Raw genomic sequence first — 1153433 nt, 5'->3', positions numbered from 1 at the left:
TTTATTCTTAAGCAAGTAGTTATGGAATTTGTGACCCAATGTCTTTTAGAATACCAAGGCTCCCTGAGTTGTGCTTTAAGTCAGGAAGACCCGAGTTCAGATGACACCTTGGACACTTACTAGCTGTGTTGCCGCCTTGGCTCATCACTCAACATCAATTTGCTGCAAATGAGTGCCAGAGCTGGACTCGAAGCCAAATATTCTGACTCTCCTATTTTCAGTCCACTGCCGTATGCGGTCTCTAAACTATTCTCTGTAGCACACTGTACCAATGAAAATCATCTGCAACAATCCCGTTGCAGGTCAGTATAGACGCACCCTGTGATAGAAAGCGCAGAGATGCAGCTTCAGTTGGGTCGCCAAGGTGAGTAGTAAAGATCGTGAGCTCACTGAGAATCGGGACTGCCTTTTGTGTCTTTTGTATCCTTGTTCTGTTGTGTTGTTCGTCCTTCGTTTTATCCCTAGTGCTCAGCAGGGAGCGTGCCCGTAGTAGGTGCTTAATAAATGATTCTTGACTCACTAGACGCTCCAGGACCTCCTTTTTCTCCACTCAGATGCATTTACTCAAATGGATTTTGATCTTATTTTTGGGGACTTCCTTTCAGAAATGCAGATCACATCCAACCCATGCATGCCTGCCCATCCAGGGTGCTAAATTGCAGGTAGGACAGAGAATTTGTCCTTTGTCCCCCACCCAATCCAAAAAGAGCCCCAGTTGCCATCTCCTTCGCTTCTCTAGGTCTGCAATTATCCCTGTGGCTGTTTGAAAAGGCGGGCGGCCCTGCGTCTCATCAGCATGCGTATGAACGCATCAGAGTCCCTGAGAAGAGCTAACAAAGGCAGCCGTGCTCGGCCTGGGATTGCGCTCCTTCTGTTTATCTGGGCACCTAGGGGCACTCTGCTGGTTACATAAGCCGGCCTCCCGTGATCGCAGAGTGGAAGAAGCTTGAAGCTTCTTGGGGCAGTTCTGACATGGCCGGGCCCCGAGGACGGACCCGAGCTGAGGCAGCCTAGAGTGCAGGGGCTGCCAGGTGAAACGGCCCCGTGGCTCGGGCACCCTCGCCCCCGTGCTGCGCGCCCCAGCAGGGCGGCTGCTTGCGCTCCGCCCTGCCGGGGTGGGGAGAGGGGAGAACACACGGCCTCATTGAAAATTCTCCCAAACTTCGCCGGGGATTGGGCACTTTTACATAGAGCTTGTTTGAAGATTAAAAAGCCAAACCAGAAGGGAAAGGGGGGGGGTTTGTTTTTTTTCACTCGGCCAAACACCCGCGCTCCCCAGCCGGTGCTCCATCTTAGACGTGAACCAGAAGGTTTTTAATAGGAGTTGGCTCCTCAATACCCATGGGGCTTGTCTCGGGTGCACGCACATTTGACCTTTGCCTGCTAGGCTTGGAGGAAGGGGTGAGGTGCAGGAGTGGGCAGCAGCTTTTCTGGAGGCAAGGGTCCCCCTCTGCTATTCTGGCACTGAAAAGTATTAGAGGGAGGTGCCATGTGCCCGCCCTCCCAGCCCAGCTTACTTGCCTTGCCTGGAAGTAAGGCAGAGAAAACAGACATGGCAATATGAATTTTTCATTTCTATGGCGTGTCTTCCGGAATGAGTATTCATTTGAGCCTCCCCCAACCTCCCCCCAAACTAACTGCTCAGTCAGGTCAACCAGAAGAATTAATGGCCTACTATGTGCCAAGCAGTGGGCTAAGCGCTGGGAATACAAAGAAAGGCAAAAGAACTCTCCTAGGAGCTCACGGTTTAATGGGAGAGACAGAACAAGCAAGCAGTTCTGCACACTAGCTACATACAGGAGAAATTGCTCCTTTATCGCCATCCCACTGCCCGGCCCATTTATTTGGCCGCAAGTAAGATAGACGCTTGCAAAGAACTTAGAACTCAGAAGAGACCTTGCTTGGAATTCTGGTTCAGACTATAATCTTGGGCCAATTTCTTCTGCTGTAAAACTGGGGTAATATAGGTGTACCACCTTTTTCACTGCAGAGCTGTTGTAAAGAAATCACTTTATTCAGCCTAGTTGTCAAGCCCCTACATAGTGCCAGGCCAAGGAGAGCCTGACATAGTGAACAGGGAGCCTGTCTGGATGTCAGGATGACTTAGTTTCAAGCCCCACCTCTGACACATGTGTGACTCTAGGCAAGTTGAAGTGTCTTCTAGCAGAGAAGTTGCTATTAGCATTGATAGAGGGAGTTTCCTTGCTGGGGAGTTCCCTACACTGATAAAATGTTCTCTGCCCTCGAGGAACTGGAGGGGCAGGGGAGGTGGGATTATTTTGTATACAGTTAAGTAGATACAAGTAATTTTAGAAGGGAATCGTTACCACTTGGAGGATCATCTAGGATTTGGCATCCAAAGGGACTGCTGTGGCCATCCACAGGGCTCCTAGGATAATAGGCATTCCCGAGAATCAGCTTATCAGAGGCAGGGCATGTAAAGAGGAAGGGGTAAGGGGCAGTAAGCTAGTTTGATTGGATGGAGGAATACCAAAGATGGGTAATATAAAATAAGCCTAGAAAACTGGCTAGAACCAGACTGTGAAAGGCTTTAAATGCTGAACTGAAAAGCTGATCTTTTGTTCTGGAAGCAATAGGGAGCTACAGAAGCCTTTGGAGCAAAAATGTGACAGGTCAGACCTGTGCTTTTGGAGGATTCCTTTTGCAGCCATATGGAGGATGGACTGGAGAAGGGTGGGACCGGAGGCAAAGAGACCAATTAGGAGGCTATTGAAGGAATCCAAATAAGTGGAGATGAGTGCCTACATTTGGCAGCTAGCCATGTAAAAGTAGAGAGGGGGAGGACAGGAGAATCGAGGAGACTTGGCCATTGACTGATGCTGGGGATCAAGTTTCTCAACTTGAAGCAATATAGAAATGCGTGTCCTTATTTATTGGACTCTTAGCCTAGGCTGCCTTGTATGTGCTTTTTACCATTGTAAATGGTCTTTCCCATTAGATCATAAGCCCTCCAAAGTCAGGGATTGTCCTGTCCATCTTTGTATCCCCACTCCCAGCCCAATGCTTGCACATTATGGGGTCTTAAAATTTTCTTTTGTTCAATTACAGTTACATTTTAATCAAGCTCTACATGGTGTGTTGCTACATCTCTGCTTTAATTTATTATCAGTGCCCTTTGAGTGTGGCACCCAGAACTGAATATAATACTCCAGATGGAGTCTGACTAGGGCAGAGTTCAGTAGAACTCTCACCTCCTTGGATTCCTGGAGGCTCTGTCCTCTTTTAAAAAATTATTTTCCCATAGTTACATGTAAAGAAAATTTTTAACATTCTTTTTTAAAAAAAATTTTGAGTTCCAAATTTTCTCCCTTCCCTCCCTTACCTCTCCCTTCCCTGGGACAGGTTACTATAGGTTATACATGTTCAATCATTGCACATTATGCTAAATGGGCCCTTTGTGATTAGACTATCTGGTTAAGCAATCCCATTCCATTCTGTCTGCTCCAATGGGTTGCCCCCTCTCCTGTTCCTGTTCTACAACTTATTTTCGATCACTCCCTGTCTGCTGGCCCATTCCCTGCTGCCTACAAACATGCCCATGTCACCTCCATCCTGAAAAAATCCTCACTTGATCCTTCCGTACCCACTATTGTCCTGTGTCTTTTCTGTACTTTGTGGCTAAATTGGAAAAGGCCATTTATAGCAGGTGCCTCCACTTTTTCTCCTTTCTCTTTCTTCTTAACCCCTTACAATCCAGCTTCCACCCTTGTCATTCCACCCAAACTTCTCTCTCCAAAATTACTAATGATCTCTTAGTTGCCAAATCTAATGGCCTTTTCTCAATCCTCATCTTCCTCTTCCTCTCTGCAGCCTTTAACACTGGTGATCACTCTCTCCACCTTGATATTTTCTTCTCTCTAGGTTTCTGGGACACCACTCTCCTGATTCTCCACCTACCTCTCTGACTGCTCCTTCTCAGTCTCCTTTGATCAATCCTCATCCAGACCATGCCCTGTAACTGTAAGTATCCTACAAGGTCTTGGGCCTTCTCTTCTTCTCCCTCTGTACTTCCCTTGAAGATCTCATCAGCTCCCCTTGGATTTAACTACCAACTCTATGCTGATGATTCTCAAATCTACCCAGCCTGCCCCAGCCTCTCTTCTGAACTCCAGTCTAATCTCCAATTGCCTTTCAGATATCTCCAACTGGATCTCCAATAGATATCTTAAATTCAATATGTCCAAAAGGGAACACATTATCTTTTCCCCTAAATCTTCCCCTGCTCCCATACTCCCTAATACTGTAGAGGCTATTACCATCCTCCCAGTCCCTCATCTTCTCAGACATCCTTAATTCCTCACTAACTCTTACCTCCTATATCTAATCTGTTGCCAAGATTGGTAGATTTTACCTTTGCAACATCATTCAGATACACTCCCTTCTCTCCTCTGATGCTGCTGCCCACTCTGGTGAAAGCCCTCATCACCTCATGTCTGGACTACTGCAATAGCCTATTGGCAATTCTGCCAGCTTCAAGTCTTTCCCACTCTAATCTGTCCTCCAGTCACCAAAGTGATTTTCCTAAAGGCAGGTCTCACCATGTCACCCCCATCCCCCATTCAACAACCTCCAGTGACTTCTATTGCCTCCAGAATCAAATATGGAATGCTCCATTTAACATCCAAACCCCTTTATAACTTAGTCCCCTCCTACCTTTCCAGTCTTTTTATACCTTATCCTCTGTCATGTACCTTCCATTCAGTGATACTGAGGGTTGTTCCACACGCAAGACACTCATCCCTTGGCTCCTGCATCTTCTGTGGCTGTCCCCTGTGCCTGGAATACCCTCTCTCCTCATCTACTGGCTTCTCCAGCTTCCTTTAAGTCCTAGTTAAAATCCCATCTTCTGTAAGAAGCCTTTCCCAATCCCTCTTAATCATAGACTTTCTCCTCAATTAGTTCCTATTTATCCTGTATATAGCATTTTTGTACGTAATGTTTTCTTGTCTCCTTCATTAAATTGTGAACTCCTTGAGGGCAGGGATTGTCTTTTGCTTCTTTTTGTATCCCCAGTGTTTTGCTCAGTGCCTGGCACATAGAAGGAGCTTAATAAATGTTTATTGATTGATTGATTTATAGCAGGCTGATACATAGATGCATAGACACACAGGTATATACACCCAGGATTATAGCTAAACCCCAAAGTCTGGCTCATGTCTGCATCATGTCTGGGAGGAACAATTGGCAAATGCATCACTTGTGTTTGTTTACACTTATATTTGGAACTGTGTGAAAATATTTGATGAGCTAGGCTTCCTGGTATGAAATGCATGACTTGTGTTATGCAAACAACTTTCATTTCCTAAGGATCTGTAATCAAGGCACAGACTCTTAATTAGGCAGGCAAATAATCAGCTCTGGAGATAAAAGTGTAAATAAACATATAACTCATGTTTGCTAATGGTATTTCTCTGCTATAGATGCTTCTCCACATTCCAATTTTTATGGCCAAAGTTGAAACTAGGCATAACAAAAACATTTGACTTTCTCCTGACTTTAACTGGCACGGGTGGTTATGGGCCAAAGCACTCTAGGACAAGGATTTGTCTCTTAACAGAACAAACAAGTCAGTATTGGGAGCAAACATGAAGTAGGTTTGGGGAGACAGAAGAGATCTCTCTGATACATAGAGCAAGCTGCTGAGGATTTAGGGGATGGGCAAGAAGCCCTGCCATAAGCCCAGCCGTGTTCTAACCCTCAGCCTTTTGGGCCCTCCGTTTAACAAATTGAGATACTGACTTCCTAAATGCATATTGGAAATTAGCCAGCAGACGCAGATGATATTGAGATTAACTGACTAATTTTGACATTAGCCATGGTTTGGTGTTTAGTTATTATTTAAAAAGAGGTAATTAGGACAGCCAACTTCTATATAAATTACATCGTTTCTCTGTGCATATTTGATATTATCAGCAGTAATGAGGTGAGTATCCCTGCTGCAAAAATGTCAGGGCATTAACCGTACTTACTGCAGAGTAGAAAGCTCAGAGAAGCCTCTTATATAAGAGAAAGGCATTTTGTAAGAATCCATACCGAGAACAAGAAAACTATTGCTCAGTCCAGCTAACCCGGGCTCAGGTTTCAGACTTCAGGACATGGAAATGGTGACCTATTGAAGAAGGTGAAGATGCCCGAAGTCTATTTTTCAATTAAGAAGTAAATAAATAAATATAGGACTATCACTGACTTGATTCCCTCTTCCGGTTTTAGAAGTCACTTGGAGTGACTGTTTTGTACCTCAGTGGAAAAAAGCTCAAGCATTCTCTCAGGACAATTGTACATCATTACTATCCTCCTACCTATGAACGGCAGAGCTTCTTTCAAGTAGTTCTTCATTCTGGGAGACTAGACAGAAATGAAAATGACTTTGAGCACTTCAAAATATTTGTGATCTGTTCAAGTTCTGATGTTAAACCGCTCGTACTCTGTTGAGTTGTAATACATGTTGACCACTTGAATAGGACTTAGATATGGCATTCAAGGCCCTCTACAATGTAGCCTATAATGTAGCGATCTACATTTCCATCCCCATCTTCCAATCCTCCTGTGTGCATGGATCATCCACTACAAACCAAACAACTATACGTGATGTTTCCAGAATGTTCTGTGCACATTCCCACCTCCAAACCTTTGCTTAAGCTCTTTTCTCAACCTGACATGCTTGACTCCCCTTTCTTTAGCTCTAACTTAAACAGATCTATCAAAGCTCACCTCATCTTCTAGTTTTCTGAAACCTAACTAAGCCGCTGGAGCTTATGATGAACCCTCCCTACTCTGAACTATTTTTCGTTTCATCAGATACTGCTGTTTATTGTTACTCCACTCTTTTGTTTATTCAGGTCTTATTTCCCCAAATAGAATGTAAATTTCTTGAAGGTGGGGACTGTATCTCATACTTCATGTCCCCTAAAACCTCTGTGACAGTGACTAATACAAATCAGAACGTTAGGTCTTTTGACCAATCAGCAAAGAGTAGATGCAATAAGAAATGCAAAAGAAGATAAATGTCCAAAGAACAAAGTTACAGTGAAGTTTTAGTTAAAACCATTTTAGAGTTGTTTTCAGAAGCTAGCTAAATCATCAGACCAATCTCTCCTAATGTATAAGTTCAACCATATCACTTCTCTGCATAAAATATTCAGTGGCTCCCTGTTCACTAGGGTAAAATACAGATTCCTCCCTGACATTTAGATACCTGAACAATCTGGCACAAACCTACTTCTCCAACCTTATTTCATATGTTAGGGTAAGTAGAGTTGACGAGTCAATCCATTAAATCTCCTTATCTCACCTAAAGTAAGTGATCAGGCCCTACTAGTCCCTCACCTTTCTCAGATGAGAAACCATATCGATTGAATCAATCAGATCAGAGGTGTGAACAAGGTCTGAACATCTCTTTTCAGAATCAATTAATCAAATACTTTAGACTAAATATAAAAAGTCCTTGAAAGCTTTCCTGAACTGGAGTGAGGTTGACAAGAACTCTGTTCCAAGTGTCTGAGGGACTTGGTCATGTCCTGGGGTCTTATATAAAACCAAAAACTAGTTGCCAATATGCCAAGCACCTGAGAAGAAATTGCTTGGGGGAGAGGTGGAGTGGGGTGATGATGAGAGATTTTTCACTTCCACCCCACCTCACCCCTTGGCTCGAGGGGTAATCTTGAAAGCTTTGAAGACTATGTAGAATGTAAACATTTCTAAGAGCATCCAAAATAATGAAGTAACAATTTATAAAGTCACAATTTCTGTAGTACTTGGTGACAGTTTTTGTATCAGGAGCTAAGAACAGATTGGACATGAGGAGGAAAGACAGATTCAAGGCTTCACAAAGAGCCCAACAAAAAAAAAAAAAACTAGACAGTAGGACATTCCCAAGGGTAACCCCACAAAGGGGAGAAAAAGGCTTCGAGCAACTAGGAGTTATCAGTTATCCCTTTGCCATATGTATTCTTTAAAGTTTGAGCCCTCTTTGCCCTGGACTCTGTATATACTTGTGAGAGAGTGTGTCACAGATTTTGGAGGGAGGTGGGGGGTGCAGGAACACCAATTGTTCTTACTGTACCTACCACTTTAGTAAATACCTTTTGCTAAAAGTAAATTAATTCTAGATGACCAATTGATATCAACTGATAATTACAGGGGAAACATATTGATGAGGGCTCCTGAGCTATATGATACTGGGAACCATCCTCCAGCACCTCAGAGTTACTCCTAGACCCTGATGTACTAGCTAAATTCTAGAGACATAATCTGACAGAGCAAAAACACACATCTACATCTTGGTCCAAATATGAGAAATTATCAGAACAGTACTTTACACCAGTGTCTTTTTATTTTTTCTTTTTGTTAGTCTTTTATTTCTTTTTTTAAATTGTTAATTTATTTTTAGTTTTCAACATTCACTTCCATAAGATTTTGAGTTCTAAATTTTCTAATTTTCTCCCCCTTCCTCCTCCCCAAGATGGCATGAAATCTGATATAGGCTCCACATATACAGTCATGTTAAACATATTTTCACATTAGTTATGTTGTAAAGAAGAATTCAAATCATTGGGAGGAACCACAAGAACAAAGAAACAAAATGAGAGAGAGAGAAAGAGAGAGAGAGAGCGCAAATAGTGTTCTTCGGTCTGCATTCAGACTCCATAGTTCTTTTTCTGGATGTGGGTAGCATTTTCCATCATGAGTCTTTTGGAGTTGTCTTAGGTCCTTGCATTGCTGAGAATAACGAAGTCTATCAAAGTTAGTCATTGCACAATGTTGCTTTTACAATGTTCTCCTGCTTCTACCCACTTTACTCAGCATCAGTTCATGTAAATCTTTCCAGGTTTTTCTGAAGTCCTCTTGCTTATCATTTCTTGTAGCACAATAGTATTTCATTACATTCATAAACCACGACTTGTTCAACCATTCCCCAATTGATGGGCATCCCCTCAATTTCCAATTCTACCAGTGTCTCTTTGATCTCACTCTATAAAGTAAATTAATCGGTCCCACATACCTGAAACTTACTCCCTTTTCATCTCTATCTGTTTAATGCCTCTGTTCCTTGGAGGCCCAACTCATGCACCATCTTCTCTGTGAAGATTTCCCTGATCCTCCCACCTAAAAGTCAGTCGAGTAGATTCAACAAAGATTTGATGAATTCCTACTACTCACAAGGCACTGTCATAGGTATATAAAGTCAGAATGGAAAACAATCTCTGCTTTCAAAGAGTTTTTATTCTGGAGGCATCTCTAGTAGACATCTAAATGGAAAAAACAAATATTATTTCAGGAAGGAGTGAGAACTGACGACTAGGAGAAAAAGGAAAAGTTTTCCACTGGAGGTGGCACCTGACTTGAACCTTGGAGTAAGCTAAGGTTTTGATGAACAGGAAGGAGGGCAGTTCAGAGGTACAGGACAGCTTGTATAAAGCACAGGGCTGGGGAATTGAATACTGATTTCGGAAGCTAGAAAGGAGGCTATTTAATCTGGATGATAGAGTACATGAAGGGAGTAATGTGAAATATCTGGAAAATAAACTGGAGTCAAATTGTAAAGGGCTTTAAATACCAAAACATGGAGTCTGCATTTTTCACTGGGTCAATAGGGACTCAGAGAAGATTACTGAGCAGGGGAATTACATATACTTCAGGAATCTTGTTTTGGCAGCTGTGTGGTACATGCATTGAAGAAGAGAGAGACTGGAAGCAGAAAGTTTAGGAGACTATAGCAATATTCCAAGCAAGAAGTGTTTTGGCCTGAACCAGGGTGATGGCTATGTGAATGGAAAGAGACAACTGTTGTGGAGGCAGAAATGACAAGTGATTGACTATAGGAAGTAAGGAGGGAGAGGGAAAAGCTAAAGATTATGCTAAGGATGTGAACTTGCTAATTGGAAGTGTGATGATGCCCTTCAATACAAAGAGGAAAATTTGTCAAGTTTTTTGGTTTGTTTTGTTTCATTCGAAGGAGGGATGGGTAGCAACATGAGTTCTGTTTTAGACATGTTGAGTTTGAGATGAATACAGGATATTGGCTGGAAAAGTGTAGCAGGTAGTTGGTGCTGTAAGTCTGGAGCTCCAGAGAGAGATCAGGGTTGGATCTATAGGTTTGTGAGCATAGAGATGGATGAAGGGAGCTGGTGAGATCACTGAGAGAGAAGCTGCAAAGAGAAAATAGAAGAACAAACCAATGAATGAAATCTTTATTAACTGATTGCAATGCGAAGCCTTGTGCCCAAGGCAATGTCATTGGGGATCACCTACAGCAGAGGAATAGGACATATGTATTGACCCAATCTCACTTTCTTCTAGAAAAAAGGTAATAATAGGACCAATACTTTCTCTCTTTCTTCTTTCGTCCAGGTCTCTCCTTTATCTGATACATTCTACTTTGTTTCATACTTAATTTTAGACAGGACACATACCTCTCCCTTCTCCCATTAATATGTAAACTCCTTGAAGACCATATTGTTTTTCATCATTTTATCTTTGGTGCCTGGAAAAATGCCTTGCATTTAATAGGTGTGAAATAAATATTTCTGTAATCAGATTGAATCACAGCATCAGCTCAGCTACTGTTTCTAAAGGCACATTATCTTGAACTTTAGGGATACCAGTACATACAGAAGGACTCTACCAATTATGGGCATGTCTGTGTTAGATGTAACATAGACATTCTAATAATACTCTTCTATAGCCATCATTCCCAGCCTTAAGTATGAGGACCCATTCTAATGTCAGAATATTCTTTGAGCCCTTGGGTGATAGTAGTTGTCCTATTAATGTGTTGATTAAGAAAATACAGACTAATGAAAAGTAACTGTGAGCTCAGTAGTCCATTGGAATGAATGTGTAATTTATTAATCATAGCATTTGAAAAAGTAATATATGTATAATTATCATAGTATATATTATTATATATGATATATTACATGCAATATGTATTATTTTAAGATATATTGTTTATCCAGTCTCTAGTAGGCATGTTTGCTTTTTAATTAATTCATATATGGATTTGGCAACCTCCTGAAATAACTCTACAGCCCTGGAGAGGGAGGGAGGGTGGTTTCTGTGGCTACCATATTGGGAACCTTTGTCCTAGTGTGACTATTTCATCAGTCAGTTAATTAACATTTATTAAGTGCCTACTACGTGCTAGGCACCATGGTAACCACTGGACATAAACAGATAAAAGACAATCACAGTCTAATGGTGAGAATGAACATGCACACAATTATGTGACTCAGTGGATAGAATATTGGCCTAGAGTCAAGAAGATCTGAGTTCAAATCCGGCCTCAGATACTTACTAACTGTGTGACCCTGGGCAAGTCGTTTAACTCTGTTTGCCTCAGTTCCTCTTCTGCAATAGGAGCTGGAGAAGGAAGTGACAAACCACTCCAGTATCTTTGCCAAGAAAACCCCAAGTGGGGTCATGAAGAGTCAGACATGAATAAAGAAAAACTGATATAAAAACAAGATATATTCAGAATAAATTGGAAATAATTAACAGGAAAAACCGGAATTAAGGAGGATGAGGGAAGGCTTCCCATAAGTAAGTTAAAATGGCCTCAAGCATCTTTTAGGACAGAACCAAAGGGTGGGTGAAAGGCTCTCTAGCCCAGTCCAATGTTCGGATCCTTGAATTTAAGAGTTGGACAGATGCAGGTTGAGTGTGCTAGGAAAGTCCAGTGCTATCAGCCTTATGTCCAGCCCTAGCTATAACTAATCTGATGATTGATCTAAAGTTAAGGTTGATCAGGTAGCATGATCTACTTTGTATCTCCTGTATTCCCAACAGCCTGCTGAGCAGATCCAGCGCATAAATTAGTGTCTGTTTGAGAAATGAATGGCCTCTGTGTCTGTGCTGATGGTCTAGAGCTGAAGTGGCCCATAGACTTCATAAACATTGTCTTTTATCATTCTCTAGTGGGCAGAATGTCATTTGGACACATCACCCTTAAGGGAAATGCAGGGAGCCTGGGTACTGCTGACCACGAGATCTCATTGAATGGAGTCTAACCATAACACAGGTAACAATTCCTGGACTGCTGAGAAATAACTGAAATTTTTTTAAGGAAACTTTGTTAAGTTCCCAAGTTTATGCGACAGAAAAAAAGGCAACATGACCAATGCCTGGTTTATCTAGCAATTAGTACCTTGGGCATGTGGCTATTGCCTGAACATTGAGCCTCATCTTACTATCTGAAAAGCCCCAGGCAAGTCTTCTGCCTGACTCAGTTTCCTCATCTATAAAATGGAGATGATAGTGCCTACCTCACAGGTAGGATCAAATGAAATGATATTTAGAAAATGCTTGGCACAGTGCCTGGCACATAGTAGGCACTTAATAAATGCTTTTTCCTTTCCTCCTTTCACCAACTGTTATATCTACCACCCAGCACCAAAGCATGCCTTGGGGGTACCCACCAAACTCCCCATTCCGTTCTCTGGTTCTCAGAGCAGCTGGCTCCCATCTATACCCTTAGCTCTGCCCCTTTATGACTGCTGTGATTCTCATGTTTGTCTAGGGAATGAATTCTTAATCTGGGATCCATCAGTTCCCAATTATGGTGTACAAAGATAGATTTCAGGGATTGCATGAATTTTTTCTCATATTTTGATAACTATATTTCAATATAATTGTTTTCTTTTGTAATCCTATGTGTTTTAAAAACATTATTCTGAGGAGGGATCCACAGGCTTTAACAGACTTCCAAAAGGGCCCGTGACGCAGTAAAGTTTAAGAACTGCTGGACTAGGTGGTGAATCTGTATCATCCAATCAAATCTCATCCTACTTACAACAATTCCTCCCCTTCCTCCCGTCCCAGTTGCCTTTCATTCAAGGTTACTTACAAGAAATACCAACTCAAACTCTGATAAAGTAGTGTCAGTAAGTCAAAGCTGGTTGATATCAGTATACCTAGAATGGACCTTTTGAGATTCTAACCAATCTTGTACCCCAAGAGTAGGGAGGACAAGAACCCTGGTAATTCAGACTCTGTCACTCTCTATTGGGGATGTCACTTGCACAGGGCCATCAACTCACAAAACTTCTCACAGTGGGTCAGCTTCCTGGGACACTTGCAGGATCTCAGAATTCCTTCTGGTCTATCCCCAAAGTGGGCTGGGCTGTGTAGGTAGTCTTGAGCCCAAGGGACACTGCCCAATCTCCAGCTTTCTTTCCTGACTGGCTGGTAGTGGTATACATTTAATTGAATCTCTGTTCCTTTCGATATTAGTCAAGTCTGAGGGGGTTTCCCTCATCCTGAGAAATAGGATATTGAAGTCTGGCCAAGGCGTCTGCAGAGAAGAAAGGTACATGTTGCTGTTTAGGAGTGACTTGAATAAGTGACAGCTTCTCTTGACTATAAAACGGGGGAGCTGGAACTGATCTCTCAATTTATCATCCTATGAACCTCTATTATCTCATGGCCCTGATACAGAGTAGGAATTGCATGTGTGACATGACCAGTGCTGGGACCTGTTGCCCTTCCTAGTACCAAGCTAGAGTTTGGGTTCTGTAGAACCTGGAACTTCTTTTTGGTTGTTATCAAGGTGTTACAATGGTGTTGTTATTTCCAGTTTTACGCTGAGAACAATCAGGAACAGATTAGCTTCAATAAATGCATTAGTTTGATGCTTCTCTGCTCCCTTTCACAAACTTTTCTGGTAGCATGGCAGCCTAGTGCTATCAATCAATCAACATTTAATATGCACCTACTATGTACCAGGCAGGCAGCTAGGCAGTACAGTGGATAGAGTGCTGGTCCTGAGAGTTCAAATATGGCCTTGGACACTTACTATCTGTGGTGACCCTGGACCAGGCACTTAACCCTGTTTACCCCAGTTCCTCTTCTGAAAAGTGAGCTGGATAAGGAAATGGCAAACCACCCCAGTATCATTGCCAAGAGAATCCCAAATGGAGTCACAAAGAGTTGGACGTGACTGAAACAACTGAATGACGTGTGTCAGGCACTGTGCCAAGCACTGAGGATACAAAGAAAGGTATAAGATAGTCCCTGTCCTCAAGGAGCTTGCAGTCTAATGGATGAGACAACTTGTGAACAGATAAGCTGTATACAGGATAAACAGGAAGTAATCGACAGGGAAGATGCTAGAGCTGAGAGGGATTGGCCGAGGCTTCCTGTAGAAGTTGTAGTTGGTTCACTGGGTTTGGAATCCTGAGACCTGAGTTTGGATCCTGGCTCTGATCCTTATAGCCTGTGTGACATTAAGCACGTCACTTTTATGGGCTTTAATCCTCTCCCCTGTAAAATGAGGAGCTGGACTATGTCATCTGGAAGGTCTCTTCCAGCTCTAAATCCTGACTGCATAGGACGCCCCGGCTCCTTCCTTCCTCTCCCTTCCCATATTTGTTGAGATTTTCTTTTACAGGGGGAGAAAAACCATGTTGCCCAAACTGTGAAGGAACTCTATCTGGCTCTGATGTGTGGTCTGCAAAAAATGGCTGAGCCCTGGGCTGATTAACCTGCCCATGCTGCACTAACGGCTTCCCGAATGCTTTAACCTCACATGATTGAACAGGGCTTCCCTCAGATGACTGGACAAATGAGGAGAGACAATCAGCTGAGTTCATAAAAGTGAAATATCTTCTCCTGCTCCCCCACTGTTCAGGGTTGTTGGTGAATCTGCATGGCGGGGGTGAGGAATGAGTGGGAGCAGAGGATAAATTGGTACTGCGATGATTGTATTTGGAGAGGAAGAAGCAGGATCCAGGATGTAGAAGGGACTTTAGTACTTCAGGTGGTCTGTCGTGTCACTAATGTGGGTGTTCCCTTCAGTCGTTCAGATTGCAACCTATTCATGCCCTCATAACCTTCTTATCTAGTGTGATTCTTGGCTGGGACTTACGTAAAATCTCCACAGAGAATTGACCCAAAGGGCTGGAGGCCTTCCTCTGATGCTTTTAATATTTCATGGGTACCAGTGCAGCCTTGGGGCCATCTATCCATTATCTCTCATTCTTGTTTCATAACCTGCCCATCTCCTTTTTCCTGGTATATGTCCCACCCACAATTCAGCACTGCTGTGTCCTTGGGTACTGGACAGCTACAGGGCATGGAGAGGAAGTTTAAGGAGGCAGCTTCATCTCCTTCCTTCCTCAGAAAGGGTAGACCATGAGTCTTTCTTAAATGTTTGCTTTATTTTTCAGTTAGCCTGCTTTATTATTTTATTTCTAACTGGCCAACCCTGGTCCTTGGACTAAACAAAAAGCAATAAATCTTAGTCAAGACATCTCGGTGTCGGTATAGGGTGGAAAAAGTAACGCTGACGCTGATTCCTTAAAAAAACTCATTTCTTGTAATGTGAGCCCTGCTGAGGATGGGCATGTCAACTTACGAGACTTTTTACTCGGCCGTATTGATTGTGTTCTACACCGATGCGGCCCGTAATGCTGGCTAATGTTATTGACGAGCCATCAGTCTTGAGAGAAGTGTGGGGCTTGCAGCTCTTTCTGAACCACAAAACCCTATCCATGGACAATGATGGAGAGAAGGAGGAAGATGCAAGCCAAGCACTCAGGCTGGCTTCATACAGGCTGTGATACATTAATGAAAGACAGACACTCTGTGGGGAGAGACAGATGTGGCTCTCCAGAAGCCATTTATTTATAAAATAATTATGAATGCACAGTTGAATCATGGATTTTCATTATTGTGTGTGCCTGACACTCTTTCTTGGTTCATATTTTGTTGGAAATGAAGTGCTGTTGGTTACAAAAGGCGGGGGAAGGATAGGGGGAGGCAGGGAGTGGAAGCAATCCAAGAAGACCTGAGCTAGTTCCTCTTTCTCCCTCACCCAATCCATTCCAGTGGGCTGCCCCTCCTACTGGAGTCTGTAACAAGGATGAGTAGGGAAGAGTCGCTCAAAACTGTATCCAGTATTGTCCAGAGAAATATGGGTCAGTCAAAGCTCAAAGGGCCAGTACCATTAGTAGGGACCCTGGGTTCCTGTTCAAATACAAGCATTCTTGGGCTCCATAGTACTTGACAGGAGTCCATACCTAGAGTCCATGAACTTATATTTTTAAAAATATAGATTTTTTTGGTAATTGCATTTCAATATGATAGGTTTAATTTTTAGTCCTCTGTATTTCATCTTATGCATTTCAAAATGTTCCAAGAAAGGATTCATAGGCTTCACCAGACTATCAAAGAATACTATGACACAAAGAAATGCTAAGAACCCCTGAATGGGTTTCAGAGTTAAGAGACCAGTGTTTGAAGGTTGGCTCTGACTCTTAGTAGCTGTGTGACCAGGTATAACTTGCTCCTCTTCTCTGAGTTCCATCTCCTCCATTGGCAAAATGAGAGAATAATATTTGTATTACTTAGCTAACTGTGTTGTTCCGAGAAAATGCTTTGTAAAGCTTAAATTGTCATGGCATACTGCGTTGTTGTAATTAATAACAGTAATCATTATTAATAATGATATTAATTATGTTTAATGTCCGCTTAGGAGTGCCAGGGAAGCTTGGCCCTGATGATCAGTATGTGCCAGTGTCTAAATGGAGCTTTTGACAGAAAAATTTAAAAGAATAAGAAACTATACTTCCAGTCTCCTGGAAAAAGTGGGATTAGTCATTTTGAACAGATCATTTCGTCTTTAAAGTGAGGTTGACAAACGATCAGCAGGATCTCCTTGTTCTGTGTAGTTTCCAAATATTCGAAGTGGGGAGGGGGTGGGGAAAGGACCATGAAGCTTTTGCTGCAGCATATCATCATATCCCATGCCACGTGTTTCTACAGTAATGGATTCAATACAAATTCTGTTACATTTGTAGTGAGAAATAGGAATTAAGGGCTTGGAAATAAAGTCTTCACTCCCTTCTGCTGGTATTAGGGACTGAGTGTAAAGCAATTGGATCAGATCATATGAAATCTTGACCAGGGAACTTTCAGGGAAGTAGAATGCAAATGTAATCTGTCAGGAGAGCACCGCCAGCTTGTTCCTGGAGAAACAAAACATTCTCGGTTGAGACTGGTCTTTTTTACCCTGTTCAAGGGCTTTAAAAAAAGTATATGTCATCACCTAAAGTCCTAGCTACTACATTCCTGAGTCTCAATAGAAGTAGCACTGGTGACTAAGTCTCTGGATTGCTTGTCCATATTTTCATCTTCCTCTCGTTGTTACAGGCAAAAGATGATCAGACAGACAAACTGACAGAAAGAGGCAGAGGGAGGTTGACAGAGAGACAGAGAGAGAAGGAAAGAAAGAGAAAGGAAGGGAAGGGAAGGGAAGAGACAGAAGAAAGTAAGGAAGGGAGAGAGAAGAAAGATGAGAAGGAAGAGATGAAGGAAGAAGGGAAGATGGAAGAAAAGAATGAAGAGAATGGAAGAGAAGGAGAGAGAACAGAAGGGGGAAGAGAGTGAGAGAGAAAGAGGGATGAAAAAAGCAGAGAAAGAAAAAAGAGGTAGGGAGGGAGAAGGAAGCAAGAAAGGAAGAGGGAAGGAAAAGAGAAGGAAGGAATGTGGAAGGAAGTGATCAAAGAAGCCAACAGAGAAAGGGAGAAAAGGCCTTTTTGCCTGTGGGCTGGGTGTGGCTGTAGGTTTGACTACTAAAAAGAACTGGAAATGTGTTTTAAAACAATTTTTAAAAATATTTTTATTCTGAACTTAATAAATACCAAGTAAAATGGATGTATATATATGGGTACGTAGATATGAGAAAAGAACATATACATATATACATACACATGCACACACACATACGAGAACAGAAATAGGGAAGGGGAGGGAATAAGCATACATCTAAGTTCAATGGGTACCTGTTTGTCTGTACTTCTTTCTAGCTTTCCTTCTATTCTCTTCTCGATATTAAAAAAAAAAACTTCAGTGATGCCCTTTCCTTTCCTGGGTTTATTTATTTAGATTGGGAAATGTATTAAGAGACCATGATTACCTCACTGTCAGAGCCATAGCCTTGCTGCACAGCAAAATACCACTCTGTTGTGTCCTCGCTGATCCTGGGTTCAGCATCCCTTCACCATGGCACCTTTTGTGGAAGGACTTTCTACCCCAAACTAAGGCCCTTTTTGTACTTTTTGTGTATGTAATCTATCTGGTCTATGTCCCATGCCTTTTTAGCCTGAGTTGCCTCTAGGAAAACTAAATGCCTCTAGAAGAGAGCTAGAAATGAATTGAATTTAGATATTCCTCAGGTCTAATCCCTGGGTTGGAGGTAAACAGGAACCACAAAGAGTGTTAATTATTGAGAGACTTCAAAGCTTGAACTTGGGTCATGTGAATCTAGCGCTTTGATACTGGACCATTGGTTACACTTGCATTAATACGTCACTTCACAAAATATCTAACTTATAACAATCTTGTGAAGTAGGTCATTAGAATATGAGCCTCTTGATGGCAAAGACTGTCATTTTGGTCTTTCTATCCCCAAAACTTAGCACAGTGGTAACACACAGGAAGCACCTGATTGATCGATTGGATATCTTCAATTTATATCTTAGGAAAATGACATTCAACAGAAGAAGTAAAATGACTGCTCCAAGGTTGAACATGTAGGACCTGTTCTCATCCACACAAGGCTTTTCATGGAGAGAAAATGAGTTATGTTGAGTTGACATAAGTGACCATACTAGAATGTTTCATATACAACTGGATGGATTTATAGGGTGAGGGAGTGAAGAATCCAGGATAAGCCTGGGATTATGAACTTGTTTCACTGAAAGAATGATGGCATCTTTGACGGAAAGGGGGAAGTTTGGAAGATGTTTAGTGAGAAAGTTAATAAGTTTAGTTTAGAAATGTTAAATTTAAGAGGTTCCAATTTGAAATATACAATAGGTAATTAGTGATTTGAGACTACAACTCTGGTGAGAAATGAACCAGACATATAGACCCGGGAGACATCAGCATCAATGTTAAAACTCATGGAGCCTGATGGAGTTACCAAGAGAAAGAAAGAGAGTACAGAGGGAAGAAGACCCAGAAGAAAACCTTGGGGAGCACCCATAGTTGGGAGCTTGATGTGAATAATGAGCCCACAAAGGAGACTGAAGGAGCAGTCCCACAAGTAGCAAAGGGAACCAGGAGAGAGTCATCTCATAGAAGCCCAGAGAGGAGAGAGACACTCGGACAGAGGGGATGGTGGTTTCCTTGCTTAGAGTCATATGACTTTGAGCAAATTACTTCAAGCCCCTGAGCTTCGGTTTCCTTCTCTATCAAAATAAGGAAGCTGGACTCTAAGTTCCCTCCTAGCTTTGGCATCCAGCTGACCTGTGATTCTGTGGAGTTGTCAGAGAAGGCATCCTCAGCATCAAATATCTGGAATGATGGTGCCCACCGTTGATATAGCGTGTTAAGGTTTGCAAAGCACTCCACATGTATTATTTCATCAGGTTCTCATAACAGCTCTGTAAGGTGGATAGTACAGGTGTTATTATCCCAATTTTACAGATGAGACAACTGAACCTCAGAGATCTGAAGTGATTTTTCCAGGGTCTCACACCTGTATCTGTAAAATGGGGATGATGATAACACCTACCTTCCAGGGTTATTGTGAGGCTCAAATAAGAGTTTCCTTTCTTCCTTCCCTCTCTCTTTCTTTCCTTACATATTTCCTCCCTCTCTCTTTCTCTTCCTCCCTCCTTTCCTTCCTTCCTCTGGAAGTATGAAAGAGAATAATGTGCAATAAGGCTGGAAAGGTAGTTTTGACCAAGTAGGAGCTTTTAAAATGCTAGTGGATTTGATATTTAGCCCTAAAGATAATAGAGTGCTATTGGAGGTTTTTGAGAAGGGGAATAACATGGCCAGATCTAGACTTTAGGAAAGTCACTCTGGCAACTGTGTGAAAGATGAATGGGCATGGATAGACATTTGAGGCAAGGAGATTAACTAGAAGGCTGTTGGAATAGTTTAGGAGAGAGGTGATAAGCTTTTATTTGTAGAATGAACTCATGTATAGAATCACAGGATGTTAGAATCATATGGGATGCTAGATCTATTCCATCTATTCTGATTGCCTCATTTTTAAGAAGAGGAAAATAAGGTCTAGAAAGATAAAGTGGTTACCTTAGTGCCGTACAGCCAAGCAGTAGCAGAACTGAGGCTAGAACCAAGACATACCAAGCCCAGATCCATTGCTCTCTCTACTGTACCAAATCCATGCTAAGGCAGGATTCACCCCAAGAAGCCAAGAATCACTGACTTTGGAATGTGTTCTGTAGCTACATTTGAACATTGGGTGTGTCTGATGTTCTGGGAATTTGCACTGTTCCAAATGAAATAATGAAACCACACACTGTGAAGGACTGCTGCAGGGGGATTTGGAAAACAATTGAGCTTCCCTATCCTGCCCCTAGATCAACTCTTCCCTGCTGCCCACTGCTTAAAGGATGGACAACACCTCACTTCAACTCACATAGCTCTCTTTCTGTCTCCCTCTGTGTCTCTCCTCTGTCTCAGTCTCTTTCCTCTCTGTCTCTCTGTCTCCCCTCTCCTCTGTCTCTGTCTCTCTATGTCTCTCTCTTTCTCTGTGTCTCTCTCTTTCTCTCTCTCTCTCTCCTCCCTGTCTGTCTCTCTGTCTCTGTCTCCCCTCTCCTCTGTCTCTGTCTCCCCCCAGCCCCAACAGCACTGGGGATGGAGTAAGAAAAGCTAGTAATAATGTTAAGAGTGTCCTGAAAATAGGTGAAAATATCAACAAGTCCTTGAAAATTAGTGGCTATTGGAGAGTTATATATGTATGCAACTGCCACACTTCCTGGTATTTGCCATGGGCCAAAGAGGCACACACAAATTATTTAATTGTGTATCTTGAATGTAAAACAGGTTCTACAGCAGGGGATCTAAACCCAGTGTTTATTAACTTCTTTTAAAAACATATTTTGGTAATTGTATGTAGCAAGGGAGAGGTGATATAGCACAGGGATATCATTGTAGACTTTAAGAGAGATGGAAGAGATGTCTGTACCCTCTTCTCATTCCCCCTCCCCACCTCCTTCTGGTGGGAGGTTGGGGCCAGAAACTTGGCCAATCTGCTCTCCTCAAAGAGCAGGGGTACTGGCCTAGAATTATATTAATCTGTTCCCTTAGATGTGATTAGTCTAGGGAAGGAAGTTTTCAAGTTCAAGCTAGACTTCTGATTCCTATTCATTAATTGGGGGAAAGGAGGACCCCATGCTTTAAATCGGAGGCTTAACTTCCTTCCCACCAAATACCAATTCCACCATGAATACACATAAGAAGGAGGAAAGAAGCCCATTTATCCAAGTCAATAGTAAGACAGAAATCAGAGGAAGTATACATAATAGAATATATACCAGAAAAGGCAGAGTGAAGGAGCAGTCCCATTGGGAGTGAAGTCATGTAGTTCAACCAAGAAAGAGAAAGTCCTAGATCACACCCAGGCAGAAGTTCCCTAAAATCTCTAGGACAATTGTGAAGAACCTGCCATTTGAAGGGCTGCATTTGAGGACCTAGAAGGCCACATGTGGCCTCAAGTGACCTAGAAGGCCACATGTGGCCTCAAGCCTGCTCTAGTGAAACAAGATAGGGATAGAGAAATGATAGACAGCTAACTCTTCTTCTGTCAGATTCTTTCCAGAATCTTTTCCTTCAACAATCTGAAGGGAGGTTGACATCTTCCATCTTCTCTCTTGAAGCTGGAAACCAGAAGCACCCAAAGCAGCTGAAAATCCCAAAGAAAGCCAGAGAGCCTAACACTCTCCTTCCTCTTGCTCTTGCCGTCTCTGCCTCTCCCCTCATTTTCAGGGCCCTGATCTCTACCATTAAGGAGAGAGTCCTATACCAAGGGGCTTTGGGACTTGGGTTACATTTATTTCAACATAACTGGTTTCTTTTGTAATCCTATGTATTTTATTTTATAGATTTAAGAACATAATTCTGGGAAAGAGTCCATTGATGTCACCAGGATTCCAAAACAGCTCTAAAGGGAGAGTGTGGGCTAATGGGCTAATTAAAAAAAGACACTTGGAAATCCAGTACTTTTTCATTTTCTGTTTTAAATTCTCTTTTTAGAAGAGGGTGGTAGATAGAGCATTGATTGGAGTTGAGTGCCTAAGATCAAGTCATTTCACCTCATATCTCAGTTATTACAACTGTTAAATGGAGGTCATACTCATCCTACATATCTCCTGGGACTGTGAGGATCAAATGAGATGATGTCTCATAAGTGCTTTGTAAGCCTTAAAGTACTATTTTTATTTGTTTGAACCAATGATTTCAATAGTGTCAGGAACTTCCAGAATGGAAACTTCTTCTACCAATGCTTATATATACTAGCCTGTATAGTCTTAAAGAGCTTCCTGGAACACTCAGAATTTAATTGACATGTCTGGTCCCACAGGTGGTGTATGTTGGGGGTAGAACTTGAACCCAGGGCTTCTTGACCCCAAGGCTACCTCTGTCCCCAACTTCTTAAAGAGGCCCATTCACTGAATGGACATTACCTCACTCACAGTGAGCACCTGAAAAGACCTTAGCCTGGAAGGGCCAGGGTCTTGCAATGCATCCTGGGTCATCTCCAGTCATCCTGGTGAATATCAGGCCACTGGACCCAGATGACTCTGGAGGAGAAACAGGCTGGTGACCTTGCACAGCCCTCCCTCACTCAAATCAAAGTCAACTGCAAGTCATGTCACCATTTCCCTGATGTTATGGTTTCCTTCAAGAACAAAGGGCAAACACAACAACAATTTCTGTCCCCGCTACTCACTCCATGCTGACTCTCACAAGATTGTCAGCTCGATGATTACTTGAGCATTTCTAATGGACACAGTGATATTAGCCCAGAGCAAAAAGGAATAGCATTCTTTTGTGGAGAGGGGCTTTTTTCTTTTTTCTTTTTTTTTTTTGGAGGGCAGGGCAATTGAGGTTAAGTGACTTGCCCAAGGTCACACAGCTAATAAGTGTATCAAGTGTCTGAGGCCAAATTTGAACTCAGGTCCTCCAGACTCCAGGACCGGTACTCTACTCACTGCACCACCTAGCTGCCTCGGGGCTTTTTAAAGAGTCAAAATGTGATCTAAGGAAAAGGTTGAACCCGACCTGTGATAGCAATCATTCCTACTCCTGTGGATGTTTATTCTGCCATAGAGGGACATTATTTTCTTTTGTAGTGCGTTTGGGTTTTCTTCTTGCTTGTTTCTTAGTTTTGGTTCATTTGATGAGGATCTGTGGTTTTATCTGGCTCCCAGAGGGGATACTCTCTCTATTGATGCAGATGGGTTGCTCTACTGTAACTTGTACTCCTAGAGAGTTACCCGGACATTGAGAGGTTAAATGCCTTGCCCATAGTCACACAGCCAGTATGGGCCAGAGGTGAGACTTGAACCCAGGTCTACCTAACTCCAGGGCCACCTTCTCTCCACTACCCCTGCTCAACATGGAGAGCTGTAATGATGTAGAATAATAGCCAAAAGCATAGGTTCAGGGCTTCCTGCCTTAGGCTCCTTCATAACATCAGGCAAACCTTGAGGAGACTTAGGATTGGCATTGATTTCAGCCCACAAGGGCCTCTGTGCCTCCCTATCTTGTTCTGTTTCTAGCCTAGTCACAGCAAGCAGGGGAGCAGAGGAATCTTCTGTAGCATCGCTGGGTACAGGCCTTCTTCAGCTCGCCTGTTTTCCTTCCGGGATCCGAAGAGGGAAGTCAAAGACTTCAGCAGACTGAGCTGCCAGGATGAAAAATTCTCTTTGTACCGCAGTGTTACCAGGTTTGGTTGCCAGAGCTGGAGTTTTCAGCGGGTGAAAACCGACTATGCTCCAGGGCACTCCCTTTAAAAACTAAATCAACATTATTTTAATTTGTGTTCCCTGCTTCCTCATTCACAATGGATGAGAAGGCACAGGGCTGTGAGAAGGCGCATATTTCTCTTACAAGTTAACTTAACATGCAATATGCAAGGGATTACTCTAGACTCACTCAATACAACAGCCCAGAGCTTTATAGAATTCTATTGATCTTAGCTAAAGCTGTTTAATTTTTTTTTGCTTTAATTTTCTTCCCTTATTTGCTCATTAAGTTGAGGTGGGAAGGGAGGGAGGTGGAGACTGTTGATATACTCTCCACCTTGGATTCGAGGGGTCAGGGAACAAGAGGTAATGGTGATACATGGAATTAAGGGACCTGAGTTCAGATTCTCAGCTGCTAGGCACTAGTTACATGACCTTGGCAAACCAATCCACTGCTTTGGGCCTCTGTATCCTTAGCTGGACCTCATTAAATTCACCTTCTTGTTGATCATATTGGCAGTGAGTTTGTGAAGTGGCTAGATTGATGCACCTGGAGTTAGTAAGACTTGAGTTTTGATCAGACACTTATTTTCTTCGTGACCTTGGGCAAGTCACCTAACCTCAGTCTGCCTCAGTTTCCACAACTACATCAAAAAAGGAATATTAATAATTCCTACCTGCCAGGGTTGTGGTGAAGATTAAATGAAATAATGTTTGTAAAGCTCTCTGCAAACGTAAAATCACTATATAAATGCCCGCTATCATTATCACAAATAGTATTTTACTGTTTACATAGTTTATGAGGCTTGGGCTGGATAGTTATCAGAAAGAAGACAAAGGATTGTGGGTGTTGATTCAAGCAAGCAGGGAAGATGAGGATAATTTTGTAGTGACGTACAAAGAGCTGCTAAATGTCCATTTCTGTTAGTACCTAATCCCTAATCATATACAAATTGCAAGTTGGCCTTTGACCTAGAAAAAGGAGATAGTGAAAAGGCCAAAGGACAAATTCCTGTTGTTCAGGCGCTTAGGGACAAAAAAAAAATGTTCTTTGAAGGAATGAAATTTTAAGTTTTAAGGAAGAAACAAAGAAGAAAAGGGATGAAAAGCAAAGGAGAATGTTCTATGTTAAGAAGTTGGCAGAGGGAAGAATGTGATGGAAGAGAATAATGACTGAACATTCAAAGATCCTACATTTAATAGGCATTGTGTAGGAGGAGCTGGCCTTGGTCTGGAAAAGGAATCTTCATGTTCCAAGTGTAACCCAGTCTCACCAGTGGAGCATTTGCATAAGACTCTCTCCTTATTGTTAGAGAGAAGGGTGGATTCTGTTCTGTGCTTACAGGAGGGGAAAACACATCTGCAAAGCTTTGGAGAGAAGTGACATTCTTCTTCCTTCCCACTTTAGGAGAAGACACACTTGGTTCCAGACTCTTTTCAAGTAGAGAAAGAGAAAAAAAAAAGATTCTGGAAACCAAACACATGTTGATGAGTTTGGGTTTCCCCTGCAAGTCCACCAAATCACAAAGGCTTTGCTCTCTTTCCCTGAAGTTGGTCCTGAGGAGAGTCTGGAGCCACATGTGTTTTCTCTCAAAGTGAGAATGGAAGACAGATTCACAGGAGCCAACAAGTGTAAGCACATCCAGTAATATTCAGAAGAAGAAGAAGAGACAAATAGTGGTGAATGGTGACTCCGTGTGGAGGGGAACCCAGGCAGTAATTTATTACCCTGACATAAACAGCAGAGAAGCTGGTTGTTTTTTGGGGGAATGTACCAGGGATGGGTTGGAGAGCTTCCCAAGGATTGTCAAACCTGATGATCTCTGCCTACTCATAAACAACAAAATCAAAAGGAACCTAGCAAGCGTTGCTAAGAATTATAAGATCCTGGGGATGAGGTGGGGTGGTAGGGAACAACACCAAACCCATAAAGCACTGGGGGTAGGAATATTTTCTTCACTATTGCAAATGGAAGGAAAATAGGGTATTCTGAAGAGAAAGGCAGTTTTGGGAAATGAACAGGGAAGGCTAAGAAGATGGATTCTGAGAACAAAATTTAAATTTCTGGATATAGAAAGGATGAAATCTTGACTGAGGGTGGAGTGTATGTAAAAAGGACCAGTTTAAAAAAAGGCCATATTTTGCTTATAGTTTTTAGAATCTAATTGGGGCTAAAGAGGGCTTTCAATTGAAATAAGAGGTAAAGAAAGAAAACTACCCAAATACATCTGATGATCCTCATACTTAACAAAGTATAACCTAGGAAGGGGAATGATAGAGAAGAGGAAAAAGAACTCAGCATTCAAGGAGAAAGTTCCTAAGTGCCTATGTACAAATGCACAAAGTATAGGTAACCAGAGCGAACTAGAGCTCCTCATGAAAGGAGCTCAATTCTACCTCATGGGCACCACTAAAATATGGCAGAACAGTATTCAGTAATGTTGTTGTTGAATCGCTTCGGTTGTGTCCAACTCCCATCTGGGGTTTTCTTGGCAAAGATACTGGAGTGGTTTGCCATTTCCTTCTCTAGGCTCATTTTACAGATGAGGAAACTGAGGCAAACAGGGTTAAGTGACTTGCCCAGGATCACACAGCTAGTAAGCATCTGAGGTCAAATTTGAACTCAGATCTTCTTGATTCTAAGCGTGGTGCTCTATCTGCTGATCCACCTAACTGCCCAATATTCAATAATAATAACAACTAACAATTATACAGTGTTTTAAGGTTTGTGAGGAACTTTCCTCACAGTAACAGTATGCATCTGGTTGGGTGAATAATATTCCCATTTTACAGATGAGAAAGCTAAGGCTTGGGGAGGTTAAGTAACTTACCATGGTCACATAGCCAGGAAGTGTCCAAGGTGACATTTGAACTGAGGTTTCCTGACTCCAAGGCCATGTTCTTTCTGCATTACTTCACTCCTGGATAGATCTCATCCTCTGCCTTCACTCCTATTAACGAGTTGCTGAACCAGGCTAGAGGGAATCATTCATTCTCCTCATTCTTCACTCCCCCGACCCTGACCATGAACAATTAGTTATTAAGTCCTGCTGATTTCACCCTGGCTACATTTCTCTTATTTGCTGCCTTCTCTCCTCTGACACCACCACTGCACTGGCAGGTCCCCGTCGTCACCTCTCCTGTACTATTGCAATAGCTTTCCGGTTGATCTACCTGCTTCTAGTCTCTCCCCACTCTATTCAGTTGTCAAATTGATCTTCCTAAAATGCAAGCCTGACCATGTCACCCTTCCCCAACCTTTGCCATTCAATAAACTTTAATAGCTACTTATTACCACCAGGATTGAATCTAAAATCCTCTGTTTGGCATTCAAAGCCCTTCATTATCTGACCCTCTCCTACCTTTTTGTCTTTTTACATCTTATACCCCAAAATGTACCCTATGATCCAGTGACACTGACCTTGCTACTCTTCACTCAAGACATTTCATCTTATATATTATATATAACTATAATTATATATATCTTATATATTCACTCCATGTATTTTCACTGGCTGATCCCCATGTCTGGCATTCTCTCTCTCCCCCACTCTTCTTCGCTTCTTCAAATCTCAGCGAGAATGCCACCTTCTGCAAGGAACTTTTCCCATTCTTCTCTTAGAAATTTATCCTGCATATTTCTTGTTTGTACAGAGTTGTTTGCATGTTGTCGTCCTCTATTAGATTTTTAACTTAAAGGCACGGTTGGTTTTGCCTTTCTCTGTATCCCTAGTGCTTACTGTAAGGCTTGGCACATGGTAAATGCTTAATAAATACATGTTGATTTGATTTGTTGACCTTATTAAATAAGCAAAAGTTCTGTGTGTATGGATTCACTTTGTATATTAAGATTGCTGTCTCAGGGAGTGAGCAGGGGAGGGAGGGATAGAATTTGGAACTCAAATCTCTTAAAAATGTTAAAAATTGTTTTAACATGCAATTGGGGAAAAATAATATACATATATATAATATTTAATTTATTTATTTTCAGTTTTTAACATTCACTTCCATAAGTTTTTTAATTTTCTCTCCCTCCCTCTCCACTTCCTCCCCAAGATGGCATGCAATCCAATATGGGCTCTACACATACATTCCTATTAAACACATTTTCACATTAGTCATGTTGCATAGGAGAACTGTAATGAACAGGAGAAGCCATGAGAAAGAAAACAAAACAAAACAAAAGAGAAAAGAGTCTTCTTCATTTTGCATTCCGACTTCATAGCTCTTTCTCTGGATATGGATGGCATTTTCCATCATGAGTCCTTTGGAAAAGTTTTAGGTCCTTGCATTGCTGAGAAGGGCTAAGTCTATCAAAATCAGTCCTTGAACAATGTGGCTGTTACTGTGAACAGTGTTCTCCTGGTTCTGCTCACTCCACTCAGCGTCAGTTCATACATGTCTTTCCAGGTTTTCCCGGAGTCTGCTTGCTCATCAATACACACACACACACACACACACACACACACACACACACACACAGAGTGAGAGAGAGAGAGAGAGAGAGAGAGAGAGAGAGAGAGAGATCTAGGTAGATAGAGCACTAGCTATGGAGTCAGGAGGACCTAAATTCAATTTGGCCTTGGACACTTACTACCTGTCTGACTCTGGGCAAGACATTTAACCCCGATTGCTTCCAAAAAAAGAAAAAAGAAAATATACTCACGCAAGGAGATTCAGGAATTATGAAGAAAAAGGGTAGAAAGCATTTGAGTTAGGATTAAAAATGGAAGAAACAAAGGCAAAGAAGCTATAATGTTGTGGGGAGGGCATCAGTATTCTACAGACCACTTGGATGGAAGGAAAAATTGGATGAGGAGTTTGGGAAGCATTACCAACCTATCATGAAATGAAATTTCAACTCAATTCAATAAACGTTTATCAAGTACCTCTTGTGTTTAAAGTAGTGAGCTAAGCATAAAAAGATATTATAGTGATGGAGTATTTCAACCATTGAGAAATCCTCTGTAACTCTTTCTTTGCCAAAGTAGAGCAGTTGAAAAATGAAGGATTTAGAGATAGTATCACTAGGCAAAAAGTGTAGGAAATGGGGGAGGGTAGGGAGGTGCTATTAGCATGGATCTAACTCTGACAAACAAGAAGAGCTAGTTGCTAAAGTATAAATGACAGAAATTTTGGGGGCAGGTGTATTAGGAGGGCAGAGTTTATAATCTCAAAGAGGATCATAAACATGTCTGAAAGGTTCGGAACCGCCGGATATAAGAAACTCTCAAAGTAGAAGGCAGAAGAATCAAAACATATATTTAGGCTCCACAGTAACCAACCCATGAACCAGCAACCCCATTTTGATATATTGATCAAAAGCTTCCAGGCCCAATAAGTACGCCTTGAAAGAGTAACCAGGAGGCTACAGAGAAGCATGATTGCATAAAGCAGGAATAAAATGGATCCTCCCATCCTGGGATATTCATCTCTTCCTCTGAAATTGTTCTGCTTCTAAATAGAGATCTTATACCTAGCGATCCCATCCTCGTCGCCAAATGTATTAGGAGGGCAGAGTTTATAATCTCAAAGAGGATCATAAACATGTCTGAAAGGTTCGGAACCGCCGGATATAAGAAACTCTCAAAGTAGAAGGCAGAAGAATCAAAACATATATTTAGGCTCCACAGTAACCAACCCATGAACCAGCAACCCCATTTTGATATATTGATCAAAAGCTTCCAGGCCCAATAAGTACGCCTTGAAAGAGTAACCAGGAGGCTACAGAGAAGCATGATTGCATAAAGCAAAATCATGCTTCCCCCTCTATGGTAAAAAGATTACCCACTGGCCTGAAGTCTTTGTTCAGCTTCCTCCCGTAGGTCAGCTCTGCTACTGGCAGCTCCTGCTTCAGCTGTGGCTGTGGCTGTAGCAGCCTCTGGCTCCAATGGGAGCTGCTTTTAACCATCCAGCTTCTGCGGGGGTGTAAGGTACGCCGGGGAAAGCACAGGTTCTTTCAATCTGCTTAAGCAAGGTGAAGGGGTTGACTGGGAAAGCACAGGTTCTTTCCATCAGCTTAAGCAAGGGAAGCAAGGTGAAGGGGCCGACAAGCTCACTCCAGTCCAACATACAAACAGCATTCAGTTCAGGGGAAAAAGCCAAACTAGTCAAGGGCACCTGTTGACTAAGTGCTAAGGAGCCCATTTTTGGTTGCCAATACAGCAGGTGACCATTCCACCCCCAAATTTGTGATCAAAGAGAGGAAATCCAGGAGCAGTTTGATTTTCATCCTAGATTTAGGAAGTACAGAGTTTCAAAGGGTTCAGAGAAAGGATAAGTATGATGTGATGGCATAATATTTTGAAGGGGAAGTAGACCCAAGAGAAATGGGGAGCTCTCAAGGATGAAATCCTGAAGATTCATGTAGAAATGATTCAAATGAGAAAGAACAAAGGGAGTGACCTGATGAGACCCATCTTCATTAGAACACTGACCAACTCAGATTTAGAAAAGATGAATGCAAAGACAAGAAGCTGCGAATGTATACAGAAGAGTAGCATGGACCAGCAAAAATTATTTCAGGAACACTAAAGTTCAGATGTGCCAAGATTGGCCTTGAACGATAAAGACAGCAAAAAGAAGTGACCGTTGTTGTTTTAAAGTTAAATTGGAGGCAAAAGAAGGATCAAAGATGGAATAGAATAACTTTGGGAAGTTGATGGTGGAATGATAATAATTGAATTTCTCAACTCTCATTTTGCTTGCATTTCCAATTAGAATGATCTCTGGACTGGGAAGACTGAAACAAAAATGATTAGCAGGTAGCTGAAACCCAAGGTAAGTGAGAAGACAGACAACAGCTAGCTACACTCAGTGAGATCTAGTAAGTAGGTTTAGATGTATACCAAAGTATACCGAGTAGTTTTAGGCAGTATACTGAAAGACTGGGTAGATGTGATGGCAAAGCCAATGATGGTGTCCTTCAGGAGAAAGTCTTGGCAAGTGGAAGAGGTGATGCAGGAGTGGGTAAGGCCAAGTGGCTCAATTTTCCAGAACCAATAATAGTGTCCTTCAGGAGAAGGTCTTGGAAGAGATGATGCAGCAAGTGGAGAAGGCCAAGTGGTCCAATTTTCCAAAAAAGGAGAAAGTACAACAAATTCTAGAGCAGAGGTGTCAAAAACATGGCCTGTGGGCCACATGGGACCCACAACAGTCTTAAGCATGATGTTAACCAGATTAAAATGTAATTTGAAAATATCTAACAAAATAAAGAAAAATATAAAACAAAGATAATATTACATTTTAAAACTAAGTCAACATGTGCCCCACAGGGATCCTTGTGTATGTTTTAGATGGCTCCTATTTCTGTTTAAGTTTGACACCACTGATCTAAGGCAGTGTTTTGCCTTTTCTATCTTGTAAAATCCTAGAACATATTATCAAAGGAATGAATTAAGAACATTTAGGGAAGCAGTGATCACTAAAGCCCGGCATGGCTTCATCCAGAACAGGATATTCCAGGCAAATTTCATTTTCTTCTTTCACAGAATGACTAGATTTGTAGATAAAGGGAACACTGTAGGGTGTATACACTGTAGAGTATATTTAGATCTCAATAAAGAATATATTCAAATCTTTGTTGTTATCCCTATGGACAAGATGGAGAGATACAGGTGAGATGAGAGTAGAGTTTCAGTAGATTCAAAAGTGAGTGAACGACCAGATCCAGAAAGTAATCACTTATGGGTTAATATCAATTTGCAGTGTGGGCTCTATTGTTCTGAAAGTCTGTCTTTGGCCCACTGATGTTCAACATTTTTACCCATGATGAAAGAAGAGCTGGCATGCTTCTCAAAACTGCAGATGACACAAAGCTGGGTGAGACAGTTAATCCTTACATGACAGAATCAGGATCAATTAATCAATCAATCAATACTTATAAAGTGCCTGCTACATGCTAGGGACCGTGCCTAGCACTGGATCAAAAAAGATCTAGATATGGCAGAATGAGAGGTTAAGTAAAGTAAGATAAAATATACTAAGAATAAATGCAAAGCTCTGCACAGGTCCAAAAAGTCAATTTAATAAGTATAGGATCGGGGAAATGTGGCTAGATAGAAATTCCTATAAAAATAACTGTTTTTGAAAGTGGATTTAAAATTTAATGTGAGTAAAAAAAGATGTGGCATAGAAAGAAGCTAATGCTGTCTTAGACTTCATGAAAAAAGTGTAGTGTCCAAAATGACAGAGTTCATAGTTCTTCTTTGCTTGGCCTTGGCTAGATAGCATCTAGAGTTCTGAATTCTGGTCAAATCACTCCTGGGATATTGTGTTCAATATAGGGCACTGAATTTTAGGAAAGAGCAGCTGGGTAGAGCAGTGGATAGAGTGCTGGATCTAGAGTCAGGAAGACCTGAGTTCAAATCTGGCTTCAGCTACTTACTGTCTGGGTGACCCTGGGCAAGTCACTTAACCCTGTTTGGCTCAGTGTCATCATCTGTGAAATGAGCTGGAGAAGGAAATGGCAAGCCACTCCAGTATCTTTGCCAAGAAAACCCCAAATGGGATCATGAAGAGTCAGACACAATTGAAAAACAACTCAACAACCATTTTAGGAAAGATATATACGAGTCGAAGCGTATCCAGAAGAGAGAGACCAAGAGGATGAGAGAACTAGAGAACATGACATTTGAATACTGGTGAGAAAAAATGGTGATATTTAGATTGGCAAAGGGAAGAACTAGAACAAATGTGATGAATACCTTGAAGTATGTGAAGGTCTGTCACGGGGAAGGAAGATTAGATTTTTTTCTGCTTGACTTCAAATGAAAAAAATTAGCAAAAAATTAATTCAAATGATTTGAACTCAGTGGAAAGGATAACTTTGGATTACAGTTATTCCATAGCACAGTGGTTCCCATTTAGTGGTTGATGATGATCCAAGGGGTTGATGCTAAAAATTCTTCAATGGTGCCTTAAGCAATAAACAATTGTTCAATTAAGTTACAAATATGTTTTTCCTCCATGACAACAAGTAGCATGTGTTTGAAGCATTATTAGGTTTATTTCTGCAGCTATTGGAAATCATCATGATCATGTACACAATTTTTGTACTTGTGCATTAATTATATCAAACTCTTACTGTTTCTGACTGAGTGGAATGTGTGTAGTTTCTCATCAAATTGTTTCCAAACCACCATAGAGGTTTTAAAATTCAAGTGAAAACTAATACCCAGCATTCATGTACCTGATTCCCAATGATGTACATACTCTCATTTGTGTTCTGTACACTACACCAGAGTAGCTCCTCTGTTTACCTCTGTTACCTCTGTAATTTTATCTCATCACATATGTAATCATGTGATCAAGAAGTTATAAATGTTTGCATTCTTGCAGCGCAAATATCATGCTGTTTGAAAACCATTATGGGGCACGCATATTATAAACCATCTAGAAACCATCATGAACCATCACATGTTTTGTAGAAACAAACCTTATACTGCCTCTTAATGCATCATTATGGCTGTTTTCTGATTTAAACTTATCCTCTGCTTATGTTTCTATTCTTTCATCTGGCAGATTTTAAAATGTAGCAGTTGGCGACACTGGTCTGTCATTCAGCATTTTTATGAGAGTGTAACTGCTATGCCAATAGTAGAAGATAAGAAAGTCATACCTGAAGAGATTCTTTCCTTACAAAGGTTAGTTTATATATAAACATTGTCAAAAAAATGAAGTAATTTATACAATTGAATTTTAAGCACATTTATCATTTAATAGTAATACTTTTCTTTAGCAAGCAAAAGAGTAAAGATTTATGATGTAGTAACTAGCTACATTAATCAATTGGTTAGGTGGCTAATAATAATAATAATCATAAGGTCTATCTTTCAACTAGAGAGCTTTAAAAAGTCTCCTGTTTTCTTTTAAAAAAATAGATTTACTCAGTTCCACAAATTTTTGAGTTCCAAATTTTTCTTCCCCCACCAAGGTGTCATGGAACCCGATGTATGTTCTACATATACCTTCACATTAAACAATTTACACAATAGTCAAGTTGTAAAGATGAATTATGACCAATGGAATGAATCATGAGAAAGAAGAAACAAAACCGAACAAGAAGAGAAAAAAGAAGAGAGAGAGCAAATAGTTTGCCTCAATCTGCATTCAGATTCCATAGTTCTTTCTCTGCATGTATATAGTTCTTTCCATCATGAGTCCTTTGGAGCTGTCTTTGAACCTTGTATTGCTGAGGAGAGCCAAGTCTATCAAAGTTAGTCATCACAGCAGCAATATGTCTGTGGTTGTGTACAATGTTCTCCTGGTTCTGCTCCCCTCACTCAGCATCATATCGTGTAGGTCTTTCCAGGTTATTATGAAGTCCGTATGTTCCCCATTTCTTATAGCACAATAGTATTCCATTACATTCTATACCACAACTTGTTTAGCCATCCCCCAATTGATGGGCATCCCCTTGATTTCCAATTCTTTGCTACCACAAAAGAGCTGCTATAAATATTTTTGTACATATGGGTCCCTTTCCCACTTGTGTGATTTCTTTGGGCTACAGCCCTAGAAGTAAAGTCTCCTATTTTCTACGAATATTTGTGTGAGCAAACATTTTCACTTTATTCTTGTTATAATCAAAATACAGAAATAAATATAATGCAAAACCAGATTTCACAACTTTTCTGGTGTTGAGCCAAATATTGTGAATGTTGTTCAAATAAAAAAAGCCCAATATCAAAATCATATGTGATTGAATATTATGTTATTTTAAACATCTTCAAAGTTGTAACTTATTTCATTAAAATATTATTAATATTCAACAAAATTTATAAAATAAAAACATATTATGAAGTCTTGTAGATAACAGTAAGCATGTGAGGTCTTCCTGGATTTACTTATTTTATTTCATATAGAATATCCTACATAAAATACTTATAATTATTTTATAATTAGAGTTTTATGATTGTATATTTAGAATTTTCATAATTATAGGTAGAATACAAGTAGGTCTAATGAATAAATAATGAATCTACCTAAGTAGTCGCATTTTTTGAATCCATACTTCATTTTTCCATTGAGATGTAACCAGTGACCACATTTTACATAATTATAACTTTGAATACTGTGAATTCAAATACATCTGACCACTTCAAGGGATTAGTGTGATTATTTGCACTAATTGGAACCTAGCTGCAAATGTGCATTTTATAATTATATATTGTAAATTTTAATTTGGAGATTTTTTTAAAAGCTAAAGTTATCATTGTGGTTATTGTACTATATAATACATAATAAAACTAAAAGAATATTATGAGTACTATGTTAAATTACCTTAGGGATTCACATCACATTTGAAAAATTGTTGTTGATAGGGATTAGTAGAAAAAAATGGGGAACCACCACCATAATAACCTGGTGCCTCAGAATGAGACCTAACTGGAGGTCTTTGAGTAGAGGCTGGACAACCTCTGGGGATATTTTAGAGGAGATTCTTATTTAGGGATGGGTTAGACCAGATGGCCTCTGAAGTCCCTTCCAACTCTCAGATGCTATAAATTCTTAGTCCAGTTGTCCTGGAATACAGAATATATTAAAGAGACAAAAGTTGAACCAGGTGCATTGTTGGGAATTGAATCTCTATTCAAGAGCACGCACTATATACAGAGCTACTGACCTCTAGATGTTTTTGGTTGTGCTATTTTTGCTCTTAAATTGTTGGGATTGTACAGTCCAATGGTAAGAGCATTGGGTTGGTGAGTTGAGGGCAACTGTGTTGCCAACATACACTGACACACTAACCATGTGACCTCCAAACAGTCACTTCACTTCTACCTTTTGGCTTTGTAGGGTATTGGACAGAGAAGAAAATGGGGTAACTTACAAAAACACTTAAGAAATTTCAAAGTTCTCTACCGATATTAGTACAAAATTCTGTGTCATCTCTGAGCACTTCATTTACACCATTTCAAAGTGCGTTTACAGGATTTTGCAGGTCAGGTTCTTATCAAATGTCTCTCCATGTTCCAAATTTCTTCAAGGTGAACAAGATGAAAATCTGCTCTCCCATTCCCCATTTGTAATGGAAAGTTAAAAGATGTGGTTCTTAGTTGGGGAAAGAATTTCAGTTTACTACCAAAAAGACTAGGATTATAAACTACATAACTGAGAAAATGGAGACTTAGAACAATGAAATAAGTTACTTCTAGGTATACAGCTATTTGAATGGAACAGAATAGACCATGGGTGTGCTGGAGCAGCTTGAACCAGCTGACATGAGCTGAATGTTAAAATTCCAGTTCCAGCACTTATGTCTTGGAAATTCACTAATGCTACATACAAATCAGGGTTTGATTTATTGTTTGATTGATTATCTAGGTTTAAGAAAGTGGTAGAGAAAGTGTTAATAATACAAGTTAAACTTAAAAGTATGACCTGGGTATTTTTTCCCCAAAGAGCTGGTTGTTAAACATTTGTCAGTATACTCTGACTATGTTACAAGTCTTCTGAGTCCGAGTCAAGTGCACATTTCATTATATCACACTGTTTAAGTCTCAAAAATTGGCTCAGATTATGGGCTCAATAAATATTTTTGACTGCTAAAAGCTGATAAAGAATATTTAAACTGATTTCAGTATCAAAGCCAGCTCTGTGACTTTGGGCAAATCACTTGACCTTCTCTGAATTATGGTTTCTTCCTTTTATAAAATGGTGGATAACAGAAGTGACTTATCCAGGGTCACACAGCAAGTAAATATTAGCCAGTCAGTCGATAAGCAATTATTAGGCTCCTACTATATACCAGGAATTGTGCTGACTGCTAGGTTTACAAAGAAAGCAAAAGATAGTCCCTGCCCTCAAGGAAATCACAATCTAATGGGGAAGACAGCATGCAAATACATGTGTCCAATCTATATGCAGGATAAATAAGAAATAATAACTGAGGCATTAGAATTAAGAGGTGTTCAGGAAGGCTTTCTGTAGAAGGTGGAACTTTAACTGGTACTTGAAGTGAGCTAGTAAGGCAAAAAATGAGCTAGTAAGGTAAGGGGGACAGTCAGAAAAAATGCCTAGAACTTCAGGATGGAGTGTCTTATTCAGGGAACATCAAGGAGGCCAATGTCACTGGATCGAAGTGGAGGGGTGTAAGATATAGGAAGACTGGAAAGATAGGAAGGACCTTGTTATAAAGAGCTTTCACCACCCAACAGAGCACTTTGTGTTTGATCTTGGAGGCAATAGGGAGCCACCAGAATTAGTTGAGTTAAGGGAGGGTGATGTAGTCAGTCCTTCGCTTTAAGAAAATCACGTGGGCAGCTAAATAGAGAATAAGCTGGAGCATGGGAAAGACTTGTGGCAGACAGACTCCCCAGTAAGTCAGGACCTGCACCATGGTGGTGGCTGTAGCAGAGGAGATGACAGAGTGATGTATCTGAGAGACATTTCAAAGGTGAAATTGACAGGCCTTAGCAATGAGGGGTGAGAGACGGTGAGGAGTTTAGGGTAACACCTAGCTTGTGAACATGGACAGCTGGGGGGATGACATTGACTTCGACACCATCCTTAGCAGTAATAGGGAAGTTTGGAAAGGGGAAGGATTTGTGCGGAAAGAGAATGAGTTCAGTTTTGGAAAGGTTGAGTTTAAGTTGTTTGCTGGACTCTCAGTTCGAGATGTCTAGCAGGCAGCTGGAGGGGATTTGAGCACAAATCTTCCTAACTCCAGATCCGGCACTCTAACCAATATACCACATAATATTACTTCTACTATGTGCCTTGGAGCAGCTAGGGGGATCAATAGATACAACAACCAGCCTAGAATCAGGAAGATGAGTTCAAATCTGGCCTCAGACACTTCCTAGCTGCGTGACTCTAGGCAAGTCACTTAACCCTGTTTGCTTCAGTTTCTTCATCTGTAAAATGAACTAGAGAAGGAAATGGCAAACCAGTCCAGTATCTTTGCCAAGAAAACCCCGAATGAGGTCATAAAGAGTCAGGCATGACTGAAGTAACTGAACAACAGAACAACAACAACCATGTGCCTTATAGAATTGTAATGGGGAGAGTGCTTTATAAGCCTTAGAGATTACTTAGTGGTTTCACGGCTCTTGAATTCACTTATAATGCCTAGAAATGATGAATAGCCTTTTATATTTACCTGTGTTTGGTGGTATCTTTTCCCTATACTAGACCACAAGTTCCATGAGAGGAAGGTCAATATCTTTTCCCATCTTTATATCTTCCCTAGTGCCTAGCACAGTGCTCTGCAATAAATGTCGAAATGAAATTGAAATCATAGGTATTAGGTCCAAGAATTAGTTCTTAAGCTTGGACTTGTTTAGCCTTCAATTATTCCTAGACTCACCACTCATATAATGTATGAACCAGCCCCTTAAATGAAATTTGCCCCCTCCCTGGAATGGGTATAAGCTATTCCCCAGGGAAGCACTTTGCTAACCAGCTCATTCATGTTTGCAAACCACTCTGGGAAGCTGTAGGGAAAGCTTCTGCAGGAAGGTAAAAGCGTCATTATCAACACATTATTGTGGCAACATATGTCTTTGGGAAAAACATTTTCCTTACGTGATATGAAAAGACATGAGTACTCAGTGATGAGCTGACAGTGGAAGAATCATCTCCTCACTATGGAAACCTAGGCTTATTTAACCCATTAATGAAGCCCTGGAAGCTTGCTGTTGGGCTCAGCCAAAGCAGAGAAAGAAAGCTCTGAATCCCAGAACCCCAAGTTGGAAAGGACCTCGGTGGTCAGCTCACCTGTGTCATCTCAGAACAAGACTCCTTTCTTAAAGGTGCCAAGTGGTCATCCAGCTTCTGACTGAATACCTCCAACCTCGCAAGGCAGCTCAGGCCACATTCGGGGAGTCCTGTTAGGAAGTTTTTCTTTACATAAAGCTTAGCTAAGCCTGCCTTCCTGAAAACATCCAACTATTTTTCCTATTTCAGATCTGGGGGCCAAGTAGAATCAGTTTATTCCTTTTTTGCTGTGAGAGCCCTTCAAATACCAGATGAATTGTTACCCATGTACACTCACTTAACTTGTACTTCTTTTTAAATGATAATAATTTCCCTCTGCCCTTTCTGCTTTTGGTCTCTTCCCCTACTTTTTTTTTCTGTCTCTGAAATACTCTTCTAAAACATTGGGTGTTAGTTAAAACATTGAGAGTCTCCCATTCTGTTTGCAACTGATTTAAATTCATTTCAGAAGTGTGAATTGTTGTAAAAAGCTATATTTTTGGCTAAGCAGTTTAATTATGATTCACAGACTTTCTTGAAGTGTTTATCTCTCTCTGTAAACTTTTCAGCCTAGTGCTTCTCAAATGTCCACTTCTTGCCTTCAAAAACCATAATGAGTTTTGTTGTGTTGATCATTTTATAGCTTGTGGCCTATATATCTTAATTTTGTGAAATTTGTATCCAACTGTTCCAATAATCACTTGTCCTACTTAAATAATCCATTTCTATCCTGATTATTATGTCTGGTTAATAATTTCTATATTCTGGCAGATTAAAGTATTTTCCTTCTTACCATTGTAATGTTAGAGCTTTACTATAATGTGTTTGGGTATAGTAAGTCTTGAGTTCTTCCTCATTGTGACCCTGTAGATTTTTTCTATATATACTTTGATGATTAATTTTTCTAATTCTGGAAATTCTTGGACAATTTCTTTGAATCGTCTACATTTTGTGTGTGTATGAGTGTGAATCATTGGACCTGTGATTTCTGTGTTAGGAATTCCTGGAGAATAAACTTCCTCTACTAATGAAGATCTATATTTTCTCTACAACTTGTTTCCTGTGATGTTTCTTAGTTTCCCTGGCTTCCTTCAAGACTCAACTCAAATCCCACCTTCTGCTGGAGAACTTTCCCGGTCCCCACAAGCTCATCTTCATAAGTTCAAATCCAACCTGACACACTAGCTGTGTGACCCTCAGCATGTCACTTAATCCTGTTTCCCTCAGTTCCTCCTCTATAAAATATGAGCTGGAGAAGGAAATGGCAAACCATTCCAGTATCTTTGCCAAGAAAACGCCCCAAAAGGGGGTCATGAAGAGTTGGACATAGGTTATAGTTTTTTTTAAAAAAGTGTCTTTCGTTCTAAGATTACCCTCCATCTATTCCGTATATATTTCATATATATTAGTTACTAACATGTAGTTGCCCCCATTAGAATGTGAGGGTCTTGAAAGTATCTCCAACGCTATGTACAGTTCCTCACATGTAGTAAAAAATAAATTCTTATTGACTGACAAACTGATAATTTGTTGGAATATAATATTCAGATTCTTTTCATGTTCTAAATTTTCTGGAATGACAGTAATCTTAAAATGTGTAATTTTGCTCTATTTTTTAGGTTTGGCCCTTGAATCTTCAGGGCTTCTAATTGCCTGAAAAGTTTTGTGATTTCTAAAGCCTGTGTTTCCAATCATTCTATGATGTGGACTATTCTGTTTTCCACAATAACTGTCTATTGTTGGTGCAATCTATCTCACATTCTTGGTCCTTTTCTTCCTTCTTAGCTTGAGTTTCTCCCTTGCTTTTTAATTTTTTTAAAGCTAGTATTTTATTTGGTCTACTTTGAAATACAACTGAGTAATTATTTGCAGAAGAAATCACAAGAAAGCCTATATATGATTTCCCTCCAGAAATTCTGGGATCATAGAATGTTAAAGCTACAAAAAATATTAGTGACCACTCAACTCAGCCCCATCATTTCACAAAGGAGAGACCTATGGCCACACTAAATTAAGAATTTATGAAGCACGTATTGCATTTAACACTCTGCTTGGAATAGAAAGAAGGAAATGGTCCCTGTCCTTAAGGAGCTTACCAGCTACTGGAGAGTATGTAATAGATCCCTTTCATCTCCTCATTTATTATTTCTGTTGTTTTTTCAGTTGTTTTTCAGTCACGTTCAATTCTTCAGGACCCCATTTGTGGTTTTCTTGGCAAAGGTCCTGGAGTGGTTTGCCATTTCCTTCTCCAGATTATTTCAACGATAAGGAAATTGAGGCAAAGAGGGTTAAGTGACTTGCCCAGGGTCACCCACCTAGTAAGTGTCAGAGGCCAGATTTGAACTCAGGACAATCAGTCTTCCTGACTCCAGGCCCGGCACTCTATGTACTGTGCCACCTAGCTGCCCTTTTATGACATCATTTATCCACAAAGGAAAGATCCAGACAGATCTCCTCTAGGGAAATTTTAGAGGGTATAGAACATTTCTGCTGGGGACCTCAGAAATGTTAGGTGATTTATCCAAAGTCATATTGCCAATAAATGATACATCCTGAACCAGGACTCTGGTCTCCTTTCTCTCAGTCCGGTACTCTGCCTAGGTCATTCTGTAGAGACTTCAGTTGCTTTTTGGATGACCCCCTGCATTTCTTGCCAGAGACTCTAATAGCAAGTATGAGTGGATGTGAGATGGTGAATTTGGGAGACTTTTTCCTGCCCTGGGTTATCTAGTGGCTATTGAATTAAGTGGTTTTCCCATAACCATTTATTCCTTAGGACTTCTAGGGACTGTAATGTGTGCACTTGCATACAAAAGAAACCCACTTTGCAAAGGTTTTGTATTGATATACAATATCTAAGCAGATACAAGTCAATCTTAAGAAATTATCCATTGTAACAGTTTCTAAGTGAAGTCTTACTCTGAGGAACAGAATGAGTGCTGTCATCTCTCTCTGTGATACCTCTGGGCATAGCTGCTGTGCTCCCAGCCCAGGGCACACTTGGAGATCGTAGGTGATAACGGAGGGTACAATTAGAAGAGACATTAGAATCTGTCTAGTTCATCCCCTTCATTTTACACAGGAGGAAACTGAAATCCAAAAGGACTGTGACTTCTCCACTTTCATAGGAGTAATTAGCAGAGCCTGGTCTTCTGGTCATGTGTCATAATGGATAGACCACTAGGCAGGAGATGTTGGACAGGGGAAAGTTCTATACAACCACGTATAAACATCTCTTCAAGAAGCCAAAGGAACTGGTAATTTTTTTTGAATCAACCAATAAATATTTATTAAACACCTACTATGTGTGAGGCACTTTAGATAATTTTTAGTGCATTAAATGGAAAAAGTTTTTGGATAAATAAATTAAATGCAACTATGATAAGAAGGGAAACTGTGATTGGGAGAATTTTTTGTTACATATTTCTGATGTGTCTAATATCCAAGACATATGTGGAAATAACAGGAGTATATAAGCCATTCCTCAATGGATTCGTGACCAAAGGGTATGAATAAATTGCTCTTAAAATAATTGTAAGCTATTAACAAACACGTGAAAGATTGTTCCAAATAATTTATAATGTAAGAAATGGAAATCAAAACAACTCTTCCAATTTGTTGGATATGAAGTGACTTCTCCAAGATTATAATTGATCAATCAATCAATAAACAAGCATTTAAAAATGGAAACAATATTGGAGGGGTTATGAAAAGACTGACAATATGGTAAAGTTAAGAGTTCGTGAATTCACAAAAGCAATTTGGAATAATGGTTAAAATATATATCCATGAAAAAAATGACTAAAATATCCATGCACCTTGACCAGAGATGTCACTACTAGAAGTATTAGATACCACAACGAAATGAAAGACAGAATGGTCCCCCCATATGTCCAAATATTCATAGAAGCTCCCCATGTGATAGCAAAAGAACCAGAAATGAAGGTGCCCATCTAGACTGAACAAATTCTGGCACAAATGTGCAATGGAATTTTATTGGACTTCTCGAGAAGACTTACATGAACTGCTGAAGAGTGAAGTGAGCAAAACCAGGAAAGCAATATAAAAAAATTACTGTAACAATCTATATGGAAAGAAAATAATACTGAAACTAAATGGTGGATAATTAAAATGACCAATCTTGGCCCTGGAGAAGAGTTGAGAAAATAGGTCTTCTTAACTTCAGTGAAGAGGTAGAGTTCTATGAGTGTAGAATATTCTAGATACTGGCAGAGGCCAATGTGTGCATTGATTTTGCTAAACTGCTTTTTTTTTTTGGTCCTCCTTTTAAAAATACTTGTGACAAAGAATGACTGGCAGGGCTTCAAGCATAGACCCAGCAATGGATTGTGTTTCTGCTGTCAGAGAACTAAGCTAAGTGCGGAGAGGCTTATAACCAGAAGGTTGGCCACTAGGTAATGGGTAATTACCTAGTAATATTTTGAAGCGCACAAATATTATCTCATTTTATCCTCACAACATCCCTGGGAGATAAGGGCTATTATTATCCCCATTTTACAGATGAGGAAACTGAGGCAGACAGAGATGAAATGACTTTCTCAACTAGTGTCTGAGGCCAGATTGGCAGGCAGGTCTTGATTCCAGGAATAGCATTGGATCCACCATATCAAGTAGCAGCAATATTTATATAACTCTTGAAAGCTTGTAAAATGCTTTCCAAAACATTATCCCATTTAAGCCTCATGGCAAACCCATTGAGGAAAGAGACTATAGGTATTATTAACCACATTTTACAGAGAGAGAAACTGAGGTTCAGACAGGACAAGCAGCCCTCCAGGGTCATACTACCAGTAAATGATGGAGGTAGAATTCAAACCTGTGTTTAGCTGACTCTGAGTCCTACCTACTGCACTACATTGCCTCTCACATAACGTTGCCTCCTTGACAAAAATAACAGATCTTTCAAAGTACCGGAATAGGATACACAGTATATATTTTGCTTTAAAGGGTTTGCATCATAAAAAGAAGTTAGCAAACTAGAAATTGTTTATGTGAAAAGAGCTTTGGGGGAACCATAAACTTTGCTTTCTCAAAAAAAAAATTTCCACTTTTTTTCTTTTTTGGTTAATAGTATGTTTTTCCAATTACATGTAAAGATAGTCTTAAACATTCATTTTTTATAAAATTTTGAGTTTCAAATTTTTTCTCCCTCCCTCCCTTGCATCCCTCTCTTCCCAAGACAGAAAGTAATCTAATATAGGTCATACATGTGCAATCGTGTAAACATATTTCCACATTAGTCATGTTGTAAAAAAAGAACAAAAGGAAAAACCACAAAAAAACCAACAAAAAAAGTGAAAATAGTAAGCTTCAATCTGCATTCAGACTCCATAATTCTTTCCCTGGAAGCAGATTGCATTTTCCATCATGAGTCTTTTGGAATTGTCTTGAATCACTGTATTGCTGAGAAGAGCAAAGTCAATCATAGCTGATCATTGAACGATGTTGTTACTGTATACAATGTTGTCCTGGTTCTGCTTACCCTACCCACCCCCCCACCTCCCAGCACCAGTCTACTTAAGTCCTTCCAGGTTTTTCTGAACTTGGCTCATCATTTCTTATAGCACAATAGTATTCCACTACATTAACATACAACAACCCACTCAACCATTGCCCAATTGATGGGCATTCTGTCAATCTCCAAACCCCTTGCCACCACAAAAAGAACTGCTATAAGTATTTTTGTACAGCTAGGTCCATTTCCCTTTTGTATAATCTCTTTGGGATACAAACCTAATAGTGGTATTACTGGGTCAAAGGGTAGATACAGTTTGATTGATCTTTGTGCATAGTTCTAAATTGCTCTCCAGAATGGTTGAATCAGTTCACAACTCCACCAACAATGTGTTAGTGTCCCAATTTTCCCACGTATCCAACATTTATCATTTTCATTTTCTGTCATATTAGCCAATCTGATTGGTGTGAGGTGATACCTCAGAGTCATTTTTATTTGCATTTCTCTGATCAATAGTGATCTTAGAGCATTTTTTTTCATTATGACTATAGATAGCTTTACTCTCTTCATCTGAAAACTGCTTGTTCATATCCCTTGACCATTTATCAGTTGAGGAGTGACTTATTTTCTTATAAATTTGAATGAGGCCTTTATCAGAAACATTTGCTGTAAAAATTGTTTCCCATCTTTCTGCTTTCCTCCTAATCTTAGGTGCATTGGTTTTGTTTGTGCAAAGACTTTTTAATTTAATGTAATCACAATTATCCATTTTGCATTTTATAATGTTCTGTATCTCTTGTTTGGTCATAAATTTTTCTCTTCTTCATAGATCTGACAGGTTAACTATTCCTTGCTCTTTCAATCTGTTTATGGTATCATCCTTTATGTCTAAATCATGTACCCAGTTTGACCTTATCTTGGTATACAGTGTGAGATGTTGGTCTATGCCTGGTTTCTGCCATACTATTTTCCAGCTTTCCCAGCAATTTTTGTCAAATAGTGAGTTCTTATCCCAGAAGTTGGAGTCTTTGGGTTTACCAAACAATAGATTACTATAATTATTTACTACTGTGTCATTTGTACCTAATCTATTCCACTGAACCACCACTCTATTTCTTAGCCAGTATCAAATAGTTTTGATAATTGGTGCTTTATAATATGGTTTTATTTCTGGTACAGCCAGGCCTCTTTCCTTTGCATTTTAAAAATCAGTTCCCTAGATATTCTTGACCTTTCGTTCATCCAGATGAATTTTGTTATTATTTTTTCTAGCTCTATAAAATAATTTTTTGGTAGTTTGATTGGTATGGTACTGAATAAGTAAACTAATTTAGATAGAACTGTGATTTTTTATTATATTAGCTCTGCTTACCCATTAGCAATTGATATTTTTCCAGTTGTTTAGATCTGACTTTATTCGTGTAAAAAGTGTTTTATAGTTGTGTTCATGTAGTTCCTGGGTTTCTCTTGGCAAGTAGACTTGCAATTGTTTTATATTGCCTACAGTTATTTCAAATGGAATTTCTCTATCTCTTTTTGCTTAGCTTTGTTGTTAATATATAGAAATGCTGATGATTTATGTAGGTTTATTTTATATTGTGCAACTTTGTTAACATTGTTAATTATTTCAAGCAGTTTTTAGTAGATTCCCTAGGGTTCTCTAACTAAACTATTGTGTCATCTGCAAAGAGTGATAGTTTTGTTTCCTCATTGTCTAGTCTAACGCCTTCAATTTCTTTTTCTTTTATTATTGCTAAAGCTAACATTCCGAGTACAATAATGAATAATAGTGGTGATAATGAGCATCTTTGCTTCATCCCTGATCTTCTTGGGAAGGCTTCTAGCTTATCTCCATCACAGATAATGCTTGCGGATGATTTTAGGTAGGTACTACTTATTATTTTTAGGAAAGCTCCATTCATTCCTATGCTGTCTAGTGTTTTTTAATAGGAATGGGTGCTCTATTTTGCCAAAAGCTTTTGAGATAATCTATTGAGATAATCAGATGATATGGTCAATTATGCTAACAGTTTTCCTAATATTGAACCAACCCTCCATTCCTGGTATAAATCTCATCTGGTCATAATCTATTATCCCAGTGATAAATTGCTATAAAGTCTTTGCTAATATTTTATTTAGAAATTTTGCATCAATATTCATGAGGGAAATTGGGCTATAATTTTCTTTCTCTATTTTGGCTCTTCCTGGTTTAAGTATTAGCACTATATTTATGTCGTAAAAAGAATTTGGTAGAACTCCTTCTTCCCCTATTTTTCCAAATAATCTGTATAGTATTGGAATTAATTGTTCTTTAAATGTTTGGTATAATTCACTAGTAAGTCTATCTGGCCCTAGAGATTTTTTTCTTAGGAAGTTCATTGATGGCTTATTCAATTTCTTTTTCTAAAATGGGACTATTTGAGTGTTTTAGTTCCTCTTCTGTTAATCTGGGCAATTTATATTTTTGTAAATATCCATCCATTTAACTTAGAGTGTCAGATTTATTGGCATACAGTTGGGCAAGATAACTCCTAATTATTGCTTTAATTTCCTCTTCACTGGTGGTGAATTCACCCCCTTTCATTTTTGATACTAGTAACTTAGTTTTCCTCTTTTTTAAAAAATCAAATTAATCAAAGGTTTATCTATGTTATTGTTTTTTTTCATAAAATCAGCTCTTATTTTTATTTATTAGTTCTTCTTACTTTCTTACATTTTTTTACTTTCTTACTTTCAATTTTATTAATCTCTCTTTGATTTTCAGAATTTCTAATTTGGTGTTTAATTGGGGATTTTTAATTTGTTGTTTTTCTCTTTTTAGTTGCATGCCCAGTTCATTGATCTACTCTTTCTTTATTTTATTCATGTAAGCATTTAGAGGTGTAGAATTTCCCCTTGGTACAGCTTTGGCTATATCCCATAAATATTGGTATGTTGTCTCATTATTATCATTTTCTTTGATGAAATTATTGGTTGTTTCTATGATTTGTTGTTTGAACCACTTGTTCTTTAGGATTAGATTACTTAGTTTCCAATTAATTTTAAATTTATCTTTCCATGGCCCTTTATTGCATGTAATTTTTACTCCATTATGATCTGAAAAGGATACATTTAATATTTCTGCCTTTTTACATTTGATTGTGAGGTTTTTATGCTCTATTTTTGCATACACGCCATGTACCACTGAGAAAAAAGTATACTCTTTTGTTTTTTCCAGAGGTCTATCACATCTAACTTGTCTGAAGTTCTATTCACCTCCTTAAACTTCTTTCTTGTTTATTTTGTGGTTAGAATTATCTAGTTCTGAGAGGAGGAGGTTGAGGTCCCTTACTAGTATAGCTTTGCCATCAATTTCTTCTTGTAACTTAGTTAACTTCTCCTCTAAGAATTTGAATGTTATACCATTTGCTGCATACACGCTTAGTATTGATGTTACTTCACATGTGGTGCCTTTCAGCAAGATGTAGCTTCCTTCCTTGTCTCTTTTTATTAGGTCTATTTTTGCTTTTGCTTTCTCTGAGTCAGGATTGCTACTGTTCCTTTTTTTTTTTTTACTTCAGTTGAAGCATAATATATTCTGCTCCAGCCTTTTACCTCTACTCTGTGTATGTCTCTGTGCTTCAGATGTGTTTCTTGTAAACAATATATTATAGGATTCTGGTTTTTAATCCACTTTATATTTGCTTTTGTTTTGTGGGAGAGTTCATTCTATTCACATTCACAGTTATGATTATCCTCCATCCTATTTTTCCCTTTGTTTATACTTTTCTCTCTCCTTTCACCCTGCCCCTCCTCACCAATGTTTTGCATTTGACCATTGCCTCCCTGAATCTGCCCTCCTGTAGCCAGAATGGCCTTTGTTTTCTTTGAATGACTCAGTTTACCTCATTGAGCTTCCCTGGACGCTGGGGCTTGCTCTTCCGGGGCAGGACCAGAACTTCCTGTGTGATGAGTCATGGGGCTGGCTGAGGGGAGGTGTTAGCTCCAGAACCTGGTCTACCCTAGGGGGAGGAGCCAACTCAGGAACCAATCGGCCCTGGTCATTTGGGCGGAGCTTGATGATGTCAAAAACCCTATAAGAGGGGAGAGGACAGCTTGAAGATTCTTCTTTTCCTTTTCCGGTTGGAGCCAGCGACAGTTACATCGTCAGTTACAGCGACCGTTACATCGTCAGTTACAGTTGCAGCTTCAGTTACAGACACAGACACAGCTGAGGCAGGAGCTGCCAGTAGCAGAGCTGACCTACGGGAGGAAGCTGAACAAAGACTTCAGGCCAGTGGGTAATCTTATTACCATCAAGGGGGAAACATGATTTTGCTTTACGCAATCATGTTTCTCTGTAGCCTCCTGGTTACTCTTTCAAGGCGTACTTATTGGGCCTGGAAGATTTTGATCAACATATCAAAATGGGGCTTTTGGTTCATGGGTTGGTTACTGTGGAGCCTAAATAAATGTTTTGATTCTTCTGCCTTCTACTTTGAGAGTTTCTTATATCCGGCGGTTCCGAACCTTTCAGACATGTTTATGATCCTCTTTGAGATTATAAACTCTGCCCTCCTGATACATTTGGCGTCACGAACAGGATCGCTAGGTATAAGATCTCTATTTAGAAGCAGAACAATTTCAGAGGAAGAGATGAATATCCCAGGATGGGAGGATCCATTTTATTCCTCCCTAGCAAAAGAATTGGCTAAAAAAGCTGGACCCTGTGAAAACTGGGAACCAAGGCTACGGAGAGGAGATCCTAGGGATTTGGAAAAGTGTTTACGAGAAGTTGGGATTCAGTCAGGGGCATCACTATCTAGGCAAAGCTGGATAGTGTTATCAGCCTACCGGCTAGTATACGAAAGATTGAGATTAAGTGAAAGACATGGGGGCACTCCTACCCCACAGGAAGAAGAGGAATCTCAGATAGCAGGAGACCAAACTGACTCAAATGAGAACTTTTCTATTAATGTGGCTAAGAGCAACAGGAGACCAAAAAAGCCCAGAGTGCATTTCAACCCAGCCCAGAAAGAGCCTGACTGCCTGCTTCGTCCTAGCCATGGTGGCAGAGGAAGTGAGTGGGGAGAGAATGAGACAATGTTAGGGGCTGAGGCACAAAACACTACTGGGGTTCAGGATGTGCCTCACACAGAGAATAGGAGATGGTTAAATGATCAGACAAGGGCTCGACCCATACAAAGGAGGAAGACAGAAACCCGAGGTGAAGATTCAGTTACAAGGGAAATTCAGGAAGATTTCTCACCGCAAGAGGTCACAGATATTTTGAGTAGATTCAGCCAAAGAATAGGAGAACCATTGATATCTTGGATGGTAAGACTCAGTGATCAAGGGGCCGGTGGAATATCAGTAGATGGGACAGACTGCATGAGATTCATAGGTATCAGCCATGATCCTCTAGTTCAACAAGCTTTTAGGGAACATCATCAGCAAGGAGATGGTGATAGCGGGACTACTCTGTTGGCATTAGCCGCTGTGGGATGCAATAAGAGATATGCTACTGATTCTATGTGGCCCACTGAGCACAGACCCTGGTATTCACTTAGAGATTGTATCATGAGACTAAAGGAGGAGGTAATGAAGACTGCCATTATGACAGGAACTGCAGACAAATATTACAATGATTCAATGGAACTGCCTCATAGGAATTTAATAATTAGGACAGCTCCCCCTGCTTATAAACAACTAATTTTGAATTTATTACTTGGAGAAGTAGGGAGCCGTCTTACAACAGTGATAAATAAGATTTTACAGTTATATGACTTAGGTGACTGGGGAAGGGATAGATCTCCTCAAGAGAGAAGGGTGAATAACCAGCAAACTTGGCGCCAAAGGAGAGTAACAAGGAAAGAAATGTTTACTACTTTATTGAGAGCAGGGGTAGGTTTTGAAATAATAGATGGAATTCCAACCAATGAATTATATAGAATGTACAGAGATAAAGGCCTTGATAACAGGAGAGATAGGGAAATCAGAACTGCTCCTGCAAATGCTACAGATGTTGAACCTTCATACCCAAGTGAATCACATGAAAGGGAATACTAGGGAACAGGCCAGGCCCCAGCCCAAATTAAGGAAATACACAGGCTGGATTGTAGACCTCACATTAACTTGACCATATATTGGAAAAATGGGTCAAGTACGGTAACTGAGGCATTAATAGATACTGGGGCCGAGGCCACCCTTATTTATGGAAATCCAGACAAGTTCAGCCATGGAACTCCTATTACCATCACAGGACTAGGAGGGACTGAAATATCAGCCAGGCAAGTTAAATTAATGATGAAAATTGGACAGTTGCCCAAGAAAGAATATAGTGTGGTTATTGTGCCTATTCCTGAATACATCATTGGAATAGACATTTTGAAGGGTATGACCTTAAATTTACCTGAAGGGAAATACCAATTTGCTGTGAGGAAAATAGGCATTAATGCAGTCTTAGTGGGGAAAATCAAGATGGATCCAATCACTTTGCCCGAACCTTCTGAAGTAATTACTTTGAGGCAATATCGTGTGCCAGGTGGGCAAGATGAAATTGCCAACACTATAAGAGAATGTGTTGAGGCAGGAGTGTTAGTCCCTACAACTACTCAATGGAACAACCCTGTCTGGCCAGTCCGAAAGTCAGATGGAACATGGAGGATGACAGTAGATTATAGACAGCTGAACAAAGTGACTCCTCCCTTGTATGCTGCTGTCCCAGACACGGTTACTTTAATAGAGAGAATACAAAAACATGAAGGGACTTGGTATGCAGTTATTGATTTGGCCAATGCCTTCTTTACGATCCCAATAGACCCCAAGCAATGGAATCAGTTTGCTTTTACTTGGCAAGGCCGACAGTATACATTTACACGCCTGCCGCAAGGATATATTCATAGCCCAACTATTTGCCACAGGATTGTAGCTGAACATTTGGATGAATTAAAGTTACCTGGTGTACAGCTTACACATTACATAGATGACATCATGATACAGGGAAAGAATATAAAGGAGGTGGAGGAGAGTTTAGCATTATTAATTGACCATATGAAAAGCAAAGGATGGGAAATCAACCCCGCAAAGGTTCAAGGGCCAGCTCAAACTGTAAAATTCTTGGGGATACAGTGGAATAGAGGACTGCGAGAAATTCTCCCACAAGCTCGACAAAAAATCCAGGATTTTCCCACCCCTACCAATAAGAAAGAGGCCCAAAAGTTCATAGGGCTGTTTGGTTATTGGAGACACCACATCCCACATTTGGGACAGATTTTAAAACCCTTGTATAAAGTCACCAGAAAGAAATATGAATTTGACTGGGGACTTGAACAAAGTAGAGCTTTTGAGGAAGCAAAGGCTGCTATTCAATTAGCTCTAGACTTATGGCCTATGCAAAATGGGCCAGTGGAGTTACAAGTGACTGTACAAGATGACTATGCAAATTGGAGTCTGTGGCAAAAACAACAAAGCCGAAGTGTACCTTTAGGCTTTTGGTCAAGGAAACTGCCCTCATCTGGAGTGCAATATACACCTTTTGAGAAGCAGCTGTTAGCTGCATATTGGGCTTTAGTAGAAACTGAGCAACTAACTCTGGGTCATGAAGTGGTATTAAGGCCTGGAATTCCAATTATGACTTGGGTAATGAGTACCCCAGCTTCTCACAGAATTGGACATGCACAAGAGGCAAGCATAATCAAATGGAAGTGGTATATTCAGAATAGGTCCAGAGCAGGCAAAAATGGAGTTTCTGCTCTACATGAATCTGTGGCGAACATTGATACTGAGAGCAATGAAAAGCCCCTTGAATCTAAGCAACAGATGGTACCATCCTTAGTGAAATGGAATAATGGATATGACGGACTAAATGAAGAACAGAAGAAACATGCTTGGTTTACTGATGGGACAGCAAAATATTTAGGACAGGAGAGACATTGGAAAGCAGTAGCCTATAACCCCTGTACAAGGAGAACTCTGGAAAGTTCTGGGATAGGTGGAAGTAGCCAATATGCTGAACTGATGGCAGTGCATCAGGCCATCAGAGCAGAGAAAGGAGGACAGTGTCATATATTTACTGACTCGTGGGCGGTAGCTAATGGATTAGCTACGTGGATGCCTATATGGAGGAATCAGAATTGGGAGATTCATGGCAAACAAGTTTGGGGTAAAGAGTTATGGGAAAATATATGGGACATGTCTTTGGTTACAGATCTGTCAGTTTTTCATGTTGATGCTCATGCAACCCTGACCACACCAGAACGTGAGTACAATGCACATGCGGATCGACTAGCAAAGATTGCTACTGAATGTATTGTCCCTACTCCGACTCCAACTGATGACCCAGCCTTAGCAAGATGGGTCCACCAGACTGCTGGCCATTTAGGGGTCCAGGCCACCCATCGATGGGCACAGGATCGAGGTATCAGTATTTCTCATGCGTTGTTAAAACAAATAACAGAGGAGTGTTGTATATGCCAATTAGAAAAAGAACGAACTCTTCCTAGGATAGTTACTGGAGAAATAGCAAGGGGAAAAGTTCCAGCCCAAATTTGGCAGATAGATTATATTGGCCCACTACCCCAGGATAAAGGATGTAAATATGTATGTACGTGTGTTGACACCTATTCAGGTGTACTAGTGGCTTGTCCTTATAAAGACGCAACTCAGAAAAACACCTGTAAAACTCTAGATATTGTAAGTTTAAGGGTCTTGCTCCATTGATAGAATAAAGTCAGGAGCTAAGGTATGGGTAAAACGGAAGCCAGATGATATTCCAAAGGCTGCAGAAGTTATAGCCCATGGGAAGGACAACACTGTAACAGTTGTCTATTCAGGGGAAAATAATTACCAAATCGTACCCCTGAACCATATATTTTACCGTGAATAGGTTATAATAATAGATTCACAGACTATTCTTTTTGTCCTTTGTTTTGGCTAACCTTGTTGCTAGTTTTGTTTCCTTCAGGCTTAAGCACCCTGCACTTTCCGGTGACTGCCTAAGCATGTAGCATTCTTGGAATTCCTGCCAGCTTGTTAAAGAAATGACCTCTGGAATGGGACTTTTTGGGGGCAGGGCCATCTCTACATCCAATTTCAGCATGAAGAAGCTATGGAAAATGAGACCTTCACCCCTCACCCCAAGATTTTGAGCCCCAATCGTTCAAGGGGGGTGGAAATGATGATAGTGTTCTGTTTACTTATTTTGTGTTATCCTTGCTGTGTTGTTTTATTGTTATGATATTATTGACCCTATGTAATGGATACAAGGATTTAGGGGTGGACATTTGAATTATTAATAATTATTTTGGGGATGATTGATTGAAGAGATTATTTTGCTGGGATCTAGGGGTGGATCGCATTTGAATCGTTAACCAATGTTTGGGAATGTCACTGAATGATATGTTTTGCTTTATAATGAATGATATGTTTTAGTTTCCTTTGTAATTGGATCACAATGTATGTTCTAGGATACATGGCTGATTAGATTATGTATCCTATAACAAGGGGTGGAGTGTAGCCAGAATGGCCTTTGTTTTCTTTGAATGACTCAGTTTACCTCATTGAGCTTCCCTGGACGCTGGGGCTTGCTCTTCCGGGGCAGGACCAGAACTTCCTGTGTGATGAGTCATGGGGCTGGCTGAGGGGAGGTGTTAGCTCCAGAACCTGGTCTACCCTAGGGGGAGGAGCCAACTCAGGAACCAATCGGCCCTGGTCATTTGGGCGGAGCTTGATGATGTCAAAAACCCTATAAGAGGGGAGAGGACAGCTTGAAGATTCTTCTTTTCCTTTTCCGGTTGGAGCCAGCGACAGTTACATCGTCAGTTACAGCGACCGTTACATCGTCAGTTACAGTTGCAGCTTCAGTTACAGACACAGACACAGCTGAGGCAGGAGCTGCCAGTAGCAGAGCTGACCTACGGGAGGAAGCTGAACAAAGACTTCAGGCCAGTGGGTAATCTTATTACCATCAAGGGGGAAACATGATTTTGCTTTACGCAATCATGTTTCTCTGTAGCCTCCTGGTTACTCTTTCAAGGCGTACTTATTGGGCCTGGAAGATTTTGATCAACATATCAAAATGGGGCTTTTGGTTCATGGGTTGGTTACTGTGGAGCCTAAATAAATGTTTTGATTCTTCTGCCTTCTACTTTGAGAGTTTCTTATATCCGGCGGTTCCGAACCTTTCAGACATGTTTATGATCCTCTTTGAGATTATAAACTCTGCCCTCCTGATACACCTCCCTTCTGTCACCCCCCCCTTTTTTTTCCCTTCCCACTTCTTTATAGGGTAACATAGATTTCTCTATCCAATTGAATGTGTATGTTCCCTCTTTGAGCCAAATCTGATCACAGCCAGGTTCAAACAATGTTCACCCCCTCCCTTCTTTCTACTATAATAGGTCTTGCCTATTCATGTGATATAATTTACCCCATTCTGCCTTCTCCTTGTTCCTCTTCTCCCCGTGCAATCCTTTTTTTCATCTCTTAATTAATTTTTTTTAATCATCACATCAAAGTCAATTTATACCCACATCCTCTAAGTATATTTCTTTGAATTCCCTTAATAGAGATACAGCTCTTAAGACTTACAAGTATCATCTTCCCATGTAGGGATGTAAACAGTTTAACCTTATTGAATACTATGGGTGTTTTTCTTTCCTGTTTACCTTTTTATGCCTCTCTTGAGTCTTATATTTGAAGATCAAATTTTCTGTTTAGCTCTGGTTTTTTCATCAGGAAAGTTTGAAAGTCCCCTATTTCATTGAATATCCATCTTTCCCCGTGAAAGATTATGCTCAATTTTGCTGGATAGTTGATCCTTGATTGTGATCCAAGCTCTTTTGCCTTCCAAAATGTCATAGTCCAAGCACTCGGATTCTTTAATATAGAAGCTGCTAAATCCTGTGTAATCCTGACTGTGGCTCCTTGATATTTGAATTGTTTCTTTCTGGCTGCTTGAAATATTTTCTCCTTGATCTGATAATTCTGGAATTTGACTACAGTGTTCCTTGGAGTTTTCACTTTGGGATCTCTTTCAGGAGATGACTGGTGGATTCTTTCAATGACTATTTTACCCTCTGGTTCTAAGATAACAGGGTAGTTTTCCTTGATGATTTCTTGAAAGATGCTGTCCAAGCTCTTTTTTGATCATGGCTTTCAGGTAGTCCAATAATTCTAAAATTATCTCTCTTGGATCTATTTTCCAGGTCAGTTGTTTTTCCAATGAGGTATTTTTCATTTTCTTCTTTTTCATTCTTTTGATTTTGTTTGACTGATTCTTGATGTCTCCTAGAGTTATTAGCTTCCACTTGCCCTATTCTAATTTTTAAAGAATTATTTTCTTCAGTTAGGTTTTGGCACCAGTAATTTTAAAAAGGTACTGAGCCAAGTATAAAAAGGAAGATTTGGAAAATAGTGCCTGGCTTCTTCTTTAGTCTTCTTCATCTCCCACTTTTGGGGAAGGGTTGTGAGACTCAGGTCAATGATGCCCTATAGAGCAGAGTTTTCAAACCTGGGGTCCATAAACTGGCTTTTTGTTTTTAAAATATTTTGATAATTACATTTCAGTGTAATTGGGTTTCTTTGCATTTTATTTTATGCATTAAAAAAAAAGCTATTCTGGAAAGGGGTCCATAGCCCTCACCAGGCTGCCATGGGGCCCATGACCCCCCAGAAAGGTTTAAAAAAGTCTAACATAGAGGAAAATCTGTCCTACCTCACACTTGTCTGTGTGAAAAGGGCAGAGATGTGAACTAAATGACTACACCTAAAAATCCCTATGAGGAGAAAATCCTAGAAACAATGGCTACCAGGATGAGACCTCAGTCCTGGAAGCAATCTAGCAATCTGCCTGTGAAGTCTGTGCTGCCTTAGGAGAGGCCTGAAGAGGTGCTCTAAGCAAAAGCCTGTGTCACACCAGCAAGATTAACCCTGACCCACTGGAAAGTTTTGTCATGAGTGAAAAAGCCCAGAGTGAGTGCCTGGCCATCTGCCACTGGGACTAGCTGTGAAGAGAACTGAACTTCTGAGGTTTCCTGTGCATGGGAAGATGGGGATAGGGTTGGGGGAACAAAGAAGGCACATTTTGCTATCTGGTTTGAAGAAAATTGTGAGGGTTAAGAGTGTCTGTGTTTGCTCATGATGCATTGATACATTTGATTTATTAATTTATAAAGTTCCGTAAATGAATTACTGAAGCACGTAGCCAATGATATAGCTAAGGGTAAGAGTTGTCCTAGCAGGATGGGGACTAGAACTGTAAGATTTGATTGAGTTATCTACACAAACCAACCCTAAATCATCTGAGTATAATATCTCTCACAAAGAGATGGAACAAAGAGAAGAGAAAGGCAACCACCTCTCTGACAGGCAGTCAGAGTAAGCTTGGTAGTTACCCTAGAGCCTCTTTTGGCTTGGTATAAAACCCATGGAGTGTGGGAATGAATGTCTGAGTTTTGGGTCACAATTGCCTTTTAGTTGCCACAGTTGTAAAGGGTAGGATGTTAAAATTATCCAGATATGTTTTAGGGACAAACTTATCAAAGAGGGGTGAGGAGAGAGGTGAAATATAGGGTGTTTGGATTAGATCATTTCTAAAGTAGCTTCCAATTCTGTGAGCCAAGCTGAGCTTAACCTAGCATGCTAGAGCGGAGAGTTCCATGGTGTTGGATTGAGAAGACACAGGTTTGAGTCTTGTGTGGCCTTGGCCAAGTTATTTGACTTTTCAGATGAACCTTACTTTTCTCATGTGTAAAAAGAACATCAAACCCCCTGCCCTCACTTAACTATCACAAAGCTTAAATGAGACAATATATAGGAAAGTGATTTGTGAACCATAAAACCACTATACAAATGTGAGGTATTGTTTTTATTATTATTATTTTCTACCGGAACTCAGTTACTCTCTCTGGGATTTCTCTGTTGTCAGATTCTATTGCTTTGGGTCCTTAGCTTCACACCCTCAGTACAAAATGTGTTGATTATGTTTCTAACTTTTCTGTCAGATGTTTGGGGTCCTAGTGTAAACCTTGGACTATAAATATATTTTCTTCTTGGGAGGCACTCCAGAATTGAGTACAATTTCACCTGCTAAAATTCTGTTCAGTTTTCCAGCACATCCCAAGGCTTGACACATCAGTAATTGCTAAGAGATTAGTGGTTAAAAACAAATCACAGGCATTTGGCCTGGGGCAGGTAAAATTCCAACAATCATGACAATAAAAGAGTGATTATCTGCAGCAGTGATCTGGGGCAGTGGCCTTAAAGGAGAAGACTTGATGAATTCCGTTTATTTTTCACTGTTGGGAGAGGAGGTTTTAGAGCCGGAAGAGCAGGGCCAGATGCAGCCTCGGATAATGGGAGATTCCAAATCAGCCACTGATTTCTCAATTCTCAGGCCCCAGGGAGGACTCCTCTGGGGGATTGCTGGCTGCTCTATTCAATCATTTTTGACAGGAGCCTTTGATTCTTTTCCCCAAGTATTTTCCAATTCTTGGAGACGGGTGCACATCTGCAGAGGCTCCCTTTTTCTGAAGTTGTGCCAAGGACAAGGTGAGTGACTTGGACTTCTAAAATCTGCAGTGCACTATGCGCTCCTTCGTCCAAATTCATATTTTCGGTTGAAACGATAACTATAAATATTTAACATCCTAAAAGCTGTGGCTTCTCAACCCTCTCTTCTGATGGGAGACAAAGTTGAATGCATTAATTTAAAACCCACTTTCATTTCAGGCTGATCGATAGTATTTGCTAAGATAGGAAACCGGAGGCCATGTTTTCGGAGAAGAGGGAGAAGAGGAAGATGAAGCTGGGTTTTAAGGCAGGATTCTAAAAGTGAGAATTTAAGGTTGTGTGTGATTCATTTCAACATTTATTAAGCGCTTAATATATGCAAAGCATCTTATCAGGCACTGGGGATACAAAGTTGAAAAGCAATGTATTTTCCCCCTTCAAGGAACTTACAATCTAGTGGAAAATGGAGCGGGGTTGGGGGGGGGTGGCTAAGAAGGGAATAAAGTATGTACAGAAAGAAATAATATACAAAGTAATGTATGGAAAAGGCAAAAGAGAGATCCAGTTAAATTGCTATAAAAAATTTGAGTGCAGGAAGATTACTTGCAGAATAAGGGAGGACCTGATCTAGGGCATGGGAGATGGGAAGAAAATTTAAAGGCTTCGAGGAAGAAGAGGTTCTTCAGATTGGCCTTGAAGAAAGGGAAGGATTTCATCTGTGGAGCTAGCTGAGAATCAAGATGGTATTATGGCATAGGGTGGGGCAGGTAATGAGCATGGAGGCAAGGGGTGTAGGACTGTATCCTGGAGCAGTTGCTCTCTCTTCTAAATCCTGGCAATAGGTGTTTGTGTTCTGTAGCAAAAGAAGAAACACATTTTATGTTGGGAAATGAAATATCCTATTCTTAGGTGATTTCTTCCAAAGGGAAAAAAAGCACAGGATTCCTAGAAAATGAAAAGTTTATGCATGAGGGAGAAAACAAAAAGAAGAGAAATCCAAATGCCCAATGCTTCAGAAAGTAGACAACATAGATCAATCAACCAATCAGTAAGCATTGATTAAATACCTACTATGTGCAAAGCAGTGGAGACACAAAGACAAAATGCTCTCAGCGTGCTTACATTCTAGTGGGGCAGGCAACATGTACATACATGAATGTGTGTATACGTATGTGTGTATATATTGTGTGTATACACACATATGCATACGTGTGTATATTGTATATAATACACACACATATAATATGTATACACACACTCACACAGTTTGTTGTTGTTGGTGTTTAGTCATGTCTAACTCTTCATGGTCCCATTTGGGATTTTCTCAGAAAAGATATGGAATGGTTTGCCATTTCCTTCTCCAGTTCATTTTACAGATGAGGAAACTGAGGTAAACAGAATTAAGTGACTTGCCCAACATCACAAAGTTAGTAAGTGTTTGAGGCCAGATTTGAACTCAGGTCTTCCTGACTCCAGGCATGTAAGTAAATATGATTATATAAGTATGTATGTATATATATGCTGATATACACACATATATGTAAAAGGTCCATCCCAGAGCCCTCAAATCCAATAAATGTAGCTGACAAGAGGGTCTATGCCCAGAAATCTTTACCAGCACACCAACGAAAGGTATAAAATAGTTATGAATTGAATGAAAGCAGATGAGACCGAATGGGAAATGTTATGTCATTATTGGGATTTCAATACAACCAAATGCAGCCTTTCCAATAGCAGTCCAGTCGATGGGAAAGCAGCCAAACTCCTGAGAGAGAAACACTTGGAGGAGGCATGCAAAGTCTCTGTTACCTTCCCTCTTCCTCTCATTGACCAGAAGATGACCATATAAACTTCCAAATGACTGAAGATGTAGACTTTCCATCCAGCAGTGTCTGTGGAACAACCGTGGCTGATGGCAGCACGGGGAGCCAAGGACAATGTTGTTGTTCATCCTTCATTTTTCAAGAGGACCAGTGACATCACAGTGTGATGGATGATGTCTTGCTTGTGCGATTGGATCTATGTGAGGCAGAGTTGAGCAAAGTCCTCACCCTCATTCTCTCTTCCAGAGTCATCCAAGTCCAGTGACAAGACAGAAGTCAAGATGACTGGTGATGTCCCAGCATACAGCGGATGACCTTGGTGTTTTTGATGTCTGACCAACCTATAAGCACTCAACACCTGATTTAGCCTCCTTCATGTCTGTTGGAAGAAATTGTTCTCATCTGCCCATTGGACCTGGGGAAGTCTTCACATGTCTGAGGCAGACATCCCCCTAACTCACCAACAGGTTTGAGGCCTGTCAGTTACCTTCAATGTGGTTTAGCCCATCTGCCAAGATAGTTTTACCAGGATCTGACTGCTGCCCATGCTTGGAGCTACAGGAGAGAGTTGGGGGACAGGCGGACACCAAAGGTGGATGAGCAGCCTTGAAAAGGGCTCAGCAAGCCCCTACACCAGAGGTGCTAGTTCTCCCTGTGCACAAACTAGACACCCCAAGGAAAGGAAGCTTCAGAAGCACCAACCCTCGGAGCCTTGTAGAGAGCCACACACTTAAAGGGGAACTTCATGAAGACTCCCCAAGGGGAAAATAGGATGTATAAGAAACCAGGAACTACGAAGTATCTTTTTAATATATAATAATTCTACTTCATAAGAGCTTTGCATATGCAAAAAGAGAGTATGTCCCAGGCTATTGAGAATAAAGTTTTTATGTCAATTGTTCTTTGTGATACCATCTGAAACAACAATGTTGCTAGCAGCTGCTGTGGGGGGCGTAAGACCAACAAGACCAGCACACAGGTAGGCTGCCAGCACAGGTTCTTTGATCTGCTTTTCTAAGGAAAGCAACTTTAAGGGGTTAACAATCTCACTTGAATCAAACATACATATATCATTCACTTAGTTCAGGGGGAAAAGCCAGCACCCTGAACTTAAGAGCAAATACAAACAGAAATTACAAACAGAGACAATATAAACAGAGCAAACACACACAGTTATCAACAGACAGGCCTCTAGCTGTCTGACTGAAGAATTACATAGTTACCAGAGAGAGCAGCACCAACATCTGTGTTTTCAAAGTCGGGGGACTCCAGCAGCTACCCAGAGTCTTGTCTGGTCAAATCACATGACACTCTTCCAGTGAGTGAGAGCTCCAAACAAAATGCTAATCTCTTTAGGTCAAAGGACATCACAATCATGCGACTCAAACCTATGTGAACTAGGCTTTCTTGTTTCTTAAGCAGGTCAGACTCTTGATTCAATCAAAGAAACATGGGCCAGACTCATCAAAGGCACTTGATTACCTCAGTGCTCCAAAAGAGAAAACAGTAAAAAAAAAAAGTCCCACCCTAATTACCATTACACCATCTCAGACTTAATCAATAGGGTGGGGGAGGAAGGGGAGGACATTGAAGGAGGGCTCATAAACAACAGTACTAAAAACTGCCTCTAACCCCTCAGGCTTATCCCTAGAACCCTGAAGCAAAAAGTAGTAAAACATTCATTACTAGTTTTGGGAGGGAAGGTAGATCTAGAGTTGGAAGGAATTTCAGGGACCATTTTATCCAGTCCCTTCATTTTACAAATGAAGAACCTGAGTCCAAGAGAGGTTAAATATTTGTTCAAGTAATATGGCTAATAATGGAAAGAGGCAAGATTTGAACCCACATCTTGCGACTACATTGTCAATAATCACTGTGCCACAATGTTGCTTACATTTAAATTCACTAAAAAAAAAAAATTCCTTTTTTGATCCTAGCTCTGACTTGATCCTAGCTCTGTGACCCTGGAGAAGTCATTTTACTTTTGAATCTCATTTACTTCATCTGCAAAATAGAGGCAGAAATAGTTGTATCATCTACTTCACAGAACTATTGTTAGGAAAATAAATGTGAAATTGAAGCTATTCAAAGGAAAATTCTTTGGGCTTTCTCTCTGATTAATGAGGCAAAACTTAGGAATAAAAGAACTAAAAGGAGTTTATCAAAAAAACAACAACATGTCAAAGTAGCAACACATTGTTGGGCTAATCGTTAGAGGTCAGCAAGGGACTCAAGATGGAGCCAACTTTTATTGATAACTTTCATAATGAGGTAAAGATAATTTGGATGGGTCCATGTTAGCAAAAGGTCACTGAGTCTCAGCTCCTCCCAAATTGCCAGTACGTGTTGGTTAACAGGCAATTACTATTACCTGGATAGCAGGCAATGCAAAAGCTGTAGACTAAGTGCGCTTCCCCCAACACGGCCTTCCCCAGCAATGATTGGCCAGCAAGCCTGGGAGTGGTGGGGTCACTGAGTCAGAATAACTTTCAATAAAGCATTACAGAAATGTGAGAGGTTCTTATTGTTATTCTAATGGCAAGCGATCCCTTTGAATGGAGGACAGGCTGGATGGTATTTGGAAAAAAATATACATATTGCATTTTCAATGCTACTCTTCCCTTTGAAGCAAAACTTCACTTTTTTAATGCCAATATTTTATGCCCTTTGGCTTTGAATCTTGGAGCACCACAATCTGGTGATTATTGACCAGGCTGTCAAGGGATCTCTCTATACTGGTATTTAAGAGAAAACAGATTTATGTCATCCCAGGACTCTAGAGAATGAGAGCCTCAGTCAAAGGGTACTTCCTTTATCTGTGGCCAGCAAATTCCCACCTCCTGCTCCTCCCCCAAACTTGTGATTCCGTGTTACTGTCTAGGTTGACCAAATTCTCTTTCCTTGGCTGCTCCTCGCCCCAATTCCACCCCCACCCTCCTCATCCCTACACCTCCTGAATGCCTTCTCCGCCTCCATTGTTGACTTTGCTTCGGACACTTTTTTCTCACATTCTTTCTGTCTATTTGTACTCAAGGAATACTGACTGTATATTCCTCCCTACTCTCTCTGGCATTAATATTCTCTCATTTGACCCTCAACATAAGTCTGTGCGGTAGTTGCTATCATTATCCCCATTTTATAGACAGAAAACCAAAGCTCACTGAGGTTAAAGCAACTTCCCTAATGGTCACAAAGCTGTTAAGAATCTGAGGTCTGATTCAAACTCAGGTCTCCCTCTATGCTGTGACTTAATGATTCCACCTTCCCTTGCCCTTCTGATGCATCTGCTGTAGTCTCACTTTCCTCCTTGTAACAACTTGGTCCTATAGTTAGCTAATTCAGCAATCCACCATCCCCTCCCTTTGAGTCACTTTCCCTCTTGTTCTGTCACTGCTCCTGCCTCACAGGTCCTCCCCCTACTCCCTGCTATCTGCCTTTTCTTCTCTTTACATGCCTTGGCACACTAACAGAATAAGTCAAGTCATCCTGCCAAATGGTTCCACCCCAAGCTTACATTGCCTAATCTCACTCCACCCCTCACTGCTGCACAGCAATTCTTTTTATTCCAATCTGATTGACAAATTCTATCTCTGACACTTCTTAGCCACATGACTATGGGAAAGTCCCCTCAAGTTAACCTGAGTCTTAGTTGCCTCATCTATGAGATGAGGGGCTTGAAATGGGTGGTCTTTGAGGTCCCTTCCGGCTCCTGATCTAGGATCCCATGATTCCCCACAGCACTTTACAACAGCTGCTGCAGATCTTCTCATCTTTCCTCAAGCCTCCAACACCACCCTGGCCCCTCCCTCTCAGCAGATGCCCTCACCTCATACACTGCTAAGAAAATCAATGCCATCTGTCTAGAGTTCCCTCCTCTTTCCTATTCCATACCTTAAACCCCTCTGAATAATCCTTCATTCTCCTTCCTTTGCTCCAGTTGCTGATGGAATAGGGGGAGGGAGGAGGATAGTCTTTACCTTTGTTCTTTATTTTGTTCCTTCCCAGCTAGAGAGAATTATGATGCAGGGGAAAGAATAGTGGATTTGGAAGAGTCAGAATACCTAGGTTTGAAATTGACTTGCGCTATTTTCTCTATTATTCGTCTCATAGGCAAATCACTTCATTGTTCTTAGTTTTAGTTTCCTCATTTATGAAATAAGGGGGTTGGACTAGATTATTTCCAAGGTCCCTTCTCATAAAAAATGCCTGGTCCTCCAGGAGCATGACCTTTAAATAATCTGCCCTCAGTCTCATCTTCAATCTCTCCTGGTCTACCAGTTGACTACAAATACACTCAGATTTCTCTCATCCTAAAATAAATAAATAAAAACTAAAAAACAGAAAGGTCACTTGATCCTGCCAATCTCTCAAGGTATCATCCTATATTTCATCTCTTTCACAGCCAAACTCCTAGAGTAAGTTGTTCATTTATACTTATCCCTTCCATTTGCCCCAAATCTATCTCTTCTCCAATTCATCTTCCACTAAGCTTCCAAAATGATCTTTTTGAAGCATAAATCTGGTCATGTCTCTACCCTGCTCAAAAGCTTCCAGTGGCTCCCTATTACTACTAGAATAAAATACGAACATAACATGGCTCCTGCCTACTTTCCAGATTTTCCATCATTCTCCTTTAAGTACAATGTGGTTCAACCAAACTTAACTACTTGCGGTTTCCTATATTTGGCTTTTTATCTCTTGCCTCTATATAAAGGACTTTGCAAAATCTATAAGTACACAAGTCATTCCTCTGTCTTTTCATAGGTTGTTTCCCTCTGTTCAGAATTTCCTCTTGCCTTCTTTCTACCATATAGGATCACTGGCTCCCTTTAAGCCTCAGTTCAGGTGATATTCAAATTTCTTGATCTTCCTAGTTAGTGCTCACCCCCTTCTCCAAACAAATAATGTATTTATTTATCTGTTTAAATATTGTATCCCCTACTTATGTACCTGTCACCACTTTCAAAAGCTTACAGACAGTCAATGTGGATGAAAACTAAATTGAACTTCGTTTAAATAAAGTTATAAAATGTCAAAAAAAAAATATTGTATCCCCAAGCAAAAATATTGAATTCAGTAAGCATGTATGAAGTGTTTATTATATGCAAAGACCTGTGCCCTGTGTTGAGGATAAAAAGATAAGGTGAAATAGTTTTGGTTTTGTCTCTGTATCTCCAAGGCCTAGGACATTGCCTTGCACATAGAAGATGCTTACTAAATGTTCACTGAATTGAATTGTTGAATCATAGGATAAAAATTGTGGGCTACGCAAAAGACAATGAAGACACAAGTGGCAGATTTATGCAGCACTTGGTAGCCCCCATTATTCATAGACACTCAGAAAGCCACCTCATATTTTAGGTACCATGTGGATAAGAATCCTCTTTAAAACATGGCTTATGAGCCCCCATTGGTATGTTTACTTTTACTAGTCAGCCAAAGGGCACACTTAGTTCAAAGAAAAAGCATTTAGTGAAGTAATATAGTAATAAAAATATCAACAGAATATTTGCCCTATAAACTTTGAGCTTATTTTCCCACAAATGCATACATCCTCAGTGGGAATAGTAAACATACATAAAAGTCACATTTATGGCATGCACACATGGGGACTGTATGTTGCCAGGGCAACTATGTGGTGGGATGCACATTTAAACACAGGTATGTATGTGGAAATGCAACTCCTCAAGCCTCCAATAGTTGCAGAACTGCCATTGTTTCCTGGTAATGTAGTCATTGTTCTTAGTTAAGTCCCGTCTTCATCAGGCAACACTCTATACTTAAGCCAATCTTCAACTATCCAGCTGTCTTTAGGATTATTTAATATCCTTTCCATCCCCCATTAGGGGATGTTATAGTTAGGAAGCCTCTATCCCCCTGGGGAGGGTTATCAAACAATCAGTAAACATTTTTTAAACACCTACTAAGTGCCACACACTGTGCTAAGTTCTAGGTTATAACATTGTTAGCTGACTATTTCAGTTTCTCACTGGACCTCAATTATAATCTTCAGCTGATTTGCTCTCTTCAGTGCCACCTTCTACTCTGTCTGCTGTGTACTAGGGGATGCTGTAGTTAATAAATCTCTCCCCTGCAGCTAAGGGTTATAACTCTCTTATAATCTCACTCAGGCAATGGCTATAAAACTCTTTCATCCAGCTCTTTTAATCAATGAATATGAAGCCCTTCCTCTCATCCAAGCTACTCTCAGAAGCTAGCTAAAATCAATCCATCAATTAACAAGCATTTACTAAGTACCTACTATGCGCCATGCATTTTGCACTCCCCACTATTGTCTCTACTGACTCCGTAAGTTCAACTTTTACTTAACTCATGGTCAAAAAACCATTTCAGTTCTGTTTTTATTATGCCCCCACCCTAACAAATGTCAATTTTCAAATGGAAAAAATATTGAATGAAACTTTGGTGAAGACACTGTTTTTGGCCTTCCTCTTTTATTTTCCTCTGGTCCATACACAGTATGAAGGCTGGGCTGATGGGAAAATTCTAAAAAGCCTGGTCTACTTCCCCAGAGCAACAAATCACAACCCAGTATCTCCCTCGTACTGCTATGTGTAAATTTGCTGCAGCATGTTATTTTTATTTTTGTACTACTGTCTCTGGGCTACCCTCCCAGACTGGCACTCTGATTTAAAATTTGTGCAGGCAAGTGATTACTCACAGTTCCTAGGGGGTAGCCATGTGGGGTTTCACTTCTAACATGAAAGCTCATAGGCTTCATCAGTGTAGTTCCCATTAAGAATCTTCCAATAGACATATTACCTCTTAGCAAAGGCATTTACTAAGAGGACATAGTGAAAACATTCCTTCCATCAATTTGGAGTATACTTTCCCATAAATATGCGCAACCTCTGTAGGAAGACTAGGTTCAAATGTAGAGTACAGTGGTAGTCACTCATACATGTAGGAAATATAACTAGCCTATGCAACTCAAAATTACTGGGTCTTGGTGTCATTTCTGCCTTTGTAGAATCGTCATATTGTCTGGGTTGGTTGCTCAGCTGTGTTCCCAGGGTCTGCTCCTCTATACAGCCAGCTCTCTTCTCTGCTGACAGGGGTCCCATTCCTCAAAGCTGCTTCCTCCCTAGAGTGACTGACTCTCTGTAATTGTGCCTGTCTGGAATATGAACCTCTTTTTCTTCAAGTGTATGTGATATCTCCTGTTAGTCACAGTCACTCAGCTCCTCTTCAAGGCTATATGATGTAAGCCTTATAGAAATTTCCTCTCCCATCCCTTGTGAAGGAACTTTGTCTTTATTGCCTAGTGATTTAAAGCCCTGTTTGTTCAATGAAGTTGGTCCCTTTAATTCTATCAGAGGAAAGGTGTTTCTCCACACATTATAAAGAGATCAAGGCATAGACATATCTTCACAGTTAGTTTAATACCTCATTAACACCTGTGATTACTGTTAACTAAATCCAGTGTCTGCATCCATTGGGTTGGGGGTGGGTGGGATGGAAGTCACATCCTGCCTTAATGTCCTTTGTTTTTTACACTTTGGTTATTCCCTGAGGGGTTAGTCCAACTCCCACCCACACCTGGAATAGAAAAGTCTCTTTGTAACAAAGAAAAGGCATTCTTATATTAACAAAGGGGGTTGAGTACAAGACTGCAGTAATCATGTCAGACAGAAGAAAGTACATGAAATTTCAACCTTCAAGTAAGCTCCTTGAAGACTGGGGCGAATTTGGTTTTGTCTTCTGACCTCACCAGCATCTAAGACAGTTTAAAGTACTGTTTGGGTGTCATATTGACAGAGTCTAACTTTCATAAAACTCAGTAATAATTTAAAAGGCTAACGAAAGTCAAAAAAGAAAAAAAAATTGTGGCCAAGACTTCCCAATCTTACCTCCATGGTGAGTTTTTGAAAGCGTTACTTTGGCTACTGAAGAACTCGACAAAAAGGTTTGTATCTAGTGGAGAATATTTATGAACACCATATATCATTTAGCTTTTTCCTGATGGAAAACAGTTGATTAATGAAATGCTCTAATTACCAAAGATCCTCATAGGAAACCAACCTTGGATTTGTTTTGAGAAAAAAAAACTGACTCAGATAATATAGCAATAAAAATTCACCAATGTACATACATGGTTATTAGATTCATTCATTTATTCACTTATTCATTAAACAAGTACTTTTGAGCATCTCCTGTGCATGTAGCAAGTTCTGTGCTAGGTACTACAAGAGATAAGAAAGATGGATAAGACCCATGCATGACTAAAATGATAAGAATTTTTAAAAGGCAAGCCAAATTATATATCCAAATGAATATTTTCTTTTAAAACGGTCATCTTGGGAAGATTGACACTTTTCAATCTTGCTTCCATCTCCCCTAATATTCTTGAAATTACCTTCAGAGACTATTTACAAGATACACAAAATGACTTCATTTATTTATAATCAAGCTTCTTTTTTTGACAGAAGGGGCATCATCCACAAAATGATAAGTTTCTTAGCGGTAGAGACTTCGTTCTTTTTAATTTTGCTTAATAAAACATGGTTTAAATTGAATTGAATTCAGTTCAACAAAGAGCAGCATTGTGTTAGCCTTTCTAAGCCTCAGCTTCCTAACATGGAAAATGATGAGGTTGAATTAAATGGTCTTAAGGTTCTTTCCAACGCTAGGTTTTGTGATTTTGTGATTCCATGAACCTTGGTCCAAATCCCAGCTCTGCTATGTCCTACCTTTATGACCATGGATCACACTTATCCTTTCTAGGCCTCAGTTTCCACACTGATAAAAAGAGGAATTATATTAAATGGCCTTTGAGGTCCTTTTCAGCTCTATAGCAATGTTTAAGTTCATCCTACGTGCAAGGCACTAAGCTAGGTGCTGGGAAAATAAACTCAAAAATGAAACATTCCTGACTTCAAGGAACTTTTTTTTTCCCGGTTGAGTTTGAATTCAAGTATATATCTTAAGGATGCATTTTACTCACCAAACTTGACTGACTCCTGACTTCTCCCCCCAAATCAAATCTATCCTCCAAGGACATTTGCCATTTATTTGTTGCCAAAATCTATTTCTTCTAGTCACCATCTGTGTGATCTTGGGCCATTGTCCCTGGGTCTCAGATTCCTCATTGATAAAATGAGGGAGTTGGATTCAATGACCCCAAAGGTTGCTTCCAGTTGTAGATCCATGATCTTAGTATCTCTAAAGCCCCCATTAGCTCATTATGATCCTGTGAGCTCCTGATCCCATGTTCCCTAGTCTCCAGGAAATCATAGCTTGGTTGTATTCTTTTATGCTGTACATGCGAGTCAATTGCTTTTCTCTAGATAATTGAGTGACTATTGATTTTTATTTTATAGGTGTAATAGCACTCTCCCAAGTTCAGAAGACTCTAACTGCTGATATTCTGCGATATTCAGCTTCTAAAACCTTTAGCAATGTAGCATTAACTGACTATACAGCAAGTTCTCCACTTCTACCCCTTTCAAGGAAGAGATACTATAAGCATCTCAGAGCTAATTCTACTGGTGGAGAAGAGGCTGGCTCAGGAGGAAGAAAGATTGAGATATTGTATAGATTTTCATCCCTCTGCCAATGACAACCAATTCTCTAAAGTTTTCTATCACCGTGGTGTAAAGAGGGCAGAAGTACCTGATTTGTTCAAGTCAATTCATACAACATACATTTATTAATCACCTACTATATGAAAAATATTTACAATTTCCCGGAAAAAATGAGACCAACTCTCTTTCAGGTGTCCACAGAGTCCTTGTTCTGAAGGAGGTGAATACGATGTTCTAATCCTATCTTGCGCTTCTAGCTCTACGGGATGACGACATTGCATTTTCTTTTGCTCCAGTTGCCTGGTTTATTCTAATTGCATTCTAGTTTTAAAATCATTAATTTCTGCCTTCATCTTCTTAATGCTGGTTTTCTAAGAAGGTTTATTGAGTCATAAATTCATAGATGGTTAAGGCTTGAAAGGGCATTAGAGATTATCTAATCTGATTTCTTCATTTGACAGATGAAGAAACCAAGGTCCTGAAGGTCACCTTGCCTAAGGTACACCCCCTTAATGACAGAAAAGTCCTTAATTTTCCCAGGGACTAAACAGTATGCATCCCAATAGCACATATACACTTTATTTGTACAGCATTGATAAACTATATATGCATATCTTTTAATTCAAAAAGGCCTTTGTTATAAGTTCTAAACAATTTTCTACAGATATGATCACATAAATAGTCCTTCAGCTTATGATAGCAACCGTAGAGTATAATGGAAAGAACCCTAGATTTGGAGTAAAAGGACCTGAGCTTGGATTCCAACCTTGTTATTTCATAGATATGTGACCATTTACAAGTCACTTCCTCAACTGGGATCTCACTTTCCTTCTCTGTGTGTAGCCCTTGGAGCATCTCCCCACCTCACAGGATGGGTCTTCCAGAGACTACTTCAGTTTTGGGAGACTCTGTGTGTCTGAATTCATTAAAAAACATAGTTCAGGAGCACCCCCTGCCTACCCACCTATGCATGCCACTGATGTATTTACCAAAGGAAATAGTCATCTAGACTAATTAATTAGTCCAATTCATCAACCAGAGGGCATAATTAGGTCAAAGCAAACACATTTAATGAAATGGCATGTTAAGAAAAGTAGAAATAAAGTATTTCTCCATAAACCTGAGAGGCATTCTTTAGGCAATACATATGGCCAGACTACTTATATAGAGGGACAACTTACACCTCTGAGGCTGCAGGGCCACCAATGTCTTCTAGTAATATAATCCTATCACTTCTTTTGGGCCTTTTTCCCGCTGGTCTAAACTGGATACTACTCTGATTGACATGTAGTCTTTGACAGGAATATTGCCAGGAGTGACCCCATTAGACAGGTGGCTGCAGAGCTTCTATCTGCTCCCAGCTTTTTGCTTCAGCTGAATTCCTTATATATAATGCTCTTTTTTCCTTGCAAGAAGAGTGGGCTCTGCCATGTTCTTTTATCTTTTTTTTCTTTTTTTCTTTTTCTTTTTTAGTTTACAACACTTGGTTCTACATAATTTTGAGCTCCAGATTTTCTTCCCTCCCTCCCCCCAAATCCCTCCCCAAGATGGCATGGAATCCGATATCTTCTACGTCTAACTTTGCATTGAGCTTACTTACATGCTAGTCAAGTTGTAAAGAAGAATTGTGGCCAATGGAATGAATCATGAGAAAGAAGAAACAGAACCAGAAAAAACCCGCAAAAACAAAAACAAAAGAGAGGGAAAAAAAAGGCAAGCATAAAGTGTGCCTCAATCTGCATTCAGACTCCATAGTTCTTTCTCTGGATGTAGATAGCATTCTCCTTCGTGAGTCCTTTGGAGTTCTCTTTGCACCTTGTATTGCTGAGAAGAGTAAAGTCTATCAGGGTTAGTCCTCACAGAATTAATATATCTGTGGTTGTGTATAATGTTTTCCTGGTTCTGCTCCACTCACTCAGCATTATGTTGTGTAGGTTTTTCCAGGTTGTTAAGAAGTCCGTATCATTCCCATTTCTTATAGCACAATAGTATTCCATTACCTTCATATACCACAACTTGTTCAGCCATTCCCCAATTGATGGGCATCCCCTTGATTTCCAATTCTTAGCTACTAGAAAAAGAGTCACTATAAATATTTTTTGTACATATGGGTCCTTTTCCATGCTCTTTTATCTTAAAACTTTTAAAAAATAGTTCTTTTAGAAAAGCAACCACCCTTGCCTCAGCTACAGGAGCAGCAAGAATTCTCTCTAAGGGAAATACAAAACATTCTTTATGATTTTTTCCCTTTAATTAGTGGCCATTTATTCCTTTCCAGAATCTTGGCTAGAAGGCTTTTCTACTTGGTACAGAATATTCTGTGACCCGGCAGGTACTTCCTGTTAGGACCAAGACCATAGCCTTTGAAATGAATACGAATACCCTCAGACTTATTTTTTTCTTTGGCCTGAACTTCCTGGTCACTGGTCTTACTTCTCTATGGATATTTATTCTTACTCTAGTTTATGGTGATAATTACATATAACTCAAGATTTTAATCTTTGGTGGCTGCACTATACCTAGCTGTTATCCTTTGCCAAGGGTCTTGAGGTCCAAGGGTCTCCCAGTTCCTGAACTCAGAATTCCTTCTGTTTTCCCATGTATGTGAGTGGAGGTGGGGGCAGGGCGCGGTGCATTGGAATGGAATGGAGACACTGGGACAAAGCTAAGCCCGGGTATCCTGATGGTTGTTTTTCTTAGCCACATTCCTGGCTTTTCGTGTTTAGATATAACCATCCAAAACTAGAAGGAGCTTCCAGATCTCCTGGCCTTTCAAAAGGAAGGATTTGGACTGGAAGAAGATGAGTTTCCTTCTAGCTCTGAATCCAAGTTTCTGGGGCATCTCCAGTATCTCAAGCAGTCTCTCTATGTGAGGGTAGGACAGTCAGAAGCATCTAGCTGCACTCCAGACCAAAATCATCAAGGTGTGGCAAGAAAAAGAACAGGATTTGGAGTGAGAGGTCTGAGTGAAGAATTTGACTCTTCCACTCTCGAGGACACACTCACACACACACACACACACACACACACTCCCTTACATTTCCTGAATTATGATAAACTGACTAATAATAAGTATGCTGTTGTTCAGTTGTCTTGGTCCGTATCTGACACTTCATTACCCCATTTAGGCTTTTCTTAGCAAAGATACTGGAGTGGTTTGCCATTTCCTTCTCCAGCTCATTTTACAGATGAGAAAGCTGAGGCAAACAGGTTAAGTGACTTGCCCAGGGCCACACAGCTAGTAAGCATCTGAAGGCAGATTTGAACTTAGGTCTCCCTGACTCCAGGCCTGGATCTCTATCTACTGCGCCACCTATGTGCTTTTATCAATAATAAAAAAAAGAAAAGAAAAAAAATCTACTTTCCCAAACAGCTTAAGAGATTTAAGCAAAACAAAAGAAAACCGACATGCATCCTTATGGAACAGGTTAAGTCGTTGGATTTGTTGTGGAACCAAAAATTGCTTAATTCTCTCAGGAACAAATCTCAGCCAAAAAAATCTTGCAGGTAGAAAATCCTAAAGTGTAGAAGTCTAGTCCCTTCTACCATACTCCCTTCCCCCAAACCTTTTTTAGTGGAAGAAAAGGAATGAATTCCTTTCAGGCGGGCCAAGAATGTAAAGTGAAGCTGTCTTCCATTGCTTTGTGAGATTCTCCCCACAAATGTCCCACCCTTCATGTAATCAAGCATTTTTATGGGCATCAAAGATGGAGGTGACCCTGAGATCTCAGAGACAGCACCATTAAGGCACCAGCTCCGGCCAGTCCCATCCATGTTGGAGAGGATTCAGACGCAGGCCCAGCTGCAGACTATGTGTCTGTCAACTGCTAATGGGCCTAGCTAAGGTTCAGGGAAGTCCATTCCCCAGATGGCTGGCCATCAGTGTTTCCAGTCACAAAAATTCAGGGAAAATGGCTCAAATATGCCTAGTTCTTGAAGTACTTTATTATACACACACACACACACACACACCGCAGGCATATATATATATATGTATATATATATATGTATATATGAATATGTATGTGTATATGTATATATAATTTGATTTGAGGCTTACAGCATCCATGAGACAGGTGCTATTATTATCCACATTTTGCAGTTGAGGAAACTGAGGCTGAGAGAGGTTAATTAATTTGGTTGGCTGGATAGCTAGTTAGTGACTGAGCCAGGATTCAAACTCAAGTCTGACTCAGTGTTCAGCATTCGACTGACTGCAACACTGTCTTGCTAAGGGTGGGAGGCTGGTAGTGTGAACTGGAGAGAGTCTATACTGACAAAGAACTGAAGAAAGCTGTTCCATGGTTCCTATGTGGGAGTGCCCGGAGGGCATCCTTAGGGGACTCAGTGCTGTCTTTGATCTTCCGGGTTTGCCTTATGCTTCTAAGACAGCAAAATGTCACCCTCATGATGATCCTCTAAAAACACCTGTTCTGATTTTCCGTCATTCCCACTTCCTAAAATATCAACTACTTCTCAATTTCTCCTTACCTTTCTACCTCTTTTTTCCCTCTAACACACAGATTAATTAAATATCATCCTTTCCGCCCATCCATTCCTGGGCTGCCATATATGTTCCACTGTTCCCTTTAAACTGTTAGGAATGAGGAACAGCTCTTTTGGCCCAGGAAGGGAGGCGAGTGGAGAGCACCTAATGCCTTCATAATAGATAGCATTTCTAGAAAACTTTAAGGTTTGCAAAGAGCTTTTTATGTTTTATCTCAGTTGATCCTTCCAACAACTCTGGGAGGGAGGGGCTATTATTCCCATCCCCCTCCATTTGACAGATGGAGAAACTGAGACTTACAGAGGTTAAGTGGTTTGCCCAGGGTCATAAAGCTTCTAAGTATCTGAAGCAGAAATATAGAATAAATCTCCAAGGGATCTGGAGTAGAATGAAAGAGATCTAAGGGTTATAATGGACATTCATCAATTCTTCAACTCTTTATAAAGCCAGGAGAAGAAAAGTAAAGAAAACCCCTCCTGTGAGCTTCTGAAAAAAAAGAAAAAGAAAAGGAAGGAAGGAGGAAAAGAAATAAAGAGGAAAGAAGAATAAAGAGGGAAAGGGGAAAAATCTAAATAAAAGCAAGGTCTTTGAAATACTTCAAAGAACCATTTCTCCTATTCAGAAGTCAGGAGCACATCTGGCTGGCAGTGAAAATAGAAGTGGTGTCATCTGGGCAGAAACATTTTCTTCAAATATGTCCTTTAAGGAAGGTTAAAAAATGAGAGAGCCAGAGAGAAAGAAAGAAAGCAGGACGAGAAGATAAGTTAAAGGGGAAAAGGGGGGAAGAAAGGAAGAAAAAACCTTCAATCTTGTAATGTTTTAGGAGGGCTTATTAGAGGGAGAATTAAGTGTCATACAGGGCTCTGCTTGAGTATTGATGTCTTTTATTCAAAGAGCCATCACCCTGTAAACTCACTTTAACAACTCCCTTCAGATGAAATATAAAAATTAAAGACATTTACAACACAGCTTAGTAGCAGATGTAGCCTTATTGTAGGGGTTTAGATCAAATAATGATGCAAACCCCGACAGGATAACAGGTCTTATGAAAAAACCTTAACAACAACGAAAAGAAAAAAAAAACATCTTGGAAAACTTACAAAACATGTTTCCCATTCTCTCCCACCTTCCCACGAGCCCCTCCTCCTTTCCCCCTCCCCTTACTCCTCCTGGGGTCTGCAAATCTCCCTTTGCATCATCATTCAGGTCTGGATTCTGGCTAATCACCCTGTGAATCGTTGCTGGGGTGGGGGTGGGGGTGGTAGTGGGAAATCCAGCTTGGTTTCTGTTTATCATCTTTACCAGTCATCTTCCTCCATTACCCAGAGAGAGCCACCTCCAGGCCTGGGAGTTTTTGAACAAATCGAAGGTAGTGGCTATAACAGTATAATCCTAATTTACATTGTATGGTGCTTTAAGGAATCTAGAGCTTTTCCTGATTGTCATGGTTGTTAGTATTCTCTCACTTGGAATAATTTTATATTATTTCATATATACTTTTGATTTCCTTAAGTGCGTTTAGGTTGTAGAGTGTAAGCTCCTTGCAGACAAGGACTGCAAAGACTTTTGGTTTACTTATTCTGAGGCACCGCGGTCTCAGTCATAATGGTCATAATGACCCACCCCTGTAGTTATTAGGATCCTTCCCAGTCACCTTAAGGTTGCCTAATTCCTTTGTAAGAACTGGAACCCAGCTTCCTTTTCTTCTCCCCTTTATTGCTCTCCCTGCTTCAGCTAACAGCACCTGCTGTATCTGGAAACCACCCCTGCCTCAGTGGGGCTGACTCCACATCAGGCCCCAGTGGTGACTGACTCCCTGACTGAGGATGGGCCATTATTGAAACAAAGCAATGCTTTTATACTTTCCTGGTTGATTGACTATCCCTGCTCTCCACAGCAGACTTTTCAAACCTTTGCATCCATCTTCAAATGTCTGATGGCTTTCTCTCATCCCATTCTTTCAAACTGCTATGTTTTAGCCCCTTTTTAAATTCCTTGTTCAGTTTCAGGATGGCCCTGGAACCACTCTCCACTCTATTAAGACTCACCTCAGTTCCCAGTGTTTGTTCTTCTGTCCAAGCCCTTCCTGATCATGAGACTATGCTGAATAAACCTGTTTGTCTCACCTGCAACCAGCCTCGGTGATCTTTGCAGCACTGGTCCCAGAATATCCTCCCTGGAGCATCTTTTCAGCCCTCCTCAAACCTCTCGTGAAGCCCTTGCCCCTTCCCCATTCTCCCAGCTGAGAACCTGGCCTCATATTTGACAGAAAAAATGGGGCCATTTGCTGTGAACTCCCTCTTCTCTCCCTTCCTCATCGCCTGTCACTCAGATGCCTTCTGCCACTCTGGCATCCTTTACCCCTGCCTCACATGATGAAGTGGCCTTACTCCTTACCAAGGCCAACTCCTCTATCTGTTCAAGTGATCCCGTTCCTTCCATTCCCTCAGATTGCCCCCTCTATCATCCCCCCTCTTTCACTTATTTTCAATCTCTCCCTGTCTTACTAGCTCCTTCCCTACTGCCTACACACATGCTCAAGTCTCTCCTATCCTGAAAAAAAAAACCCTCACTTGATCCTTCCATCCCTCTGATAACTATTGTCCTATATCTCTTCTGCCCTATTTGGCTAAACTCTGCAAAAAGGCATTCTCCCATAGGTGCCTACACTTTCTCTCTTATTCTCTTAACCCCTTACAGTCTGGCTTCCAACCTCATCATTCCACTGAAATTGCTCTTTCCAGAGTTACTAATGGTCTCTCAGTTGCCAAATTCAATGGCCTTTTCTTGATCCTTATTCTCCCCCATCTTCCTGCAGCCTTTGACACAGGCGATTACTCTCTCCTCCTTGATTCTCTCTTGTCTCTCGGTTCTCAGGGCATCACTTTCCTCCCCTGGTTCTCCTCCCACCTGTCTGGCTGCTCCTTTTCTGTCTCCTTTGCTGGATCTTCTTCCAGATCAAGCCCTCTAACCATAGATGTCCCTCAGAGCTCTGCCCTGGGCTTTCTTCTCTTGTCCCTTAATACTACTTCACTTGGTGATCTCATCAACCCCCCTGGATTTAATTGCCATCTCTATGTCGATGATTCTCAAATCTACCTTTCCAGACTTCCAACCACACATCTCCAAGTGCCTTTTAGACATCTTGAATTGGATGTCCAGCAGGCATCTTAAACTCAATATATCCAAAACGGAATTCATCTTTCCCCTAAACTCTCCCCACCCCCACCCCCACTTCCTACCTTTCCTATTACTGCAGAGGGCAACACCATCCTCCCAGTCTCTCAGGCTTGAAACCTTGGAATCATCCTGAATTCCTCACTGTCTCTAATCCCTCCTCCCCCACCACATATCCAATCTGTTGCTGAGGTCTACTGATTTCACCTCTGCAATATGTCTCAAATACACCCCCTTTTCTCTTCTGACCTGACCACCATTCTAGTGCAGGCCTTCATCACCTCACACCTGGATTATTGCAATAGTTACTTGTGCATGCCACAAGTCTCTCCCCACTCCAATCCAGCCTCCATGCAGCCACTAAAGTGATTTGATTTGGTCTGATCATGTCACCCTTACTCAATAGATTCTAATGACTCCCTATAACCTCCAGGAGCAAATAGAAAATACTCTGTTTGTCATCCAAAACTCTTCATGACCTAGCCCCTCCTGCCTTTCCAGTCTTCTTGAAACTTACTCCCTGATCCAGTGACACTGGCCTTGTGGCTGGTCTGCGAATAAGACGTTCCATCTTTCAGTTCCATTCTGAGTGTCCCCCATGTCTGGAATGCTTTCTCTTCTGCTCTGACTAGTGACCTCCCTAGCTTTCTTTAAGACTCAGCTAAAATCTCTCCTTCTACACCACCCCTTCCTCCCCACCCCCTCCTAATTCTAGTGCTTTCTATGCTTTTAATTAGTTCCTATTAATCCTGTATATAGCTTGCTTTGTACATATTTGTTTTCATGGTGTCTCCTCCATTATATTATGAGCTGCTTGAGGCCAGAGACTATCTTTGGCCTCTTTTGGTATCTCCAGTGCTTTGCACTGTGCCTGGCACAATTAGTGCTTAATAAATGTTAATTGATTGTTCCAATAGGAGAGATTGCCTGTTTCTCTAGTCACTGCCCATACTGGGCTTGTCCTGAACTTCAAGACTCCCATTACTCTTCCTCATTGACCTCATGAGCAGAACCAGTAAGGGCAGAATACCTAAAAAAAACTGCATCCCTAGCACTTACCAGTGCCTTGTATATACTCGGTGCTTAATTAATGTGGAATTTAAAGGAAGTACTTCGAGTACTAATTTTGTAGTTGAGGAAACAGAGGTACAAGAAGTGAGGTAACTATCCCGAGGCTGCATTTTCCCCCCACCACACCATGCTATTTCTCAAATCCGTCTCCTCAATTCTTCCTCTGGACCTTCTCATTTTCCTGCCAAAGTAGCTTGATATGACTGACCAGATTCAACCATATACTATTCCAAGCCTTGAATAGTAAATATTGTTGAAACAGTCAGAAACAAAACTCCTTGCACACAGATACTGAAGGATTAGTGGTTCCTTTTTGATTCTAGCTCTTTGCATAATTTTGCATGCAGCTAATTACACTATCATTTCCCACATCTCTCTTTCCTTTCCATAAGAATAGCACGAGACGCCTCATCAATTGTATAAACTGAGCATGTGGGAGACGTGTCCCACCGATAGTTCATGTGAAAAGAATGTAGGGGTGCTAAAAGCTAACTTTCTTAGGTGTCATTAATAGAAATAAAATGTTCAGAATGAGGGAGGTGAGAGTCCCACTGTCTGTACTCATAGAGTTAGATTTACAAGAGACTGCTGAGGTCCTAATCCAACCCCTTCACTTTACTTATAGATGAGGACACTGAGCCCCAGAGGTTAGGTGACTTTCCCAAGGTCACACAGGTAAGGTATAATAGGCAGATACTCTGATTCCAAATCGAGCGCTACCCTGGCTTGGTCATACCAAATCTAGAGTTTTGCCTTTAGATCCGAGCACTATATTTTTGGAAGAGTATTAACAAATTGGAGCGCAGCCATAGGAGCATCTGTTGAAGGCTATGCTTAGTCAGGAGGAGAGAAGACTGTGTGTGTTGTGTGTGTTTATGTATGTGTGTGTGAACAAATATTAGCTATTTGAAGAGCTTTCATGTGAAAGATGGATTCCTCTTATTCTGCTTGGCCACAGAGGGAAGAACTATGATCAATGGATGGAGGACCTGGATTCAAATCCTGACTTTGTCAGTTAGTATCTATGAGACCATGGGCCCGTCACTTAATCCCTTTGATTCTCAGTTTCCTGAACTGTAAAATGAGAGGGTTAGACTAAATGACCTCAGTCTCCTTCTAGCTCCAAATCTGTGTAGCAAGTGGCAGAGAGGCTCATTTGTATTCAATTAATATTTAATTTAATTAGCACTATCCCAAAGTGGAAGAGGTTGCCTCAAGAGGTAATGGCTTTCCCCTTTATGAGAGATGTAGAAGCAGCGTCTGAATAGCCACTTGATAGGGATGTTGGACAAAGGATTTTTGGTCAGGTCTAGGTTGGATTGTCTCACCTCTGAAATTCCTTCCATCTCTGAAATTCTGATAAGATCAGTGGAAATTCATCCGTGCATCCATTCATTCTGTTATCCTAGCCTGGTAGTCATAGAGTTACTAATTAATTTAAGCTATTTCCTCCTACAAACCTCGAGGCCTGGTCACTAGCTCATGTTTCCAGGAGCAGCAGAGAGCTTTAAAATGAGGGTCTAGGTGAGCAAAGCTTTCCCCGATCTGGCGCTACCTTCTTTCAAGCCGTATTGTATATGACTCTTACCTGTATACTCTAGTGAAATGGTACTCTCTGCCCCGCCCCGACCCAACATGCCCTTTTCTCCTTGCAATGGTATGCCCTGTGTCTTCTTTCTACACCTGTTGGATTCCTTCCCAATATTTCAAGCATGACTCAACTGTCACCTGATTCAGGAAGCCCTCCATGATCCCCCTTAAATCTCCCAAAGCACATAGTATCATACTTCTCTAATGCATTTATGTATTGTTACACACTATAGTCCCCTATGTGTGTCTCACTCCTGTTAGATTGTAAACTCCTTGAGGGCAGGGACCATCTTTTGCCTCTTTTTGTATCTCCAGTGCTTAGCACAGAGCCTGGTACTTAGTAACCACTTAATGGAGGGTTCTTAATTGATGGATTGTAAGCTTCAGGCTGACAGGGCCCATAACTTATTTAAACTTTGCACATTCCCCTGCCCCCAGTAGAATGCTGACTACGTGGCAAGTGCTTAATAAGTATTTGTTGAATTGGAGTGAATTGCATCGGGCACCAAGTTGTTTTCTGGTTTATTTAAACTCCTGTTTTTTTCATCTGCTTGGGCTTGGTATATGATTCCTTGTACCCTATAGTTAGGGGGTACTGGTGCCTCCTTCTCATTGGGTAGCTAGTCCTCTGAAGGAGAGGTATTGATGAGGGCCTGAGAAATGATAAGGATAAACCATACAGAGGACAGCAATAGCCCTTTATGGATAGATAGATGAGTCTTACTCCTGGCTTCATTTGTAGGATTTAGAGCTGGATGGACTTTATAGAAAATGTATTCTGACCACCTCACTTTATAGAAAGGGAAAATGACTTGCTCCAGGTTACACAGATGAGAAGCGATGTTACTTAGTGGATAGAGCACTGGACTGGGAGTCAGAAAAACAGACTTCGAACCCTGCTATTGATACCTACAAGTCATGAGACTCTTAGAGAGTCACTTATACTCATTTTCCTCATCTGTAAAATGGGCATGGTAACACCTCTAGTGGCTACCTCACATGGGCCTTGTGAGGACCAAATGAAATAACAAATGTAAAGTGCTTTGCAAATGTTAAAGACCTTTGGCAATGTTAGTGTGGTAGGAAGGAGAAAGAGCAGAACACAGGCCTGAGGAGACTCCAGTTCAGGTTCTTCCCCCGACATACGCTGGCTGTGTACTCGAGGCAATTCTCTGAGATTAAATTGCAGAGAAGGTGCCAACCTACCCTGATAGAGAATTTCTTCACCTGGGAGTTCCTTATATAAATAAAATCACAGGCCCAGTCCCTGTCCCTATCCTAAACAGGCATGGCTGTATGTAGGAATGTTTTCTACATACAGTCCTTCAAATCCTTGAAGACGTCCCTCACATTGCCCCCTAAATCTCTTTCAGGTGAAACACCTCTAATTTCTGTAACAGAGCTTCACATGATGGGGTTCCCATTTGTTAATGTCTTCCCAAGTCTCAATCCCTAGAACTGAACAGAACTCTCCAGATGTTGTCTATTCAGTGGAGAGGACAATTGGACTATTACCTCCCTCATTCTGGGGACACGTACACACACACACACACACACACATCTGCACACTTCCCTCCCATCCCTGCACACATTCTCCCTAACCTAAATGACACTCACTCAAGAAGATCACATCTGTAAATTCTGGTCAATTTAACCAAGAAGAAAATGGAGTTCACCTCTGCTGGTGCAAGGTATAATCTGGGAAGAATATGTCTGTTTATGTAGAGAATCAAAGAAGATAATAGTTCCAGCCTATGTCACAGGCGGAGACTAATCTTCGATTAAATAATGATATTCAGATGACATTTCTTGGCAACTGGTAGACCAGCTGGAAAAATAAATCAGAATTTCCACAGAGAATAGACTCTTTTGCCATCCAAAGCTGGCCCAGTGCAAACAACAAAGGTTATATATACATATTAATAGAGCATCACATGGCTCAGCTTTGCAAAGGGCCTCCCATTTTTGCACACACAAAAACTGTATACACACACACACACACACACACACACACACCTGTTTGAAGAACCAAGCGAATGTCTATTTGTGTCTATGTATGCCTCCCACCCATATTAGGGCTGGCAAGCACCTTAGAGATCATGTAGTCCAATCTCCTCCATACAATTCAGTTCAATTCAGTAACCATTCAATAACGAAGTACTTTCTGATACAAAACACTTTTCTAGAAGCTAAGGGTGATATGAAGTTTAGGCAGAATCCCTGCCTTCATTGAGTTCACGGTTTAGCAGAAGGCACAAAAACAGACAATTATATGCATTATTTCTAGATAAGTGCATTAGAGAAATACAAAACCAAGTGATACATGAGATGCAAGGAAGAAGGTGGCAATTGCCAGGAGGGAGTCAGGGAAGACTTTGTGGAGGAAGTGACATTTAAGTGGTGCTTTAAATGACGGGTGGAAGTTTAACAGGGATAGAAGGGGAGGAAGAACATCCCAGATATAAGGATTACCTGGAGCAAAGGCATATAATATAGCAAGAGACTGTAGAGTGCACTTAAAAGACAGAGAATAACCCAGTTTATCTGGGACATAGAATTTATGGAGAGAAATGATATGAGAGGAGTCTGGAAGGGTCAGATGATTCCATGTTGTGGAGTGTGGACTCTGAGTGCCAGACAAAGGAGTTAGAATTTTACTTGGTAGGCTATAGTGGGCACAACCATGAGAAAAGTCCCAAGGTCTTATAAGGTTAATGAGGAATAGGATTTCCCTACCCATCAGTAGACCTCATGTGGAGCCCATTAAGGGAAGCTTGCTTGCTTGTAGGAAGGCTTACACACCTTTTGTTAATTTCTAATTAGGCACTGAGCCTATTAGCTGAAAAAAAATATATTCTAAGAGGTGAACTTTTGCTTTGGGGGCTTGCTTATGAGGAAGATGTTGTGATTCTCTGGTCTCCTGTTTAAAGCTCCCCATCTCCTCAGAGATAAAGGCTCTCTCAATTCAGTGGCAGAATGTAAAGCTTTGATTCAAGCAGTAGAGCCCTATCTATTGGTCTTTATTTCTCTTCTCTGTATTTCCTGTGTTTGTATTTTATATGATTAAAAAAAAAAGATTGTTGACCCCTGAAAGAGCTCTTTTTCCTTAGTAAAGCAGATAAAAGAACCTGCACTAGCAGCCATCCTAGGTATGCCAGTGTGGTTGCCATTACAGGACTTAATTTCCCTGAAAGTATTTTTCAGTAGGAGAGATTCCTTGGACTACATTTCCCACAAGACTGTATATCTGACTACAGAATCAGGAAAAAGTTCAGTGCTTCAGGAACCACTGGGGCAAACCAAGACAGAGAGGAAAGCTGTCCACTGGAATTGGAGCAAGATACCCAGAAGAAGAGCTCCTTGGAACAATCCTGCCAAAACATCCCTGGACTCTGAAATCCCAACGGGATCCAAGCATCCCGCAGCCAAAGCTAGATAGTTCACAAATCTCTAGCATGCCTTAAGCATTCTGCAATTCTCCCGCTTGTCCCAAGAGGGTCCCACAGAACTTCATGAAGTGAACAGACCTGAATCCAATGCTCTTACCATGGGGTTCATGAATTCTGAAGTGACTCTCTCCCTCCCTTATTGTGCTAGGGAGATTAATAGAGATTTGAGGAGAGATTAAATTATAATGCCCCTAGAGCCTGTGAAGGGGTCACATACATTTATTTATAAGGGGCAGAGAATGATTTTGCTACTTTGTTTTCTTTTATTGTTTACATTGTTTCTATCCTAGCTACATGTTTGCCATTGGACTGGTGAAGCTAGCATGTTCTGGTAATAGACAATGCTGTATTTCTTTTTGCATCCCTCCCAACCTACTTAATTTGTTTATTTAATATTTTTAGTTTTCAGTATTGATTTTCACAAGAGTTTGAATTACAAATTTTCTCCCCATTTCTACCCTCCCCCCTACTCCAGGATGGCATATACTCTGATTGCCCTGTTCCCCAGTCATCCCTCCCTTCAGTCACCCCACTGCCCCCCATACCCTATTCCTTTACTTTCTTGTAGGGCAAGATAGATTTCTATGCCCCATTACCTGTATATCTTATTTCCTAGCTGCATGCAAAAACTTTTTTTTAACATCTGATTTTTAAAACTTTGAGTTCCAAATTCTCTCCCCTCTTCCCTCCCCACCCACCCTCCCTAAGAAGGCAAGCAATTCAACATAGGCCATGTGCGTATCATTATGTAAAAGCCTTCCATGATACTCATGTTGTGAAAGACTAACTATATTTTGCTCCTTGCTATCCTATCCTCCTTTATTCAGTTTTCTTCCTTGACCTTGTCCCTTTTCGAAAGTGTTTGCTTTTGATTACCTCTCCCTTTCTGCCCTCCCTTCTATTGTCCCCCATTTTTATCTCCTTCCTCTTCTTTCCTGTGGGGTTAGATGCCCAATTGAGTGTGTATGTTATTCCCTCCTCAGGTCAAATCTGATAAGAGGAAGATTCACTCATTCCCCCTCACCTGCCCCCTCTTCCCTTCCTACAGAACTGCTTTTCTCTTGCCACTTTTATGTGAGATAATTTACCCCATTCTATCTCTCCCTTTCTCCTTCTCTCAATATATTCCTCTCTCATCCCTTAATTTTATTTTTTTAGTTGTTATCCCTTCATATTTAACTCACCCTGTGCCCTCTGTCTATATATACATATGTATATTCCCTTCAGCTACCCTAATACTGAGGTCTCACGAATTTACGCATCATCTTTCCATGTAGGAATGTAAACAAAACAGTTCAACTTCAGTAAGTCCCTTATGATTTCTTTTTCTTGTTTACCTTTTCATGTTTCTCTTGATTCTTGTGTTTGAAAGTCAAATTTTCTATTCAGCTCTCGTCTTTTCACTGAGAAAGCTTAAAAGTCCTCTATTTTATTGAAAATCCATATTTTGTCTTGGAGCATGATACTCAGTTTTGCTGGGTAGGTGATTCTAAGTTTTAATCCTAGCTCCATTGACCTCCAGAATATCATATTCCAAGCCCTTTGATCCCTTAATGTAGATGCTGCTAGATCTTGTGTTATCCTGATTGTATTTCCACAATACTCAAATTGTTTCTTTCTGGCTGCTTGCAGTATTTTCTCCTTGATCTGGGAGCTCTGGAATTTGGTGACAATATTCCTAGGAGTTTTCTTTTTGGGATCTTTTTCAGGAGGTGATCAGTGGTTTCTTTCAATTTCTATTTTACCCTCTGGCTCTAGAATATCAGGGCAGTTCTCCTTGATAATTTCTTGAAAGATGTTATCTAGGCTCTTTTTTTGATCATGGCTTTCAGGTAGTCCAATAATTTTTAAATTATCTCTCCTGGATCTATTTCCCAGGTCAGTGGTCTTTCCAATGAGATAGTTCACATTGTCTTCCATTTTTTCATTCCTTTGGTTCTGTTTTATAATATCTTGATTTCTCATAAAGTCACTAGCTTCCACTTGCTCCAGTCTAATTTTTAAGGTAGTATTTTCTTCAGTGGTCTTTTGGACCTCCTTTTCCATTTGGCTAATTCTGGCTTTCAAGGCCTTCTTCTCCTCATTGGCTTTTTGGAGCTCTTTTGCCATTTGAGTTAGTCTATTTTTTAAGGTGTTATTTTCTTCAGTATTTTTTTGGGTCTCCTTTAGCAAGTCATTGACTTGTTTTTCATGGTTTTCTTGCATCACTCTCATTTCTCTTCCCAATTTTTCCTCTGCTTCTCTTACTTGCTTTTCCAAATCTTTTTTGAGCTCTTCCATGGCCTGAGACCAGTTCATGTTTTTCTTGGAGGCTTTTGATGTAGGCTCTTTGACTTTGTTGACTTCTTCTGGCTGTGTGTTTTGGTATTCTTTGTCAGCAAAGAAAGATTCCAAAGTCTGAGTCTGAATCTGAGAGTGTTTTTGCTGCCTGGCCATGTTCCCAGCCAACTTACTTGACCCTTGAGTTTTTCTTCGTGGTATGACTGCTTGTAGAGTAGAGAGTACTTTGTCCCAAGCTTGAGGGACTGTGCTGTTGTTTTCAGAGCTATTTCTACACAGCCAGCTCTGCCACACCAGCACTCCTCCTCCCCCAAGAACCTCCAACCTGGGCCTTGACTCAGAACTAAGCAGGCTCTGCACTCCTGCTCTGATCCACCACTTAATTTCTCCCACCAGGTGGGCCTGGGGCAGGAAGCAACTGCACCTGTAGTTCTGTAGCTGCACCTCCTCCACTGCCCACAGGGTGGTGGCTAAACTGTGAACTCCTTTCACTCTGTCCCCCCACAGTTTTTCCCACTAACCTTCTCTGCTGTCTTTGGTGTTTGTGGGTTGAGAAGTCTGGTAACTGTCACAGCTCACTGATTCAGGGTGCTAGGGCCTGTTCTGCCTGGCTCCCAGTCTGGTTGGTCCGGGTGCAGCCCACGCTGGGCTCTGCACCACTTCACTCCCAGCTCCCTGTGCGATAGATTGTACCCAGCGACTATCCTGGCTGTCCTGGGCTGAAGCCCTGCTTCCCTCTGCTATTTCATGGGTTCTGCAGTTCTAGAATTTGTTCAGAGCCATTTTTATAGGTATTTGGAGGGTCCTGGGGGACAGACCTAGGCAAGTCTCTGCTTTCCAACCACCATGTTGGCTCCACCCCCCTCGACAATGTTGTATTGATAGAGCCTGGCTCATATAACTGATTAAGCAAAACGTCTACACTGATCCTAGGAAAGTTAGCAGAGTTTTCAGGGACCCTGTTCTTAAAGGCTACAGGACAATGCTATAGATTTGGGGGCAGAGAAATAGCATGATCAGCTCTATGTACAAGAAAAGATTAGTCAGAAATTGGTACAGAGAAAACTGGGGGGAAAAAAGAGAATTCAAGTCACTTGCTCAAGGTCACATAGTTAGCCAGTGGGAAAGGTGGGATTAGGATCTCCAGTCCCAGCTCAGGGCTCTTTCCATGGGCCATGTTGTCCCTTCTACTTCCACCTTGTTTGAGGCTGAGTTTGAGTGGATGCCACGTGATTATGTTGTTGTACATAGACAGGTGACTGTGGCTAGTATGCCTGGACAGTCCTCCTTGCCCAATAAGGTCCAAATTTGGCTGGAGAGACTCTGAGATGCTTTGTCTCATGGAGGCTGAAGAGGCACAGCCTTAGAAAAGATTTGCCTTTTGTGAGCATTCCCTCAAGCCCAAGCCTGCATGCAGTTCAAAGTCCTTGACAGCCCTCCTTGGTTTTCCTCTTAGCCTGCTGCACCATAGGCAGCAGAGAAGTGAAAATAAGCTAGCTGTGTGACCTTAGGCAAATTGTTTCCCTCCTCTGGGCCTCAGTTTCTGCATCTGTAAAACGATAGTGTTGGATCAAATCACCCTCAAGGTCCTTTCAAACTCAAACATTGTGTGATTCTCAGTTTTTATTCTCTTCTTAAAATTCTGCAACTCATACCAACCTAAAAAAAAATCCACTGGAGATTTGGAAAATACTGAAACCTTAATCCAGGGCTGTGTTTCTGTTCTTTTCTTTCTCCTTATTTTATTTTTTGGACAAATGTTGTTTCTAGTGGAGAAGCCAGTCCTCCCTTCCGGTGTCAAGAAGCCCAGCTATCGCCTGGGGCCCTGGACAAAATCCACACAATTGTCCTTACTGTGTGCCCTTCTTAACAACAGCTGTGCTTTCTCTAGGGAACAGGGCGGAGTTTGTGGTTGAAGAAATAGTGGTGTTTAGCTAATGATAGAGCCTTTGGCCTCTCTGGGCTAGGAGGAGAGAGTGTGTATCATGCTCTGAATGCTTTCCAGACCTTTTAACACGAAAGGCCTCCTGGAGGTCTGGAAGGTGGAAGGCCCAGCATGAAATAGAGACAATTCTAATCCTCATGCTTTGCGCTAGTAGAATCATTTTCTTCTAGTCAAAGATTTTTTTTCCTCACAAGAAGTCCTAAATGGCTTCCAGGGTGTCCTACAGCCAAAAAGGGCCCACTTAATCAAGCTTCCTCTTTTTCTGGCCCTGCTCCATGCCTAGAGTCATAGGTTCTGAGAAATCACTATGCAATTGAAAAAGATGATCAGATCTCCACCTACTATGGGCAGATAGGGCCAAACATGGTGGTGATTAGGGGTAATTAATAACTTCCATTATTTGTGCAGGGTATCCCTCCAAATTTTCAATTCAATTCAGCAGCCCAGCAAACCTTTTCTAAATACTTAATCTCCACCTTTTTTCTTAGAGGATGGTCCCAGGTAGCATCTTCTCCATGAAGCCTCCCTATCTACCTTCCCTCCTTCCTTGCTGCCTACAAATATACCCATGTCTTCTCCATCCTAAGAAAAAAATCCCTTAATTGATCTGATCATCCCCATTTATGGTCACCAGATGTCTCTTCTTGGTCCCCAGCTAAATCCCTTGAGAAAGCCATCTACCCTAGGTATTTCTACTTCCTCCCCTCTCATATCTAAACTTTTTGCAATCTGGCTTCCAATCTCATCATTCAACTGAATCTGCCCTTTCCAAAATCACCATTTGCAAAATCTAGTGACCATATCTCAATCTTGATCTTTTTTGACCTCTTGGAAGCCTTTACATTTTTGATCACTATCTCTGCCTGGATATTCTCTCCTTCCTGGATTTTCATGGTGCTCTTATTTTCTGTTCTCTCCCTAAGTGATTACCTGCCTTTTTAGTCTCTTTTTGCTGATTCTTTGTTTAAATCTTGTCCATGGGTGCTCTACTAAGGCTCTCTCTTGGACTCTCTCCTCTTCTCCTTCTATATTATCTCACTTGGTGATCTCATCAATAGTTCATTGATCATTTCTATGCAGGTGATTCAGATCATATATATTCAGCTCTAGTCTCTCTCCTGAGCAACAGTCCTGTATCATCAACTGCCTTCTGGATATCTTGAACTGGATGGGCCTCAGCCATCTCAAAATCATCATATGCAAGATAGAACTCATCCTTCCCCTTCCCCTACCAACTCTCTCCTCTTCTTAATCTTCCTATTACTGTGGAGGGTACTGTTATATTTGCTTGTAACCTCAGTGTCATCTTTAACTTCTCGCTTATCCTGTACATCTAATCTGTTGTCAAGTCTTGTTGTTACCTTCACAAAGTTTTTCATACACATCCCCTTCTCTTCATTCACATAAATATCTCCTTAGTATAGGCTCCCATCACTTCTTGCCTAGGTTATTGCAATATCCTTCCCTTTGGTTCCCACCCCACCCCACCCCCAGGGAGAAGGGAGAGGCCCACCTAAAGTGAAGTCATGGACAATTGTAGCAAACAGAGTAGAGACCAGGAAGTAGGCAAATGAGGAGGAGTGGTACCATTTTGGGATCCAGCTGGATCTCCAGGTGCCTAATGTGGCCATGGATATCCCCTCTGTTTCCCTGAACGCCTGAATTTGAAGCTTCCCTGCCCACAGTGGAGATGACTGCCTTCCCTGGGCTAAATTTGCAGACCAGAAGAGGTGCCCACACTGTTTTATTAATTTCTAATCTATACTACCCTGGGCAAGTGACTTCAGCTCTCTCAGCATCAGTTTCCTCATCTGTAAAACAGAGCTATCAGGGGCAGCTAGATGGTGCAGTGAATAGAGCACTGGCCCTGGAGTCAGGAGGATCTGAGTTCAAATCTGGCATCAGACACTTGACATACTTACTAGCTGTGTGACCTTGGACAAATCACTTAACCCCAATTGCCCTGCCTTCCCCCCTCCAAAAAAAGGAGAAAATAGAGATGATCATAGCACTTATCTAAAATGTTTTTCAAAGTTTAAAGAGCTATATAGACATTAGCTATTATTATGGGTAATCAAGTTATATTATACCTCAGTAAACGAGCTCAGTGGGAAGGCAGCAGGGTTGGGAGGAGGGATATGGGATTTCTAAGAGAGATGTGGGATTTCTAAGAGGGCAGGAACATTACGAACAAAGAATTGGACTGGGTAAATAAATCCACATTAGTCCTTTAGACTGGGCATGGGAATCTAGACCACCACCTGTGAGGAATGGAGTCAAAGAGGGGAAAACTGGCAGCTTTTGTTGAGACCTGAGGTCTATGGCTGATACCTCAGAATGTCCTCTGCTGTTGAGTGGTACATATAATAACTGCAGTGAAAGCTGGCTTGACAGCACACAGTCTGATCCTTTCTGCCAAATGGCCAATAACAATCTTTCTTCCACCTCACGTTCCTAAATAAGCATCAGAGGATCTTAGAGATCATTGAAACCTTGAGAGATCAACAAGTTGATCCCTCTTCTACCTGACCTATAAACCAATACAGAATTATAGGCAGTGTACACCATTAGACCTGTGATTTTATTAGTGTAGGTATTTCTGCCAATGCTGCAGACCCCAACCCATCCAAGACTGTCTATTGTCTACCCCGTGTAACTCCTGTCCATGTCTTCCCGTAAATAAGGCAAATTCGATACAGGGGAATCCATGCAACACTCTAGGGGTTCTTACTAGGTTCTCTTGATATATGGATACCAATGGAGCCATGTGGGCAGTTTATTCCTTGCTCTCACCCTGTCATTGGCCCATCTTTCTTTCTGGTCATACTTTTTCCTGGTGAGGTCCTTTTATACCCTTCTTTCTTTGTAATTCCTCATTTGTAATACGCTGTAGCCTACCACACACCTTTCTATTACCCTCTGGGTGAGTCTCAGTCAATTCATTGAAGATTGTAGCTTTATTAAAACATATACACCTAGATGCAATATACCTGGGACTTAAGTCAGGCTTCTTACTGTTTGACAGTTCTTACCAAGTCTAATAGGAAAGTCTTTCTGTTTCAATGTCTAACTTAAAACCTCTATGCTACTGTTTAAGGCAATTTCATCTCTTCCTGGCTAGACTGGAGGCGAACACTGCCTGATTTCACCATGCCTTACATAATAACCATTCTTAAGTGTATAGACTTCTTTTGGTACATTGTGGCAAATTGGAGGGGATAAAAGTACTTCTCCAAAGCACTCTGGGTTTTAATCAATTTGTATGTGCCACACAAAGTTATTTTAATTAGAATATTCCTGGAGAAGGACGCACTTATGTAGGTTAATTAATGCTGAGTGAATGGTGCTGTCTAGACAGATGTTGTTTGTCCTTCCTTCTCGAGGAGGACCATGACATCTAGAAGGTGATGTCATGACTTGCAAGTCAATTGGATTTAAGTGAGGCAGAGCTGTACAAAGCCACCAGCCTCACTCTCTCCTCCTGAGCCAGGACAACCGGAGATGGCCTCAGATGCAGTAGGAGACCTTGGCCTTTTTAAGCTAAGGTCTTTCTCAGGTCTCAGCTTGACTGAAGCAATGCCCACTCAGTGATTAAGTCTAGGTAAGAAATGAGCCAAAGATTGGCCTCTTTTACTGAGTCAAAAAACAAAAAATGAAAACAAAATCAATCTGGGGGGGGGGGGTGGGAAAGACCTTCAGGGTTTCTGGCCAAAACAGTGAGCCATCAGAGCCAAAACAGTGAGCAAGTGAGACTTGGGCTGGGACCTATCGTTGGCCAATCAATGAGAGCCTGAGTGATTCAGGTTTAAGGAATGGTACTTAGAAAAGGAATCTAGCGTGTAAACAACTTATGAGGTTTCAGTGATTAAAATCTATATTCTTTTGGGCAGAACACCCACGGGTAAGGGTATGATTCCCTATGTGGACAGAGGGAGAGGAGGGAGGGAAGGAGGAGAGAAGGAAGAAAGGAAAGAGGGAGCTGCATTGCCTAACTGGAACTGGTCCCCAGTGGGGCAGCTACTACTACTCACAGATTGTTGTTTGTCCTTCCTCCTCAAAGAGGACCATGACATCAGAAAGGTGATGTCTTGATTTACAATGAATTGGATTTAAGCGAGGGAGGGCTATGCAAAGTCACCAGCTTCACTCCTCCCATGTCCTGAGAAACCAACCGTGATCTGCTAGGACCAGGAAGAGCATAAGAGTTTTCCAGCCTGATGTAAATCTTATAACTTATATTTCAGGAAGTACAGTAAAATGGGTAGAACATGAGACAAGAATCAGCAAAATCTGGATTTTAATCTTCCTTGTGATACAAATCGGCTGTACAATGATGGGAAAGCTGTCAACTTTCTATAACTCAGTTTCCTCATCTATAAAATGGATTTAATAATCCTGGTGGTACCTACTTTCCAGGGCCAAAATAAAGTCTTTTGCTTCTCTTAAAGTGTTATATAAATGCCAACTAATATTATTATTGCCTATGGCCTCACAACTAGTGGAAGGCAGTTAGAGTATGATGGTAAAAATTTGGCTTTGGAGTCAGCGGCCCTGGATTAAAACCTTGGCACTCCTATGTATTTACCTGTGTGACTTCATGAAATTCAATTAGACTAAGGATTTAGCCCTTAGATGAAGAACTACTTGTCGCTGCAATTCTTCCCAGTTCTAATCCCTATAATTAGTGTCAGTCTTGGGATTTGAACCTAAATCCCTCCTGACTCCAACTTTCATCCTTTCTACTACTACACCAAGCTGCCTTTCAAAGTCTGGCCTTAGTTTCAAGGTCATCTTGTCCCTGGGACACCAGTACTGCTTTTGTGACCATGAATGCTGCTTTAGCTTCTCCTACCAAGTCGTCTTGCCCTCATCTCTTTCTTCACCCTGACTCTTGAAAACTTGCCAGCCTGTGACTCATTGCCTCTCTCTAGACCTCCTTGCTCCTTAGGTCTAGTCTAGCCCTTCAAATTGTTCCTAAACCTTTTTCTTAACTTTTGCCTTGTTTCTCCAGATTCCGGCCCTAAAATCCTCTGCATTCAACTACCACTACCTATGGACTCTAGAGCAGAGGTCTTAACCTCTAACCTTTAGGTAGATTTCATGGGGTCTGTGAATTTGGAACTTTTAATATTTGGATGACTAGATGAGTCAAACAACAGAATTACTTTCCTTTCCCATCCCATGTCGCACATTTTAAATTTAAAGACGTTATTCTGAGAAGGGGTCTACAGGTCTCACCAGACTGCCAAAGAATACCTTGACCCCCCAAAATGGTCTGATTTAGAGCCACATTAAGAAAGATAAGCTCCTTTTAAATGGGATTAATAACACCTGTTCTACTGGCCTTCCAGGGATGCTGAGGTCAAATGGGGTAATCTACCTAAAATATTCTTTGAACCATAAAGTACTTTATAAAAATGATTGTGATTCTAAGACTGTTGAGGGAGAGATGAAACAGGCTGAATAAACAAGAGGAATGGGCCCATGGTATAGTGGATAGAGTGTTGGACTCGTGGTTAAGAAGCCCTGGAATGTTTTGCCTAATTGCACATGCATAACCTATATCTGATTGTTTGCCATCTCAGGAAGGGGGAGGGGAAGGAGAGACGGATGGAATTTGAAGCTCAAAAGTTTAAATAAGAATGTTAAAAAAAGAGAAAGGACAGAAGGAAGGAAGAAAGAATGAAGGGAGGAAAGAAGGAAAGAAAGGAAGAAAGAAGCCCTGGGTTTGAATCCTGTCTTGGACACTTAACTAGCTGTATGACCCTTAGCAACTCACTAAATTTCTCTGGGCCTCAGATTCCCCATCTGTAAAATTGGGGGGGGGGTGGCCCAGATGAGCTGTAAGATCCCTCCACCTCTATGGGATGCCATCTTTGCTGAGTCACATTATTGCAAGTGGGTGCCAGGTAATGTAAATGAACAAGAGCATTTATCAGCAACCCAGGCTGGCAATGTGCATAAGCAGAATAGGCAATGACCATGTTTTGTAGGTCAAGAGATTTACAAAATCTCCACTGGTCTTGGAAACTTCACTATAAATAAAGCATCCTTTTGTGCAATAGATCCTCCTCTTTAGGCAATTTCTTTCCTAAAGCAAACACTGCCAGGGAAGTCGAGGCTCTTACCCCTTAGGGTGTGTTTCTGGGAACAATGTTCTCTGTGGCAGCAGGAGATCTAAGGCAGTTGGTGTGTCTCGGGGTCTGGGGCAGCAACTAGGAAAGACCAGAAATGAGAAGAAGAGGTGCCATACTAAGCATTCTGGGGGATAAAAAATGAATCAAAGCTGTAGAGCTCAGACTCGGAGGACTTCCCATTGAGGCTAACAGCCCAGCGTGGAGGAGAGAGAGAGCTGGAGTTGGCATCAGGGAAATCAGAGAATAAACTTCACCTCAGACATTGACTGCTGGCATGACCCAGAGCTATCTTTAACCTCCTGAGTTTCGGTTTCCTCAGCATCTCCCCCACCCACTCTGCTCCTGTCTCAGAGGATGAGGCAGTCCTTCACCATGCCAAAGCCAAATCCTCTGCTTGTGCTTCTGACATCATCCCTTCCCATCTCCTCCAGGAGCGTCATCCTTCCAGAGTCCCCTCTCCCTTCCTGATTTTCACTATCTTCTCAATCATTGATTCCTGCCTCCTGCAAACAGACCAAGATTCCCCTCAACTGTAAAAACCAAACCATACCAAACAAACAAACAAAAACTTACCTTTATCTTCCTATCCTCTTAAGCTATCAATCTATTTCTCCCTATCTTCTAGAAAAAAGCTATCTTCCTTGTTCTCCTCCCTCACTCCCTGTTCATGTCCCCTTGCCTCAGTTTCCTTATCAGTACAATGGGCATGGTACCATTCCATTGCTTAACACGCTGGGCTGCTGTAAGGGAAATGCTTTATGATAACAACAGTAGTAACATCTGGCATTTAAATAACACTTTGAGGTTTGTAATGCAGGGTATCCCTGGTGTTCCAGGCTGTAAGACATAGAGTGTCTTAGTACTGTTTTAGGCTATTAAAGCTTAAAACAGCCCTAAGACTTTTGGGACACTGTGGATTATCTTAGTGAAAGAAGGTGTAAAGGAGGTGTTATATTTTCCCCATTTTACAGGTGAAAAGACTGAGTCTGAGAGAGCTTAAGGGACTTGCCTAGGATCATAAAACTTGTAAGTATGTGAAGCAAGATTTGAACCCAAGCCTTCCTGGCTCCAAGTCCCGTGCACCTCTGAACATTATAAATGTTAAGACATTATAGCAATGTGCATTGCTAATATTATAAAGCAAGGTGTAAGGAAATTCACAGTCACAAGATCATAGATTTAGAGCTGGAAGAGACTTTAGGAGCTTTTTTCTTCTTCATTTTATAGATAAAGATGCTGCAACCTGGGTAGTGGCCCAAGTGTCACATGGGTAATATCAGTTGATATAGAAACCTCAACTAAAGTCCTCCTCTGATGCCTTATTGTGGTGTGGATGTGACTCAGGGCTCTCTAGGGCTGTATCAGCAGGAAATCAGCTGATCTTGCCAGTCTGGAAAGATGCCAAGTCTGTGAATCTGTTTTCTGAGGACCAGTCTAGCCACATGGCTCATCACCAGAAGACTGGCCACCAATCAATTGATTTTAGGGTAGAATACATAAAGGCTTGGGAGTGGTGGTGGTGGTGGGTAACTACTCCACTTGCCCATGTCTAAGCCTTCTGTGACTTACTAAATAAGTCTTCAGGGTTGCCTGAGAGATGTGGTAGTTCAATGACTCACCCAGGGTCACACAGAAGGTAAGTGACAAAGCAGAATTTGAATCCATTTCTTGCTGGCTCGAAGTCCAGCATCTAGCATCCTATCACTCTCTTCTTCCTCTACTAACTCACTTTCTTTCCCTCTAGTTGTCCACATAGTAAATTATGACTGCTGTTCAGTCATTTTTTTCAGTTATATCTGACTCTTTGTGATCCTAATTTGGGGTTTTCTTGGCAATGATGCTGGAGTGGTTTGTCATTTCCTTCTCCAGCCCATTTTATAGATGAGAAACTGAGGCAAACAAGGTTAAGTGACTTGCCCAGGGTCATGTAGCCAAGTAAGTGTCTGAGGCCAGATTTGAACTTGAGAAGATGAGTCTTCCTGACTCTAGGCCTGGAACTCCATCCACTGCACCATGTAGCTACCCTGAATTTGACCATCTTCTCCTAAGTTTTGGAAGGGATCAGAGGTTAGAGGTAGGAGGGTATCAACAGTGAGGAAACCATGGGGACCTTGGACTATCTACCATTGTATAGAACAGACAGATTCAAGAAGATGTGCTGCCCAAAGGAGCCAATTAAGTGGGAGTGGGAAAAATATGGAAGGATTTACTGGAAACAGAGATTCTTGAACCAGGGGTAGAAGGAATGGATGGCCTCCAAGGCCAAGCAGGGAAGAATGGATTTGACATGATAAAGATTCACTGTGGGTTCCTGAGAAGTGTTTGAGGAAGATGATTCTAGCAGCTGTGTGTGGGATGAACTAGAGGAGAAAGGGGTTGGCACCCTTTCCTTTGGAAATTAGGCCTGGCCCACAAGTATCATAACATGTGTCTTTTATTTATGACTGCTAAATGGGGCGGGTGTGCTTTTGGTGCTCATGCCCTGGCCAGAGATGAGTGTGGATGGGTTTTTCCCTCCCACAATCCATGTCCCTTCTTTCCTCCCTTCATTGAAGAGCTAGGAGAACCCCACCTTTTTCCCCCACCCCCACCCCACCCACCACTTGTTATATACACATTTCTGTCACTTACTTTATGTAGCCTGCATCATTGTCATGTGTACAATATGTAAAGGGAGAGATTGGAATTAGGGTCTGGGTCTGTGGCAGGGAACTCCCAGGTGTGGAAACTGCTTCTACCTTGTTTTATTATTATCCCCATTTTGCAGACGAGGCAACAGAGTCTGAGGGGTCTAGTGACTTTCCTAGGGTCTCACAGCTAGTAAGTGTCTGAGGCAGGATTCAAACTCAAGTCTTCCTGACTCGAAGTCCAGAACTTTATCAGCTAGGTGGCAAAATAGATAAAGGGCCAGGCCCGAAGTCAGGAAGATTCCTCTTCCTGAGTTCAAATCCAGCCTCAGATACTTACTAGCTATGTGACCCTGGGCAAGTCACTTCACCTTGTTTGCCTCAGTTTCTTCATCTGTAAAATGAGCTGGAGAAGCAAATAGCAAACCACTCCAGTGTTTTTGCCAAGAAAGCCCCAAATGGGGTCATGAAGAGTCAGGCACGACTGGAAAAAACTGAACAATAAAAGCTGTCTTCTCAAACTGCTTTTCATCTCCATATATAATCTAGTCAGTTAATGACCATTTATTAAGGGCCTTCTACGTGCCAAGCACTATGCTAAGTTCTGGGTATACAAAGAAAGATAAATAAAAGCCTCTGTTTTAAAGGAACTCATTTCTACTGGAGGAGACAATGACAATGCGCAAACAACTATGTACAAATAATACAGATAAAGAGGATGAGTTAGAGGTAACAGAAGGAAGGTGCTAGAATTAGGCAGGACTGGGAAAAGACTTGTATCTCATAGAAGACGAAAAGCCAGGGAAGCCAGTGGGCAGACATGGTGGGGGAGAGAATTCCTGGTGTGGAGGACAGCCAGTGAAAATGCCCAGAGTCTGAGGTGAGTGTTTTATTCAGGAACAGCAAAGACGCCAGTGTTGATGGATCATCCAGTCCGTGGTGGTGGTGGTGGGTGGGTAGGTATAGGGTATAAGGGGAGGGGCAGGTCATGAAGAGCTTTGAACGCTAACACGGAAACGACTCCAATCTGACTTTCAAAAAATTGCTCTTTTAAATTCTGCTCTTTAGCAATGAGAATATGCATGGATTTTAAGCTAGAAGGGACTTGACTGACCATACAATCCCAAATTCCCCGCCCCCCCCCAATGTTAATGGAATACGAAGATCTTCCCCATCCATTCATAGGCCTATGACCACATGTGTTCAATCGTAGCTGTGATACATCCTGAGTCGCATACGGTCCATTGGGGGAGGAACTTGCTTAAAGAGGAAGCTTGCTTGTAGGAAGGTTTTCACACCTTTTGGTACTAAACTAATTAGGCACTGAGTCTGGAGGGTTGTGATGCCTTCTGGCTCTGAGAAATATATATATTTTCTGAGGTGAGATTTTGCTTTGGGGGTTTGCTTATGAGAAGGACCTTTGATTCCCTGGATGGGACTCTGAGTAGCTGTTTGTTCAGAGCCCACCCTTCCTCCCCAAAATGTATCTGTGCTCTCCCATCTGGTGGTGTAAGTAGGTGGTTGTATTACCTTGTTCAGACAGCTGGAGCCTTGCCTGTTGGTCTTTGCACTAATTTCTCTGCTTGTATTTTCTCTGTTTATATTTTCTCCATGTTCAGGGTGCTGACCTTTCCTCTGAACTAGTGAATGTAATTAAAGTAAGATTGTAGACCCCTTTAAAGATTGTCTTTTCTTTAAAAGCAGATCAAAGAACCTGAGCTAGCAGGCCATCCTGGGTGTGCCAGGGTGCTTGCTGTTACATCCCCTTTTATAGATAATGAACTAAAGATGAGAAATGACTTGTCCAAGGTCACAAAAGTATAGTAAGTAGCAGAACAAGGAAGCAGGGCCACTAATCAATCAGTCACCAAGCATTTATTAAGCACCTACTATATGCCAGGTACTGGGGGATACAAAACATGCAACAACAATTCCTACTCTCAAGGATCTTCCATTTTACGGGAGGATGGTGTAAATGGCTGCATATAGAACGGTTTAAGAAGGGGAGGTACTGGCAGAGGGAGGAGAGTAGGAAAGCCCTGCTACAGAAGGTGCCGAGTCTCAGAGGAAGCCAGGGATTCTAAGAAGCAGAGGGGAGGAGCGAGGGCATTCCAGGCATGCAGAACAGCCAGTGAGAACAGCCAGTAAGCACAGAGGGAGGCCCCGTGTCCTCTGACTCCAAACCTCGCTCTCTGCTCACTCAACCCCATGACTGACTTAGTAGAAAGCATTGCTGGCCTCTTCATCCATCGGACCTCTTCAGTGAAGGACACACAGGGACCGCGGCTTTGGTAGTGGTGCTAATACATGAGGCAAAGACCATTGGCAGGAAGTGGTTACTTCAGGCCTCGAAGGAGACTAGGCAGCTAGGTGGTGCAGCGGATAGAAGTCTGGACCTGGAGTTAGGCAGACCTGGGTTCAAATCTTACCCTAAATACTAGCTTTGTGATCCTGGGCAAGCCATTTAACCACTCAGCCTCAGTTTCCTCACCTGTTAAATGGGGGTAATAATAGTACCTACTTCATGGAGTTGTTGTGAGGATGAAACAAGTAGTATTTATAAAGTACTATATAAGTGCTAGCTATTATTATTAATTATTTATCATCCTTACATCTAAAGGGGGGCAGCTAGGTGCACAGTGGATAGAGTGCTAGGCCCGGAGTCAGGAAGACTCATCTTCCTGAGTTTAAATCTGGCTTCAGACACTTCCTGGCTGTGTGACCCTGGGCAAGTCACTTAACCCTATTTGCCTCAGTTTCCTTATCTGTAAAATGAACTGGAGAAAGAAATGGCAAAACATTCCAGTATTTTTGCCAAGAAAACCCCAAATGGGGTCATTAAGAGTCAGACACAGCTGAACAGCACAATTATTATCATTTAGCATTCAAACCTTTAGATGTTATTCAGGAGGACCAGCCATTCTCATTCTCAGCTGACAGTTCAGTTTTTAGATAAGTAGCTCTAGACAGGTCTGGCGTCTGGTGAGTGGTTTCTGGCCCAGTGTTATGTATGCCCCCTGGATATAATACTAAGGAGAGAATTAAGGCTCTTCTCAGAAAGGTAAGTACCACAAAAGAAACTCCAAGGGGTGTGGCAATTAGAAGAACAGGAGGGTTCCAAAACACTCCACTGGACCCAAAGGGGCGCCCGTGGGTGCTCTTGCTCCTGTATCCCTTCTCCCCCCACCAGGGAGCTAGCTCTTTAATTCCTAGAAGTGACACAGCTCCCTGGGGCAAAGGAAGGGCTCCTATGGACTTCAAAACCTGGTCTAGCTCAAAATCCTATGAAACTCATGGGAAGGAGGGCTAGGAGCAAGCTGAAAAGATGGGCCCAATACAAAGATGAATGGAAGAAGAAGGCCAAGACAGGCAGGGCTGGCAGATCATAGGCCATCACTCTCTTCCCCCATTTTACAAATGAGGAGACTGAGACCCCAAGAGGTAAAATGACTTTCTCTAGATGGTAGAGGCAGGAAGTGGATGATCCAGGACTGGAACACAGGTTTTTAAAGTCTAAATCCCCTGTTTATTTCAGGGGAGAAGACAGGCAGCGTCTAAACTTGTGCATGATACAGAGTGGTGGTAGGCACTGCACTGTGGTGGTCTAGAAGCTGTGTCCCTTTAAGAATGAGCCAGTTGGGGAGTGTTGAGTGACTCATCCCTCCACCCCCAAACTGGGCCTCACTGGGAAAAGGGGAAAACCTCCAGACAAGAGGCCAACAGGGTGGCCAGGGAGGCAGCTGGAGGCCTGGTCTGTAGGAGATCCTACAGGGGATTTTTCCAAAGAGAATCCTGGAACTAGACTTGCCCGGAAAAATGGAGGGGGTGTGAGAAAGGAACAGAAAGCTTGAAGAGCTGAGGGACTGAGGGAGCATCAGTCAGCCTTGTCCCCATTCCTTGCCAGTGGGTGAAGCCTGGGAGCCTAGAATCATGGAGCTGGAAAAGCTCCTCCCACCTTCATATAACCGAAAGAGATAGGGTCTGGAGAAGGGGAATCACTAAGACTAAAGTCACACAGATAAAGAGTGGCAGAGCTGGGCCTGTCAGCACCATCTGGGCCCTAGAAGATGCCCTGCCAGAAGGGCATGTGGAGATATCTGGGCTTAGTGGGAAAAGTCTTGGTTCTGGAGTCAGAGGGTTCTGTTAACCTACTATTAAAACGTGAGCTCCTTGAGGGCAGGCCCTGTCTTTTTCTTTGTATCCCCAGCATGTACGGGGTGTTCCGGGAGGACTTGCATCTCTGGTGTGAGGGCTGCTCATTCACCTCTGGTGTCCGCCTGTGGCTCCAAGAAGCTGTAGCATGAGCAGCAGCCACACCTCAGTAAAACTGTCTCAACAGACAGGCTAAACCAGGTTGAGGGTAACCAACTGGCCTCAAACCCGTTAGTGAATTAGGGGGACGTCTACCCTGAGCATGTGAAGACTTGAGCAGATGACAACAATTTGTTCCAACTCCACAGAGGTGGAAGCAGGTGCCACAGAGTGCTTAGAGCCTGGCCTGCCATCGAAGATGCCAAGGTCATCCATTGCATCCCAGGCCATTAGCAGTCATCTGGACTTTTGCACTACAGTGACTCTGGAAGAGAGAGTGAGGCCGACCACTTTGTACAGCTCTGCCTCACTTAAGTCCAATTCACCAGCAAGTCAAGGTGTCACTCATCACATCATGATGTCATTGGGCCTTTTGGACAAACAGCAACATCCCCAGCACTTAAGCATAGTGCCTGGCACATAGTAGGTGCTGAATAAATGCATATTGACTGACTTACTACCTCGGTGACCTTGGGCACAAGTCATTATCTGGCTTTCAGTTGCCCTTATCCTGTCAATGAGGGGGGCAGGACTGAATGTACTCTAAGGTCCCTTCCAATATTAAATCCTAAAATCTGTGAAGATTGTCGTGGGACTCATGGACTTTTCCTAGAATCCATATATGATTCGTAACTTTGACACCAAGGTCCTTCATCCCAAATGTCACCTACAAACATCACACCCTCCTTGCCCCAAGACAGAAAGCTGGGTCCTGGCAGAGCAAGCCTCCTCTGAGGCCTAAAGACACATGCCAAGAATTCTCACTTTCAGTCTGGGAAAAGTGTGAGTAGCAGAGGGAGCAGGACAGGTCCAAGACTGAGGGTTCAGAAGTGAACTAAAGGTGTAGGTTCTCCAAGGCATGGGAGATAGCAGTGCTGTTTCTGCCAGGAAAGTGCCTCAGAGACCAGACTTCCAAGACTTTGGGTTAGCATCAGTTATCATTTAACGTCATTCATAATTTTTCACCTACCACACAGCTGGCATGCAGGTGATGTTGTGAAAAGGGCATCAGACTAGTAGTCTGACAACATGGGTGCCCAAAACCCAGCTTCCTCATTCCATCAGCCAAGTAATCTTGATCAAATCCTTTGCTTTCTCTTGGCCTTGGTTTCTCCGTATGTAAAATGAGAGGATCAGACTATATGAGTTCTAGGGTCCTTTCTAGTTCTAGATCAGAGGTTCTTGAACTGGGGTCTATGGATAGATGCCAAAGGGCCCATGAACAAGGGAGAAATATACATCTTTATTTTCACTAATGTCCCAATGAAACTTAGCTTTTCTTTCCAATTATGAATGTGAATAACAAATTTTCTGAGAAGGACAGGTCCAGATTGCCAAAGGGATCCATGACACAAGAAAGGTTAAAAGCTAGATTCTGATTGTATCAATATACAGTCTCTAGACCTTTGTCTTCCTATCAATTGTCAATAACCATTTGTTGATTGATTGACTGACTATCCTCCAGTCAGGGTTTGTTTTCCAGGGGAAGAAGTTCCATGGAAACCTTTCTGGATCCTATATGCTTATTTCCCTTCCTGTCCCAATCAAACTCAACACAAGTTATATTGAGTCAAGTCTTCTCTCTCCCACCGGTTCATTCTCTCTGGCTACTATTTTATTTGCCTTTCTGTCCTCTCCAGATTTGGCTTTCCTTGGGTAGTCCCATGATTCTTCATCTTGTATTCCCTCCTACTTTAATCCATGCAGAAATCTTTTGGTCTGGCTGTAATGTCCTCAAGTACTACCACACAAGAGAGATAATAGGTATTTGTTTCTTTTCAGGAATGGAAGAGTTTCCAAGCAGGTTTCCCACCCTTGCTTTAGAGGATGAGGGTGGAGAGAAAAGGAAAAAACCCTCTGACTCTGCCTTGAAAGCTCATTTTCTCAAATGGACTATTTAATTTTTCCTATTTGATTCCAATTCCCCAAGATTTGTTACAATGCTCTGTGTGAAAGGGATGGAAAAAAAGGGTGAGAGAGAAAAAGAAAGGGAGAGAAGAAACAAAAAGGAGAAAGGGGGACATAGGGGGGAAGGAATGGGGAGAGGTGGGGGAGAGAGAGAGAGAGAGAGGAAATGTCATGTCCCTATCTCCTAAGGGAAAATCTTTTGTCCTCAGTTCCCAACTCTCTGAGTCAGGAAGGTCACCGGGGTACATCTGTCTGCCTCTCTGAACCACAAGGGATAAGCAAACAGCTGCAGATAAAGGTTCAGGATGAGTTGTATCCTGTTTGCTATAGAGGCTGTACCAGGTGAACTCCCTTCCCTCCACCACTTAATCCTCCACCCCCATCCTCTAGGGTGTCTCCTAGAGTGGAGAGTATTTTCCAGGTCTGCACAATTAACCTATTCATGCTACTCCAGAGACATTGCTTAGGGCACAGGATGAGTTTGGTCTAGCAAGAGGCCCATGCCAAAGTGCCTTGGGTACAAGGGAACAGCTGGGGAGTCCTGTACAATAACTCCTAGCTATAGCAATGCTTTCAGGTTTAACAGCATGACACATTTATTTCCTTCCTCCCTAATGCTTGGGAAAACCATGGTTCCTCTTGTTGCTTTGGGCCAAGGGAGGCTTGGCTGTGGCAACCAACAGTGGCACCTTGGTGGGAAACAGATGTACTGGGGCAAAGTGATTAGAAGCAAGGCATTGTGAAAACCTCCACTGTGAACTTCTCAAGGAGTATTGTTTGGTGGAACTGTAACTAGGGCAGAACAACCAGACCTTTGTCTCAGGGCACTGGAATTAAGAGAGTATTTATAATTTCTTTAGGGCAGTTTAGGTGGTAGAGTAAGGCGGGATCTGAAGTCAGGAAGACCTGAATTCATATACAGCCTCAGACACACAGCTGTGTGACCTGGGCAAGTCACTTCACTCTGCCTCAGTTTCCTCATCTGTAAAATGAGCTAGAGAAGGAAATGGGAAACTACTTCCATATCTTTGTCAAGAAAACCCCAGATGGGGTTGTGAAGTGTCAAACATGACTGAAAAATGACTGAATAACTGTAATTTCTTCCTTCTTTCCTTCCTTCCTTCCTTCCCTCCCTCCATCCCCTCCTCTTTCCTTCTTTCTTTTTCTTTCTTCTTTCTTTCTTTCTTTCTTTTCTTTCTTTCTTTCTTTCTTTCTTTCTTTCTTTCCTCTTCTTTCTTTTTTCTTTCTTTCTTTTCTTCTTTCTTCTTTCTTTCCTTCTTTCTTTCCTTCTTCTTCTTTCTTCTTCTTCTTCTCTCTTTCTTTCTTTCTTCTCTCTTTTCTTTCTCTTTCTTCTTTTCCTTTCTTTTCTTTCTTTCTTCTTTTCTTTCTTTCCTTCCGTTCCTTTTTCTTTTCCTTTTCCTTTCTTCTTTCCTGTTCTTCCTTTTTTCTTTCTTTCTTTCTCCTGATTCCCTTCCTGCCTTCCTTCCTTCCCTGTCCTAGTATCTTAGCAGGAGGTTGGACTTTGCAACTATTTCCTTTTCAGGGTTTGACACCTATTTTAAAACATCTGTTGCCTGCATGGTTGAGGGTATACCCTTAAAATGAGCACAAACTGCTAAGTGACTCACATCTTCCCAAAGACTCTAGACACTGGAATAGATGCATGGTGACCTCTGTGTGCATATGCATATAAATGCACACATATATGAGCACCCATGCTTATGTGCCTGTGGGCTCCTATGTCAAGATAGGGATGAAATGGAGTGAGGGGGGAAGGCTGCCAGCAGAGTAAAGTTTTCCACCTGCAAAATGAGTGCAGGTGGGTTTCTGGAGCCCAAGCTGGATGTGGTGGAGGCTCACACCTGCACAGGGAGCCCCCACATCACCTGCTGTGGCTTTCGACAGCCATCGCTGATTATTTGTGGGCGGGCGCCTGTGATATTGGCCCCAGCTTGGCTGTTTCCATAACCAACCAGGCCCACATGTGCAATTGAGCCAGCGGCTGGGGCTCTTTGAGGCTCCCTCACGGGCACAGCTGCTGGAGGAGCTCGGGAGGAGGAGGAACAAGGCAGAAGGAAGCTGGACTTGGTAGGGGAACCCACTGACATTGTCTTAGATGCCTCTTGGAAAATGAGACAGAGCTGATGGATGGGAAGGGCATAGCGGAGGGGGAAATTGATGCTTAGGGAGCCTAAGAGACCTGCCAGGGACCAGGGACACAAGTAGCCACACTGGGATTTAAAGCCAGTCCTCAGGTTCCACTTCCAGTGTCCTTTCCATCATAGTAGGCGATTAGATCATAGGATCATAGGTACCTGAGGCAACACCACCTCCACCTCCCCTTACTTTACAGATGAGGGAACTAATGCCCAGAACAGTTAAGTGACTTTCCCAGAGTCATACAGCTAGTCTCTGACTGAAGCAGAATTTGAATCCAGGTCCTAATCCTAATTCCAGATCTGGCAACCTGTCCATTATGTCATTATGTCTCTCCTATTTACTGGTCTTTCCTGTTTAGCAGCTAAATCATTAGACAGCTATTTCATTAGACAAGTCCTCAATAAAGTCAATAATAGGGGTGCCTGAGGTATAGGATCAGGATACCCAAAGTATTTTCCTATAGTAGTATGCAAACTTACCTGTGGCAAAAGGGATCTTCACAGTCCCTTAGTCTTAGCTGACGCGCTAAGTACTAACAACAGTGCTACTTGCTGCTACTGTGGGTGTGTAGAGGCAATAACACCAGCACACAGGAGGGCTACAAGCCCATATTCTTTGATCTGATTTTCTAAGGAAAGCAACTTAAGGGTTAACAATCTCACTTTATTAAAACATAAATATATCATTCACTTAGTTCAGGGTGAAAAGCCAGCACCCTGAACTTCAGAGAGAATACAAATAGAAATTACAGAATAGAAAGCAGAAATTATATAAACAAAGCAAATTAGCACAAATTAACAGACAGGCTTCTAGCTGTCTGTCCAAGACATTACATACATACTTACCAGAGAGAGAAGCACCAACATCTGGGTTTTTCAAAGCCAGGGGTCTGCAATGGCTACCCAGAGTCTCATCTGGTCAAATCACAGGACACCCTTCCAGTGAGTGAGCCCCAAAATAAAATGCTAACCTCTGAGTATATATACACACGCTTCTTCAGGGTCAGAGGGTGTCACAACCATGTGACTCAAACCCATGTGACCTAGGTCTTCCTGTGACTTAAGCAGGTCATCAAAGACTCTGGATTCAATCAAAGATTGAGTCTTGATTGAAACAAAGGCAAGACTCAAAGGCACTTGATTGCCTTAGCGCTGAGAAGCACTCCAAAACAAAAGACAACAAAAGTACCACTTTACTTGCCATTACAGTTAGATAAGACAAGGATTTAAGCATTCTGAATTTTAACCTTGGGCAGCTAGGTGGCACAGTGGATTCAGCACTGGGTCTAGAATCAGGAAGACCTGAGTTCAAATCCAGCTTCAGACACTCACTAGCTGTGTGATCCTCGACAAGTCACTTAACCCTGTTTTCCTCAGCTTCCACATCTGTAAAATGGCAAACCATTCCAGTATCTTAAGAAAACCCCAAAATGGGGTCTCAAAGGGTCAGACATGATTGAAATGACTGAATAACAACAAAAAACAAAATCAGCCTTAGTACCCAGATTCTTCCTGGAGCTAGGGACAACCCAGGCCATTGCCAACACCAGGCTTGATATCACAGGCCTCTTTGATCCTTTTCTTTCCTGGTCGATGTGTAGAAAAGACAAATTCTTTCTTTCAGATGAGAAAAAGTAGGACTTTCCCCAAAAGCTTGAGTTTGGCTTCCGTTTTCCTAGTAAAGACACAGAAACAGAAATGAATTTTTAGCTCCCATTTCATCCCTTCTAGAAATCTCTGTGATATTGCCTTTGGAATGCTTGTCTTTACCCCGCCCCATTTCTCTATATCTAGATCAAAGCAGATGGTCAGGGCTGGTCCCCTCTTTTGTGCTGAGTTTCATTTCTTTGCTGATTTTCCTAGGCTACTTCTCAGGCCTGGCCTGAATCCAAGGAGATGTGTGATCAACCAGTGAGAGGGTAGGAAGACAAGCAGCATCTCATCCTCATCCTAGGGCTTATATCCAACACAACTACATCTACCCTTGTCTTCCAGCACTCTACTTCCTCCTTTGTTTGTCTGAGTTCCCAAACTCTGTCCTTCTGAGCCTGGCGTAGGTCTATCAAGGGAGTTAAGACTGAAACCAAGTGTAACTCATCACAATGGCCCAGGTGCTGTTACAAGAATCTGTCTTCTCTCCAGACCCCCCCCTTCTCAGCTCCTCCCCTCTCCCTCTCCCTCTTTCCTAGCTCTTAGCCTACGGGGCAGTGCCTTCTGAGTAAGAACTGACATCCGCCAGGCTGGGGGCAGGAGTGAGTCACACAGGGCAAAGCAAGCAAGGGAATGGTTCCTCAATCATGTCCCCGATTTCCAGTTAGGCTGCATAAGATACTGTAGGGAATTTTGCCTTGATTGAGCTGAGTGATTCCTCACTTCCAGCGGGAGAGCTTTTTCACATTGTGTATTGTCTGGTATATTCTAATTTGTATACCTTTCCTGAATTCTGTCATTAAAAGACTGGCAAATGAACAGTAACTTGAGATCCATTTAACCTTGCTGGCCACATTCTCAATTTTTTACACATCACCTCTGTACAAGGTCCTCTTGCCCTTAGGTAGAATGGTCTCTCCCTAAGGACGATCAGAGTGACTGTCCTGGGGATTCCACGGTGACCATCCTTTCCTGGATCCTCCTTGATTTTCTAAAGTTAGAAAAGAAGACACTCACTTTTTTACAATCAACTCAGCACTTCTGGCACTAGTACAGTTAGCTTGTATGGCCCTCAGAGACACAATTAAAACAGAGGCTGGGTCTGTTACTCTGGTGATTACCCAATAGAGGTATTCTTCTATCAAGAAATCCATTGTGCATGCACATGTGTGTGCACCCACACCCACACCCACACCCCCCACACTACCCACACACACCCACACACCCACACACACAGACCCCTTTTTCCTGCTCATTACATAAAGTACTTAGCAAATACTCATAGGTTAAATGAAAGTTGGTTATGACTATTAGCCTTACATCCTGTTGGTCTAAAGATCAGGAATAGCCAGTATGATTTTCTGATTTTTAACAGAACCAAAGCTGGCATTAGGATCTCTTCAGAGTAGAGTTTTCTCGTGCCTGAGGCTTTTCAAAGAAAGAATTGAGCTTCTTGGATTCTGTTGTAAATGATTTTAATTGATTTAACAAGCATCTATGAAATACCAGGTTTATTGTGGAGGCAACCCTTGTTCATTTGTGGGTTAAACTAGATGGCCTTTGATTTCTTTTCGGCTCAGAATCTGCCATTTAATCCAATTCCAATTAAATTTGACAAGCATTATTATTCACTTACTGCATATCAGACTGCTGTATTTTCTATTGGGGGAAAGACAAGGTTTAGACAAGACATGGTCCCTAATCTCTCTGAGCTTTCAGCCTGCTAAAGAGATACAATACAAATGTAGATAACTCTAATCTATTACATGATAAGGATGCTAATTTTTTCTTTTTTTCTTTTATTTTTTTAGTGTTTTTTACTTTTAGTATTTAGTATTTAGTATTTTACTTTTCCCCCAGTTACATGTCAACAAAATTTTAGCATTCATTTTTACAAGATTTTGAGTTCCAAATTTTTCTCCCTCCCTCCCGTCCCTTCCCCTCTTCTGAAAATGGTAGGCAGTTTGATATAGTTTATACATGTGCTATCACATAAAAAATATTTCCATATTAGTCACAGTTGTGAAAGAAGCAACAGATAGAAAACACATGAAAGAATAAGTAAGTGAAAAAAAATGTGTTTTGATCAGTATTCAGAGTCCATTGGTTCTTTACATAAAAAATATGTTAGAGAAATATGGAACAAAATGCTATGTGAGATACAAAGTGGGTAAAAAGTCTTTAGCAAATGGGGTATAGGGAAGGTTTCATGGTGGAGTAGGCCCTCAGTTTGAGTTGGATCTTGTGGTATGAGTAGGATTCACCATGCGAAGGGTTGGGGAAAGGAAAGAGAGCATTTCAGGCATAGAGAACAGCAAGAACAAAGATACAGAGGTAAAAAAAAATCCATATATATTCAGAGGGCAAAGAACAATCCAGCTGGGTTACAAAATAGAGCATGTGTCCGGTAATCTCAGGAGATAAGTCAGGAAGTGTAGGTCAGTGCCAGGTTGTGAATGGCCATTAATACAGTTTGAACTTTACCCAGGAGGCGATAGGGAGTCATTGAAGATTTTGAGCAGAGGAATGACATGACCAGGATGTAAGAAAAAACTATTTTGGCAGCGAAAGGAAGGAGAGATGGAGAGAGGGACAGAGTAGAGTCTGTACTGTGATGGGAACAATGGGAATAGAGAGAAGGGGGGTAGTGGAAAGATGTGTAGAATAGAATCTAAAAGACTTAGTAAGGGCTTGGATATGACTGAGGGAGGGAAAAGGAAGTGTGAAGGTATAGCCCAGGCTTCAAGACATATTTCAAGGCTCATGTCCTCGGGTGGACCTCCCATAAGTTTCTGTTTCGAAGTTTTCTAGTTCTTATTGCATTCATTGAACAGAGAAGACAGACATAGCCTGAGTTCAGTATATCATTGTACCTTTCCTGACTCATGTCTATCAGCTCTGCAATTCTCCAGGGACCCTTTGAGGACAGCCCCCAAAGAAGCGCCTTTCTGCCAGCACTAGAAGCAAGTACGGGAGGCGAGGCAGGGACCGCGACGTGTGCTTTTGAAAGAGCACTGGGCTTGGAGTCAGGTGAGCAGGATGCAACTTCCAGTTACTTAATTTCTCTATTTCCCATAGAGGAGGGTTTTGGACCAGCTGATCATTGAGGTTTCTGCTAGCTAAGCAGGGGTAATAGACAGGGTGCTGGCTATTGGAGACAGAAAGAGTTCAAGACCTGAGTTCGGATTCTGCCTATGACATTTGCTAGCCGCGTGATCCTGGGTAAGTCATTTAATTTCTCTCAGCCTCAGTTTCCTCATCTGTAATACGGGGATAATAATATTTACATCACAAAATTGTTGGATAGGGGACCAAGTGTGTGATTTCATTGGTATAGGGAGCTCCCAGATGATGAAGCTCCCTCTGCACGTACAGGTTGGCACCTTCTATAAGGTACTTATAGTCTTAAACAGTGGCCTAGAACACCAAGAGGTTCCATGACTTGCTAAGGACACAGAGTCAATATGTTTTAGAGGCATGACTCGAACCCAGATCTTCTTCTTTCTGTGTCTAGATTTCTACTCACTCTATCAGGTGGTGTCAATAGCTCTGGGCTCTTGTGAGGATCAGATGAGATAATGTATATAAAATGTTTTGCACTGTATTTTGTTATTGTTTAGTTGTTTTAGCCATGTCGGACTCTTTAGGTCCCATTTGGGTTTTTTTTTTTTGGACAAAGATACTGGAGTGGTTTAGCCATTTCCTTCTCCAGCTCATTTTACAGATGTGGAAACTGAGGCAAACAGGGTTAAGTGACCTGCCCAGGGTCACACATCTAGGAAGTATCTGAGGCCTGATCTGAACTCAGGAAGATGAGTCTTCCTGATTCCAGGCCCAGCACTCTATCTACTGTACCAACTAGCTGCCCTTTGGCACTATATAGATGTTAGCTATTATTATGACTTGGGTTCCAATATTATATGATTTAAAGAAAACATGGAGGAAGCCAAGGCAGATTTTACTAGGCAAATTGAATTTCTGCATTCCTAAATGATTTTCAAAGGTTGCCCACAACAATGAACCAATTCTTTGTCTAAGACCAATTCCACTATAGTGGGAGGAACACTGGATTTAGAGGTGCTATAAATCTCTAGTGGACAAGTCACTCAACCTCTGGACTTCAGTTTCCCTATATATAAAGTGAGGGGATCTAATTAGATGATCTTGAAAATCCCTTCCAGTTCAAAATCCTTTGATCCTATTACCTCTGGCTGCCCCCATGGAAATCATGTGTACTAAGGGCTGGGAACCACAGTGGACCTCAGTTCCAGGACAGCGTGGGGCTAAGTTAGTGCATATTAAGCAGCCAAAGGAATAGGTTTTTCGGGCCAGGGTCAAGCTTATGCATAGACTGATTAGAGACCTGCCTATCTGATGATATGAAAGGTATCTGTATTTAAATATTTGTCATACCAACTTCCGTAGTACCAGAAATTCCACTATTAGAAACTCATTCCTTTGGATTGAAACATTGCATGTTCAGGAATATCCTTTTAAAATATAAATACCTCCAAAAGACTAAACACTTGAAGCTCTTATTAGTTAGCAACATCTAATGAGATTGTTTACAACAGGTAAATAGATGCAAGGTCCAGAGGGAAAGGGACATAGGAGGGGCGTTTTAACATAAGGGCAGGAAAGAGAGAAGAGGTAGGGAAAAATCCAACTTAGAGCACATTGTCAGAAAATCATAGAAGTAAGTACTAGTTGCAAATGAGCTTAAAGACTGTTCCAACTGTCATATTTTGAAGGTGAAGAAAATGGAGTCCACAGAATTATAAAGACTTTTCAAAGGTTAGAGGGCTGAAATTGAAATTAGGACCAGATCCTTGAATAGGCCAGGCTACATACATGGTGCAATGCAACGGAGTCCATGGGTAACCAGAGGCCAGTGTGAGAGTGTTAGCTACTTTGGAGGGAGTTTGCTCAAATGGGATAGTGGAGATGAGGGAGGGGAAATCATAGCATTTAGAGATGGAAGAGACGTTAGAAAGGCATCTAGTCCAGCTCCTGTAAGGTGAGGAAGCAGAATTCTAGAGGAGACAGGTAACTGACCCAGTACCTCAGTGTCAGAGTTGGGACATGAATCGAACAGCGTTCTCATCTCCATAATATGTTGTTTCCCTGTGGGGACGGAGAATTTTATTTCCCTTTCTAGGCACAAGGAAAGAATCAAGGAATTGGGGTGGAGAGACCACATCATCCTGGGAAAAGAGAGAGGCTTCAGTTTCTATGAGTTTGCTTTGATCAACGCAAGGTCATGCTCCTCTCAGGCAGATTCTTTTATCCTGACCCTTTAAATTTTTTGCTTTGGTCTTTTTTTCTTTTTGTGAGCCAATAGGGGTTAAGTGACTTGCCCAGGGTCATATAGCTAGTAAGTTTCATGTGTCTGAGGCTGGATTTGAACTCAGGTCTTCCCGCTTGCAAGGCCAGTGCTATATCCACCATGCTGCCCCTTAAATTTCTTTAAAAAAAATCTTTCTTTAAAAAAAAATCACCATCTTCTTGTTTACATTGCCTTCATTTCCAAGATATCCGTCATGTCCCCTACCCAGGGAGTCATACCTTGTCCAAGAATAAAAAAAAAAGAAAAGCAGGTCCACAAAACTAACCAACACATCAGGGTTTTCAGACATCTTATGCAGCATTCCATTCTCCTAGTCCCCCCCTTCCCATCCCTCACCCCCACCTCCACCCACCCCCCATCCCAGCAGAGGAGGGAAGAAGAGGCATTCTCTCATTTTTAATTCTGCTCCAAGCTTATGCATTATAATTACATAGCTTTCCTCTTCATTTTTGTGGTGGAGAGGGAAAGTTCTTCCTGTTTACCTTGTTATTGTGTATATTGTCCTTGTGGTTCTGCTCATTTCATTCCTCATCAGTTTATATACATTTTCCCATGCTTCTCTGAATTCTGAATTCCTGGCTTATTTAGTTGTAAGGTGTCCAAGCGTGTTGACTACCTGCCTCTGCTTCCTAACCTCAGAAGTTTTGGTCTGAGACTTCCCTTCTATGTTGGTCCTTCACCATTCACCTTTTCTTACGGTGAAATAATTTTTCCTCAGTCAGCACCATACTGGCCCTTTGCAAATGCTTCTGGTCAGAGTGAGGTCTTCGGCAGTTTTCCAGGCTGAAGGAAGGACTGAAGGAAGTCAGCGTTATGGTCATTGAAGAGCATGAATGAGAACTGGCCACATTTCATGTCCCAGCACTCCCAGCATAACACTGATAGTGTGTGGTGGGAGGGTGAGGGATGGTAGGGTTAAGGGAGGGAAGAGTATCAAGCCTCTAAAAAAGGATGGGAAGATAAGGTCAAAATTGGAAAAAAAAAAAAGGATTGAGTCTCCAATGATGAAGAAGGCTGTTGTCCTTCTGGCACAGAGACAATGGCTTAAATATGCAAGATGAGGACACATTTTTGGACATGGCAAACATGGGAATTTATTTTGCTTGACTATGTATATTTGATAGGAAGTATTTTGTTTTTCCTTTTATTTTTTAAAAATTCAGTTAGAGGGAAGTAGATGGAAGAAAAAAATGCTTGATTATTGAAAAAAATTAATTACAAATTAAAAATAGGGGCTATAAGACCTTTTTCCTAAGGGTAAGCCTTCTAGAAGAAAGTGAAAAATTCAGTCAATCATCTGAATGCTTGATGTTGGGCCCACATGGAACAGTGAAAAGATTGTTGGACTTGAAATCAGAGTCCTGACCCTTAAAAAAAGTCGTTGTACTATTCTGAACCTTGGTTTCCTGGTTTCCAGCATGGAGATGATATGCTTGCACTGCCAAACTCACAGGATTCTTTGCGGGGAGACTTTTATAAATGTGTGTGTGTGTGTATGTGTGTGACCTCAGGCAACTCATTCAACCTCTCTAAGATTCAGTTTCCTCCTTGGTAAAATGAGGAGGTTGAATTAGATCAGTGGTGTTAAACTCAAATAGAAATAGATCCTTATGGGCACATTGACTTAGAAAACCACACATTAACATTACCTATGTTGTATTGTATTTTTTATATATTTTGTTAAACTTTCCCATTTGCGTTTTAATCTGGTTCCTAGGCACTTGTGAGGTTGAGACCCTTGTACCTGGTGACCTTCAAAGTCCTATCCAGCTCTAAAGCTCTCATTCTGTGATGAATTTCAAGGGCCATATTAATGTGAGTGTGAAGGCTAGCATGTTGTACTTGAATTCAAATCCTATTTTCTAGTAGGATACTAGTGAGTATCTGACATATATTTACTATCTGTGTCCCCTTGGACAAGTCACAGCCTTTCTGTGCCTCAGTTTCATCATCTGTAACATGAAGGAGTTAGACTTTCAGGGGTGAGCTGGATCCAGCTTGAGTTGGCCAAAAATAATTCAATTTTCTACTGGAGCATTTATACCTTGGAAATAAGGCAAACTCTATGAGTCAGGGCTTGATTCATTGTTTTGTTTTGTCTAGACTTAAGAAAGTGATAGAGGAAATATTAATAATGTAGATTAAGCTTAAAAGACCGTTGCAGAAATCTGATTGTTAAACAGTTACAAGAAAACCCATGGACTTAATGAGATCTGTATCTGTCATATTATGGTACTATGTTTATATCTTAGAATTTCTGGAATTAGATGTTTTCCTGCCTGTTAAGTTGGGGTCTGCCTAAACATCAGTGCTCAATACCAGCAACACATGGATATTTGGACACTAATGGCTATTGGTGTAGTTTAAGGGGCTCCTCTGAAAGTAGTTTCTAAACATTTACTCTAAGAATTAATTGGTGTCCAAATATCCATGTGTTACTCGCATTGAGCATTGCTCAATTCCCCAAATCCCCAAAGGGAATTCAGAAAGTTACCATAGCGATTATCTCCAACTAACCTATTTTAATTGGAAAAACACCTTGTTAAGTGAATTAGTTACTGTAATGGGGCAGTTAGGTGATCTAATATACACCTTGAGTGATTAGCAAAATGTGTTTTTTTATTTTTCTTTTAAAATGCATTTTATTGAAATCTGTTGTTTTTTCATCTTGATCATTTCTAGAAAAGAAAACAAAAATGCCCCTCTCCCCCATATATATTGACCCTTTCATTTGTAATAAAGAAAAGTAATTAAACAAAATACCCAATATTCCAGTGGGGTTTAATATTCTAATATTCTGTTAGAATTTGGTTGTAATGTATTAGTGATATTGTTATGAAATAATGTTATTTTTTTGGCATTTATGAAGCACTTTATAAGTATCTAATTTTATCCTCCCAATAATCCTGGGAGGTAGTGCTAATATTATCCCCATTTTACTTTTTTTTTGAATTCAATACTTTATTATTTAATATTTTTTAGTTTTTAGCATTGATTTCCACAAGATTTTGAGTTACAAATTTTCTCCCCATTTCTACCCTCCCACCACTCCAAGATAGCATATAGTCTGATTGCCCCGTTACCCAGTCAGTCCTCCCTTCTGTCACCCCGCTTCCCCTCCCCCTATCCCTTTTCCCCTTACTTTCTTGTAGGACAAGATAGATTTCTATGCCCCATTGCCTGTATATCTTATTTCCCAGTTGCATGCAAAACAACCTTTTTTTGAGGATCTGCTTTTAAAACTTTGAGTTCCAAATTCTCTCCCCTCTTCCCTCCCCGCCCCACCCTCCCTAAGAAGGCAAGCAATTCAACATAGGCCACACATGTATCATTATACAAAATACTCCCATAAATAGTCATGTGGTGAAAGACTAACTATATTTCCCTCCATTCTATCCTGTCTGCCTTTATTCAGTTTTCTTCCTTGACCCTGTCCCTTTTCAAAAGTGTTTGCTTTTGATTACTTCTTCCCTCTATCTACCCTCCCTTCTATCGTCCTCCCTTTTTTATCCCCTTCCCCCTACTTTCATGTGGGGTAATATATCCAATTGAGTGTGTATGTTATTCTCTCCTCAAGTCAAATCTGATGAGAACAAGATTCACTCATTCTCCCTCACCTGGCCCCTCTTCCCTTCCAATGAACTGCTTTTTCTTGCCACTTTTATGTGAGATAATTTACCCCATTCTATCTCTCCTTTTCTCCCTCTCTCAATATATTCCTCTCTCATCACTTAATCTGATTTTATTTTTTTAGATATCATCCCTTCATATTCAACTCACCCTGTGTCCTTTGTCTGTCTATATATATTTATACACACACACACACACACACACACATACACACACACACACACACACCATATATATATATATATATATATATATATATATATATATATATGTATGTATGTGTATGTATATGTATATTCCCTTCAACTACCCTATTACTGAGAAAGGTCTCATGTATTACACACATCATCTTTCCATGTAGGAATGTAAGCAAAACAATTCCACTTTAGTAAGTCCCTTATGATTTCTCTTTCTTGTTTACCTTTTCATGTTTCTCTTGATTCTTGTGTTTGAAAGTCAAATTTTCTATTCAGCTCTGGTCTTTTCACTGAGAAAGCTTGAAAGTCCTCTATTTTATTGAAATCCATATTTTGCCTTGGAGCATGACACTCAGTTTTGCTGGGTAGGTGATTCTTGGTTTTAATACTAGCTCCATTGACCTCTGGAATATCATATTCCAATCCCTTTGATCTCTGCTAGATTTTGTGTTATCTTGATTGTGTTTTCACAATACTCAAACTGTTTCTTTCTGGTTGCTTGCAGTATTTTCAAATTGACTTGGAAATTCTGGAATTTGGTGACAATGTTGCTAGGAGTTTTCTTTTTGGATCTTTTTCAAGAGGTGATCAGTGGATTCTTTCAATTTCTATTTTGCCCTCTGGCTCTAGAATATCAGGGCAGTTCTCCTTGATAATTTCTTGAAAGATGATGTCTAGGCTCTTTTTTTGCTCATGGCTTTCAAGTAGTCCAATAATTTTTAAATTATCTCTCCTGGATCTATTTTCCAGGTCAGTGGTTTTTCCAATGAGATATTTCACATTGTCTTCAATTTTTTCGTTCCTTTGGTTCTGTTTTATAATATCTTGATTTCTCATAAAGGCACTAGCTTCCACTTGCTCCAATCTAATTTTTAAGGTAATATTTTCTTTTGGACCTCCTTTTCCATTTTTCTAATTCTGCCTTTCAAGGCATTCTTCTCCACATTGGCTTTTTGGAGCTCTTTTGCCATTTGAATTAGTCTATTTTTAAGGTGTTATTTTCTTCAGTATTTTTTGGGGGTCTCCTTTAGCAAGTCATTGACTTGTTTTTCATGATTTTCTTGCATCACTTTCATTTCTCTTCCCAATTTTTCCTCTATTTCTCTTACTTGCTTCTCCAAATCCTTTTTGGGCTCTTCCATGTCCTGAGACCTGTTCATATTTTTCTTGGAGGCTTTTGTTGCAGGCTCTTTGACTTTGTTGACTTCTTCTGACTATATGTTTTGATCTTCTTTGTCACCAAAAAAAGATTCCAACTCTGAGTCTGAATCTGAGTCCGTTTTTGCTGCCTGTTCATGTTCCTAGCCAACCTCTTGACCCTTGAGTTTTTCTTTGGGGTATGACTGCTTGTAGAGTAGTGAGTACTTTGTCCCAAACTTGAGGGGCTGTGCTGTTGTTTTCAGAACTACTTCCATACAGCAAGCTCTGCCACACCAGCACTCCTCCTCCCCCAAGAACTACCAACCCGTACTGCGATCCAGATCCAAGCAGGCTCTGTACTCCTGCTCTGATCCACTGCTTAATTCCTCCCACCAGGTGGGCCTGGGGCTGAAAGCAACTGTAGCTGGAGCTGTGGAAGTAGCCCCAGAGCTGCATCACTTCTGTGCCCCTGGGGCTGGGGTCAACTGCACACTCCTTTCACTCTGATCCAGCAATTTTTCCCACTAACCTTTTCTGTTGTCTTTGGCGTTTGTGGGTTGAGAAGTCTGGTAACTGCCACAGCTCAATGATTCAGGGTGCTACAGCCTGTTCCACCCAGCTCCCGGTCTGGTTGGTCCTAGCATGGCCCATGCTGGGCCGTGCTCCACTCCGCTCCCAGTGCCATGCGATAGACCCTTCCCAACAATCATCCAGGCTTTCCTAGGCTGGAGCCCTGCTTCCCTCTGCTATTTTGTGGGGTCTGCAGCTCTAGAATTTGTTCATAGCCATATTTTACAGGTGTTTGGAGGGACCTGGGGGACAGCTTAAGCAAGTTTTTCAGCTGCCATCTTGGCTCCGCCCCCTGAAATAATGTTATTTGAGATGATATTATATAATACATACCTTTCTAGGTTCTGAGCCTCTAACGATCAGTGTCCCCAGGCTAGGTGAGGACAGAACCTCGGCTGAGCTATGTGGAAGGCCACACATTCCCTTGGAGTACCCTAAGGAACAAAGTGGATGTCCATAGATTGAAGAATAGATGAAACAATGGTGGTATGTAAATGTAAATGGAATATTATTGTGCAGTAAAAGAGTGATAGATATGAGGAATTCAGAGAAAAGTGAAAAGATTTATTGAACTGATAGAGGATGAAATAAAGAGAACTAAAAGAAAATTATATACACTGACATTTTGTATATAAATGAAACAGCATAAATATATGAATGAAAATAACATCTTTATTTGTTATTATAAAAATAGCAATGTAAATGAAAATCTTATTTAAGGGAAGGTAAACTTCCCCTGTTAAGAGTAATTGGAATACCAATGAGTGTTTTAGATGGAAAATAATGAAACAAACTTCTTCTCATGGTAGAGAAATGGAGTACCACTAGGAAGTACATACTACTAGGAAAGGAAATGGTATATATTTTCAGTTGGATTGGATTGTAAGGGCAGCTAGGTGGCTCAGTGGATAGAATGCCGATTTTGAAGTCAGGAAGACCCAAGGACCTCAGACACTTACTGGCTGTGTGACCCTGGGCAAGTCACTTAACCCTGTCTGCCTCAGTGTCCTCATTTGTAAAATGATCTGGAGAAGAAAAAGACAAACCATTCCAGTATTTCTGCCAAGCAAATCCCAAATGGGGTCACAAAGAGTAGGACATGACCAATCAAATGAACAACAACATTTGTATTATAAAGTGAAACTTGTTTCATTTTGCCACAAGGAGGGCTTCAATCAGGAAGGAGGAAGACTGAAGTAATTGATGTAAAAACAAAATACATCAGTAATAATATTTACATTTTTAAGAAAATAAGATGTCATTTAAAGAATATAATAAGTGGTTACTTTGTTTCATCACTGCACTAGGCACTCTCTGTGAGTATAAGTATATAAACATATAAACACATACATGTATACATGTACATGGCACATTCCATGTCTTCAAGTTTATGGTCTAGCTCAGGTGTTCTTAATCTGGGGTCCATGTGCTTGTTTGTTCTTAATATTTTGATAAATGCATTTCAGTATAATCATTTTCCCTTGTAATACTCCACATTGTATTTTATGCATTTGAAATATTATTCTGAGAAGAGGCTCATTGATTTCACCATATTCTCGAAGGGGACCATGACAAAAAAAGGTTGGTCTTGCTGGAGAGACAAAACTCATACACGTTGGAGGGTGGATGGGTGATGTCTCCCTTGGTGGGCTAGAATTCACACACTGGTACTTTAAGGTTTCTAAATTTTATTGGTGTGGGTCTTCCCTCCATGATACATCCTCTTTTATACCTTATTATATGTTCTCTGTGGGTTTCTGTGGCTGAAAAATTCATGATCCTTTAAGGGACCTCTCTGAACACAGAGACACTGGTTTGTAGATGATTGCTAAATAGTTTATTTACTGAATATGCTCAAAGCCTTCCCAGCTCAGTAGGACCTTCTAAAGCATGTATCCCCTTCCATTGCCTTCGAAAAGGCAAGGTCACCTCTGTGCTGCAATGAAGCATTAACAGAGAGAGAATGACCAGTGAGATACTGAAGGGCCCAGGCAGAGGTGGGGAGGTCTGGAGTCAGAGGTCACAGCCACAATGGCTGTTACCCAAAGAAATCCTGACTTTTATTTTTTCTTCTGCTACACCCCTTTGTTTCCCTCAGGCGTGTTTCTGTGTGCCAGGAATCTTTCTACCTGGAAGTGACTATTTGGCTGTGGTCAGAGACATGCTGGGCAGCAAGAAAAAAGCCGATATATCCACTATTGGAGAAACATGTATTATTATTAAAACTCATACATCACATGCTGAAGCAAATGCCTTGCATGGGGGAATTGGAATCCTTCACCGTGAGCTCGATCCATCACCTTCTAAATCAGGACCATCGCCTAGTGAATCAAATGCATCACCTTTGAATTAGATAGGCTCCCGGCTGAATTAGATGCATCACCTATTGAATCAAGCACATCAGCTATTGAATCCGAAACTGCACGTCACCTAGTAAATCATCTAAATATTACCCACATTACAAGTTCGGAATGGCTGCATCACCAATAAGTTTAACAGACGACATGTTAAAGCCCCTACAACATTTAAACAATTACCTGCAGAAATGAACTCAATCCATCTATCACCAGTCCTGAAAGATCAACTTTTAGAACCAGTGCGATTGCCTCACAGATACAGGAGCTTTCCATTTTTCTCTGTCCCTGACCACCTTTCCTCCACCTCAGCGTTATTTTTCCTACAAACAGACACTAAGATTAGGCTGTGGCAGAGGGGAGAGGCCTAATCTCTCTTGCTCCGTCTGCTCTAGAGGCTAGAGGGCAGGACAATGTGCGTCCCTGATTAGGAAAAATCCCCAGATAGTTGGGGGTGAGGGGAGAGGTAGTAGGGGAGTTGACAGTATCTGGTACAGATGAGTCAGGGTCCAAGTTGGGAGGAGTAGAGGGGAGAGCGGGTGGGTTAGCAGGGTATCTGCAGAATACTGAGAAGAATGGGAGAACCAGTTATGACCCAGAGAATTTGAGCCAAGGGGGATCAGGAAACTAAAATGCAAAGACTATCCGGGATTTAAGGAGAAGAGAAAGCCAAAACGAAGGGGTGCCAAGAGGTGACACTTTGTCTGAGTCAGCTTCATTTCTCCAAGCTTTGTTCCTGTCATGGTGGTGGTCATGATGCACCATCACTGTAGCTTCTGCCTTAGCCACCCCCACCCCAGTTATTGATGTAGATCCCAGCTTTGACCTTCTGGTATGGTGCTATGAGTAATAGGCTTCCTGCCCTGCGTTTTCTCTGTTGGATCATCACCTACTAGGCCTCTTATGGTGCATGCATCCTGATCTTCATTCGTGAGCAAGCTTTAAAGTAAGTGAACCATTTTATATGAATGAAGAAGCCCAAGGTTGTCAACATTTTAAAAGGGCGGGGAGGAAGTACCAATTCACAAACCCCATCTACAACTCATTTGTCCTCTGAAAGGCTGGGCATCCAGCATCTGCACCAGGAAGAAGGACACCCAACAGGTTCACAAGTTTTTGCAAGATGGATACTGTGAGAGCTGGTCAAATTTGATACAGTCAAGATTTTCAAAAGAAATTGCCCTTGGATCAATTTCCAAAAGGATAGTCAAGACAAAACCAGCTTTATGTAGGATTGGAGGGGCCAGCATGTTCATTCGAAGAAAGGTACAAAAATGACAAAGCGGCTAATGGAAAGAAAGAAGCACTTTGTGAAATGGAACCAAAATTACTCTTGACACATTGGAATTAAGGCCCTTCAGGTTAAAACATAATAAAAACCATAATAAAATACCATAATAAAAATGGTATTTGCAAACATACTACAACGGCTGACTAGCATAGATTAGGTTAGTAGAAAGATGGTCCCTTTAACAGTGACCTGGAAAAGCTATCAATTCAACACAAATGACAACATATATGTGCACCACATGTATGTATGCATGTATATATACATACGTGTGTATGTATATGTGTGTGTGTGCGTGTGTGTGTGTGTATCCCACGGTGATGGGATTCAAAGATGAAAAGCTTGTCCTTGGGAAGCTTATAATCTAGCAGCAGAAGGGCAAGTAACAAATAGAATACAAAGGGGAACGAGATAAGTGCATACAAAAAGTTCAGACAAAACATGATGGTAAATTTAAATTTAATTCCTTCTTTGGTAAGTGTTGGCCAAACTGGATTCAGTCAAAATTTTTGAAAGAAAGGACTCCTGAATCAATATTATTCAGACACTCGGGACTACATTAGAGTTACTTTAAGATTGGAGTGGCCAGCATATCTGTTCAAATAAGTGGGGGGATTACAAAGAAACTAATGAGAAGAAACAATGTTCATGGAGAAAAAGAATCAACATATAGAAGGGAAGAAATCACTTTCACCTGGCCATCAGGATGGATCAGAGAAGGTTTCATGGAGGAAGTGATATCCTATCTGGGTCTTGAAAAAAAGAAAAAGACTTCAATAGATGCAAAATTGTGGGAAGGGAGACTGTTGCAGGCATGTCGTTATCAAGAAGAAAAAGCTGGTTTCTGAGATGGAAACGTTAGGATGAAGTAATTATGTCCTCTTAGAATTTTTGATAGAGGAAAGCTGGATATAGCAGAGATATTCATACTAGATTTAGGAAGAATGGATTTCAGGGTTCAGATAATAGATAGGTCAGATCCTATGATTCAAAATTCTATAGGGGAAGTTATCCCAGGACAAATGAGATATTCTCAAAAATTAAATGCTGAAGACATGAAATAAACCATTCCAATTAGGAAGAAAAGGGGCAATTGTCTGAAGAGATAGGTATGGATATACAGGGAACTCACTAATTTAGATTTTCCAAAAAGAAATGCACAGAAAATAGGATGCAAAAGCATCATATGCTTCTATAAAATAATAGTGTCAGGATGCTAAAACTCTGAATGAACAGAGGCTGGCAAACAATTAAGGATAATCGGAAGGTGGTTTTTAAAAATCAATATTGGAAAAAAGAGGAAGGGCAAATAATGGATAGTTCTATTGCTCAGGGTGGATCAGATGATGAAAATTTATAACAGAGAGGACAGCTTTCCTCCTCTTTCTCTTCCTCTTCTTCTTCCTCCTTTTCTTCTTCCTCCTCCTCTTCCTCTTTCTCCTCTTTCGCCCCTCTCTCTCTCTGTCTCTCTCTCTGTCTCTCTCTCGCTCTCTCTCTCCCTCTCTCTCTTTCTCTATCCCTTCCCTACTTTTCAAGGAGAATAATATTGGCACTGAGGACAAAACAAAAATGGCTAACAGTGAGTTAATAGCCAAGATAAGTAAAGTGATAATGAGAGCACCTACCTTCCTTTGATGGGCCAAAGTCCCCTAGCCAGTGTACCAAAAGAACTGGCAGACATGATTTCTGAACCATGGGCAGAAATAGGATTGCAGAAATCCTGCAGCATTGGAGACCCTTTGTTAGAGATAGAGACCAGGATGAGAACAAGGTGGTCCGGTGTGGCTGGAATGACGCTGAACCACCTTCCATTTTTTTGTTTTCACCTTACTGTCTCCTATGTCTATTCATCAGACAATGGGGAGTAGAATGAATATACTTTTCACCACAAGGATGCACATACTCATGCTATTAGCACCCCAGTGTAGCCCACTGGGATAGATGTAGACAGTGAAGTTACCATCATATTTTTCTTTAGCCTCCTGCTACAATATATTTTTTCTTTTTTCTTCTTTTCAAGGTGAGGAAATCAGGGTTAAGTGACTTGCCCAGGGTCACAAACTAGTAAGTGCCCCTACTTCAATTTCAAGACATCTCTGTAACTTGTCATTTTCCCCTGCAGTATTTTACCTGGATGAGTGGTGAATTAGACAAAAACTGGTCTTCTTCAGATACGCCTCCTTTATCCCTTAGTATTTTCTGCTTTTCCCTTCTTACAATCTATTCCTTTCTCTAACTTCAGTCAGAGAAGAAAATATAAACTCATTCATATTCAGGTATTAACCACCTATTATTTGCATTACATTTTAAGAGGGGATATTTAGAGAGGGCTTTTAACACATACTACTTGGTGCCACCACCCTACTTATTCTTATTCATATCACTATTAATAACTAATTTATATAACACAAAGGTTTACAAAGTGCTTTCCTCATAGGAACCTGATGAAGGCTATAGTACAAGCATTATTAATAGCTCCACTTTACAGATAAGGAAACTGAGACACAGAGAGGTTGTCCCTTTTCTATGGTCAGATCCAACAAGTAATGGTCATAGGTAAGATTATTTAACATTATAGTTGTCTGTGCACAGGGATTGTCTTCCTTCAAGACTGCAAATTCCATGATCAATCAGTCTTCAAATAATTATTAAGCACTTATATTCCAGGTGCAGGGACTGTGTCTTTTCTAAACTTTGTATCTCCCCCAGTGCCTAGCAGGATGCTTTACCCTGACTAAATATTTACTAAATTGTTGGGTGGAACTCAATTGAATTAAACGAAGAAACATTTCAAATAGGGACATTTCAGTAGTAGAAAGAGCATTGTAGACAGGGACAAATGTAGTGGAAAGAGCATTGATTTGGAGTCAGAAGATTTGGGTTCAAATCCTAGCTCTGACACTCACTGTGTGACCTTTGGCAAATCACTTTTCCTGTCTGAGTCTGTTCTCTCATCTGTAAAATTCAATTAGTGGACTAGCTGATCCCCGAGGTCCTTTTCTAGCTCTAAGATCCTATGATCCTCTGAGATGATTTGAGGGTAGGAGGGACAGGCCATGTCAAGATGGCCCCCAAGGGTTCTTATTAAACTTGACCGGCAGTGTTTGCCCCCCAGCTCCCCATCAGCCTTAGAAGCCAGGATGCTCTCACTGCCCTCTCCCTGGGGTGAGCTTTACCTGAGTGGGAATTCTAAAACCTTAGCCCCGCCACAGCCTGCAAAGGGTTGACAGCAGGGACCGCTCTCTCATCCCTGCTGTCAACCCTTTCCAGGATCTAACATAGGAGAGGCCATCGGAGCATCTTGTCTCTGTTGGGATCCCCTCTCTTTGCCTGGGGCGCCAAATAAACGCCTTTGGATGCTGGAGGTAAAATAAAATAAAAGGCAAAAGTGAATCAACCCCGACAAGCCTGTAGTTTTGCTGTCCAAGCCGGTCCCATGGTGATTGTGAGAAAGCGCTGGAAACAAGACATCCGAGTTTTAAAAGCCCGGTAGCCTGTGAGAGGCAGCCCCGTCAGTACACGCTGTACTATTTAACCTTTGAAATATTCCGGCGCTCGGCAGGCCATTGCCCCTTCTCCCCCAGGTTGCAGGAGCCCTGAGCAGGAGCCCGGGCCCGGTCAGCCGGGCAGCCCAATTACAGCTGGTGCAGCAGGGGGCCGCTGCCTTGCACCAGTGGGCCGAGCTGCGGAAGGGAGAGGCTCGTTTGCGCGACAAAGGTTACGGGGAGAGAGCGAGGAGCGAGCGCAGCACGGGGCGAGGCAAGCAAGAGAAACAGAGTTGCAGCAAGGCTCCCGCCTTGCTTGGTCTCGCCTCGGGTCCTGCCACCCCTGCTGGGGCTTTGGCCGCTCTCTGCCAAGCCTGCTGTGTTTCTCTGAGTGCCCTCACTGTGTTGACATGCTAGGTGTCTGTAAACAGAGGCGGTCAGACAGCTTGGGAGTGTGCAGGCGTCGGGCATTCACTCGCATTTCAGTACTGAGAGATAGCCTGAGCCTAGAAGTGATAAAACTAGCTGCTGCCTCAGTGTCTACGACACTCGACCCTTCGAGCTTTCTGCAAGAGGGATGGTGAGTGCAGCGTTTCTTTGTGAAGCTTATTGTACCCCACGTCTGTGCATTTATTCGTAGATATCCTAAGAATCTAGATTTTCGAGCTAGGGGAGTCTTTAGGGATCATCCCTTTCAATCCTCCTTCAAGGGGAATACGGCGATGACTATGGGATCACTGGTATAAGTCTTTTCACCCAGTTCAATCTTTGTGGATGAAAGAGCAGAATTAAGGCAGAGAAGGAGGGCTGGATGCGGAGTCAGAGGACCAATGTTCCAGTTTCAGACGATATCTGAGATCAGAGAACCTAGGTTTGAATCTGGGTGCTGCCACTTAGCTATGTTGACCTTGGGTAAGTGCTTTCTTCACTCTGAGCCTCAGTTTCATCTATATGCAAAAGACTGGCAAAAAATTATTTTAACACACTTTTCTCCATCAGGAAGCATGGCACCATCACACTTGGTCCTTAATATCACACCCTTGAAAATATTTATAGAGATGGTAAAAAAATCGAAGATGGGAAGTGCAGTTGGGTTGGATTGTTGAAGGACCAATGTAGAAGGTATATGAAGAGTGGGAAGATATCAAAAGTGTGGAAAAATCTAAGACCATATTAATGCCAGAAAGGGGGGACCAAGAGAGTTATTGATAATTATTGCTGTATATGCCTGGTTTTCCATCCATATAGAATCCTTAGCAGTTATCTATATATGAGTTGAGGGCATGTGCAATGAGGGTATTAGCAGGGAACCATTGAAATTTCACAAGCAATATTTAACAATGGACTACGTTTTTATTATTTCAAAATCAACCGAAAGATGCAGTATTGGATCTTAATTTTGTTTATTATTTGCTAGTGACCAAAAAGCATTTGCTTTGGAAGAATAAACTCTGTTTACTAGTGTCTTTTGCAATGAGGTGTCTCCTATACATACATCAAATTCATTCAAGATTCCTTGGAAAATACAACAGAAACAATCCTGTAAATGGCCCTCTGATGATAGATACCAGGGATATGTATACTTGGCAAAGGAGTTTGCCACTCTGATAGAAGCAATCCAATACAGCGTCCAGATTGAAGAGGAATTCTTTGTAGATGATGAAGGCCATCAGCTTCTTCTATTTGCGGGCGATATAATGGTTGTATCAATCCCTGGAACACCACAGAACGTCCTGGAAGAGATCTATAATCACTCAAAGGAATTTGGCCTTTCCATACACGCAGGGATGACCAAGTGGATGAAGTGTTCATTCATTTCTCAGATTTCAACCTGTATTTGAATGGGCACTCTTTAGAGCTTGTTAATCAGTATGTATCTCTAGGATAGATCATACAGTAGAACAGGAAGAGAGAGGGCTGGGTGGCTTTTAGGAAATCACAAAGCATCTTTATAGATGTCAAACTTCACATGAAACCAAGGACCTATCCTTTCAATACTAACATCCTACTGATACTTTCACATGGCAGCAAGACAGAATACAATTATTTCTGAATAACTAAAAATGGGTATCACACAAAGGGTAATGGAGAGAGACATATTGTAAGTCTGAGCAGACTGAAAGATATAATCAACAAGGAAATCTGAAAAACGGGAGTAAAATATGGCATCATGGAATTATGTGATAAGAGAAGATGGGTTGGCCATGTAGCAAGAGTGGGAGATAAACTATACTATCTACTAGAGAAAGGTGATAGATTTAGGATATGAAACGAGACATCTGCATTTTTGCTTTTGGCAGCATTTGTTTTCCTAGGCTACGTATGTTTATTACAAGACATCTCTTTTTTTCTATTTTTTTCTCCAATGGAGTGGAGGGTGGGAAGGGCAGCTAGGTGGACTGGACTCAGGAAGTTGTTCAGTGATTTCAGTTTTGTGACTCTGGGTTTTTCTTGGCAAAGATACTGGAGTGTTTTGCCATTTTCTTCTCTTGCTCATTTTACAGATGAAAAAATGGAGGCAAAGAGGGTTAAGTGACTTGCCCAGGGTCACCCAGTTAGTAAGTGTCTGAGGACAGATTTGAACTCTGGAAGATGAGTCTTCTAGACTACAGGCTTCTAGACTCCAGGTCTCTAGGCGCTGTATCACCTGATTGCCCAGACTCAGGAAGACCTCAGTTCAAACGTTGTATGCACTTTCAGATGAGATAACTGTGTTATTGGTTTCACTTACCCGTTTTACTTTATTACAAGAGAACTCTAAGAAAATGAGAGTAATCTGTAAACGTATATAATGTAAAAACCAGACACGTCAACAAAACTGAAAGTGACCAAACAAGTTTTTAAAAAAATTGGTGGATGACAGATATTAGACAGCTTTCATGTTTCACTGGTATTCTTTCGATGGTAGGAGAAATTGAGGAAGGCCTCCAGAACACTGGGTGGACACCCTGTAGCCAACTTTTGGGAGGACTTGGGCAAGAGTCATACAAGATAGACAAGTATGGATAGGTTGTCCTCTGTATGGATCTCAGAAATCAGTAAGATCACAGATTCATTGTGTACATGCAGTGCACTGTGCTAACAAACATACAGAAAAGACCCATTTGCCTGTCCTCAGGGGCTTACTAGAAATTCAACCAGAAATATAGGCTTGAAAAAGATGGGCTGGTTGGTTATGTCATTGAGCCTGGAATGGAGAGCCTGTATGCCACACTAGTTCCTAAGATAGGTAAAAAGAACATGAAGGAAGTCCTCAAGCATACTGAGTAAATCCTTTGTGAAGGATCAGTGGAGGAACACGGACAAGAATTATCTAGGATCAGTGCTCCTTTGAAGTAGTGACAGTAACAAAGCATTTTGCAGACATTATATAATTTGATCTTCACCACAACCCTATGTGACAGGTAGTGCAGAAGTATAGATATTTTTTGGATAGACATTTTTAGAGATCATAGCGAGGCTCATAAAGGTCAAGTGATTTGTTCAAGGTCACAAGGTTAGAAAGTGGCAAAGCTAAGGGGGAAGAGGAGAGATCAATTCCATGTCAATCAATTAATCAAGTAATCAACAAACATTTATTAATCATCTGCTCTATGCTAGACAATGCATAGAGTGCCAGGACTGGAGTCAGGGAGACCTGACTTCAAATTTGGTCTCAGACATTTACTAGCTGTGTGACCCTGGGCAAGTCACTTAACCCTGTTTGCCTCAGTTTCTTCATCTGTAAAATGAGTTGGAAAAGGAAATGGCAAATCACTCTGGTATCTTTATCAAGAAAACCCTAAATGGGGTCATGAAGAGTCAGACACAACTGAAACTATAGCACAACTATGCCAGGCACTATGGAGACAGAGATAAAATAGTCCTTACCCTCAGGGAGCTTACCTTCTATTCAGCAAAACAACAGGTATATGTATAAGCATGTACAAAATAAATGCATTTTTGAGGGGGTGTGGGAGACAAGTATTTTTTTGGAGGGGGAAGGAAAATCAGGAAAATTTTCATGTAATTAGTGCTTATAAAATAGAGAGATTTTTAGGGCTGTAAGCTGTCTCAGATATCATCTAGTGCCAAGGTGGGTACCTGTGGCCTCGGGGCCACATGTGGTCCTCTAGGTCCTCAAGTGTGGCCCTATTGGATTCAGTCAAATGGCCACACTTGAGGACCTAGAGGGCCACATGTGGTCTCAAGGCCGCAAATTCCCCACCCCTGATTCCAGCTCAATCTTCTCCTGTTATTAGTAAAAAAAATAGAGGCCTGGAAAAGTTAAGTCTGATTACACATTTCTCCCTCTCCTGTCCTCCATGCACCAGCCAAACTGGCCTATTTTTCTATTACTCATTCATGACTTTCTATCTCCCACCATGGCACAGGTAATCCCCTATGGCTGGAATGCTCATTGTAACTTCTGGCTCAGTTGGAGTGTAGCCTTTTTTTTCAGTTAATTTAATTTTTTTTCAAAGTACATAAATCTGTATTCCTCCTCTCTCCCCTCCCCCTTCCCCACACATTGAGAAAGAAAGAAAGCTAAATCATTGTAACAAATATGTGTAGTCAAGCAAAGCAAATTCCTGAATTGGTCATGTCCAAAAATATGTCGCCATCCATACCCTGAGTCCATACCTCTCTGTTAGGAAGTGGGCAAGCTTGCTTCCTCACCAGCCCTCTGGAATGATAGTTGGTCAATGTACTGATCAGAATTCTTAAGTCCTTCAAAGATGCTTGTCTTTACAATGTTGTTTATTGTATACTGTAACTTGTTCTCGATGTATACCTTGTGTTCCTTTCATTCAGATCATCAGTTCACATAAATCTTTCCCAGATTTCTCAGAAACTCTATCTTTCATAATTTCTTACAAAACAATTGCATTCCATTATGTTCATACACAGTAATTTGTTTAGGCACTCTCCAGTTGATAGGCACTCCTTTTTCAGTTCTTTCTCACTATGAAAAAGCTACTATTACTATTTTGTATATATAAGACCTTTTCCTTTCTTTGTTCTCTTTAGGGTTTAGGCCTAGAAGTGCCATCATTGGGTCAAAGGGTAACCAGCCTCCTTTAAAAAAAAAACAAACCTTTCCTGATGCTCCCAGTTGTTAGGGTATTCCTCCCCCACACCACCCCCCCTCTCCGGTCCATCACTATGTGTTTATTTTGTATACATCTTATATCACTTATCTGTGAACAACTTACGTCCTTACTCCCTCAGTAGAATGTAAGTTACCTGAAGGTCAGGGACTGTCTCAGTTTTATATTTGTATCCCCAATGCCTGACACAGTATGTGGCCCCCAGAAAGTACTTATTAAATGCTGTAATTTTATTAATTGATTGGTTAAGTGACTTGCTCAAGGCTGTAGGACCATAGATTTAGAGCTAGAAGGGAACTTGGAGGTCATCTAGTCAATTAACCCTTTCATTTTACAACTGAGGAAAATGGTATCCAGAGAAATGAGGGGCCATACGGGGAGCAAGCAGCAAAACTAAGCATCAAACCCAGGTCCCAGGACTTCAAATCCATTGGTTTTTCCACTGCTGCTTCTTCTATGTCCCATTGCCTGAATGTGGTAACAGATGTGCCCCAGGGTACCCCTTGGCTTTGAAATGCCTTTCATTCCACTTCCAGAGTGAGGCAGGTGGGGATTCTAGAGACAAGGGTGAATGGACAGGGAGTGAGGCTCATCGGGCCACACACTTTCTTCATCCCCCGTAGTATAGTATATTAACAATCTCCCTTCTCTCTCGGAAGTTGCTTCTTGCAGTCCCAGAAGGGTCCTATGAAGTGATTAGGTCCCTTGGGTCTCTTCAAGTGAACTGTGCCTAATGAAACTTGGCCACTGGATCCAGAAAGCAGCAGCACCAAGGAAGAGAAGGTACTGTTTTACTTAGATCTTTTTTGGCCCCTAATCAGCCTCTTTAGGTAAGGGGTTAAAAGTTTCTTTAAAAGCCCTACAGAGCCCTGGAAATCAGCTAAATGGCCTTTCGTGCGGCTCCTAATATCCTGTGTGTTCCACCTGTCTTTCCAATGAGACATAAACCTGTGGTTTTTATGGAAGGCGGCATGGGCCAGTGGGCTAAGGACAGGCCGGGGAGTCAGGAATGCTGAGTTCTGGTCTCTACTTGCCCACTTGACTTGAGATGTGACCTTGGGCAAGTTGCTTAACCTGTGTATACCTTGGTTTTCTTGGCTAAAAAATGGGAGTCGTGATACCACCCTGCCTCACAGGGGGGTTGTGAGGATGAACTTAATTGATGGCTAGAAAGCACTTTGAAAGCGTCAAGTGCCAGTAAACTGCTAAATAATTACAAGGGGCCTCTGAGCGCTGGCAGCCGAGAGCTCAGGGCACTTTTCTCAAGTATAGGGGCGCCCGGGTGCTCCCTGCTGTCGAATGTCTAACTCAGCTAAACACAGACCACTCACCTCTGTTTTTCTCCACTATCAAGGTCATTTTCCGTAGCCTACTCACTCTTTAAGGCCTGGCTGGAGTCTCCGTAGCTGGCATCCATTGTTCCCTTCCCTGAAATCCCTTTTCAGATTTACCGTCTTAGCTGAATAATTAGCAACAATTAAGGAATGAGACGTCTTATTCTTTCGTTGCTTAGCCCATATAATTTTAGTCTATTATTATTTGAGGGAGGGAGTGGGAAAGGGAGTCTGGGTCTGGTGGGGGGGAGAGATTCCCTCCACCAGTGAAGAGCAGCATTTGGTCAATAATTGTGATTTGATTCTAACTAAAAATATTTTTGGGCGGGAGGGGGACTGACACCAGTTAACATTTATATAGCATGTGAGAGATTACAATGTGCTTTACAAATATTATTTCATTGATCTTTATAACAATCCTGGGAGATGGGCAGTATTATTATCCCCGTTTTACAGATGAGGAAACTGAGGCAGATGGCAGTTAAGTGGCTTGCCCAGGGTCACACAGCTAGGAAGAATCTGAGGCCAGATTTGAATTCCAGGTCCAGCATGCTATCAGTTGGACCACCTAGCTGCCCAGTATTTAGGATTTGTATAGTACTTGAAGGTTTACAAAGTGCTTTATATAAGCTATCTCATTTGATCATCACAAAACCCCTGTGAGGTAGGCGCAGAAAGCGAGGCTCAGAGAGTGACTCACCCAGGGTCATACAAGCTAGTGAGTGTCCGAAGCAGGATTTGCATTCAAGTCTTCCTGACTCCATTTCCAGCACTCTGTGCCCTGTGCCGCCTAGAAGTTAAATGATTTTCCAGTGGTCATACAGGTCACATGTGTCAGAGGCTGGACTTCAACCTGGGTCTTCCTGACACCAAAGGCAGCCCTGTATCCTCTTTGCTCTGCTGCCTGTTTAGCACCTTAGTATACCAATGCTTTGTTGGGTAGCAGCTGTGACCTAGTAGGAGTGATGGCTTGGAGTCAGAAGACCTGAGTTCTAATAATGACTGACACTTAGCACAGCAAGCATTTATTTTTTTGTGTCAGGCAGGGTGAGAGGTGCTAGAAATGTACTACTTGTGTGACTTTGGTCAAGTCACTTACATTTAACATGTACTCATTTCAGAGATAAGAAAACAAGAAGGATCTAATAAATACTGATCGGCTGATAGATCTATTTTGAGTTCAGCCAACATCATCAGGGGCCCCCATCTTTCCAGTCTGATTTCATATTACTTCTTATGCTCCAGGCCAAACTGTCCAGCTTACCGTTACCAATTTTTCTCCAGCCTCCATTCCTTTGCCCAGGTAGTCCCTGTACCTGGAATGCCCTTCCTCTTTCCTTCCGTCTCTTGGAATCCCTATCTCCCTTCCAGGCTCAGCTTAGGTGCCTCTTCCTACAAGGGGCAATTATTTACAACTTTAAGGTTTACAAAATAATTTTCTTCTTTAAAACCTATTAAGTCGTTAGGGCAAAGAAAATTACCCCGATTTTACTGATAAAACACATGAGGGTCAAAGAGATCTGGAGGCTTGAACCATAGTCCCAAAGCCAATGAATGACGGAACCAATTGGAACCCGGATCTTCTGATTCGATTAGGATAGGCTGTCTGCTACATCATGCAGCCTTCTCCCCTCCTTTCCCCGCCTCGTCTGTGTGGTTCCCCAGAAGTGGCTGAGCCTTGAGCAACGAAATGATTTGTACTTGTTGCATTTGTTGGGGGAGGAGAAAAGTGCTTTGGGATCCCTGAGGACAAAAGACTCTGGCTTATTTCTCCTGGTGAGAATTGAGTCTGTGGGGTGCATTAACAGAGAAACCTTGAGACAAGGCTTCCTCCAACTCTCCCCCTGGCATCCCCCCAAGTGTAACCCTTGCGTCTCGTTTTCCTGGAATGTACAACATTGCTGAACCCCCACAGCAGCTACCGCCGATGTGCTGACGGTTAATGAGAAGACACGAATGACACCCCGCCCCCCCAAACCTCCCCCCAATCCCCGCCCAGGCCGTCCCATCCCGGCACTGGGAGCCTGGAGATGAGAGAGCCGACCATTTACTTTAATGCGCAGTGAGGGCTCTGGTGGCGGGGCCGGGCTGAGAACGGTGCAGCATGTGGTTTGGCTGCTGTTGGCTCCCAGCCTTAACCCACCACACCGCTGCACACAGTGGAAAATAACAGATTGTTTTGTTTGTGCTTCTCCTCCAACCTGGAAACCCACTCATAGAGGATAGCAGCTGAGAATAACTCTGTCTTCTGCCCACCTCTGGCCAAGTTCAGCCCTCTTGGAATTCTCCCTCCTCCCCACCTAGTGCTTGCCAAGGCTTTGCCTGCCAGTGGCTGGGGGGATGTGAGTGTGCGTGTGTGTGCGCGCGTGTGTGCGTGTGTGCGTGTGTGTGTGTGTGTGTGTGTGTGTGTGTGTTGGAAGGAAGGGTTGCTAGGAATGGAAGGGACCTAAGAAATCATTTCATCCAACCTCCTCCATTATACAGATGCAGGTGCTCATTAAATCGCTAAGGACAGTGACTTGTAATTGGTCACACAGGAAGTATTTAACACAATGAGGATGTGAATCGTGTAATCCAGTGGAAAGAGGACCTGGATTCCAATTTTGCTCATTTTCCCCAGTGTGTCTTTGGGCAAGTCTCTTCCTGGCTGCAAAATGAGATCATGGTATAGCAGAAAGCCTATTGGACTTGGAGTCTGGAGATACCTTGGATCAAATCCAACCTGACCCATCCTAGCAATAAAAGCCTGGGCCAGAGTCCTAACTTTTCTGAGCCTCGGCCTTTTAATCTGTAAAATGGGATAATGCCTCTGGTTCCCTCCCTCCTGGGATTGTTATGTGAATCGTAGGAGATCATGCATGTAAGAGCCCTTTGCATACCTTAAAATGCTATATGTGTATATGTATGTATAGGTGTATGTGTGTGCATGTACATGTATACCTGTCTATAAATGAATCGCCATCGTCATCTTCTTCATCATTCTCCATTTTTTTCGAGCTCTACATTGTATGAATGATGGCTCCAAATTCAGGGCTCTTTCCCCCTAAACCAGATTGAGGAAGATAAAAAGATTTCTACAAATATCCTTACCCACCTTGCTGCATCAGCCACCCCTTCATCTCCCCTAAGGAAAGTCATTGCTGCCTTTTCGGCCCGCATTTCCTGGCCGCCCTCTCCCCCAGAGCTCCCAGGAGAAAGGATGTAGGAATCGAAACCCCTTGAAATCCTGCCTTCCCTGACTGTTTCCAAGTAAATGGGAGCAGCCATCACTTCCTATTAGTACAACTTGGCCTTTGGAGCAGTGACGTGAGACAATGGGCAGCTCTGTGGATCACTTAGAGTCATAAAAAGCGCTCTTGTGGGTAACCCTGTGCATCAGGAAGGGCTCAGGGGACCTGCAGGAGATAAGCAGGAGGGAGGGAAGCTGGAACAAAGACAATGGTTTGAAATCTTTGAGTAAATGCCAGCTGCTATGGGGCTGTTCGCTGAGCCTCCTACACTCCCCTCCTCCCCCTGTCCCCCATCTTGGCCTTGCCCTGCCCATCTGGAGGGTCTGGCAACGTGGATCCCTCCCTTGGTGAGTTCCAGACTCAAATAAAGGTGTGACAACGGACACCAATGACTTGGTTATGTGGGGGATGGGGTGATACTATGCAGAAACAAGAACCAGGTGCAGAAGTATCTAGACTCAGCCCCAGGGAAATGAGTCGGGGTGGGGATGGGGATGAGGAGGGAATGCCAGGGTCCTCCCCAAAAGGATTGCCTCATGTACAGAAATATCCAGGCTCATTCTGATTGGACCCAAGTTTGGTCCAGTGTCATTGGGTGGGGTGAGGGGTTCCCAGGAGAACAAGTGGATTCCTGCGTGAGTTTTTCAGAATTGTCTGGAGGTGGGAAATGGTTAAAAAATGAAAAAGTAAAGGATTTTCCATCGTCAGACTTCATACTTTTACCTTGCCTATCCCCCATGCCTGGCTTCCTTCAATTCTCAGACAAAATCCCACCTTTTACAAGAAGCATTTTCTGCCCCCACCCCAACCCCCAACGCTAGTGCCTTCCCTTTGGGTTTATCTCCAATTTACCTTGCATTTATCTTGTTTGTACATAATTGTTTGCATGTTTCCTCCCCCATTAGAATGTGAGCTTTTTGAAGACAGAGACAATTTTTGCCTTTGTATCCTGAGTACTTGGCACAGAAGGCAATTAATAAATGCATCTTGATTTGACTTGACTCTGCCTGCCTAACAAAAGTGATCATATTAGAGAGATTTTGTTCTGGAGTCAGATCTGAGTTCTAGTCCCTGCTTCTGACACTTGCTGTCTGGGTAATCATGGGCAAGGTACTTAAAAAAAAAAAAACCTCTCCCTGCCTCAGTGTATTCACCTACAAAATGGGAACATTGATACTTATATTACCCACTTTACAAGGTCTTTGTAAGAAATATACTTTGTAAGCTAGAATTCAAATTTTAATTCAAAAACATATTAAGATTCTACTAGATACAAGCCACTAAATGATCTCTGAAGTGCTACTACATATATTATGATTTTATGATCTTATAATCTAATCATTATTTCTTGACCTCTTTGCCTTGTATCCTGTCTCCTTTCCGCCAACCCCTCCCTACCCCTAAATAAATATCCTAGAATTGAAAGTGAGGCAGAATTTCCTGTGGGTCCTGAAGTGTCTCTGCCTCCCCTGCAGGTTGCTTGCTGTAATAAGGCAGGCTGAGGTTTTGTTGCCTTTAAAAAAATACAATAAAGTAAACCCCAATGTGTAGCTAGCTGCGATCTTGCTATAAAAGCAAGCACATGAGAAAATGGATCAGTCCCCTCACAGGGTCTATGTAAAACCTTTGTCATAAATGTTTCACCAGTTAGCAAGGAGGTGTGCTCCCTTCAGCAGAAATGGGGCCGGCACAGATGAGCCGACCAAGCAAAGAGGCAGTCTATTCCCGGCTGTCTCTGCCTCTGTCCTTCCCCAGAATGACCCTTCACTTCTTCTTTTTTTTGGTATAAGTTCCTGCTTAAAGAAAACAAATGGAGAAAGAAAAACCAGGACTGGGTTTAGGTCAGGCTGGTAGATTAAAAAAAATCCAGAAGATGTCCATAGGTACATCCTAGAGAGAAAACCTAAAATAAAAGATTAAGCCTTTTAAAAAAATTGCATGATATTATGAAAGGAAAAAAGAGCCTCAGGAAACTCCTCTTTTATTCAGATTTTCATTTTCTATGAAACATTCCCAGAAAATGGGAAGGATCTTATTAAAAAGCAATTCAGAAATATTCCCTATGAACCTTTTGCTGATTTTAGTGTTTCATCTATTCGTCATGAATGGATGAAACATTTATTTTACTCTATTTACTTAATCAATCAATCAATATTTATTAAGAACCTATTATATGTCAAGTACTGTTCTAGGTGCTTCTTTCATTCATGTATTCAGTAAACATTTATTAAGCATCTACTGTATGTAGAGCCTTGTGCTGGGAAATTAGATAATTTAGCTAATAATACAAGGTTCTTGCCCTCCTGGAGCTTATAGTCTAGGAGAGGAATGATATAAACCCAGTTAACAATACCATAGAACACAGAATGAAAAATGCATTAGAAATCTATAAACAAAGTGCTGTGTGAGGTCTGAGAAGGGAAATCATATTTTAAATTCTGAGAGTATTTCTCTGGGGCACTCTGGATCAAAATGGTTAAGTAGCCAAAATTTGCTTTTGTTGTCCTTGGCTCCCCTTTCTATGCCCTTCCCCCAATCCCTTTACCTTCCACATCAGTTTCTCAAAGACTCCTTCAACCTAGCAGTCACCTTAGAGATCATTTAGACCAGGTGCGCTTAGTCATTTTTTGTCGTGGACCCCTTTGGCAATCTGGTGACACCTACATATCCTTTCTCAAAATAATGTAAAAATTATTAAATGCATAGAATAAAATAAACAGGATTACAAAGAAAACCAGTTCTATTGAAATATAGTTACTTAGGTGAGAAAAAAGTTCACACATTCCCTGGGTTAATAATCCTTGGTTTAGTCAATGCCCCACATTTGCCAGTAAGGAGACACAGGCTTAGAGAGAAGAACTGGCTTGCATAAGATAAAGCAGTGACTTAATGACCAAGCCAAGAGCAGAAGACAGGAATTTAGTCTCATGCTTCTTCCATGGAACCTTGATGTTCTCAGGTTTCTTTCTCCTCCTCCCAATCTTTCCAAGCTGCTTCTTCGGAAATCGCCTAAAATCCTTTCACCCTAAGGTGCAAATGCCTAAAAGACTTGACGGATGTCTCCTCCTAGGATATTTATATTCTGAATGTACAATCTAAGCAGTTGTCTGCTCTCCTGAGTTATAAGGACTGCCCTCTATTCCAGCATATAAACTCTCTTGGCCGAATTAATTCTTCTTCATCTTGGTATCACTACCATAAGACAGCATGGGGTCCTGAAAAGAATTTTTGACTCAAGACATGGGTTCAAATCCAGAAAACTGGCTCCATAACTTGCTAGACATGTGCCTCTCATTTTACATCTGAACTTGGGCTATCTCATTTGTTAAATGGGGTAACACTTTCACTATCTCTTCTTCCTGGATTGTTGTGGCAATAGTTTTGAAGACCTTAGAGCTTGAGAAAGCTTAAGTGATTATTTGGAAAGACAGTATGGCTCCGTGGAAGGAATGCTGGATTTGGAGTCACAGGACCTGAATTTGAATTTCGGCTCTGCTGCTTACCGGTAACTTGTTCTTAACCTCTCTGGCCCTCTGTTTCCTCATCTGTAAAATGTACAGGTTGGACTGGGTGACCTCTGAGGTTCCTTCTAGCTTGAAGACCTATGATCTTGTCATTTATTTACTTAACTGTGTTCTCATTTCCATAAATGAAATAAGGTTGGTTCTGCCCCCTCCCAAAAGGAAGAGCACACTACAACTGGTACATGGCTTACAATGGTAGATAATGAGCTTTGCATTTTGAGAGATTGCTGGGGAGAAGCTAATGTCTGGTGGTAATAGGAGGAGATACTTCATTTGATGCATCGGGGAGGCTGCTTTTGATAGGAAGGAAAAAGTGAATGTGAAATGCCCAAGATGGTGGCAGGCAGAAGATAAACCTGTTCTTTCTTCTCACAAGTGAATATTAGGGTAGTGAAGTCAGAACTATTAGCTCCACAAAAATGCTTGTGGAAGAATCACAGGAACATAGATTTAGAGCTAGAAGGGTCCTTAGAGGCCATCTACTTCAACCCTCCCATTTTGCTGATGGGGAACTGAGGCCCAGAGAGGTCAAGTTACTTGCCCAAGGTCACACAGCCATTGTGTGTCAGAGGCAGGACGAGAATCCCAGTCTTCCTGCCGTGGTTGAGGTACCGTAGCCACTGGGCTTTAGAAACTATGCCAGTAGAGTACAAACTTGGCAATTCAATTCGACCACCATTTATTAAGTGCCTGCTATAGGCCAGGATCTGTGTTTAGCACTGAGGATACAAAAACAAACATGAAACAGTCTCTGTCCTCAAGGAACTTCCATTCTATTGGTGGAAATGATACATACACAAAGAAGTCAATACAAAATACAAATGTGCAAAACAAATTCTAAGTATTATGAAGGTCCTACTAAGCTAGAAAAGCTTTAAATATAGGTCCCATAACAGATTGTGGGTCTCTCATCTGAAGATTGACCTAGTTAAGTTCAGAGAGAGTCAGAATCAGACATCCATCCCCAGGTTGGCCAAAGTGTGTTGACTTTCTCAGGGACTGGCAGCTCTAGAAGACCTATAAGGTGGCAGAGGGGATACCCCTGCGTGCGGTAAAAGGAATGCCCCAACAATGAGGTCAGCTGTCTTACTGAAGTAAGAGCTGAATTAAAGAATTCATGAACTATGTTATGGAATCTTACAGAATGCCAGGCTTTTGGTGGGGACCATAATGGCCAGCCTGCCCAAACCATATGGGAAAGGAATCTCCTCTGTCACATCCTATCTGACAAGTAGTTATTCCATCTCGACTTGAAATTTTCTGTGAAGGAGACACACATCCCAATTCTGGATACTCTGATTGTTAGAAACATTTTCCTGACATCCAGCCTAGATTTGCCACTTTGCATCTTTCACCCATTGCTCTTAATTCTTCTTTCAGTGGGTAAACAGAACGATCGTCCAAACCCTTTTCTACCCGACAATCCTTCAACTACTTGAAGGCAGTTAACATGATGCTTCTAAGTCTTCTCCTTACCAGGCTAAGCATCCTTAGTTCCTTGTGGTGATGATGGTGATGATGATAATGACAGTAACTAGCATTTGTGTGGTACTTTAAGGTGTATAAAACAATTTACAAATATCTTCTCATTTTGTCCTCACAATAACCTTATGAAATGGATGCTGTTGTTATGCTTGCTTTATAGAAGACAGATGCAGGCACAGACAGGGTAAGCTACTTCCCCAGGGTCACACAGCTAATGAAGTGTCTGAGGCTGGAATTGAACACAAGATCTTACAGACACAAGCCCTCTATGCACTTGTACCACCTAGTTGCCTGTATGATCTTTCTATGACAGGAACTCAAGGCTCCTTACCATCTTGGTTGCCGTCCTCTGGATACTCACCAGGTTATCAACATCTGTCTTAAATTGTGGCACCCAGAACCGAGCACAAGACTCTATGTGGGGATGGGCCAGGGCAGAATACAGAGGGACTCTGAGTTTCTTGTTCCTGGAAGCCACATCCATCTCTCTTAATGTAGCCCAAATCTGCATTCATTTTTTGGCTACCACATCAGATTATGAACACATGCAGAATTTATAATCCATTAAAAGTCCCAGTTATTTCTTCAGACAAACTTCTGTCTAATCATATACGACCTCCCCCCATGTTGTGAACTGATTTTTTTTTAACCCAGATGTAAGACTTTCCATTTGTCCCTGTTTAATTTCATCCAATTAGATTTCACGATGCTCCAGCCTTTTAAGGATCTTTTTGGATCCTGACTCTATCATTCAGGGGCTAGCTGCCTTTCCCAGCTTTGTATCATCTTCAGATCTGACGAGCATGCCATCTATGCTTTTCTTCAAGTTATTGTAGAAGTGTTAAAACAACACAAACCTTAGCACAATTCTCTGGGGCTCTACCCTGGAGACCTCATGCCATCCCGAACCATTAAAGACTGGTCTTTTGAAATCACCATTCGAATAATTCCGAGTACACTCATTTATGTTATGGCATGGGCCACCTCTCCTCATGCAGTCCGTGAGAGTACTATGACATACTTTATCAAATGAATTGGGGAAATCTTGGTAAATGATTGTCTACACTATTCGTGATCCTACCAGTTTAGTAACCCTGTCAAATAGGAAATAAACACAGGCTGGTATGAGTTGTTTTCGAGGAAGCCATGCTGGTTCTTCAAGGTTTTCACTAATAATCTCTTTAATGATTTGTTCTAGAATTCCTGTAAGAATTCAAGTCAAAGGGGCAGCTTGGTGGTGCACTGAGTAGAGCACTGGCCCTGGAGTCAGGAAGATCTGAGTTCAAATCCGGCCTCAGACACTTGACACACTTACTAGCTGTGTGACCTTGGGCAAATCACTTAACCCCAACTGCCCTGCCTTCCCCCCTCCAAAAAAAAAAACTGAAGACAAGACATTCAAGAGATCATTCTCTTCCCTTTTATAAAACATCAAGACAATATTTGCCCTTCTCTAGTTCTGGGTGATACCTTTGGCAAACACCACGGCTCTCAGGACTTAAGCAAATAGTTTATTTGGGGGAGGCACCTTGAGGCAGCAAGATGGCACAGTGGATGGTATTTTGGACCTGGAGTCAGGAAGATCTGAGTTCAAATCTGGCCTTAGGCATTTTTCTACCTGTGTGACCTTAGGCAAGTCACTTAGCCTCCAATTTCCTCAGTTTCTTCATCTACATAATGAGGATAAGAACGGCACCTACCTTATAGGATTATGGTGAGGATCAAATAAGGTAATATTTATAAAGTACCATGCAAGTTATCATTATTATTGGATCCATCTAGGGTAGCTAAGTGACCTCTTGCTATCTTCTTACTTCTCTTGAATATCATTAGCCATTTTTGTTCTGTCATTTTTAGTACAAGATTGGTCTTTTTGCCAGAATATGCAGAAACGAATATCAGACCCAGGAGCAGAACTCATCTTTCCTACGAGCAAAGCTGGATGAGGGTGGAGAGGCAGTGTGGCATTGTGAGAAGACCTACTGGGGTGGGAGTCAGAAGACCTGAGTCTGGTGGTGGTTCGGTGGATAGCGGTGCTGGGCTTGGACTCAACAGGGTCTGAGTTCAGATCTCCTTTCAGACACTTAACTAGCTTTGTGACCCTGGACAAGTCACTTATTTTCTTTCAGCTTCAATTTCCTGATCTACAATAATAGCACCTACCTCCTAGGGTTGTTGTGAGGTTAAGATGAGACAATATTTTTAAGAACTTTGCCAACTTTAAAGTACTATATTAGTGCTAGCTATTGTTTTATTATTACCATTACTAAAACACATTGCAAAGGTACTATAAATCTGCTCCGCCTCCTCCTCCTCCTCCTCCCCTTCCTCCTCTTCCTCCTTCTTCTTCTTCTGATGCTGCTGCTTCTTCTTCTTCTCCTTCTTCTCCTCCTTCTTCTTCTTCTCCTTCTCCTTCTTCTTCTTCTTCTTCTTCTTCTTCTTCTTCTTCTTCTTCTTCTTCTTCTTCTTCTTCTTCTTCTTCTTCTTCTCCTTCTTCTTCTTCTTCTACTTCTTCTCATTCTTCTTCTTCTTCTTCTTCTTCTTCTTCTTCTTCTTCTTCTTCTCCTTCTTCTTCTTCTTCTACTTCTTCTCATTCTTCTTCTTCTTCTTCTTCTTCTTCTTCTTCTTCTTCTTCTTCTTCTCCTTCTTCTTCTTCTTCTACTTCTTCTCATTCTTCTTCTTCTTCTTCTTCTTCTTCTTCTTCTTCTTCTTCTTCTTCTTCAGCAGCTAGGTGGCACAGTAGATAGAATGCTGGGTCTGGAGTCAGGGAGTCCTGAGTTCCAATCCTATCTTAGATACTTACTAGCTGTGTAACCCTGGGCAAGTCACTTCACCCTATTTGCCTCAGTTTCTGGAAAATGAGCTGGAGAAGGAAGTGGCAAACCACTGAAGTATCCTTGCCAAGAAAACCCCAAATGTGGTCACAAATAGTCAGATGTGACTGAAACAACTGAACAACAGCAAAGGGTTAGTATTAGTATTATTATTATACTGGTTCTGTCACTTTCTTGAGCCTCAGTTTCCTCATTCCCACTCTCTACATCACTGGGCAGTTGTGAGCAAAGTTCCATAATAACCATAATAACCAGGAGCTACTATATTTGCTACTATATCTACTGATATGCAGAACTGAACATGAGTGTGGTTAATTCTGAATCTTCCTTCATCTACAACCATAGGGTATTAGCTTCCTCTTTCCTTCAGTTTACCCCCAAACAGCCATGGATTTTCAAGAGTTTGCTATTCACTTGGAAAGACCCTTTACAGAGCTTTCCCCCAAATGCCATGTTGCAGAAGTCAGGGAGCAGGAAGCCATCTAAGAGACCATCTGGTTGAATTCCTCCATTTTGTCAATGAGGACTCTGAAGTCCCAACAGGGAAAGTATCTTCCCCAAGGTCAGAGGTGGTCAGTGACAGAGCCTAGATTTGAACCTTGGAACTCTGACTCTGATCCCGAAGTCTTCACACTGCACTGAACTACTAAACTAAGCTAAGGGCTGCTCCCATCTGGCTGCAAGCTGACCTTCACTTGCATGCAGATTCTGCCTTTCTAACAATGCCTCCTAAAATCCTTTTGTATTTACTTTTCTGTGGACATGTTTCCTCCCAGTAGCATGTGAATTCCTTGAGGTTAGAGACTGTTTTCTTTTTGTCTTTGTACACCTCTTGCTCAGAATACAAAGCCTGGTATGTAGTAGGTATTTAATAAATGCTTGTTGGATTGAATCGATACCAGGAAGTATACTCCCTTGAAAGGATCTCTGTTCCAAACCCTATTCAGGTTTTTCTTTCTTGCCACTCTCCCTCAATTTTTAAGGAAGAGTTTACTTGCGAGTCATTCTTTCTGAGCTTCAATTTCTTCATCTTTAAAATGCGAATAATCTTTGCACTCTTGTTTTTCAGTTGTTAAAATTGTATCTGACTCTTCATAACCCTGTGGACCATACTGTCCATCGGGTTTTCTTGGCAAATCTTACTGGAGGGGTTTGTCATTTCCTTTACCAGTGGATTAGAGCAAACAGAGGTTAAGTGGCATGTCCTGAGTCACTCAGCTGGTAAGCATCTGAGGCCAGATTTGAACTCAGGTTTTCCTGACTCCAAGCCTATCTACTGAGCCACCTCGCTGCCCCCAATCTTTGAACTACCCACTTTAAAGGGTTGTTGTAAGGAAAGTAACTGTGAAAACCTTGAATCATAATAGAAATGGGGGCTAGTACAGTTTCCCTATCTTTCAGTGTATATTCTGTGCCCTGCCTGTATCCTGTGTGGAGACAGTACACAGAACCCTGCTTCTGGAGTTGAAGGATGTGAGTTTAAATCTAGGTTCAGACTCTCATCACCTGTGTGATCATAGGGAAGTCACGTCACATCTCTGAGCGTCAAGTTTCTGCGAGATGAAGGGGTGGGACTAGATCACATCTAAGGTCTCTTAACTCTCTAAAACTGATATCTTACGATTCTCTCCTCCCACGATTGACCATGTTACTCAGTACACAGATCCTAGCCCACAACATTATTTGAAGGCTGAAGCCAACTGGAAGGTTGTCGACATTGATACAGAGGCAACACCTGAATTAATTCAGTTGCTTGGCAATTGCGGCCTTTAATAATAAAAGAAAAACAAAAAACCCAAAAGGGGCTTCTACGTGACCTGCCCTCCCACTGAAATTTTTTGTAAATTCTCTTTCCTATGAATTGTGATGGTGACCACATCGATGTCAGGGTCTTGTTCTCATGCGATCCTGCTTCTCCTGCCCTTGTGAGCTGGCTCAGAACATTATGTAGTACCCAGGGGAATAGACTCTGAGAGGGGGGGGAAGGAGGTTGGGGGTTTCTTCCTCAGTTCTGCTAGGATCTGCAGGCTGAGTTTTGAGTGAATGAGTTTGAGAATCAATCCCAGGCCCTGATCAAAGGGGCCATACCCAGGGAAAGAAACCCCTTGCCTTGGGGAGGCAGATGTGGAAGGATGGAGAGCAAAGTGTGGGGATGGGAGGCAAGAGGGGAGCGGGGAAGGGGGGAGACCAGGCAAAGGCAAGATAATGGAATCAATCGAGCTACTGAAACCTTGTCATCTTCCTACCAGGGAAAGCCTTTGAATAAGCTAAATCCTTAATCAGTGTAGCCTAAGACTCCAATGGCTACGTGGAGAAGTGTTAGTCCGGATAAATCCTCGCAGGTTTCAAAGATTTGAAGAGGCCTTGGCACTTCTTTGTGAATTGTCTGCCCTTTGTCCCTCCCTCTATGATGTCATTATTGAAGTTCCACACTCACTATGCATGGTGTAAGTTGACATTGACAGTTTCAGCGCTCACACGCCGACTCCAGAGGATTATTAGCTTTGAAGTTATTTGGCCTTGAGCGGCGAATGCTTTTTTTTGAGCTCACACTGGCTTATAATATCTGAGAAGGCTTGCTCTGCTATAGCCCCAGCTTGAATTATGATAGGGGGCTGCTTTCCAACTTGGAACTGATACTGCTAGCAGGATCAGAATAGGGAATATTATCCCGTTTCTGATGGTCCAGAGAGTTAGTGTTCTCCAATCCTCCTGAGGACTTTGCATGGAGTTTCCATTTTAACATCAGAGTTAAAGCGACTGCCTGGGCCTGCCTTCCCTTCTAATCACAACTCGAGCCTCGCAGTTGGACCAAGGAGAGGACTGTATGAACACATGCTCCTCTGGTCTATAATCTGTTTGTTATTAGGCTGTTGGAAAGTCCCCGAGTGGGGCTGGAAGCTTATGTCAGAAGAGTATATTTCAAGTGTTTGGTGATTTTTTTTTAATTGGAAGGGGGAAGAAAAGGCCCTCTGTGATAATTTGCCTGTTTTGGATTTGTGTTTCTAAGGGGACTAATTAGCAGGGTGAAGTATGCAATCAGGTCAGGAATGGACTGCCCTGGATGAGGGCAAGAAAAATGCCCCGAGGACTTTCTGACCAACTTTTACTTTCCCCAGGGGATTTGAGGAAATGTCTCTCAAAGCTTTGCTAAGGAGAATTGGGGAAGCCCAGAATGCCTCATCAAACTGGATCTAAGAGGGTGTTTTTTATTTCCCCCATCAAAAAGAGGTCTTGGCATGAGGCTGTACCCCCTCACCTTTATCCTCCCCCGCTCCCCGCCCCATCAATCCTTATAAACTAGCTACACTTATTCAAAATATGAACTTGGGAAATGGGTAACATCGAGTCCAGTTTCACCTGGGACCATCAACTGGATTAAATTGTGGGCCTAGTGGGAAATTCTGGCAAGCTCTGTATCTTAGCCAAAAAAAAATCAAGTTGTTGGTTTAGGAAGAAGAAAAGTTTTCCTGGGATTATCACTTATTTATCTGTATGTTCTTATTTATCTGTCCTGTTATCACTTATTTATCTGTCTGGGTGAAGGTCAATCTTCCCAAATACTATTCATGTCTATAATTCATGGGATGCATCCCTCTTGATCAACTGATTTTCTGAAAGTGCAAGCCTTGTAGCTTAAAGAAAACTATATTATACACCTTCATATTACAGATGGAGAAGGCTGATTATCTGGCTAGAATAAACTCAGAGGCACTGCTGAACATCAAAGGCAAAAGGTACTCCCTGTCTCTGGGAGTAAATACGCCCAGGGGAAGAGGCTAACAGGGGTGGTAACACAATGTTTCTGAGACCAGGAGTGTATGTATGGGGGATGGCTTGGGAGAGGGACAGGGCACAGAGTTGTGGATAAATTAAGTCACCTGAACACGAAAATATATCTGGGACAAATCCTTTGCCCTCCCCCAACCTATTTATCTTTCAGGTTGTAAATCCTTTCATTTTGTCGCTCTGATATTCAGAAGATTAAATAGGATAGCAAGGATTTCGCCTTTCTTACAAATGATAAAAAAATCCCTGTAATAATTTGCATAAAATAGCAGCTCTGACATAGAAAACGTACATTAAAAAATGTGCATTCAGATTTCATGGCTAATGTCTTTGAACTGGCCAATGTCCATCACCAATTAGTCAATTTGTGGATTGTGCCTATATTGACATTGCTGTTCTCTACCTCTAATGGTTTATTTATGCAATAAATGGCTGCTGGCCTCATCAGGTTTTACCTAGCCTAGCAAAGTGATGAATCGAGCTTGTATTTGTCTTTCGGTCCCAAGGTAAACTGTCCTATTGTTGATTTTATGTGTGTATGTGCATGTTGGAATATCTTGTAGGAAATTCAATGTTGTTTTATTTCTCTACAAAAGGGAACCTACATACAAATTTATGCATGTAACCTGTGTCAGATGGATCCCAGGTACTGACGCAGTGGACCTGGGTAAGTCTTTGTGGAATGAGAAGTCTCTGAAGAATTCACTGGCTTACTCCCTTACCCCCTTAGTTAAGCTCAGAAAGACATCACAGGAAGGTTCAACATCGGGTGATAGCTACAGAAGTTCATGAACAAAGGCATAAAAGGAGTTGAGTCTTCATTGGTGGAAGGAATGCCCACACCAATGAAGCAGAGAATCTTTGAAAGATAAGAGGAGTTGATCAAGGGAGCCCTTGATCAATTTGATGAGTTTCCCATTCAACATAATGAAATTAAAGGGAAGAAACTTTAGTTTGGAGGCATCTAAAGGGTCTTCCCATTAAAATATTTATGTAAACTGGTCCCTTGGTAAGAGGACAAAGTGAACTCCTTTGATGGGGTCCAGTGAATGGGGCTACTGCCATGATAATTGGCAACTGAGATTCAGTGGGAGAGACTCTTAGTGGGAAAGTTATTCCTATCTTGTGGACTATCAAAGTGAGTGGGTCAATTGGGGAAAACTTATATATATATATATATATATATATATATACATACATGTGTATATATATATATATATGTATGTATGTATGTATAATCATGAGTGGGGCATCCTTTTCCCTCCCTCCCACTGACTTCTAGACCATAGAGTAGCAGCAGAGAAGACCTACATTTGGGGGTGGTGATGGACCTAAGGGATTTCTCTCTAGCTTTCTGGGATGATGACTTGAAGAAGCACATGGCAGTGATGGCAGTGGGGAATATGCTGAGGCTCACAAAAGTCTTAGAAGAGAGTTCAATGACATTGTTCCTGGACCATAACCTCCTAGGTATGTGTGGTGATGGAGGAGTGGTGCTATGGGCAGATTTTGAGTCCTCCAAGCCATATGATCCCAGAATGTAGCCTCCTAAGGCAGATGAGGTAAATTTCTTGGGCAACGTTAGCTTTGGGAAGTTGTTTGATGGGTAATTCAAAGTTCCACAGTTCTTGAGTTTTACAGCTCAGGCAAAGGCCTCCTAGAGGGAGATTTCCTTAAATAATGAGCTTCTTGGTTAAAGAAAAGGATTGCCCACAGAATATCATTCCAGCTGAAGGACCAAAGAAGAGGCAAAAGTTATTTGGATCTTATCTTTGCTACTACTGACAAATTATTTGGACTATAAGACCAATGGAAGGGAGAATATTTGTCTGGCAGCCCTCCAAAGTGTGTTTACTTTCTGGGGGTGTCTAATGGACTACTTGAAGGCTTTATGTAGCTGTCCCATGAGTCAGTCAATAAACAATCCATCAATAAACATTTATCAAGCACCTACTATGTGTCAAAAGGCAAAAGATAGTCCCAGCCCTTAAGGGGCCTATAATCTATTGGGGAAGACAACACAGAGAGAAGCAGAGAGGGAGAGGGAGTATTCTGTTGGGGACATGATAGAGTCCATAGAAGTGAAGGCAGATGGGAGATGATGAGATGGCTCTCCTGGTTACTCTCCTGAAATGGAGGATTTGGGAGGAGCTCTCCAATGTCTACCCTCTACCATCCCTAATCAGATAGAGAGAGGCCCTGGGAGTAGGGAGATGCTGACGGAGAGGCAAAAGTTTCAAGGTTGATGTGATCTTGTACGGTGAAAAGGATCTGGAGTCCAGGATGAAGTCCAGAGAAGTGCAGTGGAGAGGGAAATGATATTTTAGGTTTCTGTGGGTCCTTTGTATAATATATTTTCTGTGAGTATGAAATAAATGTCCTCTCATGCCTGATACCTATGTGGTACATTGAGTGCCCATGTAGGAATTAGGGATCACATTTGGGAAACCCTAGATACCAGCTATATACCCTTAGTATTTTAGATTTTTTTGGAGGGGGAAAGAATAGCACCTGAAGGCAGGTGTATAAAGATGTACTGAACCTCTTGAGGTCAGGCCCTCAGAATTGGACCAGGGCCATAGGATCATAGATAATTGCTAGCATGAAGTCTAACCCCCTCATTTTATACATGGGAAAGCCAAGGCCCAGAGATACCGGTGACTTGCCCAAGGTCACAGAGATAGCTAATGTGAGAGATGGGTTTTGGACCCAAATCCCCTGATTCCAAATCCAATGTTTTCCCTTTTTACCACACATGGCATATTGGCATGAGCCCAGAAACCTGAGCTTAGCCCTGGCCCATGAGCTGCAGAATATTAAAAAATGTTGGCTAGTTATCAATGCCCAATCTGAACTAAAATGAGGGAACTCATCCCTCTTAATTAAACTGGGCTGATCATGAAAGATACTAGATCAAAGATGTACTCACACCTATTCCCATCTAATTCCCTGTCTAATACTCTGCTATTAAATGTAAGCTAGAGCAGGGGTCTTCAATGTAAATTGAGTGCTTATAGCATTCATTTACTAGCATTACTATTACAAGATTTAGAGCAAAGGGCGCTGGATTGGAAACCGGAGGCCCTGCATTTAGATCCTAGCTTCTTTATTTACCACCTATGTGACCCTAGGCAAATTGCTTTCTGTCTCAGAGCCTCGGCCTCCTCATGTATAAAATGAGGGGGTTGGGTTAGAAAGGTCCCTTTTAAATATAAATCTTAAGATCCTAAATCTTTGTTTTTCTTTAAAAAAAACCCCAACAAAAGACAACAAAACCATGGATCCGATAGCATATTCTTCTGAACAGATCTCAGCTAAGATCTCACCTTCCCCGCCTTTCATCACTTCCAGTTTTCCTGTATGTATATCTTGCTTGTATGTTATTGACTCTGTCATTGGACTGTGAGCTCTCTGAAGGCAGGACCTGTCTGACCTTTCTTTGAATCCCTGGTGCTTAGCGTAGAACCTGGCATGTAGCTGTTCAGTCGTCTGACTCTTTACGACCCCTTATAGGGTTTTCTGAGCAAAGATACTGGAGAGGTTTGCCGTTTCCTTCTCCTGTGGATTAAGGCAAGCAGAGGTCAAGTGATTTGCCCAGGGTCATTCAGTTAGTGAGGCTGGATTTGAACTCAGGTCTTTCTTACTCCAGGCCCAGTGCTCTGTCTGTTGTATCACCTAGCTGGCACAGATTAGGCACTTAATAAATACTTGCTGCCTACCAGGGTATATATAAATATATATGATAGGGCCTGTGGGGGAATGTGAGCTACCTGGGTTAGTCCACAAACCTGGGGTTTGAAATCCCTGAACTTCTGATGCAGCTCTTTCTTTTCTGAAGATTAGGCCAAGTTTCTTTGTGGGCCTAGCTGTCCCCTCGTCACAGCTGGGATTTTAACCTATGTCCTCCGCCTACCTCTGTCTTATTCAGTGATGGAAAGAGCTACCAAGCTTTGAGTAAAGAGGCCCGAATAAGAATTCTGTTTCTGATACTTAATAGCCGTGTGACCATGGACGAGTTCATCCACTTTCCCAAGCCTCGTTTTCCTGGGATACTGTGAGGGCTTCAGCAGCCAGCCACTTGGCTCGCCACTGGGATGGCTCAAATCCCTAGTCACCCCCACCAAAATAAGACCTGAAGTAATGGTTCTGAAGGCCCTTTTTCGTGCTGGTTGGGAAGTTTAAAACAGAGTAGGCACATACCAACTAGCCAACATTTTCCTAGGTGTTCCGTCTCTAGCATGAACCAGGAGCCATCCTCAGATGGTCACCTGCATGCCAGGTCTAGGCTCCTTGCTCTATCCCGGCAAGGCTGGCTTTGGCTTAAGCCAGGTAAGACCGGTTTGGGGCATTCCCTTCCACCAGACTCCCTGAGGACCTGACCTATTTCCATCCTCCCTGACTGCCCCCTCTGATTGTATTTCCCTCCAATGATGCTGACTTGCTTTACTTTTCTCTCTGCTAACTCCTGTCTTGTACCGTGTTCTGTCTAATGGTGGTCTTCCCTTCTGCTATTGTACCTTAGAATCCTGAACCTCACTCTACATTAAAGCAGTGGTACTTTTTGCTTAATTCCCAGGGCTATTTGTTTTTTCGTTTGTTTGTTTTGGAGGGGGGAAGGCAGGGCAATTGGGGTTAAGTGACTTGCCCAAGGTTACGATAGTAAGTGTGTCAAGTGTCTGAGGCCAAATTTCAACTAAGGTCCTCCTGACCCCAGGGCTGGTGCTCTACTCACTGCACCACCTAGGTGCCCCTCACAGGGCTATTTGTGAGGATCAAACGAGACAATGTAAATAAAGTGTTTTGCCAATCTTAAATCTATAAAAATGTCTTTTTTCCCCACCTTCTCCTGCCTCTTTTGTCTCTTCTCTCTTGCTCCTCAGCTTCATCAGAAATCCGCACCCTAGAATGCATGGGTTCATAACCTTTTGGCAGACCTCTTCAGAACCGGGCCCGTTCTTGACCAGGGTTAGCTTTCATCGCTTTTCTCTTTTATAAAGTGGGCCTACAATCACCGGGCCATACATAAGCAGAAGGGAAAGGTGAGGGGAATGAAGGGGAGCTTAAGCTTGTGGCTTTGTAGTCTGGGTTCCTCATTTATCTACTCCCACACTTGTACTTGACAATTTTCTGTCCCTCTACATAATGCTGACCTTCACTATAATGTAAAGTCACGTACGGCATATTTGGAGTGAAAAAGAGACTGTTCTCAGTTGCTTTGATTGTGATTCAATGGATATAAAAAAGTCCAGGCCCCCTCAGCAGGGGACTTTGGAGGCTTCCAATCACTCTTTTCTTTTTCTGGATGGTAGGCCAAGCTTTTTGGACCCCTTAGCTGCCTATGGGACACTCTCAGACACAGCTCACTTTGACACAAAGAAAGATTATACTCACACATCAAACAGGATGGTAGGAGCAGTGGGGAACAGAAATCCAGGCCTTAGCTTGTTGGGAAACACAGTGAAACCCTTTTAGGAATTTCTCACTTATGTAATTTTCCTGTATGATGCATTTACATGCCTAATTTTCCACTTCCTAAATATTTTCCCTGTAGTAGCTGGCACCTTGGGAAAAAAAAATTAGAGAGGTTTTTATTGGAGAGCCAGTGTGGTGTAGTAAGAGCATTGAACAGGTCAGGAAAGGTCTGAGTTTGAATTCTGCCCCTTCTTTTTTTTAATTTATTCTTTATTTTTAGTTTACAATATTCAGTTCCACAAGTTTTTGGATTCCAAAGTTTCTCTCTCTCCCCCTCCTCCCTCCCCCCTTATCCCCCAAGATGGCATGTAATCCAATGTAGGTTCTACATATACCTTCACATTGAACTTATTTACATAATAGTCCAGTTGTAAAGAAGAATTATAACCAATGGAGTGAATCATGAGAAAGAAGAAATGAAACCAAGAAAGAAGGAAAAAAAAAAGAAAGCAAATAGTTTGCCTCAATCTGATAGTTTGCCTCAATCTGGCCCCTTCTTCTTACCAGCTCTCTGGTCATGGACAAATCACTTAATTTCTTTGAGACTCAGTTTCCTGATCTGTAAGTTGGAGATGATAACTGTAACATGTATCTCACAGGCTTATCATGATAGTCAAGCAATAAAATATGCACAAAGCTCTTTGGAAACCAATCGTAAGGTGAGATACATCCATATGTGTATGTATGGAAATAAGCATTTTTCCTACCAATAAACAACATTAGTCCATTTAATATATAACTAATGAGTATTAAACGGGAATGGCTGGCAAAGGGAGTAAAGAGAGACACAATTCTCGTGAACAGAAGGGAGGAAGATGCTTTGGGAAGGCTGTTCTGTGTGGTGGATGTGACAATGTTAACTTTGTCCGCATCAGAAAAAAGCAATTCCTGGTTCTGCTTTGAATTTTATCTCCTCTGGAACGGCAGTGACCCCAATGAGGGATGGACTCAGTGTGGTTGGCAGTTTTCATTGAAAGGAGTACATTTTCATCATGCCTGTCAAAGCATGTCAGTGTTCCCGGATGAAATGTGGTATAATGCTACTAATGCAATTAGAGAGTGCCTTCTTTTTCCAGTGAAGTGCATTTACAAATGTCAGCATGGCTTGTGGTCATGAGAGCTGGGAAGAGCTTTTGTTATGGAACCTGAAACCGGGACTGATTACATGTTTTGCAACAAAACCCCTGAAGTTCACATGAACTTTTCAACTGGTGAGTTTGGCAAGGGCTCTCGAGGTCTCCCGACTGGCTTGGGGTTTGAGCTCAGTGGAGGCCGTGCTAAATGGAGTTGCTAGTGTAGTGGGTGCCACTCCCCCAAACCAAAATGAGTGGCTTTCAAGAAGTTCATTCATCCCCATCCATTACTTGGGTGTTATAGGAGTCAACTTTCCATCCCCAACAGCTTTGCAAATATAGTGCTTTCTATGGGGTGGCAAGCATTAAGTACACAGCATCTGCTCTCTATGTAATTAAGAAACCAACTAGCCCTTGGTTGTTAGCTCCTTATGTTGACTTATTCATCTCCCAGCAAAAGAAAAACAAACCAAACAAAAACAAACAAACAAAAACAGCCCCAACTTGGTCTTAAGTCTATTAATATTTAATACTTTTCTTGTTGCAATGAGACAGGCTATGGAAAGCCTGGTTGGAACCTGTCTTGGAAAAAAAAGGACACAGGGTCTTCCTGTGACTCATAGGTCAGGTGCACTCAAGGGTGGGTCATCAGGAAAACTGTCTAAAGTTATATGAGAGGGCTGCTGATGTACTTCAACAGATGCATTTTCCACTATAGGATTTCCCATCATAGATGAAATTACCTGTACTGGAAGAAGGAGGAGAAGGAAGGGAGAGAGACAGGGACAGAGACAGAGAAAGAGAAAGATAGAGAGAGAAAGAGAAACAGAGAGAGACGCAGTTATGGAAATAGAGAGGCACACACGTATGTACACCGGGAGAGATTGAGAATGTAGAACTGGGATATCTTGTTCAATATTTACCGAGAGTCCATAGGACATGAGACATGTGCAGGTAAATGGGATGTAGCAGAAGAAAAACTAAACTTGGGAGTTTTGGGACCTGGGTTTGAATCCTGGGAAAAATCACTTAACCCCTCTGGCCCTCAGTATCCTCATCTGTAAAAAGAGACGTTTGGACTCACTCACCCCTAAGGTTCTTTCCAGCTCCAGATCTATGATCTGATTATCTTTTTAAAGTTCCGTACCAAACGTGCATAAAAAGGCATGGTCTTTGCCCTAGACGAGCTCTGATTCTAGGAAACAGGACAGATGGCAGGCAAATGGAGGGGGCTGTGTTTGGTGCTCTAGGTAGGGCAGTCTGGTAGAGGGAAAAAATATAGGCATGGCACAAGTGGGATTACGAGGCAGCAGTTTTAGGAAGAGAAGTGACAGTCAAAGCAATGAGAGTCAAAGAAGGTGATTGGCGCATTTGCTTTGGGGACTAATTAAAGTGGATAAGAAAGTAGCTAGTAGTAGGAAAAGCTGATGTGGGGGAGGGGAAATAGCAGTGGATTTGGAATCGGAGGACATGGGTTAAAATCCCGATCCTGCTACTCCCTGTGTGACTTTGGGCCTACCATTGACCTTTGCTGGGCACAGGCTTATCTTTTGTAAAATGAGAGGGAAAGATTAGGTCCCTAATTTTTTCTCCCTAAAATACATGACTCTATCAAAACTTTTTAAACCTCAAGGCTTTCCTACCATGGGTAGGAATAGTAGATCATGCAACTATTGCTATTTTCATTTTACGGAGGGGGGAAACTGAGTCTCAGAGAGGTGAAATAACTTGCTTGAGATCACACAGCTGGTAAGCATCAGAACTGGGATTCAAATCCGGGTCTCCCTATTCCAGCTCTAAAACTCCTTCCACTATGCTATGTGACAGGTTTTCAACAGGGTCTGGAGTGATTTGTGTACTGCTGTGTTTATGGCTGCATATGTGTGTGAAGGGAGGAGTTGTGCATAACTGATAGTCAATAAACATGTATAAAGCACCTACTATGTGCCAGGGACTAGGCTGAGTGCTGGGGATACAAGTACACAAATGAAAGGGAGATCCTGCTCTTATGAAGTTTACAATCTAATAGGGGAAGGCTGCACAAAAGCAGTGTGTGAGGCGGAGTGGTACAAGGCAAGGCGGTGGGGTGGGGGCATGGAGGAATGATGGAGAAGCCAAAGACATCCAAAGTGAGTGCAGCAGGGGGGGAAATGAGGAGATGTCTGAGGAGATGTCAGTCCAGTTCCCTCTCCCTAAGTGAAGGGGCATAGGGTACTAAGGAGTTGTGAGTGCCGGAGCTTATTGAATCTTGCAAGATGGTGAAATTTCCCAATGATGAGTTTACTGGGGGCATGGCTGGGAAGTCAAAGAGATCCAAAATGAACTGTAGCCATGCGGGAAATGAAATGTCAGAGGTGGTGCTTGAACTTCTTGGGTGAAAGAGCTTCTTGTGTGGTGACAGACACTCTTCAGGAGAGAAACATGGGAAGACTTTGGAAACAGTAGACATGTAGGGCCCAGATACCTCCTAAGATTTTATCCTGCTTCCATCTAAATAACCCATTCACTCTTGTGTATTTTTCTGGTATAATCTATAAAACTCCTGCAACTTTATTTGTTGGTTAATTGGATAAATGGATTTACTTGCTATTTGTGATGGTATTTTATATATATTTGGCAAGAAGGGGTCAACCTGGCCGGTGTAAGATTGAGGCTACCCTCTCTCTTACAAATAACTGGAGAAGGAGCTTTATTTTTGAAGCCCAAAATCATACCCTTAGACCATAAATATTTGAAAGGGAAGATGGAAATAATCATAGTCCATTACCCTTCTTGGAGATAGGTGAGGGAAAGAACAAATACCCAGATATAGCTCTTCTGCTCCTGGCGAGGCAGAAATCACAACCTCCTGTGGAGGGTGCTCAGCCATATACTGGAGGTATCTATCCATACCTCCCCACCATGACCTCTATCCACCTGTACATACGTATCTTACATGAACGCACATTTCTCACACTATATGGCATATTCAGTAAACAATTAAGAAACAGCTAATCTTAATATGTAAAGTTGTAAAGGGAAATTAGCCTGCTTCTCATTCCTGAGTTTCCATTTTGCTTTTATCCTTTATTTCAGATGTGTGTGTATGTGTATGTATGTGTGTGTGTGTGTGTGTGTGTGTGTGTGCATGCGCTAACAGGTCCCAAGGTATGCAAGTAGCATCCAGCAGAATTTCCTGGATGGAATGACCAACGAGGCTCTCTCCCTGACATCACTGCTCGTGAGGGAGTCAATTATCCCTGCTCTCTGTCATGTAGTAGCTAAAATTCCATCTAGCTGAATGGTCTGTGGAAGCGGAGGCTTTTTATACTTAGCTGGTTTCCGGTGACAGTCCCTGAAGCTTTAGCAGAGTGATTTAAGTGGGTGCCAAAAGTACTGTGTGATTATCCCTCCAACAACTGAGAGTGCTAAAAGAAAATAGCTTTGCAGGAGAATCGGATAAACACAGAACTGAAAGGGACCCATCTGCTATATTCCTCTGCTTTGGGGAAGGTGTTCCCTAAACCATATGGACAGTAGGCCACCTAAGTCAAGACTCAAAGACTGCCAGAAAACCCAATCCTGAAATGTCCTGCCGTAATAATAATAGTGTGGAACAGTGAATGCTATACTTAAAGGCAGGAGAACTGGGTTCAAACCCTAGTGGTAACAATTGTTATCTGTGTGACCATGAGCACGTCATTTCACTATTTAGAGTCATAGTTTTACCATCTGTAAAATGGAGATAGTAACACTTGGACTTCCTAATGGAAGGCTTGTGAAAAAAAATTGTGTGGAAAAATTTAACGTGCCATAGAAATGTGAGTTAATTGTTAAATATATGCTTGGCTAATCGAGAGAGAGATGTAGAGGTGTACCTTGCTTTGAGAGATCCCTCATAGAATTTTAAAGCTGGAAGGGTGGCTAGCTTATCTAGCTCTATGAGGAAACTGAGGTTCAGAGTGGGCCCTAATTCACACACCTAGTTAGCAGCACAGCTAGAACTAGAATTCGGGAACCAGTCAATTAGTCAACAAGCATTTATTAAGCACTTATTATATGCCAGCCACTGTGCTAAATGCTAAGGATATAAAGACAAAAAAAAAAGACAGTACCTGCCTTCAAGGAGTTTCCATTCTACAATGTTTGACAACATACACAATTCAGACAAATCAATTCAGATCCACTTTCACCACAGCTGAAGCAATAGGAAACGTCTCACCAGCCTCCCTCCTCAGTCTTCTAGCACTGTTTGATAGGAGTATATGGGATATTATCTTGGGTGCTTTTGATGAGAAAACAATGAAGAAGTGGGACTGATCAGCATATCTCTTTTTTCTTTGTCATCATGGTTTTCAAAGAGACTCTTGTTGGGCTCTGGTAGGCAAAGTCAGGGCTTTCCTCAGGATCATCCCAGATTTTGGAAAATTGGAGGTTTTATTTATACTCACCGGCCAATTATTAGAAATACTGAAGATCAAAATAAAGAAGAAGTGCATGAGGCCAGACATATACACACACATACACAAAAGCAAAAGCAAAGTAATTTTTTTGTGGCATGGTAGGGATGGGGAGAAGACACTGGTGGGTGAGGGAAACATGTAGGAGGTGACATTAGAGCTGCTCCTTGAAGGAAAATAGGGATCTAAGAAACACAGATGAGGAGGGAATACATGCCAAGCATGGATCACTGCCAATGCAATGGCATGGAGGTGAGAGATGGAATGTTCAGTGTGAAGAACTGTAAGAATGCCAGTAGTGTGTAATAAGGCTAAAAAGGTACAACAAAACCAGGTTGTAAAGGGGCTTTAAATGCCAAACAATGGCATTTAGATTTGATCCTAGAGGCAATAAAGAGCCACTATAGTTGACCAAGAAGAGGAAATGGCTCGGGAAGATCCTTGGATTTGAAATCAGAAAAAATCTAAAGTACCATAAATCTGTTCGAATCTGTGTGCAGATACTACCTATTTGACTTCTGGTAAGCCATCTAATTGCTATGACCCTCAATTTCTTCTTCTTTAAGAGAGTGGAGTTGGACTAAGTCAGAGGTAGGGGGAACCTGTGGCCTTGATGCCACATGTGGCACTCTAGATCCTTGTGTGGCCCTTTGACTGAATCCAAACGTCACTCAACAAATGCCTTAATAAAAGGATTTGTTCTGTAAAACTTGGGCTCAGTCAAAAGGCTGCGCTCAAGGACCTAGAAGGCCACATGTGGCCTTGAGGCAGCAGGTTCTCCACCCCTGGAATAGGTGATCTCTTAATCCTATGATTTTGGATTCTAGTTGTCTTCTATTACATCAATTTAATATGTCAACATTGAGGTAAATTGAAGCAGGGAGATGTGGCATTCATTTCACAAAAAAATTACGTGCAGTAGGCTTCAATTAAATAGCAAATTCCTTTAAAATATTTAAAACATAATTAGATTTGCATGCACATCTATGCTATAAACTGAGGCCCACCAGGATACTGGACTGTGCTACGCCCATGTTTTTGTGATTCCAACAATCAGACTTCATTCTCCTTTGGGAAAGCACCTGACAATGGAGAAAAGTTTCTTGCAATCATGGAATTAGGGAAGGCAGAAGATGTTGCTTTAACAAAGCACATTAGATAATTTTCCTCCATGAAACCCTGAAGACTTGAGTCTGAGTGAGGAAAGAGATTGAGTTTGGAAAGGAGGTGCTTGAAAACCAAACATGGAGAGTGCATGGAATGATAAGGATGCAAAGATTAGGCTCCTAAGAAGAGTGCCTCATGGGTCTTTTTTGGAGAGGCCATGGAATTCAGAGTTGGAAGGGAAGATAATTTTAAAGGTCATCTAAAGAGGATGAGTGTTGACCTAGAAATTTGGAAGACCTGAGTTCAAATCCTTCCTTGAACTCTTACTAGCCATGTGACTCTGGGCAAGTCACTTAATCTATAAAAATTTTTTTTTGCTCAAATTCAGAATGATATTTCAATGACTCTATGTTATTTCATATGTATTTAGGAATGGTTGAGGTCTGCCTTAGTTTCTTCCTCTGTAAAATGGGGATAATAATAGCATTTAATTCCTGGGCTTGCTGTGGGAATCAATAATCTATATCAAGTGCTTTGCAAACGTTAAATAAAGTGCTGTTATTAAATAGTCAAAACCACTTCATTTTGCAGATGAGCGAACTGAGGCTAAGAGGGATAAAAGGGATTTTCCTTGTTAAGTAACCCACAGAACTAGCCGCTGAACCCAGTTAGTCTGACTCCAAGTGGACTCCTCTTATATTTCCATTAAGATTAAGGACAGCTCTAAGTTAACCTGTGCTGTGACCTTTGTGTATGCTATCTGATCTTCAGACAGTGGTAACAGCCCATCATGTGCTAGGGCCTGACCCGCTTGCGCCAGGAACGGGAGGCTGAAAGACACCATAACTCTTCCACTATCAGCCTTTGCATTGCAGTGTGGGAGTGTTACTTGGGTGTCTGCTTAATGTAACTTGAGTGTATACCTGCCACCACCCCCTCCTTCACCCTGCCTCTTGATCCCCTCAGAGGTATCTAATCCCTGCCTGGTTTACCCAGGCAGGCTCTTTGCTTGCAGAGTTATAAAAGACTATATCTCTCAGGGAGCCCCAGTCTTTGGCTTGATTAAAATTAGACTGTTTTGAAACTTCCATAATGAAACCCTAAACCAGGCAAAGACCTGGAACTTGGACCAGGCCTTCTTGAGAGGTTGGCCAAGGTTCATGAACCCTAGGCTGGATTTTGAGTGAGTCCTGCCTGGCTGGGTTTCCATGAAACCTGGGCAGTGTTTCAGCAGACTCTGGCCTGGGCTGTGTGTGAACAGGGGCTGATTGATTGGGTTGAGGTGGAAAACAGGCAAAGCTCAGTGACTTCAGGTGGGTTTCACTTGGGGCTTCTGGCAGAGAGGATTATGGGATCCTAACTCTTCCTGTGGAGAGGAAAGCCGAAACAATCAGGAGATTTAGCTCTTGTGTTCCCCCAAATCTAAGATGCTGAAAGTTCTAGGTAGGGACAGCACAGAGCTTCCTGCTAAGTAATACTAGTGACTCAGAATTTGTAAGGCAGTCTAAGAAATTAGAGGGATTAAGGTTGTTCCATTTGACCCCAGAGGGCAGAACCCGAAGCAATGGATAGTTATTGCAAAGAAGCTTTGTGTCAGGGAAAACAAAATAAAACAAAAAACAGAAACAAAATTTCCTAATAATTAGAGCTGTTTGAAAATAGGATGTGTTGCATGGAGAGGTGGAAGGTTCCCCCTTCCTTAGAGGCCATCAAGTGGAGGCAAGAAGAACAATTTTTGAGTGTTTTGCCCTGGGGATTCCTTTACAAATGTGGAAAGGTTGGACTCAATGATCCAACTCTAAAATTCTGCAATTCTGGTTTGTAAAACACTGACATTATGTGAGCCAAGTGAGATAGTTAGATTTACAAAGTACTTTATAGTTGGCCAATTAGTCATTTCAGTCATGTCTGATTCTTCATGACCCTATTTGGGGTTTTCTTGGCAAGGGTACTGGAGTGGTTTGCCATTTTCTTCTCCAGCTCATTTTACAGATGAGGAAACTGAGGCAAACAGGTTTAAATAACTTGCTCAGGGTCATGAAGCTAGTAAGTGTCTGAGACTGGATTTGAATTCAGGAAGATGAGTCTTCCTGACTCCAGGCCCTATCCACTGTGCCACCTAGCTACACATGGCAAGCCCAAGAAGATCTAATGGAACCCAAGCTGGCTTCTCTCTGCTTTGCCATTAGCTGCTCCCTTATATCATGGGCTGGAGCTTCCAAAAACATTCTGCAGAGATACCCTTCCTCTTAGAGCAGCAACCTATCATGGTGGGTCTAAAGTTCCAGAGTCAGAAGACCTGAATATGAACCCCAGTTCTGCCTTGATTGAGTGGCTTGGGAAAGTCATTACTTCTCTGGTCTCAGTTTCTTTGTCTACGAAATGGGAATCATGATAGTTTCACAACCTGCTTCACAGAGTTGTTGAAAAAGTGTTTTGGGGTACTTTACAAAAGTAGGCTATTGTCATTCCTTTCAAAAATTAAAGAAAAATTGTTAAATAAGAAAGGAAGATTGGGATAATGGAAAGATCTCTGGCCTCAGAGTCAGGATGAAATGGATTCAAGTTTTGTCTCTGACAAGCACTGGCTGTGTGACCCTGGACAAATCACTTAAATTCTCAGTGCTTCAAACAATTCAATGAGACAAGAAATTGCAAAGCAGGGGCCAATCTTCCCAAGTAGGAGTTCTCTATATCAATGAAATCACAGGTTTCACAATTATGTCGAGAGACAACTATGGTAGAGTGGATAATATGCTAGACATGGAATCAGAAAGACCTGAGTTTGAATTTCGCCTCTGACAATTAGCTGGGTGACCTTGGGCTTTACATATTATGTTACATACCTCATGACAAATTAGAATAGGGTCCCCATAATGCTGTTCATGGTATTTATGCTTTGGGACCATTTTGTTAGGCCAGTTGACTTATAATGAGAGACAGTATTGAAAAACCTGCTGAATTGGCAGCTAGAAGACCCGGGTTAGAATCCTGAATCTTCTGCTTTGTGGCTGTCTGGCTTTGCACAAGCCTCTTGACCTCAACTCAAAAATAAAGGAATTTGACTCTCTAAGGATCTCACTTCATTCACCTGCGATTCCTTACCAAGCCCTTTAGGTCTTTCAGTAATTAAACTTCCTTGGATTGGACCCAAGATGAAACCACCTCATACTGAGTTCCAGGTTTTTGGAATTTTTTTAGGAATTGAGTTATATCAAAGTTCTAATATACTACTATTATCATAGGAGCTAAAGGATCCAGGGCCCAAGCTGCAACACTTAGCCTTGGGTTCACATACAGTCTGGTTATGTGGTGTCATTGTGAAGTGGCCAGCTCTAGAGATCTGCCCCATCATTCATGGAGTCAAGATCCCGTCTACTCCTAGGAAAAACTATAGATACAATCTCATGGCCCCTCAATTGGATCAAGATGGGAACATCTTTGAGTGATCTTCCTTCCTGATCTTTAATGTACAAAATGATCTAATAAATTCTGGATCTTTATTCTTCTAATACAAACCAAAGTATGTAGTATATTTAGCAACTTCCTCTGAATTTCCCCCAGAATATTTGTTTGTTTCTTGTTGTTTAATTGTTTCAATCATGTCAGACTCTTTGTGACCCCATTTGGGACTTTCTTGGTAAAGATGGCGGAGTGGTTTGCTATTTCCTTCTCTAGTTCATTTTACAGATGAAGAAACTGAGGCAAACAGGGTTAAATGACTTACCCAGGGTCATATAGGTAGTAAGGGTTTTCTTGGTAAAGATACTGGCATGGTTTGCTATTTCCTTCTCTAGTTCACTTTACAGATGAGGAAACTGAGGCAAACAGGGTTAAATGACTTACCCAGGGTAATCAAGGTAGTAAGCACTCTATCTACTGTACCACCTACTACTATGAGGCAGGTAGTATGAGTATTAATATTCCCATTTTATATATGAAGGAACTGAGGCTTAGAGAAACTCAGCTGACAAATCCATGGTCATATAGATTTAAAATACCAGGCCTGGGATTCACACTCTGGTCTTTAGACTTTAAAGTCCAGTTTTGTTACATCATACTACATCTCCTCCCTGAGTTTCTTACCTCTGACACATACTGGCTGTGTGACCCTGGATTGGTAATTTAATCTCTCAGTCCTCTGGGCAACTCTTTAATACTTTAAGTTGAAGAGAAGGTGCTCACCTGCATCGGTAGAAGGAATTCTCTCTCCTTAAAGTCCTCTATGAAATCACAGGCCCAGTCATGTCTATCCGTATCTGTAAAACGTTTTAAGATGGGTGAGAGGTTCAGGGTAATACTCCAGAAAACTGTAAGGATGCGGATTCCAGCAGCATTAGAAGATGGAATGGTGTATAGCGGCTAGAAGAAGGTGGGCCCTGGGATAAGAAAGATCTGAACCCAAGCCCTGACTCTGACACATATGAGCTATGGGACTATGTGAAAGTCATTGGTGTCCCGGGCAACTCTTAGTCACTGATGGAGGGTCTTTCCACACCTGGAGTTCTGGCACTCCAGTAAAAGTCACTGGTCCATAAACAAAACAAAAATAGGAAAGAAGAGAATTGGGACTTCATAGCTTGGGAGAAGACACTATTAAGGGAGAAAGTTCATAATTATTAAACATTATTAAAGAGCACAGCACTTAGCACATAAGTATTTAATAAATGTTTATTAAATTGAATTATTAAATTGCACAGAAGATGCTTAGGGCATAGGATGGGGGAAGAAAGGAAACAAGAAACTACAACAAGAGGAATTTAGATGAGGAAAATATTTTGATAGCGAGATGTGTTAAACACTGGAATAGTCTATAGAATTCTCCTTTAGTTTTTAAATTAGATGAATAATCATTCTTTCCCTGCCAGCATGTTGTAGATCAATCAATTAATCAAAAGCATCTATTAAATGCCTACTGTGTACTAGGCCCTGGAGATACCAGTACAAAGAATGAAAAAAAGGACCTTCCATTCCAAGTGGGAAGACCTGCAAGCATACACCAAAATGAACGTAGCCTAAAAAAAGTTAGAAAATACAAAGTAGGTAAATATAAGCTAGCTTGATAGGGAAGATATTAGCAGATTGAGGGGAGCTTTGTACAGAAGATGGTGCTTGATCTGCATCTAAATGGAAGAGAGGGACTCAATGAGGTGGAGGTAAGGAAGGAGTGCATGAGGGCTGGCCAGTGCCTAGGACTGGAGATGGGGTTTCATGTGAAGAAGGCCACTTAGGCTGAATTGCCAAGGATGGGAGGAGAGATTAATGTCCCATGAAGCTGGAAAGAGTTAGGGGGGTCAGATTGTGTAGAGTTTTAACCAGTTTGTATTTTATTTAGAAGGTAATAGGAAACTACTGTAACTGGTTAAGTAAAGAAACCATATAAATTGGTGTTTAAGGAAAGTTACTTAGGAAAGAAGGCCTGGGAGTCTAATGACCTGGGTTCTAGTTCCAGCTTTGCCAAATTAAGCTATGTGGCCTTGGACCAGTCCGTTTCCTTTTCTGGCCTGTTTCCTGGTCTATAAAACAGGGCAACTAAATTGGCTGGTCTCAAAGGCCCTTCTCAGTGCTGACATGGGAGAAATGAGCAGACCGTCATTTTGAAGGCAGAGTAATAAACTCTACGGCCTCTTGGTCTTGTCTGGTCCTCCAATATTCCAAGCTACCCCTCATGTCTCACATTCCATCTCTAGTATTTGTGCCTTTATATATATATTCCATCCTTTGAATGGAATACTTTCACTCCACTCCTCCCACTATTGGAATTCCTAGCCTTGACACATGATGCTATGAGGTGGCATGGCAGATAGACTGTGGTACTTGGCATTGAGGAGACCTTATTTCCGATTCTGCTTCAGATACACTGGGTATATAACCTCAGGCAAGTCGTTGTGCCTCAGTTTCCTTGTCTGTAAAATGGGGGTGATAATAGTGCTTACCTCATAGAGTTGTTACAAGGATCAAATGAGTTGTGTATATTATATATACATACACACACATATATGAAATCACATTGTAAACCTTAAAGCCTATATAAATGCTATGCTAGCTATTACTGGCTATGTGACTCTGGGCAAGTCACTGCCTCAATGCCCTTAACAAATTATTATAAAGATAAAATTATTATAAAGATTATTATAAGATATTTATTATTTTTATATTAATTATTATGAAGATAAAATTATAAATTATTACAAATATTATAAGTTGCCAAGAGGGTGCGTTAGTCAAAGATGTTCCCCACCAGGACCTCCCTATCCTCATTAAATTACATGTCCAGTTGAAAATAAATTATAAATACTTATACGTTTCCTCCAATAGAAAGCCACTTAGGGGAAAGATTGTTTTTGTCTTTTTGTCTTTATATCCTCAGCGCCTGGCATTTAATGCTTGTTAATTGATTAATACCCTGAAAAAACTATGCCCAGAGTCAGCCTGGTATATTACAGAAGACAGGAGATCTAGATGCTAACATTGCCCCCCCCCCCATATCAATTTGTTTTGTAAGCTTGTGCTAGGGACTCCATCCTCCTGAGCTCCAATTTCCTGATTTGTAAACTAAGAGTAAATGATTCTTAAGGTTCTTTCCCAGTTGGAAATACTCTGAAAGTTCCACAGTCTCTCCCTGACGTTTCCAATTATCCTTGGCATTTTGAAGGTTGCTCCTCCCTCCATGTGGTGACCACCTTGCTGGCACATCTTCTAAAATCTCAGATTAGGCTTTGAAGATGAAGAGGCCTCATTGACTGGCCAGTCTAAAACCTGTCATGCCAAGGTTTCCAAATGACTCTAGACACTTTTTTGGATATGAAATGACTTCATCCTACCCAATAATTTCCTTTGCCTGCCCACTTTGAGGAGAGAGAGGTGGGGCAGCAGGAGCTGAGGCGGAGACTCAAGATCAGTTTAGGGGTATATTGTAAAGCAGAGAAGTTTAAGGCGCTGCCCTCCCCCATCTGTCTGGGTGTGAACCACATTAGCAAGCCTCGGTCATTGCAAATGTGATATTTTTATCTGAAATATTTACAGGTGGAAAGGATTAAAGGGAGTGATGTACTATTGAAGGTTAATGCCATCTTTTAATATAGAAAAACTACTCTCTCCTTAAGATATATACTTGTGGGATAATGTTGAGATATGTATGTGTGTGCTCAAAATGTCAGGCAGAGTTTCATTAATTTCAGTCTCCCCCTAGAACACTACTTTATGATTCTGAGGCTGCGTGCGGAGCGCTGACACAGGCAGGACCCAAAGCATCCGGCCCTTGGGGGTAAATTTATAGTGTGGGGTGTGAAGAATCCATCATGTAATTTGGCCCATGCCCCTAGCTCCTTCATCAGCCATAAGAGATGCGAGACAAATGTTGCCCATCTAGCTGTGGGTGCTTTTCTTGAATCTGGCTGTGGTCTTTCTTTGCATAGCTATGGATTCTAATGCAACATCTGTACATGCGTGTGCTAAACAATGCAATAAACAAAGTGGCTTAAGAAAGAAGTGCATAAAAACAGAACCCTGAGGAATATTTCCCTCTCCAGACGTCTTTTCAGCTATTTTGTACTCTGTCAATTCACATGGCTCCTTAAGAGATTTGATAAGAGAGTTTTTAATGCAAGTGAAGGGCTTAGCGGAGGTATGTAAGACATGACCACATGTGTTTGGGTCTAGTCCATAGCCCTCTGACACACAGCTAGCCCCTAGATCATCCCAATAATTCCATCACTGACATTTAGCTTCCTTCAAGGGCCAACTTATATACTATCTCCTTTAGGGAGACTTTCCTGAACCCCTTAGTTTTAGTATGTCCCCCCCCTCCTCAAATGATCATATATACGCTTATCAATTTATTTGTTGTATCCCAAAGTAGGGTGGAAACTCTGTGAGAGTTGGGTGTACTTTTATTTCTGTCTTTGTATTTCCACAAGAGGTATGTGACATAACAGAGGTTTCCCTGTTTTCCTCAGGGCCTCAGCTAAAATCCCACCTTCTGCAAGAAGCCTTTTCCAGTACCCCTTAATTCTCGGCCTTTTCTCTGAAAGTATCTCCAATTTCTCCTCTATGTATCTTCTTAGTGTATAATTATCTTCACATAGTCTCCCAAGTTAGAATGTAAGCTGCTTGAGGGCAGAGACTGTTTTTGTCTTTGTACCCTCAGCACTCAGCACGGTGCCTTGAAGAATGCTTGTTGACTTGACTTGAGTTGGATGGAGATCTGGGTGTGAGTCCCTCCCCTGACACAAAATGTGTGACTCTAAGCAAGTCAGTTAACTTCTCAGTTTAAGCATCATGACATTCATGACATTAATAATAAACAAAACCAAAACTGGCTCCATCTATCAATAAGCTCTGACCTTTGTGCCAACTGTGGCTGTTTCTAGACTAATTGGGGAAATAGTTACCTGGGATATAGCAGAATGTAAATGCCAGGAGGGTAGGAGTTGCTTCATTTTTAACTTTCATCTCTAGTATTGAATGTAGCGACTCACATACAGTAGGTGCCTAATAAGTGCTTGTTGAATCTAGTCAACCTTCCCTCTTCAGTCTCCAAGTCTTTGGACGTGGAATGTACTGCTTCTTCACCTCTGTTTTCCTGGCTTAGAATCTCTAGGCTTACGTTAAAGCTCAGCTCAGACATAACCACCCACATGAGCCCTTTACTTATCACCCCAGTTGTGTGTGGCCTCTCCCACCCTGAAGTTACTTTCTACATGTGCATATATTCTGTATTTTCTTAGCTGTAAATATGCTTGCCCCTTAGTACAGGGGCTCTTTTGATTGTGTCTTTTTCTCTACATTGCCTCGCATAGTACCTGATGTATAGCAGTGTTTAACAAATGTTTGCTGATGGATAGGCTAGAAGAGTGTCCTACCACGTTAGGGCACCCATACCCACTGTTCTGTTTACATACACCCATGGGTGATCAGGTGAAAATATAGGCAGTAAACCCACTTAGAACCAGTCTCTCAAACGTCCAGGTACTGGTTACAAATATTAGAGAAGTTTTGGAGTGGTTGTGGTGAGGGAGTGAGGGAAGTATATATTAGTGACTTCTGGAGTTAGGACGATGTCCCTTTAGCTATCATTCAGATGGCCACTGTGGTTGGCATGACAGAGAGAAAGAGATAGATTGACCGAGTTCGTTGCCCGAGAAGAAAAAAGGACCGAGGGCAAATTTCTACATGATGCCTGGAAAAGCTAGCCTGGGACCTGGGATTACATATTTCTCACCATAAAGCAAACAACACAACAGGCAGAGCACTGTAGGGAAAATGACATCACTGCAGATTTTTAGGGCTAATCATTTAACTGGATTAGCCCCAAAGTGCTGTGTCTAAAATCAGCATCCCTGCTTCTTTATGTACTCCAGATGAAACACATTAGCAGAAATATGGCAAGGGACACTCACAACGCACTGTTCTACACTCTCAGCATTTTTTGCAAATCTGCAATTAGTCTAAAGGGCCTGGGTAAATTAGGCCTCTTGATAAATGAAGCACCTAGACAGGTCTCAGATTTATTGGATCTCGCTGTCCTGCTGTCCAGAGCCTGTGTCTGCTACATTGTGGAGCTAGGATGGTACAGTGGGAAAGACAATGAAGCCAATAGACCCTGAATTGCTCCCAAAAAACACTCGAAGAAACCCTGCTTGAGGCTGCCGGCTGATTGGCCTTAAAAGTTTCTGCCAGGAATATGGTAGGTAAACTAGATAGTATTTGCCAGGAAATTAGTGGGGAAATGAAAGGAGTTCATCCTATACTCTATGTGAGGAAGTGACTAGAGTGGGGTGTGCGTGTGTGTGCATGTGTGTGTGTATGTGTGTGTGCGTGTGTGTGTGTGCATGCATGTGTGTGTGTGTGTGTGTGTGTGACTGTCTTCTGCACTGTAGCCTTCAAGAAGGGGACAGAGGCATGTGAATTTACATAAATCCCCTTCCCAGTTCCTTAGTGATTTTCAGCATCAGTCTTTATACTGCTGGCCTTTTAGAATTTGTTTTCAGTGTGGCTAGGTCTTAACCTATTACCTACCACAACAAATTTTCCCATACAATTGATAGAATTAGGGGCAAACAGATCCACTACCTAACAATATGAAATGTCCATCCCCAAAAAAGCATCTTCAGAAGGGAGCAAGGGCAGATGGACAGATGATGGGCAAGACCAAATACCTAATAAACAGGTGACTGACAGGGGGAAGTTGCTAGGATGTGGGATGGGGAAAGGAGTGCTAGGAAAGCTGGCATATATGTCCAGTGCAAAGTCTCATTCTGAATCATGGGCTGTGGTGGTTCCCAGTCATAACAGAGTGACACCTGCTAGTTGCTGCTGCTGCTGCTGAAATAAGCTGAACAAGCCAGTCAGGATTTTCCAGCAGATGTTCAAATGTTTCCGGAGATTGTACTCTCTTTCTCTCTTTTGCTTAAAATTTTTTTTTAAAAAATCTTTTTTTTTTATCAAGCCTGACAGTCACCGTTTTAGGGTACCACGGCTGTCTTTAACTTCTCTGGGAAATCCTAGTAGCAAAGTGCCTGATCACTCATTCCTTGGAAGTGACAGGGACCAAGTCATCCAAGCTAATGTGGGGCCCAGAGGAGCCCAGAGATCAAAAATATCCAAATGAATTCAGTCCCAAAGGCCCAGCCTGGAACTGACTGGCTGATGTTCTTCTCCCCCTCTGACATGATTCAGTGTCTCTGGGCTCCCAGATCAGTTTGGTGATTCTCCCGTAAACCTACATTGATTTTCCTGTAGATTACATTACCTCCAATCACAAAAGAAATTGTACTTCTCTCCTGAAGTGTCAGTACAAAATGGATAGCAAACATTTTCCTGGGGGCAGCTCAGCTCTCCTGTCAAAGGCCCTATAGACTAGAGAGCCTCCCACCAACTGGGCTCCCTCCTCTCACACCTCCCTAAAAGCTATCCTGAGGGGGTAGAGAAGGTGGGAAAAGTTTCCAGGCTTTATTGGGGATCAAATCCAACCCTTGGCAGGCACAGGATGGCCAATTATACCACAGTTTGATCCTTCCACTTCTCGAGGCCTTCTAAATTATGGAATTAAGATGGTTTAGTGGAAAAAAGGGCTGGTGACACTCAAAGTGTTAAGAATTTAGAACATGTCTTCTCATATATTAAAAAAAGGCCCTTTGAATATCATCAAAGAGATTGAGGAATTTTTATTCCTTTTTAAAGCTGGTTTAAGAACTGATTGGATTCTTTAGAATGGTCTCTAACAGTTTCGTGTGTGTGTGTGTGCGCGCGCGCACGCACATGTACATGTTGGGTGAAAGGTAGGTGCTTTGTGGATCTGTCTCTAACTGGTTCATAAAGCTTGCTTTTCTAAGCACCAGGGTACACCTTCCAAAACTCTTTCATGCAGGGAAAACTCCAAAATGGCTAGCCTGGCACTGAATACTGGCATTGCATGCAGGCAGGTCTCTGTGGATGGAAAGATGCAGGGGAGTCAGCACTTTGGAAACTACTCACTTATAGCAAAAGTAAAGCCTAAATCCCCAGTGTCAGTCTTCCAGGAGACTGGCAGGCCCTAAGGCAATCAGCCCTGGGGAAACAAGATGGGGAGAGGGAGAGGGAGAAATTGAGTTAGGGGTAAAGAGCAGACAGCTTCTGGAAAAAAGAGAAGGACCATTCCCCCAAGCCCTGACATGGGCCTGACAGCAACACCCTCCCTGTGAGGGTGATTCTTCTGGGCATCTGTGTGAGGAAATGCAGAGGTCACGTGGAAGATTGCTTAATAAAGTCATATCCCACCTTGACAAGGCCAGGTCAGAGGAGTTGACTGTGTCTTCACTCTCTTGGGGATGGCAAATTGGGGGCTGGTATCAACCTCTTGTCTCATGTCCTTTGACTTGAAAGATACAGAAAAAGGCTATTTAGAGCTGGGGTGGTAATGCATGGCTGGGAAGGCATTTGTCTGTGAAATTAAGTGTGTGGGGATGAGTGGTTTGGGTGACCAGGTCTCATGGGTATGCGTCTTTTTTTCCAGGTGAGAGGATAGGAGAAGTATCCTAGTTCTCTATAGGAGTAAATGGTAAGTAGCAGCCTTAGACCAGGGACAACTTAAGCACTTGGAAACTAAAGTATATTAAATATTAGGGGGCAAATTCTGTTAGCCATATCCCTTGGGTAAAACGTTATCACAAGTTAGACAAACCATTTCAGACATAACTGGAGGTTTCTGTCTTCCAGCAAAAATCCAAAGCCTCATCGTTTACAGATATCGAAATTTACTGTTGCCTTTGTTAGGAGAACAGATCCTTTTCTCATAAATAACAAAAATGAGACAACACAACAAATGGCTGAAATTCCCTTTCCAGTCTGATCCATCAGACAGAAAGCAGTGCCAAAAGTTCTCTCCCTAAACAGAAGTGTGATCCCCGGGGACATCCCAGCACAAATGGACCAGAAACCCTTATGGTGAGAGGTAGAATGATTGAAGCCTTTCTACCAACATTAAAAAGAAGGATCGTTCAAGGCCTGAGACAGCACAAGCCGTGGTAGTACTGCCACGGGACCCCCCCAATTCACTGTCTCTGAGGCATTCTATAATGTCTAGAGGACCTAGGCCCAGATAAGAGGCCTGTCTTTTTTTCCAGTGCTGAAGGGATCTGAGGGGTAAAAGGAATGGTGAAGAAATCCCACATTTAAAGTCTGTGCTAAGGGAATAGCTGGTAGAGTGGTTGACTTGAGGGCAGACAGCCTGGATTAGAGTGAAGGCAAATACCGATCTATGACTTTGTCAGGCTGGGGAATTCCTGGTGTTCGAACTTCCTCCAGCAAAAAAGATCATAATCTGCCTATGACTTAGTAGCCAGGCTCTGGGGAGCAGCTTCTATCAGGTAGGTGACTTGCTCAAGGTCACTCAACTACCAAATGGTAGGAGGTAGAGTTTGACTCCAGTCATCCTGATGCCAAACTTAGTACTCTACTGTTGCCTTTGACTCCAGTCATCCTGATGCCAAACTTAGTACTCTACTGTTGCCTTTTACTATCTATAGTATGTTTCGTTAGGCCTCCTATTTCTCTTTTCTGATCCTCAGTTTCCTCGTCCATAAAATGCACATCAAAATTCTTGTCTTTTCTCTATCAACAGATATAGATGCTTATTTATATAAGCATCTTACATGCTTTTATAGCCTATACAAGCTTATCCTGTGTTCCATTTGCATTCTGTTAAGCAGTAAACTGATCATTAGGGAACTTGCTGAAAGTGCTTATGGTATAACCACTCCCAGGGGCACCTGCATTTTAATGGGAGACTCTTAAAAGATGATGATTATTCATCATAATGCACATTTTCACAACAACCCTGTGAGGAGGGTGGTATAGTATTGTCCCCATTTTGTGGACGAAGAAACTGAGACAGGGCGGTCAAGCAGCTTGCCCATGGCCCCAAGACCCATAGGAATGGAGTTGCTTTTGTAGAGTAGCAGGTGGTGGGGCTGATGTGTTTGGACAGGTGGGGCTTTTCTGGGCACCCTCCTACAGATGGCTGCCTATTTCCGCTGTGCATAATAAGGCATGCTCCACCCGCAAAGGATCAACAGTCTTGGGAGCTCTGGGTCCTTCTATGCAATATATGGCCCTAATTCATGCAGGCTGGACAGTCTTCTCGAAGTTCTTAAAACTTTTCAATAGTAATCCTATGTCTCTACTACTTTCAAGGTTCTTATAATCCTTTATGATTTTTGAGAGCCACAATGAATCCTAATGAGACAGAAGGACTCCTGTTTATTAGACTAGGGAATGGTGAGGGGGGAGGAGGGAAGGACATTTAAAAATTTATGGTGAAGACTCTGTAACAGTTTTATAAATACTATTTGGTGTATGTAGGTGTCAGTGCTTCATTTTAGGGTCGATGTTGGCCTTCAAACTACTGTGTACCTTAGAAGCTAAGGATGTAATGTCAGGTCTTTTACTTTTTTATGTTTTTGTCAATATTGCTTGTTTTTGCATCATCTGTGTTTCCCAATATATCCCTCTTCCCCCTCCTCCCAGGGGGCCTTTCCTTAAAACACAAAAGAAAAAAGAAAAAAAGCCAGTTCAGCAAAATTAATCAACACATCAAATCCTACACTGTGGCGTTTCCTGGCCATAGTTCTTGCTTTTGCAAAGAAGAAAGGTAGATACCTTCTCATATATTTTCTTTGGGGCCAAACTTGGTCATCATAATTTCACATCATTCAGATTCAGTTGTATTGTTGATATAAGTTTTTCATTTACCTTGTTGTAGTCATTGTGGATACTGCTTTCCTGGTTCAATTGACTTCACTTTGCATCAGTTCATATAAGTCTTCTCATGCTTTTCTGTAGTCATAATATTCATAATTTCTTATGGCACAGCACTATTCTATTACATTCTTATATTAAAATTTGTTTAGCCATTGCCCAGTTGATGAACACCTATTTTGTTTCTAGTTCTCTATTTACTACAAAAAGTTCAAGTCTTAAAAAAAGATTTATTGATGCCTTTTTTAAAAAAATCAATTATTTCCAGAGGTATCTCCTTCTACCTGCCTCCGCCTCCCCCAAACATACAATGAACACTCCTTATAACAAAAATAAACATTTAAGCAAAGATTTCTAGTAAAGTGACCACTTCTGACAATCTATACAACATTCTATTCTAAGAGTCCCTTTCTTCTCTGCCAAGAAAAAAGAAGGCATGCTTCATTATTTGTTCTCCACGACAATGGTTATTTTTTCACTTGGTCAGGGTCCAGCTTATTTATATATTGTTATAGCTATGTACATTCTCCTTTTGGTTCTACTTAATTCATTCTTCATTGGCAAAAGTGATCTTCCCATCTTTCTCCGAATTCCTTGTGCCTTAATTATACAGTAATATTTCTGGATATTCATGTATGCCACAGATTTTTTCACTCATTCCCCAGTTGATGGGTACCCACTTTGCCTCCAGTTTTCTATTCCAGTTTTGCTTCTAGTAAAAGCAGTACTGGTAGCTAATCCAATCTAATCCAATAAATATTTACTTAATACTTCTGATAGGCCAGGCACTCTGCTAAATTCTGGGAATACTATGAATAAAAAGAAAAGACAGTTCCTGACCTCAATAAGCTTATAATTTTAAGGACTGTTACAAATGGTTTGGAATATATACCTTTGCCTTTAACTTTTTTGGACTTTATGCCCAGTAGTAGAATTGCTGTGTCCCAGGGAACATAGCTATGTGATTATTTTTTCTGGCGTGGTTTCAAATTAATGTCCAGAATGGTTGGACCAATTCATAGCTCTATCAATAGAGTATTAGTGCTCCTACAAGGCCTTTTCTAAGGAGGGAAGGAAACTAGCATTTATTAAGCACCTACTATGTGCCAGGTGCTTACCAAATATTATCTCATTCGATCCGTAAAACAACCTTTCGAGGTAGGTGCTGTTATTATCCTCACTTTACAGTTGAGAAAACTGAGGCAGACAGGGGTGAAGTGACTTGCCCAGGGTCACGCAATCAGAGGGCAGATTTGAATTCAAGTCTTTCCGATGTCATCCAGGCCCAGTATTCTATACACTACACCACCTTGCTCCCTGTAAAAGAGTAGGGCAGACTATAGTAGGGTGCAGCAGAGTAGAATCTCAGAGGAGAGCTAGTCAAATCTCCCTACTCCATACAGACATTTCTAGAGCACCCCTAGGGGGTGGACATCCACGTTCTGCCTTAACGTGCCAGGGAGAGGAATATACAACGTCATGAGATGCCCCAGGCCTTTTTTTTTTATAGCCCCAATTTTTGGAAATTTCTTACTTATGTTGTACTAAAATCTTTCTGAGTGGTGCAGTGGATGGAGCTCCGGGCCTGAAGTCAGGAAGCCTCATCTTTCTGAGTTCAAATCTGGTCTCAGATACTTGCTAGCTGTGTGACCCTGGGAAAGTCACTTAACGCTATCTGCCTCAGTATCCTCATCTGTAAAATGAGCTGGAGAAGGAAATGGCAAACCATTCTAGTGCCCTTGCCAAGAAAACCACGAAGAGTTTGACACTTCTGACAAACATCTGAACAACAACAAAATCTTCCTCCCTGTAACTTCTATACGTTAGTCTAAAACTATCTATAGTAGGTATCTCTCCCTCTTTCACATCGTAGCCCTTGAAGACAGTGATCACAAAATGCCTTAGTCTCTTCTTCACCCGGCTAAACACCCTCAGGTCCTTCAGCTGTTGACATGATGTCGAGTTCCTCACTTTCCTGCTCCTCCACCTACAGTTTGTCCATTTTCTTCCGAAGGAGTGATGCTCAGAACTGAATATAACAACCAGTTGTAATGTGACCAATACAAAGCACACATCACACCAGTTATTCATACTGCAAATAAAACCTTTCTCTCCCACCAAAACCTTTTTCTGACATAAGTTGCTGTCACACTTTTTCCATCCAGGACTTGCCCAGTTGATTTTTTTTTAAACTTAAGCAAAGGACTGTACATTTATTCCTATTCAATTTCATCTTGTTAGATTTGCCTCATGGTTTCAGCTGTCAAGAACTTAGTGCTTAGTGATTCTGTCATTCTTCGTATCCGTTATCCCTCTCCGATTTATGTCATCTGAAAGTTGGATGAGCAGGGCCATCTATGACTTCATCCCAGTCGCTGATATAAATGTTGATGAGGGCAATGACACCAGACACTTTTCTCCAGGTTGAAACCAATCCTTCGATCAAGGTTCTTTGGTTAAGGCGGCACAAATCATAAGAAAGGGAGTTATAGATTTAGTGTTAGAAGGGACCCTAGAAATCTAATTCGATGTTTTCATTTTACAGGTCAGGAAACCGGTCCCAAGGATAGAACCAAGGCAAATGGAGACCTGATGCCAGGAAAAATTACCTTACAATTAGAGCTTTCCAAAATTGGAATGGGCCACTCATTAAAATGTAAACTCTTTGAAGGCAGAGATTGTTTTTGTTCTTTGTTTCCTCAAGTGTCTGACTCATCATTAGAACTTAAATGTTGTTGACTGATGATTGCCTTGGAAGGTGATGGGTCCTCACTGGAGGACTTTGAGCGGACACTGGCTGAGGACTTGTCAAGGATATTACAGAGCATTCCTTGGTCAGGTAGGGGTCGGACTGAGATGACTTCTGGAGTTTCTTTCAATTCTAATAAACTGAGGTTTAGAGAAGATAAATGATTTACTCAATATCCTCTTCTTCTGAATCTATTACCTTGTCCATGTTCAGTCTTGCCTGTTTCACCATCTTGCCTATAAAGATAACAGACTTTGGTAAATAAAGGAAATGTAGATGCTATGTTGCCCTACACACACACACACACACACACACACACACACACACACTCCTCTTCAATAATCTCTTCTCTAGTTTTGCTGGGGATTGACATCAGGTTCCCAGATCTGTAATTTCTGGAATCCATCTTTCTTTCATTTTCTGTATGTAATTGTATTTCAGGACATAACAGAATTTTAGAGCTGGAGGGGTCCTTAGACATCATCTCGTTAACGCCTTCTTGGGACAGATAATGTCTACAGGCCTCAGTTTCTCGAAGTGATTTCCCCAAAGTCGCACAGCTATCTAAACCAAGAATAGAATCTAGCTCACCTAAGTCCCACCGTCCAGTGATATTTTTACTGTACCTTAGTGCCTTTCTACCACACATATTCGGAGGAAGGGAATAAACATTGATTTAGTACCTGCTATGTAACAGGCACTGTGCTACGTGCTTTTTTTTTAAAAAAAAAACAAAAATACTCTCATTTGACCCAAACGACAAGGTAAGTACTCTTATTCCCATTTTTAGGTTAAGAAAACTGAGGCAAGTAGAGGTTAAGTGACTTACCCAGGGTCACACAGCTCGTAAGTGCCTGAGGCTGGATTTGAACTCAGATCTTTCTGACTCCAGGCTCAGAGCTCTATATACTAAACCGTGAGGGAAAGAAATAAGCATTGAGTGCCTACTATATGCCATGCACTGTGCTAAGCACTTTACAAATATTATCTCATATCATTAGCTGAAATGTTATATATTATAGTTGCCTAGTAAGCATGAAAGTCTAAAACTACTTTTGAGAAACGATTTCCTGCAGCCACTCTTTGTTTGTAATGCTACCAATATAACAACCACCACCACCACAAGCACTTATGTAGCGTTTAAGGTTTGAAAAGTGCTTGACAGACATGGTGAATTGATCCTTACAGCCTGGGGAGGTAGGTGCTTTTGTCATCTCCATTCAATCAGATGAGGAAATTGGCACTTGGAGGTTAAGTTACTTGCTTAGTGACTTGTTCAGGGTCACACAGACAGTAAGTATTTGAGGCAGGACTTGAACTCAGGTCTTTCCTGAGCACCCTATCCACTGCATGACATAGCTGCCTATAAATAGATTTTTTTGTATAAATTAGGAAAACAGATTGTTACTTAGAGAATTTTTATTTCTTTAGGAGCCTGCCTACTTTAAAAAGGATAGTATAACAGAATGAATACAAGATTTTGAAGTCAAAGGACCAGGTTCAAATTCAGCTCTTTCCCTTCAGGCTTTGGGCTGGCACATAACCTCTTTAACCTTGTTTCTTCATCTATAAAATGAGAAGGGCAGGGCAGATAATCTGTGAAGTTTCTTCCAGATAGCAGTGCCCTGGTAAATGTTTAACAATGAATTCTCTAAAATTCACAACATACTTTTAAATTTCATCTGCACTGTTGACATTCTCTCCATCATTTCCTTAAGTCTAGACAATCAACGGAACCCTGATTTGAGGTGTTTTCTAGTTCCCAAGGTGTAAATACTCACAAAATTTAACAATGGGTTCTCTGGAATCAGTACAGGGACAGCTACGTGAGGCAGTGGAGTCAGGAAGACTCATCTTCCTAATTTCAAATCTGGCCTCAGACACTTATACCCTGGGGTAGTCATTTAGCCCTGTTTGCCTCAGTTTCCTCATCTGCACAATGAGCCGGAGAAGGAAATTACAAACCACTTCGGTATCTTTGCCAAGAAAACCCCAAAGAGAATCATGGAGAGTTGGAAATGGTGGAACAACAACATGGCAGGATGTAGCACACCCCTGCGTCCAGCTCTAGAGCTATGATCTTATGCTTTTCAGAACTGGGGGAATATATAGAGCTTATAACCTAATTCTCTTTTGAATCATTAGTGGGCAATTCAAAATCACCTAACTTTGTCCCATTTTATAAATGGGATAATATTATAATAATGATGAGTTGCACAGAATGGGCAAGTGCGGATTCTTGTGATCTGCACTGTCGGAGGGTCTAGGTACTCTCAGCTACGAGATCTGGGTCAATGGGTCATGAACTTGAGATTTATTTTTGGCTTTCCTACTGACCCACTGAGCACTCCAACTCAGTTTCTCCTTTGGCACATTTAGGGATGATAGATAGTAAATGCCAGTCCACTCCAGGTAGATACTGAGCAGTTTGATATGTGGTAAAGAGGAAGGCTTTGAATGCCTTTGAAAAAGAGTTTTCTCTCTGTTTGCCTGTGTGGCTTCCTCTACTCAACAGCCTTGAACTTATTATTAGGGTCTGCTTTTATGGTGAAACTTGACCAGAGTCAGGACTAAAGAGGATTATCACCTGACTTCAGCATACTTCATTAATGAGTGGCAGTTTCACAGAAAGGAGAATATGGATAAGAATCGATTGGCAGGTCTTTGGTGATGGGTTAACCCAAAAAAAGTATGCTTTAAATGTGCTTCAGCCCACTTTTTTTTTTTTGCTAGGATGGGAGGGACATCTCCCTCTAGACACCCCCAACCCCTCTGGTCTTGTGATCACCCCAATCCCCTCCTCATTATTATCCTATCCACTCCCAGTCTTGCCCAGCTGGGGCACCTTAGCTCTACTCTCTCCTCGTGTTCCAACACTGGCAAAGATTTTATATCTCCCTAACAATATACTGCCCATTTAAAGTACCGTAAAACATGACTGAATAGGGAATAGTGGAGGCTGGTTAGCCTGCTTTAAAATTCTTTAATTTGCTGTACCACAATAACTTGGCCTTTAATAAAAGCAATCTCTAGTCTTAATAGCCACACAATAAAGTGTTATTTATACGAGTCAGTGTGCAGGTCTGTTACCTTCCAGGTGTGCCCCAGATCTTGACTGCGTCAAGTGATCTACAGGGATGGAGCTGTCTGATGGAGCCCAAACAAGGCTTATAAACAAGGCCTGTTTTGCAGAGTCACCCTGACCAGGGCGCAAGCCTGCTCTCGGCCCTTTGGCGTAGCCTAGCGCTTGCAATGGGCTGATTTATTTCAGTATTACGTTTAATTGTTTCCTTCTTGTTGAAGCCTTAACATGCGATGCTTGTAAATATGACCTGAATCCTCCATATGGCACCCTGGTTTTCCATTTTCAAATGTAATTGCCCTAGAATAACGGCTGTGGTATAACTCAATTCGAGTTCTGCTGCTGGGGACTTTATTACATAATGCTTTCTAATTGACCCTCATAGTTTAATAAGACAGAACATTTCACCAGAACATTGACAAAAGTTATTAATTTTCACTTCAGCAGAGACCAGTGTCCCAATTAAATCCCATGATAATGCCTGCCTGACTGACTGACCTCATTACAGCTAATGCTTATTAGTCCTGCAGAGAGGATAGCATCACACACAGCTAAAATGCCTAAATGTGCACATACAACTATTCAATGTGATTATAATTTACATACATGACTAATTTTACTCCCCTAATCCTTGTCTGGTGCAATGAATGTGGTAAACTCCTGTCACATGGAGAGATCAGCCATTGAGGGTGTTAAAGGTGTCATAAAAATGCCCAAAGAGTGTACTACGCTACACCCAGTTAAATTATATCTGCCTTTCTAGGAATCCGCGACAAGTGTGTGGGCGTCCTTAAATTGCTAGGTCTGTTTGTGCAGGTTTCTTCTTTATTCAGAAATGAGTTGTAATCTCTCTCTCTCTCCTTTTTTTAATGAGTGACAAGCCTGAGACTATTGTCGGGCTGGCATGGTTCAGGCACCCAGCTGTGTATTCACCTTTTCTTCCCCAGGCTGAGCTATATTTTCACATTTGCTTTGTATTTTTAGTTTTTCATGGACGGTAGGTGGGAGTCTTTATGACCATCCCATCTGCCTCCTTTAATTGTCCCTCCCAATGAAAACATTTCAGCCCCAGCCCTGGTATCAGCAATGACAGTAACCACCTGCTTAAGCTGTCCCTTGCCATGGTACAGCTCTCTAAAAGGTCAGACCAAACAAGTGCGTTTGCCAATACTTCTCACTGAAGACATGGGGGCAGAGGTGGGGAGAGTACAAGAAGAAACAGGTTTTATAGTATTCTGAGTCTCAGACTTCTTATCTCCTGTCTTGTAGTCTCCAAAATGATCTTAATGGTCTCTAATCCTATTTTAGTAATCTCTCATTCAGGCTCAAAGTTCAAGATTAAATCTGAGGAGCAATGACTAGCCTTGGCAATCCCCTCCCTCCACCCCCCTCCCCATAACCCCATCTGCTATTTGACCTAATAGCTTAGCAGTGGGAATCAAACCAGCTCAGACTCAATGGGTGTAACAAGTCTTGTGTATATTGGCACGGGAAAATAGGCCCCAGGAAGATGAGTAGATACATGGACATCTTTCCATACTCTATTAAAGTTCAATTAATCAGACCCTATTCCCTGGAATTTAAGGGAGCACTAGGCTAATTAGAAGGAAGCAACAAATTATAATATAATATACAAAAACTTTGTCTTTCTCCTCTCTATAAAACCTTAATGAAAATGGTCTATGCACACATGGAGGCTCTCCTTGATGAAATCATGAGAAAGGAACAAGCACCTTTTGCATATGATTTTACATATCTTCATAGTTACACAAATGACAGAGAAGTATGGTGAACATTTGATCACGTTCTGCCTATTTACTGATATAAAAAATGGAAACAATTGAACAAGATGCAGACTGAAAGGCTTTTCCTCAAGCAAGGTGATTCCTACATGTACATTAAAATTGCATAAGACATCTAACAGATATGACTAATAAGATAATGCTGATGTTCAGCATCAAGTGAGGCATATACTTACATAATGTATTTATTACTTTTATGGAAGATGTCCCAAACAGAGTTGAAACAGAAGAATTTTTTATTAAAGGATTCTCTAAATTCTTGCATTTACACATGATATGTACTAATTACACTGAGCACTAGGACACTGTAAAGTTTCCTCTGAAATTTAAAGCAATGCAGAAGAGATGGCATAGCCATCCTCACTAATAAAACAAAGTAGATTTTAAAAAAAATGTTTACTGCCCAGACTAAGATATGGATCTGGGTGAGCGGTCCCCTGAATCTGTTCATCCATCCTTCTATCCATCCACCTATCTATCTGTCCATCTATTCCTCTATCTGTATAGTCATCTGTGATTGTCTATCTACTTGCTTGTTTGTCTGTCTGCCTGTCTGCCTACCTGATTTCTTGTCAGTCAGTCTGTCTGTCATCTATCTGAGGCCTACTGATGATTGGCAATGACCCTAGAATTGAGTAGTAGAAAGAGCTTCAGCTGAATTGTATTTGGGAATTAATATAGTCCTTTCAATGATTCCAAGCTGCTGTTTGCTGCCTCAAAAGTCCACCTCTTTAATACACATATTTTCCCAGTGATGCCATTTGGTTGAGAAACATGGACCATAATGAATTCAAAGGAATAAGTTACAAGTAATGGAAAGACCTGTTATATGGAGGCTGCAGCATGTTGTTAATGAAGATTTATTTATGTGTGAGAAATGCCATGGAAAACTTGATGAAGGATGATATGATCAGAAAAGGAAGTGGGTCAGTTATCTAGAACAAATGAAAGATAGCAGATGGTTAGGCAAAGTATTACTATTATTATTGTGGATAGCTAGCATTGACGGTTCTTACAAGCACTCTCCAATCATACCTACCTCCCGGGATTGTTGTGAGGACAAAATGTGACAACATTTGTAAACAACAACCCCACCCGCAGCCAAATTGGAGATGAGCAGAGGTTAAGTGCCTTGCCCAGGATCACACAGCTAGTGAGTGTCTGAGGCTGGATTTGAACTTAGTTCTTCCTAGACCCACTAGGTCCAATACTCATTGAAAAAATAAGAGGCAGCACAGCAATAAGAAACAGGATTGGTCCTGAAGTCAGAGAACTGGAGCTCAGATCTCATCTCTGACGCCTCTTCTCTGTGTGACCTCAGGGAAATGACTTAATTTCCCCAGACTTCAGCTTTCTCATCTGTAAAAGGAGCCCTCAGAGGTCCCTTCCAGCTCTAGATCTATGAGTCAAAGAATTCATTAGATCGTAAACTCCTTGAGGGCAGGGACTGTCTTTGTTTTTATCTGTACTTTGTATCCCCAGGGCTTAGCACAGTGCCTGGCATATAGTAGTCACTTAAAAAATGTTTTTGGACCATCGACTATCCTATGTGGATAAGAGTTGTGTAGATGAGTGTACAAGGGTTGTTGTCTAGTCTTGTGGAGGAAGGTCATGGAGCCACCGCAGAATGCTGCTATCAGAGATTTAGAGAGGAAGAAATCCTCTAAGGGACCTTTGCTCAGTGGAGATTCAGATCAATCTCCGGTACCATTTGTATTTGCAATCCTCGATAATTGTGGCTAATGATTGATTATTCAAATCTATAATCACCAAAGAAAGAGTCAATTACAGTCAATATAATGTATTTAAATTACAGAATAAAAATGAACTAATTCATCTGAGGAAGATTTTTGACAATACAGATTCAAGTTTAAAAAGAAATCCTGCTTAGCCCTCTGTTAAACACATTAAATTAACCAGATCAACCCACTGGGTGAACATTGTGTTTGACTGCAGTTTTGTAGTGTCCTGCCTAATCCCCAAAGTAGCCTCCATGGATAAGAGGCTCCTCTTTCCCACAGGTTATATAGCATTTACAGAAAGGACATATGGCCCCAAGTCCTTGTCTTCTTTTGACTTTTGACCTTTCCCCTGTCTTGCCAACCAAGCTGATAAGAAGTAGGAGCCAGATGAACACTGGGCAGCTTGGGGATGGGACTGAATCTGTCAGGTCAAGAGTTATTTCCTCTCTGATCCATTCCTTTTCCCCTGATTCCTATGGGATTCCTTAACATACATAAGATTACTCTTCCTCACCCACTTCATAAGCTAGAAGGGTGACTGATACAGTGGGTAAAAGGCCTCGACTTCAGGCCATAGATGATTGAAGAAACTGAGGATGTTTATAGCCTGGAGATGAACCTACTTAGAGGCTCAATCACAAATGTAAAGGATTATCATATACAAAAGAGATTAGATTTGTTCTTCTTACTTCTGGAGGGAAAAGCTGGGCACAATAGCTCTCTATTGAAGAAAGGCAGAAACAGACTTAATGTGAAGAAAACTTTCTTAACAAACAATTGATGCTACCCAAAGCGGGATGGGCTGCCTTGAGAGGGCATGGTTCATACCTTGATAGAAATCTTCAAGCACAGGTTACATGGTGACTTGTCAGGTATGCTGTAGAAAGGATTTTTGTTCGGGTCTGGGTCATGCTAGCTCAATTCCAACTCTGAGATTCTATAATTCTAGGAAATAGTTACACGTAAGCCCTCTGACTAAATTTACCATGAGTCAGAAATGAGCCTTTGGATGCCCACTGAAATACTTTGTCCTTCATAATAATAGCCTTGAAAGCATCCTCACATACGTGTTATCTTAGTTGGTTTTCACAAGTCATGTGAGAGAGATAGGGTAAAAGGCAGCAGGACAGAGTGCTGGTATTCAGACAGACTTGGGTTCAAATCCTGCCTGAGCTGCTGGCTAACTCTGTGACCCTAGCAAGTGACTTAACCTCTCATCCTCAAGTTCCTCGTCTGAAAAAAATGGGGATAAGAATAGTACCTGCTTCACAGCGTTGTTGTGAAAGTCAAGTAAGACGGTAAATGTAAAGACTTTAAAGCCCTCTAAAAACGTGTGCTATAATTATTATTACTTAGGATACACTCAAGCTCTGACCATTACTAGTTGTTTCACCTTAGGCAAATCACTGCCCTGAGCCTCAGTTTCCTCATCTGTAAAATGGATTTAATGATCTCTCCATTATCTACTTTATAGCATTGTTGTAAGGAAAGTCTTTTGTAAATTTTAAAGTGCTGAAAAGTTCCAATGGTTATTATCATAGTCGTTTTATTTATGAGGAATACTGAGTCTCAGAAAGGTCAAGAAGCTAGCTCCAGGTCACACACTTGTGAAGCAGGAGAACCAGGACTGAAACCAAGATGGTAGGTGTGCTCTTGAGCAAGCATATATTTTATGTCTTTACAGTGGTTTATTTCTAACAACAAGCTAATGCCTATCCACAACCAATGATTTAGTAAATTATAATTTTATACTCATCATTTATTTTAGAGAAGATACTTTAGGGAAGATTCTGTCCTCCTAGATAGGCAACTGTCCCCATAGCTAATTATTGAGTTATTCTAAACACTATTTTCATGTGCTAAGATCCCCTAACGAGTAAATGAAGAAACCATTAAATTAAGTGACAACACAAGAACGATATAGTAATTTGCTGATCACTGATGGATGTCAGCCATGGCATTTCATTAAAGCAGCCCCGCTCCCCAGCTGCAGCCCATAGGAGGGTTTGGTTGGATTAACTGGTGTGCCAATACTAGCTCTTAAAGAAGGGCTCCCCGGAAACTGGCCCATCTCACGGTCGATGCTGATCTGGTGGCGGTAGGAGACAGACATAGAAGACGGAGATCAGGTGGGACTCCCCAAGCAGTTTTAACCAAATGTTTTGACCTTATCCACAAGCAGAATCGCTAACAAGTAGCAAAAGCAGCTTGGTTTCAATTTCAGCTTGTTTCCATTAGTCTTCTTACAAAGTACCATTCTAGATGCTGGAGATACAAAGGCAAAAGTTAAATGGCCCCTGCCCTCAAGGAGTTTATATTCTAATAGAGTTATATAGCATGTATTCAGATGAGCAAAAATAGAAATGTAATTATATTAAATTACGTTAAATATTATACCATTGATATCAACACTAAATTATATTAATTCAAATTTATATTAATTTATATAATATAATATAAATTTAAATTTATATTAACTAAAGTTATTTCAAGAAGGAAAGAATACTAACTGGGCTAAGGATTAGAAGACTTGGGTTGATGTTTCAGCTCTACCACTTCACCTTGTGACCTTGGTCAAGTCATTCAACTTCCTTTGTGTTTCAGTTTCTTCATTTGTAGAATGGAGACAATAAAAGTATTTGTGCTACCTTATTCATGTGGCTCTTGTGAGGAAATCACTGCAGAAAAGTGAGTTATTGTCAGAATAATAAGCCATTTATGAACTAACATCGACCTCCAGTGAATTATGGGAGCATTTGTTGTCTGGATCATCAGTAGTCCCTTAGTTACTTCTTTGTAGTTTCAGCTAGAGAGGCAGCATAGAACAGTGGATGGATGCAAGTGCTGACCTTTGAGACAGGAAGGTTCAAGTCCTGTCTCTGACATTAACTAGTTGTGTGGCCACAGGCTAGTCACTTAGCCTTTGCTCTCCGGGTACCTCTTATCTTCTAAATTATAGACTCCATTGTGCTTTGCCTTAGGTGGAGACAGGGAGAATTCCTGCACAGAAGAAACATAGGTTCTTGATGGATATTGGTGCTTTGCTAGCTGGGGTCCAGAGTTGAATGAGTGAAGAGCAAGTTGGATTGCAGTACTTTCAATGGCACTAGTCTGTTCTCTGTCACAAAGACCCATCTTTTCAACACCGATTTTCTCCCAGCAATGCCATATGGCTGTGAATTATAGACTACTGCAATTGCTAAAGAGTCAACATTAGAAATGACCTCAGGGAGAGATGCATGGAGACTATGAAGAACCTGTAACATATTACCTAAATGACTTATATTTTTGCATCTGGTGGTTGATAGCTCTTGATCATTTGTGCCAATTCCCTACCTTGGATATCACTCTTTTTATCAGTGATATTTGGTGTAGTTTTCTTCTAGGTTCTTATTCTAGATGCATTGGTTTTGTTCATGGCACAATGTTCTAAATCACTAATAATATGAGAGTCAAATTAAAACAACTCTGAAGTTTCATCTCACAACCAGAAAACTAAAAACGTTGACCAAAAATGAAAACAGTTGATGTTGGAGGGGCTATGGGAAGACTAACACACTGTCAGTAGAATTATGAATTGGATTAACTACTCTGAAAAGCAGTTTTAAATTATTCAAGAAAAGTCACTAAACTGCATGTATCTTTTGACCCAGCAGTCCCACTAATGGGCATATACTATATTATGTTACAAATATTCATAGTAGCATATTTTTTTGTGGTGGCCAAGAACTGAGAACAAAAGAGGTGCCATTTAATTGGGAAATGTCTAAATGACCCATGACATATGGATATAGTGAAATATTATTGTGTAATAAGAAATGACAAGAGAGGAAGTGTGGCATAGTGAATGGAGGGCTAGCCTTGGAGTCCAGAACACCTTGACTCAAGTTTACACACTGGCTATGTGACCAAGAGCAAGTCACTTAACTTCTCAATGTCCTGGCACCTCTCTAAGACTATAAGATTCAGAGAGAGCATTGGACTGCATTAATTGTCACAAGGAACTCTACACTGATGAAATCATAGATCTCTACCCTCCCCATCAATTCTCCTCCTGCCCCAAAAAATAGCAAACAGAATAATGGGAAGATTTGTATGAACTGATGCAGAATAAAATAAGTACAATCAAGAAAGATAATCAATTACCTAGCACAAAGCACAGTGTAAGATACTTGGGATGGATTAATGATTTCACTGATGTGGGTACTCCTTCCTATTATAAAAATTTCAATTCATCCCCACTTTCTCTTTGTGTACAATTCTTTTTTGTGGGTTTTTTGATCCTTTATAAAGAATTAATATGTTCTTTGCATGAGACACTCCGTATCCTGACTCTGCGCATTTTCATTGACTGAACCCCATGCCAAGAAACTCTCTCCCTTCCCTTCTCTACCTCCAGACTTCCTTCCAGTCTCAGCTAAATCTCATCTTCTGCAAGAAGCCTTTCCAGGGCCTCCTTATCTTGGTGCCTTTCCTCTGAGATGACCTCCAGTTGATCCTGTATCTATATTGTTTGTAGGTATTTGCATGTTGTCTCTCCCATTAGACCATGAGCTCGTTGGGACCTTTTTTTTTGCCTTTCTTTGTATACTCAGTCCTTAATAGGTGCTTAATAAAAGCTTGTTTGCTTGATTTGATTGGTCTCTAGTTTGAAAATTAGCATTTCTTTCCCTTATGAATATGGGTAACAAATATTCAAATGAATATTTGAGAAAGGATCCATAGACTTCATTAGGCTGCTGAAGGGACCCATGCCACAAAATGGTTAAGAAATACTGACCTAGAAGGAAATAGAGGGCCACTAAGGAATTTTGAATAAAGGAGTTCCATGGTCTGGTCTATGTTTTAGCATTAGCAATATGGCAGCATCATGGAAGATGTATCGGAGAGAGGAGAGCTTGGCAGCAGGGGAACCAATTAGGAGGTTGACAGGGCCTGAACAATTAATAAAAATAATAACTAATGCATATAAAGTGCTAAAGCACTTTGATGTTTGCCAAACATTTCACATATCTTAACTCATTTGAACCTCACAGCAACCGTGAGAGGTAAGTGCCGTCATGATCTTCATTTTACAAATAAGGAAACCAAGGTCCAGATATATGAAATCACCTGCTTAGGGCCACATAGCTATCAAATGTCTGAGGCAGGATTCAAACTCAGCTCTTCCTGACTCTGGGTCCAGCCTTCTATCTACTTTACCATCTATCTGCTTCTACTAGGGGAGAGCCTATGTAAGTGGAGAGAGGAAGACAGAAAGAAGAGGTATTTTAGAGACTGTCAGTAAGTCAACCAGCAATCACTAAGAACCTATGTTGCAAGCTCTGATCTAATATCTGGATATAATTGAAGAAAACTTGGCAACTCATTTTATATAGAGGGTGAGGGAGGGTGAAGGGTCAAGAGTGACTCCAAAGTTATAAACCTGGGTGACTGGAATAGAAATAGGTGCCTTCAATAGAAATAGGGAAGTACATGCAAGTAAATGAATCTAGAAACCAGCTGGTATTGTGACAATTGCTAGCTGAGCTCACTGAAATGCCAACATAATAGGATGGGGTAGGAGAGAGGGTAAGGTTTGGTATCATACTATGTAGCCCCAGAGCCCTCTCTTAAAGTACCCCCCTTTGTAGCTAATCCCAGGTTCTCAGTTCCATCCTTTATTTAAATTCATAGCTCATAAACTCCAATTGATGCTTCTTTTACTAAGCCAAGCTACATGATTACAAATCCAAAGCAAAGACATTTAGTGAAACAGAATGATGGGTAATAACATGGAATTAAAATCAAGTATTAAATTCTCCAGACACCCATTCCCAAATGGCTGCCATCCATCCCTTCACATGTTTCTCCTAAGGAACACTAATTCTACTCCTGACTAATTTTCTTGGCCTCCCTAATACAGTGGGAGGTAGGGCATATCGGATATTCACATCAGGTCCTAAAGAAGCTTGTTGCCCTCTGCTAGTGGGTGCTGTCAGTGGCAGAAAACAGGGCCTGGCTCTAGGCAGCCTCAGAGGCCTCTTCACAGCTACAAGTGGTGGCTGTTCTCCTAGGTCTCTTTGCAGGCTTGCTTTCCACCTTTTGATGCATAGTGTCTGGCTCTATCTCTGTCTTACAGTTGCCTTTACTCCTGTCTCTGGGTATATGCATCTCTCTCATCTGGATCTCTGCTGCTCCCACAAGAGCTACACCTCACCTCAACCCCAGTGCTTCAGAAAATTTCTGTCCTGGAGAGTCAGTCAGAGGTGTCAAGCACGGGGCCACCCCAAGCTGCTGGCAAAACTTGGAGTGCAGCCTGAAAAAGATTAAATGTAATTGGGAAATGTTTAACCAAATAAAATACAGTACAACACAGATAATACTATTTTGTGGTTTTCTAAGTCAGGCAAGGATCATTTCTATTTAAGTTTGTTACCACTGCTGGGAACACTCATCACCTAACACCTACGGGATATTTCCAGCTTGTGGAATATTCATACAGCTTTCTAGGGGATATAGTTCAGAGCTTCTTTCCTGGTTGGCCAGGTTCTCTACATTTATTTGTGGAAATGCCATATTCCCCCTCTGCCCCCTTCCTCGAGAAGTGTATCTTCTTTTTCATCTTTTCACCATGTATACTCCACAAAGATATGTGGATCGCTTCGTGTCACTGATGTGGGACTCTGTGATATAAATCTCAATCCACTCCCACTTTCTCCTTGTGTACAATTCTTTTCTGTACCTTTTTTAAATGAGTTCTCTACAAAGGATTAATATACTCAAAGTCTTTCTCTTGTGCTTTTTCCACTGCATTGATACCAGTGAAGAGCCCAGGCCCTCCATCCATCTGTTATGCCTTGGTCTCATTACATGACTGGCCCACCAACTATTCTGGTCATATCTGTCCTCAGTGGCACCTTTTATGTCACTTTTTGTCTACAAGCATTTGTTGGGAAGATGCTTTAATAGATGTTTGTTGAGTTGAAATGTGGTCCAACCGAGCTCAGTGTGCACTCCCTTCAGAACAGAGGAGAAACGAGAGCTTAATGTATTTCCAGTAGCAGCCACTTGCAAAACCTTGTGTTTATAAGAACAGAAAACAAAAAAGCAAACCTCCCAAAGCTATGTAATTCTATTGATGCCACCCCCTGTCCCAGGCCTGCTGTGCTGTGGGTTAGGAACATGACTGTGTGGTTGGAATGTTGGCAGAAGGGGAGTGTAGATTTGCTAGCAGGCATTGGGACTGAGTGAAATCAGCCGGGTTGTCTACAAAAGGTAGAAGGCCTCTTTCTAAGCAAAACCGTGCTGTTGGACTCAACTGTCTGAGGAGGCTAAACAGAGCTGCTGTGGGTCTGGAGACAATTTTTTAGTGATGGACAAGGCAGGGTTGGAGGAGGCCCTTGACAGGCTAACGGAAGTATCTACTATTCCCCATCACACAGAACAGGGGGGAAAAGAGCAAGATTCAGCCAAAATAAACAGATGGTAGGGTGGAGGGGTTGGGGTTGGGTTGGGGGGGGGCGGGAAGGGAAGGAAAGCAGTCACACAGGTAGCCTGGGGCCTAGGGCAGCACAACAAAGAGCATTAGGAGGAATCAAGACTGAGCAAAGGATCCAAGAACCCTGGGAAACAGCCTGTGTACTTCCAGGGGGGACAGGGCTAGCATCAGCACTGTCACTGAGCCAAAAGGTAGAAAGCATTTTGTCAGGATGGGACCCTGCAAGAGAGCAAGCCCGGGGACCAGTAAGGTCTCAGGAAAAAAAGCAACTTGGGAGAGAAGGGAGGCGCTGGCAATGTTAACACAAAACTATAAACCCATGTGTCTGGGGATAGTAAACAGCAGTTGGGAGAGCCATTTCCATTTCTGAAACCGGAAGTATAGTTGGTTGTTGGATATGAGCATGACAGACTGGCTAAACACAGCTCTGGAAGGGTACAAGCAAAGGCTGTTTTAAAAAGACATGTCTTGATCATCCTGTCTTATATTCCTGGCCATCTCTTCTTATCTGCACCTTCCAAATTCTGTTAAAGAAACTTCGGTGGCTCCCTATCACCTCTAGGATTAAAAAACAAAAAACAAACTCTCCCGTTCAGCTTTTAAAGTCCTTCCCGTCTGACTCCAGCCTACCTTTTCAAACTTAGCTCCCATCACTTCTCAGCATGCACCCTACAGCTCAGGAAAACTAGCCTGTTTCCTATTCCCCTAACTCAATTTTCATTTTTCCACTTTGTCTCTTTGTACAGGCTGTCCTCTGTTGTCGGAATGCCTTCCTCCCTCGTCTAAACCTTTTAGAATCTGGTGCTTCCTTCAAGGCTTATTTTGAGTGCTATCTCCTACTTGAAATCTCCCTTGATCTCCCTAGTTGTCAGTATTTCCTCCTCTCAGATTATCCTGTATTCACTGATCTGTTGCCTATTATATTCTTTAGTAGAATATAGTCTCCTTGAGATCAGGGACGATTTTGCTTTTGTTTCTATATGCCCAGCGCCTAGCAAGTACCTTAGACATAGTTGATGTTTACTAAATGTTTGTTGAATAAATTAATGCATTATTGGGGAAAGCAGACACCTTAAACGGCACATTTCGAATACTTAGCTTATTATCTTTCTTCTGAAATATTTCCTTTCTTTTGGCTTCACAATTTCTGTCCATGGTGCCATCATCCACCTAGTTTCTCAAAACTTTGGTGTTTCCTTTGTCTCTTTCTTCTCCCTCTTTTCTCATATCTAATGTCAGCTGGCACATATGGTTGACACTCTCTCTAGCATCTATCCCTCCCTCTGTGTTCCTACATCCCTTACCCCATGAACAGGCTTTTGTACCTGCCTGGACTACTAGAGCAGCCTACTGACAATTCTTCCTGCCTCTCTCCAATGTATCCTTTTCAATTATTTTTTTCAATTATTTCCTTTTTTTGTCCCTCCCACCATTCCCCACTCACTGGGGAAAGAAAAAGTCAAAAAGAGAGGAAAGAAGGAAGGAAGAGAGGAAAGAAAGGAGGAGAGGAAAAAAGAATGAAAGAAAGTAGGGAAAGAGGGGAGGGAAGGAAGGAAGAAAAGAAGGAAGAAAGGCAGGAGGTGGGGAAATATAGAATTCCTATATCACATAAGGACATCCAAGGAAAACAATTTCTGCATTGGTCCTGTCCAAAAGTGCATTTCTTACCCCGCATATTAGTTCAGCATTTCTCTGTCGTGAAGTGGGGAGTCTTCTTTATCAGTCCTCAGGAATCATGGTTAATCACTTAGTTGATAAGAGTTCCCAAGACTTTGAGAAATGTCTTTATAATTTTTTTTCATGGTTTTGATTTATTTCAGGACTTGACATAAACAATAAAACTAGCTCCATCTTGAAGTCATTGCTAATCTCAGTGATCAGCCAGTCGATGTGTTACTACCTTAACATGCTTTTAATAAAGAATTCTCTTTGTCCTGAGGTTTCCCCCTTTCCTTTGTTGTTGTTATTGTTTGTCCTTCGTTCTCAAAGAAGACCAACAATATCAGGAGAGTGATGCCTTGACTTGCAAGTGAATTGGATTTAAGTGACTCACAGCTGTGCAAAGTCATCAGCCCCGCTCTCTCCTCTGGAGTCATCAGAATCCAGTGGCAAGTTAAGATGACTGGTGATGGCCCACATTTACATTTAATAATGAGCTCCAGTCATTGCTATTCGAACTATCATTGGACTATCACCAAAACATCTTCTTCATTCAGTAGCAGACGCCTTTCTTTGGGTCCTCCATTTGGCACTCTTCCAGAAAAAACTACAAAGGTCCATGGTTCTGCTCTGATGGACTGATGGAGAATACAAAACCACAAAGCTTCTCTTCCGTGATTAACCTGCCACAAGTTTCATGGGGGGAGTGGGAATTTAAAAACTCTGATCACTCCTATAAAATGACTTGTCACTCCTATGACCTCCCAGAGCTTTCATCCCTTATGGCACTAAGCACATGTTACCTTGGGTTAGAGTATTGCTGTCCATACCTTATCTTTGTAACCCAGCTTTTCTAGTGTGTGTGACATGGAAGCCCATCAACGTCTTCATAATTCAATGTTATTGTATAAATTGTTCTGGAAACTATACTTTGCTCTCCAATCCAATCATCCTTCATCCCACAGCCAGGCTAATCTTTCTCATGTATTGGGTTGATTCCTTGTGTATATAGACCTGGCCATGTCCTCTGCTCAGAACTCTTTGGTGGCTACCTATCTACCTTTGTGTAAGCTTACATTCCTTATCCCGGATTTCAAGGTTGACCACAATCTAGTACCGTCACCACTGCATCTCCTGCTCCTTGCTCCCCATGTCATAGAATCACAGAGTCACAGAATTTCAAAGGTAGGAAAGACTTCTGTGGTCATCTAATCTAACCTATCCCTAAAAAATACACATGGCAACATAATTGACAAATGATCATCTGGCCTCTGCTTGAAGTGAGACCTTATGATCTCCTGAGTGGTCCACTGCTCATTTGACTTCTGCATAGCTTCACTTATTGTTAAGCTTTCTCTGATATCAGGCCTAAATTAGAGATAACTAGGTAGTACAAAGGATAGAGTACTGAATTTGATGGAAGAAAGACTTGAATTCAAATACTGATTCATGGGCAAGGGACAACCTCTGTCAGCCTCAGTTTCCTCATTTATAAAATAAGAATAATAATAGAACCTACCTCCTAGGCTTGTTATTAGGAACAAATGAGATAACATATATTAAGTTCCTTGAAAACTTAAAGTGCTAATTAAATGTTAGCTATTGAATTTGTTTTGTTGGACTATGCATATTTGTGACAATTTGTTTTACTTTTTATTTAGTGAGGGAGAAAAAGGTGAGAGGGAGAAAAGCTAATTGGCTGATAATTGGCAAAATAAAATAAAATTTAAAAATGTTAGCTATCACTATTATTATTTGTCTCTTCTCAACCTCTACCCTTTACTCCTAATTTTGTACTCTAGGACTAGACAAAGCAAGTCCAATCCTACTTCCAAATGACAGCCTTTAAAGACTGGAAGATGGCTTTTATGCATTTCCTGAGTCATCTCTTCTCCTGGCTAAATATCCCCATTTCCTTCAAGTGATCCCTCTAAGGCATTAATGTAAGGCCCTTCACCATTCTGGCTGTTTTCCTCTGCATGTTCTCCAGTTTGTCAATGTCCTCCTTAAACCGTGGCGTCCAAAACTGAACACAGCACTCCAGGTGTGATCTGACCAGGGCAGAGTCCAATGGGACAGTCAATTCCTTAATCCTAAAAGTTATGCCTTTCAATGGAGTCCAAGACTGCATTAATTTCTTTGGCTGTCATTTCACACTGTTGACTCATGTTGAGCTGGTAGTCCACTGAAGTCCCCAGATATTTTTCAGACAAACCATATGTCTATCCCATCCTGTACTAGTGAAGCTGATTTTTTTTTGAACCCAATTCTAAACCTGATTTATATTTATCCCTATTAAATTGTCTTATTAGATTCAGACCATGCTTAGGCCTGTCAAGATTGTTTGGATTCTGATTCCATCATCCACTGTGTTAGCTATTCCTTCACAATTTGTGTCAATTGCAAATTCAATATGGATGTCATTTATGGCATTATCTAAGTCATTGATAAAAATGTTAATAGCACAGTACCCACTATATATCTCTAAGACTCTCCACTGGGAGCCTCCTTCCAAGTTGAAATTGAAAGACTTTGAATACGCACCTTCAACTAGGTCCAAATCCATTTAAATGTACTACTGGACCATATTTATTTGTCACAAGAGTGGCATGAGATATTCTATCAAACGCTATCATAGTGATTAGAGGCAATCATTGCTAGGACTCATAGGGGCTGAGGATCCCTACCCTTTCCTTGCTCTGTAACTAGGGGTATGTTGGAGCCAGCTCTAACCAACTTAAAACTGTTAAAATTTCATCGTGAGCATTTGTACCTCAGATTCTATCATCTGCTGTATTAGTTTATCCTTCATGTTCAGAAATTGGAAATCACTTCAAATCAGGGCTTGATTTATTGTCTTGTTAATTATCTCTAGACTTAAGAAATTATTAAGAAATGTAGCTTAAACTTAAAAAATATGTGCATACATTTCCTCCTCCCCATCCCCCCCCACCTCAGCAAGCTTGGTTGTTAAACATTTACCAGTACATCCCTGATTGTAACCTAGCTTGGTGGTTCATTGCTCCTCCTTAGAGGATGGGTCTCCACTCATGTTCAACGGTTCATCACCATCACCCCAGCTATTCCAAGGACAATTCAGGAAAATAAAAAGAGGCAGTCAAGGAACAAATAGGAAATGGGTGCAGGACTACTTGAAGAAACCTGTGATAACCAAAAGAGAACTATAGAGTGTATCACAAAATGATCAGAACAGAATTCAGTAGCTCAATTGTTACTACTAGCACAGTCAACCGGGAAATAAAATTGTTTTTGCAATTTTACTAAATGGTCATTTTACATTTTACCTGTACTGAACAAAGTCCCATCAAACTCCCCAACTTTGATTTTTTTTTCTAGTAGTCTCTTTCTTTCTAATGATAACTCTTTCCTTGATGACATTCCCCACTCTTGGTGCTACCTTGGCACTAGGGAGGAAGAAGATGCCAGTTGCTACTATTGTAATCTCGCCTCATTTTTAGGTATTCACAAGGTTGATGCTAGAGGAAGGACACACACAAGAGAAGAGAAGGCATGAGGGACTGGGTTTGAATCCAGCTTCTTCTCTACCTGTTCCAGGAACTATGTTCCCTCTCTCTGCTCCTTGAAATCACATCTAATGCCTAGAGAGAGAGTCAGCTAGAATCCACTTCTTTTAAAATATCCAATGGGTGCTTAGCTCTTCTGGCTCATAAGCCAGAGGACTCTCAGGTGATGAATCATACAAGGCCAGAAACAAGTAGGAAGAAAATATCTGTGTGTACTATAAAGGATAAAGGAGTCAGCAGTGGACTTCATAAGCAGAAGCAATTCCAGCCTCCTCCACTCTCCATCTCTAGTTTCCACGTGTTCACTAAAATGGTCTCTGAAAATGCTCAAAAAGTGGGAAGAAAGGGCATTTGCTGCAAAATACTTTGATAAAAGTTAAGTAAATGATATCTACACCATCCCCTCACTTATTAGTTTAGCAACCTTGTCAAAAAATAAAATAAGGTTAGTTTGTCATGACTGTTTATGATAAACCCATATTGGTTTGTTGTGATCACTGCTTTTTTCTAAATGGTTATGAACCATCTCTTTAATAACACATTATATACATATATATTTAACTAGCAATTGATTCCACCCTTTTCTCCTTTTTGAAAATTAGGACATTTGTTTTTCTCCACGATGCTGAGCTTTCTCCCTGATTCTCCATAGTCTTTTTAATATCTCTGGCAATGGCTTCACAATTACATTTGCCCATTTTTTTTTCAGTAGCAGGATGTAGTTCACTTGGGTCAGGTGATTTGAATTCATCAAAGGGATCTAGGTGCCCTCTCACTGTCCTCCCCCCATTTTTTTTAATCTCCGGGATCTCCTCCCTACTAGCCACTTTTGTTCATTCTTTGTAGTCCAAAGATCATTTGTTTTTGCCTGAGAAAAAGAAACAGAAGAATTTAGCAGTTTTGTCTTCTCTCTTGTTAGTATTACACCATCAGCCCTGAGCAGTGGGGGTCTTCTCCTTTTAGCATCCACATAAGTTCCCTTCAGACAGCTCCCATTTTTCTTCCTTTTTGTTTCCTGGCCTTTTGGTTAAGATGAAGTACATACTCATAGTATCTTGTACATACGTGTCTCGTGCTCTCTCACCTCCATGTTTCTGGGGGTTTTTGTTCACATTCTTCCCTCTGGTAGGAATGGTTATCCTTCACCCTCTGACTGTTGTATTGCTACCAGGCTCAGATCAAACATGTCTCCTGCTTGAAAACTTTGCTGATCTCCATTGTAAGTAATAATTTTCAGTCCTCATACAGTATTTTTCTCCATGTAGAGCTTCACAGGACTCAAATGCTATGGCTCCTTTTTGGACAGCAGGAGGAGCATCCAGATTCATGATTTCATTAGGGTGGGGAACTCCCTTGTGTGGAAACTCTCTTCACTGATGCAGATCAGCAACTTAGAAATCAACAGATAACAAGCATTTATTAAGTGCTTACTATGAGCCTGGAACTTTGATAGGAGATGGGAATACAAATGCAAGAATGAACAAGCTCTACCAACAAGAAACTTACATTCTAATGGGGAAGAAAACAATGACATTTTTACCTATATGTATAAAAATATAAAGAAAATAAATACAAATGAATACAAAATAGTTAAATATAAGGTAGTTTGAGAAGGAGGGCATTGGAGCAGGAAGCGCTTCAAGTAGAAAGTGGAACCTGAGCTGCATCTCAAAGAAAGCGAAGGATTCTATGAGGAGGTGAGGAGTGAGCAAATTCTAGGCCTGGAGGGACAGCCAGGATAAAGACATGAAGAAGAGAGATGGAGAGTCTTGTGTGGGGACAGAGAGAAGACTCGTTTACAAGGTGTGGAAAGGTGAATAATGAATAATGGAATTGGAAAGAAATGTTGGGGCTGAAAGCTAAACAGAGGAGGTGGTATTTGATTCTAGAGGAACAGAAAGCCAGTACAGTTTATTGAATAGTAGAGTGAAATGGTAATATCTGGAAAAATACATTGGCAGCAATATGGAGGATGGGCCAAAGTGAGGAGAAACTTGAGGCAGTAAAATCAACCAGGATGCCGTTGCAATAAATTAGGCAAGAGAATTAAGGTGATAGTCATTTGAGTTGAGATGGTGGGATGGATTCCAGAGAGGTAGTAGATGGAGAAATGGCAAGATTTGGTACTTAACTGCATATGTGGGGAGAGGGACTTAGAGTCATAGGAGGAAAAAAAATATTTTTTTAAGTCTTAATACCTCAGTCACTAAGTGGTTTAGTGAATTGCCCATGGTTAGCGTGAGCCAGTGGCAGAACTCAGTCTAGGGCTTCCCGACTCCAAGTCTGGCCCTCAATCCCCTATGCTCTGCTAATAATGTAAACTCCTCAGGGGTGAGATTGATTTCATTTTTTTGTCTTTGCATCCCTAATACCTAGTACAATGCCTGGCATATCATAGGAACCTGGGTATGTTCTGTATGCCCACTGTGGACTATAAGCTCCATAAAGGTGAAGATCTTCTCACATAAACTCCGTACCTACCCTGGCCCTAAACATACAATGGTTAATCAATGTTTGGTGAATTAGAACCAGTAAATCAGAGACTATGCAAAGGAGTGAAGCAAAGCTGGACAGTTCCCACCAAGCCAAATCAGTGGAACCGGAGGACTGGAAGGAGCACCCCAGGGTGAAGACAGAAAGTATGTGGAGATAAGTTAATAAAAGCTGTCTGGGGAAAATGCCTGCTACCCAGCAACAAATACCAGGAGAGCAGAAAATAGGCCAAAGAACAAACTCTGAAAGGGGTGGGGGTGGTGGGGAGGAAGGAAGGTTAGGGGAAAGTAATCAAAGCAAGAAAGTATAAGAAAAAAAATCAAATACAGACCCAGCTAGCGAAATTAGAGCACAAAGTTAAGAAACTGCAAAAACACGATAAGGGAAGCAAAAGGTGAAGAATGAAAAGAAGATTGCAAGAGAGGTTAAGATAAATAATAAGGCTTTTTTCCAGTACATGAGGAACAAGAGGTCAGTGCGGGAGCTGATAGGCCCTCTACGTGCTGGCAGGGGTAATTTATTGACAGGAGATTCAGACATCACTAAAAAATATTAAAAGCTTTTTTTGTTGGGTGTTCTCTCTCACTCTCTCTCTCTCTCTCTCTCTCTCTCTCTCTCACTCTTTTGCTTCTCTGTTCACAAAGGAGGACGGGGACAGATGCTACAGTAGACATATATTTCCCAGGGGTAGAAAAAAGACACATTGAAAGAAATTGGGATCGTGTCGGAAGAGGTGATCAAAGAATTAGAATGTTCGGCAATTGCCTAAAGTCTCCAGCCAGGTCAGAGCTTTCTGGCATATTGGGCCAGGGGTGAAAGTGATTGGGGGCTGGGAAAAGGGAGGAATCCAGATGTGGGTGGGAGGGAAAGGTCCGAAGAGAGCAGCTTCACTCTAATCATAGAAATGGGATGACCTGGTTCAAAAGTGAGGTATGACTCTATATCCTGAATCTATTTGTAAATAGTGTGGTTAGCGGATATAGTGCTAGATTTGGGAATCAGAAAAACCGAGGTTCAAATCTTGCCTCTGATATTTGCTAGTCATGTAACTGTGGGAAAACCACTAAGCACTCTGGGTCCCAGTTCCCTTATCTATAAATGAGGATCATCCCTCGCTGCCTGGAGCCTTCTCACTGGAACATCCCTCTGTCCAGTTTGGCTCATCTCCCACTTGTGAGTTCCTCCTGAGGCCTCTATTTTGTGGAAGGATTCAAGCCAGTCAACCTTCATTCCCCTCCTGGCTCTTCTCCTGACTTTCCAGACTTAAAAACTATGGGTCCAGCCAGATGTTCTCATCTTTCTCCCTCTCTCCACCTTTTCAGCTTCCTTGTTTCCTATCATCACAGATCATAGATTTAGAGTTCAGAGCCACAGATTGCCCAAGAGCACACAGGCACTGGATTTGAACCCATGAACTCAGTCAAATCCAGTGCTCTTTCCATTCAACAACCATGCCTCCTCATAACCTTGTAGTGTTATTGGGAAGGTCAAATGGGATCATTTGAACTCAGGTCTTGCTGACTCCAAAGCTAGCTTTCTGTTGACTACATTAGCCAGCTTGTGATATGCCTTGCATACTTAATTAATAAATGCCTGTTGATTGAGTCATAACTAGGACAGGGCAATTGGAGTTTTGGCTCAGGGTGCGAATTTTAGAGGGTGCTTTAGGCAGTTTGGCAAATGAAATGATAGGTAAGGCCAATTTTACCTCAGCTTCCTCTAAGGTCTCTATCCAAGCCATTATAGTTCTAATATGGGTTTTACTGTCCTAGGTCCAAAGTTTCTTTGCTAATTGAATTGAATTCCAATGTGATGTAAGAGAAAGAGCATCATGTTGAGTTAGCCAACCTGGGCTATACTCCTGATTCTGTCACTAATTTTAATAACAATAGTTAGCATTTATGTGGCATTAACTATGTGTCAGGTACTGTGTTAAGGGTTTTACAAATATCACAATGACCCTAGGAGTTAGGTGCTATTATTATGCTTATTTTATCGATGAGGAGACGGAGACAAACAGGAGTTAAGTGATTTACCCGGGGTCACACAGCTAGCAAATGTGGATTTGAATTTAGGTCTTCTGATTCCAGACCCAGCACTTTACACACTGTGCTGCCTAGCTGCCTCTGACTTTATCTGCGTGACATGGTCACGCTCTTTGGGACTCTATTTCCTCTCCTGTAAAATATCACATTAGGTCCCTTTCAGCTTTAACATTCTATCAATTCACCCAGAGTCAGGCAGAAGAATCTATTTATCCCCATTTTACCAAAGAAGAAACGGACCCAGAGAAATTAAGTGTCTTCGCAAAATTCACACAACTAGCAAGTGGCAAAAGTAGGATTTGAATCCAGATCTCAACTTGAAATCGAATGTACTTTCCATTTTGGTAGGTTGTTTTATTAATCTCAGGAGTCCAAATGCAGAGAAAAGTCAAATGCTTCCTCTCAAAACACGTAACACACACGGAGCCAAGTGAAAGGATCGTATTATCTTTGCAGAAAATTAAGGCTGAGACAACAATAATTACCAAGGAAATGTTCCCTTTAAACTGACTAGAATCTGTCAAACATGTGAAGCATTACACTTATAGAAAGAGCAAGTGTTTGTCATCTTAAACTGTCAATTCTTGGTGTCTTCCCTTCAAAAAGGGAATAATGATGCCTGTCTTCTCTATTTAAGCTTGGTTCCAAATCAGAGTGATTTGATTAAATTCAACAAATATGTATCGCAGGCCTACTATGCACAAAGGTTCAGTGATTGGTGAGGGGACAGTTTACAAAGTTTAAAAAAAAATATGTCTTTGCCCTCCAGGTGCTTACGTTCTCCTGGGTGGTAGGATTTCTACTGATATCTATAGCTCTCAAAATGTAATGAGGGATTGTTTTGTGGGAATGTGAAGGCGAGATTGGGGAACTTCCATACAGCAAGCCCAGCAGATTTCTAAGGCACCAGTCCAATAAATAAGAGACTGATTATAGTTTCTCCTTATCCCTATAGGGAAAAGCATAACAAGAGAAGGTAAAGCATCTCAAGATTTACAGTTACGAGACCTTAAAGATAGAATTTACCTTCTCCCTTCTCCTGTCATTTGGCAGAGGAAGAAACTGAGGCCCGGAGAAGGAAGTAAGTGACTTGCCCAAGGTCATACATGTCATAACTAGCAGAACTGGGCTTCACATTCCACTGGACAAATTCCCAGTTACCTTCTGAGGGAGTCATCCTTCCACTTTGGACATTTTTATAGGCCACCATCAATCACCACGGTAGGAAATGCACAAAGGCCATAATTAAAAGTTTGTCCTGCTATACATACCAAGGCAGAGAGATTAGAGTTACTGAGGAAATTAACATAAATATTCCTTTTTTTTCCATGACCTTTCTCCTTGGAGTCAGACCTCATCCTGGTTACCAAATGTCCTTGGGCAAAACTACATCATTAGAATATACTACCCTGTATTTTGGGGAGTGGGGGAAGGAAAAAGGAAAGGGAGAGGGGGAGAAGGGTCACCTGGAATGCAAAGACAGACATATTGCCCCAGCTTGCCTTGTAGTGCCTGGGGACTCACCATTGGCGTGACCACGGTAAATGGGAGAAGGGTTTAAGAATGAAGCCTGCTTAAGGCCTTAGCTGCTCAGAACACTACCCCACAACCTGCTGGGCTGAACTCTTCTGTATACCAGAACTCTGTTCATTTTCCAAACCAGGCGAAATGACTTTGTCCATGGAGGTACCTCTCCTGATTTCTGGCTCCTTCAGATCCTTGTTCTCCTAGGAATGCATCCCCCCCACCCTCAGGTCCTATTAGCCTCCTCCTCCCTCTCCACTGTCCCACTGCAGAAGGATCCCAAAGTGCTCTTATTCTAAGGACCTGCCTGTTAGGATATCGGTGGTGGAGAACCCTCTGGAAAGCAGTCCCCCAGTGGCAGGCAAGGCTTCTGGACCGTGGGGCTCCAACCCATCTGTTTGTTGGGCCTCTGGCCTGAATGGCAGCCAGGAAAATTGGAGATAATAATACAGTGCCACCTGAAAAGCCCCTGATTAGTTAGTAGTCCAAATGAAAATGAGCCATAGGCTTGTTATTCCTATAATAAAATAAATGATCAGCTTGCAGAAACAAGGCCATCCTTAATAAAATCAGAGGTGTCCCTGATTCATTCCCAGTGTGCTCACACACAGAGAGAACCTGGCTCTCAGAGAGTAACAGCCTGCAAATAAAATGTTTTACATATGATAATAAGTAAGACTCACACATACAGAAAATTAGGACAATATTTTGTAGTTTGTTTTGCGTGTGTGTGTGTGTGTGTGTGTGTGTGTGTGTGTGGATGTGGATGTATGCTTCCATTTTCCCACTCAAAAATTTCCACGGAATTGAACACAGGGAATAATTTGGGCTTTTTGTTTTGTTTTGTTTTTGTTTTTGTTTTCAGAATATGGACTGGAACAGAACTAGTGTTCATTTTTTATGGAGAGATTATATTTTTAATGGACTTACTATGGCTTTTATTTCAGCATAAGGTGAACAGTCAAAAATATGATGATTTAAGGTTTCCAAGCGAGTGGGGTTATAGCAGCAGACCCTTAAATTTGCCAGAATGCCCTAGGCTCTGCTCCTGAATAACTAATGTCTCCCTCACCGGTGCAGAAGGCCTTTTGACTCCAATGGAAGTTATGCATGGATAAGGAGAGTGTTAGGAATGCAGGATTAGGCCCTGTAATTGAGGCTGTCATTAGCTGGAGATGCAGACAGGGTTGTAAGCCCTTCCAAGTTTTGCATTTATTATAGAATGAAGACGGGGTTCCTTTTGGTGAAGAGATGGCAGAGGGGATTTCTACGATGCCATCCCCTCTTCACAAAGGCTCCCTAACATCCATTGTGCTCTCCTTGGTAGCTCCCAGAAATGTTCTCTTCCCAGGAAGTATTCACTTGGACCATAGACTTTTTAAAAAATCTTGGGTTTCCTCTACCTTTTGAGCAAGGCCAGCTGGAACCTTCCTGGCATTATTTCCATTCAGCCCTCTATCCATAGACAGCAAGGATGGCAAAGTGACACAGACCTTTAGATAACAAACTATTTGTCAAGTTTTCTAACCCAGGTACAGCCAAATTACATAAATCCATAAGATCATATGGGGTCTAGAGCTGGAAAAGGTCATGTCCTCCCTTCATTCCATCCTCTGGTCAGCTGCCAAAGTGATTTTCTAAAGGCCAGGGTCTGACCATGTCACACTCTACACACACACACACACACACACACACACACACACACCCTTAATGAACTGCAGTGGCTCCCTATTATCTCTAAGACCAAATGTAAACCCTGTGTGGTATTTAAAAATCTTTACAATCTGGCCTCTTACCTTTCCAGATTTCTTAAACAATAATACCCCCCCACATATATACACATACATATATATGCATATATATGTATATTTGTATGTATGTATACACACACATATCCTACAGTCTAGACATACTGGCCTACTTGGTGCTCCCCACACATATACAGAGTCTGTCACCGGTACTTACTCATAAAATTATCAGTTTGGTCCCTTTTTTCTGCCTTGCCCCAAACAAAACAACCCCCATGCCCCTGCCTAGCCCACTCCCCAAACACAAAGACACACTCTGTTTTCTAGGATTTGCATTGCTTCAGTGCCCATGCTTGGAATGGTGTCTCTCTCCACCTCCTGCTTAGAATCTCTGACCACTTTTTCCAGGAGGCTTTTCCTGGTCTCCCAAGCTGCTAGTGCCTTCCTCTCTAAGTTCACCTTTGATGAGCTCTGGATGTATGTAAAAGTTATTTACTTCATTAGAATATAAGTTCTTTGAAGATAGGGCTGTTTTGACCTTTTCTTTATATTTACAGCACTCAGTACCGTGCCTAACACATCCTAAGCACAGATATGTGTTACCTCATGTAGAGTATCTGTAGGTCCACATGGGTTGTCTAAATAGGGCTTGAGCAGCCTTCACTAAGGGTGAGGGAGACTGATTCTTGCTTGGAGGGAAGCAGAAGAAAGGGCTGCCAAGCTAGCTGTACTGCTCTCTTCAACAATGAGGGTATTGGGACTAGAATCAAATTTATCTGCCCCACTAAAAAGATTTCTCCCAGGAGAATGATGGTTTTAACACTCAAGCCACTTTTTTGGTCATCTTGTAAAGGGGAAGGGGTACCCCAAACTTATACCTCTAGGCTTGATCCCTTCCTATCAGAGGCTAGTTATATGAAAGACTATCACAAATCAAGTGAATAGCAAATGGACCCATTTCTTCAAACAGATAGCAATAAAAAATCAGAGAGCTTATAGAGATTAGGATAAACCAGACAACAGACAGAGTGAATACCACAGTGAGGGAAGAGAGAGAGAGAGAGAGAGAGAGAGAGAGAGAGAGAGAGAGAGAGAGAGATATCTGGATCTCACCAAGGGGAAGTTCCCAAAGTCTCTATGGAGATAAGCTAGAAATCAGGGACATGTTGGGGAGCTGGATTTCCCCTCCATATCTGCCTTCCACAGCATGTTTTCTCTCTAAACTGATCTCTCTCTGGAACCGCATGTATTGTTTCTTGAAGCATGAAGGAAAAAGAAAGTCTCTCCTCTCTTAAGCTCCTACACCAACTCTATCCCTCCTGTAAGCAAACATCATTGAGTCAACATGCTTTCCACCAATGAGGAGAGTCTTAGGCAAATGTTTCAAGTTTGAGACCTAGGTCACATAAGAACATAATAAATGTTGATTGATTAATGGAGGGATTGATCACCTAGTCTCTCATACTTAATAGATGAGGAAGCTCAGGGTAGAGAGCAGTCAGGATTTGAACTCAGGTTGTCTGTCTCCAAATCCACCATACCACCATCACCATGATAGTTCATAAATGGAATGGGGCTGAAATTTACTTTGTTCTCCTTCCTCCCGTTGTACCCTAACTGTAGGCATTTCCCAATGTTCTATTTGTTCTTCTCTCATAATTTCTTGCTTGGGGAGCTTTTTCTTTACCAATTTATTCTCTTTTTCCTATATGTGGATGACTCCCAAACCTATAACTGACCTCTATCCTAGATTTCATCCTATATAACCAATAAATATACCCACTTGGATACCCCACCAGTATCACACTCAATTTATCTAAAACTGAACTCATCACCTTCTCTCTCAAACTATCTCCATGATCTAACTTACTCATTTTTCTTGGGAGAAATCAGCATTTTCCCAATCGCATAGGCTTGAAATGCCCAAGTCCCAGTTGAGTTGAGTCAAATCAACGAGCATTTATTAAACACCTAATATGTGTCAGGTGGGGGCAGCTGGGTGGCACAGAGAAGAGAGCACTAGGCTTGGAATCAGGAAGACTTTATGAGTTCAAATCTGGCCTCAGATACTTCCTAGCTTTGTAACCCTGGGCAAGTCACTTAACCCTGTTTGCCTCAGTTCCTCATCTGTAAAATGAGGTGGAGAAGGCTTAGGCCTCATAAAACAATACTAGAATTTAAGAGTCAGAAGGGACCAGAGTTGGGCTGTCTAGCCAAGACTGAAAAAGAATCCTTACTCTCACCTCTTGCATAGACTGTTAAAGTAGCCTATGTACTGATATCCCCGGGGATCAGCTGCTCTCTACTCCAATCCTTGCTATACACCACTGCTGTCTTCCAAAAACACAGCTCTAGGGGCAGCTAGGCCGTGTAGTGAATAGAGCACCAACCCTGGAGTCAAGAGGACCTCAGTCCAAATCTGGCCTCAGACACTTGACAGTAGCTGTGTGACTTTGGGCAAATCACTCAACCCCAATTGCCTTGCCTTCCTCCCTCCAAAAACAAACGAAACAAACAAACAAAAAAAAACCCCACCAATCACTTGTCTCTTTAAAAAATTTTTAGGGCTTTTTGTCAGCTGAATTAAGTCCACATTCCTACAGATCTACACATTCAATGCCTTCCATGATCTAGTCTCACAACCTCCCTGATAATATGCATTAATTGCCAAACAGGAAGACACTGTGACACAGTGGCCAGATCATTAGATTTGAAGTCAGCTTCTAATTACTATCTACATAACCCTGTGTGGTCACTTAACCCGATTGGTTAACTTGAGGTCTCTTTATCTGTAACATAATAATGAAAATTCAGATTTAAAGTCACAAAGTGCCTTACAAACACTATTTCACTTGATCCATACTGAAACACTATGCTATTATCATCACCATCTTACAGACTGGGAAACTGAGCCTCAAGGAGGTTGTCATTTGCCCAGAGTCACTAATAAAATGTAGATGTCCCTGATTCCAAACCTAAGCCTTCTGCCTAATAATTCAGGTCTTTTACTCATGCAATTTGCCTTTTTTTCTCAATGTATTTGAATGAATAAATTAGGTTTGTATTTTTTTTTTGGCAAGGCCGAAAAAGAGACGAAACTGATAAGCTTTGAGAAAATCCCAGCTTCAGACTCTGTTTCTATTGTCTGAGGACTGAGACTAACGAAATTTGGAGAGGTTCATCACCCAGTTGGTTACAGGATGATGAATTGTTTTGGCCACAGCAACTCAGGAGGCCCATCAACTAAATTGTTAGAGGAGTTGAGATTTCTATCAGTGGCTGGAGTACCCACACTGATGAAATCATAGATCCTTGAAGTTTAGAAATAGGACACTATTCTCTGTGTAAGAGCAAAGACCACTTCATAGCAAGGAATATTAGAGAGTCTGGATGGATAGGAGGGTGAAGTAATGGTTCACAAAGAAAAAGCTGGCATTTCATTACAATTTCCATATTCTGCATCTCTCTCTTTGCCTTTCCCTGTTCTCAAGGCTGTGATATTACTAGAGCCATCCTATTTCCCCATGGTATTGGTTTGGCTGCATTATATTCCAATATATGCCTGATCTGAATTCTTCCTCTGGCTGGACTTCCATGTAAGGATGTGTTAATGATGTGACTAGGACATGATGTGGTCTCAAGAGGCTTTGACTGAGACTAATCTGGCTAGCTGAAGTAGCTCCAGCACATGGCAATCCACAATCATAATGATAATAATAACGATGACCCAATGTTAACTGGGTCAGAGCCCAGGGGACCAGAACTGTTCTCTAAAGTACTTGAATGCTTTATGCCTTGGTTCTTTCATATTAGAATTAACTGGGTTGGAAGCTGCTTAGAGGTATGAACCAAGAAAAGAAAGGAAAAAAGCATTTCTAAAGTACCCACCATGTGCCAGGCAGCATGCTAAGCATTCTACAAGTATTGTCTCATTTAATCCTCAAAATAACCCTGAGAAGTAGGTCTGATTGTCACTCACATTTTACATTACAGGAAACTGAGGCAGACCAAGATTAAGTGTCTTGCCCAGGGTCACAGAGTTAATGAGTTTGAGGGTGAGTTATGAATTCAGGTCTTCTTGACTCTAGGTCCAATGCTCTATGCACTGGGCCACCTAGCTAACTTTCAAAGGAACAGTACAATGGAAAGAAAAGTGTACTATAGGATTGGATAGTCAAAGTTCTCTATTAAGTCACTCTTTGGTATTGGTCAAGTCACTTAACCCCTCTGAGGCTCCATTTACTCATCTATAAAATGAAAAGCGTCAATGTGGTTCAAAAACACATATTAAACGCGGCCCTGTACAGAGTACTGTGCTAGGTGTTAGAGGTGATATAAAACATAGATACAGCGCAGTCTCTGACCTCATCGAGTTTAAAGTATGATAGGGATGTGAGGACCATTCAGTCAGATTAGACAATCTGTATGGTGCTTGCTAGCTCTAATGATTTATGAATATCTATATGCCTTATAGTTCTTTTTCATCTTGTAGTGCTGAGGACTTAGGAGTATTTACATAATGTAATGAGCAATAACTGCACCTGGGGCAAAAGGCACAAAACATGCTCTTGAGTCAAATAAAAAACAAACAAATTCAGCTGAGTGGGAGAGGGGGTAAAGGATGACTTTGGGATGTTACGCCATGGAAAGGAAACAGAAGCTCTCAGGTACCCCCACACCCAAACTGGAGAGATCACTACCAGGAGAAGGAATGACAGGCTGGGGCCAGAGAGAGAAGACTCATCTAGGGTGTGGTCAGTTAGTTAAGGAAACATGCTATCTGGCAGATTACCTCTTAAACTAATTATTCTTGCTAATTAGGAGCTAAGTTCAAGTTGTTTCTATGCTGCTGAAGGACTGCAACAGCTGTCATCACCCTCTAACTTTTGGCTCTCCAAGGCAAAGCCCCTAGTTGGCCAACCCTAGTTATAGTTCCAGGTTCTTAATGAATATTTGTGGAATGAATGATCAGATTCCCATCAGCTGGTCAAAGAAGTGACACTATATGTCAATGAAGCCACGAAGGAAAATCACTTTCTTGCCCAGTCCAAAAATAAGCTAATGAGTAAACCATTGTGTTAACTTAGGGGACAATTATGGTAACACTTTACAGAAATGCAAATTTCATTATTTTTAGGATGAGCTAATTATCAACAGAGAAGTGATTTGGATTCTCATCTGACTTGTGCTTTGGTTCTCTAGCTATAGGACAGTATACCTTCCCTCTATCTGCCTTCATCTCTGAGTCAGCTCACTAGGAGAGAACATTACTCCTCAGTTAATGGCTTCACACAATGGTATCATTTGGTCTTTTCCAAAAACTGCAGGCAAGGAAGAATGTTATGGGGGTGGGTTGGAAGCTACAGGGGAATATAAGAAAATATAAGCACAGAAGGCAACCAGGATGACAGTTGGAGGCCCTGCTGTAAAGTAAAGAAATATGGTTCCTAGTAGCCGTACCATTATCAGTGAAAGGCAATGCAAGGGTGTATTCCTTGGGTGGAAGGGAAAAGTTTAGGAAGTGACCTCACTGTAGTATTGCACATAGAATGTAGATCTGAATGTAGGGAATATATGATGACAAGGCTATTTGGGGGAAAGCCAGAGAAAAGAATTAATGGACAAATACACAGCCTAGGAAACTTCCACACCCAATATCATTGGAGCCAGACCTGGAAAAACTAACTGGCATTCAGTAAGATTCCCAAGCCCTTATCCATAAATTTGACTGGTTCTGAAGCCCTTTAGGAGAATCAAAAACTGACTTCCATTATGACTTTCATTGTGAATCCCAAACAATGGGTCTGGGTTCTGCTCAGCCTGGAAGTCTATAAGCAAATCAGTAATCTCTGGTAACTATCCAAGAACCTCAGTGAACATTACATATGCTATCTCATTAACTTCTTTGACATCTCTGGACATCGCTGAATTACAGAATCCTAGACTTTCAGAGTTGGAAGGGAACTGAGTTGGGCTGGCTATCCCAACCTGAAAAATAATCCTCATTCTAACATAGCTGATAACTGGTCAACCAGTTTCTGCTCTGAGATCTCCAATGAAAGGGAATACAATACTTCTCAAGGCAGCCCCCATCCCACTTTTATCCAGTTCTCATTGTAAGGAAGGTTTTCCTGATATCAATTCTAAATTTGCCCCTTAGAAACTTCCACATTGCTGCTGTTTCTGCCGTCTGGGGCACACAGAACAAATTTAACCCCTTGTTTGATGGAACATACCTTCAAATACCTGAGGACAATTATCATATCCCCCTTGAATCTTCTCTTTTCCAGTATAAATGTGCCCAGTACCCTTACCCCTATTTTATGGATACAGGAATTGAGGAACCAAAAAAATGTAAAGATTTCCTTAGGGTAAGGAGAATTAACATGTCTCAGAACTAAGAAATCACATCCAATGTCCTTGGCTTTCATTTCCCTGTTCTGGCAATGAGGCTATACACTCCTTTCTTCTTCTCATGGGAACAATGACTGAGGAATTTATGCTACAGAATTTTACTCTACAAATTGGAATGGAAAAAAAAATCATGATTTACTGGACCCAAGTGAAAGGTTCAGTTCAAGGCATCCTAGATGTGACAATTTCATTGAAGATCCTTTAATGGTCTGAGATGGGGCAATGCACAAGCAGCTTAATCATTTTTACTAAAATAATCACTTGTTTGGGATCTCCAAAATCAGCTCAATCAGTGGTTAGTCTGGTTCTTCTGCTTGTTTGTCTTATTTGACTTCTCTTTAATATGTGCATTGGATTTACTAGTCAATTCATTCAAAACAGCTGCATAGTTCAGTGTACAGATTTAGCCTCCAAACTAGCTGTAGTAGAGGATAATCTACTAGTATCCCTTCCATGTAGGTTGGGCTAGTTGGTAAAAGGCATTGGAATTTGTCCTTGAATCTTGCCTCACTGAATAGTCTTCTCAAATATCTTTCCCTTGCCATGACCTTTTGTTAACTGCTAAATGTTCTAAAGAACGCCTAGGCAACACAGTGGATAGAGTTCTGGGCCTGGAATCAGGAAGATTACTATTCCTGAGGTCAAATCTGGCCTCAGACACTTACTACCTGTGTGACCCTGGGCAAGTCACTTACACAGTTTCCTCAAGAAAATACCAAAATTGTTGTCACAAAGAATGAGACACAACCGAAACAAATGAACAACAATAACATGTTCTACGAGTATCATTTCAATCTAATCTAAAGCCTAAACCTACACAATATCACTTGGGCTTTTAATTTGGAATATTCTAGAGATTCCCATAAAGGGCTATGGGGGATTAGGTGCCAAACTGTGCCACCATAATGTTGTAGACCATCAGCGTCCAACTCAAATAGGAACAGGGATCGCTAAACTATACATAAGGATCCCTTCAGGCCTCATACTGTCTTTAAAAACCACATATTAACATTCTTTCTGCTCCATTGTATTTTTATTTCTTTTGTTAAATATTTCCCAAGTACATTTTAATCTGATTTGGGCAGCACTAGGGAGTGTTGTAGGCTACAATGAATGTTTGACACCTCTATTGTAGACTCTACAAGCTGGAAGAGACTCAGAGATCATTGGAGAAGTTTAAGTGATTTGGTTAAGGTCAAATAGGTGATTATGATGTCTGGACTAAAACTCAGGACTCATCTTTCAGGCCAGAGTTCTTTCTATCTCATACCACTGATGTGCCCCTAATTAAACCCTTGATGGAAATGAAATTAATGGGAAAAATAGTGTAGGTCGAGGGAAAGTGACAAATGAAGTTGAAAATTTTTTTCTAGTTTTGAGATTTTTATTAGGCAAAGCAGGAAAATTGACTTGGTTTATGTTGAACTGACAAGCAGTTGTAGCTTTTATTAGATTTGTTAGTCCTTTGTCCAACTCTCACTCTTGCTGGAAATTTGGATTCCAGGAGTAAGACTATCTCTCCCCTTAAAGTTCTAGGAGTACCTTTGATGGGTGGGGTGTCTCAAACTAATGCTATCGGCTCAAGTCCCCATGTGTTCTCCATCACGTCAGTCATTAGTAATCAGTGCCTTTGTTTCATATAACCAATTGCCTTCAATTAGCTGTTATAAAGGGATATTTACTGAGGAGCTATAGCAAAAAGACAACTACTAATATTTTCCCCTAACATATGGGAACATACTCTCCCTTATATTACCTCAGTGGTTGTCTGGATCTGTGGGGAGAGAGGGATCAAATTAAAGCATTTGCTACAAAGCACAATTTCACTTCTGAATGCATGACTCCTAGAGAGAGTTTATCCCTCGCTCATAGGATAGGCATCCTACCTTTGAGATCCTTATCATTCCTTGGGTCTTAATGGACCAGACTCAGCTAATAATAATAGCTAGGACTTATACATTGCTTTAAGGCTCAGATAACACTTTACATATATTATCTCATTTAATCCTCACATCAGGGCTGAGAGGTAAGCACTAGCATAATTCCCATTTTGTATATGAAGAAATTGAGACAGAAAGGTTAGATGACATGGCCAAGGTCATAAGCTAGCATGAGTCTGAAGAAGAATGTTGACTTAGGTCTTCCAGTCTCCAAGTCCTACATGCAATCCACCTAGCTGCCCCACAAACTCTATCTAGTTCATGAACCCCTGGAAGCTCTCTTGACTTTTCAAAGCTCATAAAGTCTAGTCTAGTCTTTTCTATTTCCAGTACTCTTCCAGAAGGAAAGAATAGACCTAACAGGGATAGAAGCAAGAACAAGGCCATATGCTGGTGCTGGTGGTCTCTCAGCAACAGCAGGGCCTAGTACTCTGAGGTTCCATGAGGGCTACAGATGAGAGGCTCATAGGCTCCTCCCTTTGCCCTAGCCCTACAGCACTTTCTCCTCCTCCGTGGATGTTAGAGGTGAAAAAAGCCCTGTTGCCCCCAGAGTCTCTTGTACATACTATCAATTTCAGCTCAGTAGCCAATCAAAAGTCTGTCATTAGGCAGGGAAGCCAGTGAACTAAGCAGGCAATTAATTAGCTTAGCAATCAAGTGATACAGAGCTATGAACTTTTTCTCAATGTTTATTGGATAGATTAAAATCAAAATCAAATCATATATTTATTGTTTATTATGTGCAGGGCATCAGGTAGGCTTTCAGAATGATAAGACTCAACTGCCCTGGCTCAAAAAGATGCCAACCTTGGTTCCCCTATTATTAGGACAACCGTGGAAAGAAAGGGGATTTTAATTATGAAAGTCAGTAACGACAAAGCTGGATGGATATACTATTGCTAATGGCAGAGGGGAATGGGTGAATTTTTGAGGTTCTTTGGGAGAAAAAAAAAGGACCTAGATACAAGAATTGAAATTGGCAGCAAAAAAAGTTGAATGATTCAGAGTTTGGAGGGAAGATAGAGTTATCACAGGAGAAACAGGAAGAAGAAAAGGCAGAAAAGGCTTGAGGCAAAGACAATAAAAGCCTGCTTTAGTTTGACATGATGGCAACTCACCTTAAAAGAGAAAGGAGGCACCCAAAAAGATGTGGTAGTGGGGGTGGAGGAGACGGTTGCTCAGGGTTTTTTTTAAGTCCTTCTTTGTAGGAGCAGAGGAGGTCATCTCAGAGGGAAGTGCAGAGGGAAAAGGGAAGGAAGCTCTGAGAACAGATGAAAGATCATTGGAGAGGTAAGAAGAAAGCCAGAGGTACTACAAAGCCCCAGGGAAGAAAGTGTGGTGAGAGAGGAAGAGAAGGAGGGGGAAGGCAGTTTCATCACAGTGCCTAAGGCAGCAGTTAAATAAAGGATACTGGCTGGAGCAGTGGAAAGGTGAGGGTTGAAACATTTCAGTGACAGCTATTTGGGCGCCTTGGGACAAAGGCAGACTGTGGAAAGCTGAGGCCACAAAGGGAAGAGGGCAGGAAGAGAAATCGTGAAGTCAGAGAGACTGAGGGTAAATTCTTTAGGGGGAAGGGGCACATAGATGGAAGAAGCTGGCTGTAACTCAACAATAAAAGACGGGAAAGAAAAATTAAGCATAGGAAGGACGGGGATAAATTTCCCAAAGGAAGTATGTAAAACTCTCCCTAACCTCCGAAAACTGTTGTTCACATCATTTGCAAAATATGCCTGAATCCACTGTGATGCAAAGAGGTTCGGCAAATTAAATTCAGCTTTATTAGTGACTGACTATGAAGCAGTTTGACTCTGTTATTAAAGTAGTAGAAAAATTATTCAGATGAATAGTAATGGTGGAGGTAGTAATAGTTGTTCATCCTTCCTTTCAAAAAGGACCAATGACTTCACTTGTGAATGAACTGGATTTAAGTGAGGCAGAGCTTCACCAAGTCATTAGCCTCACTCTCCCTTACAGAGTTATCGAAGTCCATTGGCAAGACAAAAGTCAGGATGACTGGCCATGGCTCAGGATGCAGTGGATGACCTTGGCATCTTGGATGTCTAACCAAGCCCTGATTGCTCTCCAGCACCTGCTTCTACTCCCCACATGGCCCGTTGGAACAAAGTGTTTTCATTCGCCTGTTCTGCCTAGGGGAGTCTTCACATGCTTGGAGTAAACACCCCTCTAATTTACCAGGGGGTTTGAGGTCTTTCCATTACCCTCAACCTTGTTTAGACTGTCTGCCAATTTTGTTTACCTTGAGGTGTGGCTGCCGTGCACATGCTACAGCTTCTTGGAGTTGCAGGTGAGACTTGGGTGGCAGGTGGACACCAAAGGTGAAAAGCAGCCTGGAAAAAAAGGGCTCAGCAACCCTCATGCCAGAGGGACTAGTCTTCCCTCAATACCCACATACTGTAGTAGTGGTAGTGGCAGCAAGTTGTCTGTGGTTGTCTGTATCTGTGATTTCATCTAGGTGGAGGATCTCCTACTGTGGAAACTCCCTTTACTGATGCAAATTAGCAACTTATCTGCAACTTGAAATTTTTACCCATTGCCTAGAGCACTGAGGTTAAATGCCTTGCTCATGGTGACATAGTTACCATGTGTAAAGAGGAATATTAAAGAATCCAGGTCTTCCTGACTTCAAGGCATGCCCCTCTCCTCCTCCTCCATCACCATCACCATCATCATCACCATCATCATCATCATCATCATCATCATCATCATCATCATCATCATCATCTTCAGCAGCAGTTCATAGGCAGTAAAAGGGGCCCCAAAACATAGCTAGTCCATTTTCCTCACTTTACAGATAAGGAAACTGAGGAGAAATTAATTGACTTGCTTAGAGTCACACAGGTAGAATGGGTCCAATTCTTCTGACTTTTTACACAGTCCTTTTTCTTTTTTAAAAATCAAAGTTTTGGGGCAACTAGGTGGCTCAGTGAGTAGAGCACCAGCCCTGGAGTCAGGAGGATCTGAGTTCAAATCTGGCCTCAGACACTTGACACACTTACTAGCTGTGTGACCTTGGGCAAGTCACTTAACCCTGATTGCCCTGCCTTCCCCCCTCAAAAAAAAACTTAAAAAAAGAAATGCTTGTAAAAAAAATTAAATTTTGGGAGCAGCTAGGTGGTACAGTGAGTAGAGCCCCTGCCCTGGAGTCAGGAGGACCTGAGTTCAAATTCTGCCTCAGACACTTGACACACTAGCTGTGTGACCTTGGGCAAGTCACTTAACCCCAATTGCCCTGCCTTCCCCCTTCCAAAAAACAAAATAAAATTTTTTTTTCGATGAACAAAAATCTTTTTTTCTCCCTTCCACCTTCCATCTCTGTTCTTTCTACAGTACCATGAAGATGTTAGTCATTGTCACCATCGTATTCCTCATCTTCCTCCTTATCATTTTATTACTAATGATAGTTGATGATGAAACACCAGATCATCCATGCCACAATTTAGTTTGAGGTTTGTTTTTGTTTTTGTTTTTTGGCAGGGGAAGAGCCAGGGGAGAGTAGTATGCAACTATGGTTATTCTTCTGTGAAAGCACTGGTCATAAGAAATGACATTGTAGAAGGAGCAACATCTCAGTGTAGTTAAGGGAGATGCCCTCCCCCCTCTCCCCCAACACTGGGAGGGAACAGTAACAGGACCTACAGAAAATAGGCTTTTGGAAACTAGATCAGTTCACAAATCTAGAGTGAAAAAATAGAAACACACTGAGAAATTCAGTACTTCAAAATTCAAACTTAGATGGAAGATATGTTACATACCAATTCTACTCTCAGTAAGCCAATTTATTCATTCCCTCAATCCATTCATTCATTCGTTCACTTAGTCATTTTTTCAACTATGGCTAGTCCCAGATGACAAAAAGAAAAAAATGGAAAATAATACCTGTTTTCATTTCTACTTGGGGGGAGGGCCGGAGAAGAAGAGGCAGAAGGCTTGGGGATACACAGTATGTACGCAGATACATAGTTAACTTGTTATCTGATAGTATATGATACAGTTTGTAAGTCTAATTATAAGGAGACTGTGCCATAAGGGTTATTTTTTTTTCTTTCTGAGCAGGTTCGTGATGGTCTATTTATTAATTATTACATTATGCACATGGCTAGAGATACAAAATTGGGATGGGGCAAGGCACATCCTCAGTTTTAATTACATGAAGTTTAGCTTACAAATGTGAAGAAAGTCAGTTTCATACCTGCTTTGCGTACAGCATGCTGTGACTGTGAATGCCACTTTTCTAAAAGCCCTTTAGGTAAATATTTGAAATATTCTAAAACTGACATTCTGAATAATATTCTGATACTGCTTCAATAACATTTTATAAAATACTAGGAAACATAGAATTAAGTAAATTTGAACTTTCCCTTTTCCAAGGGAGCTAAAGGCCATACTATTTGCATATTATAATATGGGGATCACTTTAGCTCTCCTCTCTTGTCTTCAAAAGAAACACTACAAAACAGGACAACACAAAGCACGTGATTTTGACCTTTGACCTGTCCTCTGTGTTAGTCAGAGATCAAAGTTTCCTCCTTTCAAAGCAGTTTACATACAGCCTGATCAACATAACCCTCGATTTTCAGGAATGCCTTTGGAAGTGCAATTAGAAGGCTTAAAAGCCAGAAACACAGGATCTACCCTATTTACACATTTAAAGTAAAGGTCATTCTCAGTTGCTGGGCTTCCCAGATTTCTCTCCCTGAAATCCCTTAAGATATGTAATACCAACATAAAGGGAATCACAAATCCAGTTTTCAGAAAATGGCATTAAATATAGATTTAAACTTTGACCTTTAGTCCCAAGCGAGAGGACAAAAAATTCTCTTTACAGTGAAGGGCATGTAGCTACTAAGCTTCAGTGAGTAGAAGAAAACTTGACTGGTAGTCTCTAGGATTAAGAAACACCAATCGATTTACCTCCAATGCAGGTGTGCTGTAAATCCACTGGGTATGGATGTAGTATGTGATTGGACCAAACTCATCTATATTCTAGATTTTGTAGGAGCTTCTGGGAGATGGGGGTCTTCTTGGCTTGGGGAATTGACGTTTCCACTGCAATAGTTGAAATGCATGAGAAGTAAGCTGGAATAGGATATGGAACACACGTGGTCTCCCACAACACATTAGGGTCATGAGCTATGGCAAGTTATCCACTGGCATTGTAGAGATGAATCGGTCAAACAGGGAAATCACAGACATACAGAGCATTCATATTTTTAAATTCTATATTATCCTCATTGCTGCTGATAATGCCAGCCAGGATTCCAGACTTATGCTCTGCTCTGCTCCCCAGCAAATCGCTCCAGTTTTGCTTCCCATCAGCAGCGTGGTACAGGGCTTAGAGGCCAGCTTTGGACTCAGGAAGACCTTGGTTCCAGTCTGGACTCTGACACATACTAGCTGAGAGACCACAGTCAAATTGCTTAACCTTTCAATGCTCTGGATGACTCTAAATCTCTACATTATAGGGGAGCTGTTGTTCCACATCAGTAGATAGAAGGAGGGTATTTCCGTACAGGGTGTTCCCCCATACCAATGAAATCACCTTTCTCCCTCCCCCCAAATAATGATATTCAACAAATATAGATTGGAGGGGAAGGCGAAGAGTGATAGGATGGCAATTAATTGTAACACTAACTTTTCAAATCATTCCTTGGTAGGCACATATTTTTCTTCTGCATAAAGCCAACCCTAATTTGGATACAACTATGACAAAACATGTAGTCCTTTAATGATGAATATTCTGCTATTTTCTCCAGGGTACAAGGGATTCTTACTTTCCCAGCTGCTAGGAGCTTTGAAACATATGACTTCTTTCTGGAAGCCTGTAGGTTCCTATCCGGAATGTTTTTCAAACTACCATCTGCACTGCTAAGTGACGACGTTGTCCAAGTTGTCATTACACCCTTAAAAAGCTAGCATTGTGATTCTGCCATTGCACAGAATTAAAGATTGGAAGGTACTTTGACCATGGGCAAATCACTTAAAATCTCAGGGCCCCGGACTGATTTCATCAGTGTAAGGAACTCCCATTATGGAAACTTATTCCACTGATGCACCTCAGTAACCTGTCTGTAATTTATAGTCCTAGAGATTGTCTGGAGCAATTTAAGTAACATGCGCTTGGTCAAGTACCTAGCATACCTTAGAGGTAGGACCTGAAGCCAGGTCTTCCTGACTCCAAGGCTAATTCTGTATTTCCTATGCCCAGATGCCTCTTGCAGCTGGAATATTTGTGCCCAAATTTGATGCATAAATTGGCCGTCTTTTCATGTTCCTGGGAGCAACTTTGCCATTCTCAGATGGACAAACCTTCTTCTGGGATTCTAGCAGTTGGCTTCCTAATCCCACCAAATGGGGCAGGAGAATGACAATCGGGAGGAATGATAGGCAAATGCAGCTCGTGGTTCTTTGGAGAATTGCCAACTAGCCACACAGATGGAAAATCTAGTCCTGCAATGGCGGTTGACCATGGACCTGTTGAGGGAGACAACTGGTACAATTTCCATCTCCTGAAACATTTAAAATGTGCCTGATCAAAGCAGGAGAAAATTAACTACAGTAGAGGAAGCTGGCAAGGGGACAGAGAAAATGACCTAATTTGCCTTTCCCATTACTTGTTTGAGCTGCTCTGGGAATTCCTCTGTGTGAAATTCCAATGCAAGCCCTTGCCCAATGGGATTTCCAGAGCTGCAGTGAATGAAAATCAGGCCCTATAACTTTAGAAAGCTCTACTCCTCTTCCTTTAGTTTCTAAGAAGGCACTAAATTCTTCTTTGAAGCACCATAGGCCCCATTCTTATCTGTGTAACTACAGAACAATTCTCCCTTAAGATTAGGTAGATGTGAGTTTGGCGATCAGCACTAGTGTTTTGCAGTGAGTTCATTACTTATTGAAACAAAAATTGACACAAATATGTGTTTGCCTTCCTTAAATATACTGTTTTAAAAAACCATCACTTAGTTGCTTTACCAGTTTCTGGATTCAATTAATTTTTAACATTGAAGTAAAGTTCTTTTTTTTTCTTTCAAGCCAGACATTTATTTTTAACAAGGGATGAAATCATCTGAGAACAAAACGGGACATCTGTTACTTTATATCTGTTTATTTTAAGTACTTAAATCTGAGTTTGATTTCACACAGTTTTGACATTGCTGCTTCATTAATAATCCTTACGTAATTGCGAACTCAAAATGAGCTCTGTGATTGCATCGTTCATTTCTCATTAGTAAAGATTCCAACAAAAACCTCAGAGTCATCCTGGGAGGGTGGAGGGTTCCATGTTTAAAGAGGACACGGATGCAAGTCTCTGCAGGCAGCCTTGAGGATCCTACTCCAAATTACAAAGGAATATAAGCACAGACAGTTTTAGTTTTTAATTTGTACCCCCATTGTCTAACAAGGTGTTTTGCACATATAAGCATTAGATAAATGTTTGTTGAATTGAATGATAACTCTTCTTTTTAGGGCACAGTTACCATAGGTGAAAGAACATAGGATTTACATCTTCTAATGGCCTTAGAAATCATTTGGTTTAGTCCTTTTTCACTTCACAGATCAGAAAAATGAGATGTATAGAAGTGAAATATCTTAAGGTCACACAGGACCAGAGCCGTAACTATGGTGAGGGGACTGGGATTTTTTCCCCAGGGAGATGTAAGGTAAAGGGTGCCTCCAGCAGGCATAAACAATTGAAGTCAGCATCTAGCTAGGAAGGTTACTTAGTTAAAACAGGAAGCCACTAGATGGCATTTCTTTGTCCCAGCCCTGACCCATCATCCTCTGTACCCCAGGTCAGTCGTTCCTGATCTTCTCCCTCCCCTGACATCAGCCTCCTCAGCAGCAGCTTCATGGTGTCACATCCATAGGACTGGTTTCTTGGGATCTCTGTCTGCCCCCTACAAAGGCTTAGTTCGTTCCCAAGATATGAGGTTTTTCCTTGAAGCCTCTCCACCCCTTCCTCACCCCCACCCCAACCTCCACCTGCTTACCCTAGGCACCAGAATTGCTAATTGTCGCTCTATACAAGTCATTCTGGTAGAAAGAGGGAATTCAAACCGTCTTCTGGCCTCTGGGCTGTTCTTTGTGCTCTGCCATTATTAGGAAGAAGTGTTTATTCCTTTATTCAGTATGGCATCATTCCATTATATAGTCAATTGTAAAGACAGTCTACAGCTAGCATCTAACCAAATAAAATTATAAGCTTTCATATATATGCCCTGCTCCACAGCCACCTTTTTCTCAGATGTCTTGCTGCCTGGACCAGAGAATCTGCCCTGATATTCAACTCTGAATGTCCCACTGTCCTGATTGGTGAGTGACTCATGTCACCCACTTTATCTGGGCTGACTAGCCTACTGCCCAGCCATCTTCCTGACAGCTGCCCAGTCACCTGGACTAGAGATCATGCCGGGTCAGACTGACGCTCTCTGCTCTTGAACCCTTTTCAGCTTTGTGTAAGTGGGACGTGGGAAGGAAGTCAATTACAACTCTCAAATTCTATGATAACACTTGCCCTAAGGTCCCCCACTATTCTGATTAATGAGTGCTTTACGAGGACCACCAACTCTTGGCTAGCTTCAGCCATGTTTTACCTTAATTCCTAGCCATTTTCTCACCTGCCATCTTGCCTAAGCATGCATATTATTTGTTGTGCCCTCTTTTCCCCCTGTGATCTCACCATTCAGGGCACTCTTTCCAGTAATGCAAAAGGTAACCCATCTGTTCCTTCCCACCTTGTTCAACTCCAACCATAGCTTTATGTAAATTTGTCACAAGAGAGTTATCCCAGTATGCTGGGGGCCCTCTTCAAATTCTCTTGGAAAGGATACCAATGGAACATATAGGCTAGCCTATGGTTATGTCTTGCTCACTCTTCCCATATGGCCTGACCCTCTTGGTTAATCACACATTTCCTTGATGACATCTTTTACACCACTTCTCCATGTTTTAACTCTATTAATTCATTCAAAACATTTGGAACATTATTATTATTAATAATAATAACACCTACAACAAAGCAGCACCTACTGGCTTGAATTGTACATACAAAGCTCACTATCTTTCATTAACTAACATATGACAAATCCCCGTACTATAAATACAGAACTCAAAATATCCTTGAGAATTATAATAAATAAATTGTCCGGGAATTGGACTATTATCACACATGAAGTCATTGCCCACTATCATACCTACGTAACATCAATCCATACAAATTCAAGGACAACATTTTTAATAGTTATTGCCATCCTCAAGCCGTGTAATCTCCAAGCCACCTTGAATGGAAAACTTTCAAAAATGGAAAAACCAGAAACCTATGTGAGAAAAGGATGATGTGCATCTCATCTCATCCTATCTTCTAGTGAATTTGTCCCAAATGCTTTCAGTGAGCCACTAAAAGATGAGCTTACCTTCTGATTATTTTATTAAGTTAGAGAAAAGCAGTATTTTAATTTCCCTGTGCAACAGTGCACAGAACACTAAATATAAAAGAATAGTAGTAGGCTAGTGACTCGTGCCAGGACCATCTCTCTCTGAACCCTGATTGAAACAGATGAGAAGAATAGTGCTAATAGTAATAACCGTAGCCTGCATTCACAGAGGTATAAGCTTCCTGGGGTCAAGGAATACATTCTTTTTTTTTATTGGTCTGTGTATCCCAAGAGCCTAGCACAGGGCTTTGTGCATATTATGCATTTAATAAACATTTGTTTAATTGAATCGAATCATGACTTAAGGTCTACAAAGCTCTTTCCTTACAACAATCTTGTAAGTAGTGAAAGTAGGATTATCCTCAGTTTTACAAAGAGAAGTTAGGCTCAGAGAGGGTGGGGCAACTTGCTTGCCCAAGGGCAACCAAGTGAGTAAAGAGCAGAGCCTGTACTCAACCCCATCTTCAATGTTCTTGAGAGTGTAATAAGGGGGAGGGGGGGTTGGCCCATGCAAAGACCCCATCACCATGCTTGGCTGGTGAGATCTCTTTTGATGGAGAGGTTCCTTCCAAGAGAATTGTAAGGGAAACTGTAAGAGAAATGTCTCAGAGAAACAGTGAAGTATAGGGGACGTTCGATACCTGATTCTGGTTGGCTGATCATATGTTTGGGGTGGGGGCGGCGCGGTAGAGACACCTTTTGAGATTGGCTGTCTAGCCAAATCTGTCAGTATCTCCAAAAAGTCCTGAGTCAGTTTCTGCTGTTTCTGATTCATTGGCTTCTGCCGGAACTTAGTGACTCTCTCACAGTGTTAAGTGGGAGACCAAGGGCTATTACATCATAACAGCGCTCCAATATATCATGGTGATCATGATAATAACTCCCATTTATGTGGCACTTTGAAACTTACAAAACATTTTCTTCACAATAACCCCATAAGGAAGGTAACACAACTATTACCATCCCCAGTTTTGTAGATGAGGGAACAGAAGCTAGAGAAAGAGGCAGATTCACAGAACTACTGTGGTGGAGCTTGCAACAGAACCCAGGTATTCAGCCTCTAAAAAAGTAACCACGGTAGACAAATCACCATGTTAAGTGCTGGGGGCACTGTCTACTTTAGGGTTCTCTGCCTCTCCTGCTCTGGCAAATGCCCAGAAACAGAGCACAGAAGCAGCAGTTCAGGTGAGCACAAGATGCCACTGCATTTTCTTCGATCGTATTAAGCCAATCCTTGGTGTCATTTTGCAGGCAAGAGTTTCCATAAAAGTTTGTTCGTGTTTTATCTTCATGAAGACTCTAGGATCTCATCTTGAGAGCTTAGAGCCTTTGTAACAGGGCCTTTTTTATTCCTAGCATCAAAAATGTGAATGCATGTGGCGTGTGGCTATGGTTTTGTTCTTTGTATGTTTAGAGGAGAGAAGAGGGAGAGAGGGGAAGAGAAAGGGTAAGAGGGAAGGGGAGAGGGAAAGAGAGAGGTGGAGATAGAGAGGACAGGAGGGAGAGAAAGGGAAGAGGGAAAGAAGGGAGGAGGGGAAGGAAGAAGGGAAATGAAAAGAGGAGAAGGGAAGGGAAAAGCAAAAGGAAGAAGAAGAGAGAGAAGACAGGGGAAGGTGATAGGGAAGAGGAAGAAGAGAGCAGGGTAAAGGGAGAGAGGGAAGGAGTGAACAAAGGAAAGAGGGAAGGAGAAAGAAAAAGTCAAGAAAGTAAGGGGATAGGGAAGGGGAAGCGAAGGGGGAGAATGGAGGAGGGATGAAAGTAGAGAGCATATAATGTTTGTTCTTTGTCACATGGTCCTGAACAGCACGCACACATTCCACATCTGAATCTATCATTTGTATAACACCTAAGACCTTATTGGCAGATTATTGAGTTTAGCCTTCCCATGTACACAGAGGTGAATGCTAGACACACAAGCCCAGATGCACAGTGATGCCTCTTTAGGCATTAGTGAGGACAGTCTTAGAACCAGTGCCCCTCCTGATTAAAGCCAACATTTTTCGTTCTGTAGACCAAGATTAGAACAGTTTATGGTGCTGTGGAAAGAACTCAGAGTTTGGAGTCAGAGACCCTGGGTTCAAATCTTGCCTTGGCCATGGGCAAGTTGCTTAACTTCCCTGAATCCCTTTCTTCATTTGAGTGGCCAAGGGCAAACCTGAGCATATGGAAATGAGCAGTCCAGCTCATTATGTGATTCTCTTAGTCATTTTTCTCAGCTCAATGCTTTTTATGCTTCCTTTTCCCCTTCCTTCTTTCCTCTTTCTCTTCTTTCCCTTCCCCTCTCTCCCTCTTCTCTTCTAAGAATGAAATCGCAGCCACACCTCTCATACATTCACACTAATGCCAACAGTATAATGCCTTGTGTCCCACACCACAGTGCCCAAAGTGCCAAGATTTGGGTTGTTGCTTATGATTTTCTGTGATTGTATCACTTTCTATGTGGCATGTGGGGAGGTAAACAAAAACTGTCAAGCTTCAGGCTTTGAAGTTCCATAATACTGCGGTATATGCTTTGAATTCAATGAACTTCTATGAACATTTATGGAATGCCTATTGTTTGCAGAACATGGAGCTTCTTAGGCAGAAACAAAGTTTGGACAAAATACCATCTTTGGCTTAACGGACAAGACTGTCTATTAGGATATTAACAGGTAACAAATCATTATAATATAGAATAATACATAATGTGTAATCAGTGCATTAGTGAGATACATAAAAAATTCTATGTGACCCGAGCAGATGAATTGATGATTGGGTCATTCAGGAAAAGCCCTCCCAGGCCATAACTCCTTTCTGTGGCCATCACTCTGGTATATGTGTTTGTCTCTTCCTTTAGAACATGGCTGCTTCTTGGGGGAATTGACTGCCTCACTTCTGAATTTGTGTTACCAGTGCCTAGAATATAGAAAGAGTTAATAAGTATTTTCATTCATTCACGAAGAAAATAACATTTGAGACGGGCATTAAAGAATGATTTCAACAGGTAGAAGTGGGAGCACTCAGGGTCTAGATAATGGTGTGAGCAGAGGGATAGATGCTGGAGAGCTCAGGAAATATTCAGGGAATGGGGGAGAATAGTCCGATTTGGTTAGAACACAAAGTGTGTGATAGGGATCAATAGTAGACAAATCAGGAAAAGAAGGGAGGCAATAGGTTGTAGACACAGACAGAAAAGCTGGTTTTATTTAGTAAAATAATAGGGAGCTATCAAAGCTTTTTGAGTAGAGGAGGGTCATGCTTGCATCACTGAATAAGGAAAATGAGTCTGGCAGCAACCGAAGAATAGATTGTAGAGGGGAAAGAGTGGTGGCAGGTTTGTCGTAATGGTCCAGGCGGGTGGTCTGAGGGCCTGAATTAAGTAAATTGGCTGCTAGGTGGTGCAATAGACAGAGTGCCAGTCCTAGATTCAGAAAAACCTGAGTTCAAATGTGGCATCAGACACTTACTTGCTGTGTGACCCTGGACAAGTCATCTAATCTTGTTTGCCTCAGTTTCCTCATGTGCAAAATGAGCTGGAGAAGGAAATGGCCAACAGTTCCAGTATCTTTGCCAAGAAAACACCAAACAGGGTCACAGAGAGTGGGGCACAACCGAAATGAGTGAATAAGAACAATTAGCATCTGGCTATAGTCTACTATCTCCATCATTATGGGCTTTATAACCTATCCTTGCATTAGTCCTGGTGCATATCAAATAAAGGGAGAGATCAAAGGTAATTTATGGGATCATCAGAGTTAGACTTGGAAGGAACCATGGAGATCATGGAGTTCAATCCCTTTATTCTCTAGAGAAGGAAACTGAGCATGTGAAAGGCAAGTAACTTAGCAAATGTCAAACAGGTATCTGGGATGCACATTCAGGGCTTCTGACTCCAAATCCTGTGCCTATCCAGAATCATTGGGAAGGAGGCTTAAATGAAGTACAGGAGATGCATGCACATGAGGAGTGGGAATCACATCCCAAATCAGTACCAATATTGGACGTCTTTTGCTTAATCTCTGCCTTACTTAGAATTGAATCTGGGTGGGGCCAATGAAGAGAACATGCTACCAGTGTTTCTACAAAATCCAGTGGCAAAGAGCCAAGAGAAGAGAAGAGGGGTGGTCAGTTGTGCGAGCATCCTAGGAAACTATAGCTGGAGGATTTGTCAACTCAGTATGTCCCAGGTCTCAGAAGGAATAACTTCCTCCTGGAAAGTCTAAAGTTTTCAGTTCCCTTCCTATTCATACTAATAATGGGCATAGTTGCAGAAGAAGTGTGGGAGAAATGATGTTAAGAACGTGATTCCTGAGATGGATCTCCAGAAAAAAAACATGGGCCAGTCACACACACACACACAGACACACAGACACACACACACACACACACACACAGAGACAGACAGACAGACAGACAGAAAGACAGAGACAGACAGACAGACAGAGAGACAGAGAGAGAGAGGCAGAGAGACAGAGAGAGAGAGAGAGAGAGAGAGAGAGAGAGAGAGATATTGAGAACCAGTAGACAGCTTGTGTACTCCACTGGTATCCACATGATGTCAAGAAATCTAGAGAAAGGTCCCCAGTAGAGAATGAACGCCCAAGGGTCATTCTGGATGGGCAAATGGCGATGGATTGCAATCTATGCCACCGGAGGGAGTTCTAACATCTACTGTAAGAGATCACAGATGCATTAAATTATCAAAATTTTAAGATACTGTACTTCAGCGGGGTATTTCTTTCCGGTCTGAGAAGTGTTGAGTTTTTACTGTTATGATCCTAAGTGCAACACCAGGAAACGTCTTGCATCACACTGAGTCACACTCATCAGAACACAAAACCAAGCAGATGTGGAGCATTCCCTAAAGGACTTCTCGCCTCCTCCACAAACCCCAAATCCCTTACTCCAAAACAAACAAACAAACAAACAACAGAGTGAATTGAATGCTATCCCAAACCAACGAGCCAGGGCAAATATTCCAAGTGCTGCATAGACCACAGGTTTCAAATGGAGGCATCTGGCGCTGGACACATCTGCAGAAGGGCTGGGCAACCCCAGTGCTAGCCAAACCAAGGTGCCCCAAGGTTAAATCCACAACACATTCCATTCTGGCTTTGAGGCCGAGGGAGGCCAGGTGGGGCTGTCCAAAATAGAGCGATAATCAGGAGAAAGAGGGAGTCTTAAATTGAGGATGGAGAGCAATTTACTCAGGCTAATGGAAACCCATGCAATATTAAATGAAATTGTACTACACCTTCTTCATAAGGGGGCACTGGGGAGCCAACTCCTTACATACCGCCAAGCCTGTTCCTGGGGTTGAGCAGGGAGGAGTGTGCAATTGGGGAATCAGCCAGGCACCAACCATTATGGTTAATGGGAGCCCTGCTCTTAATCCCCTTGTGCCCCAATCATATTTACCTGAGCCCATAGAGGAGCAAGGCAAATTCAGGTATAATTTCCAGGGAGCCTGGAGTCAGGGGAGTCTCTGCTTTATTCCAATTAAATGAAGCCATATCGGGTCGAAGGTAATTCATAGTATTCCCCATTACAGGGAGTTCTGTGTTTAAGCACCTCAATGGACTTTCTTTTAATGAAGAACTAAACTGCATGGTGGGTAGGAGTGAAAGAGGGATTGCTCTGACTCACAACATCAAATCTCTCCCAATGGAAGGCAGAAAACCAGCAAGCAAAGTTTCCCCGCTGTGTGAATCATCCGTCTCACTAAGGCCCTCACCCTGGGCCCCTGGACAGATCTGGGGTCATGTCGCTTCCGCTTTCTTTTAGTAATGAGAAAACTTGGCCAGGTTGGGGAGGTGGGGAGAGAGAGAATTGAAATGAACAGAAACTGACCAGAGTTCACCTGAATCTTTGGAGATTTTCTTCCTCTCTCCCCACCCCTCCACCCTCACTCTTATGTCTTCAGAGGCAGCCAAAACCAAATGATTTGTTACTTCACAGCTGTAGAGAAGAAAGAAAAAGTCTTTTAAAACTTTGCCAGCATAAAGCAAATATAGAAGTGATGTCTATAAACAAAGAAGAGAGGACCTAGGTCCACTCAACAGCCTTTAAACTTCTAGAAAAAAATGATAGGACCCCAGACTTAGGGAAAAGACTTGGAGGAAATTTCTACGTTGGCCACCCTCCTCTTACAGGTGAAGATGATACTGGAAAAACTGATGGTCCAAGATCCCACAGCTTGTAGCCACTATCTACTAGGTAGTGTAGTGGACGGAGTATTGGACCTGGACTCAGGAAGACCTGGGTTCAAATCCTTTATTAAGTCCCTAACTGTGTGACCCTGGGCAAATCCCGTAAACTTTTCGGTTTAATTATCTGTAAAATGGGGGTGATAATAATAGAGCATATCTTTTACTGTTGTCATCAGGATCAAATGAGAATACTTGTAAAGTGCTTTGCAAACCTTATATAAGTTAAGTGGCAGAGGTGAGATGTAAGCATAGGTTCTTTATAATTCAAATCTGATGGTTGGTTGGTTGTTGTCCTTTGTTCTTGAAGAGGACCAAAATGACATCACTATATTGGAGTCAAGGTACGTTGTGTCTGACTGTGGCTGATTGGACCGATATGAGCTCGGAAGGTTCTACCATAGGACAGGCACAGATAGTCCACATGAATATTTGGAGTGGGGAGGTCTCTAAATTTGTGCATCTCATGTTTCTTTTGCTGCTGTAGTCCTACTTCCCTCATAGAGCCCAGTGCCTTCTTTGATGTGGGCATGCCAAGCTGGGAGGTCCTCTGCCAGTGTCTCCCATGTACAAATCTGATACACTTTCCGTGATTGCCTGGATGATACATTCATCTTAAAAATGAGTTGAGTGACTTGGCCAAAGTTTCCCAGGAAGCAAATAGAGCAAGAATTGAAATAAGATTTCCTGGTTCCAGATTGAGTAATTTCTCAATCAATAAATAAAAATGACAACTCGAGTGTCTAAAGCATTTACATGTTCCCAGAGGGGCTTTGCTCACAACCATCCTCTGAGATAGCTATGGCAAAAATTCTTCTCCCCATATTTACAGATGAGGAAACTGAAACTTGCAGAGATAAAGTGACTTTTGTCCAGGATCACATGGCTAGAACTAGAATAGGACCCCCTCCCATTCCAGATCTAGGGCTCCTTCTGCTTTACCAACACAGCCTGGTAATGCCTTGTGCTAAGCACCATGGATTTTAAAAAGGAAGGGAGGGCAAATGTTTGTAAAGATCACATCAAATCCTTCACTCAAAAGTTACAACTTTAAAATAAATAAACAAAAACAAAAGGTTATAGAACTATAGTGATAGCCCAGCATATGGTTTTAAAAATGTCTTCTTAGGGGCTACAAGTTTCCTGAGTTTGCCAACATCTGTGCCTGCCCCACCCTCATCTTTCAATGCTGTGTCCACACCCTCCTAATCATACTTTTTTTTTCCTTGTTACTACATATGGCTTAGTTGAGAGAAGATACATTCATTCATCCAATGAACAGTTAGGTGCCTCTCTCTGTAAAGCACCACCACCACCAGGTATGCAATGATAAATGAAGTGCAGCTCTTGCCCTCAAGGAGCTTATTATCTAATACTCAAATAGATCTAAAATTTCATCAATTTGGGATTTCTTTCAACAATGCAGATCAAAATCCATCCATGCCTGCTCATCCTGTGGGACTCTTGTCTATGTCTCTTATAAGTGAGAGCCCAAAGGGTCTACCCCAGATGCTCGAGGTGTTTCTTATTTTCTACCATTAGGGCACCCTGGCTATCCACTTATTATAGCTAGTTCTTACCACATGACCAGCTCACCTTTTTGCCATGTGATCATCCCATCTTCTCTTCCTGTCATATGATTCTTTGAAGATATCTCTTACTTTTATTTTTTCAAAAGCTCCCTATTGGTTGTTTGTTGTAAACTGCTCACAACCACCATAAACCTTCTATTTCCCTCTGGGTGATACTAATTCCTAATTCTTCAGAGACAGATTGCATACCATGTCTCATTGCCATAGTGACACATATAGAATGTTAGTATTAAAAAGTTAAGTCTCTGCTTTCATGAGAAGAGGGAAAAGGTCTGCAAAAGACCTAAGTAATTCCCTCAAGAATTAACCCTGTGATTATAAATATCAGGTGAGGCATACAACAGGGCAACAGCATACAACATGTGCTTGTGAAAGATATTTGTGACCATGATGATTGGACAAGTTTCAGAGTGCCAGCCAAAGAGGGATTGCTCATGGATTATGAGGTCCTCTGGATGCTCCTATTTGTGGATGATATCATGGTGATTTTATTAAACACCAGAATATTTCATAGCCTCTTAGAAAAGATCTATAATTACTCAAAAGAATCTTACCTGTTCATCCACACTAGAAAGACCAAGTGGATGAAGAATGTTTATTGCTCAGACTTCAACATGCATATATTTGTGTTTTAAGTGCAAGGTGTCAGCAAACTATCATGATATTAATATGAGCAAAATATGCAGAAGTGAGAAGGGGATATGCTGTAGTGGATAGAAAATTGAACTTGTTTTTTAGGAGAATGGGGATTCGCATCAGACTTCCGGCATTTATTAACTGTATAAACACAGCCAAGGGTGAGTCACTTAATCTGTATGGATCTATTGAAGAATTATCTACCTAATTATAGACTAGTTGCCAGGGTAATGAAACAATTATCCTGTTAAGAAATAGAGGTTCAATGGACTAGTTAGTACCAAATATAATATTTACAAATTGGAAAACATAATCTATCCTCCAGAGTTCAAATCCAATGCCTCATCATGATGTGGAGTTGACATTGAGTTCCAAAGGCTCATACCAGCAGAGAACGGTTGGAAAGGCTTTGACTATGGTTTGAGAAACATACTATGTCTGCTTTCTGAGGACCAGCCCCACTGAGTAGAGAAGAGACTATCATGAGGTCACTTGCTGATGAATTGTTTGGCCATAGTACCTCATGGGACAAAACGGCTCTTAGTCCTGATGGTGTAAGAGGGACAAAAAAAGAGAGGGAGATAATGATCACACTGCTTTTAGAGCTTCTGTAAACATTTACTTAGCTGTGGGTCCTCTAAATGTGAGGTCCTTGTTCAATGATGGATGGATGTGGTACTGGGGAAATTTAATTATATCGATCTTAATAGTCTCCCTATAACCAGTAGAAAGAAGAAATTTGCAGGTAAAGGGCAGGATGTGCCTCACAGGTTCTCCATAAGGGAAAAAATGAAGGAGTTGGCTGAGTTGATTCTACCAGGCATCCAAAGACAAAAAACATATAATTTATTAAGCATTTGCAAAAAATAAAAATCTACCATTAAAACAACAGTATTTTATGTACCAACAGCTGTTGCTAAGGATTAGGAAAAGAGAAGTTCTGCAAATGACTCAGTAAGACTCTCCGAATTAAATCAGCATAAAATATTGGTTACTCAGTGACTTCAATGAAAAAGTGGGAATAGGTAAGGATGTTGAGAAAATATGAATCAGGAATAAGGAATGAGGGAGGTCAAAGACATGCAAACTATATGAAAGCGTCACACACAAAAAGGGTAAAAACATTTCATACACCATAACAATTTTCCGTACATTATAAATGCTTTCTTTGAGAAAAGAATTAGAAGACTGGACATGACAAGCACAAAATAACATTACAAAAGATGAAATTGATTATATTTAATAGACAGGAAATTACTCATTATGGCTGTGGGAATTGTTCTTGCCTCAGCTCCTTATGTATAGTTAGACCATTGACTTGTTAGTACGAATATCAAAGTTAGGACAAAACTAAAAGAAAGGATAAAATTGTGGAAAAAATTTATGGCAAAAAAATAGAAAACAGTTGCAAGGAAGTACATAGGCACCAACTATAATAATTTCATACAGAAGTTTGATTAATATAAATTAATCACTATAACAAGGACAAAGCTTCTTTATGAAGGAGAAAATAAGAGCTCAAAAAGCACCTTCATCAGGGGATACTTGACTTTATTGTCAATCAAAAGAGGGACAGAGAGGGGGAGGGAAGTAGGGAGGGAGGGAGAGAGAGAGACAGAGACAGAGACAGAGAGAGAGAGAGAGAGAAACTAAGGGCAACACTGGATAGAATATTAATTCATTTATACAGTCTTAAGCAAAAAGATGCTTAAAAATTTATGAGTAATTAACACTTCATAAATCAGCAAGAAGTATGAAGGTTTAATCATTTTTAAAGCTTTGCAAGAGGTCCAAGGCATTTAAAGATGAATATAAAAGGAGTACAACAAATAGAAGAAAAATGGAAAAGATCTGCAATAGTTCTTGCAGCAAACTCTTTTGACCATCAAGGATGGTGGTAGTACCATGCTTGAACTCTAACACCAGTCTTAGACATGCTTATAGTGGAGGTAGAAATGCTACTAAAGGGAAGACAATAAAAGCATTTGAATTAGGTCAAGTGTATGTGTAGGAGATTCATGATGGAGGTGACATAATTGTAAGGGCACTGAGGGATTTATTTACAAGGTACTGTAAGGAGAAGACCATGCAAAAGGCATGGATAACGTCTCAGACCTTAAAAGCAAAAAAGTGACCAAGAGGATGTTGACAACTGCTACCTTATTTGACTATTTTCTCATACATACTAAATTTTGATTAGAGTAATCTCCATACACATTGAAGAAATTAATATTAGTAGGGAATACACAGTCCTTCACAAGTGATATCGCACAATAGACTACAACTTTATCATCACATAATTGACTAAAAATGTAGAGAATTTAAGATCCCACTGTGCTTGTTTGTTGACTTAAAAAAAAGCTTTTGATTTGACAGAATAAAATGCCACCTTCAAAACTCTCTTCTAGCATTTCTCCTATGCATTAATCAAAATAATTCAAGGTTCTTCTAAAGATAAACAACAGAGATAATTTTGTTCAAGGACCATTAATGCCAGGTGAGGTATAAAATTGGGAGAATGATGCCTGAGGTAGGGGATGGAGATTGATACCATTAGGGGGATTCTATACAGAGTTCAAGTTGAGGAGAGATTTCCTTTGGGCAGGGAGGTCCTCCCAATTCTCGTTTGTGGATGACACTGTACTGTTTACACTGAACTCCAGAACCTCATAGAGACTCCTGGATGAGATACATGACCATTCATCAGACTTTGACCTAACCATTCACATAGGAAAAAACAGGTAGACCATCCAGGTTATGACTGATGTCCTTCAAGACAGCTCAGATCCTATCCTCTACAAGTAGTCTGAGATTACTTCCCATTTCTTCCATGTTTCTGACATGGGCATAGTTATTTAAATATTGTCTTCCTATAAGTGAACTCTATGAAAGCAAAAAAAGCTTTTTTACTGTCCTTTAGATTCCCAGCACTTAGCACAGTGCCTGGCATACGTATAGTAAGCACTTAATAAATGCTGACAGACTGGAGAGAATATATACATTGATGAAATCACAGATTCAGATAAGTATTTGAGCTAAGACAAAAAAGAATGGAAAAGCTCCTGCCCCCAAAGACCTTATATTCAACTGGGAGGGGAGCAACATGTCTATGGATACGTAAATGAAAACAAGTATACAAAGAAGAGCATTAAGCGCAGATCATCGGCAAGAATTATATTTTAAAGCAAATTTTGATTAGATATCCCAGAAAATGCCAACAATGGCCTTTCTTGGGTGAATTGTGGGGCTTTGTAGCAATATTTCCTAATGATTGTGATCACTGCCTGTGTGACAGTGTGTGCTGTGTCATTGAGGATGCTATGGAGTGGGGCAGCCCCCAAGAAAATATTGGAGGTCAAGTGAAAAATCTTAGAATTTTCCTAAGCCAGGGGAGATTGATCTAATATACACCAACGCTGGGTCCTCAGGTATAAGTAGCAAGAGAAATAAGGAGTTCTTCTTCCTGAGAGAGCAGACCAAAATGAGAAATAATGGCATGAAATTAGGGTAGATGAGGCTTTAAGGGAAGGAAAAACTTCCCTTCAATGAGATCTTTTAGGTAATGAAGTGGTCTCCAAGGGCACTTGAGGAAGCTCCACACAAGATGAAACACTAAAATATATGCACCTCTTCTCATCATATTAGTGGTGTGTGTACTCATCTCAATCCCTCCAGCTTTTCTCTTTTCCTCCCATTTAAACTTTTCTCCCCAAGACTCCTCCATATTCTGTCCATCTCTCCTTATTTGGGTGATGAATGAGGGAGAGAGACATTCCTTATAAAGTTTTAGAAGATCATAGGATCATAGATTTGGAAGTGGAAAGGTCCTTAAACACCATCTAGTCCAACATCCCCCCACCCCATTTCACAGATGAGCAACTGAGTGTCTGAGAAGTTAAGTGACTTGACCGTAGTCATGCAGCTAGTGAAAGAAATAGGATTTCAATCCCAATATTTTTTTTAATTAAGATTTTTTTATTCTTAGTTTACAACACTCAATTCCGCATGATTTTGAGTTCCAGATTTTCTTCCCCCCCACCCCACCCCACCCAAGACAGCATGGAATCTGATATATCTTCTACTCATAACTTCGCATTAAACTTCTTTACGATCCCAGTATTGTTGAATCCAGGACCAACATGCTATCATTATGCTGTGATGCCTCTCGAAGGTTGCTACACGAAGCATCTATGTGCTATAGTGTGATACAGTGGAAAGACGATGTGCGATCCGTAGATAAGTAGATCTGAATGGAAGGTCTGCCCCTGCGACTTTCTAGCTATATGATTGTAAGTTGTTTTTTCTCTCTGAGTCTCAATTTCCCCATCCGAAAAATGGGAACGATGATACACTAGTGGTAGGAAGTTGATCAGAAACTTCTGATCAAATGATTTTTCCTTTACCCAGTCAATAAAAATGATCAAAGATAAGAGGCAAGTAAAGAAGACAAAGAGCTGGTGAGGTCTAAGGGTTTAAACATCATCACTCCTTTATGAGGTATGCATAAGTTCCCATCCCAATCAGAATGGATGGAATTGGAGGGAAGCAAAAGATTGGCCATTCCCATGGTGAAGCTTTAAAAAGAGAGAGACAATCTCTAAATAGTCAGTTGAGAGCTGAGGCAAAAAACAACTCTGAGGAATGCGACCTCTGGCAGGTGAGAAGAGATCTAGCCCTGACACTCTGTCTCTGTCTCTGTCTCTCTTTCTCTCTCTCTGTCTCTCTCTCTCTCTGTGTTCCTCTCTGTCTCTGTTTCTCTGTCTCTCTGTGCCTCTGCGTCTGTCTGTCTGTCTTTGACTCTGTCTTTGTCTCTCTCTGTCTCTGTCTCTCTCTCCCTCCCTCCCTCCCTCTCCTCTCTCTCTCTCCTGACTATTGGGAATTGGACTACAGAGAGGGACAAGGGGGTCGAGCTGAGTGAATTGCCCAGGAGAGATTCTGTGCCCTCTGGGACCGCATGAAGACACTGAGGAAAGGGACAAGACATTTGAGTTCTATAGTGCTGGAGATGTAAGTTGCCTGGGCCGTGTGTGTCGCCTAAATGTGTGTCTGTCTAATAGTGTACTCTGTCTGTGTGCCTGCTCTTCATACCGGTGCTGTGGGTAGTTGTGGGGGACTGCCTCTCAGGTTAATAGAGTGAATGATGGCACAGTGGAAGAGTGAGTAGATGGAGTGAGGAACATTTGAGTTCAAATCCAGCCTCCGACACTTCCTAGCTATGTGAATCTGGATAAGTCATGTAAGCTCTGTCTACCTCAGCTTCCTTACCTGTAAAATGAAGATAATAAAAACACCTACCTCACAAGGTTGTGAGGGTCAAACAATATAATATTTGTAAAGCACTTCACTGCCTGGCAATAGTAAATGCTATGGAAATGTTAGCTATTGTTATTATTATACTATGCCATCTCAGTACTTTAACCTAATTGTGCCACTGGCTGTCCATTAAAGGGGCTTTTCAGCTATAGTTTTAGAAATGATCATCCTAGTGAAGTCACCCTGTGGGGGATCCAATCTGTAAGTGGAAGTTCGGGGGCTCCTCAGAGGGGACACCACACTTATAATTCCTATCTCAGAAGTGTTCTGAGGAAAGTGCTTTGTAAACCTTAAGGCACCATAAATATGGGTGCTGTTCTGGTACCTGCCATACTAGCCACTTAAGTCTTTCTCACACAAATTTCCTCTTCAACAAAATGAGGATAACAATTACCACGCTCTTTTACCAGATTGTCACAACTAAACGTAAATAGTCAGATGGAAGCTTCTTGAAGGCAGGGATTTTTTTTTCCTCTTTTTTTTGTTCTTTTTAAGCCCAGTACCTGACATTGTGCTTCACATCTGAGGAAGTGCTTAAAATGTTTGTTGCATTAAACAATGCGTGTGAAGGTGCTTTAAAAAACTTTATGGTGTTCTAAAAGTGGAAGGTATATCATGATGATGAGGAGGAGGAGGAGGAAGTTGGTGAGGAGGGAGATGAGGATGATACTGAGGAGGAGGAAGATGAAAATAAGAATGGTAGGAGGAGAAGGAGGAAGAGGAAGAGGAGGAGGATGATGATCAGGACAAGGAGGATAGCGATGAAGAGGGCAAAGAGGATGAGTATGTGAAGGAAGAGGAGGAGGAGAATGAAGAGGAAGATGACAACGAGGAGGAGGATGGCAATAATAACGATGCCTTAAGATGTAAGCCTCCAGAAAACAGGACGATAGTGTATGCGCACACCACGTGCCTAGCACATTATGAATGTTTTAAAACAAAATGAGGGGAAAAAGCCTTCTTTCTAAGTTCTCTCTCTCTCTCGCTCTCTCTCTCACTCTGTCTCTGTCTCTGTCTCTCTGTCTCTCTCTCTGTCTCTGTCTCTCTCTGTCTCTGTCTCTGTCTCTCTCTCTCTCATCACTCTGTCTCTGTGTCTGTCTGTCTTTCTATCTCTGTCTCTGTCTCTGCCTCTGTCTGTCTCTGTCTCTCTGTCTCTCTCTGTCTCTGTCTCTGTCTCTCTGTCTCTCTGTCTCTCTCTCTCTCCCTCTCTCTCTCAGCCCCTCCTTGCTATGAGGTTCACTACAGGGCCTCAGAAGTCCGGCACTCTCTTCCGGGTCAATTGTTGCTTTTTCATTCGCTATGCTCTGGAGCTTCCTCATGTCAGAACAATGCTGGCATGCATCGGAATGCAGCGCATATTCCAGGCCCTGGGGAAGATCCATATACCATATGAAATATGAAAGCAACAGCGAGCCCACTGGAGGCCCACAGACTTGTCGACTCCCCATGATGAATTTAGTGGGATATCAGTAAAGGTGGCTATTAGGGGGACTATGAGTGGTCGGGGAATGAAAGCAGGAGCACATCTCCTCACATTCTAAAAGGGTTAGTTTGGGAGGCTGCTAGTTTTTATTTATTCTCCCGGCCACTCCACAACAACCTCTACTGATGGAAGCTTCCCCTTAAGATTGTCACATGTAGATGATTACAATGATGCTTATCATAATGAATGAACGAATAAAAAGGAATTTATTAATCACTTAATAAATGCAAGACAATGTGGTAAGCACTGGGAATACAAACAGAGAAGCAAAAGAATCCTTCCCCACAAGGAGCTCATATTCTGATTGGGAAAGACAATATGCATTAGAAAGTTTCAGCAGCAAGTCAAAAGGAAGGGGTTAATAATAACCGATATTTATATAGTGCTTTAAAGTTCACGAGGTGCTTCGCATAAATTATCCCACTGGGGCCTCAGAACAACTCTGTGAAGTGGGTATTGGTTGCCCCATTTTAGAGGTGAGGACATAGACTGAGAGGGCCTGTGGTTACATAGCTGGTGTCAAAGGGAGATTTTGAACCCAGGTCTTCTAGACACCAAATTCAGTATACCATCCACTACTACATCATGCTCCCTTTTGCTTCTTCTGTTATTTACATCATCACAGATAAATCCCCCGTAGCAAGGGCTAGAGCCATGGTTACTAGGTTTCTGAGTTTAAAGTCTATGAAACCACATATGCATAATAGTAGCAAAGAATTTTCTCCAAAGTCATCGTCGTCATCATCATCATCATCGATAACATTTGTATAGTGCCTACTATGTACCAGTCACTGTGCTAAGGCTTTTCAAATATCTCATTTGATCTTTAAAACATCCTTGGGATGTAGGTGCTAGTATTATTCTCATTTTCTAGACAAGGAAACTGAGGCAAGCAGAGGTTAAAGTGACTTGTCTGAGATTATACAGCTAGCATTATAGGCTGGATTTAACTCAGTCCTTCCTGACTCCAGAAAATGTGTGTATTCGTTGAAGTCTAACGCTCAACTGATATCAAATTAATGAAAGGTGGAAAACCCAGTTTATTTTGGTTTCATCTGGACAAGGTCAGAAGTTCTGGGTCAGGCTAGAATTAGTAGAAGTATAGACACATGACCGTTGCTGTCAAAAAATAAAAAAAAACATATCAAAATTATCACTTGTCCCAAGTAGTTCATACATCCGTGGATGTTCACTGATGGAGGGAGTTGCTACATAGGTGAAATTACAGGTCAAAACAAAAAGAAATATAATCTTGTTTTCCAGCCGCACTGGAATACTGCATAATACTCTTTTAATTGTTGGAGATAATTATGACTCAATTCTTTGTGCTTGCATCAAGGCAGGAGAATTCTGGGGACAAGAGACACTCTTCCTTCTTTGAGAAATTCATGCATTGCTCCAGATTCTTTTTGGGAACAACTCCAGGAAGGAGAAAGAAATGTAAGGGGACAATGGCTTCTCAAAATGTCCTTGATGTCCAGTTTGCCTCTCTGCAGATTTTGGGAAATATCCCCTTGGATGAGATCAAAGCCTCTCTCTTGGTTAAGCAATATCTCAGCTTACTCTTACATGAAGAACTCATTTACTCTCATGTATTTTCTGGTATACTCTAATCTAAGGAAATTTTGGTTTTTGTTTTCTATCTCTTTGGATAAATGGGTTTATTCACTATTCACTATTTGTGATGATCTTTTGTGTAACTAGTACTTGTATTACTCTCCCCATTAAGAGATAATGACCAGGAAGTAAATTTTAACTTAAAAAATTGTTCCCCTACACTAGCAATATTTATGGGAGTACATAGACATAATAGTATGAGATTTCCCTCTCTCAGAATAAAATGGAGTGGTCAGCCTCATTTCTCTTCTCTTGCTCACCTCAAGGCAGGAATCACACCATCCCTTGGACAGAGGTGGACAAGATTCCAGAGATCTTTATCTATGTCTTTCCTCAAGCTTCTTGCTTATTAGACATCCCATGTGGAATATACATTTTACCCAAAAACCCCTACCCAAAATTCACTTCATCAACCACAGAGCCTATGTAATAGAATTTAATCGACAAGACTGGTAATGGGAGATATGGATTTGAAGACGGGGTTATAGGACCAAAGTCTGGACAAGAAGTTGCTGATTATCTAGTTCAAACTCCCTATTCTACAGATGAATAAACTGAGGCTCTGAGAGGTCATACAAATTGTTTAATGTCACATAGGAAGTAAGTAACTGAGCTGGGATTGGAATCCAAGCCCTTTGAAGCTAAATTCAAGTGTTCTTTCCTTTGATCAGAGAATATGTGTGCGCCTTATGTATGTATATGATAAATATATTTCCTCCTTATCCCAGGTGCTTCTGAAAAGTAATTAACAGCTGAGTAGAAGCTGCACTGTTCTTATCTAAGGAAGCCTTCTGCAGCCGGGATAACCAGGGCACACTCTAAAGGTTGCAGAGTTATCATGAAGACCCCCAAGCAAAGGCCAAGTGTGCATGTGATGAAAACAGTTCATACTCTCTCTGCATGCCAGATGAAGACGAACAGTTTTTGAAGAGTTTCCCTTTAAATATCAAAGCCACATCTATTTGGAATGTGAAAGAGACATCACGCATTGACTGTACCCTGCCACATAGGAGGACTCACAGCCAATGTAATTTAATTTGGTCACTAGCTAATAACATTGTGAAGAAGCCAGCTGCTCAGTGGACTAAAAGGCTTCTGTATTCCCCCTTTGGTTCTTAAGGAAGACACAAAGGGAGGTAGCAAACATTTGTCTTGAGAAGTTAGGTTTTAGCTTATGTCTTTTTGTCACATTTACTTTTCAGGGCTGTTGATTTCCACCCTCTGGTGGATCTGTGAGCTCATCAATGTGGGTCTTCCATCTACAGAACACAACTCACCCACGACTTCTCATCCCAGATGACTCTTGTCCTTGTCTTTCCATCTTTTCTCCGTAGGCAGTTGCCCCATCTTCTAGATCTCTTGACATTGTGTGGATATTGATGGAGAACACGAGTGAAGTCATTGCCCAAGGTCACACAGCTTGGTCATAGGTAGTAGAGCCAGGATCCAAACCCAGGGCTTTTGACTCCACATTTAGTACGCTTGCTACTGCACTGCACTGTCTTCCCTGTAAAAACAGAGCAAGAGAATCATACCTTTCTGCGGCACCAACGTAAAATTTGCTCATTCTGGATTAATAATAATAATGATAATAACTGGCATTTATATAGTGCTAACTGTATAGGGGCAGCTAGGTGTCACAGTCCCTTAGCCCTGTCTGTCTCAGTTACCTGATATGTAAAATGAGCTGGAGAAGGGAATGATGAACCACTCCAGCATCTTTACCAAGAAAACCCCAAATGGGGTCACAAAGAGTCAGACACGACTGAAACAACTGAATGACAACTACATGCCAGGCACTGTGCTAAACGCTTTGTCACAGACCTAGGAAGTAGGTGCTGTTATTATTTCCATTTACAGTTGTGAAAAGTGAGGCAAACAGAAATTAAGAGGCTGTATTTCAACTCAGGTCTATCCTGACTCCAGGCCCAGTGCTCTATCTACTCTTTCTTTTTTTAAAAATTTGTTTATTTAATTTATTTAATATTTTTAGTTTTCAGCACTGATTTTCACAAGAGTTTGAATTACAAATTTTCTCCCCATTTCTACCCTCCCCCCCACTCCAAGGTGGCATATATTCTGGTTGCCCTGTTCCCCAGTCAGCCCTCCCTTCTGTCACCCCACTCCCCCCATCCCCTTTTCCCTTACTTTCTTGTAGGGCAAGTTAAATTTTACGCCCCATTGCCTGTATATCTTATTTCCTAGTTGCATGCAAAAACTTTTTTTTGAACATCTGTTTTTAAAACTTTGAGTCCCACATCTCTCCTTCTTCCCACCCCACCCACCCTCCCTAAGAAGGCAAGCAATTCAACATAGGCTACATGCGTATCATTATGTAAAACCCTTCCACAATACTCATATTGTGAAAGACTAACTATATTTTGCTCCTTCCTATCCTATCCCCCTTTATTCAATTTTCTCCCTTGACTCTGTCCCTCTTTGAAAGTGTTTGCTTTTGATTACCTCCTCCCCTTATCTGCCCCTCCTTTTATTGTCCCCCCTTTTTAATCTCCTCCCTCCTTCTTTTCTGTGGGGTAAGATACCCAGTTGAGTGTGTATGTTATTCCCTCCTCAGGTCAAATCTGATGAGAGCAAGATTCACTCATTCCCCCTCACCTGCCCCCTCTTCCCTTCCTACAGAACTGCTTTTTCTTGCCATATATGCGATATAGTTTACCACATTCTATCTCTCCCTTTCTCTCTCTCTCAATATATTCCTCTCTCATCCCTTAATTTGATTCCATTTTTCCAGATATCATCCCTTTATATTCAACTCACCCTGTGCCCTCTGTCTCTCTCTCTCTATATGTATATATTTTCTCTTCACTAATACTGAGGTCTTGTGAATTATACACATCATCTTTCCATGTAGGAATGTAAACAAAACAGTTCAACTTTAGTAAGTCCCTTATGATTTCTCTTTCTTGTTTACCTTTTCATGCTTCTCTTGATTCTTGTGTTTGAACGTCAAATTTTCTATTCAGCTCTGGTCTTTTCACTGAGAAAACTTGAAAGTCCTCTATTTTATTGAAAATCCACATTTTGCCTTGGAGCATGATACTCAGTTTTGCTGGGTAGGTGATTCTTGGTTTTAATACTAGCTCCATTGACCTCCAGAATATCATATTCCAAGCCCTTTGATCCCTTAATGTAGAAGCTGCTAGGTCTTGTGTTATCCTGATTGTGTTTCCACAATACTCAAATTGTTTCTTTCTGGCTGCTTGCAGCATTTTCTCCTTGATCTGGGAGCTCTGGAATTTGGTGACAATATTCCTAGGAGTTTTCTTTTTGGGATGTTTTTCAGCAGGCAATCGGTGGATTCTTTCAATTTCTATTTTACCCTCCAGCTCTAGAATATCAGGGAAGTTCTCCTTGATAATTTCTTGAGAGATGTTATCTAGGCTCTTTTTTTGATCATGGCTTTTAGGTAGTCCAAAAATTTTTAAATTATCTCTCCTGGATCTATTTTCCAGGTCAGCGGTTTTCCCAAAGAGATAATTCACATTGTCTTCCACTTTCCTTTAGCAAGTCATTGACTTGTTTTTCATGGTTTTCTCGCATCACTCTCATTTCTCTTCCCAATTTTTCCTCTACTTCCCTAACTTGCTTTTCTAAATCCTTTTTGTGCTCTTCCATGGCCTGAGACCAGTTCATGTTTTTCTTGGAGGGTTTTGTTGTAGGCTCTTTGACTTTGTTGACTTCTTCTGGCTGTGTGTTTTGGTGTTCTTTGTCACCAAAGAAAGATTCCCAAGTCTGAGTCTGAATTTGAGTCCATTTTCGCTGCCTGGCCATGTTCCCAGCCAACTACTTGACCCTTGAGTTTTTTGTCGGGGTATGACTACTTTTAGAGTAGAGAGTACTTTGTCCCAAGCTTGAGGGGCTGTGCCATTGTTTTCAGAGCTATTTCTACACAGCCAGCTCTGCCACACCAGTGCTACTCCTCCACCAAGAACCACCAACCTGGACTAGACTCAGATCTAAGCTGGCTCTACACTCCTGCTCTGATCTGCCACTTAATTCCTCCCACCAGGTGGGCCTGGGGCCAGAAGCAACTGCAGCTGTAGCTCTGTAAGCAGCCTCAGAGCTGCATCACCTCCACTGGCCCCTGGGTGGTGGCCTAACCGCAAACTCCTTTTACTCTGTCCCAGCAGGTTTTCCCACTAACCTTCTCTGTTATCTTAGGTGTTTGTGGGTTGAGAAGTTTGGTAACTGCCACAGCTCACTGATTCAGGGCACTAGGGCCTGTTCTGCCCGCCTCCTGGTCTGGTTGGTGCGGGGGCAGCTCATGCTGCGCTCTCCTCTGCTCCTCTCCCAGATCCGTGTGATAGGCCTTACCCTGTGACCAGCCAGGCTGTCCTGGGCTGAAGCCCTGCTTCCCTCTGCTATTTATTGGGTTGTGCAGTTCTAGAATTTGTTCAGAGCCATTTTTATAGGTGTTTGGAGGGACCTGGGGCGGGGAGCTCATACAAGTCCCTGCTTTCTAGCCACCATGTTGGCTCCACCCCTCCTATCCACTCTTTCTATCCACTGCCTTCTGTCTACTCTTTGAACTCTCTCTTATATATACTTGGTATGGATGGGCTTTCTGCTGCAGAATTTTGTAGAAACAGAAAGACTTCAGCCTTGTCCATCCCTCAATCTCAGGACATAACCGCTTTTGAGACGTCCATGATAGATACAACTTTGTATTATTCATGAAAGTCTGTGGACATAGATTTCTCAAACTGTCTTGGTCACCAGTGCCAGTGTTTAACAACAACTGCTGAAATACAATTCATGCGGTATGCAATCTGTATCTTTCCTAGTGCAAATTATATGAGTTGGTATTGTACGGTTTGGGGATAAAAGCACGCGCAGTGACTGGATCTCCATACTATCTCTACCTCCTGTTATGGTCTAAGAGTCATTTCTATTCTTCAAAGGTCACAGAAATTCACGTTTTCATGTAGCTTGGAAAATGCACTTATGGCCTTGGGGAAACCCAAGGATATAACAGCAGAGTTCCTGGCTATCCTATTTTTAAAAAGTGACAGTGATTCTGGCTACACGTGCTAATTTGCATAGTGTTCACATAAGGATTTACATATGAAGGTCAATATTCCATGTCATATATATAAAATAAATTCAAGGAAAATGGTTAGCCTCCTATAATTATCTCACTCTCACGCTTTCGATCCCTCACTTCTTTTCAGCTGCTGATCCAAAAAGAAAGGCATTTCAAACAAGAAAAACCTGGGCAGAGCTTAAGAAGGGCACTCATTTAGGGGTGATTGCTATAAAATGCTTGTAGGAATGAGGCAGGTAGCTCCAGGAGGGAAAGAATCATAGATCAGAGACCCAGAAGGGACCTCAAGAGACCAGTTGTTCTATTGGCTTGCCTCCTGTCAACACCATAATACAACTATTCACAGAGATTGGCACTAGTTCATATGGATCTGTAACTAGGGTGAAGCAATAGGAGCTTTGTCCTAGGGGCCATAATTTATAGGGCACTGGAAGAGGTTATACTCCTTCAGCAGGTTAAAATAACTGAGTTTAACACCTACTTAACAGAAATAATTAGTTAAAACAGGAAACTACTAGATAGAAAGATAGCCTTTCTCCTTGCAAACTCCAGCTCCTTCACTTATGCCCTTGATACCACCCTCTCCTATCTCCTTTGGGAAGGCACCATTATTCTTCTGTTTGGCAGCCTTGGTGGTAACCTTGACTCTTCACTGTCCCGCACTTCTGCAGCCAACATGTTGCTCACTCTTGCCTACTTTGCCTTCAAAATAAATTCCACTCCCATTCCCTTATCTCTCCTCGCCTGGATTATTACATTGGGCTCCTAACTGAATTTCCTGAGCCCAGACTCTTCCCCCTCTCTAATCCATTCACTATACAGTTGCCAAATTGATTTTTCTATAGTATAGGCCTGTCTATACCACTTCCCTGCTCCAAAAAGCTTCAGTGTCTCTTTCTTACTTCTCAGATAAAATATAAACATCCCTGTTTGATTTTAAACGCCTTCTCAATCTGGCTCTTGTCTACTTCTCCAGGCTTATTATTGCTCGTTACTCTTCCTCATGTATTTTATGTTCCAGCCAAATGGACCTACTTCCTCTTCCCTGTACATGGTATTAGTTCTTTAATCTGTGCGCCTCGCCTATGCTAAGAATGCACTTCTTCCTCACGTCCACCTCATAAAACCCCCTCTCTTCCTTCAAAACTCATTTCTAGTGCCACCTCCCTTGTGAAGATTGCCTTGATCCCTGAAGAAATTCCTCTGGGGCTTATTTTCTTCTAACACTCAGTTTTTACTTAGAATGGCAGCTTCTTGAGGACAAGGACTGTTTTGCTTCGGTCTTTATATTCCTAAGGCCTGATGTAGTGCCTGGAATATAGAGAACACAATAAATATTTATTAAAATGTATATGGAAAATACCCTGAAACTGAGTGCTATGCAATTAAAATGACTAAGCTTGGCTCCAAAAAAGTGACGAAAGAATTTACCTCCCTTCCTTCCTTGCAGAGCAATATGGGTACCCTACATCGCATAGTCTGCCAGTCTCAGTTGGTAGGTTAGTTTTGCTGAATTGCTTTTTTTCTTTCCTTTTTCTTCTGAGTTACAAATGACAGAGGGAGGAAAACATTTAGAAAATGTAGGTGATGTGAAAATAAAAGATATCAAAGAATTTTTTCCCCAAAAGTTTGTGGAATTAATAAATGATGTGATAGGAATGAGGGTGCCCCAAACAATTGGCAAATTAATCTGCTGGAACCACCTACCTCCACTTGGAGCAAATCTTAGCTCTTCTGATCAACCAATTCAAAACCAACTAGAATATCTGGTAATGGGATTCTTAAAACATCTTTCTCTGTTAACTATTTGTGTGGTCACTGTGGTGGAGCATAGCACTTTATTAAGGGACAGTTGTCACTCACTAATAAAATAGATTGCTAAACTTTGTGGGGCAGATGTTCCTATCAACTTAGAGAATAGCTGGCCCAAGAGAGACCCGCAGAAACAAAGATGTTCCGAAGCCCTGTTACTTCTTGTTGAGGCCCCGCCCTGAATCTGAATGTGGCCTCTGGAGAGCCATTGCTGTCCAGGGAGTGTAGCTTGTTCTTTTGTGGGAAGGGATGCTTCTGGGTTACTGCCACTGACTCGCCTCATTCTTCTCCTGCAGGTGCTGGAAAGGAGACCCAGTGACCACTGATTCCCCCAAATAGAGATGGATGGAAAAAATTTGAGTTGTGTGCGTGCAAGTGTGCACATTTGTGTATGTGTGGTCCTAGAAGCAGGGAGCAGGCAGGGAGCAGGCTGAAAAATAAAGTAATTTGGAATAACACATTTTTTCCCCACTGAGAAATAGAGTTACCATCCCTGGAATTCTTACCCAGGCTAAAAAACAAAACAAGAGCCCCACCTCTTTGGGGACCAAACAAAGAAAATATTCAAATGGACATTTTCATGGTGGGTGAGTAGGGAGAGGGAATCTAATTCTCTGTGCTTGGGGAATGGGAATAACAAAGCCTGGAAGAAATGTATCTCTATGGACATGCAGCTGCAAAGGGTATTGGCAGCCACCCTCACGGGTGGGTTTGCTGACCTGGTCAAACACCACCCACAGAATTATGGAATCACTGAATCTCATGGTTAGAAGAGCCTGTGGTGATTGTCTACTCTAGCTCAATTCAGACCTGAACAAGAATCATCCCAGCAACATCCTGGACAAGTAAGTGGTCTGTTGGCTTTCATATGAAGTCCTTCAATAAAGAGTAAGAATATCCTTCTTCCCAAAGCAGCCACCTTTGGGCATCTCTTAAGGGCAAAGTCAGCCCAAGTCAGCCCAAGTCACCCTAAGCCTTACTCTCAGGAATTTCTACCTGTTGCTTCAATTCCTGCCTTTATGGGTTAAAAAAGGAATGATTATTATTTATATTTATTTATGTATAATATAATATAACATATTATATATAATTATAACATAATAATTATATATAATATAATTATAACATAATATATTTGTAACATATTTATATTATTATTATTATACTAATCTCTCCTCCATTCAATTGTTCTTCAAATATTTGAAGATGGATATCACCTCCAAGGATTCCCCCACCTACCTTAAGCCTTTTAAGAAAATTTTAAATTCTATATTAAATTAACAATATAGCAATTAATAAAAATTTTAATCCTATGTTCAAATAACAACAATTAATAATTTCTCTCCCATCTTTCCCTGCCCATCAAAAAAAAACAGAAAAAAACCTCTTGTTAGAAATATGTATAATTTTTCCGGTTACAATCTAGCCTTTCCTAAATGTGGTACCTAGAATTGAAGACAATATCGCAGATGCAGTCTGATTGCAACAAGGACATAACCTCCTTTGTTCTAGACTAGTAATTTTATCAGTGCTAAACACTGTGGCTTTACTGTGGCACAGAGGTGACCCTGGGTTCATTAAAAAAAATATGGTTGATACATTTTGTTTTTTATACCAGTCATTTCCTAGTCTGCTCTATAATCACCACTTCTTTGAACCCTACCTCGTAACAAAGAGAAAGAGTTAAACAAGCAAATATGTCTGCCAGTTTATACAGAATTCTATATTCATGGTCCCCCTACCCATCTACTGATTAGGAGGGAAGAGTGCTTTATCATCTGCTCTGCAGGATGAAGATTTGACCTGAGGTCTTAAAGACTATGCCAACAGAGGAAAGAAGGAAGGAAGGAAGGAAGGAAGGAAGGAAGGAAGGAAGGAAGGAAGGAAGGAAGGACGGGAGGGAGGTGAAAGGAGGGAAGGGAGGGAGGGAGGAAGGAAGGAGAGAAGAAAGGAAGGAAGGAAGGAAGGAAGGAAGGAAAGAAGGTAGAGAAATAAGGAAATGAGAGAGGGAGACAAGGAAGGAAGGGAGGGAGGGAGAAAAAGAAGAAAGGAAGGAAAGAAGGTAGAGAAATAAGGAAATGAGAGAGGGAGACAAGGAAGGAAGGGAGGGAGGGAGAAAAAGAAGAAAGGAAGGGAAGGAGAGGAGGGGAGGAAAGGAGGGATAGAAGGAAGGAAGGAAGGGAAGGAAGGAAGGAGGGAAAAGGGAAGGAAGGATTTATTAAGCACTTATTGTGTCTTGTGCTAAGTGCTTTGCAAATATTATCTCATTTAATCTTCACAACAACCCTGGGAGATAGGTGCTATTATTATCCCCATTTTAAAGCTGAGGAAATTGAGATAGACAGAAATTAAGTGACTTGCCCATGTAGCTAGTAAATATCTGAGGTAGGATTTGAACTCTAGGCAGTGCCCTATCCATTTAATCACTTGGCTTCTAATAGTTCTCTGTCGGGTCTTACTGTGCAGGATGGGTTACACTACAGGTGTGGTTTGACCTGGGCAGGATACAGTAGGCCTATCACCTTCCCAGACCTAGACATTATGTCTCTCTTAATGTAGCTCATGAAACCAGTGAAAAACTGTGTCTGTGATCCAAGAATCAGGCTAGCTAACTAAAAAGAGGATCATAACCGGCAAATTAACCACTAGGAGACAAATTCTTCTTCGGTTATGGAAAGATCACGTTAGTTTTTTTGGCTGCCATATCATACTGTTGACTCACATTGAGTTCCAGTCCACCAAAACCTCTACATCTTTTCTTATAAGTTTATGTCAAACCACATCTCCCCCGTCCTGTACTTGTACAGTTAATTTTTTTGAACCCAAGTGTATGACCCAAAGTAAGGCTTTCCAAGAGCGTGGCCACCAGTAGTCTGTATTCCTGAGCTGCAGAAAGGCAGAATAGCCAGATGCTCCCTTGGAATGAATTGACATCATGATGTTAGCTATTCCTTTTTTGTTGTTGTTAAACTTCAAGAAAACGAGGGATCAACCCTTGCTCCCCAAGACGACAAAACACCCAACCCTAAAGCGTCTCTTCAAATCGGAATTCCTTCTGGAAATCAGTACATGAACTCTTTCAGGGAGTGCACTGTTTAACTTGGCTCGCTTCAGTGTTGCCGTGAATAATATGTTGAATTCACTTTCAAGCTGCACAAATGCATAGTCCAAGATTACTGCCTACATAAGCTTTTCTGATCTGAGTTGATACAGCTGCTTTGCCCCCATCAAATGACTGCTTTGCCTGCTTGGGCTTCAGTGGACCTCGTAAAACTTCTGTGGGCAGTAGAACCAGGTCAAGCTGCATGGGCCAGGCAGGGATGCCCAAGCTATCCCATTAGAGAACTCCACTGAAATAAATAGTGTGTTGGCATGAGCCGGGAGCAGTATTTTCCTTCTGAGGCATCGGCCCTCTGCAGTGGAAAGGTAACCAGCATTGTTGGAATTTGGGGCAGCTAGGTGGTACAGTAGATAGAGCACCGGGCATAGAATCTGGAAGTCTGGATTCAAATTCAGCCTCAGACACTTACTAGCTGTGTGATCCTGGGCAAGACGCTTAACCCTGTTTGCCTCAGTTTCCTCATTTGTAAAATGAGCTGGAGAAGGAAATGGCAAACCACTCCAGTATCTTTGCCAGGGAAACCTTTAATGTTGTCACAAAGAATGGGACATAACTGAAAAATGACTAGACGACAACGTTGTTGGGATTTCCTCTTTAAGAAAACTCCAAAAATAAACATTGGAATTAAAGAATAACCTAACCAGGGAACAATTTTTTTGATTTGTCACAGTCTCCCCTTAAAGAAAAAGTTCCCCTAGTTCACTTGAAATTGAATTCAATTTACAAGAATTTGATTTGGATGTCTTTTATTTTCTTGAACTCTCCTATGCCATAAGGCAAGGTATGTTGGTGTTCTTTGTCTACTATGTCACTGAATGATTTTCATAAGCAAGTACAATTATGTTAATTGGCTTAATTTTATTACCAGCATGACCTTTGTGACAGGACAGGCTGATAAACAAATTGTGTGATCTGACAAATATCGAATACTTATTTTCAAGGCTTCTATGTCAATTGTGAGTGAGTAGGGGCTCAGTTGGCAAATATCTCCTGGTTTACAGAGGAGCCCACCCTCCTATCTTGGCTTAACTGTCTGGGTCTAATAACACCTCCCCCACAAGTCTACTGGGAAACCAGAGCATTTCCAAAGTGAAAGATGATGAAGATGTTCTAGAAGGGAAGTGATTATGATTATAAATTATAAATGATAATTACAATTAATCATATCAGACCCTCACAGCCTCCCGACATCATAACCTAATTCTGGGAGATTTATCTTTTTCATGCTCATTTGAGCTGAGAAAGGAGTCTTACCTTCACAGAATCTTAGACTCAAAGAATCACCAAATTTCAGAGTTAGAAGGGACGTCAGAGGCTATTTAGTCCAACCCATACTGATAAAGGATGCCACTAATTACATTTGTTGTTTTTGTTGTTCAGTTGTTTCAGTCAAGTCCGACTCTCCAATGACACCATTTGGGGTTTTCTTGCCCAAGATAGTGGAGTGGTTTGCCATTTCCTTCTCCAGTTCATTTTACAGATGAGGAAACTGAGGCAAAAAGGGTTAAGTGATTTGTCCAGGGTCACATAGCTTAGTGTCTGAAGTCACATTTGAACTCAGGTCCTCCTGACTCCAGGGCTGGTGCTTTATTCATTGTGCCACCTAGCTGCTGTATTTATAGCATACATGCCAAATAATTATCCAGCCTTTGTATGAAGACCTCCAATAAGGAGGAACCCAATACCTCCAAAGGCAATCTAATTTACTAATAACAAAGCTATTCCAAATCTCTAATCTCTAGAAAGTTGTTCTTTGCCTCAAGCCAAAATTTAAATGTTATTTCCACCCATTGCTCCTAGTTAATAATAACTATCACTTACGTAATGCTTTATAGCTTGCAAAACGTTTTATATATTTTACCTCATTTGATTCTCAAGTCAACCCTGTGAGATAAAGTGTTAACTATTAGACTCATTTTACAGATGGAGAAACTGAGGCTCAGAAGCATTATGTGACTTGTTTCCCTCCCACAAAGGTACAGGCAATGTGCAATATAGATATCAGGTATGAGAAAGCCTTCATTTCACACACACAAAAAAACTGCTTAAGATGCAAATTCTCAAAGACATATGAACAATATGTACAGCAAACACAAAACGCTCAATTCACTGTTTTCATTATACAGTTGTCCCTTCCCCATCTTGACTTTCGCATAGCGGTTTTGAAATATCGCAGGTCTGCATAAGAAATTGAATGGGAATTTTTTGAGAGTTTTACAGAAGCCACAGACAATACGCCAAAGCCAGCAGACAACACGGAATTTTAAAACTCGGAAATGCATAAAAAATATGCATAGTATTGGATAATATCCACATACGTTATCTTTTAATACCATAATAATTCAGACTTCTCCGGTAGGTAGGGAGGGCCAAAAAGTTTTATGGGGATCTTCTAGATCCCTGGGCCACCGAACCCCTAACCTTTCCCCCACCTAGCAATGTGGAAGGGATAACTGTATTCCCTCCTAGAAGGTAAAGGTGACTTTGTGGGACTGCTAACCAGATATTTGGAATTCATCTTGAATTTGCACTAAGTAATTGGCCAAAATTATCCCAGAGAGTTGACAAGGTCCAGACGTCCTGCCCATCCAGGAAGTGGCTTTCCGTAGTCCTCCAAGATCGGGGTGATCCTGGCAGTTTGCCTCTTCTTCTGGAAATTTTCTTCTTCTGGGCAACTGTCATTCAATTTGGAGACTCAGGAACTCGCAACCCACGGAGTGATGCTAGGTTGGCAATGTCTCCTTCTAAGCATCACTAGTTGTTGACCTGTATTCATAAAAGGAAACAGAAAAGTTGGAGTCATCTGGGGTCTCAAATTTCAGTGAGTGCTTGTCTCCTATACTGCCATGTGCTATGGCTACAAGCTGCCCCCTGGCTCCGTGCCCCACTCCCCAAACACTCCCCAGATTGAACTCCAAGGTATACAAAACCCTGAAAAAAAGTGCCCAGGCTGAAGGGTAGATTCTCATTCTCATAGACTACAAAGAGGGGAATGACAAGTGCGTCTCCTCCTTCCCCGGACGTTTGAAGAGTCTGCTCTGTCTTCTTAGTGTCACCTCCTCCTTCCCAGCAAGGCGCCAGGATACATGACCAGTTCTAGGGCTGGTGTCCCTTTCTGACGATCCCAACAAGTTGATTGAGGTACTTATTAAATCGAGCAGTGGCTCTTTCAATCGCCCCTGCTCCATCTCCTGTGCCTTGGTAAATAAACATCTTTTCCACTGTGTCCTATTATATACATTGTCTCCATCTCTTTACTGTACGTTTTGTCCTTCTCTTTCCCATGTGATCTTAAAATATCCATTTCAGTTTTCTTTTAGGATTTTTTTTTCTTTCTGAAGTAGTTTCTCAAGCCTGCCTTTCTTTTCTTTCTCCACCTATGAATGTCCCATTTTTCCTTTTGGTATTTGTGCTGATATCCTAAAGATATAAAAAGAACAAGGAAAGGAAAGGTTTCCAGTGAGTTGGGTAGATCGTCTCTGGGGAGTTTATGGTAAAACATCAGTGAGAGTTGCACAGGATAAGAAAGTATCTGGATGCTGTGATCTGAATCACAAGATTTAAAGCTCTAAGGGACCTTGGAGAACTTCAAGTGATGCAGGAGTATGCTGGTATAAATGTTTAACAACCAGCTATCAAAAAATGTACTCATGATGCACTTTTCAGTTTTATCTTCATTATTAACATTTCCCCCTTCACTTTCTTAATTCTAGGCAATCAACAAAACTATAAAAATCAAGCCCTGATTTGTAGCCTCTGTGGATTTCTGAGGTGTAACTCCTTGCACTGGAAATTTAACCATTGACTCTCCAGAATCAGTACAACTGGATCCAGTATACTTCTGAATTTAGTCCAACCTCTCATTTTTTAGATAAGGAAACTGAGATCTAGAGATGGAAAATGACTTGTTCAGGGTCACAAGATAAGAAGGAAAATCAGCATGAGGCAGTGAGGAAAAAAACTGGAGTTAGAGAACCTGGGTTTGAATTCTAGCTCTTAGTTGTGTGACTTTGGGCAAATTGTTTTCTCATGAATTAAATTTTTTAAAAAACATTTTTAATGCAACTTTCATTAATCAAATTTTAAATTAAATTAAAAGTAAAAAAGGAAAGTAAAATAAAGTTAAGGGGTTGAACCCAATCAGGGAGTCTTAACCAGGAGTCTCTGCCTTTGTTTTTTTTCTTAATATATTTTGATAACTGTATTTCAATATAATTGGCTTCTTTTTTGTTCCTTTGTGTTTTATTTTATAAATTTAAAAACATCATTCTGAGGAGTCCATGGGCTTCAATAGAGTGCCAAAGGAATCTGTAATACAAAAAGGACTAAGAACCCTTGGATTAAATGATCTCTAAGGTCCCTTCACAGTCAAAATCTGATCTCCAAGAAGAAGTGGGATTTGAACCCAGGTCTTCTCACTCTGAATGTAGTACTCCGAATTTAGTGGGATTTGAAACCAGGTCTTCTGACTCTGAATCTGCTACACCAGGCTGCATCAGGTGAGGTTGAGGATATCCCTATGAGGATGATACCAAATATTCTAAGGCCCTGTGAATGCCCTTTGTTTGACTTTATTGCTTGCTCTTTTATTCATTATTTGAGCTTCTCTGTTTTTGTCCCAGTTATCTTCTTGACCTACTCTTATATGATTTTGTAATTACTTTTAGGCTTCCCACTTTTCCATCGGATTATTTATTTATTTTGGATCCCACCAGGCTTTTCATCTTTCCAGCTCTGCATTTCTGTGGCACAGATGCAGAGAAGGGAAAATGGTCTCTCTCCCTCCCACTCTGTGCCTGGCAGCTCTTAGCCGTACCTAGCCAGGTGACCCGGTATCCAACGAGAAAGGGGAAAAAAATACTGTGAATGTAAGAAGGAGAAAGAACGAAAAGCAAGTGCCTCCCATTTGCCCAGGGTGGTTTCACAGAATACTCGCCTCATGGTGATTTAGCTAAAAACTATCTGACCTGAGTCAGTTTATAAAACTATTTGAGCCTTTCCCCACCCCCCTCCCCTTTTCAGAAATAAATCCTCAAGTCCTCAATTGGAGCTACTCGAGAGACAAGGGAGATTTTTTAAAATCCATATGAAGTTTTCGGTCAGGAATTTTTTCAAACACTGGAATAAATTTTTAATTTGGACTTTGATATCCAGACAGGCCCAGCTCAGGCCCTCTTGGGTCTCCTTCCTGAGGACTGGACTTCAAACAGACACTACTCGTTGCCATAGCCGAAGCAGCAAAGCAGCAGCAGCCGCACACAGCCCACAAAGGTACTGCCATTACCAGTCTTGGCCGCTTCTGCCCATGCTGTCGGCTCAGGCTAAGCTCCTGCTCCCTACAGTGCACGGGAGATCAGCAACCTCCTTCTATCCCATGGAATTGGAGGGAAGCTTCTCAAAGGGGGAATGAATGAAAATGTAGTATATCAAGACAGGGAAGGCTGGTACAGTTGTGTTTCCATCTGGGACCCCTTTTTGGAACATTCTCAATAACACTGGATTAGCACCTTGAAGGGAGTAAAGCAAATATAGGCCATTCCACTTGGATTTATTATTCGCTTCTTTCTCATTCTTTCAGTTTCTGACTTTGTCTTTTGGAGTGTGGGTTGTGTGGGAAATGGATGTGTTTCTTACAGATGTGACCCCAGAGAACCCTTGGTTTAACTTTAGTTTAACTTCTTGAAAATTGACTGACAAAATAGTAAGCAAGCAAATGAAAAAAAAAGAGCTTGATTTTCTGTGACAAGCACAATATAAACCCCATTTCCTCTGGAGACAAGGACGGGGGAACTACAGGTGACTGATACCTCCCACACAGAGTCCTGTGAAAAGTGACCGCCCTGGGGCTATTTCCTAGTCTTACCACGCCAGTGGTGTAAATGACAGGAGTTAAGGGAAGGCAGAGAAATCAAATTTAAGTGACTCCCAGGTTCACTAGTGTGCAGGTGTGTCTTATAGTGCATCAATTATTCCATTCCAATTTTATTGGGGTTCCCAGAATGAATCATTTCCATTTCCACAACTGGAAGCAATGACAAGGACATCAAGTGGAAACTTGGGGAGACAAGCTCTTGGTTAGATAGCTTTTCCAACAGTTCTCCAGGGAGCCCACAAGGATAAATGTTTACTGATCTTCCCAGGGGCAGGGCATGCTAACCTCTGTTTTCCTGAGCTCCTGGGAAGCAGAAGAAGTTAGATGGAGAGAAGAGTCAAAATCTCTGTTCCGGATTCGGTCTTTCCCTGCCCCAGCTCTGCCTCTCCTGGCCTGAATATCAGAAGTTCATCCAGCCCTACCCATTCAAGACCTGCCTCTACAACATCTCCCCATACTGGATATCCCTCCCTAGCTTAAAGGCCTCTACTGAAGGGAAACCTACTATTCTCTGAAGCAGCACGGTCTTTTTGCCAAGATGGCCAGCATGACATAAGTATTTCCATAATATTAGTTAGGGTCATTCAGGCCCATAAGGAACCACTAAATTCTGATAATTCAACTTAACCTTTGTTTTCATTTCAGTATCCCTTACCCTATTCCAGGCCCTTGTAACCTCATCCTTGGATAACTGGCCTTCTAGACAGTTTCCTGGCTCTAGTTTTTCCGTGTTCCAGTCAATTCTTCATAAAGCTGCCAAAATAATCACTCTCAAATATTGTTAATATCTTGTCATTTTCCAAGCAAGAACATATAGCTTCTTTTCTAAGAGAACAAATCAAAACTCAACCTAACCTTCCCTACCTGCCTCTCATTTATGGTTTCTCGACAGTCTTTCCAGCTTTGACAGTGCCTGGCTCATTTTTGCATCATGCCTCAGTTGTCTTCACCTAGAATGTTCTCCCAACTCTTCCATGATGTCTTGTGTCTCCTTTTTCCTTCAGATCCAGCTCAAGACTCCTTCCAACAAGCCATGACCCAGCCTAATTACTCCTTGACCCTTGACCCTTAACCCAGTACTCACCTCTGCTATTTATATAGCAATAAACCATCATACATACTTGACTTTGTAATTATTCTTTAGTTTTATAATGTACATTTTATTTCTCCACTAAGCAGGTAAGGGTCCTGAAGGCAAGCACCATATTTTCTAATTTTTGCATAACCCTTTCCTAGCACTTAAGGTAGTGCTGTGATTATGAACTTACGGCCATCACTGAATAAATGCTTATTGAACAAATAAGATATTTGCCTAGTGAGCTCCTGCTGGGATGGGAATCTTGCTGAAACTCTATATTTTGTGGTATCTGGTGGTTTCTTGAGAAAAGTGTTGAAGTCCTGACCTATTTCAGAAACTCAAACAACTTTGGAGTTGGAAGGAACCTCAGAGATCATCCAAGCCAAATTCCTCACTTTACACATGAGAAAACAATCCCAGAAAGATCGAGTGAATTGTCCAACATTCCCTGACAAGCCAGAATTAGAACTCAGATCTTCTGATCATCGGTTTAGATTTCTTTCCAATATATTATGTTGCTTCCTGGGTCCTTTCTGTGTATGGAGTCCTCCTTTGATAACTCTGTGGTCTGGAGTTTGCTTTGGGTTTTTGAAGCTAGTGCCAGGGGAGTACAAGTTCTGGACAGCCCCACCAAGCTGAAAAGACTTTAGGAACAAACCTGGTAGTGGGTTGGCTTTCAAAGATCAGTATTGCTAAGAGCAAGCCTCACCCAGTGTAGGCTACCAAGTTATGATTTAGAAGAAAACATAGCAACACATTAAACTGTCTACTTAAGAGTAGAGGGTTTTGAAGGGGCACCAGTGGAGAAAGCACCCATGAAGGGAAATTATAGATCTTTGAAGTATGAACCTTAGTCATCAGAGCTGTCCTGTGAAAGAGCCCTGGATTGGTAAGTGAAGGATTTGTGTTCAAATTCTAACTGTCATTTATTCCCTGTGTGATCTGGGGCAAATCATTTCTCCTTTCTGGTTCTTCAGTTGTAAAATAAGCCAATGGGGAAGAATAGAAAAAAGGGCAAGATAAAGGTGTCCATAGGTAGACTAAAGGAATAAAGACCGGCTGGATCGGTGAGTTTGACTGTAGACACGGAGGCAGCAGATTATTGCTAAGGTACCCCCAGCTCAAAATTTCATGATTCTATGAACTCTACCAAAATGAACAAAAAAAACCTCCCTACTTCTTGGGAGTTTACAAATGAATTCAAAATCAAAACAGATGTAACCAAACATAAAGGCTGACATTCTACCAAATAAAATGGACAAAAAAAGGGAGAATTTCTCATTCAATTGTCTACAGTACCTTCTGTAAAAGTAGTCGGTAGGAGAATGAGCTTATAGTATAATAACCACCCACATTTCAAGGTTTACAAAGTGCTTTCCTTACAACAACCCTGTGAGACATTTAGTACAAATTCAGTACAAATCCCTATTTTACAAGTGAGGAAACTAAAGCTCTCAGAGTTTTATGACTTGCCTGCAGTAACGCAGCAAGTAAATGCCTGCCGTGGGCTTTGTACTCAGATCTCTCCCCTCCAGCCTCGGTGCTCCATCCATTGTACCGTACTGCATGAATGTGGACCGGTAGAGTTGTCATTTATATATTCTACTGGAAGGTGGGAAGTGGGGAATCGACACTCTATTGTTTTGTTCAAATTACTCCAAAGCTTCCTTGCTTCACTCTGATTTAGTTTGCTCATCTGTAAAATGGGAAAGGTACATACTGCCTATCTCGCAAGATTCCTTAAAACAAAAACAGCCACAACTTTATTGATATCTTCTGGTTTTTATACCAATCATTTCCCAGTACAGCTCTTCCCCCCAACACACATACACATTGAGTCTGACATTTCATCCTTGGTTTTTGAAGGCATGTGTCAGTAGAGCACAAACACAAAGACTTTTGCCAAATTGGCGTTGGTGGCTTCTGCTACATCAGGGGCAGAAAAATCTACCAGTTGCTCCGTGGCCATTGCTGGTTCTTCACCTCCAGTTTCTTGACACCATAGAGGAAAATGTTCTGAGAAAGCTACTTTATTGGCAGGTATCAAGAACTTTAAAAAAATTGTATGGATCTTTTTTTCCAGAGGCAGCAAGATGGCTCTCTGGACAGAGTGCTGGGTCTGCAGTCAGGAATACTTGAGTTCAAATCCAGCCTCAGACACTTACTCGCCATTCAATGCTGGGGAAGTCACAACATATCTTTCTTCTTTGGCTTCCTTTTCTGTAAATGGATTAATAATAGCACTTACCTCTCTAAACTTATGATAAGGATAAAACAGGATAATATTTATAAAATGTTTTTTAAACCTTAAAGCATTGTACAAATATTAACTATTATTATTTTTTATCCCCCACATTTCCTTGAGTATCTCTCTTTCATCCCAGAGAGCCATCTTTATAACAAAGAAGAAAAACACAAGATAAAAATATTCAGTAAAATTGATCAACGTATAAAAATGTCTGCCATTACATGTGATGTTCCATGCCCATTGTCCCTCACGCCTCCAAAGAAGCAAGGAAAAGTGCTAGCTCATATCTCTTCTTCCGGATGAAATTTCATCATTACAATTTTAAAGCATGAAATCTTTTATTGTTTTGTTATTGTTCTTTCCATTTAAATTATTGTAGTCATGGAATGGGGGTGGCTACATGGGTGGGGGAATGGAGAGAGATCTTTGCTCCTCAGTCATAAGCCAGATTTGGACAAGTGGTCATGGAAATGATGTAGTAGAAAGAGCACTAGATTTGGAACAAGAAGGCACGTGGAACCTTGGACCAATCATTTCCCCCCTCTGAAGTGCCCATCTGTAGAACAAGGAGAGTTTCCCCTATGATGTCCCCATATGTAGAATGAGGAGGGTTGAACTAGGAGGTGATTTCTAAAGCTACTTTCAGTTCTAAATCATACTTTCCTGTGAATGGGAGAGGAGCAAAGACACTTCTCCTCTTGTAAGAGAACATTATTGGTGCTTTTGGACACCCTCACATGGACACCAAAGGGAGAGTTTACCTTATAGGGGTGCTTCGGAATGGTTGAGGACAAGATAAAAGCAGATACTAGCAGAGGGAGGGAGAGCCAATGGGGAAAAAAAGAGAAAACAGGACAAGATGAAGGTGTCTATAGATGAAATAAAGGAATAAAGACTGGTTAGATCAGTGGGTTTGACTTTAGACATGGAGACAGCAGCCTGTTTGCCTCCTGACAGAGTTGTTAGTGTGGTCCATGGCCCCTGGCAGTGGCTTTGTGGAGAAGGAGTCTTTGGACTTGGGCCTGAAGTATTGATTACATTCATAGTGGGTGACAAAAGGAGATGGTTATTTATCTTATGTTAATGATCTCAATAAGACTCCAAACTCTATGGACGCTGTCCTACTGCCACGCTGCTGGCCCTTCTCCAGCTACAAGAGGATTCACCCCATTTAGTGAGATTCATTTATTTTTTAAACTGGGATGTTTATTTTCTCTCCTTTGAATGTTATGATTTTTTTTTCCAGTTTCACGAGGAGGATACATAATGTACAAGAATATCTACAATCTACTATTTTGTCAGCTGCTCACGTTGATTAAAACTTCAATAAAGATCCTGTGATAAAACAGAGACATGTTCAAAGGATATTATTATATTTTTAAAAGGCTGAGCTATGCAGAAAAGATGCAGATTATGAGTTTGCTACCTTGATTCCCTCCCCCTTTTTTCACCCTTTCAAGGTTACAAAGGGAGTGGATTAAGAGGGGAAAAAGCATGTCTCATGGTACCTGTGGGATAAGTGAGATAGTTTGTTATTTAATCAAAACCTAGATAATAAGCGAGGTCAGTTTTAATGATACCCAGCCTGTCTATCAAACATGTGTGTTATGTCTGTGACCCAAAACTACCTCCCTGTTAGGTGTGACTGACAGCCTATTTCTCCAGGAGGCCCTGACCTGGTGCAGGGGAAGGAGAAAGCAGGCCGCAGACAGGGGTGAGAAGGGAGAGATATGGGGTGGGTGTCTGCCTGGTAGCTGGTCTTACTTGGACCAAGGCTATCACTTCTACCAGGATCCTGTGTGACTTGGCCACAAGGTCTGCCAAACTCATGGATGACCCATGAGTTGAGGGTAAGTGGGAAAGGAAGGCATCAGAGCCTACCTGCTAGCTCTCTTCATACCAGCTAATCCATCCCAGGCATGCAGTAAACACTCTTCCACTTTTTATTGTGAAAGGGGCCAGGAAATGGCCTTGAGTGAAAATCAGGCTGCCCAAAGTCGCTGACTTTATGCAAAGCAGGCAAGTGCAGTCAAAACACTTACAGCAATCAATTGGAGTTGTTGGGTAAAGTTTTTTCCATGTCCCATAAATTATTGAACAGTTAATTTCGTCTTTGTGCCTGCAAGACATTCCAGCTTTAGGATGACAGCTTTATCCATTAAAGCGAGCGTGGTGACAGCCGTATAGTGAGTGCTGAGCCCTGCCGGGAGAAGAACACCATCCTCAGCTGCATTACCACTGAGAAATACTGGGACACAACAACATCTTAATCAATATGCGAGAGTCAATTACCGGGGAAGCTCAAGCTTAAGCAGGATCTGATTATTAGGTTCATGAGCAGTCTACCAAATGGGCTTAATCGATAAGAAGCTGAATTTCACGTAGCATATTCATAATGCTCCCTCTCCCAAATCTCCCTCCTTCGCTTCCCCCCCAACCACTCTCTTTGAGTCCCCCCTTTAACCACAATCTGCTGCTCTTGCCCCACCCCCCATCTCCTGTTTTACATATGTTTCTCTCATTCATCCCCTTGATGGATGTAGAGAATGGAAAGTAGATCTCTGGGAATTCTAGAAGCCCATGGAAATGAAAAGCCAAGTTCTGTCCTTAGATGAATCAACTCCACTCTTCCTGATGTGATGCTTGAAGTCAAGAATAGTCCCATAGGCACTACCAGGGCACAATTAAGCGGGTGCCAGGAAGGGGACCCTCCTGGGAAGAACAACCTGAAATATACTGCCCCTTCTACCCCCATCCAGTCATCATCACCATCATTAATTTTTTTTTTATTCTACTATAGGGAGTATGGTGATTTTGGTTGCTGATGGAAAGTTGGGCAAAGGTCAACAGACCACCTGACTCCTTTCAGTCTTACTCCAAAGTTGATTTTCACAGTGACCAGGGGCATTATGGGGTTTTTGAAAGGAATTCCTTCACCTCAACTCTAGTTTTGCTAAGTGAAGTCTCTTGGATCATTTGAAGGGGATCCAGGCTGGTGACCCTGGGATAAGATAGGAGATAAAAAGGAATTTCAGATCAAAACTCAGATAAGAGTGTAGACTAAGAGAGACTCTAGAGACAGCCAGAACTTAAAAGAGAGACTTAAAATGGCTAAAAAGCTAAGAAGCCAGCAGACCTCTCTCCATATTGGGAAATAGCTGCATTGTGGGCAAAGACCTGTAGATGGCAAGAGAAAGTAGCAACTCAGTGAAGAAACCACATCTCAATGGACAACTTAAGAGTCCGGCAGCAGCTCAGCAGAGATGCCCAGAAGAAAGCAACAGAGGATGACTCAGTGGATTAGTCCAGCCAAGAGTAACATTGTTGACATCACCAACTGTATCGTACTATTAGAGATTTGAATTGCTTCAGCCATGCTCACCGCCATATTTCCTATATGTATGCCCCTTTATGTATGTTTCCTAACCACATGTACATACCCGTGTGCTTTCCTTTCCACCACTGGTAGGTGGTGTGGTAACCAGTACAAGTATAACCCTGTGAGTATGGAGGAATATTTCCTGTTACTTATTTTATTATGTTGCTTGGTTAAATGTCTTTGCTTTGGACCCAATGTGGGTTCTAGTTGGTTTAATAAAAAACACATACATATCAGCAGGGACTCACATATGAATGCCATGTTGTGGAAGTAACCCTGAGTTCTAAAAGGCAGTACCAGTGGAGTGCAAATTCAGGCATGCCCTACCAAATTTAAGAAGCTATTAATACAGACTCAGGGATGGAATATGTGTTTGCCGAGAGAGACCATATATAGGTCCATCATCAGATGGCTAGCCAGTAGGTAACACATTTTTTTTTTTCTGGCCATGGCAGCTCAAGAAGACTGCCTAATCTGTGTCAATAGATAATCCCACACCAACAAAATTATGAATCCCCAAAGTTGTTATGCTGTTGTGGCCTTTCTTTTTGTCAGGATTTGCGATCCCAGAAGCTACCTGAGCCCTGAGACTGCCAAAGAGCTTGGGCAGTCAGGGAGCAGGAATCAAATCCCAGTACAATGAATGTGCTAGACCTCCATTACGCTGTCCAAGGCAAAGATGGGTGTGAGGTGGGTAAGTGTTTCCCTATGGTCCTAGAGAACTCTGCCTTGGTGAGGCCACATCCTGAGGATTATGCCCATTGTCACATTTTAGAGAAGACATAGACAAACCAGGGTATGTCCAAAGAGGGAAAACCAAAATAGCAAGAGGGTTGGAAATTACTAAACAAAGTCTAATTGGAGAAGATGGGGATGTGTAGCTGGGACACAAGAAGACTAAAGAAGCACCACGAACTGTTTTCAAGTATTTGAAGAGGCATCGTGGAAGAGGGATTACACCTGATCGATTTGGCCTCAGAAGTCAGAATTAGGAAAAATGGGTGGAAGTTTCAGACGTGGATGTAAGCTCTAGGGAAGGTGAAAAAAGTTCCTGACAACTAGAACTATCCATAGCTTCATAGAGAAAGAGACAGAAAGAATATTAGGGGTCATCTTGTCTAAGCCTCTCACTTTAAGGAAAATGAAGCTTAAAAAGGTTGAACTACTTTCTCAGAGTCATACAGGTAGAATCAGGGATGTGCAGACTCACAAGAGCTGGTTGTTAAATTTTCAGAGTAAGTATTTCTACCTTGGAAATCACTGTATGCTACAGATTAGGGCATGATTTATCATTTTGTTGATTTCTAGACTTTAAACAATGATGGAGAAAAATGTTAATAATTCAGATTAAACTTTAAAGTATGTCTTGTGAACACAGGTTTTTCCCCCTGGAGAGCCAGTTAAACATTTCGCAAGTACAGTACTTAATACAACATATCAAACAGGTGTTCATCCAATTTTTTTCTGGAAGGGACTCCATGAAGTAGAACCCATAACCTTCCAAAGCAGCCTGATTCACTTCTGAAGAATGCTGTATCCAGGTCTTGTGAATCTAGATTCAGGAATCTACTGCATCTTGGGCTGCCTCAGGGAGGTAATGAGTTCCCCATGCCTGGAACACAGACAAGATGACCACTCATAGGAAATATTGCAGAAAGGGTGGAATTCTTTCTCAGGCAGGAGCTGAACTAAATGGCCTCTAACGTTCCTTTCAGTTCCTAGATTTCCTGACTGCTACCTGGGCAGAGCTTATGGCTCCATGGGTGCCTACCATAAAGAGTTCTTATGGATGAATAGGTTACAAATGATTCTTTTTACATGAAAGAAGCACGATCTGAGGAGAAGACCAAATGAAAGCCAGAGAACGTCGGATTTTAGACTTTTGCTTCATTTATATTTTGTGGGAGGGAAGCCATGTCTTGATAGATAGCTCTCTATCCAATGGAAAGAATGCTTTTGCTTGCCCTCACCACATCTCAGCTGCCTTTCTATTTGTTCATTTGTTGGAAGGATAGTCAAATGTTTAACCCAAAGTGCTGCAGTGGAACGTTGTGGAGTAGTATGGTGGCCTTGGAATCAGGGTGGAGCTGGAATCTAATCCTGCTTCTAGGACTCACTAGCCATGTGACCCTGGGCAAGTCACAATTCCTCTGAATCTCAGTTTCTTCATCTATAAAATGACAATTATAATTTTTTTAAAAAAAGATTGTTGCAAGGATCAAAATGAGCTAATGGACGTAAAGCATTTTGGAAACCTTAATGTGGGAAGGAGAAGGAAGGGGAATAAGCATTTATATAGCACAAACTCTATGCCAGGCACTTATAACCCTGCAATGTAAAATGTAAAATGTCCCCATTTTACAGATGAGGAATCTGAGGCAAGCAGAAGTTGCGTGACTTGCCCAAGGTCATACAGCTACCAAGTAGATGAGGCTGGATTTGAATTCAGGTCTTCCTGACTCCAGGTCTGACACTTTATTTACTGTGCCTCCCAGCTGCTAAATATGCTATATGAATGTAAAGTAATACTATTATGATAACCAAACCACCTGGACACAGTGCTTCTAATCTATCCTTTGGCCCTCAAACTGCCGCCACCACCAACCCCTCCCCCCAAAACTCTCATAGCGTATTCATTATCCACCTGGAACTTAAAGGACCCAATAGACCATGATCTATATTAGGCAGCTGAAAAGAATTTGAAGCAAAATGGATGCCTATTGATTGAGGATTGGCTGAACAAATTGTGGTATATTAATGCAATGACATATATTTGCTCTGTAAGATATAGTGAATTAAATAATTAAGAGAAATACACAAATACTTTATGAACTGATGCAGAATGAAGGAAGCAAAACCAGGAAAACAGTAAACATAAGGACTGCACTATGACTACAAAGACTATAATGCTGTAGTCACCAAAAATGACAAGAAAACAAAGCCAGGTGCCGTATGATGACACTAGTGACTCTTAGCTGCAGAGAAGAGATGAGGAAATATATTTCCTTTCATTCGAGAGGTGGGAGAGGAGGAAGAACAATGGGCATAGAATATTGCATGTACTACCAGGCATGGGTGCTGTGTGGTTTAACTGTTGATTTGCTTGGTCGCTTCTGTTTCAAAGGAAGTGTCTCAGGCAGCGGAGAGGGTTCAGAGGTCACGGGAGTACATCTAGAAATGACTGTGATTGTAAAACCCAAAGACATTGATAAAATATTAAGAATATGGGATGTCCCCAAAGTCTTAGTGCAGTTTTAAGCTTTAATAGCTTAAAAGTATATTTAAACACATACAGATGCTTTAGCTGAAAAGCATTAATGTCTACAAAAAAAAAACCCAATGCAGAAAACAAACAAAAAACGATATCCCTACAACTCATCAGACAACTATCAGGTTATGCAATATATGTGGTTGCATCTGCAAAGAGAGAGGCCTATACTGATATCATAGGAAAGGAAATAGGATAAAGCAGGGATTTGGCAGGCGCATGAAGTGAGCAATGAAAAGTCCACAGTCCAATATAGAAATACCAAAGAAATTCAGTCACTTTGATTCAATTAATCCGAACCGTGGGAGATATAAAAGACCTTTTTTAGCCGTAGACCCTGTCCTTGAGAAGCTTATAATCTCATAGGAGACAGAAAACATATGCACATAAAAACACACTAGGGAAAAAATGAGGAGGAAGGCTGTGAGGCACAGGCAGCAAGCATTAAAGGAATTCAAAGAATGAAGGATCAGGGTGGGCTGGAGATGCCTCCATTGAAGCAAAGGGGCCTGAGTTGGGTTTTAAAGCATTGGTTGAGATTTGCTGGATGGTGAGATAGAAGACACAGAGATTTTCCAGGAGGGAGGATTTAGGTGGAAGAGTTGGTAGCAACTTAATGTGACCTTGATTGTTGTTTAGTCATTTTTCAGTCCTGTTGGACTCTTTGTGACTCCGTTTGGGGTTTTGCTGGCAGAGATACTGGGGTGGTTTGCCATTTCCTTCTCCAGCTCATTTGACAGATGAGGAAACTGAGGCAAACAGGGTTAAGGGACTCACCCTTGTACAGTTACTAAGTACCCGAAGCCAGATTTGAACCCTCACTCTAAGTCTGTCACTCTCTCCACTGCACCACCTAGCTACCCCATAGGGGCTACATAAAGCTCTGCATTTGGAGTCAGGAAGACCCGAGTTCAAATCCTGCCTCATGCACTTATGATCCTGGCCAAGTCACTTAACCATTGTCTGCTTCGGTGCCCTTGTTTATAAAATGTGGATAATAATAGCGCCCACCTCCCAGAGTTCTTGTGAGGAACAAATGAGATAACATAGGTAAAGCAAAGTAAACCTTAAAACACTATATGAATACTATTATTATTATAATCAGTGGTAGTAATAAGGAGGGGGAAGTAACTGGGATTTTGTCAAACCTTGTCAATACATCAATGGCCAAGGGAAAAACTAGCCCATTTCTTATATCCACATGTGTTTCAGAGACCAAAATACTTCACTCCTGTTGGGGAACTAGGGGTCAGAATGTGCTTTGAGTACTCAAGGGAGAGGCAGGGGTAGGGGCCACATGTGGTGCTCTAGGTCCTCAAGTTTGGCCCTTTGACGGAATCCAAACTTCAGAAGTTCACAAGCTGCACTTGAGGACCTAGAGCACCACACGTGGGCTTGAGGCCACAAGTTCCCCACCCCTGGAGTAAGAGAGGTAAGGAGAAAGACTCCAAAGATACCCTGAAGGGAAATGGACCAAGATTGAAGACTATTTGTAAATGGAGAGAAAGAATAGGAGAAGAACAGAAAACACTGAGTGAAGGGGGATATGCATGAAAACCGAAATGGGATCTAGAATTATATCCACTTGCTCACTAGGCAGAGAAACCTGAAAATTAAATGCCAAATGGAGTCGCTGGCAGAAAAATATTGGTGACTATTGCACTCTCCAGCCCTTCCAGGTGATAGTAATCCATCCACTAAGCACAAAGGAAATTTAAGGGGATCACGGGATGGTTGTTAATGAGCTACAACTCCCTCTCGTTCAGTGTATCCAGAGGGCTGCGTATTGACTTCTTTGTTACACATATGGCCTGACGTAATTAAGCAGCATTGGGGAAACAGGGTTTCCCGGGCACCAAAAGAGCATCCCCAGTAACTTTTCAAAACCTACCATACTGGTCTGTCAGCTGCCATCCTAGGATTTTTCAGGCTTCATTTTTATCAGGGTGGGGAGGGAACATGTGAGAAAAAATTGGCTTTCTAAAGGGATCTTGAAAGAATGACATATTTGTCTGTTAAGTATAAATATGAACAGCCATGGAGATCTGGTGCGATGGTGCTAGGTTTAAACTCCAACGACATTCATCTCTTGCCAGGAAACACTAGATTTAGTACCTGAGGGATTGGAGTCTCAAATACCTTATGCTTTTTTTTTTAATACACTGCCAAGAATTTAAATTGGTAAAAGCTGGGGACTGACAAAAACTTGATCCCCAAGAGCTTTTCTGGCACTGGTTTATCAGGGAATATGGTGCCATTATTTTTATTATAATTATTTTTTTTGGTGGGGGGGAGGATAGGGTGGGGAGAGCTCATTTATAACTCAATGACTTCTATTCCCAGATGCATTTTTTTTAGCTTAAATAAACAGAGGGTTTGGTTTTTTTGGTGGCTTTCAAAGCTGCCATTCATTTAATGTGTAGTCTGTTTGGCGGTGGTTGGTGGGGGGGGGGGGGGTGGTTTACTATAAGCATTCTGTACAAGCTCAGATGGATTAGGCATCAGCATCCAGAGAAAAGCCGATATTCAGATGCATTTTCCCAATTCTTGATCGGTCTTCTATACACACCCAAGCCACTTGCGACACCTGACCAAACACCCCTGTTCTGGGCCAGCATCTGAACTACCCCCCCCCCCAACTATGGACAAGGCATAAATACACCTGGGGGGAAGGAAAAAGATGGATCACCAACAGTTTTGAAGGGAGCGTGTTGGGTGGACAGCCCACAACTCCCTTCAAAACATCAGTGGTGGGGCGAGGGGTGGAGAGGGGAGAGAGAGAATATTATGGAACAGTACTGTGGATTTCTTTCCAAGGTTAGACTTTTGACATAGACATTCTAGCTGGAAAAACAACCACGACCACCGAGACACATAAAACAAGAAGATACTATTTACAGTACAACAGCTTTACAGTCCCTCATTGCTCCCAGCAGCCATATTCCCAACTCCCTTTAGGCCTTCTTCTGATTCTACCCACAAGCAATTTCCAGGGTCAGCTCACAGCTCCCTTGTCTGGAGAAGAAGCAGTGACTGCTCCTCCCCTCACAGATACGGCCTGTCCTGTTCTGCTGGAAATGATTTGAATTTTATTATACAATTAGATCCGGTCTCTTAGGTGCAGTAGTCCTTCTCATACTTAGAAGAATAGATTAGCCATTAGGTCTTTGTATATTTTTCCCAGTAATTGACACCACATCCCATTTTCATCACCAAAGGGAGAAAGAAATGTGGAGAACAGTCAGGATTTAGGGGCTTAGAGGCAGGGGAATAGGGTGGGGCACTACGCAGGAACCCCCATGTCCAGTCCACAACCCAATGACTTTGTTCAGACTCTACCATTTCCAACAAGCTAGGTAATCTAACACTTAACCTCTCTGGGTCTCTGTTACCTTATGGGTAAAATGAGAGGGTGGATTTGATAGTAGTAGTAGTAGTAGCAATAATTAATACTTTAAGGTTTGCAAAGGATTTTTACCTACCTGATTCTCACTGTGCTAGAAACCCTTGAGTCTCACTTGACCAAGATCAACCTAAGGATTACATCTCCTCAACAGCCAGAAGAGGACCTGTTTGCTTCTTAAAGTGTACGTGAATGCTACCGGATTGGCAGTTTGCAGGAATGAAGTAGGAATCCAAATCAACATTTTTTTTTAGATGCTCACTTTTCGGTGACCTGAAAACATTCTACCCATTCTCAGTTTGGCATTTTAGACCCTCCGCAATTTTACAACAACTTGCCTTTCTGGCTTTATTTCAGACTACTCTCCTTCACACACACACACACACACACTCTAAGTCGAGCTAAACTAAATTATTAGCTCTTCTCCAATCTCGTAGTATGGTAGAAAGAGTCATGACCTGGAGTCAGAGGGTCTGGGTTTGAAATGTTACCTCTGACTCACTGTATGACCAGAAGAGAGTGACTTGGCTGCTTTGTACCTCAGTTTCCACATTTGAAAAATGAACCTCATTGAAGAGAAGGACTTTTCTTGTTTTCCTCTTCCCTGGTCTCCAGCCCAGTGCCTCAAATATAGTAGGTGCTAAAGAAATGTTAATGGAATTCTTTCTCTTCTCTTTTCCTTTTTTCACTTGGCAGCTTAAGGAGGAATAGTGGACGGGTATTTAAGATAATTTTAATTTAAGGAAATGATGGCATTCTAGTTTTCCTAGGTAGGAAAAAAAATCGACAAACTGGTTCAAGATAAGCCCAACATGCTATTCTTGCCCAGTTCTTCTCTCTCCCTTCCTTCCTCCCTCCCTCCAACTCTCCATACTTCAAACACTCAATGTTAGTCCTTTAGTTCCAGGGGAGAAAAAGAAAAAGAAAACTATAATGAGCTGAAACTCATGCTGGAGGCTCGAAACAGGCAAAATGTAATTACCCAACTTGGAATTCGGCTCCCTTGCTCTTATTAGAGGCAGGATATGCCTTGACCATATTTGGGACAGACCTCCATTCCACATCTCTGCCAAAAGCAGACACCTCAGGCCAGAAAGGTTGCATCCACACAAGCAAAATAAAACAGATGTTTTCAGATGTTTTGTCAAACATTTGTTTCCTTTGGTCATGTCCAAACAGCTCAGGCAGAGATTCCAATCGCAAGCGTTGGTTTCACCAGCAGACATTCCGATTGCTCTGTTCTTACAAACACACATCTGTTAGCTATAGGCTCCTACCAACTGCAACAACCTTTGGGCCAAAGCTCTTGTTGGTCTTCGGATCCTTCAAGCCAATTAGTAGAGGCAGCATAATATAGCAAAAGGAACGCTGATTTTGGAGTCTAGGGTCCTGGAGACAGATCCCGGTCCTATTACTACTTACCTGTGTGAACTTAGACAAGAGCCCTGACCTCTCTGGGTCTCAGCTTCCTTACCTGTAAAACAAGGATTCTGTATTAAATGGCCTCTAAGGTCCCTCCCAGCTCTAAATTCTATGAACCTATGGCATAAATGCTTATAGATACCTCCTTGAGGTGGAGAAGGATGTGGGACAGAAACAAAGATGGCAGCAGTGAGGATACAAATTAAAAACAAAAATTTTAATGGCCGTACTTTAATCAGATTTATTCCAAGTAACTCTTCTGAGTGACTCCAGAAAGAAAAGTTGAAATACCCCAGAGACAAACAGATTTGTGTAACTATTCATCATAGAAACACTGGGTTTTCTGTAGGTATCTTCTGCCAATATTGGACCAAGTGTTGGACTTAGAATCAGGAAGAGCTGGGTTTGAATCTTACTCTAGGCACTTACTGGCTCTGTTACTCTGAGTAAATCACTTAGCCACTCCAGACCTGTTTCCTTATCTGTATAAAAGGGGGGTGAATTTGATAGTAATAATTAATAATAGTAGCTAACATTTATATAGCCCTTTAATATTTGCAAAGTACTTTACATACATTTATCTCATCTGACCCTCCCAGTAACTCTATGAGGTAGGTGCTATCATTATCCACATTTTGCTGACAAGGAAACTTAAACTGGAAGAATCCCTTAACAGTGACTTGCCCAAGGTCTCATAGCTAAGTGTCTAAAGCAGGATATGAATCCTTTCCAGCTCTAAATCCATCATCCTATAAGCTCAAATTTTCAGAATAATATCGTAACAGGATTTGGCACCTAGAACTTGTTTCACCTAAGATGGTTTTTGTTTTCTTTTATTTGTTTTTTTCTTTGAAAATGGCAAAATTTTCCAGTTTTGCTTTTTAACCATTGGGGCTGCTGGGCGAAACTTGGGATGCTGTAGTCCTGGCTACGACTAGTGATGAGCTGTGAACATGGATGTTTTGCCCAGCTTGGCTCTACCTGAAGCCGATTCTTTCAAATAAAACGGGGGCCTTTCTCCTATCACCAACCCCTGTGCCAGGTGCCCAAGGAAACTCCCCCTTTCTGCCACTCACCACTTTTTTTTTTCCAAACAAGGTATACAAAATGAAACTGTTATTTTAACCTTTCATTCTGGCTCTGGAAACATGCAGATTTAATTTTTATTCCATTTCCCAACATATGTACACTCCTTCATTATTTTTTAAAATTTCTCTCACTGCCCCCAACAGCGTTGATAGCTGACGGCCAGGTCCAGCAGAGTGTTTCCCCAAACAGTAAGAAGCAAACACCTGAGGCCAGCACTGAGGAGGAAGTCCCTCTTGCTTCCTCATCTCTCCCCTGTTGCCAGAAGAAACCCAGCTGGGTCCCTCAAAGGACACAGGCCCCTAATTTAACTTTAATAGTGCAGGATTTTAAAAAAAATCTTTTTTTTACTGCTTTTGGCTGGGGAAGTTTTGAGAAAGGTTAAAATATGTGAAAAATACACACTCAAAATCTGTTTAGAAAATAATTCCAATGTAAGTGCTTTGCACTATCAGCTCCTGGCCTCATTTCCAGGAAGGCAACTATAGCAACCACACAATTTAGCTTCATTTTGGGGGGGGTTTCCATTTCCTTCCTATGGGATTTTTTTATTAGTTTTTTTTAACTGTTTTTCTTTCCCTCTGCTGGTTTACTGCCTTGTATCTATCTACCCCCAAGGAGTTTAAAAGCCTCAAGTAAGTATTATTAGATTTTTTTAGTGTATTTTCTGATTTTTTTTTTGCCAGTGAGAGAGCATATGTGTGTCAGAATCTGTGTGTTTGTATGTCAGTGTGTGGGATGGAGGGTTGTGTATCAATAGATGACACTTAGAAAGTCTTAGGATGCTGCTTGGTCTCCCACAGGTTCAAATGACTAAAAACAATGGTTTGTTTTCCCATAGTCATTCAACTGAATTAGACAAATGTTTATTAAGAGCCTACTGCTTGCAGAGTACTATATGGCTGGCCCTGGAAGAGATGCAAAGTTTAGATAGCACATTGTCTCTCCCACGGTAGGCTTCAAAACAGATATTTGCTAAAGGAATCAATGAATGAACCAATGTCCTTATCAAAGGGATTCCTAGCCCAGGATCCATGCACCATCCTGTCCCCTGCCTCCCAATAGATTTCAGTAGATCCATGAGCTTGGATGGGGAAAAAGAAATCATCTTTATTTTTATTACCCTCTCACTGAAATTTAGCATTTCCTTCAAATGTATTCAAAGCTATTATTCCGGAGAGGGGTCTATAGATTTCACTAGACTGCCAAAGGGGTCCCCAACACAAAAAAAGGTTAAGAAATCCTGTCCTAGAGCATCACTTGAGGCACAAAATGTATAGATTTCTTTAGAATAAAGAGCAAAAAGTAACCATGGACCTCGGAATGTAAGATAAACCTGAAGAGGTGAGGCCTTATAGTCAAAAGTTTGGTACGGTGGAGCTGGAATCAGACAAGACAGATTTCAAAGGATCACTGCCTTTCAGAGTTGAAAGAGATCTCTGAGTCCATCCAGTTCGGCTTGTACCTGACCAAGAAGCCCCTGACAGCATTCCCAAAAAAATGGCCATTAACTTCTGCTTGAAATTTTCTAGTAAGAGGGGAATTTGTATCATTACCTAACCCCTTCCCCTTCCCCTCATCCCCGGCAGCTCATTCCACTTAGTCATTTGGGTAAACGGGCAGAGTTCTCCAGGCCTCACTTTTTCTGTTTGTAAAATGGGCGTGTTGGTCTCAGTCTCTGAAATGGACTCAAAGGCTTGTTAAAAATGATTTGGACTGCCTCGAACTGTGTGCACTACAAATACTCGAAAAAGTCTGCCTGTGTTTTTGAGAAGGAAATTTGGATTTTGAATAAATGTATGCCTCCTTGGAAGAAAGGGCCTCCGGGGCAGAATTATGCACATTAACCCCTTACAACTGCGATACCATGGGTTGTCCTTACTAAAAAGTCATGAGCTCTGACAGGCTTGCTAAGAACTCTGAGTGCCTTGGATGGAAGCAAGGCCAGCCCAATATGAGCTGCTATGATTTTATGGCAAATGTTTACCTGGGAGGGACTCTTTTTCTCTGTGCTATTTCAGATGGCTTCTCTGAGGAGCAAAGCATTATCATTATATATTATGTGGCTTTGGCAATGGTGGCTTTAGTAATTAGACATATCTCATAATTAGGGAGCCACTTTATTTTTATAATAACTGTGGATCCCTTGGGCTGCTGGGGCCTCTGCACCACCTGATAATGAGAGCCGAGTATCCTGACTGCTTTGTCCCTATAATCATTTCTAATTTTTCTTTCTTCTTTTCTGAGGGATGGGGAAGGAGAAAATAGAACCATGAACCCAGTCCTCCCAAGCTATGGATTAAAACAGGGACTGCAGAGCAGGATCTCTCCCTGTGACTATTCTGGTACGTTTACCAGACCGGAAATTTCAGAAGGCCTGTGAGGCAACACCTTTCCCGCAAACACGGGGGACTATGGACCAGAGAGATCACCTATTGTATCTGTGTGGTCAGTGTTGATTCAAAGGAGTACTGCTCCATTGGGGCAGATGCCTGATATTTAGAAGCTCCTTTCCCACCCCCCACCCAACTCCAGCCCATCCCTCCCCATTGGTACATAAAAAGTAAATCATAGTGTGGTAAGACATCAGCTCCTCCTCGAGTTTATTCTGCAAAAGCCTCACCCCTCTCTCTGTCTCTCTCTCTCTGTCTCTCTCTCTTCTCTCTCACTCACTCACTCACTCTCTCTCTCTCTCTCTCTCTCTCTCTTCTCTCTCTGTCTCTTCTCTCTCTGTTTCTCCTCTCTCTCTCTCTCTCTCTCTCTCTCTCTCTCTCTCTCTTCTCTCTGTCTCTCTCTGTCTCTCCCCCCCTCCCCCGCTCCCTCCATCCCCATTAATTCCACAAAAGGGGATAACAAGCAGCAGGGAAGAGTTTTCCAAAAGTTGCTTTCCTGCCTGTTATAAGGCACCAACATTAAGTCTAGGATTTGCTCGAGGTTCACAAGATCATAGATTTAGAGCTAGAAGGTTCCTCTCGTGGGCATCTGGTCCAACCCCACCCCTCTCATTTTATAGATGGGGAAACTGAGATACAAAGAAAAGTGAAACAAGCAACTTGCCCAACGGGGAGTGAGCTGCAGGGCTGAACCGAGGTCTTTGGAAAGAGGATTCAATCCTCTTTCCACTGCCGTGTGAACTGCAAAGGGTTTGTAAAGAAGCCAGCTCTTTTGGGTTAATGCTGGAATTTACTTTCAAGTAAAAAAAAAGTGTTATCTACACCCCTCACCCCACCCCTATATTTTATTCTCCTTGGAGCCCAGTACAGCTGTCACCAGGATAAGGGAGCCTTTGGAAATGACTGTGTGAAGGGATCTGTTGTTTGAGTGAGATGATGACTGTAACACTCCCCCCAACCCCATCATTTTATTAAGAACTCCAGGATGGCTCCAAATAAGAGTCAGGAAGCAAAACTACCCTTGGAATGCAGAAGACTCACAAAAATGGGGGGTGGGGTGGGGAGAGGTGATTGCAATAAAAATAAAATGGTTTAAAAGACAAGCCTTCATGTTGCCTGGACTTTTGCTTTCACTGAAGAAGACACAGATTATGTTTCGAACTGAATGTCCAAACAATGCTGAATTATTGGGGAAACACACAATCACCTCGTCCTCTGACCATGAACGGCCATATACTCTTTTGTATGTGTGTGTGTGTGTGTGTGTGTGTGTGTGTACTAGGCAATTAAAAAAGTAAGAACTAAGACCCAACAAATCAATGTCTACAGATTTATAATGTTTCTTTCCAGATATTTATTTATTTTCTCTTTAGCCACGAAAGAAGCAGCAGCAAACTTGCAAGGAGCAGTTGTTGCCAGAGGGTGAATCATAGCTATATTGATTTGATTATGTAAAAGCTCAGAGGAACCTAAAGCCAGATACAGAAATATCTCATAGCCCCGAACCCTATGGGACACACACTAGTAAAAAAGCAATCTTTATATTGTTCCTGATAAAAGCATCATTAGTTTCCTCATAGTGAAACCATTTCTCTGCTGATACAGTATGTGCTTTTCTTTTTCTCTAGAATCCACTCAGACATAATTAACACTCAGTTACTAGACTTTGGCTTCCCTAGAGTGAGCTGCTCTGGTGGGGGTTTTTTGGGAGGTGGGGGCAGTGTTGGAATGGGAGGTAGAAAGAAGAGAAAGATTGACTAAGAGAAAAACTGGTGGAGAGGGGGACAACAAGAAAGGGACTGAAAGGGGAGGAAGAAGAATGGAGAAAAGAGAAAGGAGAGAGAATCTAGGAGAGGGAAAAGAAGAGAGTGCCGCTGAATCAATCAAACATTTGCCTTATAGGGGATCAAGCTGTACAGTAACCATGTTGTTTGATATGAGTCAGATTCAGAGCGGTGGCACCCTCTTCTGGGCCCTCTGTTCATTCAGACTTCAGTTTCCTGAGTAAGCCATAAGCCAAACAATCCCTGACTCTTACTCACTGTCCTCTCTCTCTCTCTCTCTCTCTCTCTGTCTCTTTCTCTCTCTCTCTGTCTCTTTCTCTCTCTCTCTCTCTTCCTCTCTCTTCTCCTTTCTTGCTTCTCCAGGAAAACCAATCCAGCCAGCCAGGGCTTCACAACAAAGTCACAGAAAGGACACCCCTGTAGACACACAGGTGCCTACAGTCAGGCCTGCTCATGGCTTGTCATAAACAACAGTCGTGTACTGTTTCCTTTTTCGTTTCTGCTCACAGGCGGCCCTCTTGAAAAACCCTCGTCTAAACAGTTGTGTGTTTCCAAGGGCAAAGTATGCCTGTGTTTGCTTCTTCCAAACGTAAGGGGCCTTGGAACTGGAAAACTGGACAGCCTTCTCTGAGTGTCATTTCCCAGCCAAGCAATGAATTCTTGGGTAACCTGAAATCTCCATAGACAAATGCACTGGCCTCCCCTAGTGCCACAGATCTGGGGTGGGGTCTTTCAGTGCACACAAGAGAGGGGAAAGAATCTATTTCATCTGAGGATGGTGCTGCAATAGAATTATGGAGTTAAAATCACAGGTCCTGGGTTCCATGCCTGGCTCTGCCATTAACTACCTGTGTGACCTTGGGCAAGGTATTTAATTTTATTTTAGCCTCAGTTTTTTCATTTGTAAAATGAGGGAGAGTGATGGATTTTGGTTCCAAGTTTATCCAGTGATTTCAGAAAAATAAATGGGAAAAATTCTGCGTGTCTATAACCCCCTTATCTTATTTTGATCCATAAAGTCCCTTCCCTTCCCTTCCCTTCCCTTCCCTTCCCTTCCCTTCCCTTCCCTTCCCTTCCCTTCCCTTCCCTTCCCTTCCCTTCCCATGCTACAATGCCATGAATTCAACTATTTCAATAAAGATGATTCTCGGATCTATACACCCAGCCTTATTCTTTCTCCTGGATTCCAGTGACCAGTGATTAACCACTTTGCTTGATATCTATACCCAGATGTTCCACTGACATCTCAAACACAACCTAGCCAAAAATCATAATTAATCATCTTTCCCCCTAAACTCTTTCCTCCTCCAAATGTCCCTATTTGTACAAAGGACATTGTCATCCTCCTGGTCATATAGTTCATGACCTTAGAGTCCTCCTTGACTCTTCCCTCTCTCTTGCCCTTCTCTCCCACATCCAATAGTTGCCAAGTCTTTTCTGATCTAGCCCCACTCAAATCCTTCCTCTTCTTTATCTTTATACAGTGACCATTCCTGTAGAGATCCACATCACCTCTCCCAGGGACCATTGTAACTGTCTCCTCTTTGGTCTCCCTACTTCCATTCTCTTTTCTAAATAATCCATCCCTCACATAGCTGCCTAAATTATCATCCTAAGGCAAAGGACCACGTTATTCCACTGCTTTAGTGTCTATCCATTCCCTAAGATAAAACACAACTGCCTCAGACAAGAATTTAAGACCTTTTAATGCTCCCTTTCCATTCTCTTTCATCATTCTACATTTTAGTCAATCTGGACTACTAGCTATTATCTGAACCTGACATTCCATCTACTTCCTCTGTCCCTTAGCACAAGCCATCTCCTGTACTTTACATTAGTGTGAGAATAAGTTTGTTGCCTTGATATAACTGACTCCTTTGTTTTTCTGTACGAGGCCACCATTTCGTGGCAAAGTATTTTGATGTTTGTTTTTCATAACTTGTTTTTCAGTGTTAAATAAGCATATGTATGATAGAAGTCAATAAACAACTTGTGTTTGTTCATAAGTGACTGATAAACTTATAGGACCCCAGGACAGAACAGATCACCAATGGGAAATTTTGCTAAACAACCTCATCGTTAGTTTGTCATCAAGCACTAATCAAATGAATTGGTAAACAAACTAGGTCACTGGTATCTGATCAGAAGCTGGATTAACCAGCTAAAACTGTAAGAAACCCAGTGGAGGCTCTGGTCTTCGGCCCATTCCTGGGTTATGACTAGGATTGACTTATGCCCTCATCTAAGACATGAACAATGGCATTATGCATCAAGGCCGGTACTGACTGATTTGATGAAGATCCAACTTGCCAGGCAACCATCTTGGAGGGATTCACATGGCCTTCAGCTAGGCAGAGAAGGAACCTTGTTGTTGTGTACTTGGGAAGTCCTTGGAAATCTGGTTGATGGTTTGCTGCCAGTGAAATTGGTGTTTATATCGTCTAGTAAATAAATATAAGCTCAAGTTTGCATGTGCTTGATTAATAAAGCTTGATTGTATGCATTAAGAAGTGTAAGTCTAGTTGCTATTATCTGTCACACTAATTAGCAAACATAAAAGTAATGCAGTGATACCTGTGCACCCTGAATTACAGGTATTTGCCTCTTCTGCATCCGTGCTTCCTTGATATTCTTATCTTCCTTCAAGGGTCTACCGTAAGTGACACACGCTCTGCAAAGTCTTTTGTGATCCATCCTCCCCTTCCCCTAGTTGTTAATGTTCTCTCCCCCTTCAAATTATTTTATATTTACTGAGGATTATGGACTTACAACTAGCCATCTAGACCAAGCTTCGCATTTTATAGATGAGCGCACTGAGTTCTGTAGTGGCCAAGTGACTTATCCAAAGTCATAGTGATGATTAGTGGCAAAGCTAGGAATCTAACCTAGGTCCTTTAACTGCAAATCTATCGTTCTCTCCACTATTATCATATCATGTCTTTTGTCTTTTGCCTTGTATCCACATGGCCTAGCAGAAAGCCTTGCTCATTAGTACTGTGTCTAATAAATACTCGTGTTAGGCAAAAGGTCCCTTCTGGCTCTCAAAGCGTGTGATTCTATCATTCCCCCTCTTGCTTTCCATTCCACCTTCATTTTCTTTTTTGAGAAGCAACAGCAAAGAAATCAGAGTTTACAGACAGAGAGGATAGGAAAGGGCGATACGATGTAATGCAATATTAGTGAAATACATAGAAGCAGACGAGAATAATCTCTTGAACATCAGTAGGTTCAGTTTTATTACTCAGAGTCTTCACAGGGAGATAGTTATTGTTCCTAGACAAGATGGACTAGGAAGGAAACTCAGGCTTATCTAAATAACAAGACCCATTGCTCGAGATGAAAACAGGCTTGTGCCTGCACACGCATGCACATATGAACACACATAGACATCCATCAATTGCCTAGCTATACATAATATGTACATATACATAAACACACGTGTGCGTTCAATTGTTTTTCAGTCCCGTCCAAGTCTTTGTGACTCCCATTTGGGGTTTTCTCGGTAGTGATACTGAAGTGGTTTGCCATTTCCTTCCCTAGCTCATTTTACAAATGAGGAAATTGAGGGAAGTAGTTAAATGACTTGCACAGTGTCCCACAGCCAGTAAGTGTCTGAGGCCATATTTGAACTCAGGAAGATAAGTCTTCCTGACTCTAGGCGCAGAACTCTATCCACTGTACCACCTAGCTGGCCCACATATACATGTATACATACATACATACATACATGTGAGTATATATATATATATATATATATATATATATATATACATATGGAGAGAGAGAGAGAGAGAGAGAGAGTGAGACAGACAGACAGACAGACAGACAAAGAGACAAAAGAGGTAAGATTGTGTTTGTGTGTATTTTCATATACTGTACACCAGAATAGACGCATAAGACATAATCACATATGTATAATTCCCTAGGTACATGGTCATTTTAACCAGTAAATTAGGAAGCCTGCGCAATTTTGCAAACAGCACAGTGAGAAACTGGAAACCATGACATTTGAGAATGAGCTAAAGGGATTAGGTCCATTTAGGTTGGAGAAGAGATGACATGACAGGTATGATCACTTTCAGTATTTCAAGGGCTGTCCTGGAGAAGGGAAATAAAATTTGGACTACGTGGCCCTAGAGGGGTGAGCTGAGAGCAATGGGAGAGAGGTGAGGAAAGGCCCATTTCGGCCTGCGTGTCAAGAAGAGGTTCCTGTCAATTAGCTCTATCCCAAAGTGGAAGAGGCTGCCTTGAGGGGCAGCGGGCTCCCCCTCACCGGTGGTCTTCAAGCAGAGCTGGATGGCCACTTGTCAGGAACATTATAGAGGGGACTGTTGTTCAGGTGCGGGTTGTCTCCATTGGCCTTTGAGGTCTCTTGCAGCTCTGAGATGCTGTGATTCTGTGATTCCTCCTGTGTGGCCTTCATCATTAACCACTGAGTATCATTCCAGGGGTTGCATCCCTGCCAGCAAAGGCACTCACTATCTGTGTGTTGGCTAACTCAGCCTAGTTGGCAGGTTTATAAAAATCAGACCTGCTGAGAAACCCCAAAGTCAGACAGCCCCAGAGTTAAGAAGTCAGTCAATATAAATAATGCAGATATTCCAGGCACTGTGGTGATATTTTCATCACCTGCATACATAAGTGACCCAGGCAACTATTTCACTTTCTCTTACCCTCCTTGTGTAGGAAGAGGGGACACTTCTAGGCAGAGGGACATCATCTGCAGGCCTGTTTAAGTCCAGATATCCTAACTCTGTCTGGCCCTGTCAATTCTCAATTCTATGTCATACTGTGGATCAGGGACAGTGTGAATAATTTTAAAACACAGAGACAGCAGTGGCCTAATAGAGGAAGCATTGGTTTGGGAGGACGCATGGCCCAGCAAAAAGAGCCCTGGTCCTAGAATCACAGGATGTGGGTTCAGATCTGCCTCTGATTGCTTACCACCTTTGAGATCCTGGGCAAGCAACTCCATGTAACTCTAAGTAACTCCATGACCTGTTCTCTCATCTGCAAAATAAGGGGCCTCTGACCTATGATCCTTGCTAGCTATGTGAACCTGAATAAGATACTTCCCCATTTTGAGCCTGCTCAGTTTTCTCACTGTAAAATGGGCATGATAGTAGATATACTCACTACTTACATCACAGGGCTGCTGTGAGGAATGATGATAGCTCCACTTTCTATGTGAAACCTTTCTTCATCCTCCCAGCTGCTACTACCCTTCCCTCCCTTTGTATCTATTGTACATCCAGTTACATATGTGTATGTTGTTTCCCTGATAAAATGTAGGTTCTTTAAGGGTGAGAAACCATTTAACTTGTCTCTGGCACATAGCTGAGGCCTAGTAAATTCTTGCCAAATTGACTGATTGATTCATTCATTCATAGTATAATTAAAATTCTATGTGTTTGAGCTGTTGATGTAGATAAGCCTCATATCTCATTTTAATTATATTTCAATCCTTTTTCTCTCCTTTCTTTTCTTTCCTCCCTCCTTTCTCTCATTCCTTCCTTCTTTCCTTCCCTTTTAAATCATAGTAGTTAAAACATAGCTAAACAGACCAATCTGAACCTTCTTTTTAGCTGTACCCTTCTTCTGGGGGAGGGGTGCTAATAAAGAATGAAATGGCCAGAAGGTGGATTTCATATTGAATAATGAGTCCTGAGTAAATGAGAAATAGATGTGCTTAAAACTCTTGACCTCCTTAGTATGAGAGTACCATTCAACTCTGGGTGCTTCTGTTTCAGCTAGAGACATGAGAAACCTAGGTAGTAGCTTTCCCAGAGGGCAAAGGGGACCTGAGCTTTTCCTGTGCTACTACCCTAAGTCCACCTCCTAGTGACATTATACAGAATGCACCCAATCCATGGAAGCTCTAACCCTGGAAATCCCATGCTTAGAGGAAATGTCATGTGAGGCACTGTACAGTGGCTACACATAACGGGGAATGTCCTTGACTTGCTGGGTGAAGGATTTCTGCCCCTGCTTTCATCTCATAGCCCTAAGCAGCAGGAAAAGAAGCCCTTCTTGAAAACAAAGTATGCATTTTATAATTATCAGGAACCTGAACAAACAGAAAGCTGAAATACCAAGAATGGGGTATACCTTCCCACTGTTTTATTAGGGAGAAATAAATGATAAATATAACCTCAAGGATATATTACAAAAGACATCTTGCTGGGTATTCCCCTGAACCAAATGGATTCACTTAAAATTCAACGTTTATTAAGAACCTGCTAGGTGCCATTAATTGTGCAAAGTGCTGGTTCCTTCCTTCTTGGATTTTCCAAGATGGTAGCTCCATGCACAAATGGTCAGAATACAAGTTAGAGCAACATGGCCATCTGGAAAGGTCACTAGATTTCGAGTAAGAAGATATAGCCGAGAGGTCAAAGAGAATGAAGACTGATAAAAGGCTGTTGAATTTAGAAGGATATCATCAATAGCCTTCAAGAGAGCAGTTTCCATGGGAATAGAAAATAGATTGTGAGGAGTTAAGAAGGAATGAACTGAGGATGAGAGAGTAGAGGATTCAGAAACAGACTACTCTTTCTTCTATAGTTTTTTTTTAACTACACCTATATGGTATTATATAATGAAAAAAATTACTCATATAACCCACTTTTCAGGCCACATATTATATTGAGAATTTGGTTTTTTAAACTGATTTTTGAATGAATGAATGAGGTTTGGGTCATATTTCAATGTATCTATTAGCTTCTTTTAGGACTCCAAATACATAAGGTTACCTGAGGAATTATTCCCGTCTTCGTAAGTGGAATAAACTCCAAGCTCTGACCTAACGTGAACAAGAAAGTGATGTGTTGCATTGGAAAGAATACTGACATTAGATCCACAAAGGCTTAGGTTCAAACACTAGCTCTGCTACTAACCAGCTGTGTGACCTTCAAGCAAGGCAGCACACATCCTCGAACACTAATTTCCTCATCTGTAAAAAGACAGAGGGAAGGGATGGCATAGAACTAAATGAACTCTAAGTTCTTTTGGCATGCCAATATTTTGTGAATCTATGAGTTGAAATACTTCCTTTATCTTTGTGGTGACTAGGCACAAGGCTCTAGGTAACATGGAAATTAGATAAAGACTTTCTTTCACCAAAAAGCTTTCCCTTGTGTCTTCCTCTTACCGCTGTAGAGTTTTAATGTCCTGGATCCACATCTATTTCCAACGTCCCCATCTCTCATCATAGAACCTCTGGAATCTCTTTTCAATACTTGCAGCTCCTAGGTCTGTGGGTTATTGGACAGCTCAGTGCATTCATCTTCCAGTATCATTTCTCATGGGCACAGCAGTGTCCTTAATGAGCTAAGTAAGATATCAGCTAAGGTGTTCCACAATTCTTTCTAGAAAAATTTTCTTTTTTTGCAGAATTTTTAGATTTATTTTACTTTTTTAAAAATCTTTCAAGTTGCATTAGGGAAACAAACCTTTGTGATGACACACAGTGTCACATTTGTGGCTGCCTCCTCCAATACCTCCCCCACCCATGCACACACAGACACTTCTGTTGTGTTTGGCAAGAGAAGGGCCGCTAACTCTTCTTTTGTTCACCATGACCTTTCCTGCTCCTTATGGGTGTACTTCCAGGATGTTGCAGTGTATTGATGGGGACAACACATCTCTGAAAGACTGAGGGACCACAAGACTAGAATGGGCAGAAAATATAATCTTACCCTTCACCTCAAAGGGGAACTGCAGGACAATAAAAAGTCAATGAGAAGGGAAGGGAAACAAAACTGAAAAGGGTACAAGTGTTATGCTTGCAACATTGTCTCATGGTAAAAAGTGTGTGTCATAAACAGAAAGTTTTTAGAGGGCTGGACATAAGGTGAGCTGTATGCTACCTCTTGCCCTTCTTTGAAAAAAAAAATCTTAGTCTTGGAGTAAGGTGTACTCTTCACTTTCCAGGCACAGCTCTATCTTATTCTGTTCTCTTTTATTTTTCATAATACTGTTCCTCTTTCCTTCCTTCCTTCCTTCCTTCCTTTTCTTCCTTTCCTTCTTTCCTTCCTCTCCTTCCTTTCCTTCCTTCCTTCTTTCCTTTTTTCTCTCTCTCTTTCTTTTTCCTACTGCTCTTCTACCTTATTTGGGAACTTTTGTGAGCTTATGGCCCATGGCAAGCCTTGGAACCCTTAGCGCTCCTTAGCTAAAATCTAAATAGTCTGTCATAATTCCATTTTCATCTGTACATAAGTGTGAATAAATAAAATTCTAGGATTTTTTTACAAGAATAAAATTTTCCAAGTAAAGAAATTATCTTGATAAGCTGGCAAATTTGGTTTTCAGCTAATATTCCCCAAAGTTGCTAATGTACATTTTAGATTCATGAATTTGATAAATATATGACAGGTTTTTTTAGGAGAGAAGTATATGTATTTATATATGTACGTATGTAAGTGTATGACTTACTTGGTAAAAGCTTCTAAAACACAATGTTACCAGTGTCTCAGGTCCAATATTTTAGGAGACTAGATGTGTAAAATTGGGGATGTAGTATAGTTAATGGGTCTGGTGGACACTGAGGAGAATTGGAAGAGGGTAAGTAATACAACAGATATTTAATCGAAAGGAAAGACTATGTAATTGTCACTCTGTTTCATCTGGGGTGGGGACAGGGGGAACCTACAGATGTTTCACCTAAAGAACAAAAGATTTAGAGGATATATGATAGCTGTTTTCAAATAATAATAATTTATGACCTTAATGCTAGTGCCTTCTTTTTAAGATTAATCCAGTCTATCCTGTATATATCTTGTTTGTACGTATTGTTTGCGTGCTGTTGCCCCTATTAGACTGGGAGGTCCTTGAGAATCGGCACTATTTTTTTTCCTTTCTTTGAATCCCTAGCACTTAGCACAGTGCCTGGCACAAAGTAGGCACTCAGTGCTTGTTGTCTTGACTTAGCTAGCATTTATATAGTACAATATGGTTTTCTAAGTGCTTTACATGTTTTATCCTATTTGATCCTCCCAATAACCCCATGAGGTAGATGGTATCATCATCCCTGTTTTACAACTAAGGAAACTAAGGCCCAGGACCACATAGCTACTGTCTGAGGCAAGATTCAGGCCTTCTTGACTCCAAGTCTGGCAGTTTGTCCACTGTGCAATCTAGCTTCCTTGAGTATATGAAGTATACTTGACTCTACACAGCAGAAAAGGAAATGAAATTAAGGTGGTGGCTTTCCCCTCATTGGCAACTATTTTGAATCAAAGACTGGCTGATCACTTTTCAGGTATGTTTTGGGGGGTGCAGGGAGGAGGTTGTAATTCAGTTTTGGCCTAGACAGCTGATGAAGCCAACTCTGAGATTCTGTGAAGTGCAAGGTCAGATTACAACAGGGGTTTGGTAAGTGGCCTGCCAGGAGTACCCAAAGAGGAAAAGACAAAGAGGCTTTTGGGTCCACAGAAATATGGATTAAAAGAGCTGGAGATCCACAAATGTCCTGAGGGATGACTTTAGCAGAGATTCTTATTAGGAGGCAGCCAATGATATACGAGAGGGGCGTAGCCTAAATCGAGGTCCAAGAAAGATGTGGAACAATAACTGACATTTATAGATTAAAATCAGCAACATGCTTTAGTCACTTGATCTCATTTGAGCCTCCCTATAGCCTTGTGAGAGTTGCATACAGAGGGTATTATCATTTCCCTATGACACACCATGCTGCCTGTCGATAGCAAAGAATTAAAAAGGAGAAATTGCTGAGCTCATTAGGTTTAGGCCTTATGTTTCACACATTTTCTTATCCAAGTTGCGGCCCTTTTGAACTGGCTGTTCTGATGATAATCACTCCTCTCTATCTCACTTGAGATTGTGGATAGAAGGGACCTCGCCAGCCAGCAAGTCCAGAGCTATCAAACTCTCAGCTGGCAAAACTGCTTCTGGAACCAGATTAAAGTATAATTGAGAGATGTTTAATAAAACAAATAAAAATAGAATAAAAAACAGATAATTTTAATTTGTGGTTTTCTAAAGTCAATATGGCACCGGTAGGGATCTGTTTCTATTTGAAATTGACAACCCCGATCTAATCCAATGCCTTCATTTTGTAGATGAGGAAACCGAGGATGCTAAGTGACTAGACCAAGGTCCTCTGACACCCAACTCATGGTCTTGCTGCTGTACTGCATTGCCTTCTTACTTAATGAGTCACTACTACTATTGTAGGCACTAAGGGTCAATTCTAAAATTTCAGGCACCCCTAAAACATGCCATTCATGAGAGTAGTTGGTTCTGGTTGACCCCAGGGGACACATGAGGAAGACAGGAAACAAGTAATACCAAATATGATCGGTTGCTTGGAGCATTTTAGAAATAATCAATAAACATTTATTAACACCTACTATGTACTAGGCACTGTACCAAGCCCTGGAGATACAAAGAAAGGCATAAAATAGTCTCCACCCTCTGGGAACTCACAATTTAATGGACAAGTCAACATGCAAATAACTATGTACAAACAAGCTACATACAAGATGAACAGAAATAATCAACAGAGGGAAGGCACTAGAATTAAGGATTAGGAAAGGCTTCCTGTAGAAGGTGGGATCTTAGTTAGAACTTGAAGGAAGCCAGGTAATCCAGGAGGTGGAGATAAGAAGGGATAGTATTTCATGCATAGAGGGACAACCAGTGAAAATGCCTCAGGTCTAGAGACAGAATATCTTGTTTGAGGAGCATCATGGTGGCCGGGGTCAGTAAATAGTATGTAGGGAAGGGGAGTGTAAACTGTAATACAGCTGGAAAGGTCAGTGGATGGTGCAGGCAGCGAAAGGTCATGAAGGGCTTCGAATGCCAAACAGTGGAGACATGCCCAACTGTTTTTAGGAAGTGTTCTACCTGGAGTCAGGAGGCTGGATCAAATACTATTTAAAGGTCTCTTCCAGTGCTATGATTTCATCCCATCATCTTCTCACCACTCCTACCCCACCCCCCTTCCCCTCCAATGTTGTTGCTTTATCAGATGAGACTCGGAAATATTGAAGTGTGGTTTGAATGTCAAAGGAGCCAGGAAGTTGAGGGAGCCCGTTAAAACTCTTTTCTTAACTCACTGCTTCTTTCCAGGAAACATAGTACTTATGATATATAGATAAATAGCTATAGAGCCATTTAGATAATTTCACTTATCCTTCCCCACTTGTCAAAGCATTTAGCTACTAGGGTGATGAGTCCTATTTAAATGAACAGATACCTTCCTTAGCCATAAACACAAGCTACTCACTGGGCTCTTGTTTGAAGGATTAGGTTACATACAATCCAGAGCCCGCCATGTCAACTCTGTGTTTCCCCTTCTACATCTAAAAACTCAATGGACCAAATTTTCTGAAACAGACACCGGCCATGTAAGGCACAAATCAGTCCCTTCATGTGCCTGCTAGTGTTTAGTGTAAAATGGTCTCAATACCAGGATGTGTTTAACATAGCTTTTTCCATTTGGGGCTTTTAAAGCAACCTAAGATTAAATCCCAGACTTCTAGGACAATTTTTACAAAGAAGACACTGCCCCAGAGACCAGGCAACTGGGGAAAATGTCTCATTTATTCATTTGCTCAACAAATATTTTGAATAGAGAGTTTTATTTAAGCGCATTCAGAGGATAAGAAGTAGCAGAGTGTGTAGGAGATAAGACATCTGCACAAATATGATGTAATAGAATAGTACAATGACAAAGGTTCAAAGCTGTGTAAGGTTGGTATAGTGCAAAGAGCACCAGACCTTCCATCAGAAGATCCGGGTTGGAAGCCTGTCTTTGCCACTTCCTTGCTGTTATCATAGGGGAGTCAGTTTACTACTCTGGGCCGCTTTCTAGGTAGGTGATGAGGTTGGGCGTTGTGGTTCCCTGTAACCCTAATGTCCGGTGATTCTGGAGTGACAGCTTTTCTCTGTGAATCTTCCACCATGAGATGGGGCTGTGGCTCTTGGTCATGGTGATCTTCTTCCTGGTAAAATGAAATCATAGTAAGGAGCTTTGGGTCCAGGAGAAAGAGAAGAACAATGATTCCTCCTCACGTCGTTGCTTGTATTTACTCTGTGCATCCTACAGCCAAGAGACCCGAAGGACTTGAACTGCAACAGTTTAGCAATAATCCACTTTAATCTCTTGACTTTTGAATAAACTGACCTTGGCCTGGGTTATAATCCCTCTTCACTTCTACCTCTTAGAAGCCCCAGCTTCCTTGAAGACTTCCCTTCAAGGGCCTACCCCTTACATGCAGGAAGCCTCTCCTGAGGCAGCTAGGCTAGAGTACAGGACTTAGAGCAGAATCAGAAAAAGCTCAGTTCAAATCTTGCCTAGACACTGGTTTGTTTGTTTTGTTTTTTTTTTAAAGGCAATGAGTCTCTTTTATTTTTCCCCTCAGTTACATTTCAAGAAAATTTTTAGTATTGATTTTTACAAGATTTTTGAGTTCCAAATTTTTTTCCCTCTCTCTCTCTCCTCACCTCTTCTGAAAATGGTAGGCAGTTTGATATAGTTTATATATGTGTTATCATGTAAAAATATTTCCATATTAGTCATGGTTGTGAAAGAAGAAACAAATCAAAAGAAAAAAAACCATGAGAAAGAATAAAGTGAAAAAATATGCTTCAATTTGAATTCAGAGTCCATCAGTTCTTTATCTGGATATGGATAACATTTCCCTTCATGAGTCCTTTGGACTCATCTTAGATCATTGTGTTGCTGAGAAGAGCTGAGTCATTCATAGTTGATCATCACACAGTGTTGCTGATTCTGCGTACAATGTTTTCCTGGTTCTTTTCATTTCACTTTGCATCAGTTCATACAAGTCTTTCCAGGTTTTTTCTGAAATCTGCCTGTTCCTCATTTTTTATCGCACAATAGTATTCAGGCACTAGTTTTTGAGACCTTGAGCAAATCACTTAATCTTTCTGATTCCTCCTCTGTAAAATAGCAACATAATAGCAACTGTCATATGTGATTGTTGCAAGGATCAAGTGAGAAAGCATATACATATAGATGCATCCATAGGATATATAGGTTTCCATACATATATATGTGTGTGTATGTGTCTGTGTACATACATATGTGTGTATATATGTATGTATATATAGCAGTGTATGAACACATCTATATCTGTATGTGTGCCTATGTAAGTGTATGCATGCATATATGTGTGTATACATATACATATACACATATGCATATATGTGCATATATGTGTGTGTGTGTGTATGCATGGTTGTTGTTCAGTTGTTTCAATCATCTCTGACTCCTTATGACCTGATTTTGGAGTTTTCTTGGCAAAGATACTGGAGTGGTTTACCATTTTCTTCTCATTTTAACGACAAGGAAACAGGCAAATAGAGTTAAGTGACTTTCCTAAGGTCACACAGCTAGTAAGTATCTGAGGCCATATTTGAACTCAGGTCTTCCTGACTCCAAGGCTGGTGCTCTATCCACTGTAATATATATCTCTATCTATCTATCTATATGTAACTATCTATATGTGTGTGTGTATACATACATATATCCTTAATGTCCAATGTCCTAGGACTAGCCTAGCTAAGTTCAGTAAAGCTCACCACCAGGATATATACATATACACCCATGTCACACGTATGTACACATGTATGTATATACACAGAGAGGAGGAGGGGTGCTATTGTTATTATCATCTCCGTGGTTTCTGGAACTTTCTCCCTCCTCAAACTCTCTTGAGTTTAATCATTTGAGAGCAAGGACTGTCTTTCTTTTCTATTTGTATTCCCAGCTCTTGGCATGGTACTTAGTGAGGACTTAACGCTTCATTCGTACACTTGTTATAACAGATATATGGGACTGTTAGAATTGTATTGTGCATATTCTGTTTCTCTAAAATATGAATTCATATCAGTTTCCATTTGCACACCAAGCACTAACATGATCCCTTATCCATCTGAGGCACTTAATAAATGTTCCTTGAACTGAAGCAAATGAGACTTGGCTTTGGCAGTGAAAGGCACTGGTCAGGAAACCAAGAAATGGTTATTTATCCAAATTTACTCCACTATAGTCCGACCGATGATTAAAACCAAACCTCATTGTTTCTTTACTCTAGTCCTTCAAACTCCAGCAATTTTGTAGGCATGGGAACTTGATCTACCAATACAGATCACAATGTTTCTCTGAGGTAGTAAACCACCTTCGAGAGTTGCCTTGGCCAAAAAATCAAATCCTCTTGTAGCCTTCCTGAACTGAACTAGGCTAGTCCTGGTGCATTGGACAATTAGGACTTGTGCATTGACATGCTAAATAGCAAATATAGCTAAGGCCCAATTAGTGAGAACGGTGGCCTTATTTGAATTCATACTCCAAATTCCATTGGACTAGGACCAATGACTATACTTTAGATAATTATAACTTCAAAGAGTGCAAGTTCAAATAAATGTGACCCCTTCAGGGGATTATGACTCAGTTGTATAGGTGCCATACTGCCCTAGGGGGACCAATCTTCAGCCCTAGGGGACCATTAGTAGCCTTTCATTGTTAAACCTTATTCAGAGTTCAAATCCCAACACATTGCATTACTTACTCAATCAAAAACATCATCATTACCACCTATTTATTAGATTATCTATTAGATATCTGTGTGTTTCTGCTAGGGTTTTTTTGACAAAGGGGAGAACCAGACTCTAGTTCTATGATTCAAAAATGGTTCATTTATTGGAGTCCTGATGAGAATATCCTGGATATTGAACAAGCCTTGTTGTGTACTGAAAACACGAAGTTGAATTATTACCTCCTCTGTCAGGGGTTTTTAACCTGGGGTCTGTTAACTTGTTTGTTTTTGTTGTTGTTTTCAGATAATTTGATAACCGTATTACAACATAACTAGTTTCCTTTGTAATCCGGTATATTTTATTTTATGTATTTACCAACAATAGTCTAAGAAGGGTGTTACCATAGGTGTCACCAGACTGCCAAGTGGTCCACAAAGCACATAAACAAAAGCTAAAGAACCTTTGTCCTAAGTGGCTATCAGTTGGGAAAGAGCTGAAGAAATTATAGTAGAAGAAAGTAATGAAATACTGTCGTGCTAGACACTACTGGGTTAGAAATAACTAAAATGGAGGTTTCAGAGAAATCTGTGAAGAGGTATAAACTAATAGAGAGTGGAGCGAACAATTTATATTAAATTGTAATTATTGTATATTATATAATTGTGTATACAATTTTATAAATTGTATATTAAATTGTATTAAATTTAGATTAAAAAGAAGAGCACTATAAAAATGAACAGCACTATAAAAATGAACAATATTGAAAGACATAAGGACTCTGGTGCTCAATGACCAACCATGATTCCAAATGACGAACAATAAAGCATGCTACTTATCTTCTCACTGCAAGGTGATGGACTCAATGTGCAGAATGATTATATGGCCTCTGAGTTTCCTTCTAGCTCTAGATATATAATGCTATGACCTCCTAATCTACTAAGAAGTTGTCTTTCCCTCTGACTGCCCAGCAATCTGTCTTTCCATCCATTGAAAAAGGGATTAGAACAGATTATTATGGAATCACAGAATTTCAGAGCTGAAAAGCACATCAGCAGCTGTCTAGTCTAACCTATACTCACAAAGAATGCCCTCCTCTCGTATAGACAACAAGTAGCCATCTAGCCTCTATTTGGAGACTTCCAAGAAAGAGAACCCCATTAGTTCTTGAGGAAGCTTATTCCACTTTTGGACAGCTCTAATAGGAGGATTTTCCTAATGTTGTCTCAATTTTCCTATTTGCATTTCTCCCCATTGCTTCTTGTTCTGCCTTCTAGATTCAAAGAGAACAAGCTTAATCCCTCTTTCACACCACAATCCTTCAGATACTTGAGAGTATTGATCGTGAAGTCCCTGAGTCTTTTCTTCAGGTTAAATATTTCCTGGTTTTTTGGCTGATTCTCTAATGACATGAACTGAAGGTCTTCTATTATCTTGATTCTCCTCCACTGGATTCTTTCAAATCTATCAATGTCCTTCTTAAACTGTGGTATAACCCAGTATTCTAGTTGTATTCTCACCAGGGCAGAGTAGACAGGGACGGTCATTTCTTTTTTCCTGGAAGCTATGTCTCTGTTCATGGAGCCCAAGATCAAATTAGTATTTTGGCCACAAGATCATACTTTTCTGACTCATATTGAGCTTGTAGTCCACTAAGACCCCCCCAGATTTTTTTCAGACAGATTCTTATTCTAAATATGCCTTTTTCATCTTGTACTTGCGATGTTTGATTTTTTTTAATGCAAATGTAAGGCTTTGCATTAAATTCCTATTAAATTTCACTTTATTGCATTCAGTTTGCATTTATTGCTCAGTGTAGTCCATCAACATCTTTTTGGACCCTCTAATGTGTCATCTGCAAATTTAATGAGAATGCCAAACTAAATCATTAGTAAAAATGCTAAACGGCACAAGGTCAAGGTCATAAAGTCTCACAAGAGCCACATGATCAGCTTTTCCCCAATCAGAGGGGAGCAGTTTTCCATTTATCCTTAAAGAAGCATGCATTCCTCCTTCCAAAAGAGATCTCTAGTACTATCTGATGACTTCAGTATTGGTTGAAATTCTCAATTCTCTTAGCTTGCTACCTTCTAGAGAAAGAAGGAACCAACTAATCAATCCAACACCTTCATTTTACAAATAAGGAAACTGAGATACACAGAGACAAGATCACTTGCCCAAGTTAACACAAATAATAAGCCTGGATTTGAACCCAGTTCTTCAGATTCCAAATGCAATACCCTTTCCATTATCCTATTTTTGTCCCTAGGCAGCTAGGTGACACAGTGCAGACCCAGAGTCAGGAAGACCTGAGTTCAAATCCAGCCTCAGACATGTACAAGCTGTGTGACCCCAGAGAAGTCACTTTAACCTCTGTCTGCCTCAGTTTGGGAGATAATAGAAACAGTATTTATCTCACAGGGTTGTTGTGAGGATCAAATGAGATATTTGCTTATTTTTATTTCTATTTATTATACTATTTATTATATATAATTTGTATATTATATATAATTATATATTTATTAGCACAGTGTCTGGCACATAGTAGGTGCTTAATAAATGCTTGTTTCTTTCCTTCTTTCCCTAGCTCATCTCAAATGGCCTCCAATGCAGACTACTTTAGTATTAGTGTTCCTCGGAGCCAGTTTCCAAAAGTGCTTACATCCCTGCCATGACAAGACTTTTAAGACAACATTTAAGCAGACTGCAACGAAGTCCTAAAACAGAGCCTTAAAGTGTTCCCTTCACACATGTTCACACAATTCAGTTTTAAGTGGTATCTGTCTTCTCTAGGGTTTCAAGGTTTTCAACCCTGATGACAAGGAACTTACGCCTTCAGCATAAACATCAGGAGTGACCTCAAAGGAGATAAAATGAAATGGCTGTAGAGAGATCCCTTAGAGCTATCATCAAATATTTGGCTTATGCTGCATATATACATTTTTAAAGCTCTTTTAAAAAAAAGTATTCTTCGCATTCACCAATTTTCAGTCCACCGGCTCAGACTTTTTAAGAATTAATAAACCTTTACAAATTTGCTCTTGTCAACCTCTTTAATAGACCTGTCCTGCTGCTCTCCTGTCCCCACCCCCTCAAAAATAAAACAAACCCAAACCATAAATCAGGATCACTGAAATGAAATCCAGTTTCACATCACAGAGCAACGGTTTTATGAGTGAAACGTGTGCTTGCTAATTTCAAGAACAAATTATTTTGCTTTATTTAATGCTATTCAATTTACACACTTTTAGCTACAGGAAATTAAAAAAAAACCCACCACCCAAAGACTAATTTGAACATGTTGTGTTTGGGAGTTTTTCTCTCCCTTTCCTTAGCATCTCATGGCATGAAAGTGACAACACACCAGGAAATCCCTCTTTACTCTCTTTCCTTTGGGTAAACACAGAAAATCAGTCACATTGTGAAGTTATTTCACTTAGAGTATCAATGATCTTTAATAGAGTTGCCTTATTAGCAGAATAACATTTCTGCCTGACAAGCCTGGAGTCAATATTTAACAGATTTAGGTCATATTTAGCAACAGGATTTTGGAAGAACCTGGCAAAATTAAGCTGTGGATGTGAACTAATAGGGGAGATTCAAAGATTACCAAATGAGCATTTTCATAAATATGCATTGCTCATAAATATTTGAAGCCAAGAATGAAATGAGCTCCAATATCCTTTGACCATTGTCTAATTAATATGCTTTAGACAGGACAATCCCAGATAAATATTGGATCTTTCTTAAACCATTCTGTTTAAACCAAAACACACAACTAAGTGGTCTATTCCTAGGAAATCCTAAGAAAGAAATAAGGCCAGAAAGCTCTTGTCTAGATCCAGGTTTGAAGATCAGAACCCCAAACCTTTCTTTGAATGGAGATTGTACTGAAATGCTCACATGTATGGCCTGATACCTGTGAAAAATAACCCTTTGATGGGAAATGCAATTCTTGTGAGAAGGAGACTGAAAATATTTCTGATCACATTCTGTCTGACAGGGCAAAGAGAGTGGAATGAGAGCCAGGCCTGTTAGACCTCGGTGTAATGCCATTTGAGTAGCATTGACTATATGCCCTGTTGAGGAGAGAGTGCCAGCAGTGCCTTGTCCATAGTGGGAACGGAATAAATATCTGTTGAACTGAATAGGAACGGACATCAACGAGGCCTGGTTAAGATATCTCAAAAACTCAGGATCAGTATTCATGATTGCTCGCCATCGGATAAAATTTAGGATAGCTATGTTAGGAGGAATAACAGAAGCAAGTGAATTGGGCATATTTAATATTTCAGAAGGAAGGAAAATAAGAAGAATAATATTGATCCATTTTGACACTAGCAACAACATCTTGAATATCTACTATGTTTCAAATAAGACATGGTCCCTTTCTTAATGGAGCTTACAAGGTGAAAGGAATGAGACACAAACAGAAAACTAGGAGTCACAATAATGCATATCAAGTTCAGCAAAAGGGCACAAAACAAAATCTTATGCAAGGTGTGAAGGCAAGCTCATTTTTAACCATGGAGAGCAGAGGAAGCCTCTTGGAGAAGGTGACATTTGAGTGTGGATTTAAAAAGTGAGTAGAAATAAATAGGTTAGGCAGGGGAGATAATATATTTTAACATGAACAAAGGTACTGAGGGGGATAGTGTAGGCTGTAGGAGCGTAGAGAACAATGAAGGAGTCAATAGGAGATACAGCTGGAAAAGTAGGGTGATACCAGAACTGTGGAGGGATTTGAATGTCACACAGAAGATTTTGGGTCTTTTTTTGATAAGTGATAGTTTTTTTTTTGATCAGACAACTTATATGATCATATCTATGTACAGAAATTCTGATGGTGATATAAAGGATGATTTGAAGAAAGGAGAGAGCGGAGGCCGTTAGGAGATTGTTGTAATAGTGTGGGTGGGGTATGATGAGGACCTGCCCTAGCATGATAACATGGTACTAGGTTCAAAAGATGCCTCAAGATGGTATGTAGTTAAATATCGCTCTGAACAATGAGACTGTGTTGAACAAATCACAATATTGCACAAATTCTACTCTAAGACAGGTTTATTTTCTAGAGATGTTACCTGAGTGGCAATCTCATAAATCTCCATCTCCAATGTTTTCCATAAATCTGAGAGATGGGTTTGGAAACAAGCCTGCCATGTTATATTTCATAGATGGTTCATACAATGTCACTTCTTCTGATGGTGCAGAATTTCAATAAAAGATCAAGAAAAGTTGAAGAAGAGATTCTGGGGGTGTTCAACAGCCAGAATAGTCTAGGTCAGAGGTGTCAAACATACGACGTAGGCCGCATGCAACTAGCAACATTCCTGAGAGTGGCCAGAACCAGATTAAAATATAATTGGCAAATAGCTAGTAAAAGAAATAAACTATGAAAGAGCATAGATAATGTTAGGATGTAGTTTTCTAAATCAATAAACCACCACAGAAATCCTTATATGTGGTTTCATTGCTACCTTTTGTATTTGTGTTTGACACTACTACTTTTAGTTAGGGGTTCTTAACTTTTTTTTCTGTCATGAACCCCTTTGGCAGTCTGGTGAAGCCTATGTGTCCCTCAGAATCATTTAAAAATATACAAATACATAGAATTACAAAGGAAAGTGATTAAATTGGAATAGTTATTAAAATATTTTAAATGAGTTCATGAACCCCAGGTTAAGAATCCCTGGGAGTCTAGGGCCATCTCTCCACCTCTAACCCCATAACACCAGGTTCATCTTGGATTTGCAAGTGGTTGGTGCTTCTAATTCATCTGATGGGCTTTCTAATGCAATCCATGAAGCAGTCTCCTTTTGACTCCTCCTCCACTCTCCTCTTCCTGGTTATCCACTCTCTGGGTGAAAGATATTCTTGTTTCCTAACTGAAGGTAACTAATGGAAATCCAAAAGATCCCCAAGATCTGATCAATGTTTTACCCAGTTATACCTGAAGCTTCCTTTTGATGTGATCTATCTTCTGATCTCTTCATAGTTCATGGTAAACTTGATGGAGTTCAAGTCGTATGAGCCACAATAAGGCATAAAAGGGAGGCAAGATTTGCAAGGAAAGTCCAGAAGTGAAAGGACCTGAAGACTAAGTTTACTTTACTAAAATCTGTGCTTCTACGTGATTTTTTAATTCTCTCTTTCTCCTGTTTCTTTTTGCTATACTTCCTCTGTTTTTGTCTCTTTTCCCTTTCTTCTTCTCCTCCTTCTCCTCCTTTTTCTTCTTCTTCCTCCTCCTCCTCCTCCTCTTCCCTTTCCCTTTCTCTTTCACTGTCTCCATCTCCCTGTCTCTTCCTGTTTCTGGGTGTGTGTCTCTCCTTCTCCTCCCAAAATAATGAGCCCCAGAAGTAGATTAGAAAGGTCCCTGAGTTATCATGTTGGTCCAAACAGGTTGTAATTTTTCTTCTAAAATATAACTAATACAAAATCTTAGTGTAATCTCAGAAAGAGATTGGTGAGGGAGATTATAAAAAAAAAACAGAGATGATAAAATAAAATAACAAAACATTTAAATGTGAAAGGAAAGAAATATAAAAAATAAAGTTTCAAAGTGAGTATTTTAACACTAATTTTGCATTATTATTTTCAGTCTAGACAGTGCATGCCTTTCAAAGTGATTGCACTTTAGGGGTACAACCTATCTTTGGGGCTGCAGACCAGTACGGTACATTCCTATTCTGTGGATAAAATAGTGGAAGTTGGGCTCTCAGACAGCTGATCTGGTACTTCTCACCCACACAACACCACATGACATTAAATTAAAATTGGATAATTCTATATATGGTATATGTGCATGCTGTATTCCAGCCTGAAGAACCCAATTTCCCAGCCACCTCTTGGTGCTTAGTCACTCTGTTCCCTTAGGAGTATATCTTTTGACTGGCCATTATGTCCCAGGCTACTTCCCCACAGGAAATTAACCAGAAGCAACATTAAATTGTTGAAAGATACCAAGGAATGCATGGAAGGATGTCAAGTCCTTTCAGAACAAACTATCTTAACATTTACCAGTGTCAGCTCTTCAGAAGGAAATTATCAGGAACATTTCTGCACAGTGCGCAAAAAAGGAACCAAACCACGCATGCAAAAGTCTCTCCCTTTACGTTTCCTCTTAGTTCGGTCCCAGCCAAGCATCCTTCAAGACTGGTTCTTTAGAACTCCTCTGGGCATTGCCTCCCTCACCAGGATGATGATGGGTGACTGATGTTTGTGTAATGCTTTGAGATTTGCAAAATGCTTCCCATGTATTATTTCATTCAAGTCTCAGAACAACTCTGTGAGGCAGGCACTATAGCTTTTATGTCCCCCTCCCCCATTTTATAGGTGAAGAAACTGGTGCTAAGGAGATTGCCAATGGTTACCCAGCCAGTAAGAATCAGAGGCAGGATTTCAACCCAGGTCATCCTGACTTTAAGCCTAGCACTTGATCCGTTACTCCATGCCAAAATGTCGTAATGATTTAGTTTTCTGGATGAGATTTGGCTGCTGAGGAACTAGATTTAGATTCACTAGCCTATAGGACAAAGGTTCCCCTCCCAGCTCTAAACTTTACTAGCTATGTGACCATGGGACACCTCCCTGAACCTTCTCTGCCCTGAGTCTCAGTTTCTTTATCTGTAAAATAGAGATTTGTTGCAATAATTACCTCACAAGGTTTTGTGTGCAATAATCTATTTTATTATATTACGTTGTAGAAAGGCTTTGTTCCATAAATTAAAAATGAATGAAAAAATTAAAGACTGCTATAGAAATGTAATTGACATGATTATTCCTACATATAGGGCGTTAGACAAGACTGTTCCCCTTTTGTAATATTGCTGGTCTATTTATCACAGGTTGGTGTGAAGTACAACAAATGAACATCTGCCCCCTGAATAAAAGAAAAGGCTGTTCTACAGTATGTTGCAATAAGTATTATTGTTGTTAATAATATATTAAATGGATGCACAAGGGCCTGTGTATAAAAACAATCATAAAGCCCCCAAACCAAATGAAAATTAACTTTGAACCTTTGTACTCTCCCGTACATCACATTCATACAACCAATTAAAAAGGCATGTCATCTTGTTTGGAAAATATCTATTGATTTCCTAGTTCATCAGATCAGGTTGAAGTGTCTTTCAATGCCTCCTATGACATCATCAATATTTTTCTATTTAGAATAATGACTTATTTTATATGCCAACAGCTATAAAAAGAACCCACCTACATATATTTCTACCGACACACGCTTAAGAGCCGTCTATGTCACCCTTTTAGCATATGATATTGGTAATCCAACACAGAAGAAATGTTTTGGTCTTGTCATGAGACTCATTTATACACCACAGTAAATTTGTTTCATTTACAAACCAACTACTAAATCATATTTTCTCTATTAGAAGCTGATACTCTCTGCTGCATTTGATGGCCAAATTACATTCATTTTTCTTTTACAGTATGGAACCCACATTTTAGAAACAACCTACCCAGTCTCCCATTCCTTTCCTTCATAGTCTTTTTTGTACTTCTTTGCCTATGGCACTCTCCTCCAGGTCTCTATCTTGGAAATAGCCGCCAGTTAGTACATGTAGACCCCGGTTGGTGCTGAACATGGATGTCAGAGGATGGAGTTCAAATCTCAGCTCTGGACTACTACCCGTGTGACCTTGGGATAGTCACGTAAGTTCTTTGGGATTCAATTTTGTTGCCTGGAAGAGGAAGGTGTTGACTAGGTGATCTCTAAGGTCCTTTCCATCACTACATCTATAATTCTATGACTCTCACATCAAGTACCCAACTGGTATTAAAACATTGAGAGAAACTGAGAGAATTTGGTTTTCCCCACTATGGGATTCATGTCACTGCAACCTAAGAAAGTAGAAAGAGACTCTTGGATTGGTTTTCTCTAACAGACATTTTTTTCCCTTTGAGTCAAAAATGTATATACTTAGCTATAGAGCCATCCCCATGTAAAATTGGGCAACCTTGTCTTCATTTCCCTTCACATCCTTTGGGCATCCTAAGATGGTTCACCAATGATGATACCTCTTCAAGGCCTGCCTGTCCAACAGGCCCATCATACTCTGGACTCTTCCATGTCCTCCAACACCAACCCAAATTGGCTAGTTCTATGTCTCATTCTGTTGAATTCTAGACCTCAGGGTGTATTCCAAAGAGCTTGAAGATACCTTTGGGATCACCTAGTCCAGCATTGGCATTTTGCAGATGGAGAAATTGAGGCCTAGGGAGTTAAGTGATTTGCCCAGGGTCACACAAGTAGAAAACAGAAGTCTTTGGATTTCAAATCCTGTACTCAAGCTAATTCTTCTGAAAGGGACGATACTTTAATCCTAAAGCTGGGGTTCTTAACCTTGGGCAGTCTGGCAAAGCCTATGGACCCAGAGTAAGGAAGACCTAAGTTCAAATCCAGCCTCAGACACGTACCTGCTGCATGATCCTCAGCAAGACATTTGAACTCTGCCGCAGTTTCCACATCTGTAAAATGAGGATAATATCAGCACCTACCTCCCAGAGTTGTAGTAAGGATAAAACCAGATAGTAGTTATAAGGTGCTTTGCAAACCTTAAAGTGCTACAAATGCTAGCTGTTGCAATCAAATCCATAAAATAAAATGCATAAGATTATAAAAGGAAACCAATTACATTGAAATAGAGTTATCAAAAAGAATTTTTTTTAAGGTCATAGACAGTATGTTAAGAACCCTTGCCCTCAAGACTAACTCTGTATTAGTAATGTATTGGGATGTGCACTTTCTCTGAAATAGGAGTTTGCATCTTGACTCTGCTACTTAAATCTGTTTGACCTTGGGCCAATCACTTAACTTGTCTGAGCCTCAGGGTAGTGGCTTGGCTGAGAACAGGGGTTCTCAGCCTTTCTCTTGTGTGTCATAGACTCCTTTGGCAGTCTGGTAAAGGCTGTGGACTCCTTATAAAAATAGTATCTTAATAATTAACAGAAATGTGACATTTCAGTTAGAGCTCAGTGAAAATAATGATGTAATTTTTCCCATCCAAATTCACAGACCCACCTGAAAACTGTCCTCAGACTTCATGGAGGGGAAAAGGGGTTCATGGATCCCAGCTTAAGAACTTTTGGATTAGGTGGTCTTCAAGGTCCCATGCAGCTCAATATGCCAAGAAGGGAGATATAGACATTGCTAGACACAAGCATGGGGAGGATAGCTGGATGGAGGATAGCCTTCAAATCCCCACAGGAGGAAGCTACTCACCCACCTACAGGTAGGGCCAACCAACCTTCACTAAAGTAAATTCTGACTCTTAAGGGCAGCTATGTGATAGAGTGGATAGAGCACCAGGTCTGGAGTCAAGAAGACGAATTTTTGTGAATTCAAAGCTGGCCTCAGACACTTACTAGCTGTGTGAACCTGGGCAAGTCACTTAACCTTGTTTGCCTCGGTTTCCACATCTATAAAATGAGCTGGAGAAGGAAATGGCAAACCACTCCAGTATCTTTGCCAAGAAAACTCCAAACGGGGTCATGAAGAGTTAGTCACAACTGAAATGACTGAATTACATTTACTCTTAAAACTCTAACTGTGGTTATAATCTGAGCACCAGTGCTAGTTTGAAGAATGGAACAAACTATTAACATGCCCTAGAAATATAGTAGATGAGTTATTAATCATAGCTCCCCAAGGGATTAACTGGAATCTGGCACTGAGTGGGATCTCCTCCAGGAGCTGGCAATTAAGTAGGTTTGATGACAGACGTGATGCACTTTTCCAGAGATTCCCTCTTCCTTTTGCCAGTTTCTCCACCCATTTTTTCTTCCTCGCTCCAAAATTCAGTAGAGCCACCTATTTCATACTTCCCCCTATAAAACAAGCCCAGGCTGGCTGTTTTCTTTTTTGTTAATGAAGGTGGGCAAATGAACCTGAGGTCCTGAGACTTAAGGGAAAAGGATCATTGGTTGAACTTTCTTTCTCCTATCAGGCCTGTTCCTTCACCGTTACTGCTGACCCAAATTAGGGGAGCTTCAAGTTCATAAACACCATCCATGACATCACTTGAATGGCCCATAAAAGTCACTTGTAGCTGAACTAATAGGAGAAAAAGACACAGACCTCAGCTCCCTCCAGCCCATGCCAAGGAAGCATAAGGCCTACGCAAAGACAAATTCCACCTCCGTAACATGTCTGGCCTTTGCACTCTCCTTTTCATTCCCCGTGCTACCACCCTAGGATAAGCCTTCATTGCCACCCACCAGGATTATTGTGATACATCACACACTGCCAAAATAATTCTTCTTCCTAATGGGTCTTGTTATATCTTCTCTTGTAATATCCTTCTGTGCCCAAAAATCTCTGGTGGCTCCTTGTCTACCAAGTCAATATCAGGCTCCTCTGCCAGGATATTCATGCCTTTCACAACCTGGAATCATCCTACCTAGGGGTGTGCTGGCAAATATTTAACAATCAGCTTCTCAAGGAGAAAAAAATTTTAAGTTTAACACACATTATTAACATTTTCTTCAGTCTATATAAGCAACAAAACAATAAATCAAGCCCTGATTTTTAGTGATCGCTGATTTCTGAAATGCAAATACACTGAAATTTTGACAATCTGCTTCACCCCTGGATAGGTCTGGTTCCAGCATACCCCTGACTACCATTCCAGGGTTCCACAAACTCTACAATCCACTCCAGTCAAATAGGACTTCTCTTTGTTCCTTGAGCATCCACTGCATTCTACTGTCCTATTTAAAATGCCACCGTCCTCCTTTTGGAGAGGGAAATGGCAAACCACTCCAGTATCTCTGCTAAGAAAGTGCCACATGGCATCATGAAGAGTCAGACACAACTGAAAGACAGAACAACAACAATCCCTACTTTTAGGCTGACAAATTGCTAGCTGTCTTTTAAAGCCGATTTCAGCGGTTATCTCTTCCACCAAATTTTCCCTCATATTTCCTGTCAATAACACCTTTTAATCTCAAATTTCAAACTCTACTTTGTACTCCATCTACAAACTTAGCATATGCACTTATTTCGTGCTGTTCTGACCACATTGCCTTCCCACCCCTATTCAATAAACACCAGTGGCTCCCTATTACCTCCAAGATCAAACACAAAAATCCACTGGTTCCTAAAGCCCTTCGCAATCTTGGCCCCTTCCTTCCTTTCTGGTCTTCTTACAGTCTAGTCCCCCTCCATGGATTCTACAATCCAGTGACATGGGCATGCTTATTCTTCCTTACACATAATCTCCTGGTTGTGTCTTTTCATTGTCTGTCTCCTTGCCTGGAATGCTCTTCCTCCTCACCTCTGCTTCCTGATTTCTATGAATTCCTTTAAAACTCAGCTCAAATCCCACCTTCTTCAAGAGAAATTCCCAGTCCTCCCTCTACCAGAACCTCTCCTTTGAGGTTCTCTCTACCTATTCATTTACACTGTATATATCTCGAATGTTGATAGCTATTCACACATTGTCTCCAATAGAACATGTGTTTTTTAAGGTCAAGGAAGGTGTTTTTGGCTTTATTTTACAGTAAGTCTCTGGCACTTAGTAAGCAAGAAATGCTTGTTGACTAGCTGACTGACTATGAAAAGCATTTTCTATGTTAAGTACTAAGGATAAAAATCGAAAAGTCAGATATCCCCTGCTCTCAGGGAGCTCATATTCTAGTGGAGGAGAAAACACACAGGAAAGGTTTCAGCTGCAGGTCATGGCCAAAAGGTACCGTGGCAAAGCAGATGGCAATGCCTCTTTAATGTTATTTTCACTGACAAAATCATATCAGTTTCTAATGCTGAGCCATTTGACAGTGCCAGGGACTTTGGTGGGGAGAACTTTCCTTTTGGGGCCTTAAATAGCTGCAGCTGTAGCACCTGCAGATGCAGTTGTCAGGCCACATCTGCATGGGGGTTGTTTCTGTGGATGATGTGTGTGAGGGCTTGACTGGAAGCAGAATGGATAGACTGTGAGTGCAGGGTGGTAGGTAACCACTTGTGGGTTTCTTGGGGATCCAGTTGTGAAGAGTTTAAAATGTCAAACAGAGGAGTTTATATTTGATCACAGAGGTAACAGGAAGCCACTGGGGTTTATTGAATAGGGGAGTTTTGTAGTCAGTAGGGAAGAAACCAGTAGATAAGCAGAGATTGAAGATTAGAGAGGTCCAGGTCCAGTAGGTTGCTTATAGATTCCAAGGTGTAGTGTGGAAAGAGACTCAATAACAAACAGCCATGATGTTACCTAAGTTTGGTGAGTTAATTAGTGATGGGACAACGAGTAAGTAAAGGGATGAAGAGCATTTTTAACTGTAATAATTAAATAATATCACTCATCTAACTTTTCCTCTTTTCTTGTATTTCCCTGTGGCTATTAAGCTAATCCAGGTTTATGTATAATAATGGGAAAATTCAGCCTAAATCCGATGCATTTGCTAAATGCCTACTACATGCAAGGTACTGTGCCAAATGTTAGGGGATTAAAGAATAAATAAACTAGTCCCTGTCTTCAAGGAGCTTATATTCTACTGAAAAAGTACAGGATCACAGAGCTGGAAAGGAATACAGGTGCTGTGTTATATAATCTTGACCTGAGCAGGCTGATACTCTACCCTCATACCCTTAAAAGGGTCAATCAGCCTTTGCTTGAAAACATCCAGTGAGAAGGAGCCCACTACCACCAGAGGCTGTGCATTACACTTTTGGTCAGTCTAATTGTTGGAAAGTATATCCTTCCTTGGAGCCAAACTCTGTCTATGACATGTCCCATACACCATCACACCTCATGTCTCCTAAAGCAAAGTCTCATCTTTCTTCTACACAAGAGCCTTTCAAATATATATATAAAGATGCCTATCATGTTCTCCTTAAATCTTTTCTTTCAGTTTGTTAGTCCCTTCAACTTTACTGTGTATGGCATGGGCTCCACTTCCAGTTCCTGCATCATCCTGGTTGCTCATCTCCAGGTGCCCTCTTTCTTCCCTCCAAGGAAGACACTCTCCAGCTTCCCAAAACATGGAACTCAAAGCTAAACACACATCCTTCAGGGATGTTCAGACCAGGGTAGAGGGTAGTATAATTGTTGCCTCCCTTCTGGATACTATACCTCCAGTAAAATATATGCTCCTTAAGGGCAGGAACTGGTTTCCTGTCTGCCTTTGTATCCCCAATACCTGGCATAATACCTGACATGGAGTTAATGAAGATTAATGTGATTTAATTCATTTAATTACCATGTCACATTGACTCCCATGAAGCTCGAAGATCTTTTAAAAAAGATCTGGGGAAATCATGGATAAATGAATTCCATAGATAACACCCCCTACACCAAATTCACTTTCAACCTCTTTCCCACATGAAACGTCGGGTTTGTTGCTGCTATTGAGTCATTTCAGTTGTGTCTGACTTCTCGTGACTCCATTTGGGGTTTTCCAGGCAAAGAAACTAGAGTAGTTTGCCATTTCCTTCTCCAATCCATTTTACAGATGAGGAACCGAGTCAAAAGTAGTAAACATGGGATGACCAGTTGTACCTCTTTTCTCTTAAAAGCACAATCTTTTGCTGGTAAAAATTTCTGTTAAAGAACAACATTTTTTAAAAGTGTCTAGCTATTAAGAGAAGGTCTTCAAAAGCAATAGAAAAAGCAGGATAATTTAACCCTGGATGATGGAAAGTTGTCTCTGGCAGCATCCTATCTTCCTCATGATGACAATCATAGAGCAAAATGTTTTGGTCAATGTATAGATATCTTTTTCCTTTACTAGGCTCCATATATAGTAATATTTCTCCTTTGGTTCATTACCTCTTCAAAGCTCCTTTACATCTGTCTACATTAGCCTTTGTTATCCATTTATTGGCTCCACCATTGATCCAAACAATTCAGATTCTGGTAAACTTGTTTCTCATCATTTGATGTGAACATGTTCTAGTCACATGGAAATCTTAAAAATAAGAAAAGTTTCCCCAAATCTCCCCATTCCCCAGAATGACCCCACTCACAATCTCTTTCCCTTTGATTCAGAAAAAGTGTATTGTTTCTTATGCTTTCCTAACCTGAAAATAACTATGCTGACTTAGCATAAGCTTCCCATAAAACTTGCCCTTCTGGGATCAGCCTCCAAACTTGGAAGGTTTCAGCCCCAAAGGAGAATTTATCAGAAAGTTATGAGTGACTGAAATAGGAGGGGTGGGAGTTTGTTGGGAGCAGGGTACAATCTAGGTTGTTTTACAGCCCTTGTGATCACATTCCTGTCCATGAATGCTCAACTATTCCCCCAAGTACCACCCTTCCCCATGACCCTTGGCAAAAAGCATCAGTGCCGTGTACACCCGTTGAAAATGAAAATTAGAAGCATTACAAACAAAGCTACTTCCCATGGTAAAAAGAGTCTCTTGGATCAAGTTTTCTCTCTAAGGTCACTGAAAATGACAACTCATTTCTTCTCCACTAGCCAATTTCTGTCCTCAGTTGTACACATGTGGATCCCATTGAAGTCAGGGAGGTCCCCCAAACCCCTGGGTCCCTCCTTGGTGGCATGTTATTCAGACTGAACATTAAAGAGCTACCTGCAGGAAAGTTGGAGCCTCTGCCTGTAATGGATCCATTTGCTAATTCCCATGTCACAGTTCAAAGACAGTCAGCCTGGTTTTGCTGGGTGGGAAACCTCTCTGTTCTGTGCTTGGGAGTCAAAGTAATCATGTAGGGAAAGAAAGAGAATCCTGGCCTAGGGATTTAGTAATGAACACAGACAAATGCTGCTAGAAAAAAATTCTGCAATTGCAGAATCGTGTCATCTGTAGTTTATTAGAGCCTTGGTGATGGGGAATCAGAAAACATGAATTCAGGTCTACCCCAGCTATCTTCTGACCTTTCACCCTGCCTGATGCTGTGCTCCCCAAGCTACAGACTGTGACCTGGGGATTTAACCCTCTCATGTCTGAACATAACCTTCTCACATATGGAATTCCCATACTGGGCTCCTTGCTGTCCTGGCTGGTAAGTGTATTGCATACCTACTGTACGCAGCTGGCCTCAGTCAAGCTTCATATTCCACCCTGACCATCTTCTTTCCAGCCTCTTTGCCACAGAGAGAACACATAGCCTGCCCCCTTCCTTCCCCTTTCCAGCTTTGGAAATGTAATCAAATCAATCCTACCAGGGCTACTGGATAAGATCGTGTCAAACAACCCCCACCCCAATATGGATCTAATCACCACCCCCATGACTTCCCAAACCAAACATCCCTTCCTGGCCCCAACTTCCCTCTATGCATCTTGTCTCCCCTTATCAGAATGTAAACTCCTCCTGGGAAGGGCCTCTTTCACCTTTGTACTTCTCTCCCCATGCTTAGCATGTGCTTGGTACACAGTTTACACTTAATGAATGCTTTATCATCCATCCATCCATTCCTTCATTCCAGTCCTGACTGTGTGACCTTAGGCTAGTCACCTAGTCTTATAGCCTTTGTTTAAATGTAAAATGAAGGGATACATCTAAATGACCTCTGAGATTTCTCTCAATTTTAATTCAGTTCAACCATCAGAAAGCATTTATTAAGAACCTATTATGTTGGATATCATATTGCTTGCTTTCTTAATGGGTGAGGGAGGGACTAGAGGGAAGGAGAGAATTTAGAATTCAAAAAAAGAATGTTAAAAAATAATTTAAAAAAAGACAAGCTAGGTTTGATTGGACTAGATGACTCCAGGTTAGATTCTGGGCCAATCAACTGCGGGGTGGACACCTTACACACAATACCCATTTGTTTGTTTGTTTTATTTTCAATTCAGGGAACAAAACTAGCATTGCCATAACACAGTATAATAAAAAAGATGATTGCCCACGAAACTACAAATCTACCATGTACAACTTGTATTCCCTCCATATATACAACAAAATAATCATGTAAATTTCTTTTTTTCCTTTTTTGTCTTGCCCCTCCCCACCCTAGAGATGGCTACCATTAGACACAAATATATGTGTGTGTATGTATACACACACACACACACACGTATAAAATTATTCTATACATCTTTTTATTAGTTCTTTCTCTCGATGCAGAGACCACCTCTCTTCATATGTCCTTTATTCTTAATTTGTATATTTATAATAGTCAAAATGATTTAGTCACTCAAAATTATCCTTAAAACAATGCTGCTATTGCTGTATACAGTGTTCTCTTGGTTCTGCTCACTTTGGTCTTCATCATTTCATGAAAATCTTCCCCTGCCTTCCTAAGATCAATGAGCTCTTCATTCCTTATAGCACACTACTATTCCATCACAACCATATTCAGCCATTTCCCAATTGATGAGGATCCCTGTAATCTCCAGTTCTTTGCCACCACAGAGAGAGCTGCTATAAACATCTCATTCACATTCAAACTTATAATTTGTGAATTTCCCATCTTATTTTTATTAACTATTTTCTTTCTCAGTATCTCTTTTTATCCTGTCCCTGTTATCTCATCTCCTCCCCCCATCCACTCTCCCCTTCACTCACCCCTCAAAAAACACACATTTAATAAATGTTGAACGAGTGAATGAAAAAAATGATGTTTTGATTAAAAAAAACCCATCATGTGCTAAGCACCATAACAGGCACATAAGAAAATAATCTGTCTCCACAGTCCTTGCATTCTACTGGGCAGAAAAAAAATGTATACAAAATAATTAGGAGGAAGTAGGAACAAACGTGGGGACTAGAAAAGACTTAATGTAGATGGCTTCACTTGAGCTAGGTCTGGAAGGAAGGTTGGTATTCTAAAAGATGGAAGGAACTTAGAGAAGGAGTCTGGTTAGGGGGTTAGTCAGGGCAAAAGGATGGAGGCAAGAGGTGGAATGCAGTGGATGGGGAAACAGCAGCTAAGTCATTTTGTCTGGGATAGAGAGAAAATGAGGCAGAGCAATGTTCTTAAAGTCTGGTGCCCAAAGACATATATCTCTTGGGATACCTCAGAGTGCCTATACCTATGTCCCCTCCCCCTCCCCTGTTTTCCTCCTTTCCCCAAGTCCAGGTCTTGGTTCAGTGGTGCTGACAAATTCCACAAATGCCTCGTGCCATAGCGGAATTTTTGGACTCAGCCTCATGTCTCCCAAGGTGACAACTGGCTTTACTAGCAGCCTAGTCCATAGACTAGGGGCTGTACAAAATATGGCCCATGGGCCGCATGCAGCCTGCAGTGAGATTTTGTGCAGCCTGACTGTGGGTTTTAATTTTCACAAGTGAAAAAAATAAAATAATAATTTGCATGGAATGCGTATTAGATTTTTTAATTCCATCACTAACAAATAATCTTGTTGATGTTAATTTTCTTTGGTGTTTTTAAGCAGTATTACAGATGGAACATATTGCATGGAATTTTCAATCGATCTATGGGATGCATTCTGTCTGTACGATGCAGACTAGTCAATATGCACCTACCTTTATACTGTTGTGTTGTCGTTGTGTTGCTTTGTGTTTGCTTCTGTGCTTCGCGCCTTCGCCTGTCGTATTGATGAGGCGCGTTTCCCCACTTTCCATTAGTGTACTGAATTTTTTATTCTGGGTGTGGCCTTCGAATAATTATTTTATTTTAATGCGGCCCTAAGATAAGTTAAGGTTGGACAGCCCTGCCATAGACTATCAGAGATAGAAGAGCTCCATCTCCTCATTTTATAAGTGAGGAAGCTGTGGCCCAGAGATGTGAAGTAATTTGTCAAAGGTCGCACACCTAAAAGTGGCAGAATGGGGGTTTGAACCCAAATCCTCTGACTCCCAGCACTGCATGTGTTGTTCCTTCTTTACCATAAGATATGCTGGGGGCAGAGCATAGCAAACACTCTAGCATAAATCCACGTCTCTAGTGCCTGAGATGGTTGCCAGTCAGTGTCTGGCTCAATTTGGTGATTTGTTTTCTTTTCCTTTTCCAGTGTGGTCAGGGGGAAGTAGCAAGAGGGGACTTAGAAATGAAATGGAAAGAAAAGGAAAAAAGGGAAGGGAAGAGAAAAGAAGGGGATCATCAAAGCATCTTTTAAAAAATACAAGGAAGGTAAGAGAAGGAACGCCAGAAAGAAGCACAGACATGCAAGATAGCTATGAAAACAATAAGCTGAACTTAATATAGCTATATGAATAAATATATATGAATAAATTAATAAGGCTATATGAACTTAATATAGATACACAAAAAGAAAAATGAACTATGCATAATGGAAAGCTGCAGTTTCATGTACAATCCTTTTTTTCTATTTTACTATGAATATGGAAATGCCCATTTTTGTCTGGTGTTTAAGTTCTAGATAAAAAATGAAAATAGAAAAAAATACCCAAAGTGTCTGTTCCATTATTTCTTGCTCCATTTGCTTTCTCTGAAATAATGGGACCCTATCTGAGCTGTGGAATGTATTCTTTTGATTTGGCCTTTGGTTAAGGGACTCGCCTTTACTATTCACCAGATAAAGCCTCTGCCTGCTTCATGGACTACTTTCGGTCTTCTCTGATTAAGATGCTTTTGCTGATTGGTCACCTTGCCCTAGCGTATAGTGACACCAATGTAGTGCAGCAAGAACACACATGGCCAGCATATTACCGTCTTAATAGAATGGTGTCTCAAGCAAAGAAGTTTCATGAGAAAAATTATAATTTGCCAACCCCTGATGCTTCATCCTCCACTGGTGCTTTCCTTAATCTTATTCCCTATAATTCCCCTGTTATGTTTTGAATTTGTTTCTTCTTAATGACCTCATGAATAGGTTACTGTGCCTTTTTAGCTTTGACCTCAGCTTTGCATTCTGTTTATTCTTTTGGATCAAAGTTCAGACTATACCCCTTTTTCCTCCCACAAAAGAAGTATGTTCTTGTTCTCATTTTCTCTCTCTCTCTCTCTCTCTCTCTCTCTCTCTCTCTCTCTCTCTCTCTCTCTCTCTCTCTCTCTCTCTCTCTCTCCGTCCCTGTTAATTTTCCCAAATCACCAGTACAAGTGAATGGGCTCTATTCCCAAACTGGATATGATCTGAAACATCTGATATAATACCAGCATGCTTTTTGACTCTGCATTAGACCTGTACTTCCATGGTATTCTCTATGATAGGCTAAACTTCTGCCGTGGGTTGTTCTCCAAAAAGTCCTGCCCATCAACCCAGTGCCAGGAACGTACTTGGCCTCATAGACCTGCCACTGCAAGCTAGGACAAGACAGCAACTGCTTTTAAGCATGCCACTCAATTACATAAATGTAAAAGCTCTGGCATATTTGTATGTGTGTGTGTGTGTGTGTGTGTGTGTGTGTGTATGTGTGAAAGACAGACAGACAGATGGATAGAGACAGAGAGTGACCCAGAGACTGGGAGATAGAGATAGATGGAGGGGGGAGGGGAGAGAGGGAGAGAGAGAGAGGCAGAGTGACAGAGACAGAGAGAGAGAAAGAGAGACACACACAGAGAGACAGAGAGAGACAGAGAAAGACAGATGGAGAGAGAGGACAGACAGACAAATAGATGGATAGAGAGACGGATACAGATGGAGAGAGACAGAGAGAAACAGAGAGAGAGGGAGAGAGAGAGAGAGGGAGAGAGAGAGAGAGAGAGAGAGAGAGAGAGAGAGAGAGAGCGAGAGAGATGAAGGGGAGGGTATTAAATAAAAGTCTTTGCTTTGAAATCATGCCTTAAATTTAATCAGTCAAAGGAGAAATGCTCTGCTCTTTGTGAATGATGTCTGTGAGTCACTATTTATGGTCATAAGCAGGATTTGCGACTGAGACACTATCCAAGAGGCGGGGTTCTTAAGTGCTTTTGTGTTCATGGTCCCCACTGGCATTCTGGTGAAGTCTGTGGACCCTCTCCCTGAATGATATTCTTCAATGCTTACAATAAAATACATGGGATTTCAAATGAAACCAATTATACTGAAATACAGTTATCAAAATATTTTTAAATAGTTTCAGAGATCTCAGATTAAGAACTGCTGCTAATAGAAAGATTTTTGATTTTGTGGATTCAGAATCAAATTCAGTACCTTTGAGTTTGGCCACCATCCAAACCAAAGCTTTGAGGTCTTCTAACAATGGAAACTAAAGATTGAATGTAAGAGTTGATTTATGTACCTTTAAGATAAGTATTCCTCCTGTCCCTCTTACCCTGATGCTTCCTCTTAGTGTGAGGATGAGCTTAGGTTCTTGAAGGCTGTGCCAGTGGATCCTAAGTTTGGCCAAACTAGAAAGGCTGCCATGTAGGGCCCAACTATGTACCTGTCATCTGAGGACCAGCTTCACTATCAGAAGCCTACCAGGTGATGAATTTTTTTCTACCTCAGCACCTCATGAAGATGGTTTGCCAATGCGTGGAGGGGTTGTAATTTTTGTCAGTAAAGGAGAACATCCACATTAGCGCAATCATGGATCTTTGACCTAAATAACTTCTCACATCCCCTCTAGCTTTAAATCCATGAATCTCTGATAATTCTATGATCCTACTGAAGTAATTATGCCTCGTATGACATCAGAGTGGAAGGTCAAAGTATAAGTGCTAATGAGATGGCATCTTAAGAAAGCAGAAAATTGCATTAGGAATGAAGGAGAAAGAGCATAAGTGGATGAAGAGGGGGACCTGGTTAACTCCTACACTACCAAAATGGTCAATGATGGGACCAGGCACCTCAAAGACAAAAGGAATGAAATTCTCCTCTGGACCAGGGAATGGGGGCAATTCAACTCAGGGGGGGACAGGGATGGGAAGTAAAATGGAAAAGAGCAAGTTGCATGTATATGGATTAACTTAATTCAAATAAAGGCCCTCATTTAGGGGAGAAACAAGAAATGAAGTTGCAAGGTAGGGGTTTTGCCACTTGCCCACTTATGAGAAGAAGCGATATTGCCCTCACCAACCTACAAAAGTCAAAGTAACAACAGAGGGACCCGTCTTGGGTTGTCCCAGCAAATGGCTTCTCAGATGGATAGAGTGATATCTTTCTTTCTTTCCAGGGTGCACAAATAGACTTTGGCTCAGAGCAGGCGACATTGTTAAAGATAACATTATTTTCCCCAAAAGCCAAACCAAGTTGATATGAAAGGCCCCCGCATCCGCTCTGAATGCTTTGCAATCTGGGGATTTAAATAGCGTTCTAAGCTGGGACAATGACCCAACATGCACACAACACAGGCTGCTGTGAATAAAGTTGGGCTGCCTGGCCCCATTGGCTTGAAAAGTGCTGTTGCCGTGTGTTTTCATTTGAAAATTCTTTTTTTTTATTATTTTTAAAGAGTTCTTTTTATAAATAAAAAAATTATTATTCAAGTGCATGCTGAAACTGAATCATGCCATTCTTACATAATTTTTCACTGGATTGTTGCAACCCATAAAGAAATCCAATTAAATTTCCCTCGCAGGCACAGGCCTCCATTCAGGGGGCCTTGAAAAAGCCGGGTTTGTTGTATTGTATGGCAGGTCGATGAATTGAGAAGCACAGATGCCCTGTCCTGTTTCTTGTCCTGTGTGACATGATGTAAAGAGAGGGAGTCCGCCAGCAGTGTTTCAAAGGGCTGCATTATCAGACAACATAAAGGCCATCGTTTCTGAGGATGCAGTTTGCAATATGCACACTGCTAGGCATCCCCTTTTGGAGCCTAGCATGGTTAACATATTGCCCTCTGGAGCCCTGCCTTTCACCTTCATTGTTATCCAGGGAAAATCTGATTCAGGGTTAAAGTCACAGGAGGCCAAAGATAAGATAACCTCCAGGAAGAGTCTTTTTAGGAGAATGTGCTATGATCATCAACAGGAAAAAAAAGGTTTTCATTAGAAGACAGAAGCCAAATTATATCATTTTATGTCATTGTCCTCAGTTGCTGTCTGAATTGTTTAAGCACTTTCTTTACTTGATTGATTTATACTGTAGGGTCTCAATTATTGCCAGAACCATGATGTGATTATTTTTTGCTAATATACAAGATATAAAGACAACTATATGTTAAATCCCTACCATGCGTAAAGCAGAGGTGTAAAACTCATAGCTGTATGTGAGCTGAGCCAGATTAAAATATAACTGGGAAATATTGAAAGAAAGAAATAAAAGTACAATAGAACATAGATAATATTAATTTGTGGTTTTCTAAATCAATATGAAGCCAGCAGAAATCTGTTTCACTTTGAATTGGATACCATTGGGATAAAGCATTGAGCTAGGAGAGATATGAAATTTAAAGAAAACACCAATCCTTGCCCTCATGGAGCTTATCGTCCAGCACTTTCTTTGACCTTCCTCATTACCACCACATAGGCTCTGTTCCCAGAGAGGACAGGACACATCTGATACATATAATCCTTTCCTTTCCTTTTCCTAACTCTGCCTTTGACCAGCACATCTATGAGAGAGAGGGAGGGAGGGAAGGAGAGAGACAGAGAGACAGAGAGACAGAAACAGACACACACAGAGAGAGAAAGAGAGAGACAGACAGAGACAGACAGAGCCAGAGAGAGCAAGAGACAGAGAGAAAGAGAGAGACAGACAGAGATGGAGAGACAGAGATCCCATATATTAATATATAGTAGTTATGTGTATGTATGTGTGTGCATATATATATATGCTTTATATATGTGTATGTATGCATTTCACATTTATGAACAGAATTGGAATTTGGCCCTAGGTTCTTTGACTCCAAATTCAGTGCTCGTCCCAGTATAACGGAAACATACATCCCATGGCACATTACAAAGGGCACAAATTTTGGAACCAGTAGAAGTATGTTGCTCTCCTGTATCTGCTACTTGCTGCGTGATCTTAGACAAGTCTCTCACAAGGCTCTTTGGGCCTCAGTTTCCTCAATGGTAAAAATAGGGGATTGGATTAGATGACCTCCAAGGATCATTACTGCTCCAACTCTACAATCTTATGATCCCCAACAACATTGGGAAGGCAGGAAGTGAAGGTATTATTTGTTGTTCAGTCACCTTAGCTGTGTCTGACTCTTTGTGACCCCATTCGGGGTTTTTCTTGGCAAAGATATTGGTTTGTCATTTTCTTCTCCAGCTCATTTTACAGATGAGGAAACTGAGGTAAACAGGGTTAAGTGACTTGCCCAGGGTCACACAGCTAGTAAGTGTCTGAGACTAGATTTGAACTCAGGAAAATGAGTCTTCCTGACTCTAGGCCTGGGACTGTATCCCTTGCACCACCTAGCTGCCCATGGAAAGCATCATTATCCCCATCTCAAGGAAGCTGAAATTCAGAGAGGCCACAGTTAAGCAGTTAACAAGAGTTCAAGGTGGGATTTGGCCCCAGGTTCCCTGAATCCTACTTTAGAATCTTTCCACTACACCACACCATATTGATTTCTTCTTACCTTATCTTCATTTAAGGACAGATTGAGGTAAGCTCCACCATATACTCTGTACCTTAACAGCCTGACCTCTTGTTCTCTTGCAGGCTGCTATTTTTACCTCCATCCATTTATCTAGGAAGCTAATCCCACCACTGATGGAGCTAACTAAACTCTCACCCCGAACTTGGGAGGACACACTGTCCCTATGCCACTACCCTTTCAGAATCCTTCAAAATCAGTTTGTTATTAGAAATGGAATCATCTCCATTAAATACAGAATTGAATCATTTACTATCCTGTCCATAAGAAAGGAAAGAGTGTTCCTTGTCCTAGAATACTATAGGGTATAATACTATAGGGTCATAAATTTACAACTTATTGGTAAAAAGATCAATATTTTGTCTGTTTGGCCCAAACCTGTGATTTAGGAGGTGTGAGGAACTCCCAGTATGAAAACTCCTTCTACCAATATAGATATAAAATTCCTCTATACTTTATAGTCTCAGAGAGTCATCTAGGACACCAAGGGGTTAAGTGGGTTATCCTTCTCACAGCAGATAGACTGTATCAGAAGCCGTTCTTGAACTCAGGGCCTCCTGACTCTCAAACTGGCTCCCTCATCTATTCTAAAGAGAGAGCCAAAGACACACAAGTTTTGGGCATAAATATTGCCAGAAAAGTTAAGGCTCTCTGAGCAGCCATCTCTGTGCCTGATAAACAAGCAGATTCGCTGCATCGGGATTTCTTTCAATCCGCTCTTTCCAACTACTGAGAAATGCTTCAACAAAATTCAAATTCAATAGGGGTTCCATTTACACTGAATCACAGAATGTCGGAGCTGGAAGGCCCCACAGAGATCATAGAATTGCAGCTCAAGAGCTAGAAGGCACCTCGGCAGCTGTTAGTCCGACCCTCACATTTTACAGATGGGTAAACTAAGGCCCAGGGAGAATAAATAACCTGCCCAAGGTCACAAAGGTATTGATCATCAGAGGTGCAATTTGAATTCAGGTCCTCTGACTCTGGAGTCAACATTCTTTCTTCGCTGTCACTAGTTCAACTTCTGTACTTTACAGGTAGGGAAACTGAGGCTCAGAAGGGTTTACAGCATCATAGGATTTAGAATTGAAACTTCATGATCTTCTAGTATAAAGTTTCTTACCTTGAAGGTTATAAACTCATTTTTACTATAAACTCATTTTTAAATATAAATAGATACATTTATAGTGAACTATGTCAATATAATTGGTGTCCTTTATTATTCTATTTTATTTTATGCATTTAAAAATGTTATTCTGGGGAGGGGTCCATAACACAAAATAAGTTAAGAACCCCTAATCTAGTTCAACTCCATTTTGCAGATGAAGAAAAGAAGGCCTAGAGAGGTAGATTGATTCCAGGGGTGGGGAAACCTGTGGCCTTGAGGCCACATGTTACCATCTAGGTCCTTGGCTGAGGCATTTTGACCAAGTCAAAAATTTTACAGTTTTTTTAATAGTTTTTTACAGAACAAATCCTTTTATTAAGGGGATTTGTTCTATGAAGTTTGGATTCAGTCAAAGGATCACACTTGAGGACCTAGAGGGCCACATGTGGCCTCTAGGCCACAGGTTCCCTACCCCTGGATTGGACCAAAGTCACGCTGGCAACTGTTAACAGAAGACCCAAGATTTGCAGACACACTTAGGATTCAGAATTCACACCTAGTTTTTCTGACTGAGTTATTAGTTTCTTTCATCTCAGAGGGTCCTTGTTAGTTCTCCAGAGTTCTTGGTGGGAGGGGGATCTCCTTTGTTTCATTATTCGAATTTCCTATCCCAGAAGTTTCCCTGTGACTTGTCAGCATGGAACTGCCAAAGAGAAGCCCAGTCAGCGCAACCTCGCGGCTGTCCAAACCTTGTAAAACTTGTCAAAGCTTTTTGTGGTTTTCACTTCGAAGAACCCTAAATGGAACTGGATTCATTAGACCAGGAGTGAACCCTCTTTCCCAGACAAAACCCTAATTGGAGCCAGACTAACCCCCACAAAGTGACCCAGGTTCCACCAGAAACAAATCCTTATTCCCTCCCAGCCCAAGCCCAGGCTCAGGCCTCAAGGTTCACAACCACAAGCCAACCTTTTTGCTGAATCTGGCCCAAGTTTGGGGTTTTGAATGAAACCTGAACCTGTGTACATTTCTCCTGACTTCAGGTTTTGCTGTGAACTTTTCCTACTGAGATGGTTACAGTCAACCCTCCTCCCTCCCTTCTCAGCTCGGCCACCCCCATCCTCCCACACCCAGCTCAAAGCCCTTGTCATGGTCAAACTTTCCATTTCAAGGAGAAGTTTAAAACTCAGCAGCTCCTGTCTTACCCTGGGACTAAAACCATACCAGAGAGCTAGCTTAATCACTTCCTAGTGGAAACTTGCCCCGTTCTTTAATACTGTGAAATGTCAGTGAACATGCGATCTCTTCTATGTGAGGAACCCCTCCACCAGAGGCAATTGGTGGTACAGTGGGAAGAGCACTGGGCCAGGAATCAGAAAGACCTGAGTTCAAATCCAGCTTCAGACACTTACTGGCTGCATGATCCTGGGCAAGACATTTGATCTTAGTTTTCCCAACTGAAAATAGGGCTAATAGCAGCATCTATTCTCCAGAGCTGCTGTGAGGATCAAATGAAATAATATTTGTAAAGAGCAGCTGTGACTGACGAGCTCGTATCGCCTACGATTCCCAGTGTCAGAGTTTCACCAAGGAGAAGATGGCTATGGTCTCTCCGTGATTTACAGTTTTGTTGGTAGCTGCTGCCACCCACCCAGATCGTAAGTTACCTCTAACTTAACAGCTGACTCCCTGGGAATTCTCCAAGGCTTAGAGAGGCCCAGGGTCTTGTCCCTGATGATGAAGGGATTTGAACCTGGGTCTTCCTATCTCTAAATCCAACTGTCCATCCACTACTCAGATTATTTCTCTCACCAGCAGAATTAAAAAAAAAAAACAACCACCCTAAGCCTGTGATTTCATCGGGATAGGGGACTCTCTCTATTAATACTGATTAGTACCTTCCTCTGCAATTTAAAGTCTTAGAACCAACTGGGCAATGAGAGGTTAAATAACTTGCCCAGAGTCAAAGAGCCAATCCATTTAATGTCAAAGACAAAACTTGAACTTAGGTTTTCCCTAGAAGGCAACTTAGAGTCAGAAGACCTGAGTTCAAATTCAAACTCAGATGCTTAGCCTCCATCTGCCCCACTTTCCTCTTCTGTAAAATGGAGATCATAATAGCCTCTGCCTCTTCGTGGGATGAAGGAGGAAAACAAGGCACAGAGAAGTCAGGTGATTCACCCAAGGTCCCATCAAAAGTAAGTATTTGAAGCTCAGAGGATTCAACCCAATGGTCCCTGGCCAGCCCTGCCTGTGGTTTCCTGCTCCAATTCCTGACCTCCCTGGCTTTCTTTAAGCCCCAACTAAAATTCCACCTTTTATTGGAAGTTTTCTCTAAACCCTTTTAATCCCAGGGGCTTCCTTCTGTTAATTGTTCTTTCTCGTTCAGTCATTTTCAGTCATGTCCGACCCCTTTTTGGGGTTTTCTTGGCAAGGATACTGGAGTGGTTTGCCATTTTCATCTACAGCTCATTTGATAGATGAAGAAACTGAGGCAAACAAGGTTAAGTGACTTGCCAAGGGTCACACAGCTAGTAAGCATCTGAGGCCAAATTTGAACTCAGGTCTTCCAGACTCCAGGCCTGGCACTCTATCCAATGTGCTACCTTGCTGTATATAGCTAGCTTTATTTGGATCTTGTCTCATGCGATTACTGTATTTCCCCATGCATAAGATGCTCCCGTGTATAAGATGCACCTTAATTTTGGGGCCCGAAATTTGAAAAAAAAATGTATTACATAAAGTTATTGAACTCAAGTCTTACTCATCTGCTCATAGCTTTCAGGCATCTTTTGGGCAAGTCTGGTGCATGTACGCACGCTTCGTCCATTCCGTTTCATGAACCTGAGGCACCAATTGTGTCCTTCTTCGAAATCAGTAACTTTTTTCATCAGCAATTCTTCTTGCCTCATGCTGAACCATCTCTGTGGACACAGGAATTCCAATTGCCCTTTGCTCTTCAATCCATATCTTCAATTCCCTCTCTAAATCAGGCCATTTTGCCCACTTGCCTCTCATGGCCTTCTTCTGCCATGGTGTTTTCAGTAGGGTTTCTTCTTCCCGTAGCCAGTCTCGGATTGTTTTCTCAGTTGGAGGAGGACCAAACTTAGGTTCAACAGCATGATTTCTGTTCACTTTTGCAAACTGAATCACTTTTAACTTAAATTCAGCACTGCACGAAAATCTTTTCTGAGCCATTCTGGGCAGAACGTGGCAAAACGTAACCTAATATACTGGTAACAAATGCAAAACAATGAGCGCAAAGACAACAAGCACGAAAAAGCAGGAAATGCAAATAAAAAAATCTACAACCACTGTATAAGATGCACCCAGTTTTAGATCCCAAATTTTTTTGAAAAAGGGTGCATCTCATACATGAGGAAATACAGTAGATTGTAAACTCCTTAAGGGCAGAGACTGTCTTTTGTCTCTTTTTGTGTCCCAAGGGATTAGAACTGGGCCTGGAACATTGTAGGAGTTTAATTAATGTTGATTGATTGATTGAAGGCAGAACTTGAACTCAGGGTTCTTTCTTTTATGCTTCCTCTACCCCCCTGCTACATTTTGGTGAGGAAAACTCTTTAGAAACCTTAAAGCACTCTCACCTTAAAGGAGACACCGGCAGCATTAAGAAGACTTACTGGCCCTGGAATCAGAGAACCTGGGATCCAATCTCCATTTTACTTGTTCACTGTCTGTTATGTTCTCAGACACATTATTCATCCTGTTTGGGCTCTGTTTTTCTCATTTCTCAAATGGGGAGGGGAGGGAGTGGTGACTCCTAGGGTCCCAAAGAGGATGAGATCTCTTCAAGGGCCTGGTGAAGGGCCTTAAGGCTGAGGGCGGAGAGAACTCAGTGATGGCTCTAGGGCTTTGGCCAGGCCCAGCTGTGTTTTAAGAAAAGACAAGGACCTGACACCTAAGTGCATGAAGAGATTGCAAAGTCCTGCTGGGACTATGGAAGACAAAGTCCACATGAAACAGAAAAACATCCAAAGGCAACTAGCCTTTAACAAGAAACAAAAGACAAACAAAAAAGAAGGCTGATCCAGCAGCTGGACTTTTTCATCTGTTTTCATAATGAATATTTTAACACTAACCTTGAAACGCTGTCAAAACCAGGGCTTCTGGAGCCAACCTATCATTTAATCAACCAAGATGCATTTATTAAGCACTATTACATGCCCTGGCACTGTGCTAGGCACTGGGGACACAAAACCAAAATGAAACAGGGCCTGTCCTCAAGGAGCTTATATTCTATCGGAACAAATAACATACATGTAAATAAGTTTATATAGAACACATACGAGGTAATTTTTACAGGGAAGATATGAGAAGTTCAAGGGTTCAGAAAGCGCTTATGTAGGAAGTTGTGGCTGAGCTAAACTTTGAAGGAAATTAGATTCTACAAGGAGAAGAAGGTGCATGGGGAGCATTTTCCAGGTATGGTAAATAGGCAGTGCGAGAGAGATGAAAGATGTATTGTCCTAGATGAGGGACAGCAGGAAGGCTGGATGGGCTAGACCAGAGAATCCAGAAAGGGGACTAATGTGCAATAAAGTTAAAAAAGCAGACTGGTATCAGACTGTGGGCCCAGGATCAGCCGAGCTAAGTTCAAGTGGGCTTACATCTACAAGCTCATTCCCAGGTTAGCCAAAAGGTGATTATTTTTTTTCATCCATTATAACTTTGAAGACCTTCTGCAAAGTTGTAAGAGCAGCTGTGATCTATGACATGGAAGAGTTAGCCACACTATATTAAATTACAAATCTTTGGTTTAAGCAGAACATCTTATTCGTTCTTCTTCCTTTCCCTCCTATCACCTCTCCTCTCCTCCCCTCCCCTTCTCTCTTCCGCTCATTTTTCCTCTCCTCCCTCCCCTCCGCTCTCCTCTCCTCCTCTTCCCTTCCTTCCTCTCTTATTCTCTCCCCTCTTCTCTTTTCCTTTTCTCTTCTCTCCTCCCCTGTCCTCCCTTTAGCTTCCCTCTCCTCCCCTTCCCTTCCCTCCCTTTATCTCCCCTCCTCTCTTCTCTTTTTTGTTTCTTCTTCTCTCTTCTACCCTCCCTTCTTCTCTGTTTCTTCTCTCTTATCTCTTCTCAATTCAGTTTAATTCAATATCCATTTAGCACCTACTACACGTGCAGGACTGGGGATGCAAAGGCAACCACAAAATAACATCTCCCCTTAAGGAGCTTGGATTCTAGTGGGAGGACACAACCAGGATCAGAGAAGGCTTCATGGACGAGGTAAAAGCTGCTGAGCTGATAAGGGTTAGCTAAGAAAGAAAACTTTGGAAAGGGGCATGTTATTTCAGACATAGGAGAGGGTTGTGCTAATGAACAGATGCAAGAAATAGAATGTTAAGTTCAGGAAGTAGCTAGAAGGCCAGTTTGGCCCAGGCAGAGCCCAGGAAAGAGAGCGATATACAATTACACCAGAAAAGCAGCCAGAAGCCAGATTATGTAGAATCTTAAATATCAAGCTTCAAGGCATCTGATCTTTTCCCTCTGACCCAGGAAGAGAGCCTAGAAGAGGGACCCAAGAAGGTCCCACTTCTGGGTTAAACTAGTTCAGGGGTGGGGAACCTGCGGCCTTGAGGATACATGTGTCCCTCTAGGTCCTCCAATGCAGGCCTTTGACTGAATCCAAACTTCACAGGACAAAATCTTTTTTATTAAGGGGACCTAGAGGACCTAGAGGACCATATGTGGCCTTGAGGGCGCAGGTTCCCCACCCCTGGTCTAGTTGGAGAAAGGCATGATTTGTGAGGATCATAATCCCAGCCCTTTTCCTAAAAGACAATGGGGATTGATGAGGAAAGAATGGGGAATCAGCCAGCCTGAATCCTCTTCCACTCAAGAACCTGGTGGTTACACAGAAATGATAAGCAGTCACTAAAAGTTTTGGGAAAAATATAATTTGTTCAGGCCTATGCTTTAGTAAGATTATTTTGGCAGCTACGTAAAGGATGAATTGGAAAGGGAGACTGAAAACCAGAGACTAATAAGGTTATTACAACAATCTAAGCAGTAGATGGTGGTGGCTGTAGGAGGAGAAAGAAGGGAATGGATTTCAGAGATGTTCTGAGGGCAGAATCCACAAAACTTGGCAATTGAATGAGGGATAAGTGAGACTCAGTGGTGACTGAGGTATCTGAGTGACCAGAAGGGTCCCCCCGCCCAAACACACTGGTCCCCTAAATTCCAAGGATAGCATTCAGGGTGGGATGGTCCTCTATGCAAAACACAAGTGGCTCATCTGGAAGGGCAGGTGTGGGAGTGAAGTGCTGAATACAGGAAAACATGTGCCTCCAGAAGGGGAGTGTGGCTCACTGTCTCCCTAGGGAGCACCGATGCACTCTGTTTGGCAAGAAGGACACTCAGAACCAAACAGTTTGATGTGAAGGGGTACCTAGGGTAAGAAAGAGCCAAAAGAAAAAGGAGGTGGAGATCTAAGGTCTCACTAGAAGAAGCCATATCCCAGCAGGGCCTGGGAATGAAGCCATTAGCAGGTGGTAGCAGCCATTCAAAAAAATAAAATAAAATCAGGCCAATATAGCCAAATCAACCCAAATAAATACCCACCTGAGGGACAGCTGTGCCTGCCAAGGAGTGACCAAACATTATAAGCAAAATTAGCCAATTAGTGGGCTCTCCTGTCCGGTGGCTGGATTCGCTGCGCTGGCTGCTGCAGAGACAGCATGGCAGCTGAGCCGCAAACCTGCACCCCGCTGTCCTCAAGCAGGCGCTGAACCAGGTGAGCTAACAGAAGGGAGGGATGGGGGGAGGGAGGAAAGAAGAAGGGGGAGCACCAGATGGTTGAGCTGTTAGGAGCTGTGCTAAGCTTTTTCTTTGCTAGAAGTTACTCTTAAAAGCCTGCCTGGGCACCACAACCTTCCAGAAGAATTTCAAGCCTTTCCATGTATACAAATTCTGTGCAGGATGAATTGGTCTAAAGCAATGTTTCAGGTTGGGTATTTTTTTTCACAAATACCATTTTTGTTGCTGTTTAGTTGTGCCTGACTCTCTATGACCCCATTTTGGGGATTTTCCTGGCAAAGATACTGGAGTGGTTTGCCATTTCCTTCTCCAGCTCATTTTACATATGAGGAACCAAGATAAACAGAGTTGAGTGACTTGCCCAGGGTCACCCAGCTAGTAAGTGTCTGAGGCCAGATTTCAACTCATAAAGATGAGTCTTCCTGACTTCAGACTTGGCACTCTATCCACTATGCCACCTAGCTGCCCCCACAAATGCCATATATGTTTTCAAGAGTTGTATATGCATGAATGTGTGTGTGTTTAAGAAAGAGTACAACACTGAGCAATACTTGGGTTTACTATAGCAACTTTGTCTTTTGAGGAATTGAAAGTTCTGAGTTCTTTGCCATGTCCTCTGAAAGTTCTTTTCCGTATCTTCTTTCATTAATGGGGTAGTGTGAATATCTGGAAGAATGGTCAATATTACCCCCATTTTACAGATGGGGAAATTAAAAGGAAAAGAATTAAGTTTTTGTTATTGCTTAGTTGTGTCTCACTCTTTGAGAGCCCCATTTGGGATTTTCTTGGCGAAGATCAGTGGAGCAGTTTTCCATTTCCTTCTCTAGCTCATTTTACAGATGAGGAAACTGAGGCAAACAGGGTTAAGTGACACACAGCTACATAGCTAGTCTGAGACCACATTTGAATTCAGGAAGATTAGTCTTCCTGATTCCAGAGCCTGCACTCTATTCACTGTATCGCATAGCTGCCCTATTAAACTGAGGGGGATGGGATGGCGGTTCAAGGTGGCCAGTTGCTCATAAAAAGGATGTCTAGAGTGTCTGACTGGTGCTTATCAAACAATTTTCTGAGTATGCCATGACAAGACAGAAATCAGGCCTTCTAATATTAAGTTTGCTCTCCATCCTGCAGAAGTCTAGCATTTCCATATCTTTTCTGAATGAACTATTGAGGGCAAAGATCCTCTAATCAAACCGCCACTGATAAGGAGGTAGATTCACCCAATAGACACAAAACTATTTGTAGTCTGCAGTGGTCTTTTCTCCATCTTCATTCAACTTGACCTTTCTACAGCTTTTTGACACAGTCAGCCACCCCCTCCTCAGGAGCAGTCTCTCTTCCCTTGGCTTTTGTGACAACTGCTTAATCTTGGCTTGCCCCCTGACATATCATTCCTCTGTCTAATTTGTTGGTTTATCATGTATCTCATGCTCACTGAGTGCGAGTGTCCTTCTGAAGGCTCTGTTCACGGGGACTTCTTCTTCTCTCTGTAGCCTCTATTGTTTATGTCAATCGCTTCCATGTGTTCATTTATCATCTCTATACAGATGACTCCAAACTATATACATATATATGTATGTATGTATGTATGTATATGGATACATACACATGTATTTACACACATATATACACACACATATATACCTACCATATATGTCTATATTTATACATATATATGTATATGTATATGTGTGTATATGTATATATGTGTGCATATGTGTGTGTGTGTCTCTTGACCCTCAGGACTACATTACATTACTTGCTGGACATCTCCAGCTCATCAGCACTTAAGCTCAACATGTCCAAAACAGAACTCATTATATTTTCCCCCAAACCCATATATTCTCTGAATTTCCCCATTCCTGTTGAGGGGCCCGCTGACCTTCTAGTCATCCAGTTTAGGAACCTCTAAGACTCACCCTTGACTCTTCCCTGACCATCATCCCACATTTCTAGTCAGTTGCCAAATCTCAATAGTTCTCTCGGCATGACTTCTCTTGTGTCCATCTTCTCTCCATTATCGTAGCCACCGTCCCAGTTCAGGCTCTCATCTCTTTTCACCCAAACTATTACAACAGTCTCCTCATTTGTCTCCTTGTTCCCAGTATCTCCTCTCTCCAATTAATTTTCCTCTATTGTCGAATAGATACTCTTACAACAGGTCTAACCATGGCAGTCTCTTACTTAAAAATCTTCATTGAGTCTAGTATAAAATAGGAACTCTTCTGCCTGGCATTTTAAAGCCCTCTGCAATCTGGTTCCAACCTACCTCTCCAGATGTTTCATTTCACTTCCTTCTAGGAAACTTCCTGGCACCTGCCTCCTTCCCTTTGCATAGGCTGGCCTTCACACCTGGAAGGGACTCCATCCTTACCTTTGCCCCTTAGAATCTCTGGCTTCCTTCAAAGCCTGGCTCAGGTACCACCTCCTATAGAATACCTTCCCTTGAGCCTGCCGAACTTTACTTGTCTCTTCTCCTTACATTACTTAGTATTTATTTATTTGTATAAGTGTCTTGTCCTCCTTAGAGTCTAAGCTCCTTGTGGACAGGTCTGCTTCATTTATGTACATGTTTCACCATCACCTACTGCAGTACCTCTCACTGCAATAAATGCTTATTGAATAGAATTGAATTTCTTTGTTGAATCAATGCCATCTCTTAGGGATCAAACAAACTTGTTTGTGGTCTCAAGGGAAGGAATTAAGAGCAATTGGTGGATGTCAGAAGCCAAATTTGGCTTCATATCAGGAAAACCTTCTTAAAAATTAGAGCTACCCCAATGTGGTATCAGTTATCTTAAGAGGTAGTTGGCACTTCCCCCAACACACACTGGAAGTCATTAAGTGGAAGGTGGATAGACACATTTTGTGGGTCCTGTATAGACGGATATTTTTGATAAAGCTTGAGTTAGATGGATAGCCTGTGGGGTCCCTTCTAACTCAGAGATTCTGTGATTCTATGAAGTATTTTCTAGAGAATAAGGGTCATGAAATCTCAAATAAGATGAAGAAAAGTAAGAACAATGACATATCTGCATATAGTATATTTCTAAAATGTTATTTTAGATAAAATCATTTTCATATGTATCATTTCTAGGTATTCACAAGGAGTCCACAGACCTCACCATGCACTTTGTTATTTTCCTCTGTAATGTGCTTATGAAATATTAAATACCACAGCTATCCATGTTTTATCCTTCTGCTAGACTTATGCTCCCATATCCACTAAATTTGTGATTTCTCCCAGTATCTACCTAGCACAGGGCTCTACACACAGTAGGTACTTAAAAATTTTTCTCAGTAGGAAAACGAGACTCAGAAAAGTTAAGGATTCTGCCTAGGATCATAAGGTTAGGAAGCATCAGAGCTACAAGTGGAACCTAGATCTTCTGTCTCAGAGACCAAAACTCAGAGCCATTAATAGCAATTTCTACACTTGAGACAAGGTTCGTAGAATGTATGGTGGGGGAAGGAAGCCTCCAGAATACCATAAAGGTGGCTAAAAGAGAAACTTACCTCTCATGTGGCCAATAAGAACTTTCAATTTTAACTATTTTTTACATTTAATTTATTTATTTTCAGTTTTCAACATTCACTTTCATAAGTTTTTTTAATTTTCACCCTCTCCCTCCCCAAGACAGCATGAAGTCCGATATGGGCTCTACACATACATTCTTATTAAACACATTTTACATTAGCTGTGTTGCATAGAAGAACTATAATGAACAGGAGAAGCTATGAGAAAGAAAACAAAACAAAAGAGAAAAGAGTCTGCTTCGCTCTGCATTCCCACTCCATAGTTCTTTCTCTCGATGTGGATGACATTTTCCATCATGGGTCCTTTGGAAAAGTTTTAGGTCCTTCTATTGCTGGGAAGGGCTAAGTCTATCAAAATCAGTTCTCGTACACTGTGACTATTACCATGTACAATGTTCTGGTTCTGCTCGCTTCACTCAGCATCAGTTCATATACGTCTTTCCAGGTTTTCCTGAAGTCTGCCTGCTCATCATTTCTTACAGCACAATAGTATTCCATTATATTCATATACCACAACTTGTTCAGCCATTCCCCAATTGATGGCCATCCCCTTTATTTCCAGTTCTTGTCCACAACAAAAAGAGCTGCTATAAATATTTTTGTACATGCAGGTTTAACTAATTATTCTTGCTACAAGTTCTAAACGCAGTTGTTCCTACACTGTTAAAGGACCACACCGTGTCACTAATTCTAGTATTGTGGGACCAAGACCCCATTGTTCTAAGCTAGTTGTGGCTCAGCCAGTATTCTTAGCACTGTGGCAGTGAATATTCTTTACCTTTCTGAAAATGGAAAACAAAGAACCCGGGTCTTCAATCAGATCTTACTGTACAATGTTGTCGGACGTAACGTGCTTTGTGGACATATGTATAAATTATGTATAATTTATACGTATAAATTATCATTATAATGACAATGATTATTGTTGCGATTTTTGCTATCAAAGTCATCATCATCATCCCTTCCAGGCATGATAGTCAGATAGGCCTGTGTTTATTTCCTTTTGAGACTTTGCTCCACCTATATGCCAGACTCTTTGCTGATTACATATGCCATCCTAGCCTTGTTACCAGCGTAGCTGTGATTTGGCCATGGATGACTTCAGAGATGACACTGATCATGTTCATAAGCAATTGCTTTTCAGCCAGATCCATCAGTTGCTCGAGGCAGCCCCTTTCAAGCATGGCGCCAGCCTTTCAGGCGGCTGACAAGAGTTTTCCTCTGTTGCCGAGGACAAACACTATGGTTGTCCTTTCCTAAGCATGTAATTTATCTCCTGCTGAGAGCAAGCTACCCATGACCCCATAGATCCAGCCACCTGTCTTTTCTATTGCAGCAACTGATATTAATAGACCACTGCAGACACCGGAGAATGACAAAAACTTTCAATTGGTTGAAATGTAGCATCGTGCATTGAGCTGGAATAAAAACGAGACAAGTTGATGATGCCCACTGCACCCAGGGACCATGACACTCCTTATATTCCTACCCAGGAGACTAGATAGGATCTTAGGACTGAAAGGGGGGCCTTGAGACACCATCAACTATTTTCTCGTACTACCACTCCGGCACCATCCCAAGTGAGAACCTTAAAAGCTGTAGCCAAAGAAGATTCCAGGACCTCTCCTAGTAACCCATTCCAAAATTTAAAAACATTTATTATTCCAGTCCTGCTGGCTTTGGAGCCCCAATGGTTATATTCCATCACAAGCCAAAAATATGTTTCTAGGAGATAGCAGAAGACAAGAAATAGGAGGTAGTTACCCTCAGGCAATTGCTAGGGCCACCCTCAATGCTGAAAGTTGTAACCCACAGCTGGAAACCTGCTACAGGTATACTCACCCTTGTTTACTGTATTTTTCATGATAAAGATGGTGCAGCTGTTAGAAATCTTTCTAGCACTTCTATTATCGACTTCACTGTTCCTATTCTTCAGGACAATTGGCAAGCAGACCTCTGCCCGTCGGCCGACCCAGTCCTTGCCTGCTCATGTGACTATCTGGCTGTGCTAAGATGACAAATGAAATTACTGTAGGCCTGGGAGACACAGTCCCTGGAAACCATCAACATGATGACAGCTCCTTCCATTCTGTGTGTAACAAGCCCTCCCAGTCAACTAATCATCAGTAAGGGTCTCCCACACAGAATGCAGAGTTTCTTAATCTTGTTTTGAAAAATGGATTGTGTGCCATCAGCCCGTGGATTATTCCTAATCGAGGAATTTCAAACTTGCAATCAGGCACAAGAGTCAATTCAGAAAAAAGGAGGTCAGGGAGGGGAAAGATGAGGAAAAGCATAAAGAAAAGGCATGCTTCAAAAGTAAGATGAATCACTGGAACTTAAACATGAACACCAAATGAATGATTCTCAAAAGATATTTATGATCTTACTGTATGACACCACAAAAATGGAAGTTAGGTTTAGGTATCACTAATCAACAGGTATGAGTCAGTTTTTAGTTAAGCAACTAGCATGTGCCAGGCTAGGAGGTGGAAGGCTCAGAATACAAGGACAAAATGGGAGCCGTTCTTGCCTTCAAGGAGCTTCCATCCCCTCAGCAGAGAAACCATGTACACATATCAGCATGTGATACTTATATACATACCATTAAAGCATAAATAAAAGATAACTTAAGGGGGAGGTGCTAGCTGGTAAGAAGGAAGGTGTAGAAGGTGACATAAACTGAACTTCGAAGGAAAACCAGGAATCTGAGAGACGGAGGTAAGTAGGAATCATAAGAATTGTAGGAATAATAAGGAATGAAGGACATCTTGTTAGTTGAATCGGTTATAAGGTTGTGGCTTAAAATTTCATGGTAATGAATAAGGGTATTTTTATTTATTGTGTATGTCAGTGAGCCCTCTGGGATTAAACCCCACCCCATACCCAACTTGCAGTGGGTTAGATTCCTCAAGTGACAACTATTCTAGGTATTCTGTGGGTTCATACTCCTAAATAGTCAGCCAACTGACACAATTTTCTTACACAAATGCAGTTACTGAAATGACATGGCATAAATAGTAGAAATAAAATATTCCCCCCATAAACCTGGAGGACATCCACGGATTACTCTACTAGAGAAACGTAGACGAGGGACGCACCCGACCATGCCTCCATCACTACAGAGCCCCGGTATCTTTCTCTTTTCATGGCGTCCTTATTCTTCTGCCTTTGGACACAGCTTCTCTATTGAGAATGTCCCTCTTCTAGCTGCCCTGGGCCTGCAGGTCAGCTCAACTCTATAGCTGGACTCCTAAGTCTGCTTTTAGCTTGGCAAGGAGTTTCCTACTGGGCAAGTTACTCCTCTGTAAAATGCCATCGATGATAGGAAGGGAAGGAGGAGAGAAATATCCCTTCTTCTCCCTCCATACAAACTTGGGAAAAGGCAAAAGGGAAAGGGAGGGCAAGGGAAAAGAGAAAAGGAAAGGAAAAAAGGTGAAGAGAGATCCCTCTCAAGAGAGGTTTGTCTGTGTCTGGCTTTTTTCTTGGCTATTAGCAAAGGTTCTTTTTAGTGCTTGATCTTGCTTTGTTAGGGCCAACAGGGGCATAGGTAATCCTTCATCCAACCAATGGCTCCTCACTCTGTAACTGCATCAATTTGAGAAACATCTTGTTTTTGCATTTTCTGAAGGAGTAAAGTTGTATAAAGTCTTCTTTATAACTCCTTTACACTGGCCCATAAAAATATGAAAGGGAGAAACCCTTTAGTAGGTGTGAATGGGCCATTTCTAAATTCATCCCTTTTACAATTTATGACTAGATCACTACAGTGATCCTGTCCAAAGTTTAATACCTTTTGTAAGCTGTTGCTGAAAGCATCCAAAGTCTAAAAGGGGCAAAACTTTATCATCTAATGGTTCTTTTTCCCTTTGATCCTATAATTTCATCAAGTGGGTTGAGGAGACTGTATTGATTAGGGTAACCCTTCATAGATTGTAAATTCTATGAATGTACAACACATCTAATCTAATCTCTAACACTAGCAAAGTCCTTGAAAAGGCCCTTGTGTTTAGCAGTTAAGAGATCATTAGTAATTTTGGAGGAAGCAGTTTTTGTAAAGTAATAGGCAGGAAAACAAAGGATTCTCTAGTTTGAGGCAAAGTGTGAATATTGGGGAATAATATGAGATACTCTAAATCCAACATGATGAAAGAGTCAGGAGGTGATCTTTCATGCAAAGTTGGAAGAAAATTGGTCTAAGTACAGGTATGGTTATAGGTGGAATGAAGAGTAGATAGTCTCTTTACAAAAGAATGTATCACAAATCTCAAAGCCCATTGGCATGTGACTCTGTCCTCGTTGGTGGTGATCAATGCCTTGTGTTTTATAATTGTGTCAGCTTCTTCCCAGAGTCTTTTCCTTCAACAACCTGAAATGGGGTTGGCATCGTCCATCTTCTCTATCAAAGCCGGAATCAGAATCTTTTGAAGGCAGAGCCCAATGAAGGCAAGAATCTAGTTCAAAGATTGATCTGACAAGAGTTCGCAGCTCTAAGAGAGTAAACTTCTCTCTCCCCCTCCTGCCAACTGCACTCCATTCCTTACACTGGCACAGGGAGGGCATTGATTGGTAACCATGGTATTTCCATTTTGATGTTCTCTCACCCTCTTCCAAAGCTAGCTAATCAAGGCCTCCAGAAAAAAGACTATCCCGAGAAATTCTACTTTGCTTCCATCTTCTCTTCTTACTTGCTAAGTGGACATCAGTATGTCTCCATCCCATTATCTAAAGGGGAGAGATGAGGAGGGAAGTCAGGGGAGGCACATTAGATGAGAAAGGTAACATAAAAATATAGGGCAAATTTCCAGTAGTAATAAATCTGTGGCTCCCCCCAACAAATAAAAACAAGGGCAATGAAGCAGAATATTATACAATGACCTTATCAGAAATGAGGCCTAAGCTGCAGGTGAATTGTTTTCTTCATTAGAAATTTAGCCCTTACCTGCAAATGGACCCCTTCTCACTAGGGAAAATGCTGAGTGCTATCCAATCAATTGGACTGCGGAAAGGAAAACAAATATAATACGCTGCTCCCTTAACCGATGCATATACCAGCAGAAAAATGACAGTCGTGCCTATGTCAGAGAAACTTTATAGGACCTCCAGACAATAGAGCTCAGCCTTCTCTGAGCTCAAGAGGTTTACCTGGGTCCAGAGGAATAACTAGCATGGAGGAGCCGGGACTTTGACCCAGGAAGCCAACATCTGGGAGAGCAGGCTTCCTCCAGAAGGTGTGGGTGTTTCCTACTCTTGGTGATTTGCTAAGTCTCCACCTCACCGCATTGTTTCCCACCAGCCTGTGTTGACATGCTGCTTGACCACTGTTGGGCCTCCATCCCCAGTGTCTTGATGCAGTGGCAGCCCTGATCTGAGGTTCACTTTCTCCCCAGTTCCCACAGGTCAGAGTTTTGGGGGAATGAGTCACCCAGTTTTTTGGTATGACTGTATCTGTTGTTGTACGGTCCTCTGCCCCTACCACTGCCCTGCCCTTCAACCCCAGATGAATTTGTTCCAAGCATAAGAAGCCCTAGTTACTGCCCAGCCTGCGTATGACTCTCTGTTTCTGTCTCTCTGTCTGCCTCCATCTCTCTTTTTCTTTGTCTCTGTCTGTGTCTCTACACCTCTGTCTCTATCTCACTTTCCCTGTCTCTGTCTGCCTGTCTCTATATGAACCATCTAAACCATCAGAAATCACCCCAGTTATTGGCTTCTTATTCACCAACAAAAGTGAAGAGCCCTCCCTGCTCCTTAATGTGAATGCTGCCTCTGCAACAATACAATTACTCACAGTCTATTTCACCTGGTCCCAGCATCTCAGCAGGGCTTCTCCAATTACTGTGCTAACATCTGGGCAGAAGCACATCCTTGCTCTCTAGCCCTAGGAACACGGATTCATTCTTGAATAACTCTAGCGAGTGGTCTGAACCAGAGATGGGAGGGGACCCAGTCTGGCCTTGTGCCCTCTCTGCACAGTGTACAGTTTTCAGAGGCACTCCTGAGAAGGCCTGGCATTGAAGTGGCTCAGTCCTGTGGACTACAGAGAATCCCAGGGAAGCCTCCCCAATATCCTAGTGTGTTTTGACCTTTACATCAATAGCCCAAGGTACAGGGCTATACATTGAGATTGTTATCTTTGATGCTCCATCAATAAGATCTTAAGACCAAAGATCCATCAGAGCTGGAAGGACCCTTAGAGATCATAGAATCCAAACTCATTATTTGACAGAAGATGAAAATGGAGCCCAGAATGGGAAAATGACTTACCTCCAGAGTCACATAGGTAATAAGTAATAGAACTAGGATTTAAACTCAGGGCTTCTGACTCCAAATGCGCAGGTCTTTCTAATATACCACGTTACCACCCTAATATAAGGAAAATTAAAATGTAAGTAAATGGGAAGAGGTAACAGAAATCTCCTACTGGGTTTTAGGTATTCCTAAATCATGCACTATCCAAATACCTCAGTGTAGTGACTGGCCTGCAACACACATTTTAAGATGCGTATTTTTGGTTTTTTGAGGAGGATACCCTGCCCTCTGCCAATGCAGATCACAATCTCTCTGCAGTCTCCAGAATACTTGAAGATCTCAAGAGTGACTGTAGGAGAAATATGACATCTACTAAGACCCTTAGTGGAGTTTCAGGGCCAAAAGCTCCTTCATCCTGTGACCCCGCTAGTGAGGCGGCTCCGTCCCCCTGCAAACTAGCGAGGCTGCTTCTTGGACAATAGACATGAGCTCCATCACCAGGCCCATACTTTACATGTTTCCTGCCCTGTGCTGGCTTTGAGAAGTCGGGGCCTGCACACCTGCATGCCATCAAATGTCGTCAAAATAGGACCTTTGTAAAATGAGTAGAGTTAGCAGAGTGAATAATATTATTTATCTAATGTTTTTGAAAGCATTTTCCTCTCTCTGCTCTACATAGTAGGTAACGTAAGTGCCATTATCTCTCTTTTATGGAAGGTCTGAGCTAGGATTCACTTCTTCCTCTCCTATGCCCTTTCTCTATTCTCGCCACTACAGACAGATTCACATAGTAAAACTTGAGCCTATATCTTCTATTTTCCACTTCTCCCTGTGTCCCCAGACCCACTGTTACTTTGCCCCTTAGTCCTAGCATTACTTGTCCTGCCCTATGAGAGTAAAGTATTTCCATCACTCTGGGTCTTGTGATAAGGAAGGAAACAAGCATTTATTAAGCACCTACTATGTGCCAAGCACATTAAAATAATCTCTCATTTGATCCTCACACCAACCCTAGGAGGTAGGCACTATTATTATCCCCATTTTACAGTCAAAGAAATTAAGGCAGACAGAGGGTTAAGTGATTTGCCCAGGATCACAAGCTAGTAAAACACCTGTAGCCAAATTTGAACTCCAGTTTCCCTGATTCTAGGTCAAGTGTTCTCCACTGTACCACCTAACTGCCTTATAACTGCAAGGTTCTACAGTGAAGATGTAGAGTAAAAGTGAAAGAAACTATAGTCTCATCCTAATTAATCAGTTAATCATTTCATTAATTAATCAATTAATTAACATTTCAGAGTTGATGGTATACAGCAGCCACTGGGACCAGTGACACCCAAGCCTTCCTTTTCCTGTTCCCCTTCCCCTAAAAGGGGAGGACAGGACAGGACAGCACCATGAAAAGACTGTGAAGTGGAAGAAGTTTGTCCCTAGGGCCATCAGATGCTTTTCCTTTAAATCATTGATTCCCCTTCCCCTAACAGTGTTCTGAGTTCTCTTGGTGCTCTCATGATTCCCCACGGAACCACGGTTCTCCACTGTGCTGTCCCTCATCTCTTTATCCCTTCCAGCGACACTCCTCCCAACAACCTCATTCCTCTCCTTGTCCTACACTATAGACCTTTTCTCCCTATTCTTCCTAGTCAACCATCAAAAACTAGCTATTCTCTATCTCTTTTCTCAGGGTTCTCCTAGGCAGGGATGGAATGGATCCACACCTGTGGTTTCCTGGAACACAGAATGACAAAACTGATTCTACTAATCGATAAACATTTATTAAGTGCGTACGATGTGCCAGGCACTGTGCTAAGCTAATGCAAATGGGCACCTTCTCTACAATTTAGAATCCAAGAGAGTCACCTAGAGCATTGAGGTGAAGTAAACTTTGATGTGCTAGATAAATGGCAGTCATTATTGTCATTAATTATCACCATCATCATCGTCATCATCATAGTCTTCTTCATCTTCATCATTATCATTAACATCACCAACATCATCATAGTCTTCTTCATCTTCATCATTATCATCATCATCGTCATCATCATAGTCTTCTTCATCTTCATCATCATCATTAACATCACCAACATCATCATAGTCTTCTTCATCTTCATCATCATTATCATCATCATCATCATCATAGTCTTCTTCATCTTCATCATCATCATTAACATCACCAACATCATCATAGTCTTCTTCATCTTCATCATTATCATCATCATCATCGTCATCATCATAGTCTTCTTCATCTTCATCATCATTAACATCATCAACATCATCATAGTCTTCATCTTCATCATTATCATCATCATCATTGTCATCATCATAGTCTTCTTCATCTTCATCATTATCATCATCATCATCATCATCATAGTCTTCTTCATCTTCATCATCATCATCATCATCATCATCATAGTCTTCTTCATCTTCATCATCATCATCGTCATCATCATAGTCTTCTTCATCTTCATCATCATCATCGTCATCATCATAGTCTTCTTCATCTTCATCATCTCCTTCATCATCATCATCGTCATCATCACCTTAATCTGGAGCAGGGCTGTCTAAAATGTCGCCCGCAGCCGCATGGGTCCTGAAGATTTATGCCGCCCCCCTACAAGCATAGTCATTTACATAAATGCTTTAGTAAACGAAGCCGAGCTACCCCAGAGCTCTCACTAAAATGGCAATTCAAAATATATTGTCTATTGTTTCAATAAAAACCTAAGGTTGGACAGCTCTGATCTAGAGGAAAAAAGTTCTTAATGTGAGGCCCAGAGAGCCGAGCTAACTTGTCCAAGGTGACTTGAGTGACCTTCGCAATTCCAGAATAACAGAGCTGGGATTCACGTTGGGGACTGGCTCAGGAATTAGGAGACTAGGCTTCTAGTCCCAGCTCTTCCTCTATCTTGGCCTTGCTTTCCTAGGATCGTGCAACTTAAGGTAAAACTTGATCCACATAGAGGAAACTCCAACTCCAAATCTAGGACTCTTTCTATTACCAGCTTTCTGTTTACCAACTGCATGACTGAGTAAGTCATTTACCCTCTCTCAGACTCAATTTCATCATCTGTATACAGGGGATAATAATAACACCTACCTTTCAGGGTGGTTGTGAAGTTAAAATGAAATCATATTTGTAATGTACTTTGCAAACCTTATTACCATTACAATGATTACTACTACTACTACTACTACTACTACTACATCACAAGACTGGCTCTTTACCACACTTCTAAACGAAGGTGTTAGATTAGGTGAGCTTTAAGGTCCTTTTTTATTCCAATAATCTATAAAATTCTATGTTTACATAAAATGGAGGGGTTGTACTAGCTGATCCCTTAGGTCTTGTCCAGCTCTGCAATCGAGGAAATCTAATGGTGGAATTTCAGACATTGTGGCATGCCAATGGAAGAGATATTAGAGCTGGAATCTCTAACTGATGCCCCTCAATCCATAGAAGTCACAAAACCCACAGCAGATCTTGTGAGGTCTGCCCTGACACTGATCTTTTTGTTTTCCAAGGGGGCTTTTAGGAAAAGCAGGCCCTCGAGGCTCTTGGTCTCTTCCAGGCCTCCCCTGTTGCAGTCTCTCAGACCATCCACAGACCACAGCTCCTGGACCAGGACTGGGATTTTGCATTGCCGGCCCCTTGGCAGCCCTCCGAAGCCCTCGGCCTCCCCAGCCCAGCATGCAGATGTTTTTCTTTGGCTTTTCTTCCCTGAGCCCTGATTTCCCTCTCTGACCCAAACTCCCAGGGAGAATTTTTTAAAAGCTATGCTTCGCCTCCAGAATCTCTTTGACTCTGTTATCAACACTAAATCATCTGAGTCATCAGCTTAGTATAGAACAGCTGACACAGGACAGAGACTTTTGAGGGCTGGCCCCTGCTTTCTCCCCCTGTCCTCCCTGGGGCCATGATTACAGCTCTGAGAACTGGGAAGGAAGACCCTTCGCTCTAGCTAGTTCACATCAGCAACCTACCCTGGGATGTCCCCAGGGAGCAGCAAATTGTAACCTACTTGATTTTCTCAGTTCGCCCTGTTATCTTCATGCTCCAAACTCCTAGTTATAATTCTATCATTAATTTCTCCTCTACCCCCACAAGCCTTCATGATCCTGTTCCTCTGGGACTCTTCCCCTTTGACCTCTCCTTATGACAAGGACAAGACTGTCTTGGAGACCATCAATGACATCTCTATCATCTCCATTCCTCTCAGCATCGTAGAATGAAAAGAGCATAGCATATGAAGTCTGGAGAGACCAGAGTATAGAATTCCTCCTCTGAAATTTACCACCTATGATAAATTTATGATCCTTTGTTTATTCATCTGTAAAGTGGGAATCATAATCTTTATAGTATCTACCTCATATGGCTTTTGTGAGAATCAGATATGAAGAAGTACATAAAAGGCTTTGCTAAACTTACAGTATTAAATAAATGTCAGACATTTATTGATTATTAGGAGAGCTGACTTCAGATTCCCATCTCCAACACTCAAAAGCTTTGTGACTTTGAACAAGTCACTTCACCATTTCTTCACCTGTAACGTGGGGATAATATAGGACTTTCAGGTCGTGTGACTAGTAGATGGAGCACTTGACATTTTCTCTGATCCTCACAGCCTCTCAAATTTCTCCAAAATTGTAATTTTGCAAATGGGAAAAAGTAATTTAAAATGTCTTTGTAGTCTAGGACACCAAGAAACCTAATGAGGTTAAAACACAACGGATCAAAAGTTGAGAAGGCTGATCCTTAACCCCCAATGTAGTTACTCACTATCCCATCCCTCACTACTCACCATGTTCCTGCACAGCTGTACAAGCTGACATTGGGCTTGTAACAAACCTAAATTCTACCAACCTCTCCTCTCAGTGCCATTGAAAACCAAAAAGGCAGAAGCTTGCTCTGTCTGAGCCAAGCCGAAGAACCGAGGAATGGAGAAACCTCAAGTAGGACACCAGCTTATATAGCATGTTTCTAGTGATCCAGTGATAGTCTAGTGATATTGGGAAGAGCCTAATACCCATCTGAAGCTAGTTCTGTCCCCCAAGAAATCACCTGGGGCAGAGACTGAGGCTGGTAAAGTATGAATTGCCCAGTGTGGGAAGAGGCTGAGATGGCTTTAAGGTCCAGTCCCCAGGGAAGCTGCAATCAAAGAGGGAAGAGTCAGGTAGTGAACAAAAGGGGAATATCAGGAAAAAAAAAAGACTGGAATGACCAAATATCTCAGAAGGAAGACAACTAAAAGACCTTGAGCATAAGCAGATAAATCAGTAGAGAAGATATTGATAATAGAATGGGGATATGGCCTCTAGATCAGCTAAATTAGTCCAGACATTTATGAATAAATATTGAAGGACAAAAGAAATTGAATTAATAGCTCTTGAAGCAGAAGACTCTATGGATTCCCAAGGTAGCATGGAACAACAGCAAAATGTTCTTGAATGGTATAAAAGAGAGATAAAATGGTGAAAACAGAATTTATGAACTGCATAACAGAAATAATTAACAGAATAGAAGAACTTGAATCCATGGGGGAGGTCTCACAAAAGAGAAATCAGAGAATGGTTGATTGGGAATACAAATATATAGAAGTGAAGGGCAATGTGGAAGAAGAAAAGCAAAAAGCAATAATGTTAAAAGAAAACATGATCTTGATACAAGCAAAACATATTAATCTTGAAGATAGGATACATAGAGACAACTTAAAGATTATAGGTCTCCCAAGGGAATATGAGAAATCAAAAAGAAACCGCCTGAACATCTTCAGGTAAGAAAAAATACAAGAAAAATTCCCAAAACTTCTGAACACAGAAAACAAAGTGCCAATCAAAAGAATCCACAGATCTCCTCCAGGAAAGACAAAATCCTATGCTGCAAACTCCAAGATACATAGTGATTAAATTTGATAATTCTAATGATAAACAACAAATTCTACAAGTGACCATAAGAAAACTCTTCAAGTATATAGGAAAGGAAATTCAAATACACAAGACAATTCAGCACCTACCAGAAACTTCAGGAAGTAATGGAATAATGTGTTCCAAAGAGTAAAGATGCTCAAGAAGCAAACTAAGGTGACATACCCTGCAAACCTAAAGCTAATCATTGATGAAAAAAAGATGACTGTTCAATAAAAAGAGGCAATTTAAACATTCCTAGAAAGAAAACCAGACCTGACCAAATTGTTTGCTTTTCAAATACTCCAAACAAAAGAGATTTGGGAAAGATGAAGAAATATAGCAACTGGACACAACAACAACAAAATAACAAAAAGAAACCAATGAGAGATTTATTTCTACAAGTACATAAGGAGACAAAGGTGAAAGCAAAAGTCAAGTAACAGTGACAGTAGAGAAATATCATGAACTGAACTTCACGACACTCCTACAAATGAATTAATATTTCTATGGGATGAAATTACAGAATGAGAGGGTACATAAAAAGGGAAGAAGGAGGAAGAAGGTAGAGGGGAATGTGTAATATACCTTAATTTACTCAAAGGTTAACAATGAAAAGAAAATAACTTCTGTAGTTTCTCAGAAAGAGAGCCTACAGGAGAATGTACAGGAGGCAAAAGAGGAAATTGAAAGAGGGGAGAGAGAAGGGAGTGAATCTTGTTTCAGTGGTGGGAAGGGGTATAATTGAAGAATGCTTCAATGGGAGAAGGGAGATATTCTATAAAGGGAGATGGAGACCTTACTTACAATAAGTATAATCTGCAGGAATTTGGTGCTTAAAGAGACCATTCATCCTGCCTCAGGAGAAGGAGAATCAGAGCTCCTGTGGACAACTGACACTCAGAAGAGTGGGAGGGCATGGACCCAGGGAGGGGATTTCATGGCAAATAGGAAATAGTGAGCAAGGGGAAGGCAAAGGTTAATAATGACATATACAACAAGCAAATTCCTACCATAGTGCAATATCATCTTTATCACCTGCAGGAATTGGTATTTGTAACAATAAGGCACAACAGAAAGAAGGAGGTAGGAGAACACTCTATGAAGCAATAATATAGAAATTGTTTAAAAGAGGGAACCCAAAATAAATACCTTAGAAACTTTAGTTCTATACGAATACAGAAACTAAAGACAACCTACTAAATATAAGGGTCATCAAAGATTAAAAGTCTAGAATAGACAGAAAGGGAAGATAAATATTGGAGAGAATGAGGCAAAGAAATCCTTTTAAGAAAAAGATGCAGAATATGACATTTTAAAAGAACTAAGGGAAAAAAATAACAAGTTGAAGAGGAGAGAAAGGGGGGTTTTACTTGCCTAATGAACTGAGAGGTAAAAAAATTAAATAGCTAGATAAAAGGAAGAAAGCAACAGGAACTAATAAGTTAGGCAAAACTCCCAAACTAGAGAGAGGGGTAATAAATAAGAGGCTGAGAGGCTTTAGAACGAGGAGAAGAGATCCAGTGGGAATGGAACTGCTTTAAAGTAGATTAAGCTAAAATAACTGAATAGATAAAATATTGTGTTTACAGAGGAAGAGAGGAAAATCTTAATTTGGGGAAAAAACCTATATTTGAAATAAATGGAGGAAAATATCAATCTAACTCTCATAACTTTAAATGTTAATGGATTAAACAATCCAATAAAACAAAAAAGAGTGACAGATTGGATAAGAAAGCAAATCCCCGCAATATGTTGCTTAAAAGAAATACAAGAAGAATAAAAATGAGGAGCTAGAAAAGATTTATTATGTATCAGATAAAATTTTTTAAAAAGGGCAAGAGATGAAATCATGGTATCAGACAAAGAAAAAAAAATGAGCCTAATACTACTTACCTCACAAAACAATTGTGAGGAAGTACTTTGTAAACTTTAAAATACTATAAATATATTAATAGTAAACATTATTCTCCATGTCTCCACACCACAGGTCACATTTACTTGAGGTTTTGTGCTATTGCTTGATAAACTGACAGAACTGGAGAAAATTTAATTTTGGCTAAAGGATTTTGTGAGTTCAGTTTCCATATTGATTTTAACATAGTCCGATTATGTAATCACCACTTTCAAAGCTACTTTGCTATTGCTAGATTTTCACAGGACATTTCAAAGGTTCAATCTCCCACCCACTTTGGGCAGTATAGGTCTCAGGATTGCTGAAGATAAGATGAGATGCTCTTCATGTCTGGGTCTTGACTAAGGTCTTCACCAAGCTATCCCAGGCCATGGGGGCTTGAAATCTCTAATTGGCCAATGGAGGAAATGAGGGTGGGGGAAAATGGAGTAGCTCCCAATGGTCTAGTGAGGAATGGGGTTTATGGTAAACCCCAGGATTCTCAGGAAGGATTGGAGGACTGGCAGTGGTTTTCTACTAGTTATCTAGGCAGCAAAGAAAAATCTCTACTGTTTCAGGTCAACTCTTGGGGTGGAGGTGGGGAGGAGCTTAAAGTTATTCCCAAGCTAGCTCACAAATTTTGTACAAAATGCATTTCATCTCTGATATATATTAGAGATGTTTTAATTTTTCTAGTTCCCAGGGATTCCAATGCAGTATTGGTTGAAGGAAATGGTAAGAATCAGATCAGGGAATATCCTCATCCCTGCATAGGATGTAATATCTTGACTATAACAACTAGGGTGCTACAAAAAATTTATTTTGCTTCGGCTAACTGAGCTTCATCACAGTTTCGGAAACAGAGAAAAATCATCCCAATGCTTTAGGGATGTAGGGCAAAATAGAGATATTGCTGCAGGTAATCAGAGAAACAATCAAAGGTATCCTAAGAAATTTTCTGTCTCTAATGAGCTCCACCAATGTCAAGGGGAATGACCTTTGGGCTTGCTTCTCAAGGGAGAATGGTAAGTAGCCTTTCTTTTAAGCAGTTTTAGCTTTTCCCAATGGATTCTATATATGAATGCTGACCTAGATATGGGTAGAAGTTTAGAACTTTCATAAGGGTTCTAAGAAAAAGGAGAAAAAGGCTTCAGTTTACTAGTGTAGTTACCTATGCATGTATGTACAAAGGATACATTTTAAAGCTTAATCTGCATTATTAACATTTTCCCTACCACTTTCTTAAGTCTAGAAAATCAACAAAACAATAAATCAAGTCCTGATTTGTAGTGTTTGCCCATTTCTAAGGTATAAATGCTGACACTGGATATTTAACAATCAGCTTTCTCCACCCAATCCTCTTCTAGCACACTCCTAGATATAGAACTACAGAGACCAGACATCGTGGAAAGTACAGAGACAGCTAAAGTTTTGCTGGCCTGTCACAGGACGTTGGAACAGATAACCACTAGAATTCCTTCCAGTTCTAAGTTCCTGCTCCTATGATGCTGTAATCTTAGTCAATAGTGAGTGAGCATTTACTAAACACCTACCATGTGCTAGGCACTATGCTAAGTGGGGATCTAAGTATCAAAAAGAAAGAATTCTTGCCCTCAATCAGTTTATACTTTAAAGGGGGAAGACAACAGGTAAGATAGTTGAAAGGGGGGGGGAGAGGAGACAGGGTGCACCTGGCACAGAGGAGGGGGGCATGGTGGAAAAACCAAAGAAGTCCAAATTGAGTGCAGCCAGTTAGGAAATGAGTAGATGTCTGAAAGTCCTGTGCTTCTGTCAGAAATGATAAGGCAGAACAGCTGGATAGCTCATGGAAATGTCACAAGAAAAGGAGAGGAAAGACCAAATTAGTCCCACATTCATCTTCTACCCCGTCCATATGTTATGTGTTTAATGATTATGGGAAAATTAGAAATTCTATTTAGTGGACAAGATGCAAGCATTGCTATAAGCTTAAATGTAAAGACTCCAAGAAAGAGCACCAAGGATGGAAAACGTTTCACTAATCAAAAGTGAAGCTAAGACATGCATCCTGGTTCAGCTGTGGGGAGAGGGGATCCCTGGTCTGCTGCCCTGTTGCTATAACCAAGAACTTTGCCAAGAAGAGACGTCACCTTAGTCAGATGAGAAGGTGAAATCCTTAGGATCAATCTGGGGTACTTAGAAAAAAAGAAGTGGGTCCCAATGGCCCCCAAAAGCTGATCATCAGTGGATGCCTGCCTATGAGAGAACACCAGTGAACAAAGACCAGAGAGATGTCTCAAGAGGGTATTTTGAGAGGGAGCTTTGAGAAACCATTTTATTTGGAGATACCAAAGGGCTGCAGCTGAGGTCACTGCAGGGAAGGGAACAGTGATCCGCCTCACGGGACAGAGAGAGAGGGACATACTATCAAATTGCCAAAAAAGTCTGACATATGCTTATGATTAGGGCAACCAGTGGACCTGAGAGAAAGTCCCTCCTGGGGAAAGGAGGGCTGGGTTCAAGTTTCAGTTCAAGAGAAGAATAAACTAGAGACTGATTCAGGAATCTGAATTTCCTGAGTTCACCAAAGTCTAAAGGACTGAGATAGAGATGAGAGTCAGAGTTGAAAGGGAAGTTTTGAGCCAGGGAAATCTGTATGAAATAAGGAAGCTCATATTACAGGGGCTGCTGACAAAATGATGCTTTGATGCAATCTTTCTTCCCAAGGCTTTTTTCCTTTTATGGTGGCAGCGGGCCCCTGCTGGGCCTGGTCACAGGGTGACACCTGTGCCTTGCACATGATACTGTAGCATCAGACACCATCATACTAAAATGATAAACATCACAGGACCATACTCAGTCAGGAGCTTGGGTTAGAATAACTCACTGGAAGAATGTTCAGTGTTTGTTGATTCTTCCTTCCATATTAATAAGATTTCTTCTTTCCCATATTATGATCTCATAAAGAGATCTCTGACTATCTTTGGGGGGATGATGCTTTGCTTGAAGATGTCAACATCTCATGTTGTGTGCTTCCTCCACAAGGTAGCCTCACCCCCTTTGCCTCACCTAACAGTCTGTGTCTTCATTCTGCCATTAGATGTAGCTGTTACTGCTCCCCACCTCACCAGGGTCCTCTCTCTGCGGTGCCCCTCTCCTGCCCCACCTCCAGTCACTGTAGGGACACGGGCCACACCGCATGGCAGCAGCATTGCACAGAAGAAAGAACACCAGCTCTAGAGTCAATGGATCTGGATTCAAATCCTACTTCTGATGCTTACTGTTGGACTTTGGGTGACCACACCGGGCCATCTGGAATCTGAGGTCATTTCTGGCTTTATGAGCCTATGATCTCCTCTTCCAGAACAACTATAACCCATGTGAAACTGTCCTCGGCTAATTGTTTTGCCCCCTAGGTAAAAATAGTTCTAGTTACAATGCTCCTTGCAATATGGGATGGGTAATAGTTAACTGGGCCAATTAATTTTTTTCCTGTGTCCCCCCCTTACCTCCATGAATGAGGGCTTGAGTCAAGAGAAATTAAAATGGGCCCCTCATGCCTTGAGTACCACTGACATAAAGTTTGTACTTATAGAAGCAAAGGATCTCTTAACTTTGTAGATTTTCCCTACCCCAGTGTAAGTAGGGGGTGGATGGAAATGCATTCAACTCTTGGAGACAATCTGGTAGGTAGCACCTTCAAGACAGCACCCACCCATCCAAGTGCATACCATCACCAACCAGAATTGTTCAAAAACTGCAGGAGGAACATAAAAGAGGCAAGTGTCCAAACTGGACCGTGGCCAATATAAGTTCACAACTTTGCTTCTTAGAAAATGTCAGAGGCTTTTTAAAGACACACAAATGGCCAGTGCTTAGACAAAGACAGAGGAGAGAAACAATAGAGATGGTTAGAGCAGAGCCTGCAGGCCCTGGGAGTCCTAGGGGTCCTTACCTAATATCTATTAATGCTCTGGTCTATTAAAAAAAGTCAAGAGTAAGAAGTGCTGATTGGGGAAGGGGGTTGATGCTACAGCTGAGTCTTAGGCCTGGCCTGGGAAAAATGGTTTGGTTCCCTGGCTCTGTAAGTCAGCTTTTCACATCCCTCAGAAGACAGATCCCCCCCATCTCCTTCCCCGTGGGATCGATGAATCAGAAGAGGGGATGCCAGGTGCTGACTCACTGGCCACACTTTCTGTGAGCACCTAGGTGTTCTTGGGAGGACTCCCAAGTAGGGGCTGATCAGGCCTGGCCCTGCTTAGCTTAGAAAAACCCAAGGTGGTATGGCTGCTGTCCAGGGGAGAGCTCTTCTTTTCCAAAGTATGTTTACTGTCTAAACACAACAGTAAAATTAAAAGCAAAGTGTGAGGGATAGTGCTGTCAGAGCAGAGGATGGGAGGGAAAGAGTAGGGGGAGTTAGGAGGGAACAGGGTGGGGGAGGAGAACATAGAGGGAGAGGGACACAGCTTTTCTGGCCATAGCTAGTCTGGTACTGACAAGTCATTCATCTCTGTAGTCAGAAAACCTCCAGATCAGATCAGATTGTCAAGCAGATCAGGCCATCCCATCGGTCACCTGCACGTAACTATTTAGAGAGGATTATGAAAGAAAGGGCTCCTATTAACCATCAGCTCTCTGGAAGTTTGTCTTGCTCATAAAAATAATATGGTTTTCATCTATTTGTCTCTAGCTCCATATATATTCTCAGAAGTGTGCTGATAAATGTTTAACAACCAGCTTTCTGAAAAGCATGATACGCTTTTATGTCCCATCTGCATTTTTAAGATTTTATCCATCATTTTCTTAAATCTTGATGAGAAACAAAACAATAAATCAAGCTCTGATCTATAGTTTGCTGATTTCCAAGGTATAAATGCCCACACTGAAAATTTAACAACAAACTCTCATGAACTGGTACCAGCTGACTCCAGCTGGGGTGCTCAAAATATTCCATCAGAGGCCCATGGTTGTGGGGTTCAAAACTAGGTTTAATGATTATAGTGGAATTTCCATTATCCAGAAAACAAAGTGTCTTTGAACCATGCAACCACATGGCCTGAATGTCAGACGCTACCTGATTAGGTGTCTGTAAGTAAAACCAAGCGGTAAAATGAAACAATTATTTCTATGACTTAAGTACCTTCCTATCTTACATAGATTTAAATCAGAAAGGGCCCTTAGAGTCCACTTGGTCTAACATAACTTTACAAGTAAGGAAACTGAGGCCCAGAGAGATTAAGTAACTTGTCTAAGGTCATAGAGGAAGTGAGAGAGGTAGAATTAGGTCCTCTACCACCTGTACTACTTCTACCGTACCATATTTCTTGGAGCTCTGAGTTCAAATCCTACCTCTGACACTTACTAGCTTTGGGACCACAGATGAGTCACTTAAGTTCTAGGAACCTCAGAAAACTTTCTAAGATGTATGGATTAAAGGTTTTGGACCTTAGAGATTTTTTTTTCATCCCAAACCCTTATTTTATTGAGGATACTGAACCCAAGGAGGGACAATGACAGTCCAAAGTCACAGTTCCTAAGGCTAAAATGGAAGGACTCAACTCCAAATCCAGATTGTACTGCCTTGTCTCTTGTCCTGTCCTGAATGATCCAAGTAGCCCTCTGTACCTTTAAAGTCATGTTAGCCTGATAAACATCTGGATCTTAGCCTAAGGACAAGGGTCTCACAACTAGCACCATGGACTACCATTTGCCCCCAGGTAGGACATTTGCAAAACCTTAGTTCTCAAAGAGAAGTGAGAGTAGGAAAAGTAGGTTTGCAAAGGGTGTGCTAAGTTCAGGCCCTAATTCAGATGTACTGCACTGTGTCTCTCCAGAAAGAAAACTTATTACTCACAGCTGCGTTACAACAAACTCAGGGATGAAGCCATCGAGGGCCCCCTTCGTATTTTCTTTGGCCTCAGCACAAGTTGTTGACATCATTTCAGTCTTCACCATTCATCCACTGCTAGCTGTTTAGAGCTTGTGGCTGTGTGAGGTTGCATTTCAGTCTGGGTAAGGTCTGTCTGGTTGAAGATTGGGGGGCAGGGTGAGGGAAGGGGTGACTAAGAGGAGATAGACTGAAATTTTGGAAATTAAAAAGTTATGTATTTAACCATACATTCCTCACTGGTATGATGAGTAGAGACAGGCTGAAACCCAAACATTGTCTATCCACACATCCATCCCCACCCCCACCCCCACCAAATGCATAGAAGCAATGCATCACAACAAGAGGACAGGCTGGTCCAGGCTCTTTGTAAAGCTGGCAAACTCCTATTTCTCTTGCAGCATGTTCTTGGGAATGATGATGGATGTTCACTTTAGGCAAGCACAAGCAGTGATTCCAGTAGCAAATTCTGTTACATCCTTCCAGACTCCATGCAGGCCACTCTGGGCCAATCTGCATCTCACACAAATCCCTTGTAGCAGGAAAGCCCTTTTAATGATTCCCAAAGGTCTTGGAAAAGAAAATGGCATAAGAAGGAAATGTTCATGCTGGGAAACATGGCATGTGTGTGGGTACATGAAGTTCACAATGGGAAAGTAAGAAAGACAGAACTTTTCCAAGGCAGAGGTGGGACTATGGGAACTCCAGAGACTAAGTCATATAATGATCATTTGAAGGAATGAGGAAGGTATATTTCCTGAGTGTTTTGACTAGAGAAGAGAAGACTTAGGGGAACATGATGGGCATCTTCAAATATTTGAAGAGTCGTTATATGGAAGATGAGCTAAACATTCTTCTTGGCCCTAGAGTGCATAACTAGAGTGATGAGTTCTAGCGAGGCAAAATTTTCCCCCATGAAGGGACAAACTTCCAAATGGTCCAAGTTATCCCAAAGTGGAAAGGGCTTCCTTGAAAGACAGTGAATTCTCCATTACTGGAGACGTTCAAGGAGAGACTACATGAATGAATGAATTAAAAACAAATCATTAACCATTTACTATGGTGTCAGACACTGTACCAAACATTGAGGATTTGAATATAAAAAGTCAGATAGCTGTGGAGAGCTGTTATTGTCTATAAAGTCACAGGGATAAATGGCATCGTAGATAATCAACTGACATTTACTTTGTCATTTCCAGCAGTGGTAGTGTTGATCTGTTAATCTTCCCAGGTAGAAAGTGGTAGGGAATGGGGTGGGATGTGTGTGTGTGTGTGTGTGTGTGTGTGTGTGTGTGTGTGTGTGTGTGTGTGTGATGGCCTTGCAGAAAGATGATCAGAGAGCAATATGGTGGATCTAGGTTGGAATACATATGGTGAACTCTCACCAATCAGGAATCCAGGGTCCCAGCTTAGGTGTTAAGCTACAGACAGGATTTCTGTTCAGGTACAGCTTTGATCTCTGAGATCTGTTCCGCACCCCATCCTAATTTCTATGATTCTCTATGTCCGTGAAAGGGTTATAAAAAGAGGTCCCCTATTGGCAGAGCCAGAGAAACCATTCACCATTCTTGCTAGCAGTGAGAATTACTCAAGGCATTGAGCACTGGACTGGGAGGCGAAGTTTAAGCTCTCTTTCCTTCCTTGGCAAATTATTTATTCTCCCTGGAACTCAGTTTTCTCCTTTGAGAAAGACCAGACTAGATCAGGGTTCTTTGCCTGGAGTCTGTGGACACATTTTAAAGGATCCATTCATTTGTTTTCCTTACTATTTGTATATTTCAATGTGATTAGATTCCTTTATAAACCTGTAGATTTGATTTTATGGATTTAAAACATTACTCTGAAAAGGAGTACATAGGCTTCAACAGACTTCCACAGGGGTCAATGGCATAATAAAAAAGGAAGAACCCATGGCCTGGATCAGGGCTTCTTAAACTTTTTCTCCTCATGACCCTTTTTCACCTTTCATCAGCCTTGGTGGCATTGCATGACCTGAGGGCATGCACAGTGCAAAGTGCCCATGCTTTGGGTTCATAACCAAGGCTACAGTGAAGCTACCCAACACAACATGGGCCAACACTGCCAGAAACACGTCAGGTTTATTACACATTTGATTTTTAATTAATTTTTGGTCATTGGGCATTCAGAAACCTTTTACTGTTGCCAAATTTTTTATGACCCCACGTAGGATTGCAACCTACAGTTTAAGAAGCCCTGGCCTAGATGCTCTCTAAGATCCCTCCCAGCTGGACATCCTATGATCCTCAATGAATAGGTAGCTTTCAGAACCAAGGTTGGTGAGAATTGGCTCCCCATGCCTTTAACCTAATGTAGGTTGGTGTTGATGCTGTAGCCATTAGACTACATTCAACATCTAAGCTCTTCCATGGCAGAGATCATCCTTGACATTGTATTTTCTTTATTAGAGCCAGGATCAACCACTCTGTGAGTCTTTAAAAGTAAATATAACCTCCTACCTCAAGTTGCACCATAGAATTCCAGCCAGATAAACCATTTCTCATTCTGGCTAGTATTAAGCATAATTCAAAGCATTGAGTGCCAGGCTTAAAGTCAAGGGATTTGGGTTCAAGTCCAATGACCCACCATATTCCCCTTAAATCTTTCTTTCTCCAGACAAAGCATCCTGGAATGTAAGTCTGCAGTCCCTTCAATTGACCCTAAGGTAGCTGAGTCTCCAGAGCTTCCTCAGCTTCCCCTCTGCCTTAGAAAAGCACTATCTTTCTTATTTTCCTATCTTGGGCTGACTTTCATAATCTTCAGCCTTGTCTTCCAACTCATTTTCTCTCCATAACAACTATCATAGGGCTTAGATTAAAAAAAAAAACAGGTGAGCTGGTGTCCCTGACATAGTGGCTGGGCCTCTGCAGGACAATTGCCCCTGTAAATGGCCAGGACCCCTCAGTCTGAAAGATCTCCCTTACCATAGGAAGCAGGCTTAACTAGTCAGAGTGAGGCAGTTATCCCCAGTAATCAGCTCTGTCCCCAAGGAACTCAAAGGAAGCTTGACCATCTGCAGCTTCTGAGAAGATTGATAAATCGCCTTCAGGCTGCTGCTGTTTGGGGGTCTGGTGAGAATCATCTGCAGGACTTTAAAAAAAATGCCATGGGTATTAGGTAGTGCGGGACAGCTGGTGGACTAAATGAGGCCTCCAGCTGCCACCAAAACACCCTCCCACTTCCACCCCCAGACCCCACCCCACCCCTGCTGGGGGAGGGAAAGCATAGTGACAAGACAGAGCTAATAGTTGTGACCAAGAAGTCAGTGAAAATCCTTACCCTAGAATCAGATTAAAGTTGCAAATTATTGCAGAAACAAGACAAGGAGGAGACTAAGAATTAGGATACTGACTTTAATCCTGCCCCATTCTCAGCTTAGGTCAGGTAACTTACTTAGTTTTGATAGATGGTTATGCATTGATTGAGTAACTTTGGGGTGCAGACCAGCTACTGGAGAGAGATAAAAATGATCTCACACTTATGAAATGTATGGTGTAGTAGATAGAGAGCTGGCCTTGGCATCAAGAAAGCATGGATTAGGACAGCTAGGTAGTACAGGGGATAGAATATAGGCCCTGGAGTAAGGAGGACCTGAGTTCAAATTTTGCCTCAGATACTTACTAGCTGTGTGACCCTGGGCAAGTTGCTTAACTCCAATTGCCTCCAAAAAAAAAAGGCATGGGTTAAAGTCCTGCCTCTGGTACATACGGAATGTATGACTCGGACAAGATTTGCAAAGTGTTTAATCTCATTTGATCCTTACAACCAGCCTGGAAAGTAAGGGCTATTATTATTTTCCTTTTACAGCTGAGATAACTGAGGTAAATGGAGGTTAAGTGACTTGCCCAGGGTCACCTAGCCAGTAAGGGTGAGGCTGGATTTGAACTCAGGTCTTCCCAACTCCAGGTCCAGTGCTTTATCTACTGTACCCCTCAACTGCCAATAACCCTTCTGCTACTCGTGTTAATAACCCTTGTCCCACTCATGCCAAAGGTTTCTCTGAGGAAAGTGTTTTGTAAAGCTTCCTGGGCACCATAGCAATGGGAGCTGTTGTTACCATGCCTCTGGTCACCCTGCTACTGCTTTTCCTGGAAGGCCCAGGAGGCCACATTTTTCCATACTCTTTCTGCTCCCCTTCCCACGTGTCCCAAACCTTGATCACCCTGCCAGCAGCTACTTCCAGCTTCCTAGTGTTTCTGGCATGGAAGGAGGAAGACAATTTGAGGTGCAAGTGAATGAACATAAAATCAGGATTTGCAAGACTGAATGACTGTCTGGTGAGTTCTTAGAAACGCAGAATTCACACACTATTCCTTTCCCTATGTTCTGACCATCTTCTAGAACAGAGCTGGCATCCACCATTCAAAGGGCAAACTTCCAATATGCTTCATCCCTTTATAACAAACCCAGTCCCAGGATACTAATCCCAAGCTGGGTCATCTAATCCAGCAGTCTCTAATTTTGTTTTTTGGGGTTTTTTAATAGTAACATTCCTATCAGTATGAAATTTTGAGCATGTACTCTCAATATACATGTATGTTAACTTATTTATAAGTTTTGTACATGTACTACCATAGTATTGTGTGTACATTCCAGAACTTATACAAAAGCAGACAATTTTAAAGTACAAGAAAAATATGAAAGAATACTTTGAAAATCGTGTCATATTTTTTGGGAGGCATCTAGGTTGCAGAGCAGACAGAGTACTGGCCCTGGAGTTATATGGACCCGAGTTCAAATCCAGCCTCAGACACTTACTAGCTGTGTGACCCTGGGTAAGTCACTTAAAACTCCCATCGCCTCCAAAAATTATATTGTATTTGTTAAAAGTACAAAACCTTTTGGCTCTCACTAAAATGTTACTAGCAGTAATGATGTTTTATTGAGAGCAACGTGCTTGAATATGCTTGCTTCATTTTTTTAATCTAGGTCTAACATTTTGGGATGCTGTCATTAGTAGGTCTGATTATAAGTTCAGTAACTAGGTGGCACAGTGGATAGATTCTAGGTACTGTACCTGGAGTCAGGAGAACCTGAGTTCAAATCTAGTTTCAGACTATTACTAGCTGTGTGACCCTGCACAAGTCACTTGACCTCTGTTTGCCTCAGTTTCCACATATGTAAAATGGTGATAATAATATTACCTACCTCCCAGGGTTTGTGAGAATCAAATGAGATAATAATTATAAAGCAATTAGTACAGCGCCTGACATTTAGTAAGTACTATGCAAATGTTAGCTATCATCATTATTATTATTCCAATAGTGGTTTAATAGTGCCATAACTGAAATTGATGCCTTGCAAAGAATTAGATCCACATGGAAGAAGAACTATGTTTCTTGCACCTACTACATATTTTTCAGTCTTGGTTATAATTATGCAAAGGTTTTTCTTGAAATTCAACTAGGAAATTTCCATGGTCTCTGATGTCAAACAGTTATTCTTACAAACCAATCAGAAGATGATTAATTTTCATGCTTCTAACAAATGTGTTCAAAACAAATCAAAACTCTTCATTTGGAAGGAACAGGTTTGAAAATTCTTTTGAAGTGTTTTCAGTGCTCAAATATGCAAGTTTTAATAGGTGGCATACTTCATTTTCAGCAGCCCAAAGAGGAAAGAGTACATATCCAGGAAGAAAGGGTAGTGGTCACCAGTGTCAAAGGCTACAGAGAGGTCAAGAAAGATGAAGATTGAGAAAATTTCATTAGACTTGGCAATTAAGAGATCATTAGTAGCTTTGGAGAGAGAAGATTCAGTTGAGTGAGGAATCAAGGACAACGGGGAGGTTGAGAAGCAGGGAACCTTGAAGGTTGGTGCTCTATTAGAGTAGAAGGAAAAGTGTGAGGGTGGATGATGAGCCCCATTTGAACCTTACTCTCATCAGTATTGACTCAGAAAGGGAACAATATACACGATCAGTTGAATATAGAAATCTTTCTTACCTGACAGGGAAGTAGGAGGGGAGGAGGTCAAGCAAGGGAGGAGGGGGGACTGACAGAAGGGAGGGCAGATCAGGGGAGGTGCTAGACAGAAGCAAAATGCTGGTGAGGAGGGAAAGGGTAAAAGGAGAAAGGACAAACGGGAGGAAGAATAGGTTGGAGGGAAATACACAGTTAGTGACCATAACTGTGAGTTGAATGGAATGAACTCTCCCATAAAACAGAAGCAGATAGCAGAATAGATCAAAAACCAGAATACTACAATATGTCGTTTGCAAGAAATACACTTGAAGCAGAGAGACACACACAGAGAAAAGGTAAGGAGCTTTTATGTTTCAGCTGAAGTAGAAAAAAAAAAGCAGGGGTAGCAATCCTGATCTCAGACAAAGTAAAACCAAAAATAGACCTTCTCTCTTTTAAGATAAGGAAGAAAACTACATCTTGCTAAAAGGTACCATAGACAATGAAGCAATATCAATACTAAACATATATTTACCAAGTGGTATAGCATCCAAATTCTTAAAGAAGTTAAGTGAGTAACAGAAAGAAATCAACAGCAAAACTATATTAGTGGGGGACCTCAACTGTCCTCTCTCAGAACTCAATAAATCCAACCAAAAAAATAAACAAGAAAGAAACTAAGGTGGTAAATAGAATATTAGAAAAGTTAGATATTTGAACAAGCCATTAATGAACAACCCAGGAAAAAATCCACAGGGCTAGAAAGGTTCACAAGTGAATTCCACCAAACATTTAATGAACAATTAATTCCAATACTATGTAAACTATTTGGAAAAATAGGTAAAGTTTACTATTTAAACTATTTGGAAAAATAGGTAAATAAAGAGTCCTACTAAACTCTTTTTTATGACACAAATATGGTGCTTATACCTAAACCAGGAAGAGCTAAAACAGAGGAAGAAAATTATATACCAATTTATCTAGTGAATATTGATGCAAAAAATTTGAACAAAATATTTAGCAAGGTGATTACAGTAATATATCACAAGGATTAGAACTATGACCAGGCGGAATTTATACTGGGAATGCCGGGTTCATCCAATATTAGGAAAACTATCAACATAATTGACCATATATGATTGTCTCAATCAATGTTGAAAAAACCTTTGACAAAATACAGCACCCATTCCTATTAAAAACACTAAGGAGCATAGGAATAAAGGGGGATGTTCCTTAAAATTATAAGCAATATCTATCTAAAACCATCAGCAAGAATTACACACAATGGGGATAAGATAGAAGCCTTCCCAATAAAATCAGGGGCGAAGCAAGGATGCCTATTAGCACCACTATTATTCAATATTGTACTAGAACTATTAGTTATAGCAATAAGAGAAAAAAAGAAATTGAAGGAATTAGAATAGGCAATGAAGAAACCAAACTATCACTCTTTGCAGATGATATGATGATATACTTAGAGAACCCTACAGCATCAACTAAAAAATTACTTGAAATAATTAACAGCTTTAGCAAAGTTGTAGGATATAATATAAATCCACACAAATCATTAGCATTTCTCTATATGACTAATAAAGAAAGAGATAGAAATTCTATTTAAAATAACTCCAAATCATATAAAATACTTAGGAGTCTACCTGCCAAGACAAACCCGGGAACTACATAAAAACAATTACAAAGCACGTTTTTACACAAATAAAGTCATATATAAACAACTGGAAAAATATCAATTACTCATGGGTAGGATGAGCCAATATAATAAAAATGACAATTCTGCCTAAATTAATTTACTTATTCAGTGACATACCAATCAAACTACCGAAAAAGTATTTGATAGATCTAGAAAAAAATAATAACAAAATTCACCTGGAAGAACATAGGTCAGGAATATCAAGGGAATTAAAGGAAGGTAGGCTAGTAATACCAGATCTCAAACTATATTATAAAGCAGTAATCATCAAAACTATCTGGGACTCGCTAAGAAATAGAGTGGTGGAAGAGTGGAATAGATTAGGTACACAAACCAGTAGTCAATGACCATGGTAATCTAGTGTTTAATAAACCTAAAGACCCCAGCTTTTGGGATAAGAACTCCCTATTTGACAAAAACTGCTGAGAAAACTGGAAAACAACAGGACAAAATAGATCAACATCTCATACCATATACCAAGATAAGGTCAAAATGGGTGCATGATTTAGATATAAAAGGTGACACCCGGCAGTGGAGCCAAGATGGTGGCTGGAAAGCAGGGACCTGTGTAAGTTCTCCCCCAAATCCATCCAGACACCTGTAAAAATGGCTCTGAACAAATTCTAGCACTGTGGAACCCACGAAATAGCAGAGGGAAACAGGTCTCCAGCCCAGGAGAGCCGGGATGGTCACCAGGAAGGGGTCTATCACATGGTGTTGAGAGCAGAGGGCAGCCCAGTGTAGGCCACACTGGGACAGACCAGACCCAGAATCAGCCTGCCAGAACAGGACTTAGGGCCATGAAACAGTGAGCTGTGGCAGTTACCAGACTTCTTAACCCACAAACACCAAAGAGCAGGTTAGGGGGAAATTGTGGGATCAAGATCAGAGCGGTGTGGCAGCCAGCTCTGGGGGTGGAGGAGGTGGTACAATGTCAGCCACTTCCCGAATCCCTGACTCACACCGTGGGAAGAATCTAGCAGCAGATCAGAGTGGGAGTGCAAGGAGTGCTTTGTGGGCACAAAGGCAGATTTTCTTGCTGTACCCTGCATGGATCTGTATTGCGGTCCTGGTTGGCAGTTCTTGGGGGAGGAGGAGCACTGCTGGGACAGAGCCTGGGGTGACAGTGAAGTAGAAGTAGCTCTGAAAACAGCAGTGTTTGGACCCTAAAGCTTGAGACAAAGTACTCTCTACTCTACAAGCAGTCATATCCTGATAAAAAGCTCAAGAGTCAAGTAGTTGGCTGGGAACATGAACAAGCAGCAAAAACAAACTCAGACTCAAACTCAAACTCTACATTCCTTTTTTGGTGACAGAGAAGAGCAAAATGTATAGCCAGAAGAAGTCAACAAAGTCAAAGAGCCTACATCAAAAGCCTCCAAGAAAAATATGAATTGGGCTCAGGCCATAGAAGAGCTCAAAAAGGATTTGGAAAAGCAAGTAAGAGAAGTAGAGGAAAAATTGGGAAGAGAAATGAGAGTGATGCAAGAGTTGAATATGGAGGGATGATATCTAAAAAAATGAAATAAATTTAAGAAGTGAGAGAGGAATATATTGAGAGAGGGAGAAAGGGAGAGATAGAATGGGGTAAATTATCTCACATAAAAGTGGCAAGAAAAAGCGGTTCTGTTGGAAGGGAAGAGGGAGCAGGTGAGGGGGAATGAGTGAATCATACTCTCATCAGGTCCAACTTGAGGAGGGAATAACATGCACATGTAATTGGGTATCTTACTCCACAGGAAAGTAAGGGGATGGTGATAAAAAAGGGGGAAATTATAGAAGGGAGGGCAGATAAGGGGAGGAGGTAATCAAAAGCAAACACCTTTGAAAAGGGACAGGGTCAAGGGAGAAAACTGAATAAAGGGGGACAGGAAAGGATGGAAGGAAATATAGTTAGCCTTTCACAACATGAGCATTGTGGAAGTGTTTTACATAATGATACATGTGTGATCTATGTTGAATTGCTTGCCTTCCTAGGGAGGGTGGGTGGGAAGGGAAGAGGGGAGAAAATTTGGAACTCAAAGTTTTAAAAGCTATCCTGCCCTACAAGAAAGTAAGGGGAAAGGGAATGGAGGGAGGGAGTGGGGTGAAAGAGGAGAGGGCTGACTAGCAAACGAGGCAATCAGAATATATGCCATTTTGGAATGGGAAGGAGGGTAGAAATGGGGAGAAAATTTGTAACTCAAAATCTTGTGCAAATCAGTGTTGAAAACTAAAACATTAAATACATTAAAATAAATTGAAAAAAATTTTTAAAAGCCCAAGAACAAAAAAAAAAAGCTGACACCATAAGCAAATTAGAAGAGCAAGGGGGTGGAGCCAAGATGGCGTCTGGAAAGCAGGGACATGCCTAAAGCTCTCCCCCAGGACCCTCCAAACACCTATGAAAAATGGCTCTGAACAAATTCTAGAACTGCAGAACCCATGAAAAAGCAGAGGGAAGCAGGGCTCCAGCCCAGGACAGCCTGGATGGTCACTGGGTAAGGTCTATCACACAGAGCTGGGAGTAGAGTGGAGCAGAGCCCAGCGTGGGATGCATCCAGGCCAACCAGACCAGGATCAGCATGGAACAGGCCCTAGTTCCCTGAATCTGTGAGCTGTGGCAGTTACCAGACTTCTCAACTCACAAACACCAAAGACAACAGGGAAGGTTAGTGGGAAAAACTGCAGGGACAGAGTGAAAAGAGTTCAAGGTTTGGCAACCACCCCAGGGGCAGCAGAGGTGGTGCAGCTCTAAGGAGGCTTACAGAACTACAGCTGCAGTTGCTTCTGGCCCCAGGCCAGAAGTGGCTGATCAAACTGGAGTGCAGAGCCTGCTTAGATCTGAGTTGCAGTCCGGGTTGGCCATTCCTGGGGGAGGAGAAGTGCCGGTGTGGCAGAGTTAGCTGTGTAGAAATAGGTCTGAAAAGTACAGTGCAGCCCTTCAAGCTTGGGACAAAGCACTGTATACTCTACAAGCAGTCATACCCCAATGAAAAACTCAAGGGTCAAGTAGTTGGCTGGGAACATGGCCAGGCAGTGAAAACGGACTCAGATTCAAACTCAGATTTTGGAATCTTTCTTTGGAGACAAAGAAGACCAAAACATATAGCCCGAAGAAGTCAACAAAGTCAAAGAGCCTACATCAAAGGCCTCCAAGAAAAACATGAACTGGTCTCAGGCCATGGAAGAGCTCAAAAAGGAGTTGGAAAAGCAACTTAGAGAAGTAGAGGAAAAATTGGGAAGAGAAATGAGAGTGACGTGAAAAAACCATGAAAAACAAGTCAATGACTTGCTAAAGGAGACCCAAAAAAGTACTGAAGAAAATAACACCTTAAAAAATAGACTAACTCAAATGGCAAAACATCTCCAAAAAGCCAATGAGAAGAATGCCTTGAAAAGCAGAATTAGCCGAATGGAAAAGGAGGTCCAAAAGACCACTGGAGAAAATACTACCTTAAAAATTAGACCAGAGCAAGTGGAAGCTAGTGACTTTATGAGAAATCAAGGTATTATAAAACAAAACCAAAGGAATGAAAAAATGGAAGGCAACGTGAACTATCTCATTGGAAAAACCACTGACCTAGAAAATAGATCCAGGAGAGATAATTTAAAAATTATTGGACTACCTGAAAGCCATGATCAAAAAAAGAGCCCAGATATCTTCTTTCAAGAAATTATTAAGGAGAGCTGCCCTGATATTCTAGAGCCAGAGGGTAAAATAGAAATTGAAAGAATCCACTGATTGCTTCCTGAAAAAGATCCCAAAAAGAAAACTCCTAGGAATATTGTCACCAAATTCCAGAGCTCCCAGATCAAGGAGAAAATACTGCAAGCAGTCAGAAAGAAACAATTTGAGTATTGTGGAAACACAATCAGGATAATACAAGATCTAGCAGCTTCTACATTAAGGGATCGAAGGGCTTGGAATATGATATTCTGGAGGTCAATGGAGCTAGGATTAAAACTTAGAATCACCTACCCAGCAAAACTGAGTATCATGCTCCAAGGCAAAATATGGATTTTCAATAGAACTCACAAGGGACTTACTAAAGTTGAATTGTTTTGTTTACATTCCTACATGGAATGATGATGTGTGTAATTCATGAGACCTCAGTATTAGTGTAGCTGAAGGGAATACACACACACACACACACACACACACACACACACACACATATAGACAGAGGTTACAGGGTGAGTTAAATATGAAGGGATGATATCTAAAAAAGTCAAATTAAGGGATAAGAGAGGAATATATTGAGAGAGGGAAAAAGGGAGAGATAGAATGGGGTAAATTATCTCACATAAAAGTGGCAAGAAAAAGCAGTTCTGTAGGAAGGGAAGGGGGGCAGGTGAGGGGGAATGAGTGATTCTTGCTCTCATCAGATTTGACCTGAGGAGGGAATAACATACATACTGAATTGGGTATCTTACCCCACAGGAAAGAAGGAGGAAGGAGATAAAAAGGGGGGATGATAGAAGGGAGGGCAGACAGGGGGAGGAGGTAATCAAAAGCAAACACTTTTGAAAAGGGACAGAGTCAAGGGAGAAAACTGAATAAAGGGGGATAGGATAGGAAGGAGCAAAATATAGTTAGTCTTTCACAACATGAGTATTGTGGAAGGGTTTTGCATAATGATACACATGTGGCCTACGTTGAATTGCTTGCCTTCTTAGGGAGGGTGGGTGGGGAGGGAAGAGGTGACAGAATTTGGAATTCAAAATTTTAAAAGCAGATGTTCAAAAAAAAGTTTTTGCGTGCAACTAGGAAATAAGATATACAGGCAATGGGGCATAGAAATCTATCTTGCCCTACAAGAAAGTAAGGGAAAAAGGGATGGGGGGCAGTGGGATGACAGAAGGGAGGGCTGACTGGAGAAGGAGGCAATCAGAATATATGCCATCTTGGAGTGGGGAGGAGGGTAGAAATGGGGAGAAAATTTGTAATTCAAACTCTTGTGAAAATCAATGCTGAAAACTAAAATATTAAATAAATAAATAATGCGTGTCAGGAAAAAACAGGAAGAAATAGTAAGAAAAAACATTAGAAGACCAAGGAACAGTCCACCTGTCAGATCTATGGGGAGGGGAAGAATTCATGACCAGAGAAGAGAGAAAGAGACCATTACAAAATGTAAAATAGATAATTTTGATTATATTAAATTAAAAAGCTTTTGTACAAACAAAACTAATGCAACCAAGATTAGAAAGAAAGTGAAAAGCTGGGAAACAATCTTTACAGCAAGTGTCTCTGATAAAGGCCTTATTTTTCAAATATATAGGGAACTGAGTCAAATTTACAAGAATACAAGCCATTCCTTAATTGACAAATGGTCAAAGGATATGAATAGGCAGTTTTCAGATGAAGAAATCAAAGCCATCTATTGGCATGAAGAAGTGCTCTAAATCACTTTTAATTAGAGAAATGCAAATTAAAACAACTCTGAGATACTGCCTCACATTTATCAGATTGACTTATATGACAAAAAAGGAAAATGATAAATGTTTGAGAGGATGGGAAAATTGGGACACTGATACACTGTTGGTGAAGTTGTAAACTGTTCCAACCATTCTGGAGAGCAATTTGGAACTATGCCCAAAGGGCAACCAAGCTGCATGCCTTTGATCCAGCAATACCACTATTAGCTCTGAATCACAGAGACATCATAAAAAAGGTAAAAAGACTTATATGTGCAAAAATATTTATAGCAGCCTTTTTCCTGGTGGCAAAATATTGGAAATTGAGGGGATGCAAATCAACTGGGGAATGAGTGAACAAGCTATAGTATATGAATGTAATGGAATAGTATTATGCAACGAGAAATGATGAACAGGCAGATTTCAGAAAAACCTGGAAAGACTTGTACAAATTAATGCAAAGGGAAATGAACAGAAACAGGGAAACATTGTACACAGTATCAGCAACATTGTGTGATGTCAACTGTGAATGACTCAGCTCTTCTCAGCAACACAATGATTCAAGACAAGTACAAAGGACTCATATAGGAAAATGCTATCCATAGCCAGTTAAAGAACTGATGGGCTCTGAATGCAGATTGAATCATATTGTTTTCACTTACTTTATTCTTTCTCATGGCTTTTTTTCTTTTGATCTGTTTTTTCTTTCACAACTGTGACTAATAAGGAAATATTTTGTTACATGATAACACATGTACAAACTATATCAAATTGCCTACCATTTTCAGAAGAGGGGAAGGGAGGCAGGGAGAAAAAAATCTGGATCTCAAAATCTTGTAAAAATGAATGCTTAAAAACTTTCTTGACATGTAACTAGAGAAAAATACTGTTAAACTCAAAAAAAGAAAATCTATCCATGTCTGCTCATTCTTATTCTATTCATTCTTTCCCACTAAAAAATGAGAAGGGGAGTGAGAGGGGTGGGAGATGTACCACCACTATCCCAGAGTTCAGAGCCCCTCAACTGAGGTAACAAGAATGTCACCCTGAAATCAAGGTGTGAAGAAGCTGGGGGAGGAGGCAGGGAATTTTGCCTGCACAGCTCCTATGGGATCACAAAAGTGAGGGTTAAGTTATTATGTCCTGGACAAATGCAGCAGACAGGAGGCTAGAAGTGAGAGGGGGTGGAGTAGATGTATGTTAAGCCATTATAATGGGTGAAGGGGAAGCTGTAGTTGTTTTTTTTTTTTAATTATAAATTTATTTTTTATTTTTAGTTTACAACACTCAGTTCCACAAGTTTTTGGGTTTCAAATTTTCTCTCCCTCCCTCTCCTCCCCTCCCCTCCCGCCCTGAGACAGCATGTAATCCAATGTAGGTTCTACATATACCTTCACGTTGAACTTATTTACATAATAGTCCAGTTGTAAAATTATGCTGTAGTTGTTTTGAAGACAAGCCCAAATTGGCAACTGTGGAGAGGGTTGGGTAAGACCTATCTTCACACCCATGCCATTGATAACACCCTCCTTAGAGACATATCATGGCCCTTGAGGAAACCATAGGTCCTACTCTAACTGCCCTAATCAAACCGCTTTGTTTTACAGATGAGGAACCTGAACCCAAAGAGGTGAAATAAATGATTTGCCCTAAGTCATCCAGCCTTTTAGTAGCAAAGCAAGCCAAGATTTGAATCAAGTTATTCTACCTGCAAAGCTATGTTTTCACTACGTCATACCGCCTTCATCTACAGAAAACATTTCTGATAATGATAACTGGCCTGATCCAATGACAGCATAAAGAATCGCTTTGGTATCTGAATTAGGAAGTTTTGGTGTCAGGACCCCTTCCCCCAGTGCAGGCCTGAGACTTAGAGTCTTAAAGAGTCACCTTCAGACGATGAAAAATTAAGTAACTTTTCCATGGTCACACAGCTAAGATGTTCTACTTCTCATACAGAATCAAAAGGATTAACCTAAAACTATCTGAAAGAAATTGTTTGTCCCAAATTCACCATTTCTAGCCACCATGCGGCTTCTCTCTGGTCATTTTCTTGTTCTATCACCCCTCTCCACCCAACCTCTAGCTTGCCCCCCTTCCCCACCAACATTTTCCCTTATCCAGCATGTGCTTAGAGAGTCAGGCAGATGGAAGGTGTATGCTTGCAGTAATTACAGAACGTATTGTCCTTTTCATTTATGTCTCCACAATCCAGTTTGACATCGTGTCATAAAAGTTTATGTACTGTGTTCTCTCAGCTCCTTACTAATATTCCCTGGCATTCTCCCTGGCCATCCAGAATCAATACCATCACTCCTCTCTCAATAAAGGAGTGAGCACTGAACAAGGTCCAAATGCACACACTGCCTATTTGCAGCAATTAGCCGTCATGCTAACAAATAGCATCTCCAAAGGAGTGTGGAAGAGGCCCAAGGACCAGGAAGATCACTTATGTCATTCACAGGAGGGAGAAGATGGGTGTGTATGTATGTGTGAAGGTGGCCCTGGAAATAATGATACTAAAAAGTAATCTCTTCTCTCTCCCTCCCTCCCTTTCTCCATCTATCCCTCTGTCTCTCTGTCTCTGTCTCTGTCTCTGTCTCTGTCTCTGTCTCTCTGTCTCTCTCTGTCTCTGTCTCTCTCTCTCTCTCTCTCTCTCTCTCTCTCTCACACACACACACACACACACACACACACACACACGCACGCACACACACAGCACTGACATCAAGAAGAGGGAGGCATTCAAATTAGGAACCCCAGTAATCGATTTTTACTTGCAGTTGGTGGATTGTAATCAATGTTAATTAACCAGACTCTTTTTTTTTCTTCCAGAAAAGGTTGGGCTTAGAGAGTAACTACACAATAATTTTGACAATGACATTTGACTTCAATTCAATTCCGTTCAATTCCATTCAACAAACATTTATTAGGTAAATGCTGTGTAGAAGGCCCTGTGCTCAGATTTGGGGATACAGAGATGAAACATGACATAGTTCCTGCCTTCCAAGGAGCTAGGTGCTATGGTCTAATCTAATCGAGGAGAATTATTTAAATCTCTGATTTTGGTTTTCAGGGTCCTTCACAAGATGGTCACAAACAAGCTGTCCAACTTTATCTCACACTTTTCTCTTTTACAAATAATTTCAGATATAATGGACTACCCTCCATGTCTCATACCCATTCCATAAACTCACTGAGGACAGATTGTTTTTCCTTTGTGGCCATCAAATCTACTCAAACCTCACTTCCTTCTCTGCATAACCTCAACCCAATAGTTAATCAGGTCACCTCCCCACTGTCCACTACTCTCAGATTCCTTAGTTCTTGCGCCATCATGGCTCCCCACCCTAGATTCCTCTCACCATTTTCTTTCTTCACTTCTATTCACAATCTGCTGAACAAAGTTGGAGATAAATTGTCCCCTGGACCAAACTAGACTCTAACCTGTGGATGGCCAGAGCTGAACAGAGTAGGCTAGAGACAGGAGAGTCAGGAATCAAAAAAGTTTAATTACAAAGCGAGGGAAACGGCTTGCAATGAAGGACTCGTATGCTGGGGCCCACCCCTAGTGGGGGGACCAGAGACAGTGTGAGGAGATCTCAACACTCATATCAATGGCTACACAGTGAACTGTAGCTCTGACAATGGTGAATAACAGCAATGGTGAGGCAAGTTGGATTCATAGCAAGGCTTCATGACCAGAACATGGGTACTTGTCTGAGCTTACCCAAGCTCAGAGAATGCCTGGTGCTGGCCAAAGCAATACAATAGTCATGGGATTTTGCCAGAAGGTGAGATTACCCAGAGGGTGAGCACAAAGGATTGTTGTCATACCAAGCTCAGGTCACAGCCTGCTTTCTGGGCCTTAGCTCTGGAAAATAGGGTATCTCCCAAAATCCTGACAAAACCATTCAACTAATGTGACTGGTCCCACTACAAATTTGTTAATCTACCTCTTCCACCCTCCTCAATGTGTCAAAAGCCCTACATACTATCTTTCTTGCTTGCTTACTTTAATCCAGTCTGTTGAGGAAATGACCGTTCTCTTCAACAAGACCAACCTTTCTACATGTTCCCCATTCTTTAGCAGATTTTCCCCACAATCATTCCGTCTCTGTTTCCCTGATGGTGTCTTTTTTTCTTCCTACAAACACACTTAAGTATCCTGAAAAAGACTCCATCAGACCCTATTATCCACCAAAGCTCTTATCCTATATTTCACCTCCCTTTTACAGTCAAACTCTAGAAAAACTGTCTACCTCATGGCCTCTTCATCTTTTCCTCTCACTCTCTTCTCAACCTTCTGCAAACTGGCTTCTGACTTCTTTACCCAACTGAAACTACTCTCTCCAGAGTTACCAATGATATCTTAATTGGTAAATGTGAGGGCCTTTTCTTAATCTTCATCCTTCTTGGCCTTTGTGCAGCATTTGATGCTGGTGGCTACCTTCCTCCAAGGTACCATCTCCTCTCTGTGTTTTCATGACACTCATCTCTCTTAGTACTCTTTCGGTCTATCCGATGGCTCATTCTCAAAATCTCCTTAGCTGGTCCTTCATCCATACCATACCCCCTAATTTTGGATGTTCTTCCAGGATATGTCCCGGGCTTTCTTCTGTTTTCTCTCTATACCTTCTCACCCATTAAGCACATTGGTTTCTATTGGTTTAATTATTTCATCTATCAGATGACTCCCAGATAGACCTAGTCTCTCTCCTGAGGGCTGAGCGTGTGTCCCTAACTGTCTACTTGACATTTCAAGCTGTATTCTCATAGGCATTTCAAACTCAGGATGTCCAAAAAAAATTCATTAGATTTCTAGAGGCAGCTAGGCAGTATAGTGGAGTGCTAGACTTTCAGTCAAGAACACCCGAGTTCAAATACTGCCTCAGCCGTTTAATAAAAAGATAGCATTTATGTGGTAATTGAAAGTTTGCAAAATACATTTCTAATATGATTCACTAACAGGATCCTCACAATAATCCTGGAATAGGGATGTTATTATTATGCACCCCGTTTTACAAGTGAAGACGCTGAAGTTGAGTGAGATTGAGTGACTTGCTTAGGGTCATGACCTATGCCTGCGGTAAGATTTGAACTCAGTTCTCCCTGACCTCAGGTGCCAAACCGTGGCACCACCTAGCTGCTTATCTTTTGTGACACTGGAAAAGTCACAACCTCTCTCAGCCTGTAAAATGGGGATAATATTGGCACCTACTTCACAGCAGCATTGTAAGGACCCAATGAGATAATGTATATACAAAAGCTCTTTGCAAACCTACAGGAACACTAGTTTATCACTGTTATTCCTTCCCAAGTCCATCCTTCTCCTGTACTTCCCTATTCCTCTCAAAGACAGTCTTCTAATTCTTTTGATCACTCAAGTTTGTGACTTTTATGTTATCCTCCCCAAAAATTTACCTTGCACTTATCTTGCATATATACTTATTTAGGCACATGTTGGGGCAGCCAGGTGGTGTAGTGGATAAAGCTCTGGGCCTAGAGACACGAAGCCCTGAGTTCAAATTTGGCCTTAGATACTTACTAGCTGTGTGACCTTGGGCAAGTCACTTAACCCTGTTTGCCTCAGTTTCCTTATTTGTAAAATGAGCTAGAGAAGGAAATGGCAAACTACTCCAGTATCTTTTCCAAGGAAACCCTAAATGGGTTGAACAGGACTGAAATACCTGAACAACAACAACAAAAGTATGTGTTATCTCCATGATAGAATGTAAGTTCCTCAAGGACAAGGACTGATTTTCATTTTGTCTTTTAATCCAGAAGCCCTAGCACATTTCCTGGCACATAGTAGGTGGTTAAATAAATGTTAGTCAGATGGATTGTTTGGACTATGTTAGATTAGGAAGCAGAAATGACTTGGATGAAGAAAGACCCTGGAAAGCAGAAGGGACTTTATGATTCTCTTTATTCTGGGAACACATTCAGACTTAGGAGTTTTTAAATGGACAGAAGATAGAAGTTCCCAGGGTTCTGGCTCTAAATGAGCCACTGTCCTGACTAGGTATGATGTTCCCTCCCACCTGCCATTACTTAGTAGGCTTTCTTCACAGATGTCCATACCATAGCATTTATTTGGAGAAAATAATATTTTATCATTCCCTTAGAGTAAGGCTCTTAAAGCCCTCACACCAATGCGGGACTGGAAGGAACATTTTTCACTTTTTGCCCAGAAGATGACATCCTATCCAGGGTCAGAAGATTTCTAATCCCCTCCCAGCCATTATTCCCCTCCTTCTCAACTGACCTCCCCCTTGATCTCAGCCAGCCTTCTTCAGAACTGCCTGGACAGTTTTCAAAGGAAGAAATCCAAGCTATCAACAATCATGAAAAAATTGCTTCAACCCCCTAATAGACAAATGGGAATTAAAGTAAATTCTACAGTTCCACTTCAAACTTATCGGACTGGGGGGAAGGAGAACTGAGAGAGAGAGATAAATGTATATGTATGCATGTATGTGTGCATGTAAGTATATAGAGAGATGAATAAATGGATAAGAACTGCCTAGAATGCGCCTCTTTGGTAGCAGATACTAGGCACACCTTTCCCATTAACTTAAGCAGGGACTCTGTCCCTAAATGGCTATTCATTACTGAGCAAACTGTCTTAGACCTGATAAAGAATAACTAACAATCATGGCCCAAATGTCCATCCTCAGAAGGAGGACCCGGCCGCCAGAATCACAGCAGAGGAATCCCCTGGCTTCTGGATAATGCTGTCTATGTTATCATAGAGATGAAACCAGGTCTCTTTCCTCTATTCCCAGGACCCCAGCAAGTTTTAGGGAAGGACGGGGCAAGACTGGATTTGACCTCTGAGAGTCATTTCTTAGCTCTTGCGAGACCTTCTAGCTTCTTTTCTACTCTTATTGACTCCTTACCTCATTCCACTCAACCATAGTGCCAACTTTTTTCCTTCGACTTCCAGTACCTACCCCAACGGATATAGGACTGCATTTATATTAATTACTCCCCCAAAATGTATGCAATGCAAAGGATTTTACAGGAGTCCATGACTTGAGACAGAAATATAAAATGCACAGATAACCCACCAGTTTCCCCACTCCCACCCCAAGGAGGGAACTGAACTTGTGGTTGCTATTAGGGCTTTCTCATTTTAGGAATACATCTTTAGAAAATCCATCTTTCCCATGGAATCCTCCCCAAGATTTATAGTACAATTCTATGGTTTAGAAGGTAAATATACTTTTGGGGGGCTGTTGAATAAATAGGCCTCTTCCACCAGATTTTGCATTGTTGGAATAACTCACTGGCTTTGCTCTCTAAGTAGAACATGGCACAGGAATTAAGTATATTATCCCCTTATTTCTCCAAGAAGAATGTTGCACCAGGAAATCCCCAGAGATGTTAAAATTTATGAACATTGTTCATGAACTACCCTCTCAGGCTGCATGCAAGCACATGTCCACCACTGCCATGTGCTTCTGCTGTAAATCAACATCACTGCTCCTGGGGAGGGGAGAGAAGAAATCATGAGGAAGTGTCCCTCAGTAACCACTGAAAAATGGCCCAAACCCTCTAATTTCAACAGGTCGACTGGGGAACTTCAGATAAGTTGGTGATTTACCTGGTCACCTTCCTTATACTAGTAATAACTATTCATAATACTTTAAAGTTTATAATACTTTAAATACTTGCACAATATTTTAAAGTTTATAAAATTCTTTCTTCATGATAACCTTGTGAGATGTAAATAAGTACTATTCTTGTTTTACAAGCAATAACTAAAATGGGGGTGGGAGGATAGTATGAGTTATAGTCACACATTTAGTTGTTGTCAGAACTAAGATTCAAACTCAAGTCATCTCCTAGCCTAGTACCCTTTCTTCAATACCGTAATAGCTCTATTATTAAATCTATCTTCCGTCCTGACCTTTGTGCCGAATCTTAAACATGTATCTCAACTGCTTATAGGACATCTTTACCTTGACCTTAAGCTCAATTTAAACTTAAATTTTCTAAAACCAACTATATTATCTTCTCCCCTAAACCTACTTTTTCCAATGCAACCTACTTAATTCAATCCAAGATGTATTATAAATGACTATGTGCAAGGTGCTATGCTAGAAAAGGGATACAGAAAACAGAACAAAAAACAGCCTCTGACCTCAAAAAACTGGAAATCTACTGGTAGTCTACTGGAAATGGGATAGAATACAATATGTAAACATATTAGTAGAACATATTAGTAGGTGTGTGTGTGTGTATGTGTGTATGTGTGTGAGATAATTTGATAAGAAGAAAGCAGGAATTAACAATTAATGAGATCTAGAAGGGCTATATATAAGAAGATGGCATACGAGCCATAGACTTCATTATTTCTTTCATTCTTACACTGATTTATCTTATCTTCTAAATCTGAAAACTTAGTCTTTCTCCGTTTTATAAAGGAAGAAACTGATGGTCACAGAAGTACTGTAATATGTCCCAAATCACACAGTCAATGACCAAGCCAGGATCCAAACCCAGATGTCCAGATTCCAAATTCAGTGTTACTTCCTCTATGCTATTTTCCATCATTTGAATAGTTTAGATTTACAATGTACATCCTCAAGAGGTTGAGGGTTTTTCCTCCCCTAAGATTTTATACCTCTCATGCTTAGAGCTGCCACCTGGAGGCACTGGTACTGATTAGGGTATATAGAAGTGCACAGGGTCCCCTTCCAAGGAGGTAGGATAAAGTTCATGATCCAGTCAGTTGTATTTTTTCCCTAAAAAAAATATGACATCATTAGAGGAACAGAAAATATACTGATTAAACATTGATTATGTTTATATACTAATATTAAGATGAAATAACATTTGAAGCAAGATTTAAAGGCATGGTACTACCTAAGCATGAATAAACAAACTTTCTAATCATTGCTTAACGTATCCTATTCTCTCGGGGTAATTAGACCTGAAAGTGAAGTTTTTAGATATTCAAAAGCATTCCTGGATTGATTGGTTTGTTTTGTTTTGTCCCCCTGCCCTACTCCCACCCCCATAGCTCCTAAAAGTCTCTTGCCTGTTTCTATTGTCCTGATGATTCACGATTTGGCATGAAGTTGTCTACCTCAGGAGCTGAAAACAATTCTTCCCTTAACTAGTTATATTAACTTGAATATCACTTCACCTTTCTGGGTCTTAGTGTCTTCCTGTGTAAAATCAGGTTGAACAGATGATATCTAAGTCCCTTTTAGTACTAAAACTCTATGATTCTACTGACTTTAGACTTTTTAATGGTAATGGCTCTTAGTGAGAATTCTATTTATCATATCTTCCCAGATGTTCTCCCTTAGCTTAAGCCTCAGTATTTCATTTAATAGTAGGTCCATTTATACCCAATTTCCAAGTGTTTTGAGAATTGAACTGACACTGAAAAGATAATATGGCAGCCATATGCAAGCATTATCACTGCCACCTAGTGGCTGCTGCTAGAACTTCAGTAAACTTTTGTCTCAGGACAAAATAACCAATTTCTAAAGTGGTATACCTTGTAAATTCTACCTATCACATTGCTTTAAAAAATCACAAAGAGAGAAAGAATGAAAAACATAAAAAATAAAGAAGTATGTATAGTTTTAAGAATCCAAATGCTACTAGAAAATACATCCAAATAATGTTAACAACTCATATTTCTTTAGCACTTTCAGGTTTACAAATATTTCTTGGTATTTGCTCTGTGGAGTAAGTAGTACAAATATTACTATCCTCATTTTACACATGAACAAACAAGCTCAGACAGGGTTAGTGACTTGCTGGGAGCAACCCAGCTAAGTGTTAGGACTGAGATTCAAGCCCAGGTCTCATGACTCCAGAATTAGCATTTTCCCCACTAAACCAGGAGACATTTAAAGAAGTCATATCTAATTGGCAAAGAGGACAAAAGCTGCAGAAAGCCAGGCAGCCAAGTACACGACTTGTCTTGTCTTCTGAGTTGAGCTGGGTAAGCTTTCCTTCAGCCATTGGTGGTTCTGATTTGAAGCTACATTACGTTTGGCTCTCTTGGTTTGAGCTTCAGTATTTCATTTATTGACAATCCCATTCATATCCAAATTCCCTGTTGTTTTGAAAATTATCCCTCAAAAGACAATATGGCAGTCATGTGCAAACATTATCACTGCCACCTGGTAGCAGCTACTATAATTTTAGTCATAAAGACAAAATGACATTTTTTTTTGCTTGGTTGGGTTTTTTTTTTTTTGTTTTGTTTTATTTTGTTTTTCCTGGTTCTGCGGTGAATTTCTACAACCATTCTGGAAAGCAATTTGGAATTAGGCTAAGAAAGTGATTACAATTTCCATCTCCTTTGCATAGATTCCACTCCTATGCATATACTTGAAAGAAGTCAAAGGTAAAAAAGAAAAGTCTCATACACACCCAAGTATTTATAGAAGCAATTTTTGTAGTAGCAAACAACTAGACACACAGGCTGAAGAATGGCTAAAGAAACGCTGTACATGAATGCAATGGAATATTACTTCACTATAAGAAATGATGAATACGATAAATACAGAGAAATATGGGAAAACCATTGTTAGAATAAAGTTTTTAATTGCATAAAATAAAACACAAAGGATTACAATGGAAATCAATTATGTTGAAATATGGTTATCAAAATATTTTTTAAAAACAAGTTCATGGACCCTAGGTTAATAATTCCTGCCCTACACCATGCCACACCCTTTCCCCACTCTACTCTGACTTCCATTTCCAGAAGAGGCAAGAAACATAGCACTTGTGCCATTAAGTAATGAGAGGCAGCATGGCCTTTTTTCCTAAAAAAAAAAAAATTCTTATTAACACCTTTTGCTTCTCTACCACCTTTATTTTCCAACATCTCCTTCCCCTCTCCCCATCCAAAGATCCAGCCTGCAGTCACCAGGGCTCCAATATGGTGATGATTTCATTTTCTGAGACTTTTACTGCACTCCTGCTGAGCTCAAGCACCTCTTATAGAGCAGGAGAGCAATATGCTGGTAAATGTTTAACAACTGGGCTTTCCAGGTATTCACACACATTTTAAGCTTAATCTGCATTATTAACGTTTACTGAAACCTAGACAATCAACAAAACAATAAATAAAGCCAGGATTTGTAGCTATTGGGGATTTCTGTGGCGTGGGTAAATGCCCACATTGAAATTTTAACCATTGGAAGATTGGATCTGGTTCCAGCACACTACAGTTTGTACTTCACTTGAAAGGAAACAGAAAGAACAGGGACTGAGGGCCAGTGTGGGGCAGTGAAGTTAGTATTGTAGTGGACAAAGAGCAGGAGGTGGGAAATGTTAGAAGAAGGGAGTGATTATCTCAGAGAGAGAATTAGATTCAATTGTCTTCCCGTATAGCCATCCTTTGTATCTAGCCAGTCTTCTTACATTGGAATTCCTTGCATATCCATTGTCATAACTGGAAGTCAAGTCGGGTCCAGCTTATACGAGATGACTGGGCTCCCCTGAGCTAGAGATAGGACAAACAGAGTAGAGATCCTCTACATCTTTAGAGGAGGAAGCTAGAGATGATGGAGTCCAATCTACTCAGAGAAAGAAGTTGAAGCAGTAAGTAGGGTAAGTAGGTGAAAGCAGGATCCTCATGGCCAGATCTTTTGCATATATAAATATATCTAACATGGGATTGGAGATATAGTTATATATGATATATATATTTCTGTGATACATAGATTTATGTATTCACACGAGGTATACATGTGTATGTTTACATGAGCAGCTAGGTGGCGCAGTGGATACAGCGCTGGACGTGGAGTCAGGAAGATTCATCTTCTTGAGTTCAAATCTGCCCTCAGACACTTACTAGATATGTGACCCTAGGCAAGTTACTTAACCCTGCTTGCCTCAGTTCCCTCATCTGTAAAATGAGCTAGAGAAGAAAATGGTAAACCACGCTAGTATCCTTGCCAAGAAAACTCCCGAAGGGGTCACAAAGAGTCAGACATGACTGAAAACAACTGAACAAGAACCACATAAAAAATACATGTATATATACACATGTATACAGGGTATCAAATATAGGTGTACATGTACACGTACTACACAAATATACAGATACATACAGGTTTAATATGCTTTTATTGCTTAATACTGAACTAAGACTTTTGGGATACCTGATATGGAAAATATATCAAATATATGTGTTTATGCATGTGCATATTTAATTTGGACTTGTGATTTCATTCGGTGTAGGGAACTCATTAGGAGACTATCCCTACCAAAGCAATATGGTAGCTTAGAGTCTCAGATAGCTTTTGACGGCTGTGGTTTTGCACCTAGTATGATGCCTGGCACGTAGTGCTTATCAAGGTTATAGCTATCTATGTATCTAAAATGTGACCCAAAGCACTGAAAGACTAAGTGACCTTCCATTGGTCACATAGCCTGTATGTGTCAGAGGTAGGATTTGAACCCATTTCTTCCTGGCTCCCTTTATAGAGAGCTCAAAATTCCAGCCATCTCTTCATTTACCTACCAATTGCTACTTGGTTTTAATCACTATCTTCATCATTATGCTCCCTTACTGGCTACCCTCTGTCACCTCCCCACACACACTTCCTTTCCTGCATTGTCTTCCCGTTAAGAGTGTAGGCTCCTTGAGGGCAGGGACTGTCTTTCTATTTCTGGTTTTTTTTTTTTTGGAAGGGGGAAGGCAGGACAATTGGGGTTAAGTGACTTGCCCAAGGTCACACAGCTAGTAAGTGTGTCAAGTGTCTGGGGCCGGATTTGAACTCAGGTCCTCCTGACTCCAGGGCCGGTGCTCTACTCACTGCGCCACCTAGCTGTCCCAATTTCTTATTTTCTATCCCTTGTATTTAGTACAAGGCCTGGCACATAAAAGGCACTTAATAGATGTTTATTAGATCATATCAATATTCATCATATTTCTATCCGCTACACCATGCTATTTTTTCAAAATTAGAAAGTGATTGGGTATGAAAAAGGAGACAAATATATCAGAAAGCTTTGGGATCATACCTAAAAGAGAGGCATTTCAGGTAATAAGCCAAAGGCTAGTTAAAAAGGCTAACGTGGAAACAGAAATCCCAGTGCAGACCTCTTCCTCAACTCTAGCAAAGGGAACCTAAGATTCAAAATCTCCGAGATGTCTAAATTGTAGTGACATGTTAATGAAGTTTGGAGATAGTTTGGGTTTATTGCTAGTAAAAGTAGTGGTCTAACTACCCATTCTGGTGCTGATGGGGCACATTGTGAGTCACTTAACTTCTACATCAGCTTCCTCATTTGTGAAATGAGTGTTATGATAGTAGCATCTACCTCATAGGGTTGTGATAATATATGTAAGTGTTTTGTAAACCTTAAAAAGTGCTATATAAATGTGAGCTATTTTTAATAAAGTTGGAAAGTAAACCCAGTAAATTATCTAACTCAATTCTTTAATTTCACAGATGGATAAACTGAGGTTCAGAAAGATTGAATAATTTGACCCAGGTTCAAGCGGAGCTGTAATTCAAACCCAGGTTCTCTGAGACCAACATACCCTGTTGCCTTGTGCCGTAGCTTCTTTATTAAATTGAAAGCTTATTGAGAGAAGGGTCTGTGTCCTTTTTCATCTTTGCATCCTGAGGCATTAAACACAGTGTCATGTGTCTAATGAGTGCTAAACAAATATTTGTTGACTTATCATTGAATAGATGAGATTGGTGAGACAGGAACGCTCATAAATGAGAGAATAGGAGAGGTGCGGAAGCAAAGAAGAAATGGAAATATTAAGACAGCAAAAGATTGGACTGTAGAGTGTGTGTGTAAAGCGGGAAAGGTAACATGGGGAGACATTTTAGGGAATTCTTGAATGCCAGGCTAGGTATCTTGGACTTCATCTTGTAGCAGTGGGGAGCCATAAAGGATTTTCGAGAGCAGGGTGAAATAATCCCAAGTTGCATTGTAGGAAACTTACCTTTCATTCCCCAGCACCCTGTTCTTTCCAGGTTTTTTAAAGCAGAATTTCCAGATTTTCTCCCTGCATACTTAGGCTGAAAAGGCTGAGGGCAGGTTACCCCCACAGGAAATGCCTGAATCCCTTCGGGATGAATTTAACCCTGAAGCCGCATAGATCCAGTAAATTGGGGGACTAACCCCAGAGTCCCTAAGACAATCAGTCTAAAGCTAAGTTTCCTGAGCAGAGAGGGTAAATAGCAAGGAACAATCTTCTCTGAAATGAATTTGAAGAGGGCATTTGTACAAAAAGGTAGCTAACTGGCTTCTTTCTTGTCCTTCAATGGAAATCTCAAACAGAATAATCTGAGATGAGAGTCTGGTGTAAATTCTGAGGTGCATTTTCTAAATCCATTTTTAATGGTTAGACTTTCCTATTTATATACAGTTTCCTTCCCCCACCAATTACTGGTTGTCTGTTTTTTGGATGGTGGGGAGAGTGGGTCCAAATGAGGACAAGGGAGAGACACACTCTGAATATTAGGTTTCCAAAGCACATGTTACTTAAAGCATCTTGAAGCACTTGGCTCCCTGAAATGAGAAACTCTATCACCACCTTCTGTTTTTTATTTGTGCTCTGTTTGGCAAGCATACTACCTAATAATTTTTTTTATATTTGCATTGTATTTAATTTTTCTGAAAGAAAGAGCATTGCATTCAAAGTAAGGAGATCTGGGTTCTAGTCTCTGTTCTTGCCATCAAGTAGCTATGTGACTCTGGACAACATGCTCGGTCTCTCCAGGTCTCAGCTATAAAATCAGAGAGTCAGATAAGCTCTAAATTTCTTTTTAGTTCCAAAGTTGTATGATGTTTTAGAGGTAGCATGGGATAATGGAGAGAGTACTGGCTCTGGAGATCCAGATGGCTTGGTTCAAATCTTGGCTGTGCTGCTCCTTTACCTGGATGACCTTGGGTAAGTCATTCTCTTCTCTGAGCATCAATTTCTTAATTGTAAAAAGAGAGGGTTGGATTCTACAGTTTCTAAGATCCCTAACAGTTTCAAATCTATGATCTTTCACTCCCTGTCTAAATCATTTTATTTGAACCTCCCAAACCATCTGTGAGGTAGTTAGAGTAGGTATTATCATCTCTCCTCGACACATCTGAAAATTGTAGACCAGAGAAATTAAAGGGTTTTACCCAAAGCTACAGAGTGAGTTAGCAGCAAGAACTAGAATTGTAAGCCTAGGTCTCCTGGTCACCGGGGGCTCCAATAGTTAAACCTGAGATTTTAAACTTCTGGCCTGCTGCCCACAAAATTACCCAGGTGGGGCCAAAACCAGATTAAAATGTAATGGGAAACATTTAACAAAATGAATAAAAATATAATACAACATAGATAATGTTGATTTGTCGTTTTCTAAGTTAATATGCGACTTCAGGGATCCTTTTCTATTTGAATTTGACACCAGTGGGCTAAACTACAATCTACTCGCCATTCTGCATTCTAAATATTGTCACTATAACAAGATCACAATATAATTTTTATTTAATTTTTTTTAATTCTGAACTTAAACTCAAGAATTTGAGCATTTCTTTATATACAGCAGAACATGAAAAGAGAGCTATGTATAAAACCATGAATGTCTATTTCATACGGCTTGCTTTTTAAAAAGTATTTTTAAAATTCCATACATTACTTTCACAACTGTCTTGCCTATCTGCACATTCTTCTGAATTTCCTTTTGTTCTCCTGTGTACATTCTAAAAAATGTTCACTTATATTCATGTGCTGCTGAATTGCTCTGGAGAAATCACCAAACTGTGGTGACTGGGTCCACTACAGATTTATGCTGGATAATCTTACCTGAGCCTACAGAAGGCAATTCTTTTATATTTCCCTAATATATTTGCTCTCTCACCACAACATTTATTCCAAATCTTTTCCTTCCTTCTTAAGTGTCCCAAGGCATCCCTTTCCCCCACGTCTCAGTTGAGTTCCTCAGCTCATACTTCACTGAATTTCTTCCTAGAAGAAGAAGAAGGGAAGAAGAGGGAGGAAAGAGAAATACAGAAGGAGTTACTTTAGTTTCTTGAGCAGGGCAATGGCATATTTAAGAATAACAATTTTTCAGATGTGGAGGAATGATTACAGAGGAGTGAGATATGCCTTCCTGATAAATTTACTCTCCTACTTATCACAATGGCTATCCTAGACCTTCTCTTTCCTGCTTAAACTTTCCATAGCACCTCCTCCTTTAACCCTTTTTAACTAAGAACCTCGCCTCCTCATATCATCACTGAAAAAACTGAGGTCATTTCATGAGGGCCTCCTGTTCTTCTCTCCTCCTCATCTCACATCAGTCAGATATCCTCTTCCACTATTGTCTTCTCCCCTATTTCTTATGAAAAAATGGGGCTTCTCCTTGCCAAAAAATACCCCTTTACATTCATTCTTGATCACATCCCTTTTTTGTCTCCTTCAGCAGATGGCACTCTGTGATATCTACCCCTTTCCCTAAACTTCTATGTCTCACTGGCTCCCTCCCTGTTGCCTACAAACACATCAATTCCTCCTCTATCCTTGAAAAAAAAACCAAACCTCAATTCATCCAACCATTCCTGCTATCTATCATCTTATATCTGACTTCTGACCTCATCATTCATTTGAAACTGCTCTCTCCAAAGTTACCAATGATGGATAGATGGATAGATAGATAGATAGATAGATAGATAGATAGATAGATAGATAAATCTCACCTAGCACCTACCTAGCTAGAAGTACAGTAGCCATTCATGCACCTGATCCCACAACTGATCATGGAAACTTTGACCTGTGTCACTTTTCAGACCTGGGTTATTCATCCCTCCTTCTCCTCAGACAACATGGTGGCTCCGTCTACCCAGGGGCTGACCTTATTGGTGCCAGATTTTGTGCAGAAACAGGATAGGCTTTTTTAGCTCTACTGCAACTCAGAGCTCCTGAGCTCAATCTATCCATCAACCTCCCTAGTAAGGGTTAATGGGGTAGGGGGAACCATGTTGCCTTAGGAGCCATATAAGTGCTAACTATTATAATTATCATTACTGTGTCAAACTCTACATGTGGCAAACAGGACTCATTATCTTTCCCCTCCAAATCTTCCCATCTTCCAGATGGGAACAGACAGGGAGCAGACTTCCTCGTTATTGTCAAGGGTACCATCTTCCTGCCAGTAATGTAGGCTCACAACCCTGATGTCACAATCTGGTCCCTTCCTATCTTTCCAATCTTTTTAATGATTCACTCCCTTCCATCCATGTACTCTACAATCCAGTGACACTAGCCTTCTCACTCAACTCTGTGCCTTTTCACTGACTGGAATCCTGGAATACTGTCTCTCCTAACTTCTATCTTCTGGTTTCCCTGACTTCCCTTAAGACTCAGTTGAAACCTAATCTTCTACAAGAAGTCTTTCTAGTTCCTCTCTCCTGCCCCGAACTAGTGCCTTCCTTCTGGAATTATGCCCCATTTACACTGTCTAGATTTTGTAGCATGTAGTCCTTTGACTGTTGTCTTTCTCATTAAAATGTTAGCTATTTGAGGGTAGCAACTGGATTTTTTACCTTCTTGTAAAAGTAGGGCTTAGCCAAACGGATATAAAACTATTGCATACCCTTTGATCCAGTAATACCACTACTAGGTTTGTATCCCAAAGAGATTATAAAAAAGGGAAAAGGACCCACATCTACAAAAATATTTATAGCAGCTCTTTTTGTGGTGGCAAAGAATTGGAAATTGAGGGGATACCCATCAATTGGGAATGGCTGAACAAGTTGTGGTATATGAATGTATATGTAATGGAATACTATTATTCCATGAGAAATGGTGAGCAGGGTTACTTCAGAAAAACCTAAAAAGACTTGCATGAACTGATGCTGAGTGAAGCAAGCAGAACCAGGAAAACGCTGTTCACAGCAACAACAACATTATGTGATGACCAACTTTGTTAGACTTAGCTCATATGAGCAATGCAATGATCTAAGACAATTCCCAAAGATTCATGATGGAAAATGCTATCCACATCCAGAGAAAGAACTATGCAATCTGAATGCACATTAAAGCATACTATTTTCTCTTTCTATTGTTTTTTCTTTCTCAAGATTTTTCCCTTTAGTTCCGATTCTTCTTTCACAACATGATTAATGTGGAAATATGTTTAATGTGATCATACATGTACAGTTTATATCAGATTGTATGCCATCTTGGGGAAGGGGGAGCGGAGAAAAGGGGGGATTTAAAACTCGAAATCTTGTAAAAGCAAATGTTGAAAAATAAAAATAAATTTAAAAATAGAGCTTAGCACAATGCCTGGCACACTGTAAACATTTAAAAATGCTTCAATCTATTGATTGATGTATATCAATAACTTCAGTGGGCTTCTAATTCAGTGCATGCCATCCTCATGATAAATGCCATATAATTCATATAGGTTGATTTGATAGATAGTGTAACTGGATAATATGGGAACTGCCTCAATGGACTGATAAGTCAACACAGAGTATCCATACCCGTGTCAATCCTTCTATCTCCTAAGAATTTGTTCCTGGCATCTCCTACATTGGTGCCTCCATCTTAGGTGATCTGGGCATGCACTAAATCCCTGTTACACTGAAACATGTACACAGAGTATAGAATCATGGAATTAGGGCTTCCCAGTCACCATTTCCAAATCAAACTACCTACATTTGAGATTCTTGAGCATCTGGACTCTGATTTTATCTTTGCATCCCTAGTTGCTAATGGAGTGCATGGCCCACAGTGGATGCTTAGTAAATGCATATGAAATCAACTTCTTGAACTGAATTGCCCAAACTACACTGCAGACTCCTAGGGGGCATGGGCCACATCTTTTTCATCTTTGCATTCCTAATGCCAAGCACAGAGCCTGGCCCCAGTACCACTGAGTAAATATTTGTTGAATATTGAATGAAGTACTTGAACAGGAATATTTTCATTGGCTGCTGAGGACAGGACAAGAGAGATCACATTAGAAAACGTTGCTCTTGTATATAGTTTGTGTGCTTTTTACATATAAACACATATGCATAGTTGAGATCTTAAGGGTAGAAGGACATATCGGCTTTCTTCAAAGGGGGGAAAACTGCTAATCAGATTTGGCGACTGGAAGTAGAATGTTTAGACAAATAAAATAAGGAGGGAAGAACGAGGACAGATTTGCTGGCTCCAATCCAGTCACTGTTTTTCTCTTGGTTTTAAAACTTGAAAATGCTGTCTCGGGGAGGGTACTGGATTAGAGGCAACCTCAAAATTCATCACCAAGATGGTAGGAAGGCAGTTTCAAGTGACAGTAAGGGAATGGGAAGGTGCAGGTTCCTCTATTTACTTCTCCCCGGTTGATTGTTGGGGATTTGTGTAAATAATTTAAACTGCTGAATTGTATTCCTGGAAATCAGTCTTGTTGAAAGGTGTGAGGCACAGGAAGCTGCAGCAGCCTGTCAGAGGACTTCTTAAGGCGTGAAGCTGTGCACCCAGTGAACTTTCAGCCAGTAACTATTTAAGCTAGTTACACAAGAGAGCAATTGCTCCAGCACCGAGGAACGAAAAGAACAGGTAGCTTTTCAAAGGACAGTTTCCAAGCTGTCCAAAGCACTGGAGGGCTAAACAAGACTCTCAGGCTATGCACGGTTTACAGTCAGGGTCCCAAGGTCATCAGTGAGGAGTGTAAAAGCTTAACACAGTTATATAAATGGCAGCTATTTCATATTATCCAACAAAACATAAGCTGGGGGGTGGGGTGTAAGGACTCTATTTTTGTCTTTGTTGCCCAGAACCCAGAAAATAGTAGGTGCTTGATAATTGTTTTCATTCTTTGAATAACTCTTTAAGTACCTACTATATACCAGGTATTGTTCCAAATAAAAATAAAATCAAAATAATCCCTGCCCTCAAGGAGTTTATAGTCTACAGGAGGGAAATAAAGTGTATATAGATTATGGGTTCATGGATTTAGAGCTCCCAGCCACCATCTCCAAATTGTGCCCCCTTGGGCTATCTTCATTCCCCCACATCTCAATCCCGGACCCCCAATCTTGGTCTCAACCTCTGAGATACTGGGCTCTGATAGGTGAGCTTTTGTCTTATTTTTCCCCAAACTAGGCTTCTATGTCATTTTTCAGACATTTCCAAACCATAGGCTGCTTTTCTCTTCTCCTGTTAAAAAATACAATCCTTGAAGGCAGGAACTGTCAGCACTTGTTTGTATTTGCATAGCACTTTGTAAACACTTAATAAATGAGTTGTCAGTCTATCTGGAAAATATTTTAGACATCAAGCTCAGCCTCAATACTATAACAGACAGGGAAACATATCTAGAGAGACAAAGTGATTTGTCCAAAGTCACACTGGGTTGGGAGCAATGGGATTTGAACTCAGGTCTTCAGATTCCTAATCCATTATGCTTTCCCTTGTACCAAATTGCCTTTGATTCCATCAGTAGTCAGTCTACTGAATGCCAACTACATGCTTGGCACTATGTGGACTTCAATCTTGCCTGCCCTAAAGAAGCTTATGATCCGCTATTATGGAGACAAGCATAAACACCTGAAACAACAGAAAACAATATAAAACAGAATGCATAATTAAGTAGCCAGAGACTTAGAATCTGAAGATCTAGGCTCAGGTCCTGGCAGCATTTCTTTTTCTTTTTAAATAAGATAACTTTATAAGAATACAAAGTGCTCATCAAGTCATAGATCATAACATTTAGAGCTGGAAGAGCTTATTATTTGAACCCAGAGCTACTTCTTTCAAATGTCTCCACTAGACCAAGGTGTAGAGTGAAATTACTTTTTTTTTCTGGCAGCACTTCTTACTAACTACATGGGGCCTTGGTCAAGTTCCCCTTCTGGTGCCCTGTTAATTAAGGTTAATTTTGGGGGTTAACAAGGCACTTGTAAGTCAAACAGTTTTGACAAAAGGAGGTTTATTTAGCTCTAACATAACAAGAATATGTAACAGTAGCTTCGATAGCTATGCCCCCTCCCCTCACCCTCTGATTTTGTCTTCATAAGGAAACAGGGTAGAGTGTGTGGCATTTCTCATGATCTTCAGACATACTTCAAGTCAGAGGGGCCTCAACTCTTCATGGCTGAACTTTAAGTGACCAGGAAGCTTCATCAAGAAAGACTAGGATTCATCAGGTCCTGGGAACAACTTTGTCACCTTTTAGGGAAAAGTAATCCATGATATAGGGGAAAAGGGGAGCCCTGGTAGACGTTGGTCCTACCATAAAGATTTTACATTTATTCCTTGGAGACTTAAAGCAACTTGAAGACAACCAAAGGTGGGATGTTGTTCAGTTGTGTCTGACTCTTTGTAACTCCATTTAGGGTTTTCTTGGCAAAGATACTGGAGTGGTTTGCCATTTCCTTCTCCAGTTCATTTTACAGATGAAGAAACTGAGGCAAACAGGATTAAAAAATTTGCCCAGGGATCACATAGCTGGTAAGTGTCTGAGGTCACATTTGAACTCAGATCTTCCTGATTCCAGGCCAGGTCCTCTATCCACTGTGTCACCTAGCTGCCCAAAGGCAGAAGGAAAGAAGCATTAATTTTTGTAGCTGAGACTCCAAGTGCAGTAAGAATTCAGAAAGGAAAAAGATTAAGATGGTCTGAATGGTGGAGAAAAGCACTCCCAGTCTTGCCGTAGTATGTTTCTTTCTAGCAGCAGTTAGATTCCATGTAGAATTTGGTGTAGTTTATCTTGGATACTTATTAAATATTCAAAAGTAGTAGTGCAACCTTGTCTCAGTGTCAAGGTCAAGTTGTAAAAATGATAAACTCTCACACATTGTTGTTATCTCCGGAGGTTAAAAAGTTGAGTGGCCCACTGAATTTTAAGCTCAGAGTGCTTGCTGGGGGCTGCATCTTTGATAAGGACCCTATTAGACAGTAGCAGGCTGACATTGGAGTTAGAAACGGCCAGATCACCGGCTCTGACTGCTGTCTGAGAAAAGTTCCCCAGATTCATAGATTGTTAGAGTTGGAAGGAAACTTGAAAGATCGCCGAGTCCCATGTCTTTGTTTTACAGGTGAAGAAAATGAAGCTCGGTTAGTATAAAGCTAGCCTTCCTCACCTGTAAAATGAGAATGAAGATCTTACTCTCTGCTTCTGAGGCTTCTGTGTGCTTTGAGATATTCCAAGGTACAAAAAGGAGGGCATTTTCCCATCAAAAGTTCTCTGCTTATTCAATTTTACAATAAAAAATAAGTTTATAAATAATAAATGAGAACAAATGCACAAAGAATCCTGATATGAATTTATAGAGGAATTGAAAAAGTGTTGATTTTCTCTCTCTCTCTCTCTGTCTCTTCCTTCTCTCCCCTCTCCTTTCTTCCTTACCCCTCCTCTCTCTTTCCTTCTCTCCCTGTCTCTATTTTTCTCTGTGTGTCTGTCTCTGTGTGTCTGTCTCTGTGTCTCTCTATCTGCATCTGTCTGCCTTTCCCTTTCTCTCTCCCTGTTTCTCTGTCTCTGTCTATCTCTCTGTCTCTCTCCCTGTCTGTCTGTCTGTCTCCTCTCTCTCACTCTGTGTCTCTGTCTCTGTCTGTCTCTCTGTCTCTCCCCCTCCCTGTCTCTGTCTTTCCTCCCCCTTTCTCCCCCTCTCTTCCTTCCTCCCTCTTCACCTCTCCCTTTTCCTCTTTCTCTCTCTCCTCTCTGTCTCTGTATCTCTGCTTCTCTGTCTCTTTCTCCCCCCTACTCTTCCTCTTGTCTTCTCATTTTTTCTTTGTCTCTCTCACTCATTCTTTCTCATTCTCAGTAGCTGGTGGTTCAGTGGATAGAGTGCTAGATTTGTGCCTATGTCTGTGTTTGAATAAATATGTACATGCTGTTAGACAATCAATAAGCATTTATTATGTTTTAGGTACTCTAGGCATCAGGAGGATCTGAGTTCAAATTTGACCTCTGGTGCTTACCAGCTGTGTGACCCTGGGCAAGTCACTTAACTCAGTCAGCCTCAATTTCTTCAGCTGTAAAATGGAGATAAAAGTAGCACCTCCTTCACAAGGTTGTTGTGAGGATCAAATGAGATAATATTTATAACAGCAGTTAGCACAATGCCTGGCGTGTAGTAGGTGTGATATAAATGCTCTCTCTCTCTCTCCCTATACCAGAAGAAGGATTGAACTTGGAGTCTTGACACCTTAGTTCAAATCTCTCCTTAGACGTTTACTAGTTATGTGACTGGGTGTGTTGTATCCCCTCTGAACCTCAGTCAGTTCATCTCTCAAATGGGAATAATGATGTGTATGCCATTGAAACAACTGACCAACAACAAATGCCATCTACATCTACATGGGGGAGTTGTTGTTCAGTTGCTTTTCAGTCATATCTGACTCTTCATAATCCCATTTGAGGCTTCTTGCCAAAGATACTGGAGTGGTTTTCTATTTCCTTTTCTAGCTCATTTAGCTTCATTTTCCCATTTGTCTCCGACTCATTTTCCCATTTGCCTCAGGAAACTGAGGCAAACAGGGATTTGCCCAAGGTCATACAGCTAGTAAGTGTCTGAAGCTGGATTTGAACTGAGAAAGATGAGTCTTCTTGACTCTAGGAATGGCCACCTAGCTAGCCCTAATTGTGTGAAAAGCACTTTGTAAACCCTAAAGTGCTAGGAAAAGTTGAACTTTTAAAAATTAATGGTTGTTACATATAGATAGATACATATATATGTATGCACATGTACATATATACATATGCATAATATATTATAAACATATTTATATACATATATGTGTATGTAAACCTACACACACATATGCTGGGTGGATTCTACTTGGTCGATGGACAAGAATCTCACAAGATAAGAAGTCAAAATTTTCAGAGGATGTGGTACTCACATTGATGAGATCACAGAGCTATCAAAGTATTGAATTAAATTCATGCAAATGTGATGCCAGTGCCATTGGAAAGCCACTTGACATAGTAGCAAGAAAAGAAGATTTGGAATCAGAGACTTTCTTCAAGTATTTGAAAGTCCGTTTTATGAAAGGACACTTAGACTTGCTCTGTTTGGCCCTTGAGAGAACTAAGGACAAGTAGCAAAGAAGCAAATTTAGACTCTGGGAACAACTAAATCTCCTGACTGGCATTTAAAGATTTTCACTCTGTGACCTCATCTTGCCTTTGCAGCCTCTTTAAGACTCAATCCCCATTGCAGTCTCTCTGGGCCACCTGTGCAGGCTACTTGCTGTTCCTCATACACGAGACTTCGTCTCTCTCTTGCCTTTGCTCTGGATGGCCCCCGCCACACCTAAGTTCTCTCTCCTCACCTTTATCTCATGGAATCCCTGGTTTTCTTCAAAACTCAACTCAAGACTTTCCTTCTGTAAGAGGTCATTCCTGCTCCCCTCTGCTGCTGATGGCCACCTGTCCAAGGTGTGTTTTGAATATGCTTATATGTCTGTTTGAATAAATCCATATATGTACACGCTGTCTCCCCTGTTGGGCAGTCAACAAGCATTTACTAAGTGATGACGAGTAAGGTTACAAAGAAGGGCAAAAAAAAAAAAAAAACAGTCCTTGCACACAAGGTGCTCACATTCAAAAGCAGGAGAACACACATGGAAGTCCTCATACCAAAGGTAGAATCTGAACTGAGTCTCAAAGGAAGAATGTAAGCTCCATGAGGGTAGGAAAGGAAACAAGCATTTATTGTCTACTCCGTGCCGGGTGCTGTGCTAAACACAAATATTATCTCATCTGATCCTCACAACTACACTGGGCGGTAGATGCTATCATTAACCTCATTCTATAGTTAAAGAAACTGAGACAAACACAGGTTAAGTGACTTGCCCAGAGTCACACAGCTTGGTAAGATTTAAACTCAGGTCTGCTTGATTCCTGGTCCAATATTCTAGCTGCTGAATCATATAGCTGCCTTAGGTAGGGGATATTTTGCTTTTATTTTGTGTACCCACTCACCCAAGGCCTAGCCTGGAAAGTAGTGTGTGCTTAATAAATAAACACTTACTTGATGAATGGACATAAGGAAAAATTTCCTAATGATCAAAGCAATTCAGAAGTGGAATAGGCTGCTTCAGATGGTGGTGAGTTTCTGGCCTGGGAGGTCTTCAAACAACAGTCAGATATGCTGTACTAGAGGGTCCTTTTCTGGTATGAGTTAGACAAGTTGGCCACTGATGTTCCTTCCAACTCTAAAATTCCTTGACTATGTGGTTCAAATCCAGGCTCTATCTTTTCCTCCCTTTGTCACCTTTAACAAGTCACTTAACATCTCTATGCCTCAGTTTCTCCATCTGCACAATGAGAGGGGTGGATTAGATGATCCCCAAGTCTTTTACAGCACTAAGTATGTGAGCTTATGATAACATAGGTATAGAAAGACCCATCATAATGGCCATCGATGTTTTCTTCTTCTTTGAGGTTACTTTGTACAGACTCTTCCTTATTGATGTACATTCTTCATGTTTGCCATTCTTTACATAACAATTTAAGGTTCTGCAAAGTACCCTGCATTGACTCACTTTATCCTTTCAACAACACTGAGAGGTAAGTGCTACAGATATTTGCTACCATTTTACAGATTAAGCACCTAAGGCTAAGAGAGATGATGGCAATAACCTGCGAAATAGCTAACTGGGTTATAGACTATTAATGCAACTGCATTAATTACATCACAATTAATGGCAATTAATTAATTACAATCACATTAGTTTACTTTAGTCCATTTAGCCATTTCCTGAGTGAACACTAAGGTTGTTTCTAGTTCAAAATAGTCCTTCTGCCTCTCTCCTCTGCACAAAGAAATGGAGAAGAGAGAGCTGTAACTCCCGTCGCTTCTCCCCACACTCTCCCCAGGCCAAGCCAAAACTTGGCTCTGGAAAAGACCAGATCACCTGTAGAGTGATATATCAACTCCAAAAGCAGCCCTGAGAAAATCATAGTAGCAGGTGTGTGGTGGTCATCTCAGGGGTCCTAGGAGACCGCACATGGCACGTGGCCAACTGTGGACCCCAGAAGAACTAGGAGTAAAGGAGCTAATCCTGACTCCTCTGTTCAGTGAGGGACTGAGCCATCCTTCATGCTGACAGTCTCCTTTTTCCCTATGAGGAGGGCTGCTCCACATAAGTTCATGTGAACCTTATTACTGATCCATGAGTCAGAGAATGGGACTTATGACTAATAGAATTTCAATCAGAACAATAATCAGTATTTTTATACAGCATGCATGTTGGCCTGTATTTCGGTTTCCCTACAGTCAACACCTGAATAGGATTAGAAGATTAGAGAAAACAAAATATTACAACTCCCTGGATAGTACCTCTTCTCTACCATTACTTGAACTTACTGCGAAAAAAGCAAAAAAAATAAGACAATTGCTGTTGCTGATGCTTGGGAGAACAGCTCTGTCACTCGAAAAGTCCCACCAGGAAGGGTACTCTACCACTCTTAGCTGCATCCCTGTGATTTGGGCAAGCTGCTTATTGTTTATTTGGTAAAGGACTCCAAGGATTTTGACTAGTATTTATGCACACAACAACTAGCCTTCATTTTCCGGAAAGGATTCAAGTAGCCAAAAATAGCCCATTTTGTCTTGGAGCAAAGTTCGCCAGCTGGTGTGTGTCCTCGAAGAGAATGTATGTTGTGTCTAGTGTCATCCCAGAGACGGAGCAAAAAACAAAATGGCCCTCGATGCTGTTCTGATTAGGGGACTTTTGGTTAGGGACTGGAGGAGTGGAGATGACTCATGCACCCCACCCCCCACCCCGTCTTCCTGCTCAGACAGAGGAATTTGGCATGCTGTTTTGGGGAGCTTCACTATAATCATTTGGGGTATTTCCCAGTTTGTTGCTTTTCCAGGACAACTGTTGGAGCAGATTGGTGAGAAAGCCTTGATGAGACATTCGATATCATGTCCTTGTTGCTTGAAAAATACAAGTGCCCTAGTGAGGGAAGGTCATGTACTTCTTTCTGGCACAAATTCCCTATGTAGTGTTTTCTTTGTCTTGGAGAATCGTTTAGGTTTAATGGGTGTTGCATTCAAAGAATGACAGGAATCTGTTAATCATTTCTTTAAAAAAGAGCAGAGAAATCAAGCAAAAGCCTATTCAACCCTCCAGGCCGCTGCATCATGAGCAGAGGCCAGTTGCTATCCACCAAGAGAGTTTTTCCCACTCTTTCAAGGTAAGGCTCATAGACTACTATATAGCTACATGAGCCTTTGGAAATTGCCTAACCCATCCCCTTTGCTTTACAGAGGAGTAAAAGAGGCCCAGAGACTGGCCCAAGGTCACACAGCTAGCATGGAAGACCAAGAGTTCAACCTAGGTCTTCTGTGCTTCATGTGTTCTATCCACCATACCATGTTACAGGTAGGTACACTAAGAACCAAAGATATCAAGTGACTTGTCTGAGACCACATAGTTGTTAAGTGGGAGAGTCAAGAGTCAAGCTTCTGCCTTCTGACATCTAGGTCATCATTCTTAACACCCTACCAGCTGCCTCTTCTGGTACCATGAGATTCAGAGAATCACAGAATTTCAAATTCTAGAGTGACCTCAGTGGTCACCTAAACCCACCCATACTCCAAAAGAGATCCCCACTAAAACATGTCTGACAGATAGTCATCCTATCTTTGCTTGTAGATCCAATGAGGTGACACTCACTACTGTTCAAGGCTCCCATTCCATTTTTGGAATGCTAATTGTTAGGAAATTTTTCTTTATACTAAGCCTGAATTTACTTCTTTTTAACTTCTATTGATCGCTCCAAATTCTGTCTTCTGGAACCAAGAACATGCTAATCCCTCTTCCATGAGAGTTTTCCAAGACTTGAAGACAGATATCGTGTTCCCCCTGAGTCTTCTCCTAGGTAAATATCCCAGGACTTGAAGACAGTTACCCATGTTTCCCCTGAGTCTTCTCTAAGCTAAATATTCCAATTCCTTCAACCAAACCCCATATGACAATAGGCCCTTTGTCATCCTAAATGGTCTCCAATGTACCAATGTTCGTGTTACCCAGACCTGAATAGTCCAGTGGGACTATTCCCCCTTGGAGTCTGGCAGGGGATCCCCTCCACTCTTTCAGAGTGGATCAGAGGACCAGCTTGGGGCCAGAGCCCTGGCAAGAAGATTGGAATAGATGATGTCTAAGTTCCCTTCTGCTTCTAAAATGTAATGAAATGTAAGTAGATCAGCAGCAGTCAATAACAAATATGGCAAGTTTTTCTAAATACAGGTTGTCCCAAGACTCCTGGGACATTAAAGCTTACAGCTGCATAAGACTTTTTCGGATTCTCTGTGCTATATGGTCTACCAGACTACTTCATTTCATTTGTCGATCAAAATCAGACAGCTGAGTTAGAGTGGAGAGTGTACTAGAGTCAGAGGCAACATAGTACACTGGAAAAAAAACACTGGATTTGGAACAGAGACCCTGAATTTAAATCCTTATTCTACCTCTAACTGCCTGTGTGATCTTGAGCAAGTCTAGGGACCTTATCATTTTACTTATCTGTAAACTGAAGGAATGGGAACAGATGTTCTCAAAGGTCCAATTCAGGGGGAAACTGCAGAATCTGATGACTTCCAAATCCTATCAAACAAACAAACAAAATTCCACTAGAAACTGAAACAAATTCACTATGGGGACTTTGGGAGATGTTAACTGTGTTTAAGAAATAGTGTTATCTGGGGGAAACAACATATTTCCTATTTAACATGGGAGAACTTATCATTTTATTTAATGACCCCATTTGCACCCATGAACACCCATTAAAGAGAGGAATCCAGGACATGGACTTGTAATCATGATGGAGTGACCCTTTTGCAGGGAAGGGCAGATATTAGGGAATTGCCAGGGGTATCACAGTCACAGTTGCTGGGAAAAGGATGAAGAATAGCAACAGGTTATGTAAAGAAGGACATTAGAAGAGGTGACGTGAAAGAAGAGACAGATTTAGCTCAAGTCAGACTTTTGCTCCTGATGATCCTGCCTTTACAAAAAAAAAGTAGTTTACTTAAGAATGTAGCAATCACCTGGGTCAGGAGATCCTCAGGTCCAGAACTTAACAAAGTGTTCTCATCTCATAGGCATTTCATGTGTTTGATGAATTGAAATCAATTGTCCTGATTTAGAGGGTGATCGGGGAGCTTTCGCCGCAGTTTCAGCAACTCATAGTTTTAGAGCTGTAAGGCACCTTAGAGATTTCCCAATCTAACTCTTTTATGTTACAGGTGAAGAAATAACAAGGAAGCGACTTGACTAAGGTGTTCAGCTGGCAAATGGTAAAACCAGGTCCTCTAACCTTTCTTTCTATTGCTGTAGAAGGAGAAAAAAAGCAAGAAATTTTCTCTGCTACTACTTCCCAGGTTTGAGATGAGATCTAATTGGGGGGCTCATCAAATGCTTTGATCCTCTAGAAGTATGCTGTATGAAGCATTCAAATGTATGCAACCTGTTTCTTTTGAAGAATTGTAAACAACATTCTCATTTCACGAATCTTTCCAATTTAGCGATGAGGCTGCCGGGCAAAGCCTCTCCTTTTCAAAGGCAGAGTCTCTGAGGCTCAGATTAGTAAAGTTGGCTTCTTCCCGAGACCACACAGGGATTCGCCCCGTAGGATTAGACCCCATAGCTCCTGCCTCCACAATTTGAAGACATGAATAGTTTCTGATGTGTATTTGCTGCTAATGAATGAAGGAGAAAGTAAGCACCAAACTATGTGTGGTGGAAATTTATGTACAGATGCATACTTTCATGCACACCTGCCTACCTACCCATCATTCCACTCCTCTATCCCACCCCCTACCCCAAACCTCTAGCTCTAGGCAAGGTGGTTTGTCTTCAGTACTTCTACCTGGTTACTGCATCCCTCCTCTTCTCTCCCCAGTGCACCTGGTGCTGTCATAATACTACAGGCTGTCCAGGACTCTCCCCGCCCACACACACAACTGCAACTCCTATTTATACCAGTCCTCTCCTAGCAATACCCCTATGATCCAGCTTCTGATAATCCCTTTCTCCCATCACAACTGTAGCATGTGCAGTGGCCACACCTGGCAAAACCATCTTGGCAAATGGACTAAACCAGGTTGAGGGTAACAGACAGACTTCAAACTTGTCATCCAGCAAATTAGGGGCATGTCTACCCTAAACACATAAAGACTTTTCCCAGCAGAATGGGTAGATGAGGACAATTTGTTCCAATGGCCATGAAGACAGCTCCACAGCAGGCACTGTGGAGCGCTCAAGGTCAGGCATCATAGACGTCAAGGTCATCTGCTGCATCATCCTGACTTCTGTCTTGCCACTGGACTTTGATGACTTAGGAAGAGAGATTGAGGCTGACTGTGCAAGTCTGCCTCACTTAAATTCAATTCACATGCAAGTTGAGACATCACCCCATGATGTCACTGGGGTCCTCTTTGAAAATGAAGGACAAATAACAACAACCCTCCCTGTGTCTCACTCCCTCAGAGTCTATTTTTTGAGGTTAATTTTGTTAATGACCCTCATATAAAGTGATACCCATTTCTCCTGTAGCAAATGCTCTAGGGCTACTATCCCAACTCCCCATGCTAATCCACTATTACAATACTGCTTCAGGGTTCTAGGGGTAGCACTGAGGGGTTAGAGATGCTTCATAAGCCCCACCTAGTGTATTTCTCATTATGATTATGTTAATATCAATTGGTCAGTCAAACTTAATTAGCTTTTAGAAAGGGGTATTTATTGGTTACAAAACACCCCCCAAAATTTAAAGTCTTTTTTCAGGAAAATCTCGAGATTCATTCTGAAATTACATTCCTGGGTGCCTGGAAAAATACTTATACTATCAATAGAAAGAGAGAAGCAATGCCTCTCCTTTAACTTTTATGACAAATATTATCCACATAATAATCTGTCATATAGTGATGGCATGCTAGAACAAGTTTAGTCAGTCAATAAACATATATTAAATGCCAACTGTGTGCCAGGACTCATACCAACTTATAAGAGCCAATTGTTAAATTTTTAGTGTGAGTACTTAGGTCTCAGAAATCAACAAATGCTACAAGTCAGTCCTTGGTTTATTGTTTTATTGATTTCTAGACTTAAGAAAGTAATAAAAAATGTTAATAATACAGATTCGACTTAAAAGTATGTCATGTGTACATTTTTTTTCAGAAATCTGGTTGTTAAATATTTACCAGCACACTCTTATGTTACCTTAAGTGATAGACCCTCTTGATAATAGTTAACATTTATGTAGTGCTTTAAAGTTAATAAAGCAACTGATATATAACGTGTGTGTGTTCTTCATAATGCTTTAAGATTTATAAACCCTTTTCCCAGAGATAATCCTGCAAGGTATGTAGGGACTTCATATATTGGATGAAATAATGGGCAATTGGTACATTTAACTGAAAACTAATAAATACTGGTTGCATCGTTTTTAAAAGACATGAGATCCAAAACCTGAGCATGCTTCCTATTGGGCAGTAATATTCCTGGAAAGCCTGCCCTCCATCTGTTCAGCTCCCCATCTCTGAAGCACCTGTCATGGCCCACCTGGGCCTCTCACCTTTGTATTTCCGCACACCTCACTTTTGCACAGCTCCCTCTAATCATTTTAACTGATTACTTACACCTCAGCACAGCCCTGCAGGACAGCAATATTCTCAGACCCATTCTGCAACTGAGAAAACAAAGTGGGGCGGGGGAGGGGACGGGAGGTAAGAGGCTTGTCCACTGTTGTACAGGAAATCAGTGAGGTGGTTTTAGGTGTAAGTAACTACATCACACCTGTTTTTAACAGATCAATATAACCCCCAAATCTGAACCAGAATCACAGGATTTTATAGGGGGAAGGCACCTTAGACATGATCTAGCCCAACTCATTTTAATTGATTTATTTTAATTCATTTAAAACTCTGTCTCTCCATCTTGCCCAGGCTGGAAGTATAAAAGTAATTGGCATGGGAGCCTTGATCTGCTTTGTTTCCAACTTGGGCCAGTTCACCCTTTCTTAGGCAACCCGGTGCCTCCCACCCTCACCTTGACTCAAGGGCTTACCATATTGATACCAAACTAATTCAGACACCAGATCAGCATAACCCCATTGCAGCTCACAATCATCATGATCAAGAGACACAGGCCTCAGCTTCCCTGGTAGCTAGCATTATAATTGTCCACCATCACCCCACCCAGCTTCACTTGTTTTACTAATGGGAAAACTGAGACCTGGGAGAAAGGAAATAACATACAGAAGGTTGGAAGCCAGGTCTCTTGACTTCCAGAGCAACATCTCTTCCTTCTACCATACTACCTCAAAGGATAACAAACCTCCAAAACATAGGATAGAAATGATTTGTTTTGTTGTTATTCAGTCGTTTCAGTCATGTCTGCCTCTTCATGACCCCGTTTGGGGTTTTCTTGGCAGAGATACTGGAGTGGTTCGCCATTTCCTTCTCCAGCTCATTTTGCAGATGAGGAAACTGAGGCAAACAGGGTTAAGTGACTTGCCCAGGGTCATGCAGCTAATAAGTGTCTGAAGCCTGATTTGAACTCAGGAAGACAAGTCTTCCTGACTCTAGGCCTGGCACTCTACCCACTTTACTACCTAGCTAACCTATATAAATTTTTACAAAATAGAAATCAACAGGATTCTGTTTTGATATTCTTCAAATGGTAGCAGTAAATGATAAGGAAAGCGTATCAAATATAGAGTTAGAAAACCACACTTCATTTCCCTCCCCTTTCGCCCCAGATACTCATGTCGTAATTATGTGTGACCTTGGACAAGTGACTTAAATTCTCTGGATATCCTTTCCTTCAGATGCAGAATATTGGGGTGGATGGATGTTCTCTAAAGTCCTTTTCAGCTACAAATCAATGCTCCTATGAACTAAGCAGTCATAAGGGATTGCTATTTTTTTTAAGGAATGCCCAGGGTATTTCTGGGTTGGCACAGATTAAGGCCAATTTATTATGCCTTCTGCACAGAACCACAGAATCTCAAGGACCTCAGAGGACATCTAGTCCAATCCATATCTGAAGGATAATTTCCAGAATCATGCAATGAGGGTGAGCATTTGGGATGAAGACCTTTCCTGATGTGCCTTCTGAATCCTCAAGGGAAAAATGATCAAAATCTATTTAGTATAGATTTATAAACACTGTAAATGTCTATTGTTTTGTCAATTAGTTGTGTCTGACTCCTCATGACCCCATTTGGAGTTTTCTTGGCAATGATACTGGACTACCTTGCTGTTTCCTTCTTCAGCTCATTTTTCAGATAAGGAACTAAACAAATAGGGTTAAGTGACTTGCCCAGGGTCACACAACTAGTAAGCATCCTAGGCTAGATTTGAACTTAGGTCCTCCTGACTCTAGACCTAGCACTGCATCCACTGTACCACTTAGCTGCTTGATGTATTTTACTGCAACGGGAGTATGCTAGAACTCTCCCCTGAGAGTCAGGGGAGCTGGGTTTGAATCCTGGCTGTATTGCTAATTAGTACATAGTTGGTGACCTTGAGCTAGTCTCTTCAGTTCTCTGGCTTTCATTTCCCTATCTGTTAAAGAAAGGAATTGGACCAGGTCATGACTTCTAAGTTCTCTTCCAACTCAAATGAACTATGAGCCTCAGTCGGTGAAGAATTGATAAGTAGATATGTAATTGGCATTCGATATGAGTACAAATTGGAGTCCTCTACCTTCTTATCTCTGTGAGTCATGTCCATAGTTTGTCCATAGAATCTCATCTTAGAAGCTGACAGTCCATCAAATCCAATATAAATCCTTGACAGAGTCTCCATGTAGCCAAGAAATTAGAGGCCTTCCTCTGGTTCATTTAATATTTTGTGGGCAGCAGCTCAGGCCTAGAATCACAGATCTTACTGTCTAGTGTAACCCAGTCATACTACTGATGGGAAAGCTGAGATCCAGAAAAGGGAAACATTAGTTAATAAACATTAATTAAGCTCCTCCTATGGGCCAGGCACTATGGTGAGTGCTTGGGAAGCAAAGAAAGGCAAAGGAATCCTCCTGCCCTTGAGGAGCTCATGATGTAATTCTGGAGACAACATGCAAACAAGCTATCTCCAGGATAAATAGGAAATTAATCAGCAGAGAGAAGACACCGGCATCAAAGGAAATCAGGGAAGGCTTCCTGTAGGTGAGATTTTAGCCAGAGGAGCCAGGGGGCAGAGATGAAGGAGAGCTTTCTCTGCATAAAGAACAGCCAGTGAAAATTCCCAGAGTCAGGAGATGGAGGGTATTGTTCAAGGAATAACAAGGAAGCCATGTTCTCTGGATGGCAGAGTGCACCAAGTAGCATAAGGAATAAGACTATAAAGACAGGAAGAGGTCTAGGTTATGAAGGGGTTCGAACGGCTACCAGATGATTTTATTTTTGTTCCTGGAGGTGATGGGAAGCCACTGGAGTTTATTGAGTATGGGGGCTAATATGGTCTGACCTGTGCTTTAGGAAAATCACTTTGTTGGCTGAGTGGAGGATGGATTGGAGTGGGGAGAGACTTGGGGCAGGCAGACCTACTAGCAGGTTACTACCATAGTCAAGGCATGAGGTGATGAGAGCCTGCACCAATGTGGTGGCAGTATCAGAGGAGATAAGGGGGAGTATTGGCAAATAGATTGGATATAGGGGGTGAGACAGGTCAAAGAGTTAAGAATGGTACCTAGGTTTTGAGCCCGAGGGACTGAGAGGATGGTGGTACCCTCAATATGAAATGGGAAGTTTGGAAGAGGGGAGATGTGAACAGAGACTTGAATCCCAGGTAACCAATCACCAGTCAGTAATCATTTATTAACAATGTCGGGAGACTCTAAAACTATCAACTGCAGAACAAATGTTGCTCTGTATTGGTAGATGGAATTTCTTCATTGGTAGGTTCCCAACCCCACCAGTGAAATCATAGTTCTGGTCCCCCCGAGAGAGAGAGAGAGAGAGAGAGAGAGAGAGAGAGAGAGAGAGAGAGATGTGTTAGGCAAAGACAAGATAGTGTCTACCCTCAAAGCACTTACATTCTAATAAAGGGAATACATCCCATATAATGGAGTGGTGTTCAGGGAAGGGAATTTTGGTCTCAATGGGAGAACAAGATGGTGAACAGAGTGATGGGGCAATAGATTGTCATGCCCTTTCTAGTAGCAATGATTGAATTGATTGTATTGAAAGTATTGGATTAATTTTTTCCCAGAGCAAGAGCAAGAAGTGTGTATGGTGGGGAGTCAGGGGGTAGGGAAAGAGGAAGGGAAAGATTTGAGGGTACAATACTTGCATGGAGTGGTACAGGAAAGATGGCAAAATACTCTGATGTCCTGAGGGGTGGGGAGGTAAGTGGTGACTGAATGAACCACAGTGTTGGGCCAGCAAGATTTAGTGAGCTGAAGTGAGTTTTCACTTACCCTCTTATCAGGAGAGAGAGACACAGAGAGACAGAGAAATAGAGAGACAGAAGGAGAGGGAGAGAGAGGCAGACAGACACAGAGAAAGAGACAGACAGACAGACAGAGAGACACAGAGAGAGACAGAGAGAGAGTGTGCACTCATAGCCAGCATAGAGTCTCAAAGCTTAATTAACTCTCCCAGGAAAGTACAGGCAGTGTCTCTGGAGGTATAATCCAGATTGTTGCTCTTTCTGTTGGACAACAGCAGGGCAGATGGCAGGATACCTGTCCTGGGTGGGCCCTGGAGTCCTGATGGCTAACTGGAAAGTGAAGCATGAGATGAATGCCCATCTGCCATCTATCACTCTTTCTTGATACATGATGGGCCAGAGCAGTTAAGCCATAATATTCAATTAGCCAGAAGACTCCACTCCCAGGTCATTCTGGACCAACGGGAGTTTATTGGCTTGACTAATTTCCTCCCCTCTCAGTCACTTTTCACTCCAAACTTGCAGTAGAGAAGAAGATGGTTCTAATATGTGGTTTATAGCCTTGGAAAGCACTGGAAGGAGGAAAGTGCCATCCCATTAATTTTGCTATAAACCAAAGTGTTTCACTGGGTTGGTCAGGGTGCCCCAGGGGCAGGTGGAGCTCTGTCTCTTCAGCCTAGGCTGCAGTAGCTGTTTCCTATGGACCTGAGCTGGACACTGAAAGTCCAGTAAGACTGCATAGGAAGACTGAGGACATTTTTTCCTTCTCATAAGATCCTAAGATTTAGAATTAGAATGGATCTCAAAAATCCTTTTTACAAAGGAGGTAAACTGAGATCCAGAGAAGTCAATTTGCCCAAGATCACTTGGGCAATAATTAGCAAAGTCCAGATTTGAACCAAGGTTCTGTGACTCTAAGTCCAATGAACCCAGCTGCCCCTCACATTTTCATGAAAGTATTTTACAGAATCATGGAACATAGATTTTTGCAGACCATTCTAGTCCAATTCCCTCATCTTACTGAGAAGGAAGCTGATGTCCAGGGAAATGGTGACTTTCCTAAGATCACAGAAGGCAGGAAATCACAGAGCTGAAATTTGAACCCAGGTCCTCTGATTCTGAAATACTTGATTTCTTATTAGGTCAGTTTACTTGAAAATAGAGGGAACTTTATGTAAACAAGAGAAAAATGCCCTTCTTCATCTCCTTGCTGCCTGTCTCCCATCCTCAGAGCAAATTCACTTCCTTAAAAAGAGTGATTATGGACTTAACCTAGAGATACACAAACATAAAATGTAGGCTTAACGAATGAGGATTAGACCTATACCTCTCAGAGCTAACTTCAAACCACCGATTGAGGGAGACACCACAGGGAGACATCACCAGGGTTTAGGATTATAGTATTACAGGATTTAGATCTGGAAGAAACCTTGGAAATCATCTAATCCAACCCTCTTCCTTTTGCAGATGAGTGTGGGAGGCCGGGAGAAGGAATGATCTGCCCAAGGTCACACAGGTAGGAAGTAGCTGAGCTAGGACCCAAACTTAGGTACTCTGACTCCAGTGCTCCTCCCAAGTGTACCTTGGTCCAGTTCTATGGGCCAAAAACCTGACTCCGAAGAATCAAAATACATCCCAGTCACAAAAAGGCTGGGAGGAAGGTGGGGGGGGGAGGGGACAGCAAGCACAGTGGAAAAAAATGGCAGTTTTCTCTCCCCATGAAAGCTGTCTTTTGTTTTTGCAAAATACTTTGAAGGAAGAACAAAAACGCAATTCAGTTTAGTGCCAAGCCACAGAAACATGCCGCTGCCCTGCTTCCACGGGAGGAGTGTTTCTGTCACATGCTCTCCTGATGATCTGCCCTCTGGTCCTCGGGGAAGGGGTTGGGGTGGGAGGTGGGGGGGAGTCACTGGGGAGGAGGGAGAGAGGTTGGTAACATGGGAAGCCCTAAAAGCCCAGAGATGCTATTTCTCCAGGCACACTCAATCCCACTCCTTCCAACTGGGTGGAATATGGGCATGGGGCATGGTCTGGTGAGGTCATCCCCTGGGTCAGGGCTAGCAAATTTGAAGATTGGCTGGAGAGTGCCAGGGTGGGGCCCGTGAACACAGGGTCTACAGGGAACGGCCCTCGGGCCACAAATTCCTTGATCCTGGGCAGGCTAGTCTCCTGTTTCCTTGGCCCCGAACAGCTGTAAAAAGAGCATGAAACATTGTTTCCAGCTCATAGCCCATACAGTATCCTCACATACACGCACACATCCGCGCACTCCCAAAAACACACAAACTGCTTGTGATACGTCCTTGAGGTGCCAACATAAACAGGGTTCTGGCGGGAAATTGTGTGAGTTAGCAGTGGGCCAATGATTCCTTTGGAGCAGAAGTCCGGCAAATGTACCCAGCCTTTATAATACCCCCACACACCAAAAAAACCCAAAAAACTAGAAGTCACCAGTCCGGATTTTTGTTTTTGTTTGTTTGTACCAGAGACTCCTAATACCTTCACTCTGGAAAAATCCTTTCTCCAAAAAGGCCCAAGGCAAGTTTACCATGGGGTGAGTTCATCACCATAAATCCATCCAAAGCCAGTTTCAGTTCCAGTAACAATCTGGAGGCCTCCAAGTAGTGAAGCCCAATGACAGGTCTGAATTCGACCCAAGGGGGCCTGAGACAAGAGGGAGGTGCTGGTCCTCCAGAACAAGCCAGGGTGCCAGAGGCTCTCCAGCTGGCATGCTACAGGCAAGACATGCTTGGTGGAGGTGAAGATGGAGGTGAGTTCTACTTGCCTAGGGATCAGAAGCATAATCCTGAAGGGCCCACTGTTTGCAATCCCTTTTCTCTGCCCCGCTTTGCCCCTTCCTGGGGCCTCCCAACTTTGATGCTCACTTTAATAAAATTTACTCCCAGAAATTGCTTGATAGCAGGCATTTTCACATTAGTGGGAATATGTTCTTGTTCCTGTTGCTTCTCTCCTATGGGGTATTTGGTTTTTTGTAGGTGGAATTCGGGTGGCTTTTGTCCCTTATTATGGAATCTTACGCATCAGAAACCATGGGGAAGAGGGAAAGCAAAGAAGAGGCTTTTCTTTGTCCCAGAAATAGGAGGTCACCTACTCCAACCACCAGGAAGGTGGCATTGCCTGCCTTTCTCTGCCTCCTCTTTACTCTCTCCCTGCCCCCACTAGCAGTAAAACTGCAGAAAAGCCCAGTCAATAGGTGATGGTGTCACTGGCCAGTCAGGATGAATGATAGCAGTGGCAGCTGAAGAAAGGCCAAGAGAGAAACCGAAGAGAAGGGTCAGGAGGATGAGAGGGGGAGAGAGAAAGAGCGAGGTCAAAGGCCTGAAAAAGAGGCCCTGGACAGCCAGAGGAGAGATGCAGACACCTCTGGGGCCTACCACAAAGTGAAAAGGGAGATGGGGGTTTGAAATAGAGGTGAGCATGTGCTCTTGCAATGGAGAAAGGAAGAGGAAGTGAGGGGAGTAGAGGAGGAACCCTGAAAAGGAATTTTGTATTAGCAGAAAATTTAAAAAAAAAGTCAAGGGCCTCTCTAATGGTACTTGAGGCTGGGGGAAGAGGAGAACAGAAATTCAGAGAAAATGAAAAGATAAAGAATTTTTCAAAAAGGAAGGAAGAGGAGGAGGTGGGGGGAGAGAGAAAGAGAGAGAGAGAATATATGAGTTTTAGAAAGCCAAAAAGGGGTACTCAGTGCAGGAGAGCCAAATCCACAGGACCATTGCCAAGGGAGGTAACCTTAGGAGATGCCCCCAGCCAGAATCTGGAAGTCTGAGATTCTTTTTCCACCTTATGAGCCATAAATTGATCTATTCAGTGAGAGAAACCTGGTTTTTATTGAGTAATTTCCTCTGAAAGACCAACGGTTTTGAAAATGTCCCCAAACCTCTTTTGGATTTCCCCACTCCGTCCCCAATTCTCAACACCAGTATTCTGTAAATCATTTCAAGGCAGGCTTACTTTGAAACCTCATCAGGTTCATTGGCTAAGAGATAGGGTAATGATTGCCCTTTTGCTCGGCTTCCTCCCCCACCCCACATACACAACCATCAATCATTGAGCCCCTTCCTTCCCCCCACCCTCCCCCACCCCACTTCTCATGTGGCTAGCTGTGTTCCCAGGGCCCAGCCAGAAGGGGGATTTATATCAAGGAAATCTCTCTGTTTTCCTTCTATCCCTGAAATCTGGCCCCTTGCAATTCCAAAACAAGGGACTCTTTATGGGAAAAGTTCGCAATCATCTGCTCTTACATTACATCTTTTATACCAGGATCTCTCAAAGCACTCTAGCAGACAAGTCACATTGTCCCTTTTACAGATGTCTCAGGAGGAAAAACATAGAAAGGTTGAGCACTTCGCCCAGGGTCACGTCAGTGGCAGGGATGGTAAGAGACTGCAGAACCCCTGACTCCCTTCCCAGAGAGCAGGCATCTCATCCAAAGGGGCCTCCTTTGCCGTTACCTCCCCCAACCCCCACTCCCCTGCTCTTTGAAGCACTTCTCTCTGCCTCTTGAATCTGGGAACAGAAATTCTTAGTCCCGCTTCCGCTTGTTTGCTGTGTTATGGGGACCATAACCCGGAACCATAGGTCCAGAGCCGGAAGGGGCCTCAGAAGCCATCCATCTATTCCAATCCCCCTCAGTTCACAGAGGAGGAAACTGAAGCTCACATCTGAGATCTGATCTTCATCTCAGGATCCTCCAATACTGGAGCTGGAAGGGACCTTACAGTTAAACTAGTCTAACACCCACATTTTACAGACAAGGAAACTGAGGCCCTCAAGAAGTGGAGAAAAGCTCAAGATTTGGAGCCATAGGACTTGGATCTTGCTACTCTGTAACTATAACCTTAGACCACTTACTTCACTTATCCTGGAGCAACTGGTTAGATAGAAGGCTGGAACTGGAGTCAGAAGATCCTGAGTTCAAATCCAGCCTTAGGCATTTGTTCATCCTAGGCAAACCACTTATCTTCTCTAAGAATCTATTTTCTCATCTGTAAAATGGGGATAATAAGTGCACCTACCTCTCAGGGTTGTTGTGAGAGTCAAATTTTATATTTATATAAATATATATGTGTGTATGTGTATATGTATAGACATATGTATATATTATGTTGTATAAAATATAAAATACTGTATACAATATATTTAGACATTATGTATATAGACACACATATTTTTACACATACATATATATGTGCTTTATAGACCTTAAAACACAATATATGTGTGCATGTATACATACCTGTATATGTGTGTATATATATATATGTATATATATATATATATATTTTTTTTTATTCACTTTTTCCTCTGTAAAATGAGGGGACTGGACTAGATCATCTTCAAGGTGCTTCGGTCTCTAAATCCTCTGATCTAAACAATTTGCCAAGGGTCACTCAGCCAGTAAGTGAGAGGGGCAGGCATGAGCATCAGCTCTTTTGAGGCAGAGTCCAGGGCTGTTTCCAGTCTCCCAGGCTTCCTCTGGGAGCCTTCTTTGTGAAATGAAGTAATGTCTGATGAACTTAACGCACCTCACAATGGGGAGCCCTCGCAGGCCCTTCTTAGGAAAAGTGATGTAGACAAGGTCCTGGAGAAGTAATCCCATTACCTGGGTGGCTGGCGTTTTACCGCCTGCTCAATAGAAAAGTTAGCAAAGGAGCAATCAATGGAAAGGAAATATAATTGAGAAGATTAAAAGCTGAGCGCAGATATGAACCAGAGGGAAGTGATTGCTGAAGAGGTCCATTTGTATAATTCAAAGGTCGATGCCTATTCTCATCTCCAGCCACCCTGGGGGATGGGAGAGATAGTCATTGACTGACACCTAAGAATTTCCACATGCCTCTTAAACGTGGGGAGGTCAGGAGGAAGATGATGCCTTTTGGAGAGATTTTAGAAGAAGGCAGAGACGAGAGTCAGAGACAAAGGGTCACTTGGGGAGTCTTGGTATATGAACAGGATTTCTGGTGCTTTTAGACCTTTTGTGATGTCTTAAGGTTCTGGGGTGTCAGAAAGAGAAAAGTCACAGATTCCAAATCATAAACTTTAGAATAAAAAAAAATAATTGTTCAGTTGTGTCTGACTCTTTGTAACCCCTTTTGGGGAGTTTTCTAAGCAAAGATACTAGAGCTATTTGCCATTTCCTTCTCTAGCTCATTTTACAGATGAAGAAACTGAGGCAAACAAGGTTAACAGGTGACTTGCCCAGAGTCACACAGCTAGTAAATGTCTGAGACTAGATTTGAACTCAAGACACGGATCCCTGACTCCAGGCCCAGACAGAACTCTACCCACTGTTCCATCTAGCACTTTATAGAGATTTGCCAATCACTTCACACATATTGTCTCGTTTGATCCTCACCAATCCATCTGTGAGGTGCGTACTATAATTATCCCCATTTTACAGACGAGCAAGCTGAGAGCTAGAAAGTTTGCAACTTGCCCACGTTATATAGTTAGTAAGTGAAACAGGATTCAAATTCACATCTTCCTGACTCCAAGTTCAGTGCTCTGTCCGTGGCACCACCCAGCTGACCAGTCAATCAATCAACAAGCACTTTTTCCATTTCTTTAAACCTGGGTTTGGATCCTAGGCCCATAGTTTATTACTCATATGACCTTAAACAAATTGCTTCTTCTTGCTGAGCATCAGTTTCCACATCTGTTAATAGGAGGATTGGGCTAGGTGGTTTTGAAGCCCCCCACCCTCTACCCTGCCATGCCTCTAAATTTCTCTGTTTCTCTGGCTCTCTTAGAAAGGTCAGCAAGTTACAGCTGTAGGTCTTCTGGCTAACAATTTTGTCCCCTGGTTTATGACTGCATTCATCCATCCTGGGCATGCTTCTCTTTAGATGAAAAGGCATATGTTTCCATGGCATCAGACCAGCAGTGGACTCTGCCTGAGACCACATGCTGACTTGCTGAACCAGCAACTGCATCTGTCTCTGAGACAAACTTATCCTACAAACTCCTCACTCTAGTGGGGAAAAAAGTATGTATTGGGCGAGAGACTGGAGTAGGTAAAACGGAGGATGTTGGTCTAAGCCTGAGGGTTCCAAGTGACAACATACAGCTTAGGCTATGTCCAAGGGAAGATGCAAGAGGGTGGGTGAGTGCAGACATAGGAAGGGCCCAGGAACAAGGGCAGGCAGGTCTGAGAAGGTCTCTTTCCCCTGACCTGAGACACCTCGTCTCTCATATTTAGTTTGCTAACGTTTTCCTATTAATCCATTCGGTGAGGCTCCATCTGATGTCTCCTTAAGCTAGGAATCACTAGGCACCTTCTAGGCTAAGGGATTCAAAGTTGTTTCTCTCCATATTTAGTACCTGGCTCAACTGAAGCTATAAAATGAGGTCCCTTTCAGCTCTATATCTGTAAGCCCCTTTTAGCTCTGTTGTCTTGTTATCACACCCATCTGGGCTACCTTTCCACCTCTACCTACTCAAATTTGCAGTTTGGGCTCCCCAGAGAATAACTGCCATAGGTTCAAAATACATTGTAGACTTATATACCTAAAACTATAACTCATGAGCCTCCACCAATGTGTTTACTTTCCAATAGTCAAGCATCTTGGTGGTACAGTGGTTAGAGCACTTGGATTGGAGTCAGGAAGACTTGAGTTCAAATCTGGCCTCAAACACTTACTAGCTGTGTGACCCTGGGCAAGTCACTTAGCCCTGTTTGCCTCAGTTTTCTCATTTGTAAAAGGAGTTGGAGAAGGAAATGGTAAACCATTCCAGTATCTTTGCCAAGAAAATCCCGAATGGGGTCACCAAGAGTCAGACACGACTAAAATGACTGAATGACAACAAAAAAAATGCCCTCAGCATTTACTAGAATACCAGAGTAAGAATTACAGAATGATAGGATCGTAAGAAGAGACTTCCAACGCCATCTAGTCCAAACCCATCATTTAACCAATGTGGAAAATACGGCCCAAGGATACTGATTTGCCTTAGGTCAAACAACAAGATTTGAACCCAGGTCCTCTGACTCCCAAGTCAGTATTCTTTCTACTATAATCGTGTCTAATAAATATTGGGATTGCTCTTTTATCAAATGGTTAGATGTCAAAGTGCACAGCAAATCAGGATTGAGGGTAGAGTCAAACTCGAGTCTCCCTGCGGCTAGCATTGTAGCCACAATACCAGGCAGTCTATCCTATCCTATGGAGGAACCACTTCTCCTCCATAATGGCAGCTATCTGAGAACATTGCATATAGAGTCAGCCATGCTACCCACTAACCCTGTGACCTTGGGCCAGTCACATAGAGACTCTAAGGCAGTTTCCCGTCTCCCTTGATTAGACTCCCCAGCATTGCTATGTGGCCAGCCCCACCACCACTTGTTTAATGCCTTCTTATCTTTCTAGGTTTAGCCCATGTCACATCTTCCATGATGCCTTCTGTGACCTACCTAGTTAGAAGCAACCCTTCCTCCCCTGTCTCTCCAGCCATGCTGTTTGACCTTCCCTGTGCGTGTAATCACATTCTAACATGTATTTCAGTTATGTCCGTACATGTCTCATCCCCCTCTAAGTCAAGGCCTTGGAAGAGCTGCCAGACTTCCTAGCCTAACTCACATCCTTGGAGCACCCTAGACCTCCCCCAAAACCAGCTTGGCCAGCTGCAGACAGCTGTGTATTCCCTCCAGGAAATAAGGTGGATCATGACTTCAGAAGTCTGATTTTCCTCCCATAATCTTAGGTCCGGCTCTTTCTCAAACAGACATACCATCAGTAAGCAAATACAGAGATCTCACAGAAGGGACTCACATAAGAGGAGAATGGGTGGACCTAACACTATGGGGTCTCTAATGTCCTCTCACAATATCCCTCTGCCACTTCACAATAGGTAATACATCTTGGCTGGGGCAGCTAAGTGACACAGTGGATATAGTACCAGGCCTGAAGTCAAGAAGACTCATCTTCCTGAGTTCAAATATGGCCTCAGACACTTATTAGCTGTGTGACCTCAGGCAAGTCACTTAACCTCGTTTGCCATGGTTTCCTCATCTGTAAAATAATCTGGAGAAGGAAATGGAAAACCATTCCAGTATCTTTGCAATAAAACAAAAACAAAACGCCAAATGGGATCGTGAAGAGTCAGACACAACTGAAACAACTGAAAAATAACTACAACCACAAAAAGATGTCTCATCTAGGCACATTGCTCTGCTGAGGTCACCAGGTCTCTCTTTGGCATATGTTGCTCTGACAATTGGCCATGGTCTCTGCAGCCTACACCTTCTAAGGTGAAATCTTTGGCTAAGGCGCCATTACGATCTTTCAAAAAGAACTGCTCCTTACCCTGAACTCCTCAGGAGGTTTACTGTCTCCCTAGCTATGTTTCCTTACTTACTTTTTCATAAGCAACGTTCTGAGGCCCCTTTCTCTTTCACCATTTCACGTTCAACATTCATGGGTCCTGTTCATTTTTATCTTTCTATGTTTCGTGTTCTAACCTTTTCAGCTATGACATTCTGTGATTATGATCCATTAAGCAAGAAGGCTTTTTTCCTGGTAGGGCAAAGTCTTGTGCCCTATCCAAGCTAACGATGGGTCACTAAAGGCCTCACTCTCTTGTTCTCTGTTCTATGTTCCGTGAACTCCAACTCTGAAATTGTGTTCTATGGTCTTGGAATCTTTGTTTACCTTTGAGACTCTGCAGCAAGACGTTTCTTGGCCCCTCCAGCTTCTAGTGCCTCCCCACCTTTCCCACATCTCAAGCTTGCCCTGTATTTGCTTGATATGTGTTTTGTATGTGCATAGTATCTCCCCTGCTGGGATAAAAGCCTCCTGAAGATAAGCATGACTTTTATAAGTGTTTAATAAATGCTTGCTGGTTGATTCTCAGACCCCTTCCAACTCTGCCAATCTGTGTTCTTCATTCTAAGGTCCCTTCTACTTTTAACACCCTGTGTCCTTATGCCCCATCAAGAGTGTGCTAGAACCAGTTCAAGAGAGACAATTGTTAAATTTTCAGTGGGGGCACTTACACCTTGGAAATCAACAAACACAACAAACCAGGGCTTGGTTTATTGTTTTCTTTATGGTCTAGACCAGAGCTGTCCAACCTTAGGTTTTTATTGAAACAACAGACAATATATTTTGATTTGCCACTTTAGTGAGAGCTCTGTCAGAGCTTGGCTTCATTTACTAAAGCATTTATGTAAATTTCTATGCTTGTAGGCAGGCGCATAAGTGGGCCTGCAGGCCACATTTTGGACAGCCCTGGTCTAGACTTAAGAAAATGATGGAGTTTAGAGAAAATAATAATAATACAGATTATATTTAAAAGTGTGCTACATTTTTTTTCGAAGAGCCAGTTGTTAAACATTCATACCCTTACTCTTCTATCACTTACATTCCCTACTCTGAGGTCCCTTTCTCTTTTACTGTTTCATGTTCAATGTTCACGTTTCTTTCTGGTTTTAACTTTCTATGTTCAGTGTTCTAATCATCTTTTTAGCTTTGACATTCTGCGACTTTGGTCCATTAAGCAAGAAAGCTTTTTTCCTGGTAGGGCGAGGAAAGGAGGAACTTTCTTCAGCATTCAGTCCTTCAGTGACTGAAAGAACCTGACTTTATTGAAAATGGTAGTGTGTCACAGCTAGAAGGAGCTTGAGAGATCATCTGGACCAACTCCATTTTATAGTGGAGACAAATAAAGTCCAGAGAGGAGAAATGATCACAGATTTAAAGTTGGAAAGGACCGGAGATGCCATTTAATCCAAACCCCTCATTTCAAAGCTGGGGAAACTAAATCATGGAAAAGTTACATGATTTGAAGCACCCAGGTGACACAGCGCTGGAGTCAAATTGGGCCTCAGACACCCTAAGCAAGGGTCACTTAAACTGTCTGCCTCAGTTTCCTCAAGTTTAAGATGGGGATAATAATAGCACTTACCTCCCAGAGTTGTTGTAAGGATAAAATGAGATGTTTGTAAAGTGCCTTACAAACTTTAAAATGCTTCATCAAGTGTTTACTAGTAATCGTCATCATCACTATTGTTTAGTCACACAACAGAACTTATTAAATGCTAACTTTATTTTTAATTATTTAATTAAATTTATATATAATTATATATATGTGTATATATATACATTAAATTATCATCCATAATCATACAGCCAATAAGCATCCAAGTGAGATTTGAACCTGGGTCATCCTAGCGCCAAGTATTCACTACACCAGGTTCACACAGGGGGTTAGAAGAGCCAGTTTGTAACAAGGAAAAAGAGTCCTAGATGGAGTCAAAAGGTCCACTCAGAGTCCAAGCTGTGGCACATCCTTCTGTAGCTGTGTGACTCTCAGCCTTGTTTTCCTCATCTACAATGAGACTTGAATTATTCCATCTCAGGGCCGTTCTGACACAAACTCAGAAATTCTATTTAAATGTGATGTCATAATTATAATTATTTTTTATTTATAGAAATAACATTATTCTTATAAATCATTTCAATATTTATATTTATGGGGATTGTTATATTGTTGTTTATGGGTGGTAAAACTGGAATCCAACCACCAGCACCAGTTTCTGCTACATCCCTTTCCGTGGCTCCCTTTTCAAATCCCTCCGTTCAGCCCCTGTCAACACCCTGAAAGTTCATTGAGAGGAATGTTAGTTCCCAAGCCCCAGTGCAGAAAGTGAAGCCCAGAGGTTAATAGAGACTTGCCTAGTATTTAACAGCTTACTGAATGTGCGTATTGGGGTGGGGAGGAAAGCATGGAGGCTAAGAGAAAGGCAGGGAGCTAGCTGGAATGGGGAGAATAAAACCTAACTTTTTCTCTCTCACTGTAAGCTTCTCTCCCGTCAGCCCCCGGACCTCCAGGCTCCAGCCCTAGCAGGCACTGTTCCCTCCGAGGTAGGTCAGGCAGGCTACTCAAACCATGAAAACCTCTTCTGAACTGGCAGGAGAGGGCTCCTTGTGAGCAATGCTTGGCTCTCTTTGCTTCTCCAAACCCTTTGCCAGCAACACTTTCAGGCCTGGCCAGCCCAGTGCTACATTCTCACTGGCCAGACCCCATTAGCCTGTTTCTGGGATGGGCCCTTCTTTCCAGTTTTCGCTAACAAAAATCCCCTTTTTTGACTTGGACACTCAAGTGGCCTCTAGGAACTAGGCTTTCATTCAATGCCAAAAATGTTCTGATGCGGCAACATTTGTGTGTGTGGCCAATTATGTCTATACCTCTGGGCCTGATCCCACAGGCCTTTCTCAGGCTAAACTTCTATGGATTTCCAAAAGACCCCCCACCTGCTTTCCTGAGTTCAAGCTGCAGAATGAAGTCCCTTGTGACTGCCCCCACCGCTGGAGACCTTGTCTGATACATGAAGCTTTGATTTCAAAACATGAATCTGAATGGGGAAAATGATTTATTAGCATGCTATTAAAATGTACTATTATTAATATTTTGATTAAGTTCCTTCCCCCCCATCTCTTTTTTTAGGTTTTCCCTCTCATAAATCAATTGCATTAGATAAGAGGGCTGGACTGAGGGTTTGGTACATGGACACTGTCCTGTTTCACTGTATGGGAGTCTCTTTGTGGGCCCCGACAAAGTCTCCATTGTTTCTTGATTTATTGAAAGCTCAGGTCTTGTAAGCAGTAGAAGCTGCTGTTGTATTTTTGAGGCTGGGATTAGTCCTAGGCTTCATCTTGAAGGAATTTTCCGCCAACCTGGTTCCAGAAGAGTATCTAGTCTATTATAAGCTGTCTTTTCTTCACCAAAGTATTTATCCTGGTACTTTGGCTGGTGATAGGCTGGATAGGTGCTTTTCTTCATCGTTTTGCTTTCACTCCAGTCATTTTTTTATCACACTCACTCTGTTCATAGAAGTGGATCTATTCAAAGCTTTTAGCTTGGTTGACTGTTTTTGTTTTTGGTTGGGGGGGTTATATAATTTTATCTTTGCAATGTACGTTCATTGCTTTCATTGACTGATAGGATCACAGATTTTAGCTAGAAGGGACCTGAAAGGTCATTTAGTTCATCTGTCTCCCATTTTACAGATGAGTAAACTGAAGCACAAGGTGAAAGTTGTCCAAAGCCACAAGGAATAAGCATAAAATCCACAATTTGAACCCAGCTCTGGCAACTCCACCCTTTCACCTGCATGAGGAGTCATTCTCTTCACCTGCTCATTTTTTCACCTCATTAATAAGCTGGCTTCTGATGCCATCAGTTTCCTGAGATTGTTGTCTCTCAGGGAACTCTTCTGTGCTAAATCCAGGGGCCATTTCTTAGGCCTCATCTTTCCTGACTCCCCCACATTTTTTGATACTTAACCATCCCTTCCTCCTAGACACTCTTTCCTCCCTGGGTTTTCTTGACACCTCTTTTCTGGTTCTCTGCTTACTAGTCTGATTGTTCTTTTTTATCCTTTTTTCTTTGTTCACCATCCGTCTCTCATCCTTTAAGCATCTCTGTTCACTAATGCTCTGTTTTGGGGCCTTTCCTCTTTTTTTTCTCTATGGCCTCTCCCTTGGGAATCTTGATATCTTATAAGGGTTTAGTTATCACCTCTGTATAGTTCACTCTTAAAGCTATTCATCTAGCGCCATTTTCGCACTGTTGGTTTCTAGCTGGACATCTCCACCTGGATGTCCCATTAGCAACTCAAAATGTCCACAGTATTTCCCTCCCTCCCCTCCTCCCCAACTCCCAACCCCAAACCAGAGGTTCTTAATCTTTTCTTATGTCATGGACTCTTTTAGGCAATCTTATGAAACCTATAGACATCTTTTCAAAATGTTTTATTTTTTAAATAACACAAATAAAATTTATAGAATTATGAGGGAAATCAATTATATTGAAAACTAGTTAGCAAAATACTTTTACAAAACAAACTCATGAATCCCCTAAAATTTATCGACTGACCCCTTGGGCATCCATGGATTCCCAGGGGTTAAGAACACTTATCCTTATCTCATTTGGTCTCCAAATTTTCCTGCTTCTGTTGAGGGAACTAATATCTACCCAAATGCTCAAATTCATAACCTTGGAGTCATCCACGGAGCTCCTCTTTCTCTTCGTCTTATTCAGTTCATTGCTGAATCATGTCAGTTCTAACTCCATGGCATCTCTCAAATCCATTCTTTTCTCTCAATTCGCAGAATTACTGCCCTAATTCAAGCCCTCATTCATCTCTTGCCTAAACTACTGTAATAGCCTCATAGCTGGGCTCCTCACTCCTCATTTTTCTTATTTCTAATCTAGTTGCCATTCAGCTATCAGAATAATCTTCCCAAGACACAGGCCTGACTACAATCTGATCTTCTAAAATCTCCATTCAACCTACCTTTTCAACCCTATTTTATATTATCCCCTTCACATATACCATGCTCAAATAAAAATATACTCAAAAAAAATAAAAAATGTTCTTTCAACTCAGCATTTCATATCCCTCCTTCATGTATTTGCTGATCTATGCCACCTCTTCATCTCTACCGCCCAGCATCCTTTTCTTTTTATCTTCTAAGACTCAGCTTAGGCACCACTTCTTCCATTTAATTTAATTCAACAGACAATTATTTAGCACCTACTATGTGCAAGGCTCTGTGGTGGGCACTGAGGATACAAAGACCAAAATGTCTTCAAGAAACTTATGTTCTAATGGTAATTCAGTTCTAAAAGGATTCCTTCCCCACTACCATGTCCAGCAGTTAATGCTCTCTCAGTTCCCTGAATTATAATTTATTTACTGATTTATTTACTGATTGTATCAACATCTCACCTACCACCCACCCTTAAGGATATCCCACTGGGAACAAGCATTTTTTTCTTTTTTTCCCCTTATATTTCTAGGCCCTAACATGTAGTAGATGGATAACAGGCAGATTGCTACACAGACTGGTAATGAATAAGGTGAGTGATTTGATAAAATAATACTGGACTGAATCCCTTCTTCCCTGCCCCCAGTGCATGCATACTTTAATAGCCAGCCACACTCTCCATCCTTGGGAAAACCAAAAAGCTTTGTGCCAGGTGTGTGTACTTTCAGCTTTTTCATTACTAGAACAAAGCCTATTCGGCTTCCCCAAAGGGAAAAAGCCTTCTTGGCCATTAAAGTATTGACAAAGGTAGGGAAACAGATGGGGTGTTTTACCTCTGGCCATCCTGCTCTCCTTCTACCTCTCTCCCAGTGACTCTCCTTCAATTAGCCATTGGTACATTTGTTGTCATCTACATGGGCTTGCTGTGACTGGGTAATGATACATGCCCCTTCCCCCAATGACTTTCCTTCAAATAACCATTGGTACATTTGTTGTCATCTACATGGGCATGCTGTGCCTAGGTAATGATACATGCCCCTTCCCCCAATAAAGGTGCTTTATAATTTCTCTTTTGAATTGAATTGTCACGTCTTCAAAGAACCATAGAATTTTGTAGCTGAAATAGCCCTTACAGATTATCTATGACTCTAATAAGATTATAGGTCTTTAAAGAAAGAGCTAGTCCAATGCCATCATTTTACACATAGAGACCTGAAGTTTAGAGAGCAAAATGATTTGCTTGTCCCATGTCACACAACAGCAAGGCGAGGGATCATAGGCTCACAGAGTTGGAATGGAACTTAGAAATTATTTACTCTAATCCATATGATCTCTGAAAATGAATCTAATAACCAACCTCAAACTGACTTCAGGTCCTGATGTTAACTTTTTATTGTCTAGACTTCTAATCCTGATGTTCCCTTTTTCTTGTCTGCTCCATCAGTCTCACCTTTGTAGTTCAGCTACTTGTTTCAGAGGTCCCTAAACTCCACCAGATGGCCTTGACACTCATTATATGACACCTTTGCCCTTTGTTCTCTATAGTCATAGAATTAGGTCTTTAAAAAAAACTCCCCCTTCCCAAAGAAGGTGGAAAAGTAGGTTGGGGCCATCTTGTCCACTGGGTTGAGAGCCTTCCCTGCCAACCTCCTCCCAGGAGCTCAGAGCTGATGTTTGATGAAACCTTCTCTCTTCACTTTCCATCTGTTGTTCTGACTTCTTAAGCCAAGGAAAGCAATCTTAATTCTTCTTACAAAAGACAACCTTTCAAATACTTGATTACAGCTATCATGATCCCCTTAAGTTTTCTCTTAAGACTAGGTCTACATAACCTCATGATGTATGTCTAAACATGGCTAAAGAAATATCCGCATGCAAATGGCAAGTTTTTGCTCTCGCTAGGCAAAAAGAGGTGTGGCATCCCCAGTTCACTTTTTTTTTACAGGCTACAAGCTTAATAATTGTTTGTTGATTCCAATTCGATTCGACAAATATCTAGTAAGTATCTACTTTGTGCCAAATGTTAGTGATATAAAGGCAACAGGTGGAGCAATTCCTGTTCTCGAGGAACTCACATTCTACTGGGAGTGAGGGAGTATGGGGAAGCAACATGTGGACAAATGTGTAAATACACACACATATACATAGTAGATTTAAGGGCTATTAACAACTAGGGAGAGGGCTAGCAAAGCCTTGTGTAAGAGGTGAGGCAGCTAGGTGGTTAAGTGGTTAGTGTGCTAGGCCTGGAGTTAGGAAGACCTGAGTTCAAATCTGGTTTCAAACACTTACTAGCTTGAGACCCTCAGCAAATCATTTTACCTCTTTTTTCCTTAATCCACTGGAGAAGGAAATGGCAAACCACTCTAGTATCTTTGCTAAGAAAACCCCGTGGATAGTTTTGTTATGCTGTGGTCCACAGGGTCACAAAAGGTCGGACACGAACAGCAAGAGGAGACGAGAGATGAAACTTGGAATTGAACTAAGGTTTTAGAGAGACGGGAAGGGAGGAGGGAGAACATTCCATGGGGATCTCCTGTGCAAAAAGATGGAGACAGGATCTGGTTTGGGTTTGAGTTTCCTGTTCTCAGAGAAGTCATTGAAAAAATGCCAAACCTCCCCAAATTAAAGCTATGTGCCCTTCTTCAATATAATCATGTGCCACACAACGAAGCCAGGAGTTCTTAAAGCAGTTCCAATCTGACCATTATGTCATGTGCTTACATTGCGTACAGCTCTATTACTCCTCCCTGTTCCCAGTTGACATATCCTCTCTGGCTTATACCTTTATGTATCTGTCTCTTTTAGAAGGGGCATTGCAAAGAATGTGAACCAAGAAATTAACCTTGAATATGCTGGCTTGGGGAACCAATTCTCTCAAGCTGAAAATCAAAAGTGTGAAAAAATTCATCAGCTGTGTTAAAATTCAGTGCTGTAATTAATAAGCAGTTATTAACATCCACTGTGTGCCAAGCACTGTGATAAATATGCAAAGAATGCTGAATCAATTGATTCATTAATTGGCTAATTAACTAATTAATAGATGGGGGCAGGTGTCTCTAGGCCTATTTTATAGATGAGAAAATTGTGGCATAAAGGAGTTTCCGATATGTCTGGATAGAGTCGAAGTCGGAAATCAACTCCAGTCTTCGGTTCTCTGCTCAGGGCCCTGACTATTAGACATGTCCACTTATACTGATATAGCCAGTACTCTATAGGAGGAGGGATCATATTTCTTTGTCAATTTTCTTAAATGGGGATTATTTATCTGCTTGCATTTGATTTTGCTTAGATAGTGAGGGTAGACTGATTGGTTGCCTGTCAGGTTCGTGTTAAAGCTCAGGTTTTTTGCCCTCATTTCTCATACTAGGCAACTTCCAACTGTCAGCCCCAGATAACATTTCCTAGTGTGAAAATGACTGGGGCTAACACACAGCTGACCATCTGGACCACAATGCAAGGGATTGCAGAGTGGGGGAAAAATGCAAGCTTTTTTTTTTTCATTTTTGCCTAAACAGCTACATTTAGAGTTCCATTCTACTCTTCACCAGCTTGCAGAACTCTTACTAATGATAAATAGATAAGGAGGACTTGTCAGAGGCTGATTTATTTAATTCTTAAATGGGCCCAGTGGTCTTTTTTTTTACTCAGGTCTTCTTCTATTTCATTTTTCAGAGGACTTATCTAGTAAATATTGGCCAAAACTAGAAAAGAATTGAGTACCAACACCTCAAGTAAATGGAACCACCAAGGAATAAGATGTCCAGATAAATGGTGTTTCTGGAGAAGTGTGGGTTAACCCTTTTGGTACAAGAGCTTCTAATCTAACTGTGCGAGCTTGGGTGAGTCGTTTCCTCTTTTGGCCTCTATTTCCATGATTTCCAAGGTCTCCTTCAGCTCTAACACTCTACGACCATATTTTTAAATCTTTCTGAAAGATATGTAAAACTTCCATGCCTTACCAAATAGAGCATAATGAACATGATTTAATCTTTTATTAACAACAGGACCATTATTCTGAGTATCAATTCTTATACAATGATGTTGAAGAGTTCTGCAGTGGGTACAGCACTCGACCTGGAATCAGGAAGAGTTCAAATGTGGACTTGCACACTTAGTGGGTGGCCCTGGGTAAGTCACTTAATGTCTCCTTCGGTTTTCTAACTGAAAAACAGGCATAGTAATAGCACCTGCCTCCCAGGGTTGCTGTCTCCTACTTCTCAAGTCTTCTTGCCCCTCTCCCCTTCATGTACTCTTCTATACAGTGACTCTGGCCTCCTGGTCGTTACATGAACAAGACAAAAACACTCCATCTCTGAACTCTGAGCATTTTCTCTGCCGGTCCTCCATTCCTGCAATGCTCTTCCACCTCCCCTCCACTTACTGACTTCACTTCTTTTAAGTCTTAACTAAAATCCCATCTTTTACTGGAAGCCTTCTCCAACCCCTTTTATTTCTGGTACCAATTTATCCTGTATACAGCTTGCTCTGTCTATAGTTGCTTGCATGTTGTCTCTCCCATTAGATTGGAAGCTCCATGAGGGCAGGGACTGTCTTTTGCCTCTTTTTGTATTCCTAGAGCTTAGCACAGTGCCTGGCACATAATAGGTGCTTAATAAATGTTTATTGATTGATTGATCAAATGTTGGGAGGATCAAATGAGACACTATTTGTAAAGTACTTAACGTGATGCCTGGCACATAATGGGTGTTTAATAAATGCTTTTTTTGATGCATCTTTAGAATGGCACAAACAGTGATAATGTCAGAGGTTATTAAGGTTACAGAGGTACAAATAGTAATACGGTCAGAAGTTACTGTCAGGGCTCTGACAGATTGCCTACCCTTAGTTTGAGTGGCCCCAGACAGTTAGGCTGCCCTACCAGAGTCAGCATAACTTACTCTTTGAAGTAATCTCTGCCTTCCACCATTACTGCATCTGCTCACTGCTGCTACTTCCAAACTAGTCCTGTCCCCACCTCCACTCTCTCCCACCCTTCTTCCAACTTACAGAATGCCAGAGCCTTAGGAATCACCTAGTCCGGGACCTTCATTTTCCAGGGGAGGAAAGAAAAGTCAGGAGAAGTCAAGTGACTGCATGCTTCCATAGACAGTAAGTAGCAGGGCTGGTACTTAGGTCCTTTGGCACTTAATACAAGACTCTTTCCACTCTGCTTTTACTCTTTTTCCTTCTCTTTTGGTTTCTTCTGACTCTCTGAGCTCTGAAATCAATGGGACTTGGCTTTCATAGCCCTCACCAGTCAGTTGAAGTATTCCTACTTCCAGCCAGTGAAATGCTTGATGCATCTTCATCTCCCGTTGGTTCTTTTTTGGAAGAGCTCACAATCTTATTCAAAGTCATGTTTAAGCAATCTGAAAACTATGAAACACTCTACAAGTGTGAGCAAGGATCATTTTTAGTATTATTTCTGCTATTTCAGACAATTGAATGAATGGATACACTCCAGATAACTGGAGTATTACTGTTATTTTATTTCTAACCCTCAAGTATATGTTATTTTCAATTTTCTTGACATTTTTATTCTTTTTTATTTACTATCATTTGTTCATTCATTCAGCAAACATTATTAAATGCCTACTGTAAGCAGGACATGGGGTTAGGCATTGATTCAGTCTATTCTTCTTTTATGTCCCTGTTTCAAGAATTCATGGGTTATTTCCTTGCCACATACTGGAAACAATCAATGGTTCCTTTTAATAATTTATTCCTTCATTAAATGCCCTATGTAATTAAATAAAATATGAATAAATGTTATATTGATATTTGCTAAAGTTTTATTTCTGGTGAATGGTGCCTGGTAGAGGGCTAGAGGAAATACAATGAAATACAAAGAAAACCTTGGCCGCCATGAACAACACCAAAATCTTTGGGGCAAAAAAATATATCTGGAGCAGATTAATATCAAGAAATGGACATGCCCCCCCTTTTTAAAACAAAAAGTAGAGCCTTATTGTGTATCTACCAAATACCAAAGCAGCTTGTCAAATAACTGTTTATGAGAGAGAGAGAGAGAGAGAGAGAGAGAGAGAGAGAAAAGAAGAAGAAGAAGAAGAAGAAGAAGAAGAAGAAGAAGAAGAAGAAGAAGAAGAAGAAGAAGAAGAAGAAGAAGAAGAAGAAGAAGAAGGAGGAGGAGGAGGAGGAGGAGGAGAACGAGGAGGAGGAGGAGGAGGAGAAGAAAAACGAGAAGAAGAAGAAGAAGAAGAAGAAGAAGAAGAAGAAGAAGAAGAAGAAGAAGAAGAAGAAGAAGAAGAAGAAGAAGAAGAGGAAGGAGGAGGAGGAGGAGGAGGAGGAGAATCAATTAATTTACTCCTTTGGAGTTGTACAGGCAAACTGACTGAATTGTCTCTGTTAATTGTCTGGTCAGTTTGGGGTAGACACAGAATGTCAACACCATTAAGAAAAGGGTAGCATGGGATAGTGGAAAGGGTACTGGACTTGGAGTCAGAGGAGCTGGGTTTGAATCCTGGCTCTCACAATTACTAGCTATGTGACCATGAGTAAATTATTTCCCCTCCCTGGGCTTCAGTTTCATCTATAAAATGGAGGCAATAATACTTACACTATCGTGCAATACTACTCCTCTATGGCTTTACCAAGAAGAAAACATCGCTTAAACCACGTAAACATGAGTAGCTATTTATAGAGGATTGATGCCTCTGAAACATTCTCTGAAGTCTGACCCCAAGGCAACGAAGGGCAAGAAAGAAGACAATAGGTGTGGTTTCTGATGTTCTAATATGCTGACCTTTATGAAGATGAAGGCTTCCATCCAGCTCATATCTACTAATAAGTATGGATCTGAAAGAAGAGAATAATGCAAAATATTTGCCTCAAATATCATAGAGACAAGTTGCCACAAAAGGCACTGGTGTTTAGGTCTGCTGTGAGTCCCTAAGAATCACAAACATTCCTGAAGAGAATTTTAAATTGTGAATTGTGATAAGTTATCATCAGGTACACAGCTAAGAGTGGCAGAGTTGGGAATTAAACCAAGGAGTACTTCCCACTGCATCTTGTACCCTCCTTTACTTTGCTTTCTTGACGGTATATAAGCAAACAATTAGCAACCACTTTCTTCCCTGGGGGAGCACAGGAAAGTGGAGGCTATGACTTTATGATTTAAGTATTGGGTATAGCCTTTTTTGTCATTCTCTGTGGGAACCACCAAGGGAATGGATTATAGTTTCCAAGCCTAATTCAACTGTGTTGGTAGTCCGGGAAATGTTATATAGGTATAGGTTAGTTACTTGCCACAAATATACCCTCTCCATGCATACTCTTTCCTCTGCCCAGCACCTATTCTTCTCTCATTAGGTAATATTTTTCCTTTTGAGCATGTGTAATTAGGCATTAGCATATGTACCAACTTCTGAGCATAGAAATCTCTCCCATTGGGAACTCCTAAAATTTCTTGCTCCATTTATTGTATTTACACCGTCATCTTCCATTCTCTTTCTCTCTCATCTACTTTGTCCCAGTTAGCACCTAGTTAGGTCAAATTCCTCCTACCTTTATAAAACTCATTTATAAAAGTGGGGTTTCCAATTAATCAGTGAGTATTCTATTACTATAATGGATCTGAGATTTCATCAATGTAGGTTCAACATCCAGTGTTAACAAAAAACAACTTCTCCATGCCTGCCCATCCTGTATGTCTCTCGTCCATAAGTCTGACATAAAGAGTGGTCTAACCCTCTTTGCTTTATCTTGACATTGCAGAGCTGGCTATCCATTAGTCATTCTTCCCTCTCATCTCTCTTTTTCAATCACATTCAATCATGTATCCAAAAGGATAATTGAGACTATAATGATAAGAGTCCAAGAGTGATGGTGCCATTTTCCTTGATGGTGAAAAGCGACTTATGGGGTTGGGTGTAGTAGCACTTGCATGCAATCTCTACCTCTGGGGAGGCTGAGGCTGGTGGATCAACTGGGTTTAGGAATCCTGAGCTACTATAGTGGGCTGAAGCACTGAAAAGGTGATCCCCTTCCCTAGAAGAAGGGGATCCCCAGCTTCCTAAGTAGGGGAAACCAAGCCCAGTTCAGAAATGGAGTGGTTCAAAGCTCCTTTACTGATGAATGCTGGAATCATACCTAAGAGAGACCATTACACTTGCATATTGACCATTGTAGAAGACTCAGTCTAAAAGAAAGAGTTATAAAAATCTTTGCAGATCTTTTCCGTTTTATTCTTTTTTGTTGTTCTCCCTCTAGTTTCACCGTTAAATGCCTTCAGGATGACTTTGATCATTAATTGGGTTTTTCACCCAAAGTTTCTTTTTAAAAATTTTAATATATTTTTTTCTCCAATTACATGTTAAAATAATTTAAATTTTTTTTAAAGTTTTGAGTTCCAAATTCTGTCTCTCCCTCCACTCTCTCCTCCCTGAAATAGTAAGCAATCTGATATAGTTTATACATGTGCATTCATGTAAAATATTCCCATATTAGTCATTTTGTAAAAAGATTTTCCCTTGAATTGTTTCTCACTGTTCTATAAGGTGATGGCATCTTTAATCTTCCAGCATCCTTCTATAGGATTTTACAAACAAAATTGTATTTTGAACTGGTATCATCCTTTGCAGTCATATCAGTCATTTTGCAAAACCAATGCAACCAAGATTAAGGGGAAGCAGAAAATTAGGAGAAAAATTTTACAGCCAGTATCTCTGATAAAGGCCTCATATCTAAAATATACAGGGAACTAAGCCAAATTTATAGGAATACAACTCATTCCCCAATTGAGAAATGGTCAAAGGATATGAACAGGCAGTTTTCAGAGGAAGAAATTAAAGATCTCTATAATCATATGAAAAAAAATGCACTAAATCACTATTGATTAGGGAAACACAAATCAAAACAACTCTTAGGTACCACATCTCTCCTGTCATATTGGCTAACATGACAAAACAGGAAAATGATAAATGCTGGAGAAGATGTGGGAAAATTGGAACATTGTTACATTGTTGGTGAAGTTGTGAACTGATCCAGCCATTCTGGAGAGCAATTTGGAGCTATGCTCAAAGGGCTATAAAAATGTGCATACCCTTTGTCCCAGCAATACCGCTTCTAGGTCTATATCCCAAAGAGATCGTACAAGTGGAAAAGGAACCCGTATATACAAAAATATTTATAGCAGCCCTTTTGGTGGTGGCAAAGAATTGGAAATCAAGGGAATACCCAGCAATTGGGGAATGGCTAAACAAATTGTGGTATATGAATATAATGGAATACTATTGTGGGGAATACTAGAAATGGGGAAGATACGGGCTTCATTATAACCTGGAATGACTTATATGAACTGATGCTGAGTGAGGGGAGCAGAAACAGGAGGTCATTATACATGATTACAGACACACAGTATCTGTAAGGACTAACTCTGATAGACTTGACTCCTCTCATCAATGCAAGGTGCAAAGATAACTCCAAAAGACTCATGATGAAAAAAGCTATGCACATCCACAGAAAGAATTATGGAGTCTGAATGCAGATTGAGGCAAACTTTTTGCTCTCTTTTTTTTTCTTTCCTTCCTTTTCGGTTTCATTTCTTCTTTCTCGTGATTCATTCCATTGGTTATAATTCTTCACTACAACTGGACTATTATGTAAATAAGTTCAATGTGAAGGTATATGCAGAACCTGCATTGGATTACATGCCATCTTGGGGGCTTGGGGGGAGGAGTGGGAGGGAGAGAAAATTTGGAACCCAAAAACTTGTAGAACTGAGTGTTGTAAACTAAAAATAAAAAATAAATTTATAAAAAACATCAGTTGTTTTGGCAAAGAGTTAAAGCATTTGCAGATCGTAAAAGTTTTTAGGTTACTTTTTGTCTCTTTGTTGTGGAAGCTGATTTACTCTGGTTAATTGGTATGAAATTGCTGTAAATGGTAATGATATTCTTTCCTCTACTTCCCTTTTTTCCACATCAATAACTTGTTTAAATAGATCATTTTGGTTGTCTTAATTACATGCCATATCTTTTAAAATCTTTTTATTCTTCCTTTTAGCTTTATATTAATTTAATTTTTGTTCTAACGAGTTTGCAATATGAATGTGTGTGTATAGACAGAGAGACAGAGACAAACATATGCAGCTAGAGAGAGACAAAGACAGATAGGAAGAGAGAGAGAGAGAGAGAGAGAGAGAGAGAGAGAGAGAGAGAGAGAGAGAGCTCATTCAAAAATTACTTCCATGCCAGTTGGTTTTTGTCTATTGAAATTGAATTGTAATGTTCCATTTTTCTGTGAGCTGATGAGACAACATTTGTATTGTTTGTGGGAACCACAATTTTAAAAATATATGGCCAAACCTGAGAACATCCAGAGGATGTTCATCATGCTGAAAGGCCTTGAATTCATGCCATATGGTGATCCATTGAAAGAACTAGGCATATTTACCTGGAGGGAAGAAGACTCAGGGAGGAGATGATGTTATAGTTGTCTTCAAGTATCTGAAAGGCTGACAGGTAAAAGGCCTTCCCTAGAGGGAAGAACCACGGACAATAGGTGAGCACTGCAGAGAGGCAAATTTAATTTTGATATAAAGACAAACTACCCAACAATTAGAGCTATATACAAATGTAGTGGGCTGCCTAAAAACTATCCCTTGCCAAGATGTCTTCAAGCAAAGGCTAGATGACCACTTATTTGGTATGTTGTAGACAGGATTCTTTTTCAAATATAGGTGAGCCTTAAATGGCCTCTGGGGTCCTTTCCAAATCTGAGATTCCAATACCATGATTCTAAAGCTAGAGGAGAAAAGGGGGAAAGAAATAGGGAAGGAGAGAGAGATAGGGAAAGGAAGCATAGCAGAAGAGAAGTAAGAAGAAGGGAAGTTGAATTTAACAAGCTGTCTTTTGAAAATTATTCTTTCTCTATGCCTTTCTTCAACAGATCCACTAGTAATGATAATGGAAGGAGAGCAGAAAAGGCCAAACACTGTGGACATCAGTATAGTATAAACTAGCATTTTGAATTGGCTGAGAGTTGCCTGAGTCAGGTGAAAAAAAGTCGTAAAGGACCAGAATTATAAGGATGGAGGGACGAAGATTCCATTTTAGCCTCCAATTGAACATACATAATTTGTTTCGGATGAAATAATTCTACGAAACTGCTACTTTTTGGATATCTCAGTAGAGTGCATGTTCAAGGCAAAATGGTCGTATCATTTGTGGCCTCTCTATGCTGTGCCTGGTTTTTGTGGTTTGTTTTCCTGCTTTAAAAGTAAAACCATTCCCTTTTCAGAGAAGGAAAGCAGACCGCATTTTGTCAGCTGGACCATTTGTCATGGTCCACCAAAGGGGGAAAATGGACTACTGTATCCCTAGTACTTCACCAGCATGCAGACCACACAAGCTGCCGCAGGAGCCAGATGGAAAGATCAATGTGAGATAAATCCCATAGGGCTAGCTCCTGATAAACAGTCTCAAATATCAAGCCCTGGATGACCATCCAGTTCAAACTTCACCCTGAGCATTACAAGTCTGAACCATGGTAGGAGCAAGAGGGTCTCTCTAGATCTAAATTGACCAGGAGCTCTCTGACATAGTAGGAAGTAAATCAGTTCTAAATTAACAAATTCAATGAATATTTATTAAGTGCCTACTATGTACAGGGTTATACATGGCAATGAGACATGAAACGTAATGGCCTCTGAAGAATTGAAAATGACTCTTGCCCAAAGGACAACGAGTAGTCTCATGGTGGGTATGAGCAGGTCATTATTTACAACCTCAAAAGAACTTCATTGAAGGACAGTGCAGCACTAATTAGCTTAGATTTATTCATCCAAGCCATTACCAACAAGTATGTTGGGTTTCCACAACTCAGCTACATTTCTACTCAGGTTTCTAGGGGTAACCTCTAAGGGGTTGGGTGTCTTTCTACCATTACCACTCTTTGGCATCCATCTAGTGTGTTCTTCCCAATATCAACTGATCAATTAGCTCTTCAATATCATCTAGACAATGATTAGTGCCCCAATATCAATTTAACTAGATATTATTGATAACTTATTAACATTGATAACCTTTCACAAAGAGATATTTACTAAAACGACATAGCAAGAAGACAAGTAGGAAACATCCCCCCACCCAAAACAAGGGCACACTCACCCACCTACACCCTGATCCCTGGGGAGAGTCCCTAAGTTCATTTCTGGATACAGCATAGCTGATATATGAGTTGGTCCCTTACTTGCAGCACATGATATCTCAGCTCCTGGGTTAACTCACAATAGGGTAGTATTTCACATGGGTGAAGCAGACCACCTGTAGTATCTACCAGGTCTGGTTGCTCCAGGAACCTCTAAAAGATCCACCAACATTTTGGGGATCACAAGATTATAGCCTAGTCTGTTTCACTCATTCCCTTAATATTGCTCAAACAACATTTATTAAGTACCTACTATGGGCCAAGCACTGTGCTAAGTGCTGGGGATACAAAAAGAAGCTAAAGATGGTCCCTGTTTTCAAAGAGCTTACAATCAGGAAAGAACAAAACACAACAAAAACAGAATAAACAGGAATAGCACCATGCTTTCATGGTTACATGGTGACCCAGAATGGGGATATAAGGCAAGTGGTCCTAGTGCCTGCTACCACTCTCTCTACCCAGTTCTTACCTTGCTTGCAAGTAGAGAAGAAAGACTTCACCTGCTCATGGCTTTTATCTCTGTGTACATAATCATTTCTGGTTCATAGCCAATGAAAAGACTGTTCTTGACCATCTAGTAAGCAAACACGAAACAGTCACAGAATACCTTGTACATACTTTGAAGAGGTGATCAGAGACCTTAATAACTCACCATCATGAATTTCTGGTCATCAGATTCAAACTTGGTCATATCCCTTCTATGATCTATAATCAGGTTCTTAAACTTTTTAGTTTCAGGGTTTCTTTATACTCTTAAAAATTATTGAGGACCCTCCCCCAAAGAGTTTTTATTTATGTGGGTTATATTTATTATATTACAAATTAAAATATCAGTATTATTATGAAAATAGTTTTAACTCATGGACCTTGGAAGGATCCCTGGACCATGCTTTGAGAACCACTGATACATATGATCTATGACTCCTCCAAGTCCTATCTTCATTATTCATTTCAGGGCTGTCCAAAATGTGGCCCGCAGCATGCAGCACAGTTTATGCGGCCCACCTACAAGCATAGAAATTTATATAAATGCTTCAGTAAATGAAGCCGAGCTACTGCAGAGCTCTCACTAAAATGGCAAATCCAAACATATTGTCTATTGTTTCAATAAAAACCTAAGGTTGGACAGCCCTGATTTATGTTGTTTCATGTCTTAAAGGAACTTTTTTGCCATCGAAATTATGTGTTTCTTGCATAATCTGTCAATAAAAAAGTATGTTGGTTTGGAACTCCAGCCATTACATAGTTGGCTATTTGATCCAGTCCCTCTGAATCTGAAGATAGTGAGAGGTTCCAGAGTTGTGTGAGACCCCATTACCAGTCCAAAACCTACCTTGAGATTGAGTTCCAGGCCCCCTGGCTTCCCAGGGCTTTTATTCCAGGCTGATTGGCTGCACCCTCTCTCTGCAATCTTGGTTCTGAGATCATTGTGGTTTAAACTCCAGGGTCCATGAGGATCATCTCCAGTACAGGAAGACAGACAAACAAAAAAACCCAACAGCTTTGGGTTCATTTCTTGAAGCTGGGGTAAAAGAGAAAGAGAGAACAGGGGAAGCACATCCTTCCCACTAATCAGTTCAGTTCTTCTTTCTTGCGCTGTGGATGAACTGCTACCTTTACCCTCTGGATGCAGCAGCCAAGAGTGACCAAAAAGAAATAGAATAGCAGAAAAAGAGGGTAAAAGAAAGAGGGAAAAAGTGACCAGGTCAACCTCATCTGTTTTAAAGGTAGAGGCAGCTAATCAAAGGAGGCTATGTATGAATTAGAGGACACAAAGATCTCCAGCAATCTGGACATGCTACAAAGACCCCTGAGGACCCCTCTGTGTTAGAACGAGGCACGTCCAGAGAAGACCGGGTTATATTCCTTTATTTTTATGTTCTCTGGTGGCAGAAGAGATAGAGTGCTGGGTCTGGAGTCAAAAAACCTCAGACACTCACATGACCCTGGACAAGGGCCTTCACTAATGTTTACCTCAGTTTCCCTGATTGTAAAATGGGGATAATAACAACACATATTTCATCTATCTCTCAAGATTATTGTGTGGATCAACACAATACAATATAATAAACATTTGTTAAGTGCCTACTATGCACCAAGCATTGTGCTGAAGGCTAGGCACCAGATCAAATGAGATAATATTCATAAAGTGCTTAGCACAGTGCCTGACATACAGTAGGTGCTATATAAATGTCTGCTACCTCCCTCCCTGCCCCACGCTTAGCAATTCACTGCCAAGCATAACAACTGTATGCAGTAACCAAGCATGTCTACCTGTTCTGGCACTATGCCAACCAGGATGATGTTACTAGATTCATTATAACATATTGAGTACAAGAAGCAGGTAAGGGTTCAGAACTAAGTTCTAATTGAGAAAGTCCATCCTTTCTGATAATAAGTTGGCCCTGTACCATAGGGACGGGAAGAGCTGAGGGATAGAAGGGCTAGATGAACAAAGTCTTTCTGAGAACCTTAGAAAGCATCATGCCAACTCAGCATTCTTGCGCATCAGTGGTGGTATATGCAAACCACCAGAATGACTATGGCATTCCCAAGGATCCAGAACTCTTTGGCCAAACAGCATGGAGCAAGTGGCTGTTGACACCATCTTTATGGGTGCTTCATAACCATTTGTTGAATAGGAATTTTGATTTCTCAGGGCTACTTAACACTTTATGCAGTAACGATGAAATGTCTCTGTTTTTCAACTTTTTTAGTTTGTTGTATTCACATTGGTTTTCAAAGGAATAATTTGCAGAATTTGAATTAGCAAAAGAGAATATGGTCATGCCCCTTAAAAGCAAACAAACAAGTAAAAAAGCCCTGATGGGAATCTTGATCAATCTTTAAATGCTAAGACTACAGAGCTAGAGCAGAGTCTTCACTATACGGCAAGAACCTACTGGGAGACTAGAAGGCAGAGAAGTTAATGATATACTGAACCATTGCAAAAAGACTACCTTTGACTGTAAAGTTGTTGTGTTGAGTTCAAACAGAAATGGGGCTACTGAATCGTACATATTATGTGTGCATATTGACTTAGAAAACCACATATGAACATAGTTTTCTGTTAACTCCTTGAGGGCAGGGGCTATCTTTTGCCTCATTTCATATCCCCGACGCTTAGAACAGTGCCTAGCACATAGTAGGTTCTTAATAAATATTTATTGACTAACTTGACACCTCCTCCAATCCTCCATACACAGAGAGGCAGGCACTAACAGCAATTTCCAAAACCAAATAGGCAAATGATGCTTTTTTTTCCTGATAAAGGTAAGAAGCTAGTTACAGGTTTACCTGCAGTAGCCTTTTGAATTAGGCATGGGTCATGACCTTGAGAATTCTGAGCACAGCCCTGGGAGTTTTTAACTCTAGGAAGAGATTCAGGGTAATTTTCTAGCTGAGATATGGGGAAATGTCAGAGTTAGATCAAGCAGTGATTGATAATTCTGGAGGTTTATTTAAGCTGAGCAAGACAGTGATATTTATCTGGTTCTAACATATGGTATCTCTTTGCATATCCGTCTCTTGTGGCGATACATATTATCAATAAATACCTAATAATAAAGAATTATATTTTTATGAAAAAGTACACTTGAATGTAGAAACGTGCTGCAGCTAGCACCTCTTGTCTATACCCAGGGGAAGTACTAACACAACTTGGCTTATGCACCAAAATTCAATGTATTGAATTGCAGGCCTGACAGCAACAATCTACGTTTTTGTAACACATCACATTTTACAAAGTCCTTTCCTACCAAACTCTGCAAGGTAGGGAGTATCAGCATTATTATTCCAATTTCACAAAGAGGAAGTTGAGGGTCAGACCGGTTGGATGGCTTACTTAAGGTCGCAGAGCTAGTAAATGTCAGAGCTAGGACTCATGCCAAGGTCATCTGACTGGAGGTCTTTTTTTCCACTCTTCCATACTGCTCATTGAAAAGGTCAGAGTTTCGTAAGACCATAGGATTTGGAACTGGGAGAGACCTTGAAATAATCTAGTCCAACCCATTCATATCCTAAGCGACAAAGGCAGAATTAGTGTATAGGTCCTTTTTGAACTCACTTTACAAATCTAAAATTGGCAACCTTGGCAAGTGGCAACCCCGGATTTCGTGGTGACAATGGAATTTATCTGGACCCCAGATCGTATATGTTCTCAGAGATGAAAAAACATCGCTGGGTTAACTGAGAAAAGGAACTGATTCAAATTTATAAGAATAAGAGTCATTTCCCCGACTGGTAAACGGTCAGAGGATGTGAACAAACATTTTCGAAAAATGAAATCTGAGCTATTGATAGTCATGTGAAAAACATTATCCAAGTAACTAACAATGAGAAGAACTTAAATTAAAGCAATTCTGAGGTTATAGTTCACATCCATGAAATTGTCCAAGGCAACAAAAAAAGAGAAAATAACGAATATTGGAGGAACGGTATGCCCACAGGCACATTGGGACACCTGTTCGTAGAGCTATGAATTAGTCCAGTCATTTTGGAAAGCTATTTGGAACTATGCCCCCAAAGTCACTAAATTATGGGTATTTGTTGACCTAAGGATGTCGCTACCAGATCTGTGCCTCCAAACAATTCAGAGAAAGAGAAAAGGGACCCTTTGTGTGCAAATATTTGTGGGATCCCTTTTTGTAGTGGCAAAGAACTGTAAACTAAGGGGGGATGCTATCGATTGAGGAATAACTGAATGAATAATGGTATATGAATATAATGGAATATGAAAAGAAATGGCAAAAGGGACAGTTTCAGAGAAACGTGGGAAGATACCTGCATCTACTAGTGAAGAGTGAAATAAACAAGACCATGAGAATAATTGATATAATAACAAAAATATTATAAAAACGAACAACTTCAAAAGACTCTGCTCAATGGAATGACCACCTGCAATTACAAAGGGCTAAAGATGAAGCAGTCTGTTTACCTTCTGAAAGAAAAGCTATGGAGTCCAAACGAACAATAGGACATAGATTTTTAAACATGGCTAATGGGGGATTTTTTTTTGCTTGACTATGCTTATTTGTTTCAAGGGTTTGGTAATTTTTACTTTTCTGTGAGAGAGACAAAGTTATAGGAAAAGAAAATAAGAACTTCTTAACTGAAAAATAAGATGAGTTAAAAGAAGAAAAGACTAACTCCTAGACCAATTTTGGTCCAAACCATTGTGCCAATGACTAATTCGGAAGAGAAGTAGGACTCAAGGCTTAGTGATGAGTTGCTATTGGACTGACAACATTTAATCCTCTGTCAGCTCACACACTGGATGGTTGCCCTAAGTCCATTTTCCTGACTTCATTATTTCAGCGTGCCTGGACAAAAGGTTAGCTGTTGTGCTGGGTACAAACAGCTTGTTCTTTCTCTTAGCCTTCATCTTGAAATTTTCCTTGGTAGAAACACTAATTTACAATTGCTTTCCCCTTTATCTTTTATTATGTGGTGGGGAACAGGGGGAGGAGGGTAGAATGAATGGAAAGTTAGAAATTTCTAGTCCTTGTCCAGGTACAGATTGACAAAGATTAGTGCTGAGGTTCCTTCTAATTCTATTTCTCTGATAATGTGAAATCTGAATTAAAAAATGGCTACTATCTCTCCCTCTGCATTATCTCTATTTTAAATCCAGTGGTGAAGATGTGTGCCAGAGACTGGGGTGGGGTGGAGGGATAAGGAGATGTGGGGGAGCTTCAGGAGGTGGATACATTCCAAGACCTATTGGCCCTACCAGTGGGTTAATCATTTAGTATACACAGATGATTTAATATTAATACGGTCAGGGTTCCCAGAAAAAAAAATACCAACACTGTTTATCACTCTGTCTTGTTGGTGGAAAAACAAAGAAACCAAAGCACAGATGGCAAGATTGGGCAGGGGGGCCAGAGGGAGAGACAGAGACAGAAAGGGAATACAAGATCAGAGATGGAAACCAGGACACTCTTCTCTACTTTGCAAGAATACAATTATTCTTTTCTCGTATTCAGAGATATCATTCTTTTATTTTTATAAACAAAAGTATTTGCCTTCATCACATTAATCATGTGTAACTATCTTGGCTGGCCAAGTATGTTTTCTGTGTCGCTAATTTAGAACAGTTTCTCTTTGTATGGGACTAGGGCTCAGGTTCTTAGCTGATATCTGGAACACATGTCAGTTATGGTAAAGGCACAGCATGTCTCTGCTTCACTGTGTGTCTGGAATGTCAAACAAGAGTTTAAAAGACTATATGCCCATTGGTAAGAGATTAAAACAAGGGGATTAAAATGAGAACCACTGTTGATGCCATTTTTTTATCCATTTCATTTTATATTCTTGTGGCTTTAGCTACAACAAATCTTTGTGTATGTGTGTGTATGTGTTTTAGTTGTTGGCTATCACTTTGCCAGCAAAAAAAATTTAGAGTTGCTTAGTCTAGACTCTAGACTACCATGTTCAGTCATTTGCAAACATCGTGAAGACTTAATTGTTGGTGTTTTTTCTTATGGAAAGATCAATTGCTTATCATAGACTAATTGACTCCTAGAATTGGAAGAGACCTTAAAGATGATATAATCCTACCCCTTCCCTTCACATGGTGGTAAACTGAGGCCCATAGAATGGAATGATTTGAGCAAGGTCACAAAAGGAGTAACCAAAACCCAGTTCTCCTAAATTCCAAGCCCAAAGATCACCAAAATTGGACCATTAGAGATTCATTCTTTTCATTTGAGATATTGTTTTCAGAATCCCATTCCCCATTAAAATGCAAATGTCCCTACATGATACATTCATCCATAATCACTCATTAAATACCGAGTTAATAATATTAAATAATAATTAATAGCATTAAAGAACAACTTACTATGGATAAGTCATTTAACTTCCATAGGTCTCAGTTTCTTCATCCAAAAATTGAGGATGTTAGATAAAATGGTCTTTTAAGATCTCTTCTAGGTCTAGATGAATGATTCTATGAAAATCATTTTAAGGGCTTGCATGTAACCATTTACAGGCTATACATGCTATACTAAGCAGCCTTTAAGGTTATTTATACAGAGTTTATGACCAATAAAGATATCACCTAAGTTCAACATTTTGTTGTAGTGGTTCAGTCATGCCAAGCTCGTCATGATCCCATTTGGAAAGGCATGTCCTTTTCTGTATTATTTTACAAACAAGGAAACCGAGGCAATCAGGTTAAGTGACTTGCCCAGGGTCACACAGCTAGAGTCTAAGACCAGATTTGAACCCAGGAAGATGTCTTCCCCATTTGAGGCCCTGTACTCTATCTACTGTGCCACCTAGTTCAACATAAATATATAGAAAAGGACCTACTATGTAAATATAAACTAAACTAAAAATACCCAGTGACTACATTTATGTAGCACCTGGGGTAGAAAAGTGACCCTAGATGTGAGATACTCTGTGTCAGCATCCACTCAAGCGTCCCCACCAATATTATCAGAAAAACAGAGGACGTAGAAAGGTGGCATGGAGGAATGGATCTCCTGCTTTAGAATTAGGAAGATCTGGGGTCAGATCCTACCTCAGACACTAACTGTGTGATCTTGGGCAAATCTCTCTCCTGTAAAATGAGAGGGCTGGACTTTATGGCCTCTAAGATATCTTTTAGTTTTAGATCTATAATTCTACGAATCTGTGATTAATTCTAAGCAAAAAGCATTTAATCAAATGGCATTGAAGGTAAATTGTCAGCAAAAGATTTCCTCCTCTCCATCCGTGTATGGGGTGCATTCTCCCATAGATACTGCATCATCAGGAAGGAGAGGCACACATATAGATGATGTATGTGACCAGGACACACACATAGGGAGAATGCATGGTCAGAAAACATACCACAAAGCCCATGTGACTAAGGCCTACAAGTGAAGGGTGCACATATCCAATCATATTTGGAGTCATTCACACACACAAGCACATAGCTACAAAAATAAAATGTGAGGCAAAAACAGGTAGAGGCATTAGCTTCGGCTACCATTTTGTATTTCTGCCTTTATTATCCATAATGGCTAGCAGCCAAAAGAACTGGTATTCTTTGCAGCATTCTGGCTAACACAGATCTTGCTAATCCTCCTACTTTCACATAGATGTGTGATCTCAATGGTCCTTCTACTAATATTAGTTGCCATTCCTCCACATCTTTCAATCCTATAATTGATTCTTTCGTGTCTTCCTATCTATACTCCAATGGTTTCCAAATGATAAGTAGCAAAATCACACATACACCTTTGGATATAATATAATACAGTATAATACAGTATTTTGAAGAATCAAATTTAAACTTAATTACTCAACATTTTAAATAACTATAACATTTTGATTTATTTAATTTTTTTAAAGTTATAGGCCTTTGTTAAAATGAATGATGTTGAGAAATGTAATAGAAATATCTATGGTACTTTAGTGTCTAAGCAAAGATTAAATTTGTACTTGTGTAATATTAATTAAGGTGGGGCTTTTTTACTGTTTTCTCTTTTGGAGCACTTATTTAATCAAGTGCCCTTGAGGAGTCCAGCCTTTGTTTCTTTGATTAAATTAGGAGTCATTGACGACCTCCTTACCTCAAGCGAAAGCCTGGTATGCATGGGTTTGAGTGACATGTTTGTGACACCACATGGGTTTATTTCCCAGGTTTGTGATGCTTTTAGGTCATATGGGTTTGAGTTGCACATTGTGATGCCCTTTGACCCTGAACAAGATATATAAACCCAGAGGTTGACATTCTCCCTTGGGGCTCTCAGTCACTGGAGGAGTGGCATGGGACTCTGGGCAGCCATTTTAAGAGCCCCTGGCTTGTAAACCCAGATGTTGTTGCTTTCCTGGTAACTATGAATTGTGATTTGGTCTTTTTATATAATGTATATTTGTAATTTGTTTTTATTTGCTCTGAAGTTCAGGGTGCTGGCTTTTCCTCCTGAACTAAGTGAGTTATATTTGTATGTGTGATTAAAGTAAGATTGTTAACCCCTTAACGTTGCTATCCTTAGTAAAGCAGATCAAAGAACCTGTGTTAGTGGCCTTCTGTGTGCTGGTTGTTGTTGGTTTTACACAGCCACAGTAGCTGCTAGCAGAATTGTTGCTACAACTTACATACTTCACTTTCAAGTGTAGCAGGCAGCACAACATAACTTCTCTTTCATGAGTTTAAACCGACTGATAGTGATAAGGATGGAGATGGTGGAAGGACAAAATTAAGCATCTACCAACAGTAATCATCATAATAGCTAATATTGATATTGTGCTTTAAGGTTTACAAAATACTTTATACATGTTATGTCTATGTATATATACACATACATACATATGTGTGTGTGTATATATTATATGTATGTGTGTGCATATAAACACACATTTAATCCTCATAAGGACTCCATGAGGTAGTTGATATCTTCATCACCCACATTTTACAGAGGACAAAACTGAGGGAAGTTAGATGACTTGCCCAGAGTCACATAGCTAATAACTATCTAAGCCGGAATTTGAATTGAGGTCTTCCTGACTTCAAGCTGAGCACTGGATCCACTGTCCCATCTAGCTGCCTTTTATACAACTTAGTACCTTCGAGTCCTTGTCGGTAACATACTTTATTCTGATTATACCCAAAGTGTCCTTTTCCACTGCTTTTTTAGGTTAACTGCAATTTTGATTCTGTTGAGACTACAATGTTCCGTGGTTCACAGCCATAAAGCATTACCAACAGAACATTGGTGCTAAGGAGATACACCAAGCAGTTTGGTATCATTGGAAACATTGCAGTTTCTCCAATGTAGGGCAGCCCCATCTTCTCTTCCTGCATCATGCTGGGCTCAGGCCATTATATATTTGTGTTACCTGTCTAAGACAGACAGACAGACAGAGACACAGGTGGAGAAATTGGAGGGGGGGGGTGAACAGACATAGATCCTTGGTAGATGGAGAGATAGATAAAAAATAGAGAAATATAGATAAATAGATAGATAGATAGATAGATAGATAGACAGACATAGATATGGATGTTCTAAATTCATGTACTAATTAATTACTTTAAGCCACAGTGCCTGACATGTAGTAAATGCTTAATAAATGCTTGTTGATTAATTAAGCTCACCAAATTAAATGAAGTAAAAATATGTATACTGGCTGCATAAGTCATTAAAACACTTTTTTTAGTATGATGAAAATCAGGTTTGAAAATGTGGTGAGTGAAATCAGCACCTTTTATCCCCCTGAGTTGTGGAATACAGCTTAGATGAGATGGGATTTGAAGAACTCAGATTAAATGACTAAACAGAAAGTGCTTGTGAAGTTGAAAAGTGGGCTCCAAATATTAACAAGGAACAGTTCCTTAATCATGCAGAGGAATGGATTGTTAATGGTGGGCTTTCAGGCATAGGATGCTCTGAATTGTAGCCTATAGATTGATGCCTACTTTGCCCCTGAATGCCTTGCCTGGCAGCATAGCCCAGCATGCTTCTTTCTGGCAGTGTGTGTGGGACCAGCTCCTTCTTTTACAAGCAAGGTCAATGCTAGGAATGGTGAGAACAACACAGGCATGTCATCCTGGCACCACCTGCTCTCTCCAGCCCATAAAATATTTAATAATACACGAATGATTTAACAGGCTTGCTAGCCAGGATCCCCAAGTAAATCATTCTTATTTCCCACTGTGGGGGCTGTCTAAAATCTCCCGGAGGTAGCTTAAAACTACCAATGTCAGGAATAGCTGTGGCAGCACTATAGTTGGGATCTCAACATTGCATTTCAAACATTGGTTATTGTTGGGAAGAATGGCCCTTCCAGCTAATGATTGGAATCTAACTATTTCACTTATGAATCACTATTCTTTGTATTGAATAAAATTTAAAACTCCATGAAAGGATCTACGGAGGTGGGGGGCTAGGGATGTGGAATGTTGCATATGCTGTCAAATAAAATCTCTTTTTTATTTGGTTTTGTTTAATTGTTTTTCTTTGTTACAAGGGATGGTTCAAAGACAAAGGAGCAATGGTCAGATGTTGTGAAATGACTGTGCTTTAAAAACAAAGGTATCAATAATTTTTTTTAACCAATCCATGCAATGTAGTTTCTCAGGGAGGAAAATGGGCAGCAATTTTGGTCCATTTGTGCCATTTGATTCTTCTACTCATCAAACCTTCTAAACAGTGAGATGTACACAAATGTGGGACATCCATAGCAAAACTGGTATGGCAACAGGTGGTCAGTGTGTGTCTGATCGGCATGGACCGTGTCCCAACTAATAAATGTCAGCTTGACGTGAATTCCTTGGTAAAACATAGTCTAGAGAGAGCCAAGAGGGAAAACAAAATCTTTTCTCGTTGAAATGGAATCCCAAGGCCTCAATAAAAGATCTTACCTGGAAATAATGATTTATTACCACTCACTCAAGAGGATGATGTATGCAATTTACCCAGTGAGGACCATATCATGGAGGTTGTTGTTCATTTAGAAGAATGCAAACATGTGTGTGTGCGTGTGTGGTGTGTGTGTGTGTGTGTGTGTGCGCGCGTGCACATGCACACACATCTAAATACAGATTCACAAGGAGTTTTGTTAAAACTCAAAGCCAAAACTCATAGTTTTTGTCCCTGAAGTGAAACTAGAAAAATTAGATACTTTCTTAAATTGACAATCCTCTCCTCTCAACAACAACAAAATTCATTTTATTCACAGGTCATATTTAACTGGACAGTAGTTAGATATGTAAGTTGAAGATCACTGCAGATTCAAGATCAAAGTTTTTTCCTAGCATATAAATGGTGTCATTGCAGTAAAAAGAGGCTGGGTGCCTCACATGAAATCTGACCAATTGTGTGCTGGGGTCAGCTCAAACTGACTTATGAGAGTTGATTGTTAAATTTTCATTATGAGCCTTTATACCTTTGAAATTGTCAAATGCGACAAATCAGGACTTGATTTATTATTTTATTGATTTTCTAGACTTAATAAAGTGATGGAGAAAATGTTGATAATGCCAATTAAACTGATAAATGTGTTGTGTATACATTTTTTCCCTGGAGAATGGGTTGTTAAACATTCACCAACACATCTCTGGCTCAGACTGTATGTAATTAACAGTAAGCTAAAATGGAGAGTGAGCCAGATTCAAAATCGGAATACCTGGGTCAAAATTCCAGACCTGATATTTATATCTTTGTGGCCTCGAGCAACTCACCTCGAATCTCTGAGCCTCAGTTTCTCCATCTGTAAAATGTAGGGATTGGCCCTTCACAATGTATATCTAAAGTCCCTTCCAGATCTCAAAGTTGGTCTTTCATTTCTTTGTATATTACTTGATTTGAAATCCAGAAACAATGTTATTCTTTTATGTAATTATAGTCAATGCTCAACATAAGAGGAACAATTGTATACTTTTATAACAGAATTATAATTAGGGCTTAAGGTAGGAGGAACTTTAGAGACAAACTAGAATAACTCTCTCAGCTTCCTTCCAGAAGAGGCAACCAACCCAGAGGTGGGCTTGCTCAACACCACAATCGTTAGGTCATAGTACAGACCGGAATCTAGGTCTCTTGATTCTTAGTACAATTTATTTTTTCCACTGTGCTTCTTTTAAAGGATCCAAGCAAAATCCAAACTCCCATTTTCACCAAAAGCATAGTCAGTTAGTAAGCAAGCATTTATTAACACATTTTATGTCCCAGGCTAAGTTGCTATGCTAAATTCCGGAAACAGAATGGATATGGGAAAGAATAAAATTTGAAGATGGAGGTGAAATCAACTATTTTAAATAATTACAACCTACTTTGAAATCTGCACATTCTTATGTGGAAAACATCGGGACCCTTCTTGATTATACAACAACTGTCAGACTCGAGTGGCTGCAACTCCTCATTTTTGTCATCCGTAAATCAATATCCACCTTTCTTCTCTTCTCTGTTCAGGCCTCTGAAATAAACCCGATACATCCATTCCTTGGACAACTGAGCTTTTTTGGACATTGAAACAGATAGTCACATAACAATTGAACAAATCATTATGTGATCAGTCCTACTTTAGTAGCAAAGGTGGCTGAACTCATTAGGACAGAATACGTTTGATGCTAATGTCTTAGCTGTCATTGTCACTGAATTGGATTGACAGGGGAGTGATCCACTTGATGGCTCAGTAATCAGCTATTTCTGCAGTTGACAAAAATTCATCGACTAAGGAAAGGTCACATCAATTTCATTATATAAGCATGGCCCGTATTCTTATCACTCCTTAAGAGTTCTTCAATGGTCTGTGTTGATAGAGAAGTGAATTCAAGACTGAGTGTGTGTGCATGTGTGCGTGGGGAGGGGAGGGTGTCTTGCCTAATATTATTAATTAGTTACACAAATTCAGTCTAATCCAACCCAAATGGAATTTATCAATCACCTACCATATGCAAGGCATTATATTAGATTCCAGGCATACAGAAACAAAACAAAAAATAATCCCTGCCTTCAAGAAGCTTACGCTCCATTGAGAAGATTACAGCATATAAACAAATATACTTGAAAATCTGAGGACACATGGGGGCAGCTAGGTGGCATAGTGAGTAGAGCACTGGCCTTGGAGTCAGGAGGACCTGATTTCAAATCCAGCCTCAGACACTTGACACGCTTACTAGCTGTGTGACCTTGGGCAAGTCACTTAACCCCAATTGCCCTGCCTTCCCCCCTCAAAATAAAAAAAAAATCTGAGGAGACAGATAAACTAGGAAGATAAAGCAAAGTTATAGGGGGCAGGAAATTAGTTCCAAAGGAATACTATCTGTGCCCTGGGCATAAGCAAAGTAGTTTCAAGTGGACAAATGCTTGGGAGAGTTAATGGCACTGGCATTCAGTGCTATTCCCTATCAGCTGAATACCAATTAATTAGTTAGGAGAGTTGTTTTAAAGACTAGTTAAAACATAAATTCTTTATTCCCCCAGTCCAGGCAGCAGGGTGAATAGGAGCAGAAAGACCTTGTTCCCACACATATATTACAGAAAATACAAAACAAAGAAGCATCAGACCAAATATTGATTAAGAAATAGAGAAAATACAGCTAATATCTTCATCCTGCCTAGGTTAACGAACGAAGCCTACTGAGGGTAGCTAAGTGACGGAATGGAGTGTGGGGCTTAAAGTCAGGAAGACTCATCTTCCTTAGTTTACATCTGGCCTCAGAAAATTACTAGCTGTGTGACCTTGGGCAAATCACTTAACCTGATTGCCTCAGTTTCCTCAACTATAAAATGAGCTGGAGAAGGAAATAGCAAAAAGACTCCAGTATCTCTATCAATAAAACCCCAAATGGGGTAGCTAGGTGGCGCAGTGAGTACAGCACCAACCCTGGAGTCAGGAGGACCTGAGTTCAAATCCAGCCTCAGACACTTAACACATGTACTAGCTGTGTGACCTTGGGAAAGTCACTTAATCCCAATTGCCCTGCCAAAAACAAACAAACAAACAAAGACCAAAATGGGGTAATGAAGAGATAGACACAACTGAAAATGGCTTTAAAACAGCAACAATAGAAGCCTATAGGCACTAAGGAAAGAACCTAGTGAAAAGAGCCAGGGCAAAATAAATACATCATGGAGAATCCTTCCACTTCTGATAGCCTCAAAGTGCTGCAGCTAGGAAGACCCAGAGGGTTGGGGAAATGGGAGACTAGCACTGCAGCAAGGATGCCCTAAGGCAGTTGAGCATTCAGGAATCTCTGTTGTCCAAACCGACATGGCAAGAGGAGTCAGTAAAACTACTACTGAGAGGGCAGTGATCAATCCACACACCCTCAGGGCTTTGAAAATTTACAGCAAGCTGACATAAATTCAGAACCCAAGATGGTACAGATTATCTATTTTTTACATTATTTTTTCTTCGACCTATCAATTCTTTCAGATTAAGTTTTTTAGTCTAAAATCAATTTTAATTATTTCTTCAAAAACCTTTATTGAATCTACTTTTATTATGTTGTAATCAATAAAATTATATTTAATTTATGCTTTTCTTCATTTGTTTGTGAGGTTTTTATTACTTAATATATGGCCAATGTTTGTAAAAGTGCTATGCACAGATGAGAAATGTGTATTATGTATGATATATACATACATATATATATATATACACACATGAACACACATATGTATATTTCTATCATATTCAACTTTTCTAAAATTATGTCCAGATCTTAACCTCTTTCTTGTTTGTATTTTGTTAGATTTGTCTAAGTCTGATTGAGGTACATTGAGGTACTGAGTTACTATAGTTTTGCTATTTATTTCTTCTTGTAAGTGGTTTAATTTCTTTTAAGTGTTTAGAAGTTATGACATTTCATGTGTGTATGTGTATGTGTATATTTGTCTATCTATCCATTTCTCTCTATATATACTACAAAGTAGTATTGTAATCATACAAACTATTTGGTACTGACTAAAAAAAGATAATAGGATCAGTAGAATAAATTAGGTATACAACACAGAAGAAAACAAACATAGTAGCATAACATTTGATAAACCCAAACACTATTCGATAAAAAGCTCTAGGAAAACTAGAATCAAAACAAGGTCAAAATGGAGGCGTGATTTAGGTCACATCTTAACCGAATTAAAGGACATGGAAGGAAATATTTTTTAACCACCATGGATAGGGGAAGAATCCTTGACCAGACAAGGTATAAAAGAAGATCACAAAAGATAAAATGAACAGTTTTTATTACATAAAATTGAAATGCACAAAAAAATCAGTTAAAATTAGAAGGAAAAAAGTTAACCCAGGAAAAATATTATATATATTTTACAGATGAGGAAATTGAGACAAAATAACTTGCTTAGGGCCACACAGCTAGCAAGTGTCTGAGGTCAGAAATGAACTCAGGAAGATGAGTCTTCCTGACTCAAAGCCCGGTACTCAATCCACTGTGCCACCTATGTGCCCTTGGAAGAAATACTACATTTCTCTTAATTTAAACACACACACACACACACACACACACACACACACACACACACAATCTTTCAAAAGGATTAAATATTCTTTTTAAAGAGGTTCATTTGGATGTTTGGGGGAGGGGGATGTGTTTGTTGCGTTAGAACAAAATATGAAGAATTTAGTAATAATAGTAATAATAAGAGATGTTTAAATTGTAATTATGTAGAGAGGCAGCCTGGTGCAGTACAAGGGTTCTTAATCTTAATTGTGTCACAGATCCCTTTGGCTATCTGGTAAAGCCTATGAATTGTAGAAGGTACCACCATGCTCTCCATCCCTCAGTTTCCACCTAGGAGTCATCTTTGACTCTTTCCTATCTTTCACCCCTCATGTCCCATCAGTTGCTAAAGCCTGTCGATTTCATCTTTGCACCATCTCTCCAATACTCCCCCTTCTCTCCTCTGACGCTGCCACCACCCTGGTCCAGTCCCTCATCACCTTGCAATTATTATCTATTGCAATAGCCTGCTGTTGGATCTACCTGCCTCAAGTCTCTCCACACTTCAATCCATCCTCCATTCAGGCACTAAAGAGATTTTCCTAAAGCGCAGATCTGATCATGTCAATCCCAACCCCCAAACCCTCAAAAAACTCCAGTCACTATCACTTCCAGAACCAAATACAAAAATTGTCTGGTGTTAAAAGCCCTTCATAACCTAGCCCCCTCCTACCTCTCCAGTCTTCTTACACCTTACTCTTTGCCATGTACATTTTGATCTAGTGACACTGACCTCCTAGCTGTTCCATGAACAAGACACTTCATCTCCTGGTTCCTGCCATTTTCCCTAGTTGTCCCCCATTCTTGGAATGCTCTCCCCTCTAACTTCCCTACCTGTTGCCTTCCCTGGCTAACTTTAAGTCCCAATTAAAATTGCATCTTCTATAAGAAGCCTTATCTAATCATCTTAATACTAGTGCCTTCCCTCTCTTATTTTTTTCTTATTTATCATATACATATTTGTATTTGCATATATATATATATATATATATATATATATATATATATATATATACCTTACTTGGTATATATTTGTTTGCTCATTTTCTCCCCTTATTAGACTGCAAGTACCTCCAGAGCAGGTGCTATTTCCTGCCTCTTTTCATATACCCAGCATTTAGCATAGTGCCTGGCACATAGTAGGCACTTAATAAATATTTAATGACTGATTGACTGGACCCCTTCTCAGAATAATATTTTTAATACATAAAATAAAATACTTAGGATTACAAAATTTTTTTTAAAGTTCATCTACCCCAGCTTAAAAATTCCTAGTGCAATAGAGTACTGCATTTGGAGTTAGGAAGACTTGGGTTTGAATCCCATATCACAAATCACATAACCTCTCTAGGTCTGTTTCCTCATCTGTAAAATGAGGGGGTCCAATTCAATGACCTCTAAGGTAGGATCCTTTCCAGCTCAATATCTACGACATTATGATCCTGTGAACCTATAACACTCCTTTGGTCTACCACTATGGTAACCTGGTCATAAGAGGACATGACCTATCACTTTATCATTGACCAATCACCATGAAACTTATTCTTTGTCACTGCTGCTTCCATTTCTAGATAATCATTAATCATCCTTTAAATAATGTGTTGTAGAATTTTATTAGGATTCAAACTCAGCATCATTGGTCTATAGTAGAACAATTCCATTCTCTTCCTTCTTTTAAAAATTGAGACATTTGCCCTTCTTCAGATCTTCCACACCCCTCTACATTCCCACTATATATATATGTGTATGTATATATATATATATATACACACACACACACACACACACACACACACAGACACACACACAGACACACACACATAGATATATATATATATATATATATGTATATATGCCAGTTATTTTAATATCCTGGGGTAGTTCTTTGGGGCCTGGTATCTTGAACTCATCAAGGGAATCTAGGTCTTCCTTTATTACTTATCTTGGGTATCAGCAGCAGCTTGGAGAGACCTTTTTGTTCTTTCCTTTCTGGTCCAAAGATCATTTTTCTTAGCAGAGAAAACAGAAACAGAGTAAGAGTTGAGCTTCTCCACCTTTTCTTCATCATTCTTTATCATCATCCCCCTCACCCTGAGCAGTGGTTCTATCTCTTCTCTGATCTTCTTCTTTGTTCCAACATAGCTTTTTTAAAAAGCTTATTTATCCTTCGCTTTCCTCCACAGCATCAGTTTATACAGAGCTTTAGCATTGTTACATTCCCTGAGTTTCCCTGTTTCATTTATTCCTATTACCTGTGCTTGTTTCCATCTTCCAAGGGTGGCCCTAAGTCTGTCTTTGACCACTGCCCTCTCGCTGGACTCGGCTAGCCTCCCCAGATCCACGGATACCACCTCTCTAAAGGCAGCTCCTTTTCTTCCTTGTATGGTTTTATTAAAACACTTCTGATAGTCTAAGAATTTTGGGAATCCCGCCTGCGTCTAATGTACTATAATTTACTAATGCAATCCAGCACTGTTTGCTTTCTCTCTCGGCCTGTTGCATTTTTGTTGGCTGGCCTCCAAAAAGCATAATTGAAAAGAACAAAAAAAAACTATTTTGAAGATGATTATCCAAGTATCCAAACCATTCTCCAAGTAACGAGTCCGTATCAAGCATAGATACCATTTGTGGCACTGATGTCTTCAGGGGAAAGACAAATAAAAAAAATCAAAGTAAACAAGCTATCAAAATAGTCTTTGCAAGGCCACAATAAAGGCCTTGATTTTGTTGTTGTGTAGTCAGGTCCAACTCTTTGTGACCCTACTTGAGGTTTTGTTGGCGAAAATACTGGAGTGGTTTGCTATTTCCTTCTCCAGCTCATTTCACAGACAAGGAACTGAAGTAAACAGGGTTAAGTGACTTGTCACATAGCTAGAAAGTCTCTGAGGTTGGATTTGAACTCAAGTCTTCCTGACCCCAGGCCTAGATCTCTAGCCACCACACCGCCTAGCTGCCCAAAAGGCCTTATGAGGTTTAATTATTCACACTTGGCCCACATATTGACCATATTTCCAAAGCCCAAATCTGAGGCAAATTTGTCAGTTTCAATAATGTAATTATTTAACTAGAAATTTTCCTGTTTGCATTGCCCTCAGTTTCTCTACAATGTCAAGCAAGAGGAACAGAAGACAGATGTTAAATTAGTTCATGGAAGGAATGAAAGAAAATCTATATAAGGCTGTTCTGAGATGGGATAAGAAGGGAAGGCTAATGTAAAATATTAGAACCCACATATCATACTGGATTATTTTAGCTAGATTAAATGGATTAGATAGATAGATAAATTTGGCTCTAATTTTCTTTTTTGTAATTAGGTTTTTTTATTTTTAGTTTACAACACTTAGTTTTACATGTTCTTGAGTTTCAAATTTTCTTCCCTTCCCTCCTCTTGCCCCTCCCCCCCAAGATAGCATGTGGTCTAATATAGATTCTACATAAACCTTTGCATTGAACGTATTTACACAATAGTCAAGTTGCAAAGAAGAATTATGACCAATGAAATGAATCATAAGAGAGAAGAAGCAAAACCCCAAAAAAAGAGGAAAAAAAGAGCAAATAGTTTGCCTCCACAGTTCTTTGTCTGGATGTAGGTAGATCCATCATGAGTCCTTTGGAACTGTCTTTGAGCCTTGTATTGCTGAGGAGAGCCAAGTCTATCCAAGTTAGTTATCACAGAATCAGAATGTCTGTGGTTGTGTATAATGTTCTCCTGGTTCTGCTCCGCTCACTCAGCATCAGATCATGTAGGTCTTTCCAGGTTATTATGAAGTTTGTATCTTCCCCATTTCTTACAGCACAATAGTATTCCATTACATTCATGTACCACAACTTGTTCAGCCATTCCCCAATTGATGGGCATCCCCTTGATTTCCAATTCTTTGCTACCACAAAAAGAGCAGCTATAAACATTTTTGTACGTACAGGTCCCTTTCCCACTTGTGTGATCTCTTTGGGATATAGCCCAAGGAGTGGTACTGCTGGGTCAAAGCGTAGGCACATTTTTATAGCCCTTTGGGCATAGTTCCAAACTGCTCTCCAAAATGGTTGGATCTGTTCACAACTCTACCAACAATGCATTAATGCTCCAATTTTCCCACATCGTCTCCAGCATTTATCATTTTCCTGTTTTGTCATGTTAGCCAATCTGACAACCTAAGAGTTGTTTTGATTTGCATTTCTCTAATCAATAGTGATTTAGAGCATTTATGCATATGCCTATAGATATCTTTAATTTCTTCCTCTGAAAACTGCCTATTCATATCCTTTGACCATTTCTCAATTGGGGAATGACTTTTATTCCTATAACTTTCGCTCAATTCCTTGTATAATTTAGATATGAGGCTTGTATCAGAGACATTGGTTGTAAAGATTTTCTCCCAATTCTCTGCTTCCCTCCTAATCTTTGCTGCATTGCCTTTGTTTATACCAGAACTTTTCAGTTTGGCATAATCAAAATTATCCATTTTGCATTTTATAAAGCTCTCTATCTCTTGTTGGGTCATGAATTCTTCCCTTTCCCATAAATCTGACAGGTAAACTATTCCTTGTTCTCCCGAATTGCTTATAATATCAGCCTTTATTCCTAAATCATGTACCCATTTTGACTTTATTTTGGTATATGGTGCAAGTTATGGGTCTATGCCCAGTTTCTGCCGTACTATTTTCCAATTTTCCCAGCAGTTTTTTTTTTGGAAATAGAGAATTCTTAACCCAGTAGCTGGATTCTTTGGGTTTATCAAAGACTAGATTGCTGTAGTCGGTGACTTCTGCATCTTGTGTACCTAACCTATTCCACTGATCCACCACTCTGTTTCTTAGCCAGTACCAGGTAGTTTTGAGGAGTGCTGCTTTATAGTACAGTTTTATATCTGGTATGGCTAGGCCACCTTCCCTAGCATTTCTTTTCATTAATACCCTAGATATTCTGGACTATTTGTTCTTCCAGATGAATTTTGCTATTATTTTATCCAACTCTGTAAAATAATTTTTTGGTAGTTCGATTGGTATGGCACTGAAAAAGTAAATTAATCTAGGTAAAATTGTCATTTCTGTTTTATTAGCTCAGCCTAATCACAAGCAACTGATGTTATTACATTTAATTAGATCTGACTTTATTTGTGTGAGAAGTGTTTTGTAATTGTGTTCATATAGGTCTTGGGTTTGACTTGGCAGATAGACTCCCAAATATTTTATAGTGTCTACAGTAACTTTAAATGGAATTTCTCTTTCTATCTCTTGCTATTGGGCTTTGTTAGTAATATATAGGAATGCTGAGGATTTATGTGGGTTTATTTTATATCCTGCAACTTTACTAAAGTTGTTTATTATTTCAAGTAATTTTTTTACTTGAATCTCTAGGATTCTCTAAGTAAATCATCATATCATCTGCAGAAAGTGATAATTTAGTTTCTTCTTTGCCTATTCTAATTCCTTCAATTTCTTTTTCTTTTCTTAATGCTAACACTAACATTTCTAGTACCAAATAGAATAATAGGGATGATAATTGGGATGATCCTTGTTTCACCCCTGATCTTGTTGGCAATGCATCTAGCTCATCCCCATTACATATAATGCTTGCTGATGGTTTTAGGTTGATGCTATTTATAATTTTAAGGAAGACTCTGTTTATTTCTATGCTTTCTGGTGCTTTTAATAGGAATGGATGTTGTATTTTTTCAAAAGCTTTTTTCTGCATCTATTGAGATAATCATGTGGTTTCTGCTAGTTTTGTTATTGATATGATCAATTATGCTGGTAGTTTTCATGATATTGAACCAGTCTTGCATTCCTGGAATAAACCCTACCTGGTCATAGTGTATTATTCTCCTAATAAGTTGCTACCATCTTTTTGCTAATATTTTAGTTAAAATTTTTGCATCAATATTCATTAGTGAAATTGGTCTATAATTTTCTTTCTCTGTTTTGACTCTTCCTGGTTTAGACATTAGTACCATATTTGTGTCATAAAAAGAATTTGGTAGGACTCCTTCTTTGCCTATTTTCCCAAACAGTCTATAAAGTATGGGAATTAATTGTTCTTTAAATGTTTGATAGAATTCAAATTTAAAACCATCTGACCCTGGAGATTTTTTCCTAGAGAGTTCATTGATGGCTTGCTCAATTTCTTTTTCTGAAATGGGGTTATTTAGGTAATTTACTTCCTCTTCTGTTAATCTGGATAATTTATATTTTTGTAAATATTCATCCATTTTCCTGAGGTTATCAAATGTTTGGGCATACAATTAGGCAAAATAATTCCCAATTATTGTTTTAATTTCCTCTTCATTGGAGGTGAATTCACACTTTTCATTTTTGATAGTGGTAATTTGGTTTTCTTCTTTTTTTTAATCAAATTGACCAAGCGTTTATCAATTTTATTGTTTTTTTCATAAAACCAGCTCTTAGTTTTATTTATTAGTTCAATAGTTTTCTTAATTTCAATTTTATTAATATCTCTTTTGATTTACAGTATTTCTAATTTGTTATCTAATTGGGGATTTTCAATTTGCTCTTTTTCCAGTTTTTTCAGTTGCATACCCATTTCATTGACATTCTTTTTAATCTATTTTATTCATGTAAGCATTTAGACATATAAAACTTTCCCTAAGAACTGCTTTTGCTGCATCCCTTAAGTTTTGGTATGTTGTCTCATTATTGTCATTCTCTTGAATGAAGTTATTAATTATTTCTATGATTTGTTCTTTGGCCCACTCATTCTTTAGGATTAGATTATTTAGTTTCCAATTAATTTTTAGCTGATCTTTCCATGGTTCTTTATTACAAATAATTTTTATTGCTCCATGATCTGAGAAGGATGCATTGACTATTTCAGTCTTTCTGCGCTGGATTGTGAGGTTTTTATGCCCTAGTACATGGTCAATTTTTGAGCACATGCCATGCACTCCTGAGAAAAAAGTATATTCCTTTTTATCTCCATTCAGTTTTCTCCAGAGAGCTGTCATATCTGCCTTTTCTAAAATTCTATTCACCTCCTTAACTTCTTTCTTGTTTATTTTGAGGTTAGATTTATCAAGTTCAGAGAGGGGGAGGTTGAGGTCCCCCACTAGTATGGTTTTGCTGTCTATTTTTTCCTGTAACTGCCTTAACTTCACCTCTAAGAATTTGCATGCTATACCACTTGGTACATATATGTTAAATAATGATATTGCTTCATTGTCTATGGTGCCTTTTAGCAGGATATAGTGTCCTTCCTTATCTCTTTTAATTAGATCTATCTTTGCTTTTGCTTTGTCTGAGATTAGGATTGCTACTCCTGCTTTTTTTACTTTAGCTGAAGCACAATATATTCTACTCCATCCTTTTACTTTTACCCTGTGTGCATACCCCTTTTTCAAATGTGTTTCTTGTAAACAAGATATTGTAGGATTATGGTTTTTAATCCATTCTGCTATCCACCTCTGTTTTATGGGAGAGTTCATCCCACTAACATTCACAGTTTTTATCACAAGCTGTGTCTTTTTCTCCATCCTGTTTCCCTCTCCCATTTATGCTTTCGTTTCTCCCTCCCCACTCCCTCTCCTCAAAAGAGTTTTGCTTTTGACCACCACCTTCCTCAATTTGCCTTCCCTCTTGATTTCCATCCCTTATCTTACCATTTTCTCCTTGCTACTTCTTCCATCCCTTCTGACCACCCCCACCCTGCCCCCTTTTCTTTCCCCTTTCCCCTCCTACTGCCTGTAGGACAAGTTTGATTTCCGTATTCTTTGGAGTATGTCATTCTCTTCTTGAATCAAATCCAATGAGAGTAAAGCTCATATACTACTCTTCTCCCTCCTGTCTTTCCCTCTACTATAATGAGTTTTTGTGCCTCTTCATTTGATGTAATTTACTCTTTTCTACTACCTCCTTATCTCTTCTCCCCGAACCCTCCTTTTACATCTCTTAATTATGTTTTTTTATCATTATGTCAATTATTTTATACTGACACCCACAGTCTATGTGTATCCCTTTCAATTGTCATAATAACTGTACTATTCTCAAGAATGACACACACACACACACACACACATATATATGTATGTATGTATGTATGTATAACATAAATAAAGCAATATAATCTTACATAAGGATGTAAACAATTTGTCCTTATTGATTAACAAGATTCGTGTGGGGTTTTCCCCATGTTTAGCTTTTTATGTCTCTCTTGAGTTTTGTATTTAAATATCATATTTTCCATTAAGTTCTGGCCTTTTCATCAGGAAGGTCTGGAATTTCCTTTTTTCATTGAATGTCCATCTCCTTGCCTGAAATATTATGCTCAATTTTGCTGGGTAGTTGATCCTTGGTTGTAGTCCAAGCTCCTTTGCCCTTCATAATATCATATTCCAGTTTCTCCTGTCATTTAATGCAGAAGCTGAACCATCCTGAATGATCATCACTATAGTTCCACGATATTTGAATTGTTTCTTTTTGGCTGCGTGCAGTATTGTCTCCTTGACTTTGTAATTCTGAAATTTGGTTATAATATTTCTTGGAGTTTTCAATTTGGGATCTCTTTCGGGGAGTGATCAATGGATTCTTTCAATGACTATTTTGCTCTCTGGTTCTAGGCCCTCTGGGCAGTTATCTTTGACAATTTCTTCGGAGATACTGTCCAGGCTTTTTTTTTTTTTCATCGTGGCTTTCCAGTAGACCAATAGTTCTTAAATTGTCTCTCCTGGATCTATTTTCCAGGTCAGCTGTTTTTCCAATCAGATATTTCACATTTTCTTCTATTTTTTTCATTCTTTACATTTTGTTTGACTACTTCTTGATGCCTCATAGAGTCAATAGTTTCCACTTGCTCAATTCTAATTTTGAATGAGTTGCTGTCTTCATTTTGCTTTTGAGTCTCCTTTTCCAGTTGGTTGATTTTACCTTTCAGGGTGTCATTTTCTCTATTTAGATTCTGAATTTCCTTACCATTTTGCCAATTTTACTTTTTAAAGATTTGATCTCATCTGTGTTTTTTTTTTTCATTTTTTCTTTTTACCTCCCTAATTTAGTTTTTAAAATCCTCCTTTAGCTCTTCCAGGAATGCTTTTTGGGCTTGAGATCAGTTCACATTCCCTTTTAAGGTAATAGATGTGGGTATAATGTCAATGCTGTCCTCTTCTGAATTGGTATTTTGATCTTCCCTGTCTCCATAAAAGAATCAATGGTCCTTGGTTTTTTCATGTTCTTCTTCATGTTGGTTAGCTTTTTCTTGGCTTTACAATAGATTTCTGCTTTTGAGTCTCTGGTATCTCTGTCCCAGGTTTCTTGTTCTGGGAATTGTGAGCCTAGTTACTGGCTTTGTGTATTATGGCCTACGGTTTCCTGAGTTGTGGGGGAGGGGTCATCTGGCTGCCAGAAGTCTCCTTTTCCCCTGGGGGTGCTCTCCAGCACCAGTGGTCTCTGCTGTTGTCTGTGCTGTATCTGCCATTTCCTCTGGCTGTGCAAAGGCACATCTGGGTTCCTGGTATTGACCCTTGGTGGCTCCACCCTTCTGGGACTCAGGAGTTCCCAATGTTTGGCTACTGAAGCCCCACTTCAGGCTCCTCTATTCCAGGGTTTTTCCTGAGGTATTCTCTGGGTCAGGGAGGGAGGGATGAGAGCCTGGCTATTATGTCTCCTGGAAGTTCAAGAAGGCATGTTTCAAACCTTTGGGCTGCAAGCCTCAGGAGTGAATGTCTGGCTGTCACAGGTACTACCCTGCTGCTTCCTGTAGCTTTGACAGACTCCCATCCTGTGTTGGGAGGCCTGGGGATCTCCACTGGTTTTCAGGTGCCCAGCTTTTTCCCAGCCTGGATCACTGGCTGGTTTCTGCAGCTGCTTCAGCTTTGGTGCTTTCTGGTGCAGCTCTGCATGCCAGGCGCTGTCCCAGCCTACAAATCCATCCTGTCGAGCTTTTGAACTCTCCTGGCTTGGAAATTTGCCCCAGTCAGTCTGCTAGTGGCTTTTAATTCTCTCAAATATGCTCAGATTCACTTTTTTAGAGGTATCTGACAGAACTTGTGACAGAGCTCTGGTAAGGTGCTGTTTTCACATGGCCAGCTTGGCTCTGCCCCGGCACTCACTTTCTGCCAAAAGAATTATAGTCACTAAAATGTTTATGCCCTTTGACCCAGAATTATCAGTAGTGATCCAGAATTATTAACAAACATTCATTAACTGATTATTTACATGCAAGGCACTTTTTTCAACTCTAAGGATACAAAGAAAAAATGAAGCACTATGTGTTTTTAAATATCTTACATTCAACTAGAGAAAAATAGCATATATATATAGACAAAAATATGCAAAATATATACAAAACAAGCAAAAGTTTTTCTGGGAGAGTGGGCCACCCTTGATAGGGTGAGAATACATTCCATAAAGGAGGTACCACTTGAACTGGAGGAAGTTAGGGACTGAAAGACCAAAAGAATGATACATTCCAAAATATAACACATTTTTTTGTGACAGCAAAGAAAGGAAACAAAATGAGTACTCATTGATGGAAAATGGATGAGAAGATTGTAATACAACTATATAATTGAAAATTATGGCATTGTAGGAGACAATGAATATGAGTTCAGAGAAATTTAGCAAGGCTTGTGTAAGAGTGGGGGTCTATTGAGTAAACCAATCAAATCATCCTACTCCATTTAAAATAAGTGTCAAGACGCTACACTTGAATACATTCATCAGGTGAGAACACATCTGGATTTCACTAGGTGCGAACAAAGTCTGAGAATCTCCTTAAATCAAAGACATTTCAAGTAGGTATGACAAGATCAAGAGAGGGATTTGGTTTTGCTTTGGTGAGTTCCTAAAAAAGGAAGAACTACTTCATGAACAGAGAAAGATTTTAGGGGGCCTGGTAGTAAAGAGAAAGGAAGGGGGACATCAAGAGTTGAGATGGAAAAAATTAGAAGCATAGCAACAATCAACAAAAGGAGAAAGGGAAACTAGGAGTGAGCAATGGTAAATGAGGGAAAGACTGAAGATATCTCTTGGACCAACAGGCACTTAGAGCAGAAGATGCACGCTGATCCTACCAGTTGTACTCACCTCCTCAAAGACTGAGGGATGCTCCAACAAGAAAAGATCTGTTCTTCCCCCAACTTTTTCTCCCAGTGCCCATATATTAACAGACATTATAATATATTCTGCTGCTTCTTTGCCCAAACATTTCTGATAACTTAATTTTGCCTCAACCCACAAAGAATCCAGGGGTTAGCAAAAGGTAAATATAAATGTTGATTAAGGCAGAGAGCTAAACATCTGTCTAAATGTTAGGAATTTTCCTAACTGGGGTCTCAGAGCAATTGTGCAAGGATCCTAACTCTTTGTGTGGTACAAACTTCCTTAAAAAGTTCCTAAAGAGGGGACCACATAGACCTGAGGGGCCATTATATTGCCCCTAGCCTTAAAATGAGCTAATTATTATTATAGGTATTATAATTATATGAACTGATGCAGAATAAAGAAAGTTAAACTGAGACATGTACTGACAATAAGGCAAGGGAATATAACGGTAAAATACATCAGAATTCAGGTTGATTTGATAGCCTGTCTTGATACCACAGTACCGATGATGAATATTTTCCTCTTCTCAATAGAGGGGCAATAGACTAGAGATGTAGAATACTACAGAAGCTGTCAGACATAGCTGAGTTTGTTTTGTATAAGCTTGTCTTGTTTACCTGGTTTTCTTTTTTTATAAGGTTTTATGGAGGTGAGTAGTACTTCGATTTTGGAGAAGTGACATTGATGTTAAAAAACCAAGCAAATCAAAAATCATCAATAAAACATTTTTTTTAAGAAAATAAGTTGAGTTTGAACCATCTAGGGAGAATAAGCCGTCATCCTAAGGAAAGTAGTTAGAGCATTGTGCTTGGAGTCAGGAAGACCTATGTTCAGATCCAGCCTCAGACACATCCTGGCTCTTTGGCCTTGGGTAAATCACTAAACTTCTGTTTGCCTCAGTTTCCTAATTTGTAAAATGGGGATAATAGCACCTACATCCCAGGGTCACTGTGCCAATCAAATGAGATAATCATTGTAAAGCATTCTGCACACTGTCTGGCACATAGTAAATGCCATACAAATATTACCTATTATTATTATTAAGGAATCAAGAGTATTTATCAAGATGGTTATGCGTAAAAGGCAGTACTTGTAAATTGAAACGACACAGATAATCATAGATTTAGAGTTAAAATGGCCTTTAGAGATCGTACAATCCAACCCTCTCACTTTACGGATGAGGAAATTGAGGCATATAGGTAAAGTAATTTACCCAAGTTCACATCGTTAATGCAACAGAAGGCTCAGTTTTCAGGAGAGTCTGAACCCATTCCGTTGCCTTTATCCAACTACACTGGGGGAAAAGCCTTGGTTGTATAGTCAGCGGACATAGGTTCAAATCCTACCCACAACACTTGGCTTTGGGCGAGTTATTTAACCTCCCTGGGCCTCAGTTAACACATCTGTAAATGACGGCATTAGATTTATATGGTTTCCAAGATCTTTTCAAGCTTAATTGGTGCTTGGGACACCCTGCATTTCTAATTTCTTTACCTGAAGTAACACAGAAATGATTCCACTTCCTTTTTTCCTTCCCTTAAAGCCCTGATTGTTGATTTTTGGAAAAAAAAATCACAAAACTTGGCCATCTTTATGGTGCTACTTGAGTTCATGGCAAGCAGCATAGTGAAGAGAGCTTGACATTTAGAGCTGAGAGATCCGATTTCAAGTCCCAGCTCGTATACTTACCAGTCCTGTGATGGGATGGGTCCCTAAGGAATAGCTTACCCATCTGTAAAACATAGATGACAATACTTGCGCTCTCCACCTCACAGAATTGTGGCAAGTAAAGTTTTTTGTATAGAAATGTGAGTTGTTATGATTACTATTCCCTTGAAGGATATTATTTCTTCTCATGACCCCGATAGTAAAGGCAAAGGCCCGGTGACTGAGCCCTAGGGAAAGCCCATAGTTCTCACAAGGGAGGAGGAAGAGGGCCAAGGAAGGGAACAAAAGGAACGATTTAAAAGAAAAAAGGAATGGAAATTCCCTATGGACACTTTCTAGCTGTGTGGCCTCAGGCAAGTCATTGAATCCTGTTTGCCTCAGTTTCCTCATCTATAAAATGAGCTGAAGAGGAAAATAGCAAACCACTCCAGTATCTTTGCCAAGAAAATCCCAAATGGGGTCAAGAAGAGTCAGATATACCCAAAATGACTGAAAAACAAAAGGGGATGAAAATTATACAGCCAATGAAAGAGAAAGTCTCAGTAAGGAGAAGTGTCTAAATACCAAACTCAATTCAAATAAATTCACTTGCTAAATAAATGAAAGGTATTATATTAGCTACAAGACCTATAACTAGGGTAAAGCAATAGGGGATTTTCCTCAGAGCACCGAACAGAAACAACAGAGCTAACTTCTCTGAAGCAAGACAAATTTAACATGGGAAGCTATCTGATGGCAGGCTAGAATGACCCCCTGTCTCACCTCACCTTGCTCTTCCCCACCTCCCACCGCTGCTGCCTCATCCCAGTACCTTGTCTCTGCCCCCTTTCCTCCACCAAATCAAGGGAACACTTTTTGTGATTTTCCCTGGGTTGGTGGCATTTGTCTCTGATACAAAACAATACTAGTTATCATTCTGCTAGGGTCTGAGAGTCACCCAAGAAATCAAGGTTTTTGATAGTGATGGTGGCAGGGGAGTTCTCTTCTCTTTCTTTTCCCTCTGACCCACCTTCATACACAGCCAGCGAACTCTTCACTCCCTCATGGTTTGGTGCCATAACCACCTCTGTTCACCCCTTTTCTCATAGCTGGTACCTTATAATAACAACCCCCTTTTGAGTTCCAAAAGCAGCCCTGTAATGTGAGAGCCATGTCTTTCCTGCCAGGATTTTCTTTACCGCACACATCATACGGTTCCCTCTTTCCCAGCAGGTAATGTTTCCAGGGAAAGACTAACCCCCTCCTTTGCCTCTGACCCATCAATTGTTTGCCAAGTCAGGACCAGTAACTCTTTTTGGCTGGACTTCAGAGTTCTAGGTCCACTGGGGGTGCTATGCTGGGCTTTCACCAATGACCCCAAGGGCATTGTCCTATATGAATCATCTCCCAAGCACTACAAGATGTCAAACCAAAACCCCACCCCTCCATCTCTCTTTCTCAGTCACTTCAGCTCATTGGAGTTGAAAGCAACATCTCTGGTAACAGTTCATCTGGAACATCCTGGTGAGTACTTCTCTTTCTATAATAACTAATACTCTTTACCTTTGAGAGGCAAGGAGACAGAGACAAAGACAGAGAGACAGACAGAGATGAGACAGAGAGATAAAGACAGGGACAGAGAGAAACAGACAGAAATAGAGACAGACAGAGGAGCTAGCCAAAGATGGACAGACATGCAGACAAACAGACAAACTATTAGATAGGCATGTGGAATTAATATGAATTTCACTCTTGGAAAAGAAGAGGAGCAAGAGAAAATCTTGCTGGGGACTGAGTCAACAATAACCTTCCTCCCCCTTGGAAATCTGAGCAGGTTATTTTTTGTAGTTTTTGAAACATGTCAGCATTCCTAGGCCCTGTCAGGAGTCTTTAAATGACCAAATCTGGGGGAATGTAGATCCAACTCTCACCGCCTGGGGCAGTTCGGAGGAAAAGTCTGGGAAGAGTGTTCCCAGTGGTTTCTTTTCTTTGTGAAAATCGTAAAGGAAGACACGCCTGATCTCCAGCTCACCCAAATACTCTCAAAGATCAAGGGATAGATTGGCTAATCTATTATACATTCTAATGAAACACACACAGTTCCTTGACTGGGGCATCCTCTCCATCTGTGCCCCAAGCATTAGCTGATACTATATCAAAATCAGCTCACCAAACATGTACTGACCTCTCCTTGGGGCCATGAACCCCACAGCACTCATACACATACTTATAAAGACTATTTTCAGGGGATCTGACCCGCAGCCAAGCATACGTGTATATATATATATATATGTGCCTACATACACATACAGTGGCATTAAAAAAAAAAAACAACTCTGGACACAGTGTCAAAAGACCTGAGTTTGAGTACAGGGTCATATACTTCCTGGCCTCAGAGCTGTGGGTTATACCACCTAATCTGTGCAAGCCTCGGTTTCCTAGTCAGTAAAATGGGCATAATTGTACACTATTTGGTTATGTTAAATGGAAGGTGCTTTGCCATTCTTAAAGCAGTATGTAAATGTGGGTTGTTATGATTATACACACATGCCTTAGTGAATGGCCCTTGATTTTATCAGGATGGGTATTCCCTCACAGAGCAAAACTTCCCTGAGAGTTAAAAGATGGCCCGGGAGACTGTCTGTGGCAAGGGAAAGAAAAAGGGGTGGGGGGGGGGGACATTTTGTAGCCTCAGGTTGGTCCTTGGATGACAAATATATTTATTCTATAACCAGGTCTGTTCTCAAAATTTTTCCAGTTTGGTAAGTTTTGCCGGAGCTTGGGCTTCCTTGCCATGGGCTTCAAGAACCTGGGGTCAGCCACAACCATCCCATGAAGAGGCAAGGCACACAAACACACAAATACACATATGCCAACTTGTACAGAGAGCCGAAACCTGACCATTTTTCTGGCCTACACCAACTAGAAATGCTTGCTTTTTATAATGAGTATATACGTATGACCGTGGGAAAGTCATTTCATTTCTCTGGCCCTCAGTTTCATTATCTATAAATTGAGGGGTTTGGATTAGATGACCTGTATGATCTTCACGCCCCAACTCTAAATCTGTGATCCAATGATCTTGTGTGAAACCCACAGAAGAAAGCACAGGAGCCCAAACTGTGAGATTCCCAAAGAATTCATCAATCCATCAACAAGCATTTACTTAGTACTTATTATATGCCTGGCACTCTACTAGGTACTGGAGATACAAAGACAAAAACAGTCCCTGACCTCAAAGAGCTTATAATCTATCATAAGAAAGATGAAGAATTTTTTAAGCCATGAAGTGCTTACATTTGAGGGATTTTTTTTAAACTCCACTTAGTTTTCAGACTTACTCTTTGCTCATACTGAGCATAAAATACAATTTAAAAGAAGTCACCATAGCATAATATAACCAGGCTGACTATGGCTTGTACTTCTCATTCTTTAGCAAGTAGGAAATCCCCTGGTTTTCTCTACTTTTCTTGTTGCTGTTGTGTTGTTTTTCAGTCGTATCTGATTCTTCATGACCCTGTTTGAGGTTTTCTTAGCAAAGATATTAGAGTGGTTTGCCATTTTCTTCTCTGGTTCATTTTACAGATAAGGAAACTGAGGCAAACAAGGTTAAGTGACTTGCCCAGAGTCACACAGCTAATAAGTATGTGAGGCTGTATTTGAACTCAGGTCTTCCTGATTCCAGGCCCAGCACTCTATCTACCGTACCACCTAGCCGCCTCTCTACAACCTTTGGCAGATCACTAGATTTCTCCATCTTTATTCTCCTACCTATAAAATGGGAAAAATAAAACCATATTTGGTTCGTTCTGGAGCATGACCCTCATTAAGGTTCCATGAGAGTCAGCAAACCTGGGTTCAGATCTTGAGCTCTGATACTAACTAGCTATGGTCCCTGGTCATCACCTCACCTCTCTATACCCCAATTTTCTCATCTGTAAAATGGGGATAATAATTGTGCGCTATGAGAAAATCGAATCAATTCTCTTTTGTTAATGTTTCTATTCTGTACTGAATACTAACATCTTGTGTAACTGCTTAAGTCATGTTTCCTTGTCTCTGGGCTAAGTTTAGAAGTCCAGTTTTTCCATTAATCACTTCGATTCAAAGAAGTCTGGTCTGTTATCTTCATACCACTACCTGGCCTTGCAGGAGGACTGAACTAATAAGAGTTTACTAGTGAGAGGTGCTGCTAGCCCCCCATTTCCCATTTCCAGCCAATCATATTGTCCCCAACACCTATGATGCTTTTAACTTTACAGCCACTAATATTGTCTTCCCCATCTGTGATGCTGCCTTTTATGTTGTTTTAGATACTCTTCCTGTTGTCTATAAAAATGATTTGTCAGTCCTTATTCAGCATCTAAGCTTGACCCGGAGGCTGATTGGCAAATTTACTCTTTGCTAATAAATTTGTCATTCTCAGAGCTTGTGCCTCAGTTTGCCTTAATTTTAATCACAACAATTACCTACCTCATCAGCTTGCTATAAGTGTAATTAGGCTTGTGTCTGTGAGACAGATTAGTCAATTAGCATCCACACTCATAATAATTCTGCACTTAGAAGGGTAGTTAAGAAATGGCTTGTGCTTCTAACAATGGGCATGGGGTGCAGCTCCTAGCCCAGTGCTGGAGAAGCACCGTCTTGGGACACCTGGCAACATAAGGACAAGGCTGGCCACAGATATTTATGAGAAATGATATTAAATTCAACAAATGTATTCTTTAATAGAATAAATTTAGGAAAAACACAAATGGAAATACGTCTGGGGCAGGAGAGGGCCCTCTCATTGTTCAGCTCCGGCAGGGTGGTTTCTCTCCAGGCACCCTCTATTTTTTTCCACAAGTAACACATTTTTTTATTTTTAATCATTTATGTTAGCTATAGACACTTCAGAATCACAATTTTACTGTAAACAAACTATACATATCTTTCGCTTATTCCTAAAATACATGGTTTTCCTTTTATTTATTCAAATGGACATATGGCTTGTTACAATTGCTTCCTCAAAATCTGTCATACATGTCCTGTTATAGACTAAAACTACAATATACATTTTTGGTACTATTAGTCATTTTAATGAATGTAACATAAAATGTGTTTTGTAGATTTAATGCTTCATTCTCTATTTAATTGAAGTATTTTACAACTTTCACCACATAACTTTATACAGGACTATTTACATCACTGTACATGGTGGAGCAAAATGAGAATGCTATGCAAACACACGACAATTGCTCTTGTTCCACACACACACACGCATGCACGCACGCACGCACATCCCAGCAAGTCCATTTAAATAGAAGTCATCTCTCATGGAGATGTGACAGGCACCATTGTAGTGCTGCTGTAGGACAACCAATATTTCTCCCTTCTTCTCTCCTCTTCTCCTCGAGAGTCCCTCCAACTCCTCAATACCTATGTGTGTAGTGAAAAATCTCCACCCCAACCTTGTCCAAGGGCTCATCTCAGGTTCCTCTCTTCCTAAACTGGGAAAAGCTACAAATCCTAGGGGGGTAAGTGACCAGCCAACCCCTTGCCAGGGCTCTATTTGACAAATCTGCCTCACGGGCACAAGCCAAATTACATTTCTAACAACTCTGTAAGGTAGATGATATAAAATTATTCTCCCCATTTTAGAGATGAGGAAACTGGAGTCTAGAGAGGTTAGGTGATTTGTCAAGGAACACATAGCTAGTAAGTATCAGTGTAAAGAAAGCCCTTTGCAAATCTCAAAGTGCTTTCTAGAAATGGGTTCTCTTTATTTTATGGGGAGCAATAGAAAAACCAAGGGTCCATGGTATTTGCTATGTTTGTCTCTAACTCTAGGATTTCTTAGAACTTTTAATCAATGGCAATGAGCAAGGAATGTTTTGCAAAAGGCTTTGCTGCTTTAAACGATTCCATAAGCTGAGTTCCTAAAATAAATTTGAGTGACCTAAAAGGAATTAGCCCCTGCAGGTACGATAACTTTACTAAGAGCTGAAAAGATGTCCCATAGCACTTGGGTCCTATTATGGATGAATCAGCATTAGGACACTGGCAAGTGACAGAGTTACTAATGGATAAGCAATGGAGGAGAGAGTGAGAGGGCAGAATGGACACTGGACTGGGAGCCATTTCTGCCACTGACTATGTGACCTTGTGAAAATTACTTCACCTCTCAGGGCCTCACTATCCCCATCTGAAAGATGACAGAGTTGAACCAAATTTAATTCAATAGGTGTTTACTAAGCATCTACTGTGTGGGAGGAACTGTGCAAGCCTTTGGGGAGATAAAGCCTAAATAATTCCTGCCCTCAAGGAGCATACCTTCTACTGGGGGGTAGAACATGTCCAGGATATGAATACAATGTAATTTGAGGGGAGAAAGGACAGTCACAATGGAAGGAGAGGAAGGGATCATGGAAAACTACATAGAAGAGGTGAGCAGAAGAGGAAGATATGGATTATGAAAGGAAGAGATGAGTGCATTACAGGCATTGGAAATGAGCTTGCTCAAATGTGTGGAGGGGGGGTGCTGAAATGTAGAATTTAGGGCAGAGCCAAGACAGTGGCTGGAAACAAGGGATTTGCCTAAAGCTCTCCCCCAGGATGTTCCAAACACCTATAAAAAATGGCTCTGAACAAATTCTAGAACAGCAGAACCCACAAAATAGCAGAGGGAAGCAGGGATCCAGCCCAGGACAGCCTGGATGGTCGCTGGGTAAGGTCTATTGCATGGCACTGGGAGCGGAGCGGGGCAGAGCCCAGCGTGGGCCATGCCTGGACCAACCAGATCAGGAGCCAGGCACAATAGGTCGTAGCATCCTGAATCAGTGCGCTGTGGCAGTTACCAAACTTCTCAACCCACAAACACCAAAGACAACAGAGAAGGTTAGTGGGAAAAACTGTGGGGACAGAGTGAAAGGAGTTTGCAGTTGGCCACTGCCCTGGCAGCAGCAGAGGTGGTGCAGCTCTGAGGCCGCTTACAGAGCTACAGCTGCACTTGCTTCTGGCCCCAGGCCCACCTGGTGGGAGGAATTAAGTGGCAGATCAGAGTGGGAGTGCAGAGCCTGCTTAGATCTGAGTCTTGGTCTGGGTCGGTTGTTCTTGGGGGAGGAGGAGCGCTGGTGTGGCAGAGCTTGCTGTGTAGAAATAGCTCTGAAAACAACAGCACAGCCTCTCAAGCTTGGGACAAAGTACTCTCTACTCTGCAAGCAGTCATACCACAACAAAAAGCTCAAGGGTCAAGCAGTTGGCTGGGAACATGGCCAGGCAGTGAAAACAGACTCAGATTCAGACTCAGACTTTGAAATCTTTCTTTGGTGATGAAGAAGACCAAAACATACAGCCAGAAGAAGTCAACAAAGTCAAAGAGCCTACATCAAAAGCCTCCAAGAAAAACATGAGCTGGTCTCAGGCCATGGAAGCAAAAGGATTTGGAAAAGCAAGTTAGAGAAGTAGAGGAAAAATTGGGAAGAGAAATGAGAGTGATGCAAGAAAACCATGAAAAACAAGTCAATGACTTGCTAAAGGAGACCCAACAAAATACTGAAGAAAATAACACCTTAAAAATAGACTAATTCAAATGGCAAAAGAGCTCCAAAAAGCCAATGAGGAGAAGAACACCTTGAAAGGCAGAATTAGCCAAATGGAAAAGGAAGTCCAAAAGACCACTGAAGAAAACACTACCTTAAAAATTAGATTGTAGCAAGTGAAAGCTAGTGACTTTATGAGAAATCAAGACATTATAAAACAAAACCAAAAGAATGAAAAAATGGAAGACAATGTGAACTATCTCATTGGAAAAACCACTGGCCTGGAAAATAGATCCAGGAGAGATAATTTAAAAATTATTGGACTACCTGAAAGCCATGATCAAAAAAAGAGCTCATGTATTATCTTTCAAGAAATTATCAAGGAGAGCTGCCCTGATATTCTAGAGCCAGAGGGTAAAATAGAAATTGAAAGAATCAACCAATTGCCTCCCCAAAAAGATCCCCAAAAGAAAACTCCTAGGAATATTGTCGCCAAATTCCAGAGTTTCCAGGTCAAGGAGAAAATCTGCAAGCAGTCAGAAAGAAACAATTTGAGTATTGTGGAAACATAATCAGTATAACACAAGATCTAGCAGCTTCTACATTAAGGGATCAAAGGGCTTGGAATATGACATTCCGGAGATCAAGTGAGCTAGGATTAAAACCAAGAATCACCTACTCAGCAAAACTGAGTATCATGCTCCAAGGCAAAATGTGGATTTTCAACAAAATAGAGTACCTTGAAGCTTTCTCAGTGAAAATACCAGAGCTGAATAGAAAATTTGACTTTCAAACACAAGAATCAAGAGAAGCATGAAAAGGTAAACAAGAAAGAGAAATCATAAAGGACTTCCTAAAGTTAAAATGTTTTGTTTACATTCCTACATGGAAAGATGATATGTATAATTCATGAGACCTCAGTATTAGGGTAGCTGAAGGGAATATATATATATATATATATATATATATATATATATATATATATATATATACACAGAGAGAGAGAGACAGAGACAGAGGGCACAGGGTGAGTCAAATATCATGGGATGGTATCTAAAAAAATCAAATTAAGGGATGAGAGAGGAATATATTGAGAGAGGGAGAAAGGAAGAGATAAAATGGGATAAATTATCTCACATAAAAGTGGCAAGAAAAAGCAGTTTGTTGGAAGGGAAGAGGGGGCAGGTCGGGGGAATGAGTGAATCTTGCTCTCATCAGATATGACCTGAGGAGGGAATAACGTACACACTCAATTGGGCATCTTACCCCACAGGAAAGAAGGTGGAAGGAGATAAAAAAAGGGGGACTATAGAAGTCAGAACAGATAGGAGGAGGAGGTAATCAAAAGCAAACACTTTTGAAAAGGGACAAGGTCAAGGGAGAAAATTGAATAAAGGGGGATAGGATAGGAAGGAGCAAAATATAGCTAGTCTTTCACAACATCAGTATTGTGTAAGGGTTTTGCATAATGATACACATGTGGCCTATGTTTAATTGCTTGCCTTCTTAGGGAAGGTGGGTGGGGAGGGAAGAGGGGAGAGAATTTGGAACTCAAAGTTTTAAAAAACAGATGTTCAAAAAAAAAGTTTTTGCATGCAACTAGGAAATAAGATATACAGGCAATGGGGCATAGAAATTTATCTTGCCCTACAAGAAAGTAAGGGAAAAGGGGAATGGGGGGAGTGGGGTGACAGAAGGGAGGGTTGACTGGGGAATGGGGCAATTAGAATATATGTCATCTTGGAGTGGGGGGAGGGTAGAAATGGGGAGAAAATTTGTAATTCAAACTGTTGTGGAAATCAATGCTGAAAACTAAAAATATTAAATAAATAAATAAATAATGAGTAAAAACAAACAAACAAAAAAAAAGAAATGTAGAATTTAGAGAACAGCTAGTAGACCTGTTCAGTTTGAACTACGGTGGGCTCTGAGGAGAATCAGGAGAAATAGAGCTGTAAAATCAGATCATCAATGGGCCTGAAGTGCCAAGCTGAGGAGGAATCTGGATTTTATCCTACGGGCAATAGGGAGCCATTGAAAGTTTTTTGAACAGGAAAATGATATTATCAAACCTGTGACTTAGGAAGATTGTTTTGGTAGCTGTGTGGGGAATTGGTTAGAGAGAGACGGAAAGCCAGGAGGTGAATTTGGAGAATATAACAATTACACGGGGGAGGCGATAATGACATGAACATGCCTATGAGTGGAATGAAGAGGATGTATACAAGAGATGTCTTGGAGGGAGAATCAGCAAGAATTGACAACTTGGACTTGGAAAAACAGGGGGAAGTGAGAGAGAGAAAAGAGTCAAAGGATACTCTGTGGTAAGGAACCTGGGTGAGTAGGGGGCTGGCAGTACCCTCAACAGAAATAGAGATAAATGGAGGAGGGGCAAGTTTGGGGTGGGGCGGCGATTCATTCTGCATTGGACATAGTCTCTAAGGTGCTTACCAGCCTTATGATCTGTGATCATTCTTGAATCTATTTATAAGGCTAATCTAGCTTCTTGTCAGACTCTGGCTGCCGTATTCCAAGTCCAGCATTCCCAAAGAAAATCAGTCCCTTACGTGCTCTTAATCCAATACACTGCTTTCTTTGGTGTTCATTTTATATAAAGTGTTTGGCACTTACTACTTTTTTCTGGCCCTGCCTTCAACATCCCTACTCTTCTCCTCCCCAAGTCTCCTGAGTACCCCTTGAGCATCCTTCATCTATCTCTTCATCCTTCAAAGGTAAAAAGTTGCTGGTAGATTAGGAATTCAGTCCCCCTCCACTATTCTGTGCATAAGGCAGACACACAGAGAATCTCCCAGGTTCTTCCTTTGTCAGCTCTTCCCAGAACCCGACAAGAGGGGGCTTCCACTGTGACCCATCAGCCAGCTACGTGCAGGCAGGAATAATGGAGGAGAATGCAATAAGCTGTCACTTGAAGACAGACTTGATGCCCTGAACCTTAATGGGAGAATAACACAATAGGGTCAGACTAAAAAGGTTTCCTTATGAAAATTTTATCAGCAACTTTGGTAAATTGCTAAGGGAAAGGTGCCTTGCTCTCAGGCAAACCTGGGACCTGTTTTTACAAGGTGCAGCCGGCCTGCATTGCATCACCCCCCACAAGATATTAAGGGCACTCAAATTGAATTAACACCAAATCAGTCCGGTGCACTTAACAATACAAATGCACTTAAGGGATGCCTCAGAATGATTTGTGACTAAAGAAAGCAAAGAAGAAAACGGCCTTCAAGACCACAAGGGTGGTGTTGTGTGTCATCTACAGGAAAAGCCATAAGTAGAACTTAGAATACCGGAAAACCATGAACTTCAGGGGCTCTCAAATACCTTAGACCCAGCCGTAAAGTAGATGGCCGCTCTTGTGGTATGCAGAAACAATTGATAAATAAATTACAGCCAATTTTCTTAGTGGCACGGTCTCCATTACCTCTGACAGCAGTGTAACTGCTCGGCTAAAATGAGACGAGGCGAATAATAGCATATCGGATAGCACGGGGCGGAAATTCTTTGCCAGTTGCCAGGCCTCCTCATGACAGCGATGACACCAAGATCCCCTGTAAGAGCAAACTGATGGGACATGACAGCTTACGGGGTGAACCGTGACATGTCCTAAAAGAAATCAGCTGAAAACTTCCCTGTCAGAGATCAGATTAGTAATCGCTACTTTGAGGGACTTCCACTCACATTTTCTACTATTTACATATGCTACTTCCTATTCTTTTTTCTTTCCCCCATCCTCTCTCCTTCTTTCTCTCTTCCTCTTTCTTTCCTTCCCTTCTTCTCTCCTCTCCCCCCTTTCTCTTTCTTTCCCTCTCTCTCTTCTCTTTCTTCCCTCTTCCCTTCCCCTCCTTCCTACTCCCTCTCCCCTCTTCTTCCCTCCTCTTTCTCTATCTTTCATCTCTCAATTTCTTCTCTCCCCCCCCCTCTCTCTCTCTCTCTCATTCTCATGTTTTCTCTCTCCTATCTGTTTCCCTCTTTATCTCTCTCTCCCCCCTTCCCTTTCTCTCTCCTCTCTCTCCTCTCTTTCCCTTCTCTCTTCTTTCTCCCTCTACTCCCTTCTTCTACCTTCCCCCTCTCTTCCTTTTCCCAGTTCCCCCTACCCTATTTCTCACCCCCCTCTCCATTACCATTATTTTTTTCCATATCCTACATGTGCTCAGCTGGAACAAAGTTAAGCTATCTTCTTCCATGAATGACCTTGGAGATGATCTTGGAAACTTGAATTTCCTTCTGGACATGGGAAACTTCAGGAGGAGAAATAAAACTCCCTGGGGGGTTTCTTTCAATTTCGTGAAACACACGTGGAGAAAAGGCATGCTTTTAGGAAAGAGCTGACTCCACAGGAGTGTCTTATTGTAAATAGGAAAATCCACTTTAAATTGGAAGTGCCCTAATTTTGACAGAGATTGCTAGGAAAAACTGGGGCAGGTAGAGCTTGATTTTATATTACCTCTCTGAAAAACAAGAAAGGCCAACAGGATGCTTTTAAATAAGGAGGGCCTTCCTCCTGATGCTAATGCAGCAGAAAGAAGAGCTGCTGAGTCACCATCATCACCATTGGGGAGATAAACTGATGGCAGGCCATATAGTTTAGAGCTCAAAGCCCTCTCTGAGATCATTTAGCCCAACTTTCCCATTTTACAGGTGAGGAAACTGAGACCCAGAGGAGTTAAGTGACTTGCCTAAGATCTTGACTCTCTGGGAAATGGCTTGAAACAGATATCAAGTCCCCATCACAGCGCTCTGCAAACTGTAGGCCATCAATAAATGTTTGCAGTATCTGTGGGATACAGATGGCAACAGTTGGTGGACCATTATTTTGATATTATCCCAACCCCCTCTCAGCTGTAGGGCTATCCCATCACATGAATATATCACCCAGTCCCAGCTATAATTCCCAGATGATTTAAGGTTGCTCTTTTTAACTGCTATCTCTGCCGTCATTCTGTTTTTGAACTAGATGCAAATATACTTCTTGTGAGTCAAAAGTCAAGGATAATCTGACTCTCTCTGATTGTTTTTTTCAAACCTTTCTGTAAAATGTTTCTACCAGTGTCATGGACTTTATTCCAATTTCCATTTCCATCTCTGGCTGGATAATAAAGTGAGAAATGTTTTAGCATTAAAGAAGGAAGAAGATCATGTACATTGTGTGGAGCTTTACAGTTCGGAGAACATTTTCCTCATAACTAAACTGTATGGTAAGGGCAGCTAGGCTCGTAGAGTAGAGAGAGTGCCAGGGTACATTGTTAATGTAGTTTTTGCTTGATGGGAAGATCTTCCCCATCCATTAATAGGCCTGTGTGAACTGCTTAAGTCACATGGAACCTTAAGTCACATGAGTCTGGGTCACGAGGGTTGTGATGCCCTCTCATCCTGAAGAAGTGTGTATATAGACTTGGATGTTGGCATTTTGCTTTGGGGGTCCCTCATGGGAAGAGCGTCTGTGTGATGTAGCCAGATGAGACTCTGGGTAGCCATTAAGGAGCCCCCCTGCTTTGAAAAACCCATATGTTCATGCTTCTCTCTCTCTGGTAACTATGTATGTATTGCTATGATCAGACAGTTCAAAGATCTGTCTGCTGATTTGCATTATTTGCTCTGTTTATATAATTTCTGTTTGTATTTTGCTCTGAAGTTCAGGGTGTTGGCTTTTCCCCTGAACTAAGTGAATGTTGTATACATATATATATATATATATATATATATATATATATATATATATATATATATATGTGTGTGTGTGTGTGTGTGTGTGTGTGTGTGTGTGTGTTTGTGTGTATGTGTATGTATGTATATGTGTATGTATGTATGTATATGTTTGACTAAAGTCAGATTTTTGACCCCTTTAAAGTTGCTTTCCTTTAGAAAAGTAGATCAAAGAATCTGTGCTAGCAGCCCTCCTGTGTGCTGGTGTAGTTGGTCTTTCACCCCCACAGCAGCTGCAAGCAACATTGTTGTTATGCAGGTCTGGAGTTAGGAGGACCTGAGTTCAAATCTAGCCTCAGACATTTACTAGCTGTGTGACCCTGGGCAAGTCACTTAACCCTGCTTGCCTCAGTTTCCAGTATCTTTGCCAGGAAAACCCCAAATGGGGTCATGAAAAGATGGACATGACTGAAAAATGACTGAACGATGGTAAGTGATACAAACATTTTTATTTCTACTTCACAGATGAAGAAACTGAGGTCTAAAGAGAAGACAACTTAGCGTAGTAGAATGGGCACTAGATTTAGTGTTGCGGGGCATGAATTCAAATCTTGGCTTTGAAATTTACTGTCTGTGTGACCTAGGGCAAGTAATTTCACCTCTCTGAGCCTCAGTTTCTTCTTCTGTAAGAATGATGGTGGCGAAGGCTGGGTAAGGTGGATTAGGTGATCAGCAAGGGCCCTTCCAGTTTAAATGCTGGTCATGTCTATATTTTTTGGTGAAGATCTGTTTTTCATTATTCCATGAGATGGAAACTTCCTCCATCAATGCAGATGGCAATTACTCTGTAGTTTCTAAAGTTAGAAAGCTGACTAGGGCAGTGAGAAGTTAACCACTTGATCAGAGCCCCACAGCTGATGTGTCAGGGGCAAGACCCAAACTCATATCTTTTCAGTGCCAAGGCTGCACTTCTATCAACTATTCCATGATGACTCTATTTTTCTCATTAAATAAGGAAAATAATTTCTCCAATTGGGGTAATAAAAGCTGTTTTGAAGGCACCTACCAATAGTTCACCTAATTTTAGCTGTTTTGTTCTCACGTCCTTCCCTCAAGCATTATCTGAAATTTTTTAAGGAAAATACTAAGAGGATTAGATATATTTTGATACCTGTAACAAGCCATCTTGGCATTTTGTTCCAAGTTTCCTAAACTTGAGCGATACAACTTAATATTATCGAGACCAAGCCTCTGTACCAAATTGCAACAAAATTCTTTATCTCCTTAAAAAAATAAGAAAAGTGATTCAGTAAAATATGCCAACATATTCCACTTTTTTTGTAGTAGCAAAGAACTGGAAACAAACTAGGTGTCCATCAACTGGTATAAAGGAATGTGGCTTGTGCCAAAGTATGGTACATGGATGTAATGGAAAATGTTAGTCCTCATCTGTGTCCTAAGAAATTATGAATATGAATAATTCAAAGAAAAGCATGGCATAAGAGTAGGATGATTTAGTAAATCAATAGCCACCCCCAGCCCACTTAAAATAAGTGGTAAGATGTTCAATCAATTAATCTCCGTCGTAGACTTTGTATTGCATGTGAAAAGTCTTTGAAAGTCATTGAATGAAGTGAAATAACAACAGACAGAAGCTCTGTTCCAATTGATTAAGGGATTTTGATACATCCTCTGGGTCTTATATAAAAGTTTAGAGTTAGCTTAGGAAGTTCCAAAAAGTGGCAAGGCAGGAGAAGGGGGTCATTTGAGAAGCTGGAGCAAGCCTGGCTTTCCAGGAAAACCCCTGACATAGAAACGCTTGGATGGAAAGAGAAGCCTGGGTTTCAACAGCAGCCAGGTCTCCTTCAGCCCCCACTTTGGCCAGAAGAAGACCTTGCAAGCTTTCTGAGGGATCTGGAAGATTTTGAACTTCCCATTTACCCATCAGTATCCTAGTGACATCTTCAGATCAGCTAATGGCAGTGGCACCAGAAGCCAAGGACAAAATAGATGCAGTTTTATGGGCCTACAAGCAGCCCAGCAGATCCCCACAAATGGAAGAAAGGCACTTTCAGCAATGAGGAACTATGAATTACCCCTTTGTCACATGTGCCCTCTGGGCTCCAGCCTGTTTTTCCCTGTATTCTGTATATACTCGTGGGAGAGAGTCTCACAGTTTTGGAGGAATTTTTTTATAACAAATATTCTTACTAGATTTGCCTTAGTAAATACTCTTTCCAAAAAGTTGCTTAATGCCTGTTGACTACAATGATTCTCAGTTTATAATCTTGGAAGGGGGAAGCACACCAGTAGGGGTTCAAGACACTGGTGTTAGAGATTCATTGCTGAATCCTCAGGGTACCTCTAGAACCTTGAGAGGGAAATTAGCCTTGCTTTGGGACTCAAGACTCATTTGTGAGAATGGGAGTTGGGATAAGGATCCTCAGAACTCATGTGGGACACAATGGGAAGTCTAAAATTAAGTGATGCAGAAAGAAGGAAAATAATCAATCAACTTGCATTTATTAAGTACCTACTGGGTGCCATGCATTGTTCTAGTTACTGGGGATATAAAGATAAAAATGAAATACTCCCTGCCCTCAAGGACCTTGTATTCTAATGAAGGAGACAAAATGCACATAAATACAAAATTAAATTTTGGGGGGAAGGGAGGGCACTTTTTGTTGGAATCAGACTTCTCATAAAAGGTGGTTCTTGAGCAAGGCTTTGAATCAAACAAGGAATCTAGGAGGTAAAACCAAGGCAATAGTACATACCATGTGTGAGGGACTGCCAGTACAAAGTCATGGAGACAGAATATGAGTGAATGTAATTATGTAAAATGGAAAGAATAGCAAAAAAAAAGTGAAACTGAGCGCTATATAATGATAACAATTGAGCTTGTCCTCAGAGATGAGAAAATGCACCTCCCTTCTTTCTCTATAGGAGTAGGAGACTATAGGTAGGGAATATTACTTTTACTGGAAGGCTCAGGCTCTAGCTCTGGAATATTCCGGCTCCATTTTATGGATGAGGGAATGGAGGCCAAAGGAAATGAAACTACTTGCTCAAGGTCATGCATCTGAAGCTGGACCTGAACCCAGGTCCTCCGATTTCATTGCCTTTGCTCTTTCTCTGTTGGTATGTCTGTTGGCTTTGTTAAACTGCTCCCTTCCTCCCCACCTCTCCATTTCTTTTTTATTCTTTGCTACAAGGGATAACTGTCTGGGTAGGGGAGGTGAAAGAGATATTCTTGGAAATGAAAGCGATCATAAAAAAAGAAGATATAAAAGTTTTAAATTATTTACCTCCTCAGAGGATGAGGAAAAAAGAGAGAGAGGGAGGATCCACAGAAAGAAATGGCCCAATGTTATGTACAACAGGGCACGGTGACTCACAGCCAAGTCGAAAGTGGAAACTGACAGGTCAAGGTGTTGCAAAGGAACAGGAAAAAGCTGAAAAATGAAGAGCTGTAAAGAGTCAGTCTAGTGTTCTCACACAGTCTATGGTGAGGGGAGAATGGAAGGATGTGGTCATGGGGAGAGGGAAAAGAAAGATGAATGGGGTCTGAGTCAGTCATAGGCTAAAGCAAACAGGAAGGTTTTAAAGTGAGATTTGAAGAGAGGAAGTGGTTCCGAGCGAGGGAGGGAGAGTGTTCCAGAGATCTGTCTTGGAAAAAAAAGCTACTCTTCATTTTTTGGATGGTCCTGCACGTGTGAATGGTTTGGGGTGGTGCAGAGGGTGGAGGGGCGAGAATCAGTTTATTTCTTCTTTTTTTAATCAGCACTGGCTCAAGCCTTTACCCCAAATTTAAATGGGAAATGATTCAGTACTTCAGGTTTGAACACATTCCTTGAGTCCATTTTAATTACCTATTTACTCGATTTTTCAAATTGCCCGTGCACACTACCCAGCCGATGGCTTCAACTCATAGTATCCACCCAGGCCCACCCAGAATCAGAGCCGAGTGCCAGGGCCACAGCAGCTGCGCACTCCATCCTGTGATTCTGTGGCTATCTCTTTAATGCTGTGTGCATTGGGGCAGAGCAGGCTGGGGAATGGAATCCAGAGAGAGGGATTGTTACCTTTAAAAACTACCAGATGTGGGATTACGGTTGGGTAACTCCCCACCTCAGTGGGGAGACCCTCCTGGTGATGTTCTTAGCCAACTCTTGGCTATGGACAGCCAGCCGCTGCCTGTGGCCACTGGAAATATGAATGAGCATAGCCAGAAAATAGAGGGCTTTCTGCTTTCTGCTTGGCCTGGCAGTCACATTGAACAAAAAATGAGTACATGTAACTGAAAAATGACAAAGAGGATGCCTGTCAGAGCAATAACATGCTGTCTCCAGAGAAAGACATCTTAAGACCTTTCTGCAAGTCACTGGTCCTTATTAATGTGAAATAGTCTCTTCTGAATGATTCCAAAATAGAATAGACAGGTCTTAAAAGCTCCTTGGGGAAATGCTTTTTTCAGAAACCAGTTCCTCAGTTTCCCCCTCTCTCAGGCCTGTAGAATGCAATAAATATTTTGGAAACCGAGGACTTGAGTTTTTGCTTGTTGCTACATGACTTTGGGAACTGAACCTCCCTGAACCTAGTTATTTCTCATCTATGAAATGGAAATAATAAGCCTTGCTGGTTCTTCAAAGGCTATTAGTCAAGTAGTTTGAATTTCTTGTGTGAAACTGCTAATAAAATGATACTCAGAAAATTAAATGGGGTGATTACTTGTCTTTGTATCTAAGACCACACAGGAAAACAGGGGAGCTTTAATTTTCTATTTTTCATACTCTGAGGAAAACACACATATGACCAAAAGAATCACCCAATGCTTTCTTCTATTATACATATTTCCCATTGTGGAGAAGGTACACAGTCCAGAATACCACCTCTGTCTATTGCCAATATAACTTCAAAATCAACTACTTAAGATTAAGAGTTTATAGGACAGCAAGGAATAGTTTACCTGTCAGATTTAAGGAGAAGGAAAGAATTTATGACCAAATAAGAGAGAGAGAGACAGAGAGACAGAGAGACAGAGACAGAGAGATAGAGAGAACATTATGAAATGCAAACTGGATGAATTGGATTACATTAAATTGAAAAGGTTTCGCACAAACAAAGTCAATGCAACCAAGATTAGAAGGGAAGCAGAAAGCTGGGAAACAATTTTTACAGCCAGTGTCTCTGATAAAAGCCTCATTTTTAAAACATATAGAGGATGGAGTAAAATTTATAAGAATACAAGTCATTTTCCAGTTGGTAAATGGTCAAAGGATATGAACAAGCAATTTTCAGATAAAGAAATTAAAGATATCTATAGTCATATAAAATGCTCTAAATCATTATTGATTAGAGAAATGCAAACTAAAACAATTCTGAGGTACCACATCACACCTATTAGATTGGTTAACATAACAAAAGAAAAAAATGATAAATGTTAGAGAAGATGTGGGAAAATGGGAACACTAATGCATTGCTGGTAGAGTTGTAAACTGATCCAACCATTTTGGAGAGCAATTTGGAATTATGCCCAAGAGGCTAAAAACCTGTGCACATCCTCTAAGCCAGCACTACCACTTCTAGGTCTGTATCCCAAAGAGACCATAAAAATGGGGAAAGGACCCACATATACAAAAATATATATAGCAGCTCTTTTTGTGGTGTCTAAGAATTAGAAATCGAGGGGATGCCCATCAATTTGGGAATGGCTGAATAAGTTGTAGTATGTGAATGCAATAGAATACTATTGTGCTATAAGAAATGATGAGCAGATAGACTTCAGAAAAACCTGGAAAGACTTACATGGACTGATGCTGAGTGAAGTGAACAGAACCAGGAGAATATTGTACACAGTAACAGCCACACTGTGTGATGACTAGCTTTGATAGACTTAGCTCTTCTCAGCAATGCAAGAATCTAAGGCAAATCCAAAAGACTCATGATAGAAAATGCTATACACATACAGAGAAAGAACTATGGAGTCTGACTGCGGATTGAAGCATACTATTTGCTCTCTTTTTTTGTTTGTTTTGTTTTGTTTCTTCTTACTCAAGTTTCCCCCCATTGGTTCTAATTCTTCTTTACAACATTACTAATGAGAAAATATGTTTAATATGAATATACATGTAGAGCCTATATCAGATTGCATGCCATCTTGGGGAGAGGGGAGAGGAAGGAGGGGGAGAAAATTTAGAACTGCAAATCTTACTGAAGTGAATCCTGAAAACTAAAAACAAATTAACTTTTTTAAAAAGGATTAACAGCTTTAACAATCTTTAGTAGAATTCAAGATTTGGTAGCATTTGACAGTTCATGATGTCAGAAAATTTGTTTCCAAATTTAATTCAGTAACTTTTCTTAAGTACCTAAGCACTGTGAAAGGGTATGTAGGGTTGTGTAAAGAATGAAAAATAAGCAATTCACAGCCCCTGCCCTCAAGGAAGTTACATACTTGTAGAAAAGATAAGATTCAATGGAGAGGGTTGGACTGTGTGTCCACTAAGGGAACTTTCAATTCTTTATCTGTGATCCTACCTATGCAAATAATTAAAACAGATCATAAATACAGAAGTGAGGTGTACACACAAAGAGGCCACTGGAGGAAGAAATTACTTCTGGCTGTGGATACCAGGATACTGCCAGTTTAGTCTATTATCTGGTGACAAATTTAAAATATAGACACACTCCCCCAAGCAAAATTTTACAAAACAATCCCTCACCCATAGTCTACTGTCTCCCAAGAACTGCATTAGTAAAAGTTGCATTTTTTACGAGAACTCCTAGGTACGATGGGGGCTTGGTGGGCAGTAGCTACACCTCCAGTATCAGCCCAATACATTGACTGATTTATTTAGAAAATTAGTTATGTTTCCATATACAATCCTCAGAACTTAAACACAAAGTAGTAGCAACATATTGTAAAATATTGATAATCATAAAAAAAGGAATTAGGGACTGGATTTCATCAGTATAGGGAAGCCCCAAATGAGAAAGCTTTCTCTTCTAGTGCAATTGGCATCTTCTCTGTAACTTTGAGTCTTAAAATGTTGCTTATAGCACTGAGAGATTAAGTGAATTGTCCCATGTCACATAACTTGTCAGAGGTGGGACTTGAATCTATGTCTTTTTGTGTCTGAGTCCAGCTTTCTATCATCGTGCTGTCATTCTAATCATAATAATATTACATGTTAATCTGCAGACAGCAGAAACAAGATTGTATTTGTGTCAAGTATTGCCTTTGCAATAGTCTGATTTTCCTGAAAAATTTTTCCATTATGATAGATGTGATTGTAGAGATAACTTTGTTCAATGATCCTCTGAGTATCAACATGGAGCAAGGCACATAACAAGGAAACATATGCTCATCTAAGATCCTTGCCAGTTTCTTGGAGAATGTCCTGCAAAGGAGTTTAAAAAATAGGGATTCCCCAATAATGAATGCATGAATGTATAACAAGGATTTATCATCCTCACATGGATAGGCTAAGGGAGCCTGCTTCTGGGAGAGTTGTGTTCAAGAAATACCAGTGTTTCCAATGATCCCAAGTTGCTTACTACTGAAGAAGGGAGAAAGAAGGCAAAAAAAATAGAGAGAAAAAGAGCAAGAGAGAGAGAGAGAGAAAGAAAGAAAGGGAGGAAGGAAGGAAGGAAGGAAGGAAGGAAGGAAGGAAGGAAGGAAGGAAGGAGGGAAGGAAGGAGGGAGGAGGGAGGGAGGGAAGGAAGGAAGGAAGGGAGGAAGGAAGGAGGGAAGGAGGGAAGGAGGGAGGAAGGAAAAAGAAGAGAGAAAGAAAAAAGAGAAAAGGAAAAAAGTGAGTAGGGAGAAAGGAGAGAAGAGAAACAGTGTTTAATACCAATTCACAATGATGCTATACGTCTACAAGTCAACACTACATTCCCAGGACAATAGTGATTGACAATGACCCAAAGGGCAATAAAAATATTCATAATATGCTGAAGCCTGCTTATACCCACCATTCATCTTTCCTTTTTCCTCTGAGTCATTGGCAATTTTGATTGTACTCATATGGTCGTGCTCTGGTGGGATGATATATATGAAACGGTACAGTAGCTAAGAAACTGAAACTGAGGACTACCCAAAGGGTTATGGAGAGGCTCATGGTGAGTTTGAGTATGGTGCAAAACATTACAAAGAATTATAAAGAAGAAGTGGTGGAAAGGATGTAAAAAAAGATGCACTGGGCATTCAGAAGGGGTGAGGTATATCTGCTGGGTAGCCCATATGCTCCATTGGTATCTGCCCAGTGTCAAGAGAAAGAAAGGAAAGTCCTCTCAGCATGATGGATAGACCCCATAGCAAACTTATGGAAGGACATGTATAAGAATTCCTCTGAATGAGCAAACATGGATGGGCTATGATCTTCATTGCTGGAGGGAATACCCATATCAATGAGATCACAGATTCATTGGAATACTGGAGTGTATGGTATAAGGTAAGACCCATCAAAGATATGTATGTACATCTAGAAAACAAGGAAGCTCATTATGTTGATAGGCTGAGGTGTAACAGATAGCTCAAGTGCTACATAGGTATCCCTGAAATGTTAACAGACAGATCTCAGAATGTTGTGTATCTCTTCTGCGGAGGATTCATGGAATATGGAAAAGACTTGCATAAGATGAGATCTGGATGAATTGCTATCTGCACCAGTAGAGGGAGTGTCCACACTGATGAGATCATGGCTCCACTGAAATAGAAAAAATATCTGTCATTATAAAACATGAAGCAATAATCAATCAGAAACAATACTGTAGTTCCTTCAGAAATATGAAGTGAAGTGGTTTCTAGGGAGGGTCAGCTAGAAGAGGGTAGACAGAGCCAAGATGGTAGAGTAGCAGGTAAATATTGAACCAAATTTAAACAAACCAGATCAAATCTTGATCAAGAAATCCAAGAAAATTTCATAGTGAGCCATTTTTCTAGTCCAGGTAGGCATCAGCAACATAGAGAGACAGAGAGGTCTACAGGCAGTGAAGACAAAGTCTAGCTGGGAGTATGTCACATGGAACATTCTAATGCAGGAACTAAAAGATGTCTGAGCTGTACACCAAGGAAAAAAGAAGCCCCAGACCCACAAAGAGGGGGGCCAACCTTGTGAGACTGTAGAAATAGGCACCGATTATTAGCTGTCACTCACTGCCCTATTCCAGGTCAATGACCCAGGGAGGATTTAGGAAGGGGACCTGTGCCTACAGGGTAGAGTTCTATAGAGGGCAAGAAGCAGTCATGAGCCCCTAGAATGTGATTTGAGCAAGAAGCAAGTTCGGAAGCAAGCAGCTGCTACATGGTTCTGATCCCAGGAGTGGAGTGGTGCCTCAGTTTCCAGTCTCTAGTCTAATCTTAAGCTTGCAAGGGAACAACCAGAGCAGGAATCCCATCCCAAGGGGGACCCTGCAATTCTGTCACTATGAACCTACAGTGCCTCCCAGTCACCTGATAGTGGCCAATCCCAATAGCAATCCACTGTAACTCCAATTAGGGACAAGACCATAAGTATGTTGTTGAGACCCAAACCCAACCCAGGAACTTGCAGAGCTCAAACCAGGAGGGAAGTGATCAGACTTTGCTCTGGATTGAACCACTTTGGGAGCAAAATCTTGCAAGTCCCCTGCCTGAGCTGTCTCTGAGACCCTAGAACAACACAACACTCAGAAGTACCAGAAGGACTCAACAGGATGAAAGCTTAATCCAGACATTCCCTTAAAAGTTTACAGAAGCCCTAACATAAAGTTTAAATCCATGAAGAAGACTGGAAGAATAAGAAAAAAATCCCAGTGTAAAGATCTTGATGGGTGCTCAAGATATAATCCAGGAACATGCTGAAGCCAGTTCTAACTGGCTTGTAAGAGCCAATTGTAAAATTTTCATTATGAGTATTTATACCTCAGAAATCAGCAATCATGACAAACTAGATCTTGAGTTGTTGTCTTGTTGATTGTCTAGACTTAAGAAGGTATTAATAATGCAAATTAAACTTAAAAGTATGTGCGCATATGTTTTTTTACTTTGGAGAGGCTGGTTGTTAAACATTTACCAGCACACCCATGTATTACTCTGTAATCATTGCTTGAGCCCAGCAGAAGCACAGGAGAAGGCACAAGGAATGAAGTCATCATCAATCATACTAGAGAACTGATGACTGTAGATTAATAATAATAATTATTATTATTATAATAATACCTGGTATTTACATAGAGCTTTAAGGTTTGCGAAATGTTTTAATCCATTATCTCATTTGAGCCTCATGTAACATCCTGACACAATCCTAGAAGAAAAGAATAATTCCAAAATGTCTATAAGCAAGGCCTCAAAAAACAAAATACAGCTTGGGCACAAGTTCAAGTAGAATTCCTGGAAGAAATAAAGTAGAATTTTTTTTAAAAAGTTTTTAATGATTTCTAAGAGAATAAGTGGGAAAATGAAAAAAAGAAACAAAAACTAAGGAAGAATTGGAAACAGAATTAACAGCTTGGAACAAGAGATACCAAACCTTACCCAAAGGAAAAAAATTATAGTGGTTTGAAAAGAAGCTAGCAACTTCATGAAACAACAAGAAACACTAAAATAAATTCAAACAACTAAAAAATTATTGAAAATAAAAGTTACCTCATAGCAAAAACAACTGACCTAGAAAACAGATTAAGGAGAGATAATTTAAGACGTATTGGACTACATGTAAACCATGACCAAAAAAGGGGGATTAGACATCATGTTTCAAGAAATAATAAAACTGTCCTGATCTCTTAGAACCAAAGGCAAAGTGGAAATAGAAAAAAATCCCATGGTTGCTTCCTGAATAAAACTCCAAAATGAAAACTCCCAAGAACATTATACCCTAAGTCCAGAGCTTCTAGGTCAAGGAAAAAAATCACATAAGGAACCTGATAAGATACTGAAGAGCCATCATTGAAATCACATACAGTTTAGCAGCCACCACTATAAAGGAGCAGAAAGCTTGGAAAACGTTATTTCGAAAAGCAAAAGATATAGGCTAACAACCATGGATAATGTGCCCAACAAAACTGATTATAATAATTTTACAGGGGGAAAAAAAGGACTTTTAAGGGAACTTCCAAGCATTCCTGATGAAAAAAAGACAGAGTTGTATAGAAATTTTGAAATAAAAAAAACACAGGAATCAAGAGAAACATAAACACAAGTAAGCAATTATACAAGGTAAACTGTTTACATTCTGATAGGAGAAGAGGATGCATTTCTCCATTTATGATCAAGGGTCATAGAAGATGCACTGTATAGAGTGCTGGGCCTGGAGTCAGAAGGCTCACCTTTCTCAATTCAAATCTGGCCTCAGACACTTACTAACTGTATGACCCAGGGTGAGTCACTTAACCCTGTTTGCCTCAGTTTCCTCATCTGTAAAATGAGCTGGAGAAGGAAATGGCAAACCACTCCAGCATCTTTGCCAAGAAAACCCCAAATAGGGTCACAAAGAGTCAGATGCAACTGAAAAACCAACAACTAAGACAAAGAGATTGGGAGTGTTTTTATGTTTTGATGATTTTAAAAGAGTGGAGAGGGAGGGGAAATAGAATACACTAGGAAGGAAAAACAGGAAACAAAGGATGGAGAAAATCAGCTATAAATGTGAGACCCATTTAGAAGGCTGTATGTCAGCAGTTCATACAAATAAAGTCATTTTTAAAATGTCGCTATGCATGACATAAGAGGAGATGATGACTATGCCTTGATTTCTTCCTATACTTCACTTCAAAGACTATTTATTTTGTCAGTTTGGGAACTCCCTCCCATAATTCAGGTTATAACCCCTTTATAAATTAGTAATGCTCTGAGAGTTGTGTTAATGAATGGATAAAATCAAGGTACCAGAGTACAAGATCAGGGTCCAGTCTGGCCAGAATGCAGAGTAAATAAAGGAAAGCATTGTGTTACAAGGTTGGAAAGATAAATTGGAGCCAGAGTTAAAGAGTATATTTTATTTTCTCTGCAATGGGGAGTCACTGAAGATTTTTGAGTGGGGCAGTAGTAAGGTCAGACCTATGCCTTAAAAAGATAATTCTTTCAGCTGTGTAGAAGAGAGAGTGACTAGGAGAGAGAATGGAGGAAAGGAAACCACTTAGGAGACCATTACATTGAGTAAGGGGTATTGAAGATCTAAACTAATGGTATTGGCTCTGGGAATGGAGAGGAAGGGACATACATGAGATGTGGTATGGAGGTAGAATCAACAGGACTTAGAAACTGATTGGCTATGAACAGGTAAGGAAAAGGGAAGGGTCCAAGATAACCTCCAAATATTTAGTAAGGAAGACTGAATGAATGAATGGTGGTTTCACTGAGAGAAACTATGAAGTCAGAAGAAGGAACAAGCTTGGGGGAAAGATAATTAGTGAGAGATAGGTAGGATTTCTGGGGAGGGTGACAGAATCCAAAAGGCTGGCTAGGAACTGACAAGGAGAGCTGTGGTAAGTTCGTTAAGAAATACAAAGTTCTCGCTTAACATAATATAACCTAGCTATAGTTTTTACTGTATCCAGCAAAGAAATGATGCAAAGGGTAATTCATGGCCCCTTAGCTTTCTAGGATCAGGGCTGGCCTTGCACATAGATGAAGGTCATCTATTATATAGTTTGACATCTGCACTACCCAGAAGGCACCTCTAGCCTCCAAACAATATTTTCTCCAAACTATTCCCATGAAATAAATGGGAGGAAGAAAAGGTAAATTAAGATTTAGTCCTTTGAGCCTCAATTAGGAAACGGGATGAAAATGATGCTAATGCTCATGGGAGAATAAGGTAGCATTTATTAAGCACTTACTATGTTATGCGCTAGGCACTGAATTAAGTGCTGGAGGTACAAAGAAAAAAGGAAATGGTCTTTCCCTTTAAAGTGCTTATATTCTAAAGGGGGATAAAACCTGCAAATGTCTAAGGACATACCAGATATAAGTAGAATAGATGAAAGGTAGTCTTAGAGGAGAAGGCATTAGCAGGAAAGGCCTTCTGGAGAAAGTGGCACTTTAACCGAGTCTTAAAAGAAGTCAGGGATTCTAAGAGGTAGACAGACGTCAGGAGGAGGAACTTTACAGGCACGAGGGAAAGGCATGGCATTGGGAAATGAAGAGTCATGAGTGAGGATCAGCAAGTAGACCAGGATGGCTGAACTATGTGTGCAAGAGAATTGTGTATAAGAAAACTGGCAAGGTAGGGAGGTATCAGGTTGGGAAGAACATTAAATGTCATATAGAAGAATTTATATTTGATCCTGTAGGTATTATACCTTATGGGAGGAGGGTGATATCTGACTTAAGATTTAAGAAAAAAAATCTCTTTTGCAGCAGCATGGAGTAAGGTAAAAGGAGGAGACCTGAAGCAGAGAGTCCAATAGAAGGCTATTGAAACAGTCCAGGCAAGAAATTTTATGAGGGCCTGAACAGAGACAGCAGGTTCTGATGTAAAAGATGAGGGGAAAGGGGCATGATGCTCGTGGAATTGAAACCAAGCAGAGCAGCTGATTGGAAATTAAGAGTTGGCTGGAGATTACGAGCCCTCTATAAAGGGAGGCTTTGGGAGGACTTTATTGCTCCATTCTCCATCCCTCCTATCAAAGTGGAGAAGCAACTGAGAGTGCTGAGTATTGAAGCTGAATCAATCACCATGATGATGACATTTCAGGTGAGGACTGGGCTTATCCTGAGGTAGACATGATGTCCCAAACCAAGTAGAGCAAGTGATGGAAAATGGAGGAGGCTGAAGCATTAAGATCAGCAATAGCTCTTGGTCTTGTTGGGTCTCTCGATGACTTACCGTAGCTTAGCCAGTTGCCTAAATAAACAGACAATAAGAAATTCAAAGGTTCTGCCATTCTAGAAGCTGGAGTCACCTTGGAGTAAAATAATTGGAGCCAGGCACTAGAGATGAAGTCTAGAGGTTCTGTTCACTTCTAGGTCAGAGAAAGAAAACCACTAAATACTGTCTGGTCTGTAATTAGCACAGGTACATCGTTGTCAAGCTAGCCCATCTTTTCTGAGCTTCCTGAAGCAGCGTGTGGGAGAATGCAGGAATAAACAGCCAGACACCTTAAAGAAGCTACAGTGTAGTGGGCAGAAGTTCCTTCCTGCTTTCTTTAGTCTTGTGGGGGTCCTAGCTGCTGACCCTCTCTGGGAAAGATTATCAAGGAAAGAAGAACAGGAAAGAACATGGGGTTTGGAAGTCGAAGGATAGGGCTTTGAATCGCATCTCTACCACCTGTATGACCATAGGTCATACACTTCCCCTCTCTAGGACTCAGTTTCCTCATTTGTAGAATGAGGGTTGGATTAGATGACCTCTGACATCACTTCCATCTTTATATCTATGCCTCTGGGTTCAAGGAGCTCAAATGGCTTGTTTATGTTTCCCCTAGTTGGGTATTAACCTGCATCAGATCCTGAGCTGATCTGAGATAAGATGTGGGAATCTGAACAATGATGACGCATCCTGCAGATTGTGCCCATAGTCACAGATCTAACCCTCTGTTCCTCAGTTCGCTATCCCTTGGAAGGAATGTCCAGCCATGGGTCTCATAAAATGACTCGGGTTATATTTCTGGCTCTGCTCCAAACTAGCTAGCTCTGTGACCGTGAACAAGCCCAGTGACATCTCTAGGTCTCAATAAAATGCAGGGTTTAAACTAAGGGAACTCTAAAAAAAACCCTTCAAGCTCCTCTTTTGAACTTCTATCCCATGAGTTTCAAATGGTTCATTTCTAACTCTAGATAGAACTGCCCCCACAGACATGAGAGTTTGAGAATATAAAACTTTGTAATGGTTACAATTCAAGCAACGAGATACGCCTATAATATTCTTGGCTGGTGAGAGAATTATTTGGGGAAAAGCGGAAGTCTGTCTGTCAGCAGAAGGCTTAAACTTAGCTGAATGGTGTGCTAGGGTGATTGGAAGAGTGATTCTGGAAAGGATCACAGACTGTTTGAAAAGGAGAAGGATTTTAACGGGATACAAGCACTCACCGAGGATTTTTAACCCTTAGGTCCAAGCCAATGAAAGGGGTTATAAAAGGATAGTTTGTGAGAGGAAGAGAAAAGACCCATTAGGGTCAGTGCTGAGTGGGTAAAAGGGGATCTAAGGAAAAATGAAAACTAGGAAAGAAGTGAAGGAAACACTGAGAAGGAAGGGCAGATAATGGATACGTAGAGTCAATGTTGGGAAAAGAGGAAGAAACACTGAGAAGTAAAGGTCTGCCACCTACACATGGCAGACGTGGCAGAAAGAAAGGCTGAAACATAAAATTTGTTATCGGAAGTTGTCATTATCAATCAGGCAGCTTGCCCCAGTGAAACTTGCTCATCCTCTGCGGAGCCTGGGCATTTCATTGTGTTACTTCCCTGCTCAAGGGTCCCCATTGTCCCCAGGATAAAATATGCACTCCACATATTGTTTAAAAAAAAACAATCTCGTATTCTGACTAAAGCTTACATCTTCAGATGTATTGCACATTAATCCTCTGCATATCTAGGTCCAAGACTCTCAGGGTCCATTTCCTCATGACTTTTATAAATACATACATACATACAAACACAGAGACAAATATACATATACATGCATATGTACATATATATTAATGTGATATATGATATGATGCGATGCAATGCAATACAATACAATATAATATAGTATAATACATGTAAATATATATAAATAGGTACATACTTTACTTTCTAGCCATATTAGTCTAGTTGAATGGAATTCGGTATTGTCTTCTGACTTTACACCTTTGCACAGGCCATCCACCATTCCTGGAATACACTCCCTCTTCCACCTGTGCCTCCTGGAATCCTTAGCATCCTTCAAGGCTCTGCTCATACACTGTATTCTAGCGGGAGCCCTTCCTGATTTCATTCGTTGTTAGTGCTTAGTCCCTCTCTCTCATCCTCAAATTAACATATATATGCATATGTCTAAATGCGTTTTACATATGTGTGTATGTATGTATATGTGTGTACATATATCATGAAGAAACAGGCTCAGGGAGTTTAAGGGGTTAATCCTGGATCACTCAGCTAATAAGTGTCTGAAGTGAAACTTGAACTTAATCTCCTACCTCCAAGTCTAGCACTCTACCCTTTCCACCAAGTTGCTTTTCTCCCCATAAGTTTCTCAAAAGCAAAGACTATTTTGTGTTTTGTCTTCTCATCCCTGGGACTTAGTGTAGCTCTGTGCACACAGCAGGCACTTAACGAATGCTTTTTGGATTTCCTTCTGTCCTCGTTCTGAGCTGACATTTCATTTGCAAGTGTGTTTTGTGCAAGGGGTTATGGAGCTCATGCCAGAACATTTAGCATATTCCTGAAAATGGCCTAGAAGCTGACTTAGGGTCTGGTGCCCAATCAGGACAATTCCTACTTCTTTGGCTGAGTTTTCAACCGTTTGTAGCACCATCTCTATACAATCTATTGACCCTCAGGGTCAATTAATCAAGCTAACTATCCCTTAATTGTCCTATAAAGGAGGATACAGGACAAAACAAGATGTTTTTGGACAGGAGGTAGCAGTGGCTTAGCAGCCAAATGTCAAAACTTGATAAGTCAATTGGTATGCTGCCTTACTAACCGCTTAGCACTGGGGGAACACAGGCCAACGCAAACTCAGATAGTGTCGTTCTTTATAAGAGCTACCCGTCTTTTCCATGACGCAGTAGAGGGAAAGCTTAACTTTGTATGGAGAAGACTTGAGGTCAGCAAGACCTGTTCAAATCAGGCCTCGGACACTTACTACCTGGGCAAGTGCCTGAACCTCCATTTACCTCAGTCTTCTCACCTATAAAATGGAAATAAAGTAGCACCTACTTCTCAGGGTTGTTGTAAGCATCTAATGAGATAATATTTGTAAAGCACTTGGCAGCGCCTGGCACATTGCAAAATAAATCGTAGATGCTGCATAAATGCCATTATTATTATTATTATTATCTTTATTAGTGCCTGGGTTCAGATCCTACCTTGGATGCTCACTTACTATGTGACTATGACAGGCCACTTAATCTTTTAGTACTTTGGTTTCTTTTAAAGTAAGGATACTGATACCTATAATAATATCATTAGTTCATAAGCTCCTTGAGGGCAAAGACTCTCTTTTGCCTCTTTTTGTATCCTTAGCATTTAACACTGTGCCTGGAACATAGTAAATAGAATAGATGTTTATTGATTGATTGACTGTAATACCTACCACATAAGGCTGTTGGAAGGCATGAGATAATATGTGTAAAGGCGCCTTGCAAACTTTAAACCTGATTCAGTTCATTTCCTCCAGTGCTATGTCCACTTATCGGATGAAGAGCTGACAGAGTACCAAGTACAAAGCGCAGAGATTGTCTGAAAGCCAGGTGATCCTTAACTCACACACACACACACACACACACACACACACACACACACACACACACATCCTCCCCTTCCTCCATCTTTCCCACCATTTTGTCACCATCATTGCCAAAATGCCACGGCATTACAGAGGGATATGCACTATGCACACAGGTGGGAAATCCTCGGTGGTGGGAGAACAAGGAAAGCTATCATCATGTTGGGGGGCACTCCCTATGGAGAACTTGGTAGAAGTCATGGACAAGTGACAGATAGGATGGGCAAGCATGAAGAGGTTGCAATGTGAATCATCAGAGAAAACATTTACATCGATGAAATGAAAGGCTCATAGTTCCTTCCCTCTCCTTCCTTCCCCTTTTCTGTAAGGAATTAAGATTCCATGTTTCTATAAAATATTGTAACTTTTAAAATCTTTTGAAACTCTTTTTAACCTTTCAAAATCAGTGATTGAGAGCTGGAAGGATCTCAGAAGTCATCTGGTCATACCCTTTCATTTTACACCTGAGGAAGCAGAGATGCTAAGAGGTTAGGTGTCACACCCATCATGGTCACAGAGACGATCAGTGGCAGAACAGATGATTGAACTCAGGTTCCATGCATGACTCCAAGTTCATTGTTCCCCATTCTTTCCTTGGCCTTTCTTCTGCACCACCTTCCCAGGTCCATTTGGCCATTTTTTTTCATGCTGATTGGCTTCCCTTACCTTCCGCTGTGCAAAAGCTTATCCTGTTCTTTATACTCACCGTGCCCACGTTTGTTAACCATTCTTTTCAGCACTCCCCACTACTAATTCCAGTTTAAAGAGAAAAAAAAGCCTTGAAGACTGATTAGTCTGGATAGAGGCATCCAAACAAGGCAGAAGCTGAACAGAGAGTGAAGTATGAGGCTGGTTCTCCAAGGAGCCTCTATGTCAGTGCCTACCACAGTGCTTTGTGTAAAGCAGAAACTTAACGAATGTTTATTGAATGAATGAATAAATGTATACATGGCCAGTTCTCTCTGGGATCTGAGTAATTTGTTCATTCTTCAACCTAAATGTCCCTTTATGGCTGATAGAACAAGAAAACCCTAGAAACTTTTATGGGGAGAGGGATGGAATGGATAGAGAAGTGGCATCACCAAGTGGGCAGAAAGGGTCTGTTAGAATCATCAATTTCAGGCTGGTCTTATTCATCATCAGGCCATCACATGTATTGAGCATATGCTTAATAAAATAGCTCTCTACTGGGATCTGTAGGAAAATACACCAGAATTCTTGGCTAATGCTTCAAGTAGCCCACAACCCCTCTGTGCAGGCAGCAGACACACAGGAAATGACTGAGGACACATTGGCAGAGAAACACAGTAAAAGGTGGCAATCTGCCTAGAGAAGGCAAGAAGAACATGGAATTGGGTAGGATCCGTTATGAGAGGTTTCCAGGCACAGGTGACTTATGCAGTCCCATTTTGAAGCATCTGAGAGATGTGAATAGCTAATGTTGGGAATATCTCAAAGGTCTGCCATCTTCTATGGAGATTTGTCAATGAAGTAGTACTGTGGGGACATTTTCGAGAGCAATTCTGAAAAGGAACAATGGGAAGAAAATAAACATCATGGAAAGAAACATGCTACATTGTCCCAGGGAAGGTTTGGTGAGCTCTGGAGATATTCCCTCTGCTGAAATCAGAGAAATGGGTATTGAAACAGTAACAGCAATGTAGCTATCAGAGGTTTAATCATTCCTGCAGATGCCTGCCTTGGGATTCAATGACTCTGCCAATCCTGGGAGATTGTGCCTGTGATAGGACCAGTGTTTTCTTTCCCATGACTTTCAAAGAACTTTATATAGATTATTTCAATTTAGTCTTATAATAATAGCTAGCATTTATATAGTGCTTTAAGGTGTGGGAGTTGATCCCAGATCTCTCTAATCTCAAGTCTTAGGCTTTATCTAGGGCACCACCTAGCTGCCCAGGAGCTACAACATTGCCTAGTCCCACAACAACCCTCTGAGGTAGATTCTGCAAATACCATTAACCCCATTGGATCCAAACAGAGGAAAATGAGGCCCAGAGATGTCAGTGGGAGGATCTGAATCCAGTTATTTCTGACTCTAATTCCAGCACTCTATCCATTACACCGCAGTGGTTCTCAACATAATTGAGGTGGCCCCTCAATGCTATCGTAGTAGAACATCTCCCAGGCAGAAGGTATACAGGTATGCAGGGGTATTTCAGCCCCTGGTTCTCCGATGGTTTACATTTCCCTTCCAATAGGGTGGCTCCCGCCGAGTGAGGTTTCCACTGTTTCAATCTGAGCTGGAAAAATAATGAACGCAATTAGCAATGTACACACTCCCAGATGCTTCTCCGCCACATCGGCTTTCAGTATGTGGCAGGGAACAAAATGGTGGCCGATTTCTTCAATGCGAACAGGACTAAAAGGGAAACCTTTTTTAATGTCATGGCCAGAGGATTAGATCTGCCTACAGCCACAGGATGTATCACTTATAGAAAGTTTCTTTTACAGCATACGCAAAGAAGAAAAACACATGCAAAAAAGAAGTATTAAATATCTGGACATGTTTGATCTACATTTTTCATTCTGCTTTTATTCTCTTGTGGTTTTTTACCATAGCCCACTTTGTCATGCCATTAAAAGAAAACCCTATATATATGAGCAATAGATTTTTTTAAGCTAAAATATTGAACAACCCAACACAAATGATTTGGAAGAAGTAACTGGATCTGTTGCTCTGGCAGGCTGTAAACTAGGAAATGGAGGGAGGGAGGGGACAATGTTTTTCTTTTGGCCATTCTGCCAAGTTAAAAAGGAAGTTGGAGATTAGAACAAAATATTTAAATCAAAAATGAATCCTTCAATGAAAGTTGCTTGATCCCCTACCATCTCCCTTCCCCTCCTCCCTTATTGGAAGCATATTTCTTTTTGAGAAGAAACACGGCACTATTGCTGAATAGATGGGGGACAGCCCATTGGGGAAATACAGGTATTTCATCATTTTTAAAAGTTTACAGCAAGTGATTTAAGCATGCATCCCCAAATTAAAATTGTATTTCTATACATTTTGGGGTGGGGTAGGGGGGAAGTGAGAGAAAGTACACTAGATTCACATAGAGTAGTAGAACTCAGAGTTGGAAAGGACTTCAGAGGTCATCTCCATAACCCATATCTGAACAGGAATTATCACTCTACTTTGCTCTTCGAGTTATCATAAAGTCTTTGCTTGAAGACCTCCAAATATGGGTAACTCACTCCTTATCAAGACAATCTATTTGTGTTGTGTATGGTTCTAATTGTTAGGAAGATTTTCCTTGTATTGAGTCAAAATCTATCTCTACATAGCTTCTAACTCTATCCTTCAAAGCCATGTAGAACATATCCAATCCTTCCTCATGGTACCCTTTTCAAACACTTGAAGAGAGCTGCTATACTGCCCTCCCACCCCCAAGTCTTGTCTTCTTCTTGGTAAACATCTTCAGTTCCTTCTGTCTATCCTTCAGTGGCATGGTTTTCATTCTGGTCATCCTCCTGTGGATGCATTCCTGTTTGCCAATGCTAACAGGAGAGCAGATGGCACAGCTTCTTGGTCTAGCTCTTCTACACAAGCCAAGCATTTGATCTCTGGGACAAAGGTTTGGCATATGTCAAAAATGGAAGGCTGCATTCTAAATACAAAGCATGACATTCATGCTTCAAAATACAAATAATATTTTGGCTTTTTCCTAATGGCATCTGAGAATGATTGCCATGCTGAGACAGAGTTTAGATTTTCATATGCTCATAGATTAAGTTTCTCCCATTAAAAAATATGTAGAAAGTAATATTTAACTTTCTGTTCCACCTGTGTTATTATAGAAAAGGGTAAGGAAACATTAAATGACAAATAGGACAATGCCAGGGACCTCAGAGCTCCCAGGAGGCTGAGACTCATCCTGCTGGCCTCTTCCAAGGATTGATTTTCATCTAGAATGTAAAAGTGAGGTCTCATTGGCACTTTGCCCACTTAATAAATGCTCAATAATAATGAAAGGGAGATAATGCAGTAGAACAAGATGATACATTACCCATCTAAAGTACCACTTACTAGAAATGTCACACAAAACCTATGTGGAAAGAAAAACAAAAATCATGTGGTTCTGTCAGCGTGAGGGTAAAAGTGGAGACTGAGGAGCACCATACACAGGCCCAGGCGGGACAGCTCGCTGCACTAGTGACCTCTAGTTCTTCAATGCAAAAATGATAGAATTTTAGATAGAAGGGATCTCAGAGTTTATGTAGTACAAGACCTTAATTATACGGAAGAGGAAACTGAGACCCAGAAAGAGGAAGAGTCTAGCCCAAGACCACCCAGGGAGTTAGTGGTAGACTGAGGAAGAGGCATGAAAAGAGTGCTAGGTTTGGAAACCGAGGACATGGGTGTGATTCTCTAGTCTGCTGCTTGTCCAAGTCATCCCTGACCTCTGAGGGCCTAAGGAGGGGAGAACCTTACAACTAGCCCAGGTCAGAAACAGAGAAGACCAAAGCTCCCATGGTGGTCAGAAAGGCCTGTGAGCAGCCTCAGTCCTTTCATCCTGGGCAACAGAGGGAGACTCAGTCTTTAAAAAAAATCAAGCTCTAATTTCCATTTTTACAAGTTCTTTTAATTCCTTTATTGAATTTCTCAGCACTCTGGAAGGGCTGGTGGCTATTCCATTCTCACTTTTAAATTTATGAATAATTTATCATTATAATAAACAATATTTTATGCCTATTTTATTTCATAGTTTTCTTTATTAGAATTTTTGCTTATTCATTTAATTTATCTTTCTGTTATTTTTCTGCAAGGTCTTCCCTATGAAAATGCATTTCTTTCCTTTTTTGTTGTTGTTTTTTCACTTCATTTTTCTTTGCAGAGCTAGCAAAGCTTACTCAGCCACTTAAGCATAAATACTCAATCATTTATTCAGGACTAGCTATGTAAGATGCATTATGCTATGCTAGGTATATGAAGACAAAAATTAAATGATGTCTGTCCTCAAGGAGCTTACATTCTGTCTGTGGAGACAACACACAAATATATAATGAATGCACGTACAGCCATGTATGCACTATATACACACGTACACATATATATGGAGAGAGAGAGAGAGAAAGAGAGAGAGAGAGAGAAAGAGAGAGAGAGAGAGAAAGAGAGAGAGAGAGAAAGAGAGAGAGAGAGAGAGAGAGAGAGAGAGGATGCAAAATAAATACAAGGTAGTTGAGGGAGAGGTTAGCAATGAAGGGGATCAAGAAAGGTTTCATGTAGAAAAGTGATGCTTGAGTCATCATGATAAGGGCCTATGTTTCATTTAAGGTTTCTAAAGGTGGTGCAGTGGATAGAGTGCCAGGCCCAGAGACAGGAACACTCATCTTCCTGAATTCAAATCTCACCTCAGATTCTTACTAGCTGTGTGACCCTGGGCAAGTCACTTAGCCCTGCTTGCCTCAGTTTCCTCATCTGTAAAATGAGCTGGAGAAGGAAATTGCAGACCACTCCAGTATCTCTGCCAAGAAACCCACAAATGGAGTCACAAAGTGTCAGAAACAGCTAAAATGACTGAATAACAACAAATTACCTATATTATCTCATTTGATCCTTATAAAAACTCTGAGAAAGATGCTATTATGCATATGAAGAAACCAAGACTCAGAGCCTTACATGACTTGTTCACAGCCTCATAAATGCAAGAGGCAGGATTTTAATTCAAGTCTCTTCTGACTCCAAGACCAGCACTCTATCCATCAGGCCACACTTGCCTCCACCAGTCCAACAAGGGTGAATGTCTCTCAAGGTTCCAATCTCACCCTCCTTTCTCTTCTCTCCTCATTTTATCCTTTGGTGATTTCATCCACTCCACCAGTGCAACGATGAAGTCTTCTCATTCTGCCGCGTAATGGTGACTAAGGCCTCTTCTGTTTCTAAAGTCTATGATCCAGCTCCCACCGGAGGCCTATCTCTACCACATCGTGCTACCACTCAATTAAAAAGGAAATATTTCTAGATACTTTCCATATTACCAAGGAGACTTCCATTACACAAAGAAGTTATTATGTATTTAATCCATGATTCAATCACTCAATCAACAAGCATTTATTAAGTACCTACTATGTTTCAGGCACTGTGATAAGCCCTGGGGATAAAAAATAAACATAAAAGTTGCATTCAAAGAGCTTATATTGTAACCCAGGAGATAGTTTATACGTGTATGAACTGTGTAATGGAGTTGGATGAATGCACAGAGGAGGCCAGGGAGCCTGCCTTCAAGAGACTTGTGATGACAAGTAATGAAGTCCCTTGGAAAGACTTTGGAGCATAGGAAAATATCCTGTAATTGACTTCTGTCTGCTAACTGTGAAGCACACAGTAGCCTCTTAGAGTGGCTGTAGTTGGGGAAACAGAGCTGGTGCCACCTTCCAAAGGCACTGGTAGGCCTTGGTGGCCTCCTCGCTCTCTCTCTCTCGGTGTTCGTCTGCCCTTGACATAATTCCTTTGTCGTGGCAGCCACAGCAACAGAGGCAGCTGGCCGAAAGGGAAAGAATAGCACCCACTGTAAGAAAATGCCCATTTTCTTTGTGTGGACCATACACAGTGGAGATGAAAGGTAAAATGGCTAATTAGCAGCCCTCACAAAGAAATGTTTTGCAAATGAACCAATAAGACTTAAACGTTAGCTTCTCAACTGATAATGATAAAACTTGATTCCGTTATAAGCATCTTATGATTCTTTATTCCTTAGCATTCTCTTTTTATGTAGGAATAATAACCATAATAATAGCTTTTTACGGTTTGCAAAACCATTTATAAATATCTCATTTTGTCATCACAACAGCCATGGGAGGTAGATGTTATATGGGCCCATTTTACAGATGAAAAAACCAAAGCAGAGTCTGTGACTTGCCTAGAGTCGCATGAGGAAGTGTCTGAGGCTGGATTTGAACCCAGGTCTTACTGATTCTAGGTCCAACATTCTATCCACTGAACCACTTAGCTGCCTCTGGGACAGTTACCTGTCCTATTCCTGATTCATATTTTTACTTCCCTTCCTTGCTGGGAAGAATTCCATGACAATTTTTATCATTAGTATCTTTAATAAATAACTATTTTCCTCAGAGGAGTGAGGCTGGGGGTAAAGAGCCAGTAACTAGGAGATGGAGAGCCTACTTGCCCTGTGGAGAGGTCAGACTCCATGAGCTAAATCTATGCAAAATGCAAGAGGTAAAGATCAGGTTGCCAGTTGCCAGACCTTGGGCCTCTGCCCACTGGTAACTGGTAAGCTTCTGTGGCCACACAGGCATGGGGGATGGATGGATCAGGTGCAGCAGGTAGGACAATCCACCTGGGCCATGTAAGCGTGGAGAAGAGGAGTGATATGTTGGAAGCCTGATGTTGGATTGTATTATATCAGGCTGCCAATAAATATTTACATATGATACTTACGATGGTAGCAAAGAGCAACAACATAGAGAATACACCCTCTCAATCATCTTCCCAGCTTCTCTGACTATTCCTTCCCTTTTCTTGACTAATAGTTCTTCTTCTCCCTACCTCCTAAATAGATATTCAAGCTTTGATCCTCATGCCTCAACTTTTCTCTCTCGGTAACATAATTCCCTCCTCTGGTTCATACATCTCCTAAGCTGCAGCCCTGCGTTTCTGATGTTGTCCTCTTAGAAGTTCAACCATCACCTTAAACACAATGTGTCAACAAATGAACTCATTTTACTTCCCAAACCGGGGGAGTCAAGTCCTTAAATACTCACTTGAAGGGCATTGCCTTCTTCCCAATGACTCGGGCTCAAAACTTCAGCCATAATTGAGTTCTTTCTCTCTTGCTTCTTAGTCTAATCACTCGTCAAGCTCTGTGCATTCTTTCTTTTCAATATTTTTCATATCTGTTCCTTCCAAAACCTTCCCCATTGCCACCACCCTAGTTCAGACACCAATAATAGTGACAGAAATATTGATGCTAATGCTTTAAATTTATGTCATTTGAAATGTATCAAAAGACGTGCTATTTGTGTGTGTGTGAAACATACTAGTCACGCGACCTTGGGTAAGTCATTTAAACTCTCAATGCCTCCAGTGAGCTCTCTATAGGCTGCAGATTAGTTGTTAATTACATATAGATAATTTCTGATACTGGTGAAATTGCAAATCTGAACAGAAGAGGGGAAGCATTCACAGTAACGCCGTGAGGGAATCAGGGCAGGGATTGCTTCCAGGCAATAATACTCCTGGCCAGCCCCTTCTTGTCCTATTGTGACACATCTCCAAAGAAGGAAAGGCCACCTCTTACAATCCAACTTGTGATTTCGTGGTGATTTCAGGGAATTTCCTGTGTGGTAAAAGAAATCTATCCTCTCCGCCATGAACACTAGTTTGATTTTCCTCAAATATGGTTTTAAATGATTTATAGTTCCATGTGCAATTCCTTTTGTGGATGCTTTTATGTTTGAACATTTGTGTTTGTTGACGGTTATTAAATTCATTTTTAAAATTTAAATATTGCTTTGATCGTGCTTCTCTGCCTGAAAATCTTTTGCAGCTTCACTTGGTGGTTCCACTGTCTACAGCAGTGTTGTCCAACTCAAACAGAAACCATATATAAGTAACCTTGCTGGCTGAATATTGACTTACAAAACCACATATTTACATTCTTTATGTTCTATTTATATTTTGTTAAATATTTCCCAATTACATTTTCATCTGAGAGAGGCGACACCTCTGGTCTACAGGATAAAGTGCAGACCCCTTTGTCTGGCATTTAAGGTCCTCCACAGGGCCTTTCCAGCCTCGTTTCCCACTATTTACAAATTCTTAGTCAGACTGATCTACTCAATCCCTGAAACATGGCTTCCGTGAAAGTACAATGAAAGCCCCTCCAAACTTTGGCTCATACCATTTACTGCACCTGAATTTACCTAATCCCTTATGAAGGACCCCACGTTTCAAAATCTTGTCCATCCTTCAGGACCTTTCCATGAAATCTTTCCTGACCACCCCACTGTTGAGTATACTTTTTCTTCTGGGAATTCAGAAGATCATAATGATGGAAGGAACTTTAGAAGAGTTACCATTAATAAATTACTTTAAGACTTGAAAAGAGCTTTATATATATTTTCTCATTTGATCTTCACAATGACTCTGTAAGATAGGTATTATTATTATCTCCCTTTTACACATGAGGAAACTGAGGCTAAAGAGATTACAGTGTGTGCCCAGGTTCACACAGCTAATAAGTATCTGAGGGAGAATTTGAGTTCTATTCCGCCTACACTCCAAGCCCTTCATTCTAGGTACTGTGACACCTACATTATCTAGTCAAGACCCCCTTCAGATAAGAAAAATGAAGCCCAGAGAAAGTTACTTGTCCAAGGTCACACAGGTAGTAAGTGGCAGAGGTAGGAAATCAGCCCAGAGCCGTAGTAGTCTTATTAATACCATTTACTTGAAAATAAACATTTTTTCCTTGTGCTATCTCTTGAATTGTTATAAGTCCCATAAGATTTATAGCTGGAATGAACGTTGGAGATCGTTGAGTCTAACCTCTCTACCCACCCTCATTAAATATCATATTGCTATTTAACCTTTCACATGCTTAAGCCTTGAGTCTCCAATTAGATTCTAGTGCCTAGCATAGTATAAAAATATTCCACAATAAATACTTGTTAGTATGAATTGATCAACAGTCATCTTAATCCACGCTCATCAGAAGGGTAACTTTCTAATGCATTGGGATTGATGAAATGCACGATTTAGGAACATCATTGCGAGTGGGGCAAAATAGAAAGGATTGTTTTTCTGGATTTACTTGTAGAAATTCATACGGATGTGCACATGTACATGTGTGTCTGCTGTGTGTTTGTGAGATTGAGAGAATATGTCTATGTGCATGTGTGTGAGTGTATGTGTGTGTGTGTTCTGGGTGAAGATTAGTTGGAAGCTCATTAATTTTAAAGCCACATACCATATTTTACTAAGGATGTGACTCTATTTGTGCATTTCACCCACGTAAAATACACCCTGGGATTCTGGACTGAAAAAACTGGCCATATAAGGAAAAAGCCAGGCATTCCCTAAAGCCACACTTGTAAAACATACTGTGATTTAACCCTCTGCTTGAGGCAGATGGGAGAACTTGCATTTTACAGCTGCAGATTTCCATATTCCTGGAAGAAACACAGTGTGTTGTCTGTGCCAGTGGTCATGAGGGAATCACAACACAAACCCGAACTCACTCCCTAAGAACAGAATGACCCAAACTCTGTAGCCTCCTGCCTTTTCATCAAAGAGCAGCAGAAGCAGGCACTGAGATCAGATTAAATCTAACAAAGGTGACTTTCTCTAGCACTTTCAAACTTTATTAACAAAGCACCTTCCTCAAAACAAAACTGAACCCTGTGAAGCAGGCAGTGTGATGAATTTTTTTTTATTTTTTGTTTTTATTTCCTTTTTTTTGGACCTGTGATTTACTTGAGATAGGGAGTTAGTGTCAGATCAGCATGTCCTTTGCAGCTTGGAGGCTTGAGAGGTGACTGGCCGAAGGATGAGGAACTCAAATCCAGGTCCTTCTTGACTCCAAGACCAATTTCCTCTCTACTACGCCTGGATGCCTCTCGGTGCAAAAATTATGATGCCTATTTTATAGAGAAGGTCCAGAAAGATTAATGGACTTACTTCTCAGAGCCACAGTTTCCTCAGCAGTGAAATGAGGAGGTTGGAATAATCTCTGAGCTCATTTCCAGCTCATCTCTTTGAAGCAGGTTGTCCACAGTGATGTAGCTGGTATACATCAGGCAGGCTGACTGACTCCAGTCTTCCAAAGCAATGAGAACTCAGAGACACAAAATCAGAGACTACAGTATAACAATTAGGACATCAATTGAGGGGAAGACTAGTCCAATATTTTTGGCCCAAGGCCCACCAATAAGGCAAATCTCTTTAGTTACCTTATTCAGGGTTAGCCGTCATTCTTCGTCATAGGTGGCTCAGCACTGTACAAAGGAGGAAATAATTAGCTGAGTGTTTCCAAAGTACACTCACTGCCTGGGGTATGGGGAGTATGAATAGGCAGGATGGTGAAGGAAGCTAAGGAGATAGGTAGGTAGTCGGGCACTTGAAAAGGCTACCAGGTAGGTGGATTTGGGATGTAGCCTGAACAACAAGAAGGAAAAAAACAATTAAGGCCCTAAGGAGACTAGCTGAAAAAGCCATAATAAAAGGAAGTTGGAATGAAGAGAAGTAATATGTGGTTTAAAAAGGCCTGGACTTGGAATCAGATGCCCTGGGCTTCAGACCATCAGCCAGTAGTCTGACTTGCAACAACAACACAAATGTTAACAACAGCAACAATAATAAAGCACTTTAAAGTTTACAAAGCAGATGATGACTAAGAGAAATAACAGTGGGAGTGGCTTTGGGAGGACCAGTACACTAAGGCATTGTTGGTGGAGCTGCAACTTGGTCCAACCATTCTGGAAACAATTTGGGACTGTATGCAAAAAGTCACTCAACTGCGCATGATCATTGACCCAGCAATAGCACTACTAGGTATATAACCTAAAGAAATCAAAGAAAGAGGGGAAAGACCCATATTGACAAAAATGTTTGTAGCAGCACTTTTGTCATAGCAAAGCACTAAAAATAAAGCATCTAGCTGGTACAGTGGATAGAGTTCCGGGCCTTGAGTTCAAATCCAGCTTCATATACTTACTATGTGTGTGATCCTGGGCAAGTCACTGAATCCTGTTTGCCTCAGTTTCCTCATCTGTAAAATGAGCCAAAGGAGGAAATGGCAAACTACTCTTGCTAAGGAAACCCCAAACGGGATCATGAAAAGTTGAACACAACTGAAACAACTCAACAACAAGGACAAAAATCAAGTGGGAGCCCCCCAATTGGGAATGGCTGAACAAAGCAGAGTATATGAACATGATGGAATATTATTGCACTAGAATAACCAGAGGGACAGATTCAGAGAAACTTGGAAAGACTTGCATGAACTGATGCAGGATGAAGTGAGTATGAATACGATGACAACAAAAATAACCAGAAACAACTGTGAAAGACTCAAGAATTCCAATCGATTGCAGATGTATAATCTGTATCAGATTGCTTACCATCTCAGGGAAGGGTGAAGAGAGGGACAGAATTTAGAACTCAAAACTTTTTAAAAATGTCAAAACTGATTTTACAGGTAATTGGGGAAAAATAAATTTTATTTTAAAAAATTCTAATCGATGCAATACCCATGATGACTCTAGAAAGCTAATGATGAAGTATGCCTCTCACTTCTTGGTGGAGAGGTGATGGATTATAGGTACACAATGACGCGTATTTCCAATACAACCACCGTGACACAAATTTATTTTGCTTGGATATATTTCTTTTACAAGGGAGAGTTTTGGTGTTGGTTGGGAAAGAGACAATGAGGTAGGGATAATGATCTTTTTTTTAAAAAAAGAAGAAAGAAAAGAATGTTAATATAGTCACATAATAGCAAGTAAAATGGGACTTTTGTTGTCTTTTGTTTTGGAGTGCTTTTCATCACTAAGGCAATCAAGTGGCTTTGAGTCGTGCCTTTGTTTCTATCAAGAGTCTTTGAATCGGGAGTCTTTGATTACCTGCTTAAGTCATGAGAAGGCTTAGGTCACATGGGTTTGAGTCGCATGGCTATGAAGCCCTGAAGAAAGTTAGCATTTTGCTTGGGGCTCCCTTACTAGAAGAGCGTTGTGTGATTTGATCAGACAACACTCTGGGTAGCCATTGGAGCTCCCAGCTTTGAAAAACCCAGATGTTGGTGCTCTGGTAACTATGTATGTAATATCTTGGACAGACAGCTAGAAGTCTGTCTACTGATTTGTGTTATTTTGCTCTGTTTATATAATTTCTGCTTGTAATTTCTGTTTGTGTTTTCTCTGAAGTTCGGGGTGCTGACTTTTTGCCCTGAACTAAGTGAATGATATATGTATGTTTGATCAAAGTGAGATTGTAAACCCCTTAAAGTTGCTTTCCTTAGAAAAGCAGATCAAAGAACCTGTGTGAGCAGCCCTCCTCTGTGCTGGTGTTATTGGCCCTACACAGCCACAATAGCTGCAAGCAGCATTGTTGTTACAAACCATTAAAAAGAACATTAAGGGGCATCAAGCCCTGGAGTCAGAAGGACCTGAGTTCAAATATGGCCTCAGACACTTACTAGTCGTGTGGCTAGCTGTAGTCTTTTAACCCCGATTGCCTCAAAAAAAGAAAAGAAAAGAATGTTAACATTTTAAAAATACCCAGATGACCATAGGCAAGTTTAGGTAAGGAAATTCTCTCTACCAATGCAGATAAACAACTGTTGCACTTCTTACAGTCTTGTAAAAACTGGGACAGGGCAGTGGGGCAGGACAAGGGAGGGGGCACCCAGGGGTTACATGACTTGTTCAGGGTTATACAATCAGTATCAATCAGAGGCAGGATTTAACCCAGGTTGAGCCAGGCCATTTTGACTCTCAAGGTGGCCTTCTATTCACTACATCATCCTGATTGTGGTATTGTCTACTCAATCCCTCCAGCCCTGCGTCGCGACACGTCATGGTGGTGGTGGGTCCTTGAAGGCTAAGATGGTGGAACAGAAACCCTGGAAGTTTCTCCCAGGCTGGAAAGGCTTCAGTGACTGTCCTTAGAAAACCAGGTTTGTTATGTTCATAGAGACTCATTACCAGAAGGTCGCCTAGGAGTTAATGATTTGTTCTGGACATATCAACCTAGAAACCTGTCTCCAAAGGCCTGGAATGATTTCCATCTGCCCTTGGGAAGGTCATACCCACACAAATATAATCATAGATGGCCGAAGTGCTGAAATATACAGTAGCGATACAAATATGAGCAAAATTATTTTTGGTATTGGTGACTGAGCACATATATGTGCTGTCCCCTGTATGTGGAGATGATTTATTTTGAGTTGATTTCTTTTTATCTCTCCATATTATTTTACTAGCTGTCTAGCAGCACACTCTTGTGAGATGGGTGGTCAGGGTGAAGGCTGTGTTGAACAGGCCAGAACAGAACGGAACAGGTCCGAGAGGACCCTGGATCCCAGGGTCATTGCTTTGTTAACATCACCAATAAGGCTGATCTTCTGCAAAGATACAAATCTAGTCTGTTCATGATGTAGCCTTTATTACCACTAAATGAAGTTCCACATAATTAACTTCTGAAGACAAAATCACTATTCTCCTATTTTGCAACCACAATCATTGGAGTACAGATTTAGGGCTTGAAAGGGAGCCCCAAGGTCATGTTGTCCAAACTCCTCCTTTGGTAGATTAGAACTCCACAGTGATATGCCCATGCTTACATGGGCAGTACTAAGCAGCAGAAATGGTATTTCTTCCCACAGAACTCTGCCCACAGTGTATCCTTGATAAATGTTTGTTGAATGAATGAAAAAAAATCATTTCTTTGTTAATACGCTCATTCCTGTGTGTCCGACTTGAATTGTGGTACCTCCATCTCTCTGGCTTCCCATTTTGCTACCTTCCTTTTGTCTTAAGACAAAAATAAGGCCTAGGCATAGATAAGTTGAAATCTCTTTCGTGTGGACTTCTTGGAAAACCCTTCCTAGGTCATGTGATTGAATCCATATACCAATGACCTATTTGTAGAAAACAAAGCTCCCTTCTGCCTTGTTCAGCTATCATTTATTTAGTGCTACTGGGTATGTTTTATTTGCCAGGAGCCTATACCAGTGAGGGCACTCTGGGGGAGGCTCCTCCTGTGCCAAACTCTCCATGTCTGACCACACAGGAAAATCCCTGGTTATATTTCATACACATTAACACAAGGGCTAAGAGAAGTTAGCAACACCCTGTTCCCAGGCAATGGATCATGGTCCTGTATGTCCTCCGCCAAAACAAGTTCCACCTAATTGGACTTCATCAAAAATGGCCCTGTGTTGGCAGGAGAAGGCCTCACCCACCTTGGCAGGAAGTGTTAATATAGTGGAATTCAGGATACCTCTTGCAGCTGGAAAACCTATTCAGCTGGATTTTCTCAGGAGGCCCATAAGGAATTCACACCTGTGATTAACCTACCTGGCCAATGGATTTTCCCTGCAGTCCTGTACAGACACAGTTGAAAGAGCAGCTAGTTGGCACCAAATAACTTGATTTCTTAAGGAGGAAAATTTGGGTACAAAATCTTCCTGTAATTTATCATGTCATTATAAATACTGTGAATTTCTCCAGGCCAGATTTCTTTTTTCCCTCTCCACTCCTGCTCTCTCTCTTTTTTTCTATCTTTACTTCTCTCTTCCCTTCCCCCTATCCTTTCTCCTACTCTTCTCTCTAGCCTTACCCCTTCTTCTGCTTCTCCCTCTTCCCCTCCCCATTATCCCTTTCTCTTCTCTTCTCTCTCTCTCTCTCTCTCTCTCACACACACACACACATGTGCATGTGCAAGCGTGCATAAATGGCATGGATAGTATGCAAGTTGGATGGATACATTGTAGAATATGTATATTGTTAAATGAATTCTTCCTGACTTGAAATTCATTTAAAATCAAGTCAATAAAAGAGTATCCTAAGAAAAGTCAATATGACCATTTGCAGTTAGCCTGATGAGTTCTAAGAGATGAACTCTGCTACTAGCCAACTGTGTGACCTTGGGAAAATCATTCCCCCTTTCTAGATCTGTCTCCTCATCCACAAAATGATGGGGTTGGACCAGATTAGCTCTGAGATCCCTCCCAGCTCTAACAATATGTCAATCTAAAAAAATCTTCAAAATCTAGACACAAGCTTCCAAACATGATTGGCACTGATCTCAGAGATATCAGAATCTACCCTCATAACCTTAGCAGAGCTAACCAGTCGGCCAGGCTAAAGGAGATAGACTATGGTTTGTTCTTCTTTTGTAGTTTGAAGGCCAAGCACATTTAATGTTCTCTTTTCTCCTCTACCTCCCACTAAAAATATCTATTTCTCCCATGATTTAAAGTCCAGAGTTGTCACTGTCAAGGGAAGCAATCAAGGAAAGGGGGAATGCCAAAAGGCATATTTTTCACTACATGTGATTAGCTATCACCACAAACTGGGCTATGCAATTTGGGGAAAATTCAGGTTTTTTGCATCTAATGGTAATCAGCTTCAATGTCTCAGAAATTTCTAGCTATCACCATCCGTATCCACATGACTCCATAGGTGTTTACGTAGAACATAAATCAGCATTACATATTGGTTAGAGTGCTGCCTTAGGCTCAGAATAATCTGAGGTCAACTAACGCTAGCCGTGAGACAACAGGCAAATCTAGTTGAGGTTATCATCACCTCTCGCCTAGACTATTGCAACAGCCTTTTTATTAGTCTCCCAATGTCAAGTCTCCCTTCCCCTGGATCCTTCACACAGCTGCCAACTAATATTCCCAAAGCACTGTCCTCTTTTCCAGAACTATTGTCTATCTATATCTTCCCCATTTCACACTTGTGAAGTGGACTTTTTGGTACCCAATTATAAGATTTGACATTTATCCTTGTGGTGCAGAAGCCCAAATTCCATCCTCAGATATCACCTTCTTCTTTAGCTATTTGCTTTCCGAATTAATTTTTCTCTTCTGTAGCCCTTGTCTTCAATGGGCAGCAACAAGAAAAATACAGCCTATGTTTCTATTCTCTTCAGTTTCTTGTGTAAGACTTCAAAGCTTAGTCTTCTTCGGCAGACCATCCTTCATAACTTACCCTCTTACCCACAGGGCTCTGTCCTCAACCCTCTTATCCTCTTTTTATAAACTCCCACTTGGTAAACTTTCTCATTCACTCCCATGGATCTAATTATTTATCATCATTATAATATGATTTCCAGATCTATATAGCCACCTCCGGTTTCTTTCCTGAGTCCTTAATATGCCTATCAGACAATTTAGACAAACTCAACAGGTCCAAAACAGAGTTCTTTTTTCTCCAAACCCACCTCTCTGTTGAAGGGATCACCATTTTTTCTTTCTCCCAGGTTTAAATTTCAAAATATTCTTGACTCCACACTCTTGCTCATCACACATAGCCAATTGACTACAAATCTTTTTTTTTTATTTTCACCCCCATAATATCTCTTGTAAGTAATTTCCTCCTCACTTCTCACACAGCCACCATTTTAGTTCAGGTCTTCCTCATCACTTGCCTAAACTATGGCAGTGACCGTCTTAATTGGTCTCCCTACCTCAATTCTCTCCTTATTCAAATCTATCCTCTACACAGCTGCCAAACTGATTATATATCTAACTGTATCCCCCCCCCCACTCAATAAGCTCCAGTGGCTATTTATTTCTTCTACAATGAAATACAAACTCTAGTTTTTAAAAACCCTTCACAATCCAGACTATCGACCTTTCAAATTTCGAACAAGATAATTTTCGTAAAACGCTTAATATGTTGCCTGGCCTGTGGCAAGCACTTAATAAATTATTGTTCCCATTCCCCTTCCCTTCCCCTCCCTACTCTCTAAGGCCCAGCTATGCTGGCCTTGATCTTCCTCACACAGAGAACTACATCATCCGTCTCTAGGACTTTACACTGCTCTCTCCCTGGCCTGGAACGCACTACCTCCTCACACCTTACTTGAAGTCTCAATCCAAGCACCACCTTCTACAGGAAGCCTTTCCTGATCCTTCAGCCTCCGGAGCCCTCTGTCACTAAACTACTTTATTTATTTTGAATTTCTGCTATATATATATATTTACATAAGCATATGCTATCTCCCATAATACAATATAAACTCCTCAAGATCGTGGACCATTTTTTGTCTTTATTTCCTCAATAACTAGCTCTGTATCTGACACATAATAGGTGCCTAATAAATGCTTGCTGATTGATTAGACTTTTAAAATGATAAAGAAATGGGTTAACTTGTTTATTTCTAGGGCACAGCACTAGACAAAGACTATGTGTGTGTGTGCATCAAGAATAATCATTATTATCCATCCATTCGTGGTTCATTCTTTATTCATTCGATTCAATTACCTATTTCCTCAACCATTTATTAGGGACTTATAGAGAAGTATTTACTGCTCTAGATCCTGGAGAAGATGCAAAATTTGGATAAGGCTCAATACCTGCCTTCATAGAGTTTACAGTCTTGCCATTTACTCATGTCACCTTCGCAAATGACTTTACTTCTCTTTGGGATGCAGTTTCTTCATCTGTATAATGATGGATGGTAAGACCAACGGCCTCTAACATCCCTTCCAATTCAAAATCTATGGTCCTATGATTTATTCATTCAGTTAAATTCATAAGAACATAAATCCACTGTATGTCAGTGTTATAAATATGTATGTATGTGTATTGTTGTTGAGTTATTTTCAGTTGTGTCCAATTCTTCATGACCTCTTTGGGGTTTTCTTGGCAAAGATATTGGAGTGATTCACCATTTCCTTCCCTGGTTTATTTTACAGATGAATAAAATGAGGCAAACATGGTTAAGAGACTTTCCCAGGGTGACACAGCTATTAAGTGTCTGAGACCAGATTTAAAGTCAGGAAGATGAGTCTTCCTGACTCCAGACCTTGCACTCTATCCACTGTGCCACCTAGCTGCCCCACATATGCGCATGTGTGAATGCAAATATATAAAAATATATAATATAAATATGCCCTACATGAAAATAAATAAGTTAGTCTAATACATATCTACATGAAAAAATTAAATAGTTGCTGTAGGAAGATACAAAAACAATTGGGAAAATACAGTTTCTATCTTCAAGAAGTTTCCAGTTCAATTCAGAGATTCTACACCTATTGCACACCATAGGTACAAAACACAATACTCAGATGAGTCTGTGTTGTCATTGACATGATCCTTCCTTCCATGAGTGAAAATTGTATCTTCTCCATGTCTTCCCATCCATCCTGTGTGATCATTGTCCATGTTCTCCCATAAAAGACTCCACAAGTGATCTATGGGTAGACAGCTCTAGATCTTTGTGGAGAGCAATGCAAAATTGAGGCTATCCTCTATTATACCTTGCCGTATAATATGTCCACCAGCTTTTCCAGTTATATATGTAATTGAGTTATGTACTCTAATTCCTGAATGCCAGTCATAAATAGGAATATAATGCTGCCTTCTTACACCCACCATGCACTTTCTTAGGGTAGTTAGGAGTCTTTGTGGATAGAACATTGGACTTGGAATCAGGAAGACCGGAGTTCAAATCCCAGTCTTAGGTTCTTACTTAGCTGTGTGACCTTGAACAAATCACTTGATCTCAGTTTCCTCATCCATAAAATGGAAATAATGGCACCTAACCCTACCTCACAGGGCTGTTTGGAGGATCGACCTAGGTAAAATGCTTCACCAACCTTAAAGTGCTGTGTACATGTCAGTTATTACTATTGCCGTTGGTGTTTGGTTTATCTGCAAGTTTGATTGCTTTGAAATCATGGTGTCCCATGACTGGTAGGCATGGAACATCACGAAGAGACGACTTTTAAAAAAGAAATAAGCTTTCACAGCAAAGAACAGTTTGAGTTCCATTTGCGAATATGATCCAGAATATTCCATTGCCTAGGAACTCCGGGTCCGGCTCATTGTCCTCTGTTAAAAAACACATGTGTTGATGGAGTAACTCAGTGGGTGTCCACCCGACTCTGTGTCACAACCCCATCAAACTGGTTTCTGTAAAGCGGAGGGTGTTCTCACACCAATGAAGTCATGCATTGTTTAAATAGGAAGTGCAAAATATCAAAGCAGTACATTCTGAGTAAGAGTTTACAAAAGAGAAAGAGGAGGAAGTTCTAATGAGTTTTTGTAATCCTGTTTTAAGAGGTTTCTTATGGTTTGTTTTAAAGGGTCTATGAGGGGAGAGATGAGATGATTATGTGGTCACCTCACTTTCAAGGCTACTTTCCCAACGAGTTTGTTGAAGCAGATCAAGAGGCAAGAGGGCAGGTCAGATTGGGGAATGGGAAAGTTAGAAGTCAAACCTAGAAATTTGGCTTCACAGGAAGGGAGCTGACAAGTAAGCTAGTGGTCAAGTCCAGGGAGATCTCGGAAAAACCAGCCAGGTACTGTGCATTCAGGCAGGTGCAAATATAACTACTCCAACTCTAAATGGGACAAATCCTTAAAATTTCATTATCCAGGGCAGCTAGGTGGCACAGTGAATAGAGTACCAGCCCTGGAGTCTGGTTAGGACCCGAGTTCAAATGCAGCCTCAGATACTCGACACTTTACTAGCTGTGTGACCTGGGGCAAGTCACCTAACCCCAATTGCCTTGCCTTCCCCCCTCCAAAAGAAAAATTCATTATCCCTGTTACCTTCCCCTTAGATTATGCAGTCTCATCAAGTGGGTTGGGGGACTCAATTGATTGCGAAACCTAACCAATCCCTTTCCCCCAACAAAATTTCAGGAGCGAGTGTTAATTTCTGAGAGGATCAGAAAATGTCTCAAGTAGGATGTATTATATCTAATCATAATAGCCAATAAAAGATACAGCACTTACTATGTGCCAGGCACGGTGCAAGGCACTTTACAAATGTCTCATTCCATCACCTAAGCTATAATTTAAAGGAAGCTAGAGCATCCACAAGATAGAAAGGAGGAAGGAGCACATTCCAGATATAGAAGACAAGTTGTACAAAGTTACATAGGCAGGAACTGGGATGCTTTATGTGAAAATAAAGTGACAATAATAATAACATTCACAAAGCCCTTTAGTTTCACAACATGCCTTACATATATGACCTCATATGATCTTTCCAAATACTATTTGAGGTAGATACAATTATTATTTCCATTACACAGATAAGAATGTTGAGTCTGAGAGAGGTTAAATGACTTTTTCAGGGTCATACAACTAGCAAGTGCCTAAGCTAGTATGCAAATTCTGGTCTTTCCGCCTCAAAAATTCAGGGCTCCGGTGTCTGTGCTAAGCTGTATCTTAGCAGCTAATAGGCCAGTTTGATTGGGATAGGAATGCCAAGTCAGACTTTCAGTGAAGAAAGGATTTGGTCAATGGTAATTCTCAACTTCAACCTGTGGCACTAATGTCTATAAGCATTTGTAAAACCATCTGAGTAAATACGTTTTGTTTTGAGCCCTGGCGCATATGTTTAATTAATCAGGCCTGCCATTTTTTACCCTTGACTGGGTTTCACTGATGATTGCCCACTGGAAAATTAAGTCCTTTAAGGCAAACCATATCCTGATTAATGTTTTCATGCTGTGCTCTAGGTTGGTGTGTGTGTGAAAGAGTGGGTAGTAGTTCCCTTGTTAGTGAATTAGGCCTGGGTTCTATTATTGTTCATTTCTGAAAATTCAAACTTAATTCCCAACACATCTGCATTGCTCTATTCCTATATGCCAAGCCTTTTCTTTTCCTTCCTTTTCCATTCTCCCAACTTTGATTTTTGGAAAATAAATGGGCATAATATGAAGTATAAAGTTCAAGGCACATAAGATTTTAGGTTATTCTGACTTAAGCATGATTACGAGACTGACAGTGAAAAGGATTAAATTATTTATTCAACAAACACTTATTAAGCACCCACTGCGTGCAAAGTACTAGGTTGGGGGATAGGGAAAGACATAAATTTTTTATGTCATAATCCCTGCCCTTGTATAGCTCAAAGTCTAGTAGGCAAATAAGATTCATGTACCCAACTAATAAATACTCCCCTAAATGTGGGTTAATTCAGGGTTCTGTTCTGGGCTCTCTTTTCTTCTTCTTCCACACTCTTTCTCTTGGTGATTTCATCCGCTCCCATTGGTTCAATTGTCATCTCTGTGCAAATAACTCCCAGATTTACACATCCAGTTATGGCCTCCCTCCTGATCCCCGTTTCTAGAACTCTAACTACCTCTCAGACATTTTGTATTGGGAGATTCTATAGAAATCTCACACTCAACATTCCAAAACAAAACTCATTGTCTTTCCCCCAGAGCCCAAAAATTCCCTAATTCTGTCAAGAGAGACTCCAAACTTCTAGTTATTAAAGTTCACAGGACGAGAGTAATATTTAACTCCTTACTCTCTGACACCCCACATAACCAATGAGTTGCTGAGTCTAAGTGATTCTACCACCAGAACACCCCTCAGTTCTGTCCCTCCTTCCCCACCCACCTTCTCCCAACATCCTCACATAGACATGATCTTAGTTCAGGCACTCACTACCACTCTCCTAAACAATTACAGTAACTGCCTCATTGGTGTTACTGCCTCAGGTCTCCTCTCCAATCCACAGTAAACACTGCCAAGTAGATACTCTTAAAGCTCTGTCTCTGTCGTTTTCCTGATTGACATGGTTCCCTGTTTTCTCTGGGGTAAAGACCATTAAGGTCTCTGAAAGCAAAAAGGTGTTCGTATGTACGCCCTGTCACATTCCTGTGGCTAAATTAAATTGTCCCTCTTACTGTTTCTTACTAATAGGATTGTATCTCCTGCATCTGTGCCTTTGCATAGGCTCTTCTCTATGCCTGGAACCCCTCCCTGTTGCACCTCACTCAACCCCATCTATATTTTCTTCAAATCTCTAGCTTCGATTAACACTTAGCTCAAATGTTACATGAGGAGGTATCTTCCCTGTCCCCAAGCAGTTAGTGCCTGATGCCCTCTCTAAATTACCTTCAATTCATTTTGCATAGAGCTATATGTGTCCAAGTTTTTTCTCCTTATAGACTATAAGTTCTTTGAGAGTAAGGACTGTTTCATTGTCGTCTTTGTATCACTAGAAACTATCGCAGTGTCTGGCACATAGTAGGTGCTTTACAAATGCTTGCTGATATCATAAGTGCACAGGAAGGCTATAAAATAAGGTGCTATGTGAGATCCAGGGACGAAGGTTGTTACTTACTGGAGTGGCCGTGGAAATGCCTTCTTCACATAGGAGGCAGAATTTGTGTTGGGCTTTAGAAGATGGGTAGGAAAAGAAAAGGACATTCCACATGCAGCAGACAGGATGAACAAGGTTCACTGAACAAAATTTTCTTCATTGAACAAAGCCCCCAGTAGACTAGTTTGGCTGAAGTATAGAGTACATGGAAGAAAGTAATATGAGATAAGGTAGGAGAGGTGGGGTGGGACCACGTTGTAGAAGGCCCTGAATGCCAAGTACAGTATGAACTTTACTAATTAGGCAACAGGGAGGCACTAATGATTTTTATCAGAACATTGAAATGACTATATACGTGTACATACACATATGTGTTTGTATATACATATCTATAGATTTCTATTTATATTTATTTATCTAAGAAAGATTGTGAAACCATGGCATTATTATTCATTCCTACCCTATGGAAACATTGCATGAACATATTTTTGGTTAGTCACAAGGATTTTCTTTTTTTTCTGTCGGTCGTTGAAAGAAATCAATCAGATGGTGAAATGAGCCCCCTCTAAATAAAATATCATCCGTACAAAGCAGAAGAATTTTCCTCTGGGTCATCATCAGTGAAATCCAGAGAGGGGATAATAAGGACAAGAGGCCTGATTAATGATACATTTGTGCTCTTCATGTACGTGGGTGAATCAACTCAGGGACATCTGTTTACTCAATTACCCAACTAACCCTAACTTGGATCTCAAGAAGAATGAAAGGTTTACAATATAAGAGATCATATTCCCAAGCATTGTTTCCTCAATATTTTTTCATGTTGTGATCCCAACATGTAGTAACAATTTATCTACATAATATCTATATATCTATATTATATATAATATTTATATATATAATCTATAATTTGTGTTTTGATTAACCAGTTTGGCTACATTCCAGTCAACAAAGAGTACTTGCCTTACCTTGCACATATCTTGCCTTGTCCCTCTTCCTTGACATTGAATGCCCTTTTTCCTGTGGCCTCAACGATCTTCTCCTCTGCTCTACTTGTTATGATCTTACCCGTCTTTTAAAACCCAGTTCAAATGTTATCTCCTCCTGGAAGTCTTCCATAATCCTCTCAGATAGAAGCAATCTTTCTTACCCATTACTCTACCCCTGGACTCCACTTGCACCTTTTTATGCCTTTAAATGCAGAATTCAACATTCAAATATAGCCCGGGGCTCATAGGCCCCCAAATAATTCTGGGCTCCTTTGGTACCCACCAGATGGATGTATGGTTGAGTATGTGCTTGGGGTCATCATCTCTCTAGAACATAGCCTCAGCTCTCACCTTCTCTGGGCTTACAAAAAGCCCGTGAATCCAAAGGTAAAAAGGCTATGACTGAACAAGAAGGTAAACAATAAAGAAATGAATTAGGTAATCAAGTATTCTCTGTGCCTATGCACAGGCTTTTAGGGGAATTATAATCAATTTCCCCTCTAATCCCTCCTCTTGTTTGCCTTGGTAGGACAGACAGTTTATACTTGAGGCAGTCTTAGGGTCTGAGGCTGTCTACCTCAAATGTGGTCCTTTACTTCATGGCACTTAGAATCTAGTAAAATTGTAATTATTTATGTACATACCCCTACTAGCAGCTGAGCCCTGTGAAGACAGAAACTGTGTATTCCCATATAGCTCTCAAAACTGTAGTTATAACTTTTCTTGGCATAGCAAGTGGCTTGAATTCACCGATGGCAGCAAGATGTGATTTGACTATCTTCTGATTTACCAGTTCCTATCTTTCCCAATTTAAAGGTCATTCTCCTTGGAAGAGAAAGCACAAGTGAAATAAGAATTAACAGTACTTAACAATTCTCACTATTATTCATCACCATGATCCCATTCACCTTGAGCTGTGGGACTGTCTCTTCTTTGGTTCTCCTCTTGTCCCTATAATAACTTTTTAAAACTGTGGTCCTTAGCATTCATCACCAATGTCAACTCATTCTGGTCTTTAATGGTCCTGACAGAAATGCTACAATATCATACCAGTCATTTGTATTTGTTCCTGGTTATTTATCCTTGTTCCTATCTTTTCTATATCTTGTTTAAATATCTGAGGTGGAGGTGGATTTTTTTGATGAATTCCTTGTGCAGACACATCTTTCTTTGTAGGCAGCTCCTCTTTTTCTTCCCTGTGCCAACTTTTCTGTTGTATCTTCAGAATTTCATCTTTGTAATTTGAGAGTTTGAGCCCTACCTACCTAATCTCTGAGGTCACTTCCCTCTTCAAATTCCTACTGATCCCTTATTTGGTACTTTTGTTGCTCTGTCTCCTAAATCTAGGGGGCATGTCAGATGATGCAGAAATTTAATTTCTTTATCGTGAACTTTATTTTGGCATCATCACTTGCCCCATGGTTTCTGCCATTTCTACATCAGTAACCAGCTCCTCCTTATTGGTCAGAATCAGGTCAAAAACAGTGTTTCCCTTGTTACTTTCTCTATTTTTTGTAGAATGAAATTATTATTAAGACAAGACACAAATTTATCAGCTGCTCTGCTTTTGGAAGACTGAACAGTAACAGCTAATGATAGTAATAACAGAATTTATATAGCACTTTAAGGTTTACAAAGTGCTTAAGATATATTATCTCATTTGACGCAAGCACCTGGTTGAAGACTCCATCACTATTATGTCATGCTTTCGTGTCGACTCTTACCCATATTCCTCAACTAATTCCTTCTTTTGTTCCAGGGGGTCTGTAGTGGACTTCAGATGCAGGTAGGTGGCCCAGTGAATAGATCACCGTGCAGATCCAAAAGACCCACATTCAATTCTGGCTTCAGACCCTTCTTGACTACGTGACCCAAGGCAAGTTATAAGGATCAGATGAGATAACGTATGTAAAGCACTTAGCACTGTGCCTAGTACACAGAAGGCACTTAATAAATGCTTGCAATATTGCAATATTCCTTCTTTTTCTACTTTACCTGATCCTCCCCAAGTGGTTTCCATCATGTTTTTGCCATCAGGTACCTGGATTTTCTCAGCAAGGGGGTACATATCCTTAATGTGTATTCATAGCTATTCCATCTAAAAACATCTCTTTTTATCTTTTCTCTTCACTTTGAAAAAAGTGTACTCTACCTGAGTCAAATTCCATTCATGAGTCCTATCCCACCAAGATTCAATGATCCCTGTGAGGTCAAATGTGGCCCCTTGCAATTGGATCTCTGGTTCACTCTGTTTATTCCCTATACAACTGAAACCATAGATTTTCTGGTTAACTCTCTTTCTGGATGTTGTCTGCTATGAATAAGTGGTCCTCTCTCCTATTCTTCCTCCCACGTAGTATCTGTCATATCTACATGTGCAGTTTTCTCCCCCCCTCTCTTTTCAGCTTAAATTGTTTTGCATCAATAATTTGCCAAATTTTGGCACTGTTTTTAAATTTAATTTAATTTTCAATTGTACTTTCCTTTGTGCTTTGGTGTGATTGATTCTACTTCACTGGGAGCTTGAATGAGAATGAATGAGCTTTTATTACACACCTAATGTGTGCCAAGTACAGCCCTAAGTGCTAGAGGTACAAACAGAACGAGCAAGACAGTTTCAGCTCTTGAGGAAATCATATTCTAAATGGGGGAAATAACATATATGAAAAAGCAACTGCGGGGTGAATATAAAGGCCCGGAGAATCCCTAAGGGTTCAGTGGTGAAAGAGATGTCATTCCACTTTAGCATGACTGATCTTTGAAATGCTTAGCTGCTCTCTTCCACCTACTACTGCAATATTTCTTTTTTTTAACTGCAATATTTCTAACACTCATTGAAGTGTGCTCTTTAAAATCTACAACTTTCGTAGATTTTCTTAGAGCACTATCCATTCTTCAAAATCAAAGAAATAAAAAACAACAAAAAGCGATAAAACATGTGTATATGGCATGAAATCCACTACTTAAGTGATAACTAACTAAAGGTAAAAAAACCAGCTCCATCTGGTTTTATCCATGTAATGTAAGACATTTTGAGTCAGCAGGACACATATATGATCACTGTTGTCACTGTCTTTGATCTACTTGAGGTATGTTTTAATTGTGTTATCATTGGGTTAAAGACTTTGTACAGTTTACTGATTTTTTAAAAAGATATAATTCCAGTTTTTTCCCCAAAATGACTACTAGACCAATTCAAAGCTCTATCAACTGAGCATTAATGTGCCAGTGTTCCCAAAGCATGTGCCAAATTTATAATTTTTGTAAATTTGGGTGTAAGGTAAGACTTCAGCTTTGTTTTAATGTTCATATTTCTTATTATTAATGATTAGAATAATTCTTTCATATGGTTACTGATAGCTTGCATATCATGTATTTATTGATATCATATCATTATTGATAACTTGTATCCTGTCTTTTGAAAACTACCTATTCCTGTGGTATATGAAATGATGAGTTGGTGGATTTAGAAAAATATGGAAAAACTTGGACTTATGAAGGAGGATGTTATCCACTGTCAGAGAAACAAAGCACAAACAAGTACAGTATGGTCTTATGTAAATACTAGGGAATGGCTCTTATTCTTCTATATTTACATCAATTCTCTATATATCTTGGATATCAGACCTTTATAAGGGATATTTGCTGCAAAGATTTTTTTCAGTTAAATGTTCCTCTTCTACTAGCTAGATGTTACTAATTATATTATAGAAATGTCAGAACATTTCAGAATTTTTTTTACATAAATGAGTTTTATTTTGCCAGTCTTTTATTTGCTGATATAAATAGGTGATCTTTATCATTTTTGTTAGTAATATAGTCTTTACGAGTATAAGTTCCTGATGTTGAGTCATTTCTACATTCCTAACATAAATCCGTCCTGGTCATAGTGAATAATCTTTTAAATATATTATTATAGCTCCTTTGCTTATATTTTCAATTCACAATTCATTAGTGTTAATGGTCTGTAGATTTATTTCTCTGATTTATCTATCCCTGGTTTTGGTATTGGGACTATATTTGTCTCATAAAAAGGAGGGTGAAAATGCATCTTCCAGCTCTTTTTTATGGAATATAGGAACAAATTGTTCTTTGAATATTTGATAGAGCTCACTTGTAAGTTTATTGGGGCCAGAAAAGGGTAGATGTTGCTTTGGGAGTTTCTTTGTGGTTTGTTTAATTTTTATTGCTGAGATTGAATTGCTTAAATTCTCTATTTCTTGATTATTTATCTGGGTAATTTATATTTTTGTAAAGATTAATCCATTACATTCCAGTTTTCAGTTTTGTTGCCATGTAATTAAATATCATAATTTCTGACAACTTCCTTTATTTTTGCTCATCTACTGTGAACTTTATTTTTTTCGTATTTAATGTTGGTAATTCAGTTTTCTTTTGTGTGCCTTGGTAGATGGCTTGCCTTTTTTTTTCAATCATTTTTTCATTCATGTCCTACTCTTCATAACCTCATTTGAGTTTTTCTTGGCAAAGATACTGAAATGGTTTGCCATTTCCTTCCCCAGCCCATTTTACAGATGAGGAAACTGAGGCAAATAGGGCTAAGTGACTTGCCCAGGGTCACATAGCTAGTAAATGTCTGACGGCAAATTTGAACTTAGGAAGATGAGTCTTCCTGACTCTAGGCTTGGCACTCTATATCTACTGAGTCACCTTACTGCCCTGGTTTTATTTATCAACTCAACAGGTTCTTTAACCACTTATTTCCAATTTAGCTCTTCTTTGATTTTCAAGGTTTTTCTTTTTTGCATATTTAGTGGATTCGAATTTTTTGGTTTCCTAGGATTTTTAGCTGAGAGAACGATTCTTTGATATTGTCTTCTTTCTTTTTTTGTTGCTGAAAGTATTCAGAGATATAATTTTTTCCCAGGGACTGCTACATTCTCAAAGTTCTGGTATATTATCTGATTTTCATTTTATTAGATCAAATTATTTATGGTTTCTGGGAATTATTCTTTAACCCAATCATTTTTCAAGATTATGTTAGTTTCCATTTTGGCCTTAACCCTTTCTTCAGATTTCTCTTATCTATTGGAATTTTTATTGAGTTCTCCTTAAAGGATGTGTTTAATAATTTTGGTGGGGTTTTTTTGTTATTACTTATGAGTCCTCTATATATGTGGTTACTTTTTTCCAAAGTGTGTGTGTGTGTGTGTGTGTGTGTGTGTACACACTCTATACAATTTCCATTTAATAATCATTAAAATCTTATCCTAGTTTTTTTTCTATAATTCTGATCAGGTATTTAATTTATCTCTTGTCTATCTTTCTACTTTTTGTCTAGGCTGAAAGGGGAACAGTGGATTCCCAACAGTTATTTTTGTACTGTCTACTTCTCCCTGTAGTCCAAGTTGATTTTAAGTATTTAGATGCTATAATAATGCATGCATATGTCTTTAGTATTGTTACTGAGTGATCATCCATGGTACCTTTAAATCTTATTTGGTTCCTTGCTCATTTCTTTTAACCATATCTTTTTTAACCATACTATTAAAAATAAGTCTGAGATAATGACTGTTTTTTTTAAACTCAGCTGAGGCATAATAGATTCCATTCCAATGATTCATTTTAACTCTATGTGTACCTGTATGTTTTGGTGGTGTTCCTTATAAGCAATATGCTGTTAGAGTTTGCTTTCTGATCTATTCTGCTACTCTTCCTTATTTTATGGGCAAGTTCATCCATTTATGTTAATATTTTTGTTATGCTTATTTTTTCCTTCAGCATATCCTATTATAATATTTCATCTCTTTGCCTCCCATGACCCTCTTTACAAGAAAAAGCAAGTAGAGAAAGGGGATGAAATCAACATTACTATTCTGTATTTTGAACTGCCTCATCCCAGTCTTATCCATTTCCTCTGTTCTACCAACCCAGACCCAGATTGGTGGGACTTGTCTTCTCTCTCTCTCTCTCTCTCTCTCCTTTTAATCTCTGCTTCACAATCAGCCTTCCACAATTTAATTTGTTTGTGACCATTCTCTCTCCACTTCCACTGTCTTCCTTAGACCCCTTCTCTCTCTCTCCCTACCTAGCTCCCTGTTTCCTTTGTACCAGGAAACTGGAAAATGAGGGCCCACTTATGATAAGCCTATTTCTGAATGTTCCTGATGTCATGGACTAGGGGGATCTAGCTACCTACTTTTAGAATATATGCAAACATTCTTTAGCTGACTTCTGTCTACTTACTGTACAATGAAGAAAAGGCCTTTTGGTTGCCTACTAATGGAAACTGAGTGAACACAAAAAGGCATTAATCATGCAAAACGGGTATCTTTCTTTTCTGGTGATGACTAATGCAAGCACTGCTGTAAGCCTATGGGTAGGATGAGGGAGCACAAAGAAGGGACATCAGCCCACCTAGATCCCTGTTGGGGAAAACCCAGGGGGAATACAGAGATCACACAGCACTCTGATCAAGGAAGCTTCACACCTACCCCGCAAAACTGAGTGTCATGCTCCAAGGCAAAATATGGATTTTCAATAAAATAGAGGACTTTCAAGCTTTCTCCGTGAAAAGACCAGAGCTGAATAGAAAATTTGACTTTCAAACACAAGAATCAAGAGAAGCATGACAAGGTAAACGAGAAAGAGAAATCATAAGGGACTTACTAAAGTTGAACTGTTTTGTTTACATTCCTACATGGAAAGATGATGTGTGTAATTCATGTGACCTCAGTGTTAAGGTAGCTGAAGGGAATATACATACATACATACATACATACATATATAGATAGATAGATAGACAGAGAACACAGGATGAGTTGCATATGAAAGGATGATATCTAAAAAAATAAAATCAAATTAAGGGATGAGAGAGGAATATATTTAAAGAGGGAGAAAGGGAGAGATAGAATGGAGTAAATTATCTCACATAAAAGTGGCAAGAAAAAGCAGTTCATTGGAAGGGAAGAGGGGGCAGGTGAGGGGGAATGAGTGAATCTTGCTCTCATAGGATTTGACTTGAGGAGGGAATAACATACACACTCAATTGGGTATCTTACCCCACAGGAAAGAAGTAGGAAGGGGATAAAAAGGGGGACAATAGAAGGAAGGGCTGATAGGGGGAGGAGGTAATCAAAAGCAAACACTTTCAAAAAGGGACAGGGTAAAGTGAGAAAATTGAATAAAGGGGGACAGGATAGGAAGGAGCAAAATGTAGTTAGTCTTTCATAACATGAGTATTGTGGAAGGGTTTTGCATAATGATACATGTGTGGCCTATGTTGAATTGCTTGCCTTCTTAGGGAGGGTAGGTGGGGAGGGAAGAGGGGAGAGAATTTGGAACTCAAAGTTTTAAAAGCAGATGTTCAAAATGAAAAAGTTGTTTTTGCATGCAACTGGGAAATAATATATACAGGCTGTGGGGCATAGAAATCTATCTTGCCCTACGAGAAAGTAAGGGAAAGGGGGATGGAGGGAGTGGGGTGACAGAAGGGAAGGCTGACTGGGGAATGGGGCAATCAGAATATATGCCCTCTTGGAGTGGGGGGAGAGTAGAAATGGGGAAAAATTTGTAATTCAAAATCTTGTGGAAATCAATGCTGAAAACTAAAAATATTGAATAAAAAAAATAAAATGATGAAAAAATAAAAACTAAAAAAAGAGAAACAGTTACTATTGACATTCATTCTGAGCCAGGAGGGCCCAAAATATAGCCATTAAGTGGTGCTTGGGCAGAAACCTATTGTCGTCCAATCTATGAGCTCCAGCGTGAAATGGGTTTAAGGTTTGGTCTTTGAGAAAAGAGAGAGAGAGAAAGGAAGGAAGGGAGGGAGAGAGGGAGGGAAGAAGGAAACTAACCAATAAACCCCAAGTTAACTGCGCAGCTTCTGGCCATCAAAATTTACCTTTCTTTGGAGAGGAGGAGAAGGAGAGGGAAAGAGAGAGGATAAGCTGAATTCCCCAACTGCTTGGGTCGCCCATTCAGGCAGCTTGGACTACTCACAGGTTGTTTTTGTCTTTCTTTTTTGAAGAGGACCATGGCATCAGGGAAGTGATGACATGACTTGCAGTCGACTTTGATTTGAGTGTGGGACGGCTGTGCAAGCTTGCCAGCTTCACTTTCTCCTCCAGAGCCATCTGGGTCCAGTGACCTGATATTCACCAGGATGACTGAAGATGGCCCAGTTGCAATGGCAGACCCTGGCCCTTTTAGGCTAAGGCCTTTCCAGGTTCTCACTTTGAGTGAGATAATGCCCATTAATTGATTAGGCCTCTTCAAGAAGTGAATTGTGAAGGCCAGCAGACGACAGAGAACCTATGACTAAGTACTTAACCCAAATTTAAAATAAGGTACTCTAAACACCCCATAAAAGAAAAAAAATTCAGATTTCTTCTCTGATATAAAGAGAGGACCAAAAAGTTTTGTGCAGATTCTACAGATTATGGGGGTGCCCTGCCTCTAACCTCTGTAATGTGGAAGGGATAACCATATATATTTTTAAAAATGCAAGTGCGTGTAATAGAGATTCATAGTTTCACTATAATCCTCTTTTTCTGTTCTGCTTTGTACTATTTGTTTATGAAAATGTTCTATCTTTTCTATTATTCATTAAATTGAGAATTAAAAATTGTTTTAAAAAAGATTCTATGTAGCTCTGGTTTTCTTAACAGGAATGTTTAGAAGTCAGCTCTATTAAAGATCCATTTTCACATCTAGTTTTATTAGTTCATTTTTTTTGCTTTTAATTTTAATCTCTTTGATTTTCAGAATTTCTATTTTGTTTTTTAACTAGGGTTCTTTAATTTGTTGATTTTCTAGTTTTTAAGTTTCATACCATATTCATTAATTTTTTTCTTTCTACTTTTTGTTGACAAAAGTGTTTAGAAACATAATTTTTCTCCTCAGGACCTTGATTTTTATTTTTATTTTGATTATACCCCAAAGCTTTTGTCATATTGTCTCATTGTTATCATGTTCTTTCATTTCCATAATTTGTTCTTGTGAGGTGATTTTTTTTAGTATTAAGTTATTTAGCTTACAATTAATTTTAATCCTTTCTTCAAAAGGCCCTTTTTGCATGCAATTTTTATTGTGTTGTTAGTAAATGATGTGTTTAATATTTCTGCTTTTCTGCATTTGTTTGTGAGGCTCTTATTCATTAAAATATGGTTGGTTTTTAAAGTGACATAGACAATTGAGAAATATGTATATCCCTTTTTATTCCCTTTCAGAAGATAACAAAGCTTGATCATCTCTAACTTTTCTTTTTACTTGACTTGTTTCATCTTTGGTTACATTTGTCTAGGTCTGAGGGATACCTTAAGATCTCTGGTTATTATAGTTATATTTATGTTTTATATATATATATATATATATGTATATATATATAACATAAATATAACTATAATATATATATATGTCTAAATCTTCCCGTAAGTTAATGAATTTTCCTCTGAATGCTTAAATGTCATTTATTGCAAGTCAAGTCAAATCAAGTCAAAAAGCATTAACTAGGTACCAACTATGTGCCTGGCACTGTGTAAGTGCAGGGGTTATGAAGAAAGGCAAAGACCAAACAGCCAAACAGCAACAACAACAAATAGTCCCTGATCTTAAGGAGCTCGAAGTCTAATGCCACAACATGCCAACAACCATGTACAAACAATATATGTCTATGTCTATATATCTATAGACATATGTATATACACATATGCATATGTATATATGTATGTATGTGTGTATATGTTATACATATGATCAATTAGAGATAATATCTGAGGAAAAGCAACAGCTTTTAGGTGGATCAAGAGGGGTTTCTTGTAAAGGCAGGGTTTTAACTGAGACTTGAAGGAAGCCACAGAAGCCAGGAGATGCAGACAAGGAGGGAGAGAATCCGAGGCATGGTGGCCAGTGAAAATGCACACAAGTTGGGAGACTCAATGTCTTAGAACAACAAGGAGGCCAGTGTTACTAAAATATGGTGTAAGAAAAATGGAAAAGTAGAAAGGGATCAGGTTTTGAAGGACTTTAAAAGCCAAGCAGAGGATTTTATTCTTTGTTCTGGAGACAATATGGAATTGTATTGAGTAGTGGAATGACATAGTCAGACTTGCACTTCAGGAAGATCAGTTTGATAGCAGAATGGAGAATGGACTGGCACAGGGAGAGACTTAAGGTAGAAAGACCAGCCAGTTGTCTAGCAATGAAGTGATGAGGACCTGCACTAGGGTGGTAGCAGTGTCAGAGGAGAGAAGGGAGTCTATACAAGAGGTGTTAGGAAGGTAAAATCACCAGGATTTGGCAACAAATTGGATATAGGGGGTGAGAGAAAGTGAAGAGGAAGGATATTACCTAGGTTACAAGCATGGGTGATTATGAGGAAGGTAGCATCCTCAACAATAATAAAAAAGTTAGGAAGAGGGAAGGGCTTTGGAGCAAAGATAATGAGTTTGGTTTTGTTTATGCTTAGTTTGAGATATCTGAGACATCTAGTTCAATACGTCCAACAGGTAATTGCAGATACAAGACTAATGATTAGGAGAGAGGTTAGGGCTGGATAAATAGATCTGAGAATTATCTGCATAGACATAATAATTGAATCCATGGGAAAAGAAGAGGTCACCAAGCAAAATAGCACAGAAGAAGAAGAGATGGCCCAGGACTGAGCCTTGGGGGACACTCATAATTACTAGGTATAATCTGAATAAAGATGCAGTAAAGAAGACTGAGTAGTGATGTTTTCTCAGGTAGAAGAGAACTATGAGAGAGCAGTGTCACAAAAATCTAAAGAGAAGGAAGTATCAGGGAGAAGAGGGTGATCAATGGTATCAAAAGTGCAGAGAGGTCAAGAAGGATGAGGACTGAGAAAAGGCAATTAGATTTGGTGATTAAGTGATCTTGGTAACTGGGGAGAGTAATTTCAGATGAATAATGAGATTAGAACCAGATTGTGAGAGTTAGGAAGAGAGTGAGAGGAGAGGAAGGAGGAACCAGTTGTAGAAGGCCTTCTCAAAGAGTTTAACCCTGAGGGGGAGAAGAGCTTTAGTATCATAACTAGTGGGATGAATGCAAGTCAGTGTTTCAGGATGGGGGAAACATGAGAATGTTTGTAGGTGACAGAGAAGCAGCCTATAGACAGGGAGAGACTGACGATTAGTGAGAGCGTTGGGATGATAGAAGGGGTAGTCTCCTGTAGAAGACAGGATAGAATGGGATCCGTATTGCTATGATCTATGGACAACCCCTGATTTTCTGTTTAAAGAAGTCTATTTTTACTGTTGCATTGTCTGAGATCACAATTGCCATACTTGCTTTTTTGAATAGATGTTCCTGCAACCTCTTATTTTATTTTAGTGAAGAACCTTTATTTTATGATCATACATACAGAAGAAAACATCAAGGTTAGCTTTGGGGACTATAATGCTACAATGCTGTTTCACCACCTTCAACTAGGAAAAAAAGGGTTTCCAGCCTCTTATTTTGACTATTTGCATCTCTTTGTCTTTGTATATGTCTTATAAACAACATATTCCTGGATTCTCCTTTCTAATCCATTTTACTACCCTTCTCCACTTTATGGTGGCTTCCTTGATAGGCACGAACTTGTCTAGTGGAGTTCTTTTTTTCCAGCTGTCACATGAGAATGGTTACTATGATTCTGGATTGAGGAAGGACTAGCCTTTTCCTCAACTGTCACTGGAGGTTTCAGAGTTACATGATGTTACCTGAAAGGTCAAAGGAAGACAGAGCCAGATGTCCCTCCTATTAACTAATGTAACACTCTACTTCTACCACCTCACACATCCCTTGCCACTGTCATGGAGACAGAGGGAACGAAAGGGCCAGGTTTTTCTACGTTATACCAAGTCTGTGCAGTGCTGGGCCACCGCAGGCCTGGAAGCAGCCAGGAAGTTCATCATCTATAAAAGACTCATGTCGAATCACATGTCACTGGAGTCCCCAGAAGTTTCCAGAAGGACTGCTGGTACCATTGATCACTGGGACATCTCCTATAGGCTAATCCAACTTCTGCTATATAAATATATACTTTTTCTCCATAAAAGTATAGTTCTTTGGTTTTTATGAATTAATTATAAAATTGCTATGGATACAAAAAATCACACGTGTGTGTCAGCATGTTCATAATTCTACACTTCCAAGCAAATCAAAAGAGGTAGTAGTTGGGGGTGGGGAGAGGCAGTAATAGTGATTTTTATTCCTTGATGGTTTAGTAATTTGCTAAATTTCCTTGTAATTCAGCTAATGATTCATTACATTAGAGTGAAGGGTGGGAAGCTATAAATTCTGAATGGAAGCTAAATTTGAAGACAATGAATCTACAATGTCTCAGCTGACAAACTGTGACACGCTTCTGATATTAGGAAAATGGTACAGATACCAGCAGCCTGGAAGAGTTCTGAATGTGACAGAAGAGATTGAGAGAAGGAAAAAGAGAAGAAAACCATGATAAGTGGATTTTGTGAGGTTTACTGAAGCTAGAACAACCTATCCTAAACCCACTCACAATCCCACATGCTTCTGTCACTCACATTTTCATGGTGAGAAATTTATCATCAAATCCCTCTGCTATCATTTGGTAGTGGCAGCTCATCACAAAACCCACAAAATCCTCTATTTATGTTACATACACATTTCCTGGTAACTAAGCAAGCTAAACACTAAAGAGTTTGCTAAAGGTAAGTATTTTACTTAAGGTAAGCACAATAGTGTCGAAGCTGCATTATCAAAGATGCTTGGAAGGTCTATATGGCCTAAAGACTCTCTTTTGCACATTCCAGAATTTCTACCATGTAGGGTTTCTAAAAGGCATTTCTGCCTTCAAGAAGCCCCCAACGTAATGCAAATGACCTTGGGAGGGTTAAGACTCATCAGTCAACACCTTAGTAAATCAAAGCTCTAGAGCAGAGATTCTTCACCTTTTTTTTGGTGTATCCATTCTATGGATCCCAGGCCTATGGATCTCTTCTCAGAATAATGTTTTTAGATGTACAAAATACATAGCCCTACAAAATAACACCAACTGCACTGAAGTACAGTTATCAAAATATTTCTTACAAAACAAATTCACAGACCACTGGTTAAGAACCACTGTTGTAGAGGAAAGAGACACAGGGCAGAGCCTGGCTGAGAGAGGATCCCAAAGATAAACCTTCTAAAGGTGTTATTTGACCCTCTAGGGAGTTTCAGGAACTGTTGGACAGCCTATTTCAGGTCAGCTATCTCCTTCCAAGCCTTATTATGGTGTACTGAAAAGAGTGCTAGATTTGACTTAGGAAACCTGGGTTCAAATCCTGCCCCTTATACTTACTGTGACCATAGGTGAAAGACTTCCGTCCCCTGTGCCTTGGTTTCTTTCTCTGTAAAAACAGGAATAATAACAGTTGTCCCCCCGCCCCCGTATAGTAATTGTAAGAAATAGTGCTTTGTAAAGCTTAAGTTGCTATAGAAATGTGATATATTTTTATATTATGCCTGCTTTATAATTAGTTTATGCAAATGGCACGGTGTATTATTTTTCATCCCATTGAGAAAAATCTATGGAATGAATGTCATGATGAAAGGGGGTGATAGAGCACAGTGGAATGAGTGCTGAACTTGGAATCAGAAAGACCTAGGTTCAAAGCTTTACTCAAGCCCTAACTGTGTGATCCTGGGCAAGTCACTTAACCTCAAGGTTTCCATCTGTAAAATGGGGATAACAATACTTGGAGAGTGTTAGATTTGCAGTCAGGAAGCCTTGAGTCAAAAATCCTGCCTCAGATATTTTGGAGCCATGAAACTCAAGTCAAGTCACTTAACCTCTTTCTGCCTTAGTTTCCCCAAATAATAAAATGGGGATGATAAAAGCACCTCTCTCAGGGTTGTTGTGAGAAGCAAATGAGATAACACATTTAAAGTGCTTTGCAAACTACAAAGTGTTACATAAATGCTAGCTTTATTAGTATTATTATTATTGCCTATAGAACCTAACTCTCAGTGTTGTTATGGGGCTTGTGGGACATATGTATGTAAAGTGCTTTGTAAAACTTAATGTGCTATGTAAATGGCAGCTACAAAGCTACCTAGAAAAAGATCTAAATATATTTGGATTGATAGGACATTAAAGTTGCACATAGTAAGAAATTAATGAGGGGTTGCCATCTGCACCATGGGAAAAATTACCTACATCAAGGAGATCACAGGTCCATTGACATATCAAAGTGTTTTTCTTTCTTTCTTATTATTATTACAAGAACTAGTAGGTAATCAAATTAAAAACAGATGAAGAGAAACCAGAATATAAAGATATTACTTATCCCAGTAACCTCCCTGGCTGCCTCTCTATTAGTTTTGTGGCTGAACCAGGAGTTGGTTGACTTGGGTTCCCAACCGAGAGGTTCTCAGAGCCTCCAATATATTATGTTTATGGCCACCCTGAGAACTCCCAGAATAACTACACCTTGAGGAGATTCTCAGGGTACAGTATTTGGTCTTCAGCAAAGGGTTTTGTTTTCTGAGAGTATGTTTTAACCTGTGCAGAGAGGAAAAGCAAGATTAAAGCAGAGATATGGCTCCAGCTTAGGGTGAATGGGATGGTAACTGGCACAAGATCGAAGGCAAAGCTGTCTGATTCTTACTTTCCTTCTGTTTTCTTTCCCAAGGAGAATGAACCTTGACCTGAGAATAACAGAACAAAATGATCCATAGTTGATACCCAAGGCAAATAAGGAAATAAAGAGCCCTTGGAGTCTTTGATGAATTCAAGTGACCCGGCATAGATGAACTACAACCTCATCTCCTGGAGAGTTTACTCAGATGCAAAGAGACAAACTTAGGCTGGATGTGAGGAAAAAGATGACAAATCGAGTGATCCAAGAGTAAAATGGGCTGAGGGGAAGGAAGACTTCCCTGCCATTGGAGGTCTTTGAGCAGTAATTACTACTTGTCATATACAGGGTAGGAGAGAATCCTTTCAGGTATGGGTTGGGATAGGCAGTCACCAAAGTCCCTTCAAAATCTCCAATTCAGTGATTCTGTGATTCAGCTCTGTAGGTTCAGAAATTCAGTGCTACCAGTTTACCTGTGTGAGATCAGGTTCTAGGAAATTGTTTCATTCACACAACTTATGAGAGACTGATTTATAAACCAGATTTCTAATGTATTAATTTTATCATGGGGTAATATACTTTTCTAGAAACTGAAATACTTGCATCTCCTTTCCAGGGTAGTCTTTTCTTCCAGATACCTGGGAATGGAATTACCGATCAGAAGCTTGCTTAATGAGTCTAGACTCAGAAGAGAGAGAGTTAGATGGCCATGAGGGAAGTTGTATCTAGACTATGGCAGGCACTGACAAACTATCCCTGCCTAACTCCAAAGAAAACCTTTCTCTCCATCTCTCTGTCTCCTTCACTGTCTCTTTCTGTCTCTCCCCCTCTCCCTCCTTCTCTCTCCTTCCCTCTCTCTCCATCTCCTTTTCCTCTTCCCCCTTCTCCTTCCCTTTCTCGTCTCTCCCAGCTTCTCACCTCTCTCTCCCTCCTTCTCCCCTCTACCTCCTTTCTTCATCTTCCCTTCCCTCCCCTTCTCTCTCACTCCATCCTCTTTTCTTCCCTCTCTCCTTCTCCTCCTATCTCTCTCCTTCCTTCTCCTATCTCTCTTCCTCCCTTCCCCTCTCCCCCCTCCTCCTTCCCTCCCTCCTCCTCTTCGCTATCTCTGTACCCTCATCTTTCTCTCTCTCTCTCCCTCCCATGTCTCTCCCTCCTACCTTCTCTCTCTCTCTCTCTCTCTCTCTCTCTCTCTCTCTCTCTCTCTCTCTCTCTCTCTCTCTCCTCTCTCTCTCCTCTTTCCTCTATCCTCCCCTTTTCCTTTCCTTTGAACAGTGCTACAGAAACAATGACCTCCTAACTGGCCACTCAGTCTCCAGTGTACTCCCTCTCCAATCCAAACTTCAACCACCACTGCTGAGCCAATCTTCCTGGTGAACTGCTCTAATCATGGAACTCTTCTGTGTTGGGTATTAAGGATACAAGGCTGAAAAAAACATACTGTAGTCTCTTGCGAAGGAGATCCAGGCAAAGTGTTATTAGAAATTCAAGGGAGAGATCACTTTCCTCCAGGGAGTTAGTGAATGGCTTCATGACAACAATGTAAGTCCTTTACTGTTCAACGGGTTTTTTTCACGTTTATTGGTTGATGTAGCCTGTCTTGATTACCTGTTAAAAACAGACATTGTGCTTCTGTAAATCTTTTTTAAGCTCTCTTAATACCGTGCTAATTAGCTATTTAATAAATACATTTTGATGACAGCAATGGTGACATTGCCCTTAGAACTAATTATAATATGGTTAATGCATCCTATGAGATAAACTAGTAAGTGCCACTATAATTTATTAATAATAATCATTTAAATTTTCTTAGTGCTTTAAGGTTTACAAAACACTTTACATGCATTATATCATTTGATCTTCACAAAAGCCCTATTAGAAAACTGAGGTTCCAAGAGGTTAAGTGAATTTTTAAAAGTTCACATGACTAATAAGTGGCTGAGCTGGGATTTGAACTCAGATCTCTTTTTTTCTCAGCCAAGGAAAAAGACAGTTTATTAAAGGTTTTGCCATATTGGGTTGTCTTAAGAAATCTCACTATTTGTGATGCTTGTTTTCACGAGCGGGCCAGATTTAATCTACTGAGCTAGATTGAATCTGAGCCTGAACTCAGATCTCTTGATTCTGAATCTAGTGTACTTTCACCTACACCATACTGGCTCTTGGAGGGAAATAGAGATTCCAATGACTAAAAAAAAAGTTAGTCAAATAGCATGCTTTGTGGGTGAGAATGATATTCTGGGATGTCAAAATCCTGGGTTCTATTTTCTGCCTTTCACACTGACTACATGTCTGAATTTAGGTAACTGCTTTTAGCTCTTTACGTGTAAAACCCAGACACAGAGTACTGACCTACCTGACAGAGTGTCAAGGGGACTTAATTAATATCTGTAAAAGGCTTTGAAATGCTTGGATGAAATGTACTATGTAAGTACCAAGTACTCTAATAGGGCTTTTTCTGTCTGATTATCCTACAATGAAACTAATCCTCCTAATCTCTGAATAATGGCTAAATTTGGAAATAAAGTTCCACATGCAGGAAAAGCCTAGCATTCACCCGTTAATTGTCATTTACTGGGCCTAGAGGGAGGAAAATTGGGTATTTTTATTTTTCTGTCATTCTGGGACAATTAACCAGAGGTGTCCCTTTGAAGATTTATCAACAAATGCAATTTAGCTAAAGAGATCATTGACTGTGCCAGATCTACGAGTAATAGAACTGAGTGTTGTGTGAAAACAATCCATGGGGAATCCTAAAGGACTGATGGTGAGAATCGCAGCCCACTGGGTGGTGTATCTTTTCCCCTTGGACTGGGAGATGCTGATGGTGATGAGGTGACACAGACTCAGAAATCAACAGAAGGACCTAAGGAGGGCTTCACCTAGGGCACGAGACAAATGAACTATTTTTTGCAGCACTGCTGTCTGGAGAAGAGATATAGGTGAAAGGCATCCCAGCCATGGGGGCTGGTTCCATTTGGCCCTCACCATCAGCACAGGCAAAGCTTGGGGAATGCAAGTCAGCATTTGAGCTCCAAACTGGAAGTCAAATCCATTCAGATGCTATTAGGTGGAATAGGTGCTTTTGCCTAATCTCACAGTTCCCTACAGTAAGGCTCAAGGAAAGGATGAAAACAGACCCACTGACAAATACTTCAAGAGTCCATGATTCCAGTGGTGTAGATTCCCTCTGCTGACACAGAGCCCTGATCTTCCATGCTTTGGTAGCCTTGTGAGTTACTGTGGTAGCCACACATTTATCTCTTATTTATTTTATAAATAATCATCATAACAGTAATGGTCATAAACAAAAAGCCAACACTCTGGAGATGATTCTGACTTTAGCAGGTAGTTCTCCAACAGCAGATACATAGTTCATCACCCAGTCCATATTAAAAGACTTTCCACCGTCTATGCTTCTGGCACAATCCTCTAGAGCACAGGGTCACCACGAGGCACCAATGAGGCAGCACAGGAAGAGAACTCTAACAGAGAGGAAATGAGAAACGAGGACAAAGTAGAACATTTCATGGCTCACCGCCCTGCCTCCCAACCCCCTCCCCAAACTCCCCCCCGCCACAACCACCAAGAACATGTCAATTTTGGAAAGTTATAAAGATCAGTGGGGCAAGAAAGATAAACTGCTCCTAGAGGTGTCTCAAAATAAATAATGGCTCTCATCACACACCAGATACTATGCCTCTGTTTAAACTATCATTGTTCCATAACAAGGATAGCTAATGGTGGGTGGATTAGAAGAAACAAGTATCTACATGTGAAAATTAAAATTTCTTAGTAAAAGTGGTTAAAAATGGAATATGTTATCAATGACCGTGGTGCAATCTCCTCTCCCTGGAAGTATTTAATGCTAAAATAGATTTTCATCTACATAGAACTGGCTGCATTTTTTTTTCATCTGAAGGTAAAAGGTAAACTAGATGACCTTGCAAGGCCCTTTCTAGTCCTGTGAATCTTTCAACGAAGAGACCACATTTGCTCATCTTGGAGTCTATTCTAAAGTTATCATTTGGGCAATGTTCCCACTAAGAATGATTTAATTCTTGGAGTTTTATCTATGCTTTCTAATCATTTTCCCTTATGGTCCTTTCTGCTAAATGAATAGGAGTTGCTTAAATATCTTTTGAATTGCTATACCAATATATAAGTGCTATCATATACATTAATTGTAAAAATGCTGGAAAATAAAGAAGGCCCATATGTCTTTGAAGTGAATAAATGTATATATGAGTGACATACACTCATTTAAGGAAAAACATTCAGATAAATTCCAGAGTTATTATGTCTGTGATTATTTCAGAAAGAAATTGAATTAATTCTTAACAAAACATATTTTACTGAGATGCTCTATAAGTAAATTTGAAAAAAGAATAAATCTTTTAAAAAGACAGATGGTAGTAATAATCTCTTAGACCTGAAATTGCATTACAGAAAACCTGAATGCTGCAACTATGTTAAAAATAAATAATACTCATTTTATTTCACAACAAAAAATGGTCCTTCTTGATAATTTATTATTAAAATTCTGGAAACAAATATAGAAATATTTCATCTGCAGAGTAATTTTAAATCCTCTCTCGGGTTTGCAGAAAGTTGCATATTCCAAAGTGTATGTGTTTGCTTGGCAGGGGTTGGCGGAAGTGAGCAGAGAAAGGAAGGTACAAGGAAACATTTCATTACATATCTTCATCAAGGGCAGAGATTTTATTTTATCTGTTGTTGGGGTTTTTTTCCTCATCCCTCACAGCACCTAGCATAGTGCTTCATAAACAGAGACCATTCAGGGAATATTTGTTGTTTGACCGGAAAGGATCTCATTATACCGATTTTACATATTTTCTCCATTTTATATAAAAGAACATCCAACTTTGCTGCATCAAATAATTTCAATTACTAGATTACTTGTACTATTAAACACCTTACAAAATTATATACACAATCCAAGAAAGGATCTAAGCTATAATAAATAAATGATGAAACTAGGAAATGCTTGATGGTCAGTGAGGGCCCCTATCTCCCTCTCTCCTTGGCTTCTTCCCTGTGGCACTAGAGGAAAGGTTGGGAGCACAGTAGCTTAGCAGTCTAATGCTGACTACACTGTCAGTGACCCATAGGCCCAGAAGTAATCAGCACATGCCTAGGGTGGGTTATCATACAGATCATCAGTGGCCTTCTGATAACCACATCAATGACTTTTTGCTAGTCCCCATTTCCTCTGGCCTTTCTACAACACTTGATACTGATAACCGACTTTCTCCTTGAAACTCTTGACTCATTTTTTTGTGATACTCTTCACTCCCTTCTAGTTCTCCTACCATTCTAGCTCTTTCTATTTTTTTTTGTTTTTCCTTTTCTCAGAGTTCTCCAAATGAAGGGACTGTCCAAGGCATTTTCATCCTTATTCTCTTCTCTCATCGTATCTCCAACTCAGGTGTTCTCATTAATTCATTTCCATAGTTTCAACTGTTGCCTCTAGGCAGACGACCTATCTAGATTATATCTATAATCTAAACTTCTGGCCCGAGGTTGAATTTTCTGGTACCTTGTTGAACTTCACGTGGATAGCCCACAAACATCTCAAACTTAAAAATGTCTAAAACCAAATTTACCATTTTTCATCAATCCAAATAGCTTCCCCCAGTTTTTTATCCCTGTTATTACCTATACTATCCTCCCAGTCACCAAGGCTTAAAACTTCAAAGTCATCTTTTACTTGTCCATTTCTCTTATTCCACTCTTTCTTTCCCCAGCTGAATCATCCATCAAAATCTGCTAGAAGATCTCTCATTCTCAGTGTCTCCTGATCTGTCCCTTCCTTGCCACTCCTACTTCTAGTCTGGACCAATGAAACAGACTCCTCCAACATCTTTCCCCTCCAACTGTAATGGTAATCAGGACAGGATTTTTTGCTGTTCTTCTCTTTTGGGATGCTAAGGCTATCAAGTGCCTTTAATGAGTCTTGTTTGAATGGGGCAGGTAAAGTGGGATCTTTTTTGTCTTGGAGGTTTCTCAGCACTAAGACAATGGAGAGTCATTGATTTGTATATGATGTGGTGCTGGTGCTTGAGGAATTTTCTCCCACACTGGTTTCCTACACCCTAAATGCTAAGTTGGCCCCAGCCCCCAGGGCCCTGAACAGGGTATGTGTACTGGAAGGTTAGCATTTGACTTTGCAGGGTACACTCATTGAAAGAGTGAGACTCTGGGCAAGCCATTGAAACAGCCCCCCTGGCTTTGATAACCCAGATGTTGGTGCTTCTCTGGTAACTATGTATTGCTGTGGATAGACTGGTTTATGTTATTTGCTCTGTTTATAATGTATGCTTGAAATTTCTGTTTGAATTTGCCCTGAAGTTCAGGGGGCTAATCTTTTCCCGCTGAACTAAGTGAATGATATATGTATGTTTAATTAAACTGAGATTGTTAACCACTTTGTTGCTTTCCTTAGAAAAGTAGATCAAAAAACTTTGTTGGCAGCCCTTCTGTGTGTTCTTGTTGTGGTCCTGCACAGCCACAGTAGCTGCTAGCAACATTGTTGTTACACCAACCCATCTTATATATAGTACCAGATTAATGTCCCCAAAGCATTGCTCTGATCACACCATTCCCCTATTCAAAAATCTTGAATGGTTCCTCATTAATTCCAGCCTACCTTTCTAGAGTTTTCTCTTGCTAGTGCCCTACACATAAAATATATTGATGGCACCGAACGGTAGCATTTGATAGATGAAAGGGACTTCAGAAGATTTCCAGTCCAACCCATACCTGAAAAAAAAATGTACAGTATCAAAGCTTGGCTAGAAGGCCACAAATGAGAGGGACTCCTCTCCCTCCCTATGAAGCTAGTTCCATTTTGCAAAAGCTCTTATTGTTGGAAAGCTTTTTCTATACACCAAATTTCAATCTTGCCCTCTGCAGTTTCTACTCCTTACTTCTACTTTTGACCTCTGAGGTCAGGCAGAACCAATTGAATTTTTCTTTCACATGACAGCCCTTCAAATGCTTTCAAATACTTGGAAATAACTATCATGTCCCTTATAAATTTTCTGTTCTTAAAGCTAAACATCCACAGTTCTGATGAGAGTACAGTCTCTGGGAACCCCCTTGAACTCTCCCTGAATCTTCCCACTTGATCTGGCCTTCCCCTGAGGCCATAAGCCTTTCCTTATTGCTAGGCCCAAATCTCTACCTAGCCTAGCCCTTTATTATCCAGCTGCTTCGCACCCTTAATCCTATCAAAATCCCATTCTCTTGTTTCCTGGAGTCTTGACCTCTACTCACCCCAGTCCCATTGGGATCCTCCTCAGACTCCTCCTTAAGATCCTCCCTAAACCCCTCCTCTTGTCGCCCCAGACTACTCAACCACCCCTCAATCCCTCCCACAAACTTTCTCTATATAAGGTCCATCTTGCCTCCATGAAGGTGCTCAGATTCAATCTAGCTCAATAGATTGAATCTAGCCCGCTTGTGAAAACAAGGATTACAAAAAGTAAGATTTCTTAAGACAACCCAATATGGCAAATCCTTAATAAACTTTGTCTTTTTCCTTGGCTGAGAAGGCTTGAGTCAAATTCATTTGGCAGGATTGGTGTGTCAGTGTTCTGGGGTCTCGAGCACCCTGAGGAACCTATGGTTTCCCCTACTATCATCATTTTTCTTTAACCTCATCAGTTCCTTAAATGGACCCTCATATGGCACAGCTCTGCTCATCACCTTCCTCTGGATATTTTCTAACTTTTGGATATCCTTCCTAAAATGAATCAAACTAAACACGGTAGTATAGATGCCAACTAGAGAGAGTCAGGGACACCAAAATTTTATGAACCAGCAAAGGAGTTAGCCTTGTATTTTATTTCCTTTGATCTCACCTCAGAGGTTGACCTGATTACAATTCTGGCTTGAGAGTGTAAGTCTGGTTCCAGCCTAGCAGCAAATCTTTCCTGGGTTAGAGGCTTCCCAAAGGCTAAATGCACTTTAGCCTTTAACCTGGAGTTTCTTCAGGTCCGTTGTTAGATAAGTTCTAATGGATTGATCAGCATTTAATAAGCCCTTACCATGTGCCATGCACAACACTTGGCACTGAGGACACAGATACAAAAGATGAAACGACTCCTTGTGACTCCTTCCTCCCCTCTCCTTCCCTCTCCCCCCTCTCTCCCTCCTTCTCCCCTCTCCCTCCCTTCCTTATCTTGAAGAAATGTGACTCATAAGGCTGTACTTTGTTACCCTCAAGGGACTGTTCCTCTAATTGGAAAGAAACCTATAAATACATCTCAAAAGTCTGTTCCTTAAAAGTTCCAAGATACTGATTGATACGTACTTCATTCACACCAGTCCGTGAGGTATCTCTACCTGCATATCTACTAAACAGATGGGGTTAGTAAGCTCAACTGCATTACTGCATTAATCAGTAATAATGCTTAATCAATCCTAAATAAATAGAATAAATTTTTTCATAAATGACTTTAATAAATGTTAGATAGACCTTTAATAAACATTTGGGAAAGTGGGGTGGGGTAAGGCGGGAAAAGGACTCCAGTTGTAATCAGAGGACCTGGTTTCAAACCCTGACATAAGATGAGCAAGTTCCTTAACTTCTTTGTGCCTCAGTATCCTCATTTGTACAAAAAAGAGCTGTCAGACTAGCTGACCTCTGAAGTCCCTCCCGGCTCTAAATCTGTGGTCCTATGAAAAGATCTGAAGTTCTTCCATCATTTCAACACTGGCAGTCCACCGAGTTTTTTTCTCCAGCGCTCCCAACAGGGCTGGACCTCTTGGAAGGGAACACCAAGAGTCTGAAGTATTTCCTTGTCACATTTTTTCATTATCAAAATTCTCACTTTGGTGTAGATTTCTTGTACTAATCTGCATTGCTTTAAGTAAGAGGGGGAAAACCGAAACACCAAAGAAGAGGCAGATATTTAAGGGAATGTGAGCATTTGCTCAAGTATAAAAATGGACTGCAAGTCTCATCATGGTCAGGAGCCTTCCTCCTACAGCCCACTGTCTCTGAAGCTCTGAAGGAGGGTAGATGGTCCGAGTCTCTCCAGCGGATGCTTCCCAAAGGTTTGAGGACGAGGGCGTTGCTGCCCTTTTACTACAAAGTACTCCTCCGTCCCAGTTTGCAGCTCCTAGAAGGGTGTGTGTGTGTGTGTGTGTGTGTGTGTGTGTTTTAATGAGCATCACTTCAGCAAACCTTTGTACTTCAAAGTCTACTACTCTTCTAGCCTTTGCATAAGTAAGGTAAGTAAGCAGATCAGCTGTACCCTCAAACTTCAAGTGTCTCCTGTCCCTCAGCAGCACAAAAGGAGGCCTCTCTGAAGGTGATTTCTGACATCCGTGGCATCAGATCTTTGAAGTATACTCAATCCAGAATCAATTCAGGAACTACAGATACTTGTTATCAGCTTGTGTTGATTCACTTCCCAGAGAAGGATTTAATTAATGTAATACATATTGGTCAATTCTTTGCTTTTAAACTTTACGTTTGGCCCACTAGCCGATCAATAGATATTTTAATCTTCTTCACATTTTAGACCTGGTTTTAAGACTCACAGAACAGAGGCCCAGATTTCACAATCATTAATTGCTATTATCAGCCCTTTCATTTTCTGAACATCAGCAGTTTCTAAAAATTCTGCTTTTATTCATGTGTTAAATTATCCCTTCTTGTTCGCCAGTCACTTGCACCGTGTCTTTCAAACAAATACAAAGTTTACATCAAGCCAATAATGCAAAGGTGAAAAACTTGGAAAAAGAACTCCCTGAAATTCTCCATAGACTAAAATTTCACTTCCAACAACTGAGCAAGAAACAATATGCATGTATCGTGCCAGTGGACCAAGAATGAGGGAGCAATGATACGCATTTCCAAGGCTCAAGGTGGAGACTGAGGCTGAGGTAAAGGCTTCATGTATCTTCTTCCTTTTCCATCAAGGCCTTAATTATCTGGATAGATTGAGGCACCTGCAAAGTGGCCAGTTACTGGTATCATCAGGGTTTAGTATCTTGTTTTTGGTCTCATTTTTGTTTTGGATTTAAGTGAGGACAGACCCTAGGGCCTGGTGTGAGGAAGACGGGAGTTCAAATCCAGCCTGAGACCCTTCCAAGCAGTGTGGCCCTGAGCACTTAACCAATGCCTGCCTCAGTTTCCTCAGTTTAAAATGGGGCTTACGATAGCACCTACTTCAAAGGGTTATTATGAGGATCAAATGAGATAACATTCATAAATCGCTTAGCTCAATGCCCGGCACACAGTAAATACTTAATACATGCTTATTCCCTTCCCTTTTCCTCACCTAGTCAGATCACGGTGTTAATTAGGCTGCACACATCATGGTCTGATACCTGTTTAACAATATCCTGACACAGCTTCTCTTTGTCATACGCATGGAAACCTCGCATCAGATATCTCACAATTATGTTCCATTTTTCACAAGAGGGATAAAGTAAAAGTAAAAAACAAGCGGAAACCATAGAAATCTATCAACTCCAGGGGGAAAGTAACTAAAGGCATTTAGACTATCTTTGGGTCTGTGGTATTTTCATGAACAAAAGATACACAAATATAGGAAAAACACTTTCAGGAGGTTCTAGAAGGCAATGGCCCCTCATCTGCGTGCCTTATTTTTTCTTTTTTTGGTCCGGATCTGTGATTCCATCCACGTAGGGTACTCCTAGCATGGAAACCACCTTCACTGATTCAGATCAGCAACTTGTCTTTAAGTCATTGCTGTTCGGTTGTGTCTGACTCCATGACCCCATATGGGGTTTTCTTGGCAAAGATACTAGACTTGTTTGCCATTTCCTTCTCCAGTTCATTTTACAAACGATGAAACTGAAGCAAACAGGGTTGAGTGACTTGACCAGGGTCATGTAGCTAGTAAGTGTCTGAGGCCAGACTCCAGGCCTAGAACTCTATCCACTGTACCACCTAGCAGCCCTCTTTAAGTCATAGTCTTAGGTAATTGCCTAGGGCACTGAAAATGTAAGCGACTTGCCTAAGTTCGTATGCCTAGTATGTGTCACAAGCAAGTCACACTTGAACACAGGTCTTCCTAATCCCAGGGTTTCCTGACTCTATCTAATGTGCTATATTGCTTCTCTACCTACCTTTTACACCCTCCTACCTTAAAGCAGTATATATAAAGAATAAAAAGACTGAGGAAATGACCAATAATTAGAGGTAGAAGACAGTGATTTTTTTTTTTGCAGGAAGGGGGTTATTCTCTATGAGTTTTGTTCTATTTGCCATAGTTCACAACTTAATCATGAAAAAGAACTCACGGTTAGGTCACTTCTCCAAGACATAGAGTTGTCCCACATAACTTATTTTATAAGTTTCTATGTTGCTTATTCAGTATTAAGAAAACCTCTGGCAACTTAGGACAATCAAATACAGAGGCTCTGTCACTGTGATAAAATGTGTCATGGTCTTAGTTTCATATACATACATATATACATACATATGTGTGTACATATATATATATATTTATATATATACACACACGAGGCAATTAGGGTTAAGTGACCTGCCCAGGGTCACACAGCTAGTAAGTGTCAAGTGTCTGAGAAAAGTTTTGAACTCAGGTCATCCTGATCCCAGGACTGGTGCTCTATCTGCTGCACCACCTAGCCGCCCCCTTAGTCATCTTTTAAGCCACTAATCCTTTAGTTTAGGCTTTAATTTTAGTTTTTAAAAGTTATGTCCCAACTTGCTGTTTAGTCCTGTCACATTTTTATTTGCTACCGCACTGGATGTATAAAGCAAGAACTAAAAGGTTAAGGTGGAGGTAACTAGGTGGCACACCCATTGGGTGGAGTGCTCAATCTGTAGACAGGAAGAGCTGAGTTCAAATCCAGCCTAGCTTGGTGACCCTGGGCAAGTCATGTAACCTCTCCATCTGCCTCCATTTCCTCATCTGTAAAATGGGGGGGGGGGGCAATAGTAGCACTTACCTCCCAGGGTTGTTGTAAGGATCAAATGAGATGTCTGTAAAGCACTGCTTTGCAAACAGTGAAGCATGATGTAAATGCTAGCTAGCTAATTTTCTTAAACTTCCAGGTTCCTACATGGCCTTACCATAAAAAAAAATCTGTTCTTTGAGTTTCTCTTTTCCTTTTAAAGATGTGGGGGGAAATTAGAAAGAGAAGGAAAGTGGGAACATAAAGCAAAGAGGTGTTAGGAAGGCAATGCAAAGATGTGAAAATAAGCAAAGTGGAAATGAAAGGATATTAATAAGGTTAGACTAAACACTATCTCTTATTTAATAACAAAAAAGAATTTTGCAAGCACTAACTAAAGTGATAGTTATTAATTTTCCTTCTCCTGGGCAATCAATAGATGTTTTTCGATGGACGGATTATTCCAGTTCTGTGCACAGTTTTAGTTTGGGCAATGGCTCAGGGCTAGCTGCACAAATATTAGGCACTTGATAACACCTCATGAGGGGACAAGTGTCTGCAGTGCTGCTTTGGGGCCATATGTATCCCTAAAGCCTATCCTAAGCACCCATTAGTCACTTTGCCTGAAACTCATGTCTGCTCTTCCAGATTTGTTTCATAGGGGGAAAAAGCCCCCCAAAAGCCCAAGATAAAAAACAAAGCCAGAAACAACCCCCAAACCCTAAGAAATGATAAAAAAAATGGTTGGAAATACTGTAAAAAAAACTACTAAAACTGCATCTTAGCTAGAGAATTTTTTTAATGATGCTAGAGTCTGGCCAAAGGCAAGACATACTTCCCTAAGAAAAAGTGAGGTATAAGGAAAAGTAAGAAAATATGCTACAAATTCAATTACTACTGACCAGGGTGTTACCTGTTACCTTATATTGAACCACAAAGGTATAATTTAGTTCTCATTACTTATCTATCACCATAAATAGAAAGCAAAATGTTGTAGTGGAAAGAAAACAACACTGGACTTAGAGCCAGGATACTTTGGCTCAGACACTTACTAGCTGTGTGTAAATGGACAGCCATTCAACATCTAAGAGCCACTGTTCTCTCATCTGTCAAATGGGGTTAACATATGCACTACCTACTTCATTAAGATTGTTGTGAGGAAAGTGTTTTGTAAATCTTGAAGTGTTATATAAATGTAAATTAATAATAAAATAACACATATGCAGAACACTATGACAGGAGTAACATTTCCAGGAAAATCTGATGGAATATAAAAGAAGTTTTGATTCCATGAGTTCATGAAATTAGCTCCAAATACAATATGAAATTTATGAGCAGTTCTTATATACTCTGACAGAAGTATATGCTTTTTTAGATATTAAAAGAATTGAACTCTTTTTTTGTTGAGCATGAAAAAGAGAAACTCCTCTCTTTCAAATTATTCAACTTTATAGTACAATTTTTTTCTGGAGAAGAACTTCAGATACTTTTCAAATAACCCCAAACATTTAATCTGTACCCCTTAGAAGTCATGCTGTGAGCACAGAGGAAAAAGAGAGAAGGGGGTAGGGGTCGGAGTAGGAAATTGGATAGGAGAAAAAGCCAGGGTGCTGCTGGTGAAATACTAATACTCTCCCTTTTTTAGGTCTGCTTTGAAACAAAACATAGATTTCTCTGTCACTCATAAGCCTTTCTGTCACCCAGTTTAGTCAGAACTTTCTCCATAGCAACAATTCAAATGGCACATAGAAAAGACTGTTTAAGTTGCACAGATATTTATTTTGGAAATAAGTATTTTTTATCCACTTAGAGCAAACTGAGTTCTCCAAGACACTCGTGAAAAATATACCAGTGTTTACTGGGACTTTTCATTTAAAACGTGGTACATTGGAATGGATCATGAAGACCGCATGCAGGTGATGAGCATTCCACATTTACAAAGGGTGGTAAAATGGAGGGTCGAAGACACAAAGTCACTCTGCATATCTATGCACAGTCAATGAGCTGGACAGCAGCATGATGCCGATCTTATCATGTTCGTCTTTGTAAGCAATACTGATCACTACAGTAGAACTGCATGTGCTTTGAAATGGCATCACTTGTTGTCAGTTCACCGACATGAACAAATTGGCCAAACTGCAGGGGATCTGTTCGATTTGCATGCAGAGATGCTGTCAGGGAGTCCAGGACAGGCCTGAGAATGAGCCTTCAGTCCTCTGGCTCACAGTTAAGTAGTCTCATGGCTAAATCATCCTGTCTCTTGAAATTTCATACAATCCTTATTTATGTCATTATTAATTTACCATTAGAAGCTCTCTGAGACCAAAGGTTCATTCACTTTCAAGCTTTATTTACTTAGAATATGAATGAATAAATTGAATGGGAAAGTATAGAGATTTCACTAATTTCTCTAATCTTACGAGTCACTAAATCATCATGAAAGAGAAAATAAAGAGAAAGTATATCCTTGTACTTGCCCTTAGAAATAAAAATGATGTCCAATGTATCTTTATCACAAAAGAAAGGGATTTGTAATAAATATCTCTATCGCATTCAAGTTGGACGGTATTTTCTGAAACATATGCCATCAGATTAAGTACTGATAATAGTCCTAGTATTTTCTATTCTTCTAAAAGTACAGCTTCCTATTTTAGGGAAATTATGCTCTTCTCAGGATATTTGAAGAAAAAAATGATTTGAGAATATTTTTCAAATTTCTTGGTTGCTGAGTGCCTTACTCTTCCTCTTCTCTCACCTTTATGTTCCTGCCCTTGTCTAAGGTAGTCTCTCCTTTTCACAGATAATAGTAATGAGGACCTAGAATGTTGTCACGATCCTTACCAAGCAAAGATTGGGAAGAAGTGGAAAGGCCGTTATTACAGTTTCCCTAAGCCTACCATGTGCGTGATCAGACTTTATGCCCTTGAACCTGAGCCAATTTTAACTCAGACCTACTTTGTTTAACCCAGCTCTCAGTTAGTTTAACCTCTTTTGCCACTATAGCAAGAGTGGTCTCCAAAGGAAAAGATTTCAAGTGATGTGGTATACTTCAGGGAAAGCCAGGTTTCACTTAAAGGTAAGAAGTTGAAGGAATGTTGGTTGAAAAGTTTGAGGATGTGAAGGATTTTGTTGCAAGTAGGGCAGTAGTTTTGAAGGGTACAGTTGAATGGATAAGAGATAGGTGAATGAGGGTGGGATGGACCTAGGGAGGAGTAAGGCTGATTAGAATTATGAGAACTTGGGAGGAGCTAACGTGAGCATGAAATTTCTATCTCAAGACAAAGACAGCATCTTGGTAGTGCAGTGGACAGAGTCCTGGCTCTGACATCAGGATAACTTACATTTAAATCCAATCATATATATCTACTAGCTACATGAAGCAAGTCACCTAACTGCTGCCTGCCTCAGTTTCCTCAAATGTAGGATGGAGGTCATAATGGCATTTACCACAAAGAGCTAAGAGGAACAAAAGAAATAATACCTGTAAAGTGCTTAGCAGTGCCTAGCATATAGTAGACAATATATAAATTCTTGCTCTCTCTCTCCCTTCCCCACCCATCTATTGACCAAGACTGGATAAGTAGAAGAGGGTAATCAATACAGTGGAGGACGAGGAGGATGGAGATTTTCTTTTAGAAACTTGCCACATCAATCATTTCTCTCACTCACCTTCAGCGTATCCAAATCCACCAGTTTCTTCCCTGCCACCTACAAACGTACCCGAGGCTCTCCTATTAAAAGAAAACAAAACAACCCTTTCACTAACGCCAACATTCCCACAAGCTGTCATCCTAATCTCTTCTCCTTTTTAAAGCCAAATTCCTAGAAAGGTTTCCTAAACTTGTTGCCTCCATTTCCTTACCTCCCACGCCTCAGTCTCATGCAATTGCTTGGCACTGTTACCTAACACCTCTTAACTTGTAAATCTCAGGCCTCATTTGGGTGGACTTTGCTTATGCTTTAGACATCGTCAGTTAACCCGTTTGCTTGGATACTCTCTCTGTTCCCTTCGCTTCTGGGGCATGGTTCTATTGGGTCTCCTCCTACCTGTCTGACTATTCCTTCTGAGTTTTGATGAATCATCATCCTGCAGCTGCCCCCTAACTTGGCCAGTCCCCAAAGCTTTGTCTCAGGCTGTTTTCTTTTTCCTAGGGGTTCTTAGCCTGGAATCTGTGAATTTTTTTAAAAAATATATTTTTATAACTGTACTTTAATATAATTGTTTTCCTTTATAATCCAATATATTTAATGTATTTAAAAATATTGTTCTGAGGAGTCCATAAGCTTCATTAGACTGGCAGGGGGGTCCATGATACCAAAAAAGGTTAAGAACCCTTGCTATACCTTCTCTTGAAGATATCAATTCCCTTTGATTTGATTATTGTCTTTACATATCCAACTCCATATATCCAATCCAAATCCCTTTCCTGAATTCCACCTCTCATTTTCTAACTGCCTGATAAACATCTCAACCTGGGTGTTCTGTAGGTATCTTAAACTCAACCTGTCCAAAATGGAACTCATTGTGTTCTCTCCAAATTTTTCTATCTCTTTTGGGGATGCTGCCATCCTTATGGTCACCCCAGCTGCAGCTGTCAATCTTCTTTGATGCTGCTCCCTCCCTCACTGCCGCCTAAACACAGTATTTTGAATTCTTGTTAATTCTACCTCCACAAAAGCTCCCGCAGTTGTGTCCCCCTCTCCACTCACTGAATTAGCACCCTGGCATTCTATTCTCTTTGCTTCTTGTCTCTTCCCTCTCTCTCTACTCCATCCTCCACATGGCTGCCAGACTTATATTCCTAAACATGTCACTCCTGTAGTCAAAGCTCTTCAGTGACTTTTTTTTACCTTTGGGACAAAACATGAAATTCTCAGGCTGGCATTTAAGGTCCCCTACAAATGGCCCTTACCTACCTAATAGCCCTCTGCACATTCTGCTACAGTCATCCTGGTCTGCTAGCTGCTCTTCCTATATGACATTCACTTTTCTACCTTTGTGACTTTATAGAGGCTGTCACTGGGTCTTGTGTGACTTCTTTCTTTCCTTTGCTCTGCCTCACTGATGCTCTAGCTTCCTTCAAAGTGTAGTTCCAGGGCCATGAAACCTTTACTGATTTCTTCAGTCCCCTCTTTTCCTCTTGATATCCCATTATATCACTCTGTATTTACAAGTGTTCGTGTCATATTCCTCCCGGTAAAATAGAAAAACCTCGAGGGTAAGGCATTTCAATTTTTGTACCTGTATTCCTAGTGCCAAGCACAGCCAGTGCCCTGAACATAGTAGGCATTTAAGGAACTTAAACATAGAGCAGCAACTTGACAAGGTGTCTTATCCCAAAGTCTCAAATGGAAAGTGGAATAGTGGCATTTTTCTGGACTTTTTGGCAGGGGGACAGAGAATGGCAATTGATTTGAAAGCTTCATAGCATTTTAACTCCGGTCATATTTTTCCAAATAAAGCCTCCAAAAATTCTGTAAAAATCTGTAAAACTTAGGGTAAGATGAGTCAACTCCTTTCCTTCTGTTTTCCTCCCAAACCAAAACTTTTATGGGACTTGTTCATTATACAGTGGGTTCCTCATATCCTTAGAGAATTTATGGCATTCCCTATGAGGTATTCACAACTCTGGAGAAAGAGCAAAGAAGGGAGCCCACCAAATCCCAAGCTTCATGGACTCAGCTGAGTAGACCCTTAGGCAGCAGGCTGTTAAAGCCATCACCAAGTTATCAGCATAGATCCAAAATCACTCAAAAAGCAGAAATTGGACTCGCATCAGTTCATTTTCCATACATCTTTCCCCCCCCCATGCTGCTCTTATACCCAGCATAGATCTGGATGCCTAAGAACCTCCTTTTAAAGTCTAAGGCATGTGGTGGTGCCAATGTAGCAGGAATGGGTTAACTCTTTTAATGCTTTAGCAGTACCTCACGGATTTTAAGTAGAGATTCTTGGTCCCTTCCTGGTTAATTGGCAGTAAGGTGTACTGACCTGAAGAAGGGAAGAAAAAGTAGAAATAAGCTGATAAAGGAAGATTATAGTTGTGACTTAAAAATAAAGGGAAGAAAGAATCCAGAGTGAGACTGACTTCAAAATCTACTATAGAAAAATTAAGGTTGAATATGAGTGCATGGCAAAGGAGATTGCCAGTATGTCTCAAGCTCCAAAGGCATGCCTCCTCTCCTTATGGCTGATAGCTTAGCCTCCTATTCCATAAGAAATCTCATGGGACGTCTCTCAACTCTCATTCAGTCTTCAAAATTTTTCATCATCATCATCTGTTCTCTTCTCTTGCTTTATTTACAAAGGAAGAGACATCTCTTCCTCACTAAAACTAATCCATTTTCTCTTGGAAATTTTAGAACAAAATGAAATCCTAAGTCCTTGTTCCAACAATACCCTATCATGCAGCTTCAATCTCTCCCCATCATTCCACTGCTTCCTTCTATAAACATTCTTATATCGTTCCTATTCTTTTTTTAAAGCCTTTCTTTCCACTTCTACCCAATCTAATTCAACAGACATTTATTAAGGACCTACTATGTGCAGGGCATTACGCTCTATACTGGGGACATTAAAACAAAAACAAAAAGTCCCTTCTTTTAAGGGGCTTATATTATAATGAAAATACATGTTAACAGATAATTAAATACAAAATAATTTGAGAAGGAAGGAGAGCTAACAACTAGGAAAATTAGGGAAAACTCTTCAGAGAAGCAACTACCTAACTAAACCTTGAGGAAAACTACCCCAATTGACCCACTGCACCGCTTCTATCTTCTCTTTCACTGCTGGACTTCCATGAAAAGTGATCTCCATTTAATGGCTCTACTTCCCTGTTTCCTCTTCTCTTGAACCCTTGCAGTCTGGCTTCTTCTACCTCCATCAATTTACTGAAACCGCTCAATCAAAGAGTACCGATTGGTGCCTATTTGCCAAAAATACAGTGGCCTTTGTTCTCAATCTTGTTTGACCTTTCTGGCGTAACTGACACTGTTACCTTCTGCCTCTTCTTCTCTGGCTTCTTTTAATCCTTCTCTGTCTCCTAGGCTGGCTCTAACACCTTAAGGTGAGGGTTCCAGAGAGCTTTGTCCTCAGCTCGCTTCAGTTAAGCTCTCTTTGGGCAATCTCATTCACTCTCACAGCTTCACCTATCACCTCTACACACGTCTCCAAGTCTATTATCTCTAGCCTTGGACTGTCTTCTGAGCTTCAGACCTGCCTTTCCAGTTTTTCCATCTGGCACTTCAAAATAAGCACACTTCACACTGAGCTTCCCTTTCTTCTAAACCTGTTTCTCATTCTCACTTTGCTCTTCCTATCATTGGTGCTACTATATGCCCAGTTTGAAATCTTAAGATAGTCTTTGATTCTTTGCTCTCTCACATCTAATCTGTTAGCAAGTCTTATCAATAGTTTACATCCATCCTCTCATCACTGTTCCCACTGCTATCACTCTAATAAAGGTCTTTATTACCCTAGTACTGGGCGGCCAAGTGGCACAGTGGATAGAGTTCCAGGCCTGGAGTCAGGAAGACCTGAAATCAAATCCAGCCTCAGATACTTCCTAGTTGTGTGACCCCAGGCAAGTCATTTAAACCTGTCTGCCTCAGTTTCACCATCTGTAAAATGAACTAGAGAAAGAAGTGGCAAACCATTCTAGTATCTTTGTCAAGAAAACCCCAAATGGGGTCATGAAGATTCAGACATGACTGAAATGACAATGACGATGCAGAGACAAACTCTGAACAAGTCATCCTACCTTTGCATTTTCTTCCCTTCAGTTCATGCCTTCCATAACTCTGACACTGTGATCTTCTGTAGGAAGAGAAACAGTCATCTCACTTCTCTGTTCAAAACTGGTCAGAAGTTCCCTGTTGAATGAAGTTCACAATCCTGGTATTCAAGGTTCTCCCCAACCTTACCCTCACCTTTGGACTTCACATCCTGGTATCCCCTCCCACACTCACTACACTCCAGCCAAACTGTACTATATCCTAAGGCTTTTCCATCCTGCGCTCTCCTGCCACTGAATCGTTACTTCTGAAACACACTGCCTTTCCTTTCCATCTGTTGTCCCAGCTTTTAAAGTCTGAATGAAACGTACCTCCTTCCCACCTTCCTCAGTCTCTCGACCCAAATGCCCTCACCCTCTAGGACCTTGCAGAGACATCTTTTGCATGTACTTCTCTGTGTCACTGTGCTTTATAGTTTTCTGCATGTTCCAGATGCTCCTAATATTTTATATACCATATGAGGGCAAGGTCCGTATCTTATTTAAACTTTTCATCTCTCCAATTGAGCCTAGCAGTATTCTGCACATAACAGCTGACGAATGAGTGATAATATTTTTTTTTTAAAGGACAATATATTGTTAAAGCACCATATATCTAGAGGACTGGCTTCTAAGGGCCTCCGACTTGCCAGAATTGCTGCCACAATGTCTAAGAACTAAAGCACATGAAATTTAGCAGAGGCTTCCATGCACTGACATTAACCCTTACTTGCCACACTCTCCTAACAAGTTTCATTATCTGTTTTCCCAGTTCACAACCGATTAAAAGTAATAGGCTAAAAGGCCACCAAAGGAGCTGCTGGAGATTACTACACTGAAAATAGTGAGAAGTGAAAGCCGATGGTCTGACCTTGAAGGAACAACAGAAAAACCAAAGCAGACACAGAACTAGAAAAGTAACTCTGAGCCTTAAAGAGGAGATTTTAATTCAGCGTGTTCTTTTTAACAAGGCAGGGCAGTAGATAGGTGCCAATCAAAATGGCTTCAGAAAATTTTAAGCAACCCACTATACTTCTATTACCTGGGAATCACTTATATGAAATGAGGCATTCCCTCTAGATGCCAGATAAATTGAGCTGTGACTGTACAGAGGTGGTGGTTCCATTCTAAAGAATGACCCAGCAACAGCAGCAGCCTTCTGGGTTTCTCAACCAGTTGGTGTTGGGTATGCAATGCTGAACATTAATTATGTTCTCAGAGTCAGGAATCAGGAATATTAGGTCCAAGTTATAATGCTATGATTGGAATTGCTCCAGAGCAAAGGCCACATTCTGTTCTTCTTATTTATACCAACTATAGGAGCTTTATTCCTAAATGTCTAATTGTCAAAGTGACCTAGCATCCTAGGCGGTGCTGCTGGTACTTCATGGTATCTGCTTGTCAGGAAAGATCTTCTTGGACTTCTATTAGAACATCTCCTTAGTAGAACTGGGATCCTTCTCATAACAAACATTACATTCTCCAAGGTCTGAACAAGGTAAGAGATTTTTTTTTTAAAAATGGCTTTAAAATTGGGGAATTTCTTCATTAAAAGGACAAAGCATTGGTCTGCAAACATATTCCTGGGACCAGGAAAGATTCAAAAAAATAAATTTTAACAGGAGCAGTGCTCCTAATTTTCTAAATTAAAAGATAAAGTCTGCAAATGTTTTAATTGTGGTTTTGAATGTGAACTTGACTTCATAGGAATCCCACTCCAAAGCCCTTAGAGCAATCATTAGGAGTGTCTCTTCTCTCCCTTGAGGAAAATTCAAGTATATTCACAGATGGTGTTTCATGTAATCATAGAAGCATTTACAATAGGTTCAATGGCTGGCTGTACATGCTGCACACTATAGTGAACCTCTGGAATCCTAGTTCCTAAATTATTTGTCAGGGAGTGTCCAAGTTTTGGCACTTTCCAAGCACAGACTGCCACAGGCGCCTCTGTTATTCCTACCAGAAGGGGGCTTAGAAGGAGTCAGAGGAAACACATTTTGTTTATTATTTGAAGACACAGGGCAACAGTGAGACCCTCTTTTTACCCATTAAGAAGAATCCATCACAGTTACCCTTCCTGTGTGTATTTATTTCATGAAGCGTTTCACATCCAAGTGCTAAGGAAAAAGTTATCACATTTACAAGAAGTGGTTCTGTTCATTTTGGACTCTGATACTTATATTTCTCAGATGCCTAAATCGCAGAAGGCAAGACCTACAGAGGACAGAGAGCCTACCTTAAAATTGCCTCTAGTGAATATTTATAAGCATCTGATAGGTTGTCAGATAATTCGTCTTCAGATCTGAATAAGACTTTTTCTTCTACAGTATTTTCCTAGAGCAGTGTAACATTTCTAGGGATGCTTCGCTGGGAGGACTCTGTCAACAATCAGCTTTTCACTGGCATTAATGTGCTATAAAAGACAATGAAGCATGACTCAATTAAACCGCAAAAAACTGCCTTCAAATAACACTAACCCGGTAAGTTTTCAAAGCTTTGTGTGGGTTGTCTGCTGCATGACTAGCATTAAGGTCAATTCTTTGAAAATATACCCCAAAGAATCTGACAAAGCCATACAAATAAGACACTTTAGAGTAATCAACCTGAGGTTGATTTCTCTACCTCCCACATCATACTTTGATATTACAGTTTGTAGTATATCAGATCATTTAAGATCATGGAATCTTAGATTTAGAGCTGGCTGGGGCCTTGGAGGCCACCTTGTCCAGCCCCCTCCCTTTTTTCAGATGAGAAGACCGAGGCCCCAGTATGTGAAGTGTCTCGCCTGTGGTCACACAGAGGTTAAGCATCCAAGCTACGATATGAACCCGAGTCTCTTTCTCCTGTACAATTTAATCTTTGGTAACTGGAAAATAACAACAGATTCTCCCATTGGGTGGTAAATAAAAGCTTCAGCACCTCCAATGGAAGAATTACCTCCTGCCTTCCTGAATCAGCCCATTTCACGTCAGGACAACCTAAGTAGTTAAGTAGTTTTCCTTTATATCACACAGAAATAAGCAAAACAAGATCAATTCCTCTTTCATACAACAAGACACTTAAATACTTGGAGCTAGCATTCACACCTTCTCCCTTAAATTTTCTCTCCTCTATACATCCCCAGTTCCTTCAACTGATCATCGGGCGGCACAGTCATGAGTCTATTCTGCTCATCCTTCTCTGGATGTGCTCCAGTTTGTCAATGACCATCTCAAAATGTGGATCCCACAATTGAACATAAAACTCGAGATGTGAGTTAACTAGGCAAAATAGTGTCATCATTCTGGAGGATATGTTCTCTTTAATACAGCATTAAATTGTGGCCACTAATTATGCCACCAAAAACATAATTTTAAAATATATATCTTGTTTCCTTTTACATATTAAAACCATCACGTGATCACTTGTAATGAGCCACAACCTTGTCAGAAATTAAAGACTCATAAATCGAATTGCCTTTTATTTTTAAGAAACTGCTCCATCTTAATTGTTTCACCTCCTCCCTCCCAACTATCTGGTTACAGAGAAAAATTCTAAGGTCCTGGTTCAATGTAGTAAAGTGATTTAAATATTTCCTATTACATATTGTGGAAAACATTTACTTACTTGGAGCAGTTAATCTTCACTCACAAGAGAAACTCTAGGTATAGATGAGTGATCAAGGATCTAATATTGCATTCATAGTAAGAGAAAGTGGTATAGAAAAGTTTCATAGATTTACGGAGTTGGAAAGTACCTTTGGCATCATTTAGTACAACTCATTTTACAGATGAAGAAACTGAGGCCCAGAAAGGTGAATGACATTCCCAAAACCACACAATGATTAAGTGGCAGAACTGAGACCTGAACCCAGGTCTCTTCACTCCTAATCCCATACCACTAGGATCAGATCATCTACTGTCCATCTATAGTGTGAATTACAAGTCCTAATTAATATCTTTCAGTAGTTTAGTTCGATATGTAAAATAAGCAACTAGTCAAAGATTAAGACAAATTCAGAGCCATTTGAAGTTGGTTTTTAAAAATCATCACTTATCTTGTTTTCTTTTAAAAAAAAAACATGCCTTTTTTTAATTGCAGAAAATAGTATGAAAAAAAGCACTGAATCTGAAAAACCTGTCATACTAGAGTATGATGTGACCAACTGCTAGCCAAATGCATGCAAAAGGATTGTGACCCATATTTTCAAAATCAAGGAACAAAAAGTGTTCATTATCCAGGGAATTTGAGTTATGCTGATATCTAATTGGGATAATTCAAGATTAGAATGTCACTTTTCAAAAAATTATAAGCATCTGATAAAGACAAAAAGTTTCCCAGTCCAGGATATGTTTTTAAAAGGCCTTCATTAGTATCTGCAATTATGTTCACCCTATATAAATCTTTACTTTGGGAAAATGGCAAATGACCACATAGGTCCAGATTAGGAGGAATAATGAATTCCATGAAGTGGGTGCATTACGCTAATTCACGCTGCATATTTCCATGGGGCTGGAACCAATTACCCTACTTTAAATGATTAAAATTTCCAATAGTGCAAATTCAAATACATGCTATTCCTTCTAGGACCCAGACCCATTATTCCACCTAATGATGACTTAGATGCATTTGCAAGGCTGGATGAATTACTAGTAGTCCAGAGTTGGGGGTGGGGAGGGAAAGAGGGGAGAAAGACCTACTGTGAGTTTTGGTTCCTTTGCAAGAAGCTTTGCAACTAAATTTGAGAGCCCTGGATTTGAAAGTCTTGGATTCAAATGCCATCTCTGCAATCTACTAGCTAAATGACACTTAAGCTCCTGGAGCCTAAGTTTCCCCTTATCTGTAAAATTTGGATGACAATGCTTTTACCACCTACCTCAAGCAGTTGCCAACCTTTTGCAAACCTTAAGAGTACTACATAAGTCATGAGTTACTATTATGTAATGCTAAAGCACTCTGCAAATTATAAAGTGTTTTATACTGTAAGTTCTCATCCTGCATGGTCATACTGGTTTTATGTAAATTCTTTTTTTTTTTCCATTGGAGAAGACTTGGGTTTCATATAAGACTGTTTAAAACAACTTTTTCTGATAACCCACCAGTCTGTATAACCGAGGACGAAAAGACTTATAAAATGTGTGTGTGTGTGGTGTGTGGGGGGAGGTTTCTTCACACTTTTTACATTTGATGTTTCCATTATTTATAGATTACAGAATTGATTAATACAGAGTTTGTGGGGGGAAAGCTGAATAATTTTCTAAACCTGTAACAATGCAGAGAACTCAATTCAATTCAACCATGCTCAGTACCATGAACACAAAGACAAACCCCAAGAGTTCCTGCCCTCAAGGGGCTTACATTATACTGAGATGGGTATAAGGGAAGAGAAATACATACACAATAGACAAGATTCCCTTGGGGGAATCAGAAAAGGCTTCACAAAGGAAGTAGCCCCTTAATTATATTTTGAAGGACAAGAAGAATTTGTAGTCAATAAACATCTATTAAAGGCCTGCTTTGTGCCAATCACTCACTGTTCCAGAGATACAAAGAACACCAAAAGACTGACACTGCCCTTAAGGAGTTCACAAACTAATACTTAAAATCAGAGATAAAGAGGGATGGCATCCCACGTATGGGGGACAGCTTGTGGAAATGCACAGAGGTGAGAGTAGGGACACTGAGTTTAGTAAAATTTGGTAATCCAGTTTGAGTGGAATACAGAAGGAATGAAGAATAATAATGTGAGATGAGACTGTGAAGCTGTCTGGAGCCAGACTATAGAGATTGAGTCAGATTGTAGATTTTATGGGTTGAAGGAATCTGGATGTCATAGGTTAAGAAATTAAGCTGGAAATAGTTTTGACTTTATTACATATTTCATTATAATATGTTTTGCAAAAAAAAAATCAAAGTGATTGCTAGATTTAATGAGGGCCAATCCAACTTAAAGTGATTATTTTTATACTAAAAAAAACAATTAATTGAACTTATAATTAAATCATCTTTTAAGTGTCAATTTTTTCAGATCTTGAATGTGTTTGAATTTGAAATATGTCCTTCCAAAAATAAGAGTTTATAATCAAAATCCTGGCAGACATATCTGTAAAGAAGTATGACTCAGGTATCAGAACAGTCTCTCCATGGTCCCTTTCAAGTTGATGGTAGATATAGAATATTTTTCTACATCACAGAAGGTCAGTAACAAATCCACATGTTGACATGGAAAGTAAAACTTCCCTTCCCTCTACAAAAATATTTGAGCTTATCCCCTTGAGAAAAGGCTACTCTATAGATCATTCTTAAGGAGGTTAGGAAGCTGATATAGCTGTAGTTCTTGCCAATGCAATACAGATCTCAAATATGCAGCAATTGGTCACTAAGGTGCTCAGAAGCAGTCTAGAGTTTCTCAGATCTCTATAGGATATGCCATTAAATCTTTTCCTCCTGCTGGGTCTGACTTTTGGGGGAAAGGAGCATATGGTATAAATATAACAGTACATTTGGTAGTGAATTCAGTGGTATAATGATGCTCAAGTCCATTTCTATGGACTTTTAGGAATTGCAATATGGTAAATGTAGACATGTTTACTAGTGAATTAGAAATCATTCTGGAATTTTTCCTCTCCTAAGATATTGTGTAGAATATTAAGATGGGGAAAGGTATGTCAGTGATAAGGTTTACAAAAGTCCAGCAATTCTTGTATATATACAATATCTATCTATCACCTATATAATAGAAAATAACTTCTTGCTAAAGTATAAGACTGTTGATAATACAAGTATGAAAATAACAAACAGCAACATCAGCACCCTTCTTAGCATTCAAAATGTCCTGATCGCTGAATGGGAAATGGATGATGAAACTTTTTAAGGTGAGGAAAAAACTTTCTATTATTTACAAAAAATAGATAAAATAAAGGATTTTACCTGGGTTGTAATTGATTCGAAAGTTGATATTGTTTACATGCAAAAAGGCAGGATGATGATGATGATGATGATGATGATGATGTTAGCATTTATATAGTACGTCATTTATATAGTACATCTACATTACATAGTACATTTATATAGTACATTATATAGTACATCAAAGTTTGCATCAAACTTTCCTAGAGAGGTGAGTAGTATAAACTTCATCTTATGGGTGAGGAAACTGGCCCAAGAGGTGAAGTGACTTTCCCAAAAATCACACAGGACTGAACTATCAGTGGAAAAATTTGAACCCAGGTCTTTGGACTTTGAGTCTAATGTTCTTTCTACTCTGCCATACTACCTCTCAAAATATATAAATAAAAAAAAACAGAAATGAAGGTTTGGGAAAAACTCAAAAGTAAAGAAATTGTGACCTATTTGATAGGAGATCCAGTTTAACAAAAAAAGCATTAAACACAAATATACAAAATTTCCTGTTGATATAAAATGCCCTTATAGAGGAAGTATATTGACTATTATGGAAAATGTTTGCTTTGTTACCTAAGATAAGATAAACATCACTTGGCCAGTTTTGCTAATATACATATTTGTGCATCAATTTTATTTGCCATTAGTAATAAGACAATTTTCAGTCATCAGGCACATTAGAATCAAATGCCACATTGAATGAAGCATAAGACATCACAAATTCGATAAGGCATAATGTTATTTTCTAATGTATCACTACTTCATAATGAAAAACAATCTAATATATGGATTTTGTATAAGAACACGATTGAAAACAATAGTGCCCATCAAAAGTTAATAGCACTGGGGAGTACAATGATTAATACAAAAGTAAATTCCATATTACAAATTTTCTTTTGTTCTTCACTTACCATGATGCAAACTGTGAGGATTTAACCTTTAAGGGTTAAAGAGTTTAATCAGTGTCAATGTCTGATCTTCTGAAGGCGATAGAGAACAGTCTGTCTGGCGATACCCAACAGAACATCACTTTGTCAAGCCACAAAGCACCCAAAAGCTTGTCAAGTCAGTTACCAGAAACCTCTTTGTGGTTAGAACTCAGCTCCTTCCTGCTTGACCTATTATTTGATATTTGACCACTTGGTTGCAAGACACTTGCTCTTTCCAGCTGAAATGTCACTGGGGCATCTTGTCAGCTCCCCGACATCTCGGCCTGACATACAATTTTACTTTTGTGTGCTACAAGGCAGAAAATGCAGGGCAATGGCCTTGTTTTAAATTCTGTCAGCATCAGAGATGGGCGTCACTCTTGGGTCCTACCAACAACAACAAAAAAGGAGTCTATTTTGAAGGTCAAGGCAGCCATTACCTTAAAGTCTTACAGCTTATACTAAATATATTACCTGCAACACTGGTTTGGGAACTGTCCTTATAAAGTACATAAACATGCATCGAAATTCTCCCTGCACAATTGTTCGACTTTCTTATCAAATGCAGTTGATAAAAGGATGAGTTTTCAGTGCCTGCAGGGACCAGATTCAGCAGTTAACTTAACTTGTTCAAATGGGCAAATGGTATCATGTAGCTTTACAAGGAGCACCCTGACCTTCTCACATTGACCAGGAGTGACATTATGGTGCGGGAGGAGAAGCAGTCACATCATTTCTGTTTTGCACAACCTGCTTAAAGTTTGCAACTAAATGCTTGTCTTCAGTTGAGCTGACAAGAGAGAAGAGGGGGCTCAGTGAACCATGGCAGGGCTGCCATGAAATGACAGGAATCATTGGCATACATTTCAAATAGCTCTCTCGATCCTATTAAAGTATTGCAGCCCTGCTTTAAAATAGACAAGTATGAAACAACTTTGATAGATAGAGACTAAAATGGCTTATTGATTTTTTTAAGTCTGAGGAAAATTACCCAAAATGTGTCATTCTTTAACATTTAAAAATATGTTACATAAAAATGAGCAACTATGATAATAAATAAAACTTTAAAAAATCCAAGTTGGTTATTTCATTATGCAAGGAGTCATACACACACACACACACACACACACACACACACACACACACACAAGCAGACATTGAGGAATCACACAAATTAATAATAAAAAAGACAAATCATTGTCACATATACTGAAACAAAATTTAAATGATAAGAAAATTCTTCACACAGCATTTTAATTTTTAAATAAAACTTCCATGTTATATTCATAAAAATCAGAATCCATTTTGTATTGTTTTTTTGGAATTAGTGGATATATTCACAGCAGGGGAATGGGAAGCCTGAGAACGGGGTAAACTATTTACAAATGCCTCCTTTAAGAAAGTATAAGTTGTGTCAAGTTCAGCTTTCAAAGGCAAGAAATCCCCGTTCATGTTTCGGTCAGCATGAAGAGTACTTCTTGAAGAAATGGAGAGATTTGAATGGTCTCGTGATCCCTAGAATGATGTACATAAAATAAAAAAGAAAGAAAGTAAGAAAGAGAAGTCAATATAGCGACTAAAATATTAAATAAGTTTGTTGTGACTGTTTTAATATAAATGAGATTAATATTATAATGTATATAAATGAGAAAATTAAAATAAATTCAATTGATTACATGGACATGTACACAATAACTATTTACTGCTAGCCAGCATAAAACACTTCTAATTAAACATTTTGTGCAGGCACTAGAATTTGAAAAAGATATACTTATATCAAATTATAAATACAATCTTGCAAACAATAACCTTTGTGAATACTTACCATAGGCTAACATTAAAGAATGTTTTCTCAACTTATTTAGGATCTATATAGTCTGTTTCATCTCCTAAGAAGGAGGAAAGGAGGAAGGAAGGAAGGAAGAGGGGAGGGGAGGGAAGGGAGGAGAGGAGGAAGAGAGAAGAAAGAGAAAGAAAGAAGCACACACGTATGTTTTTAAAATTACTAACTAGAATTTTTGTGGTTGTTCGGTCATTTCAGTTGTGTCTGACTCCTTATGACCCCATCTGGGGTTTTCTTGGCAGAGATAGGAGAGTGGCTTGCCATTTCCTTCTCCAGTTCATTTTAGAGATGAGAAACTGAGGCAAACAAGGAGAAGTGACTTGCCCAGGGTCACACAGCTAGTAAGGGTCTAAGGCGAGATTTGAACTCAGGAAAATGAGTCTTCCTGACTTCAGGCCTGGCTTTCTATCCACTGCACCATCTAGCAGCCCTAACGAGAGTTACTAAATGGCTAAAGGTGGTAGCAAGAAAATAAATCAACTATTGTGTTCACTTTAGGATATTATTCTAGAACATAAATTACAATTTGGAGCAATTTTGTTATTCGTTACAATTGTCCGAGATTTTGCCTTTGCCTTTAAAGCTAATGTCACTATTCTATGTCATAAAAGCTGCAGTTGGACAAACTTTAATGTATGTGATTGCAACACAGAAATACCAATTTGTTGGATATTTTAAAACATTATCTGAATCAGAAAGCTATTAAAGATCAAATATGTTCCATGCTACACACTCTTGAAGTACCTGAAAGTTTGATTTACACTTTGAAACAGCTCCCCGTTTAACCTCTAAGTCTCAAGCAGTAATCACTGTTTTATATTTGGCACAGAGGGAATCCGAACATCAAAAGTTGGGCATTATTTCTAGGAAATGTAGAGATGGTAGAGAAATAGTAACCAATTGTATGCTGGAGTTATTCCAGATTGACACAAACCAACATGCCTAAGGTTATAGGCACAGTGAGACTTCAAGTTGGGATACAAATTCTGTAGTGTAGTAGTTTTCTTTTTTCTATCAGATTCTCTAACAGTTTTGACCACAATAGAGTGTGATATAGAAACAGCTTTAACATGTATCTAGAAGCTGCCTTAACATGTTTAAGTGTAACATAAAACTAAGGTCTACATGTAAAAAATAAAAGGAAACCACAGATGACTTTAAGAGAGTATTAGGAATTCCACTGTAGTATACTTCACAGTTTTTTCGGATTTTTTCTAACATACGACTCAAGAAAAATCAATGGCTGCATCTAACACCTAGTTCAGCAATTTTCTTTGATGTTGGCTCTTTTGATTTCTTGATACTCTACTGCAAGCTTACAGCTGACAAAAATCATCCCTTTTTATGCTAGGCCTTAAAAAGACAAGGAAAATGGCAGCATATTTGAGTGGATAGATGAAGAAGCTATTTAAACCCACCCCCAAGGAAGGAAAAGAACTCTAATGATTATGAAGTAAGTTACTTAGCAGATTAATCAATGGTGGTTTGTGGAATCTCAAAAACTCCAATCTGGGAACTACGGTTGCCATCTATGCAGTTATCTCAGATGGGTAAAGCCTGGATATCTCTAACTGTGGACATATCTTACCCATTTAAGGACTAGGAAAGAGTGCTTTACTGCTTTTATTGATATTGAGCCTACATTTTTAGACGTTCCAGGTTGGCTGCGGGATTATCTACTAAAGCATAAGCTCCTTGAGGCCAGTTATAGGCTTCATTAATACTTTATCCCCTATTGTAAGCATTTAACAAATATTTGCCAAATGAACCCTATCCTCATTTCTGCTTGTTCTAGAAGTGTGAGTAGGGTATTAGGTATGCTGGGGTAACAGGACAGCGTATACCAAGAGAGCTTTCATTTATTCCCTTCTCTTTTGTCCTTTTCTCTTTCCCTCATAGCTTTTATACGCAGTGTTCAGAATGGCTGCTTCCAACACAGCAGCCTGATCTAACACAAACTGTGTATAAGAATCAGACTTAGGATGTATCAGTTAGAAGGCATCTTAAAGGTCATTTTTCCCAGCTCTTCTAAAACATTCCTGATAGGATGTGCTTAAAGTCCTTGAATGACAAAGAATCACTGTGATCTGACTAGTAGATCTAGTTGTTAATACATTTTTTTCTTGTATTCAGTCAAAATTTGCCTATTTGTAGCTTCCACTCCTTAACCTGAATGTTGCCCTCTTGGGCCAAGCAGAAAGGGTCTGTATGTCTGTCTGTCTGTCTGTCTCTTCCCCTTCCTCCTTCCCATGACAACCTTTCAAGCATTTGAAGTTTATTAACATTTTCCTCCCTGCTTTCTCTTCTCTATACTAAATATCCTCAGGTATTTCAACAAATCGTTCTGTCCTTCTGGTTTTGAGTCCCCTCACTATCCTGTTTCACCTTCCTCCAGATACATGTCAGCTTCCTAAAATGTGAAACCCACAAGTGGATACAAAACTTTCAAATCTGGTCTGACACAAAGGAGTTATCACTTCCCTTACTTTGGATACCATGCATCTATCTATTAACATAGCTCACATCTATTAAAATTGGACTGGATTTTTTGGTTATCCCACCACAGTGCAGACCTTGTAGTTCACTAAACAAATCCACAAGTCACAGAATGAGAAATTTGGATCAAGGGTTTTTTTAGGGGAGTCTCTAGATCAAATTTATATAAGAAAAAGAATTGCCACCAAAACATATCAGAAAAATAGCCACTCTGCCTTTGCTTGAAGATTTCCAATGAAGGGAAACCCACAATTTCTCAAAGCAATCCATTCCACTTAAGGATAGCTCTAATTGTTAGGAAGATTTTCCTAATATAAAATCAAGTTATTCTTGCTATCAGACTCCTCGCAAAAGAATGTCAAGATTTCACAGAAAGTGCAATATGCCTTAAGTTGACATTTAATGAAATACAGAACTAAATTTATTTTTTCAAGAGTACTTTCTGTACTCTATACAAAGTATATTAAAAATATTCTATATCTTCTATGAGCAGCCATATAACCTCAAACAAATATCCTTCCTGATTGGGTACAATTCCTTTTATAAGACCTATACATTCCATTGTCTTATTAGTCTCTAAAACTTCAGTCAACTGCATAAACTAAATTTGTATATTTGTAACTTTGCAGTCATTAATCTTAGACTTTCACTCGTAGACCAAGCAAATCAGTATAATCCCTCTTCCCCTTGACAGATCTTCCAATGTCTCTGCTGTTCTCTTTGCCAGGCTCAGCAATGACAGTTTCTTCAAATGATTTAAATGGCATGAACTTAAGACCCAGCACCATTCTGGTGGCCTTCCTCTGGACACTCTCTAGATGGTCCATTTTTCTTTCTAAAATGTGTTCCCCATAACTAACTCAATACTCCAGACGTGATCTAACCAGGGCATCATACATAAGGACTACCACCTCCTCGTTCCTAGCAGTGATGCCTTTCTCAAGGCAGGCTAACACTGCAGTTATTTTTCTTGACTGCTGTATCACACTGTTGACTCTTGTTGAGCTTCTAGTCCACTAAAACTTTTAGGTCTTTTTCAGATATCATTTAGCGATGTGCTTCCTTCATCTGGTACTCATAAAGTTGATTTTTTGAACCTCAGTGTAATATTTTACATCTTATTCAAAAGAGCTTTGTGATCTCAACAACTTAAGAGTTCCTGACAATGACAGCCATCCATGCCTGCTCATCCTGTGCAACTCTTGTCCAGGTCCTCCCAAAAGTTTATTAAAGTTGAAGGCAAAGGGGAAGGAAATAAGCATTTGTATAACACCTACTATGTGCCAGGCACTGTGCTAAGGACTTTACAAATATCCTCTCATTTGATCATCATCAGGGGATCCATCCAATATACTGTAAGTCTTTCTTGATTTTTCTTGACATAGAAAGGAGACCGATGTTGCACCCTGACAATAAACTTGTTACTCTTCCTTCTTGACACATAACCATACAAGTCTCTTTGCCCCTCCTCTTCTCCAGAGTTCCCCACTGCAGCCACTCTGTGCCTCTCGACTACCCTCTGTGGGATACTTATTTTTAGTACTTCTAAGGCAGTTTGTGTTCCATATTTTGCTGTCATATAGCAATGCTGGCACGATGTTACTAATGAAAAGGTGGGCCTTTGCTTTCATAAGAAGTTTTGTGTCAGTACAGGAGTTTCATAATTTCCTGGAAGCAATCTAGTCTACTCCCCTCCTTCTATTCAACTCTGAGACACACTCAGTCTATCTACACTGTCTGTCCAAGATACACATATGTTGGACAAGTTCTATAAAGTCTCCATCTAGACATATATTGATATCCGAGCAGTAGACATTTTTCATCCACTTGATCTTTCCTATGTGGGTAGACAAACGCCTTTGAATGATTACAGATTTTTCCAGGAGTCTCCTCAATGTAATCAGCACAATGTCATTCCCAAACAGGAGCATCTGGAGGACTTCATTATTCGTGGGGAGTCCCTCTTCAATCTGGACTATGAGATATATTTCCTCTATCACAGCAGTAGACACTTTTGGCAAGCATATATCTCCCTATCTTATGCCTCACCTGATGTTTGCTTTCAGAGGGTTATTGAACAGGATTATTTCTGCTTTGTTATTTTCCAAGGGATCTTGAATGATTTTGACATATGAGTGGAAAATATCTTGCAAAAGAGACTTTAAGAGGGTGTTTTGATTTACGAAATCAAATGGGGTTTTTTGGTAATAAACAATGAGGAGGAGGAGATCTTCCAATTTTTCATATCTTTTAGTTAACTGTGAAATGGTAGTAATGTGCCTCCCTGTTCAAAATCCTTGTGAATGCCTACTTATTCCCTAATAATATCCTTATCAATAATGTCTTCTCTAAAAGCACATTTATTACTATGATGTTAAGTCCAAGTGTGGTGGTTACACTATTCTTGATGAGGAAAATAGTTTCTTAATTTTTTTGGCAAATCTTGTAATTTTTTTTTCTTTTTGTAGTCCTCCTACATTTATCCTTGAATAACCTTGGAATGAGTTTTCTCAGTTGAATACTTATTGAGTACTTAGGTTGGTCCTTGGAAAATAGGCTAGTCTGTCAAGCTTTTCAGCACCACTGAACCTCCCAGACCTGGGTCCCTCAAACCATGAAAAACACCAGAGTAGGGCTTTACACATGCTCAATGTTCTGACTGGTCACAATTTTCTGAATCCTGATTATGTCATCCAGAGTACTAGCTGACTCCCTACCACCGTGACATCAAATTTTATCAAATTTGGTAAGTATTCCATCCATGTCTTTGCCCAATTCATTGATAAAAATGTGAAAGAGCACAGAGTCAAGTACAGATCCATGAGGGACTCTGATGGATGCTTTCTTCCAAGGCAACTTTGAACCACTAATGACTACTCTTTGGATCTGGTTATTTAAACATTTCAGAATCTACCTAATTAAGCCATTATCTAATCTACAGCTCTCCATATTTTCTACATGAATAGTTTTTAGAGATTTTACTAAATGCTTTGCTAAAAGTTCTTTACACGTGAATTATTGTACAGTGGTTTCCATCATCCTATAATTTTCTAGTTAGTTTATAAAGCCAAGTATAGCACTGTATATTTATCATTATTAATTTATATCTTATTAGATTTTGTCTTTCTCATCAGTCTGAAAACACTGGGGAAGGGACCTTTCACTTGAGAAGAATTGCTAGGCAATCTGGTGAAAAATATGATTAGATCAGCATCTTATGCCATATTCCACAATAAATTCCAAATGGATAAGTGACTAAATATAAAAAGTCAAGCCATAAAGAAAGTAGAAGAAATAGATGAAACTACAAATAGTGGAAAATCTGTTATCAGAAATAGACTAGATCATAAAAAACAAAATATATAATATCTATTATATAAATTTTTAAAGCTTTCACAATTCAATTCAATTTGACAAGCATATATTAAGTGCTTAATATGTGCCAAGTACTGTACTAGGGACTAGAGATGCAAAGAAAAAAAAGTAAACAATCCCTGAGCCCCAAGAAGCTTATGTTCTACTGGAGAAAAGCATGTTGGCCAAGGAGTCCATACACTGGAAAGTGGAGTCAACAGAGAAGAGCAATTTAGCCAATGAAGTCCTGTTCTTATAGGAAGGACCCTCTAGTTCCAATTCCAATGCTGCTGCAAAGGCACTTTTAGATAGAGTATTATATTTGCACTCTGCTGAAAGTTAACTAAGGTGATGTAATGCCCTCTTTGAATCTAGCTACGCTCGTCCTTGGGTAACAGATTTAGTCTGACCATACCTTGGTGCCTTTATAGCTTTAGATCTGCATGAACCTGGAGTCACCTTCAAAACACAAAATCACATCAGAATAGGACTTACATAGAAACAACAGGAAAATTCTTCAATGAAAGAAATATTCTGATGTAATATGTCCTACCAACTTTACCAGTATGGGAACCTTTAAAAGCTACTATTCACCAACTGGCCAGAAAAGCTCTCTTAAGTCATTAAATCCAAATTTATTCAAGGCACTTTCAAAATGAGAGGTCTTGTGGGGTTCTATCGTGTAAGTCTGAATTTGTATAATTTTTTTAAAAAGGAAATTATTTACCTGAAATAAAGACTGAGTGTCATGTGAATCTTTATGGAAGTACTTGCATTTATTCTGCAAGCTGTAAATGGTTCTATTTGAACTGTTACAGTCCATCAGCTAAATACATATTCAGGACACAGAATATGTCTCATAAAAAATTTGCATTTAAAAAATCTTATGAAATATAGTAATTGGAAATACCCAATAGTCATAAACTTTTTCAAAGTTTAATGTCGAAATTCTCTGAGGGTGTTTTTCCAAGCAAAAATAAATAAATAAAACATTAGTCCTATATACAATAATCACTCAATAAACCGTACGTAAATTAAAACCACTTCTGTGGAAAGAAGTAACTGAAACAATGCCACTAAGCCATCTGTCTTATACACTGCACACATGATCAAGTTAAATCCTCCAGAGTTTACTATTATCTAAAAAAAGGAAGATTATTAAGTATGCCCAAATAACATTCCACAAAAATGATGCCACAGAGGGTAGTGGAAAAAGCACTAGACCAGGGAAGTGGAAGCCAAGATTCTAGTCTGAGTTCTGGTACTACGTATTGTGTAACCTTAGATAAATCACCTCATTTTTATAGGCCCACAGCTTCTTTATCTGCAGAATGAGGGGGATGTACCTAGACTGGTCAGAATTTCTAATACTATATAATATTCAGTATCAGTCAAATTTTTTTTTTATTTAGGAAGCAATAAAAATAGTCACGTTGTTTTCTTTTGCTGTGGTTTCTGTATCTGTTTCATCAACTTGAAAATAAGAGAATGGACTAGATGGACCCTGGTGTTCCTTCTAGCTTTAAAAACTAAGATGCTAGTCAAAGCAAGAAAGAATGGCCATTCCAACTGAAAGGTAAAGTTGTTTTTGTTTGTTTATCAAGAATGAGAATTGGAATGGGAAGGGGAAAACAAAATGGGTCAACAGAAAGTAAAATCCAATATAAGGAGAGAGATGGTAAGAGAATACTTTTCAGTGCTCAATGAGTTAAATTCATCTGGCCTTGATGAAATTTTGAGCCACTGAGTAACTAACAGCGATCTCTTAAAAAACTGTGGAGAATGAGTGAGACAACAAAAGCCTGGAAGGACAAATGTCCAAATTTTCAAAAAAGGGAGGAGCATAGAATTTGTAGCTTAGAGGTCAATGGACATGGCTTACATGACTGATAAAATTCTAGAACATAAAATTGAAGAAATAGGCTTTGAATACCTAGAAAGTGAAGTGATAATCACTAGGAGTCAGTATGGCTTCATAAAAAACAGAACATGCCAGAGTAATCATCACTTCTTTTTTGATCAGCTTAGTAGACTGGTCATAATACACTCGTACCTCACCAAAGCACTTTATAAAGTTTCTTTTCTCATGGACAAGACAGAATAATAGGCTAGATAGTAGTGCAGTTAGATTTTGAAGTAGTTGAACAATAAGATCTAAAAAGTCATTCATGGAAAAATTTCAGATTAGGAAATGGTCTTTACTAGAGTATTCCAAGAATTTGTCCTTAGCACTATAATGTTTAACAATTTTATCACTGACTTGGATATAGGCATACAAGGAATGACTGTCAAATGTGCTCCTGACATAATGCTAGAAGTAACAGTAAACACATTGGGAAATAGAATTAAAATCTGAAAATTTTTTGATGAACTAGAAAACCTAAGGTGAAATTTAAGAGACAAATAAAATTTAAAAATTCAGGCTCAAAAAATCAATTTCACAACTATACAATAATGAAGATATGTCTGGATAAGAATACATTTGAAAAAATATCTGTGTATTTTTTTTGAATTGTAGATTCAGTACGTCCACCCCCAAAAGCTAATGAGATCTTAGGCTACATTAAGAGAAACCTAATATCTTGAATATGGAAGGTGAAAGTTTCTCTTGCATTCATCACACCACAATAACATTATTACATTTTGTTCTGAGAACAATATTTTAGGATATTTCATTTAGGCTTTTGAGCATAGGGATTCAAAAAGCAAAGAATAACCTTTGAGAACAGCATTGGTAGAGCACCTGGGGAAGTGGGCAAACAGTAAAGCATTAAAGAGAGAGTGAAAAGTAAGGAATTGGAGAGAATTGCCAGTTGGTTTCTTGTGTGTAATATCTGGCACCGATTGGATGGTAACTCACTTCTTCCCTGCTGCCTACATCTGTCTTCCCCCCTCATCCTTAAAAACCCTCCCCAGATAGTACCATCACCCCTAGCTATAATTCTATGTCTCCCCTCCCTTTCTCTGCCAAACTCCTTTAGAACACCTCCCCAATCTCTATTTTCACTCTCTTCTTAACCTTTGGCAATCTGGCTTCCAAACCTTATTACTCAAACTGTTCTCTCCAAAGTCACCAAAGAGCTCTTAATTGCCGAATCTATCAGTTTTTTCTCAATCTTTATAGTACAGCATTTGACCCTGTTGACCACCCTATCCTCCTAAATACTCTCTTCTCTCTGGATTTTTTGCTACTGCTCTCTCTTAATTCTCCTTTTATACTCCTTTACTAGATTCTCTCTTACTATTGAGGAGAGCATCAACCTTCTAGTCATATATGTTCTTAAGCTTTGTGTCATCTGAATTTTTCCCCTCACTTATCACACATAACACCCCCCCTTAATTCATACAACCACTACTCTAGTTAAGTACCTCACTATTTCTTCCCAGAACTATTACAATTACCCTAACTAGCATCCATGCCTTAAGTTTCTCTCTACTCCAATCTGTCTTCTGCATAGGTACCAAAATGATCTTCCTAAGTGCAGGTTTGATCATGTCGCCCCATCAAATCAATAAACTCCAGTGGATCTTTGTTAGTTCTAAGATGAAATTTGTAAAAGTGTCATCAGTGGAATGAAATCATAAGTCTGGTCCCCCCAAAACACATTAAATCATTATAAATTCTAAGTTCCCATGACATCTGAGGCATTTTTTGTTCATCTTCTCTATCTATACCAAAGAAGCTTAAATTGAAAAACTGATACTCCCACAAAAATTCTAGGTTTTAAAGTCCTAAGTTATATTAAGAATTGAGGGCAGGGAAAAGTTGTGTGTGCCAGAACAAGCTTGGACGGGCTCAAGAGAGTCCATTAAATTTTCAGTATAAGCATTTACACCTCATAAATAGGCAAAAACTACAAATCAGGGCTTGATTTATCGTTTTGTTGACTGTTGAGACTTGAGAAAGTGATGGAGAAAATGTTAATAATGAAGATTAAACCTAAAATTGGATCAAGTATACTTTTCTCTTCAGAGAGCTGGTTGTTAAACATTTACTGGCAGGACCTATTTCAATTTTGTCTTTGTATCTCCAGAACCTAGCACAAGTAGATGCTTAATGTCTGTTGAATAAAAGTGAATTGTACCTGACAGCTATGTAGCCTAGCAATTTCTTTCCTCTTTTAGGTGCTGGATTTTCTGCAGAGAATCTTTACTTGCTCTTTCTAGTCTATCTTTTCTACCCTCTCTGCTTTCATGACCCCTTTTACCAAGCATGCTAGTAGAATCTGGCACCAGAGATAAACACAAAAGAAGTTTCTTTCCTTTTTCATCTTTGACATGAAAATTCGCTGGCAAATAAGGGAAAATTAGACATTAGTATGCATGTACATATGGATGACCACCTGTTAAGAATGTCATAGAGGATTTGTGCATTGGGTGAGAGGATAGATAACCTTTAAAGTAGCTCCCAACTCTAAGACACTGTATTTCTATTAAATATGTATATAGATACCTAACCAATTCATTTTGGGGGAATAAAGGATTATGGAATTCTTTTTTTCTTCATTGTTTTAAATCTCCCAATGTTCCTTTAAAGAATGTTCACCTTCTAAATTTAATTTTATCTATGATGGCATTATTTTTATGTTTAGTTATGATTTTACGTATAAGAGCCTCTTCCTTTTCCTCTCCCAAATTTTAAAGAGAAAATATAACTGGCTAGTTAAAAGTCAGGAAGCCTTTAAAGTTGGTCAAAAAAATCCTGAGGTTTTGATTAACAAAAAAACAGCTTCTAACATCAACTTTTACAATTACATACCTCAAAGGGAACAAATTGATAACCACTAAACTCATACAAGATGATCATATAGAAAAAATTAAATGTAACAGTACAATACAAATCATTTCCCCTAGTAGCTATATAAAACATTTTTGAAGATTCTATAAACACCATCAACAGCTGCTAAATTACTACCTACATGGTCAAAAGGTACATATGTCCTACTCTCTCTGGGAACTATTAGGCAAGAACTTGCTAAACACTTTTTCATTACTAAAGAATTTCCTCTTAAAGTTATAAAACTTTTTAGGTTATGTAGAAAATTCAGTAATAATCTGGAAACTATAAATATTACTCTGCCCCTAGTCTGTTCAATATTTTTTTCCTCTAAGTGGAATTACTAAACATTGGCTTTGGTCAAATGCAGTGGGGGTGGGCAAGAAGAAAGATTTCAAATTGCATGTTGTAGGAAACGTTTTACTTAAGTACCTAAAACTTCTTGAAAGACATTTCTTTTTTTAAATTAATGATATATTTTGCTTTTATACAATCCTCATTTCTCGACATATTTCTTTCCCTACTCCCATCTAATGGGCCATCCCTATTTAACAAAGAACAAAAATTTAAGAGGAAAAAATCAAGTCCACAAAAACTAACCAACATATCAACTGAATCTGCAAGAATATGCATACATTATAAGAATTTTGTTGCAAATTGATATTTTGTATGACTCTTAAAATTTTAAATAGAAGAGGTATTCCAAGCCACAATCCCTCATTATTTTACAATGTGTAAGCTACCTATCTACTATTTAGGAGAAATAAACTGCAATAGAATCTTGCACACATCTCATTTCTCTTTTGAACCACTCAAGAACAGTGTCTCCCAAGTACTCAAATTCCATAGGTCCTTGGTCTCATCAAGTGTTGCATCATTTTCCTTCATTTTGGCCGTATTTATTCATTGATGCCTGAACTTGTTTACTAGCTCTAGAGATTATTTTTCCTTCTGTTGTTACTGATTTTCTTATTGATTTATCTGCTCATGTTTATAGTCTTTGATTTTCTTCTTATTGAAATCTTTGATAATTTCAGTAAATCCCCCCACTCATTTTTATTTTTCCTATAATTCACTTTCTGACACTTTCCCTTCTGGTTGTGGTTTCCTCAGGGGCTGGATATCAAAGCACCTCAGCCTCCTCCCATACTGAGCAATTTACAGTTCATCAACCTAGGTCTCTGCCCCAAATGACTTTTGAGTGGTTAGAACTGGCCCCAGTTGGATGCTGTGCTCTTCCCTCAGCTTAGTGGAGTGCTGTGCAGCCCCTGGACTCTATTCCTTAATTCGTTGCCTTTGAAAACTATGGCAATTTGGAGCTTTGCAGCACTGGTGTTAGAGGTTTATCCATGCCTGCTCCAGGCTCTGTTGGTGCAATGAAGTTGTCTGCTCTGGCACCAGCAGTTCAGAATTTTGCAATGCTGGTGCTACAAGTAGGCCGTGGCCCCCAACAGGCTTTTGTTCCTGAGGAGCTGTGGCCACCTGGATCACTATCACAGCCAGGGACAATTTCCACAGCACTGAGCCAAGACGCCCATGGCACTAGAAAGAGGGATGAGGGACCAGGTTTGGGGGTGTTGTAAGACTGTGTCATGTCCTTTGGTCTGCTAGTACAGCTTCACTGCTGTTAGTGTAAGAAATATGAGAAGGGCTCCGAGTGAGCTTGGGATCAATAAGCATCAGTTCATGGGTGTGGATTTTTCTTTTATCTTCTTTTGGCTTCTGGGTATACTAGACCACAGAAGCAGATAAAGTTGCTTTATTTTTGGTGCACCATTTCTGTTTTGGAGAGTTTTGAGAGGTTGTGGGGAAAAGATAAAATGTCCAGTCCCCAATCTTGCTGTTCAAGTCAGAATCTTCCTTTGAAGAGCATATGCTTCCAGAATTTGGGGAATCCTTTCTGTACTCCAATTGACTTAATGAGTTCTATTTCAAGATTAAAAGAAGTAGAGCATGAAGTGAAGTTTAATATAGCTTTCATTCTGAAGAGTATAAAGAAGCGATCTCTCTGCTTCTCAGTCAAAGATGGGCATTCAAGCTGCAAGCTAAGCAATATGATTTGGAGTATACAAGAAAGGTAGCAACCTAGGATCACAGGCTACTGAGCAGCAGCCTGGCAAAAGAGAAAGAGTACTAGACTTGGAATCAGGAAGACAGATTCAGACTTAGTCACTGAAATTTATTATCAGGCGAACAAGAGCAAATCACTTGACTTTTCCGAGTACTCATCTGTATGATGGGGATGATAATAGTAATTGTACAATCTGCCTCATAGGGCTCTTGTGAGGCTTAAATAAGACAAACTATGGGAAAACATTGCAAATTTTAAAGCTCCTTATAAATGTTAGTTATCATTATGGTGACTTACAAAATAAAGAGAAATACAAAATGGCCCTGCATCAGGTGGTGTCAGTTCCACCATTTCTACAATGGTAGTGGCAATGTGGAAGAAAAGGAAGTTAAGTGTGCTACAAGTGACAGAATTTTTAGACAATTTAATACATTACCTCAAATAATGACACTCTAAATATGACATCCTTGTCTAGGACCGACAGCTACTAGTGGACATTGAACATACTCACTAGAAGAATTGAATCAAATCAGTATTGTTTTTTATTTTTTTAAATTTATTTTAGAGGTGGAGCCAAGATGGCAGAGTAAAGGCAGGGCCTCACCTGAGCTCTCTCCCAAATAGGCAGGGCCTCACCTGAGCTCTCTCCCAAATCCCTCCAAATACCTTTAAATAATGTCTCTAAACCAAGGGTGGGGAATCTGCAGCCTTGAGGCCACATATGGCCCTCTAAATCCCTAAGTGCAGCCCTTTAACTGAATCCAAACTTCACAGAACAAATCACTCTGTTGCTTTGTCCATACTCAGATCTGGGTCACAATCCTGAATGGCAGTCCCAGGGCCAGGAGGAGCACTAGCTCACCAGAACTTGCAGCCACAGTGGAGGGGGTCACTCCTCACAGGTCCAGGGCAGAAAAAGAGTGCTTATGGTCACTCACAGACCACAGCACAGGCCAAGAGGAGAGTAAACACCTCTCCTTACATCACACTACCTTCAAAGAACTGAAAACTTACAGATCCCTAGAAGTATCTCTGAAAATAGCTGCACAAAATCCCTGAAACTTGGAACAGTGTGCCCTCCGCCCTGGAAGAAGAGCCCTACTTTAACAAAGAGTTAAAAATCAAGTAATAGGATGGGAAATGAGCAAAAAAAGAAAAAAATTCTGATCATAGAAAGGAAGATAAGAAAATAACAAAATCAAAGTTCCTATATCCAAAGCCTCCTAGAAAAATATGAACTGGTCTCAGGCCATGGAAGAGCCCAAAAAGGATTTTGAAAATCAACTAAGAGAGGTAAAATCAATTAAGATAGGTAGAGGAAAAATTGGGAAGTGAAATGGGAGTGATACAAGAAAATCATGAAAAATAAGTCAACCACTTGGTAAAGGAGACACAAAAAAATACTGAGGAAAATAATAACTTAAAAAACAGACTAGGCCAAATGGTGAAAGAGGTCCAAAAAGTCAATGGAGAGGAGAATGCCTTAAAAAGCAGAATGGGAAAAGAGGCACAAAAATTTACTGAAGAAAAAAACTCCTTAAAAAGTAGAATTGGTCAAATGGAAAAGGAGGTACAAAATCTCGCTGAAGGAAGTAATTCCTTAAAAATTAGAATGAAGCAAATGGGAACTAATGACTTTATAAGAAATCAAGAAACAATAAAACAAAAACAACAGAATGAAATAATAGAAGACAATGTGAAATATCTCACTGGAAAAACAGCTGACCTGGAAAAGAGATCCAGGAGAGATCATTTAAAAATTATTGGATTACCTGAGGGTCATGATCAAAAAAAGAACCTAGACATCATCTTTCAAACCATTATCAAGGAAAACTTCCCTGACATTCTAGAACCAGAGGATAAAAAAGAAGTTGAAAGAATCCATCAATCACCTCCTGAAAGAGATCCTAAAATGAAAACTCCCAGGATTATTTTAGCCAAATTCCAGAGCTCCCAGGTTAAGGAGAAAATATTGCAAGTAGCCAGAAAGAAACAATTCAAGTATGGTGGGGCCACAGTGTAAGGACAATCATGGCAGCACATCCGAGGACCACTGCTGTGATAAATTTCAGGGGGTCCAATTGCACAGTATAATGAACTCTCTATTTATTCAGCAATAAACCAAAGCATTGTTCAATAAAGCATAGCATAACATTCATGGCGACATCCTCAAGCACAATATATCATTTATCTCATATATCTCATAACATCCTTAAGCAAAATACATCATTTAACATTCATATTCTATATCATTGCATCCCCATATCACTTATTTAAACAGCAGGGGGTCACAGACTAAGATCCTCCTTAGCACAATACATCACATCACACTACATAGTATATGTCATTATATCCCCAAATCAGGGGGAGCAGAAAATACCACACCATCCACCCCTAGGTCACAGCAAAAACAATCTCTTTCATTACCAAGCATCCAAGTAAAGTCATCTTTCATCTTGACTTGAGGTTGACCTCCGAGTCCCATGGCTCCTCCTCTATAGGCTGACTGCTCCCCATTCTCACCTGGATTCACACATAGGCAGCTCTCTGCTCCTGCACCAGGTCTCAGCTCATGGGGACTGCTCCACTCCAAGCTCTTCCTGCTCCTGTCTGACAGCAGGCTTCAGGGGTTCCTTCTGGGAAAACGAAGCTTAACAGGGCAGCAACATACACCACCAACACCACCATCTCAATTCACCTCCAAAGTCCAGAGGCTCTGTGTTAACAGTTCAGTTCATTTAAACAGCTCTCAAAAGGGTTAGTTTAAGCTAAGCCTCCTTCCCATGGGCAGATCTCTGCCCTGCAGCTCCACTCACGGCCACTAATCTTCAAAGTTCAGAGGCTCCTTCAGCAAATCTCTTCCATCAAAGCTCTCCTCTGTGCTCCTGGAGGCTCTCCTCTGAGCTCTTGGAGGCTCTTCCCAGCTCTTTTAGGTTTCCTCTTAGCTCAAAGCTTATTCTTCTTCTTCTCTTCTCAATGCTGGCAGCTCTCTCGACACTAGCTCTTTCTCAGTCTTCTTCTCAATGCTGGCAGCTCTCTCTATGTCTTCTCTTCAACATCCTCTGGATGTTTCCTTCTTTCATACTCTGGGCTCTCCTTATATACAGTTCTAGCTGGCATCAGATTGGCTAGAACTCAGGTCTCCAATTGGTTGAATTCATGCACATCTGATTGGCTAGAACTCAATGCACATACAAGTCTCTGATTGGCTAACATTCCATGTACTTTCAATTTGGTAAAAATTCCACTTTGCGTGCCATTACACAGAGTCAGGATAACACAAGATTTAGCAGCTTCTATATTAAAGGATCAGATGGCTTGGAATATGATATTCTGGAGGGCAGAAGAGTTACAATTACAACCAAGAATCACCTACTCAGCAAAACTAAGTATAATCCTTCAGAGGGGGAAATGGACACTCAATGAAATAGAGGACTTTCAAGCATTCTTGATGAAAAGACCAGAGCTGAATAGAAAATCTGACTTTCAAACACAAGACTCAAGAGAAGCATAAAAAGATAAACAGGAAAAGGAACTCATAGGGGACTTAACAAGGTTAAACTGTTTACATTCCTACATGGGAAAATGACACTTGTAACTCATAAGAACTTTCTCATTATTAGGGCAGTTAGAAGGAGTATGTATAGACAGAGGTCATAGGTGAGTTGAATATGAAGGGATGATGTCTAAAAAATTAAATTAAGGAGGGAGAGAGAAATGTGCTGGGAGAAAAGGAAAGGGAGAGGTAGAATCAGGTAAATTATCTTGCATAAAACAGGCAAGAAAAAGTTTTTACAGTGGAGAGGAAGAGGAAGGAGGTGAGGAGAAATAAATGAACCTTATTCTCATCAGAATTGGCTCAAAGAAGGAATAATATACACACACAAAATTGGTTATAGAAATCTATCTTACCCTTCAGGAAAGTAGGAGGGGAAGGGGATAAGAGAAGGGGGGTGATAGAAGACAGGGCATATTTGGGAAGGGGTAGTCAAAAGCAAATCACTTTTGAAGAGGGACAGGGTGAAAGGAGAGATAGAATAAATGGGGAGGGGGTAGAAATAGGATGGAGGGGAATAGTAACAGTAACTGTGAAAAATAGTAATAGGAATTTTTTAAAAAAATTGAAGTTTCTCTAATAAAGGTCTCATTTCTCAAATATATAGAGAACTGAGTCAAATTTATAAAAATAAAAGCCATTCTCCACTTGATAAATGACCAAAAGATATGAAGTTTCCAGATGAAGTAATCAAAGCTATCTACATCTATATGAAAAAATAAGTCACTATTGACTAGAGAAATGCAAATTTAAAAAATTCTGAGGTACTACCTCATATCTATTAGACTGCTGAAAAGGAAAATGACAAATGGGGGAGGAGGTGGGAGAAAATGAGATATTAATGCATTGTTGGTGGAGTTGTGAACTGATTCAAACATTCTGTAGAGCAATTTGTAACTATGCCCAGAGGGCTATAAAACCCTTTGAGCTAGCGATAGCACTACTATGCTGTATCCCAAAAGAGATAAAAGACAAAAAGGAACAGGACCTATATGTACAAATATATTTATAGCAGCTCTTTTCTGGTGGCAAATACTTGGAAATAATCATCAAAATTAGTACAAAACTAGAACTTAAAAAGAGAAAAAGTAATTAATACAACTCCAACCTGAACTATTTTTAAGTTATTGATGCCAAAAAAGGATATATGTGAGGGAAAAAGATATTGACACCAATCGAAATAATTTCATATAGAAATTTAACTTACATAAATTTACCATAACAAGGGGACCAAAACCACCTCAAAAGTGCCTGTCAGCAAATATCTGACCATAGCACGCCAGGCCTTTCTATCCTACACTATCTCTCAAAGACTGTCCAAGTTCATGTTCACTGTTTCCATGACATCATCTATCCATCTCATCTTCTATCCTCCCCTTTTCCTTTTGCCTTCAATCTTTCCCAATATCAGGTTTTTCTCCCCAAACAAAACCCATCTTCTCATTATGTGGCCAAAATATGTAAGCTTCAGCTTCAATATTTGACCTTCTAGTGAAGAGCCTGAATCAAACTGACTGATTTGACCCCTTTGCTTTCTAAGAGACGCTCAAAAGTCTTCTGTAGCATTACAATTTGAAAGCATCAATTCTGCAGCACTCAGCTTTCCTTACAGTCCAACTCTCAGGGTCACACATTGCTACTGGAAAAACCATAGCTTTGACTATACAGACCTTTGTTGGCAAGGTAATGCCTCTGCTTTTTAGTATACTATCCAGATTTGCCATAGCTTTTCTTCCAAGGGGCAAGTGTCTTTTAATTTCATGGCTACAATCACTGTCTGCAGTGAGCTTTGAGCCCAAGAATCCAAAAATCTGACATATTTCCTCTCCCTCTATTTGCCAGGTACTGTCAGGACCAGTTGCCAAGATCTTACTGTTTTTGATGCTAAGCTTCAAGCTAGCTTTTACACTCTCCTTTTTCACCCTCATCATGAAGCTTCTTAATTCCTCTTCACTTTCTGCCATCAGAATGGTAATATCTGCCTGAGATTGTTGATATTTCTCCTAGCAACTTTAAGTCGGGCTTTTGATTCATCCAGCCTAGCATTTCACATGATGTATAAGTTAAATAAATAAGGTCATACTATACAGCCTTGTTGTACTCCTTTTCCAATCTTAAACCAAACAGTTGTTCCATGTTCACTTCTAACTGTTGCTTCTTGGCCCACATATAGGCTCCTCAGGAGACAAGAAAGATTATCTGGTACTCACATCTCTGTGAGAACTTGCCACATTTTGTTGTGATCCACAGAGTCAAAAGAGTCATCAGACAGAAGTAGATGTTTTTCTGAAACTCCCTTGCTTTCTTGATAATCCTGTGAATGTTGATAATTTGGTCTTTAGCTCCTCTACCTCTTCAAAAATCAGCCTGCTCTTCTGGTAATTCTTAGTTCACATCTTGCGAAGCCCAGCTTGCAGAAGCTTAAGCTTAACCTTTCTGGCACATGAAATGAACACAATTGTTCAGTAAATTGAATATTCCTTGGCATTGCCCTTCTTTGGGATTAGGACATAAACTGATCTTTTCCAATCCAGTAGATACTGCTGAGTTTTCCAAATTTGTTGGCATACTGAGTGCAGCATTTTAATAGCATCATCTTTCAGGATATTAAGTAGCTCAGAAGGAACTCTATCACTTCCACTAGCCTTATTGTTAGCAATCCTTCCTAAGGCCTATTTGACTCCATTCTCCAGGATGTCTGGCTCTAGGTCAGTAACTATACCATTGCGGTTATCACTGGTGTTAAGATTTTGTGTGTTTTTGGTACCTCTTTTTAATCTCTTCTGCTTCTGTTAAGTCCTTAACATTTTTGTCTTTTATCATGCCCATTTTTATATGAAATGTTCTCTATTAAGGGAACCTCTAATTTTCTTGAAGCGATCCCATTCTATTGTTTTCTTCTACTTCTTTGCTCATTTAAGAAAATCTTCTCTCTCCTTGCTATCCTCTGGAATCCTGATTTCAGCTGGGGTAAATCTTTCCCTTTCCCCTTTACCGATCACTTTCCTTTATTGCTCACCGATTTGTAAAAGCTTATCAGACAGCCATTTTACTTTCTTGTTCTTTTTCTTTGGGATTTTTTTGCGTTGTTGTTGCCTCCTGTACAATATTGTAAACTTCTGTCAGGCACTCAATCTACCACATCTAACCCCTTAAATCTATTCGTCACCTTTACTTCATATTCATAAGGGATGTTATTTAGGTCATACCTATATGCTCTGATGGTCTTCCCTACTTTCTGCAATTTAAGTCTGAATTTTGCGATATAAGAAGCTCATTATCTGAGCCACAGTCAACTCCAGGTCTTGTTTTAACTGACCGTATCAGAGTTTCTTCTCCTCTGGCTACAATGTAAATTTGTTGACGTCTATGTATAGAGTTGCCTTTTGGGTTGTTGGAATAAAAAAGAGTGATTGCTATGACCAACAAGTTACCTTGACAAAACTCTATTACTCTGCCCTGCTTCATTTTGTACTCTGAGGCCAAACTTGCCTGTTATTCCAATTATCTTTTGATTTCCAACTTCAGCATTCCAATTCCCTATGATGAACATGACGTTGGGGGGAGGTGTTATTTCTAGAAGACGTTGTAGATCTTCAGAGAGTTGATCAATTTTGGCCTCTTTGGCATCAGTGTTGGAGCCTAGATTTACATTACTGTGATGCTGAATGGTTTTCCTTGTATTCAAGCAGATATCATTATGGCATTTTCGAGGTTATACCCCAGTACTACTTTTCTTACCCTTTTATTGACTCTGGGGGCTACTCCATTTCTTCTGGCTTCTCATCCAATTCTAAATCTATGATCCTATAATTTTATTGTCCTATGATTTAAATCCAGTAAAACATAACACCTTCTTAAGAATCTTCTCCCACAAGATGTGTTCTGTTAATGTCAAAAAGCATATAAAACTTCTTGAATAATTAACAGAGATAAGTTTGTTCTGATGACTGAGTAATCATTAATATCAGGCAAGGCATAAAACAGAGACATTGGTTTGTCAAAGGTGTTTACCACTGTCATGGAGGAGATTCATAATCCCTCGAGAGTTTAGCCTAACTGTCCACTGAGAAAAATGCAAATGAGTGAAGAACATCTATTACCCAGACTATGAACTTAGGGTCTGCTAACTGTGACTGCTGCAATTCATTTAATATTGTCTGACATGTGATTTCTATTACTCTTTCTTATTATGAATATAAGGACAGGTTTTGCATCTTAGAATTTTATAACTGTAACTGCTGTTTTTCTTCACTCCAAGGAATGTAAATTAATTGATACTGAATACACACATTTATATATAAGAGTACTAAGGTCCTTATCCCCTTGAGAGGGTCTTTGTACTTTAGAAGTTTACTCTATCCTCCCATATGGAATATGAGTTAGCATTCACATTTGAGAATCCTAAGGAAGAAAGTTATGAACACATCTATATGGCCTTTCATTCCTCACTTGGGAGAATAACCCAAAGCCATTCTTCTGGCACACCTCCTGAACTCCCTAGTCAGATTCATGCCCATATCAATGAGTTTTTTTTTGTAAGTGTTCATTGCTTCTTCCTTTTGCTTTTACCCCTAAAACCAGCGGAAACCTTTAACCAATAATAATTCCAAAACTAAGAATGCACCAAAGCCTCAATAACAGCCCTATAGTAGCTGGCATCATAGAGGACCTGCAAATTCCCTTTGCTGAGGAACTTTCATAAACCAGGAAACATTTTAGTCTCATCTTCTCATCCTCATCAACCAAAGTGGATCCCAGGTGTGGAGAAAACAGTTAACATCTTGTTCTCTACCAATAACTATCCTGGAACCTCTGAAAAGGAGGGAACAGATGAGACTCCTCCTATACAAAAAGGAAAAGCTAGGACATCATCTTTGGAGGAGCCACTTAATCAAAGTAAAGATAATTGCCATACCATTGTCTCAAACTGGATACAGATTTGGAAGTCTGCAGTTAACTATAAAGAATATCCTTTTTAAAAAAAGCCTCTTTGGGAGACACACTAGACTTATATGTGGACTTCCTTTTCCCTCCTGTTGTACAATTGGTAGGTCACCATATAATCACTTATTTCGAGAGGCATTTGCCACCAAATGAAGGAATGAAAATGGGAGGGAGAAATTGATTGAAGTCTCATTTCAAGCCAATTGTTGCTTTTAAGTGGCTTTTACTTAAAAAGGCTGTTGATTGGATGTTCAACATATTATGAGGTAGCTAGATGGTGCAGTGGATAGAATGCTACATCTACAAAACAGAAGACCTGAGTTCAAATTTGACCTCAGATACTTTCTAGCAAGTTACTGAATATCCATCTGCCTTAGTTTCCTCATTTGTAGAAATGAATCCTACTTTCCAGAGTTGTGAGGATAAAATGAGATAATACTTTAAAATGCTTTGTAAAGAAATGAATAAACAAACGAAAAAATCAATAAAATGCTTTGCAAACTTAAAATCACATTATAGCTAGTTGTTGCAACTGTTGTTAAGTTCATCTGTCAGAATATCTTGGGCAGATACTGTATGAGTTGGGCTCTGAATTCAGTAGGAGGAGAGAGGACTTTTTGAAATTGTGCTGAGTTCTATAAGTGAGTACAAACTTCTTCCTGAAACTGAAGCTGATCCTTTTCATACCAATATCCTGGTGTTGTAAGGCTATGAGACATGAAACGCTAGAGTTTCCAAACTGAAAATAAGTATTACCCAGAAGGCAAAGGGAATGCGTATAGATATGATAAGGCCACATTATGTTACAAACAGGGAATTACAAAGGAGAAGCTGAGTAAAGGATGCCATCAAAGAAAGGCATAGTTAAAAAAAAAAAGAATTCACACAGGGAAAGAAGATTAACCAATGGACCACCTCTGTCTTCTATTGGTATCCGTTCAATGACAAGAGGAAGGGAAGAAGACCTTCTGTGATGAACAAATAGGAACCAATAGGAACAACAATCCCAAAAGATGGGCAAGCATGAATGGATTGGAATCTGCATCATAGGAGGGAACAGCCACATCAATGAAATCAAGGAAGAATTTACTATTTTTATTATATTCCTAACAGACTTTAGTGAATGCCACGTAGGAAAAAATGCTTAGCTTGCAAATAAAATGCCCTTGTGATTAAAAGCAGATATATCATTTCTATTGTTTCAAAAATAAATGAAGACACTTAAAATTATCCTGACTTTTCATTCTTTCTTTTTTTTTAACCACTTGAGCCCAGAAAGTAGTATTAAACTAGCAAAAGAGGTTGAACCTAACCCCACCCTGACAGATGTTTAACTTTTTAGGACTCTGGGTACTGCTAAGCCCTGACAGGTTTAATATATGAAATTTTAATCTTTTCAACTAACAGATCAGAGAACATAAGCGTTAGAACCATGGATTGATAGGCTTCATACCATAAATTTGAACCCTACTTCATCAATTCATTAGAGGAAAGTCAGTGTTGTAGAGGATATGGCACTGGACTAAGAATCAGGGAGACCTGAATTAAAATCCTGCCCCAAACACTAGCTGTCTACCTGTGTGACCCTGGGCAAAGTCACTTAGCCTCTGTTTGACTCAGTTTCCTCCATGGTAAAAATGGTTATAATAATAGCACCTACCTCCCAGAGTTGTTGCAAGGATAAAATGAGATATTTGCAATGTGTTTGTCAAACTTAGAAGCACTACATAAAGCTATTATTATTAATGTTATTGTTGTTACTTCTCAGAGAATAAGATTCACTAAACTGGATGATACCTGTATAAGAGTTCTAAATAAAAGCTACCAAAAACAAGCCCAGAATTATTCATTTTTTTAGTATTTCTCAACTCTGAATCAGTTTTCTTTAAAATGCCTATAATGCATTGAGACATCAGGCAACCACTGTAGGTGTTTTTTTCATATTGTAATACTCAGCTTGCATTGATTTTGACCTAAGTTTCCAAAATCTTTACTAATGGAGCACACTCTCCATGTCCAGAGGGAGAAAGACTTTTTGCCCAAGTTATTTATTTAACAGTGTCCTTCCACCCCTGTTTTAAATGCAGTCTTTATTTTATCTGATAAGCCAACATGCATCATTATTGATTTATTGTGAACCATGTTATGATATCTACAATATAAGACACATTTTATTATTAAGCTGTTTTTCTATTCCCTGCAAAAAGGTTTTTTTTCTTTAAATTTCACAGGGTTTTCTTGTGTTTTGCTGGCATTTTTTTCAATTCCAGACACATGCTCCCTTCTAGGCTATTTCTCTACACAACTTCACAGGGAGAGCTAATATTCCTTTCTGTGTTTATCTTTCTTGTTTTTCTGGTGACTGTCATAGAAGTTTTACCTAAGGCCAAAGGGAAAGAGAAGGAAAGAAGGTTGTGACTAGAGACAATAGGAATGTGACCTTTGCAATGTGCTTAGTCTCAAATAGTCCATGGAACACTAAGTCCTAAAGCCAAATTTTATACATATATATATATACATATATATATATATATATATATATATATATATATATATATATATATATATATATAGAGGAAAGAAATTCATTGCATATCCTTATGTTTTAATTGTCAATTTTCATTGTCTCTTGAGAAATATATTCTATCATCAGTTCAACTCTGAGGCAGTCTAATTGTTTGATGTAAACCTTCAAAGTTTCCTTTGAGTCTAATGTCTACTTGGGCTGCAATAGTAAAGGGGAAAACAACATATTTACATTCACTTTGCCAAACATTAGCATCTTTTGTTCAATCATTTGAATGCAGGAGGGTGAGGGGAAACAGCTTAGGGAACAAGGGCTGACACATCCGATGTAAAATCCTTTAAGGTGCTTGAACACAACGAAGGAGAAAGTGAGAATGAACTTCATTTCAGCTCCCTAACTGGGCCAGAGTCCACATGAACTTTGTGACAGGCCTCTGTCTCTCAGCCACACTTGACTGGCTTTTGCTGACATTCAGCTGTCAGATAGCAACCCTTTCCCATGCCCCTAACATGCTCTACAGCTTCACCCAATTAACTCGCTTTCACTTGACACCACAGCAAAAAGCTTCATAATAGGTGGTCAAGGTGCATGGTGTCTGCCTGCCCTCTAACTGCTCACACACAGCACGATGCTTAACTGCTTTCCGTCTTGTCTGTTTGCTCCGAGACACTGTGACTACAATTCAGTCATTTCATTCCTGGACCGGGACAGGAAATGCTGAAATTCTCAAGTGATGCAATAAGCCATTTAAAAACAAAACAAAATAAAAATCCAGGCACAAGTTTAATTTCAAACTAGGTCTCTAGGCCCTTCTCCATGCTGTCAGCAAGATCAGAATTTTCAATCACCAAGATTTAATAGTTTCAAACGCACTGTAATTAGTATGTGTGTGCATATATGTGTGTATATATACACACGTATGTATATACACACATATATACATGTATGTATACAAATACACACACAAACAATAGTGAAGTATAACATGACCTGGAATGGAGTCATTATCTACAGCACTAATGATTTCCCATGTGAGAACTGAAAGGCCTAGGCATAATTAATCTCTATTTCAGAAAAACTCATCTTTGAACAATCTGAATGTCATTTTCATGAAATATTTTATGTAAAATGTACAATATTTAGAATTGTATACCTATCAATTAATGATTTAAAAAAATGTAGGCCCTGGTATGTTTTTCTCTCATGGCACAAACTGTATGACCTGAGCAGGACATGTGTATGCACTGCCATCAGTAGGCTCGAGAATTGAAGGGGAGGGGTACATGAATATGATGCAACCTCTTATAAGCTTTATTCACCAACAGCTATTGAAATAAATGTTATTATGAGAGATGCGTGGTCTCAGTTTCATAGATTCTCTTCAGAAATCAACTGTGACAATCCAATTATAGGGAGGAATTCTTATAGTGTCAACTCACCTGAACCAATCCAAGGCATAGGTTTAGTAGTTCTTCAAATTAGGCTAGGCATATTTTGACAAATCCATACTACCTGGGAAAACTTTAAGAGATTAAAGATTCTAGGAATTATACTTCCTAAACAACAAAGTTTCTATCCTATGTCTTCAAAGTGGCTTATTCCAATATATAAAATTAAAATATGCTTTGGAGCAAATTACCAATTTACAAACAATAACAATGATATATCTTGGGTGAATTATTTGAGACATATGGGGGACCAAATGAAATAACTACTGTGACTCAAAAGGCTCTATTGTAAAATTAAATTAAATTAAATGATTATTAAGTGCCAACTATAGGCAAGGTACTGTTTGGTGCTGGGGATAAAAAGTTAAAAATGAAACATCCCCTGTCTCCACAACACATGGTCTACATGAAAGCCCTATCCATGCAGGTGCTTAACAAAGTGCAGATAATGAACACAATGGTCATTGTAATGAAGAAAAATGACACATGTCCATGGTAAAATTTGGCTTCTTTGACTTTTATTTCGATGGTGGATGGAGTAAGAAAATAAATCTTGTCAGCGCATTACATAGTGGAGCCCTTTGTTTCTGAGATATAGACAAATAAGAGGAATTGAAAACACACTATTATTGAGAATCAGATGCTAGAAGTTTCTTAGCCAGATGCATTTTTAAGTCAAGTAAAAGGTTAATAAACTGAGAAAAATATCAAATGCTTTTATATTCAAGTAGGAGATTTGTGAGTGTATATATATATATATATATATATATATATATACATACATATACGTGTGTGTATATATATATATATACGTATATGTGTGTGTATATATATATATATATATATATATATATATATATATATATATATATATATATATATAATATACATATATAACACCTCTGCTTTAAAGTTGTACTGGTTTGGCTGAACTAACCTCAAAAACATTTCATTTATGTTTAGAACTTAAAGAAATGTGAGTAAGTAGTCTATTTGCAATGAAAGCCCTTACTGTATACTTTGTCACCTTTTTTTAAAAAGGGTTGAATTTTTTCCCTTAGAAATGACTTGAAATTTCCTTTCCTGGTGCTCTTGCAATGTCTTGAATAAAACGAAGGGGCTGACAACAACAGCTGTGTTTGCTAGGGCAAGATGCACCACAAATGGCAAATCATATTAATTTATTACCTTGTGTATCCTTTAAATAAAGTCAATCAGAGTGCAAAACTGTCCTCCTGAGCCAACGTTCAAAAATTATCAGTTGATATTTAAAGCAATGGTAAAATAAAAATCTGTCAAACATTTTAGGCTCAATTTCAGTTATCTCTAACATGTATGCCTTTTGTAAATGCAAACTCCCAATTATACTAACTGGGCAAAGAATCAAGCTTATCAGCTATAAACAACTTGAGTGTGGGTGAGCTAAGGTTACTGTTTCTATTGTTTTTGGCCCAATACATCTACACAAGTCCTGCTTCAGTGTTTTCAAATAACAGCTAAATAATTAGTTCAACAAAACCATGCACACTTATTAGATTCATGAGCCCAATTAACCTCTAAAGATCATTGTTAGTTCAGGTACTGGAACATAATTTCCAGGGAAGCTAAATATGTAATCTTTAAATACCACTTAGCAAATGGAACTAATATTTTCTGCATACCAATACCATCTTAAGTGAATCAACTTTCTTTCATTTTTATTCACTGAATATTGCACTTTGGTATAAAAGCCAAACATGTGTTCTGAAAGCCCAGTAGAGGTATTTTCTTAAAGTATAACATTAAACGATGTCATCAGGAATGCATAATTTTATCCAAAAAATTCTGTTAAATAACCTATGAAAAACCTTTTAAATGCTCATGCCTTTCAAGGTCTCTAAGAACTATAGTGAACCAATGTGATATTCTAATAAATATACCCCTATTTTATAAAAGCTGGTAAATATAATTTACTTATCTTATATTCAAGCACATAATGGCAGATATTTGTCATTTCTTTCATATCCCATTATGCTTGTTCTCTTTTTTTAATCTTTGCAAATGCAAACATTTTAATGCCCACGCAGGATTCTATGCAAAAGACAGGATCAAAGAACATGCCCTTTTAACTACCAAAAAAATAGTATACGCTACTTCCTCAACATTCAGCAAGTTATACATTAGGTCCCAAACTTGAAATCTGGGAAATTACCTACATTACCCTAAAAAACTCCAGGAAGCAAAAATGCCAAGAGGAATGATAATAAAAATAACAATTGTAACAACTCTATGTGTCAGTGGTTAGCTACGAAAATCAGAACAACATGCTAGTACCACCAATATCATGGCTTTCATTCTCATGCATGTAAATATCCATTTTGGGGACCAATGTACTTGCTCTCCTTTTCTTCATTTTTTAACATACGTGTGTGTGTATATGTAAAACCACTATTCTACCATTTACAATTTTATGCATATAAACTGGCTTTTGTTGTGTTCAATTTACCAATGCCTTAAACCCATTCCCTCCTCATCTCTGCCCAAGAGATAAAACGCAAACTCCTTAACCTGGCATTTAAGGCCTGCCACAATCAGATTCCAAACTACCTCTCATGTGATATCATTCTATTCATCACAAATTTCACATTCCAGTCAAACTGGACCATTTATTAGCTGTTCCTGAATTTTGCTCCGCCCTCTTTTGCCTTTATGTATTCGTGCAGACCAAGACCCACAAGTGAAACACACACATTTCTTTTTCATCTCTGCTTAGTAAGTCAGCGCCAGGCAGTGTGCTAGGTGATGAGGAAACAGAGACAAAAATAGTCTCTGCCAATACTCTAAGGGGAGATAACGTAACTAAGTACATAAAAGATGTTACATATGTATGTGGGAGGGGGAGGGATGGGGAGGAGAGAGAGAGAGAGAAGGGGGGAGAGAGAGAGAGAGAGAGAGAGAGAGAGAGAGAGAGAGAGAGATGCGTGGGGGGAGAGAATGGAAAGTAATCTCAGAAGGAAGGAGGCAGTAGCAACCAGAAGAACCAGTAAAGACCTCCCACAGAAGGTGAGAACTGACTTAGGTCTTGAATAAAGTCAAGATAATGTAATGGTAATGTAAATTTGAAGATCTTCCCATTCATTACTGGGCCCATGTGACCTGCTTATGCCACAGGAAGCCTAAGTCACATGTGGTGGAAGAAGCTTGCTCAATGAGTAGAACAGGAAAGGGCAGAGCTGGAAGAAAGCTACTCAGAACAGTTAGAATGAGTGAGAGGAGAGGACACAGGCAAGGAGTCAGCTAGGGAATTGGGAGTGTTTGTTTGTGGGGGAAGGCTCTGGGACAGGGTGGCTCCCTGCTGTGATAATGTGCATTAACTTCTTTGCTGCTTGGATGGATTGGACTTACTGGTTTGGAGATTTGGCTTTCTGGTGTCCGAATAAATGTTTTGCTTCTGTCTTCTATATGGAGAGTCTGCTATATTTTGCAATTCAGAACCATGCCGGCATACTCATAACAATAGCAACCATTATGAATATTGCCTTGGTGATACAGACAGCTAAGACATTGAAGGGAAGAGGGCAACCATTCCAGCAACATTAAGATGAGGAACAGAAAGTAGGCCATGATACCTGAATCACAGAGTGTGCTGAAGGGAGTAAAGTATAATAAGCCTGTAAAAGTAGGAAGAGAAAAAAAAAAGAAAAGTAGGAAGGAACCAGGTTGTGAAGCCTTTAAATAGCAATCATAAGATTTCATATTTAATCCTGGAGGTAACAGTCACTGGAGTTTATTGAGGAGAGCAGGAAGACATGTATCTATGCCTTTGGAGATTCATTTTGGCAGTTCATTCTAAGATTAGAATGGAGAGAGATATGAGACAGGGAGATCAATTAGAAAGCCACTCCAATAGTTGCTAGGTAAGAGGTGATTAAAGCCTAAACCAGAATGATGACTATTGAGAAGAAGACATATAGGAGATATGTTGTGAAGACAAATATGACAAGATTTGTCAATGAATTTGACAAGTGAGATAAGTGAGAGTGAGGAGTGAAGGATGATGCCAAGGTTGTGAGCCCAGGGTGACTAGAAGGATGGTGATGCCCTAGACAGTGATAAGGAAGCAGGGTTTGGGGAAAAGATGAGTTTTGTTTTGGACATTTTAAGATGCCAGTTGGAACATTCAGTATGAGATGCCCAAAAGGCAGTTGGTGATGTGAAGAGAGACTAGTCATTTACTTCTGGCTCAAGTGCCATCACCTCCCTGAAAAAGTCACTGCTCTGATCCCCTTAGCCTGCCCTGGTTGCAAGTGATCCCTTCCACCTAATATTTTCCTGGAGTATTTGATCTAGACCTCTCCAAAACCCCTTTTCCTTAATGCTTCTTATCACACTTCATACATATTATGTTACTTCTGTTACACTGTAAACTCTCTGGAAGCAGGAGGGTCTCTGGCAATTTTCCTCTTTGTCATCCCTTTGTAATCCTCTCATCTAGTAATGAATGGCAAACGGTAGGTGCTCCGGTCATCAAATTAAATTGAACTGAATTCTATGGCCACAGACCCTTAGACTTGGTCAAGAACTATATCTTTTGTCTCCATGTGCCAAGTAATTGACTGATTGCATATAAAAGACTACATTAATATTAAAGTCAACTGTTTTGGATAGGTGGTCAGATGTGGTTATTTTGTCCTTTGAATTTAACAGGGAAATGATCTTGTCTAAATAAAGATAAGTGTGGAAAAGAACTCAGTTTTTGGCACTGCTTTAGAGGAGTCGGAGCACCTCTATCAACCCAAAGACAGTTTACTCATCTGTAAAATGATGAAACTAGATGAACGAGATGGCTTTTGAGGTCCCTTCTAGCTAGAGATCTATGATTCTATGATATACTTTGGTTTTGGATCCCTAAACTAACAGAGCATGAACTGTTTCTAAAGATAACTTAAAGGTTTAGATTTAGCCTGAGTCGGTAACAGTGAACTAAGGGGAGCCCCTTGGAAGACATCATTTTAGAAGGAAATGACTCAGAGTCAGAAGATCATGTTCAAATCTTGGTGTACTGTGCAACTTTGGGCAAATAACTTGATTTTCTATGAGCCTCAGTTTCTTCACTTGTAAAATGAGGGGATTGAACTAAATGACCTCTAAGGTCTTTTCCAACTATAAATCCTATAGGCTTTTATCAAAAACATCAGAGGAAAGGGTCTGCCAAAAATTCACGAGACATCTGTGACTTCTACTTCTGTACTATACTCTACCATCTCCTGAAGTACCTCCAGTATACAGTGAGTATCCAATAACTAATCCAATGGGAAGAGGGCAAAGAGACAGAGTCCAACAACCTTAGAACCAATTTGTATCCCAGAAGTTTAACACATTTCTTTGAAATTTTAATTCAGATACATAGGTCGTTGTACCTTCATATAAGAATTTAAAATTAGAACTTGGAACTTTACTTTGGGAATGATTTAAATAGCTTTTCTAACTTATAGAGTTCTTAATGTATCATGATTAACAGAAGTAATAATTTTCTGGCATCTCCAATATGGTAGACCCCATATATATCATAGAATGTTTGAACATATAGATAAGTGTTTACTTATTCTGACACTATTAATATATTAGTCTTCTTACAAAGGTATCTGGCTTCAGAAGAAATGTGGATTTGTCTCCTTAAACTGTTTCTTTTTTTTTAATTGTTCAGTTATTTTCAGCCATGTATGACTCTGTGACCCCTTTTGGGGTTTTCTTGGCAAAGATAATGGAGTGGTTTGCTATTTCCTTCTCCAGCTCATTTTACAGATGAGGAAACTGAGGCAAACAGGGTTAAATCACTTGTTCAGAGTCATACAGCTGGTAAGTGTCTGAGCCAGACTTGAACTCAGGAAGATGAACCTTCCTGACTCCAGGACAGCAATCTATTCACTGTGCCACTTAGCTGCTGCTTTATACTGTTAATCTGATAAAGTTCCCCTTGATTTCATAAAAGGGATATGGAAACTTTTAGGTAAAATTTGGTGGCCAAATAACAGTGGCAAAAGTGTTACAATGCAGAACACCTCCCTCTCCCACCTCAATACTTGAAAATTATTATGCTGCCATATTTTGATAAGAAACAGGAAATCTTCCCAGGAAAACTTACTATCCAGTAGAAATTAGCATGGCAACCAGTGGTTTGTTTTGCATTTCATTTCCTCACCAGTCTGGTTCTGGTTCAACTGCTAAACCTCAAAAGGTTCAGTTCTACTCTCAGGGAAGGCCAGCTTCCTTGGCATGAATTTCTGATTCACCAGGTTCACCTTTTGTTGAAATCATTCGATTTAATTAAACATTTATTAAATGACTGCTGTTTTATAAAACATTATGTTAGAGGCTAGGAATAAAACACGAAAAGGAAAACTCTCTGCTCTAAAAGAGCTTACATGCCCTTCCAGTGATACAACATGCAAACAGAAATAGCAACACAAGGTTATTTGAGGAAAGAAAGGGTGCTGAAAATTAGGAGGATCACATCTTGAAAGAAATTAAGAAAAACATTAGAAATAGTATCTGTAGTTTGAAATATTTACCCCAAAAAATACTGAAGGGAGAGGGAGATGGTAAGGGAAAAATATTCATTGTTTTTTAAATTAGGGAATGAAAATGTGACAACTCGATTAAAAAAAAAAAACTTCTTTCCCAGCTAACCTCAAGAAGTATCCTAACACCCTTTCCACAAATGAACCTAGAATTTAAAAGTATTTCCTCTTTGCCATTCTTTGTATTACTTTTTAAAATATACAGATGGTCTACTATTATATGGTCCACCATCACGATTATTATTTATTTAATGAACACTAATAGTGTTCTTGGTATTGAATGAGATATAGTCAGTTCCTGAGATCAGACTGACAATCTAAGATAAATGAATCAGACATACCCACATAAACTGATTAGATGCACCAGCCATTCATTTCTGCTTTTCCTTTCTTTATCTCATTTTTTTAATGGAAAAGATTTTATAGGCAATGAGTGATCTGTCAGAGTTTGAAACAGATGACCAAAAGATAAAGAAAATATGGGAACATATGAGAGAAAGAGAAAAGTCTAATTCCTGTTTCAAACTTTCTAGTCCCATGCTGGCATACTGAAATCAATATAGAAAAGAAGGAAAAATTTTGGCTGTATTGGAGGTATCGTGACAGAAATTATATACATTAATTAATTTAGACCCCATTAATTTGGAATTTGTCTTACCTCACAAGGCATTCATAATTTCTACTGAATAAGAACCTAATAAGATTTAAATGAGTGGTATAACTCAGAACTTTTACATTTATTTTGAAACATGATTATGCAATTACCATTTTAAAGTTAATTTGTGGAATTATTATCCTGTTGCAAATATCAATTAATGATGCTTTTAACAGTATATTGTTATGCCACAAGATCTGCAGTTTCAACTCAAATCAAACATTTATAAAATGTGCAAGGCACTGTGATAGGCAATAAAGAATACAAAGACAAAAATCAAGAGAGTCTTTGCCCCTAAGGAATTCTACAAGGAGGAATATGAACTACACACACGTAAATTATTTTGTCATAATTTTATGAGAGAAAAAGCATTGATAATCTGCTTTGTTCAAATCCCACTGCCAAAACATATTTGATGTGTGACCCTGTTTAAAGCATTTAGCTTCTCAGTAACCAGGGCAACTCTCTAAGACTATAAGTTGCAGAGAAGGTGCTAACCTACATTGGTGGAGGGAATTTCCTCATCTGGGAGTTCCTTATGCCAATGAAATCATAGGTCAACTCCTTCTTCCTATCCTCTAACGGCCAGTTTGTGCTTCTTCCTTCCCCAAACCCACCCTAAGCTGGGAGAGGTAATCTACTGGACATTAGGGTGAGAAGCGGGGAAGAGATTTGAGGATTTGCTGGTGTGACCTGGATGAGGATCCAGCAAAAAAGACAGAGAAGGAGGAGTCAGACAGGTAGGAGGATGACCATGACAGATGGAACCTAAAGAGAACAGAGTATCAAGGAAAAGGGGGTGATCAACAGTGGTCAAAGGGGTCATCAACAGAGAGATCAAAGAAAGAGGAGGACTGGGAAAAGGCCATTACAGTTGGTGATTAAGAGATCATTTATAACTTTGGAGAGAGCAGTTTCCACTGAATAATGAGATCAGGAGCTAGACTGTAGTTAAGAAGAGAATGAGAGGAAAGGCAGTAGAAGCATCTCTTGTAGATAACCTTCTTAAGGAGGTTAGCCACAGAAGGTAGAAGAGGTATGGGGTAGTAGCTAACAGGGATGGATGAATCAAGTAAGAGGGGTTTTTTTGTTTCTCTGTTTTCTGAGGATGAGAGAAACATGGGCACGCTGTAGGCATTAAGGAAGACAGAAGAGATTGAAGATAAGCCAAACTCCTCAATTCTAGAATCTTCCCTCTTTTAATTATTTCCTACTTATCCTTATATAGCTGTTTGTACATATTTGTTTGCCTGTTGTCTCCCCTCCTTAGGCTGTGAGCTCCTTGAGGACAGGAACTATCTTGCCTCTTTTTGTATCCCCAGTGCTCAGCACAGTACCTGGCACACAGTAAGCACTTAACAGGTTTTTACTAACTATAGATGAGAGAATGGAGATGATAAAGGAGACAATCTGCTGGAGAAGGAATGAGATTGCTTTTACATGAAGAGGTTTAGCCTTGGCAAGGTGAAAGGCCACCTCATTATGTGAGATGGGGAGGAAGAGAGAGATGGTGGCAAGGGGCATGTGAGTAGGAGCGAACGCAGCAGATGATGGGAGTAACCCAGAGATGAGGCTTGTCTGGAAGTTCAGCAAGAGGATAAGAGGACTTGAAATCCAAGAGAGAAGGTCAGTGTAGAGATGAACTAGTTAATTTAGGGGTCAAGATGTAGAAGAGAAGAGAGCATACCCAGCGCAGAGGCAATAGCCTGGGAAAGAACTAAGGGCTCAAGGGATTGGAGGTCATGGTGAAAGCCAAAAGCTGGGTTTGAGTTTCAAGGGAAAGGTGGAATAACAATAACAAAGAATTGAATTTTAGAGTTCATCGACATGGAAGTGGAGCATTTCTCTTCCCCTTAACCAAGCTCAACCAAGTTGGAGGGGAATAAGAAGCACTGCATCGAGTGCCTGAAGATCAGTCAGGTAAGACTGTGATACCAACTGATTGGAAAGTCCTGCCTTAGTGCACTCAGCAAGGCATAGAACTGAATTTCTTAAGTCCCTTTAATAATGGTAGGTTTTAAAAAAAAAAACTATAAACTTTATAACCCTGAATCATTCTTTGTATATATGATACAATGTACCCTGGTACATTTCTCCTAGTGCAATTCTCCTCATATGAGCTGTGTGAGTGTGTGTGTGTGTGTGTGTGTGTGTGTGTGTGTATGTGTGTGTGTAGAGAGTATATGATTAATTTAAAAAAAAATACTTACAAGCATTTACCAAAAATGTACACACCACTATTTTATCAAATGTTTTAAAGCAATTTATTCAATGTCAAAAATCAACGCAAGCAGTCAAACCTTTTTGAACAGTCTAAAAGTAGTGAAAACATATGGAAGGAAATAGTGAGCAGACAAAGATTTCACTTTTAAGCTTGTAAGGAATCATTAAGATTGTAAAACAAAAAAAGGTTTTTTGCAAATTAGATAAATTATTTTGACAACATCCTTTTGCCTCTCAGTCTAAAACTGTCTGGTCTATTGGATACATAACCCATATTTTAGACTGATTTAAATACCTACTTGTTCAATAGATACGATTGCTTTGGAGAACCTTTATGATCTATGGGGTACATAATGTTTTACCAAACTGACTAGAACAGATGTCTTTTTGTTAAATAATAGGTGCTTTATGGTTTTTCATTAAATTTTTATATTTCATAAAATGGCAGACTTAAACATACAAAATTATGCTTTCTTAATATTAAACTGTGACAAACATAAAAAACATTAAATCACTGCTAAGATGTTACTGTAGACTCTATACTCTTTATTAATAGCACTGTTAAAAAGAGTAACAATGTGAGGCAGGAAAGTAGAATTTTACTTTAATGACCTAACAGGTCATCCAAAGGGCAACAAAAGGATACATGGTAGGAGTAAGTAGGCTGCAACATTTTACCAACATTACTTGAACTTGAGGGTAATTAAGGATGAAACTGGAAGGACAACAAATAGAAAATGGAAATGCTCAGTAAAGATTTTTTATAACAACTATTTTTTCCACTAATGATGAGGGAGCCACCATAATTAGACTCTGGTAGGCTGCATGAAGAAATAGAAATGGTACTAAGGAAACCAGAAATGGGATTAACAATTGGTCTAGAACCAGGATATAAAAAGGAAATCCAGCCTGGAAAAGACTTGCTTTTGAGGGCACTTAAGGTATCTGAAGGCGGGAAAGATATCCTGGGCTTAGAGGCGTCCACAGACTTTATTACTCAAAAAAAATAAATAAATAAAAGTTGACAGAAAATATCAATAATTACTAACCAATCCAAATGCATATTTCCCATCTCCATGAATTTTTGTGAGAAAAGTCTACATACAAGTAATATCATTGTTGATTTAGTTATGAGAAAGAAATGGGTTTTTCTAAACAAAATTCTCACAGCAGGCCACATCTTTACAATCACATGACTAACCTGATTGGGGCAGCTTTTACAAGGTCCCATGGTGCTTACTGCTTGAGCATAAAAAAGTATTTGACTTGGTAGGGCAAAATGCTGCTTTAAGAGCTTTCCTTCAACAAGCTATTTGAAGGGACCTTTTTCATGCTGGCAACACTTCTACCTCTAATGTCTCCTCCTGATTCACGAGCTCATCCCTGATTCTCCATTTGAGGAAGAACAGACACTAACCATTATCACACCAATCTTGGTTCAGCACATGACTCGCCTGCCCCACCTGGTCTTTTACTATTGCCTTTCCTTTTCATTAGAATGTAAGTTCCTTCAGGGCAGGGACTGTCTTTCTTTTTTATTGCATTTGTATCCCCAGCACAGTGCACAGCACACAGTAGATATTTAAAAAATGTTTATATTATCTATCTATCATATTAACCTTGTGGAAAACATGGAGAGATTTGGATTAGATGCTTGTATAATTAGTGAATTTGGAACTGGTTGAATGGCTGGACCCAAAGCGTAGTGGTTAATATCTGGAAGTCAACTTGGCAGGAAGTCTCCATTAGAGTGATCCTAGGGATCTGTACTTGGTGCTGTTCTATTTAACATTCAATGTCTTGGATAAAGGTAAGAATGGCATGCTTATGAAATGTCCAGATAAAATAAAACTGGGAGAAATGTAGATAACAGACAAAACCCCAAAAGATCTTGATAGGCTTCAACATTTGGACTGAATCTATAAGATGAAATTCAATGGGGATAAATGTAAAGTTTTATATACTTGGGTTAAAAAAAATCATCTATCCAACTACTAGGTTGGGGAAACATAGTTAGACAGCAGATTGAAAAACATCTGAAGGGTTCAGTGTATGCCTCTGTATATATCTTGTACAGGCTGTGCATAGATAATACTCTGGCCCAGAACTGGACAGAAGAAAATAAAATGGCTTAAATGGGAAACTGAACAGTGCTTTTAACAATGACAATCTTCACCCTGAAATAAACAATGATCTTTTAAACAATATTCGTCCAATGATGGAACATGGTTCTGAATAATGGAATACCACAGTCTTTGAAGAATTAAAGTTGAAGGTTACAAAAAGGCCAAGTGGGCAGGGATATATGAGTACATGGAACTCATTACCAAGCAGATAATACATTAGTAGAGATATGAAGGCATAGAGCAAAGATTGAGCCCATCATGTAGTAGAACTGAAGGATAACTGAAGGACAGCCTGTATATATTCCATTGGTATTGTCACAATGTCAAAAGAACTGTAGGAAGGGCCACTGTACACTGGAAGAATGTCCTACGGAGAATTTATAGGAGGCCATCTTACAGGATGAGGGCATATAGATAGATTACAATCTGTGTTGTTGGAGGCAATAACTGTATCTATGAAATAAAAAGCCTGCTAACATTGAGGACGTACACTTGGGGAGTGGTATAAAAGATACAACCCAGAACATGTAGCACTGAAAACGAGCTAGGTACTCATGTACTAAGAGGGATAACAGATGCATAGGTGGCCTTGACGACATGATGATATTTATCAAAGATTAAAAGAACCCAACGACTACACTAAATATATTAAGTAGGTCTGTAAGATTTACAGAAAGATATGGACAGGAATGACACAAGGAAAGATATGAATGGGACGTTATCTGCACCAGTAAAAGAAGGGCTATACCCACATCAATGAGAACAAGATTCATCAAAACAGTGAATGGTAGACCTAAATTTGAACTTCTTATTTCATGCCTATGACAAAAAGATGCATTCGATATGTTTAAAAAAAAAAAACCACCATCTTAGCAAGCAAACTTGTCAAATGAAGAAGAATGGCCACCTAGGATAACACCGATTTAGGAAAAAAATTCACTCGTAAAAGCCAACAGAGGATGTTGGAATATCATCAGCAGTTTCATTTCACAAAACACTGAAAAGTACTAGAAGAAATAACTAGTTAACAGAAAATTTAATGTAATGTAATGTTTAATTTAATTTAAAATTTAAGATTTACGATCTAAAGAAAGTTTGGTGTGAGAGTCAACTAAGTATTTAAAAACAAAAGTAACAGTAGGAGAACAAATAGAAACTGATGACAGTGCACTCTTAAGATCTTTGTTTGCTATGCTTTGTATGAGAAAGTTGAAACAACACTTAAGAAAATTAAATCAATAAGAGAAACCGGATAAGTACACCCCAAGGAAACCTATGCTGGAGGGGACAACATGTTGAAGGCACTGAGAGGTTATTTTACAAGATATCTCGATAGGAGGAAGAAAACACATAATGAGAAAAATAATGGATAACCACATGGCTTTGTTAGTAGCAATAATAATAAGAGCTAACATCAATATAGCACCTTAAGGTATGCCAAAAATGCCAAAAATCTCATTTGATGTTCATAATAATGATGGAGGTGGGTGATCTTATTTCTCCCATTTTATGGATGAGGAAACTGAGGCTGGCAGAGGTTAAATGACTTACCCCAGAACACACAGTTAGCAAGTGTCTGAGATAGAATTTGAATTCAGGTATTCTTGACTTCAAGTTTAGCATCTTGACCACTGTTAACACCTTTGTTTAGTCATTTTTCAGTCATGTCTGATTCTTTGTGACTCCCTTTTGGGGTTTCCTTGGCAAAGATACCTGAATGATTTGCCATTTCCTTCTTCAGCTCATTTTACAGATAAGGAAACTGAGGTAAACAGAGTTAAGTGACTTGCCTGGCTAGTAAGTATCTGAAGCTGAATTTGAACTCACATTTTCTTGACTCCACACCCAGTACTCTATTCACTCACTGTGCCATCTAGCCACCAAGTTGCCTCTAAAAGACAACTAAGATGACATTGTGGTACTGGAAAAATTAGTTATCGCTAAGGAGACCCCTGAGAAACCCCAGTTTGCATAATAAAAAATAGACTTAGACCTTCTGACATTCAGCAGATATCTCTGGGGCTCCATGACTCCACCAAGAAATGTTAATAAGATTATCCCACTTAACGAAAACCTGTCAGAATCTTTTGATCAGTCAGGACTTTTGTTCCTGTTCCCCCCACCCTGTGACCTGGCCTGTAAGTTCCAAGAGATAATTAACCTCTGTACCCCATATTTTCCATATAAGCCACACCTCCACCCCAACTCGGGGCCATTTTGATTTGGGTGGAACCCCGAAATGGTCGCCGGCTAATAAATTCTCCATTTAAAACTTATATTCTGTGGCGTGTCTCACTCGCTTCTGGTATAACAACATAACTACTCACACAGAAGCCTATTTTCTTCTAATTAGCTGAAGAATTTATTTTTAAAAATTTCTTTAGCATAGCACATTTCTGCTGTGAGAACTTTCTCTAGCAATGTAGACTGCAGTTGATTTACTGTATGACTTTATAGATTAGTTCTAGAGACTTGAGATACATAGCAATTAAGTGACTCGCCCAGGGTCACAGAACTAGCAAATGTCGGTGCTGAAATTTGAATCCAGGCCTTCCTGATTCTCAGGGTCACAGAACTAGCAAATGTCGGTGCTGGAATTTGAATCCAGGCCTTCCTGATTCTAAGTCCAATACTCTTGTCTTCCACATCACACCACATCACCTCTGCCTCCTTTATTATAACTATGCGAACTATATGAAAACTTATCAAAGATATACTCCGTGAGAACATGAGAAGGGCACAAACTGGATTTCTCAAGCAATTACCAAGAACACAGTGATCTGCCACAGTCTGGAAGGCACAGAAAAGCCCGGATCCACCACATTTACAGCTTGTTGATTACAAAATAGTGCTTGGCTACTTAGACGCCAGTCAGTCAGTTGACCAACAAATATTTGTTAAGTGCTTACTATTCAGCAGGCCTCCCTGGGGATACAAAGAAAGGCAAAAACACCGTTCCTGCCCTCAAGGAGTTCCCATTCTAATAAAAGGAGACAATATGCAGAAAAAAAAATCAAACTATATATATACAGAGAGATGGAAGGTAACCTCAGAAGGAAGCCACCAACAGCAGGGGGGGCCAAGAAAAGCCTCCTGAAAAAAAAAAACAGAAACAAAAAAAAAAAAAGAAAAAAGTGAGATCTGGATGAATCTTGGAGAAAACCAGGGAAGCTAAGAAGTTGAGTTCTGGAGAAGAGGATTCCAGACTGGGGGATAGCCAAGGCCAAGGCACCAAGCTGGGAGGTTCTTCATCTGACAGAGCTCCTCTTGCATATGTTACGACCATACAAGATTTCTTGATAGTTTTAACCACAGAGCTAACTCTGTCCAGCGACCTTCTAACATTCACCAATAGATCAAAATAGAAAAGGAATTTCCTATAGATGATGAAGTCCTCCACATGTTCTTGTTGGCAGATGATATCTTGCTTACTGCATCAGATCCAGACTATTACAGGGCCTCTTAGATGGGATCTATAATTACTAAACGATATTGGCTTAATAATCCACACAGGAAAACTAAATGAATCAAATATATCTATTCTATTGTTCAGACTATGATATGCAGTTTGCAGGCCAGTTCATTGAGCTGGTACATTAGTGTGTATTTGGTGTATGTCTGTGTGTGTATTTGTGTGTGTGTCCATCTATTTATCTATCTAAATGAAAGAAAGCACAGATATAGAATGAGTTGGAACCAGAAATTAGGAGAGTGTGTTGACTTGCATTTGGGAAATTATGCAATGCTTTTAATAATCCATCCTGATCTCAGTCATATAGGTCCTTTTAAAAAACACAAATATTCTCCCAGTGATGTTTAATAGCTGTGAATCTTTAAGCTCCACAGTCTCCAAGGACTCAGAGTTGTAGACGACACAAGGTCAGTTGAGGGTCATGTGGTGGAGACAAGTATACTTTAACATCCTTTCAACAATATCCTAGGTTAAAAAAATTGCATAAGTGAAATGCTTATGGAAATGTGCCCCAATGAGGGCAAAAGCAATACATGAGCAGGCTGTGTGCTGCAATGGTATCTACAAATGTAAAACATCTAGAGAAAGGCTTAGTATGTAGGTAGATCTCACCAATGGGCTCCAACACAATGAAACCCAGATTCTACCTCAGGGTCCTCTGGGTCTGACAGATGAGCTTTCACCTTCTCTTGCCAGTGACCAGGACTCTATGCCACTTCTTGGCTTTCTCCTCACTGTTCCCCCACGTAGGCACATTTCTCCTCCCTTCCTCAAAACTCCTTTATGTGCTGCCTTCCCCCACTAGAATTTAAGCTCCTTGAGAGAAAGGATATTATTTTGCTTCTGCATAATTTGTATCCTTAATGCTTATTACCATGCCTGGCAAATAGTAAGTGCTCAATAAATAATTGTATCTGTCTATCTATGGAGGAACATGAACAAGAGTTACAGAGGATGAAGAGGTATGGATAAATTGCTAATAGAGGGAATACTGACATTGATGAAATCCCAGATCCACTGAAGTTTTGACATATATAAAGTACATTCTAGAATTTCTTTTACAGAAAAAAATGTTAATTTTATATTTTAAATATAAAAATGGAAACAGGGAAATAGAACATGATAAAATATTCCTACCTAAGATTATGCCATAGTAAAGATATCATAACACATGGAAAAATTCAACATATCTATATAATATTCATCAGTATTATATACTCATCAATACTACATATTCATGTGTGTGACACTAGTTTATATTTCTGAATGAATGTATATGATACCAAGAAGATGAAAAAACTTTCATCATAAAAACATTTTAACAGCAGCACAATGTTATCTTAGTTTTCCATGTATAAATTAAGTTATTCAAAAGATGATGAGTTAACTATTTGAATATTACATCAAGTCCATAAACATTCAGGAGTGAATAATGAAACAATGTGTCAAAAGTACCACTATATCATTCAGAAATCAAGTAAAGTATAAGCTATAAAGAAAGCAGTTCACTTTATCAACCATATTCACATTTTTAGCTAGAACTCATCTGAAATAATAATGGCAAGAAGAATAATGTCCTTTAACCTAAATTTGCCACTTAAGCTCTAAAAGGCCATCTTTCCTTTTTGTCTCTAGCAAACACTGGGAGCAAAAAGAATATAAAAAAGAATAGGTAGAATTCAGCTTCTATCAAGACATGGCTCCAAACTAAAAGCATGTCAGGCAGCTAAGACTTCTACTCTCATCTTTTCTCATGAAGGTTTTTCAAGTAATACATAGTTCAAGAATAAGCACACTTTCCCCCAACTTTCAAACCACAGTTTAACATGGAACGATCTAGACTTTCAATCCTCTCTAACATGAAATAGTTCTTCAAAAGGTACGGGCAAGCTCCTTTTGGCCTAAGTAAAAAAACAAAAGACATAATCATGGAAATAATAAATGTCAGACTTTCTATATAATTTTTTAACTGAAAGATGGAAAAATTATTTCTTCTTGTCTTGCTTTTGTTCTTTGTAAAAAGTTTTTTTTAAGGTTAAATGCCTTTGTCTCTAAAATTCATAATTCTGAATGTAATACAGCACCCAACACTCACTTTACTTTTATTCCTATCTTTCAATAGCTGAAAGGCACTTTCAATATAAACTGGGTCACCCTTAATGCTTATTGTATAACCCTGAGATCCATTTTTCAGGAAAAGGGTTTGACTGTTTTCCTTCTAGAAGATTAACAACATGCACAATGTTGCTTATTTACTTTTATATCAGTTTAAGTTAGTTTCTATCCATTCTCTTTTCCTCAATTAGATGCTACGAGGTGATCAAGTCTTTCTTTGAAAACCTCTACATTTTATTCTCAAATGCATTGACCCCTCTATCCAGCCATCTATCCATACGCCCGCTCATCCTCCCACGCAAACACCCATACATTTATCCATCCAACTAACACAATTAATTGTCTACCTATAGTTCTTGATGCAACTTGGACAAAGCCACCCTTGCACTTGGGTAACTGTTGCACTGCTCGTGTTGTTTGACCAGTAAGAAAAGATGTGCCTTGGCCACCCACATTGTTGGATTTCATGTCTTGGGTGTGGGAGATTTCATTTTAAAGAAATCATTTAGTCCACTCTGGGGTATTCCATTTTGGCACAAGTGAAGCACTTTTAAGCAAATGCCTTTCCCAAAGATTATTATGAGAATCATGACCCACAATGCTTGTTGTTCTGCCACCCACCTTAAATAATTGCTTCATATTTAATGTCTGCTTTCTCAAGTATCGACAAGTGAAAAACCACTTACAGTATAAGGAGGAGATTAAAATGGCCTAAAAATGAAATGGAACAGGAATGCTTAGTAAATGTACCAACAATGTTTATAATGGTAACTGCAATTGTATTGAAAAGTCAAGTATTGGAACCATCTAATTATTCAAACTTTTACTTCCCTGCAGGTGTAAATACATGAGCCTAATAAGCTTTCCCACTGTGAAGGAGCTTACTTAAATTATATTAAAATATTAAAAACTATTTAATGAGCTTTTTCCCTCCAAAAGTAAATTGAGTGTGTGCCTGAACCTGCTTGAGGCAAAGGAAGTTTCAAACATATCGTTTTTTAAACTAGCCATTATTTCTCATGTTGGAAAAAAAAATGGCAATTTTATTTCTCGACAGCAAATGAAACTGTCAGGAAAATTTAGGTGCAATAAAATTGGGTGGTTAAACCAACATACTGGATTTGGAATAAAACTGAATTAAAGGAATTAAAATTAATTCTTATGTCAGTCAAAATTTAAGAAATACTTTTACAAAGCTTAGTTTCTTTGCAAACAGAAATTCCTTGTTTTGGGTTAAGTGCAGATTTATCAGTCTTCTTAATGGTGTCACATTTGAAATTTGTACATTGAAAAATATTTTGCATAAGATGTGTTGCTTCTGGCAACTTCTCTGCCTAAATAAAAAGTTGTCAAGCAGTGTGACTTTAGTGGTACAGAGTTTTAAAATAGTGGCTTCAGTCCAAGGTTAGCTAATAACGGCTGACATGCCCTGGAATCTTGAGGCCTAAATCAACATTGTTTTCACAGCTGTAATTAAGCCACCTAATCAGAAGCACATTTTGACGGGACAGTTTCTGGAAGCCAGACATTACAATTTCTTATGCCTGGAGCGCAGTGGCTCATGAGAGGTCCTCATTTAATTTCAGGCTTTTTTTTTTAAAGCAGTAAAATGAAAAGACTATTTTAAAAAAAAGCAGCGTGCAACTGTTGAAATGAAGCAGGCCTATGTGTTCATGCCTTGACCAACCTTGTATTCCACCCTTCTCAGGCTCTCTGCCGAGTCCCCATCTCTCAAGTGGCAGCTGCACACAGTGAGATTAAGGGCTTCTGCCAAAATCAACAGATGAGCTGGTCTGAACTGGCTCTCTGTGTGTTCTGATTGTAAATTGTGCTGGTGATGATTAGAGAACTCTAACACAGGATGTCGACTCTTAAAACTGTCCAGAGAAAATAATTTTTTTTTTTAGTTCAGGAAATTTTTTTAAACTTTTTTGTGGCTTGGTACATAGTGTTTTGTCTATAACTTTCAGATGATTCAATCGAATTCACCCAAATTAAGTAACTATGTTATTTAAAAAAAAAAAGCCACTGCCTGTTCCCAGCAGGATCCTTCATCTCAGGCTGTTTCTGTAACGGTGCTGCTGAAGGAAGCTCTTCTACCAGCCCACAAATTGTGTGCTTTTACCACCTGCCAAAAGACCAGAGTTCTAAAATGGGGAGATTTGAGGGTAGCTATTTGTATTCTTATCTATTAACTATGTTGACCAGTAGAAAAATGACATTGTACACTTGCTATTTTCCTGCTTCTCTGTGCCCTTACATTCAGTAACTTTAAAATAAACTTTCAACCCCAGAGGCCATTGTAAAACTATCAATATGAAGGCACCAGTCACTGGGGTCTGATTACATTTAGTTCTGCATTTTAATTACATATGGATTCTATTAACTGAACCTTTTGCCTTATAGGCAACATTTTAATCAAATTACTATAATTTTCAAATATGTTACAATAGTTTGACAAGTTAAAAGTTCACATACCTAACATATTGAATATCAAAAAAAACTTTATATTAAAAGGAAATATTCTTTACAAATAGACTAATACATTCTGGGGTTACTCTGGGTTTTTTTGGAACACCTAGTTCCATGTTATGTTACTTGATTTTTAAAACTATATTAGTTTATATTATTAAGCTTTCTATATCACAAAAAAGTTCTGTAATTTTCATTATGCTATTAGCCTAAAACGGAGATGTATATACCATTCTCTTAACTGCCACGAACTTAATAGATAACATGACAAAGTACACAAATACACATGGTATGAAACTTTCTGCTGCAATTCAGTTGCTCACAACCATTTACCAATTCAGGCAAATTTAGCAGATTAAACAAAACTTCACTTTCACAAAGAGACTATTTCTTTGCATAAGATTTACCTTAATTTTTTTTCTCACTGATGAAATGAACCAAAAAAGAATACATTTTGCCAAGTATTCAGGATCATTGGTACATTCAGTGTCATTGCTGCCGTCATCCTCTTATTGGATCATGTCCTGTCCAGAAGGCAGTATGCTAAGTGATAGATAAGATACTACAAGAAAGATACTACATTATACAATATACATATATATGTGTATATATATATGACTCTTTGTTTTACTACGTATGAGCTAGTTTGCAGTACTAGGTGTGGAGTCAGTGGGTAGACTAGGTTTGTAACCCCTAACTGAGCACTGCAGCCTGTGTGTGCATGCATTGTCAGTGTTTGTACACAGTTTGGGCCTCATGTAGGGTGGTTTGAAAGTCTGCTAAGACAGCTTTCATTTGTTCTCGATAGTAGTTGAAAAGGAAGAAGCAAAGATAAAAAGATATTTCTTAAGAACTGTTTTGAGTAGAGGAGTAAATATGATTGAGGCAGATTTCAGCAGCAGTTAGAAATACAAGTGAATTTCCATGATGGTGATTAATGAAGTTCGGGGAGTTCCTGTTTAAATATACAGCTGTTTTTTGAGGCTAGGCTACTGGTACAACAAAAAGATGGACCTTAATAGTCATGGTGGAGAAGAATGTTGACCAGAAGTGGGAAACAACTTATGAAATATGCTGCAGGATAGGAAACAACAGATTGTGAATCCCGAATATTACCCAAAAGAATGGTTGTGCTGTCTCCATATCAGGGCCCTTTTAGCCCAGCGTCCTACCACCACTATAAGGATATTCTCAATCTATGAAGTAGGTTTATAATGAAGTTCAAAGCAGCACTGAGCGGGACCGTAGCAACCCTTTGATCTTCTCTAGAGTATCACTACTTAAGATCACAAGTGATAGGAAGCAGCAGTATATGTCATATCAGACAACAGCACAAAGGCATTGGTGGTAAATTTATAAATCATGTTGTTAGTGATCCATCCCAGCTATTCATTCTAGATTTGTGTTAATTACAATTTTATAAACTTGCCACAAATGCCTTTGTGATAAAAATGTCAAACAGCACAAAACTATACTCCACTGAGGTACTCCATTGGATACCTCACTTAAGCTGTTATTATAATGAGTTTGGAATTCACATAAATCCTATCATCTAGCCTTCTACTTTCCACAACAATAATCTGGAGATACTTTATTAAATGCTTTGCTAAAATGTAGGTTAAATATATCTATAAATTCCTCTGATTTGCCACTCTAATAACCTTATCAAAAATGGAAGTCTGGTATTGACAAATCCATGATGGCTTTATAGCATTACTTTTATTTTCTAGATTTTCACTAACAATATCTCGATACATCCTAGACCTTTTCTAGAGGTCAAAGCCAATCTCACTGACTTATACTCAATGAATTCATTCTTTTCCAAATATTCTCCACCAAGTTTCTATCCTCTGATTCCTAGATCTCACATCAATCAATCAACAAAAAAATTATTAAAAATAAAATAAAAAACCCCACAAACATTTGATGAGGGAGATGTGACTATCAAAAGATATCTTTAAGAAGGTGAAGTTTAGGGATTCTAAGAGATGGAAATGAAGAGAACATGCATTGTAGGTATAGAGGAAGGCCAGCACAAAGAAGGCACAGAAAGAGGGCTATACAGAGGTTCCTGTATAAAGATTAGCAAGAAGTCCTACTTGGCTGGATTGTAGAATGAATAAAGGGGAGTAATGTACAATAAACTACAAAACTAGAGAAAAAGCTCTTCTAACAAATGTGAAAAGTCAAACAAATTAAATGCACAGGTTGGTCAGGTCCAACATTTTATATCTTATCCTGTACCTTGAGACCATAGTTTCTCCTTTAGCAGGTGAGTAACATAAATTATCTATCTTCAGTCCCCTGGAATTGTGATTGGTCATGGCATTGATCATGGGTCTTAAGTCCTTCAAAGCATTCTGTCTTTATGATATTGTTGTTATGGAAAAACTGGCTCTGTTTACTTCACTCTATTTCAGTTCATACAAAAGCCTTCCCAGGTTACTCTGAACACTCTTTCATCATTTTTATGGCATAATAATATTCCATTACATTCACATACCATAATTTGTTCAGCAATTACTCAATAGATGGGTAGGCCCTTAGTTTCCAGATACTCTCCACTACAAAAAGAGTTGCAACAAATATTTCTGTTTTTATTTTTTATCTCTTTGGCATATTGGCCTAAAAATCACCACACTGTGTCAAAGGGTATGCAAAGTTTAGTAACTTTGGGGTCATCGTCCCAAACTGCTTTGCAGAATGGCTAGACCAATTCAAAACTCCACCAGTAGTGCATAATATGCCTGTTTTTCCTGCAGTCATTCTAACATTTGTCATTTTTCTTATTTTTCAACTTTGCTGAGTTACTATACTTTGAGTTTTTCTCACTGTAAGTGATTTGGAACTTTTAAAAAATGTGGCTGCTGACAGTTTGGATTTCTTCTTTAAAATTACTCATTCATATCCTTTGGTCATGTATGAATTAGAGAATGGCTCTCATTCTTATAAATTTGATTCCATTTCTTATATATTTTAGATATGAAATCTTTATCAGAGAAACTTACTGCAGAAAATTTTCTCTACTCCTTCCCTTCCATTGTAGCTGGACTGATTATGTTTGTGCAAAAAAAATTAATTTCATGAAGTCAGAATTGTCAATTTTAACTTCTGTGATCCTCTATCGACCTGCACTTAGGGAGAGCTGAGTTCAAATCCCTCTTTAAAATTTACTAGCTGTGGCAGAGCCAAGATGGTGGCTGGAAAACAGGGACTTGCTTAAGCTCTCCCCCAAATCCCTCCAAACACCTGTAAAAATGGCTCTGAAAAAATTCTAGAGCTACAGAACCCACAAACTAACAGAAGGAAGCAGGTCGCCAACCCAGGATAGCCTGGATAGTCGCTGAGAAGAGTCTATCGCACCGTACCGGGAGCAGAGCAAGGCCCATCATGGGCTGCACTAGGACAAACCAAGTACAGAGTAGATCGGACAGAACAGGCCTCAGGGCCATGAATCACTGAGTTGTAGCAGTTACCAGACTTCTCAAACCACAAAAGCCAAAGACAATGGAGCAGGTCAGCGGGAAAACTGCTGGATCTGGGTGAGAAAAGTACACAGTCTGGTTCCAGCCCTGGGGGTGGCAGGTGGCAGAAGCAGGAAGCTCCTGCAGCTGCTTCTGGAGTCCCTGGCCCACACAGTGGGAGGAATCAAGCAGTGGATCAGAGCAGGAGTGCAGGGAGCGCTTTGCTGGTGCAGAGGCAGGGTTCTTTTGCTTTGCCCTGCTTGGATCTGGGTTACGGTCCTGGTTGGTGGTTCTTGGGGAAGGAGGAAGGCTGGTGTGGCAGAGCTTGCAGTGACTGTGGAGAGGGAGTGCTCCTGGTAGCTACAGGACAGAAAGGAATGTTTGTACTCACAGACCAAAGCACAGGCCAGGAGAGGAGTATCAGACCACCTCAGAACAGAAGTAGCTCTGAAAACAGCAGTACAAGGCCCCTGAAGCTTGGGACAAAGAGCTCTCTACTCTGAAGGCAGTCATATCCTGACAAAAAGCTCAAAGCTCAAGTAGTTGGCTGGGAACATGAGCAAGTAGTGTAAAAGGAGTCAGACTATAGAATCTTTTTTGGTGACAAAGAAGATCAAAATATACAGCCAGAAGAACTCAACAAAGAGCTCAAAAGCTGGAAGAGCTCAAAAAGGATTTGGAAAAGCAAGTAAGAGAAGTAGAGGAAAAATTGGGAAGAGAAATGAGAGTGATGCAAGAAAATCATGAAAAACAAGTCAACGACTTGCTAAAGAAGACGCAAAAAGTACTGAAGAAAATAACACCTTAAAAAATAGACTAACCCAAATGGCAAAAGAGCTCCAAAAAGCCAAGGTGGGAAAGAATGACTTGAAAGGCAGAATTAGCCAAATGGAAAAGGAGGTACAAAAGACCACTGAAGAAAATACCACCTTAAAAATTAGAATAGAGCAAGTGGAAGCTAGTGACTTTATGAGAAATCAAGAAATAATAAAACAGAACCAAAAGAATGAAAAAATGGAAGACAATGTAAAATACCTCAATGGAAAAACCACTGACCTGGAGAACGGATCCAGGAGAGATCATTTTAAAATTATTAGACTACCTGAAAGCCATGATCAAAAAAGAGCCTAGACATCACCTTTCAAGAAATTATCATGGAAAACTTCCCTGATATTCTAGAACTAGCAAGGAAAACAGAAATTGAAAGAATCCACCAATCACCTCTTGCAAAAAGATTCCAAAAAGAAAACTCATAGGAATATTGTAGCCAAATTCCAGAGTTTCCAGGTCAAGGAGAAAATATTGCAAGCAGCCAGAAAGAAACAATTTGAGTATTGTGGAAACACAATCAGGATGACACAAGATCTAGCAGCTTCTACATTAAGGGACTGAAGGGCTTGGAACATGATATTCCAGAGGTCAATGGAGCTAGGATTAAAGTCAAGAATCACCTACCCAGCAAAACTGAGTATCATGCTCCAAGGCAAAATGGGGATTTTCAATAAAATAGAGGACTTTCAAGCTTTCTCAGTGAAAAGACCATAGATGAATAGAAAATTTGACTTTCAAATACAAGAATCAAGAGAAGCATGAAAAGGTAAACAGGAACGAGAAATCATAAAGGACTTACTAAAGTTGAACCTTTTTGTTTACAGTCCTACATGGAAAGATTATATTTGTAACTCACGAGACCTGTCTCAGTATTAGGGTAGCTGAAGGGAATATAGCTAGCTTGCTAGATAGATAGATAGATAGATAGATAGATAGATAGATAGATGGTACAGAGTAAGTTGAATATGAAGGGATGATATCTAAAAAAAATAAAATTAAGGGGTGACAGAGGAATCTATTGGGAGAAGGAGAAAGGGAAAGATAGAATGGGGTAAATTATCTCAAATAAAAGTGGCAAGGAAAAGCAGTCCTATTGGAAGGGAAGAGGGGGCAGGTGAAAGGGAACAAGTGAATCCTGCTCTCATGGGATTTGACTTAAGGAGGGAATAACATACACACTCAATTGGATATCTTGCTCTACAGGAAAGTAGTGGGGAAGGGAATAAGAGAGAGAGGATGATAGAAGGGAATGCAGATTGGGGGAGGAAGTAATCAAAAGCAAACCCTTTTGAAAAGGGCCAGGGTCAAGGGAGAAAACTTAACAAAGGGGGACAGGATAGGATGGAGGGAAATACAGTTAGTCTTTCACAACATGACTATTATGGAAGTGTTTTGCATAATGATACATGTGTGGCCTTTGAACTGCTTGCCTTCTCAAGGAGGGTGGGTGGGGAGGGAAGAAAGGAGAGGAATTTGTAACTCGAAGTTCTAAAAACAAATGTTCAAAAAAAGGTTATTTTTACATGCAACTGGGAAATAAGATATACAGGCAATGGGGTAAAGAAATCTATCTTGCCCTACAAGAGAGGAAGGAGAAAGGGAATAAGGGGGGAAGGGGAGTGGGGTGACAAAAGGGAGGGAAAACTGGGGAAAGGAGCAATCAGGATATATGCCATCTTGGGATGGGGGAAGGGTAGAAATTGGGAGGAAATTGGTAACTCAAAATCTTGTGGAAATCAATGTCGAAAACTAAAAATATTAAATAATAAAAGAAAAGAACAATTTACTAGCTGTGTGACCCTGGGCAAAACCACTTAAATTTTGCCTAAGTTTCCTCTCCCATAAGATGATCATAATAGCTCCAGGATTGTCATGAGGATAAAATGAAACAATATTTGTAGAACATTTTGTAAACTTTAAAGTGCTATATAGATACTGTCATGATTGATGATGATGATGCTGATGATGATGATGATGATGACAATGATAATAATGACAATAAACTCTTCCCAATCCACATATCTGAAAGGCAATTTCTTTCAAGCTCCTTTAATTTGTTTATTAGATGACCTTTTTATATCCAAGTCATGTATCTACTTGGAGCTTATCTTGCCGTATGACATGACATGATATTGGTTTAGACTAAATTTCTGTTAGTCTACTTTCTCATTTTCCAAGTAGTTTTTGTAAAATAGTGAATCTATACCCCTGTAATAGGAGGCCTCAGTTCTACCAAATACTAGGCTATCTGATTCATATGCTTTTTTGTGTGTTGTGTACTTAATTTATTCCACTGATAAACTTCTCAATTTTTAACCAATATCAAATCATTTTCATGATTACCACTTTAGAGTATGGTTTGAAATCTGATACTACTAGGTCTGCTTCCTTCTTATTTTTTTTCCACTATTTTCCTTGAGAATCTTGAACTTTTGTTCCTCTAAATCAGAGGTTCCCAAACTTATCTGATCTACTACTCCCTTTTCAAAAAAAAATAACTCAGTGCCCTCCCGAAGTTAGGTTAGATTAACCCACATTTTTATTCAACACCCCCCAATTCCACCTGAAGCTACTGCTGCTCTCCTCCCCCCACCTCCATCGTTCCAGAGCTCCCCCAGGGGGCAGAGTCACCCACTTTGGGAATCAAATGAATTTTAGCATTTTTCTAGCACAGTAAAGAAATGCATTTTAATTAACTGATACTGTCTAATAATTAACAATCCCTCAATTAATTGTCTGTCTTTATTTCCATAAAGAATATTTTGTAACTGTATTTACATAGTTCCTTGGTGCCTTGGTAGGAGTACACCCACCACCACTTGTTTCAACAATCTGACTAGCAGCTGTTGTGGGGGTGAAGAGACCAACACAAGCCCAACAACAAGCACGCTGCAAAAGTCTACGTTCTTTTGATCTGCTTTACTAAGGAAAGCAGCGTTAAGGGGTTGACAAGTTTACTTTAATTCAGCATACAGACACCATTGACTTAGTTCAGGGGAAAAAGCCAGCACCCTGAACTTCAAAGCAAAATACAAACAAATTACAAACATCAACAGACAGACCAAATGCAATTCATAGTTACCAACATCTAAGTTCAGTCCGGGAGCTCATAAGAAGGGCTGGCCCAGAGTCACGCATGCCACCACAGCTGTGGGTAAGAGCTCCAAAAAATAGAAAGCCAACCCCTGATTTTATATCTTTTTTTAGGGTCAAGGGTGACTCACACATGCGACTCACCCACGTGACCTAGAATCATCACAAAGAGTCAACTTAAACCCATGTGGTCTAAAAAGCCTCTGATTCCCAAACATGTCACTCAAACTCATGTGTAAACTAGGCCCTCCCTGAGGCAAGGAGGCCACCAAGGACTCCCAAATCTTATCAAGGAAACAAAGGCCAAACTCTTCAAGGACACTTGGTTGAACTGGGTGCTAAGAGCCCATTTTGTTTACCAACACACCACTGCCATGTGGTGGACTTTCATGTGTTTTGTACATTCTGTTGTTTTTTAAATGACATTTCCTTTTATATCTCTTCCTGGTAGTCTTTTGGTAATAGTAGAAATGTTGATAATTTATGTAGATTTATTTTCTGTCCAACTACTTTATTGAAATTCTTAAATGTTTCAATTAATTTTAGTTGATGTTTTAGCACTCTGAAAGTAAACTGTCACAGACTTAGCTTCGAAATTTATTCTTGTCATATGGAGTTGTTGATTTCTATTTGATACATTCTGATTTTCAAGGAGTCTACTATTTACTATAGTAAATAGTTCAAAGTATAGTAACTAGTAAGGTTCATTCACCCCGTTCAGCTCCCCCTTTCTTTCACTCCACTTTAAAAGTTTTTTCTAGCCTCTTTTATGTGAGATGATTTATCATATTCTACCTCTCCCTTTCTCTTTCTTCAAGTACATTCCTCTCTCTCCTCCCTTAATTTTATTTTTTAGGTATCATCCCTTCATATTCAACTCACGCCTGTGCCCTCTATCTATATATACTCCTTCTAACTACTGTAATAATGAAAAATGTTTTATGAGTTATAAATATCATCCTCCCATGTAGGAATGTAAACAGTTTAACCTTATTAAGTCCCTTGTGAATTCCTTTTTCTGTTTGCCTTTTTATGCTTCTCTTGAGTCTTATATTTTGTATTCAGTTCTGGTCTTTTCCTCAAGAACGCTTGAAAGTTCTCTGTCTCATTGACTGTCCAATTTCCTCCCAAACGATTATACCCAGTTTTGCTGGGTAGGTAATTCTTGGTTATAATCCTAACTACTCTGGCCTACACAATATCATATTCAAACCCTCTGATTCTTAAATGGGAAAATTGCTAAATCTTGTGTTGTCCTGCCTGTGGCTCCACCATACTTGAATTATTTCTTTCTCAGTACTATTTTCTACATAAAAGCAGCCATTATTGAATGGAGCCACTGGTGGAGAGAAGAGATTCTCTATTCCTTTCACATCCACTATGAACAAACTGACACTGATAATAAGCAAGTATGCCCAAGAGATGCCAGAACAACAGAGTCCTTACCGTGAGATGTGCTTCCAACCCAGCCCCTAGAGTCATCATATAAAGGAGTGACCATTGTAGATATGTGATATGGCAAGTGGACTTGCAGGTGCCACAGCCCCTACTTGAAGTCCTCAGTAGCTACACTGACTGAAGAGTCCCCAGATAAAGTTTTCACCACAAAAGTTCCTGACACCATCAAGTAGATAAGACATCAGTTTTTCTCATTAGAAATGGTGCTAAAGGAGCGGGGCCAAGATGCCAGCTGGAAAGCATGAACTTGCCTAAAGCTCTCCCCTAGGACCCTCCAAAAACCTATAAAAATGGCTCTGAACAAATTCTAGAACTGCAGAGCCCACAAAATAGCACAGAGAAGCAGGGCTCCAGCCGAGGACAGCCTGGATGGTCACTGGGTAAGGTCTATCGCATGGAGCTGGGAGCAGAGTGGAGCAGAGCCCAGCATGGGCTGTGCCTGGACCAACCAGACTGGGAGCCGGGAGGAACAGACCCTAGTGCCCTGAATTAGTAAGCTGTGGCAGTTACCAGACTTCTCAACCCACAAACACCAAAGACAACCGAGAAGGTTAGTGGGGAAAAAACTGCGGGAACAGAGTGAAAGGAGATCCCAGTTCAGCCACCACCCAAGGGGCAGCAGAGGTGCTGCAGCTACAGAACTACAGCTAAAGCACACCAGGTAAGAATTAAGTAGAGGATCAGAGTGAGAGTGCAGAGCCTGCTCAAATCTGAGTCATGGTTTGGGGTTGGTGGTTCTTGGGGACGGAGGAGTGCTGGTGTGGCAGAGTTTGCTGTGTACAAATAGCTCTGAAAAAAAACAGCGCAGCCCCTAAAGCTTGGGACAAAGTACTCTTTACTCTACAAGCAGTCATACCCCAATGAAAAACTCAAGAGTCAAGTAGTTGGCTGGGAACATGAACAGGCAGCGAAAACAGACTCAGATTCAGACTCAGACTTTGGAATCTTTCTTTGGTGACAAAGAAGGCCAAAACATATTGCCAGAAGAAGTCAACAAAGTCAAAGAGCCTACATCAAAAGCCTCCAAGAAAAACATTAACTGGACTCAGGCCATGGAAGAGCTCAAAAAGGATTTGGAAAAGCAAGTAAAAGAAGTACAGGAAAAATTGGGAAGAGAAATGAGAGTGATGCAAGAAAATCATGAAAAACAAGTCAATGACTTGCTAAAGGAGACCCAAAAAATACTGAAGACAACAAAACCTTAAAAAATAGACTAACTCAAATGGCAAAAGAGCTCCAAAAAGCCAATGAGGAGAAGAATGCCTTGAAAGGCAAAATTAGCGAAATGGAAAAGCAGGTCCAAAAGACCACTGAAGGAAACACTACCTTAAAAATTAGATTGCAGCAAGTGGAAGCTAGTGGCTTTATGAGAAATCAAGATACTATAAAAACAGAACCAAAGGAATGAAAAAATGGAAAACAATGGAAAATATCTCATTGGAAAAACCATTGGAAAAATAGATCCAGGAGAGATAATTAAAAAATGATTGGACTACCTGAAAGCCATGATCAAAAAAAGAGCCCAGATAACATCTCTCAAAAAATTATCAAGGAAAGCTTCCCTGATATTCTAGAGATGGAGGGTAAAATAGAAATTGAATAAATCCACCAAATGCCTCCTGAAAAAGATCCCAAAAAGAAAACTCCTAGGAATACTGTTGCCAAATTCCAGAGCTCCCAAGTCAAGGAGAAAATACTGCAAGCAGCCAGAAAGAAACAATTTGAGTATTGTGGAAACCCAATCAGAATAACCCAGGATCTGGCAGCTTCTACATTAAGGAATCGAAGGGCTTAGAATATGATATTCCAGAGGTCAATGGAGCTAGGATTAAAACCAAGAATCACCTACCCAGCAAAACTGAGTATCATGCTCCAAGGCAAAATATGGATTTTCAATAAACTAGAGGATTTTCAAGCTTTCTCAATGAAAAGACCAGAGCTGAACAGAAAATCTGACTCTCAAACACAAGAATCAAGAGAAGCATGAAAAGATAAACTAGAAAGAGAAATCATAAGGGACTTTCTAAAGTTGAACTGTTTTGTTTACATTCCTACATGGAAAGCTGATGTGTATAATTCATGACACCTCAGTATTAGGGTAGCTGAAGGGAATATATATATGTGTGTGTGTATGTGTGTGTGTGTATATATATATGTATGTATGTATGTATGTATGTATGTATATATGTATAGACAGAGGGCACAGGGTGAGTTGAATATGAAGGGATGATATCTTAAAAAATAAAATCAAATTAAGGAATGAGAGAGGAATACATTGAGAGAGGGAGAAAAGGACAGATAGAATGGAGCAAATTATCTCACATAAAAGTGGCAAGAAAAAGCAGTTCTGTAGAAGGGAAGAGGGGGCAGGTGAAGGGGAATGAGTCAATCTCACTCTCATCGGATTTGAATTGAGAAGAGAATAACATACATGCTCAACTGGGTATCTTACCCCACAGGAAAGAAGGAGGAAGGGGATAAAAAGGGGGGATTATAGAAGGGAGGGCAGATAGGGGAGGAGGCAATCAAAAGCAAACACTTTCAAAAAGACACAGGGTTAAGGGAGAAAACTGAATAAAGGGGGATAGGATAATATATCATTAAGGCAGAATTCATGACTTCAAAGATAACCATGAATATACCTGAATGGTCCAGAATCGCAGGATATAAGGAATTCTCTAAGTAGAAGGCAGAGGAGTTAAAGCATTTATTGAAACTCAAAAGTAGCAGACCCACAAACCAGTGTCCCTAGTTTGACATCCTGGCAAGAACCTTCCAAAACTAGTATGCCCATCTCACAATAGTGACCAGGAGGCCACAGAAAAACATTATGGCAGCAAGTCAAACCATACTAATGCTTCCCCCCCAATGCCAGGGCCCTCCAGCAAGAAGACCACCCACTGGCCTCAAGCCCCTGCTCAGCACACTCCAGGATCCGCAAAGGTCAGTCCTGCTTTTTTGTAGCGCCTGCCTTCGTTGCTGCCATTTCCACCGCTTCCGGCGCAATCTCCAAGCTGTGCTCCAGCTAGCTGATTGCTTCCTTTCTCCTTCAGCTCTTAACTGTTCTCTCCAATTGCCTCTTAGCTCTGCTTCAACTGTTCAGCAAGCTCCTCCCACCACAGGCTTCATGTCATCACGTGGACCAGAACTCAGGCACCTACCACTGGCTCCAGTCCTAGCCACTCCCCCCAGGACCCCGCCCCAAAGCCCACTCAAATGGGCGGGGAAGATCTTCCCATTCACTGATTGCCTTTACAGATAGGAAGGAGCAAAATAGTCTTTCACAATGTGAGTATTGTGGAAGGGTTTTGCATAATGATACACATGTGGCCTATGTTGAATTGCCTGACTTCTTAGGAAGGGTGGGTAGGGAGGGAAGAGGGGAGAGAATTTGGAACTCAAAGTTTTAAAAGCAGATGTTCAAAAAAAATGTTTTTTGCATACAACTAGGAAATAAGATATACAGGCAATGGGGCACAGAAATCTATTTTGCCCTACAAGAAAGTAAGGGAAAAGGGGATGGGGGGAGTGCAGTGACAGAAGGGAAGGCTGACTGGGGAATGGGGCAATCAGAATATATGCCATCTTGGAGTGGGGGGGGAGGGTAGAAATGGGGAGAAATTTTGTAATAATGTTACAATAAAGTTTAGCTATTAAAAAAAAGAAAACGATGGAAAAATAATAATGCAATTAATTTTAAAAAAAGGAAAAGGACCTCTACATGCAAAAATATTTATGGCAGCTCTTTTGGGGTGGCAAAGAATTGGAAATTGAGGAGGTGACCATCAACTGGGGAATGGCTGAACAAGTTGTGGTCTATGATTATGATGTAATACTATTGTGTTATAGGAAATACGAGCAGGATGCTTTCAGAAAGACTTGGAAAGATTTACATGAATTGATGCAAAGTGAAGTGAGCAGAACTCAGAGAACACTGTACACAGTAATAGCAATTTTGTATGATGATCCACTATTAATGACTTAGCTTTTCTCAGCAATAAAATGACCTAAGACAATCCCGAAGGCCTCACAATAAAAAACATTATTCACTTCCAGAGGGAAAAAAAAGAAATGGTGCTAAAGAAGAGGTATTACTACCTCCTTCGCCATTACACCCTAAAAACCACTTAGCTTTTCCATCTGACCTACAGCTAACACTTTCTATATCTGTTATCTCCCACATTAGAATGTGAGCTCACTGACAGAAAGTGCTGTCTTTTTTTCTATTTGTTTTCCCAGTACTTTGCGCATAAGTAAGTGCTTAGTACACAATTTTTCATTCATTTATTCACTTGTGCAAGTTTATTAAGGTGTGTCTGCCTCAGTTAATCTTTCTGTATAATTCTTATAAGAATAATTGAGCCAATTTCAATTGGGCATGTTATAATGATACTTCCATATAGCAACGCACTTGTGACACCATATATAGACTTATAAAGATAAATATGACAAAAGAGATCTTTAAAAAACTTAGAAGAAAATGGGTTATATTATATTCTTAGTTCCACTGTTGTAGCTAAACAAATTTGACACTCTTTTCATCTATCATTTGTTATTAGTAACAATCACTGTGGCAATTTTTGAAGATTATGCATACAATATTGTACTAATAGCTAGTATTTATGCAGCACCTTAAGGTTTGCACAGGGTTTACAAATATTAATTCACTTTATCATCTAACATTCCTAGGAGGCAAGGGCCATTGTTATCTCCATTTTACAGATGAGGGAACAGAGGCAAAGAGAGTTTAAGGGATTTAGTGTCTGAGGCTGGATTTGAACTCAGGTATCCAGTAAGGTGCCTCTATTCTTATTTATTAATTCCTCAGTAATACAGTGAGATAGATTAGGAACATAGTTCTTGAAAAAAATAGTAGAAAATGAGGCAAGTCACCACTGTAACTTGCTGCATACTAGAATACTGGTAAAGGACTGCACATATTCATGGAATGGTCTCTCTCACATACCCAAATATTTGTGGGTCCTACTGCCCCAAGCTGCCACAAAATAATTATGATTGACCTCTATTGTGCTTTAGTAAAATAGGATAGTCTAAAGCTTTTGGTTCAAATCCCATTTCAATGACTATAATACAGAACAAAAGCACACATAGAGCTAGAAGCTAATATGCTTGAAGAAATAAAGTGCATCAAAGAAATACGATATAGAAATGTTAAAAGTGAATAGAAAGGGTACAGCTGATAAGAAACCTTAAAGTAAAGCATAGATTATGGCATCATTACTGCATGCTGCTAAGCATGAAATGAATATATGACAAAATAAGGAATCAAATATAAAATGCTTTTTAGTTCTACAATAAGATAACACAGAGTAATGGGAAGAGTCCCAGATGAAGAGCCAAGGAAGGCACTGAATCCAAATCTTGTCTCTGCCACTTGTTGCAGGTGTGCACATCATTTAAATTCCCTGGGTCTCAGTTTATATCAGCTATAAATGACGGGTTAGGGTAAATTACTTCTCAGGCTCTAAATCTATAAAAATCTGTCCCTTTTGGTGAATGAAGACACAATAGAGCATAGTTACAATTAATGATGAACTTGTATAATGAACTCTCATATAATGAAATTACTTTCATTAGTCATTATTTAGCATTTGCTGAGTATACACAATGTGTTAGACAATGGTATAAAACATATCAAAACTCAAGCCTAATGGTTGATTTTTATAAACTCTTTTGATGTGCTAAGAACCTGGAATGAGGACAGTAACAATTATGTTGAGAAAAGTGTCAACATAGGCACAATCTACAAATTCACTAATTACTAAGGTACATTTTTAAAAGCTTTTTATTGAGGCTATGTATGAATGGAAATGAGATGAGCCGGCCATTGAGTGAGACTGAAAGACAAAAAAAGGGATGAAAAAAGTGCTGTTTTGTTATCCTCAAAATAAAGACGCAAAACACCTTAGTTTACTTTTGGGTTCTGTATTATAAAATATAGATAGGAGACATGAAGGATGTGAAAGTGAGGAGAGTTTGCCATGTGCATGGATGGAGAACATGCTTGCACCCATAAAATCAGGAAGCCTTCAAAAATTTTAAATTTCAAAGTAAGATGCATAAGTCTGTTGATAGATTTTAACTGTGGTCTGCAGTGCATGTCAGCAATCATAAGGGTGTGTACATAAGTCAAAACAACCAACTACCCCCACTGCTTAAGCAAAAATTAAAGGATAAGTCCTTTTGACATCAAGGTGTCATAACTTCACCAAGGATCTTTGAAATGCTGAAGTAGACAGCAGGTTAAGAATATAGCTCATTTAAAAATTCAAGATAAAATCAGCATTTGGGGGTTGGGGGAGGGAACGAGAGTGAATTCATTTTAAAAGAAGCTCAAAAGTTCAGGTGAGGAGACTTCCTCCAAAGACAAAACCAGAGTGGAGAGGGTGGTGGAGAATGAAGAGCTTTTACTCTCAAGAAGGGAGGATTGCTTTAGGCTATTCCAAAGAGAAGTTATTCCAGTAAGATCAAAGAAGAAACTAACTGTTCTCTGAACCAAGAAAAAAATAAACCAAGTGAATCAGGACATTGTGGCGCTTAATAATTGAGAAGCAAAATGTGTTAACCCAATAACGAAATTCAAGATTTTGCTTAAAACAGTTGAGAATAGGCTGAGCAGAGAAAGCCAAGTAAAGCTATCTTTGACTAGTTATAAACAAAGTACATTTTTTGTACATAGGAGTCTCTTTTGCTCCCAAAGTTTCACTTCCATGTTAACACATTTTCCTACTCAATTATTAAAAACCGCAATACCATGAATTCACTCGGTCTATTTCTTTCTTGGTTCTCAGAATACCTGGTTTCTTCTTTGGGCTTATTAGAACTACTCTTGGAAAGCTGGTATCAATCCTTTTCTTTATTTAGCATTCTTCTGATTTATATACTTTTCTTTTGAAAGTGTCATGGATTGTTCACTGAGTCATAAAATTTCTGAGCTGGAAAGGACCTTGGAGATCATCTCCTTTTAGAGATGAGGGAACTGAAGTGCAGAGAGGTAGAGTGAATTAACTAATTCATGTTTCATTTCAGAGAAGGCATACATAGTCTAATGGACACAGGGCTACCTTTGGGATAAGAAAGACCTGTTTTCAAGTCATGCCACTGATGATACTAGCCACGTGACCATGAGAAAGTCACTTAGCCTCTCAATTCCTCCAAGTAACTTTCTAAGACTCTAAGTTCCAAAAGAATTAATGATCTACACGGGAGTAGGAGGCAGTCCACACTAGGAATTCCTCACATGGATGAAATTACATGTACAGATACAAAATGTTTTCCTTAATAAATAATTATTAATGTAAATGATACTTCACATGCCACTTTATCTCCATGGACCTTGATACCTCTGTATACAAATCACAGCTTATAACCTTTACTTGTAAGGTACTGTCTAACTTTAGCATTCTATTATTCTAAAGAAAATAAACAAAAGTTGTTGAGTGCTTATTATGGATTGAACATTGTGAGGAATTAAAAAGGTTATAATTCAGTTTCTGCTCAAAAGTCTATAATCTATTTGGTAAGATAAATCATAAATATGTGAAAGATTAATAAGCGGAAAAACAATTCAAAACTACAAAAGAGATATAATAAAGCTATTTCAATTCTAAATGAAATGGTTTGAACAATGGCTGTTGAAGTAAAGAAGGGAGAAATAATTGTAGACAAGGATGGTTAGGAAAGAATTAGGTGACTCTAGAAAACACATAGGATTTGAATAAATCAAGAAGAGAGGTGACTGGGAGTCAGGGGAAGGTATTTAGGTAGATAGCATAGCATACGCAAAAGTGGGGAAGGGCAAAGAATGTTCTGAGTATGATAGGTAAACCAGGCTATTCACATAGGACCGGAGTAGGTGAGAAAGCTATGGCCAGATAATTCAGACTCTTAGCTACCAGTCTAAAGATTCTCAACCCTGTCCAGCCAGTGACTGGGAGTCATTGGGAGTGAGACCTGTGTCTCGGGAAGATGGTTTTGGGAAAAATGAAAATCGGGGAGGAAATTACAGAAACCCACATGAGAAGTGATGTAGTTCTGAGCTAAGATGGTTGTTGTATTTGTGGGCAGAAGAAGACAGACATGAGAAATATGATGAAGAAAGGAGCAATAAAATTTGGTAACTGACTGGATATGAGAATAGGAATGAAGTGTGAGTCATCCAGTGGAAGTCCTAGGATAACTGCAAAGACAATGGTACCTCTAGTAGAAATTGAGAAGCCAGAAAAAGGAAGAGGCTTAGAGGGAAAGAGTGTGAGTTTTGTTTTGGACATGCTGAGCTTGAGTGTCCCACAAAACTTCCAGAGGGGTGGAGCCAAGATGACAGAGTTTCATGAGAGCAGGGATTTCCTTGAGCTCTCCCCCAAACACCTCCAAATACCTGTAAAAATGGCTCTGAACACATTCTACAGCAGCAGAACCCACAAAATGACAGAGTGAAACAAATTTCTAACCCAAGACAACCTGGAAAGTTGACAGGAAAGATCTATTACACCAGGCCAGCAATACCCTGAGTAGGCTTCAGGGGACTGAATTACTACTGGGAGCTGTGGCAGTTTCCAGACTTCTCAACCAGCAAACACCAAAGACAAAATAGAGGTCAGTGGGAAAGGTCTGTCAGGGACTCAGTGAGAGAGGAGCATGGTCCAGCCCCAATCCCAGTCCCAAGGTGGCGGCAGTGGAGGTGGCAGTGGCAGTAGCAGCAGCTGCTTCTGGAGCTCTTGGCCCACGGACAGTGGGGGGATCGAGCAACTGATCAGAAGGGGACTGCAGGGATCTCTTTGCTGGTGGTGAGGCAGGATTCTCTTGCTTTGCCCTTGCTTGGATCTGGGTCACACTCCTGAGTGATGATCCTGGGGCAAGGAGGAGAGCTGGTGTGGCAGAGCTTGTGGTGGTGGTAGAGAAAGAATCTTCCTCAAAGTTTCTGAACATCTGTTTTTAAAACTTTGAGTTCCAAATTCTCTCCCCTCTTCCCTCCCCACCCACCCTCCCTAAGAAGTCAAGCAATTCAACATAGGCCACATGTGTATCATTATGTAAAAACCTTCCACAATACTCAAGTTGTGAAAGACTAACTATATTTTGGTCCTTCCTAAACTATCCCCCTTTATTGAATTTTCTCCCTTGACCTTGTCCCTTTTCAAAAGTGTTTGTTATTGATTACCTCCTCCCCCTATCTGCCCTCCATTCTATCGTCCCCCCTTTTTTATCTTCTTCCTCTTTCTTTCCTGTGGGGTAAGATACCCAGCTGACTGTGTATGGTATTCTCTCCTCAGGTCAAATCTGATGAAAGCAAGATTCACTCATTCCCCCTCACCTGCCCCCTCTTCCCTTCCAAAGAACTGCTTTTTCTTGCCACTTTTATGCGAGATAATTTACCCCATTCTATCTGACCTTTTCTCCCTCTCTCAATGTATTCCTCTCTCATACCTTAATTTGATTTTATTTTTTAAGATATCATCCCTTCATATTCAATTCACCCTGTGCCCTCTCTCTTGGTCTCTCTCTGTCTCTCTCTCTCTCTCTCTCTCTCTATATATATATATATGTATATGTATACACATACATATATACACATACACACATATATATATATATATATACATACATACATACATACATACATACATACACACACAAACATATGTATATTCCCTTCAGCTACCCTAATACTGAATTCTCATGAATCATACACATCAGCTTTCCATGTAGGAATGTAAACAAAACAGTTCAACTTTAGTAAGTCCCTTGTGGTTTCTCTTTCTTGTTTGCTTTCTCATGCTTCTCTTGATTCTTGTGTTTGAAAGTCAAATTTTCTATTCAGTTCTGGTCTTTTCACTGAGAAAGCTTGAAAGTCCTCTATTTTATTGAAAATCCATATTTTGCCTTGGAGCATGATACTCAGTTTTGCTGGGTAGGTGATTCTTGGTTTTAATGCTAGCTCCACTGACCTTCGGAATATCATATTCCAAGCCCTTTGATCCCTTAATGTAGAAGCTGCTAGATCTTAGGTTATTCTGATTGTGTTTCCACAGTACTCAAATTGTTTCTTTCTGGCTGCTTGCAGCATTTTCTCCTTGATCTGGGAGCTCTGGAATTTGGCAACAATGTTCCTAGGAGTTTTCCTTTTGGGATCTTTTTGAGGAGACAAGTGGTGGATTCTTTCAATCTCTATTTTACCATCTGGCTCTAGAATATCAGGGCAGTTCTCCTTGATAATTTCTTGAAAGATGATATCTAGGCTCTTTTTTTGATCATGGCTTTCAGGTAGTCCAATCATTTTTAAATTATCTCTCCTGGATCTATTTTCCAGGTCAGTGGTTTTCTCAAAGAGATATTTCACATTGTCTTCCACTTTTTCATTCCTTTGGTTCTGTTTTATAATATCTTGGTTTCTCATAAAGTCACTAGCTTCTACTTGCTCCAATCTCATTTTTAAGGTAGTATTTTCTTCAGTGGTCTTTTGGACCTCCTTTTCCATTTGGCTAATTCTGCCTTTCAAGGCATTCTTCTCCTCATTGGCTTTTTGGAGCTCTTTTGCCATTTGAGTTAGTCTATTTTTTAAGGTGTTATTTTCTTCAGTATTTTTTGGGTCTCCTTTAGCAAGTCATTGACTTGTTTTATATGGTTTTCTTGCATCATTCTCATTTCTCTTCCCAATTTTTCCTCTACTTCTTTAACTTGCTTTTCCAAATCATTTTTGAGCTCTTCCATGGCCTGAGACCAGTTCATGGTTTTTTTTTTGGAGGCTTTTGATGTAGGCTCTTTGACTTTGTTGACTTCTTCTGGCAGTATGTTTTGGTCTTCTTTGTCACCAAAGAAAGATTCCAAAGTCTGAGTCTGAATCTGAGTCCGTTTCCGCTGCCTATTCACGTTCCCAGCCAACTTACTTGACCCTTGAGTTTTTAGTTGGGGTATGACTGCTTGTAGAGTAAAGAGTACTTTGTTCCAAGCTTGAGGGGATGCGCTGTTGTTTTCAGAGCTATTTCTATACAGCCAGCTCTGCCACACCAGCACTCCTCCTCCCCCAAGAACCACCAACCTGGACCTGACTCAGATCCTAAGCAGGCTCTGCACTCCCGCTCTGATCCGCCACTTAATTCCTCCCACCAGGTGGGCCTGGGGCCAGAAGTAACTGCAGCTGTAGCTCTGCAGCTGCACCAGCCCCGCTGTCCCCAGGGCAGTGGCCGAACCGCGAACTTTCACTCTGTCCCCGCAGTTTTTTCCCACTAACCTTCTCGGTTGTCTTTGGTGTTTGTGGGTTAAGAAGTCTGGTAACTGCCACAGTTCACTGATTCAGGGCTCTAGGGCCTGTTCCACCTGGCTCCTGGTCTGGTTGGTCCTGCCACCGCCCATACTGGGCTTTGCTCCCCTCCACTCCCAGCTCTGTGCGTGATAGACCTCACCCAGAGACCATCCAGGTTGTCTTGGAAAGGAGCCCTGCTTCCCTGTGCTATTTTGTGGGTTCTGCAGTTCTAGAACTTTTTCAGAGACATTTTTATAGGCTTTTGGAGGGACCTGGTGGGGAGCTTTCCCTGCTTTCCGGCCACCATCTTGGTTCTGCCCCCCTACTCAAAGTTTCAAGGGAGAAAAGAGTGCTTGTGCTCACTCATGGACCAGAGCACAGACCAAGAAAGGAGTAAACAAACACCTCTCCTTTGATCATACAACCTTGGAAGAAGTAAAAATTTACAGATCCCTAGAAATTTCTCTGAAAACAACTCCACAAAACCCCTGAAGCTTGGGAAAGTGCACTCTCCACTGTGGAAGCAGGGTGCTACCTTAACAAAGTGTTAAAAAGTCAAGTAATTGGGTGAGGAAATGAGCAAACAGCAGAAAAAAATCAAACTATAGAATCTTACTTTGGTGACAAGGAATATCAAAACATATACTCAGAAGAAGAAAACAAAATCAAAGCTCCTACAGCCAAAGCCTCCAAGAAAAATGTGAATTGGCCTCAGACCATGGAAGAGCTCAAAAAAGGATTTTGAAAATCACGTAAGGGAAGTAGAGGAAAAAGTGAGCAGAGAAATGAGAGTGATGCAAGAAAGTCATGCAAACGAGTCAAAAGCTTGCTAAAGAAGACCCAAAAATATGCTGAAGAAAACAACACCTTAAAACACAGACTAACCCAAATAGCAAAAGAGGTTCAAAAAGCTAATGAAGAGAAGAACGATTTAAAAAGCAGAATTGGCCAAATGGAAAAGGAGCTCCAAAAGATCACTGAAGAAAATAATTCCTTAAAAATTAGAGTAGAGCAAATGGAAGCTAACGATTTTATGAGAAATCAAGAAATTATAAAACAAAGCCAAAAGAATGAAAAAATAGAAGACAATGTAAAATATCTCACTGGAAAAATCACTCACCTGGAAAATATCTCCAGGAGAGAGCATTCAAAACTTATTAGACTACCTGAAGGCTATGACTAAAAAAAAAAAAAGCCTAGACATCACCTTTCAAGAAATTATCAAGGAACTCTGCCCTGATATTCTAGAACCAGCAGGGAAAATAGAAATTGAAAGAATCTACCGATTGCCTCCTGAAAGAGATCCCAAAAGAAAAACTCCTACAAATATTGTAGCCAAATTCCAGAGTTCCCAAGTCAAAGAGAAAATACTGCAAGCACCCATAAAGAAACAATTCAAGTACTGTGGAAACACAATTAGGATAACACAAGATTTAGCAGCTTCTACATTAAGGGATTTGAGGGTCTGGAATATGATATTCTGGAGGTCAAAGGAGCTAGGATTAAAACCAAGAATCACCTACCCAGCAAAACTGAGTATAGCACTTCAAGGGAAAAAATGAACATTTGTCCAGTAAAGGTATGGATTCACACAGACAAAACACTCTGCACTCCAAGAAGCCCAAAAGGGTTTTTTTCTTTTATTATGAAAATACAGGTGAGAAAGATGGAGATTGGAAGTAGCAGGGAGGGAGGCTTAAGAATAATGATAGCAAGGCAATTACTAGATTAGAGGAATGGCTCAAGAGATAGGGCTCCAACCACCTCATCACCATCCCACAGGCAAGTACTAAAATCAACATATGTACAGTCATCACCAATGCAGGGGAGCTCCAACACCTGACCACACAAGCTGGGGAATCCCAGGGTTACAGCCATCAAGGTCCCACTCACGGAAGTCCCAGGGCAGACGTCTCTGCCATGGGTGAGATTCCAATTTGCGGTCCGAATCTTATGGCATAAATAATGCTGGGAATAAAGAAGGTATCAGGCCAGGTGTTTTTGGCAAATGTTGCATCTTACGCAAGGTCCTGAAAGGAGGCCAATCCCTTCAAGGTCTCCAAGTGCAACGTGTCCTTGGAGTGGCTAGCTCTAGGACACTGGTCCATCTCAGGGTCTTGGCCAGGACCCAGGGAGGAACCTCCTTCTTGTGTTCCCAGGGCTTTCTACTTTAGGAGATTTGTGCCAGATCTGCGACTGAGTCAAGTTAAGAGGGGCTAACTTTGCAATAGAATCAAGGCCTCAGTTTGTATAATCTTATGTACCTAAGAGGGGCTAAACCTTACCCCTTCAACATTCAGTGAAATAGAGGGACTTTCAAGCATTCTTGATGTAAAGACCAGAACTAAATAGAAAATTTGACTCTCAAATAGAAGATTCAAGAGAAGCATGAAAAGGTAAACAGGAAAGAGAAATCACAAGAGATTTATTAAAGTTAAACTGTTTACATTCCTACACGGAAAAATGATATTTGTAACTCATAAGACCTTTCTCAGTATTAGGGTAGTATAGATAGATAGATAGACAGATAGATAGACAGATAGATATAGATATTGATATATGTATATGTATGTACATACACACACACACAGAAGGCACAAGGTGGATTGAATATGAAGGGATGATATTCAAAAAATAAAATTAAGGGGTGAAAGAGGAATGTACTGGGAGAAGAAGAAAAGGAGAAGTAGAATGCAGTAAATTATCTCTCACATAAAAGAGGCAAAAAAAGCTTTTACAATGGAGAGGAAGAGGGGTGAGGTGAGAGGGAATGAGTAAACCTTACTCCCATCAAATCTGGCTGAAGAAGGGAATAACATACACACTCAATTGGATGTGGAAAGCTATCTTACCCTACAGGAAAGTCAGGGGAAAGGGGATAAAAGGGGGGGGGAATGATAGAAAAGAGGGCAAATGGGGGGAGGGGTAATCAGAAGCAAATACTTTTGAAGTGGGGCAGGGTCAAAGGAGAGAACAGAATACATGAGGGGCAGGATAAGACGGAGGGAAATATAGTTAGTCTTTCACAACATGACTATTATGGAATTGTTTTGCATGACTACACATGTATAACCTACATCAAATTGCTTGCCTTCTCAGTGAGGGTGGGTGGGGATGGAGAAAGGGAGAGAATGTGGAATTCAAAGTTTTAAAAATGAATTATTTTTACATGCAACTGGGAAATAAGATATGCAGGCAATGGGGTACAGAAATTTATCTTGCCCTACAGGAAAATAGAAAGGAAGGGAATAAGAGAAGGGGGGAGGGTGATAGAAGAGAGAACAGATTGGGGAAAGAGGTAATCAGAATACATGCTGTCTCTGGGTGGGAGGGGGGGAAAAATGGGGAGGAAATGTGGAACTCAAAATCTTGTAGAAGTGAATGGTGAAAACTAAAAATAGATTAATTAAAAAAAAAACTTCCAAAAGGTGACATAGACAAATAAGTTAGCAGTAAGAAAAACTGGAAAAGAACCTTCGTTTGCAAGGTGCTAATCAGTTAATCATTTCATGTATCTCTGTTTATATTATGCCTGTATATGTTGTTATCATAAATTTAGATCGAATAAAATAAATTCTCTGTGAAAAAAAAAAGAGGAAAGAACCTTCAGTGGTTCCCTATTGCCTCTAGGATAAAATACAAATTCCTCTGTTAGGCAGCTAATACTCTTTACAAACTGACTCCAGTCTAGCTTTCCAAGCTGATCCTTCATGCACAGACAGCCTGTTTATTATTTGTCGACCATGATGATCCATTGGCCTCTCTGTGCCTCTTGTACAGACTGCTAAAAAGCCATTCACACCAATCTCCTGGCACATGAGAGACATTCATAGATTCTTAAAGTTGGAAGGGTGTTCAGAGATAATTGAGTCCATCATCTCTTTTTGAAGAAGAAACTGAGGAGTAGAGAAATGAAGTCACTTCCCTAAGGCTGGATGAATATATCAAAGTCAGGATTCAACACAGCTTATGTAATTATTTTAAAAAGTTATTCTGGACTTATCAAACATCAGATAAAATGAATATTTCCCAATACAAAGTAAAACATAGTCAATAGTCAATAACTAATTATTAAGCATTTACTATGTTACCAGGCATTGCACTAAGTGCTGAGTATTCAAATAATAACAAAAATAGTCCCTATCCTTAAGGAGTTCACAATCTCATGGAGAAGGTAGCTGGTGCAAGGGCATGATGGGAGAGTTCCAAAAAAGCAAAAAGTAGTGAGTCTGCTGGGAAGTATGAAGAAAAATGGCGCCGAGTCACCTCCTCAAACACAGGTTCTGGGGCTTGTGGCCCCACCCTCTAGTCAGAAGGTCTAATCAGAGGGATGAGGGTACTGATAAGATGTGTGCTGCTGTTGTTTGTCTGCTTTTTCCTTCTAGCTCTCCTGTTCCCTTCTATGCATTTTTTAAAATGCTTCAATAGGGGCAGCTCAGTGGTGCAGTGAGCAAAGCACCAGCCCTGCAGTCAGGAAGACTTGAGTTCAAATCCAGCCTCAGACACTTGACACATTTACTAGCTGTGTGACCTTGGGCAAGTCACTTAACCCCAATTGCTCTGCCTTCCCACCTCAAAAGAAACAAAAAAAATGCTTCGATAACTGAATTTTCTTTTTGAGGGGGTGAATGGGGAAACCTATCATTAGCTCCTCTCTCCTTCACACCTTTCCGACCAAAAAAACTGGAGGGAAAAACAATTGAAATAAATATGTACAGCCAAGCAAAACCAATTCAATATTGACTGTGTCTAAAAATATCTGTCTTACTGAACACCTTGAGTCCAACAGTTCTATGTGAGGAGACAGGTAGCATGCTTCATCATTGGTCAAGAGCTGGTCACTACACACTGATCACAGTTATTAACTCTTTTTAAGTTGTTTTTCTTCTTTTCAATGGTGTTGTATGAATTATTATCCAGGTTCTGCTCACTTCAAACAGGCAACAGTTTCACATTTCTCCAAAACTGTCCCTGTCACCATTTTTATGACCCAATAATGTTCCATTACAGTCATATACCAAGATAAGTTCAGCTATTCCCAAACTCATAAGTATCCCTCTAATTTTCAGTTCTTCATTAAAACAAAAAGAACTGATATAAATGTTTTTGTACATATGGGTCCTTTTCCTCTTTCTTTGATCTTTTTGAGGTAAAGGGATAGTAGTGTATCACTGAGTCAAACAATATGCATGGTTTAGTGACTTTGGGGAAATAATCCAAATTGCTTTGCTGAATGGTTAATTCAATTCACAAACACACTAATTGTGCTTTAGTGAACCTCCTTTCACATTTTTTTGGTTACTTTGCCAATCTAGCAAGTATTAGATGGACCTTTCATAGATCGTATAATTCTAAGTTTTGTGAGCTCTCCCCTTTTCAACATTACCTTTGATTTTCATGATAAAAACAACAATAAACTCATGAAAAAGGAGCAAGCCAACAAAACTGACACAAAATAGCTTGAATCAGCTAAAGGAAAAGAACAGAAGAAATTCTTAACATTTCATGAAAAGGCCATATAGAGTCAGTCACACATGTTTAACCTCAAATATTGATGCAAAAATTTTCTTCTTATTTAGTTTCTTTGGTGGTGATGATTTCCAGTAGTTTCTCAACCATAAATGAACATGAGTGCATAAGAGACTCACAAGCTAATGTAAGGCTTAGTTACCAAACACCTATGTTCTTATATTTATTTTATTTACTTTAATGCTGACTCTCTCTTCCTGGCATATACACATTTTTAGTAGGTCAATAAATGAATGAAACAAGGAAACCCTTTCCCCTTATAAGCTACATTATGTATTTTCTGCAATGAAATTTTAAAAAGAAGAAAATAGAATAAGTAATCCCACACACACAAAACATATCTAAACTATAAATCTTATTATGGACATATTTATCATCAGAGAAATAAAGGTTTCAATCGTAACCTTGTTTCAACTGGGCATAAATACATATATGTTTAAGAATTTTCCAAACATATCCTGAAAATCTAGAGAATTATTTTACTAGTCTTAAGTAATCACAAATTTTATCATGGGTTAAAATTTTAAACATAAAATGATTCCTGAAACTGAATTTTAATCATATAGATGAATCACAACATGCATCTTTAGCTAGGCATGTATTATGGATAAGTCTAGTTTCCTACTGAGAATAATCACATGTTCTAATTACCATTTTGGTTATACACATAATTAATAATATTCTGTCTTAATGGGACACATTGAAACTTCAGACAGTTTCATGCTTTAACTATGCATATTACCAAATCTTAATATCAGTTGTGCTGCCAAACACAAAGAAATCATGATGTCATATTTTAGCACTAATAATAATATTCATATCTTTATACAAAAATGCAATGAAAAAATACTTGATTTTCTCTTGAAAGGTTGCTTCATGCTACTAATTTTATATTACTGGCCTCTCCATTTACCCTAAATTATTCATTTTGACCAACGATCTTATCACAAATAAAAACACAAAAGTAAATGAGACAATGATTCACATACAAAAGGCTATTATGATGAATAGAATACAGACTTACTGAGTGTAAACTTTCATTTTCACGGAGACAAGCTGTTTGGAGCTCTGATTTCAGAGCTGAAATGTGGTTTCGATGAGATGTCATTTCCTTCTCTAACGTAGCAATTCTAGAGCTTGCAAGTTGGTAGACGTCCATGAAACTTTTAATCATAGCCTTAAGAAATAAAAACAGTGTCACATACAATTCAAATAAACCTGTCCCCCCAAAGGAGAATCTCCATAATTTGAAAAAAGAATCATTAAAATTTGAAACAAACAAGTTTTCATCTTTCTTAAAAATAATAAAGCAAAACATTAACTTTTAGATTGAGAGCACTTGTGTCTATTTTCAGAAAGTTTGGATTGTAATCATTGAAACTTTTTTCTAATGTAGGTATTTTAATAAGATGTACTTTGATGTACTGTTTTCAAATTTGGAATGCAGTATTAAAAGTTGACATACTTTTTTTTTACTAGAGTTAACTGAAAGTTACAATTTAACCCAAATTTTTATCTTAAGAGACATACAGTTGATAGATGTAAACATGAATATATTAAAATGAGCTGAGTTGGTAAAAAATTTTAATTTACCTTGCAAAATGTATGTTTTATAACAAAAAGAACATATATTTAGTAGAAATAACTTTATTACAATATAGTTAGGAAAATGTAATTATGTTCCCGTTTATCAGAGAGTAACATTCCTGCTATGTAATGTTGATCAGGCTGATGATAAAGCTAATAGCACAAAGAATTAAATGATTCCACATTTTCTGGTAACTTCATATGAAATCTAACAGTGTAAGACTATTGGTATTACTGGACTTTATTACAACAGACTAATTAATTTTTTTTAGTTTTTCCTTATGAAGTAGCCTGAAGCAGGTTTTAGGTAAAAATACATCACCCTTAACAACAACAAAAACATCATAATTATCGCACCATAACTAGCATTTGTTTAGCAATTTAAGCTTCACAAACCACTTTATACATGTTATTTTATTTTATCTTCACAACTCTAAGAGGTAGATGCCATTATTATTATCCCCATTTTAAGTATGAGGAAACTGAGGAAGACAGAGGTTAAGTGACTTGCTCAGGGACATACTGCTAGTTAACGTCTGAGGCTATATTTGGACTCAGGTTTTTTTGACTATAGGTCCAGTGATCTATCCACTGTGCCACATAATATAAAACTTGTCTTTCAAAATATCTAATACAGGTTCAAATAAATCCACCACCTTTAAGAGATCTCACTAAAACATGTATTTCATTTCATACTGTTTGTAACAGTTTCTATAAAACAGAAGATGACCACAATAGCCAGACAACATATATTGTGACAGAGGAACTCTGGTAATTTCTCCAGTAACTAGCATCTGATATGGTCAATCTGGGGAATCTTTTTTGAGAGAATAAGTATAAGCAATGTTTTGAGGGATTGAGAACACTGGTTTTGGTGAGAACAAGAAAAAAGGTGACAAGGTCTCCCCCCCAAAAAAAGGGAAACTGATTGCAAAAACTTTAAAACAGAAGCAGATGCATGATTTATGGTTAAATATTGAGATGTGCCATTTGGAAGAGAGTTAGTCAAAGTATGTGGGGTTAGATAGTCAAAGATGCAGGGAATATGGAGAAATAATCTTAAATATTAATCTAATGAATAAATTAACATGTATGAAGGAAACAATATGACTAGTGGAAAATCACAGTGGATATGGGAATGAATCTTTTCACTGTCATTCCAGGATCTTAATAATCTGGCACTGTCATATCTTTTCAGATTTGAATCTCTAGAACCTAGCACAGTGTCTATCACATAGTAGATGATTCGCAAATATTTGTTTATTAACAAATGAATACATTTGTAGCCTAGTGTTTTGTAAATCAAAGAACAGAAACTAATAGGGAAAGGAGTAATTATCCAACAAGAATTTCAGAAGAAAATGAGAAAATTTTTAAAAGATTCTTTGACAGAAAACAAGTTTAGAGCAAGATTTCATACCATATACCATGCTAACCTTGAAGAGGATAGATGATCTCAATATAAAAGGGCATATTGTTACAAAAATATAGAGAACTAAAGGAGGTATTTTCCACAGCAATGGTTAGGGGAAAGATTTACAAAAAGAAAAAGGGATAAAGGAGATTTTTTAACTAGATATTTGATTTTTACTGGTGTAGAAAACTCCCAGCAAGAAAACATCATTCATGGAACCTTTCCTCTTGATTCCTCAAATCATTAAAGACCTTTTCCCACCTTGGTCTTCACTAGTACTTTATACTTTATCATTCTTATTATGGTGCCTGTGTGTGTGTGTGTGTGTGTATTTGCATGTTATAGTCATTTGTTTAATCATATAACTCTACAAGACTCTATGAGGGCAAGCCAAAACTTGATTTAAACTTTTAACTTCCCAGCATCTAACAGTGTATACAGTAGGTACTTAATAAATGTTTATTAAATTGAATATAGCATAAAATAATTCTGCAAATTATGAAAATGGTACTATAAATACTGAATTTGTATCTTTCAATTAATTCATAGCTAATCTTCCAAAACATTCCTTGATGTTTCAAATTAATGCCTAAAGCAGAGACTACTAAAAGCAGATCTATTTTCCTATTCTGTCTGTACAATATTGGAACTTCTCTAACCTACACTGGTATTGACAAAAAAAGTAATGAAATAGGTTCTAGTCCCAATCCTGACACTTACTGGCCATCCGAACTCTTCAGTACTTGATTTCTGTAAAATGGAGGGAATGATACCTAGCCTTGTAAGGCTGTATGAAAATTAAATGAGATGACACACATAGAAATGATTTATAAATTATAAAAAGTAATACATGTGTAAGTGAATAACTATTATTAGTTATCTTGGTTAGTTGGTTAATAATTATTATATTATACAAATTGATAAAATCTTTTTAGTAAGATAATTTGCCTTCTCATAGAAAAATAATCCTTGTTAAGTGGTTTTAATACAAGTTCTTATAGTTTAACATATAAAATATGAAGTAGGAATCAGGAAAATATTAAATGCTTTCTGAACTAATGGATGGATGAATGAATGTGTCACCTAGATGAGATGATCACTTATGTTAGTTTTCACTGTGACAACACAAAATGTTTATTTTGTATTTAAGAATATTAGCATTTTAAATGAAACATTTTATTATTTCAGAATGTTTTAAAAAATAGATTTCTTTAATTTTTGTAGTGTTTTTATCCTAAAAGAGATTTCTGTGTATCATAAATGATACTCCTTTAAACCACTTTTTTAAAAGGTCAACATTTCTTGGTAGTAAAACAATTTTAATGAAGAAAAATATATTTAAATAAAATAGGATTATAGATTTTGAGATCAGAGGGATCTTACAAGTCATCAAATCCTCTGATTTTACAAATGAGCAAAGTGAGGATTCAAAGAGGTTACATGTCCAAGGTCACACACGGTAGGAGAGTTGGCATTCCTACCCATATCTAACTCTAAGTCTATTGCTCTTTCCTTTATTATTATTCTGTTTCTAAGGGGTCTGAATAAAAAAAAACTGCTGATTTTGTGTATCGGTACCTAAATTAGTTTAAAATCCCTATCTTCAAATACTCATCTATTTTAGGAAAGACTTATTTTTATAAGAGAACAGTGATAATTTGGCTTTTTTCTTTGCCTAAAATTCAGTCAGGAATTAGTATCTGTGTGTATATATATATATGTATGTGTGTGTGTGTGTGTGTGTGTGTGTGTGTACACATACATATACATACACACACGCACACATATAACTTTGTGTAATTGGGCAGAGGGAAGTTATATGTATCGTGTTCTGTATATGTAGATATGTAGATTTTTTTGAGAGAAGTACTGTGATCAATACAGAAAACAATTTACATAGTACTAAGAAGACAGTATATTTTCCCTTAAAATGAAGTTTTTTTTCAAAGCTGGAGAACTTGAAAGAATATGAGTGAGGCAACAGAATTAGGCAAGGAAGCCACAGTTCATTTGAGGAATGAAGAATGTTAACTTTATACATTAAAAAGTCATTCATAGTATGTAATAGAGGATGTCGGTTGGAGAAAAAAAAAAAACAACCGAACAACTTTGTAATATAAAAAGACTGCCAAGTTGGCAGGGGAAATGGAAATGACAACATGAATCAAATGAGAAAAGAAATAGTAAACATCTAAGAGTTTTCCCAGTAACTTCTGCCACACCCTTGTGAAAAGCACTGTATTTCACAATAGTGAAATTCTTGAGAATTATTACAGTAGAAAATGGTGGGAGCATGATCTTATGCCAAACTAACATTCAGCATTTCAAGATTGATGTTCATTCCCATGTCATCTCTGTTTTCAGGCTTTAGATAAATATTACACAACGGCTTATATTACTGATGAAAATTTGATTCAATGACTACTGAAGAAAGTATTATTGGGCCTACTGAAAGCAACATTTTATATGAGAGACAAATTATAGTGTTTATCAGTTAACAAAAGAATGAGAAAATAAAATATTGAAGAAATTTCAGTTAACATGTGCCTTTTAACTTAAAAATAAGTCTTTTACTTTGTAAAAAGAATTTTTGCAAATAGAAAAACATGGAAGTAATTTAATGACTACATGTGGTTTTTTAGATAAATAATATGAAATCCTAATTTTTTTTTTTTCTTAAAGAGGTCATGGGGACATATAAAGGGCCCAGATGCTAGAAGTGAAATGAAATCATACTCACAGTCAACTGTGGGAAACTATCTACAAGGTACTGCGCTAAGCACTGGGGACACAAGGAAAGGTGGAGGGTGGGGGAGAATGGTCCTTGCTCTATGTAAGAGTTTATAGTAAAACGGGAATGACAATGTGTAAGCAAGATATATTCAGATCAAACTGGGGATAGTCTCAGAGAGAAAAAGATTAAGGAGAATTTGAAAAGTCCTCCATCCAAGAAGGTGGAACTTTAACTGAGACTTGAAGGAAGCCAGGATATGGAGATGAGGGAGGGAATTCCAGGAATGGGGGACACTGAGTGAAAATGATCAGAATCAGAAGATGGAGTGTTGTGTTCAAGGAATAGCCAAGACGCCAGTGTCACTGGATCACAGTTTGTGAAGGGGAGTAAGGTGTAAAAAGACCAGAAAAGCAGGAAAGGGGAAGGTTATGAAGGCCTTTAAAAACCAGAGGATTTTATATTTCAGCTTGGAGATATAATAAAGAGCCACTGGATATTAATGAGTGGGAGTGGATGGGACTGGGGAGGGACAAGGCACAGAGACAGCAAGCTATTGCAATAGCCCACGCGTAAGGTGATGAAGGCCAACAACAGGGTCGGGGCAGGGTCAGAGGGCTGAAAGGAATACGTAACAGATATTTCAAAAGTAGAAAAGACAGAACTTGACCATTGATTTGGATATGGTAGGGTGAAAGAGAATGATGAGACAAGGCAGACTCAGGACAGAGACTGCAAGATATGTGAAATGTACTTAGAAATGTGGTCTGATTCCTAAAGTGTATTGTATGAGTAAGTTAGATACAGAGGCTCAAGAACACAAGAAACATTTTCCATTATTAAAAAGTAACTATAAAAGAAAATCGATTTTCATGCAAATGTTTCCCATGTAGAAGGGAATGGGCCTCTGGGAAGCTCCATAGCTAATATTCTGCAACAAATATTGTGCTGTAGCTCTAGATCTTGTGTTCAAGGCTTAGGTGAAAGTATTTAGATAAGAATGAATGAATGAATGAAAAGCATTTATTAAGTGCTTACTGTGTGCAAAGTATTACATTAAGCAGATGATAGTAAGGGTGGTAGGACAATACAAATATACAGTGATAACAGGACTTGGTCTCAAATAGCTTACGTTCTAGTGAAGGAGACGAACATAGAGAGGAGTGGTACCTGGAGGATGTTTTGGTTTAGAAAGTAACAGGGATGGTGAATAGGGGCACAGGAGAATTGATTGACATACTTTTATAATTATGGCAGTAGTGATTTAATTATAGTTGCATAGCTTGAAAGGGAAGGAAGTTGATACATACATATATATATATATATATATATATATATATATATATATATATATATATATATATATATATGTATGTATCTCCTTGGAGGGAGTATCCACATCCATGAGATAAGAGATCATCAAGTATATAATCATTAATACTACTGTTACTATTATCACGACTAATGATAGGAGCCTAAATTTCTGTAGACTCAAAAGTTACTCTTTTGAGTACTTTCCATCTAAATTTAGTACATACAGTACCTGTCACATTAGAATATCACAGCAGGAAGCATCCAACAGATTTGCTCAGATATGAAGAGGTATCCTCAAGTCTAAATTCTAAAGTCTAAAGTCCTACGAAGGGCAATGAAAATTAGTCCCCAAGGACGGTACTGGCATAATATAGTCAAGGGCTGTCCAACCTTAGGTTTTTACTGAAACAATAGACAATATATTTTGATTTGCCATTTTAATGAGAGCTCTGTGGTAGCTCGGCCTTGTTTATTAAAGCGTTTATATAAATTTCTAGGCTTGTAGGTGGGCCCCATAAACCGCACAGTGGGCTGCATTTTGGACAGCCCTGATATAGTCCATGGGATCACGAAGAGTTGGACATGACTGAACAACTAACAACAACAAAGTGCTATATAAATGTGAGCCACTATTATCATATAGACATATGCATATACATATACATATTGCTTCGCAAACCTTAAAATGCTATATAAATGTGAGGAGGAAGAGGAGGAGGAGTAATTAACATTATCTTCCTCCTCCTTCTCTTCATATTCCTTCTCCTCCTCCTTTTCATACCACCACCACCACCACCACCACAGCCACTACTACTACTTCTCTTCTTCTTCCTCCTCTCTAGAATGCCTATAACCTTTCTTCAAATTTACTGTCTAGAATGAAATAACAGATTTACTTTGATATTTATTTAAAAGTTACTTCATTTAGTTCAAAAAAGGTACCAATATAAAATAGTTGTAGGTAGTGGCATGAGTAGTGAATTGGTGTTGGAGGACTTCAGTTTGAATACTGGTTCTGCAGTTTACTACCTGTATCACCTCTCTGGACTTCAGTTTCTTCATCTGGAAAATGAGAGGATTGGACTAAATGATCAATGATCTCTAAGGTACCTTGCAGGTCTAGTTCTATGATCCTGTGAACCTGTGATATTGGGTCTTTGGAGTATTTGTTTGCGCGCACACACGCATATGCGTGCGTGTGTGTATATGTGTAGTTCTTTCATTTAATCTACTAAAGTTTTAGGAGGTAAATATGTTGTAGGTTTCTCACCACTTTGCACCACCATTCATTAGATGCAACATGAAATCAAACAAAACAATGAAAATCTTCAACTGATATTATTTTCATTGTTTTCCATATTCAGTATCTGAGGTTTAGCATAATTTTCAGTCACACAAACATCAGCAATACTTTTTTTCTTAAATCTATAGCAGTATAGAATATTAATAGCAGAATACTCCTCTTAATGACAAAGAAGGAACAATTCTCTTGTATATTTTGAGTTTTTAATAGATTCGGCTATCCATTATACAAAGTTCTTTCACTGAAATAAACATGTATTAATCCATGTCTTTTCAAGGTAATACAATTATGGAGACCAAATAGCTACGTTTTTGCTATCTCTCTCTCTCTCTCTCTCTCTCTCTCTCTCTCTCTCTCTCTCTCTCTCTCTCTCTCCACCTCTCTAGAGACAGAGCAGCAAATTCCTAAATTTTGCTACAGATCAGGCTTGCTAATGACTTGTTTGTTCTTCACTATTTTTCATTCATATTTCAACTCTTGGTGATCCCACTGGGGTTTTCTTGGACATTTCCTTCTCCAGCTCATTTTACAGAGAAGGAAACTGATGTAAACAGTGTTAAGTGATCTGTTTAGGGTTATGCAGTTAGTAAGTGTCTTACCCTACAAGAAAATAGGGGCGAAGGAGATTAGAGAAGGAGGGGCACTAGAAGGGAGAACAGATTAGGAGAGGGGTAGTCAGAAGCAAAACACTTTTGAGGAGGAACAGGGTAAAGGAGAGAGAACAGAATAAATGGGGGGGGGGGCGGAATAGGATGGAGGGAACTGCAATTAGCAACAGTAACTGTGAAAAAAAATTTTGAAGCAAGTTTCTCTGACAAAGGTCTCATTTCTCAAACACAGAGAGACCTGTGTCAAATTTATAAAAATGAGAGTCATTCCCAACTTGATAAGTGATCAAAAGATATGACCAGTTTTCTGATGAAGTAATTTAAGCTATCTACAGCCATATGAAAAAATACTCTCACTATTGATTAGAGAAATACAAATTAAAACAATTCTGAGGTACTACCTCACATGTATTATATTGGCTAATATGACAGCAAAGGTAAATGACAAATGCTGGAGGGGATGTGGGAAAAATGAAAAATTAATGCACTGTTGGTGGAGTTGTAAACTGATTCAACCATTCTGTAGAGCAATTAGGAACTATGCCCAGAGGGCAATAAAACCATGCATACCCTTTGAGCTAGCTGCAAAGAACTACCAAAGTTTTAAAAAATAAAACACCCCATAGTTCATATGGCTTTACAGGAGAATTCTATCAAAGTTTTAAAGAACAGCGAAATACCATACTAAATAAATTATTTTCAAAAAGTCAGAAAGAAAACATTCTACCAAACTCCTACTTATCAGATTACTATCATCTCTTAACTAAACCAGCAAAAGACAAAGAAAAGAAATAGAACTTCAAGCAATATCATTAATGGATACTAATTTTTCAAAATTAAATATATTTCTGACAAATCAACAATAGTAATTTATCCAAAAAATCACTCACTATGATCAACAACAACAAACAATTAACAACAAATGAAGAAAAAATACTTGGTAAAGTACAACCCTCATTTGTGGTAATATAAAGCAAAAATATAAAAAGTCCTTTTTAATATTGTAAAATATGTCAAAAAACCCACAAACTAATATTATGTATAATTAGGGAAAAATTAGGTACTTCCCCTTTCCCTCAACCCACCCCCAAAAAACCACACAATAACGGCTTTGGATTATTTGACATAGTTCCAGAAATATTAGCAATAGCAACAAGACATGAAAAAGAAACTAAACACATAGACAAAGATGAGACACAACTATTCTATTTGCTGATCACATGATGATTTATTTAAGAACATTCTAAGGAATTAGCAAAAAATAAATCATATTAATAATTGAAAAAAATCAAAAGCTTCAGTAAGGTGGCAAGATACAAAATGAGGTCCACAAAAACAATAGTATTTCTAACTAGTAATAATAAAATCCATGAGGGAATAAAAGAAAGGGAAATACTAATCAAAAAATCACAAAATATGTAACCTTATGAGAATGTCAATGTACTGAAGCAATTCAAAACCTTCAAAAATACAATTATAAAATGTTCCTTAAAGAAATAAAGAACAACTTTAAAAACTTGAGGGAGGTCTGCTCAGTGCTCAAAGATGGGATGGCCCAGTAAAATAAAAATGAGAATATTAATGCTACACAAATCAAACGACTAAGGAGGTACTATACAGCATCAGTCAAAAACCATTTATTAAGTACTTAGTATGTGCAAGGCACAGAATAAGGGGGTGACAGTGTGATAATCATTGGAGGATCAATCTTGGTAGAGTATCAGTGATTGGAAAAAAGTCTGTGGAAGGAAGTATGTGATTAGATCATTCAAGGTCCTCCTCTTAATGTACAATCTCTTAACAGGAGGGGATGTATTCTGTGATGAACTGGGAGACCAACTACACAAAAGTAGAAGAGGTATGGAAATTGGGTCAGGAGGCAGAAGTACTTAATATTTATGAAAGAAGGTTCTTGTTCTGGGCTTGGTAAGGAGAAGACTCTGTGGCAGGGTCAACAGAATAGGCAATCAGATGGTGACAGTCTGATCTCAGAGTAGTTAAAAATGCTAACAAATTCATTTAGAGAAACAATAGGCCTAGAATATTAAAAACAGTATGTACTGAAAAACTACCAATGAAGGCAGAAGCACTTCCAGACTTCAAACTACATTATAAACTAGTATTAATCAAAACTATTTTGTATTAGTTTAAAAAATAGAAAAGTAGGTATACGCAAGAAACTAAACAATGAAGAAATAAGAAAAAAAAAGAATTAAATAATCCTTAAGTAATTAAATTTAATAAACTCCAAAACATGAATTACCTAGGATAAAACTATTTGTTTGGCAAGAATTAATGGGAAAACTGGAAAGCAGTCTAGCAGAAAATATATAGCATAAAAACCTCAAAATATATACATGACCTGAATATTAAGGATCATGCAAAAAAATTAGAAAAGAAGTAGATAATCATGAACTTTGGGAAATGGGATTGACACAGTCCTGAATGTATAAATGTATCATTCTGTTAATATAAGGTGAATTTATTCTGACTTCAATAGAGATCTGAGATTTAAAATTCCAAAAAACAAAAACGAAAAGAGGTAGACCATATACCTTTCATAAAAATGGGTAGGAGATGTATTTTTTAACCAAATAATAGATAGAAATAACTACAAAAGGAAAAAAATTAGTTTAATTATATGAAATTGAAAAGCTTTTCCCCAAACAAAATTAGTGCATTAGGATAAGAAAGGATGGAGTCAATTAGGGGGGAAAATCATTATTTTAAATTTCTCAGATATACAGAAAATAGAAATGTATAAAAATAAAAACCATATCCCAATAAATGAAAAGCATAAGGAAGCACAGGAATAGCTTAGGCTTTGCCTCACACCAAAAATGTTGCCATATATAATAAAAGATGAGAATAGTCAATATCAGAGAAGTTGTAGAAAGAATAGCATATTAATCCATTATTGATGGTGCTGTGCACTGGTTCAATCATTCTCAAAAACAATTTGGAATCATGTGATGAAAGTGACTAAAATGTCTGTATTCTTTGACCCAGAAATTTCATTTCTAATCATATATGTTAAGGTAAATTAAAAAAAGGTGCAATATAAAATAAAATATTTATAGCAGCATTTTTTAGTAGAGAATTGGAGACAAAATGTCTAATTAATTGAGGAATGGCTAACCAAGTAGTTTTACATGAATATAATGGAATATTACTGGGCTAAAAGAAAGAAAGAATATGAAAAATACAGAGAAGCAGAGAAACACTCCTATGAACTAACTGACGCAAAGTTGAGCAAACACAAAGAGAAAAATAGAAATGGAAAGAATAATTTTCAGAAATGAAAGCAAATGAAGTGAAATTGTAATTACCCAGTTTAGTACCGCTTAAAAATACATATATGAGAAGACATCTCCATCCCTCGTTTCTTTGAAAAGGTAGAGAAATATAGAAGTGGTACATTGTATTGTGAGTCCTTTTTTTGTATTAGTTTTGATGAACTGCTTTCTTTTCTCTTTTTTTATACTTTGTTATAACATGGACTTCTGGGAGGGAAAGGCAGAAGGGATACATTGGGAAAGGTAGGTAATAAAAAACCAACATATTTAGAATATTTTTTAAAAAACTGATGGCATTTATTGATGATAAATAATATTATATCTAGGAAAAATATTTGATGTTCTATAGGAGAAAAGATTAAAATCATTTTCCTCTTCTTGACATTTGGAATGACACTGAACTCAACTTGTCCCATCACTCAAAAAATTTTACTGGCACCATCTTTGAAGGATGTAAATATAGCAGCTTTTCAGGTATGAGAAAGGGCCTCATGGGAAACTGTATTCAACAGAGCTGTTTCTGCAGCAGACTTTCATAAAAAATATTGTTTATTTTATTTCTTGTTTAGATTCTAAAACTTTAAAGTCCGTTCAATCATGGCAAATACAATTTAAATCTCCCAAGAACTAAAATCAGTTCTCCTAAATATTCTGTCCTCTTGTTCCATAAGAAACTATTTAACACTATGCTTAGGACCCTAACCCCATTTTCTAGGTTGGTGGTGTTCACTAATAATCTCATGGGCAAGGAAAGCTCAACGAAAAAAAAAGAAAATATAAATAAAGAAAGATGTGAAGAATTCTTTAGGCAAAAATTAAATGGAACAATAAAAATGACAAAAAGTAAAAAGAAAATGTGCTGACTGAAAACCACAGCAAGCAGACATAAAATTATAATAATGGGAATTATTTTAATGAAATAGAGATAAGATAATAGGATAATTAGTGGACAAAGTGGGGAACAGGTTTTAATTAAAACTACTAGCATGATTTTAAAATCACTAGTGCCAATTTAGGAAGCAGCTAGGTAGCTCAGTCGGTAAAGCACTAAGCCTGGAGTTACGAAGACCTTGGTTCAAATTTAGTCTCAGGCACTAACTATCTGTGTGACTCTGGGCAACTCACTTAGCTTATGTTCGCCTTAGTCAACTGGAGAAAGAAATGGCAAACCACTCTATCATCTTTGCCAATAAGACCCCGTGGACAGTTATGGTCCATGAGGTCATGAAGAGTAAGACAAGACTGAACAACAATATCAAGTGCCAGTTTAGTAGATAGACAACAAGCTTCCCAAGGACAAAGATGGCATCTTATCTAAATTGTGTTTCTTATTCTAATACAATCAAAGTGTTAAGAACATTGTAAGCACTAAGTGAAAATTTGTAAAATAATGATGATCCTCGAGTTTAAAAATCATAGATTCTGAGGAATTATTACGGACAGATAATTCAATTCAACAAATATTTATTAAGAACCTACTAGAGGTGCTATGTGAACAGGGAGATGGCGCAGTGCATATAACGGACCTGGAGTCAGGAAGACTCATTTTCCTAAATTCAAATCTGGTCTCAGATACTTATTAGCTGTGTGACCCTGGCCAAATCACTTAACCCTGCTTGCCTCAGTTCCTCATGTAGAAAATGAGCTGGAGAAGGAAATGGCAAACCACTACAATATCTTCACCAAGAAAATCCCAAAAGGAGTCACAAAGAGTCAGACGTGTCTGAAATGACTGAAAAACAACGACGACAAAAACAACAATAAAGGTGCTATGTGCTGGGAATACAACACAAAAAAGAAGCTCCTGCCATCAAGAAAAATGGAAATGGAAACCAAGCTAAACAGCATAATAAATGCAAGCTTTTTCTCAAACAAAAATCCATCTTTTTTACACTAATATTGTTCCAATGATGCTCTATCCTCTTTGACTAATCATGTAATAACATCATCTCCATAAAATCAAAATTGTGAGTCACCCTAAGAACAATGGAAAGGCATAGGGTGGATATACCTTGGCTACAGCATATTGCCAATGCCAAACTGCGTGCAAGAAATGGTATAACGTATAAAAGATATCAGAGATACAGGACCAGAAAATGAGGTAAGCTAGTCATGTAGTTAAGACTAAAGGATGGCAGATGAACAATCTGTGTGCTTGCTATGTTGGCAAACATTTTTGGAAATAAGTTTTGATTGATTTTTCTTATATAATCATAGTTATCCCAAGGATTCTTCCCTCTCCCTGATAAGAGAGCCATTCTATGTAATAAATAATATTTTTTTAATAAGGAAAAAAACAGCAGACCTGATGAATACACTGAAAAAGTCAAAAAACATGTACAATGCATAACACTTTTGGACCTTCCAGCTCCACAAAAGGATAGGTTAGGGGTGTCTTCTCATATCTCTTCATTCAAGTTTTGCTTCACCTTTATAATTTTGTTACATTGACTTTTGAATTTTTGTGTGGCTGTTCTTTCCAATTTACATTGTTGTAGTTATTGTGAACATTGTTTTCTTGGCTCTGTTTTCTTCACTCTTTATCAGCTCATATAGGTCTTTCTATACTTCTCTGTATTCATCACATAACATCATTTCTTAAAGCACAGTAATATTCCACTACTTTTCATGTGCCATAATTTGTTCAGCCACTCCAAAATCATTGAGCATCTACTTTATTTTTAATTTTCTGATATTACAAAAAGTGCTTCCACAAATACTTTGGTGTATATGGAGATTTTCTTTGTATCAAAAGCTTCTTTGGAAAATTATCACTGATAAATACAAGCCTAGTCCCCGGTTCAATGGGTATGGATATTTTTAATCATATTATTTTCATACTTCAAAATTGCTTTCCAAAATGGTTTTACCATCTCAAAGTTCTACAACAATGCATTAGGCATGTCTATAATTTCACAACCCCTCCAACACTATGTTGTCATTTTTTGTCATCTTTGCTAATTTGTAGACTATGAGAAACATTCTTTCTTATACTTGTAAATACTTTGCAATTTTTCTTTAGAACATATCCTTCGACCACTTTTCTACTGGAAAGAGCTGTAGAAAGAGTATGTGTGTGTGCGCGCGCGCGCGTGCATGCGTATAAATTGGTTATATATTTTGGATAACAATCTTTAGCAGAGAAATTTGATAGAAAGTTTTTTTTTCCCATTTGATCATTTCCCTTCTTATTCCAGGAGCATTTAATCTTGTCTGTGAAGAAGCTTTTGGGTTTCATATAATCAAAGTTACCTCTTATAATTGCCTCCCCTTTTAAAATACATGCTTAAAAATACATGCCCAAGCCATAGCTGTGAAAGGTATAAGATCTGTTTCTCTTCTAATTTTTATGCTATCATTACATTTTATAATTGCCTCTATCCCTTTTTAAAATAATGCTTAAAAATACATGCCCAAAAACACAGCTCATAGCTGTGAAAGGTACAAGATCTGTTTCTCTTCTAATTTTTATACTATGATTTTTAATATTAAAGTCATATAACCATTTTTAAAATATTGTGGAATATTGTTTAAAGTGTTGGACAAAGCCTAATTTGTGCCAGACTGGTGCAGCAGAGATTTTGGTGGCTGTGGGGAGGGAATCCTCACAGTTCCAAGGCAGAAAGGCGTGCTTGAAATCACTCACAGATCAGAGCACAAGCCAGGAGAGAAGTAAACACTTCTCCTTTGATCATACCACCTCAGAAGAACTGAAAATTTACAGGTGTCCAGAAGTATCTCTGAAAACAGCTGCACAAAACCCCTGAACCTTGGGACAGAGCACTCTCCACTCTGAAAGAAGAGACCTACTTTGACAAAGAGCTCAAAAGTTAAATAATTGGCTGGGAAAATGAGTAAAGAACAGAAAAAAACTCAGACTATAGAATCTTACTTTGGTGACAAAGAAGATCAAAAGATAAAAACAGAAGAAGACAATAAAGTCAAAGCTCCTACATCCAAAGCCTCCAAGAAAAATGTGAATTGGTCTCAGGTCATGGAAGAGCTCAAAAAGGATTTTGAAAATCAAGTAAGAGAAATAGAGGGGAAAAAAGGAAGAGAAATGAGAGTGATGCAAGAAAATCATGAAACACGAGTCAACAGCTTGCTAAAGGAGCCCCCAAAAATATTAAAGAAAATAACACCTTAAAAATAGACTAACCAAAATGGCAAAAGAGATCCAAAAAGCCAATGAGAAGAAGGCCTCTTTCGTTTCCAATTTATCTATTTCCCCTCATATTTTTATTATTTCCTCTTTTGTGCTTATTTTAGGTTTATTTATTGACTTCTAATTTTTAAATGCATATTAAGGTCATTAATTATCTTTTTCTATTTTGTTAGTGTATTTTTATAGAGATATGATCTTTCATATTTGCCTTAACTGCATCCTAAATATTTCAGTGTGTTGTGTCATTATTATTATCTTTCACATAACTATTGTTTCTGTGATTTCCTCTTTAACCAGCTCGTTATTTAGATTTTCCTTATTAAATCTACATTTGGATCTGTGTCTTTTGTTTGTGGTCTCTGAATCAATGACTATTTTTACTGCATTACAGTCTACAAAGGGCATTTGTTTGCAGTATCTCTGCTCCCTAATACGTGATTAATTTTTGTAAAAGTTCCATGCAGTACAAAAAAATATGTATATTCTTTTGCCAACCCATTTAGAAGATGCCAGAAGTCTTATGACTCTAGTTTCTCCAGCAATTTATTCTGTTCGATATTTTCCCTTGTTTAATTTTCTGTTAGACTTATCCAAAAATTAGAGGATAGTCTCCTTTCAGTATTTTGTGTTGTTGTTTATATCTTTTTATAGCTCAATTAATGTTTCCTTTATGATTTTTATGCTAATACATTTGTAGCATTCAAGTTTATTACTGATATTGTATGTTGTCTATGTTTCCTTTTGCCATAATGTGATTTCTTTAACTATCTCTTTTTATTTTTTGAACGCTTGTTAGTTATCCTGTCAGATAGTATGACTGAAACAGCTTTTTTTAAATTCATTTGATGCATAGTACTTTTTCCATCTGTTTTTTGTGTTTGTCTTTGTTTTTAAATATATTTCTGATGAGCAACAAATCAACAGATTGTAGGATTTTGTTTTCTTATCCAATATGTCACTTTTTTCATTTTATTTGATTATTCCATTCACATTTAAAATTATGAGACATGTTTATGTTTTCCTCCATTTGTCTCTAGTATTGGTTTTTTTCCTGTTATGAATTTTCCCCACTTCTGCTATGTTACTTTAGTTACTTTAGCTTATTCTTTTTGAAGGTCACCCTCTTCTCAATAGCTCTTCCCTTTGCCCCTCCCCCCATCTCATCCTGCTGTTAATTATCCTTTTCCTTCAGGGGTTGCTTATTAGTTCTTTATTCTTTCATCTAGTTATTTAATCTCACCCCCCTTTTCCATCTCAGTCAAGTAGATTCTCCCTTCCTTTCCTCCCCTTCAACTGGTCCCACTCATTAGAGTTTTTCATTTTCATTTTTTTCCTCTTTGTATTATAGTATGAAGCATCTTCTATTCCCTGTCTTCAAAATCAGAATGTTTTGCTTGCATAGTGAGCAATTTTCCTTTAATATTACTGCTTCTTACTTCTCTTCTTCTAAATTGTCCTTCACTTCTTTTCATTTGCATTCCCAATTGATTGTTCTCTCATTTGTTTCTTTGATGAGATTTGCTATTCCAGATCTTAGTTTTTCTATTTTGCCCATTATTTTTGCTGTGTAGGCCATAAATTCTGCTCTCATTTTTCTTTTAAACTACTTAGGAACAATATGTTATGGTTCTATGTCAAATACCATAAGATCCTCTGTCTCATGATATTGGATTATTTTCCTTAGTTTTGTAGTACTTATTCACAAATGCCTGAAATTGTTTATTAGACCCAGGGATCTATTTCTTTCTTCTGTTAGTGTGTCCCCTTTCATTTGCTTATTTCTGATATCTTTGTCAATTTCAGGATTTCTTCTCTCACTTATTTTCCCTATCACGTACTTTCTGACACCTTCCTTTCTGACTGTGGCTTCTTTGGAGGCTAGACATAGAAACTCTTCTCATGTTGAGCAATTCATAGTCTACCAGCCTATGTTTCTACCCCATGTGACTTTTGGGGGGACAGAACTGGTCCCCAGATGGATATTGAGCTCTTTCCTTCAAGCTTGGTGGAGTGCCACATAGTACCAAAATGCTCATGCATACATGTGTGCATTTGGGCAGACGTGTGCACACACACACACACACACACACACACACACACACACACATCCCTGTTCCAGTGTCCCATCTCAATCCTTCTGTTCCTCAGTTCTGTAGTTTGGGTCTCTGAGGCTCTAGGAGGAGGAGGAGACAAGGTGTTGAGATCTATTTTCAAGCTGAGACATATTCTACCTCTTTCCCTCTGTTCCTGGCTCTCCTACAGAAATCTTTTTGCAGCACAAACTTCTGTTTCTTATTAAGCCTGTGCCCCTGGAGTGTTGCTACAGCACTGGTTGTCTGGGACTGTGATGGAGGTTGAGAGGCCAGAAGACTTTCACCCCACAGCACTATCATGGCTATCACAGTAAGAGCAAACTTTTGTAGCCTGAAGCTAGGATCTCCATGGCACTAGAGAGAGAGGGGGAGACCCAGGTGTGGGTTGGAGATTTTTATGAGTCCATGTGCCATGTCCTTTGGGTCTGCTAAGTTCATACTTGCTGCTGATAGAGTAGTAGGTATGAAAGGTGTGCTTAGTGAGTTCAGTGTAGAAGTCAGTTCATGGGTTTGTTTTTGGTTTTGTTCTTTTTAATCTTCTTTATGATTATGGGTATCTTAATTCACGGATAGACCTTAAGTTGCTTAATCTTAATCTAATTTCTTTTGGGGGGAATTTTGAGAGGTCAAGGGGGATCAGAGAAAATGTCTAATTCTACATCTTGATCACATGTCCTAGAAGACTTATTGGCACACTTCTGATTTTAAGAGACCTAAAAGAATGACTCGGGCATTTTGGTAAAGCTTCTGCACAGAATTTATGGAAAACCACAGAAAAGATTTGTATGGGGTAAGAAAACAAAGATAAATTGTGATGTGCATCACTGGAAGGAATATCCACATCAATGAGATAAAAAATCCAGTCACATATGTAATTCTTAATATTATTGTTGTCATTACTACTAATAATAGACATAGAGACTCATGCATTTATGTACCCATTTATCCTGCAATACAACAAAGTGCTCATGACATGATAAAGTCACAATCATGCCAATGGCCTTGGTCCTTGGTCACATATTGAGAGGTATCATTAAAGCTGAATTTGCAGTTCTGTTGTTGACAATGAAGAAAGTACCAAACCTCGGTTACTAAATATGAAAAACAATTAATATAGCCATAGTTGAGGAAGTTGTATTGTAGTCTTTGATTTCATGTTGTATATGATGGGTAGTATGGATGATATTCAGATTAAACATAAAGATGGTATGCATGTGTGCATGTGTATACCCCCTTTGATCTTGGATCACAGGATCATGGATCCTGGAAGCTTAGAAGGTTACCTAATCCAATACCTTCATTTTAAATATGAGGAAACTGAACCCCAGAAAGGGAAGATGAGTTACTAAGGTCACACATGTAGTAAATGGTAGAGCCAGGATTCAAACACAGGGTCTCTAACACCAAATTCAATACTTTTTCTACTATCTACAATTCAATACATTACCTTTGTACCCTCTTTGGACAAAATGAAGTGAGGGCTTCATTTAAAATAGATATGTGACACTTCATGTTGGTCTCTTTAATTATTCTATGCATAATTTAGTGCATAATTTTCAAAGAAATTCATTTACTCTTACAAAATCAGACACTCTATTCTACTAAAAGATATCAAGATTCTGTATATTTAAACATTCATTAATTGTCTACACTGAGTCACTTCCAAGATGGATCTCCTCTATGTATACAGAATCATACAACAGTTTTCTCCATTTTGGTTCTTTGGTACTATTTCTACCTTTCCTATAAGCACACTGACATCTATGATATTACAGTCTAAGTGCAGTGTTATTATTGCAGTTCATGGTGAAAAATAAAGTTTGAAAAAAAATATTTTCCAATCTTTTCCTTTCGTTCTTTTGGTTCTCAGTCTTTTGCTTTCATCTTCAGATGCCCTTAGGATGATGTTGTTTAATGGGATATCTCATCAAGTTCTCTTTAAAATAGTTTCACTGCCCACTGGTTCTCTCTAATTTATAAGGCAATAACTATACAAACAAATTTATATTCTAAAGCAATGTTACGTTCAGCTGCCATATCTCTCTGCTTGGCAAGGCAGTGTTTCTAGACAAAGACATTCTTTTGGTGTCCCATTATGACACTTGATTTCTATTAATTAAATAGAATTGTATGAAATTATTACTGTATAAATTATTAGGATCACTAAAATAGCAAAGTATTTATCTTATTCAACCCAGAGCATTGCAAAGACCTCAGAAAAGGGAGAAAAAGGATTTCTCACACACACACACACTCTGTTGTCCTGATTGTTGGTTTCCTTAGTTATCCACTGCATATAAGCCATGCTTCAGCCACACTTAACGTTACTCCCTGACCATTTCCTCCTAGGTCAATCACTGGTAGATCCACAAGGTACAGGAAACTCCATAAAAGTTCAAAAATCATATGAAATACAGATTACTTAAATACTTGGCCCTTCCATGTAGCATCCCCATACCTAACTACCTCCTTACACCCAATCCAGTTAACATAAGCAAATTCATAGGCTTATGACTCATGGTCTGATTATATACTGATTCCCCCATAGCAGTGCCTCAATTTGAACATCTACTAATTCTAAAGCCTCAGACATTGATTCTAAAACAATCAAAGGAAAGAGAAAGTGAGCAAAGGCTGACTGGCAATAAATACTGGATTCTCATTCCGTAGCTACAAAGCCACAGACTAGATAAGAATGGGCTCAGGTGCCCAAGGGAAATGGAACTGTAAACCTGGACAAACTCATCTCCACTGGAGTTTGCTTAGTGCAGGGACTAGCACTAGAAATCCATATTTTTCCAATAAAATGAGGATGAGGATACTCAACAGCTGAGGTCCAGGAGGCCTGTAGAAGGCAAGGGGAATAAGCATTTATATAGCACTTACTATGTGCTAGGAGCTTTACAAATATTATCTTATTTGTAGCAGTAGGGGCAGATCAAAGATTGAAGAAGGAGACTGAAGGGGAGTAACAAGGAATATGAAAGGCTAAAAGGCCACAGGTTGAGGAAAGAAAGCTTGAATGAAAAGCTAAGTCACAACTGAACAAACAAAGAAAGGAAGATGAATGAAATCTCAAAGAAAAGTCAGAGCTAAAAATGAACTAGAATTACCCAGTGAAAGAAAGAATCCTGTGAACTTTCCAGAGATGATGAAATAATAACAAGAAACTCCAGAATGGTTAAAAACAGAAAAAAAAACTCAAAAAATGAAATAAGGAATATAATTCAGTCAGAAATAAGAGTTCTCAAGGGACAATTTTTTTTTCAACTAAAGAGCAGAGCATGAAAAACTGAATATCCTGTCACTCCCTTATAAAACTCAATAAATTCCAAAAGTTCCTAATATGCCTCTAGGATCAAAACCAAACTTCTCTGCTTGGCATTTAAAGCTCTTCAAAGCTTGAACCTATCCTATCTTTTCATTATTATTATTATTATTATTATTATTATTATTATCATTATTATTATGCTGCATTAGTTCCCTCCTGGAGTATAGACAACCTTTGGTCTAGTCAAACTGGATTTCTCGTTTTTCCTTACAGTTGATGCTTGATCTATACCCATGGCTTCGCACTGGCTGTCTCTCTTCACATCTACTTAGAATCCTTAATTTCCTTTAAGACTCATCTCAGGCCGCATGAAAACAGCATCTTACTGGAGCTCTCTCACAAGGTCTGTCAGATTCCTATAAAAAAGTGAATTTGAGCAGATTTGAGAGAGTTAGAAACTGCGAGCAGTCTGCGTGGGGCAAATTTCCAAGCCGGGAGAGTCTGAAAGGCCAAAGGCACGAATCTGTAGGCTTGGAGAGTGCTCTGTGTGTGGAGCTGCTCCAGACCAAAGCGGAAGCAGCCGGCTGGGAAATCCACATGGGAGACAGGCTGGGAGAAAACTGGGCGCCCAAAACCGGCAGAGATACCCAGGCCTCCCAACACAGGATGGCAGTCTGTGGAGGCGACGAGAGGCAGCGCAACGCCACTGGCCGACTCCTGAGGCTTGCAGCCCGAAGGAATGAAACACGGTATCTTGAACTTCCAGGAGACATAATGTCCAGGTAAACAGCTCTAATCCCTCCCCCCCTCACCCAGAGAATTCCTCAGGAAAAAAAAAGAACGCTGGAACAGACGAGAAAGAAGTGGGGCTTCAGTGGTCAAATAGTAGAAGTTCATTAGTACCAGAGGGGCAGAGCTGGCAGGGATCAACACCAGAAGCCCAGACGTAATCTTGCTCCCCCAGGGGAAGTGCCAGACATCAGCTCGAACAACAAACAGCTGAGACCATTGCTGAAGAGCAACAGTGCTGGAGAGCACCCATAGGGAGTGAGACACCAGGGAGCCAGACCCTTCCCCCACACCTCAGGAAACTGAAGGCTATAATTCTAGACTCACAATCCCCAGAATAAGAAAGCTGGGACAGAAAGCCCTGAGCCCCAAAGGCAGAAATTTGTTGTAAAACCAGGAAAAGGCAAACCAACATGAAGAAAAACACAAAAAAACCGAGGACAATAGATTCTTTTTATGGAGACAGGCAGGATCAAAACACCAATATGGAAGAGGACAGCAATGACACTGTAGATACATCTGATATCTCAAAAGGTAATGTGAACTGGTCTCCAGCCCAAAAAGCACTGCTGGAAGAGCTAAAGGAGGATTTTAAAAACCAAATTAGGGAGCTAAAAGAAAATATAAAAAAAAGATTGGCGAAATGGCTACGGAGATTCAGAATCTAGAGAGAGAAAATGACACCTGAGAGGCAAAATTAACCAATTGGAAAAGGAGACTCAAAAGCAAAATGAAAACACTAACTCATTAAAAATTAGATTTGAGCAAGTGGAAGCTAATGAATCTATGAGGCACCAAGAAGTAGTAAAACAAAACGTAAAGAATGAAAAAATAGGAAAAAATGTGAAATATCTGATTGGGAAAACAACTGACCTGGAAAATAGATCCAGGAGAAACAATTTAAGAGTTATTGGTCTACCAGAAATCCATGATGAAAAAAATAGCCTTGACAGTATCTTCGAAGAAATTATCAAAGACAACTGTCCAGAGGTCCTAGAACCAGAGGGCAAAATAATCATTGAAAGAATTCACCGATCACCCCCTGAAAGAGATCCCAAACTGAAAACACCAAGAAATATTATAGCCAAATTTCAGAACTATAAACTCAAGGAGAAAATACTGAAAGCAGCCAAAAAGAAGCAACTTAAATATCATGGAACTACAGTCAAGATCACGCAGGATCTCTCAGCTTCCACATTAAAAGACAGGAGAAATTGGAATATGATATTCCGAAGGGCAAAGGAGCTGGGACTACAACCAAGGATCAACTACCCAGCAAAACTAAGCATAATTTTTCAGGCAAGGAGATAGACATTCAATGAAATAAGGGAATTCCAAACCTTCCTGATGAAAAGGCCAGAACTCAATGGAAAATTTGATCTCCAAATACAAAACTCAAGAGAGACATAAAAAGGTAACCAGGGGGAAAACCCCCACAAACCTTATTAACCAATAAGGGCAGGTGGATGCATCTTTATGTGGGATTATATCATCTTATGTATGTTTTATATATATATACATATATACGTCAGTCTTGAGAATGGTACAGCTATTATGACAATTGAAAGGGATACACATAGATTGTGAATGCCTGTATAAATTAACTGATGTAAAGATAAAAAACATAAGTAAGAGATGTAAAGGGAGGTCTATGAGAGAAGAGGTAAGGAGGTAGTAGAAAAGGCTAAATTACACCAAATGAAGAGGCACAAAAACATATTACATTAGAGGGAAAGAAGGGAGGGAGAAGAGCAGTATTTGAGCTTCACTGATATCTGATCTGGTTCAAGAAGGGAATAACATACCCTGATAAGTTTAGAAATCTAACTTGACCTACAGGAAGTAGGAGGGGAAGGGGGGGGGGAAGGGAGGGGAGAAGTAGCAAGTAGGAAATGGTAAGATAAGGGAGGGGAATAAAGAGGGAGGGTAAACTGAGGAAGGTGGCGGTCAAAAGCAAAACTTTGTTGAGGAGAAGGGGAAAGGGAGAAATAAAAGCATAAACAGGGGGAAATAAGATGGAGAAAAAGACACAGATAGAAATCATAACTCTGAGTGTGAATAGGATGAACTCTCTCATAAAACAGAAGCAGATAGCAGAATGGATTAAAAACCATAATCCTACAATATGCTGTTTACAAGAAACACATTTAAAACACAGGGATACACACAGGGTAAAGGTAAAAGGCTGGAGTAAAATATACTGTGCCTCAGCTAAAGTAAAAAAAGCTGGTGTAGCTATCTTAATCTCAGACAAAGCAAAAGTAAAGATAGATTTAATTAAAAGAGATAAGGAAGGACATTATATCCTGCTAAAAGGCACCATAAACAATGAAGCAATATCATTGTTTAACATATATGCACCAAGTGGTAAGGCATACAAATTCTTAGATTAGAGGTTAAGGGAGTTACAGGAAGAAATAGACAGCAAAACTATAATATTGGGAGACCTCAACCTCCCCCTTTCTGAACTTGATAAATCTAACCTCAAAATAAATAAGAAAGAAGTTAAGAAGGTAAACAGAATTTTAGAAAAGGCAGATATGATAGACCTCTGGAGAAATCTGAATGGGGATAAAAAGGAATATACTTTCTTCTCAGCGGTACATGGCACATACTCAAAAATTGACCATGTGCTAGGGCATAAAAACCTCACAATCCAGTGCACAAAGGCAGAAGTAGTCAAAGCACACTTTTCAGATCATGATGCAATAAGAATTATTTGTAACAAAGAACCATGGAAAAATAAGCTAAAAATTAATTGGAAACTAAATAACCTAATTCTAAAGAATGAGTGGGCCAAAGAACAAATCAGAGAAACAATTAATAACTTCATTCAAGAGAATGACAATAATGAAACAACATACCAAAACTTATGGGATGCAGCAAAAGCAGTTCTTAGGGGAAGTTTTATATCCCTAAATGCTTACATGAATAAATTAGGGAAAAAGGAGATCAATGATCTGGGCATACAGCTGAAAAAGCTAGAAAAAGAGCAAATTGAAAATCCCCAATTAAATGCCAAATTAGAAATACTGAAAATCAAAGGAGAGGTTAATAAAATTGAAACCAAGAAAACTATTGAATTAATAAATAAAACAAAGAGCTGGTTTTATGAAAAAACCAATAAAATTGATAAACCTTTGGTCAATTTGATTAAAAAAAAGAAAGAAGAAAATCAAATTACCAGTATCAAAAACGAAAAGGGTGAGTTCACCTCTAATGAAGAGGAAATCAAAACAATAATTAGGAATTATTTTGCCCAATTGTATGCCCATAAATTTGACAACCTTAGAGATACAGATGAATATGTACAAAAACATAAACTGCCCAGGTTAACAGAAAAGGAAGTAAAATTTCTAAATAACCCCATCTCAGAAAAAGAAATTGAGCATGCCATCAATGAACTCCCTAGGAAAAAATCTCCACGGCCAGATGGTTTTACATGTGAATTCTATCAAACATTTAAAGAACAACTAATTCCAATACTTTGCAGACTATTTGGGAAAATAGGTGAAGAAGGAGTCCTACCAAATTCTTTTTATGACACAAATATGGTACTAATACCCAAACCAGGTAGAGTCAAAACAGAGAAAGAAAATTATAGACCAATTTCTCTAATGAATATTGATGCAAAAGTTTTAAATAAAATATTAGCAAAAAGATTGCAGAAACTCATTATGAGAATAATACCCTATGACCAGGTAGGATTTATTCCAGGAATGCAAGGCTGGTTCAATATTAGGAAAACTATTAGCATAATTGACCATATCAACAACAAAACTAGCAGAAACCATATGATCATCTCAATAGACGCAGAAAAAGCCTTTGACAAAATACAACACCCATTCCTATTAAAAACACTAGAAAGCATAGCAATAAAAGGAACCTTCCTTAAAATTATAAATAGCATCTACCTAAAACCATCAACAAGCATTATTTGTAATGGGGATAAGCTAGATGCATTCCCAATAAGATCAGGGGTGAAACAAGGATGTCCATTATCACCCCTACTATTCAATTTTGTACTAGAAACGTTAGCTGTAGCAATAAGAGAAGAAAAAGAAATTGAAGGGATTAGAATAGGAAAAGAAGAAACTAAATTATCACTTTTTGCAGATGACATGATGATTTATTTAGAGAATCCTGGAGAATCAAGTAAAAAACTACCTGAAATAATAAACAACTTTAGCAAAGTTGCAGGATATAAAATAAACCCACATAAATCCTCAGCATTCCTATACATTACTGACAAAGCCCAACAGCAAGAGAGAGAAAGAGAAATTCCATTCAAAGTTACTGCAGACACTATAAAATATTTGGGAGTCTACTTGCCAAGACAAACCCAGGGCCTATATGAACATAACTATGAAACACTTTTCACGCGAATAAAGTCAGATCTAAATAAATGGAAAAATATCAGTTGCTCATGGTTAGGCTGAGCTAATATAATAAAAATGACAATTTTACCTAAATTAATCTATCTATTCAGTGCCATACCAATAGAACTACCAAAAAATTATTTTACTGAGCTGGACTAAAGAATAACAAAATTCATCTCGAAAAACAAGAGGTCTAGAATATCTAGGGTATTAATGAAAACAAATGCTAGAGAAGGTGGCCTAGCCATACCAGATATTAAACTGTACTACAGAGCAGCAGTAATCAAAACTACCTGGTACTGGCTAAGAAACAGAGGTGTGGATCAGTGGAATAGGATAGGAATACAAGATGGAGAAGTCAACAACTATAGCAATCTACTCTTTGATAAACCCAAAGAGGCCAGCTTCTGGGCTAATAATTCACTATTTCACAAAAACTGTTGGGAAAATTGGAAAATGGTAGGGCAGAAACTGGGCATAGACCAATATCTTATACCATATACCAAAATAAAGTCAAAATGGGTTCATGATTTAGGAGTAAAGGCTGATACTATAAGTAATTTGGGAGAGCAAGGAATAGTTTACTTATCAGATTTATGAAAAAGAAAAGAAATCATGACCCAAAAAGAGATAGAGAGCATTAAAAAATGCAAAATGGATAATTTTGATTATGTTAAATTGAAATGTTTTTGTACAAAAAAGCCAATGCAACAAAAATTAGGTGGGAAGCAGAAAATTGGGAGAAAATCTTTACAACTAGTATCTCTGATAAAGGCCTCATTTCTAAAATATACAGGGAACTGAGCCAAATATATAGGAATACAAGCCATTCCCCAATTGAGAAATGGTCAAAGGATATGAACAGGCACTTTTCGGAGGAAGAAATTAAAGCTATCTATAGGCATATGAAAAAATGCTCTGGATCACTACTGATTAGAGAAATGCAAATCAAAATAACTCTTAGATACCACATCTCTCCTGTCAGATTGGCTAAAATAACAAAACAGGAGGATGATAAATGCTGGAGAGGATGTGGGAAAATTGGAACATTGTTACATTGCTGGTGGAGTTGTGAGATGATCCAGCCATTTTGGAGAGTAATTTGGAACTACGCCCAAAGGGCCACAGGAATGTTCATACCCTTTGACCCAGCAATACCACTTATAGGGTTGTATCCCAAAGAAATCACACAAGAGGGAAAGGGACCCATATGTACAAAAATATTTATAGTGGCTCTTTTTGCGGTAGCCAAGAATTGGAAATCAAAGGGATGCCCATCAATTGGGGAATGGCTGAACAAGCTGTGGTATATGAAGATAATGGAATACTATTGTGCCATAAGAAATGGAGATGATACGGACTTCATAACAACCTGGAAAAACCTACACGACATAATGCTGAGTGAGCGGAGCAGAGCCAGGAGAACATTGTACACAACCACAGATACATGGATTCCGTGAGGACCAACCCAGACAGACTTCGCTCTTCTCAGCAACACAAGGTGCAAGGACAACTCCAAAGGACTCACGATGGAGAATGCTATCTACATCCAGAGAAAGAACTATGAAGTTTGAATGCAGATTGAGGCACACTTCATGCTCGCCTTTTTTTCTTCTCTTTTGTTTTTGTTTTTGGGTTTGGTTTTTTTTTTGTTCTGTTTCTTCTTTCTCATGATTCATTCCATTGGTCATAATTCTTCTCCACAACTTGACTAGCGTATAAATTAATTTAATGTGAAGTTATACGTGGTAGTTATATGAGATTCCATGCCGTCTTGGGGAGGGAGGGAGGAAGGAGGGTAGAAAATCTGGAACTCAAAATTATGTAGAACCATGTGTTGTAAACTAAAAATAAAAAAAATAAAAAAACAAAAAAACAAAAAAAAACAAAAAATATTTAGATATTAAAAAAAGACTCATCTCAGATGCTACCTTCTGCTTTAAACTCCATGGCATGTAGTGGTGAAATTTACCAATTTCAATAATGACAATAATAATAAAAATCTTAGAAATCCAGGAGAAAGACTTTCAAATATAAAGGAAAGGCAATCTGAACACAGGATTATTCTATATTCATGAGAAATCAGAAATAGAGGGAAAGTATATTCCAAAAAGCAAAAGGAGCTCAAGCTACAAACTTGAGCCAAATCATCAATGAGCAAAGATGAACATTTGAAAAAGGAGAGGCATTTGAGGCATTATTGGAAGGAAAAATTAGCTTGCAAATATTCTAACCCACAGAAGCACAGGAAAGGTAAATAAATAGAATTATGAAGAAACGACAAAGTAATAAAATCAGTTCTCTCATATTTGTGCATTATTATAAAAAGGGAGAGAGACTGATCTCTGTGGTAAAATAAAGAACAGAGAGGGATCAAGTGACAAAAAAACCAGGAGGCTAAAGACTTAAACTTAGAGCATTAGAAGAAGGGAATATAAAACTCTATGGTTCTCTCTAAATTGATCAATATATTTTAGGGGAGGAAATAGGAATGGGAAAACTGTGAATGGAGAGAAGGGAGATAAGTGTCTAAGAGGAGTACGTGATACACACTTATCAAATCCATAGTTAAGCACTGAAGAGATAATAATTCCTTGAGTCTCTCAAAAAGAATAAAGACTATGGAAGAATAATACAAAACAACAGGAAAGGGTAGCAGAATGGGAGGCTTTACCCCAAGAGGGAAAAAGAAAAAAGTGATGAAAAAACTTTCCCATGAGAGAGTACGATTATGTCTGCAATAAGAACCAGGAAGCTTGTAATGTTTTTCATCTGAGGAATCTACATAGTAGGAAACTACCTGCTCTAAGAAAGGAGTATACGTCCCGGGATAACATTCCTCCCCAGAAAAGGGGAGGTTGGATTTGTCATGCACAGACAGCATCCAGAATTATATGGGGAACACAGAACCAGAGATGGGATAGCACTGCCTTAAGGAACAGCAACTGATCATGGTAAGGGCTTTGTGACTTGGGACATAGTGATTCCTACCAATGTTGCTTTCATACAACATTGCTTCATTAATGAATTAAAACTTCTTTTTAAAAATAGATTTTTTATTAATATCCTTTGTTACTACAATGCCTAAAAACACCTGCTAAATGTCTCCCCTTCCTTCCTCCAAGAAAGCCATCCTTTATAACAAAAAAAAAACTTTTTTAAAAAGAGGAAAATAAAAATTCAGCAAAACTGATCAACATATTGAAAAAAGAATCTTGCATTATCTAGTGTTCTATATACATTGATAACTCCCTGACCTCTGAAAAGAGTAGGGGGAGTTATCTTCTGTCTCTTCTTTGGGGCTAAGCTAGTTCTCTATAATTTCACAACATTCATTTTATGTTTTTTTCATGGTTGTTCTTTCCCTTTACATTGTTACAGTCATTTGCCTGGTTCAGTTTATTTTACTTTGCCTCAATTCTCCAAAGTCTCCCCGTATCTCTGTATTTATCAGGTTGTTGTCTCTTATAGTATAGTAATATATCCCATTGTACTCATATGTAACAATTTGTTTAGCCATTCCTCAACTGATGAGCACCTACTTCATCTTCCTTTCCTTATTACTACAAAAATGTCCTGCTATAAGAATTTCCTTAAGAAATATTTCAAAAGCAAGTCACAGCAAAAAATAGGGACAATCTGGTAAGACATACAAAGGTAATAATAGAGAAATAGCATAGAAAAGGGAGCTCAAACCTGGTACTTCAGAAATTTAGAAAAACAAAGAAAAATGAATACTTAAGGTAAAATTTTAGAACTTGGGATAAAGCAAGTAAACAGGAAAAGGGTAGAGTAGGAGAAAAATGCCTACAATACTAGATAGCATCAAAGTTAAACTAATGGCAGAGATAAAGTGCTGAATTAAAGGGAAAAAAATTAAACAAAATAAAGAGAGGAAAGAACAAACCCAACAATAAGAGTGTTAAATGTTAATGGATAAAATAATTTAATAAAACAGAAGAGACTGGAAAAACAGATAAGAAAACAAAACGTATCTTTGTACAGAGAATGGCATCTAAAAATAAAAAAACATGCAGAATGAAAATCAGAGGCTAGAATAGAATTTGTTGTGTGCATTGTGTAATTCTCCAAAAGCAAAATTTGCAATTAACTATTAGACAAAGCAAAAATAAAAAATTCATAATATCAAAAGAGATAAACAAGGAAACGTCATCAAAGGAACACAGGCAATGAATCGGTATGAAAATTAACTACATGCGTTAAATGGTACAACATCTAAATCAATAAAGCAAAAGTTAACTGAATTGAAAAAAGGCACAGATAATAATATAATAATAGAAGGGGATCTTAATGTGCCTCATTCAGAGACAGACAAATCTAACACAAAGATTTTTAAAAATGGAAAATACAGAGTTGACAGAGAATTTAGAGCCATTAAACTTAAGGAATCTTCTTTGACCACCCCATACTCTGCCTGGGGTGGGGGGGGAGAGGGAGAGAGGGGGAGAGAGAGAGAGAAAGAGAGAGAGAGAGAGAGAGAGAGAGAGAGAGAGAGAGAGAGAGAGAGAGAGAGAGAGAGAGAGAGAGAAGAGGATGAGGACAAGGAAGAGGAGGAGGAGGAGGACAAGGAGGAGGAAGAGGAGGAAGAGGAGGAAGGAAGAAAAGAGTCAATGACAGCTCTTTCTTCTTCTACCCCTCCATCTCATACTCTTTTTCAATCCCAATCTCCCCAACCTCTGAAGTGGTCTTTTTGTTTGCCAAAGCCAACCCCTCAAAATGTAGTCTTAATCTCATATCCTCTTTCCCCCTCCCCCCTGCTTCTTTTTAGCAGATTTCCCCTACTCTCTCATATTTGTCAATGTTTCCCCCTCTACTGGCTCTTCCCAGATGCCTACAAATATGTTTACGTCTCCTCCATCCCTAAAAAAAAAAAGCATCACTAGATCCTACCATGCATGCCAGTTAGTATCCTTCACCTCTTCTACCATTCTCAACTAAACTCCTTGAGAATGTCGTTCACATTAGGTGCCTCCACTCCATCTTTTCTTACTCTTACAGACCCTTGGTAATTTGACTTCTGACATCATCATTTAAGTAAAACTGTTTTTGTCAAAGTTACCAATGATTTTTTAATTGCCAAATCTAATGGCCTCCTCTTGATTTTCATCCTTCTCAACTTTTCTATGGCATCTAACACTGTTGACCACTTTCTCCCCCTGGATATCCTTTCCTTTCTTGGTTTTCATTATTCTTCTCTCTTCTGGTTCTCCTCCTAGCAATGTGACAGCTATCTTTCAGTCTATTTTGCTGACTCTTCATCTGTGTCAGACCAATTTCTCCTGAGGTTTTGTCCTGGGACCTGTTCCGTACTTTCTATGGTATCTTATTTGGAGCTCTCATCAGCTAAGATCTCATCCCTTCCCTTCTCCTGAGCTCCAGTTTCACTCACCAATTGACTTATGCATATCTCATATGGGATGTACATCATCTCAAACTCTATATATTCAAACCCAAACTCATTGCCTTTTCTCCAAAATCCTCCCCATTCTTCTAAATTTCCCTGTCACTATCAAGGGAACTATCATTCCTCTAGTCATCCAGGTTTACTACCTCAGTGTCGTTCTTGACTCCTCTCTCACCAAACCTACTTATCTAGTCAATTACTAAATTTTGTTATTTATAACTCCACAATATCTCTGATGGCATCCCTCTCTTTCCATTCATATAACAACCTCCTAGTTCAAGTACTTATTACCTCTTGCCTTAATTACTGCAATAACTTCCTATCTGGTTTTGCTACCTCAACTCTCTCCCCATTCCAGTCCATAGTAATTTTCCTAATGTATAGACCTAACCATGTCATTCTTCTATACAATAAACCCCAGAAACTCCAAATTACTTCCAGGATTAAATTTAAAATCTTCTCTTTATCATTTAAAGCTCTTTGTAACTTGCCCTCTTCCTACGCTTCCCATCTTCTTACACTTTACTACACTAGACACAATCTACAATCCAAACATATTGAGCTAGTTGGTGTTCCTCACACACAACACAGATCTGTGCTTTTGCACTGATTTTCCTTCCAAAGCTGAGGTCTGCCTACTCACTCAGCTTCTTAGTCTCCCTGGATTCCTTTAAGCCTTAGTTCCAATCCCACCTTCTTCAGAAGGCCTTTTCCATTCTCCTCCACCCAGCCCCCCTCAGCTACTAGAGCCATCCCCTCTACAGTTACTTTCTATCTACTCTGTATTTATTTTGCATGGAATGAGTTGTCCTTCATTATTGCAATGGGGACTCCTTGAAAGCAGAGATTGTTTTTGCTTTTCTCTGTATCCCCAGGGATTAGTATAAAGATTGGCAATATGGTAAGCATGTTTAATGACTGGTTTATAAACATATTTCTTAACATGTATGACACTTTTGCAAAAATAGACCACAGGACACAGGAAAATAATTAACAGAATTTTAAAGTCAGAAATATTAAATATATTAATATACCATAATATAAGGGTAGTAATTAATTAAAACAGGTAAAATAAGTAAAATATAGACCTAAATAGATATTTAAGAATGATATCTCAAATAATGACATAGTCAAAGAACAAATCATAAACATACTTAACTATGTGAAAAAATTCTAACAATGAAACAAAATACCAAAATTTCTTATGCATAACTACAGCAATTTTCCAGCTAAAGCAGAAAAAAATTATCTCTGAGAACACATGAGACAAAAGAGAGTATTAATGAACTATGTATGAAATTTTAAAAATTAGAAAATAAAAAATACCCCAAAAGAAGCATAAAAGAAATCTTGAAGATTAGATAAAAGATAAACTGCAGATCAAAAAGGCTAGAGAAATCATAAACAAAACTAAAAGAAGAAAGATCATTAGAACTTACTATCCATTAGTAGACCTAATAATAACTAGCATTTACATAGGCCTTTAAAGTATGCAAAGCAGTTCAAATATGTTATCTCCTCTGAACCTAACAACTGTAAGACAGGTGCTATTAGCATCCCCACTTTATAGATGAGGAAACTGAGGCTGAGAGATTAAGTGACTTGCCCAGGGTCACACAGCTAGTAAGTGAAGTATCTGAGGAAGGATTTGAACACAAGTCTTCCTGACTCCCAGTCCAGCAATATATCCACTATGCCAAGATGCCTCACAATACCTAAACCAGGGAAAGATAAAGCAAAGAAAGAGAACTAGAGACCAATGTCACTAATATTCATATACAAATTTTAAATAAAATCCTAGCAGAAAGACTTCATTAATATATTTTAAATTAGTCATTATGATCTCATGTACTCCAGGCATGGAGGAATGTAATTCATGCAAAGGCATAGAGTTTATAAAAGATGGAATAGAATATAAGCAGATGGGGAAGGGGAGGGGGTGGGGTTGGGGCAAAAGCAGGCCTGTTTGAGTAGAATGGAGAGTGTTTAAAGGGATGTAATATTAAATAATTGGTAAGTGGGCTAGATTATAGATGGTTTTAAATTCCAAGCTGAGTTGTTTGTACTTTATTGTAGAAGCAATAGGAAGTCATTGAGATTCTTTCTTTCTTTTTTAAACTACCTAACAAATCTTATAATGTTTTATCCAGTTGTGTCCAGTACTCACCTGAAAACCCTTATGATTACAATAGGAAAGGAAAATCTTCAATGATGTAAAAGTTATTTTTATTAAGCAGATCTGACTATGTCATTTCTCTAATCAATAAACTCCAAAGGCTCTCTATCGCCTCTAAGATTAAATAATAAATTTCTATTTTTAGCCCCTGAAGACCTTTACAACCCTAGCAAAACTATCTTTCATACCACACTCTACATTAGTGCCCCTTCCTGTACTCTGTGATTTGGCTAAAACTATATAGTCTCTCTGTTCCTCAAACAGCACTTCATCTCATCAGTCTTTGACTTTGTTCTTCTACAATCCATGCAGGAACACACAGCCACTTCATTTCAGTCTCATAAAATTCCTCTCATGTTTGAAGATTCTTAATCTCCCCCCAACCTGCAATACCTCAATCCTCTATCCATTCCTGACTACCTTGTATTTAACTACCATGTTTTCATTTGCATTTATTCTCTTTATAGTTACTCTGTATATGTTTATATATGTACTTGTTTCTCTGTTAACATGTAAAGCCCTAGAAACTGTTTCATTCTTTGCATATCTCCAGTGCCTAGTACAGTATCTATAGGAACTTAATAAATGCTAATTGTTTGATTGGCTGATACCAGGGATTCAAGTGTGGCTATACATTAGGAAAATATACAACATAATCAGACATATAAACACCCAAAAAGGCATGCTTATATCACAAATCTTTTTTTAAAAAAGTTCTTTGATAAAGAATGAAGACTCATTTATGTAAAAGAGCCTACAAAGCATAAGAATAAGGGATATTTTAATATAATAGAAAATTTATATTTAAAAACAAAAGTCAGCATTATTTGCCATGGGAAAACACTGAAAGCCTTCTCAAAAAATACAGAATGAAATCAAAGATGACTATTTCCCACTGTGATGTGGCATGGGTCTAGAAATACTAGTAACTGCAAAAAGACAAAGAAGGCATGCAATTAACACAGAGGAGATAAAATGAGCCCTCTTTGCTGATGACTAGATAGTTTACTTAGAAAACTCTAAGACATTAGCAAGTAAAGTAATAGGATACAAAATAAATCCACAAAATCAATAGGCTTTCAACATAGCAATGATCAAATCAAATAGAAAATAGCCCCCAAAAAAGTCCCATTCAAAATGATTACTTTAAAATGTTAAAACCTACCAAAGCATACTCAAGACATAAAAAACAATAATAAAACTCTTTAAAGGAAAAAAGGATGAATCGAATAATTGGAACAATGTTAGACTCTGTCTGTCTAACAACAATGATGAATCCACCTAAATTGATTTAGAGATTTAATGCTATATAAATCATGCTACCAAGGGAATACTTTATAGAGGTAGAAAGAATAATAAATTTTATTTGGAGGAATAAGATGTATAAAATCTCAAGGTAAATAATGAAAGAAGTATGAATGAAAAGAGAACAGTACTTCCAGACCTCAAGTTATACTCTAAAATAGTACAGTAATTATCAAAACTATCTGGTTCTGGTTAAAAAATACAAAAGAACAATTAAATATGTTATACTATAGACTCATTTCATAAGTAGATTATATGGTAAAAGAAATTCGGTACTTGGCAAAAACTTCTGAGAAAATTATAAAACAGTTTGGCAGAAATTAGGTTTATACTAGCATGTTACACAATAAATTTTAAATGCATATGTAACTTGAATCTTAAATATCACATACGTACCTCTCTCTCTCTCTCTCTCTCTCTCTCTCTCTCTCTCTCTCTCTCTCTCTCTCTCTCTCTCTCTCCCTCCCCCTACCTGCTTCCCTCTCCCTCTCCCTCTCCCTCCCCCTCTCTCTCCCCCTCTGTCTCTCTTTATCTCTCTCAGATATCTTTCTCCAGGGGGAGAATTCTTAACTAAACCAGGAATAAAGTCAACACAAAAGACAAAACTGATAATTTTTCATGACAAGAAATTGAAAAGCTTTTACACAAACAAAATCATGCAGCTAGGATAGAAAGGGAAACTATCAAATGGAAAAACAGTCTTTCCACTGCATACTTCCAATAACAGTCATATCCAAGATACATAGGGAATTATCATAATTATATATGATCTAGTCATTTACCAATGGAAAGTAGGTTAATGAATATGAACAAACAGATCTCAAAAGAAGAATAGCAAATTATTACCAACCAGAAGACGCTTAAAGGTGAAGATCATAGAAAAAAACCTTAGATCTTATTAATAACTAAAAACATGACAGATAATCAGCATTTTAAAAAACTTACTTTCCTTCCTATGTATTTTTTTGAGAATCGGCTACACATGCATTGACAGCACGCTTGAAGAACAGAACATGGGCAGGCTTTCACAAGCAATAATTTATAGAAAAATCCATGTTAATTATCACACAACTGACTAAAACATGTAGAGAATATAACATCTCACTATACATATAATTAAATTTTTTTTAAAAAAAATTTGACTTGTTAGAGCAAAATACAACTTTCAAGACTTTCTTCAAATATTATGTGTTAGCCATAAACCAAAATGATTTAAGACTTCTTTTAGGAGATAATCTTAACAATTCTTTGAGCACAAACATCAGTTATGGCATAAAACTAGGAGACAAATACTCCTCAAAGGTTTTTGTCATTGTCATGGAAATTCTACACATTGTCATGGAAATCAAACTCCAGGGAGATTAAACAACTTGCCCAAAGGCTGGAGAGGGATTCTCTTATGGATGATGAGGTCTTCAAGGTGGCTCCTACTTCCAGTGGACATAAAACTGTTTTGCATCAAGTCCTAGAATATCAGAGCCCACCTGAAGAGTATAGCCTAACCATCCAAACAGGAAAAATCAAGAAGAATGTCACGTCAATAGTCGAAGAGCAAGTCCTTGAATGAAGAAATGTAATCTGCAGAGTCCCAAGAATTGTCTAATGCACTGAGATATTAATAAATATATTAAGAATGACAAAGCCAAATTAAGGGATGAAAGAGGAATATACTGAGAGTGGGAGAAATGGAGAGATAGAATGAGGTAAATTATCTCACATAAAAGTGGCAAGAAAAAGCAGTTCGCTGGAAGGGAAGAAGGGGCAGATGAGGGGGAATGAGTGAATCTTGCTCTCATTGGATTTGACTTGAGGAGGGAATAACATACACACTCAATTGGGTATCTTACCCCACAGGAAAGAAGGAGAAAGGGGATAAAAAAGGGGAGATGATAAAAGGGAGGGCAGATAGGAGGAGGAGGTAATCAAAAGCAAACACTTTTGAAAAGGGACAGGGTCAAGGGAGAAAATTGAATAAAGGGGGAAAGGATAGGATGGAGCGAAATACAGTTAGTCTTTCACAACATGAGTATTGTGGAAGGGTTTTGCATAATGATACATGTGTGGCCTATGTTGAATTGCTTGCCTTCTTAGGGAGGGTGGGTGGGGAGGGAAGAGGGGAGAGAATTTGGAACTCAAAGTTTTAAAAAGTAGATATTCAACAAAAAAAGTTGTTTTTGCATGCAACTGGGAAATAAGATACACAGGCAATGGGGCAAAGAAATCTATCTTGCCCTACAAGAAAGTAAGGGAAAAGGGGATGGCGGGGGAGGGGGGGAGTGGGGTGACAGAAGGTAGGGCTGACTGGGGAATGAGGCAATCAGAATATATGCCATCTTGGAGTGGGGGGAAGGCAGAAATGGGGAGAAAATTTGTAATTCAAACTCTTGTGAAAATCAATGCTGAAAACTAAATACGTTAAATAAATAAGAAAAAAAATTAAAAAAAGGAATAATCACAAAGCCAGTATATCAGACACAGGCGTGGTAGGATACAAAGACAAAGAAACAGCACTTCCTCTCAAGGAGCTTACATTCTAACAGGGGAGGCAGACTGTATATACACAAGTAGCTTCTTAGGGTCACAGAGCTATTAGGGACCTCAGAGGTCAGCTAATCAGACCCCAAGGAGACTAAACAACTTGCCCAAAGTCCCAGAGGTAGCAAGCATCCCAGAATGAGTTTTGATCCTGTGTCCTCTGACTCCAGAGCTAGATCTCCTTCCATTGTATCAGGTTACCTCTTTACAGTATATTCAAAGGAGGACAGCACTAGCTACTGTAAATCCACCAGCAATGCTACAAGTAGGCAAATATCCTAAAAAAAACAAAGACTAAGGAAAAGAAAACACACACATACACATACACACACACACATACACACACACCCTTCTTTTAGTGGTACTTTTTATTGCGTTAAAGAACTGGAAACAAAATAGGTGTCCATTGGCTCTAACATAGGAATGTACTGCAAAATTAATACACCAAGAAAAGACAAATATTCTAGAGTCAAAGAAACTTGAGAAGATTTCTATGAAACCACTGCAGAGTGAAATAAACAGAATGGGAGAACAATTTACACAATGATGACATTATAAAGATTTAAAAGACTTCAGAACTCTAATCAAAACAGTGACCAATCATAACTTTAGAAGACTGATGAAGAATACCTCCTGTTTTTTGGCAGAGAGGTGAATTATAAAATGAGGTATACATTTTCAGTTTTAACTAAAGTGTGTGTTTTGTTCAACCGTACTTTATTATAAAGAAGTACCTCAGGTTGGAGGGAGTGGGAGAAATTGGTTAGTTGGGAGTGATACAGATTCAAAAATATTTTTAAAAGAGTGTAATTAAAATATTTTTAAATAAACAAAAGAAATTTATTACTCCTTTCTTAAACTGAATTTACACTTTAAAAGACTATACATAAAAGATTCACAACTTCATATACAATTCAATCCTCTTTTTGTTTTTTATACTGAGATCTTAGTGTTTGGAGGTAAATTTTATGTTCATGATTAAAAAAGAAGAAAGGAATATCTATAGCCTAGACTGCATGTGGCCTCAAGGCTGCAGGCTCCAGGATTTGTTCTATGAAGTTTGGATTCAGTCAACAGGCTTCACTTGAGGACCCAGAGGGCCACATGTGGCCTCCAGGATGCAGGTTCCCCACCCCTGGTCTAGATCATGCCTTGCAATTAGACAGATAGTAGGCCCAGAATTAATCAGGGGGCGGATAGCAGGCTAAAGTGCCTTCAGGGTATTACAAGATTCTTTTAATGACCCCAAACATCCCCCAGAAAGAGAAGCGGATCTTTTTTTAATATCATTATTCTTCTAGTACTGCATGATTGAATGTCTCTGAAGAAAAAAGGAATACTATACAAAAAGCAATGAACAGGTACATGGTGGGTGTCATCAGGCTACATGCTTTGATAAATAAGGAACTTCAAAGAATGTTATCAAGAAAATGCATGATTAACAAAGAAAATGGGCTGACCACTTGGCAAAGGCTAAGAATAATAGGTGGATACCTCAAGTACTTCACTGGTATCCATGTGCTAATAGGGGAAAGTAATAAAGTCTTCTTATATGGGATAGATTCCCTGTGGCAAATTCATGGGAGGGCATGAAACAAGAGATGCATAGTATGGGCAGGCATGGAAATACCACATCTATGAGATGCATTAGAGTATTTTTGAGTACCATGGACAAGGTTCAGCGCTATTGCTCAGAATACCAAAAAAGATTCATATAGGCATTTAAGGAACTCACAATCTCTTTGGACATAGGAGGAGTGGGGTAAGGAGTAAAAAAATATGCATTCAAATAAATATAAAATATACTAGGATATAATGAGGACAAATGAGAAGTCTAACATAAAAATTTTCAGGAGCAATTGCTTTAGGGTGCAAAATCAGCATGCTTTATGAGAAAGCAGATTAGAGTTGAGCGCTGAAGGAACAGTATTCAACAAGTAGAGATGTGGAAGATGAAAATTCTAGGCATGGCCACAGAAGGTGTGGGAGACTATGATAAAATAGGTGAACATCTAGGAATTCACACTGTTCACTCTTCTACACAACTGCTTGACCCTTTACGTCCTTGCTATCACCTCATCTCATTACCTCTCTCCTAAGCTCTACTCTCACTTTCTGAACATCTGCCCCTGAAGGTCCCATAGGCATCTCAAATTTAACTGACCATCCTCTTCTTAAACCTGTTCATCCAGGCTCACTCATTTCTGTTGAGACCACCAGACTCCTAGTCACTTAAGTTTGCAGCCTCACAGACATCTTCGACATTTCCTCATCCCACCCCCATTTGTGATCAGTTGCAAAGTCTTGTCAAATCCACTTTCATAACATCTCTTGTATCCCTTTGCTTCTCTTGACTCAAAAAGTTACTAGTCTGGTTTAGCTTCTCATGATGCTTCAGCTGGACTACTACAATAGACTCTTAATTGGTCTTGCTGCTTCCAGTCTCTCACATCTCCAATATAACCTCCACAAAGCTGCAAAAATAATTTAGCAGGTATCAATTATTTCCCATGCTCAAGAATCTTCAGTGGCTCCCTACTAACAAGAAAAAGTACTAACCAAGGGCAGGGAACCTTCAGCCTTTGAGGCCACATGTGGCCCTCTAGATCCTCATGTGTGGCCTTGTAACTGTTCTGTGAAGTTTGGATTCAATTAAAGGGCTGCACTTGAGGACCTAGAGGGCCACACATGGCCTTGAGGCCACAGGTTCCCTACCCCTGTACCCTTTAGCTTGGCATTTAGAGCTCCTAACATTCTGGCTCCAGGACACCTCTCCAGATATTTTATATTATGGCTCTTCACATATTCTGTTATCTATACAAATTGATCCCACAAAGTAAACATTTCATTTTCCAATTCCATGTCTAGAATGCGCCTGCTCTGCACCCTCTTCTCTTAGATTCTTAGCTCAGTGATGACCTTCTACAACAGGGGTTCTTACTCCACAGTTCATGGAGTCGATGGATAACAGCTAGCTAGCATTTATGTAGTACTTTAAGGTCTGCAAATAGCTTTACATAAATTATCTCATTTAGTTCTCAGAATAACTCCGACAGGTACTATTATCTTCATTTTATAGATGAGAAAACTGAGGCAGGCACAGGTTGAATGAGCTGCTGAGAGTTACACAGCTAGTAAATACCTGAGGTCAGATTGGAACTCGGGTATTCCTAACTTGCAGCACTCTATATCCACTGCGGATCCCATTTAGGTATGAATGCAGACAACAATCCTCAGTAGGATTAGTGGTGCCTATTCATAGCTTTGTCAAAAATAGAAGTCATATTTACACATAACAAGATAGTTGTTGCAGATGTCTCAAAATATTATGTATGCTATTACTTATAAATTATTATGCTTATTAGGGCCATTGCTGTCTACATTACTATATCACAAATTTTTAAAATATTTGATAACAAGAAAGGAAGGGAAAAGGGGATGGGAGGGGAGTGGGGTGACAGAGGGGAGGGCTGACTGGGGAACAGGGCAACCAGAATATACACCATCTTGGAGTGGGGGGAGGGTAGAAATGGGGAGAAAATTTGTAATTCAAACTCTTGTGAAAATCAATGCTGAAAACTAAATATGTTAAATAAATAAATTTAAATTAAAAAAATATTTGATAACTATTTCAAAATAATTTATTTCCTCTGTGTTCCTACATATTTTACACATTTAAAAACATTAATGCTAGTGTTTTACTTCTTGTTTATACAGTTGTTTGCATATTGTCTCCCCAGTAGAATGTTATTCTCTCCACCACCACCCACCCCCACTCAAGCGCTTAGCACAATATCTGACACAAAAAAAATACTTAATAAATGCTTGGTGACCAACTGATTTTTTTTTCTAAGAAGGGGTCTATAGGCTTCATCCGACTGGGGTCTATAACACAAAAAAGATTAAGAACTTCTGTGTTACAGGAAGCATTTTATAATGCACTGAATTGTTAATTTTGTCTTCCTCCTCAAATTATATTGTAGTTACTTATTTGTTTAAATGCATTCCCCAGTAGAATATAGCCTCCCTCAAGAGCTTATGCTTGGTCATTTATTTTTTTTTTCCATTTCATTCTGACAAACTCAAAAAAACATCAAAAAGCATGAACATCTATCCATACAAAGAACAGTAAAAGAGAACTATATATGAAACTATGACTCTCCACTACATATGACTTGATTTTTGAAGTAATATTTCAAATTTAACATATTAGTTATTACCTGTTCCAAAACTGTCCTGCTTGTTCTTATCGTCTTCTGAATATCCATGTATGTTCTTAATGATCTATTGATGCTGTTTTCTTTTTTCTTCCTTTGTTGGGGGCAGGGCCCTTTTCTCACTTTTTTTTATTATTTCCCTTGAGATTTTTGGCCACCTGTTACTCCACATAAAATTTATTATGTTTTTCTAGCTCTATAAAGTAATCCTTTGGTAGTTTAATTGGTGTGGCAAATCAGACTATGTGCATGAGTTTCTTGAGTGTAGAAAATGTTTTCCCTTTTCTTTGTATTTCCAATGCTTAGTAGTGCATGGCACATAGTAGGCACCTATTAAATGCTTACAGACTAAGGAATTAATTTAGGTGGTATTGTAATTTTTATTTTATTGGCACAGTCCAACCATTAGCAATTAATATTGTTTCCATTATTTAAAACTATTTAGGTAAGCAATGCTTTATAGTTGTATTCATAAAATTCCTGCATTCCTTGCTAGCTAGACTACTGGTTGTACATTCAGCAGTTATTCTGAATGGAATTTCTTTTCTATCTCCCCTTCTGGGTTTGTAGGTAAGAGAAGCAGTAAAATGATGCAGTGGATGTAGGGCTGGATCTGAAGTCAGGATGACTTGAGTTCAAACACTGTTCCTAGCTGTGGGATCCTAGGCAAGTCATTTAACTTCTCTCAGGCTCAGTTTCCTCCTCTGTAAGGGGGAGGGGATAATGATAACATCTGCCTCCCAGAGTGGATGATAAAGACAAAATGAAATATTCGTAAAGGGGTCTTTTATACCTGAAGCGCCATACAAATGCTAGCTATTATTATTAACATAAATATTTATTTACATGTATTTCTCTTATAATCTATTATTTTATTGAACTTTATTGTTGCAATTAATTTTGACTATCATACCATCTGCAAAAGTTGTCATTTTGTTTCCTTTTTGTCTATGCTTATTCCCTCAATTTCTTTTTCTTCTCTTATTTACATAACTGATATTTCTAGAATTATATCAAATATAGTTGTATAGACACCCTTGCTTTATTTTTTTTACCTTACTGGAAAGTGACCTGGTACATCTGCATTTCAAAAAAATGCTACATTTTTATTTTAGATAGATACTTTGACCATATATAAAAGCAGTTCATTTAATCTATAGTCTTGTACTGTGCCATCTTTGCTGTAGTTTCTTGGTATTTTCTGGAGCCTTGCAGCATTTTCTTCTTTATCTTGAAAGTTCTAGATTTTGTTTACAATACCCATGGGTGTATTCAATTTGGAATTTCTTTCAGGAAGTAACTGACATATTCTTTTATTTTCATTTTTTCTTCTGGTTCCACTAGATATGAACAGGCTTTTATGATTACTTAAATATCATATCTTTTCATGCTCTTGACTTTGTTCTAATATTTCTTATTGTCTCACAGAATCACTGACTTCTGTTTGTTCTATTCTGTTTTCAGGGAGCTTGCTAACTGGATACAATTGTCTACCTCCTGTTCTAAGTTACTTATTGTTCTTCATTTATTCCCATCAGAATCTCTAATTTCCTATTTTATCTCCTGCTTCATTATTTCCAGGAATTCTTGTAGTCTTTGTAGCCAAGCCATATTTTTTCTTTGAGATTCTGATTATAGCTGCTGTGAAATTACTTTCTCCTGATTTTACATCTTAAGCTTCTCTTAACCCACATCTTTCATCACATTTGGTATTTTCTTCCTTTGACTCATATTCCTAGCCTCAGTTTTTAAATTGGGACTTTGTGCTCAGGCTATTTGTTCTGGTACTTCTGGTACAACTGGTTGAATAATCCCAGTTTAGTCCTGACCTCTCTCTCTCTGTAGTGTGTGGCATGGACACTGCTACCATTACTTTTCTGAAAGGTACTGCCCTACCTCATGCTGCAATTTCTGGCTGATGACCCATTCTCCTGGTTCATACTGAGTTCTGGACCCTCTAAATTACCATTTCCTTTTCTTTCCACAATCCCCCATTAGTTACAAGTTCCTTTCCTTGCTATGGCAGACGGTGAAAATCAAACCGGCCTCAACCTTTCTGAAAGGACCATAGTTTGGGCAGCCCACTGATGAGCTGGCCCTGCTGTGGTGCTTAGTGTTCCAAGGGATACATGGCTAAGTCCTATCTCTCTGAACAGTGACCTGTGATGAATGATTGTGTACCATGCTTCTGTACTAAGAGGCTAATACTAAGATGTGTCTTTGGTCCCTGATTACTGGAGACTGCTGCACTGACTTGCAACCAGGAGTTCTGTCAGGGTCAAATGAGATAATGGATACAAAGCACTGTGCAGACCTTGAAGCACTACAGAAATGACAGTTATTATTTTTTTTAGCCTTCCCTGAGCCTTTTTCTATACTTCTGCTGAGCTGTAACAATGTTAATTGAGTAATATAGGTATATGCTGACAATTGTTTGACAATCAGGTTCTCCAGGAAAAAAAAAAGTATATGACACACTTTAAAATTTAAGTATGCATTATTGTTTCCTAAAGTCTAGATAATCAATGAAACAATAAATTAAACTCTGGTTTGTAGAAATTGCCAATTTCTGAGCTGTAAATGCTCACACTGAAAATTTAACAATTAACCCTCTCAAACTGATTAGAGATGATTCCAGCACACTGCTGTTTGTAGCTCATACTTCCCCCTCCCCAAACACCCAGAGTGTTCAGAATGTCAGCAGCTTCAGGGTTATTTACCAGGGCTAACACTAACTTCCCTGGTAAAACCCAAACTCAGCCTCTCCCAGTCTGTTTTTGTGGAGTTCTGGATTAAGTGGAAGGGCATACTCCTACTTACCATTCTTTTCTCTGAAGTCCTTTTCAGATATTTCTGGGGTTTGTATAAGAAAGTGAGACTTTTCATGATGCCATCTTAACTGGTTTTGCTTGTTCTTTGTCACCTCAACACTGTACCTTGTACTTAGCAGTTACTTAATAAGTTCTCTCTGAATTTGGAGTATATGTCAAAAAATTAAATAAATCAGATAGAACAGTAAATTGGTGGCAGATTTTGAAGCTAGATTAAACGTCAGTTGAAGGAGTTTGCATTTGATCCAGGAGGAAGTCACTGAAGGTTTGAGAGCAGGGGAGTGACACAGAACCAGGAATTTTGTTGGCAGTTGAACAAAGGAAGGATTGGGGGTAGGGGAGGGGGCAGGAGAGGGGGGTGTCAGGAGGCTGTTCTAATAACCCAGTCAAGAAGAACAAGAGCCTGAAGGAAGACAGAGACCATAACAATTGATGGAGAAGGCAAAATAGAAAGGTAGGCACAATAGAAGCAGAATTAACAAAAAGACAAAGCATGATAAAGCTTTATATAGCGATGTTGGATTTGTAGATTCCAAAATAATTTGTAACCTTAGAGAGAAAATTGTATTTATGGTACAGTCTTTCATTTTGAAACAAAAAATGACCAATAAGAGTCTTCAGATGAGTATGTGTTCCGAAATTTTTAATGAATTTTGGTAATATCTAGTACATAAATGCTACATGTAAATGAAATACAAAGTATTTATATGATACTTGAATCATGATAAATATTGTCCTTGATCTTAAAACAAAAGGAATGTATTGCCCATAATATTTAAACTAGCTTTTTAAAGACTCTCTTTTATACATTGGGTGATTAGTAACGTGTATCATTTTAATTCTGATTGTGAATTATATTTTAGTGAATTATTAGTATTTTAATTCTATAATGTTATTGCCAAACATAACAATGAATACATTTTTCTTGCTACTTTACATTTTAATTATCATTAGCTGAGAGCAACTGAAGACAGCTTGCCATCACAGATAAGAGTAATGGACTTAGTCATAGAATACCGGCTTACATACTGTGCCTCTGATACTTACTAGATGTGTGACTATGGGCAAGAAACTTAACTTTCTGAGCCTCAGTTTGCTTATAAGTACAATGAGGATAATATGTCTGCAGTACTTATACTCTCATGGTTGTTGCATGAAACTCTAATAAGATAATATATTTAAAGTACTTTGTAAACTTTAAAGCAATAGTGTAAAACTCAAAAGAAACAGGGGTCACTCAACCATACATAAGGATCCCTGTAGGACATGTTGACACAGAAGATAACATATTAATATTACCTATGTGTTACTGTATTTTTATTTATTTTGTTAAAGATTTCACAATTACATTTTAATCTGATTTAAGCCACACTCAGAAGTATTGTGGGTCACACATAACTTCAAGGCTTCCTGTCTCACACCTCTGCTTTAAAATATAATGTTATTGTTATTCTTATTATTACATACGGATTTCTACGGAGCAATGATACAACACATAACGAATAAAAAACTTTCAAGGGCCTTAAATGTATTTCATTTATGTGAAAGCTCTCATTATATCAAATTGTAACAACAGAATTCTCAACTTTTAAAGATGTACAATAGTGAAAAAGTATATTAAACCTCACCCACTCCTCAGAAAGTGTACTTATTTATAATATGTGAAGGTAATTAAAATTAAGTGGGTTAGACTAGGCGGCTGGTAAGTTCTCTTCTAACTCTAAATCTATGATCCAATGATTCATGCACTTATCTGTTTCTGTGGGCTGTAGAATTCATCCTAACCATTTATTTCTATACTCTCTACCCATGCAGCCAATTTATTAAAACATGTTAGAATTGAGAAGCTATACCATATTGATAATTGGCTGCCATTTTATTTGAAGATGTAGACTTACACAAGAGATTAAATTTGGGTGTATCTTCATGACCTTTGCATGTCTGGTCAAAATGAAGCAATTTCATGGAAAAGTATCATGTAAGAAAAAGAACAACATGAAATGCTAAGCAGTTGATTTGGGACAGAAATCTCATGATGACAGAGACCTTAACTGACTTGGTTGTATCTTCATTAGTCAAGTTTAACAAGACCTAATTAAGAAACTACTTGATAAAACAGTTTAAGTCAAGTTAAATAAACTAATATATGCAAAGTCATTTATAAGCATAAATTGATATGCCTATGTGAGTTATTTTTAATACAGAAGATATCATTTATCAAATACATCTACAAGAATAGTATTTCCAATCAATAATCTCTGGTGAGCTCTTCAAGAAAATGTGTGTACTGATCATGTCTAAAAATATATAATTAATAATTTACCTTTCTTATAATGCTTTAGGGTTTCTACAGAGCTTACTTCTCAATGACTCTATTAGTAATACAAGTAAAATTACCCATATTTTACAGACGAGGAAACCAAGGTTCTGAAATGTTAAGTGACTTGTCTATGATTAAACAGTTACTAAGAGTCTAAAGTGAGATACAGAGTAGCTTCCTGGTGCAATGGATAGTGCCAGGCCTGGAGTCAGGTGGACTCATCTTCCTAAGTTTAAATCTGGCCTCAGACACTTACTAGCTATATGACCGAAAGTCACTTAACCCTGTTTGCCCCAGGTTCCTCATCTATAAAATAAGTTAGAGAAGGAAATGGCAAACCACTCCAGTGTCTCTGCCAAGAAAATCCCAAATGAGGTCACGAAGAGTCAGACACAACTGAAATGAATGAACAACAACAAAAGTAAGATTTAAAACCAGGTGTCCTGATTCCAAATTCAGTACTCTATCTATCCATTATATTCCATACTATCTCTCACAATATCAAGATGGAAAGTTGCTTTATCTCCATCAAAAGTCTACCTTCTTATTTACAAATCATCTCTTTATGCTAAGGAAGGGGCTAACTAAAAGTGAGTAACCATTTCCAAACAAGAGGAAGTAGATATTTATACTCATTCATGAGAGACTGCACAAGCCTTTGCTATTTACAGGTAAGCTATACTTTAAATCACATGAACACCAAATTCCATTTTTAGCAATATGTGCTTTAGATGTAACTATTTGATGAATGACTGTTTACCCCATAAGTTTGTTTAAATACATGTTTATTTCTTATATATATATATATATATATACATATATATATGTATATGTATAATGCCTTAACTTTTCAAGAAGAGAATATGACACTCATACCATACCAAAAACTTAAGCCTCTTCTGACATATCTAAATATAAATATAAATATAAATGTTCAGCTTGTATGTGTTAACTGTGTATATCTGGATAGGAGTCTGCAACAGTAAAAGCACACTAATTTTGGGCCAAGATTGCAGCTAGAAAGCAGGGACTTGTGTGAGCTCCCTCCCAGGTCCCTCCAAACACCTATAAAAATGGTTCTGAACAAATTCAAGAACTGCAGAACCAACAAAATAGCAGAGGGAAGCAGGACTCCAGCCCAGGACAGCTTGGATGGTCACAAGGTAAGGTCTATCGCACGGAACTGAGAGCGGAGCGGAGCAGAGCCCAGTGTGAATTGCACCTGCACCAACCAGACTGGGAGCCGGGCGGAACAGGCCCTAGCGCCCTGAATCAGTGAGCTGTGGCGGTTACCAGACTTCTCAACCCACAAACTCTAAAGACAACAGAGAAGGTTAATGGGAAAAGCTGCTGGGACAGAGTGAAAGGAGTTCACGGTTCAATCACTGCCCCGTGGGGCAGTGGAGGTGATGCAGCTCTGAGGCTGCCTACAGAGCTACAGCTGCAGTTGTTTCCAGCCCCAGGCCCACTTGGTGGGAGGAATTAAGTGGCGGATCAGAGCAGGAGTGCAGAGCCAGCTTAGATCTGAGTCAAGTCCAGGTTGCTGGTTCAGCAGGGAGGAGTAGTGCTGGTGTGGCAGAGCTTGCTGTGTAGAAATAGCTCTGAAAACAACAGCACAGACCTTTAAGCTTGGGACAAAGTACTCTATACTCTACAAGCAGCCATACCCCAACGAAAAACTCAAGGGTCAAGTAAGTTGGCTGGGGACATAGCCAGGCAGTGAAAACAGACTCAGATTCAGACTCAGACTTTGGAATCTTTCTTTGGTGACAAAGAAGACCAAAACATATAGTCAAAAGAAGTCAACAAAGTCAAAGAGCCTACATCAAAAGTCTCCAAGAAAAACATGAATTGGTCTCAGGCCATGGAAAAGCTCAAAAAGGATTTGGAAAAGCAAGTAAGAGAAGTAGAGGAAAAACTGGGAAGAGAAATGAGAGTGATGTGGGAAAATAAGGAAAAACAAATCAATGACTTGCTAAAGGAGACCCAAAAAAATACTGAAGAAAATAACACCTTAAAATGGACTAACTCAAATGGAAAAAGAGCTCCAAAAAGCCAATGAGGAGAAGAATGCCTTGAAAGGCAGAATTAGCCAAATGGAAAAGGAGGTACAAAAGACCACTGAAGAAAATAGTACCTTAAAAATGAGATTGGGGCAAGTGGAAGCTAGTGACTTTATGAGAAATCAAGATATTATAAAACAGAACCAAAGGAATAAAAAAAATGGAAGACAGTGTGAACTATCTCATTGGAAAAACCACTGACCTGGAAAATAGATCCAGGAGAGGTAATATAAAAATTATTGGGCTACCTGAAAGCCATGATCAAAAAAGAGACTAGATATCATCTTTCAAGAAATTATTAAGGAGAACTGCCCTGATATTCTAGAGCCAGAGGGTAAAATAGAAATTGAAAGAATCCACAGATCACCTCCTTAAAAAGATCCCAAAAAGAAAACTCCTAGGAATATTGTCGCCAAATTCCAGAGTTCCCAGATCAAGGAGAAAATACTGCAAGCAGCCAGAAAGAAACAATTTGAGTATTGTGGAAACACAATCAGGATAACCCAAGATCTGGCAGCTTCTACATTAAGGGACTGAAGGGCTTGGAATACGATATTCCAGAGGTCAATGGAGCTAGGATTAAAATCAAGAACCACCTACCCAGCAAAACTGAGTATAATCCCCCAAGGCAAAATATGGATTTTCAATAAAATAGAGGACTTTCAAGCTTTCTCAATGAAAAGACCAGAGCTGAATAGAAAATTTGACTCTCAAACACAATAATCAAGAGAAGCATGAAAAGGTAACAAGAAAGAGAAATCATAAGGGACTTACTAAAGTTGAATTGTTTTGTTTACATTCCTACAATGTGTATAATTTATGAGACTTCAGTATTAGGGTAGCTGAAGGGAATATACATATATATAGACAGCGGGCACAGGGTTAGTTGAATATAAAGGGATGATATCTAAAAAAATAAAGTCAAATTAAGAGATGAGAGAGGAATATATTGAGAGAGGGAGAAATTGAGAGATAGAATGGGGTAAATTATCTTGCATAAAAGTGGCAAGTAAAAGCAGTTCTTTTGGGAGGGAAGAGGGGGCAGGTGAGGGGAAATGAGTGAATCTTGCTCTCATCGGATTTGACCTGAGGAGGGAATGACATACACACTCAATTGGGTATCTTACCCCATAGGAAAGGAGGAGGAAGGAGATAAAAAGGGAGGGGGGTACGATAGAAGGGACGGCAGATATGGGGAGGAGGTGATCAAAAACAAACACTTTCAAAAAGGGACAGGGTCAAGGGAGAAATCTGAATAAAGGGGGACAGGATAGGAAGGAGCAAAATATAGTTAGTCTTCTACAACATGAGTATTGTGGAAGGGTTTTACATAATGATACGCATGTGGCCTATGTTGAATTGCTTGCCTTCTTAGGGAGGGTGGGTGGGGAGGGAAGAGGTGAGAGAACTTGGAACTCAGTTTTAGAAACAGACGTTCAAAAAGAAAAGTTTTTGCATGCAACTAGGAAATAAGATATACAGACAATGGGGCATAGAAATCTATCTTGCCCTACAAGAAAGTAAGGGAAAAGGGGATGGGGGGTGGAGTGGGGTGACAGAAGGGAGGGCTGACTGGGGAACGGGGCAACCAGAATATATGCCATCTTGGAGTGGGGGGAGGGTAGAAATGGGGAGAAAATTTTTAATTAAAACTCTTGCGAAAAATCAATGCTGAAAACTAAAAATATTAAATAAATTAAATAATTTAAAAAAAGAAAATAAAAAAATTTCCTTCAAGTAAAAAAAAAGTACACTAAGTTTGGAATCAGAAGACCTAGATTCCTATTCAGGATTTACCACTTAATACCTTTGTGACCTTGGTAAATCACTCTCTAGACTTCATTTTCTTTATCTGCAAAATGGGGGCACTAGATGAAATGATCTCTAAAGTCTTCTTCAATTCTTGTTTTGTTTTGTTTTTGGAGGGGGTAAGGCAGGGCAATTGGGGTTAAGTGACTTGCCCAAGGTTACACAGCTAGTAAAAGGTGAATATGGGAAAATTGCGGTGATTTACTGCTTACTCCACCATCTTGGCTCCCAGATGGTGGCTCCTCAAAGATACTTTATACAACTTGGGAAAAAATCACAGAGTTCAATTAGAAAAACAAAAGATCTGAACTATCACAGGAAATAATGAAAAGAAATGAGAATAAAGGGGAATAGTATTTCTAGACCTTGGACTATATTAGAAAACCGAAGTCATAAAACCATCTGTTATATGCTAAAAAATAGAGAAGTACATTAATGGAACAGAATAGACAAAGGAGAATCAGAAACACTGGAACATAATAATCTAATTTTAGATACATCAGAAAACACAAATTACTTAGGAAAGAATTGCTATATGATTTAAAAAAAAACCTGCTGGGAATCCTGGAAAGCAGTGTAGCATAAATTAGGTGTAGGCCAATAGCTTTCACTATATTCCCTGATACATTCTAAACAGACATGTGAACTCAATATTTTAAAGTACATCCTACAATGTAATTAGAGAAGTAAATGCCATACCTCCCTAAACTATGAGCAGAGGTATATTCTTAACCAAACAGGAGCAATTACAAAAGATAAAACTTCTATTACATGAAACTTAAAAGTTTCTGCACTAAAAAAATTAATCCACCTAGGATGAGAAGGGAAACCACTGAAAGGGAAAGAAAAAATCCTTGTATCAAATTTCTCTGATAAGAGCTCCATTCCCCAATAGATAGATAAGTGGCCAAAGAATATGAACAATTCTCAAAATAAGAATTATAAACTTATAACATGAAAGAAGACTCCAAGATGGTGGAGTAAGCAGTAAATCACCGCAATTCTCCCATATTCACCTTAAACCACCAAAAAATAGAACCCCAAACAAATCCTGGAATAGCAGAGCCAGCAAAAAGATAGGGTGAAACAATCTTTTAGCCCAAGAAACTTGGAATATTGGCAAGAAAGTATGTCTCACTCATGCAAAAGGGGAATTATCAAAAATAAGGGAAATGTACATTAAAACAACTTCATACCCGGCAAACTGGCAAAGATGGCAAAAGAAGGAAACACTTGAGGTTGGAGGGAATGTGGGAAGAAAAACAAGGCACACTGGGGCATTTTAAAGGAACTGTGAATTGGTGCAATCATTTTGGAAAGAAATTTGGAATTAAAATAAAGAAATGAAAAAGGCTATAATTCTTGATCCAGAAATTTCATTATTACGCTAATAGCTTACGGAGATCATTGACAAAAAGAAAGTTCCTATATAAATCAAAACATTTATAGCAACTTTTTGTAATAGCAAAGAATTGGAAATAAAGGAAATGGTCCTTAATTAGGAAGTGTCTAAATAAATTGGAATGTATGAGTATAATTAAATATTAATGTGCTAAAAGAAATTATGAATATGCGGAATATGGAGAAGTATGAAAAGATCTATATGAACTGATGCAGAGTGAAGGAGAGCCAAGAAAACAATACACACAATTACTACAACAATATAAACAGAAAGAAAACCAAACACACACACACACACACACACACACACACACATCAAAAGCGAATGTTGCAAAATTATAAAGAACAAACATGACTTGAAAGAAGAGATATAAGAAGACACTTCCATCCCATCTCTTTGCAAAAGTCCACAAATGTTGCACAGCACATATATTTTAGATTTTTTTGATGTATTTTATTGGCGATGCTGATTTTTTCTCTTTTTTATATTTTAAAAATACTTTTGCTATATGTGATCACTCTCTGAGATGGGGAAAGGGAACAGAATAAGGGAAATGGGTGATATAAAAAAGAAAAGGCTGATTAAAAAACTTATACTAAAACTAGTACTCATATGATGAGTTTACACTTTATTTTGCTTTGTCATTATCATCTATTTGGTCCATTCTAATTTTCAGGGATTTTGTTTGGTGAGTAAAGTTTTCTTTATCTCTTATGCCAATCTGTTCATTCCTTTTCCAATTCTTTATTCCATAGTTCCTCTTTCTTTGCCATTTTTTTCCCTCTAGCATTCTCATCTCATTCAGTAAAACCCCTTATGTGGGAGTGAGGCAGTTAACCATTTCAACACTTGCTTCTATACTATGGAGTAGGCAGAGAAAACCAAATTGCTCGTAGCAGTGCAGAAAGTATCTCATAGTAAAAACAAATGACCTAGAAAACAAATTGAAAAGAAAAAAATTAAAAATCATTGGATCACCTAAAAGCCAGGATTAAAAAAAGAGTCTACATATCATATTTCAAGAAATCTTAAAAGAAAATTTCTCAGGCCTTTTAAAACAAGAGCAAAGTGAAAAACAGAAAGAATGGAATTCAAAATGGAAACTTCCAGCAACATTACACACAAAATCCAGAGCTTTCAACTCAAGGAAAAAATCTTGCAAACAGACAAAAAAGAATTCAAGTACAAAGGAACTACACTCAAGATCACACACAATTTAGCATTTACCATTATAAAGAAGCAGAGAGCTTGAAGTACAATATTCCATAAGGCAAAAAAGTACCCTTAAAACCAAGAACAACTTACCTCGTAAAACTGTAATTAATCCTACAGAGGAAAATGAACTTCTAATGAAGTAGAAGATTTCCAAACATTCATGATGAAAAGACTAATACTACACAGAACTTTGAAGTACAAACACATGAGTCAAGAGAAATATAAAAGGGTAAAAACATGAATGAACAATCATAATGGACTAAACATTCTAATACCGAAGGATGATGCTACTCTGAATCCTATTATCATTAGGGATCAGAGAGGGATTCTAATTAGATGGAAGACCTGAGAGTAGTTCCACTGCCTTGATGATGTTAAAAGGGAGGGGAAAGAGAATAGACTAGAGGGGTGAAGGGAGAAGGTTAGAGAAAATTATCTCATATTATTGAGGTGTGCAAATAGATACCTATACAAATGAAGAGGCAGGAGTGAGGGGAGTAGTTGACATTTGAACTTGATTCTCATCTGAACTGGTAAAAGAAGGAAAGAATACATACATAGAGTTGAGTATGGAAATATAATTTGCTCAACAAGGAAATAAAAGGGAAAGGGGAAAAAGAAGAAGAAGGAATTAGATGGAGAGCAAATTAAGGGAGGGATGAGTCTTAAGCACAAGTAACAATGAACAAAAATATTTCTAACTCTTTTTGGTTGCAAAGAATTGGAAATTGAGGGCAGATATGCATCAATTAGGTTATGGTATATAAATGTAATGGAATACTATTGTGCTATGATGGTTTCTGATGAAACTTGGTAAAATCAACAGAATTGGGAGAACAATTTATACAACAACAAAATTGTAAAGTCAAACAACTTTGAAAGACTTAGTAACTCTGATCAGCATAATGACTGACCAAAATTCCAGACAACTAAGGATGAAACATACTACTCACTTCCTAATAGAGAGTGAAAAATGACTTTTTTAAAAAAAAATATGGCTAATGAGGAAATTTGTTTTGCCTGACTATACATGTGTGTAACAGGGGTTTTATTTTTCTTCCTTACTCAATTGGGAGAAAGAGAAGGTGACTGAAAATAAAATTTAATTTTAGAAAAAGAATCCTTGATTTAAAACCAAACTTGCAACTTATAGTTCTACGTTGAACGATCAATTAAAATCTTTCCAGAGTTTGATACTTGTAATTTTTCTGTTTATTAAACATTTGGTACCAAGGAATTAGTCATTTTTCAACAAAGATATCCCAAGAAAAGTATCTTTCACTTTTCATAGAGGTTTACGTATATAAGTATATTCTCATATATAGCCATACCCTAAATAGCACCAATTCCTCTGATACAATGTTCATCAAAACACTAGTATAGGGAGGTAGAAAGTTTAATGGGAACAATATAATGAAAAGGTGATTAGGCAATTGGCATTAAACTGGCTCTCTGAAACTTTCCTAGAAGGATTTTTTATAATGTATAAATGAAATTATTGTGCAATAGCATCTGTCAAGGGCAACTTTATGCAGAGGGTATTCCTCCCTCTCTGTTTAGAAGTGTATAAATTTAAACTTTAAATATTTCATCTCTGATAGTTAGCAAAACAGAATAATAAAATATAACATCTTTCTGGAGTAAATGTTTTTATTTAATATAAAAGTACAATTCTTTCATACATCATAGAGACATTTTGTATTTCAATTATTTGTTTTACCTATTTATATGAAATTGCATGTTTTAATTAATAAATGATAACTTTTCCATATGGATATAGGTGGTATCAAAAACAATTTCTCTGACCTTAGAATTTAGATTGTGAAAGTGAGCAACATTACTAGATAAATGGAAAATAAAAATGTTCTATTTCCTGAGTGCAAATATAGGAATCATATCTGTCTTATTTTCATGTGTCATAGACCCCGTTCAGACCTGTGCAGAGTTTTCCCTCACACCAGCCACAAGCAAAAGACAATCCACAGTTGGCTATTTTCTTGTATACTTTTTTTTCATGTCCACTTGGGAGTACACCTATTAAAATAAACCTCTAGGCAAAAAGCTGTCCCAGAGCACCACTGTAACAAAACAGAACTTCCTGGTTCCATACTCTTTTCTGGATACAAGTTAGGTAACTTTGGAAAACACCTTAATCTTTAGGAAGCTCCATAAGCTAAAGACACTGGGATATAATTTGATAAATCTTTCAGGAAGTTATATCTGCAGTTAATCCTCTAATAAGTTGCTATTTATGAATCTGGTTCAATAAGAATTTTGAGCACTGAATGAAAAACTGCTACCTATTTAACTAGGAAATTAAAAAATATTATTAAGTGCATGCAATGTGCCAGACACAATGCTAAGTGATAGGGATACAAAGAAAGGGGAAAATATGAAAACAATTCATGTCTTCAAGGAGCTTACAATTCTAATGTGGGACACAACTTGTGAGCAAATGGGAACATCCAAGATACATATGAAGTTGAAGAGTTAACTTTAGAGGGGAAAATTCAAGTGACTGAAGGGTCCAGCAAGGCTTCCTACAGAAAGTGGCTTGTGAGCTGAATTTTGAAAGATGCCAAGGGTGTCAAGAGGTAGAGGCAAGGAGAAATAAGATTCTAAGCATAGAAGACTGCCAACAAAGGCAAGGAGGTGAGAGGTAGAATGTCATGTGAGAGTAATAGAAAGCAGGTCTCTATCACTGGACCACAGAATGCTTGGAGGGGCATAAAACATAAGACAATTAAAAAAAGTAGGAGGGGGAACATTATGAAGAGTTTTAAGAAATCCAATGAATGGACAAAGATAGGCCAACGGACAGATAAGAGTCCTACATATGAACTCTATTTTTAAATAATATAAGGAAATATATGTACATATAATATGTAAGTATAATATAGATATAACAGGTGCCTATGTATACATCATTATCTATAATATACATGTAACTGTATATGTAAGTGTATATGTGTACATGTTTTAGGTATATCTATATAGTAAGTTATACATATGTCACATAATATGTATATTTATAATATATTAGCATATTGTATCTGAGATTATGTTAATTTTTTATCCTGTCCTTTCTTTACTTCAAGAATATAGATGCTTAGGAGAAATGATGGTCTGTTTAGTAAAATTTTGGACAACTATAAACTAAAAGAGATTGTTTTATGCCAAGATCTAGGTTTTGAAGGATTTATTGAATCTTCCTTAATCCTTGAGTTGCATATTCATTGCTATATTTCCCTCTAACTGCTGTCATTTAAATTGTCATGCAGAATAGGGCAAATCAGGGTCAGTTTATGTAAGCGGCATCAATCTGAAGAACTTCATCAGTCTTTATTTCAAGGCATTATGCAAAGAAAACTGACATTAAGAGAGCCTTAACTGACAGCAAATGAAATCAATCAGCAAATCACTAAGCCATCATAAACTCTCTCAGTTTGTGGATAACCCTTCCTTCTCCAGGCCTTCACCTAGGCAACCCAGCAGATACTGTCTTTGGGGGGAAAAATTAATAACAACAAAAAGCCAACAACCTCTAAGTACTTTACGATTCTGCTTACAGTAGCTAGAAGTGCGAGAACTCTCAGTCTTTAATTTCTTAATTATAAAAACAAAAAGGTAATCCTAGTTGAGTTCTACTTACTTTTGGGTATACATTTTTGACTGTTAATACTGTAGTGACAAATTATATTCATATCATTCAACAGCTCTTCTACTCATGGTACCAAAAGTTATAATAAACAAGCTCCATACTTCTATAAGTCTTCTTACATAAGTGTAGCTCAAACATTTCACAAACAGAAAAATATTGTCACCATCTCACAGAGATGGAAGCTTATGCACAGAGATGTTAAACAGTGTGAATAAAGTGACAATACAAAATTTTTTAAAATAAAGGAAGTAGGCACATAACTGAAATACTCTGTATATCTAGCACACATCATGTATAGGGGGATACTAACTACCTCAACTATATACTGGACTTTGATGAAACTCTAAAGCTATCAAAAATTTTCTTCACTGGGCAGGTATTTCTTGTTTTCGTTGTTTAGTAGTTTTTCAGTCCTGTCCAATTCCTCATGACCCCATTTGGGATTTTCTTGGCAAAGATAAGGCTTTAACATTTTCTTCTCTAGCTCATTTTACAGATTAGGAAACTGAAGCAAACAGGGTTAAATGACTTGCCCTGGGTCACACTGCTAGAAAGAGTATGAGGCCCGGTCTGAATTCAGGAAGAAGAGTCTTCCTGACTTCAGGCCCAGCACTCTATCCACTGGGCCACCTAGTTGCAAGTTTATAGTTCCTCAAATGAAACATAACAAGTAAATTTTTTAGCAAAACAAAGGAAACAAAAAATAAATTTTAATAAAACAGAATAGAATCACAGCAATGTATTTCTGGCTCTGTTTCTGATCTTAGTACTATTCCTGAGGTCAGTCACACACTATTTCTAAGCTATATTCTCTCTCCTTATCCCAAATCTCACACATGATACAGGTCCCAAGGTAACATACATCTATTCCTTAACTTGTTCACTTTAGGCCCTTTCCTAGACAACATAATTGAAGGATTGACAGCGTAAAGAACATAACACATTTATTCCTACCCTTTTCTTGAAAGCTAGGCCAGTGAACACGAACTATGGTGGGTCCTACACCAAGAACAATGATGGACTGTACATAACTTTATTGTATGAGGACAAGCCTTGCTAAATTTGGAGAGATTCATCATCAAACTCCTGGATATGAAATGATGATTTTTTTCTGCCTAAAGAAATTCTTGAAACCATCTACTAAAGTACTTACTGAGAATTGTGATCTCCATCAGTAAAAAGAGTATCCACACAAACAAAATTATAAGTGTAGAAATATTTAGGCTTGAGAAAGCAAATAAGATGGTAAAAGACAATTTAGGAGGAAGGAGGGATAAGAAATAGGAATCATTCAAGTAGCCATGCTCAGAAAAAGGGAAAACCATTAATTTTTCCATATCTAAGGTAAATAGTGGAATCATTTTATCTTTTTCATGCTGCTCCTTTTCTATACAAAGCTAGAAAGTCATCTCAATTAGAATTTTTCATAATTTTAGTGACAATAATCACAGAATCATACACAAATCAGTGTCAGTCAACTTCCTTGAATTCTGATTTTGAGGTTAAATAAAGTAAGGAAACATACACTTTGCAAAGGACATTCACCTGTACATGTACAAAGGCAAAAGGGAAAAATGAGAGTAATATATATTAGTACTTTCTGAGAAAAGAATACAGTAAAAAAAAAGTGGACTACTAGAATCAAGTATCCAGTGGACCAGTTACCTATGTTGTTTACATCCAAAACATCTAAAGATGTTTGGTATCCTATAACCAGATCTCGGCAGCTAAGTGGTAAAGTAGATAGAGAGCTGGGCCTGGACTCGAAGACTTGAATTCAAATCTGGCTTCAGACTCTTACTAGTTGTGTGACCCTGGGCAAGTCACTTAATCCTGTTTGTACATGTGCTGTAAAATGAGCTGGATAAGGAAATGGCAAATCACCCCAGTATCTTTGCCAAGAAAACCCCAAATGGGGTTGCAAAAAGTTGGACATGACTGAAACAACTGAACAACAAAAAACCAACAACATAACAAGGTCAATTTTTTTTGGCAAATTTATATAAGTTCTTTTACCTACTTTGTCAAAGGCCTTGTTGTGATTTTATTTCTCCTTGTAGTAAATAAAGATACAACGAAAAAGAATCTAATAAGTCATAAACAGTTTGAAATAATTCATATTGGGTTTTATCTGGCATCAGGTCAGAGCACTGACATCAGCTCCTTCTAGGAGGGAATAACACTTTCAAACTTTTCACCTAAGGGGAAGAAATTAGAAGATTCCTCAAAAACAGGGCAAAGGCTATAAAAAGACTTATTTTTCTTGTTCTTCCACATCATCTGACCTCTTTTGAAGAGTTTCATTAACTTAAAAACAGTCCCCACTAGTTTCTCAAATGCAATTCACAACATGGGATAAGGACAGGGACTGGACCTCGATTTCATGAAGAACTCCCACATGAGGAAATTTATTCTACCAGTACAAGTTGGCACCTTCTCTGCAATTTGAAATTGTCTGGAGTCATGAGGGTTTAAGTGCCTTGCCCAGGGTCACAAAGTCCATATTATAAAATCTAATACATATAAGCATTATACATACACATATACTAGCTCGCTCTCTCTCTGTTATTTAGCAAAGGTATTTATTCTCATAGTACTAATGGAAACACGTTAACTTACTGTCATGAAATTAATACTCAAATTGTGCTTTAACCATGTGAAATACCAAGCATTAGTATGCCTTGTGGGCATGCCTCATGCCCTGCAGAAATGTTAATCATATGGCCTTAGAATTGAAAGAGATTGTAAACATTATCTATTCCCATCCCCTCATGTTAACAGATGAAAAATCTAAGGCAGAGGGAGGTAAAGAGACTTATTTGGTCAAGATTGTGTTATTAATTAATCATAGAATCTAAAAATCAGGAAGAGACCATCTGGTCTATATTGTAATGATCTCAAAGCCCCTTGATCATACTGCTGCCAAGGGGACCACTGGTCCCTGCATAAAGACTTCCTGATGAAGAAGCAATCTCACCCACTCCACTGTGAGGCTAAAGTTTCTTTTTGCAACCAGTTTCAATTGGCTCCTCTGAACTTCTACCCGTTACTGCTCATTCTGCCCTTGGGGCCAGGCAGAACAAGTCAAATGCTGCTTTTCTAAACGACAACCCCTGGAATACTAACATGCCTGTCTTCAGGTCTTTCCCATGCTTTTCCATCCCTCTTTTCTAAAACTTTGGCCTCCAAAACCATTATAGGGGGAAAAATTTCTCTTTTCTTCCCACTGAAAGATTCTCTAAGGCCTTGAGCTTGTATCTTGTCCCAAGAGAATCACCCAGTCATAATACCTGCATTTCCTGCTGTTCAGTGCCTGAAGAAAGCATTTTTCTACATGGAACACACATGTTACACATGCCAGATCCAGGTCTAGAACCCAGGTCTCTTTAAATTCAATCTGGAATTCTTAGGTTAAAGCTGTCAAGCATTTTAATGAGACAAAGAATGGCACGGTGTCAACCAAGCACCAAGGATTTATTGGGGATCAACTATAGCTTCATCAAGCTAATTGATTTCATTGCCACTGGGAAAAATAAATAAGTCCTCACTACAAGTGACTTCCATCCTCTGAAGGGCTCTCTCATTATTTCTTTGACTTTTCAAGACTTCCGCCTTCCCCACTTCTAAAAATGCCAGACATTACACAACTGTTTTAAAAATTGCATTCTTCAAAATAATTGGAGAGGCCTAAGAGTATCACAAAACCAGAATTATTGATCATTACTCTAACATATTTTAAAGTAATGACCCACTAAAATGGTAATGAAAATAAGGCCTCCATAAACCTCAAAAACATACAATACAAACCATGAGCACAATCATAAGAGGAAAAGAACCCACAATAGCAATCAGCTATTATAAAAGTCCCAGATAGTAGAATTAAAAGGAGAGGATGAATGACTTTCAGGTTCTAACACAGAGAACTGAAAGTAAAATTAGGGCTACAGAATTAAAGTACCAAGGTCCAGGGGGGGAAAGATATCTGACAACAGAAGGAAAATGTGTAATAAATAGTCATATAGGACTACAAATATCACAGGGGCAAATAAATATCTACAGTATAGTAGTTCTTGAGGGTATGTACAGTGTAATAACTGATATTTATAATGATAACCCTGAGCCACCAAGAGTTAAAAATATGTTCAACATATTCTGTTTAAATAAGGAAATACATAATGTATTTTATAAAATTTTGATAAAAACTATTTATATTTTTAAAATTTAATCTGCTTAAATGGGTAAGCTTCAGTTACCTGGCAAACCCACTTAGGTAGAATATAGTATTATTTAATGACAATAAGGAATTGTTTATTATCATATAAATAATATTATTAGTATCATACAAATTAGAATCAAAATTGCTAAAATGCTCAAATATTTAAGTGAAACTGCTCACACTCTCTTAGGTTTCAAAATATGCAAAAAAAGTCTAAAGGACATTCATGCAATTTTTTTTCAAAGATTGTTATATCAAACAGTATAATGAGATGTAAAATACATATAGGACATCCTTTTTTCATACTTGGATGACTTTTTAAATCCCACTTTGCCATATATTTATGATTTAAACTACCTCAATATAGTAATAGAATAAGAAAAAAATCCTATGCCTATGGGAATTTGGCTATTTTAAGAAATTGCTGTATTTCAACACTCAGTTGTATTACACATATCTAAAAACCATACCAAATAAAAGCTATGTAATTATAGGGTAGGTTGGTACTGATTACAAGAATTATTATCTCTAGGGTAAATAACCTGGTATTAAAATGTTCTTAAATAAATAACTTCATAATGAATCCTTACTTTTTAATAGTTCATAACTGTACATTTACAGTACAGGACATAGCATCTACAAAGGGAAATAGTAGAATGCTGGGCTAATCTTTATGCATTTCGCAAGAGGTTTTTTTGTTGTTGTTGCTTTTCTTTTTCAACGAAATAAGTCAAAGTACTGAAACTCATGCTGTCTGAGAACAGGTACAGTTTAGGCAATATCATCTTTCCAAGCCAGCCATTGTGTCTGGTTAACTCAGTTGGTTAGAACATGAGTATATAGGTCTCAAAGTCATAGGTTTAATCCCTGTACTCGTCATTATTTCTGTATTGAGATGAATGAATAAGATAAGATCAATTCACAGTATAGTGGACAACCAGAATTATCTTTGTATTCAATGGAGAAGGATATATTTAAATATGACTTTCTGTACATTTAATTCTTAACTTGGTAGACTGCAAAGTATTACAAAAAGTGAGCTGATGATATTTATAATGCAATTATTTGTATCAATGACTTCCCAACTGAATGTCATTCTTTTTACAATTTGGGATTTTCTTCTTTTAAAGAACTGCAGCCCAGTACCTCGTGGCAGCCTTGGGTGCTGATATTTGGGAGATCAAGGTCTGGCTAAGATTTTGCTTCTATGCCTGTAGGAGCTTTGACTGCAGCAAAGACAGCATCTGGAGCCCCTAGCAAAGATTGTGTCACAGGAGACATACTTTGATTGACACATCAAGTGACATGGCAGCTTCAAGAGGGGGATAAGCTATGCTCTCCTTGATCAAAACAGTTGTGATTTAAAGCCTTTAAGGAAACAAAGGGGGAATCAAATGGAAAAATGTGGAGGGAAAGAACCCAAATCAAACGTTCTCCCAAATATACAAAACAAACAGGCTGCAAGAGAAACTCTTAGAAATGAGAAAATCAAGCTACTGCACCTTAGTGCATACACCATAGCCTTCTAAAATCAAAGGGGTCAGCTACATTCTATTTTTTCCAGTGTAGCACATATTATGTATGACCTCATCTGGATGCAGATAAGGAATGAGTTAATCATTCATTCCCACCCTCCTTCTGTCCAGAAATATGCCAGGAATATAGGCTTGCTTCTTTAGAGAACATAACCAACAGCATATCTGCTGGACCTTCAACTTCAAGTCAGGACTGTCTGAATTGAAAGTAATGGTGTGCACCATTAATATAGCCTTTCACGGGAACCAGATATTGCTCCTTCCTTAATATGTTCTTGGGACAGCCCATTTTCTCAAAATAGAGTCAGAGGAAAGAGTCAGAGAAGGGTTATACTACCTACAGATTATTCTGTGTATAAAAAATGGAAATGGGGAACATTCAATAATATTAATGTTTGAATGATCACTCGATTCAAAGAGAATTATTCTACATCTGCTGATTTGTCTACAGAACAATATAAACTGTGACCTAAAATATCATACACAGATGCATCAATATCATTTCATAAATGGAGAAACAAACTTACCTCATGAATTTATAATGTTTTACCCTGATCATCCAGCATGGATGTTTGAACTTGTCTTTCATAATACTAATGCTTGACACAATTACTTTGCACTTTTTTTCCCCAAAGTGTATTACAAGCTACCTACTAGTAAAACAAACAATTTGATCACAAAAGTGTGATGTTCACTAGAGTATAATTCAAAACTACTGTGTATAAACAGATATGTCTAGAAGTTGAGATGTAGAGGAATTCAAATCCTATAAAAACTCATGAAGCGTTGAAGTAGGTGGTACTTTGAATTGCTACTTAAATTAGAGCTTGATAAGGATGCCCAAGCCAAGGTCCTTGGTGTTTTCCTCTTATAATCTATAAAACTCAGAGTCTCAAATTCTATGCTTTCCTAAGAACAACCATTTTAGAAGTGAAATAAAAGTTTTGGTTCAATGGCAATCACCAAATGCAGAGAAGCACACAGTGAAATGAGTAGCGAATGTGGTGCAAGAATCAGAATTTTAGCCATGTTATTTACTAGCTATGTAACTCTGGGTATGTCACAACAGCCTTCCTTTGGGGCTTCTGTTTCATCAACTACAGAATGGAGCAGAATCTCCCTGCTTTTCCTTCTAGTCCTAAATTTTATGATCCTGGCTTTCTAGGAAATGTCTTATCTAATTTCTGTAGTATGGAAAGAGAAAGGTACACTTACTAAAAAGTTATTTTTCAATAATTAAGTTAGACAGCATTCAAAAGCTCTAACAATAATATTTTTGAAATATTATTCTACATAGAATACAGATACCTTGGGCATGTAGAAATTTTTAAAAATATATTTTAATGGCATTATGGTCATAAGCCTTCCTGTTTGTCTTCCCCGCTTATTTACAGGGGGAGCTTAATCTTAAGAAGCATATAGATTCCCTGGAAACTGGATTTTTGTATAGGAATTTGACACTATGAGGAAAGTAGGACAGAGCCAAGAGGTTAGAGGTGGGAGTAGGGATGAAGAGGGAAGAATGAAGAAACATCTGTGTGTGCTAGTAGGGGCTTGAAGAGTATGCTCTATGTTTCATGTTTCTGAAAGAATGAACACAGTTGAGGTGGGCTTGGGGATACACAAAGACTCTCTCCCTCAGTGGGCCACATAGCAAGTGATGAATAAATAATTACATCATCAAATTTCTAAGTTGTTGGTGGGGAGTAAGGAAGAGTGAGAGGAGAGGGAGGACTGGTGCAACTACAGGAGAAGGTAGTGTTCATTCTAACTGTGCTAAATCAAGGCACAAAGGCAGTATACTTATCCACAAAAGACCATAAGAAAGTCAAATTATCACACTTAATGATTATTTGTAAAATTACAGAGTTTTAAATATAGACACATTTTATAATCATATCAGCAGCAGAATATTTTATGAAGAGTACTTTTCTTGGTAGGACATTAATGATGATAATTTTTGTGACAAATTAAATTTAAGAAAGAACTGAGCAACCAAAAACATTCTGTCATACCTGTTAGAATTCACTTCTGACACCAACTAAAATCATACAGTGTCAAAAATTTAAATAGGAAATAAATAAAATAGAAACACATCTGTTGGAACACTAAAATGTAGTTTAGAGGGGTAGACTCTTAAAAGCTTTATGGGATTTTTAGATATATTCCTAAAGCCATAGTGATATTCACCGTATAATCTGTAGCTTCCTGCTGTTTGCATAGACCTTGGAGAATTTTCATACGATGGTACTATGTATTAAAAAGACAATAAAAGAAGTATTGACTTCTTATTTTCAAAAATTTTACCCTGAGGGAAAAATATATCATTATAATTTAGAGCAGATCATAATTTTAAAATAAGGACATATCTAACATTGGATGTAACAAACACATTTCTAGAAATCTGAAAGAAGGGCTTTTTAATTTCTTCATTTTAAAATTTTTCTTTTTATTGTTTGGGGTTTTAGGGCTTGTGATGTATCTTGGGCTTTGTAAACAAATGATATTCTGTGGTTATGACAGTAGTTTTTAAAATTAGTTATGGTTGGAAGGAAAAATGTCTTTATTAATAAGAAATAATTGTAATTTAAATTAAATCAATATAGAGGCAAGATATTTTGGATTTAGCATTTTTAAATTTCTAGGCATCTGTTTCCTAATAATTTAAGACAAATCTTTTTTTTTTTAATGAATAAATTGAAACAAGCTAGGAGATAATGTCTCATTGTTTTGTCTTGCTCAGATGCAAATGATCTCTCAATGATTATTTTCAGTTATAATATATTTGGAATGCTTTCTTTGGTAAAAATACATTCTCAAATTCTTTAATGGTCCAATTTTCAAATAAGGCTTCAATTATTTCTGAAATGTACTACATAGGTGGGAGGAAATTAGTTTGCTTTTCCTTTAGCTTGCTGACCACAACACTTTGAAGCTTGCATCCTCTCCATTTGGTGCAATTTATTTTTCTACACATCTTTGTATCAAACAAGGTTATTTAGATGCTAACCTGGCATGCTACAACCTCTGGCCCGCCCTTCAGCCCCTCCAATGCAAGGGTCTCCAGGTGCAGTTTGGGTAGCTGCAGGGTGAAGTCATTCCTGCTTGCCGCAGTCCGTGACAGCGAGATCTGATCTCTGACCTAAAGGGAAAAAAACAGCATCAATGGTAATTCCCCTTCAGACACATTAACTGGGATGAACTGGGTCCCCTTGAGCCCACTGAGTGGACTTGCATTGATCGTTGGACCTGAAATCCATGAATAAATTTAGGACTAATTGATTTTTCGTTGCAAATAAATCTCTAATTCAGAGTGCTGGGGGAGAATGTTAAGAAGAAAAAGCATCTTCCTTCTGCCTCAAGTGGGGCAGGGGGGCAGGGAAGGGATGAGGAGGGGAGTCACTTGGAGCTCTTCTGATCAAGTGGTTTCAAATTATTTTTTCAAGAGTCTAACCTTCAAAAAACAACACACCTTCTTTAAAAAAAAAACCCACAAAGAATCAATGGCAGAAAAAATAAAAATAAATATAACAAAGGAACATTCCCTAATTGCTATTTTTCTTAATAGAATATTTAATCTAGTTGGAATACTAATAAAGTAATTAAGAATTGCTGTTCTTTGGAAAGCAGAGCTTCATTATAGTATAGGTCCAAGTATAAATGCAAGTATACTCAAAACAAAAGAAAAAGATCTTCCAAAAATGAACCCAGAGTAAGCTTCCACTACTAGATCCCCTAGTAAAGGGTGCTTCTAGATAATTTTTATCAAGATACAATTTAATGCACAGTAATCAACTTAGTCACACACTTTCTCAGTGATATAAACTAGAGAGAAAACCAGTAGTAATTGTACCAAATCTATATAGTTTGATTTTAAGTATTCCAAAGATATATGTAAAAACACACAACAGATATGAGACAACTGCTTCTCTACCCAATAATGCAATCACATGCAGTTGGTATCACACTGCCACCTTCTGGATTAATAGGAAATCGCTTTAATAACAAAATAACAGATGCAATGAGAACCATATAAATTCGAGCAAAATGCTCAGAAAAGCAAACGTACTAAATATTTTAGCTTTTAACTCCCAAACTGACTAATAATTTTATTCACTGATGACTTTACTTTTACTTAAGATCCCTGAGTTTCCATTTATAGTCATAATTTAATTAATGTAGTTTTCACATTTAAAGTATATTTCTCCTTGCAAATACATACATTTAAGAAATATTTCGTGCAGGTGGAGAAATTATAATAATTGATCTCTTTGATAACATATATTAACATATAAAGTTGCATACATTATACACATTTTAAAACCATAAAGAAATGTATATGATGAAATAGTTAAACACTGAGTTGGAAGACAAAATAAATGATTTTTAAAAGCCTATTACCACACAAAAATATCTTGTTACTTGTTTTATTTGTACAAGTTTAAATATACTACTATTCATTTTAATAGGAATGATATAATTATTAAAAAAATTCTATATTTCATCTTGCTTAGATTCCTTGTAAAACCACAGAAAACATTGCTGATTACACAGATGAACTGCATAAATGTCATACATATCTCACACAAATATCCATAGTGTTTCATCATGTACCCTCCCATACCACACACACAGACACACAGACACAGACACAGACACACACACACACACACACATACACACACACACACAATGATTTCTTTAATTCTCTGTGTTAGTCTATTGGAAGAGAGATCCATATACTTCCCAGGTTGATCTGAAGGGTTTTTGTCAATACCTGTGGTTTCCAAACACATGCACTATAATACAATTTTTATAATGGTATGGGCACAACATACACATAATACTATGTACCAGGTTCAGAATGTATACTTGCCTGGAACAAACATTCTCCAGGGCCTTCCACCAATATGGACAGTTCTGTTAAACTTATTGAATGTAACACACTCAAAAATGGTAATTTACAAGTATATCTGATTTAAGTTTTACATTTTATACAAACATCACCTTCTCCGGCTTTTTTGTCACCAATATGCACATAGATAAGAGAAAACATTAATGTGGATTAAGGTACTAAGAATTTATCAACATCAAACCACTAGTGTTTTTCCTTCTACCCTTCTGAACCACAGTCAATAGATCTAAATATTTTACTGCACCCTGGCCAATTCATTGTTTGATGTTTAAAAACTCACCCAGAATCAAAGAAAATTTATTAAATTTGAGTCCCCAAATGAGATACTATTAGCTTTGAAAGTCAAGTTTAACTGCGATATTGATGATTCTCTTTTTTCTGTGACAAAATCCACCAGGGAAATCCTGGATGTCAAAGTACAAAAGCAGATTGCTAATACTGGCAATACACACATGCACACACGCACACACACACACACACACACACAATGTATAATACACAATACATTTCAGGTACTTGTTGTCTTTCAACCAGATTAACATCAGGCTTCAAAATTTCATCTATGAAATCTGACATATAGTAGCTAAAAGGATATTTTGAATATTCTCTTATTGAAATTATTAATAATATTTAAATTATGTCATTGATACTGGAATTTGATGTCATTTGATAATAAAATCAACACACTACAGCAGTATGATTATTTGTCCAACATTTACTTTTTTACTAACAAAAGTCACAAACTCAAGAATTATAAATTTAAAGGAAATTCACACAAAATGTTTGTAGAATTGATCATTTTCATAGTGTTGAAAATGATGTGTTTTAAGTATTAACAATGCCATTAGAATTATCAAGAGATAAAAGTGGTCAATGGGATTGATTCAAAGTAATAAATAAATAAATAAAACTATTTCTACTATTATATAAGGACTACTATTTTTGTTTTTGTTTGGTCAAAATATAAGAGACTCTAAAAAGTTTTCCAAAAACATCACAGAAAAAAAGTTTTAAGAAAAATTCAGAAATAAGATTCATAATTTTTTTACTTTGAAAGAGGAGGGCAATATTTTAAGATTTTGGAGAAATAAAGAAGAAAAGTGTATAATGGTACAAGCCCTAAAAACTAAGACAAGTTCAAATTTTATGTAGCTAAATTATGCTTAGAAGGTAACATTAATTAAAATAAAAGGAAAAAGACATGGTCCCACAAAGTATTTTCTATTATGTAGACCACATTTTTAGTGTTATAGAATTGACCAAAATGTAGGAGTACAAGGTTCCAATGATGTTTATTATTTGATGATTACCAAAAAAGCATTTGACTCAGTTGAGCAAAAAACAACCTTAAAGACTCTCCTCCAACAAGGAATCCCTCAAGCATATGTTAATGTCATACACGATAATTTGATAAATGTATGAAGATGATTTTATTCAACGATCTTTGGATTATTCGTGTCAAGGCAAAAAAATGGGAAATGTGTACTTGACAAGGGTTTTCTTTCAACAGTGTCATGAAGAATGTCGTGTACAGGGCCTAAATCAAGGATGTGTATGTGTGTATGTGTGTGTGTGTGTGTGTGTGTGTGTGTGTGTGTGTGTGTGTGATAGACTCCTCTGACAATCTAACAAAATCTGTGGACTGTTTATGGGAATGTTTCACACTAACAGAAGGAAATATTCAGTTAGAGGTTACTGAAAATAAAGATTCAATTTTTTCCTATCTCAGTTCATAAGCCCACAAAAGTTTATCATAGGACACCAAGTTAAGGACTCCTCTTCAAAATGGATTCTCCCAAGATGATATTTTGCTGCTTAAAACAATCAGTAGAAGCAATACAGAAACTCTCAATGAGATCCATAATTAATCAAAAGAGATTAGCTTGGAATAGCCGCCAAATGTAAAAGGAATGAAAAGATAATGTTTACAACTCCAGGGAGATTTTTTTAAAGAAGATGTACAGGATGATGTAGCTAATAATTGTACAGGATGAAGTGTGGAAAAAGTTGTGATCCACAACAACAGAGGGAACATGAGATCATCAATCCAATGAAGTACTGAAGTCTTAGATTAAAAAAAAAGTGAACAGGGAGAACAGTGAGAGAAAAGAAATAGGTGAATTTCATCTTACTGTGTTGAATTTGGGAAGTGAAAGGTAGGAAAAACTGAATCATAATCATAAGCAAAGTTCTTCCTTGCTATAACAAAATTTGAAGCATGAGGGAGAGAACCACAAAATGATTTTATTCTTCTAAAAAAACCTGATATATAGCTTATACTTGTTAGAGGCTTATGTCTCTATGAACTACTAAGGGCTTTCTGATGCCCCAAACTAGTATGTGACCCAATTTTTTTCATTTCTATTGGCATCATTTACCCTATAATTGAGATGCTATGATTCTTTCTAGTCCAATTTATTTACCAATAATAACTACAGAAAAAAAAACCCTCAAAATTACATACATTTCTACTTAAAAGCAATGGCTAACAACAGACATCTTACATCAAGCAAAGCCACATAATATTTTTTCCTTTCCATTGCCCTCTGGTACCTATCACATTATAGATGTTTAATAAATGCTTATTGGTTGACTAACTTTGGGTGATCATCATCTTCAGTTATTTGGAGACTACTGTGTTCCATCACTCACAATCACATAACAACACTAGAAAAACATCGGTATTAAAATGATATGCCTTAACTTCTGTTGTTCAACTCTGGACCTAATTCATTTTCCATTTATGGTGGTTTGTAAAATGTATATACTGGAACAAGCTCTATTGGTTGTTCATTTAACTACATATCACAGTCTGGAAAATGGGCATTTTTCACTAAATCATTTATATAATCTTCAGAAAAGGATAGTGTAAGATGATGAGCAATTATGACCTAGTTAAAAAAAATAAGAAGCAGTAGAAAAACGAACAAGTTTGAAGTTATCTCGGCACAAGCTCTAATTAAGTAAAGTCATTAGGTAGGCAATTGTGGCTGAAAAGTTGGGAAAAAGATTTTTTTAAAAGATGCAAAAGATCTGTAAAGATTTCAAGAAAACTCTTTTCTCTATTAGAGTGGCTGCAGTTAGAATCTGATATCATAGTTCCAGATCTCCTTCTTGAGGAAAATATGGCACTCGAGAAAACAAAGACAGGAAAACCAGCTTGAATAAACAAAGGTCTGTGTGGGAGATGCTCACTTTTGAATGCACTGAGAGGTTGATTCCTAAGACCTATACAGGAGGGGAAGATGCCAAAGGCCAAGAAAAAAAGCTTGGACCTTATTTTTTAAAAAAGTGACAAAGCGCATCAATAACTATCAGCCTACTTTTCCATCTACGAAAATATCTGGATGAAAATAGTCTGTCAATTCTATGAATCTGTTAACATCCTCAATGAACATATTAGAGGGAAACAAGGTTTTTCCAAACATTATTCTACAGAAGGACATATTTTTAATCATCACACAATTGACTGAAAAATAAAAGCAACATAAGATTCCACTCTGCTATATTGACAATGTAATCAGTTGCTGTGCTGTAGATTCTGTCTCTACAAGGTAAGTCAGCAGGCATTTGTTATGCGTCTATTTGTTATACATCTATTATGTGAAAGGCACTATGCTGAGGCTGGGGATACCAAGAGTGGCAGAGACACATTTCTGCCTTCAAGGAGTTCTCAGTCTAACAGGGGAAGCACAACATGCACACGATGGATAAGCAAGATCTATACAGAATAAATTGGAGATCATCTAAAAAGGCAAGTCACTGTCATTAAAGTACATCAGGAAAAGTTTCTTTTATAAGGTGAAATTTTAGCTGAGACTTTAAGGATAGTAGGGAAGCCAGAAGGTAGAGAAGAAGAGGGAGAGAATTCCAGGCAAGTAAAGCAGCCTATATAAAAATGTAGTGAGTTGGAATATGTACTGTAATGTATTAGGAACAGCAAGGAGGTCAATGTCGTTGGGACTGATGAGAATAAAGAGTTGCAAGAAAACCAGAAAAGTTGAAAAGAAGGCTATTAAAGTCAAACAGAGGATTTTATTAATCCTATAGCTAATAGGGAGCCACTGAAGTTTATGAATTTAGGGGAGGAGGAAGGGAAAGGGAAGAGGAGTGCAATGGTCAGATCTGAACTTTAGGAAGATCACTTTGCTATCTGAGTGGAGAATGTACTGGAGAGGGCAAGAGATGAGGCAGGGAAACCAACCAGGCTACTACAATGGTCCCAGCATGATATGATGAGGGCCTAGGCCAAGACAGGGATAGTATCAAAAGAGAGAAGGGGGTATATACCAAAGATGTTACAAAGGCACAATAAACAGAACTTGGCGACAGAACTGGAGGTGGGAGGTGAGGGAAGGGGGTCAAATATGACACTGGGAGGGCAAGCATAGATGACTGGGAGAAGTTAGGAAGAGAAGTCTGGAGAAAAGGTCAGTTCGGTTTTGAACATGTTGGGTTTAAAATTCCTATAAGACTTCCAGTTCCAATGGTCCAACAGTCATTTGGAGATGTGAAAATGGAAGTCAGGATAGAGGACAAGGCTAGATTAAATAGGTATGAGGATTGTCTGTAGAGAACTAACAATTGAATCCATGGGAGCTGGTAAGATCACCAAGTGAAATAACAGAAAGTGCCAAAGTGCCTTGGGGAACACTTACAGTAAGCAGGCATGACCTTTAAAGACTAAGTAAACATCTTTTGCATCTATCTCTTTCTCTCCACTTACCTAGTGCATAGCCTAATCACACCTACTGTGACAGCCATGTAATTGTTCTCCCTCAATGGCCACTAAGGTGCTTTTCAGTTCTAAATCTATGATTCTATGATCTATGATCCTTTGAACGTAGTGGTACTAATGCTTCATGGATACTTTTTAGTTCTCTTTCTAGAGCTTCATTAAATTTTTAAAATTCCCATACCGATATGAAAATAAATTCCTGAATTCCCTTCTCCTCCTTATTTATTTAAAGAGCTGGGTATCTAATACTACTGGCATATGGCTCAAGTCCCTAAAATCCATTTGTGGAGAATACTATTAGTACTACAACTACAGTAGTCACTTTCATGCTCCACAAATTTGCCTTGGAAAATACAGGTAGCCCCAGCTAATTTTTTCATCTTTCAAAAAAATAAATAAAGGAAGGGACACATTGTAGAGAATCAGTTTCCAATCTCAAGACAAATCCAAATTCATATCTATGAATGTCTAACAAAAGGGTCCAAAAGAGTACTTTGGAGAGTTATAAATGATATTAGTGGTTATTGGTCTTTATATTCTTATCATTCCTCTCTTGAAGATCTCTTTCTTTCCTCAAGTGCTAGAAGAAATCAGAGAGAATCCCAGCCTGGGCTAGAGGGGGTGCAGTGGGGGGTGCAGGTGCAGTAATGGATGAGAAACTTGGGGAGTATCCCACGGTGGTTCTCTCCTATAGGCCAAAATGAGAAACACTGCCCTATCCTGTGGCTTTCTGGGTTTTCCTGATAGTAAAATGGAAGGAAAAAAAGAGGAAGAATAAAGTACACTTCGGTAATTTCATTAGCTAACAACAAAAATGCTTATGAAATAATTAGATATAACGATGAATTTTTATTCTGTATTTGTGAAGCTTTAGACTTCTCAAAGCATGTTCATATGCATTATTTCCTTTGAGTTTTAGGACAATCTTTTCATTGAGATCTAGTTATCCTCACTTTATAGACACAGATACATACAGATTTCAAGAAATTAAGTGACTTGTCCAAGTCAGTTAGTGAAAGAGCCTAGTAATCTTTCCAGTGTATTAGTGATGCCCTCACTAGACAAACCAAGGCAGTCATTAAATAACAGAACTTATTTGAGTTCTTGCTACCTCAGTTACTCCACCTTTAAAATAGTGATAATAATACTTGTTTAATAGTTTGCATCCCTAAGTTTATGAGCATAAATTAATATTTTTAAAATTTCATAAAAACAGTTCTCTAATAACCTATGGAAATTGCTATTTAATTGACATTTTGAAATGGTGATTGTTTTTTAAATCAAGGGATTAATTTGGGAAGTATAAATAGGGCCAAAAAAATCACAGTCCAAATTTTAGCAGTAGTTAAATTTATGATGTTTCCCCCAAACTTACATACATATAAATGCATACCTGCCTACCTACATACATACATACATACACGTACACATTACACACATAACTGGAAAAGAAACCACTTACATAATAATCATCCTCATATAATGTCAAAAATTATTTTGTAAATTCCCCAAACTATGAGGTCTTTACATCAGAAATGTATTCCTATTATAGGAATTACCACCCAAATTTGCAATTGTTAAGCTAGAAAATAACATAACCTGATCAAGACCTTTCTTTAAAATACTGATCATTGTTTCAAAGCTATGTTTTAGTTACAGAATATGTTCCATGGAGTCTGCCCCCAAAATGGATTTTAATGACCTTGATCTACAAAAAGAAAAATTTCCAAGACAGAAAAGACTGTCTAATGTATTAACTGATGGCACAGTCCCCTACAAAACGATATCTCCTTTATTAAGGTAAATTGCTCCAAATGAAGAAGACAGATGAAGTCTTAAATTAGTTATTTAGAGTTTTTAAGCTAGAAACAGTTAAGCACGTGCATATGACATTCTGCAATGTCTTATCTTTAGTTTGTCAAGGTTTTTAAATCCCTCTTGAGCTGGAGTACCATTTTTAGCTTGGCTAGGTCAGAATGACACTGAACAATATGAGTGATGACACACTAGACAGCTATATGGACAGAGTTGTCATCAGCAAGCCAGCTGTGCTAACACCTGTATGTCCTGCACAACTGATCTTTAGGAACAAGGATCAAGAAAGTCAGAATGGTGAAATGGGAGGAGACAGAATGAGAGGGAAGTGAAGGTTTATGAGTCCCTAACAAAAAGTCATTTATTACATACTACTAAAAATAGATTTGCAGTAACATAGAACAAATAAGGAAAATCCTTTTTCAGTTTTAAACATATTATTATCCTCATGAATATAATATAATATAATGCTTATTTCTTTTGTATTTCTTAAAATTCACTGAAAACTAAAAATTAAAAGATGCTTATATATGTTTATAACATAGACAGCATACGTATGCTGATTAATATATGCTATCTTATTTGCAAATCATAAAATAACAAAGTAAGTTTTTAAACAAAAGACACTTCCCATACAATAACCCTGTTAGGTCATGCATTTTTCCTCTCCTTTAGAATACTGGTCTTCCTTCAAGGTTCAGGGTAGGTGCCACCTCTCTGTCAGGCCTCAAATATTTCTAGGCAACAGTACTATATGTGGTACTATCCCCCACTTCAAACTTTCCTCAAACTCTGTGTCTAGGCTTTCCTTCTCTCTGCTTACCACCTATCTGTTATAATTATCTATACTCAGATTATACATCACCTATAAAATGTATGCTCCTAGAAATCAGGGACTTTCATTTCTGTTTCTGTATTACCAGAACTTAGCAAACAATAGTTGTTTAATTAATACCTTCTGAATTATAGCATTTAAGAAAATGTGGCTCAGAAAGGAGACTAAGGCTTGAATCCGCATCTTCTAATTCCAAATTCAGTACACTCACCATGAGACCACGCTTCATAGCAGACTAAACAGGACTGCCCAATTTTCCCACCCCTCCCTTGCTACCTAGCTGATTCTAATAAGAGTTGTTTTTACCTCCTCCCCCCACCCCGAAACCTGGACTCCACTGGTAGAACAATCTTATTTCTGATAAATGAGCTTTCACTTGATCATTCCCAGAACAAGGATTCCACATCATTGCCTGGCCACCAGCTCTAACCACAGCAGGAAAATATCCATACTCCTCCCCTTTCCAGCTAGCTTTTTGGGTGCTCATCCCCCTTTAGAATGTAAGCTTTTGGGGGGAAGGAGCTGTCTTATTTGCTTGTAGTTATATCCCCATCATTTAGCACAGTGACTGGCATTTAATAAGTTCTTGGTGTAAGCTATCTATCCACCCACCTATCAATCTATCTATCTGCCTATTACATGCCAAGCACTGTGCCTGATGCTAGGGATACAGGGAAAATAGGAGTTGCTGCCCTCACAGAGCATACATTCTTTTGGAGAAAAGTCACCCGTACACAGTTAAGCAAATATAACATATACACAAATAAATACAGAGTAATGGGTGAGGGGTGTGGGAGGTGGAGACAGGGCACTAAGAACCAAAGAGAACATGAAGAGGCCTTCTGCAGGAAGAACTAGGTTGAGCCCTGTAGGAAGTTACAACATCTATGAGACAGAAGGAAGGAGGGAATGGAGTCCAGAGTTGGAACAGGAAAAGCTGCGTATGGAGAACACGAAATAGGCTATTTGGGTTGGAATACAAAGTCTCTGAAAAAGAACAATGTAGAATCAGTGTGGAAAGGTAGGCTGCATGTGAGTGTGAAGGGCTTTAAAGTCCAAACAGGGAAGGGTGTGTTTTACCCTAGAGGTCAGAGGGCTTCATTGAAGCTTTCTGAGGAGGCAAACATCAGGGTCAGACTAAGAATTAGGCAGCAGTGCAGAGAACAGATTGGCAAAGGGAGAACCTGAAAAGATTTCTTTTTGCTCCCTCCCAGCCTGCCAAGCTTGGATTACTTAGCTGAAGCAAGGGATGCATAGAACACATTTAATGGTATCTTTTAAGTCTCTGGAAGCCCAGAGTTTTCCAAAGTGTGGCGCAAGCCCCTCTGAGGGACATGGAGACAGACAGAGAGGAAGAATATAAAGCAATAACCCAAATTACTAAATATTTCTAGTACCATTGATACATAATCACTTTTAAACAAAGTAAAAGTTAAATCCAAGTCAACAAAAGAAAGATTTATATAATGAATTCTCTTCAAATGATGGAAGTTGGAGGAGAGAGGGGTGGCCTCATTGCGCAAAGGTTGGAGGTACAGGTTTTTGTCCCTCCATCATATAAGCTCCAGTGATCCCATGAAAGGTTGTCTCTTCCTGTTCCCATAAGGTGAGGGCTAAAGGACCAAAAGACCAGGATCTCCCTTAAGTAGGGAAAGGGTAGAAGCTCATAGCATAAATGCTATAATGCTGACTAGATTCCTCCCACGAGCCCCTAAAGATGCCTGGTACCCCGATGCCTATGTCTCCCATACTGCTTTTTGGGCCCTCCCATGCCACGAACTCTGTCCTGAAGCTGAGCCTTTCATTCCTCCAAAGGTAAAGGAAGTTCCTGGATCCTGGCTAGGGGATCTAGCAGGGGTCAGATGCAGAAAACTCCACATAAGCTTGCAACTTCAGGCCTTCTTTTTCCAGCCCCTGGTTTGAGGACCTAAAGTTAGGAAGGTGGCTTGTAGAATGGTGGAAGAGGAGTGAGAAATCAAAGCCTCAAATTTGGGAAGCCATATGGTACAGTGTAAATAAAGAGTGTTGGATTTAGCTAGAGGACCTGAGTTCATATATTGACTTACAGGTCTCTAGGATTCAGGTTGTTCTATAAACTGTAAAGTATATACTATTTAATGAGATGGAGGGACTAGGTAACCTTGAAGGGCATTTACATTTCTAAATCTGATTTAATGATCCTATGACAATAGATGCAACAGAAATTATATACATTATTTTATAGATTATTTTATTATATAATTAATATTTCTGTTATAAATATAATAATTTTTTTATTTAACTTGAATAAATATAAGCCAAGAAAATTATTTGTGTATTGTTTTATGGAAAGCTGGTGGGGAGGGGGCAACAATTCTGTTGTTGAATCGGGAAACATTACTACATAAAGTCTAGAAATGCCTTAGGGTTTCCTATTCTGTCTCTACAGTGGTAACCTATAGGCAAACCAATAGGACACTATAGGGAAGAGGAATATGCATTCATACAGCAACTATTCTGTGCCAGGCACTGTTCAAAACACTCTACAAATAATATCTCATTTGATTCTCTTAACAACCTTGGGAGGAAGGTACATTATTATTCCCATTTTAAACTTGAGAAACTGAGACTGAGGAAGCTCAGATCTCTCCCTCTTCAGATTTGCCTAATAATTGGGGATCTCTCCTGCATATCTATCAGCTATTTGGCTAGAAGGTAAAAGCATGAAATAGAAAGAGCAATGAATGTGGAATTACGTGATCGTAGATTATGATCCTAGTTCTGTTATTTTCTATTTGAACAGAAACAGGGTTGTTTTTTTTTTTTGTCCTCTATGGACCTCAGTTTCCTCATCTATAAAAGAAAGGAATTAGATTAAATGATCACTAAAGTCCCTTTCAACTCTAAAATCTTATGAAAACATGTCATATTCCCCTTATTAGATCATAAATTCCTGGAGGGCAGGGACATAATCTGAATCACCTCCACTAAATACCAGTGCCTCACATACGGCAGCTTAATTGATACTTGATAAATTGGAAGTTACTGGAGAATACTATAAATAGGCAGCTAGGTGGTATAATGGATATTACTGGGGCTGGAGTCATTAAGATCTGAGTTTAAATCTATCCTTAAATATTTGCTAGCTAACTGACCCTCCATAAGTCACTTACCCTCTGTCTGCTTCCATTTATGAGTCTGTAAAATGAGGATGATAATAGTACCCAGCACCCAGAGTTGTTGTAAGGATAAGCACTTTGCAAACTGCAAAGGACTATGCAAATGCGAGCTATTATTTTTTAATAATATAAATGAATGAATGAATATCAGTGTAGTTAAGCAAAGCTTCTAAGGATTCAGTCATGGAAGAAATATCTTTTTTATATTTTTCTATAGTGACTGTGCTCAGTTAATTAGACTGTAAGGTTCTTTAACAGCTAGGACTGCCTTACTTTTGATTTTGTGGGCCCAGTACCTTGCATAGTACCTGGCACATAGGAGGCCTTTAATCAATGCTTGTTGATGGCCAAGACTCAGCTGATTCAGATGCCCAAGCATATTCTTCCATAATGTAAGTGGTTTTGTTATGCTTTTTCCATTTTTTTTCAACATCACAAAATTTGGTAGTTCTTCACGACTGGGGAACCCTACAATCGAAGGACTCAAAATATTCTGTATTATGGTTGAGAAACAGGTTATAAGAAAGTTGTACACAAATCAAGAACAATGATGCTTTCAAGTGAAAGTGATTAGTCCACTTTAAAAGCGGACTATATATTAGCCTCAAATGGGATTTTTTAAAAATTCCCTGCTAACTTCCTTATACAATTTTAAGTTTTGAGGTAGATAATTTGAATGTATCTAGTTCAAGAATATACATGTGCCTAATAAAACCCTGAAAACAGAATTATAGACTTGATGGCAGAAAATAATATTTCTATAAAGAAAATGTTACCTGTTAAGTGTGACACAAGCATTAACAATTAATCCCAAACAAAAATGGGTTCAACAACTGGAATAATAACTGATATAAATGGTAAATTATGTTCAAATTTTTTAAGGAAAAACATAGCAGCTAAGAGGTAGCAGTAACATATACTCCCATGTTAAGGAAAGATTCAGAATTTCTCTTTGTCCCAATTCTGATTTCTAAAGCAAACCAAGACTAGATTGTTCTAATTTTAGTATATGGGCTGAAGGGCAAACATGGCAACTAGGGATATAGTGCCTCTATACCTAAATTTGAAGGGGGGAAATTTTTTCCATGGAAAGCTGCAGAGGAATATGTGTGCTACTCTCTAAAAACTTCTTTTTTGCCCTCCATCCCAACCAACATAACTCATTTAGAAGAGATCATTAACCTCAATAATGTATGAAAATTTCTGTAAATGCAAAAATAACAAAAAAATCACCTAATAGGAAAATAATTGTGATAGAATTAAAATAAAACTAATTACCTATACGTTGAATAAAGAAAAGATTGTTAGGCATTGCAGGACAAAAGTGGAATTCACAGGATATTTATGAGTAGTGGAGTTTTTCCATTTCACTGTAACAATGTAGTCAAAAAATGCAGTGAAATTCAAGAGATGCATGAATTATAACTGTCCAGCTGCAACTGCCCTGATTGTAGATAAAAGAATATTTTGCCAGCCTCTTAAAGAAAGCAGAAGGTATATCATTTATGTTTCTTAACGATGATTTCTCCCTGTCTTTCCCAACCTATTTCCCACAGCAGCTGCTATCCAACATCTATCACTACCAGGTGGAAGGGTTTGCAACAAAACATAATTCCAACTGGATAAAAAATTTGTCATGTACATGAAGTAACTGGCTTTTCCTGTGAAAAAATTTAATAAGCATAAGTAATGTAACAAAAATTCTTTCCTGGTATAACTAAATTTTACATTTATCACATTAAGTATATTCACAGAATTTTTTTAAAAAATATACCAGCTGACTAAACTTTTTTAAATGAGAAAATTATATAGTCTAAAATATTACAAAAAATAAATGTCATCCAGAAAACTACATTTAATATTTTAGCACTATAAATGTAAGATTAGCCTCTTTTAATATCCAAGTTAAAAAGAAAGGCCAATAAATTAAACTGTCTAGGTGTTAAATATTTGTTTGATAGCATCATTTGGGAGGGGGGAAATGTTTGATGCTTTTTTAAAAAGTGAAAATTAAAACTACAATTTAATTAGATTCAGAAAATAATGAATGTGATCTATTTATTAACTATATTCATATGAAATTCCTACATTTTGCATTTTAGCATGATCTTTGACATTAAGAGACGTAAATTTCTACTCTTTGTTAATGAAAAGAATATATATCATTAGACCTTTAGTACTAAAAACTGTGTATGTTTGTATGTATACAGAATATTTTGTTTTCACTAATAGTCAATAAACATTCATGAAGTACCTGTTGTGTGCCAAGAAATGTGCTGATAATCACAATGAAGTTGCAATGTTGTACAATCACAATAAAATAGACTGGGAATAGGATGGCCTGGCCTCAATTGGTCTATGACAACTTAAATTCTCCAGCCCAGTGCCAGGCTCTGGGCTAAGAACTGGAGATACAAAGAAAAGCAAAAATTGTTCTCAAGGAGTTCACAATCTAATGGGGAAAACAATATGCAAACAATTAGGTACAAACAAGACATATACTGCATAAACTGAGGGTAGTCTCAGAGGGAAGACACTAAATCTAAGGGGTACTATGAAAAAGCTTCTTGCAGAAGGTGAGAGAAGGTGGGACTTTAGCTGATACCTGAAGGAAGCCAGGGAAGCCAGAAAGTGGAGATAAAGAGGGAGAAAGCTCTAGGCATGCAAGAAATGCTCTGAGTTAGGAGGGTTGTGTGCAAGGAATAGCAAGGATCACAATAGCAAGGTCATTGGTTCACAGAGTAAGTGAAGGAGAGTAAAAGGAGTTGGGGGTGAGGGCAGTCACAGATGATAAAGGACTTTAAAAGCCAAACAGATTTGACACTTGATCCTGGAGGTAATAGGGAACCACTGAATTTTACTGGATAAGAGAGTGGCGTGGTCTGACTTGCATTTCAGGGAAACCAACTTGACAGCTAAGTGGAGGATGGATTGGAAAGACTTAGAGCAGCAGCTGATGATACCTGACACTCTGAAGAAGAGAAAGGAGTCTACGAGTACTGCTATGAAGATAAAAATGACAGAATTTGATCACTGATTGGAAATGGAGGGTAAAGGAGAGTGAGAAAGTTGAGGGTGGCATCTGGGTTGTAAGCCTAGATAAGTGGGAAGATCGTGGTACCCTCCACAGTAATAAGGAAGTTAGGAAGAGGGAAGTGGGGTGGGGAGAGAAGATAATGAATTCAGTTGTGGATATGTTGAGTTTATGATGTCTATGAGATGTTCAGTTCAAGATGTCCAACAGGCAATTAGAAATGCAAAACTAGAGGTCAGGAAAGGTTAATGTGGGATAAGCAGATCTGAGAATTATCAGTATAGAGATAATAACTGAATCCACGGATGCTGGTGAGATTACCAAGTAAAATAGTAGACTGGGACAAGAGAAGAGGGCCCAGGACAGAGTCCTGGTGGCCCTATGGGACACCTACAGTTAGCCAGTGTGAAATGGATGAAGATCCAGCAAAGAAAGCAGAGGAGTAGTCAGTCAGGCAGATAGGAAAAAGACCAAAAGAGACCAGTGTCGTGAAAACCCAGAGAAGAGAGTATCAAGGAGAAGAAGGTGATCAATAGTACCAAAGAGTTCAGAAAGGTCAAAGAAGGATGAGGATGGAAAAAAGGCCATTAGATCTGGTGATTAAGAGATCATCAATGATTCTGGAGAGAGCAGCTTTGGTTGAATGACACAGTCAGAAGCCAGACTGCAAAAAGAGAGCGAGAGGGAAGGACAAAAAGGCACTTGTCATAGATGCTATTGTAGATGGTATCGGTGCTACCTAATATTCATAGCCAAGAAGCTATGGACACAAGTGGCACTAGTACACAGCCAGAGAAGGCCATAATTTACTAGGAGCATTCAAAGATTTGTGTCAATGCTCGTGAGCGCCATCATTGTTCATTACCTATCTGTGTACACCCAATTCCTGTCTAGCTACTCAATTTGCCCTTAGTTCCTCCATCTTAGTACCTCTGTTCATTAGTTCTTTCACATTTACATGTAGACTGATCTTCCTCTGCATGAAATGTCAAGCCAAAAAAAAGTGAAAGCTTCTGCCTACTCCCTTCCTATCTCTTGGTAGATCTTCTTACAGGCTAATTTTGGGGAAAGACCAGTTTGGAACTCAATTCTACCTTGGTATCCAGTAGTGGAAGTAAATAGCCTCAAACGGTCTATGACAATTTAAATTTTCCATCCCTTCTCTTTCTGTTACTGCAGCCCCTAGGCAAAGAAAAGGAGGTGCCTTTCTTCCTCATAAGCTGCTGACCAAAATGCAAAACAGTATGTTCAGATACCTGTCCAAAGAGAGGCTACTTTAATAAATGGATCTTAGAGCTCTCTAACCTTAAAATGCTAGCCTCTGGAGTTAAATGATCATCCTCAAGGAAAAGACTAACTGGCTACCTCAACAGCTTCCTCAGCCTCCTCAGCCACAGCGCACTGAGATTCCTCACATTTAATTGGCAGGCTTCCTTTTTAAAGCATAGCAGTATAAGAAGTTCTGTCCCCATTGTAGAGTCTATCTGTTCATGCAAAGTGCAGGTTCTAACTCCTCTGACAAACTAGGCCATCCAATGGTAGACGGTACTTGCAATGGAAAATTGGCTAGCTTTCCCCCCCCCCCATTGGGCTCTTGTTATACATCAAAATTGCTATATATTAAATACATATGTAAAGCACTTAGCAAACCTTAAAATACTACATAAATGCTATGATTATCATTACAATTATTATGGTCATTGTTGCTACAAATGCCATCATAATCCTGGGCAGCAGTATCCCCTAGATTTCATTATAGTCCTACCCAACCCTTGACTAGGACTCAGTCATAGCAGTATTTGTACTTCCACAAAAATGCCCCTCTTTCCACCATTCTGGATCTCCTACTTCATCAGAAATTGGTCGCTTTCTACTTTGTAAAGTTTTCCACCTTTGTGGCCTTTTTGAGCACGTCATTGCACACTGTACGTAAACTTCTCATTGAATTTAATATTAAGAGCTGCCTATCCACTATATCAAGCCAGTTCAGTAGTCAGACAGAATGAACAAACCAGACTCTCAAAAGCAGCGATTGGTGAACTCAGCACTGTCGAAGAGTTAACAATAAAGTTATTATGTCCCTTCGCTGGACAGAATTCTGAAGAGTTATCCTTCCTAGGATTACTGCATCGTGTGTACACCTGCCCAGAACGTGTCCTTACGCATCACTTATGGTATTTGCCCTCCTACACTCACAGCCTCATCTGAACTTGTATTCAACTACTTCCTAGAAGAACTAAGTCCCTCTATCTAACTTACAACATGCTCTACAAGCTATAGCAAATCATCGCTAGATTATCAATGGATGAGATTATATAAATATATGTAATTTACATATGCATAAGTATATATAGACAAACAGACAGACAGAACCTTAAAATCTGGCTGCCTCCTCCTTGAAAGTTGGAAGAGAGAAACCTAAGATACTTTCTGATCACCTAGGCATTAGCACTGTGGCCTTCCAGTTAGGCCTGCTTAGAAATCCCCCAATTTCAGAGAGATTCACTCTATTTCACCAGGCATTGCTAAGAAAGTTCCAGGACTGCTCCCCGTTACAGTGCCCCGTAATTCGATTACTGTGCTACTAAGGGTGTTCAATTCCACCTGCCAGACTGAAGATGACAGGCCTAAGAAACACACATGAGAACTCACTCATAAATCTTCACACCCCTGAGTTAGTTCACAGCTCTTACAAACAGTGTGGATCCAGATACGCATCTGTCTGAGGGATAAGGAAGCCTCGCAGGGGGAGGGACTGTGACAGCACCAGCTAAAATACATGTTTAATCAATCAATCAATAACATCAAGCACTTAATAAGCACCGGGGATACATAAAGAGGTGAAAATCAACCCCTGCCCTCCAGGAACTCACACTCTAATGGAGAAGACAACATGCAAACAATAAATACAAAGCAAGCTATATACAGGATAAATAGAAAATCATTAAAAGCCTGAAGGCACTGGAGAAGAGGGGAGTTTAGTTGGGACTTAAAGGAAGCCAGGGAAGCCAGTAGTCAGAGTGGAGGAGGAAGAGAGAACATCTGGAAGCCAAAAGATGGAGAGTCTTGTTATGGAACAACCAGGAGGCCGGTGTCACTAGACTGAAGTGTTTATGTCAAGTGTGAGAAGACTGGAAAAAGCAGGAGGTGATTACGTTACGAAGGGCTTTGATTTGCTCCTGGAGACAACAGGAAGCCAATGGGATCTATTGAGTGGGGGGGATGACATGATTAAATCTGTGTTTGAGGAAAATCATTTAGATTGGAGTGAGGAGAGACTTGAGGCAGGCAAACCCATCCAGAAGGCTACTGAAATAACGAAGGAGATGAGGGACTGCACCAGAGTGGTGGCACTGTCAGAGGAGAGAAGGAGGCATATTTGAGAGATGGTACAAAGGTAAAATTGACAGGCCCTGACAACAAATTGGAAATGGGGAGGGTGAGAGATAGTGAGATAAGGTACATGCAGGCACCAGCAAGTAAAAAAGACAAAAGTCTAAATTGCCCCTTTGAGGGTTCAGAGTTGCCCTCTAGAACAATATAAGCTCCATAATCTCCTCCTGTTCCTGCCAACAGACACCCACTCCTGGTTACCTGATATAACCTTATCTGCTATTTCCTGGCATACACACACACGCGCGCGCGCGCGCTTTCCTGAATTCTTATGAAGTGATTCTCTTTGATACTAACCACAGGATTTCTTCCTATACTCTTCCCATTCTTCTAAGGCTCCTTCTACAGACTGATTCCCACTAAGGATCAGTAAATGGAAAGCACAGTTCCTCATCCTGCCCTCCAGCCTGGAAGGCAGCCTCGGCCAGCATATGACATGAGACTGGGAGTCAAGAAAATAGAGTTTCAGTTCAAGTTCCACCAATGACTAGGTGTATAATCTTAGGTAAGTTACTATATCTGTCTGCATCTCAGCTGCCTCTTTTATAAAATGATGATGGACTAGAAGATACTTAAGTTCCCTTTCAACTCTAATGTATACCTGAATACATATTTGTTTATATATGTGCACACATACACCTATATACATGTACATATGTATAAAGATACATATAAATAGTTCAAATGTCTACATTTTAAAATAAAAGATGCTAGTTTAAGTATTATGATTACATTTTCTATATATCTCTGTTCCCTTCTTTTTTATTTTACTTCATTTTAATAAAAGATGATGATAAATTTTAATTAAATAAGTTTATACTCATGCAAAGGTAACTAAATACTACCAAAGGCAATATATTAGGTCTATATTTCTAGGGCAGCAGGCTCCACAGTGGTAATGGGATAGGCCATGTGGTCAAACATTTTATGATTAGGAGACACGTGAAATTCTTAAATGACCTCTAGTTCATTCAGCAAAGACCACAAATGATTCAAGTGCAATTACAGCAGTTTGGGGACAATTTTCATTTCTGTAATTTTATTAAGAGAATAAAGAATACTCAAGGGGTAGAGTTTTTAAATTTGTATAAATTTTGAGTCATTAAAAGTAAGAAATATTTGTAAGAAAAATAAAAGTACCAAGAAATAATAGTATTTTCATAACTAATTAATAGAGATTTTATTAAAAATATTTTTAAAATGAGCAAAAGTACTTCATATGTTTTTAATAAAACAAAGCCAAGTAAATGGTGTAATAACAAAGCTGAGTAAAATTATAAAAATAAATAGTACTACCTTATGAAGAGCACTTTCCACTGATCTCATATGATTAGCAACACATTCTTTGTCTCTAGAAAAAGAAAAGGAAAAGACTAGGTTTTCTGTAAACAAAAACTTGATTAAAATGGTAATAAACAAATATAAATCATTATTATTAAGAATAATAGTTAATGTTCTCTCAAAAACGTATAGACTGACTATATTAACAGTATTCTTGCTCCTCCCACCTCAATTCATACTATCAAGTTGCCAAATTACTAAGGGAAGGAGAACTTGAGCGGAAGAAGAGGACTTTACGGATCAAATTTCAATTTTAAAAAAATGAGCATGTTGTTCACAACGGACAATGTGCTAAAAAAATTGAAGACTGAATTATTCTCATGAAAAGTATTTTTAAAATCATACTCAATATATTATGAATAAAAACATTACCCAAATAGACTTTGGCCTTTATTTTATGTGTATCATCTTCTGTGTCATAAAAATTTAACAAAAATCTATATCATTGCTTTTGGCTAGGAATACATAAAATTATCATAAAATGGCATTTCTTTTATTAGATGTACATGAATTTTTTAAATAGTTAATGAATATAATTACTAAAGGTAAAAAATCTATTTAAAAAATTAGTTATTATTGCATTGCTCTTCTATTACAGGGACATAGATTTATAGATTGTGTAAAATCCTAATAACAATGATTTTGAGTTTTCCTGTTCATTAACATAAAAGGACTTTACAAATAAAGTTAAATCATCCAATTTTCTTAGAATCAAAGACAGTTAGAATTGGAAGGGAATTAGAGATGATTAGTTCTAATCACCTTACTTGACAGCTGAGGAATTTGAAACTAAGAAAGGTTAAGTGACATTTCCAAGGTCATACTGTTACCATTACTTAACTATAGAACTGGGAAAACTAAGGCAAAACTGTTAAGTTTTATGAATTTTTAAAATTAACACTTCTATATATAAAAACATGGGTGTACAATGTTATATTCCTACAAGATTTTGTATCATACCTACACAGACATATTATGCCATTCTGTCTCTCACATATGCTGCCTCAATATATGAATATATACATATGTATAAAAACACATCCATGTAAACCTATTGGATAAGGTTGGCACACATATTGAGAGCCAGATGACAAAGGGGATAGAAGGTTGGCTTTGAAGTTTGGAAGATATGGGTTGAAACCCTACCTCTGACGCACTGGCTATCTGAAAAGGATTGTTACCTTTTTAGTGTCCCAAATAACTTTCCAAGACTATAAATTAGAAATAAGTTGCTGATTTTTATCAATGGAGGGAATTTCTACATGGTAGCATTCTCCACATAGACCAAATATATCTATATCTATATCTATCTATATCTATATCTATATATGTATGTATATGTATATATGTATGTATGTGTGTATGCATGTATATATATACAAGGAGATATATTTATAAAATATAAATTATTATTTGTACATGAGTGATATGGTTGGCCTTTTGTCAGTTAATCTTTTAACTGAGCAAAAGTGATTTCTCCAAAGCTAGCCAGGAGTGAATCTACAGATGTAAAGCCAAAGATTGCCAACTCCCTTCCCTGAGATCTAATCTGGTGGTTTCCCTCTTATTTCAGGGTAGTTTTGTGATAATATTGTTATAAGATATTATTGTCATTATCATATAAATTGTGATAATACTGTTATATACACTAAGCAGATTATTGTTAGGTTGTACAAGGAAAAATAAATTTTCTTCAGAATTTTATGGGAGAGAAAAATAAAAGTACCAAGAAAAATTTTCAGTTTCAGTTTTATAGTTGATTTCAATTTCATTACTGCTAAACTGCCCTTTGTACATTTATGCCATTTCTCAATCCCTTTTATCTCTACAAAGTATATTTCAATTGTTATATAAGGTCAAAAAAACCAAAATTCATAATGAAACCTCTTTCTAAAAATTTTCCTACATATTGATACTGTCACTATAAATTCCATAATAAATATACTGATCTTCCTAACTTACTTAACATTTACTTATACAAATGTTTTGTAAACTACAGCACAAGCTAATATAAACATAGTTCGATCATGGAAGAAGTATGTGAGAAAGATTAGTAAATAAAATCTGACTTTTAAATAGATGAATCAAATATTTCACACTCAGTAACACCAGAGTTTCAAAGAGGCAATGACTGCAGAAAGCCAGAACTATGTGTATTATAAGACTGGACAGGATTTTATGCTTTTCTGAAGTTCCTCCTTAACATACACCCTTACTATGTTGAGCAAAGAGTTTTCTTTTTTAAGACTGTATCAGTGAATTTCAAAGAGAAATAGCTGTACTTTTGTTTGCTAACACTGTATTATCCAGGGCTAAAACCCTGCTCATGAAAGTAAGAATTGATCTTTTTGTCTGTTTTAAGTGATCTCCCCAAGGTCTGCATGCTCACTTTGCTGCCATGCGGAGGGCACTCTCTGCATCATGGATGCTCTCCTCTAGTCGCCGCTTGTCCTGCTCCAGCTGGGTAAGATGTCTATTGAGCTGACGCAAAGATTGATCTTTTCTTCTCAGCTCCATCTTTGCCTCAGAGAGACTCTGCAAGCAGACAGAAAACAGAGTTACTTGTCAGCCCTGATAATTAACTTCAATTTATGCCATAGGCTATTAAACAAAGAATACCGACTGACTGTAAAGTAGATTGGGGCCATTACACACCAAGGTTTAACAAATTTTCAACAAAATTCTTACTCACTTGCTAATTAAAAATTATAAATCTGATAGGATTTAAAAATAGCATGTGGCTATTAACATTACATATCTGCTTTTAGAAATACTTAGTTTTAATGTACAAGGTAAAAAAATATTCACCCTCAAAATTTCTGAATATATGAAAACTTCAAGTTCTTAAAATGGAAAGATATGAAGAAATATTTTTCTAGCATTACTTAGTTCCAAAGTTCTACATATTCCACCAGAGTATATAAATTGTTGTTGTTCACTTGTGTCTTGACTCTTTGTAACCCCCACGGAGCACAGCACACCAGAAAATATAAATACTCAATGGCAATCAAAGACAATAAAAGGGCCAGATCAAGATCCTTTAAAATATTCATTAATACTGATAATACAGAAATTGGGAGTATGGAAACCCATTTAAAGAAGCTATGAATATATTTTTCTTTTAATCACTATTTGATGTCAAAACAAAACAAAAACTCCCCACAATCATGTTTAAATTAAATGAACCTATGTAGCTATTAAATCATTTTAAAATGTTTTATTCCTGCTTTTTTCTATCATTATCATGCCCCAGTTATTTTTCCCCAATCAAGAGAACTTTCCTTTGTGACAAGGTTACAAAGTTAAGCAAAACAGATCAATGCATTAGTCAAGTCTGAAGATTTATGCCTAATTCTATACCTATAATCTACCATTTCTCTATCTAGAGGCAGAGAGATACTTCAATGTCAGTCTTTTGAAGTCAAACTTAGTCACTTCATTGATCGAGAGTTCAGAAGTCTTTCACTGGTGTTTTCCTTTACATTATTGACATCAGCAAACATTTAAACTATTCTGGTTCTCCTAACTTCACTCTGTCTCAGTTCAAACAAGTCTTCTTAAGTTTCTATAAATTATTCAGGCGCAATTATTACACCTTGGTAATATTCCATTATATTCACATACCACAATTTGTTAAGCCATTAGACAATTGAAAGGTATCCATTTTTTTTACCAGTTCTTTGCTACAACAAAGGGTTGATACAAATATTTTTTTTTCTTTTTGTAGGACCTTCACCTCTGATCTCCTTGGAGAATATGTTTAGTAGTGGTAATTTTGGGTCAAAAGGTATATCCAGTTTGTTGTCATTTTTATTATAGTTCCAAATGGTTTTACTGAATAGTTCTTCTTATTAAATTAGTTTTTTTTCTTTTAAGTATTTAGATTAATTCTTCAAGGATTTGTAAGGCTATTATGTGGGAAACTGATGATATTTTTTTCAACTAGACCCCAGAGGGCAAAACTAAGTGTAATAACCTGCTAAAGAGGTATATTAGGTTTAAGAAAAGATTTCCTGATGATTAGAGTTATTCAAAAATTAAATAGAGCACCTCAGGATGCAGTAGGTTCTCTTTTACTAAAGGACTTCAAGCAAAGGCTGAATGACCATATATGTCACATATGGTACAGGGAGAATTATTTTTCAGGAATAGGTTGCAATCAGCTATATCCTCTCAGTTCCCTCCTAACTTTATGATTGGGTAATATATTGATGTTAGCTTCTTTATTGTTAATCTCTAATTCTTAAGGTGGAGGTAGGAATTAATGGGTATTTAAACTTATCTGAAGATGTCTAATGTTGACATCAAGATAAAATAAAAAATTTATTCACTAAGTATCACTCAACCATAAAAGATTATTAATACTTACAGAACTTTTTGATTCTACATTGTCAAATAATTTGTTTCTGGTTGAAACTTGACAGCTGGCCCTAAAATGTCAAGCCATCACAAGGGAACTTCAGTGGACAAACGTATACTAGACATGAAGCCAGGCAGATACTTCCAATGCTTATAAGCAGTGTGGTCCTGGCCAAGTGACTTCTCTGATGCTCAGTTCTCTACACTTTCTAAGACTGTAAATTAATAACTTGGGATTAGCCTTGGTTCCCACACTGATGAAATAATGGGTCCTTCCTATAGTGGCTCCCCAAAGGAGAAATATGATAAGGAACTTCCTCCTCTTCTATACAGAGGTGGGCACTATGCATTTCAAACAATGCTCGTAATTTATGTCAGACATTTTTAATATGTTGGTCAGTTTTGTTGATCAGGTTTTTTCATCTTTTTCATTCTTTGTTATAAGGACTAGCACTGAGCGAGCGAGATACATTGGGAAAGGTAGGTAAAGTGAAAATAAAAGATACAAAAAATTTTCTTTAGAAATAACTGGTCATAAATGTATAGATAAAATGTGAAATAAAGGCTAAAAACTATTTAACCTCCATTTAAGAAGAGAGCTCAGCTCAGAAGTCTCATTTCTCACCTGGCTGCACTACTTTGGGATTTCTCTGACTGAATTCTCTACCCTGCCTCCAATTCCAGTGCCTTCTCCTCTCCCCACTCCACCCCAGCTTTTCAGTTTCCTTTTATGCGATCTCTTCCTTTGTTAGCTTGTAAACTCCTTGAGAGCAAGGATGTCTTTCTCTTTTCGTATTTATATGCCCAGGCACTTAGGACAGTGTCTGATACATAGGTTGGTACTTAATCAATGTTTATTGATTATTATCTTCTCCTTTAAATTTTTTTCACATTCTTTCTCAAGTATTTCTCATTGACAGGGCAATGATCTATATAACTTGCTGCATATATATGTGTGTGTATATATATATATATATATATACATACACACAACATAGAGCATATATGAAAGCTTAATTACAAATTAATGTCATGCAACACATTAATGCCTTCAAAAGTCCAGGAGTTTCATTATAAATGTATTATAAATGCTTATTAAGTAAAACAAAAATGTAAAATCTTCAGAATTAACAGGTCCTTGAAAATTTCCAGCTATGTAAAACATATCAAATTACAAAACCCACATGAAACTTTCTTTCGTCAATATTAAGGAATTCAGGGGCACAAAAATAATCCTTAGAAATGTAGAAGTATATTTAGAAATTTGAAGTCCCCTGAGATCTTCAAAGTAAAAATGTAAAAATATTGTACTTCCTTTATGAAGATGTTGCTAGTGACCTACCACTAGTAGAAAACATTTTAGTTGTTTTACTACTTTCCGTAGTAGAATTACTAAGAGTAAAAATGAAGAATCTGTCATCTCATTGAGTAATTCCTTCCATAACACATATCTCACATTTTTAGATGGTTTTATTAGTTGCTAAGATGAAAAGATTTTACGACCTAGTAGCCAACTTTCTGGTAAAGAGCCTCTCAAACCTTCACTGGGTTTGTCCTTGGATGACAAACATATATTATAAACCATCACTGGGCTATGACTTTCTAGTTTTGTTGGACCTACTAAAGCCTGCATCTTGTTGTTATTGCCTTTGAAAGCCCAAGGTTATATTCATGTCAATAATATCAGAGGAGGTCATTAGTGTGATCTTGGACAAGTCACTGAACTTCTCTAGACCTTAGCTTTCTTATCTAAAATCAGAGTGTTCAACTATATGACCTCCAAAGTCCCTTGCCAGCTTTAATCTATGAACTTTTGATTCTATAAATAACAACTCATTTATGTAGTACATAAAGATTTACAAAACACTTTCCTCACAATTCTGGAAACTAGATACTTGATATGTGGTGTTTTTTTTTTGAAGGTGGAAGGAGAAGGGTGTTTCCCTCATTTGAAACAGATTATGATGTCTCAATGACTTGGTGGATGGTGTCTGTAAGGAATGCTACATCTGAAATTTTTATTACTTAAGGAAAATCTGGTGTTGATATTTTCAAAGCTTAGGATGCTTCTCTGACAGAAGCTATACAATCCATCACAGAGTCATAATATTATCCAATCCAACAAATATTTTTAAGTGCCTTCTATGTGCGAGGCACTTTCATAGACATTGGGGATACAAAGATAAATTGAAAAATAGTCCCTGCTCTCAAGGAGCTTACATTCTACTGCAGAAAAGCAGTATGTAACAGATCATACACACATAATCATGCTCAAAAACCAATAATTTAAGGACAGAGAGAAAGCAACAACTAGAGGACATCAAGAAAATCTTCCCAAAGGAGATGATACCTAAGTTGAGCTTTGAGGGAAGGATTCTAAGAGGTAGGAGTAAGGAGAGAAGGCATTTGAAGCATGAAAAGACAACCTGTGCAAAGAAAGAGAGGAAGGACATGGAATGGCCAATTCAGGTAAGAGCCAAAAGACCATTATGAATAGAACACAGAGTACAAGGAGAGGGCAAGAAGGCATAATCTGTAATAAGCTTAGAAAGGAAGCTGAAGCCAGACTGGGAAGTCTTTTAGATGCTCAAATCAGGAGTTTATATTTCATCCTAAAAGCAATAGTCAATGAAGGCTCTTGAGCAGAAGAGTGTCATGGGCAAATCTGTGCTTAAGGCAGATTAATTTGGCATCTATTTGAAAGATGCATTGGAAAAGAAATACTTAAAGCAATTTGTTTCTAGTTGAAACTTGACAGCTGGCCATAAAATATCAAGCCATTGCAAAGGAACTTTAGTGGCTAAATGTGTACCAGACATGAAGCTGGGTAGACATTTCCGATGCTTATTACCAGTATCATCCTGGCCAAGTCACTTCTCTGATCATAGGGAGGCTGTAAGACTGTAAGTTAATGTTAACTTGGAATTGGCCTTGGTTCCCACACTGGTGAAATAAAAGGTCCAATTAGGTAGATATTAAAATGGTTCAGATGAGAAGTGATGATAGCCTGAACTAGATGGACATGGGAATGGAAATGAGACAGCTGGAAGAGAGGTTATAGAGGTAGTATCAACAGTACTTTACAAATAATCAAACCCTTTCCAGTTTTAAAGGGTGTTCCAAACCTTGTCCTGTACTGTTATCATCTCCAAGTATCTAGGGTCTTAGTCACACACCATGAGAAAGTAGTAGATGATAATTTTAGCGAGTTAGATAATGGAAATAATATTATTCCTTTTTTACAAATCAGCAAACTGAGGCTCAAACAAGTGAAGTGATCTGACCATGGTCCCAACACTAATACAAGTCAGAGCAAGGATTTGAAGAGATGTGCTCTACTTGCAAGTGCAGAGCTTGGTACACTGTGCTTCAATAAACTGTTTCTTCTTTTCTAGTCCCAGTGATGATTAACAGAATTAATGTGTGAGAGACCTGGCAGGGGTGAAGAATATAGACTATGGCTTTATAATAGAATGATGCTAACTTCCCCCACAGAGGAATCAAATCCAAGATCTTAACACCACTATAAAATTTACTTTTTAAAAATTTTGTGACATATTTTCAAAGATATAAATTGTGACATTAACATATAGACATATGTGTGTATGCAGACACACATTTTATTGCCATTTCACCTGCATATATCATTCACCTTCCAGTGAACAGAGGCACAAAATGAAAGTTAGCTGCCATACTCTATTCTACAGAATAGACATCTTCATGGATGGTTGAGTATCCTACACTAACACCAAAAAAATCTTGTGAAAAACACTCTATATACATATACAAGTAAGCTTTGCAAAGTAGTTAAACTAAAAATAAAAATGAGAAAAAAATAAGGAACAATCATGGACACGAGAGACAATGTGGCATAGTGGACAGAGAGCTGGCCTAAAAGCCAAGAAAACTTGGGTTCCATTCCCACCTCTTGGCACTTACGGGCTGTATGAACCTGAATAAACCATTTAATCTCTCAATGACCCAAGCAACTATTTAAGGCTATAAACTTGAGAACAGGGGCAATGTTATCTATATTAGAAAGGCAGAGGAAGTTCCTCACAGGAAGGTCCCTATAACTGATGAAATCACAAGTGCAATTTTTTAAATGTCTATCAAATCTAACAAAATAATACTCTCCATTTTAAAGAAGTAAGGAATACCACTATAAAAAACCCCAAACACCAATGGTCTAGCTGTATCAGTAGAAAAGACTCTACTCAATTACCTAGGCATAAGGGCATTCTTTCTTCAAGGGCCAAATGTTGGTTTAAAGAATCAAAATTTTAGTCCTATTATTCAACTACCCTACCTTTGTGGATTAAAATGGAACTGCTGAAATTCCTAACACTGTGCTTGAAATAATACGCCTTTTTATTGAGCTTCTTTTTCTTCTGTTTAGATTGATCTAATTAAAACCCTTGATAAACTTTATGGACTCTAATATTTCCAAGTGAGTGACTGAAACCAAGAGGGTGCGCCTCAAGGCAGCGAGGCAACGATGATAAGCAGCAGGTTAGCCACTAATTTCTCAACCAGGGTAGATTGTGAAAGTGTGATGTTCTGATATCCAAGAAACTGTTCAGGAGAGAATAGGATAAATCAAGTTTAATAACTCTGCTCCTAATTGTTCCCCCAATGCTCAACTCTAATTACTTGGAGAACTCTCCTGACTGTCACCTGATATTAAGTTGTTGGAGGCTGAGCCTGGAACAGTGAGATAATCAATAAACATTTAGCGGGGAGAAGAATGAAGATCCTGTTAAGCAGTGGGAACCTGCAGCACCCAAAGCCCTTCTGCTCATGAGAAAACCTATGGGACATCCATAGTGATTGCAAAGCAATAATCCAAAGCACTGTTTTTAGGCCTTGAGGCCTTTAGGCAACAGTACATTGGAGAAAAAAAGGTTAACACGGTCACCCTAATTACAGCCCACTTTCACATACTTCATATATAAGCGAAGACAAGCCAATTAGGTAGAAAGGAAGATAAGGGAAGTTTTATTTGTATACTAATTAAACCCCTGATGAAATTAAAGGAAAAACATACAGCTCTGTAATTGTGTCTGAGAAAGGTCACTTCAGGTTCAGTTATCAGAACAGCACAGCCTTGAGATATTTCACTTAATCCACAATATAGCTCTCACTTTGTATCCTGGGTCTTAATATTTACAAAAATAAGAAAATTTCAAAGCCTGATAGTGCATTTATCTTTAAACATTGCTACGAATAATTTCCATTGTTAAAAAGTTCAGTCTAAATATGATGAGTTTAAAAAAAAGGAAATGCGGGAAAAAAAACTCTATCCATAAAAACCCCTATATGCCACAATGCTAATTCTTAAAGATGCTGAGTTTTCACTTTATATACAAAAGGTTTTAAAGCAACTTTCAAAAACCAAGCTCCTAAGTTACCTGTACTTATTAAACTGTTCTTTAGTGTAACTATTATATATATTTAGGAATTCATATGATCACTGAACATCATGCTTCATTGTCCACAAAAGTACCTTACAAACAAACACTTATTATCAGAACTCTTATGCCTTTTGTCTTAAGGAGAATGTGATAAGCAACTTGCAATTGGCAAGATTAAATTAACAAGATGGAATAAAAGTGAAGAAATGGGGAAAGCAAGTAAGATATAGGAAACTTCAAAAGTGGAAAGCACTGGGATATTTAAAGTGCTAAATAAACTTTTTCTAAGGCTTAAAACATTTATGGTTGGAAATCTTTTATAATAAGTTGTGAACTGAAATAATTATTTTGTACATTTTCTCATCTTGTCAAAACACTTCATTAAGTAGATGTCTATTTTGTAGTCCTCTCAAAAAGTTCTTTAAAAGCTAGCATAATAAAATGATTATAAATACCATATACCTGTGCACTTTGGCAAAGACAAAGGTAATTTAAAACTATAAAAAATGTACATAGGCTATAACTGTGGTGGTGACAAATAATAACTATTGAAAACATAAGAATTATAAAATTAAGCCCCCTCATTAAAATAATTTCTTATTAAGCATGGTATAAAACACTTATAAAAGTTCTATGTATGGATTTGAATTTATCAAAAGTGAACAACTTGGAATCACTGACAGATGTTTGATGTCAAGAGAACAGTCAAACAGGTCTTCCACAGAAGGGTGCAGACCAGTAGTACTTTAGGCCATTAGGCCAACCAGGAAGACAGTGCCCCAGGAGATGATACAGCTTTTATAAATTTTCCTTTATCTAATGGGAAATGTCTATGGATCTACATTCCTATGGAATAGAAGCTAATGGTTCACTCAATTTGGAACAAAAAGTTAATACTACAAAATGATAGTGGGAGAAACAAAATAGGGACAAGAAGCTAATCTCTTAAACATAAGAATAGACAAAAAGAACAAATAAAAGATACTAGTTACTGCTCCCTAAGGGTATACTGTCCTATGTTGGTATGTATTAAGTGAAATACCTGAAGGCTCCTAAAAACTGAGAATGAAAAAAGAAACAAAAAAATGCTTGCTACTAAGTTTTTTCTCATTTTAGTAATAGATACACAGGATTTTAATATACTGATTGTGTGGCACAAACAATACATTCATAAGGAATTTTGAATTTAGCATTTTATATTTTCTCAGAAAATTCTAATAGAAAGATACATCATTCTGGATTTCCCTCATCATAAAAAAGCATCAAGAACATAATAGAATTTAGAGCTAAAAGGACAATTTGTGATCATCTAGCCGATATACTCATTTTTTCAGATGAAAAATTGAAGCTAAGAATGGTTAAATGACATCCACAGTCATACAAGCTTAGCACAGTGCCTGGCACACAGTAAGCACTTAATAAACATTTACTGACTGATATTTATTAAGTCTCTGGACTGCAAGTCCAATGATTTTTCTACACACATTATAAAGCTCTATTTTAAAAGGAAATTTCTCCAAAAAGCTGGCATTATACAGACACCTAAAATTTGTTCTGATAATATCTATGTAAAAAACGCAGGTTGAAAATCATTATAAACTGAGGCAGAAGAAGGCTGAATTTCTAATTCATTTTCACATAATGACTCTATGATGTCATTGAGGAGGCCCTGAAGTATTCTGCAGTCAGTACACAATGTCATTTAAGCAAAATTACTAGTAGGACTCTGCATGGGACAGTGGCAAACACTGTTAGTACGGATGTTTTACGCTTCACTTGATATTGCTAATCAGAGGATCACTGAAGCAAGTTTTCTCGCTGGTTGCATCTATCAAAGAATTTTGTATAATTTCACCAGTCTTCAAAGTATTTGAGAAGCTATCATGTGGAAGAGGAAGTAAGATGTGTTCAGCTGGGCCAAAGAGGAAAGAATTCAGAGCAAGGCATGGAAGGCACGGAGTTATAGTTAGGCTGCATGTGAGGAAAAACATATCCAAAGGTGGAATGGGATCCCTCAAGATGTAGTATGTTACCTTAGTGCAGGCCTTTGAGCAAAGGCTGAAACTGACACTGCTAACCTTTGGTTGATGATATGGTAGAGGAGATCCTTGTTTGGATGCTGATTAGACTTTAGGACCTTTCTGAGGGGCCTTAACCACGTTAGATTTTATGATTATGTAAAAGTAAATGGCAGGAACAAGATAGAACTTGTCTTGCTTCTAGCATCTATGGTATTAGTGCTAATATTAATTTTTTTAATTTACCCATCTCAAAGGATTACAGTTAGAATATTTTGTAAACTGTAAAGTACAGGCACTGTACTGTAAAGTACTATACAGGCACACACACACAGACACATATGTATATACGAGCACACGCATACGTATATACATACACACATGCACGTAAAATTCCTTCTGCATTGGGAATTGAATTTGGTTTTATGTGTCACCTTGCCTTGTTTTATATTTTGTAGAGTACTTGTGCTCAGGTAATTAAAATAGCTCTATCATCAAGGCAGAAAAGAGACAGAAAGAAATATCTAGAACTATGTGTGATAAATCTTAAGCAGAAAATGAAATTATATGCAAATATCTATCCCTTTTCCAGATAAATATTTCCAAACATATGTCCATTATAGGAAGTATACAATTAGATAATTAACAAAACTAGATTTTGTAAAGAAACACAAATAAGACTAAGCAAATGAGCTGTGAATATTTACCTTTAAAATTTCAAATCACAGTGCAAGATTTTGCTGTATAATGTCTACTTATCATTGGAACCATGCTGTTACATATTCCTGCACATTCCTTTGAAAATATACTTCTAAATTTCTGCCCATAATAAAAAAGGAAAATTGTCTTTCCTAGTAAAATAAATTGAAAGTACTACATATTAAAATGTAATAACAGAAAGAAAAAAGAAAAAACATTAGTGATCATTTAAAATTTACTGAAGATGGAATTATTAAGACACATATAGTATACAAAATTGTGGCAAGGGTTAAATAATGAGGGAGATGGGAGAATGATGGGAACCAAGACATTAACATATCTCAACAGACAAGAGGAGGAGTGTTGTGAAGAAAATAGCAGAAATTCTCTCAACTGGAAAATATACTCAGAAAAGTGCAGAATAGACAAGCAGTAGCTAGATTTATTGTGACACACAGCATGTAACCAGTAATGTGACAGTAATGTTTTTGCAGCATATAAAGCAAACGACATCAGCTGTTCTACAGATCTCATGAAACAAAAACTACCTGAGGATCGCAACTAGCTTAATGCTACCATAATAAAATCAACTTTGATATTGTTTCTAAGTTCTCTTAGAAGACACCTAAGAATGCAGGAGAATAAACTACGCAGGGTTTTGGCCTAAGTTATATTGTGTGTGTGTGTGAGTGTGTGTGTGTATGTGTATATGTATGTATTCATGTGTGTGTGTGTATGTATGTAAACTCAGGGAGCTCTATAACTTTATTGCTTTATCAGTTTCTAATATTTTTAATAACTTGAGTTAGGTATATTAAAAAGCAGGAAAAATGATCATTCAAAATTTCAAGGAGCATTTTCACGGCATCATTTAAATTCAATCTGTAAATTAATGTAACAGAAAAGTACAAAAGGGGGCATAAAGATAAAGAAAATATATAACTGTATATATAACTATATATATATATATAGTTATATACATAAATAACCACTGGTTGGTTATAGATGAGTTCCCATATTACAATCAAAAGGAATTTTGGTTTGAAAAATAGTTCAAATAGAAGTGTTTAACACTTCCTTATGTTGTTTAAGTAAAATTACCCAAAAAATATTTTAACAAAGTCTTACACAAAGGTAAGAGGTAACCCTGCGTTCTTAGAGGCTTTGCCACTATAGTAAGATTTGGCAGATCTTTTGAAAAATTGTTAAAACATTGAAAATGGTTTCAGACATAATCTATATTTCTGTCAATTATTGAGCTCAATAATTTGGACAATCTAATGACTGAAGCCCGATTTTTAAAATCTACTCTAGGCTATTTTAAGTCTGAAAGATAAACATAAAAAATCATTTTCTTTATTTTGATCATAGGGGCTTAATAATATTTTTAAACCTGCCTACTTCACTGTAGCTTTGTACACTAGGGGCCTGGGGTTCCCTCAACAAATGCTCATATACTGAACATGTAACTATGCAAACATATTTTTTTACTATTATAAATTCAAAGGTGTATCTCCATAGAAAAAATTTAAGCTCTAACCTTGAACAAAAATCCTACTTAAGAATTTTAACCTGAATTGATATCAGATCGGTATTCCTTTATTTCTTTTTGAGGGGGTAAGGCAAGGTAATCGGGGTTAAGTGAGTTGCCCAAGGTCACATAGCTAGTGTGTCAAGCGTCTGAGGCCGGATTTGAACTCAGGTCCTCCTGACTCCAGGGCCGGTGCTCTACTCACTGTGCCACCTAGTTGCCCCTATTCCTTTTTTCAATGTAGTGCTTAAATCTCTCTTAGAAGGAAAAAAAATAGTGACAATTCATGTAACCACTTCATCTAGCTGAATGCATGAATACTGTAAATAGTAATCTCTACAAAATCCCCAACTAGTCATGTAACCTACCTTTAAAGTTCTCTCGTGATCAGAAAATCCACCTCTCCCAAGATAGGCTTTTCCACTTTGGGATAGCTCTTATTAGGAAATTTTTCCTTACATCAAGTGAAAATTTGCCTCTCTCTAACTTCTACTTAATCTCCTAGTTATTTCCTCTGGGGACAAGCAAGACGAACTAAACCCACATTACAATAACAGCCCTTCCAATACTTAAAAAGAACTATTGCCCTAAAGTCTTTTCGGCTCCAAGTTAAACAGTCCTATTTCCTTCAACCAATCCACATATGAGATGTTTTAAAATCTTCTCACTATTGTAGTAGGATTCTGTTCAAAATTTAAATATTTAGTAGCCATACAGGTAATTCTCTGCATATTGAACAAAATCCATTAATAAGAAACCTCACTGACATGTAACTACCCCAAGTCATTCATTCATCAAATTCCCAGTAAAGAGAGAAAAAGGACTGCCATATCTTTAAAAGCTGATACTAATTTACCCTTGAATATATCCCAAAAGAGATTTTAATGTTCCTTACTAACCTACTTTCGTCAATAAACTAAGCATTTGTGATTCAGGACCTCCCGTGCTTATAAGATCCCTGTCATCATCATTATCACAAATCAAATTTATATTAACACCAAGATTTACAAAGAATTTTCCTTAGGACAATTCTATGAAATAGGCAGTACAAATATTATCCTCATTTCATTGATGAGAAAATTGAGTAACAAAAAGATTTAAGTGACTTGATTACTGTCTTACAATGTGTATCAGAATGGGTGTTCAACTTGAGATCTTTTGTCTCTGAGACCATTGTCCTCTCCCTTATACCACTTGACTGCAACTCTATAAAATGAACCTACAGTGCAGGACTGGTTAAATATGAGCTTTAAATAATGGATTTTCTTTTTTATTTGGAAGGGGAAGGCAGGGCAATTGGGGTTAAGTGACTTGCCCAAGGTCACACAACTAGTAAGTGTGTCAAGTGTCTGAGGTCGGATTTGAACTCAGGTCCTCCTGACTCCAGGGCTGATGTTCTACTCACTGGATTTTCAAAATAAGGTTGATCTGAAGTGTGCATGATTATCATTTGGAAATTAAGAAGAGTATGGATCCATGTTGGACAATTCCCTTTTTTTCTTTTACAGAAAGCAGTGAACTTTCCAACAAGTGACATGCTGCCAGACCACAGTCTTAAAACATTCCCCTGTGGTTCCAGAGATATCATTTTATGCTAGACTGCAACATATAACCTCTCTAAAACCCTTTCATAACTGAAACAGCAAAGTACACTTTTTCCAAGCAATATCATGCATAACCCCTTCAGCCTCTCTTCCACTGGGAATGCAGAAGGTAGCCTCATTATGGAGTTATTGCAACAAGATGTAGTCCATTGGCATGGGCTCATTGTGATGGAATTCCATTGAAATACCTGAAACACAGATGAGCTACATTAAAGAATGCTTCTTTGTAGTACAGTATCTCTAAATGTGTTGTAGTAACACAAGCTATCGAGGTTCAGAAGTCAAAAAAGTTGCTTTAGGAATGAAATGCATAATAAACATACTAACATTCCTAAACTATACCCCTGAAGTATCTAAAGAAGAATTACTTAAGCTCTTGCATTCACACATTGACCACAATGAAATAGTTCATTTAAATCTTAGGTTGGATTCTGCCCAGAAATTGATTTTATCTATTTGTAAAGAGAATCAGTGATGATATAGTATACAATTAATTAATTATTTAATTAATTTGAACATTGTTTTCATGGAGAAATGTGTACTTTTTACCATTTAAAAGATGCTTTACAATATTGCTATAAAGAAAATAAAGTGTGGGGGAAAAAATCTTGCTATCAGTGGTGCCCAGTTTGACTGACAGTTTAGGCTTCTTGGCACCTGAAGGTGCTGGCAAAGAGCTTCTTAGCTGTGCGATCAATTAACCACTAACAAAACCCTGAGACCAGAATAGAGGTGAGAAAGGCTTGAGAAATCATAATGTATGTGACAAAAGGAAAACATGCCTGAAAAATAGAAAAATGAGAAAAATCTCTTGTCCAAATGACCCTTAATGGGGAACTAAAATAATGATGAGAGAAAGGAGCTAGGTAGTTACCATGTTTTCCCTTTCTGAAAGGGCCTGTAGTTATAAAGGAATATGGGCATCTCCAAGATAGATAGATGTATAGATAGAGATGGATAGATAGATAAATATAAAATTTGCACAGCATGGATAAATGTTATCTTGAGATGTGTGTGTGTGTGTGTGTGTGTGCGCGCACACGCGCGCATCCATACGTATATACAGGTGTACTCATTTCAAATGGGATTTGCTTTCCTAGCTTAATTATATGTGTGAGTTACATCACTACGATTAGCCGAAACCTTTTCTTGAAAATGTTTACACTTCTACTTCATCTGGATCCATAATGACTATACTTCTCATTTCATTTGATTTCAATAAACATTTATAAAATGCCTACTACAGAAAAAGCACTGTTCTAGTTGGGAGGAAAACAAACGCAAAAATGGAAATAGTCCCTGCCCTCAAGGAGTTTACATCCTCTTGGGGATACGTCAAGTTCAAATTTCAGTATTAGAATTGCATTACATTCTTAAGGTGGTAAGTAAGAGAGAGAGAAAGGAGGGTGAAGGGAAGAACAGTGGGACCATGTACCTTAAGGACTTAGGGAAAGGATATATATTCAGCAAAGGAAACAAAGAAGGAACAGTTAAAGATGGAGAACCAAGAGTATATTATTACAATGACTGGGGCAATCACAATTTCAATCTATTATAAATACCTTGAGGACAAAGACTATGTATTATGTCACATTTTCATCCCCAGACCTATAGAAAAGCCTCTGGAATACTAGGTAGATGCTCTACAGAAGATTTCAGGAAAGTTATGGACAAGAATCACATAAGATAATTGGGCATATATGCACTGGAAAGAGCATCAACAGAAGGAGTGTTCCCACCCTGATAAGATCAGAAACTCTCTGGAGTGCTAAAGCATCTCCAGAGCCTAGAACCATGACTTAGACTTGGTGGGTAGAAAATAAATAGCTAAGGAATTGGGTTTATTGAACTGAATTTTGAAAATAACCTAAAATGCATTTTATCGATACCTTCTGGTTTTATATTACCAGTATTTTTCCAACTATATTCCCCCACAACCTACCCCTACAAAGTCATCTCTTATAATAGACTATGAAGAAAAGAAGAAAAGAAAGAGTTCCATAGAAATCAAAAAAATCTAAAGTCAAATGAAGGAGACAAGGAAGGGGAGGCATTTTCTCTTTGCGGAAATTAGGAGCTTAAAAAATATGAACAACTAGCTAATTTGACTAGGAAAAAAGTAAAATCAAAATACCAGTACTGAATATGAAAAAAAAGAAATCACAACAAATGAAGAAATAAATAATCCTAGAAATTTTGCTTACCCATATGAGATTGTTTTGTTGAATGATAAAAGCTTATAATCAGAAAAAAACATCAGAGTTCATAAACATGGAAGCAGAATATTTGTGGCTTCTAGCAAGATCAAGTATATGACCACCTTGATGAATAACTAAGGTGAAACAGAGGAACAGGTGATGGTAATTGAGGAGCTTGAGGTACTGAGAAGTCAAGCATATTTTTGAAGTCCCCTAGTATAAGGTCAGTATTCGGGGGACAGAGAAAGGCAGTGAACCAGGAAGTAAACTCATTGAAGAAAGAAACAGAATATACACAGAGGGAGGGGAAGGTCAGTAAATAAAAACTACCAAGATCTAAATTGAGGGATAAATCTGAATAACATGAACCTCAAAGTAGGAGAGGTTGCTGAGTTACAGTAGTAGAAGACAGGTCTGGAAATAGCAATGGGAAACAAGGAATATTCTGACTCCCTCATCATGGTAAGTCAAGGGGGAAGTGCCATGAATGCTAGAAAGTGGGATTCGCAATACAGTGTCATGAGGAGAGATCCATGTCTCCATGACTGTAAAGATGAAGCAAATGTATATATTTTAACAATTAATACCCATCTTTCTTTTTAAATATACAGAACCATAAAGCCAGTAGTATAAGAATATAATTTAGGAAATCAGTTTGTATCTCAATTTAATACTTATCACCATAAAAAGACATTCTAATTACTAAATAGAAAAAGGCATTTGAATATAAGAACAGTATAAAGGGATCAAAAATTCTGCACTCAAAATATCTGGCTCTCAAAAATTCTGCAGCCTACACCTGTAGAGAGAAATATGTGTGTATACACACAATTTTCAAGACAAACAAACATTATTTTCATAAGAACAGTTATGACTGTAGAACATTGAGCTATACGGTAGTATGAAATTGCACTAATAATGATTCAAATAGGTGATGATGATATTAAGAATGTTAAATTTGGTGGGGAGGGGGAGGTCCAGACCTCTGATTTCATTAGTGTGAAGTAGTCTCAATTTGCTAACTGCCTCCTAGACTTTTTTCTGAGATTGCTTTTGATACTGTAAAGTTAAATAATGCGTGCAGGGTCACACAGCTAGTATGTATTGGAGTCAGTATTTGAACCAAGGTCTTCCAGACTTCAAGGCTGGTTTCCTATTTGTATTAACTTAAGACGAAATGAGTCTAGGAAATTAGCTGACTATATAAAATCACTGGGCTGGGGCTGCTAAGTGGAGCAACGGATGTAGCATTGGGCTTAGAACCAGGAAGACCTCATCTTTATGAGTTCAAATCTGGCCTCAAACACTGACTAGCTATATGACCCTGAGCAAGTCACTTGACCCTGTTTGCCTCAGTATCCTCATCTGTAAAATAAGCTGAAAAAGGAAATGGCAAACCACCGCAGCGTCTCTGCAAAAAAACCCTAAAATGGAGTCCTGAGGAGCTGGACACGAAACAACTCAACAATGACGACACAACCACCACAAAAATCATTGACCGTGCAATTTAGATGTAACTGTACGATTCACATTCACTCTTGATCATGGACGTTACGAGACTTTCTGAGTGTAGACACTAAAGGAATTAATGTTCTAACCATTTTTAATTGCTGACGTGATATTCCCAGTATAATAAACATCTGTGGTGTTCAAGAGATTAGATACTCTAAAGACAAGTTTTCTGCTTGTCTAAAAATTGTCAGGATAACAGGATATAGGTCTCATATGGATAGTTTTTACATCCAAAAGATTTCCTAATCTCCAAAATGGCTGCCCTGTGTCCCTGGATTTAGATGAGAAGGTCGCTTGCTGATCTTGAGGCAGGTTCAGCGTGCAGACTCTACTTGTGAAATAGGACAAAACCACAGGAAAAAGTGCCTGTTTTATCTCCCAAGGCAGTTCTTACTGGCCTGTTAATAAGGATCCTTGTATAAAGCATTTATCTACCAAGTATCATGCTGGCACTTGGCCAAGCCCTTAACATTCAAAGACAAAGCTGACAAATATGCTTCACACTGTAGGGTTTCAGGTCTTCTGCTTTTATGGAGGTTAATACTATCCCATACATTTTTTGCAAGTGTAAAACAGTACAAAGGCCACTCCAGCATTCCAAAAGAAGATCAAAGCACTACAAAGGCCTGCTTATTGGGTAACTCCCTTCCCTCTGGAAATCTGATCATAAAGTACAATTCCTTAAGGGAAAGTGCTGTTGGTTTCTGAATTGGACACTTTAAAGTAACTAAATGTAATGCAACAGCACCATAACAAAAATAAAAGATAAATACATTAGCTGTATATTTTTCTAGACAAAAGTTTGTGATAATTAAGGCTGCAGAGGTTATCTGTAAAATGTATTAATCTTCAGGATATAATCATGTAGAAGATAGGAATATATGCTTAGCTTCTAAAGTTTTTCTGTCTCCTCATTTCACTGCAAATGTAACAGTCTGTAATTGGTAACTTGAATTAGTGACTACAATTATATTAAATAAGTGTCTGAAGAAAACAATAACTGAGTTTCAGATGAATGAAAAGTTTAGAACACAGTTAATTCTTAACTTTTTGCAAGGGTATAAATTAATTTTGGTCAACCTTTAAAACAATAATGTATTATTTGCTAATAACATAAAACTCAAAGATAGATCCTCCGAAGGTCCACTAATCAAGTATTTTCACATTCAGTAAACTATGGATTTTGAAATTAAAATAAATTAGTACTATATCCAGGATGTTTAAGTGGCTAAGTGAAGTAGCACTTTTCTGGTGATTTCAAAAGAATTGGTTTTCTAAATGCCCAGACTAATTTCCTCATCATCATCATTAGAAATACATTTAAGTAATTATCTGTATGACAATTAAATGCCGTCCTTTACCTTTTGGAAGATTATGGTTGAAGACAAACTACATGAATATGCACAGAAAATCATGAACAGGCTAAATACAGATAGCAAGGAGATAAGTTGTCATTTTGATATTATTTGCAGGCCAAAATGAAATGTATTACAGAGAAGGTAAATGAGAAAAGCCACGAGAGCTTCAAAGAGGTTCTGGAAGTAGACTAGCATTCTATGATTTGTTACCCACTTTATAAAGCATGTTTCGTTTAAAGAAAGAATCATGTAGGAATGAAATTCTTTAAGTTGGTAATATTCTTCAAAGATTTACTTAATACTCATAATGGTTATTTCATTTCCAAAGAAGAGAACTGTCTTTGTTATAAGTGCTACTTCGCATCTTCAAAATCACTTTAAATTACTGCAGATTATTTCTGTTGTGGAGAGTAAAAAGTTAATACAGCTTCTACAACTCTAAAATAACATCACTCAGAGGATCTGGTTCATTAAATGTAGAAAAACCGACTGAAAATTAACTGCATCTAAAAAAAGGTTGATTATGAAGTATAGTTAAGCAAAGTCACACTAAGGCAAAAAGCAATTTATCTTCAGTTTCATGCTAAGATATGCATTCAGCATTCCATTTGAACAGTCATCTCCGTGTTGGTTTATCTATGGCGTTTCAGAGTTGAAAAACAAAAAAATCTTTATGGTCTCAAACTTAACAGCAAGAGAATAGAAGATCATGGGAAAAGTTGATTAAGGTGAAAAGTAAATGTACCCTATGGACATTTCCTCTAAGTAATACTCCCTTATAAAAATGAGCCAAAAAATACCCTCCAACTACAAGGGACTTGAGGATTACAACCAAATATATATACATAAACAAGGAAGTCATAAGTGCTACTATTTAGGCTGCTAGGAAAAAAGGTGGTTTAGAACATAAAACACATATTTGGTTTTATAGGTCTATTGATTGTTTTTGCACATCTCAAGGTAATGTGGTCACTTTGTAGTTGATTCAATAACATAACAAAAGTCTCTCAGGAATCTGGATTTAAGAAGAAGCTGCCTTGCATTTTTTGAACGAAAATCCAAAGCTACTTGAAGCTTAAAACTAACTGGAATAAGTGATATGCAAGTAGGTGTGTTTAACAACTATGCATTATACTTATGCAATAATCCCATTTTTCTTCCAAAGCTTCAGTCAATAAATCTCTTACTGTACTATAAATTCCAAGGTCATGGACAAAGGTGTTTATTAGTATAATTATAATGTTGCTATAATACCATTAAGCCTCCAGTTCCACATTTTAAAAGTTAATAAAAATTGAAGATTAGTAAAGTCAAGAGAATGAGTTCTTACACAACTAAGAAATGCTTACTATTGTTCCCCAAATCTATATATTCTATTACTTCTAAATTTCTACAACGGTGTATCTTTAAAAATTAAGAATATTTTTAAAAAATTTTTGCAAAGTAATTTTGTGATAATAAATAGAAGATATAGAAAAACACAAAGGGCTATCAAACAAAAAAAGCAGTCTTCTGAAAACAACCAATTTCAACGGATTGAGCCATATAAATTTAAGTTGAAAAAAATAACCATCTAAACAAAGCTTTCTTACATAACAGACTTTGTAGACTCCACTCAGTTTTTCCACAGTGTTTAAGACTTCGGCTCTATCAAGACTAAATAAAAGCAACATCACCATAAAGTCTTGGTTTAAAACCCAGACATATCAAACTCAGCCCCTAACCAGATTAAAATGTAATAAGGAAATGTTTAACATAATAAATAAAAATACAATACAACAAAGATAATGGTAATTTGTGTTTTTTTTTTTTAAGTCAACATGCTGACTGCAGGGATCTAGTTCTAGCTGAATTTGATACTAGGGCTCTACATGATCCCAGAAGCAGCACTCAATTAAAAGTTGCATTCTATTAGGGATCAATCAAAAAGCTTCATAAAGAAAAGTATAAGCTTTAAACAGTGATCAAAGACTTCAGGTACTTTCCAGCTCTCAGGACAGTGCCTGACACAAAGCAGGTGATTAATAAGTAAAAGGAAAAAGGACAGGAAAAAATTAGTATAAATGATCAAAACATTGAAAAAGTCCAAAAATATGTGGAATGTACAACTTGTGGACCTGCTATCTCTGTAAATATATCTTTTCATACCTCTTCTTTCAAGCCACGCTAGTTATTTATAATTTTGCAACACCTACTTTTGATTTTGATTTTATCATTATTAATTCAATTTACATTTTTGTGTTCATTGCATATTTGTTTTCTTAGCTCTGTTTACTTCATTCTGCTTCAGTTCATGTAAATCCTTCCACATTTCTCAGTATTCAAGCCTAAGAAGAAATTCATCATTTCTTATAGGAAAATAATATACTGTTACATTCATACATGACAATTTATTTAGCCACTCTCCAATCAATGGAAATCCACTTTGTTAATAATTCTTTGCCTTCACAAAAAATAATGTAATATTTTGGTGTTTATGGGGGTTTTCTTCTCATCATTGGCCTCTTTGGGGTATATGCCTATTAATGGAATCTCTGGGTCAAAGGGTATGGATATTATAGCCCCATTATTTGGATAATTTCAAATTGCTGAGGACTGCTTTAGTTTCATCCCAGAAATTTTGGGATGTTGTTTTATCATTATTTCATTCATATAAACATTGTTGCTATAATTTGTTGTTTGACCCACTTATTATTTGGGATTCCATTATTAAATATCTATTTCAGTCTGTTCCTTTTATTTATGCTTCCTGAATTGATTATTATTGTTACTGTGTTATAGTCTGTAAAACATGTGTTTACTATTTAAGCCTTTTTGAATTCGTTTAAAATAATTTCGTGGGCTAATATATATTCAATTATTTTAAAGATCTACTTGGTGCTGAGAAATGTGTAAATTCTTTAGTAGCATCATTTAGAAGGTGCCTTAATTAAAAAATTACTTGCTCTATACATTTAGCTCTAGACTGCAACAATTTGTCATTCTGACAGACTTATCCAAAACAGAAAAATAAAAATCATGAAAGGAGAATTGGTAGCCTACACAGCAAAAATCATTCCCCAAAGGGGGACAAAAAGAAGAATAACTGATTGGGAATACATAGAACTAAAGGAAAATATTAAAGAAGAGAAACAAAAAGCAACAACATAAAAGAAAACATGATCGCCTAACAAGCTATATATAGGTCTAGAAGCTACATATGAACTACATATGTGTTTAGAAGATACAATGTATAGAGATAGCTTAAAAACTATGGGTTTTCCAGACGAATATGAAAAGGCAAAAAAACCTGAACACTATTAAAATACAATAGAACTGTCCAGTTCTTCCAAATACAGAAAACAAAGTACCAATTTAAAGAATCTACAGACTGCCTTCAAAAACAAAACAAAAACAAAATCCTATTCTGCAAAGTTAGACACAAAGTGATTAAATTTAACAATTCAAATGAAAAACATTTTCTGTAAGCAAGCAGGAAAAACACCTTCAAATATAAAGGAGAAGAAATTCAAATAAAATAACACTATTCTGCACCCAGGGCAGCTAGGAGGCACAGTAGAAAAAGTGCCTGGGGTCAGGAAGACTCATCTTAATGACTCCAAATCTGGCATCAGACACTTGGTGGTTGTGTGAACCTAGAAAAGTCATTTAAGCTTGTTTGCCTATGTTCCTCATCTGTAAAATGAGCTGGAGAAGCAAAGGCAAAACACTCCAGTATCTTTGCCAAGAAAATCATAAATGGGATCATTAAGAGTTGGACAAGACTTAAACAACTGAATAATAAATTCCACAAACATCAGAAAATACAGGAGGGAGTGGAACACTTTGTTCCAAAGAGCAAAAGAGTTCAAGATACATAAGCCTAACCATAAAGACTTAAAGATGGGCATTCAATAAAAGACCTATTCAATGCATCCACAGAAAGAGGAACAGGACTAAAAAAAAATGTTATTTGCCCAGACCACAGGTATACAAGAATGGTTAAAAAAAATTTAAGCAACCAAGAAAGGAACAAGTAACAAAATAATAGTGAAGAAAAAAATGAAAAAGAAAAGCTAAAAAGACATCTATATGAGGTAGCAGCAACCACAAAAACACAACTAAAATAACAACATGCAGATCATGAAAAGATTTCTTTATAAAGTACCCAAAGAGACAAGGGTGAAAAAAGTTAAATAGAAGCCTAAAAATCATAAACTAAATCTCACAACATCCCACCTACTGGTGAGGGAAGAAAGAAGATAGAGGGTATGCCTGATAAAATTAATAGTTGGTTGTTGTCCTTCATATTCAAAAGGACCAAAATGACATCACTATGTTGGGGTCGATGTATCATGTGTCTGACTGTGCCTGATCGGACGAATATAAGCTTGGGAGGGTCTAATACAGGTTGGGTACAAATAGCCCATATGAACATTTAGGAGGAAGATGTCTCTAAATTTGCACATCTCACTTTTCTTTTGAGCTACTGGATTCAGCTTTGCTCACAGAGCACAGCACTGTCTTTGATGCACACCATGGTGAACGGTCCTCTGCCAGTGTCTCCCATGTCTCACAATCGATTCCAAAGTTCTCCAGAGAGACTTGCAGAGTATTTTTGAATCACTTCTGACCTCTGTGTAAGGCACTTGCCTCATGTAAATTCTCTATAAAATAGAGATGTTTTAGGCAAACATACATTTGGCATTCAAACAACATGATCAGTCCATCAGAGTTACCTACTCTGCAGGATAGTTTGATTATCTGGAAGTTGAGCTCAGGAAAGGACCTCAGCATCCAGTATCTTATATTGCCAGCTGATCTTCAGAATCATTCTAAGACAATTCAGATGGAAGCAATTCAGTTTCCTGGCAAGGTATTGGCAGACTGTCCAGGTTTCACAGGCATACAACAATGAGGTCAGCACAATGGCCCTGCAGCCCTGGTTTGATAAGCAGCCCAATATTTCTCCTCTCCCACACTTTCCTTTGGAGCCTGCCAAACACTGAGCTGCCTCTCGTAATGTGTGCAGCAACCTCATCATCTATGTTGGACATCCTTGGAAAGCGCACTGCCAAGGTAAGTGAACTTATCCATAGCATTCAAAATTTCTCCATCTGCTGTAACCAGTGGTTCCAGGTATGGATGGTGCAGTGTTGGATGGCAGGGAACCTCTGTTTTTTGGTGTTGTCAGGCCAAAATTAGCACAAGCAGCAGAGAATCAATCCATATTCTGTTGCATCTTAGCCTCAGAGACTGCATTGAGTGCACAACCATCTGTGAACAAAAAGTCACATACCAATTCTCCCTCCACTTTAGTCTTGGTTTATAGACTTTTCAGGTTGTATATAAATTACAGATAACTTAGCTGGCTTAATGTCATTTTCATCCTTGTTGAAGGCATCCAATAATGTGGCTAAAAACTTCATGCTTAGAAAGCATAAGAGCAAGCACACAGCCCTGCTTCATTTCATTGGCAACTGGAAAAACACGAGAGCATCATCCATCATCCAGAACCCATACAAGCATGCCATCATGGAACTGACTTACAATACTGATGACCTTCTCTGGGCAACCAAATTTTGTCACGATCTTTCAAAAAGCCCTCACGACTGACAGTATCAAAGGCTTTGGTCAACGAAAATTGTATGCAGAGCTCTGTTTTGCTCCTGGCATCTCTCCTGGAGCTGTTGGGTAGCACAAACCATGTTGATTATTCTTCAGCCCTTTCTGAAGCCACGCTGGCTCTCAGGTAGACGATAATCTTCCAAGGGAAGGATCAGTCTATCGAGGACTCTGGCAAGGGTCTTGCTAGTAATGACTAACAGACTCCTCTGTGATTGTCACAGGACAACCTATTTCCTTTTCCTTTATAGAGATGGACAATGGAGGCATCCTTGATCCTCTGAAGGACAATCTCCTCTTGCTATATAACCTGGAAAGTTTCAGTCAGTTTTTGTATGAGCAGTGGACCTCCTGCCTTATAAATCTCAGTTGGAATGCAATCAGCACCAGGTGCTTTGCCACATGAGAGGAGCGTAGTAGAATTCAAATTTAGCTAGAAGTCTGGCTAGAGAGGGATTGACTTCAACCTGACATATACGGTCACTGGCTTCAGCATTGGTTGATGACAATCTGTTGAGAACACTATGGAAATGTTCAGTCATCTCTCCAGTATCATGTCTCTATTACTGATCATTGTGGCTCCATCAGCCCTTAGTAGTTGAGATGTACTATAGGTCTTTGGCTCATAAATAGCCTTCATGGCCTCATAGAAGTGCTTTGGGTTGTTACTGTCAATGCAAAACTAAATTTTATCTGCCTGCTTATTGAACCAGGAATTCTGCATCTCTATAAGCTTCATTTGCACTTTACTTTTCATGGTGTTAAATGCTACCTTCCTAGGGATAGATGAAGTATCCTCTGCTGGTAAACCCTGTGGAGATCTCATTTATCATTTAGCAGGTTCGGAATTTCCCTATAATTTTTGTCAGACCAATGATGATGACTGTGAGTATTTTGGCCTAGGTGAGTAAATGCAGTACTGTACACCAAATCTCTGAAAGCTGCCCAATGCTTTTCTGCTCCATTGTTGCCAGTCATGTGCTGCCTTAGCTTTCCCTCCAAGTCAGCAACAAACTGTTCACTCATGGAAAAGTGCCCTAATCTGCTGACGGTAAGTCTGTCTTCTGGTAGTTGTCTTTCCTTGGGGCCACTGTTTTTGTGAAATGCAAATGTTCAGGCTGGAGAGGATAAGTCTATGATCAGTCCAGCATTCTGTACCATATTACCTTCATCATTCTCATATCACACATATGTCTCGTCTCCTTACAATGACATAGTCTATTAAATGTTAATGTCTGCTGTGAGGGTGCAACCATGAGGTTTTATTGTTTTTAGGTCAGCAGAAGACAGTGTTGGTGATGAGAAGGTCATGAGATGCACAAATCTTCAGTAATAAGTGACTACTGCTGTTGTTGTTTCCAATTCCATTCCCCTCAAGGACTCCCTGCCATGTCTAGTAGTTAGTGTCTACTCTGGTGTTAAAGTCACTCAGAATTACAAATTTGTCCTCTTTTTTTATTCTTTTTTTTGCAGGGAGGAAGGCAGGGCAATTGGGGTTAAGCGACTTGCCCAAGGTCACACAGCTAGTAAGTGTGTCAAGTGTCTGAGGCTGAATTTGAACTCAGGTCCTCCTGATTCCAGGGCCAGTGCTCTACTCACTGAGCCACGCAGATGCCCCAAATTTGTCCTCTTTTGACACACTGATGATGAGGTTCCCCAGGTCTTCATAAAATTTTTCTTTGATTTCATCAGGATTCAACATGGTGGGAGCATATGCACTGATGATGGTGGTGTGGTGCTTTCCTACAAGCGACAACCACAATGTCACAATCCTGTCATTCACTCCTTTTGGGAGGCATATAAGCTTATTGAATAGATTAGATTTGATTGCAAAACCTATGCCAGTTTCATAGTGCTCCTCATTATGACAACCACTCCAGAGAACTGTGTATCCAGCTCCAGTGTAGGCAAGCTGTCCTTCATTTGCCAGCCTTATTTTACTCAGGACTGCTATTTGGATGCAATACCGTAACGCCAATCATGACAGCACACCTGAGGACTGCTGCCGTGAATGATTTAAGGGTCTAATTGTGTAGTATAATGAACTCTCTATTCAGAACTAAACATTGTTCAATAAACTAAAACATGACATTCATAGCAACATACTTAAGCAAAACATATCATTCAATACATATCTCATAACACTCAGTATGTCATATGACACATGGCATATATCATTGCATTCAAGCAGGTGGTCCCCGGACAGGGTCTTCCCTAGCTCAACATATCATCCTTAAGGGGTAGGAAAATATGTAAACACCATCTACCCCTAGGTCACAATAAGTTACAATCTCCTCAGTCAATACAGAGTGTCCAAGTAAAGTCCTCTTTCATCTTGACTCCAGGCTGACTTCCAAACCCCATGGTTCCTTCTCCGAAGGCCGACCACTCCCAGCTCTTGCCTGGGTTCACACGCAGGCAGCTCTCTGCTCCTACTTCTTGTCTCAAATCCTGAGGATTGCTCCACTTCCAAGTTCCAAAAGCAGGCTCCAGGGGGTCCTGCCCAAAGTTTCTGTTTCTGGGAAAGCAAAGCTTAACAGGGCTACAACAATATTTACACACATTACCAGCACCATTATTAACACAGATGAATACATTGAGAGATTAACACATTAACACAGATCACCAAACAAGGCTTCTGTCTGAGAAATCAACACAGGTCAACAGACAGGACTCCTCTCTGAGAAAGTAACACAGATCAACAGAGGGAGCACTGACATCACAAACATTCTTTCTGTTAGGCCTCCCCACAAGCAAATTCCCCTAGCTAGCTCGCTTCTCTCTCTCAGCTCTGCTTTTCTCCCTCTCTACCTACACCTCTCCCTCCCAGAAATATATACTGTTTCCAATTAAAGACTCTTGATTCAATCAAAGGCAAGACTCAATCAAAGGCACTTGATTGGCTTAGTGCTGAGAACTCCAAAAGAAAAAAACAGCAAAAAAAACCCACTTTGCTTGCCCTTACAAATACCTGCTAAGTTCTCTCACAATAAGAGCTGTTTGTCTTACAAGTCTTCTTGATTTACTGTTGTCCTTATGGACATGTGTACATTCCACATACCAATGATGAGTGGAACCACCTTGGCACAAGTTTTTGTACATTTTTTTGTATTTCAACCAAGGGTAAGATTCCCTCCTGCCATGGTAAGCAGACCAGAATTGGGTTAAGTTAGGTGAAGCAGATAGTTTTTAGGACACTTTTCCTAGTCCCTTCCTCAGGCAAGGAGGTGAACAATGTTGTCTTTAAAAAGGCTGCTCAGACACCCAGGGGCTGCTGAATCCCACTGCTACTTCAAAAAAAAAAATGACCCTATGTATTGGGCTGTCTGTGTGCAGGGTTGTGACAACAGTTCCCACTGTATCCAAACCTGTTGCTCTTGTCACTTGCTGATCACACAGGACTTTGATATAGGAGTAAAATAATAAAAAAGCAAAATGGTATGGGTGATATCCTTTGACTAACACATAAATTAGAATTAAGTGAGGCAGAAGTGTGTGAAGTCGCTGGCCTCACTTTCTCTTCCAGAGTCATAAAAGTTCAGTGACAAAACAAAAATCAAGGTGACCAGTAACAGTCTGCGATGCAGTGGAAGACCTCGGAATATTTAATATCTAACCAGGCTCTGAGTGCTCCATAGCACCTGTTTCAGCTGCCATCATGCCCATTAGAATAAATTGTTCTCATCTGCCCATTCTGCCAGGGGAAGTCTTTACATGCTTAGGGGTAAATACCCCCCTAACTCACCAGTGGGTTTAAGACCTATTGGTTACCCTCAATCTGGCTTAGACCATCAGCTGAGACAGTTTTACCAAAGTGTAACTATTATGCCTATTATAGCTGGATTGCAAGTGTACACCAAAGGTGTAAAACAGCCCTGAAAAAAGGGCTCAGCAGTCCTCATACCAGAGGTACATGCCTTTCCTGAATACCTGATACACTCCAAAAAATTAATAGTAAACAATGAAGGGAATATTACTCATACAGTCTCTCAGAAAGGACTACAGAATGATGGGTATGGAGGCAAAGTGAGGTACTGAAACAAGAAGGGAAAATGAGGGAAAGTTCAATTGAGCATTAGGAGAAGATTCTATTAAAAAATTATCCTAGAGGGGAGCAGAACCAGGAGATCAATATACATGATTACAGACACACGGTATCTGTAAGGACTAACTTTGATAGACTTGACTCCTCTCATTAACGCAAGGTTCAAAGACAGCTCCAAAAGACTCATGATGGAAAAAAGCTATGCACATCCACAGAAAGAATTACGGAGTCTGAATGCACATGGAAGCAAACTATGTGCTCTCTTTTTTTTCCTTCTCTTTTGGTTTCATTTTTCTGTTCTCATGATTCATTCCATTGGTTATAATTCTTCTTTACAACTGGACTACTAGGCAAATAAGTTCAATGTGAAGGTAAATATAGAACCTACATTGGATTACATGCCGTCTTGGGGGGAGGGGAGAGGAGAGGGAGGGAGAGAAATTCTGGAACCCAAAAACCTGTGGAACCAAATGTTGTAAAATAAAAATAATAAAAATTTAAAAAAATTTTAAAATGCTCCTGTGGAAAGAAATAGTCCATAATGAAAGACAGGGACCCTACATTGAGTACAATCTGTAAAAATTTAATACTAAGAGAGATCACTGCAACTGAGAAAATGTCGATTATCATGCCTCAAGAGAAGGGGAATCAGAGCTTTGGGGAACAACTGAAATCTAGAAGGATGGGAGAGCATGAACTTGAAGAGAATATTTCATAGTAAACAATGGGAAACCAGTACATGCCAGGTAACTGAAGAAGCAGGGGGCAGGGAAGCTACTGGATGTGAGCACTCAAAGGAGAGCTGAGTTCTTGGTTTGGGTTCCAGCCAGAGAGGAGAAATAAAGGTTATAACCATTAGAGTGTCCTCAGGAATCAAAAATATTTCCAGCATAGTGGGGGGGGGGGGGGGCCAAGCTGTGGCTTGGAGGGGGAAAGGAGTTGAGCACAGGACAAAGCTCAAAAATTAACAGGACAGAGACACCACCCCCCACACCCCATGACTAGAGGTGATTATAATAACAAGCTGCTAAAAATAAAACAATACAAAAATGTGCAAAGATGTGCAAGCAAAGGAGAAAAAACCCAACCATAGACAGTTATTATGGGAATAGAGAAGACTGGAGTTCATCTTCAGAAGAGGATACTGAAGCAAAAAAAGGCTCTCCTACCCAAAAGAGTAATGTCAAATGGTCATCTGCCCAAAAAGAATTCTTAGAAGACCTCAAAAAAGACTTTAAATATCAAATAAGAGAGACTGCAGAATTAAAAAAAAATAAAATAAAAACAACCCAAGAAAACCAAGAAGATTATGAAAAGAAAGTCAACCAACTGAAAAAAGAGATCCAAAATCTTAATGAAGAAATAACTCCTTGAAAACTAGAATGGGGCAAGGGGAAACCAATGACATTATAAAAGACCAAGAAATAATAAAACAAAATAAAAAGAATGAAAAAATAGAAGAGAATGTGAAACATAAGAAAAATAACTGACCTAGACAACAGATTAAGAAGAGAAAATATAAGAATAATCAAACTATCTGAAACCTACGATCCAAAAAAAGAATCTTGATGCAATAATATAAGAAATAATTAAAGAAAATTGCCCTGAAGTTTTAGAAAAAAAGGGGAAAGCAAAAATAGAAAAAAATCCACTGATCATCACCCAAAAGAGATCTTAAGATGAAAACCTACAGGAATATCATAGTCAAATCATGAAACTCCCAGTTTAAGGAAAAAATATTATACGAACAAGAAAAAAAAATTAAAATACTGCAGAGTCACAATTAGAATTACACAAGACCTAGTAGTGGCTACACTAAAAAACCACAGGTCTTGAAACACTATATTTTGAAGAGCAAAAGAACTGGGGCTGTGGCTAAAAATATCATACCCAGCAAAGGTAAGTATAATCCTGAACAACAACAAAAAAGGACAATCAATGAATTGACAGGAATCCAGAAAGGATTTTGTCACAAAAAGACCAGAACTTAATAGAAAATTTAACATACAAAATCCAGGAGTAATATAAGGTAAACTTCAAAGACCAATTACAAGGGACTCAATAAGGGCAAATTGTTTACTTTTTATATGTGGAAATGACCTAAGATTGTCATTAGTAAATAGGCAGTTCAAAAGAAAGCTTGAGGTAGAACTGAGTATGATGTGACCCTAAAAAGGAAAATTTCATAGGAAAAGGTAAAAAGAGTAATTACTTAATATAAATGAGGCACAAAAGGAATAACTAATACAGAGGAATCAGAAAGGAGGGCTGATAGTGTTGAGACCCTACTCACATCAGATATGAGTTAAAGAGAGAACATCTACATTTAGAAGGATATAAAAGTTTCCTAAATTTATAAAGAAATAAGAGGGTGATGGAACAGAATGGGGGGGCCGCGATAGATTAACAGGAATGGGTTAAAGAGGGAACAACATATATATAAGTACAAAAGTCTTCTAAATTCAGAAAGAAACAAGAGGGCAAGGGGATAGGGTGAGGGGAGAGGATAAGGGAGAGACGGGAGCGGGGAGTAGAGTAAGGGACAAGAGTGCAAGGTAATGGGTAGAAATAAAGCAGAAAAGTGAGGAGGGATAGGAATAGGGTGAGAAGGATAGTGAGGAAAAATAGGAAGAAGGAAAATGTACAAGTAATTATAGCTAAGAATGTGAATGTGATGAATTTACCCATAAAATGAAAACCGAGAGCAGATTAAAAACTTTAATTCAACAACATGCTGCTTTCAGGAAATGTTATAAAAATGAGAGATATACATAAACATAAAGTAAAGATCAGGAGTAGAATTTATTATGTAAAAATAGTAGGGGTAGTAATCACCATCTCAGAAAAAGTTAAAGCTAAAGATGACATGATGTTATACTTAAAGAATCCTAGAGAATCAACTAAAAAACTACTTGAAACAATTAACAACTTTAGCAAAGTTGCAGGATATAAAGCATCAGCATTTCTATATATTACCAACAAAACCCAGCAGCAAGTGATAAAAAGAGAAATTCCATTTAAAATAACTATAGACAGTATAAACTATTTGGGAGTCTACCTGTCAAACCCAGGAACTATATGAACACAATTACAAAACACTTTTCACACAAATAAAGTCAGATCTAAACAACTGGAAAAATATCAATTGCTTATGGGTAGGCTGAGCTAAAATGACAATTGTACCTAAATTAATTTACTTATTCAGTACCATACAATCAAACTACCAAAAAATTATTTTATATAGCTAGAAAATACGATAACAAAATTCATCTGGAAGAACAAAAGGTCAAGAATAGTAAGGGAGTTAATTAAAAAATGCAAAGGAAGGTGGCCTTACCAGATCTAAACTATATTATAAAGCAGAAATCATCAAAACTAGTTGGTACTGGTTAAAAAATAGAGTGGTGGATCAGTGGAATAGGTTATGTACACAAGACACAGCAGTAAGTGAATATAGTAATTTACTGTTTGATAAGTCCAAAGACTCCAGCTTTTGGGATAAGAACTCACTATTTGACATAAACTGCTGGGAAAACTGGAAAATAGAGCGGCACAAACTAGACATAGACCAACATCTCACACCCTATACCAAGATAAGGTAAAATGGGTACGTGATTTAGACATAAGGGATAATACCATAAGCAAATTAGGAAAGCAAGGAATAATTTACCTGTCAGATCTATGGAGAAGGGAAGAACTTATGACCAAACAAGAGACAGAGAACACTACAAAATGCAAAATGGATAATTTTGACTACATTAAATTAAAGAGGTTTTAAACAAACAAAACCAATGCCACCAAGATTAAAAGGAAAGGAGAAAGCTGGGAAATAATCTTTACAGCAAGTGCTTCTGATAAAGGCCTCATTTCTAAAATATATGGAGAACTGAGTCAAATTTATATGGAAACAAGTCATTCCCCAATTGATAAATGGTCAAAGGATATGAACAGGCAGTTTTCAGATGAAGAAATTAAAGCTATCTAGTCATATGAAAAAAACTCTCTAAATGACTATTGATTAGAGAAATGCAAATTAAAACAACTCTGAGATACCACTTCACACCTTTCGGGTTGGCTAATATGATAAAAAAAGAAAAATGATTCATATAAGACAGGATGTGGGAAAATTGGGACACTAATACACTACTGGTAGACTTGTGGATTGATCCAATCATTCTGGAGAGCAATTTGCAACTATGCCCAAAGGGCAACCAAACTGTGCATACTCTTTGATACAGCAATAACACTACTAGGTCTATATCCCAAAGCAACCATACAAAAGGGAAAAAGCCCTACACGTACAAATATTTATAGCCGCTCTTTTTATGATGGCCAAGAATTAGAAACTGAGAAGATGCCCAACAACTGGGGAAGAGCTGAACAAGCTGTGGCATGGGAATGCAATGAAATACTATTGTGCAATAAGAAATGATGAGCAGACAGATTTCAGAAAAACTTAGAAAGACTTGTATGAACTGATGCAAAGTGAAATGAGCAGAAACAGGTGAACACTGTACACAATAACAGCAACACTGTGTGATGATCAACTATGAATAACTTAGGTCTTCGCATCAATAAAATGATACAAGACAATTGCAAAGGACTCATGATGCTATCCAGATCCTGAGAAAGAACTAGTAGAGTATGAATGCAGATCAAAGTATACTATTTTCACTTTATTTGTTTCATGGTTTTTTTTTTCCTTTTGCTGTTTCTTCTTCACAACTGTGATTAATCTGGAAATGTTTTACAAGACTATACCTTAATAACCTATATCAAACTGCTTGCCTTTTTAGGAGATGGAGAAGGTAGGGAGGGAGAAAAATTTGGAACTCAAAATTTTGTAAAAATGAATGCTAAAAATTGTCGTTACTTATATAATTGGGAAAAATACTATTAAAAGGCACAGAAAAAAATTTAGTAATAAATAAAACAAATTGGAGGGAGAAGAAATATTTTGCATGAGAACTGAAAGAAAAAGAGAAAAAAGAATAATTTAAGCAAAACTAGAGAAAGAGGCAAAGAATGGAGAACAAGGGTACTTGCAGGAAAAAGGAAGACAATTAGTTAAAATAGGGTTGCCTTAAAGTAGATCTGTCACTCAAGAGACAAATGGAAGAAAACATGAACAAACCCAACAAATTTCTTAATGTAAATGGGACAAATAATCCAATAAAATGAAAAAGAATGACATAATGGATAAGAAAACAAAACCCCACTATCCATTCCTTATAAGAACTACACCTAAGAACAAAGACATACAAAGAATAAAAATGAGGGGCTAAAACAAAATTTAAAGTGTATCAGATGAATCTAAAGAAGAGTTGCAACCATGATATCAGAAAAAGTAAAAAACAAAAATTCACAATATAAATAGGAACAAACAAGAAAATTGCATTGTGCCAAAAGGAACCATATACAACAACGTAATACCATTATTAAACTTATCTGCTTCAAATGTTTTAGCATCTAAATTAATAAAGGAAAACTAATTGAATTACAAAAGATATATTGTAACACAAAAATGAGAGGTGGGACATGTTAATGTCCTTCTTTGTTTCATATAAACCTAACAGAAAGATAACAAAGGAGAAAATACAAAGTTAAGCAAAGGGCTGGAGAATCTGGAGCTAAAAGACTTATGTCATTTTCTAATGGGCCTGCTAAAGAATATATGTATTTCTCAGAACCAGTTTTTGCCTCAAGGAAAAAACAACAAATATCTTTATTCTCTAAATATCTGGAACACTCAGTTTGTACCTTTTTCATAATCAGTCTCTCCAGCTTGTTCTGATCTCATTTCCTAACTTATTAGTCTTGATCCTAAAGGCCAAGCATTTCTTTAATACCCTGGAATACCTTGCCTGACTGATTCTTGCCTGGATAATAATTACCATCCATTAGCTGTTACTCTCCTCTTTCTGAAGTGAATGTTAATAGAAGAAATTACAGAATTATAATGAATGATCACATTAAAAATTTATGCTATCTAACCTCATCTTAGCAAACACTGCTACATGGCAATTGTTTTACTGATTTCTCATTTGTTCTCTATCATAATCCCCAAAATGGCCATTTCAACTCTCTCTTCAAATCCAACTCTTAATTCCACCTCTATTTACTTTGAAGATAATCTTGTCTCCTCCTTCTTACTGAGATTAAGGTATCCAACTCTCATTCAATCATTTGCCTTCCTCCATTTCTCTAAAACCTCTCAATATGTGCTCACTTGTCCTCTTTTGATTTTTTTTATCTCATGGGAAGAGGTGGGCTCCTTTTGAACTAAGGCCAATCCCCTGGTTAACTCTACTCTCAATTCTACCCATCTTAATCTTCTTCATGACATTGTTCCATTGCACACCTGCTTTTAGCACTCACCTCAGTCCTACTCATTCTTTATCTTCTGTTCACAAACAGGCTTAACTGTCTCCTATCCTAAAAATTACACGCAGACACATACACCATGTCAATACTTTTCTCGAATGAGATAATTTTAGCACTTAACACAGCGCCTGGCCAATAACAGGCCCTATATAAACACTAGCTATTATCATTATCAGTATCATAGAACATCATCATCATCATTGCTCTCTTCATTGCATAACAAGAGTACTCTGCACTCCAAATCACTCTGCCCACTTGTTTCCCAAAAACCTGTAATTTGACTTTGTTCACTAGACTAATCAAAATGACAGAGGAAGAAGCAGTATAGTTTTTGCTCTCCTCTCCCCACCCCACAAATTACTCCAAATTTAGTCCTATTAGGAAATCCAAGGAAAACTTACAGCTGTCTGAGGACCCTGGGAACAGAGTATGGCCAAACAGGCGCCATACTGAGTCTTACAGCCTAGGAATTAAACTGGGGCCTGAAACTGCACTGAAGGCAGGAGGACCACCCTGACATAGCATGGAAGGGTCTGACACTGTGGACAGGGCACAAAGAGGTGTCAATAGGCAGCTCTGTCACTGATACCCAGAGCTAGGTCATAGATCCAAGACAGACTAAAAGAGAAACAACACCTAGGGGTGACAGATCAGGGAAAGGAGCAGCTGCAGGCCTGAGGAAAGGGGCAAGAACAGAAGCTAGGAACACTTGTGTTGCTCTGACTCTGAAGCAGGAGCTTGGACCCAGTCCCCAGCCCAGTGTGAAATCTGTAGTTTTCTATCCATCACAGGGAGTTCAAGGCTAGAGAGAGCCTAAAATTCTGTCACTGTAACTGAAGACTAGCAGACTATGACTCAGACCTGTAGCAGTCTGCTGAAGCTCCAAAATGGGGAAAATCTACAATTTTGGTGCACAGCTCCAAAACAGGGGAGGAACTTGCAAACTTTAAACCAGGAGGGCAACAGTCAGACATCACTCCAGATATGATGTCTTTGGGACCGCTAAAAGTTTGCAGGTCTCCAGCCTGAGACACTCAAGAGATCCTTGAAGAATACGATACTCAATAAGAAGAGAAAGCAGCAGCGGGACTAGAGAAAAGGCTCAGATATTCTGCTCCCCCCACCCCCCACCCCCGCCAAAGAGTGTAGAATATCTGGGAGCTAATGGAGTTATTGACCATACATCTAATGTATATTTGCAAAAATATAAAAGTTTTACTGTAATGTCAACTTAATTAACCACGTGTGTTAAATCTCCTGAATCCAGTTTCATTTAATTCTTGTTATGGTAATGTCCACTAGCACCCTTCCACATTCAATGAAACAACCATCCTTGTTAGTGTAACACCACTGGTCAGCACTGATACTGGTGATTTCACATTGCTTCCCACACCAGACTGCAGATTTAGATAGTATTTAAGTTTGTAGAAGTTGTGGGGTTTTTTGTTCTTGTTTTTCTTTCTGTAAAACAACTTGATGTGTTGCTAGTGATGTATGTAAGACTCAAGGCATGTGGCCTTTGGGAAATCAGGTCTACTGCTGTCATTTCTGAATCCTCAATATATCAAACTTATTTTTACAAAGGTATATATACATTCCTTTATTTATTAAATGATCACCAGATTGATGTTAATGCTGTGAAATATTTGTAGGCTGATTTCAGAACTGAAATAAGATATTGTGAAAATTAAAGCTTAATAATGGTTTACCGTAAAAAAAAAAAAGTGTGTAGAGACTAGTCCTAAAAACAAAACCCTAGTTCAGGAAGAAAGATTGTAAAAAAAATGAATTAACAAATAAAATAACCCCAACACAAAGAACCATTGGGCAATTGGTGATGCAGTGCATAGAGAGCCAGGCTTAGAGTCAGAAAGACCTGAGTTCAAATCTGGCCTTAGACACTTACTAGCTGTGTGACCCTGGGCAAGTCACTTAACTCTGTTTGCCTCAGTGTTCTCATCTATAAGATGACCAGCACAAGGAAATGGCAAAGAACTCCAGTATCTTTGCCAAGAAAACCCCAAAATGAGATCAGGAAGAGTCAGACATGACTGAAAGAACTCAACAACAATAAAGAAAACATAGAACCATCATGATGACATGGACATCTAAAATACAAACCAAGAAGAATAGAATGCTTCCAAAACAAGAAAAGCCCCAAAGTAACAGAACTAGAAGAAATTAAGAGGATTAATTTTTTAGAGTTAAAGAATTGCTTTGTAAACGAAATGAGTGCTAGGACAAAGAATTGGAAAAGAAATAAAAGTTATGGACTTGGAAGGAAAATTAAGAGCTTATGCACAAAATGTTACCCAAAACTCCTTAAAAATTAAAATGGACTGGGGCAGCTAGGTGGCATAGTGAGTAGAACATTGGCCCTGGAGTCAGGAGGACCTGAGTTCAAAATCCAGCCTTGGACACTCGACACTTACTAGCTGTGTGACCTTGGGCGAGTCACTTAACCCCAATTGCCCTGCCTTCCCCCCTCCAAAAAAAAATTTTTTTAAAAAAATTTAAATGGACTAAAGAGCTATTAATGACTCCATGAGACAAGAAACATTAAAAGTTTTTAAAAAAACCTTTAGAAAAGAATGTAAAGTCTCCAATATTCTTTTTTTAAACTGATCCATAAAACAGATTAAGGAGAAATAATTTAATCACCAGACTGCTTAAAAGCAATCACTACAAGAAGAGCCTGGACGTCATATTTCAAGAGATCATTAAGGAAGATTTCCCCTATCTGTTAAAACAAGAGGGCAAAGTAAAACGGAAAGAATCTACCACTCAGGTTCAGAAAGAAAATCAAAAATGAAAAATCAGAAGGATTGGAGTCAAAATTCAAAGTTTCCAGATAAAATTAAAAAATAAAGCAAGCAGCTAGAAAAAAGAATTCAAGTGGCAAGTAACTAAAATCAGAATAATACTAGACTGAGCAGCTACCACCACAAAAGTGTGGACTGCTAAGAAATTTGATATTTTCCAAAAGGCAAATGAAGAACTTGCTCAGCAAAAAAAAAAAAAGTATAATTCTACACAGGGAAAAAGTAGATTTTAAATTTAAATTTTTTAATTAAATTAGATTGTTTTTAACTAACAAATCTATTTTTGATCCCAATTAGTCACAAATTAGAAAAGAAAAAAACAAAACTCTTGCAAAAAAAAAAACATGAATGGTGAAACAAAACTAATTTGTGCTTCAGCTATCTCCAAAAAACATGTCTCAATCTACCTTATATCTACTATATTTCTGTCAAGATGTAACATGTTGCATCATGTGACCTCTGGACTGGTCAGAGACCTCGAGGCTACCAAAGTTGTCTGTCTTTATAACGCTATTGTTATTGTATAATTGTTCTCCTGGTTCTGCCCAGCTCACTCTATATCACATCAGTACGTGCAAGCTTCCCAGGTTTCTCTGAAACCGCCCTTCATCATTTCTTACAACACAATGCTATTGCCTTACGTTGATAGCCCATAATTTGTTTAGCCATTCGCCCAACTATGGATACCTCCTTAGTGGCTGATGCCTTGCCACCACAAAAAGAGCAACTATAAGTATTTTTTGTACATATGAGTCCTTTTCCTCTTTCTTTAACAGACTTTTCTATTGCTAGTTCAAAGGGTTTAGTACAAGCACAGTTTAGTAAAGGTTTCTCTTCTTTTTGTTAAAGAGAATTAATAACGGCGGGAAATGGGCAATCTGGAGAAGCAGAAAAACTGTGATGATGCAATTCAATGGTGGTGAAAAAAGTAGAAAGCATTAATATTTTGGATAAGAAGTACAAAAATAGTCAAAGGAAGGAAGGAAGAAGGCTCCAAGACTACAGTGCCATGAACATGGAAGGTATACTCCCTCCTCAGAAATGAGGGCAACACATCAATTCCTCCTCATTCTGACCCAATCATATAGAGGCTTAAATTTCAGATGTGCTGATTGCTCCCTGTGTGACCCGTGGGCCAGTCACAGCTCTTCTGTGGGCCTTGGCTTCCCCAGCTGTAAAATAATAGGGCTGGACTACACTTAATATAAAGTCCTTTCTAGAACTAAATTTGTGATCCTGTGAATGGGTTATGTTCTCAATAGAAGAATACCCAATGTAGCTCTTTTCTTCTTTTTACATTCTGACTCATGAAAGGGATAATGTGAAGGAAAAAAAACCATTAAGTATGTGCCAAGCACTGTGTGAAGTGCTAAGGATATAAATAGTGGGGGTGTGTGGGGGGTGGGGGTGGTGAGGAACCTGTTCTCAAAGGATTGACATTCTAATTTGGGAAGCAATACATATGAAAGAAGAGACATATAGACATTCCAATAATTAAAAGTATCATAAAATCAAACTAATAATGTTGTTAGATCTAGTTGTCTAATCATGGCAACTGGATCACCTGTAAGTGGCATGATGACAAATTGCTGGCAGATGAGGAAAGCCACTTGGGAAATATGTAGGGGAAGGAGAAAAGGAAGCTTATAATGCTGAGCTGGCTAGAGTCACATATAAACTGTAGAATGTAGAAAACCCCAAGATAGGATTGAAAGAGAATTTGAAAATCTCGAAATTATGTTGGTAATGCCAGGATAGAAAATATAAGTTCATATTTGTAATATTATGAATTATTAAAATGTATGTACACATACATAGACACACACAATTCAGTGAAATGCAATGTAGTAAGAACTTAGCAAACATCTGTCATAATATAATATTCCAGGAAATGCACCAGCTGTTGGAAACAGAATTTAGCTTTCTAAATGCTTCATTCTATGGGAATTATATCACTTTCATGCTTGCTACATTTAGCTGTTGCCCAATTCTGTACTTCACTACTGATATTTCAACTGTAAGTCTTGAAGTATGTTTTGATAATAATATATTTTCATATGTTTCAAGAGTTCATAGAAACAGAAATTCAGGTAAATAACATGTCCTGCATTTTAGACTCATCATGTGAATCAAGCCAGCTACTACCATATAGCAGAAGTATATAGTAATGACATAAAAAGAATGATTTTAAGAACTTTAGTTTATAAGTATTTTAATATTTACAAAGTATATTCCTTAAAATAAACTTGTGATATAGATAACAGAAGTTTATGTCACAATCGATGATATAAGGAATTTTTTTACATATACAGAAATTGAGAAACAGAACAATGAATTGACCCAACTTCAATATGGTGAAATGGAGTGAAAGGACCTAGGTTTAAATCCTGGCCTTGATTCTGGGTAGCTCTGGGCAAGTCATTTAATGTCCTCTGAGCTTCAGTTTTCTAGTTTGTAAAATGAGGAGATTGGCCTAGATGACTTCAGAGGCACCTCCGAGGCACCTTCCCACCATAACTCTATGTGCTCATGACCCTACAACTGTCCCAGGGTTAGTCACAAAGCTAGAAGCTAAAGCCAGGACCTTGCCGATCAACGGCCTTTCTGGAAAATGTTCAAGGAGAAAGAAATATGTAAGGTTAAAAATATAATCAGTGAAGTGATGAACTTAAAAAATTGCAAATGAAATATCAAATTATGCAAAATGGTAAACTCTTTTTGATTCTTTTATGACATTGATATTATTTATGGATTTAAAACAATTGCTTCATGCACCTAACAAAAATAAATCTTATAATTAATTATGAAATTTATTCTATAACCAATTTAGAATAAAATTACATTTTTAATGAATTAAAAATCTTATTAATGCATATACTAATGATGAGTCAACTTTGGTAATGAAATTATTCTAATCTAATAGAACTTTAATGAATTGCACCTGCTTATGGCCAGTTTTTGGATACAAACACTAAACTTTCATGCATTAAAAGAATCAACCTCAAACGACTTCATTAATTTAAAAAAAACTTTCTGGTTTTGCAGTATCTTAGGTTATATCTAGTGAGAAATAGGCTACTTGCCAAGTTTTCTTTTTTATCTTTTTCTTAAATTTAAAAGAGTAATCAGCAAGTGTTTATTAAGCACCTGATAACTTCTAGGCACAGTGGCTCAAAAACAAAGAATGAAACAATCTTTGACCTCAGGGAGCTTACAGGTATCTTTCCTACAGCAGTTAATGAATATCGAGGAAGGAGAGGAAAGAACTGGATTTTGATTTCACTCTGAAAAATGGAGGGGGGGAAGCAATTGTGTAGATGTCTTCTAAATAATCAAACAACTTCATCATACAATTTTTTTCAAATTTTTTGGAATTTATTTTTATTTTTCTAAATGCCAAATATGGAATTAACTTTATATATGGGGAGAAAGGAAGTAGCATATGTTAAGTGACTCTTATGTGACAAGCATTGTGTTAAGTGCTTTATAAATATTATCTCATTAAACTATTTGCAAGGAAAATATCTGTAGTGAAAGTGACATTTTAAAAAATCTTTCATTGATTCATTAAGAAAATAAACCAAGTGTTATTAACCTTTTTTGTCATAGAGTCCTTTGGCAGTTTAGTGAAGCACATGGATCCCTACTCAGAATAATGTTTTCAAAGGCATAAAATAAAATGTGTAAAATCACATAAGACCAATTATATTGAAATGTAATTATCAAAATGCTTTTTAAAACAATTTAAAGGATCTCAAGTTTAAAAACCTCTATAAAAACCCTTTTTACAAAAAAAAAAGTCCAATCCCTAATTAAGTTTATTGTTTAAGATACATAAGTCATTTCAAAATATAATGTACCCAAGAGACACTGCCCATGAATTCAGAAACATATAGTAAATATGTCTTATGATCATTTAATTAAAATATGTTTCAAAATTTTCAAATGATATATACATATATATATATGTATATATTTACTGTCCAGAGGCTGGCCTAGCACTCTGTTCAACTAATGTTTCTTCACCCAGGCTATTTTCTGCCTTGCATCTTCTGGTGCTGCCCCTAAAACTCTCACCCAGGAGCTGAACTGTACTGAGAGTTCAATCTATCTAGTTGGCCCAGACCATACAAAGATACTTCACTCTGCAGTTTTTAGCCCTGAAGCTTCCCCCCAAACCCCAAGTCCTTGCTTTCTTTCCACCTCTTGTTTCAGGAACTAGTATCAGAGCAACATGGCCATTACTTCTAGAAAGGGCGTGTTAATTGACTGCCTTACTTCTCATCCCTTGGGCTCTCTTACCAAATGGTCCTCCTTCACCACCACCACTTTATACAGATCTCATTGTATAAGAATGTAAGCTCTTGGAGGACAGAAATCATGTCGTTCTTTTTCTTTGTATCTCAAGCACCTACCATAAAGTAAACACTTAATAAATTATTTTTCATTCATTCCTTCTTAAGACAGGAAGAACAGTATTCTCACAGTCATCTACATTAAAAAGATAAATGCTTCTCTCCTAGATTGTGTTTAATTCCGTGTTTCTGGGTGTATTTGTTTGTAGCTCATGCATTGTGCCATGACATCCTACTTAGCAAGGAGAGGAGAGGGTGCCAGGCCTGGAGTCAAGAGGACAAGTTCAAATCTGGCCTCAGACACTCGCAAGTCGTGTGACCCTGGGCCAGTCACTTACCCTCTGTCTGCCCCTGCTATTTCATCTGTACAATGGGAAACATAATAGCCCCTACGTCGCAGGGTTGTTGTGAGGATCAAATGAGATAACATTCCAAAGCACTTACTCAGTCCCTGGCACACAGCGGACACCAGGTGAATGTTAAATAATTCACACACTGAATTTAGTGCAGGTTATAATAATATAAAACAAGTGATCTATAAAAATCTGTTTCTCAGTTCTTCCTGACAATGGACTATAATGGTATACGACATTAGGAAGATAAAAATATATGGAATTAAAATGGAAGATAAGACTATTAAATTAAGTAAAAGCTTTAATAATCTTAGTTTATGAAAATGGCTGGTATAATAGATATTTAGAAAGCCTGTCACATGAATTTGAGTCACATGGTTATGACACCCTCTGACCCTGAAGAAGTGCATAGATATACCCTGAGGTTAGCATTTTGCTTTGGGGGCCCACTCACTGGAAGAGTGTCATGTGATTTTGACCAGATCAGACTCTGGGTAGCCATTAAGAAGCCTCCGGCTTTGAAAAACCTAGATGTTGGTGCTTCTCTCTGGTAACTATGTAGGTAATGTTTTGGTCAGATGGCTAGAAGCCTGCCAGTTGATTTGTGTTATTTTGCTCTGTTCATATAATTTTGGCTTGTAACTTCTGTTTGTGTTTTCCCTGAAATCCAGGGTGCTGGCTATTTCCCCTGAACTATGTGAATAATATATGTATGCTTAATTAAAGTAAGATTGTTACCCCCCCCCAAAAAAAAACTGGGGCAGCTAGATGGAACAGTGAGTAGAGCACCAGCCCTGGAGTCAGGAGGACCTCAGTTCAAATCCGGCTTCAGACACTTTACACACTTTCTAGCTGTATGACCTTGGGCAAGTCACTTAAACCCAATTGCCCTGCCTTCCCCCCACAAAAAAAAAAGATCATTAAAAAGATGAACTAGGTCATCAACAAAATGACTGCATAACATTCTTCTTACAACTTTTTTTCTTTTTTCTTTTTGGAAGGGGGAAGACAGGGCAATTGGGGGTAAGTGACTTGCCCAAGGTCACACAGCTAGTAAGTGTGTCAAGTGACTGAAGCCGGATTTGAACTGAGGTCCTCCTGACTCCAGGGCTGGTGCTCTATTCGCTGTGCCACCTAGCTGCCCCTACAACTTTTTTAATTATGGAAAATTAGTATACTTCGTTTTAAAATTTTTCTGTGAAATTTTTGGATGTTAATTTTAAAATTAATGAACTCATAAAGGCATGCAATGTTTTTGACCAGCAGCTAACTAATATTTTTGTTCATATCTATTATTTCATTAGTGTAGAAAACTGCCTAATGACAAATTATTTCATCTTTTGTACATCTTTAAGACAGATAACTTGTAGTAACCATTAGATTTTTAGTTAATTTTAAACTACATAAAGAAACAAAAATATAATTATAGATGAAACATGTTCCACTTTAACAATAACTGGAATGGTCTCAATTCATTTATACAAAAATACTGGTTTCTATACCCTAACCTCTGAAAAAATGGCTTCTTTCTTTTCCTTTCTGTCTTTATTTTTCATACTCAAAGTAACTACATTTGAAGCACTGGGAGTGGTAGAGCAGATTTTTATTGGAGTAGAGCTAAGAATCTTAGTACCACAATGCATAATGGAGACTGTTGGAACCAAGCCATAATAATCTTTCAGGACTGTTCCCAGGCTGTGATTAAGAAGAAAAATAAAAACAGAAAGAACTGAATAATTCTTGTAACCTGTAGAACCAATGGTGAGGGTAAGACTAGGAATATGGGTAGGTTCAAGGTCAGACAAAATTAAGTGGTTAAAAATTTGGCCCTGAATTGACCATTACATAGACAAAATAAAAATTATAACAATGTACCTAGTTTTCATGTTTTCATCTGCATTCTATCAATAATCCCATCAAGCAACAAATATAACTACTCTCCATTTAAATAAAATTCAGTGTATACCACCTAAATCAACCAATACTATGTCTTGCACTTAATACCATATATAATCATTGAACCGCATATCAATAAAGTTAATTTTTAGAATTTTTTTTGTATGAAAAGATCCAGAATAGGATTCCTTTAGGTAGAAAACATTCTAAATTGAATAACAATATTTTATTTGTTTGTAACTTAATATTATCACATTTGATCATCCTAATAACTCTTGTGAGGTTGGTACTATTATCATTCGCATTTTAAAGCTGAAGAATCAATGGCAAACAGAAGTTAAATGGCTTGCCCAGGGTCACAAGTTAGTAAGTGTTTGAGGTCAGATTTATATTCAGTTTTTGCTGACTTTTGGTCCTATGCTATATCCACTGTGCCACTTAGTCTCCACAGTAATGACAGAATAGCAGGTAAGGGAACGAGAGTACATTAAGTATCATACAATGTTTAGCTTATCTACAAATATTAGTTCACCTACTGGTACTCAAAATGTGAAAATATTGTTAAGAGGAAATTAATAACATTGATCTTGACATTCTTGCTACAAATGAAATTAGAAAAGGAAATTAGTACTAAATGGAAGGATGGCTAGCAGGTACTTCTTAGAGAAGCAAATAAAGGAACTAATATATTTGGGGTTAACATTTACCCAATAAGAAACAAAATTTCTTAGGTCATTTGATCAGCTCATATTGCAGTACTTAGGATAACCTTTTGCAAGGAGATCATCATGAAAATAATTGTAGCTTATGAATTTAAAGCTGTTGTATAGCATGAGGCTGAGAAATTCTAGAAAGAATTCTATAAATTAATCCAAATTAAATCAAAATATATTTTAATACTTTAACAAAAAGTGGGTCATAGAAGAGAATGATAAAAAATTATCTTGGTTTCAGGTTTAGATGAAAAAAAACAGGAGTCAAAGACTCACAGAATAAATAGAAGCCTTGCACCTATATCATGAATATGTTGAGAAATTCAGAAGGCAATGACTATAACAAGTTACATCATAAAAAATTAATTAATTTTAATGGACAAAAAATGACCAGTAATTTATATGGGAGCCATTTGTAAAAAAAAAAAAGCCATCAGTGAAGAGTCAGTATCAAAGGAAAAAATGAGATGAATATGATGCAACTAAGACCACTCTAGTCTGAACCTATTTCAGCAAAATGTTAATGTTGAAGAATGGAAAGTAACAAAAGGATAGACAATGACACAGACAATTACTATTTCCTAGGAAGTTTAACACAATAATGCAAAGCAATTACAACAAAAGAGAGATAGAAATCAAGAGAAACACTGACTTGGAACATAAACTCATTTCTAAGCCTTATTAAGGAGGGGGGAAAATGGAAAATTCAGATACTCTCACCTCATGAAGCGAAAAGTAAAAATGTTTTAAAAGACAATGGGAGGGAAAATAAGCTTACAGAAAACTTTGTGAGCAATTCATCTATGCAGAATCATTTTAAAAGCATATAAGGATAAAACTAGAAGCCAAGAGAGAAGAAAAAGGAAAAGACCTAGTAAGTTTAACAAACTATCTTCATCATCAATAATAGTAGAATTATCACACTTGGACTCTACCAACACAGTTCCTGATATGATAAAAGAGGACACAGAAATATCATTAAATTAAACAAATACAGAAAGAGCCAGATTGGTCCAAATACAGACAGTTGGAGCTGTAGGCACTTCGATTCTGAGGACATTAAACAATCAGTTCTCAAGAAATCTGAAAGAGGAAAGGATATTATAGTTCGGGAAAATTCTATACCTTATTGTTATGAAAAACTGGTGAATAAAAGAGTCAGTATCAAAGGAAAAATGAGATGAATATGATGCAACTAAGACCATATCAACTATCAACTAACACAACCACTTTTACATCTAAACAAAAATTCAATTGAGATAATCTGCACACACATCCAATGCATCCTTGAAGAAAGCATAACGAAGAAACAAGCAGGCTTTTGTAAACAATATTCGACAGTTTTTTCAGTTGTGTCTGACTTTTTGTGACCCCATTCAGGGTTTTCTTGACAAAGATACTGAAGTGGATACTTCTCCATTTTATAGATAAGGAAACTGAGGCAAACAGGGTTAAGGGACTTGCCCAGGATGACACAGCTAGTAAGCATCTTAAGTCATATTTGAACTCAAGAAGATGAGTCTTCCTGACTCCAGGCCCAGTGACCTATATACTGTGGTACCTAACTGCCTAAATTCTACAGCCTATTATGTATCTAAAGCCACGCAACTGACCGAAAGGTATAGGGAATGCAAGCTTCTTCTGTTTTATTGTTTGACAATTATATTTTAAATATAGATATAATATATCAAAATGCTTCCTTGAACAGCTGCCTTGCAACAAAGATGTCTATCCACCATTTAAATCAAAATCATACAAGGTTCCTTGAAAGCAATAAGAGATGATTTTATTCAATCATGCTCTGATGATTAATATAAAACAAAGCATAAAGCAGGAAGCACATTCCTCATGAAAGGTATTTGCCAAGGAGAAAGTTTTTAGCAGAGTCTAAATAGTACGGGGACTTTCTATACATAAGGATTCTTAACCTAAAGACCATGAGTCTTTTTTTAAAAATGTTTTGATAAGTGTATTTCACAAGAATATGTGAAACTAGAGTTCAAGAAGACTAAAACCATAATTATCTGCATAGAGTTGATAATTGAACCTGTGGGAGCTAGTTAGTGGGCATGACAAGAATTAAGACCCAGCAAGTAGAGCAAGGGCAGTTGGACAAAGAAGAGAGAACAGCAGGAGAGAGCAGAAGGAATGTTATGAGGAGTCTGAGGAGAGACAAGGTCTGGAATAGCTACAATGGAGAGAATAGTAAATCCGTTAAGGAGGAGCTGAAGGACCAGCTTATTACAGTGAAAGCCCAGATGAGGTGAGCTAACACAAATTTGCACTGGATTCAATCAACAAGGTTTTGTGATTTCCTCCAGCTCTGATCAGCAGCAATTGAACAGAAAGGAGGAAGATGTCCTCTTTTGTCATATCAGTAACTGTGTTGGTAGAGTTCAAGTGTGATAATTCCACTATTATTGATGATGAAGACAGTTTGTTAAACTTACTAGGTCTTTTCCTTTTTCTTCCCTCTTGGCTTCTAGTTTTATCCTTAAACGCTTTTAAAATGATTCTGCATAGATGAATCGCTCTTTATCCCATTTAATAGCTTCTGATTTGAAATCAACATTTCCAATATGCTGTAGTCTAGATTCTAGAAAGACTCATGTGAGAATTAGTGTCATGTAAGTGTAGATTCTAGAAAAACTCAGGTAAGAATTAGTCTCACTCTCAAGTGCTAGGCTATAAAATTCTCAGTTCTCACAGTATTGGCTCAGCTCAGACAAACATCAGAATATGGAAAAAGAAATGGCAATTAATATATTGACCTTTGACCTTTTAAATAGGTAGATTAATATAAAAATGGTGTTATGTGGACTTTGATATTTTACAAAAGGGATTTATATCAGAAAATAATATTGTTCTCCCTACTTTGTTATGATTTATACCAATAGACCCAATTGATAAAGCACCTAGAATCTAAAAAAGTAGTACAGATGTGAGAATGGCACTTTTTGGATCTCTGGATATAAAAAAAAATCAAGGTAGTAATCCCAATGATAATTTTTTTAATGATTAGGAATTCAAATCAGAGTTAAGCAAAAGAAAAACTTTATTCAACTCAACACAGGATCTAAACTAATATTTTTAAAGCCTCTGTAAAACCTCTAATAGACCTAAGAGGGTAGAAGCCAAGATGGCAGATTTAGGGTGGCCACCTACCTGAATTCTCCCAACATTCCCCTCCAAACAACTTTAAAACAGCTCCCCAAATCAAATTTTGGAGCAGCAGAGCCAACAAAGGTCAGGATGAGACATTTTTCCTGCCTAAGAAAACTCAAGAAAAAGTCTGTGAAACAGGGGTAGAGGTCTGTCAGGAGGCCACACATTCAGGGCCACAACAACCACCACAGCAGTAGCAGCAGCAGCAGCTTTGGGAGCTCTCAGATGAGAGATAGTAAGGTGGTTGGATAACTGGTCAGAAAGCGATTACAAGGGGCCCTTTGCTGGAACTGGGTACAAATGGTGCTGACTGGCAATTCTATTGCCCTCACATAGTTCTGGGTCACAGTTACAGGGTGGAGAAGAGCACTGGGGGTCAGACACAAGTGAGCAGCAGCCCTGGTCGTAGTTCCAAAGCAAAGAGAATGGAGGTGTTAGTGGCTACAGGGGAATAGGCACCCTTTCTACATAAATACCAGAGCACAGACTAGGAGAGAAGTGGACATATCTTTCCCCAGGTCATATCACTTTGGAAGCCCCAAAAACTTGCAGACCACCAAAATTAGCTCTGAAAATAGCAGCACAAAAAAGCCCAAAGTTTAGCACAGCACAACTCCCAATCCACAGGGAAGCAGAGCCCAACCTTAACATAAAGTTCTAAGTCAAAAAATAGTCTGGAAAAGTAATCAAACAACAAAAAAAAATTTGACCATAAAAAGCTACTACAGTGGCAGGGAAGACCAAGACATAAACTTAGAAGACAACAGTGTGAAAACAGCTACAAACAAAGACTCAAAGAAAAATGCTAATTAGACACAAAGCCTACAAGAATTGCTAGAAGAGTTAAAGAAAGAGATGAGTGATAGAGTAAAAAATAGGAAAAAAATGAGAGTGGAGCAAGAAAATTATGAAAAGAGAATTAACAGTTTGATAAAAGAGGCATAAAATATACTGCAGAAAATATCTTAAAAAACAAAAGTGGTCAAATAGTTTTCTTAAAAAGGCACAAAAATTCACTGAAGAGAATTCCTTAAAAAGGAGAATTGGCCAATTGGAAAAGGAAATACAAAAGCTTGCTGAAGAAAGTAATACCTTAAAAATTAGAATTGGGCAAGTCATTCCGTTAGACATCAAAAAACAATAAAACGAAGTCAAAAGAATGAAAAAATAGAAGAAAACATGAAATATTTCATTTCAAAAGTGACCTGGGAAAGAGATCAAAAAAAGATAATTTAAGAATTATTTGATCAACTGAAAGTCATGATCAAAAAAGAGCCTAGATACCATATTTTGAGGAAAACTGCCCTGATATCTTAGATCCAGAGAGTAAACTAAAAGTTGAAAGAATCCACTGATTCACCTCCTGAAAGAAATCACAAAATGAAAACTCCTAGGAATATCATAGCCAAATTCCAGAGCTCCCAAGTCAAAGAGAAAATATTGCTAGCAAACTGAAAGAATTCAAATGTCATGGAGCTATGGTTAGGATCACATAAGATTTAGCAGATTCCATATTAAAGGAATGGAGGGCTTGGAATATGATATTCTGGAAGGCTAGGATTACAACCAAGAATCATCCACCCAGCAAAATTTAGCATAATCCTTCAGGGGGAAAATTAAACATTTAATGAAAGAGAGGAATTTCAACCATTCCTGATGAAAAGATCTGAGGTGAATAGAAAATCTGATTCAAGAAAAGCATAAAAAGGTAAACATGGAAGTAATCATAAAGGACTCGATAAAGTTAAACCATTTACATTCCTATATGGGAAAATGATACACGTAACTCCTAAGAATTTTATCATTATCAGGCCAGTTAAAAGGAGTTTACACAGAGTGCACGGGTGTGAGTTGATCATGTTAGAATGATATCCAAAAAAACCCACAATCCCAAAGGATGCATGATGAAAAACTGCTATCCCCCTCCAGAGAGAGAACTGATGATCTCTGAGTGCAAATTGAAGTATGATTTTATTACTTTTTAGATTTTTCTTGCTTTTTTGAAATATAGTTAATATGGAAATATGTTGTGCATAATTTCACATGTATAGTTGATATATTGCTTGCCTTCTCAGTGGGTGAGGGAGGGAGGGGAACAGAGAGAATTTGGAATTCAGCATTTTAAAATAAAAGAATGTTAAAAGTAAATGACAAATTAGAATTTTTTAAAAATAAAACCTCTTAATTGACTTTATTTCACATCTCAAAATGTTTCAGGTTAAGATTCAGAGTAAATACTTGATGACAAGCTGATGTAGCTTTTAAGGAACTGCATTTATATTCACACTTGGGAAATGTTTACTTGCTTCCTAGCTTTTCACTGACAATATTTTTTGATAAAAGCTATCATTAAAAATAATACAGCACACAAATGAACATTTTTTAATGTGAATCATATAGGTTCTGGAATAGCAATGATTCCATCTTGATCATTCAGCCTTTGTTTGAAGATCTCTAAAGAGAAAAATATCCATCACTTCAAAAGGTATTTTATTCCACTTTTGGGAAGCTCTAATTATTACGGTAGGTTTTTTTCCTTATATGAGATGTAATTTTTCTCATTGCAACTTTCACTTGTTCCTTGTAGTCTTGCTTTCTGGAGCTGAACAGAACAAATAAATTCAATTCCTCTTCCATATGAAAGTCCTTAAAATACTTTATAAATTGATACCTATGGAAATTTATTTAACCTAGGCTTCCTTTTTATCAATGATAATAGCTTTGCTCTGGGTTTAGATAATTTCTCTCTTCTCCCAACCTCCCCTGAGTCACTCTACCCCAACATGCATATAACTTTTTATTTCTTACTGTTTCTCTGAAACACACTTCTGAAACAGTAAGCAATTTAGGCTAAAAGAAATCTCATATTTTGTTAGCAATCAAATCATCTCAACTTAATACATGTAAATTGTTTTAAATGAATGTTTGGGGAATGGGAAGCTTGATTATTGTTTGAAGACTATATTGAAATAGATGTCTCTGAAAACTGAGTCTGAGTGCTTCTCAGAAGAAATTCTGACTTTAGCTACATAAAAAATTCTAAGTTTTATAATTTTTTTATCTTCTTTTAAAAATCAATTGTCACTTTGGTAAGTGATTTCTGAATTCTGGAAGCCAAAAGTAACTTTTCTTTATCATTGAAATGTTGGAGTTGAACTACATATTTAACCATGTTAAATCTTGGATTCTTTCTTGTCACAGTCTAGTGTATTCTTTCTGTTTATATTTGAAAATTTATTTTTCCTAATTTTACGAAATTTTCTTTGAGAATTTCCTACAATACAGATTTAAGAACATAGCGTTAGAGCTGTAAGTGATCTCAGATTTCATATAGTAAAACACCTCATTTTACAGATGACGACACTGAGGTCTTGAGAGCTAAATGATTTTTCCTAAAGTCATACAGTAAGGTGCAAAGCTGCTTTTGGAACTTGGAGCCTCTGGCTCCCATCCAGGGCTCCTCCCATTGCATGAAAGCAATTTTCATTTACTAAATTTTCTGGGATTTCGATAATGCTGAGATCATGCCATTTTGATCTAATCAATCTTTAAAGTCTGTCCCTTGAATCTGAACATGTTCTGGGGGAAATTTTGCGGGACACCTTGCGTTTCCAACGTCTCAGCATTGTGTGCTTTTCTTCCTTCTCCTATATTGTTTGTCATTAGTTGTTTCAATGTTTTTTTTTAAGGTTCCATCTTGGTAATTTTTTTTTATTTTTCTCTCAATCTTTTTTGTACCTTTTCATTTTAAACTTGAGACATTGTTTTCTTTTACTTTCTTCAAATGCTTATTTTACTTGATCATGTGATATTTATGTCAATTCTTTATTTTTTAAGATTTTTTAAAATTGTTTATTCGTTTAAAGACATCTTGCATTGCTTCTAGTACTTGAGTTGATATAGTTGCTTCATTATATTTTTTAAGATTGAACTCATGTTTTTTTTCCTTTGTTCATTTTCTATTTTAGACAGTCCCTCCACTTGGGCAGTATTTTTAAAAGTCATTTTTCTTCTTAATATATCTATGTGTTGTTTTTTCAGGAGTAAATGAGTAATGCCTGAGTCCCTTCAATTGTGACACTCAACCATGCTGAGAAGGAAGCATAAAAGTATGGCTTATAAAATAGTTTCCTAACATCTATCCTATCAGGAAAGCCAGTGTTTTGGTTTTGGTTTTATGCTTTAATGTACCACTCACCTACATAGTGAAGGCAGCCATGTCTGCTCTATTCACAAAATAAGTCTAATCCATTACTTTCATAGTACACAATATTAAACTTTGGATTTTACTTCAAGAAGAAGAAAAGCATGTCTGAAGAAAGAAAAATTAGAGTCCAAACTACAGGAATGGAAAATGAGGACGAGTTCAAGAAAATAGAGGAATGAATGGCGGGATGGGTCATGGCGACATTAAAAGCAGAGAAATTTCCACTTAGTTATTAACAAATAAAACCAACTTTGGTATATTTGAAGTACATATGAGTCAACTCAGAAAGAAAACCTGCTTATTGATATTTATACATTCTCAGAGCAACAGCGGCTTATGCCTCTAAAAAAAAGCCTTATTGAAGCAAAAGAGGAGAAAATGTCACAGTTTTAAATCTATTCCCTTTTGGGTAAATATATATATATGTATGTGTGTGTATGTGTGTGTGTGTGTGTGTGTGTGTGTGTGTATTTATATATAAATATAAATATATATATATATATTATTTTCACAAAGACTCATACACAGAGGAAATAAAACTTGTATACAAGACATTTTCGTACCTTAACAGCTTCACCAAGGGTTTGGTTTTTGTCCGCTTCCTCACTAGAGTGCAGTTCTAGTCTATAATTTAACTCCTGAAGCTGTTGTGCCTGTTCATTCAGAAGCATTTGGGCCTGCTGTTCCCGAAGTAATGCATTATTCAGCTCTTCACAGGCACTTTCAAACCTCTCATGGGTGATCAATTTCTGATAAAAGGGGAAAAAAGTGATTTAGTCATAAAGTAACTCTACTATTTATATGTTTGACCTTCAGAATTGTATTTGCTAACATGCAAAGGTGTCAACCAAACATCTGAAAATATATAACGCATATCAGGAGACCATTTGTCTTTATAAAGTAAGCCATACGTAACTGATTAGTATTAACCACACATCTTTCTCACAATTGATCACAATACATTCAAATAAAAGGAAGGCTTTCTTCTCAATTCTATACAAATCAAGATTTAAATTAAATATGCAAATATTGGAAACTTTTAAAAAAGGGTTTATTTCCATTTCAACACACCTATCAACTATTTAAAATAAATACTATTTAAATTTTTACAATATATTTAATAATAATATTTTAAATAAATATTTTAAAAATCAAGAAAGAGGAAAAGAATCTATATGTACAGAAATATTTGTAACAGCTCTTTTTGTACTGGCAAAGAAGTGGAGGTGCCACATCAACTGGAGAATGATAAACTATGGCATTTCGGTGTAACGAAAAATTTATTGCGTTATAAGAATGAATGAGAAGATTCTGGCTTCAGAGAAACCTGAAAAGGCTTGCATGAATAGATGGTGAAGTAAAGTGAGTAGAACAAGGAGAAGGTTTTATATAATAACAGTATAAAAACAAACAACTTTAAAAGACTTAAGAATTTTGATCAGCAAAATAACCAACCATGATTCTAGAGTCAGACAGTCAACTAGCAACTAGTAGGTACTTTAGAGTACCAAGGGCTAGGCAATGTGCTAAATACTAGGTATACAATAAAGCATGTGACCCTACATCCTGAGAGAAAGTTTATGAACTCAGGGTACAGAATAAGAAATAAAATTTTTGGACATGCCCAAAGTGGGAATTAATTTAATTTATCTATATATATTTGCTGCAAGGGTTGTTTTACACTTTTCAGGCAGAGGGAAGGTAGACAGGGCTCAAAACATAGATTTTCTTCTTTAAAAAATAAAATATAATTTTTAAAAAGAAAGACAACTGTCATAAAATGATAAATTGAAAGCCTATGTGCTATATGTGGACAAGAAAAGGAGGGGGGGAATTTGAGGGAGCTAAGAGAGAATGAATGAATAAGCATTCATTAAGTAAAACAGTGTGTCAAGCACTGTGTTAATTGCTGAGGATACAACTGGAAAAGCTAAACAGTCTCTGTTCTCAAGGAATTCATATTCTGATGGAGGAAATAGCATATACAGAAGGTTTTAAGCTACAAATCAGAAGGAAAGGTCTCAAACTCCTTAGACGACAGAGGAAAAGCAGATGGTCATGCCTCTTCTTTAGTGTTATTTCCACTGAAAAAAAAAATCACATTAGTTTCTGATGCTAAACCATTTGATAGTGTCAAGGACTTCGGTGACAAGAACTTTCTTTTTAAGGTCTTCAGTAGCTATGGCTGTAGTGCCTGCAGGAACTGTTGCCAGGCTTCATCTTCACAGGTTTGTTTCCCAAGTTTATGACTAAAAGAACCAAGCTGGAATCATTGTTATCCCCAAGTATCTTGGATTCAAAATCCTGTGATGTCTCCACGAGGATCTGAGGGGAGATGGTGGCCACAGTGCTGGTGGTGATTTGACTTGCCTGGTACACGCTGATTCTAGTCTCTCCCTTCAAAGTCTTGCTGCTTCAGCTAGGCTAGTTTGCTGAAATTGGAGAAGTGGTGTGGTTTTGGTTACTAGTAACTGATGGAGACTGGGGAGTAGATACATATAAAAACATTCAATCTCAGGGTGGATGGAAAAGCTCAAAAATCTGGAAAGTGCAGTAGGAGGGCAAATGGCAATGCCTGCTGGTAATATTACTGGGAGGATTACAATTGATAATTCCTTGCTATCTCATGCAGTTCAAGTGGCCAGGGCACCTCAAGGCTACTTGGTGCAAGTTCATAACCATTGGAAAAAGGGGAGTAGACCTAGATGTCAAAGTAGAACAGATGCTCTGCGTTACTTCTTGGCATGGACAGAGTGGGACTTAAAGTCAGAGGGGAGCCAAAGAGAAGCCTAAATTCTAACGTTTCTGAGTCCTGCCTCTTTCATTTTTCAGTAAGATTGAGACATCCTACCTGGCCTTCTGAGACAGAGAGAAGGTACTGATGCGAAGAAGCCAAGAACGAGAAGACAGCCATGGCTAAGTAATCTTGAGGAAGTACTAGGAAGAGGAACATGGTCCCTATGTGATCCAGGTCACTATCAACGAGTAAGTAATACTCAAAGTCAAGAGCTTTTGTTCTCAGAAGTCTAAGGTAACACTGGGCTGCAGTAATGGCTCCCCAAAAGCCATAGTGTGGCCCTGGGGCCAAAGACAGTGAATTATCAAGTTCATATCTTGAGTAATGATTTATTTGCTCCTAATTGCTTCATCTATGATTCAAGTAAGCAGCCATCTTAACAAAGTAATAAGGAATTGCCCTCCTTGTAGCTTTGTTGCTTAAACAGCGTGGCTTGCCAAAGGAATGATTAACTGAGGAAAAAATAGGAGGTTTTACCACTCAATTATTATTATTATTTTCTTTTTTAAAAAATAGAAATCTATCTGTAAAAAGCATAAAGATTAATCAGTATTGCTAATATTCCCTTCTTTCTCTATTTAATTCTAAGCCAACCTTTAATACTCAACTAACGAGAATACTATTTACTCAAAGAAGCTTTCAAAGACCCTCCTGTAATAGCAATTTAGATTTGAAGAGCTTTCCTACCCATTAAGAGGTCATGTGACCTGCTTACATCACAGGAAGCTTAAGTCACATGTGGTGGGAGGAGCTTCCTGAGAGGAAAAGGAAGTTTTGTCACAGGGAATGCTGAGAGAGAGAGAGAGAGAGAGAGAGAGAGAGAGAGAGAGAGAGAGCGAGCGCGCTGTTATGGCTGTCAATGGCCATTGTGACAGTTAGAGCTGAGGTAAAGCAAGTCGACCTCTGATAGCTGAACTGACTGTGACAGCTGTACTGTGAGTTCATTTTTTGGGAAGACCCCAGCAGGGGGACAGAGAGGTTTTGGGGTGGCAAGGCTGCATGTTGTGCTATTATGTATCGAATGCTTTGCTCCTGTGATGGATTCGGTAGAAGGCTTATGGGATATGGTTCTCTGGTGTCTGAATAAATCGTTTACTTTTTCTAAGTGGACAGTCTTATATACTTTGCGATACAGAACCACATAGGCATTTTGACAATGATTATCTACAATGTTATTATTACCTTACTGATACACCTCCCAAGAAAGAAATTAATTTCCCTACTTCACAACTCACATTGAACTTTACTTTTATAATTCATTCTCATTTGAAGTAAAATGACAAGAAAAATGAAGGTTTGTAGCATATGAATTTATTTTTCCAAATTCCTAAAATTATGACTGGTAAAGATTATTAATGCAAATTCTAAGATTTTGGTAATCACTACAGGAATCTGTCAACAAAAAGAATCATCTCAACCTGATCTAGATGAATATTATATGAAATTAATCCTTAGAATGTAAATTATACCTGAGGGGGCACCATAAATGTGGTATTCAACTCAGTGAATATCCTGAAATTTTTACCTGGAAACTAAGTGCCCTCCTAACTGCAAAGTCTCAAAGTAAAATATGAGTTAGTCTCAGGCCCAATATTCCTGGAAGAAGTCAAAAAGTGTTTTAAAAACCAAATAAGAGAGGTAGAAGAAAAACTGAGACCAGAAATCAGAGTGGTGCAAGAGAATCATGAGAAAATCTTGGCAAAGGAAATGCAGAATAAAAATTTTTTTAAGATGTACAAAAATTTACTGCAGAAAACAGATCCTTAAAAAGTAGAATAGGCTAATCGAAAAAGGGGATACAAAAGCTCACTGAAGAAAATAATTCCTTAAAAAGCAAAACTGGCCATGTGGAAGCTAATGACTATTCAAGACATCAACTTTCCCCTCTCAGAACTAAATAAATCTAACCAAAAAATAAACAAGAAAGAAGTTAAGGAGGTGAACAGAATTGTAGAAAAGTTAGATATGATAGATGTCTGGAGAACAATGAGTGGGGATAAAAAGGAATATCCTTTTTTTTCTTAGTGGTACAAGACACCTACAGAAAAAGTGACCATGTATTAGAGCATAAAAACCTCACAATCAAATGCCAAACAGCCAGAAATATTGAATGTATCCTTTTCAAATCATAATGCAATAAAAATTATATTAGATACAGGGACATGGAAAGATAGATTAAAAATTAATTGGAAACTAAATTATCTAATCCTAAAAAATGAGTGGATCAAAGAACAAATGGTAGAAACAATCAACAATTTCATTAAAGAGAATGACAACAATGAGATAACATACCAAAATTTCTGGTATGCAGCCAAAGCAGTACTAGGGGAAATCTTATATCTCTTTTATTTCCTTGTATCAATAACACAGAGGAAAAAACAGATCAATGAATTAGGCATGCAACTAAAGAAATTTGTAAAAGAACTTTAAAAATCCCCAATTAAACACCAAATTAAAAATCTTAAAAATTAAAAGAGATTAATAAAATTGAAAGTAAAAAACCATGGAGCTAATAAATGAAACCAGGAGCTGGTTTTATGGGGAAAAAATAGATAAACCACTGGTTAGTTTAGTTTTTAAAAAGAAAGAAGAAAACTGAATTACCAATACCAAAAATGAAGAGTGACTTTGCCACCAATGAAGAGGAAATTAAATGAATGATGAATATTATTGGGAGCTATTTTGCCCTACTATATACCAAGAAGTCTGGCAATCTAAGTGAAATGGATGAATATTTACAAAAATATTACATTCTACCCAAACTAGCAGAAAAGGAAATAGAGTACTTGAATAACCCCATCTTAGAAAAAGAAATTAAAGAAGCCATCAGTGAAATCCCAAAGAAAAAAATTCCCAGGGATAAATGGATTAACAAGTGAATTCTACCAAACACCTAAAGTACGATTAATTCCAATACTATATAAACAATTTGGAAAATAAACAAAAAGGAATCCTACCAAATTTCTTTTATGATACAAATATGCTGGTGATACCTAACCAGAAAAAGCAAAAACAAAAAAAAAAAGGCATGAACCAATTTCTCTAATGAATATTGATGCAAAAATTTTAAATAAAATACTAGCAAGGAGATTATAGCAATATATTGCAAGGATCATATACTATAACCAGGTGGGATTTATCCCAGGAATGCAGGGCTGGTTCAATATAAGGCAAACAGTCAGCATAATTTGCAAAACCAACAGAAATCACATGATTATCTCAAAAGATGCAGAAAAAGCTTTTGACAAAATACAACATCCATTCTTATTTAAAACCCTAAAAAAAATAGGAATAAAGGGAGCATTCCTTAAAATGATAAGTAGTATCTATCTAAAGCCATCAGTAAATATTATCTGAAGTGAAGATAAGCTAGAAGCCTTCCCCAATAAGATCAGGTGTGAAGTAAGGATGCCCCTTATCACCACTATTACTCAATATTGTACCAGAAATATTAACTGTATCAAAAACAGAAAAAAAGAAATTGAAGCAATTAGAATTGGCAATGAGGAAATAAAACTAGCACTCTTTACAGATGATATGATAGTATACTTAGGGAATCCTAGAGAATCAACTAAAAAACTACTTGAAATAATTATCAACTTTAGCAAAGTTGAGGGATATAAAATAAACCCATATAAATCATTAGCATTTCCATATATAACCAACAACATCCATCAGCAAAAGATAGAAAGAAAAATTCCATTAAAAATAACTGTAGACAATATAAAATACCTGCCAAGACAAACCTAGGAACTATATGAACACAATTACAAAAAACTTTTCACACAAATAAAGTCATATCATTTGTACATCACTGGGCAGATTAGGTACACAATACACACAGTAAATGACCATAGTAATCTAGTATTTGATAAACCCAAAGATCCAACCTTTTGGGACAAGAAATCACAATTTGACAAAAACTGCTGGGAAAACTGGGGGGAAAAAATATGGCAGGAACTAGGTATAGATCAATATCTTACAATGTATACCAAGATACAGTCAAAATGGATACATGATTTAGACAGAAAGGGTGATACCAACAAGCAAATTGGAGGAGCATGAAATAGTTTACCTGTCAGATCTATGGAAAATGAAAATTTTATGACCAAAGAAGAGATAAAGAAAATTATGAGATGTAAAATGGATAACTTTGATTGCATTTGATTTAAAAGATTTTTCACAAAACTAATGCAACCAAGATTAGACGGGAAGCAGAAAACTGGCGGGAGTGAAGGGGAAGCGGAATTTTTACAGCAAGTGTCTCTGATAAAGGCCTTACTTCTGACTTACTTCTCAAACATATAGAAAACTGAGTAAAATTTATAAGAATACAAGTCATTCCCCAACTGATAGTCAAAAGCTATGAACGGAATTTTCAGAGGAAGAAATCAAAGCTATAGCCATATGAAAAAATGTTACAAATCATTATGGATTAGAGAAATGCAAATTAAAACAACTCTTGAGGTACTACCTCATATTTATCAGATTGGCTACTATGACAGAAAAGGAAAAGACAAATCAACTGGGACACTAATGCACTGTTGGTGGAGTTGTGAACTCATCCAACCATTCTGGAGAGCAATTTGGAACTATACCCACAGGGCAACCAAACTGTGCATAACCTTTGATCCAGTAATACCACTACTAGGTCTGTATCCCAAAGAGATTTGAAAAAGAGGGGCGGGAAATAGGACCTATTTGTACAAAAATATTCATATCATCTCTTTTTGTGGTGGCAAGGAATTGGAAATTGAGGGGATGTCCATTAACTGAGGAATGGCTAAATAAGTTGTGGTATATGATAGTAATGAAATATTACTGTGCTATAAGAAATGATGAGCAGGCTGATTTCATAAAAACATAAAAAGACTTACACAAACTGATGCAAAGTGAAGTAGGCAGAACAGGAGAACACTGTATACACTAACAGCAATATTGTATGATCATCAACTGTGAATGACTTTAGCTATTCTCAGCAATACAATAATCAAAGACAATTCCAAAGAACTCAAGACAAAAAATGTTATCTACATCCAGAGAAAGAACTGATAAAGTGTGAATGCAGACTGAAGGATACTATTGTGTGTGTGTGTGTGTGTGTGTGTGTGTGTGTGTGGAATTGGTCTATTTCTTCTTTCACAACATGACTAATATGGAAATTGCTTACTGTCTCAGGGAGAGGGGAAAAGAAGAATGGAGAGACAAAATTTAAAACTCCACATTTTAAAAAATTAATATTAATTTTTACATGTAATTGGGAAAAATAAAATATCTTAGTAATTTAAATTTTTCAATTTGCTACTTATTTCTAGCTATTTAAAAACTTTTTGAGTTCCAAACTCTCTATCTTCCACCAGACCCTCCCCCACCCACTGAGAAGGCAACAAATACGGTACCCATTATACATGTGAAATTATGACAAATATATTTCCATATTAACCATGTCAAAAAACGCAAGAAAAATGAAGAAAATGATATTTCAACCAGTACATTTATAGCAGCTTTTTGTGGTGGAATTGGAAATCAAGGAGATGCTCATCAATTAGGGAATGGCTAAACAAATTGTGGCATATGAATGTAATGGAATACTATTGTGCTGTAGGAAACGAGGAGCAGATGGACTTCATTATAACCTGGAAAGACTTATATGAACTGATGCTGAGTGAGGGGAGCAGAACCAGGAGATCGTTATACATGATTATAGACACACAGAATCTGGAAGGACTAACTTTAATAGACTTGACTCTTCTCATCAATGCAAGGTTCAAAGACAGCTCCAAAAGGCTCATGATGGAAAAAGCTATGTACATCCAGGGAAAGAATTATGGAGTCTGAATGCAGATTGAAGCAAATTATTTGCTCTTTTTTTTATTCTCCCTTCTTTTTTGGTTTCGTTCTTTCTTTCTCATGATTCATTCCATTGGTTTTGATTCTTCTTTACAACTTGACTATTATGTAAATAAGTTTAATGCAAAGGTATATGTAGAACCTATGTTGGATTACATGCCGTCTTGGGGGGAGGAGGGAGGAGAGGGTGGGAGGGAAAATTTGGAATTCAAAAACCTGCGGAACTGAAAGTTGTAAACTAAAAAGAAAAAAGAAAATTTTAAAAAAAAAGAAAATATTTCAGTTTGCACTCAGAGTTCATCAGTTCCCTCTCTAGAGATGGACAGCAATTTTTATCATGAGCATTTTGGAATTCTTGGTTCATCAAATTGATCAGAGTAGCTAAGTCTTTCAGAGTTGATCATCATTACAATATTGCTGCTACTGTGTATAACATTCTCCTGGTTCTGCTCATTTCACCTTTGCATCAGTTCATGTATAGGTCTTCCCAGATTTTTCTGAAGCCATTCCAATTTTCATTTCTTATAGCACAATAGTATTCCTTCACAATCATATACTGCAACTTGTTCAGTCATCTCCCAATTGGTGAGCATTCCCTCAATTTTTAATTCTTTGCCATGACAAAAAGAGCTACTATAATTTTTGTGTGTATGTGCAAAAGGTCCTTTTCCCTTTTCTTTGACTTCTTTGGGATACAAAGTAGTGGTATTGCTAAATTGAAGGGTATATACTTTTATGGTCTTTTGGGCATAGTTCTAAATTGTTCTCCAGAATGGATGGACCAGTTCACAATTCCACCAAGACTTCGTAAGTGGACCTATTATCCTTTTCCCATCTAGTAGCTGTCATTTCTGATAGGTATGAAGTGGTATCCTGTAGTTGTTTTAATTTGCTCTAATCAATAGCGATTTAGAGCATTTTTCATATAACTATGGATAGCTTTGATTTCTTCTGAAAACTGCCTGTTCATATCCTTTGACCAATTATCAACTGAAGAATGGCACTTTTTATAAATTTGATTTAGTTCTCTACATATTTGAGAAGAGGCCTTTATATGTGAAACTTAATGATAAATTTTTTATATTTCTTGTCTGTGCTACATTTTAACAAGATGTAGTTTCCCTGATTATCTCTTTTGATTAGGCTATTTTTGCTCTTGCTTTGTCTGAGATCATGATTGCCACACCTGCCTTTTTTATTTCAGCTAAAGCATAATAGATTCTACTCTGGCTCCTTACTTTATGTGTTTCTTCCTGTTTCAAGTGCATATACAGTAAACAATATATTGTTGAATTCTGGTTTCTGATCCATTCTGCTATCTGCCCATTTTATGAGTAAATTCATTCCATTTATGTTCCAGTTATGATTACTACGTATTTCCCTCAATCCCATTTTCTTCTGTTTATCCTTCTTCCCTACCTCTTTTTACCCTGTCCCTCCTCAAAAGTCTGTTTTGCCCACACTGCATCCTTTAATCCACCTTCCCTTTTATCACCTACCTCCTAATATCTCTGATCCCTTTCTCCTCCTACTTCCCTGTTGGATAAAATAGATTTCTATACCCAATTCTGTGTGTGTGTGTGTGTGTGTGTGTGTGTGTGTATTTTTGAACCAATTCTGATGAGAGGTTCCAGCATTGCCTACCCACCCCCAATTTCAATCTCTTCATTATATGCTTTTTTGTGTGAGATAGTTTTCCCCATTTTCCTTTACCTGCCATTTCACTTTGCAACCCTATTTCTTACCCTTCATTTTTTTTAGATAATCTCAACATAATTGACTCAAACCTATGTCCTCAATCTATGTAGACACCTTCTATGAGCCCAAATAATGATAAAAGTTCTTAAGAGCTACATGTGTCATTTTCTCATACAAGAATGTAAACAGTTTAACTGAATTAAGTACCTTACTGTTTCTCTTTCATGTTTATGTTTTTATGCTTCTCTTGAGTCTTGTGTTTAAATGTCAAACTTTCTATTCATTGCAGACCTTTCATCAGGAATAATTGAAAGTCCTCTGTTTCGTTAAATGTCCATTTTCCCCCCGAAGGAGCTGGATCATCCAGTTTTGCTAAATAGGTTATTCTTGCTGGCAATCCTAGCTCTTTCCCCTCCCAAATTTCATAATCCAAGCCCTACACATCTTTAATATGAAAGCCACTAAATCTTGTGTGATCCTGACAGTGACTGCACAATATGTCAATGGTTTCTTTCTGATTGTTTGCAATATTTTCTCCTTGACCTGGGAGCTCTGGACTTTGGCTATAATATTCCTAGAAATTTTCATTTTGTGATCTCTTTCAGGAAGTTATTGATGGATTCCTTCAATTTCTATTTTACCCTCTGAACCTAATATATCAGGACAGTTTTCCTTTATTATTTCTTGAAATATGATATCTAGGAACTTTTTCTGATCTTAGCGTTCAGTTTGTTCTTTAGTCATTTTTTCAGTTAGGTACAACTCTTTGGGACATCAGTTAGGATTTTCGTGGCGAAGATACTGGAGTGGTTTACCATTTCCTTCTGTAGTTCATTTTACAGATGAGGAAAACTGAGGCAAAAAGGATTAAGTGACTTGTCCAGGGTCACTCAGGTAGCAAGTATCTGAGGTCAAATTTGAACTCAGGAAGATGAGTCTTCCTGACTCCAGGCTCAGCATTCTATCCACTACACTACATAGCTGTCCTGGCCTTCAGGTAGTCCAATTAATCCTTAATTATCTCTCCTCTAATGTATTTTCTATGTCAGCTATTTTTCTGATTAGATGTCTCAATTTTTTCTATTTTTTCATTCTTTTGACTTTGTTTTATCGTTTATTGATGTCTCCTGGAGTGATTAGCTTCAATTTACTCAATTCTAATTTTTAAGCAATTATTTTCTTTGGTGAGTTTTTGTACCTCCCCTTCCATTTGGCCTAGTCTGCTTTCTATGGAGTTCTTTTCTTTCGTGAATTTTGTTTCTCTTTTACCATTAGTCCAATTCTATTTTTTAAGGAAATGCAGCTAGGTGGCACAGTAGATAGAACTCTGGTCCTGGAGTGAGGAAGACCTGACTTCAAATCCAGCCTCAGACACTTACTGTGTGATCCTGGGCAAGTCACCTTACTCTGCCTCAGTTTCCTCATCTGTAAAATGAGCTGGAGAAGGAAACTACAAATGCCAGTATCTCTGTAAAGAAAACCCCAAAAGGGGTCACAAAGAGTCAAACAAGGATCAAACAACTAAACAACATTTTTAAGGTGTTATTTTCTTCAGTATTTTTATATCTCTTTACCAAGCTGTTGTCTTTTCACACTTTTCTTTCAACATGCTCATTTCTTTTTCCAGTTTTTCCTCTGCCAGTCTTTCTTCAATTCTTCTGGAAATTCTTGTCTGGCTTGTGTCCAATTAGCATTTTTTCCTTTGAGGATTTGCTCGTAGCTGTCTTCATGGTGTTGTCTTCTTCTGACTTTGTGTCTTGGGTCCTCCTCGCCACCATACTAGTTTTTTATGGTCAAGTTCTTTGTTGTTGTTGTTGTTTGCTCACTTTTCCAGACTATTTTTTTTTACCTTGCATCTTGTATTAAGTTGGGTTCTGCTCACCTGGGGTTGAGGAGGCACTCTCCCAAGCTTCAGGCTTTTTCCTCCTACTGTTTTCAGAGCTCGTTCTAGGGGATCTGCAAGTTTTCAGTGTTTCAACAATGGTATGATCCAGGGAGAGATGTGGTCACTTCTCTCCTGGTCTGTGCTCTGGCCTTTACCTAGGAAGGACCCCTGTCCCCTGCAGCCACAATTTCAACTCCTCCTGCTGGCCCTAGAGCTGTAGGTCTCATCCTCTCTTGCAGCCACAAATGCTAGTTCACCCCTCTGACTTGGAACTGCAAACAGAGCCCCTGTTCCCTTGTGACAAGCATTCCTCTCTGCCCTGGAACTGCAACTCAGAACTAAAAACAGACAATAGTTTCCACGGCACCCAGTCCTGCACCCAGTGCCAGCGAAGGGTCCACTACAATATCTTTCTTACTAGTCACTTGACCCCCTTACCATGTCTGGGCTGAGAGCTCCTGAAGCTGTTGCTGCCACTCTTGAAGCTACCTCCAAGGCCCACTACTGATACTGTCACTGAGTATGCTCAAGGCTGGGCCCCATTCCAATGCCACAGACCTCTCCTGAGACCTCCTAAGTTGTCTTAGGCTGGAAAAATGTCTCACCTTTACCTGTTTTTATTAATTTATTTTAAACTTAAATACACAATTAAGAAAAGGAAATATTATAAACTTAAATATAAAATAAGAAAAGGAAAAAAAAAGCATTGTCATGTGCAGAACAGACCATAAGAGAGAATTCAAAATATACAGCAATAAATTTCTCTTTGAAGAAAGCCTATATAATAAACACTACACATTGTGTTCAGAGCCGTCAATCTTTTCTTTGCTCCCTTGTGAATTTTCTTTTGTTCTCTGCTAAATACTTTTTATTTTATTCTTTTATCTCCCTTCCTTCCCCTCCCCCAGAAGGTTACAATTAAGCATGGATATATACATACACACACACACACACACACACACACACATACATATATACACTTACACATACATACAGATATCTATATGTATCTTAGATATCTATAATCATACTCACATATAAACATATACATTCATATGCATCTATGCATGACCATACTATACTTGCTTGTCCTCTGTTTCTTTGAGGGTGGATAACATCTTCCTTCATATGTCCAAGTCTTTCCACATTTTTCTAAGTCCACCAACTTCTTATTTTCTACACCACAACAATATTCCAACCTTATATTGTCTAGTTATTTTAAATAGTCTAAAACAATATTAATATGGCTGACATATAGTTTCCTTATTTTTCTCTTTTGATTTAATCTATTTTAGCTTTAATTTTGTCTACGATCATGATTACTATTCCTCCTTTTTTCCCCTAATAAATGCTACTCCTGATATTTATGTTTGTGTGAGATCTACTTTCCCCTCTTGTTTTAACACTTCAGGACAATTTTCATTAACTATTTCTTGCATTGTTGTATCAATATTCTTTTTTATTGTAGCTTTCAGGCAGTCTGATTATTCTTGTGTTTTCTCTTCTTGATCTGTTCTCCAGATCAGTTTTTTTTTCTGATGAGATGTTTCACATTCTCTTCCACTTTGTTTTATTTTCTCTTGCTCTCTTTTAACTGCAGTAGCTTCTCCTTCCTCAATTCTAATTTTCAAGGAGTTGTTTTCTTACTTAAGCTTCTGCATCTCCTTTTCCAATTGGTTGACTTTCTTTCCATAATTTTGTCTTGCTTTTGATTGCTCTTTTTTAAAATTTTTTCCTCCATCTCTCTTATTGGATTTATAAAGTCTTTTTAAAGTTCTATGAATTCTTTTTGGGCAGGTGACCATTTTATATTACTCTTTGGGGTAAAAGAGGCTTTTTTTTGCTTCAGTATCCTCCTCTGAAGATGAAATTCAGTCTTCTCTATTCCCACATGTTTCAACAATTCGGCTAGCAGCTGCTGCGGGGGTGAAAAACCAACAACAACCAGATCACAGAACACTGCAAGCCTAGGTTCTTTTAATCTGCTTTACTAAGGAAAGCAGTGTTAAGGGGTTAACAAGCTTACTTTAATCCAGCATACAAATATCATTCACTTAGTTCAGTGGAAAAAAGCCTAAACTTCAGAGCAAATACAAACAAATGACAAACATACATTTATAAACAGACCAAATACAATACATAGTTACCAACATCGAGTTCAGCCGGGAACTTGACAAAGGCTGGCCCAGAGTCACACAATACTCCTGCTGTGGGTCAGAGCTCCAAAAAAAGAAAGAAAACCCCTGGTTTCATACTTCTTGTTCAGGGTCAAAGGTGAGTCACACATGCGACTCGCCCACGTGACCTCAAATCGTCACAAAAATGCAACTTAAACCCACATGATCTAAAAGCCTCTGATGTCACAAACATGTCACTCAAACCCATGTAAACTAGGCTTTCCCCTGAGGCAAGAAGGTCATCAAAGACTCCTAATTTACTCAAGGAAACAAAGGCCAAACTCTTCAAGGGCACTTGGTTAAATAAGTTCTAAGAGCCCATCTTGATTCCCAATATACCACATTAACTTTCTATGGTTGAATTCCTTCTCCTTTGCCTACTCTTTTTTTTTGAAGTTTATAGCAACTTGCTGTAATCACCTCTAGTCCCAGAGTATGGGGGCATGGTGCCTGTGGTCTCAGGTCCTCCTTCAGCTCTCTCCTCTGGCCTGGAACCAAAACCAAAAACTCTGCCCTCCTCTAAGTGTCCACAACCAGCGGCATCCTGCCCCACTGCTTCTGCACTCATCAGTTCCTTCTCACCCAGGGCTACATCTCAGCTGGACAACTGGACCTGGCAACCACTATGAGCAGATGTTCCCTCAATCTTCCCCAAAAATGCCCAACTGCCCACACTGTCTGGGAGGTGAAAATTCCTGTGGCTGGGGCTGAGTTCCCAACCTAGCTAGCCTGAGGGTTCGCTGCTTGCTGTTTCAGTGGAACTAGGCTACAGGTGTTTACAATTCACAGCTTTTCTTCCAATTTTCTCATTGTCCCAGGAGACTACTGTTCCAGTCAACTCTTGTTTATTTTTACCCTCTACATTTGCCCTGAAGCACTATTTTGTCTTGTTTGTGGGGGAAATCTAGAGAGCTTGGAATTTTCTGATCTACTCCACCATCTTCCCAGAATCCTCTTTCACCATTACCTTTTATTGGCTCTGTTATACCAAAATTTTATTTGAGACATTAATTTAAAGTTATTTGGAAGAGAATATTAAGACACTTCAGCTGGGTTTCTGCCTCTATTTTGCCATCTTTGACAATGAAAATTTGTAGAGGAATCTCCTTTATAAACACTGTTTAGGTGATCTAATCCTTTCAGGTAGTTAATCAGACCCTTCTCACAATCTTTAAGAGCAATTGTCCAAGAAACATTTTTAACATTTTTTTCTTTCCCTCATGTTGTACTTATTATTTCTTTTTAATTTAAAAAGACCCAGAGTAAATTCCAAACCAGTTTTTATTTTCTAATATTCTAGTACTTGGTGCTAAAAAAAAAAAAGGCAAAAAGGTACTCTGCCCAATGAAACACTGTACAATAGTTTGCCTCATTTGATACTAATTACGTGTTATTTTAAGCACACAATCTCACAGATATAGGGGACACAGGAAAAAATAGACTCTTTTATCTTAGAAGTTACCGAGTCATACGAAACACCAATAAGAAGGACACTACAGGAAAGACAGCCAAAAACAGAAAGGTAAGTATAGAGAATCAGCAGAACCCAAGATAAGATAACTAGAAAATGAACAAAGTATTAACTGATAATATAATTTGATGCAATGAGATGCAGGAAGGCAAGGTTATTCAACTGCGATGAACAAAAAATGAAATCTAACATATGTGATATAGAGCCTCAGACTTACATTATTTTATATTTCTCTAGTTATTAGTGATTAAGTTTTTTCATATATCTATTGATAAAAATTCTTCTTTTGTAAACTGCCTGTTCATATGCTTTGACCATTTATCAATTCAGGGATGGCTCTTATTTTTATAAATTTAAATCAGCTCCATATAAGTCTTAGAAATGAGAGCTCTATCAGACAAATTTTCTGCAGATTTTTTTCACCTCAGTAACCTATTTCCATTATAATTTTACTTGACTGTGTTTAGGCAAAAATCTTTTTTTTACTTTATGTAATCAAAATTGTCCATTTCACCTTACATGATTCTTTTAACCTTGTTTGGTAATGAACCTTCCTATCCATAAATGTGACCGTTAATTTCTTTACTGATATTATGCTTATTAGTTAGTCTGCTGGATTCTCTAAGAAAGTGATCATATCACCAACCAAAAGTGGTAATTTTATTTCCTTTTTGCATATACTTCTCCACTCAATTTATTTTGCTTGTCTAATTGGTATATCTAGCAATTCTAACATTAAATTGATGGTGATCATGGACACCCTTGCTTTATACCTTATCATACTAGAAAGGCAGCTGAGTTAATCTCCATTACAAAAAAATGCTAGCTCTTGGTTTCAGTTAGATATTGCTTATCACATTAAGGAAAGATGTATTTATTAATATATTCCCTAACATTTTAACAAGAATAAGTGTCAAATATTTTCAAAAAGCATCTTTTGCACCTATTGTTATAATCAAATGATTTGCCTTTATTGATATTAATGATAAAATATTTATAATTTCCCTAATATTTAACCAGTCTTGTATTGTTCTTACAAATTCAACCTAGTAATTGTGTGCAATCACTGTGATATATTGCTGTAATCTTTTTACTAATATTTCATTTAAAATGTTTGCTTCCATCAATATTTGGGGGACATTGGACTATATTTTGTATTCTCTACTTTAACTCACTCTAGATTAGGTATAAAAAGTATATTTCTGTCAAAGAAGGAGTTCAGTAGGACCCCTTGATTTCCTACTTTTTCAAACAATTTATATAACACTGAAATTAATAGTCTCTCAAATATTTAATTGAAATGATTTTGCAAACTCATCTGGTCCTGTTCCCTGAATCTACTGTGAGTTCATTTATAGTTTTTTTCAATTTCTTTTTTCAAATATTAGGCTACTTGAACCTTCTATTTCTTGGTCAGTTAATTGGGAAAATTTTTATTTTTCTGAATATTTATCTATTTATATAATCAGTTTAATTGTCCAAAACTGGATGAAATAACTACTAATGATTTATTTCTTTCTCATTGGTTATAAATTGTCCTTTTATATTTTTGATAATTCATTAACTTGATTTTCTTCTTGATTTTTTAAAAACCAAGTTAGTTAATGATTTGCTATTTATAAAAAAAAAACTCCTGGATTTATTTATTAATTTAATGGATTTTAGCTCTCAATTTTACTAATCTCTTCTTTTATGTTCAGGAGTCTATTTAGGTATTTATTTGGAGGTGGGGTTAATTCTAGGTTTTTTTAGGTATATGCCCAATGTGTTAGTCCACTCTTTAACTCTTTAATAGATGAAAGTATTTAGAGAAACAAAATTTCCCCTAATGACTGTTTTGACTGTATCACAAAAATGTTGATATGTTATCAAATTAGCATGACCTTAATTAAATTATGAATACCTGCTATAATTTGTTCTTTGACCATTCTTTAAGTTCAACTTATTTAATGTTGATTTAATTTGTAATTGTTTCTTGAGATGCCTTTTATTTAATATAATTTTATAGAAATTGTCATCAATATCTAATATCCTTTATGCATTTCCTTATGAAGTTTTTATGCCTTAATAGAGGTTCAATTTGTTTGAAAGAACATACATAGCTGAGAAATATGTAAATTCTTTTCTGTTCTTATTCAGTACTCTACAGAGGTCTATCACATCTAATTTTTCTAAGACTAGATTGAGGTACTTCTCTTTTTTTTATTTACTTTCACTTTTTGGTTATGTTTACCTAGCTCAGATAAACTGAGGTTCTCTACTATTGTAATTTTAGTCTAACACTTCTTTAATTTTCCCTTTGAGAATTGAGATATTATGCCCTTAGATATATAAATGTTTAGTATTAATATTAATTCATTGTCTATGGTAACTTTCAGCAAAATGTGGTTTCCCCGTTGAACTCTTAATTAGGTCTATTTTTACTGCATATTTCTCTGAGATCATTGTTTCTACCCCTTCCTTTCTGATGTTAGCAGACATAAAATAGACTTTGCGGCAGCTCCTTATTTTAACTATATTCATATTTCTGTTTCAAGTATATTTCTTGTAAACAAGATATTGTTAGATTGTACTATATTTATTAGTCCAGTCAATTCTCTTCGATTTTATGAGAGAGTTCATCCCATTCACATTCACAGTTATGACTGTTAACTGTATATTTTAGAGTCTTACATATTTCTTTAGAAAGGAGAAAACAAGGGTGAAAGAGAAGTGAGCTTAGCACCAGCGCTCCAAGTTTGATGTAATACTAATCTATTCATTTTTCCTCTCCCAGAGCCCAATACCAAATTCTCATGCTTTCCTTCTTTTGTTTTAAACCCTTCTTTGAAAAACACCCTGCTTACTCTGCTTTATGACTTATCTTTCCTTTAATATATCCTTCCTCTCATCTCTCCTCCCCCTTTTATTTCTTTCCTTTCCTTCCTGCTTCACTGTTTGGCAAAATGTATTTCAGTAAAGGTGGTACAGTGAATAGAATGCTAGGCCTGGAACCAGGAAGATTCATCTTCCTGAGTCCAAATCTGGCCTCAGACACTTGCTGTGTCACTCTGAGCAAGTCATTTAACCCTGTTTACCTGTTTCCTCATCTATAAAATCAGCTGGAGAAGGAAATGACAAACTCCAGTATCTTTGCTAAAAATATCCCACATGGGTTCAGGAAACATCAGACATGACTGAAAAGCAATTGAACAGCAACATCCAACTATGTAGATTTTCTTCCCTACTTTGACAAATTCAGATGACAGTGAAGTTCATATGTCAGGTACTTCTCCCACACTCACACATATAATTTCCTCTGCCTTTACATTCTTTTAAAATCATCAAAATATAACACAACCATTTTCAGGATCTCTATCAAAGTAGACCCTAATTATGCCACTGATGATGAAAAATTATAAAGGTACATGTGTATCATCTCCCTACATTATTCCTGTTTAGTTCCTTTTGATTGCTCATTCATATTTACCTCTGTACATTTCTTTTGGGGCAGCTAGGTGGCACAGTGAATAGAGTGCCATGCCTGAAGTCAGGAAGACTCATCTTCCTGAGTTCAAATCTGGCCTCAGATACAGTGTGATCCTGGATGAGTCACTTAATCCTGTTTGCCTCAGCTTCCTCATCTGTAAATTGAGCTGGAGAAAGAAATGGCAAACCACTCCAGTATCTTTGCCAAGAAAATCCCAAAGGGAATCACAAAGAGTCTGACACAACTGAAACAATTTACTTCCTCTGTATATATTTCAAAGTTTCTGCTCAGCTTTGGTCTTTTCATCAGGAATGACTGGAAGTCCTCTATTCTATTTATGATCCATTTCCTCCATGAAAGTGTCTTTCACCTCTTTCATAGGAGTAAAGTAGCATGGTTCAGAGTCAGGAGTCCCGTGGAATTGTAGCTTGTCATTGTGTGGATCAGAAATCCTAAGTTGTTCAAAGTTGTTTGTCTTTACTATATGGTTGTCACTGTACAGTTTTCCTGGTTCTGTTCATTTCATTCTGTATCAATTTACACAAGTTTTCTTAAGACTTTTCTGAAAGCAATGCCTTCATCCTTTTCACAGCAAGTAGTATTCCACAACATTCATAAAACAATTACTTATCGATATTTCAATTTCAACCTACTCAGATTCCTATTATTTTCTGATTCAAAAAGAGCTACGAATATTTTCATATATTCTTAAAGTTCAATTTGCTTACAATTTATCCCTTCCTTCATCCATCCATCTATCCAACCTTTAACTCTACCTTTTGCCTTCTCTCCTTTTCCACCTATTTCCCTGTTAAATGAAATGCCTTCCTGAACCTTCTTGCCTCCTTTGACTACGTCAGACAAGAGTTAATCTAAATTCTCAGCTACTCCCACAACTCCTTCCTTTTTTTGTATAAACTTCTACCTTTTCTCACCCCTCAGTGTATTTTTCTTTTTTGTACTTCTGTAAAGATCATTAAGACACAACAGAACCGCAGCCTTTTGTCTAATCAGACTTCCGATGACCCCTGACAATGAGTGTTCACAGGAAACATGTATCATCTCCCCTTGATAAAATATAAGTAAGCAGTTTATCTTTGTTCATTCACATTTACCTTTTTAAGTCTCTCTTAATTCTTGTGTTTGAACTTCAGATTTTCTATACATCTCCGGTCTTTTCATCAGAAATGTTTGTGTATGGTAGGAACTAGAGCCTGAGAATATGACCTGTGGCATTATGATTATTGCATACAGTAAAAGAGCTCCCATGGGGAAATTTACATATACCAACCCATGTGACCATGGGCCAACTCTTGGCACTAAGACTTCTTTATTGTTTTTCTATATAATATCTGGCCTGGCCTAAGTATAGTGCGGAAATCTACCACTTTCCTCTTACCACCTTGGTCTGGTATCATGATTAAGTTCCCCCCAAAAAAATCTACTACTTCCATGCTGATTGTATCAGGAGTGCCGAGTTTATAATCTCAAAGAGGATCATAAACATGTCTGAAAGGTTCGGAACCGCCGGATATAAGAAACTCTCAAAGTAGAAGGCAGAAGAATCAAAACATTTATTTAGGCTCCACAGTAACCAACCCATGAACCAGAAGCCCCATTTTGATATGTTGATCAAAATCTTCCAGGCCCAATAAGTACGCCTTGCAAGAGTAACCAGAAGGCTACAGAGAAGCATGATTGCGTAAAGCAAAATCATGCTTCCCCCTCGATGGTAATAAGATTACCCACTGGCCTGAAGTCTTTGTTCAGCTTCCTCCCGTAGGTCAGCTCCGCTACTGGTAGCTCCTGCCTCAGCTGTGTCTGTGTCTGTAACTGAAGCTGCAACTGAAACTGACGATGTAACGGTCGCTGTAACTGACGTAACTGTCGTAACTGTCGCTGGCTCCAACCGAAAAAGGAAAGAGAGGAGGAGAATCTTCAAGCTGTCCTCTCCCCTCTTATAGGGTTTTTGACATCATCAAGCTCCGCCCTAATGACCAGGGCCGATTGGTTCTTGAGTTGGCCCCTCCCCCTAGCATAGACATTAACACCTCCCCTCAGCCAGCCCCATGACTCCCCACACAGGAAGCCGTCTGCCTCCCGGCATGCTCCCCGGGCCTCCTGCCCCGGAAGAGCAAGCCACAGTGTCCAGAGGCTCAATGAGGCAAGCTGAGCCATTCAAAGAAAACAAAAGCCATTATGGCTACACTGATGAAGATTGGCCTCTCTTTTTTCAGTATCTCAGTATCCTCTTGGAGGTGGGACTATCCCTTTGGATAGTCTGCATTGATATAGTTTGATAGTCCTTTATTTCATTAAAGATCCATTTTTCCCCCTGAAAGACTATATTCAATTTTGCTGGCTAAGTTATTCTTGAGTGTGATCTTATATTCTTTGCCTTCTGGAATACTAAATTCCAAGCCATCTGCTCCTTTTAGAGTTATGGCTGCTAAAACCTTTGGGGTCCTGACTGTGACTGTGTTACTTAAATTCTTTCTTTCTGATTACTTAAAGGATGTTTTTCCCCTATGACTCTGGATTTGGGTTATAACGTTCCTGAGAGATTTAACAGATTCTTTCTGTTTCCATTTGGTCCTATTCTTCTAAGAGGAGTGAGCAGTTTTAAGATTTCTTCAAATATGATGTCTCTGCTATTTTTTTTGATTGTGGCTTTCAGATAGTCCAATGATTCTCATATTTTCTTCTATTTTTTCAGTCTTTTTGTTTTAATATTTTTGTCATCTCATAAAGTCATGAAATTCTATTTGGTCCAATCTAATTTTCCAAGAGATTGTTACTTGGTCAAAGATTTTTAACTCTCATGCCAATTTGTTAATTTCCTTTCCAATTCCTTATTGTGTAGCTTTCATTTTTTCCCAAACTTTTATCTCTAGCATTTCCATTTAATTTAAAAAAGCATTTCTAATGTTTTCAACTTTTGCTCCCTTTCTTCCAGTAATTCTAAATGAATTTGTGCCCACACTGTGTTTATCTTTGAGGATTTGCTTATACATGTTTTAGAGTCATTCTCTTCTGGGTTTGTGTCTTTAACAACCTACTGACCATAATAACATTTTTACTGTAAGGTTCTTTTTATTGTTTACTTATTCTTCTCCTTACTCCCTAACTTGAGACTTTGTAATGCTCTGTGTACTTATGGGGGTAATGGATTAGATTACTATTGACCAAATGGAAAACTTAGAGCGACAGAACTGCAGGTACCTCTTTAGTCTGGGATTCCTACCCCAGTTGTTCTGCTGCAGGCTCCAGACTAGGCTAGGTCCTGGACTATTTCATGCCTTTTTCAACAGGTAAGTCTGTCATGATCTGTGTTATCAAAGATGGATCGGTAGCTCAAAAAACCTGGATTCCAATTCACCTTTGCTCCTCATGATTTGTGTGACCATGGTCAAGCCCTTCTACCTCTCTGGGCCTCAGTTACCCAATTCAACAAGGAGGGTTGAACTAAATGAACACCAAGATCCCTTTTGATTCTAAACCCTGAGAGTCAAGTGGGGGAAGTTCCGTTCCGTAACCTTTCAGTGTTCCTTTTGTCATGTGTCATCAACTAAAGTCACACTTAGGCCAGTCAAATCTGAAACAGTTGTCCTAGGAGGTTTGTTTTGTTTTATTATTTTTTCCAATTAATAACCATTTATTTTCTTTCTTGCTTGCTTAACAACAAAGCCCTCATAAGAAATTTACACGGTCAAGCAAAGTACATTCCCTCACAGGCCACGTCCAATAAGGCATGTCTCATTTAGCAGTGTGAGTCCATCACCTCCTCTGGCAGGAGGCTGCCAGTGTGTCTCATCTCTACTTCTCTGGAAAAAGTTTCTGACCCCTATATCTTAAAAATAATTATGATGAATCCTTAATTCTGATTTTAGAGGCAGTTAGTATAATGCAAAGAATACTAGCTTAGGAATCAAAGGGCTTAGCTTCAAACAGCACTGAATTTGGAGTCTAAGAACCTGGGTGCAAATTCAACCTCCATCACTATATGCCTAAATATCTCTAAACCACATTTCCCTCACCAATAAAAAAGAGGGATTTAGACTAGAGTACATCTGAGGTCCTTTCTAGCTCAAAATCTAGAATTATGGCTTTGCCACCTACTACCTGTGTGACTTGAGGGAAGGGTCTCTGAACTGAATCTCTTCTGTAAAATGTAAATAACAATAAAATAATACAGCACTTTGAAGTTTGCAAAGTCCATTGCATAAATAATATCATTTAATTCACACAACTCAGTAATGTACTTTCATGGGTGTTATATATGTTGTGTATTTACATATATATACCCATATACATACTATATAATAGGTATTATTATTACTATCCTAATTTTATAAAAGATAATAATAATAATACCTAGACCATAGTCGATTCAGAAAAGAATTTGGTCTATATCAATAGCAGAAATATCCACACTAACAAAATCAAGTATAATTCGTATGGCAAGAAAATTCTTAAAGAAATGCCTGGGTCCTAAATAGTGGCAGCATTTGAAAAGATAATTTTTCTGAAAAAAATTATATTATTTAGGAAAACAAACAAGAAATAAGGTAAAACACACACACACACACACACACACACACACACACACACGGCATCTCCAAGTCAGCCTTTCTAAATTGAATATACTTACAGACTGCTTAAATTCTTTTAATTGCATTTGCAGGATCTGGGCTTTGTCAATCTCTTTTTTCATATCATGTACATTCTTTTTAAATTCTGTGACCTCTAAGCGGAGTGAACGGCGTTCTACTTCTGCTGCATGCAATCTTTGGGTAAATTCATATATTTGCTTTTGCAAACATTCTATACTTTTCTGTTGGCAAATGGAAACAATTTTAGACTTTATTAAATTGGCTACTTTACTATTAAAGGAATAGGATTTGCTATCTTAAAAAAAACTGGTTATACAATACATTCTAAAAGAAAAAAAAATCATACCAATGGCTACCAAAATCTAGAGACACATTTGCATAATTTGAAAAGATTGTTTTATCTCGACAATTATTTCTGTAAAATATAACAAGAAACAGCAAAAAGAAAACCTAACCTTAATAATGTCAAGAAAACTTTATATATCCCTGCATCCTATAATGCTATTTTAGTACAGTTATGAAGTATGAGCATTAATAACAAAATCTTATATTCTTATCCTCTACTTATTAAATACATTAATTTACTACCTAGCATAAAACAATTATATAAGTAAAATATAAAAATCTGAATGTATTCATATACAACAAACTAAAACTATGTCAAATGCAAAAATAAGGATAGAGACTAGATCTGTGATTTCATTGGCACAGGCAACTCTTGTATGAGAAAACTCCCTCTACCAATGCAAGTCAGAACTTCTCTTCAACTTCTAAGGAATAAGGAGCTGCCTCCACTATTGAAAGATTATGTGTCAGAAGTGGGGCTTGAACCTAGGTCTTCCATGTTTTGAGGCCAGCTCTCTGTTTACTAGGCCATGGCTGCCTCACCCAAGTCATAATAAGAATGAACAAAAGCTTTGAAAGGAATAAAGCAGAGGAAAAGATTTAGGAAAACAAGGTAATGACAAGAAAGACATTTCAGAGTTCACATTCACTGAGAGATAACATTTCTAGAATTTGTCAATATCAGGGATTATCATACCTATTTAGGGGTCAGCAAATTAAGCCAGCTGGCTGAATACAGCAATTTCTGGTTTTTGTATAGTCAGCAAGCTAAGAACATTTTTTACATTTTTTAAATACAAAACTTTAAAAAAACTCTTAGTTCCCAAGACAGTAAAAAAGGAAGCAGCAGGCCCAATTTGGCCCATGGGGTACAGTTTGCCAACCTCTGATGGTACAATAAGAAATCATACATGAGAGCAGAAAAAAAATGAAGGAACTGGAAAGCCAATGTGTGAGGATGTGGAAGGCAAGGGATAGGAAAAAAGCAAAGTCCTTAATCATGATGGTAGAAGTTGGGGTGGAGAGGAAAACTTTGAGCCTGGTAATGAATTCTTTCAGAAAGAAGACAGAATAGCCTGCGGGCCATTCACCAAGGCCATTCAATAATCACAATCATGATAATAGCTATGTGCCCAGCTCTTTGCTAAGCTCTCTACATCTAGACAGGATGATAGAAACCGTTAATATGAATCACAAAGGAAGAGAAGTAGCTGAATAACTGGCAGTAGAGGGAGGGGCTAGAACTGCCAATGAGGAACAAACTAACTCCTCCAACTCACAATGTGTCAGAGTATCCAGTATTGGACAGGATGGCCTGAAATTTCGAGATTCAAATGGCACTGGGTTCCATAATCACTTGAAGATGACTCTAAGACTAACTAGAGAGCTATCCATTATGTCATGATGCCTCTTGATGCAAAAAATTATCACTAAACAATTCAAAATTTAACTTACAAGCACTAGCTGACTGAAAACAGTATAATCTCCATTATATTGTGAAAATATTCTTTTTATAAATCACAAGTTAAATACCTACCATAACGGGCACAGGGCCACTTAGACCATATTTCAAGGCTTCTGTGTTAACTTTATGGAGTCCTCGGGCCAGCCTCTGAACCAGTGAATCCTTTTCCATATACGCAAAACTTCTACTACTGCCCACTGTTATATTTTCCATTGCCAAACTAATTTTATCCATGAGTTTTGCAAAGGAATTCCTTGCTGCACTTATAAGTAAATGTCCACAAAGCATAGAATTTGGATCTTGGAGGGGGGAAAAGAAGGAAAAACATTAAATCTATTGTATTTATCCCCTACTTATTTTACAGTAATGCATTTCAAAATACAATGAATCAAATGTTCTTAAATGAAAAATATTCCAATTACTTCTGTGATCACCCACAGTCATTCATCCAAAAACTTATCTCCATCTTACTTTGTAATATCCCCTCAATTAATTTAAAGGCTAGGCATTACTTATATGGTATTATGTAACAAATATATAAAGAAAATTTCTTATACTTTAAAGAATGTCATATCTACAATATTTACAACAGAGAAATTTTAGCACTGTTAGCTTTTAAATCATAACACCTTAAATTATTTCCTGTTTCCAACTAGTATAGCTGAGTACTTTAATGCCATACTATTTATATTCTGAGACAAGAGGATATAATTTGCCTTATTCAAAGGCAATTAAAATTTTACAACTACAATTACTTATTTCCCCACAGGATTTTGGTAATCATCCTTCTCATATAATGGACTTAAGGCCCCAGCACACCCAACATGTCCTGCTTACTGCTAGATTCGTCAGGTCTGTAATTAATAATTGTGTTTAATGTTGATAAATAAAATTGTCAGTGCTCCTTCTACTAATTGGTATTCCAGATAACGGTTAATAGGTTTATTTATGCCTTAATAAAAGTCTTGTAATTTAGTTTTCCCTCTACTAGGCAGGTCTTAATCTGTCATTACTTGTCTTATGATACTATCAGTGTAAAATGACAAGTATGGAAGGCCTTATTTAGCTTCTTGTTGTTGGAGCTACTTTAAACATCTTTAAATCTCGAGTTAAGAAAAATAAAACCTTATGCAGTTCCAAATATACAAATAGATATATTTTGCACTATAAGAATAAGCCTAGGATTTAAAGCCCAGGGTTTAAAACTAAAGAATAAAACTGGCAAAATTTACATGGCATATAATCCACCAAGATTTGTTTTTACTTAAATTACAGTACATAATGAATTTTTTCATCCAAGAACCAATTGTAGTATTTGTTGAATGAATTAATGTGGTGGAGCTGGGGGTGAGTGAGCTGATTGTTCAATGACATTTTATTTCATACAAGAGAAAAAACATTCCTAGGTGGGCTTCGTGTGCTAACATTTTTTGCTTCATACGGGTATTCTCCGCTTTATAAACTCAGTTAGTGACAGTGGGACAATGTTATAATCTTCTACTTTACTACTTATTTCTACCAATTAGTAATTGAGTTCTAGTTCTAAAAATGTGGTATGTGTAATTCTACATGCTACAATAAATATATGGAAAGTGCTATTAATAAAATCCATACCCACAGCATGTGGAAAACATGGGTGGATTTTCTTGTGAATACTATACTAAGTACTTCAAGAATGAAAAAGACATATTTGAATAGATTCTGTGCCAACCAAAATATATTACATAAAACTAAGTTAAGACTCCTGACATAATAAGGTGCACATTAGAGACACTGAATAAAACAATAGCAAATATCAATATTAATAATAATAAATAATAATATAAATAATAATAAATTTTATATTAAGTATCAAATTATCAATAATGAATATATAACGTGTCTTTTTCACATGTATGTCTTGTTTATATTTGACAGGGATTTTGCCTTGTGTTCTTTCCTTCAAATCCCTCATCCTTCCCTGGCAATTCACAGTGCTGAACACATAGCACATGTTCAGTATATACTTGCTCATTTCTAGATACTGAATATTAGAATTAGAGTTATTCTGCTTGGTCTAAGACAGCAGATCTAGAAACAATGAGTAGAAGTTATTAAGCTCATTCTAATAAGTAGCACTGTCTGAAAGGAGGATGGACTAACTCAGAAGATGTGGGTCCTCCCCACTAGAGGTCTGCCAAGTAGCAGTTAGATGAGCACTTGTCACAGACATTGTAGAAGGAATTCTGAGTCAGGCAATATGGAATGAATGGCCACTGTGATCTCTTTTTAATGCTAAGTTTCTATAAATTTCCTTTAATCATTTAAAAAGTGAACTTTGCAAACTTTACAATAAAAGCTCAATTTTAAATTTTGTCCAGAAATTTAAAATAAATATTTCATGAGATTTGAAATCATTGGTACTATATTTAATTTTTAATAAATAATTATATTAACAAATCACAGATCTGTGTCAACATAAGATGCTGACTAATTTGAAGGGTGAAATAAAAAAGTAACAATTCTGAAAGCATTCTACCCCTAACTGGAGGGGTAGGGAGAGAAATATGAAAAAATTAAAGAAAACCAAATAATTTACTATTTGATAAGTATGTAAGAAATCCTTTACACAATTTATTTACATCACAAAGAACAATCAATTTGATATTAAAGGAAGAAAACAATCTAAAATTGCAAACGTTACTCTGTTGGCATATTTATTGTTATTTGTGGATTTGTTTTATAAAATTCAACTAGGAACTGACATCCCTCAAGATCAAACATATTAGGCTTATTTCAAAACTTCAATTAGATGCATTTAGCAATTATTTTTGTGTATACAGAAATATCACTTGATTGTTTGAATTTGCTTAATAATTTGCTGTTCTTCATATGTATATTAAGCTGATATGAATTCCATGCTGTATCAGTATCATAAATATTTATTTAAATGAACTGAAGATGAAACTATTGATCACTATTCACTCTTCTGCATTAGCAAAACATAAAATCTGAGTAAGTACCAGTAATGTAAGTGGCACGGTGATTAGAACACCAGGCCTGGAATCAAGAAGACTACAATTCAAATCCAGCTTCGTATGCTTACTAGCTGTGTGACCCTAGGCAAGTCACTTAATCTTCAGTTTCCTCATCTGTAAAATGATCTGGAAAAGGAAATGGCAAACCACTCCAGTATCTTTGCCAAGAAAACCCCAAATAGGGACATGAAAAGTCCAACATGATGAACAACAACAAAATGTACAAACAGACATATAGAACTTGAAGACATTTCATCAATAAAAATTGTTGACCAAAAGCAAATGATATTTGTAGATGATAACTGCTAAATGCATTAACTGAATGTAATAAGAAAAGGCCAAAAACAAAGCATCAAGGCATCTCAAAATAATTTCACATAAAATTATAATGAATAATGACTGGTCCTTTCCATCCAATATCTACACTGTTGCCTAAGGCAGTCTAGTGTAATGGAAAACGCACTAAACTTTAAGTCAGATCTCAGTTTTATGCTTAGCCCTACTATTAACATGCATTATCTTAAATCAATCAAGTAACTTTTCAGAATTTAAGTTGTCTCATCTGTAATAATAATTACAATAACAATGATAATAAATCCAGTTTACAATAACTGAAATTATAAAATATTTTCCATAAAATATTTCTGAGGTAGCTAGGGCAAGCATTATCATCTACATTTTACAAATAATGAAAACGAAACTCAAAAAAATGTTAAGTGATTTGCCTACTATAACATAACTTTTAAGTAATAGAGCCCAGATTCAAAACTCAGGTCATTTGATTTCCAAATCCATGCTTTTTCCACAAGACTAAAGTAGGATGCTTTCAGGCTTTGAATTACTAACAGTATATTTTTCTTTTTCTTTTTAAGATGACGAAGCTAAACCTGCTCACTTTAAAAGACATTCTAACTCAAAATGTTATTCTATGATTCTGTAAATCTACTAATCATATCCATGAGAAGATGATTTAATGAACAAATTCAAGTAAAACTTTTTGTTTGTAAGCACTCTAAAATCCAAAAAAAAATGCATGAGCAAATGATTATTTAAATACAAAAATCAATTAAGGGTCACAGAAATGTCTAAACATTTGTTAAAGGTTAACTGGAATAACATGAATTCATTTGAAGTTCTTCTTTTTCTAAAGTCAATGCTAAAGATAATTTTGCAAATGTATCGTCAATAATTACTAAAGCTTAAATCAGTAGAGTACATTCAGCACAACAAAACTATGAAATAGGTAGTGTAAACATTATTTCTGTTATTAAGATTTATAATGAAGAAAGTAGAGACTCTAAAAAAAGATACCTATAGAAAACCAATCTGAGCCCACACCCTTCTTTCACATAGCAGCTGACTTTTGTAATATTTTTAAAATATTTAACAGTACAAGTGTCACAGGAAGTATCAGAGGTGGAATTTGAAGCAAGATCTTCTGGAGTCTAACTCCAGCATTCTATTAACTGCATCACAGGGCATTATGGTAGGTGCTAGAGGAGACAGATAATTCAGGTAATACAGTTCCTGACCTCAGGGAGCTTATAGCCCAATTCAGGGATTTAGAGCTGAAATAAATTTTAGAGTTTCTCTTATCCCCAGTTCTCATTATATTAATGAGGAAAAAGGTCTAGAGGGATTAATTTGCCTCAGATCATAGAAGTAATAAGTAGCCTAAGCAAATTTTAAACTGAAATCCTCTTGACTATAAATCAAGTAATTGAATCCTACCCTGCCTGTTCTGCCCTAATGAATGCCATTATTGAGAAAATATTTTTGCCCTGCCTTACCAACATCCAATTCAGTAGACCTCCACTCCTGCTGATGGCCCTATGCAACTGGCTGTCCTCTGGTCCTTCACCTCAGTGCTACTAAATAGAGGTGGAGAAAATCATGAAACTGGGTTGACTGGGTCCACTTTAGATCTATGTTACATAATCTCAACCAGACCCTCAATGAAGGGGAGAAAAAGTCCTTTTATAATTTCCTAATCAATTTACTATCCAATTCACCAAAGCAGCTTTTCTAAACCTTTTATTGTCTTCTCAAACCTCCCACAACTTCGCCATCCTGGATGCACCCTCTCAGCTGAGAATCCTAATATTTCACAATAAAAAGTGAGGCCACTGGCCAAGAGCTCCCTCTTACCTCCTTCCTCTTCATCATCTCACGTCACTCAGGTACCTTCCACCAGCATCTCCTCCTTCACAACCCTATCTCACAATAAGTGGTCCTTCTCCCTTCTAAAGCAAACCCTACTACATGCACAAGGGATCTTGTTCCATCCTATATTCTCAAGCAGATTGCCCCTCCATCATTCCTACTGTCTCATAAAATCTTTATTCTTTCCTCATTTCCTGGTGTAATGGTAATTAAGGTGGGACTTTTTTTTTTTTTTACTGTTTTCTCTTTTATTACACTAAAGTAATCAAGTGCCTTTGATTAAGTCTTGCTAGGTGCTAGCCCCAGGCCCACACCCTTTCACTGATTAGGTATGAAGGCTTCAGGCCCTGAGAAAGGTATATAAACTCAGAGGTTAGCATTTTGTTTGGGGCTCTCACTCACTGAAAGAATGTCATGTGATTTGACCAGATGAGACTCTGGGTAGCCACTGGAGCCCCCGGGCTTTGGAAAAAAACCCAGATGTTGGTGCTTCTCTGGTAACTATGTATTGCTGTGGATAGACTGGTTTGTGTTGTTTGCTCTGTTTACATAATGTATGTTTGTAATTTCTGTTTGTATTTGCTCTGAAGTTCAGGGTGCTGCCTTTTCTCCCTGAACTAAGGGAATGATATATGTATGTTTGATTAAAGTGAGACTGTTAACCCCTTAAAGTTGCTTTCCTTAGAAAAGCAGATCAAAGAACCTATGCTAGCAGCCTTCCTGTGTGCTGGTGTTATTGATCTTTCACCCCCACAGCAGCCGCTAGCCACATTGTCGTTACAAGCCTTCAGGCCCTAGGAAGGGTATATAAGCTCAGAGGTTAGCATTTTGTTTGGGGCTCACTCATTGGAAGAGTGTTGGTGTGGAGATTCTGGGGAGCCATTAAGCAGCCCCCCAACTTTGAAAAACCCAGATGTTGGTGCTTCTTTCTCTGGTGACTGTGTATATAATGTCGTGGACAGACAGCTAGAAGCCTGTCTGCTGATTTGTGTTATTTTGCTTTATAATTTCTGTTTGTATACTCTCTGAAGTTCAGGGTGCTGGCTTTTCCCCCTGAACTAACTGAATGGTATATGTATGTTTAATTAAAGTAATACAGTTAACCCCTTAAAGTTGCTTTCCTTAGAAAATCAGATCAAAGAACCTGTGCTAGAAGCCCTTCTGTGTGCTCTTGTTGTTGGTCTTTCACCTTCACAGCAGCTACTAGAAACATTGTTGTTACACCTGGTTGCTTCCCTACTGCCTCCAAACATTCCCATGTTTCTCCCACCCTTAAAAACTCTCACTTGGTCCATCCAACCCTGCTTACTAGAGCCCATATCTCCTCTTCCTTTTGAGGCTAAACTCTTTGAGAAATCCATCTACAATCAATCAATGTATCCACTTCCTTTCTTCTCACTCTCTTCTTTAATTTCTGCAATCTCTGACATTGTCAAACATCTTTTTCTCCTTGAAATTCCTTTTTCTTTAGGTTTTAATGACCCTCCCTGTTCTCTCTTGGTTCTCCTACCTGTTTGGTCACTCCTCTGTCTTCTTTACTGGATATTCATACAGGTCATACCCACTAAACTATATCTGTCTTGGGCCCTTTTCTCTTCTCATTCTGTACTATTTCATTTGGTAATCTCACGAGCATGCATAAATTCATTTATCATCTACTTGCAGATGATTCTCAGATCTATTTATTAAGATGTGACCTCTTTTCTAACCTTTAGTCATGCATCTCCAGTTGCCTATTAGATATATCAGACTGGATACTCATCTTGTTGTTCAGTCATTGTCAGTCATGTCCTACTCTGCATGACTCCATTTGGGGTTTTCTTGGCAAGGGTGCTGGAGCAGGTTGCCATCTCCTTCTCCAGCTCATTTTACAGATAAGGAAACTAAGGCAAACAGGGTTCAGTGACTTGCTCAGGGTCACAAACTAAGCCAGATTTGAACTCAGTTCCTCTTGACTCCAGGTGCAGCACTCTATCCATTTCACCACCTAGCTGCATACTCACAGAGCTATTAAAAGCAATATGTCTAAAACTGAGCTCATTACCTTAACCAGAAAACCCTTCCCACTTCTAAGCCTCTTTCATATTGTAGGGGGCACCATCATCCTCCCAGTCAACCAGGCTGACAATCTAAGTGTCTTTCTAGATAGATATCCCTATATCAAATCTGCTTCTAAATCCTGGCAATTCTACCTCTGAAGCATCTCATATATATACATATATGTATATATGTATGTATATATGTGTGTGTGTGTGTGTGTGTGTATGTATATATACACATACACATGCACACAGACACACACATATCCCCTTCTCCCCTCTGATATAGCCACCATCATTGTCAATTCAAACCTGGAAAGTTGCAACAGCCTTCTGATTAGCATCCCTGACTCAAGTCTTTCCCCACTCCAGTCTATCCTACATTCAACTGCTAAAGTGAGCTTCCTAAATTGCAGATCTGACCATGTCATTTCATCCAACTCCCAACAAACTCCAGAGGCTCCCTATTACCTACCTACCAAATCAAAAATAAAATCCTATTTGGCATTTAAAGTTCCTCATAATCTGGCACCTTCCAAATTTTCCAATCTTTTTACTTGTTACTCCTCTCCACATTCTCTATAACATGACACTGGTCTCCTTGTTATCCCTCATGCAAGATACTTCATCTGTGCATTTTCAATTGCTTTACCTCATACCAAGACTGCTCTCCCTCATCTCTGCCTCCTGCTTTTTCAGGTTTCCTTCAAATCTCGCTAAAACCCCGCTCTCTACAAGAAGCCTTTCCCTATCTACTTCAGTGAAGTAGACAGGGAAAGTAGAAATTATGAACTTCTAAGACCACCTCTAATTTGCACTGTATACATCCTGTATGCACCTATTTGTTTGAATGTTGTCTCCCTCATTAGAATTTGAACTCCTCGATAACAAGAACTGTTTTTGCCTTTCTTTGTATCCCAAATGTTTAACACAGAACTTGGCATATATTAATGCTTTGTAATTGCTTGTTGACTATTAATGGTAAACAATAGACTCTAAGAAGATTGTAAATAAAACCATAAACCTCCATTTGACACTTTTATAAAATACATAATAAATTACACATTATGATCAAAAGTGTCTGTGCTTCCTTCTGTTCTCTCTTATGCATCTTAAAACATGATTAAATGACCCATTTTTGGTTATAACTATTGCTCACCTCCACTCTCCCTTTTTACCTCCCCTCCAACTAAAAAACTGAAATAAAAAAAATTCTTTTAAAACTAAGCATAGTCCCTCCCCCCCCAAAAAAAAAGAATTCACACTGTGACTATGTCCAAAAATGAATGTCTCTCTAGGTACATAAACTTTCTATCAGAAGATGGGTAACACACTTCACCACAGGTCCCCTGGAGACAAAGCCAATTGGCCAAACCAATGACATGACTTAAGTCTTTTGAAGTTGTTTTTCTTCATGATGTGTTATCTTATACACATTATTCTTCCAGTTCTAGTCACTTCGTTCTGCATCATTTCATACTATGTAAGATTCTCTGAAATCATGTTTCATACGATTCAATAATATTTCATTACATTTATACACTATAATTTGTTCAGCCATTCCCCAATTAATGAGCTCTCCTTAGATTCTTGATATTTTTTTTCCTTTTAGTTGCCTCCTTCGGGATAAGAAATTTTGTACAACATGCAACTATTCTCTTCCCATTGTCCTTAGCTGCCCTTCGTCCCTTCTTATTTCCATATACACAGAAGTGTGTGTGTGTGTGTGTGTGGCACATGCACATGCACACGTGCACCTCTTTTGTCCATTTCAGAGAAGAGCGAGGTTCATCTGGTGCCCACTCCCCTCGTCTCTTCCTCTGTCTTTGTATACAGTTCTTCTGACATACTTGTTTTCAGAACTAGCAAGTTCTACTCCTTCCTCCTTTTTACACTACTGTATTCCTCTGACCCATTTTTCTCTTTCCACTATTCACATGATCAGAACAGACCCACCCTACACAACACTCTTTTTTATTTAAATCATTCAATAATCTTTAAAGACATTAAAATTCTTGGGGGATAATTTTTTTCTTTTCCCCCAGAATGTTATCACTACATTATCACAAAGCCCCTTCCAATTGCTCAAATAAATTTACATTTCTAGGTATCTCTGGAATCTTGTGTTTGTATTTTAAAGTTTCTTCTCTGTCTTTTCCTCAGTCATGCTTGAAAATCCTAAGGGTCCACTTGTTATCTCTGGTATTAAATTTAGCTTTGCAATGTAAGTTCTCTTTAATCAACAGGTCGAAATCCTTTTTGTAATATTGTATTCCAACATCTCATCTTGTTTTGGTTTTTTTTTTTTAATCAGAAGTTGTCAGGTCTTAGGTGATCCAGAATGTAGTCCTTTCATAGTTGAACTACTACTTTCTGGATGTTTGAAATTTTTTCTTTTATGTGAGGGCTCTGGTATTTGGCAATAACATTCCTGGGACTTTTCTCTTGAAGTTGCTTTCGGAAGATGATCAGTGGATAGTTCTCTTCATCTTGCCATCTGGTTCTAATAGATTTGAGGTGTTTTCATTTGTGATTTCTTTAAATATAGTTGTTGGGTTTTTTTGTTTTGTTTTGTTTTTTAATCATGAACAGACTAATTAAACATCAACGACTCCATGAGAAAGCAAGAAATGTTAGGACAAAATTAAAATACTGGAAAAAATGGAACAAAACATAAGATTTATGATAAGAAAAACAATTGATCTGGGAAACAGGTCTGAGGAGAGAGAATTTAAGAATGACTCAACTCTCTGAAAACCATGACAACTTCTACTAAAAACAAAAGAAAAGTGAGAGCAAGCAATACTGATGTTAAAAAAGAGGGAGTTGCTGAAAAAAAATTTAATGCCAGAAAAGAAAATTCATCAGAAAACAAGTAGATCAGTAACATGAAATTTACATGTATATATATATGCACAAACATATATATTTTAAAAGAAAGCAAAATGAAATGGAGATCTGTGGTTTCATATGTAATTCTCTTTTTGTGTTATGCTATGGATGTGGATATATACTCTCTCTCTTGTATTTAAGTTTAGAATTTGAAAAAATTAAATATTTGAACTTCTATAATGCCTTCCCTTCCCTACAATTTTCTCTCCTCCAGGCTAAAAATGTCCAGTTTCTTCAATCAATCTTCAAATGATAAGAACTCAAGGACCTTCACCATCTTGATTTTCCTCCTTTGGATGCTTTCCATAATTTCAATGTTCTTTTTAAAATTATGGTACCCAGAGTGAATAGTGAAGAGTGAAATAATCATTTCCTTAAGCTAGGTGTCTAATAAATCACAAGAAAACATCAATTTTTTTACTACCACATAATACTGTTGAAATACTGAACTTTCAATCTACTAAAAATACCTAAATCTTTTCATAACCACCCCTTTCCAAATCTATACTTAAGTTGATTTTTTTTAAACTTAAGTGTTAGACTTTATTTTTGTCCCTATTAAGTTTTACTTTGTTAAATTCAGCCCCTCCTACAGATTTTTAAAATAATATTTGATTTTCCCACAATTATATGCAAAAAACAAATTTTAAAATGTTCTAAATCACTACTGACTGGAGAAATGCAAATCAAAACAACTCTGAGGTATGGTACCACATCACACCTATCAGATTGGCTAACATGACAAAAGAGGAAAATGATAAATGTTGGAGAAGATATGGGAAAATTGGAAAACTAATGCATGGTTGGTGGAGTTGTGAACTGATCCAACCACTCTGGAGAACAATTTGGAACTATGTCCAAAGGGCTATAAAACAGTGCATACCCTTTGACCCAGCAATACCACTTCTAGGTCTGTATCCCAAAGAGATCATAAACATGGGAAAAGGACTCACATGTGCAAAAATATTTATAGCAGCTTTTTTTTGTGGTAGTCAAGAATTGGAAATTGAGGAGATGTCCATCAATTGGGGAATGGCTGAACGACTTGTGGTATAATAAAATGCTATTGTTCCATAAGAAATTGTGAGCAGGCAGACTTCATAAAAACCTGGAAAGACTTACATGAACAGACACTCAGTGAAATGAGCAGAACCAGGAGGACATTGTACATAATAACAGAAACACCGCATGATGCCCAAATTTGATAGACTTAGCTCTTCTCAGCAATGCAAAGATCTAAGACAATTAATGCTATCTACATACAGAGAAAATACTATGGAATCTGAATGCAGATTGAAGCGCACTATTTTCTCTCCTTTTTTTGTTTCTTCTTTCTCATGGTTTTTCTCTTTGGTTCTAATTATTCTTTACAACATGACTACTGTGGAAATATGTTTAATATGAATGTATATGTATAGCCTATAACAGATTGCATGCCATCTTGGCAAAGGGGGAGTGGAGGGAAGGGGAGAAAATTTAAAACTCAAAATCTTATAGAAGTAAATGTTGAAAACTAAAGATAAATTAATTTAATTTTTAAAAACAATTTTAAATATTCTTTTTAAAAAAGTTTTAAGTTCCAAATTCTATCCCTCGTTTGCTCTACTTCCCCCTCCTTGAGATGGTAAGTATTGATTGATACATATGCAATCATGTAAACCATTTTCATATTAGTCATTTAGGGGACAGAAGGAGAGAGGAAGGAAAGGAGGGAAGGAGGGAGGAAGGGAGGGAGGGAGGGAGGGAGGGAGGAAGGAAGGAAGGAAGGAAGGAAGGAAGGAAGGAAGGAAGGAAGGAAGGAAGGAAGGAAGGAAGGAAGGAAGGAAAGAAGGAAGGAAGGAAGGAAGGAAGGAAGGAAGGAAGGAAGGAAGGAAGGAAGGAAGGAAGGAAGGAAGGAAGGAAGGAAGGAAGGAAGGAAGGGAGGGAGGAAAGAAGGAAGGAAGAAAGGAAGGAAGAAAGGAAGGAAGGAAGGAAGGAAGGAAGGAAGGAAGGAAGGAAGGAAGGAAGGAAGGAAGGAAGGAAGGAGCATGAAAGAAAGAAAGCGTATGTTTGGGTCTGTATTCAGATGTCATCAGTTCTTTCTTTAGAGGTAGGCAGCATTTTTCTTCATGAGTCCTTTGGGATTATCTTGGATCATAGTATTGATAAGAATAGCTAAATTAGGGGTGGGGAACTTGAGGTTGTGAGGCTACATGTGGCCTTCTAGTTCCTTGGGTGTAGCCTTTTGACTGAATCCTACAAAACAAATCCTATTCCAGGATTTGTCCTGTGAAGTCTGGATTCAGTCAAAGGGCTGCACCTGAGGACCTTAAGGGCCACATGTGGCCTCCGTTCCCATCCCTGAGCTAAGTCATTCACAGTAGTTCATCGTACAATAATGCTGCTACTGTGTGCAACGTTCTCCTGGTTCTACATACTTCACTCTGTAACAGTTCATGTAAATCTTTCCAGGTTTTTCTGAAATTAGCCTGCTTGTCATTTCTTATAACACAATAATATTCCATTACAATCATATACCACGACTTATTCAGCCATTCCCCAATTGATAGACATCCCCTCATTTTCCAATTTTGAGCCACAACAGTTACTATAAATAATACAAATAGGTTCTTTCTCCCCCCCCCACCCTTTTTTTTAATCTCTTTGTTACACAGACCTAGTAGTGGTATTGTTGAATCAAAGTGTATGTGTGGATGTATAGCCTTTTGAGTAGAGTTCCAAATTGCTCTCCAGAATCGCTGGATCAGGGCAGCCAGGTGGTACAGTGAGTAGAGCACTGGCTCTGGAGTCAGGAGGACCTGAGTTCAAAACCAGCCTCAGACACTTGACACACTAACTAGCTGTGTGACTTTAGGCAAGTCACTTAACACTAATTGCCCTGCCTTCCCCCCTCCAAAAAAAAAAAAACCAATGGCTGGATCAGTTCAACAACTCTACTAATAGTGCATTAGTGTCCCAGTTTTCCCACATCCCTTCCAACATTTATGCATTCTAATCAATTTGATGCAGTTCTCTACATATTTGAGAAATGAAGCCTTTATCAGAAATACTTGCTATAAAAATTTTTCTCAGTTTTCTGCTTTCCTTCTAATTTTGGTTGCATTGCTTTTGTTTGTATAAAACCTTTTTAAATTTTAATTTCTTTTTTTGTTTTGCTTTGTTTCATGTTTTTCTTTCTCATGGTTACTCCCATTCATTCTAATTCTTCTATACAACATGACTAATGTGAAAATGTTTAATAGGAATGTATATGTAGACCCTATACCAGATTGCATACCATCTTGGGGAGGGGGAGGGAAGAGAGCAGGAGAAAATTTAGAACTTATGAAAGTGAATGCTGAAAAGTAAAAATAAACAAATTAACTTATTTTTAAAAGGACAGTTAGTACTAATTACTTTGATTTAGTTTTAGTTTCGTTATAAGATTAAGCTCCCTTCTTTAGGAAAAGTTGGCCCTAACAGGTAAGCCACACTAACATAGATATTCTCTTAAGTCTAGGTTACCTATAGATTCAGTAAAATGACAGATTAACAAGAATTTATCATTTAATGGCAGATAATTGAGAGTGAAACATATATCTTTATAGGAATAAAATAATCATAGGATTATAAGACTTTTTAAAGGTTAAGTTCTGCTTTCTAGCAACTGGAGAAAATGGGGGGGGGGGGTGTCAACTAAAGGCAAAGGTCCTCCTATTTCCAATCTTAGTGGATAAGTTTTTTTTTTTTTTTCCTGGAGCTGGAGGTTAAATCTAACTTGAGTAATAGAATCTTCTAAGGCTGGTACTCAGAAGATGGCAAGGATGACTGCTAGCTACAAACCACAAGTTTCTCTTTCCCAGCAAGCTTTCTGGTTACAAAAGGCATCACCTATGGGGCAAGAACTTCTAGGGAAGACCAGCACAACTTGTAAACTTCTTCAGGCCACAGATAGGTTAGACTAGAGACAGACTGAATATGGTTGGTTAACAATGGGTCACATGACAAACAGGAAAGAGTACACAGGGGCAACCCTACATTTTTCGCCAGCTCCCCAAAATCCTTTGGCAGGTCTTATGTTGTGCAGGTGTGTTCTACGGTAATTTCACTTTGACAGCTAAATGTTGCCTGGGAGAAGTAAACTAGTCAAATGACTCATTATTCAAATGAATTACATTTAAGTTTCCTATTTTTTTAATTCCTCTTTTCTGTCATAAAAATAGTCTCTGCAAATAACTCCTTTGTCACTAATTACTGAAGAATTAGTTGGCCTGACTTACTGGTAACTTGCTACCTTTACCATTAAATCATTTTCACTAGGAAACTTTATACAGAATTATTTTCTATTTCAGATGATTAATTTTAACATTATGTTTCAATAATGTACCCATTTTTAGCTCATCTTGATATATGGTGTAAGATACTAGTCTATACCTAGTTTCTGCCATACTGTTTTCCAGTTTTCTAAGCAGTTTTTGTCAAATAATGAGTTTTGTCCCAAAAAGTTAGGGCTTTGAGTTGACCAAACACTAAATTACCCTGGTCACTTACTACAATGTATTGTGTACCTAATCTATCCTACTGATTCACCACTTTATTTCGAAACCAGTACCAGATTGTTTTGAAAATTACTGCTTTATAATACAGTTTAAGATCTTGTACAGCTAGATCACCTTCTTTCCTATTTTTTTTCATTGATTCCAGCTCGACTTCTAAGAAATGTTTGCAATCTGACTCAATCACAATGTGTTAGATACCCATTCCAGCTTAAGTTATCTACAAAATCTGATGAGAAAGCCTTGTTTGCCATCATCCAAATAACTGATAAAATGTTAAATAGCATGGAACTGAGCACAAGTCCTCGTGGCACTCCTGTCTTTGAGGCTGGCTATTCCACAAGTTTTGAATCCATCTAATTTCATTATAATCTAGTACATATCATTCCAACCTTTACAAATCAACTGTATGAGGTTATTTATCAAATGATTTGATAAAATTGCATTAAATAATATTTTTAGTATTTCCCTAATTTACTAGTTTAGTAATCCATTCAAAAAATTTCTCAAAGGTTAATCTAGCAGAATTTCTTGCTGAAACCATGGTGGTCCTTTGTAACCCCATAGCCTTTTCTTGATGTTTGAAAAGCATAGCTTTAATGCAATCATAGTATTAACAGGCTACTTAGAAGAGGAAAGACAGATTCCACTGGAATCTACAGGAGGAGTGGCCTGGATTCATACAAGAATTCTTGGATTCTGAGTATTGCGTCAAACTTCCAAAGCAGCAAGGAAATGTTACGTGTTTTTGGCACAGGGTAGAATTTGGAAAGTTCAAAGGAAAAAAAAACAAGAAAAAGAAATCAAGAAGAAAAAGAGTGTTTTCATTTCCCAACAGTAGTAGCAACAGCAGCAGTATAGGAGATGTGGCTCCCTAATACCTCTGCCCCAAGTCATAAATATTAGGCCCTCAAATGGCAAGGTATAAAACTGCTTTTTATTCTGTCTGTGCAACTATTTGGCTAGAACACTGGTAAAAACAAATGTGTTGTGGAAAATATGGAGGAAAAAAAGTCCTTATCCCGCCCCCCATCCTTGTCCTATTTCACCTAGGTGTGACTGAAGCCCTTTTCCTAGTATATTTATTCACTATAAGTTTACTCTTTACTGACCTAGTTTGACTTCTCACAAATATTTCTCCTTAATTCAGACATGTGCACTTCATTGTGTTCCTTTGCTTATAATGTGGACAATCCTGGTACCTCTACAGACCAGGACACTGACCAGGAAGTTTTCCTCTCTGTCCCATCTGGCTGCATTCCTCTGGACTTCACCATGCTCTAGGAACCTCTTCATGCTGCAAGATCACTTCAGCCCTGGAACTCACAGCTCATCAGGACCTTCTGCACCTGGGGCCCCTCCCACTGATAGGATGACTCTTTCCAGAACCTCCATTATGAGACCAGTGTTCTCTTCCCACCCAGCTGCATTCCTCTGGGCTTCTCCATCCTGCCCACTTTATGTGTTGTCTACTTCGCACTCAGTGGTTTTGCAGGCCACTTGTGCAAGTCTGACTTTTGCACAGAGATGTGCAAGGCCCAGAGAAGTTTTCCTGACACACTCAAGGTCATAATGAGAACTGGCTATGAACACAGAGCTAACATCAAATCCACTACTTTTTACATTCTATCACAGAGACACCATTCTAGTTTACATTGTAGTTTATTCTCTTCTCCTTTCTGAACATTAGGACTCCACATGCCCTTCTGTAACTCCAAGTCTCCACAGTCTGGAGAAGATTCCTGACAATGGCAAGCACATCAGCGAGGTCTTTCAGCACAAGAAAACACAGTTCATCTGGGCCAGGGGATGTGAAATCTTCAAATGTAATATCAGGTAAAAATTGCCTGTTAGCTATTTTTGCCCTACCATTTTCTAGTGCAAAAGTAATTTTCCTTGAGAGAGAAAATAAGAACTTCTGGGGAGACAGAGAGCGACAAAAGAAAAGAGACAGAGACTGAGAGAGACACAGATAAGATATAGTGATCCAGCAGATGTTTGAATAACTGAAGTCTCCCATCGCTACTGTATCTTGCCTCTGTGCCACGTTTGTGATTTGTTTTCCAAACTTCTCGTCTATTTCCTCTTTCTGTCCAAATAGTCTGGAATGACAAGATCAATTCTGTTTCCACCATTACTGATCTCCACCTAAATGTTCTCCATCACTGTTTCTCAATTTGGGTCCCTGGATTTCCTTATATAATTCTCCTGGATTACACTGAAAGGCTTTTAATATTTAAGCTTAAATATAAAGGCTTTAAATACAGATTGGAGGCTTCTGGGTTTTGATTATAAAGTTTGTTACGATGTTTAAAGACTTAAGGCAATATGAGGTAATAAAAGAACTCTAGACGGTGCTCTTATTGCCACAGCCCATTCAATTATCTTTCCCTAAACTCATATTCAATTAGAGAGAAAATCTGGACCTAAATTTCCCCAAATTTTAATTCTAGTGCTTCTACAATAGATGTTGCAAAAAGAAGTCAGGAACTTTTCTTTTGAGTATCTTATAAAATGTAATCTAGGACTACTAAAGTAAAATATTTAGATATATCTGAAGAGTTTTTTAGTCAATTCTCGTAATGATTAATGGTCCAGTCTTTCAGTGGAAATAACATGCTCCCCTGTTTGAGGTAAATGATCTTTCACAGGCATACCATTTGGATGCCAGGAAGAAGTAATTTATCTCAAATGTGCAACACTTTAATGAAAGCAAATAAGGTTGCCACCTGTCCAGTATTTACACAGAAAACCTGGAAATTAGGGTCTCTGCCCTACACCAAGAGATGATTCATTACACTTTAGAAATGCAGTAATGACAGCTGTCTTGTATTTATTCTTCATTCTTGAATTTACAGGGCGACCAGGTGACGGTAAGCTGTGGGTACTCATTCTTCCACCACTGAACATCCAAACTCATTGAAAATCTTGGGAGCTTCACAAATTGCTCTGGAAAACTGATCCATATTTAACTAACAGAGAGACAGAAGGCCACAATAGATAAGGTTCTATCCCTAAAGTCTAAAAACAAAATTATCACTTCCAGCATCAAATTATTTACCCATACCACTTTTAGGAAATAGTTTTGACTTGTTATTCAAATCCCTTTATCTTATCATAATATTTTATCATTCAATCATTTCAGTCTTATAATAATTAATCCTAATCTTCATTCTCCCTATGACTACAAATCCCTCTTTCCCAGAGCATCACATCTGCACTAGCTACACTCTCATCCATTGCTCATCTCTACAATATTCTCTATACTCCAGTACATAGCTCCCTTGTCCTGCTGCAAATCTTGTACTGCCAAACCCCAAGCCTGGATTATCTGCCAACATTTCTCCTATTCAAATGCTGCTGAAGGAAGTGGAGTAAATAAAAAAGCTGTACCGACTATGCTCACTACAAATTTGTTATATAATCTCAACTGGGACTTCACTGTAGCCTGACAATTCTGTTTTACCTTCAATTCATTATCCCACTCACCCTATCAGCAATTCCAAAACTTTTCATCCCTCCTCAAATCTACAATGACACCTCTTCGACTTACCATACTCATCTGAGGACCAGGCCCTGTACTTCACCAAAATAATTAGGACATTTGCAGAGAGCTCCCTTCCCTCTTCTACATTTCATATCATTCAGACCTCTTCCCTCACTATCTCTTCCTTTACTTCTCTCTCTCACATGAAGAGATGGCCCCTCCTCCTTGCCAAAGCAAATCCCTCTGCATGCACAAGTGATCCCATTCTATCATGCCTCCACTCTCTGATCCCTAATCCTTCTCTCTATTGGCTGCTTCCCTGCTGCCAACAAACATGTCCATCTCTCTGATTCTTAAAAACCTGTCATTTCGCAATCTGATTTCTAACCTCACCATTAGACTGAAAGTACTCTGTCCAAAATTACAAATGGTTTACTAGCTACCAAATCTGTGCAACTACTGACATTGTTGATAAAAATCTTCTCTTTGATATTTTCTAATTTCTGGATTTTCCTGACATTATTCTTTTGGGATTCTTCTCTCACCTGTTTGACTTTCTTATGACCTACAGGTCATGCATGCTAACTGTGGTCATCCCCCAAGATTCTGTCCTGTGCCCTTTTCCCTTCTCTATACTGGAGATCTCTTCATCCTGATAGGTTCAATTATAAAATCTATGAAGATGATTCCCAGATATATACAGGGTATCCCAAAAGTCTTAAGACGGTTTAAACCATTAAAGCTCAATCAATTGCCCATTAGATACTTCAAACTAGATATCCCATAGACAACAGAAATTCATTTTGTCTAAAACAAAAATCATTTATGAGAAGAAAATTAATAATAAATATAATCAGTTTACTATCATATTGTTACTGGGGGTACCATAGCTATAGTCAAGATACTGGCCTATTTGACATAAAAGTTGGTTATATTATGTAGTTCTACCTGGTGTGCAGAAATTGACTTCAAACAAATTATATATCACACGTAACTCTAAAATAAGGTATTTTTTTAAAAGCTTGAATATATTTACCTTTATAGTAGTTCAAATGTACTATTTAATGGCTTCTTTCATCAAAATAGCATGAATGCCTTTAAGAAGTGAACTTATTAATTTACAATTCAATTGATTTTTAATTCAATTTAATCCAATAAATTTAGTGTCTACTTTGTGCAGAGTATACCACCTTCATAAGGTGTATAGGTGATCAACACTTTTCATCACCTCACAAATTGAAAAGTGAAAAAAATACTGTAGTTAAGTACCAAGTCAATTATTAAAAAACAGCTCATTGGCACAATAAAGAATTTTAGCCCATTCATAGAGATACATGTAGCCTATACTCGTTTGAAACACATGTCAAAGTAAAAAATTCCCCATAACAGTTTATATGAGGAAGAGTTACAAAGTAATAAAGCCTACATCTTAAAGCAGAAATACCAAAATGTACATATTCAAATGAGCTTTGTTGCTTAAAAATATCAGATGTGGTACACAGCACAGACTTATTACATGGATGTTATATGTCAAAACGATTTCAGAACTATTACTCTGGAAATGCCTTTATAGGTATGTGTGTGTATGTGTTCATAATATAGAAACATATTGTGAATATGTCAACTATATATTCATAATATATGTAATCTACATGTCACCTATGTATATGTATAGCATACATATATTGAGAAAAGCAGTAATACAACAATGACTGTCTTTTTAAAAGGACTCATATGCTATTTCTTAATAATTACTTGATGAGCAATAAATCTACCTTCCTCCAAAAATTAGAGGCAAGAGCAAATTCAATGTTATAGCTGATTATGCAAATGAGAAAATTCATCACCAAAAATGTTATATTCAATGCCCTTATTAAGGTTTTTTAAGAGGATATTAATCTATGAATACTGCAAAAACAAAAGAAAATAAATTACTTTTTTGAGATAAAAATATAAAGACATATAAAGACACCAAAAAAGACACAGACAAATATAGAAAAGCCTATAAGCTTCTGAACTAAAATAAATAAAAATCAATAATCCTATCAATAAAATGAATCTACTCCATACAATTTAGATTTATCATTTGTTTTATAAACACAACTGCAAACAACTTTGAGAACTGCTGACTGCAGCTGATTTGTCAGTTAGTGAAAATGAGCAACAGTCTACTTTGACTGACTCTACTTAAGCAATAAATGCAAGTAAAAACTCATTGCTGAAATTTAAAGGAAAATTGATGCCTAGCTAAGTGATAAATTCATCCTCTTCTAAAAATCACAGCTATGAGCAGAAATGCAGGAAAAGAAAGAATAATAGAAATAAACACTGCCAAATGTATGTAAGGACACATGAGAAGCAAGCTGATGAGAGAGTTAAAACAAAATTTTTTATCCTTTCCATCAGGAAAATCAAGTATTGTAGGAAAACACAATACTATCATTAAGTTGACTTAATTTGAACTGAATTGATATTTAGTTGAATTATCTAATACCAAGTTGAATTAATATTTAATTTCCCATAAAAATAAAGAGAAAAACTTGCTATTTTGGAGTTTATCAATTAATTTACACATACCCTGGAAAACACCCAGACTTATGCATTTAGAGAAAGACAAACACATTAAATATTTTGTAACTAAAAGAGTATATTGAAATTTGCAGTATAAAACATTTCTCATCATTTTCTTTAAAAAAAGATTTTCCTAGTTGATGAAAATATATTACCTGTTTTACAAACCACTTCCTGTAACTCAGCCATAGAACTGATTACTGCAGCAAGAAGTTCAGAACTAGTAAGCCAACTAACTGCTTGAAGACAACGCATCTGCTCTGTTCGATGTCCTGGGGTAAAGAGAAAGCCAACGTGAAATGTCACAAAATATGATAAAATTCACATTTAAATATAATGGTGATATTCAGCTATTTTAGAAATAGATCAATATATACATAAAATTTTTACAAGTATTTAAAGTTCTTCCAAGAAATTTTAGGTGCTGTTGATGCATAGTATTTATACCTTCAATATTAAATGAGGCCACAAGAAAGGTGTGGATGGGAGCAAAGAAGAAAAGGTTCTTAGCACTTAACTTTGCTGTGTAAGAGGTCTCTTAAAAGCTGGAGGGGTGGGGAGGGGTGTTTATTTTTTGCTCTAAAAATGCCTTCAAATACATTGTTAGTTGGGAAACTCAAGTTGGCTCTTCAAGCAGTTTTTACTTTAATAAGCACACATTAAACTGATATATAAATTACATAGATGACATTTTACATAGGGCACATTCTCTGGATTTCCTTAATTCACTGAAATTACTTTTTAAAATATATCATTACCATAAATGAAGAAGAGTTTTGAAAATTTTGTATCACTTCACTTTCCACTGAAAATGTAATTCAAATGTAGCAAGGCTCATCAAAGAAATATCAATAATGCTTAACATACTACAAAAAGACAAATATTACTCAGTCAACATTTTTTATCTTTTCATATACAGGAAATATTTGAGGTCTATTTTAAGATATACATACATGTACACATGCATGTATATGTATTATTCTATTCTTGCATATTTCAAATAGTTTTCAAAAAATTGTTAGGAATATTCATAGACTACACTTTACTTACAGGCAAAGTACATAAGGGAAAGGACTAGTTATCTTACTTGGCAAATTATGATTCTCTTTGGGTTCTCCTGTACATACTAAGATTCCTATGCCTTCTTTGAAGCTCTCCATCCATGTAAAAAGAGAGCCACACTTTTGGCCAAGAATCTGAAGTCTTTTTGCTGCCAAAACAGCAATAACACCTTTCCGGAATACACGTATCAATCCTTTGAAATGTTTTTTCTTCAACTTGGCTTCACTTTGCTTCTTTTCTTCTACATCAGACAAAGCCTGAACCAGAGTTCTAATTTCCTGTTTGAGCATGTCGTACGTGTTAACCTGATCCTGAAGAAAGTCTCTTTGTGTTGACAAGGCACATGATCGACTATATAAAGGATATAAAGCACCAGACATTAATGCACAGGCTGCCAGTAGGGATGTATGTTCCTTTTGAGTCTCAGCTAACATATTTTTACACTGTGAATTTTCGAGAACCAACTGTTCATTGGATTTTTCCATAAGGGCTGACTTTTCCACGTTTTTTTCAGCAATTTCTTGATATTTCTATAAAAATAAAAGCCATTAATGAGAATATTAATGAGAACTATGTCATAAAAGAATATACATTTGTTCAATTCCTGTTACACATAAGATATTAAAATCTTTGCCAAACATTCCTTCTTCTTATAAGAAATACAAGCACTAAAACATTACAAAAACATATATGATAGCGCAAAAGGGAAACAATCAACTTTCTCTTTCTGGAATTTGATTTTAAAGTCACCTGAAAAAAAAAGATTCCAGTAAAATTGAATCCTGGAATTGTACAGTACTCATGATTTTTCTAGATGTATATATATACATAGCAGCATGATATAGTGAAAAGATCACTGGACACACTCAGAAGACCTAGGTTCAAGTCCCAGCTCTCTGAGATGCATTCTTATCTATAGATAATATTTATGAAAATAATAATATTCGTACTATAAACTTCACAAGGGTATTGTGAAGAAAGTGCTATACCAACTTCAACTGTTAAGTGAATGAGTTCCTGTTATGTTGAAAAGAAAATTTTTTTTTCTGAATAATACCTCCCATTCTCTTATCCCTCACTACTTAATATTCATGCTTCAAATAGTAACTGTGCTTCCTACAGTGGCTTTCTTACACAGAATATATTTCATTCAGATAAAAAGAGGTTTAAATTTTTAAATCATGTAGGAACTGGCACAGAAAAAGGAGAGACCACACCACTTCTCTGTACCAGATGAGCTAACACCCAGCTCATTCTTTCTTTTTACATTCTCACCTGCTTGGGGCAGGAGGTGAGAGGAGTAAAGGGGATAAGAGGGGAAAGGGTTAAGATATAGAACTTGAAGTTCCCCAACACATCAAAAACAAAGGAAATTATTATATCAGGTACCTTATCATTCCTCTTATGGGTCAAAAAGCATATAAATTCCCAAATTTTTCTCAATTGAAATGAAAAGAAATCTGAAATATAAGGACCACTTTTTAATTATTTGCAATTCATCCCTATTTCCCAGAAGTTGTTAGTATGGAATTGCTGAAGAAGAAACAAATATTATCAAATTTAGATTTCAGGCTTTTGATTTCTGCTGAATACTCTGTAATCCTAGCTGAGTTTCTGATCTCTAATAAATCGAACCAAAACTCTCAATCTACTTTCATATAGCAGTATTTTAGTGATCTCATTTATGTATTTCCTCCAACAATGCAAGATTACAAGCCATCCATGCCTTCTTATCCTCTGAAATTCGTGTTCATGGATACTTGGATACTCCACTGAGGATCCGAAGAACTGGAAGCCTTCCTCTATGTCTTTGTGCACTGGACAGTTTTTTTAGTATAACATTTGGGTTGTCCATCTCATTCTAACCATATGACCAACACCCTTCCTTTTCTAATACATTTCTACAATAATATGCCATAAGATACTCCTTGCATGTAGGACATTACTGGAAATAGGCCATGTCCGACTTGCCCAGTATAGGTCTCTCCATTGTTTTTTTACTCTTCGATATCTTTCATTTATTGGAGATTAAAATGGTCCAAGATTTGTACCATACAGCTTCACTAGGACAACGTTTATGTTAAAAATGGGTCTTTACAACAGGAAGCAATATGTAATTGTGAGAAGCACTACACAATTTCCCAAAGGAAATTCAGCTTGCTTTCTTACTCCTTTTCAAGTATGAGCCAAACTCACTATCCATCTTCAGAGCCTATCCAAGCCATATGCATTGATGTACTAACTCAATGAGCTGGATATCTATCTACAGGGCATAGTCTAGACAAAAAGCAATTTTTTATCCATTCGAGACAATTTGAGTAATCCTGGGATGTATAATACCATGATCCTACCACCTCATTTAAAAAGACCCTGTAATATTTTAGGTACAGTTACATTGAGCATAATATTATCTGCAAAGAGGAGTATCTGGAGAGCCTTATCATATAAAAAGAATTTCTCTTCCTCCCATTGGTTCTACTTCTTCTTTACAACATGACTAATGTAAAAATATGTTTAATATGAATGCATATGTAAAGCCTATATCAGATGGCATGCCATCTTGGGGTGGGGGGAGGGTAGGGAGGAGGAGAAAATTTAGAAGTCAAAATGTTATGGAAGTGAGTGTTGAAAACTAAAAATAAATTTTTTTAAATTAAAAAAAGAATCCTTATTCAACTGGACTAGAAGACATTCTCCATGTCAGTGGCAAGTCTCCCTATTCTATTTCCACTTGATATTAATAAGCCAGGAGTTACTGAATAGTTTTTTTTATCTGAGATTATATATCATAGAATCTTGAACAATTTTAACACATTCATGAAAGACCTCAAGTCTTTGACAAGAAGAGAGATGTAGCAGCCAAGGATAAGACTAGGTGAGAAAGCAAAGTCATCTGTAAAACACTATGGAGCAGGATATTTGGAGATTATGAGCAGTACTGCCTCATAAAAATGAGAATCAGTGAAGCAAAAACAAGGCAATAGAATGAGACCCAATCAAACCACATCGTTTCAAGAGTATTAATGGATTAAACTGACAGGAGAAAAACACACAGGAAAAGGGACCAAATCTGTCAATGCTTTAACTTGATGTTTACATCTTCAGTACAATTACAACCTAATATCTCAAGTCCTGATATATCATACATTAAAAAAAAAGCTGATATAGCACATAAGAAGCAACAGTGTTAGAAAGTAGACCATGTAGATAACCATGTTGGAGAAGGCAATCTTGAAAGCATCACTGGGTTGCTTTCCTACAAGATATCTTAAGAAAGAAAAAAATTCCAGAATAGAAAAATCATAAATAATATTATCTCCCCTAAGTGGGATTATAAGGATATAGAATTAATGATCCTTATTTTTTCTTCCTCATCTTTATGAAAATGATCTACATATATATCAAGGGCTTCCTTGATGAAAATATGAGATGTGAACATGCAGGCTTTCACAAGTCATTCTCTGTAGGATACCACAGCTTTATGTCACACATTTGACTTGGCTGATTATGAAATGGCATTTGACTCTGAATAGTAAAATGCAGCATTAAAAGTCATAATCCAACAAGGAAAATCACAAAGCTTAATGAAAATTGGCAGAGGTTGCACTGGACTAGGACTCAAATCTTCACAGGTTAACCCCCACTCATAACTACCATGCCAACTTTTAGAAAAAAAATCGGAAGAATGATATAAGTGAATTCAGTCCCATTAAAATCCCAAGTCCTCTTACAAACTAATTCTAAAAGTTCAATTAGAACAAACAAAAAACTAGAGGAAACCTGGGAGAATAAAATGGACAGATTGGCAGCAGCTGGATAAGGGAACATAAAGGTGAACTCTTAATTGCTTTGCAGTCAACCCCCTACTTATATATTAAGAGATTGATTATGTCTCAAGCAGAAATGTTTTCAACTAAACAATACCTTTAAAACACACACATATACATACTTACACAGAGAAACACACCATTCTATAGATATATGCTCATTGGTTTTTTTCATGTAATTTTATAGTATTTATGTCATACATTATGTGTATAACAAGTAATATCAATATACATTAGGTAAATTGTGCCCATATTTTTGTATAATATATATAGTACACATTATCCCTCCTGCTACCTTCACTTGTTTTTTGATCTTATCATTTTATTCAGCCTAGTTTTTTTTTTCCTTGTAGTACCACAAGGCGCAAGGCACTCTTTTTAAAATATATTTTAAATTTATTATTTATTATTAGCATTCTTTTCTTTTTAAATTTTGAGTTCCAAATTCCCTCCTCACCCCCTCCCACTCCCACTGAGAAGGCAAGATGATATTAATTATACATATGAAATCACGTAAAACATATTTACATATTGACCATAGTTTTTAAAAAAAAAAACCAGAAAAATAATAAAATTATGTTTCAATTTGCACTCAGTTTTCATAAGTTCTCTCTCTGCAGGTGGACAGAATTTTTTCATCATGTTGTTGTTCAGTCAATTTCAGTAGTGTCCAATGCTTCATGATCCCGTTTGGGGGTTTTCTGGCAAAGATAATGCACTAGTTAATGGAGTGATTTGCCATTTCCTTCTCCAGCTCATTTTACAGATGAGGACACTAAGGCAAACAGGATTAAGTGACTTGCCAAGGGTCACACAGCTTATAAGTGTCAGAGGCCAGATTTGAATACTGAAAGATGAGTCTTCCCGACTTCAGACCCAGCACTCTATCCACTGTGCCACCTAGCTGCCTCATAAGTTGTCTCTCTAGAGATGGAAATAACTTTTTTATCACAAGTCCTTTGGTATTATCTTAGATCATTACATTGATCTAATTGCATTGCTGTTACAATGCAGTTCTCATTGATAATATTTTCCAAATAGTCTAAAAAATGGTTTTGTACACAGCCATGGGCTACAATTATCAGTAGCATGGGGACGAGAGTAAAATATTTCTCTTTAGGTAAGGATTTTTCTTGCCACTGGATAGAATATGAGAGGAAAGCATTCACTTTTATACCCCAGACCTCCTACCTCCAGGTTCATTCCTTGCTTAATTTAGTTTCTACGACCATTCATAAATATCAGTGACTTTTTTTGTTGTTATAAAAAAGTTAAATCAAAAGAGCAAAAAACAGCAAGTGTTATTTTAACATGTGTTTTATTTTGTGACAGTTTGTGACACTGAAGAAATACAAGGATTTTGTGATACTAGGATTAAGAATTATAACTCTGGGGACTATGACAATGACAAGTTAATACTGATGAAAAAAAATTTAAATATAAGCCAAGTAGCTATAGTAACATATCAAAAATAATACACTATGACCAGGCTACAATTATATAGGGAATGCAGATTAGTTCAATATAAGGAAAACATTAATATAATGGGCCATATTAATATAAAAATCATGTGATTATATCAATAGATTGAGAAAAGCCTTTTAACGAAATACAATACCCATTCCTATTTTGAAAAAAAAATGAGAAAACATAGGAATAATGAACGTTTCTTTAATGTGATAAATGATATTTATTTAAAACCAGAAGCCAGGATTATTTGTATTGTGGATAAACTAAAGATCTATCCAACAAGATCAGGTGTAAAGCTCATTGTTGTCAATATCTTTAATGAAATTTTCCATTGTTTCTATGATTTCTTCTGTAATCCAACAATTCCTTAGCATTGTTATTTAGTCTCTAATTAAATTTTAACTCTTTCTTCAGGGGCCTTTATTGAGCATCGTTGCCACTGCTGTGTAATACATTGATAGAAATACTATCTTTAACAATAATACAAGAAAAAAAATTCAGGGAATAAACACAGGCAGATAGAAATGCAATAATGGTTTACTTAGAAAACCCTAGAGTTAAGTAATAAATGAAATAATACTGGCAAAGTTGGAGAATATAAAATAAATACATAAATCACCAGCATTTCTATATGTTACCAACAAACCACAACAGAAAAAGAATGAGAAATTATATTTTAAATAACTACAGAATACATAAAATATGTGGGATTCTACCTGCCAAGACACACACAAGAATTATACTACAAAACACTCTTTCCAGAAATATAAACCTAAGTGACTGAAGAAATATAAATTGCTCAAGGATAGGTGAACCAAGGTAATAAAAATGACAACATTACCTAAACTAATTTAGTTATTCCATGTCATGCCAATCGAACTACCAAAGAATTACTTCATAGAGCTAAAAAAAAGTAATTACAGAATTCATTTGCAGGAACAAAAGGTCAAAATCTCAAGTGACATGATAAAGGAAAAAAAGTGGAAAGGAAGGAGCCAAACAGTACCAGGTTTTCAATTATACTACAAAGTACTAATTATCAAAAATTATTTAGAATTGGTTAAAAAATAAAGAGACTGGGGAACAGGGCAATCAGAATATATGCCATCTTGGAGTGGGAGGGAGGGTAGAAATGGGAAGAAAATTTGTAATTCAAAATCTTGTGGAAATCAATGCTGAAAACTAAAAATATTAAATAAATAATAATTATAAAATAATAGATTGATCAGAGGAAAATATTAGATACACACTACATAAAAGCTAATGAACACAGTAGCTTAGTGTTTGATAAAACCCAAAGATCAAGGCTATTGGAATAAGAACTCACTTTTGAAAAAAAAAAAGTCTGGGAAAACTGCAAATAAGGCTGGCAAAAACAAGCTATATAGACCAACCAGGTATAGATTTATTCAGAAATCATTATTAAGATGAACTCCAAAGGAACACATGACTTAGATAAAAGGGGTAAAATAATAAACAAACTAGAGAAACAAGAAATCACCTTTCAGATTTATGGATAGAATTCATATTAAAATGAGGGATTAAAAAGGTTCACGGAAGATAAAATGTACCATTGTAATTATATTAAATTCAGAAGTTTTGCACAAAAATACCAATACAACCAGAATTAGAAAGGAAGGAGTTCTCTCAAAAAATCTTAGCAGAAGTTTCTCTGATAAGGGTCTCATTTTCAAGAATATAGGGAAATGATTCAAATGTATAAGAATAAGAACCATTCTTCTAGTGTATATGCAGTCAAATGATATGAATAGGCAGCACTCTAAGAAAGAAATTCAAGCATCAGTAGCAAAATAATGCTCCAAAACACTAGGAATTAGAGAAATGCAAATTAATGCTCTGATATGATATTCCACCTCATTCCTATGAGGGTGGCAAAGTTGACAAAAAACAGAAAATATTAAATGTTGAAGGAGCTATGAGAAAACGGGCACATTAATACACTTATTTGGAGCTGCATGTTGGTTCAATTTGGAATGTCTTTAGAACTGGGCCCCAAAATAAACTGTAATACCATTGGGCCCAGTTCTAGGCCTATACCTCAATCAAACTAGGAAAGAGAAAACGGAATAATATATACAAAACATTTCTAGCATCTCTTTTTGTTGTGGCAAAAAAAAAATGAAATCTAAACCCATCAACTGTGGAATGACTCAATAAATCTTGGTATATCATTACAATGGAATTCAATTGTGCAATAAGAAATAGTGAAAAGGATGGTTTCAGAGAAACCTGGGAAGACTTGTATGAAACTGATGCAGAATGAAGTAATACTACAAAAACAAATTATACAATAACAACTACATTATAAAAACATACAATTTGGAAAGACTTACAAACTCTGATAAACATAATGACCTTCCAGAGGACAAATGATGTTACCTAACTCCTGACAGAAAGACGATGGACTTAGGTTGCAAAATGATACATATCTTTCTGGACGGAAATTTGGTTTTTATGATTATGCTTATTTGCTACAAAGATTTTTTTTCTTCTTTTTTTTTACATGGGGGAAAGAAAAGTTGAAAGGAAGGGAAATAATTCTTTTTTTCTATAAAAAAATAAAGAAAGCAATTAGATTAAACATATACAGATGAGTTCTACACTGTAGGTAGACAGCTCTGAGGGCACTGATAAACTGATTCTCAAGATATTATAAAGAAGAGAGAAAAACAGGCTTTTTTTAAAATTGCAGACTTTATTATTAACAAAAAAATGACAACAGGTAAAAATAACTATCAACAATAAAACAAAAGAGAAACTACATTAAGTATGAACCCACTATCACCAGGTTGTGTTTATAACTTCTATTACTGCTGTATCTTTGGAGTAAATATCACTTTGTAAAAGCTTTTTCAAAAGTTTGTAGATTCAGTTTCTTTAGAGGTAGATTTACTACCTTTAAGGGGTGCTTTAACAAGGATGCAACATTGCATGAACTTCAAGAATAGAAGTTTAAAAATTAGAAAATCCAATAAGGCATAGAGGTCTTTTTCTTCTTACTGCTCTGATGATACAATGCCATTTAGGTGGCAACAGTGTATATTTCAAATTGAAGTTTTAATGTCACCTATATTTCAAATGGTTTCATGTCAAGTATTATACTTTGTATATACCACCTAGTTTTTAATGCAATTATTTATACATTTTAAAATAGTATAATGAATTCACTTGATTTCCCTATAATATTACTGTTTCTGAGTTAAAATAAACCATTTTGGAAAAAATACCAAAACCATGTAAAACAAGTCCATTTTTAGCATGATATAAATTCATGTATTTTTCCCTAGTAACTCTCTAGTGATACAATATATACATAATAGGATATAGGGCATAGATCCATGATTTCATTAGGGAAATTCCAGGTGAGGAATTTCCCATTACCAATTCAACTAGGCAACTTCTCCTCAAATGACAGATTTGGCACCGAGGTCTAGTGACTTGCCCAGGGTTAAAAGACAATATGGTTTAAAGGCAGGATTTGAATCCGGGTCTTGCTCACTTACAGGCCAGTTCTCTTTTCTATTACATGACGTTGCCTCTCTTGTACATGAAGAAAATATAAATAATAATTCTGATACAGTCAAAGCCCTTGTCCATGAGGTGAGGCGAGTAATGAAGAGGAGGCGAAGTAAAGGAATGCTAATAACAATAACGTACAGCAGGGAAAGAATGTGCCCTAAGATTTTTAAAGAACCTGGAAAGGCCTAGGAAGAATCCTAAAACGCTGACACCCTCCACCGGGCTAGCACCCCAATCGGCATGATGCAACTGCTTCTAAAATTCAAAGTAATACACAGGACAATATAAAGTTACAGACTGACCATACTTAAAACCATAGTGATGATCAGCCAAACAAGGAGACAATTAATTCAATGGTGTTTCTTAATGTTTTGGTATTCTAAATGGCATAGTGTGCCAGAAGAAATTAGAAATACCAATATCTTACCTATCAGATATGCTGCAACGTAAATGAGACTGATCACTTAACATGTGCAAACCACAAATGCACACAAAGGTGACTAAACATGTGAATCTTTTCATTACATGCCAGAAAAAAAATTCACAACAAAACTGGAAACATCTTGCCAGCTACTGACAAGGGCTTAATACCATTTTTTCAATGGTACTTTCAGCTCTAAGTCATACAACAATGTACTGCAAACTCACATAGGGCATTAATAAAAACAATTACATTTTTAACTCTAGAAAATATGAAACTGAGATATTTCTAAAACCGAAAGAGAGAAAATTGGAAGTAATTTAGGTCATTGAAAAAGATCAGTTAAGACAAACTCTAGAAATTACGCCAAATAATGAAGCAGATGACAAAAACAGCACTGAGGATCTCAAATGAGTTTGAAAAGGGTATGGGTATATAGAGAGAGGGTGAAATTCCAAAGAACCCTTTTACTTTGGGGGGCCATGAATCCAATTAGTAGTAAAAAAAAGAGTATTGTAAAAAAAAAAAAAAAAGCTAGTTTCTACTGAAACCATAATGAATTCTTCCATAGTACTTGAAAAATGTATAAAAACATTGCAGGCCCTCCAAAAACTATTATATATAACAGCCAACACCATGATAAGAACCATAGGAAGAAAGGTGGAGCTACCAAGGAATACTAGGGGCAAGCGTCAAAACACCATAAATGAAAAGAGTGAAGATCTGTGGAAAAAAATTATGGAAAATTACACATATAGCTGGTACATGGAATAGAAAACTTTACATCATATTGCCCAACTAAATGCAAGAAAAAATAAATGTAGAAAGCAATAGTATTAGAAATTCTCATTTTGCTTAAACATCAACAGAAAGTAAAAGTCAGAAGATTAAGATCATAAAAAGAGTCAAGGGAGCAGACAGCATAAAATAACCATTTCAGCATCAATCAAAATCTTTACTATAGAGGGTTGATGAGTTAAAAAAAAATCAGGGACAATAAAGAATGAATACCCAGAAGAAGGGAGGTGTGGAAAATTTCAGATAATCTAAATCTAAATCTACATGAAATGAAACAAAAGGAAAATGGCAAATTGGTTCTAATTGAGTCCTATTCACCATAAAAGTTCTCTAAAACTTTTTCGTCTTTCCTCAAATCTCCCGTAGCACCTGCTTTCCCTTTCTCACTCGCTTGAAAAAAATACTCCCTGCCCTCAAGGAGCTCACAATCTTAATGTTGGAAGGTAACACATAAAAAGAAGCTGAAAAGGGGGGAAGGGCACTAGATATGGAGAGCTGGGGGAGAGGGGGCAATGATAAAGTCCAGAGGAGTTCAGGCAGGTAGGAAATGAAGAGATGGCATCCTCCTCAAATAAAGGATCTGGGAGGAGCCCTCCACCATCCACCCTCTACCCTCCCCAATCTGAGGGAGAGAAGGGCCTCAAGGACAGAGAGTATTAAACAGGTATGAGTTTCAGAAATGATGTGATCTTGAAGGATGACGAGGTTCCATGGAGCTTGATGAAGTCTAGAGGAATGCAGCCACGTGTAAAATGAAGAGACGGCTGACTGAAGTGTCCTTAAGTTAGGAGTCTTAGAGGAGTTCTCTATGGTCTACCCTCTCCAATCAAAGGGAGAAAGGGACCACAGGAGTAGTGAGTACTGATGAGATAATGATGAAGGATTCAGATGGCTTCTACCATTTGTCCTTTCACAGCCTTATATCACAAGAAGTGGCCCTTCTCTTTGCCAAGGCAAACTCTTCTACATGCACAAGGGATCACAATCGAGCTCACTGTTGCAGACTGCCCCTCTATTATCACCTCCATTTTCTCACTAATCTTCAATCTCTCCCTGTCTACTGGCTGTTTCCCTGCTGTAATAGATGTGAATGCCTCGCCATCATCAAAAAAATCTTATTATAACCCATCAATCCCTGATAGTTATCATCCTACAAAGGTGTATGAGGCATTTAGGGAGGATTAGCACCTCCAATGTGAGGGCTTGCTGAGGCCTTTTCAGGGCTCCTCCTTTGGTATCCACCTGATTCACCCATCTCTAAAATGGGGATCCAAGAAGCTGTAGCATGGACACAACCACATCCCTATAAAACCATCTCAACAGATGAGCTAAGCTAGGGTAAGGGTAACCATCAGGCCTCAAACCTGTCAGTGAGTTATGGAGATGTCCACCCCTAGCATGCAAAGACTTCCCCCAGCTGAATGGGCAGATGAGAATAATGTGTTTTAATGGCCAGTAAGGCAGCTGAAGCAGGCACTGTGAAGTGCTTAGAGTTTGGTCAGGTAGAGAAGACTCCAAAAGTCATTCACTGAATCCTGGGCCTTCACCAGTCATCTTAATTTCTGTCTTGCCACTAGACTTCCATGACTCAGGAAGAGAAAGTGAATCTGATGATTTGTGCACCTCTGCCTCACTTAAAATTCAATTAATGTGCAAATCATCATTCTTGATGTCATTGGTCCTCTTTGAAAACAAGGAATGAACAATACAACATCATCCTATATCTCTTCTCCCTTTTGTAGCTAGACTTTTTGAGAATACCATCTACAACTGGTACCTACACTTCCTTTTCCTTGACTCTTTTCTTAACTTTCTGCAGTCTGGCATCTAACAATTCAAATGAAATAGCTCTCTCCAAAATTACCAATGATCTCTTAATGTTATGGCCTTTTCTCAGCCCTCATCCTTCTTGACCTCCCCAGCCTTTGACACTGGTGATTTCCCTCTTCTCTTTGATATTCTTTTCCCTCTTTTGTGATACTGCTCTCTCTTATCTCCTCCCTCCTCCCTATCTGATCTCTAAATCTCAATTCTTAATCTCCTTTGCTAGATCTTTATCCAGGTTGTGCATACCAAGCGGTGTCCCTCAAGTCCTAGGCCCTCTTCTTTTCTTCCTCTATAATATTTCCCTTGGTAATGTTACCCATTCCCATGGATTGAATTATCATCTCTATCTACAAGATTCTAAATCTACCCATCTAGCCCTGACATTTCTGCTGACCTGCAGTTTCACATCACCAGCTGCCTTTTGGACATCTTGAATAGGATGTTTTATAAACATGCTAAACTCAACATGTCTAAAAGTAAAATCTCCCCCCGCCAAAAAACCCCCACCCCTCCCCTCTTCCTAAAGTTTCTATTACTGTCAAAGATACCATAATTCTCCCACTCACCCAAGTCTGCAACCTAAGATTCATCCTTCATTCCTCACTCTCTCACTGCCCCACATATAATCTATTGCCAATTCCTTTCAACTCTACCTTCGAAATTTCTCTCTTATACGCCCTCTTCTCCTCTGACACTACCACCACTCGGAGGCTACCCAAATCACTTCACACATAGGACTACTGCAGCAGCCATCTCACCTCACTCTAGCCCGTCCTCCAGTTAGATACCAAAGTGATTGTCTGTGCTGATCACATCACTTCCCTCATCACCATTTAATAAAATCAGGGATAAAATATAAAATTCTGTTTGTTTTTCAAAGACCTTTATAAACTGGCCCCTTCAGTAACTCACAAGTTTCTTTAGATCTTATTCCTGCACATGCGTTACAAATCAGTGATGCTGGCCTCACTATTGTTCTTCACACCACTAATTTTCACTGCCTGATCTCCATGCTTGGAAATCTCTTCCTCTTCATCTCTATTTACTGGCTTTCTTCAGTCTCAGCTAAAAATCCCATCTTCTGCACAAAATCTTTCTCAATTTCCCTTAATGATCCCTCTGTTGATTATATCATATAGATATATAGAGAAATATACATATGTAGACACACACACACACACATACACACACACACACACACACACACACACACACACATATATATATATATATATATATATATATATATATATCTTATTTGTACATATGTATTTGAATGTTGTCTCCCCTATGAGATTGCGAGAGCTTAAAGGCAGGGACTGTTTTTGCCCCTTTGTTATCCCAAATGCTTATATAGTACCTGGCACATTATAGGAACTTAAATATTATTGAATGGATTTGATGATCTGTATCAAACAAGAAATAGAAAGTTTATGCACAATTAATATGATGAAAAGTCATATCAAGGGAGGTGACTGAAATTCTAACCAATGCAAAACTGAAAAACAGTGGGCTACAATTTGTTTCAAAATTATTGGATCAAATGTTTCAATTATTAACAGAGTACTTTGCCAGTTTCCTCTAAGAATTAAGCCTAATCTTACTTTTTCTTAACAGAAGGCATCACATATTTATTACCAAAGGTTGAGAACACCAAAAGTTGAGTAAACTCTTCAAATAAAGGGCAATTATATGTTTATATATTTCATTTAAAGTATTCCTAGTTTGTATAATTAAAATACAATCTATAAACACTAACAAGTAAATAATATACTGGATGAAGAATGAAAAGTATATGTGAAAAAGTCCCAAGAGTGTAAGAGGAACTTATTATTGATTGCATAACTATTAAATAAACTGCCACAAAGCACCATAACATACATATTGCCTTTGTTAATATTTAGTCAGTCAACAGTCATTCGATAAACATGTATTAAGAACCTACTATGTGCCAGGATCTATAGTAAGTACTTGGGATAAAAAGAGGTAAAACTCAGTCCCTGCCCTCAAAGAGCTCACAATCTAATGGAGAAGACAAAATAGGAAATAATGGAAAGAGAGTAAGCACTAGAATTAAGAAAGGTTGGGAAAGGCTTCCTACAGAAAACAGAATTTTAGATAAGACTTAAAGGAAGACTACCTGAAAGTTATGATGAGAAAAAAAAGAATGTGGACACAATATTACAAGAAATTATTAAGGAAAACTGTCCTGAAGTTCTAGAATAAGTGGGTAAGGAAATAGAAAAAAATCTACTGTTTACCACCTGAAAGAGATCCCAGGAGGAAAACTTACAGGAATGTCATAGCCAAGTTTCAAAACTCCCAAATTAAGGAGAAAATATTGCAAACAACAAGAAAAAAAATTTAAATATTGTGGAAATACAGTAAGGATTTCACAAGACCTAGCAGCTTCCACTCTAGAAGACCATAGGTCTTGGAATATTATATTTTGAAGAGCAAAAGAACTGGGCTTGCGTCCAAGAATAATTTACCCAGCAAAGTTGAGTATAACCCTGAATGAAAAAAAATGGGCATTTGATGAACTGAAAGACTTTCAGGCATTTGTAACAAAAAGACCAGAACTCACTGGAAAATTGGATATAAAAGATCCAGGTGGAATATAAGGAAAACATAAAAGACTAATTACAAGGGATTCATTAAGGTCAAACTGTTTACTTACTATATATATGAAAATGTTATCAGTATTCCTTTTATTAAAAATTTATTTATTTATTTATTTATTTTTAGTTTTCAACATTCACTTCTATAAGGTTTGGAGTTCTAAATTTTCTCCCCCTCCCTCCACTCCTCCTTCCCTAAAACGGCATGCAATCTGATATAGGCTATACACATACGATTATGTTAAACATATTTCCACACTGGTCATGTTGTAAATAAGAATTAGAGCCAAAGGGAAAAACCATGAGAAAGAAGATATAAAACAAAAAAGAGAGAGAAAAAATAGTATGCTTCAATCTACATTCACATTCCACAACTCTTTCTCTGGAAGTGAATAGCATTTTTCATCATGAGTCTTTTGGAATTGTCTTAGATGGAATTGTCTTAGATTCTTGCATTGCTGAGAGGAGCTTAGTCTATCAAAGTTTGTCATCACACAATGTTGCTGTTACTGTGTACAATGTTGTCCTAGTTCTACTCAGCATCAGTTCATGTAAGTCTTCTCAGGTTTTTCCGAAGTCTGCCTGCTCATCATTTCTCATGGAACAATAGTATTATTACATTCGTATACCATAACTTATTCAGGCATGCCCCAATTGATGGGCATCCTTCAATTTCCATTTCTTGGCCACCACAAAAAAAGCTGCTATGAATATTTCTGTATATGTAGGTCCTGTTCCCATTTTTATGATCTTTTTGGGATACAGACTAAGAAGTATTACTGGGTCAAAGGGTATGCACAGTTTTATAGCCCTTTGGGCATAGTTCCAAATTGCTCTCTAGAATGGTTGGATCGGTTCACAATTCCACTAACAATGCATTAGTGTTCCAATTTTCTCACATCTTCTCTAACATTTATCATTTTCCTGTTTTGTCATGTTAGCCAATCTGATAGGTATGATGTGATACCTCAGAGTTGTTTTAATTTGCATTTCTCTAATTAATAGTGATTTAGAGCATTTTTTCCTATGACTATAGATAGCTTTAATTTCTTCATCTGAAAACTGTCTGTTCATATCTTTTGACCATTTATCAACTGGAAATGTTATCAGTATTCATAAAACTGTCATCATTACTAAGGTACTTTGAGAGAAAGGTTGGGGCTGAGTTGTGCATGATGGCATGATTCTAAAGAACAAAATTGGATAGGAAAAGGGAAAAAGGAGCTATCACATTATAAAAATGGTGCATGAATGGAAACACTAATACAGAGGAAGCAACTGGGGGGGAAAGCTGGTGATGTGGGAACCTTACTCTCATCTGGGTTGAAGAGGAAACAATGTGTACATCTGGAAGGGTGCAGAAATCTCAACATGTAGAGAGGAGAGAAAACTGGGGGACGTCATGGGGGAGAGAATTTTAAAGAGGTGTGTCACAGGATTGGGATTTAGAAGGCTGAGGGAAGAGGATGGGGGGATGTTTGGACAGATATGTGGATTAAGATTAAAGGGGTAGAGGGTAGGGGATGGGAAGACTCTTGGAGGTGAAGTGGGGATTGAGAGGGTAGGGGAAGAAGATAAGGTAACAGGGATAGGGTAAAAAGAGAGGCTGAGAAAGAAAATAGTTAAAATAAGATGGAGGGAAGTCCACAAATAGTAATTACAACTCTGTATGTGAGTAGGATATTTATAGCAGCTCTCTTTGTGGTGGCAAAAACTGGAAATTGCAGGAATCCCCATCAATTCAGGAATGGCTGAACAGATTCTTGAGTATTGTTGTGATGGAAGACTATGCTATAAGAAACGATGAACTCACTGATCTCAGAGAGGCATGGAAAGACTTGAAATGATGAAGAGCAAAGTGAGCAGAACCAAGAGAAAGTTGTATACAGTAACAGCAATATTGTTTTAAGAACGACTTTGAGCAACTAAGTCATTTTGACCATTATGAATACACAAATTAGGACATATAGATATGCTATCTGAATCCAGAGGAAGAACTGACAAATAGAGGTATATATAGAATAATTTAACATACACACACACACACACACACACACACACACACACATCTATTTTTATCTGATGGTAGCCATCTTTAGGGAAGGAGGGTGAAGAAAAAAAATTTACATAACTTTGTTGTATATTTGGAGGGAATACAAAGTTGTACATGACAGATTTTCAGTTTCATGTGCAATCATATTTTTTTTATTTTACCATGTTATGGAAATGCTTGTTTGTTCCGAGTTGAAAATTTTTTTAAACAAAAAAGGAAGCCAGAGAAGCCAAGAGGCAGAGATGAGGAGGTAGGGAATTCCAGGCATGGGGTGCATGAGCAGAGGAGCACCAGAGAAAATGACCGGACCTGAGAGATGGAGAGTCTTGTTCAAGGAACAGCAAAGAGGCCAGTGTCACTGGATTGAAGAGTACATGGTCTGAGCAAAGTATAAAAAGACTGGAAAAGTCAGAGGGGGTTTGGTTATGAAGAGCTTCTAATGCCAAATCAATATTTTATATTTGACTGTGGAGGTGACAGGGTGCCAATGGAGTTCATTGAGCAGGGAGGTGAAATGACTGGACCTGTGTTTCAGGCGGCTAAACGTAGGATGGATTGGAGTGAGGAGAAATTTGGGGCAGGCTGACCAAAGCAGCAGGCTATTGAAATGGTCCAGATATGTAATGAGGGCCTGTACCAGAACGGTAGTAGTGTCAGAAGAGAGAAGGGGGCACATTGGAGAGATGTTGCAAGGGTGAAATCATGAAATTGACAGGCCTTAGGGTGACCAGGAGGATGTCTTTACAGTAGGAGGGAAGTTAGGAAGGGGAAAGGTAGTGAGAAAGATCATGAATTTAATTTAATGAGTTTAAAATGTCTACATCCATTTCAAGATGTCAGAAAGGCAGTTGGATACGTGAGACTAGAGATCAGCGGAAAGGTTAGTGCAGGATAGGTAGATTTGAGAATCATCAGCATGGGAACAGTAATTAAATCCAGGAGAAGTGATGAGATCACCAAGTGATGTAGTATAGAGGGACAAGAGCATAGGGCCCAGGATAAAGCCTTGAGGGAGGCCTACCATTAGAGGGTATAATCTAAATGAATATCCAGCAAAGATATTGAAAATGAGTGATCCGATAGGTAAGAGAAAATGGTGAGAACGGCATCTCAAAAATCTAGAGAGAGAAGAGTATGAAGGATAAGAGGGTGATCAATAATGGCAAAGGCTGAAGAGAGGTCAAGAAGAATAAGGATTAGAAAAAGCCCACCGGATTTGGCAATTAGGAGGTTAACTTAATGAGGTCAGAAGCCGGATTGTAAGGGCTTCAAATGAGAAGAAGAGCAAAGAAGGTAAAGGTACCTATTGTAAAGGAACTTGTCAAGTTTAGCTATAAGGGGAAAAAGAGATAGAACAATGATGGTGATGGAAGGATCACATGAGGAACTGTTTAGGGTGAGAGAGATATGGACGTGTTTGTAGGCAGTAGGGAATGAATTAGCAGAAAGGAAGAGCTTGAAAATAAGGGAGAGCTTGAGGAAGATGGGGGGCAATCTGTTGGAGTGAATGGCATAGAATGAGATCACTTACACAGGTAGAGGAGTTGTCCTTGATAAGGAGTAAGGCCACCTCTTCATTTGAAACAAGAAAGGACGAGATAGGGACAGAAGACATATGAGTGATATGAGAGAAAGAAAAGGGGATAAAAAGGAACTCATGGTGAATGACCTCAATTTTTTCGGTAAAATATGAGGCAAGTTTCTCAGCTGAGAGGGTGGGGGCGGGGTGAAGCCATGGGAGATATAAGGAGGGATGAAAAGATAATTTAAGAGTTGCTATGAAGAGTCAGACTGTGAGCTGACAACAGGAGTATAGTAGAACTTCCTAGGAACAGTAAGGGATCAGTGAAGGTTTCATAACATAAATTTGTAGTGGAACTAATCCAAACAACTGTGTAATTTTCTCCACCTTCATTCAGTACTACATGTGTAAAACTGAAGGTAGGATGATGGTAGTCACCAAAGGTTGAGGCTTAACAGGGTACCATCAGTGATATGATAAAAGGGCTAAGGACTCAAGAAAAGAAGAAAATGGAGAGGTGAGCTCGTTCACCAAGGGATCAAAATAAGGGGAAAAGAAGAGAGTGGCCAATTCAGGTGTATGCCCTGGGAAAGAACTAAGGGGTCAAAGGACTGAAGGTCATACATAGTTTAGATGAAGAGTAGAGATGGGTAAGTGAAGTCAGAGGAAAAGGTAAAAAGGTACCTATTGTGGGGGGCATAATAGAGAATTCAGTCAGAGAAATCCCAGAGTAGCGCAGCCAAAGGAGACATGGGGAAATGAAAATCTTACTTCGCACCAACTTTCTTCATCTTCCCTCAAGGGACAGCACAGCAATAGACGGAAGACCTACGGTCAAGGGAAAGGTTGCTCCTCTTTGTACCAGAAGATCTCCACATCCAGAGCAGGAGATCAAGCTGGCAGTAGAAGGTAGAAGTTGTCTTACAATGGCACAGGTAGAAATCACTCAGACTGACCCTTACCACTCTCCCTTGGGGCACACATGGAGATCAGAGGAAGGTCTCTGTCTACCTTTTGCAGAAAGATTTTGATTCACTTCTACATTCCTGACATATACAATACTGATAATATATAAAATAGAATCAATTATGGAACACTAGAGTATCTGAAGTCCATATGGAAAATAGCTCAGGATTGAAAACATGACACCAACACAATAATGACAGAACTAACTGACATAAATCCTAAGATAGTTAAAATCCATTATACTCCTAACTACCTATAAATTCATTATGATTTATCCTAAAAAGAAGCAATATGGTTCCTAAACTAAACAAGTCAACCAGAAACATCTTATTGACCACTTGATACATATAGATGACATCAAGCAATAGTGTTCCATTGATAAACATATTAAACATTATCTTCATCTCAGGGAACCTTTCTTCAATGATATTTGGACTCAATATGTACACAATTTTTAATGTACTACAAGGAAAGATAAAGACCCCAGGCTTCAAGCTTGAGTCCAGAGGTCACATGAATCCAATGGATGAAGGTGGAATGAACAAATACTTTGCTATATTCTATGTAAGGTGCGATGACGATAAAGACATCAAGAAAAAACCTATGGACATTCTGAAATCAAAAGCGAATGAGAAGAAAATCTTTAAAGCAATAAAGACCAATACAATAAGAGTCATGATGTACACTTTTGGAAATACAAAAGGAATCATGACAGATTTAGGAAGTACCTTAACAAAACCCCCAAAATATGAACAAAACATAAGGCTTACCACCCTAAGGCCCTTTTAGGAAGAGGTTTGAGTTGGCATGTTTAGGAGCATGATAGATGGGTATAAAAACTATTGAAGTACTTTTAGAAAATAAGCATCACTTCACCAAGTAATAGTAAAAGGCTATAAACAACCACATACTATTGGTTTTGTCAAATATACCCCAAAAAGTTTGATTCTGGAAGGAGCCTATCAAATAATTAAGATCCCAGAGTTGAATCAAAAGGAAATATCCTCATCAACTTGGCCAACAAAATGTTAACAAAAAAAATTACCAAGACACGAAGATTTGTTTGTGAAAACTGAAGAGTGTGTGATGGCAATTCAACCATCAGAAACTTCAAAAGAGTTATCCTAAAGGAATGTGGACTTAGTGAGCAATGTAGACTACACAAGGAAATAACGAAGCCTGTGCAACACATCACCGTAGGCTGTTAAAAGTTACCACCTACTTAATATCTAGCAAGACATGACCTGGTGTCTGGAATAATATATCATAAGCTTTCACGGACTGACATATAATATGGCAGCTAGGTGATACAGTGGACAAAGTATTAGACATGGAGTCAGGAAAACTTCAGTTCAAATCCTGTCCTAGACACTTACTAGCTGTGTGACTTTAGGCAAGTCATTTAACCTCTTCCTACCTCAGTTTCTTTATCTGTAAAAATAAGGATGACAACACCTTCTTCCCAGTATTCTTATGAGGATAGAATAATATATGTGTGTCAAGTACTTTGTAAGCCTTAAAGTACTATATTACAAATATAGATCTCAAAATATCCTAGAGAACTCAACCAATATATTGTACTGAAAAAAACAGAAATGTTGCCCACAATAACCTGTAAAATGCACATATAACTTTGATTCATACAAACTTAAGAATAGTATTTTAACATATGTTACCATTCTAAATATTCATGGTATCTAATCTATAGAAACTAAGAAATCAAAATCATGTGGGAACTAGATGAAGGATATTTCATCTCTGTTATCCTCTCTGCTACCAGAAGTACACCAATGACAGTAAAACTACAGAGAATGAGCTTACATTCTATAACATGTAATATATTACAACCATAAAAGTATATATGCTATGCTATACACCTGGGAAATAATCCGTAGAATAATGAATATAAAGGAATAATACCAAGATAGTGACTTGTCTCAGGACTGTTTCTACCCAAATCTCACAAAAAAAAAAGATAAGAATGAGATAATAATTATAGCTAAAATTTAGAAAAGCATTTTGCATATATTATCATATATAATAAGTAACAGTAAGCTTTATGGGATTTTGTTTTAACAGTTGTATAATATTTAATTTCAGTGCAAAGTGCTAGAAGTTTAAGTACAAGCAAAAGCTTTAATCCTTAAATGAAATCCTTAAAAATTTCATAAAAAAACAAGATTAAACCTATTTTCCTATTGCTTTTCCTTTACCTTTCACCATCAATCTGGCTAAGCATCAACTGATCTGAGTGGTACTCTCACCTCTGCCATTTAGCAATCCTGTGACTGTGAGCAAATTGGTTGTGCTTAGTTTTCTTTATTTATAAAATGGTTATAATGATACTGATACTACTTAGGGCACTAGGTAAGTGGTGTGTAAACAGTAAAGTATTTTATAAATGTGACTATTACTAATTTCAATTGGCAGTACTTTCTAGTTAGTTAAGTTTCTCTTCCCCTCACCTTCCTTTTGTGGTTGGTCAATAAACACAAGTGAAATTTTAAAAGAAACTCTGAAATGTGTATTTTTGTAATAACACTAATGGCTTGCAGTAACAATTGTTACAAAATATTTTACATGCATAATTTCATTTGATTCAAAAGGTAGGCACTACAAGTATTAGTAACCTGTTTTGAGGTAATACAATCGAAGCTCACTGAGTCTGAGTGACTTGCTCAAAATCACACAGCAAATGAACCCAAAACTCTAGGATCAGAACTCTGTCTACTCAACTATGCTATATAATAATTTTGAAAGCATTTTGTTATTAGAGATGACATTTATTTTTAAAAGGGCAGATCAGTAGTTTCATGAATATAAGAAAACTCCAATTTATAGTGCATTTATTTACAGTATTTTAGTTGATAAGTTGCTGTTTTCATTAGGGTCAGTTAGAATATAAAAACAGTGTTTTTAAGTGATTAATTATGTGTCAGTGTTTGCCCTTTATTGTTTCCTTGATGAAAATGTGGAAATTTTAACATTATTTTAAAGAAGTTAAGTGGAGAGGATTCTGGTAAGATAGAAGAGTAAGTCAGAAAACTTTCAGCTCTCTAAATTTCCTCCACAAAAAAAGACAGAACATAGTTTCAGAGCAGCAGAAATAAACACAGGGTAAAGAAGTTGTTCTCCTAGGACAATCTGAGAAGGCCCCAGGAAAGACACAACCTCCAGGGGTGGAAGGTTTGGCCAGAGTGAAGTGCCTGCAGGCCAGCCAACTATGCGGAATCAACAAATAACAAGTCTGGGGGCAGCTGGATAGAGAGGTAGCCTCAGCTTTAGAAACTTTCATCTTGCAGACAGTTTTGGGGTGGGTCTGACTAGTGAGTAGAAGATTAAAGGACCTTCCATTGTCTAGGGATAACAAGCACAGCTGTGCTGACCAGATGCGTTCAAGGCTGTGGCTGCCAGGAGAAGAAGCTAGCACACACCTGGTCAGTGCAAGTAGCAAGGGTCAGGGACCCTGTTGGCTATGGGCACTTGCAGGAGAGCGGAGTCCCTGGTTTCAATTCTGTGGCAGATAGGACTGCTATAGTTTGCAGCTACAAGAGCGACAGCAGGGAGCAAGATCATTTGCAAAGCAGTGTGGCTGGGGGCCCCAGCTGTGGCTAAGGAGTGGAGAGAAGAGCCCAAGGCTGCACCAGAGACAGATCTCAGAAAACAAGAGTGAAAAGGAGCTTAGGCTTGGGTCATCGTTCCCCATACCTCAGAACTACAACTTGTTGACAACTAATAGCTGCTAAAAAAATTAATAAATAAAAATGAGTACACAAAGGAGAAAGAACTGAACCATAGATAGTTACTATGGAGATAGAGATCTGGGCTCATATTCAGAGGAAAATAATAGAGCATTAAAAAGCCACTTTTTCAATGAGAAACATTAAATGGTCCCAAGCACAAAAGGAGCTCTTGGAAGAACTTAAAAAAGACTTTAAAAATCAAATAATAAAGATGGAAGAAAAATTAGAAAAAAATAAGACAATCCAAGAAAGTTACGAAGTCAACCAACTGGAAACAGAGAATCAAAACTTTGGGTAATAAAATAATTCCTTGAAAACTAGAATTGGGCAAGAGGAAGCTAACGACATTCTAAGACACCAAGAAATCATAAAACAAAATCAAAAGAATGAAAAAAATGGAAGAGAAAGTGAAACATCTCATCAGAAAAACAACTTATCTGGAGAACAGATAGAGGAGAAATAACATAAGAATAGTCAGACTACCTGAAAATCATGGTTAAAAAAAAGAATCTTGATACAATATTACAAGAAATTCTCAAGGAAAATTGCCCTCAAGTTCCAGAAAGAGGTGGCAAAATAGAAATAGAAAAAATCCACTGATCACTATGTGAAAGAGTTCCAGGAGGAAAACTTATAGGAATATCATAGCCAAGTATCAAAGCTCCCAGGTTAAGGAAGCAACAAGAAAAAAAAATTAAAGATTAAACAAGACTTACCAGCTACTACACTGACAGCCCATAGATCTTAGAATACTATATTCTATAGAGCAAAAGAGCTGGGGTTACAACCAAGGGTAACTTACCCAGCAAAGTTAAATATAATCCTGAATTTTTAAAAATGGACACTTATCAAACTCAAAACCTTCCAAGATTTTATGATAAAAACTGCAGAATTTAAGGGAAATGTTGACATATAATATCCAGGAGAAATATGTGGTAAACATCAAAAAACAATTATAAGGGACTCAATAAGGTCAAACTGTTTACTTTGTATATGTGAAAATATCAGCAGTACTCTTATGATTGTCATCGTTATTTGGGTAGTTTGAAAGAAAGGCATGGGCTGAGCTGAGTATGATTGGGTGATTCTAAAAAAAAAATAAAACTGTGTAGGGGAGACTAAAAAGGAGTAATTATCTCATACAAATGAAGTATGAAAGGAAAAATTGATACAGAAGAAGCTAGTAGGGGGGAGGGCAGATAATGTTGGAACCTTATTCTCATTAGGAATGAGTTAAAGTAAAGAGAGAATAACATATATATCTAGAAGGGTATAAAAGTCTTATAAATTCAGAAAGAAATAAGAGGGCAAAAGGATAGGATGGAGGGTGGAAGACAATAAGTGATGGACCCTTAGAGGGGTGGATAGGTTAAAGAATGGGAGGACAAGATAGCGAGTAGAAATAAAGCAGAGTGCAGAGGGATAGGGTAAACAGAATGAGAAGGATAGCAAGGAAAAATAGTAAGAAGGAAAATACACACCAAGTCATTGTAGCTTAGAGTGTGAATGGGATGAATTTACCCATAAAACAGAAAGAGGTAGCAGACTAAAAATGTGAATTCAACAATATGTCGCTTTCAAGAAACAGTATAAATATGAGAGATACACACAAAGATAAAATAAAGGGCAGGAGTAGAATTTTGTATGTAAAAAAAGGTGAGATAGCAATCATGATCTCAAATTTAAAGTTAGAATAGATTTAACCAAAAGTGAAAAATATAGAGAAACTACATTATGTGTCAACAATGTTATTCAATATTGTTTTAGACCATTTAAATTACTTAGATAGTATAAAATATCTGGGCATATACCTGCCAAAACAGTTTTGTTGATTTATATTGCATCCTTTTTTATGGTCTGCTGTGGGCAATGTTTCTTTTTTCTTTTTTCATTTTGTATTTAAGTTTAAATTCTTTTTAAATTTACCCAAAAAAAAAAGAATTTATGGAAAGTTCTTATTGCCCTTAAAGAAAATAATTCAATAAATATATCATGAGGTTAAAAACATAAATTTGACTACCAGCTTAACCTACTAATTTGTTGATCATTAAATGTTATTACCTAGGAGGATATTGCCTAAAAAATACATTACACTGCCAAGAAATTTTTGTATCTCTTTCTTTCCCTTTGAAAGACTTTAGTATTTCAATTTTTCTTCTTAAAATTTCTTCTTATAAAATTCAATAAGTATCATTACATACATATTATTATTTTTATCCATCTTGTGTTTTCCAAGAGGACCAATGGTATCATGGGGTGACATCTTGACTTTTGCATGAATTGGATTTTGGTGAGGCAGCATTGCACAAAGCTGTCAATCTTACTCTCTCCTTCTGAGTCACTGAAGTCCAGTGTGGGACAAAAGTCACGATAACCAGAGATGGCCCAGGATGTAGTAGATGACCTTAAAATCTTTGATACCTGGCCAAGCTCTAAGCACTCGACAGTACCTGCTTCAGCCACCTTCATGGCCATTGGAACAAATTGTTCTCATCTGCCCATTCCACTGAGGGGCATCTTCACAAGCTGGGGACAGACATCCCAATTCTTCACTGACAGATCTGAGGCCTGTTGGTTACCCTCAACCTGGTTTAACTCATCTGCTGAGAAGGTTTTACCAGGTGTGGCCACTGCACTTGCTATGGCTTCTTGGAGTCTGGTGAATCAGATGGACACTAAAGAGGGTCTTGGCAAGCCCTCTCACCAGAGGTATTAGTGCTCCTTGAACATCCAAAACATATATGAATGAATGCTTCTCTCCATACCTAACAATCTCTGCTTAAAGGACTCCAAGGAAAGGGAACACACCATTTCTTGAGGCAACACGTTCCACTTTTGAATACCTGTTACCAGGTTCTTCCTAGCCTCTAACCTGTATCTTTTCAACTTCCCCCACTGCTCCTGATTTCACTCTCTTAGGTCAAAAAAAAACCAGTACAATTCCTCCTGTACATGACACTCCATCAAATATTTAAAGACAGTTATTATGTCATCATATCTCTGCCCCTTGTCTTCCCCATACACACACACCATTTTTCCTTTTTCCAGAGTAAACATAGCCAGTTTCTTCAACTGATCTTCAATGTGTTGTCTGGATTCTCTCAGTTTATCAAAGTCTTTCATAAAACATGATGCCCACACAAATAGTCCCTCATCTTTGCAATGAAGAGAATATATTTTCTTAATTCTTCCATAGAGCCATGCTTGACCACTGTAATAATAGAGGGTTCCATTTTCTTTTGTTGTTCTTTTCATTTACACTGTTTTATTCATTACATATAGTATTTTCCCAATTACGCTTACTTTACCATGGTTCTCTGAATTCATCAAATTCATTGACTTCTATAGCTCAGCGATATTACAATAATATACACCACAATTATTTTTAGATCTTTCATAAAAAATGAGGACCTGCTGTTTCCAGTTTTATGCATATAAATGCTATTATTAACAGTTTTGTACATTCCTATCTTTGACTTGCTTGATGTACATGCCTAGGGCATATGTGAGTCTCAGTCAGGAAATACTGATATATCAGTCACTTTATTACCATGCTTCTAAACTGCTTTACAGAATTGTTGAACCAATTCACAGTTTTTTTTAAAACTATACTAGTATACCCATTTTTCTACAGTGGGACAGCTAGGTGGTGTAGTGTACAGAGTGCCAAGCCTGGAGTCAAGAAGACTTATCTTCCTGAGTTCAAATCTAGCTTTAGACACTTGCTAGCTGTGTGACCCTGGGCAAGTCACGTAACTCTATTTGCCTCAATTTCCTCATCTATAAAACGAGCTGGAAAAGGAAATGGCAAAGCACTCTAGTATTCCTGCCAAGAAAACCCCAAACAAGGTCCTGAAGAGTTGGAAATGGTTTAAAAAAGTGACTGAACAACAATGACTTCATACAGCCCCATCAACATTGACTTTTTCCATCTTCTGTTATCTTTGTAATCTCAGGGATGGAGGGAAGAAGGATTTCAGAGTTGGGTTTATTTACAATTTATTCATTATTAGTAATGACAAACAATCTTTCATATGGTTGTTAATAGTTTGCAATTCTCTTTTAAAATTATTCATATTTTCTTATTACCTTTCCATTGGGTAATGGCTTCTGGTCATATGTATCTGTGTTAATTCCCTGCATATTTCAGTTAACAGACCCTTATTAGAAAAAATTGTTCTAAAGATTTTTTCCCAATCTATTTTTCCTTCTTATCCTAGGTGCTTTGACTTTATTTCTGCAAAAGGATCTCAATTTCATGTAATTGAAATGATTTAGTCTTTTGTGAACTCTTCCTTTCTCAGTTAAAGACTCTCTCCTTATATAACTTTGTATCTCACCCACCCTCCACCTTGTGCCTGGCACATTAGTCTGAACAGACAAGTCTTTAATATATATTTATGATCTGATGAACTCCCTTTTTTGTAGATAAAACTGAGGGTCAGAAAGACAAAATGATTTATCTAAAGTTGTACTGCTAGTAAGAGGCAGAATCTTGGTTTTAGGTCTTTTCACTCTAAATTCAATGCCCTTTCTGTTACAACATAATTTCAGTTGCTGATCTTTCTTATAAAGAAACTTTCACTCCTGCTCCATTCCTACCAATGCTTAAGCTAGGTGCTAGGTCCTCCATGAAAGATTCCCAGATCCTTTCAGTTACTATTACTAATTCTTAATTTATCTTGTATCTCACATATTTGTGTACATGTTATTACCCTATGCACAATAAAATGTAATCTGGAAAGGAACTACTTGTACTGATCTCAATAACTTTAGCGCAAAACCTGGCAACATAGTAAGTAATTAATAAACATTTACTGAATTGAACTGAACTAAAATCCATCCTCTCCATTGAGTGAGCTAGGTTCCCCAGTGCCCTGACCTTCAAAGGGCAATTCTAAATAGGAAAAAGTTTCAATAAATCATCAAGAACAAGATTTATATACAAAAAAGAAGCCATGAAAGGTTTTCTTTTTATAGAGAATTTAGAAGATGAACTGTTGCCCCAGATTTTAAAAAAAAGGAATTTAGTTCTTCCAGCTTAGTGGATTAATAAAAATTACCTAATAGCTAATAATGATAAAAAAAAGTTTATTTACTATTAAATTACCTATCATAGCGATAGACAGAACTCTTATGAAACACCATAGACAGGTTACGCAAAACACAAAAGGGAGATGGAGTGCTGTATGTGAGGAATAGCAAGGTGGTGGGTCTGGCTAGATCACAAAGTGCATTATGAGAAGTGTTACAATAAACCTGGAAAGGGAAGTTAATGTTCAGGTTTTCTGACTTATATTCTTCTGGGAGACTAGCAATCACTAAGCTGTCTTGATAAATTGTGTCTTTGAGATCAGTATGTTTTGCTTACATGCAGATCATGTTTTCTTTTAATGTTATTGTTTTTTGCTTCTATTCTTCCAGATTATCTTTTACTTCTGCGTGTTTACATTCTCAATCAGTTCTCTCTTTTGTATCTTTGGTGAAATTTGCCATCATGAATTTTTTCTATTCATGAAGTTTTTCTATTCTGCCAATCATTTATTCTGTGCAGGACACAAATTTTGCTTTCTCAATTCTTATTTTCTTTTAAATCATTCAGGAACATCTGGCTCTGGTTCCTTGCTATCTGGAATCCATAGGGTCTTCTCCCTCATTGGGTGTTAATTCATTATCCTTTATCTTGCAATATTCAGCTAGGAGGCACAGTGGAGACGCCTGGGTCTGGAATCAATAAGACCCGAGTTCAATCCAGCCTTAGACACTTAGCTTTGTAACCCTTGACAAGTCACTTAATCCCTCGTTTGTCTCAGTTTTCTCATCTGGAAAATGAGAATAATAATATCTACCTCCTAGGATTATTGGGAAGATCAAATGAGAAAAAATAATTATAAAGCACTTAGCACATTGTCTGACACATGTATGTATTTACACACATATGTAAATGATAGCTATTTTTATTATTATTACCACCACCACCATTATTCATTCATTTATATACACATATATGTGTGTGTTTAAGGCATATGTGTGTATGTACATGTATGTGTACATCTGTATGTATCTAGATGTGCACACATACATGTACATATACGCATCTACATGTGTGTGCGCCTCTGTGTATATATTTGTATGGTATAAATACATTTATATAGATATTTACATTTTACAGATAAGTACATGGTAATATGTGGTATGTATGTATTTAAATATGTGTATATGGGTAGCATCTACCCACATATATACCTACACACCCACATATACATACGCACATGCCTGATTCAGTACTCTTATTCTTTTACCTATCTTTCAGAAGGTGAGTAACATATTTCGTCATTAATCCTCAGGAATTATGGTTGGTGATTATACTGATCAGAGTTCCTGTCTTTCAAAGTTGTTGGTTTTACAGTATTGCTGTTAGTGTATAAACTGTTCTCTTAGTTCATAGATTTCAGATTTCTTCTCAGATTTCTCTGAAACTATACATTTCATCATTTCGTACAGCATACTAGTATTCCATCACATTTATATACCATAACTTGTTCAGTCATTCCCCAATTGATGCACACCCCCTCAGGTTCCCATTATTTGTCACCTCAAAAAGAGCTATAAATATTTTAGAACAGTACAGTAAGTTTAGAGTTTGTTTTTCCTAGGACTAATTCTTCCCTTAATCTACCATCTCTCTAATTCCCTTGTCTTTTCCTGTTGAATTAAATATATTTCTTTACTCAACTGTGTATGTATATTCTTCCTTTCTCTAACCAGTTTCGATGAGGGTGAGGCTCAAGTCTCAACCACTTCCCCCATTTCTTGCTCATTTTTTTTGTAGATTTCTACTTGTATACCCAGATTATATAAGATAATTTTCTCTAACCATGTTTTCCCTTCCCTCCTCACCCCATGTATTACTCTTTCCCTTTTAATATCATAAAGACATAACACCATGTCTAGACTTTCTGTCTAATAGACTCTGGGGTGTTTTCTTAGATGGTTCATTGGCACGGGACTGAAAAGGTACGGTCTCTGATGTAGGTGAGGAAACTTCCAATCTGAGGTCATCTAGAGCTAGCTACCTGGGTGATCAGAGGTTGGGATCAGGATAATAGCATTTGTAGTGAAATTGTTTATTGCCTTGACATAATTGACTCCATTTCATATTAGACCATCATTTTGTGATAATGTGTTTCAATATTTGTTTTTCACAACTTGTTTTTCACATATTAAAATAAGTATATGTCTGGTTTAGATTTATAAACAACATGAGTGTGTTTGTATAAAACTGATAAAATAATATATGATAATATAATATACAAATATAGAAGTTAAATGTAAATATATAATATATACATAAATAATGTATAAAACTGGAACTCCCACATGGGAAAATTTAGTAAACAATCTTATCATTAGTTATCAGGCATAAATCAAATTAATTGGTAAATAAATTAGGTCTCTGACCAAGAATCAGAATTTGGGTACAACCAGCTGACACCCAGACCAAGAACTAATAAACCTAACAGAGACTCCCAGACTTCAGCTTGACCTTGGCTCATAACCAAGGTAGCTCCTGCATTCCCCATTCCCCACTTGAGAAGACTCAAGTGTTTGCTTAAGGGCAGTACCAATTGACTAAATGACATGGAGGGAAACGCATGGCCTGTGGCTGTCCAAAGAGGAACCTCTGTCACTGAGGACCAGTAGGAGATGTACTTACTAGGAAGCCCTAAGAACCATCAGGTTGGTGGTTCATTCCTAGTGGGGTTAAAGTTTGTATTGTTTAATAGAAAACAGAAACTGATGTTTACAAGCATATGATTAAGAAAGTTTGATTGCTAGCATTGAGAAGTGTAAGTCTAATTAATGTTTCTATTGCACTACTTGGTATATATAACAGTAAACTAGTTTTGGCACCATGTTACATTATCACACACTTAGAAACAGAAGTGACCTTAAAGATTATTATGGGCTAGGTCTGACACATCTCACTTCCCCTGGTAATTCAGGTTTGATATTAGAATGAAATAAGTTAAAATACGTACGACAGTTCAACAGTTCATAAAATTCAACAGCTGACAAAAGGAAATTTACTTGGTCAAAGCAAGGGAAAGATATTGAACAAGGATATGCATCAAGGACACAAACTGATTCAGCTGAGTGAAGCTCCCCTGCTTCCAAGTTGATCTGCCAGCCAAACCTCAGAGGAAAGTTTAGAGAATTTTTTTATTCAGGTGACTCAGAAGTGATTTCAATCACTCCAGCCTTTGGTCACCTAAGCCACGTCTTGAGAATAGTTTCAATGCCTTTTAAGGAAAAAGTAATCTAATTTGCATGGGTTCAGAAGGATTAGAATCTTGCTCCCATCACAGAAGTCATCTAGTTTAACTCTCACATTTTATAGATAAGTCAGATAAGGCCAAAGAAGTTAAGGAGCTTTCCTAAGGGGAGAAAGAAGTTGCAGAGCCAAGATAAAAACAGGGTATTGGGTACAATCACCACACATTATAACAGGTTCCAGAGCGATGAGGCTTCCAAATCTACTCCCTAGGAGAGACATCTACCTCCACTATCTGAGTACCAGAAGGAGCGCTCCTACTTGTGACCCTCATTCAGGCAACTGCCCATGATCCATTGCCATTGTATACAAAGGAAACAAGTACTGACTCAATCACAGAAAAAATAAACAACATCCTTAGTTCTGGCCAAAGCAATTCCATAACCAAGTTAAATCTGTAAGTCTATTGAGTGAAATATGGAAGTCTGTATTGCCAAGAATATTAATTCTTGATCAAGAAGGGTCTTAAAATACCAATTTGAATTTATATAAGGAAAAGTATGGCAAAATAATTGGCTTCAAGTTTGGTTCTGCACACTCTAATTCAACTGAAAAGACATAACTCATTCAATTATTTTGGTATAGGACCTAAAAACAGATAACGTATTCCTTACATAACACCAATAAGATTATTGAAGCATAGAAATCATATGCCAAATGTTAGCTTAAAATAAATTAAAATGTTAATAAAAGATACACTCTTCAAAAATGGAATTAATGCTTAAAAAAGAAGCTATTATTCTACTATTATGGCTAATTTTAGCATGAGTCTAATATTGTATTCTATACTTTTAAATTCACAAAAATTTTAATGATGACAAAAAATATTTCAGGATCCAATTAAATAATGCATTTTTAGAATATGTTAACCAGACATCCATTCATTTCCTAAAGAAAGCCACAATTAAGAATTAAATATATATATATACATACATAAATATGTATATTCCTGTGTATATATTTATATATGTGTGTATATACATATATATGTATGTATGTGTATATATATAATTCCCAACTAGTTTTAATTTAATTAGAATTCTCTTATGGTTCCGAAATAGGATGCAGGGTGTAGAAAAAAATACAAACATTTTTTAGCACTCTGGTAGAGGTAGCATACCTGTGCCTTCATCTGAACCTCCCGGAGGAGTTCAGTATAGTGCTGCTCCAAATCCTTCTTTTGTTTCTGCCAAGAGCTCTCCTGTGCTTTAATCTGTTCTGCCACTTTATTAAAAGTGTCTTCCTGGGTCTGCTGAAGCTCCCTCAGAGTATCAGATTTGTTTTTACAAATATATTCTAGATGAGTTATCTATATGGTTATATGATAGACACAAGAAATAAGATCAAATCATTTTTTCCAATTCACAGTTTTTTTTCTCATTTTCATTTTCTTCCTAGATTATATTAAAAAAAACTAAGCCAGACATAAATTAACACATTAAGAGAGAAACTGAGATAAGTTTATTCTGTGATTACACTTTATCTAAAAATTGAAGCATTTAGTTCAGTATTGATATATAAATATGATCATTTCTTTTTTCTTTAAATAAGTTGTTAAATTTAAGATATATTTCGACAAAGATATTCAAGAGATGATATACTGCAAAAAATTAACTGAGAAGCTGTACAGCTCCCCTTAAAGTGAAAGCAAGAATTTCCATTTAAGAAAAGCTCTCCAAATCTGTATACAATGAATTTGCATACAATGAAATAAAATGTTTCATATGGTTTGAGTATGCCAATAAGAAACTTTGAGAAAAGGACCTTTCTTTTTCACATATTCATTCATGTATCAACTAATGAAATTTAGAAGTTATAATAATAACAGAAGTGCATTGAAAAAATCTACAAAATCATAGTAGGTTTAAACATAATTCTAATAGTTAATCATGTTTAGCATTGTTAAATATTTCTGATCAAACAGAAAATGTTTTTATACTGATTCGAAATCATAAGTATCATTCATGCTGTCCCTAATCCTTCCCACTATCATCCTTCCTAAAACATTCTAGTGACCCTACTAATAGGATCAGAGCCAAAATTATCAATAGCAAGGAACTCCTGACGTTGGGCCAAGAAATTGTTTCATGTCTCCAACAGATGAGAAACTTATGGAACCGTTTTTCTCTTCCTATCCCTCAAGAGCAAATGTCAGTACAGCCAAGATCTGGAATCCTTCTCCTAGACCACATGAACATAGTTCTGACCAGCTAGTTCAATAAAGCCAGAAAATGAACCAATATCTTTAACAGCAACATGTCCGCTAAGCCAGTTTAATTTATTATAACCTAAAGAGGGATTTTCAATGTGTTTCCCTTGGAAAGACTAAAAGTTTAGGTCTTATGAAATAGTAAAGTAATCATAAATGTCTACTGTTCTTACCTCTCAAAAAATATTTACTACATTATGAACCACAGATTTTATAATTAATTATATCACCTTTTAGAAAAAAATGTTATAAGCATGTAATTATTTTTAATTTATTTTTAAAATAATATCTCATTTTTAGCAAATCAATTATTTCAAGATTTTATTTTTGGGTAACTATAGCTTGCTTCTGTTTTATGCTAAGATAAAGTGTTGGTTTATTAGAGTAAATGACTAAGTCCTTTGAATTGCTTCATCAGTAAGATTAATTTATTTTCTTTTAATTAGGTCCCTGTGGCTAATACTGGCTAGTAGTATTAGCATGTCCTGCACAGAAAGTGGAGCTTAGAGACTTCATACAGACTTCAGTCACATTTACATGCCCACAGCAATGGCATCAAACTGAGTTGTAGACAAGCCATAATTAATGGTATTGAATTATTAACATCCAAATTCTTTTTGAAATAAGATGAATGTCAGCCTTTCTTAATGATACTGTGATGTGGACAAATGTCACTGAATTTAATAGAGGTATCTGGTGCCTGAGGACAGTTACCTTCTCATTAGCCCTGTTGAGGTCTAAGATCAGGGCATCAACATTCTCCTGCAAGACTGCACAAAGCTCAGACCAAGAGAATTTATCTAGCATGCCTTCTGGTTGTTTTATAAGCACACAGCCTGCTACCAAGTGCTGATATAAAGTATGAAGGAAGGTTAGCTTCTCCTGTGAGGAAAGCAAAAAAATTAACTTCAGTATATAAACATTGTAGGAATCCAAATGTATATACATTTCCAAAGCCTAAAAAAGATCATAAGACAGAATTTCAAAATGTGGTAGTTCTAATGAAATTATTTTCACTTTCTAAGAAAAGAAAATACACAGAACAAAGTAAACTTTATAAATTGCAATTCTTAAATGTTTATAACTGTGATACATTTTTCTTTAAATTTTTTACAAGAAAGGTATGTTATTTAATTCAAAGGATAATTTAGAATGTTACTATATTTTTTAAAAAAACAATTTAAATAATTTCAGCATTTTCCATGTATACAACTGCTCCAATTCCTTCTTTTCTTTCTAGGTCTCAGGTTTTAGGCATCTCTTACAGGCAATCAATCCCAAGCCCCTTAAGCTTATCAACTAGTGAAATGAGGGTTATAAGGTAGATAAACCCATTGTATTTTTTCCCAAATATATGCTCTTCTGTCCTGGCATTAGACACATAAAAAGTACATAGCATTTTTTTCATTGTTACAAAGCTATAGCACAACTCATTTCCTATCAGAAAAACAATGTGATAGACAATCTGCACAAGAAACAATATGTAAAAAGTCAAATTAGAAACATCAACCAAAAGTGACCTATTAAAACGCATTGGGAAATTGCAAAAAACACTATTCACTTAAGAGTGGAATTTAACATGAAGCAGATAAATTTATTCTTGGAATAAGGCATAGACTCTGAAAATAAACTTAGAGTAAAGCTAGAGTACAATGTTTTTATGTATAGAACACAATCTAATAAGATTGTCTTTCAACAGACTGCTATAAAAAAAAAAAACAAAAAAAACCCTTATGAGAAATTTATAAAAATTATACTTTATCACAGGGGAAATCATAGGCCTTACTTAAGGAATTTTCCCTTTATGCTTTATACTCATGCTATGCAGCATAGCAAAGTACCTTTTCTAAACGGAATACTTAAAAAAAAAAAAGGAAAGAAAGAAAAGAAAAAAATTGAACATGGCCTTAAAACCAAGCTCTAGGTTCAGAAGTCAAGAGAAAGTTTATAAATGTGCTCTGAGTTGTTAATTTGATAGGTTAGAATTCTGCATTTTTCAATTGCTGAAATGGTCAAAGATCTTATTCAAAATAAATCATCCAATGTAGTATACAGGCATTAAAAAACTTCCCTAAATATATCATCGAGCGATCAAGAACTTTTTCAGTGTTAACAGTTGCGTTGCCATTGTATTCTTTTTGCTTGGGCTATGATAAACCAGGCATGATAATCATACATTTGGCATGAAAAAGAAATCCCAAGACCCAAAATCAATTCACACATGTTGAACCCAACCACAATGCTGTAGACATGCTGACTTTACAATACAGTCAGGCTTCTAGTTTCCTTTACTTTAATCATTATCTGATGTGTAGAACAATTCCAACTGCTTCATGTGGACACAATTTAAATCCCAGACTGTAAAAATGATGGAAAGAATGTTTCTGTTTCACTCAGTCGGCATTATTGTTCGTATTTGTTAGAATAATGAGCTCAATATGCAGAACAACTCAGATAGTTAGTTAGTTCCTTGCTAGACTAGTTGTATACCTCAAGTCAAAATAAAATAAAAGACAATTTATTTGGTTAACAAAGAATTCTCCCATGAGGTAAACATGTTTTGCTACAGTATGAATTAATTTAATTCAATAAATATATTAAACTCCTACTATTTGTAAGGCATTGTGCTTTAAGCAACGGTAATATAAACAGGATAGAGACCCTGCTCTCAGAGAACAGACAATCTAATTTAGGAGAAGGAGAAGTACACAAATAACTTTGATTAGAGAAAAGATGCAATATCCCAGGAAGAGGTCCAAGCAAAATAAGAAAAACAATAATAATAGCTATTACTTATACGGCGTCTACTATGTGCCAGGTACCTAGTGCTTTGCAAATATTATCTCATTTGATCCTTCTAACAGCCCTGGGAGGCAGGCACTATTCCTGCTCCCATTTTACAATTGAGAAACCTGAGGCAGACAGGGTTTAAGCGACTTGCCCCAAGTCAGACAGCTAGGAAGTATTGGAGACCTGACTCTAGGGCTCTCTCACTATGCCACTGACTGGGAATAGGAGGAGGAGCCAGGGTAGGAAGGAAGAAAGAAGGAAACATTCCAGACATAGAAGATAAGTAAGCAAAAGCAGGATGATAACATAAAACATATAAAAAGAAGCATGATTTAAGGTTTCAGGCATATTAAAGCACGTAGATACAGCCTTGAATAACGGGACCAGCAGTCCATATTTTATTCAATAGCCAACAGAAAGTCACTGCTGAAGTTAGTTGAGAAAAGCGGCAACAGGATCACAACAATGCATTAAAAGATTAGGTAGATAATGGTATGGAGGATAGACTGAAGAAGGGAGAGACTCCAGCTAATAAGACAAGTTAGAAAACTAATGAACTATTTTAACTGAGAAGAGAGAAGAGCCTGAAACAGAATAGCAGCAGTGAGAATAGAGAGGACTGGACAAACAGTATATGTGAACTATCATGCTGTGAGTCAAAATTTAAAAATGAAATGGGCCTTAATTCCTGGTGTTTCATAGATTTCTAAGATATAACTATTCTAATAATTAGCACTCTGGGATTATAAAAGTCTCAGACTATTAAAATGTAAATCTATAATCAGCAGACAACGTACCAGAGAAGTACATTTTAGAGCCAAGCTACTTGGCATGGTAAACTCCTTCAAAGTAGGAATTGCTGCATTTGTATTTGTATCCTCAGTGCTTCAGCATAGTTCCTTGCACTGTAGGTGCTTAATAAATGCTTGTTAATTGATTGATAGAAAGAAAATACAAATATCTCATCTTGTAAAATAGCATGATAAAGTAAAGGAGTAACCAATCTTAGGGATGTAATATGCATATTTCAAAATATATAGCATAAATTCACCTTTGGAAATAAGTCACAGAAGACCAAAAGTAGGCATTTTGATATATGTAAATGTGTAAAACAAGATTAGATGAAGACTTTTATTGACAGTACTTTTGTCTCTAGTAATACCTCAATATCCTTATGGAAAGCCTGAGAAAGCTTCTGGATTTCATTTTCAGACTGTGCTACTCGCATTTTCTCTTTCTCCCAACAGTGTAGAACATTTTGGAGTTCCACTTTTAAAGTGCCTATTATAGATTCTCTGTCTGCATACTTAGTTCGCAGGTGATTTAACTCTTGATTGACATTAACCAGTTTATCCTGTGCTTCCTGTCAAAGATACCAAAAAAAAAAAGTGGCTAGTAAGTTTATCTGATAAAGCATTTGAGCAGGTGACTTCTCAATATGCATAGTGAAGTACATAATTTCTTTCCCAGGGGGATGGGGAGGAGAAAGAAAGCACCTGAGTTAAACCAGAAAGATAGCTTGACTGGAAATTAACACAGATCCTGAAGGTTTTACTAATAAATGATTACATGATTCAAAATCACTCTCTTTCATCTTATTTGCTTCTTTTCATTCTCAAAGTTTTCAACTATAACTCCTTTTTTTTCAGAGGGCTACTAGTCCAATATCACCAAACATAATTTCCTCAGTTGCAATATATATGCTAAATTAGCAATCTGAGGTACAGGTGAAAAAAACCTATATGAAAGCTTTTTCTTTACTAAATTCCTAATTATCTTGTTGATATTTATGTTTTACTTGCAAATCTGAAAACTGAAAATGCTTTAACATTTACACTAAGTAATACTAAAACTTATTAATAAGATGCCCATCTTCCTTAATAATAAGAGAAGTGCATTTGTGATTCACTATTAAGATAAGTGCTTTAGATGAGAAATTTCAGCTCCTTTAACAACCTTCTCATGCAGTACATGTTAAAACTTCAAAAAATACTACTATGTGTCCATAAACTAATACAATAAAAATTACATAAAAATTGGGCACTCAGAAGTTTTAAAAGTTTAATTTTGTCTTGGCACAATAAAGTGCCAGCTATGAAACTTAAAAGTTTTAAATGTCAGAATGCCAAATTACAAAGCTTTTTAAATTAGTGATTCTCAGCTCTCCTAACCAGAAAAGACATGAAAAACAATTTCTCTTTCCCAAAATGATCAAAATGTATTCCAAGTTAAAGGTTTCCATTCTTTTTGTACCAAATTATTTTAAGAATAACACTACATTTCAAATTTTATCTTTTATCTTTTTTGGAATTTATGGCATTATATTTAAATTTACAAACTAGATTTAATTTGATCTTAAGCATATTTTTCCCAGTAACATAAAAACATAATTCCAAAACAATGTATATGAAGAATGATAAAATACTATTTTTAAATCTTTGGCTGAACAATATGAATTTTGAAATATGTAAAATTAAGGATAGTTTATATAACATACATAAAATATATTCAATAAAATATTTGAAGGTAAAAGTTTCATTGTTCTAATGCAAACTTTTTCATAAAGATGAAATTTTGGCTTATCTTAAAATCCAAAAGTATTCATTATAAATTTTATTACTAAATGTGATAGCCAAAGAAAAAGCTCTATTGTCAAAAGGGAAAGATAGCATTCCAAACAACTATACCTTTAGACTCTTGTTCTGATATTCCATCTCCTGTTTGGTAGCATCAAGTTCCCTAAATGTTTTTTCAGAAGTCATTTGCAGGCAGTTTAGCTAATAAAAAAGAAACAAAAGTAATTTAAAAAAAATTTTTACAAATAATAACATAAAAAGCTAACAAATATTTTATTGTATAACCAGAGGCTATATAAGAGCATCTATTTTAATTTTTTTAAGTCAATCTCAAAACTGTAATTCACTTAGTTTATACTTATATGTAGATCCTGTCATAAGTTTATATTGTGAAAGAAGGAGAGAAGGTACTCAAGCTTAAAATCTCAGTGACATTTTTATAAAATTTTATTAGATGCCACAAATCTTTATTTTTTTCATTTTCATCTTAAATACTTTAACTGCTAAATTTTTCAAGACCAAAAAGCCAAAAGCAGTGGCATTAATAAGGAAAAATACGGATAGAGATGACTGCTCATTCTACACATGCTGAAGGTATTCAGTGGGTCTCTGGCTCCATATGACAATTTCAGGGTCAGTCACATGCAGTCCTACTGGGAAGGCTTGTGGCAGGTCATCAGTTGGTCCTGCACTGCTTGTGATTTATTTTCTTTGACAGTTCATTCTTCTTTCTGTCAGACCGCTCTTTTTGCTTTCTTTGCAACCACCCCCTTGGTCTCCCCACTGCTGTCTCTGGCACTGTTTCACAACAAAGCGCATTACTAAGCCAAAGCCTGCTGAGTCGACTTTTCAACTGCGCTGAGGATCATGTGACATTCATCCTCCCAAATAACAATTCGCCGTGGGTAATATGTTCCTGGTTACTTTGCAGCTTCCAGACTTGGGCCTCAGAAGAGTTTCATAAACTACTAACAATACTAGTTACCTTATCTCGCTGGGAAAGTCCTAGAAATATTTGCTGTTTACAGAAATGTGATTATTTCCATGGTAACTTTTTTGTGATGCTTGAACAACCATACAGGGCATAAAAAAGACAATTCATTTTCTTCATTCCCCCCGTAATAAAGGCGGCTGAGGGAGGAAAGTCTTCTAAAACTGAAAGTTGATGGTTATATCACCTATAAATACTGCCTAGCACGCACAATGTTGTATGTTGTATGTTGTAGGAACTTAAAAATGTTTGTTGACTTGATGACTTGCCTCTCAGGCCAATAAAAGCCAAAGCTTGTGGAATGCAAATTTAAAACTCAATATCTATGCTATGTAACTTCTCCTTGCTTTGAACAATCTGATCATTGTTTTGTTAGCTAATTGCATCTAATATAATTATTTTGTATGATCTAATTTGACAAGATGTAACTAAACTTCAATTTTTAAGCAACAAATTCATAAAACATTTTAATACCCAAGAAGATTATCAACCAACACATTAAAACAATACAAATGAGATGATAAATATAAGCATGAGATTTTTCAGTCAGTAAACGGAAAGCTCCCAGGCTACATCAAACAGATACTTAATTTTTTTTTAAAAAAAAATCTAACTATACTTTGCTCCCTTTAGAGAACTGTAACACAGATTTCTCTTCCTTTTTTCCTAAATAATGTACTAAATAGAAGGGAACAATTCACAGTTCTTATTCAATAATACACTAAAATAGATATTATTTTCTAAATTTCCAGATGAAGATGTAGGATTTTTAAATCCATTATTTTATATGTTTAAATCACTGGCAGCCCTTTCAAAAAACTAAACCAAGGAGAAGGAAACATTAAGAAACAGAAAATAATTAGGAGTTCAAAAGTTTGGGATTACATAAGAAAATTAAATTTGTGACATATTACTTTAGGGTAACCTCAAAGAAAAAACTGTGACAGAGAATATTTCTTTTTTGCTATCACTGAAGCTGTCAATTCAACATTCTCAGTCTTTTGACCTTTGTAACAAGTAAGGAATATGTACTACGCAGGCCGAAGGCTATGTGTGTGGAGCCAAACAGTGCAAGTATTACCTCATTAGATGCATCTTCCAGCTTGTTCTGGTAATCTGTCAAGGTATGCCTCAAAGTCTCAAGGACAACAGAGAAGCTGGGAGCTTTATCTTCGTCCTTGTGGACGCCTGGAGAAAAATAGAGGATGAAAATAAAGCCCTTCAAGTCACAGGAAGACAAAAGCTAACCAAACTGTAACAGAGATAATATAATTACAGAAGGCTGCAATGACAATATGGAACATGGAATAGTAATGTTATTCTCCAAGGCATTATGTTGTGTAGACATGTTTTCCTATCCCATTAAAACAAATGGTCAAATTAAAGTTTATAAAGTAGCAGGTTTAAGATGTAAGTTACTCTGCCTTGATGAAGTCCACATGCTGCTGTTGTTTTGTGTATGTGTCAGTGACTGATAATTTGCTGTGCACCTGTTCTTCTCCATGTAACTAAAAAAAACATTCCATATTTAAAGGTTAGTTTCTTTTTTCTTTTTTTCAGTGTGCTTTGGTTCTTAGCATTTTTGACCAGTCAGGCTAGTTATAATTTACTGTTCAATCTACTTAATAAATCACTTCTGAGCCCAAGTGCACATAATTTTCTATTATGCTTGGAAATATCCTTCAACCCTTAAATTCTCTTGAGTTACTATCCAAAATAAACAATCAAAACGCTATTATCTACACAGACCTACATCATGTTTCAATTAAAACTCTTTAAAACGGATACACTCACTGTACAAATATGTATATTTCCATTTATTATACCCTCAAACTACATTTTTTAGCCGAGTTGTTTTAATCAGTGTTGCATGGTCAAATACAGTTCAAAATATTAATGTAGTATGGTCAATAGTTTTTAAATCTTTTAATTGAAGGGCTACATTAATATTCTACCTTTCTATAATTAAGTCTAAATCTTATTTCTACTTTCATAGCATGTGATATAGATGTCCCCTTTGGTCCCAACCACATAGCCACCATAACCTTGCACAAAGACTCATCACAACTTGCTTAGACAACTGCAATAGCTGTCTAAGTCTCTCTGCCTCAATTCTTTCCTCACATCAATCCGCACAACCCCCATATTGATCTTCCTGAAGCGTAATTCTGACTACGTCATCTATCAATCAATAATAAACACCAGTGGCTCCCTATTGCCTCCAGGATCAAATACAAAGTCTTTTGTTTGGTATTTAACGGTCTTCATACTTCTTTCCTACTACTCCTGTCTATTCTCTATACAGGTATACTGGCTTATTGGCTTTTTCTTGTACATGACACTCCATCTTCCATCTCCTGGCCTTTTTATTAACTGTGTCCATGGCACCTTCACTCAGTTTCCTTGGCTTCCTTAAAGACTCTATTTGAATACCACATTCTACAGGAGGCCCTTCCTAGTCCTCCACCTACTAAGCCTCCTTCTACTGTGTATATATTTTGTATGTACTTACTTTCTTGCTGTCTCCTCTCTTACAGTGTAAGCCCTTGGAGAAAAGGTGTTTTTGTTTTGTTTTTGCCTTTTTTCTATCACCAGTGCTAAGAACAATGCTTGATACAAAATAAGTACTTAATAAAAATGTGTTGGTTAATTAATGATAATCTAAGCATTTCTAGTGACCTTTCTGGGGCTACTCCCAGACTCTAATTATCCCTGGGTCCACAGAGGGCAGCAACTATGTCACCTCTTGGTATTCTAAGGTAACCTTGAGTGGTAGAGGTTTTCAAGTACTATTACCCACAAGGCCCTACAGGAGGGGTCCTCACTTATTAATAGCCAGACAGAATTAGCTTTTAGAAAGACTATTTGCTAAGTAGGTATAACAAGGGCAATTGATGAAGAAATAACTTCTCAAACTAAGGATGTACTTTCTTCTACATACGTGAGGTCCCCAGGGAGATTGGGTTCAAACTTAGAGAACCCATATGGTGAAAGGGAAAACTCACAGCTCCTGGTTTCTAAGTCAGTATCAAAGTCAAGCAGAATCAGAAAGTACATGAGAATCCCTCAAGATGGCATAAGGACTTAGCTTTAAAATTTTATCTATTTTTGTTACTTTTGTTACAATGTTATCTATTTAAAATGTTATTTATTAATGTTATCTATTTTATTGCATTTTAATTTATTTTGTCGAATATTTCCCAATTACATTTTCACATAGTTTGGTGGCACTCAAGAGGACTGCCAGCCACATGCGTGACACATGTGTTCCAAGTCTTTTTCTCTTTTCATGGAGTCCCTATGAAATTCCCCTTAGGCAGAGTTCTCTGCTGAGCTCTGAGAGTCAGTGCCGTTGTGGAATACTAAAGCTACCTGTCTTCATGGGTTAGTTTGTACTTAGGAGGGCTCTCAGCTCCAGATGCAGACATTGTTATCATCTACTGCTGTTTCAGGGATATAAAGACCAGCTTTAGTAGACATTACTACCAATAGAAATTCCAGATCTTTCTGCCTTTTGAAGTTCACAAAGTTGCGACCTGATCAATTTGGAGTATGGAAGGAGAAACTCAATCCTTCTTCCTTTCCTCTTCCCTCTCCCCCAATCCTTAACCATTAGATTCAATCATTGATTACTGCTAGTATACTTGATTCTGAACTAGCTGCTGTGTGACCCATAAGCCCAAAGGTATGTCTGATCCTTTCAGTTTATCACAAGACGTGTATCTTCATCCAAAGGTCTCTGTACTTCACTTCTCCTCTCCAAAATTGATTAAGGACTCTAGGGTAGGCACTACTTTTGTTTTTGCCAGAGTGCCTGCAGCTCCTAGAACAGCACCCTGAATACAACAGGTACTTGACAAAAGTTTATTGAATTGAAACTCTTTAACTCATTTGTAAATTATAGTTTTAGGGAGTCAAGTACAGCACGGGAAGGTTAAATAACCTATTCGTGGTAACAAAACTAGTTACATGTCAAAAGTAGAACTCAAATCTAGATTTTCCCAACTCCAATGCTGATCCTCTATCTACTACAATGGCAAAAATATTATCACTGAGAAATCTGTGGTTCTCAAAAGATAAAAGGGTCAAATGTAAAAATGGCTAGTCAGTTTTTTAAGTAATTATTGAGGAAAGGTGAAAGGAAAAATAGATTTTCTGTAAACTGTATACCTATACCTATGTACAAATATATGTGTGTGTGTGTGTGTATATATATATATATATGTATATATATATATATATATATATATTTCCATATACATATATACGTATACGTGTGTGTGTGTGTGTGTGCGCACAACCTACAAAACAGCCAATAACTGGTCATATCCAAGTAAAGCCTAGATGGCCTATTGTTGAGGATACTGTGGGAGGAATTCTCAAGCCTTCCAATTCTGAGTATCTGTGACTTATTCTGGCTCCTGAAAGACAATGAGATAGAATGGAAATAGCAGTGGTCTTTGAGTTACTCCTGACACATATTATCTTCATGGCCACAAACCAATACTCTTAGACTCTCTGAAATTCAGTTTCATCATCCACAAAATGGGGATAATACCACCAAACCTATATACCTAACAGGATTATTACAACGAATAGTATAATTTTAGAAACAGAATGAAAACAAATAACTTTAGTACCCTAAAATACACAAATGTGAGTTGTTATTATTTCACTAATATATGACACAGGGTTATGGGGAATAGGGAAGAGAAGTGGAAAGGCCAGTTCCATGTTATAAACATGGATTTCAACGTTATAACTATTATAAAGGGGATGAGCCAAAAATGTTACATTTGGACTTAATGACTTTATGTTGGAGTTTAGTCATAATGAATTAATGATATTATTGCTGAGCAACTCTTGCCAAGGTGATCTTTAGGTGGGCTATGCCTGCATTAATTCAAGATGTAAAGAAACTGAACAAGGATGTTAACACAAAACCTCAAGAAATGTAAAGCAGAACTTTTTATATATATTAAATTTAATTGCCTCTATTTTTCCCATTTAGCTTCAAGCACACAATATTTAATTTTTTTTAGACTGGACCAGTGATTTCTTTAGGTTAGGGAACTCTGAAGGAGGAAAATTCCTCCAATGATGCAAACCAGTATTATAACCTGTTTTACAATTTATAGACCTAAGAGAGACAACATGATGTCTAAGACAGCAGGCCTCAGTGCTAGAAAAAACTGGAGTTAAGTCCTGCCTCTGACACATACAAGTGTATGATGCTGGTTAACTCTATTCACTTCTGTTAGATATATGTTATAGGAAGGGCAAATAGCAAACAAATATATTTTATTGTACATGTTTAACTTCTCTTCAAAACTCGTACCAAGGGCTAGCCTAGGGAAGCATATTAGGTGGCTATCACGAGGAACAAATTTACTGTAATATCCTTTATTGTGGGAAGAAATGTTGCCCAGATCTTACTGGAATGTTTGGAATTACCTGCTGATATACATCTCAATGAACCTACATACCATTTCTGGAAACTGCCTGTGTGTTGGCCAATAAGCTGTAATGTCTGTGTGACCTTGTTTGAATTCTATATAATGAAAAACTTACAAGGGCTGGGGAAGTGGACAGCACCTTTTTCAGTTCACCCCTATTCCAAACAACTTAATATACTTCATTCTGAAAACTTTTTTTAGGCTTGGATTTGTTCTCAACTAACACTATGTATATGTTACCATTTGCTGTTCACTATACAAAATAATCTCTCCCCCCCTCCCAATTAGCAGCAAAATACCTAAAATTGTACAATTAAAAAGAATTCATTCCATTGAAGCATTCCTTCCTTCAGGTTTCTTTATTTAAACTGCAAATAGTACCCCAAAAGCACCACATTAAGTTAACACTAATAACTTAATTTTTAAGTATGGATGGGACATTGGGTGGAACATAAAGAGTTATGGATTTTTCTGACATTTCCTTGAAGAAGGAAGGCCTGGTTGGCAGCCTGGGTCTGGAAAACTCAGTTACCTCTTTCTTTTTTGGCTTTAATTTAGCAAATTCTGGGGCAGAACTCTGGTTAAGGGCTTGCCAAGCCCTTTTCAGGACTGTTTATCTGCCTTTGGGGTCCACCTGCCATCCTACTCTCACCTATGGCTCCACGAAGCTGTACATGTACAGCAGCCACATCCCAGTAAACCAAACAGGCTAAAGCGGGTGGAGGGTAACAGGCCTCAAACACATTGGTGAATGAGAGGGGTGTCTACCCCAAGTGTATGAAGACTTCATTCAACAGAAAAGGCATGACCATGAAGGTGATAGAAGCACACTATGGAGTGCTTAGAACTTGATGAGACATCAAAGATGCCAAAGTCATCCACTGCATCCTGAGACAGCACCAGTCATCTTTACTTTTGTCCTGCTACTCGACTTCGATGGCTCTGAAGAGAGAGTGAGGCCAACTACTTCACAAAATTCTGCCTCACTTAAATCCAATTTATGTGTAAGTCAAATGATATCACCCATACCATTTTACCATTTGTACCTACCTCGAGGTCCTCTGGTGACAAGTAAATGACAAAGCAGCACCTGTGGATACACTAGGAGCTGAGGTCACAACACTGCACACAGGTGGCCCAGGCCACAGGATCATTTTCTCACTGAATGGAATTAGGCCGCCCCCTGAGTATCTGAGCAGCCTTTTTAAGAACAACACCGCTCACCTCCTGGCATGAGGAAAGAGCTAAAAAAGGTGCCCTAAAAATTGTCTGCTTCACCTAACCTAACCCTAGGCTGCTTACTGAGACATAGAGGGATCTTACTCTGCAACTGAAAGACAAAAAAATGTACAAAAATTTTCGAAAAGATGATTCCACTCACCATTGTACATGGAATGTGTGCACATTCAAATCCAGTAGACTTGAAAGACCAACAACTCTTCTTGCAAGGGAACTCAGCAGGTATCATATCCAAATAGCAGCCCTGGGTGAAACAAGGCTGGCAAATGAAGGCCAGCTTACCCAATTCAGAGCCAGATATACGTTTTTCTGGAGTGATCACTCTAATGAAGAGTGTCATGAAGATGGCATAGGTTTCTCAATCAAATCTAATCTAGTTAACAAGTTTGTAAGCCTCCCAAAAGGAATGAATGACGGGATCATAGCAATGTGATTGCCACTTACACAAAAGCACCAAGTCATCATCATCAGTGCATATACTCCCACCATGAAGAACTTTGATAAGGTCAAAGAAAAATTTTATGAAGACCTGGAGACCCTCATCCTTAATGTGCCAAAAGGGGACAAACTTATAATTCTGGGTGTTTTTAACACCAGAGTAGGCGCAGACTATCAGACATGGCAGGGAGTCCTTGAAAGGAATGGAGTCAGAAACAACAGCAACAGTCACCTGAAGACACGTGCATCTCATGACTTCATCACCAACACTGTTTTGCATTTACCTAAACGCAATATGACTTCATGCACACACCCCAGCAGCAAACATTGGCATTTAAAAGACTATATCATTGCAACAAGAGACATACAAGATGTGAGTGATGAAGACAATGTGTAGTATAGGGTTCTGGACTAATCATAGACTTATCCTCTCCAAGCTAAATATTCACATTCAGCAAAAGCAGCAGCCCCAGGTAAGACAACTACCAGAAGACTTCATGTCAACAGATCAGAATGCTTCTCTAGGCCGGAACAGTTCGTGGCTAACTTGGAGGGAAAGTTGAGCCAACCCAAGGCTGTCAAGAGAAGAGCAGAAAAGGACTGGGCAGCTTTCATTTATTTATCTGGGCCAGAACATTCACAAACACCTGGACCGGTTTGATAAAAAAAATGAGGAAAGTCAATAGCTACTACATGAAACTCCACAGGCTTTACCAGGAGGACAGTTTGTCCGTCTCTAAGAAGGCAACATTTGACTCCATCACAAGTAAAGTGCAAATGAAGCTTAAAGAGATGCAGGATTCTTGGCTCAGTAAGAAAGCAGATGAAATCTAGTTTTATGCTAATAGTAACAATCCAAAGGGTTTTTATGATGCCCTGAAGGCTATTTATGGGCCAAAGACCTATGACGCATCTCAACTACTCAGTGCTGATGGAGCCGCACTGAATAATGATAAGGACATGATCATGGAGAGATGGGCTGAACACTTCCATAAATGTTCCCAACAGACTGTCATCAATCAATACTGAAGCCACTGACGACATACCTGAGGCTGAAGTCAATCCCTCTCCAGCAACTAAAGAAGAGGTATCGAATAGCATCAGGCCCCTCTCCTGCAGCAAATCACCTAGCGTTCATACCACACCAGCAGAACTTTACAAGGCAGGGGAGTCCGTTGCTCATACAAAAAATCACTGAAGTGTTCCATGCTATATGGCAAGAGAGAGTTATCCCACAGTATGCCTCCACTGTCCATCTATATAAAGGAAAAGGAAATAAGTCGTTCTGTGACAATCACAGCCGTGTCTTTCTCTAAGTCACTGCCAGCGAGAGTCTTGCCAGAGGCTGATCCCTCCCCTGGAAGATGGTCTTCTACCTGAGATCCAGTGTGGCTTCAGAAAGGGCTGAGGAACGGTTAGCATGGTGTTTGCTGCACAGCAACTCCAGGAGAAATGCCAGGAGCCAAACAGAGTTCTGTACACAATGTTCACTGATCTAGCCGAGGACTCGTGAGGGCTTGTGGAAGATCATGGCAAAATTCGGTTGCCCAGAGAAGTTCATCGGTATTGGATGTCAACTCCATGATGGCACGCTTGCACAGGTTCTGGATAATGGACAACACTCTTGGGCTTTCCCAGTCACCAAGGAAGTAAAGCAGGGCTGCGCACTTATTCCCATACTTTTTAGCATGATGCTTTCAGCAATGTTTTCAGATGCCTTCAATGAAGATGAAAATGGCATCAAGGTCAACTGCTGTGTAGGCGGCAAACTATAAAGGCTACAAGCCAAGACTAAAATGGAGGGAGAATTGGTATGTGACTTTTTGCTCACAGATTACTGTGCATTCAATGCAGCCTCTGAAGCTGAGATGCAACAAAGTATGGATTGATTTTCTGCCACTCGTGCTAATTTTGGCCTGACAATTAATACCAAGAAAACAGAGGTTCTTCAACAGCCAGCACCCCATGAAACCTAGAACCATCAGTTACAGCAAATGAAGAAATTAATGCTGCTGATTAAGTTCACTTACTTTAGCAGCATACTTTCCAGGGATGTCCACATAGATGATGAAGTTGATGCATGCACTGCCAGAGCTAGCTCAATGTTTAAGAGGCTCCAAAAGAAAGTGTGGGAGAAAAAAGGTATCAGACTAAAAGTCTACAGAGCCATTGTGCTGTGCCTGTGAAACCTGGACAGTTTACCAGCACCATGCCAGAAAAACTGCTTACATTTGAATTATCTTAGGAAGATTCTGAAGATCACCTGACAAGATAAGGTCCTTTCTTGAGATGAACTGCCAAGCACTCAAACTCTACTGCAGACAGCACAGCTCGGATGGGCTCACCACACCGTTCAAATTCCAAACATATGTGTACCTAAAAGACCATTACACATTGGAGTGGATTGGTAAAATTGAGACACTAATGCTCTGTTGGTGAAATTGTATACTGATTCAATCTGTAGAGCAGTTTGGAACTATGCCCAAAGAGCTGTAAAACCATGCATAACCTTTGACCAAGTGATACCACTACTACGTATTTATCCCAAAGAAATGAAAAAAAGGAAAAGGACCTGTATGTACAAAATATTTATAGCAGCTCTTTTTGTGAAATGAGCAGAACCAGGAGAAGATTGTACATAGCAGCAACAATATTGCATGATGATCAAAAAAAAAAAACTAAAAGACTATTTTACAAAGAACTCACACATGGCAAGTGCTCACTTGGAAGTCAGAAAAGGCAGTACAAGGACAATCTCAAGGCCCCTCTAAAGAATTTTGGAATCGATTGTGAGAAATGGGAGACACTGGCACAGGACCACTCAACATGGCGTGCCCATATCAAAGAAGGCACTGTGCTCTCTGAGCAAAGCACAACTGCAGTGGTTCAAAAGAAATGTGAGATGCACAAATTTAGAGACTAATCTTCATTCCAAATCTTCATATGGATTCTTTGTGCTCGACTGTGATAATGACTTCCACATTCATAATGGTATGATCAGCCACAGTTGGATATAGTGCACATGATCCTAACATAGTGATGTCATTTGGGTCCCCAAAGTGGGGATGGGAAGGAGGGTGAGGGGAATATAGATTCTGAACAAAAGAAAAGAAGTGGGGAAGTTGAGAACATTTTCCATGAACTAACAAGTAGGCCAATTTGACCACAGGATAGCCTATAGAGAGTAGAATAATAATAATATTTATTTACATAGCACATTGAAGTTTAGAAAACTTAACATGCTATGTAAATATTAGCTATTATTCTGCTATTCTATAGGTGAAATAAAAGTTTAAACTAGAGTGATGGCAATGGGAATGAAAGGAAGAGACAGATCAGAGAATGCAAGAATAGACAGAATCCACAAGCCCTGGTGACTGATTGGACTGGAGATGCAGGATCGAACCAATGATGGCTTCTAGATTTCCAACCAAGTGACTGGGAAGAATTTTGATGCCATGGGAATCGGCAGTAATTGGTGGCTGTTGGGGAAAAGAGTTGTGTCTTTGGACATGGTGAGTTTAAAATACTTACCATGGAAATGTCCAACGGGTAATGCAAAAGTCGGAAGATAAGAAATTTCATATTGTCAGGGAAGCAATAGCTGAACTGTGAGTAATAGAGTGAAAAGTGAACTAGATGGCTAAAGAGAAAAGCAGCCCTTCCTGGACATCTGGCTTACCAGGGTTCCTCCCAGAAAGCACCCTGCAGGGGCCTAGAAAACCACCTCTGACTCACTCTAGGGGCACATACTCATAAAATGTACTTAACTCTGGGAGAATTACAGCCAGGCTCTTCTAAACCTGGCCCCCGGAAGTCCTCTTTTGCCACCTTACAAATCCTCTTAATCTTTCCTAATTTCTCCACATGAGGAGAAAGGGAATTGAGGGTCATAGTTTTGGTAGTCTTAAGTACTCTTATAGTCTCTATAATCCATCAGTCCCTCTCTGGGTAAGACAAAAAGAATATAAGAATTCAGAGACAGCACAGGAGTACCACCAACTGTACAAGCTGAGAGGGAAAACTTAACTTTAATGTTGAAGGTCCAATCCATTTTTCATGTTTCAGTACACCTCTCTTGGTAATCTTTTTAATAAGAGGAAATATATATCCTCAAAGTATTTTACATGAAAATAGAATTTAGGAAAGCTAAATATTAACAGTAAATTACTTTAAATGAAGTCTTAAAACATCAAGTAATGAAGATAACCATCAATAATCTGGTTGAATCACCAACCATTCCCATTGTAAGTAACCTTTGGAACAAATAACATCTTTTTAAACACTAAAACTCCTTCCTGATCAAAATGGAGAAGTTTTTATAATAAATCATAATGAAAAATAAGGACTTTAAAAAGAACAGCATTAAAAGGAGAAAATTGGAAAGGCCTTTTTATTTAGTGGAGAGTAGAGCCCTCATACTTCAAATTTATTAATGACAATTCATAACTTGATTTTTAATCAATTAATCTTAAGAGTCAAAAAATATATGCCATATGATTCTTGGCATTTCAAAGTCAACTATAAAGGCACATCTAAAATATCTATATATGTTACTAATGAGCCAGAAGGCATGCTTAAAATACTACTATAACAATTTCAAAAGATATATCATCACTATATTAAAATGACACACCAATCAGAAAACCACACTTCCTATAATTGTAGAAACATTCTAAAATTTCTATAAAAGAAATATAGTACTTTGATTAAATTTCTCTTGAAGCTAGCCATCTGTATTTGTTACATCATTTGCATTATCCTTTGCTTTTTACACAATATCAACCTATGAATCACTGGTATTTCTTGGAAATCTGAATATAAGAAAAATATATCTAGTAATTCAATTAAATCACAATTAAAAATGTAAAAGTAAAGAAATTATGCAAGATGAAACAATCTTAAATATACTATAGGGCCATCGTCTAGCAGAACCAAATAAAAGCTATGAGCTCTTAAATTGTAACCATTCTAGTTTTTAAACATGGGTACAACAAAGTTTTTTGAATTTCCAGACTGCTTAAAGGAACTTATCTACTGCTTTAATACTACATTCATCCTTTAGAGAGTAATGTACGCCTTTAGCAATTTTTTCAAGCATAAAAGGTTTTTTTAGTTTTACTTGATTTGTCAAGAAATACAACTAAATTATAAGACAAATGAAATAATGTTGGGTTGCCAGAGTAACAGAAGAAAATAATTAAGATGGATAATTTAAAATTATGACATTAAGTTATTATACAATTCATAATTCTTTCTTAAGGCAAGAAGATATGAAAAAGTAGAATTTGTAGTGTTATTATAAATCTGCTACTCATTTGATAAGATAATTATATTGATTTTTATATTTTCTTGCAACATCTTTATTTGATAAAATTTTTATATTCCTAGAGCTAAAATGGACTAATACAATGGACAATAAAAGTTCACCCAAGTACACTTACCTGGACAATAGATGAATACAAATGCAGAAAATGGATATGACAATTGGCTAGAAAGCAACAGTATAGAACATGTAGAGTGTTAAATCCTGTGTCCTACATAACCTTTTTGAATATGTGACCTTTAAGTTGTTGAAGGTTGCCTCAGAATTTGGCTCGGTTCAATCAAAACATCTGTTCCCCTTGCAGGTATACTGTAAGGACTTTTTTCTCAGTTGGATTCAGAGCACAGCAAGTGAGCCCTTTTCTGTCCAATCATATACACCCCAGCACTTGTAAATCAAGTTCTGGGCTGACAACAGCAGGTCCACATTCCGTCACCCTTTCTCAGCCAGCTAGGCCAACTGACTGCTGTGAGAACTGCTCTTATCATGTCATCAAATCAAAGCATGTTGAGAAGAGGGACTGCAAGAGGCATCTGCAGAATTCCCACAATGTAGTGACTTTGGAACATTGACAGATGCATCTGTCATCTTATACCTTCAACTAACCTGATGTCCGCTGGCCAGACCCAGCAAAGCTGTCTAAGAGCAACTCCAACTCCTTCACATTCTTTTCATTCATCTCTGTTAGAAAGGCCTGGTGCTTCTTAGCCTGTTTTAGTATTGGAAAGGAAGAAAGGAAGAAAAAATTACAAATGATAATTCATTATATTATAAAAGATATATACTAAATGTAACTATAATACTGTAAATAAGCTCCCAAATAAAGTGTCAAATAAAATCTATTTTTAAAACATCTTTAACATAGAATACTACAATTTTCTGTAATACTCAGAATTCATTTGATGATCATTATGCCATGAAACAGGTAGTTTCCAAACTTTTTTTAATTGTCAGGATTTAGATATTCCACTTGACACTTTCTAATTTTATTTCTTAACTTTGTCTTGTTTGTATTAGATAACTGATTTTATTTATTTTATTAATGTTAAGGTAAATAAAATAAATATTGTTTTCTAATAAAATAACTGCCATTAATCACAACCAGTCTTAAGCATATATGATCATCTGGAAAGATAATTCTCACATCCATATTTTTATTTTTTTTCTATTTATTTAGTATTTAATTTTTCCCCAGTCACATGTGAACAACCATTTTTAACATGTTTCTAAAACTTTGAGTTTCAAATTCTCTCCTTTCCTCCCTCCCTAACACTACTCATTGAGAAGGCAAGCAATTCCATATAGGTTATATGTGTGTAGTCATGTAAAATATATCCATAATAGCCATGTTGTGAAAGAAAACATAGATTTTTTAAAAACTCAAGAAAAATAAAGTGAAAAAAGATGTTGCTTCAATCTGTACTCAGACACCATCAGTTCTTTCTCTGGGGATGAATAGCATCTTTCATCTTAAGTCCTTCAGAGTTGTCATGAATTGTTGTATTGCTGAGGACAGCTAAGTCATTCACAACTGATCATCCTATAATATTGCTGTTACTTTGTACCCATTACATTTCACTTTGCATCAACCCATGTAAGTGTTTCTAGGTTTTTCTCAGAGCATCCTGCTCATCATTTCTTATAGTATAATAGTATTCCATCACAATTACACACCACAACTTATTCAGCCATTCCCCAATTGATGTGCATCCCCTCAATTTCCAATTCTTTACCCCGAGAAAAAGTGCTGCTATAAATATTTTGTACATATATGTCCTTTTTCTTTTTGTTTTTTATTTCTTTTGGGATACAGACTTAGTACTGGTATTGCTATACCAAAGGGCATACATGGTTTTATAGCCCTTTTGGGCATAGTTCCAAATTGCTCTATAGAATGGTTAATCAATTCACAACTCCAACAATAGTACAATAATGTCTCATTTTTCCCACATCCCCTGCAACATTTGTTATTTACCTTTTCTGTCCTATTGTCTAATCTAATAGGTATGAAGTAGCAGCTCAGAATTATTTTAACTCGCATTTCTCCAATCAGTAGTGAGTTAGAATATTTTTTCATATGGCTACAGAGAGCTTTAATTACTTCATCTGAAAATTGATTATATATTTTGATCATTTATCAATTGGGGAATGACTCTTATTTTTATAAATTTGATACATTTTTATGTTAGAGAAATGGGGTCTTTACCATAGAGAAACTTGCTTCAAATTTTTTTTCACAATTAATATTGCTAACTGTATTTCCCAACATCCTATCCCTTCTACCCTCGTTCATTCTATTCTCTCTCTTCTTTCACCCTGTCCTTCTTCAAAAGTGTTTTCCTTCTGATTACCCCTTCCCCCAATTTGACCTCTCTTCTATCACCCCCCCTCTTCTCTTACCCCCTTCCCCTTCAGTTTTCCTGTAGGGTAAGATAGATTTCTATACCCCACTGCCTGTATATCCTATTTTCCAGTTACATGTAAAATCAATTTTTAACATTTGTTTTTAAATTTTTGAGTTCCAACTCTCTCCTTTTCTCCCTCCCCACCCACCTTCATTGAGAGGGCAAGCAATTTAATATAGGTTATACACTGTAGTCATGCAAAACACTTCCATAATAGTCATGTTGTTAAAGATTAACTCCATTTCCCTCCATCCTATCCCAGCCCCCATTTATTCTATCCTCTCCTTTCACCCTGTCCTTCCTCAAGTGTTTGCTTCTAATTACCCCCTCCCCCGATATGGCCTCCCTTCTATCACCACCCCCCCTTCACTTATCCCTTTCCTCCCTACTTTCCTGTAGGGTAAGATACATTTCCATACCCCATTGAGTGTGTATGGTATTCCCTCCATAAGCCAAATCTAATGACAGTAAGGTTCATTCATTCCCTCTCACCTCCCCCCTCTTCCTCTCCACTATAAAAGCTTTTTCTTGCGTCTTTTATGTGAGATAATTTACTCCATTCTATCTCTCCTTTACTTCTTCTACTACAATCCTCTTTCACCCCTTAATTTCATTCTTAAAATATCATCCCTTCATATTCAACTAAAACCCTGTGCCGTACACACACACACACACACACACACACACACACACACACACACACACATATATATATATATATATACACATTCCCTCCAACTACCCTAATAATGAGAAAGGTTTCATGAGTTACAAATATCATTTTTCCACGTAGGAATATAAACAGTTCAACTTTAATTAAGTCCCTTATGATTTCTCTTTGCTCTTTACCCTTTCATGCTTCTCTTGAATCTTATATTTGAAAGTCAGTTTTTCTATTTAGCTTTGGTCTTTTCTCAAGAATGCATTAAATTCCTGTATGTCATTGGACATCAATTTTTCCCCCTCATGGAGTATACTCAGTTTTTCTGGGTAGGTGAGTCTTGATTTTAATCCTAGCTCCTTTGACCTCAGAAATATCATATTCTAAGCCCTACAACCCTTTAATGTAGAAGCTGCTAGATCTTGTATTATCCTGACTATGGTTCTGAAATACTTGAATTGTTTCTTTCTGGCTGCCTGCAATATTTTCTCCTTGACCTGGGAACTCTAGAATTTGGCTATAATATTCCTGGCAGTTTTCATTTTGGGATCTCTTTCTGGAGGTAATCGGTGGATTCTTTCAGTTTCTATTTCACTCTCTGGTTTTAGAATATCAAATCAGTTTTCCTTGAAAATTTCTTGAAAGATGACGTCCAGGCTCTTTTTTTGATCACGGCCTTCAGATAGTCCAATAATTTTTTTAATTATCACTCCTGGATCTATTTTCCAGATCAGTTGTTTTTCCAATGAGATATTTGACACTGTCTTCTATTTTTTCACTGTCTTCTATTTTTCCATTCTTTTGCTTCTGTTTCATAATTTCTTGATTACTCATAGAGTCATTAGCTTCCATTTGCTGCATTCTAATTTTCAAATAATTATTTTCCTCAGTGAGCTTTTGGACTTCTTTGTCCATTTGGCTGATTCTGCTTTTTAAGGCATTCTTCTTCTCACTGGCTTTTTGGACATATTTTGCCATTTGGTCTAGCCTATTTTTTAAGGTGTCATTTTCTTCATTATTTTTTTTTGGGGGGGGGTCTCCTTTACCAAGCTGTTGGCTCAGTTTTCATGATCTTCTTGCATCACTCTCATTTCTCTTCCCAATTTTTCCTCTACTTCTCTTATTTGATTTTCAAAATCCTTTTGGAGCTCTTCCATGGCCTGAGGCCAATTTATATTTTTCTTGGAGGCTTTGGATGTAGGAGCTTTGACTTTGTTGTCTTCTTCTGAGTGTTTGTTTTGATCTTCCTTGTCGCCAAAGTAAGATTCTATTGTCTGAGTTTTTTCTGTTGTTTGCTCATTTTTCCAGCCAATTACTTGACTTTTTAATTCTTTGTTAAGGTAGAGCTCTGCTTCCAGTGTGGAGCATATACTGCCCCAAGTTTCAGGAGTTTGTTCAGCCATTTTCAGAGATACTTCTAGGGACCTGTAAGTTTTCAGTACTCCAAAGGTGGTATGACCTAAGGAGAGACCCCATTTCTTCCCACTCCTCTCCTGGCCTGTGCTCTGGTCTGTGAGTGACCACAAGCACTCTTTTCTGCCCTGGAACCGTGAGGAGGGCTCCCTCTCCACTGCTGCCACAAGCTCTGCTATGCCAGTGCTCCTCCTAGCCCCAGGACTGCGACCCAGATCCAAGTACGGGCAAAGCAACAGAATCCTGTCTTGGTGCCAGCAAAAAGATCCCTGTAATCTCCTTCTGACCAGTTGTTTGATCCCCTTACCATCTATGGGTAGAGAGTTCCAAAAGCAGCTGCTGCCGTTGCCACCACCACAACCACTACTGATTCACTCATACCCAAGGCCCGCTCATGGTCTGCTGAGGCCAGGGCTGAACTAAGCTCCCTCTCTCATCCAGTGTGACAGCCCTTTTCTACTGACCTCCTAAGTTGTCTTTAGTGTTTGTAGGTTGAAAAGTCTAGAAACCACCACAACTGCCAGTGATTCATTCCTCTGAGGCCTGTTCCAGGTTTGCTGGGGCCTAGTATGAGCTGAAGCATTTTGCATGGGACTGCACTCCTCTCTCAGCCTGGTGCAACAGACATTTCCTGTTGACTTTCCAGGTTGTCTTAGGCTGAAAATTTGTTTCACTATGTCTTTTTACAGTTTCCACTGCTCTAGAATTTGTCTAGTCATTTTTTACAGATATTTGGAAGAGTTTGGGAGAGAGGTCAAGCAAGTCCCTGCTTTTACTCCACCATCTTGATTCTGCCCCCTCACATCTATATTTTAATACATTTTATATTTATCTACCCTTTTGACATTGTATTCCATTATAAATCATGTAGAAGCAAAGATTTCATCAACTGACTTTTCTTGCCTAGAATATCTTCACTACTCTCAGAAAAAAACTCACTTCCCAAACTATAACTTCCCAACAGTCTGTCTATCATTATCACCAGTACGGAAGTCGTCTACTCTACCATACATCTGGCATGCAGCCTCCAAAGCTACTCTCCTTTCTCTCCAAACAAATATATATTTATTTCCTGCCTCCTTACAACATGGATACTTAAACTTCACTTATATTTAATATTTACTATTGTTGAAGCCAAGGGCTGCTAATGTTCCCAGCAACAATGACCACTAGATTATAGAAACTCAAATGTACTTCTGAAATCCAAACAAACAGGTTATTTTTTTAACAATCATCAATGGCCAAATAAATAGCTTCTTTTAAGTATCTTTAAAATGATAGCTAATACATTTCCCAATTGTTTTCTCTTTCTATCCTTTAAAGCAGGGCTGTCCAAAACACAGGCCATGCGCCCCCATGCGGCCCGACTGTGTCCATTACAAGCACAGAAATCGACCCAAATGCTCTCTTTAGTTAAAGCATTTATGTCAATTTCCACGCCCATAGTAAACACAGGCGGGCTGCATAAAATCTCACTGTGGGCCGCACTTTGGACAGCCCTGATTTAGAGTTTACACTTAACTGTGGTTCTTATTAGAGTTGTGCATATGAGTCAGTGCTATCCTGCTAGGGATCAGGCCTTGACCTGTCTACACAGTTTGCTTTTTATGGCCCCTACTATAGTGTATGTGTACGTGTGTGTGTGTGTGTGTGTGTGTGTGTGTGTGTGTGTGTATATATATATATATATACTATAGTATAGGATAGCATCATGGACAAGTAGGAATATAATAAATTTATTGTTGCTGCAGATGATGATAAAAATACACAGACAGAATTCAGAAGGTTAAAAAAAAGAGCTTCAGGAGACAATGATTTGTCCTAGCTCTGCTGTTCATTTGTTATATGTCTTTAAGAAAATTACCTAACCTTACCGGCATTCTCATTTTTACACTCATACAACTGGAATAATAACTCACTTCACCCAGGCATTTATGTAGCATGAATTTAATCAGAAGGGAAGAAGATTTCATTAATATACGAACTCCCATGTAAGGCAACTCCCTATACCAATGCAGGACACCATCTCTTCACCTTACGCTTAGGAAGTTGACTATTACACTGAAAGGTCCGATGACTTAACTAGTGTCACACAGCCACTATGACAGAGAGTCTTTCAGAATTTAAGAAAGGCTCTCTAATCACTATGACATGCTGCTTCTTTAATCACAAAGGCCTGTTAAATCAAGATGTAACATATAGGAAACTTCATATTTTACAAAATACCAATTATCAATACAGGGCATCATTGTTAAAATTTTTGTGTACAGCAACATCATTCTTCATCTTTCTGCTAAAGATTTAAATATTATATAATTTTCTTATATAAACATTATACAATGACGAACTTTTTTTCAATTTTACAGCTAGAAAAATCTATGACATAAAGTCCACCCAAAGTCACAAAGGAAAAGCTAAGCAGTGAAGTAAGGAGAGCACAAGTCAAGTGTTTATTAAATCTCCTTACTGGAGGAAGAAACTAGAGAGAAGCCTTACAATGAAAACAAAGTCAAAGACCCAAAGTAACAGCTACCTTCTGTTCACTTTCAAAGTCAGACTGCTGATTTGACAACACATTACAAAGTGAAGAAAAACATATTCTCCAAACATGGAAGCACACTTTTAATAAAAACCTTTATGTAATCATTGACGACCTTCACACAACAAAAAGACAATCTCTGTGGAATACAACCTAGACATATGTAAAAAATATTCAGATGACTGACTAGTAAGAAAGTTTATACAGGACAATCATTTTAAGTGTGAAGGCAAAATAAAAGCAAGGTAAACCTACAAATACCTTATTCAGCTATCCCCTCCTCTCTATTTTGTTGTTTCTTCAATAAGAAAGTAATTTTTTCTCAATCCTATCTTATCATGGGAGCTTCAGGAGAACTACATGAGGAGATGGGCCAAATTTTTCACTATTGAGTTTTGCTATTGTTCAGTCACATTTGACTCTTTGTGACCCTATTTAGGGTTTTTCTTAACAAAGATACTAGAGTTGTTTGCCCTTTCCCTCTCCAACTCATTTTACATATGAGGAAACTGAGGCAAATAGGGCTAAGTGATTTGCCCAGGGTCAGAGGCCAGATTTGAATTCAAGAAGATGAATCTTCCTTACTCCAGGCCTGACACTATCCTCTGTACCACCTAGCAAACCCCATTGAGTTTTAATACTTTACAAATATATTTTGTGTCAATATGATTTAATAGTAATATTTCGATTGCATATGTAGTTGCCAGTGTCTTATTCAGTGTTTTCAAAGCTAGGTTCCATCTTACAAAGTACATTTTCTCTTTCATAAGCATTCCTTTTACATTACATATAGTTTTTTATGTACATAGTGTTTACACAATGTCTTCACTAGAATGTGAGCTTTCAGAGATTAGGAGCTGTTTATACCTTTCTTTGAATTCCCAGAGCTTGGCACATAACAAGTGCTTAATAAATACTTGTTGACTAGTTGACCAGTTTCTACCCCTACATCACAAAGAATCTGTGTAGAGTGTCTTTAGTTGCTACATGTGCTTTTGAAAAATCATTTTTTAAATGATCAACCTTGGTGACACTCTGTTTTACATAATAAATAATCATCAAACAAAGCTTCTCATATAGGCAAATATAAGGAGCAAATAACTAGGGAGGCTTCTTACTCAAATAAGGGTTGAACTAGATGGATGAATGAATGAATATGAATTTATTAATCATTTACTAAGTGCAAAGTATTGTACTAAGTTCAAGATATAAATACAAAAGCAAAGATAATACTTGTTCTCAAAGCATTTATATTTTAATGGATGAGTCAACACACGTAATGACATGGTGGCCACATGGGAGGACTTCAGTTAGGAAATTTACAAGAATGATGAAATGGGCCACTGGGGAGAAGACTGACAAATCCCATATAAGAACAAAGCAAAGCTGATGTGATCCTGGTTCCAAAACTGGTGATGGAGTAGGACTTTAGGAGATATTTTAACCACAAAGAGTAGTTAAAATAACAATGATGTTAACAACCAAAGAAGCATTTAAAACAAGAGTCTCAGTGGAGGTACTGGGCATTTCAATACTATAGATGGCTGTTAAATAAATTCTGAAAAAAAAAGTCTGCCAGACTGCTAAAAAGCTCACAGGCAAGTAAGCCTAGTAATTCAGAGGCAGAGCACAGCAATGCCAAAGGTATGAGTTCCAACTTTGTCTAAGAGCTCAATTAAATTCCAAGATCCAAACTAACACTTCCCATGCAGGGCATATATCTGACTGAACTTTAAGGAAGAACAGAAACATAACTATTCCAACAATCCATGTGCCAGTGTCAGTTCACCAAACTCACTTATGGACCTTAAGTGTCTGTGTGTGTGCTTGTGCATTTATACGTATGAGTACGTGTACACACACACACACACACACACACACACACACACTATACAAGCATCACTAACCTTTTTCTCCAAAAAGCCAATGAGAAGAATGCCTTGAAAGGCAGAATTAGCCAAATGGAAAAGGAAGTCCAAAAGACCACTGAGGATAATACTACCTTAAAAATTAGATTGGAGCAAGTGGAAGCTAGTGACTTGATGAGAAATCAAGATATTATAAAACACAATCAAAGGAATGAAAAAGTGGAAGATAGTGTGAAATATCTCACTGGAAAAGCCACTGACCTGGAAAATAGATCCAGGAGAGATAATCTAAAAATTATTGGACTACCTGAAAGCCATGATCAAAAAAAGAGTCTAGATATCATCCTTCAAGAAATGATCAAGGAAAACTGCCCTGATATTCTACTTACATACTCACACACTTACTTAGTTCCCATCTCCACTTCCTTTCTTTTCACTCCTTAACTCTTTGCAATCTGGTTTCTAAACTCATCATTCAACTAAGTTGAATTCACTATGAAGTTACTAATGATCTTAATCACCAAATCAGATCTCAACGGCCTTTCTCATTCTTCATCCTTCTCAATCCATCTGCTCTATTTGATACTGTTAACCACCCTTTCTTCCTGGATATTCTTTTCTCTCTGGGTTCTCATGACACTCTTCTCTCCTGATTCTCCTCCACACTATACAAGCATCACTAACCTTTTTCTCAAACCACTTGATAATGTATTTGGAAATTCTAAGATTTGTTAGAACGACCTAGTGTATAACTAGTTAGCACTTACCAGAAGAATAGAAGTCTAGTAGACATTACATGGTCCTCCACAACACCCCAACTAGCATACAATAGACAAAAGGTGCATCCATAGTCCATAATCCCAAGCTTCAGACTGATCCTAGGACCCTTAGGGTATTAAGGATCCTAGTATCCAAGTTCACCAAATTAGTCATAAGCTGAGCTATGATTCAAACCCAAGTCTCCTGATACCAGCTACAACTATACCATGATAAATTTAGATAATTTTAAAATTTTCAGAGTTTCCATATTAATTAGGCTAGGATAAGTGTCACCATACATGTAAAATAATCATGATTCCTAGACTTTTAAGATGCTACTTCCTGGCAAATTTCTAATTTTCGAGCCTGTTAAGTTACTGGTCATTATTAGCCTAGATCACAGGCCTTTCTCTCTGCCCTGGTAGGTCTGAGAAAGAAAGGCTAGTTTTGGCTAAAGATGATGCAAATTATTTACTGTGGAACCTAGAGAAATTAGTTTCCATCCAGCCCAACAAAGATTCAGAATCCTTAGCTGAATTTATAATCTGACCAGATAGTATAGAGCTAACATTTGAAAAAGACATGAAAAGTTTTGAGATGAAAGATCCCAGTGTCTAAAGCCTGAGGAAACTGGGACCATCTCTAAAGGGTCAGGACTACTTAAGGCCTAGAAGGAACACTCTGGTGCTAGAATTAAGTTAGAAAGAACCAAGATAGGTCAGAAAAAAAGAAATTATCTACTGCAAGCTCCGACCCAAGCAACAAGATACAGTGGCAATTGTCTGTCTGTCTGTCTGTCTCTCTCTCTTAAATTGTTAGTTCTAGCTTCATACTCACCCCATCCTTTTAGAAGCATCATGGTGTACTGAAAATTACAGTAGAGACAAAGATTCTGAAGAGCTAATTTTGAATCTTTGCTCTTAGTTATATGACAAGAAGAAAGTAATTCTCTCTGAATGTTTATGTTCCTGCCAAGTAGGTTCAACTAAAAATTCAATTTTATATTTACAAAAAGGGAGATAATTATACTTGAGTGTTTATCTACATAACACAGTTATTTTGAAGAAACTACTTTGTAAACTTTAAAGCATTACATAAATGTGAGTTCGTTAAGGGCTAATCTCTGCTTATTGACGAAGTTTCAACCTGTTCTTTGCAATGATCCTTTTTGGATCCCTGTTTTTAATCTTGCCTTAACCTATAATGTTAGAAAAAACAATATAGATATGAAAAGCTCCTTTTCCCCAATATATACACAAAATTTGCTACCCCCCCCAAAAAAGACCCTTAGATTTCTAGGAAGAATTTGAGTGTAAGATTTTCTGCCATATTGAAACAATAACCAACCGAATTTGTTAGGTTAAAAGCTGTATCTAAAACATTCCTTTGTCCATTAATTTTCAAAGTCCAAAAAACATATCATTCTGAATGCAATAGTTAGATTACCTAAAACTAAAATATTACTAAAAAACCTAACTTTTAAAGCCATCAAATATACCAATCAGTTAAATATGTGCAATGCCCACTAAGTTAAAAAAATGGATAGACTCAACCATTTTCAATAATAAATTCTTTAGAGAGCAAAATACTCGTTCTCAACAAACTCTCCTGGGGACTAGAATTCCCCTTTCAATATATAGGTTCTCCTGGAGCTGTAACATGTATTACTGAGTAGCAGAAAAACAAATCTCTGGAAATGATGAGCTGAAAAAGAATATTTCATCCAAGAAAGCACAAAGCAAGTGCTAATAATACTAATTTGAAAGAGATAGCTCCTCTGCTTCAAAAGAAGCTAACAGAAAAATCTTCAGCAATTTCTGAAAAGACTCAACTGGAGCAGCTTACTCTCTAGTGGTTTCTAATACATATGATCTGCCAAGTAGGTTCAAATAAAAATTCAATTTTATATTGAGGTTTATTAAATCATTATTAAATTCATACATTTCAAATTAATAGTTTAAAGTTTTTAATGACAAATTCAACAAGTGAAATTAAATATTGTACATGGCAGAACAAAGCTCTAACTTAGCAATATTAAAGTCTTGATCTTAGGTCACATAATATTGTTTCTTCTACACTATTTAAAAATATCAAATACCATCCATTCTGTAAATAACATTTTTAAAATCCATACACCTAAAAGAATATAGTAACAATACAGTTAAATGCACTGTTTAAGTTCTGAGTTGTTTGTGCTTATTCAAATACCTGTAAAAGACCCAGTTTAAACTTTTCAAATTTTATACTGCATTTTTATATTTACTTCCCATAGAGCGAGGAGGGGAGGGAGGATATAAGTATTAAGTGCCTGGTATGTGCCAGGCACTATGCTAAGTGCTTAACAAATATTCTCTCATTTGATCCGCACAACAACCCTGGGAAGTAGGTATTAGTATCATCCACATTTTACAGTTGAGGAAATTGTGACAAATAAGAGATGAAATGACTTCATCAGGGTCACTTAGTGAGTGTCTGAGGTCAACTTAGAAGTCAAGTCTTCCTGACTCCAGGTCCAGAACTCTATCCTCTGACAGAAGAAAAAGGTGAGAAGGTCCACTGAAAATTTGGAGACAAGCATTTAAGCTAAAGAAGGGGTCCAAGAACCTATGTGGAACTACTGTTCCTTTCACTACAAAACCAGTGGCACAGATTCTCTCTTCTGCCCTTCTCTGCATCTCAAAACTTTTTTGATATAATTCCCTACATTCTCCTTTCTCTCAGCCTCTGACCACAAGGTGGCTCTTCTCCTTGCCAAAGGCAAACCCTCTTCGGCATATCTACAGTCTACAAGACACCATGTGTTACCATCTTCTCCACAACATTACAACCTCAATCATCTCTCCCACTCAAATTTTCAACCTCTCCCTATCTGCTGTTTCCTTCACTTGTGCCTTCAAACATGTCTGAGTTTCTCCCATCCTTAAAAAGCCTTTACTAGCATCCTCTCAAAGCTACTGCCCTCTATCTCTCCTCCCCTTTCAGCCAAACTCCTAGAAAAAGCTACTTACATACTTACTCACACACTTACTTAGTTCCCATCTCCACTTCCTTTCTTTTCACTCCTTAACTCTTTGCAATCTGGTTTCTAAACTTATCATTCAACTAAGTTGAATTCACTACGAAGTTACTAATGATCTTAATCGCCAAATCAGATCTCATTCTTCATCCTTCTCAATCCATCTGCTCTATTTGATACTGTTAACCACCCTTTCTTCCTGGATATTCTTTTCTCTCTGGGTTCTCATGACACTCTTCTCTCCTGATTCTCCTCCTCACTGACCACTCCTCTTTTTCCCTTAGCTAGCTCATCATCTATATATAGCCCCTGGCTGTGAGTGTTCCCAAAGATTCTGTCCTGGGCCCTCCTCTGTCTCTTCACTTATCCCTTTTCCCTAACCTTTCTATTCCCCTCTCCCCCTGCTCCCTCTGCCTCCCTTCATTTCTCCACTTTCACTCTTGATGACCTCATAAATTCTCATGGATTTAATTATTATCTTTATGCCAATAAGCTAATCAATCTCTAATCTCTCCCCTGAGCTACAGCACTGCATCCACAACTGCCTACTGGACATTTCAAACTGTTATTTCCCACAGACATCTCAAACTCAGCAAGTTGGTTGGTCAGTCAACAGTCACAATCAACGTATACATCGAAAACAGAATTCATTATGCTTCCATACAAACCCAACCCTTTTCAAACATCCCCTTTTTTTTTCAAAGCCCCTGCCATTGTTCAAGTTTCCTAGGTTTGTCGCCTTGGCATTATTCTCAGTCCCTCACTCTCCCTCACCCAAAATATCCAATCAGTTACCAAATCCTGTCATTTCACCCACCTCAGTTTAGGCCTCCATCACCCCTCACCTAAATTATTGTAACAGCCATCTAACTGGTCTCCTGACTCCACATCTCTCTCCACCCAGTGTATCCATCACATAGATGCCAAAGTGGCATTTCTTAAGCGCAGATTTGATTATGTGGTTTCCCTACTCAATCAACTCCAGTGGCTTTGTTAAGCTTTTAAAGTTCTTCACTTGGCCCCAACCCACCTTTACAACCTTACTGAATGTTGTTCCCCTTCCTACACACTGGCCTTCCATTTCTTGCCTGTTTTCTCCATGCCTTTGCTCTGACTCACCTCACTTCTACTTCAAAAAACCTCTCTGTCTTTAGAACAGCCCAAGCATCACCTACATAAAGCCTTTCATGATAACCATAATCACAAGTGCCCTCCCTAATTACTTTATATGCATTTATGTTTATTCTGTATATACTTGTATTTGTTTGCTTGCATGCAATAAATAACTGATACATTAATACATAAGAATAATATATCTATATTTATTCTTTTTTGTATATATTTTATTTAATATTGTAGTTTTCAACATTGATTTCCACAAAATTTTGAACTACAAATTTTTTCCCCATTTCTACTCTCCCCCCCATTCCAAGATGTCATATATTCTGATTGCCTAGTTCCCCAGTCAGCACCCCCCTCTTTCATCCCATTCCCCACGATCCCTTTTCCTCTTACTTTCTTGTAGGGCAGGATAGATTTCTATGCCCCATTCCCTATATATCTTGTTTTTCAGCTGCATTCAAAAAAAATTTTTTTAATTTTTTTAAGCATCTGCTTTTAAAACTTTGCGTTCCAAATTCTCTCCCCTCTTCCCTTCCCACGCACCCTCCCTAGGAAGGCAAGCAATTCAACATAGATCACACATGTACCATTATGCAAAACACTTCCACAATGCTCATGTTGTGAAAGGCTAACTATATTTCCTTCTATCCTATCCTGTCCCCCTTTATTCAGTCTTCTCCCTTGACCCTGTCCCTTTTCAAATGTGTTTGCTTTTGATTACCTCCTCCCCCTGTCTGCCCTCCCTTTTATCATCTCCCTTTTTTATCCCCTTCCCCTTACTTTCCTGTGGAGTAAGACACCCAATTAAGTGTGTATGTTATTCCCTCCTCAAGCTGAATCGGATGAGAGTAAAATTCACTCATTCCCCCTCACCAGCCCCCTCTTCCCTTCCAACAGAACTGCTTTTTCTTGCCACTTTTATGTGAGATAGTTTACCCCATTCTATCTCTCCCTTTCTCTCAATATATTCCTGTCTCACCCCTTAAATTTATTTCAATTTTTTAGATATCATCCCTTCATTCCGCCTTTCAAGGCATTCTTCTCCTCATTGGCTTTTTAGAGCTCTTTTGCCATTTGAGTTAGTCTATTTTTTAAGGTGTTATTTTCTTCAGTATTTTTCTGGATCTCCTTTAGCAAGTCATTAACTTGTTCTTCATGGTTTTCTTGCATCACTATCATTTCTCTTCCCAGTTTTTCCTCTACTTGTCTTACCTGCTTTTCCAAATGCTTTTTGAGCTCTTCCGTGGCCTGAGACCAATTCATATCTTTCTTGGAGGCTTTTGATGTAGGCTCTTTGACTTTGTTGACTTCTTCTGGCTGTATGATTTGATCTTCTTTGTCACCAAAAAAGGAATCTAGAGTTTGTGTCTGAGTTCGTTTTCACTGCCTGTTCATTTTCCCAGCTGACTATTTGACCCTTGAACTTTTTGTCAGGATATGACTGCCTGTAGAGAATACTTTGTCCCAAGCTTTAGGGTCCAAGCACTGCTGTTTTCAGAGCTACTTCTACTCCACTGTCACCCCAGGCTCTGTCACAGCAGCGCTCCTTCTCCCCCAAGATCCACCAACCAGGACTGCAATTCAGATCCAAGCAAGGCACAGCAAGAGAATCTGCCTTTGTGCCCACAAAGCGCTCCTTGCAGTCCTGCTCTGATCTGCTGCTAGATGCCTCCCACCGTGTGAGCCAGGGACTTGGGAAGCTGCTGACACTAGTACTGTGGAGGAAGCCTCAGGAGCTTCCTGCTGCTGCTACCACCACCTCTGCACGACCTCTTCTACCCCCAGAGCTGGCAGCCAGACCGCTCTAAACTCAATCCCGCAATTTCCCCCTAACCTGCTCTTTGGCATTTGTGGGTTGAGAAGTCTGGTAACTGCCACAGCTCACTGGTTCATGGCCCCAAGGTCGCTTCCAGCTGGCTGATTCCAGGTCTGGTCTGTCCCGGCGCAGCCCACACTGGGCTGCCCTCCACTATCAGTGCCATGTGATAGACCCTTCCTGGTGACCATCCAGGCTCTCCTGGGCTGGAGATCTGTTTCCCTCTGCTATTTCAAGGGTTCCGCAGCTCTAGAATTTGTTCAGAGCCATTTTTACAGGTGTTTGGAGGGATCTGGGGGGAGCTTAAGCAACTCCCTGCTTTCCTGCCGCCCCCATCTATATTTATTCTGTATATACTTATAAGTATTTGTCTTCTCAGTTAGACTACAAGCTCCTTAAGAGTAGACATTGTTTCATTTTTTTATTTGTAACCCCAGTGCTTAGCGCAGTGCCAGATACACAGTAAGTACTTAAAAATGCCCGTTTAGTTGATAAGATGGAACGCATCCAGTGAAAGGCAACCAAGATGGTGCGGGGGGCCTTGAGATCATACCATATTAATGACTAGTTGATGAAACAGGGAATGCTGTGTATACACAAAAGACTCTTATGGAAAGGAAGAGGACATAATGATAGCTGCTTTTAAGCATTTGAAACATTTATGTCATATTGAAAAGGGATGAGAATTGTTCTGTTTGTGCAAAAACTAAGAGCAATGGATAAAAATCTGAGTGGCTGATTTAGGTATCATACGTGGGAAAATATCCCAATAATTAAAGCTATCCAATGCCTTGGGAGATAGTGAGTTCTCCTTCCCTAAAGCCTATTTAGCCAAAGGCAAGATGATCACATGTCCAAAATACTGAAGAGGAGATTTTTATCCAGGTCAAAGATGAATAGTATAACTTCTGGGGGTTCTTCCAATTTTGAGATTCTGTGATTCTGAGTTTACAGAAAAAAATCCAAATTATATTTTTCCCCACTCACATGCTATTGAGATGGGAGTGGGAAAGGAAGAGAGTCTAGCACAGCCCACCACTGTGGCTAAAGCTCTATGAACAAATTTCAAATTCATACAAACTGCCAAAAGCCTCTCAAACTCAAAGTACACCAGATGTACCCAATCACCGCCATGGTGCCACCAAAAGTTAACCAGACAGTGGGGGCAATTCAAATAGAACTAAAAAAATTACATTCAGGCATGAGTTGCTATAGAGACCTTAACTTTATACCTAGGAAGCTATAAAGACAAAAAATTCTAAACTTGCTTAAAACATACTAAAAATCTTTGGTGATAAAAGAGTTACTGACAATGAAATAATGATCTTGAAATTGCATAATACTAACAGAAAAGTGAAACAAGGAAAAACATGAGGCAGGGGAAAGAACATTGAATTTGCGGGTCAAAGGACACAAGCTCAAATCCCAGTTTTACCACTTCTTACGTGTACGACTCAGAACTAATTAGCCTCTCTAGGCCTCAGTTTCACCATATGTTCAATGAGGAATTAGACCAGGTAACCTAGAACATTCCTTCTTGTGCTAAATCATTGATCCATCATCTACTATCAGCTATACACTTTTTTCTGTGGAAAAAGTAAGCAAACTGGATGGGAGAAGCAGATATGGCATGAGCAACCAAATTAAGGAATTACAGAACCTCAAGGTCCCAGAGCATTCAATGTTAAGTAGAAAGAATGTTCAGAGATCATCTAGTCTACCCTCTTGGTTTTTACCAATTAAGATTTGGTCCAGGTATATAAAATGTCGAAGAAAGTCATACAGTATAACTGTAGTAGAGAAAGCATTTCTTCTAAATCTTTGCCAGTTCTCTTTCCACTATCCCATATATTCTTTGAGGACCTCAGAGGAGTTAAGATTTATGTATTTAAAGGAAAGAAAACATGCACTACATTTATTTTTTTTAATTCCATGTCTTAAGACATATTTCACTAAATCGTACTAGTCCCTCCCCTCCCAAACACAAAAGAAACCCAAATTAGTGGGTTAATTTGCAATATTCATTAGTTAAAGACTTAATCTAGCATATCCAAGATAAGCATTTTGAAACTTTATCCCAGTATGTCAGTAAAGTTATTTTCATAAAACTCTTTAGCTTATGGCATAAAAAAACCACAACACATCAACTTTTGACCCAATAAAGTAAGTACCATAGGGTATTTTTTTATCCTTACCATTGCTAGTTCTTCCTGTAATTCACTGAAACTTTTTTCATTACTCTGAAGTCTCTTTGAGAGGTCCATAATTACTTTCTTCTGTTCCTCGATCTCTTCATTTAGTTTCTTGTTTTTAGAGAAACACTCTCTTTCTAATCTGAAAAAGTAAAGTGTCAAAGAAGGCTTTTCAAATATACTTTTGTCAATGGCTATTGTACACCCTTAACAGAACTGACAGATGTACTATATATCATGTTTTCATGCCATAAGGCATTTAAGGTTACCTTTCTTCTTTTTTTAATAAAAAGGATTCTATACACTGAAATGAAAGATTTTAAAGAAATGGTACCTCCCCTTATGTTATTGTATGTTTGTACTGTGCCTGGGGTTATAAATAAAATAGATTTGGTGGTGCTGGTTAGGCCTCCAAATTATTTTTGATGGACATACCACATTAGCTTAGAAGCTTCTCCAAGACTGAGGAATTGTCTTACTTGACCATTTTCAAATAAAGTAAAAATAACAGAATTGTAGAATTCTCATATAAGTACTCTCCACCCATACTAATTAAAAAAGTAAAATGGTACAGATAAGTAAAAAGAAATTTACAATCAACTTTGGATTCCTTATACAATGTTGAGTCCAGAAAATGTACTATGCTACTGTTGATATTATAGTTTACATATTTTATTTAAGCATATTCATGGAGAAAGGCAGGTGAGGAGTATACTATTTAAAAGAGGAAATCTACTTTAGAATTTAAAATTTTATGAAGATCATCCACAAAATGTACGACATACATGCTAATAATAATAATTGGTTGCTTATTTATGCACATATGCACACATGTGTGTGCCTGTGTGTACCTGTATATATAATCTAGATTTGAGTGATTCCAGATACAGGTAACAGAAGTTTTGCAGCAGATCCCCAGTTTCGTCGATCATAATATAAGTGTTATAATAAGACACAGAAAAAATATATTACTATAGTGATAAAAAGCTATCACCTAAATATCTTATAATATTTATCTTATTGCAAAGCTCATGATAAATATTTGCAAAAAAGCCACCAAGAAGATTCTTGCAACTTATGTACCAACAATTGTTACAAAGTATGAGAAGGTACAGAAATTCTATAAAAAAAGTCATCAAGAGCCTGTAAATTAAATCAAGCTATATTTTAATGCTCAGAGAAAATCCTTAAAATCATGTTAATAAATGAAAGAAGTGAATTCTTTTATAGTCAAGTAATGATATAAAGTGCTACTACTTAAGCAGAAGTCTGACCACGTTACTTGCGCTATTGCTACTTGAATAAAATACAGACTGCACTAGTTGCAAGTTAAAGACCACCATAAACTGACTCCAATAAAATCAATCAGCACACATTTATTAAGCAGTTCCTATGTTTGGGCACAATGTTAAGCACCAGGCATACAAAGAAAGACAAAAATAAATTCCCAGGCTATTTTCCCAACCTTACACACAATCCATTCCAGTCAAATTGGCCTACTTGTTGGTGCTCACACATGAAATGCCATCTTTACTTATGCCTATGATACACTTCTTCCTCAACTCTACTTCTTTGAATCCCTAGTTTATTACTTTTTTTCAGAGCCAGGGCTAGGCATGAAGATAGCTGAGGAGTAGTGTAGTAGTTCTGGATCCACCTTCAATAAGGTGAATACTCATCAATAAGAAAGCCAAGGGCAAAAATTTGGAAGTTCCAGGTTGGAAACAGAAGCTAAAGTGTAGGAGCATGTTCAAGGAAGACATGGTAACACATAGAATTCAGGTCAAATAAATGGCCAACACTAATTCCAGATGATACCACAATTTGCTTAATAAGTATTTATTAAGAATCTACTATGTCTAAAGCATTATGATAAGGACTATATATATATACACACACACACATATATACACACACACACACACACACACACACACACATATATATATATATAAATATACACACAATTCCTTCCCTCAAGAAACTTACATTCTTCCTACAGGAGAAACACAACATTTACACAAATAAACAAATACAATATAATTAGAAATAGGAAAGAAAATATTAACAACTAAGGGTACCATAAAAGTCTTGCTATAGGAGATGGTATCTGAGATGTCTTGAAGGAATCTAAGGATTTAAAGAGTCAGAAGTTAAGAGGAAGTACCTCAGGCAGGTAGTGAAGCTGAATAAAGCAATAGACAGGAGATAGAATGCCGGATGTGGGGGACAGCAATTCTTTTATCTAAGAGAAGCTCTAAGAAATCCTAAGAACATTTTTCTTTGGCTATTGACGAGTAGATGTAAATTAGGCCCAAAATAGGTGAAAATGAGGACCGTCAGGACCAGAAGTATAAACATTCTCCACTGAATATATACACAGGATTTTATACTCACCCTGGCAAAATTCTCCTAGCAAAATATTTGAGGCTAGGATGCAGCACTAACAACTTCAATCCTTGTAATTCCTATTTTAGTAGCAGAAAGAGAGCCCTTAACTTCACATCTATCTCCTTACACTTCCCAAAATTTTACCCTCTCAACCATGCCTTCTACTGTAAGTATAGTCGATTCTCCTCATTCACGACAGGTATGTTTATAAAGTTGTCACAAATACTGAATTAACAAATGTTGAACCAATGCTCCTAGGTGGAAATACAGGGTTAGGTTCCTGCGAGCCTCTGGGCACAACATTAACTTTAGCACTTTCTAGAGCAACCTCACACACATATTTGTGAATTTACTCTTCCTTTTCCTGGATGACTATATTGTTGATTTATTAACACTGAACTTACAGCCAACAGCACTATCACTCATGCTAAAAGAAGCATATCTAACACATTTATTTTCTCTGTAAGGCACAACAAAACCTTCTTGCACTGAGGAACACCAAACAACACTTCAGTATTATGCTTGGTGGCCACTTTAAACAGGAAAATCATCCACAAAAATGTGGAAAACATGGCATTAAACAGAAATAAAAAAGACACTTGTTTATAGTATGAGAGTTGCAACAAGAAGACAGAGCATTGCCCTGTTCAACCTCAACTGGAAACATGCATGCCAAGCAACTCAAATTTTTCAATCCACTGCACATGTCCATAAATGACCACAAAAATGCTGTGAATAACTGATCTGAGGGGGTTATAAATTACACCAAGTAGAAAAATTCTCAAATACAGAATCTGTTAATAATGATGATAAATTGTAAGTTGGAACCAGGGCTAACCAGGATAGCTTCAATTCCCCATCATATGTGTCAAAGAGAAACTTCAATTGTGGATCCCCTCACTATTTGAGTAAATCCTGGGTGAATATCCACATTATCCTAAGGAAAAGGAAAGAAGGAGACAGACTACTTCACAGATACTTAGCTGAGTACTTTCGCTGAAGAGGTCTTCTTAAGCTGGCTCTGAAGCTTTGCTCATCAGCTTTTTAATGTCATCATCAAGTTCAATATTTTTGCAGTTTCTGCAGCTATGTGTGCAGGTGGGCTTAGTAGCATCATGAGTCCTTTAAGGGTAATCCTTTTCATTTTCTACATTGAAACAGGTGGCTTTCTGTGCTTTCTCTGCCATCCAAAAGTGAGCCCAGTTCTTACTTGTCTTCAGTCCTTTTCCTCTGTTTTCATTCAAATCCTATTCATCCTTTAGTGTCTCTTTCAAAGAACTGAAACTTTACATAATTTGTGACCCTTGATCTCCCACTCAATGGTCTTCTTCAAATATTCTGCAGTTTTGACTTCAGTCACATGCATCTCCCTTATACTTTTGGCATTTGATTAGATAATCATCGACTGGGGCAACTCTCCACATTTTTAATAAATTCTGTCAGTTTTCCTTGAAATTAAACTAGAGCCATAACTAGAAATTCGCTATCTTAAATAAGTTCAATTTAGACAGGGGGATGGAAGGAGGGGAGGCTCCTAGCATATTATAGCTCCTAAATTTGGTTGGAGCATTCTGGAAACAGAGGCCATATGTTCAACATGGAGAAATGTTGGAGTAAAGATTGTGAGCTAGACACTCGAACATACTAAGAGGAAAGGAATGAGTGGCAATTCAACAAATGACAGTGATAAATATCCATACAGGTTGAAGTGAACTTTAAAGGAGAGATGAATAGTAAGTGGAGGTAGCAGAAGGAGAGAGTTTGAAAGGGACAGTAAGGAACAAGGACTTTGCAAATTGTTCCTCCTGGTACTATGTGTCATAGGGTGTAAGAAAAGAAAAGTCGGCCTTAGACATACATTATCCTGAGAAGAAATTTAGGTTTCCTTGAGTAATAAAAAGGACACTTGTTTATAGTATGAGAGTTGCAACAAGAAGACAGAGCATTGCCCCGTTCAACCTCAACTGGAAATATGCATGCCAAGCAACTCAAATGAGAAGTTCTCTAGAACGAAGGAGACTTCCAAAAGGAGGTGGGGATGGGGTTGGCCAGAGAGAATGGTGGGACAAAAAGATAAATAAGAATAAGGACTGAATAGGAATGAAGGTATGAGGAGAGGTAGCAGGGGAAAAGAGCTAATTTAACCTAGGCAGAAAGCAGTTCTGAATCACAAAGATTAAGAGAACATGAGGTAGGCATTTGCTGGTCATCAAACATGAGAAGTACCAATTATAAAGAAGTTAAATCATCCCCAAGGTTTGAATTAGAAATATGATGAAGTGTCTGCAGAGACTGACTCTGAGGTGGCATGCATTTCAATTAATTTCACAGTTTTTATGTGTTTCAGTTGGTTATTTGTTAAATAAGAAAAATACCAACTTATGATGAACAAATATGTGTTGAGGAGTTAGTCTGTGCTAGGAGAACTGAGAGAGCAATAAGAGACACTGTCTATAGTGTATATTCTATATCCTCAATGAGTTTACAGGTGGCTAGTAGTGACAAGCATACACCACCCTTGCTGCTGATCTTGTGCAGGTGGCCTCAGTGAGCTGGACCCACAAACCAGCCAGAATGGTAAGGGCAGTGTGCACTAGTAGAAAAGAGGCCCTCAGAGAAGTGATGGCCCCTGGCATCTTGCAGCTGGCAGCTCACCTAGGCAAATCAGCATAGCCGGTCTTCTAAACAGGGGGGCAGGGGAGAAAACACATATCACATCAGAGAGTAATACCTGGTGCAATGCTGCTAACTGCCCAGTGGTACTTCTGGTTTAGGTCATTTGTGCCATTTATGATAGCTAAGCCTCATTCCACATGCAGCCAAGTCCTGCACTGAACTCATGCCTGTCCTTAAAGATTTAATTTTTGGCTTGTACTTTAGAGTGTTAGCCACAATTGGATGGGAATATAACTTCTCCAGCAACTCACTGTAGGGCATGATAATCTCCTCAAAGACCTGACTCGGCAGCTTTCTACCATAACTCTTCTATGATGTGTCGAGAGCCCAATAACTAGCTTTTCTTCTCAAAGTGGCATCAGGATCACTGGCCCTGATCAGCAATGGCTCTCTAATGTTAAAACATACTTATTCCCTTTCAGTTGGGAAATGGTAAGATTTGAAAGTTAAAAGTTAGATTTGCTGTTAGTTCTGATATTAGACAGTTTTAATTGTTTTTTAAGAGAATGACAGAATCTCAGCATTGCAAAGATCTTCAGAGGTTATATAATTCAACCTGTACCTGAACAATATGCCTGCTACCACATACATGTGAAATGATCATCCAACCTTTACTTAAAACCCTGCAGCCGGAGGAGCTCACTAATTCCCAAAGCAGCCTAATCCACTTTTTGATAGTTCTATTTTTTTTTTAATTCCCTTACCTCAAACCTAAATTTGCAATTTTACAACCGCTACCTATTAGTGCAAGATCTGACTTCTGAGGCCAACCAAAGCAAATCTAATCCATCTTCCATGAGACAATCCTTCAAATACCTGAAAGATATCACAGCCCTGCCAAGCCTTCCCTTTTTAATGCTAAACTCTGCCATTTCCTCTGTCTATATTCATAAGGTATAAACTTAAAACCCTTTAAATCCTGATTACCCTACTCAGAACAATGTAAAGTTTATTAGTGTGTAGATTTTTTTGCCCAGACTGAACACAATAGTCCAGACATGGTCTGAGAAAGGAAGGGTGCAGTGGAACTACAAACTCTCATATAGGGGACACCAAGCCTCTCTTCATGCATCCTAAGACTGTATTAGCTTTCTTGGCTGCCATACATATGTTGGCTATTAAGTCATGAAATTGTAGTCCACTAAATGCCAAATTCTTTTTCCTAGAAACTGCTATTTAGCCATGGCTCTCTAGTTGATATTTTTAATTTTTTTTTTAATTTGGAGGGGGAAGGCAGGGCAATTGGGGTTAAGTGACTTGCCCAAGGTCACACAGCTAATAAGTGTGTCAAGTGTCTGAGGCTGAATTTGAACTCAGGTTCTCCTGACTCCAGGGCTGGTGCTCTACTCACTGCGCTACCTAGCTGCCCCTCTAGTTGATATTTTTAACCCAAAACTAAAACTCTGAACTTGTTAAAATTCATCTTATTTCATTCATCCCAGTGTTCTCACCTGTCAAATCTTTTCTGGATTCGGACACTGCCATCTTTGGAGTTAACTATATTGTCCATCTTTGTGATCTCTGCAAATTTGTCAAATATAGTAATGCCTAAGAGTCAAGTAACTGCTAATGATGTTAAATGGAACAGAGAAATAAATATACTATAAGGTACCCGTGAAGATGTACTTACAAACTGATATGAAGTCATTACTGAGTATTCTTTGGATCTGGCCATTCAACCAATTTTAAATCCACCTAGTTGTATTATCATCTCGCCCATATCAAATTGCATATATAACCTGCCCATGACCTACCAGAAGTTTAGTAACAATATCCAAAACAAAAGAAAAAGAAATAATATTAATCTAGAATAACTTATTCCTTTCGAAGGAGCTGTGTTGGCTCTCTACTACCACTTCCTTGTTCTATAACTATTGCATTAATCCTGGAACTTTTCCACTAATCAAAGTCAAGCTCACAGACCTATGGTCTATTAATTTCCCCCTTTTTTTTTCAAAATCAGTATCTCTGTCCTTCTCTGTCCCTCCCATACTTTACCATCTCTGAAAGATTACTAGCACTTACGACTGCAAGATCTTTCAGTATCCTGGGATGTGGCTCATTTGGGCCAGGGGACTTGAACTGATCAAAAGCAGCTAAGTGCTCTGCTTCTTGACTATCCTCTTAGTTAACACATATATACATTGCCTATTTGCCATCTCTGCCTTCCTCTGAAGTCAAAAATCATTCTCATTGGCAGACAAAAGAGAAGCAAAATAGGGATAGCATAGCTCTGCTTTCTATCCCTCAGCATTTATCATCCTTCCCACCCTAGGTAACTATCACACACTTTCTCTTCTCCTGAACATAGATTTTAAAGGGTTTTTTTTTCCACATCCTTAGCTTTCTTTGCATCTCTAACACTATTCTCACAAGACAGCCCTCTACTTTTGTAGCCATCTTCTGTTATCTGGGATTGCATCCATTTTCTTTAAACTGAGCTGAGCAAGTTGGGTTGTAAATTATTCGTGCCACCATATATTTAGTTGCTTGTGACAACTTCCATGTTTTCCTGCTCACAAGAATTTCTATTTCTTACACCTACAGAATGCCATTGCTGAGTGATTACCACTACCCTGAGATGACTTCCTCTGCCAGAATTTCGGCCATGGGACCCTACCGATCTTTTCACTGAACCCTTTGAAATATGCTCTCCCACGTGCACATCAGAATATACAGAGATTTCCTCTACTTCACTATTAAAAAATGTAACACGGCATGGTCATTCCAACCAAAGCTATCATCCAGAACAGAATTTCTGATTGTTGGTTTCTTCACTATTTGAAGGGTAAAATTAGCATTATGTGAAGTCATGAAATTATCAGCTATTCTGTTTTGCCAGAGAGAATGCTCCAACAGATGTCCAGGTAATTAAAATCCCCCTACCATATCACACCTCCATGTCTGGCTTGTGATCTGTTTCCCAAACGTTCATCTATTTCCTCTTTCTGTCCAGGTGGTCTATAACATATTCCAATACAATATTACTTCTGTTTTTGCTTTCCCTAGCTGATTCCTTTATTACCTGACACGAATACATCTTCTGGATATACCATGTTACTGCACCCCAAGTCCACCCCACTTTACTGAACCTTCTTCTTTTGAATAACTTATACCATTTTACAGCTATGGTCCAATCACGGGTTTCAGTAATACATGTGAGATCGAATAAGCCTCCTTACTTCTAATTCATTTTAATTGTTTCATATACTCTGTGCATTTATATACAGTTATCAGAGCCCATGGGTTTGCTCACTGGTCTCTTTTGGGGATTTTGCTTTCTATGAAATAACAGGCATCTCTACTGCTCTTCTTTCTACACTATGACTGTGAAAGCCACACTCCAGATTGCATGTTACACTATCTGAGGAATACACGTAGGCAGTTTTATATTCTTCTTTTTCCATTTAACATCCTAGTTTGATTTCATCAGGTGAACCTTTCTTACCAGCCTTTGTTAGGTCGCCAAATCAGAGATCTAGAGCTTGAAGGAACCTCAGAAGTCTTCCTCATTATTTGTTAACACTTAATGCTCAAGGAGTTTAAACTATTTCAGCAAGGTGACATAAGAGGTAAGTAAATGTAAAAGATGGGATGTGAACCCAGTTCCTTTGACTCCAGTCAGTACTTTTTAGTTAACCAAATAGGTAGGTAGATAAAGCCCTTATTAAGAGATCACGATGTGCCAGTCAATGGGCTAAACATTTGGAATATAAATATAAGCAAAAAGAAACATAGCCCCTATACTCAAAAAGTTTACATTCTACTTAGGGAAGATAAGATACATAAAAAGGAGCTGAACAGCAGAGGAGGTGGGAAGGAAAAAAATCCAGTAAGTCAGGAGCAGAGGAAGGAAAGAAGTAATCTGTAATTGGTCCAGGCACTTCCTCAAATGCTGATTCTACATTAGAACTCATCAATGGAAAGCAGGGGCTGCACATAGAGATGAAGAAATTTGTAGGATAAGAAGGCAGCTGAGGTGGAAATGGTGGAAAAGGCCTCCAAATCAGGACTTACTGTGCCACTTTGTCTCCCATGTTTCTGACCTGTCATTCCTATATTTTAAATTACGGTCCAGAAATACAAATTCCATTTTTGATACCATCACATTAAATAGATGTTTACTTCCCAAGACTGTCTTTTTCTTCCGAATCTCTTCTTTTAATGGTCATACAGGAGAAGAAGCAAGAGTAGTTTATGGGGAAATGATTTGTTTTGTCAAAATAAACTAAGGAAGCTATTGATAAGAAGGACCAATATGCACCAAACTAAACAGCACTTTTTGTAATAGCAAAAAAATTGGAAATGAAGTAGATCCCCATCCATTGGGGAATAGCTAGACAAATTGTGGTACATGAATGTAATGGGACATTACTGTGCTGTAAGAAGTAATGAATGTGATACATACAGAGAACCATAGAAAGATATATGTTAATTAATACAAAGTGAAGTATGTAGGGGCAAGAAAAAAAATATATATATACAATTACCTAAGCAAAGTAAACAGAAAGAAACACACACACACACACACACACACACACACACACACACACACAAGTGTATTTTGCAAAATCTAAATTACAAGCATGGCTCAAAAGCAGAGATATGAGAGGATGCTCCCAACCCATCCCTTCACCGAGAAGAGAGGATCAGAGGTATTACAAATTACACATTAGACTTTTTTAATATAATGATGAGTTGTGCTACTTTTTTCCTCTTAAAAAGGAGAAAAATTTTTTGTCTTTAAAAAAGACTATTTGTTATACGGTATGGCTCTCTGGGAGGGAGAGGTGAAGGGGTACTAAGGAAAACTATGATGACATGAAAAACCAAAAACATCAATAAAAACTTATCTAAAAATAAAAAATTAATAAAATGTATAAATTTTAAAAAGAAATAACTATTAAATTAATAATACTTAACTATATCAGAATAATGTACGAAGAAACAAAAAGAACTTTTAGAAATACATCTAAAAGCAGTTTTAATATAGATAAATTAATAACTCAACAACTAGAAGAGTGTTCAGTGTTCTTGGCTGGGCCTCCATAATATCCTTGCCAAACTAATCTGCAAATTTAACACTATAGAAAACAAGAACTAAATTTATACAAAAAATAATGAAACAAATAGGAAGGGATAAATAGTTCCAAATAAATCTCAGGTTACACTATATGGCATTAATTGTGAAAATTACCAAATAATTCACCATGAATATCCTACTCTGATGGCACAGAGGTGACACTGGGTTCTTGAAGACTATGCCATAAAAACAATCAGCTGACAGATTCTATCATGCTATTTTGAGTATGAGCCCCCAGTAACAGATTACCATTTTCACTGTAAATGAAATAATATATGAAAGTTGCAACTGAATTGAAGGATGATCCTCTCCAAAGAGATAAATCAAGAAATTGGAGAGGTTACCTTATGTTTCTAAATTTAAGAAAAAAAATCATATAAAAGTACATTTCAGTGTTTACGATAAGAATGAACAAAAAGAACTACCATGTTTTAAGCACAGCTTGTGCACCAAAATCAGCTACCAAAAATGAGAAAGGGTAGACATTCTATGAAGAATTCAATAAAACTTCCAAATTAAATCAGAATATATCTTAATGCTTTTGCCACCAATACAAAGGTAAACATAGTGGAAGATGCCAAAAAAGCCTGGTAAATATGACTCAGGATTAAGAAATAAAAGAGGCATATAGATTATACCAAAGTTTCTTGGTGATCATGATAAATGTTAAACAGAATTTCAAAATGGTGAGCAATGAATATTACACACAAAAAGGAAACTGTCTCTTAACACAGAAGAAATAAGAGATTGCTGACATGGGACACATTTCCAAAACAGACAACAGCACAAATTTATTCCATCCATATATCAAAGCAAAGTTCAATATCAACAGCAAACTAGAAGGATAAGAATGAGAAGAAAATATATCATGCACCAAAAACAGCTTGATATATTTTGAACAATTTGAACGGCAACTGAATAAAAGAAAAGACACTGATATAAACAATCATTGTTTCCTCAGCTCATTCAAGAAGTATAGAGAAATCACCAGTACAATGAAGACAAAAGAACCTTGAAGATACCAAATGCTTAATTCTTGCTTTCAAGTATTTGAAACTTCAATACAGAATATGAATTCATCTGCAAAATCTTAACAGAGAAGGGTAGCCTAAGATTATGGATAGTATTGCACTGTGAGGCAGTAACAAAAATGGACTTGCATGAGACTTTGCATGACAACCAATTGAGAACATCCTCAAAGCATGTGAAGATGAAAATTAAAGTTGAAAAAATGGAAAAGATCAGCTAACACTTCTATAGCAAACTTTTCTTCAATAATTTTGGGATTTTAATATCATTACATTTGAATTCTAAATTAATAAATCAAGACGCTACATCAGTGGTATGAAACTCAAATAGAAAGGGGGCCATCAAACCATATACGTGGATCCCTGCTGTCTTAAAGTTGACTTAGAAAATTACATATTGTACATAAGTACATGGTATGTACATAATCATATGTACATAAGTACATATTGTACTTTTACTAATTTTGTTAAATATTTCCAAATTACATTTTAATCTGGTTAGGGATGCACTTCAGAGTGTTGCAGACTGTAACATGACCCAATGAGTGTTTGACTCCCCTATGATGCATGCAAAAACAAAAATGGCACTAAAGAAAGGAAAGATTAGAAGGGTAACTATACTAAACCATGTACGTACAACAGAGACCAGAGATGAAGGTGACACAGTTTTGAGAGCAGTGAGTAACTGACTCTAAATATATCTCAAAGAGGGAAAGATATTGCAAAATGGGGAAAAAAATGAATCAAATACAGAATTACAATCAAATGTAGTCAGACATTAATAATTAGTAACCTATGTCCGTACTTTTTCAACTATACAAACTGTTTCTAAGAATCACTATACTCAGATCAAGGATATCCTTGGTGAAAATATGAGAAAGAAAGAGCTAGGCACTTGAGAATAATATGATACAGAAGTATATATCTTTCCAGTTACATAAATGTCTAAAAATGCAGGTAATATAATATTCCATCATGTTCACTGAATATAAAAATGAATGCTATTCTAGCAGAGCAAAACCAAAAAAACCTCCTTCAACAAGATGTCTGCCAGCCTATTTTGTATAATCATATAAAAGTTCTTGATAACAACAAGAATAAATTTCTTCAATTTTCAGATATTAATACCAAGCAGGGTATAAAAGGAGGATAGGTATGTGCACCAAACACATTTGCCAACTTCAAGAAGGATATTTCAATGCAAAATCAAAATGCCTTAAAAATAGTGAACCATTTGAAAGAATTCAATCTAATAATTAATACAGAAAAAAAATCAAGTTGATTAAAAATGCTTGTCAGCTCAGCCAGGGGGTCAGCAAACTATAGTCTGAGGACCAAACCCTGACCACCATCTGTTTCTGCAGTGCCCAAGAGCTAAGAAAGCTTTTTGTATCTAAAAATGTAAAAAGAATTCTTAGTTCACAGGCCATACAAAAACAGGCAGCTGGCACGATTTGGCGCATGGGCCATAGTGTGCCAGTTCCTGGTCTAGAATAAGATATGAGCTTGAATTTAAAAGCTCATTGAGCTGGTCCAGCAGCTTGCGCTTGGGCAGACAATGCAGATGAGCAACGAGTGAGCAAAGAACAAAACGGAAGGAAAAAAGTGCCTGTGAAGGATTATACATTACTTAACTATGACTCCAAGCTTCTCCCTAAAACTACAATTCAGCTTTTAAACATCAACGTTCTTGCCTGCTATTGCACAGCAACAAGTCTCTGACATGAGCCGTGTGCAGCCCAAGAGCAATAATAATTGGAGCAAACGAAACCACAGAAAAGATCAGGTCTGCGGCTTTAAACGGAGATGAGCTAGTAACGCTGTTCGGGTAAGGGACAACAGGCAGGCAGCCCCGCGGGCATCACGCGTCGCGTTCAGAGGCCCAGAGGAAAGCTCCATGCACGCTGGGTGGAACCCCGTGGGAGATTAGGAGATGGCAGGAACAAGAGTCACACAAAAAGGAGACGACTGTGCATGGATCATAGCATACAGCCCTGGAATAAGTAACTGTAGCAATATGCCAACAGATCCATAAAAAAGGTCATCAGGAAAACAGATTTTTAGGTAAGCAAAATTAAGAATCAAAGGCAAATAGCAGAAGCATTCCATAAAACAAAGAGTGCAAACAACTTACTGGGGAAGAAATACATTTAAGTAAAATAGTTGAAAAATGCATAATAAAAACATAATAAAAGCTAGCATTTATAGAAAGCCTATTATGTGCCAGACATTGTGAGCTTTTTACAAAAACTGTCTCATATGAGGCTCACAACAACCCTGGTATCTACCAGCCTATTACTATTCCCCATTTTACAAATGAGGAAACAAATAGAGCTTAAGTGGCTTGCCCAAAGTCACACATCTAGGAAGGACCCAAGGTCATACTTGAACTCACATGTTCCAAACTTCAGGCCCAACACTCTATCCACTGAACCACCTAACAACTGAAAAGAGTATAAGAGTTTGGTGGAAAAATGGCATTAGACCGGACTATAAATTCCAAAAAGGTAAAATCTAATATTTAGATAAATCTAAATTTTTTCAAAAATTATGCTCTCAATAATTTAGAAGAAAAATAAAAAGTTCTATCTTTCCCAAATACAGATAGCGGAAAATTTCTTAATTCTGAGGGGGAAAATAGAGTGGAAAAGGCTAAGGCTTGGGGAACACCCATGGATGCTAAAGAGAAGAAAATCACCAAAGGAGACACAGAAATCAAACAAGAGGAAAAACTAGGAGAAGACCATCCATGTAGCACAAATGGGGAGACAGTATCCAGAAGGAGAGAGGAGCCAATAGTGTTAAACGTTGTGGAGAAGACAAGTAAGAACAGGAATAAGAAAAAAGGTTTTGGATTTGACAATTAAGACCTTGAAAAGAACAAGGAAGCAAAGAAAAGATGGACAATTCTCAACACAAGATGTATTATTTATCATACAGGCTTTCTTGAAATGAAAATCTATTGTTACATATTTTGTGTCCTCTCTTATGTTCTGCTATGCACTTGACATGCTTTTTTTTTCTTTCTTACTTTGTATTTAAGTTTCAATATTTAAAATTATGATATGTTTTTGTTTCTTTTCTCTATTCAGTATTTGTGTTCTGGTACAATAAAAAAAGAAAAAAGAACAGTTTTAATAGAGTGATAAAGTTGGTAATCATACTACCATGATATTTATTATATTAGCAATCTTAGCATCAGGGAATGATAGCTGAGAATGACTGTTCTTAAGGATCATGGAAGCCAAATATACTACTTAAAGTAAGCTTCAATAGTATTTTATTTCCACCCATGATCAATTTTGGTAGTCCAGGAAGAGTTTAATGGCAAAGTGGTACTTTTCTGCAGGAATACCCAATGTAATTAACAGGATACGCCCAAAAAATGAGCTCGAAGCTTAAAATTACATTTTGACTAGATGACATATGATACTCTGAACAACAAAAAAATCAATAATAACACAGTAGAAGTAGGTAGTTAGCTGCTGGTTTGGTTTATACAAGTCTTTTACTCACATTAAGGAGAATATTGTCAAGAAACACTATACAATCAGACTTCTGCATGTTTCATAAAATATGTATAACAATTTAGCAAATGTTACTGTAAAATAACTTACATTTTTAGTTTTGCAAAGGTCTCTTGTGAATTATGTTTTTCTCGCTCATAGGCACTTTCAACTTCTCTGAACTCATTCTTGATCATTTCCAAATCAGCCACAGCTTCTGCTTGGCTCACCTTTTCTACTTGCAAGGCTCCTTCAAGTTCTCGAATTCGTAACTACCAGGTGACAAAAAAAGCAATTAAGGCAAGCTGAGAAAACTATAATCAAACTTAAATCAAGCAGAATATTTTGTCAACAGTAAGTTATTATTCATCCAAACATACCTTGCTTGCCACTTTGTTTTCTAAAAGAAAAACTTGGTTTAATGTTATTGTTACTAGTGTTATTAGTAATAATGATAGCAACAGTAATAATAAAGAGGGGGAATTACTTGCACTACAAAGAAGTGAAAGGCTAGGGTCATACAGCTTCTTAACACTCTAATAGGCTTTAATATTAATGTATTAATCCATTCTAATATTTCTCACAAAAAATATAAAATAGTTTCTCAAACAAATGACACTTAGTATCTACCTTACAAATAAATGCCTTAAGAAATTTCTGCAGTTGACTTAAAAAATCTCTTACCCTTTAAAAGGCATTACTTCACAAATGTAAAGGGAAGAGCTAGAATACATTTTTAAATTTAAAAATAAGTTGCTAAAAAAATTTAAAGTAGCTATTTTAAATGATTATAAAAATATTCTAAAGTTGAATACAGGATCAGAAAAAAAGAAGTACTGGTGCAATTTACAGATTATCCATTTTGATTTTGTTACATTAACAACAACTTTCCTTTGTTTTTATTGCTTTCTTTTAATCCTAGAAAATCCAAATAGAATACCAGGAAATATTTTCTTCTGGAAATCCCATTGTATTATAAAGTTATTCTTATTTATAAAAGGGAAACTATCAAGTTGAAAAACTAAATGGAAAAATTCTTTTTTTATTTAATTACACAGTACTTCAGCCAAGTGATCTTTTACTTACTAATTTTCATATACAAACTTCAAATACAACAGATTTCTTTAACAAATATACTTAATAATTTATTACAGAATTAAGCTTTTTCATATTGTCATTTAAATGTGGCAGTCTCATTTCCTTGCCCAAAAACAATTGAGATTTTTTTTAAATCTAGAATAACTGATGTTCCTAGAAAACACACACATAGTATTAAGAGAATAATGGATGAATTGTTAACTTTTTGTTTTTTTTCTCTGTTGTAGCAATGAACTGGAAAATAGCTACACTCCCTTAAACTTGAGCAGACAACACATAATCTCTGTTTCCTGATATTAAGGATTTCATATTCATATTCACAATAATACATTACAATTTTGGTAGGAACCTTAATTTTGAATTAACTTAATTTCTATGTATTTCTGTCATAATTCTACATTGTTAACTTTGATAGTCTATCATTTATTTTAAAACCGTTTAAACTTTTTACTTAAACGAGAATACCAAAGAATTTGAAATAATTTGAAAACTATTAAACATATATGGCGGTGTATACATATATAAACACTTCACAAAAGAAAATTACAACTTATATTATGGAATGATAAATGAAAATACCTAATTGTTCATGTGGTATACTAGTGTGCTTTCCTTAAGGAATTACCCAATTTTCATGGAGGAATATTATTTTTCTACTAGACTTGAAAAAAAACTTTTAAATCCTTATTGTACTTGGGCAGCTCAAATACTTTTTTGTTATCTTAGTAGTTCTTAATATCTTCTTTGATTTTGGAAATAGAAGAAGCAGATGATTAAAGTAGCATTTTTAAACTTGCTAAAGCTACTAAGATTAATTTTCCTTCAGTTCCAATGTCAGCACTCAAAAATAATGATTGATGCAATATATATTTCTCTCATAACTCCTATTCCAACATGATCTCCAGCTAAGGAGGTGCCCCTGGGTTTGAGAAACCTAAAGTTACAGAATTAAAACTTCTCAAGTTCTACCACGTTGAAAAGACTTAAAAGTAGAGGTCTTAGAAACAGACTGAGTCTGTTTTCTACAAAACAACTTGGATGAATAGGTATGGATTTATCACCAGGATGTTGGCCATTTGATGGTGAATTTATTGCCCATGGTAACCCTGAAAAACATGGATGTGTATGTAATCTTATCAACTTGGGAGTCTGGCTAATAATGCAGTTCACAAAACCCACCATACCAGGCTAGAGAAAAAATAAACAAAGAAATACTCCTTCTATTTCCAATGTGATCATAACGGAATGGCAGAAAAGGAGGCAAAGAGTATAAGATTCACAATTTTTCGAACAACCATAAATATTATCTTTACTGTATATACTTAAAATATACTTGAAATGTGATGTCCTTGTCCTGCACAAATAAATGGATAAGTATTGAAAAAACTGGACAAAATCCATATTGCTATTCTCTAGATGGGTTCAAAGACAAAATGAAGTTGAAACTAAATTGAATGATGCAAAGTAAATATTCCTTGGAGAAGAAAACAAAGACATTGGTGGCTTTGGTCTCACCATTCATATGCAACAAGAAACATCATGTCACTGAGCATTTGGACACTTTCTCTTATAAAATGTGGGAGTGAAAGAAAAGGGAAAAAAGATTATGCTAAAGATAATTAAAGTTTAAATACCAATATCTGTTACAGAGGATGAAGAAACAGGAAAATTACAAAAACCTGACAGGATTATTCAAAATAAGGAGGAAAAAAGCACAGCCCTAAAGATATTTATGAAGAAACTACTTTGCAAACGTGAGGGGTCGACAGATGCAGAACATTTCATGTATTTTCAGAACTTTTGAATGTATCAATTGGCTTAAGCTTTTTTTTCCTCCTCTTACTCTTTTTATTACCTTAGAAAATAGTATTTGTTATGCAGAATGGCTCACTAGGATGGGAAAGAGAAAGTGGGAGAAAGCTGAAAAACATAAAAATAAATTATATCAATAAAAATTAATCTTTTAAAAAAGACAAAAGAGGGGTGGAGCCAAGATGGCCAAGTAAAAGCAGGGACTTGGGAGTGGAGCCAAGATGGCAGCTGGAAAGCAGGGACTTTTGGAGGGACTCCCTGCCAGGTCCCTCCAAAAACCTATAAAAAAAATGGCTCTGAACAAATTCTAGAACTGCAGAACCCACAAAATAGCAGAGGGAGGCAGGAATCCAGCGCAGGACAACTCAGATGGTCGCTGGATGAGGTCGGATCCCGCACGGAGTGGAGGGGAGCGGAGCTCAGCTTGGACCGCGCAGACCAACCAGACCAGGAGCCGGTGGGAGCGGGCCCTAGCACCCTGAATCAGTGCGCTGAGGCAGTTACCAGACTTCTCAACCCAGAAACACCAAAGAAAACAGAGAAGGTTAGTGGAAAAAGCTGCTGGGGACAGGGTGATAGAGTTCACGATTCAGCTACCACCCTGGGGGCAGCAGAGGTAGGGCAGCCACAGAACTACAGCTGCAGTTGCTTCCAGTCCCAGGCTGGAACTAAGTGGCGGATCAGAGCAGGAGTGCAGAGCCTGCTAAAGATCTGAGTCCAGTCCAGGTTGGGGGTTCTTGGGGAAGGAGGAGTGCTGGTGTGGCAGAGATGGCTGTAATAGCTATGAAAACAACAGCACATCCCCTCAAGCTTGAAACAAAGTACTCTTTACTCTAAAAGCAGTCATACCCTGCTGAAAAACTCAAAGGTCAAGTAAGTTGGCTGGGAATATGGCCAGGCAGTGAAAACACACTCAGATTCAGTCTCAGACTTTGGAATCTGTCTTTGGTGACAAAGAAGGCCAAAACATACAGCCAGAAGAAGTCAACAAAGTCAAAGAGCCTCAAAACCCTCCAAGAAAAACATGAACTGGTCTCAGGTCATGGAAGACCTCAAAAAGGATTTGGAAAAGCAAGTTAGACAAGTAGAGGAAAAATTAGGACGAGAAATGAGAATGATGCGAGAAAACCATGAAAAACAAGTCAATGACTTGCTAAAGGAGACCCAAAAAAATACTGAAAAATATACTGAAGAAAACAACACCTTAAAAAATAGACTAACTGAAATGGCAAAAGAGCTCCAAAAAGCCAATGAGGAGAAGAATGCCTTGAAAGGCAGAATTAGCCACATGGAAAAGGAGGTCCAAAAGACCACTGAAGAAAATACTACCTTAAAAATTAGACTGGAGGGGAAGAGCCAAGATGGTGGCTGGTAAGCAGGGACTAGTGTGAGCTCCCTACCGAGTCCCTCCAAAAACCTATAAAAAATGGCTCTGAACCCATTCTAGAACGGCAGAACCCACAGAACAGCAGAGGGAAGCAGGGATCCAGCCCAGGACAGCGTGGATGGTCTCTGTCTGAGGTCTATCCCACACGGAGCTGGGAGCTGGGAGCTGGGAACGGAGTGGAGAAGAGCCCAGCCTGAGCGGCGTGGAGCAACCAAACTTGGAGTCGGGCAGCTGGGGCCCCTAGCGCCCTGAATATGTGAGCTGTGGCAGTTACCAGACTCCTCAACCCACAAACACCAAAGACTGCGGAGAAGGTTAGTGGGAAAAGCTGCGGGAGTGGAAGGAGTTCGCGGTTCGGCTTCCAGCCCCGGGGGCTGCTTCTGGCCCCAGGCCCACCTGGTGGGAGGAATTAAGTGGCAGATCAGAGCAGGAGTGCACGGCCTGCTGAAGATCTAAACCCTGCCCAGGCTGGGGGTTCTTGGGGAAGGAGTAGTGCTGGTGTGACAGAGCTGGCACCTCCCCCCCAAACGTGGAACGTAGAACTCATTAGTCTACAAGCAGTCATACCCCACTGAAAAACTCAAGGGGGTCAAGTTAGTTGGTTGGGAATATGGCCAGGCAGCGAAAGCACACCCAGATTCAGTCTCAGACTTTGGATTCTTTCTTTGGTGACAAAGAAGACCAAAACATAGAGCCTAAAGAAGACAACAAAGTCAAAGAGCCTACAACAAAAGCCTCCAAGAAAAACATGAACTGGTCCCAGGCCATGGAAGAGCTCAAAAAGGATTTGGAAAAGCAAGTTAGAGAAGTAGAGGAAAAGTTGGGAAGAGAAATGAGAAGGATGCGAGAAAACCATGAAAAACAAGTCAATGACTTGCTAAAGGAGACCCAAAAAAATACTGAAAAATACACTGAAGAAAACAACACCTTAAAAAATAGATTAACTCAAATGGCAAAAGAGCTCCAAAAAGCCAATGAGGAGAAGAATGCCTTGAAAGGCAGAATTAGCCAAATGGAAAAGGAGGTCCGAAAGACAACTGAAGAAAATACTACTTTAAAAATTAGATTGGAGCAAGTGGAAGCTAGTGACTTGATGAGAAATCAGGATATTATAAAACAGAACCAAAGGAATGAAAAAATGGAAGACAATGTGAAATATCTCCTTGGAAAAACCACTGACCTGGAAAATAGATCCAGGAGAGATAATTTAAAAATTATTAGACTACCTGAAAGCCATGAACAAAAAAAGAGCCTAGATATCATCTTTCAAGAAATTATCAAGAAGAACTGCCCTGACATTCTAGAGCCACAGGGCAAAATAGAAATTGAAAGAATCCATCGATCGCCTCCTCAAATAGATCCCAAAAAGAAATCTCCTAGGAATATTGTCGCCAAATTCCAGAGCTCCCAGATCAAGGAGAAAATACTGCAAGCAGCCAGAAAGAAACAATTTGAGTATTGTGGAAACACAATCAGAATAACCTAAGATCTGGCAGCTTCTACATTAAGAGATCGAAGGGCTTGGAATGCGATATTCCGGAGGTCAATGGAGCTAGGATTAAAACAAAGAATCACCTACCCAGCAAAACTGAGTATCATGCTCCAAGGCAAAATATGGACTTTCAATAAAATAGAGGACTTTCAAGCTTTCTCAGTGAAAAGACCAGAACTGAATAGAAAATTTGACTTTCAAACACAAGAATCAAGAGAAGCATGAAAAGGTAATCAAGAAACAGAAATTGCAAGGGACTTACTAAAGTTGAACTGTTTTGTTTACATTCCTACATGGAAAGAGGACATGTATGATTCATGAGACCTCAGTATTAGGGTAGCTGAAGGGAATATGCATAAATATATATAGGTTTATGTACATATATAAGTGAATGTGTATGTATGTATATATCTATGTGTATGTATGTGTGTATATATATGTGTGTGTATATGTGTATATATATATATATGTAAAAGAGAGAGAGCAGACACAGGGTGAGTTGAAGATGAAGGGAAGATATCTAAATGAAATAAAATGAAATTAAGGGATGAGAGAGCAACATACTGAGAGAGGGAGATAGGGAGAGATAGAATGGGGTAAATTATCTCACATAAAAGTGGCAAGAAAAAGTGGTTCTCTAGGAAGGGAAGAGGGGGCAGGTGAAGAAGAATAAGTAAATCTTGCTCTCATCGGATCTGACCTGAGCAGGGAATACCATACACAGTCAATTGGGTATCTTACCCACAGGAAAGAAGGAGGAAGATAAAAAAGGGGGAACAATAGAAGGGAGGGCAGATGGGGGAGGAGGTAATCAAAAACAATCACTTTCAAAAAGGGACAGGGTCAAGGGAGAAAATTCAATAAAGGGGGATAGGTTAGGAAGGAGCAAAATATAGTTAGTCTTTCACAACATGAGTATTGTGGAAGGGTTTTACATAATGATACGCATGTGGCCTATGTTGAATTGCTTGCCTTCTTAGGGAGGGTGGATGGGGAGGGAAAAGGGGAGAAAATTTGGAACTCAAAGTTTTAAAAACAGATGTTCAAAAAAAAAGTTTTTGCATGCAACTACGAAATAAGATACATAGTACACAAGCAATGGGGCGTAGAAATTTATCTTGCCCTACAAGAGAAGAAGGGAAAGGGGATGGGAGGGGAGTGGGGTAACAGAAGGGATGGCTAAGTGGGGAAAGGGGCAACCAGAATATACGCCATCTTGGAGTGGGTGGGAGGGTAGAAATGGGGAGAAAATTTGTAATTCAAACTCTTGTGAAAGTAAAATGTGGCATTTATTATGAACTCTTAAAAAGCAAACAAAATGAAATGTAGATGCACAGTTTTATATGGAATCTTCTTTATGTATTCCCTTTCATATATGGAAACTCTTTTCAGTGTTTAAATTGTGAATAAAATTTTAAATTACTATTAAGGAAAAAAAAGCAGGGACTTGCTGTAAAAAATGACTCTAAACAAATTCTAGAGCAGCAGAACCCACAAAATGAAAGAGTAAAACACATTTCCAGCCCAACACAATCTGGAAGATCAACAGGAAAGGTCTGTTGTCTGAGAGAAGAGTGCAGTCCAGCATGGGCCATACAGGCACAGACCAGGCCCTAGCAAAACTGGAGAAGGTCTCAGGGGACTAAATCACTGGCAGTTGTGAGGGTTTCCAGACTTCTCTATCCACAAACACAAAAGACAACTTAGAAGGTCAGTAAAAAAGGTCAGTCATACCCAGTTGAGAGAGGAGCGGGGTCCAGCCCCAGCCCCAGGGTGGCAGCAGCAACAGCAGCGGCTGCTTCCAGAGATCTCAGCCCACAGATGGTGGGGAGATCAAACAGCTGATCAGAGGTGGATTACAGGGACCTCTTTGCTGGTGCTGAAACAGAATTCTCTTGCATCGCCCATCTCTGTATCTGGGTCACAGTCCTGAGTGGCAGTCCTAGAGCAAGGAGGAGCACTGGTATGGCAGAGCATGTGGCAGCAGGACAGAGGGAATCCTCTTCACAGTTCCAAGGCAGAAAAGAGTGCTTGTGGTCACTCACAGACCAGAGTAGAGACCAGGAAAGGAGTAAACACCTCTCCTTTGATCATACAACCTTAGAAGAACTGAAAATCTACAGGTCTCTAGAAATAGCTCTGAAAACACCTGCACCAAATACCTGAAGCTTGGGACAGTACATTCTTCACATTGGAAGCAGAGTCCTACCTTAACAAAGAGTTAAAAAGTCAAGTAATTGGATGGAAAAATGAGCTAACAACAGAAAAAATCAAACTACAGAATCTTATTTTGGTGAGAAGGAAGATCAAAACATAGAACCAGAAGAAGACAATGAAGTCAAAGCTCCTACATCCAAAGCCTCCAAGAAAAATATGAACTGGTCTCAGGCCATGGAAGAACTCAAAAAGGATGTGGAAAAGCAAGTTAGAGAAGGAGAAAAAAATTGGGAAGAGAAATGAGAAGGACGTGTGAAAACCATGAAAAATGAGTCAACAGTTTGCTAAAGCACACCCAAAAAAATACTGACGAAAACAACACCTTAAAAAATAGACTAACTCAAATGGCAAAAAAGCTCCAAAAAGCCAATGAGGAGAAGAATACCTTGAAAGGCAGAATTACACAAATGGAAAAGGAGGTCCAAAAGACCTCTGAAGAAAATGCCACCTTAAAAATTAGATTGGAGCAAGTGGAAGCTAGTGACTTTATGAAAAATCAAGATATTATAAAACAGAAACAAAGGAATGAAAAAATGGAAGACAATAAGAAATGTCTCACTGGAAAAACCACTGACCTGGAAAATAGATCCAGGAGAGATAATTTAAAAATTATTGGACTACCTGAAAGCCATGATCAAAAAGAGCCTAGACATCATCTTTCAAGAAATCATCAAGGAGAACTGCCCTGATATTCTAGAGTCAGAGGGTAAAATAGATCGCCTCCTGAAAGAATCCACAGATCGCCTCCTGAAAAAGATCCCAAAAAGAAAACTCCTAGGAATATTGTTGCCAAATTCCAGAGCTCCCAAATCAAGGAGAAAATACTGCAAGCAGCCAAAAAGAAACAATTTGAGTATTGTGGAAACACAATCAGGATAACACAAGATCTAGCAGCTTCTACATTAAGGAATCTAAGGGCTTGGAATATGATATTCCGGAGGTCAATGGAGCTAGGATTAAAACAAAGAATCACCTACCCAGCAAAACTGAGTATCATGCCTCAAGGCAAAATATAATATGGACTTTCAATAAAGCAGAAGACTTTCAAGCTTTCTCAGTGAAAAGACCAGAATTGAATAGAAAATTTGACTTTCAAAAGAGAAACACGAAAAGGTAAACAAGAAAGAAAAATCATAAGGGACTTACTAAAGTTGAACTGTTTTGTTTACATTCCTACATGGAAAGATGATGTGTATAATCCATGAGACCTCAGTAGTAGGGTAGCTGAAGGGAATATACATACACACACACACACACACACACACACACACACACAGGGCACAGGATGAGTTGAATATGAAGGAATGCTATCTAAAAAAATAAAATCAAATTAAGGGATGAGAGAGGAATATATTGAGAGAGGGAGAAAGGGAGAGATAGAATGGGGTAAATTATCTCACATAAAAGTGGCAAGAAAAAGCAGTTCTGTAGGAAGAGAAGAGAAGGCAGGTAAGGGGGAATGAGTGAATCTTGCTCTCATCAGATTTGACCTGAGGAGGGAATAACATATACACTCAATTAGGTACCTTACCCCACAGGAAAGAAGGAGGAAGGAGATAAGAAAGGGGGGACGATATAAGGGAGGGCAGATAGGGGGAGGAGGTAATCAAAAGCAAACACTTTCGAAAAGGGATGGGGTCAAGGCAGAAAATTGAATAAAGGGGGATAGTATAGGAAGGAGCAAAATATAGTTAGTCTTTCACAACATGAGTATTGTGGAAGGGTTTTGCATAATGATACGCATGTGGCCTATGTTGAATTCCTTGCTTTCTTAGTGAGGGTGGGTGGGGAGGGAAGAGGGGAGAGAATTTGTAACTCAAAGTTTTAAATGTAGATGTTAAAAAAAAAGTTTTTGCACGCAACTAGGAAATAAGATATACAGGCAATGGGGCATAGAAATCTATCTTGCCCTACAAGAAAGTAAGGGAAAAGGGCATGGGGGAAAGTGGGGTGAAAGAAGGGAGGCCTGATTGGGGAATGGGGCAATCAGAATATATGCCATCTTGGAGTCGGGAGGAGGGTAGAAATGGGGAGAAAATTTGTAATCCAAAATCTTGTGAAAATCAATGCTGAAAACCAAAAATATTAAATAATTAAATAAATAAACAAAGGAAAAAAGGTAAAGAGAAAAGAGAAACCATCAGGGACTTATTAAAGTTGAACTGTTTACATTTCTACATGGAAAAATTACTGGGGCGACTAGGTGGCACAGTGAGTAGAGCACCAGCCCTGGAGTCAGGAGGACCTGAGTTCAAATCTGGCTTCAGACACTTGACACACTTACTTACCCAATTGCCCTGTCTTCCCCCCTCCAAAAAAAGAAAAAGAAAATTGACTCATATAACTCATGAGACCTTTCTCAGTATTAGGGTAGTTGGAGAGAATAGATATAGATATATAGATACAGATATAGATATAGATAGACAGAGGGCACAGAGTTAGTTGAATATGAAGGGATGATAGCTAAAAAATAAAATTCCGGGGTGAGAGACAAACGGACTGGAAGAAGAAAGGGAGAGGTAGAATGAGTAAATTATCTCACATAAAAGAGGCAAGAAAAAGCTTTTGCAGTGGAGGGGAAGAAGGGGGAAGTGAGGGAGAATGAGTGAACCTTACTCTCATCAGATCTGGCTGAAGGAGAGAATAACATATACACTCAATTGGGTATGGAAATCTGTCTTACCCTACAGGAATGTAGTGGTCAAGAGGATAAGAGAGGAGGCATGATAGAAAAAGAGGGCAAATGGGGGGAGGGATGATCCGAAGCAAATACTTTTTAGGAGGGACAGGGTCAAAGGAGAGAACAGAATAAATGGTGGGGGCAGGATAGGATGGAGGTAAATATAGTTAGTCTTTCACAACATGACTATTGTGGAAGTGTTTTGAATCACTACACATGTGTAACCTACATTGAACTGCTTGCCTTCTCAATGAGGATAACTGGGAAGGGAGGAAGGGAGAGAATGTGGAACTCAAAGTTTTAAAAACGAATATTAGAAACTGTTTTTACATGCAACTGGAAAATAAGATATATAGGCAATGCGGTACAGAAATCTATCTTACACTACAGGAAAATAGAAGGGGAAAGGGATAAGAGAAGGGGAAGGGATGATAGAAGGGAGGGCAGATTGGAGGAAGGGGTAATCAGAATGCATGCCATCTTGAAGTGGAAAGAGGGAAGAAATGGGGAGAAAATTTAGAACTCAAAATCTTGTGGAAGTGAATGTTGAAAATTAAAAATTAATTAATAAAAAGGAAAAAAAAGAAATCAGGGTTCCCAAGTAGTGTGGTGATGGCAAAGGATGACAGATGATGAACCTAAGTCAGGCAATGGTACATATCCACTGCAAAAAGACCTACAGAAAAAAATCCAAGTTAGTTGCTGAATTGTTATTGGAAGATCTAGGCAAGAAACTAGACAAGAGATACACAAGACAGGAAAGTATGGATACATTGCAATTTATGCCAATGGAAGGAATACCTATGTAGATGAGATCACAGATTCAATGAAGGGTTAAAAGATTATACATTAGGAAGTAATGTAATCTTAAACTTGATGCTAAGACATAAATATTCACAAAAGAAATTTTCATATTCTCAGAAGGCAGTATTATCTAACAACATCATTAATAATAACTATTTAGGAGGCTAATCTATAGTAAATAGGCAGGCAACAAAAGATATTTTAGTTTGAATTCCATAAACAGAACTATACATTACAAATATTATGTTTACAAGGTTTTAAGATTTAATACAGAAGCTCTGAAATGAAAAATGTTGACAAAAACAAGGGACAGTTTTTTCCCTAAATTTTTGATTTCTTCTCCTAATAAGCCTGACAGCCTAATCGCCTCTCAGATAACTCTCAAAGTAACTTATAGCCACTTGGGAAAATGAGGTCACTGAATATACTGATGTACTAACCCAGGGGACTATGTGGCTTAGTCTCGATAATGGTACAGTGAATAGAATTATGGCTTTGGAGTCATGAAGACTTGGGTCTGAATACTATCTTTGACACTTACTAGTTGTATAACCATAAGCCAGTTATTTAATTAAGTATGTATTAGAATGGTGAGGCAGGCAGACCCACCAGCAGGATATTGCAGTAATCAAGGCATGAGGCTACAGGGCCCTCAACTAGGTGTTAGCACTGTCAGAGGAGAACGGGGGGCATAGAGGAGAGATGCTACAAAGGTTAAATTGATAGGCCTTGATAACAGCTTGAGTATGCAGGAGTGAAAGATTTCTTATAAATATCTCTTATAAGGAAATATCTTTTATAAAAGTTTGATATCCAAGCAACATTTGGAATTGATACAAATACACAAGAAAAAGAGTCATTTAACAATAGTCAAAGAATGTTAACAAGTAGTTTTCAAATAAGAAACACAATCGATAATAATAATAGATGAAAATTAAAAGAACTTTTGTTTTAATCTTACATCTATCAGATCAGTGAAAGATGACAAAAGACAAAAATGGGAAATGTTAGAGGAGCTGTCAGAAGACAAGGCAAGCATGCTAATACACTGTTAGTGGAGTTGTGATCTGGCCCACCTTTTTTGGAAAATAATTTGAAGTTATTCTAAAAAGTCATTGAGCTGTACATATCTACTGACCCAAAAATACTATTATTAAAGAATATAACTAAAAAAAGGTAAAAGAGAAAAAAAACCCATATATACAAAAATAATCACAGTAGCATTTTTTGTAGTAGCAAAAAATTGGAAACAAAATGGGTACCCATTCACTGAAAAAGGGGTTTTAAAAACTGTTGTATATGAATGCTTTTTTAGACAGCACATATAATTTCACTGGTTATAGGAAATAAGCAACCAATGAAGAAATTTGTTTCTATCAATGTGGATCGAAACTTATGGTCTTACTGTAGTAATCTACTATTTAATAAATCCAAAGACTCCAGCTTCTGGGATAAAAACTCACTATTTAACAACCACTGCTCTTTTTGTGGTGGCCAAGAATTGGACATTGAGGGGATGCTCATCAATTGGGGAATGACTGAACAAGTTATGGTATATGAATGTAATGAAATACTACTGTGTTATAAGAAATGATGAACAGGCAGACTTCAGAAAAACCTGGGAAGACTTATATGAACTGATGCTGAGTGAAGTGAGCAGAACCAGAAGAACCCATCAGTCAGCAGGAGATACTGTTCTAGACCAGAGGTATCAAACATAGCCATTAGGCCACATGCAGCTCACAACACTCTTCAGTAGAGCCCAAACCAGATTGAAACAAAATTGGAAAATAAATAAAAATATATTAAACATGGATAACATTAGGCGGTACAGTGGATAGAGGGGTAGACCTAGAGTAAGGAAGACCTGAGTTCAAATCCAGCCTCAGATGCTGAGTAGCTGTGTCACCCAGTGCAAATTACTTAGTCTCTGTCTGCCTCAGTTTTCTCATCAGTAAAATGGACCTATCTCCCACAGGTATTGTGGAGATCACATGAGAAAATAATTGTAAAGAGCTTACTACAGTGCCTGGAACATAGTAAGTTCTATATAAATGTTAGCTATTATTATTATTACCTTTTAAAACTAGGTCAGTATGCCTTCCACAGGGAACTTTATATACAGATTATTGTCCCATTGCTATATGATTTGATATCACTGCTCTAGACTTTATCAGAGGTCCTACTGCAGCTCAGGGCAACAAGTATTTAAACAGAGGGTTGCAAGTGATATTACGGAATGTTTATTGTCTAAGTAAGGACTACTACATTTTTCCTTTTGCCTTACATCTAATTATTGTTGTTCTTCTTTTAATAAAAATCACTTTTTAAAAACCACTTTAAAAATAAAAGGGAGGAGCCTAGTGCTGCCAGATTTCAAACAAAGCAGGAATTATAACAACTATCTGGTACTAGATAAACACTTTTTTTTTAAAGTAGATCAATAAAATTGATCAGATAAGTATTACCTGAAAAGAAATGTGAAAAACAGTCCACTGTTCAATAACCCCAAAAAGTGACAAGAACTACTGGAAAAATTATAAATTAATTAAAATTAAATATTTAAAATTAATATAATTAAAAGTTCTTACAGAAATAAAATCAATTCATCTAGAATAAAAATTATGGATTAGGAAAAACATTCAAATCAAACATATCGGAATTATAGAAATTTCATACAAACATGAGACTCAAGAGCCATTCCTAAAGAGAATGATCAAAAAATATGATTTTCAAAAAGAAAAAATATAAATTGTATATAATAAAATGAAAAAAAAATGTTCAAAATCGTGAATAATCAGAAAAACGCAAATGAAAACAGTCCTGAGATTTAAGAACTCTGATGGATTCTGAACAATGCAATGACTAATCATCCCTATAGAAGACTGGCAGATCATTTCTAAAATATATAGAGAACTGAGTCAAATTTATAAGAATACAAGTCATTCCCCAAATTGATAAATGGTCAAAGGATATGAACGGGCAGTTTTAAGAGGAAGAAATTAAAGCTATCTATAGTCATGTGAAAAAAAAGCTCTAAATCACTACTGATTAGAGAAATGCAAATCAAAACAACTCTGAGGTACCACATTACATCTATCTGGTTGGCTAACATGAGAAAAATGGAAAATGATAAATGTTGGAAAAGATGTGGGAAAGTTGGAACACTAATGCATTGTTGGTGGAGTTGTAAACTGATCTAACCATTATGGAGAGCAATTTGGAACTATGCCTAAAGGGCTATAAAAATGCACATACCCTTTGACCCAACAATACCACTTCTAGGTCTGTATCCCACATAGATCATAAAAATGGGAAAAGGACCACATGTACAAAAATATTTATAGCAGCTCTTTTTGTGGTAACCAGGAATTGGAAATTGAAGGGATGTCCATCAATTGAGAAAAGGCTGAACAAGTTTTGGTATATGAATGTAATACAATGCCATTGTTCTATAAGAAATGATGAGCAGACAGACTTCAGAAAAACCTGGAAAGACTTATATGAACTGATGCTGAGTGAAATGAGCAGAACCAGGACACTGTACACCGTAACAGCCACATTGTGTGATGACTGACTTTGATAGACTTAGCTCTTCTCAGCAACACAAGGACCTAAAACAATTCCAAAAGACTCATGATGGAAAATGCCATCCGCATCCACAGAAAGAAACATGGAGTCTCTATCTTTTTTGTTTTTTCTTTCTCATGGTTTCTCCCATTGGTTCTAATTCTTCTTTATAACATGACTAATGAGAAAAGTCATTGCTGTAAGGGCTGTATAGAACAGTCATGCTCATCCACAGCTGGTGCCATTATGAATTGCTTCAAACAGTCTGGAAAAACACTCAAAATCAGAAAAGTTGGCTTTGGACAGAAGCACTCCCCTACCAAGACTGTACTACAAAAAAGGTCCACAGGCACAAAAATGTACACACTCAAATTATTTGTGATAATGAAAATCTAGAAACCAAAGGGTAACCCAACAATTGAGGAACAGGAATAGATGGATGAATAATGACAAGAAGTGTAATGGTGTGACTGGAGATAAGGAATGAGAAATATTAAGAATACAAAGAAACCCGGAAAGTCTCCTATGCAGTGGCAGAGTGGGGAAAGAAAAAAAACAGGACCAAAAGAAAAATATATAAAAAGACTAAAAGTAAAGCATTAGAAACATCGATAGCCAATAAAACTGTCATCAAATACAACATTCAGTGTTAGTATCATGCTGTTAACTTTTTGGTTTTAAAAAATGAATTTTTTTTTCCAGAACTGAATACTGGTGTAACAACAATGTTGCTAGCAACTGCTGTGGCTGTGTAAGACCAATAACACCAGCATGCAGAAGGGCTGCTAACACAGGTTCTTTGATCCGCTTTTCTAAGAAAATCAACTTTAAGGGGTTAACAATCTCAGTTTAATTAAACATATATATATCATTTACTTAGTTCAGGGGAAAAAGATCAGCCCCCTGAACTTCAGGGCAAATATAAACAGAAATTACAAATACTGACAGAGAGGCCTTGTCTGATCAAATCACAATTCACAGTTACCAGAGAAGCACCAACATCTGGGTTACAAAGCCAGGGGGACTGTTTCAACAGCTTGTCCAGAGTTTCATCATTCTTTCAATGAGTGTACCCCCAAAAGTGAAGCACTAACCTTATATATACTCTGCTCAGGGCCCTGGGAGCTCCAGGCTCAGCATCCAGTGTATGGGAAAATTTCTCAACCACTAGCACCACATCATATACAAATCAATAACTCTCCATGGCCCCAGGGCCGAGAATCATTCCAAGACAAAAGATCCCACTTTACCTGCCCCATTCAAACAAAGGCCAGACTCATTAAAGGCACTTGAAAGCAAAAACTCCTGTCCTGATTACCATTACAACTGGAGAAAGGGATCATTCAAGTATTCATTGGGGATCAATCAACAGAACTAATCCATAAGCATTTACTAAGTGCCTACTATAAGACAGGCTCTGTGCTAAGCAATGAAAATACAAAGACAAAAATGAAAAAAATTCTGCCCCCAAGTTTATATTCTATGAAGGGAAATAACATGTACATGGAATAAGTACATACAAAACACATACAAAAATAATGCATAGTAATTTGGAGATGAGAGAGGGAGACTAAAATTGGGAGAGAGAACAGGAAAGAACTTAAGTGCGAGGTAGAGTTTGCACTAAGCTTTAAAGGGAATGAGATTCTCAAAGGGAGAGATGAGGAAGGAATACACCACAGGCATGAGAAAATAGCCTGTTAGAAGGCACAGAGATTTATGTGTGTTACATCCAAATAAAATGTATCAATTTTTAATAAATCAATAATTTCAATGAATTAAGAAAAACAATAACAGATTTGGAGCTAAAGGGGACTTATTTAGTCCAGAATTCTAATTTTATAAATGAAGAGAGGCCCTAAGAGGCTAAATTACTTGCCCAAAGTCACTGAGGTAGTGAGGTGGGATCTGACTTGGAGTCCTCTGAATACAAAATCAGTAATCTGTCCTTTATGTCATAGTGACTCTCTCAAAATTCAGGTCTCGGGTACATAATTTTATTTCCTAACTGATGACATATAATTTAAGGAATTACACAGAAAACTGTTGGACAATTTTACCTGGATAATTTCAGAGTTAAATTTGGACTCCAGGTGTGCTGCTCTTTCTGCTTCAATATTTTCCTCTAATTTTTTCGCTTTTATAGTGGCTGCCTGAAGAAAAAAAAACATACATTTTTAAACTTCAAATTTACGAATGTCAATATTTGCATTCAAGATGCCTAATAAGCAAAAACTATTATTTTCCAAGATTAGCATAGGCATAGGTAACTACTACTTTAATTCACCAAGTCACTACTTCCTTTAAAACTTCACGTCAAGAATATTTGGGGGGGAGGGGGAAGGGCAGAGCCAAGATGGCGGCTGGAAAGCAGGGACTAGAGGGAGCTCCCCACCAAGTCCCTCCAAAAACCTATAAAAAAATGGCTCTGAACCAATTCTAGAACTGCAGAACCCACAAAATAGCAAAGGGAAGCAGGGATCCAGCCCAGGACAGCCTGGATGGCTGCTGGGTGAGGTCTTTCCCGCATGGAGCTGGGAGCGGAGCAGAGCAGAGCCCAGCGTGGGAGGCGTGGACCAACCAGACCAGGAGCCGGGCGGAGTATGCCCTAGCGCCCTGAATCAGTGAGCTGCAGCAGTTACCAGATTTCTCCACCCACAAACATCAAAGACAACAGAGAAGGTTAGTGGTAAAAGCTGCTGGGGACAGGGTGATAGAGTTCATGGTTCAGCCACCGCCCCGAGAGCAGCGGAGGTGGGGCAGCTACAGAACTACAGCTGCAGTTGTTTCCGGCCCCAGGCCCACCTAGTGGGAGGAATTACGTGGCAGATCAGAGCAGGAATGCAGAGCCTGCTGAAGATCTAAGTCCAGTCCAGGTTGGGAGTTCTTGGGAAAGGAGGAGTGCTGGTGTGGCAGAGCTGGCTGTAATAGCTATGAAACCAACAGCGCATCCCCCCAAATTTGGAACATAGTACTCTTTATTCTACAAGCAGTCATATCCCACTGAAAAACTCAAGGGTCAAGTAAGTTGGCTGGGAATATGGCCAGGCAGCAAAAACACACCCAGATTCAGTCTCAGACTTTGGAATCTTTCTTTGGTGACAAAGAAGACCAAAACATACAGCCAGAAGAAGTCAACAAAGTCAAAGAGCCTACAACAAAAGCCTCCAAGAAAAACATGAACTGGTCTCAGGTCATGGAAGACCTCAAAAAGGATTTGGAAAAGCAAGTTAGACAAGTGGAGGAAAAATTGGGAAGAGAAATGAGAAGGATGCGAGAAAACCATGAAAAACAAGTCAATGACTTGCTAAAGGAGACCCAAAAAAATATTGAAAAATATACTGAAAAAAACAACACCTTAAAAAACAGACTAACTCAAATGGCAAAAGAGCTCCAAAAAGCCAATGAGGAGAAGAATGCCTTGAAAGGCAGAATTAGACAAATGGAAAAGGAGGTCCAAAAGACCTCTGAAGAAAATACTACCTTAAAAATTAGATTGGAGCAAGTGGAAGCTAGTGACTTTATGAGAAATCAAGATATTATAAAACAGAACCAAAGGAATGAAAAAGTGGAAGACAATGTGAAATATCTCATTGGAAAAACCACTGACCTGGCAAATAGATCCAGGAGAGATAATTTTAAAATTATTACACTACCTGAAAGCCATGATCAACAAAAGAGCCTAGATATCATCTTTCAAGAAATTATCAAGGAGAACTGCCCTGATGTTCTAGAGCCACAGGGCAAAATAGAAATTGAAAGAATCCATCGATCACCTCCTCAAATACATCCCAAAAAGAAATCTCCTAGGAATATTGTCGCCAAATTCCAGAGCCCCCAGATCAAGGAGAAAATACTGCAAGCAGCCAGAAAGAAACAATTTGAATATTGTGGAAACACAATCAGAATAACCCAAGATCTATCAGCTTCTACTTTATTCCTTGGGCTTGGAATACGATATTCTGGAGGTCAATGTAGCTAGGATTAAAACCAAGAATCACCTACGCAGCAAAACTGAGTATCATGCTCCAAGGCAAAATATGGATTTTCAATAAAATAGAGGACTTTTAAGCTTTCTCAGTGAAAAGACCAGAACTGAATAGAAAATTTGACTTTCAAACACAAGAATCAAGAGAAACATGAAAAGGTAATCAAGAAAAAGAACAAGAAAAAGAAATCGCAAGGGACTTACTAAAGTTGAACTGTTTTGTTTACATTCCTACATGGAAAGATGATGTGTATGATTCATGAGACATCAGTATTAGGGTAGCTGAAGGGAATATGCATATATACATATATGTGTATGTATATATATGTATGTGTGTGTATGTATGTATATGCAGAGAGAGAGAGAGGGCACAGGGTGAGTTGAAGATGAAGGGATAACATCTAAAAGAAATAAAATCAAATTAAGGGATGAGAGAGGAATATATTGAGAGAGGGAGAAAGGGAGAGACAGAATGGGGTAAATTATCTCACATAAAAGTGGCAAGAAAAAGCAGTTCTGTAGGAAGAGAAGAGAAGGCAGGTGAGGAGGAATGAGTGAATCTTGCTCTCATCAGATTTGACCTGAGGAGGGAATACCATACACACTCAATTGGGTATCTTACCCCACAGGAAAGAAGGAGGAAGAAGATAAAAAAGTGGGGATGATAGAAGGGAGGGCAGATGGGGGAGGAGGTAATCAAAAACAAACACTTTCGAAAAGGGACAGGATCAAGGGAGAAAATTGGATAAAGGGGGATAGGTTAGGAAGGAGCAAAATATAGTTAGTCTTTCACAACATGAGTATTGTGGAAGGGTTATACATAATGATACGCATGTGGCCTATGTTGAATTGCTTGCCTTCTTAGGGAGGGTGGATGGGGAGGGAAGAGGGGAGAGAATTTGGAACTCAAAGTTTTGAAAACAGATGTTCAAAAACAAACAAAAAAAAAGTTTTTGCATGCAACTAGAAAATAAGATACACAGGCAATGGGGCATAGAAATTTATCTTGCCCTACAAGAAAGGAAGGGAAAAGGGAATGGGAGGGGAGTGGGGTGACAGAAGGGAGGGCTGACTGGGGAACAGGGCAACCAGAATATATGCCATCTTGGAGTGGGGGGGAGGGTAGAAATGGGGAGAAAATTTGTAATTCAAACTCTTGTGAAAATCAACGCTGAAAACTAAATATACTAAATAAATTAAAACCCTTAAAAAAAGAATAATATTTTGGGGGTGGTGGGGAGGAACAGAATTAGAGATGAGCTCTTTATAGTTTTATTTTTTTAATTTGAAAGGGAAATGGTTATAGAGCCCATCAATCAACAGTAAGTATTAACTATCTACTACATGCCAGTCACCACACTGAGTGCTGAGTATACAAGTACAAAGAATGAAACAATCCCTACTCAAAAGAAGCTTGCAGTACAAAAGAGTAGGAAACAAGTACACATTAAACATAAAGTTAATAAATACAAAGTAGTTCAATATGAGGAAGTTTGGGAGGGAGCACACTAGCAATTCAAAGGACAAGAAAAGGTTTCAAGATGGTTCCTGAGCTGCATCTTAAGGGAAGAAAAGGACTTTATGAGGCAAGGAGGGAGGACATTTCAGGCATGGAGGACAACCGCTGCAAAGTCATAGAGAGTAGAAGATGGATGGAGTGTCATGAATGAAGAACTGAGAAACAGTCAATTTGACAGGGCAACAGAGCTCAGAAAGTAGAATAATTAATACCCAATGATGCTTTAGAAGTAAACTGAAGCCAGGTTGTATACAGTTTTAAAGCTAAGCAGAGAAGTTTATATGTTATCCTAGAGGCAATAAGAAGTCACTGGAACTGATTGAGATGGAGAGTCACATGTCCAAATCTGGAGTAAAGAAAATTACTTTTCATTTTGAAAGAAATGTGAGGCAGGGAATCACATTAGAAGGCTGTTGCAATAATAAAGGTAAGAAGTGATGAGAGCTACACTAAGGTGAGCAAAGAGAAGAGTCAGATGCAAGAGATGTTGCAAGGATAGAAACAGCAAGATTTGGCAACTGACTAGATACATAGGATGAAAAAGTCCAGAATAATGCTGAGATTACAAAATAAAACATTAGAAGGATAGTGGTGCCTTCAACTGAAATAGGAAAGTTTGGAAGAGGTGAGGGTTGGGAAGAAAGATAATAAATGTGATTTTGGATATGTCAGGCCTTCTTCTCAAATGCCACCTTCTATGGAAGATCATTTCTGATCTTCCTAGTTAGCCTTTCCTATCCAACAGTACCTTGTCTGCTTTATATTTTGTCTTGATAGGCAGGGTGGGGTGGTGAATGCACTTAGAATCAAAAAGAATTTGTTTCAAATTGCTCCTCAAACACTTACTGGTGCTATGAGCCTCAATTAAGTCATTTAACTTCTTTCTGCATTAGTTTCCTCATCTATAAAAATGAAGATGATGATTTCAATGGCTTTCCAGTCCTAAAATTCTCTGATCACACACACACACACACACACACACACACACCCCTTGTCTCTCCATTAAAACATAAGTTCCTTGAGAGCAGGGATAGTTTTACTTTTATCTCTCTATCCTTAGTACCAAGCAGAGAGCCTAGAGCTTAATAAATACTTATTGGTTAATTAATTGATTCATTAGTGGTATAGTACCTTCTCTCCTCCAGCATTTCAGCAACAATACCTTAGCTGCCCTTTAAACTCTCTTAGACTTAAGATAAATAAGCATGGTAAAAGGGATCTATAGAAATGAACAACAATTCATTCCATCATGAGTTTCACAGACTCCAAATAAGTTACCTGTACTTAATTAATTTCTTGGTAACAAATATTAAAAATCCTTTCCACACAGATTAAAGAATTAAAATGTTTTAAATAATCAATTTTCAAATTACAATTAGTCCTTATTCTGAAAATATATACACACATAAAGAAATGTTCCTTATCTCAACAGTTACAAATAAAAATGGCCTCATAAGAATTCACTGTAATGAACAAGAAGATTGCAACATTTCTTTACTTATAGGAACTAAATAAGTTATTACTGCTCACAAATTTATACTCTCTGGTAATCTAGCAAAACCCTAAATTTTTATTCTTTGTAGAATGTAGCCTTCCATGATTCACAGCCTGAAAGCATCACCAGAAAACTACTGGTGTAAAATAATATAGCTTTTGATGCCAGTCTGGGATCACTGAAACCACTCTGTAAGTTCTCAAATGCAAGCCAGTCCAGTTTCTTCCTCCTATTCAATTCTGTCCTTTCGGAGCTTTTTTCCACCTTTTCTCATATACCAACTCATTGGTCCCAGAGGAAGAGTTTGAATAATCGGAAGATCATCAATTTATAACTGCAAAGGATCTTAAAGGCCGTTATTTCTAACTCCTTCCTTTTACAGATGAAGTACCTGAGGCTGAGAGAAGTTAAATGACTAACCAAAGTCCCACAGCTATTAAGTGTCTAGGGAAGGATAACCAACTCCAAACCCATCCTTGTATCCACTGTGCCACCTAGCTTCCTTGCTCCCCATTGTGAACAAAAACCCCCTCTACCACTATCACCTAAGCAACCTCTCCTCCTCTGAGGTTCACTAGAACCAATCTGATCACCCAATCTAGAGCCCACTCACAGGACAATCTTTCCCTTTCTTCACTGTTGAGTAATTGACTCCCGATTGTGAGAATGAAGTGAGATATGTGTAAAGCACTTTGCAAATCTGAAAACATTATAAAAATGTAAGTTATGATAACAACTGGAGTTACCCAAAAGTAGAATGCCTAGGAAGATAGTAAGCTTCCCTTCCTAGAAGCCTTCAAGCCAATCCTGAAGCAGTGATTTCTGGAGAAGAGATGCTTTTCCAGGTACAGGTTGAACTAGATGGCCTCTTTACTCCCTTTCAAGTAGGAGATTCTACAACTATTATCTACCCGAATCACTGCCCTCATTCTACAGAATTCTAGGGAATATCATGTTGATGTTCCTTCAAATATTTTCACCTATCCCTCCACTCCAACTCAGCTACACAAGCATGGTAACACTCTTGATAAGAGTTCTGCTTCCATGCTCAAGAACTCTACCCCATCATAAGCTCCATCATCTCTTCTCTCCCTGTGTTTTGTCCCTCTTAAACCTCTTCTTCATCTTCAGCATGAACACCAATCACTCTGTCAATACTGTCCCCATGTCACAACTCCTACTCGGGCTACACTTCTCTCCCTCTCTACCTCAACCACTTTCTAAATTAGCTCAACTCTAAAATAGCCTCTTTGCTTGAATCCTCACTTCCTTGTGTTATCACTATCCATACCTTGTAAGACACCAAACCCATATTCCCTTCCATTATTCACAGTCTCTCTTCCTAATCATGTGTTGAGGAATGGAGTGGGGCCAGAAGTCCCACAACTGTTCTGAGTCCACTACACTTTTATAATCCTTTTATTCCTCCCTAATCGATTCTCCATCCTACTCAGAACAACAAGTGTTTCAAACCCTTCTTTCTCTCCTCAAGCCTCCTATCACATCCCCTTCCCCTATACTTCTCAACAGAAGAACTTACCTCATATTTTACAAAAACAAAAAAAGCACATTGTCAAGACTAATCTCTTTTCCCCTCCTCATTTGACAATCTAAGCAAAATAAACTTCCACCATTCTCTCTTTTTTTCCTGTCTCTGATTAAGAGATGACCCTTCCCTTCATCAAAGCCATATACACTTAATATATACTATATATACTCTTCCTATAAACTTGACCTCATTCCTTCCTAGAAAGAATGTGTCAAACTATTCCCTTATGGTTCTAATCATAACCCCTCTAACTTTCCAAACCAAAATGCCACTTGCTAGACATCATTCCTCTGTATGTGTTGTCTTCTCCACTAGAATTTAAGATCCTTGATGGCAGGGAATATATTCTCTTTTTTTGAATCCTTAGCATTCAGCATCATGTCTGGCACATAGTAAGTATTTAATAAATGCTTTTTTCATTCATTTACTCGATAATGTTCAAGTAAATATACGTAGCATGTGTGTTTATATAGATTGGCCTTTTATCCAACTTCATTGTTCTTGACCTATATACTGCATTTGACACTTCTGGCCACCCTCACCTCCTGGATATTCTCTCTTCTCTAACCCTTTCTGACACTAATCTCTCCTGGTTCTTCTCTCATTAAAGCTTTGTAGCTTTGAATGGTTCATCATCCAGATCACATGATATAAGTGGCTGTTTTCCAGAGTTCTGTCCTAGAACCATTACTCTTCTGTATATGTACCTTATTTTTTGGTAAATTCATCTGTTCCCATGGATTTAATTATCATCTCTCTGCCAATGACTCCTGATCTATATGTGTAGTCATAATCTCTCCCCTGAGTTTCAGCTCTCAATCAATTTACTATTGGACACTTCAAAACGGATATTTGGGAGACAACTCTTAACTCTATGAATCAAAAAGAGAACTCATAACCTTCAATCCCAAAACCACTCCTCTTCTAAACCCAGTTGGTCAGGTTCATAACCTTGGTATTATCTTCAATTCTTCACACTCCCTCACCATTTATAACTACTAATCAGATGCCAAATCTTACAATTTCTGCCTACACATTTCTGTCATCTGACCTCTCTTCTCTACTCACACAGATACTACATCTGTTCAAAATGCCATCACCTCTCACTGAGATTATTGCGATTGACTCATAATTGGTTCCCCTGACTCAAGTGTCTCCCCATTTCAGACAGTCCTCCACAGTTGCCAAAGTGATTTTCCTTAAGCTCAAATCTGATTGTGGCATTCAATAAACTGCAGTGACTTTCTACTGACCCTAATGATAAAATATAATCCCTTCTGTTTAGCCATGAAAGCCCTACAAAATCTGGCCCCAAACTTTGTTTCCAGCCTCAATGGCCATTATTCTCCCTCCTGCCCAGCCAGACTGGCCTTTTCTCTTCCTCAATAAAGACATTTCATTTCTGACACTGGCTCTTTCTTCAAGAAGCCACTCAAATACCTCTTTCTACAGGAAGCCTTTGCTTATCCCCTCTACTACTGTCATTCCCCTCAAACTATCATAATTGAACTACTTTATATTTACTTTTATTTTTCTCTCTATATTGGACAGAACACGTGTGAAGTAATTCCACATGTGGAAGAAGCTGGGGAACCTGCTTCCAGACAGGCATGATGATATGTAATAGAAGCGCCTTGGAGAGACTTTGGAGCATTCATAGACATTCTGTAACTGGTTCTGGTCTGCTAACCAAGTGGTAAAGAGCAAAGATGGAAAAGAGAGAACAACAGAGGGGAAATTAAGGACCAAATCATACTCTTTACATATGTGCATGTGCCCTTATTGTATCCCCCAAGAGGATGGACAAACAGGGATATTACCTCTCGTGCCTGACACTTATATGTACTTAACAAACTCTTGTTGATTGTTTGTTTGCCTGACTGAATAGAGGCTAGAAAGCTAGTCTTGGAATAAGAAAAATCACAATGGCTGCAAGACCATAGTTCAAGATGCTTGACCTCTGTGATGTAGGTAACTCTCCAATATGATAAGCTGTAAAATAATTATTTATTTCATCAGTGATATAAGGAATTTCTTCACATGGAGTTCTTTACCCCATTAAAATCACAGTCAGATCAATATATATTTACATAGGTGCATACACGAGAATATATATGCATAAATGATTAAATGATGTGTATACACACATTAACACACACACACACACACACATACACACACACACACACACAACACCTTTATCCATTTCCAAGGTGATACTAGGGGAGATGATTACAGATGATGAACATGACTGAAAAGATCGGTTCAGATTAAGATTCCTTTCCACACAGCACATGGGATTTTTGTCCTTCAATTAGTCCTTACAACTGTATTTCCAAAGAATTGCCACGGAATGTTGTATGGTCTCTTCCAAAACATCTGCTCAAAGGAGCAACTGCATATTCACTTTTGCATCCTATTGTCCTCACAAAGATAGGCTTATCCCAAAAGAGAGCTCACAGAAACCAGTCACCATTATTCCAGTAAATTCCTAAAAAAAAAAAGAATCAGTCACACCATCTTCCAAGACTGATTTCCAGTTTGCATCCATTTCCAACAGTATTTCCACCCATGTATAAACTGATAAGAAAAAAGGGGGAAAGGAACCACATTTGACTCAATCGAGCATTTCTCATGTGCTGCAACAAGGGAATTTGGTCACCCCATACTCATATTTATTTTTCCCTCCATACTTTAACATAAACACGTGGCCTACAGACAATTTTCCAGGTAACTATAAGTTTCTTACAGGGTAACCATGAGTGGTTTTTTACTGTATTTTGTTTTAACCTTCTTTGTAATATATTTATTTGCTTGTTATTTATAAATCAATCCTCTTTTTACCTGTTTTGCTATTTTTTTGCTGGGTTTTTTTTAAACAAGACTTAAAAGCAAAATTCTCTGTCGGGGTAATTTTTCATCCTTTGGGGCTTCTGTTATCTTTATTTATTATATTAATGATAACAGTAACCACCACTGGGTAGTGCTTAAAGAAGCATTAGCCTTCAGCTTCAGCTTTACCTGGACTATGCTACATATTCTTTGTTTACTCAGCAGGACTGATCAGGCATGTGAAAGTCTATGTAATTAGACCATGGATCAAAAACATAATGAAGGCAGCAGGGATATTCTTATTTATGATTTGCCTTCTATGAGAGAAGTCTCAGCAACTACTGGGCCAAGTTGCATGATATTAATGAAACCCCACTGGATATTTTCAGCTTCAGCTAAATCTGATTTGGCTGCCTTTAGCAATAGGCATCAGAAAGCAATAAATTCCATTTTGCATAGTTATATTAAATAATGAGGATTTCACTTCTAATATCAAGCAAAAGACAAATAATCTTGGAATCTCTGAATCGGTCATTTTGGGTAACATAAAAAGATAGTAAGTATGAACAAGTAAACCTCGAACATCATTAAAGCAGTATCCTCATAGTTTTATGATAAACCTGTCACAAAAGAAAGTATTTTACACATTCTGTTTGAATTTCCCCAAAAATTCTTATTCCAGATAATGAACACTAAAGCCAAAAGAAAACAGATAATAACATTTTAGCACTATTATTTAAGAAATGCAAAGTATCAACAAAGGTGCTAAAAATCCAAATCACCCATGGCTGTATTTTAAATTATATTCTCAATGATACAAAACCTCCTTTTGGATTTAGATGGGCACAATGTTAGTTTATAAGTAGCACTAAGAAAACTACCCCAGATTCTCAGAGGTAGTCAAGTAAAATTCAACTCTTTTTTTCAGGAACATCAGAAAAAAAGCCAAACCTCCCTACAGCAGAACACATAAAAAATATGCTTGATCAGAGCCTTTTTTCATTTGGATCAGTCTTCCTGATGAGTTTTGTTACTGTTATTGCAATATTTAAAACATGTTTTTATGTGATGAGAGAATTCTCAGCAACTACTGGGCCAAGTTGCATGACACTAATGAAACCCCACTGGATATTTTCAGCCTCAGCTAAATCTGAGTTGGCTGCCTTTAGCAATAGGCATCAGAAAGGTACATGTGAATGGCTATTGGGGTGAGATCTGAATTTGGCCAAAAGATATCAGGATGAGTGGAAGGGAAAGTGCTTAAGGGGAAAAAAGTTTAACTGATTCAGTAGACCAATAAGCCATCAAAACACAACTGAAGAATAAGGAAAGACAAAATCTGAATTTTTAAAAATTGAGACAATGCAGGAACAAATTTCTTTGTGTAAGTCAGATTAAGATCAAATTAATTTGTGTGCCAGACAACACAGAAAATGAAAACAGGCCAGAAACTAAATTTCAGGAAAATTGGGGAGGAAAAAGGGGAAGGTGTGCTACAGAGCCAAGACGGTGTGGTAGAGGGAACATTCAAACCACACTCCCCCAACATTCCCCTCCAAACAACTTTAAAATGACATGTCAAAGTGAATTAATTAGTGGCATAGCCAAGAAAAGGTCAGAGTGAGACATTTTTCAACCAAAGACAACTGAGGAAGTTAGAATGAGATGTCTGTGACAGTTGGGGTGGGGTCAGGAACACCAGCCATGGGCCTTGGAGGCAGAGGCAGAGGCAGAGGCAGCAGCAGCAGGAGCAAAAGCAGCAGTTTCAGTCTTGAATACTCTTGGAATTAAATTCTCTTGGAATTAAAGCTTCTAAAGCACTACATCTGAACTCCTCTTTTAAACAATTTTTATGTTTTCACTTCAAAGATCTTGCCCTTTCAACCCTTTAACTGTGTCTTGCTCTTAGATGAATCATTTCCTAAAGGAGGAAACGAAGTGTAGAAAAATTTGTGATCTGATTCTAGTCCCTGTCCTCCCAATGGTCATTTTCTCTTCCATGTGCACACAATTTCCTCTCTGGATCTATGCTTTCTCACCCTTCTGGATGCTGGCTGCCCTCAGAGACTCTAGTTTTCATTATCCTGAGCAAAGATGTTGTCAATGGAGTTGCAAAATTCTCTCATGGGAAGTGATTTGGTACATCAAATCCCATCGAACACCTTTGTGTTCATGCTTTTTTTTTTTTTTTTTTTTTTTTAGTGCGCCTTGATCTGTATTCAAACTTCACAGTTCTTTCTCTGGATGAAGATAGCATTCTCCATCGTGAGTCCCCTGGAGTTGTCCTTGCCCCTTAGGTTGCTGAGAAGAGCACAGTATGTCAGGGTTGGTCCTCACGGAATCCATATATCTGTGGCTGTGCGCAACGTTCTCCTGGCTCTGCTCCGCTCACTCAGCATTATGTCGTGTAGGTTTTTCCAGGTTGTTACGAAGTCTGCATCATCCCCATTTCTTATGGCACAATAGTATTCCATTACCTTCATATACCACAGCTTGTTCAGCCATTCCCCAATTGATGGGCATCCCTTTGATTTCCAATTCTTGGCTACCACAAAAAGAGCTGCTCTAAATATCCTTGTACATATGGGTCCTTTTCCCGCTTGTGTGATTTCTTTGGGATACAACCCTAGAAGTGGTATTGCTGGGTCAAAGGGTATGAACATATCTATAGCCCTTTGGGCATAGTTCCAAACTGCTCTCCAAAATGGCTGGATCAGCTCACAACTCCACCAGCAATGCAACAATGTTCCAATTTCCCCACATCCTTTCCAGCATTTATCATTTTCCTGTTTTGTTATTTTAGCCAATCTGACAGGAGAGATGTAGTATCTAAGAGTTGTTTTGATTTGCATTTCTCTAATCAGTAGTGATCCAGAGCATTTTTTCATATGCCTATAGATAGCTTTAATTTCTTCCTCTGAAAACTGCCTGTTCATATCCTTTGACCATTTTTCAATTGGGGAATGGCTTGTATTCCTATATATTTGGCTCAGTTCCCTGTATATTTTAGAAATGAGGCCTTTATCAGAGATACTAGTTGCAAAGATTTTCTCCCAATTTTCTGCTTCCCTCCTAATTCTTGTTGCATTGGCTTTTTTTGTATAAAAACATCTCAATGTTCATGCTTTTTAACCACATGGCATCCAGAGAGCCTGAAAGTCAGGTTCACCCAGAGTATGGACAATATGAAGATCTTAGAAGTTAGGTGGTGTGGTAGATAGAGCAATGAGTCTAGAGTCAGGAGGACCTGGGTTCAAACCCAGTCCCAGACCTTAGGTATATACGGCATACATGATCCTGGGCAAATCACATAACCCGTTTGCCTCAGTTTCCTCATCTATAAAATGGGGGTTGTTGAGAGGACCAAATGAGACAATAACTAAAGCGCTTAGCACAGTACATGGCACACAGTAAGTACTATATAAATGTTAACCATTATTAGCTATTGTTATGAGCTAACTGGGTAGGAAGAAGGGCTACCTTCTCTCCGCCAAGCCTTTACCCTGTGGTCCCAAGAAATGGGCTAGGGGTTTTGGTTTGGTTTGTTTTTCTTCATTTGTCTTTCTAAGTTCTAAGTGCAAGCTGTGAAATCTACACTGAACCCAGAAGCTTAAGCCAGGACAAACCTTGGAGGCAGGATTCCAGGCCAGGTGAACAGCCAGCCTATCAGGCAAACCCAAATCCAGGGTGCCCAGAACCCAAGCCCAACAGGGGACTTTGGACTTGGAGCTTGGAGGAACAATGATATATAGAAAATAAGCTTAACTGTAAATAGGATGCCTTTTTCCTCCCCAGAAACTGGGGCAGTACAGGGTGAGGTTAAGGCTTCAGGTATTGTGAAAGAATATTTTATATTTATTTTTGCCCTACCTTTGAGGTAATAATTCCTTTGAAAAAGTTAAATCTGAATGTTAAGTGGTTAAATGAAACTGGGGTGCAGGGAACCTCCTACAATTGAGGAGATACTATCGGTGGGGCTAAAGCAAATGGCAAAGCCTACTCACACTCAAACCTCCCTCAAAGTATTGGAGAACGTTAGGGCAGAAGGGAAATACAGCCTACCTAGCCTCCAGGCAGTGGAAGCCAGGGTAGTCACTGTTACATGTAAGATTGTCTGGGATAAAACTGGGCTCTACACATTTGAGGGGATGGCTGGAGAGACTCTCTGCCCAGGACATTTAATTTTAGTTAATCTAAACTTTTATTTTTATTATTTTTATATTATATTTATATTTATGTGTAGTATCTATTAATAAAGTTTATTATATTTAAAAATATAAAAATCATTCTTTAGCTCATGGACTGTACAAAAACAGGTAGCAGACCATGTTTGTCCATACACCACTGCCGATCCCTGCTCTAGACTGCAAGTTCCTAGAGAAACTGGCAACAAAAAAAATATAAGATGCAATTGAACAGTCAATATTTTTTCCAGTGTGTTTTCCTCAACAAGTAAGTACCACTGATGTAACTTTGCAAATTTTTCATTTATTGGTTGCTAGACTGTTCAAACATTGGTAATTTCTGCATTATGTTATTCTATAAAAGTATTAATAATGATACATTCCGTATCACTGAGTTCTATATAAGTGCTGATATTAAGTTTAACATGAGAAATCTGGAATCAATAGAATTCTACCATAGAAATGTTCATAGAATCAAGGGAATGGTGTATACAATGACAGCAATATTTTCTGAAGAATAACTGTGAATGACTAAGCTATTTTGAGTATTATATTCAAATCAACCATAAAGGACCTATAAAGGAAGATACTATCTACCTCCAAAGAAAGAATTAATAAAGAGAAGTAAGCAGAATATGGTTTTAGCTAGATAGACAGACATACAGTCAGACAGAGAGTCATATGGATAGACAGATAGATAGATGGACAGATAGACAGATCTGTCAAATAGTGGCTTTCTCTAGTGTGGGGTGGAAAGGGGGACAGTTCAGAACTTAAAATGTAACAAAGTAATAAATTTAATTTAATTTTTAACAGAAACGTTCATATTGTTGTTTTTTCATTTAAACAGACTTAAACAGCTTGCCTTATTCCAAGAGCAAAATCCCCTACTATTTCTTAGGGTAAGAATGCCTGCAAAATCCTTAGGTAGCTGACATTCTCCACTAAATCTCTAACGGAGCCTCCTTGCCTTCTTGTCGCACTACATGAAGTCTATCTTCTTGTCCTTTTTTCAGGTTTACAAATCAATGGAAAGGATCCATAGGGTTAGTTTTGGGTGCCCATCTGGAATCAGGACCTAGATGAAATGTACCTGGACATCAATGGGGATAGGCCAGGAGTGGGAAACCTGTGGCCGAGAGACCACATGTGGCCCTCTAGGTCCTCAAGTGTGGCCCTTTGACTGAATCCAAACTTCCACAGAACAAAATCCCTTAATATTAGGGATAGCCACGGTACAGAGATCCCTGCAATATTGTGTTGTGCCATGTGCAGGAAGGGACATTTTGGTCCAAGCCACATTTGGGTGGTCTTATGTACTGAGGGAATTGTGAGTTTTCTCAGGTTAGACAGGGCTGACACGGAGTTCACTGCAGGTCCAAAATCACCATAGGAGAGTTCCGTGTAGTTTGGAAAGTATGATGACAGCGGGTTTCAGTCTAAGACAGGAAGCCGGGTTTCCTTTTCTTTCCTTTTTCTTTTGCATATAGTTTAAGCAAGAAGAAAAATTTGTTTAACTTTGTCAAATGTTCCTTATTTCCTTGAATCTGCAAAACTTTCTGTTTAGGAAAGAAGAGGAAAGGGAATAAACATTTATATAGAGCCTATGTGCTCGGCTCTGTGCTAAGAGCATTTTACCAATATTATCTCATTCGATCCTCAACAATCCTGGGAGACAGATGCTGTTACTATCCCCATTTTGCAGTTGAGGAAACTAAGGTGAACAGACTTGCACAGGGTCACACAGCTTAATAGTGTCTGAGGCTGGATTTGAACTCCTGAGTCCAGGCCCGCTGCTCTATTAAGCCTTCACTGTATGGCACTGGGTAAGCAAATTAAGTAACACTGCTTTTGCCTCCTCAGAGGACTGTTCTGAGTTGAAGTCATGGATGGTGTTGTAGTTCTATTTGCCAGGTGTGGGAAATACTGGATTCAGGGCTTCTATCGCACATGCCCAATCACCTAAGATGGAGGGACCAGTTTCTGGAAAAAGCTATTCTGCATTCCTCTACCACATGGTAGGAGTAGAACCCACTGTACCTTCAATCTGCCAGATTGGTACACATTCTATTTCCCAAGGTGCTCTTTCCTATGGTGTCCAAAGAAGGTGAAGGTTATATTCACCCACAGCACAAGTACCACGAACTGACAGGATGGGGAGATGCCCTGTGGCTCTGAGAAATGTGCTCAGATGTGGAGTTTTGGATTGTTTTGTTCTGTTCAGTTTATCTTTCTCTGTTAGAGGCAGAAGCAGTGAAATTTTTACTGAACCCAGGTGTCTGAGTCAGTGACCTTGGAGGTAGGATTCCAGGCTGGATGTGCACTTAGCCAGCCAGGCCATCACAGAAGCCAAGGCTCCCAGGATTCAAGGCCAGGTAGGGGAATTTGGAATTTGAACTTGGTAGAAATCTGATATACAGGAACTGTAGAAAATGTCTATCATATTGTTTGGAGATTTTACTAATTATTATACTGTTTAAATTTAACTTCATGTGACTAGAGATTGTTTAAACCCAGAATGTCTTCCTGAGCTGAGTCACTCTAGGAATGTCAGAGATAGCTACACGGAATTTTGGGTCCCCTCAGGTCCTGGATCCACCCAAAATATTTATATATAGGGTTACCACACATAGGTCTTGTTTTGGACCAACCTATTTTAGGTCTACTTGTTTGGGGTGGGGGGGGGGTCCATCAAAGCTTGTGCTTTGGATTCCTCTTTTGTTTCAGCTTCTGCCTAAATTTTACTGAATATTCACATTTACTGATATGTACTGACAGATCTCAATCTATCTAGTTTACAAGTTGCCCTCTGTTTACCTGTGATTCCTGCACTGGTACCTTCGTCAAAATCATATATAATGGACCCGACTGAATTATCATCAGGAAAGCAAAGAAGTTACAGTGAGTCATTCCAGTGAGATATTCCAGAAGGCAAAGGATACAGGCTTACAAACCAAGAATATCATACCCACCAAAACAAAGTATAATCCTACGGGGGGAGGGGCGGGGAATGGATTTTTAATGAAAAATCGAGGGCTGTTGGGGCTAGTGAGCAGCACCTGCTACATAGAGCGCAGTAAGTGAGGAATGGGAAAGGAATTTTTTAAAAGTTAAACATGATAGATCTCTGGAGACTACTGAATGAAAATAAAAAAGGAATATATCTATGAGTTGTGCATAGCACCTTCACAAAACTTCACCATATATTGGGGCACAAAAAACCTCAGAAACAATTGGAGGAAAGCAGAAATATTAAATGCATCTTTAGCAAACATAATATATACTATATATAAAGTACATTCAATAAAGGGACTTTGAAGCAAGGATTTAAAATTAACTGGAAATTAAATAACTTCATTTTTTAATGGGTGGGTCAAAGAACAAATTGATAATTTTATTAAATATAATGACAATGAGACAACATACCAAAATGTATGGGATTCAGCCAAAACAGTATTTAGGGAAAATGATTTGTACGCTTTGCCAGAGTGTATGGTCTGGTGAGAGAGATAGGAGTAGAGAGGTATTCTGGAGTACCTCCTGGGGTTTCTTGATTTCTTATTCTGTGGAAATAGCTGTCATTGCCTTAATTCAGGTACATAATTTCTCTATGGAAGAATTTTTTGAGAATCAGTGGGTTCTAGAGAAAAATAGTCTTCTAATAGATCACATTATTCAAGACTTTTCTAGGCAAAATCTCTCTTCTTTCTCTACATTCTCACTAAGTAACTTTATTAGTTCCTATAAGTTCAATTAACATTGTATGCAGAAGATTCCTTTCTGGGTCTATATATCCAGTACTAATCTAAGCTCCAGTCAAAAACTGAATGGAATGGAAAATTATTTCTTAAGTACTTACTATTGCCAGGTACTGTTCTTAGCACTGGGGTTGTAAATTCTAACAAGAAAGATAGCCCCACATTACCTATTGAGCATTTGAAACTAGATGTTTCAAAGACATTTCAAATACATGTTCAAAGCAGAACTCATTACCTTTTCCCAAAAAAAAAACTTATTTCATCATTCCCCCCCAAAAAAATTTCTATCAGGACATCATCCCCCTTCCAGTAACCTTGGAGATATCCTCAATTCCTCACTTTCTGATAATACATATATCCAATCAGATGCCAAATCTTGTCAATTCCATCTTCATGACAATTTGGTGCCATACCATCCAACTACCAAAGGTTTACTTTAGAGAACTAGACAAAAATAATAATAAAATACATTTGAAAATAAAAAAGGTAACAAAAATATCCCAAGGAAAATGAAAGGGAAAAGAGGTAAAGGAGCATAACCGTACAAATCTCAAATTACATTACAAAGCAGTAATAATCAAAACTACTTGGTATGGTTAAAAAGGGTACAAGTTGATCGGCACAACAAAATTCAGCACATAAAATCTAAAAAGAAAGGAACATCGACACCATTTACTGGAGTAAGACCCCACAATCTGAAAAATAAAAAAAGAAAACAACTGGGAAATTTGAAAAACAAACTGGCAGAAAATAAGCTTAGATCAAGATTTTATTCCCAATACCCCAATAAAGTTCAAATGAATTGATGACACAGATATAAAATGCTACATCACAGATAACATGGAGAAGTGAAGAAGATATATTTCACAACAATGGGTGTGGACAGTTCTTGAGTAAGAGGGAACATAGAAGATAAAGTGAACATTCCTGATGGTATAAAATTTGAAGTTCTTGTGGAAAATCAATTCAGTAAGAATCAGAAGGGAAAGAAATCTTTGCAGCAAATTTCTCAGATTAATGACTGACAATTCAAGATATATAGGACACTAATGCAAATACATAAGAGCAAGAGCCATTCCCCAATAGATAAATGGTCAAAGGATATGAACAGGTAGTTGTTCAAATAAATGCAAGCTATAAACACCATAAGAAAAAAATGCTTCAAATCACTAATAATGAGAGAAATGTAAGTTAAGATAATGCTGAGGTTTTACATCATACTCATTAAGCTGGTAAAGATAAAAAAAAATAAAAATTACAATTGTTGGAGGGGCTGGGAAAGGATCATCACATATGATGCAATACAGATGCAATACATGAATTAGTCCAACCATTTTGGAAAGAAATTTGGACAAAGTCACTAAACTGTTCATACACAGATCCAAGGATATCACAAGTAGGCACACATACTAAAGAGATTTTTTTTAAAAGAATAAAGAAAAGACGCACAGCTGCAAAACTATTTATAACAGCACTTTGTGTCATAACAAAGAACTAGAAACAAAGTGCCCATAAATTGAGGTATAGTTCAACTAATTATGGCATATGAATTTAATGAAATATTATTACACTTTAAGAAATTATAAAAGAAATATTCAGAGAAGCCTGAAAAGACATATGTGAGTTTACATAGAATGAATTGAGCAGAACAACGAGGACAATTCTCACAATGACTATGATTAGGTAAGGGAAAAAAAACTTTGAAATAACTTAACAATTCTAATCAATGCAATTATCAATCATGAGTCCAAAAGATAATGACAAAGAAGTGATGGACTATAGATGGAGAAGGAGACATACACTTTCAGACACAACCAGTGTGTATTTTGATTATGCTCATTTGTTACAGGGTAGGACTTTCATTGCAGGGGCCATTGTGGAAAAGAGGACAGTGACAAAAAAGTCACAGATTACAGACATGTCAAAAAATTAACAAACATATCAGTTAAACTTTTGAAAAAAAGAACAGAAAATAAAAGTTTGTAAGGGGCCACAGACAAGCAGAGTATTGTTGGTACTACTGTGTTAAATTTAATATGTATACTTTTAAAAATAAACCAAATACCTATAATACTCATATATAATCCAATTTTTATTCTTTTTATATAAGGACATTAATGTTTATTCACGTTTATCAAGTTGATAATTTTTACAAGGAACTACACATGTAACTGTTAGTATTTCAGAGGTGTATCTTCCTTACATAATCAGTCACTGTGAGAATTGTTCTTGTTCTGCTCAATCCATTCTGCATTCTAACCCCTCTTCTATTGATAATATCACTATTGTGGAAGTAGAAGTGGGCTACATAAAGAGAACTGATTTATAGTTTTATCCATTTCACAGGTAACCATCCTCAAAAAAAAAATGTATCACCCACTAACAAAACTTCTGATGATATGCCACTCAATGGGTAAACAGTCTAGCACACACTCTGGCCCCACAACCACACTCAAAGTTTTCCCACTTTTTAATAAAACTCACTAAAGCTTGTATTCTACTAGAATAGCCTTTAAGAACTCAGAATTATATCCAGGTCATTCATACCATGAGGCCTGGAGTAATACTTTTGTGGAGAGTTGTGTGTGTCTGTACATACACACACACAGACATACATACACACATACACATAGACACACACACAAATACACACATACACACACATAATGATTACAGGAAAAATTAGTCAAAATCTAACCATTTTAAATTTAAATGTACCAAATACTTCTGATAGATGTGCATACATATATATGGAAGCAGAGTTATATATGTGCATATGTGAATATTTTTTATATATGCACTATATACACACATATCCATACATACACATACATACATCACTATAAGATCATTCCAAGAGTACAGATGTAACTGAAAGGAAGACAGCAAATAGAAAATGAAACAAGTAATCTAGTATTTCTATAATGCTCTAGGATTCGACCACATAAAACCTTCTTATGCAATGTGTTATATGAGGAAGCAACAGTTAACACAATTAAATTGGGAACAATGAACAACTAGTGGCCAGAATAAGTTGGGAAGAGCATTTTATTTCAAACATTTTCATTTTGAATAATATGTCCTGGAAAGAGAGACTTGAAAGTTACTTATTTGCTATGTATTATTCAAATTACTAATTCATTACTGAAATTAATATATAATTTTCCTTTTGAAGTGAACTCCTTCCAAAAATGAATTTTGGTGAAGGTAAATATGAATAAATTAAAACTCTGAAGTTAAATCAATTCTTTCGTTTAGAACAGAGACTCAACAATCACTCCCTTATGTCCAGCAGAGGGTGCTAAAAGAACATTAATGTATTGCTTAAAAACCTAAAGCCCAGAGCCTTCCAAATAACACTTTAAGAAAGAACTACAACTCTAATTCCCATCTTAGAATTCAGTTTTATAAAAATAACCAGACCATAGCACAGAGTACAGCAGATTCCAGACAAAAATAGCATTAGAACATGGTTTTATATATGCAGAGTAATCATAGACCTCACCAAATCATAACCAATTTCATCCATCTCCCCTGCCTCCACAACTAGATGCAGTTTAGTCTTCTATGACAGCCTATTAAAACTAATGTGAGTCTTGTTGAGTGCTTGTAAACCAATGACACTACAAAATGACAATAATTAGGACAGGAAGCCTGACAGTAGCTAGAGGACTAGTCAGAGAGTCAGGAAGACTATACTTAAGTTCCATCTCTGACAAGCACTATCTGTATATTCCTGAGCAATGTACTCAACCACTAAATCATACCCTACCCATGCCAGCAATTCTGAACTTCCTACTTTCATTATATAAACCTCATTTCCCATTCCCCTTCCCCTTCCCCCCATAGTCATTCCCTTATCCAACAGCTCTCAACCCAGTCTCCATCATCCCAATCAAGATCTCCCCCACCCTGTGTTTTTGGGAATATTTGCTCCACAGTTAACAAATTTTCTTTCATCCATTCTTTCCATTTTCTTGCAGTCAGTGAGTCCTAGGTCCCATCTGATGACAAAGAAACCCTGGCAACCATTACCAGCACTAGATGCACTTTTACTCATTATCCTCCAACTTTGGTCATGGTAGGGGAGGTAGAGTATCCTCTGCTCCCAATTTCCACTTCTAGAATATTCTCCTTCTGCCAACATCACTCAGTACCTATGAAATTCATTCAAGAATCTGGTAGTTGTTAAATATGGAACTGCAAAATATTATATTTCCATCCTCAAGGAGTTTTTTTTCATTCCCAACTCCAACCCACTTACTGGAGTACTTCAATCTTAATGATACCTCAAACACCCTAACTTCTCAGTTCCTCCACTTACACACACATGCTTAGAAACCTTGGCTTAATCCATCCATCCCACTTATCAATTTTCCTATATTTCTCCTTCCTTTCCTCAAAGCTAAATTCCATGAGAAAGCCTGTACTTCGTTTCCTCTCATTCTCTTCTCAATTCCCTGAAATTAGGCTTCAGACCTCATCATTCAGTTAAAATTTCTCTCTGAAGTTACCAATAATCTCTTAATCATTAAATATAATGGTCTCTTCTCAATCCTTATGCTACCAAATTATTCCTAAATCCTGTCAATGCTGCTTTCAGAATATCTCTCATATATGCCCTCTGTCTCCTCCAGCATTACCACCACCTTGGCGCAGGCCCTTGTCAACTCAAGATTAAACTACTAATAGCCTACTGGTTGATCTTCCTGCCTCAAGTCTCCCCACTCCAGTTCATCGCCAGCTCAGCTATCAAAAGTGATCTGTCTGTCTATCTCTCTGTCTCTCTCTCTCTCTCTCTGTCTCTCTCTTACACACACACACACACACACACACACACACACACACACACACACCCTATTAAATAAACTCCAATGGCTCCCTATTACCTTTTTGATCAAATATGTAATTCTGTTTGGCTTTCAAAGTCTTCACATCCTGGACCCTTCCTCCCTTTCAAGTTCTCTTTCGCTGCCTCCTCCATCCCTGGAATGCTATTCCTCCATAATTTTGTCTCCTGGTTTCCCAAGTTTCCTTCAAGTCTCAGATAAAATCACAACTACTACAACAAAACTTTCCTTGTCCCCCATAATGCCTTCCCCCTGATATTCTCTCCAATTTATCCTGTATCTATCTTATTTGTACCTAAGAATTTGTATATTATTTCTCAAAAAAAATTGTGCACTTCTTGAGGAAGAGGACTACTTTTGCATTTCTTGATATCTCCAGAACACAGCATGGCACCTAGCTCACAAGTACTTAATAAATATTTGTTACAGGATGGAGACAATATGGCAGAATAGCTGAATAGTACAGCAAGCTCCATCCTTCCCTCCTTCCCCCACCCCCAAAATTCTCCAAACAGATATGAAAACATACCATGGAGAAATCCAAGGAAAACAATCATTTTTCCAGCCCAGATCAACATGGAAAGACAGAGAGCTTGTGGACAATGGGGAAAAGGTCTAGCAAATAGCACATCATGTGGAACATACCAGCACCCAGGGACTAAAAGAGGACCAGGGCAAAAAGAGATCCAAGATGAGGCACCACAGGAACTAAAGAAGCAGGTGTCAAATGGTAGTTTTGTCCCAGTTTGGTGTCACAAATCCAGGGCAGACTGCGGAGCGGATCTGCATCTATGGGGTGGTACTTATGGATAAGGAGCTATGACAAATCCAAGGAAGGTTGTGTACTGAAAGCAAACAGTACCTCTATGGCTCTGACCACAGGAAATGAGTCAAGTCTCAGTTCCAACTTCAGCTTTTAGCGCAAACTGAACCCTTCAGAGCATGGAGAAGGGCAGAATCTCAGACCAAAAGCAAGCCTATAATTCTGTTGCTCTGAATCAGAAGAGCATTTCTGATAGAGGCTGAGACCAGCAGCAATCTACTAAAATTCCAAAGGAAGCAAGTCTAAAGATAAGTCTAAAGATAAATTGCTAAAGATAAATTGCTCAGACCTTAAGTCAGGTCAAGAACTTGCAGAACTCAGAGTAGTAAGAAGACTTTGCCCCAGATGGAACAATTTTGGGAAGAATGAAAGCTTGCAGGTCCCTAGCCTAAGCTGTCCCTGAGATCCTGGAATAAGACAACACTGAAACAGGAAAAAAGCAGTAAGAGGATGAGCCGCAACATTCCCACCAGGAGTCCAGAGTCAAAAAGTAGGCTGTTTGAATGAACAAACAAAAAAATAACTCCACCATAAAAAACAGTTATGGTGATAAGGATGTTCAAGACACAAACCCATGAGAAGGGAATGATGGCAAAATCTCAAAGAAAAAGATAGTGTGGGCACAAATTAAACTAGAATTCCTAGAACAGATGAATCAAGAGTTTTTTTTAAAGATTACTAAAATATTTTTTATAAATGAAATGAAAGTACTAGTGAGGAAAAAATTGGAAAAAATGAGAATTATAGAAGAAAAAATTGGAAATGAAATTAACAGCTTGGAAAAAGAGGTACTAAAGAAGGAAATGGCAAACCAATCCATTATCTCTGTCCCCCCCCAAAAAAAAACACACCCAAAAGGCATCCTGAAGAGTCTGAAACAACGAAAAAAAACTGAACAACAAAAAGAGGTACAAAACCTTGCCCAAGCAATGAACTACGAAAATTGGAATTGATCATATAGAACCTAATGAATTCATGGGCCAGCAAGAAATACTAAAGTAAAAAGAATGAAAAAAGAAAAGGAGAAGTAAAGTATCTCACACAAAAAAAAAATTGTCCTAGAAAAAATGAGGGGAAAAATTTCTAAATCATTAGAATACCAGAAAGTAATAACCAAAAAGATAGCCTACACATTACATTTCAAGATATCATAAAAGAAAAATGACCATATCTCATAGAAGTAAAGAATACACTGGAAACAGAAAGACTATAGTAGTCACCACCTAAAGGAAGTCCCAAAATAAAAGCTCCTAGGAATACTGTAGCCAAAATCCAGAGTTTCCAGGTAAAAGAAAAAATGCTGCATAAAGGCAAAAAGAAAAATTCGAATACTGTACTAAGAAAACAGAAAGGCCCAGAGATGATTTAGCAGCCACTTTAAAGAAACAAAGAGCACAAAATACACTATTGCACACAGCAAAAGATATAGGCTTACAACCAAGAAAAATGTAAAAAAAAAACTGAATATAAAATTTCAAGAGGAAAAAAATAGAAGACTTCAAGTAAAAATATAGGAATCAAGAGAAATATAAAAATGTAAATATGAAATAGCAGTCATAAGAGACTAAACATTTATTAATTGTTTGCACTCTAATATAGGGAGATGCTTTATGTATCCTAGAAGAACTCTATCTATCATCATCAGGAGCCCAAGAGAGAGTCTAATTAAACAGAGGACTGAGAGTAGTTCTATTAAGTTTCCATGATCTTAGAAGAAGAAGAAAGGGAAGGGAAGAGAAACACATAGGGAGGGAGAAGAGAGGAGAGGAGAAGAAGGATGAGGAAAACATCTAACATAATTGGGATGAACAAGTAGACATCTACACAAAGAGGAAGGGGTGTGGACGGGAAGTGGGCAGCACTTGAACCTCATTCTAATCTGAATTGGTCCAAGGAGGGAGGAAAATACACACACACACACACACACACACACACACAGAGTTGGCTACAGAAATACATGCCATTCAATAGGGAAGTAAGAGAGAAAGGGGAAAAGGGAGACCAAGAATGAGGGTGAATTAAAAGCATTAGTCTTAAGGGGGGAAAAATAAACTCTTCAAGAAGGAAGGTAGGGAAACAAAAGAAAAACTATAACAGAAGATGATGGAGGGAAATACACAATTAACAATCAAAATTGAATGTGAATGGAATAAACTTGCTTATAAAACAGCAGAGTGTGGCAAAATGTATTAGAAACCAGAATTCAACAATATGTTTATAAAAAACACACTTAAAACAGAAAAATAAACCCATAGTTAAAATAAGGAACTTTGAGCAGAATTTATTGTTTTAGCTGAAGTAGAAAATGCAGGGGTGCCAATTATAATATCAGACAAAACAACAGGAAAAACAGGTCTAACTAACACTGGAAGAGCTAAAAACTAATAAGTCTTCTGCCTGAGCTATGTCAATAGAAAAAGGGCATTTTGTTGTTATCCATAAAGAAAATAGAGGTAGCAGACTGAACATTTTAATTCCAAAAGAAAAAATTTTGCACTTACAAAGGATGTCCAGTCTTTCTAATGTTAAAATAAATAGGGAAACAATATTTTGCTTAAACTACCATAGAAAATGAATATCAATTTTATATATATATATGTATATATATATATACATACACACAAAAAGCAACATAGCACCTAAATGCTAAAAAAAAAAAAGTTTAAAAAGCTATAATGAGAAAGAGACAGTAAACCTATTAAAGTGGAGGATCTCAAATATACCTCTCTCTCACCTAGAAGAATCATACCAAATGTTAAATAAAAAAGTAATGAAGGACAACCTGAATAAAACTGTACAAAAGTCAGACATCATAGACCTCTGGAGAATACAGAATGGGAATAAAAAGGAGTAAATCTATTTTTTAGCTGTGCATGGCACCTCAAAAATTCACCATAAATTAGGGCATTAAAAAACTCACAAATGCAGAAAAGTAGAACTATTAGCTGCATTTTTACCAACCATAAGGGAATGAAAATTATATTCAACAAAGTGACTTTAAATAAAACTTAAAAGTAATTGAAAACTTAAGTCCTAAAAAATTAAGTCCTAAAGAATAAATGAGTCAAACAACAAATCATTGAAACAATAATTTCATTACAGATAATGACATCAACAGGACAACATACTAAAATTTTGGCGATGAAATGAAAGCAGCAATTGGGAAAAATTTGTATCTCTAAACAAATAAAAAAGCAGATCAACAAATTAAGCATAACAACTACAAAAGCAAAAAAAAAATCAATAAATTAAAAACCTTTAATTAATAGAATCCTGAAAAGGAGAGGAGAGACTAGCAAAATTTAAAGTAAAAAAATCACTGAATAAAACTAGGATTTTAAAAAAATGAATAGAAGATCCATTAGTTAATTTGATTTTAAAAATAGAATATCAAAACCACAGTATCAAAATGAAAAAGGTAAGGGGGCGGAGCCAAGATGGCAGCTAGAAAGCAGGGACTCATCTAGCACTCTCCCCCAGGACCCTCCAAACACCATAAAAAAATGGCTCTGAAAAATTCTAGAACTGTGGAACCCACAGAATAGCAGAGGAAAGCAGGGCTCCAGCCCAGGACAGCCTGGATGGTCGCTGGGCAAGGTCTATAGCACGGAGATGGGAGCGGTGCGAAGCAGAGCCCAGCGTGGGCCATGCCCAGACCAACCAGACCGGGAGCCGGGCGGAACAAGCCCTAGTGCCCTGAATCAGTGAGCTGTGGCAGTTACCACACGTCTCAACCCACAAACACCAAAGTCAACAGACAAGGTTAGTGGGGAAAAACTGTGGGGACAGAGTGAAAAGAGTTCGAGGTTTGGCCACCGCCCCAGAGGAAGCATAGGTGGTGCAGCTCTGAGAAACTACAACTACAGTTACTTCCAGCCCCAGGTCCACCTGGTGGGAGGAATTAAGTGGCAGATCAGAGCGTAAGTGCAGAGTCTGCTCAGATCTGAGTCGCGGTCCAGGTTGGTGGTTCTTAGGGGAAGAGAAGTGCTGGTGTGGCAGAGCTTGCTGTGCAGAAATAGCTCTGAAAACAACAGCACAGCCCCTCAAGCTTAGAACAAAGTATTCTCTACTCTACAAGCAGTCACACCCCGCTGAAAAGCTCAAGGGTCAAGTGGGTGGCTGGGAACATGGCAAGGCAGTGAAAACAGACTCAGATTCAGACTCAGACCTTGGAATCTTTCTTTGGTGACAAAGAAGACCAAAATATACAGTCAGAAGAAGTCAATAAAGTCAAAGAGCCTACATCAAAAGCCTCCAAGAAAAAACATGAACTGGTCTCAGGCCATGGAAGAGCTCAAAAAGGATTTGGAAAAGCAAGTAAGAGAAGTAGAGGAAAAATTGGGAAAAGAAATGGGAAGGATGCAAGAAAACCATGAAAAACAAGTCAATGACTTGCTAAAGGAGACCCAAAAAAATATGGAAGAAAATAACACCTTACAAAATAGACTAACTCAAATGGCAAAAGAGCTCCAAAAAGCCAATGAGGAGAAGAATGCCTTAAAAGGCAGAATTAGCCAAATGGAAAAGGAGGTCCAAAAGCCCACTGAAGAAAATGCCACCTTAAAAATTAGATTGGAGCAAGTGGAAGCTGGTGACTTTATGAGAACTCAAGATATTATAAAACAGAACCAAAGGAATGAAAAAAAAGGAAGACAAGGTGAAATGTCTCACTGGAAAAACCACTGACCTGGAAAATAGATCCAGGAGAGATAATTTAAAAATTATTAGACTACCTGAAAACCATGATTAAAAAATGAGCCTAGATGTCATCTCTCAAGAAATTATCAAGGAAAACTTCCCTGATATTCTAGAGCCAGAGGGTAAAATAGAATTTAAAAGAATCCACAGATAGCCTCCTCAAAAAGATCCCAAGAAGAAAACTCCTAGGAACATTGTTGCCAAATTCCAGAGCTCCCAAATCAAGGAGAAAGTACTGAAAGCAGCCAGAAAGAAACAATTTGAGTATTGTGGAAACACAATCAGGATAACTCAAGATCTAGCAGCTTCTACATTAAGGGATCAAAGGGCTTTGAATATGATATTCTGGAAGTCAATGGAGCTAGGATTAAAACCAAGAATCACCTACCCAGCAAAACTCAGTATCAAGCTCCAAGGCAAAATATGGATTTTCAATAAAATAAAGGACTTTCAAGCTTTCTCAGAAAAGACCAGAGCTGAATTGAAAAATCTGACTTTCAAACACAAGAATCAAGAGAAGCGTGAAAAGGTAAACAAGAAAGAGAATTCATAAGGGACTTACTAAAGTTGAACTGTTTTGTTTACAATCCTACATAGAAAGATAATGTGTATAATTCATGAGACCTCAGTAGTAGGGTAGCTGAAGGCAATATACATATATATACATATATAGACAGAGGGCACAGGGTGAGTTGAATATGAAGGGATGATACCTAAAAAAATAAAATCAAATTAAGAGATGAGAGAGGAATATATTGAGAGAGGGAGAAAGGGAGAGATAGAATGGGGTAAATTATCTCACATAAAAGTGGCAAGAAAAAGCAGTTCTGTAGGAAGAGAAGAGAAGGCAGGTAAGGGGGAATGAGTGAATCTTGCTCTCATCAGATTTGACCTGAGGAGGGAATAACATATACACTCAATTGGGTATCTTACCCCACAGGAAAGAAGGAGGAAGGAGATAAAAAAGGAGGATGATAGAAGGGAGGGCAGATAGGGGGAGGAGGTAATCAAAAGCAAAGACTTTTGAAAAGGGACAGGGTCAAGGGAGAAAACTGAATAAAGGCAGATAGGATAGGAAGGAGCAAAATATAGTTAGTCTTTCACAACATGAGTATTGTGGAAGGGTTTTACATAATGATACACATATGGCCTATGTTGAATTGCTTACCTTCTTAGGGATGGTGGGTGGGGAGGGAAGAGGGGAGAGAATTTGGAACTCAAAGTTTTAAAAGCAGATGTTAAAAAAAAAAAGTTTTTGCATGCAACCAGGAAATAAGATACACAGGCAATGGGGCATAGAAATCGATCTTGCCCTACAAGACAGTAAGGGAAAAGGGGATGGGGAGGAGTGGGGTGACAGAATGGAGGGCTGACTGGGAAATGGGGCAATTAGAATATATGCCATCTTGGAGTGGGGGGGAGGGTAGAAATGGGGAGAAAATTTGTAATTCAAACTCTTGTGAAAATCAATGCTGAAAACTAAAAATATTAAATAAATTTTTAAAAAGAGGAAAGAAAAAAAGAAAATGAGAGGATTCAAAAATATGTAAAAATAAATTTTCATTTCAAGAAAAAAATGAAAAAGGTAAAATAACAACCTATAAAGAAATAAAAACAATTATTAGGACCTATGGTGCCCTACTCTATTCAAATAAATTGGCAATCTAAAAAAAATGGATGAACATTTAAAAAAATACATTTTGCCCAGACTAACGGAACAGTAAATAGAATACCAAAATAACCCTAAGATGGAAAAAGAAATTAAAAGAACCTTATATAAATTCTCAGATGAAAAAAATTCTAAGACCAGATGGATTGATAAGTAAATTCTACCAAAACATTTAGGAAACAATTAATTAAGCTGTTTTTTAAAATAGGTGAAAGGGTCCTATTAAATTACTTTAATGACATTTATATGGTCTTGATACCTAAAACAGGAGGAGTAAAGACCAGTTAAGACTATTTATAGATATTTGTTGGGGGACTTCTGGGTCACATGAGCAGCAAGATGCTGCACTAGATATTTTCTCCAATACCCACAACCTCCCAAGCCTCTCCAAAATAGAAATAATAAACCACAGATAAAGCAGTATCAACTATTTTCATATTCTGCACATCCAGAATCTAAAAGAAGGTAAATCCCCCCCAAAAAAAACCAAGAATTGATACTCACTGACCCTGAGCTCACTTAGCACTTTTCCCCCACCTCCCATCATACCAGCAATAAAGCCACCCTAGCAGACCCAAGGACATCACACAGACATACATCAAAACACATCCTTGCACCTCTTTGCAGCACCATAGAGACCACTGCTCTAGGCTGCCAAAGTTTGCTGGGCCCTCAACAACCAGCTCGGCCACAGTCACTCAGGAACAAAAGCCTGTCAGGGGCTTCAATCAAAAAGCATCAGCACTGCAAAACTATAAACTGCTCAGGTGTCAGGAAAGCTCACTGAACTCCTGGGACAGGTCCAGAAAACTAAGAAACAGAGGAATTGGAGAGGTTACCAGGATGGAACATAGTACATTTAGAGAGGAGCTATCCAGTATGCCACCAAACCTGAGGGAAAAAGTATAGAATCCAGCTGGGGTCTCTTCTGACCACCCAGAAATCCTTTGGAGTAGAGACCTAGGCTAGTGAACCATGAAGTACCCAATGAGAGAAGAGGCTGAGACACTTTGAGAACCAGCCCCCAAGGAAACTACAATGAGTGGAGTGAGAGGAAGTGAGCAATAAGGAAAAAGGGGGGAAGAGGAGAAGAGGGAGATGTGAACAGTTAGTCAGTATTTAATCCCTTATAATTGCTAGCTCATGTTTACATTTTTATGTATTTCTTGATTCCTGTATTTGTACTTGAAGATTTGTATGCAGTTCTAGTATTTTCATTTAGAATGCATGGAAGCTCTATTTCATTAAAGACACATTTTTTCCCTTGCAAGATTATTCTCATTTTTGTTGGGTAAATTTTTCTTGGTTATAAACCTGAAAGCACCAAAGGTCTCAGGAACAAGAAATCTCAAAAACCTTTAACAGTTTTTAAATACATAAATTAACAGGAAAAATAGTAAAAGAAGGCAACACTTCATTCAGATCCAGTTTTTTTTTTAATTCAGGCATGAATAACTATTACAAAATGAAGGAAAATGCTCCAACACTTAATGAGACAAAGAACACTATGGAATATCAGGAGAAGATGGAACTACAACAGACCTATTCCTAAGTGGTTTAAAAGAGAAATAAGAACAAGAGCAGAATTTGGGTCTTACCTCTTACCACCCCGCCCCATGCATTTTTCTTCCACTCCCTTTCCATTCTTCCTTTAACATCATCAAAACATAATATCCTTGGCTTGTTTAGACTCCCTCTTTGACACCTGATGATGTCATCTCTCCATAGTGGAAGAGAGCAGAAAATCAAATCGATAAAACAGCAAATGCATAAGATGAAATCAAAAAACCAGAAAAAATAAAAAGAACAATAAGAACACGGTCAGTTGTCCTTCACTCTCAAAGAGGACCAAAAGGACATCAATATGCTAGAGTTAAAGTTTCAGTGTGTCCAACTGCAGCTGATCAGACCAAACGAGCTCTGAATGCTCTACCGCAGGTTGGGCACAAATGGTCCATGTGAACATCTGGGGTGGATTCTCTAAATCTGTGCATCCTGTGTTTCCTTTGATCTGTTTCAATTCTGCTTTGCTCATAGAGCACAGCACCTTCTTTGATGTGGGCAGTCCTGTGACAGTATCTCCCATGTCACACAATCAATTCCAAAAATTCTTAAGAGAGACCTTGAGAGTGTCTTTGTATCACTTCTGATCACCATGTGAGCACTTGCCCTGTGTGAGTTCTCCATAAAATAGTCTTTTGGCAAGTGTGCATTTTGCATTTGAACAACATGGCCAGCCCATCAGAGTTGTACTCTCTGAAGCAGAGTTTGAATGCTTGACAGTTTAGTTCAAGAAAGGACCTCAGAGTCCGGTATCTTATCCTGACAGGTGGTCTTCAGAACCTTCCAAAGACGATTCAAATGGAAGCAATTCAGTTTCCTGGCATGGCATTGGTAGACTGTCCAGATTTCACAGTCATACAACAATGAGGTCAGCACAATCACTCTCTAAGACCTTCAATTTGGTATTCAGTCTAATACCTCTTTTCTCCCATATTTTCCTTCCGAGTATCCCAAAAACTGAGCTGGCTCTGGCACACTTAAATCAGAGCAGAAAACTAATAGAGTTTTATACCAATACAGGCTCCTTCTTTTATATTGGGGTTTAGGGTGTGTTCATGGAAGACTAGTATTTCTGGTGTCATGACTGCTGAGCCCTTTTCAGGGGTGCTTTCTACCTTTGTTGTCTACCTGTTCCACCTAACTCTAACCTCACCTGTGGCTCCAAGAAGCTGTAACATGCACAGCGGCCACACCCCAGTAAATCATTTTGGCACACAGGCTAATCCAGGTTGGGGATAACCAATGGGTCATAATCAGAACATTACGCACAGTAATGTGCTAACAAAAATGAGAACACAAAAGAAAGAAGTACTTTCAGACACATAAAATACCTAAATTATTAGAAGACCAGACAGAAATCGTAAATAACCCAATTTCAGAAAAGGAAATGTATCAAGCTATAAAGGAATTACCAAAGGGGGAAAAAAAACTGCTGCATCTGATGGATTCACAGGAGAATTTAATGAAAAAAAAACAGTTTTAAGAATTAATACTCATACCTTAAAAATGATTCCCAAAAACAGGGGGAAAAAACCCTACCAGAATTCTTTTATGAGACAAATATACTCTCAATACCTAAACCAGGGAAAGAAAAAAAATGGAAAAAAACTGCAAGCCAATATCATTGATGAATACTGACTCAAAAATTTTAAACAAAAATGATATATCTAAGAAATCACTCATTATGATGAAATGGAATTTATACCAGGAATGAAAGGATGGTTCAATATTAAGGGGGGAAACAATGTAATTAATCATATTAGGGGCAGCTAGGTGGTGCCGTGAGTAGAGCACCAGCCCTGGAGTCAGGAGGACCCGAGTTCAAATGTACCCTCAGACACTTGACACACTTACTAGCTGTGTGACCTCTGGAAAGTCACTTAACCCCAATTGCCCTGCCTTCCCCCCTCCAAAAAAAAATCAGGCTGGCAGAAATTAGGCTTAGACCAACACCTTATAACACATTCTACAACACGTTATAAATAAGTGATTTTAATTTTAAATACAGTAATATTAAAAAAAACGTAGAAACAGATTCTATCTCTCACAGCTATAGGTAAGAATATATTCTTAACCAAATGAGATAAAGGCAATAATAGAAGATAATATAGATAGCTTTGATTACTCAAAATGGATAAGCTTCTCCACAAACAACATTGATGCATCTAAAATGAGGGTGAAAATTGTTTAATGAGGAAAAAAAAGCTTTGTTTCAAATTTCTCTGATGAGGGTTTTGGTTCAAGATATATAAATAATTAATGTGTATATATGTCTGGTTTAGTCCATCTGCCAAAATGGTTTTACCAGGGTGTGGCTGCTGCACATGTGACAGCTTTTTGGAACCACAGGTGAAAATTAAAAAATAAAGAAATGATGAAGGAAATAGTTTCAAAAAATCTGAGAAGGTCTGTATGAACTGATGGAAACTGAAGTGAGCAGAACTAGGAGAACAATTTAAATAATAACAGCAAAATTAAAAGATAATTAACTTTGAAAGCCTTAGTAACTGATCAACAAAATGACCAACACAATTCCAAAGGACAAAAGATGAAATATGCAATCCACCACCAAATAGAGAGCGAGGTGATGGACTGAATTCTGGCATCTGGCCCAACAGGAAGCTGGCAAAGAAATAACCAAGGAAAGAAATTCCAGGAAAAAAAAAGAGGGTCTGAGTTCTGCAACTTCTTGATCGAGATTTGGATCTGAGAAATATGCCTAGCAAAAGGGCTTGATTTGTTTCAAGTTCCTACAGATTGCTGTTGGATTTAGTCACTATCAACCAGAACTCAGACCAGGAGGGCAGTAAACAGATTTTGTACCAGATCAAACCATTCTGGGAGCACCAAAAGTTTGCAGGTCTCTAGCTCCACCCATCCCTGAGATTCTGGAATACTACAACACACGATATTCCCAAAAGGACTAGCTCAGACATTCCCTTCAAACAAAGCCAAAAGAATGAAAAAAAAAAAACAAAAAAAAACAAAAGAGGCACAAAAAATACTGAAGAAAATAACACCTTAAAAAACAGAATTAGCCAAATGGTAAAAGAGGCATAAAATCATCAAAAACTCCTTAAACAGGAGAACTGACCAAGTGGGGAAAAAAAAAACTCCTTATAAAGCATAATTGGCCAAATGGAAAAGGAATTACAAAAATTCACTGAAGTTTTAAAAACTCCTTAAGAAGCAGAATTGGTCATACAGAAAAGGAGGTACAAAATCTAACTGAAGAAAATAACTTATTAAAAATCAGAATTTGGCAAGTGGGAGCTACAGACTCCATCAAGAAACAATAAAACAAAGTTCAAGCATCAAAAATAGAAGAAAATTGAAATTTCTCATTGGAAAAACAACTGATCTGGAAAACAGATCAAGGAAAGATAATTTAAGAATTACTGGACTGCCTGAAAGCCATGATCAAAGAAAGAGTCAAGACATATTTCAAGAAATTATCAATGAAAATTGTCCAAATATCTTAGATCCAGAGGGTAAAATAGAAACTGAAGGAATCCATCAATGCCTTCCTGAAAGAAACCACAAAATGAAAACTCCCAGGAATATTATAGTCAAATTCCAGCATTCCTAGGTCAAGGAGAAAATACTACAAGTAGCCAGAAAGAAACCATTCAAAGACACCAAAGAGTACCAGTCAGGATCACACAAGATTTAGCAGCTTCCACATTAAAGGAGTATGGGGCCTGGATTACGATATTTACGAATGGAATAAAAGGATTTGTTCTGTAAAACTTGGACTCAGTCAAGAGGCCACACCTGAGGACCTACAGGGCCACATCTGACCTTGAAACTGCAGGTTCCCCATCTCTGGGCTAGGATTACCAACAAGAAGCATCACCTTGCCAACAAAGGTCTGTATAGTCAAAGCTATGGTTCTTCCAGTAGTAATGTATGACTATGAGAGTTGGACTATAAGGAAAGCTGAGTACTGCAGAATTGATGCTTTCAAATTGTGGTGCTAGAGAAGACTTTTGAGAGTCCTTGGTCAGCAAGGTCAAATCAGACAATACTTAAAGAAATTAATTCAGGCTTTTCACTGGAAGGTCAAATACTGAAGTTCTTGGCCATATAATGAGAAGATGATTCTTACTGGAAAAGATACTGATGTTATAGGCAATGGAAGTCAGACCAGAAAGGGTGAGATGGATAGATAGTGTTATGGAAACAACAAACATGAACTTGGAAAGACTGAGAGATAGTAAAGGATAGAAGACCCTGATATATTACAGTCCACAGGGTCACAAAGAGTCAGACACCACTGAACAACAACAAGATTAAATCAGGAGTTTTGTCTTCCTCAGTAATGTATTGGACACCTCCCAACTTGCAGGGATCATTTCCTGATGCCATTTCTTCGATCGCTTTAGTACTGTGCGTGAAGTTTTCGTGGCAAAGATACTGGAGTGGTTTGCCATTTCCTTCAATGGATCACCTTTTGTCAGAACTCTCCACTATGACCTGTCTGTCTTAGGTAGCCCTACACAGCATAGCTCATGGTTTCACTGAGCCATGCAAGCCCCTCCACCATGACAAGGCAATTAATTCTACCCAGTCCATTTACCTACTAACAGTAAGCCAAATATTGCAAGCTCATTTTGAATCCCATTACCTAATAAAATTACAAGATTTCTAAATGCTAAATGCTAAAATGGTTTATTTTTAATGAAGATAAATTATATATTGTGTCATTCCAATTCAAGGGGTTGGATAGGGTGACCATCTATATAACTGAGTATTTCCATCTGAATAAATGTAATTAAGAAAAGACTTGTGCTCCTAGATAAAACTGAAGCACAATAAAAGGAGATGGGCGGAGCCAAGATGGCGGCTGGAAAGCAGGGACCAGCCTGAGCTCCCTGCCGAGCCCCCCCAAAAACCTATAAAAAATGGCTCTGAACCAATTCTAGAACAGCAGAACCCACAGAACAGCAGAGGGAAGCAGGGCTCCAGCCCAGGACAGCCTGGATGGTCTCTGGGTGAGGTGGAACTGGGAGCTGGGAACGGAGTGGAGCAGAGCCCAGCCTGAGCAGAGTGGACCAACAAGACCAGCAACCGGGCAGAGCATGCCCTAGTGCCCTGATTCAGTGAGCTGCGGCAGTTACAAGACTTCTCAACCCACAAACACCAAAGACTGCTGACAAGGTTAGTGGGAAAAGCTGCGGGAGTGGAAGGAGTTCGTGGTTCGGCTTCCAGCCCCGGGGGCAGCGGAGGTGGGGCAGCTACGGCTGCTGCTGCTTCCGGCTCCAGGCCCACCTGGTGGGAGGAATTAAGTGGCAGATCAGAGCAGGGGTGCACAGCCTGCCGAAGATCTAAGCCCAGTTCGGGTTGGGGGTTGGGGAAGGAGCAGTGCGGGTCTGACAGAGCTGGCACCTCCCCCCCAAACGTGGAACATAGAACTCTGTAGTCTACAAGCAGTCTTACCCCACTGAAAAACTCAAAGGTCAAGTTAGTTGGCTGGGAATATGGCCAGGCAGCGAAAACGCACCGAGATTCAGTCTCAGACTTTGCATTCTTTCTTTGCTGACAAAGAAGACCAAAACATACAGACAGAAGAAATTAATAAAGTCAAAGAGCCTACAACAGAAACCTCCAAGAAAAACATGAACTGGTCCCAGGCCATGGAAGAGCTCAAAAAGAATTTGGAAAAGCAAGTTAGAGAAGTAGAGGAAAAATTGGGAAGAGAAATGAGAAGGATGCGAGAAAACCATGAAAAACAAGTCAATGACTTTCTAAAGGAGACCCAAAAAAATACTGAAAAATACACTGAAGAAAACAACACCTTAAAAAATAGATTAACTCAAATGGCAAAAGAGCTCCAAAAAGCCAATGAGGAGAAGAATGCCTTGAAAGGCAGAATTAGCCAAATGGAAAAGGAGGTCCAAAAGACCACCGAAGAAAATACTACTTTAAAAATTAGATTGGAGCAAGTGGAAGCTAGTGACTTTATGAGAAATCAGGATATTATAAAACAGAACCAAAGGAATGAAAAAATGGAAGCCAATGTGAAATATCTCATTGGAAAAACCACGGACCTGGAAAATAGATCCAGGAGAGATAATTTAAAAATAATTGGACTACCTGAAAGCCATGAACAAAAAAAGAGCCTAGATATCATCTTGCAAGAAATTATCAAGGAGAACTGCCCTGATATTCTAGAGCCACGGGGCAAAATAGAAATTGAAAGAATCCATCGATTGCCTCCTCAAATAGATCCCAAAAAGAAATCTCCTAGGAATATTGTCGCCAAATTCCAGAGCTCCCAGATCAAGGAGAAAATACTGCAAGCAGCCAGAAAGAAACAATTTGAGTATTGTGGAAACCCAATCAGAATAACCCAAGATCTGGCAGCTTCTACATTAAGAGATCGAAAGGCTTGGAATGCGATATTCCGGAGGTCAATGGAGCTAGGATTAAAACCTAGAATCACCAACCCAGCAAAACTGAGTATCATGCTCCAAGGCAAAATATGGATTTTCAATAAAATAGAGGACTTTCAAGCTTTCTCAGTGAAAAGACCAGAACTGAATAGAAAATTTGACTTTCAAACATAAGAATCAAGAGAAGCATGAAAAGGTAATCAAGAAACAGAAATTGCAAGGGACTTACTAAAGCTGAACTGTTTTGTTTACATTCCTACATGGAAAGATGATGTGTACGATTCATGAGACCTCAGTATTAGGGTAGATGAAGGGAATATGGATATATATGTTTATGTATATATGTAAGTGAATGTGTATGTATGTATGTATCTATGTGTATATATATGTGTGACACAGGGTGAGTTGAAGATGAAGGGAAGATATCTAAAAGAAATAAAATGAAATTAAGGGATGAGAGAGCAACATACTGAGAGAGGGAGATAGGGAGAGATAGAATGGGGTGGATTATCTCACATAAAGGTGGCAAGAGGAAGCAGTTCTGTGGGAGGAGGGGAGAGGGCAGGTGAGGGGGGAATGAGTGAACCTTGCTCTCATCAGATTTGGCCTGAGGGGGAATACCATACATACTGAGTTGGGTATCTTACCCCACAGGAAAGAAGAGGGAGGAAGATGAGAAAAAGGGTGGGGAGGATGGAGGGGAGGGCAGATGGGGGTGGAGGTAATCCAAAACAAACACTTTTGAAAGGGGACAGAGTCAAGGGAGAAAATTCAATAAAGCGGGATGGGTTGGGAAGGAGCAAAATATAGTTAGTCTTTCACATCATGAGTATTGTGGAAGGGTTATACATAATATTACACATGTGGCCTATGTTGAATTGCTTGACTTCTTAGGGAGGGTGGGTGAGAAGGGAAGAGGGAAGAGAATTTGCAACTCAAAGTTTTAAAAACAGATGTTCAAAAACAACAAAAAATACGTTTTTGCATGCAACTAGAAAATAAGATACACAGGCAATGGGGCGTAGAAATTTATCTTGCCCTACAAGAAAGGAAGGGAAAAGGGGATGAGAGGGGAGGGGGGTGATAGAGGGGAGGGCTGACTGGGGAACAGGGCAACCAGAATATACGCCATCTTGGAGTGGGGGGGAGGGTAGAAAGGGGGAGAAAATTTGTAATTCAAACTATTGTGAAAATCAATGCTGAAAACTAAATATGTCAAATAAATAAATTTAAAGAAAAAAAAACAATAAAAGGAGATTTACATCATCATCTATGTATCATATGATAGATTAGACTGCTTAGTGTCTTTGTGGCATAGTTATTAATACTCCCCACATATTCAATATATAACAGCACCAAATATGTTCACCTACATTTGACCATGGGTGAATGAAGGGAAAAAGAGGAACAGAGAAGGATAGTACTTAGAATTTTGACCAAATGTGTAAGCACAATGTAAAGTGCTTTGTAAAAGCTTAAAGTACCATATAAATACTCATTTTAATGTAGCGAGGCAAAACATTCATATCTAATTATCATTCATTCTAACTGCTAGCATGACTATTGAACTTTAAGGTTTGCAAAGTGCTTTAAAATATTATCTCATTTTATCTTCACAAAAACCCTGGAAGGTAGTATTAATATCCCCATATTACAGATAAGAAAACTGAAGTAATTTGCCTAGGATTCCATAACCACTAAGTGTCTAAGGAAGAATCTGAACTCAGGTCTCCCTGACTTCAAGTCTAGCATTGTACCACACAGCTATCTAAATTAACTTTGCAAATGATCATGATGTAATCCTGAGTGAGATGGATATTGAAGATTAATGAAAGTAAAGGTCAAAATGAGGTTGAAAATGGGTCAGACCTCTGATACTCCTAGAAAAAATCATTTCAGAGTGGAAATATAAGAAAGGAAGATAACTGTGGACATAAATAGTACACTAAAATCTCAATAAATCAGAATGGGGGAAAAGAGATGGAATAAATTTTCAAAATTACAGAAAATTTTTAGATAAATTAAGTTTTAATACTTCCTCTTCTTATATCTTACTCCAATGTTTTATTAAGATGAGATGATGATAGAGTTCTCAAAGGCTATGAAGTTCTGGCAGGCCCTAGCAAGCAGGCAAGGCTTTGAGAAAAGGAGTAGTGAAGAGTTATCATTCAAAAGCTCACCTAACCAAGTTTAGAGAGTCTCATAAGCAGAACTCTGGCTCTAAGTGATGAACTACTACTTGCCAGGCACTAGGGGCACAAAAAGAGAAATGAAATGACACCAGTCCTAAAGGAGCTCACTGTAACGATGCTGCTTGCAGCTGCTGTGGAAGTATAAGGCCAATAACGCCAGCACACAGGAGGGCTGCTAGCACAGATTCTTTGATCTCCTTTTCTAAGGAAAGCAACTTTAAGGGGATAACAATTTTACTTTAATTAAACATATCTATATCATTCACTTAGTTCAGAGGGGAAAGTCAGCACCCTGAACTTCAGAGCAAATACAAACAGAAATTACAAACAGAGAAAATAACACAAATCAATAGACAGGCTTCTGTCTGAACACAGTTACCAGAGAGAGAAGCACTAACACATGGCTTTTCAAAGTCGGAGGGGAGGGACGGGTGCTCCTTAATGGCGACCCAGAGTCTTATCTAGCCAAATCACAGGAACAGTCTTCCAATGAGTGAGCCCCCAAAGCAAAATGCTAACCTCAGAATATATATACACTTCTTCAGGGTCAGAGGGTGTCACAACTATGTGACTCAAACTCATGTAACTTAGGCTCTCTTGTGACTTAAACAGGTCATCAAAGACTCTTGATTCAACCAAAGATTCTTGATTAAAAAAAAGACAAGACTCAATCAAAGGCACTTGATTGTCTTGATGCTGAGAAGCATTCCAGAAGAAAAAAACAGCAAAAAGTCCCACTTTGCTTGCCATTACACTGACATTCTATCAGGGGACAAAACATACCTATAAATAAGTGGATATAACAGGTACATAACAAAGTAAATGGAGTGATTACGAGTCATAATATGACTCCTAAATGTGACTGCATTAGAATTCTAAACAAAGAGACGATATGTATTCTTCTCTCCTGAAAGGGAAGGATCAAGCACTGAGGGGTGGGACAGATTTCCCAATATTTTTTAGCTATTTTTGTAATATTTATGTAAGGGGTCCCTAGGGCCTATTACTAGTGCCTACTGCCTGGCAGGTAGTAGTTTGTCACTTGGGAGCCAAAGTCCTGGTTATGAGTCTCTCTAGACTTGGTCTGATAAGCTTTTGAACGACAACTCTTCATTGCTACTCCTTTTCCCAAAGCCCTGCCTGCTTGATAGGGCCTGCTAGAGCTTCATAACCTTCCGAGAACTCTGGGTCATCAACTTGTCTTAAGAAGCACTGAAGAAGTACATAAAGGGAGGAATTTAGTTGTTTTTACTTAGATTACTTTTTAACAAGTCCATGACAGAGTAAACAGAAAGCTGAGACTACAACAGGAGGAAAGCAGATGGTAGCTAAGGTTGGAGTAGCTTTGCAGCAGCAACAGTGTGATGGCAAATGGATAGAAAAAAATCCTTGCAGGTGTTTTGAAATGCAAGTGTCAAAATTTGAGATAAGTAAGCACTAAAGGCTGGTACCAACAGTCAAGCCTTAGATTTAAAAAACATTTAGGTTTAAAAAAAAAAAACAATGAAGGTGCTGACAGTGATAAATCCTTGGGAATCAAAGACAAATAAAGGCTTAACTCTCTCCCGTGGCCTATGCTAGAAGTTACTTCTATAACAATGTTGCTACTGCTTTAAGCTGTTTCCATTTCCCAGTTTATTTCTACTTCATGTTAAAATGAATAATCCTAACTACATTATGATACATATCCGCATATAAGGAGGAAAATGGAAAATACCAGTGACCAGTAGAACACAGAAATAAAAATCATCCAGGAAATTAGACTTCTGGCCATATGATCAAGATTTCATCATGAACTACAGGGGCTGGGGGCTCCAGGCTGAACTTCTGCAGAGAATCTCATTGTTATGATAATAATAATAATAATAATTGCTAGCATTCCTGTAGCACTTTAAAGTTTGCAAAGTGTTTTACAAATAATTATCTTGTTTTGTCCTTACAACAATCCTGGGAGGTGGGTGTTACTATTATGCTGATTTTATACATAAGGAAACTGAGGCAGAGGGGTTAAGTGACTTGTTTAGGTTTATACAGCTAATAAGCATCTAAAACCGGTTGTGAATATGTTTTCTTGACTTCTGGAGAACACATGTCTTCCAGGTACAGTGCTCTATCCACTGAATAACCCAGCTGCTCTGCAATAACATTTTAATAAGCAACTAAGACAGCAGAGGAAGTGTTTTTGGGCTAAACTCCTTGTGACCACCATCTACAACAGCGTGCCTCTACCTCCCATTCTCTCACTGACCTCTTAACTCTCTGTAGTCTAGCTTCTGTTCTCATCATGCAACAGAAAATTTTGTTCTCCGTAAAATAATTAATAATCTCATAATTGCCAAATCTAATAGCCTTTTCTCAATTCTCCTTTTTGACTTTGGCAGGTTTTGACCACATCAATCATTTTCTTCTCCTTAATACTTTCTTCTCTCCGGGTTTTAAGGACTCTATTCTGGTTACTCTTTTACCTATCGGACCACTCCTCATCCAGGTCACACTCACTAATTCCCATAAGACTCTGTTCTAGGTCCTCCTTCCATCTTCCTCTAGTCTAGACTATTTCACTTGATCTCATCAGCTCCCATGGATTCAATTATTTAAGCTGATACTCTTTATGTTAATGATTCTCAGATCTACTTATCTGGCCCTTAGCTCCTCAGATCTCTAGTAAAAAAGCTCCAATTGCCTATTAGACATCTCAAACTGGATGTCCAACATACATTTTAAATTCAATGTGACCAAAACTAAACTCATTATATTTTCCCCCAACTTTCCCATTACTGTTGAGGGCACCACCATACTCCCCAAGCTCACAAGCTAGGTGTCATCCTTGAACAACTCACTTTCTCACCCCTGTTATCCAATCTGTTGCCAAGGTGTATCAATTTTACCTTTGTAATATATCTGGCATATGCCTCCTCTTCTCAGACACTATCATCAACCCAGTAGAGAACCTCATCACATCATACCTACATCATCACAATACCTTCCTGGTTGTTCTGCCTGTCACAAGTCTCTTCACACTCCAGTCCATCCTCTACTCAGCAGTCATGATTTTCCTAAAGCATAAGTCTAACCACGTCATCTCCTACCCAATAAATTCTAATGGATCCATATTATCTCCAGGATCTAATATAAAATCTTGTCTGGCATTCAAAGCTCTTTATAACTGCCCATTCTCCTACCCTTCCACTCTTGTATCTTACTATCTACCACATATTCCATGATCCAGTGACACTCCATCTCCTCAATCCATACATTTTCATGGATGTGAGATGATCCCTCCTCATCTCCACCTCTTAGATCCCTTCAAGTGTCTGCTAACATCCCACCTTCTACAGGAAGCCATTCCCAAACCCTCTTAATTCTAGTTCCTTTCCTTTGTTGATTATTTCTAATTTATCTTGCATATAGGTTGTTTCCACATAGTTGTTTTCGTGTTGTTATCCCCATTAGATGATGAGCTCCTTGAGAACTTGGACTGCCTTTTAACCTTCTTTGTAACAATAATGTTTAGTACAGTGCCTGGCACACAGTTATGAGCTTAATGTATTGACTGACTGACAATATATGTGACCTCAGGACCAATTTAGCCCAAGGCTTAAACAGGTCAGAGTTGTTAAACCAGAACCAGGTGTATCTCAGTGTTAAAAAATTCAGGGAAAAAATTCCAGGCTCTGATAGAGAGATGGAATAAACCAAAAGAAAGCTGTGCCTTCTGGGATTGCATACTGGAAGGAGAAAGATATAGTATGGAAAGAATCTGTCCTGCTCAGCACTATCTGATGGGAGGAGTTAGAAAAGTGAGTGTTCAGCCAAAATTTATCTGAGAGTGACACCTGCTGGTTAGACAAGATAATGGGGGGGGGTAAGGTGAGACACTATTAACTGGGGGATAAAGAAAGGTTTCATGTAAAAAGGTGGTGCTTTAGCTGAGCTTTGAAGGATCCTAGAGATTGAAAGAGGCAGAGGTAGGGAAAGAGAGCATTCAGAGATCAGAGACAGCCAGTCCTATATCTTTATAAATTCTGATTAATGGAAGACAAATTATTGAAGTCTAACTTTTTTTTTAAAGTAACTTAAACTTCAGTACTCAAAGTTTTTCATAAACTTTAAAGAAAGCATTTTGCTAAACATATTACTGTATTTACCATGATGATGTATTATCATGGTTCTTAGGATAATCTACCATTGATAATCAATTTGTAAAGGAGCTTAAAATTATTTCTGACACCGCATGTTGAGCATAAAAATGACTCATCTCCACAGGCTATCTTCATGAATGATTACAAAAGATAAGTAATAAACAAAACAAGCCTCTTTGCATACTGACATACATTTTCTTTCCCTTTTTCTTTCAGGGTCTGAAGTACAACTTCAAAGCCAAGTTGCATTCTAAGGTAGTTCTATTATTATATATGGTATGATTGACAGAAGCAATTCAACAATTATTAGTAAGGATAGTTACTCCACCGTAATCTTTTACAGATTCTAGAGTTCTTTTAGAATTAGATTTCAGTTTCCACTTTGTAAAACCTATATTTTGCTGTTATTGAGTTAAGCTTATTTCCCAAGGTAACAAATCCCTCCTGGTTGAAAAGTATTTTATAGAAGCAATGATCTTTCTTTTTCCAGTTCACTTTTCCCTTGGTTCTTAAGTATTCAACACCACTTTTATAAAATTGAAAAGGGCAGGGTTTTGATACAAAAGTCCATTGATCCATGTTAAGGTGATTAAGCTATATCATACTGTGTGACTTCTCAGATGAACAATATTTCTCTGAACCTAACACATTAAAAAATAACCTTATGAAATGCAATTAGTAGTACCAACTGAAGTTAAAATGTTTACAAGATTGAAGGTTTAAAGTTCCTTTAGCTTGATAATTAATTGCACATGACCTAAAGTAATTTCTTCCATTAAAAATATTTGAAGCATCTTTCTCCCTTGGTTATTATTCGCAAGTGTTATCTTGGTCCTTTATATACATATATACATATGTGTGTGTGTGTATATATACATATATATGCATACACACACACACACACACACACACATACATATTTGAAACCCAACAGAATTTAGGAAATAGTTATGCTGTGCTTAATTGTGGGTGTGGGTGTGTGGGTGGGTGGGTGGTGGGTGGGCGTGTGTGTGTGTGTGTAGCAAAATAATCTGCTGCCAAGAAATATGAACTTTTGGCCCATAACAATTCAATGGACTCACAATACAGAAAAAATAAATTTAAATTTAATGTTAAATACAAAACGAAATTTATGTACAGAATCAAAGATATAACAAGAGGAATATGATATTACTAAAATTTATAAGACAGGCAGAACAAAGGTAGTAAAGTAGGAAGAAGCAAAAAGTAGAGCTCTCCTTCACAAAACATCTCCAAATCAACCTAGAAAATGTACCAGACCAAATCCTGAAGGGAAAAAACAGAAAAAGTCACAGTGAGTCATTAGTCCAGCCCAGCCTGGCATCATATCTCTTTGGAGGCTAGATTGGGCCAAGAGCAGGAGCACACTGTAAAGCCCTCCAGCACATGAAGAAAGACAGTGCACTAGGATGACAGGACCTCCCAGACCCATATCAGGGCATCTCAAAGGGGAAGACAGTAGGGTCTGCGACCCACTACCTAGTTATGGGTCACAAGTCCAGGGCAGACTGGCAAGGGGACCTTTGCCCAGGGTAGCCTTCCAGGCCATGTACAAGAAAGGAAGAACTCCAGAAGCAAGCAGCAGTGTGGCTCAGCCCCTAGGAGCAGAGAAAGTTGTTAATTTCAGCATTTACCCAAGCTTGTGAAGGAATACCAAAGCAGAAAACCCAGACAAATGGAGAACATGCAGTTCTGTCACTCTGAACTCACAGACTGCCAGATGGAGGAGAGTCCAAGTCCAAGAGAGGTCTACCATAGTTCAAATCCAAAAGCCCAGGTCAGAAACTTGCAGAGCTTAAGACTAGGGGGGCAGCAATCAGACTTGGTCCTGAATGAGACCATTTAAGAGGACTAGATGCTTGAATGGAGCATATAGGTGGAGCAGTGGACAGAGTGCCAGGCCTGAAGTCAGGAAAATTCATCTTCCTAAATTCAAATCTGGCCTCAGATACTTACTAGCTGTGTGACCCTGAGCAAGGCACTTAACCCTGTTTGCCTCAGTTTCCTCATCTGTAAAATGAGCTGGAGAAGGAAATGGCAAACCACTCCAGTATCTTCACCAAGAAAAACTCAAAAGAGGTCACAAAAAGTTAGACACTACTGAAAAATAACTAAACATCAGAAGCTTGCATATCCCCAGCCTGTCCCTGAGATTCTTGAATAACACAAGACCCCAAGAAAGCAGCAACAAGATTAACCCAGATTTTCCTTCCAGAAGTGCCACAGAGTCCAGACCTAACATCAAGTCCAAAGTCAGAAAGCAGGCTAAAAGAATGAGCAAACAAACAAATAAAAAAAGAATACCATCATAAGGCGCTATTATGGAGGAAAGGAAGCTCAAAACACAAACTCAGAAGAGAATGACTCTGAAACGTCTAAAAGCAAAGCCTCAGAGGAAAACAATGCTTGGGCGCAAACTCAAAAAAAATCCTGGAAGAGATGAAGCAAAAAGCTTTAGAAAAAAAAAGACATGCTTTTTTTTAATAAATGGGAACACAAGCGAAAAAAAGGAAAAGAGTTGAGAGATATGTAAGGAAGAATTGGAAAGGAAATTAGCAGCTTGGAAAAAGAGGTACACAACCTTGCCAAAGCAACTACTCAAAAACTGAAATGAATAAGTAGAAGCCATTGTCTACATGAGATATAATATATATCAAAACAAGGGAAAAAAATTAAAAAAGAGATATTTCATGCCTTAAACAAATGATCCAGAAAAAAAAAAGATCAAGAAGAAAAAATTTAAGGATCATTGGACTTTAGCAGCTTCTACATTAAGGGACGCAAGGGCTTGGAATATGATATTCCGGAGGTCAATGGAGCTAGGATTAAAACCAAGAATCACCTACCCAGCAAAACTCAGTATCATGCTCCAAGGCAAAATATGGACTTTCAATAAAATAGAGGACTTTCAAGCTTTCTCAATGAAAAGACCAGAGCTGAATAGAAAATTCGACTTTCAAACATAGGAATCAAGAGACGCATGACAAGGTAAACAAGAAAAAGAAATCATAAGGGACTTACTAAAGTTGAACTGTTTTGTTTACATTCCTACATGGAAAGATGATGTGTATAATTCATGAGACCTCAGTAATAGGGTAGCTGAAGGCAATATACATATATATATAGACAGAGGGCACAGGGTGAGTTGAATATGAAGGGATAATACCTAAAAAAAAAAATCAAATTAAGGGATGAGAGAGGAATATATTGAGAGAGGGAGAAAGGGAGAGACAGAATGGGGTAAATTATCTCACATAAAAGTGGCAAGAAAAAGCAGTTCATTGGAAGGGAAGAGGGGGCAGATGAAGGGGAATGAGTGAATCTTGCTCTCATCAGATTTGACCTGAGGAGGGAATAACATACACACTCAACTGGGTATCCTGCCCCACAGGAAAGAAGGAGGAAGATTAAAAAAGGGGGGGGGGGACGACAGAAAGGAGGGCAGATGGGGGAGGAGGTAATCAAAAGCAAACACTTTCGAAAAGGGACAGGGTCAAGGGAGAAAACGGAATAAAGGAGGATAGGATAGGAAGGAGCAAAATATAGTTAGTCTTTTACAACATGAGTATTGTGGAAGGGTTTTACACAATGATACACACGTGGCCTATGTTGAATTGCTTGCCTTCTTAGGGAGGGTGGGTGGGGAGGGAAGAGGGGAGAGAATTTGGAACTCAAAGTTTTAAAAACAGATGTTAAAAAAAAATTTTTTGCATGCAACTAGGAAATAAGATATACAGGCAATGGGACATAGAAAGCTATCTTGACCTACAAGAAAGTAAGGGAAAAGGGGATGGGGGGCGTGGGGTGACAGAAGGGAGGGCGGACTGGGGAATGGGGCAACCAGAATATATGCCATCTTGGAGTGGGGGGGAGGGTAGAAATGGGGAGAAAATTTGTAATTCAAACTCTTGTGAAAATCAATGCTGAAAACTAAAAATATTAAATAAATAAATGGGGCGGGGGGGAAGAATCATTGGATTATCAAAACATACACAAAAAAAGTGTCCTATTTCAAGAAATTTTAAAAGAAAACTGTCTAGACCTCTTAAAACCAGAGGGCTAAGCAGGTACAGAAAAAATACACCAGCCACTTTCTGAATAAAACCTCAAAAGGAAAACCTCTCAGCAACATCACAGTGAAAATCCAGGGCTTCCAGGTTAAAAACAAAACAAAACAAAACCCACAAGCAACCAGAAAGAAAAAATCCAAGAATCAAAGAGCCACAGTCAGGATCACACATGATTTAGCAGCTACCATAATAAAGCAGGGGAAAACCTGAAATACAGTATTACAGAAAGCAAAGGGTACAGGCTTAACAGCCAAGAATAACTCACCCAGAAACCTGAGTATAATGCTATAAGATAAAAATGGACCTTTAATGAAATAGAGGATTTCCAAACATTCCTGATGAAAAAAAGAATGGCATTAAAACACTGATGTTCAAACACGGAAGAGAAACATTAAAAGGTAAAATGAATGAAGAATGGTAAGGACTAAAAGACAAAGTGGTTACATTCAAATATGGGAGCTCACACACGTGTTCCATCTGAACTCTATATCACCAACATCAAGGATCATGAAGGGAGTCTAATTAGACAGGGCCTGTTAGTGGTTCTGTTATGTTAGCCTGATGATCTTGGAAGAAGAATGGAAAGAAAAGTAAAAAGGAATACCATGGAGAGCAGTGAGAAGGGGTGAGAAGGTTGGAGAAACATATCTCCTATAATCAGGATACATAGGAAGCCACACCTGTACAAATGAATAGGGGTTAAGGGAGTAGCTGACACTTTAACTTCGCACTCTCTGAATTGGTTAAAAGGAAAAAACAACATATACATACATACATACATACACACACACACATATATACATATACACATATATACACATGCACACACAGAGGAATGAGTAGAGAAATACATTTCACTGAACAAGGAAATGTGAGGGAAAGTGAAGAAGGAGGAAGAGGGAATTAATGGAGGATAGATTAAGAGAAGAACTAGTCCTAAGCAAAACAAACCCTAAAAAAACCCTAAGGATGTACCCCGCAAAAAATTTATAGCTCTTTGAGGTGACAAAGAATGAGAATCCGAGGGAATGTCCCTCAGACATTGGGGAATGGATGTACAAGTTATGGTATGTAATAAACGTGATAGAATACCAGTGTTGTAAGAAATGATGAAAGAGAGTTTCAGAGAAACTCAGGAAAACTTGTACGAATTAATACAGAGTGAACAAAACCAGGAGAACCATTTATACAATGACAACAATATGATAGAGTGCAACAACAATACTGCTAGCAGTTGTTGTGGGGGGTGAAAGTCCAACAACACCAGCACACAGAAGGGCTGCTAGCACAGGTTCTTTGATCTGCTTTTCTAAGGAAAGCAACTTTAAGGGGTTAACAATCTTACTTTATAAACACACATATATCATTCACTTAGTTTAGGGGGAAAAGCCAGCATCCTGAACTTCAGAGAGAATACAAACAGAAATTACAAGCACACATTATATAAACAGAGCAAATAAACACAAATCAGTCCATCCACAGCAATACATAGTTACCAGAGAGAAGCACCAACATCTGGGTTTTCAAAGCTGGAAGCAGCTTAAATGCAGCTACCCAGAGGCTTGTCACCAACACTCTTTCAATGAGTGTGGCCCCAAAAGCAAAAACGTCAGAGCTCTCATACCCTGTTCAGAGCCCTGAGGGCTCAGAGCCTACTTAGGAGAAAGGTGTAGGGCCTGGGGTCTCACACCCAGTTAGTGAAATGGTGTGGGCCTGCCTCTAATCAGGCCACCCTTTGTTGGCCCACCTGAGGTCTACTGAGGGGGTGGGAAGAGTCTTTAATCCCTGATTGGCATCACAAAGGTGTGGGCCTGCCTCTAATCGGGCCTCCTTTTGTTGGCCCCACCTGAGGCCTATCCAATGGGTGGAAAAGATGTTTCACTTACAGTTAGGCCTTACATAGAGGCAAAAAATTTTAAAATAGTAATTCTTATCAATGTAATTACTAATCAGGATTCCAGAGGGCTAAGTATTTCCCTGAAACTGCTAGTTCTCTCCCCACAAAAACAACTTACCTTATTTATTGTGTGTATATATTTATATATACTTATTATATATATATGTACATTATATATGTGCATGTTGTCTCTTCAGACATAATACATGCTCTTTGAAGATAGAGACAGTTTCATTTTTGTCTTTTGTATTCCCAGTGTTTAATGTAGTGACTGGCACATATTGGGCATTTAATAAATGCTCAATGAATGCTTTATTTTACTCTGCTTTTGACTTCTTTGGGGTACATGCCCAGTATCAGTAATGGTAGGTCAAAAGATATGAACAATTTAGTCACTTTCACAATTGCGAATGTGTTCTGGAATAGTCAAAGAAATTCAAAGATCCACCAACAGTGCAGTGTATTAATGAAACTGTCTTCCCACAGTTAATCCACCTTTTTTCACTACCAGTGTTAACTTAAATTGAGTTTGCAGCTCACTAATATTCATAGATTTTTTTCAAGTAAACTTCTCTCTGGGCACACCTATCTTGTACTTACACATGATTTCTTTTATCCCAAATCATAGAATGTACACTCATACTCATTACATTTCATCTTCTTTGATTCAGACCATAGTTCTAGACCATCATGAGCTGGTGGAATGCTAACTCTGTCGTTCAATGTGTACACTGCCCCTCCCAGCTTTCTGTTACACATAAATGTGATAAGCATGACAATCATGCCTTTATCCAATTCACTGATAAAAATATTAAAAAGCACAGAGCCATGTGCTATGTTACTATTTCATCTTTAAAATGGAACTATTTACCTTCAAACCTCACAATGATAACATAAAAATAGACTTAAAAATAATCTTCCAGATACAAAGTAAATCATTTAGCTTATCTAGGAGAATCAAATATTTTTTAAAAAAATCATGGTAGGAACCCTCATTTGTGTATTGTTTTAAGATTTACATATTATTTTACACATAACAACCCTGTGAATTTAGGCAGCAAAGTAGCATTCATTAGGCAGCCTAGTGGATAATAAGTCAGGAGTTGGGGTCAGGGAGATCTGAATTCAATAATTTACTACGTGTTCCAGGGCAAATTATTTAACCTTTCTTCACCTCAGTTTCCCCATCTGTAAAATGAAAATGATAATACCACCTATTTCTTTATGTTGCAAAGATCAAATGAGACAATGTATATAAAATTCTTTATAAACCTTAAAGTGCTATAAAAATGTTAGCTATCATTATTATTACTACCCCATCTTACACATGAGAAATATGAGGCCTGAACATATTAAATAACCTAAGGTGACAAGGTAAATATCAGAGCTGGGAAAGTGAACCCATTTATCCTGACTCCAAATCCAATGCTCTCTCTGATACTCTCAAGCTATCTCACCGAATATCTGGAGTGAAAGAGTTATGAGACTAATGGACTAGCACGTAGAAGGCAAGCTACAATGTTTGGGGGTGAAATGCCTCCAGATTTGGTAAGAATAAGTGTGTGTATGAGTCAAAGTGAATACGCCATGTGATTATTAAATCAGAATGCTATTCCCACTATCGTTAATATCACTTCTTCCCCCTCATGTATCAAATTGCAAAATATATTACCATTGTTTGTGAAAGCAATGATTGATTGTTCCTGGGTAGAATAATATCGGAGTAGAAGAGGATCATGACAGCTTACCTCATATTCTTTTCTAAGTAATTCCTCTCGAGAAGAGCTTAATTCGAGTTCACTTGTTTGTCGCCGTAGAAGGTTAGAGCAATCAAGGTGTTCAGATTCTAATTTTTCCATTTTTTTATGCATATTTTGTATAGCATTGTCTTGTTCCTATAAAAAAAGGAACTATGTAGTTAAATTTAAACAAAAAAGAGGAATGGGATTTAATAAGTGAGTATATATCTGGAATAACAATACACATCTAAGATGGTTCCCATGGTCTCAAGGTAAGTTTGAATCTGGAAAGTGTCATCATTGTACAATAACTTTGAAAATGTGTTTAGCATATATATTAAGTCATGCCCATTAAATGGACCTTCAAAGGTATTTCTAAATTGCTTTAATTTTACTATCCTGTACAATGTTTGTACCTCATTAATTTCTAAAAAGTATTTAATAACAAAAATACATAAGGCTCTTTCATGTGCTAAAGATTGGTTTAGTTTGATTCCCTGGTGGTACTTGAGAGATTTGACTTTGAAATCATGGCATTTAAAGTATGCTTATAGTGTTTTTTTTTCCTTCCCAATTTATTAATATATTTATTTTCAGTTTTCAACATTCACTTCTGTAAGTTTTAAATTTCCTCCCACTCCCTCCTTCCTTCCTCCCCAAGACAGCATGCAATCTGACATGGGCTCTACACATACATTCCTATCAAACACATTTTCACATTAGTTATGTTGCATAGAAGAATTATAACAAATGGAAGAAACCATGAGAAAGAAAACAGAGCAAAACATTCTCTGTATTCCGATTCCATAGTTCTTTCTCTGGATGTGGATGGTATTTTCCATCATGAGTCTTTTGGAAATGTTTAGGTCCTTGTATTGCTGAGAAGAGCTGAGTCTATCAAAATCAGTCCTCACACAAGGTGGCTGTTACTGTGTACAATGTTCTCCTGTGTACAATGTTCTCCTGGTTCTGCTCACGTCACTCAGCATCAGTTCATATATGTCTTTTTAGGTTTTTCTGAAGTCCACCTGTTCATCATTTCTTATAGCACAATAGTACATTACATTCAGAAACACAATTTGTTCAGCCATTCCCCAATTGATGGGCATCCCCTCGATTTTCAGTTCTTGGCCACCACAAAAAAAGCCGCTATAAATATTTTTGTGCATATGGGTCCTTTTCCCATTTTTATGATCTCTTTGGAATACAGCCCTAGAAGTGGTATTTCTGGGTCAAAGAGTATACATATTTTTATAGCCCCTGTGGGCTATAAAAATTGCTCCAAATTGCTTTCCAGAATGGTAAGACCAGCTCATAGCTCCACCAACAACAAATTAGTGTTCCAACTTTCCCACACCTTCTCCAACATTTATTATTTTCCTGTTTTGTCATGTTAACCAATCTGATAGATGTGATGTGATACCTCAGAGTGGTTTTGATTTGCATCTCTCTAATCAATCACGATTTAGGGCATTTTTTTTGTGTGACTATAGATAGCTTTAATTTCGTCCTCTGAAAACTGCCTGTTCATTTCCTTTGACCAATTATCAATTGGGGAATGACTTGTATTCTTGTAAATTTGACTCAGTTCTCTATATATTTTAGAAATGAGCCCTTTATCAGAGACACTAGTTGTAAAAATTCTTTCCCAGTTTTCTGCTTCCCTCCTAATCTTGGTTGCATTGGCTGCTTATAGTTTTAACACAATTTTCATAGTTTATTTCTTCCTTAATTCCATTCCAAAGTTTTCAGAAAACTACTGCAGGACAGGAAAAGCTTTTCAGGTAGGGTCTACTTAATTCTTTCACCATTCAATTTTGGGGCATATCAGTTAGCACCTAAACTTAAAAAGACTTCCCTTTTCCAAGGATCCATGATTTCAATGGCATAGCTCCTCTATTGACACCAATTATAAGCCTTCTACAACTTAGTAGACAATTTTTTTTAATTGTGAACTTAACCATCAACAAACAAAAACATTTTAAATGTGCAAAGGAGGCCAAGAAAGTGATTGTGTAAGAAATTTTGGACTTCTACACATAATCTTTCATAATTTCGTGTCCAAAAAGTAATCACCCTCAGGTAAACCTGGTGATAAACCTCCCCAACTTTAAATAAGCTGAACCTCAAACAAAAAATACACAGTCAGTCCCTGGACTTAAACACAATTTTTTTTTCCTTCCAGAGCTTATTAGTACTCTACTGCCTTTAAGAACCCAGGGTCATTTCCATGACACAATGAAGCACTAGACTAAGACTTTAAGGGCATGAATGTGAAAATAAATTATATAAGAATTAGTTACATGATAAATGGAGGGAAAAGTCAGTCTCAAAATAATAAACTGATTTCAGGTATTAAATGCTCTATTTGGCTTTTAAACCCTTTACAACTTGGCCCTTCCTACCTTTTAAGTCTTCTTACACCTTCCTCCTAGCTAGGTACTCTACAATTCAGAGACACCGTCCTTCTTGCTATTCTCACACACAATGTTCTATCTCCTTCCTGATTCTTTGCCTTTTTCATTGGTTGTCTCTCATGCCTAGAATGATCTCCCACCTCGCCTCCACCTCCTGGCTTCCCTCAAGAATCAACACAAATTTCAATGTCTGCAAGAAGCCTTTCCCAATCCCCCTTAATACTAGAGCCATCCCTCTAAGATTACCTCTCATTTCCAATGCATATATTTTTTTCCTTACATGGTTCCTTACAGTGTGAGCTCCTTGAGAGCAGGGACTGTGTTCTTACCTTTTGGCACATAGTGAGAACTTACAAAATACTTACTGATCTACTGAGCAATAATTCATGTGGTCTTATTGTGAAGTACGGCAGTCTTCCAACCCATTATTTTCCCCAACCACATATATGATATATGATTATACATGGGGGATCAATGCTTTCATTCTACGGATGAGGAACTGAGATATAAAGTGGTTAAGTGTCTTGCCCAGAGTCACAGAGCTAATAAGTGTATGAGGGAGGATTTGCACCCAGGCTCTGTTGTCTTCAAGTACAATGCCCTATCTACACCAAACTTTCTACTACTACAACCTTCTGCTACACCAACTTTCCTCCAAAACTTCCTTATTTTCATGTATTTACATATACCCTTAGCACAGTGCCTGGCACATAATATGGTCTTAAAAAATGCTTATTGATTAATTGACCCTAACATTCAGACACACATGCCCATTTTTACTTAAAAAACAGTCTTATTCCTGAATGCACATATATACATACTCACACACAAGCAACAGGAATAACATTCATAATCCCCAATTATTATAATGCATTCTCAAGGTTTGTTATATGGTTGCATAGGTGAGTGTACACACACATGTAGATTCTGTGCAAACTAGAGAAGCAAAGGCATTTTCTTTAAAACAAGGCTCTTTGGGGCAGGTCTGGAATGCCCTAAGATGAACTACTGTCAGGGATAAAGACACAAGGGCCACTAAACAATCCCCCAGCAGCCCTTGGCTATGGCATTGATTCTGTGCTGCCTACAGATGAATTTCTCCAAGAACTGATGGTGATGTTAATAAAAATAATGATGATAATGTTAAATAATATTTCAATACTTCTTCAGTTTTCAAAGGACTTTAAAAACACTATCTCACTTCATCCTTAAAACCATATGAGCTAGTTAGTATAGAAATGATTATCCACAATTTACAGGTGAAGGAATTGAGAGCTTAAGTGACTTATTCATGGTCACACAGCTAATACCGAGAAGTACTGACATTCAGCTCTCCTGCCTCCAACTATAATACTATCTCTTGCACCTTAGATATTGCAACCCAACACACTCCTTTTTTCAGATATCCCATAGGATGAAGAGATCAAAAAATCCACAAATGAAAAGAAACATGAGTTGTTGGAAGAAAGGATATACAAAATCTTCACTGGGTCCCTATTGTCTATAGGATAATAAACAAACTCCTCAGCCTATCTTTAAAGTCTAGCCTTATCTGGCTCCCATCTATCTTTCCAAATTTATTTCACAACACTCACTTCCATGTACTCTATATTCCAGTCAAACTGACCTCCTAGCCATTCCAAATTGGACATTCCATCTCTTTTTTCCATACTTTTGAACAGATGGTGCCCCACACCTGGAACGCACTCCCTCTTCACCTCTCTTATGATCCCTAGTTTCCATCAAGGCTTCTTCTAGAGCCCTTTCTAATCTCCCTAGTTGTTAAGTATTCCATTCTACTTCAAATTTTCTTGTATTCATTTATCTTCAAATGTGTTATACTCTCCCAGTAGGAAGAAACCTTTTTAAAGGTACTGTTTTTGTGTTTTTATACTCAGTTGCCTACCATTATCTCTTATATAAAGTAAAAACTTAATAAATATTTGGTTTATAATTGAATTTGCAACTTTTACGCACTTGGTCCTGGTATTATTCTTTGTGTTAACCCTGTGTTTTAGGGTAACCCTGTGATGGAACTCCAACCTCATAAATAAATTTGAAGCTGAGTAGATCTAGAAAAGCATTCAATGCATCCCATATGCAACAAAAAAAAAATTAAGTATTTCCAACACTGTCACTGACATACTGTACTCTAGGTTCCCCTTGTCCCAGAAGCTTGCTCTTTCCTTTAAGAAAATACAAGGAACTCTAAAATATGTCATTCAGATATTCTGAATATAGAAGCTAATGTTTCAATATAGGTAACCAATATATGAAAACCAAGATCACAAATGCAATCCCAACCTGCATGGTAAAGCATATAATGTTCAGAATTAGGAAGGTTTTCATCCTGCTGTCCTCTGCCCTGGTCAAACTATATCTGAACTACATTATTTAAGTTAGGGCACCACATTTTAGGAAGAAAACTGATAGTCATCCAATACAGGGCAATCAGAATAGTGAAAGACTGGTGAAAAATTATGAGATCATGTCATACGAGAATTGGTGGAAGGAACTGGGGGCGTTTAGACTAGATGTTTGGACAAAGGTCAGACTTAGAGGGAACAGGATACCTATCTTCAAATATCTGAAGGACTGTTATGTGGAAAAGATTAGATTTGTTTTGCTTGGTTATTGAGAGCAGGGCTTCATAGAGTAAAGTGGCAAATTTAGACTTGATATAAGGAAAAATTTACTAACAGTCAAAGCTATCCAAAATTAGAAGAGGCTCCCTGTGCCCTGCTTGCCAGAGACAGCAATTTCTTGACCTCACTGGAGATAAAGAAAGACCAAATGAACACATGCTGAGTATGTTGAAAATTGGATCATTGTCAGTAATAAGTTGACCTAGATAGATTCTGAGGACCCTTCCAACCCTGAGACTCTGTGATATACAAAGAAGCTAGCTATTAGATGGTGAGAAAACTCCCTGCTAATGGTGCAGACTCCAAGAGAGAATTTTTTAAGTCTGATCAACCACCTTCAGGGAGAGAGGTACTTAAAGTCCCTAGTGTTCATCAAATGGCCATGGAAAGCTCTTAATGCACTGTGCTCTCCCTCTCATGACACTGCTCAAGGTTCCCAGTATTATATAGAGGTCCTATGCTCCTTTTCCTTCAGCTGATAGTTTCCTACTGTAACTGAGTCACCCCCAACAGCATGGACCCAGGGACAATACACAATCTTAGTTGACCCCAAGTTTGGACCAATAACTTTACTAGAAACGTACAGGCACAAAAAGTATGAAAATTAAACATTGAATTCAATGTGTCACTTAACAACTCTGAACATAATGACACCATCATTATTTACTTAAGATGTGTATTCTATCTGTAAAATTATCTGTTCTCTAGATAGCTTACAGAGGAAAAGGTATATTTATTACTCCTCACTGCCACATCTAGATTATCAGCATCACTTGGCAACCTCTCCTCCTTGGAGGGTCATTCCATTCATATATATTACTTAGTCAAGATTCTCATCATAGTCATCTACTAGCCTCCAGGAAATACTTCCTCCTTTTTCAGTGAGTCAGTACCAAGTTCAGTCTTGCCCTCAAATCCAACTTCAATATTCAAATTGATGTGTCATTAAAAACCTAGGCATCTAATTCACCAGTGTCCTCAAATTCTGTGACATACATTTGGACTCTAACTATTCTATTCCATATCTCAAAAACACCTCTATATTGCTTCCATTCTCTCTTTCTCAGCATCACTTTCTAAGAGGTGGCCCTAACCCCTTGCCAAGAGAGATACATCTACTCATTCTCTATCACATTTCATTCCAGGATCTGAAATCTTTGATCATTCCTTCTTTCTTTCTCTCACTTTCAATTTACCCTTACCCGGTAGCACTTTCCCTGCTACTCACAAATATAGCTAGGTCTCCCCCATCCATTAAAAAAAATCTTCACCTCGCCCTAGGATTTCTACGATCACCACGCCAAAACTATCATCCTATAGCTCCTCTCACTTTCACAACCAAATTCCAAAAAAAGTTGTCTACATTCATTGCCTTCATTTCAGCTAACCCTGGCTTTCTCACCTTTCAACCCCTTTCAGTCTGGTTTCCAACAATATCACTCAACCGAAACTGCTCTTTCAAGGTTGGCAACAATCTCTTATCCACTAAATCTAATTATATTTTTCCAGTGTTCATTGACCTGTCTAAAACTGTTAACATTTCTAACATCATTCTCCTACTTAAGTTTATTTCCGTTAGCTTTCCTAACACTACTCTCTGTTGATTCTCTTCCTATCTGTCTGATCACTCTTTTCAGTCTCCACTGCTGTTATCATCATCTATCTCCTGGACACTAAACTTAGATGCCTCCCCAAAGACTCTATCCTGGGTCCTCATCTCTTATACTCTATATGCATTTCCCAGGGTTTTATGTATCTCTACATAGATACTTCTCAAGTATATACATTCAGCTCTAATTTTTTTTTCTCGAATTTGAGACTTGCATCTCTAGGTATCTGCTATACATGTCCACCTAAATCTCCAACTCATCATGTCCAAAACAGAATTCATTATCATTCCTCAAAACCTGCCTTCTTCCAAACTTTCCTAAATCTATTGAGGATACCACTGTACTTCAAGTCACCTTGGTTCACAACCTCAAAGTTAACCCCAACTTTTCCATTTCTTTCACTGTCTATATCCAATCAGCTACCAAGGCTTATCCATTCTATCTCACATTTTTCCCATCTTATTCTTTTTCTGCATTAATAAAACTATTATCCCAATATGTTTTACGTGAATACACATTTATAACCTATATCAAATTGCTTGCCATCTGAGGGAGGTAGGAGAAGAAGAGGAGAAAATTTGGAACTCAAAAAAAATTTTTAAAGGAATGTTAATCTTAATGTTAATCTTAGAAAAGCATGAATAGACTCGTACAAAATAATAAAGAGCAAAATAAGTAGAACCAAAGGAACATTGTATACAAGCATACAAGTATACAATATTGTATATAAGTAAAAGCAATATTTCTAAGAACAATTTTGAGCAAATAAGTCATTTTGCCTATTATACTCAAATTAAGTACAAAGGACATATGAAGGAAAATGCTATCTATATCCAGAGAAAAAACTGATAAATAGAAATATATATTGCACGATTTTACATATATATACATAATTGTGTCTAATGGTGGCCATCTCTAGTGTGGGGGAGGAGGGAAGGAAAAAAATAAAAGAAAAAAAGAAATTTACATAACTTTACTATATATTTAAAAGTAATAGCAAGTTATCATAATAGATTTGCAGTTTCATGTGCAATCATCTTTTTTTAACTATACCATGTTATGGAAATGCTTGTTTTACTCCATAAATTAAAAAAATAAAATAAATAAAAATTTTAAATGAATGTTAAAAATTGTCTTTACATTAATTGGAAAAAATAAAATAGTATAAAAAAAGTTACTACCCAAGTTTGGGGTCTTCTCACCTCTCACTTGGACAGCCTCCTAATTCATCTCCCTCCTTCCATTCTCTCCCCTCTCCATCCTTACAGGTACCACATTAAAATTGTTCATCCTTCATTTTAAAAGAGGACCAATGACATCATGAATGATATCTTGACTCACATGTGAATTAGATTTAAGTGAGGCAGAATTATACAAAGTCGTCAGCCTCACTCTCTCTTCTTGTGTCATCAAAGTCAAGTGGCAAGACAAAAGTCAGGATGACTGGTGAGGGTCTGGCCTGCACTGGATGATCTTGTTATTTTTTATGTCTGACCAAGCCCTAAGTGCTCCACAGCACCTGCTTCAGCTGTCTTTGTAGCCACTGGAACAAATCATTCTCATCCTCCTGTTCTTCTGGAAGAAGTTTTCCTGTGCTTTAGATAGACATCCTCCTAACTCACCAACAGGCTGGAGATCTATTGGTTACCTTCAAACTGGTTTAGCCATCTGCTGAGGCAGTGTTACCAGGGGTGGACCACTGAACATGCTGCAGCTTCTTAGAGCCATGGGTGAGAGCTGTACAACAGGTAGACGCCAAAGAAGAATGAGTAGCCCTGAAAGTGGCTCAGCAAGCCCTCACACCTGAGGTGCTTGTCCTCCCTCAACACCTCGTACACTCCAAATTAACAGTCCTAAAACAAAGACCAGGTTATCTCTATCTCCTCAAAAATTATTCGCAGCTCCCTATTATTTATTCTGGGATAAATACAAAATCCCAGAATTTCTGAGTTGGAAGGGACCTCAGGAGTCATCTGCTTCAATCACATTTTAAAAATGATCCACTCTACAACACACTGAACTTGAAAAGTAGTAACATCTAGTCTTACCTTCAAGATCTTCAATGACAGAAAACCCATTACCTCCCAAGGCAGTCCTCTTTGACTGTTGGAAAACGTTTCCTAACATCAAACCTACATTTGCTTCTTTGCAATTTCTATCAACTGCTCCAAGTTCTACTTATTAAGTTAAGCTAAATATATCTAATCTATTATTCATATGACAGCCCTTCAAATACTTGTGCACAGCTATCATGTCCCCAGCTAAGTCTTCTACAGATTAAACATACCAGTTTCTTCAACTAATCCTCATATAGTATTGATTTATTATCCTCCATCATCCTGGATGGCATTAGTTTTCTTTACTGCTTACACTGCTGAATTACATCATACTAGCAAAAAACACTAATACTGTATTTCACCACCTAATCATCACAGATTTCATGCCAAATGTTTTTGCAAAAAAGTGGTGTGCAACCATTACCTGAAGCTTTTTTAAAAAATGTACCAGTATTACTTAAAAATCATTATTACTTTGGTGCAAGATTAGGATGCACAGAATACTCATGAATACACATTGAAACTGAATACTAACAATACATGTGCACTGAGAATTCTAGGCTCATGGCTCGCAATGCAGCAGAGATAAATGCATATCCATATGGTGAATACATTGCTACATTGTTTACCTTTTAAGCTGCAATGAACAGAATTATACCATGCGATGATTATGCAATAAAAGGTTATACATCAATTTTTGTAATAAAAAAAACAGGGTACAATAATTATGTGGTAAAATATGGCATTTCCAGATTTGTTTTCAGATCAACTGTCCAAACCTATTCCATTCTGGATTTGTGAAGTTTTTTTTTTAACTTTACTTTTATCTCTATTACACTCATCTTCCTAAGATTTGGTCAATATTCTAGTGTGTAAAAATCCTTTGTGTATTTGATGTTAGCTACGCTTTCCAAATTTACATCACTGGATAAAGCTCGCATGTTGATTATTCTAAGCATTAAAATGAATTCCAGGTAATACAGTTAACAGCAGAAAGAGCACTGGTTTGGGGATGAGAAGGTATACAGGAGTTGAATTCAACTGAATGGCACATATTTCAAAATAGTAGGCATCTAAAAATCATACTTCAACTTCCAGAACAGTTACACCAACTCTAGTCTCCCTATTATGTTTTTGACTAGCCTTACATGTATCACTTCTCATCTTCTTTCTAGGCTTCCAGATGCCCTGAGGACCACAACACCAAAGTCTTGCCCAGGATTGGGACTGAGAGACAACAATTTCAGGGACAAGAGCACACAACCTTTTGCTCTTCCCTTGTACAGAAAATGCTTCCAGAGGCCTCCTGGGACAAAGTAATGTGTCAGATAAATTAGTCTGTACCAAAGCCTGGAGGTTCAACTTTGAACCTCCTATTTACCTGCCTTCATCAGCAGACCTCATGGTTATTTGACTGTTAATTAGCTATTTGATGATTATTTGGTTTAGCCTCTTTCCCCATTCCAATAACACTAAACCCTCTGCCCCAACACAGACACATTCCCATCTATCTCATCCCTGCATCCCTAATTTCCCACCCCACATCTGCCTGGTCCTTCTACTCAGCCCTCTGGAATGCCTATTCCCTGATTAAAAATTTCCTCTCATTTCATACAACTTACTTTGTTCCTTTCACCTTTTGAACCTCATAGCAACCTGGCTCTCCTAAATGACAATGTATCCCAGACCAATCCTTTCAGTATTGGGGACACTTTCAATTTTACCCCATCTCTAGAAGAGGAAATGATCAGAGGTCAACCAGATAGATGGTACAGTGGATACAGTGACAGGCCTGAAGTCAGGAAAACTCATCTTCCTGAGTTCAAATCCAGCCTTAGATGCTTACTAGCTATGTGACCTGGGCAAGTCACTTAACCCTGTTTGCCTCAGTTTCCTCATCTGTAAAATGAGCTGGAGAAGGAAATGGCAAATCATTCCAATATCTCTGCCAAGAAAATCCCAAATGGGGTCATGAAGAGTTAGACACAATTGAGACAACTGGACAACAACAATAAGATAATACATATCAGAGGTTGGCAGAACTTTAACCCAGGCCATCATGGTTCCTAAGGCCAGCTTTCTATCCATTCAACATACTACCACTCTACTATTCTGTTTTGCTAAACACTTATCACATCAAATTTTCCTCAAAATTAATGGTCTATCACTTGAAGTTTATTATTTTTATTATGATGACATCTTTACAATGACTCCAATATATTTCAATTAAATTCTTCCAAGAAGTAGATAAAATTCAAATCTACAAGTCCACAGATCTTGTTCCTGCATTTCTGTGAAGGCAAAACACAGAACAATTTTCTCTAAAAGGAATAATAGACTTTCTCCAAGTATTAATGATTTAAGAAAATTATGTTTACATATGCAATAAAGCATACTTATGACTTTAATTATTTGTAGGAGAAGATTAAGAAATAAAATGTCATTAAATGAACCTAGGCAGGGCTGTCTATGTGATCAGATTTTACAAATGGATGTTTAGTAACCTATTTTTTTCCTTCTTTACTTCTTCCTTTTTTTAATTTTATTTTACATATGTATGTATGTATGCTTGTGTATGTATACGTGTGTACACATATATCTCAAAGGAGAGGGATGAACATAAAGCATTCATTTAACTACATATTTCACAGGATCACAGAATATTTAGCTTGAAGGGAATTTAGTTATCATGATATCCAATCTACTTATTTTAAAGATGAAGAAACTCAGGCCCATGAAGGTTAAATTATTTGTACAAGATTACAAAGATGATAATTTTAAAAGCCAGAATTTAAGAATGCATCAAACCTCCTTACTGAGGATCCATGTGTTATGTTGAGGATCCATATGTTACATTGGACCTCCTTCATGTTAACCAAAACTAATACAGATTTACTCAACATTTAATGGACTCCAGGGATTCTTCAGTAATGGGCTCTACCTGGGGGCTCCTCTTGCCATAGGCCACTTTGGTCCCTGGCTTGAGCCTTTCTTCCATCATTGAGGTGGGCCTACTAGCAGTGAGCAGATCCATCTGGAGTTCACCATCTGACATCATGGACTTTAGGGACATCCCAGGCTGGTTCTTGGTCTATCGCCTTTCTCCTGCCAATAGGGTTGAGTCAATGATACTGAGAGGACCCTGCCCAGTGCTCCCCGTGGCTCCTTTTAGATTCCACTTTCCTCTTAGTCTGGCTTGCCTTTTTCACAATCTCCATATGATTTTCTGGAGATTTTTTGTGGATCACTGGGCTGTGTGGAAGAATCCACAAGTGATTCTTATTTTTATTTAGAATGGTGCATTTTAAAAAGCTCCTGAGGCATCTGCAGAGGATCTGAGGTCCTCCATATCCTTGCATGCTGCCATCTTCTCATAATCCCCAATTTGCTTCCTGAATCACTATTTTTAAAGAATCTAAAATGAAAGAACTTAATTAACTTTTTGAAGGCTTCTCAAGAGATTAAAAATATCTGAAATGAATTTGGCAAGAGTAATAAAACTTTTTTATGTCATGGGGAACTAACCAAAGATAGCTCAATCCTTAAAGCATGAGCCCATAGAGTCAGCCTAATCCCCATCTCTAGAGCATGCACAGATATTTCCTTGCTTGGTTTTCAACCCAAATAACTAAGTAGATACTTGAGGGAAGTCTATTCATATGAGGGGGCTGGTACAATGTGATGAAAAAAAAACTGTCTTCTATTTGGCTGATGATTTAAAAAGTAGAGAGCTGAATTTATGCTCACACACAAAAAGAACCTGCCAGTCTCAGTCTCTTCCTTCCCAGCTGCAAGTAAAGCAAGAACTGCCATGAGGGGCTAGCCAGGTAAGTAGCAGCAAGCTGAATTCATCCATCCAGCTTCCATGTATCCATGAACAAGTGGCATCTCTACATCTGTGTTTGTTTTTCCCAGATCTTGGGTGAATGAGCACCCAAGGACAGAATTCTCTAGGTGAGAGGTCCTCCTGGCACAGTGTCAGCATGCAGAAGCAAGGACTACAGAGTGGTAGTGGCTAATGACAGAGTGAGCACCTACAGAAGGATGTGAAAAGACGTTTACCCTTGAAGAGAAATGGGTTAGCTATGGGTTGTAGGAAAGAATCAGCACTCAGGGCCTAACTGCAAACTATAGCCAAAGGAAACTTCAGGAGGGCTCCACAAAGTAAAAAAAAAAAACCTTCCCAAGACACGAGTCAGGAGATATCACTTTGTCACCCTGATTTTCCACATGTGTGCCTCACTACCATTATACTTTTTTTAGAACCTACTCTTTCCAGGGACCCTATGTGTAAAAAGGGAAAATGCATCTCCCTTTTAGGGGAAATTTTTTTTAAACAACTGTTCCTCATATACAGTCTTAATCAATCCCTTTTATAAAAGCTAATGGAGTTCATCTAACTGTTACAGATAATGGAGGGCATAATAGTGGCAGCTCAGGAGGGAAAATTGTTTTTACCAGCAATTGGGAAAAGAAAATATTTTTTAAAAGAATAATAACATGCTTCCCTATCAGATATCTTTGCTTAAAGTTTTTCCTTGTAACAAGGAGGGTTCACTCTATAGGACAAAAGTGAGAAATGACTGTGATATAAAGACAAAAAGCTTTAACAAAATGCATTATGATTTTAATAAGTTTAAAAATTAATTTGTATCCTTCCAAATGAAATCACCTTTAAGATTTTTTTTTCATTTTTCTATCAAAACAAAAATACAAAATCCTTGAAAGAAAAGAATGGCAATACATTAAGAGCTTTATTTTGCCTATGTTTACTATCTAGGAAATTGACAAGTGGCGAAGTTTTTATTTTCATCACTAGATGGTAGTATTTCACTTAAAATGCTTAAAAGAAATGCCTGTTTATTAGAGAACAGGTGGTATTTTAAAAAGCATCAGAGGGAATCAACGGCTGCTATATCTGTTAAGATACACAAATCTTTGCCCTGTCTCACAGAAATCGTCTAATAGTTTATGACTGATTCATTCTATCTGCTAATATGAACATCATGCCTAAGAAACTCAAGCTTAACAGTTATACATGAAATGATCTATTCAAAGCAGGTACAAAAATATAAGAAAAGCGATGTAGCAAAAGGACTGAATTCTAAGTCATTTACCATATTTATTATCTCTGGTCAAGGATACCTACTGCCATTACCTTAATGTACAACTTACCATTTCCTGTTTAGATTATTGCAACGTCCTTCTCACTGAGCTCATCTCTGATCAAAATCCTTTATCACTGTTAATGTCACTTTGATTATGTCACTTTTCTAGATGGGGCACCACTAATTTCCCACTACATTAAAAAAGGTGTCTCAGATTCTTACTTTCTGTACCCTTTTCTCATGCCCCCAATTCTCCTTACCATATTTCAAACTATCCTTTTAAATTCATGTAGAGAAACTAAATAAATGTTTCTTTTTTATTTTTCTCTTTAATGACTTCTCATAAATTTACAAATGCTGCATTCCAGCCAAAATGGACTATTCTCTAGTCTGAAACATGTACTGTATCCTTTGACTTTTAGGACTGTGTTCATACTGTTACTTACGCTTTCCTTATACTCCACCTATTGAATTCTGATATATCACTAAAAAACATATTCAAATACAATTTTCTCCATGAAGCCTCACCTGATTCTCCTAATCAATAACAACCTTCCTCTTGAACCTAACATAGTGCTTAGTGTTGGAGTTCTCAAATGTCACTTATCTTGTAATATATTGATAGCAATAATATTAGATGACAGCGTCAGGATCCAAAAAGATTTTAGCAGTTCTATGCAATAGGGTTAAATTAATAACATGAAATTTAATAGGAATAAATGAAAACTCTTATACTTGGGTTCAAAAAAAATCAACATCACAGGTGAAAAATAAGGCGATATATTTATCTGAAAAAGACCTTTGTTTTCAGTAGACTGAAAGCTCATTATAACTCAACAGTGTAATACAGCAAACAAAAAAGAAAAGAAAATCTTGTACTAGATTGAGAAGCACAGTTTCTAGGACTAAGGATGTGCCAACAAGAATAAAAGTGGAGCTCTCAATTTCAGGCATCACAATATAATAGTGGCATCAATAAGCTGGAAAGTATACAGAGAAGAACAACCAAAATTGAAGGGCTTTGAATACACTGAACATGAGGATCAACTGAAGGAACTAGGGATACTTAACCAGGAGAAGGCAACACTCAGGAGATAATATCTGTCTTTAAATATTTTAAAACCATCATGCAAAAGTGGGATCATACTCTTTCAGTTTAAACTAAGTGGAAAGAACTAGAAACAGTTTCTTGAAGATGCTAACAGGCAAATTTAGGATTTATTTTAAGAAAAAGTTCCTCACAGTTAAAACCATCCAAAGTGAAATGGCCAGCCTGGGTATCCCCTTATCGGAGGTCTTCAAATAGAAACATGGCTATGGAAGAACACGAACAAATGTCACACAGGATAGACAGGCACGGAAGAATTGTAAACTGTACAAACAGAAGGAAAACCAGATCTATTAAATCATAGATCCATTTGATTATTTAAGTATCAAATACTCCTAAGATTGTGAATGCCATAAAAGCAGAAACCATAATCTTTGCATCACCTTAAAGGCTTAGAGCAATGTTCTGCTCAGACTATTTGTTTTATAATAATTTAAGTCGAAGTTGAGCTCTATTGAATCAGTAATTATCATATGCCTACTATGTATTCCTCAAGCATTGGAGCTACAAAGATAAGACAGACCTGATTTGTTCCCTCAGGGAGCTTTCAATCTTGAAAACAAGATGAGATAAATATGAATAAACAGAATTCATTCAATATTCAAGTGCTGAACAAATTCAAATATTCAATATTCAAATATTCAACAATTATTTAGGTTCTTATTATGAGCAAAGCACTACATAGATGTTGGAAATGCAAAGGTGGTCACTGCCACAGAGAAGAAGACAATCTAATAGGTATGGGATAAGACAAGTACAATACAAAGTACAATGTTTTAGGAGCAAAGAAAACAAGTGATCTATTTTTATTATCAAAAATTTTAGGAGGCAGAGCCAAGATGGCAGAGTAAATGCAGGGACTTGTCTGAGCTCTCTCCCAAACCCCTCCAAATACCTTTAAAAAATGACTCTAAACAAATTTTAAGGCAGCAGAATCCACAAAAAGACAGAGTGAAACAAATTTCCAGCCTAAGACAATTTGGAAGGTCCACAGGAAAGGTCTATTGCACCAAGCTGAGAGAGCAGCACAGTCCAGTGCAAGCCATACCAGCACAGACCCAGCCCCAACAAACCCGGAGCAGGCTTTGGGGTGACTAAATCAGTGGCAACAGTGGTGGTTTCCAGACCTCTCAGCCCACAGATACCAAAGACAACTTAGAAGGTCAGCAGGAAGGGTCTGTCATACCTGGATGAGAGTAGAGCACAGTCTGCACGAGCACAGCCCTGGCCACAGCAAACCAGGAGCAGGCCTTGGAAGTGACTGAATCAGCAACCATAGCAGCTGGTTCTGGACATCTCAGTCCACAGACAGTAAAGGGGTCAAACAACTGATCGGGAGATTACAGGAGTCATTGCTAGCACTGAGGCAGGACTCTGTCACTTTGCTCTTACTCAGTTCCAGTTCAAAGTCCTGGGTGGTAGTCCCAGGATAAGGAAGAACACTAGCACAGCAGAGGTTGAGACCACAGTAGAGGGGGGACTCTCCTCACAGTTACAGGGCAGAAAAGAATGCTTGTAGTTGCTCACAGACCAGAGCATAAGCCAGGAGAGTAGTAAACACCTCTCCTAAGATCAGACCACTTTAGAAGAACTGAAAACTTACAGGGCCCTAGAAGTATCTCCGAAAACAGCTGCACAAAACACCTGAAGCTTGAGACAGTGTGTCCTCCACAATGGAAGCAGAGCCCTCCTTTAACAAAGACTTAAAGTCAACTAATAAGCTGGGAAAATGAACAAACAACAGAAAAAAAAACTGACTACTGAAAGTTACTATGGTAACAAAGAAGATCAAAACATACACTCAGAAGAAGACAACAAAGTCAAAGCTCCTACATCTAAAGCTTCCAAGAAAAACATGAATTGTCCCAGGTCATGGAAGAGCTCAAAAAGAACTCTGAAGATCAAGTAAGAGAGGAAGAGGAAAAATTGGGAAGAGAAATGAGAGTGATGCAAGAAGATCATGAAAAATGAGTCAACAGTTTGGTAAAGGAGACACAAAAAAAATACCTTAAAAAACAGACTAGGCCAAATGGTAAAAGAGATCTGGAAAACCAGTGAGAAAAATGCCTTAAAAAGCAGAATTGGCCAAATGGAAAAGGCGTACAAAAGTTCACTGAAGAAAATAATTCCTTAAAATTTAGAATGCAGAAGTGAAAACTAATGACTTTATGAGAAATCAAGAAACAATAAAACAAAACCAAAAGAATGAAAAAATGGAAGACAATGTTAAATATCTCGTTGGAAAAACAATTGACCTGGAAAATAGATTCAGGAGAGATAATTTTAAAATCATTGGACTACCTGAAAACCATGATCAAAAAAAGAGACTAGATATCATCTTTCAAGAAACTGTCAAGGAAAACTGCCCCAATATCCTAGAGCCAGAGGGTTCCCTCTTTCTCTAATCCCCTTCCCCGCTACTTTCCTGTAGGGTAAGATAAGATGTCCATGCCCAAATATGATGGAATACTAATGTGCTATAAGAAATGATGAGAAAAATGCTTTCAGAAAAACCTGGAAAGACACATGAGCTGATGCAAAGTGAAATGTACTGTGTACAGAGTAACAGCCATATCGTAAGATGATCAGCTGTGAATGACTTAGCTATTGTCAGCAATACAACAATCCAAGGCAACTCTGAAGGACTTATGATGCAAAATGCTATCTATCCCCAGAGAAAGAACTGATAGTGTCTGAATACAAATTGAAGCACATTTTTTTTACTTACTTTATTTTTCTTGAGTTTTTTTTCTAACCTATGTTTTCTTTCACAACATCAAGACTATTATGGATATGTTTTGCATAATTACACATGTATAAACTATATTAAACTGTTTGCCTCCCTCAAGGGAGGGAGCAAAAGAGAGAATTTAGAACTCAAGATTTTGTAAACAAATGTTAAAAATTGTTTTTCATGTAACTGGGGGAAAATAATTAATTTTTTAAAAAATTGTATAGACCCTCCCTCCCACACAGATACACAAATTATATTAGTTATAATACAAATGAGAAAATGCACGACAAAAGAGCAATGCTTTATGTGCAACATGTGGATCTGCAGACTGTTTGCACTAACTGCAGGCCCCCAGGTTTCCAAGCTATATAATTTGGAAACCACTGGTCTAAACAAAAAATTTTATAGTTAAAAGACTATTAAAATTGTTTAGGATCTAAACTCTTGGTAAAAAGTAATGAGAGCTTGAATTACAATGGTGACACTTGAGGGGAAATGAAAAAAAAATACAAAAAAGTATAAAGACATAAAAGAGTTGCAAGCAAAAAGTTTTAGTCATTTCTGGATGGAACAATTAGAAAAGTCTTCACAGAACAACTGGCATTTCAATGGGTGGCTAAAGGATGGGCACGATTTCAATGAGCAAGCCTTGAATGCCAAGCTAGAGAGTTTGGCATTCATCAAGTAGTAGGAAGCCAAGAAAAAATTTTGAGAAGAGTGAATTAGAAAAAGGACTCTTCCAGTTCCCAATATATGATTGTGTGTGTGTGATCCTACACTTAATCTATCAGCAGTGTGTGGCATGACTTTCATGGGAAAGAAACTGAAAATGATGAGATTAATTACGAAGTGACTATAATAATCTAAAGGAGAGATACTGAAGTCCAAAACGAGGGTGACAGAAATGAGAACGGAAAGGAGAGCACAAGTTCAAGAAATACTATGAAGGGAGAATTTGACTAGATGAGTATGTAGTGATTAGAGTGAGTAGTGAGAGAGAGGGAAGAGTTAATTAATCAACAAGCATTTATAACATCTACCAAGCACCAGGCACTGTACTAAGCACTAGGGATACAAAACAAGAAACTACAGGGTGTCCCTAAAGTCCGGACACATAGGGAATCTCATGAACATCTCATTAACCCTTTCACGGAAGACTGTGTTGTTCAGTGACTTCTTTTTCTGGGGTATGCCAAAGTAGAAGGTACACTCAATGAAAATCACAGAAGTAACACACTTGATTGAATGCGGAAAGAGCGAATTTGCTAAAATTCACGGCAATGTGGAGTTACTGCATCGAGTTCATGTGAATCTTGCAAAGTGTACCAACCTTTGCATCACAAATGATGGAAATCATATTGAAGATGTTATTTCTTAATATTCCAATTAAACAAAATGTTGTTGAAATTTCATTCATTTATTTCTTGAAAATATGCATTTTTTCTATGTGTCCAGACTTTAGGAACACCCTGTAAATGGTCCTTGCCCTCAACTTGCTTACATTCACCTGAAGAAGCAATATATATATATACATAAGTAAATACAAAAGGTATTCAAAGTAAATACAAGGTAAGTTTGAGAAGAGGGAGAAGCACAAGTAGCTGAGGAGTAACAGGAAAGGCTTCCTGTAGGAAGTAGCACTTGAACAGAGCTTTGAAGAAAGCAACAGATTCTCAGAGAGGAAGATGAGGAGGGAGTGAGCTCCAGAAAAGGAGGAGAGCCCATACAAAGACAGGAGATGGAAAAAGGAACATCATATGTAAGGAACAGCAAGTAGATCAGTCCGGCTGCACTCTGCAGCACACGTGGAGGTGTTGTGGATGGCCTGAACCAGGAGAGTATCTTTGAGTGGAAAGAAGGGGACAGACGGGGAAGACATTATATAAGTGGATCAACAAGAGCTGGAAAGTAATTCAGTGTAAGGAATACGGAAGAAGAATCAAGGCTGACTCCAGAGTTGTGAACCTGAATGACAGAGAGAATGGTGAGATCTCTGTGAGAAATAGGAAACCAGGAAGCAAAGGAAGGGAAATACGGAAAGAAAGGAACAAGGATTCACTAAGCATCGGTGTGCCAGGCACTTTACATACCTCTCATTTGATCCTCATGATGACCCTGTGAGGGGATTGCTACTTATATTCCACATTTTACGGTTGAGAAAAACTAAGGCAGAAAGAGGTTAGTGACTTGCCTGGGGTCAGAGAACTAATAAGTGTCTCAGGTCCTCCTGACTTTATGGCCTTTCGAGCGCTTAAAGGTACAATGATGCTCAGACACTTTGCTTAGGTTCCTATTCCAAAGCTATCCAGTTCCCTGGCACGGGCTCCTGATCATTGCTGTCAAGTGTGCCTCTAGTCACATCTCTCCTATCCCTGCCATACATGTAAACCTGTTCCTAATATTTCCCCTCACATCTAGATTCTACAATCCAGATGACATTTGAATACGACATTCATCTGCCTTTTGTCGACCAAGCTCTAGCCCATTCTTTCTTCTCTCACCTGACCTAACAAGCCCATAACTGGTTAACACCACCTCCATTCTGACTTACTCTTGCTACCTGCCTAACCCTCTAGGCTTTTCTACCAATTCATCAGTCCTAGACATTATACTTATAATATGCTATCTCTTATGATGTGACATGACACCTTACTTTACTGTTTCCTTTACTCATCACAGTGAAAGTGTATCTTTTCCCTTCTCTACTAGCACAAATGCCTGCACTAAGCAATTTTATCAGTGAGCAACAAATTCTCTACCTTGTGGTTTATGTAGCATTTCAGAAACTAAATGAAAGAAGATGGATAAAGCACTCTTCTATAAGTTAGTCTACAAATGTTTGCCCATCTTAGATTGTTTTTTTATCAATCAAGAAAAATTTGTTAAGTGCCTGTACTTTGTTAAGTACTATGCTAATGGCTGGGGATATAAAAAGAGACAAAAGATGGTCCATACCCTCAAGGAGCTTACAATCTAATAAGAGAAATAACATGTAAACAAACATATACAAAGCAGACTATATGCAAGATAAATAGCTGTGCTTGTCCTTTGTTCTGGAAGAGGACCATGGCATCAGGGAAATGACGACATGACTTGCAGTTGACTTGGATTTGAGTGAGGGAGGCTGTGCAAGGTCACCAGCCTCACTTTCTCCTCCAGAGCCATCTGGGTCCAGTGGCCAGATATTCACCAGGATGACTGCAGATGGCCCTGGATGCAGTGGGAGACCCTGGCCCTTTCAGGCTAAGGCCTTTTCAGGTTCTCACTTTGAGTAAGGTGATGCCCATTCAGTGAATGCCCCTTTAAGAAGTTAATCAAGGGATGGCCCCTTTAATCAAAACTCAAAAAAAAATCAAACTGGGAGGGGAAGACCCTCACAGTTCCTGGCCAAAAGAGAAACAGTTATTATCTGGTATTTACATCCACTCTGTGCTAGGAGGGCAGGAACCTACTGTCCAATCGATGAACTCCACAGTGAATTGGGTTTAAGGCTTGTTTTTTGAGAAAGATATCTAGCCAGTAAACCCAAAGTCAAGGAGGCAGCCTTCAGCCATCCAAATGGAGCACAGAGAGAAGGTGGCGGCAGCAGCAGAGGCAGTTAACTGAGGGAAGGCATTAGAAAGAGAGGTTAGGAAAGGATACTTATAGAAGATGAGATTTCAGCTGGTACTTAAAAGGTATCAGGGAGGACAGCAGTCAGAGTAAAGGAGAGCATTCCAGGCATGGGGGACAGACAGCCAGAAAGAATGCCTTTAGAATACCAGCCAGGCCAGCATCATTGGACTGAAGAGTACAAGATGGGGATAAAGGTATAAGAAGACTAGAATGGTTAAAGAGGGCTAGATTATGAAGGGCTTTGAATGCCAAACAGAGCATTTTGTATTTGATCCTGGAGCTATTTGGGAGCCACTACAGGTTATTGAGTATAAAGATGATGCAGTCAGATCTGTGCTTTAGAAAAATCATTTTATTGGCCATATGGAGGATGGACCCATCATCAGGCTGCTGCAGTAGTCTAGGAGTGAGGTGATGAAGGCCTACAACAGAATGATTGGACGTGTTGGAGGAAAGAAGGGATCATATTCAAGAGATGTGGCAAAGGTGAAATTGGCTGGCTTTGACAAGAGATTGAATTTGGCAGGGGGTGGGAGAGTTGGGGAGAGATTCAGAGATAATGAGCAATACAGAATGACTCCTAGGTTCCAAAACTACACAGCACTAGGAGGATGGCGTTGCCCTCTAACAGTAATAGAGAAGGTAGAAAGGGAAGCAGGGTTTGGGGAAAAGATAATAGTTCTGTTTTGGATATATTGAATTTAAGATGACTAATGGACATCCAATTCAAGATGTCTGAAAGGCAGCAGGAGATGCGAATTTGGAGGTCTATGGTGAGTTTGGGGTAGGATGAGCAGATATGAGAATCATCAGCATAGAGATGATAATTAAATCCATAGGAGCTGATAAGGTCACTAAATGAAGTAATATAGAGGGAGAAATGAAAAAGGCCTAGGACAGATCCCTAAGGGACACTTGTGGTTAGAGGACTATCTGGAGGGGGGTCTAGAAAGACAGACAGAGAAGCAGCAATCAGATAGGCAGGAAGGAAAAGAACCAGGAGAGAGCAGTGTCCCAAAAACCTGGAAAGAAGGAGAGTATCAAGGAGGACAAAGTAAGTGATCACCAGTGTCAAAGGTTGCAGAGAGGCAGATTAAAGACAATGAAGATCAAGAAAAGGCCACTGAATTATAATTAGTAATTTTAGAGGGAATAGTTTCAGAGGAATGAAAAGACCAGAATGATATGGTACCCAGCACAATACTACATCCACAGAGAAATATATTCTGTTAATTGATGACAGCGATATATTTAAATGAACTAGTAATCCTTTTTTTCAGTCAACTATTAGTGTCTGATTTGAGGTGAATTTTTGAATCAAGGAATAGTTTCATATAGTTGGACAGTATAAGTGTACATAATAAAACTTATACTACCTACCTTGCAGGATTGTTGTGATGACAGCACTCTGTAAATTATAAAATATTAAATAAACGTGCACTTCCATTGCCACACAGGACAATTCTATGTTCCCTCTCCTTGATCTATAGAACATGTGTTTTCAGAAAATTAACTTTGTTTTTACATTAACTGAAGCAAAATATTATATGGACAGTAGAGTTACTGCCCCTGCCATTGAAAATTACATGACATTTTCCAAAGTCAAAAAGAAACAACTTTATGATTGCCCAGTTTTGTATTATCCAAGCCAATTCTCCCCAGCAATTGCACAGATACATTTCCAACTTCTGACTCAGATATATCTGTTAAAAATTCTGTATTATTGTGCATAAATCCTCTTCAAAAAATACATTAAAATTATGTTGCTAGTTACATTAAAAACAATGAAATTTTTTTAAAAAGCAGAATTGAAGTGAATAATGTTAATTTCAAATATATCTAAAAAGAAATAAAAGATTAACCATGGAACAAAACTTTTCTGAAATTTTTGAAAATCACAACAAATTCTAAATAAATGCATAAGAAATTGTTTTTAATCATTAAGAATTTCCATCAATACTCCTACAGAGGGAGAAAGTTACCTTTTCAGATAATGGAAAAAGTATTGGGAAGCTGACAGCTCAAAGTTCTGTGAAACCTGCACATTTTTATTAATAATACATTAAATGGAGATTGGCTTCATTACTTAAAGTAAGGTCTCAATTAACAGTTCATTGAAGACATGTAAATAATGTCCTAGAAAACCTACACAATGGGAAAAACTATACTATGTCAACACATACCACAGGCAGGAAACAAACCCTACCAACTTCTGATGGGTACAAAAGAGAATATGACTATATCAACCCACTGGGTTGCTTAAGGAAAAATTTCTTCTAGAAGGGATTAAAAAAAGGGTTCTCTGTTCTTGCATCACAGGAATAAATTTTCTTTTCCAAATTTATACATTTTTTAAATGCCAAAAAGATGATCAAAATATTCTGATTATAAAATAGGAAAAAATTTTACTATAAAGGCACATCAAAATGCATTCTAATTGCTAGGTGACTGGAAACTATAGTCCTTTGTCTCCAAGTTCTAAAGGTTAATATAACTTAAAATTAATAAAAGACTTTTTTTTAAATGTGTCATAAGGCACCTATCAAATGTACCAATAACTTGATATAACCTCAAATTTGTCCATTTTGGCTTAACAAGAATTGGCTGGAAGATTGTTCATAAAAAATATTTGTCATCAATATATTTAAGGTTGATTTCTGGACAATGTCTTTGGCAAGGCACGTAGAAGATTTCTGAGTGTTCAGGTTTATTTTGTATGGTGGAGAAGACAGACTTTTTAACATTCGGACAAAAAATGAAGGAAGATACACCTGGAAAGAACAGCACCAGAGTCCAAGGATTGTCTAAAGACAAAGACGGTCTAAAGAACAGATAACATTTTCCTTTGGAACTCTGAATGTTTAAATACAGAATATATTAAGGATTTTCACTTCCAGAAAATATATAACACTATTGTCCTTCAACACTTTTTAAAGAATTAATCTTATGAAATATTTTCTAACATAAGGCTACATTAATTTTTGACAATGCATGCATATTGTTCTGTGTTCAAAAGGTGTACTAAAAGAATTATAATTCATAATTCATCATTTGGTCTATTTTTTACTGAGTAGTCTAGAGTGGGAAAATTGTAGTCTAGTCTATTGTCTGCTCTGACACAAGATCATCTTCAGGAAGTCTAGCAAAAAATGTTAGTAGAATGGTAGAATTTTTCTTTTAAGTTTGTTCTATGGGAACAATCATGGCACTTTGAATTCTGATATTATATTTCTTCCAAGTTATATAATATTTTAGATGCAGTTTGGTATAACAAAAAGAACAAGAAACCAGAAAGCAAGAAACCTCAGTCTTGGTCCTGGCTCTATCACTCAAAAGTAATTTGATATTGTCAGTTTTCTCATCTGTAAAATGAGAGGTTGGACTTAGAAGATCTCTGCAATTCCTTCCAGTTCTAAAATTCTATACAATAGTTACTACTTTGTGAATATAATTCCAAATGAAATACATTTTTCAAGCTCAATAACTAGAATGCCTCATCATAGGATGGTAGTAGCAATCAACTTTCAAACACTATCCTGGAAAGACTTCACATGAACTGATGCTGAGTGAAGTAACCAGAACCAGGAGAAAAGTTGACACAGTAACAGCAACATTGTGCAGTGATCAACTATGATACTTACCTCTTCTCAGATATATGATAATCCAAGACAATTCCAAAAGACTCATGATGGAAAATGCTTTTCAATTTCAGAAAAAGAACAATGGAGTCCAAAAGCAGATCGATGCATACTATTTTCATTTTTTGTTTGCTTTTTTTGATGTGGTTTTTCCCTTTTGTTCTTTTTTTTTCACAACATGACTAATGTGGAAATATATTTAACATGACTGCACATATATAATCTATATCAGGTTGCTTACTGTCTTGGAGAGAGAGGATGAAGGATAGAAGGAGGGAGAAAAATTTGGAACTCAAAATGTTATAAAAAGTGAATGCGGGAAACTATCTTTCATGTAGTTGGAAAAACAAATACTGTTTACCAAAAAAAAAAAATTCAAATGCTATGTTAACCTAGAGCAAGCAAGCTCTGCAAATTGGACCAAACTGGAAAGGCTTCTGGTATGGACCCAGCAACAGATCTACCATTTGAGGAGCAGCACGGAGAAGTTCTGGGAGATTCTTCTCAAGGCTAGCTACCAGGTGCTACAACTCATAAAGACTGTCTGCTAAGGCATGAAGTAGTCAAAATCTCCATCAGTGGAAGATACAAAATAAAGAAATGAATGCCTGAAATAAGTTGGCAGAACTAATCACTATTACCATCAATGTCATTTTACCAGCACAGGCACTGAAAGGATACATTTAACGTACTAACTATATACTTCTATTTTTAAATACCTGTACTAAAAATTGTAACTCTCTTCTCTCTGCTTCCCATTGTTCAGCTTGTAATCTAAATTCCTCAAGTGCTGTCTCCCTGATATGAGATTCCAGCTCATTCTTCTGCTCCTGATGCTGATCCAATGTCTCCTTCATATGAATAAAATTTTGCTTTTATTCATCTATTCAATAAATATTCTCTCTCCCCACCCTCAGTTTAAATAAACATATGCATGCTTCAATTAACAATAAACTACAACTTCTCAATTTACTGAAATTCATTAACAAAAAATATCACACTTATGTTACATCAAAGCCCTGTATACTTGAATAGGAAGCTATGTAGTTTCACATACATCAACAGAAAAAAGAAGCAGACTCCAAAGAACATATATTAGCATCCTAGTATGCAGCCTGCTACGTGTGTACAGCATCATATGTGGCCAAAAAACACCTTGGTGGTTAAGAAAAACAAACTATGATTCAGGGTAATGAAGACTAAATGAGAATTTTAAGGTCAAACAAGAATGGGGAAACTAAAAATTAAATTCACTCCCCAGAATCGTTTTGGACTTTTTTGAAAGCAAAAGAAAGTAGGAAGCATGTTGGCTAAATATTAAGCATTTTTAATATGTATCTTGTAACTAATATGCTTTGACTCTAATATATTCCTTCTGATAAAAGCCTCTCTAGCCTTGATCTATAGCCTCATCACACTAGTGATCATTAATGGAGAGAAAGTAATAATCAAAATAGAATATACTAGCACATATAAACTAACTTTTGCATCTCTCTACCTCAATTTTTATCTCCCAAATGTATTTTATTATTTCTCTTCTTTGAGTATGGCAGGCATCCCTTAAAGATCCTTGAGTTTGAGTCCCAGATAAAACAAAACTAAGCAGGTATTATGACAAGTATTATTTCTGCCATGTACCCTGCTCCCAGACCCAACCTACTTAGTCAATTAATATGTTTCTTATTTCATTCTCCCAAAGTGAACCCAAATGCATGACTGGCTAGCACCCTAAATTCTGACATTTCACAGGCTTATTAAAGCTGCCATGAAATTTGATGCTGCTACTTGATTTATCACTATCACTTTTAAAAAAGATACATGCAAATAGAGAAAGTGCTACAACAGCACACCTCACAAAAGAAGCATCTACCAAAACCTAAAAACTTAAAGATTTGAAAGTGGAATAGGTAGAGCTGAGGCAATGTCTGACCTTAGCATGCTATGCATGATGTGGTCTGATTAGTGGGAAGTCAAAGGATGTAGTGTATTTGGACAGGGGCTGCCCTGACCTGGGCTTGTGAGAATTGTTGAATATTCTAAGCATTAAAGGTAATTCTACGTAAAAAGGGCACTGGTTTGAGAAACTGAAGGCACTCAAAGGTTGAATCCAATTGTACTGCACACTTTTTAAAAATAATAAACACCTCAAAATCACCCTTCAACTTCTACATGATGCCCTCTACACAATCCTTTTAAGGGATGCAAATGAAGAAATATACCATAAAATAATTATACTAAATATTCATTAAATGTTTATATAACATGTTTCATGGATGACATTTAGAATCTGAACTAGATATATAAAATATTCTACTGCCAGTGTGGTATGTTCAAACAAAAATACATATTCCAGTCATATATAATCTCAAAATATGTCACTGCTTGAGTGGCAAATTGCTATATTTCTGTCATCTCTTGCATTTCATGCAGACAAATTATCCTGTCATTTGGTCTAGAAACATCTAAAAATATTTTCACAGCAAAAGTTCTAATGTGATGAAGGAGACTGAGAAAAATGCAAAAAATAAAATAAAAATAAAGGAGAGAAAATAAATATATTCACACATACACAAGCACACACAGAACAAGCACAAGTGATAAGAAGCCTTAGTGTACCCCTACTTGCTGTTTACCTCTTCTAAGTTAGATTTTCTTGGTTTACAAAAAAATACATTGAAAGTGGACCTTCAAGCCAAAAGTAAAGAAACCAAAAATTCATAATGAGAACACTGTACCTTTAGAACAGTCTCTAGTCTATTTTTTTCTTTCAAAAGAACATCATATTCTTGATTACAGTTTTGAATTATGTTGTCTCTCTCCTCCAAATCCAATTCAAATCTTCTGCATTCTTCTTTCCAGTTGTACTGAGAAGTCTGAAATGCCTTGTCGATCTCATTTATCTTCCCGTGAAGTTCTGAATTCTGTACTATAAAGGTAAAATGCATGTTTATATACATATATGTGTATATGTATATGTCTTCTGAATATATTTAGAAATAAATGTAAATCTCAGAGGTGTCTGGAGCGTAGCTTTAGTCCTTACTTCCCTGCTAGTCGGGGGGCACTGATCCTCCCAAAGCTAGTTTCCACATCAATAAAATGTGAATAACAATACCAGACAAATTCACATTTGCAGGTTTTCTATGCCAAAGAGCTAAAAAATTATAAATGCAGTCAACGGTACTTTCAGAAGTGCAAAATATTACTGTTAAATTATAGTCAATAAAATATATCTTAATTTCTATACAAAATAAAGACAATAAACACATATGGGAATATATTAACAATACGGTAACTTAGTAAAGTTAAAAATGTTCATCCTATTAAAATTTAAACAGATTAAACTATTATTGTAAGAAACAGTATCTATATTGATTGCTATCACTCATGTTAGCAACATTGTCTAACCAACTCAATTAATCAGTTTGAAATATTCAATAGGCAGTTAGAGACACGCAACTAGAGCTCAGGAGAGAAACTGGGGTTGAATATACAGATCTGGAATTCATCTGCACAGATACAACAATCAGATACATGGCAGGTGATGAGGTCACTAAGTGAGGGAAAAGAAAAGGGCCCAAGTCGATCTTGGTGAATATTCATAATTAGGGCTATGACTTCATTGTTGTCCTTCATAATTGAAGAGAACCAAAATAACATAAGTGTACAATGTATCTGACTGGCTGATCAGACCAACATGAACTTGGAAGACTCTAACACAGGTCGGGCATAAATAATCAGTATGAACATTTGGGAAGAGGATGAGTCTCACATCTTTGTGTGCCTCATGTTTCTTTTGAGCTACCATAATTCTGCTTTACTCCTAGAGTACAGAACCTTCTTTGATGACAGCATATCATGCCAGGTGGTCCCGCGCTAATGCCTCCCATGTCTCACAACTGATACCAAAGTTCTTCAGAGAGACCTCGAGAATGTCCTTGTATTGCTGCTTCTGATCTCTGTGTGAGCATCTGCCTCGTGTGACTTTCCTATAAAATAGTCTTTTAGGAAAACGTATGTCTGGCATTTGAACAACATGGCTAGCCCATCAGAGTTGTGCTCTTTGCAGTAGACTGAGTTCAGTTTGAGAAAGAACCTCAGTGTCCAGTACCTTATCTTGCTGGGTGATCGCCAGAACCTTCCTAAGACAATTCCAATGGAAGAGATTCAGTTTCCTGGCATGGCGCTGGTAGACTGTCCAGGTTTCACAGGCATACAACAAGGAGGTCAGCACAATTGCTCTATAGACCTTCAATTTGGTAGCCAGCCTAATATCTCTTCTCTCCCATACATTCTTTCAGAGTTTCCCAAATGCTGACTCGGTGAAGTAGACTATTTTTAGGGCACCTTTTCTAGCCCCTTCATCGTGCCAGGAGGTGAGCAGTGTGATTTTTAAAGAGGCTGCTAAAACATCCAGGGTGCTGCTAAATCCAATTGCTGCTTCAATCCAGTGAGAAAACAACCCGATATCCTGGGCCACCTATGTGTAGGGTGGTGACTACTATTCCCAGTGTATCCATACCTGCTGTTTTGTCATTAGCCTATCACCACAAGACTTCAAGGTAGGTAAAATATAATAACAATAAAATACAGGTAGTTAGGTGATCCAGTAGATAGAGCATTGAGCTTGTAATCAGAATGATTCATCTTCATGAATTCAAACCCAGCCTCTGACGTTTACTACCTATATGACCCTAAGCAAGTCACTTAAAACTGTTTGCCTCAGTTTCCTCATCTGCAAAATTAGCTGGAGAAGGAAAGAGCAAACCAGTCTACTACCTTTGCCAAGAAAACCTCAAAATGGGGTCACATAGAATCAGCCGCCACTGAACAACAACAAAAATAATAAAAGTGTAAAATAGTTGAAGAGTTAAAAAATAAAATGATGAAATAGTAAAATATAAGATGGTATGAGTAATGTGTTTTGACTCATACATAAGTTAGATTTAAGTAAGGAAGAGTTATGGGAAGTCATCAGCCTTACTCTCTCTTCCAGGTGAAGTCTAGTGGCAAGACAAAAGTCAGGGCAACTGACAACGGTCTAACCTTGGTGTCTTAGATGTCTGACAAAACTCTGAGAGCTCCACAGCAACTACTTCTGCCACCTTCGTGGACTATTGGAACAAACCGTTTACATCTGCCTATTCTACTAGAGGAAGTCTTCACATGCTTGGGGTAGATGCTACACTAACTTACCAACACGTCTGAGGTCCATCAGTTAGCCTCAACCTGGTTTAGTGCCTCTGCCAAGACAGTCTACCAGGGTGTGGCCGCTATACATGCTACCGCTTCTTGGAGCCACAGGTGAGAGTTGGATGGCAGACAGGCACCACAAGTGGATGAGCAGCCCTGGAAAGGGCTCAGTAGCCCTCATACCAGAAGTGTTAGTGCTCCCGGAATACCTCATACATCCCATGGGGTGTGACAGTGAGCCAGCAAAGGAAACTGGAAAGGAGCAATCAGACAGGTGGGGGAAACCAACAGTGAGCAATGTCACAAAAACTCAGAGAGGAGAGCATGTCCGAGAGAAAACAATAGTGACAGCATCAAGTGCTGAAAAAGAGATCAAGGAAGATAAAGTTGTGGAAGAGGCCACTGGCTATGGTGATCAAAAGATGACTGGTAATTTGGGGGAGATCGTTTTCAATTGAGGTCAGAAGCCAGAGGGCAAAGGATTGAGGAGAGAGGAAGTATAAGCAAATGGCCAAGGCAGCTTTTTTCTAAGAGTATGGTTATTATGAAAGGTAAGAGAGCCAGGAAGAAAGCTAGTGGGGAGAGTCTGGTTAAGTGCAGCCTTGGTTTTGGTTTTGGTTTTCCAGAATGGGAAATGTTTGGGTATGTTTATCAGCAGCAGAGAAATAGCCAGTAAACAGGGGACAGAACAAAAGTTAGAGCTTGGGGGATGAATGTGGTGGAATCTTCTGGAGAAAACAAGAGAGAATGGTTTATCAAGGATACACAGAAAGGGCTTGAGCTCTTTCTCAGAGACTGAAAGTGAAGTGGGAGGAAACAGAATGGGAAGTTTAAGGAGGGGGAGAGAAGGTTTGTAACAACCTTTGTAGGGAATGGGACAGTCAGTCAGTCTATAAACAAGCATTGATTAAGTGCCTACTATGTGCATCTTTAAGTGCCTACTACGTGATAGAGAAAAGAACTATCATTCAAGGTGAGTTCAGGTACCATCTTTTATACAAACCCCTTCCTAATCCCCAACCTGCTAGTGCCTTCCCAACCAAAATTAATTTATTTCCTTTATATCTATCTTCCATATTCTCATACAGATAGATATTGTCTCTCCTTCCCTGTGGGCAATGACTGTTTCGGCTTTATTTGGTTTTTAATCATTGTATTCCAAACACCTAGCAAAATACCTGGCACATAACAGGCATTTAATAAATTGTTTTTGACTGACTAATGTGAGGAGAGAAATTTTTTAAAAAGGTAGCAATAGTAAACATTTACCTCGCCTTTCACATGAAAATCAGACCAAACATATAAAAGCACTTGCAACTAATTTCAAGTACCTCCAAAACAGTGGGTCAAGATTAGAGATGAAATTTATTCCTGTGAAGCAGATTAAAGTTAGCTGTACTAATTAGAGATCATTATTCTGTCCTTCTATAAGCAGCAGGTTCTAAGCAAATCAACTAATTGAATATTGTTCTATTTATACCTGAGTCCACAAAGGAAATTCCCTAAAGCAGTTAAGTGTTTACATAATTATCAGAAAAGGTGGTAACATAACTTTATCTTGGGTCTTACTTTGGAGACATGCAAGGAATATACACAGAACCAAAGTACAAAATTATAAAGATTAAACAAGAAAAAAATATATGTACCTCGTAGTTGTTCATTCTTCTTACGTGCCTCAACTAATTTTTCTTCAATAGCAAATCTCCCAAGGCCAAGTTCCTTTCTAGCAAGGGCAAGTTCATATTCAAGACTCTGTCGAAGTGCCTCTCCTTTCTCAACTTCAGATCGAAGCTTGGTAAGTTGGCTCTCGTAGGTTAACAGCTGAAAATAGATTTCTAAAATCACCAACTAACACTAAAATATGTTTTAAATATTGCTAAGTTTGAAAATTATCATTTGAAATCCTGTTAAATGTAACAAGGGAGATACTGCTTACTTTAATTATATATACAACATAGTCCCATAATTGCTTCATCTTTTTGAAGGACTAAAAATAGGACCCTCATAGCAATTAACTGGTGACATTTGATTTTCTTATTTTAAACTATGCTGGAAAAAAAGATATTTTTAAAGTTTCCGAAAAGTTCTTGAAAATTGGAGAAAAACCAAACTTTATTCATGCTTTAGCTATATGTAAATGAAATTAAAGGGCAAATTCAACAACCACGTAGTTTTTAATGGTTTCCACTTACAGTATAATTGTCTTCTATATTATTTATTTCATTAATGGCATTGCTTGATAAAAACAGCAGAAATTCCATTAAGTCATTTTTGCAAAATTTTGATAAACTCCTACTTTTTGAACTTTCGTGAGAAAGCATGATATAATAAAAATAAAAGTAATCTTTCTGGAGTCCATCAGCCAGTTTTTATATGGCAAGATCTGAAAGGTTTTCAATATCATTTTCTAGTCAATTTATTTTTACTCCTTCATGCAGAAAATACTATTCACACTTTTCTATAATTCTTCCTTGGAAATGTTTTGCAAAAGGACTTGCACTCTAAACCTATGCTACCAATGAACTTCGAAAATAGACGATGCTCTTCCTAGGTTTAAGTAGTTTCTTGATTCTATTGGCCTTTTTATGTGCCAATTGTTTTCCATTTTAAACTTCTCTAAGAAACTGAGACTAAAAAAACATAAAAGAATGAACATCTTGGAGGAATGAGATTTCTACTGACTGCATATGTGACCTTCTATAAGTCTTCTCTCCTGGGTCAGTTTTCTGAGCTCTAGATCATCCCAAAAGTCTCTTTAAGGTCTAATGCTGTTACCTATACTTTCATTCATTCAACAAATAATTATTGAGTGTCTACCATGTACAAGGCACTGTGCTAGATACACTAAGGGACATAAAGGTAAAATATAATTCTTGTTCTCAAGGAACTTACAACCTGATAGAAAATATGAATTTACACAAAGAGGAAGCAAAATGCAATAGGTACAACAAATTTCAAAGTTCAGAGGTAAAGGAGATCATATCAGCATCATTATGATGATAATGGTAATTATTAAAAAATAGAAGTATTACTGAATTTATACTGACTTTTGTCATCTATTTTCTAAACAGGTATTTACAAAACAGATACTTTTGTGGAGGGAGATGTAATTATTTTTAATATTAAAAGAGTTCCTCATTTCCAAAAACTGTTGGAAAAAACTGACATAGCCCATACCTATCAAGAACACCATGTCATAGTCTGTGTCATATTAAAGAGACCATTATAAATTGTCATCAAAGCCTGATGGTACGCTGGGGCTGGACTGTGACATAGTACTGTTTAGCTAATCAGTTCCTCAAACTATTAAACTCTGGAGGTAAAAAAATAAAATAAACTTGAACTTGTAATAAGAGTAAGAGCCATGTCAAGATATGTAAGTGATGAAATATTCCCATGAAGCTTGAAAAATGCTAAATCTGAAAAACAGATTTTTTTAGATATTCTATTTCCTCTTCTGTTAATTTAGGCAGTCTATATTTTTGTAAGCACTCTTCCATTTCACATAAATTGTTAAATTTATTGGTATGTAATTAGGCAAAATAATTCTCAATAATTGCTTTAATTTCATCATCCTTAATGGTAAATTCGCCCTTTTCATTTTTGACACTAGTGATTTGGTTTTCTATGCCCTTTTTTTAAATCACAATAACCAATGGTTTATCTATATTATTTTTTTTCATAAAACCAACTATTAGTTTTATTTATTAATTTAATGGTTTTTTTACATTCAATTTTATTCATCTCACCTTTAATTTTTAAGACTTCCAATTTGGTGTTTAATTGGGGATTTTTAATTTGTTCTTTTTCTAGTTTTTTTAATTGTATGCCAAATTTGCTGATTTGCACTTCTCTATTTTATTGATGTGAGAATTTAGAGATATAAATTTTCCTCTGATTACTACTTTTGCTGAATCCCACAGGTTTTAGTATGTTGTCTCATTATCATCATTCCCTTTAATAAAATTATTTATTGTTGCTTTGATTTATTCTTTAACCCATTCATTTTTTAAGATTAGGTTATTTAGGCTCCAATTAACTTTTAGTCTGTTTCCATAGTCCCTTATTAAATATAATTTTTATTGCATTACGATCTGAAAAAGATGCATTTAATATTTCTGCTTTTATGTATTTCACTATAAAGTTTTATGCCCTAATATATGGTCAGTTTTCGTAAAGCTACCATGTACCAGTGAGAAAAAGGTATATTTCTTTTTATTCCCAATCAATTCTCTCCAGATCTACCACATCTAACTTATCTAATATTCTATTCATCTCCTTCACTTCTTTCTCATATATTTTTTGGTTAAATTTACCTAGTTCCAAAATAGGAAGGCTAAAGTCCTCCACTATTACAGTTTTAATATCTATTTCAACCTGTAATTCATTTAACTTTTCCTTTAAAAATCTGGATGTTATAGCATTTGGTACATAAAAACTTAATATTGATATTACTTCATTATCTATGGTACCTTTTATCATAATGTAGTTTTACTTTTTATCTCTTTTAATTAAATCTATTTCAGCTTTAATTTTCTTTGTCTGAGATCATGATTATTACCTCCCCTTTTTTTTTGCATCAGCTGAAATATAATAAGTTCTACTCCAGCCCTTTCTTTTTACTCTCTCATTTTTAAAGGTGTTCCTTGTAAACAACATATTGTCAGATCTGGTTTTTAATCCATTCTTCTATCCATTTCCATTTTATGGGCAAGTTCATACCATTCATATTCAAAGGTGTAATTGCTAATTATGTATTTCCATCTACCCTGTTTTTCCTTACTATTTATCCTTCTCTCCCTCTGTTTTTACCCTATCCCTCCTCAGATGTCTAGTTTATTTGACCACTACCTCCCTAATCTGCACTCCCTCTGAGAATCCATTCCTTATCATATCCCCTTGCCTTCTTATTTCTTAATGCGCACATCCTCCTGAGAATCCCTCCCTTACCCTATCACATTTACCACCTATTTCTCTGTAAGTGAAGAAGGCTCTTATACCTTTTGAGATGTATGTTATTGCCTCTTTAACCCAGTTCTGATGAGAATAGGGTTCTAGCACTGCTAGACCCCCACCCTCTTCTGCCTTCTACTGTAATAGCTCCACCATTCACACCTCATTTGTATGAGATACTTGCTCCATTTCACCTTTCTCTACCAATTTTATTTTTCAGGATCATACCATCATACTCAACTCAACCTTAAGCCTTCTAAATATGTATACTCTTTCAAACTACCCTAGTAATAATAGCATTTTTAAGAATTACAGATAATGTTTTTCCATATTTGAGGTAAACAATTTGACCTTATTAAGTCCTTTATAATTGGTCTTTCATACCTTCTTATGTTTCTCCTGATTCCTTTTTGTCAAATTTTCTGTTCAGTTCTGGTCTTCTCATGAATACCTCAAAGTTCTCTAATTCATTATTTTTTTTTCCTTGCAGGATTACACTCAACTTTGCTGGTAAGTTATTCTTGAGTGCAAACCTAGCTCTTTTGCTCTTTGGTATGTCATGTTCTATGCTCTTCAATCTTTTAATATGGAAGCTACTAATTCTTATGTTATCCTGACTGTAGCTTCACACTATTTTAATTGGTTTTTTTCTAGTTGCTTGTTTTATCTTCTCCTTGACCTGGGAGCTTAGAAACTTAGCTATAAGGTTCCTGTGAGTTTTCACCTTGAGATCTCTTTTGGGTGATGACTGGTTGATTTTTTTCAATTTTCACATTTCTATCTTTCCTTTTCGTTCTAAAACTTTAGGGCAGTTTAACTTAATAATTTCTTGAAGTATACTATATAGACTATTTTATTGATCATTACTTTCAGGTAATTCAATAAGTCTTGTATTGTCTCTCTTTGATCTGTTTTCCCAGTCAGTTCTTTCTGTAATGAGATATTTCACATTCTCTTTAATTTTTTCATTCTTTAGATTTTTTTTTATTTCTTCATGTCCTATGAAGCCATTAGCTACCCCTTGCCCAATTCTAATTCTTAAGGAATTATTTTCTTCTCTAAGTTTTTGGATCTCTTTTTCCAACTGGTTGACTATCTTTTTATAATTTTCTTTATTTTCTTCCATTACTCTCATTTTTCCCCTAATTTTTCCTCACCTTCTCTTATTTGGTTTTTAAGGTCCTTTTTAAGCTCTTCCAAGAACTTTTTTTGGATGTATACCAAGATAAGGTCAAAATGGGTACACAATTTAGACATAAAGGGTGAAACCATAAGTAAACTAGGAGAACAAGGAATAGTTTAGCTGTCAGATCTATAAAGAAGAAAAGAATTTATGACCAAACAAGAGATAGAGAACATTATGAAATGCAAAACAGATCATTTTAATTACATTAAATTAAAAAGGTTTTATAGAAACAAAGCCAATGCAACCAAGATTAGAGGGAAGCAGAAAGCTGGGAAACAACTTTTACAACCAGTGACTCTGATAAAGGCCTCTACATTTCTAAAATATATAGAGAACTGAGTCAAATCTATAAGAATACAAGTCATTCCCCAACTGATAAATGGTCAAAGGATATGAACAGGAAGTTTTCAGAGAAAGAAATTAAAGCTATCTAAAGTCATATGAAAAAATGCCCTCAATCATTATTGATTAGAAAAATGCAAATCAAAACAATTCTGAGGTTCCACATCACACCTATCAGATTGCCTAACATGACAAAACAGGAAAATGATAAATGTTAGAGAAGATGGGAAAATTGAAATACTAATGCATTGTTGGTAAAATTGTGAACTGATCCAACCATTCTGGAGAACAAGTTGGAACTATGCCCAAAGGGCTAAAAACTGTGTATACCCTTTGACATTACAATACCACTCCTAGGTCTGTTCCCCAAAGAGATCATCAAAAAGGGAAAAGAACCCACATATACAAAAATATGTATGACAGCTGTTTGTGTGGTGGCAAAGAATTGGGAACTGAGGGGATGCCCATCAATTGGAGAATGGCTGAACAAGAATATGAATAGTATTGTGCCATAAGAAATAATGGGCAGGCAGACTTCAGAAAAACCTGGGAAGACTTACATGAACTGATGCTGAGTGAAGTGAGCAGAACCAGAACAATGTACACAGTAACACAGCATTGTGCAATGACCAACTTTGTTAGACTTAGCTTTTCTGAGCAATGCAATGATCCAAGATAATTCCAAAAGATTCATGATGGAAAATGCTATCTATATCCAGAGAAAGAACTATCAAGTCCGGATGCAGATCAAAGCATACTATTTTCTCTTTCTTTTGTTGTCTTTTATTTTTTCTTTCTCATAGTTTTTCCCTTTTGTTCTGATTCTTCTTTCATAACATGACTAATGTGGAAATATGTTTAAATATGATCATACATGAATAGCCTATATCAGATTGCATGCCATCTTGGTGAGGGGGGAGGGGAAAAATTTAGAACTCAAAATCTTATAAAAGTGAGTGATGAAAACTAAAAATAAATAAATGAATTTTTAAAAAAGAACTCTTGTGACTTGTGGGCTTGTGACCATTTTACATTTTTTCCCAGAAGCTTCGTAAGTAGCTGTTTTGACTTCACTGTCTTCTGAGTTTGAACCTTTGATTTTCTCTGTCACTGTAGTAGCTATGTATGGTTAGGTTCTTTCTCTTTTGCTTACTCATTATTTTTAGTGACATTTCTTGACCATTAACTTTATGTTAGAGTCATCCTCTGGTCCTGAGGTGTGGAGGATAATGTCTGAGGCTTCAGGTTTTTTGAGCTGCTGCTTTCTAAGCTCTATCTGGGGACCTGAAGTCAGGTATTCCTCTCCACCTCTGAACCACGACCAAGGGCTGCTAGCAGTATTGTCACTGCAAACATTCTTACTCCATACAGTCCCTCCAAGGCTGCAAGCTTCGGATCACCCCTCTACCCTGGAACAGAAACCAGTGACTCCACTCTTCTGTGAATGACCATAGCCAGCACAGCTCCTGCCCCTTTAACACTGCACTCAACAGCATATACTTGCTCCTCCTCCCCCACAGCCACAGCCTAAAACCTACTCTGGTCAGCATGCCTGGGCTCTGCTTCCAATGCCAGCCTGTAGAGGGCCCTGCAATCTTCCCCGATCAGCCATCCAATCTTCATACTGTCCTTTGGGTGAAAATGCCTGAAGCTGAGGCTGCTGTGACACAGCTACCCCCAGGACTTCCTGTTTGTTGATTCTATAGGATCCACCAAGTGGTATCTGCACTTCAATCACGCTGGACCACCACTCCAAGAGGTCAAGTCTTTCCTAACATCCTCCCAAGCTGTCTTACCTTTACTTTGACTTTTAATTATTTCTATAACTCTAAAGTTCCCTTGGAGGTATTGTTTTGAATTATTTATGGGAGAATTTGGGAGAACCTGGTAATTTCCTGCCTTATTCTGTCATCTTCTCAGAGTCTCTTCATCTACTAGTACCCTTACAATGTCAGCATAAATAAAGGAAAGATTCTAACATATTGGGTGGACACCCTGTGGCAAATTTTGAGGAAGACATAGGCACATATCACATCAGATGGGCATGAATGAAATAAGATCTACGTCACTGGTCAGAGTTCCTGAATCAGTGAGACCTCAGACCCATTTGAGTACAATATGGAATTTTTTTTAAAAGCTCAGAAATGTTACCTTTATGATAACTGGGGCAACTTTTTAAAGATTAATTTAAAATAAATTATATCTTGCTATATGTAACAACGTGTGATTAGATTTAAGAAAATTCAATCACAAATTCCAGTTCAATATAGTTAAATTCAGTTTAAAAGTTCTGTGGCCTAATAAACTAGATTTGTTTGGAATCAGAGTGGAAATTTATAATCTCTGTGGTGAATTTAAAGATTTTATTCAGAAATGGAATGGAGTGAATCATCTCTTTTATAAAGAAAAGACAGAGGGTGACCCAAAATGGCTTTCCCCAATTTCTCTCCAAGCAACTTTAAAATAACATCTCAAATCTAATTGTAGAGCAACAGAAACAACAAACATTCGGGATGGAATAATCTTCTAACCCAAGAAGACTTGGGATGTTGACAGGAAAGGTTTGTCTCACTAGGGTGGTAGTTAAACCTGGAGTGCAGTGTAGCACAGGCTGTGTGCCCTGGAAAGCTAGCAACAAGCCTTCATGGTAATTGTATTGGTGGTGGCTTCGAGAAGTCTAAGCCCACAGATATTAAAAGAGTCAGACAAATAGTCAGAAGGAGATTACAGGAGACCCATTGCTGTCACTGAAGACAGGACTCTGTTGCACTACCCATAGGCAATTCTGGGTCACAGTCCCAGGGTGAGGAGGAGCACTAACACACTAGAGCTTGATACTGCAAGAGCCTGGGAACCCTAGTCACAGTTCCAGGGTGGGAAAGAGTGCTTCTGGTTGCTCACAGAGCAACAGGGGCCCCAGTCAAAGGTTAAAGGTAAAAAGAACATTGACACTTAAAGGAGCTCGAGTCACAATTCCAGGGTTCTAAGGACCAAAAGCATTTGTGGCCAGACAGGAGCAGAGGCCCTGGTCCCAGTTCCAGGGTAGAGAAAAGTATTTATGGTCACTTAGAGACCAAAGCACAAACCAGAAGAGCAGTGACCATACCTCTCCTTAGATCATACCATCTTGGAAAAACTGAAAACTTACAGACCTCCAGAACTAGCTCTGAAAACAGCAGCACAAAAAGCATGAACCTTGGGACAGTGCCCCTTCCACACTTGGAATACAGTCCAACTTCCACATAAAGTTGAAAGTCAAGAAATAGGCTGGAAAAATGAGCAAACAAAAAAACACCCTGACCATAGAAAGTTACGGTGGTAACAGGGAAGGTGATGACACAAACTCAGAAGACAACAAAGTTAAAACAGCTACATGCAAGGCTTCAAAGAAAAATGTGAATTGGTCACAGCCTCCCCCCCCAAAAAAATTCCTAGAAACACTCAAAAAGGATTTATAAACTAAAAATACTAAAGAAAATAATGTCTCAAAAAACAGAATAGACTAAATGTTAAAAGAGGCACAAAAATCCATTGAAGAGAATTCCTTAAAAAGTGGAATTGGCCAAATGGAAAAAACGGTACAAAAATTGTCTGAAGAAAACATCTCCTTAAAAATCAGAACTGGGTAAGTAGACACTAATAACTCCATGAGAAATCAAGAAGCAATAAAAGTCAAAAGAATAAAATAAAATAGAAGATATGAAATATCTCACTGGAAAAACAAGTGACCAGGAAAATGGAACTAGAAGAGATAATGTCAGAATTATTGGACTGCCATGATGCTTAAAAAAAAAAAAACGGGGGGCAGGGAGAGGAGAAGAGCCAAGATATCATATTTCCAAAACTTATCAAGGTAAAAGAGAAATTGAAAGAATCCACTGATCACCTTCTGAAAGAGATCCCAAAAATGAAAACTCCCAGGAATATTACGGCCAAATTCCAGAGCTCTCAGGCCACGCAGAAAACATTACAAGCAGCCAGAAAGAAACAAATCAAATACCATCATACAAGATTTAACAGCTTCTATATTAAAAGACTGGAGAATTCTGAATGTGATATTCTAGAAGGCAAAGGAGTTAAGATCACAACCAAGAATCATCTACTCAGCAAAACTGAATATAATCCTTCGGGGGTAAAATGATTATTTAATGAAACAGAGGCTTATAAGCATTCCTGATGACAAGACCTGAGCTGAATAGAAAATGTGACTTTCAAATTCAAGACTCAAGAAAAGCATGAAAAGGTATACAGGAAGAGAAATTATAAAGGATTCAATAAGGTTGAACTGTTTACATTCCTACATGGGAAGACAATACTTTTAACTCCTAAAAACTTCTTCATTATTAGGGCAATAAGAAGGCATATATACATAGACAGAAGATATGGATGTGAGTTGACTCTGATAGGATGACAGCTTAAGGACCTATGAAGAGACCAGAGCTCTGTACCCAAAATTTTTATCAGAAAACTCCCCCATATTTTGGGGCCCAAGTGGAAAATTTATCCCCAAGGGGGAACTTTCTGTTAAGGTTGCAGTGGATTGACTCTGCCTACTCCCAACAGTTAGATCTCCTCCAGGTAAGAATAAGTTGTGTGTCATTCTGAGTGTTTTCTATGTGCTCCAGCTTTTAATAACTGCTCGCTCTCACAGTGGGGTCATCAATAGAACGCATTCTGATTAATATAGAATTCCTAAAGTATACTCTAGCCGCCACAGCATTTAATGTGTTGTAAGATTCTGTCTACAAACCCCGAGCTGCTTAACAGGACAAAGGGCTTGAAAAGGAAACCTGGGCCATTAATATGTAAGAAAATAAACTTTAAAACTACTTCGAATCAGTCTGCATGTACATTTTTAGTAAAAGATTTCCTTGAGCGGGGAAGCAATTAAATATTTTTATTCAATCAGCAAGCTGTCTGTGTGGAAGAAATTTCCTTGAGTAGAGGAAATAATTAGGAGAAGCAATTTTTATTTTTAGTCACTAAGACTGTATTCCATGGGCATGTTCTTATCTGTGTTTTATGTCTCTGTGTGTCTACAGTGTATACTTGAAGATCAACTCTGTTTGCTGACATGTGCTTCCTAGTGACTTCCACTGAAGTAGGCAGGGAGCTGAGATCAGGTGGGATCTTAAACCAGCTAGACCAGTAAGACTTTGCTAGGAGGCATTTCTGCATCTCTTTTGTCGTGTTATCTTTTTTTAAAGTGAAACTACATTTTATTTAAGACAATCTGAAGTGAAAAAAAAAAGCTGGGATAATGCTCATGATCTCAGAGAAAGCAAAAGTGAAAAAAAATCTATTTAAAGGAGACAAGACAAGAAACTACTATCAATAGGACACATGCGCACCAAATGATCCAGATTCTTAAGGGACAAATTCAATGAGTTACAGGAGGAAAGAAACAGGAAAACTACTAGTAAGGGACCTCAATAAGATAAATCTAATCAAAAAATAAACAAGAAAGAACTTAAGGAAATGAATAGAATTTTAGAAAAGTTATATATAAGAGAACTCTGGAGAAACCTGACTGAGTATAGAAGGGAGCGCACATTTTTCTCCATAGCACATGGTACCTACTCAAAAACTGACCAGATATAATGCAAAAAAAAATTATTTTCAGTAAGGGCTGTTGAAACATAGATTAAAAATCTATGGAAACTAAATAATCTAATCCAAAAGAACAAGTGAGTAAAAGAACAAATCATAGAAAAAATAAATAACATCATTAAAAAGAAAGACAATGAGACAACATTCAAAATTTCTGGGATTCAGCCACAGCAGTACCTAGTGGAAATTTTTTATTTCTAAACATTTGCATCGATAAAATAGAAAAAGAGCATATCAATGAACTGCAACCAAAAAACTAGAAAAAGAAAAAAATTAAAATCTCCAATTAAACAACAAATTGAAAGTCAAAGAGAGAAATTGATAAGATTGAAAGTAAGAAAATCATTGAACTAATAAATAAAAGTAGGAGCTGGTTTTCTGAGGAGAGAAAAAAAAACAGTAAAACAAATAAACCGTTGGTTAATCTGATTAACAAAAAAGAAAACCAAATTACCAGTATCAAAAGTGAAAATCATGAACTCACCACCAATGAAGAGGAAATCAAAGGAAGACTATTTACAAAAATATAAACTGCCTAGATTAACAGAAGAGGAAATGGGATATCTAAATAAACCTAATTTTAAAAAAGAAATTGAACAAGCCATAAATGAGCTTCCTTTAAAAAAGCATTGGGACCAGATGGATTTACAAGTGAATTCTATCAAACATTTGAAGATTAACTAATTCCAGCATTAAATAATTTGAAATAGTAGGCAAAGAAGAAGTCCTTTTATAAAACTCCTTTATAAACTCCTTTTATCACAACAAGTATGATACTGATACCTAAATGAGAAAAAGAAAAACAGAGAATTATAGACCAAGTTAACTAATACATATAGATGCAAAAATCCTAAATAAAATATCAACTAGAAGACTATAACAATATATCACAAAGACTATACATGGTGACCATGAGGGATTTATGCCAAGATGCAGCCCCTCAATTGCCACTTCTTTGCCACCACAAGAAGACCTGCTATAGGAGGCTCTCAGAAAAACCTAGAAACACTTACACGGGTTGATGAAAAGTGAAATGTACTGGGGACAAAGTAACAACAATATTGTAAGATGATCAGCTGTGAATGACTTAGCTATTCTCAGCAATACAATGATCCATGACAACTGAAGGACTTAGAATGAGAAATGCTATCCATCCCCAGAGAATGAATTGATGGTGTCTGAATACAGACTGAAGCAACTTTTGGATTTTTTTTCACTTTCTTTATTTTTCTGAGATTCCTTTTTTTGCCTATTTTTTTTTTACAACATGACTATTATGGATATGTTTTGGATGACTACACATGTATATCCTATATGAAAAAAAAGAAGAGCTGCTATAAATATTTGATAACATATAGGTTCTTTTTCTTTTTCCCTGATCAACTTGGGAAACAGTGGTATTGCTGGGTCAAAGGGTATGTATGCACAGTTTTATAACTCTCTGGGTATAATTCTAGATTGCTCTCCAAAATGGTTGGATCAGTTCACACTTCCACCAATAGCGTATTAAGGTCCCAATTTCTCCACATCCCCTGCAACATTTGTCATTTCCCCCTTCTATCATTTTAGCCAATCTGTTAGGTTTGAGATAATATCTCAAAGTTCTTTTAATCTGCATTTTCCTAATCAATAATGATTTAGAGCATCTTTTCATATGACCGTGTGTGTGTGTGTGTGTATATTTATATATATACAAACATACATATATGCGTGTATGTGATTTCTTTCTCCAAAAACTGTCTGTTCATATTCATTGACCATTTTTCAATTGGAGAATGACTCATATTCTTATATATTTGACAAAGTTCTATATATATTTGGGATATGAGACCTTTATCCAAGAAACTGTCCATAAAAACTTCCCCCAATTTTCTGCTTTCATCTTGACTACATTGGATTTATTTGTACAAAACCTTTTTAATTTAACATAATCAAAATTACCCATTTTACATCTTACAATGCTATCTCGTTTATTCACAAAACTAGAAGTAATGGGCGACATGTTCTTCTAGTTTTCTTATATCTCCCTTTATATCTAGGTCGTGTATCCATTTTGACCTTACATGGGCAAATGGTGTAAGATATTAGTCTATACCTAGTTTCGGCCAGACTGCTTTCCAGTTTTCCCAACAACTTTTACCAAACAGTGAGTTCTTATCTCAAAAGCTTAAATCTTTACATTTGTCAAACACAAGGTTAATATACTTAATACTATGTATTACATGTCCGTCTGTTCTACTGGTCTATTTCTTAGCCAGTACCAGATAACTTGATAATTAATGACTTCTAATATAGTTTAATATCTGCTACTGCTGAACCTCTTTCCTTTATATTTTCTATTAATTCCTTTGATATTCTTGACCTTTTCTTCTTCCAAATGATTTTATTATCATTTTTTCTAGCTCAAAAAAATAATTTTTGGTAGTTTAATTGAGATGGCACTACACAAGGAAGTTAGTTTACATAGAATTGTCATTTTTATTATATTGGCTCTGCCCATCCCTGAATAATTAATATTCCTCCAATTACTTAAATCAGATTTTATTTATATAAAAAATGCAGTTCCTGGGTTTGTCTTGACAGGCAAATTCTCGAGTATTTTATACAGTCTACAATTATATTTTTAAGTATTTTATTTTTTCTAGTTACATGTAAAGACAATTTTAAACGTTCATTTCAAAAAACTTTTGAATTCCCAATTTTTCTCCCTCTTTTCCTCCCTCCCCTTCCCTCTCTAAAACAGTAAGCAATAGGATATAGGTTATACATGTGCAATCATCTAAAACATAGTCTACAGTTATTTTAAATGGGGTATTTCTTACTATCTCTTCTTGTAGCATTTTGTTGGTGATATATAGAAATGATGATGATTTATATGGTTTCCTGTTACTCTGCTAAAATTATTAACTGTTTCTGACAAAACATGAAAATCATAAATGCTGGAGAGGATGTGGGAACACTGGAACACTAATGCATTGTTGGTGGAGTTGTGAACTGATCCAACCCTTCTGGAGAGCAATTTGGAACTTTGCCCAAAGGGCTATAAAAATGTGCATACCCTTTGACCCAGCAACACCACTTCTAGGGCTGTATCCCAAAGAAATCATACAAGTGGGGAAAGGACCAGTGTGTTCAAAGATATTTATAGCAACTCTTTTTGTGGTGGCAAAGAATTGGAAATCAAGGGGATGTCCATCAATGGAGGAATGGCTAAACAAGCTGTGGTATATGAATGTTAATGGAATAGTATTGCGCTATAAGAAATGAGGAACAGACAAATTTCATAATAACCTGTAAAGACTTATATGATCTGATTCTGAGTGAGGGGAGCAGAACCAGGAGAACATTATACAGGATTACAGACACACAGCATCTCTGATGACTTAACTTTGATAGACTTGGCTCTTCTCAGCAATGCAAGGTTCTAAAACAACTCCAAAAGACTCATGATGGAAAAAGCAATTCACATCCAGAGAAAGAATTATGGAGTGTGAATGCAGATTGAAGCAAACTATTTGTTCTTTTTGTTTGTTTTTCTTTCTATTTTGTTTCTTCTTTCACGTGGCTCATTCCATTGGTTATAGTTCTTCTTTACAACTTAACTATTGTGAAAATATGTTTAGTGTGAAGGTATATGTAGAACTTATATCAGATTGCATGCCTTCTTGGGTGGGAAGGGGGGAGGAAAGAGGGAGAAAATTTGAAAGTCAAAAACTTGAGGAACTGAATGCTGTAAACTAAAACTAAAAATTAATTAATTAAAAAATTATTAACTGTTTCAACCAGTCTTTTAGTGGAATCTCTAGGATTTTCAAAGTATATCATCATATTGTCTGCAAAGAAATAGTTCTCTTACCTCATTGCTTATTCTCATTCCTTCAATTTCTTCTCTTATTGCTATTGTTAGCATTTCTAATACAATATTGAATTATATTGGTGATAACAGGCATCTTTGTTTCACGTATGATCTTAATGGGAAGGCTTTTAGGTTATCTCTCACAAATAATTCCTGCCGATGGTTTTAGGTAAATGTTTTTTATCATTTTAAGGAAAAATCCATTTATACCTATATTTTCAAGTGTTTTTAATAGGAATGAATGTTGTATTTTGGCAAAAACTTTTTCATCATCTATTGAAATAATCATATGATTTTTGTCACTTTTATTATTGAAAAAATCAAAGATGTTAATAATTTTCCTTATGTTAAACCATTGCTGCCCTCCTGGTATATCCTACTTGGTGACAACCTTTGGAATATATTGTTGCATCTCCTAGCAGGTATTTTATTTGGAATTTCTGTATCCATATGTATTAGTGAACTTGGTCTATAAATTTCTTTCTCTGTTTTTCTTTTTCTGGTTTATGTATAAGCACCAAATTTGTTTCATAAAGGAGTTTGGGAATTAAAAAACAACAACAACATATAGTAGTTTGGTAGAACTCCTTCTTTGCCTATTATTCCAAATAATTTATTTAATGCTGGAATTAGTTGATCTTAAAATGTTTGGTAGAATTTAAATGCAAATTTATCTGGTCCTGATCCTTTTTTCTTAGGAAGCTCATTTATAGCCTGTTCAATTTCTTTTTCTAAAAAACGTTTACTTATTCTATTTCCTCTTCTGTTAATCTAGGCAGTTTATATTTTTCTGTTATATATTTTAAGTTAAATACTATTCATATTATACTTTCAAGTAAGAAAATTTTCATTCTGTAACTGCTTCATTTGCACACAAAAAAAATCTGTCCGTACCTGATCAAATCTCTAAAACAGTAATATTTCTAGTGTTTCTAAAATATCTAAGAAGTCTATGCTAGTTTCTTACAAGAATTTTGAAAATAACAGGATTGTACAGGTAATAAGTGCTAGTACATCGTTGTTGAAGTTCAAATAAGTTAACATTTATAAAGCAGTTAGCATAGTTCTTGGCACAAAATAGGTGATTAATAAATATTTGTTCTCTTCCCCCTTCCCTTGAAATTAAAAAAAAATTAAATAACCTAACAATAAACTCTGGAGTAAACAATTTCAAAGTAATTGCAGAATCACAACATATATAAATAAAAATAATCTGGCTTTGGTACTAAAAATCTGCAACAGATGCTTCTACAAGAAACATTTCTTCAGTAGAAGGGAACTATAAGTTTGATTGTTGCCTAGGCTATCACTCACTGTGTTGGCTGGCTTTATTCAACTATTTTTCTTTGTTAAAAGGTAAGGTTTAGGACAGGGGTGGGGAACCTATAGCCTTGAGGCCACATGTGGCCTTCTAGGTCCTTGGGTGCAGCCTTTTGACTGAGTCCAAGTTATACAAAACAAATCCTTGATTAAGGGGATTTGCTCTGTGTGAGGGTTGGATTCAGTCAAAAGACCGCACTTGAGGTCCTAGAGGGCCACATGTGGCCTTGAGGCCTCAGGTTCCTCACCCCCAGTTTAGGATATATCAGGTAAAAACAAGCATAAAAAATTTAAAAAGCAACAATAAAACTTTATTTTAAAAAAGAATACTAGAGTTACACATCACAGATCCAGGGTGGAATAAGAAAGGGATCTGCCCAGGTGAATGGAATTCCCATGTAGTGAAGCCCTGGACTGTACATGGAGACAGGAGGCAGTTCAGAAGCCAGCCACAATAGCAGCAGCAGTGTAGGTCAAACTCAGGTGCAAAGCAAGGTCTCATTTTCAGCATACAGACCACCCTGCACAGAAATAACCAGCCTGGGAATCCCAGCACAAAGGGGAGCCTGGAATTCTGTACAGCTTTCCAGGAGGCTGTTAGGAACGCAGTCCAGCAGCAATCTACTCTTCTTCAGATTCAAACCCAGGTCAGGAACTTGCAGAACTCAGACCAGAAGGTAGCAGTAAGATTTTGCTCTGGATCAAACCACTCAGAAGTACTGAAAGCTTGCAGATCTCCAGCCTGGCCCTGTGATCCTAGAATTGTTATGCCCTGCGGCCCCCCTCCAGTTTCTCCATCTTGCCCCAGCTCACCCCACTGTTTTTACTCCCATGTCCATGCACCCCACTGTTTGTGTTCCCTTCTCCATGGTAATAATCCTGCCTCAGCTTGTCCCACTGTTTGTGTCCCCATCTCCACAGAAAACTAATTGTGCTCTTTCCCTTTAAATACTCTATCCCTACCCCTACTTGCTACTGTTCAATTTGAGTAATTACTCCAAACAGCTGCACGCTTCAATAAATCCACATCTAAATTTATATCCAGGTCTCGCTTGCTTTTTTTTGGCACAACAGAATAACACAACAATAAATACCCCAAGAAACAGCAACAGGACCAGCTTCATATGAGAAGTGTGGCTGAGCTCAGGCTTAATATCGAGTCACAAAGTAGGCTGGAAGAATGGGCAAATAAAAAAAGAATCCACCATAAAGAACTACTATGGTGGCAAGAAAGCTGAAGATACAAATCCAAAAGAAGGAAAGGATTCTAAAACATCTATAAGCAAAAGCTCAGAGAAAACCACAGCTTGGGCACAAACTCAACTAAAATTCCTGGGAGAGATGTAGCAAGAGTTAGTGGGTTTTTTTTTAATTTAAAAAAATTTTTCTTCTAAATGAAAACACTTGAGGAAAAAATTGGAAGGAAAATGAGAGCTACTGAAGAAATAATTGGAAAAAGAATTAACAGTTTGGAGCAAAAGGTATAAAACTTTATCCAAACAACAAACTCCCCCAAAATTTGAATGGACCAAAAAGAAGCCTATAATTCCATGAGGCAACAAGAAATATTAAAACCAATTCAAAAGGCTAGAAGAACAAAATAAGAAAATGGAAGGTAAGTAAACAACTGACTTAGAAAACAAGTTGAGGAGGGAAAATTTAAGAATCACTGGATTATCAGAACATCATGACCAAAAAAAGAGCTTAGACATCATATTTCAAGAAATCTTAAAAGTGCCCAGATCTTTTAGAACCATAGAACAAAGTGGAAATAGAAAGAATCCACCAGTCTCTTCCTGAAAAAAAAAATCCTAAAATGAAAACTTCCGGAAACATTATAGCTGAAATCCTGAGCTTCTAGGTCAAAGAAAAAATACTACAAGCAGCCAGAAAGAAAGAATTCAAAGACTGAAGAGTCACAGTCAAGATCACCCAGAATCTAGCAGCCACCACTATAAAAGGACAGAAAGCAAAGGATATAGGCTTACATTACCCAGCAAAACTGAGTATAATTGGTGGGTAGGAGGAGGGGCAGAACTGACCTTTAATGAAACAGAAGACTTTCAAGCACTCCTGATGAAAAGATGAGAGCTACAGAGAAATTTTGAAATTCAAACACAAGTGAAATATAAAAAGGTAAAGAAATGAATGATCAATGACAAAGGACTGAAGAAAGATAAACTGCTTACATTCAAATATGGGGTCCCCTCTGACCCCTACCATTATCAGGGCTCATAAAAGGATCCCAATTAGACAAAGGATGGGAGTGGTTCTGTTCTATCCTGATGATCTTAAGAAAAAAAATGGAAAGAGAGAAGAGGAATACAACAGAGAGGGGAGGGAGGGAAAGGAAGGTTAGCAGAAATTATCTCACATAATCATGGCATGCAAGTAGACCTCCTTACAGACAAGAAGGAAGAGGTGAAGGACAGAAGCTGACACTTGAATCTCACTCTCATCTGTACAGGTCAAAAGAAAGAACACATGTATACAAACATACACTCATGCATCTGTACTCACAGTTGAGGGGAGACATACATTTCACTTAATAGAAGAGAGAGAAAAGCAGGGAAGCAGACTTGAGGGAGAGTAGACTACAGGAGGGATTAGTCCTAAGCAAAATGAATTCTAAGGACGTACAAAAATGTTTATAGTTCTTTTTTGAAGTGGCAAAGAATGAAAATCTGGAGGGCCCAAAAATTGAGGAATACATGAACAAGTTATGGTATCTAAATGTGATGGAATATTATTGTGCTAAACTCTTATCAGCATAACAACCAACTAAGATTCCAAAGTATTAATGATGAAATACGCTACCCATCTCCTGCTATAGCAGTGAAGGACTCAGAATGCAGATTTTTTTAGGGCATGGACAATGTGGAAATTTGTTATGATTGACTATGTTTTTAATGGTTTTGGTTTTCTTGTATTCTCAAAGGGAGAGAAGGGGTTTTACAGTAGAAGGATAAGAAGGTGAATTTTGGCAGATTAAAGAAAATGAGTGCATGTATGTGCATATATGTAAAAATCATTTTTTTTACAACACAAGGACCAACCACAATTCCTGAGGACACATGATAAAACATGATGCTCTCAGACTGGGACATAATTTTTTTAGACATGACCATGAGGAATTTGTTTTGCTTGACCATACATGTTTGTACCAGCAATTTTGTTTTTCTTGCTTTCTCAGTAGTGGGTGAAGTGAGGGAAGTAGGAGGAAGAAATGGTTCATCTTTTTTGAAAATAAAAATTGAATTTAAAAAAAAATACTGGTACCTCATTAAAAAGTAAGAAAACATCACATAAGAATGTAAATGCAGTAAACTAATTAGAACATGTAATAAGTCTAATTTAAAAAGAAAGATGATGGAAAAGTTAAGAGATTTTGCTTTCTCTGAAAAGTTCAAATTGTTTAAGTCATTAATAAATCTACAAATACATATAAATCTAAATTATTCTGAGACATGTCTGCCACACAATATCAAAGCACTATCTATTCCTCAGCAATACAAACAATACAAATTAATTGAGAAATGTATTTTCTACTTCATAAATTTTACTTGCATAATTTTGTGGTTTTAATTAAAATTTTACATAATATTTTTGTACTATTTATGCTACTTTTTAAAGCCAGTTTACAACAATTTTAATAACCTTAATATATACTTCAAGGGTAATACTATTGTGATCCAAATTTGCAGAGTGTCTAGAAGGGAAGTTTTCAGGCTACTTAATGCCATATACCCAATATGGCTACTTTTAACATTATTGTTAAGTATTTTAAAGTATATGATTACTTTCTCTCTGCCTTAATTTATAATATTCATATTTTAAAATTGTGTAACACAATTATAATATAAATAAAATCATGTTAGCTGACAATGTAAATATGATTAGTAACGTGATAATACTACTGTTTTCCAGACACAGCTTCCCTGACTTCCCTGACATAGCTTCCTCCCCCCATAGAACCTGGTTGTCCTCAGCTTCCCTGACCCAACTTTCTAGACTGCAGGCATAAAAAAGACCAAGCATGTGAAGTCAGGGCCTCTCAGGCTTGGTGAGTCACCATACTCTGATGACCTACTGAACATACAGTCTCTAGAGAGAGACAGGTGGGGCTGTGTCCAGAGAAGCCACATAGCATTGTAGTCTTGCTAAATACTCGTGCTGTGCTGGGAAAGAGAAAACTTCTTCCTTTGTTAAACGTTCTGGGACTTGGGAGTACCTCATTTTGTCGCAACCGTGAACCTGAACTATGTAAGAGAAACCAAAGAAGAGACAACAGCCTTGGGTAACTGAAAAAATAAGTTCTGCCAACTAAGCAAGTTTGTACATCACAGATTTTTCTTTAGGCCTTTCTCATCTTTAATAAAGGAAAAAAAAATACTTTATGTCCTAAATTGGGACTATGATCAGCACTTGGAATATAAACAGGTAAGGAAATGAAATGTAAGATCCACATGCTGATGACAATAAAAACAGATTATGGAAATATTAACAAACGTCTTCTTTGGCAGACTATTTTTAATCCTCTGATCAACTCTATCCAATAATGCTTCTTGGGAGGAGATGCCTTATGTGAGTCTCACACCGCAATTCTAGACTTTTCACTTTCATTGCATTAGCAATTTTAAGACACTGCTGAGGAGGCATTTCAAAGAAAGCACTGGCCTTGAAGTCAGGAGGACCTGAGTTCAAATCCAGACTCAGACAGGTACTAGGTGTGTGACCCTGGGCAAGTCATTTAATTCTGATTGTCTCAAAAAAAAAATATACTGCTCATAATTTTTAGAGGATTTTTTTAAATGTTATTTTATTTATTTAATATATTTAGTTTTCAGCATTGATTTTCACAAGAGTTTGAATTACAAATTCTCTCCCCATTTCTACCCTCCCGCCCACTCCAAGATGGCATACATTCTGGTTGCCCCATTCCCCAGTCAGCCCTCCCTTCTGTCACCCCACTCCCCTCCCATCCCCTTTTCCCTTCTTCTCTTGTAGGGCAAGATAAATTTCTACACTCCATTGCCTGTGTATCTTACTTCCTAGTTGCATGCAAAAACTTTTTTTTTTGTTTTTGAACATCTGTTTTCAAAACTTTGAGTTCCAAATTCTCTCCCTCTTCCCTTCCCATTCACCCTCCCTAAGAAGGCAAGCAATTTAACATAGGCCACATGAGTTTCATTATGTAAAACCCTTCCACAATACTCATGTTGTGAAAGATTAACTATGTTTTGCTCCTTCCTTACCTATCCCCCTTAATTGAATTTTCTCCCTTGACCCTGTCCCTTTTCGAAAGTGTTTGTTTTTGATTACCTCCTCCCCCCATCTGCCCTCCCTTCTATCATCCCCCCTTTTTTATCTTCTTCCTCCTTCTTTCCTGTGGGGTAAGATACCCAATTGAGTGTGTATGGTATTTCCTCCTCAGGTCAAATCCGATGACAGCAAGATTTACTCATTCTTCCTCACCTGCCCCGTCTTCCCTTCCTATAGAACCACTTCTTATTGCCACTTTTATGCAAGATAATTTACCCCATTCTATCTCTCCCTTTCTCCCTCTCTCAATATATTCCTCTGTCATCCCTTAATTTGATTTTATTTTTTAGATATCATTCCTTCATATTCAACTCACCCTGTGCCCCCTGTCTATATACATATATATATACATATATATACATATAGACACACACATATGTACATATATACATATATATATATGCATATTCCTTTCAGCTACTATGATATTGAGGTCTCATGAATCATACAGATCATCTTTCCATGTAGGAATGTAAACAAAACAGTTCAACTTTAGTAAGTCCCTTATGATTTCTCTTTCTTGTTTACCTTTTCATTCTCCTCTTGATTCTTGTGTTTGAAAGTTAAATTTTCTATTCAGCTCTGGTCTTTTCATTGAGAAATTTTGAAAGTCCTCTATTTTATTGAAAGTACATATTTTGCCTTGGAGCATGATACTCAGTTTTGCTGGGTAGGTGATTATTGGTTTTAATCCTAGCTCCATTGACCTATAATATCATATTCCAAGTCATTCGATCCCTTAATGTGGAAGCTGCTAGATCCTGTGTTATCCTGACTGCTTTTCCACAGTACTCAAATTGTTTCTTTCTGGCTGCTTGCAGTATTTTCTCCTTGATCTGGGAGCTCTGGAATTTGGCCACAACATTCCTAGGAGTTTTCTTTTTGGGATCTTTTTGAGGAGGCAATCTGTGGATTCTTTCAATTTCTATTTTACCCTCTGGCTCTAGAATATCAGGGTAATCTTCCTTCATAATTTCTTGAAAGATGATATGTAGGCTCTTTTTTTGATCATGGCTTTCAGGTAGTCCAATAATTTTTAAATTATCTCTCCTGGATCTATTTTCCAGGTCAGTGGTTTTTCCAGTGAGATAGTTCACATTGTCTTCCACTTTTTCATTCCTTTGGTTCTGTTTTACAATATCTTGATTTCTCATAAAGTCACTAGCTCCCACTTGCTCCAATCTCATTTTTAAGGTAGTATTTTCTTCAGTGGTCTTTTGGATCTCCTTTTCCATTTGGCTAATTCTGCCTGTCAAGGCATTCTTCTCCTCATTGGCTTTTTGGAGCTCTTTTGCCATTTGAGTTAGTCTATTTTTTAAGGTGCTGTTTTCTTCAATATTTTTTTCAGTATTTTTTTGGGTCTCCTTTAGCAAGTCATTGACTTGTTTTTCATGGTTTTTTTGCATCATTCTCATTTCTCATCCCAATTTTTCCTCTACTTCTCTAACTTGCTTTTCCAAATTCTTTTTGAGTTCTTCCATGGCCTGAGACCAGTCATGTTTTTCTTGGAGGCTCTTTGACTTAGTAGACTTCTTCTGGCTGTATGTTTTGGTCTTCTTTGTCACCAAAGAAAGATTCCAAAGTCTGAGACTGAATCTGAGAGTGTTTTCGCTGCCTGGCCATGTTCCCAGCCAACTTCCTTGACCCTTGAGTTTTTCAGCAGGATATGACTGCTTGTAAAGAGTACTTTGTTCCAAGCTTGAGGAGATGCGCTGTTGATTTCAAAGCTATTTCTATACAGCCAGCTCTGCCACACCAGCACTCCTCCTTCCCCAAGAACTGCCAACCCAGACTTGACACAAATCTTAAGCAGGCTCTGCGCTCCTGCTCTGATCCGCCACTTAATTCCTCCCACCAGGTGGGCCTGGGGCCGGAAGCAACTACAGCTGCAGTTCTGTAGCTGCATCACCCCCACTGCCCCTAGGGTGGTGGCTGAACCCCGAACTCTTTTCACTCTGTCCCCGGCAGCTTTTCCCACTAACCTTCTCTGTTGTCTTTGGTGTTTGTGGGTTGAGAAGTCTGGTAACTTCTGATTCAGGGCGCTAGGGCCTGTTCCGCCCGGCTCCTGGTCTGGTTGGTCCTGCCACTGCCCACGCTGGGCTCCACTCCCCTCCGCTCTGTGCGTGACAGACCTCACCCAGCTACCATTCAGGCTGTCCTAGGCTGGAGCCCTGCTTCCCTCTGCTATTTTGTAGGTTCTGCAGTTCTAGAATTTGTTCAGAGCCATTTTTATAGGTTTTTGGAGGGACTTGGCAGGGAGCTCACACAAGTCCCTGCTTTCCAGTCGCCCTCTTGGCTCTGCCCCGCAATACTGCTCATAATTGCCCACCATTCTCCTCTATAGTGTTTTACAAAGGAATCTGAGTTCTAAACTAGCGTTGCTTTTTGTAGTTATCTCTCTCTACTTGAGAAGCAGGTCAAGTGTTTGCTAGCTAAGGCAATTTTAGAGACCTTTTGGATTCCTCTTTGCAAAGTTTTGCAATAACAAAGCAGATACCCATCAATAAAAGAATGGCTAAACAAACTGTGGTACATGAATGTAATGGATTATAACTGTGCTATAAGAAACAAAGCATATGATAAATGTAATGAACCATGGAAAGATTTACATGAACTGATATAAGCAGAATCAAAAAATATATACACAAAGACTACAAAACCATAAATGGAAAGGACAACCATCACAAAATTGAAAGTGAATGCTGCAGAATAACAAAGAATAAGCATGACCTTAAAGAAGAGACAAGAAAGAGCACCAGACCCAACACGGTGGCCAGCAGGAGGCTGGTGAAGGAGCTGGAAGAAATACGAAAATGTGAAATGAAAAACTTCTCTAATTCCTAGTTAATGAAACTAATTTATTGATTTAGCAATGCTTTATTGTTCCTAACAACATTTCATAACAATGTAAACTTCAGAATCGAAATCAACTTCCCAGCGGAGTATCTATTCAAACCACCGAAGATCACATTTAAAACAAAGACTTACCACCCTAACATTAATGAAAAAGAGCAGTTCTGTCTGAAAGTAATTAATGCTAAAAACTGGAAGACAGCAACCAAAAGTGACCAAGTCATCCAGTCCCTCATAGCAGTGGTGAACAAACTCCACCCCTAGTACCCTCTTCAAGCTGACATAACTGAAGAATACTCTAAGGAGCACAAAAAATTATGTAAGACTGAAGAGTTTACAAAGAAATGTGGCGAAAAGTGACATGTGGACTAAATAATTTGTCACTGATTCCAAACCAGGGAAAGCAAAGACCCAAAGCAGTGTCCTTCTAATACCTCACACCCAAGACTCTTTGGTAAATTGACAGGTGCCACTCCTAGCCTTAACTTGTGGAAGTTATTAGCTTTCTTTTTTTAAAAAAAAAATTTTAAATTAATTTATTTTTAGTTTTCAACATTCATTTTGTAAAGATTTTGAGTTACAAATTTTCTCCCCGTCTCTCACCTTCCACCACCCCAAGATGGCATGCACTCTGATTACCCCTTTCCCCAGTCTGCCCTCCCTTCTATCACCACCCCTTATCCCCTTCTCCCTTACTTTCTTGTAGGGCAAGATAGATTTCTACACTCCATTGCCTGTATATCTTATTTCCCAGTTGCATGTTAAAACAATTTTGAACATTTGTCTTTAAAACTTTGAGTTCCAAATTCTCTCCCCTCTTCCCTCCCCACCCACCCACTCTGAGAAGGCAAGCAATTCAATATAGGTCATACCTGTGTCATTATGCAAAACACTTCCATAACAGTCATGTTGTGAAAGACTATATTTCCTTCAAACCTATCCCACCCCCAATTTATTCTATTTTCTCCTTTGACTATGTCCCTTTATAAAAGTGTTTGCTTCTGACTACTCCTCCCCTAATCTGCCTTCCCTTCTATCATCCTCCCCCTTTTATCCCTTTCCCTCCCCCTACTTTCCTGTAGGGTAAGATACCCAATTGGGTGTGTATGTTATCCCCTCCTTAAGCCAAATCCGATGAGAGTAAGGTTCACTTATTCCCTTTCACCTCCCCCCTCTACCCTTCCATTATAACAGCTTTTTCTTGCCTCTTTTATGTGACATAATTTACCCCATTCTATCTCTCCCTTTCTCCTTCTCCCAATACATTCCTCTCTCACCCCTTAATTTTTTTTAGATATCATCCCTTCATATTCAACTCACCCTGTGCCCTCTGTCTATATATATATATCAATATTCCCTACAACTACCCTAACACTGGGAAAGGCCTCATAAGTTACAAATATCATCTTTCCATGTAGGAATGCAAACAGTTCAACTTTAATAAGTCCCTTATGATTTCTCTTTCCTGTTTACCTTTTCATACTTCTCTGGACTCTTGTATTTGAAAGTTAAATTTTCTATTCAGCTCTGGTCTTTTCATCAAGAATGCTTGAAAGTCCTCTATTTCATTGAATGTTCATTTTTTCCCCTGAAGTATAATACTCAGTTTTGCTGGGTAGGCGATTCTTGCTTTTAATCCTAGCTCCTTTGACCTCTGGAATATCATATTCCAAGCCCTTCAATCCCTTAATGTAGAAGCTGCTAGATCTTGTGTTATCCTGATCGTGTTTCCACAATACTCAAATTGTTTCTTCCTGGCTGCTTGCAATATTTTTTCCTTGACCTGGGAACTCTGAAATTTGGCTACAACATTCCTAGGAGTTTTCCTTTTGGGATCTTTTTCAAGAGGCAATTGGTAGATTCTTTCCCTTTCTATTTTGCCCTCTGATTCTAGAATATCAGGGCAATTTTCCTTCATAATTTCTTGAAAGATGATGTCTAAGTGTAACAACAATGCTGCTAGCAGCTATTGTGCCTATGTAAGGCCAATAACACCAGCACATAGAAGGGCTACTAGCACAGGTTCTTTGATCCACTTTTCTAAGGAAAACAACTTTAAGGGGTTTACAATCTCACTTCAATTAAACATACATATATCATTCACTTAGTTCAGGGGGAAAAGCCAGCACCCTGAACTTCTTCAGAGAGAATACAAACAGAAATCACAAACACACAATATATAAACAGAACAAACACAAATCAGTAGACAGGCTTCTATCTGTCTATAGCAATACATACAGTTAGCAGAGAGAGAGGCACCGATATCTGGGTTTTCAAAGCTGAGGGGCTCCGTGACGGCTACCCAGAGTCTCGTCTGCTCAAATCACATGACACTCTTCCAGTGAGAGCCCCAAAACAAAATGCCAGCCTCAGAGCTTATATACCCTGTTCAGGGTCAGAGGGTGTCACAACCATGAGACTCAAACCCATGCAACCTAAGCCTTCCCTTGACTTAAGCAGGTCATCAAAGACTCTTGATCCAATCAGAGACTTTTGACTGAAACAAAGGCAAGACTCATCAAAGGTACTTGATGGCTTTAGTGCTGAGAAGCACTCAAACAAAAGACAACAAAAGTGCACTTTGCTTGCCATTCCTTTGAAAGGCAAGAATTATCAAAGGTACCGACTGCTTTAGTGCTGAGAAGCACTCCTAAAGAAAAAAAAAAGGCAAAAAGTCCCACCCTGATTACCATCACTCTAGGCTCTTTTTTTGATCATGGTTTTCATATACTCCAATTTTTAAATTTTCTCTCCTGGATCTATTTTCCAGGTCAGTGGTTTTTCCAATGAGATATTTCACATTGCTTTCTACTTTTTGTTCCTTTGGTTTTGTTTTATAATTTTTTGATTTCTCATAAAGTCATTAGCTTCCATTTGTTCCATTCTAATTTTTAAGGAATTACTTTCTTCAGTGAGCTTTTGGACCTCCTTTTCCATTTGGCCAATACTGCTTTTTAAGGCATTCTTCTCCTCACTGGCTTTTTGGACCTCTTTTGCCATTTAGGTTAGTCTATTTTTTAAGGTGGTTATTTTCTTCAATATTTTTGGGGTCTCCTTTAGCAAGCTGTTGATTCATTTTTCATAATTTTCTTGCATCACTCTCATTTCTTTTCCCAATTTTTCTTCTACTTCTCTTATTTGATTTTCAAAATCCTTTTTGAGCTCTTCCATGGCCTGCAACCAATTCAAATTTTTCTTGGAAGCTTTTGATGTAGGATCTTTGACTTTGTTGTCTTCTTCTGGCTGTATGTTTCGATATTCTTTTCACCAAAGTAAGATTCTACAATCTGAGTTTTTTTACGTTTTCTGCTCATTTTCCCAGCCAATTACTTGACTTTTGAGCTCTGGTATGACTCTGCTTCCAAACTGAAGAGTGCGCTGTCCCAAGCTTCAGGGGTTTTATGCACCTGTAAATTTTCAGTTTTTCTGGGGTGGTATGATCCAAGAAGAGGTGTATACTCCTCTCCTAGCCTGTGCTCTGGTCTGTGAGTGACCTCAAGCCTTGGAACTGTGCCCTGGAACTGTGAGGAGGATTCCCTCTCCACAGCCACAACAAGGTCTGCCACACCAGTGCTCCTCCTCACCCCAGGACCACCAAGCCTGACTGCGACCCAGATCCAAGCAGGGCAAAGCATGAAAATCCTGCCTCAGTGCCAGCAAAGAGATCCCTGCACTCCCACTCTGATCAGATGGTTGATCCCCCCACTTTCTGTGAGTCTGGAGCTCTGGAAGTAGCTGCTGTCGCTGCCACCACTGCCGCCACCACCTCCACCACGGGGCTGGGGCCAGACTCTCACCCAGGTCTGAAAAAATTTTCCCACTGACCTGCTAAGTTGTCTTTGGCATTGATAGGTTTAGAAGTCTGGAAACCACCAGAGCTGCCAATGATTCAGTGCCCTGATGGCTGCTCCCCTCAGTCTGCTCTGGCCTAGTCTGTGCTAGTGCAGCCCAGCTGTACTTCGCTCCCAGCCAGTGCGATAGATCCTTCCTGTCAGCCTTCCAGGATGTCTTGGGCTGGAGACTTGTTTCACTCTGTCATTTTGTGAGTTCCATAGCTCTAGAATTTGTTTAGAGTCATTTTTTACAGGCATTTGGAGGCATTTGGGGGAGAGCTCAAGCATGTTTCTGCTTTCACTCTGCCATCTTGGCTCTGCCCCCAGGTACCTTCTATAGCTTTCTTAATCAAAAGTGGTCTAGGTAAACCTGTGAAAAAGGATTAACAATTTAAGGTGTTACAGTTCTACTATCTTTGTTTTAAAAATCACTGCTTCATAAAATTGGGAGAAAATCTTTACAACCAATGTCTCTGATAAAGGTCTCATATCTAAAATATACAGGGAACCGAGCCAAATTTATAGGAATAAAAGCCATTCCCAAATTGAGAAATGGTCAAAGGATATAAACCGGCAGTTTTCAGAGAAAAAAATTAAAGATTATCTATAAGCACATGAAAAAATGCTCTAAATCACTATTGGTTAGAGAAATGCGTATCAAAACAACTCTTAGGTACCACATCTCTCCTGTCAGATTGGCTAACATGACAAAACAGGAAAAGGATAAATGCTGGAGAGGATGTGGGAAAACTGGAACATTAATACATTGTTGGTGGAGTTATGGTGGATCCAGCCATTCTGGAAAGCAATTTGGAATTATGCCCAAAGGGCTATAAAAATGTGCAGACCCTTTGACCCAGCAATACCACTCCTAGGGCTATATCCCAAAGAGATCACACAAGTGGGAGAGGGACCTGTATGTACAAAAATATTTATAGCAGCTCTTTTTGTGGTGGCAAAGAATTGGAAATCAAGAGGATGCCCATCAATTGGTGAATGGCTGAACAAGTTGTGGTATATGGATGTAATAGAATATTATTGTGCCATAAGAAAGGGGGAAGATATGGACTTTGTAATGACCTGAAAAGACCTACATGATATGATGCTGAATGAGTGGAGCAGAACCAGGAAAACACTGTACACAACCACAGACATACTGATTCTGTGATGACTAACTTTGATAGACTTGGCTCTCCTCAGCAACACAAGGTTCAAAGACAGCTCCAAAGGACTCATGATGGAGAAAGCTACATCCAGAGAAAAAACTGTGGAGTCTGAATGCAGACTGAGGCAAACTATTTGCTCTCTTTTTTTTTGGTTTTGTTTTTTCTCTCTCATGATTAATTCCATTGGTCATAATTCTTCTTTGCAACTTGACTATTGTGTAAATAAGTTTAATGCAAAGGTTTATGTAGAATCTATATTGGACTGCATGCCGTTTTGGTGGCCAGGGGGGAGGGGACAGAAGGAAAGAAAATCTGAAACTCAAGAACATGTAGGACTAAGTATTGTAAACGAAAAATAAAAAATCTAATTACAATAAATAAATAAATAAATAGAAATCGCTGCTTCAATGTGTTTTATAGGATGGTCTGTTCTTTTCTTGCCCAAATCGATTCCAAATCTTCAGTTTCTCTTCAGGTTTAAAACAGAGAATCAGTAAGTGGCACATACCCCTTGACTTTCCACATTCTCCTTTGTAGATATTATTTTATTGCTGTTCATTTTGGTCACACTCCATAACCATAGAACAATGCCCTGGAACTCCTTATTCAGCCTCTTCCCTTCCATGTTCCCTAAGGCCTAAATGCAAATGGCCTAACTTCCAGCAGTTCTATTGACTTCTCTAAGCTTTGTGAAATATAGATTGAGTTTGTAACATATCAGTAACCCAAATGAGGCCAAACGCAAGGGTGAAGTTGGTAATGAAGAAGGAGTCTGACTGCTGTATGATGGCTGATTTCATCACAATGATGAGATTAAACAGATAAACCTCTGAAAAATAAATGAAATAAGATAATGCCACATACATACACTCCTTTGCATAGATGGCAGATCTACCTCCACAAATATATATGCAACATTGCACATATTTTCAGATTTTTTTAATGTGCTGATCAGTTTTACTGATTTTTTTTTCCTTTTTTTTTGCTTTAAAAAATATTCTTTGCTATATGGGATGGCTCTTTCTAAGAGGAGAAACAGAGAGGGATACCAGGAGAAATCCTGGCAGTGTTAAATAAAGGACATCAACAAAAATTTATTTCTAAAAAAAGTTACTAGTCAATGGTTGACAATTAAGATAACTTCTTTTTTCTATTTACCATTTTCTGGCATCAAGGGCTTATCTTAATAGATCAAGTTTAAGCTGTAGAAATGTACACAGAATCATTGCCTCTATGGGCTTTCTTTGCAATTGATGTTTGCATTAACCTTTGCTCAGACTAGTCAAAGGTTTACTAAACACAGACATCTGATTCTTATAACAGTGCCATTCAACAACTATATGCTGAAACACTACTTTACATTACAAATATATTATTCCCCATAATGCTCTTATTAGAAGCAACATTTTCTTAAGCCTAAAAACACAAACTAAATTCTACTAATCTCTCACTATTTTAATTACCAGTGCCACAATCTGACTCCAAACTACCTCTCCAGTCTTACTTTACATTATTCTCTTTCACACAATCTACATTCCAATCACACTGCAAAACCTCCTAAATGTTATCTATACTTACTTTATGAAAATTTAACTAACTCCTCACACAGGAAAAACCAAGGGTATGAAGAATGCCTAAGTGTCTAAACTGTGCAATGTGTTTGGATAAAGAGCCTATACAGTGGGTTCATCTTAGACAGGCACTACAGAGGGGCAACGTACTGGGCATAGAAATAAATAGAAAATAACAGGCTGGAAAGCATCTGAGAAACTATCAAGTGCTTTTAATGATCCTTAGCTTCTCCCCTGGCAAAAAAAAAAGGCCCTTTTTAAAAATACATTCTTTCGATGATGTTACAAAGCTATGAAAGACTGAATCCCAGAGTATCTGAAGAATAAAAATTGTAGGTCAATCAAAGGGAAAGAGAGGTACAGAAGACACAAATGGGTCACAGCATATCACCATTGAAGAACTATACAAGAAAAGAGGCAAAAAAGTTTCTCTCAGAAAAAAAAGAAAAAAAAAAGTTTCTCTCAGAAGAATGTTTGATCAGAAATGGCAAAGGGCTAGTCATGTGATGAGAATAAGGAAAAGTGGTGGATAGTCCATGTGTTCCTGATAGCCATATAATGTCAAGAGATCCAAAGGAAGGACCCCTGTGGAAGGTTAAAAAGCAAGTAAGGAGAAGAGATTCAATGAATGAGAAAGAGTGAATGGGCTGCAATCTGCATTGTTGGAGGAAGTATTTTCATTATCCAATGTGACTCAAGAGAATCTTATTTAGATTTAGAGTGAAGGGACCTTCAGTGCCATCCAATTCAACCTCCTCATTTTACAGATGAGGAACTGGAGGCCCAGAAAGGTTAAGCAACTCATCCAAGGTCATAAAGGTAGAAAATGTCAGGATTTCAATATGGATTCAATTCAATGAGCATTTATAAAGTGCCTACTACATGCCAGATACAGGATACAAAGGCAAAAATAAAACAGTCCCTGCCTTCAGGGAGTTCATATACTATGGGGAGGTAACAATATGTACATAGAAAATTAAATATAAAATATAACAAAGTAATTTCAATATGGAGATTACTAGTAACTGGGAGCAGTAGGATAGGCTTCCAAGCCTTGAAGGAAGCTAAAGAATTGATAATGCAGGTGAGGGGATTACAAATTCATCAAAATACTCAAGTAAAAAATGACAAATAGAAAGAATACAAAGAAATACATTTAAACTCATATGTAGTGATGTAAAGTGAAGAAAGCAAAACCAAAAGAATATGCACACTGAACTTAAAACTGCCTTGGGAAACAAAGGCTTAAGCAAAATCTTTATTCATTAATCCTTTATTTTTTTATTCTCACTAGATTTTAACCATAACACATACGCATTTAAAAACTTTCATTTTCCTCATATTCAATTTTTCTTTCAAAAAGTAGGCTACTCTTTCTACAAATATTTAAAGGAAAGTAGCAGATTAACATGATGTAAAATTAAATATATTGAAAAATCAAATCCTAGGCTTCATATTTAATGAATATGCTAGACTCCACATCATCACTTCAAGAAACTATTTCTATAATACAACAATTAATTCCAAGTATTCTTCCTATTTCCATACTAAACTGTTCTTTCAGTACTCACCAATATATAAAACCTACCTGGGCATTGTGGCTAGTTGTTATTTCCAATTTTTCTTTTTTTGCTCGATGGAGTTTCTTTCTCAGATCTGCAATGAAATCCAAGTCGGACTCATTGCTTCTATGCATTTCTTTTAAGTCAACAGCAGTATTCTTTAACCTATTAAATGAAATTATAAAATACAATTGTGGTATTTAAACTTTCCAATAGTTTTGCTAAATTGGCATAAGATACACATTTAATTTAAAATAAGAGCATTTCATCTCATAAAGAAAAGGAAAAGTTAACAAGAGAAAGAAAGGTTTTTCCAGTGTAAGATAGGGAAAATGCTAAGCTCCCTAGAAAACACACAGACTTTAGTTTATTGGTAGTATAAAACATCTCTAGCTTTAGCCACTTCCCTTATCCTCTTCATGTTCTCCTAATCCTCAGGGCAAAATAACCTCATAGTTGTGCTACCACAAATTTTTCCAAGTGAAGAATGGTTTTCAACAGTACTTCTTTCATACTTCTAAATCCTAAATTCCACATCATCATTTTCAGAAACTATTTCTACCTTCTAGGGGATCTCCCCACTTACTAAATTACTCTTTGAGCAACCCTACCAATGCATAATTTTATATTTGTTTTGCATTTTAATTTGCAATACTCAAAATGCTACAACTTTATTATATAAAATGGAAAATCTAATTTGTCTTCAGAACCCTATATCCAGTAAAGTTCCCCTCTTCTGCCCTTGACATAATAGTATTTAATTGTAAAGGAGTGATTACCAAGACAATACATCCATTAAGTAAAAATTCATCCCAATATCAGATATAATACCAATTAAAAACAACAGGTTTTCCTGCATTGGCCTTGCAAACCCAAATGTATATATTGATAGTATAGCTATTCCCATAGGTGTATTTTATATACCCCTATATAAAAATAGGGGTATGTTAGCAAATTTCCAGTTAACAGAAAGTAAACTTATTAATGTAACGATAAATGGAACTTCCATTTCTTTAGCACCTTAGTGCATGTTCATTCAACAAGTATTTACCAAATAACTGTGCTGAAGTATTAGGTGACGAAAAGAAAATATAAAAAATGGTCACTGTCTTCCAGAAATCTACCATCTATTTGGGGAACAATATATGACATACAATAGCCGAAAAGAAGAGATAAAAAAAATCCTACAAAAAGCACATAAATGAGTCCTCAATATACAACAATCTAGGGTTACATAACATAGGAATAAAAAAAAACCTTTCAATAGTCCCTGAGAGCATTACATTGTTACAACAAAAATTGATGTTCAAACCTAGCTTATAAAAAATAGACATTTTTTTTAAATACCCTGGATTATTTAGGAAAGATTCGACCAAATTCGGTATGCTCTTTTTTTTTAACAATACAGAAAAATATGCAATGTATTTGAAAAGGATGACCTTTAAAAAGTTTCTAAGTTTTAGATGGTTCTACCACTTACTACCCTTGGGACCCTGGATAAGTCACCTTCCCTTTCTGTTTTCTCATCTGTAAAAGAGGTTGGTCACTTCTAGCTCTAAATTCTATAAGCCTATGAACTTAAAAAAGTAAGCTTCAGCTACCAAAATTTTTTTAATCATATGAGACAGCAGATACCAAATAATTATGTAGACCAGATGGTTCCTTGACCTTGCCAAATAAATGAAGTATTATAATAATAATATTTTTCTAAAAATCATTAAATTCTTTCCCCTGCTATATGGAAACATTATTTTCAAAACGTTAAAATTTTTAAAATCCACAGGTGAACACTGTAATGATCTACGGAAGGTCTGAAATGCAATTAACTATGACACAGTTTTTTTATAGTATATCCAGAAAGAGCACAACCAAGTTTAAATGAAAGAATGCTTTTAACACAGATGAAGTAAAACCATAAAGTTCTTCTTCCATATGTCCCCTTGTATCCTCAGTAGTTCAGTGTATTGCTTTTCAATATATAAAACTCTAACGTTTGTATTGGCAAACATTTGACAAACGTGCTGCATTTTATCAAATCAAAAGGCAAAACACTCATTTGTATAGAGCATGCTATATTCATACTGAACTATGTTATAAAGCTAAATTTTCCAAGAAATAAAAATAACATTCAATATAAACTGTTCTGAAACAAGGAAATTCAGGAGTCATTGTTAAGAAAGATAAGGTTATACTGTATCAGGTTGAAATATACTAGAGCTTTGGAGGCACATACTATGGAAATATCTTCACAGAGAGGATATATAACAGACAAAAGAAATGCTGAGAATGTGATATCTGCTTTAAGACAGGAATTACTAGGGAGTTATCCACAGAAGGGAAGAGAGTCACTTAGAAGGCATGGTTTATCTCTATCTGAGTAACAAAGATCATAGATAAGGTACAGGTTAGAGGCCATATAATTCAATCCCCTCAATATAATTTTGAATGTGAAATTCAACTAATATGCATTTATTAAATGCCTTCTTAAAAGTACAGTTTTAAGTGCTAAAGATACTAAGACAAAAAAGAAGTCACATTTCTTAAGGAACTTCAACATACAATTGGAAAACATTGGATTTAATATTTCTGAAAGGGATGAACTGATAGAATTGAAAAGATTACTTAACAGTAAAAGTACTTAGGCTCATTGGATCACAGATGTCAAAGTGGAAGGGACCTCAGAGGCCACAGGGATCCCTTTGGTCCACTCCTCCTAATGTAATATAATATCCTGTGAAAGAGGCAGCCAAAAAAGACAAAAGGAGATATATCTGATCAAACTATCTCTTGCATGCATTAACAGAGTTTCATTTGAATTAAGAAGCTCATCTTTTAAAATGTCATTACCCCTCTAAAAGTTGTTTCCTGTAAGTCACTGAAGTAGCACTATAAATTAATATATTTAAATGTAAAAATAGTGGAGCATCATGTGGTGGTGAGAAGAGAGTTCAGCACAAATCTGGCCTCCAACAAGTCATCAACCCTCAACTTCCCCTTCCTCTGCAAAATAAGGATAACAATTCTTAGAGAATTAGAGAACCTACTTTCACAAGTGGTTGAAAGTATAAAGGAGAATGGATGGATATAAATGTAAGTTATCACTACCATTAACAGAAAGAATGTGAATCTCAACAGAAGACCGGGGTTTAAGTCCCATTGCCTGCTAGTGTTTGTATGACTTTGAATAAATTACTTAATCTCTCTGGGCTTCAGTTTATTCCCCTGTAAAATAGAAAAGTTGAACCAAAAGCTCTAAATCAGCAATGTCAAACTCAAATAGAAAGAGGGGCAACTAAGTCATTTAAGGATACCTACAGCCCCACACTGACTTAGAAAACTAAATATTACAATTATCTATATTGTATTGTATTTTTAGGTATTTTGTCAAATATTTCCCAATAACATTTTTATCTGATTTAATCCCTCTACTTTGCATCTGCTACTCTACTTCCTTTCACCTTCTTGGAAAAGATGCCACTCCCAAGATAAGTTTCTCACTTCTAAACTCACCACCCTACAACTACTCAAGGTTTGAGTGATGCCACCTTCCTCAAACTCCTACCAAACTCTTCCCAATGACTTCTTCATACAAGGCAGAAGCTAGACTATCTCTACGTGCCTCTCCCCAGCTGTCTCACTCTCCCTTCCCTCCCCCTCCCTTTCAGCTTCCATGAGTGTCTCCCCCTTTAGAATGTAAGCTCTTTGAGGAGAGGGGCTGTCTTTATTAATTGTATCCCCAGAACTAAGACCAGTGTCTGGCACATAGTGGATTAAATGGATTGTAACCATGATCAACTGTGAGACTCAGCTACACTAATCAATACAATGATCCAAGACAACTACAAAGAGTCCATAATGATGCATATTTTTTCACTTTCTTTGTTTTTGTTGCTCTTTTTTTGGCAATACGGATACTGTGGAAAAATGTTTTGTAAGACTTTACATGTATAATTGATTTATTGCTTGCCTTCTCAATGGATGGGGCAGGAGCTAGAGGAAGAGAATTTGGAACAAATGAATGTTAAAAATAAATAAATGATTTTTTGAAAAGTAAATGTTTATTGAATACTGGATTGCTGCCAGCTGCATACTTGACATCTCTACTCTAAATGGTCTCTTCCAGCTCAAAGACTATGAAGCAAAAATCTCCTAATACCTAATAAAGATACAGCTGCTAAGGAAAACAAGATCCTGATCTGGGGCTGAGAAGGCATAATTTTCAAATACAGGGCACTGAGAAAGGTATTATACCCTGAATGAGGTAATATATCAAAGGAGAGGTAGGATAGCCAAAGGATAGCATATTGATGGAAGGTAAGCGCTATGAGAAGTTGGAAGAGCCCTAAAGACAAACTTTACATCCTTAATAATTTTATCTATTGCCCTGGTAGACTTTTTTGGGGGAGAGAGGGGTGGAAGAGACTAGGTCATCTTCCCACCTCACCCAGGTTAGAAGTGCAGCAGCCACTCACAAGCCTGATCTCAACACTAATTAAATGAGATTTTTTTAATATGAAATTTTATCATAGCCAGTCCTATTATAACATTAATGGAAGAAAAAGACTTAAATATTACCTTTGGATTTCAGCATTAATATTACATGGATTAATGCTCATGATGATGCCGTCTGACTGTTAATTACCAGAATTCTCCTTAACTTTTTACTTATTAAAAATGAAAATCTCCAAAGATGACTGTTCAAGTTTATACAAAGAAGTCTGTAAGAAATAAACATATTGAAAATAGTTTTTAATACAAAAATGTGATTCTGAAAGAATTAATTTTAAGATATATAAATAGAGCTTAAACTCTCTTGACCTACATTCTTGATTCACAAAGACCATTCCTTTCCATCAACAAGTTATACACTGTAGACTAGTAACCAAAAATATCAAAGAATTCTCAAACAGATAACTCCTTTTCTATTTTCTACTGCCTTTACCCATGAGATTGAGAGGGCTGGAGAGCCAAGATAAGAGGAGAAATCCAAAAATAAAAAAAAAAATACAATCTTTTCCTTTCTTTCTGGTACCCTTCCTCAATAATGAGTTTGTCATCTGAACAATACACAATCATTCCATTGGAGAACAAAACTACTACTTTATAAGGAAACTTCAAGATACAAATTCTAAACAGGTGGATGATTTACCAGTATACAAATGATCTCTTAGCTGCCAAATCCAATGACTGGCCTTTTCTCAATCCTCATTCTCCTTGACGTCTCTGCAGCCACTGACACTGCTGACACTCTCTTCTCTCTAGGATTCCTGAAGCCACTCTCCAGTTTTCCTCCTACCTATCTGATTACTACTTCTGTATCTACTTTCCTGGATCTTCCTCCAGATCACACTCTTTACCCACAGGAGTCTCACAGGGTTCTGTCCTGGGTCCGCTTCTCTTCTTCCATATTTCTTCACTTGGTGATCTCATCAGTTCCCACGGATTTAATTACCAGCTCTGTGGTGATGATGTGGGCAGCTAGGTGGCACAGTGGATATAGCACAAGGCCTACAGTTAGGAGGACCTGAATTCAAATACAGCCCCAGATACTCACCAGCAGTGTGACCCTGGGCAAGTCACTTAACTCTAACTTAACTGTAAAGTGAGCTGGAAAAGGAAATGACAAACCACTCCTGTATCTTTGCCAAGAAAACCCTACTACTGAAAAAAACTGAACAAGAAAAAGAGCTGATAATTCTCAAATCTACCTATTCTGCCCCAAACTGTATATACTGACCCCCAAGCTCACATCTCCAATTGCCTTCCAGACATCCTGAACTAAACTAAACTCATTATGTGCAAAATAGAATTCATTATCTTTCCCCCTAAGCCCTCCCCAACTCTTATCTTCCCTATTATTGTCAAGGTCAGTCCCTCATGCTCAAAACCTAGGAGTCATCATAATGGAGTCGTTACTATCTCTCACCTCCCAAACCCAAGCTGTAGTCAAGGCTTGTAGATTTCACCTTTGGGGTTGTTTCTTTTGTTGGTGGTGGTGGTGGTGGTTTTTTTTTAAGATTAATTTATGTATTTTTAGTTCTCAACATTCATTTTGAAAAGATTTTGAGTTACAAATTTTCTCCCCATCTCTCCCCTCCCTATACCCCAAGATGGCATATATTCTTATTGCCCCTTTCCCCAGTCTGCCCTCCCTTCCCAGTTGTGGCATATGATTGTGATGGAACACTACTATGGGATCAGAAATGATGAGCAGTATGCTCCAGGTTTTTCCCAGAAAACCTGAGAAGATTTACATAAACTGATGCAAAGTGAAGTGAGCAGGACCAGAACAACATTATACACAATAACAGCAATATTGTAAGACTGATCAACTGTGAACAACTTAGGTACTCTGATCAAGGTGATGATCCAAGATAATTTCAAAACAACACATGATGAAAAATGTTATCTACCTCCAGAAAGAGACCTGATGAACTATGAGTGAAAACTGAAGTATTTTTTTTAGTTTCTTCATTTTTCTTGATTTTTTTGCATGTGTTTTCTTTTCCAATATGGGTAACATGGAAACATGTTTTGCATTACTTCAACATGTATAATCAGTAACCCTAAATGTGCTCTGCTTGCCTTGTCAAGGGGTGGGAGAGAATTTGGAAGTTGGATTTTTTTTAATTAACATTAAAAATTTTTTTTACGTGGAATTGGTAAAGATTTAAGGAAATAAATAAAAAAATATATTTTTTTAAATTTATCTTTAGTTTTCAACATTCACTTCCACAAGATTTTGACTTGCAAATTTTCTCCCCATTTTTCTCCTTCCCCCACCCCAAGATAGCATATAATTTGATACAAGCTCTACTTAGGCATTCATATTAAACATATTTTCATATTAGTCATGATGTAAACAAGAATTAGAGCTAATGGGAGGAACCACAAGAAAGAAGAAACAAAACAACAAAAGAAAAAGGAGAGCATATATTATGCTTCAAACTGCATTCAGATTCCAAAGTTCTTTCTCTGGATGTGGATACCATTTTAGAGTTGTCTTAGATCCTTGCATTGCTGAGAAGAGCTAAGTCTATCAAAGTCAGTCATCGAATAATGTGGCTGTTACCAGGAGTGTTCTCCTGGTTCTGCTCGTTTCACTCAGCATCAGTTCATATAAGTCTTTCCAGGGATTTCTGAAGCCCACCTGCTCATCATTTCTTATAGCACAATAGTATTCCATTACATTCATATAGCTCAGCTTGTTCGGCCATTCCCCAATTTATAGATATCCCCTCAATTTCCAATTCTTTGCCATCACAAAAAGAGCTGCTATAAATATATTTGGACATGTGGGTCCTTTTCCCGTTTTTATGATCTCTTTGGGATACAAACCTAGAAGTAGTATTGCTGGGTCAAAGGGTATGCACAGTTTTATAGCCCTTCGGGGAAAGTTCCAAATTACTCTCCAGAATGGTTGGATCAGTTCACAACTCCACCAACAATTCATTAGTATTCTAATTTTCCCACATCTTCTCCAACATTTGTCATTTTCCTGTTTTGTTAGTGTGATATGGTATCTCAGAATTAAAACATGTATATTTTTAAAAACCATCTCATGAAACAATAAGCTCCAAATGTATTGATGATCAAAATTTTAGATGTAAAAGGTTACATTATAAATTAAAGAGTAGAAGAAGATCATTAAAAACTTTTTTGCACACACAAAATCAATGGAGTTAATTGCTACAGAAGAAAAATCAGAAGGGAAACCACTAGGAAAAAAACTCTTCCCTCATCTAGCTCCAGTCAGTGGAGATGATGGTCCCCAAATGGGTCACAGACTTGAGGGGCCAATTTTCCACTGCTGAATATGATAGGGCGCTCTTGATTCAGAGGCAGACTCCAAGAAATCACATTATACAATAAGTATAGACACCTCTAGTTCCAAACTAATCTTTCTACATGCAAAATTTGTAATAGGAAACATCTTCACCAGTAGGGAAAGAACTGAGGTACAGCCTTGAGTCCTAGTAACAGGGCACAGAATTAGAAGCGCGTAACCTCATTTGATTGGATGCAGTAACAGGGCTTCTAGAGTTTGGATCTCAAACTCTTTTCTGGCTGATAACAAAAGAAATTATCTCTAGGCACTTCTCCTACTCTTCTTTCTCTCTTTCTACTAGAGAACAGCCTCTTGGACTTGTTCCCTTTCTTCCTTAATCAAGTTTGAGGGAAAGAGGCAACTTATCATCCACTTCTTTCCCTTTGCCCTCGTTTCCCGAGGATTGAGCAGAGAATCGGCCCTTCTCTCCACTTCTTTACTCCTCTGCTAGAAATTAGAAAGTCTTCAAAGCACCATACAGATTAGCTCAACTAGGCTTAGTAGAAGTATCAATCCATTATAATCCTCTTTAGAGGAATAATCCATGTGCCTTGTACTTTAAAGATTTTTTTTTAAGGATTCTATTATATTTTTATGATTTGGAGGTCATTTTTATAGATTTGCACATTCATTATTGTATTAAAAGTTTATGAAAAAAATTTTTTTAAAGTTTACAGAATCACCTATTCCATGTACCTGATAGTTCAATAGATTCTAGATTGGTATGTTCATTATTGAACTAAGGATTCCCCTACAGTTCATGGGCTCAGAGTACAATTAAAGTTCTCTTTCTCAATCAAAATTGTGTACTTCTTTTGTGGGGTTCTACTTTCCAGGACCACTATGACAAAGGCCCAAAAAGATCAACAAGTTCTGGCCCCAAAAGATTTAAGGATATAGCACATTTGACTGCTGGTAACAGCCTGCTTAAGAGAGAGACAAATTCATAAGATCCGTATGTATCAGAAGACTTACACATACAAGAGAAGGCAAGACTCACACAGAATCTCGACTTGTGAAATAGTAAAAGCTGATGAACTTTCCTCTTCAGTCGGCAGAGGAGGATCATGAGTTTCACAGAAAGGCAAGGACCTTATAAGTATTAATCCCTCAGTCCAGGACAAGGCACAGAAAGACTGGGTGGACAAAAACAAGTGCTCATGGGTAAAACAAAATAAGTTTGACAATATTCCACACTTAAAATGACCAGCGGAAAGACAAAAGCACACATTCCCCTTTTTGGGCCAAAAAAAGTACAGAGCAAGGAAAGAATCAGGGAACAATGGTGAAAATGGAGAATGTTTAAAACGTAAAAAGAGCTAGAAATAGTGAAGATATTAGAAATACAATGTAGGGGTAGTTGTAATACTGAGTGGGTTAGCCACTACTACCAGCAAACAATTGTCCCTTTGTAACCATTTTATGGGGCTGCTAGGTGGTACAGTGGATAGAAAGCTGGGCCGGGAGTAAGGAGGACCTGAGTTCAAATCCAGTCTCAGATACTTACAAGCTATGTGACTCTGGGCAAGTCACCCTTTTGGCGTGACCTTTCCTTATCTATACAGTGAGCTGGACAAGGAAATGGAAAACCACCCTAGTATCTTTTCCACGAAAACCCCAAATGGGGTCGCAAAGAGTCAGACACGGCTGAGCCAAGATAGCAGCTAGAAAACAGGGACTAGAGTGAGCTCCCCGCCAAGTCCCTCCAAAAACCTGCAAAAACTGGCTCTGAACAAATTCTAGAGCTGCAGAACCCACGAAATAGCAGAGGGAAGCAGGTCTCCAGCCCAGGACAGCCTGGATGGTAGCGTGGAAGGAGGAATACTGCTGCAGTAGAGCTTGCTGTAGGACAAAGTACTCTACTCTACAAGCAGTCATACCCTCACAAAAATCTCAAAGGTCACGTAGTTGGCTGGGAACATGATCAGGCAGTGAAAAAGGACACAGACTCAGACTCAAGAATCTTTTTTTGGTGACAAAGAAGATCAAAATACACACTCAGAAGAGGTCAACAAAGTCACAGAGCCTACATCAAAAGCCTCCAAGAAAAAACATGAACTGGTCTCAAGCCATGGAAGAGCTCAAAAAGCATCTGGAAAAGCAGGTAAGAGAAGGAGAGGAAAAATTGGGAAGAAAAATGAGATTGATGCAAGAAAATCATGAAAAACAAGTCAATAACTTGCTAAAGGAGACCCAAAAAAATACTGAAAAAAGTAACACCTTAAAACACCTTAAAAAATAGACTAACCGAAATGGCAAAAGAGCTCCAAAAAGCCAATGAGGAGAATAATGCCTTGAAAGGCAGAATTAGCCAAATGGAAAAGGAGGTCCAAAAGACCACTGAAGAAAATACCACCTTAAAAATTAGATTAGAGCAAGTGGAGGGCTAGTGACTTTATGAGAAATCAAGAAATTATAAAACAGAACCAAAGGAATGAAAAAATGGAAGACAATGTGAACTATCTCACTGGAAAAACCACTGACCTGGAAAATAGATCCAGGAGAGATCATTTAAAAATTATTGGACTACCTGAAAGCCATGATCAAAAAAAAGAGCTTAGACATCATCTTTCAAGAAATTATCAAGGAAGATTACCCTGATATTCTAGAGCCAGAGGGTAAAATAGAAATTTAAAGAATCCACTGATCACCTCCTCAAAAAGATCCCAAAAAGAAAACTCCTAGGAATATTGTCAGCAAATTCCAGAGTTCCCAGGTCAAGGAGAAAATACTGCAAGCAGCCAGAAAGAAACAACTTGAGTACTGTGGAAACACAATCAGAATAACACAAGATCTAGCAGCTTCTACATTAAGGGATTGAAGGGCTTGGAATATGATATTCCAGAGGTCAAAGGAGCTAGGATTAAAACCAAGAATCACCCACCCAACAAAACTCAGTATAATGCTCCAAGGCAAAATATGGATTTTCAATAAAATAGAGGACTTTCAAGCTTCCTCAATGAAAAGACCAGAGCTGAATAGAAAATTTGATTTTCAAATACAAGAATCAATAGAAGCATGAAAAGGTAAACAGGAAAGAGAAATCATAAGGGACTTACTAAAGTTGAATTGTTTTGTTTACATTCCTACAAGGAAAGATGATGTTTGCAATTCATCAGACCTTTCTCAGTATTAGGGTAGTTGAAGGGAATATACACAGGGTAAGTTAAACATGAAGGGATGATATCTAAAAAATAAAATTAAGGGGTGAGAGTGGAATATATTGAGAGAGGGAGATAGGGAGAGATAGAATGGAATAAATTATCTCACATAAAAGTGGCAAGAAAAAGCAGTTCTGTTGGAAGTGAAGAGGGGGCAGGGGAGGGGAAATGAGTGAATCTTGCTCTCATTGGATTTGACTTGAGGAGGGAATAACATACACTCAATTGGGTAACTTATTCCACAGGAAAGTAGGGGGAAGGGGATAAGAGAGGGTAGATGAGAGAAAGAAGGGCAGATAGGGGGAGGGGGTAATCAAAAGCAAAAACTTTTGCAAAGGGACAGGGTCAAGGGAGAAAACTGAATAAAGGCAGACAGGTTAGGATGGAGGGAAATATAGTTAGTCTTTCACAACATGATTATTGTGGAAGTGTTTTGCATATTGATACATGTGTGACCTACGTTGAATTGCTTGCCCTCTTAGGGAGGGTGGGTGGGGAGGAAAGAGGGGAGAGGATTTGGAACTGAGAGTTCTAAAAGCAGATGCTCAAAAAAAAAGTTGTTTTTGCATGCAACTGGGAAATAAGATATGCAGGCAATGGGGTATAGAAATCTATCTTGCTCTAGAAAAAAGTAAGGGGAAAGGGGATTGGCGGGGGAGTGGGGCAACACAAGGAAAGGCTGACTGGAGAACGGGATCAGAATATATGCCATCTTGGAGTGGGGGGCAGGGTAGAAATGGGGAGAAAATTTTTAACTCAATATCTTGTGGAAATCAATGGTGAAAACCAAAAATATTAAATAATAAAATACGACAAAAAAAAGAGTCAGACACAACTGAATTACTGAAGAACAACGAAAACCAGAACAATCACTTTATATCTTCCAGATGAATTATAAGAAAGAGCCATTGGCATAGATCAACATCTTACACCATATATCAAAATAAAGTCAAAATGGGTACATGATTTAGATATAAAGGCTGATACTATAAGCAAACTGGGAGAGCAAGGAACAGTTTATCTGTCAGATTTACGAAGAACAGCAGAATTTATGATCAAACAAGAGATAGAGAACATTATGAAATGCAAAATGGACAATTTTGATTACATTAAATTGAAAAGTTTTTATACAAACAAAGCCAATGCAACCAACATCAGGAGGGAAGCAGAAAACTGGGAAAGAACTTTTACAACCAGTATCTCTGATTAAAAACCTCACTTCTAAAATATATAGAGAACTGGGTCAAATCTATAAGAATACAAGTCATTCCCCAATTGATAAATGGTCAAAGGATATGAACAGGCAGTTTTCAGAGGAAGAAATTAAAGCTGTCTAGAGCCATATGAAAAAATCCTTTAAATAACTATTGATTAGAGTAATACAAACCAAAACTACTCTGAGGTACCACATCACATCTATCAGATTGGTTAACATGATAAAACAGGAAAATGATAAATGTTGGAAACGATGTGAGAAAGTTGGAACACTAATGCATTGTTGGTTGGTTTGTTATTGTCCTTCATTCTTGAAGAGCACCAAAATGACACCACTATGCTAGTAGAACTGTGGCTGATCAGACCAAATGAGCTCTGAATGCTCTACTACAGGTCGGGCACAAACAGTGTCCATGTGAACATTTGGGGTGGATTCTCTGAATTTGTGCATCCTGTGTTTCCTCTGAGCTATTTCAATTCTGCTTTGCTCATAGAGCTCAGCACTTTCTCTGATGTGGGCACACCATGCTTAGTGGTCCTGTGCCAGTGTCTTCCATGTCACACAATCAATTCCAAAGTTCTTAGGAGAAACCTTGAGAGTGTCCTTGTATTGCTTCTTCTCATCACCATGTTAGCACTTACCCTGTGTGAGTTCTCCATAAAACAGTCTTTTTGTCAAGTGTATGTTTTGCATTTGAACAATATGGCCAGCCCATCTGAGCTGCGCTCTCCAAATCAGAGTTTGAATGCTTGGCAGTTCATTTTGAGTAAGGACCTCAGTGTCTGGCCCCTTATCCTGCCAGCTGATTTTCAGAATCTTCCAAGGCAATTCGAATGGAAGCAATTCATTTTCCTGGCATGGCACTGGTATACTGTCCAGGTTTCACAGGCATACAACAATGAGGTCAGCACAATGGCTCTGTAGACCTTCAGTTTCATAATCAGTCTAATACCTCTTCTCTCCCATGCTTTCCTTCGTAGCCTCCCAAACACTGAGCTAGCTCTCGCCATGTGTGAGTTAACCTCGTTATCAACGTGTACATCCCTGAAAAGTACACTACCAAGGTAAGTGAACTTATCCACAGCATTCAAAACTTCTCCATTTGCTGCAACCAATGGTTCCATGTATGGATGGTGTGGTCTTGGTGTTGTTAGGTCAAAATTAGAACAAGCAGCAGAGAATTGATCCATACTTTCTTGCATCTCAGCTTCACAGGCTGCACTGTGTGCAAACAGAAAATCATGCACCAACACTCTCTCCACTTTGGTCTTGGCTTGCAGCCTTTTCAGGTTGAAGAATTTACCATCAATGCAAGCTGACCTTGATGCTGTGTTCACCCTCATTGAAATCATTTGACAACATGGCTGAAAACATCATGCTAAAAAGCATGGGAGCAAGCACAGCCTTGCTTCACTCCATTGGTGACTGGGAAAGCACAAAGCATTGTCCATTATCTAGAATCTGGGCAAGCATGACATCATGAAATTGAGGTACAATGCTGATGAACTTTTGACATCATTTTCCATAAGCTCTCATGACTGATAGTATCAAAGACCTCGGTGGTGGACTTATGAAGTGATCCAACCATTCTGGAAAGCAATTTGGAATATGTCCAAAGAGCTATAAAAATGCACATACCCTTTGACCCAACAACACCACTTCTAGGTTTGTATCCCAAAGAGATCATAAAAAAGGGAAAAGAACCCACATGTACAAAAATATTTATAGCAGCTCTTTTTGTGGTGGCAAAGAACTGGAAATTGAGGGAATGCCCATCAGTTGGGGAATGGCTGAACAAGCTGTGCTTATATTAATGTAATGGAATACTACTGTGCTATAAGAAATGATAAGCATGGGGCAGCTAGGTGGTGCAGTGAGTACAGCACTGGCCCTGGAGTCAGGAGGACCTGAGTTTAAATCAGTCCTTAGACACTTAACACATTTACTAGCTGTGTGACCTTGGGCAAGTCACTTAACCCCAACTGCCCTGCCTTCCCTCCTCTGGGAAAAAAAAAAAAAACATAAGCAGGTGGACTTCAGAAAAAACTAGAAAGACTTACATGAACTGATGCTGAGTGAAGTGAACAGAACCAGGAAAACATTGTACATAGTAACAGCCACATTGTGTGACGACTGACCTTGATAGACTTATCTCTTCTTAACAATGCAAGGATCTAAGACAACTCCAAAAGACTTATGATGGAAAGTACTATCCACATCCAGAAAAAGAACTATGGAATCTGAATGCAAATTGAAGCATATTATTTGCTCTCTTTTTTTGTTTGTTTTTTTCTTCTTTCTCATGGTTTCTTCCATTGGTTCTAATTCTTCTTTACAACATGAGTAACGTGCAAACAAGTTTAATATGAATGTCTAAGTAGAGCCCACATCAAATTATGTGCCGTCTTGGGGTGAGTGAAGGGGAAAGATGGAGAGAAAATTTGGAACTCATGGAAGTGAATGCTGAAAACTAAAAATAAATAAATTTTTTAAAAATCATCTAGTATTCTAGTTCAAGCCATATTTGAATAGGAATCTCCTCCAAAATATACCCACAATTGGTCATCAGTGGCTCTTTTCGAAGACTTCCCTTTACGGGAAATCAAATTACCTCCTAAGATAGCCTATTCTACTCTGGAATGCCTCTGTTAGAAATTTTTCTCATATGAAGCCAAAATATGCACCGCCACAACGTCTACCCATTGCCCCTAGTTCTGTCTTCAGGGGTCAAGAAGAGCAAGACTAGTCCCTCCCTAACAGGTCTACCACCACCACCAGGTCTACCAAAAGTTCTCCTGTCACTATAAAAATATTGTTAATTACATTGTCACCAGAAAGAGAATAACTTATGATTATCTAGACCAATTATACACATGCCTTAAAACCATTCCATTTAACTAGCTACCATCACCCTGACTGAATATTGCAAGATCACAGATTTAGAACTGGAGGGGTCCTTAGAGGTTACCACTCCAATCCCCTCATTTGACAGATGAGGAAACCAAGGGCTAGAGAGGATACCAAAGGCAGTATAAAGCTGTAGAACTAATAGAGTAACTGAGAGAATAGGAAGTAGGGTACAGGTTTGCAGCTACTTACGGTAAGTATCTGTCTCTGTTCTCCAACAACAGCCTTAAAAATAGTTTGATGAAATCACATAAGGTCAGAGTTGGAAGTAACCTAAGATTATAGTACAGTGGAAAGAACCCTGTGTCATTTGGTTTCTGACCTCATCATCCAACTGGAGACATCAAAATTACCAATAACCTCATAACTGTCAAATCTGACAATCCTATCTCAGTCCTCATTTTTCTCAACCTATCTGCTGCATTTGCTACTGCTCACCACCCTCTTCTGCAGGATACTCTATCCTCTTTCCAGTCTCTCCTGACACTATTGTCCCATCTCTTCTTTCTGAACTTTTTTTCAGATGGAATTTCTAGTTTTCCGCTTAAACCTTTCTGAACTCATTTGCTAGCTCATCACCCATAGCCTACCCCTCAACTGTGGATATTACCCAAGCTTTTGTCCTAGGCCCTCTGTTCTTTCTACCCACTCTAAGTACCCTCTCATCAGATCCCATGGATTTATTATCTCCATGCATACCACTCACAGATGTTCATATATGTAGACAGCAGTATGCTGAGAAATATTTTAACTGGCTGTCCAGAAGAAAAAAATATATATGGAATACTACATTACTAACATTTAAGTTTAATCTGCATTAATAACATTTTCTCCATCACTCTTATATCTAGACCAAGGCTGTCCAACCTCAGGTTTTTACTGAAACAACAGACAATATATTTTGATTTGCCATTTTAGTGAGAGCTCTGCAGTAGCTTGGCTTCGTTCACTAAAGCAGTTATGTACATTTCTATGCTTGTAGGCAACCGCATAAATCACATAGCCCTGATCTAGACCATCAACAAAACAATAAATCAGGCCCTGATTTGCATCCTTTGCAGATTTCCAAGTTGTAAATGCTTACACTGAAATTTAAACAATCAGTAGCCAGCTGGCTCCAGCATGCCCCTACTTATGGATATAAACTAAACCTAGATTTAAATTTATATCTGTAGACAGACATAGATACAGACAGAAACAGAGATATAAAGACACAGAAACAGACATAGATATAGACACAGATCTCCAGATAGTTTTTCCAAAATCTTCAGACCCATCTATTGGATATTTCTAACTAAATGTCTTGGAGACATCTCAAGCTTAACAAGTCCAAAGTAGAAGTCACCTTTCCCCCAAAACCACCCTTCTTCCTGAATGCACCACCATCTCTCAGGTTCATAATCTTGGTGTTATCCTGTATTCCTCATGCATCCCTCATCCCACCTAGCCCATCAATCGCCAAATCTTTCAATTCGTACCTCCAGAAAAACCCCTTCTTTCTAATCACACAGCCATCGCTTTAGTTCAGGCTCCTATCACCTCACACTTACATTAGTGCCTCCTAATTGATCTCCCTGCCTCCCTGGGCATGGAGTGAAGACCAACTAAGTTGAAGTTGACACATGGCCTCAGACACTTAACTAGCTAATTGCATGACCCTGGAAAAGTCACTTAACCTCTTCGGTCTGCCTCAGTTTCTTCCACTATAAAATGGGGATAATTATAGCACCTACCTTGTAGGGTTATCATGAGAATCAAATGAGATAAAATTTGTAAAAATGCTTAGTATAGTACCTGGCATATACTAGGCACCATATTTCTGTATGTGTGAGTTTTCGTACACACATACATACATGTATACACACACACATGTGTATAAATGTTTATTTCCTTCCCTTCTCCCTTCCCATTCCAGTCCATCTTACACACCTCTGCCATAGTGATTTTTCTCCAGTGAAGATCTGATCATGTCAGTCCCCTTCTTAAACACCTCCAATGGATCCCAAATGCTTCTAGAATCAAATATAAGCACCTCCATTAAGCCTTTTTATCTCTTCTCCAACAGACTGCCCGCTCTTATCATCCCCACTACTGTCTTCAACCATGCATATGTCTCTCTCATCCTCAAAAAAACCTCACCTGATTATTTCATCCCATTAATTATCATCCTATATCTCTTCTACCCTTTGTGGCTAAACTTCAGACAGTACAACAGGTCCTTCCACTTTCTCTCCTCTCACTCTCTTCTTAACTATCTAAAATTCAGCTTCAGATCTCATCATTCAACTGAAACTGCTCTCTCCAAAGTTACCAAAAGTCTCTTAATTGCCAAATCCAACGGCCTTCTCTCAAAGGTGACCCTTTTTGACCTCTCTACAGCCTTTGACACTGTTGATCACCCCCTCTTCTTTCTAGGCTCTCAGGGCACCATTCATTCCTCCTACCAATCAAACTGCTGCTTTTCAGTCTCCTTTGCTGGCTCCTTATTCAGATCACGCCGGTAACCCTAGATGTCTCACAGGGCACCATACTGCACCCTCTTCTCCCTCTCTATCCTTCACTTCGTGATCTCATCAGCCCCCATGGATTTAATCATCATCTCAATGTTGATTCTCGAATCTACTTAACCATTCCACTGACTGCCCTCCCACCCCAAGCTCACATTCCCAACTGCCTTTCAGACACCTCAAACTGAATATCTAGTACACATCTGAAAGTCAACATGTCCAAAACTATACTCATTATCTCTTCCCCTAAACCCTCCCCCCACGTCCTAGAGGACAATACAGTCCTCCCAGTCCTAGGAGTTATCCTTGACTCCTCACTCTCTCTCACCTCCCCATAGTCAATCTCTTCCCAAGGTCTGCCAATTTCACCTTTTCAACATCTCTCCAATATATGCCCTTCTTTCCTCTGATTCTGCCACCACTCTGATGTAGGCCCTCATTGCCTCAAGCCTAGACTCCTGCAATAGCCTGATAGTGGGTCTGTTTGCCTCAAGTCTCTTCCTACTCAATCTATCCTCCATTCAGCCATGGAAGTGATTTTCCTAAAACACAAGTCCCCATGTAACCTTCAAGTGGTTACCTATTGCCTCCAAGATATTTGGCATTCAAGGCCCTTCATGACCTCCCCTCCCCTCAACTTCTCAGTCTTCTAGAACCTTCCTACCTGCTACATACTTTTTGATCCAGTAACACTGGCCTCTTTGCTGTTTCACGAACAAGACACTCAGCTCCAGGCACTTTCTCTGGTTATCCCCCTCTGCCTAGAATGGTTTCCTTTCTCATCTCTGTTCACCTCTGTTTCCAGGCCTCTGGAGGCTTCTTTCAAGTTCCAGCTAAAATCCCATTTTTCACTAAAAGCCTTTCCCACCCCCTCTTAATTTTAATGCCATCCCTCGGTTAGTTATTTCCTATTTACCATGTGCAGATCTTATTTATAATTCTTTGTTTACTTGTGGTCTCCCCCATTAGAGTGTGAAATCATCCAAGCCTTACTGACTGAGGGATCTTTAAAGCCCTTCAAAACATGGACCCAATCTAACTTTCCAGCATCACTGCACCTACTGCAGTCTACACACACACACACCTGACTCCATCTCCCTCACTATGCACTTCCTCATCTTAATCTCTCAGAATTCCTTTTGTCTTTCAAGACCCAGCTGGAATACCACAAAGCCTTTCCTGATCCTCCCAAATGATGGGGTCCTGCTTCCCATACAACCTTGTAGTCAACTACTTTGTTGCTATTTATATTTATTTTTCATTCACTTGTGTATATGTTTTTTCTTTATGAATTAAAGGGGATGGTGTAACCAGGTCCTTGGGAGTAGGAAATGTTTCATTCTTTTTGTGTGAATGGCATATAGCAGGCACTTAACAAATACTGTTCATTGACTAGTTTTGGAAGCAGAGGATCTAATATCTTTGAGTAGCTATTTGCTATCTGTGTGACCTTGGACAAATCTACTCACCATTCTGAGCCTCAGTTTTCTCAACTGAAAAAGGGGGGGGGTTCATAAATGATTTGTAGATCTAACCTGTAAGCCAGAGATTTCCTTATTTGGGCTACCAACCCCCCTTTTAAAGAAAATTATTCAGCACCCCCCAGGAAATCTTTCTTTAACCCTTTAACGGTTTCTTTTTAAATTTGCATCATTTCAAAAAAATATATAAAATATATTTTTAAACGCTGCAACTTAAATTTAAGTATTGCAAATTTGTGGAGTTCTTTCCGCATTGAAATTTTGATGACTTAGGCATCATGTAACCATATAGTATCATATTGTAAACAAGTCATTACATGAACATAGGCCTCCCTATGCATGCTGGACTTCCCCACAATGTAGGACAGGCTTGCCTGCCAACACCTGCTTATTAAGACCTGTCTTCAGACTTGACCATCCATCAGTTATATCTTGCATTTTGTGTGTTTATTTGGAAAATAATGTAATCACTAAGATGCCCACTTTGAGAACCTCTGGTTCTCACTTCCTAACTGAGGAACTGGTTTTCCGAGTTTCTGAGTCAGGAAACCGGTCTCCAGTTTCCAAACTGATACCCACAGGGGCTAAAAGACTTGCCCCAAACAAGACAGAAACTAAAACTCAGTCCTGATTCCTGGCCCAGGGTCATTTCAACACTATAATAACAGTAACTGACCCTGATACGGCAATTTAAAATTGACAAAGCACTGTGTCTGCCTCGGAGGGAGCTACTGAGGAAGCACCAGACAGTGAAACAGGCTTTGCCAGCCTCTTCTCTGGAATGCCATTCCCACCCAGCCCAGGTCGAGTAGCGTTCCTGAGCCTCAGTGCTAAGTAACGTGTGAGCATGCCACACTGCAACAGTAACTGAGGTACCTCGCTCAGACGTGTGTGTGTGTCTGTGTCTGTGTGTGTCTGTGTGTGACAGAAAGAGAGGGGGAGACAGAGAAAGAGAAACTGCGATTTTGTTTATCACTGTCTCTTTATTTTCTCTAAGAAAAACCTAGGGCCAATTTTCCAAAAAGTTAAAACCAACCACATTTAGAAAACAAAGATGGAAAAGGGGAAGAGACCACTCGCCCCACTCCACCACATTCAGGCGCCCCCACCACCCCGCATCAGAAGATGCTCCTCCCACTCCCCAGCCTCGCCCCTCCCCCGGGGCCCCTGCGCGTGCTCCGGCAGCCCCCTCCCCCAATCATCCACCCCTACCCTTCCTCACCCGTTACCTCTGCAGGTGTCAGCCGCCCCCACAGATGGCCTCAGGCTGGAGTCCCGGAGGGCCTAATCTCCGAACTGAACCGAACCCCCTAGCCCAGCTGGCCCCCGGCATAGAGAGATGGGTAGAGGGCGCAGGAGAAACACTTTGCTGGAGTCGGGGCGGGGGAGGGGGGAGAATGTAGCGTTGGGGGCTGGGGGGGGGGCTGACGAAACTCGGCGGCTTCTAGGACCGCGGGATCAGAAAGAGAAAGGGGAAGGGGGTCAGGGTAAGGGACTGGCCCCAAGGGAGGTGAAGTTTACAACGGCCACTTCCGGTCGGTGGGAGAGAGGCCGGGCTCCCTCCCTGTCCTCCCCCAGCTCCGCCTCTCCCCGCCCCTTCCCCCCGCGCCCCCTCCCCAGCCTCCCCATCTCTAGGATACGTGCGCACGGAATGCGAGGCTCTGATTGGAAGAGCGGGGGTCCGGGCGGAGGCAGCGCGGCCTGCGGGAGAGGAAGCGGGGAAAACTGCAGAACCTGCGCTTGCGCCTGCGCGCTGTGGGCCTCAGTGCCTGTCCCTGCGCCAAGCCGCAATCCTTTCTTTTCACGCGCCCCAGCTCGCTGCGGGGGCCTGGGCTGGGGAGGCGATCGGACCGCTCCCCCAGAAAACGTGCCCTGTACTGAGTGAAAGAATAGAGAGGGTAGTGCCCAAAAGTTTGGATCTGGTTTATCAGAGTGAAAAACTTTGCCTCACTTTCCTCCTTGAGCCCTAAGATCTTAACATAAGCTTTGAATTCCATTCCCACCGCCCCATCCCCCACCCTGGTTATGGTTCGGTCACCAATGAGCTAAAAATCAATAGCTCCCTATTGTCTACTAAATGAGTTCACATCTCTCCATGATCTCCCTTGCCCTTCGAACCTTATCCAATCTTACAGGTACTCCTTGCCGTCTCAACACCTCCTGTGTACCAGCTGCTCTAAAGGAGCTCACGGTCTAACGGGTGCAAACGACTAAGTAGGAAACGGTCATAAGTAAGACATTGGAGACAACAAAAGGAAGGCGCTGTCATTGAGGGGGGTCGGGTTTCTCTGGTAAGGTGGGAGTTTAGCTGGGATTTGAAGAAAGCCAGGAGGCAGAGATGAGGAGAGAGAGCATTCCAGGTGATGGGGTGCTAAGGCTGTTCCCCATAAGGAAAAGACCATGTCATTGGGCATGGGAGACAACCAGTGAAAATGCCCTGGAGTCTTGAGATGGAGTGCCACTGGATCGGGAGGGTATGCGGAGTGGGGTATTAAAGGGTAATTAGACTGGAAAGGTAGGAAGGGGCCAGGTGGGAAAGGGCGGCTTCGAAGGTCAGAGGACAGATATCTTCCCAGTTAGGCCTTGAGGGTTTCAGCCTCCCTTTTTTTTTTTTGGCTCCCTAGGTGCCTACGAAGCTCTCCTTCCACCAGGAATGTGTTGAATTCTTACCGGCTCTTTAAAAGGCAAACTAGAATGCCATCTCCTCCACAGAACCTCTAAGGTTTCTTCCAGCCCTCGATTTATGATTCTATGACCTTCCATTCCCCCTTGTCAGTACTTCCCTACCTTGGAAGTCAAATTGCACTTCAATTTGAACTTTTCTAGTGCATCAAAATAGAGCAATCTTTATGTCCTGTTCTCTAAGGGAGGGCAGTTTTCAATCTAAACTTTGTCTTCCTTAGTGCCGAACAGCGATGAGCATCGGACTTGATAAATGCTTCTTGAACGAGAGGATCAGTGCTCCTTCCATACCTCTGCCCTCCCTCCATTCCTACCCATCCGTTCCCTTTCCTAATTCACCCCACAACCTATACCTTAAATCTCTATTTTTCTCCCTCCCTTGCCTTCCCTTCCCTTCCCCAGCCTTCTACTGTGCTTCCCAACCTCAAGCCAAGAGAAGACTATGAAGGATTATTTTTCTTTACAAGTTTTAATAATACCCATAGGAAGTAAGTGATCCCAATAAAAGGTGCTTACTAGAATAGAAATATTACCCACATACTGCCCTTCCACAAACATTTTTCAAAACAAGGAAGATATGCAACAGCTCCCCAAACTGCTTAAGTAGTACTGGAAAATTCAAAACCCCTTTTGTTCTTCTGCTGGGGAAAGCTGATAGCGGTAATCTAGAGGAAACAATAAGTGATCGTCCGGAAGTTGGTGGGCAATTTAACCATCTCCACCCCCTAGGTGTTAAATTCAAAGTGTTGTTATTATGTTGATTATATCCAACTGAACTCCTAAGCTCAGGTGACTTCCCCACCTCAGGAATGCCAGGAGTCCTTAAAGTATTGAATTGCAGATGAAGTGGAAGAGACCAAACCCTGCATTATTTTGGTAGCTGAAAAATCTTAAATAATTTGTTCTCAATATCAAATTAAAAAACAAAGCAAAATTTTGAAACCACATTCACCTATATTACATTTCTGGGGAAAAATAGCTTCATAGAGATGGAGATGGAAAAAAAGAATGTGAATGCGCCCATGTCTACGGTGTTTTAAGACTAACAAACTATTCGCTCACAACAACACTTGGAGGCACGTAGTGCCCACTTTACAGGGAAAGAAACTGAGACTCAGAGAAAGTTCAAAGAGCTTGAAAGTGTAAGAGTTGGAATCTGAATATGGGTCTCCTGAATTGTGCTAGTCTTTGGAGAGAACCACCAAGAAACCATCTTTACTCTAAAGGAATTTACATTTTAAGTGGGGGAAGGAGGGGAAGGAGAGAGCAAGACACCAATTACTGTATAAATATACACAAAATAAATATAAAGATAAATACAAGGTAATTTGGGAGAGAGAGACCTTAGCTGTTGCGAAGGTCAGAAAAGGCCCCATGTAGAAAACGACATGGACTGCTTCTAGAAGGAAGAGAAGGATGTTATGAAGCAAAAGGGAAAAGGTAGTTCATTCCAGGCAATTTAGATTCCAATTCACAGTCTGAGATGAAGCTCGGTGAGGAATAGAAAGAAGGCCAATTTGCTGCATAGCCCTGTTCTAGAGGGGGATTAATGTCCAATGAAGATGGCCTGATAGGTCTAGGACCAGGTTGTGAAAGACGTGAAAAGCTAAACAAAGTTTCTGTTTTATCCTAGAGAAAAAATGTCTAAAAAAAGAAGACTCAAAGAGTATTAAAAAAAAAAGCAACAAATATTTTTCCTGAGCCTACTACATGTGAGGATTGTGATAAGCAGAAATCTGATTTTTTTAACTGTTTAATCCAAAAGGGTTTTTTTTTTTTTAAAGAAATCATTAAGCTAGTCTATTCAAAGGCAACTGAATGTAATTACCACTATAAAACAGATTTTTTTTTTCAGAAGAGCTTTTGTCATTGGGCATAAACGCTGAAATTTTATCTATGCTTTTGAAGTTCCAAATAAAATGTTTGTATTATTGGAGGCATAGCTTGACTGTTGATAATACTTGTCTTTCAGTTAATTATGAGCCTTCAGGCTTAAAAGCTGTTCTTAGATTGCAGGCTCTCCCAGTTTTCTTTTCAATCACCTGCAGGGTATTTTCAGACAAAAGCATCCAGCATGGTCCTTTCTTAAAGGAGAAGGAAAAGAACACGGAAAACTGAGGCACGGTATTTTTTCTATCCTATATCTGCTTAAGATCCTCTTTTCTTTCTGGATTTTATAAATTAATTAATAATTAAAGTAGTTATAGCAAAAAGAAAACTTTTAGAGCACCTTATAAAATAAAAGGATGATTCTCCTTTGATAGATACCTTGGGGGAAAATGTTTGAAAATGGGAAAAAAGATTTGAAACAAAATAATGCTAAATATATATTATTTATTAATGTCATGACTTTCCAGCAATTTTTGTCTTCCTTGATAGACAGCCTTATTCCCCAACTTTCCCAATTCTTATGTGGAGCATCATCAAATCTGAACAATCAGCCCTTGGAGGGCCACAGATGATCCACTCTCTACAGCTAATTGCCAAATCCAATTGAGCCATTTCTCTATATTTTCCATGAGGTTTCTGAAGCTTTGGGTAGAGCTGACCTTTATCCTTGAAATTTCTTGCTAGTCTTTTGCATCTTCTTTCTGCAGGCCCTTCCTTCTTGTGTTCACTAATGTTCTGTTCTCACCCTCTTCTCCCTCTCTCTCAATACTATCTGTTACAGACGATACTCACTCCCATATCTTATGACTTCTTAGTCACCAACCTAGATTTCTCTTCCAGTTCCAAATTTCAGTTGCCTTTTAGATTTTTCTAACTGAAAAGTACAAATGTGATTTCAAAATCAGCAGGTCTAAAACAAATCCACCACCACCACCAACAAACCAAACAGTTGTTCCAGTGTGGAAAGTAATGGTAATAACCACTGGATTTATTTAGATTCTTAAGGACCACAGTTCAAATCCCTCTAGGCTATTTACTACCTATGTGACCTTGAAAAAGTCACCTACCTCCTTGGGGCTACTGCTTCCTTTTAAGTAAAATAAGAGGAGGAGGTGATTATTCAATGATCTCTAAGTTTCCTTCTAACTCCAGAAGCTAGGACTACAATTTTTGTCTTTAGTACGTAGTCATTCTCTCAGTGATCCAGCCTGTTCAGAAGCATATGACTCTTCCCTTTCCCTTACTCTCAATCTCGACATCCAGTCAGTAGTCAAATGTCATAAGGCCCCTTCCTTTCCATCTCCACCACAATCTGAACTTTTGAAGGAATTTTTATTCAGTTTACAAATCCTTCAGTGCTGAGCCACAAATGTCCCTAAAAGGTACCTGGGGAACCCAGGATCATGCATGCTCCCCTGAGGTTCAATCCTTGCTATGTTTAAAATAATAATAATAAAGTTTAATGAAACCAAACCACACATCAGCAATCTAATAACATATGCAAGCAACATTTCACACTACTATCTCTTCAGTGAAAGAAGGGAGGTGCATTTTCTTGTCTCTTCTCTGGAAGCAAAATTAATCATTATAATTAGACAGTTTTCAGCTTCATTTTATTGTTCTTTCCATTTATATTGTTATAATCATTCTGTATATTGTTTTCCTGGATCTGCTTATTCCATTTTGCATTAGTTCATATAAGACAACTGTGGTAAGAAAATTTTTCTGTTTCAGCTTTATGACCACCATTTCCTTAAGATAGTAATGTAAGCTGCTGGAGCTTGAAGAAATTTAACCAACATCAAAGTTTAAAACCAGTGATTAATTGGTTAGTGATAAGAAAATAACTGGCTCAGCTTTATTGCCTCTATGTCAAGTAACTAGATAGTTCTTGTTTTAATGGTTAGTCTACAGATTCCCTAGTTTTATCCATAGTAGTTACTGATTAAGTATAATTTTACCTGATGCAGATGTTCCCCTTCTGTTATCTGTTTTTGATGTGTAGATCTTTACCTTCCTCTTCTGCCCTCTATAAACTTTCATGTCATTCAACCTGCTGGTGTAACTAAAACCTATATAAGGAAGCTGAAAATGGCCGCTCAGGACCAGGGTTTTGGGTACCTTGGGTATATACCGAAGGCATGGATCAGTTTAATAAATTGGTTTAATAAACCAGTTATTAAACTGTTTCTTCATGTTGATAAGTATGATTGGCAATAGTACCTATCAATACATCCTTGGACAATTTTTATGTTACTCCCGTGTTTATCTGAATTCCTCATTTTCAGCAATTCTTATGGTACGATGACATTCTATTAAATGTCAACCATAATTTGTTTAGCCGTTCTCCAATCAATGAATCCAAACTTTGTTTTCTGGTTCTTTACTACACAAAATGTGCTTCAATGACTGCTCTGGTCTGTTTGGGAACTTCTCTCTTTGATGTACACAGAGTAAACATGTGTCTGGCAATGGATCCTGAGGCAGTATTTTAAAAGGGAATTAACTGTAGGACTTAGAGCAAGAATGGATTTTGAAGATCTTGACTTTACAGAAGAGGAAACTTTAAGCCAACAAAGAAACTCACAGGTCACACAGATAATATGTAGCTGAACACAAATTTGAACTCAGGTCTTATGATTCTAGATCCAGGCCTCCTTCCCCCAGACTGTACTGCCTCCAGCTTGTTAACCTAAATGAATCTCTACTTGTCTGAAGATATAGAAGGGATTATTTTCTGAAGGATCATAGATTCAGTACTGGTTGAGACCATCAGACTCAAACTTCCCAATTCATAAAGAGCCCAAGTTGGGATTTGAACCCATGTCTTCTGACTCCGAATCCAGTACTCTTATCACTACAGAAAACTGAATAAAACCCATAGAAACAATATTGCAGCTATGTACTACCTAGTCCTCCTCTAACAGATACCTCTATAGTTATTTTAAATATCTCATGTATATATAAATATGTATGTGAACTATATATATTGCATGATCATATTTTCCTTTCCCATTTGTATATATTCATATGAAGTTATAACTGAATGCCTTGATGGTTTATGCTGTTTTAATTTTACACATTGAGGAATATTTAACTACAGTGAAAAGAATGAAATTCTTAGTATCAAGATTCTACTTTAAAAACAAACAAATAGCCATTATCCAGATGATGGGCATCCTTTCAATTCCCAATTTTTTGCCACAGCAAAAAGAACTGCTATAAATATTTTTGTACGTATAGGTCCTTTCCCTTTTTCTTTGATCTCTTCAGGGTCCAGACCTAGTAGTGGTGTTTGTTGTTGTTTGTCCTTTGGACCAATGACCTCAGGAAGGTGATGCTTTGACTTGCAAGTGAAGTGGATTTATGCGAGTCAGGACTGTGCAAAGTCACCAGCCCTACTCTCTCCTCCAGAGCCATCAGGGTCCAATGACAAGATATAGATCAGGAGGACAGACGTGGATGCACTGGGAGACCTAGGCTTTTTTAAGCTAAGGTCTTTCCCAGGTCTCAGTTTGTCTGAGGTAACACCCATTCAGTGACTAAAGCTAGGTAAGAAATGAGGCCAAAAATGGCCTCTTTTACCGAATTAAAAAAAAAAATCAATCTGGGAGAGGAAGAGCCTCTGGTTTTTGACCAAAACAGAAACAATTTCTATTTACATTCAACTCTGAGCCATCAAAACCCAAACAATGACCCAGTGAGGCTTGAGCTGGAACCTATTATTGGCCAATAGTGAGAGCCAGAGTGATTTGGTTTAAAGCCATGGTTTTTTTAAAAATGATAGAATAAATAAGTAGGGAAGAGAAAAGAAGAAATCTAGCCCATAAACCCAAAGATATCTTGTGAGGTTTCAGTGATCAAAATTTATATTCCTTTCAGCAGAGTACCCACAGGTAAGGATATGATTCCTTTTGTGGACAGCATTGCCCAATTGGAACTGGCCAATTGAGTCCCCAGCATGGCAGCTACTAGTACTCACAGATTTTTGTTTGTCCTATTACAGACCTGGTAGTGATATTGCTGAGTCAAAAGCTATGTACAGTTTTATCATCCTTTTGGCCTTGTTCCAAATTGCTCTCCAGAATAGTTGGATCACTTCACAGCTCCACCAACGATGCATTAGTGTCCCAATTCTTCCACATCCCCACCAACATTTGCCATTTTCCTTTTCTGTCACATTAAGCAATCTGATAGGTATGAGGTGGTACCTTGGGGTTGTTTTAATTTTCATTTCTCTAATCAATAGTGATTTAGAGCATTTTTTCGTATGACTATAGAGGGCTTTGATTTCTATGTCTGAATACCAACTGTTCATATCCTTTGACCATTTCTCAATTGGGGAATGATTTACATTCCTATAAATTTGCCTCAGTTCTTTATATATTTGAGAAATGAGCCCTTTATCATAGATGCTTACTGTAAAAAAAAAAAAAAAAAACTTCCCAGCTTTCTGCTTTCCTTCTAGGCTTGGTTGCACTAGTTTGGTTTATGCAAAAACTTTTAAATTTAATGTTATCAAAATTATTTATTTTATATCCCATAATGTTCTCTATCTGAGATATAACAGTTAAACTATTCCATGCTACCCTAATTTGCTTATGGCATCACCTTTTTTGTCTGAATCAGGTAACCATTTTGACCTTATATTGTTATATGTTGATTTATACTAGTTTCTGCCAAACTGCTTCCTAGTTTTCCCAGCAGTTTTTGCCAAAAGTGAGTTCTTGTCTCCAAAGCTGTGATTTTTCCATTTATCAAACACTGTATTACTATAGTCATTTTCAACTATATATTGTATACATAATCTATTCCACTGATCCACCACTCTATTTTCTAGCCAGTACTAGATTGTTCTGATGATTACTGCTTGACAATACAGTTTGAGATCTGGTATGGCTAAGCTACTTTCTTCCACATTTTTTTCATTAGTTCCCTTGATATTCTTGACCTTTTGTTATTCCAGATAAATTTTGTTATTATTTTTTCTAGCTCTATAAAATATTTTTGGTAGTTTAATTGGTATGGCACTGAATAAATAAATTAATTTAGGTAGAATTGTCATTTTTATTATATTGGTTCAGCCTACCTACAAGCAATTAATATTTTTCCAATTGTTTAGATCTGACTTTATTAGTGTGAAAAGTGTTTTATAATTGTGTTCATATAGTTCCTGATTTTGTCTTGGCAGGTAGACTCCCAAATATTTTATATTGTCTACAGTTACTTAAATGAAATTTCTCTTTCTATCTCTTGCTGCTGGACTCTGTTGGTAATATATAGAAATGCCAATGATTTATATAGGTTTATTTTATATTCTTCAACTTTGCTAACATTGTTAATTATTTCAAGAAGTTTTTCAGTTGATTCTCTAGTATTGTCCAAGTATACCATTATATCATCTGCAAAGAGTGAGTTTTATTTCCTCCTTGCCTATTATAATTCCTTCCATTTCTTTTTCTTCTCTTATTGCTATAGCTAGCATTTCTACTACAATATTGAATAGTAGTGGTGTTGATGGGCATCCTTGCTTCACCCCTGATTTTATTGGGCAGGTTTCTAGCTTATCCCCATTACAAATAATGCTTGCTGATGGTTCTAGATAAATGCTATTTATCATTTTAAGGAACGCTCCATTTATTTCAATGCTTTCTAATGTTTTTAAAAGGAATGAGTGTAGTATTTTGTCAAAAACTTTTTCGGCATCTATTGAAGTAATTTTTGATGGTGTTGTTGTTGATATGGTCAATTATGCTGATAGTTTTCCTAATATTGAACCAGCCCTCCCTTCCTAGCATAAATCCCATGTGGTCATAGTGTACGATCTTTGTGATATATTGCTGTCATCTCCTTGTTGGTAGTTTATTTAAAATTTTTGCATCGATATTCATTAGGGAAATTCATCTATAGTTTTCTTTCTCTGTTTTTGCTCCTCCTGGCTTAGGTATTTCCAATTATATTTTAATCTGATTTAGCCCACTCAGGAGTGTGGCAGGCTATGTATTTTTTAATATATAAGATATCATCAAGACCTTGTGCGAGCAAAGATGTAGTTAGAATGAGAGATGGCAGATGGAGAGCCTGACTTTTGCACTGGTACTCACATAGTTTCTATATGCTATAGCATTTGTCGTGCCAAGTTCACTTTCAAATGAATGAGTCTACGTCTCCACTACTGCTAAATCAAGCAGGTTGTCTCACCTCTTTCATCTAAAAGTAGGATAGGATAGACAGATACAACAGAAACAGAAGCCACAGCAAGGCCACGTGCCCTGTTGGAATATGAAATCCTAAGATCTTTCCTCACCACGGGCTCAGTTCTTGCTTCCTCACTTGAGCACAACCAAGCACGAATGAGGACCAATCTCACTTTGGATGGTTACTGCTTTTTAAATGCACCCTAGTTCCAGTTACACAACCAAGCAATAGACCATCTCTTGGTTAGCAGACCAGAGCCAGTTATGGAAAATCTGTGCATGCTCCAAATCAAGGAGCCAGGCATTTCTAGTACATGTCATCATGCCTTTCGGAAGCAAGCTTGTATCTTCCATGTGAAGAACACATCAATTAAGTGCACTGAGCATGTTTACAAACCTTCTATTATATGTATATGTATTAATCATGTATTTCTAAAAATACAGGACACTTCTGAATTTATCCATCTTCATTTCATGTGAGCCATCTTAACCTTCTCTGTATCATTACAATTTTAGTATATGTCTTAGCAGACTGGAGGTGACCTTTGGTTCTCAAAGGCTATACCAATAGATCAGAAGTTTCTAACATGTTGGAAAGGCTTTGAGTATAGCCTGGCAGCAGACCATCTCTATTTTTTTAGGACCAGCCTAGTTAAGTAGAAAAAGACCCATTCCCAGCAGGCTCGATGCTTGGTGAGAAATCTTTTTCCATAGCAACCCATGAAACAAAGAAAAATGCAAAATTATCCTTAGTCCTCAGCAGCCAACTTTAAGCTTTGGCAGAATCTCTGGAGGGTGCTTCTGATGGCCTGGGTCCAAAAGGTCATTCTCTTTTTGTTTTAAGTCTTTCTTATTTTATTTTTTTCTCAATTACATGTAAAAAAAATTTTAATGTTGGTTTTTTAAAAATTTGAGTTCTAAATTCCTTCCCTGTCTCCCACCACTCCTCCCTCCTTGTGAAGACAAGCAATTTGATATAGATTATACATGTGCAGTCATGCAAAACTTATTTCTATATTATTTCCATATTTTCATATCCCATTATCCCTGACAGCCAGACTTGAATTAAGCCAGAAAGTCCTGTTAGTGTCACATACTGGTTGTGTGATCCTGGGCAAGTCATTAACCTCTCAGTGAATGAATGAGTGAGTGTAAAATAATTTATTAAGTGCCTATATCTGCAAAGCATTATTCTGAGTACTAAGTAAACAAACAGAAAATGGCGAGGAACACAAATATATACAATTTCAGTTGCAATTGAGGAGAGTGACAACTCTTGTGCTTCCATAGCAATCTCTAGGGGAGCTAAGTCACCGACAGGAGAGCTCACTTCCAATAAAGTATGAACAGGGAAAATTTTTAGTGATCAGCACTGAGTCCCTTACCAGTATTTCTCGCACAGCTAAATAATTGCTATCTATACTTAAAATATAAGCTGGTATCCTTTCTCCAAGAGAAGTTAAATGGGTTCAAGGACCACTTTTCTACTCTCTTGGTTATCAGGGACAATGTTTTTCTCCCATTAAAATGCATACACACAAACACATTTCTATTGTGAAAATCAAGAAGAAAAAGTATGTGAAGAGGCAGAGAAGAATGCATACTTGGGCAAAGTTACCCTTTGTAACTTTGGGTAAGAGGTCAGAAAAAAAATGTGACACAAGGGAAAAAGGAATGGAAAAAGAACCACTGAAAACTTGGAGCTAGGAAACAAATCAGAGGTGTTTTACAAAGGGGAAGTATTTTAAGAGTAAGTCAGGATCGAAAAAAGTTCTAGTCCTCCATTATATTGGTTATGTGGCCCAGAAGTCTACAAAGAGGAGGGAACAAGATGCTCTGAGGAGCAAGCAACTACTTATTTTACTAAGAATGGAAATGTGAACTCACAGGTACTGCCAAGTGAAATATTTAAGAAGGGTTAGAGAAAGAAGAAATGATTAATGATAGTTGGAGACTTCTTGCTGGGAGGTACTGAGGCAGCTACCTATTTATAGATCTGATAAAACAAAGAAAGGTCAGCTATCTTACTGGGTCAGGTGTCAATAAGCATTTTCTTTTAACATTTTAATTTATGATTTATTTTTAACATTCTTTTCTTTTTTAATTTTGATTTCCAGATTATCTCCCTCCCTTCATTTTCCTCCCTTACACTCTTTCTACCATTCACCAAGAAGGCAAGCAATATGTTATCAATTATGTATGGAAATCATGTAAAACATTTCCATATTAGACATATTGCAAAAAATATCAAGAAAAATGAAGAAGGTGAGAAAATTATACTTCAATTTGCACTCAGAGTTCATCAGCTCTCTCTCTGGAAGTGGATAGAATTTTTTCATCATGAGCCCTTTGGAACTGTCTTGGATCATAATAGTACTCCATTGCAATCATATTGCCACAACTTGGTCAGCCATTCTCCGATTGACAAGCATACCCTTGATTTCCAATTCTTTGCCACCACAAAAAGAGCTACTATCATTATCTTTGTACATATAACTCCTTTTCCTTTTTCTTTGATCTCTTTGGGGGCGCAGACCTAGTAGTGGTATTTCTGGGTCAAAGAGTATGCATAATTTTTAGCCCTTTGGGCATAAATCCAAACTGTTCTCCAGAATTGTCGGACCAGTTCACTACTCCACAAGCAGTTCATTAGCATACCTATTCTTTCCCTCATCCCCTTCAATATTTGTCATTTCTTATAGGTTTGAGGTGGTACCTTGGAGTTATTTTAATTTTTATTTCTCTAACCAATAGTAATTCAGAGAATTTTTTCATATGACCATAGATATCTTTGATTTCCTCTTCTGAAAACTGCCTGTTTATGTCCTTTGACGACTTATCAATTGGAGAATGGCTCTTATTTTTATAAATTCGACTTAGTTCTGTACTCAGTATATATTTGAAAAATTAGGTCTTTATCAGAGAAACTTGTAAAAATTTTTTGATAATACTTCATTGTCTATGGTACTTTTAACATGATATAATTTCTCTGATTATCTCTTTTAATTAGATCTATTTTTTCAACAAGAATTTCTTTTTTTATTCGTCAGTTTATTTATTTTCAATTTTCAACATTCACTTCCATAAGTTTTAAATTTTCTCCCCCTCCCTTTTCTTCCCTCCCCAGGAGAGCATGCAATCTGATATAGATTCCTATTAAACATTCCTATTAAACACATTTTCACAATAGTCATGTTGCCAAGAATTGTAACAAATGGGAGAAATCATGGGAAACAAAACAAAAGAGAAGATAGTCTGCTTTGCTCTTCATTCTGAATCCATAGTTCTTTCTCTGGATATAGATGGCATCTTCCATCATGAGTCCTTTGGAAAAGTTGTATGTCCTTGCATTCCTGAGAAGGGCTAAGTCTATCAAAATCAGTCCTCACACACTGTGGCTGTTACTGTGTACAATGTTCTCCTGGTTCTGCTCACTTCACTCAGCATCAGTTCATATGAGCCTTTTTCTGAAGTCTGCCCGTTCATCATTTCTTATAGCACAATAGTATTCCATTACGTTCATATGCCACAACTTGTTCAGCCATTCCTCAATTGATGAGCATCCCCTCGATTTCCAGTTCTTGGCACCAAAGAGCTGCTATAAATATTTTTGTACATGTGGTTCCTTGGGATACAGCTCTAGAAATGGTATTGCTGGGTCAAAGGGTATGCACATTTTTATAGCCCTTTGGGCGTATCAATAAGAATTTCTTAAGTGTTTACTATGTACCAGGCATTTTGTTAGGTGCTATGAGATACAAATAAAAAGAAAGAAACAATTCCTACTCTCAAGGAGTTTATATTCTAATGGGGGACACAAGGGATGATAGAATTAACTAAGACTTATCAAGATGGATGACTTCTTACCTACTCCTAGTGATTTCTATAGGCACAAATAGTACTGCATTATGAAGTTTGGCGCAAGAAACCAAAGATGTTAGGAACACAGTGGGGTGTTTTCATCACCGTTTCCTATTAAGGCAATATCCTAATGCAAGAGGGTAAATATGACTTTATTTCTATAAGTGAGATTCGATATATTCAGACCTATGACTGGAATATAGCTTTTGAAGGGCATGTTTTATTTTTAAGAAAAACAAAACCAGATGGGACAGAGGAGGGATTGTACATTAAATCATAGTCAGGTGAGAAAATCCAGAAACCAGAGGAGGAAGCATAGTAAATACATTCTCAGAGTCTTTCTTTGTTGTACCCCCTCCAATTCCAAGAGTCTGTTTTTCCTATATTTTTGGAAACTGAATGCCAGCTCTTGGTTTTTGATACATGCAATTTATACATAGCACAAAGGTAAATTTATTACCATACTTTTCAGTTGTTCTTTTTTTTACAGGAACAATATTTTCTCAAATATTTTTCTGTATTTATTGATATAATAATGTAACATTTATTTTATTATGAATATGATCTACCATGTTTATAATATTCCTAATATTGAACCAACTTTGCATTCTTGGTATAAATCCTACCTGATGACTTCCAGCCAAGATGGCTCCCTGAATGGGAGGCAGACCATATATCTCCTACATACAATATGAAGTGAAACCCTGAAATTTACATTGGACCCAAAAATGATTGAAAAATCCATTAAAAAAATTTTAGTAAGTGATTATTTTCACCCCAGAACTTCACAAGAAAGTCAGCCAGAAGCCCAAGGGCAATTGAAAAATCAGTCACATATCCAGGCCAGGGATATGTGTGGTCTATAAGTCTGTGTCAGGGGGCAGCAAGAGTAGAGGGCACTGAACAGTCAAATGAGTACTGGCTCCAAGGTCAGAGGAACTGGTTCACCTCTGACTCTCACTACCTGTATGGTATTGGTCAAGTTATGTGGCCTCCTGGGCCTTAGTTTCCCCATATGTAAAATGAAGAGGCTTGACAAATGGACTTTGAAGTCCCTTCTCATTTTAGATCCATGATCCTATTTGCCAGACTTGCAATAATAATCATTCTTAAGCAATAGAAAATAGTGTTCTAGTGTTTGATAAACCCAGTAACACAAATTCCTGAGAAAAGGGCTCCTTCATTACCACAAACTCCTAGGAAAACTAGAGAGTGCTTAGATATAAATTAGGTATAGATAAATATACTATAAGCCACAATAATCCAATAACCCATTCCACTTTGGGGCAGCTATAATTATTAGGAAGTTTTCCCTGTCATTTTGCCTGTTTCCCTCTTTGCACCTTCTCTTCATTGCTCTTGGCTCTACTGTCAGAGGTCAAAGAGAGTAAGTCTAATCTTTTCTCCATAGAACCCTTCAGATACCCGAAGACAGCTATCCTGTCCTCCCAAGTCTTCCTTTCTTCAAATTAAATTGAACCTATCCTCATATGTCATGAACTCCAAAAAGGTCTTTTACCATTCACACAGCCTTCCACTTCTAAATGTTCACCAACTCTTTCTTTAATGATCCATTCTAGCTCAGTCAAGCTCACCAGTCTATTCTATCCTCCTCCCTCCTCCACCTTTTTTTTTTAAATTGGGACATTATTTTTCCAATATTGTCATAGCTCTTCCATTTTCCAGGATCTTTCAAATGTCATCAACAGTGGCTGAGCAATCATATCTGTTGATTCTTTTTTTGTTAGTTAATTGATTTTTTTTAGTTTACAACATTCAGTTCCACAAGTTTTTGAGTTCCAAATTTTCTCCCCCTCCCTCTTCTCCCCTCTCCCCCTTCCACGATGGCATGTAATCTGATATAGGTTCTACATATACCTTCACATTAAACTTCTTTTCCAATAATCAAATTGTAAAGAAGAATTATAACCAATGAGGAATTATAACCAGGAGAAAGATGTGACAAAACCAAAAATAAAGTAAAATTTTTTTAAATTAAATAAAAATAAATTTATAAATATGTTTATATTTATATCACAATTCCTAACTTCCTTCAGGATCGCATTTTTTTTTGTACTTCTCTTTTTATTTGGCCAATTCTTTTTAAGCAGTTGTTTTCATCAGTGAAGTTTTGTACCTCTTTTTCCATTTGGCCAGTTCTGTTTTTCAGGGTGTTGTTTTCTTCAATATATTTTTGTGTTTCTTCTACCAAGCTATTTGTCTTTTCATAATTTCCTTCTTTTGTTTAATTTTTCCTCTATCACTCATTTTTTAGTAAGATTTTTTTATTTTTAGTTTACAACACTCAGTTCTGCATGATTATGAGTTCCAGATTTTCTTCCCCCCACAAGACAGCATTGAACCTGATATATCTTCTACATACAACTTTGCATTAAACTTATTTACACAATAATCAAGTTGTAAAGAAGAATTATGACCAATGGAATGAATCATGAGAAAGAAGAAACAAAACAAAAAAAAGAGAGAGAAAAAAAACAAAAGAAAAAAAAAGAAGAGCAAAGAGTTTGCCTCAATCTGCATTCAGACTCCATAGTTCTTTCTCTGGATGTAGATAGCTCTCTCCATCATGAGTCTTTTGGAGTTGTCTTTGAACCTTGTATTGCTGAGAAGAGCAAAGTCTATCAAGGTTAATCATCACAGAATCAATATATCTGTGGTTATGTATAATGTTACAATGTTTTCCTAGTTCTGCTCCGCTCACTCAGCATTATATCGTGTAGGTTTTTCCAGGTTACTATGAAGTCCACATTTTCCCCATTTCTCATAGCACAATAGTATTCCATTATCTTCATATACCACAACTTGTTCAGCCATTCCCCAGCTAATGGGCAGTCCCTTGATTTCCAATTCTTTGCTACCACAAATAGAGCTGCTATAAATATTTTTGTACATGTATGACATGTATGATCTTGTATGATCTCTTTGGGATACAGCCCTAGAAGTGGTATCACTGGGTCAAAGGGTACGTACATTTTTATAGTCCTCTGGGCATAGTTCCAAATTGCTCTCCAGAACTGTCAGATCAGTTCACAACTCCACCAATAATGCGATAGTGTTCCAATTTTCCCACATCTTCCCCAGCATTTATCATTTTACTGTTTTGATGTGTTAGCCAATCTGACAGGAGAGATGTGGTACCTAAGAGTTGTTTTGATTTGCATTTCTCTAATCAATAGTGATTTCGAACATTTTTTCATATAACTATAGATATCTTTAATTTCTTCATCTAAAAACTGCCTATTGAAGATGGCGGCTGGTAAGCAGGGACTAGAGTGAGCTCCATACAGAGTCCCTCCAAAAACTTATAAAAATGGCTCTGAAACAATTCTAGAACGCCAGAACCCACAAAACAGCAGAGGGAAGCAGGGCTCCAGCCCAGGACAGCCTGGATGGTCTCTGGGTGAGGTCTATTCCACACGGAGCTGGGAGCTGGGAGCTGGGAACGGAGTGGAGAAGAGCCCAGCCTGAGCGGCGTGGAACAACCAAACTTGGAGTCAGGCGGATGGGGCCCCTAGCGCCCTGAATATGTGAGCTGCGGCAGTTACCAGACCCCTCGACCCACAAACACCAAAGACTGCGGAGAAGGTTAGTGGGAAAAGCTGCGGGAGTGGAAGGAGTTCGCGGTTCGGCTTCCAGCCCCGGGGGCAGCGGAGGTGGGGCAGCTACAGTTGCTGCTGCTTCTGGCCCCAGGCCCACCTGGTGGGAGGAATTAAGTAGCCGATCAGAGCAGGAGTGCAACAGCCTGCTGAAGATCTAAGCCCAGCCCGGGATGGGGGTTCTTGGGGAAGGAGTAGTGCGGGTCTGACAGAGCTGGCACCTCCCCCCCAAACGTGGAACATAGAACTCATTAGTCTACAAGCAGTCATACCCCACTGAAAAACTCAAGGGTCAAGTTAGTTGGTTGGGAATATGGCCAGGCAGCGAAAACGCGCCCAGATTCAGTCTCAGACTTTGGAGTCTTTCTTTGGTGACAAAGAAGACGAAAACATACAGCCTAAAGAAGACAACAAAGTCATAGAGCCTACAACAAAAGCCTCCAAGAAAAACATGAACTGGCCCCAGGCCACAGAAGAACTCAAAAAGGATTTGGAAAAGCAAGTTAGAGAAGTAGAGGAAAAATTGGGAAGAGAAATGAGAAGGATGCGAGAAAACCATGAAAAACAAGTCAATGACTTGCTAAAGGAGACCCAAAAAAATACTGAAAAATACACTGAAGAAAACAACACCTTAAAAAACAGACTAACTCAAATGGCAAAAGAGCTCCAAAAAGCCAATGAGGAGAAGAATGCCTTGAAAGGCAGAATTAGCCAAATGGAAAAGGAGGTCCAAAAGACCACTGAAGAAAATACTACTTTAAAAATTAGATTGGAGCAAGTGGAAGCTAGTGACTTTATGAGAAATCAGGATATTATAAAACAGAACCAGAGGAATGAAAAAATGGAAGACAATGTGAAATATCTCCTTGGAAAAACCACTGACCTGGAAAATAGATCCAGGAGAGATAATTTAAAAATTATTGGACTACCTGAAAGCCATGATCAAAAAAAGAGCCTAGATACCATCTTTCAGGAAATTATCAAGGAGAACTGCCCTGATATTCTAGAGCCACAGGGCAAAATAGAAATTGAAAGAATCCATCGATCGCCTCCTCAAATAGATCCCAAAAAGAAATCTCCTAGGAATATTGTTGCCAAATTCCAGAGCTCCCAGATGAAGGAGAAAATACTGCAAGCAGCCAGAAAGAAACAATTTGAGTATTGTGGAAACCCAATCAGAATAACCCAAGATCTGGCAGCGTCTACATTAAGAGATCGAAGGGCTTGGAATGCGATATTCCGGAGGTCAATGGAGCTAGGATTAAAACCTAGAATCACCTACCCAGCAAAACTGAGTATCATGTTCCAAGGCAAAATATGGAGTTTCAATAAAATAGAGGACTTTCAAGCTTTCTCAGTGAAAAGACCAGAACTGAATAGAAAATTTGACTTTCAAACACAGGAATCAAGAGAAGCATGAAAAGGTAATCAAGAAACGGAAATTGCAAGGGACTTAGTAAAGTTGAACTGTTTTGTTTACATTCCTACATGGAAAGATGATGAGTATGATTCATGAGACCTCAGTATTAGGGTAGTTGAAGGGAATATGCATGTATGTGTATGTGTGTATATATATATATATATATATATATATATATATATATATATATATATATATATATATATATGTTTATGTATATATATGTTTATGTATATATGTATATATATGTTTATGTATATATGTATATATATGTTTATGTATATATAAGTGAATGTGTTGTTATGTATATATCTATGTGTATATGTATGTATGTGTATGTATATATATGTATATATGGGTTTTTATGTATATATATATATATGTAAAAGAGAGAGAGCAGACACAGGGTGAGTTGAAGATGAAGGGAAGATATCTAAAAGAAATAAAATGAAATTAAGGGATGAGAGAGTAACATACTGAGAGAGGGAGATAGGGAGAGATAGAATGGGGTGGATTATCTCGCATAAAGGTGGCAAGAGGAAGCAGTTCTATGGGAGGAGGGGAGAGGGCAGGTGAGGGGGGAATGAGTGAACCTTGCTCTCATCAGATTTGGCCTGAGGGGGAATACCATACATACTCAGTTGGGTATCTTACCCCACAGGAAAGAAGAGGGAGGAAGATAAAAAAAAAATAATAAAAGGCAGGGGGATGATGCAGGGGAGGGCAGATGGGGGTGGAGGTAATCAAAACAAACACTTTGGAAAGGGGACAGGGTCAAGGGAGGAAATTCAATAAAGCGGGATGGGTTGGGAAGGAGCAAAATGTAGTTAGCCTTTCACAACATGAGTATTGTGGAAGGGTTATACATAATAATACATGTGTGGCCTAGGTTGAATTGCTCAACTTCTTAGGGAGGGTGGGTGGGAAGGGAAGAGGGAAGAGAATTTGGAACTCAAAGGTTTAAAATCAGATGTTCAAAAACAAAAAAAGTTTTTGTATGCAACTAAAAAATAAGATACACAGGCAATGGGGCGTAGAAATTTATCTTGCCCTACAAGAAAGGAAGGGAAAAGGGGATGAGAGGGGAGGGGGGTGATAGAGGGGAGGGCTGACTGGGGAACCAGAATATAAGCCATCTTGGAGTGGGGGGGAGGGTAGAAATGGGGAGAAAATTTGTAATTCAAAATGTTGTGAAAATCAATGCTGAAAACCAAATATGTTAAATAAATAAACTGCATTAAAAAAATAAATAAATAAAAAGTATATAATGGAAAAAAAAATTAGATTGGAGCAAGTGGAAGCTAGTGACTTGATGAGAAATCAGGATATTATAAAACAGAACCAAAGGAATGAAAAAATGGAAGACAATGTGAAATATCTCCTTGGAAAAACCACTGACCTGGAAAATAGATCCAGGAGAGATAATTTAAAAATTATTGGACTACCTGAAAGCCATGATCAAAAAAAGAGCCTAGATACCATCTTTCAGGAAATTATCAAGGAGAACTGCCCTGATATTCTAGAGCCACAGGGCAAAATAGAAATTGAAAGAATCCATCGATCGCCTCCTCAAATAGATCCCAAAAAGAAATCTCCTAGGAATATTGTTGCCAAATTCCAGAGCTCCCAGATGAAGGAGAAAATACTGCAAGCAGCCAGAAAGAAACAATTTGAGTATTGTGGAAACCCAATCAGAATAACCCAAGATCTGGCAGCGTCTACATTAAGAGATCGAAGGGCTTGGAATGCGATATTCCGGAGGTCAATGGAGCTAGGATTAAAACCTAGAATCACCTACCCAGCAAAACTGAGTATCATGTTCCAAGGCAAAATATGGAGTTTCAATAAAATAGAGGACTTTCAAGCTTTCTCAGTGAAAAGACCAGAACTGAATAGAAAATTTGACTTTCAAACACAGGAATCAAGAGAAGCATGAAAAGGTAATCAAGAAACGGAAATTGCAAGGGACTTAGTAAAGTTGAACTGTTTTGTTTACATTCCTACATGGAAAGATGATGAGTATGATTCATGAGACCTCAGTATTAGGGTAGTTGAAGGGAATATGCATGTATGTGTATGTGTGTATATATATATATATATGTTTATGTATATATATGTTTATGTATATATGTATATATATGTTTATGTATATATGTATATATATGTTTATGTATATATATAAGTGAATGTGTTGTTATGTATATATCTATGTGTATATGTATGTATGTGTATGTATATATATGTATATATGGGTTTTTATGTATATATATATATATGTAAAAGAGAGAGAGCAGACACAGGGTGAGTTGAAGATGAAGGGAAGATATCTAAAAGAAATAAAATGAAATTAAGGGATGAGAGAGTAACATACTGAGAGAGGGAGATAGGGAGAGATAGAATGGGGTGGATTATCTCGCATAAAGGTGGCAAGAGGAAGCAGTTCTATGGGAGGAGGGGAGAGGGCAGGTGAGGGGGGAATGAGTGAACCTTGCTCTCATCAGATTTGGCCTGAGGGGGAATACCATACATACTCAGTTGGGTATCTTACCCCACAGGAAAGAAGAGGGAGGAAGATAAAAAAAAAATAATAAAAGGCAGGGGGATGATGCAGGGGAGGGCAGATGGGGGTGGAGGTAATCAAAACAAACACTTTGGAAAGGGGACAGGGTCAAGGGAGGAAATTCAATAAAGCGGGATGGGTTGGGAAGGAGCAAAATGTAGTTAGCCTTTCACAACATGAGTATTGTGGAAGGGTTATACATAATAATACATGTGTGGCCTAGGTTGAATTGCTCAACTTCTTAGGGAGGGTGGGTGGGAAGGGAAGAGGGAAGAGAATTTGGAACTCAAAGGTTTAAAATCAGATGTTCAAAAACAAAAAAAGTTTTTGTATGCAACTAAAAAATAAGATACACAGGCAATGGGGCGTAGAAATTTATCTTGCCCTACAAGAAAGGAAGGGAAAAGGGGATGAGAGGGGAGGGGGGTGATAGAGGGGAGGGCTGACTGGGGAACCAGAATATAAGCCATCTTGGAGTGGGGGGGAGGGTAGAAATGGGGAGAAAATTTGTAATTCAAAATGTTGTGAAAATCAATGCTGAAAACCAAATATGTTAAATAAATAAACTGCATTAAAAAAATAAATAAATAAAAAGTATATAATGAAAAAAAAATTAGATTGGAGCAAGTGGAAGCTAGTGACTTGATGAGAAATCAGGATATTATAAAACAGAACCAAAGGAATGAAAAAATGGAAGACAATGTGAAATATCTCCTTGGAAAAACCACTGACCTGGAAAATAGATCCAGGAGAGATAATTTAAAAATTATTGGACTACCTGAAAGCCATGATCAAAAAAAGAGCCTAGATACCATCTTTCAAGAAATTATCAAGGAGAACTGCCCTGATATTCTAGAGCCACAGGGCAAAATAGAAATTGAAAGAATCCGTCAATCGCCTCCTCAAATAGATCCCAAAAAGAAATCTCCTAGGAATATTGTTGCCAACTTCCAGAGCTCCCAGATCAAGGAGAAAATACTGCAAGCCGCCAGAAAGAAACAATTTGAGTATTGTGGAAACCCAATCAGAATAACCCAAGATCTGGCAGCTTCTACATTAAGAGATCGAAGGGCTTGGAATGCGATATTCCGGAGGTCAATGGAGCTAGGATTAAAACCTAGAATCACCTACCCAGCAAAACTGAGTATCATGTTCCAAGGCAAAATATGGAGTTTCAATAAAATAGAGGACTTTCAAGCTTTCTCAGTGAAAAGACCAGAACTGAATAGAAAATTTGACTTTCAAACACAAGAATCAAGAGAAGCATGAAAAGGTAATCAAGAAACAGAAATTGCAAGGGACTTACTAAAGCTGAACTGTTTTGTTTACATTCCTACATGGAAAGATGATGTGTATGATTCATGAGACCTCAGTATTAGGGTAGTTGAAGGGAATATGCATAAATAAATATATATATATATATATATAAGTGAATGTGTATGTATGTATATATCTATGTGTATATGTATGTATGTGTATGTATGTGTATATGTATATATATGTGTTTATATATATATTATATATGTAAAAGAGAGAGAGCAGACACAGGGTGAGTTGAAGATGAAGGGAAGATATCTAAAAGAAATAAAATGAAATTAAGGGATGAGAGAGCAACATACTGAGAGAGGGAGATAGGGAGAGATAGAATGGGGTGGATTATCTCCCATAAAGGTGGCAAGAGGAAGCAGTTCTGTGGGAGGAGGGGAGAGGGCAGGTGAGAGGGGAATGAGTGAACCTTGCTCTCATCAGATCTGGCCTGAGGGGGAATACCATACATACTCAGTTGGGTATCTTACCCCACAGGAAAGAAGAGGGAGGAAGATAAAAAAAAAATAAAAGTGGGGGGGATGATGGAGGGGAGGGCAGATGGGGGTGGAGGTAATCAAAACAAACACTTTGGAAAGGGGACAGGGTCAAGGGAGAAAAATCAATAAAGCGGGATGGGTTGGGAAGGAGCAAAATGTAGTTAGCTTTTCACAACATGAGTATTGTGGAAGGGTTATACATAATGATACATGTGTGGCCTAAGTTGAATTGCTCCACGTCTTAGGAAGGGTGGGTGGGAAGGGAAGAGGGGAGAGAATTTGGAACTCAAAGTTTTAAAATCAGATGTTCAAAAAAAAAAAGTTTTTGCATGCAACTAAAAAATAAGATACACAGGCAATGGGGCGTAGAAATTTATCTTGCCCTACAAGAAAGGAAGGGAAAAGGGGATGGGGGGTGGTGATAGAGGGGAGGGCTGACTGGGAAACAGGGCAACCAGAATATATGCCATCTTGGAGTGGCGGGGAGGGTAGAAATGGGGAGAAAATGTGTAATTCAAACTGTTGTGAAAATCAATGCTGAAAACCAAATATGTTAAATAAATAAATTTAAATTTAAAAACTGCGTATTCATATCCTTTATTTATCAATAGGGGAATGACTTGTGTTCTTATAAATTTGACTCTGTTCCTACATATTTTAGAGATGAGGCCTTTCTCAGAGACACTGGTTGTAAAAATTCTTTCCCAATTTTCTGCTTCCCTCCTAATCTCGGTCATATCTGTCAATTCTTTTACATAAGAAATGGTGGAAGCAGTTTTGTTTCCACAGAGTTGACAGTATCCTCCCCCCCCCCCCCCCCCCCCCCCCCCCCCCCCCCGCCCCTCCACCTGTAAGTCAGGTGACTAGTTCTAATCAGAGCTGTGATCTAGGGGCTTCTGATCAGGTGAAAGGTTAGAAGCATGCTTAACGAGCCATTTGAGGAGGTCATGACTGGTTGTGTCTGATCAATGAACAGTCAAGCAGGAGATTTGAATTGGGAGTCAATAAAAGACAATAAAAGGACTGGCATTTGTCTTGAGTCCTGGTACTCTCCTATACTCCGTTCGGAGGATGTACCCATTTATTCAGAATAAATGTAACTAAAACCTTCCTGGCTTCCCAACAAGTATTGTTTATTCCTAGACAACGTGAGTATATTCATAACATTTTAGTATCTGAGTATGTAGCTTGTCTAGACCAGATACCTTGAATTCGTCAAGGGCAGTTAGGTATTCACTTACTATTTCCCTAGCCCTAGTAGTATTCAGCTAGGTGTTCTCTTGCTACCTCCTTACTTTACCTGTTAGTCATTTCTACTGTAAACATCTTTATCCTTTGAAGAGAAAATAGGAAGAAAAATGGATTCTGCTTTCTCTCTTGTCAAATATCATTTTCATTTGTATCAAGCAAAGGTCCTATTTCTTCCTTTATCCTCCTTTTCTCCCAGTATAGCTTTAAAAAAATACCAGCTCTTTTTTATTTGTCTTTGATTTTTCTTGTTACATGGTCACATCATAAAGGCTTGCTGACTGAGTCCATGATTCAAAATCATTCAGCATCACTGGAAGAATATTTGTGTTAAAAAGCTGGACCTTTGCAACAAGGAGTAACTTGGAATCATTGAAAAGTTTAGACAACATTCTAAATATGATACAGTCCAGTCTTCTCCCCCTTCTCAATTCTGGGCCCAGACCCAGTTCATTTTCCAACTGTAGCACTTTTCATATATAAAATGGAACAACGCAGTTGCTTTTCATCCACCCCTATGTTATCATTAGAGCAATATACATTTGTCATCCACTTGGGTTTTCCTACCTGGATAGCTAGGTTATTTCTTTCAAGTCACTGGTCTGAACGGAAGAAGCTTTGTAGTTTTCTGGTGCTTGGTGTCTTTAGTACCATATTATCTGATTTTTTCCCCCTCTCACAACCCTTCCTGTCACTGAACCAAACAGAAAAAATAAAACTCTTGTAACAAATATGAATAGTCAAAAAAAACACCCCAACAAATTACCATGTCCACAAATGTGTCTCATTCTGAATATTTAGTCCATCACCTCTTGGTCAGGAGGTAGGTGGCATTATTCATTTTTTAAAATACATTTTTATTGATGTCGTTTGTTGCTGTATCACCAAAATTTCTTCCAGTTTACCTATTCTGTCTCCAAAAGCTATCCTCTAAAACAAGTAAGAGTTTTATGGAGGAAAAAAAAAGGAAAAAAGAAAAAGAAAAATCAGTAAAACTGATCAATACATCAGAAAAGTCTGGAAATATAAGCAGTGTTCCACACCTGTGGACCTTCTACCTCCTCAGAAGGATGAGGAGGGATTATCTTCTCACATCTCTTCTTTGGCACCTTTGTTCTTCGTAATTTTGCAATATTTACTTTTGGTTGTTTTGAGGTTGTTGTTCTTTTCATGTACTTTTTTTTTTAAACTTTTTTTTTGTTTTGTTTTTTTTGCAGGGGGAAGGCAGGGCAATTGGGGTTAAGTGACTTGCCCAAGGTCACACAGCTAGTAAGTGTGTCAAGTGTCTGAGGCCGGATTTGAACTCAGGTCCTCCTGCCTTCAGGGCCGGTGCTATACTCACTGTGCCACCTAGCTGCCCCCTTTTCATGTACTTTGTAGTCATTATGTGTATTGTTTTCTTGTCTCTGCTTAATTCACAATGCATCAGTTTATGGAAATCTTTCTGTGTTTCTTTCTATCTGTATTTCTCACAGAATATTACTATCCTGTCACATTCATGTCCCACAATTTGTTTAGCTATGCCTCAATTAATGGACATCTACTTTGTTTCAAATTCTTTGGGTTTTTGTCCTCTGAAATCATGGTCAAACATTACATTAAACTGAATTCTTGGGTCTTTCTAAATTGCTTCCTTTTATGATGATGAGGACTATTTAAAATTAAGGCATTTCTTTTGTGTTTGAACTCTGTGGAAAACATTCTCTGTAATGGTAGCACATGCCTTGGGAGGTAGCACCGGACAGAGGAAAGAATTTTGGTTTTGGAGTCAGAGAACCTGGATTAGTATCTACACTTTGATGCATCCCACTTGTGTTAATAAGCTTAGGCAAACCACTTGGCCTTCCTGATCCTCAGTTTCATCTGCAAAATTAAGAGGTTGAACTGGATGCCTTATAAAGTCCAATAGAGCTGAAGATCTAACAAAGCTAACTCTGTTTTTGTATGACTACTGAATGATTTTAATCTAAGCATGACAGAAACACTAAGGGTACATTTTATGAAGCAACTGAAAAATTTACAGACACAGGAAATTTTATGTTCTCTGCATTTCTTGGTCACTTGAAGATGTGTCATTACACAGAATCACCTGTGAAAGTCTGCCTGTTTTGCATATTTGTGAGAAAGATTTGCCTTTTTTCCCCCCAGTAGGGAAGTGATATGTGTTTGGAAGGGATTTTTGGGATGGGTAGCAAAAATAAGAAAGAAAAGTGGGTCATGGAAGCATCCTTTTGAAAAAATTGAAGAAAATAGAAGGAAAGCCAGCAAGAAGAACAGATAAGCAGGGCAGCTTCAAAATTTACAGGTTGAATTTATTATATACTTTTAAAGAAAAGCAGGCTGTACATTATAGAGATCTGCAGTTTCATGTGCAATTAATTCTATATAAATCAGAATGCTCTTTGTTTTAGAGTTTGTCAAATTCAGAATAAAAATTAAATTTAAAGAAAAACTTTTTGTCTGATGTTCACTCATAGGAAGAGGAATTTTTTTCTTTTCTCTTTGTGTATCCAGTATCCAGCACAGCAATTTACATAAATAGGCACCTAATAAATATTTGTGTCTTCCTTTCAACTTCATAATAAATGCTCTTAGTATGATCTGTGTTCGATGGGTTTCATACCAAACTCTTCGCAGACTCATTTTCTGATTTGCTTTTCAATGTTTTCCAAGGCAGATACCTCTCATAATCTGCTTGTAGTCCCTAGTCACTCATACTCTCAACTACCATTGCCCATGGCTACAGTGACCCTTCCTTTGGCAAGGAGATAAAGTTCGGCTGGCTGATGCCATTTTAATTTTTCATATTGTAAAGAGTTTTACATTATCTTTCTATGATATGATAATAGGTATGATCAATGTCATTATTTTTCCACTTTTTTGTCATCTCCTCTTCAGAGAGATTTGTTCAGAACTGCTTTTAATTACATACAGTGTCTTCTCATATCTATCCTTTTTCCTAAGGACAGCATTAACTTAACCTTTCCTCTCACCATTTGAGAAGTTTGAGAATATCACTGCATGAATATAGCTAATTTAGAAATGATTGCTATGTTAATAATAAGCGCTTCCCCAAAGTACAGTTAACAAGAATTTCAGTCACTATGCCAATAACTGGGGATACACAAGAAAATAAAAAATAAGGTCTTTGTCTTCAAGAGGCACCTATTTTAATGGCGGAAGACAACATGCAAATAACTAGGTACATACAAGAAGAGATACATGCAGAATAAATGGCAGCTAAGGTGGATAGAGTTCTCAGCCTAGAGTCAGGAAGGTCTGAGTTCAAATCCAGCCTCAGCTGCTTACCAGCTGTGTGACCTTGGGCAAGTCATTGAATCTTTGATTGCTTTAGTTTCCTCATCTGTGAAGTGCTTCTCAGGTTATTGTGAGGCTCTATTAAGAGTGGGAAGAGCTGTACCAAAGAAACCACTGAAACAGCTATTTCAATCATATAATTAAAAGATGATGAGGGCCTGAACCAGCATTGGGCTGAATGAATGGAGAAAGGAGATTTATATGAGAGAGGTTGTTATTTACATGCCGTCTCCCCCCATTAAGATTTGGCAACAGATTGGATATGTGGTCTGAGCGACAGTAAGGTGTCAAGGAGGACATTCAGGTGGCAAACTTGGGTGACTGGGGGCATGGGGGACGCCCTCTACAATAATAGGGAGATTTAGAATGAGAGGTTTGGGGGCAAACGGAAAGTGTTCTATTCTGGATGTGTTGAATTTGAGATGTCTATAGGGCAGTTAAAGACATGTGACAATAGCTCAGGAGAGAGTCTAGATACATATTGAGCTAGAGATGTATCGGGCTAGATATATATTGAGGAGTCATCTATACAGAGATGATAATTAAACCCATGGGAATTAATGAAATCATCAAGTAAGAAGGGATAAACAGAGAAGAGAATAATTCTTAGATCAGTCTTGGGCGAAACTTGTGGTTAGTGGACATGGATTGAGAATCCATGATACGGATTAAGAAACAGCAAAGGAGACTAAGGAACAACAAGACGGAGTAAGAGAACCAGAAGATACTGGCAGGCAAGCAAACGAGCATTCCTTAAGCACTTACCTAGTGGCAAACACAATTCTAAGAGCTGGAGATATAAACAGAAGCAAAGGGAGGGCCGGTCCCTGCCCTCAAGGAGTCTACTTTGTAATGGGAGAAGACACATTAAAGACGAGGTGAAAAGGGAGGTATCTGCTTGGGGGAATGATGTAGCAGTGTGGAGAGCAGGAAGCAAAGCTTGGAGGGGAATGAATCTTGGCTGGCCTGGGTCCATACCCAAAATGCAGGCCCCGGAAGGAACTTACCAATGATAGAAAGGGCACAAATGGCAGAGGTTCCTGGATGAGAACGCCACAGGTGGTGGGAAGGCATCGATGGAGGCAACGGTCCAGTGTTAGAAGTGTAGCTGGGAAAAGAAACTAGAGAGGAGAGTGTCCAGGAGGAGGGGATCAACAGCATCAAAGCCTGCAGAGGGGTCAAGGAGGGGATCACAATTGAAAAAGGACCATTGGACTTAGCAATTAAAAGATCATGGGTAACTTTGGAGAGGGAGTTTCAGCTTAATGATGAGGTCTGAAACCAGACTACAGAGTGAGAGTAGAGGAGTGGAGGAAGCTGAGGCACTGTCAGTCACGTAGCCTTTATTGAGCACTACTATTTATCAGACATGTTGTTAAGCACTGGGGATGCAAAGAAAAGCAAAAGACAGTCTCTATGCTCAAGGAGCTCATAGTCTAATTAGGGGAGACATGGAAACAATTATGGACAAATAAGATATATGCAGGACAAATTGGAGATAATCACCAGATGAAAGGCACTAGCATTAAGGGGAAGTTTAACCATGAAAGGAAGGAGAAACAGGATAATAGCTAGTGGGGATGGTAGGACCAAGTTTTTTTGTTGCTGTTTTTTTTTTTTAGGAGCATGTTTGTTAGGCAGTAGGGTTGGAACCTGTAGATTAGGAGAGATTTTTAGATAGAAAAGGGAGAGGAGAATGAGAGTCATTTGCTGGAAAAATAGGGAAGGATGGGATTAAGTCTATATAGAGAGAGTTTGACCTAGGAGAAAAGCCATCTCTTATTCGGAAACTGGAGTGAAGGAGGAAATAGTGAGGAAAGATGTCTGAATGATGTAACCTAAGGAGAACCTCTCATCAAATGGTTTCAGTTTTTTCAGTGAAACATGAAAGGTCTTTAGCTGAGATGGTGGGGTTAGAGAGTGCTGTAGTAGGCTTGGTGAGAGACGATGGCATAGTGTATGAGGATGCTTGGACAGCAAAATGATCATGGAGGAATAGAATACTGATCTCACTGTAATGAAGGTTCCCACTACAGAAACAGTCTCAGTGCAATTTTCTTCAGTTCTGTTTAACAGCATGTAAATAAGACTGGAGGCGGATAGTGGAAGAAAGTCTGGTGAGATGTATGATCAGAGGTAGCACAAGGGGGCAAGGAGTTCTAGGGTATAGGATAACTTAGAATTGGGCTGATTCACCAAAGGGCTGATGCAGAGAAGGGAGGATATTGTAGCACGTACAGGGATGATAACCTGAGAAAGAACTGAGGGGTAGAGGAAAGAGAGCTTACGAGGAGGAGACAGGACAGGGCTGGGGGTCCTAAGGCATAGGAAACGATGGAATAATAAAAGATTATCTCTTACAGAAATTTTGGAGTCCTTTTATGATATTGAATGCTCATCATCTCTACTGCCTTCCAACTGTCTTCTTAACGAAAGTATTCATGATTTTGGCATGTGCTTAATGAACTGTTATAATCATCCTTTGGAACTACATTTTACAGTGTTTAATTGTTCTCCTCTATACCCTACTTTAAACTTAAGTCCCGAAGTATCAAGTTATATCTTAACTTAATCTGTAAATTCTTTTCATGTATTTTATGGAATTAACTTACTTTTCCTTCTTCTATAAGTTATTTGCAAATAGGCTGCAATTGTCTTTGTAGTGGTCTGTTTACTTAGGCACCTGAACACAGTAAGGCAAGATGACCAAGTATTTCATGAGATGATGTTTCTTCTTGCCTTTGGATGCATGACATACTGTGATGGGGATAATCAGGGGAGCTCCTCTGATCTGCTGGATCTTTGGCCACTTTTGGTGAGACAGTGTGTTCTGGCTCAGTAGGAAATGACTTGCCAGTTAGGGGATGATGAAACAAACAAGGTAGTTCCCACCACGACAATGGCAGGGGGCATCTATATCAGTTTCAAAGGAAGAGAAGGCTAATGCTCTTCTTCCCTGTTTCTGGAGCATGTGGCATGTAACTATTTTATCTGGGGCTTTGTATGAGGAAGGGGAGGGCCTATTCCACCCCTGGCACTTACTTAGGCTTCAAGGAACCTGCCTAGGTGAGTTTGACCTCTGGCTGCTTCTTCTGCTTTGTGTTTCTTTCTTTGGACAGAAGTAATGGAACAAAAACCCCAAGATGGCCATTTCAGCTTTAGAGGCAACCTTGTGGGTTCAAGAGGTCAAGTGGGACTTCCTCCAATTATTAACATTAAGTGAGATTTAGCATAGGGTGACTATGGTCACCAAAGGTGACTTTTTGTTCACCAAAAGTGACAAAGTCACTTTTTATGGAGAAAAGAGTGAGCCTCTCTTGTACTGATCCCGGGATATCACGAGTTATTCCTAATGGGATCTGTAAATCTGTAGAAGTGATTAAACAATCTATATAGTAAAAACCAAGCACATGAACACCTGTGACCATGACACGCAGTTGGAAGGGCAATAGTTTAGCCCAGATTAACAAGAGGAAGAGAATATGGTTGCATTGCATTTGGGAAATTGTGCCATTTTTTCAACAATCTCAATATTTTCAACTGTTCCTTGATAAAAAAAAAAAACCCTATCTTTTTAAAAAAACAAATATTCTCCTGGCAATGCTATAGTTTTTGAATGCTATAATACTAAAATCCCTGAAAAATCAAAATTGTAAGTAATCCAAAGGGCAATGTAGAAATACATTACATTTTTTTAAACTTGTAGATTATATCCAACATTGACCTATAGTCCAGAAATGATGTTAAGAGATATTATACAGATCCATGGTTTGAAAAGGAGATGAGACAGCCCCATAGCAAGAATGAATAACAGATGGACATCTTGAGGGCACCAGTGGTGCCCACAAAATGTAAAGTGTTCTAGGAGAATTTGGAACCCTTGGAGTAGATCTCTTTAGGTCCCTTTCACTTCCAAATCCAATGAAACATAGCTCTGGTCCATTAGTACCAAGGATTAAGATTCAACAAACTCCTACTAAGCCTTCGCTGTATGCAAAATGCTGTGCTTTGGGCAACAGAATCCCAGGAGAGGCTATCAAAGAGTTTATAATATTAAAAAGGTGAATAACAAGTGAATAACTAGGATACAAAGGGAGATAAACTGGGGGAAGTGGGCCTGGTAAACTGCTATGAGATTTTTGAGGAAAGATCTCTTTCAGTTGGTGATTAATTGCTTTCTGAGGGTAGGCATTCATTTCCAACATTTTTATTTTATTTTAATTAAAAGTTTTTTTCCAACTGCGTGCAAAAACAATTTTTAACATGTTTTTTAAATTTTTGAGTTCCAAATTCTCTCCCTCCCTGAGTAAACATTTTGATATTGGTTTACATGTGCAATCATACAAAACATATTTCCATATTAGTCATGCTGTGAAAGAAAACAAAAACCAACACACACATATACATATACACACATGAAAAATAGTATTCTTTGAACTGCATTCAGACTCGCGCATCAGTTCTTTTTCTGAAGGGAGATAGTTAGCATTTTTCATCATTAGTCCTTTGGAAATGTCTTGCATCATGCTACTGCTGAGAATAACTAAGTCATTCACACTTGATCACACAATATTGCTGTTACTGTGTACAATGTTCTCCTGGTTCTGCTTACTTCGTTCTGCATCAATTTATGTAAGTCTTTCCAGGTTTTTCTGAAATCAACCTGCTTGCCATTTCTTACAGCACAATAGTATTTCATTACAATCATATGCCACAACTTGTTCAGCCATTCCTTGATTTATGGGTATCTCCTTACTTTCCAATTCCTTACCACCACAAAAAAAAAAACTTTAATTTTTTGTACAAATGGGTCCTTTTCCCTTTCTTTAAAATCTCTTTGAGATTAAGAACTATTAGTGGTATTGCTGGGTCAAAAAGTATATGCACAGTTACAGCCCTTTGGGCATAGTTGCAAATTACTCTCCAGTATGGATGGATCAGATCACAACTCCAACAGTGCATTAGTGTCCCAATTTTCACTTCTCCTCCAACATTTATCTTTTCTTGTCACATTAGCCAATCTGATAGGTGTGAGGTAGTGCCTTGGAGTTGTTTTCATCTGCATTTCTCTACTCCATAGCGATTTAGAACATTTCTTCATATTACTATAGCTTTGATTTCCTATTCATATATTTTAACCATTTAGCAATTGGAGAATGATTCCTATTCTTAGTTTGACTTAGTTCTCCATATATTTGAGAAATGAGGCTTTTATCAGGGACACTTGCTATAAAGTTTTTTCCCCAGTTTTCTGCTTTCCTTCTAATCTTGCTTACATTGGTTTTGTTTCTGCTAAACCTTTTTAACTTAATGTAATCAAAGTTATCCATCTTACATTCCATAATGCTTTATCTCCTGTTTGCTCATAAATTCTTCCCTTATCCATAGATCTGACAATATTTCTTTTAAAAAGTAAAGACAAGAATTGGCTAAAAAAAATTAGAAAATGCTCTAAATGTCTTTTTAAAATTTGGGAAAAGTAACACCTTTGAAGTTTGGTAAGGCACACTGCACTTAAAAAAAAAAAAAACATTTCATGGGCAAAGCCAACCATGGAGTGAATATTTGGAAGGACACCCCCCCCACCCCCACCCCAGATTTAGCTATTTTCCTAGCCTGTCATCTGATTATTTTGGAGTAGCTAAAGGAAAATCTCTTCTCTCAACACTGCAGTGCAGAAGGGTCCAACTGGACAGCCATGGCACTGCTTCCATCTCACTTGGCCAAGAAAACCAGGCTCCATTCATAGCGCTCGGCCGGGTTCGCTGCCCCGCCTCCTCCCGGTCTCCTCCCGGCCTGAGAAGCATCCCCTGGGCGGATGCTGCTAATCCAAGCGCAGCTGCAAGGCCTCCGGCCCGCCCAGAAAAACCTCGCGAGCACGCGCGGCCGGAGCCCGCCAGATTCTCCCTCCCCAAAACACAGCCCGCGAGGCCTGAGGCCCGGATTCCCGCCCCTAAACCCCAGCAACAACAATCGCAGATAGTCTCCCCGCCTTTTAGATACTGTACACACCTACACACGCACGCGCACGCACAAACACACACTCACACACTCACATTCGCACGTATAAAGCCAGCAGCTGCGGGGAGGAGGTGGAGGACCGAGCCATTCCGAAAGCATCTGGAGGGGGAGACGTTCTTGCAGTCTTTGTCCCCTCCTTCCTCGGCTGGCGCAGCCGGGAAAGACTGATCTCAAAAACTGCCTGCTGTCGTGCAAAGCCCACCCGAGCTTCTGCCTCCGAGGCACCAGGCCGCCCTATCCGCCACCCTCTTCGGCTCCTCCTTTTTTCACCTCCCCCTTCTTTCCGCGCGCAGTTGGTCCGGCCCGGGCGCTCGCAGGCGCGGAGCGAGAAGCGCGCGGGAGTCGGGCGGCAGTTGCGTCTCGGGGGCTGAGGGAGGAGGCGCGGGCTGCGGCATCTGGTGGCGCAGCTTTCCCTCGCGTGGGCGCCGGCGCCGAGGAGGCGGTAACCGCAGCTGCGGCGCGAGGCCGGGGCAGGTAAGCCGAGGCGGAGGTGCTGGTCCACCCGCCTGCCGCGGCCTGGCTCGCGGATGCAGGGAGTTTGGGGGAGCGGTCGGCCTTAGGCAAGGCGGTTAGCGGTGGCCTCTGGGGGGCCGGGCTTCGGGGTGAGCCGGAGGCAGCTCCTTGGTCTCTCGTGGCTTTGACTCTTTCCCGCCGTGTCGCTCCCGGGGCCTGGCACGGTCCCTTCTCTGCCCGAGAGCTGCCCTGGGGAGGCGCGGCAGGAGCTGGGGGCGGTCCCTCGGGGCTGGGCTGCATCTGTGGGCCTCACAGTGTCGGCTGGGGCCGGGGAGGCCGCCGCGTACTTCTAGGGAAGGGGAGGGGTGGTGCCAGCCGCCCCCCGCGGCGCCCGGGCCTCGGTAACAGCTCTCCTTCCGTCCCCTGGCAGGCGCATCCGGAGACTGCGGGCTCCCCCTCGCAGCCCACACTGACGCTCCCTCCGCCCCCTTGCAGCTCTCGTCACCGCAGCTCGTTCCTGGGGTCGGGACCCCCAGCCCCGCGGCCCGGAGATGACTCGCGATTTCAAACCCGGAGACCTGATATTCGCCAAGATGAAAGGTTACCCTCATTGGCCGGCCCGAGTAAGTGCCTGCCTGGCCCGCTTAGCGGTCCAGCCTCCCGGGCTGGGCCCGCCGTCCTCACGCCCATCTCTCCGAGCCTGGCCATCCTTTTATTTGTCTCCGAGACTTTCTCGTCGAACAAGCTTCTTTCGAATATTTAGAAAACTAGGAGCATAATTGTTTTTAGCGACTTAGTCCCTTCGTTTTCTTTTACCTTTTTAAAGTAACCAGACATGGGGTGTGTGTGTGTGTGTGTGTGTGTGTGTGTGTGTTTATTTTCAGGTTAGTTTTTTTTTTTTTTCTGGAAACTGTCCATGTGTATTTCATCTCATTGGCCCTTTTTTTTTCCTTAGGGATGAGCATGCAAAATAAAATCAGTTTTAATTAGCTTTCTTCCCAAGGCTGCTAACTTACTTTTATACTCTACTTTGATAACAGATTTTTACCACATTATAATCAATTCTGGGATTTTTAGAGAAGTATAGGTTGTATCAGCCACTTAAACAGGATGAACTTTGAAGCAAGAAATCAGTTTTTCCTTGGCTTTGGAACAAATTGCAGGGGTTTTGTTGCTACCCCCAAAACCCGAAATGCTCACATCCAGATTGTTAATACACCAGGGTATCCATTAGACATTTTGACTTTGTGAAAAATAATCTTAAAGCCAAGAAAGCTTTTTAGCCACTTGTTGGTGGAAAGGAAATACTTAAAAATGATATTGTCATATTTTGAAATGCATGGTAGTATCTCTTCTGTTTTCTACAGCTAATTTTTATTTTAGCAACTTGTTGAAAGATACATTTTATTCTGGGTTTTTTTAAAAAATGATTCCCATTTTAACATTCAAAATAACGCAAGACAGTCTTTCATCATGAGAGTAGTAGGGTTCACAGACAATTTTATGTATTTGTTAAGCAGAATGATGAGGGGAGGGGTCCAAACCTGTGATAGCATTGGTGCAAGGGGCTACTAATGGAGAAATTCAAACTAATGCAGATCTGGGGGGTCACACAGCTGTCAGGCACGGTGCCAAAGGTTATGGATCTATTGGACCATGTCTCTTAAATAGATATATATGGTCACACAGAGTCCACTGTTAGCATATTTTTTCTTTTCCTAGGGGTATTCATTGAAGTGGGTTTTCCCCCCTTTTTCTGTGTGTGTAGTCGTTGGCACGTTGACTCCTCCATTAGAATGTGAGCTCCTGGAGACCAGGGACAATGTTTTTTTGCCTTTCTTGGTATCTCCAGGGCTTATCAGTGACCAGTATATAGTAAATGCTTAATAAATGCTGATTAACTGACAGAAAGGTTCTTTAAACTTGAATTCTTATATATAGTTGAATAATTAAGTCGTTTGTTGTGAAGTATGACTTCTCTAAGTTATTTCTGTTATCTGGTGTCCTGCCTTTTTTACCTGGGCCTTCAATTATAGTAGCATTTATGTAGCACTTTAAGGTTTGCAAAATGCTTTACAGATGTTGCCTCATTTGATCTCACAGCTGTGCCATGGGTGGTATTATTCCTCCATTTTACAGATGAAAAAACTGGGGCTAAGAGGTTAAGTGACTTAAGAGTCACATAGATAGTGGCTTGATGTTGGATTTGAACACAGGACTTCTTGACTCCAAGTACTAGCGTACTTAGCTCAGTTCCTGTTCCTTCTTCCATAAACCCTTTGCTGCCTACTGTCGCTGATTACCTCTTTTTCTGTCCTTCCCCTTTACTCCTAACACTGATTGTCTATGTATCACTCTTGGAATTTAGAGATCATTTAGTTTAATACCCTTAATTGGAAGAGGAGACTTAATGTGTAAAGAGGTCAGCCATTGACTTAGCAGAAACCATACTCTTGATTTTCCTAGCTTCCAGATGGTGTTTGTGTTTTTTTTTTTTTAACCTATCTCATGATAGCCTGTTTGTGTTTCCAACTAGGTTCTTGGCTTCTAGGGTAGAAACTGTATATTTTGTTGATAGAGAGCTGGATTTTGAGTCCAGAAGACACAGGTTCAAATCCTGCTTCTGACAGTTGCCTGTGTGACTTTGAACAAGACGCCAAACAGGTGATGCAGTGGATAGAATGCTTGACTTGGAGGTTAAAAAAAAAAAAAAGGACCCAAGTTCAAATCCTGCCTCAGGCACTAGTTGAGCAACTTACTTATCCTCTATTTCCCTCATCTGTAAAATGGGGATATAGTACCTTCTCAGGGTTCTTGTCAGGATCAAATGAGGTGACATGTAAAGTGCTTTGCAAACCTTAAAGCCACATATAACTGGTATTATTTATCTGACTCAGGCATTGCTATAACTGAGGCGGTTTAGTATTACCACCCTGCCTTTTATGTGCCTTTGTTGAAATATTGTGAATTCTAAAAATAGACATTCATATCCAATTGACACTGTAAGTCTATAGTCAAATAGAAATTATTTTTAAATTATATATATTAATTACAGTTTGGCCATTTTTTTGCTGGATCAAAACTGTTCTTTTGAGTTCTTATTTTCCAAATCCCCCCAAAAAATAAAAGCAGTATGATTTTACAGGTTGACAGATCTAGTGTTAAACTCTTTGTGTTGACTTTTTACCACAAGATGTGTCTTTGTTCACCAAAAAGAACTTTTTGTACATTGTGAGTAAATTTGGATATATACATGTATACGTACATATGTTTAATACAGTGTAGAAAGTCCATACAGAGGGATCCTGAATTTAATAAGCCCTTTTAGTAATTTTTGAAATTAATGTAACTTTTTTTAAAAAAAAATTTATTTTTATTGTCATAAATATCTGTGTTTTATGGCATTATCCCAGTTGATGTTGATTTCTTCTGAGTGATGCTCTCATGCTCATAGTTAAGATGTAAAGATCTTGATTTTTTCAAAAATCTTTTTCTTTTAGGTAGATGAAGTTCCTGATGGAGCTGTAAAGCCACCTACAAATAAACTGCCCATTTTCTTTTTTGGGACTCATGAGACGTAAGTTCTCTACGTTAAAATTCGTAAACCTATTTAGCAAGGCTATTAGCTATGAGACAACCAAAGAAGGAGGAAATATTTTAGATACTCAATATAAAACAAAACTTATTGTTGATTGTTGGAAATAGTCTCTCAAACTTTCTCTGTGATTCTATTGGTTACAAGCTTAAAAATATTGTACGTATCAGGTGAGATTGATGTTCATTAGTTTTGGGACAGTAGCTGACTTCCTTGCCAGTGAAAAGTAGAATTTCTCTGCATATATTTTGTGATAACATGATTATTTTTCCAACTAGTTCTAAAAAATTTTTGTGTACTAGTTTTTTTTTTTACTCAAGAGGCCTAGTCCCTGTGTACATAAGTGCAAGGTGGGGCAAGGGAGAAGGTGCTTTCCACCTTCAGTTGGTCTAACCAGCATGTTTGTGTGGCTGTTCAGGTGGCTCTCTGGTGGGTGACCTAGGATCTCTGTGTGGAATGCTTCTGCTTTGCTTGACCAATTGCTTAAGCTGTCCCTAAGAGCTGCCCTCTGCCATCTAGTGTTGCCCCTTCTCTATTGTTCTTGCTGCCATAGAAGCTGTAGAGCTTTGCTTCTATATTTTACACTTGCGACTTGGACTCTGATATTAATGCTGTTGCAACTATTTTGTGAGTCTTTTGCTTTACTGTTTTCATCTTCCCTTGTGCCAAACAGTGATGCATATTAGGATTATTAGGGTTAACAATTATGATCACTTCAGTATTTTTATGCCTGAATGTTTGTAATACTCTCTTGCTTTAGAACATTTTTCCAAATGAAAAAACTACCAGAAAATACTCTAATCAATGATTTTACAGTACTGAGAGAGGTAGAAAGGAAAAAAAGCATTTAAATTGCAGGAAAGGGCCTTTAGAATATACAAAGTGATATTTTGAGCAGCATTTTATGTCTAAAGTAAACTTTCAGCAAATAGAATTTGGTTACTAAATGGTTGATGGGTCAACTCTGAGTCAGATCAAATCACATTTTCCTCAACCTTTTATATGTTTTCCAAATTATCCACTTGTTTTGTGCTCTGGTTTCCCTGGAGGTTGTTTGAATAGCTGTTTAGGTGTTGGACTAACTAACCTTCCATCTACTTTCATCCTTTGAGTCTTATGGTCAACAAACAGAAGACCACAGCAGTGCTCCTTTAAGCATCATGTCCTACATAATGTGAGTTTTGGAGCTTTGGAGGATAGTAAAACGAGAAGTTAGATGAAATTTGTACTAGGTATATGTGTTTGGTAAAGAGTAGAGGGGAAAACAAGTTGTTGGTTCTACTTTTGTATATTCTCAGGAGGCTGTTAATAGACTTTCTTCAGAAATGATAACCAGAAAATAATTCATCATGCCTTGTACTTAAGTAAAAGGCTTATGATAGTCAATATATATATTTTTAATGATTATTATCTTTATTCATACACACTTGCTTTTAAACTACAGTTAATAAATTTAACAAAGCAGATCATGCAAACTAGGAATAAAGGTTTTAAGAAGTAAGAAAATCAGTGCCACTAATTTATATCTCATTCTTGAGTGTGGTTTTTTGGTGGGGTTTTGTGTTGTTTTGGGTTTTTTTTGTTTTTTTGTTTGTTTGTTTCACGTATATTTTTGAAATACAAATAGGTGATTTGAAGGCTAAAGCCATGCACCTTGAACGTAGTTTGGGAATAAAAATGTAACACCTCTCCTCTCCCCTCATACACTTTGTAATTTTGGTCATTGTTCCTCTTAATTGTGGCCAATCTTTGGTCTTTGAAGTATGGAGATATAATCTCAAAAGATGTTATAAAATTATATTACAAAATGACTTGAGATTTTTATCAGTAGATATGCAACTTGCATTATATTTTATTTAGAAATAGTAATGCAGTCCAGTAAGGCAATCTTGAAAATTTAGCATTTTATCTTCAGTTCTGTCCTCCTTCCTTAGTTTTATCTATATATCTTTCAGGTGTCCCATAATTTCCTTCAGTTCTAGAACTAGATGCAGTAATATAAAAAGTATTGTATGTGAAGTCAAAGGACCAAAGTTTTGAATTCTGACTAATTTTAGTTTGGGGTTTTTTGGGGGGGTGGATTGTCCTTTGTTGTTTTTTTCCTACTTAATAGTATTTTATTTTTTTCCAATTACATGTGAAGATAGTTTTAAGCATTCTTTTTTTGGTAAGATTCTTGAATTCCAATTTTTTCTTCCTCTTTTCTCTCCTCCCTCCCCAAGTCAGCAAGAAATCTGATGTAGGTTATACGTGTACGATCATGTTAAACATTTCCACATTAGTCATGTTGTGAAAGAAGAATCAGAACAAAAGGGGAAAACCACAAGAAAGAAAAAAACAAAGAAGTGAAAATAGTATGCATCGATCTGCATTCAAATTCCATAGTTCTTTCTCTGGATGTGGATAGCATTTTGCATTATGAGTCTAGCTTTGACCTAGAGCTCAGTCAGTTTACTTGAATGTGTCTCTCATCTATAAAATAACTGAATCTGAATGAAAGGCTTGGACTAGATGACTTCCAAGGTCCTTTCAAACTCAACATCTAATTGTGAGACCTAAACAAGTAGTTCTCTGATTTTATCTTGGGGTCTGGACCTGTGATTTCTGCGGCATAGGGACTCCCTGTTAAAGAAATTCCCTTTACAAATGGAGGATCTGCAACTGTTGTAGAACAAATAAGAGTGTTTTCCTCTGGCCGCTGGGAGGGTAAAAGATGGAAGAGTTTCATAACCAGTATGTTTCAAAGATGAAACTTGAACTCAGGTCCTCCTGACTGAGGCCAGATTATTATATCAAAATATCACATATTTGGGGTAGACTTTGAGAAGTTAATGCTTGAGTAACTTTTTTACTTTAGCTTTTTCTAATTCTGGGGTTCATTGATTTCAGCAATTTTAACATACATGGTATGGTATACTCATTATTGTAGGAAGACTCTTTGAGATAAGGATGAGAATTACTTAAGCTTATATCTATTTGGTTTTATGTCTTGTTCATAAGTAAATTGAATCTTGGAAGAATTAATAAGGGAGACTGGACAAATTGCTCTATTTACTGGGGATTTTGAAGTGATTTCAGAGCTTAGGGAAGAAGCTCATCCTTAAATGGAAAGACCTGAAGTTAATTTTAACTAAATGAAATTGTACTCTTAATAGAAGGAGCTGCAATATTTAGTCATTTATTTTGTATAAGTATTAAGAATGACATGGCAGATTGGGGAATTTTTTTTCATGACATTACTACAAATGCATATTACCTATATTAATCTGGGCTTATTAATGCTCTGACACTGAATATAAGAATTTGAAAACTTAGCAATGGTGATAAAGATCATTTGGTCTGTGCATTTGGCAAGTACACTGACACAAAACTCTCGTGGTTGATTGATTATCCCAGTAAGAAAGGAGCAGTAAGCCTTAATTTTAAAATAACATTTTATTGAAAATTAATTTGGGTTATTGAATTTGTCTAGTCCTGCTTTATGGCCTATTTGGCAAATGCTAATGTCTTTAGTTTTTCCTTTTCTTTACAATTCATATATCTAATGTCCCTTATTCCCCTAGGAATTTTAATCACAAGCAATTCCACTGTGTCAGATAAACTTGGGAATGTTTAGTGTTTATTCATGTTCACCAACTATGTCACAGATTCAGTTACTTGAGTTTCACTAAATAATACAAAACTTTCAAATTTCATCAGTGGGAAGCATAAAAAAATTTTTGATTTTGCTTTCCAAGAATTCTGTCTTGTGCAGCATTTAAGTTTTGCTGCTTTGGTTTCCACATAAACAGATTTCCTACATTAAAAAGCTAGACACTGATAATACTTGGTATAGGTAACTAAATTTGCATTCAGACTTATTTCAAGGAATCATAATTATGTAGACAACTCTTGAAGGTCCTCATTAGGATTCTTTTTTATTTTTACTCACCTTTTTCTTAGGTACTTCATTTCATTGGCCTCTGCTTTGTATTTCAAGATGATCTGTCCAGTTTTCTTAATGCTGTAATGGTAATTGCTTATTATAATGTACCTGGTTAAAATGCAGTTTCATTAGACTCCAAGCCTTTTTGCTCTTAGGGATTATTTTACTTGTGTTTGTAGCTCTAGCACCTAGCATGTGTTTGCCACACAGTGGGTGTTTAATAAATGCTTGTTGATTGAATTTATTTAATCATTTCCCTGTTGTATTGTTAGATACTTGGATTCTAGCTTTTTGTTGTAACTATATGTACCTCCTGTTTCGTTTTTAATAACATTTTCAGGTTTATTCCTAATAATAGAATTACTGGTCCAAAGGGTATAATAATTTTGGTTAACGTTTCCTGTATATTGCCATGTTGCTTCTGAAAAAAGATACTGAATGTTTTTAATTCCACCAGCTGTGAATGAGTTTATGTATGACTGATGAACTTTTAAAAATTAGGTGTCATTTCCCTCATTTTGAGAAAAGTAGTCATAAAACATGCTTTCTGGAATCCTAGACATAGGAAATTAGAGATAATTTAAATTAAGTTAATGGGTATATAAATCTCTGGAAGGATCTCAATTTTTCCCCAACTCTCAGGATTTAAGGGACTCTAGATGTAAATTTATCAAATGATGGTACAATAATGAAAATACCTTGCAAGTTAACAGCTTGCTTATTTAGGTGTATAAAAAGAAAAGAGGGATTGGGCGATTAGCTTCAAAAAGGCAATTTCATAGTCTGTTATCTCATTTAGAGCACACCAGAAGTACAATGTTGCAAAATCTCTCAAAGTAATTGTTTGCTCAGATCTTTGAATATTGACTCTAGCTCTATGGTAGTGGCTAGAGCTTTGTTTTTATTTTTTACATTAGAACAAGCAAGTTTGTAAATTGATTTAAATTTTTTATTATAATTTTACTTTGAAATAAAAATTTTCAACCTTCTCTTTTCTCTACCATGTAGATTTTAAAAAAGGCACACAGTCTTTTCCTTTGAAAGGTGGACTTAATTTCTGTCCTTTTAGTATTAAAAGTATGTGCTTCACTTCGAGTTTTGCCAAAAGATACCCTTATCGTAAGCTGGCATTTTGTAACAATTATGCATCAAAGGGGAAATGTTTTGATCAACTTGGTGAAGAGGTGAAGGTTCAGCTGTGATATTTATATTTGCTCCTTATAAAGCACATATACATGATACAATTTCAGAGATTCCTTAAAAATCCATGCAACTGAACTTAAAAATCCATATGTACTGAAATACAGCATCTAGTTTTAGTTCTAATCCAAGGATTTAACTTAAACTCTCTTTGGCTAGAATGAGCCCCTGATAATGTAGCTATACCCTAATTTTATTCAGTTAATTTCCTACTTTTGAAAAAAGCATTATTTATTGTAATTGTAACTAGTTTTAGTATAAAATCATAATACTGTTTTCCAAGAATACTCTTTCTGTTATCTTAGTCTTATTATTTATACTATATTATTTGAACAAAATGGAGAAATAATTGCCCAGAGTATGCCTACATGAGGTAGGTAATATGTGAATAAGGAGAAGTACATTGTTATAAGTAACTAATATTTGAGTAATGGTTTTTTGAACACTTAGTTGATAGACTCTAAACATGGAGCACAATTATGTTATAAGTTAAGATCTTCATAAATTGATAACATAAATCTTCATAAATTGATCACAAATCTCTTTAAAAGTATGAGGTATCTATTATGTTCAATTTATTTACAGAAAAAATTTTAATTTTAGAGAAGCTTTTCAGTCATGTATTTCAGGTACGTTGAATTCCTCCTCCAGTAATGAACTCAATAGTTTAATCACATCAAATGAACTAATGAACATATCAACTTAGACCTTGTTGTCTAGTTTTATTCAGATTCTGAGGTGGTTTACATCTCTTGTGGGAAGTAGTCAAATCATTTTGTATTACCAACAAACTGTTAAAGAAGAGTCATTCCCAAATTTACTCTCCTGAGAAGATAAAGCCAACCAAGTATTTCTGCTCCTGTAACTCCAGGTTGCAACCCATCCAAAACTGCTTATCCTTTGCTACTTTTATCCATGTCCTTCAGGAAATCTGCCACAGTAGGATGTGTGTCCAGTACACTTTTTCTTGATCCCTTGAATTTGTTATAAGTAGAACCTGTGGGTTCCAATTGTCAGATCTCTGTTGGTTTTCTTTTCCTAATTTAAAAAAGTGGTTCCTCCCCTCTTTTTTTAAATGCCATTAAACTTTGCCTTGTAATGAAGGACAGTTAAGTATCACTGACATATAAGTTTTATAGTGTATACATACTGAGTTCTTTACCCATATTTGCCAAGAGGGAAAAATGTGTTTGATCCACGGTTTCCTGGAACTATGATTGCTCTTTGCAATTAATCTGAATTCAGCTGCTGTTGTAGGCATAATAAGTGGCTATTCATTTCAATTGTCTGTATTCTTCTGATTTTGCTTTCCACTCTGAGTCTCTTCATGTAAGTCTAACCATGTTTTTCTGAATTCCTCATTCATTTTTTTTAAATTAATTTGTTTTTAGTTTAACATTCACTTCCATAAGCTTTTGAGTTTTCAATTTTCTCCCCCTCCTCCTCTCACCAAGATGCCATGCAATCTGATACAGGCTCTACATACACATCCTATTAAACATTTTTACATTAGTCATATTCATAATTTCTTAACAATTTATTATATTCATGTGCCACAGTTCAGCCATTTCCAAGTTTGTGGCCATAAACCTTTTTATATTTTCTAGCACAGGGAATGCTGCTCTGAATGTATTGTTGTGTTTATATATGACATTTCTTTCATTGACTTCTTCAGATTATATGTCCAGTACTTGAATAGACGGGTCAGAGTGTAGGTTTTTCAGATTATTTTTCAGATTACTTGGACCCACTCATAACTCTACCTACACATCATGTGTAAACTGTGATGTTCATATAGGCCTTTTCTAAGTTGCCGAAATCTAAAAATTTTACCCCATTAATACGCAAAACAATAAATCTGGGACAGTGTCCTTCGATTTTCAGCACATGATAAAGGATAGATTTAGAACTGGACCACAGAAACCATCTGGTTTAAACCCCTGCTTTTGTAAATGAGGAATCTGATAAAAAGAAATGAAGTGATATTTTTCAAGGTCACACAAAGGTAATAAGTGGCAACACTAGCATTTGAACCTAGGTTCCCAACACAAGATCCTTCTACCTCTCTGCCCTATCACACCTATTAATGTCATGATATTTAGGCATTATAAATATATTGGCAAGTATGTTAAATAATTCTGTGTATTCAGAGGAAATTTCATATTAAAACCTATTTTAATTGCTCTTAATTTAAAAAAAAGATCTCATGGAAAGTAGTTCTGATTATAAAATCACATTTTAAGAATTTTACAATTAAAACAGATTTGAAAGAAAATTCTCTGATAAAGTAGTAATACTAAATTGATAGCTATAATTTATAGGTTTCCCTTTTTTTTTCTTTCTAACTGGGTTTTCACTTCAACTAAATGACTTTGTTCCCTAGGCATTTAATTTCTCTTGAGTTTCTTTCCTCATACTTAGTCCTTCCCATTAAAAGAATGTGCATAAAATGAAAATTCAAAGTTGCTGTCTATAGAGATCTCTAAATATGTGTAAAAATGGATGAATTTGATTTCTTTTCTTGTAATGGTAGTGGTCACTGTCAGTACTGGTAAATGAGAGTGTCTATAAGTATATAAGCTCTTGGGTAATATCATGGCTAGAGCTTTGTTTTTATTTTTTACATTAGAACAAGCAAGTTTGTAAATTGATTTAAATTTTTTATTATAATTTTACTTTGAAATGAAAATTTTCAACTTTCTCTTTTCTCTACCATGTAGATTTTAAAAAAGGCACACAGTCTTTTCCTTTGAAAGGTAGACTTAATCCTGTCCTTTTAGTATTAAAAGTATGTGCTTCACTTCGAGTTTTGCCAAAAGATACCCTTATCGTAAGCTGGCACTTTGTAACAATTATGCATCAAAGGGGAAATGTTTTGATCAACTTGGTGAAGAGGTGAAGGTTCAGCTGTGATACATATATTTGCCCCTTATAAAGCACATACACATGATACAGTTTCAGAGATTCCTCAAAAATCCATAGAAGGGTAACCTATCTATTGAAACACAGTTAACAATCTTGTTTATGCTTCTGAGTTATCTTGGTGAGATCTAGTACTTAATATCTATTTTTATTGCAGAGGAAATAATTTTTATGGGAGTTCAAAAAAGTCAGGCAGAGTTAAGAGACTTTAAAATGTTTAGTCTTTTGATTTCAGAGGGTCATAATTCAATTTAGTTTTAGTGATATTTTAAAATCGGGTGTGGTTATATCTAAACTACATTTGAAACTCCATTGCTCTGATGAAATACGAATATGCTGCTTGTAAGCAGAATTCTTCATCAGTGAAATGCTTTTGAATGAACTTGTAGAATACTTTTAGGCATTAAAGAACTGTTTCCTATTATAGTACGTTCATGTAGTAACTTTGTAGTGGTCGTTTAGTAGCCAAATCCCATGTTTCTGCTGTATTTTACATCTTACATTATAGTTTCTTTTTTCTTGTATTACATTTTAAAAGAAGTAATAAAAGTTTAACCTAGTCATTTGAAACCATTTTCTTGGGAGGTAGTAGAATGCTTTAATAATACTTTATAATTTGTTTCCATTTTGTAATTAAAGATATGAAGTCTGTACATACAAGTTGTACGGCAAGAGAGAGTAAGATTTATTCACTTAAAAATTCAGAAAATAAATGCAATGACTGTAGAAAAATGTCCGTAATTCAAACTAGTGTGAGCAAGATAGGGAGAAGTAGTTTGAAATGAGTTTAAAATTTGCAGGAATTAAGTAGGTATATGTAACATCAGGTATTAATTTTTTCAGCAAAACAGTCATTTACATAAAACATCTCTTGTCAATTTTTCACAGTGCTTTTTTGGGACCAAAGGATATATTTCCTTACTCAGAAAATAAAGATAAATATGGCAAACCTAATAAAAGAAAAGGCTTTAACGAAGGATTATGGGAAATAGACAATAACCCCAAAGTGAAGTTTTCTAGTCAACAGGTAAGTAATGGTTACTTAAAAGTTTAGTTGTATTGTTAAAATATTTAATACATCCTGGGGTACTTCCTGGGCTCTACCAGAAGTAATAAAATTAAAAGACTTAAGACAGTTCTGAATTAAGAATTAAAAATAATTCTTGCATTATTTTTTAGCCTTTGGGGGAAAAATAGTTCTGAACATCATTCTTTCTCCCCTTTCCAGGGGAAAGGATTAAAAAATTAGGGGGAATCCATGGGTTTTGCAGATCTCTATTTACTAAGCATGTTAAGACTTTTAGACATCTTAAATTTGAATTCTGAATTAGTATATTCAAGAGTTTACTTATAATTACTGAATTGATTGTCTTCACTGCTATTATATATGCAGAACCTTCATTCACTTTTGACTTAGATATTTTGTATTTAATCTCGTGCAAGGAATTAAGACCTTGCCTTTGAGTTTAATGTAGCTAGATTTTCCCTAAAAACTGTAAGAGTTCATTACCAGGGCAAGTAGGTGGCACAATGGATAGAGCACTGGCCCTGGAGTCAGGGAGACCTGAATCTATCCTCAGACACTTGACACTTACTTAGCAGAGTTATACTGAGTCCATTACATTCTCAAAGTCCTAAACTTATTACAACTCAATCCCCCCGTGTTATCATAGGCTCATTATATTAACCTCCTGGTCAACTTGTTCTTAGGCTTATGGTGACTTTTCCTATGTAGCTGTTTATGGAAGTTTACAGTTCCCAATAAATTTTGTGGGGTGAGGAGGGTTACTTTGCCTACATACGTGTCCCCATTCACCTGTATGTAGTTTAATAGTATAATGGAAGGGGATATACTTTTTGTTCTTAATGAAACGAAATGACTCAGTCTTCTTGTTTGGCATCTTTTGACAATTGATAGCACAACTACTAACCCCTATCCGGTTTAGAATGTTAGGATTGGGTACTTTGTGTACATTTACTTTTGTCTAAATCAATTACAAAGAATCATTCCCTATTGTAAGTAACATAATGTGAAGAAATATAACTTAAAGTTTATCTGAGTTGAAGATGCTAATACCCTCAGCCTCTATCAAGGAAATAGAGAACTAAAGGCTACAATATGTTTGTGTGAATAGCTTGAAATGCATACTAGAAATTACTGTAACTGCCAAACCTTGGAGAATGAAAACTAAGGTGGCCTCCATTTTGTAAAATAAATCATTTTTCAATGTATTACAGGCATCTGCAAAACAGTCAAATGCATCTTCTGATGTTGAGACTGAAGAAAAAGAAACTAGTGCTTCAAAAGAAGATACTGACCATGAAGAAAAAAACAGCAATGAAGTAAATCTGACAAGTCTTTTTTAAATTATTATTATTATTATTCATCTTAATTTTTTTGAGGCAGGGAAAGAATTTGATAGTAGCAAAGTAGAAATTATTATTTGTAATGGACAGTAGTGCTTAAGGAAATACTTAAAAGATTTTAACATTGGAAAGAACCTCAGCCAGCCAGCCCAACCTATATCTGAAAAAAAGAATTTACCCCATATCATGCCCTATAAGAGGTTCATCTAGTAGATCTCCAGTTAGTGAGAATCAAGTCTCTCCTCAAACTACCCATTTCACTTTTGGGTGGTTTTAATTGTTAACAAAGTTATTCCTATATCAAACCAAAATTTGAGTCTTCAGTCAAAAAGGTGTTTATGCTTTAAGTTTTTTGAGAATATAATCATTATGGTGTTTATTCTTGTATTTCCAGGGACTTAATACAGTGCTTTGCACATAATGTAATTTGTTAAGTATAATGAGAAAATAAGGGAGCTTAGTTTTTGGTCTAGATGTCAACTATATCATGGTAACTTTTGAACATTTGATGGATATGTGTACTAAGGGGAACCCTCTGTACTTTTTGGAAATCAGCTAATTAGAGTTAATCACAATTTACAGAATAGACGTGATCTTGAGAAATTAAGTGAAATTATAGAAACTGAATAATTTTATTGATGACTATCATTATAAAGGCAGACACACATTTCCATAAGATACTTTTAACATTCAAACCATGTGAAAAATTTTGACCCAGTAAATCTTTTAAAAGCAAAACTTTAGAATCCTACTTAAAGAAAAAATCATTTTCTTATGAAAATGTTAGTAAATATAGACATTCTGTGCCAAACATTTACCTGTTACATATCAAAAGAATATTTTGGTGTGTTATCTCAATTATGCAATAGAATGTCAAGATACATTAACAACAACTTAGCATTCTAACAAATAGAATAATTTTCATTTGTTATTTATGATTTCCAAATACCATGCTAAATTTAGAGCTGGAAAGGGACCTTAAAAGTCATCTAGATCTACTCTCATTTTATACATAAGGAAATTGAGACACAGAGATTAAATGACTTGTCAAGTCACACAGGCGATGGAGGGGGGAGGAGGATTTTGCTGAACTGCCACTGTTTATGAAAATGTCTTTTGAAAGGAAAAGGAAATTAGGAGATGATTATTTTAAATATTTACATCACCCCAGCCCCTTTAAAAGATTGTGGGAGGGGGGTTGTCAGTCCTCCCATTTCAATAATGTACAATTGTGTATAACCTGAATTAATCTGGGAATGGGTATCTTTTAAGCAAAGCTACACCTTTTAGAACAGTTAATTCCATGTACTAAGCAAAAATGTGACTTGAGAAGGAAATTAAAAATTCTAGCTTTCATTTCAGATGTATTAAGGCTTTTGTATATATGATTAATTTCCAGTTGTCACATGTGTAGTTCTAGGCACTTAGAAAAAGTATTAATTTCAAGCACTGGGTTACTCTTTCATGTTATAACTTCAAAAGTTTTAATGTTTGTGATTTAGAAAGGCCAAAAACTTACCAGGACTTAAGTAAAATATGTCTTTGGTTCTGGTATATACTATACCCTTCAAACTTGATAAGTTTTTTAGGTCTCCATATCTTGCACTAATATTTTATTTTGTTCTTTAGGATGTGACTAAAACAATGGATGTGACCACTCCAAAGGCTGCTAGAAGAGGAAGAAAGAGAAAGGTAATATTTACTCACAGGATCAAGTATTTAATTATACTGGGAGGGAACACTGGTTTAATTTCTGCTTTGGATTCATCTTCTAACTTCTTCAAATTTGATTTTGCAGGGGCCAGTTGTGTAGTTTCATATTATCCAGATTCTCCTGCTCAATTTTTTGGCTCTTTCTTTGCACCTCCAACTCAGTGGGCAGGGTAGGAAAAGGAGTGTAAAACTCAGCAGTTTTATCACTTGTTTTCAGTCCATTCAACAGCACTGTTTTAGGGTGTCCACTTAGAATGTAGAATGTTGTTTTATTTTAGACACTGCCTGAAATGACATTTTGGGATCATCTTTAAATTTCAGTTATCCAAGTTGTTTCTGCCTCCCTAGTACATGGATATTTGACAGCTGGCTGTATTTAAAGTAACTTGGAGGTATTTGAATGGCTTTTTATAATTTTAGAACTAATTATATCACATCTGTTTCTGTGAACCCTATAATGTATGTGAAGATTTTTATGATCCATATGGTTACAATCACCTTTCTCAAGATTTATGGCTTAAGATTAATCAAGCCATTTGTTGCATTCAGACTTCTATTTTAGTGTTTTCTAGTTTCATAGTTCTATGTTAGCTGTTTGAACTAAAGCAGCACTTGGTTCATGAGAAGAAATATCCTGTGAAACAAAAAAAAAGTAAATTTATGCATTTGTGAATTTTTTGATGTCTGATTTGTTAATGTGCTGAGAATAAAAGAAAAACCCAATGTGAATGATGGAATCAATTGATTAAATAAATATTCAAGTACTCACCTACATTCATTATATTTCAAGGGGAATCCAGTGGAATTTAAGACAATCCTCCTTGCTCTTGGGGAGTTTACACTGTAGCAGTGAAGTAACTGCCAGAATATTTCTGCAATAGCATTCAAAAAGTGCATGATTTTTGTTTTAATGGTTAACTAGTTGTTTCAATGCCAGGAGTGTGAATTTTTATTTTCAGTGATAGGTTATTCCAGTATCATCAGTGAAATTGGCTAGAAGGAAAGGAACAAGTAGATTAACCTAATTGGTTAATTTTGTATTTTGAATTTAATGAAGCTGCTTTTAGTCTAGTTTTATATTAGTAACAGCAGTATACATAGATTTAAATTATACATTCTGCACATTATGGCTCTGGCAAGCAGCTGTGGGAGCTGCAAAAATGTGTGACAACTTACCTGCAGGAGCTTATGATGTATATTCAGAAGTGTTGGCCAGATACCTGAATTTTTAAAAATATTTTTCAGTTAAATTTTTAAAAGCTTTTTAATAGGAATACTTATTTTGTTTAACAACAAATTCATACAGTCAGTGTGACACAGTTCATCAATACTGTAAGGTTGGAAAAGGTTTCCCCAGCTGTATGTTCCCTGTGCCAATGAAATCACATATCAAAAATACATAGTACAACATGGAGTATCATCATAAAGGCTGTGTAAGCATTTTAACCTTAAAATAGCATTATTTTATGGTGTAATAAATATCATTTTGAAGTATTTTTGTCAGGAGATCATAAGAAAGTTGTGGCTTAACAATCACGAGAGGGCTAGAAGTTGTTCTAAATTACCTAGGTAAAGTAGTCCTGGAAAAAACTCCTTAACAGAGATGCTTGATTTGAATTCTCAAACTTGATAGTGCCTTTGAAGATAACTTTTGGTGACAGGGCTTGCTCAACCATATTGCCTCTGAGCAAGTTTGTATACAAAGAACAGATTGCACTTCAAAAATGGAAATAAAGTTGTGGGGATAGGGTTAACCTGCATGGAAGAAGATTCATAACTAGATTTTCTGAGTAGTTATTTAAACCTACCTTCCTGAGAAGTGTGCTTTGTTTGTAGTGTTACCTGATGGTTTTTAAAGCATATTGAAAACAAATACCTGGCCCCCCCAAAGCAAGAGTTCTGTATTCTGGATTTAATGAAAAATTCTTTACTTCAAAATATGAACATAGTTATTACCACTCTTGCGTGGCATTTACAAAAAGTTTATGACAACTCTTGCTGTTATATCAATGGTATCCTAGGAATAGTTTTTTTTTTTTTTTTTGGAGGTGGGACTATGAGATGAAGGGGAGGAGTGGGAGGTTGCAAAGGTTAAGTGAAGCTACTGCACCAGCAACCTGATGGTTGATAGAGTTCTCTTCATTCCCCTGCCTCCAGTACTACAGTATTGGGACAAAAAGTTTTTTGAGCCATGATCTGTAGCAGTTTCATATGAAGAGTTTCAAATACAAAATGTTACTCTACTCAAGGCTGCCTAGTCTAACATTTCAGGAGGAACTGATGAATTAGCTTCTTGTATTGTTTGAGAAAATGGCAGGAATAGGCTGTATTCTTAGAACTTAATAACCTCAGTTTAGTTTTTTTATGGTTTGTAACATTTACCTCAAATCTGAATAAGCTTCAAGAGGTTTTCTTTAAAGGAACTGGGGATTTTTAAATTTTGTTTTTATTTATTGTGACTTGAAGGATCATTTCCAGGTATATATTGACATTAGTTTAACATTTTCTTGTTAAAAAAATTTTTTTTATTCAGTATTTTTTATTCCAATTACATGTAAAAACAATTTTCAACATTGGTTTAGTTTGACATTTCCATCTCACTATCACATCAGTGGAAGTATCACTTTGTTGACTGGACTGAAACGAAAGCAAGTGTCTAGTGAATTGATACCTCCTTTCCCTACTCTGTCTGCTGACTTTAAATTGGAGGCTCTTTTATTAGTCAGTGTCAAAGAAAATCCTAATAAGTTCTTATGAGGAAAAGGTTAGAAGCAGCGTTATTCTTTTGCCATAGATCCCTTTTCAGAATGTTTTTTTAACTTTATTTATATGCTAAAATTCAGGTGAGGTTAGTAAAAATTAAGATGTCATTTATTTTACAATCCAAGTTTATAAACCACATAAAATCCACTTATGGGTTAGGACTTAGACCTTTTATCTTAGGTATAATTAGGTGACAAATTACTTAACCAATAGATACTTCATTCTTTCCATATGTTAAATTCATTAGGTGTATTTTAGTGGCTTAAAAAACTTGTTTTTAGCTTTGAATATTTGATTGAATATTTCCTCATTTGTAAAGTTGGATGTGGCAAGTATAACCTTGATTGTGTATATCACAATTCTTCAAAAAACAATAAAAACAAATAGTGAAGATGTTTGTGTAATATTTTGCTCAAAGCAGGCCTAGTATACTAGCTCACAATAGGGTATGAAAGAATGTAAAAAAGTTCTATAGAAGCCAGTCGTATTTAAATAATTATACTCAGCATAAGGAGGGGCAGAAATATTTTATGTAAAATATGTATGTCTCATAGCATATGTGTGAATTAAACTTTTGACTACTTTTGGGGAATAAAATTCCAACCCTGCTAATCTTTTGTGATCCAGGCGGAAAAGCAAGTAGAAACTGAGGAAGTAGGAATAGTGACTGCCGCAACAACGGCAACATCAGTCTCTCCAAAAGTGAGTCCTAAAAGAGGAAGACCATCAGGTAGGTTTATTAGTAATTGACAGCCTTGTTTATCACGTTCACTACCTGAATCCAATTGATTTCATATATCATTTTTCCCTCCTTAAAATCATCTCATTACTGTTGTCTATGGTACAGCTTATAGTTGAAGCATTTAAAAGTGAAAAAATATCAATCTCATGTTAGTCAGATAATGAGGTGGCAAATGTAGGGGGACAGCAAAGTATAATTTGAAATGAGTTTTGCTCTACATCTGGGAATTGGTAAAACTAATAACTTTAAAGTGGTCTCTTGGAAATGTGTATAGTTGTATGCCAGATTTTTTTAAAAAGAATATTTCAATATACTTGGCTTCATTGTGAAGCTGTGATTCATTATTATCTTTGGATGTTGGGTAGTATTCAACTTTTACATTAAATGAAATGATCATTATGGTGTTGGAAAAAACAAACCACTCAAAAAGTGCTATGATGTCATTCTTGTTAATATGTAGTGTATGTATTAGATCCCTGCTATTTGAGATCATAAAAGAGGAAATAATGGTGAGAATAACTAGATAGCGAAATGAAGCGGAAGAAATAAAAATGGACTGACATGGGAAAGTTCAGAAATAGTTGGAAGTCAAGGACTCAAAGGATGTTTTACTATGTGATATTTATTAAAAACTAGGAACTTTATATTTTAATTCCTATTCCCACATTTAATTCACATCAAAGTAATATCTAGGTGTAATCTGTCTTTGGAAATTAAGTAAAAATACTATTTTGTATTCTCTAATGACTTTGGAGGTATTAAATGTATTATTAAAATTGTGTGTGTATATATACATACATACATACACACACAGAGAGATATACATGTAATAGATATTAAGATCGTTATCAATTCACTGTCCTTAAATAATGGGGTAGGTAGACATTGTCACTGAACCTTGATAGAATACATACATAATTGAAAGAAAAATATTGATCATAAATGTGAAGATCCAAAATGAATAGGAATGTACATCACTGCTAGGTTAGCAAAAGACTTAGCACGCACTTATAAAGGTCCTTGTTTTCTTTCTTTTTTCCAAGTAGGAAGATGATTTCCATTCTATCATATTTTTCTCCTCTTTTTTTTTTCAATTTTGATAGTATATAATAGCTACTTATGCTATTAGCATTGCTTTTATAAAACATTTATCTCCAGAAAGCATTGCATTTTTGTGCCTGTGAAAAAGTAATAGCCCTAACATAGAAGCAGCAAAGTACAAATTCTGATTTAAAAATTCTTCACTTTCATTAATCTTACCTTTTTGTATTTGTTAGTTGGGACAAATTGCAAGAGATATTGTAAGGAAATTATTCTTTTAGACTATCCACTGATAATACTCAATAATGAATAAAATTAACAACCAACTACAATACTGTACTTTTTCAGTTTTTCAGTGTAACTAAAAAAGGGAAAGCTTGTGATTATGAGCTAACCTAGTCTTTTTATGTGAATGTTAGCTACAGAAGTAAAAGTTCCAAAACCAAGAGGGAGACCCAAAATGGTGAAACCGCCTTGTCCTTCAGACAATGACAAGTGAGTTTTATTTTGAACATTATTGAAGCAGTATGTTTTTTTAAAAATGAATATGCTTTTATTTCTGAGTTTCTTCTGATTCTCATAACACAGTGATTATTACATTAATAATTGTACAGCTAACACTAAAGTCTTGTGCTTTGGGAAGAATAAAAATTGTTGAATGGAATTTTGTTAAGAATCTGTTGTGTTTTCAATCCATCATTATTATTCTGTTACTCCCTTAGACCTAGGTTGAAGTTATTAGTACTTTTAAAAAGTAACTTTCATATTTACTTCAAGTAGTACATTGGTTGGAATGCAGAAACATAGTATGCATAAAATGCAGAAAGCATGGTTTTATTTTTGTAGATTTTTTCTTTTCAGGGGGAAGGCAGGGCAATGGGGGTTAAGTGACTTGCCTAAGGTCATCACAGCTAGTGAGTGTCTCAAGTGTCTGAGCCCAGATTTGAACTCACCCTCCTGACTCTAGGGCTGGTGCTCTACTCGCTGCGCCACCTAGCTGCCCTTTGGTAGCTTTTTTTTTTTTTTAAAGAAAACCTAATAAGCAAGAAAAAATAGTTTATGATAATCTTAATTTTTTATATAAGTAAAATAAGAACTAGCTTTTTTAATACGACCTACTGTATAACAGACACTACGCTAAACACTTTACAAATGTCATCTTATTTGATCCCCACAAAAATCCTGGGAAGTAGGTGCTATCCCATATTATTGGTGATGCTTGCCCAGAGTTGCAAAACTGGTAAATATCTAAGGCTCAGTTTGGACTCTGGTCTTTATTTTATTTATTTATTAATTTATTTTTAACTCTGGTCTTTCTGACTACATATCCAGTGCTTTCTTCATATATTGTGTCACCTAGATGTTCATTTTCCTTTAATAGTTTTGAATATTTGGTGTAGCAAATTTGGTGTAGTATTTTAGAATAGTCCAAAAAGCAATGGTTGAAGTCTAACCATATAGTGTATGTTGTACAAAATTGCTTATCTCTAAGGATTGGTATTGGCAAATGGAGATCAAATTAAAATCAGGAATTTTGTTACTTCTTAAAGTGTGTAATTTTAATTTGAAGTATTTTGGTAGATTCATACATTTCAACAAAATAATTCAATAGGCTTTTTGATTGCTCAACTATAGAAAATAGGTGGAATGTTCTGAAAAACACCAATAGACAACAATTAGAATATTGTTTCACCTGTCCTTTGATCTTGAACACATTTTAGGATAGTGATTTAAGATCCCAGATAGTGATTTAATAGCCCATTTATTCATATTCTAGTTTAATATTCTAATTTGATATGTAAAACTTATTTTTTAAGGTCACAGCAGTTAGTCGTGTGTGTGTAAGTGAACTCTTCCTTACTTTGTTATTATGCACGTAAAAGGTTCTGCAGGATATAAGACCTACGAACCCTTTACCTATTCATAGGTCTTCTGTCTCACTAGAAAAAAATTTTAAATTCTCTTTAGGCAATCCTGACTAGTGGGAAATAGCTTAAATTCTAGAAAACGTCTGGCTTCAAGGTTTAAAGCTCTTGAATAATGTAAGAATCTCTTGTTAGTGTTACTACCCAAAGTAATCTGACTAATGTGGGAAGAATTTGATTATTTATAAACTACCCAAAGAAATCTGACTAATGTGTGAAGGTGTGAATATTTATAAACTAAGATCTACAAATAAGTAGAAAATTACTGTAATCATCAGATAATAGAAATAGGATTGGGAATCTGGTTATAGTTGTCCTTTGCTATTCAGATTTTGGTAATAATACCGTAATGCTACTGGATAATAATATAAGATATGGACTGTATACTGGAACCCAATTTAAAACATGGAGTCAGTTTCACCCAACAAATTTGGCTTGGTCTGGTTTGGTTGAGCAGAAAATTGTATTTATTACAATTATGTACAGAATCTACATCACGTTTGGGAAAAATTTTATTACAAATTTGCTGAACAATGTAGATCAGAATAGCTTGTCTGTAAACTTAAGAATTTGACATAGGAGAGAAGTTTGAATGACAACTTGATTTCTCTAGCTTTTGCGTGTTTTTTTTTGCAAACATTAATGCCATTTTATTATTAGTTTTGTAGTGTGTAACTTGTCAATGTAATGCTTGATCAAGATAACAGGACGTGTGAAAGTTTAACCAACATACTACATTCAGTTCACAAATTCATTTAGCACCTATAATTTGTATGACACTATTAGCATGTAATTTATTTGCCACCTGACTGGTGATAGCGTTTTACCTGTATGTCTGATGACGCTAAGAAACCTTATTTCTGTAATTATACTTTTCCCACACAATGCAGTTTACTTGCACTTAGGAAGAGAGGATTGTAAAGAATAATTCTTTTTGTTAGAGTGGTCTAGCCCATTCTGTAATCTAAAGTGATGTTTTATAAAACATCTAATTTATACTATTTACTATTAAAATCATTTGTCATTAAAAAGATGCTTAAAGTTAGGGAATCTTGATTATGATGTAGATTAACATGGATTTCACATCAGCTAATTTTATAATTATTAATACAGTGTTACCGAAGAGGATAAAAGTAAAAAAAAAGTTCAAGATGAAAAACAACCAAAAAAGCAGTTGAAAAAGGATGAAGAGGTCCAAAAGGAAGAAGATAAGCCAAGGAAAGAACCAGACAAAAAGGAAGGGAAGAAGGAAGTTGAGCCAAAAAGAAAAACTGCTACAGCAAAAGCAGGCTTTGCATCAACTTCTGATTCTGAAGAGGAGGGTGAAGATCAAGAAGGTGAAAAGGTAGGCTTATTTTTAAAAGTATTTGGCTCCATTGGATGTTTCTATTAAGTGTCTGAAAAGTCCGTGTTTTATTTAAAAACTTAAATTGCAATTTTCCTACATTTGAATTGTGTCAATTGTAGGACAAATTCTGAAAGATTTTTTTCTTTTTCTAAAATTTTTTTTTTTGTTTTTAAAATGCTGTTTGCTGATTGTTTCTAATTCCAGCCTATCAAAGGAAACTCACCAGAGATTTAATAAGAGGGATAATAGGATTTGGGGGGTGGGGAAGGAATTAATTGGGGTTTTAAGTGACTTGCCCAAGGTCAATCTGAGGACTCATTTGAACTCAGGGCCTCTTGACTCCAGAGTTGGTGCTCTACTCACTGCGCCACCTAGCTGCCCCAATAATAGAATTTTTAATGTTGAATCTACCTTAAGCTTAGGCCTTGTTGCTATGAGAATGAACAACCTCACTTTCCAAGAAACATGCTCTTAAATCAGGTTGTACACCAAAAAGACTTCTTAGCATCCAAAATCATGTTAATAATGTATATAAATATAACTTAAGGTTTTTAAGAGTCCCATAGAACATATGGATAGAACATAGCACTGGGAATCAGAAATAATAATTATATAGTACTTTATGGTTTACAAAGTGCTTATGTCAACTAGGAAGATCTAGGATCAAATCTTTTGATATTTAATGAATATCTAATAATATTTAATACAAATATCGGTTGAGGACTGACAATCATAAAAAGCCCCTGACTGAATTTCTTTAACTATTTACCACCCACAATAAATTGAAACCAACTAAGGAAAGGCTGAAGAGATGCAGAAACAATAGTATTAAAAGGGACCTTGACTATTTGGCAGAGGGGGCCAATCCAGATTTTTGTTTGAGGAACTTCAATGGTGAGGGAACTCATTAAGAATAATATGAGAGACTTCAGTCAAATGCTGTATTTGACAGCTCTACCAGTCAAATAACATCTACCAATCAAATCTGCCGCTTCCTTACCTGGAACAAGAATAATAGCTTACCTTTCTATAGCTCTTTAACTCTTAAGTTTCCTTTGGTTGAATGGAAAAATATTAAGTACTGTGCCAATAGCATTCACATTCTAATTGGGGGAGAAAAGAGTCTAGCTATATAAAGATGCCCTGTGAGGGAAAGAGGAAATCCGGGTGGGCTTTTAAGGTCTGGGTGGTCGGATAATCAGTGGGACAGGTTGTGGAATGTCTGAATTGGATTTCTAATAATGGCAAATTATTTGTTTTTAGCTCCATTTTATAGATGAAGAAAATGAGACACAGAGAAGTTATGTCTTTTGATTAGGATTTATTTTCCTTTTAGAAGTCTAAAGCATGATTCGAAGTCTAGCACTCTATTCACTAATATCAAGCTCACTGGCCTAGTTTGCAAACTTACTGTTTCACTTTTATTTTTTAAACTAGGATATTTATTTGTCTTTGAAAGTTAAGGAAATATAGTGGCCAGTTCTTTCTGTACCTGAATTCATTTGAGGCAAATGACTTCAAGTCCTCAAGCAGCGAGGTGTTCTATCTTCCATATTTTTCATGACGTAATAGCTATTTTTTATACTTTCCTCAGTAGTATTTTTTTTTGGTGGGGGGGTGATTACAGAAGCAGAATTATACAGTTTATGCCTTTTTCAAAACCACTACTATTAAAAATACTTGAATAATTTATTTTACAAATGATATGAACAATTTTTAAGTTAATGCAAAGACTTTTATTGTCATTTTTGCTAATGCTTTAACATTTTTGAGGTAATATTTGCAATATGGATAGTATATGCTGCAACCTTAATTTTTGTCAATAACACGGACTAACAGATTTAACTTACATTGTGAATTATGAAATATATACATCATTTGGGGTGAATTTTTGTATATTATTATACATATCAAGAATCTCAATGCCTGGCATATCTTAGAGGGACCTGTGAAAAGAGCACAGAGGCTATATTTACATGTATCTGTATCTATATATCTTACCTAAGATTATTGCTTGGCTATTAGTTTGGTGACTGAGATAGTGAAGACAGATAACTGGTAGTTAACTAGTAAAGTCTTCCATTTTAATTTTCAAAATGAAACAGAAGAGAAAAGGAGGAAGGAATTTTCAGGCTGCTCATAGAAGGAATATAATAAAAGGTCAGCATGAAAAAGAAGCAGCAGACAGAAAACGCAAGCAAGAGGAGCAAATGGAAGCTGAACCGTAAGTTGTTGTTTTAATAGCCTTGTGTCTAGAGATGAATAAACAAGGGTAGTCATGGAAGCTCTTGCAAGTATGGCTTTTTCCCTTTGTGTCATATATACAGCTCTCATACTGTTCTTTGTTTATCTTTTTCATTGTCTTTCTAGATCTCAGTTATATGTTCAAAATGTCCATTTTTGCATAAGTTCACAGCTAGTGGGATTCTAATCAAGACAGTAGTAACTGAAATCCTACTCAAATTTAACTTTCACTATAAAAATCATGTCCTGCTATTAATGGAAGTAGAAAAGACATTTGGCAATTGATGTATAAAACAATTATATCTTTGAAAGTACTTACTTTGAAAGTATTTAAACCTGTCCCTCTACTAATATTTACTTAAGCCCTGTTGACATAGCTTTTCCTCAAAGTTTTTTCTACTTTTTCTCACTGTCATTAAAGTTTTTTAAATGTTCTTTAAATACGTCTTAATTTTTGTGTTTTTTTTTTATCATTATTAAACAACTTTTTTCTTTCTGTAAAGCATTTCAGATGGGGAGGAAATAATGCATTATGCGAAATAAAGTTTATTGTATTGTATTCCCAGCCAAACAGCTTGTAATCTACAATAAAAAAAAACTGGGGGCTCAAACCATTAATCCAGTTTCTACAAAGAGAATGCAAGTGGAGCACAGGAGATGAAGATCTCAGATGACTGAATTTATTCCCCCGATGGAAGAATTTTGTTCCAGATTGCTAAATTAAAAAAAGAGTTGAGGACTTGACCTAATGGGCATTACCATTTTGTTGAATTAAAACTGTCACAATTTTTCTTAGGGTACACAACACTACACGTTAAGGAGAACCTAGGTATTGAAACTGCCATAATTGGCTTTAGTACCCCTTGAATGTTTAGTACCCCTTTTGTGTTGAAATCTTTTAGTGTGTTAGCAGTTGTGCTTTTTTTTTTATCCTGAGATAAAAGTCATAGATTTGTATAATGATAATGTTCAAGTACATTTTAAAATAAAGATTATTTTTAAAAGCTGTTTTTATATATCGCTTTGTTCTTGTGTATTTCAATTGGCTTATAACATGGACAGAATTTCAAGGTACTGAATTTCAAGGATTTTTAGTGAAACATGCAAAAGCTGCTAATGGCCTAAATAGCTGATTTCTCTGATAAGCACAATTGTTAAATCAAATTACTGGGATTTTTTATTCCCCTTCATCTAAATAATATTTAACATGGACGCCATTTACTTGTTCTACACAACTTTAAATCTCCCATACCCCTTATCTGATTATTATTGGAGTTGAACACTCAATTATTTTCAAGAATGCATTAATGTAAATACATTACAAATACAGATTTTCGGTGAAAAGTTTGAAGTTTGCTTTTAAGAGATCATGTTGAACCTAAAATTGGAACAAATATTAACACTTTAAAAACCAAGGTTGCAAGTGTTGCAAGGTTGTAAAATATTTCTGTTAACATTTGATAGGCAGAATAAAGATGAAAGCAAGAAGCCAGAAGTTAAGAAAGTGGAGAAGAAACGAGGTTAGTAAATGAAACCTCAAAATAATGCTTATTATTAATTATCTTAATACTTAATAGGTTAATAAGACAGTTATTTGATGTGTCACCTGTACACTTTGAAAAACTTTATTCTGCTTTGCAGAATTAATATTTTTGTGTAACTGAAACATAAGATTCACTTATGGAATTGGGTGAATCTTAAATTTCTTTGGCTCTTATTGTGCTGGACACAATCATATTAATGACTTGTGAGGGACTGGTGATAAGGATGGAAAAGAGGTTCTCATCAGCAAAAGTTAACACTATAGAAATAAGAACTAAATCCTTTGTGGAAGTAGACACTGCTCATTTTGTGTGTGATTGGTAAACAGGTTTGTCATTTATAAGAAAGAGTAGTTAATTTGTAGAGATTTCAGAAGATTAGAGAATTCTATTCTTAGAGAATAACTAAATCCTAACTTTAAAATTATGAAATATTTTGATGAAAGCTCAGATGTTGATTCACTTTATTTTCTAAATATTTAATAGAAACCTCAATGGACTCTCGACTTCAAAGGATACACGCAGAAATTAAAAACTCCCTCAAAATTGATAATCTTGTAAGTTTATTATGGTGATTATAAAATATAGGAAGCAGATACTTTGTTGTAACTTGAAGGGTTTTAGATAAGTGTGGTATTTAAATATCATACATAAATACTTAAATATTGTTTGAAGGCTACCTTGAAACAATTTAGTCAAATCACAGACTTAAAGCTTTAACTGAAATTTTACGTGTTCAGGGGAAAACTCAAAATGCTAAAACTTTTCTTTTGTTAAAAAGGATGTAAACAGATGTATTGAGGCCCTTGATGAGCTTGCATCTCTTCAGGTCACCATGCAGCAAGCACAGAAACACACAGAGATGATTACAACGTTAAAGAAAGTAAGCAGTTTGCCTTTTTTCTCTCGGGTTTGGCTCTAATCATTATATTTTGAATGTTATAGATAGATAAATGTGATTACTAACATTTCTTTGTCCTTTCCAGATAAGGCGCTTTAAAGTTAGTCAGGTTATTATGGAAAAGTCTACAATGCTATACAACAAGTTTAAGAACATGTTTTTAGTTGGTGAAGGAGATTCTGTTATTACACAAGTGCTGAATAAATCACTTGCTGAACAAAGACAACATGAGGAGGCCAATAAAACGAAAGAACAGGGAAAGAAAGGTCCAAATAAAAAGCTAGAAAAGGAACAAACAGGTATGTAGTGATTCCTTATAATCTGTGGTCCAGCCATTTTTACGTTTACTTGAAATTATTAAGTTACTTGTAAAGCTAGACAATACAATACCAGTAGTGGTTGTTGGATGAGCTTTCTAATTTCTGCTAGAATCACTTATTCTTCATCCAAAGGTGAGTTTCCCCAGTAACTATTTGTAACCATCTGATAGTAGAAAAGGGGTGTTTAAGGATCAAAATGAGATCCTTTCTCTAACCCCTCACTGTCTCCATCCTATATAAATATCAGAACAGATTTCAAAAGAGTTTCAAGAGTTGTAATCTACTCAGGTTATTTAAAAATAACTTATTATTGATTAAACATATTTTTAAATAATGTAACTTTTATTTCTAAAGGTTCAAAAACTTTGAATGGCGGATCAGATGCTCAAGACAATAACCAGCCACAACACAATGGAGAAAGCAATGAGGAAAGTAAAGATAGGCATGAAGCCACCACAAAGAAAAAGTGAGGATATTTATTGGCTTTTAGTTATATATGTTTTATCCCCAAACTTGTGTTGTACATTCATGTTCCTTCCTGATCTTTTTCTTTGTTCTGGTTCTTTCTTTGTTCTCTAAATGGGATATTGTTATGTTAAACTTTTTGAATTCCAAATTCAACTGCCCACTGCTGAAGGGACCAAATGAATCCAGTCTTCCACATTCTATGTCCATGTCTTAAGATCCTTTGTCTAAGCTGAGCATATAGAAATAGAAATGGACAATTCCTCTGCTGCTTTCCCATGGCAACGTGGTCACAGCTTGAATGCCACCCACTCTGCTGTCAGATTTTTTTTGTTTTTGTGAAAAATTATCTTGTTCATTCACTAGAGCAAAGCTACTTCAACTTTTTTAAAGATCTAAAATGTTCGTGTGTTACGATTCTTTATTAGAGTATGCACTGATCTTGCTTTCCCCCCTACTTTTAGAACATCCAGCGAAGAGAGGGAGCCTGAAAAAATTCCAAAGGACTCAACAGTAGAAAACTAATTTTGAAGACAGGATTGTCACAATTTTTTCATTTAAAAATTTGACTGCTGAAAGTTTTAAATAATTTTTATAAGCATAGGTTTTGATGTTTAAGAACTTGTTTTAAGGGGATACATTCCCTCTATATATCTTCATTTTAAAAGTAAACATTCTTGCTGATTGTATTTGTGCAGTATTAACCGCTATACGCAGTAAATGTATCTTTGGGGGAGATTCATTTAGGAAATGTTAAACTGCTTTTATTTTTTAAGAGTTATAGTTGTAGTATATTTTTTGATTACTGTATGTTAATGTGTAGTTAATGGTGGTCAAGAAGTTACTTTTTTAAACTGCCACCTGTTCCCTTCCCATGTTCCTAAATACCTTGGTATTTTTTTGTGCATAGTTTTTACAAATCTTGTATTTACTGGATTGTCTTTTCACTGTTTGTGGTTTTTGTAGAAGTTGAGCATTTTTATAGTAGCTAAAATGTTACTTCTGTATAAGAATACTCACCCTTTTATAGAAATTAGTATTAATCTTGCAAACTCCATTTGCCAGGTTTTCCTGCTTTGAAACAATCCAAGTTCTGATGCCATTTTTTTTTAAGCAGTTGGGTAACCCAGATGGCAATTTGGGAAGTAGTAACTTTCTTTTTTAACAGGCAAAAATCACGTGTATGTTTTCTTTCTTTTTTTGTAGTAGTTGGCTTTACAAATGAAGCTGGATAAATAGGGTTACTAATTACTCTTTAAGAAAGTGGCGGTCTAGAAAGTTAATGGTGGTTCCTGGGAACAGTCAAATCTATGGAATTCTTGTCAGCAAATTAACCTTACCATTAGGTGGAAAGACTGGAGGCACTTAAGACGGGAGTACTACCTTTATGGAACAAAAAGGTGCTCTGATTCGAGGGGAATGTTGAAGAGAAAAATTGACTATATAAACTCAGTTAACATGTAAATATGCCCCCACAATAGAGAATATAATGGCACTTCATGTTGTACAAGTGTGAATGAGGAGAAACTACTGGTTAAGTATGAGCATATAGTTCACTACTTAAGCAACAGCAATACTTACGGATACAATGTCTTAGGTTGTACACTTTCGACTATGTACGTATATTTCAGGATCTCTCGATTACTTTAGAAAAAAGCATGTCAACTTTCTTTGTAGACATTTCCATAATTTGGAGCTTGAATAAAATGGTTAACTTGATTTAGAAGAGGCAAAAGAAGAGTATCACCTATTATATTGCTTTGTTGGAATACTGCTATGTATGCCAGTAATATTAGCAGTTTGTTCCTAATTTAATTTTTTAAAAATCAGATTTACTGTAGTTAATCCAAAGTGTCAATGTAAACTTAACCAATTTTGATTAAAGGATTTTGTCAATCTGAACAACGTTGTTTGATCAAGACTACTTTTTCTGATGAGGAATCTCACAGAGGAATCTCACAGGTTACAGAAATTGTGTAGTAAGGAGGCCCTAAGTGGGTGCAACAAAGTATCCTAGATCACTGATGATTTCAAACTTTTGGAAAGCTATTTCTGAATTTCCTACTTAAACTACTACATTGTATATTTTTAGACTTTTCTTTTGTATCTTAACATACTTAAGATGCAACATATTTATAAAACCCCTTAGAGTTATTAACTTTCAGCTACCCTTTTTATAGGCCAAAGTAGCTTTTATAGGCCAAAGTTATGTAACAAAAAATATCAAAAACAAGTGGTAACTTGGTAGAAACATTTATAAATCAAACTTTTCCTTTACAATAAAATCATATGAAGGTACTTTTTGGTACTTTTCAGGGTATTGTTTGGATGGTAAGTAAAAAATAACCCAGGCTTGGTATACAGTACAAGGGAGTAATTAAGTAGAATTGTAAATAATAAAAATAAAAAAATTGTAAAATTAGGGGAAGACATGATGAAATTAACTTAAGTTCACCAACTTTTTACCTTTTTACACAATCGATGAGCAGAGTTGTAACTCTGAATACAGTTGCTTCCAAACATCCAGATAAGAGAAAGATACAGCACAGCCCTTTTGAACTTCATGAGCTCCTTTAGCAATTTGGCCTATGGATTAAAATGCATAAAACACAACTGTATTAAAAATTTAAATTAAAATAAAAATTAAAAAGTTAAATATTCCTGCTTCAAGGAATACATACAAAAAATATCTTTCACAACATGACTGAACTGCTGGGGGGAGGGGGAGGGGGAGGGGGTGTGGCATCAGGCCATCAGGAAAGGGAGAATTGGGAGAACCCTTGCACACAAAGCCAACAGCAATTCACTTGTAACAGGGACCTAAAGTAAACTTCAACTACCTGTTACCTTCAACATTGATAGGTTAGAATTACTTAAAATTTTCTACATCCAATTACTCAAAGCTCTTTCTTAAACCACACTGATTGACAATCACCTCTAAAAATCTCAAAAAAGTTCTGCCTGTCAATAAAACAAATGTTGAACAAAAAAAAGTGACTGTCAATCAATGCAATCTACATCATCAATATAATTGAACTTTTTCTGCAACTATTTCTGATCCCTCCCCTTCTTCCCCCGCCACCATCTCTTTCACATAATTGAGACATATTTACCTTTGAACCTCTTGAGGTTCCAGAAGTAATGTTAAGTGGGTGTAATTTTTATTACTTGCAACTTGAAAGGAATGACTATATTACAATATATTACAATACAGGTTGCTTGGGGTTAGCTCAAAGAAAGAAAAGAAATGTAACTGAAGTAATAATACTACTGTGAATTTAATATATCATAAAAGTTAAAAGGGTTATTATCACAAGAGGCTTTTGCCTAAAATGCTCCTGGCATTCAGAAAATGACATTTCTGTTAAACATTCAACAAAGCTAGTTTGTAGTGTCCTTGCGTTGTCTTCAGTTAAAAGTTCCAGGGTCAACATAAGGATAAGCAAGGAACTCTCCCAGTTTGTTGCCTTCAGAATCATAATGGAGCATTCGGAAACAGACATCACAGAAGAAACAGGGGTCCTCTGGTGCAAAGCAGTCATTGTTGGTTACCCATCTGTAGTTTAAAGAAAAACATTACCATTATTTCATACGGGAATGTAGAATGGCCCTACCACACCCTATAAAATGCTTTGTTCCCCCACTGGTCTGATGAGGCACCCTCCTGGCATGGTGGACATAAAGAAGTGAACTTGGAGTCAGTAACACCTGAGTTCAAGTTCTGCTTTCCTCACCTACAAATACGAAAAATGGGAACCCTCCTTCCAGGATACTTCCAGGATTGTGAACCAAAAAGCAAGACTATTAAAACAACTGCTATTGTTACTATGGGAAACAATTTCAGCCTATACACATTTTATTGCAAACTTAATACATCCTGAAGAGAAAAAATATCAGCTAATATGGGATCTAACCAACGTTTTAGTGGTAATTTTGGGCTGTAGCAATAAGCACATTGTAAAACAAGTATACACATTTAGTTGATGCACATGGTTAAGTACTAAACGCATTCACAGATTAAAAACCTTTAAAAAATAATGAACAGTTGGGTAATCTCTAATTTTAACAGCTTCATTCATCATAAAAACAAGCTAAAAACATTCTAAACAATTCTCTAACAATTCTATAGAGAATGGGTTCAAAATCCCTTATTGATAAGATAAACTGAAGTACTGGTGAAAAAATGAAAGGGGTGAGTGAGAAAAATGCACTGGGAGAAGTGGGAAGGGAGAATGGGGAGAATTTTCTCACATAAAAGGCATTCAAGGCTTTTACAGTGGAGGGGAAAATGGATACGACTCTTACTGGAATCGATGCACACACACAAACGCAGACGTAACACATACACACTCAGTTGTGTATAGAAATGTTAACTTACCCAAGGAGGGGACTAAGAAGAAGGGGAAAAGGAAAGGAAGGAGGGATGATAAAAGGGGAGACAGTGGTTAGCAAGGAGGGTCAGGATAAAAAGAAAAGGAGATGAAGGGGAATGCACAGTAATCATAACTGAATGTGAATGGGTTGGATGCAGACAAGAGACATAACTGAAACAAGGATGCCATTAGAGGGCTGGAGCGGAACCTAATATGCTCCAGCTGAAGTTAAAAAAAAAAAGTAGCAATCACAATCTCAGACAAAGCAAAAGCAAAAATAAACCAAATTGGGAAACTTTTGTGCTAAAGGTGAAGTACACAATGAAGTATCAAAAAATTTTACAGTAAGTTTCTCCAAAGTCCTCATTTCTCATATACTGAGCACAGAACTGTGTCAAATGCATAAAAATAAAAGCCATTCTCCTATTAAATTGTCTCAAAGAGTAAAATCATGCAGTTTTCTGAAGAGGAAAGCAAATCTATCTATAGTCATGAAAGATGTTCTAAATCATCACTGATTAAAGAAAGGCAAATGAAAATAACCCTGAGGTTGTCAGTAGGTACACTAATGAAATGCTGGTAGAGTAGTGAACTGGTCCAACTGTTCTAGAGAACAATTTGCAACTAAGTCCAAAGGGTTATAATACTGCATACCCTTTGACTCAGTAATACCACTACTAAACTAAGTCTGTACCCTCAAGAGATCAGAGGAAAAAGAAAAGGACCTACATGTATAAAAACACAGTAGATCTTTTGTGATGGCAAAGAATTGGAAATTGAGGGGATGCTCACCACCTGGGGAATACATATAATTTTGATGGAGTGCTTTTTTGCTGTGGAAAATGATGATGTGACTAGTTGCAGAAAAAACACTGCAAGACCTATATGAGCTGATGGGAAGTGAGGAGGACTGGGATATCACTGTGCACAGTTAACAGCAATGTGCAAATGATGATCCATTCTGAAAGGCTTGGCTATTCCGATCAAGACAATGATCCAAGACAATTCCAAAGGACTCAAGTTTAGGAAAAAAAGAGCTATCCACCTCCAGAGAGAGAACTGATGAACTTTTGAGTGCAAAATGAAGTATAATTTTTCTCGCCTTACTTTCCTTGCTTTTTTTTTTTTTTCCCAATTTTGCTATTATGAAATATGTTGTGAATGATTTCACATGTATAGCTACTTGCCTTCTCAGTGGATGGGGGAGGAGATGGGAAGGAGAGAATTTGGAACTCAATGTAAAAAGAAGAAAATGTTAAATATAATTTTTTTTCAAAACAAATTATACTTAAACAAAGACCATCAAAATTCTCAATCTCCAGAAGCACTTCCAACGGGAGCCAGTGAACATGACTTCTAATGCCAGATATGTCTGCAACTTGCTATATACTACGATATATAATTCTCAAACTCTGGACCTCAGCTTCATTTGCTGAAAAATTCTGCGGCTATCCTAACGATCTAAGGTTTCTTTTAATTCTACAGCTGTAAGGTTCCATTTTACGTTGTTCTCCTAGGATTAAAATGGAAATTTTGTTTCCCTTTTTAAATCTTTCAGTGTTTCACAATCTCATCCATTCTAATTCTAATAGTTTTCCCACTGCTGTGCTGACTACTCAGAATTTGTGCTACGTTATTAATCAGAAAAGTAAATTTAAAGTACCCAAAGCAGAACATGTTAAATACTCATTTCTTTTCCATGTACAAAGGGCATTCCATTTTCCCATGTAGAGTCAGAATGCTGTTGTCCCCAGTAAAACCATTAATCTTAAGTTTTGAGAATCAAACAGCAGGATCACTTACCTGGCTGTGTACATTTTACAAACAAAACATTTCCTGGTCCATAACCAGTGCTTCTTGGTGAGTAGGGGATAGAGTGTCTTATCCAAGCAGTCATCGTGATGTACCAGCCTTGTGGCATAAGGAAGAATACGTTAGAGACACAAAGTGTTACATGACCTACCTTCACATTCTCATTTACTGCTATTCACATTACTCATCTATTAACTGGCAGCAATATGTGAGAGTTTCCCTATAAGTATAAAATGTTAAGAATAGGGGCAGCTAGGTGGTGCAGTGAGTAGAGCACCGGCCCGGAATCAGGAGGGCCTGAGTTCAAATCCAGCCTTAGACACTTGACACACTCACTAGCTGTGTGACCTTGGGCAAGTCACTTAACTCCAATTGCCCGCCTTGCCCCCTCAAATAAAAAAAAATTTAAAAAATGTTAAGAATATAAATGTTATGATGGTAGGTAGGATCCTCAACGATGGCCGAAATACAGTTTCTATAAAACCTGAGTGCAGACTATGGTTATGTTTTTACAAAGAGTTAAATAAATACTAAACTGCCGTGGACAAAAATCAGTAATGGTATAAAAATGAGGGAAAAAATCTTTAAAGTACAAAAACAATTTTTAAAGCAAACATACATAATTTTGTTGCGTGTTTGTTCTTTTTTACACACACCATCCTTCTAATCATCCAGGTTCACAGCTTCGCAAACCTCTAACCATTGCTCCTTCACCCTGCATTTCTACTCATTATGTTGTTTCTACCTTCACAAAATTTCTTAAATACTTCTCCTTTGACTCCTGCTGCTACTACCCTAGTTTACACCCTCATAACCTCTCTCCAGGACTCCTGCAATAACATCCTAATTGATCTCCCTGCCTCAAGTCTCTCCTAACCCCATCCCTCCCCCACACACCTGCCAAGTATAACTGTATGACCCCTGTAAGAAGCTCCAGTTGCTCTAGAATCAAATAAAAACTCTGAAATGGAAAGTTCTTCACTACCTGGCTCCAATCAACTTTCTGGGCTCCTCTGTGGTCTACCCAAGCTCACCTTCTTGCTGTACACATACATTTCATTTAGCATTCCTGCTCCCATCCATAGACCCTGTGCCCAGAATACATTACTTTTCCCCCTTAATCTCCTGAACTAGGTTTTGCCTGCTGCCACCTTGCCTTTATATCTTCACAGAAACCTCAAATTCAGCATGTCCCTAGAACTCATTGTCTCCCCCACTGTACCTGCCCTGCCTCCAAACTTACGTATTCCTTTGAGGGAGTTGCCACCCTCCCAGCCATGAGCTTGAGCGAGTCATCCACAATACTTTGCTCTCTCACACCCTCAAACCTAGCTGCCATGTTTTGTTAATTCTACGGCCACAATACCTCTCCTGTAAGGACCTAGTGTAGTCTTCATTACCTCTTGTTTGTAATACTATAGTAGTCTAATTAGTCTTCACTCTAGCACTGGCTGGTGCTAACTAGTCTCCCTGCTTATAGTTACTCATGTCTGATGTATCTTCTATCTAAAATAAGCCAGAAGTTAGCCCAAATCACTCTTCTACTCAAAAATCTTCAGTGGCTCCCTATTGCTGCAGGGATCAAATCCAAATTCTTTCCAGCTTTTAAAGCTTTCAATGACCTGACTCCAACCTACCTCTCTAGCCTTATTTCACTTACCACCCCATAAGCCCTCTATGTTCTAGCCTATTTCCCAATCACTAGATCTGTTACTCTTGCCTTTGCAAAGGCTGTCCCCCGTGCCTTGAACATTTTCTCTACTCATTTTTAATTTTTAGAATCTCTACCTTCCTTCAAGAATCAGCTCAGGTGCCACCTCATATGTAAAACCTTTCCTGAGCCCCATGATTGTTATCAGTCCAGTCCCCAAAGACCTCATCACCAGTCATCTTTACTCCACCTGACATCACCAGGTTTCATAACTACAAGAAATCTTGAGTTTTAGGAAGCCAGAGGCAGTAGAGGGCCCTGTACTACAAGGCAACTCTTGTCAGTATAATACACTTAGCCTCAGGTACATACCACAGGGATTGGACAGCTTGTACTTTCAACATGGTTAAAAAATTACTTATCCTCAAAACTCCCTTCTCCCTTGGCTTCTGATACTGCCACCTCTTACTTCTCCTACTTGTCTTAGTCTCCTTTATTCAATCATTAACCATCTTTCACATCTTAAGCACAGTTGTCTCCCAAAGGCTCTGTCCTTTTCTCTCAAGCTCATCAACTCCCATGAGTTCATTTATTTTATTTCTACAGATGATTCATCGTCCTCAAATCACCTTGTGCACTTGCACTCACTGATAAATATAAGCTCCCTGAAAGAAAGAGCAGTTATGTTTTTGCCTTTGTCTCCCCAATGTTTATCACTGGTTTTGCATTTGGCAGGTGTTTAATATGTTTGCTGAATTGTTAAAAGTGAATCTCATCCAAACTCCTGCATCTCCTCTAATAGCCTTGACATATCATCCAGTCTCTGCTTAACTGCTTCTAATGAAAGGGGCTCATTACTTTAGTCAAGAAGGTTATTAAATTTTCTTTAAAAGCCAATATATCATATCTGTTAACAACATCTTCAGCATATCAAGTCAATATATGTCTCTGTCAAACTTCTACCCATTGGTACCATTTCTGCCATCTGGAACTACAATGATGTATATCCAATCCCTTTTCCATATAAGAGTCCTTTGCATATTTCTTGTGTTCAAAATGATAACTTTGCAAAATCCTTAAATATCAAATAAAGATACAATTAAATTCAGTATGTCTTATTTATAAATACAGGAAACTAAATAATACATTTTAGAAAGATTTGCAATAATAATTGAAACGCCAGGAGTAAACAAAAACAGGTTGTCACCCAAGTGTTTTAATTAATTGGGATGTTAACATTTTTAAATTAAAAGTAGCACCCAACTTCTAAAGAGGCTGAGTTTTAAAAGTCAATCTTAAATTTGTCTGGTTGTAACCCATACTGCATTTTCCATAGCAACAATTATACAGGTTGGTTAGTAATAACCAAATTCCCAAGCCAACCATGACATCAGCCTATTTCACTCACAATGAAGCTACATTACAGAACCAACAGCATCTTAACCATTTACAAATCTGCTTCCACTGAAAACTGAGTGTGAAATTTTAAGTGGAGATGCCAAAGACATATCTACCTCCCTTCCTCTGCTCAGAGCTGCAGTGACTTAGCTGTCCCTTGACAACTTCTGTGGTGACTTCCTCTGACACAACATAATCATCTAGATCAAGTGGAAGGAAGGAGCACAGGCTGGTGGAGGAAAGATGGCAACCTTAAAGGCTAGGCCACTGGCTCTGATGAGCTCAGGCAGGGATAGAGCTAAAGTCCCCAGCTTCCCTAACTCCTGGCGAAGGAGAATTTAAGGGCTTTGAGGGCAAAAGGTTGCAGCTTTCATGGGAATCTCAAACAGTGCTAAACTGGAAAAAGGCAGCAACTGTGGAGGTAGGCAGCTAGGGTCTTGTATATGTAGGTGTTGTAATGCCAAGTGCTAGTAAAAGGAGTTCCTCCACTTGTGCCACAGGTAGCAGCTAAGTGAAACATATAACTAATTCCTAAGACTCATCTTAGTAAACATAATCCTTCCAATTAAATTTTTTTTTACCAGAATTGCTAAAAATATTGTTTTTCTCTCTTTCACCATTTGGTAATGGTATTAACCAATAATCTAAATATGAAAGGGGGAAAAAAAGGTAAAACAAGAAGGTGCCTGGATGACCAATAAAATGCCTAATCAACCCTAAACACAGCAGCTTGTATTAAATATGAGTTAAGGATTTAGCTTTACTACCAAATGAAACAGAAGACAGAAAGTGAAGAAATCCTAAGTGGTCATGAAACTTTGGTCACTGAGCTGAAATAAACGAGGTTGTTTTTTTTTTTTTTTTTGCTATAAGTAGCCTATGATGATATTGAAAGGTTTTTTTCCCTTATTCTGATGTATGTTCAAAAAAGAGAAAAGAAATGAAAGGAAGAAGAGGATAAGCTAAATACTTCTATGTACCTTATATCTGTGATGATGACAACATGCTCACAGTCTCCTTGGTGACAATACAGGTAAGGAAAACCTAATTTAATGTACAGGTCATTGAAGGTGAAATCTTCCATTTTAGCAGACTGGAACTTCCCATATCCTCGATCATGGGACTCTGACCACTCAATAATTGTTCTGAAAACAAGCAGGAGTATATATGATCGACCATGCTATCATGCTGCACTACAACCAACCCTAACTGGCTCTGATGAGTTAACTCAGTTAACTGGAGAACTGTCAATTTTAAATGGAAGTCATGGTAGCTAAGACATGATGAGGCTTCAATATCCCTGTCTTTCTTTTACTCTTTATAATCAGTATGGCTTTATGAAAATCCTTCATTAGGATGGTACGAGGAAAATTTCAAAAAGCTTATGAGAATATAGAATTCTGACGAAATTAGTTAATAGAACACCAATCCATTATTTATATAACATCCACTGGTAAGTATAGCAAGGTGATAATAATGATAGCTAGCATTTACATAGTACTTTAAGGTTTGTAAAGCACTTTGCAAACATCTCATTTTATTGTTACAAAACTGGAGCAGAGATGCTTTCATTATCCCCATTTTATACATGAGGCAACTGAGGCAGAGAAAAGTTAAGTGACTTACTCATCTAGTAAGTATCTGAGGTCAGATTTGACCGTGGGTATTTCTGACTCCAGGACCAGTGTTCTATCCAGGTGCCACCTGGCTCCTCAAGTTATAAATAAGTACTTACATCATGCTTTAGGAAACCTCTGATTCCTCCCCCAGTTGTTAATAACCTTCCTCTACTCAATCATACTTTATCATATATTATACATCTATATATCACATCCCTCTACCAAACTCTAAGTTAGAACTTACTTAAAGGCAAAGAATGAATCTTAACTACTTTTTCCAAAATACTGAGGAAAATATTCTGCACATTAGGCATTATTAACATGTTTGTAGAATTTAATTTTAAAAAATTAATTACATACAGTTTCTTGCCCAGAGTAAATGCAAAAGAATCAAAGTCAATTCATTTTACTATGCCATGATAAGAAACAGCTTGGTGATATGTTTTAATGGTATGGTAATTAAACGTTTTTAGATTTATTTGCAAGGCTGCAATATAAAAGACTATGAGTAAGTTTTAAAAAAGTTTTTGTTTTTAAAGATATTTGCAGAAGTTAATATAAGTCTGTGCCAAAATAAATATTGCCTATACCTCCCTGGTAGGGAAATTTCTATTTTGGTGTGATAAATGCTTATGACTAGTTTAATGCTCTGATTACAGAATTTCCAAAAGATTAGGAAGTTGAAATTTTTGTCCAAAATAGGTAATCAAAATAATTCTTGTCCAGAAGTCTTAGTTTGAAGGTTATTTATACTGCCTCCATCTTTAGAACTGGAAAAAAAATAGATTTTATGAAAAAGAATTACCTGCTCAAATCTCTGCATTCGGGGTATCTTCTATCATTGTAAAATGTTCCTTCAAAATAAAAGAAAGCTGATTTGTAAAGATCCTATAAGAAAGGACATAAGGGAATTGAGGGGGAAAAATGTGCCATTAATAATTACACAAAAAGCATGTACTACTGTTTACATTAAAATGTGCTATAGTGTTAGCCACCGGTACGGTTTTAAAATTATATACAACTAATTTTATGGGAACTCAGTACATGTGCAAATTTCTACCAGTTTCAGTTTATCATGCTGTCATTTAAGTTGTTATATTCTGATTTTAATTTATGTTTATATTTGTCTTCGAAGAAGTTTCATAAAAGAGATTCCCTTAAAACCAGAATACTAAATCTCTTCTTCATTTTTGTATTATATGCACATCCTTCAACGGTAAGATACTTTGGTGGAAAACTTAATGCTTTTCATGCTTACAACCTTTCTTTTGCTGTTGTTTATCTTTAGCATAATTGTAAGAGTAATAGGCTGTTTTATTTGTACAATGCACTTTTTTTAAACATTTTTAAAGTGCTTTCATAGATATGATTCAACTTTAACCCTATTTTAGTGAGGAGGGAACTAGAGCTAGTCAAATGACTTGTTCCAAGTGTCCCAGTTAGTGGTACAGCTAGTATCAACACCCAGGTCTCCTGACACTGAAGTGTCCATGTTCTTTCCTAGATAACAGTAATTAGAACATAACTTTAGTTTCTATCGATACCTAATCCTGGGAGTTCACCCCAATAAGTCCCCTCATATGACTATAAAATAATTGCAACTTATACACCAACCACAATGTTATAGAGGATTAAGTAAAGAAATTCTACAAAGAACCTGGCAAGAATCTCTAAACCAAATTGGTGTGTACTTGTTGATTCAGTGCAAACAGGTCACAGGAACGAAAGAAAAATGTGAAATAAAGGTTGGAAAATAGAGTTCACTATTAAGAAATGGAGCTTTGTAGATTATTTAGAAGCCTCATATCATGAATACTTTCTTTAAAAAGAGTCTAAAGAAGATTTATAGGAACTGATGCTGAGTGAAATGAGCAGAACCATGAGAACACTGTACACAGTAACAACCTCACTGTGCTATGACTGACTTTGACATACTAAGCTCTTCTCAGCAATGCAAGGTTCTAAGACAACTCCAAAATACTCACGATGGAAAACGCTATCCACATCCAGAGAAAGAACCTTGGAGTCTGAATGCTGATGGAAGCATACTATTTGCTCTCCTTTTCTTTTGTTGTTTTGTTTCCTCTTTCTCATGGTTCCTCCCATTAGTTCTAATTCTTTTTTACATCATGACTAATGTGAAAATATACTTAATATGAATGCATAAGTAGAGCCTGTATCAGACTACATGCTGTCTTGGAGAGAGGGGAGGAGAGAAGGGAGAAAAATTTGGAACTCAAAATCTTATGGAAGTGAATCCTGAAAACTGAAAATAAATATTTTTTAAAAAGGAGTCAGAAAGCACTGAAGCACTAAACATCACCAAAAATGAAACTAAATACTAAGAAATTTTTTTTTCAGTTATCAATTGTTTATTTTTCTCCCTCCCACTTCCTTTTTCTAAAAAATACAAAAACATAATCTTTGACTATGTATAAGTATAGTCAAACAAAACAAAGTTCTATATTGGCCATGTCCAAAGCATGTGCTTTCTTTCAAATATTAGTCCATCACCTCTCTGTCAGGAAGTAGATAGCATTCTTCATTTTCTATCCTCCAAAGAAATATGAGAATTGACTCCTCAAACCAGGAAAAGAATAAAGGTTTAAACAAAGACAATGATTCTGATAATCACTATTTTTCCCCCTGAATTTTATCCTATGTGAACAACAGTCACCATAACTATGAGCTTGAAGTGAATGGTAAGCTAAGGCCAAGGCCAGGTTAAGAGTATAATTTCATTTAAAAAACACTGAGGGGAGGAGGATGGTGGCCAACTCTGAAAATATCATCATGAAACAGGGAAAAATAGATAGGAAAAGTCTTGCAAAAGTCTTGACATGAGATCCAATTTAGCCATATCATCCCAAGAGTATTTATAGATGAAACTAGAAGAAAAACACAATGTGTGAATGATCGCCAGCATTTCTGGAGTATTCTACTATAGTTATCATTCACAGTGAGACTACTGCTTTTTTGTAAATAGGATTTTATTTTATCCAATTACATGTAAAGGTAGTCTTCAACATTCATTTTTTAAATTAAGATTTTGAGTTCCAAATTTTTCTCCCTTCTTTTCTTCACTCCCCCTCCCTAAGATGGCAAGCAATCTGATATAGGTTATACCTGTGCAATCATGGAAACATTTCCACCTTAGTTATGTTGTGAAAGAAGAAACAGAACAAAAGAGAAAAGGCACCCCAAAAAAGTGAAAATAATAGGCTTCCATCTGCATTCAGACTCCATAGTTCTTTCTCTGGATGTGGATGGCATTTTCCATGAGTCTTTGTCTTGGATCATAGGTTCCCAAAGTGGGTGATACTGCCCCCGAGGGGTGCTGGAACAATCTAGGAGGGCCAGTAATAGTCTTGGGTGCAATTGGGGGCATTGAATAAAAATAAGGGGGCAGTGGAAGCATGAGGAAAGAAGAGTTAAGATACGAAAATTTTGAAAAACCATTCATATAGGTTTCATCTGTTGTATAACAGAGTTAAAGTCATGGTGACTACATTATTTTCCAAATAAACACACAAAGTGTAAATTATAACTGATCAGTGGTCAAGTCCAACCACAGGTCTTAACAAGCAAGTGTTGGTAGGTGAATATGTCATATATTTTCGGGAAGTCTGGCATGCATTGGCAGGAATATGTACCTGTAATGACTTGTTTACAATCTGATAATATAATCACATGATACAATATTGTGCCATCACAATTTCAGGAAAAAAATCCACAAATTTACAATAAATTATTAAATTTAGGATGAGTCATTTAAAAAACTATTTTACATATTGTTTGAAATGACACAAATTTTTAAAAAAGTTAAAGTTAAAGAAAGTAGATTTCCAGGGGGGCACTGAGTGATTTTTTTTTTAAAAGGTGGTGGTAGGCCAAATAAGTTTGGGAACCTCTGTCTTACATCAAGAAAAGCAGAAAAGAGCTAAGTCAATCACAACTGATCATCAAAGACTGTAATTGATCTTGTGTACAATGTTCTCCTGGTTCTGATCTCTTCATTCAGCATCAATTCATGTAAGTCTTTCCAGGTTGTTCTGAAATCCACCTGCTCATCATTTCTTATAGCTTAACAGTATTCTATTACATTCATATACCACAACTTGTTCAGCCATTCCCCAACTGATGGGCATTCCCTCAATTTCCAATTCTTTGCCACACAAAAAGAGCAATGCTAGAAGATTTTTGTAAATGTAGGTCCTCTTCGATTTTTTACAAACTCCTTGGGATACAGACCCAGTAATGGTATTATATGCATAGTTTGATTGCCCTTTGGGCATAGTTCCAAATTGCTCAAGAATTGTTGGATCAGTTCACAACTCCACCAACAATGTATTGGTCTTCCAATTCTCCCACATCTTCTCTAACATTTATCATTTTCCTTTTCTGTCATATTAGCTAATCTGATAGGTGTGAGGTGGTATATCAGAGTTGTTTTAAATTTGCATTTCTCTAATTAATAGTGATTTAGAGCATTTTTATATGACTAGATAGCTTTAATGTCTTCACCTAAAAACTACCCGTTTATATCCTTTGACCATTTATAAACTGGGGAATGACTTGTATTCTTATTAATTTGATTCAGTTCTCTATATATTTGAGAAATGAGGCCTTTATCAGAGACACCTGCTGTAAAAAGTTTCTCATCTTTCTGCTTCCCTTCCAATCTTGGTTGCACTGGTTTTGTTTATGCAAAAACTCTTTAACATAATATAATCAATTTATCCATTTTGTATTTCTCTATCTCTTGTTTGCCCATAAATTTTTCCTTACCCCATAGATTTAACAAGTGAACTATTCACTGCTCTCTCAATTTGCTTATGTTATCACCCTTTGTGTCTAAATCGTGTACCGATTTTGACCTTTTCTTGGTATATGGTATATGGTGTGAAATCTTGGTCTAAGCCTAGTTTCTTCTATACTATTTTTCAGTTTTCCGAGGAGTTTTTGTAAATAGTGAGTTCCCAGAAGCTAGACTCTTTGGGTTTATCAAACAATAATCTACTATAGTCATTGACTATGTGTTGTGTTCTAATGTAGTTTTAGCTCTGGTACAACTAGGCCACCTTCCTTTGCATTTTTTCCATCAGTTCCCTTAATGTTCTTGACCTTTTGTTCTTCCAGATGAATTTTATTATTTTTCAAGTTCTATAAAATAATTTTCAGTAGTTTGATTGGCACTTGATTGATGGCACTGAATAAGTAAATTAATTTAGGTAGAATTGTCATTTTTATTATACTAGCTCAGCCTACCCATGAGAAAGTGATATTTTTCCAATTGTTTAGATCTGACTTTATTTCTGTGAAGTGTTTTGTAATTTTGTTCACATAATTCCTGGGTTTGTCTTGGCAAGTAGACTCCCAAATATTTTATATTGTTTGAAGTTATTTTAAATGGACTTTATCTGTTGCTGCTTAGCTTTGTTGGTAATATATAGAAATGCTGAAGATTTATAGGGGTTTATTTTATATCCTTCAACTTTGCTAAAGTTAATTATTTCAATAAGTTTTTTAATTGATTCTCTAAGTATACCATCATATCATCCACACAGAATGATAGCTTTGTCTCTTCACTGCCTATTCTAATTCCTTCAATTTCTTTTTCTTCTCTTATAAAGCTAAAACTTCTAGTACAATATTGAATAGGCATCCCTAAATGGGCATCCTTTTTTTACCCTATATCTTACTGGGAAGGCTTCTAGTTTATCCCCACTACAGATAATGCTTGCTAATGGTTTTAAATAAATACTACTTATCCTTTTAAGGAAAGCTCCATTTATTCTTATGGTCTCTAGTGTTTTTAATAGGAATGGGTGCTGTATTTTGTTAAAAGCTTTTTCTGCATCTATTGAGATAATCATATAATTTATGTTGGTTTTGTTATTGATATGGTCAATCATGCTAATAGTTTTCCTAATATTGAACCAGCTCTGCATTCCTGGTATAAATCCCACCTGTTCATAGTGTATTATCCTGGTGATAAATTGCTATAATCTCTTTGCTAATATTTTACTTAACATTTTTTCATCAATATTCATTAAGGAAATTAGTCTTTCTTTTGGCTCTTCCCTGGTTTAGGTATCAGCACTATACTTGTGTCATAAAAGTAATCTGGTAAGACTTCAATTATTTTTCCAGTTTATATAGTATTGAAATTGTTCTTAAATGTTTGGTAGAATTCACTTGTAAATCCCTCTGGCCCTGAAGATTTTTTCTTAGGGAGTTAACTGGTTGCTTGTTCAATTTCCTTTTCTAAAATGGGGTTAAGTATTTTAGTTCCTCTTCTGTCAATCTGAGCTATTTATATTTTTGTAAATATTCATCCATTTCACTTAGACTGTCAGATTTATTGGTATACAGTTGGTCAAAACAGATCCTAATTATGGCTTTAATTTCTTCTTCATTGGTGGTGAATTCACCCTTTGCATTTTTGGTACTGGTAATTTGGTTTTCTTTTTTTATTTTTAAATCAAATTAACTAAAGGTTTGTCTATTTTATTTTATTTTTCACAAAACCAACTCTATTTTTATTAGTTCAATAGTTTTCATACTTTCAATTTTATTAATCTGAGTTTCGGAATTTCTAATTCTATGTTTAATTGGGGATTTTTAATTTATTCTTTTTCTAACATTTGTTAACTGCATGCCCAATTCATTGATCTGCTCTTTCTCTATTTTATTCATGTAAGCATTTAGAGATATAAAATTTCCTCTAAGTACTGCTTTGGCTGCATCCCATAAATTTTGGTATGTTGTCTCATTATTGTTATTCTCTTTGATAAAATTATTGATTGTTTCTACAATTTGTTGTTTGACCCACTCATTCTTTAGAATTACATTATTTAGTTTCCAATTAACTTTTAATCTTTCTATGGCCCTTTATTTTGTATTGCATCATAATCTGAAAAGGATGTGTTTAATATTTCTGTATTTCTGCATTTGTGTGGTTTTTATGCCTTAATACATGCCCCAATTCCATAGCAGTTTTGATAAACTCAATTTTTGTGTAGGAGCCATGTACCACTAAGAAAAAGGTATATTACTTTCTATCCCCATTCAATTTTCTCCAGAGGTCTATCATATCTTAACTTTTCTAAAATTCTATTATCTTCCTTATTTCTTGTTTATTTTGTGGCTATATTTATCTAGTTCTGAGAGGGGGAAGTCAAGGTCACCCTCCCCTCCTACTAGTATAGGTTTGCTGCCTATTTCTTCCTGTAACTCACTTAACTTTTTCTTTAAGAGTCTGGATGCTATACCACTTGGTGCATGTATGTTTAGTATTGATGTTACTTCATTGTCTATGGCACATTTTAGCAAGATGTAGTTTCCTTCCTTGTCTCTTTTAATTAGATTTTTGCTTTTGCTTTGTCTGAGATCAAGATTGCTACCCCTGCTTTTTTTTATTTCAGTTGAAGAATAATATATTCTGCTCTAGCCTTTTACCTTTACCCTTTATGTTTCTCTCTGCTTCAAATGTGTTTCTTGTAAACAACATACTGTAGGATTCTTGTTTTTAGTCTATTCTGCTGCTTCTTCCAGTTTATGGGAGCGTTCATTCCATTCATTCACGGTTATGATTATTAACTGTGTATTTCCCTCCTATTTTTCCCGTTTATACTTTTCTCTCTCTCCTTTTACCCTGTCACTTCTCACCAGTGTTTTGCTTTTGATGACCACCTCTCTCAATCTTCCCTCCCTTCAATCAGCCCCCTTTTTTCTTTTTCCCTTCCTTCCCCTCCTACCTCCCTATAGATTAAGATATACTTTTTTACTCGAGTGTGTTATTTCCTCTTTGAGCTAAATCCAATAAGAGTAAGATTTAAACACTGCTCACCACCTCCCTTCTTTCCCTCTACTGTAATAGGTCTTTCATGCCTCTTCATGTAATTCTTTTGGAGGCTTGATTTAACAATGTTTCCAAGGATAGCTGGGGAGAGCTCAGGCAACTTCCTGGATTCTCTCTGCCATCTTGGCTCCACCCACAATTAGGACATTCCAATCTAAGTACCTTATATGCTCACAGCAAATAAGCTGTGGATATGACATATGGAAGAACATCTTGGATGAGTCCAAGCACATATAGAGAAAATCTGTGTAGGAAGTCACAAAATTATCAATGTACTGAGATCAGTTTTCAAAGAAAGGAAGATAGAAAATAAATGGAAAACAAAGCAGATGTTGTTAACCATGCTCAAAGGTAAGCCTGAGGGGATCAGCAACTACTAATGATGCCTTTTTATCTCTATAAAATCTTTATGAGAATGAGCCATATATTTAAAGGGATCATTGATTTAAATCTGACAAGAGCACAAGCAATTTTGATAAACTATTTTCTACAACAAATTCAATCTTTCTGGTCACACAAACAACTGAAAAAGAGACAGAACGTAAGATATTGTTGTTTAACTACAGAAAAGTATATGATTCAGAAAAAAAAATCTAAGCATTCTCTTCCAACAAGGTGTCTCATACACATATTAAGATTATATAAGATTCCCTGATAGAGGAAACCTCAGAAATAACTCTGTTTGATGATTCTCTAATTTTTTACCTCTTAGTGCCCCAGGCAATCTTCTAGAGATTGTAAATGGGAAAAATAGATTAAGGGAATTTCTTCATGGGGAGTTCCCAAACATTATATGCATGTATGCGTGTGTGTGTGTTGTGTGTGTGTGTGTGTGTGTGTAGGAATAAAACAGGGAGAAATGTTCACCAAAAGTTTTAGCTAAATAGAGGCCCAAATTATGAGTGCAAAAGGAGGAATCTCAAAAAAAAGTGACAAGGTTCCCCCAGATGTTCCTTTCTGTACATTATGCTGATTGCAACATAACCCAGAATACCCGAAGGCCTTCCTCATTGAGATGGAAAGCCTCTTATACAAAGAGACTAACCAACAAGAGAATGCCTGTTGTTCAGACTATGACATAAGAGTTGGATTTATTTTATTCTGAATTCATCACCAAATAAGATCATTTCCACATACATAGTAAAACAGAAAAGAGATTGATTGTATATGAAACTAAGAATCTCTACTATAAACAACTTACTTTTCTTCTTAGTAATATAATAAATTCAGTATGTACATGTTACTTTCAAAGCTGTCCTGATCATCTATGATTCCTTTTGGCCTGCCTTTAGTTTTCATTTGTGCTTTTAAAGATAATCCTTCAATGATCTCCTCCCCCCTTTTCCTTTCTCTTTCCCTACTCTACCTCTTATTCCCAACTCTTCTTCCCCAGAGAAAGAAAAGCCCTTATAACAAATATGCATAATCAAACAAAACAAATCTATGCATTTACAACATCTAAAAATGTATATCTCATTCTGTATCTTGAGCTTCACCTCTGTCATGCTACATTAGGATACTGAATTCATGGTTGGTTATTGTACTGATCAGAGTTCTTAAGTCCTTTAAAGCTATTTGTGTTACAATGTTGCTGTTATTGTGTAATTTGTTCTCCTGGATCTGCTCATTTAACTGCATCAGTTCATATAAGTCTTGCCAGATTTCTCTGAAAATATCAACTATTTATTTTTAAACATTCCTTTTTTAAAAACTGTTGAGTTCTTGATGGAGTCTGAATATAGAGCGAAGCATACATTTTTTTACTTTATTTTTTTGTCTTGTTTTCTTTTATTACATGACTAATAAGGAAAAACATTTTACATGACTACACATGTATAACCTATATCCAATTGCTTGAGTGAGGTTATTTGGAATTCAATATTTAAAAAATGAATGTTAAAAATTGTTTTTACCTGTAATTGGGGAAAAATAAAATACTAAATCGAAAAAAAAAACCACCTTCATAAGAATAGTTTCCTGTGCAGCTGAATGAAATTATACTGTTATTATCTCATTCCATAGTTAATACATTTATAAAATAGATTTTTTTAAAGCTATTTTAAGTAGATCTCCATTCAAGTACTACTCTGAAAAAAAACTGTAAGTTCTGAATTCTCTTCCTCCTTCCCACCTCTCCCCTACCCACTGACAAGGAAAGAAATGTGACATCAATTATACATGTGAAATCATGAAAAATGTATTTATCTATAAGCCATGTTACAAGAAAAAAAAGCTATAAAAATAAAGGTAAAAAATCACGCTTCAATCTGGTCTCAGATTCCATCAGTTCTCTCTCTGGAGGTGGGATAGCATTTTTCATCAGAAATCCTTCAAAATTGTCTTGGATCACTATATTGATCAGAATAGCTAAGTCATTCACAGTTGATCATCATACAATATTGCTATTCACTTTCCATCAGTTCCTATAAACTTTCCAGGTTTTTCTGAAATCATCCTGCTTCTCATTTCTTATAGAACAACAGTATTCTGTTGCAATTGTATACAGCCATTCCCCAACTGATGGACATCCCCTCAATTTCCGATTCTTTAATATCACAAAAAGAACTGCTATTAATATTTTTGTACAAACAAGTCCTTTCCCTTTTTGAGGGATCTCCTTGTAATACAGACCTAGTCTTATTGTTGGATCAAAGTGTATTCTGTTTTACAGCCCTTTGGGCGTAATTCTAAATTACTCTCTAGAATGGCTGGATCAGTTCACAATTCCAACAAAAAGTGTCCCAGTTTTCCTACACCCTCTCCAACACTTGTCATTTTCCTTTTCTGTCATATTAGTCAATGATAGGTATGAGGTGATACTTCAAGTTGTTTTAATTTGCATTTCTCTACTCAATGGTGATTTAGAACTTTTTTCATATAACTATAGAAAACTTTGATTTCGTTGTCTGAAAACTTCCTGTTCCTATCCTTTGACCATTTCAGTTCTCTGTATATTTGAGAAATGAGGCCTTTATCAAGGACATTTATAAATTTTCCCCCCAGTTTCCTGTTTTCCTTCTAATCTTGGCTACATTGGTTTTGATTGTGCAAAAACTTTTTAATTTTGTATCATCAAAATTATCTATTTTACATCTCATAATGCTCTCTCGTTTAGTCATAAATTCTTCCCTTATCCATAGATCTGATAGGCAAACTATTCCATGTTTCCCTAATCTACTTATATTACCTTTTATGTCTAAATCTTGTACCTATTTTGACCTCATCTTGTTATATGGTGTAGGATGTTTGTCTATAAGCTAGCTTCTGCCAAACTGCCTTCCATTTTTTTTCTTTTATATATTTTTGTTTTGTTTTATTATTATTTAACATTATTTTTCAACCTAGACTTCCATAACAATTTACAAATTTTCTCCCCATTTCTACCCTCCCCCCCACCCCAAGATGGCATATATTCTAACCGGCCCGTCCCCAGTCTGCCCTCCCTTCTGTCACCCCACTCCCCCCCCTTTTTCCCCTTACTTTCTTGTAGGGCATGGTAGATTTCTACACCCCATTGCTTGTATATCTTATACTCCAGTTGGATGCAGAAACAACTTTTCTTTTTTTGAGCATTTGTTTTTATAACTTTGAATTCCAAATTCTCTCTCTTCTTCCCTCCCCACCCACCCTCCTTGAGAAGGCAAGCAATTAATTCAACATAGGCCATGCATATATCATTATGCAAAACACTTCCACAATAATCATGTTGTGAAAGACTAACTATATTTCCCTCCAAACCTACACTGTCCCCCTTTATTCGATTTTCTCCCTTGACCCTGTCCCTTTTTAAGTGTTTGCTTTTGATTACCTCCTCCCCTGATCTGCCCTCCCTTCTATCATCCCCCCTCTCTTATTCCCTTCCCCCCTACTTTCCTGTAGGTTAAGATACCCAATTGAGTGTGTATGTTATTCCCTCCTTAAGTCAAATCCAGTAAGACCAAAATTCACTCATTCCCTTTCACCTGCCCCCTCTTCCCTTCCAATAGAACTGCTTTTTCTCACTTTTATCTGAGATAATTTACCCCATTCTACCTTTCCCTTTCTCCTCCCAATATATTCCTCTCTCACCTCTTAATTGTATTTATTTTTAGATAGCATCTCTTCATATTCAACTCACATTGTGTCCTTTGTCTGTCTGTCTCTCTCTCTCTCTCTATATATATATATGTATATTCCCTTCAACTACTCTACTATTGAGAAAAGTTTCATGAGTTACAAATATCATCTTTCCATGTAGGAATGTAAATTAAACAGTTAAACTTTACTAAGTTCCTTATGACTTCTCTTTTCCTGTTTACCTTTTCATGCTTCTCTTGATTCTTGTATTTGAAAAGTCAAATTTTCTATTCAACTCTGGTCTTTTCACTGAGAAAGCTTGAAAGTCCTCTAGTTTACTGAAAATCCATATTTTGCCCTGAAGTATTACACTCAGTTTTGCTGGGGTAGGTGATTCTTGGTTTTAATCCTAGCTCCTTTGACCTCTGGAACATAATCCAAGCCCTTCAATCCCTTAATGTAAGCTGCTAGATCTTGTGTTATTCTGATTGTGTTTACACAATACTCAACACACAAAACACAATGTTTCTTTCTGGCTGCTTGCAGTATTTTCTCCTTGACCTGGGAACTCTGGAATTTGGTGACAATATTCCTAGAAGTTTTCTTTTTTGGATTTTTTCAAGAGATGATTGGTGGATTCTTTCAATTTCTATTTTACCCTCTGGTTCTAGAATATCAGGGCAGTTTTCCTTGATAATTTGGTGAAAGATGATGTCTAGGCTCTTTTTTTGATCATGGCTTTCAGGTAGTCCAATAATTTTTAAATGATCTCTCCTGGATCTATTCTCTACATCAGTGGTTTTTCCAATGACATATTTCACATTGTCTTCCATTTTTTCATTCCTTTGGCTCTGTTTTATAATATCTTGATTTCTCGTAAAGTCACTAGCTTCCACTTACTCCAATCTAATTTTTAAGGTAGTATTTTCTTCAGTGGTCTTTTGGACCTCCTTTCCCATTTGCCTAATTCTGCCTTTTAAGGCATTCTTCTCTTCATTGGCTTTTTAGAGCTCTTTTGCCACTTGGGTTAGTCTTTTTTAAGGTGTTATTTTCTTCAGTATTTTTTTTTGGGTCTCCTTTAGCAAGTCATTGACTTGTTTTTCCTGATTTTCTTGTACCACTCTCATGTCTCTTCCCAATTTTTCCTCTACTTCTCTTACTTGCTTTACCAAATCCTTTTTGAGCTCTTCCATAGCCTGAGACTAATTCACATTCTTCTTGGAGGCTTCTGATGTGGACTCTTTGACTTTGTTGAGTTCTTCTGGCTATATGTTTTGATCTTCTTTGTTACCAAAAAAGATTCTATAGTCTGAGTCCTTTTATGCTGTTTGTTCATGTTCCCAGCCAACTACTTGACCCTTGAGCTTTTTGTCAGGGTATGACTGCCTTCAGAGTAGAGAGTGCTTTGTTCCAAGCTTCAGGGGTCTTACACTTCTGTTTTCAGAACTACTTCTACACAGCAAGCTCTGCTACAGCAGTGTTCCTCCTCCCCCAAGAACCACCAATGAGACCCGCAACCCAAATCCAAGCAGGGCAAAGCAAGAGAACCCTGCCTGTGCACCAGCAAAGTGCTCCCTGCACTCCTGCTCTGATCTGCTGCTTGACTTCTCCCACCGGGTGGGTGTGGGGCTGGAAGCAGCCACAGCTGGAGCTCTGCAAGCAGCCATAGAAGCCTCCTGCTATTGCTGCCATACCACCTTGGCCGCCCCTGGACTTGGGCCAGACCATGCACTTCTCATCCAAATCCAGCAGTTTTTCCACTTACCTGCTAAGTTATCTTTGGCATTTGTGGGTTGAGAAGTCTGGTAACTGCCACAACTCAGTAAGGCCTGCTCCGCCCGACTCCTGGTCTGGTCTGTCCTTGTGCAGTCCACCTGGGCTGCCCTCCACTCACAGTGCAGTGTGATAGACCCTTCCCAGCAACCATACAGGCAGTCCTGGGCTGCAGACCTGCTTCCCTCTGTTATTTTGTGGGTTCTGTGGCTCTAGAGTGTTTTCAGAGCCATTTTTTACAGGTGTTTCGAGGGATTTGCAGAAGAGCTTAAGTGAGTCCCTGTTTTCCAGCTGCCATTGTGGCTCCGCCCCCTCTGCCTTCCATTTTTTCCAGCAGTTTTTATCAAATAGCGAGTTCTTGTCACAAAACTTTAGATTGTAGAGTTTATCAGACACAAAATTACTATGATCATTTCCTAGCGTGTACTATGTACCTAATCTATTCTACTGATCCACCAATTCTGTTTCTTATCCAGTTACCAGATTGTTTTGTTGATTGCCACTTAGTAATATAGTTTGAAATCTGGTATTGATAAGCTGTCTTCCTTCAATTTTTTTTTCATGGATTCCCTTGATAGTCTTGGCTTTTTGTTCTTCCAGATGAATTTTATTATTTTCTTCTAGCTCTATAAAATAATTCTTTGTTAGTTTGACTGGTATGGAACTATCTGAATAAATAAATTAATTTAGGTAGAACTGTCACTGTTATTATATTGGCTTGGCCTACTCATGTGCCATAAATATCCTTCCAATTATTTAGATCTATCTTTATTTGTATAAAGTGTTTTGTAATTGTGTTCATGTAGTTCCTGGGTTTGTAGACTCTCAAGTATTTCATCCTGTCTACAATAATTTTAAATAGATTTTCTCTTTCCATCTCTTGCTGCTGGACTTTGTTAGTAATATATAGAAATGATGATGCTTTACATAGAGATCCTGTAACTTTGCTAGAGTTGTTTTCAACTACTTCTTAAGTTGATTTTCTAGGATTCTACAAGTATAACATCCTATCATTTGCAAAGAGCAATCGTTTTGTTTCTTCATTGTCAGAATATTTTAATTATTTCAATTTCTTTTTCTTGTCTTATTGCTATAGGTAGCATTTCTAGTACAATACTGAATAATAGCTTTTTCTGGGCCAAATAGTTCTAATAATTACTTTAATTTAATATTCATTGGTGGAGCATTCATCCTTTAAATTTTTGATACTGGTAATTTATTTTTCTTCTTTCTTTTTAAAAATCAAACCAATGGCTTATCTATTTTATTGTTTCCCCCCATAAAACCAGCTCCTAATTTTATTATTGTAATTTTTTTTTACTTTTATAATTTTCTAAACTTTCATTTTTATTAATCTCTCCTTTCTTCAAGATTTCCATTCTGGTGCTTAGGTGTTTTTTATTTTTTGGCAGGGCAACTGGGGTTAAGTGACTTGCCCAAGGACACACAGCTAGTAAATGTGTCAAGCGTCTGAGGTCAGATTTGAACTCAAGTCCTCCTGACTCCAGGGCCAGTGCTCTACTCACTGCCCCACATAGCTGCCCCTTTAGTTAGGTATTTTTAATTTGTTCTTTTCTTATTTTTTTAAACTGCACGCTCAATTCTTTGATCAGCTCTTTTTCTATTTTATTGATATAAGTAAGCATTTAGTTATAAATTTTCTCCTAAATACTGCTTTGAACAAATTTTGTTATGCTGTTTCATTGTTGTTATTCTCATTAATTGAATTATTTGTTTCTATGATTTGTTCTTTTACTCACTCATTTTTTAGAATTAGATTATTTAGTACCCAATTAATTTTTTTTGTTTGTTTTTGGCAGGGCAATTGGGGTTAAGTGACTTGCCCAAGGACACACAGCTAGTAAACGTGTCAAGTGTCTGAGGTCACATTTGAACTCAGGTCTTCCTGACTCCAGGGCTGGTGCTCTATTCACTGCGCCACTTAGTTGCCCCTAGTACCCAATTAATTTTTAAGCTATGTTACCATGGCTCTTTGTTGAATGCAATTTTTATATTGTTATGGTCTAGAAAGGACACCTCTACTATTTTTGCTTCTCTGCATTTGTTTGTAAGGGTTTTACGCCCTAATAAATGGTCAATTTTTTTTGTGATAGTGCCACATACAACTGAGAAAAAGATATACTCCTTTCTATTCCCATTCAATTTGTTTTGTGGTTAGATTTATCTAGTTCTGAGGGGAAAAGTTAAGGTCCCCCACTAGCACAGTTTTACTATTTCCTTCTTTAATTCACTTAACTTTTCCTTTAAGAATGTGGATGCTATGCACTTTGGTGTGAATATGTTTAGTACTGATATTATTTCATTGTCTATGGTACCTTTTAGCAAGAGGTGGTTTCCCTGCTTATGTCTTTTAATTAGGACTACTTTTGCTTCTGCTTTGTCTAAGACCATGATTGCTACCCCTGCCTTTTTTACTTCAGCTGAAGCATACTAGACTATGCTCCAGCCCCTTATTTTAACTCGCTGCATGTGTATCTTTCTGTTTCAAGTATGTTTCCTGTAAACAACATATTGTTGGATTGTGGTTTCTAATCCGTTCTACTATCCACTTCTGTTTTATGGTTAAGTTCATCCTATTCACATTCACAGTTATAATTACTGTCAATTTCCTTCCATCCTAATTTTTTTCTGTTTATACTTCTCTTTTTATCCTCTCCCTCCTCAAAAGTTCATTTTACTTCTGACCATTGCCTCCCTCTTGATTTGCCCCCTCCATCTTATCATTATCCCCCAACCCTTCTCTTATCCTCTTCCCCTCCTACTTCCCCATTAGATACAATAGATTTCTATACTCAACTAAGTGTGTATGTTATTGCCTCTTTTGCCATTTGGCCAATTCTGTTTTTTAAGGTCTTGTTTTCTTTAGTACTTTTTTGTGGGTTCTACCAAGCTGTTGACTCTTTTCATAATTTTGTTGTATCATACTCCTCCCTCCCCTAATTTTTCCCTCTACCTATCTTACTTGATTTTTAAAATCTTTTTTGAGTTCTTCCAGGAAAGATGTGCTTATGTTCACATTTTTTCTCCCTTTGAGGCTTTGCTTATAGCTATTTTGACATTAATATCTTTTTTCTGAGTTTGTGTCTTGATTTTTTCTGTCACGATAGTATATTTATATGGTTGGGTTCTTTTTTGTTGTTGTTTGCTCACTTTTCCAGCCTACTTCTTGACTTTGAACTCTATTTTAAAGTTGGGCTCTGCTCCCAAGGTGGATGGGGGCACTGTCCCAAGCTTTAGGTTTTTTGTCCTGCTGTTTTCAGAACTAGTTCTGGGAATCTTTAAGTTTCTGGTGCTTCCAAGATAGCTTCCAAGGAGAGGTATGGTCACAACTCTCCTGGCCTGTGCTCTGGCTTGTACTCAAGAAGGGACCTTGCTCCTCATGGCCCTGGAATCATGACTAGTTCCCTGATCTCCTGTAGCTGCAAGCTCTAGTGCTCCTCTCTGCATTGGAACTGTGACAATGACCCTTATTCCCCTGTACTAGTGCTTTGGTTGGCCCTGGAATTTTGACCAGGTTACCTGCTCCCTTATGAGGGACCACAAGTACTCTTCTCCACTCTGGAACTCTATCTAGTGCCTCTACTCCCCTGTAGCTGTAAGTGCTAGTGCTTCTCTGTATGTTGGTTGGCATGAAACTGAATAAATACATTGACTTAGGCAGTATTTTCATTTTTATTTATATTGGTATAGCCTACCCATGAGGAATTACCGTATCTCTAGTTATTTAGGTTAGTATAACATACACCTGAATTAGAAGTCCTCTAAATTAATCTATCAGTATATGGCTTCCTTTTAGACAGAAAATACAGATAGATATTTAGCTGGGCCATAATAGTACAGGAAAAGAGCCAACCAGATTACACATGGTAAACTACATAGCATTTTCAACAATCCCAGATGATCCACAACATAAAAATCCATCTTTTTAACATCAGTATTCCCCTAGTGATATCATCTGGCTATGAACTGGAAAACCACAGTCTCCAAAAAACCCCAAATCTCAGGTGATCTAAAGAGAAATGAAAAGATATCAGTAGGATGCAGCATATTAACCAATGATGATCTGTACATAAGTGAGAGCATAAAAGATATCACCCAGGAGATCTATAGTTGGAAAAACAGGTCAATCACATGAGAGTAAAGAATGAAAGACAGAATTCAAATGCTAAACTTTTACCAGTAATATTTTTTCAAAAGTCCAGAAGACTGCCAGCACATTGGGTATATCCTCAATGGAGGACTTAAGAAAGGACATGGATAAAAACAGCATTGGATGAGAGGGGTATGAATAGGTCATGAACTGTATTACTGCAGGGAATGAGTATTCATGCATGGATCCAGTGAAGTACTACTGCTCTCACCTCTGTTCCTGGCTCTTCTCTTCCTATCTATGACTTCTTTCTAGCTAGTAGTAATCTAAGAAAAGAATCAAATTGAGGAGTTTTAACAAATAATTTTGGATAAAATAACAAAAAAGGATAGTCTATTGATACCTAGTTCACTACTTAAATACTTCAAAAGATTTGTGATTTAATTGATGTGGGCACTCTTCTAGGTCTCAACTACTCCAAGCGAAATAGTTTCATGAGCTATTGTAGCTAAAACAGTTTTCATTTAGGGGCTACTGTCCGGTGGTACTCCCTCCCATAACTTAGCTAGACTGCTCCTTGGATTTCAAAACTACATGCATTCCAAGCCTTTCCAGCTTGGTAGGTCTTGTTTTACCCAAAGTCTATTCATGTTCTGGCACAGCCTCTGTGAACTCAAGGCCATTCCACACTGGGATGAGGAATTAGATGTAAAGGCATTAATTAAATAAATTGGCAAAATGTCCTCTTAAATCATTTCAATAAATTTAAAATGCTTTATTTGACATAGCTGCCTATTGAAATTCTAAGAAAAAACCCTGAGTTGAAGTCTTGGAAGAGATAAGTAAACTCTTAAATTTGACAGAAACTTTCCCTATTAGTTACAACTTCTGTCCACTTCTAAATACAAGAATAATGTATTGAAGACATATAAAATAGAAATAATCTTCTCACTAATGAATTTTGCCATTTTCAAAGATAAGCAACAAATTGTTCATTCTTATTACCTCTTTAATACATATTTATCATGATGTTATGCCAGACCTAGTGCTATACTGTATCTATAATGAGCAATGAGTTCCCTCTGTAACATACTAATAGCTCCACTTGACTAGCCATAAAACACTTACAGTATAAGATCATGTGAAGAAAACAGGGCACTGACATGATATTGATAATGTAGTTAAAAGTTAATTTAATTGGTAGGGAAGGGAATAATGAGAGAAAAGAGGAATACAACTTTGTGAAATTTGGTAGTTCCATTCTTTTAAACAGCAAATATCGGCCAAACATTAAAAGCAATACACTAGGAGAGATAGATGTATATCTAAGCAACGGTCCTCAAAGAGTTCATAATCTATTATGATGGTTAAAACAGGGGTATAAATAATTATAAAACATCAAATGACAAGTACACAGAAGACATACAAAGTATTATGAACAATCCAAGCTTCCTAGAGGTGCTCCTAAACTGGGCACTAAAAGATAAGAATGCTCTCTGGGCCTCTGTCTCCTCATCTGCAAAAAAAATGGGTGGGACTAGATAATCCTTATGGTTGATTCTCTTAATGACTTCCAACTCTGGGCAAAGGATGTATATGTAGTACAAGAAAGGGAGTGAGATCATAGCTGTGTGAGAAAGATGAGTGGGACTAAGCTTCTTCCTAGATGAACTAGAGAAGGAACTGGAAATAAGGAAAACAGTTATGGGGCTACTCCAACAGGGAGCGAACTAGGAAAGAGCAATGGGAACAGAAAAAGAAATATGGATATGATACCAACTGTGGAGATAGACAGATTAGAACTTGATAACTAATTGGAAATGGGAAGTAAAAAAGACAAAGAAGTCAGAGACTCTGAGATTTAAAAAAAAAGTCATTCCTTTACAGTTTCAACTTGTGTTTTTCATGGTAGCAAAAATATTTTACATTTATATAATGATTCATGTTTTCCAAAGTACTTAAGTATACATTACTGAGGTAGAAGTTACACAGTGGTACTGCAAAGATGCAGTTGATGACCTAGCTTCAAAGCACAGCTCTGAAGCTCACTCTCTTTGTGACCTTGGGCAAGTTATTCACCCTCTCTGTTTGAGGTTCCTCATGTGTTAAATGAGGGGCCTCAGATCCCTTCTAGCTCTAGACCTATGACAATGGCACCCAAATGTCATAAAGTTAGGTACCCAGACAGGACATGTATTAATATCTCAATTTGCTGATGGGGAAATTCTAATGGTAATTTGAAGATCTTTCCCACCCATTAATAGGCCATATGACCTGCTTACGTCACAGGAAGCCTAAGTCACACATGGTGGGAAGAGCTTGCTGAGAGGAAAAGAAAAGTGTGTCACAGGAAATGCTGAGAGAGCAGCCGTGCTGTGAGTGTGTTTGTTGGTGTCAAAGGCCCCAGAAGGGGGGCGGATGGCTTTGAGAAGGAGTGGTTCTCTGCTGTGATACTGTGTATTGAATTCCTTGCTGCTATGATGGATTGGGCTTATTGGTTTTGGGATCCAGTTCTCTGGTGTCTGAATAAATGGTTTACTTCTACCTTCTATATGGAGAGTTTCTTATATTTTGCAATACAGAACTACACAGGCATACTGACAATTACCATCTTTACTGTGATTACTGCCTTGCTAATACAGAAACTGAAGATTCAAAAGTTTAAGTGACTTTCTAAAGATCACACGTATTACGTATATGGTAAGTGGCAGAGCTGTGACTAGAGCTGGTCTTCTGATTCATAAACTGGTGCAGTAACCCTATCAAAGAATGTCAAGTTCATTCCTCCTCCTCTAAAAGCAAGTAACAATAGACAAAGCTCATTTCCTTTATTTTACTGACGGTTTCGAAATTTTGCTCATTTCTCAAGAGCCTCGTGTTTGTATTCCATAGCATTTGCATTTTCTATGAAACACTCAAGCCCGTCCATGTAGGGCATTTGACAGAACATTTGTCTAACATTATAAACCACAATTCTATATGTATTACTTAAATCAATTGCCTAGTTTTTGTGAAATATCACTTTACCTTGCTGGTGTGTTCTGGTGCCTGGTCAGGTGTGCTGCTGAACTCTCCTCCAATCTGAAGGTCACTGGCACAGCAAAATGAATCTCTGAGCTCTGTGAGCTTTTGACTGCCCAACACCAATAGGGTTTGATAGGGTTTGCGTTCTTTATGCTACAAATCAAATAGCAAGACAAAAGTCAGCATCCAAAGGGGAAATGTACCTGCGCCAGGATTGTTGGATTTAAAAGTAAAGAGAGACCCATGTTCAAATCTCATTTCCAACACTTTCGTTGCAGCTAAATGAGTTGACCTTATGCAAGACACTTAATCTCTTTAAACCTTTTTTTCTTCTTTGCAAAATGGAGATGCTAATCTTCTACTTATCTCACAGGGTTGTTGTGAGGAAAACATTTTGGAAACCTTATATAAATGAGTTTTTTTTTATCACGGGTAGTAAGTGGATACTCATAAGCTAGAGATTACCTATATTTAAATGGATGTTTATAACAATACGGCTACCACTGCCACTTTAAATATATCTATACATTTACCTTTTTTTTAAACATGTTTGCATTTATTACATCATTTTGTTCTTAAAACACCTCCAAGGTAGGTACAACAGATATCTTTTATCATTCAATGTAATATTAAGGAAATTACAACCATTTTAATACATGTTAAGTGTATATGTATGGATATATATATAGTTCTCTCTTTTTTTTAACCAGAAGAATTTTGAAAAGCAGGACATTGGTTACTTAGTGACAGAAAAGCCTTCTCTGCAAGAACCCTATCAGTAGATCCAGGTTCAATTTTCAATTTCCAATTAATGTAATTTGACTTTTCTGTTTTGTTAGAGACAAAGATGTACTACAGAAGGAAAGAACACTGAACTCACAGTAGAACAAATGTGTTCAAAACCTACTTCTGCCACTTTAGGCAGTAACTTGAGGAAGCTGTTTCATATGTCAGGGTCTCATTTTCCTCATCTTTAAAACAAAGAGATTAGATGACCTTTATGGTCTCATCCAGCTCTAACATTTAGCGATTTTGTGAAAATTATGTGTCCATTCATGAATCCAAGAGTATGTATAGAAATAAGATATGAATACTAATTTAATAAGGCTGACCTCCCAACCAGAGTATCCAATCAATATTCCATTCTATTCAAGGTTCTTCCTTATAAACACAAAACTTTTCAATCCAACTCAACGAGCATTTCTAAGTCTTTGAGCCCATGTGGACTTTCAGATCCAAAGAAAGCCTTTTTTAACTTTAAATAGCATTTGGTAGTATTATTTCTGGACCCTGTATAACGTGAAACAAAGGGAAAGAACAAGAAAGGAATTCCAGCTTTTCCAGGGCGTGTGAAACTAGATTTCTTGGAAACATTTCAAATATAAACATCCAAAACAAAACTCATCTTTTGCCCAAAATCTTGCCCCCTACTGAACTTTCTACAGAGGGCATCACCAGTCTCCCAGGTTTGTAACTTTCATATAATCCTTGATTTTTTGCTTCAAATCACTTTGCCAAATCTTGCCATTTTTATGTCCACATCTCTTACACCTAACCCTTTCTGGCTTCTTACACCGCTATCCCCTTAATTTAGGTGTTCATTACCTCTTGCCTAGATGACTGGAATAGCCTTCTAATTGATCCCTCTGTGTCAATTCTCCTTCCATTCAAATCTATCCTCCACACAACTATTAAAATTATTTTCCTCAAGAACAGATCTGACCACATCAGTATTCTACTCAACAAGCTCCAGTAACTCTCTATTGCCTCTAGAATAAAATATAAATTCTTCTTTTGGTTTTTTTAAGTTCTCAGTCTTTAAAATACTTGGTCACATCTTACTTTTCCAGCCTTACTCTACATTTCCCTCTTCCCACCCTTTGCCACCAGCCAAACTGACTTTCTCTCTGTACCTCACACACAACACTCCCTATTCCATTCCCATGCCTCTGTACCACTGCCCCTCACCCTCACGCCTCTGCCTGGAATGTTCACCCTCCTTGCCCTCCATTACACAGAATCCTCTGCTTTCCTCAAGACTCAATTTGAGCAATACCATCTACATGAAGCCTTTCCTGATCCCCTTAAATGATAGTGTCCTCCCTCCCCTAATTACCCTGTATCTTTATTCTGTATATGTTTATACATACATACACAAACATGTATGTGCCTATATATGTATGTATAGACATGTTATCTCCACTGATAGAATGGAAGCTTTCTGAAAGCAATGATAATTTCTCTTTTTTTTGGTCTTTTTTATCCCCAGTACCTTGTACAGTACCTGGCAAAATAGTAAGTGCTTCATAATGTTCGTTGATTGGTTATTATAGGAAACCAATCATGATAAAACAGTTAAGAAATTTTATTAGGTTTCAGAACTGACCTTACTAAATATAACAGGATAGAAGATATTCAGAGTTAAGATAAGTTCTCCTTCATCAACTAAGTCTGCCGGATTTGATGGCTTCTTTCCTATGGCATGTGATTCCTGATGGGGAAGAAGAATGGAAAAAATGAACAACATCCAAGTAAGCTTCTAGAATTCAAGAAGCTGCTTTATATTTCATGAATGAATGATCATGGTCATGATTAAATACATTACTTTTAAAATTGTGGTTTATTGACAAAACAAACAGTTTAAAGAGGATAGAAGAGAAAAGTAGATGACCCTATAAATTTCCAAGATGTTATAAAATCTCATCTTCCATCTGTCTAAAAATTCATAGTTTTCTTATAGTAAGAGGGGGGATGTGCCCTGAGAGATGAAGCAGGAATACAAGGCCAGGTTCATGTAGGAAAAAGTAAAGGAACCAGAAGCAGGGCTAGAAATAGATACATAGTTAGTATTAAGAACAGAACCAAGGAAAGGGGAAAGGGGAAAGTGTAAAGCACTAAGAGCAGGGGCAAAAGCAAAGCCTGAGCAGGGTAAGGGCATTAGTCACTGGGATTATATGCAATCTCCCCCTCCCTGCCACCCCCCACACTGCCTTCTATACATTCTAAAAAACTGCCTGGGAATTGTGAGTTAAGCATATACAATAAAATAGCTTCACTAACACTCAGCCACTAAGCAAGAGAATTACTCCATGAGCCATGAGAGAAAAAGAAGGAATCTTACCATCTCATAGGCAAAGGTTTCTTGTCTGCAGATACGATCTACTGTTATGGTTTCTTCTCGATGCTCCAAGGCCCTCTTTCTAAGTCTAGTGGAGTTTTGGAAAAATAAAACTTAAAAAACTTCTCCACTATCAAAGATGTTTATGATTTAAAAATTGCATGTAAAACAACATGATGATTTTCTACAAACAAGTGCTTTAATGCCTATGTTGGGAATTTGTTGATCACACTGAAAACTGGAAATTTTTACTTAATTCTTTCTAGCGTACTCAATGAAGCCGAGTGGGTTAAATACCTAGATGGGAAAACATTTTTTAAAAAAGAAAAAGCACAAAAACACTATCATTGCCATATCAAACTACCATAGTTTTATTTAATAGAGCTAGAAAAAATAATAACAAAATTCATCTGAAAAACAAAATGTCAGGAATATCAAGGAAATTAACGAAAAAAGTGGGAAGGAAGAAGACCCTAGCAGTACCGGATCTCGAACTATACTACAAAGCTAAAACCAAAACAATTTGGTACTGGGTAAGAAACAGAGAGGTTGATAAGTGGGACATTATTAGGTACACAATATACAGAACCAAATTAGCTCAGGGATCTAGCCTTTGATAGACCCAAAGATCCCAGTTACTGGGGCAACAACTCATTAGGTGACAAAAACTGTAAGAAACTAAGTAGAGACCAACATCTCATACCATATTCCAAGAGGAGCTCCAAACGGGTACATGATTCAGACATAAAGGGTAATATCATAAACAAATCAGAGGAACACAGAAATTATCTGTCAGATTTATGGATAGGGGAAGAGTTCATGACTGAACAAGAGATAACTTCACAGAACGTAAAATGGACAATTTTGATTACAAAAAATTAAAAAGTTTTTCCAATGCAGTTAAAATTAGCTAAAAAAGCAGGAAATGGAAGGGGGGAGGGAATATTTATACCAAGTTTCTCTGGAAAATATCTCATTTCTAAGATATCTAGGGAACTGAGTCAAAATTTTAAGAAAAAGAACCATTCCCCAATTGATATACATTCTTACAGGATAAGAAACAAGCAGTTTTTAGAGGAAGAAATACAAGGTATTGATATCTGTGAAAAAATGCTTTAACTAATAATTAAACTAATAAATGCAATTTAAAACAACTCTGAGGTAGTAACGCACTCCTATTAAATTGGCTAGGCTGACAAAAAAGGAAAATGACAAATGCTGGAAGAGCTGTAGGTAAAACAGGTTATTTCAATGTACTGCTGGTGAAGCTATGAACTAGTACAACCATCCTGAGGACAGTGACCCAAAAGTAATTAAAGTTTGCATAACCTTTGATCCAGCTATAACCACAATGAGGTCTATTTCCCAGAGTTCAAAGGAAAAGGATGCATAAGTACAAAAATATTTATGGCAGCTCTTTTGGTGGCGGCAAGGAATTGGAAACTGTGGGGGTGACCATCAAATGGGGAACAGCTGAACAAGTTATGATATATGAACGTGATGGAACACTATTATTCTGTAAGAAATGATAAAGGGAATGGTTTCAGAAAAAATCTGTGAAGATTTGTATGAACTGATTTCTATGAATGTTCTTCGCTGCACAGTGGAGGACGAGGAAAAGAATTTATAAAATAGCAACGATACAACTTTGAAAGATTTAGGAACGCTGATCAATAAAATGACCAATTATAATTCCAAAGGATCCATAAAATACGCCACCCACTTCTTGACCAAGAGCATGTGATGGCCTCAGTAGAGATGGAGGCATATTTTTTGAGACATGACAATGAGGGAATGTTTTGCTTGCTTGTTAACAGGTTTTGTTTTTCTTTTTTCTCTATGAGTGGCAGAAGAATTCAGACATTGAAATTTAATTAAATTTGATTTAAAATTAAAATTGAATTTTAAAAATTACACTAAATTACATTATTCATGTAGGAAGATGATTACTACTGGATCTAATTTAAATTATTCCTAAATCTGCAAGAAAAAAAAAGCCACCACCCATGATCTGAATGAAGTCTAACATATATGTACTATTCTAATCTCAATTTCTCTTTGGCTAAGTTCATATAGCATCACAGAAATGTAAAGCCAGAAAAAACTTAAGACATCATCTACTAACTCTATCTACTAAACAAGAGTTTTACAGCTAAGGAAATTGAAGCCCAGGAAGGGGAAGCAATTTTCCCAAGGTCACAGAACTAGATGATGGCAAAAACTCCTTTTGCAACCAACAGTATGTTATTTTTATCAAGTGACACCAGGCCAATAATTTAAATGCTTTCCTTTAGGGTGAAGTTACTTACTTTTTTCTAGGAGTTGGAATGAATTTTTTCTCATTTACTTGTTTTGACCAACAGCAAACAACTGCTAAACAACTGAAGCCAGGAACACTGTCCTTGACCACAGAACAAATTTAAATCAATGGGTCCACGTGAGTATGTGCTGAAGGGTGATTTAAGTCTCCATAAATTCATGTATCTATTTTATGACACTTAGAAAAAGTAAAAATTAATTTCTTCTTTTCTTGGGAACTAAGACTTTCTCTTAAACGTCTAAAGCTTGAAATTTATAGATGCTACATAGATTGCTGAGGATTGTGAAACCAAATGTCAGAGTCTCTATGCCTCCCACTCCCCCAAGCCCTGCCACATGTATAACTAACAATTACGTAGCCCCTTTGTTGGTCAGAGAAAAGAATATTGCATTATAATGAGATGGGGTGAAAATACACTCACATATACTCAATTTGGGCATGTGTGTACACACACATTTATTTATATGTGCCTATACAATATTTACTTTGGACTGGACCTGTGATTTCATTAATGTAAAGAGCTCCTCTCATAATTAAATTAAAAAAAAAAAGGCTGCTACCTCAGGTGTAGCCATTAGATTTTCTAAAACATTGAAGGTGTAAGGAAAGGGTTTTGTTACTAATCTTAGCTGACAAAATCACAAGTTTGTCAATAAAGAATTAAATGAACAGTAAAAAAAAAATAAAAGTAAAGAGCTCCTCTCTATTAAAGTATATTAGTATTTGCTCTGCTAGAGTTTTAGAAAGCTGAAAGCTGAGAGGAAACGTAGTATAAGGGAAAGAAAGCTGGTCTTGGCACCAAGAAGACCTAGGTTCAAGTCCCACTTCTTTCACATATATTGGTTGTGTGACCCTGCACCCCACCCCACTCCCACCCCTGCATATCACTGAATCTCTCCTTACTCTAAGACTAAACAAAGAAAAGCTTTCTAAGTAGGCATCATCAAACAAAGCAAATTCCCACACTGACAATATCCAAAAATTCATATCTCATTCTATATCTGGGTCCATGGTCTTTTCTTAGCAGCATGTTTCATCTTCAGTCTTTTGGAATCATGATTTTTCACTGCATGGGTACGAGTTTCCTAAACCAGTAGTCACAACGGAGATCCTAACCCGCAGAACTCCTGAGGGGCTGATGCAGTTCCATGTCAGCTCACAATGTGTACAGGCTGCTCTGTCAAGTTGTCTTCTCTGTGAAACTGATTGCCTACTCTTAGAAGTATGGGTTAGAAGAATAATTTCTGTATTTGGAGTCAGAAAACTCTCTTCCATTCAATTCTCTAAGGGGTATTTGGGTAGATATGGGGGCAAAAAGGAACAAAAGCACAACCTTTGGTGCCGGGGAGCATGTAAAGCTTAATACTTTGTCCACCTTTTAATTTTTCCTCTGCTTATATATATTTGCAACATTTTCAGCATAAAACAAAATCTTTCAAGACCCAGTCTGGGAAAAAGAAATATGGACTAACACCTCTTATCAAACTCACTTCATTACAATTTATTAAAGGCATAGCTTTACCTAGGAAGACCCACAGAATGGAATGGGGGGAGGGAACCTCAGGGAGGTCTAATATGGACAAACTCTGCCATAGGAAGAGGGAAAACAGCAAAGAGTCAAGAAACCTTTTAGTGACAACTGAATAATCATTAAGTTTAATTTATCTTCATTTCCTTGCCAGTCTTCAGTGTATTAGGTCAAATACTTTTCCTAGGAGTTCCAAAGGTCCAACTAATTAATCAAACAATACTCTACTGCTGCAGGGTATTGAGTGGGAGGCAGGGTAGGAAAGATACAAAGGTTTGACAAAAAATCTTCTCAGCAAGCTAGCAATCTTAGGAGTTAAATGATGATAAAAGACAGAGTACAATTCCACACTGCAAGCCATAAGAACACTTCTGGTGAGGAAGAGGTCATTGTGAGCTGGGAAGGTATAAAGGAGGTTATACCGCAGGGCCTTAAAAATGAGTAGTTCGGATGAGAGAGGGAGGAGTATATTCCAATAGGTACAGTGTAAGCAAAGAAGAAATGGCAACATAAAAGTCACTTTGAGAGAATTATGAATAGATCAATCAAAGTAGGGAGGAATAGTGGGAAATAAGCCTGGAAAGGAAAATTGGAGCCAGAGTATGTAGAGTCTTTAATACCTTCAGACTAAGTTATCTGGATTTTGTCCTCAAGGTAATGGGAACCCCTAGGGAAGTGACAAGATGGAAGTAACATTGTAAAAATTAATCTGACAGCACCATGCAATATGAATGAAATGGGGAGGGTGGAGCAGAGACATCAAACTACTTGGCAAACTTGCTGAAAATTCAAAATTTTCATTCTGACAGATATCTTTTGATTTCTTTACTGAAGTGAACTTTCCAAAATAACAAAGAGGTTCTCCTTGGCACAAGACTAAGGGTTGAATTAGGATTCTGGCAGTAGGAATGGAAAGAAAGATATGAGACATTACAAAAAAGACTCAAAAAGACTTGGTGACAGATTGGATATCGATCTCAAGGGACTAGAGAAGTCAAGGCTGATTTTTTTCTTTTTTTTTCAGCCCAGGTGGTACCTGTATCATTAACAGAAATAGTCTAAAACAAGAGGCTGATGCTTAGAAACCTTATCATATAAATATTTTGAAAGAAATTATACTTCCTAGATGGAATCTGGCTTGTACTAAAAAAAAATTACAGTGTTGTGTGTAATAAGTATCTTTACTGCATGGAAAATGAACTTTTTAAAATCAAAGTCCACCATACCCCAAAGTCACTAGGTTGGTGTCTTCAGGAATGACTTCTGGATCATCCTCCTCTTCACAGGACTTCAACTTATCCAGGCTAAAGATGGAAATGCAATAACTTAAATATATATATATATATATATATATTTATTTTTACCAATGAGATAACCATCCTGGTCTATTAGGGTGACAATATCTTGAACAATTAAAAAGCTAGGTAAAAAACTGTGACATCACAAAAGAAAACTTCATTCAATGAAATATTTTTGGTACAGTTACTGTGAAATAAACACTAGATGTAACTGGTATCCATTCAACAAACCTTCATTAAGAAAATAATAGCTAATATTAATAACACTTAACATCTATAGGGGACTTACAGTATGCCAGGAAACGTGCTAAGCACTTCACAGCAGTTATCTGATCCTCATGACAATCCTGAAGACAGGCGCTATCATCCCCATTTTGTAGATGAAGAAACTGAGGCAAAGTAGTTAAGTGACTTGCCCAGGGTCACATTGCTGCTAAGTGCCTGAGGCCAGATTTGAACATGAGAATATGACTGTTTCTATTCTTCCAATATTGCTAAGTGGCAAAATGAGATCGACAAGTCTTTTTCTTTTTCAGAAAGGTTCTTTTCTTGCGGGGATGTGAGGGAAAGTGACCAAAGGTGTCATCCGTGAGAAGATACTAAGCAGCACCTCAACCACAAAGAAACTCTCAAAACGGGTATCTGTGATACAATGTCACAGATTGTAGGATTCATGGCCAGAAGGGAACTTAAATCCAATCTTCTCTGACTTGCCCAGGGTCACCCAGGAACTGAGATCTAAACCCAGGTCCACTGATTTGTCTCCCTCATTAGACGGTAAGCTCACTGAGGGCAGGAAGTGTCTTCTGCCTCTTTTTGCAACCCCAGCGCTGAGGACAATTGCCTGGCACACAGCAGGCGCTAAATAAAGGCTGACTGATTTGATTCCAATTCCAGCGGTCTTCCCATTATCTACCAACTCCTCCCCAGATTTGTCCATCAAGGGTATCCTTTATCAGCTTTTCCTACTTTTTCATGATATGTACCTTCCTAAGTAACAAAGGGATGACAGGTCGCCAGTGTCTCTTTGGAGCAACCCCCTCCCCCTTTCCTTCTTCCCCACCTCAAGCTAGCCCCCTCCTCCCCCCAGGAGTCCTCAATGGCCTATTTCATTTGCAGGCATCTGAGGAGGGTCCTAAAGAGGGGGGTGGGGACGGGGTCTGGTCAGAGCAGGAGTTCAGACAAGGACGCTCCTCCCGCCCCACCCCCCTGGCCCAGCAGCCGAGGCAGCGCCCCGGAGCACTCACCCACACACGAGGCTCAGCTCGGCCGCGGTCTCCAAGCTGCAGCCCAGGTCCTCGGCCACGGCCGCATCTTCCTCGCCGCCTCCGGCTCCGGTCCCGTCCAGGCTGCTGGGCGCGGGCGGCTCCAAAGAGAAGTCACGGACCCCGAGAAGGCTCTCCTTCCACACGTTCCCCACAGCCCGCACGAGGAAAGGCTTCGTGTTCAGCTCCGGGATCTCGTATTCCGGGAACCTGAACCCGCCCCCACCGCTGGAGGAGCCGCCGCCGTCGCCGCCGACACAGCCCGCAGCCATGTCCGCCCTCCTCGGCCCCTCGTTCCGCAAAAGCCGTGCTTCCAACCCCTCCCTCCGCCCGCCGCCGCCGCTCCCACCACAGTCGGGAGCGCAGTGCATGGTGGGATTTGTAGTCTCGAGCAGCGCCCTCCGCTCTCCAGCGCGGAGAGCTAACAGCTAATACTGGGAGACGAGAAGAACGAGGCACTACATTTCCCAGAAAGCTCCGTTCATCAACAGCGCAGCCGCCCCACCCTGCCCCGCCCCATCAGTCCGCAGCGGAGAAAACCTTCGGAGCGTGTCCTCAGATTGCATTGTTCTCTGCATTGGGAGGAGCTGCCGAGTGGGAGCGGCTCTCAGTGGGGGCCCTGCGGCCCACGGAGGAATTGTGCTGGCCAACTTTTATCCCAGAAAATGCTCTCGGCTTTCAATTCTGGGTCTCCCCTCAGCTTCCCCACCCACAGACCTCTTGTTCTTGTAATGCCTTGTAGATCTTTAAAAAAAGGTCTGGGGCGGGGAAACCTTCCGGTGAAAGGGACCTGGTCACGTTCCGTACGTGCATCTACCCATTGCACCCTACCTTCCTGGCCAGATTCTTGGGCATGCTCCAGTGAACGTGGTTTGACACCTGACTGTGCCAGGTGTTTGCCTCAAAAGCTGAATTTAAAGGTTACTGACATCCAAGATCTAGACTTGGAAAGGTCACCCAGTCCAAACCCCTTATTTAACAGATGATGGAACTGAGGCCTAGAGATGTTAACTGACTTTCCAAGGTCACACAGTTGTTAACAGAACTAGAATTCAGGTTTAGGCCATGTGACTCCAAATTCCCTTCTGCACCCCACTTGCATCTTAGAAATAACACCTAGTTAACAAACATTAATACTTAATATAGGAAATTACAAGGGTTTCTCCTACAGTCCCAAGACTAAGTTTCTGTCTCCATGCATGCCTCAGGGTGAAGTATCCAAACATACACATATGCCCTGCCCAGTCCCGAAGAAGGCACATTTAAGCTATTTGCCTAGGTGCAAAAATTCTTATATCTCTGTCTCTGGGCTTCAGTTGCCTCATTTAACATGAGAGAGTTGTTTTGTTGTTGGTGATGGTCCTTCGTTCTTGAAGAGGAGCAATGACTTCAGGAGGTTGATGTCTTGATTTGCAAACGAATTGCATTTAAGTGAGGCAGAGCTGTGCAGAGTCATTAACCTAACTCTTTTCCTCCAGAGTCATTGGAGTCCACTGGCAAGACATAAGTCAGGATGATTGGCAATGGCCCAGCACACGGAAGTGAAAGTCTAAAAGAAGAGAAGTGAAAAATAAGAACATTAAAAGACTATGCAAGCAAAAGAAATGAATTTCAAATACAGTATGTATAGGGACAACCTAAGGATCATAGGTCTCTCAGAATCAATCAAGCAACATTTTTTAAGCACTTACTATGTCCCAGTCACTGTGCTAAGCACTGGGGATACAAAAAGAGGCAAAAGACAATCCCTGCCCTCAAGGAGTTTGCAATTTGGGAGACAACAGGCAAACAAATATATACAAGCTAAGCTACATACAGAATAAATAGGAAATAATTAAAAGAGGGAAAGGACTGGAAGTAAAAGGAGTTGGGGAAGCCTTCCTGAATCAGATGGATTTTACTTGAGACTTAAAGGAAGCCAAGAAAGTCAGGAGTCAGAGTGGAGGAAGGAGAGCATTTCAGGCAGGAGGGACAGTCAGAGAGACTGTTCAGAGCTGAGAGATGAAATGTCTTGTTTGTGGAACAGCTAGGAGGCCAATGTCCCCAGATCAAAGAATATGTGGAGGGAAATAAGGTGTAAGAAGACTGGAATGGTAGGAGGGGCTAGGTTATAAAGGGCTTTAAATGCCAAACAGAACATTTTGCCTTTCCTCTTGGAGGCAATAGGAAGCCATTGGAGTTTATTGATTAAGGTGGTGACCTAAGCAGACCTATGTTTTAGGAAATACACTTTGGTATCTGCCTGGACTGTGGATCAAAGTGATGAGAGACCCACCAACAGGCAGACCTACCAACAGGCTATTTCAGTAATCCAAGCATGAGGTGATGAGGGCCTGCACCAGAGTGAGCAATGTCAGAGGAGAAAAGGACGTCTATTTGACAGATGTAGCAAAGGTAAAATCGACAGGGTTCGGCAACAGGTTAGATATGAGGAGTTAGAGAAATTCTGGATAACTTCTAGGTTACAAGCCTAAGGGACTGAGAAGCTGGTGTTGCCTTCAACAGTAATAGGGAAGGGGTAGCAATGAGGAGGGTTTGGGGGAAAGCTAATGAGTTCTGTTTTGGACATGTTGAGTTTAAGATGTCTATTGAAAATCCAGTTCGAGATGCCTGCCATGCAATTGGAGATATGAGATTGGAGTCAGCAGAGAGATTGGGTAGGAAAGGTAGATTTGAGAGTCATCAGCATAGAAATGTTAATTAAATCCATAGGTGCTGAGGAGATCATCAGTCAAACTAGTATAGAGAGAAAAGAGTCCCCAGAGCAGAGCAAAGAGGGACACTCATGGTTAGCAGGCATGACCTGGATGAAGGGGAGAAGGGGGAATCTTCTGACTGAAAGGAAAAAAGGGGGAGAAGAAATATATAACCAGATAAAAACAGAAGAGGGGAACTAATAAAGCCCTAAAAGAAAAGGGGTAACATATGAGAAGAAGGGATCAGGGGGTGGAAGAGAACAAATGGGAACATCACATAATTATTGTATTGCTGGCAGTACACTGGCAAAATCATGTAATTATTGTATTACTTTGACCAGTACCAGGTGTTCTCTGAGCTTGGACAAGTACCCGTGTTCTGGTCATGAAGCCCTGCTATGAATCAAACTTGTCTCATTGTTCCTGTTATCCTTCTGTCAGAGCTACAATTCACTGCATAGTCATTGGTATAAGTTTTGAGATCTCTCTACACTGCCTCAGGTGCCCCCAACTAGGAGCGGAGCCAGGCAGGCCCATGTGTTTAATCTGCCTCCTTGCTTGCAAGCCATTTCCCTTACTTTGAAATTAAACTTCTCTTTGATTCCCTACAGTCCTGTCTCTAGCCTGCTCTGTTTGGCTCCTGTCATCCACAGGTTAGAGGCCAATTTGATTCCATCGACATTCTAAAGGAACTACCAAAGGAAAAAAATACTCCTGCACCTGATGGATTCATGGAAGAAAGCCATCAAGTGTTTGAGGAATAGTTATTACCCATATTTCACAAATTATTCTCAAAAACTGAGAAAGAAAGAACCCTACCAGAATGCTTTTATTAGACCAATATACTCTTAATACTTAAGCTGGGGAAAGATAAAACGGAAAGAAAAGTATAGGCTGATATCATTAATGAACATTTTAAACAAAATCTTAAACAAAAGTCTTTTAAACAGATTGTAGTAATTTATCCAAAAAACCATTCATTATGGTCAAGTGAAAATTTATACCAGATATGTAGATTATTCAACATTAGGAAAACAATCACTCTAATTAATCGTATTAAAAACCAAAACATCTAGAGCCACATGATCATCTCATTAGATGCAGAAAAAAAACCTTAGATAAAGTAAAATACTCTTTTATGCTAAAACTCTACAAAGTATAGGCACAGAGGTATCTTTCTTAAGTATCATAAAAAACATTTATCTAAATCCAAAAGCAAGCATCATATGCAATGGGGATACACTAGAATCTTTTCCAATAAATACAGAAGTGAAAAAAGGATGCCCACTCTCCCCACTATTGTATAGTTCTAGATAAAGGTCAGGTATGCAATAGCAAGAGAAAGGGCTTAAAAAATAAAGATGGGTAAAGAGAAGATAAAAGTATCTTTGTTCACTGATGATATTATGGTTTACTTGGTAAACCTCAAGGAATCAGCAAAGATACTAATTGAGACAATAGCTTCAGCAAACTTGCAGGTTACAAAATAAGTCCTTAAAAATCAACAGCATTTCCATATAATAATAACAAAACACAAGAAGCAATAATAGAAAGGAAAAATCCCATTCTAAATAACTAAAAAATGCACAAAAATACCTAAAGACCAATTTTCCAAATCACACAAAAAGATTTATACAGATTCAATCACAAAGCACTCCTTAAAGAATTAAAGAACAACCTAAATAGCTATAAGACTATTAAGTGTGTCTGGGCCACGCCAATATAATAAAAATGACAATACTACCAAAATTAATTTGTACTTTTAATGTTGTACCAGGCAAATTGTCAAGAGGCTATTTTACAGAGCTTGATAAAATAATAAATTTAAAAATTCATTTGGAAAAATAAAAGATCTAGAATATCCAGGGAATGATGAAAAGAAGTAAGAATGAGGAGGGAATAGCACTTCTAGAACTCAAATTATACTACGAAGTAGCAATCATCAAAACCATTTGGTATTGACTAAAGAATACAGAGGAAGGTCACTGTAACAGACTAGATAAGGCAGATTCAGAAAAAAATATAATTTCAATAACAGTATTTGATAAAGTAGAAAACATAAATTACCTACAGAAAAACTCCCTATTTGGTAAAAACTACTGGGAAAACTGGAAAACACTATGGCAGAAATTAGGCTAGACCAAGAGCTCATGCCCTACTCTACAACACATTTTAAATGGATACATGACCTTAATGTAAAAGATCATACTATAAAAAAATTAGAAAAGAAACAGATCACATAACCCTTATAGCCATGGATACAAGATGCATTCTTAAACGAGAGAGAGAAGCAATTATAAAAGATAAAATAGATAGCTTGGATTACTTGAAACTCAAAAGCCTCTGCTTAGAAAACATTAATGCTTTGAAGATAAGAAGGAAATCAGTTGAATATGAAAAAAACTTCCTATCAGATTTCTCTGCTAAGGGTCCGGTATGTAAGATATATAAACAATATGTATGTATATGTGTACGTATGTATGCATGTATTATGTACAGGGCTAGGTGGCACAGTGGATAGAGTGTGAGGCCTAGAGTCAGGAAGACTTATCTTCATGAGTTCAAATTGGGCCTGAGACACTTACTAGCTGTGTGACCCTGGACAAGTCACCTAATCCTGTTTACCTCAGTTTCATCATCTATCAAATGAGCTGGAGAAGGAAATGGCAAACAACTCCAATATCTTTGCCAAGAAAACTCCAAATGAAGTCACAAAGAGTCAGACATGACTGAAAAATGGCTGAACACATCTATGTATATGTGTATGTGTGTGTGTGTGTATTAGCCATTCCCCAATAGTCAAATGATATGAATAAACATGTCTCAAAAGAACTGCAAAATATTCATGATCACATGAAGAAACACAAATCAAAACAACTCTGAGGTTTCACCTCACACTCTGTAAATTGGCAAAAATGACCCAAAAAATGGCAACAGTCAATGTTGGAGGGAATAAGGGAAAATAGACATAATAACACATTGTTGGTGGAGCTATGAAATAGTACAACTATTTGGGGAAGCAATTTGGAATTATGCAAATTAAGTGACTAAAATGTCTATACCCTTTGAACCAGTAATTCCATTATTATGCTTATATCCCAAGGAAGTTGTCAATATCAATAAGGAAAAAATCCCCATGTACTCTCAAATACTTACAGCATTGCTTTTTGTGGTAGCTAAGAATTGGAAACAAAGTAAATGTGCATCAATTGTTGAAAGGCTAAACAAACTGTGGTATATGAATGTAATGGAATACTGCTATGATATAAGAAATGATGTGTGATGAATATAGAGAAGCATGAAAAGATCTATATGAACAGATGCAAAGTGAAGTAAGCAGAGCCAGGAAGACAATATACCTACCAACCACAACAATTTAAATTGAAATTACAACGCATCAAGAAATTAAAAGTGAAAATAACAAGATTATAAACATCAAGTGAGAGTCAAATGAAGAGATATGAGAAGACGTCCTCAACCTATCCCTCCATGGAGACGGGAGGTCCACAGATGTCACACATTGTACATGCTTTCAGACATTCACAATGTATTGATCAGCTGTGCTTACTTTTTTCTCTGTCTAAAAAAATACTATTTGTCATATGGGATGGCTCTCACAAGGGGAGGGAGAGGAATACATGGTATATTATGATGATGTAAGAAACACAAAACATCAAGAAAATTTTTAATTTAAAGAGAGGGAAAAATGGGAAAAACATTTTTTTTTAAACCAACTCTCTCCAAAAGTCCCCATATTGACCCATCAAACAGAGGAAAATGAACAGCCAAGTAAATAAAGGCTTAGAGAATTTCAGCAAAAGCTCTGCCTTGAACTCAACAAGTAGCAAAGGTATTGTAGCGAAATAAACCTCTTGTCTAGAAGAGAAGCAGTAAAAACAAAACCAAAAACCCCACCAAGCCCTGAATCTTGTTTTAGGTTTCTTATTATGGTTGTGATTTTGAACAGACATAAAAACATTAACATATTCTGTGGAGAACTGTTACTTGAAATACAAATGCATAAAGAGAAATAGTACATGATGTTAAAATTAGACCTTATCAGAAAGAGTTATATCGCTTTTGTCTTCTTAAGAGAATACATAGTACTAAAAGAACACCCACAGTTAGCTCTTTGCCTTGAGTCTCTGAGTTTATATGGCCAAGTTTGTGTCTAAATAAGTGGAAGTAGACCATAACAGCAGCTCAGGCCACCATCTAGAATATCCCTGCCATGCTGGGAAGCATCTGGTCCCTTTTACCATTGCATGTATTCTTCAGGAGCCAGTATATCCAAATAACAAAGTAAAACACACAGTCAAATTTGTATATTGCAATTTACTAAGAAAAAAAAAAGCAACAGAAAAGAATTAAGCTGGATCTCAAAAAAATATAAGAAGTATATATTTTAAAATTTTACAATACCTGCCAGAGTTAAAATGGCTGTTAAATCATTGGCTTTGCAAAGGCAAACTATCTTGTGATGCTTTTGTTGTTGTTCTAAGAAAAAAGTTACAGTAGGTATGTTCATCAGGACAATTAACTTGTTGTTGTTGTTAAGTTCCTATAGCTATGTATACCACAAATATTTTGACAGGCTGCCTCTTTTTCAGATAGTCAGCATGCGAACTTGCACCAAAGGATTCACAGCTGGTGTATTTTCGTAAAATTCTTCATGAATGTGGCTAGCTTCTGAACATCTTTTTTTGGTGACTGCATTATGCAGAGAAGCACAGATCCCTCCAAGAGACTTGTGCCAAGAAGATCATGTTAAGGTGAAGAGCTCTATCAAGAAACCTCTTTTCTAAACTGCTGTCTTCCTTGGCACCACCAGCATGGAAAGAGATGCTCATTTTACTTCTTGGGGTTTATCAATGACAACATTTGAGATCTGATTATGTTAAGCTCTTCCATAGCCACAGCACCTTCATTTTAAAAAATCCATTCCAGTACTGATTCCATGGCGCTGATAATGGAATGTGGAAGAGAGCTGCATAAGGAGCTGTTCCCAACTTGAACTTTATAGTCTAATACATACGGGCAGTTTTTGAGTTCAAATCCCAACAAGGGCTCATAAACTAGTACCACAAAGACCCCAGCAGAGCTAACATTATTTTGAGTATCTACAAAACTAACTCCAAACTTAGAAACATCTAGTGATTTAGAAGAGAAGTTTCAGGACGTGTCGCAGACAAATTCTGTTTGCTTAACATTAGGAACGCAAATTAAACTGGGTGCCGTGGACTGTCTCATTTGTGTAGCAATACACATAAAATGCATCCAGGTTGAAATTCCCTATTCTTGGATTATGAATTTTCATAGAATTCTCATTTCAGGTGAATGTTAACTATAGCAAACTTTATGGCCTCTTCAGCTGCTTCCACTGACCAAACTCCTGCCGCATATAGTTGGTATACGTTTCTTCTTTTAGGCCAATCATATTTAAGGGTACAGCACTCTACTGGCGAGATCAACCTTCTTGTGCACACACACAAAAATTAAAAAAAAACCAAAACCAACAACTCACTTTGTAGTTGTCAGGAATATTTTACATACACACACACACACACACACACACACACACGCACACGCACATATGTATGTATGTATACATATATATAATATATATTATATATAATTATCATACAGGATTCTCTGTTGTACCTACAATTTTAGTGAAATCAGATGGTCTGTGGTTCATTACCAGAACACTTATTCCAAGTCCTTTATAGTCTAACACTTTCTGTACTGCTAGCAAAATCAAGCTCAGGAGCTTGGGAGGTCCAGCCTGAACTTGACCACCTGCCATAGCATGTCCATAATGCATTTGAAAGAGAAAGATAGTCAATTATAGGAACAGACTCTGCTTCAGGTTAAATAATTTTCTAGTATAGGCCCAATTTCAAGATAAGAAAATCTACTTTTAATGTGGTTTCATCCATAACTATGTCCCTACCCTCTATAGCTAATTAAAGCTAGTAGGGACCTTAGAAATTATTAAGTCCAAACTTATCTTGCAGATGAGGAAACTGAGGGCCAGAAATGGGAAGTATTTATATGGCTAGTTTGTGACGAGCTGGGCCTATAACTCAGGTCTCCTATACACTACATTACTGCTCGCGGCCTCCATAATTTTCTACATGAAGAGAATAATAATCTACAGTTATTAAAGGTGTTGATGAGAAGGTAAGAGAAGATAAATATGTTAAATTCTCTAGGTATTATAGGCTTAACAGTTGTTTAGAGTTGGCCCACATTCCCATAGAATTTTCCTAAATGGATCTGGGGAAGCTCCTGAACCAGTTCCTATAAAAAGTGAATAGGAATTGCATTCAATGTTTTTCTAAATCCAGCCCTCTTTCCATCATCCCATGATGCTTTGATGATCTTATTTTGAGTTCCAATAGTTCAATCAAACTTTTTAGATGCTCTAAAAAATGTGATTCTGAATACCCTCTACATGTTTTCCACCGCTCTTCCCCCCAAACTGCACCCCCCCCATGGAAAGAATAGGAAGTCAAATGGGAGCAAGAACCATTTTTATTTTTATCTGTTTCATGAATTATCATGACCAAAGAATTCATCACCTAGTGACTACTCTGATAGTGATGAGCCTGTTCATGCTTAGTCTGAATTTTGGATAGCAGGCACAGCCTGCCGTTGGCATCATACTTAAAAGCTTTTCCTGGTGGTAAGTAAGACTTGAAAATCATTGTTCTTGACTTCCATATGCCTGGAGAATCAGCTCCATGCATAGTAAATCACTTAAGTAGGATTTTTCTCATAATAAATTAAAATCTGCCTTCCTTTAAATATTTTAACCATTGCCCGTAGTTAGCTAGCCATTATATAGCCTCTCTTCTAGACTAGTCCCC

The 1153433-nt window shown here is 38.5% G+C and overlaps 3 protein-coding genes, 1 long non-coding RNA gene and 2 pseudogenes across 7 annotated transcripts; 2 read left to right on the top strand and 4 right to left on the bottom strand.

The window, feature by feature from the left end:
• Window positions 1–543005: 543005 nt before the first annotated feature.
• Window positions 543006–1039947, bottom strand: CCDC171 (coiled-coil domain containing 171). Of its 2 annotated transcripts, XM_036739306.1 has the most exons (25): window positions 1039801–1039947; window positions 1024047–1024189; window positions 1019498–1019636; window positions 987544–987718; window positions 983440–983630; window positions 955782–955928; window positions 904449–904541; window positions 887440–887600; window positions 872648–872786; window positions 855460–855562; window positions 843476–843582; window positions 841515–841604; window positions 839990–840190; window positions 836752–836919; window positions 834949–835137; window positions 802731–803235; window positions 801799–801915; window positions 781012–781238; window positions 779168–779350; window positions 755733–755918; window positions 703322–703467; window positions 700888–700942; window positions 680714–680845; window positions 615068–615220; window positions 543006–543278 (listed from the first exon to the last, which is right to left on the bottom strand). In XM_036739306.1, the coding sequence occupies exons 2-25, from the start codon at window positions 1024085–1024087 to the stop codon at window positions 543057–543059; spliced, it is 3870 nt and encodes a 1289-aa protein (XP_036595201.1). In that variant the 5' UTR covers window positions 1024088–1024189; window positions 1039801–1039947; the 3' UTR covers window positions 543006–543056. The 2 variants fall into 2 exon arrangements, with proteins under 2 accessions (XP_036595201.1, XP_036595202.1); XM_036739307.1 differs by lacking the exon at window positions 904449–904541.
• Window positions 1004773–1011699, top strand: LOC118831069 (annotated as a pseudogene).
• A 33228-nt stretch (window positions 1039948–1073175) lies between the features above and the next one.
• On the top strand, window positions 1073176–1104557 carry PSIP1 (PC4 and SFRS1 interacting protein 1). Of its 3 annotated transcripts, none has more exons than XM_036738463.1 (16): window positions 1073176–1073664; window positions 1074074–1074266; window positions 1077144–1077220; window positions 1086174–1086312; window positions 1087524–1087628; window positions 1089282–1089344; window positions 1092756–1092858; window positions 1094331–1094406; window positions 1096950–1097181; window positions 1099290–1099408; window positions 1100893–1100948; window positions 1101456–1101526; window positions 1101751–1101852; window positions 1101956–1102169; window positions 1102545–1102656; window positions 1103120–1104557. In XM_036738463.1, exons 2-16 carry the CDS (start codon window positions 1074195–1074197, stop codon window positions 1103178–1103180), a joined length of 1602 nt encoding a protein of 533 aa, XP_036594358.1. In that variant the 5' UTR covers window positions 1073176–1073664; window positions 1074074–1074194; the 3' UTR covers window positions 1103181–1104557. The 3 variants fall into 3 exon arrangements, with proteins under 3 accessions (XP_036594358.1, XP_036594360.1, XP_036594359.1); XM_036738464.1 differs by having other exon boundaries at window positions 1073535–1073664; window positions 1074139–1074266; window positions 1103120–1104555; XM_036738465.1 differs by lacking the exons at window positions 1100893–1100948; window positions 1101456–1101526; window positions 1101751–1101852; ... (1 more) ...; window positions 1102545–1102656; window positions 1103120–1104557 and adding an exon at window positions 1099995–1100487 and having other exon boundaries at window positions 1073505–1073664.
• Window positions 1088296–1105341, bottom strand: LOC118831241. The gene is made up of 4 exons (XR_005009128.1): window positions 1105122–1105341; window positions 1090542–1090585; window positions 1090135–1090358; window positions 1088296–1089999 (listed from the first exon to the last, which is right to left on the bottom strand). It is a non-coding gene; the product is annotated as an uncharacterized LOC118831241 (long non-coding RNA).
• A 453-nt stretch (window positions 1105342–1105794) lies between these two features.
• On the bottom strand, window positions 1105795–1144211 carry SNAPC3 (small nuclear RNA activating complex polypeptide 3). Its single transcript, XM_036738467.1, has 9 exons — window positions 1143848–1144211; window positions 1142529–1142606; window positions 1137458–1137542; window positions 1136723–1136827; window positions 1134340–1134489; window positions 1114314–1114396; window positions 1112870–1113034; window positions 1108832–1108939; window positions 1105795–1106211 (listed from the first exon to the last, which is right to left on the bottom strand). The coding sequence occupies exons 1-9, from the start codon at window positions 1144135–1144137 to the stop codon at window positions 1106064–1106066; spliced, it is 1212 nt and encodes a 403-aa protein (XP_036594362.1). The 5' UTR covers window positions 1144138–1144211; the 3' UTR covers window positions 1105795–1106063.
• Window positions 1144212–1151202: 6991 nt separating this feature from the next.
• LOC118832186 lies at window positions 1151203–1152378 on the bottom strand (annotated as a pseudogene).
• Between the last annotated feature and the right edge of the window lie 1055 nt (window positions 1152379–1153433).

Source organism: Trichosurus vulpecula, chromosome 9 (genome assembly GCF_011100635.1).
Source record: "Trichosurus vulpecula isolate mTriVul1 chromosome 9, mTriVul1.pri, whole genome shotgun sequence".
In the NCBI taxonomy this organism is placed as follows: domain Eukaryota; kingdom Metazoa; phylum Chordata; class Mammalia; order Diprotodontia; family Phalangeridae; genus Trichosurus; species Trichosurus vulpecula.
This window is presented reverse-complemented; position numbering and strand designations above follow the sequence as displayed.

Excerpts from the sequence above, each read along its gene's own strand:
- SNAPC3 (XM_036738467.1), bottom strand. The coding sequence starts at position 1,144,137 with ATGGCTGCGGGCTGTGTCGGCGGCGACGGCGGCGGCTCCTCCAGCGGT. Across the intron at positions 1,136,828-1,137,457 it reads AAACCTTTGCCTATGAGATG|GAATCACATGCCATAGGAAA; the intron begins GTAAGATTCCTT and ends CTTCCCCATCAG. Across the intron at positions 1,108,940-1,112,869 it reads GTCATCATCACAGATATAAG|GCTGGTACATCACGATGACT; the intron begins GTACATAGAAGT and ends TTATGCCACAAG.
- CCDC171 (XM_036739306.1), bottom strand. The coding sequence starts at position 1,024,087 with ATGAGCATTAATCCATGTAATATTAATGCTGAAATCCAAAG. Across the intron at positions 840,191-841,514 it reads ATCAGAACAAGAGTCTAAAG|GAAGCACAGGATAAACTGGT; the intron begins GTATAGTTGTTT and ends TATCTTTGACAG. Across the intron at positions 755,919-779,167 it reads TAAAAGAATTTAAGCAGTCT|AAATTGATCACCCATGAGAG; the intron begins GTAAGTATATTC and ends CCCTTTTATCAG.
- PSIP1 (XM_036738463.1), top strand. The coding sequence starts at position 1,074,195 with ATGACTCGCGATTTCAAACCCGGAGACCTGATATTCGCCAAGATGAAA. Across the intron at positions 1,092,859-1,094,330 it reads TAAAAGAGGAAGACCATCAG|CTACAGAAGTAAAAGTTCCA; the intron begins GTAGGTTTATTA and ends TGTGAATGTTAG. Across the intron at positions 1,097,182-1,099,289 it reads AAGATCAAGAAGGTGAAAAG|AAGAGAAAAGGAGGAAGGAA; the intron begins GTAGGCTTATTT and ends AAAATGAAACAG.